At 44.3% G+C, this 1,153,433-nt stretch overlaps 4 protein-coding genes across 4 annotated transcripts; 3 read left to right on the forward strand and 1 right to left on the reverse strand.

Annotated features, from left to right (window-relative positions):
- The first annotated feature begins 568 nt into the window (after positions 1-568).
- On the forward strand, positions 569-230,361 carry LOC309549724 (L-gulonolactone oxidase-like). Its single transcript, XM_082250217.1, has 12 exons — positions 569-727; positions 18,397-18,498; positions 20,536-20,661; positions 63,303-63,397; positions 84,450-84,540; positions 91,616-91,801; positions 134,498-134,605; positions 138,646-138,722; positions 212,880-213,029; positions 215,325-215,489; positions 222,566-222,656; positions 230,022-230,361. Exons 1-12 carry the CDS (start codon positions 584-586, stop codon positions 230,148-230,150), a joined length of 1,464 nt encoding a protein of 487 aa, XP_082106343.1. The 5' UTR covers positions 569-583; the 3' UTR covers positions 230,151-230,361.
- An 11,704-nt stretch (positions 230,362-242,065) lies between these two features.
- Positions 242,066-789,458, forward strand: SCARA5 (scavenger receptor class A member 5). Its single transcript, XM_082250066.1, has 9 exons — positions 242,066-242,329; positions 271,238-271,364; positions 361,779-361,907; positions 511,353-512,027; positions 548,094-548,174; positions 562,668-562,766; positions 639,005-639,058; positions 737,752-737,946; positions 788,368-789,458. Exons 2-9 carry the CDS (start codon positions 271,253-271,255, stop codon positions 788,502-788,504), a joined length of 1,482 nt encoding a protein of 493 aa, XP_082106192.1. The 5' UTR covers positions 242,066-242,329; positions 271,238-271,252; the 3' UTR covers positions 788,505-789,458.
- A 168,925-nt stretch (positions 789,459-958,383) lies between these two features.
- On the forward strand, positions 958,384-978,500 carry PBK (PDZ binding kinase; the record flags this gene model as incomplete). The annotated part of the gene is made up of 7 exons (XM_082250067.1): positions 958,384-958,465; positions 966,226-966,322; positions 969,356-969,498; positions 973,000-973,169; positions 975,298-975,427; positions 975,866-976,039; positions 978,252-978,500. 7 exons carry the CDS (start codon positions 958,384-958,386, stop codon positions 978,452-978,454), a joined length of 999 nt encoding a protein of 332 aa, XP_082106193.1. The 3' UTR covers positions 978,455-978,500.
- A 34,435-nt stretch (positions 978,501-1,012,935) lies between these two features.
- On the reverse strand, positions 1,012,936-1,052,343 carry ESCO2 (establishment of sister chromatid cohesion N-acetyltransferase 2). Its single transcript, XM_082248825.1, has 10 exons — positions 1,052,208-1,052,343; positions 1,034,460-1,035,414; positions 1,027,733-1,027,802; positions 1,026,459-1,026,507; positions 1,026,228-1,026,366; positions 1,024,385-1,024,516; positions 1,023,556-1,023,645; positions 1,019,185-1,019,328; positions 1,017,644-1,017,828; positions 1,012,936-1,013,099 (listed from the first exon to the last, which is right to left on the reverse strand). The coding sequence occupies exons 1-10, from the start codon at positions 1,052,258-1,052,260 to the stop codon at positions 1,012,967-1,012,969; spliced, it is 1,950 nt and encodes a 649-aa protein (XP_082104951.1). The 5' UTR covers positions 1,052,261-1,052,343; the 3' UTR covers positions 1,012,936-1,012,966.
- Between the last annotated feature and the right edge of the window lie 101,090 nt (positions 1,052,344-1,153,433).

Genomic DNA, 1,153,433 nt, shown 5'->3' on the forward strand with positions numbered 1-1,153,433 from the left:
TTGGCTCATTGTGCTGCTTTTCCTTCTCCCAGTCTGATCTCTGATCTAAATGAATTCAATTTGTGTCTTTTCTATCTGCCTGGAGTTTATATGATACATTCCACTCACTCCCTTATACTAGATGATAGGTTCTTCTACAGTATATTTGATTTTACATCCTGCACATAACTTTTTTATTCCCCAAATGAGGAAATTTGGTAATTTCCCAGTTCCCAGCGCACAGGTCTGTAACCGTTCACCGCAGGCGCGCCATAAAGATTTTATCGCGGAAGTCATTTATTACAAAGAAATAGAATTTCTCGGGACTCCACACTGAGTTTTTAACATTGTGAGAAAAGCTCATCCTGAGAATTGCCAACGTTTCATATACGATCTTCTGTAATACGGTCTGACATTGTGTTGTGTTTTTTTTTTTTTTCCTCCGGTATGAAAGCCGCGTAAATTAATCACGGAACCCACGATCATTAAAAAGTCATTTTGTGAAAGTGAAGAGAGACGGTGCGGGGGAATCCCTGAAGATGTGGCTGTTACACATTATCCATTCTTAATGTGCACCGTGAATTTCTAACTCAGGTTCCAACAAATGTTACAAGACATTCGCTTACTCATCAGACTTATACTAACTGATATAAGAGCCCAGAGGGCAGGGGCACCTTCTCTTCTCACCCGTTCAGGATTACGCATCTCTAGTTCGCTCCCAACTCTGCCTGCGGTGATAACAAAAATGGTGAGTGACAAATCATCATCTGAACTGTACGGGGGGATTCCAGGTGGAGCAGGTCCATGGTGGTCTCCAAGATGGACCTTACTGGTGGGATTGTGGGTGGTCAGGGATCAACACAAATGCTTACCGGCTTCTGCTATCACACCTGTACACAGGGCCACAAATAGGGGGGTAGAGCCAGCCCTCCTGTACAGGGCCTAGGCCCCATCAGATTAGCAGGGGGGTCGGGGGAAAAACGGGACTCCTTAACCACTTATGGACTGCCCACCGTGTATTTACGTTGGTCCTTTGACGTTAAATACTGGGATTATGCCATAACCCCGGTATTTTTTTTAAATGGCGGGCGGTCCGCTTAAACATAAGGGTGGTCCCAGCGGCGGAATCGCCACGGGATCACCTTTATGGGTGGCGGGAGGGGTGCCCCCCCCACCGCTTCCTGGTCGTTTTCCCCGCTTGCCGGACCCGCATACAGCAGGGGAAATGATCTGGTCCGCTCTCCTCTCAGGCAGGAAGTCGAAGGCAGGATGGCCCCCACTCGACTCCATGGCCTTGGTCAAACGTCGTTTCCTAGCAATGGCCCTAAAGAGCCCATTTTTTTTCATAATGAAAAAAAAAAATGACTTTTTTTTTTTTTTTTTTTAGTGTAGATGTGAGATGTGAGGTCTTTTTGACCCCAGATCTCACATTAAAGAGGACCTCTCATGCTTATTTCTATTAGAAGGGATGTTTACATTCCTTGTAATAGGAATAAAAGAAATCAATTTTTTTTTTAAAGGACAGTGTAAAAATAAAAGATAAAAAAAAAAAAATTGAAGCACTATGTCCCCGTTAGCTCGCGCGCATACGCAAGTCATATGTAATCGGTGTTCAAATTACACATGTGAGGTATCGCCATGATCGTTAGTGCGAGAGCAATCATTTTAGCTCCAGACCTTCTCTGTAACTCTAAACTGGTAATCTGTAGAAATTTTTGGGGATTTTTAAGTACCAATATTTGTTGCCATTCCACGAACGTATGCAATTTTGAAGCATGATATGTAGGGTATCTATTTACTCAACGTAACATTATCTTTCACATTATAGAAAATAAATTGGGCTAACTTTACTGTTTTCTTATTTTTTAATTTAAAAAAAAGTGTATTTTTTTCAAAGAAATTGCATTTGTAAGAACACTGCCTAAGTACGGTGTGATAAAAAAATATTGCAACAATTTCCATTTTATTCTCTAGGGTCTCTGTCTGCTAAAAAAAAATAATATATATATATATATATATATATATCTATATATATATATATATATATATATATATATATATCTATATATATATCTATAGATATAGATATAGATATATATACTGTTTGGGGGTCTAAGTAATTTTCTAGCAAAAAAAAAATTTTTCTAGCAAAAAAAATGATTTTAACTTGTAAACAACAAGTGTCACAAAAAGGCCTGGTGCTAAAGTGGTTAAATGCCTTTTGTAAGCATGTGTAGTAATTGCAGGGACCTTTGCTCCCAGCGAACAAATGGAAAGTTCCATCAGTTCAGCAGACGGACCCAGGGACAGAGATGGGACTATTTACACATTTTCAGAGCAGTCCTCTATGTCGCGGCTACTGACACAATTTAATTAAGATCTTGGCTCCATCTATATTAATCTGCCAGGCTGGAATGTTTAACCACTTCAATACTGGGCACTTTTACCCCCAATTTACAGCTTTCAGCGCTGTCACACTTTGACAATTGCGCAGTCATGCAACACTGCACCCAAATACAATTTTTACCATTCTGTTTACACAACTAGAGCTTTCTTTTGGTGGTTATTAATCACCACTGGGTCTTTTATTTTTTGCAAAAAAAAAAAACGTAAAAAGTTTAAACATTTGAAAAAAAAAACACGTTTTTTTTATGTTTTAAATGTTTTTTTTTTGTTTGCTTACTTTTTGCTAAAGTTTCTTGAGGCCCAAAAAAGTCAGGACAGTACAAATATCCCCCAAAGGACCCATTTTTCAAAAGTAGAAAGTCCAAGGTATTTAGTAAGAAGCTTTGAGAGTTTTTTGAAGTTGTAATTTTTTTTGTCATAATTTTATGGAAAATGTCACAATTTTTTTTTTTTTTTACATGCTGTCACCAGTGCAGTACAGCATCATCATATAACTGGTGTGGCAGTGATCAGGGACACTGACTGGTGACAGTACAGAAAAAACAAAAATAGTTTGGGGATGGACCTTTCCTGTTCCAACATTAAGGGGGAATTATGGTATTGGGTTTGTTTTTCAGGGGTTGGGCTTGGCCCCTTAGTTCCAGTGAAGGGAACTCTTAAGACTTCAGCATACCAAGATATGTTGGGCAATTTTATGCTCCGAACTTTGTGGGGATGGCCCCTTCCTGTTCCAACATGACTGCGCACCAGTGCACAAAGCAAGGTCCATAAAGACATGGATGGGCGAGTTTGGGGTGGAGGAACCTGACTGGCCTGCACAGAGTCCTGACCTCAACCAGATAGAACACCTTTTGGATGAATTAGAGTGGAGACTGCGAGCCAGGCCTTCTCTTCCAACATCAGTGCCTGACTTCACAAATGCACTTCTAGAAGAATGGTCAAACATTCCCATAGACACACTCCTAAACCTTGTGGACAGCCTTCCCAGAAGAGTTGAAGCTGTTATAGCTGCAAAGGGTGGGCCGACTCAATATTGAACACTACGGACTAAAGCCCCGTACACACGTACCGATCGTCGGCTGAACGATCGGCCGTCTTTTGTCCAGGGCTGTCGTGTCTGTTGAAAACTGCAAAAGACTGCACACAAATTTTGTCGGCCAACAACAGCCGACTGCAGAAGTGATGTCATGTGATGGTTAACTTTCCTTGTCTTTTTTCTTTTCTGAGCATGCCCAGTCTTGCTAATCGGCTGTCTGTCGGCCGAAATCTGTACTGACTGGCGAACAATCGGCCGTTCTGGTGTTGGCCAACAAAAATTTTAATGCCTGCACGACAGATTCTGTTCGGCCGAAAATGCGCTGTCGGCTGTCGGAAGCATCATACTAACAGGCCTACAATCGGCCGATCGGTCGTCGGCCGAATATTTACGGCTGACAATTGGTACGTGTGTACGGGGCTTAAGACTAAGACTGGGATGCCATTAATGTTCATGTGCGTGTAAAGGCAGGTGTCCCAATACTTTTGACAATATAGTGTAAGTTAACTAGGACCAAATTTTATTTAAAACAAAACAAGAAAACAACTTTTTTTTTTTTTGCTTGTCGGGTTGCTTCATCATATGCAGATGGAAATTTATCCTTTGAATCTACAATTAAATGAAAAAGAGTAGATAAAAAAGTAACAATGTAATCTCTTTCTACATAAACAATGTTACTTTTCAAATTTCTATTTATAAACAATGTCTCTTTGTATCTGACTATTTATAAACAATGTTACTTTGTATCTCTCTATTTATAAACAATGTATCAGAAGCAGTAGCAGCTATTAGGCTCGGTTCACATATATGCGATGCGGGAAGGCTGCGAATTCGCAGCCTGTTCCCGCATCGCACACGCACCCCCGGCAGATCACACTGACATATGCGATACGCTGGGGGTGTCAATGTAATCTTAACGACACCCCCAGTTTGATCGCATATCGCAGTGCGATCGTGCAGTTCGCACAGGATCGGATCGCACAAGTGTGAACCGCTGTGCGATCCGATCCTGATGCGGCTAGAAAAAAGGGTCCTGTGCGTGTTTGGAGCGGCTGCGGTGCGAATTTAGCCATACAAACTGTATGGCTAAACTCGCACCGCACAGCCGATCGCATGTAATGTCGGAGCAGTGCGCTCCGATATTACATGCGAACCCCGCACACGCACAAGTGTGAACCGGGGCTTACAGCTTCTGTATTCGCAAAGCAGCTATAGACTAACATTTTGACAGTTGGGAATTGCCAACATACACGATGGGGAGGGGAGAAGAGCAGGAAAGAGGGAAAGTGACACCTTCATTGCTGTCAGTGGTAGCAACAATACCCCCTTTCCCTGGTGCCATTATCAGTAACAATAACCCCCCCCCCCTTCATTGGTGTCAGTGGCAGCATTGATAACCCCCCTTCATTGCTGTCAGTGGTAGCAACAATACCCCCTTTCCCTGGTGCCATTATCAGTAACAATAACCCCCCCCCCCCTTCATTGGTGTCAGTGGCAGCATTGATAACCCCCCTTCATTGCTGTCAGTGGTAGCAAAAATAACCCCTTTCCCTGGTGCCATTATCAGCAACAATAACCCCCCTTCATTGGTTATCACTGACAGCACTGATAACCCCCCTTCATTGGCATCAGTGGCAGCATTGATAACCCCCCTTCACTGGTATCAGTGGTAGCATTGATAACCCTCCTTCATTGGCATCAGTGGCAGCATTGATAACCCCCCTTCATTGGCATCAGTGGCAGCATTGATAACCCCCCTTCATTGGTATCAGTGGTAGCATTGATAACCCTCCTTCATTGGCATCAGTGGCAGCATTGATAACCCCCCTTCATTGGCATCAGTGGCAGCATTGATAACCCCCCTTCATTGGTATCAGTGGCAGCATTGATAACCCTCCTTCATTGGCATCAGTGGCAGCATTGATAACCCCCCTTCATTGGTATCAGTGGCAGCATTGATAACCCCCCTTCATTGGCATCAGTGGCAGCATTGATAACCCCCTTTCATTGGCATCAGTGGCAGCATTGATAACCCCCCTTCATTGTTATCAGTGGTAGCATTGATAACCCCCTTCATTGGCATCAGTGGCAGCATTGATAACCCCCCTTCATTGGCATCAGTGGCAGCATTGATAACCCCCCTTCATTGGTATCAGTGGCAGCATTGATAACTAGGGATGTAACGATATCAAAATCTCACGGTACGATACAATTTCGATATTGACCTCACGGTACGATATTTATTGCGATATTGTGGAAAAGCTCATGGTATTGTTAAATAGCTCATGATAGTGTTTGTGATGATAATAGCGAAAAAATGCCGACATTAAGAGCTGGTTCACACTAGCACTACCAGAAAGTCGCCCCGTGACTTGAAGAGACTTGTTTAGAGACTTGGAAGAGACTTGGAAGAGACTTGGAAGAGACTTGTGCACTACTTTGAAGAGACAGGCGACTTTGTCTGTGGGGAATGCCTGGCTAATCTCTTTCTTCTTCCTGGAAAGTCTGATAACAAGTCCCTTCAATTAAGATAAGGAGGCGACTCCCATTGAAGTATATGGGACAGTCGGATCACAGGTCGCCTCAAAGTAGTACAGGACCCTTTTCTGAAGTCGGAGCGACTTCAGTAGTGCCAATTAAGACGGCACTGATTGATTAACATTGCTTTTGTTATGTCAAGCGACCTGGGGCTACACAAGTCGCCTCACAAGTCATGCTAGTGTGAATGGGCTCTTATTCTGCTTTTGCCAGTCAACAGGCAATTTATTGTTGTATTTATGGATCCATGACAACATAAAACACTGATCGCATAGTGCTTTTAAAGTGCAAGTTGTAGTCAGGAACATCAATATTCTGTATAGTAATATTTGGTTGCATAACTGATTCTTCTGTGCAATGTTCAAGTTAAGAAGCAGCTAGAACAATTGTAAACAAACAATAGGCAATTCCCTTTAAGTGCAAACAAAGATCAAGTTAAGTCAGGTTTAAATGTGCAAGGCAAATAAAGGCAGCCTTTTAAAACTGGTATTTAGGAACATAACTTAAACTTAAATAAAATAGTCAGTCAAAAAGTCTTTAAAAAAAACACTGACCTATCATTTAGCTTATGTTCACGTTTTTCATCTGAAAGATCAAAATATCTACATTGCAAGAAAAAAAAAAAAAAAACAGTAAAAAAAATTCTTAAACTCTGGTCTATGTAGTTAACAATGATTTGTTCCGTGGGACTGTGTTTATTCCTCTTGCTTTTTGACGGACACCTGTCCTTTTAATATTGTAACCCAACCACGACGATATCGAGACACGACCACGACCAGTGCTGTATTTTGGCCTAGGCCAACAAGGCCCAGGCCTAGGGCGGCACTTTGCAGGGGGGCAGCAAAAAAGCCACCCCCCCTCCACCTGAGACTCTATTGGCCACTGGTTGCCAGAGCCGCCTCTCTCATCCCCCCTCTCTCTCACCCCCCCCTCAACCCTCCCTCTCTCTCTCTCATCCCCCTCTCTTATCCCCCTCTCATCCCCCCTCTCTTATCCCCCTCTCTCTCATCCCCCCAATCTCTCTCTCTCTCTCATCCCCTCTCTCTCTCTCTTACCCCCCCCCTCTCTCACTCATCCCTCCTTTCTCTCTCTCATCCCCCTCTCTCTCTGTCATCCCCCCTATCTCTCTCTCATCCCCCTCTCTCTCTCATACCCCCCTCTCTCATTTCCCATCACCCGCCCCCCTCTCTCTCTCTCCCTCACCCACCCCACCTCTCATGAGATCTCAGGGGTTCATGCTGGGACTTGTAGTCCTTCAATTTTGGAGGGAGTCACATCCGTTAAAAAAGGAGTGGGGCAAATTTACATAGGAGGTGGAGGGGGGGGGGGGGGGGCGCCCAATTTTAGTCTTGCCTAGGGCAGCACAAAACCAAAATACACCACTGACCACGACGATACCGAGACGACCACGACGATACGATATCGCGATATCTTCGACATCGTTACATCCCTATTGATAACCCCCCTTCATTGGTATCAGTGGCAGCATTGGTAACCCCCCTTCATTGGCACTTCATTGGTGTCAGTAACATCAATAAACCCCCCTTCATTGGTGTCAGTGGTAGGAAAGATACCCCCTTTCCCTGGTGCCAATATCAGTAACAATAACCCCCCTCTATTGGTGTCAGTGGCAGCATTGATAACCCTCCTTCATTGGTATCAGTGGTAGCATTGACAACCCTCCTTCATTGGCATCAGTGGCAGCATTGATAACCCTCCTTCATTGGTATCAGTGGCGGCATTGATAACCCTCCTTCATTGGTATCAGTGGCGGCATTGATAACCCTCCTTCATTGGTATAAGTGGCAGCATTGATAACCCTCCTTCATTGGTGTCAGTGGCAGCATTGATAACTCTCCTTCATTGTTATCAGTGGCAGCATTGATAACCCTCCTTCATTGTTATCAGTGGCAGCATTGATAACCCCCCTTCATTGGTATCAGTGGCAGCATTGATAATCCTCCTACATTGGTGTCAGTGGCAGCATTGATAACCCTCCTTCATTGGTATCAGTGGCGGCATTGATAACCCCCCTTCATTGGTATCAGTGGCAGTATTGATAACCCCCCCTTAATTGCTATCAGTGACAGTATTGATAATCCCCCTTCATTGGTGTCAGTGGCAGCATTGATAATCCCCCTTCATTGGCGTCAGTGGCAGCATTGATAATCCCCCTTCATTGGTGTCAGTGGCAGCATTGATAATCTCCCTTCATTGGTATTAGTGGCAGCATTGATAACCCCCCTTTATTGGTGTCAGTGGCAGCATTGAAAACCCCCCTTTATTGGTGTCAGTGGCAGCATTGATAACCCACCTTTATTGGTGTCAGTGGCAGCATTGAAAACCCCCCTTTATTGGTGTCAGTGGCAGCATTGATAATCCCCCTTCATTGGTATCAGTGGCAGCATTGATAATCCTCCTTCATTGGTATCAGTGGCAGCATTGATAATCCTCCTTCATTGGTATCAGTGGCAGCATTGATAATCCCCCTTCATTGGTATCAGTGGCAGCATTGAAAACCCCCCTTTATTGGTGTCAGTGGCAGCATTGATAATCCCCCTTCATTGGTATCAGTGGCAGCATTGATAATCCTCCTTCATTGGTATCAGTGGCAGCATTGATAATCCCCCTTCATTGGTATCAGTGGCAGCATTGATAATCCTCCTTCATTGGTATCAGTGGCAGCATTGATAATCCCCCTTCATTAGTATCAGTGGCAGCCTTGATAACCCCCTTTTATTGGTGTCAGTGGACGCATTGATAACCCTCTTTCATTGGTGTCAGTGGCAGCATTGATAACCCCCCTTTATTGGTATCAGTGGCAGCATTGATAACCCTCCTTCATTGGTATCAGTGGCAGCATTGATAACCCCCCTTTATTGGTGTCAGTGGCAGCATTGATAACCCCCCTTCATTGGTGTCAGTGGCAGTATTGATAACCCTCTTTCATTGGTGTCAGTGGCAGCATTGATAACCCCCCTTCATTGGTATCAGTGGCAGCATTGATAACCCTCCTTCATTGTTATCAGTGGCAGCATTGATAACCCTCCTTCATTGGTATCAGTGGCAGCATTGATAACCCTCCTTCATTGGTATCAGTGGCAGCATTGATAACCCTCCTTCATTGGTATCAGTGGCAGCATTGATAACCCTCCTTCATTGGTGTCAGTGGCAGCATTGATAATCCCCCTTCATTGGTGTCAGTGGCTGCATTGATAACCCCCCCTTTATTGGTGTCAGTGGCAACATTGATAATCCCCCTTTATTGGTTTCAGTAACAGCAATAATCGCCCTCTTCATTGGTGTCAGTAACATCAATAAAATCTCCGTTAACTGGTGTCAGTAACAGCAATAAAACCCTCTTCATTGGTGTCAGTGGTAGCAATAAAAGCCTCCTCAATTTATGTCAGTAACAGCAGTAATTACCCCCTCCCCCCTTCTTTGCTGTCAGTAACAGCAATAATAGCCCCTCCTCATTGCTGTCAGTGGTCACAATAATAACCTCCTTCATCTGTGTCAGTGGATGCAATAATATCCCTTCTTCACTGGTGTCAGTAACAGCAGTAACAACTCCTTTTCATTAGTGTCAGTAGCAGCAATGATACTGTAACCCCCCTTACTGGTGTCGGTAACATTAAAAATAATCTAACTTCAAATCCCCTTCATTGGTGTCAGTAACATCAATAAAAACCATCCCTCATCAGTGCCAGATGCAATAATAACCCCCTTTCAATGGTGTCCATGGATGCAATAATAACCCCCTTCATTGGTGTCAGTGGATGCAATAATAACCCCCTTTCAATGGTGTCCATGGATGCAATAATAACCCCCTTCATTGGTGTCAGTGGATGCAATAATAACCCCCTTCATTGGTGTCAGTGGATGCAATAATAACCCTCTTCATTGGTGTCAGTGGATGCAATAATAACCCTCTTCATTGGTGTCAGTGGATGCAATAATAACCCCCTTCATCGGTGTCAGTGGATGCAATAATAACCCCCTTCATTGGTGTCAGTGGATGCAATAATAACCCCCTTCATTGGTGTCAGTGGATGCAATAATAACCCTCTTCATTGGTGTCAGTGGATGCAATAATAACCCTCTTCATTGGTGTCAGTGGATGCAATAATAACCCCCTTCATTGGTGTCAGTGGATGCAATAATAGCCCCCTTCATTGGTGTCAGTGGATGCAATAATAGCCCCCTTCATTGGTGTCAGTGGATGCAATAATAGCCCCCTTCATTGGTGTCAGTGGATGCAATTTTAAACCACTTCATTGATGTCAGTGGATGCAATAATAACCCCCTTCATTGATGTCAGTGGATGCAATAATAACCCCCTTCATTGATGTCAGTGGATGCAATAATAACCCCCTTCATCTGTGTCAGTGGATGCAATAATAGCCCCCTTCATTGGTGTCAGTGGATGCAATAATAGCCCCCTTCATTGGTGTCAGTGGATGCAATAATAGCCCCCTTCATTGGTGTCAGTGGATGCAATTTTAAACCACTTCATCGATGTCAGTGGATGCAATAATAACCCCCTTCATTGGTGTCAGTGGATGCAATAATAACCCTCTTCATTGGTGTCAGTGAATGCAATAATAACCCTCTTCATTGGTGTCAGTGGATGCAATAATAACCCCCTTCATTGGTGTCAGTGGATGCAATAATAGCCCCCTTCATTGGTGTCAGTGGATGCAATAATAGCCCCCTTCATTGGTGTCAGTGGATGCAATAATAGCCCCCTTCATTGGTGTCAGTGGATGCAATTTTAAACCACTTCATTGATGTCAGTGGATGCAATAATAACCCCCTTCATTGATGTCAGTGGATGCAATAATAACCCCCTTCATTGATGTCAGTGGATGCAATAATAACCCCCTTCATCTGTGTCAGTGGATGCAATAATAGCCCCCTTCATTGGTGTCAGTGGATGCAATAATAGCCCCCTTCATTGGTGTCAGTGGATGCAATAATAGCCCCCTTCATTGGTGTCAGTGGATGCAATAATAGCCCCCTTCATTGGTGTCAGTGGATGCAATTTTAAACCACTTCATCGATGTCAGTGGATGCAATAATAGCCCCCTTAATTGGTGTCAGTGTAGTGTATATAATAATAACCCCCTATCATTGTTGTTCAGTGACAGCAATAATAAATGCAGAGAGCATTCCAGCACATAGTACCCTGCTGCCACTCTGCATAGCCTGTAGCTGGGACCTCGCGGACCGCATCAGAAGGCCCCACGGGCCACCAGCCGGACAGCCCTGATAAAGATTAAGCTGCCAGATTGTCATTTTTCATGCAGAGCCCCCTTTCAGATGTATTATTTATTTCCACCTCTTAGATTTATTATTTATTTGCACCAGAACAGAGATGACATTCCCCGTTATTAGGTATGAGTTGTGGTGGGTAGGTATTCAACCAGCCATTGATTTTACAATAATACGTGATTGGCATTGTGATTCCGCATCGCTTGTTAATCTCCAGACCTGTCACAGAGATATTGCTAGTAGAGCTTTAATACGACTGATTGTGAAGTATTTCTTTTATGAGGAAAGGCACTTAACATAATTAAACCCGGTGCATCCTTCATTAGACTATAAATCATAAGACTCAATCGCTAATGCTTACTGCCACTTCCAAGCTCTGCCACTAGCTGGAGACGTTGAGTGGCCATGGCTTTGTGGTGGTTATAAGTCTTCTAAATTGTATCCGAATGCTATGATTAGGGATGGACTGGGCTCGCACAAATGGGGCGCTCGGTGGGAAGTTCGCCCGCCGCTCCCAAAAAATAGAAAAGAAAAAAAAAAACGCTCCTGCCTCTTCACACGTCTCCTGCGTAATGAGCTCTTTGAGCTGTGACAGCTCTTTTATAGGAAAGGGGCGAGCATGGGGTTACCCACTTTTTATGGCAATAACTTGCATAAAGGTCTTTAAAATGAGGACTTTTGATTTTCCATGTTCATGTTTCATGTTCACGTCCCATATATCTATCTTTAATAGAGTTCGAATGTTCGCTAGAACTTTTTCCCTGTTCGGGATGTTCTGGTGCGAACCGAACAGGGGGGTGTTCGGCCCATCACTAGCTATAATGTGTCCGATGCTTTAGAATGTTCTCTACTGGAACAGTAGACATATGGTTAGAGAAATATAGGGGCAAGAAAGTCAGAGTGAAGTCACAATATGAATCTGCATACTTGTTCCAGCTGCCACCTGCACCCCTACAACCATTCACACCCATCCCTCACCTATCCCTCTAGGGCAGTAGTTTCCAAACTGCGACCTGGGAGCCAGATGCAGCCGTTTGCTTGCTTGTATTCAACTCTTAAAGCACTATTTCATCCACTGATATCAATGATGGGGCATAATTCTCCCAAATGCCAACAATGAAGGGGCACTAATCTCCCACTGACACCAATGAAAATTCCTCCCAGTGACACCAACGATGGGGCACAATTCCTACCAGTGACACCAACGATGGGGCACAATTCCTCCCAATGACACCATTAATGAGGCACAATTTCTCCCAATGATACCAACAATAGGACACAATTCCTGCCAATGACACCAATGATGGGGCACAATTTCTCCCAAGGATGGGGCACAATTTCTCCCAATGATACCAACAATGGGACACAATTTCTCCCAGTAACACCAATGATGGGATACAATTTCTCCCAATGACACCGATGATGGGGCACAATTTCTCCCAATGATACCAATGATGGGGCACAATTTCTCCCAATTACCCGAATAGTGGGTCCCAATGACACCAATGATACACCACAATGATGGGACACAATCCTTTCCAATGACAGCAATGAAGGGGCATAATTCCTCCCAAAGACACCAACGATGGGGCACCCTTTATCCCAATTAAACCGACAATGGGACACAATTCCTCCCAATGACATCAATGATGGGGCACAATTTCTCTCAATAAAACAATGATGGGGCATCATTTCTTCCAATGACACCAAAAGTGGGGCCCAATGACACCAACGATGCACCAATGATGGGACACAAACCTTTCCAATGACAGCAAGGAAAGGGTGAAATTCCTCCTACTAACACCAACGATGGGACATAATTCCTCCCAACACACTAATGATGGGGCACACTTTTTCACAATGATACCAACAATGGGACATCATTTCTCCCAATGATACCAACAATGGAGCCCAATGACACCAATCATGGGACACAATTCCTTTCAATGACACCAGTGAAGGGGTGTAATTCCTCCCACTAACACCAATGATGGGGAATGATTCCTCACACTGACACCAAAGATGAAGCATTGTTTTTTTCACACAGACGTCAGGATCTTTTCTACTCCCAGTGGCCACAGTGCAGTCCTAAAGTCTGAAGGACAGTAAACTTGCCCTTTGTTTAGAAAGTTTGGAGACCCCTGCTCTAGGGTGTCAAAGATGGACATAGGAATGTTTAGTCCAATTAACATTCATTTGATGCACTCCCCTAGCTAGAAGGAACCTAGAAGCAATGAGCTCAAGGCTGGAATTCCATGGACGCCGGGGTTGGGGAAAAGCTAACCAAGCGTGATCTGTGTTCATTTAGCTTCAAAGGAGTGCAGAGGAGACATTAGGGATCTAATGGACTCCTGATGACCCCATGCAGAGGACCTGAGTAGAGACAAAAGAGCGCCCCGTTGTCCAAAATAAGGAAACTCTTGATAAAAAATATAATCATTTATTGGAGGTAAAACATGTACAGATAGCGCTAACGCATTTCGGGGGATTTCCCCCTTCTTCAAGGCTGTTGGTATGTTCTAATGGAGATTGGTAGACTCCCTGGTTGTACCTAAGTTGCTTCCACTGCATCTCACAAACAGTCATCAGCTTTCATAAGAAACTTAGGTACAACCGTAGAGCCTACCCATCTCTGTTAGAACATAACAACAGCCCTGAAGAAGTAGGCAGTTCCTCTGAAAACACGTTGGCTTTATCTGTACATATTTTACTTCCAATAAATTATTATTTTCTTCATCAAGAGTTTTCCTATTCTGGACACCGGGCTCTCCTCTCTCCCTACTCAAGCATCTTCTCAACTGAAGTGACATCTCTGTTGTACCAGTAAGCTGGAAGGCCAACACCATCATTCACCTGTGGAACCACCTAATGTATACCTATCAAGAATTATTGTCAGGGTTACCTGATCCAAGGCTGAGATGCTGAGAGGGCTCCCCTTGCGGCTCAGTGCGGCACACCCCTGGAGATGGTACAGAGGGTGTGGCGCCCAAAGTGGCACGGATTACCAGCTGCAGGCAGGTAGGTAGATCCAGGAGCAATCCGAGAGCGAACTGGAACAGACTGGAACCACAGCAGGGTAGGAGTCTTCAAGGGCTCTGGAGCAGGTGGGCTACCTTGTGCCAAGGAATAGTCTCTGGTAGCGCAGACAGGAACAGGCAGCAGGAACCGTGGTACAAGCCGAGGTCATGCACAGGAGACAACCAGAATAGCCAAGGTCCATGGAAGAAGCCAAGGGTCAAACCAGGAGCAGGAGATCAAACGGAGTCAGGAACAAGTCACAACAGGAAATCCAAACAGAATACAAGAACACAGGGAAGCTGAGAGATAATCCAGCAATTAATCTGATCCTATGGCCACCTTTTATAGGCCAGCAGAGGGCTGTGCCAATTGAGCCAGGAGCGTCAATTGCTATTACTGGCAATGTTGCCAGTTCTCCTATGCCAATTCCCTGACAGGTCAGCAGAGGGCTGTGTCAATTGAGCCAGGAGTGTCCATTGCTATTACTGGCAATGTTGCCAGTTCTCCTACGGCCATTTCCCTGACAATCATTCTACTGGTCTCTAGCTCAATCTAATTACAGAGGACCTGTCAATTGCACTATGCTATGACATAGGGGGATTGTCAGGCCCCCTTAAGATAGTAATACAGTTAAATTAAATCAATGATATATAAATAAAAGTTTATTAAAGAAATAAAAAACACCAAAAATTTTTAAATGCCCTCAGTTCCCCACATACAAGAACATATATACCCAAACACGACAATGACAGTTGTACCCAGGGCCGCTGATAGGAGGGGACCACCAGTCCTCCTGAAGGGGGCCTGAGCGCACAACAGCACGGGGAATTGGTGAAGTCGGGCAGGAGGGCAAGTACAGAAGGAAGCCCTGTGCAGCTCTCTGCAGCAGCTGAATGCCAGTTCCTCCCCCTCCTGCCAGCTTTCAGCTGCTGCGGGGCGAGACACAGACACAGGGCATCATTCCTGTAACTGCTTCTCTGACGCAGATCCCCCTCCCTGTTCTGTCTGCTTCTGATCCCCCCTCTTCCCATGTGCCCCCCCACAGCACTGCAGGCTTCCCCCTGTCCTGTAAAAAAATTACAAATTGCAAAAAAAAAAAAAAAAAATAATAATAATAATTAAACATTGTAATAAACAATTTTTAAAAAAATCGAAAAATAAAATGTAAACATTTTTAACATTTAAAAAAAATATATATCTTTTTTTTTATGTAAAAAACAATTTAAAAAGGGCTAATTCACACAGGTTCCCTGTTAGTTTTGTGTCTAATAATAATGATTTTAGTGTATTTTTAGTGAAAATATTGTGATTTCTAACAGCAGCCCTGGTTGTACCACGCATATTAGGTATCGCTGGAGGGACAGCAATAATTCTATGACCATCGTTCCCAGTTGACTAAATTAATGAACTGTTAAGGCTTTTAAAACTCCCACCAGTGGGCAGTTTTGGGTATCGTAGTTTGTTGCCATGTCACAAATGCATGTAATTGTGAGGCTTGACATGTTTGGTATCTATTGGCTCCACACATCTCCACACATCTTTAATATTTTAACAAATAATTGGATTTGTGTGCACTAAAATTAAATTGCATATTTTTTTAAAATAAAAATATGGGTTTGATAAATAGTTGTGTGACTACTGTGTGACATAAAAAATTGCATCTACCAAGGATTTATTCTCCAGGGCCTCTGCTTTCCAAAAATATATCATACTTTGGGGGGGGGGGGGGGGGGGTTAACTAATCTTCAGGCTTAAAATGTGCATTTTTACATGCGTGCAAATAAAAAAAAAAAAAGATTCTGTGAAAGGGTTAAATGACTACATCCAATCCCATGATGATTACTGCAACTTTTATATGATCATTGCAACAGTTTGATACAGTAATCATTGGAAAGTAAATATACTGTGTATATATATATATATATTCATAGTAGGTTATATATCATTTTTTAAAATATTTAAAAATTTATCCTCTTTAACCACTTCTGGACCAGAAGGTTTTAATGACCAGGCCATTTTTTGCGATTCAGCACTACGTTACTATAATGGAGAATTGCGCGATCGTGCAACGCTGTACCCAAATAAAAAAGAAAAATAGATGTCCTTTTTTCCCCACAAATAGAGCTTTCTTTTGATGGTATTTGATGACCTGTGCAATTTTTTTTTTTTTTTTGCGACATAAACAAAAAAAGAGCGACAATTCTGTAAAAAAAAAAAAATAATAAATAATAAAATATTTTTCACTTTCTGCTTTATAACATTCCCAATAATAAAAAAAAAAAAATATAAAAATCTAATTGTTTCATCATTTTAGGCCAATTTGTATTCTGCTACATATTTCTGGTAAAAAAAAATCCCAATAAGCGTATTTTGCTTGGTTTGCGCAAAAGTTATCGCGTCTACAAACTAGGGGAAAGATTTATGTCATTTTTATTTATTTATTTATTTTTTACTAGTAATCGCAGCGATCTGCAATTTTTAGCGGGACTGCGACATTGCGGCGGACAGATCGGACCCCTAACTGACATTTTTTATGCTTTTGGGGGACCAGTGACAATTCTACAGTAATCAGTGCTAAAAAAAAATGCACTGTTACTGTAATAATGACACTGGCAGGGAAGGGTGTTAACACCAGGGGTGATCAAAGGGTCAAGTGTGAGCTTAGGGGGTGGTTTCTAACTGTATGGGGGAGGGACTTGTGGAATCAACACAGAGACCTGTGATCCTAAATAGGAGGATCACAGGCGCTCTGTGTTCATTCCAGAGATAGGGCAGTGCAACCAGCCCTGTTGTACCGACCCAGGCTCCATCAGCTCTGCAAGGGGCCCGGGCAGAATCACGGCTGGTGGCAATCGCGGCCGCCGGCCCCATGGATCGGCTTCCCCGCTGTCTAATGGGCCTGCACGCGTGCCTCCAGCGGCGCACGTGCGCCCCCAGGAGCGCTTCCGCGAACCGATGTACCTGTACGTCAGTTTGCGCAGCCAGTACTTCTGCAGCAGGGGATCGGCAAGAGGTTAATTTTGCCGTCTAGAACAGAAATAGTTTGAAGGAGAGATCCAAAAAGAATGCTTTACTTATGAGAGATTTCCTTTCACTTCCTGTTGTGTTGCACTCTCCACACAAAAAAAAGGCAAATTATTTTATCAATTTTTGACTAATATTTTTGACTAATATTTTTTAATCCCCCCTAAATAATGTTTATTAGCCTTAATTTCCTTTAATATCTTCTTGCCTTTTTCACTTTAGCTAATCTTTCTGCAATTTTTTTTAACTCATTCATATGTTAGTATTATTATTATTATTTTACATATTTTAGCATTTCTGTTTTCATGTTAAAAAACAATAACTCAAAAAAGTACTTTGTAAATAAAGTCACAGTGCTGTATTTCCGAAACATGATTTCGTATTTTATGATAAAGCAGACAGATCACAAAATTCAATTTGTTCCTAATATTAGCTTTTTTTCTATTTTTGTCTTACTTTTGCCTTTAAAATATAAGGAAAATTAAATCATTCTTGGAAGGCAATTCCAACAACTGAAAGCTTTGCTGCCTCTGCTTGGTTTGCTGCTTCTGCATCGCTACAAGCCAACACTTGGCAGCTGCAAGAAGTTTAGGTACTAACGTCCTATATTTTTCCATAAGTGCATCCCAACAGCCTGAAGAAAGAGAAAATGTCCCCGAAACACATTGGTCCAGTCTGTAGATATTTTTCTTGTTCAATGTTTTTATTGAAAGGACACAAAAGTCTTTGAGCATCAGTCTGTAGATTTTTTATACTCTCAATAAATGATTGTAATCCTACATCAAGAGTTGAATTAATTCCTAGGAGCTCCTCCCTCCTCGTTTAAGCACTTCTCAATGAAGCAATGGATCTGTCGTACCAGAAAGGTAGCATCCCAAACCCCCTTCCGGGGTCCATCATTACTACACACAGTTGGGGTCAACCCATTGGAAGTGATTCCTTCCTTACTCCCTACGGAACCACCTGCTAACTACTTAACTCAGTCAGCTCGTATCTACAGTACCTCAAACGTGTTAATCCCCAGATTCTTTAGTTCACCTTGCTATCAGCACTGCAATGTTGAATTACCTTGAATATTTCTGGTAAAATGTAGGATGTCTATCTCCCATTTTTTTTTCCAGGTGGCTGGAAGAGCAGGATTCAAATTCCAGAATTGGGCACAGACCTACGGATCAAGCCCAGAGCTTTACTTCCAACCAACATGTGCGGAGGAAGTGAAAGAGGTAAGGAGAGGAGTGCACTATTAGCATTGGGCAACTGGTGAAGGATCCACCTTGGTTTAACCTCTTACATATCCCAAGAGGAGTTAGCATTTAAGTGTTGATAAAGATGGAAAGGACATGGTCTATGTTGGGATAGTTTTATCTGGCTATGAACCATCATGGCTTAGACTCCTCCACCTTTGCTGACCCAATGTACACTCTACCCATATTCACTGGGACCCCCTAAACTGCTCATTCTGGGTCTGATTTCTGGGGAACCATGTCTAGTTAAATGTTTTCCAAACAAGGTGCAAGCTTACTGTCCTTCAAGTGTTAAGGGGGCTGGACGGTGGCATGGGAGCAGAAAATGCCCAGTGGGCAGAAAGAATGCCCCATTGTTGGTGTCAATGGGAGGAATAGTGCCCCGTGGATTGTGGTGGCCGTGATTTACACCAGTGGTCTCCAAACTGTGGCCCAGGGACCATGTGTAGCCCTTTGCCTGCCTTTATCTGGACCTTGGAGCACTATACCACCCAATAACATCAATGATGGGGCATAGTTTCTCCCACTGATACCATCAATAAGGGCACTATACCTCCCACTGATACCAGCGATGAGGCACTATTCCCTCCACTGATACCAATGATGGGGCACTGTTCCCCCCACTGATACCAATGATGGGGCACTATTGCACTATTCCTCCCACTGATACTAATGATGGGGCACTATTCCAACCATTGATACCAATGATGGGGCACTATTCCTTCCACTGATACCAATGATGGGTCACTATTTCTCCCTCTGATACCAATGATTGGGCACTATTCCTCTCACTGACACCAATGATGGGGCACTATTCCTCCCACTGATACCAATGATGGGACACTATTCCTCCCACTGACACCAATGATGGGACACTATTCCTCCCACTGATACCAATGATGGGGCCCTATTTCACCCACTGATACCAATGATGGGGCACTATTCCTCCCACTGATACCAATGATGGGGCACTGTTCCACCCACTGACACCAATGATGGGGCACTATTCCTCCTACTGATACCAATGATGTGCCACTATTCGTCCCACTGATACCAATGATGGGGCACTATTCCTCCCACTGATACCAATGATGGGACACCATTCCTCTCATTGACACCGATGATGGGGCACTATTCCTCCCACTGATACCAATGATAGGACACTTTTCCTCCCTCTGATACCAGTGATGACTGCGAGCCAACCCTTCTCGTTCAACCCCAGTGTCTTACCTCACAAATGCACTTCTGGAAGAATGGTCAAACATTCCCATAGACACACTCCTAAACCTTGTGGACAGCCTTCCCAGAAGAGTTGAAGCTGTTATAGCTGCAAAGGGTGGGCAAACTCAATATTGAACCCTACGGATTAAGACTCGGATGCCATTAAAGTTCATTTACATGTTAAAGCAGACGTCCCAATACTTTTGGTAATATAGTGTATCTTCCCACCTCTGAGCACCCTATTTTTTTTTTTTTAAGGAAAAGTGGCCACATAAATAATCCAATACTATTTTTTTTTTTTAGAAAACATTGCTTACTTTTCATAGTGTTTCTATGCCTTCAACTTTCAGGTACACATTCTCCTTTGTTGTGACTGAGAACATCCAATCCAAATAAATAAGTGTAAATGAATCTCCACTGGGGTGTCTGGAAGTTGAACTGTTACTCGGGAAAAAGGCAAAGCAGATACCCTCTAAAACCCTGGCCCTTATACCTCATGGGTGGGCTCAGTGACCAACGGTGAAGTGAAAGGGGATGGGCCTGTCATTGACTTTCCTTCTCCAAGGTGGAATTTGCATAGTTCCCAGGGAATCAAGGGCCCTCGGGCACTAAAAAGGGAACTGAGAGGTAAATAGAGGCAGCAGAAAGAGCTTACTTTAAATTACTGCTGGTAGTTTACAAATGTCTTTATTAGGAAAGGGTTGCTTTTGTTAGAGAAGAGCTCATCTTAAAAGTGCAGAAAAGTCAAGTCTGGTAAGGAAGTAGCCATTTGTGACATTTCACCTTTTCCTGCAGATTCTAGATCTCGCCAGGCAGAGGAGTAAGAGAGTGAAAGTGGTGGGAGGAGGACACTCTCCATCGGATATTGCCTGTACAGATGACTTCATGATCCGACTGGATAAAATGAATAAAATTTTGAAGGTAAAACCATCTGCAATATATAACCTTTGTAATGTGATCACAGTCCGGTGTATGAGCAGGGAAATCTGGCCAACAAGTTAGAGATGACTTCACTTTTTGCCCTTTGCTCACCTAAATAAAACAAGTCTTTATTTCTATAGTGCATTTTCAAGCTCAAATGTTGAAATATTGTACTGTTTACCTAAGTGTATCTCGTCCATCAAAAATGCTGCACCCATGGCATTGCAGTCACAAAGCATTATGAGTTTTTGTAAATCTAACAAAAGCTGTTTGCTTTCAGACTGTCTGTCTAATTGAATCTCCATATTCCCTTGTCTGAAGTCATTCAGGCTTGTCTTTGCAAACGTGAGCCTTAGCTATTGAGCTCTGTGAACAAAAGGCTTTCTTTTTTAAGATTTAGTTCACCTTTGTATTAAAATTTAAAATACAATTAAGAGGTCCCTTTATTTTATAAAACATTGCTCGATGGATAAAAATTAACTTTCTTTAAATCATATTCATGTAGACCATGGGTGGTTTCCCAGAAGCCTGGCCAGAAGGCTTCCATTGAGAGAGACTTGGAAGTCTGAGTAAAATCTAGGTCAGGGTGTCAAACTCAAATTCATCAGGGGCCGCAATCAGCAGTACAGTTGCCCTCAAGGGGCCGGTGGTATCTGTAGTTTTGGCGTGCGCTGGGTACGGAGGGCGGGATTCAGGAGTACGCTGCGCATGGAGTGCAGGGTTGGGTGCAGGGTTTTGGCATGCGCTGGATATAGAGTGCGGGGTTCAGGAGTGCGCTGCATATGGAGTGCAGGTTCAGGAGTGCGCTGCGCATGCAGTGCGGGGTTGCGTGCAGAGTTTTGGCGTGCGCTGGGTACGGAGTGCGGGGTTCAGGAGTGCGCTGCATATGGAGTGCGGGTTCAGGAGTGCGCTGCGCATGGAGTGCAGGGTTGGGTGCAGGGTTTTGGCGTGCGTTGGATACAGAGTGCGGGGTTCAGGAGTGCGCTGCATATGGAGTGCAGGTTCAGGAGTGCGCTGCGCATGCAGTGCAGGGTTGCGTGCAGAGTTTTGGCGTGCGCTGGGTATGGAGTGCGGGGTTCAGGAGTGCGCTGCATATGGAGTGCGGGCTCAGGAGTGCGCTGCGCATGGAGTACAGGGTTGGGTGCAGGGTTTTGGCGTGCGCTGGATACAGAGTGCGGGGTTCAGGAGTGCGCTGCATATGGAGTGCAGGTTCAGGAGTGCGCTGCGCATGCAGTGCGGGGTTGCATGCAGAGTTTTGGCGTGCGCTGGGTACGGAGTGCAGGGTTCAGGAGTGCGCTGCATATGGAGTGCAGGTTCAGTAGTGCGCTGTGCATGGAGTGCGGGGTTGCGTGCAGAGTTTTGGCATGCGCTGGGTACGGAGTGCAGGGTTCAGGAGTGCACTGCGCATGGAGTGCGGGGTTGCGTGGGGAGTTTTGGCGTGCGTGGTTTAGGAGTGCGCTCTACTCCCATCCTCCTACCTGCCTCCACAGCCCTCACCACCCCACCCCGGCCCCCCCCCCCCAAAAACTCTCTCACATCTGTGCATTATCCTACCTTCCTATCTGTCCCTGCTCTGGTACAAGCCCTGCCTGTGTATTGGGCAAAAAGCCCGCTCTCAGGGTGCAGCTAGCTGACAGGAAAAAAAAAAAAGGCACTGACACTAATGGCCGGCGTCGCTAGAGGGACTGAGGAGATAGAGCAGGAGATTGGCCGGCCGGTCTCCAAGGCGACATCTCACGCTCCCTCTGTCCTAGCGGCACCGGCAGATTGAGCTGTGCGCATGCCCGGCCGGCCGCGCATGCGCACAAACACAGCGGCGCCGCCAGGAGAGGAAGCGTGAGATGTGTCCTTGGAGACCGGCCGGCCGGCCGTCCGCGCATGCGCTCAGAGGGTGCCGGAGGATGTATATTTTGCGCGGCAGAGGTGGCAGGCAGCCGCGGGCCGCATGAAAAGGCCTGGCGAGCCGGATTCGGCCCGCGGCCTTGTGTTTGCCACCCGTGATCTAGGTTAAGGTTCCTTATATGTTGACATGCCTCCAACATATAAGGAACAAGCATTCTTCTGCTCATATACAACGAGTCACTGTAGTAGTCACCAATACTACAGTGATCACTTCTGTCTTCCAGATTTGGATGAAAATTATTGCCCCACTGCCCCGCCTCTTCACTTCATCCAATCAGAGGACCCCTTGCATTCATTGAGAAAAATAAAAGGCATTCTGTTAACGTCACCCATACCAAGTATATGACCTTTATTGTATACTACATGTTATTACAAAGGTGAACTTACCCTTTAAGGTAGAACTATAGGCAATTTTTTTTTTTCATTTTGGATAAAGTAAGGGAGGACTATAACCCCAGTCAGGCTTTTCTTTTCCATCTATGTCCCATTGGGGAAATTTCCCTTAATTTTCTGTCCCATAGCCAAAACAGGAAGTGAGAGGAAATCCCTGCAAATTATAGGAATTCCTTGGGGCCCACCAGGTCACTAGACCTAGTGTCCCCATTGAAAGATTTCCCCTTGTTTACTGTTCTGGTGACAACTGAAAATATGGGAATTTCTGTTAATTTCACTTCATGGGGTAATGGCAAACAGGACAAATAGAGAGGGTGAATCTCCCTAACAGTGTCGCAGACAGCAAAAAAAACTAGCAGGGGTTCTAATCCCTCTCCAGTCTATCCAAAACTAAAGAAAAAAAAAAGTTTTGCCTTTAGTTATACTTTAAGCAAAACAGCTAAGCTTAACCTAGTATACATGGGAAAATGAGACTTGAGCTCCATCTACTGGCTGAAAAATGATATGCCATATTTCTTATTTACTTGACTAAAACAAAATGTAATAAAATAAAATTTGTATTTTTAATTCCTGAAAATAATAGAAGTAAAAAAGTATTCACACCCCTTAAAATCTTCTCTTCTACCTTTTGTCATGTTACAACCAAAAACGTAAATGTATTTTATTGGGATTTTATGTGATAGACCAACACAAAGTGGCACATAATTGTGAAGTGCAAGGAAAATGATAAATGGTTTTTAAATTTTTTTACAAGTAAATATGTGAAAAGTGCATTTGTATTCACACCCCTTTACTCTGACACCTTTAACTAAAATCTAGTGGAACCAATTGCCTTCAGAAGTCACCTAATTAGTAAATAGAGTCCACCTGTGTGTAATTTAATCTCAGTATAAATGTAGCTGTTCTGTGAAGTCCTCAGAGAGCCATAGAAAACACCAGACAGGTCAGGGATAAAATTGTGTGGAGAAGTATAAAGCAGGGTTAGGTTATAAAAAAAATATCCCAAGCTTTGAACATCTCACAGAGAGCTGTTCAATCCATCATCTGATAATGGAAAGAGTATGGCACAACTGCAACCTACCAAGACATGGCCGTCCACCTAAACTGACAGGCCGGGCAAGGAGAGCATTCATCAGAGAATCAGCAAAGAGGCCCATGGCAACTCTGGAGGAGCTGCAGAGATCCACAGCTCAGGTGGGAGAATCTGTCCACAAGACGACTATTAGTCGTGCACTCCACAAATCTGGACTTTATGGAAGAGTGGCAAGAAGAAAGCCATTGGTGAAAGAAAGCCATAAGAAGTTCCATTTGCAGTTTGCCCGAAGCCATGTGGGGGGACACAGCAAACATGTGGAAGAAGGGGCTCTGGTCTGATGAGACCGAAATTGAACTTTTTGATCTAAAAGAAAAACACTATGTGTGGAGGAAAACTAACACTGCACATCACCCTGAACACACTATCCCCACTGTGAAACATGGAGGTGCAGCATCATGTTGTGGGAATGCTTTTCTTCAGCAGGGACGATGAAATTGGTCAGAGTTGATAGAAAGATGGATGGAGCCAAATGCAGGGCAATCTAAAGCCTCGTACACACTCAACGAATTTCCGCCGACCGGTCGTCCGTCTTTTGTCCAGAGTGGTGTCTGTTGGTTGGAATGTGCTCTAGACAGCACACAAATTTTCCCACACGACAGAATTCTACTTCAGAAGTGATGTCATGTGTTGGATTGCTTTCTTTGTGTTCTTTCATCTCTGAGCATGCCCAGTCTTGCTCATAAGATTTTTCCCCATCGAAATCTGTACTAATGAGATGAAAATCGGCCGTGTTTTGACGGTTGACAAAAATTTTATAGCCTGCACACCAGGATTTTTTCAGCTGAAAAGTCGAAGTCGGTTGTTGGAAGCATCATACTAACAAGCCGAAAATCGGCAGATCGGTCGTCGGACGAAATCTCCTGGCCGTATTTCTACTCGTATGTACGGGGCTGTAGAAGAAAACCTGTTAGAGTCTGGAAAAGACTTGAGACTGGGGTGGAGGTTCACCTACCAGCAGGACAGCGACCCTAAACATACAGCCAGGGCTACAATGGAATGGTTTACATCAAAGCATATTCATGTATTAGAACTGCCCAGTCAAATTCCAGACCTAAATCCAATTGAGAATCTGTGGCAAGACTTGAAAATTGCTGATTACCGACACTCTCCATCCAATCTGACAGAGCTTGAGATATTTTTCAAAGAAGAATGGGCAAAAATGTCCCTCTCTAGATGTGCAAAGCTGGTAGAGACATCCCCAAAAAGACTTGCAGCTGTAATTGCAGGGAAAGGTGATTCTACAAAGTATTGACTCAGAGGGGCTGAATACAAATGCATGCCACACTTTTCACAGATTTATTTGTAAAAAATGTTGAAAATCATTTATCATTTTTCTTACACTTCACAATTATGTGCCACTTTGTGTTGGTCTATCACATAAAATCCCAATAAAATACGTTTACATGTTTGGTTGTAACGTGACAAAATGTCAAGGGGTATGAATACTTTTTCAAGGCACTGTATGTATGTACAATATATATATAATAACAGTCTAATTGACTAGTGAGGGGTTTTAATGTCAGGATTTAGAGCTCTCTGAGGACAGGCAGATGGATTGCTCTACAGCTCTGGAAAATGCAGAGCTCGCTAAAACCCAAGTGATTGACCATGTCCGAATCTCTAGTACAGCCCACAAAGAACTGGTCAATATTTAATAGTATTAACAGGGAAGAGAGCCATGTAAAATATACCTTTACAGATACCAATCTGAAAGAAACCTGACTCTAGATGTTACACTTATGGGAAATCAAAGTCATTTAAGGGAACAAGTTGTTGAGGACCTCTGCAACAATTTCAGGAATTGGTTTCTGTGGAATAACCAAAATACTGTCACTGGTCACCCACCCAAACTAATCAAAAAACATGTGAACTCCTTTCTCTAAAACAGACTAAACAGTATTTGGCTGGGGAAATTTTAAAGTGGTATTGAACTCCCATTTTTAACCACTTAAGCCCCGGAAGATTTTACCCCCTTCCTGACCAGGGCCTATTTTGCGATTCGGCACTGCGTGACTTTAACGGACAATTGTGCGGTCGTGCGACGCTGTACCTAAACGAATTTGACGTCCTTTTTTTCCCACAAACAGAGCTTTCTTTTGGTGGTATTTGATCACCTGTGCGATTTTTTGATCATGCGCTATAAACAAAAAAAGAGCTACAATTTTGCAAAAATAACAATATTTTTCACATTTTTTTATATGAAATTCCCCAAAAAAAAATGTAAAAATCAAAATTTTTTAACATTTTAGGCCAATTTGTTTTATGCTACATATGTTTGGTAAAAAAAAAATAGCAAAAAGCGTATTTTGATTGGTTTGCGCAAAAGTTATTGCGTTTACTAACTAAGGGAAAGATTTTTGTCATTTTTGTTGTTTTTTTTTTTTTTAAAGAGTAATGGCGGCGATCTGCGTTTTTTTTTGCGGGACTGCGACATTGCGGCGGACAGATCGGACCCTTGACTGACATTTTTGACACTTTTGGGGCTACCAGTGACATTACTACAGTAATCAGTGCTATACATATGCACTGTTACTGTAAAAATGACACTGGCAGGGAAGGAGTTAAATTTATTTGAGAAGGAGGGGTTAAGTGTGTCCTAGGGGCGTGCTTCTAACTGTGATTGGATGTGGCTTGAGGTGTAAGAACAGAGATCAACGGTCCTACATAGCAGAACCGTATGATCTCCATTCTTACACAGGGGAGAATGACAGGCGGCTTTGTTTACATTAGCCGCCTGCCTTTCTCCCGCTGTAACAGACAATCGCGAGTGCCCGGTGGACATCGGGGGGGTCCATGAATGAACGGCGGGCGGGAGCGTGCCTCCGGCGGCGCACGCTCGCTCCCTAGAGCCTCACAGGCTAGCGACGTAGTCCTACGTCGCTTTGCCTGTGAGGGGCTGACCGCCGCAGTAAATAGTCGTGCGGAGGTCGGCAAGTGGTTAAAGCTTAATGACAGGCAGAGTGTAAACAGGTGCAGTTAGCTTGTCTGCCACTAGGTTGCTCTGTCCTAGAAGAGAGTGTGGTTACAGAGAATGTGGTCATCAGGTGCTAGGTCCGTATCAGCTAGAACCCTCTGTAGTGATGTAAACGGTGAGTCTGTGCCCAGATATGAGCCAGGTTGGGAAAAGCCTTAGTACATGTAGTGCTACCCCCATAGGGACTGCTGGTGAATGTGGTCGTCTCCCACCCTGCAAAGCCAGGCACACGAATTTCCAGTCACTCAGAGACAAGAAGCAGTCCCTGCAACTTTGCTTGTTTTTTTATTTATTTAGGGGAATTGAATTTGAATGGGGAAAGGTGCATATGGGATGCCCATTTGATCGATGTAGGGACTTGAACAATATACATTCCAGTATATACATTCTCTCCTCTTCTACCTCCAGCACACACTTGCTTGCAGACTATCCCTCCCAAGACCAGCTAGCTCAGGTTTCAGATCCAGCACAGTCTCAGCTGAATCTCAATGAATGCCCTTTGCAGGTAGGGACCGCAGGCCCCCTATGGTGTAGCAAAAATGGAAGTCTTTAGTGCTAGCAGTCCTATCTGTGGCTACTGCTCTCAGTACCTCCTTCCTGGCTGCAGCTGCCCCTTTCCACTGCTCATGTCACCGCAGTCCTCCTGACTGGTTCTGCACCCATCCCAGTCCTCTCAGGCATGCCTCCCAGTCCACCTGACTGCGTGTCACTCACCACCCCTCTTGGCTGGTTCTTGTCCCCCTGGAGACTTGCCTGGCACTGTTCTTCCGGTGTCCTCTCCTTGCTCCCGTGCCTTCTAGGGCCTTCAGAATACTCCACGCAGCTCCGCCTTACTTCCCCTCCCATTCTTCTGGAAGTTTCCAGTAAGTTTTAGAAGTAGGGGGGAGTTCTCAGTGATGCTGCCTGTGAGTCATCCAGCTCTCCCCAGATCTTTGCCCAACCCAGGAAAAAACACAGACAGGCTTAGCTGCCAGCCAAGTCTCAACAAATTTACCTATTCTAAATGAAAAAAAACTATCTACACTCTTAGCACACTAGAGGGGGTTACATACAGTTGAGGCATGTTGATCATTTGGGTCTGATCAGGATTCCTGAGTTTGATTACTTCCTCCTGCTTCTGGAAGAAGATTCCAGAGCATAGAAAGGATTTTCAAATGATCAGCAGAATATTTATCATGCCCTTACCAATCCCTGGAAGGAGACATCCAGAGGAGATGGTTCTTTCCTCATCAAGGACATTTTCCAGTCTCCTTGGGTGCTGTTGCCACTAGGGGATAGCCAGAGAGACAAGAGATTGCTACTTGGGCCTCAGCGGTTGTTGGGCCGAGGGCCTGAAATTAATTGCACAAAGAAGTACCCTTGCTGAAAGGCACTAACTGTGAGTCCTGGACTGAAAACTGGATCCTTATTTCCTCCATAGGGGATATGCCTGAGGATGCTGGGGGGGGGGGGGGGGGCAGACAGCTACTGGGACACTGAGGTAGATTTACTAAAACTGGAGTACTTAGAATCTGCTGCGGCTGTGCATGGTAGCCAATCAGCTTCTAATTTCAGCTTGTTCAGTTAAGCTTTGGCAATAAAATCTGGAAGCTGATTATTTGCAGAGTTGCACCAGAATTTGCACTCTCCAGTTTTAGTTGAAAAAAAAAAAAACCCTTAGTGACTAAAGACTTCACCAGTACTGATAGTTGGTAAAGTGTCTGTGGGAAACCAGTTGCCAGAGATTGCTTTATGGACTGCTGTTGCAAGGTAGTCGCCATACTAGCCATACCCTGCTACCCCCAAAAAAAGCTTCTCTTGGGAAGATTAGAGGGAAGTTTGTCCTCCTGTGATTACTAATCATTTTGAGCATTCAATGACCCTAAACTTTTCTCCGGTAAATTTCCTGTTTAGCAAATACCCCTAAAAAGACATTCCCTAGACTTAAGCCCCGTACACACGTACCGATTGTCGGCCGTAAATATTCGGCCGACGACCGTTCGGCCGATTGTAGGCTTGTTAGTATTATGCTTCAGACAGCCGACAGCGCATTTTCGGCCGAACAGAATCTGTTGTGCAGGCATAAAAATTTTTGTATGCCAACACCAGAACGGCCGATTGTTCACCAGTCAGTAGAGAATTCGGCCGATAAACAGCCGATTAGCAAGACTGAGCATGCTCAGAGAAGAAAAAAGACAAGGAAAGTTAACCATCACATGACATCACTTCTGTAGTCGGCTGTTGGTGGCCGACAAAATTCGTGTGCAGTCTTTAGCAGTTTTCAACAGACACGACAGCCCTGGACAAAAGACGGCCGTGTGTACGGGGCTTTCGCCTTAATTGTCGGTGTAAGTGGGATTGTGCTTGGGAGACTGGCAGCCTCTATACTACTCGGAGTACCTGTCTACAGGGCAGCCATCAGAAATTTTGGGGCCCCTTACACAGCTTAAAGCGGAGTTCCAGCCATTCACTCACCTGTCCAACGGTCCAGCGATGCGGCCGCCCCGAAGCCTCGATCCTCTCCCTCGGCGCCGGCATCACTGCTGTGGGAACCCGGCTGTGACAGTTTGCGGCTTCACAGCCGGGTACCCACTGCGCATGCGCGAGTCGCGCTGCGCGTCTTGATTGGCCGGCAATCTTCTGGGACCTCTGACGTGTCCCAGAAGATTGCAGGGAGGGAGGGGGAGAGGTGAACTTCCGTTCAGGGCGCCGCGGCGCTCCGAGCGGAAGTGGGAGCGGGTACCTGTCAAAACTAGGTACCCGCTCCCCCCCCCCCAAAAAAATGACATGCCAAATGTGGCATGACAGGGGGTCAGGACTCCCTAAAGCGGAAGTTCCACTTTTGGGTGGAACTCCGCTTTAAGGCCTGGGCCCCACCGGGCCTGACCACCAACATTCCGCCCTCTGGCCGTCCCACCGAATCCGTCCACTGGCCATCCCACTGAGTCCTTCAGTGCACCCACTTCTATTTTAACACTCTTACAACTTAATAAATGAAAATGAATCCAATCCATCAAAGATACATCCCCATATATTCAGCAAAGAGACATCCCAATCAAGTAAAGAGACTGCTTCATATATTCAGCAAAGAGACATCCCAACCAAGTAAAGAGACTGCTTCATATATTCAGCAAAGAGATATCCCAATCCAGCAAAGAGACAGCCTCATATTTTCAGCAAAGAGACAACGCAATCCAGCAAAGAGACATCCCTTCAGCTGCATCGGCTTACTCTGCAGCCGCTATGCTTTAGCAATTGCTAGTTACTGCAGCTGCAACTACTCGGTCTCCTTGGTTGGGGCCTGGGCGGCCGGGCCCCTCGGAGCGCCTGGGCCCCTTACATGTGTATGGGCTGTCCCCCCCTGATGGCTGCCCTGCCTGTCTATCTTCAGCCGGGTAAGCGCTTCAATACAGTTTGGCTTTAAAGTGAGACTTCCATGCTCAAATAAAAGCTGCTTTCCTGACAGACTCCATGGCAGCATACGTTCGGGTAGGCTCCGCCTCCTCTCCTACCTCATAGGACCCCACTCCCATAAATCCTTGCTCCCTTTCAGCATCAGTGTTCTTTTTTCGTCCTCCTCATACATATGTCTGATGTTCCTACTATCTGGTCCTGTATATCGGTGGCAGACTGAGTTTTGGAGTCTCCGATAAGCCCTGGCTCTTAGCGGGGTATGGAGGGGCAATGGAAGAGACCCTTAGCTGGAGCTATGTGGTTTGGCCGAGAGAGCCCTGCTGCTGCGGGTGGCCCTTTATTGCCTGAAGGCACAAGCCGGTGTTGCGTCTCCTGGACTCGGTTATGCTATCGGAGGGTGGTAAGCCCTTATATGGGACCATTTCTTTTTCCTCATTTTTATGCTTATCTTTCGTTTTTAGTGCCTTTTATTTTGTCTATGCTCGTGTCTAGGGTGTTTTTCTGTCAGTTATTGCTCAGGTTTCGTTAGTTCTGTGGCTTAGTACTTACTTATGGTGCTTCTTGGCCGCCGCCACGGTCTTTGCCGCTACTTCCGGGTTGTTCGGCGCTTCTGGGCATGCGCGGTACGCTCCGAGTATCGGAGTCGCCGCGCATGCGCAGTGGTGCGGTCTGACGTCACGCGCGGTTGCGCAATACGGCGTGTTACGGCCTGGCGGTCTATTTAAACTCAGAATTAGACCGGAGCTGGCGGGAAGGTCGGCATTCCGGTAGCCTCCCCCAGACTCTGGTCCTGTAGTCAAGGTAAGAAGGTTCCATCCTCTGGGGGTTTTGCTTCTGGGTAGATGGGTCTGATGTTATGTCCTCTTCCTATCAGGATTCCTATCTCTGAATAGTGCACCATTGTGTTTACTGGAGCAATGGACTCATCGCCGCCCCCTAGTGGCCAGCCTGCTCTTTCTAGGTATGTGCTGGTTTTATCAGCTTTAAATGTCTGTTTTTCTTTCATCTTCCTTATGGCTTGTTGTATATGTCTGTCTCAGCTCTCTTAGGTCTGATCAACAGCCCCGCACACGCAGCGAAGACAGTCATGCAAATACGCAACACCAGCGCTCCTCATCTAAGTCTAAGCGCAGCTCCTCCCACAGCAGGGGACGTGAGCATCATTCCTCCTCGCACCATGGCAGCTCAGAACGCCCGCAGGGGAAAAAATGCTGGGGTTGCCGTACCCTGATACCAGACGGTTCCTCTTTGTGCAAACCCTGTTATACCCAAGCTACGGGTGAAAGGGAAAAAACGGACAAACATATTGAGGAGGTGGTACGCAGAGTTTTAAAGGACTCTCTTGCTGATTTGCATAAGCCAAGCACTTCTGCAGGTCCGTCACGCTCTCCTGACAGAGATTTGTCGGTTCAGGATCCGTTTGAGTCCTCCCAACCCAGCCATACATCTATCCTCCCGTCTGAGTCCGATTCCGATTCGGATGACTCCGGTACTGGATTTGAATTTGCCCTCGTGTCTCCGTTAGTTAAAGCGGTGAGAGAGGCCCTTGACTGGGAGGATCCTGCTGTCTCTTCTCCTAAGCAGAAGAAATATTTCAAGCAGTTATGCAAAGAGCGTTTAAATTTCCCATTTCTAGAGGAACTGGGAGACATAATGTCGGAAGAATGGAGCAAAGTGGAAAGGAAAAATTCCATGACCACTAAAGTAGCGAAGCTCTATCCTTTTAAACAGGAAAAGGTGAAATACTTGGAGTCATCTCCTAGTGTGGATGCAGCAGTGATGCGTCTGGCGAAACACGTCACTCTCCCAATGGAGGATACAGCATCATTTAGAGATCCTTTGGATCGGAGGATTGACGCTGATCTTAAGCGAGCATACCTATCGGCCGGCATGGCCTGTAAGCCAGCAATGGCTTTGGCTACAATTTCCAAGGCTATGGAGGTTTGGGTTAATGCCCTTGAAGATACTCTTGGAGGAGTGTCGGAGGAAGTGCTCCAAAGTTCTCCTATACAGGAGCTGAAGATGGTCGCGGGCTTCTTGGGGGAGGCTTCCTTAGATACTATTCGCCTTTTGGCCCGGGTTATGCTGGCCTCTGTTACGGCCAAACGTGCCCTTTGGCTTCGGCCCTGGGTTGCCGACGCTGCCTCTAAACAGGCTTGGTGTAGGATTCCCTTTGAGGGTTCTTCCCTCTTTGGGAATAAACTAGATGCAGCCATAACCCGGGCCACGGGTGGAAAATCTGGGTTTCTTCCTCAGGACAAACGCCCAAGCAATCAGAAACGCTCTTTCCCAAGGAGGCAAAACGCTAATCGTTCTAGGGAAGCGCGCAGCTACAAACCAGGTAAATCCTATGGGAGAAGCTGGAAGTCAAGACAGTCCTCCTTTCAGAAAGGCCCCAAGGGCTCTTCGTCCGGTGACCGGGAGGCCACCAAATCCTTTTGAGGTTGGTCCCGTCCAGTCTGTTCCGGTAGGGGCCAGGTTGCTCCAATTTCGGAACGTCTGGGCGGCCTCGATCCAGGATCCCTGGGTTCTGAATGTTGTGTCGCAAGGGCACTCTTGGACGTTCAACAACGTTCCCAAACCCAGGTTCATCGCAACTTCCCTTCCTTCTGCAGCAGAAAAGAAGAAGGTTCTTCTCAGTTATGTAGATACCCTACTGGATCAACGAGCTGTCGTACTAGTTCCCGAAAAGGAAAGGGGTCAAGGAGTATATTCGCCTCTTTTTCTTGTCCAGAAAAAGAACGGCACTTGGCGACCGGTAATAGATCTAACTTATCTCAACAGATCTATACGTCGAGAGAGATTCAAGATGGAGTCCCTAATTACAATACAGCACTCGGTTCTCCCAGGAGATTGGTTGGCATCAATAGACCTAAAAGATGCGTACTTCCACGTTCCTGTGGCAAAAGAATATCATCAGTTTCTCCGATTTGCTGTCAATCATGTCCACATGCAATTTACATGTCTTCCCTTTGGGCTCTCGACTTCGCCTCGCACCTTCTCCAAGACGCTATTGGCAATCGTGGCTCTCATCAGAACCAGAGGTATCAGGTTACATCATTACCTGGACGATCTCCTTCTTCTGTCCCAGGACAGGTCCCAGCTACTGCTACATCTGGAGCAGGTGATTCGTACTCTTCAAGAGTTCGGATGGATTCTCAATCTGGAGAAGAGCCATCTGGTGCCCACGCAGTCCCTGGTCTTTCTCGGAGCACTGTTCAATACGGTGAATTGCACCATATCTCTACCAGAAGAGAAAATTCCAGTGGTCCAGAGCAGGGTGGCTCTCGCCCTCGCTGCCTCCCAGCTCACTGCTCGTCAGTGTCTAAAGGTGGTAGGGACTCTGGTGGCTACCTCACCCATGGTGAAGTGGGCTCTGTGGAGGCTGAGACCCTTTCAGAAGGGGTTTCTCCACCAGTGGACGACAGAGAACCTGTCACAGATTATTTATCTAACACCATTCATGAAGGGGTGTCTTCCTTGGTGGCTACGCCGTGCAAATCTAACCAACTGCCACTCAATTGCTCCAATTTCGTGGGTGACGATAACCTCCGACGCCAGCAGTACCGGCTGGGGAGCTCACTGCCGGTCAGAAGTGGCACAGGGCAGGTGGAATTTCGCCAGTCACGGAGTGGTGTCCAACATCCTAGAGCTACGAGCCGCCTTCAAAGCCCTCCAGGCTTTTCACCATCTGACTCAAGGGGCCTCAGTGTTACTCAGGATGGACAACACCACGGCAGTGGCATACGTCAAGAGGCAAGGTGGAACCCGCAGCATGTCTCTACTCCAGGAGACAGATCCAATTATGTCTTGGGCCCAGCAACACCTGGCCAACCTCTCTGCGGTCTTTGTCCCGGGGGTATTGAATACGCAAGCAGACTTCCTGTCCAGATTCCAGTTGGACAACAACGAATGGTCCCTCCATCAGGAGGTGTTCAATTGGGTTCTGTCTCTAGGAGTTTCACCGGAGGTGGATCTTTTTGCGAGTCCACACAACAAAAAACTTCAGAAGTATTACACGAGGTTCAGGGATCCTCGAGCCTTCGGGGTGGATGCCCTCACGGACAGATGGAACTTCCAAGTTGCCTATGCCTTTCCACCGGTGCCAATAGTACTCCAATTCCTTCGGAGACTGAAGATGGAGGAAGTAGAGGTCATAGCGATAGTTCCCTTCTGGCCCAACAGGCCTTGGTTTCCTCTGCTGTCCCTTCTCAGCTTCAGGGACCCGATCCCTCTGCCTCTCAGGCCAGACCTTCTATCGCAGGGGCCTACTCTACATCCGAACCCTGCGCGTCTACACCTCAAGGTCTGGTTCTTGAGAGGGAGAGGCTGGAGGCCCTCGGATGTCCAGAAGAGGTGATTCCCACTCTTATGAGCTCAAGGAGGGCTAGCACCAACAGAGTGTATGAGAAAATCTGGGCAAGGTTTCTGAGTCATCAAGCCCAGGGTTTGGGTCCAGCAGGGGCACCTACCATTCAGCAAGTATTGAGTTTCCTACAGTCTGGTTTAGATCTGTCCCTCTCAGTCTCTTCTCTCCGGGTGCAAGTTTCTGCCATCTCAGCTTTCACCGGAATTCAGTGGGCAAGACATCAACTGATCCAACAGTTTTTTAAGGGCGCAGTCAGGCTCAGGCCTCAGAGGAAACCTAGATTCCCGAAATGGGATCTTCCGTTGGTCCTGGACTTCTTTGCTTCGAAAGAGGTTGCTTCCATGTCCATCAGGGAGCTTACGTTGAAGACGGTATTTCTGGTGGCTATCACCTCTGCCAAGAGGGTCTCAGAGATACACAATTTGGGCTGCAAAGAGCCTTTTCTGACCTTTTTTCAGGACAGGGTGGTCCTAATCCCTATGTTGGGGTCAAACCCTAAAGTTACATCTGTCTTCCACGAAAATTCTGAGATAGTTTTGCCTACCTTCAGAACAAATGAAGAATCCTTAGTCCATCCTTTAGATGTGGGAGACACTCTGAGTCAATACTTAGAGGCCACATCCTCCTTCCGGCAATCGGATTTCCTGTTTGTTCTTCTCCATGGGAATAAGAAAGGTACACGTGCATCTTCAAGAGCGGTGGCTGCTTGGATTGTCCAGGCTATACAATGGGCATATAGAGCAAAAGGCTTGGCTCCTCCAGAGGCGATTACGGCTCATTCTACCAGAAGCATTGCTACATCCTGGGCAGTTTCTAAACATGTCGCGCCTGATGTGATCTGCAAAGCAGCCGCTTGGTCATCTGTGAATACCTTCCTTACACATTACTGTGTTGAACCTGCTGCTTTATCTTCAGTTAACTTCGGCATTCAAGTTTTGTCAGTTGACAGTGCCAATTAAAGTTTTCTTTGTTCAGCATCTTCCCACCCGGGAGTGTATAGCGAGTTATTTCCCGAACGTATGCTGCCATGGAGTCTGTCAGGAAAACGGAAAATTGATATCAAATACTTACCGTAATTTTCCTTTCCTGATGGACTCCATGGCAGCAGGAGTCCCCTCCCAATTCCTGAGTAGGCTAGTTACAGAACACTGATGCTGAAAGGGAGCAAGGATTTATGGGAGTGGGGTCCTATGAGGTAGGAGAGGAGGCGGAGCCTACCCGAACGTATGCTGCCATGGAGTCCATCAGGAAAGGAAAATTACGGTAAGTATTTGATATCAATTTTCCGTTTTTCCAGAACACTTATATACATAGAAAGATAATTTTTCTGCTTCTGCTCTGTAAAAACTGACACATCTAAGTCACTTTTTCCTGCTTTCTATGTGGTAGAGTCTGCCTGCTATTATCCCATGAGAAGTTATAGTGTTAGCAAAGAAAAACTGCTGGTAAAAGCAGCGATCCAATCAAATTTTTAGGAATAAGGTTTCTGAGGGTGTAGAGTACCCTGGAGTTAGAAGGTCATAGCAGCTACAGATTGAAATGGGGGATGTCATTTTTTTATATATATATATATATCATTAAACTACTAAGCTATTAGGCTTCTGTAACAATTATATATTAAGTAGTGTTTTCCAATAATTTACAAAGGATTGTTGATGACTGTGTTGGTCTGAGCCTCTAATGGGATGTAGATCTTTCTTTTTTGAGAGGCACCACTAAATTGTTGCTACAGAGCCTGGTGTGCCCACCATTCTGGTTTTCCAAAGTAGTATTTAAGGTCTAAATGGGAGGGGTAGAGTGGCGTGTGGAGAAGATCTCTTGTTAGGAGGAAGGTCTCTGTTTGGGTAAAGAACATCTTTGTCACTATGTAAGCAGCACGTTGGTGAACCCTTTCCTCTTCTGTGGAAGCAATGGGCTCCTACCTGGGAGAAGGGATTTGGAAGGGGACACTTATTTTTGATGCCAGAGATTATGTATTTCTTTTTGAGTATGACCAGAAATGGTACTGAGAATCTCATCTTGTTGACCCTAAATAACACTGTGAAGATTTTCATGTTGTTACAACTGTGACCAAAGGATATTCTGCAAGGCTGTTGACCTTGTTAAGGGATAGGACCAATGCGTTGGATTTATAACAGAATATCTCTCAGTAAAGATGAAAGAACCTGAAAAATGTGGAGAGCAAGTTTGTTAGCTAAGGAATGGACTTAAAGTAACGGTGTAGAGTAGTCTGACTTTGTCACGCTGCAAGCTCCTCATGTTCTTGTAGGGAAAGGGTATTGGTCCCTACGTTAGTGCCCACTGTAATGCCTCTAAGAGTGTGGGATTATGTATCTCTGCTTTGGGACAGGAAGAGCTCTAGCTACAGTAGGCTGGTTGAGAATTCTGGGCCTGAAGTTTGAGCTTCCCTCAGGGACCTAGAGGAAAATGTGGGTCAGGGGAAATGAAAGAAAGAGGATTTGAGCTAGAAGAAGTGATATGAGGGGAATTGTGCTAGGAGGCGAGATTTCTATGGGGGTCTGTGCTAGTAGGGATGATTAAAACAGAAGTATGGGGTTTGTTTTCCCCCAATTATACCTAGGTAGATGCAGCATCGGTCCGATGCTGCATCTGTCCCCCGGCGCCTCTGCACTGAGAACCGAGCGATCAAACACAGCCGATCACTCAGTTTTGACAGTTTCCCAAGCAGAGAGCCGCTGACTGTCTCCGTTCTGCCTCCTCCAAGCTCACTGGAGTGCTGGGCTGTGGAGGGGTGTGGAGCGGCCAGCTCAGGTTCTCAGTGGCTCGCTGAGAGCCGGAGCCGGGTGTCGGTCCTGTGGTCCCGATAACCCGGTGCCTGGACTGACTTCTGTGACGTCAGTGTAGAGCGGACTTCAGCCCGCTCTCTGCTAAAAACTGGTCACAGGAGTGCAGAACACACTGCACCCCTGTGATCCATAGGAGATGTACACCCAAATGAGCTTTGGCTGTACATCTCCTCTAAAGGGTATTTGTGCTAGGAGGGGGGATAAGGGAATTTGTGCTGGGAGGGGGATTAGGAGTGGGGGGGAAAAGGATGTGTACTCAGAGCGGAAATTTGAGAGGTAGAGGATTTGTGCTAGGAGGACTATATTTTTTTTCTGAAAGGGGGGGGGGGGTTCGCTGAGGGGATATGAGGAGAGGATTTGGGAGGGGGCAAATAATTTTTCTGGGAGGGGCATTCCAGCAGGGGGGATTTATGTTGGAATTCTTAGGGGGTAATCATGCAAATTAGTGCTAATTTTTTTTTTTGGGGGGGGGGGGGGGTTACTACCACATAATGCTCATACATCTTGGGGGGGCACAGTTTGACATGTTCGGTGTATCCCACAGAACAAGAATACTAGAAGTTAAAGCCATTTAACCCTCTGGGTTAAGAAGCACTGAGCTAATGCAGAACAAGTGTACCAGGTCAACCCTTGTGATTAAGCATACTGTATATGATGAACAACACATTCAACCTTCTGGGTTGGGACATATGTGATACAAGAAATAGTCCCCAGTCAGTATAGGAAAGAAAAGAGTGACTGTGGTGGGTGACAGTCAAAACCCTGGTTGAGATAGGCTGGGTTACACTGTAAAAAGCCAAGTGCCAGTGTCATCTCTCAAGAGGCTAAGTCCTTCACAGATCTCCAGCTTTAGTCCAGTGTTATATTTCAATTAGCCAGAACTCAAGGACCCCTAGCAACCTCTGGAGGAACTCTAGGTTTCCATAGAACTCTGATTGAGAATGGCTGAGCTACATTGTATCATGCTAAGGGCCAATACCATCTCAAAAGTCGCTAAGTACTTCACAGATCTCTGCCCCTTAACTTAGCCATAGATGTATCCTCTTTTTTCAGATTCCGCCACCTTCACTTTTGAGGAGAATAGAAGAATCCTCCTCGATAGGACATTGTATTCTGACAGCGAAACTCTCCCATTGGCTGATCAAGAAAACATTTCCAAAAAGTCCATTCAATCTTTAGATCGGCTCCTGTCAAGCGGGAGCGGCCACACATCCATCTATGGCCAACTTTAGTCCAGCAGTATATTTCAATTAGCCACAGATCTGAGAATGACTAGCAACCTTTTGAGGAATTCTAGGTTTCCAAAAAACCCAGAGAATGGCTTGGTTACACTATATCAATTCAAAGAACTAGTGTCATCTCACAAGTTACTAAGTGCCTCACAGATTCCTGGCCTGCCCAGAGGGGACAAAGTGAATGTTCGTCATACAGAGCTAGAATCCCCCTTACCACCCCTTTTATTGATATGGTCACATCCGAAAGGGCCCGCTGATTTGTTCCAGGTTCCTTTACCTGATTAGTGTGACTGCAGCCTGGCACATGGGAACAATCACTCTTCTGCCTTAGTGAACAGTCTAGGGCAGCCTTTCTCAACTTTTTCAACACAGAGGAACCCTTGAAATAACTTTCCAGTCTCAGGGAACCCCTGCTAAAAATTACTTTATATACAACTTATGATACATTGGTGTAATAGTCAGTATGAAAAATGTTCCTTACACTTGTGGTCATTGGCACGAATTACCCCATTGCAGGTAGCTTAAAAGATGGTTCCAGTAGGAACTGATCTGAGAGCCAGAAACTGCTCATTGCTCAAGGAACCCCTAGCAATCTCTGGAGGAACCCCAGGATTCCATGGAACCTTGGTCTAGGGATTTACTTTTTTAAAATGTATTGCTAAATAACTTGTTTAGGGCATAGGGAGCTAAACAGCAACCTGAAGACACCCCTCGCTTTATCACTACTTCTCAAGCAACGGCCCAGAAAATGAACAGAACTGAGACACCATCAGAGATATCCTAGGCCAGACAAGCACTAGTACTGATAGACAAGGGATGGTAGCGGCAACAGTGACTGAGACCCTGCACTTATAATGTCCCTGGACACTTGGATGCCTCCTTCCAATATCAGACAGACAATTCCTACGTGAGTCTCCCAGACCGGATCCCCAGTGAAATCCTTTGCTTAGCTTCAGAGATTCTGGGCAAAACAGGCCCCCCAGCTTGATGAGCACAGGTGGGATTTCAGCTGGACTGTCTGGAAGGACAGCAGCCCTTCAGGCTGGGAACCTCTCCTCCTGGACAAGAACTGAGCTGCCTCTGGCTCCAAACTATTCATGCACTCCCCCAGCTACCTTCTGCGCACAATCCCCCAAGGATTGGCTGAGACAACATAAATATTCAGGCTGCTAATTTGCCTTTCCTGCCCTATACTTTCTAGAATTCTCTGAAGGCAGGGAGAATCAATCAAACCTGCAGCTAGTGGAGCCCACAACACCCCAAAGCAATCACAAACTGCTCCACTGATTACAGTGGAGCCAAAGTACTAAATTTACCAAGTTTTCTTAGCATCCTATCCAGGAGGGTGCTAACGGTATGTTGACTCCATAGGTCATCAGTGTGCCGAATAGGACCAATGTAGCAGCACTGATTCTATTTTGGCTGAGGCATCGGCATTCAAAAAGCTGTGAGCAAGGTGACTCTGAACTACTAGGATTACAAGTCAAAGCGTTTCCTCCATGTTATTGGTTGACTTTGTTGGGGCCATGGTTGTGGAGATGATTGTGGACAGACAGGGGTATGTTAAAGTAATTTAGGTAAGGGTGTGTGGGTTTTCATTTCATTTAAGATTGTAGACCCCTTGTCCTAAACAGGGGCTACTATGTCGATTTAGTTTTTGGCTGGGCTGTGGTTAGCTCTGACTGATTTTATAGTTTTTCACCTGGTTTTTCCCTAAGCTTAAGTTGGCTTGGGATTTCTCACTGTCGCCAGTAGATGTCACTGGCATCACTGGTCATAGTATGCGATTTCACAAACAAAACTAAGTTATGAATATTTATATTTTCTTCAGCCAATCCAGTAGAAGGTTTAGGCCACTGGTGCATGCTGGGGCAGGATATAAATATTTGAGACAGGCCAATTGCTCTCTCTCTTTCCCTGGGCTGAGGCCTAAGAAGGTGCTGTTGGATGGAGGTCTGCTATTAGCCCCAATAGCCTGGCTTGGGGCCTAACGTGCTAAAGTGGTCCTGAAGCTGTACTACCGGGTCTGGAAGAAGTTTTGCCAATGAGGAGACCCAGGGGAGGCCCCTTGCTGGAGAGAGCCATGAAGAAGGCTGGTCTCTCAGAAGGGTGTGTCGACTCACTTGGAGGACACACTAAAATTTATGAACGTGCTAACAGTGTTGCCGGGTCATCGCAAAGGTTATAACACTGAAGCTGGATTTTGATTTGGATCTGGAGAGTCTGTAAGTGATCTGCAGTATCTGGGACCTCTAACCCTCGCCTCCTTACCAGTTTTGCAATAAAACTTTAAAAAGACAAAAGTGACTGGTGCCCAATATTCTTTCTCAGTCCCCCCATTTTAGCCATAAACTTAGCCCTGGGATGAAATGCTAGCCCGCCCCTGCCTCTGGAGGTGCTATCCTGCTTTTGGGGTGTCAGAGGGGTGCTACACTATGTGGTCTTATTTATATATCTAAAACTTCATTTCACCCGAAGATAACTCTCTGTAGGCATCATTCTTGGTTGCACTTGTTTCCAACATTTCTCGATCACTCACTCTATCATACCATGTTAACAAGTCTGATTTCAGACACGTCTCAGACCTCACGCAGCCCTCGAGTCTTTTATGAAATCATTCAGGCTGTGGTCTGTAAACCGTCTCCTCCAAGATTGAGTTCCTTTTTCTGAAGAACTTCTATAAAACTGGCTTTTTGTTGAAGAACATCTTGATTAATACAGACCATCCCTCTCATATCATTTCTTTGAGGGATTAACAACTTTTCCAGATGAGCAAGTGCAGCTGATATGCTTCACGGAGAAGAGCTTGACGCGTTTCCGCTGAAAAAATTCTCCTTTTATCACAGGGAAAAGATTACTCCCTTCTCACCTCACTTCTATTCAAACACAAGATTCCATTTAATTTGACATTTTATTCAATTACATCCGTTGGTTTCAATCATTTCATTTGGTCGGCGTAAATCCGTCTTAGCGAGAAAAGCCTTTCTACTCACACAAAGGCTCAGACTAACAGTCCTCACTTGTTTGTAGAAGAGATTTAAATCACTTGTTTTAAATGTAACTTCTGTAGTTACAAAGTAAGGGGTGCCCACCCCTCTGTGCTCCAACGACGAGGACATGACTTGAGTTATCCGCCATGAATTCAATGAAGGCGCGATACGTGTCCAATTACAATAATCCATTGCTGAGAAGGAGAGATTGCAGTTTGGTATCAGATAAAGAAAGGAACTATAGATTAAAAAGCAGCAAGTCAACTCAAAGTAGATGTAAATCCTATCTGAATTACATTTAGCTTGGTACAGCACTGCTTATCATGTACAACTTTTTGAAGACCTTTTCTGCCACTTTTTGTTTACATGTAAGAACAAAAAAGCGGATAAATTATTCAGCGCTATGATCACATGGAAAAAACAAGAGAAAGCAGCTGAACACCAAGATAGGTCAAACCTAACAACACCTATAACAAGCAAAATAAAGAAAAATAGTGCAGTGCTAAAACAAAGGATGTGCATATAAACATTCAAATATTAAAATGCATATGAATATAAAAAGTCCATGTAGTCCACAGAAATTGGCAGATCTCCAGTCCATGAAAGGTAAGTACAGCATATGACACCACTGCAAACGTGATTCCTTCACCATAAGGTATTACAGCCTCTCACCTCCTGCATTCGACCACCAGGGGTCACTAAGCCTTATGCAATAATTGAAAACAGCCAAAGGACCAACCGACCGACAGACCAACGATCTCCAAAGAATTCTCAGGATCCCAAAGGACTCATATACGATCATCCAGAAAAATATATAAAAAGAGATCTAATGCTCTCTGTTTGATAACACATTTATTAAACGGGGGGTGACGTCAGACTCCTCCCCCTGTACGCGTTACGTCCCCGCTGACAAAGTCACGCCCATTGACGTAACGCGTACGGGGGAGGAGTCTGACGTCACCCGCGGTGCTCCGATGTTCAGAACCAGCTACCAAATGCCTGCATGTGAGCACTGTGTCAGTGCCATCTATGTGAGTGTTTTTTTTATGCTTTCCTAATAAATGTGACCCCTGGTGGTCGAATGCAGGAGGCGAGAGGCTGTAATACCTTATGGTGAAGGAATCACGTTTGCAGTGGTGTCATATACTTACCTTTCATGCACTGGAGATCTGCCAATTTCTGTGGACTACATGGACTTTTTATATTCATATGCATTTTAATATTTTAATATTTTAATGTTTATATGCACATCTTATGTTTTAGCGCTGCACGATTTTTCTTTATTTTACATGTAACAACAATCAGGATTTTTTGTTTGAAAATATGTTAGAACCCCCAAACATTATATTTTTTTTAAATAAGGCCCCTTTCAAACAGGGGAGTCTGTCGACGGACTCCATTTTTCTCAGCGGGAGATTGATCCGCCGATCCCCCGCTGAGCAGGCGGATGGCAGCTCTGTCAGGTTCCCGCTCTTCTCTATGGGGGTATCTGATGAGAAAGGCGTTCTCATACGATCCCATCTGATCCCATCTGCTGGACTGATGGAAAATAGGGTTTTCATCCATCCAGATTTGACGGATCGGATGTTAGAGGACATGTCTCCACTGACATCCGATGCCCCATAAAAATGCACGGGGCATCCGTTCAGATCTGCCTGAAAAACGGACAGGTGGATCTGAACAGTCCGCCTGTGTGAAAGGGGCCTCAGAGGTCCAAGAGAATAAATTGGTGGGTTTTGAAATTAATGTCACACGGTTACACTTTTTTGAATTTTAATGCGAAAATAAAATATGAGGTTACACCGAGTAAATAGATACTATCTATACTGGACAATTTAAAAGCCTTTACAGGTTACCACTTTAGATTTTACACAGGAGGTCTGGTCCTACAATTACTGGCCGTGATCTGATGTTTGTGATGATACCTCACATGTGTGGGATGATCACTGTTTGTGTGCGTGCGGGACCAATGCATGCATTCGTTTGCATGCAAGCATGGGGGGGGGGGGGGGGGGGGGCGGGGGCACTTTCATTTTTTTTTTATACACTGTCACTTTACTTTTTTTTTTTATCACATTTATTGCTGTCAGAAGGAATGTCTGACAGCATTAGGCATGTGACAGGTACTCTTTATGGATAGATCTGGGGTTTAACGGACCCCAGATCCCTCCTCTGTGCTTAAAAGCATTTGATCACACCAAGATCCCGGATCATACTGCTGCCTTATACACACAATGCTCCGGATATCTTCCCCTCCTCCCCCTGGATCTCAATGCTGCCTTATACACACAATTCCCTGGCTCTCTGCCCCCCCCCCCCCCTTGCACTCTGTATCACACAGACAAATTATTGGATCTCCCCTCCTTATCCAGCCATGTGCTTGAACTCCGTACTCCCTCCCACAGTCTGTAATCAGCGCTGCCATTGGAAGTCTCCTCCTTTTTCCCCTTCCACTCTCTGCACTACTCCCGGCACATCCCTCTGAGTTCACACAAGCTGGAATTAAAGAGGAAGCATTGGGTATCAATGTGCACTGACAGTATTGACTGTCAGCACACGTTGAGAGCAACACTGGAAGAAACATTGGGCGGTATACATCCGCCACAATGTTGATTTCCCCCCACGGACCACTGGTTGGCGATCGGTACCCTAGATTATTTTTTGAGCAAGAGAGATAGGAAAATGCTGTATGCCTGGCTTACTCTGCACCAACTTTTGGGAAAGATCCTGTTAGGTCCTAGCAGCTTCTTCAGGGATTGAACTACGGTTGCACGTCATTTCTAAGGGTTGGTTTCCTGTTGGTAACAACAGCAGACTTAGCTTGGCCAATGTGTGTTAAAACAGCCACTTGGAAGCCTCGTGTGACCGGATGACAATGCCGGAGCAGTTGGGAGACAGGGACAGCGCGTTGTCACCCTATAACAAGAAGTACTTGAACAAGGCCATTTTTTGTGGAATCAGCAGAGACTATTTTAAATAAAGCTGCAGAATTAAAAATATTGAAAACAACTTTTGAAATCACATAAGCCTGTCAAAGCTTCTATGACATTTTCGAAAATGGGTTTACAGCTAATTTTTGTTTTTGATCTAAAAGAGTGTTTATTGGTATTGAAAAGGGCATAAGATAACAACATTATTGCTGAGAAAAATGCACACTTGCCGAATGTTGTATATACTGTACAGTATAGTTAGCAGGGATGGGCAGAACGACCCCCTGTTTGGTTCGCACCAGAACTTTCGTACATCACAAAAGTTCGGAACTGAATAATGAACTCCATTGAAGTCTATGGGAGAGGAACTGGAAAAATCAAAAGTGCCCATTTTGAAGGCTTATATGCATGTTGTTGGGCATACAATGGTTATGGGGGTCTGGACACTGCCCTGGGGGACATGTATCGATGAAACACAATTTTAAAAGGAGCAGTGATTAGCAGTGAAAGCATCAAAATGAGAAAAAACAATAAAAATGAAAAATTCCATTCAATATAGTGCCTGGGGGGGGGGGGGGGGTCCTCTAGTCTACCAGTAAAGTGGCACATCTGTACTGTGTATAGAATCTGCTGCAGAAATAATTGCATTTATAAAGCCAAAAAAATGACATTTTCCCTGCAAGCTTTCTTTATTTTGTAAACAACGGCTTGGGGAGCCAGTCTGTATGATGAGGCCACAATGTAGTGCACCGGGAACAAGATTGATTTTTTGGATAAATTCTGGTGTCTCTTCTGCAGACTTTGGATAGCAACAGGTGCGGAAAAATTGGTCTTTGGGTGTCGAAGGTTCCTTCACACTGTAACTCTATAGAGGTACTCTTGATGAAAGCAAGAATTGCCTTGCTGTCAAAAAAATTTAAACAATATGCACCTGTCAAACAGGTGCAGAAAAATTGGTCTTTGGGTGTTAATTGTGCCCATGAAACCTACACCAAAAAAATTCTTCCAGATGAAATCATCACCCACAACACTAGGCAGCATGGAAGTCTTGCAGAGATTCCACATCCCAAAAACACTTTATCAGTGAAATCTACCATCAGGGGCTTCATAACTGCTGATAAACCGGGACTGATTCATTTTGATAAATGTAAGGCAGTCCATGGAGTCTGTGGACAGACGCGCTCTGTTATCAGTAACAAAACCTCCAGAAGCACTGAATGCCCCTTTGGAAAGCAAACTGGATGCAGGGTAGCGCAGCAGCTCAATTGTATACTGGGCAAGTTCTGGCCAGTGGTCTATTCTCATGACCCAGTAACCCAGGGGATCATCAACTGTAAAGCTCTCCATCTCTGTTTTTGCCCCTAGATAATCGTCCACCATATAATGCAGACACTGCCGATGCGATGTGGAAGCTGAGAACCCTGGGTGGTGAGGACTAAAAAAATTGTGAAATGCATCACTTAAGCGGCCCCCTTCTCCATCGCTCCTCTTTTGACCAACAGAAGCATCAAAACTAAGTTTTCAATGACACTGTAACCTACTAGAAAAAAGCATTAGATAAACTCCTCTTTTAGGTGTCCTCGAGAGATTTTGTCTTCTGCACCCTCTGTGGGGACGGAATGAGTTCTGAGACTTTCCCCTTGTAACGGTGGTCAAGGAGGGTTGCCAACCAATAGCGATCCTTCTTCTTAATGCCACCTATTCTTGGGTCCTTTCGCAGGCTTTGAAGCATATGGGAGCTCATGCACCGCAAGTTTGTGGAGGCATGAGAAGCAGGCTCCTCGGGGTCACGGAGGATTACAGAATCTGGAACTGCCTCCTCCCAGCCACGTACTATTCCCAAGGGTTCTGGGATTGAAAACCATCTGTTGAAGGTTGACATATGTCTTCCTCTGCTTCAATGCCTCCAAAACTGCCAGAATCCTCCTCCTCCTCCCTCTCCTCTTGTGAGTTCTGTGGCGTTGGAAGAATGGTGTCTGCATAAAGTGGGCCTTGAGAGGAAAGGAAGTCCTCCTCTTTCTCCCACTGCTCTGCCTCAAGTGCCCTGTCCATAATGCCATGCAGAGTTTTCTCCAGCAGGAACACAACAGGGATTGTGTCACTGATGCATGCATTGTCATGGCTCAATATCCTTGTGGCTTCCTCGAATGGTGACAATACAGTGCATGCACCCTTTATCAGCAGCCATTGGCGTGGGAAAAAAAAGCTGAGCCAGCCTGAGGCTGTCATTGTGCCATACTCACACAGGTACTCATTGACAACCCTCTGCTGCATGTACAGCCGCTGCAATTTCAGCCAACTGAGCACTGGCTGTGTATGACTGCCTGAAATGCCTACAGACTCTTCTGGCCTGCTTTAGCAGATCTTCCAACCCTAGTTACCTATTTAGGAAACGCTGCACCACCAAATTGAGACCATGTGCCAGGCATGGCACTTGTGTTAACTTTCCCTGTCTAAGGGGAGACAGGAGGTTTGTGCCATAATCGCAAACCACCATTCCTGGCTCCAGCTTGTGTGGGGTGAACCATCTCTGCGCCCGCCCCTGCAGAGCTGCAAGAATCTCTGCTCCGGTGTGGTTCCTGTCCCTTAGACACACCAACTGAAGCACTGTATAGCACCTTTTAGCCTGACTCATTGAGCAGCTCCTTGAACGCTTCGGGGGGTACTTGTGGTTAGTAGGGTAATTCAGCAGAGGAGGGCATGGAGGAGGAGGAGGAGGAAGAGAAGGAAGGGGTTAGAGCTGAAAAATCTTGCATCATCACCACTAGCTGTATGGAGATATGGCGGCACAACAAGCTGCAGCACGGAGCCCTGTCCTGCATTCTTCCAAATTGCAAGCAGAGTTATCCAGTGTGCTGTGAACAAAAGCGTCCCTGACCATGCTTGCTGGACCACGTGTCAGCAGTAACGTGGACTTTGCGGCTGACTGCCTTGCCCAACAATGTCATAACATTGTCTTCCACGCATTGGTACAAAGCAGGAATGGCCTTACATGAAAAGAAAAAGCGACTGGGAACCTGCCATTGTGGTACAGCACATTCTGCAAATTCACGGAAAGGGCTGAATCCACCAGACAGAAAGGCAGAAGTTGTAAAGCCAAGCCAGCAGCTTTGACAAGCTTGCATTTAGACGGTGGGCATGTGGGTGGCAGTGGCTGTATTTTTATTTTTTTTTTGCTGCAGCAGATGGGGCAGAGAAGTTTGCCGGCTATAATCTACAGCTAGTGGTGTTCTACTGGCATATGTGCTGCAAGGACCTGGGATACCCTGCGCTGTACCATCATCCATGTCAGTGGAGGCTGCTGAGAGGTTATGAAGTATAGTGGGGATAAACTGAGGCGAGTAAGGAGGAGGAACAGAATTGCATCCCTTATGTGTGGCTTTCAGGTGCTTTTGCCAATGGGCTGAGTGGTGGGAGGTAAATACCTTGTTAAGCATGTGGTACCCAAATGGCTGGTGTTTTGCCACACTTGATGTGCTTGACACAAAGTTTTCAAATTACAACAGTGCGATCAGCTGCACATGTGCTAAAAAATGCCCAGACAGCTGAACTGTGGGAAGGGTGCTGGGAGATAACAGCTCTACAATGTGATGGAATAGGGTGGCTGCTCTCTACTCTTCTATGATGGCTGCCTCATTGGGGTTGTGTCTCACCCTCACTTTCCTCCTCTGCTCTATCCGGCACCAAAGTCATATCAGTGACCTCATCATTATCTCCTCCATCCTCATTACCACTGAAGACAACTTGGCAATACTCTGCGGCTGGCGAAACATTACTGCCAATTTGTGTTCCAGTCAGTGTTCTCCCCTCTCTGTAGGCTCATGTTGCTACCTTACATATTTACATAGTTACATGAGTCAGCCTCAGAACCAACATCTGAATCGAGTAATGGCTGTGCATCGTCAAGGAGAAGGTGGCTGATGCTGTGTTCAAATAACTCAGCTGACCCCTCCATGCCTGATGCTGGGGCTATGGCAGGGATAGCAGTGGACAAGAAGGCATATTTAGCCACTTTGGCAGTTGCAGTGGACTGCACACTAGCCTCTGCTTGGGTGACAGAGAATGAGGAGGATGAGGATGGTTTAGTGAGCCAGTCCACCACCTCCTCTGCATGCTGTGCCTGGATAGCATAGGGAACATCACTAAACAGAGGAAATGATGCCCTGCCTGAGGACGGACCACGTCCACCTTTGCCTTTGGAAACATACACTGCTGGCTCCCCCACAGTGCCATGGAAATGTCTGCCTCTCCTTATTGGCCTCCCAGACATGACGGGAAGGTGCTTATTAACAAAATGTAATAAAGATGTGGAAATATGTATGTCGATGCCCTTTAATCAATGGAAAGTGGTGTTTGGTGCATTGTAATCTAAGTACTCACTACACAGACACACTCCACCAGCACACTACAATATACTGCAGTAAAACTGCACTGACACACTTCAATATACTGCGTTAAACGTGCACTAACACACAGAAATATACTGCCTTAAACAGCACATAACGAACTGTAATCTACTGTGTTAAATGTGAAATCACACACTGAAATATACTGCATTAAAAGGCACTAAACGCACTGAAATATACTGTGTTTAACATACAATAATGCACAGAAATATACTGCGTTGAATGTGCACTAATGCACAGAAATGTACTGCGTTAAATATGCAGTTACGCACTGAAATATATTGCGTTAAATGTGCAATGACACACAGAAATATACTGCGTTCAATGTACACTAACGCACAGAAATATACTGTGTTAAACAGCATGTAATGCACTGAAATATACTGCATTAAATGGCACCTAACGCAAAGAAATATACTGCGTTCATTGTGCATTAACGCACTTAAATATACTGTGTTCAATGTGCGATAATGCACAGAAATATACTGCGTTAAATGTGCACTAACGCACAGAAATGTACTGCATTAAATATGCAGTAACGCACTGAAATATACTGTGTTCAACATGCAGTAACGTACAGAAATATACTGCGTGTAATGTGAACTAACACACAGAAATATACTGCGTTAAACATGCAGTAACGCACTGAAATATACTGCGTTCAACGTGCAATAACGCACAAAAATATACTGCGTTAAACGTGCACCAATGCACAGAAATATACTGCATTTAACATGCAGTAACGCACTGAAATATACTGCGTTGAACGTGCAATAATGCACAAAAATATACTGCGTTAAAAGTGCACTAACTCACAGAAATGTACTGCATTAACTGGCATGTAACGTAAAGAAATATACTGCATTAAACGTGCACTAACGTACTTAACTATAATGTAGTCAACCTGCCCTGACAAAACGAACACTAAAGAAACACTAAAGTGAAAACGAATGGTCACTACACTCACACTGACTGAACTATCACTAGAGTCACACTAAACTGATATTCTACACTGACACTAGAATCAGAATAGCACGCTAACTCTCTAGTAGCACTGAACAGAGCCCTGTTCTATCTCTCTCCATGCCGGTATCGCACTACAAATGGCGGCTATTGAAAGAATACTTTTATAATGTGTGGTGGGACTAAGAGCAATGAGCCATGATTGAATAGAGTCATCATTACTTTCTCCAATCATGGCTCTGACAGTGTTCTGTGCCCTGATTGGGCAAAGCTTTCGTTGCTTCAACCATTCAGGGCTTCCAATGCACTGTACGACGGCGCAATGCACTGTGGTCATTCGGCGGGCCGAACAAACGGTGGAACGCCCCGATAATTCGGGTGTTTGTCAAACGGGCGAACAGCCAATGTTTGGCCCGAACTCATACTCAGGCCGAATCATTCGCCCATCCCTACTGCTAAGAAGCATATTTCACATTTGGTGTATTTTGTCAGAAAATGAATACCCCCCCCCCCATCAGGTAAATTGTTATTATTCAGGATTTTCAGGTTCCATTTTCCCCTTTGTCTGGAGCGCAAAAAACAAAGAACGTGCTACAAGTGCAAGTCCGAGGGTTGCTATAAAGGAGGTAGCACCTCTGCTGCAATGTTATTGCTTGAAGTAATTCTCTTTTATTATTTTTATTTCTTGTGATTTGGAGAGCACTCAATGCAGGTGTAGGCTATTACTGCAGACTGGATGCCGCTACCATTATCTTAGCACAGCGGCTGTAAAACACGGTGGAGGCGGCGGCAGTTGGCTCATCAGGGGCCCGTAATTGGGCAGATGTTGCTCTTGATGTGAAGCGGTTTTCAGATGTCTGCGTACTCTTCACTTATTGTCTCCGAGCCAGAATGGCTGCTGCGTTATCAGCAAGAGATGAGCCACCAGGGGTCAAAGTGGCTGCAAATGTTTTAAATTGCGGCGGAGAATTACTTTGATTTACACAAAATAAATAAAACATCTTATCTAGAGTTCTGGAAAAAAGGCAGTACAGAGGAATGTTACATTATCTATTATAACAAGAGTCACAAGTTTGGTAAAATGGAGTAGAAACAGCAAGAAACACATCTGTTCCCGTTGCTTCACTCCTGCCAAATGACAGGTCCCATGGATGGCAGCTGCTATAAAGAAAGGGGCGGGTCATAGTGATGTCATATCCATATATGGTCATTGATGTTACCTGGGAAACCCCGATCTTTCTTTATAGCAGTTCTCATCCACCAGATCTGGAGTGAAGATTCGGGAACAGTGCTTTGTGGGTGACGTGCATTCACATCGCTGGAAGACATAATTGACAATGGATTTACATCTTGGGACATTTTTTTTCTAATTAGCCACTTCAGCCCTGGAAGGTTTTACCCCTTTCTTGACCAGGCCATTTTTTGTGATGGGGCACTGCGTTGCTTTAACTGACAATTGCGTGACCGTGCGATGTTGTACCCAAATAAAATTGATGTCTTCTTTTCCCCATAAATAGAGCTTTCTTTTGGTGGTATTTGATCACCTCTGCCATTTTTTTTTGCACTATAAACAAAAAAAGAACCATATTTTTGAAAAAAACAAACAAACAATATTTCTTACTTTCTGCTACATAACATTCCCAATAAAAATAAAATCGAAAAAAAATCAATTTTTTCATTATTTTAGGCCAATTTGTTTTCTGCTACATATTTTTGGTAAAAAAAATCCTAATAAGAGCCGGTTCACACTGGGGCGACTTGTCAGGCGACCTGGTCGCCTGACAAGTCGCCGTGGGTCGCCTGCCATAGATTAGCACAGGACCCATTCTAATAGGAGCGACACAAGTCGCTCCGACTTAGAAAAAGGGTCCTGTACTACTTTGGGGCGACCTGGAGCGACCTGCATTGACTTCAATGATATGAAGTCCGTGCATGCCGCTCCGAGGTCGCGGTGCGCGCTGTGCACCGCGACTTCACAGGTCGCCCCGGCAAGTCGGGTCGCCCCTATGTGAACCGGCTCTAAGTGTATATTGATTGGTTTGCACAAAAGGTATAGCATCTACAAAGTATGGGATACATTTATGGACTTTTTATTTTTATTGGGACTGCGACATTGCGGCGGACAAATCTGACACTAAGGGGTTGATTTGCTAAAACCGGAGCACTCAGAATCCGCCGCTGTTGTGCATGGTAGCCAATCGGCTTCTAACTTCAGCTTGTTCAATTAAGCTTTGAGAAAAAAACCTGAAAGCTGATTGGTTTCTATGCAGAGCTTCACTAGATTTTGCACCATGCAGTTTTAGTAAATACTCCCCTCAGTGACACTTTTTGGGGACCAGTGACACCAATACAGTGATCAGTGCTAAAAACAAATGCACTGTTACTGTATAAATGACACTGGCAGGAAAGGAGTTAACACCTGGGGTGATCAAGGGGTTGATTGTGCTCCTAGTTTGTGCTTTCTAACTGTGGGGGGAATGGAGGAAAATATAGATCTTTGTTTCAGCTTAAATGAAACACAAGATCTCACTTTCACTCCCTGACAGAACAATGGTCTGCCTAGTTTAAATAGACAGACCGCCATTCTGTCATTCCTCGGAATGATCGGTGGGTCCCATGGGCCATCACAGCCGCCGGACCCACTGATTGGCTCCCACTGTGTCCAATCACAGCTGGAGCGGCGCTTCAGCGGCGCGCACACCCCCAACATCTCCTGCACAAAATCGCGAACATGTACGTGATTTTGCGCAGCCGGGCTGCCCTGTCACAGTGGGTGGTCTGGAACTTGTTAAAGAACTTTGTCTTTATTAACACTTTTTTTTTTCTTTTCCATGACTAGGGATACTACAGTACGTACCCTTTACTCATTAACAAAGGGAAGGTGGAATCAAGGATCTCCTTTATTGTTAAAGGTGGTTTTGAGATTCAGATACACCCCCACCTGCAGACCCCCACAACCACCAGGCCAGGGTTGTGGGAAAGAGGCCTTTGTCATCATCAACACGGGGACAAGGTGCTTTGCCAGGTGGGATCCAGGGTTTCCACCTCATCCCTTTAAACCAGGACACACATTAATTACACAGGTTCTGTGGCTGATTAAGGTGCCTTATGTGCAATATATCAGGAGGGTATGGTGCAGGGGCTCAGGAGGGCAGAGTACAAGGGGGGGTCAGGGGGGCATGGTGCAGGGAGGTCAGATTGCAGGGAGGTCTGAAGGGCATGGTGCAAGCAGGTCAGGAGGGCATGGTGCAAGCAGGTCAGGAGGGCATGGTGCAGGCAGGTTAGGAGGGCATGGTGCAGGCAGGTTAGGAGGGAATTGTGCACGGAGGTTAGGAGGGTATTGTATTGGGGGGTCAGGAAGGCACAAAAGATCTTTACTTTTGCAGAGTGGTGCAGGGAAGCTGTCATAGAAGAGCTGCATGTTCTGATGCCCACCAGTCCTCCTCTAAATTATCACCCACAAGTGCCTTGAATGGATGGAAAGGGGAGGGCTAGTGTGGAGGCACGCACTGCATTCAGTGGAAGAGCTTGGGCATGTTTGGTCTCGAGCCTGAACCCTCCCAAGCTATTTCCGAGGCTTTGCCTGCCCCACAGCTGCACTTATGCAAGGGATGATCATAGGGTTGTCTCTGCAGGCTGGGATTGGTTAAGCATGCGCCTGTGTGCTCTGAAGCTGTCAGGGAGAAACACAGTGTCGGCAACCTGGGGATCTGTTCGCGATCCACCTGTCACCTGCCTGTGGTCCACAGGTGGATCACAATTGACGAGTTGCTGACCACAGGTGTAGAGGTGTAGTTGTTACCATGAACTGGTGGGAATGTAATAGCAGCCAGACAGCGAGGAGTGGTACCAGGCACGGGTGACAGGTCCTCTGATAGCGAGGGGGTCAGTACTCTGGCTCCCTCCCTAGCGGTAGGTTCCCCAAAAGTATTTGAGACCAACTCACAGTACGGAGACCCCAAGGACCTAGCCGTATGGTACGAGAGAGTTGAAGGAGTAATTAGTACACATATAAGGTCTGCGCTTAGGCACGGCGGGACCCCATTCTGTCACTGTGATTGAGGTAGCAGCAGAGAAAAGTTGGACTGGTGGAGCGAGACACAAGCTCAGCGTTGTCCCCCACTAAACGCCACATACTGGAAGATGACGTGTACATCGATATGGGACGGAGTGTTTCACAGGGGGAAGTTGCATGTGTTACACAGCTGCACAAGGTGTTCAGCTCACTTCTAGCTGGGGTTCCACCTTAATGATGAAGTTCACATGACCAAGGCCGGCCTAGTCCTGGGCATTAGTAAGCACGTTCATGTGAAGAGGTATCCCCATGTGCAGGGTAAGTAGGTGAGTAGAATGTTCCTTACATTGGTGATTACTGGGAAGAATGCACCTTACAGATAGCTAAAGAGATAATTCACATAAGTGGTTACTCTGAAAGGTAGAACTTGCTTATTGTTCAAGAAACTCCTAGCAACCTCTAGAGGAACCCTAGGGTTTCATAGAACTATGGTTAAGAACGGCTACTCTAGAGGAACCCTGGATAGGAATGGCTGCTCTAGAGGAACCCTGGGTAGGAATGTCTGCTCTAGAGGAACCCTAGGTATTGATGGCTGCTCTAGAGGAACCCTGGGTAGGAATGGTTGCCCTAGAGGAACCCTGGGTAGAAATGGCTGCTCTAGAGGAACCCTGGGTAGGAGTGGCTGTTCTAGAATAACCCTGGGTAGTAATGGCTGCTCTAGCGGAACCCTGGATCGGAATGACTGCTCTAGAGGAACCCTTGGTAGAAATGGCTGCTCTAAAGAAACCATGGCTAGGAATGACTGCTCTAGAGGAACTGTGGATAGGAAAGGTTGCTCCAGAGAGACCGTGTGTATAAATGGCTGCTCTGGAAGAAACCTGGTAAGGAATGGCTGTTCTAGAGGAACCCTGGTTAGGAATGTCTGCTCTAGAGGAACCCTGGGTAGAAATGGCTGCTCTAGAGCAGTGGTCCTCAACCCTGGCCTACAGGGCCCACTAACAGGCCAGGTTTGCAAGATAACTGAAATACATCCCAGGTGATATCATTTGCTGCTCAGTAATTGCAGTACTCTAGTCTGCATCTCCCCAAGGTAATACTTAAAATCTGGCCTGTTAGTGGGCCCTGAGGACCGGAGTTGAGGACCACTGCTCTAGAGGAACCCTGGGTAGTAATGGCTGCTCTAACGGAACCCTGGATCGGAATGACTGCTCTAGAGGAACCCTTGGTAGAAAAGGTTGCTTTAAAAGAAACCCTGGGTAGAAGTGGCTGTTCTAGAAGAACCCTGGGTAGTAATGGCTGCTCTAGCGGAACCCTGGATCGGAATGACTGCTCTAGAGGAACCCTCTGTAGAAAAGGTTGCTCTAAAAGAAACCCTGGGTAGGAATGACTGCTCTAGAGGAACTGTGGATAGGAATGGTTGCTCCAGAGAGACCGTGTATATAAATGGCTGCTCTGGAAGAACCCTGGTAAGGAATGGCTGTTCTAGAGGAACCCTGGGTAGGAATGTCTGTTCTAGAGGAACCCTGGGTAGGAATGTCTGCTCTAGAGGAACCGTAGGTATTGATGGCTGCTCTAGAGGAACCCTGGAGTGGAATGGCTGCTCTAGAGGAACCCTGGATTGGAATGGCTGCTCTAGAGGGACCCTGGATTGGAATGGCTGCTCTAGAGGAACCCTGAGTAGGAATGACTGCTCTAGAGGAACTGTGGATAGGAATGGTTGCTCCAGAGAGACCTTGTGTATAAATGGCTGCTCTGGAAGAACCCTGGTAAGGAATGGCTGTTCTAGAGGAACCCTGGTTAGGAATGGCTGTTCTAGAGGAACCCTGGGTAGGAATGTCTGCTCTAGAGGAACCGTAAGTATTGATGGCTGCTCTAGAGGAACCCTGGAGTGGAATGGCTGCTCTAGAGGAACCCTGGATTGGAATGGCTGCTCTAGAGGAACCCTGGATTGGAATGGCTGCTCTAGAGGAACCCTGGGTAGGAATGGCTGCTCTAGAGGATCCCTGGATTGGAATGGCTGCTCTAGAGGAACCCTGGATTGGAATGGCTGCTCTAGAGGAACCCTGGGTAGGAATGGCTGCTCTAGAGGAACCCTGGATTGGAATGGCTGTTCTAGAGGAACCCTGGGAAGGAATTGCTGCTCTAGAGGAACCCTGGGTAGGAATGGCTTCTCCAGAGGAACCCTGGATCGGAATGGCTGCTTTAGAGGAACCCTGGGTAGGAAAGGCTGCTCCAGAGGAACCCTGGGTAGGAATGGCTGCTCCAGAGGAACCCTGGGTAGGAAAGGCTGCTCCAGAGGAACCCTGGATCGGAATGGCTGCTCTAAGAATATTGGAAAGCTTAAATTGTCTCTGTGTCTATAAGCCAGACTTAACTTTGAGTAGAGATCTTTGCTTAAACTGTACTTCTCCTGCACCATGTTTCTGATCAGTGTACTGTATGTCCTACTTTTATCTTGATAGTTTTTACTAGTCCTAGCAACTGATGATTTCAGAGGCACTGTACTTTGTTGGACTTGCATATGTGCAAAGTAATTTAGCGGTCGTTTGTCTGCTATGTATGTTGTAGTCAGTCAGCTGGTAATGTTTGTATAGTAGCATGTCTATGGGCATGCCCCCCAACTTTCTGAGATGGGAATGAGGGACACCTATTAGCCAAAATGTAGGCTAAGGACACACCCCCTGCCATGCCCCCTTAAAAGAAAATTGTACAAAAAAATGATTGATAAACCCACAAGTGTTTTTTTTCCCCACTACTATTCCTTTACTTTGGTTTTTGGAATTCACAAATACAGCAATTTTTAAATTGGATGAAAGGGTTAGCACTGTTTTTAAAAGATAAACAGTGCATTATATATACAACTACATACAGTAGATCAGACCAAAATGAGGGACAAATGAGGAGGAAAGAAGGATTGAGGAACTTTGTTCCGCATGAGGGACAGTCCCTCGAAATCAGGGACAATTAGGAGCTATGGACATGTAAGAACTCTGTAGTAAAATCTTTCCACAAGATTCACTTAATTTTGCAGCTGCGGACGTCTTTTCATACACATTTGATGTTCAGTACCCAAACCGCAGACCAAAGCTGACTGAGAATTGGCGGGGGGAGGGGTCTATTTCGGCACCTTTGTACATAAACCCAAAGGGAAGTATTCATCAACACACTGCAATATGCAGAAATAGCAATGACCCTCTCCCCACCCTCCAAGTGTTTCTTATGCTAACTTTTACTATCTGAAAATATTAGGAACATTAATGCGTTTTAAAGCCTGCGCTGATGAACCGTGAAAAGCATTTGCAAAACTGCAGAAGAAACTTTTTGCTCTTGGATGAAGTGGATGAAGAAATTACTGATGAGGCGTGCAAGCACACAGATAGTTGGCATAGGGCTTTGAACTCACAGCACAGCTCTTTCTCTAGCAAAGTGGAAGTCACCTTTCTTGATATAGCAGGGCCTCGAGTGCAGACCTAGACATCACAAAAGGGCCACACAAAATCCATCAGTGGCGGTTTTAGGCATGGGCGAACCCGGAAGCCACCCGGGGCGGCATTTCCGTGGGGGGCAGCATGACAGTGTTCCCCAACCCCCGGGCCGCGCCGCGGACCGGTACCGGTCCGTGGATCAAATGGTACTGGGCTGCCCGAGGAACTTTGAATAATTTCACTGTGGCAGCCGAGCCGAGGCGCAGAGCATTGCTCCCCCCCCCCCCCCCCCGAGCCCGCCCAATATGTGACAATAGCGAATGAGAATTCGCTATTGTCACACTGATCCTCCTCCTGGCCAATCAGGGAGAGGGTCCTCCCACTTCCTGATTGGCCGAAAAGCAAACCCCACGCCATTGGCCGAGGAGGAGGCGCCGCAGGAGGACTGAGGAGACGCAGGGAATCCGGGGACTGAACTGAAGAGGTAAGTGAGGTAAGTGCACGGACGGGTCTCGAGGGGGGAACGCTGGTGCACTGCATTGAAAGGTGGCACGCTGGCATCTCTACATTGAAAGGGGGCAATGCTGTGGCACTCTGCATTTATTGGGGGCATTGCTGTGGCACTCTGCATTTATTGGGGGCAATGCTGTGGCACTCTGCATTTATTGGGGGCAATGCTGTGGCACTCTGCATTTATTGGGGGCAATGCTGTGGCACTCTGCATTTATTGGGGGCATTGCTGTGGCACTCTGCATTTATTGGGGGCAATGCTGTGCCACTCTGCATTTATTGGGGGCATTGCTGTGGCACTCTGCATTTATTGGGGGCATTGCTGTGGCACTCTGCATTTATTGGGGGCAATGCTGTGGCACTCTGCATTTATTGGGGGCAATGCTGTGGCACTCTGCATTTATTGGGGGCAATGCTGTGGCACTCTGCATTTATTGGGGGCAATGCTGTGGCACTCTGCATTTATTGTTATGTTGTCATGTTATTTTTTTTTTTGGGGGGGGGGGGGCGCCGGGAGGGAGTCTTGCCCGGGGAGCAATTTAATGTAGAACCGCCACTGAAATCCATGAATGTAAAGCTACAGAAAATTGGTAGACTGAAGATATGCAAAATGATGGTTGGAGACTATGACTGTATCCCTAAACGCGACCCTAGCCTACTATGCTACTAACTAGTCTCATAAGATGCCTGATAAGGATTGTTGGAGTCTGGGGAGTGGGGACATGCTTAGGGATAAGGTCATAGTATGGAGACTCATTACACGAGAATCCTGGAGACCTCTGCTATTACAGATCCTTTACAGGTCAACGCTTCCATATTTGTGCTCCTGTAGCATTCGCCCTCTGAGAGGGATGCAGTTTTTGTATCCAAGGTTCTATTCCTGCTAGTGCAGCAGTCAGGCAAACAGCAACTTCCACACTGGATCAGGAAACACAGTCTAGAGGTTTCCTTTTATTGCAGAATAACTTGGGTAGGGTTGGGGGAGCTGCGGAATACTCCATTTTACTAACAAGAACAATGAGGAGACGCTTCCTTGAAGCGGCTCTGCAGAAGTCCTTTAATCAGTGAGACAATAGGTGGAGAGCACTGGGGTATCTCTAGCAATGTACCAGGCCAGGCAAACCTTGTACTCTGTTCATCAGTGATAGTAGAAGCAACAGTCACTGAAATCCTTCCTCTTTATGTCAGTACTCAGCAGAGTTGTATAAAGTACTCGAAACCCATACTTGAGTAAAAGTACAAGTGCTCGATCAAAAAGTGACTTGAGTAGAAGTGGAAGTGCTTAATCAAAAAGTGACTTGAGTAGAAGTACTAAAGTATTCAACATTTTTTGTACTTGAGTATTGCAAGTAGTTTTTTTTTTTTTAATTTTGCTACTCAAGTACTGAAAGTAAAAGTACCAGTAGTTTTGAAAAAAAAATGCTACTCAAGTACTGAAAGTAAAAGTACAAGTACTGTGTTATGTAGTTATTAAAGAAAGAAGTCAAAAGTTTGAACATCATATTGTTTTTTATTATTTCAAATGCAGCTTTTATTTATACATACAGTAGCATTTATTTTTGTATGCGCTGATAATACACATGTTTTGAGCTTCATGAAACCTGCCATCTACTATTCTGGCAGTGGTAATTTTTATAATAGTAACGAGTAACTATGCAGCACAAAAAAAAAAAAAATATCGGAGTAGAAGTATTGAAATCATCGAAAAAAGGTAGTGAAGCAAAAGTGGAAGTATGAGAAAAAAATTCTACTCTAGGAAAGTACAGATACCGCCTTTCGGTACTTAAGTACAGTAGTGAAGTAGTTCTACTTAGTTACTATACATCGCTGGTACTCAGTGTCCCTCAAGCTTGGAATGTTATCCTCAGACTTTAGCAAGCGAGTTCCTCTATGCAATTCCCAGGACAGGTCTTCAGGGGCACCCATCTTTAGCCCCTTATAAGGTTTTTGGCTAATTTGGCCCTCAAGCTAAGCATTGCTGGGGCCCCCACAAGCAGGGTGGGCGTTCAGCAAGACTGCCAGAAAGGCAGTCAGCCCTTGTGGCTGAAAATCTCTCCTCCAGGGAAAGAGAGACCCTCCCCGTGGTTCCAGACTATTTATGCATCTTCAAAACACCATCTGGACTCACCTCCTGAGGGATTGGCAGATTCTGCATAAATCTCCAGAAAACAAGGGAAAGCAATCCAACCTTCAACTTGTCGAGCTCAGAGAAACCCAAAGAAATCAACCACAGCTCAAATGAACACAGGAGAATATTCTCTGTATATTACCTACTAGGAGAATGTTTTCTTCACTGGCTTAAGTAAGCACCTGGGTAAAGAAAATACAGGGGCCCCAATGGCCACTCCATAAGTGCTTAAGGGCTGCATGTAGCCCCCTTGTTAGCAGGGCCTTGATTTGTCACCAGCAATGGTCATGCTGGCCAAGGTCACCCCCCCCCCCCCAACTCCCTTCTGTATCATGCTCTTGTAATATGGGGGAACCTCATTATCTTGCTTACTCACATGCTCCTGGCCTGAGGCCCACCTCACAAAATAAATGACATTTTACTTTAACTGCAACAAGTTCATCAATTCTTTCCAACACAAATTCCCTACTTCTCTTTGCACCCGGCATTGGCAACACTGAATATTTCAATTTCACATTAAACATGGGGATGCTGACCAGCACTTCCAGCTCCTCACTGTAGATCCCCTTAGATGGGTTCTCCAATGGGGCCTATATTGGGCCTACCCTAAAGGGCTACTTCTTTGGACTGCCAGCCTACATTTTCTGTAGACAATCTAGGGTTGTCATCCAACTCTACTAAAAAGAAGGGGGAGAAAATATTCCAGAGTCCAACTGGACTGTAAGGAGTACAACCCCACTCAATAAAAGAGTGTCAGCTTGAGAGGAAAACTCCCGGGCTACCTCTTTTCTGGAAGTGCTGAGTCCTGCAGCCCCAGGCAAAGAACAAATAGTTCAACCATAAAGGGAACCCCCAAGTCAAAAGACCAGATGGGGTAAGGACAAGATCTAAAAAGCAATATATAAATATATTTTAGAAGTTCATATAACATGAATGGTTCCCAGACAGACACACACAGCAAGTGGCAAAGTGCCTAAAGTCAAGGAGAATACTGAAAGGAGGGAAGGAAGGAAAGAAGACACCCATACAAACAGGGAATAAAAGTAAGCCAGAGCCACCAGTCAGCAATCCTCAAAAAAGAAGGGGTTGGTACTCCAACCATACTATCCCAAGGATATACGACCAGGGGATATAGTAAGGCAACTTCAATGTAATTTATATGGGTTGTCTCCTCCACCCCCAAAGTCCCAAAGAGATAACACCAGAAATAGCAAAGTTTGTGAAAGGATATAAACACCACAGATGTCCTCAACTCCGTCTGTTTAGAATTGCCAATAATAGTGTCTCCAGGATGGAGAGCGGCTGCGTCCATTGCACAGGCTGTCTCCATAATAAGCAGGACTCCACCGGAAGGGGCAGAGCGCCCGCCCATCACTTCTGGCGCGGGCGCCAAATAACGGAGCATGCACGGGAGCCAGGGTGACGCACAAACGTCACCTCTGGCCGCTACATCGCTCCTAGCCCCGGCCGGGTCAGGAGTAGGACAAGCCATATCCTGGCTGGGCGCCTGAGCACTTCCCAGACCACAACACAACCACCACCAGGCATCCACAGTGACACCCATCACGCACCCCCCAGCCCAGCCAAAAAATATATACATATAATTATCTTACAAAAAGTGCACAGAAATAGACATAATTATATTACAATATGAAGAAAAAAAAAAAAGGAGGAAAATGAAATTATAATTTAAAAATATTTATGTGAGATAAGGTTGAAAGGAAATAGCCGTGTTAAGACCTGGTGGGGAAGTGACTTGTAGATCATAGATCCACTTAACCTCTTGTTTGAGTATTCTATTATCGAAGTCACCCCCACATGGGTTGTGGAGGATGACCTCAAGAACAGAAAACATGATTACATTGGGGTCATAACTATGGCAATATCTATTTACAAATAGGTGTGAAGAATATGCCTGCATCAATGTAATATAGATGGTCCTGGATGCGGCGTGAGAACGTCCTTTTAATTTTCCCCACAAAAAGGGGCTGCATATACATAAAGCAATATAAACGACCCGCACAGTTTGACAGTCTGCATAGCCCCTTAGTCTGTGAGTCATCCCACCCGGAAGCTGAAGGGTGTTTCCCTCATGGACCCAGGGGCATTGGTCACAGTGTCCACAGTGATAGGTCCCCCCTATTTCCTGTGTCCCCTTTTCATCTTGGGTTGTCGTTCTTCTGGGATGCGCCCAGACAGTCCGGGTTTCGGACCGCCTGAAACCCGGACACATTATTCAGACCGGATTGTGGCTCCCTAAGTAACCGAGTACCACAACTGCCTAGTGCATAGGCGTGTGCACGGGCCAAGCACACCCTAATCACCAGGGTTGCCAACAGTCCAGAGACTGCAGCTGAGTGTCTGCGGCACATTCTCTCACACTGGCTAGAGCCAGCACAGTCCCCCCTCCCCCCAACCGCACGCATGGGAGTGGAGAGAGAGCTTGATCTGCTCCTCCTCCTCCTGCCCCTACCCCTCTGTGTCTGCCCACCTACACTCCAATCTTCGAGGTGCTGTGCCTCAGAAAACGGATGTGTGGGCAGGTCATTTTAAGTTCAGCAGCTGGAAGATACTTTGTGAATGAAAGGTGCTTCCATCCTTGGGTGAGTGAGCTCACTATCCACTGTCTGCAACTGAAGTCTCCCCCCTTTCCCCCTTCTCTCTCCTCGAGTGACTACACTAAGGTAAGGGAACTCAAATCTAAAGGGTGCTCTGTGGACTCTGATGTAAGTGGGGCTTTGGGAACCCTGTTTTGAGGGGGAATGCTGGGAAGTCTGATGTAAGTGGGGGCTTTGGTGAGCAGAAACTCCCTTATATCAGAGATCCCCTTTACACCAGAGTCCACAGCATTCCCCCCTTTAAAAAAAATAAAAATTGGGTTTGGCTTGAAGAAAAGGTGGCAATCCTTCCCAATAAACTCTGCCCCAAGCTCTACCAGCCCTAGATTATATGGGACTAAGCTAGCCCCACCCATAGTATCCATCCAGGGTATGGGTTTCCTTAAAAAGGAGTGCTAACCCCTGCTTACACCTGAGTAACAGACTGGGCTCCATGACTCTAGCATGGCAGAATACATGATCTGACCTCTTGCACTTTATATTCCAGGTGGACCAAGAGAAGAAGCAGGTAACAGTGGAGGCTGGCATACTGCTGAGTGAGGTGAATGAGGTCCTGGCCAAGAATGGAATGGCCTTATCAAAGTAAGTACAGCAGTCATAGTTCTTACTTTACTGTTGTGTGTTTTTTGGATATACAGTATCTCACAAAAACACTGGAAGCCCTTGGGACCTGATATGTGGTCTGCACCTATCTGAGACCCTGTGACATACAGTATCTCACAAAAGTGAGTACACCCCTCACATTGTTGTAAATATTTTATTATATCTTTTCATGTGACAACATTGAAGAAATGACACTTTGCTACAATGTAAAGTAGTGAGTGTACAGCTTGCATAACAGTGTAAATTTGCTGTCCCCTCAAAATAGCTCAACACAGCCATTAATGTCTAAACCGCTGGCAACAAAAGTGAGTACACCCCTAAGTGGAAAAGTCCAAATTGGGCCCAAAATGTCAAGATTTTGTGGCCACCATTATTTTCCAGCACTGCTTTAACCCTCTTGGGCATGGAATTCACCAGAACTTCACAGGTTGCCACTGAAGTCCTCTTCCACTCCTTTATGACGACATCATGGAGCTGGTGGATGTTAGAGACCTTGCGCTCCTCTGCCTTCCATTTGAGGATGCCCCACAGATGCTCAATTGGATTTAGGTGTGGAGACATGCTTGGCCAGTCCATCATTTTTACCCTCAGCTTCTTTAGCAAGGCAGTGGTCGTCTTGGAGGTGTGTTTGGGGTCGTTATTAGGTTGGAATTTTGCCCCGCAGCCCAGTCTCCGAAGGGAGGGGATCATGCTCTGCTTCAGTATGTCACAGTACATGCCGGCATTCATGGATTCCTCAATGAACTGTAGCTCCCCAGCGCCGGCAGCACTCATGACACTCCCACCTCCATGCTTGACTGTAGGCAACACAGAATAGTCTTTGTACTCCTCACCTGGTTGCCACCACACACGCTTGACACCATCTGAACCAAATAAGTTTATCTTGGTCCAGTAATCCATGTCCTTAGTCTGCTTGTCTTCAGCAAACTATTTGCAGGCTTCCTTGTGCATCATCTTCAGAAGAGGCTTCCTTCTGGGACGACAGCCATGCAGACCAATTTGATGCAGTGTGCGGCGTATGGTCTAAGCACTGACAGGCTGACCCCCCACCCCTTCAACCTCTGCAGCAATGCTGGCATCTTTGCCATGAGGTGCCATGTTGAACTTCCAGTGAACAGTATGAGAGAGTGAGAGCGATAACACCAAATTTAACACACCTGCTACCCATTCACACCTGAGACCTTGTAATACTAACGAGTCACATCACTGCAGGGAGGGAAAATGGCTAATTGGGCCCAATTCGGATATTTCACTTAGGGGTGTACTCACTTTTGTTGCCAGCCATTTAGACATTAACCACTTGTCGACCAGCCACGTTGACTGTACTGTGGCAAAGTGGTTTGTTATCGTCTGACGACATAGATCTACGTCACCAGACAATCCCCTCTCTCGGTGGCGCGCGCGCGACACCGGAGGATTGCTCCCGCTGTATTCATTTACAGCGGGAGTCGGGCCAGAGGAGGAGAGGTGGTGATCACCGCTGCTCTTCCCCGATTGTCGGGGGTCTAGTGGGGAAATCCGCCCTCTTGTGTAAACAAAGCGGGCGGATCTCCTAAGTGACAGGCAGGGTCAGATTGCAGGGCTCAGCATAGCTCCCTCTCCAATAAAAATGAACCCCTTCCCTGTTAGTGTCATTTTTACAGTAACAGTGCATATTTTTAGCACTGATTACTGTAGTAATGTCCCTGGTACCCCCAAACGTGTCAAAAATGTCAGTCAAGGGTCCGATCTGTCCGCCACAATGTCGCAGTCCCGCAAAAAAAAAAAAAATCGCAGTTCGCCGCCATTACTCGTTAAAAAAAAAAAACATCAAAAATTACAGAAATCTTTCCCTTAGTTAGTAAACGCAATAACTTTTGCGCAAACCAATCAAAATACGCTGATTGGGATTTTTTTTACCAAAAATATGTAGCAGAAAACAAATTGGTTTAAAATGTTAAAAAATTTTGAGTTTTACATTTTTTTTGGGGGGGAATTTCATATAAAAAAAATGTGAAAAATATTGTTATTTTTTCAAAATTGTCGCTCTTTTTTTTGTTTATAGCGCAAAAAGTAAACATCGCACAGGTGATCAAATACCACCAAAAGAAAGCTCTATATGTGGGAAAAAAAGGACATAAATTTAATTTGGGTACAGCGTTGCACGACCGCGCAATTGTCCGTTAAATTAATGCAGTGCCGAAATCGCAAAATATGGCCTGGTCAGGAATGGGGTAAAACCTTCCGGTCATAAAGCGGTTAAAAATACGCTCATTGAGAATTTTTTTGTCAAAGACATGTAGCTAAATACATTTTGGCCTAAATATATGACAAAAATTGAATATATTGGATATTTTTTAACTGTCAAAGTAGAAAAATATTGTTATTTTTTCAAAATTGTCGCATTTTTTAATTAATATCGCAAAAAATTAAAATCACACAGGTGATCAAATACCACCAAAAGAAAGCTCTGTTTGTGGGGAAAAAAGGACGTAAATTTCGTTTGGGTACGGCGTTGCATGACCGCACAATTGTTAGTTAAAGTTGCACAGTGCCGAATCGCAAAAAGTGGCCTGGACGTAAGACAGCAAAATCCTCCGGTGGTAAAGTGGTTAATGATGAGTTATTTTGAGGGGACAGCAAATTTACACTGTTATACAAGCTGTACACTCACTACTTTACATTGTAGCAAAGTGTCATTTCTTCAGTGTTGTCACATGAAAAGATAGAATAAAATATTTACAAAAATGTGAGGGGTGTACTCACTTTTGTAAGATACTGTATGTCACAGGGTCTCAGGTGGGTGCAGACCACATATCAGGTCCCAAGGGCTTCCAGTGTTCATCATTAATATGACTCCATCCCTGAAAGCAGAAAGCCAAACATAACAAGATAAAATAACCCATTAAATAACATAACAAAAGCAGCTTCTGATGCAATATTCACCTCCAATCCAGAGATTGCCACCATAGTACCGTATTTATCGGCGTATAACACGCGCCGGCGTATAACACGCACCTAAATTTTAGGGCAGAAATTTCAGGAAAAAAGCTGAAATTTAAAATAAACAGCTTTAAACTCAGAACATTTTTTTAAATTAAATGTAGTCTTACCAGTGCCCAAAAATGCAGCCTCATCAGCGCAGTGTCCTTAAATGCAGCCTCGCCAGTGCAGTGCCCATACATGCAGCCTTGCCAGTGCCCATACATGCAGCCTCGCCAGCGCCAGTGCCCATACATGCAGCTTTGCCAGCGCCAGTGCCCATACATGCAGCCTTCGCCAGTGCCCATACATGCAGCCTTCGCCAGTGCCCATACATGCAGCCTTCGCCAGTGCCCATACATGCAGCCTTTGTCAGTGCCCATACATGTAGCCTTTGCCAGTGCCCATACATGCAGCCTTTGCCAGTGCCCATACATGCAGCCTTTGCCAGTGCCCATACATGTAGCCTTTGCCAGTGCCCATACATGTAGCCTTTGCCAGTGCCCATACATGTAGCCTTTGCCAGTACCCATACATGCAGCCTTTGCCAGTGCCTATACATGTAGCCTTTGCCAGTGCCCATACATGCAGGCTTTGCCAGTGCCCATACATGCAGCCTTTGCCAGTGCCCATACATGTAGCCTTTGCCAGTGCCCATACATGCAGCCTCGCCAGCCCCCATAATTGCAGCCTCGCCAGCGCCACTATACACACCACTAAAGATCTCCAGAAAGCAGTGCCGAGAGGTAGAAGGGGGCGGGCGGCGCCGAGAGGTAGAAGTGGGCGGGCGACGCCGAGGAGAAGGAAGTCCGCGCTCTCAACAGAAGTCCCGGCGTCTATGATTGACGTCGGCATAGGAGGCGGGACTTCCGATGACAGTGCGGACTTCCTTCTCCTCGGCGCCGCCCGCCCCTTTCTGACTCTGGGCGCTGCCCGCCCCCTTCTACCTCTCGGTGCTGCTTTCTTGACATTTTTTTTTTATATCGGCGTATAACACGCACAGCTACTTTTTCCTCCATTTTTAGGAGGAAAAAGTGCATGTTATACGCCGATAAATACGGTACTTTTTTTTGCTACTAGATGTCCTCAGTCCTATGGCCAGCATCATTCAGCCCACTCTCCTCTGGAACCAGGTCCTTCTGGATTCACCCCCAACCTGTGACTGGACAGTGAAAAGAGAAGCAGTACAGTGGTGCGCTCATCTCTACGCCACTCTTCTCTCTCCTCCTATCAGCATGCTCTTTGTCAGCACATGGCTCCTTTTGCTGCTTCTTCCTCTCATACTCCAGCCCTGCTGTACTACAGGAACTGCTTTTAATAAAAAAAAAAAATGCATATAATGATGTATTAATTAATACAAAGCTGCATTAATGTGTGTCTTTTACATCCGCCTGGAGTTCAGCTGCACATGGAATAGTCACTGATGATGCAGACACAAGCACATTGTCAGTAGCATCACTCAAGGTGTCACAAGAACAGGGAGTAAGGGAAATCTCCCCAATGGGGTCACAGAGAGAAACAAAGACTGAACAGAAATTGTAACTCCTTCCCACTCCTTTAGTGCCGGTTCACACTTGTGCGATGCGGGAAGGCTGCGAATATGCAGCGTGATCCCGCATCGCATCCACACATCTGGCAGTTCACACTGCCATATGCAATACGCAGGGGGTGTCAATTAAAAGTTAACGACACCCCCAGTTGCGATCGCATATCGCAGTGCGATCTGCAGGTACGCACAGAATCCGATCGCACTAGTGTGAACCACTGTGCGATCCGATTCTACTGCGGCTCAAAAAAAGCCTCATGTGCGTGTTTATTGCGGATACAGTGCATCCGCACATCAGATCGCATGTAATTAGGAGCAGTGCGCTCCGATATTACATGCGATCTCCGCAAACGCGGAAGGGTGAACCGGCACTTAAAATCGAATTAAAGCTGAAATCCAGGCAAATTAAAATTATTTGTAAACAATAATATATCATTAATGTCATTTCTAAATACAAGCAATGTAAGTGCATGAATGTGACCTGGTATCGGCCTCTTGCAATGTCTGTATAGCCAAGTTCAGACTGGGGGAGGGGAGCCAATTAGTCAATATGCTGATAAGAAGCATGCAGTGTGTATTCTTCAAAAAACATGCTGATAGGAGGAGAGAGCCAAGTCACAAAGAGAAGAGCTCATTGCTGTGCTGCTTCTCCTTTCACTGTCTAGTCACAGGCTTGAGTGGGTTCTTCAGAGGAAGTGCAATAAATGATGCTGGCCATCTAGTGGCAGAAAGATGGTACTGCCGAGTAAATCTCTGGATTGAAGGGAAACGTAGCAAAAGCTAGATTCGTTATTTTTATCGTTTTAATGTGCTGTTCATTTTATCCTATTTTTGGCTGGAGTTTTGCTTTAAACAAAATGAGCTATCTGTCTGTGCCAGGCAGTATTAGCCCCCGTTCACACTGGGGTGACGCTACTTCGCACCGCGACCTCCGAGGTCGCGGTGCGAGCAGCGCGCCGCGACCTCGGAGCGGCCGCCACGGACTTCATAACATTGAAGTCTATGGCGGTCGCCTCCTGGTCGCCCCAAAGAAGCTCCGGACCCTTTTTCTGAGTCGGAGCGACTTGTGTCGCTCCTATTAGAACGGGTCCGCAGCTTCCCTATGGGAGGCGACCTGCGGCGACCTGTGAGGCGACCAGGTCGCCTCACAGGTCGCCCCAGTGTGAACGGGGGCTTAATGGGAAAGTAAAATATATTTTTAGACATATTTTCAGTTATTATTGCATTTTCCTTATTTTATTTATTTATTTATTTTTAAATATGATCTTCTTTTTACATGCTTGTTTTTTCATGCTTATATTATTGTGTTAAACAAAGATTAGGTAAGCCACTAGATGGAGCTCTCACTGGCTATGTGTAATTACCATGAAGTGTCTACCTTCTGGGTATTTTTCAAATTTGCATGTATAAATTTCACAATTTACCGCAATAAGAAACAAAAAAAAAATATATATATATATATATATATATATATATATATGTGTGTGTGTGTGTGTATATATATACATACATATATAAATATTTATACAGTGTGTATATATATATATATATATATATATATATATATATATATATATATATAGTATAACATACTGTATATATATATATATATAGAGCATATATACAGTAATATAAAAAACAATTACATATATATGTGTGTGTGTGTGTGTGTGTGTATATGTATGTATATATATATATATATATATATATATATAGTATAACATACTGTGTGTATATATATATATATATATATATATGTGTGTGTGTGTGTGTGCATATATATATATATATATATATATATTTATTTTTATATATTTCTGTGTTTGTATATATATATATACACAGTAATATATAAAAATAATTATTATATATATATATATTCCAAATTCATTGGACTGGACCAATGGTGGCTTTAAAAACAAAAAACAAAAAATAAATAATTTTATATATATATATATATATATATATATATATATATACAGTATATATATATATATTTTTTTTAAAGCCACCATTGGTCCAGTCCAATGAATTTGTTTAGGCTGAGTTGATTTAATCAGTTTGCTGCATGCAGGAGGAAGCATTTCTTCAGTCTCCTACCCCCCAGTGGTTAGTGCTTTAACTTCATAGCAAGCGTCGCAAAGTGAGAGGCTACAGCATGGGGCTGCTCTGTGTCAGACATTTGTGAACACAGCCAAAAACTCTTCAGGAAGTCCATGAAGTAGAGGATGCCCCTGGATTAGGGTTGCCCCCTCATCCCTTTGAACCAGGACACACATTAATTGCATAGGTTCTGTGGCTGATTAAAGTGGTGATTCAACTCCCTTGGTGCCTTATAAGCATTATATCAGCCTCAGAACCTGTGTAATTATTATGTGTTCTGGATTAAAGGGATGAGGTGGCAACCCTACCCTGGATGATGCCTGAACAAAGATGGTGCTGTCCTTCTGGAGAGAAAAGCAGATGCAGGGATTGTACTGTGATATCAGTGTTACACTGACATATTACTTTGCAGCTATATCTGATGTCAGCTCCGCTTACAAGAAGCCTGTTGATATTTCGTGTTCAGTTAATCTGAACCTTAATGGAGCAGAAATATGCCCACTGAATGATGTGACACATGAGGGACGATCGGCAGGGCTCGCTCGGTGAGTTTTACACCATGTGATGGATTCTCTCTGACCCGTCTGACAGCGGTCAGGGGTCGAGATGATAAATATCTGCATCCACTGATTGAGTTTCGATCTGGTGGAGTCTCTGCAGCTGTCACATCTCCCTTTTCCTCAGACATCACCAGCCCAACCAATGTCAAGGTTATTGAATATATAGGAGACATGCAGGAAACTGATACCTATAGAATGGGAGAATTTGTAAAGAAGAACTCCGATCTGACCATAGAACATCTATAATAAACATCAGCTGAGAGCTCTCTGCTACTATGCTCATGTCCTTCATCTCAGTACAGCCTGTACCAAAAAAACACCAAATATTCCCATTACATCCCATAGACAAGTGATGGATTCACATCTGAGGACCTGAGATTGACCTTCTACATCGGGGGGCTCCATATTATGAACCTCTAAAAGATTTTATCTTTCCTGTAGCTCGGGTCAGTGGTGTGTCCTCAATGTGGGCCCACTGTGCGCACACACAGGTCTAACAGCAGGTAGGCAGAGGTCCACTACAACCAATCACATGCCTGCCCCAGTATTCACAGGAGGACAAAACTTCATGTAAGGGGTGACTCTGATAAGGACCCTGATGTACAGTGGACTCTGATGTAAGGGGGAGCTTTGGTGGGGACCATGATGTACACTGGACTCTGAAAAAAGGGGAGGGGACTCTGGTGGGGACTCCAATGTAAGGAGGGACTCTAAAGGGGACCCTGATGTAAGGTGGACTTTGATGTAAAGTGGGATTCTGGTGGAGACCATGATGTATGGGGGGAGTTTTATGGGGATCCTGATGTCCATTGTCCAGTGGACTGATATAAGGGAGGACTTTGGTGGGGATCATGATGTAAGTGGGACTCTGATGGGGACCAAAATGTACAGCGGACTCTGATATAAGGGGGGATTTTGTCGGATACTCCAATGTAAGGAGGGGCCCTAATAAAGACCCTGATGTAAGGTGGACTTTAAAATAAGGTGTGATTCTGGTGGAGACCATGATGTTAAGGGGGACTTCGATGGGGATCCTGATGTACAGTGGACTCTGATATAAGGGGGACTCTGGTGGGGACACCAATGTAAGGAGGGACTTTTATGGGGACCCTAATGTAAGGTGGGCTTTGATGTGAGGTGGGATTCTGGTGGAGACCATGATGTTAAAGGGGACTTTGAAGGGGATCCTGATGTACAGTGGACTCTGATATAAGGGGGGGACTCTGGTGGGAACACCATTGTAAGGAGAAACTCTGATGGGGACCCTAATGTAAGGTCGACTTTAAAGTAAGGTGAGATGCTGGTGGAGACCAGGATGTATGGGGGGACTTTGATGGGGATCCTGATGTACAGTGGACTCTGATATAAGGAGGGACTCTCCTGGGGACACCAATGTAAGGAGGGACTCTGATGGGGACCCTGATGTAAGGTGGGCTTTGATGTGAGGTTGGATTCTGGTGGGGACCATGATGTAAAGGGGGACTCTGATGGGGACCCTGATGTACAGTGGACTCTGATGTAAGGGGGGACTTTGGTGGGGACCATGATGTAAGGGGGACTCTGATAGGGACCCTAATGTACAGTGGACTCTTATATAAGGGGGGGCTCTGGTGGGGACTCCAATGTAAGAAGGGTCCCTAATGAGGACCCTGATGCAAGATGGAATTTAAAGTAAGGTGGGATTCTGGTGGAGACCATGATGTATGGGGGGACTTTGAAGGGGATCCTGATGTACAGTGGACTGTTATATAAGGGGGGGGGGCTCTGGTGGGGACACCAATGTAAGGAGGAACTCTGATGGGGACCCTGATGTAAGATGGATTTTAAACTAAGGTGGGATGCTGGTGGAGACCATGATGTATGGGGGGACTTTAATGGGGATCCTGATGTATGGGGGGATTCTGGTGGGGATCCTAAAGTAAGGTGGGATACTGGTGGGGATCCTGATGTATGGGGGGATTCTGGTGGGGATCCTGATGTAAGGTGGGATTCTGGTGGGGATCCTGATGTCAGGTGGGATTCTGGTGGAGACCATGATGTATGGGGGGACTCTGATGGGGATCCTGATGTAATGAGGGATATTGAGGGGACCCTAATGTAAGGTGGACTTTGATGTAATTTGGGATTCTGGAGGACACCATGATGTATGGGGGGACTCTGATGGGGATCCTGATGTAATGAGGGAAATTGATGGGACCCTAATGTAATGTGGACTTTGATGTAAGGTGGGATTCTGGTGGAGACCATGATGTATGGGGGGACTCTTCTAAAGATGATGCACAAGAAAGCCCAGAAACAGTTTGCTGAAGACAAGCAGACTAAGGACATGGATTACTGGAACCATGTCCTGTGGTCTGATGAGACCAAGATAAACTTATTTGGTTCAGATGGTGTCAAGCTTGTGTGGTGGCAAGCGGCTGAGGAGTACAATGACAAGTGTGTCTTGCCTACAGTCAAGCATGGTGGTGGGAGTGTCATGGTCTGGGCAGGGACAGTGCTAGACTATTTTGCATCCTAGGCAAGACTAGCTATTTGCCTCCCCCCCAAAAAAAAAAAAAAAAAAAAAAATTGCTCCCCCTTCCTGTACATAATGCCCCCTCTTTTAACCCCACTCTCCCCCTCCTGTACACACTGCTCTCCCCTTCCTGCACACACTGCCCCCCTTTAACCCTACACCCCCTTCATATACACACTGCATCTCTTTAACCCTACACCCCCTTCATATACACACTACCCCCTTTGACCCTACACCCCCCCCCTTTATATACACACTGCCCCTCTTTAACCCTACACATCCCTTCGTAAGCAAAGTGCCACCCTTTAACCCTTCACACCCCTTCTTGTACACACTGCCCCCCTTCCTGTACACACAACCCTTCTTTAATGCTACACCCCCTTCCTGCACACACTGCCCCTCTTTAACCCTGCACCCCCCTTCCTATACACACTGCCCCCCTTTAACCCTACACCCTCCATTCTATACACACTGCCCCCCTTTAACCCTACACCCCCTTCATATACACACTGCCCCCCTTTAACCCTACACACCCCTTCATATACAAAGTGCCCCCCTCTCTAGAGGTGACATCCATTGGGGATGAGGAGGTAACAGGAGAGGAATGTGTCACCGGCCATGGCTGCGCCCTAGGTAGCAGTGCGCCCTAGGCGGCCGCCTAGTTTGCCTAGTGGTAGCACTGGCCCTGGGTCTGGGGTTGCAAGAGTGCTGCCGACACTGAGGAGCTACAGTTCATTGAGGGAACCATAAATGCCAACATGTACTGAGACATACTGAAGCAGAGCATGATCCCCTCCCTTCAGAGACTGGGCCGCAGGACAGTATTCCAACTTGATAACGACCCCAAACGCACCTCCAAGACCGAGACGACCACTGCCTTGCTAAAGAAGCTGAGGGTAAAGGTGATGGACCGGCCAAGCATGTCTCCAGACCTAAACCCTATTGAGCATCTCTGGGGCATCCTCAAATTGAAGGTTGAGGAGGGCAAGGTCTCTAACATCCACCATCTCCGTGACGTCATCATGGAGGAGAGGAAGAGGACTCCAGTGGCAACCTGTGAAGCTCTGGTGAACTCCATGCCCAAGAGGGTTAAGGCAGTGCTGGAAAATAATGGTGGCCACACAAAATATTAACACTTATATACTGTGTATATATATATATATATATATATATATATATATATATATATATATATACATTGTATGTGAGATACTGTGTATATCAGAGGAGGAATATAGTTGAGTTGAGAAGACATGTGAAGCTTTGCTGGCTCTCAGAGGTTGGACTCCACCTGTCAGAATATCTTTATGTTCCTCTTTTGGCGCAGTTGTGCGTCAGTCACGGGCAGACGGGGGATATATATCAGGAGTAAAGGGCAGCTTTACATTCATCAGGGCGGCGCGGCGTTCCGTTTTCATATCATAGCGCGGGCGATCATCCCGCAGACATCAGTCAGGAGAATATTACGGCGGGCCTGTCGGCCGCTGTCAGCACGCGCTGTCAATTTATAGCGCAGCCGTCAACTGGCCTGGAATTGTGTTGTCACGTCACCGGCGTCAAGGCTTCTCCGCATTGATCGGCTGTCACTTTCCCCATCGAGACGGTAAAATGAGATACGCAGCCGGCGATCTCCTTTCCAGGAAACCGCATTCGCCTTTTTATGCAACAAGGCTGCTACAATACAGACCGTGCTACAAGCATTTCCTGGAGATACAAACATTTTCATCACTCATTTTATAATCCATTTATTGCACGAGATGTAACAAAGCAAAAAATAAAAAATCGCATTTGGCAGGGAGCAGACATTTTAGTAATGCTTTAAGAACAACAATAAAAATTTGCAGAATGCCATTGAATAACATGCCTGGTGAAGGCCCTGGCACAGAGATCAGTTCCTCCCTTAACAATGCCTTCATCTGATTTTCTCTCCGGAAGGACAGCACCATCCTTGTTCAGGCCTTATCCAGGGTCACCATCTGGTTCCCAGACTGAGATCCCAGTTGGTGCCTGTGTTCACAAATTTCTAATACAGATCAGCCCCTTGCTGCAGCCTCTCACCTTGCGACATGTTACAAAGTACAGTCTGATCACCGGATCAGAGGAGACTGAGGAAATGCTTCCCACTGCCTGCAACAGACTAATGACATTATCTCAGCCTAAGTCACTGACTGAAGCTCTAAGATGGCTTTTTATTTCTAAAAAGGGGGAAAGGCAATGATGCAATCTGATAACCGGGGGGGGGGGGGGGGGGGAGGAGACTGAGGATTTGCCTCAACCTACCTGCAGCAGACTGATGATATCACCTCAGCCTGGGCAAATTCACTGAACTGGAGCTCTAAGATGGCTTTCTATTACTAAAAAGGGGGAATGAGAATGTTGTAATCTGATAACTAGGGAGAGGAGACTGAGGAATTGCCTCTACCTGCCTGCAGCAGATTAATGACATCATCTCAGCCTAGGCAAAGTTACTGAACTGGAGCTCTAAGATAGCTTTTTATTACTAAAAAGGGGGAATGGAAATGATGCAATCTAAAAACTCGGGGGAGAGGAGACTGAGGATTTGCCTCAACCTACCTGCAGCAGACTGATGATATCATCTCAGCCTGGGCAAATTCACTGAACTGGAGCTCTAAGATGGCTTTCTATTACTAAAAAGGGGGAATGAGAATGTTGTAATCTGATAACTATGGAGAGGAGATTGAGGAATTGCCTCTACCTGCCTGCAGCAGGTTAATGACATCATCTCAGCCTAGGCAAAGTCACTGAACTGGAGCTCTAAGATAGCTTTTTATTACTAAAAAGGGGGAATGGAAATGATGCAATCTGATAACTGGGGGGAGAGGAGACTGAGGATTTGCCTCAAAGTACCTGCAGCAGACTGATGATATCATCTCAGCCTGGCCAAATTCACTTAACTGGATCTCTAAGATGGCTTTCTATTACTAAAAAGGGGGAATGAGAATGTTGTAATCTGATAACTATGGAGAGGAGACTGAGGAATTGCCTCTACCTGCAGCAGATTAATGACATCATCTCAGCCTAGGCAAAGTTACTGAACTGGAGCTCTAAGATAGCTTTTCATTACTAAAAAGGGGGAATGGAAATTATGCAATCTGATAACTGGGGGGAGAGGAGACTGAGGATTTGCCTCAAGCTACCTGCAGCAGACTGATGACATCATCTCAGCCTGGGCAAATTCACTGAACTGGAGCTCTAAGATGGCTTTTTTATTGACAAAAAGGGGGAATGACAATTTTGCAATCTGATAATCGTGGGGGGGGGGGACTGAAGAAATGTTTCTATCCTCCTGCAGCAGACTGAAGATATAATCCCAGCCTAGGCAAAGTCACTAAGCAGGAGCTGCAGGATAGCTTTCTTTTGACAAAAGGGGGAATGGCAATGATGTAATCTTTTTTTTTTTTTTTTTTTCAATAATTTTTATTGATTTTCAAATATTAACAAACAGGAGTATACGTTCAGTATTCAAATACAAACATTATATTCAAACCAGGTGTCGACAAAGTGGTCGAAAATAACAATAAGGGTTAGAGTTAGAATTAGAGAAAAAGGGGGGGGGGGGTGGGGGGGGGGGAGTCCGTCAACCCAGAATGGAAGGCAAGGTAACATACGGCCTATATCAAACATCATTATCAAACATCATTAGCATCATTAGTAACAGCAAGGTATGCTCCTCGGAGGCGTTCTCATACAGGCAACAGAACTTATGGGGGTGTGTTGTATGTATGTTATAGTCCATTAGGGAGTGGACCAGAAATCCCAATGATAATCAAATTTCTTCAGGGTCATTGTATTTACGGCCAGAGATCGTTCATATCTGTGGTTGGTTTGTAGTAATAAAATCATTTCTTGCATGGTGGGAGGGGTAGTGGTTTTCCATTTGCGTAGGATCAATAGCCTAGTAGCTATTAGAGTGTGTGTGATCCACGCATGGAATCGATAAGGGAGATTCTCGATTCCCAGATGCAAAAGAGCTAAGGCCGGGTTCGGGGTGACAATACAGCCGGTATGCGTAGAGATATATTTAAAGACGTTGTTCCATAGGCTTTTTAAGGAGGGGCATTCCCACAGGACATGCAGTAACGTCCCCGTGTGTCCGCAGTCCCTCCAACAGAGGGGAGAATATGACCGAGAAAAACCTGCTAGGCGGTAAGGGGTATAGTACCACCTGTTCATGATCTTCATGGCCATTTCCCAGTGAGTGGCGCAGTGGGTATGTTTCTGAACTGTCTGTAGGGCTACTTTCCATTGTTTTATCGTGAACGTGGTACCCAGATCGTTATCCCATTTGAACATAGGCGGGGTTTTCAAGAAGGATGTGTTATCCAAAATTACATTGTAGTAGTATGAGAGTCGCTTAGGATTCTCTGATTTATCAGTAAGGGCTTCCCATAGACGTCTATCTGTCAAAATATCCTTTAACGGATGTAGTGTCAGAAAATGTCGAACACGTGTGACATGGAAATGTAGTGATGCGGGAAGGTTATGCGTTCTTCTCAAGGTGATGCTGTCTGTAACAGCACCGTTCTTGAGAAATTGGGAGATACGAGAGATTCCACATTCATGGAAAGATCGTAAGGGTAGGTCCGGGACACGTGAGGCTATGAGTGACAATGGCAGATCAGAGTGGGGTAGAATATCAATGTTATATTGTGAAGGCGTGGGTTTCCTCCACGCACGTAAGGAGGCTTGGATTGGAAGAGGAAAGGCCCCGAGGTCCCAGTGGAGCCACTTGTCCCCAAGTAGGAACGAGTGGAGGTCCTTGGTGGGAGTCAGAGCCGTTTCCAATTCCACCCATAAGGGAGGAGATGAGTTGTCTAACCATCGTTTTGTTTGGGATAATGCAGTTGCCCAGTAGTACGAGGGAATATCAGGCATACCTGCCCCACCATAATATTTGCTTTTATGCAGGGTAGAGGCTGCGCATCTCGCGCGTTTGCCTTCCCATAAAAAGTGATGAAGTTGTTTAGTGAAAAGGGACAAATTCGTATATGAGAAGGGAACAGGCAAATTCCTAAAAAGATAAAGAATTTGGGGGAGAATTATCATTTTATAAGCCGCCAGGCGTCCGCACCAGGCCAATTCAGTTTTTTGTATGTGCTTTAGGGTGGCATCTGTTTTTTTGAGCAACTGCGTTATATTTGTGGACAATAGCATACGGGGATTCGGGGTGACCTCTATTCCCAGGTACCGGATACTATCCTTGGTCCAGGGGATCGGGACAATTTGTTGCAGATAACGTTTCTCCGTGGCATTCACACCCAAATCGAGGATCGAGGACTTCGTCGCATTAAGTTTGTAGTAGGAGACAGCGCCGAAGGATAATAGAGTTTCGTACGCTATCGACAGGGAACGTCGTGGGTCTTTCAACATAAGGATGACATCATCCGCGAATAGGTTAATATTATGGGTCATGCCTGCCACGGAGAAGCCCAAAATAGCGGTATTGGACCTTATGGATTCTGCCAGGGGTTCTATAACAAGATTGAACAGAGACGGGGACAGAGGGCATCCCTGTCTAGTCCCATTGGTTATAGAGAATGGCTTTGATAGGATACCCGATGCATTCACTTGCGCGGAAGGATTGGAGTATAGAGCGGAGATAGCTAGTAGAATGGGTCCAGAGAATCCAAACTTTTGAAGGGTGGCCTGCATATACCCCCAGTGTACCCTATCAAAAGCCTTCTCCGCGTCTATAGTCAGTAGGGTCGAGGGGATGTTGTGTATATTCGCATAGGAAACAATGTCTATAATCCTCCTGGTGGCATCAGCGGTGTGACGGCCTGGCATAAACCCCATTTGGTCCCGTTTAATTAGCGTCGGTAGCACAGCTTGGATTCTCTTGGCAATAATTTTTGCAAAGAGTTTTGCATCCGAGTTGAGGAGGGATATCGGCCTAAAATTTGCGGGGGTGACTGGGTCTTTCCCCGGTTTTGGGAGCGTGGAGATATAAGCCTTGAGCATGTCCTGTGGGAGAGAGCCCGTGGATACAGCTTTCGCAAAGACCGATTCTAAGTGGGGGGCCAATACGCGTGCAAATTGATGATAGTATTCGTTAATAAGCCCGTCAGGGCCAGGAGATTTCCCTTTGGGAAGTGTTTTAATGACAGTTTCTATTTCAGTTATTGCGATAGGGGCATTCAAGGCCTCTAGCTGCGTTGGCGAAAGAGTGGGAAGTTTAATTGAGTCTAAAAATTGGTTGATAGAATGTGGCGTGGGTTTTTGCTCATCTGGGCAATCTTTAAGATTGTAAAGTGTAGCGTAGAAGTCAGCGAATGTGTCTGCAATGGCTTGTGGGTGCGTGATCTTTTGTGAAGTGGATGGGTGTATCAAAAATGGGATACGGGTTTTGGCCTGTTTCTGTTTAACCCTAGAAGCCAAATGTTTACCTGTCTTATTAGCTTGTGTGTAGTAAGATTGTCTGAGCCTGTTGAGAAGCCTGTCAGATTGTTCAATAAATAACAGTCTAAGATCATGACGTAAGCGAAACAGTTGAGACGAGTTCACATCCGAGGGGGACCGTTTGTTCTCCAATTCAAGCAGGTGAATTTGGGACAAGAGGTTCTTTATTTTATGGTCTCTCTGCCTCTTCATCCTGGCCTGCTGCTGTATACACACTCCTCTAATAAAGGCCTTGTGTGCAGACCACAGCGTCCAGGAATCAGATACCGAGCCAGTATTGAATTCAAAAAATTCGTGGAGTTGTTTGGTGATATGAGTGACTGACGTTTTGTCTTGAACAGTACCACTGTCGCAGCGCCATATGAAGTTTGAACGAACCTGCGCCCCCTCCTCGATGATCAGTTCAACCGCGGCATGGTCCGACCACGTAATATCCTTGATCACCGAGGAGGAGGACCTCTCCAGGAGGAATAAATCAGTGATGAAGAGGTCTATGCGAGAGTATGATTGGTGCCTGCTAGAAAAAAAGGTGTAGTCCCTCTCGGATGCGTGTAGGCATCTCCACACGTCAAACAATCTCGATGCATTAAGCATGGAGGACAAAGATACAGGTCGGCCCCCGGATGGGCCCGTTGAGTCCAGCCCAGGGTCGACCACCAAATTAAAGTCACCACATAACATTACATGCCCATATTTGACTCTATCAATCTGTTTGAGCAATCTCCTCAAGAAACGCAGCTGGTGAGTGTTTGGGGCGTAAAGCGCCACGATCGTCAATGGGAGATTATTAACGTCACAGGTCAGAATTATATATCGGCCAGCAGGGTCAGAAATGGAGGACTTGTAGGAGAAAGTCAAAGTGTCCTTCAGGGCTAACATCACTCCTGCTTTCTTGCTTGGGCCATTCGCCATATAAACATGAGGAAAGTTTCTGTGCAGACATTTCGGATGGTTATCGGATTGAAAATGCGTTTCCTGCACTGCTATTATGTCTGCTTTGCTATCGTGAATTTCCCGCCATAAAGATTGTCTTTTAGCCGGGTGGTTTAGACCGTTGGCATTTATCGTCAGGCATTTAATAGTCATGTTTGGTTAGGAAAAACAGTTCTCACAACGATGAGCAGTTGAGCATAAGAAAAGGCGTCCAGTCGCGACCACTGGGATGACGGAAAGTCAGTTGGAAGATGACCGGGGGAGATAAGGGAGGAAAAAAAGGGGGAAAACTTTAAGAAGGGGACTGTCTCAGCAGTCCGGGGACAGTGAAAACTGTCAGGAGAGCAAACGAGGGCCATATAAGGATAACTTCCTTAGGCCGGGAACACCAGAAAATCGTTGAGTGGAGTAATAGGGGGTGCCCCATTGTAGGTGTCATTTGGACTTCGCGGAACGCTTGCGAGAGACCACCTGCCACGGTTCTTCCTGGTATTCTAGGTGTGGTGGTCTGGAGGGACCCGGTTCAGAGGGGGGGATAATGTTCCAGGAGCGTAGAGCAGATAGTCCTTCCTCCAAAGTGGGGATAGTGACCGTGGAGCCACCGTGTGTGACGATAAGGGTAGCAGGGTATCGCCATTTGTGGGGTACACTATGATTTCGCAGGGCCTTTGTGACCGTGGCCAGGTTACGCCTGCTCTGCAGGGTATGCCGAGACAGGTCTGGCAGTAGCTGGAGGCCGCCATACTCCGCAGGTAGTGAGGGGATATTGCGAGAAGCGCGCATGATTTGGTCCTTGATATGAAAAAAATGGACTCTCAGCAACGTATCTCTTGGCAGTTCACCCGCTATGAAGGACGGCTTAGGGAGTCTATGTATCCGATCAATTAGGAGGTCTGACTCCGTTGCTGTGGGTAACAGTAGGCGGAAGAGGTTGGTGACATGAGGTAGTAGCTGATCCGGAGGAACCGTCTCTGGGATGCCCCTAATCTTAATGTTGTTTCGCCTGGAGCGGTCCTCCAGATCAGCCACTTTGTCCCTCAGCCATTGAATTTCCTCCCCTTGGGCATTGACAGCATCTACCATAGTGTTGTGGGAGGAAGCCTGGGCAGTCACTGCTTGCTCAACATTATCCACCCTGTGGCCTAAGGACTTGACTTCTGTCTTGTATTGTTGCATGCATGCCATCATATCCGCATGCATGGATGTTTTCAATGTGAACAACATGTCTTTGATAAGTGACACTGATACAGGGTGGTCACCGGATGGAAAGGAGCCAAAGGGGTCAGAGAGAGGGTGGGATACAGTGGCCCCAGTGTGCGGGGACAGTTGAGCAGTCATACTTGCGGTTGATGAATGCCTGGGAGGAGATGCCGTCCTGGGCCTGTTTTTCGCCGGGCTTCTGGAGGTTGGAGAAAGCGGTGGCGATGGGGGCGAGGCGGATCCCGAGGATGTTCCACTGTCCGGGTTCGCAATCATCCTGCCTTGGTGTGCTGCGGATGGAGCCGGATTCTGTGTAGCTGATGCAGAGCTGTGATGGCGCGGTCCGCCGCCGCCATCTTGCCGTGGTCCGGGGCCTTGCGGAAGGAAGAACCCGGACAGCTTGTTGAGCTGACCGGGATTCTTTTTGCGGCGGGCCATCGTCAGTCCGTGATCGGGTGGAGGATGGCGGTGTGTCAGCTGGCTTTCAGCGGCTCTGCTGGGGCTGATGTAGCGGCGGTGTTCCCGATGGCCAGCGGAGCGGGACTCTCACACGTCCATTCACTCCGCCGGAAGCCACGCCTCTCCTCGCAATGATGTAATCTGATAACTAGGGAGAGGAGACTGAGGAATTGCCTCTACCTGCCTGCAACAAACTAATGACATCATCTCAGCCTAGGCAAAGTGACTGAATAGGAGCTGAAGGATAGCTTTTTATTGATAAAAAGGGGGAATGGCAATGTTGTAATCTGATAACCGGGGAGAGAGGAAACTGAAAAAAATGCTTCTGCCTGCAGCAGACTGATGACATCATCTCAGCCTGGGCAAAGTCACTGAACTGGAAATGGAACAAAGCGCACAGGTCTATCTGCTGTATACCACCTATTTTAACCCTCAAAAGCCCACGCTACCATACGGCCACCAGCACATGGCTGTAGGGTGGTCACGATATGGCACCATTCGCTAGAATGGGTCATATTCGCCACCATCACTGTCTGCTTTACACCTGCTTTTCCTTTTCACAGGGAATACCAAGCACATGAACAACAATGAACACAACAATCGCCCCGTAATGCTGTGGCTCAGTTTTTTTAAGGGTGTAAAAACAGGTGGTGAGGAGAGGACATATCGCCTCTCACCTGCCTGTTTACCGCCCTTTGATCCAGCACAAATCACTTCAGAGAGGGACGGCAGGAGCTGCCACATGTCTAAACGAGCCCAAAAAGTGTTTATCGCTGTGTGCTTGAATCTTTGATTGAAGCTCCACACAATAATGTTCAAGTTCAGGGACAAGTTTATTTTTTACTGATTCAACATGTTTCGGGGGCTGTAACTCCCTTCATCAGGGCTTGAAAAACCGAGTGACAAGATACCTAACGACCTAACTATATATATACAAAATGTATACAATATATACAAAATGAGGATCACAGATCAACAGAGTTAATTTAGAGGTGTAAGGAAAGTCAGGAAGGGGAAACACGGGCTGGGATCAGGAACAAGGGGAGCAGGTACAAGGTAGCAAGGTACAGGATACAGGTACAAGGCAAGAGCAGGCTCAGGATCAATAGCAAGCAGCATCTGGCTAGCAAGCCAAAACACTAAGGCTGGGTTCACACTAGCGCGAATTGGATGTGGGTTTCCCCGCATCCAATTCGTATGCCAGGAGACTGTGACCAGCTCTCAATGTAGCCGGTTCACACAGCTCCGGGACTAATGTGTAGCTGCAGAAGAGTCCCATGTGTCTTCTGGTCCATTTCAGGTGCAAATTCAGTCAAAAATGCTGGCAGGATTCATCCTTGAAACGGAGAACAGCGACCCACCGGACTCCTGCTGTGAGCCGCTCCGCACAACAGTGTGAATCCAGCCTGAAACACAAGGGACACGTAGAGGAGGAACTAAATACCCTTCCAGCAGCCAGCATCAGGTGGAGCCTGAGTACTGGGATCTTCTGGCTGCTGGGAGACACCCGCTGGTGGACACCGGAACTACAGCCTTCCCCTCTCTGAACGGCAGTGCTACTAGCAGGTGATCCAGGTCCTGACAAATGTATAGTTGGGTGTAATGGCAGTGAGTAGATCTGCACAGTGTCCATTGGCAGCTGGTTCTAGGAGCTTTTTGCTCACTTCCTGTCCCAATGACAATTTTTCCCTATGGAGAGGACATGTTGTAAAGAAAATGTGTACATCCTGTGTATTATTGTATTTTATTTTGTACGTATTGCACACTGCACTCATTGTGCACACGGCACTAATAATATTTTTATTACATGTTTGCATTTTTTCGAGTCCTGATAAGAATTAGCCTGCCTATGTTACGCCCCTTGTTACCATAAAAATACAATTGGAATATTAATGTGATACCTACGTAATCATGTGTATAAAAGCCTTCAACTGCGTTAAAAAAAAAAACAACAGTTATTTTGGAAAGATGCAGAGTGTATCTTTTTGTGTCTGTTTCCTACTGCAGTAGTTATTCATTTGGAACCACTAATCAATATGAGGATAGGAGTTGCCTATCTATAAAATGTCCAGAACAATGTGGAAACAAAAAGAGCAATAAAAGGTCATTGGGGGGCTACAAAGCATGTTTTATTACTGTCTTCCTTCATTTCCTGCCCTGATGACTTGGCGTCACTTCGGAGGGATTTGCTCCCACTTCCTGTTGTGTCTTCACTTCAACAGGAAGTATAGGGAAATCTCCCCAATGGGAAAGGTCTCTATCCACAGCCAATAAAAATGTTGTTGCACTGTATTGCACTGTATAGTCACGGCTTTGTACATCTGTGTCTCGCAGCATTGGAGCAGTATCGGAGGTGGCGGCCGGCGGCGTTATTGGAACGGGGACTCACAATACTGGAATCAGTCATGGCATACTGGCTACTCAGGTATGAAATATATTCATTAATTGTTACAATTCTAACAGTAAGATTTGCCATTAATACATCAGAGATCTGTTATTAAAGCTGAAGTGTAATAGAGACATATAGTTCAGTAAGTAAATTAAGTATTTGATCCCCAAGCAAAACATGACTTGGTGGAGAAACCCTTTTTGGTAAGCACAGAGGTCAGACGTTTCTTGTAGTTGGTGACCAGGTTTGCACACATCTCAGGAGGGATTTTGGTCCACTCTTCTTTACAGATCTTCTCTAAATCCCTAAGGTTTCTTGGCTCCCGCTCCATATAATCTCTTTCTTCCATTCAAACCTCCCCATCATGGGCAAGACCAAAGAGCTGTCAAAGAACGTCAGGGACAAGACTGTAGACCTGTACAAGGCTGGAATGGGCTACAAGACCATCAGCAAGAAGCTTAGTGATAAGGAGACAACTGTTGGAGCGATTTTTTGCAAATGAAAGAAATACAAAATAACCATCAATCGCCCTCGGTCTGGAGCTCCATGCAAGATTTTGCCTCCTGGGGTAAGGATGATCATAAGAAAAGTGAGGGATCAGCCCAGAACTACACTCGAGGAGCTTGTGAATGATCAAGGTGACCACAGAAACAAAATAAATCGTTAGTAACACAATACGCCACCATGGATTGAAATCCTGAAGCGCCCGCAGGGTCCCCTTCTTTAACCACTTTACCACCGGAGGATTTTGCTGTCTTACTTCCAGGCCACTTTTTGCGATTCGGCGCTGTGCGAATTTAACTGACAATTGCGCAGTCGTGCGATGCCGTACCCAAACAAAATTTACGTCCTTTTTTTCCCATAAACAGAGCTTTCTTTTGGTGGTATTTGATCACCTGTGCGATTTTTACTTTTTGCGCTATAAACAAAAAAAGAGCGTTTATTTTGAAAAAATAACAATATTTTTAACATTTTTTTATATGAAATTCCCCCCAAAAAATATGTAAAAATCTAATTTTTTTTAAATTTTTGGCCAATTTGTTTTCTGCTACATATGTTTGGTAAAAAAAAATCACAATAAGCGTATTTTGATTGGTTTGCGCAAAGGTTATTGCGTTTACTAACTAAGGGAAAGATTTCTGTCATTTTTGGTGTTTTTTTTTTTAACGACCAATGGCGGCGATCTGCGATTTTTTTTTTTTTGATATTCTGTCTCTATCATTTAACCACTTCTGGACCAGAAGGATTTTTGCCTTTAATGACCAGGCCATTTTTAGCGATTCGGCACTGTACCTAAATAAAATTGATGTCCTTTTTTCCCCCACAAATTGAGCTTTCTTTTGGTGGTATTTGATTACCTGTGCCATTTTTTTATTTTTTTTTATTTGCGCTATAAACAAAAAAAGAGCGACAAAAAAACAATATTTTTCACATTCTGCTAGATAACATTCCCAAAAAAAAAAAAATATAAAAGTCAAAATGTTTTAACATTTTAGGCCAATTTGTTCTCTGCTACATATTTTTTGGTAAAAAAAAAGTTGCAATAAGTGTATTTTGATTGGTTTGCGCAAAAGTTATCGCGTCTACTAACTACGGGAAAGATTTATGTCATTTTTATAGTTTTTTTTTTTTTTAACTAGTAATGGCGGCGATCTGCGATTTTTAGCAGGACTGCAACATTGCAGCGGACAGATTGGACCCCTAACTGACATTTTTGACACTTTTGGGGGGAACCAGTGACATTACTACAGTAATCAGTGCTAAAAATATGCACTGTTACTGTAATAATGACACTGGCAGTGAAGGGGTTAACACTGTGGGTGATCAAGGGGTTAAATGTGAGCCTAGGGGAGTGATTCTAACTGTATGGGGGCGGGGCTTGTGAAATGATCATAGAGACCTGTGATCCTATATGGAAGAGCTCTGTGATCATTCCAGGGAGAAGAACGGTCAGCTGTGTTTACAACAGCCGACCGTTCTTCTCTCTCAACGGGCAGTGATTGTGGGTGTCAGGCGGCAATCGGAGCCACTTGCCTCATGCATCGGAGTCCCCTAGCTGCAGGCATGCGACCGACGTATACCTATGGAGGTTCGCGCAGGATAGCCAGCCTGCCGCAGTATTTCTGCGGTGGGCGGTCCGAAAGCAGTTAACATACACCTAAGATAAAAATTATAGACCCTTCATTTTATTGTAAGTGGGCAAACTTACAAAATCTGCAGGGGATCAACTTATTATTTTTCCCACTGTATACAGTATGTGAATCTCTTTTGGCCACTGGCCAGACTTTAGCTTTGCAATCTGCTGATCAGTTATTTGATCAACAACTGATCAGCAGATTGCACAACGAATCAGGATCATGCACGTCTAAAGGGATGCCAGTGATGTGTTATTTCACGTAACACACTAGGAAGAGCAGTACAGTGACTGACGCCAGCCATACAGATCAAGCCCAAGTTGTTCAGATGAGAAATAAGTTTGAGCCCTCTGTGCCCAGCCATGCTGGTACCACTATACCAGTCTGCTATACCCAGGCGGCAATCTTTGCTACCTTTAGCCACAGACCAAACCTTCAGCCGTGGGCAATAAATTTGGGTAAATAAAAGTGATGTGTTCTGTTGCAGTTTTCATCTCCCAAAACTAATTTTCCACCGGATTATATACAGCGACAATTCCCGTTCTCTCCATCACACCTCCACAGTCATTTTTATTCTGCGTTTTATTGAGTTCACCGTGCGGTGTAATAGGCTTTGATGATTACTGCGCTGTTAAAGTTTCTCCCCCTCTCTTTGTTGAATGCCGCCACAGTTTATGTCCGCCCGTCATGTTTTCTGCAGGAGGAGAGGAAATTAGGTCTGCTGATTGAATTTCTAGTGGCGGTGTTACCGAGCGTTTTATAGATTCCGGCCACAGCTCTCGTCCCTTTGCATTTCTTGACATCTAATCCTAGATGAGGTTCCCATGCCAAAATGTTAAAGCTGAGCTCCAGGCTGATGGCCAAATACACAGATGAAATACATATAGGGAGAGCTGCTTTACCTGCCAAAGAATTTACATGCATGTCCATCCAGTCCTCAGATTTACACAGCTCTGTCACACAGCACAGCTCTGTTTGGCAGGGGCAGGAGACCTGATTTTCCTCTTCTGCAGATCATAAGTCTCCTTTCCCACCATGTGACTGGACAGTGAAAGGAGAAGCAGCAGACTGACGAGGTCCCTATCTCCATGAGGATACACAAGGACACCTCCATTTTATTTAGACCCAAAACGGGCCACCTACAAAATGTCATACATTTTAAGCCCTGAAAAAGTGGTAGGCCTTTCCCCCACAATGTGTTGGCTGCTCTCACTCATTTCATACATTTTAAACCCTTAAGGAGAGGTAGGCCTTTCCCCCAAAATGTGATGGCTGCTCTTCTTCAAGGTTTAAAATATATGAAATGATTAAAAGCAGCCAACATATTTCGGGGTAAAGGCCTACCACTTCTTCAAGGCTTAAAATATATGAAATGATTAAGAGCAGCCAACATATTTCGGGGGAAAGGCCTACCACTTCTTCAAGGCTTAAAATATATGAAATGATTAGGAGCAGCCAACATATTTCGGGGGAAAGGCCTACCACTTTTTCAAGGCTTAAAATATATGAAATGATTAAGAGCAGCCAACATATTTCGGGGGAAAGGCCTACCACTTCTTCAAGGCTTAAAATATATGAAATGATTAAGAGCAGCCAACATATTTCGGGGGAAAGGCCTACCACTTCTTCAAGGCTTAAAATATATGAAATGATTAAGAGCAGCCAACATATTTCGGGGGAAAGACCTACCACTTCTTCAAGGCTTAAAATATATGAAATGATTACAAGCAGCCAACATATTTCGGGGGAAAGGCCTACCACATCTTCAAGGCTTAAAATATATGAAATGATTAAGAGCAGCCAACATATTTCGGGGGAAAGACCTACCACTTTTTCAAGGCTTAAAATTTATGAAATGATTAAGTGGTAGGCCTTTCCCCCGAAATATGTTGGCTGTTCTTAATCATTTCATATATTTTAAGCCCTGAAGTGGTGGTAGGCTCCCCCCCCCCCAAAAAAAAAAAATGTGTTGGCTGCTCTCACTCATTTCATACATTTTAAGCCCTAAAGAAGTGGTAGACATTTCCTCCAAAATGTGTTGGCTGCTCTCACTCATTTCATACATTTTAAACCTTGAAGAAGTGGTAGGCTCCACCCCCCTCCCCAAAATGTGTTGGCTGCTCTTAAATCATTTCTGATATTTTAAGCCTTGAAGAAGTGGTAGGCCTTTCCCCTTAAATGTATTGGCTGCTCTTACTCATTTCATACATTTTAAGCGCTGAAGTGGTAGACCTTTCCCCCGAAATGTGTTGGCTGCTCTTACTCATCTCATACATTTTAAGCCCTGAAGAAGTGGTAGACTTTTCCCCCGAGATGTGTTGGCTGCTTTTAATTATTTAATACATTTTAAGCCCTGAAAAAGTGGCATCTGCAGGGCTTCAACACTTCCTGGTAGTGTCACAAGCTGGTCTACTTCCCCTGCCTCTTGTGTCTCCCTATTGGCCAATGAAGACACCGATCAAATTTATGGGCCAATAAGGAATTGCTGGTAGTGGAAAGGGATGATCCTTCATCACTAGTTTACCAGAAAGCGGTGATGTTTGGAGAGTGCGGACACTTCGTGACAGTGTCACAAGCTGGCCTGCTCCCCCGTCTTGTCTCCCTATTGGCCAATGAAGATACCAATTGAATTGATGGGTCAAAAGGAAGTGGTGGGTGGTTGAAAGGGATGGGCCTTCAACTCTAGCCTATCAGAAAGTGCTGAAGTTTGCAGACCTTTAAAACTTCCTCATAGAGTTAAAGCTGTCCCGCACCCCCCCCCCCCCCCCCAATCTCATGTGTCTCCTTAATGGCCAATAGGCCAATAAAGATACCAATTAAATTGATAGGCCAATAGGGAGTGGTGGGTGGTGGAAAGGGGTGGGCCTTCATCACTAGCCTACCAGAAAGTGCTGAAGCCTGCATAGCTTCAACACTTCCTGGAAGTGTCATAAGTTGGTTTACCCCCTTTTGTCTCCTGTATCTCACTATTGGACAATGAAGACGCCAAAGTGTGGTGGAAAGGCATAGACCCTTATCATTGTACCAGAAAGTGCTGAAGTTTGCATAACTTCAACACTTGCTGGTAGTGCCACAAGCTAGTCTGCCCCTTACTGACTCCTGTATCTCCCTATTAGCCACCAAAGACACCAATCAAATGTATAGGCCAGTAGAGAGTTAGTGGTGGCGGAAAGGGATGGGCCTTCATCACTAGTGTACCAGAAAGTGCTGAAGTTTGCAGAGCTTTGACACTTTCTGGTAGTGTCACAAGCTTCCTGTCTTTTCTGTTCCCCTATTGGCCATTGACAAAACCAAACAAATTGATTGGCCAATAGGGAGTTGTGGGTGGTGGAAAGTGATGGGCCTTCATCACTAGTGTACCAGAAAGTGCTGAAGTTTTTACTGCTTCCTGGTTGTGTCACAAGCCGGCCCACCCTCTCCTGTCTCTTCTGTCTGTCCGATAAAGATACCAATCAAATTGATGGGTCAACAGTGAGTGGTGGTTGGTGGAAAGGGGTGGGCCTTCTTCATCGTACCAGAAATTGCTGAAGTTTGCAATAGTTTGCAAGAGCTTCAACACTTGCTGGTAGTGTCACAAGCTGGTCCATCCCCTCCTGTCTTTTCTGTCTCCATTTTGGTTAATGAAGACACCAATCAAATTGATGATCCAATATGGAGTTGCTGGTGGTGGAAAGGGATGGGCCTTTTTTATTAGTCTACCATAAAGTGCTAATGTTTACAGAGCTCTGACACTTCTTGGTAGTGTTACAAGTTGCCCTGCCCCTTCCTGTCTCTTCTGTCTCCCTACTAACCAATAAAGATAACACTTCTTGGCAGGGCTTTTTTTCAGTGGGAACGTGGGGGAACGCAGTTCCGGCACCTCCACAACTGAATGTATGTAATGGCAAGGGATGCTGGGTGTGCTGGAGGGTCTGTTGATGTTGGCTAATAGGCAATCTATTGTTGCTGGAGGGGATCTATTTTTGCGGAGGATGGGGGTCTATAGTTGCTGGGGGAGGTCTTCTGTTGCTCATAGGGATTTATTGTTGCTGGGGTGGGTCTTATGTTGCTGGTGGGTCAGTTGTTGCTTGGAGGGATTTATTGTTGAGGGAGAGATCTTTGCCACTTGCTGCTGGAGGGTCTATTGATGCAGGCTACTGGGTGATCTAGTATTGCTGGAGGGGATCTATTTGCGCAGAGGATCTATTGTTGCTGGGGAAGTCTGTTGTTGGTGGGGTATCTATTGTTGCTGGGGTGGGTCTTATGTTGCAGGGCATCAATCATTGCTGGGAGGGATCTACTGTTGAGGGAGGGGTCTAATGTTGCTGGCTGTTGGAAGTCCATTGTTGCAGGGGTGGATCTATTGTCACTGGGGTATCCATTGTTTCTAGATCTATTATATTGCCTTTCTTGTTATTGTTAATTCTCTAAAAGGGGTGGCACTGGGAGGTGGGTAGGAGGTGAAACCAAAGAACGGTGTTTGGAGGTGGGTAGGGGATGGAGTCAAGGGGTGACTCAGAAGGGAGGAGTTCCTGCACCTATTCTCTGAGAAAAAAAGCCCTGCTTCTTGGTATTGTTACAAGTTGGCCTGTCTTTTCCCGAGTCTCCCTATTGGACAATGAAGACACCAATCAAATTGAAGGATCAATAGGAGGTGGTGGGTGGTGGAAAGGGACTTCATCATTGTAACAGAAAATGCTGGAGTCTGCATAGTTTCAACACTTGCTGATATTATCACAAGCTGGTATGCCCCATCCTGTCTTATGTGTCACCCTATTGGCCAATGAAGACACCAATCAAATTGATGGGCCAATTGGGAGTTGTGGGTGGTGGAAAGAGATGGACCTTCATTACTAGTTCCCCAGAAAGTGCAGATTAAATCAATCCTAGACCTTGGGGGTGCCCTGGGGCTATGGAGACTTCAAAAGGGGCTTGAGCAAAATCATTGGATGCTTACTACATGTCCATGAAGCTGACCCTTCGTCTTTTTATTCCAGGTGTTATCGTTGACCATGATGACGGCATCTGGGGAGATTCTGGAATGTTCTGAGTCGGTAAACCCTGACATCTTTCAGGCGGCCCGCCTTCACCTGGGCTCCTTGGGGGTCATTCTCACAGTCACCCTGCAGTGTAGACCCGCCTTCCGCCTACAGGAGATCCAGTTCTCTTCCACGTTACAAGAGGTATTGATGATCTTATGACAGCAAAGTAACCAACTGGTCCTGGCATGCGCACTAAACTGAAAAAAGATGCAAAAATATATTAAAAAAAAAAAACATTCACCAGATACAAGATACCTGGTCAGAGTTCTACTGGCCTTTCAGATACACTATATTACCAAAAGTATTGGGACACCTGCCTTTACACTCATATGAACTTTAATGCCATCCCAGTCTTAGTCCGGTAGGGTTCAATAATGAGTTGGCCCACCCTTTGCAGCTATAACAGCTTCAACTCTTCTGGGAAGGCTGTCCACAAGGTTTAGGAGTGTGTCTATGGGAATGTTTCACCATTCTTCCAGAAGCACATTTGTGAGGTCGGGCACTGATGTTGGAGAAGAAGGCCTGGCTCGCAGTCTCCACTCTAATTCATCCCAAAGGTGTTCTATCGGGATGAGGTCAGGACTCTGTGCAGGCCAGTCAAGTTCCTTCATCCCAAACTCGCTCATCCATGTCTTTATGGACCTTGCTTTGTGCACTTGTCCAAATCATTTAGTTGAGGGGGGATTATGGTGTGGGATAGTTTTTTATGGATTGGTCTTGGTCCCTTAGTTCCAGTGAAGGGAACTCTTAAGACATCAGCATACCAAGACATTTTGGACAATTTCATGCCCCCAACTTTGTGAGAACAGTTTGGGGATGGCCCCTTTCTGTTCCAACATGACTGCACACCAGTGCACAAAGCAAGGTCCATAAAGACATGGATGAGGGAGTTTGGGGTGGAGGAACTTGACTGGCCTGCACAGAGTCCTGACCTCAACCAGATAAAACACCTTTGGGATGAATTAGAGTGGAGACTGAGAGCCAGGCTTTCTCATCCACGTCAATGTTTGACCATACAAATGCGCTTCTGGAAGAATGGTTAACCACTTTACCACTGGAGCATTTTGCTGTCTTACGTCTGGGCCACTTTTTGCGATTCGGCGCTGTGCGACTTTAACTGACAATTGCGCGGTCCTGCGACGCCATACCCAAACGAAATTTACGTTTTTTTTTCCACAAACAGAGCTTTCTTTTGGTGGTATTTGATCACCTGTGCGATTTTTACTTTTTGCGCTATAAACAAAAAAAAGAGCGTAAATTTTGAAAAAAACAACAATATTTTTCACATTTTTTTATATGAAATTTCCCCCAAAAAAATGTAAAAATCAAAATTTTTTTAAATTTTTGGCCAATTTGTTTTCTGCTACATATGTTTGGTAAAAAAAATTCACAATAAGCGTATTTTGATTGGTTTGCGCAAAAGTTATTGCGTTTACTAACAAAGGGAAAGATTTCTGTCATTTTTGGTGTTTTTTTTTTTAAACGCGTAATGGCGGCGATCTGCGATTGTTTTTTGCGGGACTGCGACATTGCGGCGGACAGATCGGACCCTTGACTGACATTTTTGACACTTTTGGGGGTACCAGTGACATTACTGCAGTAATCAGTGCTATATATATGCACCGTTACTGTAAAAATGACACTGGCAGGGAAGGGGTTAATTTTATTGGAGAGGGAGGGGTTAATGTATGCCTGGTGCTTACTGACGTGTGGGGGGGGAGGTGACTGTGTGACACAAGGACAGATCCAGGGTTCAGCTATGCTGAACCCTGCAATCTGACCCTGCCTGTCACTTGGGAGATCCGCCCGCTTGTGTTTACACAAGCAGGCGGATCTCCACACTAGATCCCCGACGATCGGGGAAGAGCAGAGGCGATCGCTGCTGCTCCTCCCCTGGCCCGACTCCCGCTGTGACTGAAAACAGCGGGAGCGAGCCTCCGGCGGCACGCGCGCGCCGCCCACAAGGGGAGTGTCTGACGACGTAGTACTACGTCGTCAGACGATAACGAGCCACTTTGCCGCAGTAGTACTACGGTACTCACCGGTAAAGTGGTTAAACATTCCCATAGACACACTCCTAAACCTTGTGGACAGTCTTCCCAGAAGAGTTGAAGCTGTTATAGCTGCAAAGGGAGGGCCAACTCCATATTGAACCCTACGGACTAAGAGTGGAACGCTATTAAAGTTCATGTGCGTGTAAAGGCAGGCGTCCCAATACTTTTGGTAATCTAGTGTATATGGTAGGTAAGCAGCAGGTTCCTGACACCTGATCAATGATGGTGGTGAGTGGAGGCTCCTGACTCAAGATTTCATGGTGGAGAAGGTGGACGGGCAAGAGAACTATACGCTCTCCATTACATGGCGGAGTCTATTGCCCCGACCCAACATGGTTACCATGTGGATGTCTATATAGCAGCAAAGTTCCCAAGTCAGTCTTCTAAAGAAAAAGTGTAATGGTTTTGTTTACTTATACGAATGTCACACACATTGGTCCAGGCTGCATGAATTGTGGCTGTAATTTCTCTAATAGAGTAATGCTTATAATTATGAACTCCATCTAGTGGCCAAAATGCAGTATAATTTTCCGAAATGCCTCAATGAGAAAATATACCACATTTTTGGCCACTAGGTGGAGCTATTGATCATAGAGATTACTCGATTAGAGAAATTACAGCCAAAATTAATGCAGCATGCCTGTGACATTCATTCAACAAACGTTTTATCAAATTTATTACAGGAGAGTTTCACACTGAATTACTTCACAGATCTGAAAGAAATATGCAAAGCATAAGGGGGTGTATTTATAAAAAAAAATCCATCAAAACTGTAAGTAAATTTGTTTTCATGCGAATGGGGAAAAATCAAAACGTTTGTTGAATGAATGTCACAGGCATGCTGCATTAATTTTGGCTGTAACTTCTCTAATCGAGTAATCTCTATGATCAATAGCTCCACCTAGTGGTCAAAAAATGTGGTATATTTTCTCATTGAGGTAATTCGGAAAATTATACTGCATTTTGGCCACTAGATGGAGTTCATAATTATAAGCATTACTCTATTAGAGAAATTACAGCCACAATTCAGGCTATATTCTATTCTATATTCAGGCTATATTCTCTGCAGATTAAATGTGTGACTGTAAAAAATACCGCTTTGCTGCCACTACACTGCAGAGCATACTTATTATCTATGACAGGCAGTGCCATCTACTGGCCATAATGTGATATTTTCCATATTCACATTCAATCTGCAGGGGATATAGTCTGAGAACATTTGATTTTGCCCCTTTAGCACCAAACATGCCGTTTCAATATACAAACAGCCATGCAAATCTTTTTGTCGATGTGTGAAAATACCCCATTATGGCTACTAGAAGGAGCTGAGGAGGCATACCTAATATCTGTGACAGTCAGTGCCATCTAGTGGCCATAATGTGGCAATTTCAGAATCCATACATTCGATTGGCTCTTAAATATAGCCTGAGAACATTCAATTTTGCCCCTTTTGCACAGAGCGTGCGGTTTTGATAGACACACAGCTATACAATTTTTTATTTTTATAAATGTACGACTCTGGAAAATACTGCAATACGAACACTAAATGGAGCTGAGGCGCATACCTCATATCTATGACAGTGAGTGCCATCTAGAGGCTATAATGTGGCATTTTTTACATTTACACATTCGATCTGCAGGAAATACAGCCTGAGAACATTTGATTTTGCTGCTTTCACACAGACAAACAGCTATGCAATGTTTTATTTTTATAAAAACACCCCTAAGATTCAAATAAAAACTCCAATGCCTTTTGTATTTTGGCAGTATTTGCTTATCTAAGAATTCAGATTTAATTATTGCCTTCAGCATTCGTTTTGCCATAATAATAATAATAATAATAATTAATAATAATATTAAAAAATAATATTGATATTAATAAAAAAATAATAAAAAATAATATTAAAAATAAAAAATAATAACTATTTAAAAAATAATAAAAATAATATTAATATTAATAAAAAATAATAAAATCTGCTGAAATTTCTTGAGTTTCGCAGAAATTTAGGTAAAGTGGAAGCTCTCTATTGTATTATATTCAGTACGTATTTCAGATAGAAATAAGGATACAGTGTCTCTTTATTATTGGTTCCTCGCTCCTCTTCGGTCTTGCTGTCGCCCCCGCTGTCCTCTCTGATGCGCTCTCTTCCCCCAATTCAATCTACATGTCATATCAGCCGAGGTCCACCCCACATTAACCTACAGGCTTCGTCATTCAGGTTTTCCATCTCCTTCACCCACCCCTGTGCTGACCTGACAACCCCATTGTAATGACATGGCCGTCCCCAGTTACGCGTTCCCCTCTGTCCCTCGAGATGAAAACCCAGATTGTGTTCACCGCATACAATTTCCATCTTCTGATGTCCAATAAACAGATTTATAGTCGCCATATAGAGAATTTAGTTCTAGTTTAGTATAGAATAAAGTTTGCCCTGGGACTTTAAAATGAGGTGCAACACACACGGCCACTAAATACATAGAGTACAAATTTATAGATAAATACAATTCGTCTTTACAATACATGAAAAATTGATCAAATATTGTCAAGCTGATTCGTATTTGTATTATTGTTGTTATTAATGTTAGACATTATTATATTATATTTTATTATTAACGTTATTTATTGTAGCAATAATAATAATAATAATAATAATAATAATAATAATAGATAATGTTAAAAATAAAATATAATAACAAAAATAATAATAATGATAAAAATATATAGCGGCTCAAATGAAGGCACATATAATAATAATAATAATAATAATAATAATAATAATATTAAATAATGTTAATAATAATACACAATAATACATAATAATGTTAATAATAAAATATAATAACAACAATAATAATAATAATAAAAATAAAAAGATAGCGGCTCAAATGAAGGCACAATCAAGTAAATCCTGGTTCTTGTGCAATTTTTTGGCTGTGGTCACAAACGTCTGACACAGATCAACTCCCTGCTGCAAATACTCAGCGAGAGACAAACCGCTTCTACCTAGAAAGCCCATTGATCTATGAATCCCGTGTTATGGGTACGCTTTATATTAAATGTTTATTTGTAAATTAACAATGTATAATTAACAATGGTGGGAAAAAAAAAAGATATAAAACATAAAAAAGTTTAAAAACTGAAAGCAGAACTCCAAGTCTGAAATAATTGGGGGGGGGGGGGGGCAGAAGGACCTGGAGCCCACCTCCTAAATTGATAAAATATTGTCAAGCTGATTCGTAAAAATTCCATAATAAATGTCATACATAATAAAATTGTTACAAATGTCACTACTGTACATGATAAAATTGAAAAATGCATCCTAAAGCCTACGCGTTTCAGAGGGACCTGGGGAGGAGACAAACAAAAGGTAAGAATAATGTGGGGACTAGGGTTTCCCCTTTTCTTACCACCAGACTATGGGACATAATACAGTATTTGGGACAGTCAGTGCCATCTAGTGGCACTTTCCGAATTCACACATTCGATCGGTACTGAATATAGCCAAAGAACATTTGATTTTGCCCCTTTTGCACCGAACATGCAGTTTCCATAGACAAACAGCTATACAAAATTTTTTATAGATGTGCAAAAATACCGCACTGGGGGAGACAAACAAAAGGTAAGAATAACGTCGGGAAAAGGGGAAAGCTTTCCCCTTTTTCTGACCACCAGACTACGGAGAAACACGTTGGCCCTCTGATAGATGGTTCACTTATGCCCATCATTTATTTTGCTATCATTTTGGGTGACATTATGGATCAGATGCATCTTCACTACTTCCACGCTTTACCTAACTTTTGTATTTCCCCCGCAAGGGCTGCTGATAAGGCAATACAGCCAGCCCATCTGTACTGGACCCCATCAGTTCAATAGGGGGCATAGGCACCTGCTGAGCAGAAGGGCTGGCTGTACTGTCTTCTTATTGCAGACACCGATCCTCTTCTGCCTCCTCCTGAAGTGCTGCCAGCTTCTCCTCCTCTTTCTGCACTGCAGGGGGATCGGTCCTAGCACATGTGTCCCTTCCATCTGCTGTCCGGACCCCTATGTGCCTCTTTCCCTCACAGGGCCTTCGGCTTCCCTCCTCTCCTGCTGGCAGCTGGGCACACACAGGGATGTTTCAGGATGGGGAGAGGGGGGAAGGGGCCGGTAAATATATAATTTACTGGCCCCTCCCTTTCCTAAATGAACACAGTGAGCAGTCAATATCAATCACTCCTGTGCCCATTCATCACTGAAGCGTAGTAAACTATGCTTCTGTTTGTGAACTGTTTCTGTTTACTATGCTTCTGTTTGTGAATGAGCAGGAAGCCTTAGAGCGCTTCCTATTCGTTCATCTGTGCAGCTGAGGCATAGTCATTTTTGGCTGGGGGGGGTGAGGGCCCTGTCAGGTAGGCCGTATGGGGCCCCATGATTTGTAACTGCAGCACTGGTCCCCGCGGTCCCATTCCCACAGCTCCTGGGTCAGACATCCCTGGTGGTTGGCTTTTGGAAATACCGCCATGTGTATTGAATTCTAGCTGATTTATAATCCTATATGCATCTACTCCTGAGGAAGCGAACTGAGATTAGCGAAACGAGTCGGGTTTTTAGGATTCTCCAATTTTATCATCTGGTGACATTTGGAACAACTTTTATTATGAATTAAATTTATTATGTAATCATTACGAATAAGCTTGACAATATTTTATCAGTTTGGTAGGTGAGCTCAAGATCCTTCTGCACCCCCCCCCCCCATAATTATTTCAGAATTGGAGTTGTGCTTTCAAGTTTTAAACCAACGTTTTATATCTTTTTCCCCCCACTATTTATATATATATATTGTTGATTTACAAATAAACATTTAATACAAAGTATACCCATAGCACGGGATTAATAGATCAATGGGCTTTTTAGATAGAAGCTGTTTGTGTCTCACTGAGTAGTTGCAGCAGGGAGCTGATCTGTGTCAGACGTTTGTGACCAAAGCCAAAAATTGCACAGGCACCTGGATTTACATAATTGTGCCTTCATTTGAGCCACCATGTGTTTATCATTATTATTATTATTATTATGATTGTTATTATTATATTTTATTATTAACATTTATTATTATTTTTATTATTATTATATTTATTACTACAATAACGTTAATAATAAAATATAACAATGTCTAATAATAATAATAATAATAACAATAATAAAAATAACATTAATAATGATAATAATAAATATAGAAAAATTAATAATAAAAATTAGCGATGCACCAATATATCGGCCACTGGAAATTAGGGTTATTTGCGTTTTGCCGATAGAAAAAAAAAAAAAAACTTTAATGCAACAACGCCCCTATTTACTGCAGTGCAAAATTTGCATCCCATTGACTTAAATGCAAAATCGCGTCCCACTGACTTTAACGCAAAAACGCCCCCTATTTACTGAAATGCAAACTTTTCAGTCCATTAACTTCAATGCAAAATCGCGTCCCATAGACTTCAGTGCAAAATCACGTCCCATTGACTTTAATGGAAAAACGCCCCCTATTTACTGCAATGCAAAATTTACATCCCATTAACTTTAACCACCTCAATACTGGGCACTTAAACCCCCTTCCTTCCCAGACCAATTTTCAGCTTTTAGCGCTGTTGCAATTTGAATGACAATTGTGCGGTCATGCAACGCTGTACCTAAACCAAATTTGTTTCATTTTTTCCCCACAAATAGAGCTTTCTTTTGGTGGTATTTGATCACCGTCAGGTTTTTTCTTTTTTGGTGCACAAATAAAAAAATACAGAAAAGTTTGAAAAAAAAAAAAAAAAGTTTTTTTGTTTAGGTTATAAAATTTTGTAAATAGATATGTTTTTTCCAGCACTGATGAGCACTGATGATGCCGCACTGACAGGCACTGATGAGGAGACACTGATGGGGTGGCACTGATGGGGTGGCACTGATGGGGTGGCACTGATATGCAGCACTGATGGGCACTGATAGGTATCACTGATATGCAGCACTGATGGGCACTGATATGTGGCACTGATAGATAGCACTGATATGCAGCATTGGTGGGCACTGATAGGCAGCGCTGATGGGCACTGATAGGCAGCACTGATGGGCACTGATTGGCAGCACTGATGGGCACTGATTGGCAGCACTGATAGGTGGCACTGTTGGGCGGCAATGATCGGCACTGATCGGCACTGATGGGCGGCACTGATCGGCACTGATAGGCAGCACTGGTGGGCAATAATGGGCACTGGTGGGCGGCACTGATAGATGGCAATAACGGCACTGGTGGGCAGCACTGATAGATGGCATTGGTGGGCAACACTGATAGGGAGGGCACTGGGGGGCTCTCTGAGCCCTGTTTGCCATCCCTGGTGGCCATAGTGGGCACCCCTGGTGGTCATGGGTGGGCATCCCTGGTGGATCTAGTGGCACCCCCTCCCCCCAGGGCTGCACTGGTAATCAATCATCTGATTACCAGCACAGACCCCCCCTGTGATCAGTGAGTAATTAGAAATACTCACTGATCCCCCCGGCTGCAGAACCGATCCTCTGATCTTCTCCTCACTGACAGGATCTGTCAGGAGGAGAAGAGATCGAAGCCGTTACAACGGCTCTATTTACATTACATGACGGCTGTGATTGGACACAGCCGTTATGTGATCATGAGGGCCAATCACAGGGCCCTCCTGCCGAATGATGTTGCTCTGTGTCCGAGGGACACAGGCACATCGAGATCGTGCCCGCGGCAGCGCGATCTCTCTCCTTCTAAAGGACGTTCCGGAATGTCCATTCAGAAGGACGAGACTCCCGCCCGGCCGTATATGTACTATGGCCCGGGTGGGAGGTAGTTAATGCAAAATCGCGACCCATTGATTTCAATGCAATATCGTGTCCGATTGACCTCAATGCAAAAACGCCCCACTATTGACCTCAATGCAGAAATGCCAGCCACATTAACTAAATTGAAAAAAAAAAAAAAAAATTAAACTGTCAGTTTTGGTTTTGGTTTAGTTTTTCAGCCAAGTGCATTTAGAATTTTCGGTTTTCGGCACCTTAATTTTAATTTCGGTTCACCACTAATAATAATAACAGCAATAAAAATATATTAATAATACAATAAAATATTTGATAATATCTAATAATAATAATAATAAAAATATGATATTCATAATACCAATAATAAACATATGCTATAACATTATAATAATAATACTATTAACCGCTTGCCGACCGCCGCACGACTATTTACTGCGGCGGTCAGCCCCTCACAGGCAGAGCGACGTAGTACTACGTCGCTAGCCTGTGAGGGTCTAGGGAGCGAGCGCCCCCGCGCGGTCACGGACCCCCCCGCGCGTGTGACCGGCGGACCCGATGTCCGCCGGTCACTCAGCGATCATCGGTGCAGAGGGAGAAAGGCAGGCGGCTGATGTAAACAAGCCGCCTGTCATTCTCCCCTGTGTAGGAATGGTGATCATACGGTTCTACTATGTAGGACCGTTGATCACTGTTCCTACACCTCAAGCCACAGCCAATCACAGTTAGAATCACGCCCCAGGGACACACATAGCCCCTCCCTCTCAAAAAAGTTAACCCCTTCACTGCCAGTGTATTTTTACAGTAACAGTGCATATGTATAGCACTGATTACTGTAGAAATGTCACTGGTAACCCCAAAAGTGTCAAAAATGTCAGTCAAGGGTCCGATCTGTCCGCCCGCAATGTCGCAGTAACGCAAAAAAAAATCGCAGATCGCTGTCATTACTCGTTAAAAAAAAAAAAACAACAAAAATAACAAAAATCTTTCCCTTTGTTAGTATACGCGATAACTTTTGCGCAAAACAATCAAAATACGCTTTTTGTGATTTTTTTTTACCAAAAATATGTAGCATAAAACAAATTGGCCGAAAATGTTAAAACATTTTGATTTTTACATTTTTTTGAGGGGGAATTTCATATAAAAAAATGTGAAAAATATTGTTATTTTTGCAAAATTGTTGCTCTTTTTTTGTTTATAGCGCGTGATCAAAAAATCGCACAGGTGATCAAATACCACCAAAAGAAAGCTCTGTTTGTGGGAAAAAAAGGACGTCAAATTCGTTTAGGTATAGCATCGCACGACCGCGAAATTGTCCGTTAAAGTCACGCAGTGCCGAATCGCAAAATAGGCCCTGGTCAGGAAGGGGGTAAAATCTTCCTGGGCTTAAGTGGTTTTAATGATGATAGAAACCACAATAATAATATAAATACATGATAATAATAATAATAATAATAATAATAATATTAATATAAATACACAAAATAATATTAACATTAAAAATATACAATATATTAACAGAATATTATAATAATTATAATACTAATAACAATAATAATATACATTATTAATAAATATAACAATAATAACAACAATAATAATAATAATAATAATAATATCTACAGAGACTCATAAAACCAGCTTTATTATTACATAAAACAAGGCAAGCCTCAATGCTCTCTTCCAGCCCTCAGATATTTTAAGACTTTTAAAATAGTGTAAAAAAAATATTAAAACAAGAGAAAAATGTATATCTGGGAACACGGCCAGTGAAAGGGAAAAGTCTGAAAACCTCTAATAATGAGGGCCGTGTCTCAAGAACAGCAACAATGTGAAACGTCAACACTTGATAAGTGCAGGCTGAATTCACAGAGAGGATAATCGGCTCCGAGTCCTCATGTGACTCCGAGAGTTTTATTTTTCCTAAAAGCGTAAATTGTCACCCAAACTTTATTTAACCACTTGAACCCCAAGCCAATTCTGATATTTATCATATACATGGAGAAATCAGCATTTTTTTCAATTGATAATTACTTAGAACCCCCAAACTAGAGCTGCACGATTCTGGCCAAAATGAGAATCACGATTTTTTAGCTTGGAATAAAGATCACGATTCTCTGTGTAACAAAAAAAAATTGGGATAACTTTACTGTTACGTTTTTTTTTTTATTATTCATTAAAGTCTATTAATTGCGTTTGAAAGACTGCTGCGCAAATACAGTGTGACATAAAATATTACAACAATCGCCATTTTATTCTGTAGGGTCTCTGCTAAAAAAAATATATAAAATGTTTGGGGGTTCTAAGTACTTTTCTAGCAATAAAAATGATTTTAACTTGCAAGCAACAAGTGTCAGAAAAAGGTCTAGTCTTTAAGAGGTTAAACTTCCTTTCTCCCTGGCAGAGGGAAGGAAAAGATACAATGTAATCATTTTGTTTATAGTTACTGGGAGACTTAATGCTGATAGGCGTTTGCGGGAGGCTTTTTTTTTTTTCCACAGCTGTTTTCTCTGCTTCCTCACATCTATGCAGCTATGCAAAGAATCGAGCATATGTCAGGTTTAGATCGTCAGGGGGGGTGAATCGAGATCGCGATTTTCATAAGATTAATCGTGCAGCTCTACCCCAAACATTATATAAATATATTTCTAAGCAGAGGCCCTGGAAAATAAAATGGTTGTTGTTGAAAATGAATATGCTGTGGTAACTTATCAAATGCACGTTTTCAGGGAAAAATACGCTTTATTGAACTCTTTTTTCTTGGTGGAGGATGCAGGCATTACTTTATTGAACTTTAGTGCACACAAGCACAATAGAATACCCATATTTTTATATAAAAAATTATGCTATGGTGAGTAAATAGATACCTAGCATATCGCGCTTTAAAATGGAGTATGCCCGTGTGATATTGCAAAATCCCTTGTGATGGCATGGGCCGTGATAGGTCCTCTTTATGGAGAGATCCGGGGGTCTTTGAGATCTTTCCTCTGGCCTCCTGGCCTCCAAATCAGCCGATCAAACTGAGATCAGCTTGAACAGATGCTTTACAAGTGGGCTTGTAAATAAACAAATTATTACTGGAAGTGACAAAATCCTCATTGCTTCTGATTTGTGATGTCACCACGGGGAGGGGGCACAGTGCCTCTCACTCTGTGCAGTGCAGCTGATGCTGTTGGTCGGAACAGTCCTGGGACAGAAGTGCCTCGCAGTGGGAACCCCTTTCGCTGCCTGTAAAAGGGATCGAGAGGCTGTGCTATCACTTTGGCAACCCCTAGTGCTCTGGGGGATCCTTTGTCATGTATTATACATTTATTTGTAAAATAAGGATTTTATATAGGTACTAAAATATAGTATAGTATTATAGAATAGTATTATATATTTTATATATTATTATTATTATATATAATTATACATAGTAGATTCTTTTTAAGCCATGTGTGTCGTGAGGTGGAGCCGCCATGCATCAGACTTGTTGTTCTAACACAGCCCATAAATGCTTGATTAGACTGAACTAAGGAGAATTTGGAGGCCAAGTCAACACCTGAAACTCACCGTTGTGTTCCTTTAACCATTCTTGAACCATTTTTGCAGTGTGACAGGGAGCATTATCCTGCTGAAAGAGGCCGCTGCCATCAGAGAATACACTATATTACCGAAAGTATTGGGACGCCTGCCTTTAAGCGCACATTAATGGCATCCCAGGCTTAGTCTGCAGGGTTCAATATTGGGTTGGCCCACCTTTTGCAAATATAACAGCTTCAACTCTTCTGGGAAGGCTGTCCACAAGGTTTAGGAGTGTGTCTATGGGAATGTTTGACCATTCTTCCAGAAGCACATTTGTGAGGTCAGGCACGGATGTGGACGAGAAGGCCTGGCTCACAGTCTTTGCTCTAATTCATCCCAAAGGTGTTCTATCAGAGTAAGGTCAGGACTCTGTGCAGGTCAGTCAAGTTCCTCCACCCCAAACTTACTCACCCATATCTTTATGGACCTTGCTTTGTGCACTGGTGTGCAGTCATGTTGGAACAGGAAGAGGCCATCGCCAAACTGTTCCCACAAAGTTGGAAGCATGAAATTGTCCAAAATGTCTTGGTATGGTGACACCTTAAAGCGGAGTTCCGGGCACGAAAACTTTTTTTCAGTGAACATACCCCCGGGACAGTCAGGGCTAGTACATTCCACAATGGATAGCCTCTGATCTGTCCTGGTTCGCACTTACCTACAAGAAGAAATACTCACTTTTAAAATTTCTTCTCCAGCGTTGCCATCTTTGTTGTGGGCAGCTGAAGCCAGCTCGATCCTCTTTTGCGTCCTCTTCCGCGTCTTCTTCCGTGTCCTCTTCTCCCAGAATGCGCCTGCACCGGCCCCTCTCATCACTTCCGGTGCGGCGCCGCATTCCTACACAGCTTCTGGGCATGCCCAGAAGCTGTTTAGCAGGGAATGCGGCGTTGCCCCGGAAGTGACGACGGAGCCGCGGCACAGAGGGAGGAAGTAGAGAATAGGTGAGTATTTTCTATCTACAATTACAAGGTGAGTGAAAATAAAAATGCCTAACTATCCAATTCCTTTTCAGGTGAAGGAGACCAAGCGGATGGGCACAAAAAAAAAAAGGTTGATTTTGTGCCCGAAACTTTAAGAGTTCCCTTCACTGGAACTACGGGGCCAAGCCCAACCCCTGAAAAACAACCCCACACTGTAATCTTCCCTCCACCTAATGGTTTGGACCAGTGCACAAAGCAAGCTCCATAAAGACATGGATGAGGGAGTTTGGAGTTGAGGAATTTGACTGGCCTGCACAGAGTCTAGTTGGGTTTAATTAGAACAGAGACTGTGAGCCAAACCTTCTCTCCAACATCAGTGCCTGGCCTCACAAATGCGCTTCTGGAAGAATGGTCAAACATTCCCATAGACAGACTCCTAAACCTTGTGGACAGCCTTCCCAGAAGAGTTGAAGCTGTTATAGCTGCAAAGGGTGGGCCAATTCAATATTGAACCCTACAGATAAAACTGGGATGGCATTAAAGCTCATGTGCTTGTAAAGGCAGGCGTCCCAATACTTATGATAACATAGTTTGCCATTTTCATGAAGGGGTGTACTTGGTTGTCAACAATGTTTAGGTAGGTGGTACCTTTTAGGTTACATCCACAAAAATGGCCGGAGCTACGGCTTTGCAGCAGAACATCGCCCAAAGCAATCTTTGTGCCATCTCTTCCCCAGGTAAGTGACGCACCCGGCCATCTACATGATATAAAAGAATATGTGATTCATCAGACCAAGCCACCTTCTTCCGTTGCTCTGTGGTCCAGTTCTGATGCTCATGTGTCCATTATAGGTGCTTTTGGCTGTAGACATGGCTCAACATGGACACCCTGACCGGTCTCTGGCTATGCAGCCCCAAACAACAAACTACGATGTCTGTTTTTTCTGCTTTTACCACCTCAACTTCAGGGACAACATGTTCCCTTGCTGCCTAATATATCTCACCGACTTTCACATGCCACTGTGACAAGATGATTAATGTTATTCATTTAACCTGTCAGTGGTCATAAAGGTATGGCAGATTGGTGTAGAGAACCATTATAGTTTTCATTTGGCTTTATAAGTACCTGAAATAAATAAATAAATAACCGCAAAAAAAAAATATATATATATATATATATAGATATATATATAGATATATAGATATATATATATATATATATATAAATATTTAAATAATGGCATTTCTTTTACACGTAGATGGGAAGGTGGTAAAAGCAGAGCAGAGATGTCATTGGAATATATTACAGATGCGGATTGCGGCGTGACACTCGCAGCGCCATTGACCTTTGACCCTGGAACGGGGCGCCGCTCATCTCCCAGCAGCTCTCAGGAATGGAATTGAAGAGGGGGAGGAATGGAGCTCTGGATATTAGTAGGGAATACAGATTCTAGAATTTCAGTGAATACACAGTAGTCCTTTGCTGACTAAACATCAGTCCCCAGCGGGGCGGCTTCGGGGCGAGGTGATAGATTGGGCTGAATTAGGCAATGTCAGGGGTCCTAATTTTAAAAATCGACTCCATCTTTATTGCCTCACGCACCACTGAAGCCACAAATGGAAAAGTAATTCATTTTTATACTCTTGGGCTTCTCAGGCGTCTTCCACCTTGAACCCGCGTAGAAGCAGAGAGAGCAATTGGCTCTCTAGGTTCTGTTCAAGTATATGTCTCCTGGGCTAAAGATGCGCTGTCACTTTAAATTTCAGACAGCACTAAGTAATGTGATCTAACTTTATAAATAATCAAAGTTTCTGCATTCTTCTACTATAAAATTCCCACCCAGCCGCAGGACTTCAATATGATCAAGATTAAACCCTGATATTAAAAAATAAAATAAATACAATTATATGAGAATACAACATACAGTATATGTAAAGCACTGCGTAAATTTGGTCACACTATATAACATAAGTGTTTGTAATAAATAAATAAATAGTAAAATAAATGAAAATTATATATATATATATATGTATATATATATATATATATATATATATATATATATATATATGTGTATATATATATATATATGTGTGTGTGTGTATATGTATATATCTATCTATCTATATATATATATATATATATATATATATATATATATATATATATATATATGTGTGTGTGTGTGTGTGTGTGTATATGTATATATGTACTGTATATGTGTATCCCAGAAGTGAGTACACCCCTGACATTTTTGTAAATATTTTATTCTATCTTTTCATGTGACAACACTGAAGAAATGACACTTTGCTACAATGTAAAGTAGTGAGTGTACAGCTTGTATAACAGTGTAAATTTGCTGTCCCCTCAAAATAACTCAACACACAGCCATTAATGTCTAAACCGCTGGCAACAAAAGTGAGTACACCCCTACGTGCAAATCTCCAAATTGGGGCCCAATTAGCCATTTTCCCCTCCCTGGTGTCATGTGACTCATTAGTGTTACAAGATCTCAGGTGTGAATTCGGAGCAGGAGTGTTAAATTTGGTGTTATCGCTCTCACTCTCTCATACTGGTCACTGGAAGTTCAATATGGAACCTCATGGCAAAGAACTCTCTGAGGATCTGAAAAAAATAATTGTTGCTCTATATAAAGATGGCCTAGGCTATAAGAAGATTGCCAAGACTCTGAAACTGAGCTGCAGCACAGTGGCCAAGACCATACAGCGGTTTAACAGGACAAGTTCCACTCAGAACAGGCTTCATCATGGTCCACCAAAGAAGTTGAGTGCACGTGTTCAGCGTCATATCCAGAGGTTGTCTTTGGGAAATAGACGTATGAGTGCTGCCAGCATTGCTGCAGAGGTTGAAGTGTGTGTGTGTGGGGGGGGGGGGGGGGGCAGCCTGTCAGTGCTCAGACCATACGACGCACACTGCATCAAATTGGTCTGCATGGCTGTCATCCAAGAAGGAAGCCTCCTCTAAAGATGATGCACAAGAAAGCCTGCAAACAGTTTGCTGAAGACAAGCAGACTAAGGACATGGATTACTGGAACCATGTCCTGTGGTCTGATGAGACCAAGATAAACTTATTTGGCTCAGATGGTGTCAAGTGTGTGTGGCGGCAACCAGGTGAGGAGTACAAAGACAAGTGTGTCTTGCCTACAGTCAAGCATGGTGGTGGGAGTGTCATGGTCTGGGGCTGCATTAATGCTGCCGGCACTGGGGAGCTACAGTTCATTGAGGGAACCATGAATGCCATCATGTACTGTGACATACTGAAGCAGAGCATGATCCCCTCCCTTCAGAGACTGCACCACAGGGCAGTATTCCAACATGATAACGACCCCAAACACACCTCCTAGACGACCACTGCCTTGCTAAAGAAGCTGAGGGTAAAGGTGATGGACTGGCCAAGCATGTCTCCAGACCTAAACCCTATTGAGCATCTGTGGGGCATCCTCAAATGGAAACTAGAGGAGCGCAAGGTCTCTAACATCCACCAGCTCCGTGATGTTGTCATGGAGGAGTGGAAGAGGACTCCAGTGGCAACCTGTGAAGCTCTGGTGAACTCCATGCCCAAAAGGGTTAAGGCAGTGCTGGAAAATAATGGTGGCCACACAAAATATTAACACTTTGGGCCCAATTTGGAGATTTGCACTTAGGGGTGTACTCACTTTTGTTGCCAGCGGTTTAGACATTAATGGCTGTGTGTTGAGTTATTTTGAGGGGACAGCAAATTTACACTGTTATACAAGCTGTACACTCACTACTTTACATTGTAGCAAAGTGTCATTTCTTCAGTGTTGTCACATGAAAAGATAGAATAAAATATTTACAAAAATGTGAGGGGTGTACTCACTTTTTTGAGATACTGTGTGTGTATCTATCTATCTATCTATCTATCTATCTATCTATCTATCTATCTATCTATCTATCTATCTATCTATCTATCTATCTATCTATCTATCATTTTATTTTCATGTATTTTATTATTTATTTGTTATTTGTTTCAGATACTTATATAGTGCTGCCAATTTACACAGTACTTTACATATACTGTATAAATTATTATTAAAAGCAGAATAAGTAATTTACTCCACTAAATACCAGACCAAAAAAAAAACAATAAAGAAATCATAAACAGTGTGTAGCATATGTCCCCTTCACAATATTTACTTTTTTGTTTTAAACAATCTACCAATAGGGGGTTTAAACAAAAAACAAAAACACTTTCTCAAGCACAGCTGTCACAAATAATACCCGGTAATTAGCTTAATATGTTTATTTTCTACTATTGTCCGTTCAACCTAGTGGCCATAATGTGGTATTTTCCTAATCGAGGTATTTCAGAAAAATTCTGCTTTGTGGCCACTAGATGGAGTTGACAATCATAGATGGAACAGCTCCCCGGCGGCAGTTAAAGAGGAAGTAAAGTCCCCCAAAAAAAACTAGAAAAAAAAAGCCCTGTAAAGAGAAAGGCATAATGAGCTAGTATGCATCGCATACTAGCTCATTATGTAGTACTTACCTTAAAACGAAGCCCCCGCCGTGCCGCCACCTCAGCGACAGGACGGCCGACATGTCCGGCCGTCCTGCTTCCGGGTTCACGTCCTCCAGCCATCGCGTCCTCCAGGCACTGAGCTCTGAAGGAACGGCACGGGTGGCCGTTCCTTCAGAGCGCCTGCGCCGATGACGTCATCGGCAGTATGCACTCTAAATATCTCCTAAACGGTGCATGTTTGGGAGATATTTATAGCACCTATAGGTAAGCCTTAATATAGGCTTACCTATAGGTAAAAGTTTGTGAGGTAGGTTTACAACCTCTTTAAAAGGCACAAGCAGCATGCTGCAGAGAATGACCGTTATTCTCTGTGTAGAAACAGTGGTCTCTCTGCAGAGATCTAACCCCCCCCCCCCCCGATGAATTACAGTTTGAGCTCTCCAATCAACAGGAAGCATGAGTTTTGATTGTTTTAAGTAAAGTGCAGAAGCATGAACTCTCACTGCACTCTGTCTTGTATACTTTTTGCATGGCATGCCAATGCACATGCATCACAGCATGCAGTGTATAACACACGGCAACGCACCATAGCGCTTTGAATTGCGAATTTCGTGACAGGTCTGATTTTTGGGACTTCTTGGTGCATTGGCAGCCCATCATGTGTTGCCTTATGGCACCATGGAAATGCAAATGGGCCCTGATGCATCGGTGTAGACTGACAGCCTAGTGAATCAGCTTTCGGCCTTAGTAGAGCGGTTCTGCATGCCTGTTGCAGACGCAGTTGTTTACTTTATCAGTGCCTGAGACTGGACGCACGAGGGACCTGTTGCTCTGATTTATCCGAAGATTAAAGTCGAAGCTCTTGGCAGTGGTATTTAAGTAAAAGTCATTTCAGTAAGATTATAGCCACGGATCTGGGCAGAGAACGCTCGCAGCCTTTCCCAAGGTCAAAAACTCACATCCCTAATTAATTCCCTGCAGATCTGCCCACGTACATTTTGCATTAATACAAATGCTTGTGCGGCTGAATCTTCCCGACAGCTTTCCTTGCCGTTTCTTTTTTTCATGTTTTTAGGAGAAGTAGGTGTCATAAATTCCAATTCAATTATTAAAGAAAATATATATTGCTGTGTCCTGCACTATAGAGTGTGGTCCCAAGTATTAAAATCAAAGTCAAACTTTAAACTAACATAATATTGTATATTTAAAGGGAACCTATAGTTAAATGTTAACATAAAGCTGTGCTAACGGTCTTGGAATAGCTGAAATGCAGTTGCTGGAGAAAAAGCTGCTCCAGGTTTCTTTCCTGCTTTTCACTATTAAAGCGGAGTTCCGGGCACAAAATCGGTATTTTTTTTTTGTGCCCCTCCGCTAGCTACACATAACCTGAAAAGGAATTGGATAGTTATTTTTTTTTTTTTGTATACTCACCTTGTAATTGAAGATCGTAAATACTCACCTCAGTGTACTTCCTCCTCCAGCGCCGAGGCTCACCCCGTCACTTCCTGCCTCGCAATGATTCCTGGGAGCTGAACGTCATCGCTCCCAGGAATCAATGCGACGGCACCGACCCGCACGTCACTTCCGGGCGACGCCGCATTCCCCTGCTAAACAGCTTCTGGGCATGCCCAGAAGCTGTTTAGGAATGTGGCGCCGCACCGGAAGTGACGAGAGGGGCCGGTGCGGCGCATTCTGGGAGAAGAGGACGCGGAAGAAGACACCGAAGAGGACCGCGCCGGCTTCAGCTGCCCACAAGAGAGATGGAAACGCTGTGGAAGAAATTTTCAAAGTAAGTATTTCTTCTAAAAGGTAAGTGCGAACCGGGACAGATCAGAGGCTAGCCATTGTGGAATGTGCTAGCCCTGACTGTCCCGGGGGTATGTTCAGTAAAAAATAATTTCTGTGCCCGGAACTCTGCTTGAAGGAGCTTGGGTCCAGGCTTTGATCTGAGTTTACGTTTGGGTTCAGGCTTAGGTTCTGGCTTTGGTCCGAGTTTAGGTTTGGGTTCAGGCTTCAGATCTGGCTTTGGTCCAAGTTTAGGTTCAGGTTTAGGTTCGGGCTTTGCTCTAGTCATGTTCAGGCTTTTGGGCTGGTTTTATCTTTGGTTCTGGTTTCGGTTCAAATTTGGGTTGAGGTTTGGGTTCAGGCTTGTGTTCTGGCTTTGGTCTGAGTTTAGGTTCAGGTTTTGGTTTAGGTTTGGGTTCTGGCTTAGATTAGGGCTGAGGTTTAGTGATGTCGCGAACATAACATTCGCCGTTCGCGAACGGCGAACGTGAACATCGGCGAATGTTCGCGAACCGGCGAACATTGCGAACCGCCATAGACTTTAATAGGCAGGCGAATTTTAAAACCCACAGGGACTCTTTCTGGCCACAATAGTAATGGGAAAGTTGTTTCAAGGGGACAAACACCTGGACTGTGGCATGCCGGAGGGGGATCCATGGCAAAACTCCCATGGAAAATTACGTAGTTGACGCAGAGTCGGGTTTTATTCCATAAAGGGCATAAATCACCTAACATTCCTAAATTGTTTGGAATAACGTGCTTTAAAACATCCAGTGTGTGTATACGATCAGGTATGATGTTGTATCGATCAGGTAGTGTAAGGGTTATGCCCGCTTCACAGTGACAGACCAAACTCCCTGTTTAACGCACCGCAAACAACCGCAAACAGACCAGAACCGACCAAAATGGGACAGGAATTGGGCTTTAAGGGTTAGGGTTAGGTTTAGTGTTAGGGGCTAGGGTTAGGGTTACGGTGAGATACTTAGGGTTAGAGTTAGTAACCCTACCCCTACGCCTCTAACCCTAACCGTCTAACCCTAAGCACTAAAAATAACCCTAACCCTAGCCCTAACCCTAATTCTAATTTTTTTTCTGGTTCTGGACATGCTACAGAGCTGAAACTTCACAGGTACACTTTTTAGACCCCCAGACACTGAATAACACAAAAAAAGTTCTTAAAAATTGTAATTTTTTGTTAGAGAGCCAATTATTGGAAAAATTAAAAAAAAATAAAAATAAAAAATTTCTTTGGATTTAGCATCTGGGGGGTCTAAAAAGTGTACCTGTGAAGTTTCAGCTCTGTAACATGTCCAGAACAAGAAAAAAATACGAATTAGGGTTAGGGCTAGGGTTAGGCTTAGGGCTAGGCTTAGGGCTAGGGTTAGGGCTAGGGCTAGGGTTAGGTTTAGGGTTAGGGTTATTTTTATGGCTAGGCTTAGAGGGTTAGGGTTAAGGTTAGAGGGTTAGGGTTATGGTTAGAGGGTTAGGGTTATGGTTAGAGGGTTAGGGTTAGGGTTAGGTTTAGTGTTAGGGGCTAGGGTTAGGGTTACGGTGAGATACTTAGGGTTAGAGTTAGGAGCCCTACCCCTACCCCTCTAACTCTAACCCTCTAACCCTAAGCACTAAAAATAACCCTAACCTTAGCCCTGACCCTAACCCTAGCCCTAACCCTAACCCTAGCCCTAACCCTAATTCTATTTTTTTTCTGGTTCTGGACATGCTACAGAGCTGAAACTTCACAGGTACACTTTTTAGACCCCCCAGACAGTAAATCCAAAGAATTTTTTTTTTTTTAAGTTTTTTTTTTTTTTTAAGTTTTCCAATAATTGGCTATCAAAAATGACAATTTTTAAGAACTTTTTTGTGTGATTTAGTGTCTAGGGGGGTCAAAAAAGTGTACCTGTGAAGAGTGTACCTGTGAAGTTTCAGCTCTGTAGCATGTCCAGAACCAGAAAAAAAAGGTCATTTTTCAGTAGAGCAGGGATGGTGGGAACCCCTTTTACACCTATATGATCCTTTTTTTCTGGTTCTGGACATGCTACAGAGCTGAAACTTCACAGGTATGCTTTTTAGACCCCCCAGACACTAATCCAAAAAAAGTCATGCCTGCCACCGTATATATCAGTGCTGGGTGGGCAGTGGCACTGCAGTGGGCACAGTACACTCTGTGGACCTGACAGTCACTGGCAGCCCAGGCAACTGCAAAAATAAAAAATATTTTTTTTTTTTTCAATTTGCAAGAAGATGCTGTGCCACCGTATATATATCAGTGGTGGGCAGTGCACTGCAGTGGGTACAGTGCACTCTGTGGACCTGACACAGCACTCACTGCAATTATGACAGAGGAAAAAAAAAAAATATTTTTTAAAATGCCAGGTACTGTGCCTGTGCCACCCGAAATGAGTGTGGTGTGCACACAGCACAGTCTGTGGTGGGTCTGTGGCCTCTCACACACAGCGGGCAGGCAACTGCAGTGTACAATAGATATATATATATATACATATATATATATATATATGTATACAAGAAGAAAAAACTCAATTACCAGCCCTTAAAAGGGCTTTTGGGGACACTAGATATATATATATATATATATATATATATATATATATATATATATATATATATATATAAAAAATTACACAAATACCAGCCCTTAAAAGGGCTTTTTGGGGTAGCAGCAGTAGTGGACCAAGAACACTGCAAGACCAGGAACACTGACTAACAACTGTCCCTAGCTTAACAGCAGCAGCAGCAGCAGCTCTCCCTGCTCTCACTAACACACACTGCTTCAGAATAATCTAAGATGAATGCTGCCCTTGCTTATTTATAGGAGGTGGGAGGGTGTGGGAGGGAGGTATGCTGATTGGCTGGAAATGTGCCTGCTGACTGTGAAGTTCAGGGTCAAAGTTTGCCTCAATGATGTATTATAGGGGGCGGACCGAACATCGCATATGTTCGCCCGCAGCGGCGAACGCGAACATGCTAAGTTCGCCGGGAACTGTCCGCCGGCGAACAGTTTGGTACATCTCTACAGAGGTTCAGTTTGGCCTTTGGACTAGGCTTAGGTTCAGGCTTTGGGTTACATAGTTGATGAGGTTCAACAAAGACACCAGTCCATCCAGATCAGCCTGTGGTGTGTGTGTGCTTGTGTTTGTCTCAATAGTACATTGTATATCCCTGTATGTTGTGGTCGTTAAGGTGTCTATTTAATAGTTTTATTAAACTATCGACACTCCCTGCTGATACCACTGCTTATGGAAGAGAATTTCTACATCCTTATCGCTCTGACAGTAAAGAACCCTCTATGCAGTTTAAGGTTAAACCGCTTCTATTCCAATTTCAGTGAATGGCCATGCATCTTTTTTTAATTCTCTTTCACTGAAAAGTTTGTTCCCTATGCTAGGGTCACCAGTACAGAATTTGTACATTGCTATTCTATCCCCTCTCAAGCGTTTCCTCTCTAGAGAGAATAAGTTCAATGCTTGTAGTCTTTCCCCATAGCTGAGATCCTCCAGTCCCTTTATTAGCTTTGTTGCCCTTCTCTGGACTCTCTCCAGTTCCAGCACATAGTTCCTGAGGACCGGTGCCAAGAACTGGACAGCATACTCAAGATGCGGCCAGACCAGAGTCTTGTAGAGTGGGAGAATTACTGTTTTATCTCTGGAGTAAATCCCCTTTTTAATGCATTCCAATATTCTGTTGGCCTTGCTTGGAGCAGTTTGGCAATGCATACCATTGCTGAGCTTGTCATCTACTAGGACACCCAGGTCCTTTTCCATCCTAGATTCCCCAGAGGTTCTCCCCCTAGTGAGTAACTTGCGTTCATATTTTTTTTTTTTTATTTATAAAGTTTATTGAAAACAGCCAGGTACAGGTAATACAAAGAACCTTGGTAGGGGTTTGGCATCATCACATACGTAACTCAACCCTCCCCTTAAAGCGGAGTTCCAGCCATTCACTCACCTGTCCAACGGTCCAGCGATGCGGCCGCCCGAAGCCTCGATCCTCTCCCTCGGCGCCGGCATCACTGCTGTGGGCACCCGGCTGTGACAGTTGCGGCTTCACAGCCGGGTACCCACTGCGCATGCGCGAGTCGCGCTGCACGTCTTGATTGGCCGGCAATCTTCTGGGACCTCTGACGTGTCCCAGAAGATTGCAGGGAGGGAGGGGGAGAGGAGAACTTCCGTTCAGGGCGCCGCGGCGCTCCGAGCGGAAGTGGGAGCGGGTACCTGTCAAAACTAGGTACCCGATCCCCCCCCAAAAAAATGACATGCCAAATGTGGCATGTCAGGGGGTCAGGACTCCCTAAAGCGGAAGTTCCAATTTTGGGTGGAACTCCGCTTTAAATACCATAAGAGAACCCTCTCTGGCATGCAATTTTTTTTATTAAGTAGACAAAAAGTCTACTTTTAAGAACAAATAGCGAAAAAAAAAAAAAAAAAGGAAAAGAGAGAGAGAAGAAGAGAAAAAAAAAAGAATAGGGGGGAGGGAAGTGGGGGAGGTTAAGGGGGGAAAGGGGTGAGGGAAATGGTAAATATATCCCCAAACTATGTTTAACCCTGTCAACAGACCACGTACTACCTTAGACAAAACTGTCTATTCATTTGATCACTCTGCCACCAGACGTGCCCCTTCTCCAGAGGTGATAAATAGATCCCACATCTTCCATTTTTCCGCATATCCATCTCCTCTATGCTGGGAAGACGCGATCAGGTTATCCATCCTGTTAACCTCCTCAACCCTCTTCAGCCATTGAGCAATCTGCGGAGGGGTCGTCTCTTTCCACAAGGATGGTATACATGCCCGCGCGGCATTCAAAAGAGGACAGAGCAGGGATTTCTCAAAGGCCCCAAGTGGAACGTCTACCACTTGAAGCAGAAAAAAAGCCGGATCATCTGGGATCTTCCATTCCGTGAATTTTGCTGATATTCTACGAACCTTCCCCCAGAAAGATAACAGCATCGGGCACGACCAAAAGGTATGTAACAACGTACCCTTCTCACCTCTACATCTCCAACATCAATCTGATGCCTCAGGGAAAAAAACAATGAAGACGCTCCGGGGTATAATACCAACGTGTCAGAAGTTTAAAGTTTGTCTCCTGTGTCTTCGTACAAATCGAAGAGTTCAGAGCTAGGTGAATCATATTCTGTTTCTGCTGTACAGTAAACTGGCGTCCAATGTCTGTCTCCCACTTCTCCACCCAGGATAGAACAACCTGGTCATTCTGAGGCTGAAGCAAACTATACGATAGAAAGGGTATGAGAGAGCACCTCTTTTCCCATACATAGAGCTTCAAACGGGGTCAAGGGCCTAGAGTAGGCAGCCGGCGTCAGGAGAGAGGCAAGAAAATGGTGAACTTTAAGACCAGAACTGAAGTACAAAGGGTCCCCCCTCCCGGGGGGGAACAACGGATGGCCCAATACCGGCTAGAGGGGGGAGAGCAGGGGGGCCAGGTGGAAACATTCACTCAAATGTTCAATCACTGTAAGAGTGGCCCCGATCAGAGGATGTCGACGGACCAGAGGTGGAATATTACGGATGCACCATGGTGCTCCCCGTATTGGAAAGCCACATTGTGCCTGTTCCAACTGGACCCATAGTTTGGAAGTAGCATGTCTACACCAATCCAGGGCCCTGCATAGGTGGGATGCCTGTTGGTATTTGTAGATATCTGGGAAGGCCAGACCCCCCCATGAATTTCGGCAATGTAAGAAGATTTCTATGTAGCCTAGGTTTTTTACATGCCCACACAAAACAAACAAAAAGAGAATTGGTCTGATGCAAGAACTGCCTGGGAATCCTTACAGGCAGAGTCTGAAACAGATACAGAAATTGAGGGAGGATTCCCATTTTTAAAAGGTTGCATCTTCCAAACCAGGAGTGTGTTCCCTTCACCCATTTATCCAGTAGCAGCCGAGTCCGGGTAGCAAGAGGGGGGAAGTTGAGAGAGTATACTTTTTGAAGGATCCAGAAGTATCCAGGTATTGAAGTGCATTATCCGTCCACCGAAATCCAAAGCTATTCTTCAAGATTTTTGTCATAGCCATGGGCAACCGAATCCCCGTCGCCTCCGACTTCCCAAAGTTGATTTTTAAATTGGACAATGTACCATACAGATCGAGTTCTCTCATCAGATTCGGTAGGGACACCACTGGATTAGAAATCGAGAAAAGCATATCATCGGCATAAACCGAGACTTTATAATGGCCCAGTCCTACCCGGATCCCTCCTATGTCAGGGTTTTGGCGGACCCTGCTAAGAAATGGTTCCAAAGTGAGGGCAAACAAAAGAGGCGACAGGGGACACCCCTGCCTTGTGCCATTCCGAATTGCTAGTTCAGAACAGAATTTGTACATTGCTATTCTATCCCCTCTCAAGCGTTTCCTCTCCAGAGAGAATAAGTTCAATGCTTGTAGTCTTTCCCCATAGCTGAGATACTCCAGTCCCTTTATTAGCTTTGTTGCCCTTATGTGGACTCTCCAGTTCCAGCACAGCCTTCCTGAGGACTGGTGCTAAGAACTGGACAGCATACTCAAGATGCGGCCGGACCAGAGTCTTGTAGAGTGGGAGAATTACTGTTTTATCTCTGGAGTAAATCCCCATCTACTAGGACCCCCAGGTCTTTTTCCATCCTAGATTCCCCAGAGGTTCTCCCCCTAGTGAGTAACTTGCGTTCATATTTTTTGCACTACTTTACATTACTTTACATTTATTACATGCATTACTTTACATTTATCCACATTAAACCTCATTTGCCATGTAGTTGTCCACCCCATTATTTTATTGAGGTCTTCTTGTAATGTTTCCACATCCTGCATAGAAGTTCTTGCCCTGCTTAACTTTTTATCATCCGCAAATACTGAGATTGAGCTATTTGGTTCCAGGACAGATCCTTGGGGGACCCTGCTTACCACACTGGACTATTCCGAGTACTTGCTATTTACAGTATCTCTTGAATCCGGGCATAAGTTTTTGCTTTGGTCTGGGCTTTTGTTTAGGATTGTTTAGGTCCCCCTTAAAATAAACCAGAAGTGAAGAGATTTCCCTTCTTTCCTGTTCAGGTTTGGATTTAGGCTCTGGTCTAGGCTTAGGTTCAGGCTTTGTGTTGGCTTGGATCCAAGCTTAGGTTCAGGCTTGGGTTTGGGCTTTGGTCCAGGCTTAGTTTCCGGCTTGGGGTTGGGCTTTGGTCCAGGCTTAAGTTCAGGCTTGGGTTTGGGCTTTGGTACAGACTTCGGTTCAAGCGTGGGTTCGGAAATAGGAACCCCCTAAAATAGACAGGAAGAAAAGAGATGTTCTCTTCTTTCCTGTTCCATCTGACCTCTATCAAATAGACATGAAGTAGAGAGATTTCCCCTTAATTCCTGTTCCATCTGACCCCCTTCATAATAGGCAGAAAGTGGAGGTTTTCTCCTCACTCCCTATTCTGTCTGATCACCTTCAAATAAACAGGAAGTGATTGGAATTTTCCCAATGAGGATCAGTAAATATTGTATTGCAGGGTTCTATCCCCTCCAAAAGCCCAGAACGTTTTGCGCAGGAGTTAGGCTCCAACGTTGTTTAAACCAACCAGTTGTTCCAATTACATAAAAAGTAAAAAGTTTGCTAATATAAATCAACCTCCTGTCCTTCATGAAAGACAGCAGGAGAAAGGACAGACACCATCAGACAGTAGATGGTGCTGGGCATCACCATTTTCCTGTGATTGTCAAAGGCTGCTCATCGCAAAGAGCATGATGAAAAGACGAGGCATCTCAATCTAATCAGCAGGGCTTGAAGCCTGACAAAAGGTTAATCCCATTTCTTCTGTACTGCTGATTATCCCGATAAGAACACATTATCTCTGAACTCTCTATACTGCTTAACAAACTTCCCAACTGCACAAAGAACTGAGAAATCCTGGGAGGATTCTACTGTGTGAGAAAATCCAACTCCAAAATACTTACATAAAACACCCTTTCGTTTACTTATAGTATGCATGGCTCTCAATTGTTCCTCATTCGGAGCGAATGTTCCTCTTTTAGACCCAGATCCCTGTGTCCCTCTTTCCGCTTCAGTTGGTCATCTTACTGGTCTGATGCATAGACCTCTATAAAAACAGTTCCTTTAACCACCAAAAGTCTTCTTCTCCATTAAACCCTTCAACTAACCTATAAATAATTGAATTTTTTTTTATCTTGAAAAGCAAGCATAAAAAAGGAAGAGCAGTGAAAAAAACACTTGTGAGTGCAACTGTGTACCAATCAATTCACCTGGAAAGTGGCAGAGGTTGGTTCTTTTACCTACATACAGTAATTTGTGCTAAAAGGTGTCCCTCATTCTCATCTAAGATGGGTATAAATTATCACTGGTGTCACCAGGCCCGACATTTCTGTCCAGACACCAAGGCCCTTGTCGTTTTTTTACATTTGTGTATTAAAAAAAATTGTGGCTTTAGACATTTAGGACTTCAAGTAACTACTGACACCAAATATTTTTTTTTTTAGCTGCAATGTCAGAAGAAGTATTTTTCCTACCAACCACCAATGCATTAAGGTCCTTCAGCCACTAACCCTCCCAATGACCACCAATTTAATACGCTCCATCTCTGACTCACCTTTGCAATGACTACCAATGTAATGATGTTCTTCTCCCACTGTCCCTTCCAATAACCATGAATGCAATGAGGCCTTCTCCCACTGACTCTTCCAATGACCACCAATGTAATGGGGTCCTTCTCCCAATTATACTCTCAATGAAGACCAATGTAATGATGTCCTTCTCCCACTGTCCCTGCCAATAACCACCAATATAATGAGGTCCTTTTCCCACTGACCCTTCCAATGACCACCAGTGTAATTGGGTCCTTCCCCCAATGAGGACCACTGATCCTTTCATTAACCAACAGTGCAAGAGAGTCCTTCTCCTACTGACATCCCTATGACTACCAATGTTATGAGGTCTTTTTCCCACTGATCCTTTCAATGACCACCATTGTAAAAGGATCCTTCTCTTACTGACCCTCCCAATGACTACCAATGTAATGTGGTCCTTCTCCCATCAACCTTACCAATGTAATGAAGACCTTCTCCTATTGGCCCTCCCAACAAGTCCTTGTACCTCTGAGCCTGTCAATGACCACCAATATAATGAAGTCCATCATGCAATGATTCACTGATTGGTTACCAATACAATGAAGTCCATCATCCAATGACCCCCAATGTAATGAGATCCTTCTCCCACTGACAACTTTCCCCCCAATGGCCACTGATGTATGGAGGCCCTTCTAGCATTAACTCTCCGATTGATCACCAATGTAATGAGGGGCTTCTCCCAGTGACCCTTTCAATGATCACCAGTGTAATCGAGTTCTTCTCCCACTGACCCTGCCAATAACCACCAATGTAATGAAGTCCTTCTGCCACTGACCCTTTTAATGACCATCAGTGTAAGAGAGTCCTTCTCCTACTGACATCCTAATGATTACCAATGTAATGAGGTCCTTCTCCCACTGACCCTTTCAATGACCACAAGTGTAAAAAAACTCCTTCTCTCACTGACCCTCCCAATGACTATCAATGTAATGAGGTCCTTCTCCCATCAACCTTACCAATGATTACCAAAGTAATGAGGTCCTTCTCCCACTGACCCTCCCAATGACAACCATTGTAATGAAGTCCTTCTACCTCTGAGCCTGCCAATGACCACCAATATAATGAAATCCATCATCCAATGACCCTTCAAATAACCCCAATATAATAAAGTCCATCATCCAATGACCCTCCCAATGACCACCAATGTAATGAAGTCCATCATCCAAAGACCCTTCCAATGATCACCGAAATATGAGAGCCTTCTCCCAGTGACCCTTCCAATGAACACAGATATACAGAGGTCCTTCTCCCACTGACCTTCCCAATGACTAAATGTTATGGGAATTACTGCGCTAATGGTCAGAAAAAGTTGCAAAGCACTACGTTAGAAAAATTATTATTGTGTTATAGAAATCAGTGTGATAAAAAGTGCTGCGCTGTAGTGTCTGAAGTCCAAAAAAGGGAACCACACAAATGTGATCACAATACATAAAATGAGACCCTTCTACCACTGACCCTCTGAATGATCACCATGCAAAGAGATCTCATTGACATGTCACTGTCAAAAACCACCAACGTAAAGAGGTCATTATTCCACTAACTCTCCCTAAGACCCCCAATGTAATGAGGTCCTTCTTCCACTGATCCTCTGCACTCTTATGAGTTACATTGTTACCTCTATCTCTGAGGGTTGCAGAACCCCTCCCCCTTTTTATTGAGTGGAGAACAAGGGAAGTTTATAGTATTCCTGGTTTTGGAGTGACAACTCTGCTCTTCCAGATACCGCATGGTGAGTGCTGTCACCCTAAAACAAGAAGTGTGTTACTAGAAGGATAATTTGGTGGAAGTAAAATTTAAAAAAGTCTGATAAAAAGAAAACCAATGCAGCCACCACATATAAGGACTGGAAGGCTTCAATATATTACATTTTTGTTGTTGGGTGCAACTTATATTTCCCAACACTAACATTAAAAAGGTATTTAAACCCTGAAGTTAATTGCATAAAATAGTTATTTGCCCTTTAATAGATTGTGTGCATATCCCACCTTTCCAATTTGTCACTCTAGAAGTCACACATACCACCCAAGATTGCAGCATCAGCACCCCAAGCATGCTGGCAGTGTCATAGTTAAGAACATGCATGAGTGGCATAAACAGGTCAGAAAGGCCAACAGAGAAGCTTAGAGCCAGCTACATAACTATATCCTTATTTCTAAGTTACATGCAGAACAAAGTGACAGAGTCTCTGCAAAGGGCACTCCCAACCTTCTTCTATTCACTTTACCTGTTCTTCCTCTGTTTCTCTTGATCATGTGATAGAGCTTGTCTTGAAGGCCTGGTGGGTATTATATTCCCCTCAAATACCCATTTTGGCTGGAAGGCCTGGTGGGTATATTCCCCCCAATACACGTAAGTGTTGGGTAGTGTCACCAGTTACATCGGAGGAAAGGGTGGCAGGGGAGCACTGATAAGGTCAGTATGAAGCTGGCTATACACCAGTAGAATTTAATTCGAACAGTCATAGGGAAATTCTGAAAAAACTGCTCATCAGAACATTCATTCATTCATGCCATCATCGAGTCAACAAATTTCTTTGAACACTCTTAAATTTTCATCCAGACCTGCTATTAGAATACAATCAGACATTTTTAAACAGGTTTCGGTACAACATGCAATTTTTCCAAGTGAAAATCAGCTAGAATTCCATTTGTTCAAAATACACTATATTTCCAAAAGTATTAGTTTTAGTCCATAGGGTTCAATGTTGAGTTGGCAGTGGTGGTAGGAGAGAGGAGGGAATGCTGACAATGGATGGGCCATAAAAGCCTATGGGTGACATCAACCCTCCCAGGCATTCCAAGCCATTGTCAAGTGCTCTCTCCTCTCCCCTGCAGCTGCTGCTGGCTGACACAGGGGATCACGTGACCATAGTTAAGTATGTGGATAGGTGCAGTGTGGTGTGGCAGCAGAAAACAGTACCAGTGCAAAGAAACAGGAATATATTGAATATATTGTAACTGACGCTCGGCAATACAGAACAGGCCGGGCAGGAAGACAATCTGACAAGGAGCATTCACAGCATATAACAGCGATGTGGCAGTAGATGTAGGCCTCAGGTGTGCCAACAGCGTCTGTCTTGAGGGGTGGAATGTGGAGTAGCCGGTCCGTACCCAAGTGGGGAGGCTTCCAGATAGAATGACATGTCCCTGCACTTTCCCTACTCCTCTGGAACCTCTCCCTGATGCTAAGCACTTTCCCTGCCAGACAGGAGAGCTGTCCTTGTGCTAGCTACATGCAAAATGCATGCCAAGCCCGGGAGCCAGGGCCCTAAGTTTGACTCTGCCTGACCCAAGATGGCTGCCAGAGTCACATGAGGCACCAGCATCCAAACGGATAGCTGCCCCCTGTGACCTCAGAAACCATAGAGGAACACTGTTCCTCCTGACTTTCTCTCCAACTGCAGTGCTGCTGAAGAAGAGCACCACCTACAGTAGAGAAAGTAGACTGCACTTCCCCACACACAGAGTCCCAGTGCAGAGAAACAGGATCATATTGTAATGGAAACTGGGACCGGGAGCACTCACAGCATAAAACAGCGGCGTGGCTGTAGAAGTGGGCCTTAGGTGTGCCAACAGCATCGGTCTTCAGGGGTGGAATGCGGCCTGACTGATCCGTACCCAAGTGAGGAGGTTTCCAGATAGGAAGGCGTGTCCCTGCACTTTCCCTACTCCTCCGGGATCTCTCCTTGACTCTAAGCCCTTCCAGATGGGAAACCTGTCCCTACTCTAGCCACATGCGAAATGCGCGCCAAGCCCGGGAGCCAGTGTCTTAAATAGACTCTGCCTGACCCAAGATGGTCACTAGAGTCACATGAGGTGCCAGCATCCAATGAGATAGATGCCCCCCTGTGACCCAGAAACCATTGAGGAACTAAGTTCCTCTCAACTTCCTCTCCCTCTGTCTGTGGATGAACGCTACCTGCGGTGGAGAAAGCAGACTGCACCTGCCTATAAATATATACGTACGGTTAGGAGGGGTGAGAAAGTATTTTTAAGACTAGTTATTTAGCCTGGAACTCTAAGAAACTTAAAAATTCCTCCTTGCACGGGATCATTGCCCGCATCCTCCACCAAAAAAAAAAAAAAAAAAAAATCCTCCTTGCAGTGGGGCAGCGCAGACTTCTGTGCACTGCCAGACCTATCCCCGCAGTTTCTTCTTCCTTTCACTCAGCAGTCTAAGGTCCTTATGCCATCAAGACCAATGCAAGAACCATTGCCCTACTTTGGACTTGAAGACCTCAAGGGACAATCCACCGCCTGAGCATCGGGGAGCACCGCCTGCAGAAGGAGTGGAGGATTGGGTAAGTAAAAGTGCTTTTATTCTCCCCTAGACCTAAATTAGTCATCCCTTGCAGCACAAGTGCAGCCCCACTGCAAGGAGAAATTTGTGGATATCCCTAAGTTGGGCTTCAAGGGAGGTCAGTAGGGGGGTAAAGTCTTTGCAAAGACACTGTCACTTTGTCCCCTCAATGTCTCTTTAGTGGACCTTATCCACTACCGTTTTGCAGCAGCTGTAAGATGTAGGAATGTAAGGAATGATATTCTACTGAAAGTGTCTTCAAGGACTACAACATTGTGCTCCCAATGCTTCAATTAGTATTCATTCAGCTGGGTGGAAAATTTGTTTTGAGACACTTACATATAGGAACGAGCTGTAGAAAATAAACCTCATCCAGCGCACTTCTCAGCTGGGTGAACAATGCCTTTGTTCCAGAAATGTGTTTTTAGAAATGTAAATTCAGAACTACAGCGCATGACTTCATTCCCTATTCTCTTACATCTCCGCTGCTTAATTCTATTGTGTCCTGTCATAAAACAAAAACAAAATAATATGCGGAGGGATTGACGAGACGCAGCTACATCCTGCGCATCTTCCCGTTCGCGCATTCCCATTCCGCTCCGGCATTTTTCTTATTTGGCGAAGGCGAGGAGCTGTGATGAGAGAAGACATAAATTAATTTGCTGCTTACGGAGGCTCCTTTTTATTTATTTTTTTTGAAATGTCAACCTCCAGATTCAAAGCTGAACTCTAGGAAAACAGCCGAATATTGGGATGAGCTGTTATTCCTACCAAAGGGTTTGTACTTCTGTCCATCCAGTACTAAGATTTACATGGCCTTGCCACACTGAACAGCCAGGTGGATGACCTAACTTTCCTCCACTGAAGTTATATAATACAACCTGGTCACCCCAGCCTGTGATTGGACATTGAAAGAGCAGTGATGTACTAATGAGGTAATCTCTCCAACTGTCAGCCTGCTCCTTGTCAACATATGTGTAAGTTGCATGCCAGATGGACACCTAGTTCTGCCCCCCTATAAAGGGATAGCAAGAGGGTGAGAGCAAAAAAAATCCTAATCAAATGCAGATACTTACCATGTTCAGACTTTGGACATAGGCAATATGCCCCCCAAAAAATCAGCAAAGGCCCTAGGGTATACCAGCTATGCCCTGCTCCTTAAACCCATTGACACTTCCCAGCCACAATTAATTTTAATTCCAGGCTGTCAAAATTACTTTATAAATCCTGTTTTTTTATTTATTTATTTTCAGATGTTTTGTCGTGCATGTTTGCACATTTTTGTAAAGTGTTTTTTAAGCATTTCTGTGCTTTGGCATTTTTTTTATTAGCCAATAGAGAAAAATATCATCTGTTTCATCATTTGTTGCTATGTTTTTCAGCTTTTTCATCTGCTTTATCTTCTTCTTTCTAGTGTTTATTTATTTATTATTATTCATTACTTTTTGGTAACCCTAACAAAAATAAGTAAGTAAATACATAATAAGATCCCATTCACACTGGGGCGACCTGTCAGGCAACCTGGGCGCCTGACAGGTCGCCTGGCATAGAGAAGCTGTGGACCCGCTCCGACTTAGAAAAAGGGTCCGGAGCTTCTTTGGGGCGACCCGGAGCGACCTGCATTGACTTCAATGTTATGAAGTCCGTGCCGGCCGCTCCGAGGTCGCGGTGCGAGCTGCGCACCGCGACCTGTGAGGTCGCCCCGGCAAGTAGCGTCGCCCCAGTGTGAACGGGGCCTAATAAAAAATAAAATAAATAAACACCAGGTTTAGGGGTTAACACTAACCCCCTTCCAAAACAAAATAAATAAATATTAATACACCAAGGTTAGGTGGTAATTTATTTATTCATTTATTTTAGGGAAATAATTTATTTATTAATATATAGTAATGATACAATATATATGTGTATGTGTATATATATATATATATATATATATATACAGTATCTCACAAAAGTGAGTTCACCCCTCACATTTTTGTAAATATTTTATTCTATCTTTTCATGTGACAACACTGAAGTAATGACACTTTGCTACAATGTAAAGTAGTGATTGTACAGCTTGTATAACAGTGTAAATTTGCTGTCCCCTCAAAATAACCCAACACACAACCACATGCTGGTAACAAAAGTGAGTACACCCCTGAGTGCAAATGTCCAATTTTTGTCCAAAGTGTCAATATTTTGTGTGACCACCATTATTTCCCAGCCTGCCTTAACCCTCTTGGACATGGAGTTCACCAGAGCTTCACAGGTTGCCACTGGAGTCCTCTTCCCCTCCTCCATGATGACATCACAGAGCTGGTGGATATTAGGGTCCATTCACACTAGCGCGACTTGTCAGGCGACTTGGTCGCCTGACAAGTCGTGGTTGGTCGCCTACCATTGATTAGCACAGGACCCGTTCTAATAGGAGCGACACAAGTCGCTCCGACTTAGGAAAAGGGTCCTGTACTACTTTGGGGCGACCTGGAGGCGACTTGCATTGACTTCAATTATATACGCTGTGCACCGCGACTTCACAGGTCGCCCCAGCAAGTCGTGTCGCCCCTGTCTGAATGGGCTCTTAGAGGCCTTGTGCTCCTCCACCTTCCATTTGAAGATGCCCCACAGATGCTCAATAGGGTTTAGGTCTGAAGACATGCTTGGCCAGTCCATCACCTTTACCCTCAGCCTCTTTAGCAAGGCAGTGGTAGTCTTTGAAGTGTGTTTGGGGTCGAAGGGAAGGGATCATGCTCTGCTTCAGTATGTCACAGTACATGTTGGCATTCATGGTTCCCTCAATGAACTGTAGCTCCCCAGTGCCGGCAGCACTCATGCAGCCCCAGACCATGACACTCCCATGATGCTTGACTGTAGGCAAGACACTTGTCTTTGTACTCCTCACATGGTTGCAGCCACACACACTTGACACCATCTGAACCAAATAAGTTTATCTTGGTCTCATCAGACCACAGGACATGGTTCCAGTAATCCATGTCCTTAGTCTGCTTGTCTTCAGCAAACTGTTTGCAGACTTTCTTGAATCATCATTAGAAGAGGCTTCCTTCTGGGATGACAGCCATGCAGACCAATTTGATGCAGTGTGTGGCGTATGGTCTGAGCATCAACAGACTGACCCCCCACCCCTTCAACCTCGGCAGCAATGCTAACAGCACTTATACATCTATTTCCCAAAGACAACATCTGGATATATCGCTGAGCCTGTGCACTCAACTCCTTTGGTCGACCATGGTGAAGCCTGTTCTCAGTGGAACCTGTCCTGTTAAACCGCTGTATGGTCTTGGCCACCGAACTGCAGCTCAGTTTCAGGGTCTTGGCAATCTTATTATAGCCTAGGCCATCTTTATGTAGAGCAACAGTTCTTTGTTTCAGATCCTCAGAGAGTTCTTTGCCATGAGGTGCCATGTTGAACTTCCAGTTACCAGTAGGAGAGAGTGAGAGCGATAACACCAAATTTTAACACACCTGCTCCCCATTCACACCTGAGACCTTGTAACACTAACGAGTCACATAACACCGCAGAGGGAAAATGGCTAATTGGGCCCAATTTGGGGTGTACTCACTTTTGTTGCCAGCAGTTTAGACATTAATGGCTGTGTTGAGTTATTTTGAGGGGACAGCAAATTTACACTGTTATACAAGCTGTACACGCACTGCTTTACATTGCAGCAAAGTGTCATTTCTTCAGCGTTGTCACAAGAAAAGATATAATAAAATATTTACAAAAAATGTGAGGGGTGTACTTACTTTTTTGAGATACTGTATAAACTGTATATCATTTATTTATTTATTCATTCATATTTAGTTTTGACAAAACGTGTGTAAATACCCAAAATCATGCAAATCTTGTTTTTAAATGCATTTCTTTGGAGAAAAAAATACCAAAAACAAACCAATCAGCCCGAACCGAGCTACAAAAGACAAAACGTTTTTTGAGCTTCAGGCATTTGACTTCGGGTGACTTGGAGTAGAGATGTGAACCAGCTCTATAGAAATGCATTCAATTTCTCTCCTCCAGCATTTTAGAGCTTGAGCGTTTGAGCTACAAAACACTTAGCTGTGAATAAGACCTTAGTGAATTTGTAATGCTGAAATCTAGGGAAATTAAAAAAAAAAAAAAACACCTTTGCATAGGGCTCCCATTGCATTGAAAGTGTTAAAGGGTTAGTTCACCTTTTCCGAAAAAATGAAAAGGTGAACTAACGCCCTACACCCACCCCACCCCACCAAGTGGTCAGGACCATGTTGGAGGAAAGATTGTTTGAGTCTGGAAGGAAGGTAAGTATCATCCTAGGTGGGCTGCACTTGGGAAGGTGGGGAATTAATTAAAGGAGAACTTTACTAAAGGTAAAGTAGTCCTTTTAATCCACTCCATTTTCATTTCCAAACTGCCAAACACTCCACTTTGGGAGTCCAAAAATGGTGAAACGCAATAAAAATGGAGAATAAAAAAAGAACCTGTCAAACCCGCATGACCGATTCTCCTGCCATCAGTTCTTTGGTATACGAACCTATGAGACCTCGGCAGGGTGCCACCAGCTCATCACTATGACATATTTTATGAATGATAATGATGGTAACCCTATGCAGTATAACAGAAAGTGAATAGTAATATTTGGTCCCCATTTTTAGTGACCCCCTAGAAGTAAGGGCATTTGAGTGACCTGTTGCCACCACAGTTGCAGCATCTGCTAGGTAGCACTAGCTTACTACTGTATATAGCTTACTGACTGATTCCATTTATTGCCTGGAATTGTCCTTGAATAGGGAAATCGGGCAGAACACTGCATACACCCAGGGGCAGACTGACCATTCGGAGATTAGGGCACTGCCCGAGGGCCCAGGGTCAGTAGGGGGCCACATGAGAGGCTACACACTACAGAAATAAGCCAGGAACTTCCATGCAGGCTATGCTGTGGTAGATATTTAAATGCCCACTCTATGTGGCTGAGCTGCAATTTGTAGGTGGGGCTTTGTGTGGCTTGAGTGTGGACACAGGGGGCCCCATGATCTCTGATTGCCCGGGGGCCCCATGAGTTGTCAGTCCACCCCTGCATACACCACCTCCTATTCTCATCTCTATTACACGGAGAGGGGGATTTTTTGCCCACAGCAAAAGCTGGGAAAGCTCATAATATTGGGATGTAAATTCAGTGTAAAAGAAATTAAAGGATACTGGAATTCTGGCAGGACCAATAAGATTTTTCATGTGCTTGCTGCATGGCCATCCTATTATTTACTGTTACTAAATCCTTGCTACATCCCTGCCCTTTTCCTAAATCTACTCCCGCCCCTCTCCCCCATCCCCAAGTGGTTCCAGCCCTCACTGGCTATCTAAGGTCAATCCCCCACATTAGCGACCCCCATTTTCTCTTTGGCTGTGCCTTGAATCATAACATTTTCTACGTGTGTGAAGTTGAAGTTAAGAAAAAAGAAATCCCCCTCCCACGCCACTTCTGTACTTAACCGCCTTGCTACATCCCTGCCCTTTCCTGGACCTGCCAATGGTTCCAGGACCCTTATCCCAAGTCAATTGTCCACGTTAGCTACCCCAATTTTTCTTTGGAGGTGTATTTAACTCTAATATTTATTCCTATGTATGCTAAGCTAAAGTTGCAAAAAAAAAAACTTAAGCCCAACCCCCCCCCCCCCCCCCACCCTTCGGGTTCTTAAATGCCTGGTCTTCCTATTTTATACTGTCATGCCTTTTACCGGACATACCCCTAATGGTTCCAGGCCCACCCAGGCCATCTCATGTCAATCTTACACATTAGTGACCCTATTTTCTCTTTGGCTTTCTGTATAACTCTAATACGTTCTATGTGTGTTAAGCTGAAGTTGAAAAAAGCTTAGCCCCCAAACCCAACCTCCAACCTGCCCCCTCCCCCCCATCCCTAACTGCCTGGTCTTCCTGGACTATACAGTTACGCTGACCTTGCTACATTACTGCCCATTCCCTGACCTACCTCCCCCCACCAATGGTTCCAAGCCCCCTTCAGGCAATCTTAATTCAATCTCCTACATTGACAAGCCCATTTACTCATTGGCTATGTGTTGAACCCTAAAGTTTTCTATGTGTGCTGAGTTGAAGTTGAAAAAAGTAGCTTGAACCCCCCATGCCAACCTTTCCCCCCCTTCTGTTCTGTACAGCCTTGCTCTACCTTCTATACTGTTACACAGGCCTTACTTTATTTCTGCCCTTTCCCGGGTCCAAACCCCTCCCCAATGGTTTTAGGTCTCCTCCCCCAGTCCTTCAGTCCAATCTCCCAAACTGGTAATCCCATTTTCTCTTTGCATGCCCCTGAGATAACCTATTTTAAACCATGTTATTGTATGGTACCCTTCATGCCAGAATTATGAACCGTAATACCCCGTGTGCATCGTATTTACTCTTCTTTATCTTGACAACAAGCTGTACAGCAATTTTAATTATTCCTTAAAAAAAAAAAAAAATAATAATAATAAATACACTGAATAAGAAAAAAAAAAGTTTTTTTTTTCTTTGGATGACTCTATAATTTTATTTATATTGAATTACATTTTTTTGGAAAGATTTCTCTGCGTAGTGGTGCCATTAAATCTTCACTGATCGGAAGCTACACTGTAGCATTACCTAAATGGAGTTGACATTTTCCAATATCCTTGTAAACCCTTCCAGACTGTCTGCAATAAATCTCCATTCACTCTCTCCTTAGTAACTATAGTGACACGCTGCCTGCTGGGATGACATATGCCCAGCAAATGTATAGGGACATTACAGGATACTGCACAGATGTTTCCACAAGGAGCGGGAGAAGTACATCTGGAGTTTATAAGATACCATAGATGTCCCTTACCACCGCCCAACTGCTGGATTTCAGCTGTCGTTTTCAGTGTGACAGTTTCACTTATTTTGATTTTCTCTATCTTTCCTGTCCTCATTAGACACGGTCTTGGAACTGAGAAGTTTTAAAGGGACCTGTAGCGTTCTAATATTCATGTATATGTGCGTGTGTGTGTGTGCGCGCACTGTTATAATATATATATATATATATATATATATATATATACTATATGGCCAAGAGCTTGTGGATACCTGACCATCACGTCTATATGAGCTTGTTTGACATCTCATTCCAAAACCATGGCCATTGATAAGAAAATGGTCACCTTTTGTGGATATAATAGCCTTCATTCTTCCTAGAGGACTTTCCACAAAGAGTGTGTCTGTGTGAATTTGTGTCCATTTGTGAAGTCAAGTACTATTGTTGGATGAGAAAACTTGGCTCATAATTAGGGCTCGGCCGATTATCAGCACCACCGATATATCGGGGGGGCCGATATGCACTTTCCCTGATATATATAACCTGAGGTTACCGATATTGCCAATATTTCGGGAAATTGCTTCTACCGGAGTGATGCCTGCAGCTAGAGGCATCACCCCGGTACCGGCGTCCATAGCCGACGGTCGGCTGTCTTGTAATGACAACCGATGGGGCTGAGAAGCCACTCGGCTGTCATTACAAGGAGCGGGAGGGGATGTCCCCCCCACTCCTGCCGCCTTCCACGGCTCGCCCGGGTCTCCCATCCCACCGGGAAACCTGGGCATCCTACCTTCATGGCCGCCAAAGACCTGATCAAAGCCGCATTCGGCTCTGATCAGGTCTCCAACCATGTAAAAAACCCGGAATGGCATGACATCACTTCCAGGTACTTGGCGCCATATTCAAAAAACTGACCATTCAAAACAGCCAAACTTGGCGTTTTGAATGCTTTTCAGTGCCAGGGAGGGGTTTGGGGTCTTCTAGACCCCCAGATCCCTCCACAAGGAGTACCTGGTAAAAAAAAAAATAAAAAGTATTTTTTTTTTTTACATGTTCGAAAATATCGGCAGATATCGGCCAATACCGATATCCGAAGACCAAAATATTGGTATCAGCATTAAAAAAACTATATCGGTTGATCACTACTCATAACAGGCATTCCAATTCATCCCAAAGGTGTTCAGTAGGGTTGAGGCCAGGTATTAAAGTTGGATGAGAATACATGCCTCAGATTTTGCGCTGCAAGTCATCCCAAAGGTGTTCAATAGGGTGGAAGTCAGATACTGATGTTGGATTAGAAGACCTGGCTCACAACTGGTTTTCCAATTCATCCCAAAGGTGTCCAGTAGAATGGAAGTCAGGTTCTGTTGTTGGATGAGAAGATTCGACTCACGACTGCAATTCCAGTTCATCCAAAAGGTGTTTATGTAGGATTGAGGTCAGGACCCGAGGAGAAGACCTGGCTCACAATCAGTATTCCTGTTCATCCCAAAGGTGTTCAATAAGGTTGAGGTCAGGTACTAATGTTGGATGAGAAGACCTGGCTCACAAAGTACTGTATGTTTTTTTTCATCCCAAAGGTGCTCATTAAGGGTGAGGTCAGGGCTCTCTGCAGGCTTCCCAGTTTACCCCACACAAAACTGGTAAAACCATGTAATTAGGGAGTTGGAATTGTACACAGGGGTACAAGTCATGCTGGAACAGAAAATTACCTTCTCCAAACTGTTACCAAAAGGCTGGAAGAGTACAACTGTCTAAAATGTATGGTGTAGCTTTACCAGTACTGGAAACATCCAAGCTTAATCATTGGGAGGGTTCCACATACTTTCCTTGTCCATAAAATATACTTGACCATATCAACCTTTCCTTCTTCCCCTATCCAATGCTCAACAGGTTTGGTCCAAATGGCTAGGTTTGATCTAATTCAGTAGTTGGGTTAACCAATTATTCCAAAAGGCTGGAAGAGTATAACTGTCTAAAATGTATGGTGTGGCTTTACCAGTACTGGAAACATCCAAGCTTAATCATTGGGAGGGTTCCACATACATTCCTTGACCATAAAATATACTTGACCATATCAACCTTTCCTTCTTCCCCTATCCAATGCTCGGCAGGTTTGGTACAAATGGCTAGGTTTGATCTCATTTTGTAGTTGGGTTAACCAATTATTCCAAAAATGCATTAGTTTTGCTCACACATTTCAAAGACCTGGTACACAAATGTGAGTTCTACATGTTTTTTTCTTTTTTTATGAATATATTCTATAGTGGTAGGTAACTGCCGTTCAGAGTGGCCCCACTGTATTAGGAACATTCCCATATTTTTTTAACACCAACAAAAATTGCTATATTTTTTAGCACATCAGTTCTCCATCAGTCTCCGCCCCTAAGGAACTTTAACAGCTGCTACATTAATGCACACATTATAATACCAGCCTGATCAGACATCAGTTGTTGTGGGGAAACTGGAGAACTGTGAGAAACTGCACACACACCAAGGAAGAATATATGAACTCCATGTAGATAGCATTTTAAACTCATTTGTAGACAGGACTCCAGCAAATAGGACCTGCCACCTCGAGTTACATTGCGCACTGCACAGACACTTCTATTATTTAGTATGTCATTCCTCTATGGACCTTAGAATCCAGAAGAAAATGTCAAGTGGAATAGAAAATGCCTATAGAGTGAGCCTGTTCCACCTTATTACAACAGTTCATTAATAGTAAATTAACATTTTAAGAGCTTTTAGTTGTGTTCTATTGAGTACACTTTACTCCATTTGAATTTTAGTTCTCTAATATCTGAGTCTCACTTACTTAAACGAATGCCTCGTACACACGCATCGATTATTGGCCGTGAATTTTCAGCCAGCGTCCGATCGGGCGATTTTCGGCTTGTAATGCCTCGTACACACGCATCGATTATTGGCCAGGAATTTTCGGCCAATGTCCGATCGGCCGATTTTCGGCTTGTTAGTATGATGCTTTCGACAACCGACTCCGACTTTTTCGGCCGAAAAAAATCTGGTGTGCAGGCTCTAAAATTTTTGTTGGCCGTCAACACAACGGCCGATTTTCCGTCAGTCAGTACAGATTTCGGCAGACAAAAAACTGATGAGCAAGACTGGGCATGCTCAGAGAAGAAAAAACACACGGAAAGTAAACCAGCACATGACATCACTTCACAAGTAGATTTTTGTTGGCCGAAAAAATTTGTGTGCAGTCTAGGCACATTCCAAACAACAAAACACAACTTGGCCAAAAGACGGCCGATCGGTCGGCTGATAATCGTTGCGTGTGTACGAGGCATAACTGTTAGTTGGCAGCAGTTGGAAGACTTCTAGAAATCAAGCAGCTTGTGCTCCAGGAATCCCCCATCAGTTGCCACGTTGGCCTTCCTGGTACCTTCTATATAATAAAATTTACACCCAACCATTGTGTTGCTTCAAAGAACCCTGTTCTTGTGTCTTTTAGGTCCTTGATAATCTGAATGTCCATTTGAAGGCCTCAGAATACTTTCGCTTCTTCTGGTTTCCACACACAGAAAATGTCAGCGTCTTTTATCAAGACCCTACAGACAAGGTATTGAACTGCTTAAAGTTTATGAAGATATTTGCTGTTTGTGCTGTGCTATTATCTTCACAGTCCTGTGCATTGAGCAGTCACACTGTATGCATCTGGAATATATTAAAATGTACAGAGGGATAATAATAATAATCCAATATAAGCAGAGAATTAAATATATATGGATGAGTGAAAGAGATAGATTACATGGGATTTTTTTTTACATAAGACAAAGATAAACATAGTGCGTGGGGCTCACAAAACAATCACACACTGAGCCTTGGAGTTTAAAAAAAATGAGCTATTGACACTGGTAATCTAACCCAATTACATAGTGCCACATCTGTATATCATAACAATGGCATACTAAAATCTAGGGTCCCAACCACGGGTCAAGTCCTGGGGAAAAAAAGTGTGGGAACTCACCCAAGATTTCCTCCCCCACCTCAAAAATAGGTTGCGATGACAAGGGCCCATTAAATGTGGTCTTACCAGTGCCCAGCAATGCAGCCTGACTAATGCCCAGCAATGCAGCCTGACCAGTGCCCAGCAATGAAAAATTACCAGTGCTCATCAATGCAGCCTGACCAGTGCTCGTCAATGCAGCGTGACCAGTGCCCAGCAAATGCAGCCTCACCAGTGCCCAGCAAATGCAACCTCACCAGTGCCCAGCAATGCAGCCTGACCAGTGCTCACCAATGTAGCCTGACCAGTGCCCAGCAAATGCAGCCTCACCAGTGCCCAGCAAATGCAGCCTGACCAGTACCCAGCAATGCAGCCTGACCAGTGCCCAGCAATGCAGCCTTACCTGTTCCCATAAATGCCCAGCAATGCAGCCTTACCAGTGCCCATAAATGCCCAGCAATGCAACCTCATTAGTGTCTGGATAGATAACACACATCGGCGATCTCCCTCTGTGTCGTGGATCTTGAATTTGAATATCCCGCCATGCCCGTCCTCCCCTCCCTCGGTCCTCCTCCTCCAGCAGCCGTTGTAACAAGGTCCCGCCTCCTATAATACACGTCACACTGATTCAATTTGCCTGCAATGGATCATTGCTGGCACAGCAGAGCCGATCCTGGGAGTCACAAGGGAATGGCGTTCTTGCTGTGAAAAAAGTACAGGAACAACGTTCCCATGCGTACCCGCAGGACTGGAGCCCTGGTCTCAACACAATGACTTATTGACACCAGGGGTCCCAAGCCAATGACATACTGACACATAAGTATGTCATAACAATGGCATACTAACACCTAGGGTCCCAACATAATGACTAATTGACACCAAGGGTACCAAACCAATGACTCACTCACACCAGGGATTACAACCCAATGACATACTGACACATACAGCAGCTTTATCCTAACAATGGCATACTAACATCCAGGGTCCCAGCACAATGACTTACTGAAACCAGGGGTCCCAAACCAATGACATACTGACGCTGGGGATACCAACCCTATAGCATACTGACACATGGGTATGCCATAACAGTGAAATACTAACACCTGGAGTACCAAAATAATGTCTTACTGCCACCAGGGGTCCCCAAATCAATGACATTCTGACAATAGGAGTCACAGCCATGTGACATACTACTGACACATGGGTATACAATAATAATGATATATTAATACCTGGGGTCCCAAAATAATGACTTACTGACAGCAGTTGTCCCAACCCAATGATATACTGATACCATTGGTCCCAACTCAAGGACATAAAGACACACAGGTTTATCATAGCGATGGCATACTAATACCTAGAGTCCCAACACAGTGGCTTATTGACACCAGGGGACTCAAGTCAATGGCATACTGACACATGGGTATACCCTAACAATGACATACTATTACCTAGGGGTTTGAACATAATGGATTACTGACACCAGGAGTTTCAACCCAATGACATACAGACACATGGTAATATCATAATGATGGCATACTAACACCTAGAGTCCCAACACAATGACGCAATGACACCAGAAGACCCAACTCAATGACATACTGACACATGGGTATTACATACCAATCACATACTAATACCTGGGGTTCAAACATAATGACTTACTAACACCAGGGGCCCAACCTAATGATATACAGACACATGGGTATACTATAACAATGGTATAATAACAGCTAGAGTCCCAACACAATAACATATTGACACCAGGGATCCCAACTCAATGGTACACTGACACATGGGTATACCATAAAAATGACCTACTAACACCTGAGGTTCAAAAATAATGACCTACTGACAAAAGGGGCCCCAGCCCAATAGCATACAGGCACATGGGTATAACATAACAATGGCATACTAACACCTAGAGTCCCAATACAATGACTTACTGACCTTAGGCATTCCAACCCAATGATATACTGACACATGGGTAGGCCATAACAGTAACATACTAACACTTGGAGTCTCAACATAATGGACTACTGCCACCAAGGGTCCCCAAACCAATGACAACCTGACACCAGGAGTCCCAGCCATGTGATATAATGAAACATGGGTATACAATAAAAATGACATACTAGTAAATGGGGTCCCAACATAATGACCTACTGACAGCAGGTATCCCAACCTAACCACATACTGATACTATTGGTCCCAACTCAATGACATAAAGACACAGGTTTGTCATAGAGATGTCATACTATTATTATTATTATTTCAGGTTCTTATATAGCACTGTCAATTTACGCAGCGCTTTTACATATACATTGCACATTCACATCAGTCCCTGCCCTCAAGTAGCTTACATTCTAAGGTCCCCAACTCACATTCATACATACATAGTAGGGCCAATTTTATACAGGATCCAATTAACCTACCAGCATGTCTTGGGCATACTAACACCTAGAGTCCAACACAATGACCTATTGACACCAGGGGCCCAACTCAATGGCACACTGACATAAAGGTATACCATCACAATGACATACTGAGGTTTGAACATAATGACTTACTAACACCAGGGGCCCCAACCCAATGGCATACAGATACCTAGAGTCCCAGCACAATGACCTATTGAACCTAGGCATTCCAACCCAATGCATACTGACACATGGGTATACCATAACAATGACATACACACACCTAGGGTAAGAACATAATGACTCACCGTCACCAGTGGTCCCAACCCATTAACTAACTGACTCCAGGGTCCTCAGCCCAATGGCATACTGACAAATGGATATACCAAAAGGTAATTTTTGCTTCTGCCTTCCAGTGTAAGAAGATCCAGCTAGCTGGGTTATGAATAATTTTATCTTCCTGGCCAATCACTTAAAGGTTTGTTGTCAGTGGTGCATGTTGGGAAAGGCTTTCAATATTTAGCGGAACCTTCTGGAAGTTCTTTTGCTCACAGGCTTTACTTCTGGAGAATGTGTGTAATGCTGCTGAACTTAACGACCACTGGCAATCTTACTAACCATTGACAGTAGGAAGTTACAATGTGTAACAGCGATGGTATTGCCACTATTGTACATGATGTTTGGCTCCTGCCGAATGGCTAAATGTTTGGTAATTTGGCCGAATGCCAGAACAGCCAAGAATCTGTCCGAACTTGTGTTAACACCAAACCTTAAGCTCATCCCTAAGGGGTTCAACCTCAACTGCACCCTACACCGAGGATGTAATAAAACCATAGAAACTTTGTCATGAATTTCAGACGTTTAGCCACACAAAGTACTTTCTGTATGTTATACAGCATCATGAGTTTCACAGACCTTTCCTATCACAATGCTTACAATGGTAATATATGCAGCTCATTTCCCCGAACCTGCACTGCAAAAGACAAAGTATTAAGGATTTCTTGCAGATTAATGAGAATTGGAATTGTAAATGCCTTTTCTTTATAAATGATCTGCGCTAGGCAGAGTCATTGTCCTCAAACGGGGATTGAACCGCGTTCCTCTATAGATGACGAATTGCCGTGCCGACATAATTTTCCAGCCCTTTGATTGCCTATTATGGTATGAATTAGGCTGAGATGGACATTAATTAATTAATAGAGAAAAGTCCTAATTTTTTTATTTCTTTTCCTTCAGCCTCCGTCTTCCAAAGGCAGTTGGTTCTGGGACTATTTTGTGGGATATTACCTACTGGAGTTTCTTCTTTGGATAAGGTATTTGGAAATGATTTGCCATTTTCTGATTGTCTGCGGTAACGTACGTGGTTATATCTATCAATCTAAATAACAGAAGGTACATTGCTGAAATTATAGACACTAGTGGGGAAGCACTGTTAGACTTAGGCTGGCCATACATGGTTCAAATTTCGTCCGGTTCTGAACCGTTAATGGGCAGGCTGAACGTTCCAAGTTGATCGATCGACCAACTTGGGTTCAACCTGCCTGCCATATTCTCTTGTGATTATCCTTAGCAGCTGCTATAGCTACTAGCAATAATCACTGTCTGCTCCCCGGGGAAGACAATTGCTCGGCAGGAGGGATTCTCCGGTCAACACTATTTGAGTTGATGGGAAAATCATGTGAATTCCTTTCCTGCAAAGCATGGTTTCAGGAAAGAAATTTGCACCGAGTATGGCCAGCCTAAGCTTCAGAAAATTGCCACATGACAGCCTTCTACAAAATATCCAAAGCTACCTATTCCGTTCTGGACATAATAAAGAGTTTTTAAACTCCATTGGATGTTTTTAACTTCTTTTTGTCATCCCTTTTGGGTGGAAATGTGTCCCATTTGAGATATATTCCTCTACTTTCTGTCCTATAGGTCCCATTCAAACATGAGCAACACTACCGCGTAGTTTTTTGGCATGTTTTTGGAGCAGCAACATTCATTTGAATGGGCCTCCCTCTGCTCCAAAAACGTGTTAAAGAAGATCATGTACCAAATTTTGCCACTGAACCGAACGCGTTTTGCGTCACTTGTTTCTGCCTGCGTTTTTATTATTTTATTAGATCAAAAAAATACTAAACTTGCTTATGTACTGTGAACTGTAGATCATTTTATTTAGGGGTTCTCTTGAATATCATTTCAAGGGTCTCTCTGGGTTAAAGAGGTTGAGAAAGGCTGGGTCACAGGTTTCTGACTCTTTTTGCATTGTGTGACTCTGGCTGGCTCTACTTGTCTGCTTAGGATTCTATGTCCTTGAATGAACTGGAGATTCATGATAAGTCCTTTTCATCCTACCTGTTGAGAAATGTATAATTCATAAAGGGTACACTTGGAGCCCTGAAAGGTGCAACCTCGTACGTCAACACCCAAACCCACCAGCTGTCATTACAAGTGTCTGATAGGTAATGGAAGGGGTGAAGAGACAATTATAAAGATGTACCCCTGTGGAAATACATCCCCTGTGAACTTACCCTAAAAGTTGGCTCCTGATCGAGTGAAATGCGTTAAGAAATATTGTACATTCGGATTGATGGGTCTGTGGCTGTATAATAATCTGTTTCAAGGTTTTTTATGGTGAGCAGTACTCTTTTCTTCCTTTGGGGTTTTTCATATCCTATGAATATCTGATGGCCAATGAAGTAATAACTTACAACTTACATATGGTCAATCAATCAATAGGTAGCAAGGCAAGGATGATGATGGTGGGCCTTTGAGACCTTTAAAAAAGTTGACAGTGGTAGCCTTGTAATACGTATGGGGTTCTAGTTCTAGATGAAATAGAATAATTGGAGACCCTCAGACATGGCAGTTGTACCAAGAATCTGTTAGGTACCTGTTAGGTAAAGTCCGAAGTGGAGCTTGAGTGCTGAAGATTCAGGTGAAAACGTAGTCAGAGATCAGGCCGGCAACAGATCGGGCAAAGCGGTATCCAAACGTAATCCAAAGAATGGTCAGGCAGGCAGAAGTCATACACAAGCTGGCGGTGAAGTACAGATTCGGCAGGCTGAAGAGGGGTCAAGAATACAGGCAAAAGTTCATACACGATAGTCAGTAAAAGAGCAAACAGCACACCCAGGAAGATATTCCAAACAAACGGGCATTGAGGAACAGGAAGTGCTGCTATTTAAATGCTGGATAAATTGTACATTGTTCACAGCTGGTTAAATTGTACAATGTTCACAGCTGGTTAAATTGTACATTGTTCACAGCTGGCAGCAGGTGGAGCTAGTGAGTCCAAAAGTAAAGCATCAGGCTGGAAAATCACTGCAAAAACTCCAGAGCTTCTTTGTGGCACAACAGATAAGGCTGCAAGCTATGGAACAGGGAACCTCCCGGTTCAAGGACACCCAAGTACATGACAGAATCTGACCTTATGGTCAAACAGGAAGCTTTAAAGCACCAATTCTGGAAAGTTGCCATGTAGGACCTCCTGACATCACATGAAGCTATAGCTCCAGTAAAAGCTCCAGCTTTACTCATTAGCGTTTCCTTACATTGGGCCTTCTTGGGCCAATAACTATACCTATCTCATACCTGAGGGTACACGGGGGAAGCTGACAATCACTGAGGCTAATTCCTTTGAAAATGTTATGTATAATGAAACACGTTAGGATTGTCAAGAGTGCCGAATTGTATTGAATGCTTCTTACCATCTGACCCATTGACACCTGGGAATACCGCCTTGTGAATAAGGATCGCTTCCAAAACACAGTCCATACAGCCGTGCAGGAGACATATGAGAAACAACAGCTCACTCTACATTAACCTGCTTCAATTTCACCACATAGTGGTAAGTAGATACCCTAAGGGGGATACCCCGAAGCCACAAGAATAAGCATCCAGTTTCTGCTACCTCAAAGGACTGTTTTATGGACTGTTTGCACACAGACTGCACTTTATGAGTTTTACATTGTAATATCTGCACTTTATATGAGTTGGCATTTTGCACAGAAATATGCACTTAACGGCACTTTATTGATGGTTGATCAATTACCATTTGCAGTTCAGGATAATTGTTTTTCATGAACACTTATTTATTCAATTGTTTTAGTATTCAATCATTTAATTATTTATATAGCAGCGCTGCAATCACTGACCCTCAATCACTGTAGTGGTCAACCCTACTACAGTGATAACCACGATCTTCTGAATCTTGTGTGAGGAGCTCCTCCCTCTACACATTGACCATAAAGGGTCACTCGTTGGGCACCGCCAACATTCACAGAATGCCTTTATTTTTTTAATAACATTTTAATAAATTGTAATCATTTTGATAAATTACATAAATTAAATAATTCATATTTAAATAAAATGTAAAAGAAAAATTAAAATACAAAAATTGAATTATTAAGACAGAACTTTACCCTGCCCTTCTGAGGTTAAGCCCTTCCATTCCAGGTTGTTCAGTTGCAACGCCAGCACATTTGTTTTTTTAGAAGCATGTTTCCCTATCACCCTCCTTTCTTTGTAGTCCCATAGCGAGGTAGCCTATAGACTCTCTGTAGGAGACCGAACTTCTTTGGATTATCCGTTATCGGAATGTGAAACCAGTTACATATCAATAAATGTTTGAATAAGTTGTATATTAAGCTTTTTTGGAAAAGAAAAAATGTAAAAGTAAAATGTTAAAAGTAAAATTCAAATGAAAAATGTAATAATAAAAATTAAAATACAATTTATTACGTTTTAATAAATCTGATATTGGATGATGTGGAGAGGTGGGGCGATTATGTCACAATCTCCATCTAGTCCAATTGAAGGACCTCTTTGTATACACTGAAAAAATAGAAGGCATCCTGTGCTGAGCATGCAACCCCCCGCATTGAAAGTGTCTTGGGGAAAAGGATCCGAAAGATCTGGTCTATCATTGTGGCTTCTCGGGTATGTGATATGCATATTTACATTGGTCCATGCTGGACCAATGTTGGCATGTAGTAAGGAGCATACCTCGAGTTAACTTAAAAAATGTGCACAAGCAGCACACCATCAATTGCAAGAGACATTAATTTCTGTTATCTAGATACATCTTAGAAGCTTGACCGACTTCCAGACTCCAAAATACTTAATTGCAGAATATAAGAGCATGGATAGATAATGGGATTATAACGGTGCCAGAGAAAAAATTAACATTATAGATGAGAAACAAGACAGTTAAAATTTGTATTATTTATTTAGTCTATGGTTAAAAGAAACCCCATTGGTTAAAAGAAAAATTATACATACATGCCAAATAGGTAGTCACAATTTGCATATTACATAGGTGGTTATAGTGTATTATTTTATCTCAACATGTTTCCTGATGTTGGCTTCTTCAGGGGTATTAGGACTCTTTCACACGGTCCACATTCCGTTGTGGACTATGCTCTGCTCATCGGGGATCGATCCGCCTATCCCCGCTGAGCCGGCGGATGACACCTCCGTCTCCGCACTGTGTGCGGAGAGGGAGGTGTCAGAGCCCCGCTGCTCTCTATGGGGAATCGGATGTGAGCGGACCGCCTGTCCGCTCTCATCCGATCCCATCCGATCCGATCCCCAGGACGGATGGAAAATAGGGTTTCCATCCGTCCGGATTTCACAGACAGGATCGGATGCGGGTGTCAGCGGACATGTCACCGCTGACATCCGCTGCTCCATAGAGCTGAATGGGGCATCTGATCAGATCCGCCTAAAAAACTGACAGGCGGATCTGATCGGAACGCCCGTGTGAAAGAGCTCTTAGGAACCACCACTAGTCAACCGACTACAATAAGACAAAAAGCATATAAGCAACATAATCAGTTAGTTTACCTCACTGTAGAAACCAACTGTCACTATGCTCTACAACAAGACATTCCAAGGATTCATAAAAAAAAAAAAAAAAACTATTTGTTCCAATAACATATTTCTGCAAAATATTTCTAGCAAGCAAACCTATTATTATAAAACGTACCTAACATTGGCATATAAGCACTTAAAAACGAATTTAAAGATTAGTAAAGCATACAGTATCAGAATTATTTTTCTTTATCAGCAGTAATCAATATAGATCGTGGGTGTCAGCTAAGCAATTGCAGCACTGAAACTTTCTCGAAACAGAAAAAGATGATTTCCTTAAGTTCATATTTAATGCATACGCCTGCTCTCGACTGAAAGTCATTTAACCTCTGTACATGCAGTTTGATGAGAGGTGTCTGTAAAGAGCCCCCCCGGCACACATTATTGGCGTGCAAACATCAAAGTCTTCTTTAAACCCACGTGACTTTTCTTTCATGTGAAGCTGATTTCCATTTCATAGAGAGGAATAGATCGGTCTATCTCTAACTGATAACTCTCGTATGATGTCTACAGTGACAATATTCCATGTGATTTTATCGCCTGTTTACTTTAATGTAATATAAAGGTTTGAGTTAGGAAGGAAGCTTCGAGGAAGTGTTGCCTTAGATTCCCATAGATGATACAATGTAGCGCCCCCCGTTGGTCACAAAAAAAAAAAAAAAGATTTAATCTCAACTAGCAAAAAAAAGGGTTCTTTATGGTAAGAGCCTTAGAAATGTAAAACGTTTCTTAGAGGAGCTGTCTCTAGGTGATTCTGTAGATAGATTAGTGAAAGGATAAGAGTTTATCAAAAAAGTGCAGTGTTGCTTTTTAAAAACTGCATCAATATTTCTTCAAAAATTCAAAATTTTTCATTTATCATGTAAAAAAACGTGAATGTTCTAGAAAACCAATTTGTATGAGATGGCTTCTTATTTAGTGTATTGCTTATGATGTGGTCACAGTATTATAGACTACTACAGGAGTCAGCAACCATTTCCACATTAAAGGGGTTTATTTAAAAAAAAAAAATGTAATAGTCATTTTTGTATCGAAACTGCATGTAAATTTGTTTTGTTCGAGTAGGGCAAAATCGAATGTTCCCACATGTTACATACATGTTATTTATTGAAAGAAAAAAAAGTTTGAATGAGTAAAATACTGCATTATGACCACTTGATGGAGCTGAGGAGCATTCCTGTGATATTCAGCGCCATCTAGAGACCATAATGCTGTATTTCCCCATTCACATGATTTTTTTTTTTTTTTTTTTAACGAATAACATTCAATCTGCAGAGAATATAGAACACATGTGTCTGACACCAGCAAAGGCTCACTATTCCTTTAACTGACCCCAATGATGGAACACTATTCCTCTCACTGACACCAATGATGGAACACTATTCCTCTCACTGACACCAATGATGGGGCACTCATTATTGGTATCAGTGGGAGGAGTAGTGCCCCATCATTGGTGTCAGTGGTAGGAATAGTGCCCCATTTTAACGTGGGTCGAATCCGGCCCACCAGGCCATTTCATGTGGCCCTGGCACCTCTCCTGCAGATGCGGCACCCCCCTCGACTCCACCCCCACCTTGTCTCAGCAGCTGGCAACAGAGAGGAGGACAGAACTCCTACGCCAGAACCTGCAATTCTCAGTGCAGCTGCGGAGAGGTTCCTCTCTGCCATCCCCCTGTCTCCATCCCACCTCGTCTCAGCAGTCAGCTGCAGAGAAGTCAAAACTCCTGCTACAGATCCTGCACCTCTCTGTGCAGCCTCAGCACCCCCTCATCTCCACCTCCCCTGGTCTCAGCATTCAGCAGACTCCGGCAGCTGACCCAAACCCTCCTCTGGTCCTCTTCAAGACCCTGCACTTCCCAACTCCACCACCAGCTTCTTCCCAGCAGCAGAACATGGTGGGGGACTCTTGACTTCTGATGAAGGGGGGGGGGGGGGGTTGCTTTGGACATCTACTCTTACAGACACAACTGGCCATTTGAGGGCGACCATAATGCTGATGTGACCCACAATTAAGTTGAGTTTACCACACCTGATATAGAACACTTGATTTTGCCCCTAGCATTTGACATCCTAGTGGGTTCTCAATTACAGTCAACGACAGGGGTTGCCAATGCCCAAACACCTGTATATCCATTAACATTTATTTTAGTTTTGGATAGCATATTGAAGAGATAGACCATCTTTCACATCTTTAATTATAGTCCTTACCTGGGAGAGTCAACTTCTTCAACTTTAGTAGGAACCCATGTTTGTCTGAAACTGGAAAGCAGCTGTAAGTGCCAGATCAATGAGTTGTAGGCCAGAGATTCTGCACCTTGTAGGTTCATGTACCCAAGACATCATTGACCTACCATGGCCACTTGGCCATATTAGATCAATGTCAAAGACCGTATATGGCCATGTGGTCACTAACATTCTCGTTTCTTTGTGTAAGAGCTAGGTGGGGAAATCCCCTGCCCACAGCTCATTGCCCCAGCACTGACAGCTGTCCATGGGTTTAGCCAAACCCAAGCTCATTCCTAATCATGACCATATTTCGCAATAACCTCAGCCAGCATCCTGGTTTTTGGACTTTCAGCTGCCAGTCGGTGAGCTATCATTTGTGGCGAAAGTATTGGTGAAGAGGTTTGTGGTAAGGGTCGTTGGTGTTATGTTGCTGGTTCATCAGGATCTACATTACTGGATGATGTCATTAATATTACATCATAGGACATTTTTGTTTGTACTAAAAAAATACTTTTTCTACAGTGTACAGTATGTGTTTTTTTTACTTGCTCAATTTTGCTCAACAGCTACTCCTTAATCACATGAGGGCTACGTTTCTGGGGTCTCCTTATTTGAAAGGGGGCAACAAGATTCCAAAAGGTCCTCTTCACAGACCCCCATGTATACAAGGCCAGGTATATAAGAATAAGGTCCTTGTCACCATTGACATGGGGCTACCCTCCTTATGTTAAGGGCATGTGGCCTGCATAGAAGAAGGATCAGGGTACTGAAATGGCCAGCCTGCAGTCCAGATCTTTCACCCATAGAAAACATTTGGCGCATCATAAAGAGGAAGATGCGACAAAGAAGTTTAGGAGAAAGAGGGCTTAAGATAAGGATAGAAATTTTTTTTTTTTTAAGGAGAAACCCCTTTTCCGCCTTTTTTTTTTTTTGCTGGGCATTCGGTGTGGTATGGTTCAGCAGGGATAAACCACGTGCTTGCTGCCCCCTCCTTTCCTGGCCACCCAGACCCCATGCCCAGGTAAGGGTCTGGTATAAATCGTTTAAGATTTGGCACCCCCCCCCAAAAAAAAATCAATATCAGACCCTTAACCTAATGGTCTTACATGGATTTTTTTAATGGGGACTCCATCCCATCAAAAATAAATGCTTTGCCCACCCACGAAAAGTTTAAACCAGTCAAGCAGGCATGCAGTCTGCTGGACAGGAAAGACAGAGTGCCTGCATCTTCCCTTCCTCCTGGACAATACCATGCCACATGCCACTAATATGGGGAGGGTACTTTGCCAGGGGGGTTCCTTTGCCACTTTCACTTTGTGACCATATTGGTGGTGATGGGGTAAGAATGCAAGTTGCTGGACCCAGAGGATTAGGACTGATTCCACAATACCCATGTATTGGGAAGTTCTTTGGCTCAGATGTAGTAGAACAGTAGAACCATCCTTTCAGCGCTGCACAATCTATTTTTTGAGGATAAATATGAATTTGGCTTACAGATTCCAATCTTTGATGATTACCGAGAGGTAACATGAAATGGATTTTACCTGTTTTATCTTCACTTTGAACATAACGCTTCTCTAGCAGAATGTCTATCATTAAATCACAGCCAAATAAATGGATAATTAGACCAGGCAGAGACTCGCAGGACCATGCTACCCGCTTCTGCTGCTCGCTTTAGAGAAATAAATGCCATTCGGCACTTAATTCACTGAAAATTATATTCGTTCATTATTAATGTGTGATTATAGAGATGAAAAACATTAATTACCGTAAAGTGCGGGGAGGGAATGCAGGCTGGAAAAGTGGATTAGAGTCCGATTCTTAGAGTGAAAGCAGAGGGATGATGCATGTATTATTGTTTGGTGGCATTTGATGGCTTCTTTTGAAAAATAGCTCCAGACCTATATAAAAAACCTATTTAATTCTCTTATTTTATTTTTTATTAGCAATACCATAATATTGCAGACTGAGCTCCATGAAGGCAAACAATTTTTAAATTATTCTTGGTTAAAAATATGTAGCAAAGCACGATCTGTGGTCTGTTCCTCTGATCTTTGCTATGAAGAACCTTCACATTTGACACTTCTGGGTGTGTCAGATGCCTGGTGCCCTTGCTGTGCGCTGTGGTTCCTACAGGAAAAAACAGGGATGTAGGGTTCAAAGAAAAGAAGCAGAGTATGCAGCAGGTGATACACATCAGACACTTTCAGAAGTGTAAAATATGTAGCGCTACCCCCCTCCCCCCCCCCCCCATAGTAGCCACTGGATAGAATGGGTCCTTTTGCCTTGTCCATCCCTATATTCTCAGCTCCTCTGGCACACCAGGTTGAATGTACAAACATTCAATACCACAGGAAATCACTAAAAGTAATACTCAGTACCCAATAGTAGTACTATATCAAAGAAAACAGGCACCAAACCAGGTAGTAAAGGCAAACTTAATATATTGTCACCCAACATGGTTGGTAACTAGGCAAGCATAAAAAGGATTAACAATGGTAAAAACACAATTTAGCATACAAAGCGATTAACAGTAAGGTCCAGGCATAAGATGACATTTGGCGTCCAGGTTAGCATAAACTGTAGCAAGGCCACCTCAAGTGCAGCAGTGAGCAGTAGTATAGTTTATTCTACCTAGTGCTGGAACTATACTGCCAGAGTGCGTTTATGGCAGCGAAGCCAATCCTAGACCTAGTGGGTATGCACTGTCCAAAAGAAAATGAAGATGGTAGTGGAGGGGGAATGGTAACAAAGGGGGCTTGCAAAAAAAGTATTACAGGAGTGACAGTCATTTGAAATGTTCTTCTGCCGGCTATCATTGGGGCCCTTCCAGAGCACCAAATATCAGTCCCAGTTAACCTGCATGAAGTATAGGTACAGTATAGTCTTGGCACAGGTGCAAGGTAGATGTGGTTCAGATGCGGTAAAGGCTAGGTATAATGTGGTATAGGGTTAGTATAGGTGCAGTCTAGGTTTAGAATAAGTGCAGTTTAGGGTTCAGTATGGGTGCAATATGGGTTGGGTACACTTGGTGTCCTGCTCTAAGTGGCTCAGTTCCTACTAGCAGTATTGTTATTAAAAATTGTGGTTTTGGGGTTGTGAGTTGTGGACCTATGTTGGGATACCTGTGTGTATGTGTATCTACATGTATAAAGTAAGTACAGTATTCACCGTCTGAACCAAAATTCCTACTAGCAGTATCAGCAATAGGTGAATAGCCCTTTCACTAGTCCCCGGGGAGCAAACAGAAGTCAATAATAATTGCACCAATAATACAGTTTGCAAACAATATTAATAAACCACCAATGAAGGATGCCCGAAACCTGGTTTAAGGGGGCAAAGTCTATAACTCCTAACCCCATGACTTAAGGGGGTGCCCTAATTATGAAAAATTAAAGAAAAAAGCTATAAGTCACAGTCACTCTGTCTCAGCCTTCCACTGGCCAATGGTAAGTAACTGTCAGTGGCCTCTGCTGGGGCCCAAGACTACATTGGAGTGCTTTAAACACAGTTTTAATAATACCAACAGAAAAGGGGGAATACTCCTCAGAACAAATCCTTGAGGGTCCCAAAAGGGGTGAAGTTGTCTTGACAGGCAAAACTTTTTTTGTATTTTGGATAGCGTATTGGAGATTTACCTTCACTTTCTGTACCATTGCCAAAACAGGCAGTGAGAGGAAATCTGATTTCCCCCTTTATTAAAGCTGTTGTAAACCTTTGCACTTTTTTTTTTTTACCCACCTGCAAGGCAAAGACATGATGTGCTAGTATGCATTGCATACTAGCACATTATGTTTAACTTACCTAAAAACGAAGAGTTCCAGCGATGCCATGCCTTTGCTGGAGGCAGCGTCCATCTATACACGGTCTTCCTTCCATGTTCGCGGCTCCGGCTTTGTGAATGGCCGAAGCGATGATGTCACTCCCGTGCATGCACGTGAGAGCCGCCAGGTCAGTAAATATCTCCAAAACGGTGCCTGTTTTGGAGATATTTACACTACCTATAGGTAAGCCTTAATATAAGCTTACCTATAGGTAAAACTTAAAGATGGAAGTTTATTTTAATGTTCTGGGGACAAACCAATAACTGTCTTTTACTTGCACTTTTGATGATAACGGTAAACAGGACAAATTGAGAGGGTGAATCTCTGTACTGGAGGCAGAGACAGTAATAAAAGTCTCCTCCCTCTCATGAGCGCTCAGAACACTGAAAACACAAGGAGGCTAAGTCTTGTCTCTAAGGGTGATGGCAGTAGTCCTGAATACAGAAGCAGTGACTTTGGATAAAGCAGCAGGCGTTGCCTGCTTTTAGAAGTTTGTGATGTACTTTTAAAAGTGAGCAGTACAAGAGTGAAACTGGACCAGTATTTTCTCCAGGAAAAGTATTTATCCATTGCCGCTAGATTGTTAACATAACTTTTTGTTAATTTTTGCCTAATTAACCATAGGTCTACTTTATTTATCTAACAACTTTCTCAGCACGTTTTTTTCCCAAGAGGAACCCATAAAATAGTTTTCAGGTTTTAAGGAACTCCTGCTTAAACCAGTTCATCGAGGGTCAGTGAGAAAAATGCCTCTTCCACTGGTGGTCAGTAGGAAAAATTCTCCTTACAATGATAGTCAGTGGGAAGGATGTCCCTTAAATTGGTGGTCAGTGAAAAGAACGCTCCTCACATTGGTGGTCTTTGGGAAGAATGTTACTTACATTGGTGGTCAGTGGGAAGAATGCGCCTTACATTGGTGGTCAGTGGAAAGAATGTCCCTTACATTGGTGGTCAGTGGGAAGAATGTCCCTTACATTGGTGGTCAGTGGGAAGACTATTCCTTACATTGGTGGTCAGTGGGAAGAATGCTCCTTACATTGATCAGTGGGAAGAATGTTCCTTACATTGGTGGTCAGTGGGAAGAATATTCCTTACATTGGTGATCAGTGGGAAGGGAAGAATGTTCCTTACATTGGTGATCAGTGGAAAGAATGCTCCTTACATTGGTGATCAGTGGGAAGAATGTTCCTTACATTGGTGATCAGTGGGAAGAATATTCCTTACATTGGTGATCAATGGGAAGAATGTCCCTTACATTGGTGGTCAGTGGGAAGAATGCTCCTTACATTGGTGATCAGTGGGAAGAATATTCCTTACATTGGTGGTCAGTGGGAAGAATGCTCCTTACATTGGTGGTCACTGGGAAGAATGTCCCTTACATTGGTGGTCAGTGGGAAGAAGGAGGAGGACACACCCAAGGAGCTCTCTGTGAGAACCAGCCCTTTTCAAGCCTGGGCCTTGCTTGCTAGCTTGGCCCAGGAACAATGCCTGATCCTGGGGGAGGCCCTGGGAGGGATCCCCCTGATGACACGGGGCCTAGTGAGGAGGAGGTGGAGGACCTGTCTGTGGGTCCAGGCCCTGGTGAGAATGCGGATGTCTTCAGCCAGAAGATTATCAATCGTTTTAGGGCGATTGGGAGAGCTGAAGAAAAACTTAAAGTTTTGAAGGCTGAACACAAATCCTTCAAAACCAAGTATTTCCAGGCCTGGAGTAAAAATCGCACAGCCATGAAGCCTGAGTTACAGGAATTGGAAGAAAAGGTAAAGGAACAATCTTTATTATTGGAAAGGCTGAAAGACAGAAGTGGAGCATTTAAAGAAAAGTTTGACAATGAGAGGCGTTTTACCAGCCAAGCATCAGCAAGTTCTGTGAATCAGCAGCCTCAGTTAATGGATGACCAGGCTCCATCTGCCTCTGCGCCTCTCCCCCCATGCCAGAACTGGGAATCACCAGCGGCAACCAGCCAGGGTGTTGAGAGTGGACATGGATCCCTGACATTCATCCAGCAGATGGAGTCACCCCTGAAAGCAGACAAGTTTGTCTTTTCTGATGATCCATCAGAAATCCCTGAGGATGGGCAGAGGAGATACAAGCCAGCAAAGCCAGTAATGGTGGAGAAATCCCAGTACACCATGCTGCCATCCAACATGTCTGCCCCATCTGCTGTAGTGGATGGTGTCCCAGGTGAGAAGGAGCTCTGCATACAGCTACCTATTGGAGTTACCGCTGTGGAGAAACCGACAGACATGCAAGGAAAATCCCTGACCGTGGAATCCCCGGACCATCAGATGAATGTGGATGGACCTGCATTAAACACCCCAGGCATGGATTTTGCTGGTCTGGCTGAGACCAGTAGTCCCACAGCAAGCAAAATGGCTGCCAGCTCCAAAGAGCATGCTTCATGTTCACCTGAGCCTCCCAGTCTTCCAGTGCTGATTGACCAGCTGATTGCTGGTGGGGGAGGGGATCAACATAGTGTTGGAAGTGAAGTGGAAGCAGCTATGGAAGTCTCCTGCAATGTTTCACCTGTTGCTGTGTTAAAACAGAATGCTATTTCCACAGCTGAAAACCCTGTCCTAGTGGAAGAGAAGTTGACAGCTGGAGTTCTTACCAGTGCAGCAGCAGCTATGGATTCTGCTGTGAAGACAACAGCAATAATAAATATCCCAGCAAGTATAAAAAATGACATTAATGTTAAAGCAATGAATGTGGTGGGTGGTGGTGAAGGGGTTAGTAATGCTGGGAAAAATAAAAATGACATTTCTCCTCCTGCTCAGCAGAGGAAAGATTCGATTGCACAGATCAATCCCGAATCTGTGCAATCGTTATCTGCTAAGTGTGTGTCAGATAATTTAAAAAAAACTGATGGATTTTCTGCTGGGAGGAATGTTGGAAGCTATGCTTCAGCTTTGGGGAGTCACACCAGGGTGGGTGGTGGGAATTCTGTTATTAGTCAAAATTCAGGGAGGTTTGGTGGGTATAGGAGGAGGAATGTGGTACAGTTGAGGTGGGTGGGGGATGGATCTCCACCAGTAAGGGGGAGGGTGGCTGAGTTGATTTTGGAAATGGGGTTTAAAGCTTGTGATATTTTTGCTTTAATTTGCCCGGTGGGGAGTTATGAATTTGATTTGTCTTTTGTAAAACCTGAAAGTTTGGATCTCTTCTGGGAGAGATTTAGGAGGTGCAAGGGCCTTCAGCAGTGGAGGGGTTTGGTGCCAAAAGTGATTTCAAGGCAGCCTCTGATAAAATCAGTGACCATTTTGGTGCGTAACGAATCCATACCAGAGGCTGATTTATTAGTATGGCTACGCCGATATGGCGAGGTCCTCACTCCACTGCGGAAGGTCCTTGATGAGCATGGGATATGGACAGGGGCCTGGACAGTGTCACTAAAATTGGGGGTGCTGGGCGATGTAGTTCAGCACCTTCCCTGCTCAGCCTTTCTGGGTAGGGATAGGCTGACCATTTTCTACCAAGGTCAGCCTAAGGTGTGCAATAAATGTGGTGATAAAGGCCACTTTGCATCGTCCTGCACCCACAAGAAGTGCTCACTGTGCCAGGATTTAGGCCATTTGGCCAGAGAATGCACCCAGATTCGGTGCAATTTGTGCCAGCAGCTGGGTCATCCATATAGCCAGTGCCCAGAGGCACTGCATATCTTGCCAGGATTGGAGACTGAGCTGCAGAGGCTTGATAAAGAAGATGAAGCAGCTGAAGTTAGAGAGGAAATTGTTGCTGCCCCTCCTGTGTCTGTTGTGTCAGATTCTGTTTCCCCTGGTGATGTGGTCCCTGAGTCTGTCCTTCCTGTGTCTGTTGTGTCAGATTTTGTTTCCCCTGGTGATGTGGTCCCTGAGTCTGTCCCTCCTGTGGTTGTTCCTACATCTACTGTGCGTAGATCCTCCAGACTAGCGGAAGCTGCTGGGGGGGCGGGTATAGTGGATCTTCCCCCTCGGCCTACTCCACCTCCAGTCCCTGTCTCTCGACACCGCAAACGCGGCCAAGAGGGTGCAGGGGTGCTGGATGGTGGTGGGGTCGATGGGGTTGAGGGAGGGGTGTCCATGTCCCATGTCTCACCCTCTGTTGTGGAGGATTCGGATGAGGAGGGGTGGGAGAGGACAAAGAGGAAGAAAAAGAAGAAGAGGAAGACCAGTAAAGTGGTCGTTTCTTCCTTACAGTTAGAGCCAGGAGGGGTTCCTCTTGGCAACACATTTTCGGTTTTATCAGGGGAGGAGTTGGTGTCGGATTTATCTATTTGTTTATCATCTATGGATGAGGGGGAGTCACATAGTGTAAAGAGAGCTGTTTCGGGTGATGAAAGTGTGGTGGAGGTTAAGAAACGACTACCCCAATCATCCTGATGGCAGTGCCCGCTCTGATAAAGGTGGCGACCATTTGTCGCCAGTGTGAAATCTGCAAGAGCTCGTGATATTGCCTTATTTTTGCTCAGTGAGTTTGATGCTGAGATTTTATTTTTGCAAGAGACCTGGCTCAATACTTTGGCCGATGTCCATCTAGCAAAAAGGGAGTGGAGATGCGGTCCCTCCTTTTGGTCTCTTGCGGCTGAGCCTTGCAGCGGAGTTGCGGTTCTTTTTAAAACCGATATGGTAACGTGCCGGCGGATAATTGAGGTAGAAATGGGGAGATGCATGGTCTTAGACGTCTCTGTTAGGGGGCAGGACCTGCGCCTGATCAATATCTATGGACCGCAGTCAAAATGGGACAGGAAATGCCTCCTCACAAAGATCAAGCCCTTCCTTTTTACATCCCAGCAGGTTGTCTTTGGAGGTGACTTTAACACCATAATTAGGCCTGAAGACAGGAGGGTCTCCATAGACAGGCTGGGTTATGATAGCGTTTTTCTTAGAGATATGGTTAGACAAGCAGGCCTGGTAGATGTGCACATTAAGCACTGCCCTGGCAGCACGGGATTCACATTTCAGAGAGGGAATAGTCAGAGTAGGATAGATAGGTTTTTTTTAAAGGAGAACTCTGCTTTCTCGGCTCCTGAGTTGAGGGCGGTGGAGTTCTCTGACCACTGTATGCTGTCTGTGACTCTGAATGCCTCGGACACTCCACCCAGGGGAAGGGGTACCTGGAAACTGAATTCGGCTCTCCTGGAAGATGTAGAGGTAAGACAATCCTTTGAGGATTTTTTTCAGGCACAGGTTTCTATTCTGGACTTTTGCAGCAGTAAGTCAGAGTGGTGGGAGCTTGTGAAACAAAGGGCGATTGGACTTTTCAAGGCCATAGGTAAGAAGAAGCAGCTTGGTATGTATATTGCCTACCAGCATTTGCGGAGGAAGCTTGATCGTCTTGTCTCGTATGGAGGAGATCCAGGGGAGATCTCGGAGGTAAAGCTTCTTCTTAGGAAGTGTCAATACGACCGGCATGCCTCCTTGGTTCTGGAGAGAGATTATGGGAAATATCACTCGCCTGATCCTTACCAGAACTGTAAGCAAGGCATAGCAGTTAAGACGGTCATAGGTCTGAGGGATAGTACGGGTTCCCTGGTGAAGTCCAGATCAGGGATCCTGGAGATCTTCAGGTCATATTACGCAGACCTTCTGGGAAGAAAGGACCTTAGTCGGGACAGGATGGAAAGCTTTCTGGATTCTACTCCAGGATTGGGAAATGATACATTGCCTTTGATGGATTTGACAGAACCAATTTCAGCGGATGAGGTAGTTAGTGCTATAGAGAAGCTGGCTACCAAAAAGTCGCCTGGGCCAGATGGGTTGACAGCTGAATTTTACAAGTGTTTTAAGTCCATTCTGGCTCCCTTTTTAGCGGAGGTTTATAACAGCTGTTTAGATGAGGGTTCTCTCCCTCCCTCCATGAGGCAATCCGCTGTGATTCTTCTGTCAAAAGGTAAAGACCCCTCAATAATTGAGAACTGGCGCCCCATCAGTCTTCTCAATGTTGATAGAAAGATCTTGGCGAAGATTCTTTTTTGGCGCTTGTCGTCAGTAGCAGGCGATTTGTTGTCCAATCATCAGCACTGCTCGGTCCAGGGCAGAAGTACCTTTTCAGCAATTTTAGCTGTCCAGGAGGCTTTGGAGCGATGCAGGGCTGCTGGATGGAGAAAGTACTTGCTGGCATTGGATCAAGCGAAGGCTTTTGATCGAGTCAATCATGAGTACCTGTATTTGCTACTTGGTAGATACGGCCTGCAGGGGAGGTTTATTGATTGGCTGAAAACATTATATAAAGGGGCTGAGAGCTTCCCACTTGTTAATGGTTGGGTTGGACGGCCTTTTGAGGTTGGCTCTGGTGTGCGCCAGGGGTGTCCTTTGAGCCCCCTGCTATATGTATTCGCAATCGACCCCTTCATAAGAAGGTTAGAGAGTGGATCGTTGTGTGGGGTGCCTTTGGGCATTGCTGGTGTGCCGCCTTTGAAGGTCGTGGCCTATGCCGATGATGTGTCTGTTATTATCTCTGGGATGGAGGAGGCGCAGGAGGTGGTCTCTGTGATAGAGCAGTACACTGAGGCTTCTGGCTCTAAAATCAATCATGAAAAGAGTGAAGTTTTCTGGATGGGTGAGGAGGGTGAAAGCTTCGAACTTCCGGATGCCTTTCCAGAGCCCCAGCAGGAAATTAAAGTGTTGGGCATCAAATTTGGTCCTGGTGACTATGGTCATCGAAATTGGGAAAGCAGGTTGTTGAATGCCAATGCCAAGGTGGCAAGCTGGAAGAAATGGAAACTTTCCTTGAGGGAAAGGGTTGACTTGATTAAAACTTACCTGATCCCAATCTTTTTATATGTCAGCTTTGTCTGTATCTTGCCGGAATCTCTCTATGCAAGGGTGTACAGCTGCTTTTTCCAACTGTTATGGGGAAATAGGCTGAACCTGATCAAATGCAATGTAACTTACCTGTCCAGGCGGGAGGGTGGTCTAGGAATGGTCAACCCTATAGTTTTCTTTTCTCTGCTTTTTTTAAAGTATAATCTTGGTAATATGTTAACAGAGACCCCGCCGGGATGGGTGGGTATTTTTCAATCTTGGTTTAGGCCTTTTCTGCGATGCTGGGAAGATGGCGGGCCAGTGAAAAGTCTGAGAGTCCGACATGGCAAGCTTCCGGCTTATGTTGCCCCGTGTCTGAAAATACTTAGGCAGTAGCAGGTGACAGTGGGGGATATCAAGACCCTCCCCAGAAAGCTTCTGGAGAAGAGGATTTTGGGCTCTGCTTTCAGTGTGTCGCTGACCTTAAGGGATTGCCCAGGCCCCGTAATGAGGGAGGGGTTGCGTTTAATTAACTTAGGGAGAATCCCTTTGAAGTTTAGGGATCAAGCCTGGCTCGCTTTCCATGGAAGGCTCTATGTGAGAGGGAACCTGAAGCATCGCCCTGTGGATGATCGGGATTGTCCTAGAGCGGAGTGTGTTGGTAAAGTAGAGTCTATGGACCACTTTTTGCTCCAGTGTCCCTTTAACATAGAGGTGTATAAAAGGGTGGGGAGGGCTCTAGGCATCCCCTTTCTCTATCGCATGAGTTATGCGGAGTGGGTGTACGGGGCATTCCCGACTCGCTGGGATTTTGATTTGGATACACTTTTTCTAGTTAGTATAGTTGTCCGTTACTTCACGTGGAATGCACGGTGCCAGATTACCCTGCGGAAGAAAGTCCTCCCTGTCGAGGTGGTGGTGTACGATATTCTGGGTGAGGTTGGGAAGATTCGGGGTCTTGAGAAGGGCAGGGAGCCTCGAGCGGTCTGGATAAGGGCGTGGAGGAATATCAGACCTGCTTTTGGTGAACTGTCCATCTCTGGGTGAAAAGCTTTTTTCCTATGCTATTTCTCTCACGCCCTTAGCTTTTGTTGGTTAATATCTTCATTTTTGAAGAAGGGCTGCATGCATAATGGGGGTGGTTTTGTTTCTTGACCTCGCAGGTTTGATGTCTGGTGTGGTGGTGTGAGTCTTATTAAGATTATTTTTCCCGGTAATGATGTGTTTCATGATGTGAGTTTTGTTTTTGCTGTAAAGGCAGTCTTTATTTGAGAGCAGAATTTGCTATGTATTTTTTTTTTCCCCTTTTCATGTAAATATGTATATATTTATTTATGTATATTGTTTTTATGCTTATTGATTGCAAGACCTTTAATAAACAAAATTGGGAAGAATATTCCTTACATTTGTTGTTTGTAGGAAGAATGCTCTTTATGTTGGTAGTCATGGAAAAAATGCCCCTTACTTTGGTGATCAATGGGAAGAATGTTTCTTATATTGGGGGTCATTGGGAAGAATATTCCTTACATTGGTGGTTGGTAAGAAGAGTGCTCTTTGCGTTGGTAGTCGATGGGAAAATGCCCATTACTTTGGTGTTCAGTGGGAAGATTGCCCCTTTGGTCAGTGGGAAGAATGCCCCTTACATTGGTAGTCAGTGGGAAGAAAATCCTTTACATTGGTGGTCAGTGGGAAGAATGTCCCTTACATTGGTGGTCATTGGGAAGAATGTCCCTTACATTAGTGGTCAGTGGAAATACTCCTTACATTGGTGGTCAGTGAGAAGAATTCCTCCCTTACACTGGTGACCAGATTGCCAATCTTACATACAGCTAAAAAAAATCATTGGTGTCATGCCTCTTGCCATGCGCCCCAAAACTATCCATTTATCATCAGCAGGGAGGTCAATCTGTAGGCAGGTAGTGTTAATGCTGCCCCAGTCGAGAGGGTTAATGTTAAATCTGTTTCCCAGTTCTTTCTTGGTGAGCTTTTCTGTGTCTGACCCCCTGGTTCTGTGTGTTATTAAAGGGACAGGGGTCTGGTCCCAAGCATGCAAAAAGGTTAGTGAAAGTCCAAGGTTGCTGCCGTTAATGGACTTCATTCGGTTCGCTGGCAGGATATGCCAAGACTGGAATTCCAACTAATGCCCCGCTGCCCAAAGGATCCTTCTGCAGCATAGGAGGGGTGCTAGGACTTGCGGTCCACCCTGAATATGTCAATCCGGGATTCTGCCATCATTGGCTCAGCCAGTTATGGACTCTTTCCTGTGCAGGTATAGTGGGGCAGCCACAAGCCTGAGTTAGGGGTTAGTTTAGGGAAAGACTGTTGCCTTTGTTTAACTGTTATGCCAGATTCTTAAAGTAAAGCTTTTGAAAAGTTGTCCTTGCCAAAGTAGAGCTACTCCAACTGCATACACCTGAAGACCACCTCTAAAGGGACCATGAGTTTAGTTAGCAAGTTAGAATGTGTCCAGGCTTACCCAGCAACAGTGAACGTTACTAATAATGTCTGCTTTTTGACTGGCTCCTGCATAAAGCTCTGTCACCAGATTGGCGGATATTCTGATAAGAGTTGTATATAGCAAGCAGACCTGGAAAAGACACTTAGATGCACCACGTGTGTTGCTACAAGCCGTGGAAACAGATCCCTCTACTCACCAATACCAGGGAATGTTATCAACTGGTGTATGAGTTTGCCCTCTGCCCTCTGTCATTCGCACACCCAGAAAGAATTCCAAGTCCTCTGCCCTACCTGCAAGAGGAAACTGGCTACACTTGTCCCTCAGGCTCCCCGCACATACGTGATACATGGTTGTTTCAGCAGCGCCTTTTTGAGGAGGGACCAAGCAGTGAGATTGGTCCGGGTGACCTTTCCAAGGCTACCCCTGCTGCCAGGGATGTTACCTCAGCCAAACCTCTGGTGAAGATTCTGAAGCCTTGTGGAAGCCACATTCCCGAGATGGCCTCCCCTGCTGCTCCAGGGGTCAAGCTTCCATCCTCGCTAGCATGGAGCAAATGCCCCCTCGGTAAGAAGACCGGAGTTCCGTCAAGCTCATCTTCGAAGAGTTGCTGCCTCCGCCAATGCTGGATTGAACTACTGTCTGGATAGTTCCAACTCCCTTATATTGAATTTACCGCTACTGGACAATACGATTCCCCCATTGTTGGAGTATGCCCCAGCCAAGGAAACCCTGCAGGCTCTAAGAGACATTCATTCCTGTGACCATATAAAGAAAAGGGAGGGAGGGGTCTACATGCTGACGTCTTGGCGTCCTTGTGGTAGAATCGGCGGTTTTTCTTGGTGAATTTTTATGGCTATTTTTATCTACATGTAGATGTACTTCCATTTTAATCAAAAAAGACTACACTATATGAGCATCATTTTGACTCCTGCTGGTGAGCTTCTTTACACAGTGTGTGCTGTATGAAAAGTGACCGTGGAACCGTCACTGCGAGCCACATCCTCAACATACTGGGTGACAGCAATACAGGGCTTTTTTTATTTCATCGTCTGGTGAGTGCACAAAACGGTGGAGAGAGAGCACAGTGAAGAAAACATTTGGTAACACTTGAAGTGTATCACTTCCTGTTTTGTTGGCCTATGTCTGGTGAGTGTTCTGACACTTGATCTATCATTGGAGGAATCTTTCTGAATACAGTGGTTTATGCAGCTGTCGTTTGACTGCCAACAACTATTTGGACTTTATGTCTATGTACAAATGTGTTATATGCTTTGATCACTATCAGAGGGATTTTGTTCTCTGTTTGGACATTCACTTGTGTAAACACTATATATAATAATCATTAGCGCTGCACATGGTTTTCTTTATATGGTTCTTTATAGGTTGTATTTTCACCTTTATTTTGTGCCAGCTGCTATACATATTACTTTTTTCTAGCGCTCACATTTTCTATATATTCCTGTGACCAGCCTAAGGGGGTATCTTGGAAAAGCCTCACTTATGACCTGGATGAGGAATTACCACCTTCCCCAGAGGCGTACATACCCTGCCCTCATCTCTCTTAGGGATGATCGAACTTTTCAAAAGTTCGGTTCGCCCAGAACATCCGAACTTCCCGAAAGTTCGGCCCGGATTTCAGAACCCCATTGAAATCAATGGGACCCGAACTTCGGTAATCAAAAAACACCATTTTGAAGCCCTAAAACCCAATAAATGCCCCTAAAAAGTGCCTAGGGTTCTGGGTCATACCCCAGGGACTATTAATCACACAAAAAAAAGTTCTTAAAAATTGTCATTTTTGATAGAGAGCCAATTATTGAAAAAATTAAAAAAAAAAAAAAAACTTTCTTTGGATTTAGTATCTGGGGGGTCTAAAAAGTATACCTGTGAAGTTTCAGCTCTGTAGCATGTCCAGAACCATAAAAAAAAGATTGTTTGTATTAGGTCACTTATAGAACAGGATAGTGGCTTCTCTCTTTTCACACCTTGCCGGTTTAGTAGCAAGCGTTTTTTTGCGCATTTTTTGGGGTCTTTTGAGGCAGGCAAAACATCTGAACTTGTGTATACGGGTATATATACACACATACTTATATGTATATATACACCTAGACATATATAGGTGTGATAGTAGCAGAAATATATGCTTGCGCTAATTAAATAATTAACACCAATATAGTTACGCTCCTATCACACCTATATATGTGTAAGTGTAAAATACATATAGGTATGTGTGTATATATACCACTATACACAAGTTCAGATGTTTTGCCTTCCTCCAAAGAACCCAAAAAAATGCCAAAAAAAAAAAAACGCCCAGGTGTGTTGTTGCAGGCATTTTTTTTGGGCATTTTTTGGGGGTTTTTGGAGGCAGGCAAAACATCTGAACTTGTGTATAGTGGTATAGCTAGCTTTTCTCTATAGCGGTCACCCTGATATGGAAGGGTTTTGTCACCCTGCCATAGCAGTCAGTGTCGGTTAACCATACACTACACTACAGTCCCCTTACACTTAACACTTTCCCTACAGAAACTAAATTATTGCATCTAACTAAAGTGTAAAATAGCACCCTAACTACACTAGATATCCCTTTCCTCACGCTAATAAATGCTAAATGACACTTTTAAAGTAAAATTAACAGAACTGCTTCCACTCTCTTCCATGTCCCTGTATTACAATGCTAGGAATTTGGCGGGGGCTATCTTATATACTGGGGGGCGTATTCACTAATGATTGGCCTAGGGACCCCCTAGTCACTCCAATCACATTCCTAGGATTCTCCTGCCCCCTCAATTGGCTTTTGCTAATGGTTCTGGTCCAATCATGGGCTTTTAAAGACCATTTCCTGGCCCATTGCATTTTGGTCGGTTCTGGTTGCCGAATTCCGAACTTTTTCAGCAAAAAGTTCTAAATTCGGCCGAACCTCGAACAGTCAATGTTCGGGTCGAACCGATGGTCGACCCGAACCGTTCGATCATCCCTAATCTCTCTCTGGCCCGAACATCGCCTGCATCCGATCTAGCCCTAGTGGAAAGAACTGGCCATAAATATTTTTGCCCGCATGATGCCTTCCTGCCACAGGGTCAGGTACATTACAAAGCCCGGATCACCTGTCTGTCCCAGCTTCAGCAGTACATGAAACAATATGTCATGAAGACATACAGGTGAGTGTTCCCCTTTGTACCCGGGCAACTGTTTCTCCAACTTGAAGAGGAAAGGTGCAAGATTTACAGCAGAGCTGTATGAGAGAAGCTGAACATCCCCAAACACCGGTGGAGCTTCTGACAGCAGAACGAGTACATTGAGGAAGTTTTACCACTTCTTCAACATGGGAAGACATATCTTTATGACCCAGTAGAGATAGTCAACCCAGATGGTCACTTTCCAGTTATTCATCGAGTTCAGGGTACTCACACCTTAAATCAGCACCACAGATGTCCTTAGCCAGTTCACAGATACGTAAGAGCAAGAGTTAAGTAAAGTGCACACATGGAGTCCGCGCTAGGTGCATGGTGGGGCTCCATACTGCAACTGACAGTGAGGTGGCCGTGATACGTTGGACAGATGGAGAGGGCATTGGCTCTGCGTGTCCCTCCCAAATGCATTAGTGACCATAGCAGTGTATATTACATCAAGTAAGTTTACTTCAGTCATCTGTGCAAGTAAAGGTACCCCATGTGTAAGGCACTGACCCTAAACCAAGTGCATGGCGTAGCCCAGAAGAACCTACCCCGGGGTAGGCCTCTCATGCGACCCTTGCTTGGTGCCCAACGAGGAGGAAAACATGGAGGAAGTGTCACCCCCACAACCCCTTACAAATTGGTTATAGCTCGCGGATCCCCTAACAACTTCTGGAGGAACCCCCTGGTTCCACTGAACCCTGGTTTAGAATGGTTGGTCTACACATTCTATATCTAACACATGGGAAACATCTAAAAGATGTCATTGCCTGCAGTGTATTATTGTTCGCGTGTTCCTCTCCTACCTGAACTACTTGTGGGGCGGGGAAGGCTATATCGCTCTGGGCATGCAGCGATCTCCAGCGTGGCGTGAAATAGAGACGCTTACACAGGCACCTTCCACAGAAATGGGCAGAAACAGCTAATTTGCTTTCACCATACATGATTCTGATCACATCATTAATCATCGCCATCTACTTCCCTTACTCAGAACTTATAGAAAACTGTCATATTAACTCCTCTGTGTCCAGGCCGCAAGTCTTCTGCTTTTGCTGGAGGTTTGATGTGTTTATTATTATTATTATACAGGATTTATTTAGCGCCAACAATTTGCGTAGCGCTTTACAACATGAGGGCGGACAGTACAGTTAAAAAACAATTCAATACAGGAGGAATCAGAGGGCCCTGCTCATTAAAGCTTACAATCTAAGAGTGAGGGTCAAATGATACAAAAGGTAATAATTGCGGGGGATGAGCTGATGAAGAAAATAAAAGTACAGTTGTTAGGTGTGGGCAGAATCGGCTTCTCTGAAGAGGAGGGTTTTCAGGGATCATCTAAAAGCAAACAGAGAGAGAGAGATAATTGGACAGATTGGGGTAAGGAGTTCTATAATGGGAGAGGCTCGGGAAAACTCCTGGAGGTGTGTGTGGGAGGAGGTGACTAGGGAACTAGAGAGCAGGAGGTCTTGGGGGAATGAAGAGAACAGTTAGGTTGGTATTTTGAGACTAGGTTAATGAAGTAGCTGGGGGCTGAGTTGTGGATGGCTTTGTAAGTTATTGTTAGTATTTTGTATTTAATTTGTTTGGTGAGTGGCAGCCAATGGAGGGATTGGCAGAGAGGAGAAAAGGAAAATGAGCAGTTGGTAAGGTGGATGAGTCTAGCAGCAGCATTCAAAATGGACTGAAGGGAGACTAGCCTATGTAAAGGTAAGCCAATGAGAAGGGAGTTGCCGTAGTTGAGAAGAGAGATGACCAGGGAGTAAACTAGAAGCTTTGTGGTGTCATTGGTTAGAAAGGGGCGTATTTTGGAGGTGTTGCGGAGGTTGGGGCAGCAAGATTTGGACAATGATTGGACGTGGGGCTGCAAGGATAGTTCAGAGCCCAGGATTACTCCTAGCACCCTGGCATGCGGGGATGGGTTGATGGTTATGCCATCGTTCTTGACAGAGTATTTTCGCAGGGACGTTCGTACGAAGCTCTACAGCTTTACTGTCACAGCTGTACCTTAGAGATCAAGTGTCAAAGTAATAATAACAATGTAAAGGATCCCCTGGCACCCCGACTGGGTACCTCTGTTGACCGATGCTTCTAGTGCTTCCCGAGGGCTCCAAGCACTCCACCAGACACCACAACCACCGCAGACCCCACGAACCACCGCAGCTTGGTTGGGGTCTTGCCGTCTCCTACCCACCCTGGGCCTACAACAAGGCTCCAGGTTCCAGTGGGTAAACCTCTCTTTCCCCCAGAGAGTGGAGAAGGAACAGGCACAAGCTCTTACAAGAGCTTAGTGATTATTCAAGGGAGTATGAAGAGCATAGCAATCCCTTGTAGCAGATTCTCCAAATAGGAGACAGGACTCTAGATTAAGGGTGAAGTAGAACTGTTTATTGAACCCACTCACACACATTATATACACTATCAGGTCAGGTGAGTCTGATTAAATTATCATATGCAGATGAAATTGTATACAGAAACAGAATTAACCTCAACTAATTACCTAGCCATCTGGACAGAAACATTGTGGGCTCACTACCATTTAACAATGGGACAGGCAGACTTAACAGAATCCACATCCCTCCTCAATACACAGACAGTATTAGCATATTCAACAATGTGTGGAAGACAAGTGGTTGAGCTGATGATATTAGCAATCTGCTATGAGGCTGACTGTTCAGTTGTTTGTTCGGTAGATGAATAAAGTGAAAATAAAATGAAACAAGCTCATAGGAGAATGAAACAAAGGGGTTATCACAAGGCCCATAGTCCGAGGGTAAGATGCTGGCAAACAGGCCTCTTCAAGAACCAGTGGCGAAGTCAATTTCGCCACAAACAACAGCAATGATGATCAGCTGACTAAGGGAGGAGGTGAAGATCGAGAATAGGAGAGGTCCAAGAACAGAACCTTGGGGGACCCTGACAGAGAAAGGAAGAGGAGAAGAGGAAGTAGAATTGTAGGTGACACTGAAGGTGCAGTGGGATAGATAGGCTGAGAACCAGCGAAGAGTACAGTCATGGAGACCAAAGGCGTGGGAGTCTTTTGAGGAGGGGGTGGTAAACCTTATCAAAGGCAGCAATTTTGTCATTCAATATGGACATCTCTCACCTAGGAGAAGCCCTCAGGTTTCTGTTGTTCAGACAGAAACTGGGGTATTATGCAGAAAAGTTATTAATACCCATTTTCACCCCAGGGTGGTCACATTCAGGGTTGGGAATCTATTGTGTCTGTGGCAATAAGGCCCATAGTTGACTTTCTCAGTGTGTCACAGGAACAGGTACTATAGCCTCTTTATTTCCAATGGTGTCCGCCCATCCTAATGAACACAGTATTTTGGAGGTTTTGCCTTATCTCCTAAAATAATGAAAGTGGTGTATTTATATTGATGTTTATTATAATTAACATTGATGATCTCTAGTTATCTGTTGAATTAAAATAATTATGTGTTTGGTTGATAAGGTTACCAAGGCCAAGGAGACAACCTATTTCAACTCTATACGGAAATAAGAAGTGATTGATGATGCTGAGTATGCTGTAATGAGAAATCTGTCACCTCAAACCCCCCATGTATGAAGTAATCTCCGCCTCAGAACCTTACCAAGACTCGGACATCCCCCACTGAGGTTTGCCCTCTGGGCCAGTGTTCCAAGCGTAAGGGGCTGCTCCCTTGGATGAATCTGATAAGCGGAATAGGTAGTTAGTTAGCCTGATCAATAAATTCTCAAGAGGATGGAGATGTCGTGGCATACCTATCTCGCATTTTCTGGATACCTTATTGGCCTTTACAGGATGCCTTGACTGGCATTTAGAAAGGTTATCTTAAACAAAATGTTTTTCGAGTTAATCTCATTTTACTTTGATTTCCTTACATGTGTCACTGAGCTTGCAAAGGCTAAGAATATATCAGATGAACGAAACAGTGGAAATTCCCTATCTCTCAGAATATCAACTCTGTCTGGACAGCTGACCACAAAGCCAATAATATCTTCTAAAAGCCCCTTTGGAACTTTTATTGTGTGTCACCAAGAAATTTCCCTTTATGACAGAGAATCACGATCTAGATTGACATAATGCTTACTATAATTAGTTGTTAACTTTGATTGGATAAAAGATGTTAATAACAACCCATTTCTGTACGTCAGATTGTAATGACAAACCCATATTTGAGTATATATAAACTCCAGCAATGTTGTAATAAATCAGGTCACTATGATTCAGCCATCTTGAGTCTTGTTTGATCTCATTATATATATAGCTATATATTGTCTGATTTGGTATCACTGACTAACAGGTAACAGGTATTTTGTACCTGAGGAAAAATTCCACAACAGCAGCAGAAAGGTGCAGCAGTAGGAGTACAGAATAGTGTCCATTGGTTTTGGCCTTTGATAGATCGTTTGTGAGTTTTAGGAAAGTGTAGAAGGTGAAATCCAGATTGAAGGTGATCAAGAAGGTTATTCTCAGTGAGGTGGTTGCTCAGTCAGAAAATCAGAAAACCATTTCTTCATAGTTTTAATATTTCAGTGGTATGAAAGCTGCAGTTGCTAAATGCAACCGCATTTTGTTATTCATGGAGAGGGCGTCGCACACCAAATTACACCCAGTCAAAGGGTCTGAAGGGAGTGCTGGGGTATTTTTTTACCCTCAGCAGACACATCCTAAAGCCAGCTATTCCTAATAGATCTATAATTCCATCTGAAAAAGGTTTACAATCCAACAACCAACATATGATTTAACAGAGTGAAATTACAATTTGGAAGAGACAAAAGATAATATGGATCTTATGTACATCTCACATAGCAGATCTAATGCATCTCACTAAACTTCTGGAACTTATACTATAGGCATTCCCTACTTATGTTATAGAGATGAGGAGTGGGAGGTGTTCTGTAATCCTGTCCTAGGATGACAACCCTGTTCCTTCATAGATAAAGTAGTGAAAGTTGTCACTCTAGGACTGGAAGTGTGTTATTGGCTGGATTACCAGGTAAAAAAGAAAAAAAGCCTGAGGCCCCATTCACTCTTAAAGCCACACTCTGAGAAACTTTAAAAATATCAATTGCATTGGGCTTTCAAGGGGGGGTGGGGGGGCTGTGTGATTGGGGGCTCTGTGTGATGAGGGGACTGTGTGATTGGAGGGGCTGTGAGACAGGGTGATTCTGTGGTAATGGGGAGACTTTGATACGATGAAGGGACCCTGATGTGATGGAAGTAATCTCTTATGGGGGTACTCTGATGAGAAGGGGGCTCTGATGTATTATGGGGCTATAATGGGGGGCTTCTGATGTGAAGGGGGAGAGGGTTTTGATGTGAAGGCGGGACTCTGTTGTGATGGAGGAACCTGTAATGTGAAGAGGGGTCTCTGGCGTAAAAGGGGGAACCTCATATGATGGGGGAACTGTGATGTGAAGTCAGTTTAATCAAGATAGTTGGGTGCATCGTCCCAGGCTCAGGTTTCCCATTGATTAGTAACACATATTTTTGATTGGGGTTCCCCAGGATTTTGCATACTTTGAAAGGGTGCCATGACTGAATAAAAGTTGGGAAATGCTGAAATAATGCACATGTGTTAAAGTGTTTTATGGCATGCGTTAACATGCTTTGTGCTAAGGCATCCCAATTATGAATGGGCTGCCAGTGCATCACAACTATAAAAAAAAATGCATGACTGCTTTTTTTAAAATGCAGAACACCACGACACACACTATATGCCTTGTGTTCTCCGCTGTGCATTGTGGGATTTACTGTACAATGCATTAGGGTCATAGGCCTGTGCACGGGGTGTGCCAGATGTCCCTGGGCACACCCTAATCACCTAGTTAGTATTATCCCTCTGTATGCCGGTGGGGAGATGGGAAAGATCTCCTTCTTACTGGCTCTGCCATGAGAGAAGTGCTTACTTACATCTCTTTAACTGTGCCGGCAGAGAGATCAATGTGCCAGGGCCATAGATATGTAGACACACATATATGCATGTTTTTGACTTTTGGGGTGCACACCCTAATGCCAAAGGCTTTGCACACCTATGATTGGGGTGTTGTTCACAATGAATATACAATGCACACATGGGTTGCGGCAATGCTCATCCATCCATTCATTTTAGCGAATAACGCATAACAAATAACACATAAAGAAAATAACGCAACCACATCTGAAAACTAGTAAGATGCAACATATATTTTGTTCTCCTGTTCTGATACATTCTATACAGTGCAACTGGAAAGTATTCACAGCGCTTCACTTTTTCCACATTTTGTTATGTTACTGCCCTATTCCAAAATGGATTAAATTCATTATTTTCCTCAAAATTCGACAAACAATATCCCATAATGACAACATAAAAGAAGTTTGATTGAAATATTTGCACATTTATTAAAAATAAAAAATGAAACAAATCCCATGTAGATACAGTAAGTATCACAGCCTTTGCTCAATACTTTGTTGAAGCACCTTTGGCACCAATTACAGCCTCAAGTCTTTTTGAGTATGATGCTACAAGCTTGGCACACCTATTTTTGGGCAGTTTCTCCCATTCTTCTTTGCAGGACCTTTCAAGCTCCATCAGGTTGGATGGGGAGCATCGGTGCGCAGCCATTTTCAGATCTCTCCAGAGATGTTCAATCGGGTTCAAGTCTTGGCTCTGACTGGGCCACTCAAGGACGTTCACAGAGTTGTCCCTTGGCCACTCCTTTCTTATCTTTGCTGTGCTTATGTTTGTTGTCCTGTTGGAAGATGAACCTTCATCCCAGTCTGAGGTCCAGAGCGCTCTGGAACAGGTTTTCATCAAGGATGTCTCTGTCCATTGCTGCATTCATCTTTACCTCAATCCTGACTAGTCTCCCAGTTCCTGCCGCTGAAAAACATCCCCACACCATGAGGCTGCCACCACCATGCTTCACTGTAGGGATGGTATTGGCCAGGTGATGAGCAGTGCCGGGTTTCTTTCAGACATGACGCTTGCCATTCCGGCCAAAGAGTTCAACCTTTGTTTCATCAGACCTGAAAATTTTGTTTCTCATATTTGGCAAATTCCAGGTGGGCTGTCGTGCCTTTTACTGAGGAGTGGCTTCCGTCTGGCCGCTCTACCATACAGTTCTGATTGGTGGAGTGCTGCAGAGACGGTTGTTCTTCTGGAAGGTTATCCCTTCTCCATAGAGAAAGGCTGGAGCTCTGTCAGTGTGACCATCGGGTTCTTGGTCACTTGCCTGACTAGGGCCCTTGTCCCCCTATCGCTCAGTTTGGCCGGGCAAACCAGGAAAGAGTCCTGGTGGTTCTAAACTTCTACTATTTACAGATGATGGGGGCCACTGTGCTCAGAAAATTTTCTGTACCCTTCCCCAGATCTGTGCCTTGATACAATCCTGTCTCGGAGGTCTACAGACAATTCCTTTGTCTTCATGGCTTGGTTTGTGCTCTGACATGCACTTTTAACTGTGGGACCTTTTATAGACCGATTTGTGCCTTTCCAAATCATGTTAAATCAACTAAATTTACCACAGGTGGACTCCAATCAAAATGTAGAAACATCTCAAGGATGATCAGTGGAAATAGGATGCACCTTAGCTAAATTTTGAGTGGCATGGCAAAGGCTGGGAATACTTATGTACATGGGAAATACGGTATGTACATACCAAAATGTGGAAAAAAGTGAAGCAATGTGATTACTTTCCGGATTGCACTGTAGGCCTTTGATCAAGTACCGTAGTGTGGGGCAAACAAAATGGCCCCTGCCTCCACCTATAATAACTGACCTTCATAGCAAAGAGCACATGGAAGGGCAACGCATGTGAGACAAAAACAAATAATTCCCAGCTCAATTCACCAACCAGTTTGCTAACCAACCAAATGTGCTAACTAAACCCCTTTTTTTGTCTCACTGTAGTGTGGGGGCCTGGCAGCCACTTAGGGCAACAGCGTAAAAACATGGAGTTTCTTCCAAAAGGACATGCTGAGACCCATAGTTCCTCGGAGAATGTACGTTGATGGTGAAAATGTATTATTTGTTGCATATGGCTCTTGATCACAACAACGTACCCCTTCTATGTTATGAGTAGGAGAAGTATTTGATCCCCCCCCCCCACCACCCTTTCTATATTTCTTATTAAATATGAAGCTCTCCACCCATGGAGCTGTCTAAATCTTCTCATTACTGTCACTTCAGCAGCCAGGAAACATGTAGGAGCTGTGACATCAGACGTCTCCTCTCCGCAGTCATGTCACTGTGATTCAGGATCGCGGTTGTGTTATGTTCAGGAATAACATCTGTTCTGACTCAACTGTCACCGCCAATGAAATTTCCCAAGCCATGACCATGGTGTCACTTGGAGGGCTTGTACTGTATTGTGCTGTATTCCCACCCAGCACTACATGCCTGGAGTTCACAGACGTAAAGATCTTAAAGCATCACTCTACTCAAATTCAGATTTGAGTTTTGGGTAGATTGGCTCTGGTTGAAGCTGAAGTTTTGCTTATATGTTGCTTTCCCTCTTAAAAAATAGGATATACCATTGATAGTAAGCCAAGGGTCCAGCCACAATAGCAAACATAGTGGCCAGGGATTTGAGTCCAAAGGAACCAAGATAATAACAATGGGTTAATTAAAAACACACGGCCCATTACATTAGGTCTAACACATTTGCATAGGCCGCCCAGGCTCGTGAAATATATATATATATATATATATATATATATGTATATTAAAATGCCAGCCAATTTTGTCTCCAGGTTGCTAAGTTACCACATGAAATAAAAACCCAGGAAGTGTAGCAAGATAGCGCGGCTCCTGGTGACATTTTTCTGACGAAACGTGTAGGTCGGAGCTTTCCAGTGTCATTGCGTCACTTCCGGTTTCGGTCCATGGAGCGTATTGCGTCCCAAACATCCTGTTTTTCATGCTTTTGAATGCCTAATGTCATGTAGGTGTGTTTTGGATTGCTTCTTGAATAAATTATCAAACGGATTTACACTATGGGGTTGGCTTTTTGTCATTCATGCATGTTAATTAGGCCGATGGGGCAGAGAAGCTTAAGAGGAAGGAGAGACATACAGTATTATCCGTGGATCCGGGATCTTTTTTTCAGCCAGTGTGCTGTGAATGCTGTCTACCTCCTAGTGGGGAGAGCTTTTTGGTGAGTGCGGTAAAAGAGAGAGAGCACAAGTGGAAACACCGGCACAACGCATGACTGAAAATACACATCGTTGTTGAAGTACTTTATCCAGCACTATTTTATGGACTCAAATGGTCAGCACCTGTCACTTTTTTATCATTATTCAAGTAACAGCCTATGAATTCATTAAACTGCTATGTTTACAGCAATGTATTACCTTGGTTTCATATCTTTAGCACTTGTCTCTTTTCTATTTAAACACTTCTGGACCGGAAGGATTTACCCCCTTAATGACCAGGCCATTTCTTTCGATTCGGCACTGCGTTACTTTAACTGACAATTGCACGGTTGTGCGACGCTGTACACAAATAAAATTGATGTCCTTTTTTTCCAACAAACAGAGCTTTCTTTTGGTGGTATTTGATCACCTGTGCAATTTTTATTTTTTGTGTTATAAACAAAATAAGAGCGACAATTCCGAAAGAAAATACAATATTTTTCACTTTCTGCTATATAACATTCCCAAAAAAAAAAAAAAAAAATGTAAAAATCTAATTTTTTCATCATTTTAGGCCAATTTGTATTCTGCTACATATTTTTGGTAAAAAAAAAAATCCCAATAAGTGTATTTTGATTGGTTTGCACAAAAGTTATCGCGTCTACAAACTAAGGGAAAGAGTTATGTCATTTTTATTTATATACAGTATTTATTTTTTACTAGTAATGGCGGCGATCAGCGTTTTTTTGTGGGACTGCGACATTGCGGCGGACAGATCGGACACCTAACTGACATTTTTGACACTTTTGGGGGGACCAGTGACATTACTACAGTAATCAGTGCTAAAAATATGCACTGTTACTGTAATAATGACACTGGAAGGGAAGGGGTTAACATTGTGGGTGATCAAGGGGTTAAATGTGAGCCTAGGGGAGTGATTCTAACTGTGGGGGGCGTGGTTTCTGAAATGATCATAGAGATCACTGTTACTGTACTAATGGCACTGGCAGGGAAGGGGTTAACACTGGAGGCAATCAAAGGGATAAATGTGTCCCTAGGGGGTGTTTTCTAACTGGGGGGGGGGTGGGCTTGCTGCATTAACACAGGGACCTGTGTTTCTAAATAGAAGGAGCACAGGATCCCTGTGTTCATTTGTGACAGAAAAATGGTCTGCCGTGTTTACAACAGCAGACCACCGTTCTGTCTCCACGGGGAGTGATTGTGGGTGCCCGGCAGACAACGCGGCTGCCGGACATGCTGATCGGCTCCTCCTGTAGCCATTGGGCACATGCACACCCTCGCTAGCAGTCCCGCAAAGCGACGTACATGTTCAGCGGGACAGAGCCAACCTGCTGGTGTAAAACTACGGCGGCTGGCCGGCAAGTGGTTAAATAAGTATCCGTTTATGAATTCATTATTTTATTGATTGCTCCCCAGTCATCCCTGCTACCCTTCTAGCACAGCCCCCCCCCCCTCCAAAAAAAAAATTCTCCTATAGCACAAATCTCCCGATTCCCCACTCCTATCTCCCTTCCCAACTCAAGTCCTCCTAAATCACCATTCCTACCACAACTCCTCCCTCCTAGAACAATTGTTACCTCTTGACACCCTCCAAATTCCCCTCCCAACACAAATCCTCTTGTTTCTAATCTCCTCACAGTGCCCCCCCCCCCCCCCCATCTTACATGATACCACAGTGCCCAGGGCGGCCGGCCCTCCTGCCCACCCCTTGTCCCAGCCCTGCCTTTACAACAGTGCAAGACTGAAGGTCAGATTTAATGCAAACATGTATTCTCTATGTATAGGGATAGGAAATCTGGATGTATGGATAGTCCTTCTTATAATTTGGACCCAGAGGAAGCTGTGCGGTAATTCAGACACGGTCCAGCACCTGGCCTCAGGCTCCAATGCCGTGCAATGATGTATGTAGAACATCAGCTGCTGCTATTGGAATGGGAAGGTACTAAATAGGGAGGTCAGAGTGCCAACATAATGTTATACACAATTAACTTCTAGATGCCTGCTCAGACAATCAGACACAATCCCTTTATCCCTCACCTCACTAACAACGTCTTTCTACGCTTCTGGAATGTTCTCGGGGCAAACACACAACAAGAACCGGCAACCGATCCTTAACCACTTAAGGACCGGGCCTATTTCTGACACTTGTTGTTTACAAGTTAAAATCAGTTATTTTTTTTTTGCTAGAAAATTACTTAGAACCCCCAAACATTATATATATATATATATATTTTTTTTAGCAGAGACCCTAGAGAAAAAAAATGGAGATCGTTGCCATATTTTTTGTCACACCGTATTTGCGCAGCCATCTTACAAATGTAATTCTTTTGGGAAAAATACACTTTTTTGATTAAAAAAATAAGAAAACAGTAAAGTTAGCCCAATTTTTTTCTATAATGTGAAAACAATGTTACACCGAGTAAATAGATACCCAACATGTCAGGTTTCAAAATTGCGCACGCTCGTGGAATGGCGACAAACATTGGTACTTAAAAATCTCCATAGGCGACACTTTAAAAATTTCTACAGGTTACCAGCTTAGAGTTACAGAGGAGGTCTAGGCCTCAAATTATTGCTCTTGCTCTAACGATCGCGGCGATTCCTTACACGTGTGGTTTGAAACTCCGTGTACATATGTGGGGGCGTCTTGCGGATCCGTTCCCTTCTGTGCGCGAGCTAACGGGGATGGGGAGCTTTCATTTTTTATTTTTTTTTTTATTTTATCTTTTATTTTTTATTTTTACACTGTCCCTTTAAAAAATATTTTTTTTTTTATCACTTTAAGGGTCCATGTACACGGGACGTTGTTAAAAGTCCCTTTGAATGCTGGAATTTTTAGGACGTTTGAAACGTCCGTTCGGTCGCGTTTGTACCCGCGTTTAGCGGGCGTTTGCGTTTAGAACCGTTCCTAGAGGTCAAAAAAATTATTCCCCTTTAAAATGGAAAAACGCGAACGCTAAACGCGGGTCATCGGGTTTTTGCGTTTGAAACGCCGGGAAACACGCGTTCGAACGCAAATAATTGCGTTCTAAAAAAAGTCCCTGAACGCAACTGCCTGCAAATGACTGTAAACGACCTGGTGTACATGGACAGATAAGATAAAATGTAGATGGGTTCAGGGGCTTCTGAAAAAAACGCCCAACTGCTCCTAAACGGCCATTTCCAGCGTCCCGTGTACATGGAGCCTAATTCCTATTACAAGGAATGTAAACATCCCTTGTAATAGAAATAACCATGACAGGACCTCTTTAACTACTTCCGGTCCGCGCTATAGCCGAAGTACGGCTGCAGCGCAGACTCGAAGTGCCGCATCAGTGCCGCCTCTCAGTGCCCAGCAGTGCCACCTCTCAGTGCCACCTCTCAGTGCCCAGCAGTGCCAGCTCTCAGTGTCCAGCAGTGCCGCCTATCAGTGCTCATCAGTGCCGCCTATCAGTGTCACCTATCAGTGCTCATCAGTGCCGCCTATCAGTGCTCATCAGTGCCGCCTATCAGTGCCGCCTATCAGTGCTCATCAGTGCGGCATATTAGTACCTCCTCATCAGTGCCCATAAGTGTCACCTCATCAGTGCCCATAAGTGCCACCTCATCAGTGCCCATCAGTGCAGCCTATCAGTGCCCATCAGTGCCGCCTCATCAGCGCACATCAGTGAAGGAGAAAAATATATTTATTTTCAAAATTTACTCGCAGAAAATAAGAAAAACTTTTTTTTTTTCAAAATTTTCTGTCTTTTTTCATTTTTTTTTTGTAAGAAATAAAAAACCCAGAGGTGATGAAATACCACCAAAAGAAAGCTCTATTTGTGTGAAAAAAATGATAAAAATGTCATATGGGTACAGTGTAGCATGACCGCGCCATTGTCATTCAAAGTGTGACAGCGCTGAAAGCTAAAAATTGGTCTGGATGGGAAGGGGGTTTAAGTGCACAGAAGGCAAGTGGTTAATGTGAGATCTGGGGTCAAATCTCACATCTACACTAAAAAAAAAAAAGCAAATTTTTTTCATGATGAAAATAAATGGGCTCTTTAAAGCCGTTGCTAGGAAGCGACATATGATGTCGCTCTGGTCCTCTGGTCCATAGAGTGGAGTGGGGGCCATTTTGCCCTCACTTGACTTCCTGACTGAGAGGAGAGCAGACCGGAATGTTTTCCCCGCTACCAATGGCTTCGGAAAATGGGGAAAACGACCAGGAAGTGGTGGGGGAGGGGGGCACCTCTCCCGCCACCCAAAAAGGAGATCCCGCAGCGAATCTGCCGCTGGCACCACCCTTATGTTGAAGCAGACCGCCTGCTGTTTAACCACTTGCCTACAGTGCACTTTCACCCCCTTCCTGCCCAGACCGATTTTCAGCTTTCAGCGCTCTCACACTTTGAATGACAATTACTCAGCCATGCAACACTGTACCCATAAAAAATGTGTGTCCTTTTTTTCACACAAATAGAGCTTTCTTTTGATGGTATTTGATCAATACTGGGTTTTTTATTTTTTGTGCTATAAATAAAAAAAGACTGAAAATATTGTGAAAAAACGCATTTTTCTTTGTTTCTGTCATAAAATTTTGCAAATTAGTCATTTTCCTTCACAAATTTTGGCCAAAATTTATATTGCTACTTATCTTTGGTAAAAATAACCCAAATAAGTGTATATTATTTGGTCTTTGTGAAAGTTATAGAGTCCACAAGCTATGGTGCGAATCATTGAAAATTGATCACACTTGATCACACCTGATGTACTGAAGGCCTATCTCATTTCTTGAGACACTAAAAAGTCAGGAAAGTACAAATACCCCCCAAATGACCCCTTTTTGGAAAGTAGACATTCCAATGTATTTAATAAGGGGCATGGTGAGTTTTTTGAAGTTGTAATTTTTTCCCATAATTCTTTGCAAAATGAAGATTTTTATTTATTTTTTTTATTTATTTTTTTACAAATTGACGTATTAACAGGTTATTTCTCTCACACAGCATATATATACTTGCAACTACACCCCGAAACACATTCTACTACTCCTCCTGATTATGTCAATACCACATGTGTGAGACTTTTTCACAGCCTGGCCAAATACAGAGGCCTAACATCCGAGTAGCAGCGTCCGGCATTCTAGGAGCACAAATTACACATATAATTTCCTGACAACCTATCGCACTTTTGAAGGCCCTGGAGCACCAGGACAATGGAAACCCCCATAAAATGACCCCATTTTGGAAAGAAAACACCCCAACGTATAATGTTTGAGGCATAATGAGTTTTTTGAACGTGTCATTTTATTTCCACAAGTTTTTGGAAACTGTGGAAAGAAAATGAAAATTCATTTTTTTTTTTTACACAAAGTTGTCCATTTATGAAATATTTCCAACACATAGCATGTACATAACAAAAATTGCACCCCAAAATACATTCTGCTACTCCTCCTGATTATGTCAATACCACATGTGTGAGACTTTTACACAGCCTAGCCACATACAGAGGCCTACCATCCAAGTAGCACTTTACACAAAGTTGTCCATTTATCCACTTTAAGACTGGGCCTATTTTTGACACTTGGTGTTTACAAGCTAAAATCATTTTTTTTGCTAGAAAACTACTTAGAACCTCCAAACATTATATATATATATTTTTTTAGCAGAGACCCTAGAGAATAAAATGGAGATTGTTGCAATATTTTTTATCACACCATATCTGCGCAGCAGTCTTCCAAATGCAATTTTTTTTTAAATTCACTTTTTTGAATTAAAAAATAAGAAAACAGTAAATTTAGCCCAATTTTTTTCCATAATGTGAAAGATAATGTTATGCCGAGTAATTAGATACCCAACATGTCATGCTTCAAAATTGCGCACGCTCACAGAATGGCGCCAAACATTGGCACTTAAAAATCCCCATAGGCAACATTTTAAAAATTTCTACAGGTTACCAGCTTAGAGTTACAGAGGAGGTCCAGGGCTCAAATTATTGCGGCAATACCTCACATGTGTGGTTTGAACACCGTTTACATATGTGGGCGGGACTTGCGTATGCGTTCGCTTGGGTGACAGGTGACGGGCAATGGTGCACGGCGGTACTGATGGCAGTCTCTGGTGACAGGTGAACTTTAGGCTACGTTCACATGTGAGCGTAGCGGATCAGGGCAGAATCACTGTGATTCCGCATTCCGGAAATCATTGCAAATCGCGGGGCGCCTGTGCTTTGCCCGTGATTTGCACTCACATGTGAACGTAGCCTTATGGGTGTCAATTTCTGGGCACTGATGAGGTGACTGTTGGGTAGGGTGACCACATTTCCTAACTGCCATTCAGGGACACTTACTTTCCCGATCCGACTCGACTTCTTCTGCGGACTTCCGATCCGACTCTGTCGCCTCGCCTCAGTCAGCTCAGTCCCGACCTCAAGTCACGCGGGCGCGGCTCTCGCTCTCATGTCCTCTCTCTCTCTGGAACTGAAGGTGATCGTGATCATGGTGGTCATGGTACATGCATGTCACAGGTCATGGTAAGGGCATGTCACAGGTCATGGTAAGGGCATGTCCCAGGTCATGGTAAGGGCATGTCACAGGTCATGGTAAGGGCATGTCACAGGTCATGGTAAGGGCATGTCACAGGTCATGGTACGGGCATGTCACAGGTCACAGTGTTTGTAATTTGTGCTGCTGCTGGCCTGCAGTGCTGCCCTTTCCTTACCTTGTTGTTGCCGCAGCCAGGCCTTGGCTCGTGTGGTCGACTGGTCGTGGGTGCCTGGGTGCCGGGTGGTGTTGATGTTGTCCTTGTCTCACTCGCCTTGAGTGACTCCAGACTCCAGCCAGGCAGTCAGTGATTCAAATTCCAGACCAGTCCACGGTCCACCCGTCTCTGACTCCACACTGTCAGACAGTCTGACTGTCACTGTCAGTGTCTGCGGTGCGGTGCCAGTGACTTTTCCACTTCCTGCTTCTTCCCAACAAGAAGGCAAGCAGGGGCCCCTCTAGCTCCACCCCCGGCCTTCACTCAGAGTCACCTGACGGTTCACGGTCCACCCCCTCCTGAGCTACGCAGCTACGCTGGATGCCGCTGCGGAGCTTAGGAGTGGGGACTAGTCAGGGACAGCGGCGGCCGGCCAAGATTGCTGTAATGCGGCCCAGACTCTCCGCGGAATCGGCCGCGGAGAGGCCAGCAGCAATGGCCGGACAGGCGGACACACAGTGACTGTCAGATCATGGCGGGGAGGCCTGGGCCCACCGGGCATATACCCGCTGCCCGGTCCTCCCTATGGTCAGTCCAGCCCTGGGCGCCGCACAGTAGAGATCCCGGCTCCGGACCGGCTGACGTCACCACAGCACAGCAGCGGACGGCGGCTCACGGGCTCAGATCATTCCGGGACACTGCATTGTCCCGGAATGAGAGTGACCGGGACCCGGGACAGAGTCTCCAAATGCGGGACTGTCCCGGGCGATCCGGGACACGTGGTCACCCTACTGTTGGGTGACAGGTGCAATTGGGGGGGGGGCTGAGGACTGTGCGGGGACTAGTTTATTTTTGTGCTTTTACATTGTGACAGGTGTACAGAGCAGTAACTCACTGTTTCTGGCTCTGCTCTCCTCACACTGGAAACTGTGTGAGGGGAGAAGAGCAAGTAACAGTGACTTACTGCTCTGTGTTTACATTTTGGGATCGGCTGTGATGGATTCACAGCTGATCACATAGTAAACAGTCACTGTCAGTGACTGTTTACTACTGCTGGTGACTAGCTGTGTTCCTAGGGAACACAGCGCCACCGACATGACCGCGCTTCGCGCTCACGATCGCGCATGCGCGGTCTTTCTCCGGGCTTTCCTATTGTGATCGGCTGTGTCATTGGAACACAGCTGATAACGTGGGAAACAGCCAATGGGCATGGCTGTTTCCCCCCTGCCGGTGACGTGACACCGGCAGTGCAGGGCGGCGTGCACACGATCACACGCCTGCCCTGCCTGAATGGGCCGACGTCATATGACGTCTGCCCAGAACAATGGCCGCACCGTCCCGCCGTCATTTGACGGTGGGCGGGCGGCAAGTGGTTAAGGAAATATCAGGGTTATGGCAGCTATCTCACGGTATTTACAGTCAAAGTACCAAAGTAAATACACGGTGGGCGGTCCGTAATTGGTTAAAGGGATATAATGGCACTTTTCCACTGCAAGTACCGGCTCGGCTCTACTCGGCCCTGCTTGGCCCGGTTTGCTTTTCCACTGCTGGTACCGCATGGTACGGTGTTGGAACGGTACGGTACGGTATGGTTTGCTTTTCCACTAAAGTAGTACTAAAGTTAAGTGGGTGGGAAAACAACGGGGTGGGTGGGATTCTTTGACCAATCAGTGGCTAGTAGTGACTGCATGCAAAGGATTGTGGGATATGGTACCGGCTATGGTACCTTTTGGAACCACAATCGAGTAAGTACTGTTTTTGAGAGCCGTACCGTTCGGTTCCATGCAGTGGAAAAGCGGCGCTGTACCGTACCGAACCGTTCCGACCCTATACCATGCGGTACCAGCAGTGGAAAAGCACAAAAGCGTGCCGAACCGTTCGGTTCCATGCAGTGGAAAAGCGCCATAATAATCTCTAAATTAAACTGGACCTCTCATCAGGTATACACTCACCGGACACTTTAGTAGATACACCTGTTCACTTGCTTGGTAACACAAATTGCTAATCAGCCAATCACATGACAGCAACTCAATGCATTTAGGCATCCAGACGTGGCAAAGACAATTTGCTGAAGTTCAAACCGAGCATCAGAATGGGGAAGAAAGGGGATTTAAGTGACTTTGAATGTGACACATGCCATGATTTTCACACACAACCATCTCTCGGGTTTACAGAGAATGGTGGGGAAAAGAGAAAATATTCAGTGAGCGGCAGTTGTGTGGAGGAAAATGCCTTGTTGATGTCAGAGGAGAATGGTCAGACTGGATCCAGATGATAGAAAGGCAACAGTAACTCAAATAACCACTCGTTACATCCAGGGTATGCAGAATACCATCTCTGAATGCACAACACTTCGAATCTTGAAGCAAATGGGCTACAGTAGCAGCAGAAGATCACACCGGGTGCCACTCCTCTCAGCTAAGAACAGGAAACTGAGGCTACAATTTGCACAGGCTCACTGAAATTGGACAATAGAAGATTGGAAACGTTGCCGGGTCTGATAAGTCTCATTTTCAGCTGTGACATTCAGATGGTGGGGTCAGAATTTGGTGTAGAAACATGAAAGAATGGATCCATCCTGCCTTGTATCAACGGTTCAGGCTGTTGGTGGTGGTGTAATGGTGTGGGGGATATTTTCTTGGTACACTTTGGACCCCTTAGTTCCAACTGAGCAACGCTAACACACCACGACCTACCTGAGTATTGTTGCTGACCATGTCCATCCCTTTATGACTACAGTGTACCCATCTTCTGATGGCTCCTTCCAGCAGGATAATGCACCATGTCACAAAGCTCCAATCATCTCACCACTGGTTTCTTCAACATGACAATGAGATCACTGTACTCCAATGGCCTCCACACTCACCACATCTCATCCAATGGCAGACTGGCAGATTATTAAACTCCTGAGCAGAGATAACATTAGAGCCAGTGCTGGGAGGGGGGCCCACACAAGGGAGGGGGATTAGTGAGGGACGACTGTCTCTTTCTCAGCAGATAAAAGCTGATAGCAGGGAGAGGGACAGATCAGATTCAGGTGCTGGAGGAAGATTTCTGTATTTGTTGTCCATCACTAATCCCCCTCCCTGTGTAAGCCCTCCTGTGTGCTTGGGCCCCCTATAAGAGGGCTGGTGGCCCCCCCTATCAGCGGCCCTGGATCTATGCCATGAAGAATGAAGGCAGTTCTGAAGACAAAAGGGGGTCCAACCCGGTACTAGCCAGGTGTATCTAATAAAGTGGCCGGTGAGTGTATTTGTTCAATGCTAAGGCATTTATTACCTCTCACAGATCTCACGGTACTTCCCCCTGACATCTGCTTTTGTCTCCTTAAAGGGTAACTCCACTTTCGTGGGGGAAAAAAAAAATAGTAAATAAAGAAAAAACAATATAGCGTATACAATTGTGACACAAATCATATTGTAGTTGAATGTTATTAAAAATGACCTTTCCTTTTCAATCTGCAGCTGTTGTAATTTTATGAAAATGCAATGCAATATGGCCACCTGGAGCTGTTCTGTACACAGAATGTATACTGACCACCAATGTTCCCCCTAAAGTGCGCGCATGCGCGGACGCGCAGTGAAATTTATGGTCCCGCGCAAGCAGCTATGTAGACCGCGCACCTATTTAGACAGCACAGAAGTGGCGGCTGGGGAGCAGAGCGTGCGCCCCGAGAGCACGCCCATTGTGTGACAATAGCGAATGAAAATTCGCTATTGTCACACGGATCCTTCTCCTGGCCAATCAGGGAGCGGGTCTTCCCGCTTCCTGATTGGCCGAAAGGCCAACTTCATGCCATTGGCCGAGGAGGAGGCGCCGGGACTCGGGAGGACGGAGACGCGGGAAGCCGGGGACTGAAAAGTGACCGGACCGTCCTTGAGGTAAGTGCACTGGGGGGTGCTCGCGGGGGCCAAGTCACTCACGGCTGGTGGTCAAACACCAGAAGAACCAACTCGGCCAGGAGGCATCGCTGGAAGTGCTGGGGAGAGCGGAGGATCGCTGCCATCATACCCAGGGAAATCAGAGCTCTCGCTTAGAACGTCCTACTCACTCCATGCAGGTCAGGCAATGCCACGCCCCCCTTTATCTTTTTACAGTACTGTAATGTAGCCCAATTAATATTATTTTAAACAAAAACAGTTCCACAATAGACAAGGTAGCCTACCCCTATTAAGGGGCCAGATGGCATTTCATGCTGTGACTTGTAGTTCCACAATAGCTGAGGTTCCCTTCCCCTAGTATAGGGCTAGCTGGCAAGTCATGCTGTGACATGTATTCCACAATAGCTGAGGAAGCCTCCCCCTAGTATAGGACCAGCTGGCAGGTAATGCTGTGATTTTTAGTTCCACAACAGCCTAGATAGCCTGCCCCTGGTAAAGGGCCAGCTGGCAGGTTAAGCTGTGACTTGTAGTTCTACAATAAATGAGGCTGCCTACCCTAAGTATGGGGCCAGCTGGTAAGTCATGCTGTGACTTGTACTTCCATAATGGCTGACGTAGCCTACCCCTGTATAGGACCAGCTGGTAGGTTATGCTGTGACCTGTAGTTCCACAATGGCTGAGGTGGCTGTGACTTGTAGTTCCATGGCAGTGGGCTAGTCCAGCAATGAGTGTCACCTATTGAACATTTATTATTACTATTACCTTTAGACTGAGCAATTTCATCAAAAATCGTATATTGTCACAAAAAGTGCATGTTGCCATTAACTATGGGCTATATAGTTTGATAGAATATTAGTAAATCGTATTAACTGTTCAACCAATTTTACAGTATACTATACTGTAAAATTGGTTGTGAACAGTTAATACGATTTACTAATATTCTATCAAACTATATAGCCCATAGTTAATGGCAACATGCACTTTTTGTGACAATATACGATTTTTGATGAAATTGCTCAGTCTAAAGGTTTGCGCTCAGAAATTTTTTTATTTGCTCAGCACAGAAAAAAATTTGAGGGAACATTGCTGACCACACCCCAGAAACATCATTTCCTGCTTGTGTGATTGGCTCACCAATTTTCCCAGAAGTCTGCACTAAGATACAAGTCAGATTTCTGGCATCCCCTGCAACAAAAATGTCATTTTTGGTGAGATACTCCCAATAGTAACACGTCTAAAGGGATGCAGACCCAGCAGATTTCCTCATTAGAGCCCTGCAGCTGTCACAGCTGATAGATAATTAGAGAAACCACTGCCATTAGACCCACTCAGCACAGAGGAACAAACAATGATTTCTTCAGAATAACAAAAGGTAGGAATCTGCAACAAAGTTTGTTAAAATCCTTGTAATGTGCAGAGATCACCCAGAGGAGAATGTTTTTTTTTTCTCAACAAAAGTGGAGTTACGCTTTAAGGACAGCACCATCTTTGTTCAGGCATCATCCAAGGTCATTTCCTGGTACATTTCTCTCGCAGAGATCAAAGTACTGTTATCTTCTTTAGTCTCCTGAAGAACTGCGCCATCTTTTATTCAGGCATCATCCAAGGTCACCATCTACTTCCTGGACTGAGGTGTTGGCCTCAGAGGTGACACAGTCATGTAGAGGTGCGGCCCTTGGCTGTGTTCACAAATGTATGACAGATCAGCCCCTGCTGCATCCTCTCACCCTGTGACTTGTGTTGTAAAGTTATAATGTAGCAATCTGATCACTGGCAGAGGAGACTGACAAAAGGTCACGGGGGGGACTGAGAAAAGGTCACATGGGGACTGAGAAAAGGTCACGGGGGGGGGGGACTAAGAAAAGGTCACGGGGGGACTGAGAAAAGGTCACAAGGGAGACTGAGAAAAGGTCATAGGGGGACTGACAAAAGGTCACAGGTGGGACTAAAAAAAGGTCACGGGGGACTGAGAAAAGGTCACCGGGGAACTGAGAAAAGCTCACAGGGGGGACTGAGAAAAGGTCATGGGTGGACTGATAAAGGTTTACTGGAGACTAAGGAAAGGTCACGGGAGGACTGAGAAAAAGTCACGGGGGACTGAGAAAAGGTCACGGGGGACTGAGAAAAGGTCACGGGGGACTGAGGAAAGGTCGGGGGGGACTGAGAAAAGGTTTACAGGGGGACTGAGAAAAGGTCACGGGGACTGAGAAAAGGTCACGGGGACTGAGGAAAGGTCACTGGGGGACTGAGAAAAGGTCACCTGGGGAACTGAGAAAAGCTCACAGGGGGGACTGAGAAAAGGTCATGGGTGGACTGATAAAGGTTTACTGGAGACTAAGGAAAGGTCACGGGAGGACTGAGAAAAAGTCACGGGGGACTGAGAAAAGGTCACGGGGGACTGAGAAAAGGTCACGGGGGACTGAGGAAAGGTCGGGGGGGGGACTGAGAAAAGGTTTACAGGGGGACTGAGAAAAGGTCACGGGGACTGAGAAAAGGTCACGGGGACTGAGGAAAGGTCACTGGGGGACTGAGAAAAGGTCACGGGAGTGACTGAGGAAAGGTCGGGGGGAACTGAGAAAAGGTCACAGGGGGACTGAGAAAAGGTCACGGGGTGACTGAGGAAAGGATCGGGGGGAGGACTGAGAAAAGAATTTTGGAAAATATTGCTAGAGGTTTATAACAATGAGAAGCACCACATCCCTGAAACACATGAAAACTACAATGGAGGGGGCTAGGTGGGACTTTAAAGGTGCAAATGATGGAGAAAAATCTGAATTCTCAAAAAAAGAATTCAGATTTTTCTCCATCATTTGCACCTTTAAAGTCCCACCTAGCCCCCTCCATTGTAGTTTTCGAGGACTGAGAAAAGGTCACGGGGGGACTGAGAAAAGGTCACGGGGGTGACTGAGGAAAGGACCGGGGGGAAGACTGAGAAAAGGTCACGGGGGGACTGAGAAAAGGTCACCGGGGGGACTGAGGAAAGGACCAGGGGGGAGACTGAGAAAAGGTCACGGGGGGACTGAGAAAAGGTCACCGGGGGGACTGAGGAAAGGACCAGGGGGGAGACTGAGAAAAGGTCACGGGGGGGGGGGGACTGAGGAAAGGACCCTGGGGGAGACTGAGAAAAGGTCACGGGGGACTGAGGAAAGGACCAGGGGGGAGACTGAGAAAAAGTCACGGGGGACTGAGGAAAGGACCAGGGGGGAGACTGAGAAAAGGTCACGGGGGGGACTGAGAAAAGGTCACGGGGGTGACTGAGGAAAGGACCGGGGGGAGGACTGAGAAAAGGTCACGGGGGGACTGAGAAAAGGTCACCGGGGGGACTGAGGAAAGGTCACGGAGGACTGAGAAAAGGTCACGGGGGACAGAGGAAAGGACCAGGGGGGAGACTGAGAAAAGGTCACGGAGGACTGAGAAAAGGTCACGGGGGACTGAGGAAAGGACCAGGGGGGAGACTGAGAAAAGGTCACGGGGGGGACTGAGAAAAGGTCACGAGGGGACTGAGAAAAGGTCACGGGGGGGACTGAGAAAAGGTCACGGGGGGAGGACTGAGAAAAGGTCAACGGGGGGACTAAGGAAAGGTCACGGAGGACTGAGAAAAGGTCACGGGGGACTGAGGAAAGGACCCTGGGGGAGACTGAGAAAAGGTCACAGGGGACACTGAGAAAAGGTCACGGGGGGGGACTGAGAAAAGGTCACGGGGGTAACTGAGGAAAGGACCGGGGGGAGGACTGAGAAAAGGTCATGGGGGGACTGAGGAAAGGACCAGGGGGGAGACTGAGAAAAGGTCACGGGGGAGACTGAGAAAAGTTCACGGGGGGGGGGGGGGGACTGAGAAAAGGTCACGGGGGGGGGAAACTGAGAAAAGGTCACGGGGGAGACTGAGAAAAGGTCACGGGGGGGGGGGGACTGAGAAAAGGTCACTGGGGAGACTGAGAAAAGGTCATGGGGGGGACTGAGGAAAGGCATCCTCTTGCCTGCAGCAGACTAATGATGTCAACTCAGCTTGAGCAAGGTCACCTGATTGTGGTTCAGGGACGAATTTTTTAAATAAAAGGAGAGATTTTAGGAAAATGATACATTTTGTGACTTTTCAGGGACTTATGCAGATTGATTAGAAACTGAAGTTAAATCTGCTTATATTGTTCCTTTCCTGGTTCCTCCTTACCCCCCCCCCCCCCCCCATCAATGTGATGAGGACATTTTTCCATCTTCATGACATACCTTATTTTGGACCCCATGATGTCATCACTGGGTCTCTGTGTTTCTCTATGCAATGCAGGCTGAATGCAATGCATAGCTGGAAGGGCTAGATGATGCTGGACGTCCTCCAGCCAGGAAATGAGGGGGGCTCATTCTGACTTTCTAATGCACTTTGTGAGAAGCTCACAGTGTGCAGTGAAATCAGAGTAAGCCGTTTCAGTCCAGGAGAGATACCGGTGCACCTATGCAAGACTGAAGGGAAGGTCGGAATTCAGATTTTTATTTATTTATTATTAGTAATGGTGGCGATCTGCGATTTTTAGCGGGACTGCGACATTGCGGCGGACAGATCGGACCCCTAATTGACATTTTTGACACTTTTGGGGGGACCAGTGACATTACTACAGTAATCAGTGCTAAAAATATGCACTGTTACTGTAATAATGACACTGGCAGGGAAGGGGTTAACACCAGGGGCGATCAAAGGGTTAAATGTGTGCCTAGGGGGTGTTTTCTAACTGTGGGGGGGGGGCTTGCTGCATGAGCACAGAGACATGTGATCCTTAATAGGAGGAGCACAGGATCCCTGTGTTCATTACTGACAGAACAGCAGTCTGCCGTGTTTACAACTTTCCCCCCTCCCCTCCCGCCACCCTCTGCTCACCCGTGCGATCGGCGAGCCGGAGAAGGAATCCTCCAGCGGCGGAAGTACACCATAGAGACTGCGAGGACCAGATGGTCCCCGGCAGTCTCTATGACTCTCGGAGGCCCGGGCGTGACGTTATGACGTCACGCCTGGCCTGGCAGTTATTAATACTGCCGTGATCTCAGCGGAATAGCCGAGATCATTTTTATTTTTTTATTTCAGTCTTTCCAGCCTGTAGGAGAGATCTGAGGTCTTATAGACCCCAGATCTCTCCATAAAGAGGACCTGTCATTCACTATTCCTATTACAAGGGATGTTTACATTCCTTGTGATAGGAATAAAAGTGATAAAAATAAATAAATTAAGGGAAAGTGTAAAAATAAAAAAATAAAAATGCGTACGTCGCGGCCACATATATAAACGTGAACGGCGTTCAATCCATACATGTGGGGTATCGCCACGATCGTAAGAGCGAGAGCAATAATTATAGCCAAAGACCTCCTCTGTAACTCTAAACTGGTAACCTGTAAAAAAGGTTTAAAGCCTTAGTTATGGTGATTTTTAAGTAACGAAGTTTGGCGTCATTCTACGAATGTGCGCAATTTTAAAGCGTGACATGTTAGGTATCTATTTACTCGGCGTTACATCATCTTTCACATTATGGTGTGGTGAAGGCAAACGCCAGATTTGTGTGTGGAGCACTGGGAGTACCAACGTTTACTGTGGAAACTTGTTTTGCCAGCAAAAGACTGAATTTACATAGACTCATTCATTTTATGAGGACGTTTTATGATTAACAATATGCATGTACATATCGAGCGCTGCTGAATGCGATTGGTGCTAAATCATTTTATTTATAGTATTTATTGCATTTTATTGCGATCTTTCACATTATACAAAAAAATCGGGCTAACTTTAGTGTTTTTTTTTTTTTTTTAATTCATAAATATGTTTTTTTTCCCCCCAAAAAATTGCGTTTGAAAATTTTCTAGGCAAATACGGTGTGACATAAAAAGTTGCAATGACCGCTATTTTATTCCCTAGGGTCTCTGCTAAAAATAAAATATACTGTATAATGTTTTGGGGTTCTGAGTAACTTTCCAGCAAAAAAATGGTGATTTTTACATGTAGGAGCGGAGTGCCAGAAATGGCCCGGTATGGAAGTGGTTAAACGATCTCTCACAGGAAGCACAATCAGCGGTTTCACGTTGACCTGAAATCCCCTGAAAGGCTTTGCTTGACTGTCTTTTCTTTTCATTATAATTTCAGAGAATAAATAATTTCATGCCCTTTTTATAGGAACAAATGGATTTTCTCCATTGAAAGTCATTTAATAGGTATGTATCACAAGGGAGGCATGAAATGGGCAGGAGAAAACGTAGGCAGCGCTAATAGTAAATAGCCCTACAGTGTGACATACATTCGTTTAACCACTTGCCGACCAGTCACGTTGACCGTACTGCGGCAAAGTGGCTCGATATCGTCCAGCGACGTCACTGGACTCCTCCCCTTGTGGGCGGCGCGCACGCGCCACCGGGGGCTCGCTCCCGCTGTATTCAGTCAAAGCGGGAGTCGGGCCAGGGGAGGAGCGGCGGTGATCACCGCCGCTCTTCCCCGATCATCGGGGATCGAGTGTGGAAATCCGCCCGCTTGTGTAAACAAAGCGGGTGGATCTCCTAAGTGACATTCAGGGACAGATTACAGGATTCAGCATAGCTGAACATGCGATCTGTGCCTGTGTCACTCAGTCACCTCCCCCCACACACGTCAGTAAGCACCAAGCATACATTAACCCCTTGATCACCAATAAAAGTTAACCCCTTCCCTGCCAGTGTCATTTTTACAGTAACAGTGCATATATATAGCACTGATTACTGTAGTAATGTCACTGGTACCCCCAAAAGTGTCAAAAATGTCAGTCAAGGGTCCGATCTGTCCTCCGCAATGTCGCAGTCCCGCAAAAAAAATCGCAGATCGCCGCCATTACTAGTTAAAAAAAAAAAAACAATAAAAATGACATAAATTTCCCATAGTTAGTAGCTGCGATAACTTTTGCGCAAACCAATCAAAATACGCTTATTGCGATTTTTTTTACCAAAAATATGTAGCAGAAAACAAATTGGCCAAAAATGTTAAAAATTTTTATTTTTACATTTTTTGGGGGGAATTTCATATAAAAAAAAATGTGAAAAATATTGTTATTTTTTCAAAATTTGTCGCTCTTTTTTTGTTTATAGCGCAAAAAGTAAAAATCACACAGGTGATCAAATACCACCAAAAGAAAGCTCTATTTGTGGGGAAAAAAGGATATCAATTTTATTTGGGTACAGCATCGCACGACCGCGCAATTGTCCGTTAAAGTAACGCAGTGCCGAATCGCAAAATATGGCCTGGTCAGGAATGGGGTAAAATCTTCCGGTCTTAAAGCGGTTAAATATACGCTCATTGAGAATTTTTTTGTCAAAGGCATGTAGCTAAATACATTTTGGCCTAAATATATGACAAAATTGAATATATTGGATATTTTTTAACTGTCAAAGTAGAAAAATATTGTTATTTTTTTCAAAATTTTCGCATTTTTATATTAATATCGCAAAAAATGAAAAGCGCAGAGATGATCAAATACCACCAAAAGAAAGCTCTGTTTGTGGGAAAAAAAGGACGTAAATTTGGTTTGGGTACGGCGTTGCATGGCCGCGCAATTGTCAGTTAAAGTTGCACAGTGCCGAATCGCAAAAAGTGGCCTGGACGGAAGACAGCAAAATCCTCCGGTGGTAAAGTGGTTAAAGGGCACCTCCACTCGTAACTGTTATTTTTCATTTCACATTGACACACAGGCTTAAGCAGACTGCCATTGAGTTGCAGCATCTATTATGCAGGTGTGGTCCATTCATGTCACCATTAGGAAAACCTGCCCTGAGCGATGCCATACAGCTTTCGCCGGGTGTGCATATAGACAGGAAATGGCTGCAAACAGGTTGCAGGAAACCAGCAGCACTGGCATGTAAAAAAAGGTTAAAAACAAATGTTTTATGAAAAAAGTGACCATTTTTTATAGGGGCAAAGGGTTTTGGTTCAGAAGAGGGACAAAACATTTGGGCCAGAAGAAGAACAGAGGGCTGAAGCTGAAGAGAGGTAGAAGGTTGGGGTCCAGATATGGCATAAGCCTTGGGTCCAGAAAAGGGACAGAGGATCAGGGTTCAGAAGAAGGACAGAAGATTAGAATCCAAAAGAGGGACAGGGGGATTGAGTCCAATAGAGGGGCAGAGGGTTTGGGTCCATAAGAGGGGCCAAGCTTTAATCCAGAAGACGAATGGAAAGTTTTGTATCCAGAAAAGGGACAAGGGGTCATAGTCCAGAAGAGGAGCAGATGGTTTGAACTCAGAAGAGGCACAGAGGGTTTGGGTCCATAAGAGGATAGAGGGTTTCAGTTCAGATAAGGGACTAATGTTTTTGGGTGCAAAAGGACAGACAACTGGGGTCGCAATAAGGCAAAAGCTTTGGGTCCAGAAGCGGGACTGAAGACCTGAGTATAGAAGAGGGACAGAGGGTTTGATCCAGAACAGGCATGAAATAGCTTGGATCCAGAAAAGGGACAAAAAATGTTAATGCAGAGGATTGACTGAGGGTTTGGCTTCAGAAGAGGTATAGAGTGTTTGAGTCCAGAAGAGGGATAGAGAAATTAGGTCCAGAAAAGGGACAATATGTTAGAGTCCAGAAGAGGGACAGAGGGGTTGGGTCCAGAGGAGGGACAGAGGATTAAAGTGCAAAAGAGGTTAACAGATTTTGGATCCAGAAGAGGGACGTGAGAAAAAGAATAGAAGATTTGAGCCAAAAATAAGACACAGAAGATTTGGGTCCAGAAGATGGACAGAGGGTCTGAGTACAGAGGAAGCACCGTTTTCAGTCCAGAAGAGGGACAGAGGGGTTGGGTCCAGAAGTGGGACAGAGGGTTTAAGTGCAAAAGAGAGAGAGAGAATTTTGGTCCACAATAGGGACACAAGTTTTGGGAGAGAAGAAGAAAAGTAGGGTTTGAGCCGAAAAGAGACACAGAAGATTTGGGTCCAGAAGAGGGACAAATGGTTTTGGTCCAGAAGATGCAAAGAAGATTTATATCCTGAAGAAGAGCCAGAGGTTTAGGGTCCAGAAGAAGGACCGCTAATCTGGATCCAGAAGAGGGTAGATGGCTTGGATCCAGAAGAGGGAGTACGGTTTTGGGTCCAGAAGAGGGACAAAGGTTTTGGGTCCAAAAGAGGAACAGTTAGTTTGGGTGCAGAAGAAGAACACAGGATCTGAGTCCAGAAGAGACACAGAAGATTGGGACCAGAAGAACAACAGAGGGATTGCGCCCAGAAGAGACACTGTAGATTGGATCTAGAAGAAGGACAGAGAGTTTGGGTCCAGATAAGGGACAGATTGTTTGGGTCCAGAGGAGAGATCAAGGTTTTGGGTTCAGAAGACAGACAGAGGTGTTGGGTCCAGAAGAGGAACAGTTAGTTTGGGTGCAGAAGAAGAACAGAGGATCTGAGTCCAGAAGAGACACAGAAGATTGGGACCAGAAGAGCAATAGAGGGATTGAGCCCAGAAGAGACACTGTAGATTGGATCTAGAAAAAGGACAGAGAGTTTGGGTCCAGATAAGGGACAGATTGTTTGGGTCCAGATGAGAAATCAAAGTTTTGGGTTCAGAAGACAGACAGAGGTGTTGGGTCCAGAAGAGGAACAGTTAGTTAGATTGCAGAAGAAGAACAGAGGGTTTCAGCCCAGAAGAGACACTGTCGATTGGATCTAGAAGAAGGACAGAGAGTATGGGTCCAGATAAGGGACAGATTGTTTGGGTCCAAAGGAGAGATCGAGGTTTTGGGTTCAGAACACAGACAGAGGTGTTAGGTCCAGAAGAGGAACAGTTAGTTTGGGTGCAGAAGAAGAACAGAGGATCTGAGTCCAGAAGAGACACAGAAGATTGGGACCAGAAGAACAATAGAGGGATTGAGCCCAGAAGAGACACTGTAGATTGGATCTAGAAGAAGGACAGAGAGTTTGGGTCCAGATAAGGGACAGATTGTTTGGGTCCAAAGGAGAGATCGAGGTTTTGGGTTCAGAAGACAGACAGAGGTGTTGGGTCCAGAAGAGGAACAGTTAGTTTGGGTGCAGAAGAAGAACAGAGGATCTGAGTCCAGAAGAGACACAGAAGATTGGGACCAGAAGAACAATAGAGGGATTGAGCCCAGAAGAGACACTGTAGATTGGATCTAGAAGAAGGACAGAGAGTTTGGGTCCAGATAAGGGACAGATTGTTTGGGTCCAGAGGAGAAATCAAAGTTTTGGGTTCAGAAGACAGACAGAGGTGTTGGGTCCAGAAGAGGAACAGTTAGTTTGGGTGCAGAAGAAGAACAGAGGATCCGAGTCCAGAAGAGACACAGAAGATTGGGACCAGAAGAACAATAGAGGGATTGAGCCCAGAAGAGACACTGTAGATTGGGACTTGAGGAAAAACAGAGGGTTGGGGTATGGAAAAGGCACAGATGATTTGGATCCAGAAGAGGGACAGATGTTTTGATCCTGAAGAGGGACAGTGGTTTTGAGTCCAGCAGAAGGACAGAGAGATTGGATCCAGATAAGGGACAGATGGTTTGGATCCAGAGGAGGAAGAGTTGTCAGCTCCATTTGAAGCTTTCTAATAAAACACAAACATAAGACAGGGAGTAAGGCAGTCACGTGGCTGCTTCAATGCTCCATCTCTTCACATGAAAGGCCTCTCCTTCTGAAAGGAATATGAAAAGAAATGGAGGAAGAACAGCTGGGGAAGGTCGCTGCTGGAATCTCCGTAGACAAAGTGAGTCCGCAGGCAGCACAGACTTGAAAGGACCTCAGAAAGTTTAATTGACAGACTGAGCCCTAATGGCTCTTCACAAGAACTCAGTGAAATCACAGCTAAACATCATGCCGAATGAGTGCGATTTGCGAGTTATGCTGAACGTAAACCGTCTGCGCTCTGCAGGCTCCGATAAATGTGAATTCAATAACCCAAAAAATTGTTTTCCAACATGACTGTAATAAAAGAATGACGGGAGTGTACATCTTTTACAAGAAGTCAACCAGAAAAGTACCTGGGTGTGGGGCAATTGAACTCATTCAAGGGTCTATTGCCAAGATGTCTTGTCGCATGCAAAGCTGGGGCTTTCACACCCTTTCCTGGCAGTGTGGTGCCTAAGTGGTTAGCAGTGTTGCCATGCACCATCATGATTGTAAATTCAATCTATACGATCTCTCTCCCATGCCCAAAGTATACAATTTCAGTGTGGTTATTAAAGTGTATTTCCAAGCACTGCTCAAATCTACCCCATGTGGAAAGCTGCAGCTTTTATTACTCCCCATGACGCAATCACCAGGCTTGTAAAATTCTTGCAGGGGTAACTGCTGGGTGCTCTGTTCCTATTGAGGTAGGCACGCCCCCCAGAATCCTAGAATGTCATCTCCCAAGAGCCTTTTCCCTACACATGGTCTTTAGGAGAACCCTTTGGAGTTAAGGCAGCAGTATTGTTTTGGTCTGGGGTTAGGCTTGGAGACCAGTAGCCAGGGGAGGACTGGGCCAGGGGGCAGGGGGGCAATTGCCCCCTGGGCCACTTTGATGCTCCATAAAAAGACTGCACTGCTTCTGCCACAGACATGCCTAAAGGATACCTAGTGAAGAGAAGTAAAAAGCCCCTGCCACTCACCTACTGAGCTGCGGGATGAAGACAAGGACAGAGCACAGACCTCCACCCCCAGCATGGATTGTGTAAACTGTGTCTGAGCAGAGACCGGTTCCATGCCCCACTGGAGACTCTTCCCCCCCGGCCAGCCCCGACTGAGCTGTCCCAGCTCCCCCCAAACACCCCCTGCTGGCCAGGTCGGGAACCCGGATTTAGTCAGTAAGTAGAGAGTATCTGGAGCAGGGCTTCAGCTTGGAATGGGGGTCAGGAGGAGGACGGGAAGAAGGAAAGGGGCCAAGTCGCTGCACCATGGACCTCTGGTTTGTACTTGCCCCCTAGGCCGAAAGTTGCCAGTCTGCCCCTGCCAGTAGCTATAACAGTGGAAAACTCCCACCAACCGGCAGGATAAGAATACAAGCAGGTCACTCTGGCAGGGTGATGGCAGCTTAACTGTGGTGCGGGGGTCTAAGTACGAATCAGTATTCACCAGAGCTCCTGATAGTGGAGATGGCTATTACTACGTGTAAGTACCAGGTTGCGGTCCTCAGGATTGCCCCACCAGGAGCTGAGCAAGTCGGGTCCAGTAGCAGATATATCAGGTTGGCATTAAGCAGAAGCATTGTCAAGGAACAAGCCAGGGTTGGAAACAAGTGTTTGCAGGTTGGGATCAAGCAGAAGCAAAGTCAAGAAACAAGCCAAAGATTGGTAATGAATGGTAGCAAAAAAATACGGACAGCAGCAGGCAGGGCTGCTGTTAGAAATCGCGGGGCCCCGTACAGACTACCTGGCAGGGGCCCCCCAAGAAAATATTAAAGATATATTTAGCTAAAATTACAACAAAATCACTATTACCAGACACAAATATAACATAACTCGCATAATTCTTGCTAAATCCAACAAAAAACTATGTTAAATAAAAAAGAAGATGAGATGAGAAAAATATACAGGCTGGGCAGTTGGAGCTCAGTGATCAGAGAGACAGAGAGAGAGAAACAAAGTTACAATTTACAAATAAAACTCCTGAGCAAAGATAAGTGCTGGGAGGGGGACCACACAAGGGAGGGGGATTAGAGAGGGACAACTGTCTCTTTCTCAACAGATAATAGCAGGGAGAGGGACAGATCAGATTCAGGTGCTGGAGAAAGATTTCTGTATTTGTTGTCCATCACTAATCCCCCTCTCTGTGTGGGCCCCCCTGTGTGCTTGGGCCCCCTACAAGAGGGCTGGTGGTCCCCCCCTATCAGCGGCCCTGGCAGCAGGAGTGACAAAAGTGAAATTTTGTCTGGAGAGAGCACAATCATCTGGCAAACAGGAAATGTAAAGGCATGACTTTAATAGGCATATCATGGGAGGAGCAAAGGGTTCAAGTTTCAAGAGACACAAGACACAAGCCAAGGTTGTCTTAAGGGATCAGACAGGGAGCTGTCCAGCATCTAAGGTGGCTCAGCGAGAAGAGATACTGCCAGACACAAGAGAGGTCCTGGGTTCAGATTCAAGTCCCGACATTAGGAAATAAATTAATATTTGTAAGTGGGAAGGGATGAAGGAGTAGGGGTAGGTGTAGTCCAGCATAGGCAATTGTTGGAGAGCTCTCAGTTTACACATTGTGAAAGTGCTTTGGCTAGTGTGAAACATGTTGAAAAAAAACTTGCTATTGGTGGCTGTGTTAATAAAGGAAGAACATTATTTTGCATAATACACAGAGAGCTGGACACAGGACTGCAAAATACACAGAGCACTGGGCACAGGACTACGTAATACACAGAGCGCTGGACAGAGGACTACATAATACACAGAGCGCTGGGTACAGGACTGCAAAATACACAGAGCACTGAGCACAGGACTACATAATACACAGAGCACTGAGCACAGGACTACATAATACAGTATACAGGAGGGTAATAGGCATAGAGTGCAGGGTTCAGAGGTCTGCTATGCACAGAGGACACTTCTGCCCCCACATCCATAGCTTACATCTGCACCCTTCTCTAACAGATTATGCCCTTCCCCCACAACAGCTAAACTCTCCATCTCTCCATGCAACTGCATCAGCCCTGACCCCTGCTCCCCCACTGCCCTCACCTGTGTACAAACAGAGCCCCCCCCCCCCCCCGCATCTACTCATCTCCATTCTCAGGCCTCCACACAGTCAATTGTTGGCTCTGCCTCTGCTCCACTGAACAGCAGCAGGAGCGGCAGTGAGATCGTCCAGCAGGAGCGGCAGTGAGATCGTCCAGCAGGAGCGGCAGTGAGATCGTCCAGCAGGGGGCGTCTGCATCTGAGCCACCAGACTGTTTCTCAGCCAGCATGGGATGCCCTGCCTACATTAATCCAGCCCTGAATCTGGGGACAAAACTGGGGACAGACTTGGTCCGGGGACAGTGTCCTCAATCCGGGGACTGTCCCCCAGAAACCGGGGACGTCTGGTCACCCTACTCTAGTACCAGTTTTTTTGCAAGGATGATGTAAATGCTGCCTATTATCCCTGGTAGCTAACCTGAAAAAAATAAGTTTGACATAGTCTGCGAATTGATGAAAACAGATCTATAAAGAATTTACTACACAATAAAGTAGAACATTATGATAGGAGAAGCAGGAGAACATAGAATAGACATAATTATAATACCATTCACCAACAGATATATGATACTCAGACCTTTACATGGTTAACAATGTTGTCTCATGTTTTCTTGGAAGAAAGTGACTGCCCCCTAGAGGATTATATTGAAAATGATAATAAAGATATATTCAAAACACTTTTTCCTTATCTCTGTGCTCCTCGGCTTCCTGTGTGGTCAGAGAGAAGAATGGTCCTTATATTGGTGATCAGTGGGAAGAATGTCCCTTACATTGGTGATCAGTGGGAAGAATGTCCCTTACATTGGTGATCAGTGGGAAGAAATATCCTTACATTGGTGATCAGTGGGAAGAATGCTCCTTAAATTGGTGATCAGTGAGAAGAATGCTCCTTACATTGGTGGTCAGTGGGAAGAATGCTCCTTACGTTGGTGATCAGTGGGAAGAATGTCCCTTACATTGGTGGTCAGTGGGAAGAATGCTCCTTACGTTGGTGATCAGTGGGAAGAATGCTCCTTACATTGGTGGTCAGTGGGAAGAATGACCCTTACATTGGTGGTCAGTGGGAAGAATGTTCCTTACATTGGTGATCAGTGGGAAGAATGTCCCTTACATTGGTGATCAGTGGGAAGAATGCTCCTTACATTGGTGATCAGTGGGAAGAATGCTCCTTACATTGGTGGTCAGTGGGAAGAATGTTCCTTACATTGGTGATTAGTAGGAAGAATGTTCCTTACATTGGGGATTAGTAGGAAGAATGTTCCTTACATTGGTGGCCAGTGGGAAGAATAACCCTTACGTTTGTGATCAGTGGAAAGAATGCTCCTTACATTGGTGATCAGTGGAAAGAATGCTCCTTACATTGGCGGTCAGTGGGAAGAATGCTTCTTACATTGGTGATCAGTGGGAAGAATGCTCCTTACATTGGTGATCAGTGGGAAGAATGACCCTTACATTGGTGGTCAGTGGGAAGAATGTTCCTTACATTGGTGATTAGTAGGAAGAATGTTCCTTACATTGGGGATCAGTGGGAAGAATGTTCCTTGCATTGGTGGCCAGTGGGAAGAATGTCCCTTACATTGGTGGTCATTGGGAAGAATGTTCCTTACATTGGTGGCCAGTGGGAAGAATAACCCTTACGTTTGTGATCAGTGGAAAGAATGCTCCTTACATTGGTGATCAGTGGGAAGAATGCTTCTTACATTGGTGGTCAGTGGGAAGAAGGAGGAGGACACACCCAAGGAGCTCTCTGTGAGATCCAGCCTTTTTTCAAGCCTGGGCCTTGCTTGCTAGCTTGGCCCAGGAACAATGCCTGATCCTGGGGGAGGCCCTGGGAGGGATCCCCCTGATGACACAGGGCCTAGTGAGGAGGAGGTGGAGGACCTGTCTGTGGGTCCAGGCCCTGGTGAGAATGCGGATGTCTTCAGCCAGAAGGTTATCAATCGTTTTAGGGCGATTGGGAGAGCGGAAGAAAAACTTAAAGTTTTGAAGGCTGAACACAAATCCTTCAAAACCAAGTATTTCCAGGCCTGGAGTAAAAATCGCACAGCCATGAAGCCTGAGTTACAGGAATTGGAAGAAAAGGTAAAGGAACAATCTTTATTATTGGAAAGGCTGAAAGATAGAAGTGGAGCATTTAAAGAAAAGTTTGACAATGAGAGGCGTTTTACCAGCCAAGCATCAGCAAGTTCTGTGGATCAGCAGCCTCAGTTAATGGATGACCAGGCTCCATCTGCCTCTGCACCTCTCCCCCCATGCCAGAACTGGGAATCACCAGCGGCAACCAGCCAGGGTGTTGAGAGTGGACATGGATCCCTGACATTCATCCAGCAGATGGAGTCACCCCTGAAAGCAGACAAGTTTGTCTTTTCTGATGATCCATCAGAAATCCCTGAGGATGGGCAGAGGAGATACAGGCCAGCAAAGCCAGTAATGGTGGAGAAATCCCAGTACACCATGCTGCCATCCAACATGTCTGCCCCATCTGTTGTAGTGGATGGTGTCCCAGGTGAGAAGGAGCTCTGCATACAGCTACCTATGGGAGTTACCGCTGTGGAGAAACCGACAGACATGCAAGGAAAATCCCTGACCGTGGAATCCCCGGACCATCAGATGAATGTGGATGGACCTGCATTAAACACCCCAGGCATGGATTTTGCTGGTCTGGCTGAGACCAGTAGTCCCACGGCAAGCAAAATGGCTGCCAGCTCCAAAGAGCCTGCTTCATGTTCACCTGAGCCTCCCAGTCTTCCAGTGCTGATTGACCAGCTGAGTGCTGATGGGGGAGGGGATCAACATGGTTCTGGAAGTGGAATTGAAGTAGCAATGGAAATATCCTGCAATGCTTTACCTGCTGCTGTGTTAAAACAGAATGCTATTTCCACAGCTGAAAACCCTGTCCTAGTGGAAGAGGAGATGACAGCTGGAGTTTTTACCAGTGCAGCAGCTATGGATTCTGCTGTGAAGACAACAACAATAATAAATATCCCAGCAAGTATAAAAAATGACATTAATGTTAAAGCAATGAATGTGGTGGGTGGTGGTGAAGGGGTTAGTAATGCTGGGAAAAATAAAAATAACATTTCTCCTCCTGCTCAGCAGAGGAAAGATTCGATTGCACAGATCAATCCCGAATCTGTGCAATCGTTATCTGCTAAGTGTGTGTCAGATAATTTAAAAAAAACTGATGGATTTTCTGCTGGGAGGAATGTTGGAAGCTATGCTTCAGCTTTGGGGAGTCACACCAGGGTGGGTGGTGGGAATTCTGTTATTGGTCAAAATTCAGGGAGGTTTGGTGGGTATAGGAGGAGGAATGTGGTACAGTTGAGGTGGGTGGGGGATGGAACTCCACCAGTAAGGGGGAGGGTGGCTGAGTTGATTTTGGAAATGGGGTTTAAAGTCTGTGATATTTTTGCTTTAATTTGCCCGGTGGGGAGTTATGAATTTGATTTGTCGTTTGTAAAACCTGAAAGTTTGGATCTCTTCTGGGAGAGATTTAGGAGGTGCAAGGGCCTTCAGCAGTGGAGTGGTTTGGTGCCAAAAGTGATTTCAAGACAGCCTCTGATAAAATCAGTGACCATTTTGGTGCGTAACGAATCCATACCAGAGGCTGATTTATTAGTATGGCTACGCCGATATGGCGAGGTCCTCACTCCACTGCGGAAGGTCCTTGATGAGCATGGGATATGGACAGGGGCCTGGACAGTGTCACTAAAATTGGGGGTGCTGGGCGATGTAGTTCAGCACCTTCCCTGCTCAGCCTTTCTGGGTAGGGATAGGCTGACCATTTTCTACCAAGGTCAGCCTAAGGTGTGCAATAAATGTGGTGATAAAGGCCACTTTGCATCGTCCTGCACCCACAAGAAGTGCTCACTGTGCCAGGATTTAGGCCATTTGGCCAGAGAATGCACCCAGATTCGGTGCAATTTGTGCCAGCAGCTGGGTCATCCATATAGCCAGTGCCCAGAGGCACTGCATAACTTGCCAGGATTGGAGACTGAGCTGCAGAGGCTTGATAAAGAAGATGAAGCAGCTGAAGTTAGAGAGGAAATTTTTGCTGCCCCTCCTGTGTCTGTTGTGTCAGATTCTGTTTCCCCTGGTGATGTGGTCCCTGAGTCTGTCCTTCCTGTGTCTGTTGTGTCAGATTTTGTTTCCCCTGGTGATGTGGTCCCTGAGTCTGTCCCTCCTGTGGTTGTTCCTACATCTACTGTGCGTAGATCCTCCAGACTAGCGGAAGCTGCTGGGGGGGCGGGTATAGTGGATCTTCCCCCTCGGCCTACTCCACCTCCAGTCCCTGTCTCTCGACACCGCAAACGCGGCCAAGAGGGTGCAGGGGTGCTGGATGGTGGTGGGGTCGATGGGGTTGAGGGAGGGGTGTCCATGTCCCATGTCTCACCCTCTGTTGTGGAGGATTCGGATGAGGAGGGGTGGGAGAGGACAAAGAGGAAGAAAAAGAAGAAGAGGAAGACCAGTAAAGTGGTCGTTTCTTCCTTACAGTTAGAGCCAGGAGGGGTTCCTCTTGGCAACACATTTTCGGTTTTATCAGGGGAGGAGTTGGTGTCGGATTTATCTATTTGTTTATCATCTATGGATGAGGGGGAGTCACATAGTGTAAAGAGAGCTGTCTCGGGTGATGAGAGTGTGGTGGAGGTTAGGAAACGACTACCCCAATCATCCTGATGGCAGTGCCCGCTCTGATAAAGGTGGCGACCATTAATGTCGCCAGCGTGAAATCTGCAAGAGCTCGTGATATTGCCTTATTTTTGCTCAGTGAGTTTGATGCTGAGATTTTATTTTTGCAAGAGACCTGGCTCAATACTTTGGCCGATGTCCATCTAGCAAAAAGGGAGTGGAGATGCGGTCCCTCCTTTTGGTCTCTTGCGGCTGAGCCTTGCAGCGGAGTAGCGGTTCTTTTTAAAACCGATATGGTAACGTGCCGGCGGATAATTGAGGTAGAAATGGGGAGATGCATGGTCTTAGACGTCTCTGTTAGGGGGCAGGACCTGCGCCTGATCAATATCTATGGACCGCAGTCAAAATGGGACAGGAAATGCCTCCTCACAAAGATCAAGCCCTTCCTTTTTACATCCCAGCAGGTTGTCTTTGGAGGTGACTTTAACACCATAATTAGGCCTGAAGACAGGAGGGTCTCCATAGACAGGCTGGGTTATGATAGCGTTTTTCTTAGAGATATGGTTAGACAAGCAGGCCTGGTAGATGTGCACATTAAGCACTGCCCTGGCAGCACGAGATTCACATTTCAGAGAGGGAATAGTCAGAGTAGGATAGATAGGTTTTTTTTAAAGGAGAACTCTGCTTTCTCGGCTCCTGAGTTGAGGGCGGTGGAGTTCTCTGACCACTGTATGCTGTCTGTGACTCTGAATGCCTCGGACACTCCACCCAGGGGAAGGGGTACCTGGAAACTGAATTTGGCTCTCCTGGAAGATGTAGAGGTAAGACAATCCTTTGAGGATTTTTTTCAGGCACAGGTTTCTATTCTGGACTTTTGCAGCAGTAAGTCAGAGTGGTGGGAGCTTGTGAAACAAAGGGCGATTGGACTTTTCAAGGCCATAAGTAAGAAGAAGCAGCTTGGTATGTATATTGCCTACCAGCATTTGCGGAGGAAGCTTGATCGTCTTGTCTCGTATGGAGGAGATCCAGGGGAGATCTCGGAGGTAAAGCTTCTTCTTAGGAAGTGTCAATACGACCGGCATGCCTCTTTGGTTCTGGAGAGAGATTATGGGAAATATCACTCGCCTGATCCTTACCAGAACTGTAAGCAAGGCATAGCAGTTAAGACGGTCATAGGTCTGAGGGATAGTACGGGTTCCCTGGTGAAGTCCAGATCAGGGATCCTGGAGATCTTCAGGTCATATTACGCAGACCTTCTGGGAAGAAAGGACCTTAGTCGGGACAGGATGGAAAGCTTTCTGGATTCTACTCCAGGATTGGGAAATGATACATTGCCTTTGATGGATTTGACGGAACCAATTTCAGCGGATGAGGTAGTTAGTGCTATAGAGAAGCTGGCTACCAAAAAGTCGCCTGGGCCAGATGGGTTGACAGCTGAATTTTACAAGTGTTTTAAGTCCATTCTGGCTCCCTTTTTAGCGGAGGTTTATAACAGCTGTTTAGAAGAGGGTTCTCTCCCTCCCTCCATGAGGCAATCCGCTGTGATTCTTCTGTCAAAAGGTAAAGACCCCTCAATAATTGAGAACTGGCGCCCCATCAGTCTTTTCAATGTTGATAGAAAGATCTTGGCGAAGATTCTTTTTTGGCGCTTGTCGTCAGTAGCAGGCGATTTGTTGTCCAATCATCAGCACTGCTCGGTCCAGGGCAGAAGTACCTTTTCAGCAATTTTAGCTGTCCGGGAGGCTTTGGAGCGATGCAGGGCTGCTGAATGGAGAAAGTACTTGCTGGCATTGGATCAGGCGAAGGCTTTTGATCGAGTCAATCATGAGTACCTGTATTTGCTACTTGGTAGATACGGCCTGCAGGGGAGGTTTATTGATTGGCTGAAAACATTGTATAAAGGGGCTGAGAGCTTCCCACTTGTTAATGGTTGGGTTGGACGGCCTTTTGAGGTTGGCTCTGGTGTGCGCCAGGGGTGTCCTTTGAGCCCCCTGCTATATGTATTCGCAATCGACCCCTTCATAAGAAGGTTAGAGAGTGGATCGTTGTGTGGGGTGCCTTTGGGCATTGCTGGTGTGCCACCTTTGAAGGTCGTGGCCTATGCCGATGATGTGTCTGTTATTATCTCTGGGATGGAGGAGGCGCAGGAGGTGGTCTCTGTGATAGAGCAGTACACTGAGGCTTCTGGCTCTAAAATCAATCATGAAAAGAGTGAAGTTTTCTGGATGGGTGAGGAGGGTGAAAGCTTCGAACTTCCGGATGCCTTCCCAGAGCCCCAGCAGGAAATTAAAGTGTTGGGCATCAAATTTGGTCCTGGTGACTATGGTCATCGAAATTGGGAAAGCAGGTTGTTGAATGCCAATGCCAAGGTGGCAAGCTGGAAGAAATGGAAACTTTCCTTGAGGGAAAGGGTTGACTTGATTAAAACTTACCTGATCCCAATCTTTTTATATGTCAGCTTTGTCTGTATCTTGCCGGAATCTCTCTATGCAAGGGTGTACAGCTGCTTTTTCCAACTGTTATGGGGAAATAGGCTGAACCTGATCAAACGCAATGTAACTTACCTGTCCAGGCGGGAGGGTGGTCTAGGAATGGTCAACCCTATAGTTTTCTTTTCTCTGCTTTTTTTAAAGTATAATCTTGGTAATATGTTAGCAGAGACCCCGCCGGGATGGGTGGGTATTTTTCAATCTTGGTTTAGGCCTTTTCTGCGATGCTGGGAAGATGGCGGGCCAGTGAAAAGTCTGAGAGTCCGACATGGCAAGCTTCCGGCTTATGTTGCCCCGTGTCTGAAAATACTTAGGCAGTGGCAGGTGACAGTGGGGGATATCAAGTCCCTCCCCAGAAAGCTTCTGGAGAAGAGGATTTTGGGCTCTGCTTTCAGTGTGTCGCTGACCTTAAGGGATTGCCCAGGCCCCGTAATGAGGGAGGGGTTGCGTTTAATTAACTTAGGAAGAATCCCTTTGAAGTTTAGGGATCAAGCCTGGCTCGCTTTCCATGGAAGGCTCTATGTGAGAGGGAACCTGAAGCATCGCCCTGTGGATGATCGGGATTGTCCTAGAGCGGAGTGTGTTGGTAAAGTGGAGTCTATGGACCACTTTTTGCTCCAGTGTCCCTTTAACATAGAGGTGTATAAAAGGGTGGGGAGGGCTCTAGGCATCCCCTTTCTCTATCGCATGAGTTATGCGGAGTGGGTGTACGGGGCATTCCCGACTCGCTGGGATTTTGATTTGGATACACTTTTTCTAGTTAGTATAGTTGTCCGTTACTTCACGTGGAATGCACGGTGCCAGATTACCCTGCGGAAGAAAGTCCTCCCTGTCGAGGTGGTGGTGTACGATATTCTGGGTGAGGTTGGGAAGATTCGGGGTCTTGAGAAGGGCAGGGAGCCTCGAGCGGTCTGGATAAGGGCGTGGAGGAATATCAGACCTGCTTTTGGTGAACTGTCCATCTCTGGGTGAAAAGCTTTTTTCCTATGCTATTTCTTTCACGCCCTTAGCTTTTGTTAGTTAATATCTTCATTTTTGAAGAAGGGCTGCATGCATAATGGGAGTGGTTTTGTTTCTTGACCTCGCAGGTTTGATGTCTGGTGTGGTGGTGTGAGTCTTATTAAGATAATTTTTTCCGGTAATGATATGTTTCATGATGTGAGTTTTGTTTTTGCTGTAAAGGCAGTCTTTATTTGAGAGCAGAATTTGCTATGTATTTTTTTTTCCCCCCTTTTCATGTAAATATGTATATATTTATTTATGTATATTGATTTTATGCTTATTGATTGCAAGACTTTTAATAAACAAAATTGGGAAGAATGTTCCTTACATTGGTGGCCAGTGGGAAGAATAACCCTTACGTTTGTGATCAGTGGAAAGAATGCTCCTTACATTGGTGATCAGTGGGAAGAATGCTTCTTACATTGGCGGTCAGTGGGAAGAATGCTTCTTACATTGGTGGTCAGTGGGAAGAATGACCCTTACATTGGTGATCAGTGGGAAGAATGTTCCTTACATTGGTAACCAGTGGGAAGAATGTCCCTTACATTGGTGATCAGTGGGAAGAATGTTCCTTACATTGGTGATCAGTGGGAAGAATGCTCCTTATATTGGTGATCAGTGGGAAGAATGACCCTTACATTTGGGCTGCCTGGCCAAAATGAGCGATCTGGGAACAAGGGGCTTAGTCAGGGAGATGACCAAGAACGGGATGGTCACTCAGACAGAGACAGAGCTCCAGCATTTTTCTGTGTAGAGAGGAGAACCTTCCAGAAAAACAACCATCTCTACAGCACTCCACCAATCAGGCCTGTATGGTAGAGTGGCCAGACAGAAGTCACTCCTCAGTAAAAGGCACATGACAGCCCATCTGGAAATTGCCAAAAGGCACCTGTAGGACTCTCAGACCATGAGAAACAAAATTCTCCGGTCTGATGAAACAAAGATTGAACTCTTTGGCCTGAAAGGAAAGCGTCATGTCTGGAAGAAACCAGACACCACTCATCACCGGGCCAATACCATCCCTACAGTGAAGCATGGTGGAGGCAGCATTATGCTGTGGGGATGTTTTTCAGCAGCAGGAACTGGGAGACTAGTCAGGGTCGAGGGAAAGATGAATGCAGCAATGTACAGAGACATCCTTTATAAAAACCTGCTCCAGAGCGCTCTGGACATTAGACTGGGGTGAAACAGGACAACGACCCTAAGCACACAGCCAAGATAGCAAAGGAGTGGCTATGGGACAACTCTGAATTCCCTGAGTGGCCCAGCCAGAGCCCAGACTTGAACCTGATTGAACATCTCTGGAGAAATCTAAATATGGCTGTGGACTGAAGCTCCCCATCCAACCTGATGAAGCTTGAGAGGTCCTGCAAAGAATGGGAGAAACTGCCCAAAAATAGGTGTGCCAAGCTTGTAGCATCATACTCAAAAAGACTTGAGGCTGTTATTGGTGCTAAAAGGTGCTTCACCAAAGTATTGAGCGAAGGTTGTGATACTTATCTACATGCTATTTTTTTTTTTCATTTTTTTTTTTCATTTTTTTTTTTTAAATACATTTACAAAGATTTCCATCAAACTTCTTTCATGTTGTCATTATGGTGTATTGTTTGTAGAATTCTGAGGAAAATAATGAATTTAATCAATTTTGGAATAAGACCGTAACATAACAAAATGTGGAAAAAGTGAAGCCCTGTGAACATATTCCGAATGCACCGTATGAAGCTGTATGGTCTTTGTTTAATCCGACTGATACAATGTTGCTTGGAATAAAGATCATGACATTAGATACTGGTCAACCCTAAGTGCTTTAACCTGTATGACCTTTTATTATATCAAAATGACCTTACAGAAGCACTCAGTTATATTATAATATTGACATTTGTATCAGGATAGTGAACATATAGATGGAGTCTTTCATCAGCATATTGAACATATTTTAGCGAAGGATTCCGAGAATATACATTGTAGCTGTAAGAGGCCTTCCACGTCAAGGGGGCTGCTGCCCCCGTGTGTTCAATGTCTGGTATGACCTGCTTCTGTACCCATAACTGCCAACACCGAGCAAATAATTTGTATTTAAATATCCTCATAAAAACTCAGCAGCTAGTAATTACATCCTCACTCAGAAAATTAGACAGGAGCTAAATTATATTGACACAAAACTATGCCATGCATATGAATATGTTTAAAGCTGAATTTTTATACCCTTACAGTGCCCACCCCTTCCCCAAAACTATAGCTGCTGACTTTTATTAAACTGGTACTCGTCAGCCCAGACATCTGGTGCCTTCTTCACCCGGGCCGGTTCTTCACCAGTCTTTGGATCCCTGGCACCGCCATCTTGGTGGTGGGAGCCGGCTGTGGCTTCCTGTGGCTTTCCAATGTGCATATGCAAATTCACGCTGCGCTGTCAGATTGGTCCTGCAGCCTATTGGGGCATTAGTCGCAGGAGATTGGGGGATGGTGCAGAGTGGGGCGGGCCAAACATTGGTAATTTTCGCCTAGGTGGACACCTGTCAGATCCAGAGCCAAATATGTTAGACAAGGGGGTGGCAGATTAGTGGCACCTTTTACTTTTAACCACTTAAGCCCCGGAAGATTTTACCCCCATTCCGACCAGGGGGTATTTTGCGATTCGGCACTGCGTGACTTTAACGGACAATTGCGCGGTCGTGCGACGCTGTACCTAAACGAATTTGACGTCCTTTTTTTCCCACAAACAGAGCTTTCTTTTGGTGGTATTTGATCACCTGTGCGATTTTTTGATCACGCGCTATAAACAAAAAAAGAGCGTCAATTTTGCAAAAATAGCAATATTTTTCACATTTTTTTATATGAAATTCCCCCCCAAAAAAATGTAAAAATCAAAATTTTTAAAAATTTTCGGCCAATTTGTTTTATGCTACCTATGTTTGGTAAAAAAAATCGCAAAAAGCGTATTTTGATTGGTTTGCGCAAAAGTTATCGCGTTTACTAACAAAGGGAAAGATTTTTGTCATTTTTGTTGTATTTTTTTTTAACGCGTAATGGCGGCGATCTGCGTTTTTTTTTGCGGTACTGCGACATTGCGGCGGACAGATCGGACCCTTGACTGACATTTTTGACACTTTTGGGGTTACCAGTGACATTTCTACAGTAATCAGTGCTATACATATGCACTGTTACTGTAAAAATACACTGGTAGTGAAGGGGTTAACTTTATTTGGAAGGGAGGGGCTGTGTGTGTCCCTAGGGGCGTGGTTTCTACTGTGATTGGCTGTGGCTCTAGCTGTAAGGACACTGATCAACGGATCTACATACTAGATCCGAGTGATCAGTGTCTTTGCAGCGAGGAGAATGACAGGCAGTTTGTTTACACAAGCTGCCTGACATTCTCCCTCTCCCCCGCCGATCGCCGAGTGGCCGGCGGACATCGGGTCCGCTGGTCACACGCGCGGGGGGGTCCGTGACCTCGCGGGAGCGGGAGCGCGCCTCCGGGGGCGCGCGCTCGCTCCCTAGACCCTCACAAGCAAGCAACGTAGCCCTACGTTAGTTTGCCTGTGAGGGGCTGACCGCCGACGTAGATAGTCGTGCGGCGGTCGGCAAGTGGTTAACTGATGGTCCACTTTAATGAGCATTTAACCTTTGCGGTAAAGGGAAGCTTCACTTCAAGAGTAGTTCTTTCAGCTGCCCAGAGTGGGGCTTTAGCCTGAGTAAAATGCTCAGGAGTGGCAGATCACGGGTGCAATGCCAGGATCCGGCAGACTCTCAGTCAACTGTATGCTTGTACCTTTCGTACAGGCAGATACTTACTGAACTGCAGGAAAAATCAATGAACGAGATAGATAGATAGATAGATAGATAGATAGATAGATAGATAGATAGATAGATAGATAGATAGATAGATAGATAGATAGATAGATAGATAGATAGATAGATAGCATCGTCCTTTCCAACAACACAGCTTGTTGCTAAGGAGACACAGAAGGAGAGTGGTGAGAGGGTTTTTTGACCCACAGTTAGTCTGCTTGCTGACATTGAATACATCCTTCCTCTTTTAAGGAACTTGATCTTCAGTTGCACGTATAACCAAATGCCCTAACGCCCTGCTGTTCTGCTGGACTAGCCCCAAACCAACGCCCTGCCTGGTAATCCATTTCATTTTTATAGTGTCTTAAAGACTTTTAAAGACTCCTTCTACCTTCAAACCTATCCCACTGGGTGCAGGACAAAAAAAAAAAATATCATGCATAGAAATATCTCTATCATGCACGCCATCATCTTTAAGGGCCCCGACATAGCCGGCAGTTTTTTTGGTCCTGAGGGCAGATAAGCATGCTAATTTAGGTCTTTAACTGCAGACCTAAGCTTAGCCCCTCATTGCAAGAGCTCCCAAGTGACTTAGCCTATATCCATATAATTACTTGTCTGTGTCACTTGCTGCGACTCATCCTATGAGGAGAGCTATAGTTGATACTGTTGGGGTTAGAATGCATGCTGGGATTTAAAATCTTTGCAAGGAACCCTGTATACATTGTGCATATGATTATGCTCTCCATTGTTATGCTGTATCCTGATGGTCCTTGACTTGTTAAAATACTCTACTACCTACTATAGAGTTGTGAGTATAATTTCGTGGTGCACAGAAAGCCTTACTCTACACCTGTTGACAAGGTAAAGCTGGTGGTGTTAGAGAGGCTAAGGCCTTGAGTAGGGTTGAAGTGAAAGCAGAGGACCCAACATAACCAGCGGCTTCTACAGGGGTGGCACTACACGCTGTAACATTCTATCTATCTATCTATCTATCTATCTATCTATCTATCTATCTATCTATCTATCTATCTATCTATCTATCTATCTATCTATCTATCTATCTATCTATCTATCTATCCTTAATGACAAAAGTATTGGGACGCCTGCCTTTACATGCACATGATATTTAATGGCATCCCAGTCTTAGTCTGCAGGGTTCAATATTGAGTTGGCCCACCCTTTACAGCTATAACAGCTTCAACTCTTCTGGGAAGGCTGTCCACAAGGTTTAGGAGTGTGTCTATGGGAATGTTTGACCATTCTTCCAGAAGCGTATTTGTGAGGATAAGCACTGATGTTAAACAAGAAGGCCTGGCTCGCAGTCTCCGCAGTCTCCGTCCAGGCCAGTCAAGTTCCTCCTCACCAAACTCGCTCATCCATGTCTTTATGGACCTTGCTTTGTGTGCTGGTCCAAATCATTTGGTGGAGTTGGGGATTATGGTGTGGGGTTGGATTCAGGGGTTGGGCTTGGCCCCTTAGTTCCAGTGAAGGGAACTCTTAAGGTGTCAGCATACCAAGACATTTTGGACAACTTCATGCTCCCAACTTTGTGGGAACAGTTTGGGGATGGCCCCTTCCTGTTCTAACATGACTGCGCCCCAGTGCACAAAGCAAGGTCCATAAAGACATGGATGAGCGAGTTTGGGGTGGAGAAACCTGACTGGCCTGCACAGAGTCCTGACCTCAACCCGATAGAACACCTTTGGGATGAATTAGAGCGCAGACTGCGAGCCAGGCCTTCTCATCCAATATCAGTGCCTGACCTCACAAATGCAATTTTTGAAGAATGGTCAAACATTCCCATAGACACACTCCTAAACCTTGTGGACAGCCTTCCCAGAAGAGTTGAAGCTGTTATAGCTGCAAAGGGTGGGCCAACTCAATATTAAACCCTAGGGACTAAGACTGGGATGCCATTAAAGTTCATGTGCGTGTAAAGGCAGGCGTCCCAATACTTTTGTCAATCTAGGAAGAATAGATAGTAGATAGATAGATAGATAGATAGATAGATAGATAGATAGATAGATAGATAGATAGATAGATAGATAGATAACAGTATGTTGTGCCACCCCTGTAGAAGCCGCTAGTTTTGACAATATAATCTATCTATCTATCTATCTATCTATCTATCTATCTATCTATCTATCTATCTATCTATCTATCTATCTATCTATCTATCTATCTATCTATCTATCTATCTATCTATCTATCTATCTATCTATCTATCTATCTATCTATCTATCCTATCTGTCTTGTAGATAGATTAATAGATATATATTGGCTAGATAGACAGACAGACTCAGAGTATATAACTTTTCTAGACTGAGATGAAGCATTTACCGGACCCCCCGATGGATATATCTGGCCATTACAAGGACAATATGTATAGATTATCCAGAGTCTCTCAGACATTTTCTTGTTTCCTCGGCCCCGGGACAGTAGCAGCTGCCTCACCAGATGACTGCCAGATCCGTCCTCTCCCCCCCGGGGACAGATTAGTGAAAATGTCATTTTTTATTTTCCTAATTCTCCAAATACTCTTCTGGTTCTGGATGTGAGGATACGAGAGCGGTCACTCCACAGACACAGCTATTCCATAGTCCTTTATCCTTCTGTATATTTTTCTTTGCTTTCTTTATTTTCTCATATGGTCCTTTTCCATTTCCCCTTTTCACATTTTACCACTTTACGTAAACTGTAAATTTTCTGCTTTCTATTAATGGTAATACTCTGCTACTATGATGGAATGTACCGTACTCTCCTGGACCCGTAAGGGGAATCACTTTTGTAAAGAAAAAAACCTTCCCCTCTGGGTGATCTCTGTACATTACAAGGATTATAACAAACTTTGTTGCAGATTCTTACATTTTGTTATTCTGAAGAAATCATTGTTTGTTCCTCTGTGCTGAGTGGGTCTAATGGGAGTGGTTTCATAATTATCTATCAGCTGTGGCAGCTGCAGGGCTCTAATGAGGAAAGCTGCTGGGCCTGCGTCCCTTTAGACGTGTTCCTGTTGGGAGTATCTCACCAAAAATTACATCATTTTTTTTGCGATACAGTACTGCGTTATTTCAACTGACAATTGCGCGATTGTGCGACGCTGTAACAAAAAAAAATTGATGTTTTTTTTTTTCTTACAAATAGAGCTTTCTTTTGAAGGCATTTGATCACCTGTCTGATTTTTATTTTTTGCGCTATAAACAACAATCCCGAAAAAAGAACAATATTTTTTACTTTCTGCTAAATAACATTCCCAATAAAAAAAAAAAACATTAAAATCATTTTTTTTCATAATTTTAGGATAATTTGTATTCTGCTACATATTTTTGGTTAAAAAAAATCCCAATAAGTGTAAATTGGTTGATTTGCGCAAAAGTTACCGCGTATACAAACTAAGGGAAAGATTTATGTCGTTTTTATATATTTATTTATTTTTTACTGGTAATGGCAGCGATCTGCGATTTTTAGCGGGACTGCGACATTGCAGCAGACAGATTGGACCCCTAACTGACATTTTTTACACTTTTGGGGGTACCAGTGACATTAATCCAGTAATCAATGCTAAAACATATGCACTGTTACTGTACTAATGACACTGGCAGGGAAGGGGTTAACACCAAGGGCGATCAATGGGGTTAAATGTGAGCCTAGGGGAGTGATTCTAACTGTGGGGGGGTCGTAGCTTCTGAAATGACCATAGAGACATGTGATCCTATTTAGAAGGATCACAGGGGCTCTGTGTTCATTTCATAGAGAAAAGGGTCAGCTGTGTTTACAACAGCCAACCGTCCTTCTCTCTCAGCAGGGAGCGATCACAGGTGTCAGGCGGCAATCGGAGCCGCCTTCCCGGTCCATCGGCTTCCACGCTGAGGAGCGGGGGCGGGAGCATGCCGCCACCAGCGAGCGCCATACGTGTACGGCTATTTGCCTGGGAGCGGCTGCCTGCCGCAGTACATTTGCAGCGGGCGGTCGTAAACTGGTTAAAGACTGTGCAGGGAAGCTCAGCATCATACGTTCATATCTATGCTTTTTTCAGCCGCTGTGTCCCTAGGGGGTGCCTTCTAACTGGGGGTGGGTGGGCTTGTGAAATCCACAGGATCCCTGTGTTTATCACTGACAGAACAGCCGTCTGCCGTGTTTACATCGGCAGACAGCCATTCTGTCTCCACGGGGAGCGATCGCAGGTGCCTGACCCGCTGATTAGCTTCCCCTGTGGCGAATGGGCATGCATACCCCCGCTAGCAGTCCCACTAAGTGACGTACAGGTACGTCATTTCGTGGGACAGAGCCGACCTGCTGCAGTAAAACTATGGCGGCTGGTCGGCAAGCGGTTAACCACTTGCTGACCACCCACAGGAATTTTATGACAGTGAGCTGTGATTGGCCCACGGCTTTCACAAGGTACCTGGGCCAATCACAGCACCCTGTACCATGTGATTAGCTGTAACCAATCACAGATCACTAGTGATCACAGCTGTTATGAATGAAATTAATTTATGACAGTTCAAATTATTTCTGTTACAATGACATTTTAAGGGCCTCAAGACATGAGATAGGCCGTCAGTATATCAGGATTGATCAATTTTGAAATAAACTGTATACCATCACCATAGTTTGTAAATGCTATAACTTTAACGCAAAACAATTAACCACTTGCCGACCGCCGCAAGTACATATAATGCGGCGGTCAGCCCCTCCTGGGCAAAGTGACGTACCGGTACGTCACTCGCCAACGAGCCAATAGGGGGCGAGCGTGCGCCGCCGGAGGCGCACTCCCGCCCCTGCCCATTCCCTGACATCCCTGTGCCAGTGACCGGCGGCTCCGATGTCCGCCGGTCACTCGCAATCTCCCGCTGGAGAGGGAGAAAGGCAGACGGCCGGCCGATGTAAACAAAGCCGCCTGTCATTCTCCCTGGTGTAACTGCAGAGACTATATGATCCTGCTACGTAGGATCGTATGTCTCTGTGGTTACAACAAAAGCCACGCCCCCTGACAGTTAGAATCACACCCCTAGGGACACACTTAACCCCTGGATCTCTAATAAAGTTAAGCCTTCACTGCCAGTGTTATATTTACAGTAACAGTGCATATGTATAGCACTGATTACTGTAGTAATGTCACTGGTACCCCCAAAAGTGTCAAAAATGTCAGTCAGGGGTCCGATCTGTCCGCCGCAATGTCGCAGTCCTGCAAAAAAAAAAATCGCAGATTGCTGCCATTATTAGTTAAAAAAAAAAAAACAATAAAAATGATGGTTAGTAAACGCAATAACTTTTGCGCAAATCAATCAAAATCCGCCTATTGAGATTTTTTTTACCAAAAATATGTAGCAGAAAACCATTTGGCCTAAAATGTAAAAAAAAAAATAGATTTTTACATTTTTTTTTGAGAATTTCATATAAAAAAAAAAATGTGAAAAATATTGTTATTTTTTCAAAATTGTTGCTCTTTTTTTGTTTATAGCGGAAAAAATAAAAATCACAGAGGTGATCAAATACCACCAAAAGAAAGCTCTGTCTGTGGGAAAAAAAGGACGTCAATTTCATTTGGGTACAGCGTCGCACGACCGCGCAATTGTCCGTTAAATTCACGCAGTGCCGAACCGCAAAATAGGCCATGGTCTTTGAGCAGCCAAATCCTCCGGGGCTTAAGTGGTTAATATACACTTATTGGGATTTTCTTTTTCTTTTTTTTTACCAAAGACATGTAACAGAATACATTTTAGCTTAAATGTACAAAGTAATTTGATTTTATTGGATATGATTTATTACAGAAGGTAGAAAAATACAAAAAAAAAAAAAAAAAACAGTGGTGATCAAATACCACCAAAAGACCACCAATTTGTGCGAGAAAAAAAAAAAGATAAAAACTTAATTTTTGCACAGTGTTGTATGACCGCACAATTGCCAGCTGAATAGTGCCTCGTCATGAAGGAGGTAAAACCTTCTGGGGCTTAAGTAGGTAATCTGTGTTGATGGATTGATGGTGTCAGATGATCCTTTTTTTTTCTTGCAGTACTTTCATATCCAGCCTTGTGCCCCCATTAAACCAATTCTTCTTCTGGCTGCTGTTCAGAGGTAGAAGTGAGCGTGTGGACATCAGCTACAAAGTCTTTAACTTCGACTGTCTCTTCAAACAGCACGTGCAAGACTGGGCCATCCCCATGTAAGTGCGGATCAAATAATTCCCATGCAAGTGCAGATCAAATAATTCCCATGTAAGTGCGGATCAAATAATTCCCATGTAAGTGCGGATCAAATAATTCCCATGCAAGTGCGGATCAAATAATTCCCATGCAAGTGGAAACCCAACAACAGCTTTAGATAGATCGGGGGAAGCTAAGAACCCCTGTTAGGTTTTTATTGCTGTCTGTGTTCATGCTGGGGAAATTTCCCCTTACGTCCTCTTCTAGTGTCCATTATCACTGGGATAGGAAGTAAGGGGGCTACAAATATTATCCTAATATTTGCACCCATGAACAATATTTTTCATCTCTTTTGTCCACCTTTAGTTTTGATAGCTGCTTAAATTACAAGTCGTATCTTAAATACCCCCAACAGTTTAATGCTGGGGGGGGGCAGGCAGGGTAGGTCTCCCTGAAGAGATGAGTTTTCAGGGATCACCTAAAGCTGGACAAAGTAGAAAGATGGACAGATTGGGGTAAGGAGTTTCAGAAGATAGAAGAAAGTCTAGAGGAGTCCTGGAGGCAAGCATGGGAGGTGGTGATGAGGGAACTAGAGGGCAAGAGGTCTTGGAAGGAGCGAAGAGAATGGTTTGGTTGATATTTTGAGAAGTGGTTATTTAGATGCTCACATTTTTCCAAAAGTTTCATTACATTTTAAGATCAAAACTTTTAAAGGATGTAAAAAAAAAAAAAAAAAAAATCCTGCAGACTACGCCAAAAATGAAAAAACTGTGAATTAGAAAAAAAAAATGAATATCTTACAAACCAATTTAGTTTGTATTCTATGACAGGATTGCAGTATATCAATATTAACAAAAAAAAGTATAATAAATAAGCCATTGATAACTAAATACTATTTTATCAAAAGTATTGGGACGCCTGCCTTTACACGCACATGAACTTTAATGGCATCCAAGTCTTAGTCCGTAGGGTTCAATATTGAGTTGGTCCACTCTTTGCAGCTATAACCACTTCTCCTCTTCTGCGAAGGCTGTCCACAAGGTTTAGGAGTGTGTCTATGGGAATGTTTGACCATTTTTTCAGAAGGGCATTTGTGAGGTCAGCCACTGATGTGGATAAGAAGGCCTGGCTCGCAGTCTCGGCTCTAATTCATCCCAAAGGTGTTCTATCGGGTTGAGGTCAGGCCAATCAAGTTCCTACACCCCAATACGCGCTCATCCATGTCTTTATGGACCTTGCTTTGTGCACTGATGGGCAGTCATGTTGGAACAGGAAGGGGTCATCCCTAAATTGTTACCACAAAGTTGGGAGCGTGAAATTGTCCAAAATGTCTTGATATGCTGACGCCTTAAGAGTTCCCTTCACTGGAACTAAGGGGCCAAGCCCAACCCCTGAAAGACAGCCCCACACTGTAATCCACCCTCCACCAAATGATTTGGACCAGTGCACAAAGCAAGGTTCATAAAGACATGGAGGAGTGAGTTTAGGGGTGAAGGAACTTGGCTGGCCAGCACCTCAACCCGATAGAACATCTTTGGGATGAATTAGGGCAGAGACTGCGAGCTAGGCCTTCCCGCCCAACATCAGTGGCTGACCTCACAAATGCGCTTCTGGAAGAGTGGTCAAACATTCCCATAGACACACTCCTAAACCTTGTGGACAGCCTTTCCAGAAGAGCTGAAGCTGTTATAACTGCAAAGGGTGGGCCAACTCAATATTGAACCCTACAGACTAAGACTGTGATGCCTCTAAAGTTCATCTGCATGTAAAGGCAGGCGTCCCAATACTTTTGGTAATATAGTGTAAATCCATACTGCAGAGGATCTTAAACTGGCCATTCAGCAGGAGATTCGAACCATGTATGGGCAGGCTGAATGTACCCAAGTTAATTGATTAATCAACTTGGATGCAAGTAGGATTTTACATGTGATTATTGCAAGTGGCTGTTATAACCGCTAGCAATAATCACAGTCTTCACCCGCCGGGAGAAGACAATTGCTCGGCAGGGGAGATTCCCATGTCAACACTGTCTGTGTTAATGGAGGATTCAAGCAAATGTCTTTCCTGCAACCTGTCATTGCAGAAAATAAATTTGCTCTGTCTATGGCCTGTCTTACTGTCTGGTGCCCACAACAATGTCCAAATCCCACATTCCATGACCAAGTATTCATAAGTTAACCAACCAATCATGTGTCCATGTGTTTGGAATACATCTGTGATAGGGGTCAGGTAGTAGCACTGCAGCAACTTTAACCAGTTATCTCCACTCGTGCTATTTTGTTTTCCAGTTACTCACAGATTGTTGTATCTTATAGAGAAAAGACCAAGGAAGCAATAATGCAGCTGAAATCCTGGTTGGAGAAGAACCCACGTGTGGTGGCCCATTTTCCGGTAGAAGTCCGCTTTGCCCAAGGAGATGATATTTTACTGAGCCCATGCTTCAACCGAGACAGCTGCTATATGAACATAATTATGTACAGGTGAGACTAATATATAAGTAACAGTTTTGAAGAGGCTTGGAAGGAATGTAGATGATTGTAAAGTTACAGAAGGTGAATATTTGGCCCTACCGGACAATGTAGTTGTAAGAGAACCACAACATTTTCTAAGAGCCTGCTTCCTAAAAATAAATAATCTAAGAGCATTCAGTCCAAAGAGAAAATACCTTAAGAATATTCAATCCTTGGTGAAAAGAGCCTAAGGGCATCAGATCAAAAGAAAAAAATACCCGCAGACAGGTTTGGGACCCGCAGACTAGGGATACAGGGCTAGTAGAGATACAGTATCTCACAAAAGTAAGTACACTCCTCACATTTTTGTAAATAATTTATTATATCTTTTCATGTGACAGCACTGAAGAGTGTACAGAGTGTACAGCTTGTACAGTGGGTACGGAAAGTATTCAGACCCCCTTAAATTTTTCACTCTTTGTTATATTGCAGCCATTTGCTAAAATCATTTAAGTTCATTCTTCTTCCTCCTGAATGTACACATAGCACCCCATACTGACAGAAAAACACAGAATTGTTGACATTGTTGCAGATTTATTAAAAAAGAAAAACTGAAATATCACATGGTCCTAAGTATTCAGACCCTTTGCTGTGACACTCATATATTTAACTCAGGTGCTTTCCATTTCTTCTGATCATCCTTGAGATGGTTCTACACCTTCATTTTAGTCCAGCTGTGTTTGATTATACTGATTGGACTTGATTAGGAAAGCCACACACCTGTCTATATAAGACCTTCCAGATCACAATGCATGTCAGAGCAAATGAGAATCATGAGGTCAAAGGAACTGCATGAAGAGCTCAGAGACAGAATTGTGGCAAGGCACAGATCTAGCCAAGGTTACAAAAAGATTTCTGCTGCACTTAAGGTTCCTAAGAGCACAGTGGCCTCCATAATCCTCAAATGGAAGATGTTTGGGACGACCAGAACCCTTCCTAGAGCTGGCCGTCCGGCCAAACTGAGCTATCGGGGGAGAAGAGCCTTGGTGAGAAAGGTAAAGAAGAACCCAAAGATCACTGTGGCTGAGCTCCAGAGATGCAGTCAGGAGATGGGAGAAAGTTGTAGAAAGTCAACCATCACTGCAGCCCTCCACCAGTTGGGGCTTTATGGCAGAGTGGCCCGACGGAAGCCTCTCCTCAGTGTAAGACACATGAAAGCCCGCACGGAGTTTGCTAAAAAACACCTGAAGGACTCCAAGATGGTGAGAAATAAGATTCTCTGGTCTGATGAGACCAAAATAGAACTTTTTGGCCTTAATTCTAAGCGGCATGTGTGGAGAAAACCAGACACTGCTCATCACCTGTCCAATACAGTCCCAACAGTGAAGCATGGTGGTGGCAGCATCATGCTGTGGGGGTGTTTTTCAGCTGCAGGGACAGGACGACTGGTTGCAATCGAGGGAAAGATGAATGCGGCCAAGTACAGGGATATCCTGGACAAAAACCTTCTCCAGAGTGCTCTGGACCTCAGACTGGGCCGAAGGTTTACCTTCCAACAAGACAATGACCCTAAGCACACAGCTAAAATAAAGAAGGAGTGACTTCACAACAACTCCGTGACTGTTCTTGAATGGCCCAGCCAGAGCCCTGACTTAAACCCAATTGAGCATCTCTGGAGAGACCTAAAAATGGCTGTCCACCAACGTTTACCATCCAACCTGACAAAACTGGAGAGGATCTGCAAGGAGGAATGGCAGAGGATCCCCAAATCCAGGTGTGAAAGACTTGTTGCATCTTTCCCAAAAAGACTGCTGGCTGTATTAGATCAAAAGGGGGCTTCTACTAAATACCGAGCAAAGGGTCTGAATACTTAGGACCATGTGATATTTCAGTTTTTCTTTTTTAATAAATCTGCAACAATGTCAACAATTCTGTGTTTTTCTGTCAGTATGGGGTGCTATGTGTACATTCATGAGGAAGAAGAATGAACTTAAATGATTTTAGCAAATGGCTGCAATATAACAAAGAGTGAAAAATTTAAGGGGGTCTGAATACTTTCCGTACCCACTGTATAACAGTGTAAATTTGTTGTCCCCGCAAAATAACTCAACACACAGCCCAAAATGTCAATATTTTGTGTGGCCATCATTATTTTCCAGCACTGCCTTAACCCTCTTGGGCATGAAGTTCACCAAAGCTTTACAGGTTACCACCGGAGTCCTCTTCCACTCCTCCATGACGAAATTGCGGAGCTGGTGGATGTTAGAGACCTTGTGCTCCTCCACCTTCCATTTGAGGATGCCCCCCGGATGCTCAATGGGGTTTAGGTCTGGAGATATGCTTAGTCAGTCCTTCACCTTTACAATCAGCTTCTTTAGCAAGGCAGTGGTCATCTTGGAGGCGTTTTTGCAGTCGTTATCTTGTTGGAATACTGCCCTGCGGGCCCAGTCTCCGAAGGTAGGGGAATCATGCTCTGCTTCAGTATATCACAGCACATGTAAGCATTCAGGGTTCCCTCAATGAACTGTAGCTCCCCACTGCCGGCAGCACTTGTAGCTCCCCACTGCCGGCAGCACTTATACAGCCCCAGACCATGACACGTCCACCACCATTCTTGACTGTAGGCAAGACACACTTGTCTTTGTACTCCTCACCTGGTTACTGCCACACACGCTTGACACCATCTGAACCAAATACGTTTATCTTGGTCTCATCAGACCACAGGACCTGGTTCCAGTAATCCATGACCTTAGGCTGCTTGTCTTCAGCAAATTGTTTGCGGGCTTTCTTGTGCATCATCTTTAGAAGAGGCTTCCTTCTGGGACGACAGCCATGCAGACCAATTTGATGCAGTGTGCGGCATATGGTTTGAGCACTGACAGGCTGACCCCCCCACCCCTTCAGCCTCTGCAGCAATGCCGGCAGCACTCATACGTCTATTTCCCGAAGACAACCTCTGGATATGGCACTAAGCGCGTGCACTCAACTCCTTTGGTCGACCATAGCGAGGCCTGTTGTGAGTGGAACCTGTCCTGTTAAACCGCTGTATGGTATTGGCCACCGCGCTGCAGCTCAGTTTCAGGGTCTTGGCAATCTTCTTATAGCCTAGGCCATCTTTATGTAGAGCAACACATTTTTTTTTTTTAGATCCCCAGAGTTCTTTGCCATGAGGTGCCATGTTGAACTTCCAGTGACCAGTATGAGAGAGTGAGAGCAATAACACCAAATTTAACGCACCTGCTCCCCATTCACACCTGAGACCTTGTAATACTAACAAGTCACATGACACCGGGGAGGGAAAATGGCTTATTGGGCCCATTTGGACATTTTCACTTAGGGGTGAACTCACTTTTGCTACTAGCTGTTATTTTGAGAGGATAGCAAATTTACACTGTTATACAAGCTGTACACTACTACTTTACATTGTAGCAAATTTACACTGTTATACAAGCTGTACACTCACTACTTTACATTGTAGTAAAGTGTCATTTCTTCAGTGTTGTCACATGAAAAGATATAATAAAATATTTTACAAAAATGTAAGGGTGTACTCACTTTTGTCAGATACTTTAAGTTCAATAGGCTCTGTGTAAATCAGTGCTCCTACTTCTACTTCTGACTGCTGAGGTCCAGGGGCCACACAAAAAGTTCCAAAGCCAGCAGGTGTCCTTGAGCCACACGTGGGCACCAAGGGTCTACAGATTTAACAGATGGAGATCCAACTCTTGGTATACCACTTTAATGGCTTAAAAACTGGATTCTCTTTACATCAACAACACACCAATCTGTTAATTAAACTTTTATTAAACACGTTTCACAACTAAAACTCCATCTGCAGATCTGGAGATTTAGAGGAGATGTTTAATTAAGGTGTAATTAATGAATTGGTGTGTTGTTGTTGGCATTAATAGTTTTTGGCTTGAAGTGAGAAGTACCTTCTGCCACTATGGGCAGCCTCACCGAGCCTTAAGGGAACAGAGTGGGGGCTCTCACAAACAGATCCTCTTTTAAGACTGGAAGTGGTTTTGTGTTAAATAAATACAAATAAAAAAATGTCCATATAGTAATCTTGGTTCACAGTTGTTTAAAAGCAGAACTAAAGTATTTTTTTTTATAAGAGGAACATGAAATTGCAAATTATAAAATTGTGCATGAATACCTGTAAATCTGTGTTCTCTTTTTCTCTATCTGTATTTTATATTACCATTAGGGAAGAGGGTCTGGTTCGCCACTATCCTGGGCTCCAGGCAAATCCCGTGGGTTTGACATTTGTGTTCTTGCCCCATTTTTGTGCAGCTTTCCCCAGGAGAATGCCATAAGCAGCAGGGATAGAAGAGCCAGTAAGGGGCTTTTGGATATGGCATAGTGTCTGTGTAATAGAAGCTGTTGTAGCGAAAGGATTGGGAAAGCTGAAAAACTGCATGGGAAGAGATTAAGTTCAGTAAGGAAACCGCACTGAAATTCTGATAGCTAGCTCGTTGGGCAATTTCTGTCAAGATGGGGGTATTTTGAGGTTTTTATTTATTTTGGGGGTATATTCGTTTTTGTTGTATGTATGTTGATAAGGCCCTTTTTTAGGCTGAACTGATTTTTTCTTTTTTTTTTTAGCTGTAAGGGGCTTTTTTAACCTTGAAGTGTTTAAAGTAAAGCATTCACGTACTAAACATGTGCTCTTGTAACTGGCTTTTGTTCGCAGAATGCTGCTGCATCCTTTGGAAGAAAAAAAAAAAACAACAGTTGCCTCACATTCGGCACACTTTGTCTATCCCCATAGATTAAATGAATGTTAGGCATACACTGGTTAGGCCTTTTATCCCGTATTTAAAAATTTCCTTTTGCTGGACATGTTTACACGGCTCTTTTCTCTGCATATCATAATTTTTGTACTACAATTCCAGCTTGTGCATTTTACCCTATCCTTGCCCATTACCACTGTCCTGCTGGTCGCCAGTTTTACATTGCTGTCCCGTTTTTGGTTTCCTACATTTTGTACAAAAACACCATCCTGCATGTAATCTCCAGTATATTTCAGCCAATTCTCCCTCATTAAAACTGTCCTGCTGCTGGCCAACTACACACTGTTGTATAAACTGCTTTCTCCAAATTCTTGTACTAAAACAATTGCCTATGCTCTTTGTGTCATGGTCAGGGGTCAGGCTTGAAGATCCGTAGCTATAGCAGTAGAGAGGCTCCCACTGATCAGAAGAATATGTATGCAAGCAGGTAACCCTGGCAGATGCAGGGTTGAAGCACTAACCAGTATTCACTAGAGCTCCTGATGGTGAAAATGGGTTTTGCTGCATTTTAGTACCAGGTCGAGCCACAAGGAAGTGAGCAAGCTGGTGTCCAGTAGCAGATTTAGCAAGTAAGTCAGAAGTGTATTAAGCAAACAAGCCAAAAGTCGGTAACAAGTGATTGCAGGTTGGGATAAAGCAGTAGTGTAGTTGAGGAACAAACCAAAGGTCGATAACAAGTGATTGCAGGTTGGGATCAAGCAGTAGTGTAGTTTAGGAACAAGCCAAAGGTCGGTAACAAGTTGTTGCAGGTAGGGATCAAGGGGAAGGGTAGTTAAGAAACAAGCCAAAGGTCGGTAACAAGCGATTGCAGGTTGGGATATAGCAGTAGCGTAGTTGAGGAACAAGCCAAAGGTCGGTAACAAGTGATTGCAGGTTGGGATAAAGCAGTAGTGTAGTTGAGGAACTAACCAAAGGTCGGTAACAAGTGATTGCAGGTTGGGATCAAGCAGTAGTGTAGTTTAGGAACAAGCCAAAGGTCGGTAACAAGTTGTTGCAGGTTGGGATCAAGGGGAAGGGTAGTTAAGAAACAAGCCAAAGGTCGGTAACAAGCGATTGCAGGTTGGGATATAGCAGTAGCGTAGTTGAGGAACAAGCCAAAGGTCGGTAACAAGTGATTGCAGGTTGGGATATAGCAGTAGCATAGTTTAGGAACAAGCCAAAGGTCGGTAAAAAGTGATTGCAGGTTGGGATCAAGCAGAAGCATATTTGAGGAACAAGCAAAAGGTCAGTAACAAGTGATTGCAGGCTGGGATCAAGCAATAGTGAAATTGAGGAACAAGCCAAAGGTCCGTAATAAGTGGTTGCAGGTTGGGATCAAGCAATATTGAAGTTGAGGAACAAGCCAAAGGTCCGTAATAAGTGGTTGCAGGTTGGGATCAAGCAGAAGCATAGTTGAGGAACAAGCAAAAGGTCAGTAACAAGTGATTGCAGGCTGGGATCAAGCAATAGTGAAGTTGAGGAACAAGCCAAAGGCCCGTAATAAGTGGTTGCAGGTTGGGATCAAGTGAAAGGGTAGTAGAGGAACAAGTCAAAGGTCAGTAACAAATGATAGCGGATGTCAGCAGCAGTGACAAGTGTGAGATATCAGCTGGAGTGAGCACAATAATCTGGCAAACAGGATGTGCAAAGGCATGGTATAAATAGGAAGTTCATTGGAGGTGCAAAGAGTTCAGGGTTCAGCAGGAAAAAAAGGAAAAGGTAAGATTGTCCAAGGAATTGTCCAGGGAGCTGTCCAGCATCTCAGGTGGCTCAGCAAGAAGTAACACTGCCAGACACAGCAGAGTTTGCAGGTTTCAGATCTGGGTCCTGATGCTTTGTCTCTAGTATTATTATGACATTACCTTGCAGGGAGAAGATTTTCTTTCTTTCTTTTTTGCAGTTTACTACCGCTTTAAAGAGAGCTTGATAAAAGATGGCCAGTGGTTGTATGTAAGCCAAACTAAATGTAAAAGAAACAATCAATTCCACAGCCAAATATGAGCTGCCAGTGTATAGGCACCAAGACTGTCCGTAAAAATTTCACTGTTCTGTAACACCACATCTGGCTTTAGGTTGCCCCCAAAGAATGGTATTTAAATGACTTGAAACAAACCTCCCCCACTTTGTTATATATTTTTTTGCATTGGTGCACGTTGTTGTATATGATGTGTTTAGCACATGTTTAATTAAGGCAATGGCCAGTTGGGGGCAGATCAGTAAGCGTTGCGCTCCTCTACCTTTGCATAATAACATGTGCACCTACTATATATCTAAAAAAGAATACCTGTAAGAAAAAACTAGACATTTTTAATTGTAAAGCTTTTTTTTTAGGCCATATGGAAAAGATGTCCCACATGGAGAATACTGGCTAGAATATGAGAAGATTATGAAACGTGTTGGAGGACGTCCCCACTGGGCTAAGGTAATGCAAACTATGAGGTGGATTTCCATGTGAGATGGGGCTTTATTCTATCATATCTTCCGCACCTTGACACTTAGGGGTGGATTTACTAAAGGCAAATAGACTGTGCACTTTGCAGGGATAGGTGTACTCTGCAAGGGCATTTTCTCCAGAGCTTAGTAAGTGAGGGTACCCAATCACATGTAAAAAAAAAAAAAAAAACAGTATTGCTTGCGCATGATTGGATAATGGAGGTCAGCAGAGCTTCCCCTTATTAACCACTTAACCTCTGGAAGATTCATTTCCCTTCATGACAAGGCAATTTTTTGCGAGACGGCCCTGTGCAATTGCGCTGTCATGCAACACTGTACCCAAATAAAATGTAGATTTTTTCCCCCCACACATACAGCTTTCTTTTGGTGGTATTTGATCACCTCTGTGTTTTTATAATTGTTCGATAAACAAAAAGATCGACAATTTTAAATATATATATATATATACACTTGACTGACACTTTATGGGGACCAGTGACACTAATACAGTGATCAGTACTAAAAAAATATGCACTGTTACTGTACTAATTACACTGGCTGTAAAGGGGTTAACATCAGGGGTGATCAAAGGGTTAGCTGTGTGCCTAACCAGTGTTTTACTACACTGAGGTAGGTGTTTTTACCGCACTTAAAAATATACAGTGATATACTGTATACGGATTTACCGTAAAGCACTTAAATATACAGCATTAAACATGCAGTAACGCACTGAAATGTACAGCATTAAATGTGCAGTAACGCACTGAAATGTACAGCATTAAACATGCAGTAATGCATTAAAATATACTTAATTAAACGCGCACTGAAACAAACTGCGTTAAACACGCAGTAACACACTGAAATGTACAGCATTAAATGTGCAGTAACGCATTAAAATATACTTCATTAAACACGCACTGAAACAAACTGCGTTAAACATGCAGTAATGCACTGAAAAATTCAGCGTTATACATGCAGTAAAGCACTCAAATATACTGCATTAGACGTGCAATAACGCACTGAAAAATTCAGCGTTAAACATGCAGTAATGCACTGAAATATACTGTGTTAGATGTGCGGTAAGGCACTGAAACATACTGCGTTAAACGTGCAGCAAAGCACTGCAATATACAGCATTAACCACGCTGTAACACACTGAAACATACAGCATTAAACATGCAGAAATGCACTGAAATACACACCGTTAAACACGCAGTAATGAACTGAAATGTGCAGCATTAAATGTGCAGTAACGCATTAAAATATACTTCATTAACACGCACTGAAACAAACTGCGTTAAACAGGCAGTAATGCACTGAAAAATTCAGCGTTAAACATGCAGTAACGCACTGAAATATACTGTGTTAGACGTGCAGTAACGCACTGAAAAATTCAGCGTTAAACATGCAGTAATGCACTGAAATATACTGCGTTAGCTGTGCGGTAGCACACTGAAATATACAGCATTCAACATGCTGTAACGCACTGAAACATACTGCATTAAACATGCAGAAATGCACTGAAATATACAGCTTTAAACACGCAGTAACGCACTGAAATGTACATGCAGTAAAGCATTAAATATGCTTTTTAAACGAGCACTGAAAAAAACTGTGTTAAACATGCAGTAACGCACTGAAAAATTCAGCGTTAAACATATACCGCATTAGACGTGCAGTAACGCACTGAAATATGCTTGGTTAAACTTGCAGTAACGCACTAAAATGTACTGCATTAAACGTGCAGTAATGCACAGAAATATACTGCATTAAATATGCAGTAACGCACTGAAATATACTATATTTTATTGTTGCTGGGGGGGAACTATTGTTGCTGGGTTGATCTTTTGTTGCTTCGGGGTCTATTGTTGATGTGGGGGAGTCTATTGTTGCCTGCATAGGAATCTATTTTATTGTTTCTTGTTTTTTTTTTTGTTATCAGTGTCAAATTCCATAGAAATTACTTAGTTCTATATTCTCTAAAAGGGGTCATACTGGGAATTGGGTAGAGGGTGGAACCAAGGGATGGTGTTACAGTATTTGGAAGGGGGTAGTACCTGCACTAGAAAAAAAGCCCTGTGCATAACAATGTAAAAATATGCATGCCTAGAGTTCTTCTTTAACCGGTTGACGACCGCCCTCCGCAGTTATACTGCGGCAGGCAGCCGCTCCTGTGCAAACCGCCGTAGGTATACGTCGGTTGCACCTGCAGCTGGGGGGTGAGCGCAGGGCAGGTGGCTCCGTTTGCCACCTGACACCCGTAATCGCTCCCCGGTGAGAGAGAAGAACGGTCGGCTGTTATAAGCACAGCTAACCGTTCTTCTCCCTGGAATGATCACAGAGCGCCTGTGATCCTTCTATATAGGAACACATGTCTCTATGATCATTTCACAAGCCACACCCCCCCCCACAGTTAGAAACACACCCCTAGGTACACATTTAACCCCTTGATCACTGACTGTGTTAACCCCTTCCCTGCCAGTGTCATTATTACAGTAACAGTGCATATTTATAGCACTGATTACTGTAGCAATTTCACTGCCCCCCCCCCCCCCCAAAAAAAAGTGTCAAAAACGTCAGTCAGGGGTCAGATCTGTTCGCCACAATGTCGCATTTCCGGTACATACATCTTTCCCATAGTTAGTAGACGCGATAACTTTTGTGCAAACCAATCAAAACACGCTTATTGCGATTTTTTTTTTTTTTACCAAAAATATGTAGTGGAAAACAAATTGGCCTAATATGTTAAAAAATTTAGATTTTTACATTTTTTTTTTGGGGGACTGTTATATAGCAGAATGTGAAAAATATTGTTTTTTTTTTTTTTTTTCAGAATTGTTGCTCTTTTTTTGTTTATAGCGCAAAAAATAAAAATCGCACAGGTGATCAAATATTACCAAAAGAAAGCTTTATTTGTGGGGAAAAAAGGACATCAATTTTGTTTAGGTACAGCATCGCACGACTGCGCAATTGTCCGTTAAAATAACACAGTGCCGAATCGCTAAATTTGGCCTGGTCATTAAGGGTGAAAATCTTTCGGTCCAGAAGTGGTTAACTTAACCACCAGATTTAACATAACACAACCCTTGAACATGAACCTGGCTCCTAAACTAACCTTAGCTTTAACACACTCCTATGGGGGCTTAACACTGTTCCATATGTGTTGCAGCACTTGCAGTAACGCACACCCATAGGTGTAAATGGGCCCATATTGTTTTCTTTAACAATAAGGCCTCACGCACACTGGACACTGGAACACCCATGCAATGTGATTCTGTCAAGCTCACTGCATTTTGCAATCTGTTTCGGAGTGTCGTTCATGGAACATTAAGCCCCCGTTCACATCGGGCAGATTTGACGTGTCAAATCGCATGCCAAAATCAGAGCCTGTTGCCAGCAACGTCCCTGTCCGAATTGGTGTAACCCTGACTTTGCGGCGCCGCACCGATTCCCAAAAGTAGTTTCTGCACTACTTTTGGCAACTTCAGGGCGATTTCAATAGACATATGTACATGAACCCGTACAGATGTCTGTCAAATCGCCCCCAAAGTCACACTGACATGCGAGTTTGAAATCGTGCGCGTTCAGCTGAATGATTTTAAAACCTCAGTGTGAACCGGTGCCGTTGCCGGCAATAGGCTCCAATTTGACATGTGATTCGACATGACAAATCGCATGCCAAATCAGATCAATGTTATTGGGGGGCTTCATGTTCCATGAACGATACCCCGAAACAGATTGCAAAATGCAGTGCGCTTGCCAGAACAGCATCACATAAGTGTTCACACACATGCAATGCGATTAGGTGTGGAGAAAAAAGAGTCCTACAACATTTTGGTGCAAATGTGATGCAGTTTGAGCCATACAAAAAATATGGCTCAAATCGCATCGCACAGATATCACATGTGATGTGCACAGGAATGCGGTGCATTTTTGGTGCAAATCACATGCGGTGTTCAGCATGCACCAGTGTGACCCTAAGCTATATTCCATCAACAACACCTTGAAACAGAACCCGGGCTTAAAAAAAGCAATGGAATAAAAAATGACAAAAAAAAGCCAGTGAGCAGCGTTTTTTTGGCTTTTATCTGCGTTTATTGACCTCAGAGCATTTTTCCAGCTGAAAAACGCCACTCAAAACCAGCTAGTTTTACGTTTTTTTTTCCAGCCAAAAAATGCCCCTGCCAAAAACTGCTGATAACAGCCTATGTGTGCATTGAGACATAGAACATGCTGGGGAGACATAGGAGAACATGCTGGGGAGACATAGGAGAACACGCCGGGGAGTCATAGGAAAACATGCTGGGGGAGACATAGACGAACATGCCGGGTAGACATAGGAGAACATGGCGGGGAGACATAGGAGAACATGCCGGGGAGTCATAGGAGAACATGCCGGGGAGACATAGGAGAACATGCTGGGGAGATATAGGAGAACATGCCGGGGAGACATAGAAGAACATGCCGGGGGGACATAGGAGAACATGCCGGGGGGACATAGGAGAACATGTTGGGGAGACATAGGAGAACATGCTGGGGAGACATAGGAGAACATGCTGGGGGAGACATAGACGAACATGCTGGGTAGACATAGGAGAACATGGCGGGGAGACATAGGAGAACATGCCGGGGAGTCATAGGAGAACATGCCGGGAAGACATAGGAGAACATGCTGGGGAGATATAGGAGAACATGCCGGGGAGACATAGAAGAACATGCCGGGGAGACATAGGAGAACATGCCGGGGAGACATAGGAGAACATTCCGGGGGGACATAGGAGAACATGTTGGGGAGACATAGGAGAACATGCTGGGGAGACATAGGAGAACATGCTGGGGAGACATAGGAGAACATGCCGGGGAGACATAGGAGAACATGCCGGGGAGACATAGGAGAACATGCCGGGGAGACATAGGAGAACATGCCGGGGAGACATAGGAGAACATGCCGGGAAAACATAGGAGAACATGCCGGGGAGACATAGGAGAACATGCCGGGGAGACATAGGAGAACATGCTGGGGGGACATAGGAGAACATGCTGGGTAGACATAGGAGAACATGCTGGGTAGACATAGGAGAACATGGCGGGAGACATAGGATAACATGGCAGGGAGACATAGGAGAACATGCCGGGGAGACATAGGAGAACATGCTGGGGAGACATAGGAGAACATGCCGGGGGGAGACATAGGAGAACATGCCGGGGAGACATAGGAGAAAATGCCGGGGAGACATAGGAGAACATGCCGGGAAGACATAGGAGAAAATGCATGGGGGACATAGGAGAACATGCTGGGGAGACATAGGAGAACATGCTAGGGAGACAAAGGAGAACATGCCGGGGAGTCATAGGAGAACATGCTGGGGAGACATAGGAGAACATGCCGGGGAGTCATAGGAGAACATGCCGGGGAGTCATAGGAGAACATGCCGGGGAGTCATAGGAGAACATGCTGGGGAGACATAGGAGAACATGCCGGGGAGTCATAGGAGAAAATGCTGGGGAGACATAGGAGAACATGCCGGGGAGACATAGGAGAACATGCCGGGGGAACATAGGAGAACATGCTGGGGAGACATAGGAGAACATGCTGGGGGGAGACATAGGAGAACATGCCGGGGAGACATAGGAGAACATGCTGGGGAGACATAGGAGAACATGCTGGGGGGAGACATAGGAGAACATGCCGGGGAGACATAGGAGAACATGGCGGGGAGACATAGGAGAACATGGCGGGGAGACATAGGAGAACATACCAGGGAGACATAGGAGAACATGCTGGGGAGACATAGGAGAACATACCAGGGAGACATAGGAGAACATGCTGGGGGAGACATAGGAGAACATGCTGGGGAGACATAGGAGAACATGGCGGGGAGACATAGGAGAACATGCCGGGGAGACATAGGAGAACATGGCGGGGGAGACATAGGAGAACATGCCGGGGAGACATAGGAGAACATGCCGGGGAGACATAGGAGGACATGCCGGGGAGACATAGGAGAACATACCAGGGAGACATAGGAGAACATGCTGGGGAGACATAGGAGAACATGGCGCAGAGACATTGGAGAACATGCCGGGGGGACATAGGAGAACATGCCGGGGGGACATAGGAGAATATGCTGGGGAGACATAGGAGAACATGGCGGGGGAGACATAGGAGAACATGCTGGGGGGAGACAAAGGAGAACATGCCGGGGAGTCATAGGAGAAAATGCCGGGGAGTCATAGGAGAACATGCCGGGGAGTCATAGGAGAACATGCTGGGGAGACATAGGAGAACATGCCGGGGAGTCATAGGAGAACATGCTGGGGAGACATAGGAGAACATGCCGGGGAGACATAGGAGAACATGCCGGGGGAACATAGGAGAACATGCTGGGGAGACATAGGAGAACATGCTGCATGCCGGGGAGACATAGGAGAACATGCTGGGGAGACATAGGAGAACATGCTGGGGGGAGACATAGGAGAACATGCCGGGGAGACATAGGAGAACATGGCGGGGAGACATAGGAGAACATGCCGGGGAGACATAGGAGAACATACCAGGGAGACATAGGAGAACATGCCGGGGAGACATAGGAGAACATGCTGGGGAGACATAGGAGAACATACCAGGGAGACATAGGAGAACATGCTGGGGGAGACATAGGAGAACATGCTGGGGAGACATAGGAGAACATGGCGGGGAGACATAGGAGAACATGCCAGGGGAGACATAGGAGAACACACCGGGGAGACATAGGAGAACATGCCGGGGAGACATAGGAGGACATGCCGGGGAGACATAGGAGAACATACCAGGGAGACATAGGAGAACATGCTGGGGAGACATAGGAGAACATGGCGCAGAGACATTGGAGAACATGCCGGGGGGACATAGGAGAACATGCCGGGGGGACATAGGAGAATATGCTGGGGAGACATAGGAGAACATGGCGCAGAGACATTGGAGAACATGCCGGGGGGACATAGGAGAACATGCCGGGGGGACATAGGAGAATATGCTGGGGAGACATAGGAGAACATGCTGGGGGAGACATAGGAGAACATGCCGGGGAGTTTACTGGCTGCAGAAAAAAACGTCTGACGACAAAAACAGCCGCTGTAAAATCGCCCCGTGTGCATAAGGCCTAAAATGCAGTACATGTGAACTAGCTGTACAGCAAAGAATGGGACTTCTACTCACCTTCTTCCTTAAAGAGCCATTGAGAGACACCGGGAAGGGGTTTACATTAATTTTCAGGTGTCCAGTTCCATGTGTTTTTAATTGAAAACATAAGTGCATATCTACAAATTGTTTGGGCTATAAAGTGTATAATCTGTGTCTGTGTTCTTGTCTCAGGCTCATACTTGTACCCGGAAAGACTTCGAGAAGATGTATCCTGCATTCACCAAATTCAAAAGCTTAAGAGAAAAGCTTGACCCAACAGGAATGTTCCTCAATCCTTATCTGGAAAAGGTCTTCTACTGAGCAATAGAAAAACAGTTCCTAATAATAACTTCAACCAATAATCCATCCACCACTTCATCACCAACGCACAACAAAACATAATTACAGTTTTAATATTGAGTTATATGTCATAGTAAATGCTTGGCAATACAAAGAACCCCAAAAATCAGTTCATTGAGCACTTCACCTATCAACACAGTAAATGTGCTGGATTGAAAAGAATAAAAATGAATAGTAATGTTTATATATGAAGAGATAATTAGGGAGGTTAACCTGTGATGGTGGAATTACATTGTGTGGGAGACATGTTATGGTTCTAGGCTGCTGCCTATTTGATTATGGTAGAAATCGTTCATTGGATGACCTAATCTTGGGTTTGGGGTTAGGAGCTCCTAGGACAAACGTCCATCTTGTTTGGTAATTTCTTAAAGTATTTATTGAAGAACATCAGATATTGTTCAACCAACTTTTAGAGGAAAGTTTTCCCTCATCTTCAGGGCTTAAACAAATGGTTCGTAGTTAGATCTGGACCTCGGCTTCCTTCAACACTATTAGGAAATGTTGGCAAGTCATCCCATTTTAGCTTTAACTTAGATTTTCTGGTGAACTCTGTTCAGATTTAACTACAAACCATTTGTTTAAACCCTGAAGAAGGCAAGGCTTTTTCCCAAAATGCAATGGCTACATGTTATATTCTTAAATATTCAAACCTTATTACCAAATCGAATTGGACATTTGTACTAGACGTTGCAAACCAAATCTAAAAGACTAGTACATCTTATAAACGATTTGTCTAGAAATCTGTCGTACTAGGCATTTCCTACCACACATCCAATCAGCATTATTCAGAAACTCTTGTGAAACTAGAGATTAGCTAACCTTTGAAAATAGGAAACTGTAATGTTGATCTAATATGAGTGACCCAAACTGGGCTTTTGTTTTGGTGTGGTAATGTAAAATTTTCCCTTTCCCTATTTTCTATACCATCACCATTTTTAGTTTTGAGAGGTGAGTGGTGAGAGATTAGAACCCTCTGGTGGGTATTTTTATTTTTTATTTTTTTGCTGGTATGGAAAAAGTCTACCAAGACTGTCAGACCTAGGGACTAATGCCTCGTACACATGCAACGATTATCGGCCGACCGATCGGCCAACTTTTGTCCAAGTTGTGTTTTGCTGGTTGGAATGTGCCTAGACTGCACACAAATTTTCTCGGCCAACAAAAATCTACTTCAGAAGTGATGTCATGTGTTGGTTTGCTTTCTTTGTGTTTTTTCTTCACTGAGCATGCCCAGACTTGCTGATCAGATTTTTGTCTGCCGAAATCTGTACTGACTGCACGAAAATCGGCCGTTGTGTTGACGGCCAACAAAAGTTTTATAGCATGCACACCAGATTTTTTCCGGACGAAAAGTCGGAGTCGGTTGTCGAAAGCATCATACTAACAAGCCGAAAATCGGCCGATCGGACGTTGGCCGAAAATTCCCGGCCAATAATCGATGCGTGTGTACGAGGCATTAGAGTCCAAAAATATTAACATTGGTGGTAAAGAAGAACAAGACAAAAAACAGCCAACACATTATGGAGTCTCAAAGATCTCCCATTTCTTCTCCCACTCTTGTATCTGTTTGTAGCCCTGAAAAAGGGAGAGAGCTTTGAGTGCCCAAAACACATTTGATTTTTTGTCTTCTTGTATGAATCTACACTTAAGCCCCGTACACACGTACCCAATGTCGGCCGAAACGATCGGCCGTCTTTTGTCCGGTGCTGTCCTGTCGGCTGAAAAGTGCAAAAGACTGCACACAAATTTTGTCGGCCAACAACAGCCGACTGCAGAAGTGATGTCATGTGATGGTTAACTTTCCGTGTGTTTTTTCTTTTCTGAGCATGCCCAGTCTTGCTAATCTGCTGTTTGTTGGCCGAATTCTGTACTGACTGGAGAACAATCGGCCGTTCTGGTGACAGCCAACAAAAATTGTATAGCCTGCACACCCGATTCTGTTCGGCCGAAAAGTCGCTGTCGGTTTTCGGAAGCATCATACTAACAAGCCGACAATCGGCCGATCGTTCGGCGGCCGAATATTTACGGCCGACAATCGGTACGTGTGTACGGGGCTCTCTATTAATGATTTTTGGACTAATAGTTCCTTGATTTGGAACTCTAATTAGACACTTACTATGCCTGGATTTTAAACTCTGGGTCCCTTTCCTAAGGGGTACCCTGGTTATTGCTAAGAGCAGTCTTCTCAGACCCATTGCCCTTGAATGAATGCCTATACCATCTTCAACCACGAATCCCTGAATAGTCAAATCTAGCACCTTAATAATACATTTTTTAGGTTTTTATTGCTGTCTGTATCCACATTTTGATGCATGTGAGTAGTAGCCCTGGACCAATGGAAGCAAGGCTTGATATTGGTAAAAACACAATGGAGTGAGTCTTCCTTCCAGGAGGCTTATACCCAATTAAGGTACAATGTAGTAAGACCTAGCTGTGGTCCTGGGCTGCTGCCTGTCTGATAGCAGGAGAATGCTCTACATTAATCTCTGGGATGGTAATAGAGTCAGTTTGCAATAGCGAGAAGATCTTACAGCCCTGAAGGAGGAGGCATTTTCTGAAACGCATTGGGTTTTTCTATTGTTTGTGACCAATAAACAGTTTAAACAGACCCTCAAGTGATATGAACTTTTGTCATTAAGTACCCCTCTATACCCATCCCAGTGAATCCACCCTTGTCCCCAGGACAGAAAGTAAATTCAAATATAAAATTCTGAGTTTTCACCTGAAATAGAGAGGACAGTTGTTTTGGTGACAACTGTTTTAAAGGGGATGTCCCTCACTTTGGAGAGATTCCCTCTCACTTCCTGTTGCGTCTTTAGGAGAAGAAACCGCTTCTCATCCAACTTCATCAAGTGGCCACATGTCTTCTTGAGTGACCTGAGACTTAAAAGTTTCCTCGCAATGCTAGAGTCACCATTGAGATATTTGTATAGTGCTATCATATCTCCTTTTAAAAGTCTCTTCTCCAGGGAGAATAAGTTTAGTGCCTGTAGTCGTTTCCAATAACTGAGATTCTCCCTCCTCCTTATTAGCTTTGTTGCTCTTCTTTGGACTGTCTCCAGTTCCAGCACAACATCCTTGAGGACTGGTGACCAAGATTGAACAAAATGCGGCCGAAAACAAGAGTTTTGTAAAGTAGTAGAATTATATAACACAACACAGCAGAGGGGAACCAAACATCTGATACACTCAGAAATGTCAGATGTGAAGATTTTCAGGTAGAGCAACACCTACAGGTGGTTCCAATAAATACTGTATGTCAGCCAGCATGTTGAGTGTTTGATGAACTGACCTTTGGGACGTTTGCTCATCCATAGCACACTTTTACTTTTGCCGAGAACCAATAAAACGGGTTTTACATATTTTCCAGCCATCTACTGCTTTTTATTTGTGTATTAGAGGAATATTTATGAATCTATTCATGGTTACCGTGAACCTTGTAGGAAAATAAAAATGATAAGTTGTATTGTACATTGATAACCAGATGAGTTTAATAAAATTAATATACATTGTTCTGCATCTTTTTTCATTGTATTTGAATGTAGCACACTCAAGCCTTATAACAGAAAGTATTAATTCCATCACATATGGATTATTCCTCATTTCAGGACAGTGGGTGCGGGGAGTCATGGAAATCACTCCTTCGGTGACCATTCCAAAATCGCTGGTGAATGTATACTGTACAGTGTGCAGATACAGCCTATTATTTTAGAACTATGTATTCTAAACTACATACAGCTGTTTCAGGCTTGTTGGTCATCACCAGTGCAGTGAATGGAAACCATGGCTTCTATGGTGTAGAGCAGTGGGCTCCAAACTGTGGTCCATTGGCCAGATGTGGCCCTTTGGTTGCCTTTATCCAACCCTTGGGGCACCATTCCTCCCACTGATATGGGGCACTATTCCTCCTACTAACACCAACAACTGCAATATGCTACAGAGCTCTTTGTGCTTAACCCAGCATAGGGGACACCGTAATTAGATAAGTGCAGATCATGTGACTTTGAAAGGCCACATGACTAGATTCTACTCTTGGCTTTTTTAAGAGCTCCCCTTTAATTTTTTTTTCTTTATGGGGGGGCTCCGCAGGCTTCAGGCTCCTATTGCTGTGCTTTCCAAATGTGTTAAAGCAGTACCCTGGCCTACTTCTGCTTTTTGAGTAGACCTCTATATAGCCAAAGGTCTATGGTAACCTAACCATTACATCATTATGAGCTTGCTGTATATCTCATTCCAAAACCATAGACAGTAATATGGAGTTGAACCCCCTTTGTGGTAACAGCCTAACTCTTCTGCGAAGACTTTACACAAGAATTTCGGAGAGTGTCTGTGATAATTAGCTCCCATTTGAGGTTTGGTACTGATGTTGGATCAACAATCCAATTCAGGCTAAATGTGTTCAGTAGGGTTGAGAACAGGGCTCTGTGTAGACCACTTAAGTCCCTTCTCACAAACTGTTCAAACCATGTCTTTATGCAACTGGCTTTGTACACAGGGGCATAGTCATGCTGGAACAGAACCATACTTCCCCAAACAGTTACCACAAGATTGAAAGCACACAAATGTTTTTAAAATGTCTTTAAATACTAAAGCATCAACATTAGCTTTCACTAGAAACACCTGAACTCAATAACTTTTAAACATATACCAATGGTTCTCAACCACCAGGCCATGGTCCACTCCTAACCTGCAGTGTTAATCCTCCTGGGCCACGGGTTAGCTATACAGTAGATCCCCTAACTTTTCAATGTGCCTTCCAGCTCCCATAGTGGCCCCCAGTGGCCCGCAATCCTTTACGGTGCCCCCTAAGAGTGCTTAGTTCCCACAGTGTCTGCCAACTTCCCACAAGGCCCCTTACCTCTAGCAATGCCTCCTAGTTTGCTGCTTAGACTCAGCTCCCTCCTAGTTCCCATCAACAGTGCCCCAATGTCCACCTGCCCTTGCAGTGCACTCCAATCTCCCACATTGCCCCTGAAAACCCCCCAGCCCCCTGGAGAGATGCCCAGCACTCTCCAGAGACCCCATTCCCCACAGTGGCTCCCTCCAAAAAGCTTATCCCCTATTGTGACACCAGTTCTGCTGCAGAGTCACCTAATCCCTTCCAGAGCCTTCATCCCCCCACAGTGACACCCAGTCCCATCCAGAGCCTTCCAGAATGTTAATACAATTTTTGTATTCCCATACATTTATGGTATGAGAATAACTTTTTTTTTTTGGGGGGGGGGGGGTAGAAGGAGGGGACATTGAAGGTTTTGGAAGAGAGAGAGGGATTTGGGTCTGTTAGATGGACAGTTGTGGGGGAGAGAGAGGGACAGAGGGATTTGGATCCAGTTGAGGGATAGTTATGGATAAGAGGGGGGTGAAGGTGTTAGCAGGTAGAATTGGGTCAGGTCCCCTTTAAGGTATGCTCCTCCTATTTTTTGGAGCATTATGGGAGTACCTAGTTAAGGTGGATGCTGCTGGACCACTGGGTCTTCTATCAGGGAAAAGCTAAGGAAAGGAAAGAAGAAAGGTGAAAGGGAGAGGGGCTGCTCTGGTGGCCCAGACTGGAACCATGGACACTGCCATGTAGTGTAGATCTTTGCAAAAATGGAGGCTAAGTTGTAATTCTGCAATTGCCCACTTACAAAGGAAGAACATCTATATAGGGCTTTTCTCCGTGTAATATTTTTCATTTAGCAGTTTTTCTTATAAACACCTCTGTCTTAGGTTGTATGGGTCTTCTTTGGTAAAAGGATGGAGAATTGTTGTAGCAAAAAAAGGCAAAAAGTAGCAAATAAACACCTATTGTTTTTTTGACCTTTGCAAATAACCCTGAGGATTCTGGGGCACCACAGATAACTATAAATCTGCGAGCTGGAGCATGCATTGACAAAGAGACATAATCCACAATGTTCCCAGTGTGATAAAATATGGATAAAGCAGAGAACAGCATCTGAAGAATTTCACGGAGAACATGCTCTACCAGAATGTCTAGCAAATAAATCAAACAAATAAGTCAGACTTTTTGACACTCACATAATGTATTTTTTATTATAACTGGGACCCTCCAGTCTTAAAAAAGAAAAGCACATTTTTGAGCAGTTACATGAATGATTGTCTACAGGAAATGGACAGGGAAGTGAACTTACAAGGAATTTGTTGTGTTTCGTATATGTTTTCTTTATTATGTTCAATAAAATTAGTGGAACCCTAATGTGTATGTAAGCCCCAGAAAAAAGCATAATATATGGCAGCTTACCAGTCCTTAGTTGTGGTGACTGCATTCGTTTTCCTATTTTGCTTTATTATTTCTGGGATCCTGCACTTAACACAGCTCCAGTTGTAGGGTGACTAGGCTAACTCGTTGTACTGTATCTGTGGAGGAGCACTGTTTTTGCCCCAGGCTGCTTGCACCTGATTTGGACTGCAAAGACCTCCCCTTTTGCAACGGCATAATATGGGGGGGGGGGGGGGTCAAGGCTGTTAACATTAAAATTTCAGCTCAGCGTTGTCAGCTCATTACAGGAAGTAAGGAGTTCACTGGTGTAGCTACAGCCTAGTTAGGATGCTAGCTAGGCTAAATAAATGTTCTTTTAGCTCTACTGTAATCAGAGTAGCTTTTGATTGCTCTGGTCTGCTCTGAGTTTCACTGGCTGTGGGTTTGACTGCATCCCCCTGCCTTCTGGATAGTTCTGGAAAGTAGTTGGCTGGGAGAGTCAAATATACAGTCTGAATATTTATGTGGTTCTAGCCAATCCTGGGGAAGGATGCCCAGTAGGGAGGGCATAAATAGTTTGAGGCCTAGAGCAGAGGTTCTTGTCCAGGAGGAGAAGTTCCCAGCCATTAAAAAAAGACAGTTGTGGAGGTGAGATGGGCAGAGAGATTTGTGTCCAATAGAGGGACAGTTGAGTAGGAAAGAAAGATGGAGGGATTTGGGTCCAATAGAAGAAATGTTGTGGAGAAGAGAGGGACAGAGGGATTTGGGTCCAATAGAGGGACTGTTGTGGAGGAGAGAAGGATGAAAGATCTGGGTTAAATAGTGGCACTGTTGTGGAGGTGAGAGGCACATCAGGATTTTGGCCAAATAGAGGGACAGTCATGGGGGGGGGGGGATAGAGGGCTTTGGGTTCAATAAATAAACAGTCATTGAGAAGAGAGTAAGAGAGAGGTTTTGTTCCAGTAGAGGTTCAGTTCTGGAGGGGAGAGAGCAAAAGGGATCTGAGTCCAATAGAGGGACAGTTGTGGAGTACAGTGTGACAGAGGAATTTGGGTCCAAAAGAAGGACAGTTGTGGAGGCGAGAGAGACCAAGGGATTTGGGTTCAATGGAGGGACAGTTGTAGAGAACACAGTAGGAGAAGGATTTTGTTCCAAGAGAGGGAGAGGGTGATTTGGGTGCAATAGATGGACAACTTAGAAGGTGAGAGTAAAAGAGGGATTTGGGTCCGATAGAGGGATAATTATGAAGGAGAGAGGGACAGAGGGATTTGGGGTCCTATAAAGGGACAGTTGTGGAGGAGAGAAGGATGGAGGGATGTGGGTCCTATAGAGGGACTGTAGTAAAGGTGAGAATCACAGAAGGATTTGGGTCAAATAGAGGGACAGTCATGGAGGTGAACACAGTAAGAGAGGGATTGAGTTCCAAGAGAGAGACAGTTCGGGAGGTGAGAGGGACAGAGAGATTTAGGTCTTAAAAGGGACAGTAAAGAAGATGAGAGAGACAAAGGGATTGGATGTTGCCTGTGAGTACTCCTGGAAGTATGGGAACTATTCATACAAAGTGGCAAGGGTGGCAAGAATAGGCCTCTGCCCTTTTATCCATGCACAGGACTATACTGGTTGGGCAGAGAATCTCAGGGGTTCTAGAAACAGTGTATTTGGTCCAATACAGGGACAGTTGTGGAAGAGAGTGGAACACAAAGATTTGGGTTCAACAGAAGGACCGTTGTGGTTAAAGAAAGGGACAGAGGAATTTGGGTACAATAGAGGGACAGTTTTGCAGGAGACATGGACAGATGAATTTTGATCCAAAAGAGAGATGTTTGGGGAGGTGAGAGGGAAAGAGGGATTTGGGTGCAATAAAGGAACAGTTGTTGAGGAGAGAGGTGCAGAGGGATTTGGGCCCAATAAAGGGACTGTTGTGGAGTTGAAAGTAAGAGAGGGATTTTGTTACAATAGAGGAACAATTGTGAAGGGTAGGGGGACAGAAGGATTTGCATCCAATAGACGATGAGAGGGACAGAGGGATTTGGGTCCAATAAAGAGACAGTTGAAGGACAGAGGAATCTGAGTCTGTTAGAGGGAAAGACAGCTGTGGAGAAGAGAGGGATAGAGAATTTTACATCCAACAGAAAGAAGAGAGAGGGACAAAAAGACCTGGGCCAAATAGAGGAACAATTGTAGAGGACAGGAAAATAAAATTTTGGTCCAATAGAAGGACAATCATAATGGAGACAGGAAAAAGGGAATTTGGGTCCAATAGACTAGAGGAACAGTTGGGAATAAGAGAGGGACAGAGGGATTTGGGTCCAATAAAGTGACAGTTGGGAAGGAAAAGGTTATAGAGGGCTTTGGATCTAGTATAGAAGAGAGGGATAGAGGGATTTAAGTGTAAAAGAGGGCTTGTTGTGGAGGAGAGGAAAAGAGGAATTTGGGTCCAATAAAAGGACAGTTATGGAGGTGAGCGATACAGAGAGATTTGTGTTCAACTGAAGAGCAGTTGTGGAGAAGAGAGGGACAGGGAGATTTTGGTCTAATAGAGGGACAGTTGTGGAGGAGAGCGGGACTGAGAGATTTAGGTCCAATAGAAGGACAGCCATGATAGAGACAGGAAAAGAGGATTTTGGTCCAATAGAGGGATGGTTGGTAAGGAGAGAGAGACAGAGGGTTTTGGGTCCAATATAGAAGAGAATGATTAAGGGATGTGGGTGCAAAAGAGTGTTTGTAGTGGTGGAGAAAAGGACAGAGAGTTCTGAGACTAATAGTGGGACAGCTTTAGAGGAGAAATAGAGGATTTTGGGTCAAATAGAGGAACAGTTTGGAGGAAACAGGGACAGAGGGATTTTGGTCAAATAAAAGAACAGGTGTTGAGGGACAGTTGTAGGCCTATTGAAGGGTGACCTTTTGGACCCCCAAGTTGCAGTTTCATGATATAAGAGTCTGAAGAAAATGAAATCGGAACTTTCTACATTCTGCTTTTGGTGCTTTACTCCTTGCACATCCAGTCTCAAGTCTTGGGAGAGCCGACTAAGGATGACTATTTCCTCTACTCTGCTTAGGACTGGCTGAGAACATCTACTACTAGGAAATCCAATGTTCCACACTTTTCTTATACTTCCTACAGCTGTCATTGCTGTCTATGTCCCCGCTGGGGAGATTTATCCTCACTATTAGACCATTAACAGATAAAAAGCGACAAAATATCCAAAATGCTTGAAGAACAGGAGGTGAGGGGATATCTTCCAGTGAGGAAACCTTGCTTGGTGACAATATTCCCTTGAGATGACTCCTCTTACTTCCTGCTGTCTGTGTCTGTAAGATAGTGATGGGAAGTCTCCCCGTTGAAGAACAAAAACATTTCCTACAATTTAGAGTGCCTGGCACCCTACAATGCCATTTGGGTTCCCCTAAGGAGCAATGAACATGCGACCCAGTGTGCCCTGGGGACTCTGTGGTGATGGGGACTGTAATGATATCCCGCACTGGACACACGAAAAGCTGTAGCAAGCGGCCATGTTGTTCAGTCATTATAGGTCATCCATGACAGTCTTGCAGAACAGTTATACACGCAGCGATATTCTCCCCCTCATCCCCTTCTTTAATTCATGGAATGCATAGGCTTTACACTTCAAAAGAGCTGTTATCTCAACTCAGAGACATCAAACCAGCACTTGGGCCTGTGCAGAGCTGTAAAACGCTAATTAAGTCCTGGCAGGATGTCTGTTTCTTCTGTCCAGGTTATCGTAAAACTTTGACCAAATCCATTAAGTGTGACCAGAACTAATGGGGATCGTAAAAGGCAATCATAGAGCCCTGCCCAATTCAAAACTTAACAAATACACACACGATTCATAAACACAGACAGGAACATGAAACATTAATAATAAGTATATATTTGGATGAGAAATGTCGTACTGAACAAATTAAGGTCATACATGACCACATTAGCACATACAGAAGGGAAGATAGCTGTCAGATATTCCCTGGGTGACAAGTTTATCTGCGATATTCCGTGTCTAGTATCCCTGGATGTGAAATTACATGCTGAACGATAAACTATTAGTTTAAAGAATGTAACCAATATGTATTGGAGGATATGAATAGTGGTATAAAACTGTCCAAAGAGGAGGGACCTGATATTGTCATGAACTCAGGACAGCCCATGGACGTTCTTTTTAATTGTTCAGGGGCATCTGTCAACACCCCTTTGATCCCAGAGAAAAAGAGAGATCCCTAACGAGTTGGGAGTTCTCATGGTAACATCAAAGCAGGAACATCTATCAAGTTTGAGAACCGATCACACTTGGCTCATCGATTGAACTCTGATAACACCCAGGACATTGACTGCAAGTATTCTTCCTCCTAAATTCTACCTTATTTTTCTAATTGCTGAATTATGTTTCTATTTCTTTGCAACACCCTTTTTCTGTAAATATTTTATTTGCACCAATTTGACCTTTTCATTAATAACACCTTATTTTGAAAATTGTTAACTTTGTCCCTAAGCTCTTAATGCAAGCTAACAAAGAACCTGTCTGTTGAAGAGTGCTCCTGTATAGAATAGATCCTATGAACATACCTGTCTGTGGTGACAGTGTGTGTTACAGACGATTATTCTAAAATCATAGTTGGTATTTCTAAATTTAAGAGCTTCCTCTGGTGACAGTTAAAGGGTTATTTGCTTAATTAGCCCAGTGACAATCGCTCTCAGCCGGCTGGCACCTAGATTGTGGGCCGGAAAATCTTTGTGCAGGGTGCAGCATAGTGTGGCATTGTTACGTAAGTGACCACAGGGTGTGAGATTGGCTGGTCCTTTGTCACTGGTCAGTGAGAAGGACAGGGATCTGATACCCGCATCCATCATAGGGACTCTCATGTGAAGGGGGGGGTTTTATTATGGGAGTACCCTAATGTGATGAGGGGCTTTTATAGGAAGACTCTAAGGCAGGGATCCTGAAACTACGGCCCTCCAGCTGTTGCGAAACTACACATCCAATGAGGCATTGTAAAACTCTGACATTCACAGACATGACTAGGCATGATGGGAATTGTAGTTCCTGAACAACTGGAGGGCCATAGTTTGAAGACACCTGCTCTAAGGTGATGGGAGGCTCTGATGTATGGAGAGAAATTGATGTTGATGTGATGGGGGACCTCTGACATGATGGGGGAGCTCTGACGCCATGGGGGCCTCTGATGTAAAGGGGAGACCCTGATGTGAAGTGGGACTCTGATGTGATGGAGAACATCTGATATGAAGGGGGCTCCTGATGTGAAGTTAAATTCATTGTTGCAGTTGTGTGCATCGTCCCAAACTCAGAATTCCTATTGATAAGTATAGTTCATACTTTTAAAGGGTGATGCAACTGAAAGAATGTTGGGAAACACTACCCTACTTATTTCAAATTTAAACAATAACATTTTGCCTTCACATACACTTTAAAGTTCAACCTCAATTTCCCTTGTCTGCAGTTAGCAGTGTCGCCACAAGAGGGCAGTGTCCTTCCAGCATGAGCCAACATTTCTGCATGACTACATCAGCAACATTGAACATTAAAAAAACAAATTCGGACTGAACATTTTTGAGGCTCATCAATACATCCTATTTTTTTCCTTCCAAAAAAAAAGTGGGAGGTTGCATTGTGTGGTTTGTCAAATAAGAAATAAAACCATCTTTTCTTCCTTTTTTTTTTTTTTCTTCCTCCCAAAACAAGGTGACTGCAAAACTCCACTTCTCAAACATGTGAGTGGAGAAGAGGCATGCAGACAGAACAAGGAAAGCTTGGCTGAACTTATCTCGCATACAAGTTAAATTTCTGGAGCAAAGTTTGGGAGACGTCCTTCCCCATGTTGCAGGAACACTTGTAATCTGCACTTGGTGGAGTTGAACCGTCAGCGCCGAAGAGCACCGGGAATTCTGGGAGAGTACCTGGTAGGACAGGTGAGTGGCCTTGTTTCAGATTTTTTTTCTACTTTTACTATTTTTTACTTATTCCTTTTTTTGGTTAATACCTGTGATGATAGCACTCAGTATATATATTTCTTATATTTATTGTTTTTATTTATTATTTGTTATTATTAAACAGGATATTTATAACACCAACATTTTTCACAATGCTTTACTATATAAAGGGAGGCAGTACAGTTACACTACAATAAAATACAAGAGGGTTAAGAGGGCCCTGCTCATAAGAGCTTACAATCTAATATATATATATATTTTTTTTTTAACATGCGGGCCAAGCTGTCCTGAAAAAGTGACAGTTACAGGGGTTAGGACAAACCATATAACACAGCCGAGGGTGCTTAAAACTGTAAACTTTTGTAAAAGCTTTTATTAACTGTAAGGGTCCAGCATGCAAGCCAAGCCACAAGCATTCTAATATTTTATTTTTTTCTATATGCGGGCCAAGCTGTCCAGAAAAAGTGACAGTTACTGGGGTTGATAAAAACCATATAACACAGTCAAGGGTGCTTACAACTGTAAACTTTTATGAAACCTTTTATTGACCAGAAGGGTCAGAATGCAAGCCAGGCAATTAGCAATCTAAATTTTTTTTTTTTTTCAACATGTGGGCCAAGCTGTCCAGAAAAAGTGACAGTTGCAGGGGTTGGGACAAACTATATAACACAGCCAGGGGTGCTTACTTTTTTCATCTTTTATTGCATTTTTATTACCTGGAAGGATCATCAAGCAAGCCAAGCAACTAGCAATCTAAAATTAAATTTTTTTTAACACAAGAGCCAAGCTGTCCAGAAAAAGGGACAGTTGCAGGTGTTGGGACAAACCATATACCACAGCTAGGGGTGCTTACAACTGTCAGCTTTTATGAAATCTTGTATTAACCGGGAGAGTCAACATGCAAGCCAAGCAATTAGCGATCTAATATTTTTATTTTTTTTCACATGTGGTCCAAGCTTCCAGGAAAAGTGACAGCTACAGGGGTTGGGACAAACTATATAACACAGCTGGGGGTGCTTACAACTTTAAACCTTTATGAAAAATGTTATTAAACTGAAGGGTCAGCAGGCAAGCAAAGCAACTAGCATTTTATGATTGAATTCTGAGCTTGAGCTGCATTTGGCAGTCCTAATGCAACAAATGGTGCAACACATATCAACAAATGTTCAGGTTATTGAACCACAGAGTACCTGGATGCAATGAATGGGTTTTGGCGTGAATGAGAATTTTTGGTCCATTGTGATGCAATGGGCAGCTCCTTCAAGTGAATGGGCTTCCCTAACATAACGCAGGACACAACGCACATTAGTGCACATGCGTTTAGCATGCAGCAGAGTAACAAGCTAGTGTAAAATGGTCTGGGGGTGAATAGGATTTTCTGGTCCATTGTGGTGCATTGGGCAGCACCTTCAATTGAATGGTCTGCCCTAACACCATGCATGATACAAAACATGTTAACATGTATGTGTTAACACACATTTGTTTAACGCACCTAAAAAAGTAACGTGTTGGTGGGAATGGGTCTTGGCATGAATAGAATTTGGGTCCATTGGGGTGCATCAGGTGGTCCTTTCAAATGGACAGATAGACCTAATGCAACAAGCAACACAACACATCTTACCATGCATGCGTTTAACATGCCACAGAGTACCAGGATGCTGTAAATGGGATTTTTTTCTTCCATTGTGGTGCATTCCACCTTCCAAATGTATGGGCTGCCCTAACACAATGTGCAACACGGCAGTTGTTAACACGGGTGTGTTTAACATACCGTTGAGTACCATGCTGGTGAGAATGGGTCCTGGAGGGAACGGGTTCTGGTGGGATTGAATCCTGGTGGGAATAGGACCTGGAGAGAATGGGTTCTGGTGGGAACAGATCCTGGTGAGCATGGGTCCTGGAGAAAATGGGTCCTGGAGGGAATATGTCCTAGAGGGATAGGGGTCTGGTGGGAATGGGGTCTGTGGGAATAGGTCCTGGTGAGAATGGGTCCTGGAGGGAATGGATCCTGGTGCGAATAGGTCCTGGTGGGTATGGGTCTGTGGGGAACAGTACTGGGAGGGAATGGGTCCTGAAGGGAAAAGATTCTGGTGGGAATGGGTTTTGGTGAGAATGGGTTCTGGTGGGAATAGATCCTGGTGAGAATGTATCCTGGAGAGAATGGGTTCTGGTGAGAATGGGTCCTGGTGGGAATGGGTTCTGCTGGGAGTGGATCCTGGTGGGAATAGGTCCTGGTGGGAATGGGTCTGTTGGGAACAGGTCCTGGTTGGAACAAGTCCTGGAGGGAATGGGTCCTGGAGGGAATAGGTTCTGGTGGGAACAGGCCCTGGTGGGAACAGTCCCTGGTGGGCACAGGTCCTGCAGGGAATGGGTCCTAGAGGGAAAGGGGTCTAGTGGGAATAGGGTTATGTGGGAATAGGTCCTGGTGGGAATGGGTTCTAGTAGGAATGGGTCCTGATGGAAATGGGTTTTGGTGGTAATGGGTTCTGGTGGAAATAGGTCCTCGTGGGAATGGTAATGGGTCCTGGAAGGAAAAGGTTGTGGTGGGAATGGATCCTGGTGGGAAATGGACCTGGAGGGAATGGGTCCAAGATGGAAAGGGGTCTGGTGGGAATGGATCCTAGGGGGAAAGGGGTCTGATGGGAATTGGTTCTGTGGGAATAGGTCCTGGTGGGAATGGGTTCTGGTGGGAATACAGTAGGTCCTGGTGAGAATGGGTCCCGGGGGAATGGGTTATGATGGGAATTGGTCCTGGAGGGAATAGATCTTAATGGGGATGAGTCTGTTGGGATCAAGTCCTGGTGGGAACAGGTCCTGGAAGGATTTGGGTCCTGGAGGGAATAGGTCCTGGTGGGAAAAGGTTCTGGTGGGAATGGGTTCTGGTGGGAATGGGTTCTTGTGGGAATGGGTTCTTGTGGGAATGGGTTCTTGTGGGAATGGGTCCTGGTGAGAATGGGTCCAGGAGGGAATGGGTCCTGGTGGGAATGGGTCCTGGTGAGAGCAGGTCCTGGAGGGAATGGGTCCTGGTGGGAATGGGTCCTAGTGAGAATGGGTCCTGGTGAGAATGAATCCTGGAGGGAATAGGTTCCGGTTAAAATGGGGCACACATATGCATTTAACATACCACAGAGTTCCAGGCTGGTAGGAATGGATCCTGGTGGGAATGGGGTTTTTGATTTATTGGGATGCATTGAGCAATCCCTTCAAGTACATAGCCTATCCTAATGCAGTGTACATGACAAAACACGATATGACGCGTTAGAGCTGCACGATTAATCGTTAAAAAATCGCGATCTCGATTCACCCCCCCCTCACGATTTAAGACCCGGTTCACACTGATGCGAGTGCCGGGTTCGCATGTAATGTCGTAGCGCACTGCTCCGACATTACATGCGATCAGCTGTGCGGTGCGAGTTTAGCCATACAGTTTGTATGGCTAAATTCGCATCGCACCCGGTGCAAACACGCACAGGAGGCATTTTTGCAGCCGCATCAGGATCGGATCGCACAGCGGTTCACACTTGTGCGATCCCATCCTGTGCGAACTGCACGATCGCACTGCGATATGCGATCAAACTGGGGGTGTCGTTAAGATTACATTGACACCCCCAGCGTATCGCATATGGCAGTGTGAACTGCCGGGGGTGCGTGTGCGATGCGGGAAAAGGCTGCGAATTCGCAGCCTTCCCGCATCGCAATAGTGTGAACCGAGCCTAAAACAGTATGTCCTCGATTCTTACAGAGCCGTTCTCTGCTCACTCCCAGCTGTCAAAAAAAAAAAGAGCCCCGGCAGATGTTTATCAACATTGTTAAGGCTGTGAAGATAACTATAAACACAATGCATTCGAGAATAAAATGGCGATCGTTGCAATCTTTTATGTCACACTGTATAGTCATTCAAACGCAGTTTTTTGGGAAAAAAATACACTTTAATGATTTTTAAAAAAAAAAAACTAAACAGTAAAGTTAGCCCAATTCTTTTGTATAATGTAAAAGATGATGTTATGCCGAGAATCGTGATCTTTATTTTAAGCAAAAAAATCTTGATTCTCATTCTAGCCAGAATCGTGCAGCTATACCACATGTGCATTTAATGCACTGCAGAGTACCAGTGGGTTAGTGCACGTGCATTTAACATGCAGCAGAGTAACAAGCTAGTGTGAAAGGGTCCGGGGATGAATAGGATTTTTGGTCCATTGTGGTGCATTGGGCAGCACCTTCAAGTGAAGGGTCTGCCCTAACACAATGCATGACACAATACATGTTAACACGTATGTGTTAACACACGTTTGTTTAACACACCTGAGAGTAACTTGGTGGGTATGGGTCTTGGCATGAATAGAATTTTTGGTCCATTGGGGTGCATCAGGTGTTCCCTTCAAAAGAACAGTTTTCCCTGATGCAACACGCAACACAATACATCTTACCATGCATATGTTTAACATGCCATTGAGTTCCAGGCTATTGTAATTTTTTTCTTTCATTTTGGTGCATTCCACCTTACAAATAAACGGGCTGCCCTAACACAATGCGCAAAACAGCAATTGTTAACACGTATGCGTATAACATATAGTAGAGTACCATGCTGGTGGGAATGGGTCCTGGATAGAATGGATTCTGGTGAGAATAGGACCTGGAGGGAACAGGTTCTGGTGGGAACAGGTCCTGGTGGGAACGGGTTCTGGAGGGAATGGGTCCTAGAGGGAATGGGTCCTGGAGGTAAAGGGTTCTGGTGGGAATGGGTCTGGTGAGAATGGGTCCTTATGGGAATGGGTTCTGGTGGGAATAGGTTCCGGTGAGAATGGGTCCTGATGGGAATGGGTCCTGGTGGGAATAGGTTCCGGTGAGAATGGGTCCTGGTGGGAATGGGTTCTGGTGAATGTGGGTCCTTGCGGAAATGGGTCCTGGCGTGAATGGGTCCTGGCGTGAATGGGTCCTGGAGGGAATGGACCCTGGTGGGAATAGGTCCTGAAGGGAATGGGTTCTGTTGGGAACAGGTTCTCGTGGGAACGGATCCTGGAGGGAATAGGTCCTGGAGGGAAACAGTACTGGTGGGAATGGGTCTGGTGGGAATGTGTTCTGATGGGAATGGGATCTGGTGGAAATAGGTCCTGGTGGGAATAGGTTCTGGTGAGAATAGGTCCTGGTGGGAACGAGTTCTGTTGGGAATGGGTTCTGGTGGGAATGATTCAGGTGGGAATGGGTTCTGGTGGGAATAGGTCTTGGTGGGAATTGTTCCTGGTGGGAACGGGTCCTGGAGGGAATGGGTCCTAGAGGGAATGGGTCCTGGAGGTAAAGGGTTCTGGTGGGAATGGGTCTGGTGAGAATGGGTCCTTATGGGAATGGGTTCTGGTGAGAATAGGTTCTGGTGAGAATGGGTCCTGATGGGAATGGGTCCTGGTGGGAATAGGTTCCGGTGAGAATGGGTCCTGGTGGGAATGGGTTCTGGTGAATGTGGGTCCTTGCGGAAATGGGTTCTGGTGGGAATGGGTCCTGGCGTGAATGGGTCCTGGAGGGAATGGTCCCTGGTGGGAATAGGTCCTGAAGGGAATGGGTTCTGTTGGGAACAGGTTCTCGTGGGAACGGATCCTGGAGGGAATAGGTCCTGGAGGGAAACAGTATTGGTGGGAATGGGTCTGGTGAGAATGTGTTCTGATGGGAATGGGATCTGGTGGAAATAGGTCCTGGTGGGAATAGGTTCTGGTGAGAATAGGTCCTGGTGGGAATGGGTTCTGGTGGGAATAGGTCTTGGTGGGAATTGTTCCTGGTGGGAACGGGTCCTGGAGGGAATGGGTCCTAGAGGGAATGGGTCCTAGAGGGAAAGGGTTCTGGTGGGAATGGGTCTGGTGAGAATGGGTCCTTATGGGAATGGGTTCTGGTGAGAATAGGTTCTGGTGAGAATGGGTCCTGATGGGAATGGGTCCTGGTGGGAATAGGTTCCGGTGAGAATGGGTCCTGGTGGGAATGGGTTCTGGTGAATGTGGGTCCTTGCGGAAATGGGTCCTGGCATGAATGGGTCCTGGCGTGAATGGGTCCTGGAGGGAATGGACCCTGGTGGGAATAGGTCCTGAAGGGAATGGGTTCTGTTGGGAACAAGTTCTCGTGGGAACGGATCCTGGAGGGAATAGGTCCTGGAGGGAAACAGTACTGGTGGGAATGGGTCTGGTGGGAATGTGTTCTGATGGGAATGGGATCTGGTGGAAATAGGTCCTGGTGGGAATAGGTTCTGGTGAGAATAGGTCCTGGTGGGAACGAGTTCTGTTGGGAATGGGTTCTGGTGGGAATGATTCAGGTGGGAATGGGTTCTGGTGGGAATAGGTCTTGGTGGGAATTGTTCCTGGTGGGAACGGGTCCTGGAGGGAATGGGTCCTAGAGGGAATGGGTCCTGGAGGTAAAGGATTCTGGTGGGAATGGGTCTGGTGAGAATGGGTCCTTATGGGAATGGGTTCTGGTGAGAATAGGTTCTGGTGAGAATGGGTCCTGATGGGAATGGGTCCTGGTGGGAATAGGTTCCGGTGAGAATGGGTCCTGGTGGGAATGGGTTCTGGTGAATGTGGGTCCTTGCGGAAATGGGTCCTGGCATGAATGGGTCCTGGCGTGAATGGGTCCTGGAGGGAATGGACCCTGGTGGGAATAGGTCCTGAAGGGAATGGGTTCTGTTGGGAACAGGTTCTCGTGGGAACGGATCCTGGAGGGAATAGGTCCTGGAGGGAAACAGTACTGGTGGGAATGGGTCTGGTGGGAATGTGTTCTGATGGGAATGGGATCTGGTGGAAATAGGTCCTGGTGGGAATAGGTTCTGGTGAGAATAGGTCCTGGTGGGAACGAGTTCTGTTGGGAATGGGTTCTGGTGGGAATAGGTCTTGGTGGGAATTGTTCCTGGCGGGAATGGGATTTGTGGTATGTTTTGGTACACTGGGCAGCTCCTTCAAATGAATGGGCTGCCCTAACACAACGCACCACACAGCACATATTAACACACATGCATTTAGCATACAACAGAGTACCAGGCTGGTGGTAATGTATCCTGGTGGGAATGGGGTTTTTGGTTTATTGAGATGCATTGAGCAATCCCTTCAAGTGAATAGCCTACCCTAATTTAATGCACTGCAGAGTACAAGCTGTGAATAGGATTTTTGGTCCATTGTGATGCATTGGGCAATCTTCTCCAGAGAACGGGCTGCCCTAACACAACAATTGACACAACAAATGTTAATGTGTGTGCATTTAACGTAATGCAGAGTACCAGGCTGCTGCACATGGTTCATCGAGCAGCCTATTCAAGTGAATGGGCTGCCCTATCACAAAGCATCATACAACACATGTGAATAAATGAGAGAGGTACATTGTATCTTTCTACATCCTTGCAGAGCTAGAAAAAATAAGTGTGTGTGTGTAGAGGGTTAGTGTTTGGGTCAAGGTCAGGCTCAAATTTTAGGTCAAAGGTCAAGCTCAAAGATCGGGGTCTGTATTATTTGGACAGTATTTTATTATTATTTTTTTTTAATTAGTATCAGGGTCAGTTAGCGTCTGTATGCAGAGTACATCATGCGGAATGCCAGGATCGATGAATCACAAGCCGGAATAAAGATTGCAGGGAGAAATATCAAAAACCTGAGACATGCAGACGAAACCACACTAATGGCAGAAAGTGAAGAAGAACTAAAGAGTCTCCAAATGAAGGTGAAAGAGGAGAGCGCAAAAGCTGGCTAGAAATTGAACATTACGAAAACTAAGATCATGGCAACCAGTCCCATCACTCCTTGGCAAATAGAGGGAGAAGAAATGGAAACAGTGACAGATTTTATCTTCCTAGGGTCCAAGATCATGGCAGATGGTGACTGTCACTGTAGCAATGAAATTAAGAGACGCCTTCTTCTTGGGAGGAAAGCAATGGCAAACCTGGACAACTCTATAAAAAGCAGAGACATCACCCTACCTACAAAGTGCCGTATCACCAAAGCTATGGTATTCCCAGTAGTAACCTATGGCTGTGAAAATTGGACCATAAGGAAGACTGAACGCCGAAGAATTAATTCTTTTGAACTACGGTGTTGGAGAAGACTCTTGAAAGTCCCTTGGACGGCAAGAAGATCAAACCAGTCAATCCTGAAGGAAATCAACCCTAAATATTTACTGGAAGGACAGATCTTGAAGCCTAAACTTGAATATTTTCCCACCTAATAGGAATAGAGGACTCATTGGAAAAGTCTCCAATGCTGGGAAACATGGAAGGAAAAAGAAGAAGTGGAAGACAGAAATCAAGATGGATAGATAGCATCATCGAAACAATAAACATGAAGTTAAGCAAGCTCCAGGAGGCAGTGGAGGACAGAAAATCCTGGGGTGCTATGGTTCATGAGGTCACGAAGAGTCGGACACGGCTGAACAACAACAGTTAGTGTCAGTATCGGTGTGTTTTAGGTAGGATTAAAAAAAGCAAAATATGCACTATTGTTTGTGTGCTGTACTACAGGTACAAACAACAACTAACATATATATATGTAATATCGCTGTGATCTTCAGGAGCTGGAAATTTTTTATTTTTTTTTTTAATTCTTTTTATTTCAGGTTTTATAAGATAGTACAAAACAGGGCCTATCAGGCATTCCCAGGCTCAAGAAAAACAACAGTAACAAAAACAAAAAGTGAAAAATGTAAACCCCGTTCTATGTGTCGGTACTTTTAGAATTGTATTGAGGTCAGTACATTGTATAATACATAGAATTGTAAGCGTTTAACCACTTAACGTTTAACCACTTAACATCTAGCGTGGTTATACCGGGATGATGCCTCTAGCTAGAGGCATCATCCCAGTACCGTTGTTTGAAGCCGACGGTCGGCTTTCTGTCGGTACCGACCGATGCGGCTCGGGAGCCGCTCGATCGTTACCCGGGGTGGCGGGAGGGGACGTCCCCCCCCCTCCCGCCGCCTTCCGTGGCTTTGCTCGGGGCTCCCGTCCCACCGGGAGCCCCGAGCACCCAGCCGGCACGTCCGCCGGCTGGATGGAGTCGCGATGAATGCCGGAAACGGCATTGATCGGGTCTCCGATGACGTAACCCTCAGGCGGCGTCCATGACGTCACGTCCGGGTTACTGTGCTGCAAAGGCGGCAGATTTGAAAAACGGCTGTATACAAAAATGCAGTTTTCGGCGTTTTGCATACAGGGAAGTGTAGTGGAGGGGTCTAGGGTCTTTTAGACCCTCGATCCCTCCATAAAGAGTACCTGTCACTACATATTGCTGTCACAAGGGATGTTTACATTGCTTGTGACAGCAATAAAAGTGATCAGATTTTTTTTTTTTTTTTAAAAAAAACCTGTAATAAAGTTAAAAAAAAATAAAAAATAAATAGGAAAAAAAAAATAAAAAAATTTAGCCGCCCCTGTCACCGTTAGCTCGCGCACAAAAATAAACGTATACGCAAGTCGAGCCGCGAAGGAAATCGCTGTTCAAACCACACATGTGAGGTATCGCCGCGATCGCCAGAGCGTGGGCAATAATTAAAAAAAAGAGCTACACTCTAACTCAAAACTGGTAACCGTTAAATAAATTTAAAGCGTCGCAGATTGAGATCTCTATTGACCGTAGTTTGTCGCCATCCCACGGGGGGGGGGGGGGGGGGAATTTTAAACCGTAACATGTTGGGTATCTATTTACTCTTCGTGACATCATCTTTCACAATATACAAAAAAAATGGGCTAACTTTACTGTTTAGTATTTTTTAAATGCAGTGAAATGTGGTTTTTCTAATTTTTTCCAAAAAAATGGCGTTATAAAGACCGCTGCGCAAATACCGCGTGACAAAAAATTTTGCAATGACCGATATTTTATTCTCCAGAGTCTTTGCTAAAAAAAAAATATATATATATATAATGTTTGGGGGTTTTAAGTAGTTTTCTAGCATAAAATACTGATTTAAACTTGTGAACAAAAAGTGTCAAAAATAGGCTCAGTGGTAAAGTGGTTAAGGTAAATACAACTAAACCTAAGGGACTAGACATAAATTTAGAATCCTAATATCTAGGTGGTTTGCTATCATCCAGAGCATATCCATGGGATCTCAATAGTCATGGTTGAATAAGGGATTATATTCTAGTTATTCGTCTAGTAGAGGAGGCTTCAACCCAGATATCCCATACTTTATGGAACTTTTTGATACAACCTTGAGAAAGGTAAGTCGTTTCGTAAAGTGGGAGTGCCGGGTTTACCAATTGTTTCCAGTAATTTAGTGATGGTGCATTAGAGGATTTCCAACGCAAAACAATAGCCTTGCGTACATAATATAGTAGCAGGCTCAGAAGTGTTTTAACTATGCGACCAGAAGCCAAGGGGTTCACAAGTCCCAGCAGACACACTTCCACTGTAAGTGGCACATAAACGGTGGTGCAGTGCTGTATTTTGGCCTAGGCCAACAAGGCCAAGGCCTAGGGCGGCACTTTGCAGGGGGGCAGCAAAAAAGCTGCCCCCTCCACCTGAGACTCTATTGGCCACTGGTTGCTAGAGCCGCCTCTCTCACCCCCCTCTCTATCACCCCTCCTCTCTCTCATCCCCCTCTCTCTCTCCCTCTCTCATCCCCCCTCTCTCTCTCTCACCCCCTCTCTCTCATCCCCCCTCTCTCATCCCCCTCTCTCAACCCACTCTCTCACTCACCCCCTCTCTATCACCCCTCCTCTCTCTCATCCCCCTCTCTCTCTCTCTCATCCCCCTCTCTCTCTCTCTCACCCCCCTCTCTCTCTCTCTCGCCCCCTCTCTCTCATCCCCTCTCTCTCTCTCTAATCCCTCCCTCTCTCTCTCATCCCATTTCTCTCTCTCTAACTCTTTGATTCCCCCTCTCTCTCTTACCCCCTCTCTATCACCCCCCTCTCTCCCCCCCCTCTCTCTCTCTCCCACCCCTCTCAATGCCTCTTACCCCCCCCTCTTGTGAGATCTCAGGGGTTTATGCTGGTAGTTGCAGTCCTTCAATTTTGGAGGGAGTCACATCCGTTTAAAAAAGGAGTGGGGCAAATTTACATGGGGGGGGGCGCACAATTTTAGTCTTGCCTTGGGCAGCACAAAACCAAAATACACCACTGCGGTGGTGACTGATAATATGAATGCTGTGACTGCAGACCAGTACTGTCCAATGTGCGGACAGGCCCAAAAGATATGTATAAAATCTGCCGGCTGGGAAGAACATCTCCAGCAGGAGTCAGGTAGGGGAGCGGGAGAATTTATTTTGGGTTGTTCTTTGGTGGTTGGTTATGGTAGTAGCAAGAAATATACAGTTACATTTAAAAAAATATATATTTTTTACTAGTTTGGGCCAGTTTTCCTTTGATAATATAAAAACTCAGGAGATAGCCATTATCATTTACCACCAAATGAAAGCCCAATTTGTCCTGAAAATAAAAGGTATATTCCACCTGGATGCACAAAGCACTTATGATGATATGTCCAATTTTACTAACACATGCCGAAGTTACAAAATTGGATTTAGGCATTAAGATTTGTTTTCCTCCTAGGCGTGAAGGGGTTAAGGGAAAGAACGTTGAGCCCTTGCAACTGCCAACCAAGTGAAAAAAACGTTTTAAAAAAGTGTTAAAAAAAAAAAAGTTAAGCCCCCTGAGCACGCAAATACGAGCAAAAATGCAAACTTATGTAAACAAAGACTGAGCAACACATATTGGGCATCGCCACACACGTCGCAGTGAGAAGAGCCAGGATTTCTAGATAACTCGGAATTCATGAGCTGCAAAGGGATTTAGAGTGCCGGCAATGCACAGTTCTGGGAATCGTACTTTGTGGCCGCCTCACCGTCTGCTGACCCATTCAGTATCTATTGGGTTCAAGCGACTTTTCATTTTTTTAATCATTTTTCTGAAAACATTGTGTGAATAAAATTGCCTTTGCGTGTATTGTTTAACTAAAAAAATATAGGTGTGATAAACAGTTGCAAGAATATCGCGCGACATAGAAAATTGCAACGCCCTCATTTAATTCTAAGGGTCCTCTGCTTTCACAAAATGAGCATTTAACCCCTTGTCTTCCAATACACATTTATAAACCTCCTGGAGTTCAAGGGGTTGTTATGCATTTTTAAAGTGGAGTTCCACTCAGAAGTGGAACTGCCGCTTATCTGTCTCCTCCCCTCCTCCAGTGCCACATTTGGCACCTTTCAGGGGGGAGGGAGTAGGGGGAGTAGGGGGAGCGGGTACCTGTTTTTGACAGGTACCCTATCCCCACTTCCGTCGGACCTCACCCCATCGAGGTAAGTCAGAGATTGTAACGCTCCTGCGTTTTTATAGTAAGCTGGATTTGCAGCTGCAGAATCTCCACTCAGCAGTCATGTAGAGATGTGTTGGAATACCAGATCCAACTCTCCAGACTCATCACTGTGGGCCTGTCTGCTTCAGCATACAGATATATACACACTCAATAAGATGTTCCTGGAGTGATAGGATGTATATGGTAGTATGGAGGTGATGTGCTGAAGGGACAGGTGTGAGCAGTGACAGTAATGGTATGCACTTGATAGTAATGTTCAGGAGAGTAGTAGATGGTAACAGGTAGAATGCAGATAGGTTAGTAATCAGGTATGGTAATAGGTGGTAAGGACAGCAGATGACATACAGGATAGACTAACCCAGTGCAAGGATAGATGGTAGTAGAATCAAGAGCTAGCAATCTATGTAACAGTGCAGATGGTAGAATTAGTATGCATAGAAAGTAACAGTCCTTAATGTGCAGTAGATGATAGTGTAAGTTAGTTATGGAGGATTCCCCTGTGGGGTACTTATCACTAGGTAAAGATTAGTAAGTAGCGGGGCCCAGTAGTGAGGGAGTGATCCAGTAGCGAGATACGGGATCCGTAGCGAGGTTCCGGACTGTTCCAGGTAAATGCAAATAGCTGGAGGTTCTGATAGCAAGACGAAGCTTGTAAGCATGTGGACACACAGTCACATTGAACGAACAACGTGAGAGAGAACGCTGGCGATTGAAATAGCCGCTCGCCGGCGCTCAGGGATGACGTCATTCGTCTTAAAGGTGTATGCGTTCCAGCTAAAATAGAAAGGTGGAACGCAATGTTGTAAAGAATATGAAAAATAAGGGTACCAGAGGTACCAGAATCTTACAGAGATTCGTCCCCACTACTCCTCCCTCTGCTTCCTGGCCAATTACTGAGCGCAGCGCGTTTCGCACATGCACAGTAGGGAAGCCGTACCGGCAATTGCGGCGGCAGCACGCGACAGCTGATGGAAACATTGGCTGCAGTTCGGACATCGCTGGACTCCAGGACAGGTAAGTGTCCGAATATTAAAAGTCAGCAGCTACAGTATGTGTATTTTTGGAGGGGGGGCGATACGCCGCTTTAACCACTTACCGCCAGGAGGTCGTCCATGGACGTCCCCTGCTTTTAGTGGTTATACTGGAATGATACCTGCATCTAAAGGCATCATTCCAGTATGTATCTTTAGCCAGCGATTCCTTGACAGGCGGAAGTGATCAAGTGGCTAATTTTTTATTTATTTTTTTTGAATCCCCGGTGGTGCAAATCCTGAAAAGAAAATACCCACAAGTGAACAAAAAAAAAGTGCATGTGAACACACGCAAAAAAGTGCACTTAGGAGTGTGCTTTGTCCACCCCCCGAAGGGGAAGGAACTCTACCCTGATCCCCCAGGAAGCAAGGCTCCTGACAGGAAAAAAGGGCTTCCAATGGTCTGCCAGACCCCGTTCTTCTAGGTCAGCCAAAAGTTGACCATCAAATATTTTTTGGGGGGCTCTCCCGAAGTGAGACCATCCCTAGGAGCAGAGGAGAAAGGAGCCTGAGCGGCCACACATCCTCCCCCTAGACTTCAGGGTAAGCCCAAGGAATCACACCCTCCATCTTAGTGAGGAGAAAATACACACCGAAGTGAAAGTGACAAAACGTGGGAGAGAAAATAAATGAATAAATAAATAAGTGGCCATGCCTGAGGCCCGGTAACAAAAATTGCCCTGGACTTTAGCCAAAAGGCCCAGCCCTAAACGGCACAGTGCAGAAAAAGTGTTTAGAGCTGTGATCATGTGACGGTTCACACATTGGGGGCCCCACACCTAAGTGTTACTAATAGCACCTCAGAGGTGACCGCTTCCAGAGGGCACAGACACCGTGGACTCTCTGCCATCCCAGCCCATGACAAGACAAGGTAGACAATTCGAACCAGGAGGTAATGGACCCTTCCTGCTTTCTTGGGGAGAATTTACTCCAGGCCCCCCAATAACCTATGGGCGCTCCGGTTTCAATTCCTGCCAGTACTAACCTTCCAGGTCCCCAACACTTCAGCAGGATTGCATTGCCACCATCCAATCTAGGTCAGGTCAGATGATAGCACAGCGCCCCCACTGGATCAATGATAAGAACAGGTACTACACTTGATCTTAGCCAAAAGACCCAGAAATGATAGCCACTTGATCACTTCTTCAGGTGGGAAAAGGGGGGTCCCATCCCATCCCACAGCTGCTGCCACCTTTCCTGGGCTCTACTGTCCCATTGTGGAGCCCGGAAGTGATGCGTCCGGTGGCGATTACTGCACTGAACAGGGAGAGAGAGGATCTGACGTCGTTCCCCTCTCTCTGTAACCCCCATGTTCTGCCAAAAACTCCAACTCGCCAAAATCGGCCAGAAGTGACTACATACTCATCGTTTCCAGTTTCTGGTGTTCTGCCGAAAAGTCCAACTCGTCAAAATCTCCAACCACATCACTTTTGGTGACTCTACAGCAGGAATAATTGGAGATTTGGACAAGTTGCTGTTTTCACAGACCATCGGCAACCTATACACTCCGGTACACAAGTTGCCTCTTTTAACAGAACACCGGGTAAGGAGGAAAAAATTGGTTGCCGCTTAGGAGGCGGCCATGTTTTTGGTTAATAGCGGGCAGACAAACAATGTCCACTCATTATAGCTTGTACCATAGTATATACAGTAGGTTGCCGGTGGTCTGTGAAAACAGCAACTCGTCCTAATCTCCAATTATTCCTGCTGTAGAGTCACCGGAAGGGGCATGGTCTGAGATTTTGGCAAGTTGGACTTTTTGTCAGAACCCCGGAAACTGGGAGCGATGAGTATGTAGTCACTTCTGGTTCTGCCTCTTTGTTTTCCAGGGCCACCAGTGGCTAGGAAGACAGCCGATCAGACCGAACTGTGTCTGATCAGCTTCATGGGAGGCTAAAAGAGACATTTGGGGTCTAATAGACTCCAGATCTCTCCATAAAAAGGAGCTGTCACAACCCATGCTGTCACAAGGGATGTTGTTCATCCCTTGTGATAGCAATAAAGTTCATCCAAAAAAAAAAAAAAAGTGTAAAAAAAATTGTTTAAAATAAATAATAATAATTAAAAAAGTAAAGTGCCAAAGCCCTACCGTGCTTACGCGCAAATGCAAACACATACTGTCTGTTACTCCAACACGCATATTTAAACGGTGATCGCACCGCTGTAACGCTCCTGCGTTTTATGTATGATGTGGATTTACAGCTGCAGAAATATTCCACTTCAGTAGTCATGTAGAGAAACGCTGAGACACCAATCCCAACTCCCAAAGACTCATCATGTGTGGATGATCTCAATTCAGCAAGTAAATACACACACTCAATAAGATGTTCCTAGAGTGACTTATGTATATAGTAACACAGTGATGATAGGCTGAAGAGGCAGGTTGGGTAGAGATGGTAGATGACAGACACTTGAAAGGAAATGTTCTTGAAAGTAAGATAGTAGCAGATGGGATGCAGATAGGTTTAGCAATCATGTATGGTAGCAGATGATAGAGTAGCAGGTGAACATACAAGAGAGACCAACCCAGTGCAAGAGCAGATGGTAGTAGGCTCAAGAGCTAGCAATCTTAGATAATGCAGATGTAATAATAGTCCTTAGTATGCAGAGCTAGATAGTGTAAGCTTTAGTATGAAGGTTATAGAGGTTTCCCCTGTGGGGTACTTATCACTAGTAGCAATGTAGCAGAGGAGAGGTTCGGCAAGAGCGGATGATCCGGTAGCGGGATACAGGGATCAGCGCAGCGTGGTTCCGACAGCGAGGTATGCTTGCAAGCATGAGAGCTTCAAGACAGGTTAGCATCAAGGCACAAAGCAGGTTGAACGAACACATGTGAGTGAGAGCTGGTGATTTAAATAGCTGTTCAGTCCGCCGCTCAGTGATGATGTCAGCACTCTTAAAGGGAAACACACCTATATGTGCTTCATCTATCTAGGTAGATGGAAAGCACCCGGAAATGATGTGATAGGAGGCACTGAGAGTGCCAGAACCTTACAACCGCATATGTGATGTATTGTCGCAAACGTCAGAGTGAGAGCAATAATTCTAGCACCAGACCTCCTGTGCAACTCTAAACTGGTAACCTGTAAAGGTGTTTAAAGCATCGCCTATGGAGATTTTTAAGGCTCCTCTGAGAGGCTGGGGCCACAGTAAAGTACTGCAACTCATGAACCCGGAAGCGGGTATTATGTCACTTCCGGTTTCATTACTTAGCTACTGTGGCTGGGGAGGCAGTTAATCAAGCATCGGCTTTATAAGCTGCAATGGAGGGCACAAGAGACATGGGGGGGGGGGGCGGGTTGTCTAATAGACCCCTGATGTGTACATAAAGAGGACCTGTCACCTGCCCGTGCTTTTACAAGGGGGGCATGTTGGCCTTCTTGAGATAGAAATAAAGTTAAATGAAGAACACATAAAAAATAAATAATTTAATTATAAAAATTTAATAAAATTAGAAAAATGAATAAAGAAAAATGAAAAGCACCCATGTCATCCCCTATATACACCCCAATGCAAATGTGCAGTGCAGGATGAGCACGTCTATGTAAACATAAACACATGTGAAGTTTTGCCGCAAATATCTATGTGAGAGCAAGAATTCTAGGACCATCATACACAGGGAACTCTAGACCCCTGATGCCCAACACGTGGCCTGTGGGCTATCGGGCACCATATAGATAGCATAGTGGCAGCGGGGAGAACACTCTGTGTGTTTTAGCACCCAGGACTGAAAAAGGGACTGCACTGCGGACAGAGTTATCTCCACCCATAGCACAAGTAAAATCTCAGCCTGGGGACAGAGAGAGCCGTGCGGGAGCGTGTGATAGGTAAGTGATTGGGGGGGAGTGTTAACTTTCACTAGCATGACCACTAATGTAGGAAAGGAGGGGGGGGGGGGTAACTGTTACCTTTCACTGCCATACCAACCAAACTGGGAAGGTTAGGGAGGGGGGTGGGGGGTGATGTGATGGTTGAGAGGGAGTTGGTGGGATTAACTTGTACTGACATGATCATCAATTCGGGGGGTGGAGATGGGGGGTTTAACTTTCTCTGCCACTGACCACCAATGCAGTGGGGGTTATGTTTCACTGCCAGAGACCACCAATTTTGGGGGTTAATATTGCATCCACTGACACCAGTGCTAGGGGTTTATTATTACATTCACTGACACCAATGGTGGGGGTTATTATTCAGTCCACTAAACAATTCTGGGGGTTATTATTGCATCCATTGACACACATGCTGGGGGTTATTATTATGTCCACATACAGTACACCAATCCTGGGGGTTACTATTGCATCCACAGGCACCAATATTGGGGTTTATTATTGCATTCACTGACACCAATGCTGGGAGTTATTATTGCATGCACTGACACCAACTCTGGAGGTTATTATTGGGGACACTGACACTAATGCAGAGGGTTATTATTGTATCCACTGACACCATTGCTGTGGGTTATTATTGCATTCACGAACATCAGCTTTGGGGGTTGTTATTGCGTCCACTGACACAAATGTTGGGGGTGGTTTTTATGTCCACACACAGTACGCTAATCCTGGGGGTTACTATTACATATACAGGCACCAATATTGTGGTTTATTATTGCATCCACTGACACCAATGCTGGGGCTTATTATTGCATGCACTGACACCAACTCTGGAGGTTATTATTGTATCCACTGACATCAATGCTTAGGTTTAGTATTGCGGTCACTGACACCAATGTTGGAGGTTATTATTGCATTAATTGACACCAATGCTGGGGGTCATTATTGCATTTATTGACTGGGATTATTGCACTCCAATATCTTCAGTGTGCATTGCAATATGCTGCAAAAAATGCAGCAGCACCAACATTTTTTGGTGTTGAGATGAGAAATTATGGTGCTCTTGTGCGACACCAAAGCTGGGGGTTATCATTGCATTCACTAACTCCAGTGTTCGGGGTTATTATTGAGTCCACTGACCAATGTTCGGGGTTATTATTTCATCCACTGACACCAATGCTGGGGGTTATCATTGCATTCACTAACGCCAGTACTGGGGGTTATTATTGTGTCCACTGACCAATGTTGGGGGTTTTAATTTCATCTACTGACACCAATGCCGGGGGCTATTATTATGTCCTCATACACCAATTCTTGGGGTTATTATTGCATCCACAGACACCAATATTGGGGTTTATTATTACATCCTCTGACACCAATGCTGTGGGTTATTATTGCATTCACAAACATCAGCGTTGGGGGTTGTAATTGCATCCACTGACAATAATGCTGGGGGTTAATATTGTGGTTACTGACACCAATGCTCGGGGTTATTCTTATGTCCTCATACACCAATTCTGGGGGTTATTATTGCATCCACAGACACCAATATTGGGGTTTAGTTTATTATTACATCCCCTGACACCAATGCTGTGGGATATTATTGCATTCACAAACATCAGTGTTGGGGGTTGTAATTGCATCCACTGACAATAATGCTGGGGGTTAATATTGTGGTTACTGACACCAATGCTCGGGGTTATTCTTATGTCCTCATACACCAATTCTGGGGGTTATTATTGCATCCACAGACACCAATATTGAGGTTTATTATTGCATCCACTAACACCTTACCTTACCTCTAACTTTCTGAGATGGGAACGAGCGACACCTATTAGCAAAAGTATGCAGGCATACGATATACCCCCTATAAAATTGTTGAATATCCGCGCTCTCAAAGATTAGCAGCCAGCATTAACCACAATGTGATAAAAAAACTATAGACAAAAAATGCAGCGCTCATAAAGTAAATGGTGTAAATGAATATATGAAAGTCCACTTCAAGCTGTCGAAATGAGTTGTATAGTCCACCGACAACACCCTTAACGTGTGACAATCCGTCTATGAAATAACAGGGACAGTGAAGACCAACACCACACACAAAGTAGCCTGCTGGCCTCTTACCAGATGGGTATGACCACCGCTTTCACAATGGTCACACAACGCTTGTTGTTAAAAGGCTTGATAATCGACCCTGAAAGCCTTCCAATAGGTGCTCCCAATTCAAATGTCGGATCCCCAAGTAGAAGTAGCCAGGCACAATCACTCCCAAAAGTTAAAAAACTATACACCCCCTGCCATGCCCCCCTTAACCACTTGCCAACAGCCTCCTGTATATTTACTGCGGCACTCAGCCGCTTACAGGCAAAGCGAAGTAGTACAACGTCACTGGCCCACGAGCCTGTAGGGGGCGAGCGAGCCAGCATGTGTGACCGGTGGCTCTGGTGGCCGCCGGCCACTCGCGATCTCCTGCAGGAGAGGGAGAAAGACAGACGGCTGATGTAAACACAGCCGTCTGTCATTCTCACTAAAGTAATCACAGAGGCTATGTGATCCTGCTATGTAGGTTCGCATGTCTCTGTGATTACATCACAAGCCACGTCCCCCCACAGTTAGAATCACGTCCCAAGGGACATACTTAACCCCTTGATCACCAGTAAAGTTAACCCCTTACCTGCCATTGTCATTTGTACAGTAACAGTGCATATTTATAGCACTGATTACTGTAGTAATGTCACTGGTACTCCCAAAAGTGTTCTATAATGTCAGTCAGGGGTCCGATTTGTCCGCCGCAATGTCGCAGTCCTGCAAAAAAAATCGCAGATCGCCGCCATTACTAGTTAAAAAAAAAAAAAACAATAAAAATGACATAAATCTTTCCCGTAGTTAATAACCTTTGCGCAAACCAATCAAAATACGCTTATTGCGATTTTGGGTACAGCGTCGCACGACTGCGCAATTAGTTGAAAAAAGTGGCCTGGTCATTAAGGGGGAAATCCTTCCACTCTTAAAGTGGTTTACTAACAATTGTGCAGTTGTGCGACGCTGTACACAAATACAATTGATGCTCACACTGCCGCAGTAAATATGCGGTAAGAGATCGGCAAGTGAATCGCAAAAAATGGCCTGGCCATTAAGGGGGTAAAGCCTTCCGGGGCTGAAGTGGTTAAAGCATCACCTATGAAGAATTTGGGGTACTATAGTTTTTTTTTTTTTTTTTGCGATTCTACGTGTGTGCATGCGGATAACATTGTGTTTGTTTGCACAAAAAAGTATGTACATTTTTTCCTTTCAGAGAATTAATAGCTATTGGGGGAGGTTAACCACTTCCCGCCCACCCTATTACAGATTGACGGCGGGAATGTGGTTGTATTATCCTGACCGGACGTCATATGACGGCGGCAGGATAACACAGCTCTGGGCGCCCCCCGGGGGCGCGCAGAGCGGCGATCGGTGATGCGAGGTGTCAGTCTGACTCCCTGCATCTCCGATCTCGGTAAAGAGACTACTGACGTAGCTCTTTACCATGTGATCAGCCGTGTCCAATCACGGCTGGTCACATAGTAAACAGGAACAGCCGTTGATCGGCTTTCCTTAGTTCGTGCCTGACAGGCACGAGTAAAGGAGCGCCGATCGGTGGCTCCCCTGACAGGGGGGGTGGTCGGCACTGGTAATCAGATCATTGATTACCAGTGCAGACCCTCCGGGGGGGGGGGGGGGTGTCACTAGAACCACCACGGATGCCCACTATGACCCCAGGGATGCCCACTATGACCCCAGGGATGCCCACTATGGCCACCAGGGATGGCAATCAGGGCTCAGGGAGCCCCCCATTGCCCTCCCCATCAGTGCTGCCCACCAGTGCCCTCCCTATCAGTGCTGCCCACAAGTGCCCATCATTGCCATCTTTCAGTGTCGCCCACCAGTGCCCATTATTGCCCACCAGTGCCGCCTATCAGTGCCCATTAGTGCCCATTAGTGCCGCCTGTCAGTGCCGATCAGTGGTGCCCATCAGTGCCCACCAGTGCCGCCTATTAGTGCCCATTAGTGCCCGTCAGTGCCACCTATCAGTGTCCGTCAGTGCCACCTATCAGTGCCCATCAATGCCACCTATCAGTGCCTAGCAGTGCCGCCTATCAGTGCCCACCAATGCTGCATATCAGTGCTACCTATCAGTGCCGCATATCAGTGCCGCATATCAGTGCCGCCTATCAGTGCCGCCTATCAGTGCCACCCCATCAGTGCCACCCCATCAGTGCCTCCTCATCAGTGCCTGTCAGTGCAGTCTCATCAGTGCTCATCAGTGCAGGAAAAAACGTATTTATTTACAAAATTGTATAACATAAACAGAAAAACTTTTTTTTTTTTTCAAACTTTTCTGTCTTTTTTTATTTGTTTAGCAAAAAGGAAAAAACCCAGAGATGATCAAATACCACCAAAAGAAAGCTCTATTTGTGGGGGCAAAATGACATAAATTTGGTGTAGGTACAGTGTTGCATGACCGCGCAATTGTCATTCAAAATGCAACAGCGCTAAAAGGGGAAAATTGGCCTGGGCGGAAAGGGAGGAAAGTGCCCTGTATTGAAGTGGTTAAAGTAATTTCTAGCAAAAAAAAATAAAAAAATGCAGATTTTAAAATGTGGTTAAACAAAAAAAAAAGAAAGGTTTGTCAGCAAGAGGGTTAAAGTATGTATGTGTAGCGGAGTTTCCCTTTAGAGTCCTGATAGCAATTACAAGCGCTATTATAACAATTGCTTGGTCAGGATTTTCCCTGTATTGTCAGGCTGCCAATTCATCCATTTCCCGATAAGCCAGCCACCAATACCTTTCACACTCCCTCGGTCCATTAGGAGCCACTCTCCGTATTGATTTCATTAATTTCCTCGCCATCTACACCCCCAGGCCGGTCTGCATCACCTGCACAAATAGAGGAATATTAGATATAATTAAAGTGCGGAGCTCCATGTACTCTCTGGTGGCTGATTTTTCCGTCGTGAAAACAAGGTCAGATTATAAACAATTATTGCTAATATCCTGCATAAATACACAGACTTATTAACGCAGATCTCCGGCCAAATATAACAAATAAAAAAATGAATAACCCCTATAAAAGCTTTTTTCTCCCATAGTTATCTCCAATATAGACACTTCCCCGCAGTACTTTTTTTCTGCCTCTAGATGTCCTCATTCTGATGGTCAGCATCATTCAACCCACCCAAGGACTCCTCCCCAGCCTATGATTGAACAATAAAAGGAGCAGCAGCAGACTGATGAGCAGTGGTGGCCCGTTCATTGGGGGCGCAGGGGGCGCCGCCTCCCCTATCCATGCATCCAGCCCCCTAATCTACATGCAGGGCGCCAGACGCATGGATTCCAATGGGGGATTTTTTTTTTTTTGAAGCACGTGATTAGAGCCAGAGGCTCTAATAGGCTTCAAAAAAGGGTGGGCTCTGCCTCTCATGATGCCAAGAGCACTGCGACCTGAGTGTGACAATAGTGTGACAATAGCGAATGAATATTCGCTATTGTCACACTGATTCTCCTCTCGGCCAATCAGGAAGTGGGTCCTAAAACCTGTTTCCCGAATGGCCGAAAGGAGAAGGCATCCTATTGGCCAAGGAGGGAGGAGACAGCCGCCGAGAAGGAAAACAGGGACTGAGGGGGAATCCACCGCCGGAGCAAGGTAAGTCTGCCGCTGGAGTGACTGGAGGGGGGTCCGAGTCTGCCGCTGGAGTGATTGGGGGGGGGTTCCCGGGGGGGGGGGGGTTCGTCTGCCGCTGGAGTGATTGGAGGGGGGTCCGGATCTGCCGCTGAAATGATTGGAGGGGAGGTCTGCCCACCGCCCCCCCTACTGATGGAGCACCAGCTGCCACTGCTGATGAGCTCATCTTTCTGCCACTCTGCTCTCTCATCCTGTCAGCATGCTTCTTGAACCCATTGGCTCCTCGTGCTGCTTTCTTCTCTTACACACCAGCCCTGCTGTACAGGGACTGCAAGAGGCTGATATCAGGCCCCATTCAGGTACTTGCATTTTTAAATATATATATATATATATATATATATATATATCATAATGATTACATAGCAGCATTCATTTGTGTAATTTACAGCTTTTAATGAACGATTCTGATGTTCATTGTAACCCCTCCTAGAGAATGCTATGAATTTTTGGGGACCTTTGAAGGGGTCTGTGTGCTGGTTTTTAAGAAGCTGGCAATGAATAATATTTTGCCTGCAAAGTCAATTTTGCTGCAGCGCATCCTACAGCAAAAAATTGTGCATTAAGTATAAAGTCCCACCCAAAATACATGCCAGACCCTTGGAGTCTAGTATCAATTTTAAGGGGGTATCACAAACCAAAAAAATTTAAAATGTGTGAGGTCCCCCAGGAGATTCATACCAGACCCGAGTTTTAAAGGGGTTTAAAAATCCACACCATATCCCTTATTTGAGCATGCAGCCTGGCTGGCCAGCAAGGGGAGGACAAACATGCAACACCCCCCCCCCCCAACCATATCTGGTCACATGCCCTCAACATGGAGGGGGTGCTAAAGGGGGCCTCCCTAGCAAAGTACCTTTTCCTCATTATAATAAGGTCAAGGGCCTCTTCCCACAACCCTGTCCAGTGGTTGTGGGGGTCTGCAGGAGGAGGCTTATCAAAATCTGGAAGTCCCTCATAGTAAGGAGCCTCCAAGATACTGCCCTTGACCCCCATATGAATGAGTATGGCATACCCCTACTCAATCACAAAAAAGATAATTGTAACCTAGAAAAAGACACACAAATGTTTGACAAATCCTTTATTAAAAAATAAAAGTACCCAAAAAAGACTTTTATTGTAAAAACATCCAACAATGCCCGTTGACTCGCCGAAAAAAAAAGCCAAGAACTTGGTGTACCAGACAGTACTCCTAGCCAAATGACAGCTCCCGGAACTGTCATCAGCTTTATAAAGGAAGGGGCGGGGATGGTGTTGATAACATTGCCCATTGTTGGGCATCGACCATTGATGTCACTGCTATCTCATCCCCTTTGCTTAAGTGAGTGGCTTAAGATTCCTGTTGATGCCAGTTGTTCCTAGGGATGCCGCAGCAGCAAACACCTGGGGCTTCTTTAGGAACCAGTGTTAGCGGGAAGTTGTCATATATAGAAGAAGTAGAGCCACCACTTCCTTATATGATTTTTCTACTCCCACTGAACAAGGGGGCTGAGCGACAAAACGTTTCTGGCGTTCGTCCGAATGATTGAACAATAAAGTTTGGGCCAAACCACTGGCACATCTCTAAACATGGGAGGACATATGCCTTACATGGAGGATTGTGTAGCTGATGTGCAGAGTTGTATAAAGTACTCGAAACCCATACTTGAGTAGAAGTGGAAGTGCTCGATCAAAAAGTGACTTGAGTAGAAGTACTAAAGTATTCAACATTTTTTGTACTTAAGTATTGCAAGTAGTTTTTTTTTTTTAAATGTTGCTACTCAAGTACTGAAAGTAAAAGTACCAGTAGTTTTGAAAAGAAAATTGCTACTCAAGTACTGAAAGTAAAAGTACAAGTACTGTGTTATGTAGTTATTAAAGAAAGAAGTCAAAAGTGTGAACATCATATTGTTTTTTATTATTTCAAATGCAGCTTTTATTTATACATACAGTAGCATTTATTTTCACATGTTTTGAGCTTCATGAAAGCTGCCATCTACTGTTCTGGCAGTGGTAATTTTTATAATAGTAACGAGTAACTATGCAGCACAAAAAAAATATATCGGAGTAGAAGTATTGAAATCATTGAGTGAATCAATGTAGTGAAGTAAAAGTGGAAGTAGGAGAAAAAAATTCTACTCCAGGAAAGTACAGATACCGCCTTTCGGTACTTAAGTACAGTAGTGAAGTAGTTCTACTTAGTTACTATACATCTCTGCTGATGTGTGAGTACCACAATACCCCCTCCTTACTATGTCTCAATCTGATCTATTGCGTACCATGTACTGTATATAGATAGGTGCTTCTGTGCCATATATGTGGACAGTTTCTGTTTCATATCATTAAAGCAAGTTATTCTTAGTTCATGCCTCATTGTCATATAGATTGATGCCTTTATTATTCACAGCCAATACCTGGGAGGAAAAAGAAAGCAGCCATTTCTGGGTAGGAGGGGTGGTGTAATGGAGAGATTGGTCCAGGGTAGTGGACAGTAGCTTTCCTTATTGCACTTTTCTTGTAACCGAGCACCTGTGTATCTATGTATATGCAGTTCACCTGGAACCACATGTCTACTGAAGCCAAAGTATACTCCTGCTGAGGCTTCGAGCCATTTAGGGAAGAAGAACACTGTAATAGAACCAGTGAGGTGACCAGTCCTCCAGAACTCGTCCTTGCAAAACTATAGGCCTCCATTTAGCTGCAAAGAAGGAAAGTCCTGGAAAATCTATGAGTTCCTGGAGTTCCTACAGGGCTATGGACTCTGCTGTGACAGGATTGATACACGGAGTAAGTTACAATCTGCTCTGTAACATGAGTTGATGGGTACTTCCTTCAGCTCCCGAGGCTTAACAGGGCATATAAGTATGTCCTGAGATGTGGAGGAAGAACAAAGAGGATTTTCACCTGGGTCTGAAAACCATACTGTAGCTGTTGACCTTTACAAAACACGTACTTACTAGCCCAAGGCATCCAGCACTGTCTTCCTACAGCACTGTCTTTGATCCCATGCTGCCATCTTTAATTTGGGTGCCAACGTTGATTTCTTGATCAGTCATAGCTGGCCTCCTACAGCAAATGCGTGAGATGTGCTGACTGAATGAGACTGTCCTGAATACACCTGAGATGTGTGACATGATGCCAGGAGGCTGTGGGCAGAGGGTGGTCTTTTTTGGTGGACCCAGCAGAAGTTCTTCTTGGCTAGCTGGTGAATAAGGAATTGGGAGAAACTACCTGATGGAAAAAGTACTTGCTACCCCCCATATGTAAATGTAAATATGGAGGGGGTCTAGGCAATTTTAAAAGAAGAATGCTTGTAGGCAGGTGCAGTCTATTTTCTTCACTGTAGGTGGTGCTCGACCGCAACTGGACAGAAAGTCAAGAAGACCATGGCTCCTCTATGGTTACCTTAATCACTGGGGAAGCAATCCAGTTGGATGCTGCTGCTACTTGTTACTCTGGCAGCCATCTTGTGCAGGCACAGTCTATTTAAGGCCCTGGCTTTCCGTGATTTAATGTGTGGGTAGTGTAGGGAAAGGTCAACCATCTGCTGGGGACAGTGATTAACAGCAGGGGAAGGTTCCAGACTAGTAAGGAGAGGATAGGGACATGCCATCCTTCCTGGAAACCTCCCTATTTGGGTACGGATTGGCCCCGCTGCATTCCGCTCCTCAAGACAAAAGCTGTCTGCACATCTGACCCTTGCTCCACTACACATCGCTGGGAGTGTTCCCGGGCCTGTACCTTTCCATCGGGTTGTTGTGAATGACTGGATTCTGCATTAATGCTAGTTCTGTTCTCTGCAACTGGACTCCGCACCATGCTACTCCTGCCCCCGTGCTTTAAAGCAAACTGGGTGCTCTTACTCATTTTCTGAATGTAGTAGAGGGGAAAAAATAAAGCGGGCAAAACTACGGGCACCCTGTGAGATAGAGCCTCTCTATTTGGCAGAAAACACATCCCCCAAATGTTGCTGTAGCAAGCTAACAGACTTTCCGTACTTGTTTTAGGAATTTGTTGTTCCTTCTTGGCTCAAGCTTCGAGTTTAGAAATATTATTAAGTTGATATGCATGTTTGAGATCTACTCACAGAGTTCCAATAATATTCCTGCCTGTAGACTGTAAAGGCCATTCCAAAAAGCCTTAATCTTTCATTTCTTGTAGTAGTTCACGGTTAAGTTTGAGATGTGTTTTGGATCGGTTTCTTGGAAGAGCGAACCTGCTTTTAGCTTTGGTTTTCGTTTTTGACTATGGGACATTACAGCCTCCAGGATTCATTGATACTAAGTAGAATCCATTCTTCCCTCTACTTTCACAGTGTTTCCTGTGCCACTGGCTGCCACACAAAGACAAAGGATAACAGATTCATCGCCATGCTTAAAGCGAACCTATTAGGAGCTTTAAAAAAGAACTCTCATTTCAATTTTTTATTCCCTAGTGCATGCAGTACTTTGTCCCTTTCCAACACGCTGTGTTAGCCTAGCTAGGAGGTCAGGCAGGGGGTACCCCTGCACAGGGGAGGACTGGGCCAGGGGTCAGAGGGGCAATTGCCCCCTGGGCCACTTTGATGCCCCATAAAAAGGCTGCACCACTTCTGCTACAGACATGCCTAAAGGATTCCTCAGTGCGGGTTGAAGACAAGGACAAAGTGCAGGCCTCCCCCCCCCCTTCCCCAGCATTGATGGTGTAAACTGTGCCTGAGCAGAGGTGGGTTCCATGCCCCACTGGAGACTCTTTTGCCCTGGCCAGCCCCAACTGAGCTGTCCCAGCTCCCCCCAACCTCCCCCTGCTGGCCAGGTCAGCCATTAAGTAGAGAGTATCTGGAGCAGGACTTCAGCTGGGAATTGAGGTCAGGAGGAGGATTGGGAGAGTGGGAGGGGGGGTGAGAGAGAGTGGGAGGGGGGCAGAGTGGCTGCACCATGGGCCTCTGGTTTGTACTTGCCCCCTGGGCCGAAAGTTGCCAGTCTGCCCCTGCCCCTGCACAGCCATCTAACAATATCTGCTCAATATCCAATGCTTGTCTCAGCTTCAAGCTCTTGCCTAGGATAAGCAGCAGCAAAAGGAATGTGGGGAGGGGGGAGGCATGTCAGTCTACCACACTGGGCTTAAGGCAACCATCTTGGGGAAGCCTGTGTCTGACTGGACAGTGTAGATAGTGTATTGACAGGGACAAACATATACTGGTTAGGGAAAGGTAGGTAAAGCCTAGAAAAATGCTCATGAAATGGGATAGATTAGGAATTGTCCTAAATATTTCTTTGAGGTCTTTGGGGAAGAACCATCTTTGTGACCACACAACTGGTCCAACAATCAGGGGCACCGACCATAAAAAATATCCATTTTAGTTTGAGAGTTTCATTCTCCTTTAATATTTTAGTATTCCATCTTACCACCACTCCCCATCCCAATTTGCGTGGGTCACCTTTTCTTATGAAAACTTTGGCACTTATAATGTTTATTGAAAACATTTTCCGAAACCCAAGTCCTAAAATAATAAAATAATATGCTGAGAGTCAAATAAAACACACCGCGGGTCTACATTCCCATTCTGGTTTGGATGGGGGTGTCATAACATAACCGATCGTTTCTAGATAACTATCCAAAGCTGAATTGGATGTGACCGCTGGCCTGGACGTTTTTCTGATAAATAGCCGGATTTCTCATAACCAGGAGATAAAAAGATTAGACAAAAAAAGATAATGACGGCTAAATATAATCTTTTTTTTCCCCAAACAATGAAAATTACTTATTCCTTCATTTCTTCTTCACTCTATTTACATAAACTTGAGTTTGATCTTCTCTCTTCTATGTTTTTGTGATTCGGCAAAGACATAACTTGATATTGTGAATTTTTCGATCTGATAATTGAAAACTTCTTAATATGTATTTAAAGGGCAACTTGGGAAATGCAATGAACAATAAACTCCTAATGCCATTGAGGAAATGTTGCAGTATTGTTCATATAGGAATTTCCATGTCATTCATCTTTAAGAGTATTGTTGATGAGAACAAAACTAGGGAAAAAATTAATTAAGTCATGTCTTCTCTGTATGCTTTCTACATAGATTCAGCCAAGCAAAATGGACAATAAAGCCATGTATCTCCATACATTTGATGAAAAAGAGAATGGATCCGTGTTTGAAGAGACCTTTGATGGGAAAAACCTCTCCAAGATGAACCTCTGTGATGGATGTAAGTACTGGTTTCCTTATGTTTACAGTAAAACCTTGGATTGCGAGCATAATTCGTTCCGGAAGCATGCTTGTAATCCAAAGCACTCTTATATCAAAGCGAATTTCCCCATAAGAAATAATGGAAACTCAGATGATTCGTTCCACAACCATTTATTCATAAATCCTTCAGTTTATAGTCCATATAAAAAGATTATAGCATTGCGATAGGTTATATAACCATAAAATGTCCATCCACAAATAGCCGCTTCCACAAGGGGATTAGAAGCAAAATCCAGTAGGAGCTACAGAGTATCAAAGAGAAGAAAGGCGCCTCTAAGTGTAGCAATATGGTTCCATTTAATGAAGGTACAACATTTAGCAACTCACATGGTTGATGAATAAAACAGGCACATCTAAGTATGCAGGCATCCGGGGTAAAGCTGTCCACAGGGACTATCTTCTGCACTGCCGGCTGCCAGTCTGTAATCCTGACCGGGAAGACCACCCTGCAGTAAAGCGATCTGAAAGCGAGGGGCAGCATAGAAGGGATGACGTAGATGGCGGTGTGGAGGATGGTCTATGTGGACAGCTTTAGCCTGGATGCCTGCATACTTAGATGTGCCTGTTCCAATCATCAACCATGTGAATTGCTAAATGTTGTACCTTCATTAAATTTAACCATATTGCTACACTTAGAGGCGCCTCTCTTCTCTTTTATACTCAGCTGTGACTTGAGGCTACTTGTATATCAAGACATCGCTTGTAAACCAAGTCAAAATTTATTTGAAAATTTTGCTTGTCTTGCAAAGCGCTCTTAAACCAAGTTACTCTCAAACCAAGGTTTTACTGTACTTATATTTCCAAAGCCACCACATTCCTTTTGCATAGAGAAGAGGAGTGTTAAACCCCCTAGCAGTTTCTGTCTTTGCCATCTGTGTTCCATTGGGTGGAATTTCATTTACTGTACTTCCTGTCCTATGGACAGAACAAGGGAGAGGGGGCATCCTCTCCTACACAACTGTCCAAGGAAAAGGTATCCCCATTGAAAGATTTCCTCTCTATTTCTTGTATGCCTAATGGTGGGTGCTTGGAATGTAAAGATGGTGCACTTCAAAGTGCCCAACCCCCTCCAGGAAAAAGGGGAGATAAGAAGAGGGACAGGAGAGCGCTTATGGTGTAGTAGATTAGTGAAGACATCATCTGTTACTGTGATTTATGTCTGCCAAGGTTTTGAGGGGGTAATAGAAAATGAAGCCTTCCATTATGAATATGCCTGTCTCCATGTGGTGGAAATAGGGGGTCACTCTCGGCGCCCTGGGGAGTCCTGTTCTTGACACCAGGATGGTGTGGATATCATCATCATTTGTCAGACTGTGTTGGATGTATAACACATCTCATTCAACATGGAACAGTGGAAGTAATATCCCTCTGGGCTGACCACTTATGCCTAAATAGTCAGGCATAACAACGCCGGCCAAGTATGGGGATGTAGGCAAGAAGGGCCTGACACCAGGAAGTCAAAACTACGGTGAAGCACAGATGCCAGACCGGAACTGCGGTCAGATGTTGGATGGGCATAATGAAGAGATGTCTACAGATTTCAGAGCATCAGTGCTCCAATCTCAAGCCTGCTCCAGAATGCTTAGCCATACCTCCTATAATGCTCATCCATGTGTGACATCAGTTCTGGCTCAACAGCTGCGTTCCACTGTAATTTTGGCTTCCTGGTGTCAGGAGCTTTTTGCCTGCATCCCTATACTTGGCCAGCGGTGTTACATCTCACTAATTGGTTACAAGCCGTGAGCTCAGAGGGTTACAGCTTTCAATGTTCCATGTTGGATAACATGTGCTTCTTCATATGATATTCGTGTGAGTTGCCAGTTGTTTTTTTACCTACGAAGTGAGGGAGCAATAGAATACTCACAACCTGTCCTGAGTCTCTAGCTCAGATTCCTGTTAGGTTAGGGATAAATCCTCCACAGCCCCTCCCCTGAAGTGGAAAGCACACTACCAACCCCTCAGCTGTCCTCCCCTTTCTGTGGTGCTAGTAGGTCTTTCTCACTAAGCTCCTCCTATGTTATAGAGGTGCTCCCCACATCACCATTCCACCTAGGGCAAGAAGTATCCATAAAGTGGAACAATAACTGCCCACATGTGGATAGCTCTACCATTGGGGTGCAGATAGAGCAAGTCTGCCACAGTGTGGCCAAGTATCTTTTCCAGTGACGGCCGGTGTGTTAGGGGTGCAGGGGCGCCACCCCCCCATCCATGCATCCGGCCCCCTAATCTACATGCGGGGCGCCGGTCGCATGGAGTTCAATGGGATTTCAATCAGAGGCTCTAATAGGCTGTAGCAAAGGGTGGACCCGGGAACGCAGAGCTGTGCGCCCCGAGCCCACCCATTGTGTGACAATAGAGAATGAAAATTCGCTATTGTCACACAGATCCTCCTCCTGGCCAACCAGGAAGCGCGTCCGATACGCGCTTCCTGATTGGCCGAAAGGCCCCGCTCAGCCGCCGCTTCCCTCACTCTGATCCGGGAGGAAGCTCGGGGAGAGCCCACTGAAAGTTTCCCGCATTGTGCCCGAATCCCGAGCTGTGCCGCTCGGCTCCCCTCTATTCTCCCGGTCCCCCCCAGTGTCCTGTCCTCCGTCCCTGGCATGGCAACCGTGCCTGTGTACTGCATCTGCCGCCTGCCCTACGACGTGATCATGATCAAGTGCGACACCTGCAAGGACTAGTTCCATGGCAGGTAGGGATGGGCTGTGTGTCATCCAGGCCTCTGGGTGTGCGGTGTCCGGGGAAGGGGAGGGGGGTCTTATTGTTACCCACGATGACATGATGGCATCTCTGCATTGAAAGAGGGCACACTGGCATCTCTGCATTGAAAGGGGGCACGCTGGCATCTCTGCATTAAAAGGGGGTACGCCAGCATCTCTGCATTGAAAGGGGGCACGATGGCATCTCTGCATCGAAAGGGGGCACGCTGGCATCTCTGCATTGAAAGCGGGCACGCTGGCATCTCTGCATTGAAAGGGGGCACGATGATCTCTGCATTGAAAGGCATCTCTGCATTGAAAGGGGGCACGATGATCTTTGCATTGAAGGGGGCACGCTGGTCTCTCTGCATTGAAAGGGGGCACACTATACCTTAATTACTGAAGGCCCCTTTCACACTTTTGTGACCTCAAAGTCACGCAATTTTTTACAGTGTTTTTTGCTGCAAAGCAATGCCTATTACATTTTTCTGTTTGCACCCCAAGCCCCCCCCCCCCCCCAAAAAAAAAATTTGAGCACCAGCCGCCACTGATCTTTTCAAAAAAAGGCAAATACTCTCTGTCCAGAAGGACCTCATGAAAGTACAATATACCCCAGTCATATAGGAGTTAAAGTGAACCTGCGTGGGTGAGATGTTGGCAATGTAACTTCATATGGAGATTGCAGATTTGCTGGCTATCTCAAGTGGAGATCCAACAGCTCCTAGAATTCTTGTGCAAATCTCAACTTCCCAAAATGTTTTGCATGGCCATGGTGGACATCTCCCAGTTAACCGAGCAGCCCTCATTGCATCATGGGATGTGGTGGCGGTGCCCAGGTTCAATTTTGTCAAAGATCAGGAACATTGGAGAAGGATTTGGTAGCTGTCAAGGTGTAATGAAATCTAGCCAGTAGGGCTTATAGGAGTCAGATAGCACTTTCTATTTATCATTAAGCTTAGCTTGTTAACTTTTCCCAACTGGTATGCAAAGGTTTAAGTTCAGAGACCTAGCAAGTTACTGACTGTATGTTTTTCCAGGTCATTGACTCAGTAAGTAGTGAAGGCAGTTTCACAATGACAGTTCTGGAACCTGCATCCTCGAGAAAAAAAAATAGTGTCCTACCAATGCAGCTTCTATACTTCTATTCTAAGACTTCCAGTTTATAACAGGTTCTCTTGAATTCTACACCTGAGCGTGTTTTTCTCTGTAGTTTATGAGGTTCTTCTTCCACATACCACAAGCTTACAAAAAAATAGTCTTGATGCTTAGCTAAGCCGTTTCGAGTTACACAATCCTTCGTTTGAAGTGTTTCTGCCCACTCCATTAGACATTCGAGGTCAGTGGACGTGTGAAGATCCCTGCTTGTGCCAAGGACTGAACTCTCATGCTCAGACAGAACTCAGCAAGGGACTTTGAGAGCTGTGTTCCCTGGAAGGAACATGGTCTGTCTTAGCCATGGCCGGGAAGCTGGATAGGGCTACGCCAATGTAAGACAACATACCAGCACCCACCATGTCTGCCATATGGGAAAACACAGGGATTAGGTCTGGTGTAAACATCTCCTAGGCCAAGACGGTCTGATGTAACGGTTATTTTTACTTTGGTTCATACTGGTGACCTCACACCAGAGTTATGCTTTTTTTTTCTATTTTAAAGAGACTTTGAGGCCTGAAAGAAATTCATTTAATGCATTTCTATAGCACAGACATACTCCAGAGCCTTAAGCAGATTGATAGGATCATTTACATCAGTTCCTGCACCAAAGGAGCTTACTCTCATATGGACCTATGTACGTTAGTATCAACCAGGAAAAAAAAAACAAGATCCTGCCTTTGTAGAGCAAAACTACTAATCACTTAAAGTCAACCTCTAGGCCAATTTGCCTCCCCCACCCATTTACAATTATTAAAAAAAAAATCTCTAACCCACTTTTTTGCTTCCCTGTCCATTGTTACTTGTCTCTCACTGAAGTTTTTTCTCGGAGTGGAGACTGGTGATCCAGTTCTACAGTCTGTACTTGCATCAGTAAGTCCCCCCCCCCCCCCCCCATCCGGATGTCATGCTGCTGCAGTTCTGGATCATAGGGGGGCCTTGCCACTGTACAACCAAGGGCTTCTTAATGTATAGGCACCCCAGGGTACTGCCCAGGGGCCCCAGGTGCATGCAGGGTCCATGCAGCCCCCCCCCCCCCACACACACACACACACACAGTTTGCAGCACTCTTTTGGGTGCTTTGCAGAGGTTATAGGGGAACCCCTAAGGCAAAATATCTTACTACTGCCATCATTTGTGTGGATGGGATGTGTACAACTCCAATCCCTGCTGGCCCTCCTCTCCTATTCATCTCATGTGATCCGAGTAGTACACATTTTGCTCACAAGCCAGCAGCAGAGCAGCAGTACAATGCTCCGCCTCAGTGGTCCTCCCTTAACCCTTGCAAGGTTCCAGAAGACCACAAGGGGAAGGTAAAGAGGGAGATATCATTTCAACTGTACATTTAGCCAGCTGAAAAAGTGGCAGAACAGGAAAGATGTGTGAAAGCAGCTTCCCTGTGATGCTCTTCTTGAGGAGACCATCTCTGAATTACTGCATTACTGCACCCTATGCTGTACTCTTCTGTCCCCTGTACTGTGCCTTCCTGACCACTGTACTTTACCCTACTGACCACCCCTGTACTGTAACCTCCTGCCCCTCCTGTTCTGTGCCCTTCTGCCCCTCAGTACTGTGCCCTTCTGCCCCCCCGTACTGTGCACTCCTGACCGTTGCAGCACTTTTCTCTCTTGACTCCCTATGTACTGTACCCTTCTGCCCCCCCCCCCCCCTGTACTCTGAACTCCTGACTGCTGTATTGTACCCTCCTGCCCCCCTCCTCCCCTGTACTGTACCCTTCTGTCCCCCTGTATTGGCTGTATTGGCTGTATCCGGCCCCCCTTGCCTGGCTGAAACTTGTACTCTGCCCTTCTGATGCCCTTTCCTCTGTGCTGCTGACTTTTTATTTTGTTTGAATATTTGTGTTGACTAGTATTTGATTTATGGCATGTTTTCTTATTGTTTAAAAAACATTTTATTAAAAATACTAAAAAAATATATGTTTAATTCTATAAACTATTTATACTCTATAATTCTTGAGAGTAAGTGGGAAAGTTGGGGCAAGCTGGTAGCTTTTGGCAGTGCATTTCTGGGGCCCATGATACTAATAGGATGTACCCGGAGCCAACAGGATGAGTCTGCCATCACCTCCTTTCACCCCACCCAGCCCTGTGTTTTACATTTTCCGAGGTAATCCCTCTTTAACAGTACCCACGAACCCCATACCCCTGATGGGTCCCGACCAAATCCTATTATCCAGAATTCTCTTCTTCTCCAAAGGCTGCCATGACAACCATATAGCAAGAAAGCTGCAACAATTGGGAGGACGGGTGGGAAGCTTCCTCTCTTCTGTTCTGTACCAAACTTGGCCCTCACAGCACACCACTCCCCCTAAACTTCCTGGGACTCAGCATCAGCATCAGAGGCTTCAAAGTTGCTGGTAATCCAGGACTCATTAATTATGATAAATGTCAGACAGTTCACGGAGTCTGTGGACAGACGCGTTCTATGATCAGTAAAAAAACCTCGAGCAGCACTGAATGACAGGGCAGCCCAGCAGCTCATTTGCATACTGGGCAAGTTCTAGCCAGTTGTCTATTCTCATGACCCAGTAACCCAATGGATCGTCAACTGGAAAGCTCTCCATCTCTGTTTTCGCCTCTAGATACCGTAAATGTCTAAATGATGCAGATGCTGCAGATGCTGCAGATGAGATGTAGAAGCTGAGAGCCTTGGGGGGCAGTGTTGCCAACAGCCCAATAATTTATGTGCAGCTCATACATTTTAGCCCATTTTGGGGCTGCCTGTAAATGCCCGTTATGGCCAGCGGCACCCGTAAAAAAGATGGCTGCAGGCCAACATGCACCTGTGCACCGAAGCCTGTCGGGCTCAGCAAAGCTTATACAAGCTCGCCCATTGCGCATACGCAGTAATATGTTGGCGCCGGTTGGCGCCGGTTGGCGCCATTTTTTATGGAAGACAGACTGTAAGTGACACTCGGCCTCTGTGGGGCCACGGCTACAGAGAAGAGGAGGACACTCTTGTAAAAAGGGGGCAGAGGAGGACGACAGTGCTGTGTAGGCTGAAGACAGGGGGCAGAGAAGAACAGTGCAGTGGGGGCTGAAGGGGGCAGAGAAGGACAGTGCTGTGGGGGCAGAAGGGGGCAGAGAAGGATAGTGCTGTGGGGGGTAAATTAAGTTGGGTAGAGGAGGACTCTGCTGTGGAGAGTGAAGTGGGGCAGATTAGGAAACTACTGTTGGGGAGGGTGGGGTGTCCGCATCCTCTGACCACCTCCTGTACCATGTCCGCAGGCTCTGACCACCTTTGGTACCATGTCCGCACTGCAGCCTCTGACCACCTCCTGTACCATGTGCGCAGCCTCTGACCGCCTTCTGTACCATGTCCACAGCCTCTGACTGCCTTCTGTACCATGTCCGCAGCCTCTGACCACCTCCTGTACCATGTCCTGTACCATGTCCACAGCTTCTGACCACCTCCTGTACCATGTCCGCAGCATCTGACATCTTCTGTACCACGTCCACAGCCTCTGACCACCTCCTGTATCATGTCTGTAGCCTCTGACCACCTCCTGTAGCATGTCCATGCAGCCTCTGACCACCTCCTTTACCATCTCTGCAGCCTCTGACCACCTCCTTTACCATCTCTGCAGCCTCTGACCACCTCATTTACCATGTCCTGTACCATGTCCACAGCCTCTGACCACCTCCTGTACCATGTCCGCAGCCTCTGACATCTCCTGTACCATATCCGCAGCCTCTGACCACCTCATGTACCATGTCCGCAGCCTCTGACCACCTCCTGTATCATGTCTGTAGCCTCTGACCACCTCCTGTAGCATGTCCACGCAGCCTCTGACCACCTCCTTTACCATCTCTGAAGCCTCTGACCACCTCCTTTACCATGTCTGCAGCCTCTGACTACCTCCTGTATGATGTCCGCAGCCTCTTACCACCTCCCATATCATGTCCGCAGCCTCTAACCATCTCTTGTATCATGTCCGCAGTCTCTGACTATCTCTTGCCTTTTATCATGTCTGCAGTCTCTGAGGGGGTCTGGAGAGGACTCAAGAGTGTAAGTGACGCCGGGATGGGGGTCATGGGAGGAGTCAGACGTGTGTGGACTGTAGAGAGGAGACTATGGGATAAAACCAGAGCTGCCAAGCTGGAGCCTTCTGACTGAGCCTGCACGGTTAACCTGGGAGGAGGACAGTTACAGCGTCGCCAGGCCAGTCTGAGGGGAGGTCACTGATATAAGGGCTGAATGAATACAATAATGTAAGGGGGCACTGATATAAAGGTTTCCCCCTTATAGCAGCGAATCTCCCCCATACCTTAATGTAATTACTCTGCAGAAGGTGGCCTCTGGTCCCCAGAGTCCCCCCTCCCTCCCACATCAGAGTTCCTGACATTCCCCTCTACATCAGAGTCTGCAGGATTCCCTCTTACAGTGCAAGGAGGAGCCATGCGGACCCTGATGTAAAAGGGAACTCTGATGTAAAGGGGAACGCAGTGGACTCTGATATAAGGTGGTTTCTGGTCACCAGAGCCCCCGTTTACATCAGAGTTCTCCTTTAAATCATGATCAGCAGCATTCTGCTTTATGTGAGAGTTCCCTGGCACTGTAAGGGGTAATCCTGCAGACTCTGATATATGGGGGAACTCTGTGCTGGCTGGGTTATTTTAATGTGACTTTCATGTAAATGGAGAAATATGTTTTTTGACTTTTGTTGAACCTAAACACATTGCTAATAGCACTTGCTACATGTTTATAGTTTAGGTATTGATATTTGCACTGTTTAGCATTGAAAATTATAATTTTAGGTACATTTTTGCAGCATCAGTAAAAAATGTGGCTCTGTCAGTAAATTTCATGATTTTTGTCAGTAAAAAAAATGGTGCCTTTGTAAATTTTGGCGTCCTGTCAGTAAATTTCACTTCGGGGGGTTAGCAACACTGCTGGGTGGTGAGGACTAAAAAAATGTAAAATGCATCACTTAGGCGGCCCCCTTCTTCACCACTGCTCTATTGACCAAAAGAAGCCTCAAAACTATGTTTTCCAGGACACTGTAACTTACCAGAGTCGGGAAAAGCATTAGATAAACTCCTCTTCAAAGTGTCCTCAAAAGATTTCATCTTCTGCACCTTCTAAGGGGACGGGATGAGTTCTGATACTTTCCCCTTGTAACAGTGGTCAAGGAGGGTTGCCAACCAATTGTGATCCTTCTCCTTGATGCCACGTATTCTCGGGTCCTTTCGCAGGCTTTGAAGCATGAGGGAGCCCATGCACCGCAAGTTTGCAGAGGCATTAGAAGCAGACTCCTCGAGGTCACTGAGGATTACAGTATCTGGAACTGCCTCCTCCCAGCTGTGTACTACTCCAAAGGGTTCTGTGGATGGAAAACCATCTGTTGAGGGTTGATGTACTGTACCTCTTCCTCTGCTTCAATGCATCCAAAACTGTCAGAATCCTCCTCCCTCTCCTCTTGTGCGTTCTGTAGCGTAGGAAGAATAGTGTCTCCATAAAGCGGGCTTTGAGAGGAAAGGAAGTCCTCTTCTTCATCCCACTGCTCTGCCTCGAGTGCCCTGTTCATAATGCCACCCAGACTCTGCTCCAGCAGGAACACAACAGGAATTGTGTCACTGATGCATGCATTGTCATGGCTCACCATGCTTGTGGCCTCCTCTAATAGTGACAGTACAATGCATGCATCCTTTATCAGCAGCCATTGGCATGGGAAAAAAAGCCAAGCTGGTCTGAGGCTGTCGCTGTACTATACTAACACAGGTACTCATTGACAGCCCTCTGCTGCATGTGCAGCATTGCCAAAGTCGAGTTCCACCTGGTGGACATGTCACAATCAGGGGGTTTACGGGCAGGTAAAATTCCAGCTGAATTTCACCCAACTGAGCACTGGCTGGGTATGACCACCTGAAATGGCTACAGACTCTTCTGGCCTGCTTTAGCAGATCTTCTAACCCTGGGTACCTATTTAGGAAATGCTGCACCACCAAATTGAGGACGTGTGCCAGGCATTGCACATGTGTCAACTTTCCCTGTGTCGTTATCGCACACCACCCTTCCTGGCTCTAGCTGGCGTGGCGTGAACCACCTCTTGGCCTGCCCCTGCAGAGCTGCAAGAATCTCTGCTTCGGTGTGGTTCCTGTCCCTTAGAGACACCAGCTAAAGCACTGCATGGCACCTTTTAGCCTGACTCTTTGAATAGATCCTTGAACGCTTAGGAGGTACTTGTGGCTCATAGGACAATTCAGCAGAGGAGGGCATGTAGGAGAAGGAGGAGGAGGAGGAGGGGGTAAAGCTGACAAATCTTGCATCATCACCACTAGCTGTATGTAGATGTGGCGGCACAACAAGCGGCAGCATTGGGCCCTGTCCTGCATCCTTCTGAATTGCAAGCAGAGTTACTCAGTGTGCTGTGAAAGAAAATATACAGTAGCATCCATGACCATGCTTGCTGGACCACATGTTAGCAGTAACATGGACTTTGCTGCTGACTGCCTTGCCCAACAATGCCACAACATCGCCTTCCACATGATGGTACAGAGCTGGAATTACCTTACATAAAAAGAAATATTGACTGGGAACCTGCCATTGTGATACAGCACATTCTGCAAATTCATGGAAGGGGCAGAATCCACCAGACAGAAAGGCAAAAGTTGTAAAGCCAAGCCAGCAGCTTTGACAAGTTTGCATTTAGAAGCTGGGCATGTGGGTGGCAGTGACTTTTTTTTTTTTTCGCTGCATCAGATGGGGCAGAGAAATTTGCCAGCTATAGTCTACAGCTGGTGATCTGCTACTGGCAAATGTGCTGCAAGGACCTGGATCACCCTGCACTATAGCATCATCCCTATCAGTGGAGGCTGCTGAGAGGTCATGAGGTATAGTGGGGGTAGACTGAGCTGAGTAAGGAGGAGGAACAGAATTTGTGTTTAACGCAGCACCCCAGTCGCTTCAGTGACCTCGTCATCATTATCTCCTCCATCCTCACCACAACTTGGCAATACGCTGTGGCTGGGGAAACATGATTGCCAGTGTTCTCCCGTCTCTGTAGGCTCATGTTCCTACCTTCCTCAACCTCAGAACCAACATCTGAATCAAGCAATGGCTGTGCATCATCAAGGAGCAAGGGGCTGATGCTGTGTTCAAATAACCCAGCAGTCTCCTCTATGCCTGATGCTGGGGCTATGGCAGGAATATCTGTGGACATGGAGGCAGATTTAGCTACTCTGGCAGCTGCAGTGGACTGCACACTAGTCTCTGCTTTGGTGACAGAGGAAGAGGATGAGGATGGTTTAGTAAGCCAGTCCCCCACCTCCTCTGCATGCTGGAGCTGGATAGCACGGGCAACATCACTAAACAGAGGCCCTGCCTGAGAACTGACCACTTCTACCTTTGCCTGTGGACTCATACGCTGCTGGCCCCCTCACACTGCCATGGGAACGTCTGCCACTCCTTGTTGGCCTCCCACACATAATGAGAAGGTGTTTATTAACAAAATGTAATAAAGATGTGGATGCACTGTAATCAATGGAAAATGGTGTTTGGTGCACTTTAACCTGAGCACTCACTACACAGACTACACAGAAATACAATGCGTTAAACGTGCAGTAACGCACTGAAATATACTGCGTTAAATGTGCACTAATGCACAGAAATATACTGCGTTAAATGTCACCTAAGGCACAGAAATATACTGCGTTAAACGTGCAGTAACGCACAGAAATATATATGTTAAAAGTGCACTAACGCACAGAAATATACTGCTATAAACATGTAGTAACGCACTGAAATATACTGCGTTAAACAGCACATAATGCACTGAAATATACTGTGTTAAACGTACACTAACGCACTGAAATATACTGTGGTAAATTGCACTTAACACGCTGAAATATACTTCGATAAACATGCAATAACATACAGAAATATACTGTGTTAAACGTGCACTAATGCACAGAAATATACGTGCACAGTAACAGTAAATGGCACGCAACGCACTGAAATATACTCTGTTAAATGTGCAATAACACACAGAATCACACTGTGTTAAATGGCACATAGTGTACAGAAATATACTGTGTTAAACGTACACCAACACACAGAAATATACTGAGTTAAACGTGCAGTAACAAACAGAAATATATTGAGTTATCCGTGCAGTAACGCACAGAAATATACTGCATTAAACGCCACGTAACGCACTGAAATACACTGCATTAAACATGCACTAATGCATTGAAATATAAAGGCGTAAATGGCATGTAATGCACTGAAATATATTGCGTTAAACATGCAATAACGCACAGCAATATACTGCATTGAACTTGCACTAATGCACAGAAAAATCATTTGTTAAACGTGCAGTAACGCACTGAAATGTACTTTGTTAAACGTGCACTAATGCACAGAAATTTATTGCGTTAAACGGCACATAACGCACAAAAATATACTGTGTTAAACGTGCAGTAATGCATTGAAATGTACTGCGTTAAATGTGCACTAAGGCACTGCAATATACCGTGGTAAATGGCACCTAATGCACTAAAATATACTGAGTTAAATGTCCAATAACTCCCAAAAATATACTGTGTTAAACGGCACATAACACACTAAAATATACTGTGCTAAATGTGCACTAACACGTAAAAATATACTGTGTTAAATGGCACGTAGCGCACAGAAATCTACGTTAAATGGCATTTAATGCACTGAAATATACTGCGTTCAACGGCACGTAACGCACAGAAATTGACTGCGTTAAACGTGTATATACGCACTGAAATATACTGTGGTAAATTGCACATAATGCACTGAAATATACTGTGTTAAACGTACAATAACGCACATAAATATACTACATTAAACATGCACTAATGCATAGAAATATGCACTGGCTGCAGCCTCATAATTATGCATGATAGCCCCTCCTTACTCCAGCCCCGCAGTTCTGGAAGTTTCTACAAACTTCCACACCAGGGGGAAGTGCCAGATAAGTCATCCAGCCCTGTGTCACTGAACCATGACCCAGAATCCAAAGCTCATGCTTAGCCCTGAGCTAAACTAAATTTGCCTACTCTTAACACAATCTGCACTAACAAGCCTACACTGCTTCTAGCACACTAGGGGGTGCTACATAGATATAGTATTTTTTTAGCAGGGGTTCCCTGAGAATGGAAAATTAGTTCAAGGACTCCTCTGTGCTTGTGATTTCACACTGAAACTGCTGCACGAATGTCCATTTTTAAAATACATTTAAGACCAAAAAGACCTGTGCTTAAATGTATTATTTGTGTCCTTGGGTCCATACCGTATTTTTGGCAGGGAAAGGGAGAGTGCCTGCTGAATGGGATCTTGTCTCTTTGGAACAGTCATCATTTGGATAAACGTTGCAGCTATACATCGGATGATTAATGTGTTTACAATGATTGCTGGATGGATTTACCATTTACAAACATTCAAAGACTGACATCTAATAGTTTTAGTATTTGCAGATGTACTCATTCTTTATATATATATATATTCAATCCCTGGCAATACATTTTGTAACAGAAAAATAGGATTTGTGCTAGCAGGGGGATTTATTTTGTTTTCAAAGCTTTTTTCTTATTTTTACTGAACAATAAAGCTTTTGTATTTCATTTAATTGCAGCTTTCCCTCTTTAATATATACAGTATATATATATATATGATAGGTTGATTAGGATATGTATTTTTTTAGATATACTGAGTTAATATCCTAGGCAGTAACATGTCATTTTTTTTTTTTTTTTTTATACACTACTACATTTGCATCATTACACTTTGATTCCAGATTTGAATTGGGTGTGTAGAGCCTCATTAAAGTTTTTCGGTGCTCCTGATAGCCATAAAAACCTAAGAAGGGTTCTCATTAGGGATAAGCTTGGTTTTTCTCCAGACTTTGGTTCAGACCAAACCAAGAAGGAAGCTATATCTAGGTTTTGCTGAAAGGATATGTATTATTTTAGATATACTGAGTAAATATTCTAGGCAGTCACATATCAAGGTTTTTGTATATAATATTAAATTCGCATCATTACACTTTGATTCCAGAATTGAATTAGGTGTGTGGAGTCTCATTAAAGTTGGTGCTCCTAATAGCCAGAAAAACCTAAGAAGGGTTATAATTAGGGATAAGCTCGGTTTTGCTCCAAACCTGGATTCAGACCAAACCCAGAAGGAAGCTATCACTCCTAACTACTGCCACCCAATCAACTGTGGCCAGGGCATTCCCTGCTCTGCAGCTGCACATACACAAGGAGGTGGAAATTCTTGTGACATTATTGACATTATTGACCTAATATGGTCATGTGGCCATATAAGGTTAGTTATGTAACAAACATCCCTGCCCTATTGTGTACGTGCAGCTGTGGGGTATATTGACCTAATATGGCCATGTGGCTATTTTAGGTCAATGATGTCACAAGCATCTCCGCCTTTGTGTGTGTGCAACTGTGGGGCATATTGACCTAATAAGCCAAAAGACCTTATTAGGTCAATGTCATTGTGGCCATATTGGGTGAATGAGGTCACAGGCATCCCCATCCTTTGTGTATGTGCAGATGTATGTGATGGGATGTCACAAGCATCACTGCCTCTTTGTGTGTGCACAGCTGCAGGTCAAATCCACCTAATATTGCTACATGGCCATATTAAGTCAATGTCATTGACCTAATGTGACCATGGGCTCAGATTAGGTCAATGTCATTGGCCTAATATGGCCGATCGGCTATATTACACCGATGATGACAGAGCACCCCCCCCCCCCCTTTGTATGCATGCAGCTGAGGGGCATATTGACCCAACATAGCCACATGGCAGAATTAGGACAACGTCATTGACCTAACATGGACATGTGGCTATATTATGTCATTGATTTTACAAGCATCCGCACCTCATTGTGTACGCAAAGCTGAAGGGCATATTGACCAAACATAGCCACATGGCAAGATTAGGACAATGTAATTGATCTACAATGGACTTGCGGTCATATTAAATCAATGATGTCATGAGCATGCCTTTCTGTACATGCAGCTGCTATATGGTTACATAGCCAGATTAAGTCGATGCCATTGACCAAATATGACAACGTGACCAAATTACCTTAGTGGTGATAGAGCAACCTTTGTGTACATGCAGCTGCAGGGCATATAAACCTAATATGTCCGCATGGCCAAGATAGGTCAATGTGATTAACCTAATATGGCCATGTGGCCACATTAAGTCAATAATGTCTTGAGCATTCCCAATCTTTTGTGTATACACAGTTACAGGGCATATTGACCTAACATGACCACCTGGCCCCAGTAGGTCAATATCATTGACCTACTAGGGCCACGTAGTTCTATTACATTTTGGATGTCATAAGCATTATTGGCCCTTTGTGCATGTGCAGCTGTGGGGCATAGTAACCTAATATTGCCATTTTAGGCAATTGACCTAATGTGGCAATATTAAGCCATTGTTGTCTTGAGCATACCTGATCTTTTGCATACTTGCAGCTGCGGGGCAAATTGACCTAATATGGACACATGGCTCTGGTAGGTCAATGTCATTGACCTACTAGGGCTATGTGGCCCTATTGGGTCAGTGATGTCACAGGCTATCCTGCCCCTTTATGTATGTGCAGCTGTGGGACATAGTGACCTAATATAGCCATCTGGCTATATTGGATCTATGATGTCACAAGCATCCCTGCCCCTTTGTGTACATACAGCTGCAATGCTAGTAATGCCCTAGCTGCAGTTGAATGGGTAACATTGGGCAGGAGTGAAAGCTTTTTTTCCAGTTTGGTTGGAACCCAAGTTTTAGCCAAACCAAGCTCATCCTTAGTTCTAATCTTTCCTCACTCTATCCTAAAACAATTTTTGACTGGTCTTTATGACAAAAAATGAAAAGGATAATCGCTTGAATAAAACTAACCTCTGACTTATTTAACTTGGTGACAGCAGTGAAAGGTTCCTCTTTCTCCCCGATGTGTCACAAGGATGGGAAATAAGCATGATTCTCCTCAAAGGGAATAAAAGAGAAGCCACAATCTAAAAAACAGGATCTAACTGCTTCCCACTTTTTCTAAAATTAAAACAAAAAAGTTTTGACTGGAGGTCTGATTTAAATAAGAAATAACTATTAAAATGGACTTGACCTTGAACTGGACTTAATAGAGAATTCCAATGAGTCTCCTGAGCTGAGTTAACTGGGGTAGAGATCTGCTGGTCTGTAGCATAATCCTGGCAGAACATTGTTCGATAGTAGAACGGGCCAGCTCTGTGGTTTTCCATCAGCCCAGTTTTCACCTCCCTGAAACTCCCCGTTAATTTAATTCCCCGGATTATCGCCAACTGCAGAGCTGAGCAATGGTGCATTCAAACCCTCCTATAGTTTTAACACTTCATCTCCTTAATAATATTTTGGCGAACAACTCACTCTACCTCCAAGAAACCCGTAATCAGAGTATAAATGGAATATACAGTTTACTGTGCATCCAAATTACGTATCAGTGTGCCAAAAATGCTGAATTTTCTGATCATCGTCTTGTATCCAAGTACAATGTACTTGTGACCACACTTTCACTATTTACTGTAACTCTCCTCTCCTGAATTACTCTGTACAGATTGAGGACTCCACTGTTTCCTCTATCTAACTCTCTTCTCCTGAAATACTCTGCTCTGCTGGAGGACTCTGCTCCTTCCTCTTTCTAACTCTTCTCTCCTAAAAAACTCTGCTCTGGTGGAGGACTCAACTCATTCCTTTGTCTAACTCTCCTCTCCTAAAATACTCTGCACTGCTAGAGGACTCTTCTCCCTCCTCTGTCTAACTCTCCTCTCCTAAAATACTCTGCACTGCTGGGTGACTCTGCTTCTTCCTCTATATGACTCTCGTCTCCTATAATAACCTGCACTGCAGTGCTGGAGGATTCTGCTCCTTCCTTTATCTACTCTCCTCTTCTAAAGTACTCTGCCTTGCTGGAGGACTGTGCTCCTTCCTCTATCTAACTCTCCTCTCCTGAAATATTCTGCTCCTTCCTCTATCTAACTCACCTACTGCTAAGCCCTGCTGTCAGGTATCAGGCTGGAGGCTGAGGTGATGAGAGGGCTCCCCTTGTGACTGAGTGCAGAGTACCCCTGGAGAAGGTGACAGAGGGCGCTATGCCAAAAGATGCACAGGTTGCCTGCAGGTGAAGCTGCTTGAAGAATCAGATCCGCGGTGGAGAAGGTGGTCACAATCAATGGATCTCTGGAAATGCAGGCGGGTTAAAGCAAAGCAAGGTCAGCAGCTAGGCCGAGGGTCAAACACTGGAGGTCAATCAGGAACAGAGTCGGGTAGAGTAGTCGGGATCAAGCCAGGGTCAAACACGGGAAGGCAATCAGAAATAGGCAGGAGCAAGTCCGTAAAGCAAGCCGGGTTCAGAGCCAGGAAAGAAGCCAGAGCAGGTCAGGGATAAGCCATTTCGGTAACAGGTAATCAAGCTGAAGTTCAAGGCACAGGCAACACAGAATACTAGCTGAAGATAATCAAGCAATGAGTGATAGCCAGTGCTGACTTTATATAGGCTAGTGGATACTGGAAATTAGGACGTACCACGGCGTATGCCAATGCGCCGTTACGTACGCTGATTCGCCATTCGCCATTTTGGGCATTGGCATATCTGCAAGTTTCCTTAAACACGCAAAACCTTGGGTCTGGTTATTTCAACTGAATTCATGTTCGAGGAACAAGTTACTACAAAGTAGAAAGTAGGTTTATTGTACTGTGTCCTCAGATGGCCTGTTGAGCTGGTGGATCCTGAGAAGGGAGGATACTGTCTTTTTCAGGGAGGATACTGTCTCCAGCAGGTCACACCATATAAGTAGAGCTCAATTGTACCCCTAGGGTACAAGGTACTCTGTCAAACTGTACCCCCTTGCAGGAGCCCACTTAAGGCTCCTGGGGGTATGGTCTTGTATGGATTTGTGTTGCCAGTTTTGGATTGACTGCCCTTTGTGGAACATTGCTACCTCATGTGGATTTACTGCCAATCATGGATTCTTGCCTTAGGACTTTAATGAACTTTACCACCTGACTCATGTATGACTACTTCATGAGGCACTTCAGAATGGTCACTTAGAGATGCCTTGGAGAACTACTTCTGCACTACTTTCAACTGCTTTAGTAAAAGAGCTTGTCCAATTTAACTGCCTGGTCTGAAGTTATTAAAGGGATGCATTCAAGGTGTATCAAAAGAACAGGGCTTATTGAAGGGGATGAGAGATGTTAGATAAGATACAGTTCATGGGTCTAATGAGCAGAGAAGCTGTCCTAAGGAGATGTGGTATTGAGGTGATTATACTCATGTGGTAGGTGCTTTTTCAAAGAGCTGTGCCAGTCCAAACTGTAATTTAGGGGATGGCAGCCCACTTTTAATAAATAAGGGAAAGGGAAAGTTCCTATAGATTTTCAGTTGCCATTGCAGGGGTTCTTCCACATCAATATGCTCCCTTGTTGGCAGCACCGCTGCTCTTCTCTCCAGTCTCTTTGACTGTGTTGTCCAACTCTACTGGTTCACTTGGCTCTCTTAGCCTTTAGTCGCAGCACATTGTTGCATGGCCCAATTCTGGCCTCTGGATAGTGGTTTTCTTGACACCCCAGTGGAAGCCCAACTGACTCCTGGAACAAAACCACCTGTCTCCTGGCTGCTGGCTGGGGCACCTCTGACCCCTGGATGAGACCCTCTGTCTCTGAGCTCCTTGCTGGGGCTCCTCAGACCCCTGGGTAAGACCTCATTTCTCTTGGCTCCCTGCTGGGGCCCCTCTGACCCCTGGGTGAGACCTCCTGTCTCCCAAACTGGTATCTCTGAGCTATCCTCAGGCTTGAGTATTTAACAACCCTACATACCGGTGTATTCAGACAGGCTGTAGGTACCTGGTAAAATATGGACACAGGATTGAAGGTTCCCATCTAGAACTACAGATTATGGATAAATCCAAAAACACAGCTTTCTCAGTTCAGAGACTATAATCTGGAACCTCACATTAACCCCTAATCCGTCGTATTCTCCTCCATTTTTACAGTGACAGGGTCTCGCTCGGTCGCAGAGGCTAGATTGCCATTGCTAATGACTTTTGAATTTGTGTCACTTGCTAAAGCAGCCAACCAACCAGGCAGCAGGTGACATGGCTGGGTGGCAGATACACTGGTAATGAAGGGACGTTATGCTTGGCCCCATTAATGGTTCCCCATATTTTGGAACCAGTCTTGTGGCACAGAGCACCTAGGGGCCTAGCCTGAAGGGATGGAGAGAGAGATGTAGAAGGGTCCCTGGGAGGAGAACAAGCAGGGAGCTATGGAGAAGTGTGTTTCCTGTATCCAATAGTAACAAACGAACATTGTCATTAGGAATGAAGTGACAGGACTGCTGGGTTGGTAAAGACTGTAATTTAGAGCATGGCAGCCAACTTTTAATAAATAAGGGAAAGGGAAAGTTCACACAGTCTTTCAGTTGCCAACGCAGGGGTTCTTCCACATCAATATGCTCCCTTGTTGGCAGCACCACTTTTCTTCTTACCAGTCTCTTTGGCTGTGTTGTCCAGCTCTACTGGTTCACTTGGCTCTCTTAACCTTTAGTCGCAGCACATTGCTGCATGGCCGAATTCTGGCATCTGGATTGTGGTTTTCCTGACACCCCAATGGAAGCCCAACAGACTCCTGGAACAAAACCACCTGTCTCCTGGCTTCTGGCAGGGGGCACCTCTGACCCCTGAGTGAGACCCTCTGTCTCTGAGCTCCTGGCTGGGGCTCCTCAGACCCCTGGGTAAGACCTCCTTTCTATTGGCTCCTGGCTGGGGCCCCTCTGACCCCTGGGTGAGACCTCCTGTCTCCCAAACTGGTAGCTCTGAGCTATCCTCAGGCTTGAGTATTTAACAACCCTACATACCGGTGTATTCAGACAGGCTGTAGGTACCTGGTAAAATATGGTCACAGGATTGAAGGTTCCCATCTAGAACTACAGATTATGGATAAATGCAAAAACACAGCTTTCTCAGTTCAGAGACTATAATCTGGAACCTCACATTAACCCCTAATCCGTCGTATTCTCCTCCATTTTTACAGTGACAGGGTCTCGCTCGGTCGCAGAGGCTAGATTGCCATTGCTAATGACTTTTGAATTTGTGTCACATGCTAAAGCAGCCAACCAACCAGGCAGCAGGTGACATGGCTGGGTGGCAGATACACTGGAAATGAAGGGACGTTATGCTTGGCCCCATTAATGGTTCCCCATATTTTGGAACCAGTCTTGTGGCACAGAGCACCTAGGGACCTAGCCTGAAGGGATGGAGAGAGAGATGTAGAAGGGTCCCTGGGAGGAGAACAAGCAGGGAGCTATGGAGAAGTGTGTTTTCTGTATCCAAAAGTAACAAACGAACATTGTCATTAGGAATGAAGTGACAGGACTGCTGGGTTGGTGAAGACCGGTATAAGCTCCGTGGCACCAGCTCAGAAATACTGCACACCTGGGGAGAGGTGCTTTCAAACCAAAGTTGAGTCTGCAGTGCAGTAGTGTTAAAAGAGAAAGAAGTATGGCCAGGGCTTACAAGGTGTTAACTGTGCAAATTGTCCATCTTACTTCTAAGTTTGGAATGCTGAATTCACATGACCGCAGCTTCCGCTTGCAGTGCAGGCATTAGCTGGTTAAGTGTCCCCATCTGACAGGCCAAGCCCTTCCCACGTGCAGTTTATGATTCACCTGCGCAAGGTTAGATTCCCCAAATTACCACTGCACAATCCAATATGGTCATCCAAATTAGGGATTTCCTAACGTACAAATGCCGGTTCAGCAATGAAGTGTCCCTGGAAATGATCGGAACACATTAGTGGCACGAACAACCATTGCGAAGGATTATTCGTCAATAAGCCTTCTGAGAATGGCAGGAACTGACTCTCCCAGGACAGATTAGTAAAAATAATAACTCAAATCCACAGATGATCATTCCACAGCCATATTCCCCTCAGCAGATGACCACAAACCACAAACCTTTGTCATGGGCTGCCAAACAGCTGTTGGATAAAAAAGTTGAAATTCTACACGAGGACAGATATCATTGTGTCAGCAATACAGAAAAACACTTGTGACCCCCCAAACTGAATAAACTTACACAGCTCAGGTTTCCTGGGTGATGACTGTATTATTATTTAAAAGTCCATACCTGGGCATTTATGGAATCCCTGAGCTTGAGATTCTAAAGGGGTGACAGGACTGTTCCACAAAAATGATGTGATCCCCAAGACAATCAGCACTGTCACAAAAACATACCACAACACTGAACTGTGTTTTTTGATGTGCAATATGAAAGAAATACCCCAACAAAGTAACAAACATGCAATACAAGGGCAATAATTGTGCAATTGTGACAATAGTAGGACAACTAATGGACAATCATGACAACACTAAGGAGAAAAATACCCAATCATAACAATACATAGGCAACAAATGGTTAATCCTGACAAAACGGGGCAACAAATAGCCAGTCATTACAATACAAGGACAGCAAATGGGCAATAGTGACAATACAAGGGAAACAAATGGCTGATTGTGAGAATACTAGGGCAACCACTGGACAAGCGTGACACTGCTAGGGCAACCAGTGCATAATTGTGACACTACTGGGCCTGTCAATGGACAATCATGACACTACTAGGGTAATGAATAGACAATACTGACAATGTAGCGGCATCAAAATGGGCCATCATAACAATACAGGGACAGCAAATGGGCAAGCATGAAAATATTAGGGCAACCAATGAATAATTGTGACACTTTCAGGCTACCAATTTGAAAATGGTGACCCTACTCAGGCAATAAATGGACAATACTGGCAGTATAGTGGCATCAAAAAGGGCAATCATGATTATAACAAAAACAACAAATGGGCAAACATGACAATATTAGGGCAAGCAACAGACAATTAGGACAATTCTAGGGCAACTAATAGCCAACTGTGACAATACAAATGTAGCAAATGGGCAATCGTGATAATACAAGGGCAACCAATGGAGAATTGGAGGGGTTGGGCGGGAGTGTAGGCAGGTGCCTAAAAAGCCAAAACCAATCAGGACAATACAAGGGCAACACATGCAATCAAGACAACATCACAGCAACAAGTAGCTAATTCTTACAATACAAGGGGAACAAATTGACAATTATGACAATGCCTGAACAACAAATTGGAAGGAGGGGATAGTATTTGGACTCTCTAATGACCATCAATATGAAAGGGGATGTTACTGGGGCTCCCCACTGACCACCAATATAGGAGGGGATGCTACTGGAGCTCCCCACTGACCATCAATATAGGAGGGGATGCTACTGGAGCTCCCCACTGACCGCCAATATAGGAGGGGATTCTAATGGGGCTCCTCATTGACCACCAATATAGGAGGGGATGCTACTGGGGCTCTTCACTGGTCACCAATGTATGAAAGGAATTTCTTGTGGGGGGCACATTTACAACTAGTGCATGATATATCTTAATGCCCTATTATCACTGACCACACCAACTTTACCCACCTCTCATGCTTAATGCCCTCTTAGAATTGCTTTTTTTTTACTCTAAGAAGGTCTTTATGATTAGCCCTGTAACCCTCTGGGAAAATAAACCACTTTTTACAATCACTTGTGACAATAGGGGCCACCGACAACAATGTGATCATTTTTGGTTCAATAAGGATCTATTGGGTACCTTAGAAATGTCCCTGGGCTTTCTGAGTATCTGTTGACCTTCAGTTTGTCTTCTTGGTATGCTAGAGGAACTCCTGAACACCTCTCATTCTTGAAGCCTCCTTAGAAATCTTTTCTTTTACGCTAAGAAGTTAATTCTCCTTACCTGGAAGAGATCCTCCCCATCTAACCATTAGGGAATGAAAAACACAGATTGATTCAATATGACCTTTTTTTAAACTCACTGATGGCAATAGGGACCACCTACAACATATTTCGAGCCCATGGCTCACTTTTACGAGAACTTTTACCAGAACTCTTCAAAACCTGGATTAGGATTTCTAATTTTATTGTACATCATCACTATTTTTTTCAGTTATTGCATTCTCTTATTATTATACTCCATCTGTAAATCATTAAAGATTTTTAAATACTTGAGCACAAACACAAGCACCAATAATGACAAGAGTCAAGTGAAATAGAATGAACTGTGCTCTAGGCTTGATTGTGGTTTTGTATGGTTTTCGGAGGCAAAATGTGCAAATTTCCAATACAAATCATCTTAAAAAAAAAAAAGAGAAAATAGAATTGCCCCAATAATGGAAAAAACAAACACATAGTAAAAAAACATCCTCATAAATTAATGTTAAACTGTTTGCAAAGCCCAAACTTTTCTTAGGGTTTGAATAGAGTAAGGAATATGCCATTTTGTATACCAGGTCAGGTACCTTGTTGCATCTTCCTCCTCTACTCCCATCTTCCTCATCTACTCCTCCCAACACATATACACACAGGACACATACATTGTTCTTATGAAACATGAAGAAATAAAATGGAAAGGATATGGAAAAGCACTGTTCACATGTACCTCTACGATTAAGAACCTACATGTGTAAAACGACTTAGAAGGTGGTCTCCTGATGGATAGAGAGCTTGCTGAAGCCCGTTTTTTTTAATTTTTGCGTTTGTGGTTTACTACAATGATGTGCGGTTCTGTACTATATCTTCGGCTCTACTATGAAGAAATATAATGATGGGCACAGCAAATTAAACTTGCTAATTGTATTGAAAATAGAATTGCCCAGAAATAAATGCCCTAGCTAATCAGTTGACAGTATAGCATTTGAAAACACATGTTGTATATGCTCTCACTTATTTCAAAGAATTTCTTCTATGAAATTGAATATACAGTGCACTGCGAAAGTATTTGGCCCCCATGAACTTTGCGACCTTTTGCCACATTTCAGGCTTCAAACATAAAGATATAAAACTGTAATTTTTTGTGAAGAATCAACAAGTGGGACACAATCATGAAGAGGAATTTTATTGGATATTTCAAACTTTTTTAACAAATAAAAAACTGAAAAATTGGGCGTGCAAAATTATTCAGCCCCCTTAAGTTAATACTTTGTAGCACCACCTTTTGCTTCGATTACAGCTGTAAGTCGCTTGGGGTATGTCTCTATCAGTTTTGCACATCGAGAGACTGAAATTTCCGCCCATTTGAGCTTGAGCTCAGTGAGGTTGGATGGAGAGCGTTTGTGAACAGCAGTTTTCAGTTCTTTCCACAGATTCTCGATTGGATTCAGGTCTGGACTTTGACTTGGCCATTCTAACACCTGGATATGTTTATTTGTGAACCATTCCATTGTAGATTTTGATTTATGTTTTGAATCATTGTCTTGTTGGAAGACAAATCTCCATCCCAGTCTCAGGTCTTTTGCAGACTCCATCAGGTTTTCTTCCAGAATGGTCCTGTATTTGGCTCCATCCATCTTCCCATCAATTTTAACCATCTTCCCTGTCCCTGCTGAAGAAAAGCAGGCCCAAACCATGATGCTGCCACCACCATGTTTGATTTTGGTTTCATCTGACCAGAGCACCTTCTTCCACATGTTTGGTGTCTCCCAGGTGGCTTGTGGCAAACTTTAAACAACACTTTTTATGGATATCTTTAAGAAATGGCTTTCTTGTTGCCACTCTTCCATAAAGGCCAGATTTGTGCAGTATACGACTGATTGTTGTCCTATGGACAGAGTCTCCCACCTCAGCTGTAGATCTCTGCAGTTCATCCAGAGTGATCATGGGCCTCTTGCCTGCATCTCTGATCAGTCTTCTCCTTGTATGAGCTGAAAGTTTAGAGGGACGGCCAGGTCTTCGTAGATTTGCAGTGGTCTGATACTCCTTCCATTTCAATATTATCGCTTGCACAGTGCTCCTTGGGATGTTTAAAGCTTGGGAAATCTTTTTGTATCCAAATCTGGCGTTAAACTTCTCCTCAACAGTATCTCGGACCTGCCTGGTGTGTTCCTTGTTCTTCATGATGCTCTCTGCACTTTAAACGGACCTCTGAGACTATCACAGTGCCGGTGCATTTATACGGAGACTTGATTACACACAGGTGGATTCTATTTATCATCATTAGTCATTTAGGTCAACATTGGATCATTCAGAGATCCTCACTGAACTTCTGGAGAGAGTTTGCTGCACTGAAAGTAAAGGGGCTGAATAATTTTGCATGCCCAATTTTTCAGTTTTTTATTTGTGAACAAAGTTTGAAATATCCAATAAATTTCGTTCCACTTCATGATTGTGTCCCACTTGTTGTTGATTCTTCACAAAAAATTACAGTTTTATATCTTTATGTTTGAAGCCTGAAATGTGGCAAAAGGTTGAAAAGTTCAAGGGGGCCGTATACTTTCGCAATGCACTGTATCAATATACAAATTGAGCCTTAGACCCAACTCACATTGCTTTAAGCGATCTGATGTGGAAGCAGACATCTCACGAGCTCCAAACATATTCCAAGGTTCTGGTCAGGAGTAACACAATTTATTGAGATATCTTTTGGCTTATCCAGGGGGGTTGCTAGACCCTGGCATCCAGGGCAAAAGCCCCAGGTCTTCTGTTGACTGCACAGGGTCTCCTTTGAGATATAGAAAAAACAGCAAGGTGTCCCAAGCGCTAAGCCCTATTTGGATTTGCACTGTCGCTATGGTAGGGCCCACCCAGGACAGCCATCACAGTAAGTATATGAAGGTACTAAAATAGGCAGGCAACAGAAAGGACAGCCCTATCTGGGGGGTGATGACCACTTTTTCCTTGTAAATGATGAAGGCCAATGGAAAGTCTCAATACAGTTTATTGCACACAGTTGCGTTAAAACCTTTAGTCAATAAAAGCCAATAGAGTACCAGGCCGTTGGGTCTAGATATAAGAGAGTTGATGGCCACTTGAACTGGTGCAGCAAGGTAGAGCAAAAACTGCCCTGGTGTGCAGGCTTGCAGCCGCTCTCACAGAGTCACAGACGTACGGGAGCCAAGCCGAGTCCCTCTGGCGCTCCCTTGTGACATCACTGCAGCGCAAGGCGGAAGTGCTGGATCGAAATGAGATGCTTGTTGACCAGTCTGGAACACAGAGGGGAGAAGGGTTGCCTTGATGACGCATTTTGTGTGCATGCGCTTTGTCAAGTCACTTGTTTTCAAGCTCTAGGCGTTCCAGGCTGGTCAATGCATTCTATATATGTTTCATTTTTGCTGAGGTAAAAAGATTCTAATCTTGGATTTGATCCAAAGAGGTCATCATAGTACCAGCCCTAAATATTTAAATCTGTGTGCCCAGAGGTGCCCCTGGTTTATTAGGACCCTAGAAATGCCCCTGGCCTTGCCGAGTATCTGATGACCTCTTAATCATCTCTCATGCTCTACACCTCCTTACAATTATTTTCTCTCATGCTAAAAAGGTCATTCACCTTACCTGGAAGAGATCCTCCCGATCTAACCATCGGGGGATGGAAAAGACACATTGATTCAATATTACCTCTTTTTAAATGCAGTTATGACACCTGCAACAATGATAATCATATTTGGAACCCATAGTTCACTTCTACTAGGATTCTTCCTAACCTGGAATAGGATGTCCAAAGAGGTCATCATGGTTCCAGCCCCTCTATATTTTAATCTGTGTTCCCAGAGGTGCCCCTGGTATATTAAAACCCTAGAAATGCTCCTGGGTTTACCAAGTATCTGTTGTCCAACAATTTGCTTTCTTGGGATGCTAGAGGACCTCTCACTCACCTCTCATGCTCGACACTTCCTTAGAATAATTTTCTTTTACCTTAAGAAGGTAATTCTCCTTACCAGGAAGAAACCCTCTCCATCTAACTAAGGGGTAATGGAAACAGACTGATTCAATACTACCATTTTATTCACTTATGGCAATATGGGCCACCTACAATAACCTGATCTTATTTAGAGCACATGCCTCACTTCTACCAATACTCTTCTACCAAGACCTGGATTCGGATGTCTCAGATTTTATCTGATTTTATGGTACATCACTATTATTTTTGTTTTCTTATTGAATTCCCATTTAAATTTACACCATCTGTAAAATATTAACTATGTTAAAATACTTGAACACAAACACAACCAACAATAATGTCAAGAGGCAAGTAGAAAAGAATGAACTGTACTGTTGGTTTTATTGTGGTTTTGAATGATTTTCTGATGTTTTGCATAAAAACTTTCAATAAAAATCCTCTTAAAAAAAAAAAAAAGAAAGAAAAGAAAATTTCCAAAATAATAGGAAAAATAAACACATAAGAAATAACTTTTACAAAATGTATGTATAGCTAAAACTTTTTAAGTTTTGGATAGAGTAAGAAAGCCCCCTATCAGTTTTTTCCTGCGTCCTCCTAGTGAGATTCTTCTTAACCTGTCTTGGAGACAAAAGGGAAAAATGAAAGGAAATATTCCTTAAATCAAGCCCCTCAACCCTAACCCTAGGACACAGATCATAATAAAAATTTGGCATAGGGTCTAACTCTTTCCTACTCACACACATAAAAAAATTTGCCTTTTACATACACTTTTTTAAATATTTGTGTCCACAGTGCATAAGATAAAATATATAGATCCGTGTGTGTATGATAGCTGGAAAGAGATACCAAAAATACCACACCAACGGATCCCAGCATGTATACAGACTATTGGTCCCTGGAAAAGCTGACGCGTTTCGCATTCATTGCTTCATCAGGGCACTACAAAGACCAAATAGGTACTGCACTAAAGAGATACATAAATGTAAATATTACAATCATAATAATCAATAATACATACACATTACATCAATTTACAAATGTAATAATGCTAACCTCAAAAAAGGACAGGCGGGGTGAGGAAAAGCCTCCTCTGCAGGCACGGGAGCCCATGTATGGTGGTAATAAATCTGTTGCTGATTATATCATATAAATAAGCCCAAGAACCTCACATCAATGATGTATAGGTAAAGGCACCAATAAGATGCTATATATATCTCATGAATGGAGAAGGGGGCTAATAACTTGAACTTGAACTTCACAATAGAGGCCACCTAGTGATAATATCCATATAACATCCACCAGGGCAATTACTTGAAGGGAAAGATAATAATGAATGTATCACATATATATATATATGTTAAGAAAAAGACATCAAACCCCTTAGTAAGGAGTAATATCTATGAAAACATAGGGGGGAAGGAGGGAATGCAATGATTCCTTTACTAAAAAGACCCCCCCCCCCCTTGTCTAGAGAGCCACAGTTTGTTGGGTCTGTCACTAGGGTCCCTTTTCTATATTTTAATTAGTGTGCCCTGAGCTGCCCCTGGTCTATTAGGACCCTAGAAATGCCACTCCCTGTACAGGACAGGAGGGGGGCAGTTATGATCCCAAATTAGAATGGTATTTGAAGAGAAAGAATTCCTCCTTTATTCCAGGGAATTGTTATACCTGCTCAGAGGCTGCCAGCCCAGGTACCAGCTCCAGAGAACACCGACAAATTTCCAGCTCAGTCTAGGGTTGTCTTTAAAAACATTTATTGAAGTACGTGAACACAGGCAAGTAGAGGGATAAGGGTGCAAGATACTCCAAAATCACAAACAGGTACAGGAGGACAGATAAGTCCCTCAGTGTCAGTCTTAGGTATTGCTGGAGGTGAAAGGGGACACCTAGCTAGTCTGAGACTCTGTAAGAGCAGTCATTGTCCTTGTAGCAACCTCTGGCATCTAAACCTCAAAGAACAGGCACACTTGAAGCTCTAGGCAAAAGGTCCTACTCCCATGTCCAGAGACAGCTCCCTCACCAGCTTCCCTGTGTCATTCTTCAGTGAAAAGGGTCCTTCTCCATCCCAGCTTCCTCAAGTTGCATCCTCCAGCAAAGGTCTTTAGGTCCAGGTTCCTCTAGGCTCTTAGCCAAGCACATAGTGAGGCTTGACAACAGCAGCTCTTCAATAACACAGGTTGCCTCCCAGGGGCAGAGGCTCCAGGAAGACAGAGCACTTGTAAGGGTAGGTAGGTGGTGTCAGGCATCCTCCACTTTTATAATGTATCCCCTCTCGGTGCTCCCAACGTTTTTGTGTCCCTGTCATTTATAATTCGGGAGCAGTGCCATGCCAAGCTGACCAAAATTTCCCATAGACGCCAATGTTAAAGACAGGGAGCAATGCCATGTCAAGCTGATCAAGATTTCCCATAGACACCACTGTTAAAGACAGGGAGCAGTGCCATGTCAAGCTGAACAAGATTTTCCATAGATGAGCACTGAATGAGCACTGAAAGTTGAAATATGGTCTGGGCAGGAAGGGTGCAAAAGTGCCCTGTATTTAGGTTGTTAAGGGGAACCCTATGACAGAACTTTAAAAAAAAAAATGGCTTGGGGTTCCCCACCCCAAAATCTATACCATGCCCTCTGGGTCTGGTATAGGTTTTTAGGGGAATTCCACACTAAAACTAAAAAAATAATTGGCATGGGGCCCCCCCAAAATCCATACCAGGCCCTTTAAGTCTGGTACAGATTTTAAGGGGAACTCCATGCCAAAAAAAAAAAGGCGTGGGGTCCCCCCCAAAATCTAAACTAGGCCCTTTGGGACTGGTACATATTTTAAGGGGGACTCCATGCCAAAATGAATAAAGAAAAAAGGCTGTGGGGTCCCCCCAAAATCCCTACTAAGCCCTTTGGGTCTGGTGCAGATTTTAAGGGGAATGCCATGCCAAAATTAAAAATAAAAAAAACAGCGTGGGCCCCTCCCCCCCCCAAAATCCATACCAGACCCTTATCCGAGCATGCAGCCTGGCTGGCCAGGAAAGAGGGGGGGGGCGAGTAAGTGGCCCCCCCTGAACCATACCAGGCTGCTTGCCCTCAACGTGGGGAAGGTGCTTTGGGGTGCCCCCCAAAGCACCTTGTCCTCATATTGAGGAGAACAAGGGCCTCTTACCGACAACCCAGGGCTGTGGTTGTGGGGGTCTCCAGGTCGGGGGCTAAACGGAGTCTGGAAGCCTGGTTTAACAAAGGGGCCCCCAGATCCCAATCCCCCATGTGAATTTTTGTAATTTATGATGTACCTTAGAGTGATATATTGTGTTTTGTAATTCTTTGTTAAATAAATAAAAAGAACTTAAACACAAAAAAGAAAAAAAGTTGTAAAGTTAAAAAAAAAAAAACAATATTGACAATAAAATAGACATGAGAAACGAGAATTCATACCAAAAATTAGAGAAGCAATATTTTCTAACACTCTCTTTGCCTGTATCCTCGGCTTCCAGAAAATGCTCATTACAGAATTTATAAATCCATTTTTACAGTGCATCTGCCTGGAAACATCGACTTTACAGAACAATATTTGAATGGGATACGCATTTCCTCCAGCCAGAACTCTTTAATCCACAGACATTTTTTTAAATGCTTTGAATGGCTGTTTAATCCTTTCACTTCATCACAATTGAAAATAACCGCAGTTTTCACACTTGGAAAGTTCATCTTGGTTTTATATTGAGTAGACAAGGTCTTAAATGCTGAAAGTAATATGTTTTAGGAACTTTTATCCAAAATGAGATTAAAGGACCAGCAATCCTAAATTACATTAGTAAAAAAAAAAAAAACTATTATAGGGCCAGTTCTTTCAAAAGTGATATTTTAGGTATAGGTGGAGCCTATAACTGGCAAGTGGTGGCAAAAGTCCACCCAGGCTTCTATTATGTCTTGGATACTCCAACAGTAAGATATCCTTGCCATAATTCTCAGCTTTGATGCGGCACATTATAAAACAAACTACTTTTTTCTTTTAGGGTGCATTTTGGAGCATTGGCAGCCTGCCCATTACAATGCATACTGCAACAAGAGCCGTAGATCATTTTTTGTTCTCGGGGCAGCAGGTACCAAGTAAAAGTATTTTTAAATAAAACAAATTGTGCCAAATTCATAAGGACTGGAAAAAGGAAAAGCTATTTGTTGCTTATAGCAATCACATTCTTAATTCAATTTTCTCAGATCCTCTTCAAAATTGAACCTGATTTCAGTTTTGCCTTCTTCCAGTTTTTATGAGCATTGCCCAGTAGGGTTGGCTATTGCCCAGTCTAAGGCCTGGTACACACTGTCAGCTGGGTTGAACGAAAAAAAACCCTGACAGATCATTGTACTAACACACGCAGTGTTAGTACAGCGATCTCCCCCGGTGTGTTATTGTGTCCGCGCCCCCCCCCCACCAGAACAGCAGTCAGTGCTTTTAGCCATTGGAGTGCCTATCACAGGGAGGTGCATTGTAATAGCCAATCTTACTGGGCAGGTGCAAAGGGCACCATCTTGTGGAAGGCAGAACACTCACTGATTTCTTGTTACTCAGCATACCAGGCAATTTAAACAGTACTGTGCAGAGTCCATACATACAGAACATACCTCGGAACTTGAGAATAGGATAATAACCTGCAGCGCGCAAAGAGAGACTGCGGACGGACTACAGGAGATAATCAGAGACTGTGAATGGATTACAGGAGATAGTCAGAGACTGCAGATGGACAACAGGAGATAACCAGAGACTGCAGATGGACTACAGGAGATAATCAGAGACTGTGAATGGATTACAGGAGATAGTCAGAGACTGCAGATGGACAACAGGAGATAAGCAGAGACTGCAGATGGATTAGAGGAGATAATCAGAGACTGCGAATGGATTACAGGAGATAGTCAGAGACTGTAGATGGACAACAGGAGATAACCAGAGACTGCGGATTGACTACAGGAGATAATCAGAGACTGTGAATGGATTACAGGAGATAGTCAGAGACTGCAGATGGACTACAGGAGATAATCAGAGACTGTGAATGGATTACAGGAGATAGTCAGAGACTGCAGATGGACAACAGGAGATAAGCAGAGACTGCAGATGGATTAGAGGAGATAATCAGAGACTGCGAATGGATTACAGGAGATAGTCAGAGACTGCAGATGGACAACAGGAGATAACCAGAGACTGCAAAAGGATTAGAGGAGATAATCAGAGTCTGCAGATGGATTAAAGGAGATAATCAGAGGCTGCGGAAGGATTACAGGAGATAACTGGAGACTGCGGATGGATTACAGGAGATAATCAGAGACTGCAGACTACCCTTATCTTACGGTCCCTACTCCCCTCTTACATCAGTGACCCCCTGCAGATTCTTTTCAGTAGATGGCAGGGCAGTCTGACTGTGGCATGGAGCTGTCATGCACTGACTTTAACTTTCTGGTACAGTTTAGGGCACTGAGGGTAGGAATTTATTGTATTCTCCTCCTGCTCCCCCTCCTGTGAAAAAGGCGCCCTTATGTCACTGTTCAGTGTGCTCCAGGTCAGCGGACTGCCCTGCACCCCCGCCCGAGCCAAACCATCAGTGGACCACCCCTCCCTCGCCCGAGCCGAGATATCAGTGGACTGCCCCACCCCTCGCCTGAGCTGACCCGAGCCGGGATGAGATGGCAGCGCCCCACCCCCTACCTGAGCCGAGGTGTCAGCAGACCGCCCCTCCCCCTGCCTGGGCCAAAATGTCAGCAGAGCGCCCAGACCCTTGCCCAAACCGAGATGTTAGCGGAGCGCCCTGCCCGAGCCCAGATGTCAGCAGAGTGCCCTGTCCCTTGCCCAAACCGAGGTGTTAGCGGAGCGCTCCTGCCCGAGCCAATATGAGCCAATCTGAGATCTAAAGCAGCCTGAAGAGAGGTGGGAGGAGGGGGGAGCAGGGAGCATGGTAGCGGCAGTGGCAGTGGCTGAATTGACACAGGAGCTTGCCTTGTTCCCGTTCAATGATAATTATGGACCGAATGAGGACAAGTGCAAAGCTCCCTTTTTTTTCACAAACATAACTCGGCTCTACGTCCATGACTGCAACACACCACAATATTGTAAAGGGGTCCCCAAACTCTTCAACTCATCAACCACTTCGTAAAGGGTCAGATTATTATTCAACCCCTAGACGGGCTGGAATGTAGTTAGCTCAGTTAGCTCTATGTCCCCGTTAGGGAGAGTTACCCTCTCTATTTGCCCTGTTTTCCATTATCATTATGTAACGGAACGGAACGTAAAAGAAAATCCCAAATTTTGGGTTGTCCCCAGTAAAGTAATAGGGGGGACATCTTCCACTGGGAGACACTAGTTCTGGTGGTCTGGGGGCCCCCAAGAGATTCCCCTTAATTTGTAGGGATTTCCTCTCACATTCTTGTTTTATTTATGGGACAGGAAGTGAAGGTAAATCTCCCCATTGGGACAAAATAAACCCTACAGGGGTTATAACCCTCCCTTACTCTATCCTAAATGAAACAACACATTTTGCCTCAAGTTGTACTTTAAATTGGCTTGTGATTTCTCACTGTTTCCAGTAGATGTCACTGGCATCACTGGTCATAGTATGCGATTCCACAAACAAAGCTAAAGAATGAATAGTTATATTTCCTTCAGCCAATCTAGTAGGAGGTTTAGGCCACTAGTGCATGCTGGGGGAGGATATGAATATGTGCGACAGGCCATGTGCTCACTCTCTCTCTCTCCCAGTGCTGCAAGGTCGGCTTAAAGGGTATGACACTGGACTAAAGGCTGGATATTGGTCTGGATCTGGAGAGTCTGAAAGTGATCTGAAACAGTATCTGGGATCCCTAACCCTCACCTCCTTAACCGGTCTGCATTAAAATGGTATAAAAGACAAAACTGGTGCCCAGTATCCTTTCTCGAACCCCTAGTCCCCCTGGCCTCTGGAGGTGCTATCCTGCCTTTGGGGTCTCAGAGGGATGCTACATTAATAATATAATGAATTCTAGTTTAAATAACAGTTCTACAATTATATTTTTACCAACCCCTTGGATAGCTCCATTGACCTTTAGGGTTCAGTACTGACCACTTTGGGAAATCCTGGTTTAAATCCTACTTGGATGACGTTTCGTTGGCTGTAGTTCTGCTTTTCTTAATCTTTGCAAATAATCATAGCTGAACATGCGATCTGTCCCTGTGTCACTCAGTCACCTCCCCCCACACATGTCAGTAAGCACCAGGCATACATTAACCCCTCCCTCTCCGATAAAATTAACCCCTTCCCTGCCAGTGTCATTTTTACAGTAACAGTGCATATGTATAGCACTGATTACTGTAGTAATGTCACTGGTACCCCCAAAAGTGTCAAAAATGTCAGTCAAGGGTCCGATCTGTCTGCCGCAATGTCGCAGTCCTGCAAAAAAAATCGCAGATCGCCGCAATTACTCGTTAAAAAAAAAAAAACACCAAAAATGACAGAAATCTTTCCCTTAGATAGTAAACGCAATAACTTTTGCGCAAACCAATCAAAATACGCCTATTGTGATTTTTTTTACCAAACATATGTAGCAGAAAACAAATTGGCCAAAAATTAAAAAAAAATTGATTTTTCCATTTTTTTGGGGGGGAATTTCATATAAAAAAATGTTAAAAATATTGTTATTTTTTCAAAATATACGCTCTTTTTTGTGTATAGCGCAAAAAGTAAAAATCACACAGGTGATCAAATACCACCAAAAGAAAGCTCTGTTTCTGGGAAAAAAAGGACGTAAATTTAGTTTGGGTACGGCGTCGCACGACCGCACAATTGTCAGTTAAATTTGCACAGCACCGAATTGCAAAAAGTGGCCTGGACGTAAGACAGCAAAATCCTCCGGTGGTAAAGTGGTTAAAGCAGAGTTCCGGGCACAGAAAACATTTTTCAGTGAACATACCCCCGGGACAGTCAGGGCTAGTACATTCCACAATGGATAGCCTCTGATCTGTCCCGGTTCGCACTTACCTGCAAGAAGAAATACTCACTTATAAAATTTCTTCCACAGCGTTGCCATCTCTCTTGGGGGCAGCTGAAGCCGGCGCGGTCCTCTTCTGTGTCTTCTTCCGCGTCCTCTTCTCCCAGAATGCGCCTGCACCGGCCCCTCTCGTCACTTACGGTGCGGCGCCGCATTCCTCCACAGCTTCTGGGCATGCCCAGAAGCTGTTTAGCAGGGGAATGCGGCGTCGCCCCGGAAGTGACGAGCGGGGCCGGTGCCGTCGCATTGATTCCTGGGAGCGATGACGTTCAGCTCCCAGGAATCATCGCAAGACAGGAAGTGACGGTGGAGCCGCGGCGCTGAGGGAGGAAGTACACTGAGGTGAGTATTTTAGATCTTCAATTACAAGGTGAGTAAAAAAAAAAAAAAAAAACCTAACTATCCAATTCCTTTTCAGGTGAAGGAGAACTAGCGGACGGGCACAAAAAAAAAGATCGATTTTGTGCCCGGAACTCCGCTTTAAATGTTGATAGCAATTAAAGTGAGTACTGGACAACATATTTCAAAATTAAAGAATAAGGTAGTGCTGCTTTTAGTTGCCAGTTAGACAGCCTTCACATTCTATGAGCAAAACTCGTTGGAAGGAGGAGCTCAGGTGCGTGAATGTGGCTTTCATCGTCTCATCATTTTTTCCTTAGATATGTTGGCTTGTAAAGGTGGGCTTAAAATGATATCGCCACTTAAAGTGAAGAGGCATTTTTAAGAAGAGACCTGCAGCAGAGTGTGTTTGTGACCACTTTTTATTGTAATGAATATTTTGGTGCCTTTTATTTATTCATAGATGCAGAGTTGTTCTGCCCTACTTTCAAGGAATTTCTATGTCTTGTGTTGAATTGCACGAGGTTATCATTTTTCTGTAGTATGTTGTTATCTAGTGGTGGATTTGGGCCACTGCAACTTGTTTACCATGTGATTTCAGTATCTTTCCCTATCCTCTCCAGTTTAGCATTAGTTAGTTTAGTCCTAGCTAGACCCTCCCTACTTCTTCCATGTTCAAAAGACTAGAAAAACATGCTTCGTATTTGCAAATAGCTGAAGTAAAATTGTGTTGGATTTAACCTCTGTGTCTTATTGAAGAGTTAAGCTGCCTGTGGATGGTGCTAAGTCAGAAGGTGACCATATGGTCCGGGAAGACTGTGTCTAAGGAGGTCTGCCAATTGCGTCCTCACTCATTGGGATCTTCAGGACATGGTGAGCCTGTAAGTCCTGTTGTTAGCCTTTGATATCACTTCCCTTGCCCAAACCTGCACAGCTTGATTAACGAGGGGGCCTTAGCTCTAGTCTTGCTGTCAGTACACCTATCATAATCATGCCCCCTGCCCTGAAGAAGAGCAATAGGGAAGGGCTGGTTATGGCTAGGTGAACTCAAAATAAAACTTATTTTTTGGTATAAGGGGGTTAGGGGGCAATACTTCTAGCTAAATATTTTTACCCTAATGCAAAATGTGTAGGCTTTAGAACCACTTTAAACACTTCTGGGCCAGAAGGATTTGCCCCCTTAATGACCAGGCCATTTTACTGCATTACTTTTACTGACAATTGCGTGGTTGTGCGGGACTGTACCTAAATAAATTTGATATCCTTTTTATCCCACAAATAGAGCTTTCTTTTGGTGGTATTTGATCGATGTTTATTTTTTTGCGCTATAAACAAAAAAAGAGCGACAATTCTGAAAAAAAAAAAAAACACAATATTTTTTACTTTCTGCTATATAACATTGCCAATAAAAAAAAATGTAAAAATTTAGATTTTTCTCATCATTTTAGGCCAATTTGTATTCTGTTACATATTTTTGGTAAAAAAAAATCCCACTAAGCGTATTTTGATTGGTTTGCGCAAAAGTTATCTCATCTACAAACCAGGGGAAAGATTTATGTAATTTTTTTTTTTTTATTTTTTTTTTTTTACAAGTAATGGCGGCGATCAGGGTTTTTTTTGCGGGACTGCGACATTGCGGCAGACAGATCGAACCCCTAACTGACATTTTTTACCTTTTTGGGGGGACCAGTGACATTACTACAGTAATCAGTGCTAAAAAAAAAATGCACCATCACTGTCCTACCCACATGGAAGAAAAATATATTTAAAATATATTTAAAAAAAAAAAAACGTTTTTAATTAATTTTTCCCAAATATATTGGAAATATATTTGAAATGCTACAATTTTGGCCATATTCAATATATTTCTAAAAATGTTTTCCCTAAATATATTGGAAATATATTTACATAGAAACATAGAATGTGTCGGCAGATAAGAACCATTTGGCCCATCTAGTAATTACCCATATGGGTAATGACACTGGCAGGGAAGGGGTTAGCCCAGGGTGATCAAAGGGATAAGTGTGAGCCTAGGGGATGTTTACTAACTGTGGAGGGAGGGGCTTGTGAAATGACCATAGAGACCTGTGATCCTATATAGAAGGATCACAAGAGCTCTATGATCATTTCAGAGATAAGAACGGTTGGATGTGTTTACAACAGCTGACCATCCTTCTTTCTCAGCGGGGAGCGATTGCGGGTGCTCGGCGCCATGGATCGGCATCCCCGCTGCCTAGTGGGGGTGGGTGCGTGCCGCCGGCAGTGCGCTCGCCCCCAAGAGCGCTCCACAAACCTATACATCGGTTCACGCAGCCGAGTATATCTGCGGCGGGGGTCGGCAAGTGGTCAACAAGGGATGCTTCTAAGAGGAGAAAGCAGAGTGGTGGAGAGATGTGATCATCAGACTGGAGCTTTCCTTTTACTGTCTGTTTACAGGCTGGGGAGGGGCCAGGACCAGTAAATGTTACAGAATAGCAGCAGAGATGGATCCGGTCTTCAATCAGTCTCCATTCGCACTTCACCATTTTGAATCGTGGGCAGAATCTCTGTGATTCTGCTTGCGGTTCCAAACCGCATGCGAATTGCAGCACAAAGCAGTTGTGTGCAAATATCCTTCTATGGCAATCCAAATGTGATTCTACTCTGTTGCGATTGCACACGGCAACTGCAATAAAATGTGCCTTTAAAAATCACGTAAAGCTTGTTGCCTGAAAAGGAGCACAAACTTCTTTTCGTCATATAGGGCAGCTTATTCAAGTGAATGGACTGCCCTTTTTGACACGCAGAATCACATCATGTCCATGTAGCGGGATCATTACATTGCGACCAACCATAGCATGTAAACAGAAGGGGGGAGGGCGAAAAATGTAGCTCAACCGCCATTTTTATCAGGCCAAATGGCACTCCAGTCTTAGTTCGTAGGGTTCAATGTTGAGTTGGCCCATCCTTTGCAGCTATAACAGCTTCAACCCTTCTGGGAAGGCTGTCCACAAGGTTTAGGAGTGTGTCTATGGGAATGTTTCACCATTCTTCCAGAAGCGCATTTGTGAGGTCAGGTACTGATGTTGGACAAGAAGGCCTGGCTTGCAGTCTCCGCTCTAATTCACCCAAAAGGTGTTTTATCTGGTTGAGGTCAGGACTCTGTGCAGTAGGGCTGCGCATCTTCACTTACCTCACGATTCAATTTGATTACGATTATTAGGGTCATGATTCGATACGTTTAGATTCCGCGGTGCATCACGAATACTGCCCAATGCCCAATGCCCATGCCCAGCCCACTGCCCAATGGTTTTCAAAACTTTATAAAAAAAAAAAAAAAAACAATCAAGCAGTCACAAATTAAAGAATCATTTGTATTTTCATTTGCTTTTAAAGGACACTTCCCTGGACCCTGGCATGGCCTGCAAGCCCTGCATAGTGCACTGCAAACATATAGGAGGTCTCCTCAAGGATGTGATAAATACATGGTGGTGTATGGAGGTCTCCTCAGGGATATCCAGGATGTGATATATACATGGCGGTGTATGGGGGTCTCCTCAGGGATGTGATATATACATGGCGGTGTATGGGGGTCTCCTCAGGGATGTGATATATACATGGCGGTGTATGGGGGTCTCCTCAGGGATGTGATATATACATGGCAGTGTATGGGGGTCTCCTCAGGGATGTGATATATACATGGCGGTGTATGGGGGTCTCCTCAGGGATGTGATATATACATGGCGGTGTACTGGGGTCTCCTCAGGGATGTGATATATACATGGCAGTGTATGGAGGCCTCCTCAGGGATGTGATATATACATGGCGGTGTACGGGGGTCTCATCAGGGATGTGATATATATACATGGCGGTGTATGGGGGTCTCCTCACCACCATGTAAATATCACATCCCTGAGGAGACCCCCATACACCGCCATGTATATATCACATCCCTGAGGAGACCCCCATACACCGCCATGTATATATCACATCCCTGAGGAGACCCCCATACACCGCCATGTATATATCACATCCCTGAGGAGACCCCCATACACCGCCATGTATATATCACATCACTGAGGAGACCCCCCATACACCGCCATGTATATATCACATCCCTGAGGAGACCCCCATACACCGCCATGTATATATCACATCCCTGAGGAGACCCCCATACACCGCCATGTATATATCACATCCCTGAGGAGACCCCCATACACCGCCATGTATATATCACATCCCTGAGGAGACCCCCATACACCGCCATGTATATATCACATCCCTGAGGAGACCCCCATACACCGCCATGTATATATCACATCCCTGAGGAGACCCCCATACACCGCCATGTATATATCACATCCCTGAGGAGACCCCCATACACCGCCATGTATATATCACATCCCTGAGGAGACCCCCATACACCGCCATGTATATATCACATCCCTGAGGAGACCCCCATACACCGCCATGTATATATCACATACCCATACCTGGCACTTTTATGTGTTCTAACTCTAGACTCGGTGACACAGTCACAATATTTTCTTGATAAATTCTCCCTGTAAACAATGTGCTGGGAAGCGGGAAGATTATTCCTAGAAATCATCTTTATTGGTTACATTTGGTCTAGTACTGATATTTTACTGTTTATCCGTTTGCAAGGAAAGCACAAGAAATGAAAAATAATGAAATTATTTTATAAGAAGTATTGTGTGCTTTTAAAGGGAATCCAGCGTACTTTCATTGAGTCCATATTTTTTAGGTTATGACTGTAATATTTACATAAACACACTGATGTCAGTAGCAAATCGATTTTGCAGACACCCCGAATCGATGCGGAATCGCGAAGGGTCGCATCGCGATGCATCGATTCGGCGATTATATTCCGCAGGCCTAATGTGCAGGCCAGTCAAGTTTCTTCACCCCAAACTCACTCATCAATGCCTTGCTTTGTGGACTGGTGCGCAGTCATGTTGGAACATGAAAGTGTCACCCGTAAACTGTTCCTACAAAGTTGGGAGCATAAAATTGTCCAAAATGTCTTTGTATGCTGACATCTTAAGAGTTCCCTTCACTGAAACTAAGGGGCCAAGCCCAACCCCTGAAAAACAACCCCACATCATAATCCCCCCTCCACCAAATGATTTGGACCAGTGCACAAAGCAAGGACCATAAAGACATGGATGGGTGAGTTTGGGGTGGAGGAACTTGACTGGTCTGACCCTGATCCCATAGAACATCTTTGGGATGAATTAGAGCACAGACTGCGAGCCAGGCCTTCTTGTCCACATTAACCACTTTACCACCGGAGGATTTTGCTGTCTTACGTCTGGGCCACTTTTTGCGATTCGGCACTGTGCTACTTTAACTGACAATTGCGCGGTCGTGCGACGCCGTACCCAAACAAAATGTACGTCCTTTTTTCCCACAAACAGAGCTTTCTTTTGGTGGTATTTGATCACCTGTGCGATTTTTACTTTTTGTGCTATAAACAAAAAAAGAACGTAAATTTTGCAAAAATAACAATATTTTTCCCATTTTTTTTATATGAAATTCCCCCCCAAAAAAATGTAAAAATAAAATTTTTTTAACATTTTTGGCCAATTTGTTTTCTGCTATATATGTTTGGTAAAAAAAATCGCAAAAAGCGTATTTTGATTGGTTTGCGCAAAAGTTATTGCGTTTACTAAGGGAAAGATTTCTGTCATTTTTGGTGTTTTTTTTTTAACGCGTAATGGCGGCGATCTGCGATTTTTTTTGCGGGACTGCGACATTGCGGCGGACAGATCGGACCCTTGACTGACATTTATGACATTTTTGGGGTTACCAGTGACATTACTGCGGTAATCAGTGCTATACATATGCACTGTTACTGCAAAATTACACTGGCAGGGAAGGGGTTAACTTTATTGAGGAAGGAGGGGTTATGTGTGTCCCTAGGGGCGTGCTTTTTACTGTGATTGGACATGGCTACTAGTGTAGGAACAGTGATCAACGGTCCTACATAGTAGAACCGCTTGATCACCATTCCTACACAGGGGAGAATGACAGGCGGCTTGTTTACATTAGCCGTCTGCCTTTCTCCCTCTCCACCGACGATCGCCGAGTGACCGGCGGACATCGGGTCCGCCGGTCACACGCACAGACTTCCTAGGGAACGAGCCGTGGCGGGCGCGCGCCCGCTATTGGCTCACAAGCAAGTGACAGGCTAGTGACGTATATATACGTCACTTTGCCTGGCCGGAGCTGACCGCCGCCGTATATAGTCGTGCGGCGGTCGGCAACCGGTTAAAAAAAATACATTTTATATTTTGATTTTTTAATTAATCCATTACAATAAATAACACGACAACTCCATGAAATGTGAATTCTCACAAATTGTTTACAAATAGTTTCGTTTAACCAGAATCTTTTATTTTTTTGGCTTTTTGTTGCTTGTTGTTCCTCTCAAACACGCCGTAGGTTTTGTTGTGGTTTGGCCACGGCTTTTTTTTGAGTAATGGTCTAATAGTTTCTTGGAAAGGCACAAAGGAGAACTCCATTAGTCGCATTATTTAATCTATAGGCCGTGTCCCTAAATAAACCTGCACTAAGCAGGAACGCTTGGCCCGTGATCTTAGCAAGATCGTAACACGCGCTTTATGTTGATCTGGTTCTAATTACCGGGAGATTTTTATTGACCAGGTACTTTTCTTTGCAAGGAAACATATGATCGGGGTTTTTTTTCTTGCAGCAGGGATAACGGCGATATATTACGGACATTAGCACTTCTATCAGGTCCTCGGAGAACAAAAGGCGATGTTGGCTCGCGTCTCCCTCTAACCCGCCCACTCGCTATCCTTAAAACAAAAAAAAAAAGATCGAGCCTGCAGCTGTACAAGCAGAGAAACACAAAGCCTGATAGCATGACCCATGTATGTTAAGTCCCATCTGCGACCAAAGGGGAAAAGAAATATTTTTCCAATGAACATTCGAGTATTGCAGTTTCTCGGCATCGATACGGCCTGAGCCAAAATATCCATTCTCTCCAGTTTTGGAGGCATCTGGAAAGAGGTGAACGGAATTCGACTCGTTGCAGCCTCTTAGGCCCTTATGTTGTTTGTTGGGAAGTCATTTATGTCACATTGTTTCCTTTTTACAGCGAATGTGTTAAGAAGAAAGCGCATGGCCGGCAGTTCACAAATGTTTATGTTATTGGTCTTACTTTTCCGGACAGGCTAATATTATTTGGAGGGAAAAAGTTTATTTAACATTGACCGCTACAACATAGGATCATTTTTTAACCACTTGCCGACCGCCGCACGACTATTTACTGCGGCGGTCAGCCCCTCACAGGCAAAGCGACGTAGGGCTACGTCGCTAGCCTATGAGGCTTTAGGGAGCGAGCGCGTGCCTCTGGAGGCGCACTCCCGCTCCTGCTCGCTCACGGACCCCCCCCCCATGTCCGCCGGTCACTTACGATTGTCCGTTAGAGCGGGAGAAAGGCAGGCGGCTAATGTAAACAAAGCCACCTGTCATTCTTCCCTGTGTAAGAATAGCGATCATACGGTTCTACTTTGTAGGACCGTTGATCTCTGTTCTTACAGCTCAAGCCACATCCAATCACAGTTAGAAGCACGCCCCTAGGGAGACACTTAACCCCTCCCTCTCCAATAAAGTTAACCCCTTCCCTGCCAGTGTAATTTTACAGTAACAGTGCATATGTATAGCACTGATTAATGTAGTAATGTCACTGGTAACCCCAAAAGTGTCAAAAATGTCAGTCAAGGGTCTGATCTGTCCGCCGCAATGTCGCAGTCCCGCAAAAAAAATCGCAGATCTCCGCCATTACTAGTTAAAAAAAAAAACAACAAAAATCTTTCCCTTAGTTAGTAAACGCAATAACTTTTGCGCAAACCAATCAAAATACGCTTTTTGCGATTTTTTTTACCGAACATAAGAAGCATAAAACAAATTGGCCTAAAATGTTAAAAAATTTTGATTTTTAAATTTTTTTTGGGGGAAATGCATATAAAAAATTTGAAAAATATTGTTATTTTTGCAAAATTGATGCTTTTTTTTGTTTATAGCGCATGATCAAAAAATCACACAGGTGATCAAATACCACCAAAAGAACGCTCTGTTTGTGGGAAAAAAAAGAATGTCAAATTCGTTTAGGTACAGCATCGTACGACCGCGCAATTGTCCGTTAAAGTCACGCAGTGCCGAATCGCAAAATAGGCCCTGGTCAGGAAGGGGGTAAAATCTTCCGGGGCTTAAGTGGTCAATTCTTTTTTTCTCAGCTCCCAGGGTCTGTGAGTTATTTAACCACTTCAATACCAGACACTTTCACCTGCCTAGGCCAGTTTTCAGCTTTTACGCTTTGAATGACAATCACTCAGTCACACTGTTCCCAAATTAATGTTTTAGCATTTTTTTTTAAAAGATAGAGCTTTGATATTTAATCGCAGCTGAGGTTTTATATATTATTTGCTATATAAAATAAAAAAATACCAAAAAAGTTAGCGGGGGGGGGGGGGGGGTTGTCATTTTTCTTCATTTCTGTTACAAAATGTTGCAAATAAATAATCTTTCTTTATAAATTTAGGCCATTTATTTAACATTGCCCGCTACAACATAAGATTAATGTTTTACCATTTTTTTCTAAAAGATAGAGCTTTGATATTTAATTGCAGCTGGGGTTTTATATATTATTTGCTATTTAAAATAAAAAATTACCAAAAAAGTTAGGGAGGGGAAAAACATTTTTCTTCATTTCTGTTATAAAATGTTGCAAAAAAAATAATCTTTCTTTATAAATGTAGGCCAAAATCTATTCTGCTACATACACTATATTAACAAAAGTATTGGGATGCCTGCCTTTACACCCACATTAACTTTAATGGCATCCCAGTCTTAGTCCGTAGGGTTCAATATTGAGTTGGCCCACCCTTTGCAGCTATAACAGCTTCAACTCTTCTGGGATGGATGTCTACAAGGTTTAGGAGTGTGTCTATGGAAATGTTTGACCATTCTTCCAGAAGTGCAGTTGTGAGGTCAGGCCCTGATGTTGGAGAAAAGGCCTGCGCTCTGATTCATCCCAAAGGTGTTCTATCAGGTTGAGGTCAGGGCTCTCTGCAGGCCAGTCAAGTTCCTCCACCCCAAACTCACCCATCCATGTCTTTATTGACCTTGCTTTGTGCACTGGTCCAAATAATTTCATGGAGGTAGGATTATGGTGTGGGGTTGTTTTTCAGGGGTTGGGCTTGGCCCCTTAGTTCCAGTGAAGGGAACTCTTAAGGTGTCAGCATACAAAGACATTTTGGACAATTTCATGCTCCCAACTTTGTGGGAACAGTTTGGGGATGGCCCCTTCTTGTTCCAACATGACTGCGCACCAGTGCACAAAGTAAGGTCCATAAAGACATGGATGGGCGAGTTAGGAATGGAGAAATTTGTCTGGCCTGCACAGAGACCTGACCTCAACCTGATAAAACACCTTTGGGATGAATTAGAGCTGAGACTGCGAGCCAGGCCTTCTCGTCCAACATCAGTGCCTGACCTCACAAATGACCTCTGGAAGAATGGTCAAACATTCCCATAGACACACTCCTAAACCTTGTGCACAGCCTTCCCAGAAGAGTTGAAGGTGTTATAGCTGCAAAGGGTGGGCCAACTCAATATTGAACCCTACGGACTAAGACTGGGGTGCCGTTTGGCCTGATAAAAATGATGGTTGAGCCACATGTTTTGCCACCCCCCCCCCCCTTTCTGTTTACATTCTATGGTCGGTTGCAATGTACTGATCCCGCTACGTGATTATGATGCGTTTTTCAGGGGTTGGGCTTGGTCCCTTAGTTCCAGTGAAAGGGAACTCTTAAGGCGTCAGCATACCAAGACATTTTGGACAATTTCATGCTCCCAACTTTGTGGGAACAGTTTGGGGATGGCCCCCTCCTGTTCCAACATGACTGCACACCAGTGCACAAAGCAAGGTCCATAAAGACATGGGTGAGTAGGTTTGGGGTGGAGGAACTTGACTGGCCTTACCTTGACCCATTAGAACACCTTTGGGCTGAATTAGAGCACAGACTGCGAGCCAGGCTTTCTCGTCCACATTAGGACCTGACCTCACAAATGCACTTCTGGAAGAATGGTCAAACATTCTCATGGACACATTTCTCAACCTTGTGGACAGCCTTCCCAGAAGAGTTGAAGCTGTTATGGCTGCAAAGGGTGGGCCAACTCAATCTTGAACCCTACGGACTAAGACTGGGATGCCATTAAGGTGCATGTGCATAGAAAGACAGACGTCCTCCCAATGCTTTTTGCAATATACCATATCTTTGGTAAAAATAAACCAAATCAGAGTATATTATTTAGTCTGCAGTTATAGAGTCTAAAAGTGATGGGATATATATTTGAAAATCGATCATTCCTGATGTATTTACGGCCCATTAAAATTCTTGAGGCTCTAAAAAGCCAGGACAGTATAAATGACCCCTTTTTGGAAATTAGACAGTCCAAGGTATTTATTAAGAGGCATGTGCCTTTTTTTAAAGTTTTAACACTTTGTCATACTTTTTTTGGAAAATAAAGAAAAAAAAAAAGTTATTTTCATAATTGTATTTACTGTCACCAGAGCAGTACAGCGTCCTCATATGATTGGTGTAGCAGTGATCACGAACACTGACTGGTGAAATATGTAAAAATAAATAATTAAATAACTAAATCATTTGAAAAATGTTTTACTTTTTTTTCTTTATTTACAATTTGACACTGTGCTATGGGGAGGTGATCAGGATTTTTTTTCACTATGATTGCTTATTACAGTGATGATCTGATCACTGTTACAAGCAATAATTTTTATGAATGGCATCCATTCATGTGCCATTGTGTACTACTGTGATAGCTGTGATTGGCCACAGCAATCACATTGTACAGCCCTGCTGTGATTAGACCCTGCACCATGTGATCTCTGTGACCACTCACAGAGATCACAATATTATACAATGAATGGCTATGAATGAAAGCTATTGTGTACTATTGACATGTGAATGGTTATAAATTATGAAGTTTCACCATAGAGTGGCACTATTGACACTCAAATGGTCACAGCAATCACATGGAACCAGGGTTCATCTTCCGATGTGTCCAGTGGACACAACATGTGACAGATCACCTACCCCTAGGATGTGCATGAAGCACGCACTTGGAGGACATCATATGATGTCCACCTAGGATGGTAGTACTCCCACCCCGGTCGTCTTTTTACAATAGGCTGGGCAGGAAGTGATTCAAGAAAAATCATTGTCCCCAGGTTGTAGAATGACAATACTGCAAGGGTGGGCATGATGTGAAGCCTAGGTTGGGCTAGACATAGTCTCTGCTTTCTTGAACTTAAATCCTTTGCCTCATCTCCACAGTTTGCTGACACACTACCAATCTGCTGTTGTGTTTGATGAACTTTTTCAGAGCCCACCACCCTCCAAAAATACTCGGAACGGCCCTGAAGATAGGGGAGGTTGTTCCCCTGCAACGCATTGGCTCTACTTGTAGTTGCGTATCTTCAATAAATGTTTTAACAATCCATCAATTGAGACTTTTTTTGACACCAGATGCTCCTTCATATTCACCCATTGTCTTCTAGTGAAAGCACCCCATCCGTGTGTCAGAAAGGCAGCAGCCCCAGTCCCCAAGGGAGTCTATCACCACCATCCACCATTGGGTGACAACCTATGAATTCTTCCATACTCTCCATGGAGATACCTACCAGTAACCAATCCTCAGTTACACCAGTCCAGCGCTGTCTCCCACTAACTTCAGATTAAACTTAATTCTGACCTCTGGCCTTCCCTTGAGTCTTGCATAGTGGTACCGACTCCTTTACTGTACTAAAATGACTTACTCTGGTTTCACTGCACACTGTGAGCTACGCACAATCTGCATTAGATGCTGCAACAAGTCAGATAGAGCCTAACTCATTTCCTAGCTGAAGGACGTCCTTATTGACTGTTCCTGGCCCTCCCTTTTCCTTCATTGGATTTCAGTTCTTTCAATCTAGGAGGCTCATCGTCACAAGTGGGCCTTACCTAGGATGGTCTACATGCAAACACAGTCTGCCTAGAAAAGACCACTCTTCCAGACTGACAGTGCCTTGCGAAAGTATTCGGCCCCCTTGAACTTTGCGACCTTTTGCAACATTTCAGGCTTCAAACATAAAGATATAAAACTGTCATTTTTTGTGAAGAATCAACAAGTGGGACACAATCATGAAGTGGAACGAAATTTATTGGATATTTCAAACTTTGTTAACAAATAAAAAACTGAAATATTGGGCGTGCAAAATTATTCAGCCCCTTTACTTTCAGTGCAGCAAACTCTCTCCAGAAGTTCAGTGAGGATCTCTGAATGATCCAATGTTCACCTAAATGACGATAAATAGAATCCACCTGTGTGTAATCAAGTCTCCGTAAAAATGCACCTGCACTGTGATAGTCTCAAAGGTCCGTTTAAAGCACAAAGAGCATCATGAAGAACAAGGAACACACCAGGCAGGTCCGAGATACTGTTGTGGAGAAGTTTAAAGCCAGATTTGGATACAAAAAGATTTCCCAAGCTTTAAGCATTCCAAGGAGCACTGTGCAAGCTATAATATTGAAATGGAAGGAGTATCAGACCACTGCAAATCTACAAAGACCTGGCCGTCCCTCTAAACTTTCAGCTCATACAAGGAGAAGACTGATCAGAGATGCAGCCAAGAGGCCCATGGTCACTCTGGATGAACTGCAGAGATCTACAGCTGAGGTGGGAGACTCTGTCCATAGGACAACAATCAGTCGTATACTGCACAAATCTGGCCTTTATGGAAGAGTGGCAAGAAGAAAGACATTTCTTAAAGATATCCATAAAAAGTGTAGTTTAATGTTTGCCACAAGCCACCTGGGAGACACACCAAACATGTGGAAGAAGGTGCTCTGGTCAGATGAAACCAAAATCAAACTTTTTGGCAACAATGCAAAACGTTATGTTTGACGTAAAAGCAACACAGCTCATCACCCTGAACACACAATCCCCACTGTCAAACATGGTGGTGGCAGCATCATGGTTTGGGCCTGCTTTTCTTCAGCAGGGACAGGGAAGATGGTTAAAATTGATGGGAAGATGGATGGAGCCAAATACAGGACCATTCTGGAAGAAAACCTGATGGAGTCTGCAAAAGACCTGAGACTGGGACGGAGATTTGTCTTCCAACAAGACAATGATCCAAAACATAAAGCAAAATCTACAATGGAATGGTTCACAAATAAACATACTCAGGTGTTAGAATGGCCAAGTCAAAGCCCAGACCTGAATCCAATCGAGAATCTGTGGAAAGAACTGAAAACTGCTGTTCACAAACGCTCTCCATCCAACCTCACTGAGCTTGAGCTGTCTCTCGATGTGCAAAACTGATAGAGACATACCCCAAGTGACTTACAGCTGTAATCGCAGCAAAAGGTGGCGCTACAAAGTATTAACTTAAGGGGGCTGAATAATTTTGCACGCCCAATTTTTCAGTTTTTTTATTTGTTAAAAAAGTTTAAAATATCCATAAAATTCCATTCCACTTCATGATTGTGTCCCACTTGTTGTTGATTCTTCACAAAAAATTACAGTTTTATATCTTTATGTTGGAAGCCTGAAATGTGGCAAAAGGTCGAAAAGGTCAAGGGGGGCGAATACTTTCGCAAGGCACTGTATTTTCAGGAAGCTATGTACAGCCGTTCCCACCAGCTTCAATATGCCTGCATTACATAGAGAAGAACAGGGCCTCAGTTATGACATCATTGGGTTTAAATAAAGCAATGTATTGAAAACAGAAAGATTTTATGTAAAATTTGCAGGCGGAGTCAGCTTGTCGAAAGATTGTAGTCTTTCCATTTTATTTTTTGCAGTGGATGAGTGTTGAAATCCTAGCTCCTCATGGATATATCTCTTTGAAGCAGACATCCAGCTGCCATATGATCGTTCCACAAACAAAACATAATTAAAGTGTAATCATTTCATCTTCACATGCAAGTTTATGCTTTAAACTGGCCCTACCCTTGGGGAAAGAGTGACACTTTTTAAATCCATTTGACATATGTTTTGTTCCTGGGATCAGTCATCCAGAGAGGTCTCTGCAGAGGTTGCAGTGTGCCTATGGCAATTTCTCAACTGTTATAAGTAGAATTGGACGACGGTCATTGCAAGTCGGTGGGTAGCCTAGATTTTGGTACGTTCCCAATGGTGTGTCTTGGCCACATGCTGTCCTGTGTCTGTGCTGATCAGATCTGTCAGACACATGTCATGGACACAGAGGGAAAAGCTGGGGACATTAACTCAAACAGCGCTAGTGGGAACAGCCGTCTACAGCTAATTTAGGCAAAATCCCAACTCATAATAACATTTCTTTCTGGATGAGGAAAAAAAAGAGCTGTTGAGCAAATAAGGCCTCCCTTCATCCAGCTGGCTCGCCATCGGGTCAGTAGTGCTTTTCCTTAGTGTCTACCTCTGCCACCTGCTGGCCTGCATAGGTAATTGCACCTATGAAAGCTGTCCATAACATTGAGCCAGTTTGGCATAATATGAATATGTAAATGTGATACCTGATCACCTTCTGTGGAAGCTGTAAATCCATGTAGTAGCCTGAGCTACCATAGTGATAGGTGCAATCTTTCGGGTGCTTCACCATGGGGTGGAGGGGTGGGGGTGATGCCTGCTTGGCATGTCCACCATTCAGAGAACACCCTGCATTTTTGTCAATGAAAACAAAACATTCTTTGATTAGGAGGGGTGGTGATGGCACAATCTCCACCTCGTCCAATCAGAGAATGCTTTGCATATATTGAAAAAAATCTGAATGGCAGCCTTGCTAAGTGTAACAAGACCGGGTACCTCCGTTGACAGATGCTCCTAGTGCTTCCCGAGGGCTCCAAGCACTCCGCCGGACACTGTAACCACTTCAGACCCCACAAACCGCCTCTGGCTTGTTAGGGTCTCGCCGTCTCCTACCCACCCTAGACTATGACAAGGCTCCAGGTTCCCATGGGTGAACCTCTCTTTCCCCAGAGAGGGCAGCAGAACAAGCTCTTACACAAGCTCTTACAAGAGCTTAGTGATTATCTAAGGGAGTATGGAAGACCCTAGCAATCCCTGGTAGCATATTCCCCCACTAAGAGACAGGACTCTAGATTGAGGATGAAGTAACTCTAGAACAACTTTATTGAACAAGAAACATACTTATATACAGTTTTCACCCACAAGGTTACTGCCCAGGTGGACCTTGTAGAAGACTGGACGTGACATTCACAATCCAATAGGAACAGAGTTTTACACCCCCATACAGTGTACACAATCCCTCCCCTCTGGCTGACTACAGTAGCATATACAGATGAAAGTGTATACAGGAACTAAACGAATTATCTAGCCATCTGGACAGAACAATGTGAGGTCATTAACATTTAACAATGGAACAGACAAGTAAACTTTAACACAATACACATTCCCTCCCAATACACAAACAATAGGGAAGTCTGCGAATGACAGTCTTTGTGTCTCTCTCACAGCCCAGCATGGAATACACTGTGTAAGGTGGTATTAAATCTTCATATTTCTATATGAAGATTTTGCTCACAAATATTGAAGCAATCCAAACCATTACTTATCTGTCTTTCACTCATAGTGGCGGTGAGTACCGTCACACTAAGTAAGCGACCCTCTTGTGTTTACCAGGCAGCAGGAAAGGCACTCGGCACAGCACACCAGTAGGTGGCCTACTGCCATTATTACATGAGAAGGGTAGTCGCATAAGGGAATTGATCCCTTAGGGATTCCGTACAGTACCTTGTGAGAGGAATGTAGCCTTATTTGACACTAAATTCTGGAGAGACTTCGGTAGCCATCTAGGGTGAGGGAACCTTTTAAATAAGGGACCCACGTAATTTTGGCGCACTTCTGGTGAGTGAGTGGTAGGGAGAGGAACCTGCTTGTGAAAGACAGAATATGCAAAAAATATTGTCCCCGGAGTTCAGCTTTGAAGGGTACCTGTACTCTGGAAGATGTGCCCAAAAAAAAAAGGAAAGTAGGGGACAAAGGATTAGTCATCAGTACTACTTCTGATATTCCTTCAGCTGATACTTTCCTCATTACTTACCATACCATAGCCTACAGTACAAGTGTCTATGAGTGGAGGTGGCCATCTTCGTAGAGGAGATGGGCTTTGACTTCCAAATGTTAGAGCTGCCCCCCTGATGACTGGTGATGTGATGACCGTTGTGCTAATGATCAAAAGCCGAAGGGTTGGAGGTGTATTCAGATCTGGTGCATATGCGAATATAGTGTATACACGGATGGCTAAATTTTAAAATTATTAGCTGACATGTGCTATTGCTATGACCTTGCATTTTTAGTCATCAGTTAGTTAGGGGGTTAGGATTCGTTCCCATTCAGAGATAATATCTGGTTGGGTGGGAAAGGACAGAGGCCGTAGTTGTTTGTATCGGGTTATTTTGTGGTACATTTTGATGGTAAGACAATTTCTTATTGTCCCAGTCTTAGGAAAAGAGGCCTGCTACAAAATGTATCTGGCCCACAGAAACCATGGCTGGTTGGCAGCAGATATCAATATACAGAGGTGGTTCACCAACTCCCATCAAGCTGTGGCCTTCCTCCAGTCCCCAGCTTGCATTCCCCACTGTGGTTGGGGCCGTCAGCACCAAGCAACCAGTGGCGTGATTGCCCCATCTCCTGCATTAGCAGGTGGACCAGATTTCCTGCTCCGCTTCCCAGCTTCCACCCTGCTGCTCTGCTGCATAAAAGGTAGGGAGGACTCTGCTGGGCATTTTTGGATTTTAGAGGGGACTATCCTGGGCACTCTAGAATGTAAGGGGGATTCTACGGGGCCCTTCTAGATGTAAGGAGGAAATCTACTAGGCACTCTTGGTTGTTAATGCGGACTCTTATGGGCACTCCTGAATAAAAGGAGGGGGGGGGGGGTGCTGATTGATTTGGTTAAATTGTATTCATTCATTTTTGAAGTTTATTTTTTTTAGCATGCAAATCTGTAAAAATACAATGTGGCCCCTGTACAGGAATGAAGGCCCCTTGAACCGCCTTTGGGGAAAGGGAGCCTTGACTGCTGAAAGCATGGCATCCCTGTGGGTGTGAACCTAAAAGAGGAGTTAAGTAGCTCCCTTAGGATTGGCTACAAAGACCTGAGATGACTGGGTGGAGCCTGAACTCTAGGAAAAGGCTACGCTGGGGCACATCCAACTGCTCTGAGGAGATTCAGCTGTCATAAGAGTTGTCCACCCTCCCGCCCGTTGTGATGGTTTGTCACTGCTTTATTGACGGTTTTGACTTTGCCAGCAATTGATGTTGCTTTATGGGCTATGCCCTCAAGTTAAATTCTGGGGTCAGTCCAATGTCTGTCTGGCACTGATGGTAAGGACAGGCCTCTTAGACTATGTGAGTTTATGTTTTATGGATGCTCGCGGTAGAACTGTGGCTGACATTGTTGTTTGGTAAATTCTTGGGTCAGTCTAATGCCTGTATGGCACTGATGGTAAGAACAGGCCTCTTAGACTATGTGAGTTTACGTTTTATGGATGCTAATGGTAGAACTGTGGCTGGCATTGTTGTTTGGTAAATTCTTGGGTCAGTCTAATGCCTGTATGGCACTGATGGTAAGGACAAGCCTCTTAGACTATGTGAGTTTATGTTTTATGGATGCTCACGGTAGAACTGTGGCTGGCATTGTTGTTTGGTAAATTCTGGGGTCAGTCTAATGTCTGTCTGGCACTGATGGTAAGAACAGGCCTCTTAGACTATGTGAGTTTACGTTTTATGGATGCTCACGGTATAACTGTGGCTGACATTGTTGTTTGGTAAATTCTTGGGTCAGTATAATGCCTGTATGGCACTAATGGTAAGGACAGGCCTCTTAGACTATGTGAGTTTACGTTTTATGGATGCTAATGGTAGAACTGTGGCTGGCATTGTTGTTTGGTAAATTCTTGGGTCAGTCTAATGCCTGTATGGCACTGATGGTAAGGACAAGCCTCTTAGACTATGTGAGTTTATGTTTTATGGATGCTCACGGTAGAACTGTGGCTGGCATTGTTGTTTGGTAAATTCTGGGGTCAGTCTAATGTCTGTCTGGCACTGATGGTAAGAACAGGCCTCTTAGACTATGTGAGTTTACGTTTTATGGATGCTCACGGTATAACTGTGGCTGACATTGTTGTTTGGTAAATTCTTGGGTCAGTATAATGCCTGTATGGCACTAATGGTAAGGACAGGCCTCTTAGACTATGTGAGTTTATGTTTTATGGATGCTCACGGTAGAACTGTGATTGGCACTGTTGTTTGGTAAATTCTTGGGTCAGTCTAATGCCTGCCTGGCACTGATGGTAAGGACAGGCCTCTTAGACTATGTGAGTTTATGTTTTATGGATGCTTACGGTAGAACTGTGGCTGGCATTGTTGTTTGGTAAATTCTGGGGTCAGTCTAATGTCTGTCTGGCACTGATGGTAAGAACAGGCCTCTTAGACTATGTGAGTTTACGTTTTATGGATGCTCACGGTATAACTGTGGCTGACATTGTTGTTTGGTAAATTCTTGGGTCAGTATAATGCCTGTATGGCACTGATGGTAAGGACAGGCCTCTTAGACTATGTGAGTTTATGTTTTATGGATGCTCACGGTAGAACTGTGATTGGCACTGTTGTTTGGTAAATTCTTGGGTCAGTCTAATGCCTGCCTGGCACTGATGGTAAGGACAGGCCTCTTAGACTATGTGAGTTTATGTTTTATGGATGCTTACGGTAGAACTGTGGCTGGCATTGTTGTTTGGTAAATTCTGGGGTCAGTCTAATGTCTGTCTGGCACTGATGGTAAGAACAGGCCTCTTAGACTATGTGAGTTTACGTTTTATGGATGCTCACGGTATAACTGTGGCTGACATTGTTGTTTGGTAAATTCTTGGGTCAGTATAATGCCTGTATGGCACTGATGGTAAGGACAGGCCTCTTAGACTATGTGAGTTTATGTTTCATGGATGCTCACGGTAGAACTGTGGTTGGCACTGTTGTTTGGTAAATTCTTGGGTCAGTCTAATGCCTGTATGGCACTGATGGTAAGGACAGGCCTCTTAGACTATGTGAGTTTATGTTTCATGGATGCTCACGGTAGAACTGTGGCTGGCATTGTTGTTTGGTAAATTCTTGTATCAGTCTAATGCCTGTATGGTACTGATGGTAAGGACAAGCCTCTTAGACTATGGGAGTTTACGTTTTATGGATGCTCACGGTAGAACTGTGGCTGGCATTGTTGTTTGGTAAATTCTTGGGTCAGTCTAATGCCTGTATGGCACTGATGGTAAGGACAAGCCTCTTAGACTATGGGAGTTTATGTTTTATGGATGCTCACAGTAGAACTGTGGCTGGCATTATTGTTTGGTAAATTCTTGGGTCAGTATAATGCCTGTATGGCACTGATGGTAAGGGCAGGCCTCTTAGACTATGTGAGTTTATGTTAAACCGTGACTGCCATTGTTGTTTGGTACATTTGGAAAGTTGTTACTTTTGCAAAGTTCAATAAAGCTGTGGCCTTGCCCTATTTCCAAATTAATCAGCTTCTGTGTCTTTTTGGGGAGGCAAGGTATCGGTTTATTACTTGGTCATAAATGAGCCTATGCTTCTCAACAGTCAAGTTACATGCACTGTAAATGGGGCTTCCTATATCTAGCAAGCTGACCGCCCAGGAGGTACCCCCCACATGCAGGGCGAAGTGGGCCCTGCCCACACACAGTATTCCGACTAATATTATTTTATATTTATTTATATTATTATATATATTATTATATATTATTATATATTTATTATATATTTATTATATATTTATTATATATTTATTATATTATTATTATATATTTATTATATTATTATTATAACAAGTACTTATATAATTTATGCAGTGTTATATATATATATTGTACATTCATATCAGTTCCTGCCCTCAAGGAGTTTACAATCTAAGGCCCCTAATTCACATACGTAGAGCCAATTAATCTGCCAGCGTATCTTTGGAGTGTGGGAGGAAACTCATGTAGATACTGGGAGAACACACAAACTTCAGACAGGTAGTGCCATTGTTGGGATTTGAACCAACAACCCTAGTGCTGCCAGACAAAACGTCTAACCACTTAGCCACTGTGCTGCTAAACCAATAGAATCTCTCTTCTTCCATAATATTCTCCATATCATAAAATAAATTGGTTCTGCAGTGATGTAAAAGAGGTCCCTGGTGTTCACCACGGGAGGTACCAAGGAGCTTGATAGAGGAAAGTACACCAACAGAGACCCTGAGATGTACTATACAGGAAGCCAATTAGTGAATCATTTTACTGACCCAAAACCGAAATATCATTCCTGGGTGGAGTGGCTCTTTACTTAGAACAATGTTAACTAAGTTTGCAGTGAGCTCACTGACAGAGCGCAGATCGCGGTTTTGCATCCAAGGCATACAATGGTGTCATGCAGATATCTGCCCATTTATCTCCCACTCCGCCCTCTTCAGCATCATTTTTTGGCACTGGCAGGTCACAGCAACCTAAAACAGAATTTACAAAACAAGTCCATCACATCGAGATTATTCTGCATCCAGAAATGTCAAGCTGAGATCTATTTTTATATGAAAATGGTGGGGGAAAACTTAGGAAAACAAGAGCAAATGTAAAGCTAGCTTAACCACTTGCCTACAGGGCACTTAAACCCCCTTCCTGCCCAGGCTGATTCTCAGCTTTCAGCCCTGTTGCACTTTGAATGACAATTGCGTGGTCATGCAACAATATACCCAAATTCAATTTTTATCATTATTTCCAAACAAATAGAGCTTTCTTTTGGTGGTATTTAATCACTACTGGGGTTTTTATATTTTGCTGAACAAACAAAAAAAGACGAAAAATTTTGAAAAAAAAAAAAAAACCCAGTTTTTATAGTTTGTTATAAAATTTTGCAAACAGGTAATTTTTTTCCTTCATTGATGTGCACTGATGGGGCGGCACTGATGGGCCCTGATAGGCTCTGATAGGCTGCACTGATGGGCACTGATAGGCAACACTGATGGGCACTGATAAGGTGGCACTGATAAGGTGGCACTAATAGGTGGCACTGATGGGTGGCACCGATGGGCACTGATGGGCTGCACTGAAGGGCATTGGTAGGTGGCACTGAATGGCACTAATAGGTGGCACTGATAGGTGGGACTGATGGGCACTAATAGGTGGCACTGATGGGCACTGATAGGTGGCACTGATGGGTGTCAATGATATGCACTGGTAGGTGACACTGATTCAGCACTGATAATGGGGCACTGATAGGTGGCACTGGTGGGCATTGATAGGTGGCACTGGTAAGCATTGATAGGTCGCACTGGTGGTCACTGATAGGTGACACTGGGGGGCACTGGCAGATGGCACTGACCTGCACTGGTAGGTGGCATTAGTGGGCCCTGGTAGGTGGCACTGGGGCACAGAATATCCTCTCCTCTTCGGGACCGATGTCCCTCTAACAGTAGCCAACGATCGGCAGCGCGAGGAAAAAAAAAAAAGATCTCCGGCTGATGTTTACATCACGTGATCAGCTGTCATTGGCTGACAGCTGATCACATAGTAGGGGGTCGGGACTGGCCCCTTACTCATATCTGTTGTCAGCCCAGTCTCATGGACTCGCTGAGCACAGAGCGAGCCTCACACGATTCGCAGGGAGCGCGCAGGCAGCTCATGCACGGGGGGACGTACATGGACACCCTCCCAGCAATTAAGGTCCACGCTGTAGCCGTCTTTCGGCTATAGCGTGGACAGGAAGTAGTTAAAATGGAGCTTTAGTCATAAAATTAAGTCCTGCTAGATTACTTCAAGCTGGCTCTTTTTGCAGGTATAGCGATGTAAAACATTAAAAATAAGTGCCTATACTGTTTGTTAAAATCCAGTAATACAATGTCTCACCCTGCTCTGCACATACTCAGTTGTTCCCCATTTTTAGGCACTGCCGAGTTTGTAGAGGCTGGTCTGCTGACAGCCTTAAAGCGGAGTTCCACCCAAAAGTGGAACTTCCGCTTTAGGTATTCTAACCCCCTGACATGCCACATTTGGCATGTCATTTTTTTTGGGGGGGGGAGCGGGTACCTAGTTTTGACAGGTACCCGCTCCCACTTCCACTCGGAGCGCCTCTCCTCCTCCCTCCCTGCAATCTTCTGGGACATGTCAGAGGTCCCAGAAGATTGCCGGCCAATCAAGACGCGCAGCGCGACTCGCGCATGCGCAGTGGGTACCCGCCTGTGAAGCCGCAAACTGTCACAGCCGGGTGCCCCCAGCAGTGATGCCGGCGCCGCCAAGACCAGAGGGAGAGGATCGAGGCTTCGGGCGGCCGTATCGCTGGACCGTTGGACAGGTGAGTGAAAAGGCTGGAACTCCGCTTTAAAGCGGAATAGGAACCCTGCTATCCTTTACAGTCAAGGAAGCTGCTTCTGTGTGATCTGCAACTGCCATGGTGCTACACGTGTGATCAGTTGTGACATCAGCCATTTGATGGTTTGACAGTTTGTTTTAGGACACAAGCAAATGTGACAGCAATACCGGGAATTCCAGGAATGAAACCCGTTAAATAGAAACATAGAAACATAGAAACATAGAATGTGTCGGCAGATAAGAACCATTTGGCCCATCTAGTCTGCCCAATATATCTGAATCCTATGAATAGTCCCTGGCCCTATCTTATATGAAGGATAGCCTTATGCCTATCCCATGCATGCTTAAACTCCTTCACTGTATTTGCAGCTACCACTTCTGCAGGAAGGTTATTCCATGCATCCACTACTCTCTCAGTAAAGTAATATTTCCTCGTGTTACTTTTAAACCTTTGCCCCTCTAATTTAAAACTGTGCCCTCTTGTGGTAGTTTTTCTTCTTTTAAATATGCTCTCCTCCTTTACCGAGTTGATTCCCTTTATGTATTTAAAAGTTTCTATCATATCCCCTCTGTCTCTTCTTTCTTCCAAGCTATACATGTTAAGGCCCTTTCCTGGTAAGTTTTTTCCTGCAATCCATGTACTAGTTTAGTAGCTCTTCTCTGAACTCTCTCTAGAGTATCTATATCCTTCTGGAGATATGGCCTCCAGTACTGCGCACAATACTCCAAGTGAGGTCTCACCAGTGTTCTGTACAGCGGCATAAGCACTTCTCTCTTTCTACTGCTTATACCTCTCCCTATACATCCAAGCATTCTGCTGGCATTTCGTGCTGCTCTATTACATTGTCTTCCCACCTTTAAGTCTTCTGAAATAATTACTCCTAAATCCCTTTCCTCAGATACTGAGGTCAGGACTGTGTCAAATATTCTATATTCTGCCCTTGGGTTTTTATGCCCCAGGTGCATTATCTTGCACTTATCCACATTAAAGTTCAGTTGCCAGAGTTCTGACCATTCTTCTAGTTTTCCTAAATTCTTTTCCGTTTGGCGTTTCCCTCCGGGAACATCAACCCTGTTACATATCTTTGTGTCACCAGCAAAAAGACAAACCTTACCATCGAGGCCTTTTGTAATATCACTTATGAAGATATTAAACAAAATTGGTCCCAGTACAGATCCCTGAGGTACCCCACTGGTAACATGACCTTGTTCTGAATGTTCTCCATTGACTACAACCCTCTGTTGTCTGTCACTCAGCCACTGCCTAATCCACTCAACAATATGGGAATCCATGCTCAATGACTGCAGTTTATTGATAAGTCTTCTATGTGGGACAGTGTCAAAAGCCTTACTAAAATCTAGATATGCAATGTCTACTGCACCTCCACCGTCTATTATTTTAGTCACCCAGTCAAAAAAATCTATAAGATTTGTTTGACATGATCTCCCTGAAGTAAACCCATGTTGTTTTTCATCTTGCAATCCATGGGATTTAAGATGTTCCACAATCCTATCCTTTAATAGGGTTTCCATTAATTTGCCTACTATTGATGTCAGACTCACTGGTCTATAGTTGCTTGATTCCTCCCTACTACCTTTCTTGTGAATGGGCACGACATTTGCCAATTTCCAATCTTCCGGGACGACTCCTGTTACTAATGATTGGTTAAATAAATCTGTTAATGGTTTTGCCAGCTCACCACTAAGCTCTTTTAATAATTTTGGGTGTATCTCATCAGGACCCTGTGACTTATTTGTCTTCACTTTAGACAGCAATCTTAGAACGTCTTCCTCTGTAAAGACACATGCATCAAACGATTCATTAGTCATCCTTTCAAGTGGAGGTCCTTCTCCTTTTTCTTCTGTAAAAACTGAACAGAAGTATTCATTAAGGCAGTCGGCTAGCCCTTTATTCTCTTCTACATACCTTCCGTCCTTTGTTTTTAATTTAGTTATTCCTTGTTTTAATTTCCTTTTTTCATTTATATATCTGAAGAATGTCTTATCCCCCTTTTTCATAGACTGAGCTAGTTTTTCTTCTGCCTGCGCTTTAGAAGTTCTTATAACTTGTTTGGCCTCTTTCTGCCTAATCTTGTAGATTTCCTTATCTTCATTGCTCTGGGTTTTTTTATAATTACAAAATGCTAGCTTTTTATTTTTAATGATTTGGGCCACTTCTGCTGAGTACCACAGTGGTCTCTTCCTTTTTTTGCTTTTACTGACAAGTCTAATGCAATTTTCTGTTGCCTTCAATAATGCACCTTTTAAGTAGTCCCATTTCTCATGGACTCCATGTAATCCGTTCCAGTCTGATAAGGACTCATTTATGACTAATTTCATTTTTGAAAAGTCTGTTTTTCTAAAATCTAAAACTTTTGTTTTTGTGTGGTGTGACTCTTTCACAGTTCTTATATTAAACCACACTGACTGGTGATCACTAGATCCCAAGGTTTCGCCTACAATGACATCATATACCGAATCCCCATTTGTGAATACCAAATCCAAAATGGCTTCCCTCCGGGTTGGCTTCTCAACCACTTGTTGCAGAGACAACCCCAGTAGGGAATTTAGAATATCTGTACTCCTGGTAGAACTTGCTATTTTGCTTTTCCAGTTTATATCTGGAAGATTGAAATCTCCCATAATGATAACTTCTCCTTTCATTGTCATTTTAGCTATTTCTTCAACTAGTAGATCATCTAGTTCTTTAACTTGACCAGGTGGTCTATATATCACACCTACTCGAGTTACTGCATGAGGGTTTAGTTCCGCTTTATGATTTACTGCTGTTCAAAGGGTTTAGTTCCGCTTTATGATTTACTGCTGTTCAGGGGCTCTGGGCTTCAGCAAAATGGCAGCCTCCGGCAAGAAGAAACAGGAGCAATGCTGGAGGCAATTTGCAGCACACACTAATTTTGGTAGCATAATTATTAACTTGGAATGTATGTTCCTTGTTAAAGACCATTATTTTGTTTACCAAGTTATTATGGGATAAAGTTCAACTTTAGGTACCTGAATCAATTTTAATGTGCTCCTGCCATCCCTGCACAAATATGGTAATGTTCAATATTATTGCTACTACAACTCACGTTTTCTTTTATAAGTTTTTTTTTCTTTCGGCCCTCCATGGTCTGTGATTACATCCCTGTATCCTAGACCTGTTCTTGTGCCAAAAAAAAACAGCCCCTCTATAGCTGTAACATTACATCAGATTGAGGAACAAGGGGAAACCTAACGGTAACCTTAACCTCATGCGATCGCAATATCAGCCCAGAGATTAGCGTTGAGGTTAGCATTAGGGTTGGCATTCCTTTTCTACAAAGCTATTGATAATCATGTCAATGCTTGAGATAATGACCACATGGCTTTGTTACAAAGCAAAGCCATGTGATTTTCTTTTTCAAGTAAGGTTCCCCTGAGCTTTCCACATGCTGAAATTTGAAGCTGATTACGACTACATTTTGGAACAGAGAGAGAAGTTAACTCCAGTGGTAACCTTGACCTCCAGTGGTCATCAGTATCAGAGCAGAGATTAACATTTGGGTTAGGGGTATGGTTGGCTTTCCTTATCAACAAAGTCATTGATCATCATGTCAATGCTGCTGAGATGATGACCACATGGCTTTGTTGCATGTAAATTTTACCTAAGCAGTCCACATGGTGAAATTTAAAGCTAATGACAAAAAAAGCTTGGAAAAGAGGAGCTTCACGTTAATGGTCACCTTGACCTTCCATGGTTACAATATCAGGGCAGAAATTATAGTTATTATTAATATTATTATATAGGATTTTTATAGCGCCAACCGTTTACGCAGCGCTTTACAACTTGTGGGTAGACAGTACAAATACAATACACTTTAATACAGTAGGAATCAGAGAGCCCGGCTCGTTAGAGCTTACAATCTAAGAGGGAGGGTCAAGAGATACAAGAGGTAATAACTGTGGGGGATGGGCTGATGGAGAAAATAAGAGCACAGTTGTTAGGTGGATGCCAGATAGGTTTCTCTGAAAAGATGTGTTTTAAGGGATCGTCTGAAAGTAGACAAAGTAGGAGATAGTCGGACAGATTGGGGTAGAGCATTCCAGAGGATGGGAGAGACTCAGGAGAAGTCCTGGAGGTGAGCATGGGAAGTGGTTACAAGGGAGCTAGAGAGCAGGAGGTCCTGGGAGGAACCAAAAGAACGAGTTGGTTGGTATTTTGAGACCAGATTAGTGATGTAGCAAGTTATGGATGGCTTTCTAAGTTATGGTTAGTAACTTGAATTTAATTAGTTGGTTGAGTGGTAGCCAATGGAGGGATTGGCAAAGAGGGGTAGCAGACACAAGGTGGATGAGCCTGGCATCAGCGTTCATGATGGACTGAAGGGGGGAGCCTTTTTAAAGATAAGCCAATGAGAAGGGAGTTGCAGTAATCGAGACGAGAGATAACCAGGGAAAGGATTAGAAGCTTTGTGGTATCATTGGTTAGGAAGGAACGTATCTTGGAGGTTGAGGCGCCAAGCTTTGGACAGTGACTGGATGTGTGGCAGAAAGGATAGTTCAGAGTCCAGGATTATACCTAGGACCTTGACATGGGGCGTTAGGTTAGCATTAGAGTTTGCTTTCTTCACCAACAAAGCTTTTGATTAGAATGTCAGTACAGTGATGATGACCACATGACTTTGCTAGTTGAAAGTCAATTTCACCTAAGGAGTCCAGGTGAAGGGTGAAGCTAATCATGACAAAGGCTTGAGGAAGTTGTAATTACCAATTTTACAGCTAAATCAATGTCGGCATAACCACTCTGCTGCTTTTCCTTAATGGGAAGATGGCACCGCTGTTTTCTTTAACTCTTAAAGAGAAAGCCGTGTCACCCTGCTGGCTGTGATCTCTGCAGAGGTGTGTTAATTACAAAAATTGCTGGACAGTACTAGAAATCCTTCATCCGATAAAATGTGTATTTCAACTTTGTATCAACTGCTTGGCTGGAGATCAAAAGCAAAAGAACCTGATTCTGGTTTATGTTAACAGTGGAGGTTAAAAGAGAGTGTCTGCGCTGTAATATTCTAGCTGCAGTTGGGAAAATAAAGCCTTTGATTGGTTAATTATACCCAGGGCTGGGACAAGTGAGGGTGGGAGGGGTGTCAAGAGGGACGGCTACTCTGGACACTGTGGTATCATGTGTGGTTTGGGGGGCACCACAAGGCGATTTGGGATTGAGGGGGAGGGGATTTGTGTTGGAAAGGGGAATTTGGGGGGTGGCAGGGGGTAAGTATTATTCTAGAAGGGGACATTGGGGTGAGGGAGTGCCAAGAGTGGTGATTTAGAGGGGGGATAGGGGAAAAATGATTTGGGGGGAAATTGTGCTGGGAGTGGGGGATTTGAAGTGGGGGGGGGGAGATGTGTACTAAGAGGGGAATTTTAGGGGTAGAGTATTTTCGTTTTGCTGGGGGGAGGGGCATTTGAGCTGGGGGGATTTGGGGGATGAGAGGGAAAAAATGTGTGCTGATAATGGGCAGATTTGTACTGGGAGGAGAAGGGAAATTATACTTAGTGGGTAAGCATGCAGATTAGTGCTTAGTAACATAGTTAGTGAGGTTGAAAAAATACATCAGTCCATCCAGTTCAACCTATGATGTGTGTGTGTGTGTTTGCTGTTAACCGTACATTATATACCCCTGTATGTTGTGGTCTTTAAGGTGCCCATCTAATAGTTTTTTGAAACTATCGATGCTCCCTGCTGATACGACTGTTTGCGGAAGAGAATTCCACATCCTTACTGCTCTGACAGTAAAGAACTCCCTACGTACTGTAAGGGGTTAGCTCGGTAGCGGGTGTGGGTGACCCCCTGGGCCGGTTCGTTACACTGAGAGACAGCCGAGGAGTGGTTGAAAACAACGGTCTATGGTTTATTCTTCCAATTTGCTGGAAATAAGTGCAAGCATCCAAACAGCATAAATAAAAAAAACATAAAATAAACCCTGGCCACTTGGGGCGTCTACCTTCACAACACAGGAACCTACCTATGGAGTCTGTCCCAACCTACTGCTGGGCAGACACTGCTGGTCATACAGCAGAAAACCAATAGTCTATTTGTTTTTCTTTTCACACAGAAAAAGTCAACACCACCTCACCTTCAGAAGTCTCTCAGCTCACTGCTCTCCTTAACGCAAAAAGCCTCAGGATGCAGCAATCAGTAGTCATCCTCTGGATAACTTGTAGAGGCCTTAATTGCCTCATTCTGAATAGCTGAAGCTTTCCAACATCCTTAAACCTTTCTGGCTACCTCAGCAGCCGACACCTGATAGTAATTGGTGAATTGTCTAAACAAATCAGAAATGTATCTCCCGTCTGTGACAACACCCACAGATTTACCTGACTTCCTGTCACAGTACTTTAAGGTTAAACCGCCTTTCCTCTATTTTTAGTGAGTGGTCACGTGTCTTATTGTATTCCCTTTCTCTGAGTAGTGTGTTCCTTATGCTAGGGTCGCCAGTACAGTATTTGTACATTGATATCATATCCCCCCTTAATCGTCTCTTCTCCAGAGAGAATAGGTTCAGTGCTTGTAGTCTTTCCTCATAGCTGATGTCCTCCATTCCCCTAATTATTTTTGTTGCCCTTCTCTGGACTCTTTCCAGTTCCAGCACATCCTTCCTGAGGACCGGTGCCCAGAACTGGACAGCATACTCCAGATGTGGCCGGACCAGGGTCTTGTAGAGTGGGAGAATATTCTTTATTTCTGGAGTGAATCCCCTTTTTTATACATGCCAGTATTCTGTTGGCTTTGCTTGCAGCAGCTTGGCATTGCATGCCACTGCCAAGCCTGTTGTCTACCAGTACCCCCAGGTCCTTTTCCATCCTAGATTCACCCAGGGGTCCCCCCCCCCCCATTGAGTAGCTTGCTTTCTGGTTTCTGGCACCCCAGTGCATTACTTTACATTTTTCAACATTAAACCTCATCTGCCATGCAGTTACTCACCCCATTATTTTGTTCAGGTCCGCTTGTAAGGTTTCCACATCCTGCATAGAAGATATTGGCATGCTTAGTTTAGTATCATCCGCAAATACTGAGATTGTACTAGATATCCCTTCCTCTAGATCATTTATGAATAAGTTAAACAGGATTGGTCCCAGGACAGAACCCTGGGGGACCCCACTTTCCACACCCGCCCAATCCGAGTACTCCCCATTAATCACCACCCTTTGCACTCTCCCCTGGAGCAAGTTCTCTATCCAGGTACTCACCTTATGGTCCATACCTACCTTCCTTAGTTTGAACAGTAAGCGTTTGTGGGGAACGGTGTCAAAGGCCTTTGCAAAGTGTTTTTGTGGGGGGATTTTTGCTAACAAATAATGCTCATATATCTTGGTGGGGGGGGAGCAGTTTGGCATGTTCGTCCTGGGCTCTAGATGACCTTGTCCCAGAACTGATTACAGCCATAGCACCCCCTAAAAAGAACTGCCAGAGGACAGCTAGATAGTGGTGTTGTGAACTGACGGTTGCCAGTTTCTTTTTAGTCAAAAAGTGTGTGGAGTTTATTGAGATCTGACAAACTCCTTGGAGAGAGGGTTAAGCACCAGACAAAGAGGGGGGGGGGGGGGATTCCAGAATTCTACTTATAGTCTGTGCAGGAAAAAGGACCTTTAATCCAGATTAGCACCCTGTGATTCTTAAACACTAGACTGTAGCGCAGATGCAACATGAACTTCATAGGCGAGGCACCAGACTTCCTGTGAGGTCCAGGCCAAATTATAGCTTCTCAGGCATCACCAGTGGCCAACGTTTCTCCCTGGTGTTCCTAGAATTTGCCCCACTCCTTTTGGGAAACCTACCTTCAACAAAGCAGTGTGCGCTTCAACCTCAGATCCAGGGCTTGCTTCTTGAAGCATAGCACTTGAAAAATTCCAAGAAAGCAAGCCTAGGAGGTCAGGAACAGTAGCACACTTCCTCCACAGGGCCTGGGAGGTAAGAGAGCTTTCTGGAGGTTACCCCTAAATAATTATCCCATTCCCCCAAAATACCTCACCTACTAGTGGTTGGCCAAGGAGACATACATATACATAAGTCTGATTATTGGATCCTCTTACACTATTGCCAGAGATACTCTCCTGCAGAAAGAAACAGTAACCAGGTCTTAGGAGAAAACCAAGACAGACAGCAGAACTGTCAATTCAGCTCATGTTGGCTATGGCCAAACAGAACAAAATTTAGGGTCACCTCGACGCAGGTGTTTTGAATTGCCTGTGTGTACCAGTGCATAGAGTGTTGGCAGGTTAAGTATAGTCCAGACCTGGTGGCTATTCTCTAGGGCAGAGGTCTCCAAACTTTCTACTCAAAGGGCCAGTGTACTGTCCTTCAGACTTAAAGAACTGTGGGCATTGGGAGTGGACTTCAGGGGAATAAACATGTCACAAGTTAGCCTGTAGTTTTGTTTGTATCTCTTACCCTCTTGCTGCTATTGCCTCTATCTTGCCTCCCTTCACATGTGGTGTTTGGCTTCTCTGTTCTCCTATGGGCATCGCCTGCTCCACTGTGGGTTATATCCTGTTCCTGTCTATTACTTCCTGGGTCACCTCCCTGTGTGCTTCCCAATATATACACATGCTCAGTGCACTGCTCCTTGCTTGAGCAACATCGCTGTTCTCTGAGCTCCCATCCGTGTATCCCTTGGCTATTGTATCTGATCTCCTGTGTACCGACCCGGCTTCGTTTCTCCGTCTATGTTCGTCTGCTGCCTGTCCTGACCTCGGCTTGACTCTTGGATCTCCTTATAGTCTCCTGTTTACCCTGCACATGCCAGCGGTCTCCACATCCTCAGCTGGGCCTACCTGGGGGCCGCGACCTGGTTCCAGTCTGCTACAAGTCCATCCCCACCATCAGGGGCCCTGGTGAAGAAGCAGGCTGGGGCTTAGACTCTGCGCCCTAGGGAATCCTCAGCTGGGGATCTATAAGGGCTCACTACCACAGACTCATTGACAAAACAATGTCCTATCTTTGGTATTCGTGAGAGGAATAGCACCCCCATCATTGATATCAGTGGGAGGAATTGTGCCCCATTGTTAGTGTCATTGGGCCCTGTTGTTGGTGTCATTAGGAGGAATCGTGCCCTATTTTAGGTGTCATTGGGAGGAAATTTGTTCCTTCATTTCTGTCAGTGGGAGGAATTATGCCCTATTGATGGTATTAGTGGAAGAAAATAGTGCCCCAAGGCACTATTTTTACCTGGCAAGGGCCAGGTAAAAGCAAGCAAAGGGTGGCATCTGGCTCTCAGGCCACAGTTTGGAGACCACTGCTCTAGGGTTTCCTGCAAGGTATGGTAGCCTCCCTAAAGTCAGAAATACAGGACAGAGACAATTCAACAAATGATAGAATAAAAGAGACAGAAACGAAGAAAGAAGAGTATGCAAGTATGTTGATTGAGTAATTTCTTCTTATCAAGGTCTTCATAACATTTTAAAGGATCTTTAAGGAATATTTCATTATAAGGTGTTGGAACATACAAATGATGTTGTAGCAACAGCTTAGAACTACAACTAAATTAACTTTTCATGAACTCCAAGGCTGATCTTGTGCCATATGAGTCAGGGATTTTTAGAAAAGGGGCTAGTTATACATTTTCCATGCTGATCTGCGGAAATAAAATGAAACATGTGATGTCAGCAATGGGATTGGAGAATTGGTGGATTTCAGAGAAGGGGTCTTAAGAAGTGTTAAGAAGTGCAACATCTGCAGCTCCACCAAGTGAAAATAGAAATTCCCCTATACGAGGGCAGCCTCCTAACAGCCTGGAGCAAGGAAAGTGGAACCAAACCCAGCCACATCTTTTCACTATATCTTATTACCCAGCTTGTTTTATTATAAAATATTACCTATGATCATAATTTCCCTGATTGATTCTAAATCCTCTGTTCCCGAAGCCTCCGTCATCTTTGGTAAGCCCTCCGACTTCTTTTTCTGTGGAATTGACCTTTAATGAAATCTAACTTCATTGTTTCCCTGAGACACTGTTGATATAACTGAGACCTCACAGGTGCCCCCTGGGAAGACTATGTCACCAGAGCCTTCAAAGGGAGATCTTGTGAGAGATATCACGCCAACCAACACTGACCCTGCTGAAACCATGGCAACACAAAAAAAGAGCCTGTCTTCTGAAATCGCTTGAGCTCTCCTTAGGGATGGCACTTCCAGAGATGGCAACCCCCCCCCCCCCCCCAGTCCTGTCTTGTTTCCAGGATGTTGCTAAGACACTCCCAGCCATTCATTTTTGCCCCAACCATCACAGCTATGAGCTGTCTTTCTGATTCTGAGCTTAGTGCTGCTCCAACAGAGGAGATACCTTGGACGTGTGGGCTGGTAACTTCTAAATAATAACAAAACAAATGCCAGATCTCGCGCAATGCTTGTGCAAGATCTGGCACAGGTGACATCAATGGCCTGGCAATGTTTATTTTAAACAACATCCCGCCCTATAGCAGAATGACGGCGGGAATGTGGTTGTATTATCCTGACCGGACGTCATATGATGGTGGGGGCGCGCAGAGCGACGATCTGTAATGCGAGGTGTCAGTCTGACTCCCTGCATCTCCGATCTCGGTAAAGAGCCTACTGACGTAGGCTCTTTACCATGTGACCAGCTGTGTCCAATCACGGCTGGTCACATAGTAAACAGGAAGAGCCGTTGATCGGCTTTCCTCAGTATGTGCCTAACAGGCACGAGTAAAGGAGCGCCGATCGGCGGCTCCCCTGACAGGGGGAGGTCGGCACTGGTAATCAGATCATTGATTACCAGTGCAGACCCTCTGGGGGTGCCACTAGAACCACCAGGGATGCCCACCCATGACCCCAGGGATGCCCACCCATAACCCTGGGATGCCCACTATGGCCACCAGGGATGGCAATCAGGGCTCAGGGAGCCCCCCATTGCCCTCCCCATCAGTGCTGCCCGCCAGTGCCCTCCTATCAGTGCTGCCCACCAGTGCCCATCATTGCCATCTATCAGTGTCGCCCACCAGTGCCCATTATTGCCCACCAGTGCCGCCCATCAGTGCCGCCTATCAGTGCCCACCAGTGCCGCCTATCAGTGCCCATAAGTGCCCATCCGTGCCACCTATCAATGCCAATCAGTGCCACCTATCAGTGCCCATCAATGCCGCTTCTCAGTTGCCAGCAGTGCCGCCTATCAGTGCCCACCAATGCTGCATGTCAGTGCTCCCTATCAGTGACACATATCAGTGCCGCCTATAAGTGCCGCCTATCAGTGCCACCCCATCAGTCCCACCCCATCAGTGCCTCCTCATCAGCGCCTGTCAGTGCAGTCTCATCAGTGCTCATCAGTGCAGGAAAAAACGTATTTATTTACAAAATTGTATAAAATAAACAAAAAAACTTTTTTTTTTCAAACTTTTCGGTCTTTTTTTTTATTTGTTTAGCAAAAAAGAAAAAATCTTGCGGTGATCAAATACCACCAATAGAAAGCTCTATTTGTGGGGGGAAAATGACATAAATTTGGTTTAGGTACAGTGTTGCATGACCGCGCAATTGTCATTCAAAATGCAACAGCGCTAAAAGCTGAAAATTGGCCTGGGCAGGAAGGGGGTGAAAGTGCCCTGTATTGAAGTGGTTAAAAATGGTGACGTGGATTGCAGAGCAGGGGGTGGGTTAATTCACCGAAATAGGGCAATTTTTCAACCAGTAGCTAAATGGGGCCAGGGATGCATCACCACTAGTTGCTAGGATACTATGCAGCCAGCAGCACCCCAGCAGCCAATGATGCATCGACACCTCCATTCAACTGCCACCTGGGGGATTCCCCAGCCAAATGCTGAATGTAAAAAAAGAAAAAATCAGGGATGCTGGCCGGTGTCATTATTGAAATATTGTAATGGCCTTAATTAGTCAATGAGAGAAATCTGACAGCCAGCAGGTGAATGGGACCAGGGAAGCATCGTTGGTTGCTAGGATGCTGTCAGCTGCACTCAGCAACCAATCAGGCAAATGATCAGTAGCTGAAAGAGGCCAGGGAAGAATAATTGGTTGCTAGGACACTGTCAGCTGCATTTAAAAACCAATTGTGCTATGCAGCCCAGCAACCAATTACATATCCCCGGCTCCAGTCAGCTGCCAGCCTGGAGATTCCACAGCCAGTAGCTGAATGTAAACAAAGAGCCTGGGGTGTTTGCTGACCCCATTACCCAAATATGGCAATGGGCTTATCTGGTCAATAACAGGAATCTTTCGACCAGTAGCCGGGGATATGTCATTGGTTGCTAGGATGCTATCAGCTGCATTTAACAACCAATGATGCTATGCAGTCAACAGCACCCTAGCAACCAATAGGGCAAGCAACATAAGGCTGAATAGGGCTGGGCAAGCATCATTGGTTGCTATGATGCTGTCAGCTGCATTTAACAATCAATGAAGCTATGCAGCCAACAGGACCCTAGCAACCAATAAGGCAAGCAACCTGAGGCTGAATGGGGCTGGGGAAGCATCAATGGTTGCTAGAAAGCTGTCAGCTGCATTTAACAACCAATGGCGCTATGCAGCCAACAGCACCCTGGCAACCAATAGGGCAAGCAACCTGAGGCTGAATGGGGCTGGGGAAGTGTCAAGTGTATGTTTAAATATTATTTTTTATTATTTTTTTTTACAGTTTTTTAGGAGCCCTGTTATGGGTCTTTAGTGGAATATCAAGGGTCTAAACAGAACCCCAATGTCTTACTTTTGAGACAGAGAAAAAACTGAGGACAGAGATTCCCCAGTCTCCTTCTCTGCAGCCTGCAGTAAATAGAGTTTGCTATGCTTCAGTCAGAAATGAAGACAGGAGTGATCGGTACAGATCACCTACAATAAAGGCTGGTTATTGAAATGTTGACCAGCCCCTTCCCTGCTCCTGAGAGGAGGGAAGCTGGCAGCACTGCAGGGGAGAGACGAAAAACAGGGGGAATAGGCACCACACGTGATAATTAGGGTGTGCCCAGGCACATCCAGGACACCCTGGGCGCATGCCTATGTTGGTTCCGCCTATGTATAATTACCAGTGGTCACCAGGAGTACAGCTATCCAATTACAGTGGGTACGGAAAGTATTCAGACCCCCTTAAATTTTTCACTCTTTGTTATATTGCAGCCATTTGCTAAAATCATTTAAGTTCATTCTTCTTCCTCATGAATGTACACATAGCACCCCATACTGACAGAAAAACACAGAATTGTTGACATTGTTGCAGATTTATTAAAAAAGAAAAACTGAAATATCACATGGTCCTAAGTATTCAGACCCTTTGCTCAGTATTTATTAGAAGCCCCCTTTTGATCTAATACAGCCAGGAGTCTTTTTGGGAAAGATGCAACAAGTCTTTCACACCTGGATTTGGGGATCCTCTGCCATTCCTCCTTGCAGATCCTCTCCAGTTCTGTCAGGTTGGATGGTAAACGTTGGTGGACAGCCATTTTTAGGTCTCTCCAGAGATGCTCAATTGGGTTTAAGTCAGGGCTCTGGCTGGGCCATTCAAGAACAGTCACGGAGTTGTTGTGAAGCCACTCCTTCGTTATTTTAGCTGTGTGCTTAGGGTCATTGTCTTGTTGGAAGGTAAACCTTCGGCCCAGTCTGAGGTCCAGAGCACTCTGGAGAAGGTTTTTGTCCAGGATATCCCTGTACTTGGCCACATTCATCTTTCCCTCGATTGCAACCAGTCGTCCTGTCCCTGCAGCTGAAAAACACCCCCACAGCATGATGCTGCCACCACCATGCTTCACTGTTGGGACTGTATTGGACAGGTGATGAGCAGTGCCTGGTTTTCTCCACACATACCGCTTAGAATTAAGGCCAAAAAGTTCTATTTTGGTCTCATCAGACCAGAGAATCTTATTTCTCACCATCTTGGAGTCCTTCAGGTGTTTTTTAGCAAACTCCATGCGGGCTTTCATGTGTCTTACACAGAGGAGAGGCTTCCGTCGGGCCACTCTGCCATAAAGCCCCGACTGGTGGAGGGCTGCAGTGATGGTTGACTTTCTACAACTTTCTCCCATCTCCTGACTGCATCTCTGGAGCTCAGCCACAGTGATCTTTGGGTTCTTCTTTACCTCTCTCACCAAGGCTCTTCTCCCCCGATAGCTCAGTTTGGCCGGACGGCCAGCTCTAGGAAGGGTTCTGGTCGTCCCAAACGTCTTCCATTTGAGGATTATGGAGGCCACTGTGCTCTTAGGAACCTTAAGTGCAGCAGAAATCTTTTTGTAACCTTGGCCAGATCTGTGCCTTGCCACAATTCTGTCTCTGAGCTCTTCAGGCAGTTCCTTTGACCTCATGATTCTCATTTGCTCTGACATGCATTGTGATTTGGAAGGTCTTATATAGACAGGTGTGTGGCTTTCCTAATCAAGTCCAATCAGTATAATCAAACACAGCTGGACTCAAATGAAGGTGTAGAACCATCTCAAGGATGATCAGAAGAAATGGAAAGCACCTGAGTTAAATATATGAGTGTCACAGCAAAGGGTCTGAATACTTAGGACCATGTGATATTTCAGTTTTTCTTTTTTAATAAATCTGCAACAATGTCAACAATTCTGTGTTTTTCTGTCAGTATGGGGTGCTATGTGTACATTCATGAGGAAGAAGAATGAACTTAAATGATTTTAGCAAATGGATGCAATATAACAAAGAGTGAAAAATTTAAGGGGGTCTGAATACTTTCCGTACCCACTGTAAACACTGTTACCCCTCGTGAACTCAGCGGCCATCTTGGGGCAGGGCAGTGTCTATTTAAGACTCTGGCTCCCGAGTTTGGCGTGCAGTTTGCAAGTGGTTAGTGTTAGGATAGATTCCCTGTTTATCAGGGAGAGTGGTCAGAGGTTGGGAAAGGTTCAGAAGGAGTAGGGACCATGCAGGGACCACGCCCTTCCTCCCATTTGGGTGTGGACCAGCCAGGCTGTATTCCTTCTCCTCATTGCAGAAACTGTCGCCATCATTTGAAAATAACGTCTCCCTGTTACAGTTCTCATTCACCTCGGCCTCTGTGTGTTCTCTGCTCACTGACGCACCACATTGCGCTCTGCTCACATGCATTGCATAGAGAAGCACAGAGACCTAGTGATAACATCACTAGATCTAAAATAGGATTATTCAATGAAAAACGTAATTAGCATGTTGATGGCGGGGAATGGAGGAACCAGAAAAGGCAAATTATACGCAGGTTTAAAAAATAACTATATGAAAATATTGGTATTCTTTACTATTTAAAGTGCACCTGTCCTCAGTCCATGTAGAGAAAAGGAACAGGTTCATTGTAATGCTAGCTCCACCATCATACATAATGAACACCTCTTGCTCCCTCACTGCTCTGTTCTTCTACGGGAATCTAGAAAGTTTTAGCCCTCTAGGTCTGGACAGGTTCAGGAATAAAAACCGAAGTTCTAAATATATTGAAAACTAGGATTAAAGTTAAACTTTAAATGGCTGACACATAAATGTGGTTTGGTGGGTGGCCGCTCACCTGAGGCATTGACTTGGTTCCATAATTCCTTCGTATTCCATCCAAGAGCGATGACCAGTTCATTCCTAGAGCGAAAACGTTTCATAAAAGTTTATAGAAGTGACCCGAATTAGAAGTGACCACCAAGCCAATGGATACAAGACCCACACCCAACACAGACCCCAAGCTCACTCGTGGCCTATAAGCCGATCGGTGTGGGAACGGCATTACTCATGTACAACAAACCAATGTGGATTTGTGGTTTCAGGCAACGGCAAGAATCAGATTTTTATATCTCCGTGCCAAACAGCTTGGCCGGAATGGACGGACACCTGCACTGCATAGCGCCTTCCTATCTCCGGCACCATGACAGCAAAGCTGCTACGTCTCCACCGTCTCTATGATCTGGAAGGCGTAGAGATGTGGTGATGATACATGGTTACCCTGCTGGAGTTATAAATACTCTAGATGTATTTTTCTCTCCCCTGGCAGCGGCTTCTGTGTTCTTGGCTGCCTTGCCGCTGCAACACCCTATTTTTTATTTTTACTTTGCATTTGATTTATATAAAGAGATGGCTTAAGACTATTGTTGTAGACTCCTATGTTACTGTAAGCATGTATGGGAAATGTTTCTTTGTAAGAATCCTCATTCCCCTGCTCTTGTAATATGTCCAATGCATAGGACTTAAAGTCAAATTGCAGACATCCCCTGCAATTTTCTTAGACTCACAGTGATAAATTATCCTCCGCAACTGATTTAATTGCTTTCTGAGTATGCCGCTTTATTAGCTTTTAATCCTTGACTATGTTCTAATTTAGGCTGGTGCCATAACCACTACCCCAGGTTTCTTCTTTAACCGCTTGCCGATCGCCTGCTGCTTTTATACTGTGGCAGGCTGGCTCGGCTGCGCCAACCGACGTATGGGTACGTCGGTTTGCGGGAGCAGTCCTGGGGGTGAGCGGGCGCACGCCTGCCCCCACTAGGCAGCGGGATGCCAATTCACGGGACTCGCGATCGCTCCTTGCTAAGAGAGAAGAATGGTCTGCTGTTGTAAACACAGCTGACCGTTGTTCTCTCTGAAATGATCATAGAGCGCCCGTGATCCTTCTATATAGGACATAGGCGTGCCAGGTGTGCCCAGGCACACCCTAATCACCCTGTGTGGCATAGATCCCCCCTGTTTAAACCCCTGATATTTCACCAAAGCCCCCTAAAAAATGTGTAAAAACAAAATAAAATTGTAAAAAATAATAAAAAAATAAAATAATACAAATAAAAACTACTGACACCAATCTCTGCTTTACTGATGCCTCCACTGCTCTACTGCCACTGTCAGTATATATATATATACACATTCACACACACACATTAGTTTGAGCTTTGAGGTGCACACCCTAATGTGATAGGCTGTGCACACCTATGATATAGGATCACAGGTCTCTGTGATCATTTCACAAGTCCCTCCCCCATACAGTTAGAAAACACCCCCCTAAGCTCGCACTTAACCCTTTGATCGCCCCTGGGTTAACCCCTTCCCTGCCAGTGTCAATTTTACAGTAACAGTGCATATTTTTAGCACTGATTACTGTAGTAATGTCACTGGTCCCACCAAAAGTGTCACAAATGTCAGTTAGCAGTCCGATCTGTCTGCCGCAATGTCGCAGTGCCGCTAAAAATCCCAGATCGCCGCCATTACTAGTAAAAATAAATAAATAAATACAAATGACATAAATCTTTCCCCTAGTTTGTAGCAAACCAATCAAAATGCGCTTATTGCAATTTTTTTTCCCAAAAATATGTAGCAGAATGCAAATTGGCCTAAAATGATGAGAAAATTAGATTTTTACATTTTTTTTGGGAATGTTATATAGCAGAAAGTGAAAAGAAATTTTTTTTTTTGTTTTTTTTTTTTTTAGAATTGTCGCCCTTTGTTCGTTTATAGCGCAAAAAATAAAAATCACCACCAAAAGAAAGCTCAATTTGTGGGGAAAAAGGACTTCAATGTTATTTTGGTACATCGTCGCACGACCGCGCAATTGTCCGTTAAATTAACACAGTGCCCAATCGCAAAAAATGACCTGGTCATCAGGGGCAAATCCTTCCGGTCCAGAAGTGGTTAATGGGTGCTCCATTCTCTAGCAGCATCTTATGGAGCCACCCTCCATAGTTGTGTCTTTTTATACTGTGTGCACCAATGGATGCACACAGCCCCATAGTCAAGGTTGGAAAGGCTCCTCCCTTCTCCCCCTTCCTTCTACAAGATAAAAGACTGCCCGGAGATTGCACTGTCCACTGGTAACTCTTACCTGTGAAGACCAGAAGTTCAGAAAAACAACACCGAGAGAGAGGCCGCCAGTAGAATTACATGTTGTAGACTGCAAATGCTGGGGTAATAATTTTATAAATGTTTTTGGTTGTGCTCAATGCATCATCAATATACTGTATAATCAACTCTGGTACTTGCACATGAAATCTAGAGGGACACGAGACAGTCTCTCTTTAAAGGGACCATCTCACATACTCATGTTCTCTCCAGTGCTCCATTCACCTGTGGGAGTTTTGAGTCCAATGTCCATGTCCATCAGAGCTTACCACAGGATTATTGACCTTCTCCTTCCCCTCATGTTACATGGACTGCACAAACTGAGCATTGCATCCTGGGAGGAAGGGGAGAAGGTCACATGGTCCCCTATACCCCGAAACAATGGGCACAAGGCAGTGGAGGAGCATGGCAAAGTTGATGGGGGCATGACCTTTCAAGAGAACCTGAATGAAAGAGTGCCAAAAAGTTTAAAGATGCCTATATACTGTACATTCAACTAACTCCATTGTTAAAGGGAAATTTAAGTTTATCCCTTGCTTTATCAGGCAACAGAAAAGTGGTAGGGCAGCAATGTTGTTAAACAGTTGAAGACCATTTTATGGTATCTTTAGGACCAGGGAACATATCCACTTGTATTTTACCCCCATTTTTTATCTATTTCATTGCCTCTGTCCTGTAATATTTTCTAGTTCAGAAAAGGGGAAAAATAGCACTGGACTGTAAGGTTATCTTATGGTATTGCCATCCTAAAGTATTGATGTTGATCTAAATGATCCGGTTTCCGGGCAAGCAGCTTCTACATGTCAGAGGATCTCCACGATCTCCTTGTAGTGTAATGTAACAAACATGGAAATTGAAGTGCCACACCACTACCAAGAGATCCATGTACAACTTTATTCCACTACAAATCATGGAGGCAATCCAAAGAGTATTCAATGCGTTTCAGGAGTCCAAAATATAGTCAATTTTATCAGCTTGGCTGCCAAACCAGCTGCTGATGAGGCCTGCATTTGTAATCACACTAGAAGAAATAACATTAAAGGTCCAGGTCACTTCTAATTCATCCACATTGTTGTCAAACAAGCCCTGATGAAGGGAACATTTTTGGACCTTGAAACACGTTGGATACTCTGTAGATCCCCCCAGCATTTATTGAATAAAGTTGCATTTGGATGCCAGGTCCTAGACCTGAACCTGAGACCTCTGCTGTGTCTGGCAGTAACTCTTCTCACTGAGCCACATCCGATGCTGGACAAATATCTGCCTGATTGCTTAGACAACCTTGTCTTCTCTTGTTTCTCATAAACTTTGAACTCTTTCTGATTTAAGCCATGTCTCTGCACTTCCTGTTTGCCAGATTATTGTGCTCTCTCCAGCCAATATCTCGCTCTTGTAACTCCTGCTGCCATCCATATCTCCGCTACCCCTTTTTACTGACCTTTGGCTTGATCCTTGACTACGCTTCTGCTTTATCCCAACCTGCAACCACAATCTGCCTGATTGCTTAGACAACCTTGTATTTTCTTGTTTCTCATAAACGTTGAGCTCTTTCTGATTTAAGCCATGTCTCTGCACTTCCAGTTTGCCAGATTATTGTGCTCTCTCCAGCCAACATCTCGCTCTTGTAACTCCGTATCTCCGCTACCCCTTTTTACTGACCTTGGGCTTGATCCTCGACTACGCTTCTGCTTGATCCCAACCTGCAACCACTTGTTACCAATGTTTGGCTTGTTTACTGACTACGGTTCTGCTTGATCCTTACCTGTTAAATCTGCTACTGGACCCTAGCTTGCTCACCTCCTGTTGGGTTAATTGTGAAGACCTCAACCTGGTACTAACATGCAGCACAACCCATCTACACCATCAGGAGCTCTGATGAACACCGGTTAGTACTTATGCCCCACTGCTACCCCTTGTCAGTAACAAGAGGTAGTGGGAATATGGATGGCAGAAGGAGTGAGAAGAGCAAGATATTGGCTAGAGAGAGCACAATAATCTGGCAAACAGGAAGTGCAGAGACATGGCTTGAATCAGAAAGTTTATGGGAGGAGCAAAGAGTTCAAGGTTCATGAGAAACGAGGTCCGGGGCGCACTTCAGGAGAGCCTATGCCAGGGGTGTCAAACTCAATTTAATCGCGGGCCGCATCAGCATTATGGTTGGCCTTTAAAGGGCCAGTTATATCTGTAGGATTCGATATCCAGAGCACTCCATGCCCCCTTACACGGGATTTCAAGAACCTCCCCCAGCATCAGAAGTCGAGAGTCACCCACCCTTCCTTACATCACAATGCACCCCTTTACCTTGTGCTGCTGCCAGGAAGAAGATGTGGGTGAATCTGGGAAGAAGTGCATGGTCTGGAGGAGAACCAGAGGAGGGCTGGAGTCTGCTTCCAGAGTCTGAAGAATGCTGAGACCAGGGGAGGCAAAGGCAAGGTTGTGTTGTGGCTTCAGAGGTGCAGGATCTGCAGGAGGAGTTCTGCCCTCCTCTCTGCTGCGGACTGCTGAGAACAGGGGGGAGGGGGGTGGGCAAAGATGAGCCTTTTTGCAGCTGCACCAAGTGCAGGATCTGGCAAGGGAGTTCTGTCCTCTCTGCTGCTGACTACTGAGACAAGGTGGGTGCCGTAGCTGCAGGAGAGGTGCGAGGGCCACATGAAATTACCTGAGTGTTTTGGCGCTCTCAGGAGGTGCTAGTCAATGTGAACAGGTGACAGGGTAAATCAAAAAGGGACACCAACACATAGGAGATATTTAATGAATGAATTCATTGAGAACCTGGGCACAAGGTGGGGATTAAGAGTCCGTGTGCAGGTTCTTAAGCAAACAGTGGTGGTGTGCTCTCTTAAAATCCAGAGGGAAAGAGGGGGAGAGAGGTATATCCAAGGTAGTCCCTGGGATGGATGGATGGATGGAAGGGTTGTCACTCAGGGCAGCTGACCGAAGGAGTGAAGCGGCTCTGTATCAGGAATATAGAAGAGAGGAAAGCGCCTCTTGAGTGTTGTATACAATTTAATGACAAAAAATAATAATAGTGACTCACATCAAGGTAATCGTTAACGTGTGTAGCGTGGCGTTGTGCTCTGGAGGCTGGAAGTCTGCTCAGTTCTGTTGTAGTCTGAACATCCGGGAGGGGTCTGGAGGCTGACGACTTCCGGGTCGACTGGCTGACGGCCGCTGTTCAAGCTACTCCTAGTTCTTCCACCCAGTCGACCCGGAAGTCGTCAGAGCAAGCCTCCAGACCCCTCCCGGATGTTCAGACTACACCAGAACTGAGCAGACTTCCAGCCTCCGGAGCACAACGCCACGCTACACACATTAACGATTACCTTGATGTGAGTCACTATTATTATTTTTTGTCATTAAATTGTATACAACACATAAAATGACCTGGGGGGCCGTATTTGGCCCGCGGGCCTTGTGTTTGACACCTGTGGCCTATGCCATCTGCAGGAGTGACCTGCTTGTTCACTTATCCACCTCGTTGGTGGGAGCCTCTCTACTGCTATAGCTGCTAGTCTCCGAGCCTGACCCCTCACCGTGACCCTGGACCTTTCAGCAGTGGTGTGGTACTTCAATGTCCATTTTTGCTACTGTACTATCGTCCAGCAGGGCTATTTCAGGATGTGGCCTAGTGACATGAGATGTACCTGTCCTCATGGAGGGCTTGGCATGATCTGTGAACACGGAGTTGAGCAGAAGGATCTTAATCTTTGAGTTTTCCTCAAGAATTCTAAAGACCAACAATATACACTGTAGGTTATGTAATAAATACCCTCTGCTGGGTTAAAGTAAAAAACATGTCTGAAGAGAGTTCCCCTTTAAATGTTGGTTAGGGTCACAGGTTTGTGTCACTCTGGGCATTGCTGTGATGACTTACACAAAGAAACCACCTTGTCCCTGGGGCTCAGCTCCATCCCCAGTGCCAGTGTCCACATCTTCCTGAATCTCCTCCATTCCTGTTGGGGGTGCCAGAAGAACAGCTGTGTAAATGTTCTCTCATTCATAAGAATGAGGTTGTTTTCTATTTATCATGAGGTGTCACATAGTTGGAGTCAATGAGTAATATGTACACAACTATGTGTAAAAGCACAAGGAGACATAACACGTGTGTAGTATTATTATGGAGCCGAGTCCAGTCTGCACTACTAAGGGTCTCGGAGGTCCGTCTTGAGTTACATACAGAGCCATCCATCCAATGAAGGTTTCCTGGCCTGCATTTTCTGCAGCTTCTCATTGTCACCCACAGTTCATCCTGTCTCAAGTTCCTTTTGAGGTTCCAATACTCTAATTACTTTTATCCATCCAAATTTATAAGCTGTTAAAGTTATGTTTCCGTGAAGAAAGATTTGCCAATTAAAGTGGACCCAAACTCATAAAAAGGAGATTTACTATCTTATAAATAACATCTAGAAATGTAATTATTCTTACGAATACCTTGAAAAATCTACCTTTTGTCAAGATTTCCTCCTTAAAAATAGCAGTGCACTTCTTGTGCCTAGAAACTCCTGTACTGCGAGCCTTGTAGCTGTATATCTTCATTGCGAGATCATCTAGGGACTGCTGCTTCTGACTGCTAGTGTCACCAGATTTGGAGTGAGATTTGGTAATGTCACTGTGTGATCACTGTTCTCCTTGCTGGAAGGGAAGCTGTACTTAGGATCTTCAGTGCAAGGATCTCCCTGCTTCTGCTGCATCCATTCTGGGAATCTGTGCTTCCTCCACCTCTCCTGCAGATTCGTCATCATTACCTCACCAGTTACCAAATCACCAGTCATCAGGGGGCATCTCTGACATGAGGAAGTATAGCCATGCTCCTCTACCAAGATGGCTGCCTCCTCACAGAGATAAAGTTCTAAACAAAGCATGGTAAGTCAGTAATAGGGAAAAGGTCAGCTACAGGAAACCTACAAGTGTAGCACTCAACCCGTAGGGGCCTCTGGAAATACACAGGTTCTCTAAGAATAGTACAGGAATCACCAGCCACAGACAGTTCCATGCACAACGACAACACAGGTTTAGTCTAAGGGATATCTTTTTGTAAGTTTATTGCTTAGAACTTGAACAGGAGAAGGACAGGCATGAAGAATGTCCAAAAACAACATCTGGAATAGGAAAACGTCATCTGTGACGAAACGTCGTAAGGACACGGCGTACTGACGTCATCACACTGCGACTAGGAAGTGCGGACGAGCGGAGTCGTCCGGCCGGCGGCTAACAATCTATGCTCTGTACTTCCTGATACATTGTGAGTGTTATTCTTTTACCTATAATAAATTTTAAGCGATTTTACACTATGGAAGTTGTTTTCCTTTTATGGTGGTGAATACCCTGGCTATCCTTTGGAGTCATCCGGGATGGAATTTGCTTCAGGTCAAGTGTTTTTCTCCATGAGGTCTGATACATCTACAGGCGATTTTAATATCTATATGGGGTAAGAGGCAAATTCTACTGGTGAAGGCTGGCACTGGTTCTTAGGTGATATACGTGATTGCCCTGTTGCACTTTGGCTTGTTCATTATTTATATATGGTAAGAGGCGACTTCAGCTGGTGAAGGTTCAGCACGGAACATATAGTGTATATGTGATCACTCCCATTCACTTTGGCGTTTCTATTTCCTTTGCATGGTAAGAGGCGATTTCAGCTGGTGAAGGATAGCACTTACCCATATTGACACATGCATTTGCCTTTATTCACTCTGGTAAGGGGTACCTTTTAGGTGTCCCACCGCATGGGATTATTTATTTTTCTTTATTTTCTTTAACTATTGGCTTGTGAGCATTCACACTGGTGGTGGTTATTTCTACACAACACCAATTTTTTGAACCAAACATTGAATGATCACATTGGTGTTTAAGTCACTTAATATCATTTGTGTTGGGTTTTACGCAATTGCGCTTTTTATATTTTATTTTATGATTCAACGACCACTGAATCACCACAAGCTTACTGGTTCCAGTCTTCCATCAAGGGGACAAGATTCTTTATAGAGAACCTGCACATATATTTACCCTTTCTGGTAAGCACACATCCATAGGAAGCCTGGTCTGAAAATTGTGATTCTTCAATTTATGGACTTTTATGGACTTCATTTTCCATTACTTATTAATAGCGCGACTTGATATAGAACTAGAAACATCTGGAATCAACTAGAGGACAAACTTCTTAGCCCAATTCCCTATAGCAGCAGGCACATGTGAAAAACCCAAAACCAGATCTTACTCACAATGTCCCAGGAGTTGTCTGCCACCCAGTTTCCAGATGATACTCTTTAGTGAGGGAGACAAAAGATCCTTATCCATATCCAGTGCCCTCCAGCTAAAATTGTTTAGCAATCTTTTGCCTTCAGCCCAGCACCTGCTGAGGGCCGAACTGCAAATTTTGTTTCTCGCTAGCAGCCTCCCATGGGGCAGTAGCCCCAGGAGAATGGGGAACCCCCTAGCAGAGGAATAACACTCTGCCCAGGCCTCCCAAATATTTATCACCTTCATCAGCCACCTTTTGGGTGCCTCCCCCCAAGGATTGGCTTGAGTCCAATAATTATGCATAGATCAAGGGTTGATCCACCTATTCTACAGTGCCTTAAAGAAGTATTCATACCCCTTGACAATTTCCACATTTTGTCATGTTACAACCAAAAAAGTAAATGTATTTTATTGGGATTTTATGTGATAGACCGACACAAAAAGGGCACATAATTATGAAGTGGAAGGAAAATGATAAATAAATATGTGAAAAGTGTGGCGTGCATTTGTATTCACCCCCCTAAGTCAATACTTTGTAGAACCACCTTTCACTGCAATTACAGCAACAAGTCTCTACCAGCTTTGCACATCTAGAGAGTGCCATTTTTGCCCATTCTTCTTTGCAAAATAGATCAAGCTCTGTCAGATTGGATGGAGAGCACCTGTGAACAGCAATGTTCAAGTCTTGCCATAGATTCTCAATTGGATTTAGGTCTGGACTTTAAATGGGCTATTCTAACACATGAATATGCTTTAATCTAAACCGTTTTATTGTAGCTCCGGGTGTATGTTTAGGGATATTATCCTGCTGGAAGGTGATCCTCGGCCGCGGTCTCAAGTCTTTTGCAGATTCTAACAGGTTTTCTTCTAAGATTGCCCTGTACTTGGCTCCATCCACCTCCCCATCATCTCTGGCCAACTTCCCTGTCCTTGCTGAAGAAAAGCATCCCCACAACATGATGCTGCCACCACAATGTTTCATGGTGGGAATGGTGTGTACAGGGTGATGTGCAGTGTTATTTTCCACCACACATAGCGTTTTGCTTTCAGGCCAAAAAGTTCAATTTTGGTCTCCTCTGACCAGAGCACCTTCTTCCACATGTTTGCTATGTCCCCTACACTGGCTTTCTTTTTGCCACTCTTCCATGAAGGCCAGATTTGTGGAGTGCACAACTTATAGTTGTCCTGTGGACAGATTCTTCCACTCGAGCTTTGGATCTCTGCAGCTCCTCCAGAGTTACCATGGGCCTCTTACCATGGGCTACCTCTCTGAATAATGCTCTCCTTGCCCAGTCTGTCAGTTTAGGTGGACGGCCATGTTTTGATAGATTTGCAATTGTGCCATCCTCTTTCCATTTTCGGAGGATGGATTGAACAGTGCTCCATGAGATGTTTAAAGTTGAGGATATTTTATAGAACCTAACCCTGCTTTAAACATCTCCACAGCTTTATCCCTGACCTGTTTGGTGTGTTGCTTGGCCTTCATGATGCTGTTTGTTCACTAGGGTTCTCTAACAAACATCTTAGGGCTTCACAGAACAGCTGTATTTTTTTTACTAAGATTAAATTACACACAGGTGGACTCTATTTACCAATTAGGTGACTTCTGAAGGCAATTGGGTCCACTAGATTTTAGTTAGGGGTATCAGAGTAAAGGGGACTGAATACAAATGCACCCCACACTTTTCAGATATTTATTTGTAAACCATTTATAATTTTCCCCCATATTAATGTTTTTGGTTGTAACATGGCAAAATGTGGAAAAGGGGTATGGATACTTTTTCAAGGCACTGTATGTTATAGAATTTTCTTTTTAAAGGCAGACAGGAGCAATCAACCATTGATCTTAGGAAAACCTGACCAGATCCCAAAAAAACAGATCCCTCCTCCGCTGTGTACAGCAAAGCCCCCTAACTTTCTGGGCAGGGTACTACACAAGTAATGCTGATGACTAGTCAATGTCCCTCTTCTTGAATTCATTGGGCACAGCTTCCACAGCACAGGTCCTTTTAAAGAGGTCATTCAGCTGCTAAAACTTTCCAGCAAACACTGCAGATTTACTAAAAATCAGCAGAATCCACCCAATTTACATCAGTCGGTGTCCACACAGAGTTCACAGGTTTCCTCATATGTTCAGTGGGTGGGTTTGCTTCCTGAGTCTGTTCATTATAAATTCTTCTCTTTCGGTGCTTGCTGTATCACCAAGGCAGGTTTGATATTTATGGTGCCCATGGGAAATTTCCTAGTTTCTGTTGCCCAATCTGCAGCACTGACAAGAAAAGGATTCTGTGTCTGGCAGCAGAGGACATATTTACACAGGCACAGCTACAGGGGGGGACTCCTATTGTAGAGCCATGAAGAACCAGTGTTGAGCCCTCTGCCCAACAGGAAGGCACAGAGGATGTGGACTGCAAGGATTGTGTGAGGTGTAGTTCTGACAGACTGAGATGGCTTGGTGAGCTGAAAGGAGAAAACTGTAAGTCCAACAAGGGGTCAATGGGGGCATTGAGGCAAAAAGACACCAGAGAACAGATGCTTTCCTGCTGTTTTCCCAAGCTGAGGATAAGAAGTGTGCAGGATAATCTGACAAGACCGTGTGCACATACTGTATAGCTACTGGGAGACTACTCACTGATGAGAGGGAGAGAGGCAAATAGACAGACATCTTAGAAAATTGGAAAGAGCCACGGATGTTGGTGGAGCCTGCTACCTGACCAAGAGGGAAGCATGGTGCAGATACTGACCGGCTGCGCTCCACACAGTGAACAGAGAGAGATCACCTACTGAAATAGTAATTAGTGAGAGGCAAATATCCCATTACACTTTGATCAAAGGACAGAGTTGTCTGCAAGTAACACAGAATCATTGCCTGTATCAGTTCTTAAAAGGGATTTTAACCGGGCCCCAGTGAGCTGGCCAGCAGAAGAATGGGGCATTATATTATAGACTGTTGGCTATTCTTATCAAATTTGAAGTGATATTTTAATCACTCCTGTGCTGTTCTTCTTAGTGGTAAGTAAGCTGCATCTGAGGAACTGCAGTACAACTGTGCTTCCTCCACCTCTCCTGGTGATTCTTCATCATTACAGAGGACAGGGGGCACCAAAATTACAGTGTCAAGATCTGGATCTGAAGCTGAGATCTCTGTGGTGTCTGGCTTTGTCTATTCTCTCTCTGCCACCTGAGATCCTGGCCAGCTCCCTGCCTGATTCCTTAGAAAACCTCATGTTATATCTTGTTTCTGGTGAACTCTGAACCCTTTGCTCCTCCCATGAACTTCCTATTTAAACCATGTCTTCATTTCCTGTTTGCTAGATTATTGTGCTCTCTCTCCAGCCAATATCTTGCTTTTTGCATACCTGCTGCTGTTCTTATCTTTGGTACCACTTATTATTGACCCTGACTTTGCTCATTAACTACACTTCTGCCTGATCCCATCCAGCTACTACTCCTTACTTACCTTTTGTCTTTTACATTGACCATGCTTCTGCTTGTTCCCTATCTGCTTCATCCACTACCTGACCCCCGCTTGTTGGTTTCCTACTAGGGAAATCCAAAGGGCGTGATCTAGCATTAGGACACAGTGAAACCCATCTCCACCATCAGGTGCTCAGGGGAAGATCCTGCACCTGGGGTGAGCCTGCGTCATATCCAGTGGGTGGGGCCATACCAGCCTGGGTTCACAGGAAGTGTGTCAAATAATGCTGGTCATTATTCAACCCAGAAGACTGGTGGTGGAGAATAAATACTACAGGAGAAGCACTGAGTTAAAGGTAAGTATTGCAACCAAAGCTAAGGATGGATGTTAGGGAGAACAATTTTGACACTACTCTGAGCAACTGCTATTCCAGTTTTGACCCTCTAACCCCCCACTTTCAGATTGTTGGAACGTTAATGTCTAATATGGTTACTGTTGGAAAGCTGCTGCAGATATGAATTTTACTAGATGTTGCTGGACACATGACTGAGCCCTTCTTGCTGACTGTAGTGGAATACAAGAATATAGAGACAGGAATTTATGTCATAACCATGTAGTTCCCCTGGGACGAAGATAACATTATACATAATATTACCAACTAGTGGCAGAACTGCTAATCACAGTATAATTTGTGAGAATGGTTGTTGCACCTATGTCAATATAATCAGCATGCTAACACCCTCCCAATGAAGCTCTAGAATCTTAGACCATTTTAAGTAGTTCAGGACTATTAGAAACCATTTAGAGTTTTTTCTATAAGATTAACAGAAATCATCTGGGATGTATTAAGATCTATCTGATGTGACTTTATCAGCAAATTTTTTAGTTTATCAGTTTGACTGTGGATTCAAACATGACATATATATTAACTTCTTGCCTCTCAGCACACGAGTCTTTTGCACGGCTATTGCAGAGAAGGTGTCTTCATATATTCTAAGTTTGAATCCTCCACAGATTTTATAGATTAAAACCTAAACATTTTCAAACCACAATTTATTGTGCTTTTTGTGTTACGGACATCTGTTTCCCTTTTGTGGCTTTTTTGGGTTTTCTCTTCACTCAGATGCATTCGTTCTATATGTTGACCCATTCAACAGTAACTGTTTGAGGACATGCGAGGGTGGGAGAGGGGATATTTGACTTGCTAATGATATTTTTTTACTACGTCAAGCATTTCGCCACCATTATTTAATTAAGTCTAGTCAAAACAATCCTGGTATATTACATTTATATGCTGGTTTTTAAGTTAAACTTCATAAATTTCTCATTTTGTATTAATAGCTTTCAGATGAATGGCATTAGAAACCACCTGGTTTCTAAATCTGAATAAAATGAACAAAATGGCTGTTTATATTGTATTAGAAGTGGGGTTCGGCTGTGACCTGGAAGAACTGGCACAGTGCCTGCAAAAGATCAGGATACCCTACACTGAAATTTTAAGTTTTAGATGAATGTCATTTAGGGTCATTCACAGGCCTCTTGTGGCTCTATTAATGGCACCTGAACTACCAGCTCAGCTCCCTTGCTTTGGCGCTGCAATAAGGCGCTACGGGAAGGGGTTTGGGGAGCAGAGCTGGGAACTGACTACTGAATTTGCCAATAGACATTTGAAGTCAATAGGTGACCACCAATGTCAAGATTAAATTGGATGTAAACCTGATTCATGAAATTTGACCTAAGCACATATATTTGTAGTGTTTTCTTATCTCTCTCCAAAGCCCTAAGTCCCGTGTCTTTCTTCTGCTCCGTTCTACGTGATTCTGTGCGGGAGAGCCACCTTATGTTTACAGTATAAGGTCGGCAAGCAGATAAACAGCATCCCACAATGAAATATTATTATCAATTGCATTGTCCAGTGATAGGGATTAACGTTAATCACAATGAGCGCCATCCAATGACATTGACCCGCTGCCACTTCAACCTACTGATCAACAATACTGTCCTGCCACTACTACCACAGCTAAATGACAGATCCCTGGCCAGCTTCTGTTATAAAACAACCCAGGTGAGGGTCCTGGGTCATTGACCAATTATAGTCTTGGCAATATTTGATCAATTGCCTCACCCAAAATTCCTGGCCACTTAGTTTACAAACAGAGACCAGGCAGGGATCAGTAATTTAATGGTGGTAACGCAAACTGACAGATCCTCTGATTTGCTTACAAGCAAACGATAAGGCAAGACTGAAGATAAGCGTTAAAACAAATCAATGTTTCCAACCATCACTATTAGAGTCCATTCACACTGCCGCAACTTGTGAGGCGACTTGTGTGCCCTCAAGTCGCCCCAAGTCGATTGACATACTAAAAGCAATGTTAATCAATGAGTGCCATCTTAATTGGCACTACTGAAGTCGCTCCGACTTCAGAAAAGGGTCCGGTACTACTTTGAGGCGCCTTTTTTTGACTTGTCCCATAGACTTCAATGGGAGTCGCCTCCTTATCTTATTTGAAGCGACTTGTGATCCAACTTTCCATTAAAATGGTCCTGAACCAGAAAAAAAGATAATTTTTCTTAGAATTTTTAGTAGCGCAGGGATGGGGCTCAGCTCCACCTGGGCGTTTTAGTTGCAGGCGTTTATCGGGCATTTTTTGGGCGTCTTTGGAGGCAGGCATGACATCTGAACTTCTGTGTAGGTGTATATATACACACACATACCCCATGGCCCTGTCCTGGGACAAATCCTGTTTAACTTGTTCATAAAAAATCTAGAGGTTGGTATAAATAGCTCAATCTCAATGTTTGCTGATGATACAAAGCTAAGCGGGGCAATTACTTAACAACAAGGCATAGCAACTCTACAGGAGGACCTCAATAAAAAATTTAAGGGTGGACAAACACACTGCAAATAAAGTTCAACGTAGGAAAATGTAAAGTAATGAACTTGGGGGGCTAAAAATATGATTGCAAGTTACTTGCTAGGGGGAACGCCTCTGGGAATCCAGGATGGAGAAGGATCTAGGGGTCCTAGTAGATAACAGACTCAGGAATAGCATGCAACGCCAAGCTACAGCAAGCAAAGTGAACAGAATATTAGCATACAAAAAAAAGAGGGTATTTTACAGAGATAAAATAATAATCCTGCCACTTTATAAAACTCTGGTGCGACCACATCTGGAGTATTCCATCCAATTCTGGTCACCAATCCTCACGAATGATGCGCTGGAAATGGAGGGAGTCTGGAGAAGGGCAATAAAGTTAATAAGGGGACTGGAGGACCTCAGTTATGAGGGATGACTACAAACATTAAACGTATTCTCCCTGGAGAAGAGAGGCTTGAGAGAAGATATGATAGCAAAATACAAATATCTTAATGGTGATTCTAGCATAGGGAGTAAGCTATTCAGTCTCAAAGAGGAAGACACGCGGCCACTCAATGGAAGAAAAGCAGTTTAAGCTTAACCATTTACCGCAAAGTGACGTATGGGTATGTCGGCTGACTTTGCGGGGTTATACCGGGATGATGCCTCTAGCTAGAGGCATCATCCCGGTACCATTGTTTAGAGCTGGCGGTTGGCTTTCTGGCGGTAATGACCGATGCGGCTTGGGAGCCGCTCGATTGTTACCCCGGTGAGCGGGAGGGGACGTCCCCCCCCTCCCGCCACCTTCCGCAGCTCTGCCCGGGGTCTCCCGTCCCGCCGGCTGGATGGAGTCCCAATCTAAGCCGGATGTGGCTTCGATCAGGTCTCCGATGACGTAACCCGGAGGCGGCGGCCATAACGTCACTTCCGGGTTACTCTGCTACTAAAGGCGGCAGATTCAAAAAACTAGTGTATTCAAAAAAGCCGTTTTCGTCGTTTTGAATACATGGAAGTGTAGTGGAGGGGACAGGTACATAAAGAGTACCTGTCACTGCATATTGCTGTCACAAGGGATGTTTACATTGCTTGTGACAGCAATAAAAGTGATCAGATTTTTTTTTTTTTTTAAAACCTGTGATAAAGTAAAACATAAATAAATAAATAAATAGGAAAAAAAAACATTTTAGCCGCCCCCGTCACCGTTAGCTCACGCACGAAAGAAAACCTATATGGAAGTCGAGCCGCGAATGAAATCACTGTTCAAACCACACATGTGAGGTATCGGCGCGATCGCCAGAGCATGAGCAATAATTTAAAAAAAAAGAGCTACACTCTAACTCTAAACTGGTAACCGTTAAACATTTTTAAATTCTCGCCTATTGAGATTTCTATTGACCGTAGTTTGTCGCCATTCCACGGGTGTGCGCAATTTTAAACTGTAACATGTTGGGTATCTATTTACTCGGCGCGACAACATCTTTCACAATATAGAAAAAATGGGCTAACTTTACTGTTTAGTTTTTTTTTTAAATGCAGTGAATTGTGAGTTTTCGTAATTTTTCCCGAAAAAAAAAATGGCGTTTTAAAGACCGCTGCGCAAATACTGCGTGACAAAAAATATTGCAATGACCGCCATTTTATTCTCCAGAGTCTTTGCTAAAAATATATATATAATATAGAAAGTTTTTTTCTAGGAAAAAATACTGATTTTAACTTGTAAACAAAAAGTGTCAGAAATAGGCCTGGGGCTTAAGTGATTAAGCTGCGTAGGGTTTTTTTTTTTAGCTGTCAGGATAGTAGGATTTGGAACTCACTTCCACAATTGGTGGAGTCAGTGGGAAGTATATGCATATGAGTTCTGTGTGGTTCACGTAACTGTGATGGACCAGGGGTTTCCCACATATTTTGTAATAAAAGGTGTCCCTTTTTCATTCACACAAATATATATTTGTCTATAACTTTATTTAATAAGACATGGACATGGACAGATATATTGCGGGTATCACAGTTAGCATTGCATCCAAATTGCAAACACATGGGACATAACATACATCAAGAAAAATTACTAAATGCAATTTGAGTAGGCACTAATACAGCATATCCATATTTTTCCAAAATAGGAAGTTAATAGGAAGAAAACATTGCCAAGAAACTAGTTGGCAGAGGCCAAAAAAGAGTCCTTGGGCTTCATCAAAAGGGTCTTGTAGCTGATTAATAGTGCTCTAAATATGTATCCTATAAAAAAGCAAAGAAACTAAGCCAGTGAGTATGGCCAAAAAGAATAAAGGATAGGGTACTTATGAGCAAGCAAAGGATACGCATTAGGAAAACACTTCTTTAAAAAAGGAAGAAATTATCAAAGTTTAAAAAAATGAATTTATAGGTTTTAACATGTATCTGATTTATTCATTAAGAACGTTATATCAGGCCTGAGTGATGGGCAGATGTGTAGGAAAGAGGGGCAGAGGGATTGAGTTCCAAAATCAGGACTGCCCCACTAAGAGAAGGAATGCTGGGAGTTGTTTAGAAGCTCATATGTGTAGCTGAACGGAGATAATCTATGGACGGTCATGAGATTTCCTCAATTTCTGTTCAAACATTGCGACATGCTGTTCCCACTCTCAAAAATTTTTCTTTTTATGCAGGTCCTGCGAATGGCAGAAAGCCATCTCGTCGCTGTGGACAACTGGGCTCCATAGCAGCTCTGAAGTACGCCGTCGTAGGCCTGTATCTACTAGTCTTTCTTATCCTTGTTGGAGTCTTCATTTTGGCAGGTAAGACACTCATGGTTTTTGGCAGATGAGAAGCAACAACGTAAGTTCAGTGTTCAGTGTTTGGACCAATACTTTTTAACCTCTTTATAAATTATATATAATTTTTAGAGTGGGATTTAAAGTACCATTTGTATGTTTGCAGATGACATAAAGCTATGCAGTGGCATAAAGTCATGATCATCACAAGTAGCCTGTAACTTGTAAGCGCAGCTGGGGGGTGCATTGGTTGATTGGGCAACATATTGGCAAATTAGGTTGATTGTTGGAGGTTGAACCACGCATGCTTCATACAATGTAGATGGAGTAAAGCTGGATGGCTCAATGAAGGAAAAGTATCTTGGTGTTCTGGTAGTTTGCAAACTAAAGCCTCGTACACATGCAACGAATTTCCGCCGACCGGTCATCCGTCTTTTGTCCAGAGTGGTGTCTGTTGGTTGGAATGTGCTCTAGACTGCACACGAATTTTCCCGCACGACAGAATCTTATTTCAGAATTGATGTCATGTGTTGGATTGCTTTGTATGTGTTCTTTCATCTCTGAGCATGCCTAGTCTTGCTCATAAGATTTTTCCCCATCGAAATCTGTACTATTGAGACGAAAATCGGACGTGTTTTGATGGTCGACAAAAAATTTTATAGCCTGCACATCAGGATTTTTTCGGCCGAAAAGTCGGAGTCGGTTGTCGGAAGCATGATACTAACAAGCCGAAAATCGGGTGATCGGTCGTCGGACGAAAATTCCCGGCCGAATTTTGACTCGTGTGTACGGGCCTTTACAGAAGTAGTTCTTTTCCTATGTGATTTAGAAAGCTAGCTATGTGGTCGGACAGGAACTCCCTCATCAACTGCCTGACAACATACCTATCAAGGAGACGGCTGCTTGATTACAGGCGCTTGTGTCCATTCCTAGCAGTTGACTGAGACATGTGGCCGCAGGAGGAATGAAGAGGAATAGAAGACTGACACACACAGCTCTGCATTCCTTCTGTTGCCACTTGTCTCATGTAAGTGCTTAAAGCCAAGGCAAGTGCCAGTTATCAAACATTGCTAATTACGTGGTTGGAGAGCCAAAAGGGAAGGGAGCTCCCTTTCCAACTTCGTAACCAGACTTACAAAGCACATAGGAATATGGGACACATTACTACATGCTCTTTTAAGAAAACCAGTCTCTTAGGATGTTCATCAAGAGAACCTGTCACATTGGGCAGAAAGACACGTTAATACTTTTATTGTAGCTGAAGAAAAACAAGTTTTGTACCACTCTAGTTCAATAATGTTCCAACTGAGACCAACTATTTACACAGCTTTTTGAGGACATTTTTTGCCAGATCCATGCCTATCTATTGTACAAAAAATACTTGTAAAGGAAAAAAATGTGTCTCATGAAGTTCTATGGTTTCCCCTCAACATAGAAGATGTTATAGTGAGTTGGGAGGACATCAGTAATGCTAATCTAACAGCATATGTCACGTACCTGGTTGGTAAACCTGACGTGTGGAGGAAGGTCTCTTGTACAGCTCCAGCTTGAGGGCCACTGATGGTGAGACAGTAGCCGCTGGGGCACGGTGGGTTAAGTCCAGTAGTCTGTGCAGGTAATAGCTGGGAAGGAAGCCAGAAGTAGCTGACAGCAGGCAGACGAGAAAGCAGGCAGACGTGCCAGCAGGATAGCTGGAAGCAGGCAGACTGGCTTGGCTTGACTGATGACAGACTGTGGATGCACAGCAGGAAGCAGGTGCCAGAAGGTGCTGAGCTGGACAGACGTAGATGTAGCAGGCTGAAAGAGCTGGAAGCAGGGTCAGACGAGCCGGGTTTGTAACAGACGGACAGATCAGCCAAATATGGCAGACAGCAGCGTAGTCGGGTCAGAGGCAGAGTCGGCAACGTATGCAGGATCAACAGGTGCAGCAGGCAGAGACAGAATCCGGGGGGGAAGCCAGGGGTTAAGACAAGTAGCAGAGAGAAATAGTCGGAAGCAAGCCGGGTCAAGATCAGAGGTCAAACACAGGAGTCAGAAACGCAGGAACATTCACAGAACGCTGTAGACCAATCAGAAATTAGATAGTGCTGAAGCTCTGTTTAAATAGCCTGTTTGGCGCCAGCCTTGTTGACAGATGCGCGCGCGTGAATGCGCATTGGCATTCGCGCATGCACATGTGCATGTTGGCCCACATCTGTTGGCTCGTTCTTGGCTGGCGCATGTGCATACGTGTGCGCCTGGAAACAGCATTTGTTCTATGTCAAAGCCTTTCCTGACAGCCCAAAGTTGCCATGTAACCCTGTTACTATTAACTCTACAGTCCTGCTCTTCATCCTAGACATGGGCTGGGCAGTTTAGATGCATATTTTGAAGGTTAGCCTGTAAGAGGAGCATTGCACATATTTGTGACCATTAGCTTTCGTGTTTTTTAGAATCTTTAAACAACTGTTTTGCTGAAGGTTTTCATTTAAAGTATAACTAAAACCTAGGAATTGTTTTCCTGCCTAGGGTTTGATAATGGTCAGCATTTTTTATTTAAATAAGTCTTTATACTTACCTTTTCGTTATTGAAAGCCTGACCACTACATTCTGTGAGCAAGATAAGAGTCAAATACTCCCATTTACCTTAAAGTTTGACTAGGACTAGGGCTCTGACATAAGATCGAGAATGAAGGGGGTTGTTTTGGCTTGGAACCAGGGCTCGGTTTCAAGACCAAGAATGAAAAGGGCTTTGTGCAAGTGCTCTGCCAAAAGACCCAGAATGAAGGGGGTTGTTGAGGCTTGGAGCTAGGGCTCTGACACAATGTCTAGAATGAAAGGGAGTTGTTGAGACTTGGAACTAGGACTCTGATACAAGACAAACAATGAAGCAAGGTTGTTGGAGCTTAAAGCTAGGGCTCAGGAATCAAGGGGGGTTGTTGGGACTAAGAGCTAGGACTCTGACACAGGACCAAGGAAGAAGAGGGGTTGTTGGGGCTTGGAGCTAGGGCTCTGAAACAAGTTTAAAAATCAAGGGGGTTGTAGGGGCTTGGAGCTATGGTTCTAACACAATACCGAGAATGAAGAGGGGTTGTTGGGACTTGAAGCTAGGGCTCTGACACAATAACAAGAATGAAAAGGGGGTTGTTGGGACTTAGAGCTAGGACTCTGACACAGGACCAAGGATGAAGAGGGGTTGTTGGGGCTTGGAGCTAGGGCTCTGAAACACGTTTAGAAATGAAGGGGGTTGTTGGGACTTGGAGCTATGGTTCTAACACAATACCGAGAATGAAGAGGGGTTGTTGGGGCTTGGAGCTAGGGCTCTGACACAAGACCAAAAATGAAGGTGGGTCGTTGGACATTGAAGCTAGGGCTCTGACACAATAATGAGAATGAAGTGGGGTTGTTGGGGCTTGAAGCTACGGCTCTGACACAATAATGAGAATGAAGAGGGGTTGTTGGGGCTTGAAGCTAGGGCTCTGACACAATAATGAGAATGAAGAGGGATTGTTGGGGCTTGAAGTTGGGCTCTGACACAATAATGAGAATGAAGATGGATTGTTGGGGCTTGAAGTTGGGCTCTGACACAATAATGAGATAGATAAATATATGTAGCGCTTAATCAAAATTTAAAAAGTCCATAGACAATCCATAAAGGAAAGAATATCCAGAGATCCCCGTGGAAGAGTGTAACCACACAGCAACCAACACTGAATAGGAGGGTGAAGCAGATCCGCCACCAAGTAAAGTGCCAAAACACGCTTACCAGACGAATATGATAGACAAGCATTCAAGCTATAGCCATGGTTAACTGCAGATAACAATCACAGGGTCGCCATCCCAATCCGCTTCTCAGATGAAGGTCTCATAGATAAAGGTCAGATAACACATCAGAAACCGCTCATAAAAGAAAGATAATGCCCCTCATGGTGTAGTATGTAAGCATCAATCATTTATTAGAATAATAGGAAAACAACTCATTATAGCAGGGGATTACGAGCATGTAAACGCCGATCAGCGTGGTTCCGAATCTAACCAACAAGATGGCCACGGTCGTCCTCAGCTGCGCATGTGCGTCCAGGCATCAACCAATAGGGAGCGGCCCAACGCGTTTCATCATACGCAAATGACGTCTTCAGGGGCGTGATAATGAGAATGAAGAGGGGTTTTTGGGGCTTGAAGCTAGGGCTCTGCCACAAGACCAAGAATGAAGGGGGATTGTTGGGGCTTGAAGCTAGGGCTCTAAAACATGACCCAGAAGGATGGAATAGTTGGAGCTTGGAGAAGGTGAGTATTAGTAGGGGCAGATTGTGCCCTATCAAGAGAACCTGTCACTTTGCCCTCAATGGGAGAAATAATGCATTAGGGTTCATCATACCCATCTATTATAGTTGCTTACAGAACTGAAGGCTTTTATTGTAGCTGGAGAAAAACAAGTTTTGTTCCCCTCTAGTTGAATAATGTTCCAACTGAGATCAACTAATTACACAACTTTTTCCCGAGCCTTTTAGGCAAATTGATTGCCTCACAACACTGAGCCGTGTGTAAACACTAAATCTATAGCTCAGCTAGGATACAATTTACTGCAAGAGAAGTGAGGACTGAGGAAAAAGCAGAATGTCATCCTTGGCAGGAGAAAAGCTATAGAGAAGAGATGAAAACCACATTCTGTGACTCTATAACATAAAACGCTGTGTCTTATTTATTTTTATTTTTTTAGTATCCACAACTTAATATGTTCCTGGCTTTAAAGCCGCTGCATTATTACACTAGTTGCCTGGAGTTGCTTTTTAACTGTTTTAGTCTTGTGTACTATAAAGTCAGCAATTTAGTATAAAACTTTTTTAAATTTGCTGCACAATAGGAACAATAGGAAAAAGAATATTTATATATATATATATATATATATATATATATATATATATATATATATATACATAATGCTTGCCTTTACACGCACATGAACTTTAATGGCATCCCCGTCTTGGTCCCCCACCCTTTGCAGCTATAACAGCTTCAACTCTTCTGGGAAGGCTGTTCTCAAGGTTTAGGAGTGTGTCTATGGGAATGTTTGACCATTCTTTAAGAAGCACATTTGAGAGGTCAGGCCGAGAAGGCCTGGCTCACAGTCTCCGCTATAGTTCATCCCAAGGGTGTTCTATCGGGTTGAGGTCAGGACTCTTTTCAGGTCAGTTAAGTTCCTTCACCCCAAACTTGCTCATCCATGTCTTAATGGACCTTGCTTTGTGCACTGGTCCAAATCATTTGGTGGAGGGGGGATTATGGTGTGGGGTTGTTTTTCAGGGGTTGAGCTTGGCCCCTTAGTTCCAGGGAAGGGAACTTGTAAGGCGTCCGTATACCAAGACATTTTGGACAATTTCATGCTCCCAACTTTGTGGGAACAGTTTGGGGATGGCCCCTTCCTGTTCCAACATGACTGCACACCAGTGCACAAAGCAAGGTCCATAAAGACATGGATGAGTGAGTTGGGGTGGAGGAACTTGACTGCACAGAGTCCTGACCTCAACCTTATAGAGCACCTTTAGGATGAATTAGAGCGGAGACTGCAAGCCAAGGCCTTCTTGTCCACATCAGTGCCTGACCTCACAAATTCTTCTGGAAGAATGGTCAAACACTCCCATAGACACACTCCTAAACCTTGTGGACAGCCTTCCCGGAAGAGTTGAAGCTGTTATAGCTGCAAAGGATGGGCCAACTCAATATAGAACCCTACAGACTAAGACTGAGATGCCATTAAAGTTTATGCTCGTGTCCCAATAATTTTTGTAATTATTACATAAAAATTTTTGTAATAATTAAAAAAAACCAGAAAAAAAAGAAAAAAGGAGAAAAAAATAATACCGAAGTGATGTTGGACTTTGCCGGTACCAAAACGGAGGACTGTACACAGTTATACATATAAAAGTATCAAATTTATTACTCAAATACATATGTTTTTTTTAAAAAGATTTAAAATCAAAGAAAGAAAGAGCCATACTGTATATATCCAGTATATAACAGTAAACCTTCCTGTAATCCAAACACTAACCCTTCTTGCAACCCTAACCCGAACCTTCCCTGCAACACTAACCCTCCCTGTAACCCCAACACTAACCATCCCTGTGTTCCTAACACTAACCATCCCTGTAATCCAAACACTAATTATCCCTTTAATCCGAACACTAACCCTCCCTGTAACCCCAACACTAACCATCCCTGTGTTCCTAACACTAACCATCCCTGTAATCCAAACACTAATTATCCCTTTAATCCGAACACTAACCCTCCTGTAACCCAAAAACTAACCCTCCCTTTAATCCTAACACTAACCCTCCTTGTAATCCGAACACTAACCCTCCCTGTAATCTGAACACTAACCCTCCTTGTAATCCGAACACTAACCCTCCAGTTGCAATCCAAACACTAACCCCTACCTGTAATCCTAACACGAACCCTCCCTGTAATCCTAACACTTCCTATAAACCTTAAAGATAACCCTCTACACTTATAGTCCCTGTACCCAAAAACTAACCCTTCTAGTAACCACCCCTACTGTAACAGTAAGCCCTTCTGTAGCACTAAAAAATAACCCTTCCTGTTACCCTAACGCTGAGCCTCTTGGTAATGCTAACTCTAGCCCTCTCTGTAATCCTAACACTGACTTCCACTTTAACCCTAACACTAAGTCTCGCTAACCCTATTTCTAACCCATATAGTCATTTTCCCTGTATCTCTAACACTCCCTGTAACACTCTTCACACTAGCGCTCCTTGTAATTGTAACACTAATCCTCCCTGAAATCTGAAGGGCCGTGATGACATTTCATCCAGAGGGTGAACAAGAGGCGAGCACTCTGACTTTTAGAGCCCCACTGTAAAATTGCCATTTGGCAAAAAAACAAAAAAAAAACAACAGGCATCCAGAAGGTGTCAGGATTCATATACAGTACATCTGAAACCATGACTAGGGGATTAAAGATGATTTTTCTCCATTCTGCTCTGACCATCACTCTCCTCCTCCATTATTAAAAACCACATGACCACAGGTTGGAGTTAAATGGCCATAGCAGCCTTTTATTAACAAACTGTATACATAACAGGTAAATAACACGTTAAACCCAGTTTTTTACTGGAGCCTCAAGGTCCCGGTAGGCATCAAAGAAGGAGGTACCTGCGTCCGACTTAATTAGGCCTTCAGCCGCCACAGCACCGGTTCAGAGACAACCAGTCGCAGGTACCGACATACCAACTACTGGGAGCCATACCTCAGACGGGTCCCTACCAAGTATAAGTTTGCACCATCAGGGAGCCGTACCTCAGACGGGTCCCTACCAAGTATAAGTTTGCACCATCTGGGAGCCGTACCTCAGACTCGTCCCTAGCAAGTATAAGTTTGCACCATCTGGGAGCCGTACCTCAGACTGGTCCCTACCAAGTATAAGTTTGCAGCATCTGGGAGCCGTACCTCAGACTGGTCCCTACCAAGTATAAGTTTGCACCATCTGGGAGCCGTACCTCAGACGGGTCCCTACCAAGTATAAGTTTGCACCATCTGGGAGCCGTACCTGAGACTGGTCCCTACCAAGTATAAGTTTGCACCATCTGGGAGCCGTACCTCAGACTGGTCCCTACCAAGTATAAGTTTGCACCATCTGGGAGCCGTACCTCAGACTGGTCCCTACCAAGTATAAGTTTGCACCATCTGGGAGCCATACCTCAGACGGGTCCCTACCAAGTATAAGTTTGCACCATCTGGGAGCCGTACCTCAGACTGGTCCCTACCAAGTATAAGTTTGCACCATCTGGGAGCCGTACCTCAGACGGGTCCCTACCAAGTATAAGTTTGCACCATCTGGGAGCCATACCTCAGACGGGTCCCTACCAAGTATAAGTTTGCACCATCTGGGAGCCGTACCTCAGACTGGTCCCTACCAAGTATAAGTATGCACCATCTGGGAGCCGTACCTCAGACGGGTCCCTACCAAGTATAAGTTTGCACCATCTGGGAGCCGTACCTCAGACGGGTCCCTACCAAGTATAAGTTTGCACCATCTGGGAGCCGTACCTCAGACGGGTCCCTACCAAGTATAAGTTTGCACCATCTGGGAGCCGTACCTCAGACTGGTCCCTACCAAGTATAAGTTTGCACCATCTGGGAGCCGTACCTCAGACTGGTCCATACCAAGTATAAGTTTGCACCATACTAACCTACCAGGACCTTGTACCCCGCTTGCAGCCATGACAAAGAACCATCCCAAAAGAAGCTTGACCTCTCCCTGTAGCCCCACCCCTTCCTGGCCAAAACACCAATTAAAAGTCCCACCACTTATATTTTCTATCATACTGGGCTGAAAACCCCTCCTTGTCCAAAACCCCTTTAACTCCTGTCATGCCGGCCCTCCGTCCATGTCTCTTCTCTCCTTTACTCCGGGCCTCTCTTGAATGCTAGAGTTATTAGGTTGCGTTCATCTATCTTTCTTGAAGTAACATATTTTAAAACTGCTTTTTCCTACAGGGAAATGGATGAACATGAAATATCTCACACACTGATGTATTGCTTCCATAACATAGGATTGTTCAAATTAGTGTTATCTAAAATAACATTTGATAAATCTGGGTTTGGCTATTATAGAAATCCTGATGAAATATGACCGTACAAAGTCTTCCTGCCCGATAAAGGAGATCATTGGGGCATGTTTACACAAAGACAGAAAAAAAAGAATGTTCTCTACAAATCTTACTAACCAATTACAGATCCTGTTTTATTTTCTTAGAGAATAAAAAGAGAATAAAGAATTAGAGAATAAAAAAATACAGAGAAACAAAAAAAAAAAAAATAGAACAAAAAAACAAAAAAGAAAACAAAAAAACAAAAAAAAGAAAGAATAAAAAAAAAAAATATATATATATATATATATATATATATATATATATATATATATACATAGAGAAAGAGAAAAAAGAAAATAAGGTCAGGAATGGATTGGACGGTGTTTCAGTTGCAATTGTCTAATTTTTTTACTGGATCAGCTTGCCTTCCTTGACTTCTCCCTTCCCCATCATCAACATGCTAATGACATTTTTTATTAAAATCCTTTCCTTGTTTATTAGAGATCCTATTTTAGATATAATGATATCATCACTGGGTTTATGTAGTTCTTTAGGCAATGCAGGCAGATTATGGTTGGTGGGAGGGGTCATCAGGGTGCAGTATGTAGCTTCCTTTAAACATCACAGCATGCTTATGAAGAGCCTTTGTACCTGATGCAAGCAGTGGGTCGGCTCACTATTGCCCAGCCTGCATCTCCATTAATGGGCAACAGGTTCTGCTCTGGAGACAACCCTTCTCTAAGCCCATTGGAAGGTGGTGGTGCCCCCCCCCCCCCTCGTGCAGTGTTCCCTGCTGCTAAACGCTGCCTGTTCCATCTCCTCTGGCCTGCTTGACCATCATGATTCTGGCGTTCTATTTTAACAGGGATGTGGACTTAAACCATGATTCTCAATGTAATAGCCTGCTTTGACCCTAGCCTCTTCCTGGAATACTACATAGTTTTCTGCCTGCCCCTAGCTCAGACTGTTTCTTCCTGCCCTGACCTCGGATTGCCAGTTAATTACTTTATTTTTCTGCCTGCATCGACCTCATGATTAATCGTTTGCTGTCTGCCATAACCTTGGGCTATCTCTGAATAGCACTTCATCTGCTACTTTCCCTGACCTAAGAATGTCTCCTTATTACTCTATCATTTGCTGCCTGCCTTGACCCCAGACTGTTTCTTAAATAATCTATTGTTCTGCCTCCCCTAATCTCGGATTGTCTCTTGAATAATTTATTGTTCTGCCTGCCCTGACCTCGGACTGTCTCTTGATTAATCTATTGTTCTGCCTGCCCTGACCTCAGATTGTCTCCTAATTAATCTATTGTTCTGCCTGCCCTGACCTCAGATTGTCTCTTGATTAATCTATTGTTTGCCTTCCCTAACATTGGATTGTCTCTTGATTAAACTATTGTTCTGCCTGCCCTGACCTCAGATGGTCTCTTGATTAATCTATTGTTCTCCCTGCCCTGACCTCGGACTGTCTCTTGATTAATCTATTGTGCTGCCTGCCCTGACCTTGGATTGTCTCTTGATTGCTGTATTATCTGCTGCCTGCCCTCACCTTAGGCTGTTTCTGAATAACACTTCACCTGCTACCTGCTCTGACCTCAGACTGTCTCTTGATTACTCTATCATTCTAAATACAAGAATCCCCACCCCAAGGTGGAAGTAAAGAGGGGGAGAAAAATAGCAGACACTTTAGACTGTTTCTAGTGCATAGGGACAAGTGACTAAAAATATCTTTAACATATTTTATTGACAAATGTTAAAATACATAGATAAAGTTAAAATGAGATAAAAACTCTATTTTGTATTGATGGCTCTGCAAAGGCATGAGCAATGCCATAATTGGTACACGAGGGGTTCTCGTTTACCTGGTTGCTGTCTCTACGTGTTTCATGAGGAAACAACCTGCTTCCTCAGGAGGACTTCAAGGTATGATAATCATTGAACAGGATTGTGCATTTGAGCCCTCAGAGGGTCTCTTAATTACTCTTTCGTTTGCTACCCGCCCTGACCTCAGACTGTCTGCTAATTACTCTCTGGTTTTTTTGTGCCCTGACCTCAGACTGTTTCTTGACTAGTCTATTGTTCTGCCTGCCCTGACCTCAGATTGTCTCTTGGTTTGTGTATCATTTGCTGCCTGCCCTGACCTTCAGCTATCTCTTAATAACACTTCACCTTCTACCTTCCCTGACATCAGACTGTCTCTTAATTACTCTATTGCTTGCTGCCTGCCCTGACCTCAGGCTGTCTCTTAATTACACTCTCGTTTTTTGCCCTGACATCAGACTGTTTATTGGTTACTGTATCATCTGCTGCCTGCCCTTGGCTTAGGCTATCTCTGAATAACACTTCACCTGCTACCTGCCCTGACTTCAGACTGTCTCTTGATTACTCTATCACTTTCTGCCTGCCCTGATCCTGGGCTATCTCTGAATAACACTTCAATTGCTACCTTTGCTGACCTCAGACTGTCTCTTGATTACTCTATCATTTGCTACCTGCCCTGACCTCAGACTGGCTCATGATTACTCTGCCATTTTTCCTGCCCTGACCTTGGACTGTCTCTTGATTAGTCTATTTTTCTGCCTGCCTTGACCTTGGGCTATCTCAGAATAACACGTCACCTGCTATATCCCTGACCTCAGACTGTCCTCAATTACTCTATTGTTTGCCGCCTGCCCTTACCTTAGATTTTCTCTTGATTACTCTCTCATTTTTTGTGCTCTGACCTCAGTCTGCTTCTTAAATAAGTCTATTGTTCTGCCTGCCCTGACATCAGATTTTTTTATTGGTTACTGTACCCTCTGCTGCCTGCCCTGGCCTTGAGCTATCTCTGAATAATACTTCATCTGCTACCTGCCGTGACCTCAGACCGTCTCTTAATTACTCTATATGGTTTTCTGCCTGCCCTGACTTCAAACTGTCTCTTAATTACTCTCTCGTTTTTTTGCCTTGACCTCAGACTGTTTCTTGATCATTCTGTTGTTCTGCCTGCCCTAATCTCAGATTGACTCTTGGTTACTGTATCATCTGCTGCCTGCCCTGGCCTTGGACTTTCTCTGAATAACACTTTACTTGCTACAAGCCCTGATTTCAAACTGTCTCTTGATTACTCTATAATTTGCCACCTGCTCTGACCTTGAGCTATCTCTGAGTAGCACTTTACCTGCTACCTTCCCTGACCTCAGACTGTCTCTTAATTACACTATCATTTGCTGCCTGCACTTATCTCAGACTGTCTCCTTATTACTCTCTTGTTTTTTGTGCCCTGACCTCGGACTGTTTCTTGATTAGTCTATTGTTCTGCCTGCCCTGACCTCAGATTGTCTCTTTGTTACTGTATCATATGCTGCCTTACCTGGCCTTGGGCAATCCATGAATAACTCTTCAACTACGACCTTTCCTAACCTCAGACTGTCTCTTGATTACTCTGTAATTTTCTGCCTGCCCTGACCTCAGACTGTCTCTTGATTACTCTGTCATTTTACCTGCCCTGACCTTGGACTATTGCTTGATTAGTCTACTCTATTTTTCTGCCAGCCCTGTCCTCGGATCATCTCTTGGTTACTCTACCGTCTGCTGCCTGCCCTGGCCTTGGGCTATCTCAGAATAACAAATCACCTAAAACATTCCCTGACCTCTGTCCTTAATTACTCTCTCATGTTTCGAGCTCTGACCTCTGACTTTTTCTTTAATAAGTCTATTGTTCTGCCTGCCCTGACCTCAGACTGTCTCTTAATTACTTTTTCATTTTTCATGCGCTGACCTCAGACTGTTTCCCTAAATAAGTCTATTGTTCTGCCTGCCCTGACCTTAGATTGTTTCTTGGTTACTGTACCATCTGCCGCCTGCCCTGACCTTGGGCTATCTCTGAATAACACTTCACCTTATACCTGCCCTGACCTCAGGCTGTCTCTTAATTACTCTATTGTTTGCCGCCTGCCCTGACCGTAGACTGTCTCCTAATTACTTTCTTGTTTTTTGTGCCTTGACCTCAGACTGTTTCTTGATTAGTCTATTGTTCTGCCCGCCCTGACCTCGGATTATCTCTTGGTTACTGTACAGTCTGCTGCTTGCCCTGGCCTTGGGCTGTCTCTAAACAACACATCACTTGCTACCTTCCCTGATCTTAGACTGTCCTTAAAGCGGAGTTCCGGCCACGAAAATGTTTTTTCAATACCCTCGGGACAGTCAGGGCTAGTACATTCCACAATGGATAGCCTCTGATCTGTCCCAGGTCACACTTACCTTCTAGAAGAAATACTTACCTTGAAAATTTCTTCTCCAGCGCTGCCTTCTCAGGTGTGGGCAGCTGAAGCCAGCGCGTCCTCTTCTGCGTCCTCTTCCGTGTCCTCTTCGGTCCCACAATGCACTGCACCGGCCCCGCCGTCACTTCCGGGGCAGGAGCGTCATCTCTGCACAGCTTCTGGGCTCAAGCTGTTTAGCAGGGAATGATGTGCCTGCACCAGAACTGACGAGCGGGGCCGGTGCAGGCGCATTGATTCCTAGGAGCGATAACGTTCAACTCCCAGGAATCAATGCAAGCAGGAAGTGACGGCGCGGGCTGCGGCGGCAGAGGGAGGAAGTGGAAGAAAGGTGAGTATATTTTCTTCAATAACAAGGTAAGTAAACAAAAAAAAAAAATCGTGACTATCCATTTCTTTTACAGGTGACACTGACCAAGCGGATGGCCCAAAGTGCATTTTATGGCCGGAACTCCGCTTTAATTACTCTATAGTTTGTTGCCTGCCCTGACCCCAGACTGTCTCTTGATTGAGAGAGAGAGAGATTGTGTTTTTTTTTGGTCACTGTGCTTTTACTGTGTCGGTAGGTGCTGCATTTGCCTCTAACCTGTTAGGAATTGACATATATTGATTTCTTGCTAGTTGCCTGATTAGCCATTTGCACAAATTGCGTTTTAATTATTGTTTGCATAAAATATATAATGTTTGGGGGGGGGGGGGGGTTAACTAATCTTCAGGCCTAAAATAATTTTTTTACATTTGCATAAATGTAAAGGCAGGGGAAGGGTTAAATGCTGGAGTATTTGAGATGCCTTCATTTAAAATAAACCGGTATGGGCTTATTCTCCTACCAGAAATATTAGTTCTGGGTGGACTGCCTCTCGAATTCTTGAGCAGCAGCTCATAAAGGTCTGTTTCGGTCTACGGGAAATTTATTTTTATTTACAGGGAAAGTTGTGAGGCTTTCTAGGCTTGCTGGGAAAGTTTTCGATCTGTTTTTCCTCCCGCGGTCGGATGTATAAAGTATGTGGTTTCCATGTTGTGTAATAATGGCCTGTTTTAAATGACTCATTAAGCGAAGTATTAAATGCGGTGCTATGTGAAGGTCATCATTCTTCAATTTTGTTCAAAACACTACGGAACTCAAGTTAGATCCGAAAATTTACAACAGACGCAGAAGCAAATAAAAATCACTTGTTATTTTCCAATTAGACTCTATATTAATGAAAGGAAAAACAGCAGTCTAAACAGAAAAAATTCTGCACTTTCTAATGTGTGCCACCAAGTGTAAGCTATTAAAGGCAATGTAAACTTTAACTATGAACTTTTCTTATTTGATCCCTTTTGGTCTGTTTAATATATCATTGTTCTGTTTCAAATGCTGTTAATTCATTGATATATACCTCCTTAGACAAAGTCTGTCTGGACAGTATGGTCACTTGCTCACTTGGCACCATCCACAGGCAGCTTAACTCTTCAATGAGGTACAGAAGTTGAAACAAATGCAGTTTTACTTCAGCTAATTGCAGTACAGAGTATGCTTTTTAGGCCTCATGTACACTGCCACTGATAAACAGACATTTAGGAGAAGTTGGGTGTTTTTTTCATCATAACTCTACTCTATGTTATCTCATCTGTACATGTATGCTAAGTTGTTTATAGTCGTTTAGAGGCAGTTGAGTTTAGTGGCATTCTTTTTTTTTTTTAAAACCAAAAACTTGCGTTTAGGATGGAAGTTTATTGACATTTGAAACGCCAAATGGTTGTAACAGCGTGCATTAAATCACGTTTATAAGCCTTTCCATGTATAGGTGTTTTTAATGGGGAAACATTTCTGACCATTTGCAATGTGGAAAAAAACAGACTATCCAGAACCCTTGGGAGAGAAAAGGAGAGAGAGAGACAGAGAGAGAGGGAGACAAAGAGAGAGAGACAGACAGACAGACAGAGAGAGAGAGACAGACAGACAGACAGAGACAGACAGGGAGAGAGAGAGACAGACAGAGACAGACAGAGAGAGGGGGACAAAGAGAGAGAGACAGAGAGACAGAGAGAGAGGGAGAGAGATAGACAGAGAGGGAGAAAGGGAGGGAGAGAGACAGACAGGGAGAGACAGAAAGAGAGGGAGACAAAGAGAGAGAGAGAATGAGAAAGGGAGAGACAGAGGTAGAGAAAAAGAGCAAGAGGGAGAGAGACGAAGAGAGGGAGAGAAAGAGAGAGAAAGAGAGAGAGGGAGAGGGAGAGAGAGACACACACAGAAAGAGACAGTGAGAGACGAGAGAGAGAGAAAGAGAGAGAGACGATGAGAGACAGAGAGAGAGAAAGAGACAGAGACAGAGAGAGAGAGAATGAGAGACAGAGAGAGATAGAGAAAGAGAATGAGAGACAGAAAGAGAGTGAAAGGGAGAATGAGAGACAGAGACAGAGAGAGAGACAGAGAGAGAGGGAAAGATAAAGACAGAGAGGGGGAGAGAGAGACACACACAGAAAGCGACAGCGAAGAATGAAGAGAGAGAAAGAGAGATGGAGAGACAGAGACAGAGAGAGAGAAAGAGAGACAGAAAGAGAGAGATAGAGAATGAGCGACAGAGAGAGACAGAGAGAGAAAAAAAGACAGACAGAGAATGAGAGACAGAGAGAGAGTGAGAGGGAGAATGAGAGACAAAGATAGAAACAGAGAGAGAGAGAGACAGAGAGAGAGAGAGAGAGAGAGAGAGAGAGAGAGAGAGAGAGAGAGAATGAGAGACAGAGAGAGAGAGTGAGAGAGATAATGAGAGAGAGAGAGACAGACAGAGAGAGAGAGAGAGAGAATGAGAGACAGAGAGAGAGTGAGAGAGATAATGCGAGAGAGAGAGAGAGAGAGAGAGAGAGAGACAGAGAGAGAGAGAGAATGAGAGACAGAGAGAGAGTGAGAGAGATAGAGAGAGAGACAGAGAGACAGAGAAAGAGAGGGTAGACAGTACTAATTACAATACCATTAAATACAGTAGGAATCAGAGAGCCCTGCTCATTACAGCTTACAATCTAGGAGGGAGAGTTAAGAGATACAAGAGGTAATAACTGTGGGGTAATGGGCTGTTGGAGAAAATAAATGTGCAGTTGTCAGGCGGAGTCAGATAGGCTTCTCTGAAGGGATGAGTTTTCAGGGATCGGCTGAAAGTGGACAGAGTAGGAGATAGTTGAACTAATTGGTGTAGGCAGTTCAGGAGGATAAGAGAGGCTCTGGAGAAGTCCTAGAGGCGAGCATGGGAGGAGGTGACAAGGGAACTACAGAGCAGAAGGTCCTGGGAGGAAAGAAGAGGATGATTTGGTTTGTATTTTGAGACTAGGCTAGTGATTTAGCTGGGGGCCAAGTTGTGGATGGCTTTGTAAGTTATTGTTAGTATCTTGAATCTAATTCATTGGGTGACTGGCAGCCAATGGAGGGATTGGCAGAGAGGTGTAGCAGATGCTGAGTGGTTAGTAAAGTGAATGGCATCTGCAATGGAATAAGGGGCAGCGACGGAGGGATATGCAGCTGTCAGCTGAGTATTACTAGGTCAGGGGTGGGCCTTTATGAGACCTTATCCCTTTGCCCTGAATGGGGGAAGTGACACCTTCCCCACCCACTTTCTGTTGTTTCCCTCCTTTCCCCCCTCCTCTCTAACGATTGGAAATTTTTTATCTTTTTTTTTTTAATACTTTTTTGGGTAACATTCCCCACACTTTCTGGATTCTTGTCTAGACAACAATGATGCGTTTGTTGCCTGCAGCCTCCTGGGATACCTAGGAGGCCTTGGGGTGCTCTTCGGCCCATGCACTGTGGTGTGTCATCATGAAGGATGGACAGGGCCGTAGAAGGTCCTTACCCATCAGCAGGACCAGTATCTGTTTTTTTGTGCAAGGAAGAACAGGATGAGCACTGCCAGAGCCCTACAAAATGACCTCCAGCAGGCCACTGATGTGAATGTCTCTGACCAAACAATCAGAAACAGACTTCACGAGGGTAGACTAGAGTATATTGCCAGTTCCTGGAGGATGTAGGAATTGATACCATTGGTACTCCCCTAATGCTGAAAGGCATGTGGGCTGGTATGATAAAGAAAGGTGGAAAGATGGGGGGCTCACTACCCTCCCTTTCCTGACCACCCAAGCTGCAATATTAGGGGCAGCCTCATGATTTATATATTTATTTTTTAATTACTACATATCCAACACAGCTGGAGGGATGTCTATGCCGTTGTGGTGATAGTAGAATGCCAAATTTTAAAATAAACCTGTACTGGTTGACATTTTTTTTTTTTTTGGTGGAGGATGCGGGCATTGATTACTGGTTGACATTTTAATGTACCTAGAAGTACAGCCTGTGTTATTCACAGCCTACCAGAATCCCAACACCATTGACTTTGATGGTGTACTGGTTTGGTGTTTTTGCTTGATCGTACTCTGATGCGTTCAAGCAGCGCTACTCAAAATGTGTAGTTTCCAAAACTACACTATAGTTATCATTTAAATTACAATTTGTTTTACTTAGTATACACTATATACAGTAGGTTTCGTAACCCTAAAGAAGACATAAAGAACCGGGGGCCTTTCTTTGTGACAGACCCAACTCTGCGTTACGTTACGCGTCTTCTCTTTTCACAGCAACCTTAATTTAGGGTGTAACAACCGAAAAAGTAGTTCAAGAATGAGTAATCCCAGAACAATTGTCAAGCCATATTATTAGTAAAAAAACATGGGAGGAGTAATTTCTCTGCATGATTGGCAGAAACACTCATCTCTGTGTGTTATTAGCACTGTTCAACACGAGGGATCTTCCTCCCTGCATGAATCCTCATATTCTAATACATTTTTCATTGTGAGTACATTCGATTCGGGTCAGGTCCAAGCTGTGCTTTGCTATCGTCAGCATGTATAAGTCTTCTGTGTGAACTGTATGTACTTCCAAAGAACTACATGTATTGGAGCTGAGATTTCCACAGCTGCATCTCCTTGCAGGGTGGACATACATTATACCAAAAAATTGTTGACACCTGACCACCATATCCAGGGCTGTTTTTAATATTGATAAGACCCTGGGCAAAAATTTTCTTGGGCCCACCCAAATTCACTTATCAACTATTTTGCAGGCAGTGGGGCTCAAGGGGCAGCTGCTTTGGACCCCACAACAATGATGGGGCCCGGGGAAGCTGCCCCTTTTGCCCTGCCTTAAAGATGGCCCTGACCATATCCTACTTTATGGCCAATAGTATGTGAACCCACTTACATAGACATAATAGACATTTGTGCTCCTCCAGTCCAACAGTTTGGTGAAGGCCCTTTTTTTTGTTTCAGCATGACTGTTTCCCTGTGTTCAAAGTCAGCTCCATAAAGACATGGTTTGACCAGTTTGGTGTGGGGGAACTTGAGTGCCCTGTATGGAGCCCTGACCTCAACCCAATGAACTCCTTTGGACTTCAACCCTACTGAACAGATTTGTACTTCAACCCTACTGAACAGCTTTGAACCTCAAGGCTAGTGAAAACCTTTGGACATCAACTGTAGCGAACACCTTTGCACCTTAACCCTACCGAACAATGCTGGGCTGAATTGGAATGCCAATTGTGAGCCAGGTCTTCTCATCCAACATCATTACCTGACCTCACAAATGGTGTGGAGGAATTGGAGTGTCCTGTGCAGAACCCTGACCTCAAACTTTTGCAAGCATTCTCACAGACACCCTCTAAAATCTTGTGGAAAGTCTTCCCTAAAGAATAAAGGCTGTTATAGCTGCAAAGAAGGACTATGGTCATGGTCCTAGAATGTGGTGTCTTTTTTACATTTCATTGGTCATATGGTTACCATACTGGCGTCTTCCAGGGCAAAATGAAAGGTTTCCTTGATAAATCTTTGTACCTCCAATAAATACCTTTTTACTGTGCTTCCCTGATGGCCTGCCAGTACTTCTAAATAGGGGGGAGCAGGTGACTGACGGTGGCGGGTATCAGATCCCTGCCCTTCTCACTAACTTGTGACCGAGGACCAGGCAATCTCACACCCTGCCATCACTTGCGTAACAATGCCACTCTCAGTTGCACCTGGCACAAAGATTTTCCAGCTTGCGGGACCACAATCTAGATGCCAGCAGGCTGAGAGCGATTATCACTGGGCTAATTAAGCAATTAATCCTTTCTCTGCCACTACCTCTACGTTATGATGAGCCCAGAGGATGCTCGTAATTTTAGAAATACCAATTATGACTATAGAATAAACATCTGTAACACGCGCTGTCACCACAGACAGGAATGCCCAGAGGATTTATTCTAGACAGTAGCGCTCTTCAAGAGACAGGTTCGTTGTTAGCTTGCATTAAGAGCTTAGGGACAAGATTAACACTTTTCAAAATAAAGTTTAATAATAAAAGGGTTAAAATTGGTGCCAATAAAAATATTTACAGAAAAATTTGTTTCAAAGAAATAGAGACACAATTCAGCAATTTAGAAAAATAAGATAAAGAATTAGAAATGAAGATACTTGCAGTCAATGTCCTGAGTAGTATCAGAGTGTGTGTGATCATATGTGATCGGTTCTCCACTTGATAGATGTTTCTTCCTTGATGTTACCTGAGAACTTGCAAAGCAATGTTTGAGCAAGCTTTTCTCTGGGATCAAAGGGGCGGTGACGGACACCCCCGACCAATTACAACAGAATGGCAAAGGGCTGTCCTGTGGTTTACGACCATATCAAATGTAACTTTGTGGACAGAGTCATACCACTCTTAATATCTCGAAATATGTAAGGGTTACATTCTTTAAACTGCTATTTTATAACTCAGCACGTCATTTGGCTTTAATCGATACTAAACATGGATAACTTCATAAATAAATATCATACAGGGAATTATCTTATGGCTACCTTCTATTCCATATGTGACAGGGTGGTCATGTATGATCTCGTTCCGTTCAGTATTTTATTTTGCATTTAACTATACACTTTCTCGAGACATATCTTGCCTGTGTTTACAATTATGAATTTGTGTGTGAATGTGTTACAGTTCTAATGACCAGCTGGGCTGTGTGGTATTTACGACCCAGCCTGGTCAGTCTTAATGGCTTGCTGGTTTATGGCTTTACGACCTGGCCTGTCCTGTCCTACACATCTGCCAGGCGTCCTGTCTGCTGAGATAAGGTTCTTTGAAGTGCCAGCTCTTTGAAGCTCTGCATTCCAGGAGTTATTTAGCTCGAGGAGGGGGCTGGGTGAGTGAGTGGTCTCTGGTCTACCTGTCATAGCTGCTTTAACCACTTGCCGACTGCCTAACGCAGATCTACGTCGGCAGTCAGCCCCTCACAGGCAAAGCGACGTAGGTCTATGTCGCTAGCCTGTGAGGGTCTAGGGAGCGAGCGCGCGCCCCCGGAGGCGCGCTCCCGCTCCCACGCAGTCACGCACCCCCCCGCGCGTGTGACCAGCGGACCCGATGTCCGCCGGTCACTCGGCGATCGGCGGGGGAGAGGGAGAAAGTCAGACGGCTTGTGTAAACAAACCGCCTGTCATTCTCCCCGGTGTATGAAGGATGATAATACGGTTCTACTATGTAGAACCGTCGATCACTCTTCATACATCTGAAGCCACAGCCAATCACAGTAGAAAGCATGCCCCTAGGGACACACACAGCCCCTCCCTCTCAAATAAAGTTAACCCCTTCACTACCAGTGTATTTCTACAGTAACAGTGCATATGTATAGCACTGATTACTGTAGAAATGTCACTGGTAACCCCAAAAGTGTCAAAAATGTCAGTCAAGGGTCCGATCTGTCCGCCGCAATGTCGCAGTTCCGCAAAAAAAATCGCAGATCGCCGCCATTACGCGTTAAAAAAAAAACAACAAAAATTACAAAAATCTTTCCCTTTGTTAGTAAACGCGATAACTTTTGCGCAAACCAATCAAAATACGCTTTTTGCGATTTTTTTTACCAAACATAGGTAGCATAAAACAAATTGGCCGAAAATGTTAAAAAATTTAGATTTTTACATTTGTTTTTGGGGGAATTTCATATAAAAAAATGTGAAAAATATTGCTATTTTTGCAAAATTGACGCTCTTTTTTTGTTTATAGCGCGTGATCAAAAAATCGCACAGGTGATCAAATACCACCAAAAGAAAGCTCTGTTTGTGGGAAAAAAGGACGCCAAATTCGTTTAGGTACAGCGTCGCACGACCGCGCAATTGTCCGTTAAAGTCACGCAGTGCCGAATCGCAAAATACCCCCTGGTCAGGAAGGGGGTAAAATCTTCCGGGGCTTAAGTGGTTAATCAAAATGGTTGCTTGCGACAGCTTCGTATATCCAGATATCATTACAGTGACCTTCTCCCCTTTTTGTCTCAGGATGTTCTACTCTGCAAAAAAAGGCACTATGTAAGCTCTCAGCTTATACAGAGCCTTTTAAAAGAGGACAAGGCTGGCAAACTGGAAGGCCAGAGCAACTAATGATTAGTGGGAGTAAGAGGTGGGCTATTAAGAGAACCTGTCACTTTTCCCTGTTTTTTTTTTTTTTAATTTTTACTTGGTGGTCCCCTTTACTGGTTTATCAGGTAGGGTCCAGCAGTGTACTTGGTACCACCGTTGCTACCTTGCTTATTGTTTGAATAGAGGGCACGTTTTAACACTACCTCCATGTTGCAGCATCAACCCAGTTCTAAAGAGGCAGGCTAAAAAAAATTTGGCAGGGGGCATGCAGGCTCTCAACCATTGAGATACCAGATGTGTCCAGCTGGAATCAGGTGTGCTAAGCTGGTGTTTTTGCAGAGGACATGTATACGGATCTCAGAGAGGGGCAATTATAGGGGAACATAGGACAGGATTTAATTCTAAAATAGGGTCTATCTCACCAAAAATACATACCTCTGCATAGTAAGTCAGGGCTGCACACAGCCATACACACATCATTTTCTTGCCAGAAACACAATTCCACATGTGATAAAAGATTCTAGACTGCCACCCTGCTGGCGAGGTAGTTCATCTAAATTCCTATTGTTTCTGTTCCTACAGAGTCTGTCCATGTTTGGTGTAATAAAGTACTGTGTACTGCAGTTCAACCTCTCTGATTCTGTACTAATTATCACGATGAACAGTAAAACGTTCTACTTTTGCCTTTGTACCCCCAGTATAGGTGAGCTTTTTGTGGCTTTTAAGACCAGTCATCTGACTAAAAAAGAAGGGATGTGGCAGTTGGCCAAGTAGCTGGAAATATATACCCATCCCTGCAGATAGTTCTTTAATATTGGTCGACATCAACCTACATGTCCCCAGTACATTCACACTATCCTTTGTCCTCACCCAATATGTAGATACAAATAAATTGGTTGTGGACCAGTAGGTCCATAGAAAAAAAGAAAAGACCTGGAATTTCCCAAGGAAGTAGACCAAGTAGGGCCAGCCTCCACTACCCAGGGTAGTCCAGAGTCAGAATATAGAAAAAAGACAAAGGGTAGAAAGGACAAAGGTGAGAGCTAATGGGACTTTACCAGTACTATACATACACTACAACTACATATATATAAAAATGTGAAAATTTATTTATTGGGCACAGCTCAATTGGATACAGCCACACAGGCCTATTCGGAGTGTGTCTACCAATGACGCTAGAGTATTTCTTGTACTTGCATTCATTTAAATGTTTCTTTGTCATTAATGTCTTGTGGTATTGTCTCTTTTTAATTTTAATGTTGTATATTTAATACATTTTCTAATTTTTATATATATATGTATTTGTAGTGTATGTATAGTACCGGTAAAGTCCCATTAGCCCTCACCTTTGTCCTTTTCACCCTTTGTCTTTTTTCTATATTCTGACTCATGACTACCCTGCGTAGTGGAGGATGGCCCTACTTGGTCAGGACACAGCCTGTCTACTTCCTTGGGAAATTCTAGGTCTTTTCTTTTTTTCTATTGACCTACTGGTCGATAACCAATTTATTTGTTGACCGGAACGTTGGTACAGTTGATACATCTTGATACCTCACAATCTTCTCAATTCAATATGTAGATACAGTAATTCCCAACTAACTTTGCATATCCTGACACCAGCAGCAATAAAATTCACATTTACTTTGACTGTGAAGCGCCAAGGAAATTAGTCGTTTAACTCCCCCTCCAACAGCAGAATATACTTACCTTTTCTGCTACCGCCCTGATTGGTTCAGTTGCTGGGAGAGAATGAAATAACCACCACATTGAAGTATGGGTGAGCATGTGACTCACTCCCCTTTCCTGTGTGACAGCACTGAGTGGCTTTGTGATTGGCCCCAAGGGTACATGGGGGCAGATATGGAGTCCATAGCTCTGTATATGATCTGGTAAGTCAGTTTGCAGCCTTCAAAAGGGTTTATTTTCCTAGTCTTGGAGAGTGAAGTGGAGTGGTGTAAGAGCAAGGAAAGGTGAGTATGTGCTGCTAGGTTTGAGGGGTTTAATTTGGACCTTGTATAGAATAGCTGACCCTGCTTATCTAAGATACTGATCTTATATTATAGTATACAAATAGCAATAATGCACTACATACATGTATTTTGTATTTGGAATGTGACCCAGATTAGCCCTGCCCTGCTATACCAAAAGCACTATCAAAAGCAGTGGTAGTCAACTTTCTTGATTTGAGGTGCCTCAAGTGCAGCCCTCGACATTACCAAAGGGCCACTCATACTGTAAAATGCAGTGAATGTCAGAGACAGCAGATACACAACAGAATATAGTCAAAGACAATGGGTATGATGCAACAGATGGTTAGAGACTGTGGACATAATACAGGAGATGGTCAGAGACTGCAGATGTGATGTAAGTGATGGTCAGATATTTCAGATGTGTTACAAGAGATGGTCAGAGACTGTAGACATGATACAAGAGATAGTCAAAGGCTACAGACACGATACAGAAGATGGTCAGAGACTGCAGACATGATACTGGAGATGGTCAGAGACTGCAGATGTGATGTTAGTGATGGTCAGATATTGCAGATGTGTTACAAGAGATGGTCAGAGACTGTAGACATGATACAAGAGATAGTCAAAGGCTACAGACATGATACAGAAGATGGTCAGAGACTGCAGACATGATACTGGAGATGGTCAAAGACTGCAGACATGATACTGGAGATGGTCAGAGACTGCAGATGTGATGTAAGTGATGGTCAGATATTGCAGATGTGTTACAAGAGATGGTCAGAGACTGTAGACATGATACAAGAGATAGTCAAAGGCTACAGACTTGATACAGAAGTTGGTCAGAGACTGCAGACATGATACTTGAGATGGTTAGAGACTGCAGCCATGATACTGGAGATCATCAAAGACTGCAGACATGGTACTGGAGATGGTCTGTAAACATGCTACAAGAGTTGTTAGGGATTGGGGATATGCTTCAGATGACAAAGAAGAAGGAACCAGGTAAGGCAGATAAGCTTTAGCTTTAAGTGGCCCTTCAAATTTGCCTTTCATGGCCAAAAAATGGTGGACCAGAAACAGTCAAGAAAGAAGAAAAAAAGATGAAATATAATTTATGCAAACGAATAACGGACAGAAAGATTCTTACAGGCAAGTGAAAATGATCTATCATTGGAAACCCTGACATGGTGGAGCTTCAGGGGAGTTTCCCCTCGTTCCACTACAGATCACTTCTACATCTGTAAACATTCATTAACATCCCTCTGAAAATGTAAATTTCACGCTGGCAGATGTTACTATTTACCACTTATTCCACTTAAAAAGTCAAGAACTCTTTTCTCCTGGCACTAAATCACTGAAATTGTGGAATCACGTGAAGCTGAGATGTAATAAATTATAAGGCTTTTTTTTCTAAATGGTCATCTGTATTACAGAAAATAACTGAATTACTGAAAATGTATGAAAACACCCTGTAGTTCACTTGAGTATTCCTTCCAAAGTCGTGAAGCCAGGGGCTGCTTTTTAAAGCTGGATTCAAGGCAGATATGCACCTCTGTATTTCATAATTGAAGTACAACTACTCTGCTCACCCTCTTGCTTTATTCTACACTCTCTTAGATCTTAGAACTTCAAATTTTTTCCTCTCTACTGGCATCTCCCCCTTCCCTCTAAAACATGCGCTGGTCACCCCCATACTTAAAAAGCCCTCACTGGACCCCACCAGCCTGTATAACCTAAGACCCATGTTCTTGCTCCCATATACCTCTAAACTCCAAGGATACCTAGTTTAGGCTTGTCTGAGCTGCTACCTCACTGATAACTATCTCCTTGACCCCTTTTTAATCAGGCTTTCGTCCACAACGCTCCAAAGAAACAGCTCTCCGAAAACCCACCAATGACTTACTTACTGTTAAATTCAATCACCACCACTCTGTATTCATTTTCTTAGACCTCTCTGCTGCCTTAGACACAGTTGACCACCTGCTGCTCCTCCAAAATTTCCACTCCATGGCCTCCATGACTCTGCCCTTTCCTGGTTATCCTCTACGTATCTAAGCACTCCCTCAGCGCCACCTACAACTCTCCTCCTCTTCTTCTCTTCCTCTTTCCATAGGGGTCCCCCAAGGCACTGTCCTTGTAACTCTTAATTTCCCCATCCAGACCTCACATAAATTTGAATATGTGTGTCGTCTTGCAAAAAATGCAAATAATAAAACCTTACGTGTCAAATGTGTTGCTGCTGGATCAACTGAGTGCCCACATCACCTTACCAAAGTAAATATATAAAAACTAGATCCTGCGCTTTACCGCGGTAAATTATATGTTTATACCATGTGTATGGAGATGATCATAACATAATGGATATTCATAAATGTAAAAAAATGTGTAAAAAGTCCCAATTAATAATCAAATGTTCATAGATAATATTGTATATACAGTATACACAGCCCATAAAACATGCAAACTGTGATCCTTTTTCAACTTGTTAACCACTCCAAAATTGCCTTCCACATGTGATCACTACTTCCCGTGGCTCCTAACTCCCACCACTAGCAGCTCACCTTATGAAGTTGACCTACCTAATATTCGGTCACAATGCTCCTATCCCTTTAAAGAGACTATATAGGGACCGCTGTGCTTGTGTAATAGATGACCTCTCAATTTACCCTCCACCCCCAAAGACAATAAACCAAGCACTTTAACTGGTGCACCAAAGTAGGCAAGACTGTTTGTATATATGCTGGCTCAAATTCTCATATTAGAGAAAACTGCAGCTCGTATGTACCATAATTATGTACAAGGAACTATTGCCGTTATCCATTCAGGGCCAGGTATGTTTTCCTTCCATAGGCCGCGCTATTGGGTGCTCTCCTCCGTAACTCGTAATTCTTTCCACTAACATCACCAGATCCTGCCCCTTGCGTGTTACGCCACAGGTGTGGTTTCCTCAGAGAGATCAGCTTTGACCACACTTATTTTTTAAACTACCAACTGCCCTGCCCCCCCCCAAGTACATATCAAGAGAGCAGCCTAGACTGACAACTATGGGGAAACTGGCTCTGCGCCAGTAAAACGCGTCAGCGTCTACGTCATCTACCTTCATCCAATGGAACGGCGACCATCGTGACCATCGGGCACTGTACGGCCGGAGTCATAGCGTCCCCCCGCCCCCTATGTCTGGTGTGAAGTCGGGCCGCAATCGGCGTGCCCGTCCCCGCTACAGGGAAGTACTCAGAGGGGAGCAAACCACGGGGAATGCCAACGCCGGAGTGCACCGCCATCAGGTCATTAGGATCCACACATCCCGGGAAGATATCCATGGCTTATTTCCACATTCAAGGACGGTAACCAGATATCATTACTGTTTACAGTTTCCCTACTGATACCTACTGAGTGAATCCGTTTTTTATACAGTACATGGTTTACTGGGGAACTTCTTTGACTTAGCAAATTCCATTTGACTGCCTTCAATTTACCAGCCATTTGTCTCCATCAGACCCAGTCCCCCCCCCCCACACAGGATTCAATACCTCCAATATTTATTCACCCCATGTGGTGACCTTGTTTATGTGGAACTGCATCTGTTGAGCATTGTACCAACATTTAAGTCATTGTTACTGGCATCGGGACTGTGCAATACCACCCACCTCCCTCTCGGCCTTGTTAGGCCGTCGTCCATCATTTCATCATTATCTATCATCATTAGCCTTCATATTCAACCCGGGTTGATGTTCTTTTATTGGATGTTGCCTTGTTTTTAATTTGTCTTTTACTCATGCTGTGCCACACTCATTCACATTGCTTTTCAATTGCATTGGCATACGTGCCTAATTAAAGCTATTATTGTTTGATTTTTCCAAATTGGTGTCCCTAGTTGACTCTTTCCCTGGGGGGACTTCTGGTCTCTCCACCCTTTTTTGTAGTTTAGACTGAAAACTATGGTTCCCTCCATAGATACAGTAAAGGAGTGATGTAGCCAGTGCAACCCGTGAACCAGAAGTGTGTAAAAGGTAAAAATTAAGCAAAAGACACTTCACAGAAAACAATTGTAGCCACAAAACCAAAGACTAGTATAGTAACCTATATATGTTACTGTTTTGGTCCGGGGTTTTAGATACTCCTTAACTAGTTTTCCTCTTTGAACGTGTCTGATGCGTCCAAAGAGTGAACAGCGGGATTTAATGTAAAAGTGATTTGGCGGCTATGGTGCTGCCTGATAACCTTCACATGACTGGTGCATGCTGCCGCCCCAATGCTTCCCAGATTTTACTGCCCCTCTTAGGAGCCCAGGACCACAACATCCACTGTCACAATGGTGAGGGAGAAGAGATTGGGGAAAATCCATTCTCCGATCTCCTCTGCAGCATTGTGAACAAGACACGCTCAGCTCTGAGCACTTCAGGTTTAGAGCTGTCAAAATCCTGACTATAAAATGAGGTGGACAGCTGAGCGAGCACACTCCTCAAGGGCAGGGGAGACAACCACTGAAAGGACCAGTTACTTGCTGAATGCTATCACATAGGACCTTGTCAGCCCCATGTTATAGCAATAAAGTTTCATTTAAAAAAAAAGGTAAAAAATAAAATTCTAATAAAATAAAATAAAAATAATTAAAAAATTAAAAGCACATCTGTTGCCCTTCACACTCTATGTAAACAGTCGCTGCACCACACACGTTATCCACGTTATCCACTGCCTTGCCAAAAATAAAGTTGCCACCTGGAATTAACTGAGCAACTAGCTAAACTAAGCATGCAGTAACTCTCCTATTGGATAACTACTGCATGAGCCCAAAGACTGAGGTCAGCTGACTACCTGAATATACTGAATGACCAGGTTATTCCATCAATGGATTTTTTCTTCCCTGATGGCACGGACATATTCCAAGATGACAATGCCAGGATTCATCGGCTCAAATTGAGTGGTTCAGGGAGCATGAGACATCATTGTCACACATGGGTTGGCCACCACAGAATCCAGAACTTAACCCCATTGAGAATCTTTGGGATGTGCTGGAGAAGGCTTTGCGCAGTGGTCCGACTCTCCCATCATCAATGCAAGATCTTGGTGAAAAATGAATGCAACACTGGACGGAAATAAATCTTGTGACATTGCAGAAGCTTATCGAAACAATGCCACAGCGAATGCATGCCATAATCAAAGCCAACTAAATATTAGATTGTGTGACCTTTTTTTTTGGCCAGGCAGTATATATCATCACAAACATTGGAGGCAATAATTCGCAGGCCATCATTTATGGTCTACTCTAAACAGAGATGTATAGTAACTAAGTAGAACTACTTCACTACTGTACTTAAGTACCGAAAGGCGGTATCTGTACTTTCCTGGAGTAGAATTTTTTTCTCCTGCTTCCACTTTTACTTCACTACATTTTTTCGATGATTTCAATACTTCTACTCCGATATTTTTTTTTTTGGTGCTGCATAGTTACTCGTTACTATTATAAAAATTACCACTGCCAGAACAGTAGATGGCAGGTTTCATGAAGCTCAAAAAAATGTGTATAATGTCATGTGTAAATCAGCGCATACGAAAATAAATGCTACTGTATCTATAAATAAAATGGTCTACATATCTTCTGTTAAGGGGAAAGAGAACCTCCCCCAACCAAGGAGAGTCACAAGCGTACATAGACCTTTTTTCTGGTAAGAGGCTGATTTTGCTTTTTTCACTGGAAGTTGAGAGCACAGGTTTTGCAGTTCGCAGTTTAGGTAAAAAAATCAATGAACTTGGGTCAATAATGGAATCTGAGAATGTAGATTTAGTGGCTGTTACGGAGACATGGTTTAATGAAAGAAATGACTGGGACATAACCATACCAGGGTACTCTTTATACAGAAGAGACAGAGTAGGCAAGAAAGGAGGAGGAGTGGCCCTGTATGTGAAAGATAGCATTAAATCTAACCTAATACAAGTTGGTGAGGCCAACATAGAGTCAGTTTGGGTTACGTTGCAGTTTGCTAATCATGCAGTAACTCGTGTAGGTGTGATATATAGACCACCTGGTCAAGTTAAAGAACTAGATGATCTACTAGTTGAAGAAATAGCTAAAATGACAATGAAAGGAGAAGTTATCATTATGGGAGATTTCAATCTTCCAGATATAAACTGGAAAACCAAAATAGCAAGTTCTACCAGGAGTACAGATATTCTAAATTCCCTACTGGGGTTGTCTCTGCAACAAGTGGTTGAGGAGCCAACCCGGAGGGAGGCCATTTTGGATCTGGTATTCACAAATGGGGATTCGGTATATGATGTCATTGTAGGCGAAACCTTGGGATCTAGTGATCACCAGTCAGTGTGGTTTAATATAAGAACTGTGAAAGAGTCACACCACACAAAAACAAAAGTTTTAGATTTTAGAAAAACAGACTTTTCAAAAATGAAATTAGTCATAAATGAGTCCTTATCAGACTGGAACGGATTACATGGAGTCCAGGAGAAATGGGACTACTTAAAAGGTGCATTATTGAAGGCAACAGAAAATTGCATTAGACTTGTCAGTAAAAGCAAAAAAAGGAAGAGACCACTGTGGTACTCAGCAGAAGTGGCCCAAATCATTAAAAATAAAAAGCTAGCATTTTGTAATTATAAAAAAACCCAGAGCAATGAAGATAAGGAAATCTACAAGATTAGGCAGAAAGAGGCCAAGCAAGTTATAAGAACTTCTAAAGCGCAGGCAGAAGAAAAACTAGCTCAGTCTATGAAAAAGGGGGATAAGACATTCTTCAGATATATAAATGAAAAAAGGAAATTAAAACAAGGAATAACTAAATTAAAAACAAAGGACGGAAGGTATGTAGAAGAAAATAAAGGGCTAGCTGACTGCCTTAATGAATACTTCTGTTCAGTTTTTACAGAAGAAAAAGAAGGAGAAGGACCTCCACTTGAAAGGATGACTAATGAATCATTTGATGCATGTGTCTTTACAGAGGAAGACATTCTAAGATTGCTGTCTAAAGTGAAGACAAATAAGTCACAGGGTCCTGATGGGATACACCCAAGATTATTAAAAGAGCTTAGTGGTGAGCTGGCAAAACCATTAACAGATCTATTTAACCAATCATTAGTAACAGGAGTCGTCCCGGAAGATTGGAAATTGGCAAATGTCGTGCCCATTCACAAGAAAGGTAGTAGGGAGGAATCGAGCAACTATAGACCAGTGAGTCTGACATCAATAGTAGGCAAATTAATGGAAACCCTATTAAAGGATAGGATTGTGGAACATCTTAAATCCCATGGATTGCAAGATGAAAAACAACATGGGTTTACTTCAGGGAGATCATGTCAAACAAATCTTATAGATTTTTTTGACTGGGTGACTAAAATAATAGACGGTGGAGGTGCAGTAGACATTGCATATCTAGATTTTAGTAAGGCTTTTGACACTGTCCCACATAGAAGACTTATCAATAAACTGCAGTCATTGAGCATGGACTCCCATATTGTTGAGTGGATTAGGCAGTGGCTGAGTGACAGACAACAGAGGGTTGTAGTCAATGGAGAACATTCAGAACAAGGTCATGTTACCAGTGGGGTACCTCAGGGATCTGTACTGGGACCAATTTTGTTTAATATCTTCATAAGTGATATTGCAAAAGGCCTCGATGGTAAGGTTTGTCTTTTTGCTGATGACACAAAGATATGTAACAGGGTTGATGTTCCTGGAGGGAAACGCCAAATGGAAAAGGATTTAGGAAAACTAGAAGAATGGTCAGAACTCTGGCAACTGAAATTTAATGTGGATAAGTGCAAGATAATGCACCTGGGGCGTAAAAACCCAAGGGCAGAATATAGAATATTTGACACAGTCCTGACCTCAGTATCTGAGGAAAGGGATTTAGGAGTAATTATTTCAGAAGACTTAAAGGTGGGAAGACAATGTAATAGAGCAGCACGAAATGCCAGCAGAATGCTTGGATGTATAGGGAGAGGTATAAGCAGTAGAAAGAGAGAAGTGCTTATGCCGCTGTACAGAACACTGGTGAGACCTCACTTGGAGTATTGTGCGCAGTACTGGAGGCCATATCTCCAGAAGGATATAGATACTCTAGAGAGAGTTCAGAGAAGAGCTACTAAACTAGTACATGGATTGCAGGAAAAAACTTACCAGGAAAGGATAAAGGACCTTAACATGTATAGCTTGGAAGAAAGAAGAGACAGAGGGGATATGATAGAAACATTTAAATACATAAAGGGAATCAACTCGGTAAAGGAGGAGAGCATATTTAAAAGAAGAAAAACTACCACAAGAGGACACAGTTTTAAATTAGAGGGGCAAAGGTTTAAAAGTAATATGAGGAAGTATTACTTTACTGAGAGAGTAGTGGATGCATGGAATAACCTTCCTGCAGAAGTGGTAGCTGCAAATACAGTGAAGGAGTTTAAGCATGCATGGGATAGGCATAAGGCTATCCTTCATACAAGATAGGGCCAGGGACTATTCATAGGATTCAGATATATTGGGCAGACTAGATGGGCCAAATGGTTCTTATCTGCCGACACATTCTATGTTCTGTTTCACTGGAAGAGTCTATTTGGATATTATTTTGCACTTCCCTTCATCCGCCGGGTAAGGGGGAAATCCACAAGGTGGTGGGAGTCTGCACCTATTATTTGGAATAGCACCTGTTTGATTCCTGCACCTTTGAAAATATATTCATCTTGTTTTGTCACATATATATGGTATTATGGCATTATGGCATTATATATATGGACTTTTTATTGACTTAGATTTCATACACTCTTCCTTTATTTCATTATTGGAATATATTGTTGTATATCACATTGGTTTATATATGATTTTGCGCACCAATAAGCTGTGGGGGAAAAAAACATGCAGGGAAGAGAAGGAGGAATGCTTTAAAGGGGAAAGGGAGGGAAATATTTTATCTGTTTTTGTTTACAAAATGTTACAGCAAAAGGAATTGTGATTGCCCTTTAGGTTAATCATTTGAAATAATAAAAAACAATATGATGTTCAAACTTTTGACTTCTTTCTTTAATAACTACATAACACAGTACTTGTACTTTTACTTTCAGTACTTGAGTAGCAATTTTTTTTTAAAAACTACTGGTACTTTTACTTTCAGTACTTGAGTAGCAAATTTTTTTAAAAAACTACTTGCAATACTTAAGTACAAAAAATGTTGAATACTTTAGTACTTCTACTCAAGTCACTTTTTGATAGAGCACCTCCACTTCTACTCAAGTCACTTTTTGATAGAGCACTTCCACTTCTACTCAAGTCAGAGGCGTAACTAGAGCCTTCAGGGCCCCGATGCAGGAAACCATGAAGGGCCCCCCCAGATCCCTGGCCGGGGCCCTTCCCTTCAAGCCCAGGGCTCTTCCCACTAATCCTGGGGCTCTTTACTCTCGTTGCATGGCCTTTTATTACGGTCCCGCAGCAGGATCCTTTCACAAGTTCTGCAGTGGGCTCCCTTCCTGCAATCTTTGGGCCTCCCCACAATGGTGCAATGTCAGGGCCCGGTCGCAAGTGTGACTTTTGCAATCCTGGAAGTTCACCCACTGGTTTGCTACTGGGCCCCCTGGAGCATCGGGCCCGGTAGCAATCGCAACCCCTGCAACCCCTGTAGTTACGCCCCTGACTCAAGTCACTTTTTGATCGAGCACTTGTACTTTTACTCAAGTATGGGTTTCGAGTACTTTATACAAGTGTGACTCTAAAGTGATGAGCTATTAAAACGTCGCCTCATCGATAATTTGGGGTACTGTCATTTTTTGCCATTTCATGGGTGCAAGCAGCTTTGAGGCTTGACACATTTGTTATCTACTTACTCCCCACTACTTCATCTTTTATTTTGTACAATAAATGGGGATTAACTTGTGTTTGTGTGCCTTAAAATTCATTTTAGTGTATTTTTTACTGAAAATATAGATTTGATAAACAGTTGTGCAAATATCGTGCAATATAAAAAAAAGTAACCACCATATTTTTTACCCTACAAGGTCTCTGCTTTCAGAAAATGTATATTATCCAGGGCATTTTTTAGTCATTTCATAGCTAAAAAATGCAGATTTTATCATGGATGCAAAAGAATGTTTTCTAAACCTTTGTGGATTGCTATAATTGCAATTTATCGATAGGGACATATTAAAAAAAAATAAAGAAAAAATAAACCAACAAAAGACTAAAATCTCTAATTGAGAGGCACCAGACACTTACAGTATGCTGACATAATGATGTACTGCGGTCTAACCGTGGGTATATCATTTTCTACAGCAGAACATAAACACTTAGAGAAATGATAACTTGTGCAAAGTGTTCCATTTATAGAACAGTTACAAGTCTGTTTATACCGCTAGAATTCATCTTTTTCCAAATATTCCACAATGGCTCCTTCTGTTAATTAAGTCAGGGTTGGCTTTCTGGGGGTGCAAAGGAAAATTTTGGATAATAAGATCTTATTGCCATCGCTACTAATTATCCTCCATCCCGGGAATAATGATTTTCAGACTGCGGTTTCTGTGGTTTGTATTATACCTTTCGGTAATTACTGTTCTATAAATTGCGGTTTTTACCACACAGTCAGCAATAAACAATTTCTTTGTCGCAGAAAAAAAAAAAAAATACGGGACACACATTCTGGTTTTGAGATAATATTGACAGAAAGAACTGCTTAGGCAGACTTCTTAAAAAAATCTATATCCCAAGTGGAACTTCACTCTCGCAATCAACAATAACTATTTTGATTTTGAATCCTTATGCGGCTAGCATAACTAAATGGATAGGAAAGTATATCATATATTCTTGTTTAAACCACTTCAGCTCCGGAAGATTTACCCACCTTCATGACCAGGCCATTTTTTGCGATCCGGCACTGCGTTATTTTAACCACTTGCCGACCGCCACAAGTACATATACCGGTACGTCACTAGCCTGTCACTGGCTTGTGAGCCAATAGCGGGCGAGCGCGCGACCGCTGAGGCACGCGCCCGCCCCGGCTCGTTCCCTAACAAGTCAGTGCGTGTGACCGGTGGACCCAATGTCTGCCGGTCAAGCGCGATCGTTCGCCGGGAAGGGAGAAAGGCAGGCGGCTAATGTAAACAAGCCACCTGTCATTCTCCCCTGTGTAAACATGGAGATCAGATGGTTCTACTATGTAGGACCGGTGATCTCTGTTTTTACAGTAGTAGCCATGTCCAATAACAGTTAGAAATACGCCCCTAGGTCACACTTAACCCTTCCCTCTCCAATACAGTTAACCCCTTCCCTTCCAGTGTCATTTTTGCAGTAACAGTGCATATGTATAGCACTGATTACTGCAGTAATGTCACTGGTAACCCCAAAAGTGTCAAAAATGTCAGTCAAGGGTCCGATCTGTCCGCCGCAATGTCGCAGTCCCGCGAAAAAAAATTGCAGATCGCCGCCATTACTCGTTAAAAAAAAAAACACCAAAAATGACAAAAATCTTTCCCTTTGTTAGTAAACGCGATAACTTTTGCGCAAACCAATCAAAATACGCTTTTTGCGATTTTTTTTACCAAACATATGTAGCATAAAACAAATTGGCCGAAAATGTTAAAAAGTTTTGATTTTTACATTTTTTTGGGGAATTTCATATAAAAAATGTGAAAAATATTGTTATTTTTGCAAAATTGACGTTTTTTTTGTTTATAGCGCATGATCAAAAAATCGCACAGGTGATCAAATACCACCAAAAGAAAGCTCTGTTTGTGGGAAAAAAAGGACGTCAAATTCGTTTATGCACAGCATCGCACGACCGCGCAATTGTCCGTTAAAGTCACGCAGTAAAAAATCGCAAAAAACCGCCTGGTCAGGAAGGGGATAAAATCTTCCGGGGCTTAAGTGGTTAACCACTTCTGGACCGGAAGATTTTCCTCCATAATAACCAGGCCATTTTTTGCGATTCGGCACTGCGTTATTTTAACTGACAATTGCGCGGTCATGCGACACTGTACAAAAATAAAATTGATGTCCCTTTTTCTCCATAAATAGAGCTTTCTTTTGGTGGTATTTGATCACCTCTGCGATTTTTAGTTTTTGTGCTATAAACAAAAAAAGAGCGACAATTCTGAAAAAAAAAAAAACAATATTTTTCACATTCTGCTATATGACATTCCCCCCAAAAAAATGTAAAAATCAAATTTTTCCATCATTTTAGGCCAATTTGTTATCTGCTACATATTTTTGGTAAAAAAAAAAAAAATCCCAGTAAGTGTATTTTGATTTTTTTCGATGTTTGTGCAAAAGTTATTGCGTCTACAAACTAGGGGAAAGATTTTATGTAATTTTTATTTTTTTATTTTTCTTTTTTACTAGTAATAGTGGCGATCAGCAATTTTTAACGAGACTGCGGCATTGCGGCGGACAAGTCGTACACCTAACTGACATTTTTTATACTTTTGGGGGGACCAGTGACATTACTACAGTAATCAGTGTTAAAAATATCCACTGTTACTGTACTAATGACACTGGCAAGGAAGGGGTTAACCCAGGGGCCGGTCAAAGGGTTAAATGTATGCCTAGGGGGTGTTTTCTAACTGTGGGGGGAGGGGCTTATGGAATCATCACAGGGACCTGTGATCCTAAATAGGAGGAACACAGGAGCCCTGTGATGATTACTAAGAGAATAACGGTCTGCTGTGTTTACAACAGCTGACCGCTGTTCTCTCTCCACGGGTGCCCGACGGAAATCACAGCCGCCAGCCCCACGCCTCAGCTTCCCCGCTGGCGAATGGGTGCGCAGGCGTGCCCCTAGGAACGCTTTTGCGAACCGCCGTACAGATACGGTGATTCGCGGGAACCTGCCGCCGTATATAGGCGGCGGCTGGTCAGCAATTGGTTTGCGCATACAATTGCGCGGTCATGCAATGCTGTACCCAAATAAAATTGATGTCCTTTTTTTTCCCACAAATAGAGCTTTCTTTTGGTGGTATTTGATCACCTCTGTGGTTTTTATTTTTTGCGCTATAAACAAAAAAAGGCCGACAATTTTGAAAAATGTTTTACTTTCTGCTTTAAAACAAATCCAATAAAAAAAATGTAAAAAAAATGTAAAAAAAATCAAATTTCTTCATCAGTTTAGGCCAATTTATAGTCTGCTACATATTTTTCGTAAAAAAAATCCCATTAAGCGTATATTGATTGTTTTGTGCAAAAGTTATAGCGTCTACAAACTATGGGATATAGTTATGGATTTTTTTTATTTATTTTTTTGCTAGTAATGGCGGCAATCAGCGACTTATTGCCGGACTGCAACATTGCGCAGACGAATTGGACACTAAATGACACTTTTGACACTTTTTTGGGGATCGGTGACACTAATACACTGATCAGTGCTAAAAAATATGCACTGTCACTGTACTAATGACACTGGCAGGGTAGGGGTTACCATTAGGGTTAAATGTGTGCCTAAAATGTGCTTACTCACTGTGTGGGGGAGGTACTTGTACCATAGGAAGGCAGAGATCCATGTTCCTACTTTGCAGAAACACAGGATCCATGCCTTCCCCACTGACAGACTGGCAGTCTGCCTTGTTTGCATAGGCAGACCGCTGTTCTGCTTCTGTACCGAACGATCGGCGGGTCTGAGCAAACATCGAGTCCGCCTGACCTGCTGATTGGCTCCCGCTGTGTCCAGTCACAGTGGGAGCGGGTCGCCAGAGGCACATGTGCACGCCCCAGACCCAGGAGTGCAGGATAGCATACAGGAATATGATTCTGCGCAGAGCAGACGCCGTAAGTGGGGCAGTCGGGAACCAGTTAAAACTTTTTTACATTTCTTTAGTTGCTTCCTAGTTTCCAGGCCTAGGCAAATGATGTCATATATCCCAGGAGTCTTCAGGAGGGGAGAAGGTCTTTACTCAGCTAAGCACACCCTCCTGCCTGCATGCCTAAACTAAGGGAAGATGGGTTCCAGGAAGTAAATGCTACATGAACCATCTGCCCTTACTCAAGATGGCCACAACCAGAAATGCTAGGGAGATGTTTTTCAAAGTGATTTTTCAGCAAAATAAGGCACGGAGACTTGGGTGGATGGGGGAGATTGCTTTGAATATTATATAAATGAATAAAATAGAGCTTTTGGTTTGTGGTGCTCTTTTTTCAGCGGGAACTCGGGAGAATGCAGTTCTGGCACCTCCAGCAACTAATGTATGTAATGGAAAGGAGTGCTAGGGTGTTCTGGAAGGTCTTTTGGTGCTGGCTGCTGGGGAGTTCTATTGTTCCTGGTGGGGATCTATTTTTGTGTTGGAATTTCATGTTACTAGTCGGGTCAATTGTTGTTGGGAGGATCTACTGTTGAGGGAGAGGTCTATTGTTGCTGACTGCTAAAGGGTCTATTGATGCTGGCTGCTGGGGGATCTATTGTTCCTCATGGGGATATATTTTTGCATTGGGATTTCTTGTTACTGGGTAGGTCTGTTGTTGGGGTTTAGCAGCACTTTTTGGTTCTGAGGAAGAGGGTTCGCCCTCGAAACACGTCAGCCGCAGCAGATTTGTGCAAGCATCGGCACACTATCCAGCACCGTGCAGTGCCTTGGCCACCTTGTGGATCTTCTGTTTGATTATTATATGTGTGCTATCTACAATTGGTTTGTGAGTATAATGTACATTATTTTAAAATTGTAATAAACCTTTTTAGTGGTAATGCACTAGGTCCTTCTCTTATTGTTGTTTTTTTGTTGATGGCAGGGGGTCAATTGTTGCTGGGAGGGATCTACTGACGAGGGAGAGGTCTATTGTTGCTGGCTGCTGGAGGGTCTATTGATGCTGGCTGCTGCTGGGAGATCTGTTGTTATTGGGTGTCTATTGTTTCTGGGTGGTATTTTGTTGTGGGGGGGGGGGGGTAGGCATTGTTGCTGGGTGGAAGTCTATTGTTGTGTGGGGGATCTTTTGTTGTAAAAGGAGGTCTATTGCTTCTTGGGGGGTCTACTGTTGCTGGAGTGGAGTATATTGTTGCTCACAGCAGGGGATCTGTTTTACTGTATTCCTTGTTATTAACAAATTGTGCAAATCACTTAGTAGCACATAATGATACTTGGTTCTATCTAAAAGGGGAGGTACTGGTAGGTAAGTAGGAGGTGGAACCAAGGGATCTTGCTCAGAGGTGGGTAGGGGGCAGAAACGAAGGCTGACAGAGAAGGCACCTATTCTCTGCTGCAGATATCCAGTCAGGGAGGGTGAGTGAGAGGGGGGAGGGTGTCCTGTCCCCTTTCCTGCTGTGGTCCCAGGGGGGTGTATGGTGTGGTCCGGGGGGGGGGTTTGGTGCGGTCCGTCTGCCGCCCCCCCGGCCCATAGAGCACCAGCCGCCACTGCAAAGAAGGGCATCAGATGAGTTATTGTGAAACAAAAAGTGGGTGGTATTAAGGCCGCCCTTGAGGCAAACAGCTAAATATACAGTTAAAATGCATATATGTGAACTGTGAAGCAGTTGGGAGCAGCTAGAAGTATTGGGTTCTCCTACCATTTCCAGTGAGGACCAACCTTGTATATTGATCCAATAGCACACTGATACATCAATAGCAGATATTTGGGGTATAATGTTACAAGAACAACGTCTGCAGGTAGATGTAGCACTGTCCCCATAGGGCTTGCTGTGTGATGACTTCTCGGGTCTCCTCTGATTACCTGCGGACAGTCACTTAGGGACAGTTCATGCATCCATCCTTACTCCTAATGACTCGTTACTCAATAAACAGTCCAGGGGTTTTGGTTTTATATTTATTGTGGAACTTGGATGGGAGAAGGGAATAGTGGGATAATCCAGTTGGAACAATTTACAGTTAATAAGGACAACTCTTACTTGGCCTCACCAGGTTATTTGTGGAAGAAGTCACACTGCTTTAACCATACTGCCACTTGTATGGAGGAATGAGGTCTTCTTGCTCTCACTTGATGCAACTACATTATTTCAGGACACGCTGTAGCATCCCCTTGCCTAACATCTGTCCACTGACTCTTCTAGCCGAAGGGATGGCCCTCTCAGGACAGGCCCCATGACACACATCTGTACTCACTATATCCAGAATCAGATCCTTTCCAGTGTCTCCCTTCTAATCAGCTCTGGAGGACCTCTGGCTTCAGCTCCTCTCTGACTCTCAGGTCGACCACCTGAGGCTGCATGGCAACAGAGGAGGGGCAGCCGTTCCCTCCCTCCGGGACCCTGTTCTCCAGCTGAAAGACCCTGAGCACATGTGCCCTTGGCATTTATACAATATCCCAGCATGCACCGATGCACTTTCCTCTGCCATTCCCCAGGGCTGCATTGAATGCCTGTGCACTCATTTGTCAGGTTTCCTCCCACTGTCCAATATGTCCAATATTCCTCCCTATTGAACCAGTGCAAAATACTTCAGACAAACTGAGCTGCACCTGAGCACCATGAGCAGACCTCTGGCAATCTCTCTGGTAAGCAGAAAAGATCCAAAACTATACTCTCTCTCTCTCTAGCACCCACCTACAAGGGTGCTACATAGATAATAGTAAGAGAATGATATAAATCACAAAGCAGCAACACATTATTGGCAGTAAAAATGAGTTTGTTTTCCTCAAACAAACCAACCTAGGTGCGTAGGGAAAAACGCTGTAAGCCACAATAAAACAGTACCAATATAACAATATTTAATACCCAGATGCACGGTCTAAAGCAGGGATATGCAAACTGTGTTCCTCCAGCTGTGCAGAAGTACAAGTCCCATGAGGCATAACAAGACTCTGACAGCCACAAGCATGACACCCAGAGGCATGATGGGACTTGTAGTTTTGCAACAGCTTAAGGGCCACAGTTTGCATATCCCTGGTCTAAAGAATCCATTCTCAATTAGGGTTCCATTGAACCCTAGGGCTCCGTCCTCAAAAGGTTGATAGGGGTTCCTTGAGCTGTGGCTAACTGGCTTCCCTAATAGTGCCTGCTTGGTCTAAAGCCATTTGGCAGATCTTTTTAACTGACATATATATATATATATATATATATATATATATATATATATATATATATATGTATATACAGTATATATATATATATATATATATATATATAAAACTGGCTATATGTGCATGGTCTTAAGTTTTCAGCTAGCTAGGTTACAGTCTAATAGCCCTGAATATCGACTGGCCAGTGGGTACTACTATTACATACTTTTCTGGCAGTGGAAACTTTAAATTCAACAGTAAAATGTTCAACTTTCAGCTGAAGGTATGTTTAATCCCCAAAGTGTAAGTGTGCCTTCACAAAATGTCCCAGTCCAACTATTGACAACATGGTTATGATGAAGGACAACCTCAACTGATAAGGAATAGCAAGACAATAGTAGAAATAATAAAGCAGAATCGCAATGTTGGCAATACAGCATAAACACAAGATTAAATGAATGTAATAAGGGTTCATTCTCATTGTCACCCATGGGAAACCTTGTCTCAAACATGCTGTAAGCCACAATAAAACAGTACCAGTATAACTGTATTTAATAAATATGCAGGTATACCAAGGCTCGTGGTCTAAAGAAGCCATTTTCACCCAGGGTTCCACAAGAGGTTGCTAGAGGTTCCTTGAGCTGTTGCTAACTGGCTTCCCTTCTGATGGTGTCTGCATAACTCTTAGTCTGTAGCCACTTTGCAGATCTTTTGCTGTTAGAGGCATTCTTTCCACTGCCTCCTACCCCAATTAATTAATTTTAGCAGGGTTTCACTGAAATCTGAAAAATGTTTTTAGGGTTTCTCTGGGGTAAAAAAAAAGTCGCCCCACCTCCCTAGGTCTTATCCACTGTAGTTCTTACTTGGGTGGGTGTGTGTGTGGGGGGGGGGGGCGGCAGAAACCTTTGCCTGGTCCAAAGGTTGCAGCCACCTAGGACTACACACAAGGGTAGATCTCCCACAGAGTTTGCCAACTGGGGTCTTCAAACTCAATAGTGAAGCACTCAATCTTAAACTGAAGGTATTCGTAACCCAAGGATAAATGTGTCTTTAGAAAGTGTCCCAATCCAACCATTGACAACAAGGCGATGATGTCCCCTTGAAATAAGGTTCCACCTAACAGCCGTGCCTTCAAATTTTTATATGCAGCAATTGGTACATGATGATGGTTTATCCAAGTCCACCCTGTACCCTAACAACCCTTCTTTTGGGGCAGATGAAGATTTGGCCACAGTGCATTTGATAGATTTCTCCTGAAACCTTCCCCTTCCCAGGTTTTCTCTGCAGTTGTTCTCACTTGGGGAGGGGGCGGCATCTTTGCCTTGTCTAAAGCTTGCAGCCAACTAGGGCTACAATCTAATATCCCTGACTATTCACTGGCCAGTGGTTAGAACTACCACAGAGTTTGCCAGCAATGGGGGCCTTCAAACTCAACAGTAAAGTACTTAAACTTAAACTGAAGGTATTTGTAACCCACCCGGTAAAAGTGTGTCTTCATAAAGTGTTCCAATCCAACCACTGGCAACAGGGTGATGATATCCCCTTTAAAAAGGTATCCACCCAGCAGTAGTGCCTTCAGATTTTTATAGGCAGCAATTAGTATACAGGTGGAGGACCAAATGTTCTCTAAACCATCTGACATCCAATAATGATCTATCCAAGTATAACTTGTACTCTAACAACCCTTCCTGTGGGGCAGGTGAAGAATTGGCCGCAGTGTGTTTGATAGATTTCACCCGGCAGTAGTGCCTTCAGATTGATATAGACAGCAATTGGTATACAGGTGATGGATCAAATGTTCTCTAAACCATCTGACATCCAATAATGATCTATCCAAGCCAAGTTTGTACTCTAACAACCCTTCCTATGGGGCAGGTGAAGAATTGGCCACAGTGTGTTTGATAGATTTCACCCGGCAGTAGTGCCTTAAAATTTTTATAGGCAGCAATTAGTACACAGGTAGAGGACCAAATAGTCTCTGAACAATCCGATGATGGTCCATCTGAGCCCAGCCTGTACACTAACAACCCTTGCTGTGGGGCAGTACTTTGGTAGATTTCTCCTGAAGCCTTCCCGTCCCCAGGTTTTCTCCACAACAGTTCTCCCTGGAAGGAGGGGGGGGGCTAAAATCTCACCTTCCCTAGTGGGTTTCTAACCCCTCAGCAGCTTGCCTACATGCTGCCCACTTCCAGTCTGACGTGCCTGAGTCCCTCTCTCCCTGGAGGGTGGTCTTAAGTCCCCTTGCTACCCTTGTTTGTCAAGTTCTTTCCCTTCCTGAGCTGTCCATTATCAGTAAGGAATAGATCTGCCAGGCCAGGGCCCAGCATAATGATGAAAGGTAGAAGAGAGAGCCGCTCAGGTGTAAGCTCCGAACCCGGTGCAGGTCAGATCCGCCGTCCAGGAGTATGAGAAATCCAAATGTGAGACTGCACTCAGGGTATTATGATGAAATCAAAGGTTTCTTTATTCCTCAAAATAAAGTAGACAGACAGTGTACAAAACAGACGTGTCCGGTTGATGCGTTTCACAACATTGTTAGTCGCCCACTCATAACCACACTGTGTGGCTATGACTGGGCGACTAACAATGTCGTGAAACGCGTCAACCGGACATGTCTGTTTTGTAAACTGTCTGTCTACTTTATTTTGAGGAATAAAGAAACCTTTGATTTCATAATAATACCCTGAGTGCGGTCTCACATTTGGATTTCCCAGCATAATGATGCCTGGACTGTTTAACTCCCATAATTTAAAGGGACTGCCAAGGCTACAACTAATTTATGAAACAATTAGCAATTCCACTTAAGCACTCCAGAAAGCACAGATAGTTCTCAATATTTACTTGTGAAGCTAAGCATTACAGCACGTCTCCACACCCTACCTACTGATTCTACCTACACTTCCACTTTGCCCTGAATCGGAAGAAACCTTCCACCTGCTGATACTCACATTTCTTCCCCCCTGCTCTACTGCTCCATCAGCTCTACTGCTCCATCAAAGCCCTCAATAAATACCCTGTCCTTTCGTCTGAGGGAAGCATGTGACTCCCTCCTAGAATTTAGTTCCGGGGCTTCATTGTACAATTGCCAGGTCCAAACACATGGAGGAAAAAAGTTAACCTTGCGTAAGCTTTGATCTCACCCAACACAGAGCTTACAGAGTTAGGACCCCAACAGAGAAACTGGAAGGGAAGTCACTGGGGTCCTTCTTGCAAAAGAACCTGTCATTTCATAATAGAATTCCGGTAAGGTCAACTATAACTGTATTTTTTGTTTTGTATGAGCACTTTTTTGTGCGGAAAAACAAGCCATTGCTCTGCTGTAACTGAATGATGTTCCTGCCGGGACCAACTAATTACAAATTTTTTCCCAAGCCTCATAGGCAGAGCAACCATTTCACATGGTCATTGCTAAGCCGTGTGTAAACACTCAATCTATAGTACAGCTAGTTCAAAATTTACTGTAAGAGAAATGACGACTCAGGAAAAGCCGAATGTCATCCTTGGCAGGCGAAACGTTACAGAGCCGAAATGAAAACCACATTCTTTGACTCTGTAGAGTGAAATGTTGTATATCGGTTATATTTTTATTAACTCGTGACTTCATGTGTTCTTGGCTTTGACGCTACTACGTTATTAGTTCGCCCTTTTTATCAACTCAGCATCCACGTCAGGAGAAGCAAAACTTCTTTCTCACCATAATTAGGTAGAAGTGTTTAAGACCTTGTGTTTTGGTAACCACAATGTGTGGTATTGAACCACGCACCCAGAAGTGTGTTTCAGTGGCTTTAATTTTAAAAGGCACCCCAATGTGCTAAAGCAGGGCTCAGTGATTTTCAGTATTAGGGCCAGAGCATATATTTTGGAAAAATTCAGGGGCCCAAAAAATTACATTAGGACCCACTTCAAAGTTCATCCTTATATCAGAGTGCCCCCTTACATCAGAGCCCCCATCAAAGTTTGCCCTTAGATCAAAGGCCCTTTGTACCATACTGTCCATTTACATGACAGCTTCCCTTCCATGGGAACCCCCCCCCCCCCTACATCTGACTCACCTTTTACATGGCAGCTGCCTTTACACCAGAGCCCCCCCCCCCCCACCATACATCAGAGACCTCATCAAAGTTTGCTCTTACTTCAGACTCCCCCCTTACATCAGAGCCCCCCTTACATTAGACTCCCCCCCCCTTTCATCAGAGCCCCTATCAAGGTTTGCCCTTCTATCAGATTCCCCCCTTACATCTGAGGTCTCACCAAAGTTCTTCCTTACATCAGGGTTCCCATCAAAGCCCGCCCAATAAGGTTATAAGGTTTCACTTACTTCAGAGAGAAAAAACAGAAGAATAAATAGGACTTTAAAGGTAGCCACTGGTAATCCCATAAGGAAACACAAGTACTCAACAGATAAAAGACATAGGTTTATTATGACAACATGTTAAAAATATGTAAAAACCATATTATATGAAAAAAATGTATGGTAAATACAAAATAATATCTCCCCAAACAAGGTGTGTAGCAAACAAACCTGTTATATGCCCATTTCAAACTAAGATCTAGTACAAGAGAACACAGGTTTCACGATGATCTTTTGAATATCTGGGTCAAACAGGAATTTCAAGTCACATAAGCCAATGGATCGCTACGCATTTCGCTTATAGCTTCCTTAGGAGATCCTATTGGTACCAAATTCCAGAGGGGAAAAATAAAAATGACATGAAGCACCCGGACCCATACGGTGGCACGAGGGGAGGTTCTACGCACATCAGTTTCAAAGGGGGACATATACACCAAACACTCTATAGCCATAACCACAGGAATCCTGTCCTAGCCCCTTCACAAAATGTCCAACAAGTGGTTGATGGATTCCAAACCAACATATAGTGGGTACTAATAAGGTCGTCCCTCCAATCTTGGGGATCCCCTGTAACACAGCTTGTTTCTGATGAAATGTGGAGCTGCTGCTTCTACTTGTGCTGATCCTTATTGTGCGATACCCCTCCAGATGGAGAAAATAGGATGATCTATAAAAGTTAAACCCCTTATGGATCTAGGTATCCTCGAAACCAATGCTCCCCCTCTCTTTGGAAGATTTGAATCAGACACACCATATCCCCAAACCCCTCCACTTTACATGTACACGTATCCTACATTTCATAACTAAACACCCAACTCCCTCACTATTCAAATCTGTAAAGAAAAGCGCACGCAACCTCGGGCAATAAAGCTTTAATAAAGGACAATAACACAGTACATTGAAATTGCACTCACACTTTTTCTTTAACCACTTAAGCCCCGGAAGATTTTACCCCCATTCCGACCAGGGGGTATTTTGCGATTCGGCACTGCGTGACTTTAACGGACAATTGCGCGGTCGTGCGAGGCTGTACCTAAACGAATTTGGCGTCCTTTTTTTCCCACAAACAGAGCTTTCTTTTGGTGGTATTTGATCACCTGTGCGATTTTTTGATCACGCGCTATAAACAAAAAAAGAGCGTCAATTTTGCAAAAATAGCAATATTTTTCACATTTTTTTATATGAAATTCCCCAAAAAAAAATGTAAAAATCAAAATTTTTTTACTTTTTCGGCCAATTTGTTTTATGCTACCTATGTTTGGTAAAAAAAAATCGCAAAAAGCGTATTTTGATTGGTTTGCGCAAAAGTTATCGCGTTTACTAACAAAGGGAAAGATTTCTGTCATTTTTGTTGTTTTTTTTTTAACGTGTAATGGCGGCGATCTGCGATTTTTTTGCGGTACTGCGACATTGGGGCGGACAGATCGGACCCTTGACTGACATTTTTGACACTTTTGGGGTTACCAGTGACATTTCTACAGTAATCAGTGCTATACATATGCACTGTTACTGTAAAAATACACTGGTAGTGAAGGGGTTAACTTTATTTGGAAGGGAGGGGCTGTGTGTGTCCCTAGGGGCGTGCTTTCTACTGTGATTGGCTGGGGCTTGAGCTGTATGGACACTGATCAACGGATCTACATACTAGATCCGAGTGATCAGTGTAACGGAACCGTCGACCCACACCGTACTTGTGGTCTTCCGTCAGTATGTGGCTTCCTCCAGTCTGGACATAGATGGAGATATTCCAGCTGCCCTACATACAAAAACTAGCCTGAACTTAGCTTGTATGTCTCTGAAAGCAACTAACACTTTATTGAACACAGGCACAAAAGATCACAACTCAGAGGACAATCCCCCCTCCCCCTCTTTGCATAACAACAACACACTGGGCGGGGAACTACATTCTGTAACATGACACACAGGTGTATTCAACTTTCCAACAGACAGTCTAGGAAGGGCTGCTGGAGAAATCCCCTCCTCCCCTCTAGAAGCTAATACACATGTATATCCCATAATAGGTTTAAGGCAGACAGAACAACAATAGAACAAAGAAATGCAGGTACTTAACCATAACAAACCCCACCTCATCTCAACCTATCTAGCAGAGGTCTATGGGACACCATTTCCAATATCATAACAGTCTGAAATTGTTCATCTTTATATATTTCTTTGAGGAATATTGTTCTTAAATATTGCTGTCATAGGTTCAACACAAACCACACATACAGAACCCAGGATAGCCGGGATAACACCAAATGCTGAGTCCGGTGTGGTTTTACAGCGAGTCTGGTTAGTGCAGACCCAACTGGGGTTCTTGGTCACCCTGTGCCCCTAATAGACACAGGGGACTTACACATAAGAGGAGCCTAGGGGGCAGAGAGAGGGTTTTCCCAACCCCTCTAAGGTAAGCTGAGTTCCACAGGACCTCCAACCAAAGTGACTACCGTCACATCTCTCCCCTTTCCAAAGGAGACTAACGCAGGAGGAGACCCCAAACGGGTTGACTTCGAAGTTAGTCCATAGTTCCCATCCCCCAATGTCTGTCCCCACACAGTACCCCAAACATATTGTCCGGAACACAGCGTTACTCACCCAGCCAACCTCTGCCTCTCGTGTAAAACATACCCGCCGCTGGGGAGAAGCGTGGACTGGCCCTTCTCCCAGGAGTCCTTTTAGCTGCTGGAGAGAAGACAGGGTGGCTGGGCTCACTTTGTCAGGTTGTTCTTCTGGGCCGACTATCCAGCATCCCTGGGGTATGCAAGTAAAGACCGTAGTCCCATCCTCTTTCTCAGGAAACCCATCCTTTGTTAGTTGAGGGCAGAGGCCAGCCGCACTCTGCCCTGTTGCCAGCTCTTCTGCTGGGTTGGTGTCATCATTCTGGGAAGCCGTCTGCTGCTGGGGAGTGACCACCACCTTCTCACCGTGGGCCTCCGGAACTGCCTCCGGTGTGGGGAAGATGTCTTGGACCCTCTGTCCAGTTGTCAGCTTTTCTGCCGTAGAAGCTTCTTGTAACTCAACAGATGCTGCTGTTGGTGTTGGGCAGAGCTCAGTAATATTAGGCCCTGATGCCCGTTGTTCCGCAGGGAAGTAAGCTGAAAAGTCAGTGGCCTTGCACACATCTTCCTGGGCCACCAATTGTTGCAGGCAGAGGTCAGCAGTGCAATGCCTGGATGCCCGCTCTTCTGCTGTAAGCTCACTGGGACGTTCCTCCTCAGCAGAAAAGTCTATTAAATCCCCAGCCTCTGGAATTGCTGAAAGTCCAGGGCACAGGCTGGTGGCACTCAGGCCCAGTGCCAACACTTTGGCAGGTGATTTATCACCCGTATCATCCTTCGATGAAAAGTCAGGTACATCTGTAATCCATGGCTGGTGCTGAGTAGTGGGATCGACCATCTCCACTACCAGTGCTGTTTGCTGCTGCTGGGACAAGGGACCTACAATCTCCTCTCCCGGTAACACTGGCTGGTGCTGGGTAGGGGGACTGACCATCTCCACTACCAGTGCTGTTTGCTGCTGCTGGGACAAGGGACCTACAATCTCCTCTCCCGGTAACACTGGCTGGTGCTGGGTAGGGGGACTGACCATCTCCACTACCAGTGCTGTTTGCTGCTGCTGGGACAAGGGACCTACAATCTCCTCTCCCGGTAACACTGGCTGGTGCTGGGTAGGGGGACTGACCATCTCCACTACCAGTGCTGTTTGCTGCTGCTGGGACAAGGGACCTACAATCTCCTCTCCCGGTAACACTGGCTGGTGCTGGGTAGGGGGACTGACCATCTCCACTACCAGTGCTGTTTGCTGCTGCTGGGACAAGGGACCTACAATCTCCTCTCCCGGTAACGCTGGCTGGTGCTGAGCAGAGTCTATCAGCCGTCTGTAGGCGATCTCCAGCTCCCATTCCTGAATGGCCAGAAACTCCATATCTTCCAGTGCCCAGAGCACTTCCGAGATGTTCAGGATCTTTTCTCTGGAATCCATAATTTCCTCTAATCGCCACTCCAAATCGCTCCCAAAGTTAGGGTCCTCTGACCACTTCTCTAATGACAGTCCCAGGCCGCCATAGCCAAAGCCTTCTGTTGGGCTGTCTTCCGCGGTCCATGGGCACACTTGGCTTACATACCAGCGGAGAGCTCTGTACCTCTCATCCAATCGCATCTCCTCCTGGACAAGCCTGCTTAATTCAGCTTTCCATTCCTTGTGTGGTTTATCTCCCAAAACCAGCACCCACAATCCATACTGCGACCAGTACCTTTCCTGGAAGGAGGAGAGGATTTTTCCCTGGTGTCGCTGCTCACAAGCTAGCGTTTCCTTCCAAAGTTCAAAGCGGATTGAATCATAACATCCTAGCAGGACCTTCTCTGACACCGATCCCCTGTGCTGTATCCGCATCTCTCGCAACCTCCTTCCGAATTCCTCTTCCATGGCAGCTGATATCTGTACCTCTCCTCTTCTGTTATCCGGACCTTGGATCCCGGTGGAGGTTTGGATGTCCCAGACTGCAGGAAGCATCCCGCCGCTGCCAACCAGTGTAACGGAACCGTCGACCCACACCGTACTTGTGGTCTTCCGTCAGTATGTGGCTTCCTCCAGTCTGGACATAGATGGAGATATTCCAGCTGCCCTACATACAAAAACTAGCCTGAACTTAGCTTGTATGTCTCTGAAAGCAACTAACACTTTATTGAACACAGGCACAAAAGATCACAACTCAGAGGACAATCCCCCCTCCCCCTCTTTGCATAACAACAACACACTGGGCGGGGAACTACATTCTGTAACATGACACACAGGTGTATTCAACTTTCCAACAGACAGTCTAGGAAGGGCTGCTGGAGAAATCCCCTCCTCCCCTCTAGAAGCTAATACACATGTATATCCCATAATAGGTTTAAGGCAGACAGAACAACAATAGAACAAAGAAATGCAGGTACTTAACCATAACAAACCCCACCTCATCTCAACCTATCTAGCAGAGGTCTATGGGACACCATTTCCAATATCATAACAGTCTGAAATTGTTCATCTTTATATATTTCTTTGAGGAATATTGTTCTTAAATATTGCTGTCATAGGTTCAACACAAACCACACATACAGAACCCAGGATAGCCGGGATAACACCAAATGCTGAGTCCGGTGTGGTTTTACAGCGAGTCTGGTTAGTGCAGACCCAACTGGGGTTCTTGGTCACCCTGTGCCCCTAATAGACACAGGGGACTTACACATAAGAGGAGCCTAGGGGGCAGAGAGAGGGTTTTCCCAACCCCTCTAAGGTAAGCTGAGTTCCACAGGACCTCCAACCAAAGTGACTACCGTCACAATCAGTATCCTAACAGCAAGGAGAATGACAGGTGGCTTGTTTACACAAGCTGCCTGACATTCTCCCTCTCCCCTGCCGATCGCCGAGTGACCGGCGGACCCGAGTGACGCGCGGGGGGGTCCGTGACCACGCGGGAGCGGGAGCGCGCCTCCGGGGGCGCGCGCTCGCTCCCTTGACCCTCACAAGCTAGTGACGTAGCCCTACGTCACTTTGCCTGTGAGGGGCTGACTGCCGACGTAGATCGGCGTTAGGCAGTCGGCAAGTGGTTAAGGCAATCGCTTTACAGCATTCCAACAGGAGCTACTCGCTCCTCCCGTCCCTCCAGATGGTGACTCTGCGGTCTCCTCATCCGCGGCTACTGCCGCTGTATCCCCTCTCTCCTTCACTTCCTGTGTTGCCTGGTCACCGGATGCCGGTTGTAGTGCGCCTGCGCACTATACCGACGTGATCTACGGCGCCTCAGGAGAGCCTCAGCCAAAGCCGGAGCCACAAGTTGTACGGAGCTGCGAGGTGGGGGATTCAAGACACGGGTTCACTGCCTCTGCTGTTGCTACGGACAACGCGTTTCGGAGGCGGAGCCTCCTTCCTCAGGTCCCATACAAACAAAGGAGGTGGACACATGGACAGCGCCATGGGCTGGTAAAGTACTCCTCTTTGTACTTGTTGTATATCAGCATGTGCAGGATCTGTCCTTTTTGATTGTAACTCCCTCACTATTCCTACTCCCGGTCGTCTGGGACTTTCTTAGCTAACCCAAACAGAAAAAGAAGGGAATTTCCTTCTTTTACAACACATTACAAGATAAATGCACTCTGTCTAGGTCCACTCCCATGTTAAAATGGGAATAAGGCCACAGAATGACACTCACCCCATCACAATGGCACAATACATTCAGATCTATTTCGAAAGCCTCCCACTGCACTAACCACCAGGAGATGACAATCAAGATTACCAATAGATGGCATTACACACCTTACAGATTATCCAAATTCTCAATTTATACCTCCACCCTATGCTGGCATGACTGCGGTAAAGTGGGCAATTTATTACATAATCTATGGTCTTTCACTAACTTCTGGTCCCAAACATTTCGTCTCATCGCCTCTTGCACAGGTGTACTACATAAACCACAACTGTCCTTAGCCAATCAGACCGCTAGTCACACATATACTGTATTACTAGCAGCCCGACTTACCATTCTGAGAAAATGGAAAACAAACACATCCCCGAGTATATCAGAAGTAGTAACTTTGGTTAATTCTAACTACACCTTTGAGCGACTACTTGCGATAAACTCCCTAAACCTTGCCAAGTTCCCCCAAATTTGGAACATATGGACCAACAGATAACTCTTTGCTGCTGCCAATCCCACTCCATTCATTCTTAATGATTACCTCCCTTTCCTGGCCGAATAAGCTTGCAATATCAGATAACATTGTTGTAGTCCTACTAATATCATTTTTCCATGTTCTGCATATGCTGCAGTACTCTTTGCCTGTTTCCCTGTAAAACTGCAAAACTCAATAAAAATGTATTGAATAATAAAAAAAAAAAAGAAGACAGCCAGGGACGGGAGACACAAAAAAGAAGAAGACAGCCAGGGACTGGAGACACATAACATGAGACAATTCTAGATCCCTGCTAGTTACAGTGCTAATACCCCTCTAGAACTCAATGCTAACACATGAGCTCTCTGCAGAACTCTATTTAATCACTTGTGCCACACTTGATATTTCTTTCAGCAAGATCCATTATAGAAGATCAGAGGGAAAAAAAAAAAAAGCACAGCACAGAAAAAAGTAAAATAACGTGAAAGAAATAAACCAAACCATTTAACTACCAGAACACAGTCTATTTTTTTATTTTTTTATTTCACTAGCTTAAGTCGGAAGCCTTGGTAAGGAAAACCCAATGGGGCTGTTGTACTGCAACCTCTTTTGCTTTTAGTTAATTTATGGTGGTTATGGGGACTTATCTGGTTGCATGCAGAACTCCAATGGCGCTGTTCATCCCTATACAATATACACTATATTACCAAAAGTATTGGGACGCCTGCCTTTACACGCGCATGAACTTTAATGGCATCCCAGGCTTAGTTAGTAGGGTTCAATATTGAGTTGGCCCATCCTTTGCAGCTATAACAGCTTCAACTTTTCTGGGAAGGCTGTCCACAAGGTTTAGGAGTGTGTCTTTGGGAATGTTTGACCATTCTTCTAGAAGCGCATTTGTGAGCTCAGGCACTGATGTTAGACGAGAAGGCCTGGCTCGCAGTCTCTGTTCTAATTCATCCCAAAGGTGTCCTATCAGTTTGAGGTCAGGACTCTGTGCAGGTCAGTCAAGTTTCTCCACCTCTAGCTCGTTTCTCCACCTCTAGCTGTGTGTGATTGCACACAGTGGGAGCTGATCGGCGGGTACTGGGCACTGGATGATTGCTGGCACCCACCAATTGTCAGGCAGAGACACAGAACTGCGATCTGCTTATGTAAACAAGTCTTCAATCTCATTCTGACGGGTGGAGGGATGTAGTTTATGTCCCTGCAAAGCAGGGAATACAATCCATCTCTTCCCCTAGTAAAAGCACCCCCACAGTACAATAAAACACTGGTTAGGCGCACAGTTAACCCTTTGATCGCCCCTGATGTTAACCCGTTCCCAGACAGTTTTATTAGTACAGTGACAGTGCATATTTTTTTAGCACTGATCACTGTATTAGTTTAACTGGTCCCTAAAAAGTGTCAAAAGTGTCAGTTAGTGTCAGAATTCCGCCGCAATATCACAATCCTGCTATAAGTCAATGATCGCTGCCATAACTAGTAAAAAATAAATAAAAAGGGAGCCTGTCCTAGCCACAGAGCAAGATGGAAGCCTTATCCTGATGCTCCGGCCGAAAGAGGGATAATCCACTACCTAGAGGGGATCTACAGTGGCACAAACATGGGGAAATCCAACTGGAGCCGGTCCCTATCCCAATCCAGATTACCGCAGAGCTTGGGTGCGCAGACAAGTCGGCAAATCCCTGAGAGTATGAAACCCCAGACACCCAGCGCGACAGCGGCATCCCTGCCTGCCTCACAAGTTCCTACAGTGGAAACTACTGTAATGCTATACAGCAGCCGATCCAGCAGGCACAAGGCATGGTAAGTGAGTCTACTACCCCTATAGCATCTGCACAACAACCTGCCCTTAGTCTACATCTCCTGCATGCAGTAGCAAAGGACATCAAAGGACACTCACGGAGGCCTTTTAAGCTGCTATTGCTGATCTTCGCCATGATCTACAAGATATAGCAGACAGAATGCAAGAGGTAGAAATCTCCACCACTCAGCATGAGACACAAATAGTACAACTCCATACTGATCAGGATAAACATGCTCTACAACAGAGAGAAATGCAAAGGCATTTGGAAGGTTTAGATAATCATGGATGCAGAAACAACCTAAGGGTCCGAGGTATCCCAGAGGCTATTGAATATGACCAAATACAACAGACTGTAACAGCTATCTTTAACAATCTTCTAGACATACCAGCCACAAGCCCCATTGATAAGGAAAGAATACATCAAGCACTATCCCCTAAAGGGAGAGACACCGACCCACCACCATATATAATCTGTTGTCTAACCTTTCGTACTAAAGAAGAAATCCTCAAAAAAGCACGTAACAGAATACACATTACTCATGACTCTGCTGATGTTAAACTATATCAAGACTTATCCAACATAACATTACAACATCTCAAAGTCCTCATGCCTCTACTAGATTGCCTGAAGGAAAGGGGTATCCACTATAGATGGAAATTCCCATTCTGCTTGTCAGCATCCACAGTGGGCTGAACAGCTCTACTTAAAGTGCCAGAGAATCTACCACAATTCTGTGACCTCTTGGGCATCCCCATGGTCCAAGTCCCTGATTGATATGCAGAGTTCCGAGCTCCCCCCACCAGCAGAGAACATCACAGAGATGAAAGAATTGAGACACAAACCTCTCGCTATCGTCGCCAAAGATCACCAAGACCAGAGTCACCTTCAATGAATGTTCACAGATCTCTCCAGGGCCCAAGCCCTACTGCTTCACCTGCCCATCGGAGGCATAGACAAGACTCATAACCCATCTAGGGTTCCCACCCTGAGGTATCAAGGCAGTTATCTCAAACTTAAAATTATACTGGTAGTACATTAAAAACTATTTGTGTTAATCAATCTCTTTAGTTAAAATACTATTAAGAACCTTACCCACAAAGCTGAAAAGGGATTTATTGTCCAAAGCCCATAACCCAGATAATCCCTGAGACTTACATGCTTACATAGCCCACAAGTGGCACCATTTGGAACTATACTTCTTTATACCTCCATAGGTAAATTACCAACTATAGGATGATAATAATAAAAAAAGGGTCTCCACATAGCCCCCCAAAACTCAGATCCTCTACCAGACCTCAGCCTTCATCTTGAATTTCACCTAGATTACACCACCCCACAGCAGATAATCTCCTGAAAATTACAGACAAGATATTGTTAATTTGCTAATTTGTGCTGATTCCTCCCGGAAATTATTCTCATTTTGTCCCCCCCCCCCCTTCCCCTCTCTTCAGGGAAGTTATCAGGTTCTGCCTTGGCTCCTGGGTACACTCCACCCCCTCCCTTCCCTTCCCCCCTCTATACATTACAGACCCATCACCTTTCCATATACCTGAAACAGAATTCACTCTTCCAATAGAGTGACCTACATCTCTATTTAGCCTATTCCCCATACCCCCCAACACCGGAACACAACTTCTAAACCGCGCTGTACTCTTCTTCCCCATCACCTTCCACAACACAAGCCTTTTAAAGGCACTTTACAATAAATACATTAAATACCTTAAAAAAACCCACTAATGACAGACATACTACGAAGGGGATCAGACCCCAAAACCCTGAAACTGATATTGGTTAACGCCCAAGGTATAAATATACCAGAAACAAGATCACAACTTCTAACTCTAATGCGGAAACAAAAAGCGGATATTATTCTTGTCCAAAAGACACATTTTCGAACTGACCAGATATCAAAATAACTAACCAAGCCTTTCCCAGGGTCTATCTAATCATCAAATCAAAACCAAAGGAGTATCTATAATCATCTCAAAACACTTACTCATAACCATTACTGACACTCTTGCTGATAACGAAGGAAGATACCTTTTTCCTAAAGGTAAACTATATGACAAACCAATTAAAATAGTGAATATCAATTGCCATAACACGAAACAAGTCTCATTAATCAATTCAATCATTTCACAATTATCCACCTGCAAAAACGGGATCTTGATTGTTGGGGGGGACCTAAACACTCCCCTTCAACTCTTAACTAGACATGTCCACTGGCACTACTTCTAAATCTTTTTGAGCTTTGAAAAAAAAAAAATCTTTAACTACAAGAACATTTAGTTCATGACACCTGGCGTACTTTAAATCCACACAAATGTGACTACACACACTTCTCAATTCCATACAACAAACATTTCAGACTTGACCACTTCTTTCTATTACAATCAGACTTACACTTGTTGACAAAATCTACCATAGAACCGACGATTCTATCAGATCACAACCAAGTCACACTAACTTTGACCATACTCACCCATACAACACACACAAAAATTTGGCGCCTAGATGTTTCATTACTCACAGATAAGGAATTAGCCAAGTAATTCACACTTTGCTTAAAAACATACTTCAAAGAAAACATGGACCCCTCGTTATCTCCTATCTCAATCTGGGAAGAGCACAAGTGCGTAATGAGAGGAGAACTCATAGCAGCAGCTTCACATAGAAGAAAAGAGAATCAGACTCATATAAACAAACTCACAACACAAATTAAATCCCTAGAAGCAACACATAAACAATCATGAGAGGAGGAGCAGACATTCCAGGAACTCCTACAAGCCAGGTAAGAACTACTAGAAAAACTAGAAACGCAAATACATACTTACTAAAAAATTGTTTTATGAACAGGGAAATGAAAGTGGAAAAGTGTTAGAAAGAGCTCTTCAAGCCAAACATGCTAAATACACCATCCACCATATAAAAACATCAGATGGTAGTCTTGTGTCTTCTAACAACGACATTGCCTCGCAGTTTGTCCAAATTTACACAAAACTCTACAACTTGCACCTTGAAACCCCTTCCCCGACAGACCAGATCACTCGTCAAACAGGCACAACAATCTTTCTTTTACAATATAATCCAAAAGTGCAATCCACATAAGACAATTAGATCATCCAATCTCGAGAGAAGAACTTAACATGGCCATGAAACAACTAAAAGTAGAAAAAGCCCAGGACCAGATGGACTATCCGCAGTTTACTATAAAACTTTTTTAGAAACCCTAGCCAATCCATTCTGAGAATCTTTCAACTCTCTGGCCTTCAAACCCAATGGTTTACAAGGTATGCTAAAAGCACACATATGCGTACTTCCTAAAAAAAAATAATGATCATATGCTAGTAACTAACTATAGACCTACAGTATCTCATTACTGAATGTAGATCTTAAGATCCTTTCTAAAATTCTAGCAAACCATTTATCGATACACATGACTTCACTAATCAATAAAGATCGAATGGGTTTTATACTGGGCAGAGAGGCCAGAGATAACACCCTGAAAGCCCTAAACCTACACCATTGGATAACCAAAATAGATCAGAAAGGCTTCTTCTTATCCCTAGATGAGGAGAAAGCATTTGATAGAGTGGCCTGGGACTACATGAAAGCAGTCCTGGAGAAAATACGATTAGGGCGGACAATGCTTAACTTTATTTCTGCATTTTACTCATACCCATCCGCCAAAGTCCAGGTCAATGGCCTTCTATCAAATGCTTTCTCCATCTCAAATGGAACCAGCCAGGGATGTGCCCTCTCACGCTTAATATACATACTCTCCCTAGAACCTTTACTATGTCACATCAGAGCGAATGAAAACATTACAGGTATTGATGTTGTAGGCCCCACACATAAGATAGCAGCATTTGCAGATGACATATTACTTTTCCTATCTAATCCACAAACCACCATACCCGCCTTTATAAATGAATTCGAAAAATGTGAATCCCTATCCAATCTAGAAATTAACTTCTCCAAGTCATATACCCCAAATATATCTTTATCATCAACTGAAGTGGCCGAATGTAAATCCAAATATCCCTTCTCTTGGACACAATCCATCACGTATCTAGGTATACAATTACCCAGCTGCCTTTCTGCTTTATACCAATTAAACTTTTTGCCCATACTAAAAGATATCCAACAGGATCTCCAAAATTGGCCCAAATGTTAATTTTCTTTGTTTGGTCGGGCCGGCAAAAAAAAAAAATGAATATTCTACCCCGAATCCTGTATATCCCTCAAACAATATCTGTATCTCTCTCCAAAGCTTTTTTTGCATCTTAAAGAAGGGCCTGCACACTTTTTATATGGGGCCAGGATTAAGATATGATCTGATCACTCTACCTAAATTAATAGGAGGTATTGGCCTACCAGATGTATATAAATACTATATAGCTTGTTACCTTACAAGAATTGCTGACTGGAACTTACATGCGAAAACTGGCAAACCAATTAATATACATTTATTTTTTTTACCAAAAATATGTAGCAGAATACATATTGACCTAAGCTGATGAAGAAATTCGATTTTTTTTTTCAATTTTTTAATTTAATTTCAATATTTTTTTATTGCAGAAAATAAAAAATGTTGTTTTTGTTTTTTTTCAAACTTTTTTCAAATTTCTTTGTTTATAGTGCAAAAAATAAAAAAACACAGAGGTGATCAAATACCCCCCAAAAAAGCTCAATTTGTGTGGAAAAAAGGATGTAAATTTTATATTGGGTACAGTGTTGCATGACTGCATAATTGTCAGTTAAAAAAACGCAGTGTCTTATCGCAAAAATGGCCTAGTCATGAAGAAGTGGTTAAAAAAAGTCCATGTGTTTAAAAAATTCAGTTGTCGTAAAAGAAGAAATTATATCATAAATCCTTTGCATGCAATTTTATGAATGCCACGCATATTTCTTTATGCACGCTTCCGGTCATCTGCCCCTTGTTTGAGAGGGTTAGGAACCTTCCTTGTTGGTGACGCTCTTTGACCTTTTTGACCTTTTTGTTCATTTATTTTTCATGGAAATTTTACAGCACTTTATTTGCGTATTTATTGTGTTTCAAAAGCATTCCTCTAAACAATAAATCACAGAACGCTCATTCTTTATGGCAATCTGGAAGAATCCTTCAATTGTTCAAGACAATTTATTACCCATCCCCGATCCACAAATCATTAAATATTCTCTAGCGACCTCATTACTCAGGTCTAATTGTCAGAAAATACAGATATGACGCTGGTTTCCTCTCCAGTTATGGTACGTGCATTTAATAAAATCTTAAACTGTTACTGTAAATTTATAGTCTTTTTGTTTCTTTTTTTTTTTATAATTTATATCCAAATGCCATCCAAATTTCTGGCAGAAATTCTGGCCTGAACTTTATTAGTGTATTTTATTAAATGCAAATATTTTACAGCATAGATGCAATATGCTCGTAAATGAAAAGCGGTAAATGGTCTGGATTTGGTGTTGTCACGTGTGGGAACTTTGCATAGAAAGGAGACAAATACATTCAAGGGTATGTAAATCCAATGAACTTCTCTTATTTATATTTTATGTAATTGAATGTGTTTTGGTCTTTTTTTTTTCTGATAAATTGCTTTGCAAACACATTCAATAATTTGCCGTGCCTCTGACACTTTGCAGAAGTGTTTGAGGCTTGTTATTTCAGCTTGATGCTCTGGCTTACCCTCCTTGGTCCTGACATTACCTCTGCCCTGGGCAGTGACCGGGAAAGCCTTACGTAATCTGCATAGACTGTCTTTACAGATCACATAAGGCTTCCTTGGATGATGCTCAGAGCAGCGGTAATGTCAGGGTCGGAGAGTAGGAGATGCAGCATCGGCCTTTTACACAGGCCTGATGACTCTCTCCTTGACCCCCAGGGCAGCCATCTGAAATTTTGGGGCCCCTTACACAGCTTTAGGCCTCGGCCCCCCCCCCTGGACCTGACCATCAACATTCCCCAGGGCCTCCCACTGGCTGTCCCACCAAGTCCCATCCCATGTCCTCTTCTATCCCATGCCCTCCTCCTTCTCCATCCCATCTCCCCAATTCCATGTCCTCGTCTGGCAGTCTCACCTCCTCCATCCCATGTCCTCCTCCTCCAATCCTATCTCCTCCATCCAATCTCTTCTCTCTTGCACTGTGCACCCTTGCTGGTTGCCTGGGGCCTGGGCCCCTTCTGACGCTCAGGCCCCATACAGGTGTATCACCTGTATCCCCCTGATGGCAGCCCTGTTGACCCCCCCCGTAATAGCATTGGGTAGCACCTGAGAAACAGAACTGTGACATGGGAGGATAGAGAATGAATCACAAGCTCCCCAGTTTAAAGACTATGTTGAAATGAGTGACCTCACATAACACAATCTGGTCAAAAGTTACTCAGAACTCTTGACTCACTCAAAAGCAATTTGCTTTGCTGAACTCCCCATGGCCATTGACCACGTTGCCAAGGAAAGTACTGGACCACACCACACATGACTCTAGAATTCACCCAACCACGTTAAGGATTGGAGCATACATCACACAAGCTCTAGTTGGGGCGCCAGCACCTCTACAAGTGCTGACTCCGTATAGTCACTACAGCTGGCATCCTGCCAGCACCTCTACAAGTGCTGACTCCTTACAGTCACTACAGCTGGCATTCTGCCAGCACCTCTACAAGTGCTCCTTGCAGTCACTAAGTTACTAAACATAGCAGACTACTGCTTTGCACTTCTTCTAGACACCAACTTGCATGTTTCCTTTAAGCTTGTGCCATTCGAAAGGCCACGTCCTACCCCAGTAGCCTCTAGTTCCAATCTCTTCCCCATCCCAGGGCAGATTCTTTGGTTAAGCGTATAGTTAAGTAGTCTCCCCTCCCAAAATAAAGTCATAAAGTGACCCCTTTACATTTTCAGTTTGATACCCCTACAAGATGTTTTTATTTTTCCAGAGATCTCAACAATTCTACCTCACTCAACCAGCGGAGAGCTGTGTGATTCACACACATGGTCCATTTATCGGCAAGTTCAATCTAAGATTACATTTCTTAGCTGATAGTCAACCTGTTTGTGAATATTTTAGAGGATGTGCTTATGTTGGGATTCCACAACTATTGTGAGTTGATGGGGATTGATAGAGTTTGTCTTCAGTAGAGAGTTATAATAAAACCAAAGTTCCAGTGTCTCTTCTGCCCTTGCTAACCTTAATCCCCATCTATGGAGACCTTGATAGGGTACTATTATGCTGCAAACTGTCTGGTACAGGCAGGACCAGACCATCCTCAGGTATCCATACCCCCAGGTGCTTTCTAAACATGAATGGTCTCATTGGTCAACTTGTAGACAGGTTCAGTCTACCATCTCCACTGTAGGTGGTGCTCCTATGCAGCGGCATCATAGTAGGAGAGGAAGTCAAGGGGAACATGGTTCCTCTCTCATTTCCTGGGTAACTGGGGAAGCTATCTATTTGGATGCTGCCACCCCATGTGACTCTAGTAGCCATCATTGGTCAGGCAAAGCCTATTAAGGCCCTGGCTTCCAAGTTCGGGGCACACTTTGCAAGTAGGTAGAGTAGGGGTAGATACCCCGTCTGATAGGGACAGAACTAGCTCCAGGTTCCTGATAAGGATGGAAAGTGTGGGGCTTGCAACTTCCCACTTGGACACGAGCTGGGCAGGATTCTGCCCCTCTCAACAGGCACTGCCAGTTCAGTTGACACCTGTTCTCTACACGCTGTATGACCTGTGGGTGTTCCTGGTTGGTTGAGCTGTCTTCCCACTTGTGAATTGTCTTTTGCATAATTTCAATACAAGTTCTTTCAGAGCACTTGGACTGTGTGTATCATTGTTGCTGCACCTACAAACTGCTCCTGTGTAGCATAAAGCAGAGCGGGGGAGGCACACTGCAGACAATTTGGCTTCCAGCATACAAGGGTTTAAGAATGGACACTGGACAATGTTTGCTAACTTGTCCAATTTCTACTTTCCCCAAGGAGCCTGGGTTAGCAGTATTTGTCCTATAGACGTTAGCTTGACGTCCCAGTCCTGACAGTCACAGTTGGATCAGGAGATCGTCATCTAACGTCTATAGCCACCTTTAACCAGAGTGTTGACAGATCAAAGCGCCATCTTTTGTTATTGTGTCTGCAGTGTTTGCAAAAATCTCAAACGAAAAGAGGAATGTCATTTTGTTGTTGAAAGTATATTTTATAGCTGCCAAGAAAAACATTCTGTGAATATTGAGTAAAGCAAGAAAAAGTACCAGCGCATTAAACTAAAACGAAATTTGAAGAACACATATGGGAAATAAAAAGTGATTTTTTTTTTTTATTTGCCTCCTTTATAGAAGAAAATAGATTAGCTTGATTTAAATAAAGATATTAATGTGTGTTAATGTTTTAAAAAAAAAAATGTTTCTACATATAGTTTGTAATTATATAAATGTGGGGGCAGCCATATTTGCTCATTATACATGCAGGCTTTGCTTCCTGCTTTGCAGTGCTACACAGTGGTTGTGCTTTGTTGTGTCTTCTCACAATGTAAGTCTATGTGGGAGCTTTACTAAAACTGGAGTGTGCACAATCTGGTGCAGCTCTGTATAGAAACCAATCAGCTTCCAGGTTTTAGTGTCAAAGCTTAATTAAACAAGCTGAAGTTAGAAGCTGATTGGCTACCATGCACAGCTGCACCCGATTTTACATACTCCAGTTTTAGCAAATCAACCCCTAAATCAGCCAACATCTTGAAAACAATGCATTCCCTATGTGGTTGATATTTGACACTATATCACCAAAAGTAACCTAACCACCGTGCCTACCTATGTGATCAAAAGTATATGGGCACTCCTCCAAATGATTTAGCTCAGGTGTTTCCAGTGAAAGCTACAACTAATGCTACAGCATACAAAGACATTTTAGAAAATTGTGCACTTCCAACCATCAACAATTTGAAAGAGGGCCCTTTTCTGTTCCAGGATGACTGTGCCCTTGTGTACAAAGATGGCTCAGAAAAACATGTGACCCACAATAAATGCTTAAGGGTTTCCGCTCAAGCTATCAATGCACCCCGCTGACTAGTGAGGGTGCAGGCTAAGGAAAGGTCAGTCTAGACCCAAAACAATACTGTAGAAATAGGAGGCAATATCTGCCCGTTGCACACCTTACTTGGAACGAGTGGTTAGCAGCCTTAGCTCGATTCATCCATACCACAACTCCAACCTTTTTCACCCTGCCCCCGGGCTTAATCTTGGAGATCAAAACATGGTTTGACTAGTATGGTCTTGAGAAATTTGAGTGGCCTACACAGAGCCATTACCTCAACGTAACTGAACACCTTGAACTGGAACCCCACTGGGATCCAACTCTTCTTGCCCAACATTAGTACATTGTGCTTTTGCCTAAATAGGCCTGGATTAAAACTTCAACATCTTGTAGAAAGCCTTCTCAGTAAAGTTGAGTTTTTTTTAAGCATAAAGGATTGGCCAACTTCATATTACTGTAATGTCTATGGTTTTGGAATGGAAAGTCCAACCAGCTTAAATAGGTGTGGTGGGCAGGATGAATTGGCTCAATGATTGTGTGTCAGGTCTGCTCATCCAACATCAGTACATGACCTCACAAATGTTTTTTTTTTTTTTTGGTTGAATGGGCACACATTCCCACAGACACACTCCAAATCTCATGGAAAGCCTTCTCAGAAGAACGCAGGCTGTTAGCAACAAAAGTAGCCAACTAGTCTGCATTAATGTTTATGGTTTTGGAATGGGATGCCCAACATGCTCATATAGGTATGATTATTGGGCATACATTTGGCAGCATTGTGTATCTTGATAGCTGTTAAGCAGGAGCAGAGATTTTAAAGAACCACTGAAAGCCAATGTGCAAAACTCTGTATTTATTACAATGACAAATTATACGAAAGAGGACATGTAAAATTTTGAGTCACATTCAAGGCACACAAGAAAATAATAGCTTAAAGTAAGCACTTGCTACAAATATTTTTACAGGCATTTATATAGCACCAACAAGTGATGCAACTTTACATATGGCGCTTTTCCACTGCATGGAACCGAACGGTTCGGCTCGCTTTTGTGCTTTTCCACTGCTGGTACCACATGGTACGGTGTAGGAACGGTTCGGTACGGTACGGCGGCGCTTTTCCACTGCATGGAACCGAACGGTACGGCTCTCAAAAACAGTACCTACCAGATTGTGGTTCCAAGAGGTACCATACCCGGTACCATATCCCACAATCCTTTGCATGCAGTCACTACTAGCCACTGATTGGTCAGAGAATCCCACCCACCCCGTTGTTATCCCACCCACTTAACTTTAGTACTACTTTAGTGGAAAACCAAACCATACCGCACTCTACTGAACCGTTCCAACACCGTACCATTCGGTACCATGCAGTGGAAAAGCAAACCGGGCCAAGCAGGGCCGAGTAGAGCCGAGCCGGTACTTGCAGTGGAAAAGTGCCAATATTGAGCATAGATACTGCCCTCAAGGAGCTTACAGTCTAAGTCATGTCTATAAATACACATACTAAAGTCAATTTAGACAGATGCCAAACGAACCTACTAGCATGTCCTTGAAGTGTTGAAGAAACCGGGGTACCCCACACATGGACTAGGAATACATTCATGCTCCATGCAGGTAGTGTCCTCATGGAGATTCAAACAAGGAACCCTAGTACAGCTAGGCAGAGGTGCTACTGCTAACCACTAAGCCACTTTACATTCCCTTTATTATTTAATATTCAAGCATCCAGACCAACTCATGCATGGGAAAATCGCGCTTAATGTGGTTTTAGGCAACGAAGAATGCTCACTGGCTGACAACCACATCTATTTAGATAATAATAATCCCTACTCATATCAACAAGCTGGTGACCCTTCAATTTAGTGTAGGGAATGGATTGCATAAAAAACATATTAAGATTTCAGATAACCATATAAACATGATTTCTTATCAATTACAGTAATATAATACTGTCAATCATGTGCAGGCAATAAGCAAGTCTATCGCCCTGGGAATCACTAAACTGTGGAAGTAGATCATTGTGTGCCAGCTTGGCTCGGAACCATCGACTTTCTGGAAGGGCCGATAATGAACCTAATCACATCTTATCTTCTCAGCTATAAATTATGATATACATGACTGTGCAGGGCTGACTTGAGAAGTTAATCCATCATCTGGAGAACGCGGTCTCAGGGTGGAGTCCGGGGTGGCTCTGCCTTTTGTCTTGGCAGAGAGCGCTGCGAGATCGCTTCGGATGTTAAAATTGACGTAATTCACTGACAGAAAGCAGATGTTTTTGTAAATGGCTGCAGCTGCCTGGTGCAATCCCACTCTGATGACAAGCTCAAGAGGGGAAACAGCACTGCACTGTTGGAAGTAGAATAAAAAAACTGTTATTTGATTTTGAGACTCTTGAAATCTATATAAGACCTTCTGATACTGTATGATGAGACCTTCAGTGAAGCGAGAGTTGAGGAGTTTTACAGAAGCCTTGGAAAGGTCAAATATGTAAAGTAAATGGCCAAGTGTTTGTGGATACCTGACCATCACACTTACTATACTTACTTACATGTTCAGGTGCTTCCAGTTAATGGTATAGTTAACGCAACAATGGTTAACGCAAAAAAAACATTTTAGACAATTGTGCTTTTCCAAACGTTTGGTATTAGTTTGGTGAAGTCCCTTTTCTCTTCCAGTATGACTGTGCCCCTGTGCACAGACAGCTCCATAAAGACACGGTTTGACCAGTTTGATTTTGAGCAATTTGACTGGTCTGAACAGAGCACTGACCTCAACCCAACTGAACACCCTGAAGTGGATCTACATTATCAATGCCTTCTTGCCCAACATTAGTACCTGACCTCACAAATGCACTTTTATTTTAATAGGCCCAAATTGATCCCCCAAAATCTTGTGGGAAGCCTTCCCAAAAGAATATTTATTTTTTAAGCCAAAAAAGATGGGTCAGCTCTATTTTATTACCCATGGTTTTGGAATGGGAAGTCCAACTAGCCTAAATAGGTGTGGTGGATAGGTTTCACCAATGTTTTGCCATAATGCATAAGCAATGATTGGGTATCTTTGTAGTGTGGTTGAGGAAGCGCCAAAAGGTTTCTCTTATTGCTGCAAAATTGACCAGGGCAGAGCTCCTCCGTAACCCTATCTAGATTCCTATCACTTTGTCACCCGTTCTTGAAGATTGATTATGGAAGTGGTAAAGATTGGACATAATTGGCTGATTATGTCAGCCAGAGAGGTTTGTGTCAGGCAAGGGACAGAAAGAAGCAACTCTAGAGTGATGGTGAATTTTCCTCAGGGAATCAGCCCATCCAAGCTTTTCTTGACAGATTTAGGTTAGTTATAGCCAGTATGATACAGTATCTTCTCAAGAGTGGTGGAAGGGGAGATCACTGGAGAAATAAAACAAATGGCTGCACACCACCGCAGGAATCGATCCAATGCCAGAATTTATTTTCAGTTTTGGTTGGACATAAGTAGCTTCTCCCAATAAATGGTATAGCATTAGCAAGTCAAATAGGGTCTACCATGCTACCATGCTGGAGGGTAAGTATCATCTAGCCCCACTCCTTACCCCCAGCCGGACTGTCTCTGGCCTGTCCCTTTCGTTTATTTCAGTTATTTCAATCATGGAGGTTCAGCATTATATGTGGACATTTATGGCGCTTTTCCACTGCATGGAACCGTACCGGTTCGGCACGCTTTTGTGCTTTTCCACTGCTGGTACCGCATGGTATAGGGTCGGAACGGTTCGGTACGGTACGGTATAGGTTTGCTTTTCCACTGCATGGAACCGAACGGTACGGCTCTGAAAAAACAGTACCTACTCGATTGTGGTTCCAACAGGTACCAAACTGGTACCATATCCCACAATCCTTTGCATGCAGTCACTACTAGCCACTGATTGGTCAGAGAATCCCACCCACCCCGTTGTTATCCCACCCACTTAACTTTAGTACTACTTTAGTGGAAAAGCAAACCTATACCGTACCGTACCGAACCGTTCCGACACTATACCATGCGGTACCAGCAGTGGAAAAGCAAACCGGGCCAAGCAGGGCCGAGTAGAGCCGAGCCGGTACGAGCCGGTACTTGCAGCAGAAAAGTGCCATAAGTGGGGTGGAATATCTTCCTTCCTATCCTATCTATCTTCTGCTAACTACCAGATGTTCTACCCGCTATGTAATAGAGATGAAGCGACAAAGACATGTTTGTAGTCCATATCAGGGGAGCAGTCTAGGGTGACAACCATAGCTCCCTTCATAGATACAGCGGAAAAGTGATGTAGTCATTATAGGGGCAAGAAGTTATTTTTCGGATTACCACTTAAAAATAAGACAAAATATTCTTAAAAAGGAAACAAATGCAGCCACCACACTAAGAACTAGTAGAGTGTGATACAATACATTTTTGGTTTTGGGTTTAAATACATGACATACTTTACTTACTTACAAAATACTTTAGGACATTTCATTAGATTTTTGATTAGATTATAGAGTTATATTCGTTTTTGATTTGATTTTAGAGTTAGCGGATGGCAGTTTCTGGGTAAGTAGGTTATATGGTCTTACTGAATAGGTTGTTTGTTATTGGCCTTGGGAATGCATTGTTACATGTGTTACATATAATGTGTTCTGGGTTGGTTAAGCCTGATCTGTATCGCTTTTTGCATCATAGACTTCAGATTAAAATCCTAAACATTTTGTGATAGCCTTGTGAAGTTTTTAAAAATAAGGGTGACACAGTATGCACCCCACTTCCCCTTTCAGACCTCATTATCATCACAACATTTAACGAGAGCTGTTTTGTAATGTTGAAGGCATTTCAAAGCTTATCCAAGCCACTTCTTCAGTCCTTATGAATGTCAGTGCCATCTAAGACATCTAAGGTTGAAGTATATACCCAAAAATGATTGCCAATTTATCTGTGAAGGTTCTCATTGATCCAAGTCATGGCATATCTAGTATTGATAGTTAGTCACATTCAACTGGACTTGTTCTGTAATGTTGAAGATGTGGCAATCATTTTGGGGTGTACAGTATATCCTTAAAGAAGAATTCCAGGTTTGAATATTTCTACATAATTACTTTGGTCCAACTTTGACCAATCTCATCGTCCGCCTCTCCGCCTCATCCAATTAGAGCACACTTTGCATTCGTTGAGAAAATGCAAAACAATCTGTAAAGGACACCTGTGCCAGGCAGGTTACCTCCTGTGTTTATAATACAAAAGGGCAGCTGCTTAGCTACAGACACGGAAGCTAATGCAGATCACTAGAGTAGTGATGTCTACTACAGGGATTTTCAGCTTCAAGAGGGATTTAATGGGTATGGCACAAAAATACTTACATAATACTTAAGTAACGTTATCAATCAAGTATAGATCTGTAATATAGAACCCCTGAGCAAGTTTGTCTTGCACATTGTTAGTTCAGGGTATGAACGAGATGCTTTCCAGACAAATAGAGAGGTCTGCTTCGGAGAGTATTTGCCATTCCTTGCCAAAAGGACTTGCAGAATATGTAATGGTATATTATGTGCTTGCATTAGCAAAGGGGAAGTAAATCGGACCTGGTGGGGCACAAAACTTCTGCAAAGAAAGTTAGGTGAGGTCTCTAGTATTCACCAGAGGCCTTTTGCAGGACTGAGTCCACCATAAGAAGTAAGTTGGGTATATTAAGAACCTTAATTGTATTTGGAACAGCAGGAATATGCGATGCAGAGAGTATCACCCAGAAATAGTGTTTAAAGTTCACAGTCCTGGGGGGTTTGTTGCTCTTGTCACTGGTTGTGACGATCTCTGTGGCCTGCTGACTGCAGAGGTTGAAGTATTAGGCGTAGAAGAAAGCGTGAACTCTAACCAGTTAGGTAGGGATACTGGAGGCACTAAAGAAAGCTGGGAGATCTTCTGGGTGACGCAGAGGGTAGAAACAGTTGTTTTTGTGGGCAATAAGGTGAAAGGGGTGACCCCATTTGTATGTGATACTGAGATCTCCGAACTTCTCCAATAGGGGTTTTAGGCATCTGCGCATCTGATGGGTCCTCCGTGAAACATCTGGCAACAGTTGGATCCGAGCTCCATCAAACTCAATGGGATCCTTGTGCCAAGCTCGCTGTAGGATGTCCTCTTTAAGGGGGTAGCTGTGTAGGCAGCAGACGATATCTCTAGATCTGTCCTCAGAGTAATTTCTAGGACCCAGTGTTCTGTGAACTCTGTCGATGGTAATGCTGGTATCAGGGGGGTGCTCCAGATACATATTAAAGATGGCGGAGACCATGGATTTAAGTCTGCTTGCAGGGTAGCCTCTTGGAGACCCCTGATTCTAATGTTATGTCTGTGATTACATTTTTCAAGGTCATCCAGAAGTAGCATTAAGTGAGTAACTTGGTCAGTAATACCTGTTTGCGCCTTCTGTATACTGGAAACAGACCACCTAAGCTCTGAGTCACTGGATTATATGGTGGTTACTCTCTCAGTAATGTCTGCTACCTCTTGCTTAAGCCCTGTCAGCTCTCCTCTAAAGGTCGTCTCCACTCGATTGTCCAGAGAATCAAAGTCTTCCCTGGTGGGCAGCTTTTGCAAAAATGCCCAAATAGTCTGGTCATTAGAAATCCCCTGGGGAGAACCCTGCAGCGGAGATATGGGGAGTATATTACTCACTGTGTGGGAGCATGAAGATTCTGCACCACAATCAGCATCCTCCATGTCTTCCTGGAGCTGGGCAGATCTGTGCCTCCTAAATGTTGGAAGCGTCACTGATACCCCTGTTGGGGAGATATGGTCCATCGCTTCTGGGCTGTGTAAAGGAGAGAGGGAAAAGGAGCGAGGAAGGCAGGGAGAGAGATCGCTGGGAGGTGAGAATGGCGGCATATCATTCTCAGCGATGGCCCCTTCCCTCTCGGTGTCAGCCAGTGTGCACCGAGGCACGTTCATCCCAGCAGCAGCTGGCGCCATCTGTTTGATATTCGGTGTGGAGTCCGCGGGCTGTTTGGTGAGCAAAAAAGGATCCATCCTGCAATCTGGAGAGCCTGTAGCGATCGGTGAGTGCTGTCACCCCAAAGGGAAGGGAGAGAAGAGGATTAGGCAGGCGGAAATCGCTGCAACATCGCACAGCGGGCAACGCACAGGCGTCCCGCCATTTGCAATGATTTCTGGATCGCGGGCAGAATCGCAGTGATTCTGCCCGCGATCGCTACGCTCACATGTGAATGTAGCCTAAAGTTCACCGGTCACCAGAGACTGCCATCAGTACCGCCGTGCACCATCGCCCGTCACCTGTCACCCATCAGTGACCATCGCCCCGTCACCTGTCACCCCATCAATCACCGTCACCTGTCACCCCATCAGTCATCGTCATCTGTCACCCCATCAGTCATCGTCATCTGTCACCCCATCAGTCATCGTAACCTGTCACCCCATCAGTCACCGTCACCTGTCACCCCATCAGTCATCGTCACCTGTCACCCCATCAGTCACCGTCATCTGTCACCCTATCAATCATCGTCACTTGACACCCCATCAGTGATCATCACTTGTCACCCCATCAATCATCGTCACATGTCACCCGGTCAGTGATTGTCATCTGTCACCTCATCAATCATCGTCACCTGTCACCTCATCAATCATCATCACCTGTCACCCCATCAGTCATCATCACCTGTCACCCCATCCGTCATCGTCACCTGTCACCCCATCAGTCATCGTCACCTGTCACCCCATCAGTCATCGTCACCTGTTTGCCATATACATGCAATCACTTACTGACCGCCTAACGACTATATGCGTCGGCCATTAAAAGCTAAATACTGGGGTTATGGCAGAAGATAGCCCCCATAACCCCGGTATTTTTTGAAACGGCGGGCGGTCGGCTTTCAGATAAGGGTGGTCCCAGTGGCGGATTCGCCGCGGAATTACCCTTACGGTGCAGGGGAAGAGGTGCCCCCCCCCCTCCTGCCGCGTCCCAGACGTTTTCCCAGCTTACCGGACCCGCCGGCAGCGGGGAAAACTATCCGGTCCCGGATCCTCAGAGACAGGAAGTTGAGTGAGGGCAAGATGGCCCTCACTCAACTCTATGGTCTTGGAGGACCGGAGCTACGTCAAAAGACGTTGCCTAGCAACCGGTTTAAAGGGCCGCTTTTTTTTTTTGCTTTTTTTTTTTTCCTCTTTCAACAATTTTTTTTTTTTTTTTCTTTTTTAGTGTAGTTGTGAGGTGTGAGGTCTTTTTGACCCCAGATCTCACAATAAAGAGGACCTGTCATGCCTATTTCTATTACAAGGGATGTTTACATTCCTTGTAATAGGAATAAAAATTATCAAAACATTTTTTTTTTTAAACTGTGTAAAAATAAAAAAATAATAAATAAAATAAATAGGAAAAAAAAAAAAAAAAAAAATTAAAGCGCCCTATCCCTGTTAGCTCGCGCGCAGAAGCAAACGCATACGCAAGTCCCGCCCACATATGTAAACGGTGTTCAAACCATACATGTGAGGTATCGCCGCGATCGTTAGAGCGAGAGCAATAATTTAAGCCCTAGACCTCTTCTGTAACTCTAAGCTAGTAACCTGCAGAAATTTTTAAAATGTTGCCTATGGGGATTTTTAAGTACCAATGTTTGGCGCCATTCTGTGAGCATGCGCAATTTTGAAGCATGACATGTTGGGTATCTAATTACTCGGCGTAACATTATCGTTCACATTATGGAAAAAAAATTTGCTAAATTTACTGTTTTCTTATTTTTTAGATCAAAAAAGTGATTTTTTTTCAAAAAAATCGCATTTGGAAGACTGCTGCGCAAATATGGTGTGATAAAAAATATTGCAACCATCTCCATTTTATTCTCTAGGGTCTCTGCTAAAAAAAAATATATAATGTTTGGGGGTTCCAAGTAGTTTTCTAGCAAAAAAATGATTTTAGCTTGTAAACACCAAGTGTCAAAAATAGGCCCAGTCTTAAAGTGGATAAATGGACAACTTTGTGTAAAGCGCTACTTGGATGTTAGGCCTATGTATGTGGCCAGGCTGTGAAAAAGTGTTACACATGTGGTATCGCCATACTCAGGAGGAATAGCAGAATGTATTTTGGGGTGCAATTTTTGCTATGTACATGCTATGTGTTAGAAATATTGCATAAATGGACAGCTTTGTGTCTTTCCACATTTTCCAAAAACTTGTGGAAAAAAATGACATATTCAAAAGACTCATTATGCCTCAAAAATTATACGTTGGGGTGTTTGCTTTCCAAAATGGGGTCATTTTATAGGGGTTTCCATTGTCCTGGTGCTCCAGGGCCTTCAAAAGTACGATAGGTTGTCAGGAAATTATATGTGAAATTTGTGCTCCTAGAATGCCGAACGGTGCTGGTTGGATGTTAGGCCTCTGTATGTGGCCAGGCTGTGAAAAAGTCTCACACATGTGGTATCGCCATACTCAGAAGGAGTAGTAGAATGTGTTTTGGGGTGTAGTTGCAAGTATACATGTGCTGTGTGAGAGAAATAACCTGTTAATACGGCAATTTGTAAAAAAAAATAAAATAAAAAAAAAATCTTCATTTTGCAAAGCATTGTGGGAAAAAATTACAACTTCAAAAAACTCACCATGCCCCTTATTAAATACCTTGGAATGTCTACTTTCCAAAAAGGGGTCATTAGTGGGGTATTTGTACTTTCCTGACTTTTTAGTGTCTCAAGAAATGAGATAGGCCTTCAGTACATCAGGTGTGATCAAGTGTGATCAATTTTCAATGATTCGCACCATAGCTTGTGGACTCTATAACTTTCACAAAGACCAAATAATATACACTTACTTGGGTTATTTTTACCAAAGATAAGTAGCAGTATAAATTTTGGCCAAAATTTGTGAAGAAAAATTACTAATTTGCAAAATTTTATGACAGAAACAAAGAAAAATGCGTTTTTTCACAATATTTTCAGTCTTTTTTTATTTATAGCACAAAAAATAAAAAACCCAGTAGTGATTAAATACCATCAAAAGAAAGCTCTATTTGTGTGAAAAAAAGGACACAATTTTTGAATGGGTACAGTGTTGCATGACTGAGTAATTCTCAGTCAAAGTGTGAGAGCGCTGAAAGCTGAAAATCGGTCTGGGCAGGAAGGGGGTGAAAGTGCACTGTAGGTAAGTGGTTAAAGAGGTTGTAAACCCTCTCATTGAACTTGTACCTATAGGTAAGTCTTTAATAAGGCTTACCTATAGGTGCTGTAAATATCTCCTAAACTTGCACCATTTAGGAGATATTTACTTTTAATGCAGTCCATGACGTCATCGGCGCATGCGCTCTGAAGGAACGGCCACCCGTGCCGTCCCTTCAGAGCCCTGTGCCGTGAACGGCGGCTCCCGCGCGCAGGCACGGGAGTGACGTAATCGCGCCTCCGGCCAATCAGATGGCCGGAGGAAGCGAACCAGGAAGCAGGACGGCCGAAGATGTTGGCTGTCCTGTCGCTGAGCGGGCGGCACTGCGGGGGCTTCATACTAAGGCAAGTATTTCATAATGAGCTAGTATGCAATGCATACTAGCTCATTATGCCTTTGTCTTACAGGGTTTTTTTTTTTTTTTTCATTTTTTTGAGGAGGGTTTACTTCCTCTTTAACCTGGCTAGCGGTATCCCCGAGCGTGACTCGGGGTGGATTTTCTATGCTGTTATCGGTATCCCCGAGTCACGCTTGGGGTGGTTGGGCAGAGCGCGCAGCGGTCTCTTACCTTCTCCTGGCGATCCAGCGATGATCTCCCATTGCTGTGATCGCCAGCCTTCTGAGATCCCCGCCGCTCGTCCGTCCTCCGTCGGTGTGATGACTTCCTAGTTCTGTTCCCTGCAGCAGCAATGCTGCATGGGAGCGGAACTAGGGAGGGAAATTCAAACCAAACGTTGCACAAAACACAAACACACACATAACATTTATATTATCTATATATCTATATATATATATATATATATATATATATATGTGTATATATATATATATATATATATGTATATGTATGTATATACAGGTATGTGTGTGTATATATATATATATATATATATATATATATATATATATATATATATATACACGTATATATATATATATATATATATATATATATATATATATATATACACACACACACATATATATATACACACACACACACACACATATATATATATATATATATATATATATAAATAACGCATGAATTATAATCTAATCAATAATATAATTTTATTATATAATATAATATATATATATATATATATATATATATATATATATTATATAATAAAATTATATTATTGATTAGATTATAATTCATGCGTTTGTGTTTCAAATTTATCACATCTGGGATGTCTACTAGAGTCTTGTTTTGGTCAGGTTTAAGTCAGTAATTACTAAGAATTGTAGGCCTATAATACATAACGCCAAATTTCCATGAAAAAAATTGTACCGCTTTTGGTACAGAATTCCTGACAGAATCATACCGCCAGGGAGGTTAATGACCAGGCCACTTTTTGCGATTCGGCTCTGCGTTACTTTAACAACAATTGCGTGGTCGTGCAAAGCTGTACCCAAATAAAATTGATGTACTTTTTTTCCACAAATAAAGCTTTCTTTAGGTGGTATTTGATCACCTCTGCGATTTTCATTTTTTTGCACTATAAACTTAACAAACAAAAAAAAAAACAAACAATATTTTTTACTTTCTATGTAACATAAAAAAAATGTAAAAATCTAATTTTTTTCATAATTTTAGGCCATTTTGTATTCTGCTACATATTTTTGGTAAAAAAAATCCCAGTAAGCGTATTTTGATTGGTTTACACAAAAGTTATCGTGTTTGCAAACTAGGGGAAAGATGTATGTCATTTTTATTTATTTATTTATTTTTTACTAGTAATGGCGGCGATCAGCGATTTTTAGCGGGACTGCGACATTGTGGCAGACATTCTGACGTTAACTGACACTTTTTTGTGGACCAGTTAAACTAATACAGTGATCAGTGCTAAGAAAAATATGCACTATCACTGTACTGGACCCCTAACTGACTTTCTTGACACTTTTGGGGGTACCAGTGACATTACTACAGTAATCAGTGCTAAAAAATATGCACTGTTACTGTAATAATGACACTGGCAGGGAAGGGGTTAACCCAGGGGCGATCAAAGGGTTAAATGTATGCCTAGGGGGTGCTTTCTAACTGTGTGGGGGATGGATTTATGGAATCAACACAGAGACCTGTGTTCGCAAATAGGAGGAACACAGGAGCTCTGCATTGATTCCTGAGAGAACAACGCTCTGCTGTGTTTACAACAGCAAACCTCCGTTCCCGGTTCAAGATCGCTGGTGCCTGGTGGCAATAGCGGTCGCTGGCCCCATTGATCGGCTTCCCCGCTGGTTTAGTGGGCACACATGAGCGCCCCCAGGATCCGGCGTAAATATACTGCGATTCGCGAGAACCTGCCGACCCGCCGCCATAAATAGGTGGCGGATGGTCGGCAAGTGGTTAAAAAAATATATTTGCAACAATAATATTTGCGACTTTTGCGTGAATGCTGACGCATTCGCTTAGCACTTTTGTTAATAAACATATCCCTCCTTCCATGTTTTACGTTAGAGTTCTGTACAGATTCAGAGACAATCTAATGTTCCTGGTGGGGCTCCAAAAGATCATATCATCCAAGGCTTATCATGACTATAGGGAATTTGTTGGAAATCTTTGGCGATCTCCATTGTTTGTTTATAGTTGCGTGTTAGGATTTTCAAGGGAAAAAAAAAATCTTATAAATTATCCATTTACAGATTAAAAAGATAAAAAAAAAAAAGATTAAGATAAATGTGTTGAAAACTGATTCTACCTCCCTGTAGAATATTAGTCCCTTGTGGCTCCCATAAATTAGATTCAGGGGGTTAATATGTATGATGTCACTCTGCAGTCAGTTCATACAAATAAAATGAATCCCTTTATAGTCATGTAAGTGATTATCCTATATCCTGTAATTGTGCTGTTTATGGTTTATACATGGAACTTATTCCAAAACTATGGGGAGAATTTCATATAACACCAGGAATATTGAATACACTGCACCTCCCCTTGCAGTAGTTTTAATCTTTTTAAAGCAGCATTATAACTTCTAAATGTCCCCTAATATTGTGGATTTCAGCAGTTTTTCCAATATGCAAAATCTAATTAAACTCATCATGTTGGCTAAAAAACATGGGAGTATGAGAGGGGCAGCCATTAACACCATAGCAAAGAATTACTCTTTGGGGGGATTTACTAAAACTGGTGCACACAGAATCTGGTGCAGCAATGCATAGTAACCAATTAGCTTCTAGGCTTTACTGTCAAAGCTTAACACCCTCTGCCTATAGCAGAATGACGGCTGGGCAGTGGCTTTACTGTTCTGAGTGGATCAGGGCCATCTTATCAAATGGGCACACTAGGCAGTTGCCTAGGGGACCCACCAGCCCAGCAATCCAGCCTCAGCCAAGCATTAGTCCCAATTCCCGTGTGCATCCCGCCGCTAAACTTAGCAGGTGGCAAGAGCCTGTTAGCCCTGCGCTGCTGTCGGGCTGCTTGAGCCATGGAGGGGGAGCCCACAACTGCAGGAATGTCTGTCCACCTCCATGGGAACAGGCGCACATAGGACAGTCGAGTCTGACTCCCGTCTGTGTGTGTGTTCACCGGACCCAGCCACCCAACTTGGAAGCTGTCATTAGCCTGGCACTGCTGTGCCAATAAATATCGCCTTATCGATAATTTGCATTTTTATTCTCGTGGGTGATTGTGTAGGCGGGGCCCCAGTGCACTGCATTGCCCAGGGCCCTTTATTGCTCTTAAGAAGGCACTGGAGTGGATGTCATATAACATCCCCTTGAAAAGTGGTGCTCCCAGGGCCGCAGAGCTGCGCAGCAGCACGATCTGTCACCAGCTGTATCACCCGACAATAGCCAATGGCTGAACGGTGTAACGGTGTTCTGCCGAAAACTCCAACTTGCCTATATCTCCAACCATGTTACTTCCGGTGATTGAAAACCAGGAATAATTGGCGATTTTGACCACTTGGTGTTTTCACACACAACACCGGTAGCGGATACACTCCGGTAGAAGCTATAATTACTGCAGATTGTGAGTCTACCTGCTACGCTAGTTGTCGCTGCCTTGGAGGCGGCCATGTTTCTGGTTACTAGCGGGTGGACTAACAATCTGCAGTAATTATAGCATCAACCGGAGTGTATAGGCTGCCGATGTTGTGTGAAAACACTAAGTGGTCAAAATCTCCAATTATTCCTGGTGTACACTCACTGGAAAAAACGTGGTTGGAGATCTCGGCAAGTTGGAGATTTCCGCAGAACACAGGCTCACTACCGGTATCATGTGACCGCTTTGACCAATCATAGCAGGTCACGTGACAGTTGTAAACAATGGATGGCTTCCTTTCATGCCATCCATTGTGTACAATTGTGTTGCTAGCTGTGATGGGTCAATGTGATCACATGGTACAAACAGGGCCAATCACAGCCCATCTGTATCATATGATTAGCTTTGACTTCTCACAGCTAATCACAACAAAACAAGCTGAATGAATCAGTTTCATTCAGTAAAATGCTTGCTTATAGCAATGTAATTCACTGCTATAAGCAATCATAATGTTTATAAAAAAAAAAAAAAAATCCTGCTGACTTCCCCAGAAGAGTACAGTGTTACTATGATAACAATATATTGCTCTGGTCACAGTGTGTTAAAAAAATGTAATAAAAAAATAGAAAATAAAAAAAATATATATTTTTTTTCCATACTGTCACCAGTCAGTGTCCCTGATCACCGCCACACCAGTTATATGATAATGAAATATGAAGTGTGATGATGCTTGAAGGTAAATGATAATGCTGTACTGCACTTGTGACAGTATGTAAAAACAAAAATATTGGGAAATGTTGTTTTTTAACCACTTAAGCCCCGGAGGATTTGGCTGCTAAAAGACCAGGGGGTATTTTGTGATTCGGCACTGCGTGACTTTAACGGACAATTGCGCGGTCGTGCGACGCTGTACCTAAACGAATTTGACGTCCTTTTTTTCCCACAAACAGAGCTTTCTTTTAGTGGTATTTGATCACCTGTGCGATTTTTTGATCACGCGCTATAAACAAAAAAAGAGCGACAATTTTGCAAAAATAACAATATTTTTCACATTTTTTTATATGAAATTCCCCCCCAAAAAAAAGTAAAAATCAAAATTTTTTAACATTTTTGGCCAATTTGCTTTATGCTACCTATGTTTGGTAAAAAAAATCGCAAAAAGCGTATTTTGATTGGTTTGCGCAAAAGTTATTGTGTTTACTAACAAAGGGAAAGATTTTTGTCATTTTTGTTGTTTTTTTTTTTAACGCGTAATGGCGGCGATCTGCATTTTTTTTTTGCGGTAGTGCGACATTGGGGCGGACAGATCGGACCCTTGACTGACATTTTTGACACTTTTGGGGTTACCAGTGACATTTCTACAGTAATCAGTGCTATATATATGCACTGTTACTGTAAAAATACACTGGCAGTGAAGGGGTTAACTTTATTTGAGAGGGAGGGGCTGTGTGTGTCCCTAGGGGCGTGATTCTAACTGTGATTGGCTGTCTGTTGAGCTGTAGTTACACTGATCAACGGTCCTACATAGTAGAACCGTATGATCAGTGTTTCTACACAGGGAGAACTGACAGGCAGCTTGTTTACTGACAGGTCCGCCGGTCACACGCGCGGGGGGGTCCGTGACCGCGCGGGAGTGCGCCGCCGGCGGCGCTCACTCGCTCCCGAGAGCCTCACAGGCTAGTGACGTTAATTAACGTCACTTTGCCTGTGAGGGGCTGACTGCCGCAGTAAATCTACTGACGGCAGTCGGCAAGTGGTTAATTTCTTAATGTTCTCAAAAATTATGACAAAAAATTACAACTTCAAAATTCCAATCACTAAATACCTTGGACTGTCTTCCTTGCAAAAACGGGTCATTTCAGGGTATTTGCACTGGTCTGGCATTTTATGGCCTCTTGAAATCTGTGTCCGTCAGTACATCAGGATTGATCAATTTTCAGATGTCATAGTTTGTGTATAACTTTCCCACAGACTAAATAATATACACTGATTTGGCTTTTTTTTTTTTTTTTTACCAAAGAAATGAAGCAGAATACATTTTGAGCTAAATTTATGAAGAACAATTATTTATTTGCCAAATTTCTTTAACTGAAACGAAGAAGAACGCAGGTTTTTTTTTTCTACATTTTGAGTATTTTTTCAATTTATCCAAAAATAAAAAACCCAGTGGCGATTAACCACTTAAGCCCCGGAAGATTTTACACCCTTCCTGACCAGGGGGTATTTTGCGATTCGGCACTGCGTGATTTTAACGGACAATTGCGCGGTCGTGCGACGCTGTACCTAAACTAATTTGGCGTCCTTTTTTTCCCACAAACAGAGCTTTCTATTGGTGGTATTTGATCACCTGTGCGATTTTTTGATCACGCGCTATAAACAAAAAAAGAGCGTCAATTTTGCAAAAATAGCAATATTTTTCACATTTTTTTATATGAAATTCCCCCCCAAAAAAATGTAAAAATCTAAATTTTTTAACATTTTCGGCCAATTTGTTTTCTGCTACATATGTTTGGTAAAAAAAAATCGCAAAAAGCGTATTTTGATTGGTTTGCGCAAAAGTTATCACGTTTACTAACAAAGGGAAAGATTTTTGTCATTTTTGTTGTTTTTTTTTTAACGCGTAATGGCGGCGATCTGCGATTTTTTTTGCGGTACTGCGACATTGCGGCAGACAGATCGGACCCTTGACTGACATTTTTGACACTTTTGGGGTTACCAGTGACATTACTGCAGTAATCAGTGCTATACATATGCACTGTTACTGTAAAAATACACTGGTAGTGAAGGGGTTAACTTTATTTGGGAGGGAGGGGCTGTGTGTGTCCCTAGGGGCGTGCTTTCTACTGTGATTGGCTGTGGCTTCAGCTGTAAGGACACTGATCAACGGATCTACATACTAGATCCGTGTGATCAGTGTCTTTACAGTGAGGAGAATGACAGGTGGCTTGTTTACACAAGCTGCCTGACATTCTCCCTCTCCCCCGCCGATCGCCGAGTGACCGGCGGACATCGGGTCCGCTGGTCACACGCGCGGGGGGGGTCCGTGACCACACGGGAGCGGGAGCGCGCCTCCGGCGGCGTGCGCTCGCTCCCTAGACCCTCACAAGCAAGCGACGTAGACCTACGTTAGTTTGCCTGTGAGGGGCTGACCGCCGACGTAGATAGTCGTGCGGCGGTCGGCAAGTGGTTAAATACCACCAAAAAAAAGCTCTAGTTGTGTGAACAAAACAATAAAAATGTAGTTTGGGTACAGTGTTGCCTGACCACGCAATTGTCATTCAAAGTGTGACAGCGCTGAAAGCTTAAAATTGGCCTGGGCAGGAAGGGGGTAAAAGAGTCCTATATTTAATTGGTTAATTGAACAAGCTGACGTTAGAAGCTGATTGGTTAGTATGCACAGCTGCACCAGATTCTGAGTGCACCAGTTTTAGTAAATCTCCCCCTTTGTGTCCTGCCCTAGAGTGGCATAGGTTATTATGGTGCTGGCCCATACCATGGCAACCCATGACACTGATCCAGTGAAAACTGGGTCCTGTTTTTGTGGCACCTTAAGAGGAACACCAACAACACCCTGCTCTATTTGACAGAAGGAGAGAAGTCCATAAAAATTTGCTATTTGATTACCTTGAAGGGTAAAAAGATGACCCCGGAGGATATTGGGATTTTTTATTTAGCACACTTCATCTATGTATTCAGCACCATGGTCAGTGGTCATGTTTGGGATTGTCCTGTACAGCAGTGGTCCTCAACCCTGGTCCTCAGGGCCCACTAACAGGCCAGGTTTGCAAGATAACTGAAATACATCCCAGGTGATATAATTTGCTGCTCAGTGATTGCAGTACTCTAGTCTGCATCTCCCCAAGGTCATACTTAAAATCTGGCCTGTTAGTGGGTCAGTGACGTTGCCTTGTATACACAGGGCAACTTTACTAGGCTGCTTGCTAGGGCTCTGGCATCTGAGCTGCACTGTGTCTTTGGCGCCCTTCTGCATCATAACAACCGATGATGTACAGCCAAGTCACCTGCATCCTATCAACCAATGCCGCACAGCGTCATTGATTGCTAAGATGCATAGCAGCCAGTCCACGGTGTCATTGGTTTTATTTAAAGGCAGGGGGGGAGCGATGGGCGATGGAAACCTGCGGGAGAGGACAGGATGGTGCAGTGGAAAAGCTTGCTACCTTAGGTGGAAATTATCCTATGCACGCTCCTGGCTGCAGCAGAGTGCTGGGAGTATCTTCTCAGTGAGATTTGGAGTACTCTGCATTGCTCAGATTGTTGCTGGAAGGATGATGTAACCCTTGTCAAGGATCGGAAATATAGCCAGGGAAAGGTAAGTATACTATCTAATTTTTTTCTTTTACAGACATTTAAAAAAAAAAAAAATGTAATAGGTATGCAAGGTGGGAGCAAATGTAAGGAGCGGACCTTCATTTTTAGGTCAAAATCCACTTTAAGCCCAAAGGGTCTACCTGAATAGGATAGGCACGTGAATTACTAAGGTATGTATAACACTGAATTCTTTCTTCATTTTATAATGAAAGCATAATTGTAATGAGTGGCTTTTAAATTACTGCAGCGTATCCAGCAGATGATGGTGGGACTCTGTGGCCCGTCTTTGGACTTGAGCTTGACATGTCAGCTTTGAACTATGACCAAATGTTTCAAGGTATAAGTCCAACCAGTTAGCCACTATGGTGGGCAATCCATCCAAAGATTTTGAGCAAATTTAGGGAAAGTTCCTTTCCCCTTTAACGGCTTCTTCAGAGGTCCTACTTGCTGCAATCATTCTGATACATTAAACCAGCTTTTAGGAGGAACAGCATTTTAATTATAATTCTTTGCCACACCCAAGCTGCTGTCATCCTGGAGATCTGTGGGATCAAGAAGGACAATTTAATGACAATTTCCAGTTTTCGGTCAGAACGAATTCTCTGTTTCCTGCATTCCTTTTGTTTTATCTGACTCCTTGATTGTTAGAGCCAAGTGCTTATTGAGATCTAATTGTTCCCATACTTCAACATGTTGTCCTGCTTGTCAGAATTATTTACTAATTGTATGCTATTAGGAGAAAGACTTTTTCTAATAAAACTTTTATATAAACCATAAGCCTGTTTATTGAAGCATTTGCTGGAGTCATATTGCTATGTATTCCAGGTTTTTACATGGGTACATGAATGTTTTCCGAAGGTTATGGAATCGTTCATCTCAAAGAGAACCAATTCTCATTGGGCTGTTAGAAGAATTGTAATATTCACTCCTAAAGTGAACCTATTAAAAACCTGGGCAATTTATATTGAGCATACAATCCAAATATTTAGGCAGTTGACATTATATTATAGGACCAAAAGCATGTGAACACCCTTCCTATTTGTCTATTTTAGACATTGGTGACATGTTTGTTGAGTTTGGTGTAGAGGAACTTGAATGACCTGCACAGAGCTCTGACCTCAACTCTATTGAATATCTTTGGGATGAATTTAAACTCCAGTTAAGAGCCAGGTCTTCTCATCCACTATCAGAACCTTACCTCAACCCTACTGAACACCTTTGAAATAGATTTCCAAATTGGAATGCCAATTTTGAGCCAGGGCTTCTCATCTGACATCAGTACCTAACCTCAACCCTACTGAACACCTTATAGTCAGCTCTTTTGGCTGAATAGGCACACATTCCCCCAGAGACACCTAAAAATCTTTTGGAAAGCCTTTCCAAAACAGTGGAGGCTGTTGTAGCCACAAAAGGAGGACCAATGTTAATGCCTATGGTTTTGGAATGGGATAACCACAAGCTTAAAAGTGTCCACATATTTTTGGCAAAAAAGTGTATAAAATTAAGCTTGGTAGTTCCCCTGTCATAGATCAGCTGCGGAGCTTACTGTTTGTATATGTTTTTTACCTTTTGCTGCTGTAGGTCTACTGGCACCTGTGGTTCAACAAGCTTGTGCTCTGCTCTTGCTGCACTGACTTAGCAGCCATGGGTGTCGCCCACTTCACCTGATGGTTAATATACCTTCCTTTCTGCCACTTCCTGTCCAGCCTCCCATGTGTCTCCCTATTAAATCCCACTCAGACCAGTTTCTGGTTGCTTGAGCAACACTTATTACTGAGCCCCTTCCATACAATCATTTCTAACCTGACTTCTCGTGAACTGATCTCTTGTGTACCGACTAGTTCTCCTGATTATGTTTGTCTGCTGCCCACCCTGACCATGGTTCGTTATCCATCTCTCCTTTTGCTCCATCCATCCAAGCCTGAATTGTGTCTTTGGGTACTCTCCGCACAAGCAGGGTTAACCTGGGGGTCATGACCTCTGGTCTTCTAGCAGCTAAGTCCAAACTTCCGTGAGGGGGTCCATGGCAGAACACTGGCTGACCCTTAGATTCAATGCCCTGGCAGGGCCATCTTACCGAATGGGCACGCTGGGAAGTTGCCCAAGGGCCCCACTTGCCCGGCGGGCCCCATCTGCCCAGCAACCCAGCCCCAGCCAAACATTAGTCCCGATTCCCGTGTGCATCTCGCCACAGGTGGCAAGCGCCTGTCGGCCCTGCGCTGCTGTCAGGGCCATGGAGGGGGAGCCCACAACTGCAGGAATGTCAGTCTGCCTCCACGGAAACAGGCACACACAGGACAGTCAAATCTGACTCCTGTCCTTGTGTGTGTTCACCGGACCCAGCCGCCGGGAAGCTGCATTAGCCTGACACTGCTGTACCATTAAATATAGCCTTATCGATAATTTTCATTTTTATTTTCGTGGGTGATTGTGTAGGCAGGGCCCCAGTGCACTGCATTGCCCAGGGCCCTTTAATGCTCTTAAGATGGCACTGTGCCCTGGGGGATCCCGTGTCACCTGCTCGCCTGTGGGCTCACACCAGTAGTACCGTGACATCCCCTTTTACCTCTCAAGCCTCTGTTTAGCAAAGCTGCCAAACACATAGAAGAACCAATAAGAGGGTTTGGAAGGTAGAAGAAAAAGTAGTTTCTGTGTATGCAAGTTTATTTAATCCTGTTTCAGCATGCTCTAATTCAATTGGCCAGGCTTATGACAGGTTCACTTTATGTTAGTGTTACACAGGCTTGCTTGATTTATATTTGCTCCTTTATTTAGACTTTCTTTCTTTGATTTTGACTCTTCAACCTTAGGGTCAGAGGCCGTGTCAACTGCATGGCCTTGTTCTCTGCACATTATCAAATAATAAAGTCCTATTGATATTAGATTCCTTTTCAATAATAGGCTTTGCTATTTGATTTGATTGCTGTTCACTCTTGGGAGCTAGAAGAAAATGTTGCCAGGTCAGGCAGTGGAGGGATCAGCAATTGTCTCTGACTTTCAAGCTAAAGTGCCTATGTCAAAGTGAGTAAAGATAAAGGAAACCTACATTTTCCATTCAATTGTAATATTTGCAGGATGAATATTTAGATTCTTGCATAAGCCCAGTCATGAATGATTCCATTTATAATTTAACACTCTTATTTTTTTAAACAAGTAATACAACATTACAACAAAAACGAGTTTTGAGCGTGAGTCATAGCGTTTAATAGAGAAGAGCTAAATTGACTACATGTTTACGATACAATAGATTTTGTCAGCCCCGAATAATGCCTATAAATGGTACATACTGTACATAAGTTATAACACACCCAAAATCTTGAGACAACAACCAGGGAAAAATATAGAATATACAAAAAGTAGAATAAGTGTTTTTGAAATCTAATTAGTATCAAGTAGTCAAAAATAAAAAATGTAAACTTGCCTACCAGATAGGCGTAAAGAGAATCAAACCTCTCCACTGAACCCCGAAAGGGATAGAAGAGGTCTATAGAGAGGTCGGAACATCTCTTGGAGAAGCAGGTACATTTCTCGAGTGGGCCTGCCGAGCAGGTTGGTTGTTTCAAACCCAACTCCATGCTCATAAAAAAAACCTTCCAGTGGGAACCCACCGCATTGCAAGTAGTCAAAAAAAGAAAGAAAACCTAAGCCTGCCTACCAGACAGGTGTAAAGAGAATCAAACACCAAAGCTCGCCATCAAACCCAGAATGGAATAGAAGTTGTCTATAGAGAGGTCATAGCATCTCTTGGAAAAGCAGGTATTGTTATAAAGTGGGCCTGCCAAAAAGGTGGGTCAATGAAACCCAACTCTAGGCACATAAAAAAAAAAAAGTGGGAACCCGCCGCATTGCAAGTAGTAAACAAAAAAGAGAAGAAAACCTGCCTACCACAGGGGTGTAAAGAGAATCAAACCTCTCCACTGAACCCAAAAAGGGGTAGATGTAATCTGTAAAGAAGTCAAAGCATCTCTTGGAGAAGCAGGTGCAGTTATCAGGTGTCAAGCCTACTGCTAGTGTAGGTGGTCAGGTACTATAGCTGGCTCTGTGTTCTTTACCTATAGCAGCCCCTTTCCCACAAGGCAAGCAGGCATACCGGTATTTGGTTTTCCCCAGGTCTTGTACACAATGCTTTAGTGCCTGGCCACCATGCTGGGGCAAGCGTGAGCAAAGAGGTACTTGCGGTTGGTAGACAGATGGAGTGGTCCAATGGCAGTCAGAGTTTAAGGCAGGCAATGTTCAGAGAGCAATCAGGTTCAAATCCGTGGTCAAAATGCAGGTAGAGTTCAGATAGAAGTTCAAGGTCTAATCCTAGGTCAAGACAGGGAAATCCAAACTAGTTGGCAAGGTGGTGAGAGGGTGAAAAGTCAAGGCACAGAAACAAGGCAGGTAAACAGGGAGCTTGAAGCACATGTTGTAAACGCTATCACAAACACGACACTAAGGGCTTGGCAGGCTTAAAACTGGATTGGACTCCACCCAGAGGCTGTGTCTACATCAATCACCCTGCAGGTGGACAGTCAGACAGGGAAAGTGCAGCTCAGCCAAGACGTGTATGCTGGAATGAGATAAGCATCTGCAATGGAACAAGAGTGTTACACGCTCCTGTCATCAAGTGGGTCATTAAAGCACAACTCCAGGCACAGAAAAGTGAAAAACCTTTAAATAGCCCCCCCCCCCCAGCATTGCACGGGTTAAATGTGTGTTAGGTCTGGGGGTGGAGCTGAAGAAGAAGCAACACTGAACTTATACCTTGCTCCAGCAGGCTTAGGTGTTCTCCTCTTCTCTACTCTGATACAGGGTGTGGGTGGACCTTCAGCATCATCATGTACAATGTAGAAAAATGAGTCTATGAGAAGACAGGTGCGTGATGGCGGCCATTAGCCCCTCAGAGAGGAAACTTCATGAGAGCGGTCTCATGGATGAAGGGAGCTTGCAGGAGCAAGGTGTAAATATCACTGGTTTTCCCTTTACCCCTAGATTTACAGAGCAGTAAACCCTTGCAGTGTGGCAGGGTGGCCCACTGCATGGGTATTTTTTTCTTGCACCCAGAGCTGGGCTTTAACAATGAGAGAAGACAAAACATAAAAAAAAAAATAAGAAAAAAGGAAAGGAAGGGAAAGGGGAGTAGTTAGACAGAGATCTTCTACGCAAGTATCATGCAACGAAGGTTACTTAGTGAAGGTATATTGGATTGAGGCACGTCATTTTAAATCTAGTTGTATGGTATTGGCATGGGACTTTTAAGGCACAGCATTTATTTTACTGTTAAAAAACATTTGTTTAAAACACCAATAAATATTCTTATTTCACAACATTGGTACATCATAGTAAAATACAGAATTGATCAAAAAAGGTCAGCATTATTACTGCAGTATGTTCAAATATAATAGTCTTTACGGCTCAACGTGTTTCTTGGACATTATCCTCTTCATCAGGAGCCACCGATTTAGACTTTATATAAATATGCAATCTAAATGAGATAACAAATTGTCAGCAATTGCTGATTGCAGACGATTACTGACAATTTGTTATCTCATTTAGATTGCATATTTATATAAAGTCTCAATAGATCGTTCCTGATTATGAGGATAATGTTGAAGAAACACGATGAGCCGTAAAGACTATTATATGTGAACTTACCACTGTATTAATGCTGAACTTTTTTGATCAATTTTCTATTTTACTATGATGTACCCTTGTTGTGCAATAAGAATATTTATTGGTGTTTTAAACAAATGTGAACAATAAAATGTGTTTGAACAGTAAAATAAATGCTGTGCCTTAAAAGTCCCATGCCAATACCAAAGAGCAATTTTGATGACGGTTCCAATCTAGGGATGCTGCACTTATAAATGTATACATTTTGATTGGGTTAAATCTATTTTTCTTTTCAAGCATACTCGTTGTATTAAACAACAACTCACCCTAGCTCCACCGCACTGTGAGAAGATAAAGAGCTAAGTGTCGGTGCTCAGGCTGAATGTCCAAACCAAATGTTATATAAAGCCGCCACGCGAAAAAGCTTCTTCCAAGTAAAATTCTTTATTCCAGCATGGATAGCGGTGACAACATGACAAATACTGACGCGTTTCGGCTTTACGCCTTCATCATAGCCCATTATAGCCCTATATATTCATCGTCTTACCATTTATCCTAATCCAGTTAAGTGTACAGTATGTTTAACTAGGTCATGGGGGAACTGTAGACCTCATCCAAACTCAAACAATTGCTATTCTGGCTGCCAGATATAGTAGATAAGTCTACTTGTCCTTTTGGAAATCCCAGGAAGGTGGTGCCCAACAAGGCATCTATGGGTGACCAGTGGAGGTTGATCAAAGTCAATGTTGAAATTAATGAAATTGCTTGGATCCAGAATCTCTGGATTTATTGGCAAGACCACCATCATAGTGCCATAATACTAGCATATAAGTTTCATATGTTTATAAGGGCTTTTTGTTGACTTTCCTATCCACTTTGGTGGGCTGTATTAATGCACACTGAGTTAAAGCGGTAGTATCCCGCTTTTTGACACTTTTACCTACAGGTAAGCCTATAATAAGGCTTACCTGTAGGTACAAATAATATCTCCTAAACCGGCACAGTTTTGGAGATATATACAGTGCATGCAGCCGCTCGCGCGAGCGGCGCATGCGCTCTGAAGGTCCGGGGGGACCTTCAATTATGTTCGTCGGAGCTTGCCGGAAAAATGACTCCTGCGCGCATGCGCGGGAGTGACGTCATCGCGGCTCCGGCCAATCATCGCGCCGGAGCCGTCTCTTCCGGCCAATCAGCGCGCCGGAGCCGACGAACACGGAAGAGACGGCAAGGGATCATGGCAGCGCCCGCAGCGATGTCCGGGGGTCCGTGTCGGGGCTTCGTTTTAAGGTAAGTTACACATAATGGGCTAGTATGCGATGCATACTAGCTCATTATGCCTTGGTCTTGCAGGTTTTTTTTTTTTATTTTTTTTTTTATAGGTTTACAACCGCTTTAAACCTATGCATTTCGAATGGGCTGCCAACGTACAAGAGCACACAGGGAAGTGTACATGCAGTATTTTGTGAGACGCAGTACACCATGACACACGGTAGTGCTTTACGTGCATTGTTGAGGTGTGTTTGGGTACCATTCAATATAAATGGCTCCACCGTTTGTCATGGTGTACCGTGCCACACAAAATATTACCTTTTTCTATCCACTCTAGTGCTTTGACAGCCCATTCAAAATATATGGGTTGCTTTAACCGGTTGCCGACCGCCGCACGTATATATACTGCGGCAATCAGCCCCGGCCAGGCAAAGTGACGTACCGGTACGTCACTAGCCTGTCACTGGCTTGTGAGCCAATAGCGCGCGAGCGCGCGAGCGCTGAGGTGCGCGCCCACCCCGGCTCGTTCCCTAACAAGTCAGTGCGTGTGACCGGCGGACCCGATGTCCGCCAGTCACTCACGATCGTTCACCGGGAAGGGAGAAAGACAGGCGGCTAATGTAAACAAGCCGCCTGTCATTCTCCCCTGTGTAAAAATGGAGATCAGACGGTTCTACTATGTAGGACCATTGATCTCTGTTTTTACACTAGTAGCCATGTCCCATCAAAGTTAGAAGCACGCCCCTAGGACACACTTAACCCCTCCCTCTCCAATACAGTTAACCCTTTCCCTGCCAGTGTCATTTTTGCAGTAACAGTGCATATGTATAGCACTGATTACTGCAGTAATGTCACTGGTAACCCCAAAAGTGTCAAAAATGTCAGTCAAGGGTCTGATCTGTCCGCCGCAATGTCGCAGTCCCGCAAAAAAAAAACGCAGGTCGCGCCATTACTCGTTAAAAAAAAACACCAAAAATCTTTCCCTTTGTTAGTAAACGCGATAACTTTTGCGCAAACCAATCAAAATACGCTTTTTGCGATTTTTTTTACCAAACATATGTAGCATAAAACAAATTGGCCTAAAATGTTAAAAAATTTTGATTTTTACATTTTTTGGGGGGGAATTTCAGATAAAAAATGTGAAAAATATTGTTATTTTTGCAATATTGATGCTCTTTTTTTGTTTATAGCCCATGATCAAAAAATCGCACAGGTGATCAAATACCACCAAAAGAAAGCTCTGTTTGTGGGAAAAAAAAGACGTCAAATTTGTTTAGGTACAGCGTCGCACGACCGCGCAATTGTCCGTTAAAATCACGCAGTAAAAAAGCGCAAAAAAAACCCCTGGTCAGGAAGGGGGTAAAATCTTCCGGGGCTTAAGTGGTTAACTCAACATGCATGATGCAGTATGCCAAAGTGGACTGGTTTGAATGGGTCTAATGCATGGGCTCAAAACAAATGGCCCCCCAGCACACTGACCCACAAGCACATTACAGCAACACAGTGGTGTGAATGGGCCCATAGGTCTCTATAGATCCAGGTTTTGAGCTAATTTGTTTTTCAATTGGTTGAACTCGATGGACATGTGTCTTTTTAAACCTGACTATTTAGGTATGTTAATATATTATATATTATATTATTTTATATTATATTTATGAGTAAAGGAACCACCACTTTGAAAACCTAGGAGACTTCTTTTAACTTTGGGTTCCTCTGCTACATATATCATCAAAGCTTTCTTGACATTCTTCCATAACCAAGCTTCCGATGGGGATTGTACCTTCTAAGTGCTTGAGCAACATTCCCCTTCCTTTGCTCTTCCTGTTCAAGAACACGTGGAGTGCGGCGGTGTTTGGATGAGTCAGCAGAGGAGACTCCACGTACACTGCTGGGGGAAAAGCAGAATTTTCGGTCTTTGATACAAAACATTCCTTTGGCAATGTCTGAGCTCATTCTTCACTTTTTCACCCTCCTGTTGTCTCATTTATGGGATGTGTTTGTATCTGAGCTGTTATCATGATGTATGTCCTGTAATCGGGGATTCATTATCCTTGCAGGTTATTTGTAAGAGATAAATTGAAGAACAATTCTGCTGCATCTACTTCCCATAAAACATTATCTAAAAGCCAGAAGAACAATGGGAAAAAAGCTATTTTTAACGCCACCTAAAGTATATTTCAACTCAAGAACAGCAACTGAAAATATTGCAGCTTACCAGAACTTAGATGACAGGGCTGCATTCATTTTCTTTTTTATGTCTGAACTTTGCCAAATCAGAATGGCTTGGCATGCCGGTGGTGGTGCCGGAGAATAAAAGTATTGCTATTTTATACCACCACCTTTTTTATGTTTTTATTATGGAAATAGATAGCTACACAGATAAAGTATATATGTTTAGTATTTAACCTGCAAAGGAATTTCTGATTCTGTTTAACTGCTTTACCCCCACTCACATTGCTGCTACTGCGGCAATGTGGCTCGTTATCATCCAGCGACGTAGACCTACGTCGCTGGACTCCTCCTCTTGTGGGCGGCGCGCGCGCGCCGCCAGAGGCTCAGTCCCGCTGTTTTCAGTCACAGCGGGAGTCGGGCCAGGGGAGGAGCAGCGGTGATCACCGCTGCTCTTTCCCGATCGTCGGGGAATCAAGTGTGGATATCCGCCCGCTTGTGTAAACAAAGCGGGTGGATCTCCTAAGTGACAGGCAGGGTCAGATTGCAGGGTTCAGCATAGCTGAACATGCGATCTGTCCCTGTGTCACTCAGTCACCTCCCCCCACACATGTCAGTAAACACCAGGCATACATTAACCCCTCCCTCTCCAATAAAATTAACCCCTTCCCTGCCAGTGTAATTTTTACAGTAACAGTGCATATTTATAGCACTGATTACTGTAGTAATGTCACTGGTACCCCCAAAAGTGTCAAAAATGTCAGTCAAGGGTCCGATCTGTCCGCCGCAATGTCGCAGTCCCGGAAAAAAAATCGCAGATCGCCGCCATTACTCGTTAAAAAAAAAAACACCAAAAATGACAGAAATCTTTCCCTTAGTTAGTAAACGCAATAACTTTTGCGCAAACCAATCAAAATACGCTTATTGCGTTTTTTTTTACCAAAAATATGTAGCATAAAACAAATTGGCCAAAAATGATAAAAAAATTTGATTTTTTACATTTTTTGGGGGGAATTTCATATAAAAAAATGTGAAAAATATTGTTATTTTTTCAAAATTTTCGCTCTTTTTTTGTTTATAGCACAAAAAGTAAAAATCGCACAGGTGATCAAATACCACCAAAAGAAAGCTCTGTTTGTGGGGAAAAAAGGACGTCAATTTCATTTGGGTACGGCGTTGCATGACCGCGCAATTGTCAGTTAAATTCGCACAGTGCCGAATCGCAAAAAGTGGCCTGGACGTAAGACGGCAAAATCCTCCGGTGGTAAAGTGGTTAAGAACCTTTGTGATTTACCCACCAACGTCGTATAGCACAGTCAGGAAGATCTCTGTACAATTTCCAGAATCAGATTTTCAGCATCTTGACTCACCTTTAGGCTTCCTGATCAGGGAGATTATGCTAATTCATTATCTATTTGGCATTTTAAAGGCAATGCATTGTGAGGACTTAGGGTTGTCACCTTCTTATGCACTGCTGCAGACTTCATGATTCACAACAAGAAGAACTTTATCATACACAAGGTCTGACTATTACAAGCTGGAAGGTGAAAACACTTTACATCACTGTATTAACCTGCCTGGAGCTCCACTTCAATCCTGATATCAAAGTGACCACTAGAGGGAGCCTTTACAAAATTAGCTATAAAAAAATAATAATCAAAATATGGATAAGCAAACAAATAAAACTGTGAAAGTCGTTTGAAAAAAATACGACACGACGATGAATCAAAATTCGTCTGCTATGATTTCCCTTTAACAATGGCTAACTTTAATTAAATTTGCGTCCAGAGCAGTGCCAGGCACGAAAAAAATGTGGGCATGGCAGGTTTAAGTGAACTTAAATCTGCAGGGCTTATTAAAATGAAAGCAGTTAACTCAAGGGGGATGGAGGGAACCCTTCCAAAGTTAGAAGTTATGACTTACATGCTACATGACCCAGAGGAAGGCTGCATTTAAATAATTACCAGCGGACTGTTCCAATGGCTGGGAGCCACAGGGGGGTGGAGAGCAGAAGCAGTGTCAAGTGAGGAAAAGTTCTCCAGTCATCATATGGAACTTATTCTTCCAGCTCAGGCTTTTATTTATTTCTTACTCGTATTTAACAAAAAATTTGTGTGTATGTTCAGTTATTTTGATGTGACTTTCAGATTTTTACTTCTTACTTGAATCTTGTATTACTCATCATAAAGAACCTACTATATGAATAAAAAATCCCTATAATGTGTCTAATATGTTTATATCCTATGATCTATAGAAAATTGGTAAAATCCACGCTTAAAATTACACAAAACATAAGTAAATAAAGCTGCCAGCTTAACCACTTAAGCCCCGGAAGATTTTACCCCCTTCCTGACCAGGGCCTATTTTGTGATTCGACACTGCGTTACCTTTAACGGACAATTGCGCGGTCGTGCGACGCTGTACCTAAACAAATTTTTACGCTGTACCTAAACAGTGCTTTCTTTTGGTGGTATTTGATCACCTGTGCGATTTTTTGATCATGCGCTATAAACAAAAAAAGAGCGTCAATTTTGCAAAAATAACAATATTTTTCACATTTTTTATATGAAATTCCCCCCAAAAAAATGTAAAATTTTAACATTTTAGGCCAATTTGTTTTCTGCTACCTATGTTTGGTAAAAAAAATTGCAAAAAGTGTATTTTGATTGGTTTGTGATTGGTTTTGTCATTTTTGTTGTTTTTTTTTTTAACGAGTAATGGCGGCGATCTGCAATTTTTTTTGCGGGACTGCAAAATTATGGCGGACAGATCGGACCCTTGAGTGACATTTTTGACACTTTTGGGGTTACCAGTGACATTACTGCAGTAATCAGTGCTATACATATGCACTGTTACTGTAAAAAATGACACTGGCAGTGAAGGAGTTAACTTTATTGGAGAGGGAGGGGTTAAGTGTGTCCCTAGGGGCGTGTTTCTAATTGTGATTGGTTGTGGCTACTAGTGTAAGAACAGAGATCAACGGTCCTACATAGTAGAACCGTGTGATCTCCATTCTTACACAGGAAAGAATGACAGGCGGCTTTGTTTACATTAGCCGCCTGCCTTTCTTCCGGTGTAATGGACGATCGCGAGTGCCCGGCGGACGTCGGGTCCGCCGGGCACACACGCGGGGGGGTCCGTGACCGCGCGGGAACGGGAGCGCGCACTCGCTCCCTAGAGTCTCACAGGTTAGCGACATAGCCCTACGTCGCTTTGCCTGTGAGGGGCTGACTGCCGATGTAAATAGTCATGCGACGGTCTTTGTTGTCTGGCTTTATGACTTCTATCCTTTGGTACGGAGTTAGAACTACTCACCTTGGTTATTGGTGTCCAATTGCACTGAAGCCGATGATGAACTTTCTCCCTTGGTGTTTTTAGCACTGCTTTATGAATCTTATTATATCCTATGATCCTCAGCTCTATCAAGTGGCCATAATGCGGTAATTTCCTGAAATACCTCCATCAGGAAAACACTCATTATGGCCACTAGATGGAGCTGAAGATCAGAAGAAAAAAAAAAACACATTAGACATATTACGGAGATTATTCCTTGGGGCTATGTAAATGCAGAGGCAATCGAACAGCAATTTGTTTATAAATAGACCCCGCGGTGTCCTTTGTGTATTTTTTCCAGATCTGTGTAGTAATCCAGTTTACCAAGAAAAATGGAACAGTGCCAGAAATTGCAATGGATCTTCAGAAAATTAAAAAAAAAAAAATCAAATATTTTCCACACTGCTGCTGTCCTGTTAGGATGGTTCCCAACAACAAAAACATGTTTTTGTAACGAAAAATGACAGCGCTGTAAGAAACCTTCTATAAAGTGCTATAAAACTACAAAAGTGCTCTAATGCAAAACATATACAGTATAAACAATTCACGTGATGAAATTATTATAAATATCATCCGATCTCATAAACCTTTAAGTGCTCAAAGTGCAAATGTGCAAAAATTATAAATCAATAAATCTGCCCCAGGAAGACTTCAAGTGTCGAAATGCGTAGGGGAGGGATTGGATGTGACGTCACCACACACGGCGTGATCTCGCTCACGGAAAACCATCGAAGTCAGAGTGAGACTTTTTTTTATCTATGCAAATATACTTGTGTCAATGGAGACACTCTATTATGTGAGTTGACTAACCCCCCCCGCTGCCTGTGAAAGCAATTATTCAGCAGCTAGGATGGCTTTTACAGTGTTGGGAATCGGTAGCTGAAAAATAAGATATCTGGATGATGCCTGTAGTTGCAGTAATCAACCAGATATACAGTAGTCACTTCAAGTACACTACATCATATGACGTCATGCGGACGGGATAGGGTTGCCACCTCATTCCTTTAAACCCGAACACATATTAAATACACAGGTTCTGTGGCTGATTAAGGTGGTAATTAAACTCACTTAGAGCCTTATCTACATTAAATTAGCACCAGAACCTGTTTAATTAATATTTGCTCAGTTTAAAATGATAAGGGTGGCAACCCTAGGGCAGAAAGTGGTTAAAGGAGAAGTACAGCCAAAGCTCGTTTGGCTATACTTCTCATGTGGATCACAGGAGTGCAGTTCGTTCTGCACTTCTGTGACCCATTTTTAGCAGACAGTAGGCTGAAGCACGCTATCGGCTAGAGTCATAGAGCCAGATCAAGCTCGAGAAAGATCGTGACAATGAAGTCGGGATCTGCCCACATGCCGACACCGGCAGCGAACCACTGAGAGCCTGAGCCCGCCTCTCCCGCCCCCTCCACAGTCCAGCGCTCCAGTGAGCGAGGAGGGGGCAGAGCAGACAGCGGTGACTGACAGTCACCAGCTCTCTGCTCGGGAAGAACTGAGCGACTGGCGGTGTTTGATCTCTCCGTTCTCAGTCTTAGAGCCGGCGGGGGACAGACGCAGCATCAGGCCGATGCTGCATTTACCTAGGTAAGTATGATTCTACAAAAAAACAAACTTCTTTTAATTTATGCATGAACTGGGGGTGGGAGGGTGGGGGGTGTAGGCATTTAGAGTTCAGGCATGTTTTAGGTAGCAGAGCATGACTTGTTTAGCTTAAAAAAGACACAAAGCATTGAGAAACATGACACGAGAAACAACGGCACAACAATAAAAGTTACAAAGTTGACAATTTTTCCTTATAATTGCACAGTTGCCAAAAATGAGGTTTTTTTTAATCCTGAAGCTGGTGGACTTGTGTTTTCTTTTATGCTCCCATAAACATATAATGACCACAGTTCTCCCATCTGCTCCATAAAGTCTGGCCTTCGCAGTAACCCCCCATCGGTGCTCCTTAAACTACGTGATACAGACAGCAATCCTCCAACCTTTGTTGGATCCCTTCCATGCAGCTCACTTCAACTAACTACTCTAATTTTAATAGAGGCCGTGGGAACTACTGCATTTAATAGAGCATCGCATTATACTCCGGGGGCCAATCGCTCTTCACCACTGCTATTTCAGGGATTTATAGTCTTTTCTGCTTTCCTCTGTCTTTAATCCCTTTTCCAGTAGTTTTTGTTTAAATAATTACAAATTAAAATAAAAATGCAGCTCAGGATGCAATCTATTTATAGCAACCTTCCAGTGTAAAGTAGGCTGCTGGTTAAATTTAGCTAGCTCAACTGTGATCAGTGGAGCAGGGGTTGATTACCTAGGGCGGATCAGAGCTTTACAGACTGCTGTTCTGTTACTTCTCCCTATCTATTCTAGAAGTATAGTGGGAGTATAGTGGGAGGGAGGGCAGAACAGGCAGCCTGAATATTTATGGAACGCCAGTCAATCCCTGGGAAGGTGTGCCCAGAAGGAGGATAAAGAGACTATACATAATCTGAGGCCTGGCAGCAGTGGCGGCCCGTCCATTGGGGGTGCAGGGGCGAAGCCCCCCCCATCCATGTGTCCGCCCCCCTAAACTACATGCAGGGCACCGGACACATGGATTCCAATAGGGGATTTTTTTTTTTTTGAAGCACGTGATTAGAGCCAGATGCTCTAATAGGCTTCAAAAAAGGGTGGGCTCGGGGCGCAGAGCACTGTGCCCTGAGCCCATCCAGTTGTATGACAATAGCGAATTAATATTTGCTATTATCACACTGGTTTTCCTCCCAGCCAATCAGGAAGAGGGTCGTGAGACCCTTTTCCTGATTGGTTGAAAAGAGAAGCGATTTTACTGGCCATTGGCCAGGAAGAGGGAGGAGACGTTCGGCCAGAGGAGCCTCACAGCCGCTCGAGGAAGGAGGAGGTAAGGATGCTGGCTGTCTGGCTGGGCAGCCAGCTGCTCCGTCCCAGGAGGGGGGGGGGGGTAGATTTGACTGCTGGCTGGCCGGCTGGCTGTCCCGCGGGAGGGGGGGTTGGTTTTGCAGACCCCCCCCCCCACCACTGCCTGGCAGTCTGTGCAGTGTTCCTGGGTCCACTCCTACAGGAGACGATCCCTGTGTAGGGGCTCTGCCTCGCTGGTGCAGGATCCTTTTCAGATTTATTAAAAAAGAAAAACTGAAATATCACATGGTCCTAAGTATTCAGACCCTTTGCTCAGTATTTAGTAGAAGCCCCCTTTTGATCTAATACAGCCAGGAGTCTTTTTGGGAAAGATGCAACAAGTCTTTCACACCTGGATTTGGGGATCCTCTGCCATTCCTCCTTGCAGATCCTCTCCAGTTCTGTCAGGTTGGATGGTAAACGTTGGTGGACAGCCAACGTTGACATTGTTGCAGATTTATTAAAAAAGAAAAACTGAAATATCACATGGTCCTAAGTATTCAGACCCTTTGCTCAGTATTTAGTAGAAGCCCCCTTTTGATCTAATACAGCCAGGAGTCTTTTTGGGAAAGATGCAACAAGTCTTTCACACCTGGATTTGGGGATCCTCTGCCATTCCTCCTTGCAGATCCTCTCCAGTTCTGTCAGGTTGGATGGTAAACGTTGGTGGACAGCCATTTTTAGGTCTCTCCAGAGATGCTCAATTGGGTTTAAGTCAGGGCTCTGGCTGGGCCATTCAAGAACAGTCACGGAGTTGTTGTGAAGCCACTCCTTCGTTATTTTAGCTGTGTGCTTAGGGTCATTGTCTTGTTGGAAGGTAAACCTTCGGCCCAGTCTGAGGTCCAGAGCACTCTGGAGAAGGTTTTTGTCCAGGATATCCCTGTACTTGGCCGCATTCATCTTTCCCTCTATTGCAACCAGTCGTCCTGTCCCTGCAGCTGAAAAACACCCCCACAGCATGATGCTGCCACCACCATGCTTCACTGTTGGGACTGTATTGGACAGGTGATAAGCAGTGCCTGGTTTTCTCCACACATACCGCTTAGAATTAAGGCCAAAAAGTTCTATTTTGGTCTCATCAGACCAGAGAATCTTATTTCTCACCATCTTGGAGTCCTTCATGTGTTTTTTTAGCAAACTCCATGCGGGCTTTCATGTGTCTTACACTGAGGACAGGCTTCCGTCGGGCCACTCTGCCATAAAGCCCGGACTGGTGGAGGGCTGCAGTGATGGTTGACTTTCTACAACTTTCTCCCATCTCCTGACTGCATCTCTGGAGCTCAGCCACAGTGATCTTTGGGTTCTTCTTTACCTCTCTCACCAAGGCTCTTCTCCCCCGATAGCTCAGTTTGGCCGGACGGCCAGCTCTAGGAAGGGTTCTGGTCATCCCAAACGTCTTCCATTTGAGGATTATGGAGGCCACTGTGCTCTTAGGAACTTTAAGTGCAGCAGAAATCTTTTTGTAACCTTGGCCAGATCTGTACCTTGCCACAATTCTGTCTCTGAGCTCTTCAGGCAGTTCCTTTGACCTCATGATTCTCATTTGCTCTGACATGCATTGTGATCTGGAAGGTCTTATATAGACAGGTGTGTGGCTTTCCTAATCAAGTCCAATCAGTATAATCAAACACAGCTGGACTCAAATGAAGGTGTAGAACCATCTCAAGGATGATCAGAAGAAATGGAAAGCACCTGAGTTAAATATATGAGTGTCACAGCAAAGGGTCTGAATACTTAGGACCATGTGATATTTCAGTTTTTCTTTTTTAATAAATCTGCAACAATGTCAACAATTCTGTGTTTTTCTGTCAGTATGGGGTGCTATGTGTACATTCATGAGGAAGAAGAATGAACTTAAATGATTTTAGCAAATGGATGCAATATAACAAAGAGTGAAAAATTTAAGGGGGTCTGAATACTTTCCGTACCCACTGTATGCATACAGTATATCCACCACTTAAAACTAACCTGGCTGTGACAGTTCATCATCAGCTCTAGGGAAAATGCTATTCTGCAACCTATTAGTCCGAGCCTCTATTGTTCTAAGTCTACCTGAAGAGAGTGTAGAGAACCAAAAATGACAGGGTGTGTAATATCTTTCATATTTGCTATTTGTTTGTAAAGATGGCTCAAAAAGATATCTTCCAAACCTGGGAGGGGTGTACCTAATAATCTGCTTTGGGTCTTAGCCACACTTAACCACCATTTAGTAATATCTGACTTTTGGCCATTCTGTGGGCAAGCTCTCTGGGCAACAGGTCTGATTGGCATGAAAGCCTTTTCTATTCAATTTTATTGGTAGATTTTTTTATGAGGTAGGTCACCAGGTCTTTCCTCAACCCTTTCCAATTGTTCGGGCATGGCACCAGCATGTAGAATGCTCATGTTGTGCCTTTATTATGCTACTGTTTACCTACTGGATTCTCTAGAGCAAGAAGAAGTCCAAACATCTTAAACAGTTCTCTGAATTTAGGTCTATCCTTCCATGGACCTGGGAGTATATAGGCCCTACTTTCCCTGCTCCCACTTTGTCAGCTCGGAGACATACTTCTTCCATGACTGGCAACTACCCCTCTACTTCACTGCTAGGTGAATTCGGTTACCCTCTTTGCCTGACACCATGCCTTTTTAATTGTGTACCATGGTGGGCATCCTGACAGTTACCCGGAATGTCCGGGGATTGCACAGCCCTGTAAAGAGGACCATGATTACAACAACTCTATGCAAATACAAAAAAAGGACATAAATTTAATTTGGGTACAGCTTTGCAAGACTGCGCAATTGTCCGTTAAAGTAACGCAGTGCCGAATCGCAAAATATAGCCTGGTCAGGAATGGGGTAAAATCTTCCGGTCTTAAAGTGGTTAAAAATACGCTCATTGAGGATTTTTTTGTCAAAGACATGTAGCTAAATACATTTTGGCCTAAATATATGACAACAATTGAATATATTGGATATTTTCTAACTGTCAAAGTAGAAAATGTCAATTTTTTCGCAAAATTTTCGCTATTTGTTTATTAATACCGCAAAAAATAAAAAGCGCAGAGGTGATCAAATACCACCAAAAGAAAACTCTGTTTGTGGGGAAAAAAGGACATAAATTTTGTTTGGGTGCAGCGTTGCATGACCGCGCAATTGTCAGTTAAATTTGCGCAGTTGAACAGACAAGGACTCACTGCTCAAGGTGGTGTGATTGTCTGATGACTCACACCGGTGCATGCCCCGGCTGGCCTTCAGTGAAAACTTGATAAAAGAAAAGGAATTGGCAGCACTCCAAGTTGAGTCAAAATCTAGATTTATTGACTGGACATCCAAATATGACAATCGTGACAAGGTAGACGCGTTTCACACACTGACTGTGTGCTTAATCATCGCGCAGTGCCAAGTTGCAAAAAGTGGCCTGGACGTAAAGCAGGAAGATTCTCCGGTGGTAAAGTGGTTAATTTCTAGTGTATTCATGTACTGTAGACATCAGAGCTGAAGCAATCATGACGCTGCCTCTTTTTGAATGGTTGAGTACTATCCATTACTGGAGAAAATTGGAAGAGTCATTGCCTATTCAGAAGACATCAGATAAAGGTAAGGTAAGTAAACTAACACAAAGACAAAGCTTTAAATACGGTTGGGGGTGGGGGGTTGTAGTATTCAAAGGGCAACAACCATAAGGGGACCCAGATTTGACTTAAATCAAACTGTGCTGAAAAAAATTGCATAGGCTGCGGTTGTTCAACTCTGCTTCTGTAAATGCTAGTTGCATGGCTGTTATGATCCACTAGCTTTAACGCAAATGCTTGTTTTTTTTTTTAATTAGGTAGCTCAGCACGAGTTAAAATACAAAGGAAAGAACACAATACTTATACACCTTTTATTCTGTGTTGTCCCCCATGGTTCTGCACTGCTCCTCTTCCAGGTTTAAGAGCACCCAGTATTATTCAACCCACTTCCTGTGCATCCAGGTCACTATATTAGAGCCATTCCTTACAACAATAAGGAATGCCCTTCACTGGAGAAAAGTAACTAGAGAGAAGAGTATGTACACTATCCTTTTTTTAAATATGGCAGGGGGTTCTTTATGAGATGGGAGCCAAATAGAGGACTGAGGAGGTACCTGGCCTGCCTACCATCACTTCTATGTGAGCTTATTTGATATCCAACTCCAACAAGATTGCCATTATTATGGAGTATGCCTAGTGGTTTTCAAGAGCCTTCAGTCTTCTGGGAAGGCTTTCCACAAGATTTTGGAGTGTGTCTTTGGGAATTTGAGCCCATTTGTGAGATTTGATGTTGGATGCGAAGACTTAAACAAAGTACTTAGAAAGAGAAGAATTTGACGTGGCTATAGATAGGTCAAGAACGATAGGTGCGGAGATACGTGATATGGTAAAAAGTCTGTGGTCTCCTGACCATCACACCTAAATGAGTTTGTTGGACATCCCACTCCAAAATTATGATCCAAATTATGGAGGTGGCCCTCCCTTCGCAGCTATAGAAGCCACCAATTTTCTGGGAAGGCTTTCCACAAATTATTTTTGAGTGCATCTGTGCCCATTTGTGACGTCAGGTACTGTTGTTGGATTAGAAGACCTGACTCACAATTGGCGCTCCAATTCATCCCAAAGGTGTTCAGTAGGGTTGAGGTTAGGGCTTTGTGCAGGCACTCAAGTTTCTCCACACTAAGCTCATCCAACCAGGCCTTTATGGAACTGGCTTTGTGCACGGGGGCATAGTCATGCTTGAACAAAAAAGTACTTTCCCCAAACTGCTGCCACAAGGATGGAATAGAACCATTGTCTAAAATGTCTTTCCATGCTGTAGTAGTACCCGTACTCTTAACTAAATTTGGAGGGGGGGACACTTTTGGCCATATAGTTACACGTGATAGCCAAGTGTCTACCTTCATTTGAAGGTGTCAGAACCAACACGAGGGAGAAAATAACCAATGTAATTTATTCTCTGCCTGGACATAGAATAAATTACATAATTCATTTTGCTCCTCGTGTCATGTCCTTACAGTAAAAAGGAAGAAAGCCATCAGAATTCCACTGTAGATGAATAGTCAACATGTATTTATTCATGTAACGTCACATCAAGCAAAGCCAACATTTCAGGACCATTAAGGTGACTTATGCTTCCTCATCCATTGTGAGTCTGTGTTCAAGGTCTCCAAACTGTTTATACAAAGGGGCAGTTTACTGTCCTTTGGATTTTAGGAGGGCAGGTCTGTGGCTATTGGGGAGTAGAAAAGGTCCTGACATCAGTGGGAGGAATAGTGACCCATTGTTGATATCAGTGGGAGAAATTGTGCCCCATCATTGGTGTCATAGGGTCCCATTGTTGGTGTCATTAGGAGGAATCGTTGTCCATCGTTGATATCATTGGGCAAATTGTGCCCCTTCATTAGTCAGTGGGAGGAATTAGGCTCCATTCTTCGTATCAGTGGGTGGAAAAAAGCAAGCAAAGGGCCACAGTTTGGGGACCACTGGTCTACAGTGCCTTGAAGAAGTATTCATACCCCTTGAAATTTTCCACATTTTGTATGTTACAACCAAAAACATGAATGTATTTTATTGGGATTTTATGTACTAGACCAACACAAAGTGGCACATACTTGTAAAGTGAAAGGAAAATGATAAATCATTTTAAATATTTTTTACAAATAAATATGTGAAAAGTGTGGCGTGCATTTGTATTTAACCCCCTTTACTCTGATACCCCTAACTAAAATCTAGTGGAACCAGTTGCCTTCAGAAGTCACTTAATTGGTAAATCTAGTCCACCTGTGTGTAATTTAATCTCAGTATAAATACAGCTGTTCTGTGAAGCCCTCAGAGGTTTTTTTAGAGAACCTTAGTGAACAAACAGCATCGTGAAGGCCAATAAACACACCAGATAGGTCAGGGATAAAGTTGTGGAGAAGTTTAAAGCAGGGTTAGTTTATAAAAAAATATAATAAAAGAGTATGGCACAGCTGCAAACCTACTAAGACATGGCAGTCCACCTAAACTAACAGGCCGGGCAAAGAGAGCATTAATCAAAGAAGCAGCCAAGAGACCCATGGCAACTCTGGAGGAGCTGCAGAGATCCACAGCTCAGGTGGGAGAATCTGTCCACAGGACAACTATGAATCCTGCACTCCACATATCTGGTCTTTATGGAAGAGTGGCAAGAAGAAAGCCATTGTTGAAAGAAAGCCATAAGAAGTCTTCTTTGCAGTTTGCGAGAAGCCATGTGGGGGACACAGCAAACATGTGGAAGAAGGTGCTCTGGTCAGGGATGATGGGAAGACAGATGGAGCCAAATACAGGGCAAGAAAACCTGTAAGACCTGCTAAAGATATGAGACAAGGACAGAGGTTTACCTTCCAGCAGAACAATGACCCTAAACATACAGCTAGAGCTACAATGGAATGGTTAAGATCAAGGTATATTCATGGCCCAGTCAAAGTCAAGGCCTAAATCCAATTGAGAATCTGTGGCAAGACTTGAAAATTGCTGATCACAGACGCTCTCCATCCAATCTGACAGGAGGTCCGTTCATGGGGGAGCCAGGAGGACTCCAATCCTCTCTAGGAATCAGAGGCTACAGGTGGCAGCCAGAGCACTTGTGTGTGTTTGAAGGGACAGGAGATAGCCTGAGGAATAAGGCCACAGTGATGCTGTCGGCTTCAGAGAATTCATTTTCTGGGGACTAGCCTAAAGAGCAGCGGTATTGCTGATGAAAAGCTGTGCGAGAGCTTAAGAGCCAGGTTGGCTAAAATGTTCTGTTAGTCATATATTGACTGGAGAAGAGCCCCCGCGTGGGGAAAAACTATGTTGCAAACTTTTTTTTTGTCTTTTAATAAAAATGGGCTACCAGGCCCTAAAACCAAAGTGCTGACTGACATGAATGCCTTAAAAAAATGCATCTACCACTATACAATATATATATATATATATATATATATATAGATACACACACGCACAATATTGTGAAAAGTATTGGGACACCTTCCTTTACACGCACATGAACTTTAATGGCATCCCAGTCTTAGTCTGTAGGGTTCAATATTGAGTTGGCCCACCCTTTGTAGCTATAACAGCTTCAACTCTTCTGGGAAGGCCGTCTACAAGGTTTAGGAGTGTGTCTATGGGAATGTTTGACCATTCTTCCAGAAGCGCATTTGTGAGGTCAGGCACTGATGTATATTTATAAAAAAAAAAAAAAAATATATATATATATATATATATATATATGTATATTGTGGCAGGGCACATGGATCCGTGATCAACGGAAGATACGTGTCACCGTGGATCCTGGCCTCGGTGGGATAAGAGCCGGTAATTCCGTGTCAGCAGCAGCTAGTGCTGCTTGACAATTTTTATTTTTAGTATGGCTGCAAAGCCAAATCCGGGCCGGCTCTTATTGGGAGCAGTCAATGTGTGGGTGGGTGGCTGCTCCCCACGCTCCAGGCCAGGTCTTGCCTGGGGTTTATAAGGCAGACAGCCTAACAGGTGATTGAGAATTATCTCCATGCACCAGAAGGCTGTGGAAGTGAGTGCTGAGGCTGGAAAGGTTACAAGCAGGTGAACTGATCCGTTGCTGTGTGTGAACAGCACCAAAGAGACACAGGTGAATGGACTTGTTGCTGTGTTTAAAATGTGCCTTAAAGACTGTCGTTTTCCTTTTTGTTGGGTGTGAGTTAACACCAAGAAAGACTGTTACTTTTGTGTTCCTGAAGTGTAAATAAAACACTCCTGATTTACTTAAAGAATCATCTGTTTTGCCTCTATACTGTACCCGCAAATCCTACCTACCAGAGCAAATCCCCACATTTGGTGAAGGATGCGGGCAAGCGCAGTGAGGCTGGCGTAAGACGTCAAAATATTTTTTGTTCTGCTGAACGTGACTGTACATGTTTTATATTAAGCCTGCCAAGCTGCAGCCACAGGAAAAGATGGAGGAGATGATAAGGCAGCTTACCCAAGTCAGTTTAGGACAACAGCAGGCCTTGGAGCTACAGCGGGAGACTAACCTGCAACAGCAAAAAAGACATGAGGAGGCTATGCGTGCACAGCAGGAGACTAATCAACGGCTGCTGCAACATGTGTTGGCTTTGGAAAAGTCTGGGGTGTCTCAGGGAGTGCATGATGTCCGGAAAGCGGTCCGTGCAGCAATACCTAAGATGGCTCCCACGGATGACGTTGAGACGTACCTCGCCATATTTGAAAAAGTGGCGGTCCGGGAGAAGCTACCCCGTGACCAGTGGGCTGAGGTGGTCGCTCCGTTCCTGGCATCCGGACCCCAGCAGGTGTTTTTCTATTTGACAGATGACCAAGCTGCCGACTACCCGACCGTAAAAGGTGAGATCCTGGCGAGACTGGGCGTAAATGTCTTAGTCCGCGCTCAGCGAGTGCATCAGTGGGGCTACAAAGCAGCCGAACCGGCCAGGCCACAATATTACGATTTACTGCACAGATTGCAAAAATGGCTGCAGCCTGATCTGTTAAAGCCCACTGATATGCTGGACCGCTTGTTGGCTGACATGTTTTGGAGGGCCTTGCCTTATCCCCTCCAGCACTGGATCGGCCAGGCTTCTCCTGACAATGCTCTGGATATGGTTGATCTGGTGGAGCGCTATGAGGCCACCAAGAACTTGCAGGGATGTACAGGGGGGAGGGGGCCAGTCAAACCCCGGAAATCTCCTCCACAGACCCAACGCTTGGTGGCAATGAGACACACTCAAGACGTACTCCCTGTACGCCCGGCCCCAATAGTCTGTTGGCGGTGTCAGGAGCCAGGTCACGTGAGGGCTGAGTGTCCACAACAGGACGAGCCTATGGAGACTAACTATGGACACCGCCACTCGTTGTATGCACGAAAGCTATGCGCCACAGGCACTGGTGAGGTGATAGACAGTAACCATCTGTGTCAGGTGGAAGTGGGAGACACTTTGGCGGTGGCTCTGCTGGACTCAGGAAGTCTGGTGTCCCTGGTAAGAATGGCGTTAATACGGCCTGCTGAGTATACCGGCCGCAGAGTCGGGTCGTATGTATTCATGGAGACTTAAAGGACTATCCCACAGCGCTGGTAACTTTGTCCACAGCGGCCGGCAAGTGGACCCATGAGGTGGCTGTCGCTACCAAGTTGCCACATGAACTAATACTCGGAAGGGACTTTCCAGGTTTTCCGGCGCTGTGGCCTACGGTTAAAGGGTCTGACAAGCCTGAGACAAGGACAACCCTAGCAGAATGGCCTGGTTCCAGTGCGAGCCCAGAGCCCTGGGAGCCTGAGTCCGAAGGGTCCTCGGTAGGGGTGACCACAGCTTCTGTGATAGAGGGGGACACCCCCCCCCTAAATGTAATGGTAGGAGACGTGGAGGACTTGTCATCCGGCCCTGAGTTGGCAGACCTCAATGTCTCCGGGGAAAATTTTGGGACCGCACAACACCGGGATATGTCCCTAAGCAGGGCCTGGGAGAATGTTGTAATAATTGATGGTAAACCAAAAAAACCTGGAGCTGAATTGATGTTTCCACGTTTTATTGTTTAACAGGAAATGTTATATCGAGTGAATCAAATCCGGGGTGAACTGGTTGAACAGTTGGTGGTGCCCACACCGTACCGCAAGCTTGTTATGGAGCTTGCCCACCAACATGTTCTTGGGGGACACTTGGGGTGGCAGAAAACACAGGACCGCATACTACAGAGGTTTTATTGGCCCGGTGTGTTCAGAGAAGTGGAAGAGTATTGTAAGTCATGTCCAGTCTGTCAGATAACTAGCCCCCAGCCCCATTTCCGTAGTCCCCTGATACCTCTCCCAATAATTGAGGTCCCATTCGAACGAATAGCTATGGATCTAATCGGCCCTGTTCCAAAATCTGCCAGGGGTCACCAACATATTCTAGTCGTCCTTGACTACGCCACTCGCTACCCGGAGGCGATACCCCTGCGACATATGTCCGCCAAACTTATAGCTAAGGAGTTAATTGAAATGTTTTCCCGGGTGGGACTACCTAAAGAGCTCCTGACTGACCAAGGGACACCGTTTATGTCCAAGGTTATGAGAGAACTCTGTAAGCTGCTCCACATAAAACAATTACGTACATCCGTCTACCATCCCCAGACAGATGGCCTGGTCGAGAGATTTAACTAAAACATTAAAAAACATGTTAAAAAGAGTAGTTTCCAGGGATGATAGGGACTGGGACCTGCTTCTACCCTATCTGATGTTTGCAGTGCGAGAAGTACCTCAGGCTTCCACGGGGTTCTCGCCCTTCGAACTGTTGTATGGTAGGCATCCTCGCGGGTTGTGGGATATAGCCAAAGAGGCCTGGGAACAACAACCCACCCCCTACAAAAGTGTTGTTGACTATGTCACCCAGATGCAGGAACGGATGGAAAAGGTGATGCCCTTGGTCCGGGAACACATGGAGGCAGCCCAACGAGCCCAGAGTAGGATCTACAATAGACAGGCTAGGGTCCGGAACTTTAACCCGGGTGATCGGGTAGTGGTACTAGTACCAACAGTAGATAGCAAGTTCCTAGCTAGGTGGCAAGGTCCCTATGAGGTGCTTGAAAAGATAGGGGAAGTAAATTACAAAGTACACCAGCCAGGGCGGCGAAAGCCGGAGCAGGTGTACCACGTAAATTTACTAAAGCCATGGAAAGATAGGGACTTGTCCGAGAACGACAGCCCCCAGGTAGGGTTTCTAAGTGAAAAGGGTCCAACCCCTCCTCTTGAAGCCTGTGAAGCAGTAACCACGGTAAAAGCTGCAGATAGCCTGTCCTCCAAACAGGTCCAGGAAGTCAGGGAGTTCATTAGTCGGAACACAGATGTGTTCTCAGACCTCCCTGGACGCACGTCCCTAATCCAACACGATATTGTCACTGAGCCCCGGGTTAAGGTCCGGGTAAAGCCATATCGGGTACCCGAGGCTCGGCGACGTGCTGTTGAGGAAGAAGTACAACGCATGTTAAAACTAGATGTTATCGAAGAGTCTAAAAGTGAATGGGCCAGTCCAATAGTCTTAGTACCCAAACCAGACGGGACGTTGCGGTTCTGCAACGATTTTCGTAAGCTAAACGAGGTCTCCAAGTTTGACGCCTATCCTATGCCCTGAGTAGACGAGCTGATTGAGGAATTAGGCCAAGCCCGGTATTTTTCAGTGTTAGACCTCACAAAAGGGTACTGGCAAGTGCCCTTAACGAGGTCTGCTAAGGAAAAAACGGCTTTTGTTACTCCTCAGGGCCTATATCACTATAAGGTGTTACCATTTTGCCTGCCTGGTGCCCCGGCCACCTTCCAAAGACTAATGGACATAGTGCTGCGACCTCATCGTCAGTACGCCTCGGCTTACCTGGACGATGTCGTCATCCACAGCAGGGATTGGGAAAGTCATCTGCCCAAAGTGCAGGCGGTTGTAGATGCCCTTAGGAAGGCCGGGCTGACCGCCAATCCGAAAAAGTGTTCAATAGGATTAGAAGAGATTAAATACCTGGGGTATGTTATTGGGCGAGGAGTCATCAAACCCCAAGTAAACAAAATAGAAGCCATACGTAGTTGGCCCCAACCAGTCACCACTAAGCAGGTCAGGTCATTCCTGGGAATGGTGGGATATTATATGAGGTTCATTCCCCATTTTTCCACCTTAGCTGCTCCACTAACAGGGCTACTAAAGGGACGGAAGTCCGTCGTGGTTCACTGGAATGATAAGGCGGAAGAAGCCTTTTCCGCTTTGAAGTCGGCACTATGTGGGTCCCCAGTCTTGGTCACCCCAGACTTCAAGAAGGGATTTATAGTACAGACCGATGCCTCCGAAGTAGGCCTAGGGGCTGTACTGTCACAGGAGGTCAATGGGGAGGAGCATCCTGTCGTGTACCTCAGCCGGAAGCTCACCCCAGCAGAGACCCGATACAGTATAGTGGAGAGAGAGTGCCTGGCTATCAAATGGGCACTCGAGTCTCTCCGCTATTATCTGTTGGGGAGGAAATTTTGTCTGGTGACTGACCATTCCCCTCTCCAATGGATGAGCCAGGCCAAGGAGAGAAATGCTCGGGTCACCAGATGGTTCCTGTCCCTTCAGAACTTTAAGTTCTTAGTGGAACACAGGGCAGGCCGCCTAAAGGGAAATGCGGATGCCCTGTCTCGCACACACTGTATGACATGTGTTCACCCCCTGAGGGTTGAACAAAGGGGGGAGGTATGTGGCAGGGCACATGGATCCGTGATCGACGGAAGGTACGTGTCACCGTGGTTCCTGGCCTCGGTGAGATAAGAGCCAGTAATTCTGTGTCAGCAGCAGCTAGTGCTGCTTGACAATTTTTATTTTTAGTATGGCTGCAAAGCCGAATCCGGCCGGCTCTTATTGGGAGCAGTCAATGTGTGGGTGGGTGGCTGCTCCCCACACTCCAGGCCAGGTCTTGCCTGGGGTTTATAAGGCAGACAGCCTAACAAGTGATTGAGAATTATCTCCATGCACCAGAAGGCTGTGGAAGTGAGTGCTGAGGCTGGAAAGGTTTCAAGCAGGTGAACTGATCCGTTGCTGTGTGTGAACAGCACCAAAGAGACACAGGTGAATGGACTTGTTGCTGTGTTTAAACCTGCCTTAAAGACTGTCGTTTTCCTTTTTGTTGGGTGTGAGTTAACACCAAGAAAGACTGTTACTTTTGTGTTCCTGAAGTGTAAATAAAACACTCCTGATTTACTTAAAGAATCATCTGTTTTGCCTCTATACTGCACCCGCAAATCCTACCTACCAGAGCAAATCCCCACAATATGTATGTGTATATATATATATATATATATATATATATATATATATATATATATACAACCCAATTCCAAAAAAGTTGGGACACTGTAAAACTTGTGAATAAAAAAGGAATGGACTAATGTACAAATCTCATAAACTTATATTTTATTCACAATATAATATAGATAACATATCAAATGTTGAAAGTGAGACATTTTGAAATGTCATGCCAAATATTGGCTCATTTTGGATTTCATGAAAGCTACACATTCCAAAAAAGTTGGGACAGGTAGCAATAAAAGGCCGGAAAAGATAAATGTACATATAAGAAACAGCTGGAGGACCAATTTGCAACTTATTCGGTCAATTGGCAACATGATTGGGTATAAAAAGAGTTTCTCAGAGTGGCAGTGACCCTCAGAAGTCAAGATGGGCAGAGGATCACCAATTCCCCCAATGCTGCAAGCGAAAAATAGTGGAGCAATATCAGAAAGGAGTTTCTCAGAGAAAAATTGCAAAGAGTTTGAAGTTATCATCATCTACAGTGCATAATATCATCCAAAGATTCAGAGAATCCGGAACAATCTCTGTGTGTAAGGGTCAAGGCCGGAAAACCATCCTGGATGCCCGTGATCTTCGGACCCTTAGACGGCACTGCATCACATACAGGAATGCTACTGTAATGGAAATCACAACATGGGCTCAGGAATACTTCCAGAAAACATTGTCGGTGAACACAATCCATCTTGCCATTCGCCGTTGCCGGCTAAAACTCTATAGGCCAAAAAAGAAGCCAAATCTAAACATGATCCAGAAGCGCAGGCATTTTCTCTGGGCCAAGGCTCATTTAAAATGGACTGTGGCAAAGTGGAAAACTGTTCTGTGGTCAGACGATTCAAAATTTGAAGTTCTTTTTGGAAAACTGGGACGCCATGTCATCAGGACTAAAGAGGACAAGGACAACCCAAGTTGTTATCAGCGCTCAGTTCAGAAGCCTGCATCTCTGATGGTATGGGGTTGCATGAGTGCGTGTGGCATGGGCAGCTTACACATCTGGAAAGGCACCATCAACGCTGAAAGGTATATCCAAGTTCTAGAACAACATATGCTGCCATCCAGACGTCGTCTCTTTCAGGGAAGACCTTGCATTTTCCAACATGACAATGCCAGACCAAATACTGCATCAATTACAACATTATGGCTGCGTAAAAGAAGGATCCGGGTACTGAAATGGCCAGCCTGCAGTCCAGATCTTTCACCCATAGAAAACATCTGGCGCGTCATAAAGAGGAAGATGCAACAAAGAAGGCCTAAGACAGTTGAGTAACTAGAAGCCTGTATTAGAATGAGGACAACATTCCTATTTCTAAACTTCAGCAACTTGTCTCCTCAGTCCCCAGATGTTTGCAGACTGTTATAAAAAGAAGAGGGGATGCCACACAGTGGTAAACACGGCCTTGTCCCAACTTTTTTGAGATGTGTTGATGCCATGAAATTTAAAATCAACTTATTTTTCCCTTAAAATGATACATTTTCTCAGTTTATACATTTGATATTTCATCTATGTTGTATTCTAAATAAAATATTGAAATTGGAAACTTCCACATCATTGCATTCTTTTCCTGTACATTTTCCGGCCTCTTATTGCTATCTGTCCCAACTTTTTTTGGAATGTGTAGCTCTCATGAAATCCAAAATGAGCCAATATTTGGCATGACATTTCAAAATGTCTCACTTTCAACATTTGATATGTTATCTATGTTATATTGTGAATAAAATATAAGTTTATGAGATTTCTAAATTAGTCCATTCCTTTTTTTTTTTTTTTTTAATTTTATTTATTTATTCAAAAGAGACAATGAAAATATTCCAATACATCATTTCAAGTCCATTCTACATTATAAAGCGTTCAACACAAAATTATTTCCAACATCATCTGTTACATTAAATTCAATCGAGGCTGTAGGACTTAATTGATACATTTAACCGCTTCCATACAGAGCAGTTTGACACCCTTCCTGCCCAGACCAATTTTCAGCTTTCAGCACTCTCACACTTTGAATGACAATTGCTCAGTCATGCTACACTATAACCAAACAAAATTTTTATCATTTTTTTCACACAAATAGAGCTTTCTTTTGGTGGTATTTGATCACAACTGGGGTTTTTTTTTTTCGTGATATATGCAAAAAAAGAGCAAACATTTTGAAAAAAAAACACTTTTTTTTAGTTTCAATTATGAAATTTTGCAAAAAATAAAATTTTCTTCATACATTTGGGCCAAAATGTATACTGCTACATGTCTCTGGTAAAATTAACCCAAATTAGTGTATATTATTTAGTCTGTGTGAAAGTTATTGAGTCTAGAAGCTATGGTACCAATTACTGAAAATTGATCACACCAGATGTACTGACTGCCTATCTCCTTTCTTGAGGCCCTGAAATGTCAGGACAGTACAAATACCGACCAAATGACCCCTTTTTGTAAAGTAGACAGTCCAAGGTATTTAGTAAGAGGCATGGTGAGTTTTTTGAAGTTGTAATTTTTTCCCACAATTCTTGGGAAAATGAAGAAAATAATTTTTTTTTCTTTTTTTTCCCACAAAGTTGTCAATTTATAAGCTATTTCTAACACATAGCATGTACACAGCAAAAATTACACCGAAAAATACATTCTGCTACTCCTTCCGAGTATGGCGATACCACATGTGTGAGACTTTTACACAGCCCGGCCACAAAAAGAGACTCCACGTCCAAGAAGCACATTCAGGCGTTCTAGGAGCATAAATACACATAAAACTTTCTTACTACCTATCACACTTTTCAAGGCCCTAGAGCACCAATACAATGGAAAAGTCCACAAAATGACCCCATTTTGGAAAGCAAACACTCCAACGTATATTCTATGAGGCATTATGGGTCGTTTGAACATATCATTTTTTTCCACAGGTTTTTGGAAAATGTGGGAAAAAAATGAAAACTTTTTTTTTTTACACAAAGTTGTCAATTTATAGGATATTCCTAACACATAGCATGTACACAGCAAAAATGACACCCCAAAATACATTCTGCCACTCCTCCTGAGTATGGCAATACCGCATGTGTGAGACTTTTTCACAGCCTAGCCATATAGAGGGGCCTAACATCCAAGGAGCATCATCATGCATCCTAGCCACTTGCCTAGGCCTATTTTTGACATTTGGTGTTTACAAGCTAAAATCAGTTGTTTTGCTAGAAAACTGCTTAGAACCCCCAAACATTATATATTTTTTTTTAGCAGAGACCCTAGAGAATAAAATGGAGATTATTGCAATATTTTTTATCACACCGTATTTGCGTAGCGGTCTTCCAAACGCAATTTTTTTGGAAAAAATTCACTTTTTTTAATTAAAAAATAAGAAACCAGTAAAGTTAGCCCAATTTTTTTCCATAATGTGAAAGATAATGTTACGCCGAGTAAATAGATATCCAACATGTCATGTTTCAAAATTGCGCACGCTCACGGAATGGTGACAAACTTTGGTACTTAAAAATCCCCATAGGCGACAATTTAAAAATTTCTACAGGTTGCCATCTTTGAGTTACAGAGGAGGTCTAGGGCTCAAATTATTCCCCTTGCTCTAACGATCGCGGCGATACCTCACATGTGTGGTTTGAACACCGTTTACATATGTGGGCGGGGTTTCTGTATGCATTCGCTTCTGCGCGCGAGCTAACGGGGACAGGGCGCTTTAATTTTTTTTTTTTTTTACTATTTATTTTATTTATTATTTTTTATTTTTACACCGTTTAAAAAAAAAAAAAAAATTGATCATTTTTATTTCTATTAAAAGAAATGTAAATATTCCTCGTAATAGAAATAGGCACGACAGGACCTCTTTTTTGTGAGATCTGGGGTCAAAAAGTCCTCAGATCTCACAAGTACACTAAAAGATAGAAAAAAAAAAAAAAAAAATAATTATAATATAAAATGAAAAAAAAAAAAAAAAGGACCTTTAAACCGGTTGCTAGGCAACAACATTTTCCGTAGCTCCGGTCCTCCAAGACCATAGAGTCAGGTGAGGGCAAGCTTGCCCTCACTCGACATCCTGTCTGTGGATCGTTTTCCCCGCTGCCGGCGGGTCCGGTAAGCGGGGAAAAGGACCGGAACGCGTCGGGAGGGGGGGGGGCGCCTCTTCCGCCATCCCGGAAGGGTGATCCCACGGCGAATCCGCCGCTGGAACCACCCTTATCGGAAAGCCAACTGTCCACCGTTTAAAAAAATACCAGGGTTATGGCAGCTATCTGCTGCCATAACACCGGTATTTAGGTTTAAACGGACGACGTATATAAACCTTTTTGGACTTGGACATGGTGGCTGTATGAAGGGTGACAGGTACTCGGGTACTTTGTTGGGCAGGTGACAGGTACTCTGGTACTGATGAGCAGGTGGCAGGTACTCGGGTACTCCGATAGGCAGGTGACAGGTACTCGGGTACTCTGATGGGCAGGTGACAGGCAGGTGATAGGTACTGATGAGTAGTACTCACTGACTGATAGGTGATAGGTGATACTGTACTGAGGGGTACTGATGATCAGTACTGATACGTGATAGGTACTGATGAGTACTGATGAGTAGTGATGGGTACTGATGAGCAGGCGGCAAGTACTTGGGTACTTCAGGCGTCAGGTACTCTGATGAGCAGGTGGAAGGTACTCGGGTACTCTGATGGGTAGGTGACAGGTACTCAGGTACTCTGATGACGGGTACTCCGTTGACAGGTACTCAAAGTACCCGAGTACCTGTCATCAGAGTACCCGAGTACCTGTCATCAGAGTACCCGAGTACCCATCATCAGAGTACCCGAGTACCTGTCATCAGAGTACCCGAGTACCTGTCAGAGTACCCGAGTACCTGTCATCAGAGTACCCGAGTACCTGTCATCAGAGTACCCGAGTACCCGTCATCAGAGTACCCGAGTACCCGTCATCAGAGTATCCGAGTACCTGTCATCAGAGTATCCGAGTACCTGTCATCAGAGTATCCGAGTACCTGTCATCAGAGTACCCGAGTACCCGTCATCAGAGTACCCGAGTACCTGTCATCAGAGTACCCGAGTACCTGTCATCAGAGTACCCGTCAGAGTACCCGAGTACCTGTCATCAGAGTATCCGTCATCAGAGTACCCGAATACCTGTCACCAGCCCATCAGAGTACCCGAGTACCTGTCATCTGAGTACCTGATGACAGGTACTCGGGTACTTTGATGGGCTAGTGACAGGTGCTCTTTATTGGGGGGGGGGTGGGGGCAATCAGTGTGTTTAGGGTGCACTGTAGTTGGTAACTAGCTGTTACCACAATCTCCTCCTCACACAGGATCAGTGTGTGAGGAGGAGAACACGGTGACAGCTAGTTACCGTGTTCTCTGTTGACATTTGTGACCGGCTGTGATTGGACACAGCCGGTCACGTGGTAAAGAGCCAATTTCATTGGCTCTTTACCTAGATCGGGGATCGACTCTGTCCGAGGGACGAGCCTCGTCCCCGATCGCTGCTCTGCGCGCCCCCGGGGGCGCGCATTGCAGAGAGAACGAGCGGCTCGTGCAGGAGCCGCTCATGTGATCGGCTGTGATTGACACAGCCGATCACGTGGTAAACAGCCAATTTCTATTGGCTGTTTACCTTGATCAGTGATGGGCTATGTCCGAGGGACGAGCCTCATCCCTGATCGCGCCGCTGCGCGCCGCCGGGGGCGCGCAGTAGCAGCTAGAACGGGCCGACGTCATATGACGGCGGCCCGGATCTAGACAACCACTTTGCCGACGTCATTTTACATGACTCGGTATGGAAGTGGTTAACTAAAGTCATCGGTACTCTCCATTGTCCCTAATATTTTCTAACGTTATTTAATAAAACAAGAAAAAAGAAAGATAAAAGAAAACAAAGGAGAAGAAAAAAAAAATTATAAATCAAAAGTTTCTCCCTCTCTCTCCCCTCCCCCCTCAACTGTTATCCCATGAATACTTTAGCTCCTTATCCTTTATATCATCAATTCCTGTCTCTACATAGTACTCCCCTAAATTCGTAAGTCAGAATCCCTAAATAGGGTTAAACATATATGTCCTCTTCTCATTTTATATTCCCAAAGGTCTCTGTTTATAAGCTTCCTCTTTTTCTTCTCTTCTATTCATTTCACTTTCCCTTTTATATTTCCTTCAAAGGTACTCTATGAACTGCTCCCTTGAAGGAAGGAGATGTTCTTAGGAGTAATGTAAGGGGGGTTCCTCGGTCCACGGAGAATTCTCCTAAGTTTAGTAATCCCCTCACTCAGATCAACCTCCCCCAAATCCTATTTCTAAGTGTCTTCCCCTTCCCTTGGTGTTCCCTATTGTGTTTCCTTGTATTCCTAGTATCTGTGTAATCCTGTGTCATGTGATACTGTGTTTATTTAAGATTATCATTAGTGTTCCAAGGCTACCTACAGTTAAGTAGTCTCGTTAACCAATACCTTTAAAATGGTGCTACTATGTGTTTAGTTTAAGTATTGTGCCACAACAATAAATATATTTCCACTGAAAATGTGATGTGATTAACTGTGATATAAAATACATAAAAAAAAAAAAAAAAAATTTAGTTATGGGGAGGAGGACAAACCCTCCCCTCCACTTGTGCCAATTAAATCCACCCGTGACCCATCCACAACCCTTGTGTAAAAAAGGAGGAAAAAAAAAAAAAAGGAGGAAAAGGAAAAGGAAAAAAAAAAAAAAAAAAAAAACACCCCTCCTCCATTTGGGGGAGTGTCCATTGATGCTCCTATTGTATTCTCCGTGCTATCTTGGTATTTTCTAAATGTTTCTCCCTATGAGTCTGGTATCCTCCCTTACCGCTATTTATTTTCTACTAACTAAGGGGAAGTGTAATGAGTTCTCCCTTCATCTGAAACTATAAACTGATTCCATAATGTCCATGTTTTAGTGTATAATTCGTGTTGGCCTCGTGTTGATAGAATCAGGTCTTCATATTTATTCATTTCTTCTACTTTGTTTATCCACATGTTAATAGTCGGCGAGTTAGTTTCTCGCCAGCACAGGGGTATGCACGCCTTAGCCGCATCCAATAGATGGCGAATGATAGAATGTTTATATTGCCTATCCGGCATATCCGGAGCGTGAAAAAGAAAGAAAACAGGTTCGTCCGGTATTATATGTTCTGTAAATTTCTGGGAAATCTCTCGCACCTGTTTCCAAAAGTTATCAAGTTTAGAACATTCCCAGAAAATATGTAATAAAGTCCCCTTTTCTTCTTGACAGCGCCAGCATCTATCTGAATTGTTCGGTGAAAATATATGTAAGCGTGTTGGTGTGTAATACCATCTAGATAACAATTTATAGTTTGTCTCCTGTACCCGTGTACAGATGGAGGATTTAAATGTAAATTGTAAAATATGTTGTAATTGTCTTAATGAAAACTTATAATTTAATTCTTTCTCCCAATTATCTATATAAGATGGTCTATAGTCTGATGTTGGCGTGACTATTAGGGAGTAAACCTTTGATATTACATGGGATATCGTTCCTGTTTGTGTACACATCTTCTCATAGGTGGTTAGTGGCCTATCAAATTCCCGTGGGGTACGCTGTGATTGTAAAAAGTGATGGAGTTGGAATTCTTTCCAATGATCTAATCCATACCCCTCTTCAGGGGAGGTCAATATATCCACCGACACCCAAGAGCCTGATCTCAAAAAGTGGGATGCCTGATAGATCCCCCTGTCTCTTAATCTACAGAAAGTTTTCTCCTGATATCCCGGGGCAAACTGTGGATTCCCTAAAACAGGCATTAATGGTGAATGCCTTGTCGAGAGAGCTGGGTTTTGAAAAATTTTTGAACATATCCGGATCGTTGTACCTACAGTCGGGTGTCGTGTCATATCTCGTGGTAATGAGCTAAAGCACCATGGTGCTCTATTCAGCGGTATATCACATTGCGCCTGTTCTACACTAGGCCATAGTTTAATCTCCTTATGACGGTTCCAGTCTATAAGTCTGCCTAAGTGAACTGCGTGGTAATATCTTAATATATCTGGAACCGCTAATCCACCATAGTTTTTAGGAAGATAAAGTAACTGCTTCTTAAGTCGCGGTCTCCGTTGGGCCCAAATAAATTTTGAAAGTACTACCTGCACCTGTCGGAAATAATTTGATGGAATCGAAATAGGTAAAGCCTGAAGGAGATATAGGAATTTCGGTAAGATGTTCATTTTAATTATATTACTGCGACCAAACCAGGAACTAAGTCCTGTACGCCATCTCTGTAATTGGTCTCTTATTTTATTCAATAGTGGTGGAAAATTCATCTTAAATATCTGAGAAGGCACAGGTGGTAATAAGGTCCCCAAATATTTCAAGGCCGAGTCTGTCCATTTTAAATTAAAATTTGTATACAGTTGTGCCTTCAGAGATTGTGAAATTCCTACTCCCATTGCTTCAGACTTACTCAGATTGATCTTTAAATTAGACACTATACCATATAGACTAAATTCCTGTAGTAAGTTTGGTAGAGAAATCAGAGGGTTGGTAAGATTAAATAACATGTCGTCTGCATATGCGGATACTTTCTGTTGAGTGCCTGCCAGTTTTATGCCACTGATATCGGGGTTATTTCTAACAGTGCACAAAAAGGGCTCCAAAGTGAGAGCAAATAATAGGGGTGATAACGGACACCCCTGTCGTGTGCCATTTGAAATACCAAAGCTCTCAGATAGAACCCCGTTTACTTTAATTCGGGCCGAAGGGGCTGAATATAACTGTAGTATCCATTCTCTCATCCTTTCTCCCACTCCTACATACCCCAATACCGCGGACATAAAGTTCCAGTTGACCCGATCGAATGCTTTTTCCGCGTCCGTCCCGACAAATATACATGCTTGTTTAGAGTTATACGCTACATGCAGAAGATTTAAAGCCTTTACAGTGTTATCCCGTGCCTCTCGGGTGGGTACAAAGCCCACCTGGTCTAGATGTATCAAAGTAGGTAAGTGAGGTTGGAGTCTATTAGCGAGGATTTTTGAAAATAATTTCAGATCTACATTTAATAATGAAATAGGCCTGTAGCTAGGGCATTTTGTAGGGTCCTTCCCTTCCTTTGGCAGAACTGTTATGTGTGCTCTTAACGTATCTCTATGAAACGGGGTATCTGTGTGTGATTTATTAAACATATCTATCATTTGTTGGCCGAGAATTTGAAAAAAGGTCTTATAGTACTGTATTGGCAGCCCGTCCGGCCCTGGTGCCTTTCCTGTTTTTGTGTTTTTAATTGCTGTTTGTAATTCCATCAGGGAGATAGTGGTAGATAATTCTTCCCTCACCTCCTCTCTTAATCTTAACATACCTGATTTAGAAATGTAATTAATCACTACTTCCGGATCAATGGACTGCGGAGACAAATTATAGAGTGACAGATAATATTTTCGGAAGTCCATTCCTTTTTTATTAACAAGTTGTACAGTGTCCCAACTTTTTTGGAATCGGGCTTGTGTATATATATATATATATATATATATATATATATATATATATATATATATATATACAATATCTATCTATCTATCCATCCATCCATCCATCCATCCATCCATCTATCTATATCTATGTATCTGTCTATCTATATCTATATTTCAATCTATCTATATAGATATAGATATAGATATAGATATAGATATATATATATGAAATAAAAACAGGACTCAGACGTCTAACTACATTGCTACATTTTGATGGACCACCCATAAACCAGAACAAAAACACTGCAGTATGGATGCCAACGTGATTATTTACTCATCCTCATTAAAACTAACATTTTTTTTTTTATGCCAGCCGACGGCACCTATAGAATTTGCTTTGGTGGAACAGAAATGGAAAAACCACTGCGATAAATTAGAGCAGACGCCCGGATGATGTTGTATATAAACCGTTGTGAACGGGGGCGTGTGATTGGCTCGTCAGGCCCCTTTTCCATCAACAAATGTTGGGCCGAAATGATGACAAGACATCATAGCAAAAAAAATATTATTGCGCAGAGTCACAGATTTATAGCAACTCACATCTGCTGGCCAAATCGCTTCTATATGGTGAGCATTTGAAATAGTAGAAGAGATCACACAGCGTAACGTACACAGTGTAAATATGTAAAGCGAATCGCGACGGCTGACATTCCACAAGCGCTCACGTCGCTCTTGAGAATAGATTTCTGATTAGGGAAAACAGGAAAAGCAAATGTCAGAGCATTTTTATCATGCACATTAAATTAGGATGGTAATTATCCATCTATAGCTTTCGCTCCTTGGGATGTTTATGAATTTTTCAAATATTTGACCGTGTAATTTACTTCTCCTATAAAACTGTTTGTCTTTTTGAGTATAAATAAACCATGAAGATTTTTTTGTATGTATGTATAGTCCTCCAGTGGAGAAATGTATTTTTCATGGGCCTTACTGAGAGCGTAGAATCGTCTGCTGGGCCCTTAGTCGCCATCGGTGGAGAGAGGATGTAAATTTCACATGGGATTATACACGCAAAGTCACTATAATTGAGTATGTAACGTCCTGATTGTAACAGTCTACTTCTGAGCCGACATCCCTTCCAGGAAGGAAATGAGCAAGAATTTAATAAATGAAAAAATATATATTTTTACAATGTTTAACCACTTTACCACTGGAGGATTTTGCTGTCTTACGTCCAGGCCACTTTTTGCGATTCGGCACTGTGCGAATTTAACTGACAATTGCGCGGTCATGCAACGCCGTACCCAAACAAAATTTACGTCCTTTTTTTCCCACAAACAGAGATTTCTTTTGGTGGTGTTTGATCACCTGTGCGATTTTTCATTTTTTGCGATATTAATTAAAAAATGCGACAATTTTGAAAAAATAACAATATTTTTCTACTTTGACAGTTAAAAAATATCCAATATATTCAATTTTTGTCATATATTTAGGCCAAAATGTATTTAGCTACATGTCTTTGACGAAAAAATTCTCAATGAGCGTATTTTTAACTGCTTTATGACCGGAAGGTTTTACCCCATTCCTGACCAGGCCATATTTTGCGATTAGACACTGCGTTAATTTAATGAACAATTGCGCGGTCGTGCAATGCTGTACCCAAATTAAATTTATGCAATTTTTTCCCCACAAATTGAGCTTTCTTTTGGTGGTATTTGATCACCTGTGCGATTTTTACTTTTTGCGCTATAAACAAAAAAAGAGCAACAATTTTGAAAAAACAACAACATTTTTTTATATGAAATTCCCCCCCCCCCCCCCCCCCCAAAAAAAATGTAAAAATCCCAATTTTTTATCATTTTAGGCCAATTTGTTTTCTGCTACATATTTTTGGTAAAAAAAATCGCAATAAGCGTATTTTGATTGGTTTGCGCAAAAGTTATTGCGTTTACTAACTAAGGGAAAGACTTCTGTCATTTTTGGTGTTTTTTTTAACGAGTAATGGCGGCGATCTGCAATTTTTTTGCGGGACTGCGACATTGCGGCGGACAGATCGGGCCCTTGACTGACATTTTTGACACTTTTGGGGTTACCAGTGACATTACTACAGTAATCAGTGCTATACATATGCTCTGTTACTGTAAAAATGACACTGGCAGGGAAGGGGTTAATTTTTATTGGAGAGGGAGGGGTTAATGTATGCCTGGTGCTTACTGACGTGTGTGGGGGGAGGTGATTGAGTGACACAGGGACAGATCGCAGGTTCAAGCTATGCTGAACCCTGCAATCTGACCCTGCCTGTCACTTAGGAGATCCGCCCGCTTTGTTTGCACAAGAGGGCGGATTTCCACACTAGATCCCCGACGATCAGGAAGAGAGTCGGTGATCACCGCTGCTCCTCCCCTGGCCTGACTCCCGCTGTGACTGAATACAGCGGGAGCGAGCCTCCGGCGGCGCGCGCGCCGCCGAGAGAGGGAAGTGTCTGATGACGTAGGTCTATGTCGCCAGACGATAACGAGCCACTTTGCCGCAGTACAGTCGTGACTGGTCGGCAAGTGGTTAATGCAATTTAAAAAAAATATTTTTTATAATGTTTATTGCAACTTAAATTAAATTTAAAAATGTTTAAAGCAGACCTCCAGCAAAAAAAAACGAAGTAACAATCCCATTTGTCCAATTTAAGTTGGATTCAAAAATCTATTGTTGCTGGGGGGATTTATTTTTGCTGGTCGGATCTATTGTTGTTGGGGGATCTATTGTTGCTTAAGGGATCTATTGTTCCTAGGGGGGGTGGGTATTTTGTTGCTGGTTGCAATGGATCTATTTTACTGATTTTCTCATTTTTTTTAAAGCGGTAGTATACCACACCTTTAAAAAAAAAAAATAACTTCAAGACAATGGCATGATGCGCTAGATTGCATCGCATACTAGCACATTATGAATTTCCTTGGAATGAAGCCCTCCAGGGCTGACAGGGCTTCAATCTTCATCCGGTCTTCCTTTCGGGTTCAAGTGCTTCGGCCGTCTGATAGGTCGATCCGCGATGACATCACCTCTGCGAATGCGGTGCTCTGGAGGGACGGCATTGGTATGCCGTCCCTTCAAAGCGCATGCGCCGGTGACATGTACTGTGAATATCTCCTAAACGGTACAAGTTTAGGAGATATTTACTGTACCCACAGGTATGCTTTATTGTAGGTGTACCTGTAAGTACAAGTCAAAAATAAGACTTTACTACTACTTTAACACCTTCCATACAAAGTAATTAGCACCACAAAACAGTACATGGTTGTATATTCTCTAAAAGGGGTGATACTGAGAGGTGGGTAGGGGGTGGGACTAAGGGACACTGCTCGGAGGTGGGTAGGGGGTGGGACTAAGGGACACTGCTCGGAGGTGGGTAAGGGGGCGGAGACAAGGGGTGACTCAGAAGTTGGGGGTACCTGGACCAATTCTCTAAAGAAAAAAGAAAAAAATATCCCTAGTGATAACAATTCTGAAGTCTCCTTTGGGACACAGGGTTCGTTTCAACAGAAAAAACACAAAAAAATACAGTGATGGATATGCATGTTATCTTCACGCACATAGATTTCAACGTTTTTTTACCTTCCCTTCCGGCCGTGATTTTTCTATAGGCCGGGTAGGAAGGTGATAAACAGAGGGCTTTCATTGTTCTGAATGGACATCATATAACGTCCTTCAAAACAGGCTGCACATCGCGGAGATCGGTGGTGGGGTGTGTCACTCGGACACAATGCATCTCCGATCACGGTAAAGAACCTATGATGTAGGCTCTTTACCATGTGATCAGCTGTGTCCAATCACAGCCGAGCACAGTGTAAATAGAAAGTGCCGGTTATGGGCATTCCTCTACTCTTGCTCACAGCGCGTGAGTAGAGAAAAGCCGATAAGCGGCTTTCCTGACGGGGGGGGGGGGGTCTGCACTGATAATCAGTGCATTGATTATCAATGCAGTCCCATTAGTGATACCTGCCGATGCCCACCAGTGATGTCAACCAGTGCCCATCAGCAATGCCAACCAGCGCCCATCAGTGATGCCTGTCAGTGCCTCCTCATCAGTGCCGCCTATCAGTACCCATTAGTGCCCATAAAGGCTGCCCAGCAGTGATGTCAATCTGTGCCCATCAGCGATGCCAACCAGTGCCCATTAGGGCTGCCTTTCAGTGCCCATCAGTGATGCCTGTCCATGCCTCCTCATCAGTGACGCCTATCATTGGTGCCTATCAGTGCCCATCAGTGCTGCATATTAGTGCCTCCTCATCAGTGCCACCTCATCAGAGCCACCTAATAAGTGCCCATCATTGCCGCCTATCATTACCCATTAGTGCCCATAAAGGCTGCCCACCAGTGATGTCAATCTGTGCCCATCAGCTATGCCAACCAGTGCCCATTAGGGCTGCCTTTCAGTGCCCATCAGTGATGCCTGTCGGTGCCTCCTCATCAGTGACGCCTATCATTGGTGCCTATCAGTGCCCATCAGTGCTGCATATTAGTGCCTCCTCATCAGTGCCGCCTATCAGTGGTGCCTATCAGTGCCCATCAGTGCTGCATATTAGTGCCTCCTCATCAGTGCCCATCAGTGCCACCTCATCAGAGCCACCTAATAAGTGCCCATCAGTGCTGCCTATCAGTACCCATTAGTGCCCATAAAGGCTGCCCACCAGTGATGTCAATCTGTGCCCATCAGCGATACCAATCAGTGCCCATTAGGGCTGCCTTTCAGTGCCCATCAGTGATGCCTGTCCGTGCCTCCTCATCAGTGCCGCCTATCAGTGGTGCCTATCAGTGCCCATCAGTGCTGCATATTAGTGCCTCCTCATCAGTGCCACCTCATCAGAGCCGCCTAATAAGTGCCCATCAGTGCAGCCTCATCAGCCCACATCGGTGAAGGAGAAAAATTGCTTGTTTACAAAATTTTGTTTACAAAAAAAATGTAAAATTCAGTGGTGATTAAATACCACCACAAGAAAGCTCTATCTTTCTTAAAAAAAAATGAGAATATTTTTGTTTGGGTACAGCATTGCCCGACCATGCAATTGTCATTCAAAGCATGACAACGCTGAAAGCTGAAAATTGGCCTGGGCAGGAAGAGGGTGAAAGTGTTTGGTATTGAAGTGGTTAAAATGCACTAATGGAGCCCTCCTTCCATCCCCATGTCCTATAGCAACCGCATGGGCTGCTATGGCTACTGTTACCCCACTGAATATGAACCAGTAGAGGGGGTAAAAAGGGTGTACCCCATACTGCACGAATTTGGGTGTCACTGTGACAGCAAGTGAGAAAAAATACCCTCCTATAAGACACAGCAAAAAGAAAACCCAACAGAGATTCTAACCCTTTGCTGCTTTATCTATAGTTTAAAAAAAAAAAATAGCAAAACAATGAAGAGCAGAGAAAAATCTGGAAGAATTGCTGCGTATCCGAAAAATATGTGTGTGTATCCAAGAGCGTGCATGTGCAACTTTCTGCTCTTCTCATTCTACTTCTCTGGAGCCATCTTCCCAACTGCCAAATCAGCCATGAGCTGGGCTCACATTTATATTTCCTCCACCCTGAGTTAAAACAAATATGCTGTTTTTATTTTAATTGTCTGGTCTGCATTTGAGGTGCCAGGACTCAGCCTAGCCAACAATACCCATCCAAAAATGTCCTCGGTGAACACAATGCTACCCTTTGTTTTTGGAAAGGTCAGGTTGTGTTATTTCACGGTTCAAGGAAACTTTTATCTGACTTTCACCGTGAAAGTTTTTCTAATAAAACAGATTTTGTACCGAAGTTCTATTCCTAAGAACTATAGCAGCGGTGAGGACCTGTTTCATCTAGAGTTGGAGACCGCAAGTCAGACTTCAAGTTCTCTTCTTCAATTTCCTTCAATTTTGTTGACCAAATAGATCATAAAGGCTTTGCTTTTGAAGAAGGTATTATTTATTTAAATAAGGTGATTTTTAGTACTTTGGCTGCCGAGGAGCATATGGTCTAATAGTTTAACCACTTTACCACCGGAGGATTTTCCTGCTGTACGTCAAGGCCACTTTTTGTGATTCGGCACTGTGCGACTTTAACTGACAATCGCGCGGTCATGCAACGCCGTACCCAAACAAAATTTACGTCCTTTTTTCCCCACAAACAGAGCTTTCTTTTGGTGGTATTTGATTACCTGTGTGATTTTCATTTTTTGCGATATTAATAAAAAAAAGCAACAATTTTGAAAAAAATAACAATATTTTTCTACTTTGACAGTTAAAAAATATCCAATATATTCAATTTTTGTCATATATTTAGGCCAAAATGTATTTAGCTACATGTCTTTGACAAAAAAATTCTCAATGAGCGTATGTTTAACCGCTTTAAGACCGGAAGATTTTACCCCATTCCTGACCAGGCCATATTTTGCGATTCGGCACTGCGTTACTTTAACGGACAATTGCGCGGTCGTGCGATGCTGTACCCAAATTAAATGTATGTCCTTTTTTCCCCACAAATAGAGTTTTCTTTTGGTAATATTTGATCACCTGTGCGATTTTTACTTTTTGCGCTATAAACAAAAAAAGAGCGACAATTTTGAAAAAATAATATTTTTCAAATTTTTTTATAGGAAATACCCCCCAAAAAAATGTAAAAATCTAAATTTTTTAACATTTTAGGCCAATTTGTTTTCTGCTACATATTTTTGGTAAAGAAAATTGCAATAAGCGTATTTTGATTGGTTTGCGCAAAAGTTATCGCAGCTACTAACTACGGGAAATTTATGTCATTTTTATTGTGTTTTTTTTTTTAACTAGTAATGGCAGCGATCTGCGTTTTTTTTGCGGGACTGCGACATTGCAGCGGACAGATCGGACCCTTGACTGACATTTTTGACACTTTTGGGGGTACCAGTGACATTATTACAGTAATCAGTGCTATAAATATGCATTGTTACTGTAAAAATTACACTGGCAGGGAAGGGGTTAACTTTTATTGGTGATCAAGGGGTTAATGTATGCCTGGTGCTTACTAACGTGTGTGGGGGGAGGGGACTGTGTGACACAGGCACAGATCGCAGGTTCAGCTATGCTGAATCCTGCAATCTGACCCTGCCTGTCACTTAGGAGATCCGCCTGCTTTGTTTACACAAGCGGGCGGATCTCCACACTCAATTCCCCGACGATTGGGGAAGAGCGGCGGTGATTACCTGGCCCGACTCCTGCTGTGACTGAAAACAGCGGGAGCGAGCCTCCGGCGGCGTGCACGCACCGCCCACAAGGGGAGGAGTCCAGCGACGTAGGTCTGTGTCGCTGGACGATATCGAGCCACTTTGCCGCAGTACGTCAACGTGACCGGTCGGCAAGTGGTTAAGCAGAGTCACAAATACACTTGAGCTGACCACATATATTACATATGCGGTCTCCTTCAGAGATTCTTAGGTCTGTGGACACCTGATTACCACACCTACTGTATATGAGCTTGATGGATATCCTGTTCTCAAAATATAGGCATTAATATGGAGTTGCCTTCCCCCTGTGTCTTTTGGAATTTGTGCCCATTCATGATGTCAGGTACTGATGTTGGATGAGAGGACACGACTCAATGTTTCAATTCATCCCAAAGGTGTTCAGTAAGGTTAGGGCCAGGTTCTGATGGCCGATGAAAAGACCTAGCTTACAATCATGGTTCCAATTCATCTTGAGGGTGTACACAGTGGTGTATTTTGGTTTTGTGCTGCCCTAGGCAAGACTAAAATTGGGCGCCCTGCTCCCCCCCCCCCCCCATGTAAAATTTGCCCCACTCCTTTTTTAACTGATGTGACTCCCTCCAAAATTGATGGACTACAAGTCCCATGAACCCCTGAGATCTCATGAGAGGAGGGGGGGGAGAGGGGGTGGGAAAGAGAGAAGGGTGAGGGAGAGAAAGAGAAAGAGAAAGAGGGGGATGGGTAAGGGAGGGAGAGAGAGAGGGGAAGAGAGAAGGGGATGAAAGAGAGGGGGTGAGAGAGTGGGGGGGGGAATCAAAAAATGAGAGAGAGAGGGGATGAGAGAGAGGGAGGGATGATAGAGAGAGGGCAGATGAGAGAGAGAGAGGGGCGATGAGAGAGAAAGGGGGTGAGAGAGAGTTGGTTGAGAGAGGGGGGATGAGAGAGAGAGGGGATGAGAGGGGGGTGAGAGAGAGAGAGAGGGGGGTGAGAGAGAGGAGGGGGTGATAGAGAGGGGGTAAATGAGAGAGAGGGGAGTGAGAGAGGCAGCTCTTGCAACCAGTGGCCAATAGAGTCTCAGGTAGAGGGGGGGGGGCGGATTTTTTGCTGCCCCCCTGCAAAGTGCCGCCCTAGGCCTGGGCCTTGTTGGCCTAGGCCAAAATACAGCACTGGGTGTACAGTAAGGTTGAGTTCAGGTACCGTTGGTAGAAGAGAAGACCTGTCTCACAATCATCATTCCAATTCATCTTGAAGGTGTTCAGTAGGGCTGAGGTCAGATACTGATTGTGGATGAGAAGACCTGGCTCCCAATTATCGTTTAGATTTATCCCAAAGGGGTTTAGTGGGGTTGAGGTCAGGTACTGATGGTGGAGGAGAAGACCTGGCTCACAATTATCATTCCAGGTCATACCAAGGGTGCTCAGTAGGGTTAAGATCAGGTGCTGATGTTAGATGAGAAGACCTGGCTCACAATTATCCTTCCAGTTCATCCCGAGGGTGCTCTGTAGGGTTGAGGTCAGGTATTGATAAAGGATGAGAGGATCTGGCTCACAATCACCATTCCTGTTCATCCCATGTTGGTAGGGTCGTTTTCAAGTACTGATGTTAGATGAGAAGACTTGGTCCACAATCGGCTTTAAAATTAATCCCAAAGATTTTCAGTAGTTATGACACTCAAGTTTCTGCACACCAAACTCATCACATTGTGTTTTTTGGCACTGGGTCTATTCACAGTCATGCTGGAAAAGAGGACAGTTATCACAAAGTTGACAATTGCGTCAAATATCTTTGTATACTGTAGAATTAGAAGTACTCTTCACTTGAAACACCTGAATAATTTGGAGGGGGAGTCACATACATTTGGACATATTGTATAGGTAGGTATAATGGTTAGGAGTCCAGAACCTTTTGGCTATTTAGTGTACCATATCATTGCATCAGAGCTTTTTTTCTCAGAGAAAAGGTGCAGGAACTCTCCCCTTTTAAATCTTCTTATTTCCGCCCCCATACCCACCTCTGGGCAACATCCCTTGGTTCCGCTCCCTACCCACCTCTGAGCAACTTCCTATGGTTCCACCCCGTATCCACCTCCCAGTACCTCCCCTTTTTAGAGAATAAAGAAGCAAGTAACATTTTATGGTGATAAGTAATTTGTATGGAACAACAAGAAAAGTAGTAAAGTAGATCCCCTGCAGCCAGCAGCAATAGATCCTTCCACACGATAATAGATTTTTTTTTCCAGCTAAAATGGATCCCTACAACAATAGACTCGGCAGCAACAACAGATTTCCCAGCATCAATAGGCTCTCCAACAGCCAGCAACAATAGACCACTCCCTCAACAATAGTTCCCCCACCAACGACAGATATAAACAGCATTGAGGACGGGATCAGTAGTTCGTTATCAGTTTTTGCAGATGACACAAAATTGGCCAGGGCAATAACTGCACAGCATGAAGCAGATATCCTACAGAATGACCTAGACAAAATAACAGAGTGGGCAATGACATGGCAAATGAGGTTTAACGTGGAGAAGTGTAAGGTTTTGCACTTGGGGACTAAAAACATAAAAGCACAATACACGTTAGGAGGGGAACCCTTGGGGGAATCAAAAATGGAGAAAGATCTGGGAGTCTTGGTTGATGATAGATTAGGCAACAGCATGCAATGTCAAGCGGCAGCTGCCAAAGCCAGCAGAATATTAGCATGCATAAAGAAAGGGATGTATTCCAGAGATAAGACTATAATCCTTCCACTTTATAAAACTCTGGTCCGACCACATCTGGAGTATTCTGTCCAGTTCTGGTCGCCAGTCCTCAGGAGGGATGTGTTGGAGCTGGAGAGAGTCCAGAGAAGGGCAACTAAACTGATTAGGGGGTTGGAGGACCATAACTATGAAGAGCGGCTGCAATCGCTCGATTTATTCTCCCTGGAGAAGAGACGTCTGAGAGGGGACATAATAGCAATTTATAAATATCTTAATGGGGATCTCAGCTTAGAAAAAAAGCTGTTCATTCGAAGGAATTGCATGAGGACTCGAGGACGTACAATGCGATTAGAGGAGAAGCGTTTTAACCTCAGGCAACGAGGAGGGTTCTTTACTGTTAGGGCTACAAGATTGTGGAATTCTCTACCACAAGAAGTGGTTTCTGCGGGTAGTATGGTGGCTTTCAAAAGACTCTTAGACTTACATCTCAAGGATCAGGACATTAAGGGCTATGTTAGATGATTACAGCCACACACACCTACACAAGTTGAACTGGATGGACTATTGTCTTTATTCAACCTCACCTACTATGTAACTATGTAAGATCGCCCCAGCAAAAAATAGATGCTCTCCAGCAACAATAGATCCCCCAACAGCCAGCAAGAACAGACCCCTCTCTCAACAGTAGATCCCTTTCAGCAACAACTAAACCCCGCCAGCAACATAAGCCCCCCCCCCCAGCAACAACAATAACCTCCATCATGCAAAAATAGATCCCTCCTGGAACAATAGAGCCCCCCAGCAGCCAGCATCAACAGACCCTCCAGCACCCCTTGCCATTACATACATTCAGTGCTGGAGGTGCCGGAACTGCGTTCCCCCGTGTTCCTGCTGAAAAAAAGCCCTGCATTGCGTGCATTTTAAATTGCCCTTTGTTAGTTCACTTTGTCAGTGAGCCTAACATTCTCTAACATCCTAGCTAAGTCTTGCTAGTTGCCATTCCAGGCACTCTCTTTGGGCAAGTGGGATTCCAAATGGTGGAGCTTAGCTATGAGGTCAAGTATAATCAGATTCCAGTAACAAAGTGAAACTAAATCAAAGAGGGGCTCAGAGAGTCTTTCCTGACTAATAATGTTAACAATGCCATCTGATGAGCTGATAACCTAGTACCATCACGATTTCTGATGCTGTCACGTGGTGAATGCAGTGCAGTGACGAAGTTTATGTGTCAAGCCCATTTGTGGCTGTAGTGACGGCAGAGCAGGCACATAGTCCCGGCAGAAAGCTTACATGAAAACGTAATAAATCCTCTTAATTTCCAGTAAAAGGAAAACGGATTTTCCAGTTTATGAGCCTCTGAAATGTGGCTGTCACGTTCCATCACTTGCAGGCCGGATCCCTGGGAAGCTGCAGGTGTCGGAAAGAAGCCGAGTAATTTGAAGTCCTCATAAATCAGCCAAGCTAAACAGTCTTTCCACACACAGTAGCGGCTGTAATCGTAACACTGTTAATCCCTAGGTCTTTTTTCTTCCTTTTTTTCACATTCCTTTTTAATCAGATAAAAACTTTAGCCTATGCACTCTTTATTAACTGCGGCCTGCAGACTCAATGGCCAAAGATCAGAATGGATCCACGCTATTCGAGCCATGGTCATCTGTTGAAGCTGACCAGGTACAATGCAATCAGAATTTGTAATTTCCTAAAGCTGAAGCACGGTGCCTTCCTTGATTCCCCTATTGCCATCCTTGCCACCTCATGCTAATGAAATAAATAAAACCATTTTGTTTCTATTAATTACCTTATTTTACACCCATGTACAGTGATCACAGTGCTTCTCTATGCAATTCAAGCACACAAAGGCTGGTTGGAGGGGTCAGCAGGGTGTTTTACATCACAGCAACCTGCCTCAATGTGCCTCTCAAGAGCCCTCAACCCTGATGCAAGAAGCAGTCAATATCATTGACCTAATAGGGCCACGTGGCCCTTTTAGGGCAATGATGTCACAAGGTTTTATTTTTTCTGAAGAACTTCGGATGTAATGTAGGGTGGTATAAAATACTCCAGCGTCATCAAATATAGGTATGGGGACACTTCCCTTCACTAGGTCTTTCCCTGAGCAGTCTCTATGCAGAAACATGTACAGATGGCAGAGGCTGAGCCCTTTCAGGAGTACTACCGGTTTGTCATCCAGGGCATACAGCACACAGTCACTAGAATCAGGAATTCTGATAAGTACTCACAATGTCTCAGGATCACCAGATGCCTCCTTCCAGTTCACATTGGACACTCTCCAATGAGGAGTCAATTGACTAGTTCAAAAAAAGATATCTTGAAGATGGGCACCTAGCTCTTCAACAGCTGGGACCTCGATTTATGACTGCAGAAATCGGAATAGCAAGTATAGGTGGGGGTAGCCACCCCCACCCAGATGTGTGGATTCACTTTATTAAGTCTCTCCCTGAGCAGTCTCTATGCAGAAACATGTACAGATGGCAGAGACTGAGCCCTTTCAGGAGTACTGATTTGCCAGCTAGGGCATACAGCACACAGTCACTAGAATCAGGAATTCTGGTAAGTACTCACAATGTCACAGGATCAACAGATGCCTCCTTACAGTTTACATTGGACACTCCCCAATGATTTCTCCTGACCAGGTTCCCAAATGAGGAGTCCCTTGACTAGTTCCAAAAAAGATATCTTGAAGATGGGCCCCCAGCTCTGCCACAGCTGGGACCTTGATTAATGACTGCAGAAATCAGGATAGCGGCTACAGGTGGGGGTAGAAACCTCCACCCAGATGGGTGGATTCCCTCTAGATGTGAGAAGACGAAAGGCGCTGTTGCTCTAAATCTCAGACTATTTATAAGCCTCTTCAGCCACCTTCTGGGCAGACCTCTTCTAGAGATTAGCTGAAGCACGACAAATATTCAACCTGAGATCTGTCCTGCCCAACCCTTTATGCTCCAGAAGCCTCTGGAAGGCAGGGGAGAGCACTCAAACATGCAGTATGTTAGATCCAAAGCAGCCTAAAGTAATCAACAGCTGCTCCACTGATTACAGAGGCCAAAAATAACTAAAATTTCCTAAATCCTAGCACCCTAACTAGACAGGTGCTACATGGACTGTATACTTTAACTTATTTTTCCCACGCTCCCATGATTGTTATCCAAATAGATTAAAATTAGGCTGGAAAATCATACACATATGGAATATGGAAAAATTGGCTTTAACCACATCCCACCTGGCCTATAGCAAAATGGCGGCCAGGCAGTGGCTCTCCCGTTCTGACTGGACGTCATATGACGTCCTTCAGAACAAGCCTCTCGGGCGCGCAGCACGCTGATTGATAGTGCAGTGCTTCGCTCCGACACAATGCATCTCCGATTACACTAATGAGCCTATGACGTAGGCTCTTTACCATGTGATCAGCTGTGTTCAATCACAGCTGATCACAGTGTAACTAGGAAGTGACGGTTATCGGCATTCCTCTGTTCACGCTGACAGGGCATGAGTAGAGGAGAGCCGATAAGCAGCTCTGCTGACAGGGGGGATCTGCACTGATAATCAGTGCAGTGATCAGTGCAGCCCCATCAGTGATGCCCACCAGTGCTGCCAATCAGTGCCAATCAGTGATTCCTTTCAGTGCCCATCAGTGATGCCTGTCAGTGCCTCCTCATCAGTGCCACCTATCAGTTTCCGTCATTGCCCATGTGTGCCGCCTATCAGTGCACATCAGTGCTGCCTATCAGTGCACATAAATGCTGACAATCAGTGCCCATCAGTGCCACCTATTAGTGCCCATCAGTGCCGCCTATCAGTGCCCATCAGTTCTGCATATTAGTGTTTCCTCATCAGTACCCATTAGTGCCACCTCAGCAGTGCCACCTCATCAGTGCCCATCAGAGCAGCCTCATCAGTGCACATCAATGAAGGAGAACATTTCCTTTTTATTTTTTCAGTATTTCAGTATTTTTAATTTGTTTAGCAAAAAATAAAAAACCTAGTGGTGATTAAATATCACCCCCCAAAAAAAGAAGCTTTATCTGTCTCAAAAAAATGGCAAAAATTTCCTTTGGGTGCAACGTTGCATGGCCGCACAATTTTCATTCAAAGTGTGACAGCGCTGGAATCTGAAAATTGGCCTGGGCAGCAAGGGGGTGGAAGTGCCCAGTATTGAAGTAGTTAAAATACTCTTTGCTAGCCTTTGATTTCCCTGCATTTGGATGTCTAAAAAATACAGAAATAGGAGTGCACAATAAAATAAATTTAACTATATAAAACTATTATTTTTTGTCTTTATTCTGAAAAACATTCTGAATTTTTTTATTTATTTTACCATTTGAGTATGGCTTATTGAAGGAACTGGGCATTGCTTTGATATAATGACTGATTTTGTGGAAATTACAACATCACAAATTGATTCTGGAATTTGCTAACCAAGGCTTCCTGGTTATTGATATACAGACCTTCCACCTCATCATACTGTGATCAGATAGCATGCAGCCAGTACCGCGACAATGTGTGTGGTCCATACTGGGTGGTGTTAATGACAGTTTTAAATCAATGTCATATGGGACTTATATCTGTGATTTTGTGTTATCCATAGATTTTTAATAAGCATTTTTCCAATTATATCACTTAGGTCTTAGGTAACTGTCTGCACACACCTTCTTTGGTGGCATCTTTTTCTGAGAATGGTTACGGCCCGGGCTGTCATCCAATACTTTGGGTGAGCCAGTGAATTGTTCAGCTTAAAAAGGGTGACTCCCATGTATTTTTATATGTATGTGAAATCTCTCTAACAGTAAAAGGTTGTCATGGGTTTTAATTCTTCCCCACTCTATCCAAAACTAGAAAATATTTGTCCCATTTTCTCATAATAAAAGGTTGGGAGGTATGTATTACACATAGACAGTTCAATTAAAAATGTCTCATCATCAATTATTTTATCTATTATTTTAAATTAACCACTTTACCACCGGAGGATTTTGGTGTCTTACGCCCAGGCCACTTTTTGCGATTCGGCACTGTGCGACTTTAACTGACAATTGCGCGGTCGTGCGACACCGTACCCAAACAAAATTTACGTCCTTTTTTTCCCACAAACAGAGCTTTCTTTTGGTGGTATTTGATCACCTGTGCGATTTTTACTTTTTGCGCTATAAACAAAAAAAGAGCGTAAATTTTGAAAAAATAACAATATTTTTAACATTTTTTTTATATGAAATTCCCCCCAAATAAAATGTAAAAACTCCAATTTTTTTTTACATTTTTGGCCAATTTGTTTTCTGCTACCTATGTCTGGTGAAAAAAATCACAATAAGCGTATTTTGATTGGTTTGCGCAAAAGTTATTGCGTTTACTAATTAAGGGAAAGATTTCTGTCATTTTTGGTGTTTTTTTTTTTAACGAGTAATGGCGGCAATCTGCAATTTTTTTTGCGGGACTGCGACATTGCGGCGGACAGATCGGATCCTTGACTGACATTTTTGACACTTTTGGGGGTACCAGTGACATTTCTACAGTAATCAGTGCTATACATATGCACTGTTACTGTAAAAATGACACAGGCAGGGAAGGGGTTAATTTTATTGGAGAGGGAGGGGTTAATGTATGCCTGGTGCTTACTGACGTGTGTGGGGGGAGGTGACTGAGTGACACAGGGACAGATCGCAGGTTCGGCTATGCTGAACACTACAATCTGTCCCTGCCTGTCACTTAGGAGACCTGCCCGCTTTGTTTACACAGCGGGCGGATCTCCACACTCGATTCCCTGACGATCGGGGAAGAGCGACGGCGATCATTGCTGCTCCTCCCCTGGCCCGGCTCCCGCTGTGACTGAACACAGTGGGAGTGAGCCTCCGAGTGCCGCCCACAAGGGGAGGAGTCCAGCGACGTAGGTCTACGTCGCTGGACGGAATCGAGCCACTTTGCCGCAGTACAGTCCCAGTGACTGGTCGGCAAGTGGTTAATAGCCGTTTATTTTCCTGACCACAACACTTTGTATATTTTTGAAGAAGGTTCATAGAGTCAATTTCTGGTTGACTCTCTCCAAGGGTTAAACTAACTTCAACCGGTCACATAACACATCTAAACTATTTTAGTTTTATGTAGTGTTGGCGTTCTGCCCAGGTACATTAAAGATTGTGAGCTGGACGTGCTTCCTCTCCTTTCTCAAAATCCTCTTGAACGAGGGAGGGAGAAAACTATATGTGCATCAGTCATGTTCTACAAACTTTTTTCTTTTCCTCCTAAGATGACCCAATTGGAAACAAACTGTGATCTGATCTGTGGAGATAAACCGATAGCAGACTATTATCTGTTAATCAAAATCAGATCTGGGGAGACAGGACATTATAAAGGCCCATTCATATAGGAGTGAATAAAACCTTATATAGCACTCTCCCAGTTACAGTGCCATCTTAAGAGCATTAAAGGTCCCCGGGCAATGCCCGGCATACACAATCACCCACAAGAATAAAAATGCAAATTATTGATAAGGCAATATTTATTGGTACAGCACTGCCAGGCTAATGACAGCTTCCAAGTTCGGCGGCTGGCTCCGGTGAACACACACAAGGACGGGAGTCAGACTCTACTGTCCTGTGTGTGCCTGTTCCCGTGGAGGCAGAGAGGCATTCCTGCAATTATGGGCCCCCCTCCCCATAGCCCAAGTGCTCTGACAGCAGCGCAAAGGCTGACCGGCACTTGCCACCTGCTAAGTTCGGCAGTAGGATGCTCACCAAAATCAGGACTAAGTCTTGGCTGGGGCTGGGTCGCTGGGCAGGTGGGCCACCATGGCAATTGCCCAGCGTGCCCATTCGGTAAGATGGCCCTGCCCAGTTAGGCTGCTGGGTAAATTTAGTTTTTTGGGTTTTCTGTAATCATTGGAGCAGCGATTGCTTAGTCTGGTCTGTTCAGAGCTGAACTTAAAGCTGGACTACTTAACAGGAGGCTGCACCTATGGACTGATCTTGCTTCAGGATGCTGCGAGAAAAAACTTTTTTTTCTGTGCTGCACCTAAATTCATGGTCCCAAGCCATGAACTTTGGTCTGTTCCTGTCTGCCTCTATCTGTACTCATGCTACTTCACAATCCCCAGCCGTGAACCATGAACTGTTCCAGTCTGCCTCTATCTGTACTCATGCTTCTTCATGATCCCCAGCCGTGAACCGTGGATTGTTCCAGCCTCCATCTATCTGTACTCATGCTACATTATGGTCCCCCGCCATGAACCGTTGATTGTTCCAGTCTATCAATACTAGTGTTATAGCCAAGAAGCAAGAATTGTCCTCTGCCAGCAATACTTTCCATTTTGGAGTATCCCACATCACCCCCAAATCCCCTCCCAAGCTTCCACTTGCAAATAAACTTCAAAAAGATATCCCCTAGACTTTTCAATGAGCCGGAGTAAATGAAATGTTTTTGTTTGCCTGGATGCCTCTGTTTTGAGAAAGAACCTGTGTAATCTACCATGGCTTCTTCGGGGGGTAACATTAGACTCAAGTGTTTTTAGCATTGTGTTTGCTAAGTTATGGTTTAGATGTAATGGAGTACAATTCTTCTTTTGGTTCTGTAAAGGTTCTTATGTATCCAGGTCATAGTATATCTAGTAGTAGTTATTAATGTTCAGCTGGACTTGTCCTGTAATATTGAAGATGTTTCTCTACTTGTCCAACTGGCTTCCTCTCCTCTAATACATGTATTTATACCCACATGGGTAACTCGGTCACCTTGATCCAATCACTGTATCAAGGCATATGTTGATTGTTTAACAAGAAGGGGGTTGTCTTACAAGATGGGAGGCTGCCTCCATATGAGGTGGGATTTCGGGAGTGTATGGGCAGTCGCTATACTGCTTGGTATGGACCAGGACATTGCTGTTTGTAAAGCCAAGTAAAGACCAATCCTGTTTAATTTATTCATAAATGATCTAGAGGAGGGGATATCTAGTACAATCTCAGTATTTGCGGATGATACTAAACTAAGCATGCCAATATCTTCTATGCAGGATGTAGAAACCTTACAAGCGGACCTGAACAAAATAGCGGGGTGGGCAACTACATGGCAGATGAGGTTTAATGTTGAAAAATGTAAAGTAATGCACTTGGGGGCCAAAAACCAGAAAGCAAGCTACTCACTAGGGGGGGAACCTCTGGGTGAGTCTATGATGGAAAAAGACTTGGGGGTACTGGTAGACAACAGGCTTGGCAGTGGCATGCAATGCCAAGCCGCTGCAAGTAAAGCAAACAGAATACTGGGATGTATAAAAAAGGGGATTCACTCCAGAAATAAAGAGATTATTTTTCCACTCTACAAGACTCTGGTCCGGCCACATCTGGAGTATGCTGTCCAGTTCTGGGCACCGGTCCTCAGGAAGGATATGCTGGAACTGGAAAGAGTCCAGAGAAGGGCAACAAAAATAATTAGGGGAATGGAGGACATCAGCTATGAGGAAAGACTACAAGCACTGAACTTATTCTCTCTGGAGAAGAGAAGATTGAGGGGGGATATGATATCAATGTACAAATTCTGTACTGGCGACCCTGGCATAAGGAACAAACTATTCAGAGTAAGGGAATACAATAAGACACGTGGCCACTCACTAAAACTAGAGGAAAGGCGGTTTAACCTTAAAATGCATAAGAGGTTCTTCACTGTAAGAGCGGTAAGGATGTGGAATTCTCTTCCACAAGCAGTCGTATCAGCAGGGAGCATTGATAGTTTCAAAAAACTGTTAGATGGACACCTTAGAGACCACAACATACAGGGGTATACAATGTACGGTTAAAAGCAAACACACACACACATCATAGGTTGAACTGGATGGACTGTTGTCTTTTTTCAACCTCACTAACTATGTAACTATGTAAGTATGCTCTGGCCTGGCCACCAGGTGATTGCATCTGCATCACATCAAGACATTTTAATTAGAAATGTTAGGCAGATTTTCTGTAAACATATAAACATTGTCACTCCAAGACCATATGTATGTCCCCTATGATCTCCCCCCAGGGTAGGAAAGAGCCCCTGCATCATTGCTTTTTGATACATACGCATCTCTTATATCTCCTGATGAAGTAGATCTATGATATAGTGTTGAGAATCATCATCATAAACACAGAGGGCATTTAAACCTTGACTGAGGTTCCAACTTGTTTCTGTTCTATTCAAGACTAAAAAATGCTTTGATTGCAGTCTATTTATAAAAATATGGCTATAGATTTAATGCAATATTACTAAAATTATTATTAAAAAAATATAATATTAACAATAATAATATTAATATAAAATAGCACATAGACTTTTAGATTTAAAAAAAGAAAAAAAAAAAACAGGACATGTTTGTCTTAAAATAGAAATAAATAATTAATAAAAGAAGAACCTTTTTTCCTTGTCTCCATCATCCCATACCATTAATAACAAGGTGTTGTGTAATTGAGGAATGAATAGTACAAAGGCTTCAACATAACATTTATCTTAAAATATATCTAGAAAAAAGTGTTAGAAAGTTTCTAGTGAAAGGTGAAGACAGCTTCAAAGCGAGAGTTTAGAAAAAGCTTCTTTAAGATAAGAGGATACTATTTTTTAAAAAGACAAATGAGAAATTGGAGACATAATAAAACCAGAGAGACTTTTATCACACAATGTTTAATGTAATAACACTTCAATAAAATATGCACATGGAGATTTTTAGTCTTATAGATGTATCCATTCCCCTCTTTGATCTTTTCCTACTTAAAGCCCATTTCCTGGCATACATTGAGCCTGCTCCCATCCATCCCTCCCATCCTACTACCACTCATTCCCCCATTCAAAGGAAAAATCCCTCTAACAGCATTTTTAACTTCCCCGATCCCAATGTCACATGACCCTCACTTTTGTGAAGGACAACCAGTGACTTTGGTCTTCAGGACCAAAGAGGATCCTACTACTGGACAGCCAATGTGAAGTGCCCACCTCAACCAAGCAGCGGCGTGGGCACACAAAGAAGGACCCTTCTCCTCTGCAGTGAAGAAGATAGGAGATTCAGAACCTAGTGTGTCATGTTATGTCACGTAAATTTAAGGGGCTTTTAGGTTTGTTTTTCTCTAAAGTCGGCAATTGTTTAAATGGGATGGAGGCGGGGATGGGGGTAAAAAGTGGACAGGTCAGCAAGCGGAAGTCCTGCTTTAAGGGCTTTTGCCCTATTGCAAATTTTCCATCACTTCCTTTATGGTGAAATTGTGGTCACCTTGACATTAAAGTGGAGTTCCACCCTAATTTTATACTTACCTCCATCTTCTCGCTCCGGGTCACCTGAAAAAGAAATGGATAATCGCATATTTTTTTTTTTTTTTTACTTACCTCGTAGCGAAGAAAATATACTTACCTTACTTCCTTCTTCCTCCTTCCTCGGCCGCGGCCCGTCGTCACTTCCTGGCTCTGCAATGATTCCTGGGAGCTGAACGTCATAGCTCCCAGGAATCATTGCGCCTGCACCGGCCCCGACGTCAGTTCCGGGTCGCGCGCGTCATCCCCTTCTAAACAGCTTCTGGGCATGACGCGCGCACACCGGAAGTGACGGCGGAGCCGGCGCAGGGCATCTTGGGACCGAAGAAGGCGGAAGAAGACGCCGAAGGGGATCTCGCTGGCTTCAAGCTGCCCACATCTGAGATGGCAGCGCTGGACAAGACGTTTTCAAGGTAAGTATTTGTCCTAACCGGTAAGTGCAACCCGGGACAGATCAGAGGCTAGCCATTGTGGAATGTACTAGCCCTGACTGTCCCGGGGGTATTTAAAAAAAAAAAAAAAATCCAGGGTGGAACTCCGCTTTAACTAAGATAAATCTCTCTAACATAGCCCTGCATAACAGTAAAAATACATCAGGGGTTCTAACCCTTATAATCTAAAAAAAAAGTTTTGTCTAGAAATGTTCTTCTACTGTTAATGCTTGGTTCATAGGAGAAGCATGTGTTAGGGATAGTGTTGATTGATTGATAAATTTGGTTCAGAGGAGGACTAAGTGTTATGCTTAGGGGTGATTAATTGTTTCGGCTTGTTTCATGGAGGGTTAGGTGTTAGTGTTAGGGGTGATATTTAAGATGCATTTCAGGAAGCATTGAAGGTGAATTCCAGGTATGGATATTTTATACATAGTTACATTGGTCTAGCTTGAAACAATGTAACCATGTGTCAAGGGTCAGGCTTGGAGACCAGTAGCTATAGCAGAAGAGAGGCTCCCACCAACCAGCTGATCAGGTACAGAAGCAGGTCACCCTGGGGGGATGACGCAGGCTCATCCAAGTTGTGAGGTCTAAGTACTAACTGGTGTTCATCAGATTTCCTTATGGTGGAGGTGGGTTTTGTTAGTACTAGGTCATGGTCCTCAGGATCACCCCAACAGGAGGTGAGCAAGCCAGGGTCCAGTAGCAGACATAGCGGGTAGGGATCAAGGATAAGTGTAGTAGTAAACAAGTCAAAGGTCGTTAAGAAGTGGTTGCAGGTTTGAATTAAGTGGAAGCGTAGCTGAAGGACAAGCCAAAGGTTGGTAAGGAATGGTTGCAGGTTGGGTTAAGGCAGCATAGTCAGGAACAAACCAAGGTCAGTAACGAGTAGTAGTGCAGATATGGATGGCACCAGGAGAGACAAGAGCAAAATATTGGCTGGAGAAGAGCATGATAATTTGGCAAACAGGAAGTGCCAAGGTATGACTTAAATAGGAAGTTTATGGGAGGAGCAAGGAGTTCAAGATTCACCAGAAACCAAGCATAAGGCAGGATTGTCCAATGGATCAGAGCAGGCACTGTCCAGCAGCTCAGGTGACTCAGCAAGAAGAGCTACTGCCGTACACAGCAGAGATAATGGGTTCAGATCCTGACACCATGTTTATACCTTACCTGGCCGATGTCCCTGGAAATCATTGAAGTAGACATTGAATGACTTGCTTCCAGTTCCTGCGCTGAGCAGCTGCCCTGCTGCTTGTGAACACAGGAGGTCATTCTCTTAGCATGGACACCATTCAGAGAATGTTATGCATCTTCCGAATTAATGCAAAGCGTTCTCTGATTGGATGAGGTGGAAAGGCAAAGTGGTAACATTGTTCTCATCCAATCCGAGAACACTTTGCATTAATTAAGAAAATGCAATACATTCTCGGAATTGCATCTGCACCAAGCCGTCGACTTGAAAGCTAGTGTAGATCCTAAAAGCTAGTGGAGATCACAGGAGCAGAGGTGTCTACTTCAGTAATTTCCAGCTTCAAAGGGCATCAGCCAGGAATGGTGAATACATACTGTATTTACCTTGTTCGAAGCTATGTAACTATGTATAATATAGCCATACCTGGAATTCTTATTTAAGGGTTAGGATTAGGGTTGAACAATTGTTAATGCTTGGTTCAAGGGATGATTAAGTGTTACAATTAGGAGTTATTAATAGCTAAGGCTTGTTTTTTGGACAGGGTTAGCTGTTAGGGCTAGGAGTGATTCTTTGTTAAGGCTTGTTTAGGGGAAATTTAGATGTTAAGGTTAGAGGTGATCAATTGTTAAGGGCTTGGTCCAGGGGGTTCATTATTAAGGCATGATTTGGTCCTAGAGCTATGGCTGGGTAATTGTTAAGACTTGTTTCAGGGTAAAATTAGGTAAGATCGTTGTTACCAACTGTCCTTAATTTACAAACCGTTTGTAAAAATCAGCAGATTTTTACACTGTCCATAAATTGTCCATTACGAATTGTAGGAGAGGGAGCTGGGAGCGGGAGCGACAGTAAAGGGGAGGAATCCAGATAGAGGATCAAAGAAGCAGAGGAGGACCATGGTCTGACTGAGCCTGCCCTCAGTGCTCCCACTGCCCTGCACCCAAGCAGTCTTACAGAGGAGGAAGGTCAGTGACAGCTCCAGCCTCCAGAGCGGGGGAACACAAAGTCTGTGGGGGTTCACTGATGTACTATACGGGGGGAGTAAATACAGGAAGGTAAGGGGGACACTAATATATATTCCCCCTTATATCAGAACCCCCCCACCCCTGTTACCTTAGTTTTTTCACTGTGCAGAAGGTGGTCTGTGGTCACCAGAGTCTCCCCCGCCCCCACTCATAGCTCCAAGTGTTCCCCCTTAAATCAGAGTATTTAGAATTCCTCTTTAAACTGGATTCTGCAGGAGGATGAACTCGGCGGACCCTGATGTAAAGGGCAATGATGCAGACCCTGATTTAAAAGGGAACTCTGATGTAAAGGGGAATGCTGCGGACTCAGGTGTAAGTGGGGGTTCTGGTGACCAGAGACCCTCTTACATCAGAGTTTCTCTTTACACCATAATCTGCAGCATCACCCCTTACATCAGAGTCCTCAGAGTCCTGCTTTACATCAGAGTCCACAGTGTTTCCCTTTTACATCAGGGTCAGCAGAGTTCCCCCTTACACTGTAAAGGGGAACCCTGCAAACTCTGATGTAAGAGGGAAATAATCTCACCTTATATTAACCTGACCTTCATGTAAAAGGAGAAATATGTTTTTTTGCCTTTTGTTATACAGTACCTTAAGCACATTGTTATTAACTCTAGCTATATGTTTGCAGGTAAATAATGATATTTGCACTGAAAACGATCATTGTGACGAACATTTTGAAATGTCAGTAAAATATGGCTCTGTAAATTTTTGTGTCGTGTCAGTAATTTTCACTTCGGGGAAGTTGGCAACTCTGAGTAATATTAAGGTAAGTTTAGGTGTTAGTGATAGTGGTGCCTTATTGTTAAGGGTCATTTCAGGGGAACATTAAAGTGTGACTAAACCCACAACAGTAAAATCTGTGTATAGATGCAGAATAGCATGCTTGTTATACTCACTGTATAACTTAAGTGATTAATCCTCTGCATTGTGTAAAAAGACTGTGTGATCCTGTATGCACAGATCACCCCCCGCCCCCTGCATGTTCACTCTGGGCAAGTCCAGATAAGACACAGTAAATGTAGTTCAGCTGCACATGCTCAGTTTGGTCTCTATTGCTGGAGAGGACATTTGCTGGTTTTAGCTGAGCTATTCAGGTCACATGGTATTAACATCACACATGTTGGCATATATACAGATCCTAAATGGCAGCCCAGTCCCTCCCTCCTCCTCCCTGCCCAGAAACTAAAAAAGAACACAGTGGGTGGGATGTCACATCTTGATTGATGGATGATCCGCCTCCCATAAAAGCATGAGGACACAGGCTGTAGAGGATTTCAAGAGGCAGTGAAATCTCCTCCCACATCACGTGACCTCAGTATACAGATCAGCTAACAAGGTACAGTATATAGCTGCAGTATTTTAATGTAAAAAAGATTATTTATAAGCTGTGGGCAGTGTGGGGGGGCTGATGAACATTTTTTATATTACTGGGTTTAGTAACACTTTAAGTGTTGGGTGGAGCCTTAGTGTTGGGTCACAAATTCTGGACAATTGTACTAATCACACAGAGAGAAAATGTATTGAGGAAGGACCTATGTGTGGAGCATAGATCCTTATGCTATGAGAATGCCCTGAAATTCTGCTTTAATAACTGTGTCAAGTCACAGTACTCTGCATGACACAAGGACTGAAACATAATATTGGATTAAAAAAAAAAAATCTGAACTTAGGTGTAAAATTCTTTTTGGTGACAGCTTTGATCCAAATGTTTACCAGCAGTTTCTTTAGGATAAGGACGCATCATTTTTTTAAAGACAGTGAAGGATTCTAGAGTGATGAAAACCAGATCTCTTTTATCACACCAGAAAATTTGTGATAACATATTTATTTCACTGGAAAACAAAGGAAAATATTTGAAGAGAAGATGTGATAAGAAAAATATGATGTGGCCACACATTGCACCCCCTGTACTTATATTTCACAAGAAATCGGTGAAAACTTGGAGTAGGCCCGTTGACAAATTTCTGTACATTCCACCAAAAACCGCAGAACATATATATATTAATTGCGCTTGGCGCTCGTCCACGAGCTCTCTTCCCGTGACTCCTGTTTTGTATTAGGACAGCATGTTTCTTGAGAAATATTAACTTGACTTCCTATCTAAAGCGTGTTTCAATCTCAACTTAAATAACCTAATCCATTTGACTTCCCAGCAAAGTTCACCCAACAATGACCCTGAATGTACTTTCCCCCTGGATGGACTCGTGATTAGAGAAATAATGAATTTCTGATCCGAGAGAGAAAGAAAGAAAGAGATGTCAAGGACTATATGACTTGCAGCAGGTGTTTGGTGTTAGGTTTGGTTACTAAATGATCGAAGAATGGATGAAACAATAGTTATAGTGAAACATATTGTCAGTGTAATAAGTTACACAGACAGTAGGTCACGTGAGAATGGTTTTTGTCTCCGCCTTACAAACCGACCTCAATGCACTGTTTAATTGAGTGACTGTGGCAAATGAGGTTTAATGTTGATAAATATAAAGTTATGCACTTGGGGGCTAAGAATATGCATGCATCATACATACTAGGGGGAGTACAAGTAGGGGAATCAATGGTGGAGAAGGATCTGGGGGTTCTGGTAGATCATAAGCTTAATAATAGGATGCAATGTCAAGCTGCGGTTTCCAAGGAAAGAAAAATCCTTTCTTGTATTAAGAGAGGTATGGACTCCAGAGAGAGAGATATTATGTTGCACCTGTACAGATCATTAGTAAGACCTCATCTGGAATATGCAGTTCAGTTTTGGGCACCAGTTCTTAAAAAGGATATCGGGGAACGGGAGAAAGTGCAGAGAAGGGCAACCAAACTGATAAGAGACATGGAGGAGCTCAGCTATAAGGAAAGATTAGAGGAACTGAATTTGCTCTCTCTTGAGAAGAGGAGTTTAAAGGGGGATATGAACAACATGTACAAATGCATAAGAGGTCCATATAGTGAACTTGGTGTTGAGTTATTCACTTTTAGGTCATCACAGTGGACAAGGGGGCACTCTTTACGTCTAAAGGAAAAGAGATTTAATCTCCAAATATGGAAAGGTTTCTTCACTATAAGTGTGAAAATGTGGAATAGACTCCCTCCGGAGGTGGTTCTGGCCAGCTCAGTAGATTGCTTTAAAAAAAAAAAGCATGGATTCTTTAATAAATAAACATAATATAATTGGGTACTAATATTTGTAGGTAAAATTAATCCAGGGAATATTGGATTGCCTCTCGGGGATCAGGAAGGAATTAATTTTTTTCCCCTTCTGGAGCAAATTGGATTATGCTTTGCTGGGGTTTTCCACCTTCCTCTGGATCAACTGTGGGAATAGAGTTGTGTATATGGGATTGTATGGTTGTTGTTTGTTTGCTTTTTATTGGTTGAACTAGGTGAACTTGTGTCTTTTTTCAACCTGACTAACCATGTAACTATATACCATTGGTGCAACTATTTTAACCTTTTTTTTTGTTTTTCCATAAGAGTTTTATTGGGTTTTCAAAAAGATTTCAAAAATAAATCTTGTACATATCAGTACAGGTTGGCGAGGAATACAGAATGTAAACAGGTTGAAGTGATGGCACATACAGTGGCAAAAATAATTATTTATCTAAGTGCAGAATGATTTATTAGGGGCAGAATGATTTATTAGGGTATTTTAAATCCAATATAGCCACTCACAAGAGCCAAGGGATGAAGAGGCTGATGTAACAAAATATAGTCCATGCTCCTCTTGGTGGTGTCGTCCATCCACATGCAATAACACATTCGAGGTGAACCATCCATCACAGGAAGAAGGAAGCTGGATGCCTCCTGTGGATATCCGGGTCCCGGGCATAGCTGTAATGCGGAAGTGGAGATGGAATGAAGTCTGTGGCGTCACCAGGAAGCTGCTGAGTGCACAACATGTTTCTGAGCATGCGCCAAGTCCCGAACTAGAGCGCACATGTCCGTTCGAGACTTGGCGCATGCTCAGAAATGCATCGTGCACTCAGCAGCTTCCTGGTGACGCCACAGACTTCATTCCATCTCCACTTCTGCACTACCTCTGTCCTTACCAACAAGGGTTTCTCCACCAAGTACTAAGTCATGTTTTGCTTGGGGATCAAATACTTATTTTTCTCACTGAACTGCAACTCATTTCATCAAATTTGTATCACGTGTTCTGGATTTTTGGTTGATATTCTGTCTCTATCCTTTAAAATACACCTATGATAAAAAAAATTATAAACCCTTAATTTCTTTGTAGGTGAACAAACTTACACAATCTGCAGGGGATCAAATTATTATTTTCCCCACTGCATAATCAATCATAGAAAAGAAGTAGGGATCCCCCTAAGAGCATGCTGTGGAAATGTTGCTCTGTTTAAACAGCCCTACTCACATTCAGGTTTTTTTAAGGTGGGAAACAGTAGACTGGTAGACTAGTCCATGTGTAGTCAGGTGTGGCATGTCGAGCTTTTAACATCTGTAAGTTGTTTATGGGATTTTTAAATTCACGGGAACCCTAATAATGAACTTTTCTTATTGGCTCCCTTTTGGTCTGTTAAAGCTGAAGTTTAGGTATAGACTATTTTGCATAGTTACATTGGTCCAGATTAAACAAATATAAGTATGTTCATGTAATGCCTGTGCACAGGGTAATTTTACCGAATGGGCACGCTGGGCAGTTGCCTAAACTTTGGCTTTAATTTATTGTTTTGGTATAGCTGTTTAATAAATGCAAAAAAATACCCATCAATCCTGCTAGAAATCCAGTGAGCTAACTTCCTGTAGTAAGCTGATGATGCTGTATTGAAAACACATACAATAAGTCCACCCCTATGGAGTATGGAGAAAAAAGATGAAGTAGAAAGAGAAGAGGAGAGTGTTCTGTAGTCCTAACTAACATCCTTTCTTAGGGTGATGATAACACTTCTCCTCCATGAACATACTATAGTGTGTAAGCGTTGTGCTACTGGCAGAATCAACAGGTGAAAATAAGGGGCATAAAGAAAAAGGGGCCAGCACATGCAAGAACTATTTGGCTGAAATATACATTGTATTACATTTTTATTCTGGGTTTAGGTATGCTTTAGGATCCATTTATTAAAAAAGAAAATGGGTGATAGGACCCCTCCCTCTGTCACATTGACCTGAACATGGATCAGCACTACCCCCACAGGAGCCACTGATTTTGTGTCCCATGTTACATAGTTACATAGTTACATAGTAGGTGAGTAATAAAGACAATAGTCCATCCAGTTTAACCTGTGTAGGTGTGTGTGGCTGTAATCATCTCTCATACCCCTGAATGTTCTGATCCTTGAGATGTACGTCTAACAGTCTTTTGAAAGCCACCATATTTCCCGCAGAAACCACCCCTTGTGGTAGAAAATTCCACAATCTTGTAGCCCTAACAGTAAAGAACCCCCCACGTTGCCTGAGGTTAAAACGCTTCTCCTCTAATCGCATTGTATGTCCTCGAGTTCTCATGCAATCCCTTCGACTGAACAGCTTTTTTTCTAAGCTGAGATCCCCATTGAGATATTTATAAATTGCTATCATGTCCCCCCTCAGGCGTCTCTTCTCCAGGGAGAATAAATCAAGCGATTGCAGACGCTCTTCATAACTAAGGTCCTCCAATCCCCTTATCAGTTTAGTTGCCCTTCTCTGGACTCTCTCCAGCTCCAACACATCCCTCCTGAGGACTGGCGACCAGAACTGGGAGCCAGGCACATAGTATTAGTCACTCTTCTGGCTCAATGATCAGTCTAGGGGTATGCTGCCTATTTTGAAGCTTTATTAAACACTTGAACTTAGATGGGTGCAGGATAACCATGGGATACTCCTGGCAATGTTAACTTGTGACATGGGGACACCTATCTTCCTCCTAAGGATTCCTAGCACAGTCCTTGCAGCATTAAATGATGGGATGAACTACACAGGGAAACCATGCATAATGTCTACTTCTAGTACAAGCTGACTATGAGGCTAGTTTTATTGGTTGAACTAGATTGACTTGTGTCTTTTTTCAACCAGGCTAACTATGTAACCATGTAGAGGAACCACAGCAGCACACATTCATTTGGATTTTACACACTGTTCTGTAAGCACAATTATCTCTGGATAGTTGGGCACCTCCTTCCAATATCAGCCAGACATTTCTCCCATAAACTCTCCAGGCCAGATCCCCAAAAGGAAATCCTTCAATCAGCTCCATCAAAGTTCTGTAGAATAGGACCCCCAGCTAGCACAGCTAGGACCTCGATGAGCAAATAAAGAAACAAAGCTGGATTTCCCAGAAGGGCAGTAACCCTTCAGGCTGGGATCTTCTCCTCCTGGACAAAGACCCAGCAGCTCTAGGCTTCAGCCCAGGGATTGGCAGAGACAACATAAATATTCAGATGCTGGTTTGCTTCACCCAGCCCACTCCCAGCACAATCCAGAGTTGAAGGAGGAAGCAGCCAAACCTACAGCCTGTGAATCCAAGAGCAGGCCAGAGCAATCACCAACAGCTCCACTGATTACAGGAGTGTTAAGCACTCCATTTACCTAACCCAGCAAATATCTAGGAGGGTGCTACACTTCTATTTAGCTGTCAATTGATGCACTGTGACTATTTTTAAATGGACAGTGATTAAATTGGGGGCCTAAAATTGCTTTCGCACAGAGGTCTTTTGCTAATTCTGTCCATTGCTGGTTGTAGAGCAGACTGAGAGAAGGGTCTCAGTAAACCTGAACTGACCAAAATAAATACAAAGTAAGGCTAGTGTCGAAGAGAAGGCATTAAAATGTGTCTCAGTTTGCCTTTGAAGGAAATATATTCACCCCCTTTCCTTCTTCCACAAGGTAGTGATGGTAGCCTGAGCAGACAATTCCCAGACCTGAGCAGCACACGATGGTTGAGCATGTACCTTCCACAGCATACCACCAGAGCTCCTGGAAAAAAATTACTTCTGGGTCGCTTAGTGTCAATGTCTGGACAACCATGCTACAAAATGCTGAATGATCAGCAATGGAATTAACTGTAAATTGAGCAACATGACATGGTTCCAGCCTTGAAGAGACACTTGGAGCTCTCAAAGACTTATAATTATTGGTATATGGGGATAGCCCAGAATGACTGAAAATGGATATGGGCTCTAGGTGTCAGGGCCCATACCCCAGAAAAGCAAGTGAGAAAGAAGAACAAGAGTGTCCCAGTATGGGAGAAAAGGTGGAAATACAAGACAGAGAGGAAGTCAGGTAAGGTAAAGGTTGAGGGCTGGTTGGGATTTTTAAATTGGTACCATACCATTAATTATTAATCAACACAAAACCATCAATAAAAATTACTATCAAAATGTATTAATACAAAAACAAAAAAGTTTAAAAACATCATATAAATGACATAAGGAATTTCCACAGAAGTATACAGAATATTATAGGAACTACATGTATAAATGTATCCGATATTGTACCGGATATCAACCCGACATGTTTCGCGGTTATACAGACCGCTTCTTCAGGGGTATGTATTATATCATAATAGTATTGTCTTGATTCTCCTGCGTAACAAGAAAAAATACAGTAAATTATCCGTTTATCAGTTTAAATTATCACACAGCTGTGCTGTGTATAACAACTGTCCACTTCTTGGTGACCTACAGCTGAGACCACCTTCTCTATATAATTTCTCTTTGTATGCATAATACCTCTGAATAAAACCGACATTATTAGATCTGAATATCGACGTATGGTTGACTCTACTTGTTTGATGTTTTTTTGTTTCCACACCCGTGGGTGAGGCGTTTCTTGGGGCACCTGTCTCTCCTTGGTCCACTTGGGTGATCTGGCATGGGAATTTCTTTTGAGGTCACAATTTGACACACCAAATCTTTATACAAATGTACCCATATACTGATAATTTACTGTATTTTTTCTTGTTACGCAGGAGAATCAAGACAATACTATTATGATATAATACATACCCCTGAAGAAGCGGTCTGTATAACCGCGAACCATGTCGGGTTAATATCCAGTACAATATCGGATACATTTATATATGTAGTTCCTATAATACTCTGTATACTTCTGAGGAAATTCCTTATGTCATTTATATGATGTTTTTAAACTTTTTTGTTTTTGTATTAATACATTTTGATAGTAATTTTTATTGATGGTTATGTGTTGATTAATAATTAATGGTATGGTACCAATTTAAAAATCCGAACCAGCCCTCAACCTTTACCGTACCTGACTTCCTCTGTCTTGTATTTCCACCTTTTCTCCCATACTGGGACACTCTTGTTCTTCTTTCTCACTTGCTTCTCTGGGGTATGGGCTCTGACACCTAGAGCCCATATCCATTTTCAGTCATTCTGGGCTATCCCCATATACCAATTAGCTAATAGGGATGTCGGTACCCTTTATATCGCTATGTAGAACAAAGGAGATTCCCCTAGAGGTGGGATTTTTAAGGCAGAAACCAGGACTTGAATAATTTAAAAAATTGCTTTATATATAGTAATAAAGCAATTTTTTGAATTATTCAAGTCCTGGTTTCTGCTTTAAAAATCCCACCTCTAGGGGAATCTCCTTTGTTCTACATTTCATAGAGGGATGATGGCAGAATCCAGGATAAAGCACTGAACCCAAATAACCTTTTTTTCTTTATATCGCTATTTACTATGAACAATATACATTGTTTTTTGACTTATAATTATTGTGTATTTATTCCATGTTCCCCTCAGACTTATGTTTCTTTATTTTATTCCAGTTTCGAGACCCCAGAGTTCCCCAGAAGACCTGAAAGTACTAATGAGCAACGTCAATCATTTAAATGAGAGCTTCCGAGACCTTCAGTTTAAACTCATGCAACTAACATTTAGAGGAGATTTCATGGATCATATCTGGAAACTTCAGGATCTTTTCCAGAATCATTCAGACTCTTTGTTTCAGCTCACAGAATCATTACAGAAGCTGGAACATAACCTTAATGACGTCCAGAACATGGCCAGCCAAACTGACACATTTGCCTCCAATCTTGGTGCCAGCCTTAACCAGATAAATGAGGCACACAACTTAGAAATGTACAAATTGTCGACAGAAGTCAACGGTAGCAGATACGTCTGGAGCCACCATGACGCCATGTTGAAGGAGCTGTCGACCAAAGTGGAAGGACTTAGTGAGCAAATCAGCGATATGCTTGGAACATTTAATGCCCTCAATGGAACTTTCTCCTACGACATAGGAATACACCATACCAGGATACAAGAGCTTCAGGGTCTTATAACCAATGTTACAGAAGACACCAGACACATGAGACTCCTACATATTGTAATGGAGCAACAACTGAAGCATGAAATGGCTCTCATAAATAACGTAACTGAAGACCTACGCCTTAAAGACTGGGAGCACTCAATAGCCTTGAAAAATATCTCCGTAATCCAAGGTAGGCCACCAACTCATGTAAAGATGTTAGCTTGTGCAAATCTATTCAAATTATATTCTTATCCTGCTGGGATTTTGATTTGGGTTGACTATACACTTGCTTTTCCTTTTAACGATATTTCAGTTTTTGTAAGTTGCTGGAAATTTAAAGAGAACCTGTCACCTTGCACATTCAGGACATGGTGATAGGGTCTTTGTAAAGGTTGTTCCCTGACCACCAAATACTAATTTCTCCAAATCTCCCTCACCACTCTTTCTTCCATGGCTGGACATGGACAAGCATGTGACCTACTCTTATGAAGCCGTTTTTGGGCCCTAACGGCCAATTGCTAGCTAAGAGCACTGTCACATGATGGAGGGAGTGCTGTCATCGCTTATTCTAAGCTTCTACACCAGGTATGGTGGTGTTGACTGTGAGTGGGAGTGAGAGTCATCAGCGAAAAATAGTAGGTGGTCAGGGACTAAATTTACATATGCCCTGTCACTTTGCCCTGAATGGGTAAGGTGACACAGGTTCTCTTTAAAGAGCTAATGATTTTGGATCTGTGCCTGTATTTGCCACTAAGGGAGGGTTTCTCTCTAATTGACTGATTTTTAAAGTTATATTTAATCAGGTGCAGGAACTCCCCCCTTCTGAGTCACTTCTTGTCTCCGCCACCCTATCCACCTCCAAGCACCATCCTTTGGTTCCACCCTGTACCCATCTCCCAGTATCGCCCCATTTAGAGAATACAGGACCAAGTATCATTTTGTGGTGCTTTCCAGCAACAATAGAATCCCCCAACAACACAAGACCCAGCAGCAACAACAGATTTCCCATCAACCAGCCCAGCTTTAATAGACTCTACAGCAGCCAGTAACAATAGACCCCTCCCTAAACTGTAGATCCCTTCCAGCAACAATATATTGCTCATCAGCAACAATAGACCTCCCCAGTAAAAAGATGCCCTCTAGCAACAATAGATCCCCCAGCAGCCATCAACAATATACCCCCCCTAACAGTAGATCTCTTCCAGCAACAATTGCCCCCCCCCAGCAACATAAGCCCTCTCCCCCCAGCAACAATAGATCCCCCACCAGCAACAATATTAGACCTCCTCAGCAATAATAGCCCAACATGGAAAAATAAATATTTTTTCAGAAACAATAGATCCCCCAACAGCCAGCATCAATGGACCCTTCAGCTCACCTCATCACCCCTTGCCATTACATACATTCAGTCCTGGAGGTGCCGGAACTGCATTCCCCCACGTTCCTGCTGAAAAAAAGCCCTGTATATAATAGAAAATGCAACAGAAGTAGTTGGTTGTAGTGGATGGTCCTTCTGTGCCACAGCTCTATTCTCTGCACAGGCTATGTGCCCCATAGTGATGATGTCACCGCTATTTTAACAATGTAATACCTTGGCTTGCAAAGGCATTTGATGCACACAAAGTGGGTTTGTTTCACTGGTGACTCTTCAGGAATATTTAAAAGACAGTTTTGTTCCTGGAGTTCAACTTTAACCGTGTATATATCTATTGCCTGGACTTGAGATTTACTGCCCTCTTAGCACACACTCACAAGGGCAAAATTTGCACCCCTTTTTTGTATTCTGTCCATCAGTAACTCTATTCTTATACTGCTACCCCTATTATATTTTCCCATGTTATGTTCAGTATGATTCTTATACTCATTTTATTTGGTATCGCCTGAGATTATTGGACGGGGTTCAGTTTATCTAACTACAAACATGCCTTATATGTTTTTTTTTTTTCCTCCGTTTTTAAACAAAACCAGAAATTAAACATCTTAAACATACATCTGTCAATGACAGAACAAAGAAAAATAAATGTTGAATTCAGCAGCTGGATAGGCACACTGTGTATCGGATAGGCTAGGTGTACTTGCCAGGGAAGGCGATTAAAGGAAAATTCTACTTCTGTTTCGATTACATTAAAAAAATATATATATTCTGATCTGTTTTTTATAATACCAACACACTACTAAAGTTCCAACATTATTTCATTGTGCCTTTTATAGTGATTGTCTACTTTTTCCTACGTATTGCATGACACATCCACGTGTTGCCTTTGCCTTTCTGGAATTCTTGGATAAGTCTCAAAATGTCATAAAAAAAATAATCAAGGTTTCCTAAAGACTGGAGCCCCCAGGCATATACAAATCAGACTACTTACCTAATCTAAAAAATACCACTATGAATAGTAGAGGTGGGAAGTTGGTATAGCTATAAGAACCAACGGAGATATCATCCCCAACTTATGAATATACCAATTCTACAGACAAAATAACGGGGACTTTAACTATATCCCTGGAGGTAGTTCACAGACACCATAATATAAAATATTATCTTTAATTCAAAAAATCCTTTATAAAAACTGGACCAAAGTCAGTATAAAAACATCTCAACCAAAAGGATCATCAAACACTTAGCCCCCTACAGATAGATCCTACCACGGCGCCTCGGCTAGAGAAATCAGGGCAATTAATACCCTGGTAACAATAATGATAAACTAGTGCAAGCCAGCAATAAAAAGTAAAACATATAAAATAGTCACATTCCAAATAAATGAAAATCAGACATGCAGCGCATATAAATAAATAACATCCCATGTGAGTAAGATGAAAATCATAGGACCAACAGTTCAAAGGTGCAGTCCAATCCTAAAAGGAAATGAGCTGTCCACCACACCACGTGTGAAGATATCACTGCTCCCTAATGGTAATACACTTACCAGAAGACTGGTAATATAATGCTTATCCAACTCACCCAGTCAGGGGCTGTGTATCTAGATATCCAGGAACAGCAGCGGCTCAATGGTGATCCATATATGGGATAAAAGTGAAACAAACCATAGCGTAATACCGCAAACCATAAGCTTTGTTAAAAAGGTGCCACTCACATTTAATCATGTTCAAATAACGCCTTAAGGTAATGGCGAGTAGCTCAAGGTAACAGAGAACCGTCCGCACGTCAGTCTCCAACACACTGTCCGTCCGTCTATCCGGGGGCCCTCACGTCACTTCCGGCTAGGTGTCTGACACGTGTAAACACTCCTCATTGCCGTGCAGCCTACGTCCCGACATGTTTCGTCATTACGACTTACTCATGGGTAAGTCGTAATGACGAAACATGTCGGGACGTAGGCTGTACGGCAATGAGGAGTATAAAAACATCAACTGAAAAATGGGGTTCATCAAAAAGAGCAGTACAAGAGTAGACATGATGAAAGCCAAAGTCTACGTTTTTTGTGGTTGGACATCTGCTTCTTCAGGACTTTTCCCGGTCTCACACATATATTGTTACAGCCTAGGCCCGCAGTGATGGCGAACCTTGGCACCCCAGATGGTTTGGAACTACATTTCCCATGAAGCTCAACTACACTGCAGAGTGCATGAGCATCATGGGAAATGTAGTTCCAAAACATCTGGGGTGCCAAGGTTTGCCATCACTGGCCTAGGGCAAAAATGGAAAAGGACAAATCATAATATACTGTAAAATACAAAATAAAGTGCATTGAAACATTTAAATATACAAAACATATATGTAATATTAACATATACCTTTTAAAAATAATGGACAAACGTGTTGCGCTATCAATATAAAGTCCATAAATACAATCAAGTAAGAAATTCATACATATCAAAACTGTAAATAAGAATGTGTTAAAACAACATTCATAAATCATCCAGTAAAGTCCATCAGGAAAAAGAAGAAGAGAAGTGCTCTTGTGCAAAAAGTTCATTTATACTTGTGTATCAACAAAAACCCATATGTCAGTGTGGATAGCAAAATCTTCACACCCAAAAGTGCACACCCAACTCTCAAGCTGCTTACCAGCTACTCTGACCCCAAAATAGGGGTCTGGCTGCACTTTATCCCAGTAACCCAATGGGATGGAGGGATATCAGGAGCCAAGATTCCAGGATGGGTTACCATACAACCAGGATTTTCAACAGTGGGCTCAGCAACTCTGACCCCAAAATGGGGGTCTGGCTGCACTTTATCCCAGTATCCCCATGGAATGGATAGATATCATGAGCCAAGATTCCAGGATGGGTTACCATACGACCAGGATGTTCAACAGTGGGCTCAGCTACTATGACCCCAAAATGGGGGTCTGGCTGCACTTTATCCCAGTATCCCCATGGGATGGAGGGATATCAGGAGCCAAGATTCCAGGGTGGGTTACCATACGACCAGGATGTTCAATGGTGGGCTCAGCTACTCTGACCCCAAAAGGGGGTCTGGCTGCACTTTATCCCAGTATCCCCATGGAATGGATAGATATCAGGAGCCAAGATTCCAGGATGGGTTACCATACAACCAGGATGTTCAACAGTGGGCTCAGCTACTCTGACCCCAAAATAGGGGTCTGGCTGCACTTTATCCCAGTATCCCCATGGGATGGAGGGATATCAGGAGCCAAGATTCCAGGGTGGGTTACCATACGACCAGGATGTTCAACAGTGGGCTCAGCTACTCTGACCCCAAAATGGGGGTCTGGCTGAACTTTATCCCAGTATCCCCATGGGATGGAGGGATATCAGGAGCCAAGATTCCAGGGTGGGTTACCATACGACCAGGATGTTCAACAGTGGGCTCAGCTACTCTGACCCCAAAATGGGGGTCTGGCTGCACTTTATCCCAGTATCCCCATGGAATAGATAGATATCAGGAGCCAAGATTGTTGTATGGGTTACCATACAACCAGGATGTTCAACAGTGGGCTCAGCTACTCTGACCCCAAAATGGGGGTCTGGCTGCACTTTATCCCATTATCCCCATGGAATGGATAGATGTCAGGAGCCAAGATTCCAGGATGGGTTATCATATGACCAGGATGTTCAACAGTGGGCTCAGCTACTCTGACCCCAAAATGGGGGTCTGGCTGCACTTTATCCCAGTATCCCCATGGGATGGAGGGATATCAGGAGCCAAGATTCCAGGGTGGGTTACCATACGACCAGGATGTTCAACAGTGGGCTCAGCTACTCTGACCCCAAAATGGGGGTCTGGCTGCACTTTATCCCAGTATCCCCATGGGATGGAGGGATATCAGGAGCCAAGATTCCAGGGTGGGTTACCATACGTCCAGGATGTTCAACAGTGGGCTCAGCTACTCTGACCACAAAAGGGGGTCTGGCTGCACTTTATCCCAGTATCCCCATGGAATGGATAGATGTCAGGAGCCAAGATTCCAGGATGGGTTATCATATGACCAGGATGTTCAACAGTGGGCTCAGCTACTCTGACCCCAAAATGGGGGTCTGGCTGCACTTTATCCCAGTATCCCCATGGGATGGAGGGATATCAGGAGCCAAGATTCCAGGGTGGGTTACCATACGACCAGGATGTTCAACAGTGGGCTCAGCTACTCTGACCCCAAAATGGGGGTCTGGCTGCACTTTATCCCAGTATCCCCATGGAATGGATAGATGTCAGGAGCCAAGATTCCAGGGTGGGTTATCATATGACCAGGATGTTCAAAAGTGTGCTATACTGTTTACCATATAGCGAGGGACAAGAAAAAAAAATATTATTATGATAATTCATATCAAGGTAGAAATTCATACCTCCTAAGGTCCACCCCCACAAATATACATCCAGGGGACAAAGGCAGGAGCAGAGAAGTGGGCCGACTAGAAACGGGCCCACCCAGCCCTTGGGGGGCCCACACCACACAAGGGCCAGCTAAACCAGAAAGGAGGCAACACTGCACTATTATAAATGGAGGCCCGCTGTGGAAAAAGTAGTATCAAAGAAAATCATAAAGAATTAGTGTGAAAAAAGAAGAAAGAAAGGGGAAGGGGGGGAGTTGGGGATGGGAGGGGAGGGAGGGGAAAGGGGGGTTTAGGGAAAAGAGATGGAGGGGGCCAGGAGAGGCATAAAAGGGTCGGGGGAAAAGGATAGAAAAAAGAAGGGGACAGGGGAGAACAAAGGGAGAAGGGGTGGGGGATGGGAAGAGGGGTAAAGGGGAAAAAGGGAGGAAATGGAAGAGAGAGAAAAAAATATATAAAAGAAAGGGGAGAGGAAAAGGGGGGGGGGACATTTGGAAAAGGGAATGTAAGAAATTTTGCTTCCCTAATTACCTAATCTTAAGGCTTGGACAGTCCTATAATTCCTGTAAAAATGTAATAAAGTACATATGAAAAAGCTCTATTCAAATATTAAAACCATCTTTTAAGAAAAACTATGTTGCATGCATATCCACCATAGCAATGCAACAGACTTCCTTGTACACCCCCAATCTGTGGACCACAAACGAGGTCCTAGACATCCAGGATGCCCAGAGGCAATCCAAGCCACCCATATCAAATAGTATGCCACAAATGTAAAAGGATTGCAATACATCAGTGCAGTAGATCGTCAATACAACATATTATAGTCAGTAGTTCATAAAACATGTAATAAAGGTCCCAAAGTAACCAATACCAGACTCTCAGACATGACGACCGCCTCCTGTACATTTACTGCTGCACGCAGCCGCTTACAGGCAAAGTGACATAGTACTATGTCGCTTGCCAAAGAGCCTGTAGGGGGCGAGCGTGCGCCGCCGGCGGCGCACTCCCGCCCCCGCTTGTTCCCTGCCTAGCCAGTGCATGTGACCGGCGGCTCCGATGTCCGCCGGCCACTCGTGATCTACCACAGGAGAGGGAGAAAGGCAGACGGCTGATGTAAACACAGCTATCTGTCATTCTCCCTGAAGTAAGCACAGAGGCTATGCGATCCTGATATGTAGGATCGTATGTCTCTGTGATTACTTAACTAGCCACGCCCCCTAACAGTTATAATCACGCCCCTAGGGACACGCTTAACCCCTTGATTACCAATAAAGTTAGCCCCTTCCCTGCCAGTGTCATTTTTACAGTAACAGTGCATATTTATAGCACTGATTACTGCAGTAATGTCACTGGTACACCCAAAAGTGTCAAAATTGGCAGTTAGGGGTCCGATTTGTCTGCCACAATGTCGCAGTCCCGCAAAACAAATCGCAGATCGCCGCCATTACTAGTTTAAAAAAATCTTTCCAGTAGTTAGTAAACGCAATAACTTTTGCGCAAACCAATCAAATTGTGATTTTTTTTTTTTTTTTACCAAAAATATGTAGCAGAAAACAAATTGGCCTAAAATGTTAAAAAATTGTGATTTTTACTTTTTTTTTTTTGAGAATTTCATAGAAAAAAATGTGAAAAATATTGTTATTTTTTCAAAATTGTCACTCTTTTTTTGTGTATAGCGCAAAAAATAAAAATCGCACAGGTGATCAAATACCACCAAAAGAAAGCTCTGTTTGTGGGAAAAAAAGGATGTCAATTTCATTTGGGTACAGCGTTGCATTACCGCATAATTGTCCGTTAAATTCACGCAGTGCCGAGTCGCAAAATAGGCCCTGGTCTTTGAGCAGCCAAATCCTCTGGGGCTTAAGTGGTTAAGAGCTCTATATTTTAAAGCAGGAATGAATGCTATGACAGTATACCCATTGGACATGCACTCTAAAGGGTCAACCCAAAGTATGATGCTTCAGTCATGGATCAATTGGGTATCAAGACCTGTGGTCAATATAGTAACACCGCAGATGTGTCCCGTTTCAGACATTTGGGATACTACCATCCTACTGCCCAATATCTCCTTGTGTCATCCACTTTAAAAATCTTGCCAGCTAGGAATGGCATTCATGCAGTATCCCACTGTGTAATATACTGTATGTTGAGCATATAGTTCATTTATACATACTATGCAATAAGACAGTATACATATGCCACCAAACGTAGGTGCAGACCAAGTTCTACCTATATCAGCATTTCTTTACACAAGTCCTGCTTCCATCGGACCATAAAATAGATGCATGCAAAGTAATATTACTTATGGTGCTGTTGTGTCTTCAAGGGTGTGTGTTTGTGAATAGAAACTTGACCGGTGCAGACGGTGAAACTGGTGAGAGCATGATGTTCACTGGTGGATACCTGTCCCAGTGACAACTGTCTGGTAAGAGCATGATGGTGAGAGCATGATGTTCACTGGTGGATACCTGTCCCAGTGACAACTGTCTGGTAAGAGCATGATGGTGAGAGCATGATGTTCACTGGTGGACACCTGTCCCAGTGACAACTGTCTGGTAAAGCCCCATACACACACGCAGATCGTCGTCATACAAATGTTCGTCTTTTCTCCCCGGGATGTCGGTGTCTGTTGAAAAGTGCAAAGACAGCACAAGGACAGCACAAGAATTTTGTCCGCAGACTTCAGCTGACTGCAGAAGTGATGTCATGTAATGGTTAACTTTCCCTGTGTTTTTTATTTTCTGAGCATGCCCAGTCTTGCAAATCTGCGGTCTGTCGGCTGATTTCTGTACTGACAGGCGAACAATCGTCCGTTCCGGTGTCTGCAGACAAAAATTTTCATGTTTGCAAGAAAGACTCTTGTCCGCGGATTGTGTGCAGACATCTGTCGGAGGCACCATACTAACACGCATACAATCGGCAGATCTTTCGTCCGCCGACGTTTGTATGACGACGATCTGCGTGTGTGTACGGGGCTTGAGAGCATGATGTCCACTGGTGGAAACCTGTCCCAGTGAGAACTGTTTAAAAGGAAATTTAAAAGGGAATTTCCTCCACTTTGGAACGTTTTCTCCTCGTTACATGTTGCGTCTACAGCACATGGAGTAAAAGGAAAGCTCCCAATGGGATAAAATGTTTCTAGTTTGTACCCATCCCTTCTCAATCCAAACTGGGTTTTCCACTTTCAGATAGAAAATGGAAAATCCAATTCCCTCCGACAACTTCTGTTTCAGTTATAGGCTTTGGCTGTAAGTAAATGAGTATGCCTTACATTTTACTTGGGCTCTAGAGACTAGAGGCAAATGATGAAACTAGACTGGACCCCCAAGATGAATGAAGAGTAAATGGTCCAGTGGTTACTGAAGTAATGCAATTGAATCAATTAGCATGGTGATCTTCCAATCTGTCTCTGAGGCTTTCATGATTTAGCAAAATTAGATCAGGTCCAATTAAATCCATCCAACACTCAGAGCCTGGAGCCAGCCAAACCTTATGCATGGTCTCTGGGCCGTTGAGATCTTATCGGAAGTAATTTAGAGTTCCAGCTGTGAACACTTAGTTGTAAATATCTCCTGGTGTCAAAGGCAATTTAATTGCTTACTTGACATATTATTATATTAGTTTCAGGTTCCATTTGCTCTGATATGAAACTCATACTCTATGTGTTGATTTCCTTTCATACAACCAATAAAACGTAATCTTAAGTGGCAATATTTAAGAAGGTTTTCTGCTCCATTTCATGATCTATCCTGTCTTGCCTTGAAAGATTGCCAGTTCTCCAAGAATTAAGGTTTTCACATAATCTTTCATCTCAAATGTGCCCTTTCAAGTATGGTTTATGGAGGTGAATTTAGCCAAGCATGTTGTAGCAGTAGGCGCCATCTCAGGATTTACCTTTCATATGATCATGCATTTAAGGGATTTCTTCAAAAGAACTCAAGTATCAGATACTGTATGTTATACTGTACATATCACATGGTACACCTTTAAAACATTTAAAAATGTTTTTCTATAGGAAAGAGATAGCATTAGATTCCTCCTTGTGTTGGAATGTACCCTGTAAAACAAACATATAAATTCAGGAATCAGGGGAGACCTGGTGGACAGGAATACCTTGGTGGAATAGCATTCCAAATGTTACATAGTTACATAGTTAGTCAGGTTGAAAAAAGACAAAAAAAAGAAAAAAGACACAAGTCCATCCGGTTCAACCAAAAAAAAAAAAAAAACAGTATTGCAAACCCAACCATACAATCCCATATACACAATCCTATACCCGCTGTTGATCAGAGGAAGGTGAAAATAAACCCCCGCAAAGCATGATCCCATTTGCTACAGTAGGGGAAAAAAATTCCTTCCTGATCCCCCGAGAGGCAATCGGATATTCCCTGGATCAACTTTACCTAAAAAAAAAATGTTAGTACCCATTTATATTATGTACACCCAGGAAAGAATCCAGGCCTTTTTTAAAGCAATTTAGTGAGCTGGCCAGAACCACCTCTGGAGGGAGTCTATTCCACATTTTCACAGCTCTTACGGTGAAGAAACCTTTCCGTATTTGGAGACTAAATCTGTTTTCCTCTAGACGTAAAGAGTGCCCCCTTGTCCTCTGTGATGACCTTAAAGTGAATAACTCAACACCAAGTTCACTATATGGACCCCTTATGTATTTATACATGTTGATCATATCCCCCCTTAATCCCCTCTTCTCAAGAGAGACTACATTCAGTTCCTCTAATCTTTTCTCATAGCTGAGCTCCTCCATGCCTCTTATCAGTTTGGTTGCCCTTCTCTGCGCTTTCTTCAGTTCCATGATATCCTTTTTAAGAACTGGTGCCCAAAACTGGACTGCATATTCCAGGTGAGGTCTTACAAATGATTTGTAATGGGGCAAAATGATATCTCGCTCTCTGGAGTCCATGCCACTGTTAATACAAGAAAGGGCTTTGCTTGGCATTGCATGCTATTATTAAGCTTATGATCTACCAGAACAACCAGATCCTTCTCCGATTTGGTATGATGTATACCTAGTATGTATGATGCATGCATATTCTTAACCCCCAAGTGCATAACTTTACATTTATCAACATTAAACCTCATTTGCCACATAGTTGCTTGTGTAAGAACCTGTGATTTGCCGGTGCATGCTAAAGCAACATGTTCATCATCTCCACAGCTTGACATACTCACCTTTCCTTCAATCCATGTACCTGGTATTTCCAGGTATAGAGTAACATGTGATTCAACCCCCTTCCTCCCATGTGATAGCCCCAGTGCTTGATGAATACACACTTGGCATTCCCAAAAGCAGGAAGAAAGCCCTCACTTCTGTTTAAGTGTACTAATGTGTATGCAAGGGTTCTGTATGACAGCTTGTGGACACAAAGTGGCCTCTAAGGGGTACTTCACTTGAAATCCAAGTGGTACAGCGGAAATGAGTCGCAGACCAAATCTTGAGAAATAGTGAAATGTTTTTGTTATCATAAAATGTAAAAAAGTATCACATATCTGTATGAGGAGCTTGATATGATGAGGGTGGGTTTGTGCACAATTCCTGTCTGAGCAACCCTGAAAGTTGAGACAGGGACTGATAAGGCAATGGAAGGGGGCAGGTGCAAGGAAGTTGGAACCCCAGACTTGAACTTGGGAGTCAGCAGTAGTGGGGTGGTGAGGGCACCTCAACTTCACCCAGACCAGTGGAGAGTTGAGCTGGATTACAAGCCAAGTTTGGTAACAGCCGAGCAGGAAGGCACCAATCCATGAGAAGGGTTAAGGTCAAAGACGAGCAAAGGTAAGCAACAGGAGGGCAACAACGTACACAATCAGTAGGCAAAATCTTAGTCAAGAGTCCAGGCCGAAGTCGGTAACACAGGTAGGCAGCAGGCATGAAGAGGAGGGGGCAATTCAGACTCAGGTCAGATGAAAGCCGGGTCAATAACAGAGTAAAGTAGATTCAGGATCAAAGATAACAGAGATACAAACTGAAAGACCATCCAGAAATTATCCCATGCAGGGCCCAGGTTTAAATAGGCCACTAGGCATCAGTGTTTGTGGTGGACGTGCAATGTGTCCATGGCCATGCAGTAGTGTGCGTGCTTGCACATTCATGTACGTTTAGTTAGGCTCCCATGCCCGAAAACATGTGCATGGTTGTGCTCATGAGCACGAACCTTAGAAAAATATGTAAACCCAACATTTCATATTCTTGATATGTGCCTGCTGTCCCATGTACTTTTATTAAAAAGTATCCTGTGCTTTGTATTGCTTCCTTTGTGTGAAATCCCCGGTGATCCTGATGTTTCATCTGCTTTCCTATTAAAAAATGACCACACTAAGCAGGAGAGCACACCGTGGTCAGTTCTCTAGGTATGCTGGGAACTCCGCCTGCTCTCCTCCAATGATCAGGCTTGTCTTGACACGCATTCCCTGCACAGCTATTCACTGGGATGCTACTGCTTCTCCTCCCCCAGCTCTTATGAAGTTAAGAACAGAGAATAGTTTATAACTTATAAAAAAGGGAGAAAATGTATTTATAATGTTTTTTTATATCTATAAACAATTGTTTTGCCTTCATTTACAACCACTTGAAGACTGGCATGTTCTCTCTAATGGCTGACATGATGCTCCTTACAAAAGGGCAAGCCAAAGTGTTTCCCCAAAGGCTTCTCTGTCAGTGCATCAGTGGTCATTAAAGCATTACAAGAGATGCATGTTTTTTTTCTTTTAGATTCATACTTACCTAGGTGGATGCAGCATCGGTCCGATGCTGCATCTGTCCCCCAGAGCCTCTAACACTGCAAACCGAGCAATCGCTCAGTTTGCACAGCTCCATGAGCAGAGAGCTGCTGCCTGTCAGTCAGCAGCTCTCTGCTCTGCCCCCTCCTCGCTCACTGGAGTGCTGGGGTGTGAAGGGGCAGTGAGTGGCCGGGTCAGGCTCTTAGCGGCTTGCTGAGAGGCTGAACTGGGTGTCGGTCTAGACATGTGAGTGGATCCAGATTCTATGGTCATGATGACATCCGAGCCTGGACCAGCTCTGTAACGTCAGCAAAGAGTGGACTTCAGCCCGCTCTATACTGAACACGGGTCACAGGAGTGCAAAACAAACTGCACAATTTTTGATCTACAGGAGAAGTACAGGCAAATGAGCATTTGGCTGTACTTCTCCTTTAACAAAAACACAGAGGCTACCCTATCCAATGGAAAAGTCCAAAAATTGAGACCGCACTCAAGATAGTAAGATGAAAACAAATGAACTCCTTTATTCCTCATAAATGAAGCAGACAGACAGTGCACAAACAGACGTGTCGGGTTGATGCGTTTCACGATGCTGTGGATCGCTTACTCATAACCACAGTAAGCGAGTAAGCGATCCACAGCACCGTGAAACGCGTCAACCCGACACGTCTGTTTGTGCACTGTCTGTCTGCTTCATTTATGAGGAATAAAGGAGTTCATTTGTTTTCATCTTACTATCTTGAGTGCGGTCTCAATTTTTGGACTTTTCTACGTTTGGATGACGGATCTGACCTGCACCGAGCCCTGAACTTGCACCTGAGCGGCTTTCTCTTTGTTTTCTCTACCCTATCCAATGGTACATTAGGCAGAGGAGTGGTTAGTGGGAGAAATAGGTCATGTGGAGAAGTACAAGAAACCAAAATGATAAAAGCCTGTGTTGATGGCCTTTGGACTTCAGACTTTTGGACCATTCAGAACTTATAGCCAGGTGCATTTGACATCTAGTTGACATCCTTCTAACCTTCATTTAATCTGCTTCAAGTGGGTTTTGCATTCCCCTAGAATTTTATGGCGATTCGATAACATGTTTGATGCAAGCAAAAGCCCCTCGACACAGACAGAACCCAGGGCATACAATGACCTTTTGATAGCAACATATCTAATCATTAAGAAGTTCTTTGGTATGTCATTTATCTGTTTATCATTTAACCACACCATTACCACGCTCTAGCTGAAAGACGGCTACAGCACATCTCTCTAGTTCTTGGAGGGCGTCCATGGACACTGGGTACAGTGTTGCCATGACCGCGCAATTGTCATTCAAAGTGCAACAGCACTAAAACCCGAAAATTGGCCTGGGCAGGAAGGGGGTGAAAGTTCCCAGTATTGAAGTGGTTTATTTACCTAATGGTGTGTATATGGCAGTGAGTGGCTAGTGAAGACTAAAAATCAACATTTTGTAGGTCTGACAACAAGATCTGGATTTAAAGAAAACAGACTCAGGGCATTATTTTTGGTGGCCCCTCAATAAAATACCAACAGTTGTGCAGTTGAGGTGTACTGAAGTCTTAACAAACAAAGTTCTCCACCAGTATACCTCCATATTTCTTGACGGCACAGAACCCCCTTGTCAAGGTCTTGGACTAGTTATTCTGCTTTAATAAAAGGTCCTGATATTGAAGTTGTTATTTTGATGGTGCCATCCATTGTATCACATCAGCACCCTGGAGTAGTTTAAGACTGTGAATCACAATAGAGCCTTTGTAAAGCAGAAAGTATCTACAAGTCTCACTTCCATCACAATCCTAAAATCAGGGGGCTTAGGCTCATTTTAGGACAAATAACAGAGTGGTACAAATTAGTCCTTTATTTCTGTCAGCCAACTGCAAATCCAGAACTGCTGGTCTATAGAACAGATACAGTCTTATATTATAGAGGCATTTTTCCAAACGTCATACTGCTATTTTAGGCTTATTGCCCATCATTGCTGGAGTGCAGATAAAAACCAAGACTTCTATGGAGTAGGGCTTAGGTGGCAATTAGAAAGCCCTTTAAAGTAGAACAATAAGAATTTTTTTTATTCATTTTGGATAGGGCAAGAGTTTTGCCTCCTGTCAAGCTTTTTTTCGTCATCTGTGTTCCATTGCAGAGATTTTCTTTCCCACAACCAAACCAGGAGTGAGAAGAAATCCCCGAAATCAAAGGGATTTCCTTGAGGACCCCTAAGTCATTAGAACTAGTGTCCCCATTGGAATATTTCCCCTCTATTACTTTTCTGGGGACAACCCAAAATTTGGGATTTTCGTTGCTTTCACTTTCAATGATACCATTAAACAGGACAAATAGCAAGGGAGAATTTCCTTAATGGGGACACAGACAGCAATAAGAAATGACAAGTGTTCTAATCCTTCTGCACTCTATCCAAAAGGAAAAAAAAAAAATGCCTTTAGTTATACTTTGAGGTGGGCCAAAAGGAACCAAAAAAGCTTCCACTGAACCAGGGGGCAAACCCTGTAGGAATCCAAAGGTGAGACCGCACTCAAGGTAATTTTGTTGAAATCAATGAATTCTTTTATTCCTCATAAGTGAAACATACAGACAGTGCTCAAAACAGATGTGTCAGGTTGACACGTTTCACGATACAATCGATCGCTTACTCATATGTGTGGTTATGAGTAAGCGATCGATTGTATCGTGAAACGCGTCAACCTGACACGTTTATTTTGAGCACTGTCTGTATGTTTAATCTATGAGGAATAAAATAATTAATTGATTTCAACAAAATTACCTTGAGTGCGGTCTCACCTTTGGATTTGTACTGTTTTGGATGACGGATCTGACCTGCACCAGGCTTATAACTTGCACCTGAGCGGCTTCTTTCTGTTTGGCAAACCCTGTAGGGCCTACTTAAAACAGAAGATACCTACTAACCTAAAAAAGCTGTATAAAAAGTTTGCAATAAATATCTCTGTATTGTATCTGTACAGCTCTGGATGGACAGTTGACCCAGGAACATTAAGGAATTTTTTGCATCCCACTATCCTAAAATGAGGAATAGCCCCTTTGGGATTTGTGACGAAAGTTAGACGTGTACGAGTTTTGTTTTAACCACTTAAGCCCCGGAGGATTTGGCTGCTAAACGACCAGGGGGTATTTTGCGATTCGGACAATTGTGCGGTCGTGCGACACTGTACCTAAACAAATTTGACGTCCTTTTTTTTCCCACAAACAGAGCTTTCTTTTGGTGGTATTTGATCACCTGTGCGCTTTTTACTTTTTGCGCTATAAACAAAAAAAGAGCGTAAATTTTGCAAAAATAACAATATTTTTCACATTTTTTTATATGAAATTCCCCCCCAAAAAATTGTAAAAATCTAAATTTTTTAACATTTTCGGCCAATTTGTTTTATGCTACATATGTTTGGTAAAAAAAATCGCAAAAAGCGTATTTTTATTGGTTTGCGCAAAAGTTATCGCGTTTACTAACAAAGGGAAAGATTTTTGTCATTTTTGTTGTTGTTTTTTTTAACGTGTAATGGCGGCGATCTGCAATTTTTTTTGCGGTACTGCGACATTGCGGCGGACAGATCGGACCCTTGACTGACGTTTTTGACACTTTTGGGGTTACCAGTGACATTACTACAGTAATCAGTGCTATAAATATGCTGTGTGTGTCCCTAGGGGCGTGATTCTTACTGTGATTGGCTGTGACTTGAGGTGTAAGGACACTGATCAACGGTTCTACATAGTAGAACCGTGTGATCAGTGTTTTTACACCAAGGAGAATGACAGGTGGCTTGTTTACACAAGCTGCCTGACTTTCTCCCTCTCCCCCGACGATCGCCGAGTGACCGGCGGACATCGGGTTCGCCGGTCACACGCGCGGGGGGTCCGTGACCGCGCGGGAGCGGGAGCGGGAGCGCGCCTCCGGCGGCGCGCGCTCGCTCCCCAGACCCTCCCAGGCTAGTGACGTTAATTAACGTCACTTTGCCTGTGAGGGGCTGACCGCCGCAGTAAATCTACTTGCGGCGGTCGGCAAGTGGTTAAGACTCTTCTGTTCTTCACTCTGGTATACTTGAGGGATTTTTTTGTTCCTTTTGGCCCACCTCATCATAACCTTTGTGATTAACTCAAGACTTCTAAGGTCATAGAGGTCCCCTAGGTCAGTGGTCCTCAACCCTGGCCTACAGGGCCCACTAACAGGCCAGATTTTAGGTATTACCTTGGGGAGATGCAGACTAGAATACTGCAATCACTGAGCAGCAAATGATATCACCTGGGATGTATTTCAGTTATCTTGAAAATGTGGCCTGTTAGTGGGCCCTGAGGACCAGGGTTGAGGACCACTGCGCTAGGTCACTTTACAATTCTCACATTTTACCCAAGTGTTTTCCAGTACCCCCTAAATTCTAGAACTGCAACTCTTGGAAGGGGTGGCTTGGATGCATTGCTTCAACACAAACTATAATCTGTCATGGAACATGACTTCCAGCAGTGACAGATAATTAATGTATAGGATCGCAGTGAAAATTGGCTCGGTAGATGGGTTACCACCCTCTGGAGTCACATGAGGTGAAATGAGAAAAGAACAAGTTGTTTGTACTGAGGACAAGATCAAGGGAACAAGCTGCAGATCTGAGTTGCTGATAGTATATGACCGAGGAGATGGTCCGCAGATGGTTTCCCGCATGTGGTGTCTGTAATTCCTCCATGTACTCACTGTCACCTCCATAATCCCAATAGAAACATCAGTTTATTGTTAATCAGCCATGACTCCAATGTATGTTTTGATAATTTTGCTTTATCTTTTACTGGCGTCTGTTTTATTAAAGTCATCCTAAAGTTAAAGGCGCACTGCAGGTCAAACATAAAAAAAAAAAAAAATATAGCATTTTAAATTCCATCTACTTGCTATTTAGCGAAAAATAATTTCTTACTGTTGTCACTGTGGTGCCGTTGGCTGCCATGACAGCTTTATTCGAACACTAAATGGCCCTGAATCAGTGTCTAAAGCTTTAGGTTATGGTGTCCCCTAGTTGCAGGCACTGCCCTCTGTAGTTCGCAGTGAGTGAGCGTGCACATCACAAATCATTTGCAAGAAAATGCAGGCAAGAAAGTGTTATGACTCAATGCTGGTGAATGTGAAATGCGTCAGCAGTTTCCTTTCCCTACCTTACCTTACCCTACCTTTTTATGGACATTTTTTAATAAAGGTGGTTATGGAAGAGTGACCATTTACATTTTTTTCTGTTACACATTACAGTTGCAAACTGATTTGGCACCTTATCTTTTTGTGAGGCAGATCTGCATGGACCTACCTGGATCTACCTGGACCTACCTGATGAATCCTTCCGCATTTATAAAAAATACAGATAAAATGAGAAGAGTTTCTGACTTTTGTATGGTTTCAGTGTTTCTTAGATAGCATAGGCAAATTAATGTTTAATAGTGCTTGTCAGGACTCACACTGGAATAAAAATTATAACAGTGACATCCATAGTCATTGCATGTCGCTTTTTATGTAGCCACCCTGCCGTAAGCAGAGGTGACTATAGTACATTTAGTTCTGCCCAGTGGTAGTTTACCCATGTTAATTTAAAGTCTTTCAGCTGGCACATCTCTAAGCTCATTGTTGTTGCTGTTCTAGGCGACTGCCACTGGGTGTCACTGGCACTCGGTGCAATAGACAAGAGAGATGCAGCAATACTTGGTTGTATGTATCTCCAACTGGCCAACCACTAGGAGGTTTATTGCCAGTGGTGCATACTGGGGAGAATATACATATTTAGGGAGTGGCTTGAGGAGCTCTCTTTTATCCCCAGGCTGTGGCCCCGGGTAGGTGTACACAGTAGTTTGTGCTTGCTAGACCAGGAAGCCTAGCACGGAATCCTCAAACTGCCCTACCTGATCGAGGAAGGTATAGCACCCAAGGTGGAGAGCCAAGGAAGAATGCCCATTGGAGGGGATAGAGGCTGACCCTTAGAGGAACCTGCCAGGAGTGTGGTCGAGTCTGCAACCAATGTTGCTGGAAGTATCTGAAGCCCTAACCATCTCAATAGACAAGAGAGATGCAGCAATACTTGTTTGTATGTATCTCCAACTGGCCAACCACTAGGAGGTTTATTGCCAGTGGTGCATACTGGGGAGAATATACATATTTAGGGAGTGGCTTGAGGAGCTCTCTTTTATCCCCAGGCTGTGGCCCCGGGTAGGTGTACGCAGTAGTTTGTGCTTGCTAGACCAGAAAGCCTAGCACGGAATCCTCAAACTGCCCTGCCTGATCGAGGAGGGTATAGCACCCAAGGTGGAGAGCCAAGGAAGAATGCCCATTGGAGGGGATAGAGGCTGACCCTTAGAGGAACCTGCCAGGAGTGTGGTCGAGTCTGCAACCAATGTTGCTGGAAGTATCTGAAGCCCTAACCATCTCAATAGACAAGAGAGATGCAGCAATACTTGGTTGTATGTATCTCCAACTGGCCAACCACTAGGAGGTTTATTGCCAGTGGTGCATGCTGGGGAGAATATACATATTTAGGGAGTGGCTTGAGGAGCTCTCTTTTATCCCCAGGCTGTGGCCCCGGGTAGGTGTACGCAGTAGTTTGTGCTTGCTAGACCAGAAAGCCTAGCACGGAATCCTCAAACTGCCCTGCCTGATCGAGGAGGGTATAGCACCCAAGGTGGAGAGCCAAGGAAGAATGCCCATTGGAGGGGATAGAGGCTGACCCTTAGAGGAACCTGCCAGGAGTGTGGTCGAGTCTGCAACCAATGTTGCTGGAAGTATCTGAAGCCCTAACCACTTGGTTGTATGTATCTCCAACTGGCCAACCACTAGGAGGTTTATTGCCAGTGGTGCATGCTGGGGAGAATATACATATTTAGGGAGTGGCTTGAGGAGCTCTCTTTTATCCCCAGGCTGTGGCCCCGGGTAGGTGTACGCAGTAGGTTGTGCTTGCTAGACCAGAAAGCCTAGCACGGAATCCTCAAACTGCCCTGCCTGATCGAGGAGGGTATAGCACCCAAGGTGGAGAGCCAAGGAAGAATGCCCATTGGAGGGGGATGGAGGCTGACCCTTAGAGGAACCTGCCAGGAGTGTGGTGCCAGGAGTCTGCAACCCATGTTGCTGGAAGTATCTGAAGCCCTAACCATCTCTCATTATGGGCAAGAGCAATAAACAACTGGAAAAGACTAAAGTGAATGGAGCCCTTTGTTATTGTAACTCTTCACTGTGGCCAAGGTTCCACCCTGGGGTGATATTAGCCAACCCCTGCCCTGGGGGTTGCTACATCTAATTCAGCTGTAGGAAGTACTCACCAAAACTTGACCCCAAGCTGTAGCGCTCATTTGTTAAATAAAGGCCTGTGTCTATAGGTTTTTGTTGGTTTAAGCAGGGTTTGCATCCATATACAAGTCTATGGAAATACAAAACCTGCTTGAAGAAGGTCAAATGCAGATAAGAAAGAGTTCAGCTGCAGGTAATGAATTCTGAATGATCTCAAAAGTGTTCCAAACTGTTGTCAAACCAATACCACCAACACAAGCCCGAAGCTTGTCCACTCAGGCTCTAGGTCTTGCTCAGGATCCTATCTGGTTCCGAGAGGGAGTTGGAAGTTGTTACATTTAGCAGCAGTAGTAATACCACTGCCAAATGTTTCACTTCCTGCTGAAGCTAGAGGTTCAGCATGGCTGAACATCTATTTAGTTTAGCCTTTTGCCAAACCTCCGAACAAGCAAAACGTGACCAGGAGCCCATCCCTAGGCATGTACATCAATAAACATATTGTGAAGAGTGTAAGTCCTTCCCAACTCTACTAAAAATGTTTGATTTTGTCTGTTGCCCCGTTGGAGAAATATCCCATGTCTTCCGGTGAGGGAAGAGAGGGAAAAACCTCACCAACAGGGACAAAGAAGGGATAAAAAATGATACTTTTTAAAATACTAGCTGAGACATTGACCCTTTCCATAATATTAAAAATAAAATTAGAAATTTTGACTAGTCTCAGACTTGAGGTTGATGACATGAGCTGAGATTTTGTAGATGTCCAACAGGACCTAAAGAAGTTCTGCCAGCTCCCTAAATAAATCTAAACAGCAACTCCCTGAAATAGAAAAAGTATTTTACTCACTTCACCGGCAGCCAGTTTTTTCTCTTCCAGGGATGAAGATTACACCAGTCTGTTAGGCATTTGACTCTTCCATGAGTGTCAGATGCCTGTTTTCCCTCACTGTGGCTCCACCCTCCAACCGCACATGGGCCTCTGACACTCCCGGAAGTGTTGCATGCTGAAAAGTTTGGCAGAGGCTTCAAAGCTGGGACAGAGGTAAGATAGGAGATGCAGGCCACCAAAGAGTTCTGTTATATGGAACAGAGGGGAAGTAGGAGACAAAGGACACCGGAGAGGGAAGTTTAATACCTCTTTTATTACAAGGAATGGAGGAGAGGTAGGAGACATGGAACACCAGAATGGGGAGCATAATGACTGTTCTGTAACAGGGAACAGAAGGGTAGTAAGAGACATGGAACATGTTTAATTTATTCATAAATGATCTAGAGGAGGGGATATCTAGTACAATCTCAGTATTTGCAGATGATACTAAACTAAGCATGCCAATATCTTCTATAGAGGATGTGGAAACCTTACAAGCGGACCTGAACAAAATAATGGGGTGGGCAACTACATGGCAGATGAGGTTTAATGTTGAAAAATGTAAAGTAATGCACCTGGGTGCCAGAAACCAGAAAGCAAGCTACTCACTAGGGGGGGAACCTCTGGGTGAGTCTAGGATGGAAAAAGACTTGGGGGTACTGGTAGACAACAGGCTTGGCAGTGGCATGCAATGCCAAGCCGCTGCAAGCAAAGCCAACAGAATACTGGGATGTATAAAAAAGGGGATTCACTCCAGAAATAAAGAGATTATTCTCCCGCTCTACAAGACTCTGGTCCGGCCACATCTGGAGTATGCTGTCCAGTTCTGGGCACCGGTCCTCAGGAAGGATGTGCTGGACCTGGAAAGAGTCCAGAGAAGGGCAACAAAAATAATTAGGGGAATGGAGGACATCAGCTATGAGGAAAGACTACAAGCACTGAACCTATTCTCTCTGGAGAAGAGACGATTGAGGGGGATATGATATCAATGTACAAATACTGTACTGGTGACCCTAGCATAAGGAACAAGCTTTTCAGAGAAATGGAATACAATAAGACATGTGGCAACTCACTACAACTAGAGGAAAGGCGGTTTAACCTTAAAATACGTAAGGGGTTCTTTACTGTCAGAGCAGTAAGGATGTGGAATTCTCTTCCGCAAACAGTCATATCAGCAGGGAGCATCGATAGTTTCAAAAAACTATTAGATGGACACCTTAAAGACCACAACATACAGGGGTATACAATGTAAAACATACAGGGTATACAATGTACAACATACAGGGGTATACAATGTACGGTTAACAGCAAACATACACACACACATCATAGGTTGAACTGGATGGACTGATGTCTTTTTTCAACCTCACTAACTATGTAACTATGTAATTATATTGGAAAGGAGAGTATAATGGAGTATACTGCTTCTTATACAGGGAATGGATGTGAGGTAGGCAACAGGGGCCACCAGAGAGAAGATTATACTTGGTCTTCTGATGCAGGGACCTGCTGTTTGGATTGATAAAGGGCTATGTACATCTTTACTTTACATGCATTGCTGTGTTGTGGTGCCACTCATTTTAAATGGCTCCCCGGTACATTAAGGTGACACACAGGTGTTGATTCACACCATACCTATTCCTTGCATTTGAAAAAATAAGTAATTTCCAATTTTCAGCATGTTAGGGTGATTTGGCAGCCCATTAATTTCAATAGGCTGAACGCAGTACACCGCATCACAATATAAATGGGTCCGACAGGATCTCTTTAAATTTAATGGATGAAGTCAAACAACTCAAGGTCAGATGATCTTACAACTATAAACCCGATGGTTATAATGGATTACTGTACTTTGCCCTGCCCCTGTGACATACAGTAAGCCTCTAGGTGGGTCAGTTAGGGTCAGGGGAGGACTGGGGCAGGGGGGCAATTGCCCCCTTGGCCACTCTGATGCCCTGTAAAAAGGCCGCACTGCTTCTGCCACAAACGTTCCTAAAGGATTCCTGGTGAAGAGAAGTAAAAAGTCCCCACCTACTGAGTGCAGGATGAAGACAAGAACAGAGCGCAAGCCTCCACCCTAACATGGATGGTGTAAACTTTGTCTGAGCGGAGGCCTGTTCCATGCCCCACTGGAGACTCTCCTCCCCTGGCCAGCCCCAACCGAGCTGTCCCAGCTCCAACCAGGGAGTAGAGAGTACCTGGAGCGGAATTTCAGCCTGAAATGGGGATCAGGTGGAGGCCAGGAAGAGGCACCATGGGCCTCTGGTTTGTACTTGCCCCCTGGGCCAAAGGTTGCCAGTCAGCCCATGGTTAGGGTTGCCACCTCATCCCTTTAAACCAGGACACACATTAATTAAACAGGTTCTGTGGCGGATTAAGGTAGTAATTAAACTCACTTAGTGCCTTATGTGCATTATATTAGTCTCAGAACCTGTGTAAATAATATGTGTCCTATTTTAAAGGGATGAGGTGGCAGCCCTAGGGTCAGACCCTGGCTCTGTGTATGGCTCAGTCACCATCTGATAGAGACCTGGAAGATACGTTAACTGTTTCCAGAACCTTCCACACACTCACCATAAAGTACCATATGCATCGGAGCTTACGAGGGATCTGGGAAAGTAACAAGATCAACTCCTGGCTTGTACTAGAGGCTTTAATTAGGTTCAGCCTCTTCTATGTTATTTCCACCGCCATAAAACACACAAGTTCTCCCACCGAGTTTAAAGGATCTCTGAACGGCTCATGTGTGTTTTACTTTGGGAGAATGTTTTTTTTCCTTTTCCATAGAAAAGTTTTTCTCGTTCTATACCAAATTATTTAGATATTCATAACGTGGAAAGAGTCCCAGAATGCTGAAGTGAAACACAACCTTTTCACCCTGTAAAATGGAAAAAAAAAAGGCACATATGCCTCCCATGTGCTAACATGTTATGTAGATATCTATATTATTTTCAAATATATTCCCCTTTTTTTTTTTTTAATCATATGACATTTCTGTTACACTTTTTCCTATTGTAGCGGTATAATGATGGAACTTAGAGTCAATCCACCTGAACCCAAAGTCTCCTTTGTGTCTTGTGGGCTCCATTGGTGAAATCCCTACCCTGAGTACCTGGGTCTGCACACCTGCTGTTACCACAATAGGAGTTCTCACCTTCCCTGTGCTGAGTTCCTTGGTCTAAACAACTTCTGTGTTCATTATGGGGTGCTCCCACCATCTCTTCCCAATGTTCATGGGTCTGCACACCTGCTGTTACCACAATAGGAGTTCCCACCTTCCCTGTGCTGAGTTCCTTGGTCTAAACAACTTCTGTGTTCATTATGGGGTGCTCCCACCATCTCTTCACAATGTTCCTGGGTCTGCACACCTGCTGTAGCCAGTGTGAGGGGGTTCCCACCATTCCTGCACTATGTTCCCAGGTCTGCACTCCTGTTAAACCCATGATGAGGGGCTCCCACTATCCCTGGTCATAGTTTCCTTGTCTGAACACATGCTATTGACCATTATGAGGGGCTCCCACTATCTCTGCATCAAGTTTGTGTATTTGTGTCATTCTGTGCCCATTATGAAGAGCTCCCACCATATCTGCGTTGATTTTTCTGGTCTACACACCTGCTGTGTCCATTATGAGGGGCTCCTGCCATTTCTGCCCTGAGTTCCTAGGTCTGCACACCTGGTGTGCCCATTCTTAACTGTACCCAACATCCCTGCCCGAGTTCCAAGGGTTGGCACACCCGCTGTGCACTTTGTGAGAGGTTTCCACCATTCCTGCAAAAACACTTGCTGTGCTAATTATGAGGGACTCCACAGCTACTGCTGTCCCCAATATCTGTCCCCCCCTTCATCTGTTCAACTTCTGTGCTCAGTAAAAGGGTTCACAGCATCCATGTGCCGAGTTCCAGGTCTGCACACCTCTTTTGTCCATTATGAGGGGTTCCCACCATCTCTGCTCTGAGTTCCCAGGTTAGTACTCCTGCGTTGCCCATTATGTGGGGTTCCAATATATCAGGATTTTCTAAAAGCATTATACACGAGAGATATTGGAATGTCCAAGACTCAAAATAATACTGGGATCTAAGTGTCACCTCTAATTATTTTCAGACGCTGGCAACTATGCACCAATGAAAGACAAATGAAGCCCTAATGTTTTCAGTAAAATATTAGTGAGGCCTACCACCGAAAGTAAGATGTGGCCTGTGTGCTACTAATGAAAGATAGGTGAAGCCGGGTGTCACTAGAGAAAGATAAGAAAGGCTTAGTGTCACCTGTCAATTATACCTGAAGCCTATGTGTCACCATTGCAAGAAAGGTATGATCGGAGTGTCACCAGTGAAAATTTGGAGAAGCCCGAGTGTCACCAGTGAAAGACAGATGAGGCCCAGGTGTAATCATTCATTCATTGATGAGACCCAGGTGCTACCAGTAAAACAAAGGTGAGGTCTGGATGTCACCTGTGAAATATAGATGAGGCCCTGATGTCACCAATGAAAGATAGGTGCAACCTGTGTCTCAACAGCAAAGGATTGGGGAGGCCTTGGTGTCACAAGGTAAATATCCAGAATATAGAACAGCTGTTTTTGCAATGTATACTCGAAAAGTATAAATACAGATGAATAAAACCATACCTGAATATGTGGCATGGCCATCCTATCCCTGTCATGGGGCCACAAGTGACACTGTAACACATGTCTCCTGATAGCCCACTCCCTTAACAAGGAATATCCAACCATCTGTGCTCCCTTGCCCCCCCCCCCCCCCCCACTGCAGGAATCATTCCAGGGTAAACTCAAGTCCTGGAACTTAACCAAGTGGTTGACATCAATGTCCCTCCCTACTCGGTTTGGGTACTTGGTGATTGGCCACTCAGACCAAAGCTTGTACTTAACGCACTCAAAGCATGTACTAACACTACAAGTGCCAGATCAATAGTGAAAGAGTCCAAAATGCTTTAACTATTTAGAACATGGTCATATAAAACAGCCAACACATTTTGGGGGGCAAATACTCTTCATCAGGGCTCAGAAATGTTGACTATGCTTAGGTGGACTCCAATAAGCAGATGCCATATAGAAAGTTTCAAAGGGACCTATTACAGTTGTAGCAAACTGAAGAGGAGCCTTGTTCCACGTGAGCGGGCTTACCAAAGCGAGTCAGGCCATAATACATTTATGGTCTTTTCATGTTCTGGAATGAAATGGTAATGAAGTCCCAGGCCTGTTTTGTTTTACTTTTCTGAACGGGAAAAGTGAAATCCTTTCTTTAGGTGTAAGGGTCTGGTTCAAGTTAGGGATTAGGGGTATGGAGAAATTAAGTTTGCCATACACCAGTAGAATTTTTTTTAAAATGTTGCCTTTCAGAACATTCCTTTGATTTTCTAATGGCTAGTGGAGTCAAATCAATAACCGTTTTCAATCATAGTGATGAGAAAATTTGAAGAATGGAAATTTTTTCCTAAACTGAAAAAATGATAAATCTGAATGAATTTTCATCCGGAGAAAATTGTACATTGTGTAATGTGCATGTTTTCGGCAAATAATAAACTTGTTTAATACATCTGAGATTCCATTCAGATAGCAAGTCGCACAAAATTTTAAGGGCTTTTGAAAGAAATGAGTTGACTCAATAATGGCAAGATGGAATATTCTGATGAACGATTTTTCAGAATTCCCTTATGTTTGAATGAAAGTCTACTGTTGTATGGCCTGCTTTACTTTTCCACTTGATTTCTGTGCCATAACCCATCAACAGTACTACACAATACTACCTGGCACCACAAACCAATGCATTAAGTTAAGCACTAACAAAAATGTTAGGCACAACAGTAAAGCGACAGCATCTCCTTAGGTGTAAGGGTCAGATTCAAGTTAGGGTTAGGGGTATGGGCAGGGCTTTTTTTCAGGGGGAACGCGGGGGAACGCAGTTCCGGCACCTCCAACACTGAATATATGTAAGTGCAAGGGGTGCTGGGGTGTGCTGAAGGGTCTATTGATGATAGCCGCTGGGGGAAATATTGTCACTAGTGCAGATCTATTTTTGCATGAGGGTCTATTGTTGCTTGTGGAGGATTTTTTGTTGCTGGGAGGGATCTTATATTTCTGGGGAGTCAGTTGTTGCTAGGAGGGATCTACTGTTGAGAGAGAGGTCTATTGTTTCTGGCTGTTGGAGAATCTAATGTTGCTGCTGGAGGTCTATTGTGGCTGAGATGGATCTTTTGTTTCTGGGGTGTTTTTTTGTTGTCAGGGGCATTGTTGTGTGGGTGATCTCTTGTTTCTGGAGGGTCTATTGTTGCTGACTGCAGGGGATCTATTTTGCTACTTTTCGGTACTTTTCGGTTCGGTACGGTACGGTATAGGTTTGCTTTTCCACTGCATGGAACCGAACGGTACGGTACGGTAAGGCTCTGAAAAAACAGTACCTACTCGATTGTGGTTCCAACAGGTACCAAACTGGTACCATATCCCACAATCCTTTGCATGCGGTCACTACTAGCCACTGATTGGTCAGAGAATCCCACCCACCCCATTGTTATCCCATCCACTTAACTTTAGTACTACTTTAGTGGAAAAGCAAACCTATACCGTACCGTACCGAACCGTTCCGACACTATACCATGCGGTACCAGCAGTGGAAAAGCAAACTGGGCCAAGCAGGGCCGAGTAGAGCCGAGCCGGTACGAGCCGGTACTTGCAGTGGAAAAGTGCCATAAAAGGGGCAGTACTGGGAGGTGGGTAGGGACTGGGACCAAGTGATGTGCTTGGGGGTGGGTAGGGGGTTGAGACAAGGGGCGAAGGGCGAAGGCTACTCTCTGATAAAAAAAGCCCTGGGTATGGGGAAATAAAAGCTGGCCATACACCAGTAGAATTTTTTTGAAAATTTTGGATTTCAGAACATTTGTTTGATTTTCTGAATATTTCTTCTATTTTCTAATGATTAGTGAGGTCAAATAAAAGATTGTTTTCGATCATAGTGGTGAGAAAATTCGAAGAATGCTGAACTGAAAATTTTTCTGCAACAAATTAAAATCTAAGTGTGAATGTACATATTGTAATGCACCCGTTTAATATGTCTTGGATTCCATTCAGCTAGCAGGTCTACGTGAAATTTTAAGGGCTTTCAAACAACATTTAGTTGACTCAACGTTGGCAAGATGGAATGCTCTCAGGAATTTGTTTTCAGAATTTCCATAAAAATGTTTGGCCAGCTTTATGTTTCCACTTGTTTTCTTTGCCGTTAACTCCCCTGCAGAGCACCTGGCACCAAAAGCCAACGTATTGAGTTAAACACTAACAAAAATGATTAACACAACAATAGTATGTAACCATAGACGTCTTTCTTCTTCTTCACTGTTTGGTCCTGTTTTCATCACCATTACATTGGTTTCCTTCCCTTCACATTGTACGTCACGTCCTCCTACTTGTGTTTAGTTAACCTACCATTGAACTTATTTTCTTATGTTGGATGAAGATGATCGAGGTAAGCTATGAGGCCGAGCAGATTTTTTATGAAATGTTTGGCCTACAGCGATTGTCTCCCCTCCTTCCTCCTCATCGAATCTCAGCTTTTCTTGGATGTCTTCTTTCCAACGTATCTGTAATGAAGGCAAGAAGTAGTTGGGGTGAGGCAGAAGATAAGGTTGTCTGGATGTCATCCATGTGTAGATGTTTTTTTCTCTGTTGATCTTTAAAGCAGAAGCATAGGCAACCAGCTGAATAAAACATTTCTGCTTATCGGCAAAATAAATTTGTAGTTCTGTACAGAGAAGTGATTTTCAGCTAGGCAGGTGATACACTTATTTCGTGGTTCAGCAATACAGCTTCTTATGGCAGTACAGAATTACAAATCTGTATTTCGTACAATTTAGTTTTTACTCCAAAGTAAATCAGTTTATTTTTCATATCAGCTGCACATTGTCAGTACTTTCTTTAAATTCTCTTGTTTGTTTTCTTGAGTTATGAATTTTTATGTTATCCTAGCCAATTACTAAAAGGTTTGTTGCCAATGGTGCATGCTGGAGAAGGATATAAATATTTGGGGAACATTTCTACTGTTCTGCAGGAAGTTGTATCCAGGGTAAAAAGTGTAAGAAGGTATTTCTGGACTAAGGCACCAGGGATGAAGACTTTTTTGCTTAAATATTTCCTGGGAAGCTGAGCTGCAGCTATCTCCAGGAGAAGTGCAGCGTAGTGTGGTAGGCAGTAAACACACATAGTCCCAATTTGCAAAGAACATTCTATTGAACAGTAGATCAACAGCTCAACAGGCCCAGGGGAGAGCATATCAATCTGGATACACTTACACGCATGCAGAGAATGGCAGAGGACAGAAGAATCAGGGATGCCGACAGCATCTGCCACAAGGGACATAGTGCGGCCTGGCCAGTCTGACTCATTTGGGAGGCTTCCTGAAATGGTAGACATAGTCCATGCTCTCTCCCTACTCAACCTTTCCCTATCACTATCACTGTTTCTGACAGACCAGGGTCCCGTCCCTAACCTGCCCACTTGTAAAAAACGCGCCAAACCCAGGGCTCAGAGTCTTAAATAGACTCTGCCTGACCCAAAATGTCCATCAAAGCATCAAATTGAATAGCTGCCTTCCTGTGATTGAGGAAATCATAGAGGAACCAAGTTCTTCTCAGCCCCCTCCCCCATCTGCATTGCCGCTTCAGTCAAGTGCCATCTGCAGTGGAGAATACAGACTGCATCTGCCTACACTCCCCCTCTCTTTGACAGATACTGTCATCGGCATCGAACAGAGCAAAGAACAATGCATCAAAAACATAATAGGGCCATAACAGAAGAAATTCAAACAACATAATTAGAGTACTTTGCAGGGAGTTGTCCACAATTAGCCTGTGATGGACAGTGGACCCCACCATCCTCTGGGGGGGGGGGGTCACCATTAGAGCTCTTGTTTCCTGCATGGGACTCTGGAGCTTCAGACTGTTGAGGGAAGATAGTGTCAGCAATACCCCCCTCGTCTGAGCTGTGAGCCAAGTCCCCAGAAGAGTCCAGAAAGTTAGCTGGGCTCGCAGAAAAACTTGTGCCGACCAGTGCCATGAGCGAATCCTCCACTTTGGGCAATGGGTAAACATCCCATTAGGTGCAGGCGTGCCAAACCCAGGGGTCAGAGTCTTAAATAGGCTCTGCCTGACCCAAGTTGGCTGCCAAAATGACATGGGGCGCCAGCATCCAAACGAATACCTGCCTCCTTGTGCCTTAGGAAATCATAGAGGAACTAAGTTCCCCTCAACTTCCTCCCCCATCTGTATTGCCGCTGCAGTCCAGCACCACCTGCAGTGAGGAATAAAGAGTGCATCGGTCTACAGGCCTTGTGGGAACTTCTAGTGGCTCATCCAAGGAACAAGTGTGTTATATTAAAATTAATTTGTAGGGAGGAATTCAGATTATTAGTCTTGATTTCAAAGCCCATTTTTTTACTCACTGTAAGTAGCCTTTGTAGGCTCATTGAGGACAGGAACTGATGTGAATGCACAATATACTGTATGTAAAGAACTGCATAAATTGTCAGCACTATAAAAATACCTGTAACAAAGAAAAATAAATACATGTATTTAAAGATTTCCTTCTATCCTCAAGACTATTCATATGAAGTTCATCCAGTCTCTCCTGATATACACTGCTCATAAAAATGAAAGGAACACTTTGAAAACACATTAGCTCTCAATGGGGAAACATATCATGCTGGATATCTATACTGATATGGACTAAGCAATGTGTTAGGAAGCTAAGGATACCACATTGTTTGTTGGAAATGAAAATGATCACCCTACAGAGAGCTAAATTCAAAGACACCCCAAAAATCAAAGTGAAAAAATGATGCAGCAGGCTACTCCATGTTGCTAAAATTGAATTGCAGCAACTCAAAATTGTACTCAGTAGTTTGTGTGGCCCCCACGTGCTTGTATGCATGCCTGACAACGTTGGGGCATGCTCCTAATGAGACGACAGATGCTGTCCTGGGGTTTTTTCTTCCTAGATCTGGACCAGGGCATCACTAAACTCCTGAACAGACTGAGGTGCAACCTGGTGGCATTGGATGGACCAAAACATATTGTCCCAGAGGTGTTCTATTGGATTTAGGTCAGGTGAGCGTGGGGGCCATTCAATGGTATCAATTCCTTCATCCTCCAGAAACTGGTTGCATACTCTCGCCACATGAGGCCAGGCATTGTCGTGCTTTAGGAGGAACCCAGGACCTACTGCACCAGCATAGGGTCTGACAATGGGTCCAATAATTTCATCCAGATACCTAGTGGCAGTCAGGGTGCCATTGTCTAGCCTGTAGAGGTCTGTGCATCCCTCCATGGATATGCCTCCCCAGACCATCAAAGACCTACCACCAAACCGGTCATGCTGAACAATGTTACAGGCAGCATAACATTCTCCATGGCTTCTCCAGATTTTCACATCTGTCACATGTGCTCAGGGTGAACCAGCCCTCATCTGTGAAAAGCAAAGGGCACCAGTGGCAGACCTGCCAATTCTGGTGTTCAATGGCAAATGCCAATCAAACTCCATGTGCCGGGCAGTGAGCATAGGTCCCACTAGAGGATGTTGGGCCCTCAGGCCACTCTCATGAAGCCTGTTTCTTATTATTTGGTCAGAGACATTCACATCAGTGGCCTGCTGGAGGTCATTTTCTAGGGTTTTGGCAGTGCTCATCCTGTTCCTCCTTGCACAAAGGAGCAGATATCGGTCCTGCTGATGGGTTAAGGACCTTCTATGGCCCTGTCCAGCTCTCCTAGAGTAACTACCTGTCTCCTGGAATCTCCTCCATGCTCTTGAGACTGTGCTGGGAGACACAGCAAACCTTCTGGCAATGGCACGTATTGATGTGCCATCCTGGAGGAGTTGGACTGACTGTGCAACCTCCATAGGGTCCAGTTATCCCCTCATGCTACCAGTAGTGACACCGACCCTAGCCAAATGCAAAACTAGTGAAAAGCAGTCAGAAAAGATAAGTAGGGGGGAAAAAAGTCAGCGGCCTCCACCTGTAAAACCATTTCTGTGTTGGGGGTTGTCTCATTATTGCCCATCTAGTGCACCTGTTGTTATTTCATTAACACCAAAGCAGCTGAAACTGATTAACAACCCCCTCTGCTACTTAGTTGACCAGATCAATATCCCAGGAGTTTAATTGACTTGATGCTATACTCTGATTAAAAAGTGTTCCTTTAATTTTTTTGAGCAGTGTATTTTATCTCCCATAACTTTCAGCATTTTTTATTCTCCATCTGTGGACTTGTTCTATCCTATCAATATATTTTTGTAAGTTAGGGCTCCAGAACTGGACACAGTATTACTTGAGGTCTAACTAAAGATCTATATAGAAGAATCAGGACCCGCTTCCTCCTGCTGGTGATCCTTCTAGTGATAACTAAAGATTTATATAAAGGAATCAGGACCTCATTCCTCTTACTGGTGATCACTTTAGTGATGTAAAGATCCATATAGAGAAATCAGGACCTCTTTCCTCCTGCTGGCGATCCCTCTAAGAATATATAATGATCTATATAGAGGAATCAGGACCTCCTTCCTCCTGCTGGTGACCCCTCTAGTGATATAAAGATCTATATAGAGGAATTCAGGACCTCCTTCTTTCTGCTGGTGATCCCTCTAATGATATAAAGATCTATATTGGGGAATCAGGACCTCCTTCCTCATGCTGGTAATCCATCTAGTGATAACTAAACATCTATATTGAGGGATCAGGACCTCCTTCCTCTTGCTGGTGATCTCTCTGAACCCCCAATAATGTACTGAATAAGAAGATTATTTTTCCTTAAATGTATTATTATGAATATAGAAATACAGAACTGCAGTTTCCACTGTCCAAGTCTTTTGAAAGTAGAGATCTTTTTTTTTTTTAATTTAGACCAATTGCTAATTTTAGAATATCTGAGTCACTGTATTAGTTGCCAGCATTTCTAAATAGAGAAACGTAATCACATTTTTGCAAACATTCAAGCATAACGTTTACGAGAGTCATGATGTTTTGTCAAACGATCTCCAAAGGGAAGAAAACTTGAGATAGCCCGAACGTGTTTTGTGTTCCTTGCACACGATGATTGAATATTGCGGTTATAAATGTTCTGCCAGGGAAGTTCTGCCATTGAAGTATTGACATTGTGAGAAGGCCTGCCTGCCACTGAGATGTTTATTTCCTATGATGAAAAGTAATATAGATAATATTAAAGTCCCATCCCCTTCTGCCAAGAGGTCTCAATCATCTTCTGTCTAAAGGTCTAATGAGAACAATTATATAACACATATAAAAAGTTATGAATGGAGTACATCACTGCTAATTAGGAATGAGCGGAACTGAGCATTAAAGTGTAACAAAAATGTTTCCAATATATTGAAGTATGCCAGCTCCTGTATGTGGTAGCTGCTTTAGTTTTTTTTTTTTTAATGACCTTTTTCCTTTATTTTCACCTGGTGATCCTTTCCTAGAGAGACAAGGCTTGCTCACCCTTCCGTATGAAGACAACAGAAACAGGATATGAATACAGAACCCCCTCCTATTCTCCATAACTTATTGGGGTGTGGTTCTGTAGTCCCTATAGATAGTTGAGAATAATGTAATTGATAACAGTTAGCATAGGAAGTTCTGAGCTCACAAATCTTTTGGCTGGAGCAAATGGTACCAGATATAACAAAAGGCTTTCAATAGAATAGACTAAAATGGGCCAAATTTCAACAGGTTAATTTGTTAGGTTTTACATGCACTTTAAAGCATATGTAAACCATGGCCCCTACCAAGAAGTATAATGTCTGGTGATCCTGCCAGACACACACCCCCTCTCCTTAGGTAGCTACGCTTACTCTTCCATTGGACCGATTGGCCGATGGAGGCAACCATGTTGTTCTAGGACTACTGTTGCTGGACTTTACTACTGTTGTTTTTGGACTGCTAGTTGGACTACTAGCACCACCTATTCTTCTTATCTCCATTACACAGGGAAGCTTTGTGTCGTGGTCTGGACTGGGCTTAGAAACCAGTGGCTATAGCAGTAGAGAGGCTCCCACCAACCAGCTGGATAAGTACTGAAGCTGGTCACCCTGGCAGATGACACAAGCTCACCTGAGGTGTGGAGTCTAAGTACGAACCGGTGTTCACCAGAGCTCCTAAGGGTGGCGATGGGTTTTGCTGCATGTTAGTACCAGGTCACAGTCGTCAGGATCACTCTACCAGGAGATGAGCTAGTAGCTGATAAAGAGATAGGACTAAGCAGAAGCATAGTCAGTAAACAAGCCAAAGGTCAGTATGAGTGATTGCAGATTGAGATCCAGCAGAAGTATAGTCAAGAAACAAGCCAAAGATCAATAACAAGCGGTAGTGGAGATATAGATGGCAGCAGGAGTGGCAAGAGTGAAATATTGTCTGTTAAGAGCACAATAATCTGACAAGCAGGAAGTGCAGAGACATGACTTAAATTAGTTGTAAACCCTTACATATACCCAGTGAAATGACTGGCCTCATATGTTGACTTTGTCAACATATTTGAACTGGCAAGTATTAGATTAGGCTTATATACTTGATAAGAACAAAAGGGAAATTAGAATTTTCAATAATGTATTCAACAAAAACATCAACTAATGTAATTGTGTATCGTGGAAAAAAAAATAACTACACCCTTGGCCTACCAGTTTGTGACTTTGGAAATTATGACTTTTATTCATCATGTAAAATTCCTTCAGTTGTAAGATCTTTGCAGGATTCCTTGCATGAACTGCCCCTTTTCAAAATCACCCTACACATTTTTAATTGGTAACCAAATCAGGGCTTTGAATCCAAAATCCTCCATTTCTTCTTTTTGAACTGTTCAATGGTGGATTTCCAAGTGTGCTTCAGATTATGACATTGTTGGAAGATTAATTTCCGGTTCAGATTTAGCTTTCAGAAACATGGCCTCACATTTTCTTCAACCACACTTTGATATGATTCAGAATACAGTTTATAGTTAAATCAATAACTATGAGCTGCCTAGGACCTGAAGCAGCAAAGTAACCCCAAACCACCCCCAATTCCCTTCTTCTCCCGAAATATTGTCTTTGTTTTGCCCATAACACGTCTACTGTTACTGTGACCAAACAACTCTATTTTCGATTGATCAATCGGCACTCTGTTCCAGAAGGTCTAGGCTTTGTCTACATAACTAACTGAAAACTGAAACCGTGCTCTAATTTTGTCTTTGGACAAAAAAAGACTTTCTTATCATACTTGTGATGCATATTGAATTATTGAAATCTCTTTCTGATTATGAATGCATGCACTTTGACCCAAACGGTTGCAAGAGTTATCTGAACATACATCCAAAAATAAATTTGTGGGGTTCTTGGACAATTTGTTTTAGTATCAAATGGTTGGTTTGAAATTGCTGGGCAGGCCAGTCCTTGACATATTGGCAGTTGTTTGAAATCTACATTTGTAGGTTTTTGTCCTTACAGTAGAATGGCTGCTTTAAAATAATTATATGTGTTTTTTTAAATATTTTTTTGCCCAACTCATAGCCACAATTTTCTTTTTGAGGACCTTATTGGCACTTTTCCACTGCAAGTCCCGGCTCGGCTCTACTCGGCCCTGCTTGGCCCGGTTTGCTTTTCCACTGCTGGTACCGCATGGTACGGTGTTGGAATGGTACGGTATGGTTTGCTTTTCCACTAAAGTAGTACTAAAGTTAAGTGGGTGGGATAACAATGGGGTAGGTGGGATTCTCTGACCAATCAGTGGCTAGTAGTGACTGCATGCAAAGGATTGTGGAATATGGTACCGGGTATGGTACCTCTTGGAACCACAATCGAGGTGGTACTGTTTTTGAGAGCCGTACCGTTCGGTTCCATGCAGTGGAAAAGCGCCGCCGTACCGAACCGTTCCAACACCATACCATGCAGTACCAGCAGTGGAAAAGCACAAAAGCGAGCCGAACCGTTCGGTTCCACGCACTGGAAAAGCGCCATTAGAGAGCTCTGTTGACTTGGCATGATGACATCACATATGTCAATAGCATTGAATACATCAGACCCTAGATATCAAAGGTTTAAATAAGACAGGTTACACCTGCATACTCCCCAAAGATTGTTTCAATCACTGGCATGAAACCTGATTAGATCTTTAATCTAGATGTAATGTTAAGCTGAAAACTTCAAGAATTTCCATAGGGTACGCTTTCTTTTCACATGACTGGACATTTTTGATCTTGGCTTTAGTTATCCTTAAACCTCCAACGTTTCTATGTGGTTAGTTTAAGCAAAACTGGCTAGGAAAAAAAAAATCTGCCTTTAGAAAAACAATTCTAGTTGTGGTGGTTAACATCATCACCACATCCAGGTGGAAGGAGGTTCGAAGCAATTTGAAATCATGGTGGAGGGACTGTATCTTCAACCTGGCCTGTGGTCACTATACCATATCCTGGCTGACGTCCAAAGCTAGGCAGCATCTGGGCTGGTCTTCTCAGAATTGGGCTCTACCATACTTTGGTGGAATTAAGCTGACTGAAAACAATGATGATAAACACAACAATGATAAGAACCTCTGTTCATATAATGGTCTGTTCTAATTACATTTAGTGACATCTCTTTTTGTTTCACTTTTTAAGGTCCTCCTGGTCCAAAAGGAGAACAAGGTCATGAAGGAATGGAGGGTGTCCCCGGTGTTCCTGGACTGCCTGGATTAAGAGGTAAAATTCAAGCACTGCTTATTTTTCCAAGAATCCTCTGCACAATGCAGTTCTAACTTTCTTTGTTGTTCCATGACCAACACCTATCACAGTGACTTGTTAATCTTTTTTAAAACTTGTTTCAGTAGGGAATCCATGTTTATCAACCTTTAGGGTTTGTGCACATGGGTGTTGATGTCTGAATTGCTTTTTTTTCCCCCGTGGCAGGGAATTTTCATTCATAAGTGACTCAAAAGCAGCTCAAAGAACTTCAGAAGCATGTTGAAGCCACACATTGAGGCCAGTCAAAAGCAAACCAAAGCAACACAAGACCATATTGCCTTTGACTAGCTTCTAAGCCTGACATATGAGCCCCTCTTTGGCAGATATATGAACTGGCAATTCTAACTCTTGTTGACAGAAGCAAAATGTTTCTCCCAAAATGGATAAAAAAAAGGTAAGGTAAGAGCTTCTACAAGAGATTTACCCGTCTCATGTGTGCCATAGTTGGATAGTTGCCTACTTACACAAATTTACCCCACAGGGGTGCTTAATAATCAGATAATTTCAATATCAAAAATAGATTCCTGGGTGAGCCCGATCGTTACCAGAAATGAAAAATTTCTTCTTCAACTTAGTCTGCCCAACACTTAGGCAAGTCATTAACAATATAAACAAGAACTCAATAGAGAACAAGAAGGGAAAAATGAGAAGAAGAATAGGGATGTGCAGGACAGAATTATTTTTTCTTTTTGGATTAGTATGTTAAGTTAATAATTTGATTTTGTCATATTCGTTATGTCATAATGATTAATGTTTGGAATTAATTTTTTATATTCAGATGTGTTTTGTACATTTCTTATTTACAAATCAATTTGAATTTCGGAAAATGGCTATATTCGCTCTATTTTTATTAAATTCTAATCTATTCTATTTTTCTCTATTCTAATATTTTCTATTTTCTATTCTATACTACTCTATTCTATCCTACTCATATATTCTATCTTATTCTTTTCTATTCCATTTTATTCCTTTTTTATTCTATTCTATTCTCTTTTATTATATTCTATAAAGCAGCCTAAGTAGGAATCATCATCTTATTTCACATTTATACCTTACTGTATTTATTGCAGTATGTTTCCTTTTCGAATTAGAATTTATTTTCAAATTCGGATAATTCATTTTGTTATAATTTTTTTGGGAATAGTTGAAATTCGCTACTATTGTGATTCAGGAATTCAGATACATTCAAACCTCTGAATAACGAAAATTTTGTCAGAATTTAAATATGTAATGAAACGAGTCACACATGTCTAAAGAAGTAATATGGTCTTGTGTTGCTTTGGTTTGCTCTGCAGACCCTAACTCTACCTTTAAAGAATCTCCACAGTGAGAGCACATGTATTCTAATGGATAGATAGACACCTTTGCTGCCATTGTGCAATGTGCTGGGTGTTCGGTGTGACCCTGCGCCTTTAAGGAGGGGTGGGCTCCCTCCAGTCACCTGTCCTCTATCTATCCATCAGAATACATGTGCTCTCACTGTGGAAACTTTTTAAAGGTAGAGTTAGGGTCTGCAGATATCAGGGTGCCTTCCCACGGCATGCAGCTTTCGCATGTATTTGCAAATGTGTGCAACTAAACCGCTGTTTTTAATGCATACTGTTAGACAGGTTAGTTCAGTTGGTTGCTGGCTGGTTGATAAGTAGTGACTGGAAATCCCCTTGCTCTTTTGGACTGGTCCTTTCAACAGGCAGCAGGATGCACTTGCTTCACATAGGGTGACCTGCAGATGACTCCTCCCTGTGCCACTGGAAGCCAAGGATCGGAGTACCCATACTTCAGCATTTGAATTGAAAGAAAAGATATACTGTAAATAAAGAAAAAAAATGAGCGGTGGGCTGTGGAAGGATGGGGGTACTCCTCATCCCAAACTTGCCTCCAGATGGACTTTAAGCAAACCTTAGATGAACTATAAAGCAGGCACCGAAACTTGCAACCATTGACCAAAGGTGGGATGGTCATGCTCTGTCCTACCTCTTCACACCTATGACAGTGATCCCTGGGACAAGAAGTGAGTGAAATCTTTCCAGTGGAGACTGAAGCAGAAATAAAAACCTGACCAAAGTTGTATCTCTTCCCTACCCTATCCAAATCAAAACAAAATTGCCTGGACTTACACTTTATCAATTCAGCGTACCCAACAGGGAAATTGCGATTTCAGATGCTGCATACAGCAAGCTCTCTCTGAAGTCAGCCATATTTAGGTACAACAAGCCCAACCCCATCGGAGGGTAAAATACATATAATAGGGCCCCCAACAACACAGGCATTGCATATTTCAAAGTTTAGTTTGCAAGTGGCACATCTCTTCCAAGACTCTTTTCAAAATGGAGACAAATCTAAGTACTCAGGAAGGGAGTTTTCAAAGTTTGTGAACATTCTTAGCCTAATATGAGAGTGATTGATATGTTTTTACAAAGTTCTTATGCAGAATGGCCCCTAGCACAGGCTAATGAACCTATGTTTGTAATGATTGATGTGGCATTTAATATTGCTTCAGTTTGTAACTCCTTGATGTTTTCAGCACAACAAGCCATTAATACGCAGAATAACCCAAGAGTTCTGAAACTCACTACAGTCATAAATCATAAGAAAAGCACCAAAATAAGTTAAGTTGTTTGTGTGAGGTCGCAGAAGGCATACACAAGATAATAGGTGCATTAAAAAGCAGTTAAAGTATAATGGACATAACAAGCATGAAAAAAAATGCAAAAGTAGTTGGCACCTGTGTTTACGCAAATGCCAGTGGTGTCATTGGATTTGTGCCGTATTCCCTGGTTCTCAAGTCTAAGACTGTCTCCTGAAGCACGCGTGAAACACCCGATGTTCATTCACTTACTATGAGAGATGGTCTACCACAGAAGTAGGAAACTTCAACACAAGTGAAACTACAAGTCCCATGAGGCATTGCAAGAGTCTGACTGCCAAAGGCATGACTGCCAGGGGCAGAGGCATGATGGAATTTGTCATTTCACCACAGCTGGAGTGCCCAGGTTTTCTATCCGTGGTCTACCATCTTCTTCTTGGCCTCTAGTGTAAGACAGAAAGTATATGAGAAGCTTCCTGTCTGGCAGTAGAGGCTAACCAGCTTGCAAGTTGATCTTGATTTTAATCATTTCTAATGATTTTTTGGTAGAAGAAAAATTGTCTGAGTTTGGCTTGGGTTTTAAAAGCGAAAAAAAAAAATGGTCCCCTAAAAATCCATGCCAGACCCTTAATCAGAGCACACTCCCTCCCCCACTGAACTATACCAAGCCACATGCCCTCAACATGGGGGGCTACCTTGCCCTTGCCAGGGGAGACCCTTTCCCTGGCAAAGCACCTTGTCTTCATGTTGATGAGGACAAGGGCCACTTTCCCACAACTCTGGCCCAGTGGTAGTGGGGGTCAGCGGGTGGTTGGCCACCAGATACCTCTACACCATGTAAATGAGTAGGGAATACATAGTAAAAAAAAAAAAAAAAAAAAGATGTGACCTGAAAATAACAACACCTAAAGGTTTGACAAGTCTTTTGTTAAAAAATGTCCATCATTGTAAATCCATCATCAAATCCATCGAAAAAAACCCCAATGACTAAGCACACATGGCCGATCCTAATAATACCACTAGCCAAATAACAGTTTCCCAAACTGTCATCAGCTATATAAGCGAAAGGGTGGCCATATTTAGGCAACCCCTTAGACTCCCACCTATTTGCTTACGTAACCACAAATTCCCATCCATGTAGGTGAATAGACCAGTTGACATCAGTGGTTGGAAAGGGCTTGGCAGATGCAAGCACCCATTGATTGCTTAGCTGGAAGCTGCTGCATTTGCCCATGCTGAGCAGCCTAAGAGTTTTGCCTTTGGACAACCAGTGTTCAGTCTGAACTTACATTTGGACCGAACACTGAGTTCATCCCTAGTGGTCGATGAGAGAAGGGCCCCATTGCATCAGTGGTCAGTTGAAAGAAGGTTCCTTACATTTTTATTTGGTAAGAAGAATGCCCAAATTACAGATGGCTAAGGAGATCCTAGTAACCTCTGGAGAAAACCTGGTTGAGAAATGCTGGACCCAACCTACACTAGTCTTTCAGAAAACGAATTCCAAACAATGCTTTTAGTTGTTTCAGATGAAATTACATTATAACATATGTATAAGAGTTGTGTGTCCTTTAACCACTTTACCACTAGAGGATTTTGCTGTCTTACGTCTGGGCCACTTTTTGCGATTCGGCGCTGTGTGACTTTAACCGACAATTGCGCGGTCGTGCGACGCCATACCCAAACGAAATTTACGTCCTTTTTTTCCCACAAACAGAGCTTTCTTTTGGTGGTATTTGATCACCTGTGCAATTTTTACTTTTTGCGCTATAAACAAAAAAAAGCGTAATTTTGAAAAAAAAACAACAATATTTTCACATTTTTTTATATGAAATTCCCCCCAAAAAATGTAAAAATCTAATTTTTTTTAAATTTTTGGCCAATTTGCTTTCTGCTACATATGTTTGGTAAAAAAATTCACAATAAGCGTATTTTGATTGGTTTGCGCAAAAGTTATTGCGTTTACTAACAAAGGGAAAGATTTCTGTCATTTTTGGTGTTTTTTTTTAACGCGTAATGGCGGCGATCTGCGATTTTCTTTGCGGGACTGCGACATTGTGGCGGACAGATCGGACCCTTGACTGACATTTTTGACACTTTTGGGGTTACCAGTGACATTACTGCAGTAATCAGTGCTATACAGTGGGTACGGAAAGTATTCAGACCCCCTTAAATTTTTCACTCTTTGTTATATTGCAGCCATTTGCTAAAATCATTTAGGTTCATTCTTCTTCCTCATGAATGTACACATAGCACCCCATACTGACAGAAAAACACAGAATTGTTGACATTGTTGCAGATTTATTAAAAAAGAAAAACTGAAATATCACATGGTCCTAAGTATTCAGACCCTTTGTTGTGACACTCATATATTTAACTCAGGTGCTTTCCATTTCTTCTGATCATCCTTGAGATGGTTCTACACCTTCATTTGAGTCCAGCTGTGTTTGATTATACTGATTGGACTTTATTAGGAAAGCCACACACCTGTCTATATAAGACCTTCCAGATCACAATGCATGTCAGAGCAAATGAGAATCATGAGGTCAAAGGAACTGCCTGAAGAGCTCAGATACAGAATTGTGGCAAGGCACAGATCTGGCCAAGGTTACAAAAAGATTTCTGCTGCACTTAAGGTTCCTAAGAGCACAGTGGCCTCCATAATCCTCAAATGGAAGACGTTTGGGAGGACCAGAACCCTTCCTAGAGCTGGCCGTCCGGCCAAACTGAGCTATCGGGGGGAGAAGAGCCTTGGTGAGAGAGGTAAAGAAGAACCCAAAGATCACTGTGGCTGAGCTCCAGAGATGCAGTCAGGAGATGGGAGAAAGTTGTAGAAAGTCAACCATCACTGCAGCCCTCCACCAGTCGGGGCTTTATGGCAGAGGGGCCCGACGGAAGCCTCTCCTCAGTGTAAGACACATGAAAGCCCGCATGGAGTTTGCTAAAAAACACCTGAAGGACTCCAAAATGGTGAGAAATAAGATTCTCTGGTCTGATGAGACCAAAATAGAACTTTTTGGCCTTAATTCTAAGCGTTATGTGTGGAGAAAACCAGGCACTGCTCATCACCTGTCCAATACAGTCCCAACAGTGAAGCATGGTGGTGGCAGCATCATGCTGTGGGGGTGTTTTTCAGCTGCAGGGACAGGACGACTGGTTGCAATCGAGGGAAAGATGAATGCGGCCAAGTACAGGGATATCCTGGACAAAAACCTTCTCCAGAGTGCTCTGGACCTCAGACTGGGCCGAAGGTTTACCTTCCAACAAGACAATGACCCTAAGCACACAGCTAAAATAACGAAGGAGTGGCTTCACAACAACTCCGTGACTGTTCTTGAATGGGCCAGCCAGAGCCCTGACTTAAACCCAATTGAGCATCTCTGGAGAGACCTAAAAATGGCTGTCCACCAACGTTTACCATCCAACCTGACAGAACTGGAGAGGATCTGCAAGGAGGAATGGCAGAGGATCCCCAAATCCAGGTGTGAAAGACTTGTTGCATCTTTCCCAAGAAGACTCCTGGCTGTATTAGATCAAAAGGGGGCTTCTACTAAATACTGAGCAAAGGGTCTGAATACTTAGGACCATGTGATATTTCAGTTTTTCTTTTTTAATAAATCTGCAACAATGTCAACAATTCTGTGTTTTTCTGTCAGTATGGGGTGCTATGTGTACATTCATGAGGAAGAAGAATGAACCTAAATGATTTTAGCAAATGGCTGCAATATAACAAAGAGTGAAAAATTTAAGGGGGTCTGAATACTTTCCGTACCCACTGTATATATGCACTGTTACTGTAAAAATGACACTGGCAGGGAAGGGGTTAATTTTATTGGAGAGGGAGGGGTTAATGTATGCCTGGTGCTTACTGACGTGTGGGGGGGGAGGGGGTGACTGAGTAACACAAGGACAGATCCAGGGTTCAGCTATGCTGAACCCTGCAATCTGACCCTGCCTGTCACTTGGGAGATCCGCCCGCTTGTGTTTACACAAGCAGGCGGATGTCCACACTAGATCCCCGACGATCGGGGAAGAGCAGCGGCAATCGCCGCTGCTCCTCCCCTGGCCCGACTCCCGCTGTGACTGAATACAGCAGGAGCGAGCCTCCGGTGGCGCGCGCCGCCGAGAAAGGGGAGTGTCTGACGACGTAGGTCTACATCGTCAGACGATAACGAGCCACTTTGCCGCAGTAGTACTACGGTACTCAGTGGTAAAGTGGTTAAAGCAAGTTATTTGCTATCATACTGTTGAAAGTACCATATATACAGTACTGTAAAGAAAAACCCTGATCTAGCTAGGCCTTTCCTGGAAGCAGGTTCAAGCTATCTTTTAAATGCAATTATGTTGCTATTTAAACAAAAAATGCCTCCCTTAAATAAAAGGTTTAAAGTGTATCTAAACCCAAAACCCAAAATGTATTCTATTGCAGCTTACCAATCCATTTTTCAGGCTTTTTCCCTTTGATTTGACCCAGTAATCCTACAAAATTCACACTTCCTGTCCTTAGGTGGCTATGCTCACACCTCCACTTTATCTATGGAGAGAGCCATGGTTGCTACCCAGGCTGGACTACAAATATATCTGCTCTTGTTCATCTCCATTGCATTCAGGATGGGCAGTCACCACATCTAAGAACTGGTAAACTGCAATATATTACATTTTTGTTCTTGAGTTTAGTCATCTACTAATGTCCTCTCCCACCACCTGCATAGCTTATCTTCGCTCTCTAGAAAAGCAAGATTTACTGAAGAATCCTAAACATCTGACAGTTCTGGGAAAGTTGACATCCAGCAGGATAAGCACATTTATCCTGACACACCACATCTCCGATCTCGGTAAAGAGCTCATGATGTAGGCTCTTTACTATGTAATCAGCTGTATCCAATCACAGCTGGTCACCTGTGTAAATTCGCGCTGACAAGGTGCGGGTAGAGAAGAGAAAATCAGCGGCTCTCCTGACTGGGGGGGGGTCTGCGCTGATAATCAGTATAGACCTACAAGGATGCCCACCAGGGATGCCAACCTGTGCCCACCAGGGATGCCAATCAGTGCCCATCAGTAATGCCTGTCAGTGTCTCTTCATCAGAGCTGCCTATCATTGCCATCTATCAGTGCCCATCAGTGTCACCCATCAGTGCCCATCATTTCCGCATGTCAGTGCCAATCAGTGCTGCATATCAGTGTCCATCAGTGGTGCATATTAGTGCCGCCTATCAGTGCTGCATATTAGTGCCTCATCCTCAGTGCCCATCATCAGTGCCACCTCATTAGTGCCACCTCATCAGTGCCCGTCAGTGCAGCTTCATCAGTACCCATCAGTGAAAGATAAAACTTACTTATTTGCAAAATTTTATAACCGAAACAAAGAAAACATTTATTTTTTCAAAATTTTCAGTATTTTTTAATTTGTTTAGCAAAAAATAAAGAACCAAATGGTGATAAAATACCACCAAAAGAAATGGATAAAAGTGTTATATGTGTACAGTGTTACATGACCGCCTAATTGTCACTCAAATTGTGACAGCGATGAAAGCTGAAAATTAGCCTAGGCAGGAATGGGGTGAAAGTGCCCTTTATTGAAATGATTAATATACCCAGGACCCCTCTACCACACTAAATAGCAAGAAGTAAAAAAAAAAAAAAAAAAAAGTAACTTGTAGGGAAAAATAATTTGCCTGTGGTGCCCAAGCAAGCTTGCGATATCCATGCATCTAATGAGATCTGGGTGTTCCAAATCTTGCAATCTTGTTTCTGCACTGTGCAGGGATGTCATCTTATGAGGTATGAGGTTCTCAGCATTGCCTGGAATCCCAGGGAAATAGGAACTGAGCCCAGATCCATTTTTTTTTTTTGTTAGTGCTCCACTGAAGAGATTTCCCTTTACGTTCTATACTGGAGACATTGACAGTTGTCACCAAAACAGGGGAACATTTTACTTTAAGATATACTTCAAGATGATCCTTTATACATTTATATCATAGATCCCAAATGTCCTGGATTTGCCTTGACAATCCCTTACTTATCTTGCCCTCAGTGGGCAGTCTCTATATGCATGGTGTGGGCATGACCAACCCATAAAGAGGTTATGATTTGGGCAGTGAGGGGGACAATATGCGCTTGTGGACCCTATTACTTTAAAAGAGAAGTATTGGATTTTTTTTAAATTTTAGAATCATACTTGCCTAGAAGGACGCAGCATCGGTCCCCCGCCGGCTCTAAGGCTTAGAACGGATCGCTGAAGCACCGCAGATCGCTTGGTTCTCACAGCTCCCTGAGCCACAGGAGAAGTACAGTAAAATAAGCTTTGACTGTACACCTCCTTTAAGATGATCCCTTATACACATACAGTATATCATAGATCCCAACTGTCTCGAATTTGCCAGTACAATCCTACATCTTGGCCCTCTGTCCCATTGTCCCACGTGTTGTCCTGGGCCATGTCCCCAGGATCACAGCCTCATTAATCTTATTTGTGTTAATGCAAATATGCTATAACTTAAAAAGACACTGAGATGTGTGAGTGGGTAGTCTCTAAATATGTGCGTTCTGGGCAGGACCAATCCATAAATTATGATTTGGGCCGCTCACCTGGAAATTGGGTGGACAAAGCGTACTGTATATTATAGATCCTTACTGGCCCGGATTTGCCTGAACAATCCCACATCTTGGTCTTCTGTCCTATTGACATCATGTCTTGGGCCATGTCCTGGGTTCACAGCCTCACCCAACCTATTTGAGTTAATACACATGTGTAGTAACTTTAAAAGGCATTGAGACTTGTGAGTGGGCAGTCTCTAAATATGTGTGGTCTGGGCATGACCACCAATAAAGTGGTTATAATTTAGGCACGCTCACCTGGAAATTGGTTGGACAAAATGCGCTCGTGGGCGCATATACTTTAAGATTATCCATTATATACATACTGTATATCATAGATCCCAACTGTTCCACATTTGCCTGGACAATCCCACATCTTGGTCTTCTGTCCCATTGACGAGGTGTTTTGGGCCATGTTCCTGAATCACAGCCTCACTTAACAATTTATGAGTTAATGCACAGTAACTCAAAAAGGCTTGAGACTTGTGAGTGGGCAGTCTCTAAATATGCACAGTCTGGGCATGACCAGCACATAAAGTGGTTATGATTTGGGCACGCTTACCTAAAATTGGGGGGACAAAATGTGCTTGTGGGTGCATATATTTTTTGATGATCCCTTAAACACATACTGTATATTATTGATCCCAACTGTCCCGGATTTGCCTGGATAATGATGCAACTTGCCCTCTGACGTGGTGTCCCAGATTTGCTGGGACAATCCTGCATCTTGGCCCCCCGTCCCGGGCCATGCCCAAGGATCAAAGCTTCACTCAATCTAATTTGAGTTAATGCACAGTAAATCAAAAAGGCATTGACACTTGTGAGTGAGCAGTCTCTAAATATGCTGGCTCTGGGCATGACCACCCAGAAAGTGGCTGTGATTTGGGCACACTTACCTGGAAATTCGGGGGGACAAAATGCACTTGTGAGCGGGGTAATATTCCTGGGATCTGGAACCATATTGTTAGTAGGTATGATATACCTAGAAAGATATTTAAAAAACTATACAGTAAATTGGCTTCAAAGTGGAATTGTTTGTAAGATACAGCCCCCAGGCCACCAGGGGAGGACGGGGCCAGGGGGCAGGGGGGCTGCGCCACTTCTGCCACAGACATGCCTAAAGGATTCCTGGTGAAGAGAAGTAAAAAGTCTCCACCGCTGACCTACTGAGTGCGGGATAAAGACAAGGACAGAGCGCAGGCCAACCCCCCCCCCCCCCCCCAAGTATGGATGGTATAAACTGTGTCTGAACAGAGGCCAGTTCCATGCACTACTGGAGACTCTCCTCCACCGGCCAGCCCTGATCGAGCTGTCCAAGCTCCCCCCAACCGCCCCCTGCTGGCCAGTTCAGGAACCCAGATTTGGCCAGTGAGTAGAGACTACCTGGAGCAGAGCTTCAGCCTGGAATGGAGGTCAGCAGGAGGCCGGAAAGAGGGATAGTGGGAACGGGGCCGATTCGCTGTACCATGGTCTTCTGGTTTGTATTTTCCCCCTGGGCCAAAGGTTGCCAGTCAGCCCCTGCAGGCCACTCTGCTCACCATGCTTCCTGAAATTTTTAAAAGGCAACAGAAATTCTGAAAAAACTTAATTGCAGAAACTGCTGTTCTTGGATTAGTCACATGATCCAAAGCCTGGGCATTTGATCACATGACCTCTACTGCAAGAGAGTATCACATTGGCTCCACTTTCCCATTAGCAGAGATCATGTGACAGGGTCACTTGCAACAGCTTTTGTTACCTTTTGATGACTTTTGAATTTGGATAAAATTTGATCATAGGTCCACGTTACATAGAGAGGAATTTCTGATTGGCCGTCACTATCCAAGCTTTGATGATCAGCATTGTTCATTGCATTGCTTTGTTGAATGATCCCGTTTACTGCACGCCTCTGGAAACACCTGTCAGCTGGAACCAGACCAAGACCACCAAGCTATACAATCGTCTTTCCACAATTCCCAGGCTCCCTCCTGCTTTGAGTCAGCCTGAAGCCAAAGCCTAATGCTCCATCCCAGCTCTGCCAATACACAAATCATATTCACCCTTCTAATTTTAAAACATTTACTGTATTCCCAAAATTATTTATTTAACACCTTGTAAATATGTCCACAGCCGGTGCCATGGCCGTCATGTTCTAAAACAGCCCCCAGCTACAGGCGGAAATACAAAGAGAAGGTTTTTCAGCAGTTCAGTAAACTTAGCTGTCTGGCCGTTTATTATGTTACAGTAATTGGAAACACCTCCGTTGCTTGCGTTCTACATTAAAGGTATACTGTCAGAGGTACTTATAGGGAAACATAGGGGGCCGCCATAGCTGTTTTGGCTTGAAAGGTAAAGGATTGAGACTGTCACCTTCATTATTCATGACTAGGGTAGTTCAGATCCCACCTGTTTAACCATATTACCTGGATCAGTACCCAAAACCACCCCCCTTTAAATGACAACACTAACTCAGCATTGGGATTAAATTTCCGGTTCGGCCTTTTATTAAACAAAACCATAAATAACCTAAAAACATTCGGACAAAGGTACCGTGATTACCTGGCCAGCATCCCAATATAACGCAAAAGAAAACAATGAAGCAAAGAGTGGGACTTTGAAAAGGGCCAATGTGGAAGGGATGGTCACAGATAGAGCCACAATATTTTATAAAAAATACATATTTATTAGATTAAAAAAGGTTTTTTGATCCAATAAATATGTCTTTTTTTTAATAAAATATGGCTATATCTGTGACCATCCCTTCCACATTGGCCCTTTTCAAAGTCCCACTCTTTTCTTCATTGTTTTTTTTTTAACATAAAAATATAAAACAGTGAAACCAATCCAGATCAAAGAATGGTTGCAGATCCTTGACGATACCATCTCCCACAACTTTGGAGTCTGTGGTACCATTAGGTTAGGTTCTGTCCCTAGCCGCCAAAACACCGCCTAGAGGAGTATCCTAACTGACCACAGACCCCTACCACCTTACACTACCCGGTCGATCTAGACCTAACCAAACTAACCATAGGACTCCATACCTGAGATGGGTCTCACCATTCTTTCATTCGACACCATGTTTTGGACCCTCGTCAAGGAACGCAACCACCAACGTCCAACCTCCTTAGCAGAACAACAGAAAACGGCATCACCAGGGCAGGCAGGAGGGACGTTTCTCCTATGATCTCCAGTCTGTAAGTGAAGCCCCTTCACTTCTCCCCTTCAACTACTCTCTCTCCTGCCCCTCCCCATCACCTTGTCTGCTCTGCTAATAAGGTAGGAGTCCTGACCTCTCATATCTCAACAACTAATTTAACCCCCTACTGCCTGGTTTTCCTTCCACACTGTCATGTATGCCCTATGCCTATCATTTCCTTCAAGCTCCGGGTGTGTCTTTCTTTATTTAGCAAATCAATGACCAAGAACATGTGTGTGCATATCAGGTGTCCCAAAACCTATCATGCAAAGTTGGGTATTTATTCCTTTAAAACCAGACATATATGGATTACATTAAAGTGGGCCTTGCACTAAAATAGCACTGTCAGCCTATTTGATGTGGGCCAACCCCCAACCTGCTAAAAGTTGCATTACAGCCGAAACTTAATCTGCTTATAGTTTGCCTTGCCTGGTTCCTCCCTCATTAACATGTTAATGAAATGTTTAAATACAACTTTTGCATACCTTATTTTGGACCCATCACTAGTTATTTGTTCTTCTTTATGCAATGGAGGCAGATTATGGCTGGTGGCAGGGGCCAGCAGGGTACTGTATATAGCTTCTTAAAACATCATAGCACCATGCATCAGTACTCCTCTCAAGAGTCTTCAGCCCTTATGCAAGTAGTGGACTGGCTCTCAGGAGCAGTGGCGGCTGGTGCTCAAAATTTTTGGGGGGGCGCAAACAAAAAAATGTAATGTAAATGTAAAAATTGTGTGACTTTGAGGTCGCAAAAGTGTGAAAGGGGCCTTCAGTAATTAAGGTATAGTGTGCCCCCCTTTAAATGCAGAGGGACCAGCGTGCCCCCTTTCAATGCAGAAAGACCAGCGTGCCCCCTTTCAATGCAGAGTAACCAGCGTGCCCCCTTTCAATGCAGAGAGACCAGCGTGCCCCCTGTCAATGCAGAGAGACCAGCGTGCCCCCTTTCAATGCACAGTGAACAGCGTGCCCCATTTCAATGCACAGTGACCAGCGTGCCTCATTTCAATGCACAGTGACCAGCGTGCCCCCTATTAATGCACAGTGACCAGCGTGCCCCCTTTCAATGCACAGTGACCAGTGTGCCCCCTTTCAATGCAGTGACCAGTGCACATGCCCCCTTCAATGCATTGACCAGCGTACATGCCCCCTTCAATGCAGAGATCAGCGTACATGCCCCCAATGCAGAGACCAGCATACATGCCCTCTTCAATGCAGTGACCAGCATATCATTCCCCCAATGCAGAGATCAGCGTACATGCCCCCAATGCAGTGACCAGCGTACATGCCCCCATTGTAGTGACCAGCATACATGCCCCCAATGCAGAGATCAGCGTGCGTGCCCCCAATGTAGTGACCAGCGTACATGCCCCCAATGTAGTGACCAGCATACATGTCCCCAATGCAGAGATCAGTGTGCGTGCCCCCCAATGTAGTGACCAGCATACATGCCCCCAATGCAGAGATCAGCGTGAGTGCCCCTTTACTTACCTGGAGCAGCAGCGGCGGCGGGCGCGCTTCCTGATTGGCCAGGAGGAGGATCGGTGTGACAATAGCGAATTTTCAATCTGAATAGGAGGGTTTAGTTCCTTTAAAAAATCAGGACCCGAATTTTCATTCGCTATTGTCACACAATGGGTGGGCTCGGGACGCACTGCTCTGCGGGTCCGCCCCGGGTCCACCCTTTGCATCGCCCCATTAGAGGCTCTGGCTCTGAACAGGTGATGCAAAAAAAAAAATAATCCCCCTGCATGCAGATTAGGGGGCCGGACGCATGGATGGGGGGGGCGGCGCCCCTGCGCCCTAAATAGGCCGGCCGCCACTGCTCAGGAGAAGTTATGCAATTGTACTGTCTTGATGGCTGGGTGCCAGAGTGGAGGATTGGGTGATCCTCAGCCAACTCAGAACCCGGATCACCTGCTGGTGGCACTGTGGTTCTCATAACAGAAGGTTGTAGTTCCAGTGTCCACCAGCAGATGGACACCAGACAACAATATTTGGGTTCTCCATCTCCATATCTTTCTTCTCCCAGTCTGATGTTTTGCAAACCACATGGTACACTGTTTTGTACTTGACCAGTGCTTCTCTCTTTCCAGGTCTTCCAGGTGAAAGGGGTCTACCGGGGATTCCTGGACAAAAAGGTGACCAGGGTGACATAGGAACACCAGGGGCCATGGGACTTCGAGGATTTAAAGGTAACCCTGGTGTATTTTCTTTTCTCTTTATCCAACATTTCAATGTTTTAAAAGAGAGGAAATTGTGAATTTAGTAAATACGGATGTTGTGCTATAAATAGTCATCTTCAAACTGTAACTGGCAACCCCCTGGATATACAGTAAGTGCTGCAGCATCAATACGTCCTTATAAAGAGAATGGTCACCACCATGGCACCATGGAAATTGACACTGGGCTGATCCCCCATCTTCAGTCCTCCCATCATGATCCCCGAGCATCATCCACCCTGCACCTTTTTTTTTTTTTTAATGGAACTAAACCCTCCTATTGTTTTCAGCCAAGGAAGCTGCCATTTTAGCATCTGTTTCATCTTCAACTGCCATGATAATGCACATGTCATCAGTTATGACACCAGCCATTTGATGGTTTGACAGTTTGATTGACAGCACAACCAATGTGACAGTAATACTCCCAGCACGTGCAAAGAATTTAGATTTTTTTCTAACCACGTGCCGACCACCTGCCGCATTTTTACTGCGGCAGCTGGCTCGGCTGTGCGAAATGACATAGTCCTACCTCGGTCACGCGTGTGGTGCTGGGGGGTGAGCGCGCGCTGCCACTAGGCAGCTGGGATGCCGATGCATGTGACCAGCAGCCGCGAATGCCGCCAGGCACCCGCGATCACTCCCTGCTGAGAGAGAGAAGGACGGTCAGCTGTTGTAAACCCAGCTGACCGTTCTTCTCTCTGAAATGATCACCAGGTCTCTGTGGTCATTTCACAAGCCCTGCCCCCATACAGTTAGAAAACCCCTCTAGGCTCACACCCCTTTGATCACCCCTAGGTTAACACCTTCCCTGCCAGTGTCATTATTACAATAACAGTGCATATTTTTAGCGCTGATTACTGTAGTGATGTCACTGGTCCCCCTAAAAGTGTCAAAAATGTCAGTTAGGTGTCCGATCTGTTCTTCCGCAATGCCGCAGATCGCCGCCATTACTGGTAAAAATAAATAAATAAATAAAAATGACAAAAATCTTTCCCCTAGTTTGTAGACGCGATAACGTTTGCGCAAACTACGGTTATTGCGTTTTTATTTTTACCAAAAATATGTAATACAATACAAATTGGCTTAAAAGGATGAAAAAAAAAATATTTTTACATTTTTTTTTAGGGAATGTTATATAGCAGGATGTGAAAACTATTGTTTTTTTTTTTTTTTTTTTTTCAGTATTGTCGGTCTTTTTTTGTTTATAGCGCAAAAAATAAAAATTGCACAGGTGATCAAATACCACTAAAAAAAAACTCTATTTGTGGGGAAATTTTTATTTTGGTACAGTGATTTTCCGTTAAAGTAACGCAGTGCCGAAATGCAAAAAAATGGCCTGGTCCTTAAGGGGGACGAATCCTTCCGGTCCAGAACAGGTTAAACATTTAGTTCCCCTTTAAATTCCTTACATAAATACATACCAGTGTATCATCCTACTGGTCCAGTGACCTCACAGGTCCTTCCAATTCTCAGTGAGCACTGTTTAGTACTGCAATACTGTGCAAGCCCAGGCCAGTGTAATAATCCAGGGGTGTATGTTCTTGACAGCCTGAGCTCACAGGAAGGGGTTAAAAAACACAGAGTGTCTTTAAATGTGGATCCTGGCAGCGATGGTGTCGGAAAGGCATGTGCCCAGCTGTGACAAGTTCTGATTTCAATTAGCTTAATACAGTGATTTCCTATGATCATCTGTTCCATCTTGTGGCCATAATGCAGTATTTTAGCTGAAATACCGCAGTAAGAAAATACTGCATTATTGCCACTAGATGGAGCTGATGACTATCTGCATTAGGCAGTAGTAAGCATAACAAGGTCAGAATTCGCCTGGACTAGGCAAATGTTTTATATACAGTATATATATATATATATATATAGTGGGGCACCTCTGCTGTGTAACCAGTTCCTTTTCACAGGGGTGTAGAGCCCTGACCTCAACCCGATAGAACACCTTTGGGATGAATTTAAGCAGAGACTGTGAGCCAGGCCTTCTCTCCCACATCAGTGCCTAACCTCACAAATGCGCTTCTGGAAGAATGCTCAAACATTTCCATAGACACACTCCTAAACCTTGTGGACAGCCTTCCCAGAAGAGTCAAAGCTGTTATAGCTGCAAAAGGTTGGCCAACTCAATTTTGAACCCTACAGACTAAGACTGGGATGCCATTAAACTCCAAGCGTGTGTAATAGCAGGCACCCCAATACTTTTGGTAATTTAGTGTGTGTATATATATATATATATATATATATATATATAGTGACGGTACTCATCGTCACTGGGTGTGAAAGACAGATACTTAATGGTTTGGATTGCTTCAAATGGGTTCTGTGTTTACTTATGATAATGTGTATTGAACTTCCATGTCAGAGACAGGCTCTCCCTATTGTCTGTGTCTTGAGGTGAGACGTGTATTCTGTTAAGCCTATCTGTCCCATTGTTAAATGTTAATGAACTCACATTGTTTCTGTGTAGATGGCTAGATAATTAGTTCAGGTTATTTCTATTTCTGTATACAATTTCATCTGCATGTGATAATGTAATCAGGCAACCCCTGACCTGTGTGTGTGTGGTAATCTGATCAGGAGGGGGATGTGCTCATGTGTGTATAAATTGAGTGTGAAACTGTTCAATAAAGGGAGAAGGTTCCAAAACTTATACAAGCTAAGTTGTCGGCTAGCTTTGTATGGGGGTGGCTGGGAAAATCTGATATCTATGTTCACGACTGGGAGGAAGCCGTATACTGACGGAAGTCCACAAGTACAGTGTGGGTTGAGGTTCCGTTACAATATATATATATATATATATATATATATATATATAATTATACTGTATATGAGGGGTCTTCACTTTTTATATTCAAGAGAGTTTAAAAAAGTGTGAGCTATATATATATATATATATATATATATATATATATATATATTTGTACATTTCTAGCAAGCCAAGATCGGCTTGTCGGCTTGTTAGTATGATGCTTCCGACAACCGACTGTGACTTTTCGGCCAAACAGAATCTGGTGTGCAGGCTTTAATTTTTGTTGGCCAACACCAGAACGGCCGATTGTTCCTCAGTCAGTACAGAATTCGGCCGACAAACAGCAGATGAGCAAGACTGGGCATGCTCAGAGAAGAAAAAAGACAAGGAAAGTTAACCATCACATGACATCACTTCTGCAGTCGGCTGTTGTTGGCCGACAAAATTTGTGTGCAGTCTTTAGCACTTTTCAACCGACAGGACAGCACCGGACAAAAGACAGCCGATCGTTCGGCCGACAATTGCTTCGTGTGTACGGGGCTTTAGGAGAATCTTACAATTTAATGATAATGTAAACCTGCTTCCCAGGAGGATGCTCTGGACAATAGGGATGAAAGCGGAGATCTCTTTTAACTGCGAGCTGAGCTAGAGTAAGGTCTACCTTTCCGTTACCCGGAGTCCTGTGACTGCGGCAGGTTCACAGAGATTAATGTGATTCGCATTGTGGCTGTAAGCGGTTCCTGTGTTATTGCAGCTTATATTAATGCTTTTATATTATAAGTGAGCACTTTCCAGCTGGCCTGCCAAGTTCTCTGCAATTAAAGAGGTGCCAAGCCAAAGGGTCTGACTTACATACACCGAGGCAGCCTCAGAGCTTGTAAACCTGCAAGGAAAGTTTTGGTAGAATAATGCATAGCAGAGCAAAGGCAAACTGCAATATAGAGGCAATACATGGTTATTTTGCATTGCGGGGGTTACTGACGAGACCTAATTGTGACAAAGTTTTAAAATATTTGGTATTCTGATAGATAGCTAGATGTCTTCCCAAGAATCAAAAGCAGGTAGATACATGATATGGTAAAACATTTGTGGACTCCTGTATGAGCTTGGTGGACATCCTTTTCCAAATGAGGGTGGTCCATGATTTGCAGCTCTAATGTCCTTCACTCTTTTGGGAAGATTCTGAAGTGTGTTTGTGGGAATTTGTATCTGTTTATGAGGTCAGGTACTGATGTTGGATGAGAAGACCTGGCTTATAATTGGCATTCCAATTCAGTCAAACAGTGTTTAGTAGGGTTGAGGGCCAAAGGTGTTCACTACGGTTGAGGTCCAAAGGTTTTCACTAGGGTTGAGGTCCAAGGGTTTTCAATAGGGCTGAGGTCCAAAGGTTTTCACTAGGGTTGAGGTCCAAGGGTTTTCAATAGGGCTGAGGTCCAAAGGTTTTCACTAGGGTTGAGGTCCAAGGGTTTTCAATAGGGCTAGGTCCAAAGGTTTTCACTAGGGTTAATGTCCAAAGGTTTTCAGTAGGGTTGAGGTTCAAGGGTTTTCACTAGGGTTGAGGTCCAAGGGTTTTCAATAGGGCTGAGGTCCAAAGGTTTTCAGTAGGGTTGAGGTCCAAGGGTTTTCAATAGGGCTGAGGTCCAAAGGTTTTCACTAGGGTTGAGGTCCAAGGGTTTTCAATAGGGCTGAGGTCCAAAGATTTTCAGTAGGGTTGAGGTCCAAGGGTTTTCAATAGGGCTGAGGTCCAAAGGTTTTCACTAGGGTTGATGTCCAAAGGTTTCCTCTAAGGTTGAGGTCCAAAGCTATGTTGTAGAGGTAAAATCAGGACTCCATGATGGACACTCAAGTTCCTCCCCACCAAATTGGTCAAGCCATGTATGTTTTGGAGTGGCATTGTACACTGGAGCACAGTCATGCTGGAAAAAGACTTTATATGTTGCAGCATTAACAGTGTCCTTTACTGGAAACACCTGACCTCCATCATTTGGAGGAATATCCACCTACTTTTGGTCATGGAGTGTATCTACTGTTCACCAATAGATTGACATCAGCTCCAGAACCGGGTGATAATGGTGCAAGGGGTGCAGTGCTTTGGTCCTTTCCCATGTAAAGAACCCCAGTGCCCAACCTGTGACCCACAGGATTGCATTAGCACTTGTTGTGTGGTTTTCGAGCACCAGCATTCAGTAAAATGAGCGGGAGAAATAATTTCTAAAGGGGTTGTAATGGCAGTGATCTCCTGCAGTCTAATCTAACATATTTCCAGTCTCTGTCTGTCACTTACAGCATGTCTCCAGCTTCCAACCACATTTGTATCATGTCTAAAGTCTGACTATCTCTGTTTTCATGGCTATGGTCTCTGACCACCTCCTGCATCATGTCTGCAGTCTCTGAACATCTCCTGTATTACATCTAAAACCTCTGACCGTCTCCCACATCATGTCTAGAGTGTCTGATTATCTCTTGTATCGTGTCTAGAGTCTCTGATCTCCTCCCGTATCATGTCTAGAGTCTCTGACTATCACCTATATCACATCTAGAGTCTATGGCCATCTCCTGTATCATGTCTAGAGTCTCTGATTATCTTCTGTAGCATGTCCTGGATCTCTGATTATTTAATGTAGCATGTCCTGAGTCTCTGATTATCTACTGTAGCATGTCCTGAGTCTCTGACCATCTCCTGAATCAGATTTGCAGTCCCTGAACATATTTTGTATTATCTCTAGAGTCTTTGACTATCTCCTGCATTACATCAAGTGTCCTGACCATCTGCTGTATCATGTTTGCAGTCTCTGAACATCTCTTGCAATATGTCTAGAGTCTCTGACCATCTTCATGAGATGGTATTTTTGTGGCACACATGGACAACACCACTCATCAGTTCAACAAAAATAGTGATTGGAAAAAAATAAAATAAATAAAAAACCTTCTTTTGCATCTTATCCTGATAAGGCCATGCTTGGATGCATCAACATGCCAGGGTCTTTTCTCCACAGGGTTTATGGAGTGGCACCTACAAAGCATAGCAGACTAAATAATGAGTGGGTCTTTAAATAAGTCTAAGACAGAGGTTCACCTTCCATCAGGACAACGACCCTAAACATACAGCCAAGAGCTACAATGGAATGATTTAGATCAAAGCATATTCATGTGTAGGGATGATCGAACACCCGAATTTCCCAAAAGTTCGGTTTGGATTCCAGAACCCCATTGAAATCAATGGGACCCGAACTTCTGGAATCAAAAAACACCATTTTGAAGCCCTAAAACCCAATACATGCCCCTAAAAAGTGCCTAGGGTTCTGGGTCATGCCCCAGGGACTATGAATCAGGCAAAAAAAAAGTTCTTAAAAATTGTCATTTTTGATATATATGTATATGTATATATGTATACCCCTAACCCAGAATCTGCATAGTGGGGTCACCCTGACATTGCAGAGTTCGGTCACCCTGACATGGCAGAGTCAGTTCACCCTAAACTACACTATGGTCACCCTGACATGCCAGAGTCAGTTCACCCTAAACTACACTACGGTCACCCTGACATGGCAGAGTCAGTTCACCCTAAACTACACTACGGTCACCCTGACATGGCAGAGTCAGTTCATCCTGAACTACACTACGGTCACCCTGACATGGCAGAGTCAGTTCACCCTAAACTACACTACGGTCACCCTGACATGGCAGAGTCAGGTCACCTAAACTACACTATGGTCACCCTGACATGGCAGAGTCAGGTCACCCTAAACTACACTACGGTCACCCTGACACTTAAAGCTATCCCTACAAAAACTAGATTTTTGAATCTAACTATAGTGGTATATAGTGCCCTAACTACACTGCATATCCCTTTGCTCACACTTATAATTGCAAAATGACACTGGAGCTTTACAAGCAGCAGTAAAAACAAAAATGCTTCCACTCTCTTCCACAGCCTCTGTATTACAGTGCTAGAGTTTTGGCGGGGCTATGTTATATACTGGGGGGCGTATGGGGGGCGTATTCACTCCTGATTGGGCTCTGGACCCCGTAGTCACTCCAATCACATTTTACTAATGGGCCAATCATGGGCTTTTAAAGCCCAGTTCCTGTCCCATTGCATTTTGGGCGGTTCTGGTGGCCGAATTCCGAACTTTTACCGCAATAAGTTCAGAATTCGGCCGAATTTCGAACACCCAATGTTCGGGTCGAACCGATGGTCGACCCAAACCGTTCAATCATCCCTATTCATGTGTTAGAATGGCCCAGTCAAAGTCCAGACCTAAATCCAATTGAGAATCTGTGATAAGACAGAAAAAATGTTGCTCACAGACGCTCTCCATCCAATCTGACAGAGCTTGAGTATATGCAAAGAAGAATGGGCAAAAATGTCCCTCTCTAGATGTGCAAAGCTGGTAGAGACATACCCAAAACCACTTGCAGCTGTAATTGCAGTGAAAAGTGGTTCTACAAAGTATTTACTCAGAGGGGTGAATACAAATGCATGCCACACTTTTCACATATTTATTTGTAAAAAAATTTGAAAACCATTTATAATTTTCCTTCCACTTCACAATGTGCCACTTTGTTTTGGTGTATCACATTAAATCCCAATAAAATACATTTATGTTTTTTGTTGTAACATGACACACTCTCAGCAGGAGTGGAAGACCAAGGCAGACGGCACCTGGCACAGAGGTAAAAGGCAGGCAGATGCAGGCTGAATAGTGGAGAAGTCTCCAAAGTAGTCTGTGCCAATCCCTATACTGTCCCTCCTCCTCTGGAACCACTCCCTGTCCTAGGTTCACTCTCACTGACTAGCCAGTTCCTGTCCCTAACAAAGAATGTGTACCAACTGCAGTGAGCCTGGGCTTTTTGTAAATTCTGTCCTCATCAAAGATGGCCTCTGGGGCCCCCCGGATGGCAGCGTCCAAATGGACTGCAGCCCACCCAATGACATGTACAGAGACCGAAGAAGAATGGGTCTTCTTCCTGTCCCCCTCTCTCCCTGCAAGGTGGGTGCAACAGTGCCATCTGTGTAGGGAGGTCAGCCTGCACCTGCCTACATGCTGGCTTCCAAATAATATCCAAAGTTATTGGCCCTTTAAAATTCACCACCTTTTTTACAAATTACCTAATTTGTTTTGCACTTCAGTGCTCCTAATAATTTCCTTCTTAAGAACATTGTATGATGCGTGCTTTCTTAAAATAACTGTGTTTATAGAAAAGCGCAAGAAGGACCTGAACACAGTGTGCCAAACCAAGATTCTTGGGTATCCAGGAATTTTAGGTCACTGTGGTTGGAAGCAAGTTTGAGTTTCTCAGCCAAAAGAAGTCCTATGTTTTTATAACTGTGACGTAAGTGTGGTCTTCATGCCTGTTGAGCTTTATTTGCGTTCTGAATGTCCATTCATATTGACATTACCTTGTTGTTCCCTTGGTTTGGTCTGGGTCCAGCAGAGGAAAGGTCTGATTCTTCATGCAAGACTTGCAGCTACAGTTTGTGTCATGGCGCCAAGCTTCTAGAGGTTGAAGTTTTGTGAACTTTTTGTGTGGGCATAGATAACACACTTTATACTAAAATCATTATGACTTAAGATCTGCTGAACACGATATTGAACTTAAGGGCTTTAGGTCCACTATAGGATTTGGCCATGACAGAACATCTTAACATTCAGTGCAGTTGAGTTGGTAAACTGTCCACTTATTCTTCCACTTTGTTCTAGTTGTTCCAAGTCAAAGGTAGGCCACCTTGGCACTCTAGTTGGGATGAAACTACATATTCCATCATGTCTCTGCTTCTAGTAGTCATGCCTGTGGCTGTCAGGGTCATGCAGTGTCTCATTGAAATAGTAGTTTCATCACAGTTGGAATACCGAGGTTGCCTACCCCTGTCTAATTGACCATCAAGAGGATTTGAATTAACCAAAGAGTCCTATGCTCAGGAAAGCCTGAGTCCCAGATCAGGAGTATCTTAAAGCCCAATTAAAGTCAAAGAAGAGAGAGAGAGAGACACTGTACTAACAGTCTCCAGTTTGTGTTTTTTCCTCCACGTTCCCGTTGAACCATGTAGAGGTAGGTGGAGTGAGGTTGGTCGTCATGTCCTCCATGTTTCCCCCCTCGTTGGGTGCCAAGCAAGGGTGACATGAGAGGCCTACCCCAGGGTTAGTTCTTCTGGGCTACGCTAGGCACTTTTGAACAGAGTCACTGCCTTACACATGGGGTAGCTTTACTGGAACAACCGACTGATCTCTAATAACCTCTCACAATGTTACAGAAAATAACCACAATCACTTGTAAATTTAGGAGGGACATGCAGAGTCCTTGCCCTCTCTATCTGTCCAGCGTATCACCACTACCTCACTCCCAGTAATGGTATGGGGTCCCACCGTGTACCTAGTGCGGACTCCATGTGTGCACTTTTCGTAACTATTCTTCTTCCATGCCTGTGCACGGGTTGAGGGTCTCAACGGTTCAGATCTGCTCCCACTGCTATAGGAGATGGATCATTGCAGAAGGAGTGCTGACAACATCTCCGTTGCTGCAAGAGGCTCTGCCACATGTATACGCTTATGACAGGCTGCTAGAGAAACTTTTGTTACCCTTGGTAACGACCACTTGTATCTTCACACTGTATTAACTCATGTACTGTTATCTTTATACCGTGATATGTTTAGTGACCTGAGCTGAAGATCATGTGTGCCGTTTAATTTCCTTACACCCCTTGAGAAACTTCAAACCAGGCAAAGGCAAAGTTTCAAACGCTTTACGTGAATAAAGTAACATGATGACATAGCCAAACAACAGTCTAAAATAAAGTGCAGTCATTTCCCTAACATCCCTAGTCCTTATAGAAATAAATTGGTGTTAAGCACCAAAATATGGAAAAGTCGTGATAAATCAATATGTGTGCAATAAGTCGGTATAACAGATCATTTATTGTTGAAATAATCGACAAACGATGTTCTTTCATTGAGCAGATCAAACAAAATCCAGTCCCGAGCGCCAAGTGAACGCACTTCCGCGTTCCAACTTGCGTTCCACTCCGGAGCCGGAAATCACGTGGCTAGGCGTAATGCAATCAAAAGTTCTGACGCGTTTCGTCAGCACGTCGCTGACGTTATCAAGGGTCATTCCCCCTTGATAAGTTCTCCTTTTTATTTATGCACTCTAACATTGGAGTAACTACATTGGTATATACTGTATGGTGACTGCTGTAAGATATGGTCTGACGGATATAGTGGGAGTTTACTAACCCTGTCTTCGCTTATGAGAAAAGGCCCTTATTGACCCCTTATAATCTATGGGTCCACCATCTCTGGTAAGAAGCCTGACTCACTGGGTGACTTTGTGAAACTGGTGGAGGTGCCTTTTTTTTGCTGGAAGAAGCACTTTTCAGGACTCTTTATTACTCATGTTGGAGGATCTGTAGTGATTCCTACACACTGGTTGTTTGGACTATATATCACTATAATTTGGATTATGTTTTATAACCCTTATTCACTTGTTTATATGATTTATTGAGTCACACTCATTTTGTGCACACAGATTTATTGATAATCGCTTGCATTCATTTCAGTGTTATTAATGGGGGACATAGATTTATAACACAGAGGATTGCATTTCTTGACTTATTATAATTTGGTCTGAGTGCAGCTATTATTTTTTATTATATAATTTATATCATCCCTAGTCCTTAACTTAGTTTTGTGGCTGCCATAATTGGTGTCTTCAGGAGTCCATAATTGGTGTCTTCAGGAGGGACTGCAAGCCCCAGCAATCCTTCTAGGCAGTGAGAACTCTAACTTTGGCATATCACTGTGAACCCAGACTGAACCGTCTGGAACCAATCCAGCAGAACAGCTACACAAAATCCCCGAGGCCCCCCTAGGGTCCAGACCTCTGTCCCTTCTATTTTATACAGGACTGGGGGTTGAGCCCAGAAAAACCCGCCAAGTACAGTTAACTCTCAACTTTCAGGCTGGGGCAATGTTAACCACTACCTGCCTACAAGCAGTTTTGAAGGGTTTTAGAAATATGACTTTGAAGCTCAATAGCAACTAGTTAGACTGCACTTAGCAATCAGCACTCAGTAACAGACCTGATCAGATACACCCCTACTCTCCTTCTGCCATACAAGTTTGTGTGGGAAGAACATTAGTTAGTCTTAAAAAAAAAAACATTAGTTTTTGCCCAATTCACCTAGAATTTATGTGTATGCAGGTTTGCTGGGTAAATGGCTACATACATTTTTAATAAATAGACTCCTTAAAGAAACTGAAAAGTCCACTTTAAATGTTGTGTCTGATTTTAAGCCACACAGCAGAACAAAGAACGCTTTGTACTATTAAAAAATTAAAGAAAAATTGCTCATGTTGCATGGTCCCCAAGGTGCCACATCCCAAAAAGTCAAATCAAACTAAAAGAAGTTCCCCTAGGGTGGGACTTTATAGGCACCAAAGTATAGCACAGAGAGAGTAAGTAAAATATGAAAACTTTATTAGGTTATACAAAAGGATAAAAACAGTAAGGCAAGCTGTAAAATACTCCACATGTATTAGTGAAACTCAGACCACTTGGCCCCCCGGGTTGTGACCCGACGCGTTTCGGAGTGTAAATTGAACTCCTTCCTCAGGGGTGCCCTTGGAGGGTGGTCTGTAGATAGTTAACATATAACAATTAATTGCCACATATTACAACAAGTAGATGTACAATACATTATGGGTCAATATATATAAACAACTTACATAATTCACTGTAGTGGGAGATATGGATAGCCTGCCTGGTAGTTAAAAGCAAATGGTCAGCATACCAATGTTGTCCACTGGGGGTGCCGTCTGGTTGTCCTAGAAAATCTATGCTGACCATTTGCTTTTAACTACCAGGCAGGCTATCCATATCTCCCACTACAGTGAATTATGTAAGTTGTTTATATATATTGACCCATAATGTACTGTACATCTACTTGTTGTAATATGTGGCAATTAATTTTTATATGTTAATTATCTACAGACCACCCTCCAAGGGCACCCCTGAGGAAGGAGTTCAATTTACACTCCGAAACGCGTTGGGTCACAACCCGGGGGCCAAGTGGTCTGAGTTTCACTAATACATGTGGAGTATTTTACAGCTTGCCTTACTGTTTTTATCCTTTTGTATAACCTAATAAAGTTTTCATATTTTACTTACTCTCTCTGTGCTATACTTTGGTGCCTATAAAGTCCCACCCTAGGGGAACTTCTTTTAGTTTTATTAAAAAATTAAGTGTCCACTTTGAATTCCATGGGCTCGTTAGGACATTGGTGGTCCTAGTAACCAACCACTGCAAAGGATAGCATAGGGAAGGGTGGGTCTTGCACTGGGGATCAGAGACTGGGTTGTGGCTTTGGTGGTGGCCCAGCTAGGAGACATGGGGGGTAGCGCAACTAAAATCTTGGGGGGGGGGGGGTTGCACAGCCTGCCCCAGAACCACCCTATATGTGGGCCTGCTAAGGAGCATAGGAAATACATGACTTTGTAATGAGAGATACAATGTAGCAGTTCTAGAGAACGCTAAATGGAATTATCAAATGAATATAATCACTAGTTCTCTAGTATTGTTACAAAAAGATATATATTTACTATGCTTCCCAGCTTCATTTAGTGGCCATAATTCAGCTTTTTACTACTGCCCATAATAAAAGAGCCTTTGTTCCAAAGAGAAAATAGCCTAAAGAACATTTGCTTTTGCCCAAATCGCACATGAATGTACATGCAGGTTCGCTGGAAGAACAGCTATGTTAAAGTTACTGAAATGTCCACTTTAAATATTCCATGGTCGTAAGCCCCACAGCAGAACAAAGGAGACTTTGTGCTATTATAAAACTCAGTTTAATTCGGCCTGTTATTGTAACATTTTGCCATGCTATAACAGCAGGTTCCTCTCTTATCTTTGGTTCCTTTCCTGGTAGTCTCCTGGCCTGTAACTGATTCCCTCTAGTCCAGGCCTTCCCGAATCTGCAATTAGCGGAGGTGATTTGAAAACCGTGTTTTATGGACTTCTGAAAAGTGAATTAATGCGAAACAATGTGCTGTGTGGGCAATGCCAAGGGGCAGGGGAAGGGGGAGAGCCCAGCATGGAGGGTGATACCTGAGAGCAAAAATAAACATGGCGAGCGTCTGATCCTCTCCGCCTTTGGCTCTCACTGCTCACCTTGCACCTTGGAACAAAGAGTCACTTACTCTCCTGCCAAAAACTATCCATTTACAATGGAGGGATTATAGAGGGATAAAAATAAACCGGCTGTATTTACGATTCGAGCCGTCTGCGTGTATAATAAATAGCAAGGATCGTCTTGCCTTTCACGTTTTTCAAGGAAAATATTTTTCGTTATGTGTAGAGAAGATTGAATTATGGCACCTAAAGTAACACAATCAGGTAATCTCAGGACAGAGCTCTGAGGATAGCTGGCCAAAGAGAGCAAAGAGCTATTACTACGCTTTGTAGGACCGCTTGTTAGCAAATTATAAAAAAATGAAATTCAGTCAAAAAAACTGCTTTATTTTTGCTTATATTATATCTTCTCTGGTTCCTCCTTTTTCCCCTTATTAATTTAAATTTCAAAATAAAACCTTTCCATTTTCATTACATACCTTATTTTAGTTGCAGAGATATCATCAATGGGAGTCTGAGCTGGTAGGGTACTGTAAATAGCTTCTGAAAACATCTGAGCACCCTACCTGATTACTCCTCTCAAGAGCCCTCAGCCCATCCCGTGGCCATGTGACCGTATTCGGTCATTGATGTCACAAGCAACTCCACCTCTTTGTTACATGTAGCTGGGGGGCAAGGAGTTTCCAGCCCGCAGCACATTGGGCCCCTAGGGATGCAGTCATGTGACAGCTTCCTACAGGTTCAGGAGAACTGGGTTCAGAACAAGTTTGGATCCATACCCAGCTCATTCCATAGCCATGTGGTCATATTAGGTCAGTGATGTCATGATTATACCCACCTCTTTATTAAATGCAGCTGTGGGGTGGCGAATCCCCCACCTGCAGCTCATTGGGCCTCTGGGAATGCAATGAATACATTGATATATTTACATACCTATACTCATACATAATCAGTATAAAGTCTGTTTTTTACCCAATGTGTGGCCGTTCTCCCATTATACAGAGCATGGATCAAGTGCCCATTACACCTGTAATGCTTTCACAGCTTCCTATTGGGTCAGGCAAACTGGGTTTTGGACACATTTTGCTTGATTTGCACCCAGGTCAATGATGTCATGAGCATCCCCACCCCTTTGTTACATGCCGCTGTGGGGTGGGGAATCTCCCATCTGCAGTTCATTTGGCCCCTGGGGATGCAGTGGTATACATATGATGTGATTATATACATATACTTGTACATAATCAGTATAAAGTCTGTTTTTTACCCAATATGTGGCCCTTTTTTCCCATTATACAGAGAATGGAGCAAGCCTGTGCTGGTGGATGGGTGCCCAAAACACCTGTGGTACTTTGGAGTGGTATATTTTACCTCTTACTCATTGGGCCACAGGGTATGCAATGATATGACAGCTTCCAATTGGGTAAGATGAACTGGATTTGCACCAAGTTTGGATCCAAACCCAGCTCATCCCATAGCCACGTGACCATATTAGGTCAATAATGTCAAGAGCATCTCCACCCCTTTGTTCCATGAAGCTTTGAGTTGGGAATCGCATGCCTTCCCCTCATTGGGCCGATGGGGATGCAATCATGTGACAGTTTCCCATGGGTTCAGGTGAACTGGGTCCAAACCAAGCCTGTATCCAAACCCAGCTCATTTCTAGTTGTGAATTCATAGAAGAGGTTAGTAAGAAGTGGAGGAAGGAGGAAGAAGAACTCAACATTTCAGGACAGGAGTGGAAGAACCCCTAAACCATCGGAGTCTGAACATAACAGAGCTTCAAGTATCTGTCCATGCTCAGGTATGGTATGAGACTCTCTATCTCCAGCTGTATAATGCAAATAAGGGCTGCATAATAATGATGTCACTGGTTCGCATCTTCAAGTAAGCCAAAGGGTGAAACATGTGAACTTGAGGCTGTCTTAAGGTGAGACTTTGGCAGCATGTACACTCATACGTATGAATATACATATACTCGTATATAATCAGCATAAAGTCTGTTTTTTACCCAGTGTGTGACCCTCGTTCCCATTATTTAGCACATGGAGCAAGCCCAAGCTCGTGAACAAGTGCCAGATACACCTGTGTTGCTTTGGAGCTGTATTATTTACCTCATATTCAGCTCCATCTCCAACATTACATAAATCACAGATTCCTTGGGAACCCTTGGGTACACCTTGTTTATGTATAGAAATCATCTGGGCACTAAAAGTCTTTGGGAAGCAGAGAACTCCCGATGGAATTCGAAATGTTCTGAAACATGGAAATCTAATCCACCAGGGGAAAGAAACATTCACATTCTCTCCATCTTCTCTAACGACCCGACATAATTCAAAAGAGTGAAGATTTCCTCTTCATGATTAGATTCAGATAATAGAATCCAGACCAGAGTGGAGGAGGTTGTACTGAGCGTCCAACAGGCTTCTGGAAAGATACATTTCTTCTCATCAGTTTTCTTGGCTTTCCAGTGTTCATGTCCATGAATTCTGAGTTATAGACTATGGATGGAATGTCAACAAACGTTTAACTCCAGGCAAACAGCTAAGCACACAGATTTAATTCAAAGATTCAAGCGTCAAAGTATTTGTATTTCTGTCCATCTAGTCCTGAGATTTATTTTATTTTCTAAAGCAGTCAATCATCTATATCCATTATTTCCAACTAGAAAGAGCCTTTATCAAGGCATTTTCACACTGTAAAGCCAAATATGTTTTTTTTTTTCTTAAAATGTAAACAGGAGGTTTAGGTATGGCAAGTTTTGCATAGTTACATAGGTCCAGCTTGGACCAATGTACAGGGGTTGGTCAAAATGATGGAAACACCCAGTTAACCACTTGCCGACCGCCGCAAGTACATATGCTGCGGCGGTCAGCCCCTCACAGGCAAAGTGACGTACCGGTACGTCACTAGCCTGTGAGGCTCTGGGAAGCGCGCATCCCGCTCCAGCGCGGTCACGGACCCCCCCGCGCGTGTGAGCGGCGGACCCGATGTCCGCCGCTCACTCAAGATCGTCCGTGACAGCGGGAGAAAAGCAGGCGGCTGATGTAAACAAGCCGCCTGTCATTCTACCCTGTGTAGGAACAGTGATCATACGGTTCTACTATGTAGGACCGTTGATCATTGTTCCTACACCTCAAGCCACAGCCAATCACAGCTAGAATCACGCCCCTAGGGACACACACAGCCCCTCCCTCTCAAAAAAAGTTAGCCCCTTCACTACCAGTGTCATTTTACAGTAACAGTGCATATGTATAGCACTGATTACTGTAGTAATGTCACTGGTAACCCCAATAGTGTCAAAAATGTCAGTAAAGGGTCCGATCTGTCCGCCCCAATGTCGCAGTCCCGCAAAAAAAAAATCGCAGATCGCCGCCATTACGCGTTAAAAAAAAAACAACAAAAATGACAAAAATCTTTCCCTTTGTTAGTAAACGCTATAACTTTTGCGCAAACCAATCAAAATACGCTTTTTGCGATTTTTTTTTTTACCAAACATATGTAGCATAAAACAAATTGGCCAAAAATGTTAAAAATATTGATTTTTACATTTTTTGGGGGGGAATTTCATATAAAAAAATGTGAAAAATATTGTTATTTTTGCAAAATTGACGCTCTTTTTTTGTTTATAGCGCATGATCAAAAAATCGCACAGGTGATCAAATACCACCAAAAGAAAGCTCTGTTTGTGGGAAAAAAAGGACGTCAAATTCGTTTAGGTACAGCTTCGCACGACCGTGCAATTGTCCGTTAAAGTCACACAGTGCTGAATCGCAAAATACCTCCTGGTCAGGAAGGGGGTAAAATCTTCCGGGGCTTAAGTGGTTAAAGAACAAAATCGTTACCTAATATGGCGTTGAACATCCTTTGGCATACTCACTTGCCTACTCCTCATGAATAGTCTCCACATCATAGATCTTCTATTCCAGCCACACCATGTTGGGGAGATCCTGGGGGAACCCGGCCAGGTACCAGGTTGCAACAAAGAAAACCTATCCTTAGATGAACTAGACCTAGGGATACAATCATGGTACAGCTTCCCATGGGTTTAGGTGAACTGGATTTGGACTGAATTTGGATCTGAACCCAGCTCATTCAATGGCCAAGTGACCATATTAGGTCGTTGATGTCCCAAGCATCCCCACCCGCTTGTAAAATGTTCCTACCTGCAGCTCCTTGGATTGGTGGGAATGCAATCATTTGATAGCTTCCTATTATTTCTGGTGAACTCGGTTTGGACTGAGATTGCTTTCAAACCCAGCTCATAACTAGCTGTAAATTCATACAAAAAGTTAGTACTGCAAATAGAGCATTCAGTAAGGAAGCAGAGCTAAAAACTGGTGAGAAGAGAAAGGGGGAGGAAGAACCCAGTGTTTTGGAAGTGAACAAAACTCTTTATCAAGGAGCTCCTGAGCCTTCACAGTCTGACCATAACAGAGCCTCAAATATCCTTCCATGCTCGTGAGACAGCTGTACAATGAAAACAAGGGCTGCATGCCAGTGACATCATTGGTTTACCTCTAAAATTCTGCTTGTATTGGTAAAATGCATCAAAGCAGGGTGGTCTTGAGACAAGAAGTTGATAGCATGTATTAGTGATCGGAATAAAGTCTGGTTTTTACCCTGTGTGCAACCCTTTTTCCTATTATATAGCGCAAGGAGTGAGCCCATTCCTGTGGGCTAGCACGTGATACACCTGTGGAACTTTGGAGTGGTTTTTCTTGCTTCTATCTCACTTTATCCCCAGCATTCCATAAATGCACATTTCTCTGGACCCCTGGATAGGCCATGTATTATGTAGAAATATTTCGGGCACTAAAAGTCTTCCGCAAGTAGAGAACTCCCATCGGAACGTTCTCAAACATGGAAATCCAATCCACTGGGGTAAAGAAAAATTCATGTTCTCTCCATCTTCCCTAACGACCCGACATAATTCAAGAGAGTGAAGAGTTCCTCTTTGTGATTAGATACAGATAATAGAATCTAGACTACAGTGGAAGAGGTTGTATTAAGCGTCAAACAGGTTACGGAAAAGTTACTTTTCTTCTTGGAGGTTTTTTTGGTTTCTCAGTGTTCATGTCCATGAACTCTGAATTGAAGAATATGGATGGAAGTTAAAGCTGAACTCCAGGCAAATGGTTAAACTCACATATTTCATTTATAGGTTGGAGCGCTTCTACCTGCCAAAGTATTTTCACTTCAGTTCATCCATTCTTGAGATTTATTTTACTCTTCCATTGCACCCTCAATCATCTATATCTGTTATTTCTTTTTCAAAGGGCATGGTTTTATTTTTTTGGTGCCCTGCTATATTGTGAACCCAGGAGATTGCTCCCTTATCATGGGCACAGGAGTCACTGAAGTTGTTGGTGTCACTGTAGACACAGGACTCATACAGACACAGGAAGGCTGTGGTCACTGGGAACCAGTGCCTAGATAAGGTAAACCAGTGCCAGGAAGAAAATGGCAAACTGCTACACACCTCCCCCCCCTTTCCACGTGTGAAAGAGGGGATGGTGTTAATAGCAGTAAGCACAAGGACCACGCCGATATGCATGTAATGCTTGTGGCATGTGCTAAAATAGTGCCAATGTTTGTGGTACACCAAAGTAACCTGAAGAGTTTAGTATTGGTGCACATGGGGTTATTAGTGGCAAAAAAAATGGTATAGATGAGGCTATGGGGCTCTTGGGGGGGTTCTGAGAATGATGGGGGGTTTAGGACTGAGTTGTCCCCCCCACCCTCTGTATCCTCACTCAGTTCAGATCTCCTTATCATGGCGCTAGCTGGGAATAAATGCTTCTCCATTTTCCTGTCTCTGGTCATGTGATATGTCATATGACAAGGAAAGACAAGAAGAAGGGCAGTCTGCCCTTATTCACCAGTGGAGCTGTGCTGAGATGGAGGTGTTTTTTAGTGGGTAACCGCTCTCTTCCGCTAACAGTAGGCTGTCATTGGAAGGAGGAATGAGCATGATCCTCCCACCAGAAGCTATTGAGGCCTCTTCTCCTTTTGACAGCAGCAATGCTATAGTCACACTTGTCAGTGAGGCACAGGAGTCTGAAGCTCCCAGAACACTTTTCGTTAATACTGTATTATAACACTGCTGCCGGAGCATGTGCTCCTTCTGCCCCTTCCTTGTCAAGGCCCTGCTGGTAACCCTGGGGTCACTGGAGACAAAGAATTCATTAGACACAAGGGGTCTGGATTCACTGGAAATGCTGGAGTCAACGAGGACACAGCAGTCACTGAAGACACAGAATCGCTTCGGTCACTGCAGGCATAGGAGTCACTGAACACAAGCAATCTAGGGACACTGGCGATGCAGGGGTTGATAGAGACACAGGAGCCACTGAAGGCACAGGAGCACTGGGGGCACTGGAAACACTGGAGTCACTGGAGACAAATGAGTCCTAGAGGACATTTGAGCACTGGGGTCACTAGGGACAGTGGGGTCACCAGAGAGGCACAAGAGCCACTGAAGTCCCAAGGTTTTCTGGAGACACCAGAACACGGGTCACCAGAGGCTAAGGAGTGCAGTGATCACTGGAGGAACAAGGATACTGGTAAAGGGAACCACATGGGTGCAAGGGTCTCAGGAAGTACAAGAGATACTGGAGTGCTCAGAAGCCTACTTTGGAGGCACAGGGGGGCTCAGCCAAGGTTCAGTGATGTGTTGCTCAAATGTCAACCAACAGATCACCTAGCCATTTAGGAAAGTGCATGGGGTCTAATTGACTGTGGTGCCAACACAACCCAGAAACCAGTGGCCACAAACAAAAGAAAGGACCCGGCACTGGACTAAAAAGCAGGGGAGCACGACAAGGGAAGGGATGGGAACTGAGACATTAAGATGTCATAGGCTGTTTACTTATTTAAGGACAAAGGCTTATTGGTAGTGGAGCCAAGATCAAGATGGAAGCCCTGGAGCCTGCATCTTTAAAAACAAGTCAGCAGTGGCAACTCTCTATATTCCTGTGCACTCGGGCTGCCGTTATAAAACTCTGTCTATGTAGCTGGCAGGAGACTGTAATCAGAAAACCATATTTGGTAGATTTCTTCTTTTTTTTACTGCACAGTGGAATGTAATTCCCTGGCGAGTAAAACTGGGTCACATAATTGCTCATTAGTGTGGTATTCCTGAAAGCCGGGATATCAGGAGACACTTTCATGGGACTTTTTTTCATCTGGCTGATTTCGCTGAGCGCCACCAGAGACCATCAGACACCTCGTTAAGTTGAAGAGGGAGCAATGCCAAACTTTAGATTACTACCCAGAAAGAGGTCGGAGGGCGTGTGTGTTTCTGAGTATAGGAACGAGATACCAACATAGGCTGCCATTGTAGGGGCCTAAGGGGCAAAGAAAGCGCTGCTGAGAATAAATGGGCAAAGTGTGTTGCTGGAAGGGTAAAGGAAGTAGAGTAAGGAAGCAGTTAAGACACTTCTTTTAGGCCCCTTGTACACGGTTGTCATAATTTACTGATGTTTACAGAAAGTCCCTGAGTAAAAAAAACTTTGTGTAAAGTGCCGGTTCACACTGTTCCGACTTGTCAGGCGACTTGGTCGCCTGACAAGTAGCGGTCCATGCTGTGCAATGGAACCGTTCTAATAGGAGCGACTCAAGTCGCTCCGACTTAGAAAAAGGTTCCTGCCCTTTTTTTGCAAAGTCGGAGCGACTTGCATTGACTTCCATTATGTGAAGTCGTTGCAAGCCACGCCAAAGTCACGGTGCACGGGCGACGGCATTAGTCGCCCGAAGTCGGGTCAGATCAGTGTGAACCGACACAAAGAGTTATGTTGAGTATAGGTATGTAAAGGTGCTTACTTTACGTTAACATGCTTAAAGATGAGTAAACATGCGTATGTGCATAAATTACTGCACTCAAATGTAAAATTGTCTATGTTTTACGGCTCTATACTCAATGCTGTATTTCTGATTTCTACTCAGCTGTGTGCGTTGTTTCATAGACAACAATGCATCTCATTTCTAATCAGTAAAAAACATAGCGTTTTTTACTACCGTGTCCAAGATGCCTTATGCTAAGGCCAGTTGCACATGGACGTAAAGATCTACTGATGCTTATACTCAGGATCTTGTTGACAAAATGTCTCATAAAGACCTTGTGTAAAGACGTGGAAAGGAACGCAGGTGTATACAACGTAAGATTCTTTTTCATTGCCAGTACTGCAATATACGCATATATACACACGTTAACATGCGTATGAGCATGTAAACATGCGTAAAATTCTTCTTCATTGCCAACGTTGGGATGTAACCAAAAATGTGTTGCGCTATCCAAATGAGTAAACAAATATAGAGATAAAAATATCAGAATTTCAACAAAAAACAAGCTCATTAGTGTTAGAAGCGGATAAAACAATAATTAATATGTGCAAACAATGTGAAAAAGTCCAAAGGATGAGTGCAAAAAGTCCATATGCAAATTCATGTGTCGCCAGATTCCAGTGAACCAGTGTAAGTGAGCCCGGGTGCACACCCCTACTGACAGACCGCTTTCCAGCAGGTAAGACCTCAAGGATAGAGGTCTGGCTGTGCGTATAGGAGATATCCCCCTGGGATAGATGGATGATGTGATCCATGGCTCAGGTAAAAGACATCCAGGAAGCCAAGGTAATCAACATACCAAATTTAGTATAAAATAAAGGCAAAGGAGGATCTCATAGTGGAGTAGTTTGTAAATGCAGCATTTATTAAAGTTAAAACTACTTACAATAGACAAGGTATAAAATGGCATGTAACTTGGAATAACACGATCAGCACCCTAGCAGGCGCGATGACATCACCGATGTGGCCCTATCCAACACGTTTTGTAATATACTTATTTAATAATGCTTATAGATGTGTAAACACGTGTATGCGCGTAAATCACTGCGCTCTAACATTGGCTGGTCTCCAAACTACAGCCTGCAGGCCACATATACTGTATACATATATATATATATACAGTATATACACACACACACACTATATTTCAAAAAGTATTGGGACACCTGCCTTTACACGCACATGAACTTTAATGGCATCCCAGTCTTAGTCCGTAGGGTTCAATATTAAGTTGGCCCACCCTTTGCAGCTCTAACAGCTTCAACTCTTCTGGGAAGGCTGTCCACAAGGTTTAGGAGTGTGTCTATGGGAATGTTTGACCATTCTTCCAGAAGTGCATTTGTGAGGTCAGGCACTGATGTTGGACAAGAAGGCCTGGCTCGCAGTCTGCGCTCAGTCTGCTAATTCATCCCAAAAGGTGTTCTATACCAGTGGTTCTCAAATCCGGTCCTCGGGACCCACTAACAGGCCAGATTTTAAGTATTACCTTGGGGGATGCAGACTAGAATACTGCAATCACTGAGAAGCAAATGAGATCACCTGTGATGTAATTTAGTTATCTTGCAAACCTGGCCTGTTGGTGGGTCCCGAGGACCGGATTTGAGAACCACTGTTCTATACGATTGAGGTCAGGCCAGTCAAGTTCCTCCACCCCAAACTCGCTCATCCATGTCTTTATGGACCTTGGAGGGGGATTATAGTGTAGGGTTGTTTTTTAGGGGTTGGGTTTGGCCCCTTAGTTCCAGTGAAGGGAACTCTTAAGGTGTCAGCATACCAAGACATTTTGGACAATTTCATGCTCCCAACTTTGTGGGAATAGTTTGGGGATGGACCCTTCCTGTTTCAACATGACTGCGCACCAGTGCACAAAAGCAAGGTCCAAGAAGACATGGATGAGCGAGTTTGGAGCGGAGGAACTTGACTGTCCTGACCTCAAACCAATAAAACGCCTCTGGGACAGATTATAACGGAGACTGCGAGCCAGGCCTGCTCTCACAAATGTAGTTCTGGAAGAATGGTCAAACATTCCCATAGACACACTCCTAAACCTTGTGGACAGCCTTCCCAGAAGAGTTGAAGCTGTTATAGCTGCAAAGGGTGGGCCAACTCAATATTGAACCCTACGGACTAAGACTGGGATGCTAAGCTTATGTGCATGTAAATGCAAGTGTCCCAATACTTTTAACAATATAGTGTGTATATATATATATATATATATATATATATACTGTATATACAGTTTATGTATGGTGTTTTTAAGATATATTCTGTGTATACATACAGTGTATAAGTATAACATTTGAAAACACTATACATTGCCTTCAAACCAATCTGATGGCACACCCACACCCCAAATGAGCTCATTATGTAAATGTAAAGGGCAGGCGTGTTTTGAATGCTGTGTTTGCCATATCTCACTGCCAGCAGTTTCATATGGCTTGGTTATAGGAAATTGGAATTACCTCTTTATGCACTGTATATACCGTATACATGTAGAGTTATCTAGGATGCTTTTTCCATTGTATGAGAAGATTTTTCTCTATCACTTTTCTATTATATTGGAGAAGGCCGAATCAATTTCCGTAGCATTCAGAAACTGTGAATAGCGTTGAGCGTTCCGCATTTACCACGGATAGGATAATCTCAGTATAACGTATGTTTGTAACATCAGCCCGAAGCTCCAGGGACCCTCGTTCAGCAGGTGGTACATCTGTATTTCATAGTCCGTAATATCGGACTTCCGGATTTTAGGCGTGAAAATAAATGAAAATAAACATGGGCTATCTATTGTGCAAATCCACAAGGGTGCAAGTGACCTGGCTGAAAACAAAGATTTATTGTGAAGTTGATTTTGTGCAGATTGCATGAAGATGGAATTTTCCAAGCGTGCTTAATAGAAAATAAAAAAAATGATTCACTGTACGAGCCTAGCAAAATAGTTTAGGGCCCGAATGAGCAGGAGCAAAAGCACTTCACCAATACAACTGCACAAAACTGGGGGGGGTTAGGAACGACCACATCAACAACCAATCCCATGGCAGCTCTCATTTTTTTTGTGCAACTTAGAAAAACAAAAGCTAGCATCTGATTGGATGCTCTGGGTAATGCACACCCTACAGTTTAGCCCCCTTCTTATGGCCCGTACACACGATAAGAAAATAGGAAAAATTCGTCCGACGACTGATCTGCCAATTTTTGGATTGTTAGTATGGTGCTTTCGACAGCCGACTCCAGGATTTTTTCGGTCGAAAAGACGATGTGCAGGCTATACATTTTTGTTGTCCGTAATACAACGTCTGATTTTCGTCTCATTAGTACAGATTTCGATGGGGAAAAATCTTAAGGGCAAGACTAGGCATGCTCAGAGATGAAAGAACACATACAAAGCAATCCAACACATGACATCACTTCTGAAGTAGAATTCTGTCGTACGGAAAAATTTGTATTTTCACTTTCCACATCAGACTAGAGTGCCACAAAAAACGGACGACAGATCGTTTGATAATCTGATCATGTGTACAGGGCTTTAGGCTGCAAAGGCAGCAGGATAGGGCTGCAAAAATTATCTCCCATGTCAAGTGTGCTGGCAATACCGCTGCCTAAAGCCAACTATGCAAGTGAATAGGGCAGGACCACAGTCCTGAGCCCAACGCTAGGCTCACAGTTGTAGCGCTGCATGCCCATTCAAAAAGCCTATTTGGCTGTCAAAAATAAAAGCAGGTATTAAAAGGGCAGCAGTATCACCTCCGGAATATAGAAAGTGTAGCGCTAAACCAAATTGCAAAATAAATATCCCGTAATAAACAGATGATATCTTTGAAGACGAAACGCGTTGGATTTCTAACCATTCAGGTCATTGCATTATGATGTTCACTGGATGATGTTACAAGTGCTTGTTTATTGGAAATGATTTAAGTTTTCTACTTTTTTAAATACGTTTTGGAGATACACTTTTACACTATGTGGAGCCTTTCTTTATCTTTATGGTCTAACGCACTGTTTTAACACAAATTTATGTGGAGCGGTTTCATCGCATTGTTACGTGTGGAAATGTTTGGAGTCTTCTATTACCACTCCTGGACACATTCAAAACGTGGTTGACCCAGTACCTGTATGGGTAACTGAGTCCATATGTTCTGGTAAGCAGTCATTTTCACAATGGTGGAAGGTTGTCGCATTGAGGATTGGAGCACAGAAGGTGGCACGACCCTGTTCTGCGATTATTCACTGCACTAGGATATAAGTTTTCTATTCTGCAGACTTTATTCCCTTGGACTGCACTGTTGTTGTTAATATATATATATATATACTGTATATATATATATATATATATATATATATATATATATATATATATATATATATATATATTGTGGCGGGATTTAGCTCGGTGGCGGGTATGGATGACCCCTTGGGGGGGTGCGTTTTACACAGGGAGATAGCCGAGAAGTGGTTGCAAACAACAGTTTGGTTTATTCTTGCAATTTACTTCACACAAGTGCAAGCCTCAAAAACATCAAAATAAAAATAAAACACAAAATAAATCCTTGCCACTGTGGGCGGCTACCTTCTCACATACAGGAACCTATCTACGGAGTCTGTCTCCAACCTACTGTTGGGCAAACTTTGCTGATCCTACAGCAGACACTCAATAGTCCATTTATTTTCTCTTCACATAACAAATGTCTATTGAACATGTCCCTTTTCCTCTTCACATTGAACATGTCCCTTTGCTTTTCTCTTCACATAGAACACATTCCTTTGCTTGTCTCTTCACATAGCAACCATTCTTTTGCTTGTCTCTTCACATAGCAAACAGTTCATTTATTTCTTCCACATAGAAACAATCCCAGACCTCACCTTGAGTAGTCTTCACACTTTTTACCCTCCTCAGCGCACATCACTTCAGGAGGTCTTCTCCCATGCTCACACAGCGTCGGGAGGCACACATCTGACTGTCCTCCTCTCCCCAGCTTCACACAGTGTCAAGAGGCAGCAATCAATCGACTTCCTCTGGACCAATTATAGAGGCCTTAATTTCCTCATTCTGAACAGCTGAAGTCTGTTCAACGTCCTTAGACAGTTCTGGCTACCTTTGCAGCCGACACCCTACAGTAATTGGTGAATTTTCTAAACCAGGTGGAAATGTATCTCCTGTCTGTGACTACATCCACAGATTTACCTGACTTTCTGTCACAATATATATATATATATATATATATATATATATATATATTCTTCACATTCTTTGTTCAGTTTATTATGGGATATTTATTTTGCGATTTGGTTTAAGGCTGAACTTTTTTGATTATCTGTTTATTACAATGACACGTCCATTGTAAGACAAGCAGCTAGAGATACATTGGAATTAGTGCAGTTTCTGCACATTTCACACTATCACCTCCTGAATGCCTGTTAGCCAAATGTGCACCGCTCTCCGAAAAGCAATCCACTGCAGATCACTCTCCACCACAAGTTCGGCTCTAGAGCAATTTTTTCATTTTTTTTTTTTCACTCGTGTAAAAATTTGCATTTTTGGCTATAAATTATGTAAACCCCCAGAACACCTATTTAAATATATTTTCTGAAAGCAGAGGCCTTGTAGAACTAGAAATAGAAAAATAGTTGTTGCAATTTTTTTATGTTGAACGAAATTTGCGCAACTGTTAATTAAGCGCTTATTTTCAGGGGGAAAAAAATATAATGAAATTCATTTTAGTGTAAACACACACAATATAATGTTCACTTTTTTGGTAAAATATTAATGATAGGGTTGTGTTGAGTAAATAGATGCCAAACATGCCAAGTCTTAAAATTGGATGTGCCCGTGATATTGCAAAAAGCTATAGGATTGATTCACTAAATCAGGAGAGTGGTAAATCAGACGCAGCTGTGCATGGCAGCCAATCAGCTTCTAACTTTAGCTTGTTCAATTACACTTTGACAAAAAAAAAAAACCTGGAAGCTGATTGGTTTCTATGCAGTGCTTTAACAGATTTTGCACTCTCCAGTTTTAGTAAATCTCCCCCTATGGTCCTTTGCCTCAATTCACACCTATGCATGTTGCTTTGAGCGTTTCTGCAGTTCTTTTTGCTGTGCTTTTTATGATTTTTTACTACGATTTTGATATGATTTTATGCTTTTTTTTTTGCCAGATTTGTTGTTGTGCGGATTTAAAAATGCAAAGCGCAAATCACGGCAAAAACATGGTAAAAACACACAACATGCTTTTCTGCAGCCTCTCCATTGAAAATAAAAACAGTAAAGTTAGCTCAATTTTTTTATGTAATGTGAAAGATAATGTTACACAGAGTAAATAGATACCCAACATGTCATGCTTTTAAATTGCGCACACTCGTTGAATGGCGACAAACTACGATGCTTAAAATATAATAGGAGACGCTCTAAAAAATTTTAATGGTTACCTGTTTAGAGTTTCAGAGGAGGTCTTGTGCTAGAATTATTGCTCTCGCTCTAATGATTGCGGTGATACCTAAAAGAAGGAGGGATCTGGGGTCTAAAAGACCCCAAATAGGCAGTGACAGGTGTCTTTGAACTTAAAAGCATTTAAAAATGTTAAGTTTGGAAGTTTTGAATGCTGTCATTTTTTTTTTAATCTGGCGCCTTTACGGTTTTAGTACCTGGAAGTGATGTCATGACATCGCTTCCAGTTTTTTACATCGGAGATCCAATCAGATTGCGGATTTGGTATTCATGGAGGAATGGAAGCACGATAAGGTGTTGAGGTGAAGCATGGTGCTTTCCCGATACCGGGATTTTGAGGACAAGGAACTATTTTGGAGTTTAGCAATACATACAAATATTTACAGCCCTTCCCTCTTTGATCTGGTTGGACACATGGATTTGGGTGGATTGTTCCCCTCCCCCTCTCTACTCTGGATCGGACTGTACCTGGCCGTGTCTTCCCCTCTTCATATTTGATTCCCCTTTCATTGATAATACCCTGGTAGACCATCTACCCGGGATACGGCAAATATCTGCTGTTTCCTCTGAATTTAATTTCTTCACTTCCTTTTGAACCCTCCTCACCTAATACCCCTGAGGAAGCCATATAGGCGAAACGCGTCAGTCAAGGGAACAGCTCTACTCTCTGAAAATGCAAATGGGTACACTGTACATACAGTGATACTACGGGAGAGATTGAGCCTTTTATTGAGGGGGTTAATTCTTTTATGTATTCTACTGTTATGTGTACTACTTTGATGTATGGATTATATGTATTTTGATCAATTTAAATTATGAATTTTAAAATCTTTTTTGATATTAACCACTTCCCAACTGCCCACCGCAGTTATACTGCGGCAGGGCGACCCTCCTGCGCGAACCGACGTACGTACACGTCAGTCGCGCGCCTGTAGCTAGGGGGCGAGCGGGTGCAACCTGCGGCGCGCTTCCGCCCGCACTCGGCAGTGGGGACTCGGATGCATGGGGCAGTCGGCTCCGATTACCAACTGAAACCTGCAATTGTTGTCCGCTGAGAGAGAAGAACGGTCAGCTGTTGTAAGCACAGCCGACCGTTATTCTTCCTGGAATGATCACAGAGCGCCTGTGATCCTTCAATATAGGAACACAGGGCTCTATGGTCATTCCACAAGCCACGCCCCCCACAGTTAGAAACATGCCCCTAGGTACACATTTAACCCCTTGATCACCCCTGGTGTTAACCCCTTCCCTGCCAGTGTCATTATTACAGTAACAGTGCATATTTTTAGCACTGATTACTGTAGTAATGTCACTGGTCCCCCCAAAAGTGTTAAAAATGTCAGCTAGGGGTCCGATCTGTCTGGCACAATGTCGCAGTCCTGCTAAAAATCGCAGATCGCCAACATTACTAATAAAAAAAAAAAAACAATAAAAATGACATAAATCTTTCCCCTAGTTTGTAGATGCGATAACTTTTGCGCAAACCAATCAAAATACGCTTATTGGAATTTTTTTTACCAAAAATATGTAGCAGAAAACAGAAAACAAAAATTTTGATTTTTAAATGTTTTTTTTGGGAATGTTATATAGCAGAATGTGAAAAATACTGTTTTTTTTTTTTTTTTTTTCAGAATTGTCTCTCTGCTTTTGTTTATAGCGCAAAAAAAAAAAAAAATCGCAATGGTGATCAAATACCAGCAAAAGAAAGTTCTATTTGTGGAAAAAAAAGGATGTCAATTTAATTTGGGTACAGCGTCGCACGACCGCGCAATTGTCCATTAAAGTAACGCAGTGCCGAATCGCAAAATATGGCCAATAATAAATAATAATAAATATTATTAAGGGGGAAAATCTTCCGGTCCAGAAGTGGTTAATAATAATTTTTTTTTTATTGCGCTATAAACAAAAAAAATATATCACAATAGTGCTGCGCTGTAATAAATATTGTCAAATACAATATTAAAATATCAAAAAGCGAAAAGCAGCCAACACAAATCTTGAAATGACAGATCAAAAATAGTATATATAAAATGTGGCGCTAATCTTAAAACTGTTTGCACAGAATGTCCATAAAAATCCAGGAGGGAAACAACAGTTTCTAGGATGATCAATATAGATGTATGCGAAAATTCTTATGCAGAAAGAAGTGAAGATCCTTAATGGAAAGAGCCACCACCAAACACCCGTACACACTGACTCTTACCGGATATATATGACCCTCATAACAAAGGTCATATACAGCATGTAACATAGGCAGATAGGTCCTCCACTCCTGTCTCCAGCATTAGCAATCGATCATCACTTCATCGCCATAGGGCTCAAGAAACAAAAGAAACAGAACACTTCCTCATAGTGTAACCTGTCTTAAAGTTTATTTGGCCCAAAAGCAATTAAAATCACTTACAAGATCACAGATAGTAGTGAGGCGTTGTATGTTTATCTCCTCCGATGGTCTGATGCTGCTGCATCCCACCGACAAGATGGCCGCCGTGTCTCTTCCATGTGTGACGTGTGTCGCCGTGAGCTCCACCCGACGCGTTTCATCATAGGCTGACGTCGTCAAAGGGGTGTGGTCTCACGGCGGCGACGCTATATATATAGCGGCTGAGAATGGGCGGAAGCATTAGCTTAAACCAACACCCGGAAATCGCCAGCTTATGCTCCAACGACCGGATATGGATGCAAAGGATATAATTCATGAATGCGTTTTTATGGAACCACATATTTTGCTGCTTTTTTTGGATATCCTGTTTAGAAAATATTGGGTTTCCAAGATCCATATTTTTTAGTCTCTTTTTTATGAATTTTACATGGTTTTATGTCTTATTTTTAATTATCATGTTTTTATATAATATATTATATTGTGAATGAGGAATTGTGTGTTTTCTCCCCTGTGGTTTGGGCTTCGACCACAAGATGGAGCCATTGTCTCAAGTGTGGTGTGCTTGCATATGATGTTCAAATCATGGTCTTTGTACCTATGAATTATAGTGTAATATTGATAAATATATGAGGTCGCTATTTTCCTCTACTTTACTGCCGTTGAATATATTGACAATATCACAGAGATGTTTTTTATATCCTTTGTATCCATATCCGGTCATTGGAGCGCAAGCTGGCGATTTCCGGGTGTTGGTTTAAGCTAATGCTTCCGCCCATTCCCAGCCGCTATATATATTGCGTCGCTGCCATGAGACCACACCCCTTTGACGACGTCAGCCTATGACGAAACGCGTCGGGTGGAGCTCACGGCGATGCACGCCACACGCGGAAGAGACACAGCGGCCATCTTGTCGGTGGGATGCAGCAGCATCAGACCATCGGAGGAGATAAACATACAACGCCTCACTACAATCGGTGATCTTGTAAGTGATTTTAATTGCTTTTGGGCCAAATAAACTTTAAGACAGGTTACACTATGAGGAATTGTTCTGTTTCTTTTGTTTCTTGAGCCCTATGGCGATGAAGTGATGATCGGTTGCTAATGCAGGAGACAGGAGTGGAGGACCTATCTGCCTATGTTACATGCTGTATATGACCTTTGTTATGAGGGTCATATAATTCCGGTAAGAGTCAGTGTGTACGGGTGTTTGGTGGTGGCTCTTTCCATTAAGGATCTTCACTTCTTTCTGCATAAGGATTTTCGCATACATCTATATTGATCATCCTAGAAACTGTTGTTTCCCTCCTGGATTTTTATGGACATTCTGTGCAAACAGTTTTAAGATAAGCGCCACATTTTATATATACTATAAACAAAAAAAGACAGACAATTTAAAAAAAAAAAAAAAAAATAAAATAATGTTTTATACTTTCTGCTACAAAAGACATCAAATTTAAAAATGTAAAAAAAAATCTAATTTTTTTATCATTTTTGGCCAATATGTATTCTGCTACATATTTTTGGTATAAAAAAAAAAATCCCAATAAGCATATCTTGATTAGTTTGCGCAAAAGGTATAGCGTCTACAAACTATAGGATATTTTTATGGAATTTTTTTTTTTTTTTTTTTTACTAGTACGGGCAGCAATCTGCGATTTTTTAGCGGGACTGCGACATTGCAGCGGACAACTCGGACACTAAGTGACACTTTTGACACTTTTTGGGGACCAATGACACTATCACAGTGATCAATGCTAAAACATTATGCACTCTCACTGTACTAATGACACTGGCAGGGAAGAGGTAAACATCAGGGGTGATCAAAGGGTTAAATGTGTTCGCTGGGAGTGCTTTCTAACTGTGCGGGGAAGGTGCTTTGACTGGGGGAAGACAGAGATCCGTGTTCCTGCTTAGTGGAAACAAAGAATCTCCATCTTCCCTTCTCACAGAGTGGCGATCTGCCTTGTTTACATGTGCAGGCCGCCATTCTGCCTCTCTCAGGAACGATCGCCAGGTGCTGGTGAACATCGGGTCCGCTGATTGGCTTCCGCTGTTTACATGGGCAGACCGCCATTCCTCTTCTCTCAGGAATGATCGCCAACTGCTGGTGAACATCGGGTCCGCTAATTGGCTCCTGCTGTTTACATGGAAAGACCGCCATTCTGCCTCTCTCTCGGGAACGATCGCCGAGTGCTTGTGAACATCGGGTCTGCTGATTGGCTCCCGCTGTTTACATGGGCAGACTGCCATTCTGCTTCTCTCAGGAACAATCGCCAGATGCTGGTGAACATCGGGTCTGCTGATTGGCTCCCGCTGTTTACATGGAAAGACCACCATTCTGCCTCGCTCAGGAACGATCGCCAGATGCTGGTGAACATCGGGTCCGCTGATTGGCTCCCGCTGTTTACATGGAAAGACCGCCATTCTGCCTCTCTCAGGAACGATCACCAGGTGCTGGTGAACATCGGGTCCACTGATTGGCTCCCACTGTGGTTGGCGCGCATGTGCGCCTCAGACCATGAAATGTAAATGACGTACAGGTACGTGATTTCACACTGAAGGGCTGCCCTGCCACAGTACATGTACGTGGGGTGGTCCGGAAGCGGGTAAAGGAAAATATTTGGTTTGGTGCCCGTACGAGAAAAAATCTGAAATTTGTCCCTTTGGAAGGTCAGAATCGGCTGTTGAAAGCTGTGTACACACTATCGGAAAATCGTACGATCGTTCCTTTGGACGAAAATTTTGCCCGATTTCCTTATAGTGTGTACGAGCCTTAAATCAGGCTTCATTTGCATGCAGACTTTCCTAGGCAGATCTTCCCACACGTGATGCTGAGCCTCCTTGATTGAAGTGAATTGTAATAAATTAATGGAGCAGGCCAAGGGCAGTTAAGCTTGGAAGGAAAGGGCTAGATGAGGGGTGTCAAACTCAATTTCATCATGGGCTGTATCAGCATTATAGTTGCATTAGTGTTGCCCTCAAGGGGCCAGTTGTATCTGTGGGACTAGATTTCCACCCTCCCCCCCCTCCCGCTTACATCAGATGTCAAGAGCCCTCCACCTTCAGAAGTCAAGGGTCCCCCACCCTCCCTTACATCACGGTGCACCCCACTTACACTTACTGTGTGCTACTGCAGATCTGTGAAGCAGACAGTGCAGGGTCTGGGGGAGGACCAGAGGAGGGCTGGAGTCAGCTGCTAGAGACTGATGAATGCTGAGATTATGGGAGGTGGAGACGAGGGGGTGCTTCAGCTTCACAGAGAGAGGTGCAAGATCAGTAGGAGGAGTTCTGTCCTCCTTTATGCTGCTGGCTTCTGAGAAGGGGAGAGGGGCCAAGACGAGCCTCCCCATGGCTGCAGGGAGAAGTACAGGATCTGACAGAGAAGTTCTGTCCTCCTCTCTGCTTCGGACTGCTGAGACAAGGTGGGGGTGGAGATGAGGGTGGTGCCGCAGCTATGGGAGAGATGCGAGGGCCACATGAAATAGCCTGGAGGGCCAGATTCGGCCTTCGGGCCTTGTGTTTGACCCATGTGGGCTAGATGACGCTGGGCATCCTTCAGCCAGGAAATGACACAGTAGGCTGTATCTGCCTTTCTGCAGATTCGAATGCACATGGTGAGAAGCTCACAGTGTGCAGTGAAATCAGAGTAAGCCATTTCAGTCCAGGAGAAGAGCCGGAAGAACTGTGAGAATGCTGGAGTTCAGCTTTAAACTCTTATGCTGCCAGTTTCCACTGCTTCAACCTTTCAAACTGGAACTCAAATTGCTCATTAAGATCATTAAATGGATGAAAAGAAGGAAATGAGATGATGGTGTTGACGGGGTGCCAGAACAAATAATCTGTCCAATGTAAATCAAAAAATGACTTTAATCAAGAAGAAATCAATGTAATCACATGCCTGTGTAGATTCTTTGTGAAGAGTCCAGAGAAGGCCGGAGATTTGAGTGAACCAGGTAGATCCATAATATTCCACCATTAAAATTATCAGGGGCCTTAATAAAAAAAAGAATGTCCTCCGGTAATGGTTGGGTCCCTACGTAGATGGGAAGGTGAGATCTTGAGGAACATCATTTGGGTGAAGTGAAAGATAGGAATAAGGTGAGGTTTGATGGAGCCATTTGGCCCACTGCATGGCGGTGGGATGTCTGTGTAACACGTTTCTGCTTGAACACTTGTTTTTAATCAAAATTTCGGCGCTATAATTACAGCCTTGCTGTTCCACTAATTCAGCGTTCCGGTCTACACCAAGTAAATAAACTGACTATGTTTATGGGATTACCTAATATGAGTCAGTTAGAGAGGTTTTCAGCTTCCCATGAACATGAAATACAAAAACTAAGATGCTGGCAAATCACTAAATCTGAGCACTTTTTTAGGTGCACCCATACACTGGCTTATTCATTCAGTTATTTGGTTAGCCAATTATGTGGCAGTACAGCAAAGCCAACAATGGTGCCAAATGGGATTGTATGGATATTTCTATATCTGCCAATCTTCTGAAATTTTCACACAAAGCATTCTCTGGACATTACTCTACCTGTTCTGTTTTAGGTACCACTTGATCCATTGGCATACCTCCTTTAGAACTCAGTCCATCCGGCCAGTATGGTCATCTGCTGAATAAGCGCCCTCCACCGGCAGCTCAACTCTCCAATAAGACATGACAGTTTATTTCAACGTAGATTTTCTTGTTAAAATTCAGTACATGGGATGTTCACATTTAAAGTGCAATGCACATTTGAAGTGTAAAGAGACAATAATCTTCTAAACCTTATGCCAACTATGAAGGCTGGTAACTTACTAAGAGTCCACGGGGGAGAGGTATATCCAAGGACTCAACCAACTAACCCCAACATACAGGTGAACTGGTAAAAGCCATTTACAGACAATAAAATAACAAGTTGTAATTACAGTGAATTGACACTAAAGGGTTGATTTTCTAACATTGGAAAGTGCAAAATCTGGTGCAGCTCTGCATAAAAACCAATGAAACAAAAATGAAACAAAGTTGTCAGCTGTCAGCGTAAAGAAAAGAGAGCCAATAACTGGCTTCTGTTATATGGGCATCTACACTGATAATAACGGCACTAATTATCAGTGTCCTGATTATCAGTGCAGTCCCAAAAGTACCCATCAGTGCTGCCTATCAGTGCCCACCAGTACTGCCAATTAGTGCTCATCAGTGCTGCCAACCAGTACCCATCAGTGCTGCCATTTAGTGCCCATCACTGACACCTTCCAGTGCCCATCAGTGTCACCTAACAGTGCCTATCAGCACCACCTCTCAGTGCCCTTTAGTGCCCAACAGTGCCACTTAGCAGTGCTTATCAGTACCTTATATCAGTAAAGCCTCACCAGTGCCTCCTCATCAGTGCCCACCAGTGCCACCTTTCACTGCCCATCAGTACCGCCTATCAGTGCAGCCTCATCAGTGCCTCCTCATCAGTGTCCACCAGTGCCGCCGCATTAGTGCCCATCAGTGCCACCTATCAGTGCCCATCAGTGCCGCCTCATCAGTGCTGCCTCATCAATGCCCATTAGTGCAGCCTATCAGTGCCCATCAGTGCAGCCTTATCAGCACACATCAGTGCAAGATAAAAATTACCTGTTTGCAAAATGTTATAACAAACTATGAAAATGTTTTTAGCAAAAAAAAATAAAAAAAACCCAGTGGTAAATTAAATACCATCAAGAGAAAGCTCTATTTGTGTGAAAGAAATGACAAACCTTTTACATGGGTACAGCATTGCATGACCGTGCAATTGTCATTCAAAGTGTGACAGCGCAGAAAGCTAAAAATTAGCCTGGGCAGCGAGGGGGTAAAAGTGCCCAGTAGGCAGGTGGTTAAAATAGAAATTAAAGGCAAAACATTTGTGTATAGATATAAAAAATACATTATACCTACTTTTTTTTTCCTTTTTAAAAGTGATCACAGGCTCTCTGTTCTCAGCTGCATAAGAGCTGGGGGAGGAGAAACAGCAGCAGACTGAGCTTTCCAGTGAAAGGCTGTCGGGGGGCATGTCAGGACAAGTCTGATCATTGAAAGAGAGCGAGCTGAGTTCCCAGCCTAGCTAGATAACTGACTACGTTGGGTTCTCCTGCTTAGTGTGGACAGTTTTAATAGGAAAGCAGAGGGACTAGCAGGAACACCAGGGATTTCAGACAAAGGAAGGAATAAAAAGAAAACAAGATACTTTTTTATGCAAGTACATGGTACAGCAGGCACATATCAGAAATATTAAATGCTGGGTTTACATGTTATTTAATATATGTAAGTAAAAAAAACACCAGAGATTGTTGATCCAGGGAGAATCCAATTGCCTTTGGAGGATCAGAAAGTAATTTTATAATTGTGTATATGGAGGCTATTTATGTATTTATTTATTTTATTGATTGGACCAGATGGACTTGTGTCTTTTTAGAACCTGACTAAACAGGAGGGGAGGATAAATAGAGATACCAATTCACATAAGTAAACAAGTTGCCATGGCCTGAAACCACAACTAGATGTCAGCATACTACAACGTAATAGAAACATGAAGTAGTTCAATAGAACAGAGAAAAAAAACAATGGGTACAGCGGGAGTACAGACCCAGGAACTATAGCAGGTATGGTAAGAGCTCCTCGTAATAGACACAGTAGGTGTGCAGACCCAGGAACTCAGTACAGGGATGGTGGGAGCCTCACATATAGGGATCAGCAAGTGTATAGACCAAGGAACTCAGCACAGGGATGGTGGGAACCCCTCATAATGGGTAAAGAAGGTGTGCAGGCTCAAAATCCCAGCTCAGAGGTCTCACCAATAGATATAAGGTCTAAGGTATAAGGTCTAACCAAGAGATATAAGTAACAGAGTGATTAACTCTTTAGTATCTATTAACCACTTTAGCTCTGCTCACATTGCTGCTACTGCAGCAATGTGGCTCGTTATCGTCCAGCGACGTAGACCTACGTCGCTGGACTCCTTCCCTTGTGGGCGGCGCGCGCGCCGCCGGAGGCTCGCTCCCTTTGTTTTCAGTCACAGCGGGAGTCGGGCCAGGGGAGGAGCGGCGGGGAATCGAGTGTGGAGATCCGCCCGCTTGTGTAAACAAAGCGGGCGGATCTCCTAAGTGACAGGCAGGGTCAGATTGCAGGGTTCAGCATAGCTGAACATGCGATCTGTCCTTGTGTCACACAGTCACCTCCCCCCACACATGTCAGTAAGCACCAGGCATACATTAACCCCTCCCTCTCCAATAAAATTAACCCCTTCCCTGCCAGTGTCATTTTTACAGTAACAATGCATATATATAGCACTGATTACTGTAGTAATGTCACTGGTACCCCCAAAAGTGTCAAAAATGTCAGTCAAGGGTCCGATCTGTCCGCCGCAATGTCGCGGTCCCGCAAAAAAAATCGCAGATCACCGCCATTACTCGTTAAAAAAAAAACACCAAAAATAACATAAATCTTTCCCTTAGTTAGTAAACGCAATAACTTTTGCGCAAACCAATCAAAATACGCTTATTGCGATTTTTTTCTGTTTCAAAGATTTTATTGGAGTTAACAAATGTAGTACAACGTTTAACATGCACTGGAGAATTACAGAGATACAACTAATAACCCATAGGGTACAGAGAGCAAACAATAAAGTAACAAACAGTCGTAACCTCAGGAAAACCTCAGTAAGTGACAACAAAGGCTATGAACCAATGGGGGATCTCGGGATGGAGAAAGGTAAAAGGAACCCATCCCCTAGGCACCCCGTAAAGGGAACAAGCTGTGCCCAGGAGGAGAGGCGCGGCCAACAAGCACTCCTCTGTTATTGCGATTTTTTTTTACCAAAATTATGTAGCAGAAAACAAATTGGCCAAAAATGATAAAAAATTTTGATTTTTTTACATTTTTTGGGGGAATTTTATATAAAAAAATGAAAAAAATTTTGTTGTTTTTTGAAAATTTGCGCTTTTTTTTGTTTATAGCGCAAAAAGTAAAAATCACACATGAGACCAAATACCACCAAAAGAAAGCTCTGTTTGTGGGAAAAAAAGGACGTAAATTTCGTTTGGGTACGGCGTTGCATGACCGCGCAATTGTCAGTTAAACTCGCACAGTGCCGTATCGCAAAAAGTGGCCTGGACGTAAGACAGCAAAATCCTCCGGTGGTAAAGTGGTTAAACACTAAAATATCTGGCTGGGTTGATTGACCTATTGTCAGTTAATGGAAAGCAAATCAAGAAAAGCGCAGAACATCTGGAGGGTAAGGCGTTTGTGGTCTTCAACATGCCAGTTTAGGAAAGTAAATCAGATAAGTCTTCAGTCAACACAGTGGGCTTACCTCCAGCCACAAATATTTCCATGAGCCCAAATCAACGCAGAGGGTGAGAAGAAAGTCTTTTCCACTAAACTGGAACTTTTACTCATGTGGCTCATTATTCAAACATGTTTTCCTCCAGCAGAACCACATGGCAGTTCTCATTTTTCCACATCACAAATGTTCCCTCATAATCCCGTAACTTTTTGGAACCCAGCGCTCATATTCCCCAGACCACAAAACATAATCTTCCATAACTTGGAAACCACAGAGGCTCAGCCTGGTCCTCTTTAACAGAAAGCAGAAGATTTTGTACACAATCGCTTGGAACAAGAACATGTTCGTACGTACGGCACTATGAGCAAGTTTGTTTTTTGTCCCTGGGACTCTTAACACTTTCCAGGTATGTAGGCTAATAGAGGACAGCTGCAACAGGAGGAAGATGTATTGATCCTTCTGAAAACTGAATAATGTTATTAATTGCCAATTATTATTTAACAGAGAAATATATGATTTTCTTTTCCTGGTATTCCTATCCGGTCTTGGGCCAAAGTGGTCCTAAGCCAAGTGAAGCTTCCTTTGGCTTTGTTGTTTAATATTTTAAAACAAAATCATTGTCTCCATATTTGTGTTGTGGGATCCAAGAATACTTCTTTGCTGCTGGTGAATCATAACGAGTAACTAGGACAGCGAAGTGTGTAATAGTAACGGACCAATAAACACAAGGACCCGTCTTCATATGCATGTTCATGTCAAACAAGGTCACTTCCCGTCAAAAAGTTAAAGCCAAACTCAAGCTTTACTGGGTTTATTTTATGTGGCTCATCCATCTATGCAGATAGAAGACTGACAATTGTGTCTGCTCAGCTCAACCCACCCTACCCATAAATGCCTATCCGCTGCTACCTTTTTGGCTTGAATGGCGCCCAATGTCATCCAAGCCGAAGCAAGGTCACTTCCAGCCATAATGTTGAAGCCCAACTCAAGGTTTCCTGGTTTTTCTCCTATTTTGTGTCCTTCATCCAAGCAGATAGAAGAATGACAGTTGTCTCTTCTCAACTCACCCATTCTACCCATGAATGCCTATCCACTGCTATATTTTTGGGTTAAATGGCACCCAATGTCATCCAAGCCCAAGCAAAGTTACTTCCAGCAAAAATGATGAAGCCCAACTCAAGGTTTCCTGCATTTACTCTTATTGTGTCTTTTATCCAAGCAGATAGAAGAATGTAAGCTTTTTCTGCTCATTTCACCCCATCTTACTCATAAATGCCTATCTGCTACTATACTTTTGGGTTGAATGGCACCCAATGTGATCCAATCTGAAGTAAGATCACTTCCAGCCAAAATGATAAAGCCCAACTTAAGGTTTCCTGGATTTACTCTTATTTTCTGTTTTCCCTCCAATCAGAAAGAAGAATGACAGCTTTCTCTGCTCAACTCACCCCATCCTTCCAATAAATGCTTATCCGCTGCTAGACTTTTAGGTTTAATGGTGCCCAGATTGAATGATGCCCAATGTCATCCAACACATGCCAAGGCAGCCAGAGAGACACCTCCTGTAGTCATTTTGCCTACAGGAGTTGTGTTTACAACAATACAATTGGTTTACAGGTAAGTGAATTGTAGAAATTCTGCCAGGAAGGCATGTAGGGTATGGAAGGTAAGCTTCATTTACCTATTTGGTTTAATTTGAAGTTGGCCTTTAAATACAAGATAAATATTTATACCAGCCTTTTCAACACAGATGAAGCCTTGAAATAACTTTCCAGTCTCAGGGAACTCCTGCTAATAACTACTATATCTTCAACTCATGATACATTGGTGTGATGGTCAGTGGAAGAATGCTCCTTACTAGGGATGCACCAATACAGGTATTGGTGCAGATTCTAGGCATTTTCAGGAGTATCGGTGCTCGCGAAAATGCTCCGATACCCTAAACCCATACCGGAAGTGACGTCAGCTTGGAAGCGGAATGCCTCCTTCTCCCCACTGGCCCGCTGTGTCCTCTGGTGCAGGGCTGTCTTAATGCACGGGCCACCTGGGCACTGTTCAGGAAGGGGGACTCCCGCAGTCTCCCATCCCTGCATGGTGCACATCTTGAGTACAGGACTAAGAGCTCCTCCTCCCCATCCCATTCCTTTGCAGCTATTATGTGCACAGTGTATAGATAGCTACTGCCACTAAGTTGCCGTTCCTACCCTGGAATGTCACAGGTCAGAACAGCAACCACTAGCTATACACTGTGCAGGGAATGGGATTTCAGCTCTAGTGTGTGCTGTGTGGGGAGCAGGAGCTCTGCCTGTGTCCAGGCTGTTTACAATGCAGGGAAGGGAAACAGATCTCTGCCTAGTGACACCTGTACTGTGCCCTCCTAGACCTCTGTACTTTGTCCTCCTAGCCCTTGTACTGTGCCCTCCTAGGTCCCTGTACTGTGCCCTCCTAACCCCCTGTACTGTGCTCTCCTAAACCCCCTGTACTGTGACATTCTAACCCCCTGTACTGTGACATTCTAACCCCCTGTAATGTGCCCTTCTAACCCCCTGTACTGTGCTCTCCTAAACCCCCTGTACTGTGACATTCTAACCCCCTGTAATGTGCCCTTCTAACCCCCTGTACTGTGCTCTCCCAACCTCCTGTACTGTGCTCTCCCAACCTCCTGTACTGTGCTCTCCCAACCCCCTGTACTGTGCTCTCCCAACCTCCTGTACTGTGCTCTCCCAACCTCCTGTACTGTGCTCTCCCAACCTCCTGTACTGTGCTCTCCCAGCCTCCTGTACTGTGCTCTCCCAACCTCCTGTACTGTGCTCTCCCAACTCCCTGTACTGGGCCCTTCTAACCCCCTCTATTATGCCCTTATAATCCCCCTACTGTTCCTTCCTAACCCCCTGTACTATGCCCTCCTAACCTCCTGTACTGTGCACTCTGTACCCCCTGTACTGTTCCCTCATAACCCCCTGCACTGTGCCCTTCTAACCCCCTGCACTGTGCACTCCTAACCCCCTATACTGTGCCCTCCTGCCTTCTGTGTTGTGTCCTCTTGCCCTCAGTGAGTTGCATCCTCCTTCCCTCCTCCAGCTGTCACCTCTGCCCCATGTCTCCCCCCATTCCCATCCTATCCCCCCCTTCAGTGACCACAGCCTTTTCCATCCCAACTCTCCCACCCCACAATCCCTATTTCACCCCACCCTCAACTACTATTCCCTCACTTACCCCTTTACCCCCCCCCCAAACCTGCCCTCACCCCAGCCTCACCCAACTCTCTAAAAACCCTCCCCCCTCCCCACCACTACCTCCCAAACCACCCCTTTACCTACTCTTCCTAGGTAATAGGTATTGGTAATTGGTATTGGTAATTGGTATTGGCAATTGGTATTGGCATTGGCAAGTAAAAGTATCGGTACTCATACTCGTTAGAAGAATGGCATTGATGCACCCCTACTCCATACACTTGTGGCCATTGGAAAGAATTGCCCTCACAGATAGCTAAAAAGATCAATGGTGTCAGAGGTAGACATAGCTCATTGCTTAGGGAGCCCCTAGCAACCTTTGGAGGAACCCTAGGAACCTTGGTTGACAAACCCTGATCTATACAATATATCGGAACTGTGCTACCTATCAGATGGTTTGTAAATTAATGCACAAACCTTTTTCACCTACTGCTGCTTAGATTTATAGCTGTGTAGCCCCTAAAAGGGTGTCAAAACATCTTTTAGGTCTCAAAACTCTGCAGACTTGATACCCCTTGCATGGTCCTTTCTGCTTTTTTGTACTTAGAGCAAATGCCAATACACTAGGGATGCCTGCTTTGACCTCTTTTTTACTCATGTATGCCTACCTAAGTACCTTCCCCTCCAGCCTACTAGCTTACAGGGAATGCACTCCATCTGTGAGCCTACTTTCAGCTGGGATGTTCCAAAGCAGAATTATTTGTGACTGATCGCACTTTTTGAGTTTGGGAATTTGGTAGTCAGAAAAGATGCCTAGGAGTGGCTGTTCTGTTTCAAATTGACATATGTCCTTAGACCCAGTCTGTGCAGACATTATGGTCACCTGTTGACTTGGCACCATCCACAGGCAGCTCAAACTTTTCAGTAAGACACAGAAATTGAAGCCAATGCAAAATTACTTCAGAGAAGTGCAGCACGGAGGATGTTTTTCCAGTATTTTAGGTTGACGGAGACAGTTACTTTCCTTTCTCTAAAGTACCAGCGTTGTCTGAGGGAACATAGAAGACACAGGGAGAGTCTGGCTAGGACTGAACTAACTACATGAGACAGAACAATGGCCAGATTGTCCTGCACTTCCAACAGACTGTTGATGTCTTTGGTGGCTGTTTGAGTTCCCAATAAACGTGCAGTATATGTGTTATTTCTGTGCATGCAGATATACCCAGGAGCAGGCATTTATGTGGTGTACATAAATGAGAACCTAACCACAGGCATGTGGAAGATGCTTTTCTATGGGACCCAACCTTTGCTCTGTCTGTGTTCCCCATATGCACAATGGTTGCCTTACGTTAACCACTTTACCACCGGAGGATTTTGCTGTCTTACGTCCAGGCCACTTTTTCCGATTCGGCACTGTGCGACTTTAACTGACAATTGCGCGGTTGTGCGACGCTGTACCCAAGCGAAATTTAAGTCCTTTTTTCCCACAAACAGAGCTTTCTTTTGGTGGTATTTGATCACCTGTGCGATTTTTACTTTTTGCGCTATAAACAAAAAAAGAGCGACAATTTTGAAAAAATAACAATATTTTTCACATTTTTTTATAAGAAATTCCCCCCAAAAAAATGTAAAAATCTACATTTTTTTAAATTTTTGGCCAATTTGTTTTCTGCTACATATTTTTGGTAAAAAAAATCACAATAAGCGAATTTTGATTGGTTTGCGCAAAAGTTATTGCGTTTACTAACTAAGGGAAAGATTTCTGTCATTTTTGGTGGGTTTTTTTTAACGAGTAATGGCGGTGAACTGCGATTTTTTTTTTCGCGGGACTGCGACATTGCGGCGGACAGATCGGACCCTTGACTGACATTTTTGACACTTTTGGGGGTACCAGTGACATTACTGCAGTAATCAGTGCTATATATATGCACTGTTACTGTAAAAATGACACTGGGAGGAAAGGGGTTAATTTTATTGGAGAGGGAGGGGTTAATGTATGCCTGGTGCTTACTAACGTGTGTGGGGGGAGGTGACTGAGTGACACAGGGACAGATCGCAGGTTCAGCTATGCTTAACCCTGCAATCTGTCACTGTTTGTCACTTAGGAGATCCGCCCGCTCTGTTTACACAAGCGGGCGGATCTTCAAACTCGATTCACCGACGATCGGGGAAGAGCGGCGGTGATCACCGCCTCTCCTCCCCTGGCCGGACTCCCGCTGTGACTGAAAACAGCGGGAGCGAGCCTCCGGCGGCGCGCGGTCTACGTCGCTGGACGGAATCGAGCCACTTTGCCGCAGTACAGTCCCAGTGACTGGTCGGCAAGTGGTTAAAGAAAATTAAATATTTTTAAATCCTATCATTATATCTGCAGTGTCCTTTACCATGGCTCCTGACCTATTCCTGAACTCTCTATGTCAGCTCAAGCACCCCTTCCTCTATTCTATCAATGCCTGAAACATGGCACTGTCTGAGCTTTTCTGCATAACCAACTCCTGATATATGGCTGTAACCCCATTTCAGAAGTCAGTTCAGGCATTACAACGGCATCCAGGTTTTAAAGCCCGAAGCGTAAAGTACTCTCAAGGTCAGTAAAGTACTCTGAAGGTCAGTAAAGGCCAGGGGAGTACAATGCACATTTACTGTATAAAGCAAATCTCTTTGTGATATTTATATATGAGCACAGCATCTGTATAGACAGATGAACCTAGAGCAAGGATAATGGGAGCCCCTCATAATAGAATAGTGCAGGGATTGTTGGAACCCCCATAATAAATACAGCAGGTGTGCAGACCCAGGAACTCAACACAGGGATGGTGGGAACCTCTCATAATAGGCAAAGCAAGTGTACAGATCCAGGAACTCAGTTCTGGGATAGAAGGACCCCCTATAATTGGGCACAGCAGGCGTGCAGACATAGGAACACAGTGCAGGGAAGATGAGAACCCTTCGTAATGGGCACAGCGGGTGTACAAACCCAGGAACTCAGCACAGGGAGGGTGAGAACTCCTCATAATGGGCACAGCAGGTGGACAGACCGGGGAACTCAGCACAGGGATGGTGGGAACCCCTCATAATGGGCACAGCAGGTGTACTGACCCGGGAACTCAGCACAGGGAGGGTGTGAACCCCTCATAATGGGCACAGCAGGTGCACAGACTGGGGAACTCAGCACAGGGATGGTGGGAACCTCTCATAATAGGCAAAGCAAGTGTACAGATCCAGGAACTCAGTTCTGGGATAGAAGGACCCCTCATAATTGGGCACAGCAGGCGTGCAGACATAGGAACACAGTGCAGGGAAGGTGAGAACCCTTCGTAATGGGCACAGCGGGTGTACAAACCCAGGAACTCAGCACAGGGAGGGTGAGAACCCCTCATAAAAGGCACAGTAAATGTACAGATCCATGAACTCAGTGCAGGGATGGCGGGAACCCCTCATAATAGGCTCAGCATGTGTGCAGACCTGGGAACTCAGTGCAGGGATGGTGAGAACCCCTCATAATGGATGCAGCAGGTGTACATACCTGGGAACTCACCACAGAGCTAGTAGGAACCCCTCATAATGGGCAAGGCAGGTGTACAGACCCAGGAACTCAGCACAGGGATAGTAAGAACCCTTCATAGTGGGTAAAACAGGTGTACAGACCCAGTAACACAACCCAGGGATGGTAGGAACCCCTCATAATGGACACAGCAGGTGTACAGACCCCAATAACTCAGCACAGGGATGTTAGGAACCCGTCGTAATGGGCACAGCAGGTGTACAGACCCCAAGAACTCAGCACAGGGAGGGTGTGAACCCCTCATAATGGGCACAGCAGGTGTACAGACCCGGGAACTCAGCACAGGGATGGTGGGAATCCCTCATAATGGGCACAGCAGGTGTACAGACCCAGGAACTCAGCACAGGGAGGGTGTGAACCCCTCATAATGGGCACAGCAGGTGCACAGACCCAGGAACTCAGCACAGGGAGGGTGAGAACCCCACATAATAGGCACAGCAAATGTACAGATCCAGAAACTCAGTTCAGGGATGTCCGGAATCCCCTCATAATGGGCACAGCAGTTGTATAGACTCAGAAACTCAGCATAGGGATGGTGGGAGCCCCTCATAATGGGCACAGCAGGTGTACAGACCCATGAACTCAGCACAGGGATGGTGAGAACCCCACATAATGGGCACAGCAAATGTACAGATCCATGAACTCAGTTCAGCGATGTCCGGAAACCCCTCATAATGGGCACAGCAGTTGTACAGACCCAGGAACTCAGCAAAGGGATGGAGGGAACCCCTCACAATGACCCAGGAACTCAGTGCAGGAATCTCACCAATAGAGTCCCCAAGAGATAGTAACAGCTGCCAGGTAATCGATTTCTCCAGTATCTATCGAACAGTGAAATATCAGTTGGGAGGATTGACCCTTTAACCCTTTTCCAAGTCTCCAGTGTCCTCTGACAGTTGTAAGTGGTGCTGGCCGCCCTGAATATAAATATCACCTGAGAGGGGGTAGAGGTAAACACGTAGAGCACGGCGGTAAAAATATCCAGCGCATGCCTGACGCATTAAATAAATAAATATTCCACATGACGTTTCTTAGAGTTGCAGATGTCAGATTTTTTTTTTTCTCCCTTGAAATCAGGAAATTTGAGAAGTGTACAGAGTCACGTCAAGGCAGTGTATATTTTCCTACGCTGAGATAGAGCAGCCATCACACTTGCACAATCTCCTACAGCACAGAACTGAACAAACAGTTAGGAACGCGTTTAGGCCGCGGACGGGGGAACGGGGTGTGAGGTCTCTGCGGTGCCCCTTCTCTCTCCATCCATATTTACATTTAATAAATGCTGGTCCCTTCTGCAGGGCTGACCCTGCCCTGTGTATACAGTACAGAAAAATATTTTGTAACGTGTGGGGGGGGGGGGGGGGGGGATACATGTTTATTTTTGTACCCCTGGATAGTTTTTCAAATGCTTTGGGAAATATTTACGCTGATTTAAAGGCCAGTTCTACCAAAACTGATATTTTTGCGGTTGGATTGCATGCTGACTCCAGCACTCCAGCGCAGGGACATTCCCAGTTCTACCCGACTGCTGGGACCATTACAAAGCCAATGATGCTCTCATATTTCCCTGATGGATGCTCAATAATGTAGAATAAACAAACAGTTGGAGAGTCCAGCTGTCAGAGGGCGACACCTTCTTGTGGGAGAGGAAGAGATACAAACTGATGTGCAGAAATCTCTTGGCTGGGGTCTCCAAGGGGTCTGTTTATAAAGGCTTGAAATTGTTAGTTTTCTGCCCCCCCTCCTCCTTCACACACATACAAAAGTCAGTCACAAAATCAAACGGGGGCTTCCCTGCAATTGAAGATTTAGTAAATTTGCCTTTGGTGTCTTGTGTCTCCTACCTGCTCTCCATTATTTGTAATAGAAGTGTAATACTCCCCTCACTTGTGTCCTGTGTCTCCTACCTGCTCTCCATTCTTTGTAATAGAAGTGTAATACTCCCCTCACTTCCCCTTGGTTCTCTATAATAGAAGTATTATACTCTGATCTCTGTTGTCCTGTGTTTCCTACCTACCCTCCATTCCCTGTAATAGTAGAGGTATACTCCGCTCGCTGTTGTCCTGTGTCTCCTACCTCCACTATATTCCCTGGAATAGTAGAGGTATTATACTCTGCTCGCTGGTGTCCTGTGTCTCCTACCTCCACTATATTCCCTGGAATAGTAGAGGTATTATACTCCAGTTTCTGGTGTTCCATGTCTCCTACCTACCCTCCATTCCCTGTAATAGTAGAGGTATTATACTCCGCTCGCTGGTGTCCTGTGTCTTCTACCTCCACTATATTCCCTGGAATAGTAGAGGTATTATACTCCAGTTTCTGGTGTTCCATGTCTCCTACCTACCCTCCATTCCCTGTAATAGTAGAGGTATTATACTCCGCTCGCTGGTGTCCTGTGTCTCCTACCTCCACTATATTCCCTGGAATAGTAGAGGTATTATACTCCAGTTTCTGGTGTTCCATGTCTCCTACCTACCCTCCATTCCCTGTAATAGTAGAGGTATTATACTCCGCTCGCTGGTGTCCTGTGTCTCCTACTTCCACTATATTCCCTGTAAATGTAGAGGTATTATACTCCAGTTTCTGATGTTCCATGTCTCCTACCTCCCCTCTGTTCTCTGTAATAGGAGAGGTATTATAATTCCCCTCTTGTGTTCCGTGTCTCCTACCTCACCTATATTCCCTGTAATAGTAGAGGTATTATACTCCAGTCTATGGTGTTCTGTGTCTCCTTCCTCCCCTCCATTTTCTGCTAAAGACAAGGTATTATACTGCCCTCTCCAGTGTCCTGTGTCTCCTTCATCCCCTATATTCTCTGTAATAGAAGAGGTATCATACTCATCTCTCCAATGTCTTGTGTCTTCTACCTCACCTATATTCCCTGTAATAGAAAAGGTATTTTACTCCCCCTACTGGTGTCCCTTGTCTCCTACTTTCCCTCCATTCTCTGTAAAAAGAGAATTGTTATACTTCCCTCTCCAGACGTCCCATGTCTCCAACTCCCCTCTATTCTTTGTAATAGAGAGGTATTATACTCCTCTCTCTGGTGTCCATTGTCTCATTCCTTCTCTCCATTCCCTGTAATAGAAGAAATATTATGCACCCCTTTGAAGGTGTTCCATATCTCCAACCTACCATATATTCTCTGTTATAGAAGAGGTATTATACTGCTATCTCTGGTGTCCCTTGTCTCCTACCTTCCCTCCATTCTCTGTAAAAAGAGAATTGTTATACTTCCCTCTCCAGACGTCCCATGTTTCCAACTCCCCTCTATTCTTTAAGTGTTGCGCAAACTGTTGGCGCTATATAAATCCTGTATAATAATAATAATAATAGAGAAGTATTATACTCCTCTCTCTCTGGTGTCCATTGTCTCATTCCTTCTCTCCATTCCCTGTAATAGAAGAAATATTATGCTCCCCTTTGAAGGTGTTCCATATCTCCTACCTACCATATGTTGTTCTCTGTTATAGATAAGGTATTATACTGCTATCTCTGGTGTCCCTTGTCTCCTACATTCCCTCTGTTCCCTGTAATAGAAGAGGTATTATACTCATCTCCCTTGTGTCTCATGTTTCCTCCCTCCATTCCATTTCTTGTATTAGAAGTGGTATTATACTCCTCTCTCCAGTGTCTCAAGTCTCCTACCTTCCCTCTGTTCTCTGTAAAAGAAGAGGCATTATACTAAACTCTCCGGTGTCCCTTGTCTCCTACTTCCCCCCTCTGTTCTCTGTGATAGAAGAGATGTTATACTCCGTTCTCCAGGTGTCCCATGTCTCCATCTACCCTCCAATCTTTGTAATAGTAGAGGTATTATACTCTCTATCTGGTGTTACTTGTCTCCTACCTCCCCTCCATTCCCTGTAATAGAAGAGATATTATTTGCCCCTTTACAGGTGTTCCCCTCTCAGGCCTACAGGTCACTACCTTCTCCAGGTGTCTCATGTTTCCAACTACCCTCCATTTTATGTAAAATAAAGGTATTTGACTCACCTCCCTGGTGTCCTATGTCTTCTCCCTCCATTCAATTTCTTGTATTAGAAGAGGTATTATACTCCTCTCTCAAGTCTCCTTCTTTCCCACTGTTCATTGTAATGGAAGAGGCATTATACCCCCCTCTCTGGTGTCCCTTGTCTTATACTTCCCCTATGTAGCACCCTCCTAGATACTGTATGTGCTAGTATATGGGTGTATATAGTTTTTGGTTTCCCTGCTTAACAGGGAGACAGCCAGGTAAATCTAGGAGCTGTCTGCTTAACAGAGAGCTGTGATTTTTGGCTAGACCCTGCCCAGTGGAGCAAAGTTGTATTGGTTCCTCAAGCCAAAAATAATGGTATTGTGTAGGCAAAAACATATATATAAAATAATAAATGTATTTTGCAAATTTCATACAAAACAGTATATATAGTGTGAAAACAAATATTGATTACAGTGGCGGTTTGTACCGCTAATTTCAACTTTTACTTGAGTCTAATCGGTGATTCCGTTGTTTGAACTGTGGAGACATCCGGAGGGGATGTGAGTCAAAACAGACGGTTTCCGACGCGTTTTGGCTGTAGTAATGTTTTAGCCTTTGTCAAGGTATCACCAAATATTATTCTAAAAGAGAGAACAATTATCACATTAGTAAGATTGAAATATACATTGAAAACAATAGAAGAACGTTTTACATTTTTTTTTACAATATTGAATGTTACATCATTGCTTTTGAAAAAATATGAAAAACCTTAGTGTACCTTGCAGGACTGGACAGATGGAGTCCGCATTCCCACCCGAGTCCCCCTAGAGTGCAACGAGATCCTGCCCAGTGTGCTCTGATGCTGTTCATCCTGGCTTGATGTTTCACACTGATCCAATAGTGATACAGTGTATTGGACAGTGGGAGGAAACCCTGCAGATGAGAGCAATGGATATCTGTAAACCCCTGGCCAACAGGCATGGGAGGTACCCAGGTGCATGTTGGGTGACTGTACTTATATCTGAGGTGCACATGGGGCTCCTGGTCTTTGGCTGGAGAGCGGAGTCAGGGTAGGTAGGGGGCTTCCGCCTCTCTCCAGCACAGGCCGCCATGTGGCTTCAGGTGGTCAACCTGAGGGCCAGAAACAGAGATGCTAAAACCCCAGGATTTTTTTGAGAGCTGACTGAAGGAGGATGTCTATGGATCTCGTCTGGTATCACGGAGGAAGGTGACCTGCGACCAGGGCCTTGTGAGTACAGACTTCCCACGGGGATCCTAAAGACTTTTGCTGTTAGAATCCCCCTCTTGGTGCTAAAAATTCAGCGTGCTGGGTGTAAGCTAAAAGGGGATACTTGCTAGTGTCCTGAAGATACTGAGTCTGCTGCTAACACAAGCAAAGGACTTATTCTTCCCATGCAAGTGCTGTATGGTTCAGCAGAAGATCTGCTATTCAGTTCCACTAAGTGAGGTCAAGTGAGAGTTTTCCTCACCTGTACATAGTTGAATTTGGAGTAGCCTATTAATCCCTTCTCCTATCCAAGTTCTCCAAGTGAAACACCAAAACAAATCCCCTAGACTGGTCACTGGAGCCCACGAGCAAAAGAGTGTGTGTGCACATGGCAGTGTGTGAAAATACCCAGTATCTGGCAACAGGATAATCCGAGGGAGACCCAATATAAATCTACAGCATACTGAGCGGCCCCTACGGGGGTAGTGCTACACCTATGTTTTCTGTGATAGAAGAGGTATTATACTTCCCTCGCCTTGTTCCATGTCTCCAGCCTCCCCTCTGTTCCCTGCAATCGAATAGGTTTTATACTCCCCTCTAAGGTGTCCCTTGTCACCTACCTCACCTCTGTTTTCTGAACCAAAAGAGGTATTATACTCCACTTTCTTCTGACCCATGTCCCCTACCTCCCCTCCATTCCAGCGCTGCAGCCTTTATTAGGCTTTTTAGCATTCAACACTTGAAAGTGGTGGTTGCTGTGTCCAGGGAACAGGTCTTCAGTGTGCAGAGGCGAAACAGGCATCCAACCCTCTTGGAAATGTTGACCACTGGAGAGTCTTGTGAAGGCTTGAGAATTGAAAAGGAGGGAAGGTAGAAAACACGGGCCGCTGAAGAGTATATCGCCTGTTCAGTTGTGGGCAACCTCAAGTTAAATAATTTGTATGAGACTGATAATGTTACTTTAACCGGTTGCCGACCGCCGCACGACTATATACTGCGGCAGGTCAGCCCCGGCCAGGCAGAGTGACGTATGGGTACGTCACTCGCCTGTCACTGACTTGAGAGCCAATTGCGGGCGGGCGCGCGCCCTCCGCGGCTCGTTCACTGACAAGTCAGTGCGTGTGACCGGCGGACTCGATGTCCGCCGGTCACACTACGATCGCTCCGGTGAAGGGAGAAAGGCGGAGCGGCTTATGTAAACAAGCCGCCCATCATTCTCCCTGGTGTAGAAATGAAGATCAGACGGTTCTACTATGTAGGACCATAGATTTTTGTTTTTACACCAATAGCCATGTCCCTATACAGTTAGAATCACGCCCCTAGGACACACTTAATCCCTCCCTCTCCAATACAGTTAACCCCTTCCCTGCCAGTGTCATTTTTGCAGTAACAGTGCATATGTATAGCACTGATTACTGCAGTAATGTCACTGGTAACCCCAAAAGTGTCAAAAATGTCAGTCAAGGGTCCGATCTGTCCGCCGCAATGTCGCAGTACCGAAAAAAAATCGCAGATCGCCGTCATTACTCATTAAAAAAAAAACACCAAAAATGACAAAAATCTTTCCCTTTGTTAGTAAACCCGATAACTTTTGCGCAAACCAATCAAAATACGCTTTTTGCGATTTTTTTTACCAAACATATGTAGCATAAAACAAATTGGCCGAAAATGTTAAAAAATTTTGATTTTTACATTTTTTTTGGGGGAATTTCATATAAAAAAATGTGAAAAATATTGTTATTTTTGCAAAATTGATGCTCTTTTTTTGTTTATAGCACATGATCAAAAAATCGCACAGGTGATCAAATACCACCAAAAGAAAGCTCTGTTTGTGGCAAAAAAAGGACGTCAAATTCATTTAGGTACAGCGTTGCACGACCGCGCAATTGTCCGTTAAAGTCACGCAGTAAAAAATCGCAAAAAAACCCCTGATCTTTTAGCAGCCAAATCCTCCGGGGCTTAAGTGGTTAAAGAGACCCAATTGCAAGAACATTTACTTCAACAGCACCCTTCCCATAAGATTATACACTGATCAGTTATAACTTTATGACCGCTGGCAAGTAAAATCAATAACATTGATTATCTTGTTACAATTGCATCTGAAAGTCAGTGGGATATATAAGGCAGCAGGCACATTGTCCCTGAAGTTGATGTGTCGAAAGCATAAAAAAATGGGCATCACAGTTTTTTGTGTATAGGGCTGCGTAGATACAGACCAGTTAGGGTGCCCATGCCCTAACCCTTGTCCACAGCCAAAATAACCTACTAAGGGCACGTGAGCATCAGTAATGGAAGAAGGTAGCCTGGTTTGATGAATTCAAGAATTGTTTGAGGAACACAACAACAATTTTGAGGTGTTGCCTCCAAACTCTCCAGATCTCAATCCAATCAAGCATCTGTAGGATGTGCTGGAAAAACAAGTTCATTCCAAGGAGGCCCCGCCTCACAACTTACAGAACTTAAAGAATCTGCTACAGATAGCTTGGTGCCAAATACCACAGGATACCTTCAGGCATCCATTGCTCGACGGGTCAGGGCTGTTTTGGAATCAAAAGGGGGACCTACTCAATATTAGGTGAGTGGTCATGATGTTACGACTGATCACTGCATGTCCATTTAACATATTTATACATGTTATTTATCTGTAAACGCCTTTGATGCATAAACATCCAAAAGCCTTAGGACCACTATTGAGCACGGCCATCTTGGATGCGATTTTAGCAGCCCAAGAAGACTCATAGCTCCCTTTCACTCTATCGCTTCTACCTAAAGTTTTATTTAACCACTTGCCGACTGCCGTCAGTATGTTTACTGCGGCAGTCAGCCCCTCACAGGCAAAGCGACGTAGGTCTACGTCGCTAGCCTGTGAGGCTATGGGGAGTGAGCGCGCGCCACCGAATGCACGCTCCCGCTCGGTCACGGACCCCCCCCCGCTCGTGTGCCCGGCGGACCCGATGTCCGCCGGGCACTCGCGATCGTCCGTTACACCGGGAGTAAGGCAGGCGGCTAATGTAAACAAAGCCGCCTGTCATTCTCCGCTGTGTAAGAATGGTGATTATACGGTCCTACTATGTAGGACCGTTGATCACTGTTCTTACAGCTCAAGCCACAGCCAATCACAGTTAGAAACACGTCCCTAGGGACACACTTAACCCCTCCCTCTATAAAAAGTTAACCCCTTCCCTCCCAGTGTCATTTTTACAGTAACAGTGCATATGTATAGCACTGATTACTGTAGTAATGTCACTGGTAACCCCAAAAGTGTCAAAAATGTCAGTCAAGGGTCCGATCTGTCCGCCGCAATGTTGCAGTCCCGCAAAAAAAGTCGCAGATCGCCGCCATTATGCGTTAACAAAAAAAAAAAAAAAAAAATGACAAAAATCTTTCCCTTAGTAAACGCAATAACTTTTGCGCAAACCAATCAAAATACGCTTTTTGCGATTTTTTTTTTTACCAAAAATATGTAGCAGAAAACAAATTGGCCGAAAATGTTAAAAAAATTTGATTTTTACATTTTTTTTTGGGAATTTCATATAAAAAAATATGAAAAATATTGTTATTTTTGCAAAATTTACGCTTTTTTTTTGTTTATAGCGCATGATCAAAAAAATCGTACAGGTGACCAAATACCACCAAAAGAAAGCTCTGTTTGTGGGAAAAAAAGGACGTCAAATTCGTTTAGGTACAGCGTCGCACGACCGCGCAATTGTCAGTTAAAGTCATGCAGTGCCGAATCGCAAGATAGGCCCTGGTCAGGAAGGGGGTAAAATCTTCCGGGGCTTAAGTGGTTAAGGATGTGAGGGGCAGAGGACCTGGACCAGCACATAGAGTAATTTGATGCTAAGGAATTATTTGTTCTGAAGAAGTCAAATTTTCTAGTAAGTTCAGAGCCATATTGACAGTCAATAAAAGTAATTCATATCTTTAAATAGAAAAATAGGGGGTGGGGGCAGAATACTAATCATTTCATGCCTTTATTAGAAAAAAAAAAACGTAAATTTGTCACGTATGGGTCCACAGAGGGCAGATAACTGCACATTTTATATTTATATTTAGTTTTCCTATAAATTCCATGCACAGCACAGCAGTTCTGTATGGTTCCTATTGGTGACAACGGCAGACCATGCCAGCGTGATGTATGTTGTAATCTCCATCGGAAGCCAGGATTACATTGTAGGAACACAATTGGGGGACACAGTCAGAGCGTTGTCACCCTAAAACAGGAATAGCCTGAACAGAGATCTTTATGGCAGGATCACCTTGGATTATCTTAATATAAGCTGCAAATTTAAAAGTATTAAAAACAGTTTTTGAAATCGCACAAGCTTGTTGAAGCATATGTGTGATTTTTATTTGCAGCCTTTCTCCACTGCTGCCCTTCTTCGTGGTGCGTTTGGCCTTATTACTGGCTGGTAAACACGTTCTCCATCGAACCATTGCAGCAAACGTTCATCTGCTTCTCATCAGCGGCGGGAACTCAGAGCTGTCTGTCCGTGCAGTTCACACAGATGACGCGACCCTCGGGAACAATACCTTCCCAGAGTCTTCTGTTTCACCGGCAAGAATTTCCTGTGCTTCATTTATATTACCATTTTTATATATAGGCTTAAACAATATGCCGCTGTGCATTAAACAAGCGGGGTCTGGCCTGTTTAATGAAGAGCATTTTAAACAGCACCATGTGATTGTTCAATCTACATTGGCCTGCCATATGGTTTTTGATACAGGGAAATTGTTCTGTTACCAGTGAAGACTAAGTCACACTGAGAGTTAAATGGTTTCTTAGGTGTATCTCTACAGATTTAGTGATTGGTCCACCCAAAACTGATAATGGCGTGTTGGTAGGACATACCAAAGCATGCGTAGGCTTCTTACAGACCTCCAGGGACCTCGTAGTTGATCCATCAGCTAGAGATCATGTGCTACCACCCTAACACCTACCTCCCCCTTCCCAGGCCAATGCTAACTCTTTTGGCCCCAAGCCAATCAAGGAAAACAGTGTTCCCCCCAGCGAAATGCCTAATTGTTGCCTTGGGGAATTCCTTGGTGTGGAGTATGAATTTAATATACAAGCCGATTCTGATATAGCTGCAGTAGAATGCAGCCAGCTGGAGTTATGCAAGTGCACATCTGGTGTTATGCTGTTCAGGTGATTTTTAGTTTTTAACCCCATTTAGGATGGCTGGAGCCATGACGCCCAGAGCTCTTAATCGGGGCCCCTGATCTTGGCTGCACAGTGCTAAGGTCTATGTGAGCTGCGCTACTGACTCCCAGTCATCAGTATTTCAGTGTGAGCTGCTAGTGACAGCTCTAGAAGTGGCAATGGAGTGCACCCTACAACAAAATGATGATGCATATAAGCATAACGCTGTGGTAAGGGGGTTAATATAGAAACTCGGGAACAAGGGTGCCCAGAGGGAGTGAGGAAGAACAATAGTGCCCAGTGAAGGCGGGCATCATGGGAGAAGAGCAATAGTTCCCAGTGGCGGCTGAGGGGGACCAATAGTGCCCAGTGGGGGGGGGGTAACAGTGGTGCCCTGAAGGAGGTGAAGGGTGACAATTATGCCCAGCAGGGGGTGAGGAAGGACAATGGTGCCCAGTGACAGGGGGCATCATGGGAGAAGAACAATAGTGCCCAGTAGGTGGGTAAGGAACATAGTGTCCAGTAGGGGGTGGGGAGAAACAATAGTACCCAGTGGGGGATGGAGGGTAACCATGGTGCCCAGTAGGGAGTGAAGGGGAACAATTGTGTCCAACAGGCGGTGAGGGGGAACGTTGGTTGGACAAGCTGTGTCTATTGCTCCTGCCCCCTCTCCTCCCTCTACTGCCGCTAATATGCAGACTCTGTAGGGCAGGAGATCACACCACCAAACAGCATCTGCATATTTGGGTGATAGAACAAGTGCTCCAGCACTTGGGTCTGGAACACAGCCTGGATTCCCAAGATATAGGGATTGTGATAAAATCCCAGGACAGTCTTGGGAAATCTAGGACAGTTGAAAAGTATAAATATAGGTGTGTGTAAATCCAGCAGATCTGTGTGTTCCACCATATAAAATTAATTAATTAAAAAAAAAAAAAAAAATTAACAGAAACGATCAGCACTTCCAAAATAGAGATAAATCCAAGTCTTTTTTCTACTGATTAAAAGCATTGCATTACCAATGTACAATAGCAGTGCATCCAATAGATCCACATTCCCCCAGATCTTTATCAAATCCATTTTAAAACAAGCATGAAGAATGATCTTCCACCTGTGTGAAATCTTGATTCTACTACAATGCTATTAGAAGTAATAAGAAGTAGCAATTAGAAATACTATTGTCTGGTCTCACAACAGATACTTCAGCAATTCCTTCAATTGGCTTTTGGGCTTATCAGGTCTGAGCTAAGCTGTAGAGATCAGCCCGAATATCTTCCAAATTCATATCCTGTTTTTACTCCAATGAACTGTGGACTTAATCATTCCCTCCCCGCAGCCCACCTCTTTGTTATGTAGGCAGTGGGGTGAGAATGACCGGCCAGGAGCACATTGAAGTAAAAAGAGTCTCAGATTTCAGACAGAGATTAGTTCAGAGGACACCCAAGCTCATCTTTACTAAGCAGTCCAATGGCCAACTGAATGGGCTAGAGATGAGTTCGGAGGATGCCCAAGCTCATCTCCACTAAGCAGCCCAATGACCAGCTGAATGAGCTCACATGAACATCTGAACTATTGGCCCTAATTGTGAGGCAGTGACTTGGTGATGTTGGTCTGCAACTGAAAGTGGTTTTCCTGGCAGGATCTTCAAGTGAGAAAGTTTGCAACACATTTACAAAAAACAATTTGCTTAAGAAAACTGTATTCAGTGAGGCGTATCGCCAAACATACTGAAAAATAGATTTTTGGGTATACATCAGTGGTTCCCAACCTCAGTGCTCAGATACCCCCATCAGGCCATGCTTTGGGAATTTCCCTTAAGCTTTCATAAATACCAAGCCATTGGCATTGATGTAAAGCTCCTGTAAAAGATGAGGGAAATCCTGAAAACATGACTTGTTGGAGTCCTTGAGGACAGAGGTTGGAAACCACCAAGCTACATACACTTAATGAATGTGGTTAATCTCCCATAGGGCCTGTATTGATAACCTTTGAGCTTGTGATGATGGTGCCAGATTGACATCAGTTTGGAACGCATTTAGAATTCAGGTGCATTTGTCCTGCAGTTGGCCTTCTTTTGGCCCTTCTTTTTGGCGCTGCCATATGTGAATGCACAACCCATCTGACGCAAAGAAAAATTTGTTGATACAGGCTGTGACGGTGTTCACCATCACTGGAATTTAAGGACAGATGGGTGATGGTTTGTATTGCTTCATATTTGTCAGCAAGGTCTCCATGTAGAAATATTGAAATTTGTTCCCATTTGCCATGAGGTCTTTGACCAGGAAGTACAACTCCTAATATGGTAATTCCAGGAAGTTCAAAAAGGAGACTGACTGTCTAACAATGTTGCTTTTGTCTGAGGTGGCTTTCCATTCACCTATTGTCGGGTGTGCTAATGAACCCACCTGTTGTCTGCTAAGGGATGTATTGACACTCAGAGTAATGTGTATTGGGGGCTCGTTATGGAACCATTGTTCTGTGTCTGGCTATTGTGTACATTGATTGTCCCCTGGGGGCTTCTGTCTCATTACACATAACAGTCCTTTTAATCAAGCTATCGGATCAATCCCTGCTGACTCATTTTCAAGTCCTCATTTGCATAGCTAAGGAGTACCTGAAGGAGAACGGCATGTACTTTGCAATTGACCAATGGGAAAGCGGTTGTTGGGGGCAGGATGTTCCAAATTCTGTATAAAAGTGTGTTGCGTACTTCCAATAAATGTCTTCCTGTTTGAACTTACATACAGTCTGCCTGGTGTTTGTTCTAATGGATTCCGAACGGCACATAGCTGTAGTTTGGATCCCGGAGCCTTGTTTGACCGAACCATCAGACGTTGCGATCTGCAAGCTGACTCACTAGAAGCAGAGGAGTGTCGGGAGAGCGGAAGCGAGCGAGCAAGGGTCTCGTTACATTCAGGCTCTTTAAGAATTCCCTGTATCGACTGCTGTCTGTAATTTGGTGAATTTTCCTGGTCAAGCAAGAGCTCAATTACAGTATTTAGAAGTGAATACAAGATTTATCTGATCTACATTCAGATATGTCAAAAGAGTTACAGAGTTTACAGATAAATTGATACAGCGTACACGTAGACTGTACTGTAGAATCATCAGGAAAGTTGGAGCCCTTATAATGTTGGGAATGGAACATCTGTCCTAGAATTGTTCCTGTGGGGTATGGCTCCTGACACAGATAAAGCTATTTATTAGCATTCCCTTGTTTATTGTCCATTGTGCTGTCTCCACATAAAATGTTACTGCTACAAATTCTACATTGTTTATTTCCCTCCTCCATTCCATGGATGACTTCCACAAGAAAGAGAACTGCAACGTTTGTGCCGATGCAGGGTCTTTAAAACTATATATAAAATACCAGAAACGACTGAATCCTTCCAACCTCTAATAAAAGTAGAAGAACAAATGCCTGAAGTAAAAAAAAAAACACTTGTAGGATATGTATAGCCATACACCAGTAGAATTTTGTTTGAACATTTTGGTTTTCGAAACATTAGTTCGATTTTCTAATGGTTAGTGGGATCAAATTGGAATTTACTTTCAACCCAGATATATGAAGGAGCAGGATCTAAAATGATTCTCGAGCAAACAAAATTCTAACTGTTAATGTTAAACAGAAAAGGGGGGACAGCGCTCAAAAATTAATAACCAATATTCAAAATTTTGTGAAATATAAGGATATCAGATAAACATCAGATTTAAATAAAATGAAAGTGCACAGTGCAATTTGCAATGTAAACAAAGTACCAATGTATAAATTCTGTGTAAATCACATTCAAATAAAGTGACAGTGCACAGTGCAAAAACGCAATACAAACAAGTGACAATGCATAAATTCTATATAAATAAGGTAACTTATAGACAAAAAATATATATATATATAGTCCTTATGTGCAAAAAAATGCAAGTGCAAATATGCCACAAAAACAGTTCGGTGCTTTTAAAGTGCTCAGTGTCCTACTAAGGAGTGCTTCCTTGAACCGAGATGGAAAAGGAGGAAAGGGAAATCCCCCACCAAATGTTTCACACACTTACCAGATGGCCCCTTGGGGTCTAGCATTGGTAAGTGGTATGCTGTGTACAGAATCCCAGTATGGATGGAATACCGGCCCCAGCTTGTGTATGGATCTATCCACTCGATTGGTAAAATTCCTCCAATGCCTCTCCTCAGACCACACTCAGATCGATCATACAAAGAGAAAGAACTCCATGGTGTAGTATGTAATAGCAGTTTAATTAGAAAAATTAGGAGCCACTTACATCAGGTTGTACAAGGAATGGCATTCACAGCATCGCACGCCGGTTTGTGTTCCGGCTGCGCTCCAAGGAACCGGAAGTGACGTGGGCGTAATGCGTGGACCCGACCGGTTTTGTCAGCCTATGTGTGACGTCATCAGGGATCACGCATTACGCTTAAAACCATCCCTATATATACCTCCAGATGGGGATAAGTAGACCAATGTTATACGGACGCTATCACGTGACCTATTGGGTCACCTTTTTCTTCCAAAATTCTAACTGTGAATGTGGTTTTTGTCCAAGAAAATTATTGTAATGCGCATGTGCTAGGCACAAAAAAAAAAAAAAATCCTGTTTATTATGTCTGGGAATCCATTCAATTCTAGATGAAGTTTTAAAGGCTTTTTCAAAGAAATGAGTTTCAATAATAGCAAGATTGAAAGCCTTGACAAAACAATTCTTCTGAATTTCCATATGAATTTTGAATGAGAGTCATCTGATGTGTGGTCAACTTTACTGAATAATTGGTAAAAGCCCTTATTTCAATACAGCACATGCCTTTGGTGTCTAGAAGAATGCACAAATAGAGGGGGTCAGGGTGGATAACATGGCAGAAAACGTCCTGTGGGTTCCTTTTAGATGTGCATGCTCCTTGCCTATTCTTCATGCCTTCTGTGGGCCAATCTTGGAGGCCAGTACATTTAAAGGGTCATCAAGGATGCTCATTTTGATGGAGCGTCTTGTTCAGAGCCTTTTTCTGCAGATAACTTTATCAGGAAATAACCTACCTGGGAATTACCAGAAACAGAAGTCTTGCCCTATACAATTCTCAAAAGACTGCAGTTGAAAGGAAAAGGATGGATGGTTATATTTGCATACTTGTTTGATAACTAAAAGTTAATTGAGAAAGGTATTAGGATTCACTAAGATGTAAAGTGACTCTATAAATGCAAAGTCAACATAAAATAAAAGACAAACTCTTATATCCATTATTATTTATTGCAAGGCTTCTGTTATTCCTTAGATCAGTGGTTCTTAACCTTATTGAGACCAGGGCACAGTAAATTCTTCCAAAGCCTTCCATACCCCAACAGTAAAAAAAAAAAGTGGAAGATGATGTCATCATTTGGAAAGGGGTATGCCTCTTTCGATGGGTGGGATATTTGTTGGTTCTCTAATGTTTGTTGGTGCCTTGATTAAGATGACCTTGTGCTTGCATTCGTTATAATTAACTCACCTTAACTCAGCTCACCTTAATGAAGAATCCTGGTATACTGTTAACATACACCATTTACTCCAAAGATCAAATTACTGTATGTTTTTCAGAAGGCATATACCTTGCTATGAGTAAGGATGGGGCTCACTTGGTGGCTGTGAATTGCAGGGCAACTGTGTTCAGACTCATAGGAGAATGTCCTTCTTGGTTGACATAGAGAACAAATAAACACGTGTGGCTCCACAATACGAACAGCTAGAGTTGCCCTGCACGCATCTATGGGTATTTTGTGCCCATGCAGCCATGAGATTATTTGTGAGGTCAGGTGCTGATGTTGGATGAGAAGATGAGAATTTTGTGGAAAATTAGATCTTGCAATACCAGAGATCCCCGGTTGGACAGATGCCAAAAGAGGAAAATAACAAATGGAAGATGGACAATGGTTTCAAATTGCAATTAAGACAAAACAATAGACATCTAAGAGGTATAGACTAGAACAATTTGAACAGAGCAATAAAGGTATGGGGAGGGGGAGGGAAATTACAGATAATATAAGCTATTCGGGTGGGAAATTTGGGCACCTGATGAGCTCTGAGCCTTCATCCCTAGTGAGAAGGGAGGGAGGTTCAGAAAAGGCACCAGCCAGAGTTCCACACTGGGTAGGAAGAGTAGATGGGTTGGAAAGATCCCAACGGGGGGAAGAAGATATCTACTCAAAGACCAGAAGTTGGTCAAAACTCTAATAAACAAGATCATTAGTATTAGAGTGGGAAAGGAGTTGGGTGGGGGTGGGAGTGGGAGGGAGAGGGGGGATGGAAGAGGAGGGGGGTTTTGGGGAGTGAATACATGGTACCAGGATTTTGGAAAACTCCCCTACTCTTATATCTCCTTCCCAGTTCTCGGTAGGCCCTCTTATATTTGTTTTGAAGGACAGATCCTCCTTCTACCTCCATGTCCACCGGGGGGGGGGGGGGGGCATGGGGAGAGAAAGAGTATTGATTAGGGGCAGAGACAGAAAGAGGAAGATAGAATGGTAGGACTATAATGTATAACATATAATGTAAGAGGATTAAATAGCCAAGCAAAGAGACATAATATCTTAAAAAGGAAATTTAAATATACTCTGCAAATATATTATTCCTACAAGAAACACACATAGCACAAGACTCAGATGTAAAACTGTACTCAAAACATCATCCGATATGGTACTACGGAGATTCTCCAACTAAAAAAGTAAAAGGAGGGGCAATAGGGATGGCAAGATAGGTGAAGTTTATAATACAGGATAGAAAGGTGGATCCAGAAGGCAGATTTATATTCCTAAGGGGGACACTACAAGGTGTGCATGTATGTACATTGGCAAATGTTTACTGCCCTAACAAGAACCTGACAGAGAAGTTCTGGATAAGCTGATGTACTATGGAAGGGGCCAATTAATCCTGGCCAGAGATTTAAATTTCCGTATGGATTCAAGGACTGACAGTACATCTCATGCACTGGGGGTTAAAGGCAATCAACTCAGGATGATAAAAAATAAACTACACCAATGCCAACTGGTAGACGTGTGAAGAGTGCAGCGCCCTGCGATAAAGGATTATTCTTTCTACGCCCCAGTGCATGGGACATATTCAAGGATGGATCATATAATGGTGGAGCACAGAGGGTTGGAGTCAGTAGGGAAAACATCAAAAGAAATAATGACACTATCAGATCATGCCCCAGTTATAATGAACTTCAAATTAAGGGAAAGTCAAGAAAAGAGGAGCACCTGTAACGCAGGATAAAAAGATAGAAGATACAATATAAAAATAATTAGATCAGTATTTTCAGCTAAATGAAACACCAGGAATGTCAGATGCCACGATCTGGGAGCCTATAAAGCTTATATTAGAGGAACATTGACCTCATTAGGGGCTAGGAAGAAAAAAGAGAGGACAAGCAATATGAAAAGACTAATAACAGAATTTTACGAGTTGGAACAACATCATAAAGAGAAAATAGATAGAGCAGTACAGCGTGCCCTAGTACTAAAAAGAGATGAGCTTAAAGAGTTAATGGAACAGGAAACAAGACAGGTTTTCAATGGAGGGGCCAAGGATATAAGTGTGGAAATAAACCAGCAAAAATAATAAAAAATAAAAAAGCACAAACTTTCATAGAAAAAATCAACAGTAAAGGGGAGATAATGCATTCAACAATAGAAATAGCTAGAGTCTTCCAAAGTTACTATAGCATACTACACTGCCTGGCCAAAAAAAAGCCACCACCAAAAACCTAAAAAAAAAAAAAGGTCACACACTCTAATATTTTCTTGGCTTTGATTACGGCAGGCATTCGCCATGTCATTGTTTCGATAAGCTTCTGCAATGTCACAAGATTTATCTCCGTCCAGTGCTGCATTCATTTTTCACCAAGATCTTGTATTGATGATGGGAGAGTCTGAACAAAGCCTTCTCCAGCACATCCTAAAGATTCTCAACGGGGTTAATTTCTGGACTCTGTGGTGGCCAATCCATGTGTGAAAATGATGTCTCATGCTCCCTGAAACTCACAATTTGATCCCGATGAATCCTGGCATTGCCATCTTGGAATATTCCCGTGCCAACAGGGAAGAAAAAATCCATTGATGGAATAACCTGGTCATTCAGTATATTCAGGTAGTCAGCTGACCTCATTCTTTGGGCACATGCAGTAATCATCCAATAGGATAGTTACTGCATGCTTAGTTTAGTTAGTTGCTTAGTTAATTCCAGGTGGCGACTTTTTGTTTTATTTTTTATTTGGTCATGCAGTTGGAAAGATCAGAAAAAATACAAAATTATTTAAAGGAAGCAAAATTACCTACAATCCCAGAAGAAAAATTGCAAATTCTAGAAGATTCAATAACACAAGAGGAGATCAATCTAGCAATAAAAAATATAGCAAATAGGGAAAAGTCCAAGACCCGATGGGTTTACAATCCACTATTACAAAAAGTTCAAGGAACAACTGATTCCAAAATTGTGTGTCTATATGAATGGATTAGCTGATGGAAAAGAAATGAGGAAAGAATCACTACAGGGACATATTACAGTTATACATAAAAAAGGAAAGGACTCAACTCTGTGCTCCAGTTATAGACCAATAGCCCTGCTTAATGCAGATACTAAATTGTATGCAAGGGTATTGGCCACAAGAATGAAAGAATTGATGCCTGAATGGATCCATACAGATCAAACAGAGTTTATCCCAGGGAGGGAAGGTAAAGATAATGGGATAAGAACATTACTCTTACTGCATAAGCTGAGAGGTGGAAAAGCCCAAGGTATATTCCTGTCTATAGATGCCGAAAAGGCATTTGACAGGGTGGACTGGAGCTTTATGTTAAACAAAATAGAAAACTTGGGACTAGGCCCTAAGATGGTCAGATAGATCAAGGCTTTATATAATCATCCTACAGCGTCAGTAAGAGTAAATGGCAGCCTGTCCCCACCTTTTGAAATGTCTAATAGAACAAGACAGGGCAACAGGGCTGCCCACTTTCGCCTCAGGCTCTCCTGTTTGTACTCTCATTGGAGCCACTACTTGCAACAATAAGAAATAATTTAGACATAACAGCGATAAAGATAGGAGATGAAGTTCATAAAATAGCGGCATATACGGATGATATTTTGTTCTATCGGATCAATCCCAGTATAACATTACCAAATTTAATAAAAGACTTAAAGAGGAGTTCCACCTTCCCCTAAAAAAATGAAAAGTCAGCAGCTACACATACTGTACCTGCTGACTTTTAATATTAGGACACTTACCTGTCCTGGAGTCCAGCGATGTCGGCACCCAAAGCCGGGTCCCTACTGTGCATGCACAAAGCGTGCTGTGCATTCCTATTGGCTCGGCGGCAGGGGGAAGGAGGAGGGGGCCGAACTCCCGGGACACTCTGTCGCGGCCCGTGTCCCGGAAGAGGGGAAGGGGTACCTGTCAAAAACAGGTACCCATTCCCCCCTCCCCCCTGAAAGGTGCCAAATGTGGCACCGGAGGGGTGGAGGAAACAAAATAGCGGAAGTTCCATTTTTTGGTGGAACTCCGCTTTAAAGAAGTACAGAGAACTCTCTCATTTTAGGATTAATAAAATAAAATCAGAAATCTTAAATGTAAATTTGAGTAAATAAGAAGAGCAAGCATTACGGCAGGAATTTCTGTTTATATGGGGGAAAAGTGGGATAAAATACCTCGGCATAAAATAACACTAACATTAGTGAAAATATATCAAGCAAATTATATCCAATTATTAAACGAGATTTAACCAGAATTTAAAAAAATAGTGGATCATACGAATAAATATAATAAAGATGGTGATATTACAAAAACGTCTATATAAATTCCAGATGTTGCCAATATCAATACCCCAGATATATTTTTGAACATTAAAGTCAATGATGGAAAAGTTCGTGTGGCAGAATAAGAAACCAAGAATTTAGTACTGATCAAAGGTAAAACACAAAGAGGGCTAGCAGCACCAGACATTAAAACTGTCGTATTAACATGAATGATTGAATGATCAAAGATAAAAAGTGGCAAAAGGTGGGTGGAGATTGAAAATACACCGAGTAAGACATTACTGAAAAATAATATATGGATTCCACATAGATATAGAACACTGGATGTAAATACACATGAATTGACCAAAAACGTATTTAGGATATGGTTAAAATACACAAGCAAGTAAAATGGGAATATAATTAATCACTAATTGCAGGAACAAATTTTTTTTTTCTACCTCTTTCTAAGGGTGACTTGATGAAGTTGAATGAATGGAGGCATTTACAGCTAAAACACTTTAGTATCAAAGTTGCCACAACCAAGGCTTTTTTTCAGCTGGAACTTGGTGGAACTCAGTCCCACCACCCCTATGTCAGGCCCTCTTCTCCATGCTCACCACTATCACTTGTAAACACAGAAGTCCAGCTACTGTATAGTATTCACAAGTGATGGCTTGTCTCCCAACAGCTCCCACAGGTCTGATCTCCTGAGCGGCTCCCACTAAGTTCAAGATGGGGAAAGGGGAGATGCAGGAGCCCAGGGTGGAACATGGATGCCAATGCCCCCATTGGATGATCTCCCTGCAAGTGAGAGAGTGACAGAGCCACCTATAGTGTGCAAGGAGGTACTAGAGCCGACTGGGTGCTTCAGCTTAATACAGAAAAAAAGTAAGACGTGGAAAATGATGAGGCTTTTTAAAGGGGGGGGGTTGCAATGAAATGGAGGTTGCATGCAGAGGTCAGACCTGAGAAGGGGGGGAAAGTGAGATGTGGATGGGGCATGCAGAAGTAGGCAGCTATGGAAAAAGGCTGAACTCTGCACTCTGTGTGTAGTGCACCCCTGAACTCTGCACTCTGTGTGTAGTGCACCCCTGAACTCTGCACTCTGTGTGTAGTGCACCCCTGAACTCTGCATGGAGCACATCCCTTAACGCTGCACTCTGTATGCAGCACATCCCTTAACGCTGCACTCTGTATGCAGCACATCCCTGAACGCTGCACTCTGTATGCAGCACATCCCTGAACTCTGCACTCTGTATGCAGCACATCCCTGAACTCTGCACTCGGTATGCAGCACCTCCCTGAACTCTGTATGCAGCACATCCCTGAACTCTGCACTCTGTATGCAGCACATCCCTGAACTCTGCACTCTGTATACAGCACATCCCTGAACTCTGCACTCTATATGCAGCACATCCCTGAACTCTGCACTCGGTATGCAGCACCTCCCTGAACTCTGTATGCAGCACATCCCTGAACTCTGCACTCTGTATGCAGCACATCCCTGAACTCTGCACTCTGTATGCAACACATCCCTAAACTCTGCACTCTGTATGCAGCACATCCCTGAACTCTGCACTCTGTATGCAGCACATCCCTAAACTCTGCACTCTGTATGCAGCACATCCCTGAACTCTGCACTCAGTATGCAGCACATCCCTGAACTCTGCCCTCGGTATGCAGCACATCCCTGAACTCTGCGCTCTGTATGCAGCACATCCCTGAACTCTGCACTCTGTATGCAGCACATCCCTAAACTCTGCACTCTGTATGCAGCACATCCCTGAACTCTGCACTCTGTATGCAGCACATCCCTGAACGCTGCACTCGGTATGCAGCACCTCCCTGAACTCTGCACCCTGGGTGCAGGCACCCCTAAACTCTGCACACTGTATGTAGCACATCCCTGAACTCTGCCCTCTGTATGCAGCACATCCCTGAACTCTGCACCCTGGGTGCAGGCACCCCTAAACTCTGCACACTGTATGTAGCACATCCCTGAACTCTGCACTCTGTATGCAGCACATCCCTGAACTCTGCACCCTGTGTGCAGGCATCCCTAAACTCTACACACTGTATGTAGCACATCCCTAAACTCTGCACTCTGTCTAAAAAGCATCCTTGTCAATTATTGCCCCCTTAAGACCCACTCATTGTTAGTGAAATTTGACCACACCCACTATTTGATGAAGATTGGAGGGCATGTGTGTGTGGAAGGGGGGGTAGGGGATCGTGCTTGGGTTTCTGCACCGATTTTCTGAGAAACAAAAAGCCCTGGCCACAACCAATTAGATCTGAGGAAGATTTAAATCCACTTGAACATCTTTGTAATGTACACAGTACATCACAGATTTATAAAATACTCACGGAGCTGGAAGGGCCAAAAATACCTCCATTAGAAAATAGGACTGGGAATTGAGAATACAGTTAGAAGAGCACCAAATAGGTAAAATAATGAGAGCAGCGCATAGTTCGGCAGTAGATATAAAGACAATTAAAATTAACTGTAAACTCTTGACAAGATTGTATATAACATCGGAGAAAGTACAAAAATATCAGCCAGAGAAACCGTCAATGTGTTGGAGTGGATGTAATATGATGGGCACTATGACCCACTTATGGTGGTAGTGCCCAAAAATACGAGAACATTGGCAGGAAGCGGAACAATATATAAAAGAAATTACAGGTATAGAGATTCCAGACGACTTGTGGGGCTGTCTAGTCCATAATACAAATAAAACAATAAAACAATACAGGAGTATAGTGTTACCACACCTGCTAAATGCTGCAAAAATTAGAATTAAAAAATGGTTAGACCAAGAAAGACCCTTAATAAAGGAATGGTTTAAAAGAATTGAATACATATTTAATATGGAGTATCTGTGCAGCAGTGAGGAGGACAGGATGGAGAGATTCTCAGGAATATGGGAAAATTGGATAGACTTTAACCACTTAAGCCCCGGAAGATTTTACCCCCTTCCTGACCAGGGCCTATTTTGCGATTTGGAATTTTAACGGACAATTGCGCGGTCATGCAACGCTGTACCTAAACAAATTTGACATCCTTTTTTTCCCACAAACAGAGCTTTCTTTTGGTGGTATTTGATCACCTGTGCGATTTTTTGATCATGCGCTATAAACAAAAAAAGAGCGTCAATTTTGCAAAAATAACAATATTTTTCATATTTTTTATATGAAATTCCCCCCCAAAAAATGTAAAAATCTAAGTTTTTTAACATTTTTGGCCAATTTGTTTTATGCTACATATTTTTGGTAAAAAAAAAAAAATCGCAAAAAGCGTATTTTGATTGGTTTGCGCAAAAGTTATTGCGTTTACTAACTAAGGGAAAGATTTTTGTCATTTTTGTTGTTTTTTTTTTAACGCGTAATGGCGGCGATCTGCGATTTTTTTTGCGGGACTGCGACATTGCGGCGGACAGATCGGACCCTTGACTGACATTTTTGACACTTTTGGGGTTACCAGTGACATTACTACCGTAATCAGTGCTATACATATGCACTGTTATTGTAAAATGACACTGGCAGTGAAGGGGTTAACTTTTTTTGAGAGGGAGGGGTTAAGTGTGTCCCTAGTGGCGTGCTTCTAACTGTGATTGGCTGTGGCTTGAGGTGTAGGAACAGTGATCAACGGTCCTACATAGTAGAACCGTATGATCACTATTCTTACACAGGGGAGAATGACAGGCGGCTTTGTTTACATTAGCCGCCTGCCTTTCTCCCGCTCTAACGGACGATCGCGAGTGACACATGCGCAGGGGGGTCCGTGACCGAGCGGGAGCGCGCATCCGGCAGCGCACGCTCGCTCCCCAGAGCCTCACAGGCTAGTGACGTACCCCTACGTCACTTTGCCTGTGAGGGGCTGAACGCCGCAGTATATGTACTTGCGGCGGTCGGCAAGTGGTTAAGAAATCGAGTAAATATGTGGAAATATATACTGTAGAGAGGCAGAGAGGAGTAGGGAATAGAATGAGGACAGAGAGGAGAGGGTGGGGGAAGAGTAGGGTAGGGAGGGAAGGGGTGAAGATGGGAAATAATAGCAATTGTATACAGAAATATGTGATGTGGTTGTAAATTTTAAATGTTTGTATTGAGAAAATAAATGCAATTTAAATAATAGAAAAAAAAGACCTGGCTTGCAACCAACTCTCCATTCTAAAGGTGTTCAGTAGGGTTGAGGTCATGGCCCTGTGCAGGCCACTCATGTTCCTCCAAGTCTTATCTAACCATGTCTTTTTGGAGCTTTGTACAGAGGGGCATAGTAATGCTGGAACACAAAATAACCTTCCACAGACTTTTACCACAAGGTTGGAAGCACACAAATGTCTTTATATTAGTACTCTTCGCTGGAAACTCAATCATTTGGAGGCTTGCCCACATGCTTTTGGCCATATACAGTAGGTAGGTGTGATGGCCAGGTATTCACAAATTTGTGGCCATGTAATGTACATCTACCAAGTAGTGTATAGAACTCCCTACCAAGAGTATTATTTAGGGCCACATAACTCTATGGGCCCTTTAATAGAGCAGAGATTTGCAGAGATGTATAGTAACTAAGTGGAACTAATTCACTACTGTACTTAAGTACGGAAAGGTGGTATCTGTACTTTCCTAGTGTAGAATTTTTTTCTCCTACTTCCACTTTTACTTCACTACATTTTTTCAATGATTTCAATACTTCTACGCCGATATTTTTTTTTGTGCTGCATAGTTACTCGTTACAATTATAAAAATTACCAATGCCAGAACAGTAGATGGCAGGTTTCATGAAGCTCAAAACATGTGTATTATCAGCGCATACGAAAATAAATGCTACTGTATGTATATATAAAAGCTGCATTTGAAATAATAAAAAACAATATGATGTTCAAACTTATGACTTCTTTCTTTATTAACTACATAACACAGTACTTGTACTTTTACTTTCAGTACTTGAGTAGCAATTTTTTTTTTCAAAACTACTGGTACTTTTACTTTCAGTACTTGAGTAGCAAAATTAAAAAAAAAACTACTTGCAATACTTAAGTACAAAAAATGTTGAATACTTTAGTACTTCTACTCAAGTGACTTTTTGATCGAGCACTTCCACTTCTACTCAAGTCACTTTTTGATCGAGCACTTGTACTTTTACTCAAGTATGGGTTTTGAGTACTTTATACAACTCTGGAGATTTGTATGATCTGTGTGTGCCCTGAAATTGGACAATAAAATTGAACTGGGCACTAGAAAACAGCCCCGGTCACTTGTTTTATTGCAAGCTAGTTGCATGAACTGCCTGTATAGGAGGTCTAGTGTCTTACCAGTGTACATAAAGAGGGACTGTCTTATCTTCTACGGTAAGAGAAAGCCTGCTTCTAAATGTGCAACACTATGCAGAGGTTATTTTGGGCTAACCACTGGGGTGGTGGCCAGAGGGTGAGAGCATATGTGCGCTCCATTCCCAACTTCCTGGTGGAACCTATTATGCAAGTTCCTGATGGGGATCTGATTTGGCCAGGTGGCACCATGTCATGAGAGCACATACCATACTTGGAGCAGCAGTGATGAGCATTAAATGTGGCTTTGAACAAAAACTCTGTGTGTTCTCTATGTCTGGCTTTTCATTCATATATATGGCTTAAAAAAAAAAGACAATATATTCTCTTTATGGAGCTCTGGTAATGTCAGTGAAAAGTTCTCTTAAATATTCCCTGCCTATTTATATCCCTCATAAATCCAAGTAAATTTAGCAGATGGTTCGGAGCAGTGGAACAAGTGTGGCAATGAAATACGTGTCCTGTGGCTTTATCGAAGGATGTTCTCGTGACCTCGGAATCCCATGTGAGAAATTATCCTTTCCGCAGGAACGCCTGCTCCCCATGAATATTTCACCCCTCTCTGTGTTATGTAACCAGATCCTTCTCAATGCGGTAACCAGGGTTTTTTCCTTGTCAAGATAATCATTGTTGATAGTACAAAAGAAATTTGTTTATGAACATTGTACAGTTCCACCCTTGTTTGGTGCCGGAATGTGGACAAATAGAGGCCCTGCTGATAGTACGGGCCTGGGGGGGACTCGGAATACATCCAGAAACATTGGCTCTGTGTTTTACAACTCTGATCCTTATCGGACTGCAAATTCCTTATGTTACAGTTACACACAACAGATATAACCTCTTTGTGCAAGCATCGTATGCCTAGAATGGTGCCTACGAAGTCAAACATTTGGAATAAATGACAGTAAAAGGCAAGCATCCCAAAAAAAAAAAAAAAAAGAATCCAGAACACATTGGCCCCATAAAAGATGATAAAGGAAAAATGGCCACTGAGGACAGAGAAAAGGCGGAAGTGTTAAATAATTTCTTTTCTTCAGTCTTCACAAAGGAATCGGGGGGCTACACGAACCCCGCTTGTAAGGCCGAACTAAATAATACACCTCAGGAAGTGCCGCCATGGCTAACAGAGGATAGACTTAGAGCTAAACTAGAGAAACTTAACATAAATAAATCCCCGGGACCGGATGGCTTGCACCCAAGGGTTCTAAATGAGCTCAGTCAGGTGATTGCCAGACCATTATTCTTGATCTTTAAGGATAGTTTACAGACGGGTATGGTGCCAGCTGATTGGAAAAAAGCCAACGTGGTACCAATATTTAAAAAGGGGCCGAGATATATCCCGGGTAACTATAGGCCGGTCAGCCTAACATCTGTAGTCTGCAAAATTTTGGAGGGGATGATAAGGGACCACATACAAGACTTTAGTAATGAAAACGGTATTATAAGTAGTAATCAGCATGGATTCATGAAAAATCGTTCATGCCAAACCAATCTATTAACCTTCTACGATGAAGTGAGCTGCCACTTAGATAAAGGTAAGCCTGTGGATGTGGTGTATCTGGACTTTGCAAAGGCCTTTGACACCGTTCCCCACAAACGCTTACTGTACAAACTAAGGAAGGTAGGTATGGACCATAAGGTGAGTACCTGGATAGAGAACTGGCTCCAGGGGAGAGTACAGAGGGTGGTGATTAATGGGGAGTACTCGGATTGGGCGGGTGTGGAAAGTGGGGTCCCCCAGGGTTCTGTCCTGGGACCAATCCTGTTTAATTTATTCATAAATGATCTAGAGGAGGGGATATCTAGTACAATCTCAGTATTTGCAGATGATACTAAATTAGGCATGCCAATATCTTCTATGCAGGATGTGGAAATCTTGCAAGCAGACCTGAACAAAATAACGGGGTGGGCAACTACATGGCAGATGAGATTTAATGTAGAAAAATGTAAAGTAATGCACTTGGGGGCCAGAAACCAGAAAGCAAGCTACTCACTAGGGGGGGAACCTCTGGGTGAGTCTAGGATGGAAAGGGACCTGGGGGTACTGGTAGACAACAGGCTTGGAAGTGGCATGCAATGCCAAGCCGCTGCAAGCAAAGCCAACAGAATACTGGGTTGTATAAAAAAGGGGATTCACTCCAGAAATAAAGAGATTATTCTTCCACTCTACAAGACTCTGGTCCGGCCACATCTGGAGTATGCTGTCCAGTTCTGGGCACCGGTCCTCAGGAAGGATGTGCTGGAACTGGAGAAAGTCCAGAGAAGGGCAACAAAAATAATTAGGGGAATGGAGGACATCGGCTATGAGGAAAGACTACAAGCACTGAACTTGTTCTCTCTGGAGAAGAGACGCTTGAGGGGGGATATGATATCAATGTACAAATACTGTACTGGCGACCCTAGCATAAGGAACAAACTATTTAGAGTAAGGGAATACAATAAGACACGTGGCCACTCACTAAAACTAGAGGAAAGGCGGTTTAACCTTAAAGTGCGTAAGGGGTTCTTCACTGTAAGAGCGGTAAGGATGTGGAATTCTCTTCCGCAAGCAGTCGTATCAGCGGGGAGCAATGATAGTTTCAAAAAACTATTGGATGGACACCTTAAAGACCACAACATACAGGGGTATACAATGTACGGTTAAAAGCAAACACACACACATAGGTTGAACTGGATGGACTTGTGTCTTTTTTCAGCCTCACTAACTATGTAACTATGTAACTATGTAACTATGTAATCTATTGTCTTTGTAGGTGACCACACTAAATGATGGGGCAGATGTAGGTGACCAAAATAAATTTCAGAAAAATAACAAGCCATCATGGAGGCAGGTTTGGGATGTCTTAACTGGGACATACAGGTGCCACAGTATTCCCGTTTTTGGATCACGTGGCCTTGATCAGTCTTGTTAGGTCATGTGACCTGCAGCAAATCTGCCTTGTGAGTGCAGACATTACCAGAATCTTAAAGAGACACTGTCCGCTCCAGCAGACGTCCTATGACGAAACGTGTAGGATGGAGTCTAACGTCAAACGTCACTTCCGGTCTTGGCGCCTGAGCCGTTAAACGCGGAAGCTTCCCAGCTATCACACTGATCTCGACCAGCCTACACCGTGAGTCGATACTTTTGTTTGTTGCCGGATTGCCTTGCATATTACACCATGGGGCTTCCTTTCTTTTTGAGGACACAGATTGTTTGAACTTTGCTCATCCAGATTGGAGGGGACCCCGGAAAACTAGCCTGTTCTATACCATTACATCACGCAGCAACCGGTTGTATGAGAAGTGCGACACCTAGTGGTTACACAGGTGGATGCACCCTTCTTTTCTCTATCCACTGGAAATTCTTCACTGATATTGCACACAGCACTTTTAGGAAGAATTATTTTTTACCCTTTCTTAATTTTATTTATTTTGTCACTATTCAATGTTTAAAACAAACATAAATATTGGTATGAACTTTACTTTCTTGCATTTTTTACTTGTGCACTATAATCTTATTGGAATTTGAACACTTGCACTTTATAGTTTGTTTTTATTCATAATAAATGTATCACTACTTTTTCACTTCCTGTCTAATTTATTGCATATTGCACCTCATTCTGTTCACTGTTTGATATAGAGCAGTTATTGGGAAATTGTGAGTTTTACCCCCAGATTATTGGGGTAAACTAGCACCTGTGCACTTATTATATTATATTATATTATATTATATTATATTATACTTAAATATATTATAGGTAGCGCCTTTATCAACCTTTCGCCTTTTTATTCCAAATAGAGGCCCTGCTGATAGTGCGAGCCTGGGGGGACTCGGAATACATCCAGAAACATTGGCTCTGTGTTTTACAACTCTGATCCTTATCGGACTGCAAATTCCTTATGTTACAGTTACACACAACAGATATAACCTCTTTGTGCAAGCATCGTATGCCTAGAATGGTGCCTACGAAGTCAAACATTTGGAATAAATGACAGTAAAAGGCAAGCACCCCAAAAAAAAAAAAAAGAATCTATTGTCCTTGTAGGTGACCACACTAAATGATGGTGCAGATGTAAGTGACCAAAATACATTTCAGAAAAATAACAAGCCATCATGGAGGCAGGTTTGGGATGTCTTAACTGGGACATACAGGTGCCACAGTATTCCCGTTTTTGGATCACGTGGCCTTGATCAGTCTTGTTAGGTCATGTGACCTGCAGCAAATCTGCCTTGTGAGGACAGACATTACCAGAATCTTAAAGAGACACTGTCACCTTGCCCACGCAGGGAATAGTGGCAGTGTCTCTGGAAAGGGCATCCCGACCCCCCAAATACTTACCTTACTTTCATGGGCGTCCGCAGAACTTTTTTCAGGGGGGGGCAACATTTTAAGGTCACCCATGCTCTGCCCCTTTTCGCCTCATAGTTCCCCTTTTAGAGCAGGCCAGGCTAGGGTCCCCCATAGATGCCTTTTAGAGCAGGGTCCCCATAGATCCCTCTTTACTCTTACCTTTTCACCTATATTCCCTGTGCTACCAGGTTTTCCTGCACCACCAGGTACTTCAGGCACTCCCTGCAAAGAATATATATATATATATATATATATACATAGCCAATATGACCCCCTTTAGAGCAGGCCAGGATCCCCCTAAATCCCATTTAGGGCAGGCCAGTGTCCCCATAGATCCCGCTTGAGACCTGGCCAGGCCAGGGTCTCCCATAGATCCCCTTTAGAGCATGGTCCCCATAGATTCCCCTCTTAGAACAGGCCAGGACTTTTGCAGGGGGGGGGGCACTTGCCCCCCCCTTGCCTCCCATTGCGGACGCCCATGCTTACTTTGCTCCCTTGCAGCTTCTTGCTCTTCTGTCTGCAGCTAGCTCTTTTTGACAACCCAGGGGGTGCGATGACATCAATCCCTCAATCATGTGACACTACTCCGGCCCTTATGGTTTTCTGCTAGGCCCCGCAATATCACAAGGGAGTGGGTCACCTACCTGGAAATGCCAGGTAGTGCCATTTATTGCAGAGAATCAACAAGCTGTGAGGAAGCACAGATCAGGTAGGTATATGGAAAATCGAGGATACCCTTCCCAGAGACATTTTCACTTTCTCCTTCATGGTTAAGAAGAAGGTGTATCTTAAAAAAATAACTGTGGAAACTGGGTCCAAAAAAAAAAAAGGCAGAGGGCAAAGAACTAGTAGCCAATATTACCTCTAGACTACCTGCAGCTGATTGGTTCCATATTATTGACTTACCATGCCTTGTTCTGCACTGTGTCATTGACTGGTGATCCTATGACTGGTGTGGAAGCAGAAGAGGTGTAGGAAGGAATAAAGCAGAAGCAGGGAGATCTTTGCAGTGCAGGTTCCCAGGTACATCTTCCTCTCCAACAAGGAGAACAGTGATCTGTACAATAATGACATCACCAAATCTCATGAGGTTTTTAGAAAACAGCAGGAATCTCTCAAAGTGGATGTTAATCCACACTGCTTGATGTATAGTGGCGACTCTGATGTTATGAGTGGCTCTCATGTATGGGGGGGCCTCTGATGTTTAGGGGGGCTCTGATGTGATGAGGGGCCTCTGACATGAAGGGGTGACTCTAACATGAAGAAGGTCATTTGGGGACCTCTGACTTGATGAGGGACCTCTGACGTGATTGTGGGGGACATCTGATATGAAGGGGAGGCTTCTAGTGTGAAATTCGTTTCATCAAGGCAGTTGTGTGCATTGTCCCAGGTACAGTTTTCCAATCGATAAGTAACATTTACATTTTTACATTTTAGACTGGGGTACCTCAAGATTTTTCTTACCTTTAAGGGGTGCCATGACTGAAAAAAGTTGAGAAATGCTGTCCTAACAGTATCTGCAATATGATGGCCGTCAACATACTATGCGTTCTCTCACAAGAAGGTTTTTTTTCTATTTTCTAAAGCATAAAAAAGACTGCCAAGTAGTCAGCTTTTTCATGGACATCCAAATACTGCACATAACCAACTTTTGCCCATTTTGGCCAGCTATGTCCATCCTGACTAAAATTATACCTTTTGACAAAGGTCTTCTTACCTTTCTTCATATGTCATAGCATAACCCAACCCAATGCTCCATTTTTAAACAATATCCAAAACCGGCATTAAGTTAGTGGGTCTTGAAAAATGTTTGGTGGTTGCCATTCAAATGTTTTATTTGATATCTTAAAGTATACTTTTTTTTATAGGTGACCGAGGACCAAAAGGAGAAAAAGGTGACAAAGGGGACAGAGGAGAATTAGGTAAGAGAATTTAAGCTGCTCTTTGTGTTTCTTTAGATGTTTAAGAGTTCCCAGTGGCTATGGTAGGCTAGATTATTTTGTCTATGTTTTATTCATTTTAAAACACAGGAAGTAAAGAAATCCAGTGATCTTCCAACTTCCTGTTTGGGCTGACAACATAGGGCCTCTGCTGCAGTAAAACCCCAACCAGTGGTGTCAGCCCTGCCTGCTGGACTAAAGAACTCCCCCAATTACTCACCCATCCCCGTCCCTCTTCACATCCATACATTGACTTCTTACTCAGAAAATCTTGGCTGCTGCCTGGATTCCCAAGAGCCTGCTGACACACTGTGTGTAGGGAAAAGATTCCAGGGGATGTTGTTCTGGAGGTGTGCCTAAACCTAAAGTAGTTGAGCTCCCAGCAATTGCCTCTGTAAAAATTTTACAAGCCTGGTGATGATGTGAAAGGATGTAATAAAAGTTGTAAATGTATCTGTAACGACACCCCAAAGTATGAAAGGGGTTACAGTCGTCTAGGATAATCCGCTCCCGAACACCAGGACAGCTATCGACCACTCCAATCCGCCATACATGAAGCCCATGTAAATACCCCCCCCCCCCCAAGTACGAGACAAGGCTCCGTATTGAGGTCAAGTGAGAATAACTCTCTTCTTCTTTATTGAACAGACTTATATACAGTTTTCACCCACAAGGTTACCGCCTAGGTGGACCTTGTTGAAGACTGGACGTGATATTCACAATCCAATAGGAACAGAGTTTTACACTCTCATACAGTGTACACAAAAATATACAATGTGGGACAATCCCCCCTGCCCCTTAGCATCCAATCCACATACCTATAAGTTTCTATTAAGGCAGACAGACAGAACAATGGGAGGTCATTAACACTTAACAATGCGAAAGGGCAATCCACATTCCCTCCCAATACACAACAAAAGGAAAACCTGTCTGACATTGAAAGATATGTAATATACACAGCATTTAGGAAGAACAGATTTCATGGCAAATGGGAATACATCTTTATATTCCTATATGGAGATATGGCTGGCAAATATGACCGTCCCATCTGAAGCAATTCAAACCATTAATCATCTGTCTTTAACATCCAGTGACGGTGAGTACTGTCACAGTATCCCTCTTTTGGGAAGGGGTTTTGAGAAATGGCCCTCCCCAAACAGGTTATTGTGCTAACATGTAGGTAAATAGGAGAACCAGAACCTTGGCTAAGTGGAAGAGTGGGTTTATTAATAAAGTTGGCAGTGCCTCCACCCAGGACAGGGTCTCTGTGAACAGAAGGGATTACTTTTCTGGGAAATTAACCAGTAATCTAATCATAGTAATTGGAAGCAGAAGAACTACTGCAACCAGCATATATTGTTAACCATAAGTACATAGTACATAGATGCACACCTATATAGAAATGATACAAACACATTACAGGATATACATAGGAGTCTTGGTGGATTTGTGCACATATAAGGTACCTGGGTATATACAGTTATGAATAGAGATACCTTCAGATGAATGTTGCAGCAAAATCCAGTTGCAGGGGCCCCTGAGGATGATACGGCATCTGTCGGAGACCTAAAGACAAGATCAGTGGTCACAGGTGTATCATCCAACCATTGTCCAACCAGCCTAAAGTATGACTTCTCACCGCCAGGAACTGTGGTGTGGCACTGAAACTCAGAGTCAACCTATCTACTCCGTGTTTTAGTCCCACCAGTAGTGTATAATAGTCTCCCCCAGTCCAGGATTAAGTAGCATATGGCAGGACGAGATTTGGGATAAAAATTCTTGCGGATATTACCAAACACGGAGGAACTTAGAGTTTTTGATGATTTGAAGGCAGCGTTTTGTCTGCCAAATAATCATGTTTTAGGTTTTTACAGATTAGAAACACCTATCGGGCACAGTTCGGTAAGTCACGTTTTTTTTCCCACAAACAGAGCTTTCTTTTGGTGGCCTTTGATCACCTGTGCGATTTTTACTTTTTGCGCTATAAACAAAAAAAGAGCGTAAATTTTGAAAAAATAACAATATTTTTCACATTTTTTTATATGAAATTCCCCCCCAAAAAATGTAAAAATCTAATTTTTTGGCCAATTTGTTTTCTGCTACCTATGTTTGGTAAAAAAAAAATCACAATAAGCGTATTTTGATTGGTTTGCACAAAAGTTATGTGTTTACTAACTAAGGGAAAGATTTCTGTCATTTTTGGTGGTTTTTTTTTTTAACGAGTAATGGCGGCGATCTGCGATTTTTTTTTGTGGTACTGCGACATTGCGGTGGACAGACCGAACCCTTGACTGACATTTTTGACACTTTTGGGGGTACCAGTGACATTACTGCAGTAATCAGTGCTATAAATATGCACTGTTACTGTAAAAATGACACTGGCAGGGAAGGGGTTAATTTTATTGGAGAGGGAGGGGTTAATGTATGCCTGGTGCTTACTGACATGTGTGGGGGGAGGTGACTGAGTGACACAGGGACAGATCGCAGATTCAGCGCCGCCCACAAGGGGAGGAGTCCAGCAACGTAGGTCTACGTTGCTGGACGGGGACGAGCCACTTTGCCGCAGTACAGTCCCAGTGACTGGTCGGCGAATGGTTAAACCATTATCAGCTCTATATAAATACCTTTTTTCAGAGACACCTAAATTGCTGGAGAGGTGCAGAAAGAAGTGGCTAACTGATGTCCCGGATTTAGATCAGGAGGCCTGTGTGTGGGAGGGTCCTTTCACTAGACTTATTTCAGCAAGGGATCATTTGATTCAGTATACATTTTTGCATTGTATATATTGGACGTCTGCTAAGATGGGTAAAATTTTTGGTACAGTCCCAGCCTTGTGTTGGCATTGCTCTACCACTGGAGCTGATTTTATCCACATTTTTTGGGATTGTCCCAATATTCGTAATTACTGGTGTCAGGTTATGGATTGTATCCAGTCGGTCACTAGTATTGAACTTTGCCCATCTATAAGGGTGTGTCTATTAGGTTTAGTTGACGGGGTTGCTCCCACCAGGGTGATTCGCACTCTACTTACTCTTTTACTATTTTATGCTAAAAAGCTGATTATACTATCCTGGAAAAAAACGGCCGCCCCCAAGGTTGGTGCGTGGAAGGCATTGGTAAACAGGGTTCTTCTGTTGTATAAAGCAACCTATTTAAATAGAGGAATGCCCATGAAACTTGATAAGGTATGGGGTGGATGGGTTGATTCTATATACACTGTTTCTGATTGATTGAGTAAATTATACTGGTTGAATTTAAAAAGAAGTAAAATATTTGCCATGCAACTAAATATTGAGGATTGTAGGATCTCGGAAAGGGCTAGACTGGGTGCTCTGGGGGAACGTGGGAGGAAATGGGGGGGGGTTTGCTTTATTTTTTTTTTTTTGGTTGGTATTATGTTGTTTTTTTTTGTGTTTCTATGTAATTGTTAAAATTAATAAAGAGAAATTAAAAAAAAAAAAAAGTAGCATATGCAGGCCATGTGACTAAGACTTACTCTCTCCTCTCTGATTCCTCCTAGAGATGGAGAAAGAGGTATGGGGTTAAATTTGAGTAATGCTTTGACATACATTGTGTGATAAACTGGCTTGCTGCCTAAATATTACCATGGATATACTGTATATAAGCAACAATTATAACTATTATACCTTTGTTATGGACCCTAAAAGTATATGGTTGATCTTTGCAATTCAAGCTATGCATTTAATATTGGTAGATCAAAAACTGAAGTATATGGGACCATCAGTTGCATGAGCATGATATAGATGGCTTTTTATCTGGTGATAGGTGGTGACTTTATCACACCTGACAGCCTGGTATTAACCTTTTTGATTTTTTAAAATTATGTTGCAGAATAAAGATTTTTTTTCAAATAGCATGAGATTCATGTATGTTATTTCTTTATACTATATATTTTCCTAAGAATTTACTTGTCTAAACCTCTGCAGGGAACCGACCACGGATCATTTCCTTTTCTCCTGAAATGACCCACATGGAAGAAAAATATATTAAAAATATATTTAAATTTTTTTTTTTTTTTTCGTTTTCCCAAATATATTAGAAATATATTTGAAATGCTACAATTTTGGCCATTTTCAATATATTTCTAAAATTTGTATCCCAAATATATTGGAAATATATGTGAAATGCTACAATTTTGGTCATATTCAATATATTTCTAAAATTTGTATCCCAAATATATTGGAAATATATTTGAAATGCTACAATTTTGATATTCAATATATTTCTAAAATTTGTATCCCAAATATATTGGAAATATATTTGAAATGCTACAATTTTGGCCATTTTCAATATATTTCTAAAATTTGTATCCCAAATATATTGGAAATATATTTGAAATGCTACAATTTTGATATTCAATATATTTCTAAAATTTGTATCCCAAATATATTGGAAATATATTTGAAATGCTACAATTTTGGCCATATTCAATATATTTCTAAAATTTGTATCCCAAATATATTGGAAATATATTTGAAATGCTACAATTTTGATATTCAATATATTTCTAAAATTTGTATCCCAAATATATTAGAAATATATTTTAAATGCTACAATTTTGGTCATATTCAATATATTTCTAAAATTTGTATCCCAAATATATTGGAAATATATTTGAAATGCTACAATTTTGGCCATATTCAATATATTTCTAAAATTTGTATCCCAAATATATTGGAAATATATTTGAAATGCTACAATTTTGGCCATTTTCAATATATTTCTAAAATTTGTATCCCAAATATATTGGAAATATATTTGAAATGCTACAATTTTGGTCATATTCAATATATTTCTAAAATTTGTATCCCAAATATATTGGAAATATATTTGAAATGCTACAATTTTGATATTCAATATATTTCTAAAATTTGTATCCCAAATATATTGGAAATATATTTGAAATGCTACAATTTTGATATTCAATATATTTCTAAAATTTGTATCCCAAATATATTGGAAATATATTTGAAATGCTACAATTTTGGCCATTTTCAATATATTTCTAAAATTTGTATCCCAAATATATTGGAAATATATTTGAAATGCTACAATTTTGGTCATATTCAATATATTTCTAAAATTTGTATCCCAAATATATTGGACATATATTTGAAATGCTACAATTTTGATATTCAATATATTTCTAAAATTTGTATCCCAAATATATTGGAAATATATGTGAAATGCTACAATTTTGGCCATATTCAATATATTTCTAAAATTTGTATCCCAAATATATTAGAAATATATTTTAAATGCTACAATTTTGGTCATATTCAATATATTTCTAAAATTTGTATCCCAAATATATTGGAAATATATTTGAAATGCTACAATTTTGGCCATATTCAATATATTTCTAAAATTTGTATCCCAAATATATTGGAAATATATTTGAAATGCTACAATTTTGGCCATTTTCAATATATTTCTAAAATTTGTATCCCAAATATATTGGAAATATATTTGAAATGCTACAATTTTGGTCATATTCAATATATTTCTAAAATTTGTATCCCAAATATATTGGAAATATATTTGAAATGCTACAATTTTGATATTCAATATATTTCTAAAATTTGTATCCCAAATATATTGGAAATATATTTGAAATGCTACAATTTTGATATTCAATATATTTCTAAAATTTGTATCCCAAATATATTGGAAATATATTTGAAATGCTACAATTTTGGCCATTTTCAATATATTTCTAAAATTTGTATCCCAAATATATTGGAAATATATTTGAAATGCTACAATTTTGGTCATATTCAATATATTTCTAAAATTTGTATCCCAAATATATTGGACATATATTTGAAATGCTACAATTTTGATATTCAATATATTTCTAAAATTTGTATCCCAAATATATTGGAAATATATGTGAAATGCTACAATTTTGGCCATATTCAATATATTTCTAAAATTTGTATCCCAAATATATTGGAAATATATTTGAAATGCTACAATTTTGGCCATATTCAATATATTTCTAAAATGTGTATCCCAAATATATTGGACATATATTTGAAATGCTACAATTTTGATATTCAATATATTTCTAAAATTTGTATCCCAAATATATTGGAAATATATTTGAAATGCTACAATTTTGGCCATATTCAACATATTTCAAAATATTTTTTTCTCTAAATATATTGGAAATACATTTTTCTTACATATGGGTAAATACAGTACAGAGTCATTGTAAGCAAGTTGAAGCAGGTCCCTTCGCAGTCCCTGTGATTTTCGAGAGACCCATGGAAAGCCCAAGGCTGGCCATACCAGCAGCTTTTTGTTATGCAAACGATTGTTTAGTTCGAAGAGATGAATTTGTGCCCAGCTAAAGTCCAATGAGTTCCAGAGGTTTATAAGAAAGAGGAAACATCAAGTAGCCATTTCAGAATAGATTGATTGTTCCCACAATGCATTAAATTTTAAAATAGAATTTTCCAGCCAATTTGATAATCAATTAGCACTCATGTAATTGGTAAAAGTGATCTAAATAGCAGTGTAAAATGGTCAATAATTGGTAGATTTGATTAGAATTTTAAAAAGATTATTGTTTCAATGGAAGAACAGAGTAATCTGTGTAGTTCCAATAGAAGACAGCCAATGGCATCAATTGGGGGTTAAAAACTGGCTGTAAGAAGTGTTTCTAATAAGGAAGGAAGTTGCTGACAAATAGCTGTTGGGTAGCAAGGGGAAATACTGGGACAACGTCCTTTAGCACCCAAAAGTAGAAGTCCCCCTTACCGTCATGATAAGTGAACTAGTTCAGCAGAATAGGTTGCAGGCAGGGCCAGGACTAGGGACGGGCAGGAGGGGCGCAGTGGTTTTTGCAAGGATGGGGGGCGCACTGACCCCAACCCCAAGGGAAGGGGGGAGCAGTTTGGCACCTTTGCCCTGGGCACTGGATCACCTTGTCCCGGCACTGGTTGCAGGCCCTGCCTTTTTTGCCTCCTCTGTCTACCCCTCCACCCTGCCATGGTGAGCAGAGCCAAAGGAGGGATCCCAGGATCACTGGCTTTCAGAAATGGCCACATGAGAAGTAGAATCACAGAAGAAATAGATTTGGGGGGGTCTCATATCAGCCTATTGCAATATTTGCAAACAGTGTGTCCTGGTTCCTCTTTATAGACCTTTACTTAGACCTCATGTAGAATACACTAGGGTTGGCACCTTTGTTCTTGCAAAGTAACAGACAGGAGGAGGGGGTGAAAGAGTGGCCATTGGAGAGATCAGGAGTAAATAGTGGACAGAGTGCAGAGGCCAGGAATAAGTATTGTGTATAGTACATGCGTCAGGAGTAAGTGGTGCACAATGTGCAGAGCTCAGGAGTAAGTAATGCAAAGAGTGCAGGGGTAAGAAGTAAGTAACACACAGAGTACAAGAATCAAGAGTAAAAAACACACAGAGTGCAGGGGTTAGGATGAAGTAATGCACAAAGTGCAAGTGTAAGTAGTAAATAAAGTACATGGATAAGTAATGCACAAAGTGTTGGGTTTAGGACCAAGTAAGGCACAGAGTGCAGGGGTCAGAAGCTAGTAATGCACAGAGTGCAGGGGTCAGGTGTAAGTACCACACAGTGTACAAGGTTCGGGAGCAAGTATTTCACAGAGTGCTGGGGTCAGGAGTAAGTAACACACAGGGATTGATTTACTAAAACTGCTGAGTGCAGCTCTTAGAATGAAGCTGCACCAGATTTTGCACTCTCCATTTATAGTAAATCAACCCCATAAAGTATAGGGAAGAGGAGCAAATAACACACAAAGTGCAGGGGTTAGGAGTAAGCAATGCACATAGAGAAGGTGTCAGGGACAACTAATGCACAGAGTGCTGGAGTCAGGAGTAAGTAACACACAGAGTGCAGAGGTAAGTAATGTACACAATGCAGGACTCTGGAGTAAACAATGCACAACTCAAGAGCAAGTAATGCATAGAATGCAGGGGTCAGGAGTCAGTAATGCACAGAATGTAGGGGTCAGGAGCAAATAATACACAGAGTGCAAGGGGCAGGAGCAAGTAATGCACAGAATGCAGGGGTCAAGAGCAAGTAATGCACAGAGTGCATGGATCAGAAGCAAGTAATGCAGAGAGTGCAGAAGTCAGGAGCAAGTAATGCACAGAATGCAGGGGTCGGGAGCAATTAATGCACAGAATGCAGGGGTCAGGAGCAAGTGATGCACAAAATGCAGGGATCAGGAGCAAGTAATGCACAGAGTGCAGGGGTAAGAAACAAGTAATGCACAGAATTCAGGGATCAAGAGCAAGTGATGCACAGAGTGCAGGGGTCAGGAGCAAGTAATGCATAGAGTGCAGGAGTCAGGAGTAAGTAACACAGAGTGCAGGGGTTGGTAATGTACATAATGCAGAAGTCTTGAGTAAACAATGCACAGAGTGCAGAACTAAGGAGCAAGTGATTCACAGAATGCAGGGATCAGGAGCAAGCAATGCACAGATTGCAGGGATCAGGAGCAAGCAATGCAGAGAGTGCAGAAGTCAGGAGCAAGTAATGCACAGAATGCAGGGGTCGGGAGCAATTAATGCACAGAATGCAGGGGTCGGGAGCAAGTGATGCACAAAATGCAGGGATCAGGAGCAAGTAATGCACAGAGTGCAGGGGTAAGAAACAAGCAATGCACAGAATTCAGGGATCAAGAGCAAGTGATGCACAGAGTGCAGGGGTCAGGAGCAAGTAATGCATAGAGTGCAGGAGTCAGGAGTAAGTAACAGAGAGTGCAGGGGTTGGTAATGTACATATTGCAGGAGTCTGGAGTAAACAATGCACAGAGTGCAGAACTCAGGAGCAAGTAATGCACATAGAGAAGGTGTCAGGAACAACTAATGCACAGATTACTGGAGTCAGGAGTAAGTAACACACAGAATGCAGAGGTAAGTAATGTACACAATGCAGGACTCTGGAGTAAATAACGCACAGAGTGCAGAACTCAGGAGCAAGTAATGCACAGAATGCAGGGGTCAGGAGCAAGTGATGCACATAATGCAGGGGTCAGGAGTAAGTAATGCACAGAATGCAGGGGTCAGGAGCTAATAATGCACAGAGTGAAGGGGCTGGGAGTGAGTGCCGCACAGAGTTCCAGAGTTCAGGAGTGAGTGACACACAGAATGCAAGGCTGTGGAGTCAATAATGAACAGAGTGCAGGGGTCAGGAGTAAGCAAAACACAGATTGCAGTGGTCAGAAGTAAGTAACATATCGACTGCAAGGGTCAGTTTCTGCAAAGAAATGTATTTATTTCCTAGTGTGTTCCTTTGTCTGTGCCTCCAAACTCCTCTGAGATGAAAACCAAAGATTTTCAGCATTCAGCACACTCCTGGTTGTGTCAGATGCCTAGTCGCCCGCTGTGTGTTTTTGTTCCTTCTGCTGGCCTCTGTGCCTTGTAGTGATATAGAGTTCAGTAGAAGAAACTACAGAGCGCAGAGGGGTACATCAGCATCTGAAATTCATGGAAAAATCTAATGCAGAAGATCTTTGAGTAAGCTTCATTCTTGAACCCGAGGGAGTTCAGAGGCAGTGAAGAATTGCATTTTGATTTCAAAAATAGTAAATGGAGTAATTTTCTTCTGACAAAGGAAAATTAAAAAAAATAAATAAAAATTCTTAAAAGTGTCTTTTTTAATAAAAAGAAAATGTTCAAAGCACATGCTCTTTAGTAAACAGACTTTAAAGTGAGACACCTGGACCTTCAGCCATAGAGCGGCAGTACTTTGTTCTTTGGTAGCACGTGTCATTAAAGTATGGAGTGAGAGCGTGCATAGCTGTGGCCTAAGTCATGTAATCAGATCATGTAACTGTAGTGAGGTCGCCTCCCATGTGGACGCCTTTGACGGCTGCTTTTCTGCTCTCCTCTTTTATAGGTAAACAGAACCTCATTGTTGTCAGTGTAGAGAGCTTCTTATGGGATAGAAACAGATGCTTAACCTTTCCACACGGAAAACAGTTCCGAAGCCCATGCATCTGTTTTATCCTAAGAATGTCTCATTTGTAAGCAATTTCCGGCTTTAATAGGGCGGCCATGCTAGGAGAGGCCTTCCTATTCCCATTCCAACTATTATAAGAATGAAAGGATTGTCAGCTATGTTTGAGGATCCTTTCTGTACCAGATCACAATACCCGGCCCTGCTCTGGTTCATTCTTAACACATGACGCACAACTGAGCCAGGTAAGAATAAGGATTGTGTAAGGGCCCTGCCTAACATAGTGGAAAAATTAAGGTTGTAATTATTTACATTGACTGTTTTGCTCTGTTTGGGCCTCATAGGCTTTTGTAGTGTCCATGGTGCCCAACAGGAAAAATTGCTGGAGGCTCTGTGTACCATTGTTGGCTTTCTGGCACAGGGCTGGCCCAAGACATTCTACTGCCTGGGTCCAAGAATGAAACGATACCCCCACCCCCTCAAAAAAAACAATTACGCCCCCCCCCCCCCATCCATTATTTTATATAAATATAACATTTAGAAAATCTTATATACAGATATACTGGTATCTCCTTCCATAACTCACCCCTGGACCTGTCCACCAAACACCCATTGTCTGTCCTCAGTCCTCCTGTCACTCCTGTGTCTGCCGTGGCCACCACCCCAGAAGATCCAGCCTGCCCTGCGTGGGATGAAGTGCGCTGATGCCTCACCTCATTGCACACACCACGATCACGTGAGGGACATTCCCTGGAGGAGACACTTTGCCTCCTTATACTCATCAGTTTGCACTAGAGGCATCAGTATGTGATGGGGCCCAAAATGCGCCGCAAACTGATGACACAAAACTGCTGGAAAAAAATCTTGGGCGTCCCTCTCAAAGTGCCGCCTGGGCCCAATGGACCCATTGGGACCCATGGTAGGGCCGGCCCAGTTCTGGCATGGCATTCTTACCGAGTACATCTTCCCTATGGCAATGAACAACATAGGAACGTCTAATGCTGAAAAGAAATGTGACCATCGTATCATGCTTACATCCCGATATGTAACATACACACAAACAATATTAGTCCATTGGACTTTAAATGAGGGATCATACAAAGGTCATAAAATATCAATTTATTGTACAAAGATTTGACACAAAAATATATAGGAGTACACACAAACAATGTTTGGCATATCGAGCCAATGGGTTACAGATAACAATATATAATGTACAGAACATCAAGCTGGTGTATTCTCAAATACAACTTTACATAACCAAGATGATTGCAATATAGGGGAGGAATGCATCTTATAACTCGCTGCATTTTGTGAATACTTTCACTTCTTTAGGAGTAGATGCCTTCAACAACAGAACTTTATGCTAGAAAACAGATACATAAATTGTATTACCCACTTAAAAACTGCCCGCTGCAGTTTTACTGCGACAGGTCGGCAGTATTCCCACGAAACTGTAAGTCGCTTTGTGGGACCGCTAGCGAGGGAGCGCATCTGCCCATTCGCCACAGAGGAAGGCGATCAGCGTGTTCGGCGCCCGCGATTGCTGCCAGGCACCCGCGATCACTCCTTGTGGAGACACAGCGGCGGTCTGCCATTGTAAACACAGCAGACCGCTGTTCTGTCAGTGATGAACACAGGGGGATCCGTCAGTGATGAACACAGGGATCTGTCAGTGATGAACACAGGGATTTGTCAGTGATGAACACAAGGATCTGTCAGTGATAAACACAAGGATCTGTCAGTGATGAACACAAGGATCTGTCAGTGATGAACACAGGGATCTATCAGTGATGAACACAGGGATCTGTCAGTGATGAACACAGGGATCTGTCAGTGATGAACACAAGGATCTGTCAGTAATGAACACAGTGATCTGTCAGTGATGAACACAGGGATCTGTCAGTGATGAACACAGGGATTTGTCAGTGATGAACACAGGGATCTGTCAGTGATGAACACAGGGATCTGTCAGTGATGAACACAAGGATCTGTCAGTGATGAACGCAGGGATCTGTCAGTGATAAACACCAGGATCCGTCAGTGATGAACACAAGGATCTGTCAGTGATGAACACAGGGATCTGTCAGTGATGAACACAGGGATCTGTCAGTGATGAACACAGGGATCTGTCAGTGATGAACACAAGGATCTGTCAGTGATGAACACAAGGACCTGTCAGTGATGAACACAGGGATCTGTTAGTGATGAACACAAGGATCTGTCAATGATGAACACAAGGATCTGTCAGTGATGAACACAGGGATCTGTCAGTGATAAACACAAGGATCTGTGAGTGATGAACACAGGGATCTGTCAGTGATGAACACAGGGATTTGTCAGTGATGAACACAAGGATCTGTCAGTGATGAACACAGGGATCTGTCAGTGATGAACACATGGATCTGTCAGTGATGAACATAGGGATCTGTCAGGGATGAACACAATGATTTGTCGGTGATGAACACAGGGATCTGTCAGTGATGAACACAAGGATCTGTCAGTGATGAACACAGGGATCTGTCAGTGATGAACACAAGGATCTGTCAGTGATGAACACAAGGATATGTCAGTGATGAACACAAGGATATGTCAGTGATGAACACAGGGATCTGTCAGTGATGAACACTTGGATCTGTCAGTGATGAACACAAGGATTTGTCGGTGATGAACACAGGGATTCCTCCTATTTAGGAACACAGGGATCTGTGTTTATGCAGAAAGCCCATCCCCACACATTTAGAAAGCCCCCTCTAGGAACACATTTAACCCTTTGATTGCCCCTGGTGTTAACCCCTTCCCTGCCAGTGTCATTAGTACAGTAACAGTGCATATTTTTAGTACTGATTGCTATAGTAATGTCACTGGTCCCCCCCAAAAGTGTCAAAAATATCAGTTAGGGGTCCGATCTGTCCGCCGCAATGTCGCAGTCCCGCTAAAAATCGCAGATCCCCGCCATTACTAGTAAAAATAAATAAATAAAAATGACATAAATCTTTCCCCTAGTTTGTAGACGAGATAACCTTTGCACAAACCAATCAATATACACTTATTGGATTTTATTTTACCAAAAATATGTAGCAGAATACAAATTGGCCTAAAATGATGAAAAATTTAGATTTTAATTTTTTTTAAAGGGGATGATTTATAGCACAAAAAGTAAAAAAAAAAATGTTTTTTTTTTTTTTTTTTCCAGAATTGTCGCTATTATATGTTTATAGCACAAAAAATAAAAATCACACAGGTAATAAAATAGCACCAAAAGAAAGCTCTATTTGTGAGTTAAAAAAAAGGACATAAATGTTTTTTTTTGGGTACAGTGTCACACGTCCGCGCAATTGTCAGTTAAAGTAACGCAGTGCCGCATCGCCAAAAATGGCCTGGTCATTAAGGGGGGTAAATTCTTCCAGTCCAGAAGTGGTTAAAACACTACCTAGAATAGCAGAGGGGTGCCAACACCCTGCATATTGATGTGTTAAAAAAAAAAAAGGGGGACTAACAAAGCAGCTTGGAACTTGATAAAAACATAGCGCCTTCAAATGATGACCGCTTCTCAGTGTCTGACATGGGAATAGTGGAAGGGGATCAAGACACCCAATGCGAAAACCAATGGGGAGGCACAAGAGAGTACATGGCTGGGGTAAAAGGATAACAAGGTACCAAAGAACAACCTAAAAAAAAAAGGTGAAATAGAATTAGAAGTGTATTGAGTACCTCTAGGTAATATCAACGTAAACAAGAATATATCTTAAAGCAGGGATTCCCAAACTACGGCCCTCCAGCTGTTGCGGAACTACACATCCCATGAGGCGTTGTAAAAGTCTTGACATTCACAGACATGACTAGGCATGATGGGAATTGTAGTTCCTGAACAACTGGAGGGCCGTAGTTTGGGAATACCTGTCTTTAAGTATTACTAACTATAGTTATAGTTAAGTATAATTAACTTTGGCATTCTTCAAATAAATGGTCTCTTACATCCATTGGCTTATTTATCAGCAACCTGATAATACCAACATCTGTACAGCGATGTTCTCTCCTTTTGGTTGCTTGTTGGACGGTTATCTGTACTTATCTTGACGGCTGCACCAATTTGGTTTGGGAACCCTCACAGTACAGGTGCCGCAGTGTCAGCGCTGGAACTTTTTTCATAAATACGACCTTGAGACACCTTTTTGTGTTTTCATAATTAACACTTACGCACTATTTATTTATTTTTTTGGTTTAACTAGATGGACTTTTTTCAACCAGACTACCGTAACTACGTATGTAACAGCAGCTTATCTACTGTATTTAACTACATTTATAAGGAATATTTTAGGAATATTTACTTTCCACTAAAGTAGAAGCAGATTTGCCTTTTCTGAATCCTTCTGTGATATGCTGATGTTTGGTGCCACGACCCAGAATCCTTTATATACTCAGTAAATATACAGAAGATGTCAGGCTAGCTGAGTGTAATAACATTGGAGCCGACCGTCTGTGTAATCACACTGGGGAACAATCCACAGGATCCCGAGCATCTTTACTTCAATGATGTTACTGTCAGATTCTAAAGCCTAAGTGTTCTTTGGTATATATATATATATATATATATATATATATATATATATATATATATATACAGTATCTCACAAAAGTGAGTACACCCCTCCCATTTTTGTAAATATTTTATTCTATATTTTCATGTGACAACACTGAAGAAATGACACTTTGCTACAATGTAAAGTAGTGATTGTACAGCTTGTATAACAGTGTAAATTTGCTGTCCCCTCAAAATAACTCAACACCCAGCCATTAATGTCTAAACCGCTGGCAACAAAAGTGAGTACACCCCTAACTGAAAACGGGGCCCAATTAGCCATTTTCCCTCCCCGGTGTCATGTGACTCGTTAGTGTTACAAGGTCTCAGGTGTGAAGGGGGAGCAGGTGTGTTCAATTTGGTGTCATCGCTCTCACTTTCTCATACTGGTCACTGGAAGTTCAACATGGCAGCTCATAAGAACTCTGAGCATCTGAAAAAAATAATTGTTACTCTACATTAAGATGGCCTAGGCTATAAGAAGATTGACAGACCGTCTGTCCGTTCTCATCCGATCCGCCAGACGGATGGAAAATAGGGTTTCCATCCGTCCGGATTTGACGGATCGGATCAGATCGTGGCCATTCGCTAAAATTAGAAGACAAGCACTTTAACCTTAAATTGCGTAAAGGGTTCTATACCGTCAGAGCAGCAAGGATGTGGAACTCTCTTCCACAAGCTGTGGTGTCAGCGGGGAGCATTGATCCAAAACCATGTGTTAAGTGAACACTATAAGGCCTCAGCCACTAGCACAAAAAGGAAAATATATAACCTTCTAAATGATAAATACAAAAATTGTGTGCAGCGCTAAAACAATATAAATGATATCTATAAAACACTGAGTACTGTGCTTGTGAACTATATAAACAGTCCAAAGGTGCTTAAGAAGTCTATAACCGAAAGACAGTAATAAAGTGTCCGTCGTGCATATAGAGTGTCAGAACACTCACCAGATGTAATATCAAATATTGCAGTGATAGGTTTGTCTACTTTTCTCATGACTTAAAGCGGAGTTCCGGGCACAAAATCGGTATTTTTTTTTCTGTGCCCCTCCGCTAGCTACACATAACCTGAAAAGGAATTGGATAGTTATTTTTTTTTTTTTTTGTACACTCACCTTGTAATCGAAGATCGTAAATACTCACCTCAGGGTACTTCCTCCTCCAGCGCCGCGGCTCACCCCGTCACTTCCTGCCTCGCGATGATTCCTGGGAGCTGAACGTCATCGCTCCCAGGAATCAATGCGACGGCACCGGCCCCGCACGTCACTTCCGGGCGACGCCGCATTCCCCTGCTAAACAGCTTCTGGGCATGCCCAGAAGCTGTTTAGGAATGCGGCGCCGCACCGGAAGTGACGAGAGGGGCCGGTGCGGCGCATTCTGGGAGAAGAAGATGCGGAAGAAGACACCGAAGAGGACCGCGCCGGCTTAAGCTGCCCACAAGAGAGATGGAAACGCTGTGGAAGAAATTTTCAAAGTAAGTATTTCTTCTTGCAGGTAAGTGCGAACCGGGACAGATCAGAGGCTAGCCATTGTGGAATGTGCTAGCCCTGACTGTCCCGGGGGTATGTTCATCAAAAAATGAGATCTGTGCCCGGAACTCCGCTTTAACCCTAGATGTTTTAATAGCATTGAGGGCTGGGGATCCACCTGCTACAGTTGACCTCCACTTTTCAACTATTATTTGTTGTATAATAGCCTTCACTATTGTACCACTTCCATTGTTATTTGTCTTTGTTACTCTCTAATAAAAATCTATTGAAATAAAAAAAAAATAAAAAAATATTGCAGTGAAAATAGATACACCACGAGTGAATAGTAACCTTGAAAAGGTGCTCCTCTTTACCATATGTATACACTCACCAGAAATCGTATATACATGAGCATGAACAACAATCCAAAGGAAGGCTAGAAAGCCGGTCTGGTCTGTAGGACCACCCCTTAGGTCGTCGTGCGATGAATATGCTGTATGCATGCTCACCAAAGGGAGCCAGAAATGCTCTCATAGTGTAGTATTTATTAAAATATTAAAATACAGATGTTTAAAACAGAGGGCCAAAACTCACATAGATAGACCGCCGTTCCTGGAATAAGGATACGGTGGTCCAACGCCGCAGTGTAGGGAGCATCGATAGTTTCAAAAAACTATTAGATGGGCACCTTAATGAACACAACATACAGGGGTATACAATGTACTATTGACATAAACACACACACACACACACTCATTATAGGTTGAACTGGATGGTCTGGTGTCTTTTTTCAACCTCACTAACTATGTAACAAGAATTTATGAATAAAATTCTACTCCTGTATGGCCAGCTTAACCATCTGATCCTGTATTTATTTGGTACAAATTTTTTTATGAATGATGGAGGTTATTTTAGAGTGTCTTTTATTGTAAGTCAATTACGTAGACATTAATGTAATATAATGAATAGCGGTTTTTAGGCCAATGGTATAACGCAGACATAAACAGGAAGTCCTGCCGCAGATAGGAGATATCAGAACTCAGTTCAGAACTCTCAGAAGTCTGGATAATGACTCGTAGTCTTCATAGAGTCAATCTACCGGCAGATAAGAAGAGTTTATGTCAATAAACCGCGATCTCGTCTTCCTTAGAATAGTGATTCATTGGATTGGACTAGAGATGGGTCTCATGATGCTAAGCACTCATCTCAGAAATGTGTCTGAAGGAGGACATGGGAAGGGATTTCTTGGGTCACAGCGGGATCCAAGCATGCAGCTTTATCAATGCAGCAGACAGACAAAGAGACTTTCCCATGGTTGCTTGAGACACAGTTTGTCAATGGATGTGATACATAAGGCAGACTTTCAGACTTTTTAGATTTTTCAAGTCTCAGGGAATCCCTACTACAAAATGATTATACCTACAGCTCACAGTACATAGGCATGATCAGTATTAACCACTTAGGACATTATTTGCAATTTGGCACCACGTGATTTAACTGGTAATTGCGCATGCAATGCTGTACCCAAACGAGATTTATGTCCTTTTTCCCCCCAAAAATAGAGCTTTCTTTTGGTGGTATTTGATCACCTCTGCGGTTTTTATTTTCTGCGATATAAACGAAAAAATACCGTAAATATTGAGAAGAAATTAAATTTTCCACTTTTTCTTTTAAAAAAAAAAATATTAACCACTTAAGCCCCGGAAGATTTTACCCCCTTCCTGACCAGGCCCTATTTTGCGATTCGGCACTGCGTGGCTTTAACAGACAATTGCGCAGTCCTGCGACGCTGTACCTAAACAAATTTGACGTCCTTTTTTTCCCACAAACAGAGCTTTCTTTTGGTGGTATTTGATCACCTGTGCGATTTTTTGATCATGCGCTATAAACAAAAAAGTGCGACAATTTTGCAAAAATAACAATATTTTTCACATTTTTTATATGAAATTCCCCCAAAAAAATGTAAAAATCAAAATTTTTTAACATTTTTGGCCAACTTGTTTTCTGCTACATATGTTTGGTAAAAAAAAAATCGCAATAATCGTATTTTGATTGGTTTGCGCAAAAGTTATTGAATTTACTAACTAAAGGAAAGATTTTTGTCATTTTTGTTGTTTTTTTTTTTAATGAGTAATGGCGGCGATCTGCGATTTTTTTCGCGGGACTGCGACATTGCGGCGGACAGATCGGACCCTTGACTGACATTTTTGACACTTTTGGGGGTACCAGTGACATTATTACAGTAATCAATGCTATACATATGCACTGTTACTGTAAAAATTACACTGGCAGGGAAGGGGTTAACTTTATTGGAGAAGGAGGGGTTAAGTGTGTCCCTAGGGGCGTGCTTCTAACTGTGAAGGGATGTGGCTGTTTGTGTAACTACAGAGATATACGATCCTACATAGCAGGACCGTATGATCTCTGCACTTATACAGGGGAGAATGACAGGCGGCTTTGTTTACATTAGCCGCCTGCCTTTCTCCCTCTGTAACGGACGATCGTGAGTGACCGGTGGACATCGGGTCCGCCGGACACACTGGCGGGGGTGTCCGTGAACGAGCTGGGGCGGGACCGTGCCTCCGGCGGCGCGCGCTTGCCCCCTATTGGCTCACAGGCGAGTGATATACCCATAAGTCACTTTGCCTGCACGGGGCTGACCGCCGCAGTATATGTACTTGCGGCGGTCGGCAAGCGGTTAAGTAAACTAAATTTGTGTCATATGCTTAGGCCAAAATGTATTTAGCTACATGTCTTTGATTAAAAAAAATCTCAATATGAGTATATTTATTGGTTTGCGCAAAAGTTATAGTGTCCCCAAACTATGGTGTATATACTGGAATTTAAGCAGCTTTTACTTTTTGACTACCTATCTCATTTCTTGAAGTGCTAAAATGGCAGGGCAGTACAACCCTCCTCCAAATTACCCCTTTTTGGAAAGTAGAAACCCCAAGGAATTTCCTGAGAGGCATGTTGAGCCCATTGAATATTTAATTTTTTTGTCACTGGTGTTTGAAAAATGACAAAAAAAATAATAATTGTTTTTTTTACACAAAGTTTTCATTGAAATGATATATTGCTCACGCATGACATGGGTATATGTGGAATTACACCCCAAAATACATTCTGCTACTTTTCTTACATATTGGGGATACCACATGTGTGAGACTTTTTGGTAGTCTAGCTGCGTACAGGACCCCGAAAACCTGAAGGCGGTGATTGGTTTTAGGGGTCATGTTTGCAGCTAGATTGCCAAAAAATCTCACACATGGGGTATCCCTTCACTCTGGAGAAGCAGCAGAATATATTTTGGGGTGTCATTTCACATATAGCCATGGATTGTTTGAGCAATATATAATTTAGTGACAACTTTGTTTAAAAAAAAAAAAGTTTTGTCATGTTCCCGAAACTTGTGACAAAATATAAAATATTCCATGGACTCACCATGCCTCTCAGCAATTAGCTTGGAGTGTCTACTTTCAAAATGGGGTGGGGGGGGGGGGGGGTTGTGCTATCTTGACATTTCAGGGCCTCTGAAACTGTGACAGGTAGTGAGGAAGTAAAATAAGCAACTTACGCCCTTAGAAAACCTGAAGGCGGTGATTGGTTTTCAGGGTCCTGTACACAGTTAGGCTCCCAAAAAGTCTCACACATGTGATATTCCTGTACTCAGGAGATACAGCAGGGTGTATTTTGGGGTGTCATTTTACATATACCCATGGCATGTGTGAGCAATATATCATTTAGTGACAAGTTTGTGTAAAAAAAAAAAAAAATGGTCATGTTCCCGAAACTTGTGGCAAAATATAAAATATTCCATGGACTCAACTTGTCTCTCAGCAAATAGCTTGGGGTGTCTACTTTCCAAAAAGGGGTCATTTTGGGGGTGTTTGAACTGTCCTGGCACTTTATGCCCAATATTAGAAGCTTATGCCACACATCACCCACTCTTCTAACCACTTGCAGACCAAGCCTTTTCTGACACTTTTTGTTTACTTGAAAAATAATTTTTTTTTTACTAGAAAATTGCTTTGAGCCCCCAAACATTATATATTTTTTTTTAAATCAGAGGCCCTACAGAACATAATGGTAGGTGTTGAAATTTTTTTTGTCATACGGTATTTGCGCAGAGATTTTCCAAACACAATTTTTTGGGGAAAAAAACACTTTTTTTTTAATTTAATGCACAAATACACTTTATATTGCCCAATTGTTTGGTAAAATATAACATATGATCTTATGCCAAGTACATACTGTAGATATGAAACATGACATGCTATAAAATTGCGCACGCCATGCAGCGGCGACAAACTACTTACATTTTTAAAAGCCTTACAGGTTACCACTTTAGATTTACAGAGGAGGTCTACTGCAAGAATTACTGCCCTCAATCTGACGTTTGCGGCGATACCTTACATGCATGGTGCAATTGCTGTTTACATATGACACGTGACCGATGCTTGCGTTCACCTTTGCGCGTAAACACGGGGGGACAGCAGTACTTGATTTTTTTATTTTCTTTATTAATATTTATTTTGCTTTTTGATTTTATTTTGACACCTTCCCTTTCATTTTTATTTTTTTTTTTATAAATTTTATTGTTATCACAGGTAATTTAAATATCCCCTATGATAGCAATAAGTAGTTGCAGGTACTCTTTTTTGAAAAAATTGGGGTCTGCTAGACTCTAGATCTCTCCTCCGCCCTTAAAGCATCTGACCACACCGAGATTGGTGTGATAAGATGCTTTCTCAATTTCCAAATGGCGCTGTTTATATCTGGCGAAACCGAAGTCATGAAATGCTCGTAGCTTCGTATCTTAGGCTATAGAGAAGATTGGAGCCATTCTGGTCTCCAATCAGCTCTATGGTCAGCTGACGGAACCACCGGCTGCAGTCTCGGGTTACCGGATGGGACAGGAGAGCCGGCGGGGGGGGTTGTCTTTAACTGTGGTGGTGAAATCACCTACAGGGCTGCATTAATTGATTTATGTATATGCTGAGAGCTGTTGCTGTCAGACTAAACAAATCAGTGCTGCAGCTGATGGGCGTACCTGCCAAGGAAACAATGGTTAACAATAAAACACAGTAACAACCAAACATTACAATATAATAGTATACAGTGCAGTAAAACAGTAGAATGGTGGTATCTGCAAAGCAAACTATGGTTAACAATGAAAAACAGTAACACACATTACAGTATATTATAAATTACAGTAAAAGAGTAACAACAGAAAATTAACTCAATAAAATGACAACTATTTTTAGCTCTATTTTTAATTTTTTTGTAACTTTTTTTACACTTTTTTTGTAACTGTAAAAAAAACTTTAAACAATCCAGGCTAGGGTCTCTCAAAATGCGATAGCCATCTAACATCTTTCGAGACCCTTTGTGAAAGTGTGCCCTAGACTGTGCCGTGCTGTACCTTATACTAATACTCTACTAGTGTGTGGTAGCAATGGAAACAGTCCCGATGCAAAGACCAGTTTGGCCAAGACAGGAGGGCCGAAAAAAAAAATTGGATGTCACGCCTAAATCCGCGTTTTCTACAGACATGACATCTTCTTTGCGGTGCTCTTTGGGTAGGGCTACCAGGGAGTACATCCGGAAAATGCCTCTCATGCAGCCGGGTCACTGCATCTGGATTGTGAATTTGGGCTGCAGCACCTTTTGGATACAGAAGGGCTGTGATGATCTCTTCCTGGAATTTTAGGAAGGATCCACTTCTTCCTGGCGCTTTGTATAGCACATAAGCGTTCAGCAGAGCCAATTGAAATAAGTATACAAGACAAGACACTTTTTTGTACCAGTGTCTGGCCTTACAGGCAATTAAGTACGGCGCCATCATCTGGTTGTTGAAGTCCAGCCCTCCCATGTTAAGGTTGTATTCGTGGACACAGAGGGGCTTCTCAACAACACCAGTCGCCGTTGCAATTTGGACTGTCGTATCTGCGTGAATGGAGGACAGAACGAAAACATTCCATGTGTCCCTCCACTTCACTGCAAGCATTTTATTACACTTCAAGCAGGCTCTCTTCCCCCGCCCCCCCCCCCCCCCCCCCGTCTAAGTCAGGAATCTACAAGCCGTTGGGGGAAGCCCGCACGATTAGCCACATGCTGCAATTCCAAAATCAAAAAGGTGACTAAAAAGTGGCACGCTTGTGTAATAATTGTCTAGGTAGAAATTGTATCCCTCTCTTAATAAGGGTGACACCAAGTCCCAAACAATCTTGCCGCTGCTCCCTATGTAGTCAGGGCAGTTGGGGGGTTCCACATTGCTATCTTTTCCTTCATAAATCCAGAAAATACATACTGTATATAGCCTTTTGCCCTGTCACAGAGCTTATACATCTTGACCCCATATCTGGCACGCTTGCTGGGGAGAAACTGTTTGAAAACAAGGTGGCCAGAAAAGTTTATCAGTGACTCATCAACGCAGACAGCTTGTTGGGCAAACGTTTGGTTGAAGTGGTTTACGAGGGACCAAATCTTGTGGAGACGGTCATATCCAGGGTAACCCCGAGAATGACAGAGTTCATTGTCACTGAAGTGCATGAACCGCAAGATTTTCTCATATCTAGTCCTGGCCATGGCAGCAGAGAACACGAGCATATGATGAATCGGTTCAGTGAACCAATATGACCGCAACTCACTCTTTTTAGTAATGCCCATATGGAGTGATGGGCCCAGAAAGGTTTTGAATTCGGAAACAGTGATGCGTTTCCATGCAAATTTTCTGCCAAGGGTCAAATTTTGACTTGGGGTGATTAATTGATCGTCATATAAATTGCTTTGGTCCACAATAGATATGCACAGATCTTCTGTGAAAAATAGCTCATAAGAACCAAGGGGAGTAAAATCGGCTGTTTCCACCTGAATTGTGGGTTGGCTGGTGAATGGGGGAAGTACGGGCGCTGCAGAAGTGGTGGGCTCCCAATCAGGATTTTTCAAGTGCATCAGGAAGGACACAATGGGCCCTGCGGGCCTGTCTTCAAATTATTGGTGGCTGCGGGACACTACTTGTGCTAGCCACCGCACCAGCTTGAACTGTACTTATGGGACTCGCCACATCACCAAGTGTTACTGCTTCCTCATCACTCTCATCTGTCATGCTCAGCATCGTGTAGGCCTCTTCACTAGTGTACCTCTGTTTGGCCAATAAATTTATAGGTAACTAGTGTGACTCACAGGTAAAAAAGCACCTGGTTGTCAAGGACTGTTTGAACCGCTACCAAAAAATGTAACTGCTACTGCTAGCAGAGATCAGGCCTGACTCTGTTAACGCTGTAGTTTAGTGTGCTGTGTATTGGAAGTGACAATAATCTGCAGATTCTGCACTTCTTGGGGGGTGCGGAGGGGCTAAACGCAGATGCTGGCAGGTGTCGGGCTGATCCTGCTAACGCTGCATTTTGGGAACACTATACTAAACAATTGGGGACATTAGTATAGTTCTGATCAGGTCAAAGATATTGATCCATTCAGATGCTATACTAGTAATGGAGATGTTTAGTGTGTGTGTGTGTCACTGGCAAACAAAGGGTTAAAATGTATTACTAAATATGCGGCGGACAATCTGACGCTGTCCTTGATTGACGCTAACTAACTGATGTCACCTGTAAAAAACGAATACAGTGATCAGAAAAAAAGATCTGTACACTATAAAATAGTGACACTGTGACAGGGCAGTGAAGAGGTTAACTGGGGGTTAAATCTTTATTACGGGATATATGGCGGGTACCCTAAACATATCTGGGACTATCACTAACAGTGATCAGTAAATTATCTGAATACTGTATATAGTGTTACTGTGACAGGGAGTGAAAGGGTTAACTGGGGGGGGGGGTGATCAGGGGGTTAAATGTATACCTGTGTGTACTGGTGTCAGTGTAGTGCTTGTGTACTCACTGTCTGATGCTCTCTTCTCTCACGCTGGAACCGAAAAGTACTCCAGGAGAGAAGATTGCATAATTTCCTGTGCCTGTGTTTACATTACACAGGACGTTCTGCAATTGGTCAGAACCGATCACCAGGTCCAGGCCAAAAATCATTGATGCTGATCCTGATGACTTATTGGTCCTGAACTGAATCAGCACATCGCAATTATGAGGTTCGAGCAGCCGAGCCACCTTGACCCAATAAAAAAGCGGCGGGTGGTTGGCAACTTGTTAATATTATACAGGATTTAGATTGCACCAACAGTTCATGCAGAGCTTTTAAGGGAACCAGTACCTTTTAATACAATTAAATACAGGAGGATTCAGAGAGGCCTTGGAGCTTAAAATCTAAAGGGGTTGGCAAAGGATACAAAATTGAATAAATGTGTGGGGATGGAGAAGGTAGAAGTTAAGGTGTTAGGTGTAGGTGGAATAAGCTTCTCTGAAGAGATGAGTTTTTATGGATGGTCTAAAGGCAGAGTAGAAGATAGCTGGATGGATTGGGGTTGAAAATTACAGAGAATGGAAGAGGTTCTGGAGAAGTTCTGGAGGTGAGCATGAGCATGCTCAATCCTGGCCTTAGTATTAATATGTCTAGATGCATCTCAGTCAATCTCAGCCTTAGTCTTAGTAAGCCTAAATAAAATATAGAAGAAATGGCTGCACTCCAGGTGTGATTAAAATTCAGGTTTATTGGCTGAACATCCCAATGTGAGGAATGTGGCAAGGTAGACGCGTTTCACACACTAGTATGTGTGCTTAATCATTACTTAATGATTAAGCACACATACTAGTGTCTGAAACTCGTCTACCTTGCCACATTTGTCACATTGGGATGTTCAGCCAATAAACCTGAATTTTGATCACACCTGGAGTGCAGCCATTTCTTCTATATTTGATTATTCAAGGAGGCGAGCCGAGGCGTGCACCGGTGTGTCATCAGGCTTCTGGAATCACCTAGAGCAGTGAGTTCTCTTCCTTTCTGTTTTAGTAAGCCTAAATACATTTTATAGGCCTACTACAACTAAATTTATCTTGGTAAATCCTGGCCTTAGTCTTAGGGAGGCTTGATGTGCCTTGGTCCATTCTGGAATAAGTCTTAGTAAGACTCAATGCATTTTTGCTAATCCCAGCCTTAGTTTTAATGAAACTAGATGGGCCTTTATCAATTCTGGCATTAGCCTTAGCAAGCCTAGATGCATTTTCGCCAATCCTGGCCTTAGTCTTAGTAAGACTTGATTGATTTTGGCTAATCCCAGCCTAAGTCTGGGTTCACATATATGGTACGGTTTCCATTCAGTGGTTCAGGAGTGATTCAGGTGCAAATTTGATGCTGAAATCGCACCTGAACCACATTGAAAAACGTACAGGGCCCTTGTATAATTTGCACCGCTACCGGCCCACATATGTGAACTGGCTCCATTGAAAGCCGGTCTGGTTCACATGTTATGTTCTAAAACATGTTCTAAACACATTTGATTTTCATATATGTGAAATGAGCCTTAGTAATCCTGGCCATAGTCTTAGAAAAACTAGACTTGTTTTAGTTAATCCTAGCCTTAGTCTTAGAAAAACTAGACTTGTTTTGGTTAATCCTTGCCTTAATCTTAGAAAAACTAGACTTGTTTTGGTTCATCCTGGCCTTAGTCTTAGAAAAACTAGACTGGCTTCAGGTTAATTCTGGCCTTGGTCTTAGAGCTTATGGGTCATTCTGCTTACCAGAAAGATTGCCATGAAAATTTATATTGCTCTCTGCCTATCATGCTGAGATACTGTATAAATGCCAAGGGCACATGTGTTCCGGGTCTTTTAGCTGGGGAATGGAGACCTGGAGGGAGGGAGCTACCCTGCGGCCTCAGGTGGTAGACCTGAGGGCCTGGGAGTCAGAGAGAAGCTGAACCCAGAAGTCCTGCAGAACTGACTAGAATAGAGACACTGGAAAGGATCTGATTCTGCCTACAGCGAGCACAGATCTATGTCGTGGGGCCTGTCCTGTGAGGGCCACCCCTTCAGCTAGAAGAGTAAGTGAATGGGTGTCAGTCAAAGGGAATGCTAGAGAGTGTCTTGAAGATAATGTAGTCGCATCAAGTCTGCTGCTTTAGAGAGCAAGAGGACTTAATTATTCCATACAAGTGGCAGTATGGTCAAAGCAGTGTGACTGCTTCCACAAACAGGTGTCCGTTTATGAAACCGAGATGAGCCGCGATCCTAATGATCGCGGCTCATCTCGGATTATTTTTGGTTTATGAAACTGAGATGGTCGGGGGAGAACATGGAGAATCTGTCATTGACAGACACAGAAACGGCCAGTTTATGAAGCTGCGATCTCCGCACTTCACCTGTAATCTGTGCCAGAACTTACACTCCCAGATTCACCAGCCCAGAGGTGGAGAATCAGGGAGAGAAGACCGAATCCGGGGACAAATGAGGGGGAAAAAAAAAGATTACTAACTTCCTTCTTCCTCAATCAGACACCCCCCCCCCCAAGACAGAAAACATGTCCCCCTGCCATATTTATGTATATACAGTATCTCACAAAAGTGAGTACACCCCTCACATTTTTGTAAATATTTTATTATATCTTTTTATGTGACAACAGTGAAGAAATTACCCTTTGCTCCCATGTAAAGTAGTGAGTGTACAGCTTGTATAACAGTGTAAATTTGCTGTCCCCTCAAAATAACTCAACGCACGGCCATTAATGTCTAAACCGCTGGCAACAAAAGTGAGTACACCCCTAAGTGAAAATGTCCAAATTGGGCCCAATCAGCCATTTTCCCTCACTGGTGTCATGTGACTTGTTAGTGTTACAAGGTTTCTCATACTGGTCACTGGAAGCTCAACATGGCACCTCATGGCAAAGGATCTGAAAAAAAAATTGTTACTCTACATAAAGATGGCCTAGACTATAAGAAGATTGCCAAGACCCTAAAACTGAGCTGCAGCACGATGGCCAAGACCATACAGTGGTTTAACAGGACAGGTTCCACTCAGAACAGTCCTCGCCATGGTCGACCAAAGAAGTTGAGTGCACATGCTAAGCGTCATATCCAGACGTTGGCTTTGGGAAATAGACATATGAGTGCTGCAGCATTGCTGCAGAGATTGAAGGGATGGGGGGTCAGCCTGTCAGTGCTCAGACCATACGCCGCACACTGCATCAATTTGTTCTGCATGGCTGTTGTTCCAGAAGGAAGCCTCTTCTAAAGATGATGCACAAGAAAACCCGTAAAAAGCTTGCTGAAGACAAGCAGACTAAGCACAAAGAATACTGGAACCATGTCCTGTGGGATGAGACCAAGATAAACTTATTTGGTTCAGATGGTGTCAAGTGTGTGTTGCAGCAACCAGGTGAGGAGTACAAAGACAAGTGTGTCTGCCTACAGTCAAGCATGGTGGTGGAAGTGTCATGGTCTGGGGCTGCCGGAGTGCTGCCGACACTGGGGAGCTACAGTAAATGGAGGGAACCATGAATGCCAACATGTACTGTGACATACTGAAGCAGAGCATGATCCCCTCCCTTCAGGGACTAAACCGCAGGGCAGTATTCCAACATGATAAAGAGCCCAAACACACCTCCAAGACGACCACTGCCTTGCTAAAGAATGGACTGGTCAAGCATGTCTCCAGAGTCCAGACTTAAACCCTATTGAGCATCTATGGGGCATCCTCAAACGGAAGGTGGATGGGCGCAAGGTCTCTAACAACCACCAGCTCTGTGATGTCATCATGGAGGAGTGGAAGAGGACTCCAGTGGCAACCTATGAAGCTCTGGTGAACTCCATGCCCAAGAGGGTTAAGGCAGCGCTGGAAAATAATGGTGGCCACACAAAATATTGACACTTTGGGCCCAATTTGGACATTTTGACTAGGGGTGTACTCACTTTTGTAGCCAGCGGTTTACACAATAATCGCTGTGTTTTGAGTTAGTTTGTGGGGACAGCAAATTTACACTGTTATACAAGCTGTACACTCACTACTTTACATTGTAGCAAAGTGTCATTTCTTCAGTGTTGTCACATGAAAAGATATAATAAAATATTTACAAAAATTTGAGGGGTGTACTCACTTTTGTGGGACACTGTATACATTTTGTGTAGGGGGACTAATTATTTTATTAACATTAGGTGGGGGGGTCTCCTCTAAGAATGCACATGTATTCAGCAGTGATAATTTATCACTGCTTAACCACTTTACCACCGGAGGATTTTGCTGTCTTACGTCCAGGCCACTTTTTGTGATTTGGCACTGTGCGACTTTAACTGACAATTGCGCGGTCGTGCGACGCCGTAACCAAACGAAATTTACGTCCTTTTTTTCCCACAAATAGAGCTTTCTTTTGGTGGTATTTGATCACCTGTGTGATTTTTACTTTTTGCGCTATAAACAAAAAAAAAGCGAAGATTTTGAAAAAATAACAATATTTTTCACATTTTTTTATATGAAATTCCCCCCCCCCCCCCCCAAAAATGTAAAAATCTAAATTTTTTAAAATTTTTGGCCAATTTGTTTTCTGCTACCTATGTTTGGTAAAAAAAATATCACAATAAGCGTATTTTGATTGGTTTGCGCAAAAGTTATTGCATTTACTAACTAAGGGAAAGATTTCTGTCATTTTTGGTGTTTTTTTTTTTTAACGAGTAATGGCGGCGATCTGCTATTTTTTTTTTGCGGGACTGCAACATTGCGGCGGACAGATTGGACCTTTGACTGACATTTTTGACACGTTTGGGGTTACCAGTGACATTACTACAGTAATCAGTGCTATAAATATGCACTGTTACTGTAAAAATGACACTGGCAGGGAAGGGGTTAATTTTATTGGAGAGGGAGGGGTTAATGTATGCCTGGTGCTTGCTAACGTGTGTGGGGGGAGGTAACTGAGTGACACAGGGACAGATTGCATGTTCAGCTATGCTGAAACCTGCAATCTGTCACTGTTTGTCACTTAGGAGATCCGCCCGCTCTGTTTACACAAGCGGGCGGATCTGCAGACTCGATTCCCCGACGATCGGGGAAGAGCGGCGGTGATCACCGCTGCTCCTCCCCTGGCCCGACTCCCGCTGTGACTGAATACAGCGGGAGCAAGCCTCCGGTGGCGCGCGAGCGCCGCCCACAAGGGGAGGAGTCCAGCGACGTAGGTCTACGTCGCTGGACGGAATCGAGCCACTTTGCCGCAGTACAGTCCCAGTGACTGGTCGGCAAGTGGTTAATAAACGGGCACCAGTGACTTTCTCATATTGTAATCTCGCTTAGTCTCACGAGATTACAGGCGGCCCATTCACTTATTCACAGATCTTGGCCATTTTCAGAAGAAAAACATCTCCTATTCTCCCTGTGAGAAGTGAAGTTCTCCTCTTCATAAAGAGAGTGCCAGCGGAGAGCATTTTCCTCTGGGAAGGGCCGAGAAGTGAACTGAGAAAAAAAATTCTCAGTTTCATAAACGTACACCATAACCTTGTGAGGCCAAGTGAGAGTTGTCCTCATCAACTGTGAACAGTTCAAGTTGGAGTATCCCACTCAGGGCCGGCCCTACCATGGGTCTCGCTGGGTCCATTGGACCCAAACAGAACTTTGAGAGGAGCAGCAAATTGACTCCCAAGATTTTTTTCCCAGCAGTTTTGTGTGTCATCAGTTTGTGGGGCATTACTGGAGGCATTTGCCCATCTCATACTGCCGCCCATAGTGCAAACTGATGAGTATGAGGAGGCAGAGCGTCTCCTCCGGAGAACGTCCCTCACGTAATCGTGGTGTGCACAATGACGTCACACATCAGCGCACTTCATCTTATGCAGGGCAGGCCGGATCTTCTAGGGCGGTGGGTGCGGCAGACACAGGAGGACAGACAGTGGATGTTTGGTTGACTGGTCCGGTGGTGAGTTGAGTTTGAAGAAGATACCAGTATATATAAAATTTTCAAGATTTTATATATAATGGATGTGGGGGCCTTTTGGTGGGCCTGATTTTTTTTTGGAGGGGGGGGGGCAGCATTTCATTCTTGGACCCAAGCAGCACAATGTCTTAGGCCAGCCCTGATCCCGCTATTCCTTTCTTCCATCTAAGTTCCAAAATAAACACTAAACCACATATCCCCTGGACTGTGTATTGAGTAACGAGCCATTGGGAGTAAGGATGGATGAGTGAACTGTCCCTAAGTGATTGTGTGCTGGTAATCAGAGGAGACCCGAGAAGTCATCACACAACAAGCCCCATGGGGACAGTGCTACATTGCTTATCCAGTTCGGCCTGTAGTAGAAAATGGACGAAGGGGCGGCATGACTTAACCACTTAAGCCCCCGGGGATTTGGCTGCTAAAAGACCAGGGGTTTTTTTGCGATTTTTTACTGCGTGACTTTAACGGACATGCGTGACTTTATCGCATTTACTAACAAAGGGAAAGATTTTTGTCATTTTTGGTGTTTTTTTTTTTTAACGCGTAATGGCGGCGATCTGCGATTTTTTTTTCGGTACTGCGACATTGCGGCCGACAGATCGGACCCTTGACTGACATTTTTGACACTTTTGGGGGTACCAGTGACATTACTGCAGTAATCAGTGCTATACATATGCACTGTTACTGTAAAAATGACACTGGCAGGGAAGGGGTTAACTGTATTGGAGAGGGAGGGGTTAAGTGTGTCCTAGGGGCGTGCTTCTAACTGTAAAAGGGACATGGCTATTGGTGTAAAAACAAAGATCAACGGCCCTACATAGTAGAACCGTCTGATCTTCATTTTTACACCAGGGAGAATGACGGGCGGCTTGTTTACATTAGCCGCGCCACCTTTCTCCCTTCACCGGAGCGATCGTGAGTGCCCGGCGGACGATCGGGTCCGCCGGTCACACGCACTGACTTGTCAGTGAACGAGCCGAGGCGGGTGCGCGCCCGCCCGCAATTGGCTCACAAGTCAGTGACAGGCGGGTGACGTACCCATACGTCACTCTGCCTGGCCGGGGCTGACCGCCGCAGTATGTAGTCGTGCGGCGGTCGGCAACCGGTTAATGAAGGACAGGGTCAGGGAAGGGTCAGCTAGGTCAGAGGGGTGGCAAAGGGAGTAGTCCTTACCTGATTGGAGAAAAAAGGCTGGATGGGCCGGGAGCAAATGTTAGGGACAATGCAGACAGGTGGTGTTCAGTCCAAAGAATTCAGGAGAAGAGGTAACTTCCCTCCCACCCGTCCTGTATGTTAAGGGTTGCTGAGGAGTACGGGTTGCGGAATAATTTTGTGTTTTCTACTCTAATTGAGTTTATATAAAAAAAAAGAAATTTTTCAGAAAAAAAAATGAATACATGATTTTGTCACAGCAGTTGGCGGGTCAGGGGGTCTTTGGGGGGGTCAGTGATTACTTACATTTTACCTAATGGTGGGGGCCCATCTAGGGTATGGTGCTCCTCATTTGGTTTGTGGTCGTTCTCCCAGGAGCTGGGGGGGGGGGAATGGGAAGTATTTGTGAGGTCGTAACGTCTTCGAGCCGGTTGGGGAGCGGCTGAGGACATGGACGATTACAGTTAAAATTGTGCCTTAAGGACACCCAAAGACCCCTTGTTGTTGGGCATTGTTAGAAGTTCATTGTTCATAAATTGGCTGCTGTAGCCGTATTAAACCCACGTCACTCAGTCTGCGCCTTTATTCTATTGCTTAAGGACCCAAGTGGACGAATCCTTTAGTCATGCAGAGTAAGAGGACACAACCCCACCACCAATGACGGGTTCAGCACAGTTCCATCCTCCTACTCAGTGCACTGAAAAACCCACCAATGAGCAGGTTTGTAGGAGCGGAGTTTGTACTCCTCAGCCCCCTTCAATGCTGATCTCAGCTAACAGTGAAATCTAAAAAAAAGTTAATAAAAGAAAACAAAAAAAACGAAGACCAGGCAGCGCGCCACGCCAAATAATATTCAGATGTCTTTTGATATCTATAACAGGCGTTTAATGAGTAAGTCAACATGGGACTATGTAAAATCAGCTCCAAGGCATGAAAAATGGTTTCGGTTATAATTTGGTTACGGTATACAGAGCCCGGCGATATTCCTACCAGCTCTATACTCTAAGTTAAAGTGGATTTCGCATCAGATTTTACATGCCAAGTAATATGTTAGTGTAACGCCAACACAGGCAAAGTGCCTTCATATGCTCTTCTCTCCAGAAGGACGTGCTGCCATCCTTCTGGAGAGAAGATAGAGACATTCCCCCGGTACCGTTTTTTAGAGCCGGCGGTCGGCTTTCTAGTGCTAACAGCCAATGCCGCTCAGCAGCCGCCCAGTAACACAAGGAGCGGGAGGTGACGTTATCCCCACCCCCCATGCCTCCTTCAGCTCCGCCCGGGTCTCCCGGGAGACCTGAGCGACCACCCACCACGTCCGCCGGCTGGTTGGCGTCCCGAAAAAAGCCGGATTCAGCTTCAATTGGGTCTCCGATTGAAGTAACCTGGACACGGCGTGATGACGTCACTTTCAGTTTACTCGGCTGCCAATGGCGCCGATTTAAAAATAAACTGTCAGTATTCAAAAATGCAGATTTAAGTGTGGGGGAGGGGTTTGGGGTCTTTGAGACCCCCGATCCCTCCATAAAGAGTAGCTGTCACTGCCTATTATTGTCACATCCCCCCCCTCCCCCCGATCCCTCCATAAAGAGTACCTGTCACTGCCTATTACTGTCACATTCCTCCCCTCCCCCCGATTCCTCCATAAAGAGTACCTGTCACTGCCTATTATTGTCACATCCCCCCCCCTCCCCCCGATCCCTCCATAAAGAGTAGCTGTCACTGCCTATTATTGTCACATCCCCCCTCCCCCCGATCTCTCCATAAAGAGTACCTGTCACTGCCTATTATTGTCACATCCCCCCCCTCCCCCCGATCCCTCCATAAAGAGTACCTGTCACTGCCTATTATTGTCACATCCCCCCCCTCCCCCCGATCCCTCCATAAAGAGTACCTGTCACTGCCTATTATTGTCACATCCCCCCCCCCTCCCCCCGATCCCTCCATAAAGAGTACCTGTCACTGCCTATTATTGTCACATTCCCCCCCCCCTCCCCCCGATCCCTCCATAAAGAGTACCTGTCACTGCCTATTACTGTCACATTCCCCCCCTCCCCCCCGATCCCTCCATAAAGAGTACCTGTCACTGCCTATTACTGTCACATTACCCCCCCTCCCCCCGATCCCTCCATAAAGAGTACCTGTCACTGCCTATTACTGTCACATTCCCCCCCTCCCCCCGATCCCTCCATAAAGAGTACCTGTCACTGCCTATTACTGTCACATCCCCCCCTCCCCCCGATCCCTCCATAAAGAGTACCTGTCACTGCCTATTATTGTCACATCCCCCCCCCTCCCCCCGATCCCTCCATAAAGAGTACCTGTCACTGCCTATTATTGTCACATTCCCCCCCCCCTCCCCCCGATCCCTCCATAAAGAGTACCTGTCACTGCCTATTACTGTCACATTCCCCCCCTCCCCCCCGATCCCTCCATAAAGAGTACCTGTCACTGCCTATTACTGTCACATTACCCCCCCTCCCCCCGATCCCTCCATAAAGAGTACCTGTCACTGCCTATTACTGTCACATTCCCCCCCTCCCCCCGATCCCTCCATAAAGTGTACCTGTCACTGCCTATTATTGTCACATTCCCCCCCTCCCCCTGATCCCTCCATAAAGAGTACCTGTCACTGCCTATTACTGTCACATTCCCCCCCTCCCCAATCCCTCCATAAAGAGTACCTGTCACTGCCTATTACTGTCACATTCCCCCCCTCCCCCCGATCCCTCCATAAAGTGTACCTGTCACTGCCTATTATTGTCACATTCCCCCCCCCTCCCCCTGATCCCTCCATAAAGAGTACCTGTCACTGCCTATTACTGTCACATTCCCCCCCTCCCCAATCCCTCCATAAAGAGTACCTGTCACTGCCTATTACTGTCACATTACCCCCCCCCCAATCCCTCCATAAAGAGTACCTGTCACTGCCTATTATTGTCACATTCCCCCCTCCCCCCGATCCCTCCATAAAGAGTACCTGTCACTGCCTATTACTGTCACAATACTGCCCCCCCCAATCCCTCCATAAAGAGTACCTGTCACTGCCTATTACTGTCACATTACCCCCCCCCCCAATCCCTCCATAAAGAGTACCTGTCACTGCCTATTACTGTCACATCCCCCCCCCCTCCCCCCGATTCCTCCATAAAGAGTACCTGTCACTGCCTATTATTGTCACATTCCCCCCTCCCCCCGATCCCTCCATAAAGAGTACCTGTCACTGCCTATTACTGTCACATTCCCCCCCTCCCCAATCCCTCCATAAAGAGTACCTGTCACTGCCTATTACTGTCACATTACCCCCCCCCCAATCCCTCCATAAAGAGTACCTGTCACTGCCTATTATTGTCACATTCCCCCCTCCCCCCGATCCCTCCATAAAGAGTACCTGTCACTGCCTATTACTGTCACATTCCCCCCCTCTCTCCGATTCCTCCATAAAGAGTACCTGTCACTGTCTATTATTGTCACATCCCCCCCCTCCCCCCGATCGCTTCATAAAGAGTACCTGTCACTGCCTATTATTGTCACATTCCCCCCCCCCCTCCCCCCGATCGCTCCATAAAGAGTACCTGTCACTGCCTATTACTGTCACATTCCCCCCCTCCCCCCGATCCCTCCATAAAGAGTACCTGTCACTGCCTATTATTGTCACATTCCCCCCTCCCCCCGATCCCTCCATAAAAAGTACCTGTCACTGTCTATTATTGTCACATCCCCCCCCCCTCCCCCCGATCGCTTCATAAAGAGTACCTGTCACTGCCTATTACTGTCACATTCCCCCCCTCCCCCCGATACCTCCATAAAGAGTACCTGTCACTGCCTATTACTGTCACATTACCCCCCCCCCAATCCCTCCATAAAGAGTACCTGTCACTGCCTATTACTGTCACAATACCCCCCCCCCCAATCCCTCCATAAAGAGTACCTGTCACTGCCTATTACTGTCACATCCCCCCTCTCTCCGATTCCTCCATAAAGAGTACCTGTCACTGTCTATTATTGTCACATCCCCCCCCCCCTCCCCCCGATCGCTTCATAAAGAGTACCTGTCACTGCCTATTATTGTCACATTCCCCCCCCCCTCCCCCCGATCGCTCCATAAAGAGTACCTGTCACTGCCTATTACTGTCACATTCCCCCCCTCCCCCCGATCCCTCCATAAAGAGTACCTGTCACTGCCTATTACTGTCACATTCCCCCCCTCCCCCCGATCCCTCCATAAAGAGTACCTGTCACTGCCTATTATTGTCACATTCCCCCCTCCCCCCGATCCCTCCATAAAGAGTACCTGTCACTGCCTATTACTGTCACATTCCCCCCCTCCCCCCGATCCCTCCATAAAGAGTACCTGTCACTGCCTATTACTGTCACATTCCCCCCCCTCTCTCCGATTCCTCCATAAAGAGTACCTGTCACTGTCTATTATTGTCACATCCCCCCCCTCCCCCCGATCGCTTCATAAAGAGTACCTGTCACTGCCTATTACTGTCACATTCCCCCCCTCCCCCCGATCCCTCCATAAAGAGTACCTGTCACTGCCTATTACTGTCACAATACCCCCTCCCCCCGATTCCTCCATAAAGAGTACCTGTCACTGCCTATTACTGTCACATTCCCCCCTCCCCCACCCCAATCTCTCCATAAAGAGTACCTGTCACTGCCTATTACTGTCACAATACCCCCTCCCCCCCAATCCCTCCATAAAGAGTACCTGTCACTGCCTATTACTGTCACAATACCCCCCTCCCTCCCCCCGATCCCTTCATAAAGAGTAACTGTTACTGCCTATTACTGTCACATTCCCCCTCCCCCCGATCCCTCCATAAAGAGTACCTGTCACTGCCTATTACTGTCACATCCCCCCCCTCCCCCCGATCCCTCCATAAAGAGTACCTGTCACTGCCTATTACTGTCACAATACCCCCTCCCCGATCCCTCCATAAAGAGTACCTGTCACTGCCTATTACTGTCACATTCCCCCCCTCCCCCCGATCCCTCCATAAAGAGTACCTGTCACTGCCTATTACTGTCACATTCCCCCCCTCCCCCCGATCCCTCCATAAAGAGTACCTGTCACTGCCTATTACTGTCACAATACCCCCTCCCCCCGATCCCTCCATAAAGAGTACCTGTCACTGCCTATTACTGTCACAATACCCCCTCCCCCCGATTCCTCCATAAAGAGTACCTGTCACTGCCTATTATTGTCACATCCCCCCCTCCCCCCGATCCCTCCATAAAGAGTACCTGTCACTGCCTATTACTGTCACAATACCCCCTCCCCCCCAATCCCTCCATAAAGAGTACCTGTCACTGCCTATTACTGTCACAATACCCCCCTCCCTCCCCCCGATCCCTTCATAAAGAGTAACTGTTACTGCCTATTACTGTCACATTCCCCCTCCCCCCGATCCCTCCATAAAGAGTACCTGTCACTGCCTATTACTGTCACAATACCCCCTCCCCGATCCCTCCATAAAGAGTACCTGTCACTGCCTATTACTGTCACATTCCCCCCCCTCCCCCCGATCCCTCCATAAAGAGTACCTGTCACTGCCTATTACTGTCACATTCCCCCCCCTCCCCCCGATCCCTCCATAAAGAGTACCTGTCATTGCCTATTACTGTCACATCCCCCCCCCTCCCCCCGATCCCTCCATAAAGAGTACCTGTCACTGCCTATTACTGTCACATTCCCCCCCCTCCCCCCGATCCCTCCATAAAGAGTACCTGTCACTGCCTATTATTGTCACATCCCCCCCCCTCCCCCCGATCCCTCCATAAAGAGTACCTGTCACTGCCTATTACTGTCACATTCCCCCCCCTCCCCCCGATACCTCCATAAAGAGTACCTGTCACTGCCTATTACTGTCACATTACCCCCCCCCCCAATCCCTCCATAAAGAGTACCTGTCACTGCCTATTACTGTCACAATACCCCCCCCCCCCCAATCCCTCCATAAAGAGTACCTGTCACTGCCTATTACTGTCACATCCCCCCTCTCTCCGATTCCTCCATAAAGAGTACCTGTCACTGCCTATTACTGTCACATTCCCCCCCTCCCCCCGATCCCTCCATAAAGAGTACCTGTCACTGCCTATTATTGTCACATTCCCCCCTCCCCCCGATCCCTCCATAAAGAGTACCTGTCACTGCCTATTACTGTCACATTCCCCCCCTCCCCCCGATCCCTCCATAAAGAGTACCTGTCACTGCCTATTACTGTCACATTCCCCCCCCCTCTCTCCGATTCCTCCATAAAGAGTACCTGTCACTGTCTATTATTGTCACATCCCCCCCCCTCCCCCCGATCGCTTCATAAAGAGTACCTGTCACTGCCTATTACTGTCACATTCCCCCCCTCCCCCCGATCCCTCCATAAAGAGTACCTGTCACTGCCTATTACTGTCACAATACCCCCTCCCCCCGATTCCTCCATAAAGAGTACCTGTCACTGCCTATTACTGTCACATTCCCCCCTCCCCCACCCCAATCTCTCCATAAAGAGTACCTGTCACTGCCTATTACTGTCACAATACCCCCTCCCCCCCAATCCCTCCATAAAGAGTACCTGTCACTGCCTATTACTGTCACAATACCCCCCTCCCTCCCCCCGATCCCTTCATAAAGAGTAACTGTTACTGCCTATTACTGTCACATTCCCCCTCCCCCCGATCCCTCCATAAAGAGTACCTGTCACTGCCTATTACTGTCACATCCCCCCCCTCCCCCCGATCCCTCCATAAAGAGTACCTGTCACTGCCTATTACTGTCACAATACCCCCTCCCCGATCCCTCCATAAAGAGTACCTGTCACTGCCTATTACTGTCACATTCCCCCCCTCCCCCCGATCCCTCCATAAAGAGTACCTGTCACTGCCTATTACTGTCACATTCCCCCCCTCCCCCCGATCCCTCCATAAAGAGTACCTGTCACTGCCTATTACTGTCACAATACCCCCTCCCCCCGATCCCTCCATAAAGAGTACCTGTCACTGCCTATTACTGTCACATTCCCCCCCTCCCCCCGATCCCTCCATAAAGAGTACCTGTCACTGCCTATTACTGTCACATTCCCCCCCTCCCCCCGATCCCTCCATAAAGAGTACCTGTCACTGCCTATTACTGTCACAATACCCCCTCCCCCCGATCCCTCCATAAAGAGTACCTGTCACTGCCTATTACTGTCACAATACCCCCTCCCCCCCAATCCCTCCATAAAGAGTACCTGTCACTGCCTATTACTGTCACAATACCCCCCTCCCTCCCCCCGATCCCTTCATAAAGAGTAACTGTTACTGCCTATTACTGTCACATTCCCCCTCCCCCCGATCCCTCCATAAAGAGTACCTGTCACTGCCTATTACTGTCACAATACCCCCTCCCCGATCCCTCCATAAAGAGTACCTGTCACTGCCTATTACTGTCACATTCCCCCCCCTCCCCCCGATCCCTCCATAAAGAGTACCTGTCACTGCCTATTACTGTCACATTCCTCCCCTCCCCCCGATCCCTCCATAAAGAGTACCTGTCATTGCCTATTACTGTCACATCCCCCCCCCTCCCCCCGATCCCTCCATAAAGAGTACCTGTCACTGCCTATTACTGTCACATTCCCCCCCCCTCCCCCCGATCCCTCCATAAAGAGTACCTGTCACTGCCTATTACTGTCACACGGGATGTTTACATTCCTCGTGACAGCAATAAAAGTGATCAGATTTTTTTTACAGTAAAAGAAATTAAATAAAATAAAATAAATAGAATTTTTTTTTTTTAAGGGTGCCGCCATCCCCGTGAGCTCGCACACCAAAGAAAATGTATATGGAAGCCCCGCCCCCAAATGTAAACGGAGTTCTAACCACACATGTGAGGTATCGCCGCGATCATTAGAGCGAGAGCATTAATTCTAGCAAAAGACCTCCTCTGTACCTCTAAACTAAAAAATTTCTAAAGCATCGCCTTTGGAGATTTTTAAGTATCGTAGTTTGTCGCCATTCCGCGGGTGTGCGCAATTTGAAACCGTAAACATGTTGGGTATCTATTTACTCGGCGTGACGTCATCTTTCACAAAATACAAAAATACTTTGGCTAACTTTACTGTTTAGTTTTTTTAAACTCAGTGAAGTGTATTGTCTCAGCCAATGAGGAAGGAGAGTCCCCGGACAGCCGAGGCTCTCATATAACATCGCTGGATAGAGAGGGGGCCTTAGGTAAGTATTGGGGGGGGGGATGCTGCACACAGAATGTTTCTTACCTTAATGCATTAAGATAAAAAAAAAAAACCTTCTGCCTTTAGGATCACTTTAACACTGGCAGGGGAGCTTACAATGATCAGCTTTTTTTTTTAAATTTATGTAAAACCTTTATCCAAAAAATAAAAAACTGTTTGCTGTAACTGCTTATAAAGTGTGAGCTGGAGTGTGGCTTCAATTAGTTTGTGTATTTAAATCTGCTACTACATTTAACACTCCCCCCCCCCCCCCAGACTGACAATGCTGCTGTCTGCTGTGCCTCCTGTGCTCATTCCTTCAGAGTTGTGTCTCACTAATACCGGAGGTGTGTTAACGGCCAGTGCACCAGGTGAAAACAGAGGGGGGGGGGGGAGCCTAAAAAAAAAAAGAAAACGAATGCAGCCACCAGGTCTAATGATTGGTAAGCTGCAACAGAATATGCTTTTGGTTTTGGGTTTGAACCCTCGTTCACATTGGAGCGACTTGCTATGCGATTTGACAAGCCGCACCCTATGGTTGGCAGTGGCACTGTTCAAATCGATGCGACGCCTGAAATGCAATGAATGAAAGGGGGCGGGCTCAGGGACAAGGCTGACACCCAGTGACAGGACAAGGTCATCTAGAGCCCAGGGCGAACATGCCAAATCCCCCCCCCCCCCCCCCCCAGGATGTATGAGCATTATGTGTCAGCGAAAATCCCCCCCCCCCCCAAAAAAAAAAAAAAAAGCAATTGAGCACTAATCTGCATGCTTACCCCCTAAACATAAATCCCCCCTCCTCCCAATAAAAATCTGCCTCCCCTTCCCAGCACAAATCTTTGCCCCCCCAGCTCAAATCATTCCAGCACAAATCCACCTCCTCCAGGAAAATAATTCCCCCCTACTAGTCCAAATCCTCTACCCCTTAAATTTTCCCTCTGAGCACAAATCCCCTCCCCAGCACAAATTCTTCCCAATCCCCCCCCCCCCACCAAATGTATTCTCCTAGCACAAATACCCCCAATCATCCCTGTTAGCACAAATAAACCCCCCTCCCCCCACCATATTACCTTTTCGAGCATGAAATTTCCCCCTCCTAGCACAAATAATCCCCCCCCCCACCAACATATTACCTTTTCCAGCATGAACCCCCCCAAATTTCCCCCTCCTAGCACAAATAACCCCCCTCCCACCATATTATCTTTTCCAGCACGAACCCCCCCCCCCCCCAAAAAAAAATGTCCTCCTCCTAGCACAAATCCCCCCCACTGCCATATTACCTTTTCCAGCACAAACCCCTCAAATTTCCCCCTCCTAGCACAAATACCACCAAGCATCCCTGCTAGCATAAACCCCCCCCCCTCCCATCATATTACCTTTTCAAGTACAACCCCCCCCCCCCCCAAGTTTCCCCCTCATAGCACAAATCCCCCCCCACCATTATGCATTGCCTTTTCCGGGACAAACCCCCCCAATTTCCCCTTCCTAGCACAAATACCCCCTATTATCCCTGCTAGCACAACCTCCCCCCCCCCCCACCATATTACCTTTCCAGCACAAACCCCCCAAATTCCCCCCTCTTAGCACAAATACCCCCAATCATCCCTGCTAGCACAACCCCCCCCCCCTCACCATACATTACCTTTTCCAGGACAACCCCCCCCCCATTTCCCCCTCCTAGCACAAATACCCCCAATCGTCCCTGCTAGCATTAAAGCCCCCTCCCCCCAACAATATTACCTTTCCAGCACAAAACCCCCAAATTCCCTCCTCTTAGCACAAATACCCCCAATCATCCCTGCTAGCAAATATCCCCCCCCCCCTCCCCACCACCACCATATTACCTTTTCTAACACAAACACCCCAAATGTCTTCTTCCCCTGTCCCCCCTCCCAACACAAATCCCCTCAAATCATTACTCTTAGCACACCACCCCAAATGATCCCTCCTTGAACGATTCTTATCCCCCAATTTCCCCCTCCCAACATAAATCCTCCCCCCCCCCCCCCCACCTTGTATGATACTGAGCCACCCCTCCTTCCCACCCCTTGTCCCCGCCCTGTTGACGCCCACATGTGATGAATAAGAGGGGCGGGACCAGGGACAATCAGATTTGAGAGGAAAGGGCTAGATCAGGGGTCACCAAACTATGGCCCTCCAGTTGTTCAGGAACTACAACTCCCATCATGCCTAGTCATGTCCGTGAATGTCAGAGTTTTACAATGCCTCATGGGACGTGTAGTTATGCAACAGCTGGGCTAGATGATGCTGGACGTCCTCCAGCCAGGAAATGAGGCGGGCTCTCTCTGACTTGCTGCAGCTTCTGATGCACATGGTGAGAAGCTCACAGTGTGCAGTGAAATCAGAGTCAGCCATTTCAGTCCAGGAGAGGATCCTCAGTGCAAAACTGCAGGCCAGGCCAGAGGTCAGATTTAAATGCATCGAAGCGTTGGAAGGACGGCAGGGGTTAAAACATACAGGAACGCTAGCGGCGCACAAAGGAGAGCGCAGTCAGGTATCTAACCAACCAATCGGATCTAATATTTGAGGGAAAAGATCGTATTTAAGAACGCTGCCTCAAACCTGTTCCCTATTATGAATTATGAAGTGCAGTAAACAAAACGGTTCCAAAATCGGTCGGGTCCAAACCGCAGAATAATAATGAAAAGAGGCAAAAATACAGCATTGGAATAATAGCTGGTGCATGGGCGCCCTCTAGTGACAACAGAGACACATGGCAGGGCCGGTGCAACTCATATTTCTGACATCTAATCCATTCACTTACATCTTCTATCTAGATATATGCCAACTGTGGCAAAACTACAAGTCCCATCATGCCTCTGCCTCTGGGTGTCCTGCTTGTGGCTGTCAGAGTCTTGCTATGCCTCATGGGACTTGTAGTTCTGCAACATCTGTAAGGGCCAAAGTTTGCATATCCCTAACATGATAATGGCCATTCAGAGGCTGCTTTGTCTATGGACGCCCTCCCGCACCTGAAGAGGCGTCTTTCGGCTATAGCTCAGTAGGGAAGAGGTTAATGCTGGGTTGGGAGGAGCCAGAGAAGGCAAACTATAGGCATATTAAACTTCAGCTTTAACTTGATGTCACTGCTACTTTTACAAGGTAATATCTTGGGTTTGCAAAGGCATTTTGTATTTGGATTTCTGTCCTTTGCGGCTATTATAAACTTCAGCCCCGGAAGGATTTACCCCCCTTAATGACCAGGCCATTTTTTGAGATTCGGCACTGCGTTACTTTAACGGACAATTGCGCGGTCGTGTGACGCTGTACCCAAATAAAATTGGTTTCCTTTTTTCCCACAAACAGAGCTTTCTTTTGGTGGTATTTCATCACCTCTGCGATTTTTATTTTTTGCGCTATAAACAAAAAAAAAAAAAAGCAACAAATTTGAAAAAAAAAAAACAATATTTTTCACTTTCTGCTATATAACATTCCCAATTAAAAATTTCATCATTTTAGGCCAATTTGTATTCTGCTACATATTTTTGGTAAAAAAAAAAATAATCCCAATAGGTGTAAATTGATTGGTTTGCGCAAAAGTTATCGCGTCTACAAACTAGGGGAAAGGTTTTTGACATTTTTATGTATTTATTTATTTATTTTTTACTAGTAATGGCGGCGATCAGCAATTTTTCTAGTGTTTTTTTTTTGTGGTATTTGATCACCTTTGCGGTTTTTATTTTTTGCACTATAAACAAAAAGAAAGAGCAACAATTTTGAAAAAAAAAAAAAATAATATTTTTCACTTTCTGCTTAAAATCTATTTGTTTTTTCATCATTTTAGGCCATTTTTTTTTCCTGCTACATATTTTTGGTAAAAAAAAAAAAAAAAAAATTCCAATAGGTGTATATTGATTGGTTTGCGCAAAAGTTGTCACGTCTACAAACTAGGGGAAATATTTATTTCATTTTTTTATTTATTTATTTTTTTAATGGTGGCGATCAGTGATTTTTTTTGGTGGTATTTGATCACCTTTGCGTTTTTTATTTTTTGCGCTATAAACAAAAAAAAAAGATTAACAATTTTGAAAAACAAAAAAACAATATTTTTTACTTTCTGCTATAAAACATTCCCAATAACAAAATTTAACAAAAAATCAAATTTCTTTATCAATTTAAGCCAATATGTATTCTGCTACATATTTTTGGTATATATTGTGTATATTGATTAATTTGCGCAAAAGTTATAACGTCTACAAATGATGCAATATTTTTATGGATTTTTTTTTTACTAGTAAAAGCGGCGATCAGCGAATTTTAGCTGGACTGCGACTATGCGGTGGACAGATCGGACCCATAACTGACACTTTTGACACTTTTTGGGGACCAGTGACACTAACACAGTGATCAGCGCTAAAAAAAAAAAAAAAAATGCACTGTCACTGTACTAATGACAGTGGCAGGGAAGGGATTAACATCAGGGGTGATCAAAGGGTTAAATGCAACCCACAATTTAAAAAAAGCATAATCCAATTTATTATTATTAATAATAATAATAATAATAATAATAATAGTAATAATAAATTGGATTATGGTTTTATTAACTTGTTAATTCATGTAGTACTGGCAAGTATTATATAATAATAATAATAATATTAATATTAGTAATAATAAATTGGATTGTGCTTTTATTAACTTGTTAATTCATGTAGTACTGGCAACTATTAGTATAATAATAATAAGAATAATAATAATAATAATAATAATAATAATAAATTGGATTATGCTTTTATTAACTTGTGGATTCATGTAGTACTGGCAAGTATTATATAATAATAATAATAATAATATTAGTAATAATACATTGGATTATGCTTTTATTAACTTGTTAATTCATGTAGTACTGGCAAGTATTATATAATAATAATAATAATAATAATAATAATAATAGTAATAATAAATTGGATTATGGTTTTATTAACTTGTTAGTTCATGTAGTACTGGCAAGTATTATATAATAATAATAATAATAATAATATTAATATTAGTAATAATACATTGGATTATGCTTTTATTAACTTGTGGATTCATGTAGTACTGGCAAGTATTATATAATAATAATAATAATAATAATAATAATAATATTAGTAATAATACATTGGATTATGCTTTTATTAACTTGTTAATTCATGTAGTACTGGCAACTATTAGTATAATAATAATAATAATAATAATAATAATAATAATAGTAAAAATAAATTGGATTATGCTTTTATTAACTTGTTAATTCATGTAGTACTGGCAAGTATTATATAATAATAATAATAATAATAATAATAATAATAATAATAATAATAATAATATTAGTAATAATAAATTGGATTATGCTTTTATTAACTTGCTAATTCATGCAGTACTGGCAAGTATTATATAATAATAATAATAATAATAATATTAGTAATAATAAATTGGATTATGCTTTTATTAACTTGTTAATTCATGTAGTACTGGCAAGTATTATATAATAATAATAATAATAATAATAATAATAATAATAATATTAATAATAATAATATTAGTAATAATAAATTAGATTATGCTTTTATTAACTTGTTAATTCATGCAGTACTGGCAAGTATTATATAATAATAATAATAATAATAATAATAATAATAATATTATTAATAATAATAATATTAGTAATAATAAATTGGATTATGCTTTTATTAACTTGTTAATTCATGTAGTACTGGCAACTATTAGTATAATAATAATAATAATAATAATATTAGTAATAATAAATAGGATTATGCTTTTATTAACTTCTGGATTCATGTAGTACTGGCAAGTATTATATAATTAGGTGGGCACTTTAGAATCCTCTCTATCCCGCCATCTCCTCCAATTGGAGGAGAGGTGGGGGCCCCTTGGTCAATTTCGTTTTCCTATGTGGGGATTGTGCAACGATATACTCTATAGTACAGAGTCCCCTACTACCTATTCAAAGGGTTAAATGTGTCACTAAGGGGTGCTTACTAACTGTGTGTGGGGGGGTTGCAATGATTGGTGGCAGACAGATCTGGGTTCCTGCTTAGCAGGAACACAAGATCTCCATCTTGTCCCCTTGCAGAACGGCGATCTGCCTTGTTTACATAGGCAGATCGCCGATCCGCCTCCTACGAGGATGATTGCGGGTGGCCGGCAGACATTGGGTCTAATTGACATCCCCGCTAGTCAATCATGGCGTGATCGCGCCATCTAGTGGCTATTGAACTAAACATCGTACAGGTACGTCATTTTGCGCAATAGAGCCACGCTGCCGCAGTAAATACATGGTGGCCGGTCGGCAAGGGGTTAAATTAACTTTTTTGTGCCCGGAGTTCAGCTTTAAGTACAGACCTGCACTGAAGTTTAAGTTTACAACCATTCCTCAGAACCCCCAACACCCCCCCCCTCCCTCTTGATGTCCTGAGGACGCTCATATGCTTTAAATAAACAGGAGGCGATCTCTGGGGGGGGGATGAATACACTGAGAGTGAACTCGGCTCATCCCAGCTCCTCTGTGACAATTATCCTTCTGTGACTCCAACACTCATTAGTGGGAATGTGGTTGTACGCTGCACTCCCCACATATATCCCCCCCCCCCCCCCCCCGCCATTCCTATTCCATATGTGCACAGGGCTTGGAATAGAAGGGTTCAGCCTTGTATTAAAGAGGAACTCTGAACATACACTCAGCGGACACTTTATTAGGCACACCTTGCTAGTACCGGGTTGGACCCCCTTTTGTCTTCAGAACTTCTGACATCAACAAGGCATTTTCCTCCACACAACTGCCGCTCACTGAATATTTTCTCTTTTTCCCACCATTCTCTGTAAACCCGAAAGATGGATGTGTGTGAAAAACCCAGTAGATTGGCAGTTTTTTTAAATACTCAGACCAGCCCGTCTGGCACCAACAACCATGTCACGTTCAAAGTCACTTAAATCCCCTTTCTTAAATCCCCTGAGCTTCAGAAAGTCGTCTTCACCACGTGGGTTAAATTTGGTGTTATCGCTCTCCCTCTATCATACTGGTCACTGGAAGTTCAACATGGAACCTCATAAGAACTCTCTGAGGATCTGAAAAAAAGAATTGTTGCTCTACATACTCTACATATATATATATATATATATATATATATATACATATATATGTATGTATACAGTTTCCTACAAAAGTGAGTACACCCCTCACATTTCTGTAAATATTTTATTCTATCTTTTCATGTGACATCACTGAAGAAATGACACTTTGCTACAATGTAAAGTAGTGAGTGTACAGCTTGTATAACAGTGTAAATTTGCTGTCCCCTCAAAATAACTCAACATAGCCATTAATGTCTAAACCACTGGCAACAAAAGTGAGTACACCCCTAAGTGAAAATGTCCAAATTGGGCCCAAAGTGTAAATATTTTGTGTCTCCACCATTATTTTCCAGCACTGCCTTAACCCTCTTGGGCATGGAGTTCACCAGAGCTTCACAGGTTGCCACCGGAGTCCTCTTCTACTCCTCCATGATGACATCACAGAGATGGTGGATGTTACAGACTTTGCGCTCCTCCACCTTCTGTTTGAGGATGCCCCACAGATTCTCAATAGGGTTTAGGTCTGGAGACATGCTTGGCCAGTCCATCACCTTTACCCTCAGCTTCTTTAGCAAGGCAGTGGTCATCTTGGAGGTGTGTTTGGGGTCGTTATCATGTTGGAATACTGCCCTGCGGCCCAGTCTAAGAAGGGAGGGGATCATGCTCTGCTTCAGTATGTCACAGTACATGTTGGCATTCATGGTTCCCTCAATGAACTGTAGCTCCCCAGTGCCGGCAGCACTCATGCAGCCCCAGACCATGACACTCCCACCACCATGCTTGACTGTAGGCAAGACACACTTGTCTTTGTACTCCTTACCTGGTTGCCACCACACACGCTTGACACCATCTGAACCAAATAAGTTTATCTTGGTCTCATAATGTTCCAGTAATCCATGTCCTTCATCTTCAGCAAACAGTGTATGGGCTTTCTTGTGCATCATCTTTAGAAGAGGCTTCCTTCTGGGACGACAGCCATGCAGACCAATTTGATGCAGTGTGCGGCGTATGGTCTGAGCACTGACAGGCTGGCCCCCCCACCCCTTCAACCTCTGCAGCAATGCTGGCAGCACTCATATGTCTATTTCCCAAAGACAACCTTTGGATATGACGCTGAGCATGTGCACTCAACTTCTTTGGTCGACCATGGCGAGGCCTGTTCTGAGTAGATCCTGTCCTGTTATACCGCTGTATGGTCTTGGCCACCCTGCTGCAGCTCAGTTTCAGGGTCTTGGCAAACTTCTTATAGCCTAGGCCATCTTCATGTAGAGCAACAATTCTTTTTTTTTCAGATCCTCAAAGAGTTCTTTGCCGTGAGGTTCCATGTTGAACTCCCAGTGACCAGTATGAGCGAGTGAGAGCGGTAATACCAAATTTAACACACCTGCTCCCCATTCACACCTGAGACCTTGTAACACTAACGAGTCACATGACACCGGGGGGGGGCGGGGGGATAAATGGCTATTTGGGCCCAGTTTGGACATTTTTACCTAGGGGGTACTCACTTTTGTTGCTAGCGGTTTAGACATTAATGACTGTGTGTTGAGTTATTTTGAGGGGACAGGAAATTTACACTGTTATACAAGCTGTACACTCACTACTTTACATTGTAGCAAAGTGTCATTTCTTCAGTGTTGTCACATGAAAAGTTTGAATAAAATATTTACAAAAATGTGAGGCGGATGGACTCCATTTTTCTCAGTGGGGGATCGATCCGCCAATCCCCCACTGAGCAGGAGGATGACAGCTGTTCTCCGTGCTGTGTGCGGAGACACAGCTGTCTAGGGTTGCCACCTCATCCCTTTAAAACAGAACACATATTAATTACACAGGTTCTGTGGCTGATTAAGGTGGTAATTAAACTCACCCTGAGCCTTCTCTGCATTAAATTAGCCTCAGAACCTGTGTAATTAATTTGTGTTCTGTTTTAAAGGGATGAGGTGGCAACTCTACAGCTGTCAGGTCCCCATGCATCTCTATGGGGGAATCGGATGGGAACGGACCGTCTGTCCGTTCTCATCCGATCCGATCCGCTGGACGGATGGAAAATAGGGTTTCCATCCGTCCAGATTTGACGGATCGGATGTCAGTGGACATGTCTCCGCTGACCTCTGATGCCCAATAGAGATGCATGGGGTGACCGCTCAGATCCGCCAAAAAAACTGACAGGCGGATCTGAACGGTCCGCCTGTGTGAAAGGGGCCTATATTTATGTATATATATATTGTAGCAGAGTGTCCCAGAAAGAGCCAGGAAAAGTCCTGTTCGGGGTTTATACATCACCCAGGCACCTCACCTATACCTTTAGGGATCTCTGAGCCATGATCCAGTTCGGATCTTGGCCCTCTTCACCAGGCCAATTTAATCTCACCTGAGACAAACAGCAGGGCTCTCTCAGCCTGGGAAATTAGACAATGTTTGTCTATGAGAGCGGAAGGTCAGTGAAACTACCTGTTTGTGTCTTTGGAAGCTGACAAGCTGTAGGCTTGCTCAGTCTGTGTTAGTGAGAGACTGCATTGTGTGTAGTAAGTGCCGGGACACGGCTAGGCTTTTGTTTATTATTATTATTTCTGCTTGTTTTCCTTAAAGCACTGTACAGCACCTGTATATAGACTTGTATATAGCACTAATAAACACCGCATTGTTGTTTGTCACTACCACACTGGATTTGGTATCTGTGCCTGAAAAACTGCTCATCCCAGGGAGCTTTGCACCTGCTACCTATTCCCCAGCTTAATATATATATATATATATATATATATATATATATATATACACATAATAATACAATATACCACTATGTTTGCTCTGCGGCACATACCTTAGCAACCTTGCACCAAAATGCGCATGATCCCCCGGGCAGGCACCAAAGCAACAAGTGGGAATCCAACAGGACAACATAACAGCAGTAGATCTACATCAAAAAAGTGAATTTCCATGAGATCTAGTATTGCACAAATCAGACAGAATGCAATATAGCATACGGGGTGGTAACTACCTTAATGACACTTCCAGGATGGTATAGTGTAGATGTACAAATGAGAGGGAACACTAGATGAAAAGAAAGTTTGGCCGTGGGAAGCAAGGATGGAACATTTAAACTCCACTATAACTGAAGACAGCCATACTTCTATAAGCTTCAAGCTAAATATCATCTATTACCCAAAAGGATTTAAAGATTAGGCCCCCTTTAAAAATTGCCACGGTCACAAAAAAGCATCCATAAGCTATATATATATATATATATATATATATATATATATATATATATATATCCCAGAGCTTTTTTTCAGCAGGAACGCGGGGGAACGCAGTTCCGGCACCTCTAGCACTGAATGTATGTAATAGCAGGGGGTGTGCTGGAGCTGCTATTGATGCTGGCTGCGGGGGGATCTATTGTTACTGACGAGAGTCTGTTTTTGTGTGAAGGTCTATTGTTGCTAGTTGGGTTGCGGGTATATTGCTGCTGGGGAGTCTTACAGTATGTTGCTGGTAGGGATCTACTGTTGAGGGAGAGGTCTATTATTGCTGGCTTCTGAAGAGTCTATTGATGCTGGCTGCTGGTGGATCTGTTGTTGTTGCTGAGTGTGGTATTTTGTTGTGGGTGGTCCATTGTTTCTGTGTGGGGGGAACTATTGTGCTGGGGTAGCATCCATTGTTGCTGGGGTGAGGTCCATTGTTGCAGGGGTGAGGTCCATTGTTGCTAGTGGAGTATATTGTTGTGTGAGGGATCTATTGTTGCTGGGGTGAGGTCCATTGTTGCTAGTGGAGTCTATTGTTGTGTGAGGGATCTATTGTTGCTGGGGTGAGGTCCATTGTTGCTAGGGGAGTCTATTGTTGTGTGAGGGATCTATTGTTGCTGGGGTGGGGTCTATTAATGCTGGGAGATCTATTGTTGTTGGCTGCTGAGGATCCATTTTACTGCTTTTCTTGTTCTTAGACAAAAACAAATTCCATACAAATTATTTAGCAGCACCACAAAATAATACTTGGGGAAGAACTGGGAGGTGAGTAGGGGTGGAACCAAGGGACGGTGCTGGGGGGGGGGGGCGGAGACAAGGGGGGAGTTCCTCCACCTATTCTCTGATTAAAAAAAGCCCTGTATATATCTATATATAGCTATCAGCATATGTGGAGAACTATGACTTACTGAATACTGTAAAGCATCCATCAATCCAGGTAGGACTCCCCTTTCAGTCACATAAGCCACCCAACAGTAGAAGATTCTGATTGATTCCTGCTTGTAGTTTTACAACATTGCCTTTTGGACTGCTTAACTATGTCACTAAGCAAAACTCCATCACCCATCTACCCAAACTAGTGCCATGGCAGCCAATAACATGTTTTCTATCGATTTTTACACAAGTGGGCCAACGTGAAAGACAAAACCCTTCTAATTTCATATACATTGCACCCAAAACCTTCTCTTCTCTCTATACTTATAATATCTGGTTATGTATGGAAGAATTTGCTGATGTGTTCATCCACCAGAGCTCACTCCTAGTTCCTATTCTCTCCTATGCAGTGCTGTATTTTGGCCTAGGCCGACAAGGCCCAGGCCTAGGGCAGCACTTTGCAGGGGGAAGCAAAAACAGCTGCACCCGCCCCCTCCACCTGAGATTATATTGGCCACTGGTTGCTAGAGCCGCCTCTCTTACCCCCCCTCCTTTCTTTCTCACCCCCCTCTTCTCTCTCTCTCTCTCTCTCTCATTCCCCCTCTCTTTCTCTCTCTCTCATCCTCTAATTCCCCCTCTCTCTCTTATTCCCCCTCTCTCATCCCCCCCTCTATCTCTCTCACCCCCCTCTCTTTTTCTCTCTCACCCCCTCTCTCTTTCTCTCTCTCTCTCTCTCACCCTCCTCTATCTCATCCCCCTCTTTCACCCCTCCCTCTCTCTCTCATCCCCCTCTCTCTCTCCCTCACCCACCCCCCTCTCTCATCCCCTCTCTCTCTCTCTCTCTCCCTCACCCACCCCCCTCTCTCATCCCCTCTCTCTCTCCCTCCCTCACCCACCTCCCTCTCTCTCCCACCCTCTCTCACCCCCCGCCCCCTCTCGTGAGATCTCAGGGGTTCATGCTGGGACTTGTAGTCCTTAAATTTTGGAGGGAGTCACATCCGTTAAAAAGGAAGGAGTGGGGCAAATTTACATAGGAGGTAGGGGGGGGGGGCAATTTTAGTTTTGCCTAGGGCAGCACAAAACCAAAATACACCACTGCTCCTATGGAGTATTAACCTTAATACATATCAATGTAAAACACATGCACTGTAATGTGTGATTAATGAAGGTTTTATTATACTCCAATGTCTTCTGAGGACCACTACAGCACCTCGTATTTCATATATAAAGTCTATGATATAACAAAGCCCTGACTTTACCTCTTCACTTCTCCTTCCACATGAGGGATCTGTCATAGGCAATAGACAGGCTTGCCAAGAAATTCTCAAATTCAAGACAATTTTAAATCAACCCTATTATCTGAACCAGGAGACATGTTTGTTTTAGAGCACCCTTTAGATCTGTAAAGCCCCTTGTAGTTGCTTATATGGAAAATACAGATCTCAAAAGAACTTCACCCCCTCAACTTTTGTTTTCATTCCCTCTTACCTGTTATGCACATTATACAAAAACAGTTGCAAAACACATTATACATAGTAAAACACAGAAGAACCAAATATAACTGACCTCCTTACAGGTCTTTGAGGGCCAATTTTATGATCAACTGGCTGTATCTGTCACCAACATCCATGTCAAGAATCGCAGCTGCCACTATGCCCCCAATTTACCACAAGTGTACCCAATATACTGCCTAGTACCCACCACCACTTTGCCAAGGTAACCTATTTTGGGAAGGAGTACTCATTCCAAAAATAGACTCAGCCTATAATTTTTGCAAATTATATCAACAAGCACCACCTTCAAAGACTCTGAGACCTCTGCCCAGCTGCCATGACAGTCATACGAAGTCCAGTGTAACTCCACCCTTCCAATCAGATAAGTGCCTTCATCTTCTCCAACGTAAGCATATATTTAGCTGCAAGCCCCACCTGAGCATTTTGTCACGTATTTCTCAAAGCGTGACAATGCTCAACATTAGGATTCTTATGATGTTCAATAGTGTTCTTCACACTTGAGGACCATGACGCTGTTTGTTGTGCAAAAAAGAAAATGAGCTTTCTTTTGGCCTCGTAGATTTTAATAGGCGTCCCTAAAAGTACGCGACACAACCATTGAAGTCTAACAGCCTAACATTTGAGAGGAGGTGTCCTACTATAAACTAAAATGGGGGTTCAAGTGTCCTATTCTATGTTAAGACATTTGTACATCTGGTGAGGACCCATAAGAACCTCTACGACCCCAGGGATGCCCATTACAATAACCATTGCATGCGACAGAGGGCCTGGGAAGACTTGCAAAGAAGAAAGTGGATGACTGCACACTTGCTAAATGGGAGATCCAAAGCTGTATTATATACATACAGCCACACAAAAGAAAAGGAGCAAACACTGACATGTTTCACACTGAAGAGTGCTTGTCGTACGAATAAGCACACATTTTCGCGTGAAACGCGTCAACATTTGTTCCTTTTTTTTGTATGGCTGTGAAGTTTTTAACCTCAGATTTTAATAATGCTTTTGGGTCTCTGATTCGGCAACTTTCTTCTTTGCAAGTCTTCACGGTAGGGAACTGGACTGGCACCTTCAGATAGGAGCAGATTAGGGGCTAGCAGTTGAGGCGGACCAACCTGGAGCGCAGTGGCAGGACTAAGAGGAGACCTAGAAAGAAACTGGCATAATAGACTTGGCTTAAGAGTTCTGATAGCCCAAAACACTGCACAAAAAAACTAGAAAGCAGATACAAGGAAGATAATGCCAAACAATGTCACAAATGATACTTGTCCAAAGATCAGCTATTTCTTGTAGTCCTACAAACATGTGGGCTACGCTTACCTTGCTATGACTGCAAAGCTGAACTATCACCTGTGGTCCCAATGACTTGTCTGCTCTACCCTGACTCTTGCACAGGTCTGGCACCTTCGGATTCCGGACAATACCATCTGTTGTCTTATAAATGACCATTCTCCACCTCTGCTGTGCTCAGATCAGCCATCTTTGCCTGAGCAATATTTGCACCACTGAGCCCTGTTCTTTGTGACTCTATGTCTCTCGAAGTTCTGCTGCTCACCTGTCCTTGGAAATCCTGAAAACTGAGTAGTACCCTGTTCTTAAAAAAAAAAAAAAAAAGTTGCGTTATGCACTCTCATACTGCACGTTGCTCTGTACTCAGTCCCTTGTGGCCTGTGTGCGATACCAATCCATCTCTCACCATTCCAGTGGCACCTCAGTGGAGCCTCTCGTTCAACTGGCCTTGGCAAGTAGTAACCAGGATAGTGACATGGCAGTGGAAAACAGCCAACCCATCCCCACCATCAGGAGCTCAGAAGATTGTTTCTTAGACTCTGCTCCTTGATGAACCCATAGTCAGGATGGGTTCTTCTGGCTTTGTCGGAAGGTCCATGACAACACTACTTTCTATTGTATATAACAAAAAATGTCTGAGGCTTAAAAAAAAAAAAAATAGTTTAAAATATGCAAAAAAAATGCTCACGGTCAAGTGTGACTGCAGCCTAACCTTGCTATGATAAAAATAAAAACAGCTGGCGCACAACGGGTAATAAAAGTATCACCAGGGACTTCACAAATAGCACTAAACACAACAACCAATACAAAGGGTTGTCAGTGAAATAAAAGGACAAATCATAAGTCCATATATAAAAGGTCCATAAAAAGGTCCATAAGAAGGGAGTCCATAAAATATCCCAAGGTGCACTCCTGAGGCAGCTCAAGTGACAAGTAGAAGATTGCTTGGAGCCAACTAGGGAGGAAACACAGGCGCCACTCTGAGTGCAGTAACTTGAGATTTATTGCATAAAATCAATGGAACAAAGGGTACTCACAAATTGAGTAAATAAAAAGGCTCATGACAACACTCCAGTCGGATCAGGATGGCTAGAGCGGTAATGGTCGACAGGCTATGAGCGGTAGCTAGCCGCTCTTCCTGGTCCCGGGGACACTCAGAAGGCGATCCGTCATCACTTCCGGTAGCGTGATGACGTCAGGGCGCCGGCGACGCGTTCTCGGAGCATGCGCTCCTTCTTTAGGGTCTGAAGAAGGAGCGCATGCTTCGAGAACGCGTCGCCGGCGCCCTGACGTCATCATGCTACCGGAAGTGACGACGGATCGCCTTCTGAGTGTCCCTGGGACCAGGAAGAGCGGCTAGCTACCGCTCATAGCCTGTCGACCATTACCGCTCTAGCCATCCTGATCCGACCGGAGTGTTGTCATGAGCCTTTTTATTTACTCAATTTGTGAGTACCCTTTGTTCCATTGATTTTATGCAATAAATCTCAAGTTACTGCACTCAGAGTGGCGCCTATGTTTCCTCCCTAACCTTGCTATGACCTCAACGTCTTCAGCAAACCTTAGTTGTGTTGGCCTTTCACTTAGAGTCGCAGACCTGATTCTTGAAGCCCTCCAGGGCATATAAATTATATAATAGGCCAGCCTTACAAGCTACACAGAGCAGCAGGACTAAGGACCTTCATTTCTGTTATGTTCTACGTACAGTTGGCCACTGCCCTTAGTCCTTCCACTGGTGGTCTAGTACCTGATCCACTGGTCACTTACAGAGCACCAGGACTAAGGACCATCATGTCTGTTATGTTTTACCTACAGTTGCCCAATGCCCTAAGTCCTTGTACCCTGGTGATCCAGTAGCTCTTTCAGTGGTGACTTACCGGCCACAGGATCACTAGAGAAGTCAAAGAAACAATTCTTTGCTGGCCACAATGCACCAAAACAATTCCATCATTGAGGAAAAGAATCAGATACATTTCCTTACCCAATCCCATTGCTGGCATTTTAGTCATAGGCCTCCCTTCCTGCACAGGGCAAGGATGACCTGCAAAGTGCACCAACCCAAAGAATCCAATGCGGTTTCAGTTTTCATTGAATTAGTTACAACAACATGTTTCTGGCGCACAATCGTGTCTGGATAAACTGATTACTGTTTAATCCTTTGAGATTATAAGAATATTTGATATAATAGGAGCCACACGACCCGTCCTGTACACTTGGTACCACAGTGAACAGGCTGTGATTAATAGAGAGCAGACTGGGCTATCTGCAGAAAGGAAGATGACACAATGTCTGGCTTTTCTGGTGTTTAGTATGACGCTGAGCCTGAAAACTGGGATTAAAGGCCCCATTCATGTCTGACATGGGGGCCCACCAGCTCGGAGCACTCTGTGACTCCTGACACAGCAATGTTAGTTCCTAGGGAATCGATAAACTGAATAATGCATTCTCTGTAATGTTGGTCCAGATGATGATCTGAGTCCACTTTTCACTTCAGCTTTTGTTACAAATAACAACAGTTACACGTAGATGATGCGTTGAAGAACCTGTTTGTATCTTCAACTTCAAAGTGGACCTGTCATTAAAGGTTATGTATATTTAAGGTGATAATAAACCCTTGAGCTATTGAACTCTTTCCGACCGGCTCACAGTAGATGGACCATGAGCAGGTGGCACAGTCAAAAAGTTGGTAGGTATGCAGTAGGGGGTCAGCAGGGGGCGCATGCGCCGCCAAACCAGGAAGTACACCGCTACATTTGGGTACATCGTGGTGTACTTCCTGGTTTGGCAGCGCATGCGCCCCCTGCTAACCCCCTACTGCATACCTACCAACTTTTTGAGATGGACATGAGGGACACCTATTAGCAAAAGTATGTAGGCATAGGACACACCCCTTGCTACACCCCCTTAAAGCGGAGTTCCGGGCACAAAAACTATTTTTTTTTTGTGCCCCTCCGCTAGTTCGACATTGCCTGAAAAGGAATTGCATAGTTATTTTTTTTTTGTTTACTCACCTTTTAATTGAAGATCGTAAATACTCACCTCAGAGTACTTCCTCCCTTGGCGCCGCGGCTCACCCCGTCACTTCCTGTCTCGCTATGATTCCTGGGAGCTGAACGTCATCGCTCCCAGGAATCAATGCGATGGCACCGGCCCCGCTCGTCACTTCCGGGCGACGCCGCACCAGAAGTGATGAGAGGGGCCGGTGCAGGCGCATTCTGGGACAAGAAGACGCGGAAGAAGACACAGAAGACGACCGCGCCGGCTTCAGCTGCCCACAAGAGAGATGGAAACGCTGTGGAAGAAATTTTATAAGTAAGTATTTCTTCTTGCAGGTAAGTGCGAACCGGGACAGATCAGAGGCTAGCCATTGTGGAATGTGCTAGCCCTGACTGTCCCGGGGTTATGTTTATTAAAAAATGACTTCTGTGCCCGGAACTTCGCTTTAAGGGAGAATTATACAAAAATAATAAGTTAAACCCACAAGTGATTTTTTTACCACTACTATTCCTTTATATTGGCTTTTAAAATGTACAAATGCAGCAGTTTAGAAATTGGATGAAAAGTTTAGCACTGGGAAACACTTTTTGAAAGATAAAAAGTGCATTTTATATACAACTACATAGATCAAAATGAGGGACAAATGAGGAGGAAAGAGGGACAGAAGGACTTCATTCCAAATCAGGGACAGTCCCTTGAAATCAGGGACAGTTGGGAGCTATGCTGCTGACCCCCTGCTGTGATTGGGCACAGTGTGAGTTTGGCAGCAGATTTCAGCCAATGATTTTGGCTGCAACCTGCTGATCGGCTATGTCCAATCACACACAGAGTTCTGTGTTTACAAACACACAGAACTCTGTATACAGAATACAGAGATCTGGGGGACATACTAAAACATTTAATGTGAAAATGGCTTAATGTAGCTTAATGTGTAATAAAGTGCCTAAACCATAACCAATTGCCCTGAAACTTTGCACAGACTAAGTTTTTAACTGTTCTAATATATCCTAGAAGTTTCATGTAGTTTGGTCTTCCACGAGGCAAACTGGGGACATTAAGCTTGTTTTTTGGGGAGCTTAATGTGGCTTAACGTACAAAAAAGAGCTTAAATGTGAACCAATTTCCCCCAAACTTGGCACAATAGAAGAGTCTATCAATTCAAACATATTCTGAAAATTTCAGATCATTTGGTAAATCACACCAAAAGTTATTCACATTAAGCTATTTTTTTACAATACTAAAACGTTTAATGTCCACGGCTTAATGTAAAAAGAGCTTAATGTACCAAAATGTGCCTAAACCTCAACCAATTGTCCTGAAACTTTGCACAGCCCAAGTTCTGCACTTTCCAAAGCTATCCTGGAGGTTTCATCGATTTTGGTCTCCCACACGGAAAACTGGGGACATTAAGCTCTTTTTTTGGGGCGCTTAATGTGGCTTAACGTACAAAAAAGAGCTTAGATGTGAACCAATTTCCCCCAAACTTGGCACAATAGAAGAGTCTATCAATTCAAACATATTCTGAAAATTTCAGATCATTTGGTAAATCACACCAAAAGTTATTCACATTAAGCTCTTTTTGTACAATACTAAAACGTTTAATGTCCTTAGCTTAATGTAAAAAGAGCTTAACGTACCAAAATGTGCCTAAACCTCAACCAATTGTCTTGAAACTTTGCACAGTCCCAGTTCTGCACTTCCCAAAGCTATCCTGGAGGTTTAATCGATTTTGGTCTCCCACACGGAAAACTGGGGACATTAAGCTCTTTTTTTGGGGCGCTTAATGTGGCTTAACGTACAAAAAAGAGCCTATATGTGAACCAATTTCCCTCAAACTTGGCACAATAGAAGAGTCTATCAATTCCAACATATTCTGAAAATTTTAGCTCATTTGGTAAATCACACCGAAAGTTATTCACATTAAGCTCTTTTTAGCAAACATAAAAACGCATAGCTTAATGTGAAAAGAGCTTAACGTACTAAAATGTGCCTAAACCTCAACCAATTGTCTTGAAACTTTGCACAGCCCAAGTTCTGCACTTCCCAAAGCTATCCTGGAGGTTTTATCGATTTTGGTCTCCCACACGGAAAACTGGGGACATTAAGCTCTTTTTTTGGGGCGCTTAATGTGGCTTAACGTACAAAAAAGAGCCTAGATGTGAACCAATTTCCCCCAAACTTGGCACAATAGAAGAGCCTATCCATTCCAACATATTCTGAAAATTTCAGATCATTTGGTAAATCACACCAAAAGTTATTCACATTAAGCTCTTTTTAGCAATCATAAAAACGCATAGCTTAATGTGAAAAGAGCTTAACGTACCAAAATGTGCCTAAACCTCAACCAATTGTCTTGAAACTTTGCACAGCCCAAGTTCTGCACTTCCCTCAGCTATCCTGGAGGTTTCATCGATTTTGGTCTCCCACACGGAAAACTGGGGACATTAAGCTCTTTTTTTGGGGCGCTTAATGTGGCTTAACGTACAAAAAAGAGCTTAGATGTGAACCAATTTCCCCCAAACTTGGCACAATAGAAGAGTCTATCAATTCAAACATATTCTGAAAATTTCAGATCATTTGGTAAATCACACCAAAAGTTATTCACATTAAGCTCTTTTTGTACAATACTAAAACGTTTAATGTCCTTAGCTTAATGTAAAAAGAGCTTAACGTACCAAAATGTGCCTAAACCTCAACCAATTGTCTTGAAACTTTGCACAGTCCCAGTTCTGCACTTCCCAAAGCTATCCTGGAGGTTTCATCGATTTTGGTCTCCCACACGGAAAACTGGGGACATTAAGCTCTTTTTTTGGGGCGCTTAATGTGGCTTAACGTACAAAAAAGAGCCTATATGTGAACCAATTTCCCTCAAACTTGGCACAATAGAAGAGTCTATCAATTCCAACATATTCTGAAAATTTTAGCTCATTTGGTAAATCACACCGAAAGTTATTCACATTAAGCTCTTTTTAGCAAACATAAAAACGCATAGCTTAATGTGAAAAGAGCTTAACGTACTAAAATGTGCCTAAACCTCAACCAATTGTCTTGAAACTTTGCACAGCCCAAGTTCTGCACTTCCCAAAGCTATCCTGGAGGTTTTATCGATTTTGGTCTCCCACACGGAAAACTGGGGACATTAAGCTCTTTTTTTGGGGCGCTTAATGTGGCTTAACGTACAAAAAAGAGCCTAGATGTGAACCAATTTCCCCCAAACTTGGCACAATAGAAGAGCCTATCCATTCCAACATATTCTGAAAATTTCAGATCATTTGGTAAATCACACCAAAAGTTATTCACATTAAGCTCTTTTTAGCAATCATAAAAACGCATAGCTTAATGTGAAAAGAGCTTAACGTACCAAAATGTGCCTAAACCTCAACCAATTGTCTTGAAACTTTGCACAGCCCAAGTTCTGCACTTCCCTCAGCTATCCTGGAGGTTTCATCGATTTTGGTCTCCCACACGGAAAACTGGGGACATTAAGCTCGTTTTTTGGGGCGCTTAATGTGGCTTAACGTACAAAAAAGAGCTTAGATGTGAACCAATTTCCCCCAAACTTGGCACAATAGAAGAGCCTATCTATTCCAACATATTCTGAAAATTTCAGATCATTTGGTAAATCACACCAAAAGTTATTCACATTACGCTCTCTTTAGCAATCATAAAAACGCATAGCTTAATGTGAAAAGAGCTTAACGTACCAAAATGTGCCTAAACCTCAACCAATTGTCTTGAAACTTTGCACAGTCCAATTTCTGCACTTCCCTCAGCTATCCTGGAGGTTTCATCGATTTTGGTCTCCCACACGGAAAACTGGGGACATTAAGCTCTTTTTTTGGGGCGCTTAATGTGGCTTAACGTACAAAAAAGAGCCTATATGTGAACCAATTTCCCCCAAACTTGGCACAATAGAAGAGTCTATCTATTCCAACATATTCTGAAAATTTCAGATCATTTGGTAAATCACACCAAAAGTTATTCACATCTAAGCTCTTTTTTGTACGTTAAGCCACATTAAGCGCCCCAAAAAAAGAGCTTAATGTCCCCAGTTTTCCGTGTGGGAGACCAAAGTCGATGAAACCTCCAGGATAGCTTTGGGAAGTGCAGAAATTGGACTGTGCAAAGTTTCAAGACAATTGGTTGAGGTTTAGGCACATTTTGGTACGTTAAGCTCTTTTCACATTAAGCTATGCGTTTTTATGATTGCTAAAAAGAGCTTAATGTGAATAACTTTTGGTGTGATTTACCAAATGATCTGAAATTTTCAGAATATGTTGGAATGGATAGGCTCTTCTATTGTGCCAAGTTTGGGGGAAATTGGTTCACATCTAGGCTCTTTTTTGTACGTTAAGCCACATTAAGCGCCCCAAAAAAAGAGCTTAATGTCCCCAGTTTTCCGTGTGGGAGACCAAAATCGATGAAACCTCCAGGATAGCTTTGGGAAGTGCAGAACTTGGGCTGTGCAAAGTTTCAAGACAATTGGTGGAGGTTTAGGCACATTTTGGTACGTTAAGCTCTTTTCACATTAAGCTATGCGTTTTTATGTTTGCTAAAAAGAGCTTAATGTGAATAACTTTCGGTGTGATTTACCAAATGAGCTAAAATTTTCAGAATATGTTGGAATTGATAGACTCTTCTATTGTGCCAAGTTTGAGGGAAATTGGTTCACATATAGGCTCTTTTTTGTACGTTAAGCCACATTAAGCGCCCCAAAAAACGAGCTTAATGTCCCCAGTTTTCCGTGTGGGAGACCAAAATCGATGAAACCTCCAGGATAGCTTTGGGAAGTGCAGAACTGGGACTGTGCAAAGTTTCAAGACAATTGGTTGAGGTTTAGGCACATTTTGGTACGTTAAGCTCTTTTCACATTAAGCTATGCGTTTTTATGATTGCTAAAAAGAGCTTAATGTGAATAACTTTTGGTGTGATTTACCAAATGATCTGAAATTTTCAGAATATGTTGGAATAGATAGACTCTTCTATTGTGCCAAGTTTGGGGGAAATTGGTTCACATCTAAGCTCTTTTTTGTACGTTAAGCCACATTAAGCGCCCCAAAAAAAGAGCTTAATGTCCCCAGTTTTCCGTGTGGGAGACCAAAATCGATGAAACCTCCAGGATAGCTGAGGGAAGTGCAGAACTTGGGCTGTGCAAAGTTTCAAGACAATTGGTTGAGGTTTAGGCACATTTTGGTACGTTAAGCTCTTTTCACATTAAGCTATGCGTTTTTATGATTGCTAAAAAGAGCTTAATGTGAATAACTTTTGGTGTGATTTACCAAATGATCTGAAATTTTCAGAATATGTTGGAATAGATAGACTCTTCTATTGTGCCAAGTTTGGGGGAAATTGGTTCACATCTAGGCTCTTTTTTGTACGTTAAGCCACATTAAGCGCCCCAAAAAAAGAGCTTAATGTCCCCAGTTTTCCGTGTGGGAGACCAAAATCGATGAAACCTCCAGGATAGCTTTGGGAAGTGCAGAACTTGGGCTGTGCAAAGTTTCAAGACAATTGGTTGAGGTTTAGGCACATTTTAGTACGTTAAGCTCTTTTCACATTAAGCTATGCGTTTTTATGTTTGCTAAAAAGAGCTTAATGTGAATAACTTTCGGTGTGATTTACCAAATGAGCTAAAATTTTCAGAATATGTTGGAATTGATAGACTCTTCTATTGTGCCAAGTTTGAGGGAAATTGGTTCACATATAGGCTCTTTTTTGTACGTTAAGCCACATTAAGCGCCCCAAAAAAAGAGCTTAATGTCCCCAGTTTTCCGTGTGGGAGACCAAAATCGATGAAACCTCCAGGATAGCTTTGGGAAGTGCAGAACTGGGACTGTGCAAAGTTTCAAGACAATTGGTTGAGGTTTAGGCACATTTTAGTACGTTAAGCTCTTTTCACATTAAGCTATGCGTTTTTATGATTGCTAAAAAGAGCTTAATGTGAATAACTTTCGGTGTGATTTACCAAATGAGCTAAAATTTTCAGAATATGTTGGAATAGATAGACTCTTCTATTGTGCCAAGTTTGAGGGAAATTGGTTCACATATAGGCTCTTTTTTGTATGTTAAGCCACATTAAGCGCCCCAAAAAACGAGCTTAATGTGAATAACTTTTGGTGTGATTTACCAAATGATCTGAAATTTTCAGAATATGTTGGAATAGATAGGCTCTTCTATTGTGCCAAGTTTGGGGGAAATTGGTTCACATCTAAGCTCTTTTTTGTACGTTAAGCCACATTAAGCGCCCCAAAAAAAGAGCTTAATGTGAATAACTTTCGGTGTGATTTACCAAATGATCTGAAATTTTCAGAATATGTTGGAATAGATAGACTCTTCTATTGTGCCAAGTTTGGGGGAAATTGGTTCACATCTAAGCTCTTTTTTGTACGTTAAGCCACATTAAGCGCCCCAAAAAAAGAGCTTAATGTCCCCAGTTTTCCGTGTGGGAGACCAAAATCGATGAAACCTCCAGGATAGCTTTGGGAAGTGCAGAACTTGGGCTGTGCAAAGTTTCAAGACAATTGGTTGAGGTTTAGGCACATTTTAGTACGTTAAGCTCTTTTCACATTAAGCTATGCGTTTTTATGTTTGCTAAAAAGAGCTTAATGTGAATAACTTTCGGTGTGATTTACCAAATGAGCTAAAATTTTCAGAATATGTTGGAATTGATAGACTCTTCTATTGTGCCAAGTTTGAGGGAAATTGGTTCACATATAGGCTCTTTTTTGTACGTTAAGCCACATTAAGCGCCCCAAAAAAAGAGCTTAATGTCCCCAGTTTTCCGTGTGGGAGACCAAAATCGATGAAACCTCCAGGATAGATTTGGGAAGTGCAGAACTGGGACTGTGCAAAGTTTCAAGACAATTGGTTGAGGTTTAGGCACATTTTAGTACGTTAAGCTCTTTTCACATTAAGCTATGCGTTTTTATGATTGCTAAAAAGAGCTTAATGTGAATAACTTTTGGTGTGATTTACCAAATGATCTGAAATTTTCAGAATATGTTGGAATAGATATGCTCTTCTATTGTGCCAAGTTTGGGGGAAATTGGTTCACATCTAAGCTCTTTTTTGTACGTTAAGCCACATTAAGCGCCCCAAAAAAAGAGCTTAATGTCCCCAGTTTTCCGTGTGGGAGACCAAAATCGATGAAACATCCAGGATAGCTTTGAGAAGTGCAGAACTTGGGCTGTGCAAAGTTTCAAGACAATTGGTTGAGGTTTAAGCACATTTTGGTACGTTAAGCTCTTTTTACATTAAGCTAAGGACATTAAACGTTTTAGTATTGTACAAAAAGAGCTTAATGTGAATAACTTTTGGTGTGATTTACCAAATGATCTGAAATTTTCAGAATATGTTTGAATTGATAGACTCTTCTATTGTGCCAAGTTTGGGGGAAATTGGTTCACATCTAAGCTCTTTTTTGTACGTTAAGCCACATTAAGCTCCCCAAAAAACAAGCTTAATGTCCCCAGTTTGCCTCGTGGAAGACCAAACTACATGAAACTTCTAGGATATATTAGAACAGTTAAAAACTTAGTCTGTGCAAAGTTTCAGGGCAATTGGTTATGGTTTAGGCACTTTATTACACATTAAGCTACATTAAGCCATTTTCACATTAAATGTTTTAGTATGTCCCGAGATCTGGCTGTTTCTTCTCTCTGTAAAGCAGCGAGAAAAAACAGCCAGATCAGTAAGTAAAAGCAACACATTACACATTGTTAGGCACACAGTTAACCCCTTGATTAGCCCTTGATGTTAACCCCTTCCCAGCCAGTGCCATTAATACAATGTACAGTATTATTGCTTATCTCTGTATTAGTGTCACTAGCTACGTCAGTGTCATTCACCCCCCCAGCCAGCGTCTGTTAGCGCCAGATTTTCCCGCAACACTATTACAGTCCCACTATAAGTCACTGATCAACGCCGATGCCAGTATAGCGTCTTTAGCTGCGTAAATTCCAGTATACAGTATATACTATAATTTAAAGACACTATAACTTCCACACAAATTAAATTCTCGTATGACAAAGGCTTTTTTTTTTGTTGTTGTTTTTTTGTTTCTGATCATGTGCAGTCTGTCGTTTCTGATTTTTCTCGTACGAAAGCCATACACATTAACTACTTCTGCTCTAGAAGGTTTATCCCCCTTTCGTGACCAGGCTATTTTTTGCGATACGGCACTGCGTTACTTTAACTGACAATATCGCGGTCGTGCGACACTGTACCCAAAAACAATGTCACTTTTTCCCACAATTAGATCTTTCTTTTGGTGGTATTTGATCACCTCTGCGCTTTTTATTTTTTGCGCTATAACCAAAAAAAAAGCGACAATTTGAAAAAAATCAATCTTTTTAACTTTCTGCTATAAAACACATCTAATTAAAAAATAAAATAAAAAATCACTAAATCAATAAACTTCTTCCTCAATTTAGGCAATATGTAATCTGCTACATGTTTTTTAGGGTAGTTTAGCATAGTTTAATATTGTTTTACTTTCTACTAAAAACATATCCAATAAAAAAATGTAAAAAATAAAAAAGAGCGACAATTCTGAAAAAAAAAATTCACACGGGGTGACACTTTTTGGGGACCTGTGTCACTAATACAGTGATCAATACTAAAATAAAATGCCCTGTCACTGTACTAATGACACCAGCAGGGAAAGGGTTAACGTCAGGGGCAATCAAAGGAAATTTGAAAAAAAAAAAACAATATTATTTACTTTCTGCTATAAAACACATCCAATAAAAAAAAACGTAACAAATCTAATTTCTTCATCAATTTAGACCAGTATGCATTCTGAATAAATATATAAAAAAAAGCTGCACTTAGACCAAAGTAAATATAATTATCACAATATAGATAAGCTGCTAGCACAAATGTGGGATAAACATAAATTGCAACAGTGTAAGAAGAAGTGCAGCGCTATAAATGAAGATAAAATAAATAAATAATAAAGTCCAAGAGTCTCTTGTGTTCAAGTTGCAGACAGAGTTGCACATACGCCAGTCGATCAGGCTGAAATGTAGATGAAACCACCACCAACAACGAACACATTGCCTCTTACCCTAAAGCCACAACAAACTGGCATAGTAATATCCACAAGGGTTAAAGCCTCAGACCCAGTACATCAAAAGTAAGGCTCCCTCCGTATGCAATAGGTCTCCTTTTCTTTGGGGGACTCCAGGGGCGTATCAATCTCAAAAGATGCAAAGAGGAGAAACTCATGGGGTAGTACGTTCAAAATAAACACTTTTATTAAAATGATCCAATCAGTGCACTCACATTTAAGCAGAGTATAAAATCGCTGTGGTTCCTAGGAAACCGATTTGTTTCTAACCATAAAGATGGTCGCTACGTCCCGACGCGAAATAACGTCACACATCCAACCTTCTCCCAACGCGTTACGTCAGCGATGGCGTCATCAGGGGCGTGTATGCATTCTGCTACAAAGTTTTTGTAAAAAGATCCCAATAAGCGTATATTGATTGGTTTGTGCAAACATTATCGCGTCTACAAACTACGGGATGTTTTTATGGAATTTTTTTTTTCATTTCATTTTTTTATTAGTAATGGGGGCAATCAGCGACTTATAGCGGGACTGTGATATTGCTGGGAAGGGTTTAACATCAGGGGGGTCAAAGGGTTAACTGTGTGCCTAGCCAGTGCTTTAGTACTGTGTGGAAGGTGCTTTTACTTGGGGAAGGCATTGATCCATGTCCCTGGTTTACAGGAACACAGGATTCATGCCTTCCCTACTGACAAAATGGTGATCTGCCTTATTTACATAGGCAGACCACTGTTCTGGCTCTCTGCCTTATGATTGGCGGGTTCCGGCGGATAACGAGTCCCAGACCCAAAAGAGCAGCCTTGCTGCCGTATATATAAGTTATACAGTTGGCAAACGGTTAAGGGGAAAACCCATACAAACAAGTACAATCCCCCTCCACCAAAAGTCTACATGAGACTCGTATCAGAGCATTCAGCCTAGCAAGTGTGCCCCCTATCCTGAATAATTCCAGACCACATGCCCTCAACTTGTCTGGTGTTTACTGCTTTCTGGGGCTTTGTTAGAGAGATTTCCCCTCATTTCCTGTTTTGCTTTTCCCTTATTCTCTGTCCTACTCTCCCCTCATTTCCTGTTTTGCTTTTCCCTTATTTTCTGTCCTACTCTCCCCTCTTTTCCTGTTTTTCTTTTCCCTCATTCTTTGTCCTACTCTCCCCTTATTTCCTGTCATATTCTCCCCTCATTTCCTGTCCTACTCTCCCCTCATTTCCTGTTTTTGCTCTCCCCTCATTTCCTGTCCTACTCTTCCCTCATTTCCTGTCATCCTACTCTCCCCTCATTTCCTGTCCTACTCTCCCCTCATTTCCTGTTTTGCTTTCCCCTCATTTTTGTCCTGCTCCACTCATTTCATGTTTTGCTTTTTCCTAATTTTCTGTCCTGCTCATCCTGCATTTCCTGTTTTGCCTTTTCCTCATTTTCTGTCCTGCTCTCACTCACTTCCTGTTTTGCTTTCCCCTAATTTCCTGTCCTACTCTCCCTTCACTTCCTGTTTCGCTTCCCCCCTTATTTCTTGTCCTGCTCTCCCCTCACTTCCTGTTTCGCTACCCCCTTATTTCCTGTCCTGCTCTCCCCTCACTTCCTGTTTTGCTTTCCCCTTATTTCCTGTGCTGCCCTCCCCTCACTTTCTGTTTTGCTTTCCCCTCATTTCCTGTCCCGCCCTCCCCTCACTTCCTGTTTTGCTTTCCCCTCATTTCCTCTCCTGCCCTCCCCTCACTTCCTGTCCTGCCCTCCCCTCTCTTCCTGTTTCGCTTCCCCCTGATTTCCTGTCCTGCCCTCCCCTCACTTCCTGTTTTGCTTTCCCCTCATTTCCTGTCCTGCCCATCCCTCATTTCCTGTTTTGATTTCCCCTCATTTCCTGTCCCACTCTCCCCTCACTTCCTGTTTTGCTTCCCCTTATTTCCCGTCCTGCCTTCCCCTCACTTCCTGTTCTGCTCTCCACTCACTTCCTGTCCTGCTGACAGCAGTATCACCAAGACAGGAAGTGACAGGGCATACAAACTCTCAGCCTTCCCTGACTCTACTAAAGAAAAGTATTTTTATGTCAGTGTTGCGGTTGAAGAGTTCCTCTCATCTCCTGTCTGGCAAAAGGTTGTCAGCAAGACAGGAAGTGATGGGAAATCTCTCTAACGAGGCTCTAAATAGCAGTAGAAACCTGACAGGGACTCTAATCCTTCCCCATCACACTCACAGCAAAGAAAAAATATTTTGCCTGGAGATACACTTTAACTTTTAACTCCAGTAAACTGTGACATGGTTGGCTGCTGTGATTTACTGCCTTTCACACGCCTTATTCCTGGCTGTGTAATTGAATAAGCCTGTGTATATTTTTGTGGTAGCTGTAAGAATTCGGACATCAAATTCAGAAGGAAAACAGAACAAATTAGATTAGACTTCGAATGTTGTTTGTATGGCCATGGTGTCTGTTTGCGATGACTGGTGACGCCATCCAGCTCGCCCGGAAAGCAGGCTGACACAGTGATAAATAAACCCTCTGTTCTATTGGATGACAGACAGCTCGCGGGGAAGACGCCCCCCCCCCCTCCTCCCGCATCAGGACCGCGCATTTCCCATGGAAGACCCTTCTGAAGAATGTTACTTTTACTACGGGCTAATAGTAATTAGTAGATTGACAGACATATTATGTACAGCCATGATTGGTGGTGGCTGAAGGTATAATTATGGTGTCAGTTTCTAGTGGAAAATGGAACTCATTAGCTAAGTTTTAAAAATGAACTCTATGAACTTTTGTATTAAAGCTGAAGTTTGATCTGCATATATTCTACCTCCCCTGGTTCCTCCCTTCCCCCTAATCAACATGCTAATTTTTTTTATTTTTTTTTGAATCGGCGGTGGTGCTGAAAAAGGAAAACAGAAAAACTGTTAAGTGAACATAAAACAAGCACGTGACACACACACTAAAAAGGGTGCGCCGGGTGCGCCCCCTTCCCCGGAGAGGTAGGACCTTTCCCTGATCCCCCGGGGCACAAGGCTCCTGACAGGGACAAAGGGTTTGACATGGTCTGCCTAGCCAGAAGGCCTGGTGGACTCATGGACATCCAAATCCAACCACTGAGTACTACGTTGAGGGGCTCTCCCAAAGTGAGACCCCCTCCGACTCTTTTCGATATTTACATACAGTTGGTCTCAACTCATGGACATCCAAAGCCAACCACTGAGTACTAGGTTGAGGGGCTCTCCCAAAGTGAGACCCCCCCCCTCTGACTCTTTTAGATATTTACATACAGTTGGTCTCTACTCATGGACATCCAAAGCCAACCACTGAGTACTAGGTTGAGGGGCTCTCCCAAAGTGAGACCCCCCTCTCCTCCGACTCTTTTAGATATTTACATACAGTAGGTCTCTACTCATGGACATTCAAAGCCAACCAATGAGTACTAGGTTGAGGGGCTCTCCCAAAGTGAGACCCCCCCCCCCCGACTCTTTTAGATATTTACATACAGTAGGTCATTTCACGTGCTGGTAGAGTAACTCTTCCTCTCTAGCAGGGGTTTCCGAGCTTTCTAAGCAAAGGGCAAGTTTACTGTCCTTTCAGACTTTAGGAGGGCCAGACTGTGGACATTGGAAGTAGAAAAGGTCCTGGCATCTGTGGGAAACACACACTAAAAAGGGTGCGCCGGGTGCGCCCCCTTCCCCGGATAGGTAGGACCTTTCCCTGATCCCCCGGGGCACAAGGCTCCTGACAGGGACAAAGGGTTTGACATGGTCTGCCTAGCCTGAAGGCCTGGTGGACTCATGGACATCCAAATCCAACCACTGAGTACTACGTTGAGGGGCTCTCCCAAAGTGAGACCCCCTCCGACTCTTTTCGATATTTACATACAGTAGGTCTCTACTCATGGACATCCAAAGCCAACCACTGAGTACTAGGTTGAGGGGCTCTCCCAAAGTGAGACCCCCCCTCCGACTCTTTTAGATATTTACATACAGTTGGTCTCAACTCATGGACATCCAAAGCCAACCACTGAGTACTAGGTTGAGGGGCTCTCCTAAAGTGAGACCCCCCCCCCCCTCCGACTCTTTTAGATATTTTCATACAGTAGGTCTCTACTCATGGACATCCATAGCCAACCACTGAGTACTAGGTTGAGGGGCTCTCCCAAAGTGAGACCCCCCCCCTCCAACTCTTTTAGATATTTACATACAGTAGGTCTCTACTCATGGACATTCAAAGCCAACCACTGAGTACTAGGTTGAGGGGCTCTCCCAAAGTGAGACCCCCCCCCCCTCCGACTCTTTTAGATATTTTCATACAGTAGGTCTCTACTCATGGACATCCATAGCCAACCACTGAGTACTAGGTTGAGGGGCTCTCCCAAAGTGAGACCCCCCCCCCCTCCGACTCTTTTAGATATTTACATACAGTAGGTCTCTACTCATGGACATTCAAAGCCAACCACTGAGTACTAGGTTGAGGGGCTCTCCCAAAGTGAGACCCCCCCCCCCCCGACTCTTTTAGATATTTACATACAGTAGGTCATTTCACGTGCTGGTAGAGTAACTCTTCCTCTCTAGCAGGGGTTTCCAAACTTTCTAAACAAAGGGCCAGTTTACTGTCCTTTCAGACTTTAGGAGGGCCAGACTGTGGACATTGGAAGTAGAAAAGGTCCTGGCATCTGTGGGGAAAAAACAATGCCCCATCTTTGGTGCCAGTGGAGGAGTTGTGCCCCATCATTGGTGTTATGAGGAATTGCACTCCTTCTTAAATGTCATTGGAAAGAATTGTGTCCCATCATTGGTGTCATTGTAAGAAGTCACGTGATCAGTGACGTAACGTGTAGGAGTTGATTGACGTCAGCCGTGCTTGCTGTACTGCGATCAATGTCGGATGACTGTCAGCTGCTTAGTGAAACACAGGAGTGTTATCGTTATATGCCTGCTTTTTACTACGATGATGTGAGTGTTCCTAGATTGTTTTACTCTTTGAATAAATGTTTTTTAACGGAATTACGCTGTGAGATCCTTTCTGTTCATCTCCATATGTTTGAGGAACACCCTCTATCTAAAGACCCCAGGGATAATATTTTTTCATTCAACTTTCTATCTTTAAGTGCGACCCCCCCCTGCAAGGATTGAAAGAGAAATTTGCGGTGACTACAGGACACCTTCCTTCCCTTCCTAGTATGTGGAATACATCTTGCACATATATTATGTGCTTCAGGTGAGCGCGCATTGCACTCACAGGTGGATTTATGGTGGAGGTGTTCTATTCTCAACACATTGAAGGACAGATGAACTATTAGAATCAATATATGTCACAACTTTTCTACTGACTTTTCCACCATTGCTTTTTTCAATTCGTCATTTTTTGATTATCCTGGTTTTAGTCAATATCGTTTTATTACACTGTTGGTTATTTTTTTATTGTTTATATATTGTTTTTGGAATAGTTCGGCTTTTTTTAACACATATTCACTGCATTTTTTATCATCTCACATCAGATTTAGAATAGCGCACTATCTATTATATTTTACATTTCTTGCATTTATTTTAGGTTTGAGGTTTAACCTATTAAGAGTAGCAGCTTTTCAAGTTTTTATGTCAATCACATTTACTATTGTACTTGTCTGGCCTTTTTCACCTATGGCCATCCATAGCAGCGCACACCAGCTTCTCACATTTAATCATTGGAAGAAATTGTGCCCCTTTGAATGCTGTCATTGGGTGCCATTAATGGTGCCGTTGAGAGAAATTGTGCCCCATCTTTGGGAGAAATTATGCCCCATCACTGGTGTCAGTGGGAGGAATTGTGTCCCATTGATGGTGTCATTGGGAGAAATGTTGCCCCATCATTGGTGTCATTGGGAGGAATTGTGCCTTATCATTGCTGTCATTGGACGCCATCAATTGTGTCATTGAGAGAAATCGTGCCCCATCATTGGGAGAAATTATGCCTCATCACTGGTGTCAGTGGGAGGAATTGTGTCCCATTGATGGTGTCATTGGGAGAAATGTTGCGCCATCATTGGTGTCATTGGGAGGAATTGTGCCCCATCATTGGGAGAAATTATGCCCCATCACTGGTGTCATTGGGAGGAATTGTGTTCCATTGATGGTTTCATAGGGAGAAATGTTGCCCCATCATTAGTGTCATTGGGAGGAATTATGCCCCATCATTACTGTCATTGGGCGCCATTAATGGTGTCATTGTGAGAAATTGTGCCCCATCATTGGGAGAAATTAGGCCCCATCACTGGTGTCATTGGGAGGAATTGTGTCCCATTGTTGGTGTCATTGGGAGGAATTGTGCTCCATCATTGGTGTCATTGGGAGGAATTGTGCTCCATCATTGGTGTCATTGGGAGGAATTGTGCCCCATCATTGGGAGAAATTATGCCCCATCACTGGTGTCAGTGGGAGGAATTGTGTCCCATTGATGGTGTCATTGGGAGAAATGTTGCGCCATCATTCGTGTCATTGGGAGGAATTGTGCCCCATCATTGGGAGAAATTATGCCCCATCACTGGTGTCATTGGGAGGAATTGTGTTCCATTGATGGTTTCATATGGAGAAATGTTGCCCCATCATTAGTGTCATTGGGAGGAATTATGCCCCATCATTACTGTCATTGGGCGCCATTAATGGTGTCATTGTGAGAAATTGTGCCCCATCATTGGGAGAAATTAGGCCCCATCACTGGTGTCATTGGGAGGAATTGTGTCCCATTGTTGGTGTCATTGGGAGGAATTGTGCTCCATCATTGGTGTCATTGGGAGGAATTGTGCTCCATCATTGGTGTCATTGGGAGGAATTGTACCCCATCATTGGGAGAAATTATGCCCCATCACTGGTGTCAGTGGGAGGAATTGTGTCCCATTGATGGTGTCATTGGGAGAAATGTTGCACCATCATTGGTGTCATTGGGAGGAATTGTGCCCCATCACTGGTGTCATTGGGAGGAATTGTGTTCCATTGATGGTTTCATAGGGAGAAATGTTGCCCTATCATTAGTGTCATTGGGAGGAATTATGCCCCATCATTACTGTCATTGGGCGCCATTAATGATGTCATTGTGAGAAATTGTGCCCCATCATTGGGAGAAATTAGGCCCCATCACTGGTGTCATTGGGAGGAATTGAGCTCCATCATTGGTGTCATTGGGAGGAATTGTACCCCATCATTGGTGTCAGTGCACTCCTGCCCCCGCTCGTTCCCTGCCTTCCCCGCGCGTGTGACCGACGGCTCCGATGTCCACCGGCCACTCGCTATCTCGCTCAGGAGAGGGAGAAAGACAGACTGCTGATGAAAAACACAGCCGTCTGTCATTCTCCCTTAGATCATAAATGAGGCTATATGATCCTGCTATGAAGGATCGGATGTCTCTAAGATGATCTAGCAAGCCACGCCCCCTGACAGTTAGAATCACGCCCCTAGGGACACACTTAACCCCTTAATCACCAATAAAGTTAACCCCTTCCCTGCCAGTGTAATTTTAACAGTAACAGTGCATATTTATAGCACTGATTACTGTAGTAATATCACTGACAGCCCCAAAAGTGTCAAAAATGTCAGTCAAGGGTCCGATCTGTCCGCCGCAATGTCGCAGTCCCGCAAAAAAAATCGCAGATCGCCGCCATTACTAGTTAAAAAAAAAATGACATAAATCTTTCCCGTAGTTAGTAAATGCAATAACTTGTGCGCAAACCAATCAAAATACGCTTATAGCGATTTTTTTTTACCAAACATATGTAGCAGAAAACAAATTGGCTCAAAATGTTAAAAAATTTAGATTTTTTAAATTTTTTTTTTGAAAATTTCATATAAAAAAATGTGAAAAATATTGTTATTTTTTTCAAAATTGTCGTTCTTTTTTTTGTTTATAGCGCAAAAAGTAAAAATTGCAGAGGTGATCAAATACCAACAAAAGAAAGCTCTGTTTGTGGGAAGAAAAGGACATCAATTTCGTTTGGGTACAGCGTCGCACGACCACGCAATTGTCCGTTACAGTCATGCAGTGCCGAATCGCAAAATAGGGCCTGGTCATTGAGCGGCCAAATCCTCCGGGGGGCTAAAGTGGTTAAAAGATTTATTTAAAATGAAAGGTATAAAAATACTCACAAACGAGTTCTTGATAAAAGCATATCAAACAAGGTACATAGTCCTCAGCATGAAGATCCAAGGGTACACTGTCCCCTGAAGCTGGAAAGGCTTACTCGTTTCGAGGCTTAACCTCTTCCTCAGAGCACCAGTGACACTAATACAGTGATCAGTGATAATACTGTACACTGTACTAATGACACTGGCTGGGAAGGGGTTAACATCTAGGGAGCGATCAAGGGGTTAGCTGTGTGCCTAACATTGTGTAATGTGTGCTGCTTTTAGTCATTAATGTGGCTGATTTTGGCAGGGAGAAATTTTTTATGCTCTGTAGGGAGAAAAAAAAAACAGCCACATCGCTGCTCAGTGTACAGAGCCCTGTGTTGTTAGTAAACACAGGGCTCTGTGCTGTGATTCGCTAAGCCGATCAGCAGGTCCCTGCCATAAATCATTGGCCGGGACCTGCTGATTAACTTGTGCTGTACCGAATCACAACACAGAAGGGGTGGCAGGCAACCATGCCCCCTACCAGGAAATGCCCGATCACTTACATGTGCGTAATCTGGTACAGAGTGGCCGCCTATATGTGTATGGGGCGGTTCCGCAAGTGGTTAAAGAAAAAAATGGAGGGCTTAATAAATGTGAAAGATAGGATACACGTACTCACATCTAAGCCCAGCTGGGGGTCGAGCAACCTGATATAGGGCTTGTGAGGAATACAATATGGTATGTCTGTCTCCACCCAGGCATCATGGTTGGTCACTGTTGATGCTCGCTGAGGTATTGTGGATGGTCACATACCCGGCAGTATTTGTCGATGCTTGCTGAGATATTCTGGATGATGGTCTACCTGGCACGATTAGGATTCTGGTGTGCAATGGGTTATAAGACTTTAACCCCCAAAAAATAAGATGATGTCAGCAGAGGCACCCATGGTTAGGGCAGTGCTGTATTTTGGCCTAGGCCAACAAGGCCCAGGCCTAGGGCAGCATTTTGCAGGGGGGCAGCAAAAAAGCCGCCCCCCCCCCCTCCACCTGAGACTCTATTGGCCACTGGTTGCCCCCACAACTCTCTCTCTCTCTCTCTCTCTCTCTCTCTCTCTCTCTCTCTCTCTCATCCCCCCTTTCTCTTTCTCAACCCTCCCTCTCTCCCTCCCTCACCCACCCCCCTCTCTCCCTCCCCCTCTCACCCCCCTCTCGTGAGATCTCAGGGGTTAATGCTGGGACTTGAAGTCCTTAAATTTTGGAGGGAGTCACATCCATTAAAAAGGAAGGAGTGGGGCAAATTTATATAGGAGGGGGAGGTGGGGTGCCCAATTTTAGTCTTGCCTAGGGCAGCACAAAACCAAAATACACCACTGGGTTAGGGAGGTGCTAAAAAGGGAAGTCAAAGTCTCTTCTTGAAACACGGGTGCCATTTTTTGGGGTCTTTTACTCCATTGCATACCAGGATCCCTTTACTGCCAGATAAACCATCATCCAGAATATCTCAGTAAGCATCAAGAGAGACCCCCCCCCATATCAGCATGGAGATCCATTCATCACAAGCCCTATTGTGTATCATGTTGTTTGACCCCCCAGCTTGGCTTATTGAAACTTTACAGATGTGAGAACACATATGCTATATTTCAATGATATTTATAAAATCTCATTTTTTTAAAAAAAAATTTAATTTAAACTTCTACACCTGTTTTGATCTCTTCTGTGTGATTTCTTCATCTTTTCTTACCTCCCTCCTGATTTGATGGAAGATTTCTGCTAACTCCTCAAAAACTGGTGTTGTCTGGTTCATTATCATGGTAAGTTCATGATACATTACCTGTATTCAGGGGCGTAACTACAAGGGTTGCAGGGGTTGCAATTGCAACCGGGCCTAATGTGTGGCTCCCCTGTACACCTGGATAGGAGGGGCGGCGGGGGCAGCATGTAGAGAATCACTGTCCTCCCTTTTTTCTCCTGAAGCTGCAGGAGGAAAATGTAGGAGATTGGTTCCTCTGTATGCTGCCCCCGCCGCCCCTCCTATCCAGTTCACTTGTGTTCTGCTGTCTCTGGGCCCCTGTGTGCTCCCCTGGTCCCTCCCCCCACTGTGCTGCCCCCCCCACTGTGCTCGCTCCCCTGTCCTGCTGGCTGGTGTAGGCGATGTGTCACAATAGAGAACCAGGAAGGGGTCGGTAAATATGTAATTTACCACCTCCTTCCTTTTCTGAATGGACAGAGTCATAGTCAGTGACATATTAAAAAAAATTAAATAAAATGGAAAAAAGAATATAATTAAAATACCAAAAAAATAAAAACTACTGACATCAGTGGGCGAACTTCCAGGATCGCAAAAGTCATAATTGCAACCAGGCCCTGGCATTCCACCACTGTGGGGAGGCCCCAAGATGGCAGGAAGGGGGCCCACTGCAGAACTTGTGAAAGGTCCCACCGCAGGACCGTAATAAAGGGCCCCGCAACGAGAGTAAAGAGCCCCAAGATCAGTGGGAAGAGCTCCAGGCTTGAAGGAAAGGGCCCCGGCCAGGGGACCGAGGGGCCCTTCATGATTTCTTGCACCCGGGCCCTGAAGGTTCTAGTTAGGCCTCTGCCTGTATTATCCCTTGTTGGTAGCTATAGGTAAGGTTAAGACTTGCAGGCAACATGCTTACTGAGCTGACTTCTGTCTATGGACAGAGATGTTTTCACCATTTCTTCAGTCCAGAAATTTGAGCCAATCTTCGGAACATTGGCTTCATAAACGTACGTTTCTTGGGGTCAATGGTCAGACTTGTATACTTATCGTTAAAGTCTTGCTGAAGGGTTTATTAGGTCCCTTGTTGGCACTTTTACTACTGATGAGTAAACTGTTGTGTATAATTCGGCCAGGGCACCTGTACTGGGAAGTACACTACTATTTCAAGACTCATTAGTGCTAATCTGGCGTCACTGAACACAAGACAGTTTTATAGGTCCCGTTGAGATCCCAAAACTAAGCTACTTTTACGAGCTGTTGGCGATCTTTAAGAAAAATTGGCAGTACAATTTGTTCATCCAATAGGATGTTGTTTTTAGTAATAGGGTGTTGTCCTGTAGGCTTAACCATGAGAATACCGAAGGATATGTGTTATACGTTAAAGGTACCTGTACATACCAATCATAACTGAATTATTATATAGGATTTATATAGCGCCGACAGTTTACGCAGCGCTTTACAACTTGAGGGTAGACAGTACAAATACAATACACTTTAATACAATAGGAATCAGAGGGCCCTGCTCGTTAGAGCTTACAATCTAAGAGGGAGGGTCAAGAGATACAAGAGGTAAAAACTGTGGGGAATGGGCTGATGGAGAAAATGAAAGGTGGTCAGGTGGTTGCCATATAGGTTTCTCTGAAGAGATGTGTTTTCAGGGATCGTCTGAAAGTGGACAAAGTAGGAGATAGTCGGACATATTGGGGTAAAGCATTCCAGAGGATGGGAGAGGCTCGGGAGAAGTCCTGGAGGCGAGTTGGGAGGAGGTGACAAGGGAGCTAGCGAGCAGGAGGTCCTGGGAGGAACAAAGAGAAGGAGTTGGTTGGTATTTCGAGACCAGGTTAGTGATGTAGTTGGGGGCCAAGTTATGGATGGCTTTGTAAGTTTTATGGTTTGTAACTTGAATTTAATTCGTAGGTTGAGTGGCTGTCAATGGAGGGATTGGCAAAGAGTGGTAGCAGACAGAGTGGTTTGCATAGTGGATGAGCCTGGCAGCAGCGTTCATGATGGACTAAAGGGGCATAGCCTTTTTAAAGGTAAGCCAATGAGAAGGGAGTTGCAGTAATCGAGACGAGAGATGACAAGGGAGTGAATTAGAAGCTTTGTGGTGTCGTTGGTTAGGAAGGGGCGTATCTTGGAGATGTACAGGGCAGCCTTTATAAATGTTGAGGCCCCTTACACAGCTGTAGGCCTGGGGCCCCCAGGCCTGACCACCAAGTTACATCCTCCTCCTCTGCCCGGGCCTGTGAATGCATATAATTGAATGCTAGGATGCCAGGCGGTGCTAGCAACCAATAATTTCGACAGTGGCAACCAGCGGGAGGCTGGGAGTCAGGAGCCATCGTATAGTCTCTGTACTTACATCGGGGAGAATGACAGATGGCTGTGTTTACATCAGCCACCTGCCTGTTTTCCTCTCCTGCGGGAGATGGCGAGTGGCCGGCGCACATCAGAGCCACCGGTCACACGCACGGGGATCCCTGTGAACGAGCGGGGGCGGGAGCGTACTAGCTCATTATGAAACACTTACCTTAGAACGAAGCTCCGACACGGACCCCCGGACACCGCTGTGGGAGCTGACATGATCCCTTGGCGTCTCTTCCGGGTTCGGCGGCTCCGGCGCTGTGATTGGCCGGAGCCGCGATGACGTCACTCCCGCGCATGCGCGTGGGAGTCATTTTCCGGCAATCCCTGGCAAGGAACTCTGAAGGTACCCCCGGACCTTCAGAGCGTATGCGCTGCACGCGTCAGCGGCTGCATGCAAAGCAAATATCTCCTAAACCGTGAAGGTTTAGGAGATATTAATTGTACCTACAGGTAAGCCTTATTATAGGCTTACCTGTAGTTAAAAGTAAAAAAAAAAGCGGTATACTACCGATTTAAGGAGACTGGGTGCAAGAACCCTGAGAAAATACTGGGCCGTTTGATGATGTTAGTATCAAAGATGGTGGAACATGTGGCAGTAGAGCAGCAGGTGTTGCCAGACAAAGGTGGATTCTCTGGGCATGTTTTCTGGGGACAACCAGAGGTACAAGTATGAGAAGGAAAAAAAAATTAAAGAGAAAACTGTATTGGCTCTTAAGCATTTGTACTTGGTTTTACACCTACTTAAAGGGTCATTCAAATGCTAAGTAAGTATACCTCTTGTGGACTTCAGTGGTAAAATCTTCCTGAAAAATTGGAGAGGTGTGTTACAGCAGAGGGACAATAAAAGTCAGGAATGATAGGGGTGTGTATATATGTCTTGAGGGGAAATTAAATATAATTTTAGTGGCCTTTGAAACATGAAAACTGAAAAAGCAAAAACATTGAGAGCTGGTCATAATCGCATATCATGCGAATCGGATGCGGTTTAAAACGCATCCAATTTGCATATATGTGAACCCAGTCTAACTGTTTGTGGACACTTGACCATAACACCTATAGACAGTGGCAGAACTACCAGGGTCACAAAGAACACACTTGTGGAGGGAACCAGAGGAAAGGGCCCCAGGACTGATACAAAGGGCCCTGGGACTGATGGAAAGGGGGGCCCTTCATGGTATCTTGCACTGGGGCCCTGAAGGTTCTACAGTAGTTACGCCTCTACCTATAGATATGGCCAAAACTGAGTTCAGGTGTTTGCAGTGTAGCGCCCCCCCCCCCCCCTGACCCCGGTCATCAGGGAGGGCTGACATTTAACCTCAGGGTTCTTCGGCATGGTGGATGTGGACTGTTGCACAAAAGATGGGCGCCAGTTACTTTTAGCATAAACAAAAGGGAGTTTATTGCTCACAACAGTAAATTATAGGGAAAGAGGGTTAGGGCACAAGACGCCCTAGGACAGTAGGCAGACAGATCAGCAGACTCTGAAAAAAAAACAGCCATGAAGACAGCAATACAGAATAAGGACCTTGGGACTGCATGCAATGTATTTACTCAGCAACAGCTGTCTCCTATACCAACCAAAAACTCACAACACCATGCAGGGTTTTCTTGGATGAGTCCCTCTTGACCCTTTCCCAGCCTCTCCAAAACCCCCTGGCCTATAGAAGAGTAACCTCTGGCACTTCATCCCAGAACTCCATCCTTTCTCTTATGCCTCCAGGCAGAGCCCCCCCCCCCCCCCCCCATGCCTCCAGCCAGCAAACAGGCTCTCTCTGGCAGAGCCTCGAGCAAATGGCCAGGCCCTAGACATCAGGCCTTACTCAGCACAGCTGTTCCTCACACATCTAATCCAGACTAAGATCTGGGTGGGAGGACCCCAAACATCTGACTTCCTCCAGATATATACTCTCTCCCAGCATGCTCAGTGGCCTTAAACTCCTACTGATTGGCTGAAAGAGATATTCATTTTCATAACTCAGTTTCACTGCAGCTCATCTTACTAATGTCAAAGGCAACAGTGCCACCTATTGACAGAAGAGAGGAACCACAATTAAACCAGGCTTAGGAGAAAACCCAAATGATCACAAAGACTATAAATCAGCCAGATTAGCTACCACCTAGCACAGCTACATTTACAATTACCCCCTGTTTGCTACAGCAGTGAAGAGTACTGTTAATGCTTCATCATACAAAGACATTGAAGACATTTGTGCTCTTCTAACCTTGTGGTAACAGCTCGGTGAAGGTCCTTTTCTGTTCCAGCATGACTGTACCCCTATGCACAATGCTAGGCAGTAGTGTATTTAGGTTTTGTGCTGCACTAGGCCTGACTAAACTTGGTCACCCCCTAATTTGAATATGATTCACCCCTTCCTGTAAAGGCCACACCCTTTCCTGTTTATGATCCGCCCTATCATCTGTAAACCACAGACCATAACCACAGTGCAGCCTCATCAGTGCAGCCTCATCAGTTCCCATAAGTTTAGCCTCATCAGTGCCCATCAGTTCAGCCTCATCAGTGTCCATCAGTTCAGCCTCATCAGTTCCCATAAGTTCAGCCTCATCGGTTCCCATAAGTTCAGCCTCATCGGTTCCCATAAGTTTAGCCTCATCAGTGCCCATCAGTTCAGCCTCATCAGTTCCCATAAGTTCAGCCTCATCAGTGCAGCATATTAGTGCAGCCTCATCAGTGGTCATCAGGGGGCAGCTTTTTTGCTGCCCCCCTGCAAAGTGCCGCCCTAGGCCTGGGCCTTGTCGGCCTAGGCCAAGATACAGCACTGATGCTAGGTCCACAAAAACATGGTTTGACCAGTGTGTTGTGGATGAATTTGACTGGCCTGCGCAAAGCCCTGACCTCAACCCTACTGAACACATGCGGGATTAATTGGAATGCCGATTGTGAGCCAGAGCTTCTCATCTAACATCAGTACCTGACCTCAACCCTACTGAACACTTTTGGGATGAATTGGAATGCCCATTTTGAGCCAGGTCTTCTCATACAATTTCAGTTCTTGACCTCAAAAAATGGCATAAATTCCCAAAGACACCCTGCGACATCTTGAAAAGGGTCCTCCCAGAACAGAGGAGGCTCTTATGTCACAAAGAGGGACAACTTTTGACTGGGTTTTAGTATGGGCAGTTGCAGGGGCGTAACTACAGGGGTTGCAATTGCAACTGGGCCCCATGCTCCAGGGGCCCTGTGTGGCTCCCCTGTACACCTTGATAGGAGGGGGGGGGGCAGCATGTAGAGAAATCACTGTCCTCCTTTTTCCTCCTGTAGCAGTAGAAGGAAAATGGAGGAGATTGATTCCTCTGTATGCTGCCCCCGCCACTCCTCCTATCCAGTTCACTTGTGTTCTGCTGTCTCTGGGCCCCTGTGTGCTCCCCTGGTCCACCCCCCCCCCCCACTGTGCCCCCCGCCCTCCTCCACTGTGCTCCCTCCCTCTCCTGCCGGCTGCTGCTGCAGGGGATGTGTCACATTAGAGAACCAGGAAGGGGTCTGTAAATATGTAATTTACCAGCTACTTCCCTGAATGGACAGAGTCATAGTCAGTGACATTGTAAAAGAATAAGATAAAATGATAAAAAAAAATAATACAATTAAAATATCAAAAGATAAAAATATTGACTCCAGTGGGTGAACTTCCAGGATCGCAAAGGTCACACTTGCAACCGGGCCCTGGCATTCCACCGCCGAGGCCCCAAGATGGCAGGAAGGGAGCCCACTGCAGAACTTGTGAATGGGTCCTGCAACGAGAGTAAAGGGCCCCAGGATCAGTGGGAAGAACCCCAGGCTTGAAGGGAAGGGCCCCAGCCAGGGGTCCAGAGGGGGGGTCTTCATGGTTTCTTGCACCGGGGCCCTGAAGGTTCTAGTTACGCCTCTGGGCAGTTGCACAATCTCATAAAGTTGTGGTGGTCAGGTGTCCTCAAATGTTTGTCCTCATAGTGTATCCTGTGTTGGAACTTCCTCAGCAGAGTTTGTCCATAACTGATGTTGACATAGTGATTCCTTTTTCTCCAGTTACTGGCCTCCATCCAGGCTCCAGCATGCGTAATGCAGACTCTGAAGCCAAGTAACATTCCACATAACACTACTCAGCAGACGCGGCATGAAAATAAAATAAAAATATACTACACTAATCCACTATCCTACATATCATAAACATTCTTTTATAGTTTGTGATACAATATGTAAAATTCATGCTGAAATGCATTTTATGTATAATTTCCCCTATTTCTATTCTTTGTTTTTTGCTCTTTGGCCTCTACCCTACATCCGTCAACTGTTTTTACAACATTTGAATACTATCAAAATGTTTAGATCACATCATTAATGTTACTATGACTATACTATGACTATAGTTATTTTCAGTACAGTCATACAGGATTTATTTAGCACCAACAGCTTGTGTAGGGCTTTACAATATAAATTGAGAAAGTATAGTTAAAATACTATTCAATAAAAGAGGGTTAGGAGGGCCCAATCAGAAGGGAGGGTCAAGTAATGCAAACGTGTTAAGAATTATCTTGTAAGTAGGTGCAGTTAGCTAGTTTGCCACAAGGCGGCATTGTCCCAAAATAGTGTGGAAATAGGGAGTTTTGTAATTGAGTGTTATGGCGCGTTCCCACTGCATGGAACCGAACGGTTCGGCTCGCTTTTGTGCTTTTCCACTGCATGGTACCGCATGATACGGTGTTGGAACGGTTTGGTACGGTACGGCAGCGCTTTTCCACTACATGGAACCGAACGGTACAGCTCGCTTAAACAGTACCACCTCGGTTAAATTGTCACAGCTTGGGGCAGATTTGTGGATGGCTTTGTATGTTGTTAACAATTGGAATTTTTATCTGTTGGGTGAGCGGAAGCCAGTGGAGGGATTAGCAGAGAGGGGTGGAGGTCACTGAACGGTTGGCAATGGCAAGGTGGATGAGTCTGGTGGCAATGGCAAGGTGGATGAGTCTGGCAGCAACATGATAGACTGAAGGAGGTATAGTGTGTGTAGAGGTCAGCCAACAAGGAGGAATTTTCAATAGTCAAGGCTGAGGTAATTGTAGCCGTATTAGTGCACTTGCGACAGAGACAATTGAGTACTGTCCGTGATACTTTTTTTATTTGCACTAACATACAAATTTTTCAGGACAAGCTTTCGGGGTATGTCCCCTTCATCAGTACTGCTTGGATCTTGATGAAGGGGACATACCCCGAAAGCTTGTCCTGAAAAATTTGTATGTTAGTGCAAATAAAAAAAGTATCACGGACAGTACTCAATTGTCTCAATAGTCAAGGCAAGAGATAACATGAGAGTGAATTGGTAGCTTAGTGATGCCTTAAGCCCCGTACACACGCAACGATTTTCGGCCGACCGATCGTCCGTCTTTTGTCCAGAGTTGTGTTGTGTTGGTTGGAATGTGCCTAGACTGCACACGAATTTTCTCGCCCAACAAAAATCTACTTCAGAAGTGATGTCATGTGTTGGATTGCTTTCTTTGTGTTCTTTCTTCTCTGAGCATGCCCAGACTTGCTAATCAGATTTTTCCCTGTCGAAATCTGTACTGACTGCACGAAAATCGGCCGTTATGTTGACGGCCAACAAAAATTTTATAGCCTGCACACCAGATTTTTTCGGCCGAAAAGTCGGAGTTGGTTGTCGAAAGCATCATACTAACAAGCCGAAAATCGGCAGATCAGACGTCGGACGAAAATTCCCTGCCAATTTTCGACGCGTGTGTACGGGGCTTTAGGCTTAGGTTAAGAGGGGGCCTATTTTGAAAATGTTACAGAGGTGAAGACTTTAACTAAATTATTTGCACATGTATGGTCAGCAATCAGCGTACCTTGTGTGAGTAAAGTAAATATCCATAGGGAAGACAGCAAAATGAAGACTCAAGATGTATGAGAAATGTCACCTTGATGAATCCTCCGCAGGCTAATAATTGCTGGCTAATAATCGCCCAGATGGGTAGCACTTCATCTGTCAGAGTGTAATGTCAGGAACCAGCAACACACATGTGTCCCGTTCCCGCTATGACCACATGCGGCCGGAATGTTCATGGTATGGAAGATATGTTCTCTACACCAATTAGATCAGTTCAGATCATATCATAACCACTAGAGAAAAACATCCATTTATCACAATCAGCAATCTTTTAAGCATTTTTTAGATATTTATGTGAAGGTGGACAGCAAGTGGACCTGTCATGACTGGCTTGTGTGAGAATTTATTAGTTTAGCATTATAACTGGGCAAACCATCTTTCGAAAGATGTCTATCAGTCTATTTATTTAGGGTTATTGAAGGTGGCTTCAACCCTGAAACAAAAATTGAATATATTGCAGGTTGCCATAGGGTGACCACATGTCCCCGGTTTCCGGGGACAGTTCCCTGATTGAGGACACTGTCCCTGGTCCAAGTCTGTCTCCGGTTTTGTCCCCGAATTCAGGCCCTGATTAATGTAGACAGGGCATCCCATGCTGGCCGAGAAATAGCCTGATGGCTCAGATGCAGACGCCCCCTGCTGGACGATCTCACTGCCGCTCCTGTTCAGTGCAGGAGAGGCAACATTGACTGTGGAGAGCTGAGAACGGGAGATGAGTAGATGGGGGGGGGGGTCTGTTTGTACACAGGTGAGGGCAGTGGGGGAGCAGGGGTCAGAGCTGATGCAGCTGCATGGAGAGATGGAGAGTTTAGCTGTTGTGGGGGAAGGGCATAATCTGTGAGAGAAGGGTGCAGATGTGAGCTATGGATGTGGGGGCAGAAGTGTCCTCTGTGCATAGCAAACCTCTGAACCCTGCACTCTATGCCTAACACTCTCCTGTACATTATGTAGTCCTGTGCCCAGCGCTCTGTGTATTATGCAGTCCTGTGCCCAGCGCTCTGTGTATTAGGCAGTCCTGTGCCCAGCACTGTGTGTATTATGCAGTCCTCTGCCCAGCACTCTGTGTATTATGCAGTCCTCTGCCCAGTGCTCTGTGTATTATGCAGTCCTCTGCCCAGTGCTCTGTGTATTATGCAGTCATGTGCCCAGTGCTGTGTGTATTATGTAGTCCTGTGCCCAGCGACCTGTGTATTATGCAGTCCTGTGCCCAGTGCTCTGTGTATTATGCAGTCCTGTACCCAGTGCTCTGTGTATTATGCAGTCATGTGCCCAGTGCTCTGTGTATTATGCAGTCCTGTGCCCAGCACTCTGTGTATTATGCAGTCCTGTGCCCAGCACTCTGTGTATTATGCAGTCCTGTGCCCAGCACTCTGTGTATTATGCAGTCCTGTGCCCAGCGCTCTGTGTATTATGTAGTCCTGTGCCCAGTGCTCTGTGTATTATGTAGTCCTCTGCCCAGTGCTCTGTGTATTATGCAGTCCTGTGCCCAGCACTCTGTGTTTTATGTAGTCCTGTGCCCAGCGCTCTGTATATTATGCAGTCCTCTGCCCAGTGCTCTGTGTATTATGTAGTCCTGTGCCCAGCGCTCTGTGTATTATGTAGTCCTGTGCCCAGTGCTCTGTGTATTATGCAGTCCTGTGCCCAGCACTCTGTGTATTATGCAGTCCTGTGCCCAGCACTCTGTGTATTATGCAGTCCTGTGCCCAGTGCTCTGTGTATTATGTAGTCCTGTGCCCAGCGCTCTGTGTATTATGTAGTCCTGTGCCCAGCGCTCTATGTATGATGTAGGCCGGTGCCCAGCACTCTGTGTATTATGTAGTCCTGTACCCAGCGTGCTGTGTATTATGTAGTCCTGTGCCCAGCGCTCTGTGTATTATGCAGTCCTGTGCCCAGCGTGCTGTGTATTATGTAGTCCTGTGCCCAGCGCTCTGTTTATTATGCAGTCCTGTGCCCAGCGCTCTGTGTATTATGTAGTCCTGTGCCCAGCGCTCTGTGTATTATGCAGTCCTCTGCCCATCGCTCACCTTAGATTACCATTCATTAGATGTGGTGGCTGCATTCGTTTTCTTTTCTTTTCCAGGCATTTTTCCTTTATTTTCTGGTGATCCTGATAGTAACACACTTCTAATGTTCACTCATCATATTCATAATTCTCAATGTTATGGCCCCAGATCCCGGTGCAGTGTTAACCCCGCCCTTGGTCCTCATTTCATCCACCCCTTTTTCCAGGTGAGCGTGCCCAAATCATGCCCACATTAAGGGTAGGTCCTGCCAAGACCCTGCCTCTAAAAATACAGGGACTGCCCATCTCATGCACTTTATCGGCTGGTCCTACCCAGACCCCACCTCTAGATATGCAGGAACCATCCACTCATGGGCTTGATTCCCTCAATTAATGCCTTTTTGAATTAGGCCCCTTTCAGACTTGTGAAACCTTAAAGTCACGCGATTTTGCCCCAATATTTTTGCTGTGATTTTGACTGGACTTGAAGCAATGCCTATGTCTATAGACCTCAAAATGCATCAGTCTGACCAAAGTAATGCAGGGACTACTTTGAAATTGTTGCAACTTGAATTCGCACAGATATGAACGCCACTCATTGGAAATCATGAAATGGGACTTTGCAGTCCCAAATCGCAGGACAAGTCGCACAAGTGTGAAAGGGGCCTTAATGCACATTTGTGATCCCAAGGCAAATTGTCCAGGACACAGCACTGGTGGGACAGAGGATCAAGATAAGGGACTGTCCTGGCAAATCTGGGACTGCTGGTATGTTTGCATGCTGCATATTTTGAGGAGCAGCGTTGTCACCCTAGACTGCTCTTCTGATTTGGACTGCAAAAAACCTCCCACTTTTCTCATCTCCATTATATAGGAGGGAAGTGTTCTGGAGCTAATAGAGGATAGCTGGGAAGGCAAACATTGAGTAAAGCATTTGTTTCCCCAACACTTTCTATTCCTGATATGTGGCTGCTGTACCATGTATTTGCATAAGAAAGTATCCTGTTCTTTGTATTGTTTCCTTTGTGTGAAATCCCTGGTGTTCCTGCCAGTCCCTCTGCTTTCCTATTAGAAACTGACAACACTAAGCAAGATAGCTCAACGTGGTCAGTTCTTTAGCTATGCTGGGAACTCCTCTAATGATCACAGACTTGTCCTGACACACCCCCACTGCACAGCCATTCACTGGCAAGCTCAGTGTACTGCTGTTTCTCCTCCCCCCAGCTCTTATGCAGCTGAGAACAGAGGGAATGTGATCACTTATAAAAAAGAGTATTTATGTTTTTTTTTATATTTATACAAAAATGCTTTGCCTTTCATTTCTATTTTAATTGTTTTGTTTACCACCCCGGTTGTGCTGTGATTTGTCACAGCACAAGCCAATCAGCAGGTGCCGGACAACGATTGATCGCCAGCACCCCCTGATCGGCTCCGTCATTAAGGGAAAAGAGCTCTGTGTTTTGTAAACAACACAGTGCTCCGAATACTGACAAGCGATCTTGTTGTTGTTTTTTTGTTGCCTGCAAAGCAGGGCTGAAGAGGTTAATGTGTGTCGCATGACCGTACAATTACTAGTAAAGTAGCGCAAGGGGTGAATAGCAAAAAATGGCCTGGTCAGGAAAAGGGTTAACCTTCCGGTGCTGAAGAGGTTAATGTGTGTCGCATGACCGCCCAATTACTAGTTGAAGTAGCGCAGTGCTGAATAGCAAAAAATGGCCTGGTCATGAAGAGGGTAAAGCTTCGGGAGCTGAATGTGTTGCATGACCGCGCAATTAATAGTTAAAGTAGCGCCGTGTTGAATAGCAAAAAATGTCCTAGTCAGGAAGGGGGGGGGGGGGGTAAACCTTCTGGGTGCTGAAGAGGTAATGTGTGTGTCACATGACTGCGCAATTACAAGTTAAAGTAGCACTGTGCTAAATAGCAAAAAATGGCCTGGTCAGGAAGGGGGGGGTAAACCTTCCGGAGCTGAAGAGGTTAATGTGCGCCGCATGGCCACGCAATTACTAGCTAAAGTAGCGCTGTGCTGAATATCAAAAAATGGCCAGGTCACGAAGAAGGGGGGGGGGGGTAAACCTTCCGGGCGCTGAAGAGGTAATGTGTGTCGCATGACCGCGCAATTACTAGTTAAAGTAGCGCAGTACTGAATAGCAAAAAATGGCCTGGTCAGGAAGGGCGGTAAAACTTCTGGAGGCTAAAGAGGTTAATATGTGTCGCATGACCGTGCAATTACTAGTAAAGTAGTGCAGTGCTGAATAGCAAAAAATGGCAAGGTAAGGAAGGGGGGTAAACCTTCTGGGAGCTGAAGAGGTAATGTGTGTCGCATGACTGTGCAATTACAACTTAAAGTAGCGCAGTACTGAATAGCAAAAAAATGGTCCAATCATGGAGGGGGTAAACCTTCCGGAGCTGAAGAGGTTAATGTGTGTCGCATGACTGCGCAATCACTAGTTGATGTAGCGCTGTACTGAATAGAAAAAAAAAATGGCCTGGTCAGGAAGGGGTTAAACCTTCCGGGGGCTAAATGTGTGTTGCATGACCGTACAATTACTAGTTAAAGTAGCGCAGTGCTAAATAGCAAAAAATGGCCTGGTCAAGAAGGGGGGTAAACCTTCCGGGGGCTGAAGAGGTTGATGTGCGTCGCATGATTGTACAATTACTAGTAAAGTAGTGCAGTGCTGAATAGCAAAAAATGGCCTGGTCATGAAGGGGGGGTAAATCTTCCAGGGGCTGAAGGACCCCATGTGCTCCAGCCAATACTGAATCAGTTTGTGGGGGGGGGGGGGGGGTGTTGGCCTTTCAGGGGTTAGACACGCATGCTATGATGACAGTAAGCAGAGTAATTATTTAGGATGAAGGTAATGTGCGTCTCGCAGGTCGCATGCACTTGGCTGAACATCTGGGGGAACAGGAAGAAGGCTCGCTCACTGATTGGACGATGAACGGGCGCTCCCAGATGTTCCGCATTATAGGATAAAGGTCGATAAGGGGCGACCTCTGACTGGCCAGCTGCACGCCGCCATGTGTCATTTTTCCCATATACACGGGCTCAGCACTCGGAACAGCTGGAGGCAGAGGCTGGATTGCAGGCTGCTGTTATCATTCCTCTGCAGAGGGGAACGGTTGTGTACACAAATATTGTCAGCCAAAATCCATGCTGCATGATGAGTGAGGGAGATGGAGCGTGGCGGATCTTCCATCCCAAATCTATCAAATCAAGTCCTTGTTTTAAAAAAGGATTTTGAAAGCCTTCTTTTCAGTCTTGCACAGTTGTGCAGGCTCCGCTCCCATACTGAAATCACTGGCTTAGATTTTGATGCACACTGTGAGCTTCTCACAATGTGCATGAGAAGCTGCAGCAAGTCTGGTAGAGCCCTGCCCCATTTCCTGGGGGATGTCCAACATCATGTAGACCAGGGGTCAGCAACCTTTTTCCACTATAGGGCCAGATTCAATGTATGTGAATGTATGGAGGGCCACATTCACCTGCTATGAATGAAGATAACATTACACAGCCCCCCGCACCTCTGGCCCCCTTTACATTACACAGTCCCCTGCATCTCTGGCCCCCTTTACATTACACAGCCCCCGTACCTCTGGCCCCCTTTACATTACACAGCCCCCCGCACCTCTGGCCCCCTTTACATTACACAGCCCCCCGCACCTCTGGCCCCCTTTACATTACACAGCCCCCCACACTTCTGGCCCCCTTTACACTACACAGCCCCCGCACCTCTGTCCCCTTTACATTACACAGCCCCCTGCATCTCTGGCCCCCTTTACATTACACACCCCCCTGCACCTCTGGCCCCCTTTGCATTACACAGTCCCCTGCACCTCAAGCCCCCTTTACATTACACAGCCCCCCGCACCTCTGGACCCCTTTACATTACACAGTCCCCTGCACCTCTGGACCCCTTTACATTACACAGTCCCCTGCATCTCTGGCCCCCTTTACATTACACAGCCCCCTGCACCTCTGGCCCCCTTTACATTACACAGTCCCCTGCATCTCTGGCCCCCTTTACATTACACAGCCCCCGTACCTCTGGCCCCCTTTGCATTACACAGCCCCCCGCACCTCTGGACCCCTTTACATTACACAGTCCCCTGCACCTCTGGCCCCCTTTACATTACACAGTCCCCTGCATCTCTGGCCCCCTTTACATTACACAGCCCCCTGCACCTCTGGCCCCCTTTACATTACACAGTCCCCTGCATCTCTGGCCCCCTTTACATTACACAGCCCCCTGCACCTCTGGCCCCCTTTGCATTACACAGTCCCCTGCACCTCAAGCCCCCTTTACATTACACAGCCCCCCGCACCTCTGGACCCCTTTACATTACACAGTCCCCTGCACCTCTGGACCCCTTTACATTACACAGTCCCCTGCATCTCTGGCCCCCTTTACATTACACAGCCCCCTGCACCTCTGGCCCCCTTTACATTACACAGTCCCCTGCATCTCTGGCCCCCTTTACATTACACAGCCCCCGTACCTCTGGCCCCCTTTGCATTACACAGCCCCCCGCACCTCTGGACCCCTTTACATTACACAGTCCCCTGCATCTCTGGCCCCCTTTACATTACACAGCCCCCTGCACCTCTGGCCCCCTTTACATTACACAGTCCCCTGCATCTCTGGCCCCCTTTACATTACACAGCCCCCCGCACCTCTGGCCCCCTTTACATTACACAGCCCCCGCACCTCTGTCCCCCTTTACATTACACAGCCCCCGCACCTCTGACCCCCTTTACATTACACAGCCCCCCGCACCTCTGGCCCCCTTTACATTACACAGCCCCCCGCACCTATGGCCCCCTTTACATTGCACAGCCCCCGCACCTCTGGCCTCCTTTACATTACACAGCCCCCTGCACCTATTAAACCCTTCACAACAGTTGGCCAGATCAAGAGCACTCTCCAGGAGGTAGGTGTCTGTGTGTCAAAGTCAACTATCAAGAGAAGACTTCACCAGAGTGAATACAGAGGGTTCACCACAAGATGTAAACCATTGGTGAGCCTCAAAAACAGGAAGACCAGATTAGAGTTTGCCAAACAACATCTAAAAAAGCCTTCACAGTTCTGGAACAACATCCTATGGACAGATGAGACCAAGATCAACTTGTACCAGAGTGATGGGAAGAGAAGAGTATGGAGAAGGAAAGGAACTGCTCATGATCCAAAGCATACCACCTCATCAGTGAAGCATGGTGGTGGTAGTGTTATAGCGTGGGCATGTATGGCTGCCAATGGAACTGGTTCTCTTGTATTTATTGATGATGTGACTGCTGACAAAAGCAGCAGGATGAATTCTGAAGTGTTTCTGGCAATATTATCTGCTCATATTCAGCCAAATGCTCCAGAACTCATTGGACGGCGCTTCACAGTGCAGATGGACAATGACCTGAAGCATACTGCGAAAGCAACCAAAGAGTTTTTTAAGGGAAAGAAGTGGAAAGTTATGCAATGGCCAAGTCAATCACCTGACCTGAATCCGATTGAGCATGCATTTCACTTGCTGAAGACAAAACTGAAGGGAAAATGCCCCAAGAACAAGCAGGAACTGAAGACAGTGACAGTAGAGGCCTGGCAGAGCATCACCAGAGATGAAACCCAGCGTCTGGTGATGTCTATGCGTTCCAGACTTCAGGCTGTAATTGTCTGCAAAGGATTTGCAACCAAGTATTAAAAAGTCAAAATTTGATTTATGATTGTTAATCTGTCCCATTACTTTTGGTCCCTTAACCACTTAAGCCCCGGAAGATTTTACCCCCATTCCGACCAGGGGGTATTTTGCGATTCGGCACTGCGTGAATTTAACGGACAATTGCGCGGTCGTGCGACGCTGTACCTAAACGAATTTGGCGTCCTTTTTTTCCCACAAATAGAGCTTTCTTTTGGTGGTATTTGATCACCTGTGCGATTTTTTGATCACGCGCTAGAAACAAAAAAAGAGCGTCAATTTTGCAAAAATAGCAATATTTTTCAAATTTTTTTATATGAAATTCCCCAAAAAAAAAATTTAAAAATCAAAATTTTTTTACTTTTTCGGCCAATTTGTTTTATGCTACCTATGTTTGGTAAAAAAAATCGCAAAAAGCGTATTTTGATTGGTTTGCGCAAAAGTTATCGCGTTTACTAACTAAGGGAAAGATTTCTGTCATTTTTGTTGTTTTTTTTTTTAACGTGTAATGGCGGCGATCTGCGATTTTTTTTTGCGGTACTGCGACATTGGGGCAGACAGATCGGACCCTTGACTGACATTTTTGACACTTTTGGGGTTACCAGTGACATTTCTACAGTAATCAGTGCTATATATATGCACTGTTACTGTAAAAATACACTGGTAGTGAAGGGGTTAACTTTATTTGGGAGGGAGGGGCTGTGTGTATCCCTAGGGGCGTGCTTTCTACTGTGATTGGCTGGGGCTTGAGCTGTATGGACACTGATCAACGGATCTACATACTAGATCCGAGTGATCAGTATCCTAACAGCAAGGAGAATGACAGGTGGCTTGTTTACACAAGCTGCCTGACATTCTCCCTCTCCCCCGCCGATCGCCGAGTGACCGGCGGACATCGGGTCCGCCGGTCACACGCGCGGGGGGGGGTCCGTGACCACGCGGGAGCGGGAGCGCGCCTCCGGGGGCGCACGTTCGCTCCCTAGACCCTCACAAGCTAGTGACGTAGCCCTACGTCACTTTGCCTGTGAGGGGCTGACTGCCGACGTAGATCGGCGTTAGGCAGTCGGCAAGTGGTTAAAAAGTGGGAGGCACATATACAAACTGTTGTAATTCCTACACCGTTCACCTGATTTGGATGTAAATGCCCTCAAATTAAAGCTGAAAGTCTGCAGTTAAAGCTCATCTTGTTTGTTTCATTTCAAATCCATTGTGTTGGTGTATAGAGCCAAAAAGATTAGAATTGTGTCGATGTCCCAATATTTATGGACCTGACTGTATATAGTATCTCACATATCCAAAAAGAGCTGAAGTATCACATTGTTACATTCAAGGCCCACAACCCATCTGCACATGAGTTGGTTCACAGGAGTGTCATCAAGAGGTCAGTTGTGCAATCAAGGAAGAGACAATTGGCTCCCGAGTTAAGATGGTGGCCCCGAACAGGACATGTAGAAGAAGAGCAATCAGTGAGAATAGGACAACAAAGGATTGGTGAGTATGTTTACCCTGCAATAAAGGAGCAAACAGAAAGTAAAATGAATTAGCAGGGGCGAAGTTCCTCTTGAACTTGCTGGGGCTGTGTTCGTTTTTGTCATTCGGGCTATAAAAGCCATTTCCAAAGAGTAGTAAATTTTTGTTTTGTTTTTTAAAAACAAAGCATTTAATAATTCAATCAGTGAGTTACATGCCAAAATTGCCCCAAATCATTCCAATCACATATTTGTTTATGAATGGGAATCACAAGCAATCTTATAATTACGTGCACTGTATCCATTACATCGTACAAAGCCTCCAGCATTAGTCATGAGCTCATTTAGCATGGTTGAACTTTCTCTAGCCCTTCCAACATTTTCTGTGCATTCTTCATTTTCTCGCATATACATTATATTACCAAAAGTATTGGTACGCCTGCCTTTATATGCACATATACTTTAATGGTATCCCAGTCTTAGTTCGTAGAGTTCAATATCGAGTTGGCCCACCCTTTGCAGCTATACCAGATTCAACTCTTCTGGGAAGGCTGTCCACAAGGTTTAGGAGTGTGTCTATGGGAATGTTTGACCATTCTTCCAGAAGCGCATTTGTGAGGTCAGGCACTGAAGTTGGACAAGAAGGCCTGGCTCGCAGTCTCCTCTCTAATTCATCACAAAGGTGTTCTATCAGGTTGAGGTCAGGACTCTTTGCAGACCAGTCAAGTTCCTCCACCACAAACTGGCTCATTCATGTCTTTATGGACCTTGCTTTGTGCACTGGTGCGCAGTCATGTTGGAACAAGAAGGGGCCATCCCCAAACTGTTCTCACAAAGTTTGTATGCTGACGCCATAAGAGATCCCTTCACTAGAACTAAGGGGCCAAACCCAACCCCTGAAAAACAACCCCACACCATAATCCCCCCTCCACAAAATAATATGGACCAGTGCACAAAGCAAGGTTCATAAAGACATGGATGAGCGAGTTTGGGGTGGAGGAACTTGACTGGCCTGCACAGAGTCCTGACCTCAACCCAATAGAAACCCTTTGGGATACATTAGAGTGGAGACTGTGAGCCAGGCCTTCTTGAGAAACATCAGTGCCTGTCCTCACAAATGCGCTTCTGGAAGAATGGTGAAACATTCACATAGACACACTCCTAAACCTTGTGGACAGCCTTCCAAGAAGAGTTGAAGCTGTTATAGCTGCAAAGGGAGGGCCAACTCAATATTGAACCCTACAGGCTAAGACTGGGATGCCATTAAAGTTCATATGCGTGTAAAGGCAGGCGTCCCAATATTTTTAGTAACGTAGTGTATTTAAAGTGCACCTGTCATACTAAAAAATATAGGTATGTCCATTGCTGCTTTTCTTCTTAAAAAAACCTGATTGCCTAGTTGTTTTGTGGACACCTCCAGCTTTATTACTGTCTGGGTCACTGACCTGGAACAATTATACAGAATAGAAAATTTTGAATTCCTTTTTACCATCTTTTTGAATCAAAGTGTTAGGAAATCTCCCATTTTTTAAATGTGTTTTTTCCCCAGGAGACAGAGTTCCTATGTGGAGTCAGACAATGTGCCACCATTCCCACCATGGTCACCCAACAATACATTTAGCAAGAAGTTGCTTTGGCAGATGGCACTTTTCTCCGAGCACTTGCTCGCTTGCCTGGAACATATTAGCTGACAAAACCCCCTCCCCTACATGAGATGCTTGTCTCCGACAAGTACTTAGTCCAGCCATACACGAATCTCGACTGGTTCAGCAGGAACCGGCTGAAATTTGAACCGTGTATGGGCAGGCTGAATGTACCAAATTGATCAATCAATCAACTTGGGTACAAAGAGAGTTTTACAAGCCGAGAGCTGCTAGCAATAATCACAAGTATTCTGTCCAGTTCTGGTCGCCAGTCCTCAGAAGGGATGTGTTGGAGCTGGAGAGAGTCCAGAGAAGGGCAACTAAACTAATTAGGGGATTGGAGGACCTTAATTATGAAGAGCGTCTGCAATCGCTTGATTTATTCTCCCTGGAGAAGAGACGCCTGAGAGGGGACATGATAGCAATATATAAATATCTCAATGGTGATCTTGGCATAGAAAAACAGCTATTCAGTCGAAGAGATTGCATGAGGACTAGAGGGCATACAATGCGATTAGAGGAGAAGCGTTTTAACCTCAGGCAACGTGGAGGGTTCTTTACTGTTAGGGCTACAAGATTGTGGAATTCTCTACCACAGGAGGTGGTTTCTGCGGGAAGTATGGTGGCTTTCAAAAGACTCTTAGACTTACATCTCAAGGATCAGAACATTCAGGGGTATGTGAGATGATTACAGCCACACACACCTACACAGGTTGAACTGGATGGACTATTGTCTTTATTCAAGCTCACCTACTATGCAACTATGTAAGTCTCCCGGGGGGGGGGGGGTGGCTTCCCCTGCCCGACCCCCCCCCCCCTCCCCCCATACCAGGATTAGACAATGGCCCGGCAGGAAGGATTTCCACCTCAACACTGTCTGCGTTGATGTGGGAATGAAGGGAATTTCTTTCCTGCATCCCGTGGTTGCCGGAAATAAATTTGCTTCATGTATGGCCTGCCTTAGAGACAGAGAAAAGTGCCATTAAATCAAAACAGCTGTCTCCTTGCTAGCTGCGTTGTCAGCCATGGGGGGAGAAGGGGGCACTCTCTCCACAGCTAACCTAAAGCTGGCCATGGATGGGTCCATTTTTTTTTTTTTTCGTTAAACCATTGGAATCCTCACTTCTGAGCTATAGTATTCTGGCAGCAGATAGACTTCCCTGCTATCAGAATACACTAATCAGCATTGCAGGCTATAGCCTGCAGCGCTGATCGAGCAGGGAAAACTTGGAAGGCCGGTTCCTGCTGAACTGCCAAAATTTTGATACATGTATTTCTGGCTTTAGATGCTGGAAGAAAATGCTGCACAACAGAATGCAGTTGCCAGTTGTGTTACAGGTTCGCTTCTTCTTTTGACTTCTGGTAATGTGTAAAAAAGACTCATTGGACTTACATTAGATCTTCCAAAACTCTTTATATTCTTTAGACTACTACAGGGATACCGAAGGCTACCCAGGTTGACAGAGAGCAGCCTGTGACGGTAGTCACCATCAATGGGAACGAAAGACAGACGCTATATATAGGGTCCTTGGGGTAATGTTACTTTGGATTCAAGTCCATGTCTCCCCAAGACAGTCAGACTCATAGCAGATGCTAATACCATCAACTCAACCACCTGTCTTCCACACCTTGTTTATTATGCTGATTTACTCACCTATTGTCTACTGTGGGTTCTGTGTTTATACTTAGGATAATGTGTAATGTGCTTTGTTTTAGCCTTGTTGCAGTGCTGAGTTAATTAACATGTTAAGGATAACATTGTCTGGGTCTGCATTCCCATTCACATATTGTTTCTGTCCAGATGGCTAGGTAATTAGTTCAGGTTAATTATGTGTCTGTATACAAGTTCATCTGCATAGGATAATGTAATCAGGCACCTGTCCTGGTGTGGTAATCTAATCAGAAGGGGCATGTCCTCCTGTGTGGTATATATATTGTGTGTGAGTCTGTTCAGTAATATTCCAGAAGTTATACAATCTAAGTTGTCGGCCAGCTTTGTATGTAGGGCGGCTGTAATATCTGATATCTATGTTCAGACTGGAGGAAGGGGTTTTCTGACGGAAGCCCAAAAACACAGTGTTGGGCACGGTTCCATCACATCGCTTCTGAAACTTGGGTTCCAAGCCTAAACTTTACTACCTCTGGTGTATAGTGCTCGACCAACACGCATATTGCAAGACAGTTATAATCAGAACATATGTTCTTGTTGAAGGATGTGCCCTCACCCCTTGTTCTGGTGACAACTTGAAAAATGTTGAATTTCCCATAAGTTTCTGTCTCACTAGGACAAATAAAGAAGTACATCTCCCCAGTGTGGACTCCGACAGCAATAAAAACTTTATAGAGGGTCTAACCTTTTTCTACTATATTCATAGCTTAAAAAGAGGACCTTGTCTGGGAACCCCAACTGCCTCCATGAAACATTCATTAACAGCTAAAAAAAAAGTATTTAACCGGTTGCCGACCTCCGCAAGTACATATACTGCGGCAGTCAGCCCCGGCCAGGCAAAGTGACGTATGGGTACGTCACTAGCCTGTCACTTGCTTGTGAGCCAATAGCGGACGAGCGCGCGCCCGCGGAGGCGCGTGCCCGCATCGGCTCATTCCCTGGGAAGTCCGTGCGTGTGACCGGCGCACCCGATGTCCACCGGTCACTCGCGATCGTCCACCGTGAAGGGAGAAAGGCAGACGGCTAATGTAAACAAGCCGCCTGTCATTCTCCCCTGTGTATGAATGGTGATCATACGGTTCTACTATGTAGGACCGTTGATCCCTGTTCCTACACCAGTATCCATGTCCAATCACAGTTAGAAGCACGCCCCTAGGGACACACTTAACCCCTCCTTCCCCAATAAAGTTAACCCCTTCCATGCCAGTGTCATTTTGCAGTAACAGTGCATATATATATAGCCCTGATTACTGTAATAATGTCACTGGTAACCCCAAAAGTGTCAAAAATGTCAGTCAAGGGTCCGATCTGCAATGTCGCAGTACCGCAAAAAAAGTCGCAGATGGCCGCCATCGCGTTAAAAAAAAACACCAAAAATGACAAATCTTTCCCTTAGTTAGTAAACGCAATAACTTTTGCGCAAACCAATCAAAATACGCTTTTTGCGATTTTTTTTTTATTTTTTTTTTTTTTTTACCAAACATATGTAGCATAAAACAAATTGGCCTAAAATGTTAAAAAATTTAGATTTTTACATTTTTTTGGGGGGGAATTTCATATAAAAAAATGTTAAAAATATTATTTTTGCAAAATTGACGCTCTTTTTTTGTTTATAGCGCAAAAAGTAATTTGTTTAATTACAGTGTCGCACGACCACACAATTGTCCGTTAAAATCACGCAGTGCCGAATCACAAAAAACCCCCTGGTCAGGAAGGGGGTAAAATCTTCGGGGCTTAAGCGGTTAAAGAAAAAAACTGGTCGTTTCCTTAATGCATCAATAACATAATTTTGCCCCACCACTGCCTCCTGGGAAAGCGGAGGATCTGAAGTATGTGCACTTGCAGGGATTTCTAAAAAATGGTTTTGTGACTATTTTAAATTGGTTGTAAACCTCAGACATGAAATATGAACAAAGCATATCCCTCTATAGTGTGTACTTGTCTCAATCCAGAGCACAAAGTGTCATTTCTGTCTGCTGCCTCATTCCTCTGCTATCAGCATGAGTCACTTCTGACAAGTTTTCCTGACACCAAGAGAAACAAGGTGACAGAGGAGGGATCTCCATCACACAGCCTGTGATTGACAGCCTGGTCTCTGTTTCTGTGTGCTGTGTGGAGGGGAGTGTATCCCTTCCCTCCAATCGGCTCTCAGAGCGCTCACCAGTGAGCTCTGCAGAGTGTAGCTTCAGCTCTCCGCCCCCTGTTTTCTGACCGCTCAGACAAACTTTAAAGTTCTGGACTTTGAATGGATGTAGAGAAGAGAAGACTGTAGATAAACAGGTACAACGTATATAGGATGATTTGTTTAATCTCTGTGTATCACCTGAGACCAGTCACTTCATTGCAACCACTTTAAATGCAATCTTCTTAAAAATTTTGCATAGCAATTTTTTTTTGTTTGTAAAAATCTAACTATAAACTTCTATGATTGGCCTCCCTTTGGCCTGTTTATTATACCATTGCCATTGTTTTGTTATGTCTATTCAATATGTGCCTGTAGATCTTGTGTGATGAAAACTCCCTGTGTTCTCTTCCTCTGATGACTATTTTCAATTACATTTGTCAGCTATCTATGAGGACTACAGAACCTCTCCCTCCAATACTATGGAGAAGATAAGACAAGGAGGTGTCCTGTAGTCCTGTCCTAGGGTGACAATGGTGCCGCTCTGCATATACAGTACAGTGAGTGTGTTACTAGCAGGATCACCATGTGAAATTTAAAAGAAAAAAGCTGAAAAAAGTAAAGTAATGAGGTATCCACATGTAAGGAATAACGAGCTGCAATATATTACATTTAATATGGTAAAATTGATTGGTCATGCTGCAAAATCTTTGAATTTTTGTCACATTTGTGTCACAATTTTCTATGTTTGACACGTCACCATGCTGTCTTGCAGGATCAGCAGAAGAAGGTGTGGTACGGCTTGTGAACGGCTCTGGTCCTCATGAAGGCCGGGTGGAAGTGTATCATGAAAAACGCTGGGGAACAGTCTGCGATGACGGCTGGGATAAGAAGGACGGGGATGTGGTTTGCCGGATGTTGGGTTACAAAGGAGCAGAGGAGGTCTATAGGACGGCCAGGTTTGGACAAGGTAAGGTCTTGCGTTTGAATCCAGTATAACCAGGGAGGGGTAGGATCAGGGCTTTTTTTCAGCGGGAACGTGGGGGAACGCAGTTCCGGCACCTCCAGCACTGAATGTATGTAATTGCAAGGGGTGCTGGGCTTTGCTACGGGTTTCTTTTGATGCTGGCTGGTGGGGGATCTATTGTTGCTGGAGGTGATATATGTTTGCGGGGGGGGGGTTTATTTTTTCTACTGTTGCTCCTGGGGGACCTATTGTCTCCAGAAAGGAATCTATTTTTACAGAGGGGGTCTATCGTTGCTGGGGTTGGTCTTATGTTGCTTGGGGGGGGTCAGTTGTTGCTGAGAGGGATCTACTGTTGAGGGAACCGTCTATTGTAAATGGCTGCTGGAGGGTCTCATAGGTGTGCGCAGCCTATTGCATTAGGGTGTGCACCCCAAAGTTTAAATACACATGCATGTGTTTGCCTACATGTATATGGCCCCGGTACATTACTCTCCCTGCTGGCAAAGTGAAATAGAAGTGTGTGGCACTTCTCTTATGGCAGAGCAGGTCCGAGGGAGATCTTTCCCATCTCCTCACTGGCAAACAGAGCGATAATGCTAATGTGCCCTAGGTGATTAGGGTGTGCCCAGGCACACCCGGCACACCCTGTGCGCACGCCTATGGAGGGTCTATTGATGCTGTTTGTCGGGAGATCTGTTGTTGCTGCTGAGGGTCTATTGTTGTCTGGGGGTATTTTGTTGTGGCGTGTCCATTGTTGCTGGTGGGATCTACTGTTTCTGGGTGGTCCTTTGTTGTTATTTTACTGCTTTTCTTGTTATCATTAACAAATCCCATACAAATTACTTAGTACCACAAATGATACTTGATTCTGTATTCTCTAAAAGGGGCAGTACTGGGAGGTGGGTAGAGGGTGGAACCTAGGAACGGTGCTTGGAGGTAGGTAGGGGGCGAAGACAAGGGGTAACCCCGAAAGTTTGAGTTCCTGCACCTATTCTCTGAGAAATAAAACCCTGGGTAGGATTGAACAGAAGTTGCCATATAAACTCATTGGCAGTGATGAACTAATTCATTTGCAAATCAATTGTTTAGGTGACCCACAATGTTTTAAAATTAGCAGAATGGAGGTGTCCGATCTATCTAAAATCTTATAGTTCTGTGTCCTGGATCTTGAAAATGTTGTGATTGCCAGCACATCTGTATTGAAATGTTCAGGGGCAAAAATATAAATATAAATATATATAATTATATAAATATTTTTTATAAAATATAATTACCTGACCGAAAGACCACCTTTCGATACATTAATGAGTTTTTGCCAATTTGGATAGAGCAAAACTTTACAACAATTTACTGAAGACACTTCCATTTTTGAGACAAGGGTTCTCCAAACCTTCGAAAACCAAAAGACCAGTTTACTGCCCTTCAAATATTAGGGGGGCCAGACTGTGGCCAGTGGGAGTAGAAAATGCCATAGGCTTTGTGGTCAGTGGGAGTAAAAATATTACATCACTGGTGTCAGTGAGAGAAACAGTGCCCCATAATTGGTGTCAGTGGGAGAATTAGTTCCCTGTCTGCCGGTGTCAGTGGGAGGAATAGGGCCCATAATTTGGTGTCAGTTGGAGAACTAGTTCCCTGTTTCTGGTGTCAGTGGGAGAATTAATGCCCCATAATTGGTGTCAGTGGGAGGACTAGATCCCTGTCTCCGATGTCAATGGGAAGAATAGTGCTCCATAATTGGTGTCAGTTGAAGATCTTGTTCCCTATCTCTGGTATCAGTGGAGAGAATAGTGCCCCATAATCGGTGTGAGTAGGAGAACTAGTTCCCTGTCTCTGGTGTCAGTGAGAGGAATAGTGCCCCATAATCGGTGTCAGTTGGAGAACTAGTTCCCTGTTTCCGGTGTCAGTGGGAGAATTATTGCCCTATAATTGGTGTCAGTGGGAGGCCTAAATCCCTGTCTCCGATGTCAATGGGAGGAATAATGCCCCATAATTGGTGTCAGTGGGAGAACTTGTTCCCTATCTCTGGTATCAGTGGAGAGAATAGTGCCCCATAATCGGCGTGAGTAGGAGAACTATTTCCCTGTCTCTGGTGTCAGTGAGAGAAACAGTGCCCCATAATTGGTGTCAGTGGGAGAATTAGCTCCCTGTCTCCGGGTGTCAGTGGGAGGAATAGGGCCCATAATTTGGTGTCAGTTGGAGAACTAGTTCCCTGTCTCTGGTGTCAGTGAGAGGAATAGTGCCCCATAATTGGTGTCAGTTGGAGAACTAGTTCCCTGTTTCCGGTGTCAGTGGGAGAATTATTGCCCCATAATTGGTGTCAGTGGGAGGACTAGATCCCTGTCTCTGATGTCAATGGGAGGAATAATGCCCCATAATTGGTGTCAGTGGGAGGACTAGTTCCCTGTCTCCGATGTCAATGGGAGGAATAATTCCCCATAATTGGTGTAAGTGGGAGAACTTGTTCCCTATCTCTGGTATCAGTGGAGAGAATAGTGCCCCATAATTGGTGTCAGTGGGAGAACTTGTTCCCTATCTCTGGTATCAGTGGAGAGAATAGTGCCCCATAATCGGTGTGAGTAGGAGAACTAGTTCCCTGTCTCTGGTGTCAGTGAGAGGAATAGTGCCCCATAATTGGTGTCAGTTGGAGAACTAGTTCCCTGTTTCCGGTGTCAGTGGGATAATTATTGCCCTGTAATTGGTGTCAGTGGGAGGAATTGTGTCCCATAATTGGTGTCAGTGGGAGAGCTTGTTCTCTATCTTTGATGTCAGTGGGAGGAATAGTGCCCCATAATTGGAGTCAATAGGAGAACTAGTTCCCTGTTTACGGTGTCAGTGGGAGGACTAGTTCCCTGTCTCCTATGTCAATGGGAGGAATAATGCCCCATAATTGGTGTCAGTGGGAGAACTAATTCCCTGTCTCTGGTATCAGCGGGAGGAATAGTACTTCATCTATGGTGTCAGTGAAAGGAATCGTGCCTCGTATGAAGGGGAAGGAATAGTGCCCTGCAGGACAGATAAAGGCAAGCAATGGGCCACATCCGGCCCGCAGGCTGCAGTTTAGAGACACCTGTTTTAGACTCATAAATTGGAAAATTTGTCAGAATTTTGCCTAGATATGAGTAAAAGATGGGAGCAATATACAGATATTATTTGGGTGAGGGATTTAAAAAGGATGATGTTAGGAGATGATGAGTATTGGTAATTCTTCCAGCCAATTTTCTTTGTGAGACATCTGAAGGTTCTCCTGCTATCTTGGTCATCGTAAATCTTCTAATAGTTTCTCACATTCAACTGGACTTGTTCTGTAATGCCGAAGACATTTCACTGCTCGTTGAAGAACATGACAGGGTTGTAAAGGTTTGTGAAACCCCCATGTCCTAATTCATAATCCAATCCCATGGTGGCATGATGTCTTGGACATTTGTTGATTATTCAAATTAAAGGACTTAGACTCGGTCCACACTAGCGCGACTTGTCAGCCTGACAAGTCGCGCTCCCTCGCGGTCCATTGACCGCTACAGGAGCCGTTCTAATAGGAGCGACACAAGTCGCTCTGACTTAGAAAAAGGGTCCTGTACTACTTCGGGGCGACCTCGGAGCGACTTGCATAGACTTCCATAATGTGAAGTCCATGCAAGTCGCTCCGAAGTCGTGGTGCATGGCAATGCACAAGTCGCCCCCGTAGTAGTACAGAGTCGTGTCGCCTTAGTGTGAACCGACTCTGAAGGTGTCCATTGTCAAAACACCAGAGTAGAGATGTTATGAGATGTAACTGCAGATTGTACACATGATGCACGTTTTTTTTTTTTATTTTAATTTCATAATCCAATCCCATGGTGGCATGATGTCTGGGGCAGGTGTTGATAGTTCATGTTACACAGTTAAAGGTGTCCATTGTCAAATCACCGGGGTAAAGTTTTATGAAATATAGCCAAAGTTTTTTTTCTCAGAAAATAGGTGCGGGAACTCCCCCCCCCTTCTAAGTCACCCCTTGTCTCCACCCAATACCCACCTCTAAGCACCGTCCCTTGGCTCTGTCTCTCTCCCCACACCCAAACACCATCTCTTTTAGAGAGTACAGAACCAAGTATTCTTTTATGGTGCTAAGCAATAAGTATAGAATTTATTAATGATAATAACAATAAAAGCAGTAAAATAAATCTCCCCAACAACAAGAGCTCTCCCCCAACAACAAAATACTCCTCCAGCAACAACAAATACACCCCAGCAGCCAGTATCTATTGAATCTCCAGCAGCCAGCTAAAATTGACCCCCAGCAACAGTAGATCCACCACCAACCAGCATCAATAGACCCTCTAGCAGAAAGCAACAATAGACCTTCCCTGCGTTTTTTTTATTCCCCCTCACCAATAGAACCTCCATCACACCCCACCACACATTGCCATTACATACATTAAGGGTGAAGGTGCCAAGACTGCGTTCCTGCTGAAAAAAATCCTTGGATATAACTGCAGATTGAGGACATGATGCAGATGTTTTTTTATTCTAATTTCATTATCCAGTCCCATAGGGCAATGCTGTCTGGGGAAGGTGTTCATAGTTCTTTCTACATGGTTGGAGGTGTCCATTGTCAAACCATCAGGGTAGAGATTTTATCAGATGTAACTGCAGACTAAATATATGATGCACAATTTTTTTTCATCTAATTTCGTAATCCAATCTAGTGGTGGCATGATACTTGGGGCAGGTGCTGATAGTTCAAGTAACACGTTTGAAGGTGTCTATTGTAAAATCACTGGAGTAGAGGTGTTTTGAGATATAAATGCACATATTGGAAGCTGATCATTTCTCAGTAGTCCTTAGAAGTTAATGGCCAAACAAATGCTCTTAGGCACACTATACTTTCATGGAGGAGAATAATGGAACCTCCTTTCAGACCACCTCCAAAATATGAGGCATTCATGGGGGGTGATTTATTTGCTCTCTCCAGTTTTAGTAAATCAACCCCATGAACTTGAATATTAAAGCATCTTAAGAATTAAACTCTTGTGGCTCTTATGAACCAATAATTCATGACTAAGGCACCCAGATGTAATCCCCAACCTCATAACCTCTAACAACTCAACCCCTTTTACCCCAACTACCTGCAGAAAAAATACCAAAACACAATTGTTGGAGTAAAATTGGCCGTAACGGCTATTTATTAAACCATTAACAAAATACAACAAACATTCCTTAAGTCCCCGTTCACACTAAGGCGACCTGTGAGGCGACCTGGTCGCCTCACAGGTCGCCGTAGGTCGCCTTCCATAGGGAAGCTGCTGACCCGTTCTAATAGGAGCGACACAAGTCGCTCCGACTTAGAAAAAGGGTCCGGAGCTTCTTTGGGGCGACCAGGAGGCGACCGTCATAGACTTCAATGTTATGAAGTCTGTGCCGGCCGCTCCGAGGTCGCGGCGCGCTGCTCGCACCGCGACCTCAGAGGTCGCCCCTGGAAGTAGCGTCGCTTGTATGTGAACGGGGCCTCAAACAGGAACCAATATAATAATACAATAGCAAGAAACATAAGGCTGCCGATCTTCGGAAGCACCAAGTATTAATCCACTTTGTATCTACGTAACTACTTACACCGGCTCAGGGACGACCTCAACATTCTGCAGATACCTAACAATTTTTAACCTACCAGTCAACCCACCATTAACTGGCATTGCACAGGTGACTCCATACCTTAGATGGGTCCCTAAACTGATAAGAAAGTATATTTTTAAGCGCTCACAAGGGGTGCTACTCTTTGTGTTGGCTGCTAATATAAGCAAATGGTCAGTTGGAGGTCAATCAGGGCACTGGCACATCAAAATGCTGCAAGCTGGAAGAGCCTTAGAAGGGATTGGATGAAGGGTTCAAGTGCCTGTGATATAAACTAAGGGTGATGGGTTGGCCTCGGTTCAAAGAGGGGAGAGGTAGGGGTGTAAGAATCCACTGTTCTTCAGGTGGATGGGGGGAGTTGGGCTGGACCGCACTCTGGGCTGCTATCCGGGTGAGCGAAGCAGCTCAATGTCAGACATAAAAGAAGGGGGAAGAAACGCCACTTGAGTGCAATTAAAAAAGTTTTATTGGGACAAGCAAGGTATGGTGACTCAAATCTGAACATTCATTGTGGTGCTCTCCGTGGTGTAGTCAGGTTGCTGGGTGCCTGCTCTGGATCCGGTGCGGTCCGATCATCCGGGAGAGGTCCGGGGGTAGACACAGGCGACTTCCGGGTCGGATCGGCGGAGGAACTGCAGAGAACTGTGGCTGCGGCCGGCAGCGTCTGACGTCACGGGCAGTGTGGGCTGTGTGGGCGTATCCGGGCTTCACTACATGTTTCAGAGCATGCGCAACATGGGGTATCCTCAAACAGGACCCTCACCTTTCCGCTTATTTAAACAGATAAGCACAGCAGTTTTTTTGAATGCCTCCAAAGACCCCAACCGCCACATCGTAAAGACCACTTACAGATGAACAAATCCAATGAGCGGGCGGGCGGGAACGATCTTCCACCACGGGTTATACCGGATGTCGGGAAGATGTGAAAACCTCTTGAAGACCACTTTGCAACCTCTCCTCCCTGCTAAAAATCACCAATTGGGTGAGAGACCAAAAAACGGTCTACCCAGTCATGCTAGCTGTACGCTTTATTTATTTTTTGCTTCGGGCTATACTAACCAGCAGTTGAAAATGCAATTTGGAAAAGGAAGACAGGAAGAATGAATCCTCTGAGCGGGCATGCAGCCACAATAAAAATCTGACAGGTGTTCCCTAGTCTATCTGTAACAAGTGTTGGGCATGTAACTTAAAAAAAGTAATTAGTTATAGTTACTAGTTACTTCAACCAAAAAGTAACTGAGTTAGCAGCTGAGTTACATCAGTAAAAAAAAGTAAATAATTACCAGGGAAAGTAACTATTGCGTTACTTTAAAAAAATTATCAAATATGACAAATAACTTGTATGCCCCCAATATTAAATATGTTAAATGAATGAAATGGACACTAAATAGAAGCAATTATTATTATAAAACATTGTACAGTAATCTACACTATTTAATGTTGCTGTGGGACAATGAGACACCTATGTGGGGAATCCTGTTTCCTGAGTGGTACCTGCGTGGTATTTGCTGAGTGGTACTGCATGGTACACTGGTACAGTACCTGAGTGGCATTGGTGGTACTTGAGTGGTATTTGCTGAGTGGTACTGGCTGGCTGCGTGGTACACTGGTACCTGAGTGGTATTTGCTGAGTGGTACCTGAATGGTATTTGCTGAGAGTGGCACTGTGGTACCTGCGTGGTACACTGGTACCTGAGTGATACTTGCTGAGTGGTACCTGAATGGTATTTGCTGAGAGTGGCACTGTGGTACCTGCGTAGTACACTGGTACTTGAGTGATACTTGCTGAGTGACTCTGGTGGCACTGGTACCTGAGTGGTATTTTCTGAGTGTTTCCGGCTGTGTGATACACTGGCAGTGGGTACCTGAGTGGTATTTGCTGAGTGGTACCTGAGTGGTATTTTCTGAGTGTTTCCAGGTGTGTGGTACACTGGCAGTGGGTACCTGAGTGGTATTTGCTGAGTGGTACCTGAGTGGTATTTTCTGAGTGTTTCCGGCTGTGTGGTACACTGGCAGTGGGTACCTGAGTGGTATTTGCTGAGTGGTACCGAGTGGTATTTGCTGAGTGGTACCTTAGTGGGTATTTACTGAGTGGTACCGGTTGGCTGCATGGTGGTGGTACACTGGTACTGGCAGTGGTACCTGACCTGAGTCCTCCTGAGTGACTCCTAACTGAGTGGTATTTTATTTTATTTTTTAACTCGAGTGGTACCTGCTGCTGCTGCTGGTGGAAGACTGGTGGTGCTGGTGCACTGGTGGTGGTGGGCAGTGGTGGCTGGTGGTTTGGCACTGGTGGGGGTACTGGCAATGTGGTACGGTGGTACCTGACCTGAGTCTGATTCCTGAGTCCACTCCAGTCCTGACTGTGATATTTTATTTATTTTTTTGGTACCTGTTGGCTGGTGGTGGTGGTGGCTGCTGGTGGTGTGGCACACTGGTGGGGTCCGTCTGACTGACTCCTCCTGTGCTGCTGTCCCTCCTGTGACTGACTGACTATCCTGCTCCTGAGTCTGACTAAGCCCAGATGGCTGTGCCTGTGGACTACTGCCTGGACGGTGGTGGTGGTGGTGGTATTTATATTCCTATAATTTTATTTATATCGCCGGAGTACCTGGCCTGCTGGCTGGCGCGCTGTAACTCCAGTCTCTCTCTCTCCACAGGCCAGTACCGCGAGGAGCAGACAGCGCCGGCAGGGTCATAGAGGAGTGAGGAGTAGAGGAGTTACACTACTACCCTCTAGTGGTGGTAGATGTAATTTCAGTAACGCCGCTTAATTAATGGGAACGGCGTTACCACGGAGGGAAAAGTAATCAATTAGATTACTAGTTACCCGCAAAAGTAACGGCGTTAGTAACGCCGTTTACTTTAAACGCCGTTATTCCCATGACTGTCTGTAACCAAGAAATAAAAAGGTTTTGGCTTTAAATACTTTAAAGTGGATGCAAACCCACTCAGTAAAATGTTATAGAAGTTTTTTAATGTTATTGTAATTTCAAAAGTAATTTCTAACTGTGTTAAATCCACAGCTTTTGCTAAACTAATACTGTACATGGTGATCCTGCCATGAAGGCCATTGTGTAGGCACAGTTATAGGGTGACAATGCTCTGTCCCTGTCTTCAAACTACAGATTTCTACATTGTCATACGGGCTTGAGGAAGACTACAAGGGAACTTTTCAACTCACATTACATAAGCATTGCCCACTGTTGTCACCATTTGGAAATCTGCCATGATGGTGGGTTTCTTGATGATTTACATTACATATTGCTTTAGGAAACGAAATGTTATCAGTTAGGGTTTGTATTTTTATTATTATACAGGATTTATATAGCGCCAACAGTTTTCACAGCGCTTTACAATGTGAGGGCAGACAGTACAGCTACAATACAATTCAATACAGGAGGAATCAGAGGGCCCTGCTCCCGAGAGCTTGCAATCTAGAATCTACTTTAACCCCTGCCAACCAGCCGCCGCAGTTATATTGCGGCAGGTCGACGGGCTCCCACGAATCACCATACCTGTACGGCGGTTCGCAGGAGCGCTCCTGTGGGCGCGCACGCTGGCGGAGGCACACGCCTGCGCCCACTCGACAGCGGGGGAAGCCGAGGCACAGGACAGTGAAGAGAGAACAGCGGTCTGCTGTTGTAAACACAGCAGACCGTTGGTCTCTCTGGTATCAACACAGAGAGCCCCTGTGTTCCTGCTTTCCTTTAGGAACACAGGCCTCTGTGTTGATATTACAAGCCCACCCCCCCCCCCCCCCACAGTTATAAAACACCCTCTAGGCTCACACTTAACCCTTTGATCGCCCCTGGTGTTAACTCCTTCCCTGCCAGTGCCATTATTACAGTAACAGTGCATATGTATAGCACTGATTACTGTAGTAATGTCACTGGTTTACCCAAAAGTGTCAAAAATGTCAGTTAGGGGTCCGATCTGTCTGCCGCAATGTCGCAGTCCTGCTAAACATTGCTGATCGCCGCCATTACTAGTAAAAAAAATAAAAATGACATAAATCTTTCCCCTAGTTTGTAGACACGATAACTTTTGTTCAAACCAATCAAAATATGCTTGCTGGGATTTTTTTTTTTTACCAAACATATGTAGCAGAATACATATTGGTCTAAATTTATGAAGAAATTAGATTTTTTTTTTTTTTTTATTTTATTGTCTGTTTTATAGCAGAAATTAAAAAATATTGTGTTTTTTCAAAATTGATGGTGTTTTTTTGTTTATAGCGCAAAAAATAAAAACCGCAGGTGATCAAATACCACCAAAAGAAAGCTCTATTTGTGGGGAAAAAAGGGCATCATTATTTTTGGGTACAGCGTCACACGACCACGCAATTGTCAGTTAAAGTAACGCAGTACCCTATCGCAAAAAATGGCCTGGTCATGAAGGGGGGGGGGGAATCTTCCAGAGGTCAAGTGGTTAAATAGCACCAAAATAAATCTTTATCTGTCTCAAAATAATGATATAAAATTTTTTTTTTTTCCCAAAACATTTTATTGAAATAAAATACAGTAGAATTAAATAACAATTGAACAGCAGTTTGAATGGTACAAAGCGTTACAGAAATATCAACAGTAACATCCAGAATACAATATAAGGATGGAGGAACAAACCATGACACAATCGTACATTGGAGCACGATGATATAAAATTAATTTGTGTACAGTGTTATATGACAGAGTAAATGTCAGTCAAACCATCACAGCACTAAAAACTGAAAAATCGTCCTGTAATGAAGGGGTATTACGGGCTGGTGCTCAGGGGGTTAAATGTGCTCATGTTCTTTATTTCTATTGATAACCTCTCTCGGATAATTCGATCCAGATGTGCCGTCTATTCCCACAGCTCTGGGAGTGGCACACTTATTAGTTTCACTGAGAATAAAGGCCAGATAGAAGGGAAAATAAGAGGATTCCACCACTGTAGAGCCAACTCAATAAAGAGCTTTTTTCCAGGGAAAGAACAGTGAGAAATATAGACATGTCTTGCTGGAAACAAGTTATCATCCATCAGGTGACTGCCCTAAAATCCCATTTTCCTGTTCAGAATGGCCGAGTGAACAAAGGAGCTGACACTCATATCTTCCAACACTCTACTGTCTGACAATATTTTTTAACTACAGTGATCTTTAAATTATTTAGTTTTGTTTCCAGTTTTTTACAACTGCAGTTGTTACTGGAGTTTCACTCTCCACATCATCAACATTCTTGCAGTCCACCCCTACCCCAGTACCTTTTTTGGAGACCTTCTGGATTCCCACCAACGTGAGAATGACGTGAGCATTGCCTGCAACTTCCTAGTATACTGACGTCATTCATCCCAGGAGGTCTAGAGGTACTCTTCGGCACATGCATCATAGGGCTTCATCAGGGAGCCAACCTTCCTGGTTCCTGCAAGTGGCCCCCCTAATGATGCACCATGCATGTGATCAGGTTCCCAACGACACCATAGAAGAAAATGGTGGCACGGGACCTGGTGTGCACTGGCAGAGCAGTGGATCCCTACAGAACACCCCTGGATTTCTGGGTGTGTATGTTTTTTGAGCATAACCCAGTGATACACTTTTTTTAATGTTTTTTTTTTTTTTTTACGCTCTTCATGTTGGATGGAGTGGTGAGGTGGTTAGAACCTCTGTTAAGTTTTTACTGCTTGTAAAAACGAGAGGGCCAGATCAAAGATCTAAGAATCCAAAAACTATTAATTTTACCGTTTGCTTATAGGAAGAATTGCATTTTTTTACTTTTTTTTTTTTTTTTAATTTTGCACACATGTTAACCACTTAAGCCCCGGAAGATTTTACCCCCTTCCTGACCAGGGGGTTTTTTGCGATTTTTTTACTGCGTGACTTTAACGGACAATTGCGCGGTTGTGCGACGCTGTACCTAAACGAATTTCACGTCCTTTTTTTCCCACAAACAGAGCTTTCTTTTGGTGGTATTTGATCACCTGTGCGATTTTTTTGATCAAGCGCTATAAACAAAAAAAGAGTGGAAATTTTTTTATATGAAATTCCCCCCCCCCCCCAAAAAAATGTAAAAATCAAAATTTTTTAACATTTTCGGCCAAATTGTTTTATGCTACATATGTTTGGTAAAAAAAAATCGCAAAACGCGTATTTTGATTGGTTTGCGCAAAAGTTATCGCGTTTACTAACAAAGGGAAAGATTTTTGTCATTTTTGGTGGTTTTTTTTTAACGAGTAATGGCGGAGATCTGCGTTTTTTTTTTTTTGCGGTACTGCGACATTGCGGCGGACAGATCGGACCCTTGACTGACATTTTTGACACTTTTGGGGGTACCAGTGACATTACTGCAGTAATCAGTGCTATACATTTGCACTGTTACTGCAAAAATGACACTGGCAGGGAAGGGGTTAACTGTATTGGACAGGGAGGGGTTAAGTGTGTCCTAGGGGCGTGATTCTAACTGTAGTGGGACAGGTCTACTAGTGTAAAAACAGAGATCAACGGTTCTACATAGTAGAACCGTCTGATCTCCATTTTTACACAGGGGAGAATGACAGGCGGCTTGTTTACATAAGCCGCTCTGCCTTTCTCCCGCTGTACCGGCGATCGTAGTGTGACCAGCGGACATCGGGTCCGCCAGTCACACGCCCACACTCCTCCCTGAACGAGCCAAAGCAAGCACTCGCCCGCTATTGGCTCAAATCCCAGTGACAGGCGAGTGACGTAGATCTACACCATTCTGCCTGGCCGGGGCTGACTGCCGCAGTAAATATACTGTGCGCAGTCGGCAACGGGTTAAAAAATAAATTTTAGGCCTTAGAATTAGTTAAAACCCCAAAAGAGTATATATTTTCTGAAAGCAGAGATTAAAATGGTGGTGGTTCCAAGTTTTTAGGTCACACAATATTAGCGTTTAGGTTTATATTCATTTTATCAAAATCAGGTTTATCAAGCTCAAACTTTCAGTAAAAAATACACCAAAAAAATTGTTTTAGTGCACACAAACACAATATAATACCCAATTTTTTGAAAATATGAAAAAAGAGGTTGCGCCAAGTAAACAGCTTCCAAACATGTCAAGTCAAGTAAAATTGGGCATGCCTGTGAAACAGCAGCAAGCTTCAGTACACAAAATTGTACATAGACGATACTCCCAGAAGTGGTGACATCACCCATAAGCTCCTATGCCCAGTCATTGTCAGGGCATCCTCCTCTCCCCTGCAGCCACCGCTGACTGACACAGGGGAGCTGGATCACATGACCAGACTGGAGCGAGCTGAAAAAAAATTAAGTATACACATTTTTTTTTACATAGGTTAGACAGCATAGGTACTGTAGCAGGAAGGGGTAGGAGACATTTTAAGGCTAGTTAGTGTTAGGCAAGAATGCTACTTTAGGTTCATCTTCTCAATCTAGACCTGTTAGGCTAAGCCCCATTACAGTATTCCACACAACATCAGTAAGAACAGCATCAACCATGAAAGTATAAATGGTAGAAAGAATCCTTACTGTACTAACTCAGCATTAGCTACCCAAAAAGTGTCCCTGCATGCACACTTTACATACAGCCCCAATAGCGGGTGCGTGTATGTGTTACCGGCAAAGGGATAGTGCCTAATTGTCAATGTTGGCCAGTTTCATTGGGGCCCTTCTGTCGGCGGTGCACATGAAGCTGTCACTTTAAGAGTGTACACAAAGGATGGCTTATGGGCTGTTAAATATGGCAGTCTCAGTAATCAATAACAGTGGGCAACCAGAGGTTAAGCTTGATAGTTCCTCTCACCACTCCTTGTACAGAAGAGATCAAGGGGGAGTCCAGGGGGGGGGGAGAGGAAAGTGAAAGGAGAGTGACACATGCAGTCAGCAGCACACCCAGCTACACCTGTGAAGTGCCTCCTGGGATGTCTACATCACAATCCCAAGAGGCAGTTCGCAAGATTTCACGCCTTTGCAGGGTCTCTGCCAATTTTCTGGGGTTTCTGATATATTCGTTAACACGCTGTGGACCTTGGTTCTTGCAGCGCTGGACAGGAGGAGTGTAGGGAGAATTTTGCCTACAAACAAGACAATGCTGGACTTTATAGTATTTTTTTATTTTATATTTTTTTATAAGGACAACTGTTAGGCCTCATTCACATGGGTGTAGTACAGTGTACACCTGTGTTATACCGGTCGGGGATGCACAGGTGTACTATACATCCCTGTTCAGGCAGTCCCATTTATGTCTATTGGGATGCAGTGGCTGCATGGACATAGCCACTGCTCCCTAATTGACAGCTATGTGGGTGCATGCAGTGGTGTATTTTGGTTTTGTGCTGCCCTAGGCAAGACTAAAATTGGGCGCCCTCCTCCCTCCCCACCTATGTAACTTTGCCCCACTCCTTCTTTTTTAATGGATGTGACTCCCTCCAAAATTGAAGGACTACAAGTCCCAGCATGAACCCCTGAGATCTCACGTGAGAGGGGGTGGGTGAGAGGGGGATGAGATAGAGAGGGGGGGGTTGAGAGAGAGGGGGGATGAGAGAGCAAGAAAGGAGGGATGAGAGAGAGAGAGACAGAGAGAGAGAGACAGATAGAGGGGGATGAGAGAGAGCGAGAGGGGGGATGAGAGAGGAGGGGTGAGAGAGAGAGAAGAGGGGTGAGAGAGAGGAGGGGTGAGAGAGGAGGGGTGAGAGAGAGAGGGGGGTGAGAGAGAGAGGTGCCATGAGAGAGAGGGGGGATGAGAGAGCAAGAAAGGGGGGATGAGAGAGAGAGAGACAGAGAGAGAGAGAGACAGATAGAGGGGGATGAGAGAGAGCGAGAGGGGGGATGAGAGAGGAGGGGTGAGAGAGAAGAGGGGTGAGAGAGAAAGGAGGGGTGAGAGAGGAGGGTGAGAGAGAGAGGGGGGGTGAGAGAGAGGGGGGATGAGAGTGAGAGAGAGGGGCGGTGAGAGAGAGGGGGGAATGAGAGAGGTGGCTCTAGGAACCAGTGGCCAAAAGAGACTCAGGTGGAGGGGGGGCAGTTTCTTTGCTGCCCCCCTGCAAAGTGCCGCCCTAGGCCTGGGCCTTGTTGGCCTAGGCCAAAATTCAGCACTGGGTGCATGACCCCAAATGCAGATGCACAGACACAGCCACTGCATCCCAATTGACGTGAATGAGACTGCCTGCACCGAGATGAATGGAACACCTGACCTGTGCATCCCTGTACAGGCAAACACAGCCCTGCCATGGGGTATGCTGCAGTATGCCCGTGTGAACGAGGCCTAAAGTTTAATTGATAGGAATTAGTTCCTCTGTAGTGTGTGAATTGGCCTGGTGGTGGAAATGAATGTGTTCATTATAAAAATAGGGTCTAACATTACTTAACATTTTCTGAATTCTTTTTTTTTTAATGTACATCTCGAACAGAATTTTGAAACTCCTCTTCAAAGCAGCCGTTGAACAAAGCCCTTGTGTCACGTTAAGAACGCTTTGGAAAATATTATTTGCCAGCTGCAAACCACGAGCCTGAATTAAAAGTAGCAGAGCACCGCACAAACCCAAGAGCGTTCTCTTCAGCACGGCAAAACCTGACCTTCAATCCAATTGAGATAAGGTTACAATCTGCAGGATTATAGGCGTGTGCGAGGCATGTGAATTATGTTTTATCACGGGCCTCCCATATGGGAGTAATTACAGCTTAAACAGCCTGAGCCACATGTTCTCCTCTAGATTGTTGTGGAGAACATAAGCTGGCTTTTCCTTTTCACTTAACCAGCCGTCAAAACCTACCTAAAAATCCTTGTTTATTTACAAGATGCCTCTGAAAAGATGACCCCAACAGCTCACTAGTATGATATGGCCATACTCTAAGTATGGCCATGTCATACTAGTGAGCTGGTCAAATGTAAGAGAGGGCGCTCCTCAAGACTTTGATAGACCTGATACAGTCTTTTAGAAATAAATAAGAATTATATATAGCCATAATTTTTTTATTTTTTGTGCAGAGGAGTTAGAACCAATGTCTAGTTTTCCTGCTATCCATGACCTCCCAGGGAAGATTCGAGAGGAAGAACAGGCGCCACTGTATTAAGCCGAAAAGTTTTATTGCATACAATCACATAATCACTTACACAGAGGTAAAAGCCAGTCCATATCGCAACACCTCCCGCCGCACGATCCGGCCGTCCACCGGCCCGGAAGTGACGTCGTGGGAAGCTAGTCCGAGGAGCTGGTTTCGATGGAGCGCAGACGACCGGAAATGACGCAACGCGTTTCGGAGCATGCGCACTCGGGCTCCTTCTTCAAGCGGGGAAGATTCAACCTCTCTATTTCTCCTGTTGGCTATGGTTATCAAAACATAAGCTGGATTTTCCTTTTCACCCTAACAGCGACCAAAATCTTTCTAAAAAAAACTCATTCATTTACAGTATACTCCTGAACAGGTGACTCCACCAGCTCTCTACCATGCCATAGCCGTACTCTAGGTCCTGGGGAGTAGATTCTTCAAGTCTAACAAGAAGAGAACTCCTCAAGAGTTCAACAGTTCTGTCCCAAAGCTTTTGGCAGAGTTGTATAAAGCACTCGAAACCCATACTTGAGTAAAAGTACAAGTGCTCGATCAAAAAGTGACTTGAGTAGAAGTGGAAGTGCTCTATCAAAAAGTGACTTGAGTAGAAGTACTAAAGTATTCAACATTTTTTGTTCTTAAGTATTGCAAGTAGTTTTTTTAAAAAATGTTGCTACTCAAGTACTGAAAGTAAAAGTACCAGTAGTTTTAAAAAAAATTTGCTACTCAAGTACTGAAAGTAAAAGTACAAGTACTGTGTTATGTAGTTATTAAAGAAAGTCAAAAGTTTGAACACCATATTGTTTTTTATTATTTCAAATGCAGCTTTTATTTATACATACAGTAGCTTTTATTTTGGTATGCGCTGATAATACACATGTTTTGAGCTTCATGAAAGCTGCCATCTACTGTTCTGGCAGTGGTAATTTTTATAATAGTAACGAGTAACTATGCAGCACAAAAAAAAAATATCGGAGTAGAAGTATTGAAATCATCGAAAAAATGTAGTGAAGTAAAAGTGGAAGTAGGAGAATAAAATTCTACTCTAGGAAAGTACAGATACCGCCTTTCGGTATTAAGTACAGTTGTGAAGTAGTTCTACTTAGTTACTATACATCTCTGGCTTTTCGGGAAGAATTAACGTGTATGTAAAGCCTTATTTCTTTTTTTTATTATTATTTTGCGTAGGGGGAAGGGTTAAAACAGCCTTTCTTATTCGTTTCAACACAGAGGAACCCCTGAAATAACTTTCCCTGCTAAAAATTACTTTATCTACAACTTATGATACATTAGTGGGATGGTCAGTGGGAAGAATGCTTCTTACACTTCTTTAGGAAGAATTACCCCCTAATAGTTAAAAAGATCAATGGAGTCAGTGGGAACTTATCTGAGAGACAGAAATTGCTCATTTCTCAAGGAACCCCTAGCAACCTCTGAAGGAACCCTAAGGTTTCATGGAACCCTAGTTGAGAAACCCTGGGTTAGAACCACTATCAAGTCTTTCTTGACATCTGTGACCCCAAGGGGGAGATCAAACCTCTATGTCCTGTTGGCCATTGTCACCAAAAAAGAAAATGATGGAAAATCAAAAATGTTACAGTTGTCCTTAGAACAGGAGGTGAGGGAAATCTCCCAATGGGAGGCACTTGTTCCGCAGACAACTGTAGATGGTGAACCTTGGCACCCCAGATGTTTTGGAACTACATTTTCCATGATGCTCATGAACTCTGCAGTGTAGTTGGGCATCATGGGAAATGTAGTTCCAAAACATCTGGGGTGCCAAGGTTCACCATTACTGGTCTTGGAGATTGTAGAGATTTACTCACATTTCCAAGGAAAAGACATTAACAAAAAAAAAATAAACTGACAGAGTCTGAAATTTAGGTACGGCAGTTTTTCCATTGTTCCTGAGCTCCACTAAGGAAGATGCATTGTTTTTAATAGAGATATTCACATAGTTGCTTAAACATGCACTGTGTTCAGATCTGTAACACAAAACCCAAAGATCTGCATCTGAGGACATACTGTATACACGTTTGCCAGATACAGGTAAGGATAAAAGAATTTTACGCAAGTATTTACTGATAATTATGCAGGAACTTTGATCTATAATAGGATTAGTAACATTTTTACGCTACAACAGCAGAATGGATGGCTGAACTTACTCACATTCAATGTTTGGAGGTAGCACAATATCATGATAAATACTCGGCTTACAATATATGGCCACATGGTCAGAGTTGTATAAAGTACTCGAAACCCATACTTGAGTAAAAGTACAAGTGCTTGATCAAAAAGTGACTTGAGTAGAAGTGGAAGTGCTCGATCAAAAAGTGACTTGAGTAGAAGTACTAAAGTATTCAACATTTTTTGTACTTAAGTATTGCAAGTAGTTTTTTCAAAAATTTTGCTACTCAAGTACTGAAAGTAAAAGTGCCAGTACTGTGTTATGTAGTTATTAACCACTTTACCACTAGAGCATTTTGCTGTCTTACGTCCAGGCCACTTTTTGCGATTCGGCGCTGTGCAACTTTAACAGACAATTGCGCGGTCGTGCGAAGCCATACACAAACGAAATTTACGTCCTTTTTTTCCCACAAACAGAGCTTTCTTTTGGTGGAATTTGATCACCTGTGCGATTTTTACTTTTTGCGCTATAAACAAAAAAAGAGCGTACATTTTGAAAAAACAACAATATTTTTCACATTTTTTTAATATGAAATTCCCCCCCAAAGAAATGTAAAAATCATATTTTTTTTTAAATTTTTGGCCAATTTGTTTTCTGCTACTTATGTTTGGTAAAAAAAATCACAATAAGCGTATTTTGATTGGTTTGCGCAAAAGTTATTGCGTTTACTAACTAAGGGAAAGATTTCTGTCATTTTTGGTGTTTTTTTTTTAACGAGTAATGGCGGCGATCTGCGATTTTTTTTTTTTGCGGGACTGCGACATTGCGGCAGACAGATCGGACCCTTGACTGACATTTTTTACACTTTTGGGGGTACCAGTGACATTACTGCAGTAATCAGTGCTATATATATGCACTGTTACTGTAAAAATGACACTGGCAGGGAAGGGGTTAATTTTATTGGAGAGGGAGGGGTTAATGTATGCCTGGTGCTTACTAACGTGTGTGGGGGGAGGTGACTGAGTGACACAAGGACAGATCCAGGGTTCAGCTGTGCTGAACCCTGCAATCTGACCCTGCCTGTCACTTGGGAGATCCGCCCGCTTGTGTTTACATAAGCAGGCGGATCTCCACACTAGATCCCCGACGATCGGGGAAGAGCGGCGGCGATCGCCGCTGCTCCTCCCCTGGCCCGACTCCCGCTGTGACTGAAATCAGTCTACGTCGTCAGACGATAACGAGCCACTTTGCCGCAGTAGTACTACGGTACTCAGATGGCAAGTGGTTAAAGAAAGAAGTCAAAAGTTTGAACATCATATTGTTTTTTATTATTTCAAATGCAGCTTTTATTTATACATACAGTAGCTTTTATTTTCGTATGCGCTGATAATACACATTTTGAGCTTCATGAAACCTGCCATCTACTGTTCTGGCAGTGGTAATTTTTATTATTGTAACGGGTAACTATGCAGCACAAAAAAAAAAAAATATCGGAGTAGAAGTATTGAAATCATCGAAAAAATGTAGTGAAGCAAAAGTGGAAGTAGGAGAAAAAAATTCTACTCTAGGAAAGTACAGATACCGCCTTTCGGTACTTAAGTACAGTAGTGAAGTAGTTCTACTTAGTTACTATACATCTCTGCACGTGGTCTATCTGAATTTTCTTTATGGACTCTCCCCATTTTCATACCGTCTTCTCTTGATTCTGGACCTTTTAAGTTTCAGACTGTGTTGGTGGTCCCCTTGCCTGCACTCAACCTTTTTCTTGTTTTCTCCCAACTTCCTCTACTTTTCCTTTTCCTCTCTCTTTTATTTCCCTTTCTCTTCCTTAGCCTCTTGAGGACTAGTGCTTATTTCATTTGCAGGCCATTGTCTTCCGGGGGGTGTTGAAGGTTTATCGACTCTCTGCCTTGAAGTAGCATTTCCTTTTGTTTCTCCCGTTTTATTTTTTTTCCGGGAGAACTTTCTTTTCTCATATACAATCCATGCCGGCTGATGCCTACTAACTAAAACCCTTGCTTAGACCTCCGAGACACACATCTACCATCCTACTTGGTTTATGACCTTCCATTATGAAGAAGACTGGATAGATATAATATGTTTCCCGTTTTTCTATTAGTTACATAGTTGGAAAGGTTGAAAAAAGATACCAGTCCATCTAGTTCAACCTGTGGTGTGTGAGTGTGTGTATATGTGTTTATGTCAATATTACATTGTATATCCCTGTATGTTGTGATTGTTAAGGTGCCCATCTAATAGTTTTTTTTTTCCTATCGACCCTCACTGCTGATACCACTGCTTGTGGAAGAGAATTCCACATCCTTACCACTCTGACAGTAAAGAACCCTCTACGCAGTTTGAGGTTAAACCGCTTCTATTCCAATGTCAGTGAAGGGCCGCGTGTCTTTTTATATTCCCTTTCACAAAAAAGTTTGTTCCCTATGTTAGGGTCACCAGTATGGTATTTGTACATTGATATCATATCCACTCTCAAGCGTCTCCTCTCCAGAGAGAATAAGTTCAATGATTGTAGTCTTTCCTCATAGCCAAGATCCTCCAGTCCCTTTAGGAGCTTTGTTGCCCTTCTCTGGACTCTCTCCAGTTCAAGCACATCCTTTCTGAGGACCGGTGCCCAGAACTAGACGGCATACTCAAGACGCGGCCGGACCAGAGTCTTGTCGAGTGGGAGAATTATCGTTTTATCTCTGGAGTGAATCCCCTTTTTGATGCATGCTAATATTCTGTTGGCTTTGCTTGCAACAGCTTGGCATTGCATGCCATAGCTGAGCAAGTCATCTACTAGAACCCCCAGGTCCTTTTCCATCCTAGATTCCCGCAAAGGTTCTCCTCCTAGCGACGAGTAACTTGCGCTCGTATTTTTAGCACCCAAAAGCATTATGTTACATTTTTCAACATTAAACCTCATTTGCCATGTAGAATAAAATGGGGGGTGATATGTGTGCTGTCACGTAGATATCCAAGTGGGAGGATTCCCTCTAATGAGTTACAGCTGGTATAAAATGGATCAAATTTGTGAGATTAGGATCAAATCCTATCCCACCTGCAGCCGGCTCTAGTACTTTTCACTAAAATACCATTAAGAACATACAATAGAAAAGGAGTCGGCGCAAATGGGAAACAAATCTCAACATGGGCTAAAAACTGAACTAGCCTAGTTCAGTTTTTAGCCCATGTTGAGATTTTTTTCCCATTTGCGCCGACTCATTTTCTATTGTATGTTCATTTGCCATGTAGCTGCCCACCTCATTATTTTTTTAGGTCTTTTTTGTAAGGTTTCCACATCCTGCGCTGAAGTTAATGCCCTGCTTAACTTTGTATGTATTGTTATATTATAACTTAGCATATATTGTTACACTGTTTTGACTGGATTCTTATATTACCTATTGTAATCTTCTTATTTTTCCCTGGACTCATCTTCATGAGGATGTCCTTATGATGGCATTCACCGTCACTGGGAGTGAAAGACGGATAATTAATGGTTTGAATTGTTTCAGATGGGATAGTAATATTTGTCGGCAATATCTTCATTAAGAAATATGAAGATTTTATCCCAACTTACACTGGGAGACTTAGACTGTTGTAGACCCTTGATAGTGAGATGGGGTGGGGTTTGTTATTGGTAAGTGCCTGTATTCCATTGTTCTATTGTGTCTGTCTGCCTCAAGATAAACTAATTATGGGATGTATATGCGTATGTGGATTGGCTGCGAAAGGGGGGGGATTGTCCCACAGTATATATCTCTTTGTGCTTGTGTTTGAATAAACAGTCTGTTTTTACCCCTTCATGAAGTCTCGACTCATGTTTGGGGGGGAATATGTTACAAGGGATTGCTATGCTCTTCATACTCCCTTGGATAATCACTAAGCTCTTGTAAATGCTTGTTCCTGCTTCCCTCTCTGGGGAAAGAGCGGTTCACCCACGGGAACCTGGAGCCTTGTCGTAGGTCCAGGGTGGGTAGGGGACGGCGAGACCCCAACCAAGCTGTGGCGGTTCGTGGAGTCTGAGGTTGTTATAGTGTCTGGTGGAGTGCTTGGAGCCCTCGGGAAGTACTAGGAGCATCCGTCAACGGAGGTGTCGGTTGATTCGTTACAGTCCTGTCTGTATTTACTTGTTTGAAAATGAATAAAATATTATTCTTTAAAAAAAAAAAAAAAATTTACAGCCAAGGGAATGCACCCTAAAAACCCAACATGGTTTTTAATCCTTTTACACTATTTGCAGGAAAAAAAAAAAGTTTTGATTATGGAAACACATTAAAACAAAAACTCCTACATTTTGAAAGTTAGCAACATTTTGTGTGTTTGTAGATAGGGGAGCTCATTTGTGATTGGTTCTTTAGACGGCAGTTGGAGCTTGACGTTTTGCTCTGTCTGTTTCACTCACAGCGGTTATGAAAAGAATTAAGTTTAAGCAGAATGAAAATCTGGACTCTGGTTAACCTCTTGCATGCCCTGGGTGGCTATAACATTACATGTTATGTCAGAGTGTGCGGCACACATTGTTCAGCTGTAGATCTGGTTACAGAGTGAATTGGATAACGTAGGCTGTTCCCAGGGGGGGGTGACATGCTCTGTGACTTGTACATTGTTTGACAGATCTCCGCTTTGAGCAGCGGAAAAGACTTTATAAACGCATTTCAAGCTGCAGATATCTGTTTAAGTGGTTGGAAAGCCTAAGCGCAACCAAAATCCCAATGGCACGGCATACATGGCTATGTTAGTCTCGCAATATAATTTGTGTGCATTGTGTATGCAGTGTAAATGTATGTATATGTGTGTTTACGGTGTGTATGCATAGGTGGTCCTGCTGTGCTATGCATAAGGGGGTGCTGGTAAGATAGGTGGTGGTCTGTATATACAGTATTTCTGACAACTGCACTCTACAAATTATGTATATTTGACCCCTGCACTCCGCATACACCTGAGCCCTGCACTCTGCACATTATGCACATCTGATCCCTGCACTCTGCATACACCTTGCCCCTGCACTCTGCACATTATGCACATCTGAACCCTGTACTCTGCATACATCTGAGCCCTGCACTCTGCTCAATATGTACATCTGACCCCTGCACTCTGCATACACCTGACCCCTGCACTTTTCATATTATGTACACCTGAACCCTGCACTCTGCACACACCTGAGCCCTGCACTCTGCACATTATGTACATCTGACCCATACACTATGCATACACCTGACACCTGCACTCTGCTCATTATGTACATCTGACCCCTGCACTCTGCATACACCTGACCCCTGCACTCTGTTTGTTATGTACATCTGACCCCTGCACTATGCATACACCTGACCCCTGCATTCTGCACATTATGTACACCTGAACCCTGCACTCTGCATACACCTGACACCTGCTGACACCTGCACTCTGCGCATTATGTACATCTGACCCTTGCACTCTGCATAGACTTGACTCCTGCACTTTGCTCCTTATGAACATCTGAACCCTGCACTCTGCATACATCTGACACCCTCACTCTCCTTATTATTTACACCTGACCACTGCACTTTGCATACACCTGACCCCTGCCCTCTGCCCATTATGTAGACCTGACCCCTGCCCTCTGCTCATTATGTACACCTGACCCTGCATTCTGCACATTACGTACATCTTACGAACAGTAAGTACATCTGACCTCTGCATACACCTGACACCTGCACTCTGCTCATTCTGTACACCTGACCACTGCATGCTGCATACACCTGACCAATGCTCATTATGTGCACCTGACCCCTGCACTCTGCACATTTCATACACCTGACCCCTGCACTCTGTACATGATATACACCTAAAACCTGCACTCTGCACACTATGTACACCTGACCCCTGCACTCTGCACATTACATACACTACTGTGCAACAGTTTTAGGTAGGTGTGAAAACATGCTGTAAATGAAGAATACTTTCAGAAATAGAAGTGTTAATAGTTTATTTTCAAACTAATCACTGATCTTCTGTGGATGTCTGCTGCTTCAAATCCTTCTACCTCCTCATGCAACCCCAGACAGACTCCATGATGCTGAGATCAGGGCTTTGGGGGGGCCGAACCATCACTTTCAGGACTCCTTGGTCTTTTTATACTGAAGATAGTTCTAAATGACATTGGCTGTATGTTTGGGGTCATTATCACACTACAGAATAAATCTGGGGTCAATCACACGCCTCCCTGATGGTATGGCATGATGCATTCTGTTCAATAAATACCCATGACCCTTGCACTCTGCACATTATGTGCACCTTACCCCTGCATTATGTACATTAAAGACACTTGAGTACTGCACTCTGCACATTATGTGCACCTTACCCCTGCATTTAGTACAATAAATACACATGAACCCTGACCCCTGCATACTGTACATTAAATACATCTGACCCTTGCACTCTGCACATTATATGCATCTTACCCCTGCATTTAGTACTTTAAATACACATGACCCCTACACTGTACTTTATATACACCTGACCCTTTCTCTCTGTACTCTAAATACATATTTCTCCTGTACTCTATAATAAATAGTTTAATGTTTAATGTTAAACACAGTCCAAAATGTGGACTCAGGCCTCACATGGGATAAAAATGTCCTCCTCTGGATATTTACGGCCACAATCCCAGGTGTTTTCCGTTCAGCGGCAGCGGCTCAGCCTGTATAACTGAGCTGTACCTCTGCCACTGTTAGCTTGTACCTGCAAGTATCATCCAGCAGCTACCTGCGGTTAGGCACAGATATCTACCACTGGACGCAGACAGATTGTGTCATGGATTCGGCCATCTGTCCCTAACCACAGGTATCTGCTGGTTGTGTGGATACCTGCCGGTGCAAGCCTACAATGGTGGAGAGACACATCTTCTTTATACAGGCTAAGCCGTTGATCGTAACACCTGAATTTCCAGCCACAAGAACCCGCAGGAGGGTATTTTGTGTCCGTGTGAATGAAGCCTTACCCCTTAATATTTAATTTACCGTATCTCACTCCTCATCTATCTGATGAATATAAACACATTGAGGCTAGATTAGACCACCGCCTGCTGAGATAAACATACATACATTAATTGCACGCTATGCAACCCTCCAATAGAAATAATCTAAATCTTTCCTAAACCATCATTTGGCCAGGCATGTGTTGTCCACATGACTCCCGCTATATCAGATGGGCTCATTTCCATTCTTTAACATATACAAGGTATCCAAGAGGAAAATAGACTAGTACATTGTCAGCAAGCACATACTGGATCTTCATTGTAATGTTTGACTGAAAATCCTTGCAATCAAATGGTTCTGATCAGGCAAAGTTCCAATATTTCCAGGTATTGTCGACATCTCCCGGGCATTTCCATTGGCCAGTATGGCAGACCATCATAGTGATGGACCTGTCTGAAAGTGGGGAACAGGAGGAGCTGAGCTGCTGAGCTTATGCTGCGAGAGGGAACAGGGTGAGCGCAGTTGACGGGTCACTAATGAGGGGGAGGAGGGCTACTGAGTTAATGCTGGGAGAGCTGCAAGGTGAGCTGATACTACTTAGCATGGAGAGCAGGGGGAGCTGAGCCACTTCATTGAGGGGGAACAGAGGGAGCTGAATCAATGCTAGAAGGGGGAGCAGGGGAACATAGCAACTGCTGAGAGGGGAGCAGGGGAGCTGAACTGCTGAGTCACTGTTGGGATGGGGTGCTACTGAGAGCCAATGCTAGAAGAGGGAGTGGGGTGATGTGAGCTTCTGAGTAAATGCCAAAAGGGGGATACCTGAGCTGCTTAATCAATGTTGCAAAAGGGAGAGCAGGCAGATCTGAGCTGCTGAGTCACTGCAGGGAGGGAGGAGCGGGGCTGCTAAGTGTATGCTGGTAGGGCTAAGCTGAGCTGCTGAGTCAGTAATCCTGGGAGTGAAAAAAAATGGGTGCTGCTGCTGCTGCTGGGAGCAAGCAGCAAGTTGAGCAGAGCTGAGCTGCTGAATTATTGCCGGTAAAGGCTCATACACACTTGAAAAAAATCGGACAAAATATCCTCCGATTTTTCTCTCTCATGCTCAGCGGTCATAACCGTTTTTAGTTGACAGTGCATAATGTTCACAAAATTTCTCGTCCAATTTTTTTTTTTTTTTTTGGGACGTTTGTTCCTAGACTTCCAGGTCGTCAGCAACTTCAGATCATGCGTGGTCTTTCCTATCCGATTTTTCACGGATGTATTGCATACACATTAACCGCTTGCCGCCCACCCGCCGTCATATGACGGCGGAGCGGTGCGACCATTATCCTGGGCCGCCGTCATATGACGGCGGCACTTTAAGCAGGGCAGGCGCGCGATCGCGTGCGCGCCGCCGTGCACTGCCGGTGTCGGGGTGTCCCCGGGACACCCCCCGTCACCGGCAGGGGGGAAACAGCCAATGGGCGTGGCTGTTTCCCACGTGATCGGCTGTGTTCCAATGACACAGCCGATCACAATGAAGGCGCCCACAAGATGACCGCGCATGCGCGATCGGGAGCGCGCAGCGCGGTCATGTCGGTGGCACTGTGTTCCGTAGGAACACAGCTGTCACCGGCGGTAGTAAACAGTCACTGACAGTGACTGTTTACTATGTGATCGGCTGTGAATCCATTCACAGCCGATCACAAAATGTAAACAAAGAGCAGTAACTCAGTGTTACTAGCTCTGCTCCCCTCATACAGTTTCCAGTGTGAGGAGAGCAGAGCTAGAAATAGTGAGTTACTGCTCTGTACACCTGTCACAAAGTAAAAATCACACTAATAAAGTTCCCCACACAGTCCTCAGCCCCCCCCAATGTCACCTGTCACCCAACAGTCACCTCATCAGTGCCCAGAAATTGACACCCATAACGTTCACATGTGAGCGCAGTGATCGCAGGCAGAATCACTGCGATTCTGCCCGCGATCCGGAAATCATTGCAAATCGCGGGACGCCTGTGCGCTGCCCCTGATTTGCAATAGCACCCCAAACGCTGTGCGATGTTGCCGCCATTTCCGCCTGCCGAATCGCGGTAACATCGCGCAAACATCGCATGACGCCCCAAAAAAGGTACAAGAGTTTCTTTGGAGCGTCATGCGTTGTTTGCGCGATGTTACCGCGATTCGGCAGGCGGAAATCGCAGCAACATCGCACAGCGTTTGGGGTGCTATTGCAAATCACGGGCAACGCACAGGCGTCCCGCCATTTGCAATGATTTCTGGATCACGGGCAGAATCGCAGTGATTCTGCCTGCGATCGCTACGCTCACATGTGAACGTAGCCTAAAGTTCACCGGTCACCAGAGACTGCCATCAGTACCGCCGTGCACCATCGCCCGTCACCTGTCACCCATCAGTGACCATCACCCGTCACCTGTCACCCCATCAATCACTGTCACCCCATCAGTCATCGTCACCTGTCACCCCATCAGTCATCGTCACTTGACACCCCATCAGTGATCGTCACTTGTCACCCCATCAATCATCGTCACATGTCACCCTGTCAGTGATTGTCATCTGTCACCCCATCAATCATCGTCACATGTCACCCTGTCAGTGATTGTCATCTGTCACCCCATCAATCATCGTCACCTGTCACCCCATCAATCATCGTCACCTGTCACCCCATCAATCATCATCACCTGTCACCTCATCAATCATCGTCACCTGTCACCCCATCAGTCATCGTCACCTGTCACCCCGTCAGTCATCGTCACCTGTCACCCCATCAGTCATCGTCACCTGTCACCCCATCAGTCATCGTCACCTGTCACCCCATCAGTCATCGTCACCTGTTTGTCATATACATGCAATCACTTACTGACCGCCTAACGACTATATGCGTCGGCCATTAAAAGCTAAATACTGGAGTTATGGCAGCAGATAGCCCCCATAACCCTGGTATTTTTTTGAAACGGCGGGCGGTCGGCTTTCAGATAAGGGTGGTCCCAGTGGCGGATTCGCCGCGGAATTACCCTTACGGTGCAGGGGAATAGGTGCCCCCCCCCCCTCCTGCCGCGTCCCAGACGTTTTCCCAGCTTACCGGACCCGCCGGCAGCGGGGAAAACTATCCGGTCCCGGATCCTCAGAGACAGGAAGTCGAGTGAGGGCAAGATGGCCCTCATTCAACTCTATGGTCTTGGAAGACCGGAGCTACGTCAAAAGACGTTGCCTAGCAACCGGTTTAAAGGGCCGCTTTTTTTTTTTGCTTTTTTTTTTTCCTCTTTCAACAATTTTTTTTTTTTTTTCTTTTTTAGTGTAGTTGTGAGGTGTGAGGTCTTTTTGACCCCAGATCTCACAATAAAGAGGACCTGTCATGCCTATTTCTATTACAAGGGATGTTTATATTCCTTGTAATAGGAATAAAAATGATCAAAACATTTTTTTTTTTTTAAACTGTGTAAAAATAAAAAAATAATAAATAAAATAAATAGGAAAAAAAAAAAAATTAAAGCGCCCTGTCCCCGTTAGCTCGCGCGCAGAAGCAAACGCATACGCAAGTCCCGCCCACATATGTAAACGGTGTTCAAACCATACATGTGAGGTATCGCCGGGATCGTTAGAGCGAGTGCAATAATTTGAGCCCTAGACCTCCTCTGTAACTCTAAGCTAGTAACCTGCAGAAATTTTTAAAATGTTGCCTATGGGGATTTTTAAGTACCAATGTTTGGCGCCATTCTGTGAGCATGCGCAATTTTGAAGCATGACATGTTGGGTATCAAATTACTCGGTGTAACATTGGGCTAAAAAAAAATTGGGCTAAATTTACTGTTTTCTTATTTTTTAGTTCAAAAAAGTGAATTTTTTTCAAAAAAATCGCATTTGGAAGACTGCTGCGCAAATATGGTGTGATAAAAAATATTGCAACTATCTCCATTTTATTCTCTAGGGTCTCTGCTAAAAAAAAATATATAATGTTTGGGGGTTCAAAGTAGTTTTCTAGCAAAAAAAAATGATTTTAGCTTGTAAACACCAAGTGTCAAAAATAGGCCCAGTCTAAAGCCCCGTACACACGTACCGATGGTCGGCATACAAATGTTCCTCTTTTCTCCCCGGGATGTCGGTGTCTGCTGAAAAGTGCAAAGACAGCACAAGGACAGCACAAGAATTTTGTCCGCCGACTGCAGAAGTGATGTCATGTAATGGTTAACTTTCCCTGTGTTTTCTATTTTCTGAGCATGCCCAGTCTTGCAAATCTGCGGTCTGTCGGCCGAATTGTGTACTGACAGGCGAACAATCGTCCGTTCTGGTGTCGGCATACAAAAATTTTCATGTTTGCAAGAAAGACTTTTGTCCGCGGATTGTGCGCAGACATCTGTCGGAGGCACCATACTAACACGCGTACAATCGGCAGATCCTTCGTCCACCGACGTTTGTATGCCGACGATCGGTACGTGTGTACGGGCCTTTAAAGTGGATAAATGGACAACTTTGTGTAAAGCGCTACTTGGATGTGAGGCCTATGTATGTGGCCAGACTGTGAAAAAGTGTTACACATGTGGTATCGCCATACTCAGGAGGAATAGCAGAATGTATTTTGGGGTGCAAGTTTTGCTATGTACATGCGATGTGTTAGAAATATTGCATAAATGGACAGCTTTGTGTAAAAAAAATGTGTTTTCATTTTCTTTCCACATTTTCCAAAAACTTGTGGAAAAAAATGACATCATCAGACTCATTATGCCTCAAAAATTATACGTTGGGCTGTTTGCTTTCCAAAATGGGGTCATTTTATGGGGGTTTCCATTGTCCTGGTGCTCCAGGGCCTTCAAAAGTGCGATTAGGTTGTCAGGAAATTATATGTGTAATTTGTGCTCCTAGAATGCCGGACGCTGCTTCTTGGATGTTAGGCCTCTGTATGTGGCCAGGCTGTGAAAAAGTCTCACACATGTGGTATCGCCATACTCAGGAGGAGTAGTAGAATGTGTTTTGGGGTGTAGTTGCAAGTATACATGTGCTGTGTGAGAGAAATAACCTGTTAATACGGCAATTTGTAAAAAATAAAAAATAAAAAAAAATAAATCTTCATTTTGCAAAGCATTGTGGGAAAAAATTACAACTTCAAAAAACTCATCATGCCCCTTATTAAATACATTGGAATGTCTACTTTCCAAAAAGGGGTCATTTGGGGGGTATTTGTACTTTCCTGACCTTTTAGTGTCTCAAGAAATGAGATAGGCCTTCAGTACATCAGGTGTAATCAAGTGTGATCAATTTTCAATGATTCGCACCATAGCTTGTGGACTCTATAACTTTCACAAAGACCAAATAATATACACTTATTTGGGGTTTTTTTTACCAAAGATAAGTAGCAGTATACATTTTGGCCAAAATTTGTGAAGAAAAATAACTAATTTGCAAAATTTTATGTCAGAAACAAAGAAAAATGCGTTTTTTCACGATATTTTCAGTCTTTTTTTATTTATAGCACAAAAAATAAAAAACCCAGTATTGATCAAATACCATCAAAAGAAAGCTCTATTTGTGTGAAAAAAAGGACACAATTTTTGTATGGGTACAGTGTTGCATGACTGAGTAATTCTCAGTCAAAGTGTGAGAGCGCTGAAAGCTGAAAATCGGTCTGGGCAGGAAGGGGGTGAAAGTGCACTGTAGGCAAGTGGTTAAAGAAAATTGGTTGTGCTGGGGACGAAAAAAAAATGTTGATGTTTGTCCCTCCGTTTTGTTTTTTTTGTTGAAAATGTCGGCATCGGCTGCTGAAAGTTGTGTACACACTAGCCGAAAATCGTACGATTTTACCTCGGACAGGAATTTTCGGCAGATTTTCTACTAGTGTGTACCCCACTTAAGAGAGAACAAGGGGATCTGAGCTGCTAAACCAGTGCTGGGATGGAGAAGTAGGGTAAGCTGATATTCTGGGTCACAGCAAGGAAAGGGTCAGGGTGAGCTGAGCTGCTGAGTCATTGCTAGAATGGAGGGGGTAAGCTGAGGGTGAGCTGAGCTGCTGAGAGACATTTTGCTAAAATTTCATTGCAGCAACTCAAAATGGACTAGCCTGCTGCATCATTTTTTCACTTTGATTTTTGGGGTGTCTTTGAATTCGTCCCAATACTTTTGGTAATATAATGTATATATAAGCCCTGTCACAAATGACTTTCAGGTAAATATTTTATGTTAATAATACCTCTGAATGTTTCCTTGCTCAGAACACATTAGAGTTTCTCTTTAACTTTTATTTCTTGTATTATTTGTTACACAACCATTGCAAAATCAGCTGCGAGGCTTCACATTCCTTATAAGCAGCTCGCTGGGACTAATTGTAGGAATGATGTTTAGGCTGCAGATGAGATTGCCAGTAGACCTGAAATAAATCTTGTGTGGTGATGTTTTCTGTGGTGCTCCGGGATCCCTGAGAGGTGTTGAAATACGCACAGAGGCCAGCTGGCAAATAGCACGAGTGCCAGCAAAAGTGCTGATGTTTGTGTGCGTTCTGCTTCTAACATAATGACACAACAACCTCCACCGAGGAACACTGTGATCAAATCAGACAATTATCAATCAAGACGCTTAACTGAGCGTTTCGCGGGCGGATGAAATGGAACGTCCATCGCCGGTGCCAAGTGGCAAAGCTCGAGACTTAACTAGACTGACTCACTATGAAAAGAACTCAAGATGGAGGATGGTGGCTCAAAGCAGCCCGGAAGGGCAGGGAGCCACATCAGATAAGCTGTGGAAAGCCTGGCGGTCGCACAGGCTGCAGTTTTAAGCCAGAGATGGATATTAGTTCTTCTCCGATTTGTCCCTTTTGTTTGCTTTTGCACTGTGATGATTTTACCACAGAGTGCCCACCTAATTGAAAACACATGTGGGCGGAGGAAGTCCATGAGGTCTTAATGTGAAGAATATAAAAATAAACACATGGCAGGTGAAATCCATTACCGCGTACCCTGAGGCTGGGGAGTAGAAAGGGTCAAGTTTACATTGAGGCAGGTGTCATGTCTCATCCATGGGAACGAGGGGCACTAGTGTTTATATATATCTCTATATCCTATCAATTCTACCCTGGATACAAGCTGTAAGAGAGGAGGTATTCGGGTTCTAAAACTGGTCCTTAACCAGTGGTGGACCATCAGCATGGAAGGACACGTAATTTAAATTACTAGGGCATACCTCTGCCTTTGTCCCCACACTTCCCAAGACAAAAAGTGAGGGGATCTCCACAATGAGTTGGGAAGAGTAGGGCTGCAACCCACCTTCCCCTCCAAAATTGTTATGGCTTTGGTTCCACATTAAAGTGAATTTGTGGACTATTTTGTTGCCTATGGAATTGACAGTCTTTCGGCTGGGCTTAGTCGAACCTTTGGCTCCCTATAAGCTCACTAGAATCCTCTTAAGCATTTTCCTATACTACGCTAGAAAAGCCATTGTCCTACATTGGAAATCGCCCACTACCCCTTTGTTGCATAGGTAGAAGTCTCTTGTTAACCCCTACAATATTTGAAGATGTCCAACTAAATTTGACAAAATTTGGACCCTGTGGTTAGAGCACCAGGATTCAACAACAGGATCAAGACTATGTATACTTTTATTGGGACCTCTAGTCATCCTGGGCCCTTGTCTTATTACTCCCTGTGTGTAGCCCCTAACCAGGGCTCCCCGAGTTTCCCCTCTCCCGGAGATCTTCTCTACCTCACTTTTCTCTTCATCCTCTACTAAGGTAGAAGCTCAGAGAACTGTGTGGTTATTCATCCTGCTAAATGTTGCCCTTAGGCCTCGGACTCTACATATATCTTAATCTCCTGCTTTTATGTACCCCTGCTGGCATCTGTATTACCTGGCCTTAGATGGCAAGGGTGGAGCTACACTTTTTTTTCTTTCTTTTCCTTTTCTTTTTTTTCCCCTTCGACAGCAGGCTGTTGAGCTGCCGATTTTGGCTGTACACTTTATGCAAAACTCAAAATAAAAAAGAATTTGAAAAAAAAAAAGGGAACCTGTGGTCAGGCTATTCAAGTATTTGCATAATTTTTACAGGCAGTATATGACCTTTAAAACAAGCCCTCACTTACCTACAGTATGTGGCTGCAAGTACTGTGGAGTAGCTTATCCTTAAAGTTCACAGCAGAAACACTGTTTATGTCTCAGCAGCTCAGCTCCCCCTCCCATCATTAACTCAACAGCTCAGCTTCCCCTGCTCCTCTGTCATATACCTGAGGTCCCTGAGATAAGGGCAGCCTTACTGCTCCAGTCCAAACATCCATGTTAGTGTAGCCAAGAGTCGGCTATTATTAACTGCAATCAGGAAACACTGTACAGCATCATTGCTGTGAAGCTATTTTCTCCTAGTGTTCAGCCTGGACTCTGTGCTGTCACTTCCTGAATAAAGACAAAAAAAAAGAAAAGAGGGCGCAACGACCTAGTGCATCACCACTAAAACCATTTATTAAAAGATTAAAAGATGTACAGAATACTTACAAAACTGGTGTGATAATACACACATCAACATAGCATGTACAATCTCCAAGGTAGCCAAGGTCCCAAATGTAGCAAATAAGCATGCAGATGGTCGCATGGGGCTGCTGTGGCTGGGCTGACGCGTTTCAGGGGGGAACCCCCTTCCTCAGAGCCAGAAAAATGCAGCATTTTTCTCCCAGTTGGTTCTGGATACCCTTGATCCTGAGGGGGCAGCAAGACCAGTAGCTTTTTTAACACTTGAATTTGAAGTGCACCTCTCTCTACTCCATCAGATTCCACTTGAGCGCAGGAGATTTGCTTTACTACTTCCTGAATAAAGACAGACTGAGCTCCAAGGATAAAGCAAAGCATCTTGGAACCTGTAGTCCAGGGAACCATGATTTGCTTTCAACTCAACTGTTTTGAACTACAAATACCAGCTGGGAGAGAAGAATGGGATGCTGGGAGAGGAGATAAGAGGCTTGTGAGTAGGCGGGATCTCTCTCTTATGACCCCAGCCTGGATCTGCATGCAAGGATTCTGTCAGGCAGTGCTGTGACCGAGTCGTGGTCTGTGCAAGAAAGAGTGTCACCGTGTGTGCAGTCAAGGGGCATCCATTGCCAGCCTCATCTGATTGGCAGCAGCCTGGAGGCTGTTCCTGCTTCATTCACACCAGACCCAGCTGGGCCGCGGCAGGGCGCAACGCAAGGTTGGAGGCCATCCCCTGAGCCAGAAACCTGAGGGAGTCACTGTAAAGCCTTCATACCTTGTCTTCACCACCACCAGTCATAGGGATCAGTGAGCGGGCACCTGCCCATCCTCTACTGATAAAGACACTGCATGCAGACAACGTTGTCTTTCTTTCTCCCTACACCTGGTCAAGCAGCTTCAGTGTTCATCTTGTGTCAGAATATGGCAGACACACTTTGCATCCCCTGCCTGCTAGGATACATCAGTCTAAGTTGCTTTACTCTGCTATTCAGAACATCCTCAGACATAAATCACTTAAGCGCTAGTTGAAGATTCAAGGGCTTTACTTCTTCAAAGGGACTACACCTAACCTTCATTTGTCTAAGTAGTATTTTGACCATATCTAATTGCTCTTTATATTCTGCCTTAAGTTATTAATTGCCCCTATTATTGTCTCTGTCATCAGCAGTACTTTTCAAGAGGTACTGCTAAAAGAAACAAGCTGATGACATTAAACTTTATTGTCTTTATTGAATCAGTAAACAAAGTTCAACTGTTTTACCTGATTTGTGTGTGTGCTTCTAATTGTCTTGGTTACTGCCAAAAATGTCCAAACCCAAGGTGTTAGAGGTGTTGGAGGACTTGCAAGGCTGGGGCAACCAGTGAGGTACTGATTCAACTAGCCGGCCCTCATGGGGGTAGCGCTACATTAGGAAGACAGGGATTGTAGGAATGAAACAGTGGTATGAGGGTTGGTGGATGATGATGTCACTGGAACTCAAGAGTGATGTCAACTAATGGCTAGAGATGAAAGGATATGGGGGACACTGATAGGAAGAGGTAAGGAACAGTCCAGAGTCAGCAACTTGCAGATAGCAAGGTACCAGAGCAGAAGCTAGGTGCTGTAAACAGAAAATAAGCCACAGTCAGTATAGAAGCAGATAGGGAATCTCCACAGTGACACAGCAGATCAGCTCTCCCCCCTTAGCAGTGACTCCACAACCTTACAGCCTTTTATTCTCTTATCTAAACACATAGAAGCTCTGGAAGGAGGGAATATGAATTTGAGTCACTGCTAGAATCGGAGAGCAAAGCTGCTGACAGAATGATTATGATGATTTAGGGGCTTCTCCTGTGAAATTTGAGAATGAGTAACTCCACAGTGCCTGCAGCTACAGAAGTCAATGAGGGCTTGTTTTAAATTTCATCTGCTGGTTCACTTTAAAATTATTACATTGTCTCAGCCCCAGGACTGTACAGAGACAGTCCAGACAGATATCACATCTGGATGAGCGCCACCTAAAAATAGCATTTCACTGCTACAGCTGGCCTTCTGTGAGGGGAACGCCTTGTCCTGCTTTGTGACCAGCTCTGCAGAAGTGTTTACCGATGACATATGTAGAGACGATGTCGTTCACACTCGGGTTCATCTGCAGGACACACTGGCCAGCTGGGAAGTACAGAATTATATCTGATAATAGTCTGCCTTTGTCATCTGCCGTAGAGTCCCAGCCCAGGCGATTAGGGCTTTCATATCTATTTTGGGCTAGGAAATGGTTCAGATGGAACATGCCTTACAGGAGTTTCCTCGGTTTCTCTATTTTTACACTTCTAGTCTTCACCCTGGCATAGTACAAAAAGGAATGGGTTGATGACACTGGAACATCGCTTTAGGCTGCATTTACACCTGATTATAGATGCTTACAAGCAATTTAGGAGCGTTTCAGCACATTTTTTCAGAGATATTCAGGCTTGAGCATTTTTGTTTTAGCCAATGATAGGCTAGTTACTAGGAGGAGACAATGAAAAATGCTCATTTTCAGGTGTTGTAAGCACCACCATGGAAGTCTAAGGGGCCAAAAATATTCCATTCTGTTTCAAAACATTGAGCAACTGGCACAGAAGGAGACAAGCTCAACCTCTTAAACCAATATAGAATGTCAGCTCTCTGTTTGGGTTCCTACTCACCCTTAAAAAGCGCACCAATACTGCAAATGGCGTAAATGTCTATGGATAAGACATCTTGTACTGCCGCCTTAACTATGGACTTTCAACAATTAAGGATTTTGAAGTTTACATTCGAGATCCAGCATTTGCAGTACATCAAGTTACAGGCACCCAAGTGCTCATATGTAAACAGGCACAATTTAAAATCATAGGATTTTGGCTGTTAAATGATTTCGAGCTCTGAGTTACAAAACTCTCAAGTGCAAATCAAGGCTAAAGTCTTCTTGTTACTGTCCAATAGTGTGATTGTCTAAATCTTTGGTGTCTGGACAATGGGCTTCTAGTGGCGTCTGCATGTCAAAGGGCTTCCATGGACACCTTAGGCTATGGCAGGGTTGCGTGAATGTGAAATTAAATCACCACACTATCATGCTAAAAAGGTCCAGATATAAGTTTATTCCAATGTAAATTCTGAAGGAAGGTTGTACATAAAGCTTATAATAAAATAAATCCATTAATGTAAAATGTACCTCTATTGGAGCGTGAAGATTAAGTATCTCATCCTTTACCTGCTATAAAACAGTGTTTCTTAATCAGGATGCTGAGGCACCATGGTGTCCTGTCTCTGCATTTGTGCCGCAATGTCTGGTATTTTTGCACAGCATCTGGTGTTTCCTTGGTGAAGGTTGGCTGGCCATCAGCACCATGGAAATACATGATGCTTATCCAGGGTTGGTGGCATTCAGGGCAACTCCAGCATTCAGAAGGGGACAGACATCCACCTCCATTTATCTGTTTCTTCTGCTCCGCCTCCCACCCATCTTATGTCGCTGATGTGAAGGGGGGTGGACTGAGGAGTCTGATAAAAAGGGGGAGGAGGCCTGAGCACCCTGATGAAAAAGGCATGGGGGGCTATTGGCTCTGATACAAAAGAGAGGGGGGAGGTGGGGAGGAGTGAGGACTCTGATGTGAAAGGGGGGGGTCTGAGGATTCTGAAGTGAAAGGGGGGGGCTGAGGGTCCTGATGAGAAAGGATGGGGCAATAGTGAGTAAGGGATGGGAATGGGGGTGATTGAAAAGGGGGGGACTGAATGCTTTGATAAGAAAAAGCGGGGGGGGGGTGAGGACTCTGATGTGAAAGGGGGGAGGAGAAGAGTAGTCTGTTGGATGAGTAGTCTGATGTGTAAGTAGGAGGAGGGGGCCATTTTAGACTGAGGTGCCTCCAGATTTTGCATTTTCTTAAAAGGTGTTGTGAATGCAAAAATATCCACTTGTTGTCAACCACTTGCCGAGTGATTTGGCTCTTCTGGGTCTGCGGCAAACGACCAGCTCCTGCTGTGATTGGACACAGTGGGAGCCAATCAGCGAGTCTGGCAGACCCGATGCCTGCCAGGATCCGCCAATCGTTCCCAAAAGAGGCAGAACGGCAGTCTGCCTATGTAAACAAGGCAGATCGCTGTTCTGCTAGTAGGGGAGACAGAGATCCTGTGTTTCTGCTAAGCAGGAACATGGATCTCTGTCTTCTCACAGCCAAAACATCCCCCCTCCACAGATAGAAAGCACATCCCTAGGAGCACATTTAACCCTTTGATTGCCCCTGACGTTAACCCCTTCCCTGCCAGTGTCATTCGTACAGTGACAGTGCATTTGTTTTAGCACTGATCACTGTATTGGTGTCGCTGGTCCCCAAAAAGTGTCACTTCGTTTTAGATTTGTCCGCTGCAATGTCGGAGTCCCGCTAAAATTCTAGTAATGGCGGCAATTACTGATTACCACCATTACTAGTAAAAAATATATATAAATTCTAGTAAAAAAAGTAAAATTACTAGTAATTACTAGTAAAAAAAAAATTCCATAAATCTATCCCAAAGTTTGTAGACACTATAACTTTTGCGCAAACCAATCAATATATGCTTATTGGGATTTTTTACCAAAAACATGTAGCAGAATACATATTGACCCAAAGAAATTAGATTTTTTTACATTTTTTATTGGATGTGTTTTAAAGTAATTTCAAAATTGTCGGACTCTTTTGTTCAAAAGTCAAAAAATAAAAACCAGAGAGGTGATCAAATACCACCAAAAGAAAGCTCTATTTGTGGGGAAAACAAAAGACAGGAATTTTATATGCATACAGTGTCGCACGACCACGCAATTGTCAGGTAAAATAAGGCGGTGCCATATTGCAAAAATGGCCTGGTCATGAAGGGGGGTAAACCTTCCAGAGCTGAATGGTTAAAGCACTTGTGCAAGGTGAAGGAAATCCTAAAAACATGACTCGTTTGGGGTATTTGAGGACAGAGGTTTGGAACCACTGCTCTAGAGGGTGTCATTTAACTAACTCTCAATAAAGAGAGCGGAGGGATGTGATGTAGGGGTGCTGAAGCTTTTATGGTATTTCAGCTGGCATTCCCTCAATTCCAGTGAGTTTTGACAACTGTATCAATATTTCCAGATAACCATATTTTACAATTTGACAACTAACACATTACTGAATAGAATGACATCACAATTTGATACAGTAGATATCAAACATAATCTGTATCTTATGTCTGTTCTCCTTAAAACATATAAGGTGTTCCATCAACTTTCGACAACTCATATAGGGGTGTTTGCTGTCTAACTGATCACCATTTTGTTATACGGCACACTTGGATAGACGCTTGTTATGAATGTAACTTTATCATAGCCAGGGTTATGGATTGTGTTTAGAGTTTGAGAGCTGGGTTGATGAACAGGGCAGCTTCCTGGCAAGTAAAGCCAGACTCAAATGTGTCTTGTTTCTAAATGTCATTACAACAGCCATTTATGACAAGGATACAGTCTATTAAGAGTTTTGCTAGTGGTTTTATGGCATGGCAATTTTATGACACTATCAGTAGGCATGGCTTAAGAGATCCTGCAAATGGGTTTTTCATGTATCTGGTCAGTGAGCCTGATGTGTAGAGGAGGGCCTCTTCTACAGCTCTGGCCCGAGGGCAACTGATAGTGAGACAGCAGCCACAGGAGCATGGTGACGTAGGAGTGCCTGTAATCAGTTCAGTAGTCTGCATGGCCACAGTCAGCAGGGAGATGTAGTAGCGAACAGGCTGGTAGAAGGCACCTGGAAGCAGGACTTGCTGGGCTGATAGTTGTAGCAGGCTGGATGAGCAGGATGCAGGATCAGACAAGCCGGGTTGGTAATGGTCGGGCAGATGGGCATAGATGGCAGACAGGAGGATGGTCTGGTCACAAGCCAAGTCGGTACCAGGAGAACAGTAAGGCAGGATCAAAAGGCAGAAGCAAAATCCAATAGACAAGCCGGGGTCAGGGTATGAAGCAGACAATCACAGGTTAGGGACAAGATCAGAGGTCACACGGAATCAGGAACAGCACACAGAAGCTGCAGATCAAACAGCAATGAGTCCATGCAGAAGGCCTGTTTAAATAGCCAGCCTGGCGCCATCATTAGTGACAGGTGCGCGCATTGATGCGCGAGTGCGCATACGTGTACGCCGATGCGCGAGTATGCATCTGCGTGCGTCTGTGCACGCTCCCTAACCTACGAACAGGAATGTCTGCTTGACCAGTTGCTGGTTTGCGCATGTGCGTATATGCTCGCCGTGGAACTTCATCTATCCTATGGACCTGACTTCCCTGACAGGGTTAATGGCATGAGGCCTGTATTTTTGTCAAAGATGTTGGGACTGGAATGTTGATTTATGATGGCCTGTTTTAAGTCTGAAGCTGACTGTTCAATCAGTTGATTTTGTCACTGACTTGTGAATTTTGGAGACTTCAGGGTGGCAATGTGTTCATTTTGACTCTCTATTCTCCTTACTTACTCGGGCCTCATTATTGCCACAGAGGGTTATTAATATTTCTATTGCTGCTGGGGGTTATTAAGTCTGAGGACAGTGGGGATTATAATTTTTTGTTGGGGTTATTATTGCTGAGGGGTATTTATTTCTGGGGACAGTGGGGGATATTAATGCTTAGGATTATCATTGCTTCTTGAGATTATTATTGCTGCTCGCGTATATTTTTGCTGGGGACAGTATAGGGTATTATTGCTGATTATTATTGCTGGGGCCAGAGTTATAATTGCCTAAAATTCAAATAGTACCGCGCTATGATACCCACTCTACTAATACAAGTAATGAAATGGTTATGGCATTTGTGTTGAAATCGTGTATTTCAAATGAATTAACAAATTTCTCCATACACCAAACAATACATATGTGTATATATAATCCCAAACACAGTGCTCTGCTACTAGGTGTACATTAGAAATAAATATCAACATTAATGTGATTGTGTAATCCAGTGCTAATCACAAAAACAAATGTGCAATAAAATTCTAATTACTACATATCTAAAGACACAGAAACAAAAGATGTGACTTGATATAACAAATCCACAAAAAAGGATCCACCAAAAAGTGTAGAAAAGTTTCGAAGTGCTCGTGCTCGTGCTCGCTTCCACCAGTGTTCTGGCTGCTCACCTCATGTTTTTTAACCCTGTTTTACCAGTGGGTCAAAATCAGCGGTTCCCCTCTGGGGATAAGAGATTAATCTGGTGTACTGCTGGCGCTTTAATCCTCTTTCACTCACACTTCCTCCAGCCAGTTCAGTGAGCGCCCGATAATTCTCCATAATAGCGTATATATGAAGGAAAGAGCTGTCACAATCTAGTGCTCTTCGTATATTAAAATTGTATTTCTCTTCCGTTCAATGACAGACACAGCTCCGTATTCTTCACCATAGGGTTATATTGCCCTCTACAGGAGTAGCACTAGGCAGACAACACAAAAGCTTGGCTACACCCTGTGGGCCATCCTCAGCTGCCATAACCGCCCCTCTCTGTTTAGAGATACTTAGTTTTTTTGTTTGCCTAGACATTGTCCTGCCGTCCTTGTGTCCCAGGCGACTCATCCCAGGGTATTTTCCTTTTATACTCTGGATGGTGATTGAGCTATTTGGCAGCCACTGAGTCCCATCGGGGGTCAGACTCGCTCTTTGTGATTATGGACGGGCCGCAGAAGGGGCTTCCTGCTTTCTCTGCTACCATTTCAAGATGGATCAGACAGACGGCGACCCAGGCTTTTTTGCTTACAGGTCGGGTTCCACCCTTTCCCTGTGATGGCACATTCTACTCGGCCACTACTTGGTGCTTCTTGGGCCATGCCTTCTTGGGCATGGCGGCCACTTGGTCGTCGGTGCGTACTTTCGAAGTTTTACAAAGTGGATGTTTTGACATCTGCGGTTGCCTCCTTTGGCCGTAAAGATTTTGCAGGCTTTGATTTAGAGGATCCATTTTCCCTCTTGAGGGTGTATATCAGGTTGGGCTCCTGTTTTAGTTGAGCTACTATTACCTGGATTGGCTTTGTTATTCCCACCCCTTATGTTTGGCACTGCTTTGGGACGTCCCTATGGTGAAGAATATGGAGCTGTGTCTGTCAATGAACGGAAGAGAAAATAGCATTTTTGTACTTACCATAAAATCCTTTTCTCTGAGTTCATTGACAGACACAACACCCACCCCTCTAAGGAGTTTTTATGCTTTTGTTACTGCTTGTTACAAAGCTGAGTATCTCTAAGCAGAGAGGGGGGTTATGCCAGCCAAGGACGGCCCACAGGGTGTAGCTGAGCTTTTGTGTTGTCTGCCTAGTCCTACTCCTGTAGAGGGCAGCATAACCCTATGGTAAAGAATATAGAGCTGTGTCTGTCAATGAACTCAAAGAAAAGGATTTTACGGTCCATTTTTTTCCTATTTTCCACATAGTGTACTACGGGGAGGACATACAGTAAATGTTATTTGGGTACAGTGTCGCACAAAATGGCCTGGTCATTAAGGGGATAAAACCTTCCGGTCCTTAATTGGTAAAGGAACAGGATCTAATTTTTTTTTTTTTTTAGGGTAACAATCCCTTTAACTATAGAAATCACATTATTCCAGGTGAGACCATTCCTGGAGGGGGGGAGCACTTGGCGGTGACACGTTGACTGATTTTTGAGCACCAATGAGAAGCGGAGCACCTGTCTGAGCATTAGTTGGGGGCAAGGAGCACAGCATGTGGTATTGCAGAATTCTGGCTGCATCTTTATTTCTACACAAAATATTTTTTATTATTATTTTTATTTGTGCATGGACTATTTACTGTTTGCACCGATATGATTTAGCAATTTGTTAATTATTTAATCACTTATACATGCATTTTTTTGGTTTACAGATTCATTTGAAATACACAATTTTAACACTGCAATTACTATAACCATTTCACTAATTGTATTATTAGAGTGGGTATCATAGCACGGTACTATATTCATTTTTATCACTCTTGGCACATCTTTGAGATTGTGAACAGTACCAGCTGCTCAGTTAGTTTATCTTTCGGTGAATGATTTCTAATTTATTTAGTAGCTCGCAGGATTTTCATAATGTAGAGCTATCATTGCTGTTGGAAGTTATTATTGCTGGGGACAATGGTGAGTAATATTGTTGTGGACAGTGGAGGTTATTATTCCTGTGTGCTTTTGAAAATCCAACATAATTTATGGTAATATTTCTAGAATGATCTAAGCCAGGCATCTCCAAACTTTCTAACCAAAAGGCCAGTTTACTGTCTTTCTGACTTTAGGGGGGTTGGACTGTGGCCATTAGGAGTAGAAATTGTCCTGGCTTAAGTAGAAGTAAACAGTGCATCATTGGTATCAGTGGAAGGAATATTGCCCCATCATTGGTATCAGTGGAAGGAATAGTGCCCCATCATTGGTATCAGTGGGAGGAATATTGCCCCATCATTAGTATCAATGGTAGGAATAGTGCCCAATCATTGATATCAGTGGGAGGAATAGTGCCCCATCATTGGTATCAGTTGGTGGAATAGTGCCCCATAATTGGTATCAGTGGGAGGAATAATGCCCCGTCATTGATATCAGTGGGAGGAATAGTGTCCCATCATTGCTGTTAGGGGGAGGAACAGTGCCTCATCATTGGTTTTAGTAGGGAGACTAGTGCCCCATCATTGGTGTCAGCGGGAGGAATAGTATTAGTGCTTCATTGTTGGTATCAGTAGGAGGAATAGTGTCCCATTGTTGATTTCAGTGGGGGGAATAGTGCCCCATCATTGGTGTCAGTGGGAGGAATAGTAATAGTGCCTCATCGTTGGTATCAGTAGAAGCAATAGTGTCCCATCGTTGATGTTAGTGGGGGGAATAGTATCCCATTGTTGGTGTCAATGGGAAGAATAGTGCCCCATCATTGGTTCTAGTGGGAGGAATAGTGCCTCATCGTTGGTATCAGTAGGAGAAATAGTAACCTATCATTGGTGTCAGTGGGGGAAATAGTGTCTCATTGTTGATGTCAGTGGGGGGAATAGTGTCCCATTGTTCATGTCAGCGGGAAGATTAATACCCCATTGTTGGTGTCAGTTGGAGGAATAGTGCCCCATCATTGCTGTCAGTGGGAGGAGTAGTTTCCCATCATTCAGCTTTGGGTGTGGCTGCAGGAAGGTTCTCTGGCTGTGTGTCTGGAGCTGCTCCAGGTGATCTGTTTGAGAGGGGAGTCTGGTAAAATCTCTCCCAGCTCTGCTGGCCCCTATCTGGGGAGGCCATGCAGGCCAGCAGGGCCTCTCCTGCTGGAAGCTCTCAGCCATCCCCTGGGCAGATGGATGACATACCTGCTCCTGGACAAGCCATGGCTGGGGATCTCTCTGCCCCTGGTGAGGATGAGGATACCGAGTCCATTCGGGAGCGAGTGGTGGCCGGGATCAAGGTCCTGAATAGGGAGAGAGACCAGCTCTACAAACTGAGAGCGGAGTTGAAGTGTCTGCGAAAGCAACGTGAAGGTTTGTACAGCCGCAACCGTGGATCTATGGATCCGGAAATCCAGTTGGCAAAGGTCCGGGTTCAACACCAGGAAACCATTGTGGCCATGATGGAAGGTAAAGAGGGGCCCTTTAAGGAAAAGTTTTGCAATGACCGCAGATTTGCAAGGATGGCAAAGATGGAGGTGGACGAGGAGACCCCCAGTTCTGACCCCCTGACCCCCCAAGGTGAGGTAAGCAACCCGTTGCCTTCTCAGGGCTCAGGAGGCATGCTGACAGTGATCCAGGCAGTGGAGTCTCCATTACGGGCGGATCAGCTGGTGTTTGGTGAGGAGAACTTTCCTGACAATGTGCCTGATAAGGTAAAACCTAGCAAGTCACAAGTGACTGATAAAACTATTTTTGTGCCATTTAACACCTTGGCTAATACTGATGTTTTGCCCAATGACACCCAGGCTGGTAATATTATATCCAGCAATACTTCAGCTGCTGATGTTTCCACTGAGGAAAAATTGCGTTTAAAAAATGACATTGCAGCAAAGGAACTACAAGAGCCAGAACAACCCGTTAACCCCCCTTTTGCTGAGTCAAAGGCTGTTTGTCCAGTCACAGCTGCTGTCTCTATACTGCAGCATCAGGACACCTGTGGTACTACAGCAGAAACTGTGATAGTGAATACTGATTGTTCTGACATTACTTCCAACACAGGTGTTCTGAATAATCCTACTAATGTTTGTGTAATGGGAAATCCTGCTGGCTCAGTACAAGCAATTAATAAGGATAATAATAATAATGTACCAGCTAAAGTTACATCGGTGTGGGGTCTTGGCCCTGATAAGCCTTCTTTTGCTCAGGTGGTACGCTCTGCTCCTGGTAATATTATTAAGCCAGGGCTGCAGCCAATGAGGAACCCTGCTTCCAGGCAGAGATTTACACCACAAACTGCCACTTTGAGCACCCCTGGTTCCGGTCTTGGGTCTCTGGCTTCTGCTGGGGGTCCAAGACGTAATGTCGTTATACTTAAATGGGAAGGTGGTGCAGTCTCTCCAGCACGGCGTGTGGTGGTGGATATGATTTTGGAGATGGGCTTTGGGGCGAATGACCTTTATGCCCTAATACATGTAGCTGGGAGCCGGGAGTACACAATCAGCTTCACCAGGCCGGAGGGTCTTGACCTGTTCTGGGAACGATATGAAGCTCGGTGCAGGTCAAGACCCGAATGGGAAGATCTGGCACCAGTTGCTGTTTCGCAGAGATCAACGGTTAAAAAAATAACCATCATCCTCAATAATGAGAGTGTTCCTGCTCGGGACCTAGAGGTCTGGTTAAGGAACTATGGTGAGGTTTTGACAAGGCTAGAAAAAATCCTTGATGAACGTGACATCTGGACCGGGGGTTGGTCAGTAACGGTTAGGTTGGCCAGGGATGGGAATGTTGTCCGTCACCTGCCCTCCTCGGCTTTCATAGGGAGGGATAGGATGACTATTTTTTATCCTGGTCAGCCAAAGCTATGTCACCGCTGTGGAGAAAAGGGGCATTTTAGCTCCTCCTGTTCAGCCTTAATATGTTCAGTATGTCGGGGACAGGGTCATGTGGCCAGGGACTGTACCCAGGCGATAAGGTGCAACCTGTGCCTGCGCCTTGGCCACCCCTACAGCCGATGTCCGGAGGCCTGGCACAACATGGAGAAGGAGGTAGTAGATGAACTGTTGAGACTGGACGGGATGGAGGATGAGGCCCCTGGTGTACCATCCTCCTCAGCGGTGACTGACCCCCCAGGTCCTGTTCAGGATCCCTCCCCAGTTTCTGTGGCCAACCCTCCTGTGTCTGTAGGTATTCCTTCTGTGACTGTCTCTGTGTCCCCCCAGCCTACTGTACCCGCTCCTCTTGTGTCAGAACCTTCTAAGTCTGTCCCCCCCGAGTCAGTCTTGCCCCATGAGTCATCCCCTCCTAGGTCTGACTTAAGGGAAGGTCCCCCCCCACCAGGAGTGGTAGAGGGTACCAAAAAGGGTGCTGCGGTTTCCTCTGTAAAGAAGTCTTCTGTGAAGACTTCAAAAAAGAAGAAAACAAGAGATAACATCTCTGAATCTGACCTGCAGTACCTGGAGGAGAGAAGGAAGGTTGTGAGGCGGAAGAGACAGGCGGTGAGGACGGAACAGGGACAGGATGCCCCAGTGTCTGTCCCCAACCGTTCTAGGGCTTCTGCATGGGATATCTCCACATCTGGAGCTTCTTCTGAGCAAAATTCTGATTCAGAAATGGAATTGGAGGAGGCCTCAAGAAAGAGAGAGGCTTCTGGTGATGAGCAGCAGAGGGGAGCTAAGAAGCAATCCACCCAATAACCCAAATGGCGGTTCCCCCTCCGTTAAAAGTGGTGACAATAAATGTTGCCAGCATTAAGTCGGTAAGAGCTCGTTCTATGGCCTTCTTTTTGTTCAGCCAATTAGATGCTGAAATTTTATTTTTGCAGGAGACTAGGCTCACCTCCTTGGCAGATATTCATATGGCCAAGAGAGAGTGGAGGTATGGTCCATCTTACTGGTCTCTTGCGGCCGAGCCTTACGGCGGGGTGGCGGTGTTGTTTAAAACCGGCATGGTAACTGTCCGGCGGGTTATTGAGGTGGAGATTGGGAGATGTATGGTCTTAGACGTTCTTGTGGGAGGGCAGGACCTGCGCCTAATTAATATTTATGGGCCACACACAAAGTGGGACAGGAAATGCCTTTTTACAAGGATCAAGCCATTTCTTTTTACATCCCGGCAAGTGGTTTTTGGAGGTGACTTTAATACTGTGACTAGGCCCAAGGACAGGAAGGACTTCAATGACAGGCTGGGATATGATAGCGTTTTTTTAAATAGTATGGTTAGGGATGCTGGTCTTGTGGATGTGCACATTAAGCACCTTCCGGATGACACAGGGTTCACATTTCATCGAGGTAATAGTCAGAGTAGAATAGATAGGTTTTTTTTGAAGGAGGCCTCTGCTTTCTCACCCCCAGTGGTGCAGGCAGTGGAGTTCTCTGATCACTGTATGCTATCTGTGGTCTTGAATGCTTCAGACTTCCCTCAGAGGGGCAAAGGCATCTGGAGATTAAATTCGACTCTCCTTGAGGAAGAGCATGTTAGACAATCCTTTGAGGAATTCTTTCAGGCACAGGTGACCATCCTGGACTTTTGTAGCAGCAAGGCTGAGTGGTGGGAGCTGACCAAAAAGAGGATTGCTGGATTCTTCAGGGGCCTAGCCAATAAAAAACAGTTTAATAGATACATGACCTACCAACGTTTGCGGAGGAAGCTGGATATTCTTGTCTCGAGAGGAGGAGATCCTGGGGCAATCTCTGAAGTGAAAATCCTCCTCAGGAAGTGTCAATATGACCGGCATACCTCTTTGGTTCTGGAGAGGGACTATGGGAAATACCACTCGCCTGACCCTTACCAGAACTGCAAACAGGGTGTAGCTGTTAAGATGGTCGTTGGCCTTAAGGATAGTACAGGTTCCTTGACAAAGTCCAGGTCAGGGATCCTGGAGGTCGTGAGGTCTTTTTATGCTGAACTTCTTGGGAGGAAAGAGCTTGACCGTGACAAGATGGAAAGCTTTTTGGACTCTACTCCAGGTCTAAATTGTGGAGATGTCCTCTTGATGAATTTGACAGAAGAGATCACAGTTGAAGAGGTGACGAGGGCAATTGAACAGCTTGCCATCAAAAAGTCACCTGGACCGGATGGTCTGACGGCTGAGTTTTACAAAGCCTTTAAGTCTATTCTGGCCCCACATTTGGTAGAGATTTTTAACAGTTGTCTTGCGGAGGGGGTGCTTCCCCCTTCCATGAGACTCTCAGCTGTGATTCTTCTTTCAAAAGGTAAAGATCCTTCGATGATTGAGAATTGGCGCCCCATTAGCCTTCTCAATGTCGATAGAAAGGTGCTGGCGAAGATACTTTTCTGGCGCCTATCGGCAGTAGCAGAGTCTTTGCTTTCTCGCCATCAGCACTGTTCGATCCAGGGTAGGAGCACCTTCACAGCGGTTTTAGCTGTCCGGGAGGCCTTGGAGCAGTGCAGGGCTGCAGGCTGGGGAAAGTATTTACTGGCATTGGATCAGGCAAAGGCTTTCGATCGTGTCAACCATGAGTACCTGTGGTTGCTCTTTAGTAAGTACGGTCTGCCGGGTGGTTTTGTCGATTGGTTAAAAGTCTTGTATAAGGGGGCAGAAAGCTTCCCTCTTGTTAATGGTTGGGTTGGACAGTCCTTTGAGGTTGGTTCTGGGGTGCGCCAGGGTTGTCCCCTGAGTCCCCTGCTCTATGTGTTTGCAATCGACCCCTTCATCAGGAGGCTAGAGAGCAGCATGTTGTGTGGGGTACCAGTGGGAATCCCGGGTGAGCCGCCTTTGAGGGTTGTTGCCTATGCGGATGATGTGTCAGTGATTGTCACTGGGACAGATGAAGCGGAGGAGGTGGTCTCTCTGACATCACGGTACTCTGAAGCATCAGGCTCCAAGATCAATCAGGAAAAGAGTGAAGTTTTTTGGATGGGAAAGGAAGGTGAGGGGTTTGATCTCCCGGACAACTTTCCAGTGCCCCAGGAAAATATTAAGATATTAGGCATTGAATTTGGACCTGGCGATTATGGCCTCAAAAACTGGGAAGGCAGGCTGGAAGTTGCCAATACTAAGGTGGTCAACTGGAAGAGTTGGAAGTTATCTCTGAGGGAAAGGGTTGATCTGATTAAGACTTACCTGATACCGATCTTCTTGTATGTCAGCCCTGTCTGCATCTTGCCAGTGTCTCTCTATGCTAGGATCTATAGTGTGTTCTTCCAGATGCTGTGGGGGAACAGACTGAACCCCATCAAGAGGAATGTCACCTATCTATCCAGGAGGGAGGGTGGCTTGGGTATGGTCAACCCCGTTCTTTTCTTTTCACTGCTATTTCTCAAGTTTAACATTGGTAGTATGCTTACAGTGGAACCTCCTGGATGGGCAGGCATGTTTAGATCTTGGTTTAGGCCTTTTCTGCGACTTTGGGAAGAAGGTGGCCAAGTGAAGAATCTCAGGGGTCATCGTGGTCAGCTCCCAGCCTATGTCGCTCCGTGTCTGAAGTTACTGCGGCAGTGGCGACTGTCGGCTGAAGATCTCAGATCCGCTCCGAGGAAAGTCCTTATGAGCCGAGTCTTGAGCGAAGTCTTTCATGACCCACTGGCCTTAAGGGATTGCCCAGGCCCAATTTTGAGGGAAGGGTTAAGACTGATTAATTTGGCTAGAGTCCCCCTTAAATTCAGGGATCTGGCCTGGTTGTGCTTCCACGGGAGGCTCTATGTTCGGGGCAATTTGAAATTCCGCAGTGGGATGGATCGTGGTTGTCCTCGGGAGGAATGTACAGGTGAGGAGGAGACTATGGACCATTTTTTGCTTCGTTGCCCTTTTAACATAGAGGTATACAAACAGGTTGGGCGGGCCCTCGGTGTTCCTTTCCTCTCCAGGCTGGGTTATGCTGAGTGGGTGTACGGAGCATTCAATACTGGTGGGGGCTTTTGTTTGGATACACTTTTTTTAGTTAGTTTAGTAGTCCGTTATTACACATGGAACGCACGGTGTCAGGTCACCCTTCGGCGTAAAATCCTTCCTGTTCAGGTGGTGGTGTGTGACATTCTGCATGAGGTGGGGAAGATTCGGGCGCTTGAGAGAGACAAGTGGGGTCAGAGGGCTTGGCTGAAGGCGTGGAGGGGTTTCAAGCCTCCCTGACTGCCAGGAGTCTCTTTCCCGGGTGTGGCTTTCTGTCTCTTATCACCCTAGATTTTTTCTTAATGCTCAGTTTTTGATAAATGGCTGCATACATAGGTGATGGGTTGTGCCTCTTAGGCCCTCTCTGCTGCTTTATGTAAATAGTTTTCTAAAAATGTTGGAAGTGGATTATGTATATATTGTATATATTCTGCACATGGATGTGTATTCCTTTGTTTTCTGTTGGAATATTGTACTATAGTTATGTTTTTTACTTTTGTATAAAATATGTTGCTTGATTCTTTTCAATAAAAGATCAATAGTAATAGTGCCTCATCGTTGGTATCAGTAGGAGGAATAGTGCCCCATCATTGATGTCAGTAGGAGGAATAGTGTCCCATTGTTGGTGTTAGTGGGAAGAATAATGCCCCATTGTTGGTATCAGTAGGAGGAATAGTGCCCCATCATTGATGTCAGTAGGAGGAATAGTGTCCCATTGTTGGTGTTAGTGGGAAGAATAATGCCCCATTGTTAGTGTCAGTGGGAGGAATAGTGCCCCATAATTGGTGTAAATGGGAGAAATAGTGCCCTGTTGTTGGTGTCAGTGAAAGACCTAATGCTCCATTGTTGGTGTCAGTGGGAGGAATAGTGCCCCATTGTTGGTGTCAGTGGGAGGAATAGTGCCCCATTGTTGGTGTCAGTGGGAGGAAAAATGCCTCATTCTTGTTATCAGTGGGAAGAATAGTGCCCCATTGTTGGTGTCAGTGGGAGTAATAATAACCTATTGCTGATGTCAGTGGCAGAAAATATGTCCCACTGTTGTTGGCAGTGGGTAGAATAGTGCCCCACTGTTAATGACAGTGGGAGAAACACTGTCTAGTATCTATGCAAGGACTAATGGCTCAAGGGAAAGACGAAGGCAAGCAAAGGAGCACATATGCCCCCCGGCCGCAGTTTGGAGACTGATCTAGGCCTATGGCCATCAAACACACGCCTTCAGACCTGATACTTGTGTCTAACTATGATGCTAAATGGTGAAAAAGAGCCTGAGTTCACCCCTAGATAGCTCTTGTAGATTGTATATCTTTACCTTTGTACTAACACGTGGCTTCTTTCCTTTACAGGTGTGGGGCGTATCTGGATGGACGATGTCGCTTGCAAGGGCACGGAGGAATCTATCTTGCAATGTATGTTCTCCAGCTGGGGCAAGACCAACTGCGGCCATGCTGAAGACGCCGGGGTGACGTGCATCAAGCAGTGAGCCTAACACACTGGGAACCTGTCTCTGAAGACATTTAATCCAGGTGGTACACGGGATAATAAAGGAGAACTCTGGCTATGATTAATACTACCAGTAAAGATATAGCATGTCACCTTTTGTGCACTTGATAGTTCTTGAAATTGTAGGCTGTACTTACAGAATAGAAATCAAAACTGCTGTGAACATTTGCTATCATAGCCTATGTGGACGTGTGTCGGAAAGTATTTTAAGACGACCACAAGAAAGAATGGTGTCACATGTAGGCTTTACTGTCTGTTAAAGCCCAAACATCTATGGAGCAGAACTTTAATTGCTCATCTGAAAACAAACTGACCCGGGTAAGTAGGTATTCACAAAGCATATTTACTGGATTTTGCGCTTTATATGGAGTTCTCCTTTAAAATGGCAAGTTGTGATGGGACAGTTTACATAGCATCCTGGAGATGAGATGATTGGATGGGATTTTGCTTGTTCGCCATTGTCGCCAGAAGAAGAAATATCAATGTGCCAAGCTTCTACTTCCATGTATTGCAGATTTTTACTATGATGCCAAAGAAAAACACTCAAGAGCCATGTTATATTGACAAATGCATTTAAAATCAAAAAAAAAAAAAAGAAAAAAAAATCAGCACAGGTATAGTTTACAGGCAGACCGCACACGAGTGTATATGATAAAAGTTTATTTTACTTTATACTGTGCTTCTTTTTTCTACTTTTATATACATGAGATAATGGGAGAGCCACAGAGTGCTAGATACTCCATGGGCTTTTCCAAAGAGCCTTGGTTTGGAACAGAATGGCTGCCGACGGCTGTCAGCCAATGAAGAGCAGCTATATAATGCGTGGTACTATAGCTTGAAGAGTGGACGCCGTTGTGCCACACAGAAGATTCAGCAACTGATATTGTGATAGCTTGCTGTAAAAAGTTTAAAGTGTGAAGTAAAGGATTTTTTTTTAAAATGATATTTGTGTTGTTGTCTAATTATTCTGTATGTGCCCTTGTGTGTGAATGTGATCATGTTATAGTATGTGTACACCAACTCACTATAATTTTACGTAATCTTTAATATGTTAATGTAAATCTATTCTTGCAACGGGGTCCTGGTTTAGACTAGGGGTGCAGGGGTAAGGTGTATTACATACCCTACCCCTTGGTTCTGCAGGCTCCTGTACTGCTCTCTTCTACCCGAAGCTATGAGCTGTGGGTGGTCACTTGGCATCATCATATATAGTGCAGTAATGTTTTAAAACAATAATTAAATTTAAAAACTAAAAGAGCAAAATCAGGACCAAGGTCCTGTCCCACCCACTCAGCGCTTAGGTCTTATGTAATCGCAAACAAATGGCAATCACCACTTGAGGATGAACAAAAAAACTATTGGATAATACACTTACAATATTCTGAAAAGCTGCTGCTATACCATCAAATAATATCAAAAAGGTGCGTATATAAACCCAGGCCCATACATGCACTAGCAGCGCTAATATGCTCTTGCTTCCAAGAGCTGCGAAAATCCAAATAAATGAATATAATCAAATATGATCTTAATCAATCAAACACAAATGTCCTGTTGGCTAATCAGCATGCAACGAATGAAAATGCAAGTCTCTTTTTCATGGCAATGGGAAAATTAGAGTAGTGTGAGACAGTCCCAAGACAGATCTTCTTTAATTCACCAAAATACCACCAAGAGCCTTCACCACACCGCCGTTCTTCCCCTAGGTATTAAAAACGTACCCTTATTGCAAGGATCAAGCGCTTTGAACAAATCAAGTGATCCTCCACTTTCCAATGGCGATCCACATCCAGGTCCTGGCATAAGCTTGTCAATAAGGATCACCAATTCCTCATATCCTCATAGCAAGATCACAAGCAATGAAAACAAGGGGACCAGATAATGATAATAAATACACCAATCAGCATAAATTTCAAATGGGTCCAGATGGAGGAGCAGGTATGGGTCAGGTGATGCCAGGGACCGTCACTGGGTAGATGTTCCACCATATACCGCACTCAGACCATATATGGCATAGGCAGCAACCATCCAGATGTTAACATACAAGGAATAAAAGAGCCTCTATAGTGTAATATGTAAAACAACACTTTAATAGTAAAGGGAAAGGAACTCACATTCAGCAGATAAAATAGAGCTATATTCATAGAAAGCCGGCCAGATACACTATCGCCCGTCCTTCCGGGTTTTGCGTGGTGACGTCAGCACGCCGGTCCAGACGCGTTTCGTCACAGCTGACGTCTTCCTTAAATTAAATTTAAAGCTGACAAAATCTACCCTTGGAGTGGGGTCCCTATTTAGACTAGGGGTGTTGGGGTAAAGCGTATTTCTTACCGTAAAATAAACATGTGTAAAGGAATTGGCGCTTACAGTGATCATATGAATCAAAACTGTTTTAAAACTCCTGGTTATTGTCCATAATAGATGATGCTGAAAATATCAGTCCAAAAGAATGACAAATATAGGCAAACAAACATATAACAAGTCCAATGTGACAAATCCCAACACCAAACCATGTGCTTCTGTACTCGGATGTCTTCTAATTCATTCACCAGGGGTGTTTAAAGAGTAGTTGCCAACTCACAAGAGGTGTTTAAATCCTTTTTACAGGATGGTCAAAATAAGCTTATTAGAAAACCAGATTGGTTCCACTGCTATCACCACTCCACTCCAAAGTTCTCTCAAGATAGGATTAGGACATGAAATAAAGGTGCTTAAAGCGGTTGTAAACCCTAAAAAATAAAAAAAAATTTAAAAAAACCTGCAAGACAAAGGCATAATGAGCTAGTATGCATCGCATACTAGGCCATTATGCGTAACTTACCTTAGAACGAAGCCCCAACACGGACCCCCGGACATCGCTGCGGGCGCTGCCATGATCCCTCGCTGTCTCTTCCGGGTTCGGCGGCTCCGGCGCTGTGATTGGACGGAAGAGACGGCTCCGGCGCGATGATTGGCCGGAGCATGCGCGCGGGAGTGATTTTCCGGCAAGCTCCCGGAAAACTAATTGAAGGTCCCCCCGGACCTTCAGAGCGCATGCGCCGCTCACGCGAGCGGCTGCATGCACTGTAAATATCTCCTAAACCATGCCGGTTTAGGAGATATTATTTGTACCTACAGGTAAGCCTTATTATAGGCTTACCTGTAGGTAAAAGTGTCAAAAAGCGGGATACTACCTCTTTAAAGAGAAGGTGGCAACTCACCAGAGGTGTTTAAATCCTTTTTACAGGATGGTCAAAATAAGCTTATTGGAAAACCAGATTGGTTCCATTGCTATCACCACTCCATTCCAAAGTTCTATCAAGATAGGATTAGGACATGAAATAAAGGTGCTTAAAGAGTAGGTGGCAACTCACCAGAGGTGTTTAAACCCTTTTTACTGGATAGTTAAAATAAGCTTATTGGAAAGCCAGATTGGTTCCACTGCTATCACCACTCTACTCCAATGTTCCCTCAAGATAGGACTAGGACATGAAATTACTCCACAGGAGACACAATTAGAAGAACTTCAGAGTGTAGTTTATTTATTAAATGTATAAAAGCAAGAAGTAAAAGATTGCACTCACATGTAGCTGTGCCTCAATCCCGGCTCTAGGTGTTACAGCATGTGCAGATATGGCTTATTCCACCGGCGCTAGCGTGTGATTCACGCCTCGCTCTGGGTAGTAGGCCAGATGGGTTATTACACGGGACCCAGAGGTGACGAATCTCCCTATTTCTTACCCTATCCCTTGATCCAGCAAGCTCCAGCACTGTTCTCTTCTACACAAAGCTCAGGACGATGGGCTGTCTCTCTTGGTCATCCCGTACAGTGCTGTAATCGTTTACACATTTATGGTATTTTAAGGCTGAACTTTGGAAATTAGACCAAATATACCCTTGCAGTGGGGTCTACATTTAGACTAGAGATGCAGGGGTAAGGTGTAATAATTACCCTTGCATAGAAAATTGTGTTGTGCTGTTATAAATATATTTAGTCCACAAAACTATTTCAAGTATAAAACATAAAGTCCACATTAAAGTCCCAAAGTGATACTCCAACTGTGTGCTGTAAATCATGAAACCCTTCACCAGCCTCAGTGCTTTAGCCGCCACCACATAAACCACCCTTACCAGAGCCTAAGACCTCATGTAAAGAGAGGTCTAGTATCACTTTAACTGTTGCCAGAAAGGAGGTGCCCTAAAATCCCCTGCACTGGAATGAAAAGCCAGCTTCCACAAACTTTTCACATCAATGCAAGGCAGCATCCTATACATAAAGAGGATGGAGGAGGAACCTCATAGTGTGGTACTTGCAAAAGTTATTTTTTTAATAAAAACATCCATATATTCACACATTTAATTTTAAAGAACAGCCAGGTACTAGCATGAAAGACGAACGCCGCCCGCCCAGGTCGGCAGGATGACGTCACAACTTGCCTCCGCCCTAATGTGCCCCCCCCCCCCCAAAGAACATCTTCAGGGGGTCCTAGGAGAGGAATTACCCTTCCCATGAGTCCAGCAGGCTGCAGTGCTGCTCTATTCTACTTGAAGCCCCAAGCGGTGGACAGTCTTTCGGGGGGGGGGGGGGTGATCATGTACAGTGCAGTACTCTTTAACACATTAAAGTAATTTTAAAGCTGACATAATCTTCACTTGCAGTGGGATCCCCATTTATACTAGAAGTGCAGGGGTAAGGAATACTTCATACTCTACCCCTCAGGCCAGTAGGCTCCAGCTCTGTTCTCTTCCACCTGAAGCTCAGGGCAATGGGTGGTCCCTCAGCCTAATGACATACAGTGCAGTAATCTTCAACACATTCATGTAAATTTTTTAAGCTGAACTCTGGGAATTAAACAAAACCTACAGTTGCAGTGGGGCCCCTGTTTAGACTGGGGGTGCAGGGGTAAGGTGTATTTATTACCTTATCCCTCTGTCCAGCAGGTTCCAGTGCTCTTCTCTGCTACACAAAGTTGTGTACAGTCCCCCTGGTGGGCTATTACCCTGCAGTGTATATGTAAGAAGAAGAGATTGGAACTGCATCCCAAAATGCCTTAGAGAGAATTAAGTTTGACCAGTTGCATAGATTGAGCAACCATGACAAAGCGAAGAATGAAGTATGTTTTACACAATATCCTTGCACCACTGGTCTAAACAAGCATTTGATCCTTGCAGTGTGGGAATTGGGAGTTATTGCAAGGGTAGTTTTCTTTTAATTCCCACAGTTCAGTTTTAAGTCAATTTCAGTGTCAGGTCTTGTGTCAATGGCATCAGTTTGAGAATCATCAGAGATCTTTTAACATTTGCTAGCAAATGCATTTGATCTGCGGTTGACTCCTGACCGGCATCAAGTGGGTTTTGCATTTCCATAGTCTTGTATGGAAATGCAAAACCCCTCCAACAAGAACAGGAGCCAGTCAAAACAAGCCCTTAAAGTGGAACTACATGGCATCTGAGCATCACAAACCAAAAACACTATTAAATTTCATTTTTATTATTCAACGCAAACTCCCCCATCCATCCTTGTCCTACCAACCAGTGATGGCTGGTGCTTTAAGGGCCGGGAGTGGTGAAAGAAGGACTGCACCATACCCCCCCCCCCCCCAGACCACACCAGGTCGCACACCGGAGACAGGACAGGACAGAACCCCCCCTCACTCACCCTGCCTGGATTCAGCAGCAGGCGGCGGCTTCAGCTTCTTCCCCGTCTTCTGCGTCTCCTCCCTCCTTCTCCATGCCCAATGGCACGGCTTCTCCTTTCGGCCAATCGGGAAACGGGTCTCAAAACCTGCTTCCTGATTGGCCAAGAGGAGGATCCGCGTGACAATAGCGAATTTTCATTCGCCATTGTCACACAACTGGGTGGGCTCGGGGGGCGCACTGCTCTGCGCCCCGAGCCTACCCTTTTTTTTAGCCTGTGAGAGCCTCTGGCTCTAATCACATGGTTAAAATAAAAAAAAGCCCCATTGAACTCCATGTGTCCGGCGCCCTGCATGTAGATTAGGGGGCCGGGTGCATGGATAGGGGGGGGGGGGGGCGGCGCCCCTGCACCCCATATACACCAGCCGCCGCTGCTACCAACCCTAAACAGATGACATTTAACACACTAAGGATTGGAGCACCACATTAAAGTGCTAAAACCCAAAAAACAAGTTTGTTCTCATATAAAGTAGAATCTGTATAATATGTTGTGGGTCTAGAGCAGGGATCCTCAAACTACGGCCCTCCAGCTGTTGCAGAACTACACTTCCCATGAGGCATTGTAAAACTCCAACATTCACAGATATGACTAGGCATGATGGGAATTGTAGTTCCAGAACAACTGGAGGGCCATAGTTTGAAGACCCCTGGTCTAGAGCATTTTGTGGGTCCAAAGGGGACCTCTTTATCATTAGGGCTCAAGAATTAATATATCTTCTTGGACAGTGGACATAGGGTTTGTTATTCACAGTATTATGAAAGGCAGCTTTGGGGAATGCTGTTCAGAGACTGATAGTTGTCAACCAGTAAAAGGAAGTGCTTGAACAAATACCTTCATGGCACATACTGTACACTCTGTGGTGGATCTACTAAAGGCAAATAAACTGTGCACTTTGCAAGTGCAGTTGCTCCAGAGTTTCGTAAATGAGGGGAAGCTCTGCTGACTTCCTTCAACCAACCTTGTACAAGCAGCAAAAATGCTTTTTTTTCCCTTGCATCTGTTTGGGTATTTGCAAAGTGGAGCTTTATCTCATTTACGAAGCTCTGGAGCAACTGCACTTGCAAAGTGCACAGTCTATTTGGCTTAAAGTGGTTGTAAACCCTTACATATACCCAGTAAAGTGATGAAACTCAGGTGATACACAGAGATTAAATAAATCTTCCTACATACGTGGTACCTATTTATCTGCAATATTCTCTTCTCTACGTCCATACAAATGCCACAATTTATACAGCTTGTCTGAGCTTTCAGAAAGCAGGGGGCAGAGAGCTGAAGTTACACCCTGCAGAGCTCAGTGAGGAAAGCTCTGGGGGCTGATTGGAGGGAAGGGACACCCCTCCTTCACACAGCACGCAGGAACATTGCTGAGGCTGTCAACCAGCTGGAGGTCCCTCCTCTGTCACCTTTATTCTCTTGGTGTCAGGAAAACTTTAGACAAATATACACTATAGTTCTTATTTCATGTCTGAGATTTACAACCAATTTAAGTAAATCCACCCCAGAGTATTTATCTTCCCTGTAAACCAATCGTGTCACTGGCAAGCTGTCAACAGAGACATAACTGCTTGTGTATCAGGGTCCTAATGGGCCATACACACTATAAGATTTTCTGAAGACTTTTTCCTTTAGACTTACCAAAACCATATAATATGAGGTCAAACCTAAGCACTTTCAATGTGTATGCAATCTGGCAGGCCCTTGCACTACATAGAAAAGGTAAATCTGAAGGAAATCTAACCACAAAAGTTGGATAGTGTGTATCCAGCTTAAGAATAGAGCCACTGCTTCTTCCAAGCAAGAGACACTAGTTGAGCTTTTTTGGGTATCTTATTTAATACTCTACAACAAGGAGGTTTATTAGGCATGTTCAGCTTAGAGGAGACCCAGAGCAAACCTTAAAGGCATGGGCATGACTATAGTTTCTTGATGTCCTGGTAACACCTAGGTATCCCTAGATAAGGTTGGAGCCAGTGACTAGGCAAAGGACTTTCTGTGCCGGCCCGCTTCCCCTCCAGCCTCTGCCGGATCAAGCTGCTGGAAAACAATAAGAATGCTGAGGTCCTTTCTGAAAGGTTAAAGTTGTGCAGTAGTGGGGGAAACCCTTTAAAACTCTGTATACAATATTAGTTCTGCTTGAGTATTACATTTTGGACTTTTACAACCACCCCCAAAAGCCCTTCGTCTCTGTTGTCTTTGAAAGTACATGTTAGTGAATGAAATGTCTGAAGTACAAGTAATTCTCTATGTAAACTTTTTACGGCACATTAACTTAGGTTTCAGTAAAGAATTGTGTTTATCCATAAAAGATGTGAGCCTGCTCTCTGGGAAATGGACCAAACATATGGGATGGATTTGGGCATTAACATGGAAACTGTACTGTGTATTGCGCAAGAATTAAAGCAGTCCGAGACACTCGACATGGTGATGACCACAGTCTGAAATACAACCTGCCTTGACGTTACTTTAAAGTAAATAAACTTTCCTTTCATGCCAGGTGCTTTCAAGAATTTTATTCCACAAATGTGAAAATGTAATTTTGAATGTTGAACATATTAATTAGCAGCTTAAAACAACATTTAAATGCTTATGATGAGCTTTACCACAGAAGATTTTACTCTCCAACAGAAGATTTACGTCAAATGACCAAAGGGACACTTGACCATCACATCTTTATCATTTTTTTTACATACTTTTCCAAAACCATGGCCAATGGCAACTATAGTGGGGATCGAAAGTTTGGGCACCCCAGGTAAAAATTTGTATTAATGTGCATAAAGAAGCCAAGGAAAGATGGAAAAATCTCCAAAAGCCATCAAATTACAGATTAGACATTCTTATAATATGTCAACAAAAGTTAGATTTTATTTCCATCATTTACACTTTCAAAATAACAGAAAACAAAAACATGGCGTTTGCAAAAGTTAATATCTTGTACTGCCCCCTTTGGCAAATATCACAGCTTGTAAACGCTTTTTGTAGCCAGCCAAGAGCCTTTCAATTCTTGTTTGAGGTATCTTTGCCCATTGTTCCTTACAAAAGTCTTCCAGCTCTTTGAGATTTCTGGGCTGTCTGTCACGCACTGCTCTTCTAAGGTCTATCCATAGATTTTCAATTATGTTGAGGTCAGGAGATTGTGAAGGCCATGGCAAAACCTTCAGTTTACGACCTCTTGATGTAATCCCCCCATAGATTTCGAGGTGTGTTTAGGATCATTATCCATTTGTAGAAGCCACCCTCTCTTTAACTTCAGCTTTTTCACAGATGGCATCAAGTTACCATCCAAAATTTGCTGAAATTTTATTGAATCCATTTTTCCTTCTACTGTTGAGATGTTCCCTGTGCCACTGGCTGCAATACAACCCCAAAGCATGATTGATCCACCCCCATGATTAACAGTTGGACAGAGGTTCTTTTCATTAAATTCTGTGCCCCTTCTTCTCCAAACGTACCTTTGCTCATTTCGGCCAAAAAGTTAAATTTTAACCTCATCGGTCCACAGAACTTGTTTCCAAAATGCATCAGGCTTGTCTATATGTTCATTTGCAAAGTTCAAACGCTGATTTTTGTGGTGAGGATGTAGAAGAGGTTTTCTTCTGACGACTCTTCCATGAAGACCATATTTGTACAAGTATCTCTTTATAGTGGAATAGTGTACCACAACTCCAGTGTCTGCCAGATCTTTCTGAAGGGATCGTGCAATCAAACGTGGGTTTTGAATTGTTTTTCTCACAATCCTGCGAGCTGTTCTGTCTGACATTTTTCTTGGTTTTCCAGATCTTGCTTTAACTTCCACTGTTCCTGATGACTGCCGTTTCTTAATTACATTTCGAACAGAGGATATTGACATCTGAAAATGCTTTGCTATCTTTGTATAGCCTTCTCCAGCTTTGTGAGCATCAACTATTTTCAGTTTCAGTTTTCTAGACAACTGCTTAGAAGATCCCATGGTGCTGATTGTTGGGGCAAGGTCAGATGAGTCTTGGCATTTAAAACCATGGGGATTGACATCACCTGGTCTTCCCAGATGATGATTGAGAACAATCAATGGCACTGGCAGGTCTCAGCCTTGCAAAGGGGGCAGTACATGCTATGAATTCTGCAGGGTGCCCAAACTTTTGCAGACGCCATTTTTTGTTTTCTGTAACTTTGAAAGTGTAAATGATGGAAATAAAATCTAACTTTTGTTGACATATTATAAGAATGTCAAATCTGTAATTTGATGCCTTTTGGAGAGTTTTCCATCTTTCCTTGGCTTCTTTATGCATATTAATACAAATTTTTACCTGGGGTGCCCAAATTTTCGATCCCCACTGTATATCAGTCTCCAAACTTCTAAGAAGGCTTTCAACATGATTTCCGGGTGCATCTGTTGGAATTTGTGCCCATTCAGGCAAAAGAGCATTTATAAGGTCAGGTACTGGTGTCGGATAAGAAGACCTGGCTTGCAAGTATTGTTTAAATTCATCCCAAAGGTGTTCAATAGAGTGAAGTCAGGGCTCTGTGCAGAACACTTGAGTTTTTCCACACCACTCTTATCAAACCATATCTCTATCGAGTTCCTTTTTTTTACCAAAATCCTGGTCGTTTTTGGCATGGTGCTTTTGGTTCCTAAAGCGGCATGGGAGCTAAAGGAAAGATGGATATGTTTTGCTGGGCAGAGCAGGCATTAGATAAACCTCGGGGGCAGAGGAAGCATTAGGTAAACCCCAGGCTAAAAAACAGGCATTAATAAAATCTCAGGGGGAAAGCAGGCAATAATAAAACCTCAGGGGAGGAGCAGGCATTAGGTAAATCTTTGGGGGGAAAGCAGGCATTAGGGAAATCTCGGGAAGAGCAGGCATTAGGTAAACCTCAGGGGGAAACCAGGCATTAGTAAAACCTCAAAGGAGAAGTAGGCATTAGGAAAACCTCAGGGGGAGCGCAGGCATTAGGGAAACCTCAGGGGAAGAGCCGGCATTAGGTAAACCTCAAGGGGGAACAGGCATTAGTAAAACCTTAGAGGAGGAGTTGGCATTGGGAAAACCTCAGAGGAGAAGCAGGCATTAGGAAAACCTCAGGGGGAGCGCAGGCATTAGGGAAACCTCAGGGGAAGAGCCGGCATTAGGTAAACCTCAAGGGGGAACAGGCATTAGTAAAACCTTAGAGGAGGAGTTGTCATTGGGAAAACCTCAGGGGGAGCGCAGGCCTTAGTAAAACCTCAGAGGAGGAGTTGGCATTAGGTAAACCTCAGGGGGAGAGCAGGCATTAGTAAAACCTCAGAGAAGAAGCAGGCATTAGAAAAACCTCAAGGGGAGCACAGGCATTAGGGAAACCTCAGGGGAAGAGCAGGCATTAGGTAAACCTCAAGGGGAGAGGAGGCCCTACTCAGTAAAACCTCAGAGGAGGAGAAGGCATTAGGTAAACCTTAGGGGGTGAGCAGGCATTAGTAAAACCTCAGAGGAGGAGCAGGCATTAGGAAAACCTCAGGGGGAGAGCATGCATTATGGAAACCTCAGAGGAAGAGCAGGCATTAGTAAAACCTCAGAGGAGGAGCAGGCAGTAGGAAAACCTCAGGTGGAGAGCAGGCATTAGGGAAACCTCAGGGGGAGAGCAGGCGTTATGGAAACCTCAGAGGAAGAGCAGGCATTAGTAAAACCTCAGAGGAGGAGCAGGCAGTAGGAAAACCTCAGGGGGAGAGCAGGCATTAGGGAAACCTCAGGGGGAGAGCAGGCATTAGGGAAACCTCAGGGGGAGAGCAGGCACTAGTTAGTAAAACCTCAGTGGAGGAGCAGGCATTAGGTAAACCTTAGGGGGAGAGCAGGCATTAGAAAACCTCAGAGGAGGGGCAGGCATTAGGAAAACCTCAGGGTGAGAGCAGGCATTATGGAAACCTCAGAGGAAGAGCAGGCATTAGTAAAACCTCAGAGGAGGAGCAGGCAGTAGGAAAACCTCAGGGGGAGAGCAGGCATTAGGGAAACCTCAGGGGGAGAGCAGGCATTAGGGAAACCTCAGGGGGAGAGCAGGCACTAGTTAGTAAAACCTCAGTGGAGGAGCAGGCATTAGGTAAACCTTAGGGGGAGAGCAGGCATTAGAAAACCTCAGAGGAGGGGCAGGCATTAGGAAAACCTCAGGGTGAGAGCAGGCATTATGGAAACCTCAGAGGAAGAGCAGGCATTAGTAAAACCTCAGAGGAGGAGCAGGCAGTAGGAAAACCTCAGGGGGAGAGCAGGCATTAGGGAAACCTCAGGGGGAGAGCAGGCATTAGGGAAACCTCAGGGGGAGAGCAGGCACTAGTTAGTAAAACCTCAGTGGAGTAGCAGGCATTAGGTAAACCTTAGGGGGAGAGCAGGCATTAGAAAACCTCAGAGGAGGAGCAGGCATTAGGAAAACCTCAGGGTGAGAGCAGGCATTATGGAAACCTCAGAGGAAGAGCAGGCATTAGTAAAACCTCAGAGGAGGAGCAGGCAGTAGGAAAACCTCAGGGTGAGAGCAGGCATTAGGGAAACCTCAGGGGGAGAGCAGGCATTAGGGAAAACTCAGGGGGAGAGCAGGCATTAGGGAAACCTCAGGGGGAGAGCAGGCACTAGTTAGTAAAACCTCAGTGGAGGAGCAGGCATTAGGTAAACCTTAGGGGGAGAGCAGGCATTAGAAAACCTCAGCGGAGGGGCAGGCATTAGGAAAACCTCAGGGTGAGAGCAGGCATTAAGGGAAACCGCAGGGAAAGAGCAGGCGTTGGGAAAACCATAGGGCAAAGCAGCGGTTTGCTTTAAAGCCCAACTCCGCACAGATAATCTTTGCTCTCCTCTTCCTCCGGTAGTGGGCAGATCCTAAATGCTGAAGAGAGAGGCACCAAGTAATGCTCTGTACATGCTTCCTAAATACTTATTTCTTAATGGTACAATTTGGTACACAGGAAAAGTATTTAGGTACATTGGGTTTCGCCACTGCCTTCAGGAGACTGGGCACAGACAAAACAAAAGCTGTAAGGACTGCCCAGCATAACCCCTCACAAAGGCAGGAGACCTCCTTTATTTTTTTTTAGTGTCCTTGGAGAACAGATCTCATCACTCCTCTGAGAGAAGCAATCTGCTTCTTACTTTTTTTATACTTGTTATCAATATATTCATTTCTACTAGCTAGATTCTTTTGTTGCTGCAGAGCCATTGGACTCATTTTGCAGCTCCGCTAAATTTGTAGTGCGCACCTTGTGTAAGCTGCGCTTTGTAAAGGCAGTAATCCAAGAGTGACTGGGTCACAGACAGCATTAGCCCTTCCTGCTCCAGGAATGTTTCTATGCGTACCCCTTGTGGGAATCCCTCAATCAAAAGTGCAGCAATCCTGGGGGCCTGGCTATCTTGCGACCCCCTAACATTGTCAGGGGGTCTTGCAGTGTTCCCTTCAAAGTATCTTACAATATTAGCCCACATCACTGTCCCTTGCCGGAGGTGCAGCACTCTCCTGAGTCTTCCTTTAACCCCTTCACGGGTTAACCCTTTTATTTATTACTATCTAAGGAAGAATTTCCAGTTACTATACTAATATGTCTAAGTTTATAGGCAAAATTGCAGTGATGACAGCTGAGTCAGAATGCAGGACCCACAAACATGCTTCCATGCCCTCCATCTCATCCAGTGTCCACCCATGAATTCCCTGAGGCTGCAATTGATTCTGCATAGTCAGCCCGAGGATGATGAGGATTTTACCTTATCTTTATTTGGGGACTTGGTACAAGTGGAGTCACTCACAGTCTGCAGACATTACTACAAATCTTAAAGTATAACTAAAGGTAAAACTTTTGTTTTTTTTTTTAGTTTTGGATAGAGTGGAGAAGGATCATCCCCATTAGGATGTCCCCATTAGGGAGATTCACCCTCTCTGTTTGTCCTCTTTACCATTAAAAGATAGATGAGACATACTTAGGGTCCCACTATTGCCACATCCCTAAAAGTGCATTTAAAGAGAGAAAAAAGAGAGGGATGAGGGAATCCCACAATATACTGGGGTCTCTCAGCCTCTCAAACAGGTTGGGACTTTAAAGGCTAATAGTGAGTATTGATCCTGATGGAAATAAATACAACAATTCTCTAAAAATATAGATCATTTATTTTACAAAGACGTACAAAAGTGTATCAATGAACATGTGTTCAATGAACATAATAAGTACATGTGCAAAAGACAGTATAGGTTAACCACTGGAGCCCCAAAGCCTCTAAGATCTAAGGCAGTCCATATATAATATCTGACAAATCATGAAAAAGTCATGATACCAATTCATACACATATGGGGTCCACTAGTGGTAGATATGGAATCACGACGCGTTTCGCTCAGTCGCTTCCTCAGACGATTCCTGTAACCCTTTGCAGCATATACTAGAGGGGAAATTGAATTGCCAAAGAAGGAGCCCGGTCACAACCGATACTACCAACAGCCTCTCCTCATGGTGCTCACGCCATCTCTAGTCCTCTTTACCATTCTCATCAAAAATTAAAGTAAAAGAAAATCCTACATTTTGGATTAACACGGAGCAATAAAAGAAGGGAAATCTTCCAATGGGGACACTAGTTCTAGTGACACCTCAGGGATCCCTCACTTTTCAGGGATTTCCTCTCACTTCCTGTTTTGGCTATAGGTAAGAAGTGAAGGGAATCTCCCATAAGGGACACAGATGTAACAAAAAACTGACAGGGGTTATAACCCTTCGTTACTTTATCCAAAATGAAAAAAATAAACAAGTTTACTTTTAGTTCTACTTCAAGGATACAGTTTTCTTCTGCACATGACTAGACATGGAACTGCCTGTGTCAGTTACTCCTAAAGTGTATAACCTTGGGTCTGTAAAGAGCCCTCATCCCATTATAGCTTTTCTAGTGCATTCCCTATTGCATGATGACGGGCTTATCCTGGAAAAGGTCTTTTGTCGAGGAATAACCTAGGAAGAGTTCCTGAGAAAGTGGTTTGTCCTCAATACGGATCAAGTGACTTCCTGTCCTAACAAAACCCTTACTGTCCCTGTTGAGGACATCCCTGTGTTTAACCACTTAAGCCCCGGAGGATTTGGCTGCTAAAAGACCAGGGGGTATTTTGCGATTCAGCACTGCGTGACTTTAACGACAATTGCGCGGTCGTGCGACGCTGTACCTAAACTAATTTGACATCCTTTTTTTTCCCACAAACAGAGCTTTCTTTTGGTGGTATTTGATCACCTGTGCGATTTTTTGATCACGCGCTATAAACAAAAAAAGAGCGTCAATTTTGCAAAAATAACAATATTTTTCACATTTTTTTATATGAAATTCCCCCCAAAAAAAAGTAAAAATCAAAATTTTTTAAAATTTTCGGCCAATTTGTTTTATGCTACATATGTTTGGTAAAAAAAAAATCGCAAAAAGCGTATTTTGATTGGTTTGCGCAAAAGTTATCGCGTTTACTAACAAAGGGAAAGATTTTTGTCATTTTTGTTGTTTTTTTTTTAACGTGTAATGGCGCCGATCTGCGATTTTTTTTGCGGTACTGCGACATTGGGGCGGACAGATCGGACCCTTGACTGACATTTTTGACACTTTTGGGGTTACCAGTGACATTTCTACAGTAATCAGTGCTATACATATGCACTGTTTCTGTAAAATTACACTGGCAGTGAAGGGGTTAACTTTATTTGAGAGGGAGGGGCTGTGTGTGTCCCTAGGGGCGTGATTCTAACTGTGATTGGCTGTGGCTTGAGCTGTAGGAACACTGATCAACGGTCCTACATAGTAGAACCGTATGATCAGTGTTTCTACACAGGGGAGAAGGACAGGCAGCTTGTTTACACAAGCCGCCTGCCTTTCTCCCTCTCCCCCAACGATCGCAGAGTGAGCGGCGGACATCGGGTCCGCCGGTCACACGCGCGGGGGGGTCCGTGACCGGCGGTGCGTGCTCACTCCCCAGAGCCTCACAGGCTAGTGACGTATATATACGTCACTTTGCCTGTGAGGGGCTGACCGCCGCAGTATATCTACTTGCGGCGGTCGGCAAGCGGTTAAAGACCCAGGGGATAAAAGGCTAAGACCTTTCTAAGGCCTTATTCTCCCTCTCAGGTCCTGCCTTACAACCTGCAATTATGACCATGTCCATCTGCCAGACCCTTGCTGCCTGGCCCAAAGCTATTTCTCAGGATCCTGGATATATCCTGACAGCAACTGGTGTTGATGCCTGTGGCCCTATACTTTTGTGTGAATGGGCTGGTGGATATTAGGTCCTGAACACCCTAAGTCCTCCAAGTTCATGAGCAAGTCCTCTTCTCAGTTATGGCACTTTTCCACTGCATGGAACCGAACGGTTTGGCTCGCTTAAACAGTACCACCTCAGTTGTGGTTCCAAGAGGACCATACCGGTACCATATCCCACAATCCCTTGCATGCAGCCTTGACTATTTGTCACTACTAGCCACTGATTGGTCAGAGAATCATTGTTATCCCACCCACTTTACTTTAGTGGGAAAGCAAACCGTACCAAACTGTACCGAACCACTCCAACACTGTACCATGCGGCACCATGCAGTGGAAAACCAACAGAGCCAAGCAGGGCCAAGCAGGGCCGAGTGGAGCCGAGCCGGTACTTGCAGTGGAAAAGTGACATTAGTGGGCACTCCCCCCACTTGTCTGTGGACAAATTGCCTCCACCCTGCTTCATGTTGTCAAACTTGCCAACATCACTAAACACATTGTTGGAACTTCATGCTGCTTTAGAGTTGCTACTCTCTTAAGAAGTCATAGCCACTGTCCCAAAAGAAGATAGGTTTCATTTATTCAAACCTGTTCACCATATCCAAAGCAAAATGGGATATCCTCCACATACTGGATCTTTGCTGTACCCTGTACCTTGCTTCGGGTACAAAATTCCGTAAGGAATCCATCCGGTCATTCTTTGTTTCTCTCCATGCGAGACAACTTCAGGCCTCTGTGGACATCAAGGATGCTTACTTGCATGTCCCTATCTTCCCATTGCATCAACACTTGCATTTTGCTGTGGGCATACAACATTGGCAATTTGTTGCCCTTCCTTTTTGTCAGTTCACTGCACCTTAGGTCTTCATCAAGGAACTAGCCTTTGTTTTTGCTCTCGTTCGCTCTCGGGTCCTCCCTATAGTAAAATATCTGGATGACCTCCTTTTTGTGAGGGGACAGTTGACTCAGACTCTGTCAGCCAGTGTCCAGTGGACTGATCTGACCATACATTGAAATCAGCACTAAAGCTCTCATTGTTTGAAGTATCTGGGCCTGATATTTGGTTTTCCACCTATTTGACAAACTCCAATCTCTGTGCTCCCACATTGAGACTCCGCAATTCAGGAAACAACCCACCCTCTGCTTTTGTACAAGTATTCTGGGATTAATGGTGGCCCCTTTTGAAGCATTTTCATGTGTCCAATTTCACTCTAGACCATTGAAACTCAACATTCTGGCAGCATGAGACAAGAGGGTCTCTGAGTTATTCTACATGCCTGGCCAGCAGGACCAGGCTTCCAGATAAGCGTATTTTGATTGGTTTGTGCAAAAGTTATTGCGTTTACTAACTAAGGGAAAGATTTCTGTCATTTTTGGTGGGTTTTTTTTAACGCGTAATGGCGGCGATCTGCGTTTTTTTTTGCGGGACTGCGACATTGTGGCGGACAGATCGGACCCTTGACTGACATTTTTGACACTTTTGGGGGTACCAGTGACATTACTGCAGTAATCAGTGCTATATATATGCACCGTTACTGTAAAAATGACACTGGCAGGGAAGGGGTTAATTTTATTGGAGAGGGAGGGGTTAATGTATGCCTGGTGCTTACTAACATGTGGGGGGGGGAGGTGACTGTGTGACACAGGGACAGATCGCAGGTTCAGCTATGCTGAACACTCCGATCTGTCACTGTCTGTCACTTAGGAGATCGGCCCACTCTGTTTACACAAGCGGGCGGATCTCCTCACTCGATTCCCCGGCGATCGCCGCCGCTCCTCCCCTGGCCCGACTCCCACTGTGACTGAAAACAGTGGGAGCGCACCTCAGGCGGCGCGTGAGCGCCGCCTACAGGGGGAGGAGTCCAGCGACGTAGGTCTACGTCGCTGGACGATAACGAGCCACTGTGCCGCAGTAGCAGCAATGTGAGCATTGGTAAGTGGTTAATCAATAAAAGACCCCAATGTTACTTTATATCTATAAAATAGAGCAGAGAAGGTAACATCTTCTTCCCAAACTAGTAAATAATTAGCGGGGGACATGTGGCTTCCAAGCAGCAATACTTGTGGCAGGTGTGGTTGATATTGAAATTTCAATTTCATAATACTATAACCAAGGCCCCCTTGTTTTAAAGGTGATCTAAATATTTTAACATTAAAAACATGGGCATGAGTACACATTTTCCTCACCGAAAGCGATTTGATTCCTCCGAGTGAATTCATTTACATGTAACAAATAAAGTAATTGTATTAAAGAATTTGGACCAGGGAACTGTGAACAAATGCCATGAAGATGGCAACACTTCTGTGGTCAGCTTGGCACACTTGGACTGGGTACTCATGGCTGTTTTTACAGATTTATAAAAATAATTCTCAAATGGATTCCATCTTAAATTCCAATACCAGAGACTCCAAAATAAACACATTTATTTCATTGCTGTAAGAGCTAATATAGCACATGTTGAACTTTGCTCTGTTGAACAGCCCAACGATACACTTAAAACCTATTTGGGTGTTTTTTTCTTTTTTGTGTACCCGTTGCAGGATTGCTTTTACTATAAGGGGAGCTAAGAAACTTTTTTAGAGAAGGCACCGTCCAAGGATTGGTCAAGAACTTAAAGTGGAGTTCCACCCTAATTTTATACTTACCTCCATCTTCTCGCTCCGGGTCACCTGAAAAACAAATGGCTAATCGCATTTTTTTTTTTTTTTACTTACCTCGTAGCGAAGAAAATATACTTACCTTACTTCCTTCTTCCTCCTTCCTCGGCCGTGGCCCGTCGTCACTTCCTGGCTCTGCAATGATTCCTGGGAGCTGAACGTCATCGCTCCCAGGAATCATTGCGCCTGCACCGGCCCCGACGTCAGTCATCCCCTTCTAAACAGCTTCTGGGCATGCCCAGAAGCTGTGGAGGGATGACGCGCACGACCCGGAAGTGACGGCGGGGCCGGCGCAGGGCATCGTGGGACCGAAGAAGGCGGAGGAGGACTCCAAAGAGGATCGCGCTGGCTTCAAGCTGCACACACCTGAGATGGCAGCGCTGGACAAGACTTTTTCAAGGTAAGTATTTGTCCTAACAGGTAAGTGCAACCCGGGACAGATCAGAGGCTATCCATTGTGGAATGCACTAGCCCTGACTGTCCCGGGGGTATTTAAAAAAAAAAAAATTCCAGGGTGGAACTCCGCTTTAAGACAAGTTATTGACCCTACAGCTGTAGACCACAAACCTCTCTATGGCACTCCTATTTTTATGCCACTAGGCACTTGCTAAAGCTTGTACATGCACAATGAGATCTGTGCCATTTTAACAACTGGTACTGCCCGCACCTCAGCCTTTTCATTGTCTTTCAAGTCCTGTAAGCAGCATTTTTGCTGAAATTTCATACAAATGTATCTTCTATAGAGAAACGAATGGGGCTCACCCCCTCTAAAATAGAAAAAAAGTACCATTTCTCATTCACTGTCCACAGCAGGAAAGTCCACTCCTAAGTCTAGTGCTGCTCATTGTATGGGTTGAATGGCACCCATAGTCATCCAATACACTTTGTGTGGGCCTAGGTTGTCTTGGACCCAGTCTTTTCTTTACAAGCTCTAGCTGGGAGGGGACAACAAAGTCCCAGCCAAGTGTTTCCCCCCATAATTTCCTTTGATGACACAATCCCAGGAAAAACATAACATTCCTGAACTTGGGCTTGTTTGCATGAATTTTACAGCCACTTGCAAAAAGATGCCTCACTATCGAATGAGCGCACTTGGTATGTGTATCCCTAAAGTTTATAAAGAGATGACCATTTGTCTTTATTAAAGGCACTCCAGGGTCAAGCGTACCAACTTTGGGCATTCATTTTTTTGTGAGAAACATAGATTTTAAACATGGGGGAAGGTGCAGTCTACATTCTCCACTGTAGGTGGTGCTATTCTGCGGTGGCACTGCAGTTAATGAGGAAGTCAAGAGGAACATGTTTCCTCTATGGTTTCCTAGGTCACTGGGGAAGTGATCCAATTTGATGCTGTGGCTTAATGTGTTTCTAGCAGCCATTTTGGGGCAGACGGAGCCTATTTAAGGCCCTGGCTCCCAGGCTTAGCACACATTTTGTGAGTGGGTAGAGTAGGGACAGATACAGCATGTGGTGGAGAAAGAACTGGCGTTGCTGTCAGTTCGGCTGAAACCTGCTCTCTACATTCTGGATGTGTGAGTGCTCCCAGTTGGGTTGTCTTTCCATCAGGTTTAACTGAATTGTCTTTGCATTATTTCAATGCAATTTTTTTCATTGCACTTGGACAGTGTGTGTTATTGCCACCTCACCACACTGCACCCACCTACATAAGTTTTCTTCAAAATTTTAAATTGATTCTTAATCAAAGAAGGAGACATGGAATAAGCCCCTGAATCATTCTCTAATCAGTCTCTATTAGGTGCATCTAATTCCAAGAAAACAATTTAATATACAGTATTGCAACTCACCGGTCGTTAGATTTATTGGTTGCTCTTGTTTTCTTTTTTCAAGCTTTTCTTTTCTTTTATTATTCTGATGATCCTGCTAGTAACACACTTAATGTCCTAAGATGAAGCAAAAAGCACTGGGAGTTAGGAGTTCACTAGATTTCTGGGAGGATCAACGGGTATTTTTGCACGTATTGAACAGATATAAACAGAGATGTATAGTAACTAAGTAGAACTACTTCACTACTGTACTTAAGTACCGAAAGGCGGTATCTGTACTTTCCTAGAGTAGAATTTTTTTCTCCTACTTCCACTTTTACTTCACTACATTTTTTCAATGATTTCAATACTTCTACTCCGATATTTTTTTTTTGTGCTGCATAGTTACTCATTACTATTATAAAAATTACCACTGCCAGAAGAGTAGATGGCAGGTTTTATGAAGCTCAAAACATGTATATTATCAGCGCATACGAAAATAAATGCTACTGTATGTATAAATAAAAGCTGCATTTGAAATAATAAAAAACAATATGATGTTCAAACTTTTGACTTCTTTCTTTATTAACTACATAACACAGTACTTGTACTTTTACTTTCAGTACTTGAGTAGCAATTTTTTTTTCAAAACTACTGGTACTTTTACTTTCAGTACTTGAGTAGCAAAATTAAAAAAAAAAAACTACTTGCAATACTTAAGTACAAAAAATGTTGAATACTTTAGTACTTCTACTCAAGTCACTTTTTGATTGAGCACTTCCACTTCTACTCAAGTCACTTTTTGATCGAGCACTTGTACTTTTACTCAAGTATGGGTTTTGAGTACTTTATACAACTCTGCCTGCACCTTTAGTTTCACCTACAATTCTACCCCCTCCTCTCCTCTTCTATTTCTGTCGGGGTTCCCTAAGGTTCTGTTCTTGGACTTCTCCTATTCTAGATCAACACCTCCTCCCGGGGTCAACTGATAATATCCCATGGTTTTCAATACAATTTCTAAGCTGATGACACCCATATCTATCTCTTTACCCCTCACTCCATTAGTCTCCTCATGCATTACTAATTTACTAACAGACATATCAGTCTGGCAGTCACACCACTTCCTCAAACTCAATCTATCCAAACCCGAGCTCATAATATTTCCTCCCATATGTGCCGCTTACCCTGACTACTCTGTCAAAATTGATGGCACAACTATCAGTCCATCCCAGTATGCCAGGACACTAGGTGTAATCCTGGTCTCTGAACTATCCTTTCAGCCCCACATCCAATCACAGTTCAAATCTTGCTGCCTCAACCTCTGCAACACCTCCAAAATACACCTCTTCTTAAAGTGGAGTTCCGGCCTATTTTGCAACTTTAGTGATTCCTGGAGTGCTCGCTATGCTGATCAACAATTGGGCATTTAAAATTTTTTTCGGGGGTCCCTTACCTTATTTTCAGGGCATTTTTGATTGTACTTCCTCCTCCCTCCTCTGTGGCCACGGCCACCGACATCACTTCCGCCTTTGCATTGCATCCTGGGAGCTGTTTGTCATCACTCCCAGGAGGCTGGAATCAGGAAGAACTCCCAGAACACTCCCTGGAATCAGGAAGAAGGACACAGCAAATTACACTGCGACTTCAGGTGCCCACATCCAAGATGGCCTTGCCCAGACAGCGTTTTTAAAATTAAGATTTTGACTAAAATCCAATACCGTACCGTAAGTATGAGAATAGCGGTTCTGTAAAGGGCGATGGATTAGTATTATTGGGGTATTTTTAGTTAAAAAAGGTATTTGAGGCCGGAACTCCGCTTTAACCAATGACACCACAAAGCTTCTAATTCACTCCCTGGTCATCTCTCGCCTCGACTACTGAAACTCCCCCCTCATTGGATTACCTTTACATAGGCTATCTGGAATGTGTATGAACTGAAAGTCCTGTCACTTTATACATGAGGCCGGACTGTTTCAGGAGGCAACCACCCAACATGGTCTTGACTTCTTTTACCCATCCTCCCCATCCTGACGCATATTTGGATGGTTAAAAAAAAAAAAAAAAAAAAACAGCCGCAAGTCAAGTCTTGACTTAACAAGGAGAGTCTATTTTATTTCATTCTTCTGTAATGTCTATAATGAAGTCCAGCAGGACCTAAACTGGATTTAAAAAAATAATAAATTATGCACATTTGTATTCATCTGTTTAAACAACCATAGTAAAAAACCTCACAGACATAGACCACATGCTGGGAGCCATCAAGCTGTAGAACACACGGCGACATCAACGGACCAAAACAACATTACAACAACAAATACGATAAATACAACCATGCACACAGAATTTTTTTTGTTGTTGTGTACTGAATAACAAAAATGTTGGGATTCCTGTTAGTTACAAAGTGAGTTGCACAAAGAGAGTCTGCCATATTTGAAGTTGTGTCAAATTTGAGATAATAGATGTAGCACCCTCCCAGGTAGGTGCTAGGTAACCTATAGGGGAGACCTTGTCTGCTTATCAGCAAGGACCCATTTGTTCAGCTAGACTGTCATGTGTTCTCAGGTGTGACTGTTGAGTTGGGGAGTCTCCCCACTGTATCCATTGAGGGCTCTCATTTGACAGTGGAGGAAACCTGACCAATAGCACCCCAGGGCTTGTTTTCATCCCAGAGGGCAGATTCTGCCGCAATGCATCCTGGGAGGGGGTATAAGTCTGTGGGGAGCACATGACAGATTGTCTTTGGTGGGAAGCAGAGTCCCAGGAGGGAGTTGACGGCTGTCTCTCCTCCTGTCAGCAGAGAACGGGTGTCCTAGGTGGCTGGCCTAAGAGGACGGAAGGCTGAGCTGAGCTACAGAGAAGGATCCAGTGTGCTGAGGAGTCTGCCATATTTGAAGTTGTGTCAAATTTGAGATAATAGATGTAGCACCCTCCCAGGTAGGTGCTAGGTAACCTATAGGGGAGACCTTGTCTGCTTATCAGCAAGGACCCATTTGTTCAGCTAGACTGTCATGTGTTCTCAGGTGTGACTGTTGAGTTGGGGAGTCTCCCCACTGTATCCATTGAGGGCTCTCATTTGACAGTGGAGGAAACCTGACCAATAGCACCCCAGGGCTTGTTTTCATCCCAGAGGGAAGATTCTGCCGTGATGCATCCTGGGAGGGGTATAAGACTGTGGGGAGCACATGACAGATTGTCTTTGGCGGGAAGCAGAGTCCCAGGAGGGAGTTGACGGCTGTCTCTCCTCCTGTCAGCAGAGAACGGGTGTCCTAGGTGGCTGGCCTAAGAGGACGGAAGGCTGAGCTGACCTACAGAGAAGGATCCAGTGTGCTGAGGACCAAGCGGAGCTGTTGAGGCTAGAATTTCCATGAAAGCAGTGCCGTGAGTATTGTAAACTGCCCCTGGGGTCTGCCTAGGATCAGAGACCACTCCGGAAGGTCAGAGGGATCCAGGAACTAGCTAGCCTGTACAGAAGTGCTAGTAAAGGGGGTGCTAGAGTTTGACCCTGAAGAGTAAAGGGGGTGCCGATGTGGGCCCCGAAGAGTTAAGAGTTGCAGCAGTATTCACAAATAGCTACCTCAGCCAGGAAGGCTAAAGAGAGCAGTATAGAGGACTTTTGTATCACTGGAGAGGGTCAGAAGTCGGTTCAAGTTCACAGTCAGCGAGTCAGCGTTAAGTAGCGCCAACGGACATTGACCGGCATTCAGCCAGCGTCAAGTCAGCGTCAGAAGGCATTTTTTCTTAAAGTCCCTTTCAATTGTTTATAGTTGAGCCAGAGGAGTATCCCACTCATTCCCTTCTCCCATCCAAGTTCCTAAATAAATACAAAACCAAAGATGCCGGACTGTTCTTTGCCTCAGTGCTCACACTTGGAGAACATGCTTAAATGTGCTGTTGTCGCTAGCGGTAACCCTGGCAGACCCACCTCCAGCAAAATGGCTGGGAATCCTGCTACATAAATATTAACTAATTGCTTCACTACTTTGAGACATTTCCAATCTTTCACAGTCTTCAATCATAACTTGAGTTCATACTTATCTTGAAAATCTTTTTCCTCATATATAGCAGCCTCATTTGTGGCTTGTTTTGTTAGATAAGTCCTAGTGTCTCAGGCTGCTACAGATTGTAGACCCATAGGCAGGTGTAGTTTAGCCTCTATGCAGGGGTGGCGCTGGCAGCTGCTGTGCAGAGAGAACAGGGAGGACAAGAGGGAACCCATGTTCCTCTGAGGCCGTTGTAGGTGTCATCAGGGGAGGAGCTGTCTGATTGGACGTTGCTGCCCTGGCTGTATTATTAGAGTAATATGATCAGGAGGGGGTTTTCCTCTTGTGGGGTATAAAGTATGTGTCTGAGTTTCAATAAACTATCAATCCTTTGGTTCTATACCCACATATTGTCTGTGTATGATGTATGGGGTAAAAAGGGCTGGTATTATCTCTTGGTCTTCTCGGAACAGCTTAGAGAGCAGGAAGCACTGTTTGGCAGAAGGAAGCACCTAATCTTGGTGCCAAGCGGTTCAATCACAGAGGCTGTGTATGCAGACCCTGTTATACTTCCACCATACCCACACAATATTATTATTATTCAGGATTTATATAGTGCCAATAGTTTACGCAGTGATTCACAAAATGAAGACAGACACTACAGTTACAATACACTTGGTACAAGAGGAATCAGAGAGCCCTGCTCGTTAGAGCCTACAATCTAAGAGGGAGGGTCAGTTGGTACAAAACGTAATAGCTGTGGGGAATGAGCTGATAGAGAAAGTGAAACAGTGTATTAGTTAGAAGCAAGATAGGCTTCTTTAAAGAAAAGGGTTTTCCGGGATAGTCTAAGAGGGATAGATTAGGAGACAGTCGGACTGGGGTAGGGAGTTCCAAAGGATGGGAGAAGCTCTGGAGAAATCCTGGAGGCGAGCATGGGAGGAGGTGACAAGGGAGCTAGAGAGCAGGAGGTCTTGGGAGGACTGAACAGAGCAGCTTAGTTGATATTTTGGGATTAGGTTAATGAGGTAGCTGGGGACAGAGTTGTGGATGGCTTTGTAAACTATTAATAGTACTTTGACTTTTATTCGTTGGGTGAATGGAAACCAGTGGATGGATTGGCAGAGAGGGGAGGAGGACACTGAACGGTTGTTAAGGTGGATGAGTCTTGCAGCAGCATTCATTATAGACTGAAGGAGGAATATTCTATGTAAAGGTAATCCGATGAGGAGGGAGTTGCAGTAGTCGAGGCAAGAGATAACCAGGGAGTGAATTAGAAGCTTGATGGTGTCATTTGTTAAAAATGGGTGCATTCTAGAGATGTTTTACAGGTTAAGGTGGCATGATTTGGACAGGGATTGGATGTGGGCCTGAAAGAACAGTTCAGGTTACCCATAGCACCCTGGCATGTGTGGAAGGACTGATAATTGTGCCATTGATCTTGACATAGAAGTTAGGGGAAGGGGCATGTAGGGTAGAAAATATAATGAGCTCGGTTTTAGATAGATTCAGTTTGAGGAAGTGGTGAGACATCCAGGCTGACATGTCGTTTAGTAAATCAGTGATGCAGGATGAGACTAATGGGGTGAGCGGAGGGGTAGAGAAATAGATTTGGGTGTCATCAGCATAAAAATGGTAGTGAAAGCCATGGGGGCAGCTGACCCAGGGAGGAGGTGTAGATTGAGAATAGTAGAGGTCCAAGGACAGAACCTTGAAGGACCCCATTGGTAATAGGAGTTGGAGAGGAGGAAGTGGAGTTGTAAGTGACACTGAAGGTGCAGAGAGATATGTAAGATTCGAACCAATGGAGGGCACAGCCACGGAGACCAAGCAAATTGGGTTTTTTGAGGAGGGGGTGGTCAACTGTATCAACTGCAGCGGAGAGGTCCAAGTGTAAGAGAACGGAATAGTGACCAATGGTTTTAGCTGTTAGTAAGTCATTTGTGAGTTTTAGGAGAGCAGTTTCTGTGGAGTGCTGCGGGGGAAATCCAGACTGAAGGGGATCAAGGTAAACTAGAAGTTTAAGGAGTTTTGAGGGTGTAAGGAGATGGGTCTTAGGTTGTTAAAATTGGTGGGGTCTAGTGAGGCCTTTTTTGGTATGGGAATGACTAGTGCGTGCTTTAGAGGGTTGGGGAAGATACCAGAAGAGAGGGAGCGGTTGAAAATATGAGTTAAAGAGTGTAAGATAGAGCTAGATGGGGATCCTAGTATTTGAGAAGGAACAGGGTCCAGGGGGCAGGAAGTTAGGTGGGCGTTAGAAAAAAGTTTATTGACTTCCCCTATAGTAGCTGGGTTAAACAAGGGAAGTATTGATTGTGCAGTAGGACAAGGAGTGTAAGGTTAGGGATATATCTGTACAGTGGGGCTCTTGTCACGAATTGTATCAGTCTTATTTTTGAAATGATTGGCAATCACACATATAATATACTTTGCTGCAACAGCCGGTCTCTGTGTGAGTTCTCTTCTTCTGCGGGCATTGAGCCCTATTCACAGACCTACATCTCTCACACATGTTCCTCTCTCTCGCTTAAATGCTTTCTGCCTGCAATCTGTTTATAAATGTTTCCATGCATGAAGGCTTGTGCTTGGGATACTTGGGATACATTAACAAATGTCCAACCTTTGAGAGCCACCAGCCGTCATTTTGCATGGCTATTGGCTCTGAGTCCCAACTTCCAAACTAATCCGGGTAGTTCCTGAACATGAAAGCACTGTGTGAGCTATGACAAAGTTATCACATGCTTGCTGGAGGCTTCAATAATAGAAATGAAAGCCTTTAGCTTGGAGATGAACACTGCTGCTTTCAACCTATAGTGGCATCTGCAATGCCATCTGCTTGATGCCATAAAGGGAGCTTCCTGATTATGCCGATTGCCGATTGGCGAAACACGTTGAGGAAGAGTCCACGGTTGTCACATCCGGTTTCCTGTGACGTCATGTCCGGATTGACATTTCCGGATCCGGACGTCATGTCCGGATCAACATTAATTGGAACTCATGCTGATTCTGGTGAGAGCGGAGTAGCAGCACCTCCTCTTGTATGCAATATACAAGCTGATTTTGTTGGTACCACAGAGGTACTCTAAGATTGCGAATGTGATTTTAATGGGAAGTATTTAAGTTACCTAATAAATACTACACTATGAGGCTTTTTTTTCTTTTGAATATTTGCAACTGGCTTGATGGTATGAGATGGGATGGTGATTGACAGACTTCATATTGGAACCACAAAGGAGAGGACAGAGTTGAAGGAGGTAAGCATTCTATCTAAAAAGCTCATTGGGACCTTTGGTTAAAGGTCTAATATCTCTGGTGAGTGAGCACTTTACACTGAGGGTTCAGCATGAAGAGCACATGTAACGATTGAGCGCTTTTTGGCACTTTGGTTTGCATGGAGACTCTTTCTAGATGTGAGTGTATTATTTTAAGTGCACATTTCATGAGTTATTATTTACTACACTATGAGTTTTTTCTTTGAGTTACTCTTGTTTGATCCGCTAGAGACAAGTGGCATTCAAAACATTTCTGAATGACTGGGGTCTCACCAAGTGACAATGACATCTAAGTTGAGGACACCATACTTTTAAACCACTTTTGACCTCCTTATAACTTAGAGGTCAACCCCTTCCTGTGAGTGAGCAATTTTACACCAAGGGACCTTTAGAAAGAAGAATTGTGATTAACAGAACATTGAAAAAATACTATATTGTTTTTTTTATTTTTGATGATATGGACTTTCTGTATGGACTCATTTAATATTTTCACTTTCTCTCACATAATAATTCAACACTTGTTGCGTGAATATTTTTTGTAGTGCCGTTTACGTTTTATATACTTAATACCATAAATGTCAATCCTTTCATCCCAGTGAAAGTCATTTATATGCTATCCTTTGTGTGCTCAAACCTCTTCCTACATGGCCATAAGTCCCCTGCTACCCAAAACAGTGGCAAAGAGGGTCAGTACCAACTAACGGTGCCAGCTATGCCAAACATTCCAGCAGACGTCTGATATATTTTCAGATTTCACTCTCAATCGATGCAGAATCAAACTATTTTTATAAAATAGTACCTTCTGCCATGCCTATAAAGGGCACCAAGTTAGCAGCTGAAGACCTCCCACTGAGCACCTCAGTGGATATGAGTGTATGGATTTAATTTATTAATCCTGTATTCAATTAATTTTGTGTCTTCTCTAATAGGCATACATCTCTTTTTATCGACACAACCCACTCCACCTGCATAGGCAGAAAATGTGTGACCTGTATCCCTATAGATAAAACATAGTCCACAAAGATAGTATAATCTTCCAAGCACAGCCCATAGAAACAGAGTGATGGGTGTTGACAGATAGACTGATTTGGCTTTGTGTAATGAATGAGGTCAGCCTTCAGCAGAGTTTGATTGTGGTCATGGAACATTGAGATGAAATTAAATAAATTACATACATGCATGGAGCTGGCAAGGCAAAGCATTCCTCCATTCAGCAGGATACCGCATTAGCAGAGCTTTTTAATGGTTTGTGCTGTTTGGCTTGTGGTTACAAGGGAGTGTATTCTTTACAAACACCACCCTACGGCCAAGACATCAGACATGGTGCAAACCCTGCCGAATATGCCATGGAAATATTGCAAGCTAAAAAAAAGTAAGCGTGTCCTGCCACCATCCTAAGAGGGAAAAGGAAGACATGCCAAGGGCCCCTTTCACTGAGATATATTTAGGAATTAAGTCATAAGCTGGAGATGTCAGTAAAAACAGTGATCTATAAAACTGGAAGGAGCTAGATGGAATCTTTTTTGTCCAAAGGCTGTAAATAAATGGCCTACATGCACCACAATGAGGCAACAGTTTAACACTTGAAGCCCAAAGGAAATCACAGAAACAAATATTGTGATAGACTTTGTACTATAGCCTTCATTGTTATAGCTTCACCTCTACGTTCCTGTTGTAGTAGTTACACAATGTGTATAAATACGACTGCACAGCTCCAGGGTAGCCATTGTCAACCAGGGTTCCATAGAATCCCAAGGTCCCCCTAGAGGGGGTTCCTTAACTGTGGGTGATTGACCCCCCATTTGATGGTGCCCGCATAGTTCTGGGAACAATGGCACTTGGAAGAGCCAGTAAGATGATGTCAATTTGTAGCTGTCTGTAAGGTTGGCTTTAAGGCCACCACTGTAAGGGAGGTATTTTCTTCCAATTGACCACCAACTAGCTTTTCAGTATGGGTTCCCTGGACCTGAAAATTATTTCAAGGGTTACTCTGGGGTAAAATGGTTGAGAAAGACTGCTCCATAATCCACACTGCCCAAAGTAATTGGTAATATTATTAATCTGGTCAGACATGCCTCTTCTTTCTCCCTATAAATGTTTGTAGTAAGGATGTTTGTTATCAGGGATGTGGATATTGCTTATCCATATCAACACAGAGCACCGAAGTGGGAGGTTATTATTATTATTATTATAAAGGATTTATATAGCACCAACACAGGATCACCCACACAGCCCAGTTTGAAAGACGGGTGGGTGGGCATGGGTGGGTGCACATGGGTGGGTGCACAGCCCCCGATGCAGAGACTGTCCATCCAGGTCACTGCATCACCTGTCCCTCATACTTACTAAACTGGCTGTTCAGGAGAGTCTGCACAACTGCTGCATTTCTATTCACCTATATAGATTCCCTGAATGCAACGGGTAGGGGGAGCTGGGTTTGTAATTATAATCCCACCACAATGAAGAGAATGTTTACGCCCCCACGTGTTGCCTTTGCAGGTTAAAAGAGAAGTGCGGGATTAAAAAAAAAAAACAAAAAAAAAAAAAACCTTTTCTACTCACTTATGTAGATTCAGCATCTATCCGATGCTTCATCTGTCCCCCGCCGCCTCTACACTGGAAACTGAGCAATCAAAGACCGCTGATTGTTCAGGTCTCGGATCTGCTCTAAATTTTGCCCCTCCAGCAGCATGATGAGAGGACAAGCCAGCTGCCGGTCAGGCATCTGGGCGGATCCCTACATTATTGCCTGGGTCCCTGCAGAGCCTAGATCTGCTCTGTGACGTCAGCCAACAGCGGGCTTTAATGTAAAGATAGCCTGTTAGTTGTGGTCAACAAGATATAAGGGGACTGAACTGCCGAACCTTACACCAATAAAGGTTGTAATAACATTCAGCATATATAATTCTACCTAAGAATATCAGAGACTGTGGTCATACTATACGAGATGGTGGACATGATACAAGTGTTTGGAGTCTGGGGACATATTACATAGGATTATTAGGGATCAGTTCCATTACAGCCTCTTAACAAGTCAATGGTTATACTTCCACTACCGTCTTCTGCGGCTCGAAGGCTGCACAAGCATCAAAGGGCTACAAGTGGCCCATGGACCACAGTTTGGGCACCAATATTTGAAAGTCCACAACCTGCATTCTCTGGAAAGGTGAGATCCATTAGTACGAGTAGAACCATGGATGGCAGATCTGAAAACTTCCCTATCCACATTTGTTTGCAGAGCACTTGCCATGCTCTTAAGATGATTTTGCTGCCATTTGCAGCCCTTTAGCCTTTTCCATGTTTGTTTGTTTGTTTTAGAGCCATTTTAGTGCTCAAAAGTTCGGGTCTATATTGACTTCAATGGGGTTCCGGATCAGGGCAAAGTTCGGGTTAAGTCTGGGTCACGAACCCGGACTTTTTTTTCAAGTTCAGCCGGACCCGCTGAACGCGGACATCCAGGTGTTCGCTCAACTCTAGTTGTAATAACATTCAGCATATATAATTCTACCTAAGAATATCAGAGACTGTGGTCATACTATACGAGGTGGTGGAAATGATACAAGTGTTTGGAGTCTGGGGACATATTACATAGGATTATTAGGGATCAGTACTATTACAGCCTCTTAACAAGTCAATGGTTACACTTCCACTACCGTCTTCTGCTGTCCGAAGTCTGCTTAAGCCTCAAAGTGCTACAAGTGGCCCTTGGGCCACAGTTTGGGTACCAATATTCCAAAGTCCACAACCTGCATTCTCTGGAAAGGTGAGATCCATTAGTATGAGTAGAACCATGAATGGCAGATATGAAAACTTCATCATAGATCTCCTGCTCTTGGGGCCTTCTGGAGATATACGAAATCATTTGGTGGTTCCTCCCGCTGTAAAATAAACCTTAAATAGCATTTTTGGCTGATCCTATATTATGTCGGAAACAAGTTCCAAGCATGATTTACAGTTTACTTATATACCATTATTTACTTTTTCTTTTGCTGTCAGTTGTCTCCTCTTCCTCCAAGAATTATTCGGAATTGATGGAATTCCACTATAATCTAATTATTAGCTGCCAAAATAGAAAGGCTGCCCTCAAGGAAAAAATCTCACGAGCCATCTGTTAGTTTGTGTATAAGTGTCAGGCTTTTATTATATATGATATTTCTGCGGCATTAGCCCAATTTGTCAAGATAATACATAATCTGCCCATGACCTCAGGTATATGTCACAGCTGACTAATAGCTAATTAGCAGGAAATAACAGCAAAGAGACAAAATGAGACCTAATCTGGTAGGAATTAACACTACAAGGTCTTCAAAAAAAAACCTTGATGTAGCAACTTGTTGAGTCAGCGCCGATCAAGATGAAGTGATTGTATGTAACTTGTCTATGTCCTATCTGCTTACCACATCTGGTATTTAAAAGGATACTTTCTTTAAACTTGCAGGAAAAGTGTTTAATTAAGAAAGACATCTCAAACGCAATACATTCATCCTTGGCGCCGGCTGTCCGGCTTTTTTAGTTTTCGGCATGAAGCTCTTGGCGCCAAGAACAAGATAAAAAAAATACACAGCTCCTCCATGCTAAACCTCGTTAACAAATATTCTCTGCACTAAATCACCCCCTACCTAAACTTATAAGCAATATCCAGGTATTACCAAATGTATCCCCCAATTTCCCTATCCCCATCTAGAGCAGCATTTGTCAACCTTTTTTTTTTTTTTGCTGCAGCACTCTTGCGTATACAATCTCGAGGCACCCCATTCAAAAATGGTAAAAACATAAATGTTATTTAGAAATGGGAAACCTAAACCTGGAACAATGCACACAATCACCCAGATTAACTGAACTTCATATCAGCAGCCTCCCTTCATATTGGAGGTCCCCCCATCACATCATTGGTCCCCTATCAAGGTAAAGCCCCCCATCCCATTAGAGGACTCTCATTTCACATCAGAGGTCATACCCATCACGTCTATATGTTATAGCCTCCCCAAATCACAAAGTCCCCCAATCACACAGGTAGGGCATCACATCAGAGCCCTATTTTTTACTTCCAGCAGCACAGTAGAGGGTGGGAGGTGCAGCAGGTATGGAGGATTCCTCTCTAGAATGCTGGGGGCAGTCTCATACATCACCACACCAATGAATGATGCTGTGCATACTGTTTTAGGGCATCAATGGTCATTATAGTGCTGGTGGCCAGCCTGCTGACATCATATCAATTCATGACGCTATTCTAGGGTAAACTGGGTCCTGTGTCCGTAGTACCCCCGCAAAACCCAAACCGCACCCTGGTGAAAAAAAAAACACTGGTTTAGAGAATGTCCCAGTATTATGTTTTCTTTTACCTTGCTCCTCAAACAAGAAACAGCATTTTTACAACCCGTGACATCATTACAAGGTTTGTAAAAATTTTGGGGGGTAGCTGCTGGGAGCTCAGTTCCTACTGAAGTAAACACACCCCCAGAATTATATCTTTCAAGAGTTCCTTCCCTACATACAGTCTATGGACATGCTGTATGGGGTTGATTTACTAAAACTAAAGAGTGCAAAATCAGGTGCAGCTGTGCATAGAAACCAATCAGCTTTTAGGGGGTTTTTTTTGTCAAAGCTTAATTGAACAAGCTGAAGGAGCTGATTGGCAACCATACACAGCTGCACCAGATTTTGCACTCTCCAGTTTTGGTAAATCAACCCTTTGAGTCAAGGCAGCAACATTGTTTTGCTATGAAATAAATTAATGAATGCATGTACAGAGGGTAACAGAAGAACGGGGTGGTCGGCAGAGTTCTGTAGTCCAGAAGGAAGGGCTGGCAATACTGCTTGGGTTTTTAGTCTAGCAGAGGTATTAGATGTCTGAAGCCTTGTACACACGCGTCGAAAATCGGCAGGGAATTTTCGTCCGACGACCGATCTGCCGATTTTCGGCTTGTTAGTATGATGCTTCCGACAACCGACTCCGACTTTTCGGCCGAAAAAAATCTGGTGTGCAGGCTATATAATTTTTGTCCGCCGTCAAAACACAGCCGATTTTCGTGCAGTCAGTACATATTTTCGACAGGGAAAAATCTAATGAGCAAGACTGGGCATGCTCAGAGAAGAAAGAACACAAAGAAAGCAAACCAACACATGACATCACTTCTGAAGTAGAATTTTGTCGGCCGAGAAAATTCGTGTGCAGTCTAGGCACATTCCAACCAACAAAACACAACTCTGGACAAAAGACGGACGATCGGTCGGCCGATAATTGTTGCGTGTGTACTAGGCCTAAGGAAAACAGGAAGCTAGTAGTTTGGTGGATTTATGGCAGATCAGCAGTTTTTTTTCAGGGTACTGCTTAGGCACAATTAACATATCTTAATTTTGTCTGTTAAGGTCCACTTTAAGAAAGGCTCATGTTTATCCACCCATTTGGCAAAATAAGGGCAACCTCACCCAAAGCAGACATTTGAATTTTGTTTGGAAACAAATTGGTTGGGTCATCTGCTCTTCTCTTTTCTTGGAAGCTCTAACACGTCAACACCCTTTGTCACAAGGCAATAATGAAGGTGTTATAATTAATTAAGTGTTCTGCATTGTAGATAATAAACCAGTTCAGCATGACGTATTTGCCTTAAAAAATGGCCACAGTAACTGGACAAAACAATTCTTGAGGTGATATCTCACCACTTTAGTCCCATCAGACGTGCAACAACCCAGCGGTTCAGCTTGCCAACAATTCGGAAATATGCAAAAATAGGCTTTGGATGGATCTGGTCTTTAATGTGTGCTCGGCAGATGTTCTAGTTTGACCTCATATGCCCATGACCTCCCTGCTGGATCACAGGCCAGGCTGTTTCCAAGGTTTGATTTACTCATATACATCGAACCGTAGACATTTCCAGCTGGGTGTGGGAGGTTGTCTTCAGTCCTGCCACAATTCGTTCAGTTTAATGGCTTAAATGAGCTCCAAAAAATGTTTCTGTCCTCTTGTTTCTTGTTCTGTTGTTTGATGTTAACAGAAAGTGAAAAGCTGGGAGAGGCCCAGAGCCGTGGCACGATGGTCGCTGTGATGTAATCATCAAGCACGGAATTAATAGTAGGAACCAACTTGCAACTTCTGGTCCAAGGATAACATTTGGAACATTCTGGAAGTTGGATGTTGCGATGTCAGGGCTGCTTTAGCTGATGTGATATTAATAGCTATTGGCTGTTCATGGACTGTTCTGTTTATTATTACAAGCTATGTGCAGCAACACCATATGATGACTTGTCCTGTTACCACGCAAACAATGCCATCTTGATATATTTCCTAATTTGTGACACCGACACCCAAAATGATGAAGAAAACATGACATGATCATCTTGTAAATCAAGTGATTCTCTTAGCAGGTCAGCTCTCTCCTCTCAGGCAGTGATTCAGAAGCTTGGTTGCCCCCTGCTCCTCCCTCCTAGTGGTGAGTGAGAAGCTCGGCTCCTCATCTTGGAACAAATTCAGCAGCTCAGCTGCCCCGTTTCCCCCTTACCTACCTTAAGGCCCCTTTCACACATGCGGACCGTTCAGATCCGCTTGTCAGTTTGTCAGGCGGATCTGAACGGATGCCCCAATGCATCTCTATGGGGCTTCGGATGTCATCGGAGACATGTCTGCTGACATCCGATCCGATCCGTCAAATCCGGACGGATGGAAACCCTATTTTCCATCTGTCTTGTTGATCGGATTGGATGAGAACCGACAAACGGTTCGTTCTCATCCGATTCCCCCATAGAGAAGAATGGGGACCTGACAGCTGTGTCTCCGCACACAGCGCGGAGACACAGCTGTCATTCGCCTGCTCAGCGGAGGATCGGCGGATCAATCCCCCGCTGAGATAAATGGAGTCCGCCTGACGGACTCCGTGTGTGAAAGGGGCCTAAGGCTCCAATCACACTTGTACGACTCCAAAGTCATGCAACTTTGGATGGGTGAAACTTGGATGTGACTTGTTGTCCCTCTGCAAATTTAGACCCACTGTTGCATGTAAAACATTCAGATACGACTTTCATGCAACTTTTGAGGGTTATCATTAAAGTATATGGCCCTCAAGTTGAAAGAAAGTCAGAACAAAGTAGTGCATGAACTACTTTGAAGTTGCTGCAACTTTAGGCCTCACATATATGAATAGTTTATCATTGGAAAAATATGGGTGATGACTTGTCATGCGACTTTGATGTCCAAAGTCGCATGGCAAGTTGCACAAGTGTGAATGGGGTGTAACTCAGCAGCTCAGTTCACCCTGTTCTCCCCTCCTAGCATTGATTCAGCAATTCAGTTCACCCCTCCTAGCATTGAATTAGTAATGTAGCTGCCCCTGTTCTCCCCTCCCAGCATTAACTCAGCAGCCCAGCTCCCCCTCCCAGTATTTCACAAAGTAGCTTGACACCCCCCATATCTTCCTTCCAGATTGACTCAGCAGCTTAAATACCATGTTCCTTAGTCTAAGCATTCACTCAGTAGCTTAGCAGGATCCCCTGCAGTGGGGATTTTTCAATGCCGGGGGGGGTTAATATAAGGGACTAGTTTTAACAGGCACCTGTCAAGATCAGACTATGCCCAACCTTTCCACCCATTTGCCCCATCCATAAAAGCTGTACTTTCGGTTCCCTTAATGACTGGTGCTCTATAAATGAAGGACAGGACGATGAATTAACTGTTCCTGATCTTTGCTGACAGTATTATGACAGGAAATGTATTGGGATTGTAAGGGATTGGAGGAAAGCTAACGTGATACCAATATTCAAAAAAGGGCAGAGGCATGTCCTGGGAAATTATAGGCCTGTCAGTCTGACATCGATAGTAGGTAAACTTCTGGAGGGGATGATAAGGGACTATATCGTAGAGTTTGCTAAAGACAACAACATCATCAGCAGTAATCAGCACGGGTTTACAAATGGGCGTTCTTGTCAAACCAATCTCTTAACATTGTACGAGGAGGTGAGCTGTGAGCTAGATAGGGGGACACCAGTGGATGTGGTATACCTGGATTTCATTAAGGCATTTGATACAGTTTCCCACAAGCGCGTAATTTATAAAATAAGGTCTGCAGGCATCGACCACAAGATTTGCTCTTGGATACGGAACTGGCTAAAAGGGCGTGTCCAAAGGGTGGTAATAAATAGCACATACTCAGACTGGTCTGGGGTGGTAAGTGGGGTCCCCCAAGGCTCAGTCCTGGGACCAACCTTGTTCAATTTATTCATAAACAGCATTGAGGACAGGATCAGTAGTTCTATATCAGTTTTTGCAGATGACACAAAATTGGACAGGGCAATAACTGCACAGCATGAAGCAGATATCCTACAGAATGACCTGAACAAAATAACAGAGTGGGCAACGACATGGCAAATGAGGTTTAATGTGGAGAAGTGTAAGGTTTTGCACTTGGGGACTAAAAACATAAAAGCACAATACACTTTAGGGGGGGAACCTTTGGGGGAATCAAAAATGGAGAAGGATCTGGGAGTCTTAGTAGAGGATAGACTAGGCAATAGCATGCAATGTCAAGCGGCAGCTGCCAAAGCAGGCAGAATATTGGCATGCATAAAGAAAGGGATGTATTCCAGAGATAAAACTATAATCCTACCACTTTATAAAACTCTGGTCCGACCGCATCTGGAGTATTCTGTCCAGTTCTGGTCGCCAGTCCTCAGGAGGGATGTGTTGGAGCTGGAGAGAGTCCAGAGAAGGGCAACTAAACTAATTAGGGGATTGGAGGACGTAAATTATGAAGAGCGTCTGCAATCGCTTGATTTTTTCTCCCTGGAGAAGAGACGCCTGAGAGGGGACATGATAGCAATTTATAAATACCTCAATGGTGATCTCAGCATAGAAAAAAAGCTATTCAGTCGAAAGGATTGCATGAGGACTCGAGGGCATACAATGCGATTTGAGGAGAAGCGTTTTAACCTCAGGCAACGCAGGGGGTTCTTTACTGTTAGGGCTACATGATTGTGGAATTCTCTACCACAAGAGGTGGTTTCTGCGGGAAGTATGGCTACTTTCAAAAGACTCTTAGACGTACATCTCAAGGATCAGAACATTCAGGGGTATGAGAGATGATTACGGCCACACACACCTACACAGGTTGAACTGGATGGACTATTGCCTTTATTCAACCTCAACAACTATGTAACTATGTAACTTCCAGCCCTTAGGACTTCAGATTTCAACCTAACATAGCATCCACCAGCACATGAGACATTCTTCATTCATGGTATGTACTGTCCCTGGTGCTGTTTTGTTTTTTTCCCCAGAAAAAGGACATTTTTACTAAACTTCAGCTTTAAACCTAACTGTCCCTGACAAGACAGGTTCTCCTCCCTACCTGCTCCAACACTCCTGGGCTTACAGGCTTTATAAAACCTCCCACAGTCTAAGACAGCCTTTTTCAACCAAAGTGCCAGGGCACCTTGGCGTGCTTTCAGGTTTCTTCAGGGTTGCTTTTTCAAAATCCCTAAAAACTGCCCAAAAAGTGTATATAAGCCAGCAGGTGGATAAAGACTGCATTTTAGTTACACGAAGCCACGGGTTTTCATTGTGTACCTTTACTACCTTCCAGCTGTTGGCATCCTAGCAACAAGTTACGTCATATAAAGAGGACATCAGGCTCTTACACATCATTTATCTGCCCCTCTCTGTCAGCATTGTGTCTCATTAGTTGAGTGAGGGAGAGAAATTGAGGGTAAGGAGAAACACTGGAATTCTAGTCAGTACCAATGTGCAAATGTGTATTTGCTTTAGAAAAATAAATAACCATTAGCGTTGGGTGTCCTATGTGTGTGAATGTTGAGTTATGTAAAACTTATAGTTTTGTTTTTTACATTTTAGAATAGGGTAACTCATAATTGTGCATAATTTTAAGTTTAATTTGACTCAAAAAAGGTTGAGAATCACTGGTCTAGACACTCAAATCCCGGAGAACTCAGTGCCCAATAAGGACAGAAGGTTCACCCAAGATGGTCATAGGAAGTTCTGTACAGAGGACATTTCTGCCCTCTGGCAGGCAGCAGAAGCAGAAGCAAGCAACAGTAGTCACCCGACTGCTTTGGTTAGTTCACAAGGAAGTTATCTTCGCTGTCTTACTCCTCTGCCCTGCTAACCTGACCAAGCGGCTGTGCAGCCCTTCCGCTTAGCAGGGCATCTGAACGAACAGCGCCTGCCTACAAGCAGAAACAGAGCTGCTGTGATTAGTTCTTGAATGGGGTCAGTCCCTCTGTTGTGTACTGTCAGGATGAAAAGCTCCACAATAGCTGCAGCTAGTGAGGGCTGGTTGTAAAGCTCATCAACTGCTTGTTAAGAATAGAAAAGCAGGATGAAGAGTCGGCAATGTGGTTCTGAATGTAATGCTTTAACACAGGTGGAGTGAACAAAATACAGCGTCCTGCACGTAACAGCTGTTAGCTCTGCTTCCTTCCTAATAGCGCTACATTGGGAGTGCAGTGTAGATTGGGAGGAGGAGCTGTGAGGTCAGTGCATTGTCAAATGATTCCCTGACTCTGGATGGAGGGACATTGGGAGGAGGAGCTGTGAGAAAGAAACGAAAGACGAAACGCGTAAGGGCATGAGCAAGCAGTCACCAGGGTTACCATCAACGTCTGACGTCATACCCGGAAGGAAGCCGACAAGGTACCAGGCGGTTTACCGCTACAGAAGGGGAGACGATTATCGCGCACATGGTAACCTTACTATATGCTGATTTTTATCTGTTCACATGTGAGTGTAATGCTTGAGGGATTTATGTTTGGGGATTATCTTTAATAAACTTTGCCACTAGCAGGATTATGTGTATTTCGCTATTTATTTAAATGCACACCATACTATGCTGAATGCGGTCCATCCATCTTGGTGAGGAGTCATTTGGTTCCAGTGTCTCTATACCTTGAGGAATTTGTCCATCTGGGATTGATACTACAGGCTTAATTTTGAGCCGCCTCTGGTAAGTGTATTACTATAAGGCGTGCACAGCGGTGAGGTGGAGGCTTTCTGCTTGTTGTATGCACGTGGATGGATGCACTTACCTGGCTAATATTTGGACTGTTTTTTCTTGCTGATTCCGAACAGTGTGCATGAAGATTTCCCAACATCTGACTCAATTCTAAGTTTTTATTGAGGACTTTCACTTGTTACATCATATGTGCTATGATTAGAGGTGTATTTAGATAATACACCATTAGCGCCGCTAGTGGACTCTTGAAGGGGTTTTAGTTGATTAATTTTTTCTTAGAGTGCACCTATTTTGAGTATTTTATCATTTATAGTGGCAGTATTTTATAATTTATAGTGGCAGCTTATGATATTGGTGTGCAGGTATTTTGGTAATAGCAGAACCTATTTTATATTTATTTTTATTTTTTATAATATAACTTAATTTTAAGCGCTGGGTGAGTAGGATTATATATTATACATTTAATAATCAATTCTGCTCCTAGTTAACAGTGCTACACAATGTGTTTTCCTGCTCCTATTATCCCACTGCATGATGGGGTCCAACATAAAACCGTAGACTCTAATGATGTAAAACACTGGCAATGTTTCTGTGATCCAGGCTGCCTAGGCTTTAGAACAAGAAATGCCCCACTTTTCGGTTTGGCTTTGTAATGCTGGCACATGCCCTACTGACCCATGTGAAGTGTATGTTTCAATGGGTCTACTTTAACCACTTGCCGACTGCCGCACGACTATTTACGTCGGCAGTCAGCCCCTCACAGGCAAAGCGACGTCCGCCGGATGCTCGCTCCTGCTCGGTCACGGACCCCCCGCGCGAGTGCCCGGCGGACCCGATGTCCGCTGGGCACTCGCGATTGTCCGTGACAGCGGGAGAAAGGCAGGCGGCTAGTGTAAACAAAGCCGCCTGTCAGTCTCCCCTGTGTAAGAATGGTGATCAAACTGTTCTACTATGTAGGACCGTTGATCACTGTTCTTACACATCAAGCCACAGCCAATCACAGTTAGAAACACGCCCCTAGGACACACTTAACTCCTCCCTCTCCAATACAGTTAACTCCTTCACTGCCAGTGTCATTATTACAGTAACAGTGCATATGTATAGCACTGATTACTGTAGTAATGTCACCGGTAACCCCAAAAGTGTCAAAAATGTCAGTCAAGGGTCCGATCTGTCCGCCACAATGTCGCAGTCCCGCAAAAAAAAATCGCAGATCGCCGCCATTACGCGTTAAAAAACAAAAAAAAGGACAAAAATCTTTCCCTTTGTTAGTAAACGCAATTACTTTTGCGCAAACCAATCAAAATACGCTTTTTGCGATTTTTTTTTTACCAAACATATGGTAAAAAAAAAAATTGGCATAAAATGTTAAAAAAAATTAGATTTTTTCATTTTTTGGGGGGGGGGAATTTCATATAAAAAAATTTGAAAAATATTGTTATTTTTGCAAAATTTACGCTCTTTTTTTGTTTATAGCGCATGATCAAAAAATCGCACAGGTCATCAAATACCACCAAAAGAAAGCTCTATTTGTGGGAAAAAAAGGACGCCAAATTCGTTTAGGTACAGCGTCGCACGACCGCGCAATTGCCCGTTAAAATCACGCAGTGCCGAATCGCAAAATAGGCCCTGGTCAGGAAGGGGGTAAAATCTTCCGGGGCTTAAGTGGTTAAGTCTGTTATCTTCATTTTTCATTTAAATTGGATACTTTTGGGCTGTAACAGTGATTGCATGGGAAAAATAAGAAAAAATAATTATTTTTCTTGGAGAGATTTCATTGACTCTCATGGGGACAATAAGTGTCCTGGGTTATATAGGTGGAATGCGTCCCTCCTTTGCTAACGAGAGGAAGCAGTGTCACAATTAATCGTTGTCACCCCTTTTATTCAAAACAGGTTTGTATTTATTGAGATTGTGACCTCGTAGAATGTTATATCCTACTAATCCTGACACTGACACTGCCTGACTGATGAGAGTTGATACAGATGTCTGGGATCCTCCAGGGAAGCCTCCACTAACTTTTTCCCAGATGTTCACAGAAAACAATTTAATTCTCGTGTTTATTTCTCTCTGCCGTTATCTGATATTGCTTGTCTTAGGAGATCTTCACAAATGATGTTTTGGATCCTGCCTACAACATTGGAGAACGCCCGGAACTGGCCTACTGCAGTTGGATTGAAGAGCGTTTGTATGTTTGCAGACCCTTCCACAACCTTGGCTGATGTTGTCCAATTAAACTTGCCTGGAAGGGGGGGAGGGGGAATATTGTTTGGTCTAGATAGTTTTTAATACTGTGTAGAGATGTAGTTTTTTTTTTTTTACTAAAATTATTTTAGTATTTTAGTGTATTATGTAGTCATCAGTGGGTTGTAGTTAACCTTAACTGCACCTCAATAGGAGGGTCCCTCCAAGACCAGAGTGCGTTTTCTGCCACTTGTTGTTGGAGGTTGCCCAAGCAGGGAGTTCTAGAAGAATATATTCAGTGTTAAAGGAGTACTATAGTCATATCCATTACATTAAGTATTAATTAAGAGCATACTAGTCACTGACTTACAAATGCTATATTAGTATTGTTCAAATGTTTTTTTTTTTTTACTTTACTTCAGTGGTGGCTGGTGCTCCATCATTCAGGGGGGCGGCAGACGGACCTGCCCCCCCATATCACTCCAGCCTGCACCACCACATCTCTCCCCCGCCCGCCTGCCTGCCTGCCCGCCAGTTTACTTACCTTGTTCCTACGGAATGACAGGCGGCAGTGGCTTCCACCTTAGGCTCCTTCATGTCCCTTCTCTGCGGATGTCTCCTCCCCCCTTCTTGGCCAATAGCATGCCTTCTCCTTTTGGCCAATCAGGAAACAGGGCTCAGGACCTGCTTCCTGATTGGCCGGGAGGAGAATCAGTGTGGCAATATCGAATATTCATTCGCTATTGTCACACAACTGGGTGGGCTCAGGGCGCAGTGCTCTGCGCCCCGAGCACACCCTTTTTTGAAGCCTATTAGAGCCTCTGGCTCTAATCAGGAGCTTAACCACTTAAGCCCCGGAAGATTTTACCCCCTTCCTGACCAGGGCCTATTTTGCATGACTTTAACGGACAATTGCGCAGTCGTGCGATGCTGTACCTAAACGAATTTGATGTCCTTTTTTTCCCACAAACAGAGCTTTCCTTTGGTGGTATTTGATCACCTGTGCGATTTTTTGATCATGCGCTATAAACAAAAAAAGAGCATCAATTTTGCAAAAATAACAATATTTTTCACATTTTTTTATATGAAATTCCCCAAAAAAAATTTAAAAATCAAAATTTTTTAACATTTTAGGCCAATTTGTTTTATGCTACATATGTTTGGTAAAAAAAAATCGCAAAAAGCGTATTTTGATTGGTTTGCGCAAAAGTTATTGCTTTTACTAACTAAGGGAAAGATTTTTGTCATTCTTGTTGTTTTTTTTTTTTTTAACGAGTAATGGCGGCGATCTGCGATTTTTTTTGCAGGACTGCGACATTGCGGCGGACAGATCGGACCCTTGACTGACATTTTTGACACTTTTGTGGTTACCAGTGACATTACTATAGTAATCAGTGCTATACATATGCACTGTTACTGTAAAAATGACACTGGCAGTGAAGGGGTTAATTTTTTTGAGAGGGAGGGGTTAAGTGTGTCCCCAGGGGAATGTTTCTAACTGTGATTGGCTGTGGCTACTAGTGTAAGAACAGAGATCAACGGTCCTACATAGTAGAACCGTGTGATCTCCATTCTTACACAGGGAAGAATGACAAGCGGCTTTGTTTACATTAGCCGCCTGCCTTTCTTCCGGTGTAACGGACGATCGCGAGTGCCCGGCGGACATTGGGTCCGCCGGGCACACACGTGGGGGGGGGTCCGTGACCGTGCGGGAGCGCGCCTCCGGCGGCGCGCGCTCGGTCACTAGAGCCTCATAGGCAATCGACGTAGCCCTACGTCGCTTTGCCTGTGAGGGGCTGACCGCCGCAGTAAATAGTCGTGCGGCGGCCGGCAAGCGGTTAAAAAAAAAAACCCATTGGAATCCATGCGGGGACCGGATGCATGGATGGGGGGGGCGGCACTGCTTTACTTTATATAAAACTGTGTGAATATCTTCAGTCTATACCTGTAGCTGCAGCAGCTGTTTTTTTATCTATTTATAACAATCAGCAGGGGAAGTGATAAATCAACTTCCAGCTGATTGTAGAAGTGAAAGAACACAACTCCAGCACGTTTTAGATATGCATATTCCAGTGAGGAAGCTGGACACTGCATGGTGTGTAGACTTTAACTAGGCAGTCCGATAATTAGTAACTTGATTACATTCTCAGACCTGCTTTTAGAAAAGTAATCACAGTGCAGCTAAAGTCTTCACTGTCCATAGACTAGCATGGAAGAATATGCTAGTCTAAAAAGATGCTGGGGATGTGTTCTTTCACTCAGGTTCATTACTTGCCCTCACTTACACTCTCTGTTCTCAGTGCATCTGATGGCAGACTACAAGGAGAGATATTGAGAAAGCAAAATTTATTGTAGCCTCAGACATAATGGAAAGGTATCACTGGAATAATTCTAAGGTATTTGTGGTGACTAAATATACACAGAATTTTAAAGATACAACTGAGAATTGAAAACATATATGTACAGTCGGAATAGAAAATAATCACCCCCCTTTAAAATAATCACATTTTGTTGCTTTGCAGCCTAAAATGAAAACAGACACATTTTTTGTTTTATCCAGCTGCATTTACTAGCCACTTCAATTCCCGGGCACTTTCACCCCCTTCCTGCCCAGGCCAATTTTCAGCTTTTAGTGCTTTTTCATTTTGAATGACAATTGCGCAGTCATGCAACACTGTTTCTAAAATTTTGTAAATAAATACATTTTTTCCTGCACTGATGAGGCTGCACTGGGGGCGCACAGAGTGGTCTATCCTGCTGGACATCATATGACGCCCAGCCAGGATAGAGCAACCACTTTGCGGCCGTCATTTTGCTATAAGTGGTTAGTGCGGGAAGTGGTTAGTGCAACTTATTATAACGCAAAAATAAAAATAAAAAAAATAATATTAAAAAACAGAATCACTGAGTTGGAGAAAGGATCACTCCCCTTTTGTCAGTATTTTGTTGGACCACCTTTTGCTTTTACAATTACAGCCTAGTATGTTGGGATACGTCTCTACTAACTTTGTACATCTGGATTTTGCAATATTTGCCCACTCAGTTAAATTTGATGGTGACTGTTTCTGGACTGCAGTCTTCAAATCAATCCACAGATTTTCTGTTCAGTCTTTTTTTATTGATAATAATAAGAACACGGAGTTTAATGCATTATAAAGTATAGCATACAGTGTACATTTAGTGGAAGTAAAACAACAAAGAAGAACCCTCTGGGTGGGACTTTAACGACTTTAACCAGAGGATTTGGCTGCTCAATGACCAGGCCCTATTTTGCGATTCGGCACTGTGTGATTTTAACGGACAATTGCGCGGTCGTGCGACGCTGTATCCAAACGAAATTGACGCCCTTTTTTCCCCACAAACAGAGCTTTCTTTTGGTGGTATTTGATCACCTGTGCGATTTTTATTTTTTGCACTATAAACAACAAAAAAAAATTTTGAAAAAAATAACCATATTTTTCACGTTCTTTTATATGAAATTATCAAAAAAAAAAAAATTTAAAAATCTAAATTTTTTAACATTTTAGGCCAATATGTTTTCTGCTACATATTTTTGGTTAAAAAAAAAATTGCAATAAGCGTATTTTTATTGGTTTGCGCAAACGTTATTGCTTTAACTAACTACAGGAAAGATTTCTGTCATTTTTATTGTTTTTTTTACTAGTAATGCCGGCAATCTGGGATTTTTTTTTGCAGGACTGCGACATTGTTGCGGACAGATCGGACCCCTAACTGTCATTTTTGACACTTTTGGGGGACCAGTGACATTACTGCAGTAATCAGTGCTAAAAATATGCACTGTTACTGTAAAAATCACACTGGCAGGGAAGGGGTTAACAGTACTGGTGATCAAGGGGTTAAATGTGACCCTAGGGGCGTGATTATAACTGTAGAGGGGCGTGGCTTTGAAGTCATCACAGAGACATGTAATCCTATATAACAGGACCACATGACATCTGTGACAACTTCAGGGAGAAGTACGGACGGCTGTGTCTACATCAGCCGTCCGTCCTTCTCTGTCAGCGGCGGGAGATCGCATGTGGCCGGCAGCCATCGGAGCCGCCCGCCACACGCACTAGCTTCCCAGCAGGGGCGGGAGCGCGCCTCCGGCGGCTTGTGATCGCCCCCTAGCTCCTCCCAGGGGAGGGCCGTACATGTACGGGACTTTGCCTGGGAGAGCCAGACTGCCGCCGTACATCTGCGGCAAGTGTGGTCGGCAAGTGGTTAAAGGACAAGACCAGCCAGAAAGTGGGAATCGTAAAATTGACAAATTATTTTCTTGTCTCAAGGTTAAAACCATGAATAGAACAGTGAAGCATAACATAACAAAGAAATTTAACAACATTTTTTGCAGTCTTGAATAAAATCACACTGTGAGCGATAATCACATGCCTCCTGTCATAAGAAGTTGGTACGATGGCGGAGAAAACACCCAACGCGTTTCGATATTGTTTGTTCTACAATCTTCTTCAGGGGTATATATGTGATTAGTACAATGTATGTTTCGCAAAAGGAATGTGTGCACACGTATGGTAGACTGCATATAAAAACATGGAAAGCAATGTGATTATTGCCAGCCAATAGATGTCCACCTTAGGAAGGAGTGGTGATGCAAGCATGTGTGCCTCTAGACCACTGGGGGCACTGGAGGGACATTCCTCATCAACATTGTCATTTGTAAGCATATAAATGCACAATTCGCTCAAAGGTCTGTTTAAAGCAATGTAAAGGAGGCAGGGGAGAAGGTCTGCTGTATTGATGCGGAAACATAGATCAGCTAAAGCCTTTGCTATCCAAGTTATCCAGTACTGTGGTTGAACAAGAAATAAGCTGATCCATGTTTCCGCATCAATACAGCGGACCTTCCCCCCTGCCTCCTTTACATTGCGTTTAACAGACCTTTGAGCAAATTACCGTATTTATCGGTGTATAACACGTACCTAAATTTTAGGAGAGACATTTCTGGAAAAAAGCTGAAATTTAAAATAAACAGCTTTGAACCCAGAACATTTTCTTTTAATCAAATGCAGTCTCACCAGTGCCCACGAATGCAGCCTCATCAGTGCAGTGCCCATCAATGCAGCTTCATCAGCGCAGTGCCCATCAATGCAGCCTCATCAGCGCAGTGCCCACCAATGCAGCCTCATCAGTGCAGTGCCCATCAATGCAGCCTCATCAGCGCAGTGCCCATCAATGCAGCCTCATCAGCCCAGTGTCCATCAATGCAGCCTTATCAGTGCAGTGTCCATCAATGCAGCCTCATCAGCGCAGTGCCTATTAATGCAGCCTCATTAGTGCAGTGCCCATCAATGCAGCCTCATCAGCGCAGTGCCCATCAATGCAGCCTCATCAGCCCAGTGTACATCAAGGCAGCCTCATTAGCGCAGTGCCCATCAATGCAGCCTCATCAGCGCAGTGCCCATCAATGCAGCCTCATCAGCGCAGTGCCCATCAATGCAGCCTCATCAGCCCAGTGTCCATCAAGGCAGCCTCATTAGCGCAGTGGCCATCAATGCAGCCTCATCAGCACAGTGCCCATCAATGCAGCCTCATCAGCGCAGTGTCCATCATTTCAGTTTCATCAGCGCAGTGCCCATCAATGCAGCCTCATCAGCCCAGTGTCCATCAATGCAGCCTTATCAGTGCAGTGTCCATCAATGCAGCCTCATCAGCGCAGTGCCCATTAATGCAGCCTCATCAGCGCAGTGCCCATCAATGCAGCCTCATTAGCGCAGTGCCCATCAATGCAGCCTCATCAGCGCAGTGCCCATCAATGCAGCCTCATCAGCGCAGTGTCCATCATTTCAGCCTCATCAGTGCAGTGCCCATCAATGCAGCCTCATCAGCGCAGTGCCCATCAATGCAGCCGCATCAGCGCAGTGTCCATCAATCCAGCCTCATCAGCGCAGTGTCCATCAATCCAGCCTCATCAGCGCAGTGCCCATCAATGCAGCCTCATCAGTGCAGTGTCTATCAATGCAGCCTCGCCAGTGTAGTGTCCATCAATGCAGCCTTGCCAGCGCAATGTCCATCAATGCAGCCTCGCCAGTGCAGTGTCCTTAAATGCAGCCTTGCCAGCACAGTGCCCATGAATGCAGCCTCGCCAGCGCAGTGTCCTTAAATACAGCCTCGCCAGCGCAGTGTCCTTAAGTGCAGCCTTGCCAGTGACATGGAGAAGGGAGGACGAGCTATCGCTGTCATCGGAAATCCCGGCGCCTATGATAGACGTCACACATCTCGGCATAGGAGGTGGGACTTCCGATGACAGCTCGTCATTCCTTCTCCTTGGCCCGGCCCGCCCCCTTCTACCTCTCTGCGCTGCTTCCTGGCCTTTTTTTTTCTTATATCGGCGTATAACATGCACTGTTGCTTTTTCCTCCATTTTCAGGAGGAAAAAGTGTGTGTTATACTCCGATAAATACGGTAGCTGCGCATTTACATGCTTACAAATGACAATGTTGATGAGGAATGTCCCTCCAGTGCCCCCAGTGGTCTAGAGGCACACATTCTTGCGTCACCACTCTTTTCTAAGGTGGACATTTATTGGTTGGCAGTAATCACGGTGTTTTCTGTTTTTTTTAATATGCAGTCTACCATACGTGTGCACACATTCCTTTTGCGAAACATACATTGTACTAATCACATATTAACCCCTGATGAAGGTTGTAGAACAAACAATATCGAAACGCGTTGGGTGTTTTCTCCATCATTGTACCAACTTCTTATGACAGGAGGCATGTGATTATCGCTCACACTGTGCTTTTATTCAAGACTGCAAAAAATGTTGTTAAATTTCTTTGTTATGTTATGCTTCACTGTTCTATTCATGGTTTGAAGTTGAACCTTGAAACAATAAATAAATTGTTAATTTTACGATTTTCACTTTCTGCCCAGTCTTGCGCTATAAAGTCCAGCCCAGAGGGTTCTTCTTTGTTGTTTAGCTATCAACAGGGATGTGGGCAACCCCTAGCTCCTGATCCCCAACAGTTGTTTCCTCAATTTAGTGGAAGTACTCCAATAAAAAGTCATCAATGCAGAACTTGCACAATGAGTATGCAGCATACATAATAAGAAAAGAGGCACAAGGCCTTCAGAACCTATAAATAAAAAAAATAAAAACACAGGTAACAGTGAAATTAGTAACAAAACAGTTAGTAAGTTGTTGGCACTGGTAAACAAGGGATATGCTGAAGCAATAACTCGCAATATTATGTTCTAGGGGATTAGGCATTGGATTATAGCAAAAAGTCAAAAAAACAGGGAAAAATAGAGAGAGGGTAGAAAGTAGGAAGGAGAGAAAGAGAGGCTGATGGCTCTGAGCGAACGCAGGACTCAAGCTATAACAACTACAATAGGTGAGGACTTAGGGTTCAAGGAGACACTCATCAAAACCAGGTGGTAGAAAATGGTCCGCCCAGGGTTGCCAGATTTTAAGATGTTTGGGTATTCAATCTTGCTGTGCATCATGGCCTGGGTGATCCCTATACTTGGTTTCAACAATGCAGAGTGTAGGAGACTTCCAAGCTTGTGCTATAGTTTGTTTGGCTGCTGTCATAAACCTGCAGTATAAGACGGAACTGGGCTCTGACACAATCCAAAGTATTATGGTTCAGCAACATGAGATTTAACAGATTTTCAAGGGGGTTTAGGTCTGGATTCTGACAAGGCAATGCAAGGATATTCACCTTTTTCTCCTTCAACTACTATGTGCTCATTTTTGCTGTTTGTTTTGGGTCATTGTCATGTTGGAAGGTCAACCTTCTTCCCATTAACAACTTTCTGGCAGAGGTCAGCAGGTTTTCCTAAAGAATTTGATAGTGTTTTGGCCAATCCAATTTTCCTTCTATCCTGACAAATGCACCAGTCCCTGCTGCAGAGAAACACCCCCATAACAGGATATTACCACCACCAGGCTTTACTGTCCGACTTTGAAAAAGGAGCGCGCACTGGTTTCCCACCACAGTGCGCATGCTCGGAAACGCGTCGGTCATTACGCCGGAAGATCCTGTGGACGAGCATCACGGCCACCGTGCGGCCCAAGCCTCAATCTCACTGCGGTTTCACCCTGCTGTCCAAGCCTCCATCTCACTGCCGTGACACCCTCCACTTCCTGCTGGACAGGAAGAAGAAGAGAGGAGATGATTACAGACCCACAGTGATGACTCCAAGCCCCAGCCTTCACATGGACACCGGAAGGACCCATCTTGTCTGCTTATACTTACCTTGATGTAAGTTTTTATTACTCTATTTTCTGGCGTATAAGACTACTTTTGAACCTCAAAAAAATCCCCCAAAAATGGGGGGTCGTCTTATACGCCGAGTATAATATCTCCAAGGTAACCTAAGTATAAGTATTACGGGTAGATGTAATCTCTCAAAACGCTGGCTGTGTGGGAATCCTGTACCGGTATACCGTATGTACCGTAGCTTCAGCTATATACAGTGTACCGCACTGAGCCAATCAGGGAGAGCGATGTATTCTATTATTGAATGCAAAGCCTGCTCGGATTGGCGGAGTAACATCAGCCCACCTCTCTGACTCTGCCAATCCGAGCAGGCTTTGCATTCAATAATAGAATACATCACTCACTGTGATTGGCTCAGCGCGGTATACTGTATGCAGCCGAAGCTACAGTACATACGGTATACCGGTACAGGATTCCCACACAGCCAGCATCTTGATATTACATCTACTGGTAATACTTAGGGTACCTTGGAGATATTTGAGAGATTACATGTATTACAGTACTAGGGTACCTTGGAGATCTATGAGAAATCTGATGTTTTTCAATGGTGTTGCCTTGCTTCGGAAGGGGGGTAATCTTTTATTGCGAGTATAGCCCAAAACCTGTGTTTTAACTTGAAAATTAGGGGGGTCGTCTTATACGCCCAGTTGTCTTTTATACGCCGGAAAATACGGTACTTGTTTGCCCTATTAAATCGCAGTCTTAACTCAGAGGCGCCTGTTTTCTCTTTTGTTTACTGTAGGAATGGTGTTATTTGGATGGCGAGCTATATTGGACTTTCACCAGACATATATTTTTGGTGTTGAGGCCAAATCATTAAATTTTAGTCTCATCTGACCATAACATCTTTTTCCATGTGGCCTCAGAATCTTCAAGGTGCGTTTAAGGGAGTCATTTAAAACTAAAATTTGAATTATTTGGCCTCAACACCAAACAATATATCTGACGGAAATCTAAAACAGCTCACCATCCAAATAACACCATCAATGTCTATGCATAACCATTGAAGATCAGTACAAATAGGATGTTTTCTTTGAGACACCAGATACCACCATTGCTCCCCCTGCCTGATCCATAGTCACAAACTTGTAGGTACGCCTAAAACAAATTTGTTTGTTTGTTGAAAGCTCTTCAGTTGTAAGGTTAATTTGGGTTGGGCATGCATGGACAACTGTTTTTCAATGTCTTAACCCTCTTGCTTCCACCACCATAGCTATAATGGGGGCATGTAAATTAACGCTACGCTGATGGTAATCACTTCTACATGATGGGAAAGATGCTACTCCAACCCCCTCCCCCCCCCCCCCAACCAATGGGTCCCAGGCTTATCTGTACCTACTTGGTGCCCAGAACCTTAATGGTGGGTGTCAGGAGGGACATTTGCAGGATTTACTGATTTCCTCAGGCATGTGTAAACCTGGAAGTGCTCAACTCTGAGCACTTCTTGGTTCAGAGATAGGCGAGAAAGAGGCCAATTGAGAACTGTCTGTTACCTGCACTATGCTTGCATATAGCAAGTCTATTATCCCCCTTTTCTTTAAGTAACAAAAACAAAAACAAAATAAAAAAAAAACCCTGAACTCATATGTACAAAAACAAATGAGTGTGTAGGGTGCATGCGCAGTGCCAGGACAAGGTCATCTGGTGCCCAGGATTAAAACAAATTGCACTCCACACACACACACACATTTAATATGGATGAGGTGAGGGTGCATTAATACACTGTGAAATTACACAAAATCTTGCTTCATATTTTACCACAAGGCACATTGACAAGGAGGTAGGAGTATAATATGAATGCAATAATACCCCCAGAATTAGTTGGTGCCAGTTTCCACAATTATAACCCTCAGGATTGGTGCACGTTTCCACAGTTATAACCCACAGCATCGGTGCTAGTTTTAACAATTATAACCCACAGCATTGGTGCCAATTTCTACAATAATAATCCCCAGCATTGGTGCAAGCTTCCACAAAAATAGGCCACTAGCATTGGTTCCAGTCTCTATATTAATAACCCCCGGCATTGGTGCCAGGTTTTGCAATAATAACCCTCAGCATTGGTACCAATTTCTGCAATAATAACCCTCAGCATTGATGCCATTTTCCACAATAGTACCCGAAAATTACACCCTCACCCATAGGCGTGGAGCCATTGTTGGCGGTCCCTCCTCTCCCCTGTAGCCATTGCTGGCTGACACAGGCAAGCTGAATCACTGAACTGGACCGGGCTGAAAATAGGTAAGTACTGTATATGCACAAGTATAGGTGTTAGGAGTGGGAGGGAGGAATTTTACACTGGAATTTTACATTATGTGTAAATGGGCTGTATGAGCGATGATCTATACCAGTTTCAGGTAATGTATCTCCAGTCTAAGCATGTCCCCAGTCTCCAACTCCATAACATGCCCACAGTCTTTGACTATCTCCTGCTGCATTCCTGCAGTGAGGGCTTTCTGTAGCATTAAAAACACTGAATATTGTGATTTTTGATTGGTGATGTCAAGTTGAAGCCCAACTGCCTATCAAGAACTTGACCAATGCTGCTCTATATCATAATAAAAACCTTACATTGACATTAAAAAAAGGTGCACATATCTAAATAAAATAGTCACACAGCAAACATCCTTTGATATTTTCATCTTCTGGGGTGTAACAGCAGAATTCTTACTTTATTTAATAGTATAAAAGAAGGATGACCTGCGTATTTTTGAATGTTACAAAGTGTTCATTTACATAAAAGAGTCCTAAATTTCTGGTACAAGTTTCTATCTAAAAATTGTTCTTCATAAAGGATGTTCCACTGTAAACATGGTTGAGCATTAGATCGTCACGCTCTCCTCATTTCTTAGCATTGATTTATATTGTGGCTCCGCATACATAGAACACACAGATCACCTCCATGTTTACTCCCTGACAAGCACATCAGGGAACGCTGGCAGACGGCACAAGTGAATCATTTCTCTGGCCAACTAGAGTTCCAACCGCTTCCAAGTCAGAAACATGAGATAAAAACAACACAAACAGGTTCAACTCTCTGAAAGTGAATGTGCACCATTAAGACAAGGAAAAATAGAAACTCTCCAGGTGGAATTCCTTTAAGGACTTACAGTGCCTTGAAAAAGTATTCATACCACTTGAAATGTTCCACATGTTGTCATGTTACCTGTACAACTAAAAATGGAAATGTATTTTATTGGGATTTTATGTGATAGACCAACACAAAGTGGCACATAATTGTGAAGTGGAAGGAAAATGATAAATGGTTTTCAAAATATTTTACAAATACATTTCTGAAAAGTGTGGCGTGCATTTGTATTCAGCCCCCATGTCAATACTTTGTAGAACCACCTTTTACTGCGATTACAGCTGCAAGTCTTTTTGGGGATGTCTCAGTGACGGTATTCACCATCACTGGGAGTGAAAGACAGATAATTAATGGTTTGAATTGCTTCAGATGGGACAGTAATATTTGTCAGCAATATCTCTCAGGAAATGTATGAAGATGAATGGTTTAACATTTCAGATTGCTAGAATATTGCAGGAGTGTCTCATAGACACTTGCTAGACAGTGAGATGGGGTGTGGTTTGTTATTGGTAAGTGCCTGTATTCCATTGTTCTATTGTTCCTGTCTGCCTTAAGATAAACCTATTATGGGATGTATATGTGTATGTGGATTGGCTGCTAAGGGGGAGGGGGGGTTGTCCCACAGTGTATATCTCTTTGTGCATGTGTTTGAATAAACAGTTTGAGTTCTTCTTCACCCTCAATCTAGAGTCATGTCTCTCCTGGGGGGAATCTGCTACAAGGGATTGCTATGCTCTTCATACTCCCTTGAATAATCACTAAGCTCTTGTAAGAGCTTGTTCCTGCTTCACTCTCTGGGGAAAGAGCGGTTCACCTACAGGAACCTGGAGCCTTGTTGTAGGTCCAGGGTAGGTAGGAGACGGCGAGACCCCAACCAAGCTGTGGCGGTTCGTGGGGTCTGAGGTTGTTATGGTGTCTGGTGGAGTGCTTGGGGCCCTCGGGAAGCACTAGGAGCATCCGTCAACGGAGGTACCCAGTAGGGGTGCTGGTTGATCCGTTACATTGGTGGCAAGCGGTGGGATGACATCCTAGTGCGAGGAGAAGCAGCTCTCTGAGACACCGGTAACGTTATGGAGCGAGCTAACACCCGTGTAGCATCCCCATAGGAAGAGGAGAGGTACAGATATCAGCCGCCATGGAAGAGGAATTCGTGAGGAGATTGTGAGAGATGCAGATACAGCACAGAGGACCAGTGTCAGAGCAGGTCCTGCTAGGATGGCATGATTCTGTGTGCTTGGATCTCTGGAAGGAAATGCTAGCCCGTAAGCAGCGCCACCAGGGAAAAATCCCCCCCCCATCCAGAAAAGGTTCTGGTTGCAGCAATTTTCAAGTCTTGCCACAAATTCTCAATTGGATGAATATGCTTTGATCTAAATTGTTCCATTGTAGTTCTGGCTGTTCATTTAGGGTCGTTGTCCTGCCCGCCCCAGTCTCAAGTCTTTTGCAGACTCTAACAGGTTGTCTTCTAAGATTGCCCTGTATTTGGCTCTATCCATCTTCCCATCAATTCTGACCATCTTCCCATCTATTCTGACTAGCTTCCCTGTCCCTGCTGATGAGAAGCATCCCCACAACTTGATGTTTCGCAGTGGGGATGCTGTGTTCAGGGTGATGCGTAATGTTAGTTTTCTGCCACACTAGCGTTTTGCTTTTAGGCCAAAACGTTCAATTCTGGTCTCCTCTGACCAGAGCACTTTCTTTCATATGTTTGCTATGTCTTTCACGTGGCTTCTCGCAAACTACAAATGGGACTTCTTATGGTTTCTTTCAACAATGACTTTCTTCTTGCCACTCTTCCATAAAGGCTAGATTTGTGGAGTGCACAACTAATAGCTGTCCTGAGGACAAATTCTCCCGCCTGAGCTGTGGATCTCTGCAGCTCCTCCAGAGTTACCATGGGCCTCTTGACTGCTTCTATGATAAATGCTCTCCTTGCCTGGCCTGTTGGTTTAGGTGGACAGCCATGTATCGGTAGATTTGTAGCTGTGCCATACTCTTTTATTTCAGAGGATGGATTGAACAGTGCTCCGTGAGATGTTCAAAGATTGGGATATTTTTTTAAAACCTAACCCTGCTTTAAAACTTCTCCACAACTTTATCCCTGACCTGTCTGGTGTGTTCCTTGGCCTTCATGATGCGGTTTGTTCACTAAGGTTCTCTAATGAACCTCTGAGGGCTTCACAGAACAGCTGTATTTATACTGAGATTAAATTACACACAGATAGACTCTATTTACTACTTAGATGACTTCTGAAGGCCATTGGTTCCACTAGAATTTTGTTAGGGGTATCAGACTAACGGGGGGCTGAATACAAATGCACGCCCCACTTTTCAGATATTTATTTGTAAAAAAATGTTGAAAACCATTTATCATTTTGCTTCCACTTCACAATTATGTGCCACTTTGTGTTGGTATATCACATAAAGATCCAATAGTATATATTTATGTTTTTAGTTGTAACTTGACAAAATGTGGAAATTTTCAAGGGGTATGGATGCTTTTTCATTGCACTGTAGATACTGATTTTACCACTTTAATCCCAGGTGCCATTTAAAAACTGCACAGGGACAATGGCTGTTTTTCCCAGTACTGTTTTACAATGGCACCCAGACTCAGCAGTTCTTTCGGGTCTCAACTACAGTACTTCTGGAGTGGGTTTCAGCTCTAAGCCCAGGAGCTGAAAGGATTACGCTTCGGCATTGTGTTTACACTAGAACGCATGTGGTGTCATGAGTGATCTAGATGACATTTGCTTTTACTATGCATGTATCAAGTAAGTAAGTGCATCCAATGTCATTCAAATATTTTGAGATCGTAAACCTTCGAAAAAATTCACCACTTTGCTAATTTGTACCCCCATCAACCCATCTTATTTATATCTTAATGTTTCAATAACAATTTACACAAACCTTTCCCCCTAAATCCCTTATGCTTAATTTGAGCTTTATCCTTCCGCTACCATAGATAAATGTCTAACTAATGTGACATAATTTTAATCAGCAGGCTTTGTTGTTTTATTTTGTGGTAAATATAAAATATATACGAGGGTGCACAAATTACATAAAAGTTGCAATGAGAATAATTACAGGACAAGTTTTATTTCCCCTAATTTTTACTACAAAATCCCAATAAAAACCAAGAAAATAAAAAAAAATGCAACCCAATTTTCCGCCAAATTAAAGTCTTATCTGTCCCCCATTCCCCTCCAGATAAATTATGTATAATAAGTTGAGATAACCAAAAAGCCAAAACAGTAACAGAACTGAGACATCGCTAAAAACGTTCTGGGGATTTAGAGATTTAAAAAAAAAAATCTTAGGTTGGGATGTTTTTGTTGCACTATCTTCATAGGAGCCCCTGAATTGCTTTGTGATTTCTCTGCACACCTGAAGATGACACACCTCATTCACCCAGCCCGTACCAACACACCTTGAGGTATTTCAAATAATGTATTAGGCCAAGCATAGCCTGAAAGAAGAAAGGATTAGCAAGTGTACTTACACAGTTATTAAGACAATGCCGTTACCCTGATGAAAAAAATTTAATCAAAATGGAATTAAACCAGTGAATATCACTTCAAAAATCTTCACAGTAAATGGTGATACCAAAGTCCAGAGAAAGTCATGTGTCAGTGACGCAACGCGTCAGGGGGAGCCAGGTGACGTCACTTCAGGTCATGGCCGAGCTGTGCTGTGCGACTGTGTTACTCCTCGGTTACATTCTGCTGGACGCATTAGCTGAGTTTTAAGTGTAAGTTACTATTTTTTTTTTTTACAACTGTCCTATATGCCCCAACACGAAGATCTGTATCTTTATTCCATGTGTGGGCCGAGCACCATCTGTCGCTGAGTGATACTCACTCCATGAGGATTTGTGATCCTATTGAAGGTGAGCTGCCATTGCACACAGCTGTGGATTGTTTGGACTGAGCACCTGACTGCACTATTCTTTGAATATTACTGGATCACAGCACTTCATCTATGAACTGTTTTTTTTATAGTGTTCACCATTTCTACACTGGACTTTAGTATTACAATTTAATGTGGAGGTTTTTGAAGTGATATTCATTGGTTTAATTCTATTTGGATTTAAATTGTTTTCTTTTGATTTTCAGTTAATTTTTTTGCACTGTATTTTTACAACATATATTTATATACGGTGACACTACGGGGATTAGCAGCTTTATCTACTATTTATTTATCTTTTTTTTCTTTTGCACGATTTCTCACATTTATGCATCAGTTTTTATCATCCTACACACTCGGTAGCGCATTTGTTTTTCAGATTATTTCTTACATTTATTATTTAGTGTGTAAGGAGCTGCAATTTCCCTTTAAAGCCAAATCCAATGATCTCATAAAGGGCTGTGACCACTAGAACTGTCACATCTGTAAACAGTGGATGGATTGGAATAAAATGAAACATAACACAGTAAAAAGAAGAAAAAAACATTTCCAAACATAACTCCAACATCTGTTGTGAGGACAGTGTCAGAAATAATCTAATTGTCCACTGACCCAACTCAATTTCCTGAAATCTGAGTTTTATTGAGCTTCAGATTAATATAACTCGTGATGGGGGTTCCAGCGGGCCAATTACGTCACTTGCCACTGATCCGCTCCTCACGTCATGTCAATCACTCTGAGTCTCCACATAGCTGAGCACAGATGTGCATGCGGATTAAAGTGCTAGTTTCCATATATATACAGTATCTCACAAAAGTGAGTACACCCCTCACATTTTTGTAAATATTTTATTCTATCTTTTCATGTGACAACATTGAAGAAATGACACTTGGCTACAATATAAAGTAGTGAATGTACAGCTTGTATAACAGTGTAAATTTGCTGTCCCCTCAAAATAACTCAACACACAGCCATTAATGTCTAAACCAGTGTTTCTCAACTCCGGTCCTCAGTGCACACTCAAATACATCACAGGTGATATCATTTGCTGCTCAATGATTGCAGTATTCTAGTCTGCATCTCCCAAGGCAATACTTAAAATCTGGCTTGTTAGTGTGCCCTGAGGACAGGAGTTAAGAAAAACTGCTCTAAACCACACAGCCATTAATGTCTAAACCACTGGCAACAAAAGTGAGTACACACCTAAGTGAAAATGTCCAAATGGGGCCCAAAGTGTCAATATTTTGTGTGGCCACCATTATTTTCCCGAACTGCCTTAACCCACTTGGGCATGGAGTTCATCAGAGCTTCACAGGTTGCCACTGGAGTCCTCTATTCCATGACGACATCACAGAGCTGGTGGATGTTAGAGACCTTACGCTCCTCCACCTTCCGTTTGAGGATGCCCCACAGATGCTCAATAGGGTTTAGGTCTGGAGACATGCTTGGCCAGTCCATCACCTTTACCCTCAGCTTCTTTAGCAAGGCAGTGGTCATCTTGGGGGTGTGTTTGGGGTCCTTATCATGTTGGAATACTGCCCTGAGGCCCAGTCTCTGAAGGGAGGGGATCATGCTCTGCTTCAGTATGTCACAGTACATGTTGGCATTCATAGTTCCCTCAATGAACTGTAGCTCCCCAGTGCCGGCAGCACTCATGCAGCCTCAAACCATGACACTCCCACCACCATGCCTGGCTGTAGGCAAGATACACTTGTGTTTGTACTCCTCACTTGGTTGCCACCACACACACTTGACACCATCTGAACCAAATAAGTTTATCTTGGCCTCATCAGACCACAGGACATGGTTCCAGTAATCCATGTCCTTAGTTTGCTTGTCTTCAGCAAACTGTTTGCAGGCTTTCTTGTGCATCATCTTTAGAAGAGGCTTCCTTCTGGGATGACAGCCATGCAGACCAATTTAAAGCAGTGTGCAGCGTATGGTCTGAGCACTGACAGGCTGACCCCCCACCCCTTCAACCTCTGCAGCAATGCTGGCAGCACTCATACGTCTATTTCCCAAAGACAACCTCTGGATATGACGCTGAGCACGTGCACATAACTTCTTTGGTCGACCATGGCGAGGCCTGTTCTGAGGGGAACCTGTCCTGTTAAACCACTGTATGGTCTTGGCCACCGTGCTGCAGTTCAGTTTCAGGGTCCTGCCACTCTCCTTTAGCCTAGGCCATCTTTATGTAGAGCAGCAATTCTTTTTTTTTCAGATCCTCAGAGAATTCTTTGCCATGAGGTGCCATGTTGAACTTCCAGTGACTAGTATGAGAGAGTGAGAGTGATAACACCAAATTTAACACACCTGCTCCCCCTTCACACCTGAGACCTCGTAACACTAACGAGTCACATGACACTGGGGAGGGAAAATGGCTAATTGGGCCCAATTTGGACATTTTCACTTAGGGGTGTACTCACTTTTGTTGCCAGCAGTTTAGACATTAATGGCTGTGCGTTGAGTTATTTTGAGGGGACAGCAAATTTACACTGTTATACAAGCTGTACACTCACTACTTTACATTGTAGCAAAGTGTCATTTCTTCAGTGTTGTCACATGAAAAGATAGAATAAAATATTTACAAAAATGTGAGGGGTGTACTCACTTTTGTGAGATACTGTACACACCCTCTAATGCAATAATGAAGAAATACGGATGCTCACTGGAGCTGGTAAAGAAATATATCATTGTTTGGATACAAGTCACCCCAGGTAATCAAGCAATAAGCAGCAGCAGTAAAGCTCGCGGCCACAGTGGCGGCCGCTGTGCGCTGACACATTTTTGGGTCAGGAATTTATTTCCCGCCGAGGCGATCATGACAGTTTTATTCACTTATTTATTATAAAGTTGTAAAACAAACAGCAAGGAGTCCAAGGATTGCTAAATATGAAACGCCATGAGGATTAGATGTACGTAAACGGAATATCTCCTATCATCATACAAGGCTGATAATAAAAGAATTATGTATAGGGCCTGGCTGTGCAATCCAAACATGGTTAGCTCCGTACACAGCGTATCGGGTGAACAAATGTACAGACAACTCAAAACATATAAATGCATATTAAACTTAAAGGGTATGTCCAATGCATTACCCAAATTTACCTTCCAAACCTCCCCCCCAGTATTCATTGTTCTACCTTGTTCTAGAAAGAAACAACTTCTTGGTGTCAATCCATGTGACACCATCACCAGGCTTGTAAAATTCTTGCAGGGTCAGCTGCTGGGAGTTTAGTTCCTATTGACAGCCCCAGAACTACATCTCCCAAAGGCCCTTTCCCTACCCGAATTGTGTGGGTAGACTTTTTGCAGTTAAGGCAGCTGCATTGTTTAACCACTTCACCCCCGGAAGGTTCAAACCCAACCCCCCCCCCCCCCCCGCTTAATGACCAGGCCATTTTTTGCGATACGCCACTGCGTTAATTAAGCCACTTGCCAACCAGCCTCTGCAGATATACGACGGCATATCGGCAGGTTCCTGCCAAACGCTGTACCTGTACGTCGCTTTGCGGTAGTGTTTGTGGGGGTCCACGCGCGCCCCCATTCGCCAGGCAGGAAGTTGATTCGGGGGGTCGGCGGCCGAGATTGCCGCCGGGCCCCCCGCGATCGCTCCCCGTGGAGACAGAACGGCGGTCTGCCTCTGTAAACACAGCAGGCCGTTGTTCTGTCAGCAATGAACACAGGGATCCTGTGATCCTCCTATTTAGGAACACAGGTCCCTGCGTTGATTCCATAAGCCCACCCCCCCCACAGTTAGAAAGCACCCCATGGGGACACATTTAACCCTTTGAGCGCCCCTGGTGTTAACCCCTTCCATGCTAGTGTCATTAGTACAGTAACAGTGCATATTTTTAGCACTGATTACTGTAGTAATGTCACTGGTCCCCAAAAAGTGTCAAAAATATCAGTTAGGTGTCCGATCTGTCCGCCGCAATGTTGCATTCCCGATAAAAATTGCTGATCGCCGCCATTACTAGTAAAAAAAATAAATAAATAAAAATGACATAAATCTTTCCCCTAGTTTGTAGACGCGATAATTTTAGCGCAAACCAATTAAAATACACTTATTGGGATTTTTAATATCAAAAGTATGTAGCAGAATACAAATTGGCATAAAATGATGAAAACATTTGATTTTAATTTTTTTTTTTTTATTGGGAATGTTATATTGCAGAATGTGAAATTTATTTATTTTTTTTCAGAATTGTCGCTTTTTTTGTTTATAGTGCAAAAAATAAAAATCGCAGAGGTGATCAAATACCACCAAAAGAAAGCTTTATTTGTGGGAAAAAAAGGACACCAATTTTATTTGGGTACAGCGTCGCACACCGCTCAATTGTCAGTTAAAGTAACGCAGTGCCGAATCGCATAAAAATGGCCTGATCATTAAGGGGGAAAATCTTCCAGTCCAGAAGTAGTTAACTGACAACTGCACGGTCGTGCAACACTGTACCCTGATCAATTTCTGTCCTTCTTTTCCCACAAATAGAGCTTTCTTTTGGTGGTATTTGATAACCTCTGCATTTTTTTTATTTTTTTGCACTATAAACAAAAAAAGAGCGACAATTTTGAAAAAAAATATATATATTTTTTATTTTCTGCTATAAAACATATCCAATAAAAATGTTTTAAAAAATCAAATTCTTCATCAATTTATGCCAATATGTATTCTGCTACATATTTTTCCAGTAGGCATATATTGATTGGTTTGCGCAAAAGTTATAGCGTCTACAAACTATGGGATAGTTTTGTGGACTTTTAATTTATTTATTTATTGTTTTTCACTAGTAATGGTGGCGATCAGCAATTTTTAGCGGGACTGCGACATTGCGGCGGACAGATCTAAAATCTATGTGACACTTTTTAGGAACCAGTGACACCAATACAGGGATCGGTGCTAAAATTGCACTGTCACTGTACAAATGACACTGGCAGGGAACGGGTTAACATCAACGGGTTAACTGTGTTCCCTGGAAGTGCTTTCTAACTGTGTGGGGGATGGTTGCACTGGAGGAAGACAGAGATCTGTGTTCCTGCTTAGCAGAAACACAAGATCTCCATCTTCCTTACTAGCAGAACGACGATCTGCCTTGTTTACATAGGCAGACCACCATTCTGCCTCTCTCCAAACGATCACTGGGTTTCCAGCAGACATTGGGCCTGCTGGACGCGCTGAATGGCTCCTGCTGTGTCCAATCACAGCGGAAGCGGGGTTCCGACGGCGCGCGCCTCCCAGAGCCCTTGAAAGAAATCATGTACAGGTACGTGATTTTGCGCTTAAGGGCCGCCCTGTTGCAGTAAATGTACGCGGGGCGGTCCTTAAAATAAAATACTTGTCTTTATTTGCACCTTAGTGTTGATGATCTTTTGCAGTCTCTTTGCAGCCACTTCCTATCTCCATGCATTTCTCATTGTATTCTAATGGTGACAAAAAGGAACCAATGCCTGTGCAGTGTGCGTTGAAATGGCCACTTGTAGATGCCATTGGAATCCTGTGTGACAACGTGGGGGCACACCTGAGAGACAAGAGACACCCTAAAACTGGAAGTACCTGCAAGTACCATCATTGAAGGATCAGCGGGTCTTGTTTTAATAAAAGTTGCAGATTTAAAAATATTAAAAAACAACTTTTGAAATGATTTTAACCCAGAACAGTTTATTTGAGGTTTGAGGGATTGGGTATTCAGTGTACTGTGTTTCATAAACATTTGTCTTTTTTCTTTTTTTTAGAAAATACAGTTTTCATTTTGCTCATCGTTATTTGGCATCTCAGCACTGCAGGTCCTCCACACGGTCACCTTTTGTGTTCCTTGCATGTCATTGCTTACAGCATGTTTGCTGATGGTGCCTAATGTACATCAGCTGGGCTGCTTTTAACCTCCATTGGAGGCGCATGTGGCAGGGTGACAATTAGAGGTGACCCTAAAAGACCTTAAATGTAGGCCAAATGTCATGGATTCGTGTGGCAGGGTGACAACTAGAGATGACATTAAATGTCCTTAGATTTGTGCCAGGCTTCATTCATTCGTGTGGCAGGGTGACAACTAGAGATGACCCTAAATGTCCTTAGATTTGGGCTAGATTTCATGGATATATGTGGCAGGGCAACGACTAGAGATGACTCTAAACGTCCCTAAATTTGGGCAAGACTTCATTCATTCATGTGGCAGGGTGACAACTAGAGATGACATGAAATGTCCTTAGATTTGGGCCAGACTTCATTAATTTATGTTGCAGGGTGACAACTAGAGATGGCCCTAAAAGTCCTTAGATTTGGGCCAAATTTCATGGATTCGTGTGGCAGGATGACAACTAGAGATGACATTAAATGTCCTTAGATTTGGGCCAGACTTCATTCATTTGTGTGGCAGGGTGACAACTAGAGATGACCCTAAATGTCCTTAGATTTGGGCCAGACTTTATTCATTCGTGTGGCAGGGTGACAACTAGAGATGACCCTAAATGTCCTTAGATTTGGGCTAGATTTCATGGATATATGTGGCAGGGCAACGACTAGAGATGACTCTAAACGTCCCTAAATTTGGGCAAGACTTCATTCATTCATGTGGCAGGGTGACAACTAGAGATTACACTAAATTTCCTTAGATTTGGGCCAGACTTCATTAATTCATGTGGCAGGGTGACAACTAGAGATGGTCCTAAATGTCCTTAAATTTGGGCTAGTTTTAATGGATTCATGTGGCAGGGCGATGAATAGGGATGACTCTAAACGTCCCTAAATTTGGGCAAGACTTCATTCATTCGTATGGCAGGGTGACAACTAGAGATGACATTAAATGTCCTTAGATTTGGGCCAGACTTCATTAATTTATGTTGCAGGGTGACAACTAGAGATGGCCCTAAAAGTCCTTAGATTTGGGCCAAATTTCATGGATTCGTGTGGCAGGATGACAACTAGAGATGACATTAAATGTCCTTAGATTTGGGCCAGACTTCATTCATTCGTGTGGCAGGGTGACAACTAGAGATGACCCTAAATGTCCTTAGATTTGGGCCAAATTTCATGGATTCATGTGGCAGGATGACAACTAGAGATGACATTAAATGTCCTTAGATTTGGGCTAGATTTCATGGATTCATGTGGCAGGGTGACGACTAGAGATGACTCTAAACGTCCCTAAATTTGGGCAAGACTTCATTCATTCATGTGGCAGGGTGACAACTAGAGATTACACTAAATTTCCTTAGATTTGGGCCAGACTTAATTAATTCATGTAGCAGGGGGACAACTAGAGATGGTCCTAAATGTCCTTAAATTTGGGCTAGATTTCATGGATTCATGTGGCAGAGTGACAGCTAGAGCTGATCCTAAATGACCTTAAATGTGGACCAAATTTCATGGGTAAAATAGACATATTAATACTATTTTTCGTGGTTTGGATTTAGGACGTACAGTGTTTTATCGATTCGGATGGCCAAATGCAATCAGAAGTTCAGTATTTTTTCTAATGGTTTGGATTTTGGGAAAATCTCAATGTTATTTTTGGTGGTTCAGATTTCCAAAGGTTGCTCCAAAGGCTGTTTCTGCCTTATAGCTGTGTCTTTTGTTGGCTGAGCACCCTTTGCCCGCCTTCCAGTACCGCCAGTTCCCACACTTCTATCTTAGAATCCCTGGTAAAATAGTTTAAAGGAAGTGTCTCAAGTGGCTTTTTGGCCTCATCATCTCATGGGGCTACCAGAAGCTTCTCAAATCATTCTGCACAATTTTGTATTGTTTGTTGCTCTGTTAAATGTTTTGTGGGGGGGTCTGGTTTGGAAGTTCATTGACTTTAACGGGACTGCCAGTTAGTAAATCATAATATTGCAATTTTGAAAATTGGAAGCAGGTCACCTAATGATATGACCACCAGTTAGTGTTTTTTTGAAAGACTGATTTTTTTAAAATAACATTAAAGTGTTTGTAAAGGTTATTTTTCCATAGGGGCACCCGTGCGGGCACGCTCACGAGTCCCACTGCTGTGTCTATTGACATAGGCAGCAGGACTCGGCCTGGCCCCCGCCTCCTGTGTCTAGAGTTGCCACCTCATCCCTTTTAAAACAGAACACAAATTAATTACACAGGTTCTGAGGCTAATTTAATGCAGAGAAGGCTCCAAGTGAGTTTAATTACCACCTTAATCAGCCACAGAACCTGTATAATTAATATGTGTTCTGTTTTAAAGGGATGAGGTGGCAACCCTACCTGTGTCACTGGAATTGATTGACAGCAATGGGAGCCAATGGCTCCTGCTGCTATCAATCTATTCAACGAGTACCCGAGACAGCGACTGGAGCCGCCAGGCTTGTGCTCGTGCTCGTTGCTGGGGTTCAGTTAAGAAAAAGGGGGGTTCTGGGGGCAGCTGAAGCACAGATAGTTTTTCACCTTAAAGCGGAGTTCCGCCTCCCCCTCCACCCCCTCCAAAAATTAAAAGTCAGCAGCTACACATACTGTAGCTGCTGACTTTTAATATTAGGACACTTACCTGTCCCGGAGTCCAGCGATGTCGGCACCGCAGCCAATGTTTCCATCGGCTGTCGGGTGCCGCCGCCGCCATTGCCGGTAAGGGAATCCGGCAGTGAAGCCTTGTGGCTTCACGGGCGGGTCCTTACTGCGCATGCAAGAAGCACGCTGCGCATTTCTCGTGGCTCGGTGGCGGAGGAGGGAGGAGGGGGCCGAGCTTCCGAGGGACGGCGCCGGGGCGCTGTATCCCAGAAGTGGGGAAGGGTACCTGTCAAAAACAGGTACCCGCTCCCCCCTCCCCCCTGAAAGGTGGCAAATGTGGCACCAGAGGGGGGGAGGAAACAAAAGAGCGGAAGTTCTTCTTTTGGGTGGAACTCCGGTTTAATAGATAAAATGCATTAAGGTGAAAAACCATGAGACTTTATAACCCCTTTAACATGTTAAAGGTTTTTTTTTTTTTTCATCTTAAGCTAAGAGGAGGTTCCCTCCCACTCTTGTATTTTTATTAATTGTTTTATTTTTTAGGAGAAGATTATACAGCCAGGATGTCAGGAACAGATCCTAGAACTATAGCACTGGGATCTCACCACAGGGTTCCCCAAGAAATAAGATGGGTCACTGATAGGCGACTCACTCATCAAAATCCAGCTATAACTGAAATACTACTTTTGGGGCTTAAATACTACTCTGCATTGACCTTTAAATCAAGCTGTTCACTATAATGTCAAAAGTATTGGGACGCCTGCCTTTACACACATGATTTTTAATGGCATCCCAATCTTAGTCCGTAGGGTTCAATATTGAGTTGGCCCTCCCTTTGCAGCTATAACAGCTTCAACTCTTCTGGGAAGGCTGTCCACAAGGTTTAGGAGTGTGTCTATAATGCAAAGCAAAGCAAAGTCCATAAAGACATGGATGAGCCAGTTTGGAGTGAAGGAACTTGACTGGCCTACACAGAGTCCTGACCTCAACCCAATGGAACACCTTTGGGATGAATTAGATAGGAGACTGTGAGTCAGGCCTTCTCATCCAAAACCAGTGCCTGACCTCACAAATGCTCTTCTGGAAGAATGGTCAAACATTCCTATAGACACACTCCTAAACCTTGTGGACACCCTTCCCAGAAGAGTTGAAGCTGTTATAACTGAAAAGGGTGGGCCAACTCAATATTGAACCCTACGGACTAAGACCGGGATTCCATTAAAATTCATGTGCGTGTAAAGGCAGGTGTCCCAAAACTTTTGACAATATAGTGTATGTTAAACCAGCCATACTACCCGAATCTTTTAGTGAGGTAACAATACAATCTTGTCTTCATTAGGGGTTTATAAGGTCCAGTAACAGAAATTCTGCACAAAGGTAAACGAAGGCCACACAGATGAAGTACAATGCGCTGGTTGTACTGCCAAGAGCGGATATGATGACAGAATGTTGGCTGGGGCTCCTAAATGGCCCGACTGTTTCTTGACAGTTTTATGTCAGGCTTTCACAATAAAGTTTCCTGTAAATATGAATAAAGCTTAGCTAAATTCCTATGAAGGAATTAATGTCTTTGTGTTGTAACACAAACTGTAAGCAGTTTATTAAAAGTAACCTTAGCTTCATTGATATACAGTATAATATCTATCTATCTATCTATCTATCTATCTATCTATCTATCTATCTATCTATCTATCTATCTATCTATCTATCTATCTATCTATCTATCTATCTATCTATCTATCCTATTGTGCACTTTCACCCCCTTCCTGCCCAGGCCACTTTTCAGCTTCCAGCGCTCTCACACTTTGAATTACAATTGCGCGGTCATGCAACACTGTACCCAAATGATATTCATATAATTGTTTCACACAAATAGAGCTTTCCTTTGGCGGTATTTAATCACCAATCGGATTTTTATCTTTTGCTAAACAAAAAGACCGACATTTTTGAAAAAACAAAAAAAAACAAATCGTTTTTCATGTTTCGTTATAGAATTTTGCAAACTGGTAATTTTTCTCCTTCACTGATGGGCACTGATGTGGTGGCACTGATCGATGACACTGATGGGCACTGATAGATGGCACTGATGGAAACTGATGAGGCAGCACTGGTAGACACTGATCAAGAGGCACTGGTGAGGCTGCACTGATTGGTGGCACTGATAGAAAGGCACTGATGGGCAAGGATAGGTGGCACATGGAGTTGTGGCACTGATAGGCAGCACTGATGGACACTGATAGGTGGCATTGGTGGGCAGTTATAGGTTGCAGTGATGGGCACTGATAGGCAGCACTGATAAGTGACACTGATGATGAGGCACTGATGGGCATTTCTTAGCAGCACTGATAGGTGGCACTGGTGGGCACTGATTAGCATTACTGATTGGCACTGATAGGTGGCACTGATAGGCAGCACTGACAAGTGACATTGATGATGAGGCACTTATCGACACTGCTGAGCAGCACTGGTAGGTGGCACTGGTGGGCACTTATTAGCATTACTGAAGGGCACTGATAAGTGGCACTGATGGGCACTGATAAGCAGAACTGATAATTGATATTGATAAGGAGGCACTGATGGGCCCTGCTTTGCAGCACTGATAGATGGCACTTGTAGGCACTGATTAGCAGCATCGGGGGGCACTAAGTTGACCGATATCCCTTTAACAGAAGACTGTAAACGGCTTTCTTCTTTTCTTCATGCTGACAGAGTAACCGGCTTCTTTTTCCTTCTGTAATCAGCTGTCATTGGCTGACAGCTGATCAAGTGGTAAAGGGCCTGCTGTCATTGGCCCTTTACCCTACTCTGTGATCAGCCCATCCAAAGGACTTGACGATCACAGAGCACGGGCAGCGCGAGAACAGGAGGGCTTCCATTTACACCCTCCTGGCATTTTAAGCCCGCGCTGTAGCCGTCTTTCGGTCCACCCTTTGCAGCTATAACAGCTTCAACTCTTCTGGGAAGGCTGTCCACAAGGTTTAGGAGTGTGTCTATGGGAATGTTTGATCATTCTTCCAGAAGGGCATTTGTGAGGTCAGGCACTGATGTTGGATGAGAAAACCTGGCTTGCAGTCTCCGCTGTAATTCAAGGTGTTCTATTGGGTTGAGGTCAGGACTCTGTGTAGGTCAGTCAAGTTCTCCCACCCCAAACTCGCTCATCCATGTCTTTATGGTCCTTGTTTGTGCACTGGTGTGCAGTCATGTTGGAACAAGTAGGGGCCATCCCCAAACTGTTCCCACAAAGTTGGGAGCATAAATTTGTCCAAAATGTCTTGGTATGCTGACACCTTAAGCGTTACCATCACTAAAACTAAGGGGCCAAGCCGAACCCCTAAAAAACAACCCCACACCATAATCCCCCTTCCACCAAATGATTTAGACCAGTGCACAAAGCAAGTCCATAAAGACATGGATGAGAAAGTTTGATTAACTTGACTTGAATGCACAGGGTCCTGACCTCAACCCGATAGAACACCTTTGGGATGAATTTGAGCGGGGAGAGTGAGCCAGGTCTTCTCGTCCATATCAGTGCCTGACCAAAGAATGGTCAAACATTCCTATAGACACACTCCTAAACCTTGTGGACAGCCTTCCCAGAAGAGTTGAAGCTGTTATAGCTGCAAAGGGAGGGTCAACACAATATTAAACCCTACGGACTAAGACTGGGATGCCATTAAAGTTAATGTGCGTGTAAAGGCAGGTGTCCCAATTCTTTTGGTAATATAGTGTAGCAAAAATTTTTAGGGAATATTACTCTTCACTCTACAATCTAAAAACTCGAGGTCCTAATCAACAATCACAGATTCATGAAGTTTCTCGGTCAGGCCTTCCCTCCCTATCATCTATCACATCCTCTTTCTTAGATACACCAATGACAGATTTGGAATTGGCCCAAGCTATAAAAAATGCATCATCTGGAAAGGCCAAATGGTTTCACGCTTTACTATTATAAACAATGTTTACAAGTCTTATCTCCCCACTTTATCAAAGCACTTAATTCTCTTAGTCACCCTCCTCTATTTGTCCTACAGCGTTATCTGCATATATAACAGTAATACCTAAAGAGGGTAAGGATCCTACATTATGCGCCAATTATAGACCATTATGTTTACTTAATGTAGACATTAAACTATTTGCCAAGATAATAGCATTAAGACTTATACCTCACATCTAGAAACTCATTAATTTAGACCAGGTAGGATTTACGCCAACTAGAGAAGCTAGGGATGGGATGATTTGTGCTATTAACATAATTCATTCTGCACTTTGAAAGCTTGATCATACCTTTATGTTATCTACAGATCCCGAAAAAACCTTTGATAGGGTTGACTGGTCCTTCATGCTTCTCGCTTCAGAATCTTTAGGCTTAGGCCCATGTATGCAATCCTGGAATGACGCCCTCTTTTCCAATCCCTCTGCACGAGTACGTGTAAATGGTATACTCTCCACCCCTTCAATAACAAACAGGACTCGTCAGGGTTGTTCACTATCTTTTCTTATCTTCATACTATCATACGAACCCTTTGTCAGATCCATTCGTGCAAATCCAGATATTGCAGGAATTTGATGGGGAAGTCAAGAACATAGAATTTCGGCATACGCAGGTGACCTTCTTTTTCTTTCTTAGTAAACCTATTACTACTTTATCAGTCCTACTCAAAGAAATTAAATGTTATGGAACCTTATCAAATTTCCACGTTGATTACCAGAAATCAGAACTTCTCAATCTCAAAATCCCAAAATGTACTTTAAGTAATCTACAGTCGAATTTCAATATGAAATGGGCTTCATCCCACGTTAAATACCTAGATATCATGCTAACTGCAGAATTATCTACATTATACACACTCAATTTTTCTCCACTGTCTCTCTAAATTTCATTCTGAATTGTCATCCTGGTCTTCTGGACACAGCAGGAGTCAATCAGCAGGTCCCCCGGGACAGAGGAAGAACGGCGTTTTGTCTGTAAACAAGGCGGATCACCGTTCTGTTAGTAGGGAAGACAGAGATTCTGTGTTTCTGCTAAGCAGGAACACGGATCTCTGTCTTCCCACAGTTAAAGCACATCCCCCACAGTTAGCAAGCATCCCTTAGGGGCACATTTAACCCTTTAAATACCCCTGATGTTAACCCCGTCCCTGCCAGTAATATTAGTACAGTGACAGTGCATATTTTTAGCATTGATCTCTGTATTAGTGTCACTGGTCCCCAAAAAAGTGTAAAAAATTTCACTTAGTGTCTGATTTGTCCACCACAATGTCGCGGTCCTACTATAAGTCGCTAAATGCTACCATTACTTGAAAAATAAATAAAAATGTCATGAAAATATCCTATAGTTTGTAGACGTTATAACTTTTGCGCAAATCAATCAACATACGCTTATTGGGATTTTTTTTACCAAAAATATGTAGCAGAATATATACTGGCCTAAATTGATGAAGAAATTAGATTTTTTACATTTTTTATTGTGTGTGTTTTACAGCAGAAAGTAAAAAATATTGTTTTTTTTTTTGTTTTTTTTTAAATTGGCGGTATTTTTTTGTTTATATCGCAAAAAATAAATACTGCAGAGGTGATCAAATACCACCAAAAGAAAACTCAATTTGTGGGGAAAAAATGATATCAATTTTATTTGGGTACAACGTCTCAGTACCACGCAATTGTTGGTTAAAATAACGCAGTGCCGTATCGCAACAAATGGCCTGGTTATTGAGGGGGGTAAAACTTCCTGAGCTGAAGTGGTTAAATCATTGCAATCTATATTAAACAAATTTGTTTGGGCTTCTAAACCAGTCAGAAATAAACATACTATTCTTTGCAGATCAAAAAATAAAAAAAAAGGGAGACTGAGCCTCCCTGATATTAAACTTTGTTATTTGGCCACTCATCTCTCAAGAGCTATTGATTGGTGTCGACATTCTGCTATTAAACAAAGGGTTTCCACAAACAATCTTTTTCTTCCATACCTCTACCTGCTCTTCTCTGGAGCCCAATACTTCCACATTTGACCCTACAGTCCCATCCTACTACAGTGAGGGAAAAAAGTATATGATCTCCTGCTGATTTTGCCCACTGACAAAGAAATAAACAGTCTATAATTAGACTGTTAGGTAGGTTTAGTTTAACAGTTAGAGAAGGAATAACAACAAAAATATCCAGAGGGAAATAAGTATTTATTCCCCTATCAATTAGCAAGATTTCTGGCTCCCAGGTGTCTTCTAAACAGGTAACGAGCTGAGATTAGGAGCACTCTCTAAAAGGGAGTGCTCCTATTCTCAGCTTGTTACCTGTATAAAAGACACCTGTGCACAGAAGCAATCAATCAATCGATTCCAATCTCTCCACCATAGCCAAGACCAAAGACCTGCCCAAGGATGTCAGGGACAAGAATGTAGACCTACACAAGGCTGGAATGGGCTGCAAGACCATCACTAAGCAGCTTGTTGAGCGGGTGACACCAGTTGGCACAATTATTTGCAAATGGAAGAAACACAAATACCTGTCAATCTCCCTCAGTCTAGGGCTCCATGCAAGATCTTACCTCCTGGAGTTTCAATGATCATGAGAATGGTGAGGAATCAGCCCAAAACTACACGGGAGAATCTTGTCAATGATCTCAAGGCAGCTCGAACATAGTTACCAAGAAAACAATTGATAACACACTATGCCGTGAAAGACTGAAATCCTACAGTGTCCGCAAGGTCCCCTTGCTCAAGAAAGCACATGTACAGGCCCGTCTGAAGTTTGCTAATGAACATCTGAATGATTCAGAGGAGAACTGGGTGAAAGTGTTGGGGTCAGATGAGATCAAAATCGAGCTCTTTGGCATCAACTCAACTCTAACTGCCTATGACCCCAAGAACACTGTAACGGAACAGGGCACCCCGGACCGGGTACCTCCGTTGACAGATGCTCCTAGTGCTTCCCGAGGGCTCCAAGCACTCCACCAGACACCGTAAGCACTTCAGAATCCACGAACCGCCGCAGCTTGGTTAGGGTCTTGGCATCTCCTACCCACCCTGGACCTACGACAAGGCTCCAGGTTCCTGTGGGTGAACCTCTCTTTCCCCAGAGAGTGCAGCACGAACAAGCTCTTACACAAGCTCTTACAAGAGCTCAGTGTTTCTCTAAGGGAGTATGGAAGACCATAGCAATCCCTGCAGCAGATTCCCCCAATAAGAGACAGGACTCTAGATGAGGGTGAAGGAACTCAGCACAACTTTATTGAACAAGACTTATATATACAGAATTTGGAACTTCCCGCCCCCAACAACCGCTTTCCTATTGGTCAATTGTAAAGTACCTGCAGTTCCCCTTCTGGTCCTCCTTAGCAATGCAAATGAGGAATTGAAAATGAGTCAGCAGTAATTGGTCAGATAGCTTGACCAGAAGGACTGCCATGTGCAAGGAGACAGAAGCCCCCAGGGGGCACTCAATGTACACAATAGCCAGACACAGAACAATGGGAGGTCATTAACACGTAACAATGCAAAAGGGCAATCCACATTCCCAATACACAAACAAGGAAAACCTTGCTGACATTGAAAGATATGTAATATACACAAGATTTAGGAATTACAGATTTCATGGCAAATGGGAATAAATCTTAATTTCTATATGGAGATATTGCTGGCAAATATGAAGCAATCCCAACCATTACTTATCTGTCTTTAAATTCCAGTGATGGTGAATACTGTCACATATCTTCCCCCCAAAGGTAGACTAATCCAGGTACCAGACCTCCAATCGGTCTGTGCCTGAGTTAGTCGGCTAACAAGTCCCAAAGAGTCAATCCATCATGGCAGCTTCCTTGACAAAGTTCCACATAGTTTGTAAGTTTGTCTTGGCAAGGCACATGGAGCTCTCATAGCCGATCAGTCTGTGAAAGTCTGGTTTGGGCAGGCCAGACTGGGCTTCTTGGGCACCCTGTGTCCCTAAAAGACACAGGGTGATTTAGACATAAGAGGAGCCTAGTAGGCTGAGAGAAGCACTTTCCAACCTCTCTAAGGTAGGCTGTGTTCCACAGGCCCTCCCAATGTCTGCACCCACCCAGTACCCCAAACAAATTGTCCGGGACAGAACGTCACTCACCCAGCCAATCTCTGCCACTCTTGTAAAACATCCTTGCCGTGGAGAAGAAGCATGAACTGGCCTTTCTCCCAGGATTCCTTTCAGCTGCTGGAGAGAGGACAGGGTGGATGGGGTTACTTCCTCATGCTTTTGGGGATCTTAGCCGACTGTCCAGCATCCCTGGGGTGTAAAAATGAGGACTGTAGCTTTTGTGGGTGCTGGGCAGAGGTCGGTAACACTCTGCCCTGTTGCCAGCTCTTCTGCTGGGTTGGGGTTGGCGAATATTACCCCCAGGACCTGGTTGGGGGTCTGTTGTAGAGAGGAGGGATTGCCTACCTCCTCCTCCTGGTATTCCTGCGGGGCAGGTTGGGGATCTGGACCGGCCGTCCAGCATCCCTGTAGGTCTGGTGCAGAGACCGCGGTCCCATCTGTACCATTGGGGTCAGGGCTGTTGTCTCCCTGTGGTTAGGGAGAAGGATTAGTTGTCTCCCCTCCCTGGAAGGTACACTGCTGTTTGGAAGGAAGGACGACACCTTCGGCTCCCTGTAACTCCTGCTGTAGCTGGGGATCTGGGCCGGCTGCCCAGCCTCCCTGTAGGGCTGGTAGAGAGACCTCGGTCCCATCTCCACCTGCCATCGGTGGGTCTTCACAGTACCCCCAGTCTGTACTGTCTCTCCAACTGAAGGGTTGTGGGTCTGGATCTGCCACCCAGGACTCTGCTTGAACGGAGCAGAGCAGGCATAGGTAGTCCTGCTCCAGTTCCAACTCCAATCTGACCAGATGAATCAGGTCTGACCCCAAGTCATTCACTTTGGAGAGACCCAGTAGGGCTTCCCTGGTGTCCTGGATTTCCCAGCGCCGAAACTCTGCTGGACATCCAAAGTCCCTCTCCTCAAATGCCTCCCACAGCAAGCCCGGGCCACTATAGTCCTCACCTTCCGGCATATTGTTGTCAGCCATCCAGTGGTCATGCCGGGTGGCGTACCACTTTAGTGCCCGGTAAGCTTCATCCAGCCACAACTCCTTCCAAATCAGGTTCCACAGCTCCGTCACCCACTCATGCAGGGGTTGCTTTCCTAGGAAAGGTAACCGCAGGGCAACGTATACCTGGAACTGCTGTTCTTCGCTGGGAAGGTTCTCTCTCCGCCTCCACTGCACATCCTCTAAGGCCTCATACCACATCTCCTTTCCAGTGGCATCTTTCCAGTCCCGTATGGCTTCCTCTGATACAGGCCCATCCTGTTGGACCAAGTGTTGCTGCAACCTCCAGAGAAACTCCTCCTTATATGGGGACGCTGCACGGGTGTTATCTCGCTCCATAACATTACCGGTGTCTCCGAGCTGCTTCTCCTCACACTAGGACAGCATCCCACCGCTGCCACCAATGTAACGGAACAGGGCACCCCGGACCGGGTACCTCCGTTAACAGATGCTCCTAGTGCTTCCCGAGGGCTCCAAGCACTCCACCAGACACCCTAAGCACTTCAGACTCCACGAACCGCCACAGCTTGGTTAGGGTCTTGGCATCTCCTACCCACCCTGGACCTAAAACAAGGCTTCAGGTTCCTGTGGGTGAACCTCTCTTTCCCCAGAGAGTGCAGCACGAACAAGCTCTTACACAAGCTCTTAAAAGAGCTCAGTGTTTCTCTAAGGGAATATGGAAGACCATAGCAATCCCTGCAGCAGATTCCCCCAATAAGAGACAGGACTCTAGATGAGGGTGAAGGAACTCAGCACAACTTTATTGAACAAGACTTATATATACAGAATTTGGAACATCCCGCCCCCAACAACCGCTTTCCTATTGGTCAATTGTAAAGTACCTGCAGTTCCCCTTCTGGTCCTCCTTAGCCATGCAAATGAGGAATTGAAAATGAGTCAGCAGTGATTGGTCAGATAGCTTGACCAGAAGGACTGCCATGTGCAAGGAGACAGAAGCCCCCAGGGGGCACTCAATGTACACAATAGCCAGACACAGAACAATGGGAGGTCATTAACACGTAACAATGCAAAAGGGCAATCCACATTCCCAATACACAAACAAGGAAAACCTTGCTGACATTGAAAGATATGAGAAAAAAGTTTTGTGGTATGTCTAGCCGGAGCAGGGCATATCCACTGAAAACCAACTAAGGACACTGCTGCCAATCAAATAAGGTGAAAAAATAATAATAATTTTATTTAGGCACTTATGCCTATACAATGTATGAAGAATATACAGAGGTGACATAGAACACACTACATAATAACACATTAAAATTGGTTAAAAAGTGGCACCCAGCATATTAAGGACAGAGCATACAACATGTACAATAGAGTTAGCCAATATGTTGAGCCGGGATGGCTCACAGGTCTACTAACGTAGTGATGAAGCACACAACCCGGCTAGTAGGCATTTATCCATGTATAGATTGTACACATCGCCAGGCAAGTATTGACCTGTGGGTCGGTATATATGCAGAATTTGGAACTTCCCGCCCCCAACAACCGCTTTCCTATTGGTCAATTGTAAAGTATCTGCAGTTCCCCTTCTGGTCCTCCTTAGCCATGCAAATGAGGAATTGAAAATGATTTAGCAGTGATTGGTCAGATAGCTTGACCAGAAGGACTGCCATGTGCAAGGAGACAGAAGCCCCCAGGGGGCACTCAATGTACACAATAGCCAGACACAGAACAATGGGAGGTCATTAACACGTAACAATGCAAAAGGGCAATCCACATTCCCAATACACAAACAAGGAAAACCTTGCTGACATTGAAAGATATGAGAAAAAAGTTTTGTGGTATGTCTAGCCGGAGCAGGGCATATCCACTGAAAACCAACTAAGGACACTGCTGCCAATCAAATAAGGTGAAAAAATAATAATAATTTTATTTAGGCACTTATGCCTATACAATGTATGAAGAATATACAGAGGTGACATAGAACACACTACATAATAACACATTAAAATTGGTTAAAAAGTGGCACCCAGCATATTAAGGACAGAGCATACAACATGTACAATAGAGTTAGCCAATATGTTGAGCCGGGATGGCTCACAGGTCTACTAACGTAGTGATGAAGCACACAACCCGGCTAGTAGGCATTTATCCATGTATAGATTGTACACATCGCCAGGCAAGTATTGACCTGTGGGTCGGTATATATGCAGAATTTGGAACTTCCCGCCCCCAACAACCGCTTTCCTATTGGTCAATTGTAAAGTATCTGCAGTTCCCCTTCTGGTCCTCCTTAGCCATGCAAATGAGGAATTGAAAATGAGTCAGCAGTGATTGGTCAGATAGCTTGACCAGAAGGACTGCCATGTGCAAGGAGACAGAAGCCCCCAGGGGGCACTCAATGTACACAATAGCCAGACACAGAACAATGGGAGGTCATTAACACGTAACAATGCAAAAGGGCAATCCACATTCCCAATACACAAACAAGGAAAACCTTGCTGACATTGAAAGATATGTAATATACACAAGATTTAGGAATTACAGATTTCATGGCAAATGGGAATAAATCTTAATTTCTATATGGAGATATTGCTGGCAAATATGAAGCAATCCAAACCATTACTTATCTGTCTTTAAATTCCAGTGATGGTAAATACCGTCACAAACACCATCCCCACCGCCAAACATTAGGCTTTGGGGTGTTTTTCTGCTAAGGGGACATGACAACTTCACTGCATTAAAGGAACGATGGACAGGGCAGTGTACCATCAAATCTTGGGTGAGAACCTCCTTCCCTTAGCCAGAGCATCGAAAATGGGTTGTGGATGGTTATTCCAGCATGACAATGACCCAAAAAATAAGGCCAAGGCAACAAAGGAGTGGCTCAAGAAGAAGCACAATAAGGTCCTGAAGTCTCCAGACCCTAATCCCATAGAAAATATGTGGAGGGAGCTGAAGGTTCGAGTTATCAAACATCAGCCTTGAAACCATAATGACTTGGAAAGGATTTGCAAAGAAGAGTGGGACAAAATCCCTCCTGAGATGTGTGCAAACCTGGTGGCCAACGTCTGAGCTCTGTGATTGCCAACAAGAGTTTTGACACCAAATACTAAGTCATGTTTTGCGAAGGGTCAAATACTTATTTCACTTATTAAAATGCAAATCAATTCATAACTTTTTTGAAATGCATTTTTATGGATATTTTTGTTGTTATCCTTTCTCCAACTGTTAAAATAAACCTACTAATAAAATGATAGACTGATCATTTCTTTGTTAGTGGGAAAACGTACAAAATCAGTAGGGGATCAAATACTTTTTTCCCCTCACTGTATAGAAACTACGTGAAAACTTTGTAAACACGCTTTTAAAAATGTGGGATCTCCCCTTTCCTCTCTCCACTAATATAGATCATCCTAAATTTACTCAAAGAAAATGAGTTAAAACTTTTCACACGTTGATAACAAAGGATAAATATCTAGCTTTTCCTTTTTTATAAAATTCGGAATGGTTGACTACTCAACAAATGTCATCTGACCTTTCTTTCTCTTGGATTGGGCTTTTACAAACCCTTCATATTTCAATTTTTTTTACGTACTTTACCAGATGCCGACTCATTCGAAGGCTCTCTTAAAACTTTTGAACAAATATGTAGAACTACAGGCCCTTTTCCACACACCCTTTCATTCTCCTATAAACTCTTGCTTTCAGAAAAAAATACAATCAGTTCCAGGATTTGTAAATACAGTAAATGGGAAAAAGATCTGGATATTAAATTTACTCCTCAGGCCAGATCCAAAATATTCGACATTATCGACTTGTTCTTCTATATACAGTATAATTGATACCAGTAATCTGTTTATACATTTTTCTCTCGCTGGTATAGTACCCATAAATTATTACACTCTATTTACCCACTTGTTTTAGATTCCTGTTGCCGATGCGACAAACTATAGGCAGACTTACTACATATTTTCTGGACTATCTTCAAAATTTTTGGAGTTCACGGATCATCCAATTCCTAAAGACCCAGTTTCTTCCTTCTACAACATAATGGCATTCCTCCTAAAACATACAAAAATTAGATCATTATTCATATTTTTTGGAAATTCTTCAAAGTTTTTGGACTTGGGTTTACATAGATCATTCAATTCCTATAGACCCAAGTTTCTTCCTTCTACACTATAATGGCATTCCTCTTAAAACATACAAAAATTAGATCTTTATTCATATGGTTAATGAGGCCCGATTCTGCTTTCCAGTTCTTTGGAAATCCTCTTTGCCTTCCTCTATGCTGCAATGGTTCCGTAGAATTCATGATATAGAACATATGGAAAACCTTAACAGTTTTTTTAAAGGTGTCGTAAAGGCTGAAGGTTTATTTTATCTTAAAGCCTTCCATGTGTAGCAGCCCCCTCAGCTCCCGTAATAATTACCTGACCCCCCATCTCTGTCCAGTGATGTCCACGAGTCTCTCGGCCATCTGGGACTCTCCCTCTTGACTGGCTAAGACACAGCAGTGGTGCCACTGGCTCCTGCTGCTGTCAATAAGAAAAAAACACGCACCAGCCTATGGATTTGAGCTCAACCCTCTAACAAACCCTCTTAGTAACTATCCATCAAAGGAGTCACTTCTGTTGAATACTTCAGAAGGGCAGTTTCCACAGAGTCCTGATCCACTATCGAGTGATTATTTATTATCGTTGAATATCAAAATCCTATAAATTATAGAAATTGTTCTTCACAATCTGGGGCTAAGGGGGAGCCAATGGCTGGCTTATTTTTTACTCTATATGTTGTGGAGTGTGAATGTTTGTCAATGATTTACATTTATATGCAATTAAAGATGATGACTTATACATAAGGATTGAATCATACGCTCTGCTCTTTTCTTTGATAAGGTGTACAACAATTGTAGTTTAGCATGATTTATTTAGTATAATTGCTATTGCTATTTTGGGAGAGGGTTGGACTCAAATCCATAGGGTGGTGTGTGTTTTTTTTTGTGCAATTTTGGAGTAGTTCCCCATGTGTACTTTAGGATTTGAGACCTTGTAGGACATTCCATGTATTGGTGTATTGTAATGCTGTCAATCAAATTCCGTTAGCGAATCAGGAGAGAGAAGGGGCAGGGCCCAATGGCAGCTCTGTGTCTGAATGGACACACGGAGCTGCAGCTTGGCTCGAGTGCCCCATAGCTAGCTGCTTGCTGTGGGGGCTCTCAAAAGGCGGGAGGGGCCAAGAGCAGCAAAGAGGGACCGAAGAAGATGAAGACCTGGGCCACTCTGTGCAAATCCACTGCACACAGCAGATAAGTATGACAAATTTGTTATTAAAAAAAAAACAAGACTTTACAATCACTTTAAAGGAAAAAACGTTACATTTACCAATATACAGTTAGGTCCAAATATATTTGGACACAGGCACAATTTTCATACTTTTGGCTCTGTTTGCCACCAGAATAAAACTAAACAATCCAAATGAATTTGAAGTGCAGACTTTCAGCTTAAATTCTAGGGGTTGAACACAAATATCAAGTACACATTTTAGGAACTGCAACCACACAGTCCCCCCATTTTCAGGAGCTTAAATGTAATTGGACAAATTAAAATAATCATAAATAAAATGTTTATTTTTAATATTTTTTTTCTTTCAAAACAGTTTATTAGGCTGCATTCACATGTCAGCGTATGATCGCGGGCAGAACCGCCGCGGTTCCGCCCGCGATTCGGAGATTTATTGCAAATCGCGGGACACCTAGCGTTGCCCGTTGATTTGCAATAGCCCCCCAAACGCCGAGCGATGTTGCCGCGATTTACGCCCGCCGAATCGCGGCAACATCGCGCAAACAAAATCGCGGGACGCAATACGCTCCAAAGAAGCTCTTGTACTTTTTTGGAGCGTATTGCGTCCCGCGATTTTGTTTGCGCGATGTTGCCGCGATTCGGCGGGCGTAAATCGCGGCAACATCGCTCGGCGTTTGGGGGGCTATTGCAAATCAACGGGCAACGCTAGGCGTCCCGCGATTTGCAATAAATCTCCGAATCGCGGGCGGAACCGCGGCGGTTCTGCCCGCGATCATACGCTGACATGTGAATGCAGCCTCAAGGTTTATGCAAACACGAAATACATAATGATAAGTGAAGTACAAAGGTCAAGAAGTTTACAACATGTGGGTAACAGTCCGTAGTACAGCACAATAATAGCAAGCAAAAAAAAGAACACAAAAGACCTTTGAGCTTTAGGTATTTAAAGAGCAAAAGCTTATAATGGGGACCCAGCGTAACCAAAAAGGGAGCTAAAACTGGTTTGAAGTGTCCCGGTGGCCCCCTCCAGGGCCCAGACACCTCCAGGGGGAATCATACTGTGCATTTTTAATATTTTGTTGAGAATCCTTTACTGGCAAAAACTAACTGAAGTCTGGAACCCATGGAGATTAGCAAAGGCTGGGTTTCCTCCTTTCTGATGCTTTGCCAGGCTCTAACTGCAGCTGTCTTCAGATGTTCTTTGTTTGTGGGTCTTTCTGGCTTTAGTTTTGCCTCCAAGTGAAATGCATGCTTAATTGGGCTGAGATCAGGTGATTGACTCGGCCATTGCAGGATATTCCACATTTTTTCCTTCAAAAGCTCCTGGGTTGTTTTTGCCGTGTGTTTTGGATCATTGTCCATCTGTACTGTGAAGCGCTGTTGCTTCTGTCTTCTGTCACATCATCAATAAACACCAATGACCCAGTGCCACTGGAAGCCATGCATGCCCATGCCATCACACTGCCTCCACCATGTTTTACAGATGACGTTGTGTGCTTTGGATCATGAGCTGTTCCAAGCCTTCTCCACACTTTTTTCTTCCAGTCATTCTGGTACACATTAATCTTGTTTTCATCCATCCAAAGAATACTTTTTAAGAACTGGTCTGGCTTTTTAGATGTTTTTTGGCAAAACCTAATCTATTCTTCAGGCTTGTGAATAATACACCCACCTCTGGGAGAGTGTCCTTCGCTTTTCTGGATGTTGTGAATGGGTTTTTCTTTACCATAGAGAGGATCCTGCGATCATCCACCAATGTTGTCTTCTGTAGACGTCCGGGCCTTTTTATGTCGCTGTGCTCACCAGTATGTTCTTCTTTCCTCAGGATATACAAAACTGTTGATTTGGCCACTCACAATGTTGCTGCTATCTCTCTGATAGATTTGTTTCAATGGCCTGTTTCACTTACATGGACAGCTCCTGTAAACGTATGATGTAGGCTCACAGCAATAGCATCCAAATACAAATACCACACTTAGAATTAACTCCAGACCTTTTACCTGCTTAATTGATGAAGAAATAAGGAAAGAGTAGCCCACACCTGGTCCCTTGAAAAAGAGGGGATGGCTATTCTTAGGAGCTGTATTTCCTAAACCCTTCTTCTGATTTGGATGTACATACCCTCAAATAAACCTAAGAGTATGCACTTTCAGCCTATATCCATTCTAGAACTATAGCTTGAAAATGTTTTGGTAAATACCCCAAAAACTAAAATTCTGTCTGTGTCCAAATATATATGGACCTACAGTATCTCACAAAAGTGAGTACAACCATCACATTTTTGTAAATATTTTATTATATTATTTCATGTGACAACACTGAAAAAATTACAGCCATTAATGTATAAAACCGCTGGGAACAAAAGTGAGTACACCCCTAAGTGAAAATTCCAAATTGGGCTCAAAGTGTCAATATTTTGTGTGGCCACCATTATTTTCCAGGACTGCCTTAACCCACTTGGGCATGGAGTTCACCAGAGCTTCACAGGTTGCCACTGGAGTCCTCTTCCACTCCTCCATGTCGACATCACGGATCTGGTGGATGTTAGAGACCTTGCACTCCTCCACCTTCTGTTTGAGGATGCCCCACAGATGCTCAATAGGGTTTAGGTCTGGAGACATGCTTGGCCAGTCCATCACCTTTACCCTCAGCTTCTTTAGCAAGGCAGTGGTTGTCTTGAAGGTGTGTTTGGAGTCATTATCATGTTGGAATACTGCCCTGCAGCCCAGTCTCCGAAGGGAGGGAGATCATGCTCTGCTTCAGTATGTCGCAGTACATGTTGGCATTCATAATTACCTCAATGAACTGTAGCTCCCCAGTGCCGGCAGCACTCATGCAGCCCCAGACCATGACACTCTCACCCCTATGCTTGACTGTAGGCAAGACACACTTTGTACTCCTCACCAGGTTGCCGCCACACATGCTTAACACCATCTGAACCAAATAAGTTTATCTTGGTTTCATCAAACCACAGGACATAGTTCCAGTAATCCATGTCCTTTGTCTACTAGTCTTCAGCAAACTGTTTGCAAGCTTTCTTGTGCATCATCTTTAGAAGAGGCTTCCTTCTGGGATGACAGCCATGCAGATCAATTTGATGCAGTGTGCGGCGTATGGTCTGAGCACTTACAGGCTGACCCCCTACCCCTTTAACCTCTGCAGCAATGCTGGCAGCACTCATACATCTATTTCCCAAAGACAACCTCTGAAAATGACGATGAGCATGTGCGCTTAACTTATTTTTTTCGACCATGGCGAGGCCTGTTCTGAGTGGAACCTGTCCTGTTAAACCTCTGTATAGTCTTGGCCACCGTGCTGCAGCTCAGTTTCAGGGTCTTAGCAATCTTCTTATAGCCTAGGCCATCTTTATATAGAGCAACAATTCTTTTTTTCAGATCCTCAGAGAGTTCTTTGCCATAAGGTGCCATGTTGAACTTCCAGTGACCAGTATAAGAGAGTGAGAGTGATAACACCAAATTTAACAGATCTACTCCCCATTCACACCTGAGACCTTGTAACACTAATGAGTCACAATACACCGGAGAGGGAAAATGGCTAATTGGGCCCGATTTGGACATTTTAACTTAGGAGTGTACTGACTTTTGTTGCCAGCGGTTTAGACATTAATGGCTGTGTGTTGAGTTATTTTGAGGGGACAGCAAATTTACACTGTTATACAAGCTGTACACTCACTACTTTAAATTTTAGCAAAGTGTCATTTCTTCAGTGTTGTCACATGAAAATATTTACAAAAATGTCAGGGGTGTACTCACTTTTGTGAGATACTGTAACTGTATGGTCCCCCTGGAAGGACTTCTCCCATTCAGAAGTGTACATCCATATCCTGTCTAGCTTTTCCCCCTTTTCTATGGGGAGCGAGTAAGGTAGATTTTGTTTGCATCATTCATTGCCTATATAATATCTTTATTTTTATGGACTAATATTATTTATTAAAACCAATGCCATAAATAGTCTTCTTAATTGGATCAGGGAACAATTTGTGCTATTAATATTATTCACTCGGCACTTTTGAAGATTGAGCACACATTTATTTTATCTACAGATGGCAAAAAAGCCTTCGATAGGTTTGACTTAGGCCAACGTATTGATCCTGGATTGATGCTCTCTATTCCAAACCCTCTGCACCAGTACGTGTAAATGGTATACTCTCCTTCTCTTTTTCAATAACAAACAGGATTTGTCAGGGTTGTCCACTATCTCCTCTTATCTTCATACTATCGTTGGAACCCTTCCCATTTGGCTGGTCATCTCTCAAGAGCTATTGATTAGTGTTGACAGGGCTTTTTTTTCTCAGAGAATAGATGCAGGAACTCCTTCCTTCTGGGTCACCCCTTGACTCCCCCACTACACACCTCCTAGCACCGTTCCTTGCTTCCACCCCTTACCTACCTCCCAGTACCACTCCTTTTAGAGAATACAGAACCAAGTATCATGTTGTGGTTCTAAATATTTTGTATGGAATTTGTTAATGATAACAAGAAAGACAGTAAAATAGATCTAGCAACAATGGACACCCCAGCAACAATAGACTCCCAACAGCCAGCATCAATAGACCCTCCAGCAGTCAGCAACAATAGATTTCTTCCTCAACAGTAGATCCCTTTTAGAAATGATTAACCTCCTGCAACATAGGACTCACCCCAAGCAACAATAGATCCCCAACCAGCAATAATAGACCTCCCCAATAACAATAGACCCCCCTGCAAAAATAGATCCCCTCCAGCAACAATAGATTCCCCAGAAGCCAGTATCAATAAACCCTCCAGCGGTTCAGCAACAAAGATCCTTCCCTCAACAGTAGATCCCTCCCAGCAACGACTGACCCCCCCCCCCCAGCAACACAAGACCCGTCCAGTAACCATAGACTCCCACAAGCAACAGAAGACCTCCCCAGCAACAATAGACCCCCTTTGTCCACAAAAATAGCAACAATAGATTCCCCAGCCCAGCAGCCAGCATCAATAGACCCTCCAGCACTTTCCAGCGCCCCTTGCCATTACATATATTCAGTTCTAGAGGAGCCGAAACTGCGTTCCCCCACGTTCCTGCGGAAAAAAAGCCCTGGGCTTCGACATTCTTTTATTAAACAATGGGTTTCCACGGAACAATCTTTTTCTTCCATACCTTTACCTGCTCTTCTCTCGAGCCCAATACTTCCACATTCGACCCTACGGACTAATCCTACTATAGCAACTAAGTGTAAACATTGTAAACATGCTTTTAATAAATGTGTGATCTCCCCTTTTATTCCTACCGATTATAGATCATCCTAAATTTACTCAAGGAAAAGGAGATAAACTTTTCACACGTTGATAACAAAGGATAAATAGCTTGCGTTTATATTTTTACAAAATTTGGAATGGTTAACAACTACTCAACAAATTTCATCTGACCTTTCTTTCTCTTGGATTGGGCCTTTACAAACCCTTCATACCTCACATTTGTTACGTACTTTACTAGATGCCGACTCATTCAGACGCTTTCTTACAACTTTTGAACAAATATGTAGAACTACAGGCCCTTTTCCTCACTCCCATTCATTCTCCTATAAATTCTTGCTTTCAAATACAATATAATCAGTTCCAGGATTTGTAGATAAATGGGAACAAGATCTGGATATTAAATTTACTCCTCAGGCTAGATCCAAAATACTCACGTTCTTCTATATGTAATTGATACCATGAATCTGGTTATATATTGTTCTCTCGCTTGTATTGTACCCCTAAATGATTACACTCTATTTACCCGTTTGTTTTAGATTCCTGTTGCCGATGCGGCAAACCACAGGCAGACTTACTGCATATTTTCTTGACTTGTCCCTATCTTCATAATTTTTGGACTCAGGTTCACACTGTTACCCAAAGGTTCACAGATCATCCAATTCCTATAGACCCAAGTTCTTCCTTCTACACCATAATGACATTTCTCCTAAAACATACAAAAACTCCATCATTATTCATTTGGTTAATGAGGCCCGATCCTGCATTCCAGTTCTTTGGAAATCTTCTTCGCCTCCCACTATGTGGCAATGGTTCCGTAGAATTCATGATATAGAACATATGGAAAACCTTAACAGTTTTCGTAAAGGAACAATAAAATTTAACCATTAAATGTAACAATATATGGTCCCCCCTGGAAGGACTTCTCCAGATCTGAATAGTACATCTATATCCTATCTAGCTCTTCCCCCTTTTCTACAGGGAGCAAGTAAGGTCTATTTTGTTTTCCATCGTTCATCGCTTATATAACATCTTTATTTTTATGGTCTAATATTAATTATTAAAACTAATGCCATAAATATTCTTCCCAATTGGATCAGGGGTAATTATATACCCAACACTGCCCCCTCTCCACCCTCCACCTCATCATTATTCTACTTGATATTTTATTATTTCATTTATATTATTTACTTTACATTCTTTTTTCTTCTTTATTATATAGTCTATTACTGCATTGTTTATTATGTGATATCATGTCATGTAATATATATTTTTAACACTGCATTTTTTTTGTCCATATTATGACAAGGAGAGGAAATTTAAACTTTGTATTTATTTATTCATTATTTTTCATTATTGTTTTATTATTATTACTATTTACTTATTAAATTTTTTGATAATCAGCAAAGCACCGGGAGAGACCCGGGCAACCAACCTCCATGGCCACCGAAGACCTGATCAAAGCAGCATTCGGCTCTGATCGGGTCTCCATGCAAAAACCCGGAAGTGATGTCATGAGTGCCATCACTTCCTGGTACTGTCTGGCGCCAGATTAAAAAAAAATGACAGCATTCAAAACAGCCAAACTTGGTGTTTTGGTTGCTTTTAAGTGCAGAGGAGGGGTTTGGGGTATTTTAGACCCCCAGATGCTTCCACAGGAGTACCTGTAAAGTACCGGTAAAGTAAAAAAAAAAAAAAATTTAAATGTACAAAAATATCGGCCCATATCGGCCGATACCGATATGCATTGACCAAAATATCGGTATCGGCAATGAAAAAACGATATCGGTCGATCACTAGTTTATATATTACTGATGTTTGTAGTGAGTGCTTTTTATATGTTTTCTTTGCATTGTAATACTTTCAAATTCTTAAATAAAAGAATGCAAAAAAAACATGTATAGTTGTAGATAAATATATAAATATCTTTACTGATGGTAAAAAAAATTAAGATCAGAAAGATTTTAAAAAATTATGATACACTACATCAGGCTAAATGTCCAACATTCTATTTAGACACTCCTAATGAGGCAGGTGTGCTCTGCAGGGACCTGAGCTGCATTGCTGAGCAATGACCAGCAGATGGCAAAGGCTCAATTACACTGCAGGTACACTTACAAAAACATGGTTTAGCTGAAAGTTATTTCAATGTTTTTTTCTGGTTATGTTTTGGTATGCCGATCAATTAAAACTATCATTTACATTTTTAAGCATAATTACGATTTTGGGGTATATACAGCAGGAGTGCTATTAATTAATCAGGGGGAAAAGAACAGACTCTGGGAATTTTGTAGTGTGCTTATCCTGACCGGTAATGTCAAGCTAATAGCAGCCCCGGAGGGTTTAGCTGAACCATCAGTTCAGAGACATCATTTCTGGTAATTTGCGGAGCTGGATGATAGTTTACATAATTGCTTTATTTGTCTTGCAGAAGTAATCATAACACAAAGATTACAAGCCCGGAGGAATGCTGGAAGGACCCAGAGATACAATTACAATTGGGAAATCTGCCCATTAGACACTAATAAATACAATTTTACAATTCAGAATATTTAATACAAGGACACAGCCTGTAGTTATTCTTTTATTTATTTATTTATTTATTTTTTTGCACACATGTTAATATCAGAATTTTTGGCTTTAAAATTACTTAAAAACCCAGAACATTACACATTTTCTCAATGTAGAGTAAGAATATGTAGAGTAAAAATATGGTGGTTGCAATTTTTTAGTTGCATGATATTAGTGGAACTGTTTGTCAAATCTAGATTTTAAGAAAAAATACATTTAAAGTAAATGTTTGTGCGCAAAAACCCAAATTAATCCCATTTATTTCTGCAAAATAAAATATAAGATAGTGTTGAGTAAATAGATGCCAAATATGTCAAGTTTCAAAACTGCATGAGCCTATGAAATGGCAAAAACTACAGTAAATAATAATTGAAAATATGTTTGTGCTTATAGGGTATTAGGGCATAAATAAAATGGTACCTACATCCTCAATTGCATAGTAGAAAATATCAAAGAAATAGGGAGGGGCTAGAGGATTTTCTTGGTACCGATTAAACACACAACAAAATATTAAATCAAACATATTTTATTACAAAAAAATTAGCAGCAAGACAAAAATATATAACTACAAAGTGAACATGTGCAATAAAAGAATTGGTTCTCATAGCACCCTGATGTTCTATCTTACTGCTATTTTTTTGTAATAAAATATGTTTGATTTTATATTTTGTTGTGTGTTTAATCGGTACCAAGAAAATCCTCTAGCCCCTCCCCATTTCTTTGATATTTTACAGTAAATAATAGGTGACGTTTTGAATGCCTTTAGAGCTCATTTGTTTAGAGTTAACCATAAATGAGGGAAATTGTTGTTTTTACTCTAGTGTGCGTAATCCCAATAATTTGCATACATGTAGGTGCTCTGGCATTCTTATGTTTGTGCGTGGGACCATAGGGGTGCTATGAATTTATTAATTTTATTCATTTAATTTTATTTTATTTATTTAATCACATTATATTAATTATAATTAATTATAATTATATTATAATTAATTATTTATTATATTATATTTATATTATATTATATTATATTCAATTACATTACTTTATTTTTTTAACATTTAAATTTATTGCTATCACTAGTGGCTAATAAACCCCCTACATGATATAATTGGGCAGGTAATTTTTACAGAGACATTAGGCTGCAAGAGTGTCCGAACTATGGCTCTCCAGCTGTTCAGGAAGTACAATTCCCATGAGGCATTGTAAATCTCTGACATTCACAGACATAACTAGGCATGATGGGAATTGTAGTTCCTGAACAGCTGGCAGGCCATAGTTTGGACATAGCTGCGGTTTGTAGACACTATGGGGTTGATTTACAAAACTGGTGCAGCTCTGCATAGAAACCAATTGGCTACGATGCATAGCTGCACCAGATTCTGAGTGCTCCAGTTTTGGTAAATTTCCCCCTAGGGCTCTACTAGACCCCTTTCTCCCCTGCGCTCCCCTCTAGCTGATCCGTTGTGTACCCAGCTTCCGTGTTTGCTGTATGTGTGTTTTTGCGTTCGTTTGTGTGTGCATGGGGTAATAGGAGTGCTTTTAATTTTTTTTATTATATTTAACATTATTGCTATCAAGAAGGTCTTACAAGCCCGCAATGTGGTAGCATTGGGCAGGTGACAGGTACTTTTTATGGAGACATCAGGGGTCTATTTGACCCCTAATGTCTTCCCTGCTGTTCCATTTAAGTGTACCAAGCTTCCTAGCCTGGATTTTGACAGCTGTAAAATCTGAAACGCTAAGAGCTCTGCTGTCATGTACCTGGCTGGAGGCTGAGGTGATAAGAGGGCTCCCCTTGCATCTAAATGCAGAGTACCCCTAAAGGTGGTGACAGAGGGTTCTATGCCCAAAGATGCACGGGTTGCCTGCAAGTGAAGCTGCCTGATGAAAACAGATGCGGGGACACCCACGGACGGTAGAGAAGGTGGTCAGAGCCAATGTTTCTCTGGAGGTGCTGGCAGGTGTTGAGAGTAGGGTAAGCAAGAGCAAGGTCAGAAGCCAGGCAGGTGGTCAAACACTGGATGCCAATCAGAAGCAGAGGCAGGTAGCATAGTGGAGGTCAAGCCAGGGTCAAACACAGGAAGGCAATCAGGAATAGATAGGAGCAGGTCCATGAAGCAAGCCAGGTTCAGAGCCAGGAGAGAAGCCAGAGCAGGTCAGGGGTAAGCCGGGTCGGTAACAGGTAATCAAACAGAAGCACAAGGCACAGGAGCACAGGATACTAGCTGACGATTATCCAGCAATTTATGATAGCCACTGATGTCCTTATATAGGCCAGTGAACACTGGCAATTAGCACGCTTTGCGTATGCCAGTGCGCCATTACGTACGACGACTCGCCATTGTGTGCCTTTCGCTAATGCGCATGCGCAAATTAACATGGCCATATTGGGCATTGGCATATTTGCCAGTTCTGCTTGGACTTCTTCCCTGACATCAGCACTTCCGAGTTCCCATTGCACAGATGATCTCTTTCCGTTCAACATCCTTATGCCATCTGTTGTGGTCAGGGGATCCTGGGAGAGCAAATGAATCACTGAGTTAAGTTCAGTAGATGGGGGGAGGGGGTCAAGTACAGCTAGCAGCTTTGATAAATCTAGCAATCTATTGGTTAAAAGAGAGCTTGGTTTTAAACAAGAAACACTTCACTTTCTAATAAATCAGCAAAGCTTTTTTTGTTCAAGCAGCAAATAGAGAAAACCCACCCATATTTTTCTTGGACGCGTTTCGTCCCCAGTTGGGGCTTAGTTGTAGAGCTTTATAACAAAGCCCCAACAGGAAGCAAAATGCGGCAAGGAGGCAATGGGTTTGATTTACTAAAACTGAAAAGTGCAAAATCTGGTGCAGCTGTGCATAGTAGCCAATCAGCTTCTAACTTCCGCTTGTTCAATGAGGCTTTGACAAAAATACCTGGAAGCTGATTGGTTTCTTTGCAGAGCTGCACCAGATTTTGCACTCACCAGGTTTAGTAAATCAACCTCCATGTTGAGTGTGGCTGCTGCTGGAACAATGTAGCAAAGTGTCATTTTTACATAGTTACATAGTAGGTGAGGTTGAATAAAGACACTAGTCCATCCAGTTCAACCTGTGTAGGTGTGTGTAAGTGTCCATAATTATTTACCATATCCCTGTATATTGTGTTTGCTAAGATGCATGTTCAAGAGTCTTTTAAAAATATCAATACTCCCCACTGACATCACCAATTGTGGAAGAGAGTTCCACATGCCTATTGCCCTGACAGTGAAAACCCCCCTATGCAGTTTAAGGTTAAACCACTTCTCCTCCAATCTCATTGTGTGGCCCTGTGTCCTCTTACATTCCCTGAGACTGAATAGTTATTTTCCTTGGCGGGGATCACCATTGAGGTATTTGTAAATCGCTATCATATCCCCTCTCATGCGTCTCTTCTCCAGCGAAAATAAATTTAGTGCTTGTAGTCGTTCCTCGTAATTGAGGTCTTCCAGTCCCCGTATTCATTTTGTTGCCCTTCTCTAGACTCTCTCCAGCTCCGGGACATCCCTTCTGAGGACTGGTGACCAGAACTGGATGGAATGCTCCAGATGTTGATGGACCTTAGTTTTAAAAAGTGGCAGGATTATCATTTTATCTCTGAAGTATATCCCCTTTTTTATGCATGCCAATATTCTGCCGGCTTTGGTAGCTGCAGCTTGACATTGCATGCTATTGCTCAGTCTATCTTCTACTAGGACCCCTAGATCTTTCTCCATCCTTGATTCCCCCAGAGGTTCTCCCTCTAGTGAGTAGTTTGATTTTTACGTTTTTAGCCTACTCGGAATCTACTGGGAATGTAATGTGAATACCAGGGAAGCTTGTGGCTTTTGGCCAGAGACTCCGGCTAGTCAGGGTGGTTAGTGGAATTCAAGATCAGCTGCTCTAACTTTTTGGCCCAGCATTCAGCTGATTGAGAGTAGTGTGAGAAGAGGTCAGTCAGCAAAGTACACGACATGGGAGATGGTAATACTTCACCTTAAACGGGCTAAGTGACCAAACAGCCATTGGAAACGATGCAGACAAGCACATTAGTTAGGGCAGACAGCAAAGTTGAAATAATGCTGTTCAACCAACCAAGAGGGGGTAATTATCTAGTAAGAAACTCAAGAGCAACAAGATTCAGGGACCCCCTCAAAAAACAAGGTAATACTGCAAAGGAAATCAACAGGCCAATAACGAGCACTCACCTATACATTGTCTCTGTAAGATAAATATAAAACGCCACTGCTAGCTGTCCATGTGAGACAGGAGGTCTGTTATTTACAGTGGTTGTAAACCTCAGACATGAAATATGAACAAAGCATATCCCTCTATAGCGTGTACTTGTCTCAGCCCAGAGCACTAAGTGTCATTTCTGTCTGCTGCTTCCTTCCAATGCTATCAGCATGAATCACTTCTGACAAATTTTCCTGACACCAAGAGAAAAATGGTGATGGGGAGGGATCACCAGCTGATTGACAGCCTCAGCTCTGTTCCTGTGTGCTGTGTGAAGGGGGGTGTGTCCCTTCCCTCCAATCAGCTCTGAGAGCTCTCCTCACTGAGCTCTGCAGAGTGTAACTTCAGCTCTCTGCCCCTTTTTTCTGAAATCAACAAGCTTTATAAATGTAGCACTTTGAATGGATGTAGAGAAGAGAAGTCTGCAGATAAACAGGTAGAACATATGTAGGAGGATTTGTTTTATCTGTGTATCGCCTCAGGAATGTCCCTTCACTGTGTATATGTAAGGGTTTACAACCACTTTAACCGCCGGTCGCACCCTGCTTAAACAACTTACTGTGCTGAGAGAGTGCTCCCTGTGCGCTCCCAGCACAGTACCCGGAAACCTCCCGATGCATACCAGCAATTGGGAGCTTTCCGATCATGTGATCGCTGTAACAGCCAATCACGGCGGTCACATGAGACAGAAACCCTGCCTCCTGGCATTTGAAACCCTTTAAAGGGCCAGGAGGCACCAGTGGTAATGGGCTAAATATTGTCCCTAATAGCCACAAAATATTGCTTTTTAATAAAAAAAGGTACAGTTTTTGAGGTCCACTTAGATATCAAATCCCGCAGTAGAAATATTCTTTCCACTAGCGACACCTGTGCAGTTGGTCTCCATAGATCAGTGGTTGTCAACTGAAGGGGGCCTTAAATGAGGCCCCTGACATCACCAATGGGCCAAACATAATGTTCGATATATGTGTAGCACCCTACAGGTAGGTGTTAGGTAAAATATATAGTGGGCCTTGTCTGCCTAACAGCAGGGCTGCGATTTATTTAGTTAGGGTGTCGGGGCTTCCAGAAGTGCCTCCTGAGGGGAGAAGTATCCCCAATGGCTCCTGTGAGAGGCTTCTCATAGGGCAGTGTGGGAAGCCCAATCAGGGGACACATCCCAGCTTATAACTACCCCAGAAGGCAGATTAGGCTGCAAAGGATTCTGGGAGTGGGTATACGTTTGGGGGGAAGTGCGTGACAGATTGTCTTTGGCGGAAGCAGAGTCCCAGGAAGGAGAATGCAGCTGTCTCTCCTCCTGTCTGAGGAGGGTGGATGTCTCGGGGTGTCGCCTGAGTGTCCAGAGCGTGCTGAGTGAGCTGAGGGGATCCGCTGTGCCGAGAGCCTGGGGAGAGAGAGAGGGGTGCAGTCCCAGGAAAGCCTACACAGGTTGTGAGTACTGAGGATTGCCCCTGGGGTTCGCCTGAAGAGTTAGAGGGGACCACTCCGGAAGAGGTTCTGGGATCCAGTGTCAGCTAGCAGTAAAGGGGGTGCCTAGGTAGAGGACCCTGAAGTTGTAAAGGGGGTACCAGCAGTCTGGGCCCTGAATTGTACAGAGAGTGTCAGTGAAGCGACAGTTGCACAAAGTTCTACAAGATAATACCTCAAGCTGTATCTAGTGGGGGACAGTATTTAGTGCCTTTAACTGCACAGCAGTGTCAGGGGTTCTACAGCTCAGTCTTGGATCTACAGTACTATAAGTCGGGGATTCAACACTTTTCAGCTACACAGAGTGTTCTCAGAGTCAGTGAGCGTTGGCTGGCGCCGGCTGGCATCAAGGAAGCGCCAACGGGCATTTTTTCAGCAACAAGGTCCCATGAGTAATTAGTTTGAGCCGCAAAGAGTATCCCACTCATTCCCTTCTCCCATCCCTTTTTAAATCAAATAAAAACCACAAACAAAGATGCCGGAGTTGTCGCTGCTTCACTTATCACACTCAGGGCCACAGCTCACATGGGCTGGAGAGAGTACCGGTTCTAATGGCAGACCCACATCAGGCCACAGGCCTGGAAACCTTGCTACATATGTACTGCTTGAGGGGACTGTCAGAGACTGCAGACATAGTAGAGGAAATGAGGGGAAGAGACTGTGGACAGGATACATTGTTGGCTGAGGATATGATGCAGAAGACAATACAAAGCTGGGATTCTGGGAACATATTACATGGGGCTAGTAGAGAGCAATACTAATAGCCTAATCAATTTTTCCACTACAAGCTGCTGAGGTCCGAGGGCCGCACATGATATTCCAAAGTTTCGCATGTGGCCTTGGGCCGCAGATTGGGCATCAAAGCCATAGACTATGATCACCTGTGCCTGGAGTTCAATGCTTCCAGATCATGCAATTTCCTCTTCTAATCCCTGCTGTTTTCTGAATGGTATAAGTTGCTTAATGGGGTTGGCCCTGTAGACATCTACACCAGCCACATTACCATACCTTGGAACTTTCCAAGGATGGAGCTTTCAAAGGATGGTGATCCTGAAATTGGAGAATGGTGAGGGGCAGGTCAAGGAAGGAGCTAAAAGGGGCTTATAGAGTGTAAGCATAGGTTTAATAGCAGGGTAGTGTGTAGTAGCCAAATATGGGGCTAACAGTGCTGTAGCTTGATAGAAACAGGACTGCAGATGATTAAAGCCAAACTCCAGGAAATGTTGCGCCCACACTGCAAGGGTTGATTGCTTTTTTTGAATCTAGGGGAGAGGAGAAGCGCTTTTATTTACCTAATACTCCATACCCCTTGGAGATGGCACTCCTCCATCTGCAAGGGGTGTGGAGGACCCCACCTTTCATGGAGGACTGTGGGGTTTATTTACTAAAGGCAAATACACTGTGCACTACAAGTGCAGTCATTGTAGATCTGAGGGGGACATGCAAGAAAAAAAAAAACAGCATTTTTGCTTGCACGTGATTGGATGATAGAAATCAGAAGAGCTTCCCCTCATTTCAGATCTTACCCTCAGATCTACAGCAACTTGTAGTGCACAGTGGATTTGCCTTTAGTAAACCTATCCCAGTGTCTCCTAAACATAGCGAAGCCTGTCCACCTACCAGAAAGCAGTAACAGTGAAAATAAGCATTTTAAACATCTGCTTCCACAACATGTAGTTAGTAATGTCAAAAATAATCAAATCCACATGTAAGATTTTAAGTCCTTTGGAAGAACTTTATAAAATAGATGTAACATCCCAAACAATGCTTCCATTGGTAAATATGGTGCAATTCCTTCAAAAAACACAGATCAAGGTTGTTCTGTCACACTTATATGTATTTTTTAGGTTATTCGTGTAGCACTACTCCCATGGGAGCTGCTGTGTGTGGGTTCCTTTGGGTTACCATTAGCAACAATAGAACATTCTGACATGTTTCCAAGTGTTTTTACCTCAGACAAGGACCAGTCCAGTTTCTTTGGTTTTTGGTTTTATTAGGAACTTGGATAGGAGAAGGGATGAGTGGGATACTCCAATGGAACCAAACCATTCACAATAAGCAGGGACGATCTGATAAACTATTCCTCCCACTGACACCAATGATAGGACACTATTCTTCCCACTGACACCAGTGATGGGACACTATTCCTCCCACTGACACCAATGATGGGACACTATTCCTCCCACTGACACCAATGATGGGACACTATTCCTCCCACTGACACCAATGATGGGGCACTATTCCTCCCACTGACACCAATGATGGGACACTATTCCTCCCACTGACACCAATGATAGGACACTATTCCTCCCACTGATACCAATGATGGGACACTATTGATCTTTTATTGAAAAGAATCAAGCAACATATTTTATACAAAAGTAAAAAACATAACTATAGTACAATATTCCAACAGAAAACAAAGGAATACACATCCATGTGCAGAATATATACAATATATACATAATCCACTTCCAACATTTTTAGAAAACTATTTACATAAAGCAGCAGAGAGGGCCTAAGAGGCACAACCCATCACCTATGTATGCAGCCATTTATCAAAAACTGAGCATTAAGAAAAAATCTAGGGTGATAAGAGACAGAAAGCCACACCCGGGAAAGAGACTCCTGGCAGTCAGGGAGGCTTGAAACCCCTCCACGCCTTCAGCCAAGCCCTCTGACCCCACTTGTCTCTCTCAAGCGCCCGAATCTTCCCCACCTCATGCAGAATGTCACACACCACCACCTGAACAGGAAGGATTTTACGCCGAAGGGTGACCTGACACCGTGCGTTCCATGTGTAATAACGGACTACTAAACTAACTAAAAAAAGTGTATCCAAACAAAAGCCCCCACCAGTATTGAATGCTCCGTACACCCACTCAGCATAACCCAGCCTGGAGAGGAAAGGAACACCGAGGGCCCGCCCCACCTGTTTGTATACCTCTATGTTAAAAGGGCAACGAAGCAGAAAATGGTCCATAGTCTCCTCCTCACCTGTACATTCCTCCCGAGGACAACCACGATCCATCCCACTGCGGAATTTCAAATTGCCCCGAACATAGAGCCTCCCGTGGAAGCACAACCAGGCCAGATCCCTGAATTTAAGGGGGACTCTAGCCAAATTAATCAGTCTTAACCCTTCCCTCAAAAATGGGCCTGGGCAATCCCTTAAGGCCAGTGGGTCATGAAAGACTTCGCTCAAGACTCGGCTCATAAGGACTTTCCTCGGAGCGGATCTGAGATCTTCAGCCGACAGTCGCCACTGCCGCAGTAACTTCAGACACGGAGCGACATAGGCTGGGAGCTGACCACGATGACCCCTGAGATTCTTCACTTGGCCACCTTCTTCCCAAAGTCGCAGAAAAGGCCTAAACCAAGATCTAAACATGCCTGCCCATCCAGGAGGTTCCACTGCAAGCATACTACCAATGTTAAACTTGATAAATAGCAGTGAAAAGAAAAGAACGGGGTTGACCATACCTAAGCCACCCTCCCTCCTGGATAGATAGGTGACATTCCTCTTGATGGGGTTCAGTCTGTTCCCCCACAGCATCTGGAAGAACACACTATAGATCCTAGCATAGAGAGACACTGGCAACATGCAGACAGGGCTGACATACAAGAAGATCGGTATCAGGTAAGTCTTAATCAGATCAACCCTTTCCCTCAGAGATAACTTCCATCTCTTCCAGCTGACCACCTTAGTATTGGCAACTTCCAGCCTGCCTTCCCAGTTTTTGAGGCCATAATCGCCAGGTCCAAATTCAATGCCTAATATCTTAATTTTTTCCTGGGGCACTGGAAAGGTGTCCGGGAGATCAAACCCCTCACCTTCCTTTCCCATCCAAAAAACTTCACTCTTGTCCTGATTGATCTTGGAGCCTGATGCTTCAGAGTATCGTGATGTCAGAGAGACCACCTCCTCCGCTTCATCTGTCCCAGTGACAATCACTGACACATCATCCGCATAGGCAACAACCCTCAAAGGCGGCTCACCCGGGATTCCCACTGGTACCCCACACAACATGCTGCTCTCTAGCCTCCTGATGAAGGGGTCGATTGCAAACACATAGAGCAGGGGACTCAGGGGACAACCCTGGCGCACCCCAGAACCAACCTCAAAGGACTGTCCAACCCAACCATTAACAAGAGGGAAGCTTTCTGCCCCCTTATACAAGACTTTTAACCAATCGACAAAACCACCCGGCAGACCGTACTTACTAAAGAGCAACCACAGGTACTCATGGTTGACACGATCGAAAGCCTTTGCCTGATCCAATGCCAGTAAATACTTTCCCCAGCCTGCAGCCCTGCACTGCTCCAAGGCCTCCCGGACAGCTAAAACCGCTGTGAAGGTGCTCCTACCCTGGATCGAACAGTGCTGATGGCGAGAAAGCAAAGACTCTGCTACTGCCGATAGGCGCCAGAAAAGTATCTTCGCCAGCACCTTTCTATCGACATTGAGAAGGCTGATGGGGCGCCAATTCTCAATCATCGAAGGATCTTTACCTTTTGAAAGAAGAATCACAGCTGAGAGTCTCATGGAAGGGGGAAGCACCCCCTCAGCAAGACAACTGTTAAAAACCTCTACCAAATGTGGGGCCAGAATAGACTTAAAGGCTTTGTAAAACTCAGCCGTCAGACCATCCGGTCCAGGTGACTTTTTGATGGCAAGCTGTTCAATTGCCCTCGTCACCTCTTCAACTGTGATCTCTTCTGTCAAATTCATCAAAGGGACATCTCCACCATTTAGACCTGGAGTAGAGTCCAAAAAGCTTTCCATCTTGTCTCGGTCAAGCTCTTTCCTCCCAAGAAGTTCAGCATAAAAAGACCTCACGACCTCCAGGATCCCTGACCTGGTCTTTGTCAAGGAACCTGTACTATCCTTAAGGCCAATGACCATCTTAACAGCTACACCCTGTTTGCAGTTCTGGTAAGGGTCAGGCGAGTGGTATTTCCCATAGTCCCGCTCCAGAACCAAAGAGGTATGCCGGTCATATTGACACTTCCTGAGGAGGATTTTCACTTCAGAGATTGCCCCAGGATCTCCTCCTCTCGAGACAAGAATATCCAGCTTCCTCCGCAAACGTTGGTAGGTCATGTATCTATTAAACTGTTTTTTATTGGCTAGGCCCCTGAAGAATCCAGCAATCCTCTTTTTGGTCAGCTCCCACCACTCAGCCTTGCTGCTACAAAAGTCCAGGATGGTCACCTGTGCCTGAAAGAATTCCTCAAAGGATTGTCTAACGTGTTCTTCCTCAAGGAGAGTCGAATTTAATCTCCAGATGCCTTTGCCCCTCTGAGGGAAGTCTGAAGCATTCAAGACCACAGATAGCATACAGTGATCAGAGAACTCCACTGCCTGCACCACTGGGGGTGAGAAAGCAGAGGCCTCCTTCAAAAAAAACCTATCTATCCTACTCTGACTATTACCTCGATGAAAGGTGAACCCTGTGTCATCCGGAAGGTGCTTAATGTGCACATCCACAAGACCAGCATCCCTAACCATACTATTTAAAAAAACGCTATCATATCCCAGCCTGTCATTGAAGTCCTTCCTGTCCTTGGGCCTAGTCACAGTATTAAAGTCACCTCCAAAAACCACTTGCCGGGATGTAAAAAGAAATGGCTTGATCCTTGTAAAAAGGCATTTCCTGTCCCACTTTGTGTGCGGCCCATAAACATTAATTAGGCGCAGGTCCTGCCCTCCCACAAGAACGTCTAAGACCATACATCTCCCAATCTCCACCTCAATAACCCGCCGGACAGTTACCATGCCGGTTTTAAACAACACCGCCACCCCGCCGTAAGGCTCGGCCGCAAGAGACCAGTAAGATGGACCATACCTCCACTCTCTCTTGGCCATATGAATATCTGCCAAGGAGGTGAGCCTAGTCTCCTGCAAAAATAAAATTTCAGCATCTAATTGGCTGAACAAAAAGAAGGCCATAGAACGAGCTCTTACCGACTTAATGCTGGCGACATTTATTGTCACCACTTTTAACGGAGGGGGAACCGCCATTTGGGTTATTGGGTGGATTGCTTCTTAGCTCCCCTCTGCTGCTCATCACCAGAAGCCTCTCTCTTTCTTGAAGCCTCCTCCAATTCCATTTCTGAATCAGAATTTTGCTCAGAAGAAGCTCCAGATGAGGATATATCCCATGCAGAAGCCCTAGAACGGTCGGGGACAGACACTGGGGCTTCCTGTCCCTGTTCCGTCCTCACTGCCTGTCTCTTCCGCCTCACAACCTTCCTTCTCTCCTCCAGGTACTGCAAGTCAGATTCAGAGATGTTATCTCTTGTTTTCTTCTTTTTTGAAGTCTTCACAGAAGACTTCTTTACAGAGGAAGCCGCAGCACCCTTTTTGGTACCTTCTACCACTCTTGGTGGGGGGGGACCTTCCCTTAAGTCAGACCTAGGAGGGGAAGACTCATGGGGCAAGACTGACTCGGGGGGCACGGACTTAGAAGGTTCTGACACAAGAGGAGCGGGTACAGTAGGCTGGGGGGACACAGAGACAGCCACAGAAGGAATACCTACAGACACAGGAGGGTTGGCCACAGAAACTGGGGAGGTATCCTGAACAGGACCAGGGGGGTCCGTCACCGCAGAGGAGGATGATACACCAGGGGCCTCATCCTCCATCCTGTCCAGCCTCAACAGTTCATCTACTACCTCCTTCTCCATATTGTGCCAGGCCTCCGGACATCGGCTGTAGGGGTGGCCAAGGCGCAGGCACAGGTTGCACCTTATCGCCTGGGTACAGTCCCTGGCCACATGACCCTGTCCCCGACATACTGAACATATTACGGCTGAACAGGAGGAGCTAAAATGCCCCTTTTCTCCACAGCGGTGACATAGCTTTGGCTGACCAGGATAAAAAATAGTCATCCTATCCCTCCCTATGAAAGCCGAGGAGGGCAGGTGACGGACAACATTCCCATCCCTGGCCAACCTGACCGTTACTGACCAACCCCCAGTCCAGATGTCACGTTCATCAAGGATTTTTTCTAGCCTTGTCAAAACCTCACCATAGTTTCTTAACCAGACCTCTAGGTCCCGAGCAGGAACACTCTCATTATTGAGGATGATGGTTATTTTTTTAACCGTTGATCTCTGCGAAACAGCAACTGGTGCCAGATCTTCCCATTCGGGTCTTGACCTGCACCGAGCCTCATATCGTTCCCAGAACAGGTCAAGACCCTCTGGCCTGGTGAAGCTGATTGTGTACTCCCGGCTCCCAGCTACGTGTATTAGGGCATAAAGGTCATTCGCCCCAAAGCCCATCTCCAAAATCATATCCACCACCACACGCCGTGCTGGAGAGACTGCACCACCTTCCCATTTAAGTATAACAACATTACGTCTTGGACCCCCAGCAGAAGCCAGAGACCCAAGACCGGAACCAGGGGTGCTCAAAGTGGCAGTTTGTGGTGTAAATCTCTGCCTGGAAGCAGGGTTCCTCATTGGCTGCAGCCCTGGCTTAATAACATTACCAGGCGCAGAGCGTACCACCTGAGCAAAAGAAGGCTTATCAGGGCCAAGACCCCACACCGATGTAACTTTAGTTGGTACATTATTATTATTATCCTTATTATTAATTGCTTGTACTGAGCCAGCAGGATTTCCCATTACACAAACATTAGTATGATTATTCAGAACACCTGTGTTGGAAGAAATGTCAGAACAATCAGTATTCACTATCACAGTTTCTGCTGTAGTACCACAGGTGGCCTGATGCTGCAGTATAGAGTCCTGAACAACAGCTGTGACTGGACAAACAGCCTTGGGCTCAGCAAAAGGGGGGTTAATGGGTTGTTCAGGCTCTTGTAGTTCCTTTGCTGCAATGTCATTTTTTAAACACAGTTTTTCCTGCAAGGAAACATCAGCAGCTGAAATATTGCTGGATACAAAGTTACCAGCCTGGGTGTCATTGGGCAAAACATCCGCATTAACCAAGGTGTTAAATGGCACAAAAATAGTTTTATCAGTCACTTTTGACTTGCTTGGCTTTACCTTATCAGGCACATTATCAGGTATGTTCTCCTCACCAAACACCAGCTGATCTCCCCGTACTGGAGACTCCACTGCCTGGATCACTTTAAGCATGCCTCCTGAGCCCTGAGAAGGCAACGGGCTGCTCACCTCACCTTGGGGGGGCAGGGGGTCAGAACTTGGGGTCCCCTCCTCCACCTCCATCTTTGCCATCCTTGCAAATCTGCGGTCATTGCAGAACTTTTCTTTAAAGGGCCCCTCTTTACCTTCCATCATGGCCACAATGGTTTCCTGGTGTTGAACCCGGACCTTTGCCAACTGGATTTCCGGATCCATAGATCCACGGTTGCGGCTGTGCAAACCTTCACGTTGCTTTCGCAGGCGTTTCAACTCTGCTCTCAGTTTGTAGAGCTGGTCTCTCTCCCTATTCAGGACCTTGATCCCGGCCACCACTCGCTCCCGAATGGACTCGGCATCCTCATCCTCACCAGGGGCAGAGAGATCCCCAGCCATGGCTTGTCCAGGAGCAGGTATGTCATCCATCAGCCCAGGGGATGGTTCAGAGCTTCCAGCAGGAGAGGCCCTGCTGGCCTGCATGGCCTCCCCAGATAGGGGCCAGCAGGGCTGGGAGAGATTTTACCGAACTCCCCTCTCACAGAAATCACCTGGAGCAGCTCCAGACACACAGCCAGAGAACCTTCCTGCAGCCACACCCGAAGCTGAATGTGGAAAACTACTCCTCCCACTGACACCAATGATAGGACACTATTCCTCCCATTGATACCAATGATAGGACACTATTCCTCCCACTGACACCAATGATGGGGCACTATTCCTCCCACTGATACCAATGATGGGGCACTATTCCTCCCACTGACACCAATGATGAGGCACTATTCCTCCCACTGACACCAGTGATGGGACACTATTCCTCCCACTGACACCAATGATGGGACACTATTCCTCCCACTGACACCAATGATAGGACACTATTCCTCCCATTGACACCAATGATGGGGCACTATTCCTCCCACTGATACCAATGATGGGGCACTATTCCTCCCACTGACACCAACGATGGGGCACTATTCCTCCCACTGTCACCAATGATGAGACACTATTTCTCCCACTGACACCAATGATGAGACACTATTCCTCCCACTGACACCAATGATGAGACACTATTCCTCCCACTGACACCAATGATGGGACACTATTCCTCCCACTGACACCAATGATGAGACACTATTCCTCCCACTGACACCAATGATGGGACACTATTCCTCCCACTGACACCAATGATGGGACACTATTCCTCCCACTGACACCAAAGATGGGGCACTATTCCTCCCACTGACACCAATGATGAGACACTATTCCTCCCACTGACACCAATGATGAGACACTATTCCTCCCACTGACACCAGTGATGAAGTACTATTCCTCCCTCTGACACCAATGATGAAGTACTATTCCTCCCTCTGACACCAATGATGAAGTACTATTCCTCCCTCTGACACCAATGATGAAGTACTGTTCCTCCCACTGACAACAACAACACTAATGATGGGGCACCAGAACCCTCCCCCCAACACCAACAGCGGGGCACTATTCCTCCCCCTAATGTCAAAGATGCCCTGTTTATTCCCATTTACGCCAGGACAATTTCTACCCCCAATGGCCACAGTCTGATGCCCCTAAAAACTGCAGTGCAGTAAACTGGCCCTTTGTTTAGAAACTTTAGAGAGCACCTGGACTAATGTCTTCTTCTATAGTCTATTCTTCAAAAGAACCTGGCTCTGTTGGAAAGATACAGAACAAAGACAGTATGTGATGGTGAATGCTCATGAAACTGTATGCTTAGATGCTCCCTATGGGAGTGGGGATTCAGGCAAACAAGGTGATCCGTATAGTAGGCCTGTTGGCGGTGTCCAGGAAGGTCATGATCTGCCCATGTCCGGTTGGATCTGCCTAGAAGTAGACCATGGCCGTGCAAGGCGTGTCCTTCACAGATGTGTGCAGACTTCACCAGGGGTGCATGGTGTTGGAGATACAACAGCTTTCAGCTTAGCAGATTAACTGCAGTTCACAAATAGGACACTAGATGTCGCTAATGCTCAGTGATATGCTATGCATTTCTATGATGTGTTGTAATATCCTGTACACTGTACTGAACTTGTTGGTTATCTCTTCCTGTCTGTTGTTCTTATTACAATGAGGTGACATCTTTGCTTTCTGTGTTATGTTCCAATAAAGAAGCCAGTTCCTGTTTACTCCACAATGTCTGATCTGAATGGACTCCGCTGCACCCAGTGATCGCACTCTGCAACACATGGGAAAGGGGGACAATGCAGGTTATGACAATCTGCTGATCCGGAGGACAACAGATGACACATATATATGTTAAAGATTTAAGCCAAGTGTATGTAATGTCTGATAGCATCTGCCAAGTGTTGCAGTCTACTGCATGGTCTTCATACAAAACAATGTCATGACAAATTGCTGTACTGGAGGATAAACAGATGATGAACATATGTGGAAGTGACCTGAATCTAGTGCGTGTCTGAACATTGGAGTACAGCGCTGTATGGAATATTCTGGACTTGACATGGTGGACTATAAGAATGGACTTAAGCTCCCCTAGCAGTCAACTGGCTGGTACCATAAGCAACCATGGCTATGCAGGTTTTCCCATAGATAGGATAGACAGAAGGTTGTGAAGTGTGTGTTTGCCCTGTTTTAACCACTTATCCTCCAGAAGGTTTTACCCCCTTCATGACCAGGGCATTTTTTGCTATTCAGCACTGCACTACTTTAACCCCTTGCCAACCGCCCGCCGCAGATATACTTCGGCAGGCTGGCTCGGCTGCGCATACCACCGTACATGTAGCAGGAGTGTTTCTAGGGGCTCCTGGGGTCCTCCTATCTAGGATCACAGGTCTCTGTGTTGATTCCACAAGTGCCTCCCCATACAGTTAGAAAACACCCCCTAGGCTCACATTTAACCCTTTGATCGCCCCTGGGTTAACCCCTTCCCTACCAGTGTCATTAGTACAGTAACAGTGCATATTTTTAGCACCCATTACTGTAGTAATGTCACTGGTCCCCCCAAAGTGTCAAAAATGTCAGTTAGGGGTCCGATCTGTCCGCCACAATGTCGCAGTAACGCTAAAAATTGCAGATTGCTGCCATTAGTAGTAAAAAATATATAAATAAAAATGACAGAAATCTTTCCCCTAATTTGTAGACGTGATAACTTTTGCGCAAACCAATCATAATACGCTTATTGCAATTTTTTTTACCAAAAATATACGTCAGAATACAAATTGGCCTAAAATTATGAAAAAAATGTGATTTAAATTTTTTTTTTTTTGGGGGATGTTCTATAGCAGAATGTGAAACATATTGGATTTTTTTTCAGAATCGTCCCTCTTTTTTTGTTTATAGCACAAAAAATAAAAATCGCACAGGTGATCAAATACCACCAAAAGAAAATCTATTTGTGGGAAAAGAGGACATCATATTTATTAGGGTACAGCATCGCACGACCGCGCAATTGTCAGTTAAAGGAACGCAGTGCCAAATCGCAAATAATGGCCTGGTCATTAAGGGGGCAAAACCTTTCAGTCTAGAAGTGGTTAAGTGGCAATTGCGCGGTCATGCAACTACACTATACTCAAACTAAATTTATATTGTTCTTTTCACACGAATAGAAATTTCTTTTGGTGGTATTTGTTATATATATATATATATATATATATATATATATATATATATATACACACAGTATATATATATATATATATATATATGTATATGTATATATATATATATATATATATATATATATATATATATATATATATATATATATAAACAATAAAAACAGGAAATGTTAAAAAAAAAATGTTTTAAACTTTCTGGTATAAAACATATAAAACAAAACAAAATGGCCCTGGGACTTTATATAAGGTGAACACGTGTGGCCAGAAATGAGAGATATATATGAATATAAGTATCTTCAACATTTATTCCAGTTTATTGGAGTAAAAATGATATCATCATGCACTATAAAACACATATAAAAATGCCAAACCGGTTGGCAGTATTGCAATACAAGATAATAGTAAAAATGGGTAACATGAATGTATAGATAATAGTACAATGCATCTTAATATCAAAAACAAAAAAAAGATCAAATTTCTTCATAAATTTAGGCCAAAATGTATTCTGCTACATGTCTTTGGTAAAAAAAAAAAAAAAAGCCCAATAAGTGTATATTAACACTTGCCGACCAGCGATGTACCCTTACAGTGCTGTACTTCAAGTGGTTATACCGGAATGATGCCTGCAGTTGCAGTACCGTTTTTTAGAGCTGGCGGTTGGCTCTTTTGTAAAAAGCAATCCTAGCGGCTGACTAAAGCCCCGTACACACGAGTCGAAATTCGGCCGGGAATTTTCGTCCGACGTCCGATCGGCCGATTTTCGGCTTGTTAGTATGATGCTTCCGACAACCTACTCCGACTTTTCGGCAGAAAAAATTCTGGTGCGCAGGCTATAACATTTTTGTCCTCCGTCAAAACACGTACGATTTTCGGGCAGTCAGTACAGATTTCGACAGGGAAAAATCTTATGAGCAAGACTAGGCATGCTCAGAGGTAAAAGAACACAAAGAAAGCAATCCAACACATGACATCACTTCTGAAGTAGAATTCTGTTGTGCGGGAAAATTCGTGTGCAGTCTAGAGCACATTCCAACCAACAGACACCACTCTGGACAAAAGATGGATGACCGGTCGGCGGAAATTCGTTGCGTGTGTACGAGGCTTAACTAACGTCTCACCCTCCTCGCTGCCTTCCACATCTTCATTGGGCTCCACCCGGACACCCAATCAACCAGCCAGCGCCTCCGTCGGCTGATCATAGAACCAAACAAAGACCGGATCGGTTTTGTTTGGCTCTATTATTTAGTAACCCGGAAACATACCAGACTTGGTGTGATCAAATGCTTTTAAGGGCAGAGGAGAGATCTGGCATCCTTTAGACACCAGATCTCTCCATAAAGAGGACCTGTCACATACCAATTCCTGTCACAAGGATATGTACATTCCTTGTGACAACAATAAAAGTGATAAAAAAAAAAAAGTGCCCCCATCCCCCTGTGCTCACGCACAGTCCAGCACGCATGCAAACAGCGATTATCCCACACATGTGAGGTATCACCATGAACATCAAATCATGGGCAGTAATTCTAGCACCAGACCTCCTCTGTACATCTAAAGTGGTAACCTGTAAAGGTTTTTTCAAGCGTAGCCTAGTAAAATGTATGCTTTCCTTTCATTAGGTTAAAAAATGTTTTATATTGCTCTGTCCTCTCCTTCCCTGTGTTAAGGGGAAGATAGGGGGGGAGAGATTTAGCATTGTGCACGACTGCATCTCTTCTCCCCTTTCTTTCTCTTTACACAGGGACTTCGAAAAAAAGCAGCAGGAGTCATTGGCTCAGACTACTCCACTCTACAACGATGTCTTCATACCCTAATGTGTTTAAGACCCACTCGGTAAATTATGTGTGATGGTTTTGCAACATACCCCTTTCAGTAACTTCAGACCAGGTAAGAACAACATTTCAATACTTAAGAAAAGTGCAAAATTAACATTTCAAAGTTCAACATACAAGAATAGGATATTTCCTACATCCCTTTTCCTAACCACAGTTTTGCTGCCCCGGTATACCTGCAAAGGTGAAGTCTAAGCAATTAAAGTCCTTCAGAGGCATACTCCAGAGCTGGTGTCTTCAGGGCGAACCCCGGATTCCGATGCCTTTGCGTACCGATGGTAAAAGATGTCCTCCTTCTACTCCTCATGGGTATCATTCTCCGTCTCTCTCCCTTACGGGTCCCAGTTTCAGCTTTCTCCTGGGTTCTCCACAGGGAAGATTCCCTGGACCCTCCCCAACTACCACGTACCAGACCACTGTCCAATATCTATATACCACAGGATTAGTGGGCTGGATCCAGAGAAGAACCTGCCAAAAGACCAAGAAACCAGGCAAGGCATTAACGTCTACCCTCCCAGCCAGGACAGCACCTACTGTATCTGGCTAATGCAACCTGCTTACAAGCTGCCCTTTGGTGAGTGTCTGTGCATGAGGAATGCCTAGTCCCACTTTGTGACCAGCTCTAAAAAGGAGTATTGTAGAGAGAGTGTTGTGCAGCCACCACTGCGCCCTACAAGGGAGATTACTGCTGGAGCGGGTGACAGCACGGGTAGTGAGGCAACAATCCGCAGATCTCTTATTCACTTCCAGGCAAGCTACCAGAAGAAAATACAGAAATCTCATGACTGCTGTTTACCTCTGGTGAAAGGGGACCCTTACAAAGGACTGATTTCTCCTCTGCGCTTGGCTCCCAGTGGCCCTCTTGTTTTAGTAGTGAACAGTCTTCTTGTGTGAACATTTCTCAAATAAATATCATTGGAACAACAATTGCCCATGCTGTCCTCTAATACAATGGGAAAATAGATACTATTTTCATATATTGGGCAAATGCAAACAATTCCATGATCAATGTATACATGTTTAGCTGCCCTTATTATTTTATTGGAGTTCTGGTCAAACACTGTGCCTAGGCTTAATAAATAAAAGTCAACAATAGCTTGACCTATTTGACATATTTGACCTAGGGCATGTACTACAGTGCAATCTACAATTTGAGTTAGAAAATGCTTCTCTCATAGAAACTGATGTAAAAAAAAATGTTAAGGGATATACCCATGAGGGAATGGCTACCCAAACTTTCTCAAATACAAGGCCAACAGCATAAGCTGAAAGTGAGGTTTAATAACAACAAGAACAACTAGGAGAAGGTAGATTAAGCCTAAGGAAAGGTTCCAGAAGAGTAGGGATAGGCTAGGGGCAGTGCTGCGTACCAAGACCCCTGGTATCTGGATTGGCGCAATCTGTGCACTGTTCTGTCAGCACAGCACCCCTTCAGTAAGTCCACTAGTTATTAGCCTCTCGAGTACCTACCTTGAGCACTGGCGAGGATATGTAAGCCTTGCATTATTGTACTACCATATGTAAGTCTTGCATTATTGTACAGGATCGAGGCAGAAGTACCCTACTGTTCATAGTGCAGCTTTGGGAAAGCAAATCCTCTGACTGTTCATTACATAAACAAGAAAATCAAGAAGTCATTGTCTTGCCTTTTAGGGAAAAGAAGATAGGCTTTAATGTCCTCGTGCTGCACATATGCATCCATAGGTGGCAGAACATTCTGTGTTGAGAGCGCTCTACCTGTACACTCCTAGCACAGTGACCAAGCTATCATAGACTCTGCTCCGGATCATGAGAACACTTTAACTGCCAATCACAGTGGTCATATGACCCCCACCTGACATGAAAAACCTTTTTAAGGGATGCCAGGGCTGGATTGAAAGGGATTAAGCCACAGCTTCACAGGTAGCCCTCAGTCGCAGTGTTAACCAATGGTGTACAGTATGTATGGCTTCATTTAAAGCCTTTTTGAGGCTTCGTAAGAATAAAAATTTGAATGTCCATAGCCTGACCACAGTTCTTCTTTGACCCCTTAATGCCCAGCTCTGATTTCCCTTTAACTAGGTCTTTATGCCCAGGGGATAGGAAGGACTGCCCAATAATGTGGCCACTTTGGCTGTCACAGTGCTCACATAAGGAGTGCTAGGAGTGCACAGTGAGCAAGTTTTTACAGAAACCTTGACTAGACCCTTGAAACGCGTCAATCCTGTCCTGTAGATGCTGTATATGTGTCTGTTGTGATGGACTATTTCTAATAAACTCCTCCTAATAAACTCCTTCAATCTTCTGCATATTTGAGTGTGGTCATCCACTTTTCCTTCTAAGCAATTTACATTTGCGAGCCAGACCTGCACCTCCTCATGTGGATTTAGAGGCTAGTATTGAGCTGGAAGGACCTGGAGCAGTGCAGTTATTCTACTTCATCCATGTATGCATTTGTGCAGAATGCATATGCATTATATGGGCAGTAAGAGGATAATATATTTATTTTCCTTTATAAATTAGAATAAGCCGTAATATCTACACCCGACAACCCACCTCTCCAGGACAGCAGTTGCACTTTAAGAGGCATTTGTGATAATGTTGAACAGTAGTGGTTGAAATATATGGAAGAAGGCTTTGCATTAATTCTGGAAACAACTATTATTGAGTGTAAATAAAGCCACTGACAGAAGACACTTCTGCAGTTTCATATGTAGCTCCACAGCCCGTCCAAAAGCTGAAGCTCAAATGGTACAATGAGAAAAACATGCCAGGAAATCCAAAGCAGATGTTCCATGACAAGACTCAGCTTTGCCCCGTGTTACCAAGATAGCAAGTGGGATATACAAACTTTGTTCCAAATAGACGCTTTAATAGTGCTGGCTGAATATACATTTCCTTTTTAGAAGAGATATGCAATCATAAGCAAATCTTGTCCTCTCATGGGTCACAATACCCTTCTGGAGAACTGGGATAACCTCTTATTAGGTTTAACATACAGTTTAGAGGGGATTTTGTCTGTTTAGTGAACTAACCTTCTTGCATGTGCCATCGAGGGTAGCTTTACATCCATACTTTGCATTATTATGCATGATGCAACAATATAGATATACAGTGCATTGCGAAAGTATTCGGCCCCCTTGAACTTTTCAACCTTTTTGCCACATTTCAGGCTTCAAACATAAAGATATAAAACTGTAATTTTTTGTGAAGAATCAACAACAAGTGGGACACAATCATGAAGTGGAACGAAATTTATTGGATATTTCAAACTTTTTTAACAAATAAAAAAACTGAAAAATTGGGCGTGCAAAATTATTCAGCCCCCTTAAGTTAATACTTTGTAGCGCCACCTTTTGCTGCGATTACAGCTGTAAGTCGCTTGGGGTATGTCTCTATCAGTTTTGCACATCGAGAGACTGAAATTTATGCCCATTCCTCCTTGCAAAACAGCTCGAGCTCAGTGAGGTTGGATGGAGAGCGTTTGTGAACAGCAGTTTTCAGTTCTTTCCAGATTCTCGATTGGATTCAGGTCTGGACTTTGACTTGGCCATTCTAACACTTGGATATGTTTATTTGTGAACCATTCCATTGTAGATTTTGCTTTATGTTTTGGATCATTGTCTTGTTGGAAGACAAATCTCCGTCCCAGTCTCAGTTCTTTTGCAGACTCCATCAGGTTTTCTTACAGAATGGTCCTGTATTTGGCTCCATCTACCTTTCCATCAATTTTAACCATCTTCCCTGTCTCTGCTGAATAAAAGCAGGCCCAAACCATGATGCTACCACCACCATGTTTGACAGTGGGGATGGTGTGTTCAGGGTGATGAGCTGTGTTGCTTTTACTCCAAACATAACGTTTTGCATTGTTGCCAAAAAGTTCGATTTTGGTTTCATCTGACCATAGCACCTTCTTCCACATGTTTGGTGTGTCTCCCAGGTGGCTTGTGGCAAACTTGAAATGACACTTTTTATGGATATCTTTAAGAAATGGCTTTCTTCTTACCACTCTTCCATAAAGGCCAGATTTGTGCAGTATACGACTGATTGTTGTCCTATGGACAGAGTCTCCCACCTCAGCTGTAGATCTCTGCAGTTCATCCAGAGTGATCATGGGCCTCTTGGCTGCATCTCTGATCAGTCTTCTCCTTGTATGAGCTGAAAGTTTAGAGGGACGGCCAGGTCTTTGTAGATTTGCAGTGGTCTGATACTCCTTCCATTTCAATATTATCGCTTGCACAGTGCTCCTTGGGATGTTTAAAGCTTGGGAAATCTTTTTGTATCCAAATCCGGCTTTAAACTTCTCCATAACAGTATCTCGGACCTGCCTGGTGTGTTCCTTGTTCTTCATGATGCTCTCTGCGCTTTAAACGGACCTCTGAGACTATCACAGTGCAGGTGCATTTATACGGAGACTTGATTACACACAGGTGGATTCTATTTATCATCATTAGTCAATTAGGTCAACATTGGGTCATTCAGAGACCCTCACTGAATTTCTGGAGAGATTTTGCTGCACTGAAAGTAAAGGGGCTGAATAATTTTGCAGGCCCAATTTTTCAGTTTTTTATTTGTTAACAAAGTTTGAAATATCCAATAAATTACGTTCCACTTCATGATTGTTTCCCACTTGTTGTTGATTCTTCACAAAAAATTACAGTTTTATATCTTTATGTTTGAAGCCTGAAATGTGGCAAAAGGTCGAAAAGTTCAAGGGGGCCGAATACTTTCGCAATGCACTGTGTGTATATATATATATATATATATATAGCTATATAAAGAATATATATGTTGTCTGGCAATGTGCTGAAATAAAATGAGGCAAAGATTTTTGGTCCATTGATGTGCATTTGATGGGCAATACACCGCAAGTCAACAGACCAAAAAGCCTACATTAAATTGTGTGCATATGTTTGTGATTGGATCTTTAAAATCCAACTCTAGTAACACTAAAAATTGTCTACTGCTCATTTAGTCTAGAGCAGTGGTTCTTAACCTTGTTGGAGGTACTGAACCCCCCCAGTTTCATATGCACATTCACCGAACCCTTCTTAATTGGAAAAATAAAATGATTTTTTCAAATTCAAAACATAGGTACTGTATATATTTAGGTATATATTTATACATAGGTGCACAAAATGAACAAAACCATTAAAGAACAAAACCATTAAAACATGATTTTCACACAAAAACATAATAATGAATATGGTGTGTGGTTTGCCCTGCTTTGCGATCAGGTAAGCAACTTTGTAAGATGCTATGAGGATCGGTTTGTTGATGGGTACAAAGCCGAGAACAGGCAGACTAGCTTTTTCATCGAATTTGGCTCTCCTCACCTTGAATTCAGCGAGCGTTGTTTTTTCCATCTCCATGCAGCTTAAGGAAGTGTTCTCTTAGTTTTGCCGGTGATAGACTAGAATTTCTCAACTTGGCATTGCAAATCATGCAGTTAGGAAGCTGACTCCCATCATGTTCCGTTATACATGTGAATTCATATTGTACATATTCGTCCGACCACTTTCTGTTTTTGCTCGACATAGTTAGTATGCAGGGATTAATATTAAGAAAGAAATCACACGACGTACCATCACAACAATTCGACTACTGGGCGCGCCAAATTCCCTGCAGCACAGATAGGCCAAGAGATGTTGCGTGATCACCTGCAGCCAATGAGCGGGGCATGTCATCACGAATCATATGAGTCGGATGTGTGTCTTGACCTCCGCCAAACCCGTGAGACTGACTCACCGAACCCCTGGGGTTCGATCGAGCCAAGGTTAAGAACCACTGGTCTAGAGAGTGTTTTTGAACTTTTACTTAACTGAACCTCCACTGCCCAGGCAGATAGCGCTCCTCCACACTAAGGTGGTGGACTGTCCCTCGACATCACAAATCCTGCATTAGTCTTGATGGTGTCAAGACCTTAGACTGGCGGAGCATGGAGGAGAAAACACTTTAAGGACCAGTCTAGCAGTGCAGAGGAATAGAGGATAAGGTACATAGATCTTTTTTTCTTTTTGCTCCCTAGACCTGAAGGAGCAATACAAGGGATCATTTTCCAAGAGTTGGGCTTTAAGGCAGAACTTCCAAATTGTAGAAAGAATAACTAATACACCTACCAACAAAAGTAAAAAAAAAATGTTTTTATTTGAGTCCTTTCCTTCAATCAAGAACTGTCCCTCCCAATAATTATTTTCTGCCATTAGCCTTCTTAGGTATAGTTGGGCAGTCAACCTACATATGGCTTGTCAGAGTGTCCACTTTTCAGTCTAACAGCACTCCAACTTCTGTTGGAGTCATCCAGTTAACCACCATAGCATTTGTGTTGCTGGGATGCTGTTTACTCTATTCAAATCCCCTTTTCTGCCCCCCCCCCCCCCTGCAAAGGTACTGCCAACTAACTAACTAAAAAAAAATATATATATATATATATATATTTATATATATATACAGTATCTCACAAAAGTGAGTACACCCCTCACATTTTTTGTAAATATTTTATTCTATCTTTTCATGTGACAACACTGAAGAAATGACACTTTGCTACAATGTAAAGTATTGAGTGTACAGCTTGTATAACAGTGTAAATTTGCTGTCCCCTCAAAATAACTCAACACACAGCCATTAATGTCTAAACCGCTGGCAACAAAAGTGAGTACACCCCTAAGTGAAAATGTCCAAATTGGGCCCAAAGTGTCAATATTCTGTGTAGCCACCATTATTTTTTAGCACTGTCCTTACCCTCTTGGGAATGAAGTTCACCAGAGCTTCACAGATTGCCACTGAAGTCCTCTTCCACTCCTCCATGATGACATCACGAAGCTGGTGTATTTTAGAGACCTTGCGCTCCTCCACCTTCCATTTGAGGATGCCCCACAGATGCTCAATAGAGTTTAGGTCTGGGGACATGCTTGGCCAGTCCATCACCTTTACCCTCAGCTTCTTTAGCAAGGCAGTGGTCGTCTTGGAGGTGTGTTTGGGGTCATTATCATGTTGGAATACTGCCCTGCAGCCCAGTCTCCTAAGGGAGGGGATCATGCTCTACTTCAGTATGTCACAGTACATGTTGGCATTCATGGTTCCCTCATTGAACTGTAGCACCCCAGTTCCGGAAGCACTCATGCAGCTCCAGACCATGACACTCCCACCACTTTGTTTGACTGTAGGCAAGACACACTTGTCTTTGTACTCCTCACCTGGTTGCCACCATGCATGCTTGACACCATCTGAACCAAATAAGTTTATAGTGGTATCATCAGACCACAGGACATGATTCTAGTAATCCATGTCCTTGGTCCGCTTTTCTTCAGCAAACTGTTTGCGGGCATTCTTGTGCATCATCTTTGCAAGAGGCTTCCCTCTAGGACGACAGCCATGCAGACCAATGTGATGCAGTGGGCGGCATATGGTCTGAGCACTGACAGACTGACCCCCCACCCCTTCAACCTCTGCAGCAATGCTGGCAGCACTCATACGTCTATTTCCCAAAGGGAACCTCTGGATATGACGTTGAGCATGTGCACTCAACTTCTTTGGTCGACCATGGCGCCTGTTCTGAGTGTAACCTGTCCTTTAAACCGCTGTATGGTCTTGGCCACCGTGCTGCAGCTCAGTTTCAGGGTCTTGCCAATCTTCTTATAGCCTAGGCAATCTTTATCTACAGCAACAATTCTTTTTTTCAGATACTTAGAGAGTTCTTTGCCATGAGTTGCCATGTTGAACTTCCAATGACCAGTATGAGAGAGTGAGAGCGATAACATCAAATTTAACACACCTTCTTCCCATTCACACCCAAGACCTTGTAAGGGGTGTACTCCCTTTTGTGAGATACTGTATATCCAAATGCCCGATTTGCTTAATTTAAGCTGTGGTCACATCCTTCTGTCTTCTTCTTTGGGTGTCCACATCACTGCCTACTTGCACACCTCCTAATAGTGGAGGCAACACTTCCCAAGGTGGGTCGTCTCTCAAAGGCTCCAGAGGCAGCAGAACTCACAGGGGCGATGAGGGGTCCAGTGTTCAAGAAGATAGCGAGCAAGGAAACTTGTCTGGTCCCCAGGGAAGTATATTAACCCTAATCATTGAGGAAACTGTTACTTTGATCCATTATTTACACTGCAGGATGGCTTAGGAAAACATGTTTAGAATCAAGACTGAGGTGTAAGGCAACTGATGCACTATTTATATTTAATTTTTTTTCCTGGAGTTGGGCTTTAATGTATAGAGGAGGAGTGTAATAAAAATTAGTCCTGGGGGATAAATACTATAAGTGTGCTACTGAGGTGAACATCAACAATGTCCACCAAGGTCTGGGAGAAGATTCCATTAAGAGGAACACCCGAGTAGCAAGGTGGATATTTTGATAATTAAAAAAGTTAACAAATGTTTCAAATGTTGTTGGAGTTTTCATTTAGAGTAATTGCTGCAATTCCTGTAAATAACCTAACATAACTTTCTTCAACTTTTATACTCAAAGGGGCAGGGAAGGTCACCTAGATAGTGAGAATGACATTTGTCCACACTGATGCTTGTAAGAACAAGCAAGCAGATACACTAGTCAGCCATAACATTTTGATTACTCACCTAATATTGAATAAGGCCTGGTTCACACCTATGCAGGTTTCAGTTGATGCATATTCCAGGTGCATTTTGCATTTTTCAATACACATTTTTGATCCATTGAAGTCTATGGAACCAAAAACACAGCCTGCTGGTCCCTGGCCCTTTCTTTAAAATGCACAGATGTGAATGTGACCCATGGGAAACCATGTTAAATGGACTGTAGTATGTTTCTGCAAAACTGAAAACACACCACAAAATGCATAGGTGTGAACCAGGCCTAAGTCCTCCTTTTGCCACCAGAACCGCTCTGGCCCATTGTGGCATGGATACCACTAGACCTCTGAAGGTATGCTGTAGTACCTGGCACAAAGCTATCTGTAGCAGATATTTTAAGTCCTGGAAGTTGGCAGGTGAGGCCTCCATGGAACGGACTTGTTTCTCCAGCATGCCCCAAACATGATTCATTAGATCAGGCCACTTCCTTCCACTTCCTTCCATTGCTCCATAGTCCAGTTCTGATGTTCCCATGCACATTGTAGATGCTTTTGGTTGTGGACGTGGGTCAGCATGGGCACCCTGACTGGTCTGCAGCTATGCTGCCCCATACACAAGAAGCTGCAATGAACATTGTTTTTTGTTTCAACAAAGCAACTTCAGGGACAACATAGAAACCTGCTGCCAAATCTATCCCAACGATTTTCAGATGCCATTGTAATGAGATCATTAATATTATTCACTTATGCTGGTAGCGATCCTAATGGTATGACTGATCAGTTTAAGTTACATAAAGCTATTTTTATTATAACGGATGCCAGCTCATATTTAAAATTTTCAAAATTTATTTAACACATAATACAAAAAATGAAACACAATTGAAAAATACGACAATATTTAAAATGTACAAAGAGTTTAAAACATGGGCGACTGGATATGGGTCAAATAATTTTGTGACAGTAACATGTTACTGTCACAAAATTATTTGAACCATATCCAGTCGCCCATGTTTTAAACTCTTTGTACATTTGAAATATTGTCGTATTTTTCAATTGTGTTTCATTTTTTGTATTATGTGTTAAATAAATTTAGAAAATTTTAAATATGAGCTGGCATCCGTTATAATCCCAAAAATAGGGGGTTTCCTCTTGTTGTGTTTACTCAAAGTAAAGGGACGAGGGTGCCCAAACTCATTTTTCTCCTTGATACATGCCCAGCTCCCACACCTTTTCTTTTTCTAGCTATTTTTATTAAGATTTTTTAAAAAATTATGAAGACAAAATTAGTGATTGACACATAAAAAAAAAAAGAAGCTTCCGAAAGTCCTTGACCTATAATAACAGGGGAAGGGGAATAGATAAAAAGTGCAAAATCCTAAAACAAGATACTTCAAAGTCCTAAAAACCAATACTTTATGACACCGCAGACACCTTCTCATCTGTTTAATAGACCTTGATAGTCAAAATCAACATCATATTCCCGCATCGAAGGCTAATTACTGCTATCAAAAGTGTGCTTCCTCAATAAAAGGCAATTACCAAAAAGGGCAATGTATTTTTTTTCATTAGTTGTAATAAACCATGTTTATAGATTCTGGGTCCTTTCATCCTAATGCTGATATGACTTGAGAGTTTCCAGCATCTGATGCAGCGGTAGAGGAAACTATCTGCTATGGTCAGATTTACTTTGCTGGTTGAATTCAATCTGTGGTCTTCATTACTGGCAGTAGGCCAAGACCAGGGCAATAACCAGGGCAATTTCTGTTACCAGGCTGTAAGGCCTAGCCACTGCACATGAACTGGCACTTTTTTAGTTTTATCTATTTTCTTTTCCCCCATGTGTTACTTGCACTTATAGTTTTTTTTTTTTTTTTTTACACTCAAGGATTGTAGGGTTAGCCTTTGGGCTTACTCTGAAGTCTAGGAAGAGGATTCACGGCCCTTAGGTTCTTTACTCCCCTCTCTTCTAAAGAGCTCCTCACCTAGTACTCATTGGTAGGCTTCGGCTGATCATAGGGATTTAGGATCCACCAGGACTTTTGGCTACATGGACTTGACTGTGCCTTTCCTTCATCAAGAGTCTCTGCACTTTTTTTGTGTTCACCAACACTTTTTTTGTTCACTTGTGGTATTTTGCTTTTTCACACCACGCCATGTATTCATAAAAAAAAAAGCAAATTACCAACATCCAGGTGCTCTAGCACTATTTAGAAACCACCTACCAACAGTGCTCTTGTTTGTGTGTTTTTCATTCAAAAAAAAAAAAAAACGATCAAAATTGACCTGTATTGGAAGCCTTGCACCCCTTGATCTTGCATCCTAATTACCTCTGTCTAAACCACGCTCAGTTCTCCCCCTCCGCTCTGAGCAGAGAGCCATGACTGTTAGTCATAGGCTCTCTGCTCTCCCCTCCAGTGCTCACTGGAGGAAGAGACTGGCTCAGGCTCTTAGCAGATCGCTGAGAGGCTGAGCCAGATGTCGGTCCAGGAATCTGGGTGGATCCCGAGCCTGGACCAGCTGAGTGACGCTAAAGCCAGCTGTCGGCTGAAAATGGGTCACAGGAGTGTAGAACGAACTGCACTCCTGCAATCCACAGGAGAATTATGGCCAAAAAAGCTTAATTTAAAAAAAAATAGTGCAGAATCTGTACTGTAATGTTAATACAATTTACGTTTTCAGTCTGCAGCTTCTGTAATTTTCTGTAAATTCATGGCAATATGGCAAACTGGAGGCCTTCTGTACACAGTTGGTGTAAAGCACGCCCCAAGAAATCTTATATTCTGCTTGTGTGATTGGTTTACTGATTTTCCCAGAAATCTACACTAAGATGCAAGTCAGATTTTAGGCATCCACTGCAATAGGAATTTCAGTTTTTGTAAAATGCTCTACAAGGGTTAACTGCATCCAAAGGGATGCAGATCATGCCACTTTTCTCATTAGAACACTGAATGTGCATCAGGTTTTTTTAATGAACCAGACCCTCTCATTCAGAATCAGTCTGCACAGTCTTGCAATGTACATTGATCGTTTAGAGAGGTTGTTTTTTCTCAACAAAAAGTAAAACACTTTAGTGTAGAGTAGACCTTATTCTTCCAAAGCAAATACACTTTTGCAAACTGGTACTGACTAGTATCCCAGTGTTTCTCTTCTCCCTCAGTTTTTCTCCATCTATCAGCTAATGAGACCCCAAAGATAACAGAGAGGGGCAAGGGAGGGTCAAACAAGAATGCTATGCAGGCAACTGACATCCTCCTTATCAACTGATGATGTCATTGGTTGTTAGGAGGTTGGCAGCAAGAAGGTTATACTATTAAAACCTGTGGCTTTGTGTAACTAAAAGGCAGGTTTCATCCACCCACTGGCTTGTATAGAATTTTGGGGCAATTTTTAGGCATTCAAGAAACCTCAAGGCACCCTGGTTGAAAAAGTCTAAACTAAACCCATCGATTTAACAGTTTAAAAAAACTGTTAATATCCTGGAAGAAGGGATTGCTAATGGTCACATTTGTTTGTGTCTTTAACCAAACTGTCAAACCATCAAATGGCTGGTGTCATAACTGATCACATGGGCAGAACAGTGGCAGTTGCAGATCAAACAGAGGCCAAGATGGCAGCTTCCTTGGCTGAAAAGGATAAAGGAATAAAGTTCAGCTTTTTTTTTTACAGGTACCTTCTTCCACTTTTGCTTGGATGACAAGTTCCCGCTCCCACTTCTGTTTAGATTGCCAAGGTGATCATGTGGCTCCGGGGACCCAAAGACAGGCAAAGAACTGGGTAGGGTGAGTATTCATAGCTGCTGAATACTCATTTATTTAGACAAACTGAAAATCCTATTTAAAGCAGAGCTATCCCCAAAAGGGAAAGCTCCGCTTGTTTGCTTCCACCCTCCTGGTGCCACATTTGGCACCTTCTGGAGGGGAGTGGGTACCTGTTTTTGACAGGTACTCACCCTCACTTCCAGGTGACCTCGCCGCGGGGAGGCCCCCCAGAAGTTTGGCCCCCCTCCTCCTTCCCCTGCCACTAGGCAATTCACAAAGTGCTGCGCGTTTCATGCATGCGCACTAGGGAACCGGCTGTGAAGCTACAAGGCTCCACTGCCGGTTTCCCTTACAAGGAATGCCGGCGGCAGCACCCGAAAGCTAGCTGGGGTGCATGGCGGGATCCCTGGACAGGTAAGTGTCCTAATATTAAAAGTCAGCCGCTACAATATTTGTAGCTGCTGACTTTTAATTTTTTGGTGGGTGGGCTGGAGCTCCGCTTTAAGCTTACATTGTTGTCTGAGGAACTGCAAAAGCTTGGATGCCTCAGAAGTATGCTATTGTTTTCTAACCACTTTGTATCCGCTCCAATTCTGACACTTTGTTCCTACATGTAAAAATTACTCTTTTTGCTAGAAAATTACTTAGAACCCCCAAACATTGTATATACGTACATATATATATATATATATATATATATATTATTATTTTTTTATTTATTTTTTTAGCAGAGACCCTAGAAAATAAAATTGCTATCGTTGCAATTTTTTATGTCACACAGTATTTGCGCAGTGGTTTTTCAAACGCAATTTAAAAAAAAAAAAAAATACATTTTGATGAATTAAAACAAGAAAAAAAACACAATAGTTACCCCAATTTTTAGGTATTATATGAAAGATGATGTTATGCTGAGTAAATCGATATCTAACATGTCACACTTTAAAATTGCATCTACCTGTGGAATGGCAGCAAACCATGGTGCTTAAAATTCCCCATAGACGATGCTTTAAACAACTTTACAGGTTACCGGTTTAGAGTTACACAGGAGGTCTGGTGCTAAAATTGTTGACCTCCCTCTGACGTTCATGGCGATACCTCATATGTGTGGTGCGATCACCGTTTACATATGCGTGTGGGAGTAACGTATGCATTCGCATATGCGCGTAAGCATGGCGGGATGGGGTGCTTTTTTTTTTTTTTTACATTTTTTTATTATTATTATTATTTGTTTTATACAAAACTTTATTTTTTATACTTTTTTGGGGATTAAAGCTGGATACACACTGATATCTGTCGCACTTCATGACTTTTCTTTATGTGGATACACTTGTCATTTCTGGGTCAATGTATTGTCATAAGTACCCTACTGCTACGGTGGGAATACTTGGGGATCTTTTTTTCTCTTCTTGTTTGTTCTTATTTTTCTTTTATTTACTGTTTTATCCTTTAATTTTCCTTTCATTATTTGCATTGGATCGTATTTCCTGTTGTGTATGTATTAATGAGCTGCTACTTGATCCTTTTGAGTACACGATGTACTTTCTACAGTTTAATAATAGCTGGATACACACTATACAATTGTCTTTAGATTTTTTTCCTTTAGATTTACCAAAACCATATAATATGAGGTCAAATCTAAACACTTTCAATTTGTATGCAATCAGTCGGGCCCTTGCACTGCATAGTTGAAGGTAAATCTAAAGGAAATCTAACAACAAAAGTTGTGTAGTGTGTATCCAGCCTAAAGCCTAAAGCTGGATACACACTATACAACTTTTGTTTGTGTTTTGTATAGTGTGTATGGCCCATAACTCTATTGCTATCACAAGAGGTGAACAACATCCCTTGTGACAACATGGGCTGTGACAGGTTCTACTTATGGAGAGATCTGGGGTCTATTAGACCCCAAATCTCTCCTCTGGCCTCCAATGCAGCCAATCAGACACAGATCGGTCTGATCGGCTGCTTTGCTGGCTGCTAGCGGTCAGGTAAACAAAGAAGCAGAACTGGAAGTGACGACATACTCCTCGTCTCCTGTTTCCAGGGTCACAGAGAGAGGGGAATAATGTCAGTTCCTCTGTTCCATGCAGCTGATGCCGCCGGGGTCGCATCGCTCCTGGGCTCCACAATCGGATGGTAGAGCCCGGGTGAGGCGGCAGCTGGAGCGGGGTGGGACCTCCTTCCGCCACCTGCAGAAAATGATTGAGTGGCTATTTAGCCACTCTAATCACTTTTGCTACGAAGGTAATCACCGGCTGAAAAATTCCATACGGGACGATGCCTGTAGGTGCAGGCATCATCCTGGTATAACTACTGCAACCCGAGGACGTCCATGGATAATCTACAGGCAGCAAATAGTTAAATCCCTACTTTCTTGTGTACAAAGTGTGCATTTTGGCTGTACATTTTTTTTTTTTTCAAGTTGATCAATTCTTTATTGAATGATTAATACATTTGCAAGCTTCACCGCCCACAGATTCAGGCAATAAATGTCAAATTGTAACTCAGAGGTATGCAAATATTTTAGAAAGAAAGCAGCATTCAGCATCTTTTCATGTCGTATAAAAATCTATTTTTTATGGACTAAATATTGTTCAGCTTGTGCAATCAGTTTTCAATTAATGTGACTATTGGGAACAAAATTACACCATGCTATTTTTGCAAGCGAGTCACATGATGATGAAAAAAAAAAATGACTTTGAGATCAGAGCTCAGTATCTTACACAACAGTACTCTCTAGTGGTGCAAAAGAGTTTACAATTTTTTCCACGTTTTAATGTGATCAAACCAATGTAATGAATTTTATCAATACGTGTTGATGTTTTAAAAACTTTCTAACAATAAAATAGATTAAAAAATAAAAGTGCAGCACTACAATATATATATATATATATATATATATATATATATATATATATATATATATATATATATATATGTGTGTGATCATATATACACATTTAAGAAGGAACTATAAAGTTCAGGAGAAAAAAAACAAAAGGGAGAAGAAAAAAAAGTCCACAAAATCACAACTAAAAAAGTGTCCATATAAAATCCAACAACCAGAAAAGTGCTTGAATTAAAGTGCTTAACCACTTGCCTTCTGTGCACTTAAACACCCTTCCCATCCAGGCCAATTTTCAGCTTTCAGCGCTGTCACACTTTGAATGACAATTGCGCGGTCACGCTACACTGTACCCATTTGAAATTTTTATCATTTTTTTCACACAAATAGAGCTTTCTTTTGGTGGTATTTAATCATCTCTGGGTTTTTTATTTTTTACAAAAAAAAAGAATAAAGACAAAAAATTTTGAAAAAAAAAAAAAAAAGTTTTTCTTATTTTCTGCGAGTAAATTTTGAAAATAAATTTTTCTCCTTCACTGATGTGCGCTGATGAGGCGGCACTGATGGGCACTGATAGGCTGCACTGATGGGCACTGATGAGGTGGCACTTATGGGCACTGATGAGGTGGCACTTATGGGCACTGATGAGGAGGTACTAATATGCCGCACTGATGAGCACTGATAGGCGGCACTGAGAGGCGGCACTGAGAGGCGGCACTGATGAGCACTGATAGGCGGCACTGCTGGGCACTGATAGGCGGCACTGCTGGGCACTGAGAGATGGCACTGCTGGGCACTGAGAGGCGGCACTGCTGGGCACTGAGAGGTGGCACTGCTGGGCACTGACAGGTGGCACTGCTGGGCACTGAGAGGCGGCACTGATGGGCACTGATAGGCAGCACTGATGGGCACTGGCGGATGGCACTGGACACTGACGGGTGGCACTGATGAGCGGCACTGATGGGCAGCACCATCAGTGCCCACACTCAGTGCCCATAGTGCTGCCAGTCAGTGCTCATCAGTGCCTAGATGAGCAGGCACTGATGGGCACTGACTAGCAGCACTATGGGCACTGATTGTGGGCATTGATGGGGGGCACTGATGGCGGGCACTGTGGGCACTGATGGGGGGGCACTGTGTGTGTGTTTTTACCTTGCAGTAATCAGGGCACTGGTGATCGGTGCCCTGATTACATTGCTGTGTGTCCCCGGCGCTGTGAGGCTCCCCCTCCTTCCTCACACTGCAGGCTCCGTGTGAGGAAGGAGCGCCGGCGATGAGAGATGATCTCATATGTTTACATATGAGATCATCGCTCATTGGACGGCCAGATCACGTGGTGAATGGCCGCTGTGATTGGCCATTCACCACGATCTGTGATCGGCCGTGTCCAAGGGACACGGCCGACACAGATTTTCCCCGCAGCGCGCTCGCGGGAGCGCGCTGGGGGCGTGTCACTGGGAGGCCGTTTAAAAACGGCCTCCCGAAAATTCGAGTCCGCGCTGCAGCCGTATATAGGCTGTAGCGCGGACGGGGGGTGGTTAAAGCGGAGTTTCGGGCACAAAATCGATCTTTTTTTTTTGTGCCCGTCCGCTAGTTCTCCTTCACCTGAAAAGGAATTGGATAGTTAGTTTTTTTTTTTTTTTTTTTACTCACCTTGTAATTGAAGATTGAAAATACTCACCTCAGTGTACTTCCTCCCTCAGCGCCGCGGCTCCACCGTCACTTCCTGTCTTGCGATGATTCCTGGGAGCTGAACGTCATCGCTCCCAGGAATCAATGCGACGGCACCGGCCCCGCTCGTCACTTCCGGGGCGACGCCGCATTCCCCTGCTAAACAGCTTCTGGGCATGCCCAGAAGCTGTGGAGGAATGCGGCGCCGCACCGGAAGTGACGTGAGGGGCCGGTGCAGGTGCATTCTGGGAGAAGAGGACACGGAAGAGGACGCAGAAGAGGATCGCGCCGGCTTCAGCTGCCCACAAGAGAGATGGCAACGCTGTGGAAGAAATTTTATAAGTGAGTATTTCATCTTGCAGGTAAGTGCGAACCGGGACAGATCAGAGGCTAGCCATTGTGGAATGTACTAGCCCTGACTGTCCCGGGGGTATGTTCACTGAAAAATGTTTTCTGTGCCCGGAACTCCGCTTTAAAAGTTGAACAAAGACAGGGATATCCAGATACCAATGATCACCAGAGTGACAATCTAACCACCACAGATAAGGGTATTGTGCTTACCAGAAGCTGTGGACCCTGGCTCAAACCTGGAGACACGGTCCATCTAAGGCAAGGTCCATTCCCACCAGAACTGTGGTGATACATTGTGGATATCCATACTGAAGATTCCTGAGTGGTCAAGGCTTCTAAGTTGTTGTTAACTATCCCTGCATGTGTGACCCATTTACTGTATGGTACCTGGGTCGGGTAAGTGCAAAACCCTTATCCCTGGTGGTGGGATTGTCCCGCTGATGATCATTGGTATCTGGATATCCCTGTCTTCATTCATTCAGAAAAGTGCTTGAATTTAAAGTGCTTAAAAGTTGAACGAAGACAGGGATATCCAGATAACAATGATCACCAGCGTGACAGTCTCATAATAACGGATAAGGGTATTGCGCTCACCAGAAGCTGTGGACCCAGGTACCATACAGTAGATGTTCCTCCAGAAGGTGCTAGGCATTCCTTGATCTGTAGTTGATTGACCTCCCATTTGATAGTGCTTGAATAGTTCTGGGGCCACTGTCACTTGACAGAGTGATATCAATGACTCCACGGTCAAAATTTTACATCCAACTCCAACATAACCACCTTTGCTGGTGTGCTATTGTACTTCTAACAGCATTCATGCACAGAGACCTATCTTGATCATACTATGGGACTGGGGATTCAGTGGGTAAGCTGCAACAACTTAAAATACTCCCCTGGAATGTAAGAGGTTTTCAAAAAACAATTAAGGGGTTCTTTAGTGTTTAGGATACATTTAACATTCTTTTCAAGTATGGCATTTGAAACAAAGCTCACCATCTTTACCATGAAGCATGGTACACTGGTAGCCAGAATAAATGAAGAGGGTAAGTCTCCCTTACAGAGACCCACGCAGCAATATTCATTCAGCCAACCCCTCACCACGCCATCCAAAACTAAAATAAAAAAAAGCTAGCCCTAAAGACACTCCAATTAAATTGAAGTGATGTGACTGTAGCGCCACCCCCTCAGGCAGGGCAGCCATCAAAAATTTTGGGGCCCCTCACACAGCTTTATATAAATCCAACAAAAATCCGGCAACTCTGTGCTTCTTCTTAAAAGATATTTTATTGATGCACAACAGCAAATACAATGTCCATAGATACTAATGGGTTTTGGCCTCAGCCTTCCTCATAGCATGCAAGAAAAATAATAAAAACCACATATACAGTCAGGTCCATAAATATTGGGCCATCGACACAATTCTAAACTTTTTGGCTCTATACACCACCACAATGGAATGAAACAAACAAGATGTGCTTTAACGGCAGACTTTCAGCTTTAATTTGAGGGTATTTACATGCAAATCAGGTGAAAGGTGTAGGAATTACAACAGTTTGTATATGTGCCTCCCACTTTTTAAGGGACCAAAAGTAATGGGATTAACAATCATAAATGAAACTTTCACCTTTTTAATACTTGGTTGCAAATCCTTTGCAGTGAATTACAGCCTGAAGTCTGGAACGCATAGACATCACCAGACGGTGGGTTTCATCTCTGGTGATGCTCTGCCAGGCCTCTACTGCAACTGCCTTCAGTTCCTGCTTGTTCTTGCGGCATGTTCCCTTCAGTTTTGTCTTCAGCAAGTGAAATGCATGCTCAATCGGATTCAGGTCAGGTGATTGACTTGGCCATTGCATAACATTCCACTTCTTTCCCTTAAAAAACTCTTTGGTTGCTTTCGCAGTATGCTTCGGGCCATTGTCCATCTGCACTGTGAAGCGCCGTCCAATGAGTTCTGAAGCATTTGGCTGAATATGAGCCGATAATATTGCCAGAAACACTTCAGAATTCATCCTGCTGCTTTTGTCAGCAGTCACATCATCAATAAATACAAGAGAACCAGTTCCATTGGCAGCCATACATGCCCACGCCATGACACTACCACCACCATGCTTCACTGATGAGGTGGTATGCTTTGGATCATGAGCAGTTCCTTTCCTTCTCCATACTCTTCTCCTCCCATCACTCTGGTACAAGTTGATCTTGGTCTCATCTGTCCATAGGATGTTGTTCCAGAACTGTGAAGGCTTTTTTAGATGTTGTTTGGCAAACTCTAATCTGGCCTTCCTGTTTTTGAGGCTCACCAATGGTTTAAAACTTGTGGTGAACCCTCTGTATTCACTCTGGTGACGGCTTCTCTTGATTGTTGACTTTGACACACATACACCTACCTCCTAGAGAGTGTTCTTGGTCTGGCCAACTGTTGTGGGTTCGTGGAGCAAGCCAGGAGAGAAGCCAGAACAAGTCAGGGGTAAGCCAGGTCAGTAATGCATAATCAAGCAGAAGCACAAGGCACAGGAACAAAGGATACAATGGCTGATGATAATCCAGCAGTTTGTGAGAGGAACTGCTGTCCTTATATAGGCCAGTGAATGATGGTTATTGTGCTTTACGTGCACCCATGTGCCGTCAGGCATGCAGATTCGCCACTGCGTGCTGCTCGATAATGCGCATGTGCGAATTAGCACGGCCATACTGAACATTGGCGTATTTGCCAGGTCTTCTTTGAAATCTTCCCTGACACCCAGGGAGAATAGTAGCCCCACATGAAGAATAAAGTGCTTAATTTGTATCTCTATTCATTATTTGCGCAGAAACATAAATTTAAATCAAAATACATAATACTTTTAAAAAAAAGTGCAATCAGTGCAAAAAAATGTGCATGAACAATAAGTCTTTTAAAGGGATGGTTATCTTATTCTTCCAGTGCCAGTATGTTCCAACAAGTGCTGTTGTGCTCTCCTCCTTATGTGCTGTTACTCACCGAGCGGGTAGATACTTCTGGTTACGCCACGACCGCAAACCGCGACTTCTGTATTCGAGAACGGCGTCATTACATACTCACATGCAAGAGGAGAGTTTTGTAAGTGCGCAATTGTCTTTTATATCTTTTTTTAGTAATAAAAACAGAATTACACTATGGATTTCTCCTGATTCTGTCTCCCTACACTCATATGAGGTTCTTTGACCTGCCTGACGGAGTCACAAAAAATATTTTTTGCCACTGGAGGATTATTTTTGAAACTCGGGTGTTTAAGCCAACACTAGTCGGTGAGTAAGGGTACATAAGGAGGGGAGCGCAACTGCACTTGTTGGAACATACTAGTGTTCTATCAGAATACCGCTACCTATCAGATTCTGCAACAGGAAGTGACGTTTGGACGAGAACAACTTACTGCGCATGCGCTATGTGTTCCAACATGGCCACTATGCGTTCCAATAGGTTTCCTAATGTGAAAGAACATGAAGCAGCAGCGGACATCTTCTTACACCCACGCAAATCTTGAACTTCACATTTATTTTAGCAGTAAACTCACTTTATATACTGAAATAGACTATTTCACCATGACCGAGTGAAATAGTGTATTTCACTATTAAATCAGTTTGTCGCTGAGTAGCGCGGGGTGTAGCAAGATGGCCGTCACCACCTTCTGCCTGCAGGTTTCTATAATAAAAAAAACAAAATGGAAATGTAATACTGTTATTCAGTCTATAAGGTGAGTTTACTGCTAAAATAAATGTAAAATTCAAGACTTGCGTGGGTGTAAGAAGATATCTGCCGCTGCTGTTCTGTCACATTAGGAAACCTATTGGAACGCATAGCGGCCATGTTGGAACGCATGGCCCATGTGCAGTAAGGTTTGTTATCCGAACGTCACTTCCGGTTGCAGAATCTGATAGGTAGCGCTATTCTGATAGAACACTGGCACTGGAAGAATAAGATAACCAACATTTTAAAGGACTTATTGTTCATGCACATTTTTTTGCACTGACTGCAGTTTTTATGTACTGTGATTTAAATATTATGTTTCTGCACAAATAATGAATAGAGATACATATTAAGCACTTTATGGTTAGACAGCGCTGGGCACACACATAAAACTACCTAAGAGAAATATACACCTTACATCCCAGCAGCAGTCTTGTAAATGCATTCCACACACTACATATCGCGGGGATCACAATATTTTACTACATGGAATATAACCTGTCTCCAGAGGCACGAGCAGCTTATGGCAGGGCCATCTTACCGAATGGGCGCTGGACAGTTGCCCGGGGGGCCCCACCTGCCCAGCGACCCAGCCACTGCCAAGCATTAGACCCGATTCCTGTGTGCATCCCACCGCCAAACTTAGCAGGTGGCAAGCACCTGTCGGCCCTGCGCTACTGTTAGGCCACTTGGGCCCAGGAGGTGGAGCCCACAACTGCAGGAATGCCTGTCCGCCTCCAGGGGAACAGGCACACACAGAACAGTCGAGTCTGATTCCCTTCCATTTGTGTGTTCACCGGACCCAGTTGCCGAACTTGGAAGCTGTCATTAGCCTGGCACTGCTGTACCAATAAATATCGCCTTATCAATAATTTGCATTTTTATTCTCGTGGGTGATTGTGTAGGCAGGGCCCCAGTGCACTGCATTGCCCGGGGCCCTTTAATGCTCTTAAGATGGCACTGGGCCTAGGACCAAGTGTTCCTCATTGCTGTTGGAACTGTGTTGGGGTCTATGACTCACGAAGAGCCAAGTTATTAACTGAGGCTTTCAAGTAAAGAACGTTAACCACATCCAGCTTCTTGGTGCCTTCTTTTGGCCATCATGCTGCTCCAAAGAGTGAGTTCTACTGGTGTTCCCTGGCTGTCGACCTGAGCAGGTAGGCTAGCTTCTGGAGCTCCTGGGAATGAGGGGCTGAAGCCAGGAGGGTGTAAAGAGGGTCAGTGTCCACCTGCCACTCACACATCGGGGAGAGTTGTGGGCAAAGATATCCTCTTGCCCTGAAGTTCACTTTACTTTGAGGGTCGGCTCGGCTGCTCGCTATGGCCACACGCGAGTTACCCCGCCACCCGCCAACATGTTTTTAGTCCACCTGAACCCCATAGTCATCCCAATTCCAGTTTAGCACCCCTGTGAGTGGTATATGATTGAACAAGGTTTGGGTAACCCTGCTTTCACAGACATTCTCTATACGTGTCTGGTGGAGCGGAATGGAAGCAAGAACAAGATTGTGTAAGTGGCTGGAGTGTTGACTTTCTCACAGCGCACAATGATTATTACCAGTGACATAACATGCAGAGCTGTCCGTGTTATAAATTGAGCTCCCTGCATCGGTAAGTGATTAAATCATAGTGTTCTTAAGATGTATGAAATACCATTGTGTTTTTTAGGATGATCTATGAGCTGTATATTTCATTCTTGAGCTAAAACATTGTGTTGCACAAACATATGGAAAGCATCAATTACTGTATTTAAATTGTGTTAATAATAATGTATGAAGCCTGAAATCTATACAGTAGAGAAAAAATTAAAGGGCAACTGCATTCAAACAGCTGAATATACAATAAAAAAATTATCAAAAATGGTTTAACTGCCATGGCTGTTGTGCTGCAACTGCAAGCACTTTTTTGGGGATGAAATTCAACTTCAGAAATGTTGAAGAACTTAGCTAAGAAGCACACAAAAAATATCTGTGCTATATTGCTGTTATGCACCGATCAGCCATACCATTGTGACCACCCACCATAATTCGTAGAGGAATGGACTCCACTAAACCTCATGGACTCCACTAAACCTCTGAAGGTATGCTGTAGTATCTAGCACCAAGCTGACAGTAGCAAATCATTTAAGACCTGAGGTGGGGCCTCCATGGATCTGACTTGTTTGTCCAGCACATGCCACAGATGCTGAATTGGCTTGAGATCCCAAAGGTAAAGTCAACACCTAAAACTTGTTTTTGTATTCCTCAAACTATTCTTGAATTCATCAGACCAGGCCTCCTTCTTTCATTGCTCCATGGTCCAATTCTGTCCAGTTCTGATCCTCACTTGCCCATTGTAGTTGCTTTTGGCTGTGGACAAGGGTCAGCATGGGCATCCTGACCGGTCTGATGCTATGAAGCCCCATACACACCAAAATCAGAAGCACTGTGTGTTCTGACACCTTTTTATTGAAACCAGCATTAACTTCTTCAGAAATTTGAGCTACCGTTGCTCTTTTATTGGATGAGTCAGCTTTCCACATGCATTAATGAGCCTTGGAACACCCATAAGCCTCTCAATGGTTTACTGGTTTTCATTCCTTGGACCACTTTTTGTCGGTCCTGATCATTGCAGACCGGGAACATCCCACATGAGCTATTCACTGCAGACTTGCACAGAGCTGTCAGAATATTTATACCGCTCTGAATATAACAGTGTCTATTTATGTCAATAAGCAAAGATCTGTGAGGAAGGAGAATCTCAACTTGTTTCCACAAATCAATATGTAGCGAATTCTTTTTAATTGATTAATTTCTTTTTAAAAGCATATACCAATCTTAGTGAGTACAGTCTACAGTATGGAATATATATAAAAATATTTATTCACAAGACTTGTTTTCACAATATATGATCAAACTGGAAATGACACAAAAAGATAACTGTACATAAAATACAAACTTCAAACAATCAATGCAATGTGATGTTTAGCTCAATAATGAAAGTGAAAATGAAACAAGATTACCCTTTTCTCCAGGTATAGCATAAACCATAAGCAAGCATTCTAAATAATCAGACCACAATTGTCTGCGAATTGCACTGCCGATAGTCATTCCACTGCAGATGGAGCGAAAATAAGCTATGCAAAACAAGAGACTAAAATCGCAATAATGCGCTGAATCTGATATTAATAAAAATGTATAAAAACAAAAATCAGCTTTTTAGAGAAAAATCTACTATGGTTTATACGGCTGGGATTGTAATCTTATTACCCTTAAATAGGCAATATAAAACATATAGGGAAGGAAATAAACAATGGTTAAATAATATCAAATAAACACAGGAAGGTACAGTATATTTACCACACTTAAGATGGCTGCTAGTTTCACATGGTCGTTACCAGAGTGATAAGATGGATGCCTTCCCAAGATGGTGGCCAATTAGGGAGGAGTTTCGTTTGGCGTCCCTCAAAGTTTCAGATAAATGATGGAGCAAGATGGAGTATGTCTAGATGAGTATATCGAGGGATGTAGTAGTATGTATGTTGTAAGTGTAAGGGGTGTTGTCAGTATGTAATGTGTAATGTCTCACATCTGGGTTCTCCCTTTTATATGGTATTGAACAAAGGACTATTAAAATTACCATAAGTTAACCCCAGAGGGAGGAACATTATCCCCATTGGTTGGGATATTCTATACCTTAACTGGTGAGGTCATAGTCACACCTCTTTAATAATTAACCCAATACTTCGAATAATAAAGTTAAATGATGATTTCTTTAAATTCAAGATTAACCATAAAACACAACATAAAAACTTGTCCATACTCTCAGTACATACATAAATGTCCATCTAATCTCCATCATGTACCCTGGCAAGTAATGCCATTTCAATAATTATATTTTTTAATACAATATATATTTTTATTTTGGAAAATACTAAATTACCCCAAGACTGCATTTGGTAGCTTGTCCAATAGAGGCAGTATTGTACCGTTCATTAGATTCCGCATATAAAATAATTAGAATATATTCTTATCTGATGACCTTATTGACCTCTTGCTAGTGAAAGTTCATTAATTATTTGAATTCTGCCATTACTGTCAGACATAGTGTCTGGCTTGTAAGATTTATATCACTTAGTCCAGTCTAAAACAATTCTTATATAAACACTCCTTCCACATGCCTTAAAATGAAGTAATTTAAGTGGAACTAGTTTTACCTAATTAAGATTTGTTATTTAGCAAAAATATAAACCCAACATATGGTAGACAGACAATTTCTAAATATGTATGTATACATATACGTATAATTATTACTCATGTTTTCTTACATATGATATAATGCATCTTTAACACATATATATTTTAAATGTCTGATAGAGTACACTGGGCTATTGTCCATTGTTACAATACTTACAGACAGACTAACGTCTGGCACTACCATTATGTCTTATGTGATGGGATGTCCATGTATCACTTATTTACGATTTAAGAGAAATACAAAGATCTTCTATTGAAATTCTAGACTCTCTTGTAACAGACATTTTGTAAAAGAACATATATGAACTTCCATTCACCTCCAAAACAAGATGGAAGCTGTGTTGTTCAAAATCTATATGAGACTGAATATACATGGCTTTTTAATTCCATTTTTTTTCTATTATTTAATCACCCCAATAAACCTGACAGAGCCTACAGTATGGATGGGGTAGCTCAAGGTGTCAAAGGGATGGAGATTCATGAAGCTTATTCGCTTGGCAGCCGTCACCAGGAGATGACATCACGGGCATCGCTGCGGCTTGGGGCTGTGTGATGTTGAGGAGGGGGATTCCTCACAGGGGCCTGTAAGGTGGTCATAAGACGCGTTTCACTCAGTAGAGCCTTTTCAGTCGTGTCAGTGAGTAGCACGGCTGCAGGCTACAGCTCATCAACCTGAGGATTGTCAGCTACATCTTATATAAAGGCAAGTAGACTGTCCAGTGGCTGTTGGCGTGATAAGAGAGGAAGAGCGGTGACTCTAGCAATTTGCTATTTTTATCCACTAGTGATAAGGTTTTTGGACCTTGCTCAATTTTTATCATTTTTTGTACTTCATGTTTATGGAATGAACTGTCTTTCATTTTTTAAGCAAGGTGGTCTCAATTACATGACTGATTACATGACTTTTTGTGTCTTAAGTCACAAGTGCAGCAATATATCCTAAAGCGCTGTCTCTGAGAGAACTCTTTTAAGTTTTTGCTGTTTTCCTTCCCAAGGATACTCTCTAGCTGCTATGGACTATTGGCCTTTATTGGTAATTTCTTGAAAAAAAATACACACAACATTCTACTGACGCCTGATCGTATTGAAGATGAAGATGGGAGACCATACTGTCCTTCCCCCTCGATATGAAAAGCAGAGGTGTCTGCAGCATACCCTTCCCCTTCTTAACACCCTAAAAATGAATGGTACCAATTAGGTCTATGAAGGTACTATTAGGTCTATGAAGGTACTTGCCATCAAAGCTTGTACCTTGATTCCTGTAGTCAGGATCTGAGAAGTGGGCAGGAGACAGGAAGATAAACTAAGTCAGGCAGGGGAGGGTAAAAAAAAGGTTTGCTTTGAAGAGAAACTGAACTTTGGAAGCAGTGCCCAAAAAAGACAGGCAAGGTTGGGGGCTAGTAAGGGTCTAGTAACCAGTATTGCTTTTGATCACTCTGCAGCTGATCTTTTCCCTGTTCCTGAATGACCCTACTTTTTTTCACATGGGGTCTCTGTATGAAGGTGGCCATCTTGGTAGAGGCAAGGGTTTGCTTCAAAGCCTCCAGCACGAATAGCACTGAACAGCACAGTAGTATCATCACCCCTGATATGCCCCTTCTTTTAGGATCCCCCTGCAGGCAGGCACTCCTGCTATTAACTTGATTTGTCAAATAGTGTACGGAGGATGAAAGGATAATTTTTTTCTCAACAACAGGTTTATTTAGTCTGTCACAGTACACACACATATACAAGAGTACCATGATTACAATGTTACAGTGAGTTGAAGAATACAGTATTGTTCTATCCCAGTATAAGTCATAGATATTTCTGGATAAACAGAAATTATAAATAGGCTTGCATATCAGAGTATATTAGGGTATAGAAGTACCTCTCAAAAACAAGAAAAATGAACCATAGTAAACAATAATAGGCATGACCATCTCCCAAAAGGCCTACTCCAACGAGAAACAGAAAAAGCCTCCATTTCTCTAACCATACCAAGTTGAACATCTACCCTGTCTATACCATGACCTACATATCAAGGTTCAGCATAAAGTTAAAAAAGCATGTTGTGGGTGGACTTGTACAAAGGTCTTCCAAGGCAACCAGGTCACTTGAAAGACCTTAAGTGTGTCTAATAATGTATTAAGTGTCCCAGAGTTTGACATAGATCTGTGGTCTCCAAACTGTGGCCTGTGGACCAGATGTGGCCCTTAGCTGGCCCTTATCTGACCCTTGGGGCACTGTTTCTTTCATTGAAATGAGCCACTATTCCTCCCACTGTCACCAACTATGAGGCACCAGCCCCTCCATTGACACCAACAGTGGGGCAGTAATCTACCCACTGACACCAACGATGAGACATGATTCCGCCCACTGACATTAATGATGGGGCATGATTCCTTCCATAGATATAAATGATTGAACAATATTCCTCACACTGACACCAGAGATGGGACATGATTCCTTCTGTGGATATAAATGATTGAGCAAAAATGGTTCCACTGACACCAAAGATGGGGCCATATTCCAAAACCATAACAATTAATATAGAAAGGGGACCACTCTATAACATCCTCCACACTTCTACAAAGTGTAGTAGTGTATCTGGGGGAATTTGTACCCATTTGTGAAGTCAGGTACTAATGTAGTCTGCAATGACCTTTGTTGCAATTGGCAATTCTATTCATCCTAAAGGTTTATGGCCCATGCAACTGCCAATAACCAGGGCTGCTGTTAGAAATCACGTGGTCCCATACAGCCTACCTGACAGAACATAAATAGTGGTAGTTCCATTTTTATACGTCGCATGATATTTGCACAAAGGTTTCTCCAGTGTGAATTTTCAGTAAACAATAAACTAAAGTTCATTTTAGGGCACACAGGGCAGAATATTAACTAATTTTGGTAAAATATGAAAGATGATATTGCGCTGGGTAAATAGATACCCAACATATCAAGCTTCAAATTGCACACGCTCTTAAAATTATGACAAACTTCAATATTCTACATTTTACATAGGTGACACTTTAAAAGTCCCTACAATTTACTTCAGAGTAAACCATTAATTATTGGTCTAGAATTATTGCCCCACTCTGGTGTGTGCAGCAATATGCAATCTGTGTAGCATAAGAAACCTCCTCATATGCAGATGCCCCTGATGGGTGTGTTTACATTTGTATGTATGTGGGGCAGGGCAGGTTCAATTTCTTTTTTTCTTTTTTTTTTTTTTTGGGGGGGGGGGGTGGGGGGGTTGGAGTTTAAGTACATTGGTGTAATTTTTTTATGACACTTTTTTCCCTAAAACTTTATTTATATCACACTAGGGATAAAAAGTCCCCATGTGATATCATTTCTTTGTGACAAGCTCTCTTTGAGACTTCAAGGGTCTTTTAGACTCTTGATGTCTCCTCTGCCCTCCAGTGAAGCTAATGGTGTGCAGATCATGCTCCATTAGCTTTTTCCCACCATTTACACATCTTCTAGTTTCTCTGCAGCTAGGGGAGATCAGTGAGCATACGTTCCCTCCCCTACACCCAGCGACATCCGCCTGTAGGCAGGTGCAGTCTGTATTTTCCACTGCAGGTGGCACTTGACCACAGCAGCAATGCAGGTGGGGGAGGAAGTTGAGAGGAACTTGACTCCTCTATGATTTACTCGGTCACAGGGAGACAGCTATCCAATTGCATGCTGGCACCCAATGTGACTCTGGTGGCCATCTTGGGTTAGGCAGAATCTATTTAAGACTCTGGCTCCCGGGCTTGGCACGCTTTTTGCAAGTGGCTAGCATAAGGAAAGGAACCTCATCTGTCAGGGAAAGTACGAGAGACAGGGAAAGGTTCCAGAGGAGCAGGGACAGTGCAGGGGCTATGTCTACCTTTCAGGAAGCCTTCTCTTTTGGGTGTGAACCAGCCAGCCTGCATTCTGCCCCTCTGTGGCAGACGCTGTTGGCATCTTCGAGACTGCACCTCATAGGTCTACTGCTGCCTCAGTTGTAAGTGGCTCCGGTGGAGTGTGTTTCCCACTGGGCCTGTTGCTTTTGCCACACTGTTCTTCAATACACTGTTACTGCTGAACTCGGACTCTGTGTCTTTACTGCCGCCACACAATGCTGCACCTAAGCCACTTGGCCTGTGGGTCCTTGGCCCACAGGTGGGAAAGTAGAGCCGAGGAAGCATGGCGAGGGGTCGAAGAGGGTGGGTCACTCTTTCAGGGGTCAGTAAAAGTGATCAGCTTGTAAAAGATACACACACACTTAGCTGCAGTAACAGTAAAAGGGTTAAATGCAAGTTCGTAAAGGCAATTCCCATGTTCTTCACAGGTTCACTTTCATTCTCCCGATAAACACATGTGCCTTCAATGCCATAATAAGATGTATGCATTTACAGCTGATGACCAAACATATGCAAACACTTTTGGAGGGCCCTGGGCACATTCTTTAGTTAAGTTTCCTGACAATGAAGAAGGTCAGAATGACAGCGGCGCTAGCAACACCTCATAGCATCATTTTTCAGAATCACTAGATGTTGTCTGCTCAACAGCAAGCACACACCACCCATCATTTACAAAAAAAAAAAAAAAAAATCTGAATCTAACATGCCCCTAGGACATGGTGATCGAATGCTGAAAACATTTAATGTCAAGACGTATTTAGTCTTCGGTCCAAGAGATGTTTTTTGGCAAAGGTCTATGAATTGAAATAGGTGACTTTTTTGACCATCTCTTCTTTGTTTTAGAAAACAAAATAGTAGAATGAATAATTTTAAATTGAAACTTCATTTTATTGAAAAAAAAAAAAAAAAAAGAATAATCCCCTACATGTGAATGCTATACATTGTCCGGATTTCAGCAATCTTATATAGCACCCTCTAGTGGTGGAAGTACAGCAAGTGAACCATACTCTGACATGCTGTAAAATTGTTAGTCTGCACTTGGATTGGGGTTATTGGCATTTAGGGCTGGATGGCTTACCTCTGCAGCTCTCTGGTGCCTTCCCCCTGTCTCCGGGTTTTGGGGAACGTTCTGGAAGATGGTGGGTGGAGACAAGGAGGGGCTGATCTGCATGTTTGGAGGTCTCTAGCCAGTTCCCGAGAGTGGGCCTGGCAGGGAGTTGATGGGTGGTGCCAGCAGGGGCAGTCGGGTGTGTGATGGAGATGCAGTGTTGAGGGGGCTGTCAGTAGCCTTGTTGGGTACCCCCTAGTCTGGGGAGGGGGTTGTCCCTGTCACGGAACCATGAACCAGACGTACAACAACAGATAAGTGAAAAAAAGAAGGCTTTATTGAAAATCAAGCTGTAAAGCAAAAGTCCAAACGGATGGCGAAACCGAGGCAGAGTCCTTGCGAAGCCAGAGGTCAGGAACCAGAAGGGTAGTCAGACGAAGCCGGGATCAGGAACCAGCAGGGTAGTCAGACGAAGCCAGGATCAGGAACCAGCAGGGTAGTCAGACGAAGCCAGGATCAGGAACCAGCAGGGTAGTCAGACGAAGCCAGGATCAGGAACCAGCAGGGTAGTCAGACGAAGCCAGGATCAGGGACCAGAAGCAGCAGCAGTCTTAGAAGCATGTGAACACAGGAGGACCAAGCAAGGAACTGAAGCCACAGACCTCCTATATATATGAGCTAGGCATCCAGCTCCTCCCAGTGGGAAGGAGGAGCCGCAGGGTGGGAGGCTACAAGAAACCCAGAAACCAAGATGGCCGCCAGCACATGTCAAACGAAGGAGAACAGCAAGAAGGTAAGACCATGACAGTACCTCCCCCTCAAGGGCCCCTCCTCCGCGGAGTAAAGAACGGTTTCTGAGGGAAGCGTGCGTGGAAGGCTCGGAGCAAGGCAGGAGCATGGACATCTGCGGAGGGAACCCAGGAACGCTCCTCTGGACCATAACCACGCCAATGAACCAAAAACTGCACCCGACCGCGGACCAGGCGTGAGTCCAGGATATTGCTCACCTCATACTCCTCACGATTGCCCACTTGGACCGGACGAGGCCGAGGAACCGAGGAAGTGAAACGATTACACACCAGTGGCTTCAACAGGGAGACATGAAACACGTTGGAGATCCGCATGCCAGGAGGAAGCGCAAGGGCATAGGCTACCGGGTTTACCCTGCGAAGCACTCGGAAGGGACCAACAAAGCGAGGCGCCAGCTTGGGAGTGGGCACTCGAAGGTTGAGGTTGCGGGTGGACAACCATACACGGTCTCCGGCCTGGTAGGAAGGAGCAGGCGCTCGTCTGCGATCAGCCTGGAGTCTCTGGCGCTGCGCAGAGACCTCAAGGGACCTCTGGATCTGTACCCAAGAAGCACGTAGGACGGAAAGGTGATCCTCCACAACCGGAATATCCTGGGGAGAGAATACCTCCGGTAACACGGCAGGTTGGAACCCATAATTGGCCATGAAGGGAGACGTCCCAGAGGAAGAGTTCACCGCCGTGTTCCTGGCAAACTCAGCCCAAGGCAGGAGGTCAACCCAATTGTCTTGGTGATCGGAGACATAGCAACGAAGGAATTGCTCCAAGGCCTGATTGGATCGTTCTGCGGCCCCATTGGACTGAGGGTGGTAGGCCGAGGAGAAGGAGAGATGAATCCCCAACTGGGAGCAAAAGGCGCGCCAGAACCTGGACACAAACTGACTCCCCCGATCCGACACAATCTCCTTGGGCAAACCGTGCAACCGGAAGACCTCCCTGGCAAAAATCGTGGCCAACTCCTGTGCAGAGGGTAACTTCTTGAGAGGAACACAGTGGCACATTTTGGAAAATCGATCCACAATCATGAGAATGACCGTATGGCCTCGGGATGCAGGGAGGTCCACAATGAAATCCATCCCCAGGTGTGACCATGGGCGCTCCCCGGTGGCTATGGGTTGCAGAAGGCCCAACGGAAGGTGCCGAGGGGACTTACTCTGGGCACAAACGGAGCATGCCGCTACATATGCGGCGATGTCGGAACATAGGGAAGGCCACCAGAACAGACGTGAAACAGCCCAGGACAGCTGATTCTTTCCAGGATGCCCCGCGGTCTTGGAGTTATGGTAGGTTCGCAACAACCGAGAGCGCAACTCCTCAGGCACAAAACATCTGCCGTTGGGTCTCCCAGAGGGAGCACCAGATTGAGCCGCCAAAATCTGCTCACCCAGGGGAGAGGTCAGGCTGGTGCGAATGGCGGCCAGGATCTGATTCGGAGGTATGACCGAAGTCGGAATCGACTCCTCCCTGGACAGGTCGGAGTGCTGCCGTGATAAGGCATCCGCCCTGATGTTCTTGGAACCGGGTAGGTAGGAGACCACGTAATTAAAACGTGACAAGAACAGAGCCCATCTGGCCTGACGTGGTGTCAATCTCTTGGCCTCAGAAAGGTAGGTCAGATTCTTGTGGTCCGTCAGGATGAGGACCGGAACCACCGAACCCTCGAGCAAGTGCCTCCATTCTTTAAGGGCCTGCACAATGGCCAATAACTCCCTGTCACCAATCTGATAGTTGCACTCCGCGGAAGACAGTTTCCGGGAGTAAAACCCACAAGGAAGCAGAGGACCCTCTGGTGTTCTACGCAGAGACAGAAAGGCGCCTACTCCCGTCTCAGACGCGTCCACCTCGAGGACAAAGGGCAACCCAGGGTTGGGATGCGACAGAATCGGAGCCGACACAAAGGCGGACTTTAGAGCCTCAAAAGCTCGGATGGCCTCGAGCGGCCAGACCTGGGAATTACTGCCCTTCCTGGTCAGATCCGTGAGAGGCTTGGCTAGCATGGAAAAGTCCCTGATGAACTTCCGATAATAATTGGCGAAGCCCAAAAAGCGCTGCAGGGAGTGGAGACCACTGGGCTGGGGCCACTGTAAGACAGCCGAAACCTTCTCAGGATCCATGGAGAACCCCTCAGCGGAAATGATGTAACCTAAGAAGGTTACCTGGGATCGGTGAAATTCGCATTTCTCAAGCTTACCGAACAGCTTGTTCTCTCGTAACCGTTGCAACACTCGTCTGACATCCAGAATGTGGGTCTCCATGGATTCAGAATATACCAAGATGTCATCCAAATAGACCACCACACATTGCTGCAACAGGTCACGGAAAACATCGTTAATGAATTCCTGAAAGACTGCGGGCGCATTGCACAACCCAAAGGGCATAACCAAGGATTCATAATGACCGGTCCTTGTGTTAAACGCGGTCTTCCACTCATCGCCCGCCTTGATCCTTACGAGGTTATATGCCGCCCTCAGGTCGAGTTTGGTAAAGACCGTGGCCCCTTTAAGGCAATCGAACAGCTCGGAAATCAAGGGTATCGGGTAAGCGTTCTTGATCGTGATGCGATTGAGACCCCTGTAATCGATGCAAGGCCTCAACTCACCGCCCCTCTTTTTCACAAAGAAAAATCCAGCCCCTGCCGGGGACGAGGATTTGCGAATGTGTCCGCGTGAAAGCGCCTCCTTCACGTACTCCTCCATGGCCTCATTCTCCGCTACCGACAGTGGATAGACCTTGCCACGAGGAGGAACGGCACCAGGTTGTAACTCGATGGCACAATCGTATGGGCGGTGCGGAGGTAGGGCAACCGCGCGCACCTTATCGAATACATCCCGGTACTCCTCGTATTCAGGAGGCAACAGAGAGTCCGAGGAAGTACACAGCAACTTGACAGGCCCATGGATGCAACTAGCCCCACACTGCGGTGACCACGAGAGGATCTCGGCCGATCTCCAATCGAAAGTCGGATTATGCTTCTGGAGCCAGGGGTACCCCAAGACCACCGAGTAGTGTGGAGACGAAATAACCTGGAAGCAGACCGACTCTCTGTGAACGGCACCAATGGCTATCCCCACTGGAAGGGTCTCATGAGTCACGTGTGGCGGCAGAAGGGGTCTGCCGTCTATCGCCTCAAGAGCCAGTGGAGAACCCCGGGCCTGCAGAGGAATGGAATTGGCGGCAGCGAACACACTATCAATGAACAAACCACCAGCACCAGAGTCCACAAACGCCTGGGTCGTCACTGAGCCCCCGACCCAGGAGAGGACAACAGTGATCAGTGGTTTGTCAACACGGGAAACCGGGGACGAGGAGACTCCACCCAAGATCTGCCCCCGACAGGATCTCAGGTGCGAGCGTTTCCCGGACGGTTCGGACATGCCAAACAAAAATGCCCACCGAGACCACAGTACATGCATCAACCCTCGCGTCTTCGGAGTACCCTCTCCCCCTCGGACAGGCGAGCAAAGCCCAGCTGCATGGGTTCACCCCCAGCCAAGTCATCCCCAGGAGGCGTGGGAGGAGAGGGAGGCACGGGTGGGACAGCAAAGGTAGGTGCCAATCTGTTAGGAGGCCTCCGCAGACTCTCCTTAAAGGAAGGTCTCTCCCTGAGTCTGGTGTCAATCAAAATCAAGAAAGAAATAAGAGACTCGAGCTCCACTGGTAGGTCCTTAGCTGCAACCTCATCCTTCAAGGCATCCGAGAGACCATGAGAGAAAGCAGCGACCAGAGCCTCATTATTCCAGCCCACCTCTGCTGCCAGGGTACGAAACTCAATGGCGTATTCAGCTACGGATCGTGAACCCTGTCTGATGGACATAAGGAGCTTCGCAGCAGAGGCAGCACGAGCCGGCACATCGAATACCCTCCGAAGAGAAGCAACAAAACCGGAAAACTCGGCAACCACCGGATTGTTGTTCTCCCATAAAGGGCTGGCCCAGGACAAGGCCTTGTCCGAGAGCAGCGAAATTAAGAAGCCCACCTTTGATCTCTCAGTAGGAAAGGCATGTGGCAGCAACTCGAAATAAATGCCCACCTGGTTAAGGAAACCTCGGCACTGAGTTGGCTCTCCCCCAAAGCGCTGTGGAAGGGGGGCAGAACCGGTCATACCCCGAAACACCGCAGGCGCAACAACAGGTGTCGGGGTAGACTCTGGCGCAACAACCGGAGCGGCAGTAGGAGCGGACCCAGGAGCGACAACCGACCCATCGGCAACGGGAGCGAAATGAGCCGTGCGTTCAAGCAAGGTTTGCAACGCCACGGTGAACCGACCCAACAGGTGATCCTGCTGATCAAGTCTGGCAACCAGCGTGGGTAGCGAGGATGGCCCTGTACCGTCAGAATTCATGGCTTGGTCCTAATGTCACGGAACCATGAACCAGACGTACAACAACAGATAAGTGAAAATAAGAAGGCTTTATTGAAAATCAAGCTGTAAAGCAAAAGTCCAAACGGATGGCGAAACCGAGGCAGAGTCCTTGCGAAGCCAGAGGTCAGGAACCAGAAGGGTAGTCAGACGAAGCCGGGATCAGGAACCAGCAGGGTAGTCAGACGAAGCCAGGATCAGGAACCAGCAGGGTAGTCAGACGAAGCCAGGATCAGGAACCAGCAGGGTAGTCAGACGAAGCCAGGATCAGGAACCAGCAGGGTAGTCAGACGAAGCCAGGATCAGGGACCAGAAGCAGCAGCAGTCTTAGAAGCATGTGAACACAGGAGGACCAAGCAAGGAACTGAAGCCACAGACCTCCTATATATATGAGCTAGGCATCCAGCTCCTCCCAGTGGGAAGGAGGAGCCGCAGGGTGGGAGGCTACAAGAAACCCAGAAACCAAGATGGCCGCCAGCACATGTCAAACGAAGGAGAACAGCAAGAAGGTAAGACCATGACAGTCCCACCTTGGGCCAGGGCTTGGGTGATGCAAGGATCCTGCCAAAAACATGTAGCACTACTCCCTTGGGAGCTGCTTGAAGCGGATTACCCTGGGTTATAGCAACAACTTGTAAATTCTTATCACTTTAAGCGTCTGGCTCAGTCAGGAAACAGTCTAGAGGGTTTGGATTTTTTGTTGTTTTATTTAGAACTTGGGATGGGAGAAGGGATGAGTGGGATACTCCAAATGGATGAACTATGCACAACTTTAGGACTTCTAGCTATATTGAGTGCGGCAAGGCTGCTGCTTCACCTTGCCACTGAAGTGAAGTATTTGAAAGGTGAATTATATAGTGGATTACTCTTCAGGGCCCTGCTTGGCACCCCCTTTTATCCTTACTCTTCAGGGTTCTACTTGGCACCCCCTTTACTCTCTCTTACTGTGTGAGCTAACCTTTTGTCCTCTGACTTCACTGGAGGGGTCCCCTTTCCTGGGCAGACCCCTTGGCAAGCCCCCTGCTACTCACGGACACTGTTTTTCCAAGGTGACTCTGCCTGCAGCTCCACCATCAGCTTTCCAGGATCCTCAAGGCTCAGCTCCACACCTGGCTCACCAGACTGACTGCCTATGACCACTTTCCTCTGACTGCAGGAGGAAAGACAGCCGTCACCCTCCTCCTGGGACTCTGCTTCCTGCCAAAGACGCCCTGTCACATGTGCCCTTGGCTTTTATGGTCAATCCCAGGATGCACTGCAGTGGTACCCTCCCACTGGGACTGTCACAAAAGCCTGTGTGTCACTGTTGAATACCTTGGCTTTGTAATATTTCAATATCTCATAGATCCCATCTATGTCTATAGATTTTTAAAACCTATCAGGTCACTCGGGACCTGGGACCCTCCCAGGGTCTCTTTAGTGTTCCCCGAACACTTATCGAGTCTATACAACCAACAGTCACTGGCTGGGTTTCCTTCACTGTCCAACAGGCTCCCCTATTGGATGCAGTGGGGACACTCCCTCAGACCCAGTGAATCACACATGGACACATGTAACAGGCATAACTAACAGATCAGGCTCCCCTTATAAGCAGATGGAGCATAACAACGCTTTTAACTTCCTACCACCTATCTAGGAGGGTGCTACAAACGGAGGAGGCTTTCTTGGAGGCATGGGAGCAAAGAGAGGAGTGAATAATTCAACACTGGTGGGACTAACCAAGGGGGGAGACTGCCACAAGTAGCTAGTCCCCCTTAAAGACAGTAGTGGTCAGTAAAGTCAGCTGGGTGGGCTGGAGTAGAGGCAGCTGCACTGACAGCCCTTCACAGTACTGTAACTATGCATCCATTGTGTGCACGCTTTAATAAACTGTAGTAGCATGGGGCGTAATTACAGGGGTTGCAATTGCAACCGGGCCCCATGCTCCAGGGGGCCTCTGCGGCTCCCCAGTACACCTGGATAGGAGGGGCGGCGGGGGCAGCATGTAGAGAAATCACTGTTCTCCTTTTTCCTCCTGTAGCTGCATTAGGAAAATGGAGGAGATTGGTTCCTCTGTATGCTGCCCCAGCCACTCCTCCTATCCAGTTCACTTGTGTTCTGCTGTCTCTGGGCCCCTGTGTGCTCCTCTGGTCCCCCCCCACTGTGCTCCCTCCCCTCTCCTGCCGGATGCTGCAGGGGATGTGTCACAATAGAGAACCAGGAAGGGGTCGGTAAATATGTAATTTACCAGCTCCTTCCTTTTCTGAATGGACAGAGTCATAGTCAGTGACACTGTAAAAAAATAAAATAAAATGATAAAAAATAATACAAATACCAAAAAATAAAAACGACTGACACCAGTGGGTGAACTTCCAGGATCGCAAAGGTCACACTTGCAACCGGGCCCTGGCATTCCACCACCGTGGGGAGGCCCCAAGATGGCAGGAAGGGGGCGCACTGCAGAACTTGTGAAAGGGACCGTAATAAAGGGCCCCACAACGAGAGTAAAGGGCCCCAGGATCAGTGGGAAGAGCCCCAGGCTTGAAGGGAAGGGGTCTGGGGGGGCCCTTCAGGGTTTCTTGCACCGGGGCCCTGAAGGTTCTAGTTACGCCTCTGTGTAGTAGTATTAGCTACATACAGTTTGTGACACTGTGTTCCAATAGCAATATGGGCAACTTCCCGTCTGCTGTCAAAACTAAATAGAAATAAGCTACATGCTTCTTGGCCAAGGTGGTGGGGCATTGCAATTATCACCTCTGCCAATCAGAGGAAGCCTTATACTCACTGATAAAATATACTCCTGAGCTGTATAAATGAGCAAAGTTCCCTGTATAAAAAAGGAAAATGTGAATGGGCGTGAACAGAGGGCACTCAAATTGTTGAAAGAAAATAAACAGATTGTAATGGGGAGTGGTGCAATGGTGCTCCAAAATAAATTAGATTATAAATCTACAGGCCTATAAAGTTATCAATGATTTTGTTTACCATGTCCCTACAGAGATTTCTTAAATGGATTGCCAATGCACCGTAGCATAAAAAACACAATGCAAAGCCCATTGGCAGGACACGTTACATGCATTATATTACCAAAAGTATTTGGACACCTGACTTTACACGCACATGAACTTTAATAGCATCTCAGGCTTAGTCCATAGGGTTCAATATTGAGTCGGCCCACCCTTTGCAGCTATAACAGCTTCAACTCTTCTGGGAAGGCCGTCCACAAGGTTTAGGAGTGTGTCTATGGGAATGTTTGACCATTCTTCCAGAAGTGCATTTGTGAGGTCAGGCTTGGATGAGAAGGCTTGGCTCGCAGTCTCCGCTCTAATTCATCCCTAAGATGTTCTATCATGTTGAGGTCAGGACTCTGTGCAGGCCAGTCAAGTTCCTCCACCCCAAACTCACTCATCCATGTCTTTATGGACCTTGCTTTGTGCACTTGTTCAAATCATTTGGTGGGGGGGGGGGGGGGGAATTATGGTGTGGGGTTGTTTTTCAGGGCTTGGGTTTGGCCCCTTAGTTCCAGTGAAGGGAACTCTTAAGGCGTCAGCATACCAAGACATTTTGGACAATTTCATGATCCCAACTTTGTGGGAACAGTTTGGGGATGGTCCCTTCCTGTTCCAACATGACTGCGCCCCAGTGCACAAAGCAAGGTCCATAAAGACATGGGTGAGTGAGTTTGGGGTGGAGGAACTTGACTGGCCTGCACAGAGTCCTGACCTCAACCCTATAGAACAACTTTGGGATGAATTTAAGCGGAGACTGGGAGCCAGGCCTTCCCTCCAACATCAGTTCCTGTTTTTGTGTCTGTGGAAGATGTGTTTTTGTTCAAATCCAGCAACATATTTTTCTGGTTAAAAAGATATTCTGTAAGAGAACACTGACCATTAACTATGATACTACACATCTCATACTTTTATGTCTTGTTTTGTTCTGCATTTAAATGTGCCAAATACAACAGTGTAAATAGGTCCTAAAACTGAAATAGTATTTTCAATTTTTTGATATGTATCTGACATAAATTTGGTGTTAAATAATAGAACCCTTTAGCATGCGAAGCACTGATTATTGTTTTAGAATGACATCTTAAGGGGAAACTATAGTTAAAGTAAGTTTCCAGGTTGTGAGGCTCAAGGGTGCTTATGTCATACAGAGGAAACTGGTTTTTAGTGTCCTCTGGTTTTGGTTCTGGGTTCTGGAGCCCAGAGGCTTTGGCAAATGTCAGGAGCTGGATCACCTGCTAGTGGCACTGTGCTTCCCAGAGTGGAAGGTTGTAGCTTCAGGTGTCTCCCAGTAAACAGTTTCCACCGATTGCTGGCTGCTGGGAGTGTATTTAGGTCCTCCCCTAAAAATACCTCTCGCCCCAGTGTATTGCTGATCATGCTCCTGTCCTGTACCCTTTTCCCATGTACCCTGCTACTATGTACTTGCCCTCCCTTGCTCCGGAGCTTTGGTTCCCCCTTTCCATCTGCTTCCTGCATCTTTTGTTTTCCCCTGCTTTTCTATTTTCCCTATTTTGTATACTATTGAATATTATTGTATGTAGTTGGTTGTTAGTTAGGCTTTTTGTTGATTAGTTAGGTATTCTGTCACTGTGTTTTTGGTTCACTTAAGTTTTTGCTGTGTGCTGGTGTTTGGATAGATTTAGTTTCACTGTAGATAAATCTGACTTAAAGCATTTACAGCCTGGTCTCAGTTTCCCAAGTGTAGCCACGCAGATCTGGCCATCCCTGCTGCTGATTCCTGACTTGGGAGGGGTGAGGTCTCCAATCCCCCCCCCCCCACAGGGATCTGTGTACAGCGCAGGTACTGTGTCATTCCCTGCTCACTCCTCTACTCTCCCCCCTTCCACCTGGCAGTCGGATTCGATACGGACAGGGCAGGGAGGGAGAGCGGAGCATCAGAGAGGACTCATTGTGCAGGCCTTATTAGGTATGATGGGAATTGTAGTTTTTAAAGGGACAGTGCACCACATAAAGAAGGGCCCCACTGAAAACCAGCCAACACTACTAGGCACCAGGTACTATCTACCACCTCCATACTAGAAACGTGTACACCCGCCGGCTGTTGGGGTTGTACACCAGGACCCTTTCGAATCTTCTGAACTTGTTGAGGTTGTTCAGAGACTTTAGTTATCCAGTTGTAGGTTAATTTAGTCTTGCTATAACCTTTGAGTGCCAGCTAGTGAGTAATAGATAATTTCACCCTTTATAGCCATCTTAAAGAGTAACTCCACTTTTGTTGAGAAAAAAACATTCCCCTCTGGGTGATTTCTGTACATTGCAAGGATTGTAACAAACTTTGTTGCAGATTCCTACCTTTTGTTATTCTGAAGAAATCCTTGTTTGTTCCTCTGTGCTGAGTGGGTCTAATGGGAGTGGTTTCATAATTATCTATCAGCTGTGGCAGCAGCAGAGCTCTAATGAGGAAATCTGCTGCGCCTGCATCCCTTTAGACGTGTTCCTATTGGGAGTATCTCACCAAAAATTACATTTTTTTTTTGCCGGGATGCCAGAAATCTGTCTTGTATCTTAGACAGACTTCTGGGAAAATTAGCGAGCCAATCACACAAGCAGGAAATTATGTTTCTGGGGGTGTGGTCAGTGTATATTCTGTGTACAGAACAGCTCCAGGTGGCCATATTGCAGTGCATTTTCAGAAAATTACAACAGCTGCAGATTGAAAAAGGAAAGGTAATTTTTAATAACATTCAACTACAATATGATTTGTGTCACAATTGTATACGCTATATTGTTTTTTTTTTTTTATTTGCTATTTTTTTCCCACAAAAGTGGAGTTACCCTTCAAGTCTATGTAACTACATGTTTATTTGCCCCATTTTTGTTTGCATTGCCCTAAAACATTTAGTTATTTTATCTCCAAGTTGCTGTGGTCCAATTTCTGTGCATTATTGTTTGAGCGGTGGCTTACAAACCCTTGGGTCCACAGGTGTAAATGGCTTTAGTATATGACAGCTATGATTCACAGAGTTAAGTTAGTGCAGATAGAGCAGTTTCTCTCTGACTTCAGGTTCTCTCTGGCGGATTGAAACCTCAGACAAAGCCCTCTTATAAGGGAATAGTCCCAAAGATGGTCATTCACATGTTTGAGTAAATTTCCTCTTGAACTTTTGGGCTCTGTAAACAAAAGACAACACAATAGACATGTGTATTATCACCTATTTACCTGACTAGATAGAAAAATAGATTTTAAAATTTTGAATTTTGCAGTCCTGGCCATAATATAGAAAAATACACTATATTACCAAAAGCATTGCGGCGCCTGCCTTTACACACACATGAACTTTAATGGCATCCCAGTCTTAGTCCGTAGGGTTCAATATTGAGTTGGCCCACCCTTTGCAGCTATAACAGCTTCAACTCTTCTGGGAAGGCTGTCCACAAGGTTTAGGATTGTGTCTATGGGAATGTTTGACCATTCTTCCAGAAGCGCATTTGTGAGGTCAGGCACTGATGTTGGACGAGAAGGCCTGACTCACAGTCTTCACTCTAATTCCTCCCAATGATGTTCTGTCAGGTTGAGATCAGGACTCTGTGCAGGCCAGTTAAGTTCCTCCACTCCAAACTCACTGGATGGATCTTACTTTGTGCACTGGTGCGCAGTAATGCGCGTGTAAAGGCAGGCGTCCCAATACTTTTGGTAATATAGTGTAGGTTAAAAAAAAAAAAACAGCATACATTCACTTTAAGTAGGATTGCTTTTAATATGTGTGTCGGAGAATCAGGGTCCTAAAATAATTTTTTAACAGGATCCCATCTCATACGATTATGCCCTTGTCCCTGATTTATTTTATTTTATTTTTTTCCTGTTGCTATGCTGTACATTAGACTTTACAAATACTTAGAGGGCAAACAGTTTAATTTCACTTGCATCATTGCCCAGATGTTTGTAATACTCCGCTAACATGGTAAGAGAGTGACTTAATCCCACTTATACGGGAGACTTTTCATCAGGATTAAGTATGGGTCAAAGAGCAAGCATGGCATGCCACAAGAGGGGGATCTAGAAGCTAATTTATTAGATTTGATTGATTACAAAAAAACTATTTACAGACATAAACCGTTGTCACTTGGCATTGCTTTATGAAGCAGAGCCTTGCCTATTTATGAGTTGGATGACGTGAGTATGAGATGGTTACCATCAGTGCAAGATAGCATTATACCTAACTGTAACTAAAATGCATAATATTAACCACTTTATTTTGTTTTTGTATACAAACTTTTATTGAAAAGAAACAGAAAATGGTGGTACAAAGAGAGTTGGTACATTAACATGACAAATATTGGTATTATTAATACCAATATTAATAATATGAATAATAATTAATTATTAATTGGTAATATTAACCACTTTAAGACCGGAAAGGATTTGCCCCCTTCCTGACCAGGCCCTATTTTGTGATTCGGCACTGCGTTACTTTAACGGACAATTGCTCGGTCGTGCGACGCTGTACCAAAATAAAATTGATGTCCTTTATTTTCCCCCCACAAATAGAGCTTTCTTTTGGTGGTATTTGATCACCTGTGCGATTTTTTTTTTTTTGCGCTATAAACAAAAAAATAGCGACAATTTTGAAAAACAAAATATTTTTCACATTCTGCTATATGACATTCTCAAAAAAAAATTAAAAATCAAAATTTTTTAACATTTCAGGCCAATTTGTTTTCTGCTACATATTTTTGGTAAAAAAATCGCAATAAGCGAATTTTGATTGGTTTGCGCAAAAGTTATCGCGTCTACTAACTACGGGAAAGATTTATGTCATTTTTATTGTTTTTTTTTTTTACTAGTAATGGCGGCGATCTGCGATTTTAAGCGGGACTGCGACATTGCGGCGGACAAATTGGACCCCTAACTGCCATTTTTGACACTTTTGGGGGGGTATAAAGTCCACAAAAGTCCCAATATTGATGACAGATGAAGAAGTATCCTGGGTAAGATCCTGAACCCGACTCCCTTAAGAGTGTATGCTTACCAGAATAAGGTAAGAATGAAGCGGATAAGCTTTATCTTGTCACTTTGATAGAAGATCCAGGATCATGAAAAAAATATAAACAAACGCAATAGCGTAAAACCCAACAACTTAGTGTATTATCACCATGAGTGTGACTTGAAAAAGGAAATTGGGAAGTGTGTAATTAGAGCTGCCACCAAGATAGCTTAGTAGAAGCAAAAAGTTGAGGGATATATAACCCTAACAAAAGAAATGCGGATAAGTGCAAAAAATGTTCCAGTTGGAGTTGCCTCTTACCAGACAAAAATATTATAAAGCCCAAGTGAAGGATAACAATATTAAAGATGTGTGTTGGACCATCACCAGCTAGATCAGCCTCTTACCGAATGAAAGTTAAAGCAAGTGTGTAGAAATCAATCCAAGTGACACAGGATGCAATGCTAGGAATCACCAATAGGGGTCGCCTCTTACCAGATATTGGACTCAGTCAAGCTTGTATGGTAGTCAATAGGCAGGGTCCAACCATGAAATATGGGACAAATCCTCGCTTTCAACCATGGAAATCCCCAATCTCCCAGCGCTCCGTCCTCTCCCTCTTTCGAGAAAGAGGGAGAGGATGGAGCGCTGGGAGATTGGGGACAACCATGAAATATGGGACAAATCCTCGCTTTCAACCATGGAAATCCCCAATCTCCCAGCGCTCCGTCCTCTCCCTCTTTCGAGAAAGAGGGAGAGGATGGAGCGCTGGGAGATTGGGGATTTCCATGGTTGAAAGCGAGGATTTGTCCCATATTTCATGGTTGGACCCTGCCTATTGACTACCATACAAGCTTGACTGAGTCCAATATCTGGTAAGAGGCGACCCCTATTGGTGATTCCTAGCATTGCATCCTGTGTCACTTGGATTGATTTCTACACACTTGCTTTAACTTTCATTCGGTAAGAGGCTGATCTAGCTGGTGATGGTCCAACACACATCTTTAATATTGTTATCCTTCACTTGGGCTTTATAATATTTTTGTCTGGTAAGAGGCAACTCCAACTGGAACATTTTTTGCACTTATCCGCATTTCTTTTGTTAGGGTTATATATCCCTCAACTTTTTGCTTCTACTAAGCTATCTTGGTGGCAGCTCTAATTACACACTTCCCAATTTCCTTTTTCAAGTCACACTAATGGTGATAATACACTAAGTTGTTGGGTTTTACGCTATTGCGTTTGTTTATATTTTTTTCATGATCCAATGACCTCTGAGTTCACTGCTCACACGGGCCTGGATCTTCTATCAAAGTGACAAGATAAAGCTTATCCGCTTCATTCTTACCTTATTCTGGTAAGCATACACTCTTAAGGGAGTCGGGTTCAGGATCTTACCCAGGATACTTCTTCATCTGTCATCAATATTGGGACTTTTGTGGACTTTATACCTCCATAGATCACATTTAGCGCAACTTGATTTACAAAATTTCTTTAGGGTGTGGTCACACTTGAAGTTGCTGCTTGTTCGTTTTATTCCTCTAGCGCGGTTAATCCCCCCCCTTTTTACTTTTGGGGGGGACCAGTGACATTACTACAGTAATCAGTGCTAAAAATATGCACTGTTACTGTAATAATGACACTGGCAGGGAAGGGGTTAACCCTGTGGGTGATCAAGGGGTTAAATGTAAGCCTAGGGGGGTGATTCTAACTGTATGGGGGCGGGGCTTCTGAAATGACCATAGAGACATGTGATCCTATATAGAAGGATTACATGAGCTCTGTGATCATTCCAGAGAGAAGAACGGTCAGCTGTCTTTACAACAGTCAACCATTCTTCTCTCTCAGCAGGGAACGATCGCGGGTGTCAGGCGGCAATTGGAGCCACCGGCCCGCTGCATTGGCTTCCCTGCTGACGAGCGGGGGCGGGAGCGTGCCGCTGGTGGCGCGCGCTCGCCCCCTAGCCTCGTGCTCACGAGCGCCGTACATGGGAGCGGCTGTACGGGCAGTCATAAAGCAGTTAAGAGGAATTATAATCAAATACTAACTATGACAATCAACACTAATCAGCCTATGCTACATTTATCTCTCCATAGGTTAGTACTTTAACCACTTCTAGACCGGAAGGTTTTACCCCCTTAACCACTTAAGCCCCGGAGGATTTGGCTGCTAAAGGACCAGGGTTTTTTTTGCGCTTTTTTACTGCTTGACTTTAACGGACAATTGCGCGGTTGTGCGACGCTGTACCTAAACGAATTTGACGTCCTTTTTTTCCCACAAACAGAGCTTTCTTTTGGTGGTATTTGATCACCTGTGCGATTTTTTGATCACGCGCTATAAACAAAAAAAGAGCGTAAATTTTGCAAAAATAACAATATTTTTCACATTTTTTTATATGAAATTCCCCAAAAAAAAAAGTAAAAATCAAAATTTTTTAACATTTTTCAGCCAATTTGTTTTATGCTACCTATGTTTGGTAAAAAAAAATCGCAAAAAGCGTATTTTGATTGATTTGCGCAAAAGTTATCGCGTTTACTAACAAAGGGAAAGATTTTTGTCATTTTTGTTTTTTTTTTTTTTAACGCGTAATGGCGGCGATCTGCGATTTTTTTCGGTACTGCGACATTGCGGCGGACAGATCGGACCCTTGACTGACATTTTTGACACTTTTGGGGTTACCAGTGACATTACTGCAGTAATCAGTGCTATACATATGCACTGTTACTGCAAAAATGACACTGGCAGGGAAGGGGTTAACTTTATTGGACAGGGAGGGGTTAAGTGTGTCCTAGGGGCGTGATTCTAACTGTGTAGGGACATTCCTATTGGTGTAAAAGCAAAGATCAACCGTTCTACATAGTAGAACGGACAGATCTTCACTTTTACACAGGGAGAACTGACAGGCAGCTTGTTTACACAAGCTGCTCTGTCTTTCTCCCTTCACAGGAGCGATCGCAGTGTGACTGGCGGACATCGAGTCCGCCGGTCACACGCACTGACTTGCCTGTGAACGTGCCGCGGCGGGCGCGCGCCCGCCCGCGATAGGCTCGCAAGTCAGTGACAGGCGAGTGACGTACCGATACGTCACTCTGCCTGGCCGGGGCTGACCGCCGCAGTATATAGTCGTGCGGCGGTCGGCAACCGGTTAATGACCAGGCCATTTTTTTGCGATTCGGCACTGCGTTACTTTAACTGACAATTGCGTGGTCATGTGACGCTGTACCCAAATAAAATTGATGCCCTTTTTTTCCCCACAAATAGATCTTTCTTTTGGTGGTATTTAATCACCTCTGCAATTTTTATTTATTGCACTAATAAAAAAAAAAAAAAAAAAGCGACAACTCTGAAAAAAAACGATATTTATCACATTCTGCTATATAACATTCCAAAAAAAAAAAAAAAATGTAAAAATCAAATTGTTTCATCCTTCTAGGCCAATTTGTATTTTGCTACATATTTTTGGTAAAAAATAAATCCCAATAAGCGTATATTGATTGGTTTGCGCCAAAGTTATCGCATCTACAAACTAGGGGAAAGATTTATGTCATTTTTATTTATTTTATTTTTTTTACTAGTAATGGCGGCGATCTGTGATTTTTAGCGGTGGACAGATCGGACCCCTAACTGACATTTTTGACACTTTTGGGGGGACCAGTGACATTACTACAGTAATCAGTGCTAAAAATATGCACTGTTACTGTAATGACACTGGCAGGAAAGGGGTTAACCCAGGGGCGATCAAAGGGTCAAGTGTGAGCCTAGGGGGTGTTTTCTAATTGTATGGGGAAGGGACTTGTGAAATCAACACAGAGACTCCTAAATAGGAAGATCACAGGCGCTCTGAGTTCATTCCAGAGAAAGAATACGGGGAGCGATCGCAGGTAGAGATGGCCTTGCGGTTCGCCCGGCGGTCGGTTCGCGGCGAATTTTGCTTGTTCGCTACCCGCCAAATTTACGGACACATGGCGTCGTTCGCGGTGGCCATATTTGTTTACAATGGGGAGAACTTTGACCCGTGATATAGCCGTCAGGTGGAACGGGACAGCCAATTGAAACATTCCAGCACATGGACAGTCCCCCTACCCTATAAATAGACCTTACCCGGCAGCCATTTCACATTCCGCTTTCTGCCAGTGTAGGGAGAGGTCTGCTGTGCTCATTAGGGAGAGTTTGCTAGACACATATAGCGCTGTGAAGATCCACAAAAGCCCTTTTCAGGGCTGGTATTTGGGTATAGGCCTTCTACAGTCTCTTTTCAGGTTAGGGAGAGGTATCCTGTGGTTGCTTTAGGGGCAGTTAGAGATCGGCTGCTGTCACACACAAATCGCTTTGTCAATGTCCACCAAAGTCATTTAAAATGCTCCAATGTCTTTTTAGGGTCTATTACAGTCTCTTTACTATAGGGGCAGGTATCCTGTGGTTGCTGTAGGGGCAGTTAGAGATCGGCTGCAGTCACAAATCGCTCTGTTAATGTCCACAAAAGTCATGTAAAGGGATGCAAATTTTTTGGTATTGCTGTGCAGTGCACTAAAAAGGGGGGGGGGGGAGGGGGTAATCTACAGTATAATACACTTTGTAGAAAGCATATTATAGTGTATTAGTACTATTATTGTGCACTGTGCAGCATTGATAGGTGTGGTGGTGAGACTGAGCGTTTCTGCAGCAACACTACACACAGTGAAAAAAGCACTTATAATGTATTATAACTGGTGTGATAGACCAATTGCCCCCCCCCCCCCAATGCCACATATTGAAGTGGGGTGTTATCTGAGTAAACTATTTCAAGTGTATTTGTGTCATGCAACAATATTGCCTATTTTGCTGAGTGAAGTTTGGTACACACAGTGCCTAACTCACTGGCCAATTTTTTGAACTGGTGTGCTACACCAATGCTCCCCCCACCCCCAATGCCACATATTGAAGTGGGGTGTTCTCTGAGTAAGCTTTTTCAAGTGTATTTGTGTCATGCAACAATATTGCCTAGTTTGCTGAGTGAAGTCTGGTACACAGCGCCTAACTCACTGGCCAATTTTTTGAAATGGTTTGCTACACAAATGCTCCCCCCAATGCCACATATTAAAGTGGGGTGTTATCTGAGTAAACTTTCTCAAGTGTATTTGTGTCATGCAACAATATTGCCTAGTTTGCTGAGTGAAGTCTGGTACACACAGCGCCAAACTCACTGGCCAATTTTTTGAACTGGTGTGCTGCACCAATGCTCCCCCCCAATGCCACATACTGAAGTGGGGTGTTATTTAACAGTATAAATTTCTAAGAGTGTATTTTAGTCCTGCAAAAATGTGGCCTCTCGCTGTGTAAACAGTGCTAGACACAGTGACAACAGTTACTGGCCAATTATTTGTAGAACTGGTGTAATAAACCTGTGCCTCCCCCCGCCCCCCCCAATGCCACATGTTGAATTGTAGTGTTATTTAACATTATACTTTTTAAGATTGTATTTTAGTCCTGCAAACATTTGGCCTCTTTTGCTGTGTTAACTCTGCTACACACAGTGACAACAGTTACTGGCCAATTATTTGTAGAACTGGCGGACTGACGGACCGGCAGATAGGGAGGAGAGGCAGGCAGAACTTGCATTGCAGAAGAGGTAGAAAGCAGACTGCAAATGTATCAGGAACAAGCCATCAACCATGTACAGTCACATCTGGCGCTTCCAGGACGCTGGCACATGGCTCTGCAGCGTGGGCTTTTATTAATGTGTCCGTTGCTGACACCAGTGTTGCCATCTGCAGCCTTTGCAGTCAACGCATAAGTCGCGGTAAGCCCAACACTCACCAAGGGAAAACCGCCTTAAGAAGGCACCTGAAATCCCATCACGAAGCCCAGTGGGAGCAAAACTGTCAGAACCCACAAAGCCACACTCTCACCGTCCAGCCTCTTCTCCTCCCCTTCTCCTTCTATTGTCTCCTCACAGTTGTCCAACACTCCACCTTCCATGATGCCGTTGTCACGTTGTTCTGGAAAGAGGCAGGCTTCTGGGGCTCAAATGTTGGAGCGTAAACAAAGGTGTCAGTTCAACCCATGTGAGCTCATGTTTGCGGGCTAAACAGCCCGCCACCAACTTGTGTATACTGTGAACGCCTACTGTACCTCTAGCCATCATATACTACCTTCTTTGCTGTCAGTTCAACCCATGTGAGCTCATTTTTGTGGCCTATAGAGGCCGCCACCTACTTGTGTATACTGTGAATGCTTTCTGTACCTCTAGCTATCATATACTACATTCTTTGCTGTCAGTTCAACCCATGTAAGCTAATTTTTGCGGCCTATATAGCCCGCCACCAACTTGTGTATACTGTGAACGCCTACTGTACCTCTAGCAATCATATACTACGTTCTTTGCTGTCAGTTCAACCCATGTGAGCTCATTTTTGCGGCCTAAACAGCCCGCCACCAACTTGTGTATGCTGTGAACGCCTACTGTACATCTAGCAATCATATACTACGTTCTCTGCTGTCAGTTCAACCCATGTGAGCTCATGTTTGCGGCCTAAACAGCCCGCCACCAACTTGTGTATACTGTGAACGCCTACTGTACCTCTACCAATCATATACTACGTTCTTTGCTGTCAGTTCAACCCATGTGAGCTCACATTTGCGGCCTAAATAGTCCGCCACCAACTTGTGTATACTGTGAACGCCTACTGTACCTCTAGCCATCATATACTATGTTCTTTGCTGTCAGTTCAACCCATGTGTGCTCATTTTTGTGGCCTATAGAGGCCGCCACCTACTTGTGTATACTGTGAACGCCTACTGTACCTCTAGCAATCATATACTACGTTCTTTGCTGTCAGTTCAACCCATGTGAGCTCATGTTTGCGGCCTAAACAGTCCGCCACCAACTTGTGTATACTGTGAACGCCTACTGTACCTCTAGCCATCATATACTATGTTCTTTACTGTCAGTTCAACCCATGTGAGCTCATTTTTGCGGCCTATAGAGACCGTCACCTACTTGTGTATACTGTGAACGCCTATAGTACCTCTAGCAATCATATACTACGTTCTTTGCTGTCAGTTCAACCCATGTGAGCTCATTTAGCGGCCTAAACAGCCCGCCACCAACGTGTGTATGCTCTGAACGCCTACTGTACCTCTAGCAATCATATACTACATTCTTTGCTGTCAGTTCAACCCATGTGAGCTCATGTTTGCGGCCTAAACAGTCCGCCACCAACTTGTGTATACTGTGAACGCCTACTGTACCTCTAGCCATCATATACTATGTTCTTTACTGTCAGTTCAACCCATGTGAGCTCATTTTTGCGGCCTATAGAGACCGTCACCTACTTGTGTATACTGTGAACGCCTATAGTACCTCTAGCAATCATATACTACGTTCTTTGCTGTCAGTTCAACCCATGTGAGCTCATTTAGTGGCCTAAACAGCCCGCCACCAACGTGTGTATGCTCTGAACGCCTACTGTACCTCTAGCAATCATATACTACGTTCTTTGCTGTCAGTTCAACCCATGTGAGCTCATTTTTGCGGCCTTTACAGCCCGCCACCAACTTGTGTATACTGTGAACGCCTACTGTACCTCTAGCCATCATATACTATGTTCTTTGCTGTCAGTTCAACCCATGTGAGCTCATTTTTGCGGCCTATAGAGGCCGCCACCTACTTGTGTATACTGTGAACGCCTACTGTACCTCTAGCCATCATATACTACGTTCTTTGCTGTCAGTTCAACCCATGTGAGCTCATGTTTGCGGCCTAAACAGCCCGCCACCAACTTGTGTATACTGTGAACGCCTACTGTACCTCTAGCCATCATATACTACATTCTTTGCTGTCAGTTCAACCCATGTGAGCTCATGTTTGCGGCCTAAACAGCCCGCCACCAACTTGTGTATACTGTGAACGCCTACTGTACCTCTAGCAATCCTATACTACGTTCTTTGCTGTCAGTTCAAACCATGTGAACTAATTTTTGGAGCCTTTCTGAGTATACTTTTACAAATGTACTTGTGTCCTGCAACAATATTGCCTTTTTGCTGAGTGAAGTCTGATACACACAGTGCCAAACTCACTGGCCAATTTTTTGAACAACTGGTGTGATAAACCAGTGCCCCCCCCAATACCACATATTGAAGTGGGGTGTTATCAATCTGAATATACTTTCATAAGTGTATTTGTGTCCTGCAACAATATTGCCTCCTCTGCTGAGTTTAGTCTGGTACACACAGTGCCAAACTCACTGGCCAATTTTTTGAACAACTGGTGTGATAAACCAGTGGCCCCCCAATACCACATATTGAAGTGGGGTGTTATCAATCTGAGTATACTTTCATAAGTGTATTTGTGTCCTGCAACACTATTGCCTCTTCTGCTGAGTTAAGTCTGGTACACACAGTGCCAAACTCACTGGCCAATTTTTTGAACAACTGGTGTGATAAACCAGTGGCCCCCCAATACAACATATTGACGTGGGGTGTTATCTGAGTATACTTTCATAAGTGTATTTGTGTCCTGCAACAATATTGCCTCCTCTGCTGAGTTAACTCTGGTACACACAGTGCCAAACTCACTGGCCAATTTTTTGAACAACTGGTGGGATAAACCAGTGGCCCCCCAATACCACATATTGAAGTGGGGTGTTATCTGAGTATACTTTTACAAGTGTATTTGTGTCCTGCAACAATATTGCCTCTTTTGCTGTGTTGACTCGGATACAAACTCACTGGCCAATTTTTTGAACAACTGGTGTGATAGACCAGTGGCCCCCCAATAGCACATATTGAAGCAGGGTGTTATTTAACAGTATACTTTTCTAAGATTGTATTTTACTCCTGCAAAAATTTGGCCTCTTTTGCTGTGTTAAATGTGCTACACACATTGACAACAGATACTGGACAATTATTTGTAGAACTGGTGTGATAAACCTGTGGACCCCCAATACCACAGATTGAAGTGGGGTGTTATCTACACAGACACATGGTCTAGCAAACAGGGGCAGGGAAGGTATATCACTTTTACTGCCCACTGGGTGAACCTTCTGACGACCGTTAAGCATGCAACCCGTGGCACCCGTGCAGATTTAGTTGTACCGCCACGGATTGCAATCAGGCCTGCCTCTTCTTCTCCTCCTTCTCCATCCTCCCTCTGCTCCTCGGCTGACTCCTCCTCTTCCGCTGCTACCGTCTCTTCTCCTGCGCCGCCCAAGATCCCCAGAACCTATTCCACATGCCAGGTGAGACGTTGCCATGCTGTGTCTGTTGTGCCTGGAAGCCAAGAGCCACACTGGTCCTGCACTCCTTTCAGCTTTGCGTTCACAGGCAGATCAGTGGCTGACACCGCTGAATTTGTCAGTTGGTAAAGTGGTGTGCGACAACGGTGCCAATCTGCTGAGCGCGCTGAAACAGGGCAAAATCACACACGTGCCATGCATGGCACACGTCCTGAACTTGGTGGTGCAGCGATTCGTTGCCAAATACCCTGGGGTCCAGGACGTCTTGTGGCAGGCCAGAAAAATCTTGGGCCATTTCCGAAGATCTTACACAGCCATGGCTCGCCTTGCTGAGATTCAGCGGCGACACAACCTGCCCCTCAGGCGTCTTATTTGTGACTGCCCGAAGCGATGGAACTCAACGTTGCTTATGCTCGATAGGCTGCTCCAGCAGAAGCGTGCAGTTAATGACTACCTGTTCGAACTCGGCAGCAAGACAGGTTTTGGGGAGCTTGGTTTTTTTTCACCTCGCCAGTGGCTGCTCATGCGGGACGCATGCAGACTTCTGCGGCCATTCGATGAGATCACCAAACTGGTCAGTCACGGCCAGGGCGCCATAAGTGACATCATACCTTACGCCTTCTTTCTGGAGCGTGCATTGCGTCGTGTCATTGATCAAGCCGTTGAGGAGCAGGAGCAGGAAGTCGCAATGTTGAATGAATTCCCAGGGGGTGCTACTCAATCTGAGACAAATCAACAGCAGGAATCTGAAGAGGAGTCAGAGGAGGAGGATGGTGCTGGGGGGGGATGAGGAGGAGCAAGAAGAGCATGCTTTAAACCTTTCTGGGATCCCTGGTGTTATCCGTGGATGGGGGGAGGAGAACGAGGACGACATTATCCTGGATAATGAGCTGGAAGCAGGCCACTATACCGCTTCCAGTTTAGTGGGAATGGGGGCCTACATGCTGCAGTGTTTTAAGGGGGACCCCTATATAAAACGCATAAAGGCCAAGGACCAGTACTGGGTGGCAATGTACTTAGACCCCCGGTACAAGCACAAAATTGTGGAAATGTTACCACAATCACAGAGGGCGGTCAGAATGCAGCACTTCCAGGCCTTGCTGCGGGAAATGCTGCATTCTGCTTTTCCGTGCGCTGGCAGAGGAATTTCCAGTCACAGAGAGATAGTTGCGGGTAGCAATCCAACAGCGCCTGCAAGAAGAGGGCAGTTGGAAGATGTCTTGGTCACTTCAGATATGAGATCCTTCTTTCAGTCGAACCATCGACAGCTGTACTCCCGATCCAGCATGATGGAACGCCTAGACCGGCAGGTGTCCGACTACATCGGGTTATCGGCCGATGTGGACGCTCTGAGGAGTGATGAACCCCTGGACTACTGGGTTGGCAGGCTTGACCTCTGGCCAGAGCTTGCACAATTTGCTCATGACAGTGTAGGCTACCTCACATTTATAAAAATGAATTAGGCATGGATCTCTGAGGAATTTAACACATGTGACCAGTAGACCAGGTTTCATCGAAATTCCTCCACCCACAACAATTCCTGGTCCTTGGCTTCGCTGCATACAGCGGCATAAAAGGCATTTCATGTCCATTGAATGGCAAATTTTTGGGGCCTTTCAGGGCCGACAATTATTTTTTCTGTGAATGCCTAATGTACCTCCAGCCACCAAATACTAAGTTCTTTGCTGTCAGTTCAAACCATGTGAGCTAATTTTTGGAGCCTATACAGGCCGACACTCACGGTTCTGTGTACTGTGAGCGCCTACCGTACCTCTAGCCATTAAAAACTATGTTTTTTGCTGTAAGTTCAAACCATGTGAGCTAATTTTTGCAGCCTATACAGGCCGACACTTACTTCTGTATACTGTGTGAATGCCTAATGTACCTCCAGCCACAGAATACTACGTACTTAGCTGTCAGGTAAACCCATGTGGGCTAATTTTTGGAGCCTATACAGGCCAACACTTACTTCTGTATCCTGTGAATGCCTAATGTACCTTCAGCCACAGAATACTACGTACTTAGCCGTCAGGTAAACTCATGTGGGCTAATGTTTGGGGCCTGGAATGGACGACACTGACTTCTGTATCCTGTGAATGCCTAATGTACTTTCAGCCACAGAATACTACATTCTTAGCTGTCAGGTAAACCCATGTGGGCTAATTTTTGGGGCCTGGAATGGCCGACACTTACTTCTTTATCCTGTGAATCAGGGGCGTAACTACAGGGGTTGCAGGGGTTGCAATCGCTACCGGGCCCCATGCTCCAGGGGGCCCGGTAGCAAACCAGTGGGTGAACTTCCAGGATCGCAAAGGTCACACTTGCGACTGGACCCTGGCATTGCACCACTGTGGGGAGGCCCCAAGATTGCAGGAAGGGGGCCCACAAGATTGCAGGAAGGGGGCCCACTGCAGAACTTGTGAAAGAATCCTGCTGTGGGACCGTAATAAAAGGCCATGCAACGAGTGTAAAGAGCTCCAGGATTAGTGGGAAGAGCCCTGGGCTTGAAGGTAAGGGCCCCGGCCAGGGGTCTGGGGGGCCCTTCATGGTTTCTTGCATCAGGGCCCTGAAGGTTCTAGTTACGCCTCTGCTGTGAATGCCTATTTTTTAGACTGGAAATTAAAAACAATGGGTTTGTAAAGGTTCCGTCAAATTGTGGAATGGATGCGGACCCATTTTACAGATGTGAGAATGGACCCTATATGTATAGACAATGTATTTACCGGCTGCTGTCAGTTCTGGCTGATTTATGGAAAAAAAAAAAATATTTTTTGCTGTAAAAAAAAAAAAAAAATTTAGGGCAACTTTTTCAATTGCAATACTTCTGTTATGACAATGTCCATGTGCTGGGGCTATTTGTACACAGCTAGTACGTCTTTTGTGGCTGCAAATATGACCTAAAGGTTTTTAAAGTTCGTCTCCCATTAAAGTCAATGGGGCCCGCCGTGAACTCGTGGTTCGCAGACTTTTGAGAAAATTTGCGGCTGGCGTTCGCGAACCGCCCCGGGCCGATGTTCGTCCATCACTATTCATCGGGTCTCCAGTCAGCTGGCACGTCCGCCGGCTGTCTGGAGCCATTCATGGTTTACAACTGTCATGTGAACTTCTGTGATTGGTCACGGTGATCACATGAACCTGGCAGCCGGCCGGTATAGTGATCAGTCATCCGCTGTGTCCAGTGACAGATCACGCTGGAGTGAGTCATATGACGTCCTCCTAGAACAATAGGGTTCCTGCCCGTCTGTCATTTTACAATGACGAGGAAAGGAAGCAGTTAAAATAAAAAAAGTATGTTAGTAGCTTTAGAAAATGCAGCTTGGCATGCGGCTAAGCAGCTGCTCGGCTATTATTACAAGCAGCGGTGGGGGGGGGGGGGCTATAAGGTACCAGGAGTTGCCTACATCCTAACGACAAAGACTGATAGGTGGCAATAGTTGCTTGGGTCCTATCAACAGAGAACACTAGGAGGGAACAGCTGCCTGTGTCCTAGCAACAAAGAACGCTAGGCAACAAAGAACGCTAGGCAACAAAGAATGCTAGATGACAAGAGCTACCAGTATCTTAGCGCAGAAGGACTCTTAATGACAGGAATGGTCTATGTCAGAGGAACGATGGATGCTAGGTAGGCAAGAGCCACCTGTGTTCTGGTGGCAAAGGATGCAGGACAGCAGTATCTGACTATGTCTTAGCAACAAAGGAATCCAGGCAGCAGGAGTCGGCTGCATCATAAGGACAATGGATGCTAAATGGGAAGGACCCACCTGCATCCTAGCAATAAAGGAATCTAACAGTAGCCACCTGTGTCCTTGTGACGATGGATTCAGGTAGGAGCTACATGCCTCCTGGTGATGATAGACACTAGGTGGCAGGAACCGTGTATGTCCTGTGACCCGTCACCTCATTATGACCACTTTACCTGATGGTAGAATTTAAGGGACAGCTGTTTTTCCACCAAGGACCCCCTCACGGGAGTTTGAATTTAGCTGCAAGCTACCTACAGGTCACCCAACAGGCAGTGGTGTATTTAGGTTTTGTGCTGCCCAAGGCCGGTGTAAAGTTAAAAAACCATACCTCGTTAGAATTCCATACCCTCGTCACTTCCGGTCTGAAACAGCAGAGGAGCTGTTTTAATGTAACGAAGGCAAGTATAACGTTACACACACTACTGTGAGAAATCCATACCCTCCGTAGGTGCACCGGAAGTGACGAGGGTATGGTTTTCTCACGGGTATGGTTTTTTCACGGAACACCGGACTAAACTCGTGCACCCCCTAATTTACCTATGACCCACCCCTTCCTGTTTCAGATCCGCCCCCTGTCATCTGTAAACCACACCAATTCCTCTTTAGGCCCCACCTCTTCCTCTCTGTACATTAAAGTGGGTACAAAGTGCCTACTTGTATATTTTGTTGTTTTGTATGGGTACGTTAGTTCGTGGGAGCGCTCCTGGGGGCCACCACTAGGCAGCGGGGATGCCAATCCACAGGGCCAGTGGGCGCAATTGCCGCCGGGCACCTGCGATTGCTCCCTGCTGAGAGAGAACGTCAGTCTGCTGTTGTAAACACAGCTGACCGTTGTTCTTTCTGAAATGATCACAGAGCGCCTGTGATCCTGCTATATAGAATTACAGGTCTCTATGTTCATTTCCCAAGCACCTTCCCCATACAGTTAGAAAACACTCCCCTAGGCTCACACTTAACCCTTTGATCACCCCCGGGTTAACCCCTTCCCTCCCAGTGTCATTATTACAGTAACAGTGCATATTTTTAGCACTGATTACTGTAGTAATGTCACTGGTCCCCTCAAGTGTCATAAATGTCAGTTAGAGGTCCGATCTGTCCGCTGCAATGTCGCAGTCCTGCTAAAAATCGCAGATTAATGCTATTACTAGTAAAGAAAAAATAAAAATGACATAAATCTTTCCCCTAGTTTGTAGACGCGATAACTTTTGCGCAAACCAATCAATATACGCTTATAGGGATTTTTTTTTTTTTTTTTACCAAAAATATGTAGCAGAATACAAATTGGCCTAAAAGAATGAAAAAAATAGATTTTTACATTTTTTGGGGGGGAATGTTATATAGCAGAATGTGAAAAACAATATTTTTTTTGTTTATAACGCAATCAATAAAAACCGCAGAGGTGATCAAATACCACCAAAAGAAAGCTCTATTTGTGGGGAAAAAAGGACATTAATTTTCTTAGGGTACAGTCTTGCACGACCGTGCAATTGTCCTTTAAAGTAATGCAGTCCTGAATTGCAAAAAATGGCCTGGTCATTAAGGGGGGAAAATCTTCCAGGGTTGCGTGCATGGTGCAGGGGCTGCGGGCATGGTACAGGAGATGTAGGGGTTGCGGGAATGGTGCAGGGGCTTCGGACATGGTACAGGAGATGCAGGGCTTGCGGGCATAGTGCAGGGGCTGCGGACATGGTATAGGAGATGCAGGGGTTGCGGGCATAGTGCAGGGGCTGCGGACATGGTATAGGAGATGCAGGGGTTGCGGGTATAGTGCAGGGGTTGCCGACATGATACAGGAGATGCAGGGCTTGCGAGCATAGTGCAGGGGCTGCGGACATGGTACAGGAGATCCAGGAATAGTGCAGGGGCTGCAGACATGGTACAGGAGATGCAGGGGTTGTGGGCATAGTGCAAGGGCTGAAGACATGGTATAGGAGATGCAGGGGTTGCGGGCATAGTGCAGGGGCTGCAGACATGGTATAGGAGATGAAGGGGTTGTGGGCATAGTGCAGGGGCTGTGGACATAGTATAGGAGATGTAGGGGTCTTCACAGCCACCCCCCCCCCCATCCTCAGCCTGCACAATCCCCCCACCCCATCCTCAGTCTTCACAATCCCCCCCTCCCCCCATCATCAGTCTTCACTTGCTCCCCCCCATCCTCAGCCTGCACATTTCCCCACCTCATCCTCAGTCTTCACAATCCCCCCATCCTCAGTCTTCACAGCCCCCCATCCTAAGTCTTCGCAGGCCCCCCATTCTCAGTCTGCACATTCCCCGTCCCCCTCATCAGTCTTCACAATCCCCCCCCCGCCCCCCTTATCAGTCTTCGCAGGCCCCCCATCCTCAGTCTGCACATTTCCCCTACCTCATCCTCAGTCTTCACAATTCCCCCCCCCCCACTCCCCTCATCAGTTTTCACAGGCCCCCCATCCTCAGTCTTCACAGCCCCCCTCCCCCCATCCTAAGTCTTCACAGGCCCCCCCTTTCTCAGTCTGCACATTTCCCCCACCTCATCCTCAGTCTTCACAAATCCCCCCGCTCCCCTCATCAGTTTTCACCTTTCACCCCCCATCCTCAGTCTTCACAGCCCCCATCCCCATCCTAAGTCTTTGCAGGCCCCCCATCCTCAGTCTGCACATTTCCCCTACCTCATCCTCAGTCTTCACAATTCCCCCCGCTCCCCTCATCAGTTTTCACAGGCCCCCCATGCTCAGTCTTTACAGCCCCCCTCCCCCCATCCTAAGTCTTCACAGGCCCCCCCCCCTTTCTCAGTCTGCACATTTCCCCCACCTCATCCTCAGTCTTCACAAATCCCCCCGCTCCCCTCATCAGTTTTCACCTTTCACCCCCCATCCTCAGTCTTCACAACCACCCTCCCCCATCCTAAGTCTTCACAGGCCCCCCCTTTCTCAGTCTGCACATTTCCCCCACCTCATCCTCAGTCTTCACAATCCCCCCCCCCCCCCCCCCTCATCAGTCTGCACATTTCCCCACATTCTTTACAGAATTAAATAGAATAAATCACTAAATTAACCCCTAACCTTAATGCTAGCAATCTGGACTGGCAGCAAACTGGACTGTAGGAAACTGGACTTTCAGCACAGTCCCACTCCCTTCCTCAGTCTTCCCAATTACACCACCTCCCCCCCCACCCCCATCCCCAGTCTTCACAGAAATAAATAGATAGTTAAATAAACAAATTAACTCCTAACGCTAACCCAAACCCCCTAAGGGCCCGTTCACACTGGGGCAATCCGACTTCTCGGGGCGACCTCACAGGTCGCGGCGCGCAGCTCGCACCGCGACCTCGGAGCGGCCGGCGCGGACTTCATAACATTGAAGTCAATGCAGGTCGCTCCAGGTCACCCCAAAGAAGCTCCGGACCCTTTTTCTAAGTCGGAGCGACTTGTGTCGCTCCTATTAGAATGGGTCCACAGCTTCTCTATGCCAGGCGACCTACGGCGACCAGGTCGCCTGACAGGTCGCCCCAGTGTGAACGGGGTCTCCTAACCAAAAAAATTTAATAAACAAATAATTGTATACAAATAAAATAAATAAATAATAAAAACATAACCCCATAACAAATTCAATTAATAAAAAAATAATAATAATAATATTAAATTAATTATTAACCCCTACCTTAACAGCCCATTCAGACTGGCGCGACACGACTTTGTGGGGCGACCTGTGAAGTTGCGCGCGACTTGCACAGACTTCATATAATTGAAGTCAATGCAAGTCGCCCCAAAGTAGTACAGGACCCTTTTTCTAAGTCGGAGCAACTTGTGTCGCTCCTATTAGAACGGGTCCTGTACTACTCAATGGCGAGCGACCGCCCGCGACTTGTCAGGCGACCAAGTCGCCTGACAAGTCGCGCTAGTCTGAATGGACTCTTAACCCTGACCCCTAAGGGCTCTTTCACACGGAGCGGACCGCATTGCGATCCGCTCCGGCACTTTTTTTTTTTTTTTTACACGGAGCTCCGTATGTCCGCATATCATCCCATCCGTTTGTGGATGATATACGGACATAATGTATGTCTCTGGGCATTGCGAATGTCAGCGGATGACACCGCTGACATCCGATTTTGCATCCGTACCGTTTTTTAAACGGAAGAAAAATAGGGTTCTGTTCTGTTCCAAAAAAACGGAACAGAACTGAAAGGACCAAAATCGGATGTCAGCGGATGGTCATCCGCTGACATCCGCAATGCCATTGACTTACATTATGTCCGTATATTACCCGCAAAAAAATAGGATGATATACGGACATGCGGAATGCCCGTGTGAAAGGGCCCTAACTCTAATCCTAAGAAAATAAGTAAATAAAAAAATACATAAATAATAATATTACAATTAAATAATTAACCACAACCGTAGCCCCTAGCCTTAACCCCGGCCCCTAACTCTAAGAGCCGGTTCACACTAATCCAACTCAAAGTCGCCCCTCATAATAGAAGTCAATGCAAGTCGCCAAAGACTTCGCCAAAAAATAGTGCAGGAAACTTTTTCTAAGTCGGAGCGACTTGAGCGGTTCCATTTCACAGCATTGGGAGCTACTTGTCAGGGGACCAAGTCACCTGACAAGTTGGAGTAGTGTGAACCGGCTCTTATCCTAATCCCTAACCCCAACCTTAAAATAAAATAAATAATAATACATAAATAAATCAATAATAAATAAAAGGAATAGCCAGGGCAGTGTCGTTCAGTAATTTATTGGTTGGTCATGAGTGGATGGTATACCCATTTGTCATATCTGGTGGGATTATTTGGGAGGAAACATCCTTGCACCAGGATCAGAGACTCCCACCATTGGACTGAGGCCGATTTCATTGTTATTCTGGTCTTTGATTGCCAGATAGTGACGTACCTGGAGTAGTTTACTAACCTCCCTCTCAATGGTTTGAAAGTATGTTACGCTATCCTGGTAGGTTAAATCTTTTGCTTTTAGCTTCCCTAAGAAGGGTGAAAGCTCACAATCGGTGTTTCCAAACAGCCCGTCTACTGCCGCTATCCACTTGTCTACAATAGCGCAGCTTTGGTTAAATTGGTCTTCATACATTTGGGCCTCCTGTGATGTCTCTTGGATTCTCAGGCGAAGAATATCATCCTCAAGAACCTGCATCTCCTGTTTAAGTTTTACTATTTCATCGACCTGGTGAATGGCATAGTCAACACTTGCATCATTCTTCTTCTCCGTTTTCTTAAAGTCATTTATGATGTTGTTCACCTGCACCTGCCCAGTTATTGCCACCAGTGTTTTATAGGTGGCTTCATAATGTTTGAGGGTATCTATGTTGTCTTTTCTCTTCTTTTCCTCAGCCATGGTGCTTCTCTTTGCCTTTGTCTCGGGGTTCACAGTCTTATTCTTCAACACCGCAGGATCCACTAATTGTTTCTGTGTGACTTTTTGGACCTGAGTTTCCTTCTGAACCTTTCCAATGGTCCTATCGATCTTCTCAAACCTTTTGATGGTACTATTGATCTTCTGAACCTTTCCAATGGTCCTATCGATCTCCTCAAACCTTCTGATGGTCCTATCGATCTTCTGAACCTTTCCAATGGCCCTATCTATCTTCTCAAACCTTCTGATGGTTCTATCGATCTTCTCAAACCTTCCAATGGTCCTATCGATCTTCTGAACCTTTCCAATGGTACTATCGATCTTCTGAACCTTTCCAATGGTCCTATCGATCTTCTGAACCTTTCCAATGGTCCTATCGATCTTCTGAACCTTTCCAATGGTCTTATCGATCTTCTGAACCTCTCCAATGGTCCTATCGATCTTCTGAACCTTTCCAATGGTCCTATCGATCTCAGAGAGTTCTGCATCTGCCTTCTTTTTCAGAGCCGCGCCTCTGGAAATCAGCTTCTTCCTTTCCTTCTGCGCCATTCTCGTTTTTTCTTTGATCTCCTTAATGGCTTCCCTTAGAGCCCGCCACTCCAGGAACGTGGCACGGTGGAGCCGATCACGTGAGCTTTTTTTGTGGCACCATTCTCGAACAAACTCCTTGCTCTTGTCCTTTTGGGCGATCAGCCTTTCAATTTCAGTTTCGGTGCGTCGCAGCTCGGCCCGCGCGCGCCTGACCTTTATTTCGGCATGGGTTCGACGTTTTAAGGATTGGAGGGCGTTTGCCTTCTTCCGGTGGGCAATCATTGCCTCTAGTTCTCTGATTTGACGGTCCAGCTCGGCAATGCGTTCTGATTGCCGCCGGATGGCGGAATCGTGAAGCTCGGCGGCTTCTTTTACTTTTTTAATGTCTCGGGCGGGAGCAGTTCCCTCCGCCCTTATTTTTGGTGTTAGGGCGTTGATTTTTTCAATGAGCTGGCGGTTTTCTTTTTTTAACGCATCAATCAATTTCCCCTGATTTGTGAGGGTTAAATTCAATTGATCGGCCCGCTTCCTCTGCCCTTCCAAATGGGCCTGAAGTGCATCCAATTCCATGGCGACCATTTTTGGGACGTTGGACATTTCTGGGTTGGTTTACAACACTCTAATGCGCTGAATCTTTACCAATATTAATTAAAATCCGGTGAAGATGGATAAATCCTAAATTACACTTTTATGCCCTCAGGGAAAAACTGTGACGTCACCATAAACAGTCAAGTGTAGTGCATCCAATTCCATGGCGACCATTTTTGGGACGTTGGACATCCCTGGGTTGGTTTGCAACACTCTAATGCGCTGAATCTTTACCAATATTAATTAAAATCCGGGGGAAGAAGGATAAATCCTAAATTGAACTTTTATGCCCTCAGGGAAAACTGTGACGTCACCATAAACGGTCAAGGCTGGCGATCACGTGACGGCAGCGCGCTCTACTCACAGTAGAAAGCTGGGACGGGTTCAGCGCCTGTGACTTTGGCTCCTCCCCTCCACGTCGTGTGTACGCAGACTAGAGCGGGCGCGCGGGCGTTACGTCGGGAGCGCGTACGCTACGTCGGAAGCGCGTACGCTACGTCGGAAGCGCGCACGCCGCAGTGGGTTTGAAAGGAAAGGCGGGAGAAGAAGTGAAGACTAAAGGCGATTGGTAACACCGGGGATGTCGGGGCGCAGCGGTGACGGGGCCACGGCGGCCGAGGCATTCCAGAGCCCTTTAAAGGCCAGCCGGAGGAAATCTTCTGGTGAGAGGGGGCTGCTGGGACTTGTAGTGCGGGGCTGGTGTGTACACAGAGAGGGGAGGGGCAAAGAGGCAATATTACTGTAAAGAGAACCTGTCACCATGGGGGCGGGGCCCAGAGAAGAGTACAGGGCAGGGACCATTAACACCAGGCCTATTTCTCTCATTTGTTGTATAAAATCAGGATTTTTTGCTAGAAAATTACTCCCCAAACGAATATATATTTATTTATCTCATGCATGCAGTCCCTGGGTTACAAATGGGAGGGAGACAACAGGAAGTGAGGAGAAATCTCCCCCCCCAGGAAGGGAAATTCTCTCCTGTAAGAGTTCTCATGGGAGAAATGTGTCTCCACTGAAGCTTTATCACCAATCCTTGTTTCCACAACAACCCAAAATTTTCAAAATCCGGTTGTCACGGGGACAGGAAGTGAGGGGAAATCTTCTGAACAGGGGCACAGACAGCAAAACGAACATTACAGGGGTGTTAACCCTTCCCTCCAAAAAATTAAGTCAGCAGCTACACATACTGTACATATACTGTAGCTGCTGACTTTTATAGGACACTAGCCCTTCTCTGGGGCTCAGGGATGTGGGCGCTTGCCTGCCCTGGGGCGCTTGTGGGATGCTGCCGCCGCCATTGCCAGTAAGGGAACCCGGCTGTGAAGCCTTGCCGCCCAAAAACGGAACTTCCGCTTTTGGTATTCTAACCCCCTGACATGCCACATTTGGCATGTTATTTTTTTTGGGGGGGGGGGGGGGGGAGCGGGTACCTAGGGTACCTAGTTTTGACATGTACCCGCTCCCACTTCCACTCGGAGCGCCGCGGCGCCCTGAACGGAAGTTCTCCTCTCCCCCCTCCCTCCCTGCAATTTCTGGGACATGTCGGAGGTCCCAGAAGATTGCCGGCCAATCAAGACACGCAGCGCGACTCGCGCATGCGCAGTGCGTACCCGGCTGTGAAGCCGCAAACTGTCACATCCGGGTGCCCACAGCAGTGATGCCGGCGCCGAGGGAGAGGATCGAGGCTTCGGGCAGCCGCATCCCTGGACCGTTGGACAGGTGAGTGAAATGGCTGGAACTCCGCTTTAACTGACAATTGCGCAATTGTGCGACGCCATACCCAAACTAAATTTATGTCCTTTTTTTTCCCACAAACAGAGCTTTCTTTTGGTGGTATTTGATCACCTGTGCGATTTTTACCCTTTGCGCTATAAAAAAAATAGCGTAAATTTTGAAAAAAATAACAATATATTTTATATGAAATTCCCCCCCCCAAAAAATGTAAAAATCAAAAATGTTTTAAATTTTTGGCCAATTTGTTTTCTGCTACCTATGTTTGGTAAAAAAAATCACACTAAGCGTATTTTGATTGGTTTGCGCAAAAGTTATTGCGTTTACTAACTAAGGGAAAGATTTTTGTCATTTTTGGTGGTTTTTTTTTTTTTTTTTTTGCGGTACTGCGACATTGCGGCGGACAGATCGGACCCTTGACTGACATTTTTGACACTTTTGGGGGTACCAGTGACATTACTGCAGTAATCAGTGCTATACATATGCGCCGCCCACAAGGGGAGGAGTCCAACGACGTAGGTGTACGTCGCTGGACGGGAACGAGCCACTGTGCCGCAGTAGAGCTCCAGTGAGCGGTCGGCAAGTGGTTAAGAACAAACCTACATACCCTATCTTGTTTGTAATCTGGGAACTGTGTGTATATAATATTATATGTGTGTGTGTGTGTGTGTGTGTATGTATATATGTATGTATGTATGTATGTATATATATATATATATGTGTGTGTGTGTTGTATATAATATCATTTTTTTTTTTTTTTGTTAAGCAGAGATCCTAGAGAATAAAATGGAGATCGTTGCAATACTTTTGTCACACCGTATTTGTGCAGCGGTATTAGAAACGTAATTTTTTTTTTTGGGCAAAAATACACTTTTTTTTTTTTTTTTTCAGTTTACTTGGCTGCTAACGGTGCTGATTTTAACCACTTGCCGACCAGCCGCTGCCTATATACGGCGCCCGCCCCCATTCGCCAGCGGGGAAGCTGATGTACGGGGCCACGACCGCAATTGCCTGTGGCGAGAGAACGGCGGTCTGCTGATGTAAACACACAAGCCCATCCCCCCAATTAGAAACACCCCCTAGGCTCACATTTAACCCTTTGATCGCCCCTAGGTTAACCCCTTCCCTGCCAGTGTCAATATTACAGTAACAGTGCATATTTTTAGCACTGATTACTGTAGTAATGTCACTGGTCCCCCCAAAAAGAGTTAAATGTCAGGGGACCGTTCTGTCCGCTGCAATGTCGCAGTTCCACTAAAACTCGCAGATCGCTGCCATTACTAGTAAAAATAAAAATGACTAATCTTTCCCCTAGTTTGTAGACGCGATAAGTTTTGTGCCAACCAATCAAAATACACTTTTTTTATCAAAGATATGTGGCAGAATACAAATTGGCCTAAAGTGATGAGAAAAAAAATAAAACATTTTTTATTTTTTTCCCTTTTTTTTTTTTTGAGAATTTTGTACAGCAAAAAGTAAAAATTATATATTTAGTCGTGTCCACAAAGAAAACAGTGTTTCAACCACATGTGAGGTATTGCCGCAATCGCCAGAGTGAGAGCAATAATTCTAGAAAGACCTCCTTGGTAACTCTAAATTGGTAACCGTTAATGTTTTAAAGCGTCACCTACGGAGATTTTTGCGTACCGTAGTTTGTCGCCATTCCACAAGTGTGCGAAATCTTAAACCGTAACATGTTGGGAATCTATTTACTCAGCGTGACGACCTTTCACAATATACATAAATGGGGCTAACTTTTTATCGTTTAGTTTTTTTAACCACTTGCCGACTGCCTAACGCCGATCTACGTCGGCAGTCAGCCCCTCACAGGCAAAGTGACGTAGGTCTACGTCGCTAGCCTGTGAGGGTTTAGGGAGCGAGCGCACGCCCCCGCGTGTGACCGGCGGACCCGATGTCTGCCAGTCACTCGGCGATCGGCGGGGGAGAGGGAGAAAGGCAGGCAGCTTGTGTAAACAAGCTGCCTGTCATTCTCCCCTGTGTATGACAGATGATCATACGGTTCTAATATGTAGAACCGTTGATCACTGTTCATACACTAGTAGCCACAGCCAATCACAGTAGAAAGCACGCCCCTAGGGACACACATAGCCCCGCCCTTTCAAAAAAGTTAACCCCTTCACTGCCAGTGTATTTTTACAGTAACAGTGCATATGTATAGCACTGATTACTGTAGAAATGTCACTGGTAACCCCAAAAGTGTCAAAAATGTCAGTCAAGGGTCCGATCTGTCCGCCGCAATGTCGCAGTACCGAAAAAAAAATCGCAGATCGCCGCCATTACGCATTTAAAAAAAAAAACAAAAATGACAAAAATCTTTCCCTTTGTTAGTAAACACGATAACTTTTGCGCAAACCAATCAAAATACGCTTTTTGCGATTTTTTTATTTTTTTTTTTTTTTTTCTCCAAACATAGGTAGCATAAAACAAATTGGCCGAAAATGTTAAAAAATTTTGATTTTTACATTTTTTTGGGGGGTGAATTTCATATAAAAAAATGTGAAAAATATTGTTATTTTTGCAAAATTGTCGCTCTTTTTTTGTTTATAGCGCATGATCAAAAAATCGCACAGGTGATCAAATACCACCAAAAGAAAGCTCTGTTTGTGGGAAAAAAAGGACGCCAAATTCGTTTAGATACAGCATCGCACGACCGCGCAATTGTCCGTTAAAATCACGCAGTGCCGAATCGCAAAATACCCCCTGGTCTTTTTTAGCAGCCAAATCCTCCGGGGCTTAAGTGGTTAAAATGCAGTGAAATTTATTTTTTTCCCCAAAAAAAATTGTTTGAAAGACTGCTGCGCAAATACCGCTTTACAAAAAATATTGCAACAACCGCCATTTTATTCTCCAGAGTTTTTGTTATAAATAATACATATATAATGTTTGGGGTTTAAACAACAAGTGCCAGAAATGGGCCTTGTCCTTAAAGGGTAACTCCACTTTTGTGGGGGGGGGGAATCAGCAAATAAAAAAACAATCTAGCGTATACAATTGTGACACAAATCATATTGTAGTTAAATATTATTAAAAATTACCTTTCCTTTTCAAACTGCAGCTGTTGTAATCTTCTGGAAATGCAATGCAATATGGCCGCCTGGAGGCCATGACAGAATGTATACTGACCACACCCCAGAAACATCATTTCCTGCTTGTGTGATTGGCTCACCAATTTTCCCAGAAGTCTGCCTAAGATAGAAGTCAGATTTCTGGCATCCCCTGCAACAAAAATCTCATTTTTGGTGAGATACTCCCAATAGGAACACGTCTAAAGGGATGCAGGCCCAGCAGCTTTCCTCATTGGAGCCCTGCAGCTGCTACAGCTGATCATTATGAAATCACTCCCATTAGACCCACTCAGCACAGAGGATCAAACAGTGATTTCTTCACAATAACAAAAGTTAGGAATCTGCAACTAAGTTTTGTTAAAATCCTTCCTTGCAATGTACAGAGATTACCCAGAGGGAAAGTGGAGTTATGCTCTAAGTGGTTAATCTGCCCCTTTCTAAGCCTGTGGGTTAAGGGCTTATTCACACAAAATGGGCTTCTGCTGGAGAGGTAAACGACTGCGCTTTCCTCTCTGGCAGCTGTCTGTCCTGACTGCAGCAGGGGGTGGTGCAGTATTTTCTCTGAATGTTATTTGAAATGTACTTAAGTACACCACATTCATGTTACTGTACATCAGTGCTGATGTGCAGTACAGCGCTATGCACCTCTGTGCAGCATGCAGAAATAAAATGCAGAATGTCTGCATGTTGTAGCATCCAGGCTGCTTTGAGGTGTGAATGGGACACTCGGAAAGCAATAGTTTTCTGTGTGAGATGCGGTGATAGGCAGTAAAGCAGGGGTTACCGAGCAAAATCTGGTGCAGCTGTGCATAGAAACCAATCAGCCTCCAGGGTTTATTGCCAAAGCTTAGTGTTACTAAACCCACAACCGGAAAAATCAGTCTGTAGATGCAGTAAAGCATGCTTGTTTGGCTCCTTTTTACACAGGCGGTGCGTCCAGGGTCCATTCTGCTCAGCGGGGGGATCGATCCACCGAGCAGGCGGATGACAGCTCTGCCTCCGCTTTGTGTACAGAGACAGAGCTGTCAGATCCCCGCTCTCCTCTATGGGGAGATCGGAAGAGAACGGACCACCTGTCCGTTGTCATCCGATCCTCCAGACGGATGAAATATAGGGTTTCCATCTATCCGGATTTCACGGACAGGATCGGATAGCAGGAGATGTCACCGCTGACATCCGCCGCTGCATGGAGCATCCAATCCGGTCTGCCTGAAAAACTGACAATCTGATTGGAAAGCCTGTGTGAAAGGGGCCTTGTACTCACTGTGAAATCTAAGGGGTTAATCCTCCATTGTGTACAAAGGCGGTTTGATCCTGTATGCACAGATCCTCCTCTTCTTCCACTGACTCCAGAACATGTCTGGATAGTACATAGCCTAGGGAGTCAGGCTGCACACGCTCAGTTTGGTGTGTATTGCTAGAGAGCTGTGTCCGCCCCCCCACCTTGGTAGAGTGCATGTGATCAGCACAGGGCCAATAGCACTGTCCAGACAGAGGGTCAGGGGTCCTGCATCCTGATAGGGCAGCTCAGCGCAGTATGAAAACTCCTACAAGCTTTACCAGGAACTGATAGAAGTCACAAGACTGCTATATACTGCTGAGAAAAGGTATTTTGCAGTTGATATTTACTAAAAATAATTGCATTTATGTGTACTGTGGGAGATGAGATATAGTGAATGCAGAGTCCTGGGTTTAGTTTCCCTTGAATTCAGGGGTATTCAAACTGTGGCCCTCCAGTTGTTCAGGAACTACAATTCCCATCATGTCTGAATGTCAAGAGATTTACAATGCCTTGTGGGACGTGTAGTTCCGTAACAGCTGGAGGGCCGTAGTTTGAGGATCCCTGCTTTAATTGAACAAGCTGAAGTTAGAAGCTGATTGGTTACTATGCAAATCTGCTCCAGTTTTAGTAAATCAACCCCCCAGTATGTGAAATCAGCTTGATGGCTCTTACGGATACTTAGGAGCTGGAAGACTGCTCGTGTTAACAGTTGGGCTTCATTCACACCGGTACTTCACGCTCCAGCTTGTTGTCTGTGGAGGTTCACATTTCCCCAGGTCATGGTGTATCAAGCAGTAGTTCCTCACACACACCTGGACTTGTTCTGTAATGTGATAACATTCCTCCTCCAAGCCCATTGGAGGTGAAGCAGCAGCTTGGATAGGATGGGAAACGTCCTCGGTGTTATAGGACAAGTTCAGTTGACCAATCAACTTCCATGTTCTCCTTCGCTCTTGTTTTGTGCGGTTTCTGCCTGGTGGGTCCCTGCGGACCCTATTTTATGGGGGAGTGCAATAGGAGCTCTGTGTATTGCTGTGAGGTGGTACGGGCAGTTTATTGGCGGTAGGGATGCTTCAGACTGGCCGGTATAGATGGGTATTTAAGTCTGACCCTAATCCACACAAAAACAATGCCTCCTGCGGCCAGGAAAATGGCCTCTTCCAGATGGGTTTATTAATGTCTACAATGAACTTGAAAACGGATAACCAACTTCTTGCTGCCCTCAAAGACTTGGAAGTCTACAACACTAACCCATAAAAAAAAACACACAAAGGGCGCACCGACCTAGTGCATTATCCTGAGACAAATCATTATATTAAGAGCATAGTACCGGTAGGTATTCTACTCACAAAAATTGCAGTTGTAAAAACGAATCGCAACTCCCAGCAATGTTCCATCCAAAAAGCATCCATGTGTACAACAAAAATCGAAGACCCCCGTGGGCTGATGTGTTTCGAGGATTTCCTCTTCCTCAGAGCCAATCCTCGAAACACTTCAGCCCGCAGCGCTCTGAGGAAGAGGAAATCCTCGAAACGCATCAGCCCACGGGGTCTTCCAATTTCTGTTGTACACATTAATGCTATTTGGATGGAACTATGCTGGGAGTTGTGATGCGCTTTTTACAATTGCAATTTTTGTGAGTAGAATACTTGTTATGCTTCTAATACAATAAATGGATTGGTCTCCGGGTAATGCACTGGGTCGGTGCGCCCTTTGTGTGTTTTTTGTATGGTTACCTAATCCAACTGAGCTCACACCTCATTGGCTAGCTTCTTTTGGTCTGATTTATGTGATCCTCAGCTTGTAGTAAACAGTCTTATGCCTCGTACACAGGCATCGATTATTGGCCGGGAATTTTCGGCCAACGTCCGATCGGCCAATTGTCGGCTTGTTAGTATGTTTCTTTCGACAAACGACTCCGACTTTTCTGCCGAATAAAATCTGGTGTGCAGGCTATAAAATTTTTGTTGGCCGTCAACACAACGGCCGATTTTCCGTCAGTCAGTACAGATTTCGGCAGACAAAAATCTGATGAGCAAGACTGGGCATGCTCAGAGAAGAAAAAACGCAAAGAAAATAAACCAACACATGACATCACTTCTGAAGTAGATTTTTGTTGGGCGAGAAAATTCGTGTGCAGTCTAGGCACATTCCAACCAACAAAACACAACTTGGACGATCGGTCGGCCGATAATCGTTGCGTGTGTACAAGGCATTACTCGTAATATTCGCTCTCCCAATTTCACCGGGAGGAACCTTCATATACACTTCACTCATACACCTCCTCCAAGCTGATCAATTGAATCTTCTTTCTTTGTCACAGATGTGTCTACTCCGTCACCGACGTTTGCCATCCCAGCTTCACCATTCATGCAAAAGTTTGGTTATGGAACCGGGGTCAGTGTTTACCTGATGAAAAGGTGAGACCAACGTTGATCATGGTATTTTAAAGGTGGGGGGGGGGGGATGTTCCAAAATGGATAACAAAGTAAGACATGCTACTAGTGAGCAAATCTAGGACAGGCAAGTTCTGCATCTTAGCAATGACCTGTCAACTGTAACAGGGACATTGATTTCAGGGCACTGTGAGTAGAACAGGGTTAGCAATTGGTGGAGCTTGAGACAGTCAGGCCCCAGTTTTAAAGTGAGCCACCACCTAGTCACACAGTTAAAATCACACTGCGATGTTCTTTGTTTTGGGTCTGATGTACGCCACCGGCGACCTGCTCCTACTGTGATTGGACACACCCGATGTTCCCTGGCACCCGACGATTTTTCGGGACAAAAGCCTGCCTAGGAAAATTGCTGTTATGGGATAGGGGGAAGATGGAGATCTTGTGTTATAGCTAAGCAAAGCAAGAGCATGGATCTGTCTCTCCCTCCTAGTCAGAGCACCTCCCACACAGTTAGCAAGCACTCCCAGGAAACACATTTGTCCCTGATGTTAACCCCTTCCTGTTAGTGTCAGTACAGTGACGAGGCATTTTTTAAGCACTGATCACTACTGTATTTGTGTCACTGGTCCCAAAAAGTGTCGGGGGGGGGGTTGATTTACTAAAACTAGACAGTGCAAAATCTGGTGCAGTTGTGCAAAGTAGCCAAGTCCCCAGCCTTCCCACCAGAAGATGAAGGCTTCGCTCACGTCTAAGATTCCGGTGTTGGCAGTGGAGATGCCCATTTCTGGGCTGAATCTGCAGTTTGGTGCTTTGCAGTTTGGGTCGGAGCCGGTATTACAGGAATATGAATCTTCTCCAACCACAAACGCTACAGTGAGCCAATCACCGAACACCTTGTATACCAGCCCGGCAAGTGAGTCGTCCAGCTCTGCAGTCAGTGGTCATAGCCCGGAGTCTGCCTTCCAAGCTAGCAGCATCCAGAGCGCAACCTCTACCTCACAAGGCCTTTATACGAGCAGAGGTCTATGCAAACAACGGCGGTATCCCATCTCTTCCTCTACCTCATCCCCCGCAGAAGGAACTCGGCCAATCCAAGAATGGCTTTAGCTCAACACATGCTCCCTCCATGCAGGCCTCTGTGCCTGTAGAATTGTCCTCAACTCCCTCGGTGAAAGCAGATTCCTTGTCTACTCCAAGCATCTCTGCTCTTGGAGACCCCCTGTCTCTGCATCCTCCTTACTGACCACGGCTGGCTCCCACTCCAGCCAGCTTTGTGGTCTGAGCCACAATGAGGAGCTGCAAAATTCACGCAGCTGAGCAGTACTTTACCCTCCCAGCACCAGACTCCTGTGTCCTCCACAGTATGAACTTTCTCGTCCACTCCCTTGCACACCAGCATAGAGAGTGACACCAGTTTGCAATCATCAGTCACCACCCTGATAGTAGCCAATCAGCTTCTAACTTCAGCTTGTTCAGTTAAGCTATATATTCTATAAAACTCATCCAATATCATTTAAAAAAAAAAATCGAATTTCTTCATCAATTTAGGCCAATGTGTATTCTGCTACATATTTTTGGTTAAAAGAAAAAAAAAAAAAAAAAAATCCTAACAAGCGTTTACTGATTGGTGTGCGCAAACGTTTTATATCGTCTACGAACAGATTTTTACTAGTAATGGTGGCAATCGCCAACTAATAGTGGGACTGTGCTATTGCGACGGACAAATCAGAAACCTAGCTGACAGTTTTTGGGGACCAGTGATCAGTGGTAAAAATATGCATATGCACCGGATCAGTACATTCCCCTCTAACAGAACAGCAGTCTGCCTTGTTTACATAGGCAGGCCGCTGTTCTGCTTGTCTCCTGAACGATCGGCCGTTCCTGATGGACCTAGTCTGCCGGACCCGCGTGCGAACCCCAGACCCAGAAGTGCAGGTACCTGATTCTGCGCAGAGCGGCCGCCCTGCTGCTGTTAATGCATGTGGGGTGGTTGGGAACTGGTTAAAGGCTCAGAAGCTGGGGATTTTTGTTCGATTTTGCATGTGTTATCCTTTCATGTGCTCCTTGCTATAATGGCCGGTGGCCTTTTGTTTGTTTGTACTGTTATAATCTATTTAGGTCTGAAGATTACTTAAAGTAGAACTGTAGGCAAAAGGTTTTTTTTTTTTTTTTTTTTCCCTGCATTATGGATTATGGATAAAGCCTATCTGGGGGCCCGGCATAGAGGGTGCTGCCAGTTAGAGGGGGTGGGGGGGATGGAGGAGAGCAGACACTCCCCTTCTTGTTGACCCGGAAGTGACATAATTTCCGCGTCCCTGTTGAGTTTCCCTGACCAAGGCAGAGACAGAATGTAATGCAGTGCGATGTGCACTAAGCCTCGTACACACGTACCGATTGTCGGCCGTAAATATTCGGCCAACGACCGATCGGCCAATTGTAGGCTTGTTAGTATGATTCTTCCGACAGCCGAACAGAATCTGTCGTGCAGGCATTAAAATTTTTGTTGGCCAACACCAGAACGGCCGATTGTTCGCCAGTCAGTACAGATTTCGGCCGACAGACAGCAGATTTGCAAGACTGGGCATGCTCAGAAAAGAAAAAAGACAAGGAAAGTTAACCATCACATGACATCACTTCTGCAGTCGGCTGTTGTTGGCCGACAAATCGTGTGCAGTCTTTTGCAGTTTTCAACAGACACGACAGCCCTGGAAAAAGACGGCCGATCATTCGGCCGACGATCGGTACGTGTGTTACGGGGCTTTACGCGCACAGGAGAAACATGCTGCGTTTAAGACCCTGGATGTCTTTTTTTTTTTTTTTTTCCCCTCTAGGGGTGTCTGCTTTCAGAAAATGTTTAGGGGGTTTTATGTAATCTTCACGCCTAAAATTATTAAACTTGTGGCGCAAAACCTGCTTGGCAGTGAAAAGGGTTAAAGGATAAGTTCACCTTCGGGAACATGTCACATGTTCCAGCTGTAAGATTTGTTTAAAAAATAAAAGCAAATTTTAAGATTTTTGCTTGCCCGTTTGTGTATCTAATCCGGTTTCATTGTTTAGGTCTCCAAAGGGTTTGTCTCAGTCCCCGTGGGCTGTTAAGAAGATCAGTAAGCAGTGTGACAAATCCAGCAAGAACCTTTATGAGGAGAGGTTGAACGTGGAGGCCAAGATCCTAAAGCATTTGCAGCACCCCAACATTGTTGGTAAGTATTTTTTTTTCCCCCTCCCCATAAGGATGTGCCTAAAAGATTTTCTATAAATTGTATAACTCCAGAGAGAAAACACAGGCCCATATGACTTTATTCATTTGACCTCGGGAAGATTGTCTCTGTGGCTGACCGGCAGGTGCTGGCAGGCATGGAGTCCACAGTACCTGCTGATCAGGTCGCGCTGTGTGTAATCACAGCAGGAGCGAGCCACCGTCGGAGCGCATTCGGGCCCCCTACTCGGAAGTGCAGGATTATGTGTCTATTTTTCTCATCTTGCTCACAGCTGCCGCTGTGTAACAGTAAAACTGCTATATGGCGGTCAGCAAGTGGTTATGGCAGGTGTGACGAGACCCTTGCTCGCTTCCGCTCTCCCGACACTCCTCTGCTTCTAGTGAGTCAGCTTGCAGATCGCAACGTCTGATGGTTCGGTCAACCAAGGATCCGGGATCCGAACTACAGCTATGTGCCGTCCGGAATCCATTAGAACACACACCAAGCAGGCTGTATGCAAGTTCAAACAGGAAGACAATTTATTGGAAGTACACAGCACACTTTTATACAGAATTTGAAACATCCTGCCCCCAACAACTGCCCTCCTATTGGTCAATTGCAGTTCCCCTTCAGGTCCTCTTTAGCCATGCAAATGAGGACTTGAAAATGAGTCAGCAGGGATTGGTCCAGCTTGGATAGCTTGACCAGAAGGACTGTTGTGTAATGAGACAGAAGCCCCAGGGGGCAATCAATGTACACAATAGCCAGACACAGAACAATGGTTCCCTAACGAGCCCTCAATACACATTACTCTGAGTGTCAATACATCCCTTAGCAGACAGCAGGTGAGTTCATTAGCACACCCGACAATAGGTGAATGGAAAGCCACCTCAGACAAAAGCAACATTGTTAGACAGTCATTGAACTTCCTGGAATGACCATATTGGGAGTGGTACTTCCTGGCCAGAGACCTCATGGCAAATGGGAACAAATGACCTTGCTGACAAATATGAAGCAATTCCATCACCCATCTGTCCTTAAATTCCAGTGACGGTAAACACCATCACAGCAGGTTTACTAGATTAGCTTTCTCCAGTCAGGTGTAGATTTGCCCTGCTTCATCTACTTTGTTGTTTAGCCCTTAGACCTTTTTAAAGGGAATTTTCCCCATATAAAACTTTTGCACCAGTTGGCTGGGACATCTCCATCTGCTGTTTAAAGCCTGTCTCCAGGTAAAACATTCTATTCTGCCCTCTTGCATCGCAAAGCGAGTATTACTTTAATATTTAAATAAAGTCTACCACCCAGGCCAGTCCTAGATTTAGGGAACTGTTAATCCCGTGATGTGGATGTGCTCATACCAGCCGGTCTTGAAGGTCCCCTCACACTGAGGTACACAGCAACAGTAGATGTGTGCAAATTCAACGCCCACACCTAATGTACAGTGCTAATTGCACAAAACTCTTGGCAAAAAAAAAACACAGAAGGATCCATAATGCAGGTAAAAACCCAGGGCAGAGTGATTCTACAGCTCCTAGATTGTTCCGGGATCGACCCAATCCATTAGCATGAAAAAAAGCAGAGGCAGGGTGCCCGGGTCATTAAAAGTACCACTTTATTCTATAAAATCACATAGCACACTTGCATGGAGTAACACGGTTATTGGCATGATGTGCAAAGGGAAGAACCACGTGCATGTAACCAGCGATGGAATACATGCTTCAGTCAGTAAGCCTGTGTTATGAGAACTGGACCTGTCACACAGATGGAAGCTGGCAGTGTCTACGGGCATCCAGCATGCACTTTGTATTGCAACAACAGGGAAAGCGCCAGAGGGGATGATCAAGCATCAACATGTTTCAGGAGCCCTGCCCCTTTGTCAAGCTCTGTGCATCCTGCATTTTTGCTTTTACGTTTTTTAAAAACTCCCTCATGCTGATGTCACTGCTGCAGACTCCTCTTCTGGATACTGTACTGATTGGACCCCACCACTAGAATGCTAGTATGAGGTGTCCATGTAAATAGGACAGAAGACCTGGGACTGGAGCGTCACAGGACCATTGTTGTGGGTGAGTAAAAGGGGCACTTCAGTAGAGTGTCTTGTGATGGTTTTGTTTTTTGCAATGCCAGTTAACAGAAGGTGGTAGGACTGAGGCGGGCACTTGATAAGGGGAACCCTAAGATCACCTTTAAAGAAGCAGGGCTAAAGCTGTTTTGGGCCCTACGTCTCCTGTGGGTCTCAGAATTGCACTTAGTTCTGCACTCCTGTGACCCATATTCAACCAACAGTGGACTAAAGTCCATTGTTGGCTGATGTCACTCTCTGGTGGAATCCCGACTTTAATGTCGTCGGGATCCAATTTATTATTTCAGGGGAAATCTCTGGATTGAAGGTAAATATTGCTGCTAAAACATGTTTTGTTATAAAAATGAATAGCCTGTAAATGATTAAAAATATATATATATATATTTTTGAAAGGAAGTCTGCATAAAGATGGATGAGGGTGACGCAGACTGTCTGAGGTGTGCGTTTTTTTTTTTTTTTTTTTTTTTTTTTGGTCCCGTGGTGTTAAACAGTCAAAGGTACAATGAAAAGTGAGCACACAAAGTGCACAGGGTATACACCTGGTCCTCGGCAGGATCCTTGCCCTGATCCCCTGGGGTACAAGGCTCACGGACTGGGGTATCAATAGCTCACCTGGTCGAAACCAGGCAGACCCCCCGTTCTCTGGGAGGTCTCCCAAAATAGACCAGCCCCAAGTACTGGGGGGGGGGGGGGGACCGGACCAGATGGCTCCCCCCTCAGGTCTGAGGACCTACATCTTACTAATCGGGATGTGCGAGTGCGCACAGGGCAAGTGACAAAAACGCACTTAAAAAAAGAGGAAGGGAAAGTGGATAAGTGCAGAGTGCCATAATGCAATGCCATGGCAGGCCCTTCTCTGGAACTAGTACCAGGTATCAGTGGTAGTCTCAGTAGCCAGGGAAGTAAGGATGAGAAAAGGGTGTTTTTGACGTAGGTTAAAAAAAAAAGCAATGGTGAAAATTCTACTTTTATTGCATGTGCAAACCATTAAAACTTTTCAACTTCTCTTCGGAGTTTTCTTTGTTTCTCTGTTGTTGTCCCAAGACAATGGAGACTGACAAACTAGATAGTTGGCCATGTCCTTAGTAAATTGTCATGGTGTAAATGCCATACCTAGGTGAGATGCATCTGAGGGGAAACTACTAGTCTACAGCCACTTACTAGTTTATGGATAGTGAAGCCACTTGGATTTAGTTTCACTGTCCTGGAATGAGTATTATGCAGCCCAATGGGGTCCTGATGATGATGATGATGATGATGATTTTTTTTTTTTTTTTCTCAAATGGACAGGAAGAAAATGTAAAAGTTGAGGAATAATCTTTATTTCCTCTTCCCTGGTTCATCCCTCTCTCATAAATATGCCAATGACCTTTTTTAAAATGACACACTTAATATAATTTTTTTTTTGCCCCTCTAAGGTTATCGAGCCTTTACCAAATCTAAAGATGGCAGCTTGTGTCTTGCAATGGAATTCGGTGGCGATAAATCTTTGAATGACCTCATAGAAGCCAGGAACGAGGATGAACTGGGCCCATTCCCTGCTGCGGTTATTCTGAAAGTAGCTCTACATATGGCCAGAGGCTTGAAGGTATATCTGGGATCAGCTGAATTGCATTTTTTTTTTTTTTTTTACAATTCCTGAACCAAAAGGCTAACAATCTTTCAAATCAATCTCCTATCTTTACATCACTTTTTTATTTTTATTTCTGGAAGTCATTAGTAAATCTCTAGTCTTGTTTAACTGATAAGAACACAGTTGCTTATTGATGAACTCTGGCGTCTTTGGTTCAGTCCCCAGCCAGGACACTCTCCGCATGGAGTTTGCATGTTCTTGTGTGGTTTTTCTCCCACACTCCGAAGTGTACATGCAGGTAGGTTAATTGTCTCATTACTAAATTAACCCTTTTAGGAGTTATGAGTGTGACCTAGAGGCTTTGGAAGCTCTGAGGGCTGAAATTGCATATGTTGTCAGGAATTTAATAAGGTGGCAGGGACTGCTTTTATAATAGCCATTTTATTTGGCTTTTAAGGGGGGGGGGGGTAAATGACTTCATGTAAAAAGTCAAATCCTAAATTACTTTCAAAGCAGGTGCTTCAATAATTAAAGCAGTTTTATTTTATTTAAAAAAAAAAAAAAAAGATGTTCTTGTTACCTGCTCTGCAGAAAGGAGTGCCCCTGAATCTCCTCTTCCACCCTGCCATTTCACCATAGGAATCCACATCTTATGGTGGCACACGTGCCGGTTTGCTCCCAAGCCAGTCTGTGTGCATCCATAGATACACAGCTTGCCCCTGTCCCCAACCTCCACTCCCTCCTAGCAGAATTTGACTGCCCTCAGCCAAGTTTGTGAGAGGAGAGCAGCATGATGCAAGTATTTATGGAGGGGAGGATGGAGATATATCTCTACTTGCAGCAGAGCCACCTTGCTGCGGTCTTATACAGTCAGCAAGCGGTTAATTAAGGGGAAGGGGGGGGGAATATATATTCCCCTTAACCACTTGCCTTCTGTGCACTTAAACACCCTTCCCATCCAGGCCAATTTTCAGCTTTCAGCGCTGTCACACTTTGAATGACAATTGGTCATGCTACACTGTACCCATTTGAAATTTTTATCATTTTTTTCACACAAATAGAGCTTTCTTTTGGTGGTATTTAATCATCTCTGGGTTTTTTATTTTTTACAAAAAAAAAGAATAAAGACAAAAAATTTTGAAGAAAAAAAAAAGTTTTTCTTATTTTCTGCGAGTAAATTTTGAAAATAAATTTTTCTCCTTCACTGATGTGCGCTGATGAGGCGGCACTGAGAGGCGGCACTGCTGGGCACTGAGAGGCGGCACTGCTGGGCACTGGCGGATGGCACTGGACACTGACGGGTGGCACTGATGGGCAGCACCATCAGTGCCCATAGTGCTGCCAGTCAGTGCTCATCAGTGCCTAGATGAGCAGGCACTGATGGGCACTGACTAGCAGCATTGTGGGCACTGATTGGGGGGCACTGTGTGTGTGTTTTTACCTTTAGTAATCAGGGCACTGGTGATCAGTGCCCTGATTACATTCTCCTGTGTCCCCGGCGCTGTGAGGCTCCCCCTCCTTCCTCACACTGCAGGCTCCGTGTGAGGAAGGAGCGCCGGCGATGAGAGATGATCTGTGATTGGCCATTCACCACGATCTGTGATCGGCCGTGTCCAAGGGACACGGCCGACACAGATTTTACCCGCAGCGTGTCCGCGCTGCAGCCGTATATAGGCTGTAGCGCGGATGTGGGGTGGTTTGAAGTGGTGTTATCACTCTCACTCTCTCATACTGGTCACTGGAAGTTCAACATGGCACCTCATGGCAAAAAAACTGAGGATCTTAAAAAAAGAATTGTTGCTCTACATAAAGATGGCCTAGGTTGTAAGAAGATTGCCAAGAAACTGAGCTGCAGCACGGTGGCCAAGACCATACAGCGGTTTAACAGAAGTTCTGCTCAGAACAAGCCTCGCCATGGTCGACCAAAGAAGTTGAGTGCACGTGCTCAGCATCATATCCAGAGGTTGTCTTTGGGAAATAGACGTATGAGTGCTGCTAGCATTACTGCAGAGGTTGAAGGGGTCAACCTGTCAGTGCTCAGACCATACGCCGCACACTGCATCAAATTGGTCTGCGTGGCTGTCAGTTTTTATTCGTATGGGTCATTGATTTCTGTGGGTTGATTTAGTCTCTTTCTTCTTAGTACCTACACAATGAGAAGAAGATCCTGCATGGCGATATGAAATCCTCCAACGTTGTCGTCAAAGGTGACTTTGAGACGATTAAGCTCTGTGATGTTGGGGTGTCTCTGCATCTGGATGAAAACATGACCGGTGAGTGAGAATATAAAGCATTAGGGAATTGCTTAAGGTGGCCTTGTAGTATTTCACACATCCAGGGGCCAGATGTGGCCCTTTGCTTGCTTTTAGCTGGCCCTTGCGGCATTATTCCTGCCACATACACCCATGGCACCGAGTTCCTCCCACTGACACCAATGATGGGGCACAATTTCTCCCCCCCCTACTAACAAAGCTGGGGCATTGTTTACCCCCACTGGGCACAGCCTGCCCCCTCTAAAGTCTGAGGGACAGTAAACTGGCCCTTTGTTTAGAAATTTGAGACCCCCCCACTCCCGTATATATGTATCTACAGTACTGCAAACGATTTTGGTTTTGTATTTAAAATCCTTTATTTCCACTATTTTTTTTATTTTAGATTAACCTATTCTAAACTGTGCCCTTTTATGTTTTTTTTTTTTTCTTTCCTCCCAGTGAATGATCCAAAGGCCCACTACATTGGCACAGAGTCCTGGAAACCAAAAGAAACTTTGGAGGAAGGTGGCGTCATCACTGATAAGGCAGATGTATATGCATTTGGCCTCACCTTGTGGGAGATGATGGCTCTGTCCATACCGCATCTCAACCTGCCAGATGAGAATGACAAAGGTGAAGGTTTGACATTTTTAGCTTTATGGTTTAGAGCGGTGAGATCAAAAATTGATAAAGGAATAACCCTAAAGGATGGCACAGTGGGCTGAAAAGGCTGAGTCCTCTAGGCCAAGAGAAACAGGAGCAAAGAAAATGAGCACAAAAGGGAAAGAAAATTGAAAAACAAAACAGAGGAAGACCTAGAAAGAGAAGAACTGGGGGAATAGAGAAAGGAAAGGAGGAAAAAAAGGGTAAGAAAATGGAGAGCTGAGGGGACTTTAATGGTACCGTAATTAGTTTATATATTCAAACGTGTAAAAAAAAAAAGTAACAAATTTATTAGTACATTTAAATAAAATCACATAAATGTGGTAGATCACCATAGACTGATCATCAATACTGTGTTGGTCTGGAGTGCCAACAGGCTGTATCCAGAATTGCGCCCAACATGTTTTGCAGTTGAAAAAAATGCTTCTTCAGGGGCAGATACACTGCAACAGTATGATCCTAGATTCCCTAAAAGGGATATAAGCATAATATAAATACAAAACCATATGCTGTTTACATGTGGAGAGTGTACTATTCCCAAATTTACACCTGGGACAGCCATCATCAAAGGGTATAGATGGAATCACAATAGGGACCAGATGCCCAGCCTCCACGCCTCCCAGACGAGTGTGGGAGTAAGGAAGCAAAAGTTAGACAATATTTCGATATAAGTCATGCGCAAATGGTAAAGGCATGTGTATAATACTGGAGCCCTTCACCAAGACAGATTGTTTAAGCACCGTATATAGAGTGCCAAACCAGTGCATACTATACATAGGGCCTAGCCCCTGTACCTACCACTATAGAGTTTATCACGTATATACAGCTAGAATGGGGTGTGTATGTACTGCCTGTGTTATAAATGCAGGAGACCATGCCAAACACTTGCAATCCGAACCGATATCTATATAAAACTGAGATGTCTCTTGAAAATTGCAAATGTGTATGTATGTTATAATATAATCTCCCACTGGAGTGAACAACACAACCATAGGGGGAGTGGAGGAAAAAGGGGGGAAGTACCATCCCGTCCAGGGTGCATGTACTCTCTCCCCCCCCCCCCCCCCAAACCTAGTAATATAGCTCAATGTAACATACCGTCCTTATTTTACAGTTAATAACCTCCCCCGATCTGTTTGCACATTGCAGTGTGAACTGTGAAATGTAGGAATGGGTTCTGCGCCATTTTGGTTCAAATGCGATGCAAATTCAGCCATACAATCTGTATGGCTGAATTCGCATCGCACAGACATCGCAAGTGAGCTGCAATAGTGTGAACTCAGCCTTAATGGACAGTCTCTCTTCGGCTAGGCACTTGATGGCATCACCAAGTTTGCTACTGGTGACAGCACCCATCCAACTCCACAGAAGAAACCTAATGAAGGGACTTCAAAAGTCTTCTCCTTTCTCTGAATATTAGGAAACATGGTTTCATTTCTCCACTTCTCCAAGCCTGGTTTCACCTGCAAGGTCTGAAAAACCTCAAACGCTTTCCTCTGTTCTTGGCTGTTCAACACTCTGCTTTTGCATCAGTCTTGAGACTAATGGCAGCATCCTTCAACAAGTTAGTTCTATTTGCCTAGTTTCTTATGCTAGAAAGTCCACTTTGTCCAGATCTTCTGTTCCAAGGACTGATTGCCATTCTGCTTCGAGGTCCTATGCTTTAACCCTTTCGCTGCTTTTTTTTTTAACACATCCTTAAAAATCAATTTTAGGCCTGAAGAGTACATCACACACCCCCCTCCCACGATATTACCGCAAAGGTTTAAGGTTTCAGTACAAAAGAAGTTAATTTTAGGGCACACAAATGCAACAAATTACCCGATATATTTTGTTTTGGTAAAATAAAAAAGACGAGGTTGCACACATTAAATACCCAACATGTCAAACCTTAATAAAAATACAATTTTGGGTACATCATCGCACAGTTGTCTGTCAGTTAAAGGAATGCAGTACCGTTTCGTAAAAAAGCCTGGTCATCAGGGGGTAAAACCTTCCGGTCTAGAAGTGGTTAATGCTAGTTTGTACTGGCCCGGGGAGCTGGCATTTTGCGGCTGAATCATAGGAGAAAGATGTTAGGATTTTTTTTCTTAACTCAAGTAAGGGTATGTGGTAGACTTTGATCCTGCGTAGGTTGTGCAGTCTGTAATCAATAACCGGTCATCTCCCATTGTCTGTACAGGGGATTCATTCACAGAAGATGACTTCGATGAGGACGCTTATTACGAAGCTTTGGGCACGAGACCGGCACTTAACATGGACGAGCTGGATGAGTCCTACCAGAAGGTGGTTGAATTGTTCTTCATGTGCACCAGTGAGAACCCCAAGGAACGGCCTTCTGCAGCTCAAATTGTGGAGGCCTTGGAAGCGGAAGGTGTCCAGTAATTATTAAAAAATGCCGTTTAAAGGTTTCTGTTGGAATAGTTTTATGGTTTTTAACTATGAGAAGGCAGCTACGTTTTGCTGTAAAAGTTTTCTAGACCAGTAGAACAGTGATTTGTGAGCTCTGTTCTGAAGTGCTAATGCTATCGTATGAAGTAAACTCAGCAGTTCACTGGTTAAAAAAAATAAGTATGTCCCACATAGCAAGTCCCTGACATCATGTACTGCAAGTCCCTGACATGTACTGTATGCCAGTCCCAACAGGAGGATTGTTGGCCTTGTTGTATATAGCACTGTAGGCACACAACCGTACCTCTAGCCAAAGCTGGCGCCACCTTTTTGTCCTTCTGTAGTCTTCTGAAAACTTTTCTGCTCAATTCCCCCCCCCCCCAATCGTTGTGAAATCCCATAATGCACATGGCCCAGCCAAGCTTTATTTTAGAATAACTGGCAGTGAACCAACGGGGTATTTCAAAGGGTGTGCGTTGATGCTGGAGGTAGGGCTTGTGTGTAAAGACTAAGCATAATACAAGGAGCAACTTGCACTTCGGAAAAACTTGAAATGGAAGTTTCCTTCCTCCTTTTTTTAAAGACCATTTTTTTTTAACCTCGACCAACCCCTTGGCAGTTACCTACACAAAAGTGCCTATTTACTTATATGGGCTGTCTTAAGTTCCTGCCAGGCTGTTGCTTTCTAGATACTTCTGGGTCTGAGCCATGATTGAGGGGATGGGGATGCTTTTTTGTAAATATGAGACATGGGTAGCCTGCTTAGACCAAGGAAGATATTTTTCATGCCTTTGCGTAGCTAAGAATGTGTTCCCCTGCCTACCATAGGCACCTGCCAAAAAAAACAGCTAGAGGTAGTCGCGTTGTAGGCTGGGCCTACCATCCTCTTGAAGATGGCTGCCTGGAGCCCATAGTAGAGGATGATTTAGTCTTCAGTAGACTTCTACCAGCCTGAAGAAATGGCACAGTGCCACCTTCAGGTTGGGAGGATATACTGCAACTCTCACCTGCCTACATGCTGTAAAATGTGAGGATTTCTAGTTTTGTCTCTTTAAAGGCACATTGACTGTAATGTTAACTACATTCAGACAGTAAGACCCCGTTCACAATGGGGCGACTTGTCAGGCGACCTGGTCGCCTGACAAATCGCCGTGGGTCGCCTGCCATAGATTAGCACAGGACCCGTTCTAATAGGAGCAACACAAGTCGCTCCGACTTAGAAAAAGGGTCCTGTACTACTTTGGGGCGACCTGCATTGACTTCAATGATATGAAGTCCGTGCATGCCACTCCGAGGTCGCGGTGCGAGCTGTGCACCGCGACTTCACAAGTCGCCCCGGCAAGTCGGGTCGCGCCTATGTGAACCGGCTCTTAAAATGAGATTCTATGTACAGAGTATGTTGACTTTCACCATTCTTTGTAATCATTTCCTGTTGTCTTGTTTATATTCATGTTTTGTAGATGTTAATAATTAAAACAAAAGCTTGATGTATTGGTCTAATTTGTAACTTTATTTAAAAAAAAAGATATTCCTGCTTCAAGGGAAGAGGGTATTGGGAATATCTTTGTGGGTACATGCTTTATCTGGTCATGATTACGCAGGTAGTAAAACAAATGTGTATCTGCTGCGCTTGGTAAAAAATATATACATACAACCTGTACACAAACCCTAATTAAGCTTCTAGCAAAATACATACAACCTGTACACAAACCCTGATTAAGCTGCTAGCAAAATGCATACAACCTGTATACAAACCCTAATTAGGCTGCTAGCAAAATGCATACAACCTGTACACAAGCCCTGATTAGGCTGCTAGGGGTGGCAAAAATTTAGTGGTTGGTCATGTTTTTGCTGCCTGCCAAACTGGCCCCATCTTAAGCTGCAATAGGCAGTGGAGGGGGGGGGGGTTGTTTATATGCCCTAAATCAATTTTGCCATGGTTGCAATGCACTGCAGCAAACCTACTACACATGCAAGTCAGGGGGAAAGTGCTGCAAATGTCCCACAATCGCATGTAATGCACATGGTTGTGGTGCGATTGCAAAAATGGGGTTAAAACGGGTGATGAGGAAGCATTGCAGCGCTTCCTCACCATCTGACTGTAGCCTTGCGAGCATGATCCGGAAACGGATCAGGCTTTAGAAGCCATGGAGATTTGAATGCACGTCTAAATCTACCCTTACAGTGAAACATGTGAGGAGGAGCTGCCAAAGCATTATGTATTGAGGCATAGCCAATTTATTTGGACCAGTGTACCTGAAGTGCAGCTTATTGGGTGCTGGAACTGAGAAAAGCTGATGTAGCCTATGCACCCCTGAAGCAGTCCAGTGACCAAAGGGCCCTTTTCTCTTACGTCCTCCGACAGTCGCCACCTCTTCATATTCGTCACAATGGGGTATTTGACTTTGCTCCGTAGGAGTAGCTAGGCAACAGAATATGTCAATATTAAAGCTTTTAACATATCCCGACCCCAGGGGGTGGTCCCCTCAGTCAATACCCTCCTACTTCCTGTATCCATACCTCAGTTTCATTGTCTAGCTTTCAGGAGTGGCTGGATGTTTCTATGCTGGGACATTTTGTCTCAGCCTTTATCTTCTTTTTTTTTTTTTTTTTTTTTTTTTTTATTTTGAGTTTTTTCCTCTCTTTACCCTAGCTGTTACTTTTGTCAGCATTAGTTAGTTAGTTCTGATGAAGAGGATCGTGCGGGCTGGGTCTCGGGCTGGCCCCCCTGATCGCAGGTTGTGGGCCAGTGGCTTCCCAGCCTGCCATCGAGCGTTCAGTCAGGTATTTTTCCTGGCATATGTGAATGACCCATCCCTGTTCGCTGCAGGGATGCTATGGTGAGATGGCTACCTCACTGGACACCATGCGGTTTCGCACCGCAGTTCTACTGCGTCCTGGCTGCGACTCTCCCTGTCACATGGGCAGTGGCTTGATCGCTTGTGCGGGTTCCCCACGCCATTCAGGAGAGGAGGTAAGTGTACTTTGTGTGGGGACCTGTATGTGTAGTGGGTGTCAGTCTGGGACTGTGTAACCCTGCATGCCTGTTCACACTGTTGGGCTCCCTGTCTGGTTTAATGCTGCTGTGGGCTGCAAGGAGGGGGGCTGTTGTACACTGTTCAGTGTTAGTACTGTGAATATCGGTGTGACATGCTGTATGATTATAGGACATGTTATACATGTTGGTGCATACATGCGGCGGCCGCTACGGCGGTCCGCCATTTTTATTATAGCTGCATGCGTGCTGGCCATATCTGTGTGATAGGAGCGGCGTTTCTCTATCGCTCATTGACAGACGTAGTCTTCTTGATTCTCAAGAGCTGGGTTATGTTGTCTCCGCAGGAGTAGGACTAGGCAGAATGACAAAACGTTCTGGCTCCACCCTAGGGGCAGTCCCTGAGGGTATATCCTCCCTCTCTCTGCTACAGGGAATCAGTTTTTTTCTGTCTAGTCAGGAGTAAGGACCTAAGTTCCTTGCTGGGATCTTTTGGTCCTGGCAAGACTTTTTTTCTTTAAGAAAAAGACATTTTTTAGGTAGTTTTCTCCAGTGTTTTTTTCCTGTGAGATCTTCAAGCAAAAATGCCGGACTGGGCGACACTTGTGGTCACCCCAGCCGGCCTACGAGCGCGCGCAGACCATGGCATTGCGCTTGGTCGGCCGCGACATATTCAAGTAAGTATGCGGGGCCGGGCGACGGGCTGGATGTTGAGATCCAGTGGTCACCCCGGTTTCTGCCTAAGAGCGCGTGCAGACCAGTGCGCTGAGTCGGCCGCGACGGAGTCCCAGCAAAGGGACTGACTTTGCGAGTTAAAAGCTCGCTTGGACGCCAGGTACCAGAGAGTCGAGGCGTCCACAAAACCCCCACCCCGGTGGAGAGGGTATTGTGAAGAGAGGGTGCCTATCGGTTCGGTATGGTGAGTAAACGTTCCCTTTTTTCCTCATTATGAGGCAGTATATATTATGGGCCCCTCCATATATGGTCAGTATATATCTGATACTTACAAGTCCCCCTTGTAATACAGCATGTGTTTGTGGGAAGTGGACTTGGTTCAAGAGCTAACACTCTACCCAGCAGACTGTAAATTACAGCAGACATAGGAGGTATAATCCTACCTTATGTGCAGTGTATCTCTGTAGATCCATATGTCACCTCTTAGCAGAGTGCAGGTGGATGTGCTGGGAAGACGATATCGGCGGTCCGCTGCCATTTTGCCGTAGACCGAATGCATGTCCTCAGGTCACGCCGGCCGCCATGTTTTTGGAGTCTTATGTCTCTTCTATGGGGGCGGCCATGTTTTGTGAGCCCAGCTACCTCGTGGAGGGCTGGGAACGCCGGAAGGCGTACACAGGGGGCGGAGCCACGCCTTCTGCCCGGGAAAAAAGCAAACAGTTCCTTCCAGTCTGTGTAAGACAGACGCTGACTGCAGTTTGTTGGAAACTGCACTGCATCGGTTGGTGAGCCTTGGGGGTCCCTCTCTCTCTCTCTCTGGGATCGAGAAGCAGGTACTCTGAGGGGCGCTATTGCGCTAGGGGGAGACACACAAAAAAAAAAAAAAGAAAATTTTTTTTGTTTTTGCTGGCAAAGGTGTCCTGTATTAACATGGACCCTGCCACTCATGTATCTCCTCCGGATCCCCTCGAGGGGTCTGCGGGATCCTCCAGCACCCCATTGACAATTGAATCTTTGTCAGCTATTATGGAAACTTTTGTGTCCCGGGTGGAAGTGGCTTGTCAGGGACAGGGCGCAAGAAAGCGACCCCCGCCTAACCCCTTATTATCTGAAACTTCGGATTCAGACTCTGAGCCTATTTCTGCAGTTGCAGGTACTTCATCTGGTATTGGTGTCTCGGGTCCTGTCTCTTCAGACAGTGAGGAGGATTTTTCGGCATCCGCCATAGCCCGAGAGGAAGCGTTGGTAAACGCACTCATTGTATCTGTTCAAGAGACTTTAAGGTTACAGGGTACTCCATCGGAAATAGCTGAAACTGAGATCCCTTTTGGGACTAAAAAGCGCATCAAAGTGGCGAAGGTTTTTCCATTGCCCAAATGTTTTGGCAATCCAATCGAAGAAGAATGGCGTCTGCCAAAACGCACTTTTAATATTTCTAAACGCATTGACAGGCGTTATCCGTTTGAGGAAACCCTTATTAAGAAATGGACAGAACCACCTGTGGTGGATTCACCTATTGCTAGATTGAATAAAGCCACGGTTATTCCTTTAGAAGACGCTCCGTCTTTTAAAGATCCAGTGGATCGCAAGATAGAAGCTATGTCTCGCACCATGTTTTCCTTGATTGGATCAGCTTTCAGACCAATAATTGCTATTGGTCTGGTTTCGCAGGCTGTAACTGAATGGACCAAGTGGTTACGCCGGGACTTAGAAGAAGTCCCTCAGGCGGTATCAGATTTGTTGGAACAAATGATACAGGGGTTACAGTTTGTATGTGATGCGGCGTTAGACGCCACTCCATTAATGGCGCGAGCATCAGTCTCAGCAGTGGTTCTCAGGCGTACACTGTGGCTAAAAGGTTGGTTAGCCGACCAAGGTTCCAAAAAAGCATTGGCTAATATCCCCTTTTCAGGAGAGCGTCTATTTGGAGCCAACTTAGATGAGATCATTAAGGATCTCACCGGTGGAAAAAGCACCTTTTTACCGCAAAATTTTAAAGGTAGAGGAACTCGTCAAAGACGAGGGCCTTCTTTTTCTGCTCACAAGAGGTTTTTTCGTCCAGCGGGTGAAAAAACTAAGTCCTCCAAAGCTCCTACAGGAGGCGTCAGGGGTCGTTGGTCGGGCAAGCAAAAGCCCGCCCCCTCCAGACCTGAAGATAAACCATCCAAAGCCTGAAGGTGCGCCCCCACCCATAACTGGGGTGGGGGGACGTCTTCGCCGGTTCCCGGATCCATGGCTTCCAGAATCCCGGACAATTGGTTTGCGAAGTCATAAGGTCAGGGTACAAGATCGAGTTTCGATCTCTCCCACCGGCGCGATTCTTCCCTTCCAATATCCGTCTATCCGCAGATCATTTAGAAGATCTGAGGAGAGCAGTCATAGATTTACTACAACAAGGAGTGGTAGTCCACGTTCCTTGGACAGAACGATTTCAAGGGTTTTATTCAAACCTGTTTACAATACCCAGGAAAGAGGGCAAAGTGCGTCCAATTCTGGACTTAAGAGCACTCAATTCTTTCGTCAACATAAGAAGATTCAGAATGGAGTCCATTCGCACGGTAGCAGCCTTCCTGCATCCAGGGGATGTCCTAGCGTCCATAGACATCAAGGACGCCTATCTTCACATTCCCATTTTCGCAGGACATCAGCGTTTTCTACGCTTTTCCGTAGAGGAGAACCACTATCAGTTTGTGGCGTTACCTTTCGGTCTCGCCACGGCTCCGCGGGTCTTCACAAAGGTGTTGGCCCCAATGTTGGCACTTCTGCGCCAAAGAGGTATATCGATTCTAGGTTACCTAGACTATCTTCTGCTTCATGCAGAGTCTCCTCAGACTTTGCTACAAAACATAGAAATTACTATGATTTCTTTACAGGAATTCGGGTGGCTGGTGAACCAGCAAAAGTCATTTCTGATTCCCACCCAGAGGCTCGAATATCTGGGTCTAATTCTAGACACAGTCAGGACGAGAGTTTTCCTTCCGGTAGGGAAACTTCGAAAGATTCAATCAGCAGTCCAGTTGTTACTGTCCAACAGCTGGTCTTCCCTTCGGACGTGCATGAGGGTTCTGGGGTTGATGGTGGCTTCATTCGAAGCAGTCCCATTTGCCCAGTCCCATACCCGAATTCTTCAGCAAGAGATTCTTCTCAGATGGAATCGGAATCCGGAATCCCTGGACAATCAGATACGATTGAGCAAACAGACCAGAGAGTCTCTGGTTTGGTGGCTTCGGTCTCCAATGCTCAGCCAGGGAAAGTCATTTCTGCCAATATATTGGACGATAGTGACCACGGATGCCAGTCTATCCGGATGGGGAGGAATTCTTGGTCAGTTATCTGTCCAGGGACTTTGGTCCCCGGAAGAATCCAGGTTACCGATAAATGTATTGGAACTGAGAGCGATCAGACTTTGTCTGATTCACTGGACCGAGCAGCTCCAGGGCAGCCCGGTTCGGATCCAGTCGGACAATGCCACGGCCGTGGCTTATGTCAATCATCAGGGGGGCACCAAGAGTGTCCGAGCGGCCAAAGAAGTGGCTTGCATTCTTCGCTGGGCGGAACGATTTGTTCCAACAATCTCTGCGGTGTTCATTCCGGGGGTGGAGAATTGGCAGGCAGATTATCTCAGCCGTCAGACCCTGGATCAGGGGGAATGGTCCCTCCATCCAGACGTTTTCCACCAGTTGTGCCTACGGTGGGGCACCCCGGATGTGGATCTGTTGGCATCACGATTCAACAGGAAAGTTCAGAGATTCGTGGCTCGCTCCCGCGATCCTCTAGCAGAAACCGCAGACGCACTGATCGCCCCGTGGGGGCAATACCAGCTAATATATGCCTTCCCTCCTCTCGCGTTACTGCCAAGACTTCTTCGCAGGGTAGAGGAGGAAGGAATCCCAGTAATCCTGGTAGCTCCGGACTGGCCTCGTCGAGCTTGGTACGCCGACATGGTCAGACTGGTGGCGGACGTCCCATGGAGACTTCCTCTCAGGGAGGATCTACTGTCTCAGGGACCGATCTTCCATCCTGCTTTACGATCGCTGGCTTTAACGGCCTGGCTATTGAGACCCAGGTGCTGAAGGACAAAGGTTTGTCAGCTTCAGTTATTCCTACTCTAGTTGAAGCAAGGAAAGTGACTTCCAGAAAGATTTATCATCGCACATGAAGTCCTACATTGCATGGTGTGAACCTTTGGGGTTCCGTCCTCGGTCTTATTCGATTAGTCGAATATTGGCTTTTCTGCAACAAGGGGTTGAGCAGAAACTGGCCTTGAGTACTATCAAGGGTCAGGTCTCAGCATTAGCCATCTTCTTTCAGAAGCCTTTGGCTACTCATTCCTTGGTGCGGAATTTCATCCAGGGGGTGCGACATCTGGCTCCGCCAGTGCACGCGCCGTTACCCCCCTGGGATCTTAATCTAGTGTTGTCGGTTCTTCAGAAACCTCCCTTTTGAAGATATTAGGGAGATTCCTCTACCCACGTTGTCCCAGAAGGTGGCCTTCTTGGTGGCTATTACTTCTGCACGCAGGGTGTCAGAACTGGCCGCATTATCTTGTCGTTCACCATATCTGGTGGTTCATAGAGATAAGGTGGTTCTTCGTCCGAATCCATCCTTCCTACCAAAAGTGGTTTCAGAATTTCATCTGAATGAAGAAATTGTATTACCTTCCCTGTGTCCTAAGCCCAGTCATCCTCGGGAATTTGCTTTGCACTCCTTGGATGTGGTCCGGGCGATCAGGGTATACTTGAAAACGACAGTCTCGTTTCGCAAGACTGATTCACTTTTTGTGATCCCAGATGGACCCAAAAAGGGGTTGCCTGCATCTGCCGCGACCATTTCCAGATGGATCAGACAGACGGTAGTGCAGGCTTATTCTATTAAGGGTCGGGAGCCCCCGTTCCCTGTTAAGGCGCACTCCACTCGGGCACTTAGTGCGTCATGGGCCTTTCGCCATCAGGCGTCAGTGGTCCAGGTGTGCAAGGCGGCTACCTGGTCGTCGGTGCATACCTTCTCTAAACATTATAAAGTTGATGTAATGGCATCGTCTGATGCCTCATTTGGCCGCAAGGTTTTGCAGGCCGCAATTTGAGGAGACCAGTGGTCTACCTCGAGGGTTTTTTTCCGTTGGAAAAATTTCTCTTTAGCCTCATTCTTTGTTTATAATGAGCCTTTAAAACTTCTAGTTTGGCACCGGTTGGGCCTTCTAGATTGGATTTGATTTTGTCAATCCCACCCCTCATTTGTGGCACTGCTTCTGGATGTCCCAGCTCTTGAGAATCAAGAAGACTACGTCTGTCAATGAGCGATAGAGAAAAATGGATTTTTGTAAGAACTTACCGTAAAATCCTTTTCTCTTAAGCTCATTGACAGACGTAGTACCCGCCCCTCTATCATTGAGTTGGGTTGGGTTAAATTCTCTGTACTGCTTTAAACAGAACTGATTCCCTGTAGCAGAGAGAGGGAGGATATACCCTCAGGGACTGCCCCTAGGGTGGAGCCAGAACGTTTTGTCATTCTGCCTAGTCCTACTCCTGCGGAGACAACATAACCCAGCTCTTGAGAATCAAGAAGACTACGTCTGTCAATGAGCTTAAGAGAAAAGGATTTTACGGTAAGTTCTTACAAAAATCCATTTTTTTTGGTGCCAAGCGCCGCCATTTTGGCGGCGATCGCTCGGGCCGCATGTCAGCGCTGCATGCTCTGCCTTTGCTAGTCCCTCACCGGCGGCCATGTTTGTGGAGCCTTCCATAGGCTTTATGGGAGCGGTCTGTTTCCTCACTTCCTTTCCCGGTGCAGCAGCAGAGTGGTCTCTCCAGGTTTATCTTCCTTATCCCTGTATTCCTTGCCTAAGTTTTTTGTGTTTATCCCTGTGGGGGTCGGTGTGTGCGGTGGGCTGCGCTCGCCGCGCTGTTAAAGGGGCAGTACTCCTTTTCTTCCTAACACACTTTTGGGGGCATGGATTCTCAGGAAAGCAAATTTCCTCTCACCTTAGTGGGGGGCCAGGGGACTGCTGCTGCTTCCCCCGAGGGGGGTGATTTGGCTACTGTTGTGGCTAACCTTGCTGCTCAGGTGCAAATGCTTGTGGCTGCTCAATCCACAAAACGGCCCAGAGTTTCAATTTCCTCTGATTCAGAGGGGGGTGGTGATGGGGCTGCTATGGCTGGGGTCTCCTTATCGGGGTCCCGTTCGTCCCTGGACCTTGTAGGGTCTGAAGTGGAGGCTGAGGTTGAAGGGGTTGATAATTCCCCCCCCCCCCCTGGCTCGTCTGAAGAGCTTGCACTCATGGATGACTTGGTTGCTTCTATCAAACAAACACTGCGTTTGCAGGATGAGCCTTGTCCTCCTGCTGTCCTGGCCTCTTATGGGACGCAGCGACGCAAATCATCGCAGGTTTTTCCTTGCACTGAGGATTTTCAGCGCGCTGTTAGTGAACAATGGCGCAATATACAGAAGCCTTTTGCTGTGCCAAGTAGGTTCAAGCTGCGTTATCCTTTCTCACCCGCTACTGATGAACGTTGGTGTGTGCCACCTCCGGTGGATCACGCGGTGGCGGTTTTGAATAAGTCCACTGCGATTCCTGCTGAGGATACCCCGGGGTTCTGGGATGCCACGGACAGGAGGCTGGAGTCACTTGCCCGTCATACTTATTCGGTTACCGGTTCCATGCTGAAAGCTTATTTTTGCTTCTCTTATGGCAGCTCAGGCTGTCGCGGATTGGACGCAGGTACTTAGGCGTGTCCTGGTGGCTGACTCTGCCTCTCCAGCGACGCTGGCTATGGTAGATCAAATCCATCAGGGTGTCATGTATTTGTGTGATGCGGACTTGGGATATAGTCCCGTTGGCTGCACGTGTGCACAGCGTGGCGGTGTTGTCACGCCGCCTGATTTGGCTGAAGTCGGTCTGTGGACCAATCTTCGTGCAAAACCTTAGCTAATCTGCCCTATACAGGATCTCGCCTTTTTGGCGAACCCTTGGATGCGCTGATAAAAGGGATCACGGGTGGTAAGAGCACGCTCTTACCCCAATCCCACAAGGCTAAGGTTGCTCCGGGTAAGAAGCATGCTTTTTTTTCGGCCCTCTCAGGGGTCCTTTCGTGCCTTTCGGTCGCACTATAAGGGCAAGCCCTTCAAAGGTCAAGGCTCCCAAAAGAAGCCGTGGACAGGTAAGCAGAAGTCCGGCCAGTCCGGATCCGCTGCCCATAACAATGCGGCCTGAAGGAGCGCCCTCGCCCAGTTCTGGGGTGGGGGGACGTTTGCTCGGTTTTCTTCAACCCTGGATGGCCCGTGTTCGGGACAGGTGGGTTCAGGAAATCGTTCGATCTGGCTACAAGATCGAGTTTCTCTCTTGGCCGGTGAGCAGATTTTTTTTCCCTCAAATCCTCAACTGTCTCCGGAGCGGTTGCGGGATCTGCACCTGGCGGTGCGGGACCTGCGAGCTCAGGGAGTGGTGGTTCCGGTGCCTCATCGGGACAGATTTCGGGGGTTTTATTCCAATCTGTTCACCGTGCCCAGGAAGGAGGGCAAGGTGCGTCCAATTCTGGACTTGAAGGCTCTGAACCGCTTTGTGCAGGTTCGCAAGTTCCGCATGGAATCCCTGCGGTCGGTGGTGGCTGCCCTGGTTCCGGGGGAATTCATGGCCTCCATCGACTTGAAGGATGTGTACCTTCACATTCCAATTTTCGAGGGTCACCAGAGGTACCTTCGATTCGCCATTGCGGAGGATCATTACCAATTCGTGGCGCTACCTTTTGGTCTCGCTTCACCTCCATGGGTGTTCACCAAGGTGCTTGCACCGGTTCTGGCTTTGTTGAGAGCTCAGGGCATCTCTGTCCTGGGGTATCTGGACGTCTGGACGACATTCTTGTTCGGTCTGCGTCCAGCCAGGGTCTGGTGAAGGACCTGTCCATCACGATGCAGACTCTGCAGGAGTTTGGTTGGACGATAAACTTTCCAAAATCGACACTGTGCCCGTCGGTTCGTCTTCCCTACCTGGGAATGATTCTGGACTTGGTCCAGGCGAGGGTCTTCCTACCGGACGACAAGCTCAGGACTCTTCAGGAAGAAGTCGGGTCCCTCAGGGACGTTCTGTGCTCGTCACTCCGGACGTGCATGCGATGTTTGGGATTGATGGTCTCGGCTTTCGAGGCGATTCCCTTCGCCCAGTTTCACACGCGGGGTCTCCAAGCGGAGATCCTGTCCAGGTGGCACGGGCGACCGCAATCTCTGGATCTCCAGATTTCGTTGGGTCATCGCACCAGAAGGGATCTTCTGTGGTGGCTCCAGTCCCCGGCGGTGTCGGGGGGCAAGTCTTTTCGTCCTCTCTCATGGACGGTGGTCACCACGGATGCCAGCCTGTCGGGCTAGGGTGGTGTTCTGGGCGTTTTGTCCGCCCAGGGAACTTGGTCGGAGGAGGAATCCTCCCTTCCGATCAACATTCTGGTATTGCGAGCGATAAATCTCTGCCTTCGACGTTGGACGGACAGGCTGCAGGGCCGTCCGGTTCGGGTGCAGACGGACAATGCCACGGCGGTGGCCTACATCAACCACCAAGGGGGTGGAGAACTGGCAGGCGGATTATCTGAGTCGCCAGTCCCTGGACCAGGGGGAATGGTCCCTCCACCCGGATGTATTCCAGATGTTGTGCGCGAAGTGGGGTCTTCCAGATGTGGATCTGTTCGCGTCTCGTCTGAACAACAAGGTGGAAAGGTTTGTGGCAAGGACGCGCGATCCTCGGGCAGACGCGTTGGTAGCTCCGTGGCATCAGTACAAACTGATGTATGCATTCCCACCGATTCACTGCTGTCCAGGTTCCTTCGCAGGTTAAACTCGGAACCGCACACGGTGATTCTTGTGGCGCCGGACTGGCCTCGCCGGTCCTGGTACGCAGACCTCGTGAATCTGGCCCTGTGGCATCTGCCTCTTCGAGAAGATCTTCTGTCCCAAGGACCAATATTCTATCCTGCTTTACAGTCGCTGGCTTTGACGGCCTGGCTGTTGAAACCGAGGTCCTGAAGGATAGGGGTCTCTCCCCTGAGGTCATTCACACTTTGATCAACGCGAGGAAGTCTTCCTCGGGGAAGGTCTTACCGTACTTGGAAGGCCTATTTTGCCTGGTGTGAGTCCAGGGGGTGTTCCCCTCGCACATACTCGGTGTCTAGGGTGTTGTCCTTCCTTCAAACGGGTGTTGACCAGCGTTTGGCGCTGGCTACGATCAAGGGTCAGGTCTCTGCGCTGGCTGTTATTTTTCAACGTCCTGTGGCGTCTAACTCCTTGGTTAGCACATTTGTTCAAGGGGTGCGGCATCTGGTCCCTCCTAGGAGGGAACCTCTGCCTCCTTGGGACTTGAATCTTGTTCTATCCGTGTTACAACATGCTCCTTTTGAACAGATCAGGAGGATCTCGTTGTCTGTTGTCCAAGAAGGTCGCCTTTTTGGTGGCGATCACTTCGGCTCGCAGAGTGTCGGAGCTGGCAGCTTTGTCCTGCAGGTCTCCGTATTTGGTCATTCACTTGGATAAGGTGGTCTTGCGACCTAACCCTTCCTTTCTTCCGAAGAGAATTTTGGAATTTCACCTCAATGAGGACATTCTTGCCTTTGCTCTGCGCGAAACCTAAACATCCGAAGGAGGTGGATTTGCACTCCTTGGATGTTCGGGCGATTTAGGGTTTACCTAAAATCGACTGAATCTTTTCGCAAGTCGGATTCTTTGTTTGTTTGTCCTTCCAGAAGGTCCTCGGAAGGGCATGGCGGCGTCGGCTTCCACCATCGCCAAATGGATCAGACAGACCATTGAACAGGCCTATGCTCTGAAGGGGAAAGTTCCCCCCATGCCTGTGAAGGCGCACTCTACCAGATCTCTGAGTACGTCTTGGGCCTGTCATCATCGGGCTTCTGTGGCCCAGGTGTGTAAGGCGGTGACTTGGTCGTCCGTTCACACCTTCTCAAAGTTCTACAAGGTGGATGTTCAGGCATCGGCGGATGCTTCCTTTGGCCGCAAGGTTCTTAGTGCGGCAGTTCCTTAGGGTCCCTTGTTTTTGGACCCTTGGCTGTTTGGGATATTTTTTTTATCCCTAGGTTGTTTGTTTTTTCCTGGGTTGTTGCTCCTGTTGAGCAAGTTTTTTTCATGCTGCCCAGCTGGTTTCCTTCCCTTGGTAAGGTTCCTTTCTCTGATGTGGAGACTGCGTTGCCTTAGGCGCGGCTGCGTTCCCCCCCCCCCCCCCCCTCATGTTTGCACTGCTTTGGGACGTACCCATTGTGACGAATATGAAGAGGCGGCGACTGTCGGAGGACGTAAGAGAAAACTGAATTTTTGTAAAATCTTACCTGTAAAATTCCTTTCTCTGAGTCCTCCGACAGTCGCCGCCCCCGCCCCTCTTTTGGGGTTTGTTATGTACCCTACTGCTATTCTACTGAAACTGAGGTATGGATACAGGAAGTAGGAGGGTATTGACTGAGGGGACCACCCCCTGGGGGTGGGATATGTTAAAAGCTTTAATATTGACATATTCTGTTGCCTAGCTACTCCTACGGAGCAAAGTCAAATACCCCATTGTGACGAATATGAAGAGGTGGCGACTGTCGGAGGACTCAGAGAAAGGAATTTTACAGGTAAGATTTTACAAAAATTCAGTTTTTCACACTGGAGCCCTTTTTGTGCATCCAAAATGCAGTAAGTGTTTCCCTTTTAAATCCTAATTCTTCACATCAGGGCACTGTTTTGAAAAGTCGTACATGCTGCATCTTTGGTGCCCTGTTTCAAATCCATGGTAAATGCATCAAAAATCCAATTGCTTTTTTTTTTTTTTTTTGTGCGCTTTAAAGTGACATGTCTGTTTCGCAGGAGCATGTTGGAAGTCAAGTCGGACAGCCAGAAAAATGCACCAAAAAGGTGATGTTTTTAAGTGCAACACTGCCCTAAAGGGTAAAATCACTTTTTTCATTATCTGTCCAAGCCCTAAGGCCTGTTTCAAGCAGGCTTCAGCTTGTATCAGAGCAGTGTGAATGGCACGCTATGACAAAGCATTAGCAGAGCTTTCGGCAATTTCTGTTGAAGCGTTTACACTACCGTTCAGCTCCAGTTTGTACATGTTGAACATAGACCCTAATAAGATTGCTACTTTAAACAAGTGCCAAGTAGTGCTAAAGCCTGCTAGCAGCTTGTTTAAAGGTGGTAATCAGCATTCCTGTTCGTTTTGTAATCAACATTTACAAACTGGAGCTAAATGCTACTTTCAAAGCTTGCTGCAAGCGCTTGGTCATTGCTCTGCTCATTTCACATTTAATTTTTTTTTTTTTTTAATAGAAATTCCCACGTATCAAGGGCACCGCATTCCAAAAAGAATAATAATTTCTCGATCGTTCGTCGACAGATGCAGCTCCATCTAGTCAGACTATAGGGTTTTGCTCCTCCTATTAGGCATAGGCACTAGGCAGGAAAAAAGCTTAAAGAAGTTCCAGCCTGAAAAACAAAAATTTGACTTCGAAATCCGCTTGCTCTAAGTAACCTGAAAAAGAATTGGATAATCACGATTTTTTTTTTTTGCTTTTACTTATTTTGTTATTTAAGAAAATATACTTACCTACCTTCCATTCCGTAGCAGTATGAGCTACCAAAACATTCACAAAGGTAGTCTTTAATATGTGACCTGCTACCATGTGTAAATTGCAGGACAAGGATTCCACCAGTCTATCCACAGGGTCTGCAAAAAGTGAAGACTCTTCCATGGGTCTTCAACCTGTACACCGGGGGATCCACTTTTAGTGGTACAGTCCACCTAGGGGACACTGCCTCTGCAAAGGGGTAACAGCGTGCAAACCGCTTAGGCACCACTAACATGTGCTTAATGCACCACCATTGCTCATCCACAATAGTATGAAACAATTCTGGGCAAGGGAACACCTTGCCTGATTTATGGGATTTGCGGAAGCCAGAAGACACCTGTGTACCCTGCCCTGTGGATTCATCAGCCATTTTTTATGTGTCCTGCAGCGTTGGAACTACTGGACTAGTTGGCTCAAGCCCTGGTGTTCATGTGTGGTACCTTGCTGGATTCAGCCCCGTTGGTGGCCAGGGCATCAGCAGTGGGGATTACTATTAGGCGCATGGTGTGGCTGAAAAGCTGGTCAATGGACCAGGCTTCTAAAAAGGCCTTGACTGATCTTCCCTTCTCAGGGGAGAGGCTGTTTGGATTCTCTCTGGACGAGTTGATCAAAGGAATTGTGGGGTAAGAGCATTCATCTTCCCCCCCAATCCTCTAAGGGCAAGGTGCCATGTCCTAGGTGGGGGGCCTTCCTTTAATGCTCATAAATGTATTTTTCGTGCCTCCGGGTCGCAAGAAAAAGGTAAACCATTCAGGTTTTCTGGGGGTTCCAAGAAGCCCGTAGTCAGGGGGGGGGGGGGGGGGGGGGAAAGCAAAGACTGGCCAATCTGGACCTGCAGACAAGTCCTCGTCTGCATGAAGGTGTCTTGGCAGCCAAAGAGGTGGCTGAGATTCTGGCCTGGGTGGAAAAATTATTCCAGCCCTCTGCTGTACACATTTCAGGTGTGGAGAACTGGCAAGCGGATTACCTGAGGAGTCAGGTGTTGGCTCAAAGGGAAAGGTCCCTGCACCTGGTGGTATTTCATCTCCTGTGTTCTGTGGGGGGTTTCCTGAGGTAGATCTGTTTTTCTTCTTGCCTCAACAAGAAGTTCAGAGATTCATAGCCAGGTCTCGATCCTCTGGCTGATGCCACAGATGCTCTGGTGGCTCCTTGGGGGTCAGTATAGGCTATTATTTATGCCTTTCCTGCCAAGGCTTCTGTGCAGGATAGAGGTGGAAGGGATTCAGGTCATTCTGATGGCTCCGGACTGGCCTCACCAGTCTTGGTAAACAGACCTAGTAAAGTTGGTCGCCGTTGCTTCTTGAAGATTTCCTCTCAGGGAAAATCTGTTGTCTCAAGGTCCAATCTTCCATCCTGCTTTATAGTTGCTGGCTTGAATGGCATTAGTTGAAAGTCAGGTGTTGAGTTGGAGGTCTTTCTGACTCTGATTCCTATGCTGTTGAAGGCTAGGAAAATATCATCGTATGTGGCAATTGTATATTTCATGGTGTGAATTACTGAAGGCGCATCCTTGCTTGTTTTCGATAGCTAGGGTCTTGGCCTTTCTGCAGAAAGGAGTTGAACATCGGTTGGCTTTGGGAAACATCAAAGGCCAAGTGTCAGCTTTGGCTATATATTTCCAACGCACATTAGCTATGCATGCTTTGACCCCTACCTTTTATACAGGGAGTGTACCATATGGCTCCTCTGCGACGGTCCCTGCTTCCTCTGTGGGAACTCAAATCTGGTATGATCTGTTCTTCCACAGCCTCCTTTTGAGAAGATGCGAGAGATTTCTCTGCTTGCGCTGTCCTTGAAGGTTGCCTTTTTTAGGTGGCTATTACTTCTGCTCGCAGAGTATCTGAACTGGTGGCGTTGTCCTGCTGCTCACCTTATCTGGTGATAAAGTGGTACTTTGACCTGATCAGTCGTTTCTTCCTAAGGTTGTTTCTGATTTTTATCTGAATGAAGACGCGGGCGCGGGCGGGCGTGACTGGGGTGTGGCGTTCGTCGGGATGGTTGATGACAGGATTTAATGTTCCAGGATGTGTGGATTCGATTACGGTACCTTTTTTAGTCTAATCTGATAGATTGGGTCCAATTTAGATCAGAGCTGCCATATGATGCTGTTTTTTTTGTCTTACTTTATATCCTGTTTTGATGGTTGAGTCCTAAAAATAGTATGAAGCAGCACAGGATGAGGGTTACTCTAATCAAGCTGTAGACAACCTTTTTGGGCACAGTGTGCCGAAAAATGTTTTCAAAGAAATTGGGAGTGCCAGATACATAAAAAACAATTGTCAACTTCATATAAAGTAACTGCTGTAAACCGCTTGAATAATAGTAAGAAATCAAGTGAGCTTTGCACCTTCACAAATCAGATCACCCCAATTCCTGCACTATTACACCTCAGATCAGTCCCAATTCCTGCACCATCACACCTCAGATCAGTCCCAATTCCTGCACCATCACACCTCAGATCAGTCCCAATTCCTGCACCATCACACCTCAGATCAGTCCCAATTCCTGCACCATCACACCTCAGATCACCCCAATTCCTGCACCTTCACCCCTCAGATCACCCCAATTCCTGCACCGTCACACCTCAGATCAGTCCCAATTCCTGCACCTTCACACCTCAGATCAGTCCCAATTCCTGCACCATTACACCTCAGATCACCCCAATTCCTGCACCATCACACCTCAGATCACCCCAATTCCTGCACCATCACACCTCAGATCACCCCAATTCCTGCACCTTCACACCTCAGATCAGTCCCAATTCCTGCACCATTACACCTCAGATCACCCCAATTCCTGCACCATCACACCTCAGATCACCCCAATTCCTGCACTATTACACCTCAGATCACCCCAATTCCTGCACCTTCACACATCAGATTACCCCAATTCCTGCACCTTCACACCTCAGATTACCCCAATTCCTGCACCTTCACACCTCAGATCACCCCAATTCCTGCACCTTCACACCTCAGATCACCCCAATTCCTGCACCTTCACACCTCAGATCACCCCAATTCCTGCACCTTCACACCTCAAAATATGTGCCATGCCAGTTTGCTTGTTACATGTGATGTGACAGCCAGGTGCACATTTTCAAGTTGAAAATGTGCACCTGGCTGTCACATCACATGTAACAAGCAAACTGGCATGGCACATGTTTTCTAGCAGTGACAGCGTGTAGCTGTTTTCTGTTTTTTACTCCTGCGGCCTGCCTGCTCCTAAGCCAAAAGTGAACAATGCTCTGCCGGAGGCCAGAACCACAAATCCCAGCAGTGTTGTGTTTGTTTTTGTGCTCTTTCCTTACATGGCACATGTTCTAGCAGTGACAGTGTGTAGCTGTTTTGAAAACAGCTACATACACACTGTCACTGCTAGAAAACATGTGCCATGCCAGTTTGCTTGTTACATGTGATGTGACAGCCAGGTGCACATTTTCAAGTTGAAAATGTGCACCTGGCTGTCATATCACATGTAACAAGCAAACTGGCATGGCACATATTTACTAGCAGTGACAGTGTGTAGCTGTTTTCTGTTTTTTACGCCTGCGGCCTGCCTGCGGCCTGCCTGCTGCTAAGCCAGAAGTCCCAGACTAGAACACTGCTCTGCCAGAGGCCACCCAGAACTACAAATCCCAGCGGTGACACGTGGACCAAGCTGGAGAAATGTACCTATATAGAAAATAGCCATACCTGGAATTCACCTTTAAACAATTCCACCAAACTCACTTATTACATTTTTCATACATTCCTAACTCCTATCACCTGCAGTTACTGGCATGTCCATTATTTCTTGTATCTATCCCCATTAGGAAGGGTGGAGAACATCTCACAGGGGCACTCTTGCCTTCACCTGCTCTTCTTTATTTCACTGGGAGACAAGAAAGCAGATTTCCTAAAATGGATGTTGGCTTTCAAGTTGTTTTCAAAATGTGCTGTTTTTTGGCTACTGATGAAATAATGAAGAGTGGGTGAAGCAGAGAGTGTCCTTGTGAGAAGTTCTTTGGTATCTTCTACATGGACTAAATATATAAAAAGGGCACAGAGACCATGTTGGCTACCTGGAAAGGATACAGATTTATACATGAGAATCCCCTATGAAGACACCAGCCTCCATCTCCCCTGAAATAGATGTGTAATGGTGAGTGATGCACATTGAAATCTTTTTTGCTGCATATCAATCAGTAGGAGTCCTCCTCTTGTTTTTTTGTGGGTGTTTCAGAGACATAAAACCTCACCCTTTAGTTATTTGATGTACCACAGGGCCAGCAATAGAGGGTATAAGCATTGGCCAGCAATAGGGGGGTATAAGCATTGGTGAGATAGAAGGTATAAGCATTGGCCAGCAATAGGGGGGTATAAGTATTCCTCCCCCTACAGGGTCTCAAAGATTCAGCAGCGGGTCCCGGCAGGCTCTGTCTGTGGCCTGGCCTACACAATTGCCTACATAATGTCATGTCGGCACATCAGTGTTAATGAAATGTCTTCATTAATAATCTGTATTGCTGATATGTCTCTGCACCTGTTTTACCAGCAAATTGTTGGGCCACGTTGACTAATATGGTAAACTGTGGACAGGGCTGCCATCAGGGGGGGTACAGCCCATACACATGTAGGGGGCCCAGGCGTCCCAAGGGGCCCCAAACACGGTAGGGTTGCCACCTGTCCTTGCAATACCATTCAATTGCAAGCTCCGCCATTCTCCGCAGACTGGCACTATGTGGGGGGGGGTCCTGCCCCTCACTAGCCCTCACAAACAGCTGTAGGCCCAACCCTCCCCTGTTCTCCAGCTGTTCACTCCTGGACAGGAGGAACGGCATTTACTAGAACTATTCACCTTTATGTTCCTGGGATTGAGGAGAAGGGACTGGAGGAGGAGGACATGGGATGCAGGAGGACATGGGATGCAGGAGGACATGGGATGCAGGAGGACATGGGACAGGAGGAGGAGGACATGGGATGCAGGAGGACATGGGACAGGAGGAGGAGGACATGGGACTGGAGGAGGACGAGGACATGGGATGCAGGAGGACATGGGACTGGAGGAGGAGGACATGGGATGCAGGAGGACATGGGACAGGAAGAGGAGGACATGGGATGCAGGAGGACATGGGACAGGAGGAGGAGGACATGGGATGCCCAGAGGACATGGGACTGGAGGAGGAAGAGGACATGGGATGCAGGAGGACATGGGACTGGAGGAGGAGGACATGGGATGCAGGAGGACATGGGACTGGAGGAGGAGGAGGACATGGGATGCAGGAGGACATGGGATGCAGGAGGACATGGGACTGGAGGAGGAGGACATGGGACTGGAGGAGGAGGACATGGGACTGGAGGAGGAGGACATGGGACAGGAGGAGGAGGACATGGGACAGGAGGAGGAGGACATGGGATGCAGGAGGACATGGGACAGGAGGAGGAGGACATGGGATGCAGGAGGACATGGGACAGGAGGAGGAGGACATGGGACTGGAGGAGGACGAGGACATGGGATGCAGGAGGACATGGGACTGGAGGAGGAGGACATGGGATGCAGGAGGACATGGGACAGGAAGAGGAGGACATGGGATGCAGGAGGACATGGGACAGGAGGAGGAGGACATGGGATGCCCAGAGGACATGGGACTGGAGGAGGAAGAGGACATGGGATGCAGGAGGACATGGGACTGGAGGAGGAGGACATGGGATGCAGGAGGACATGGGACTGGAGGAGGAGGACATGGGATGCAGGAGGACATGGGACTGGAGGAGGAGGAGGACATGGGATGCAGGAGGACATGGGACAGGAGGAGGAGGACATGGGATGCAGGAGGACATGGGATGCAGGAGGACATGGGACTGGAGGAGGAGGACATGGGACTGGAGGAGGAGGACATGGGACAGGAGGAGGAGGACATGGGACAGGAGGAGGAGGACATGGGACAGGAGGAGGAGGACATGGGACAGGAGGAGGAGGACATGGGACAGGAGGAGGAGGACATGGGATGCAGGATGACATGGGACTGGAGGAGGAGGACATGGGATGCAGGAGGACATGGGACTGGAGGAGGAGGACATGGGACAGGAGGAGGAGGACATGGGATGCAGGAGGACATGGGACTGGAGGAGGAGGACAAGGGATGCAGGAGGACATGGGACTGGAGGAGGAGGACATGGGATGCAGGAGGACATGCAGAAATCTCAAGTCTCCCGCAAGTCGCGGGAGACTCCCGCTTTCCGCCCTGAGCTCACGGACACCCGCAAGCTCAGGGCAATATCCCGGTCACAGTCAGGACTCAGGAGCATCGATGCAGAGTGTCAGCGCCTGTGCAGTGAGAGTTAGAACACCCGACGGAGCCGCTGTAGATCCGGCTCACAGGCGGAGTGATATGATCACACGCACTCCGCCTGTGGGAGGAGGGGCAGAGAGGAAGTAGAAGCTTTGCTCTCTACTTCAGCCGCATCTTCCACTCCAGAGGCTGTTTGGCGCGCGCTGGATCATCGGACACAACACTGACCAACTCTGACCTAACCTAAAGTCAGAGGCCAGCACAGACAAGAGAGCAGCACCAGTGACCAGGTCAGTACCAGCACCAGTGACCAGGTCAGCACCAGTGACCAGGCCAGTACAGTACCAGCACCAGTGACCAGGCCAGTACAGTACCAGCACCAGTGGCCAGGCCAGTACAGTACCAGCACCAGTGACCAGGGCAGCACCAGTGACCAGGCCAGTACCAGCACCAGTAACCAGGGCAGCACCAGTGACCAGGCCAGTACAGTACCAGCACCAATGACCAGGCCAGTACAGTACCAGCACCAGTGACCAGGCCAGTACAGTACCAGCACCAGTGACCAGGCCAGTACCAGCACTAGTTACCAGGGCAGCACCAGTGACCAGGCCAGTACAGTATTAGCACCAGTGACCAGGCCAGTACCAGCACCAGTTACCAGGACAGCACCAGTGACCAGGCCAGTACAGTACCAGCACCAGTTACCAGGACAGCACCAGTGACCAGGCCAGTACAGTACAGTACCAGCACCAGTGTCCAGGCCAGTACCAGCACCAGTTACCAGGACAGCACCAGTGACCAGGCCAGTACCAGCACCAGTGACCAGGCCAGTACCAGCACCAGTGACCAGTACCAGTTACCAGGGCAGCACCAGTGACCAGGCCAGCACCAGTGACCAGGGCAGCACCAGTGACCAGTACCAGTTACCAGGGCAGCACCAGTGACCAGGCCAGTACCAGTGACCAGGCCAGTACAGTACCAGCACCAGTGACCAGGCCAGTACCAGCACCAGTTACCAGGGCAGCACCAGTGACCAGGCCAGTACAGTACCAGCACCAGTGACCAGGCCAGTACCAGCACCAGTTACCAGGGCAGCACCAGTGACCAGGCCAGTACAGTACCAGCACCAGTGACCAGGCCACCACCACTGCAGCACCAGTCACTAGGCCAGTACAGTACCAGTGACCAGGCCTGTACCAGCACCAGTGACCAGTACCAGCACCAGTTACCAGGGCAGCACCAGTGACTAGGCCAGTACAGTACCAGCACCAGTGACCAGTACCAGCACCAGTGACCAGGGCAGCACCAGTGACTAGGCCAGTACAGTACCAGCACCAGTGACCAGTACCAGCACCAGTGACCAGGTATACTGATTTCATTGTATTATTCTCTGGTTGTGTTAAATTGGAAGGGGGGGGGGGGGGTGCAACGGCGTGCGTGGGGGGGCACCTCCCTGAAATGAGTTTTTGCAGGTTGGGATGTCTGGACATGGGACAGGAGGACGAGGACATGGGATGCAGGAGGACATGGGACTGGAGGAGGAGGACATGGGATGCAGGAGGACATGGGACTGGAGGAGGAGGAGGACATGGGATGCAGGAGGACATGGGACAGGAGGAGGAGGAGGACATGGGATGCAGGAGGACATGGGATGCAGGAGGACATGGGACAGGAGGAGGAGGACATGGGATGCAGGAGGACATGGGACAGGAGGACATGGGATGCAGGAGGACATGGGACAGGAGGACATGGGATGCAGGAGGACAAGGGTGGAGGAGGAGGACATGGGATGCAGTAGGACATGGGACTGGAGGAGGAGAACATGGGATGCAGAAAGACATGGGACAGGAGGAGGAGGACATGGGATGCAGAAAGACATGGGACAGGAGGAGGAGGACATGGGATGCAGAAAGACATGGGACAGGAGGAGGAGGACATGGGATGCAGAAAGACATGGGACAGGAGGAGGAGGACATGGGATGCAGAAAGACATGGGACAGGAGGAGGAGGAGGACATGGGATGCAGGAGGACATGGGACTGGAGGAGGAGGACATGGGATGCAGGAGGACATGGGACTGGAGGAGGAGGACATGGGATGCAGGAGGACATGGGACAGGAGGAGGAGGACATGGGATGCAGGAGGACATGGGACAGGAGGAGGAGGACATGGGATGCAGGAGGACATGGGACAGGAGGAGGAGGACATGGGATGCAGGAGGACATGGGATGCAGGAGGAGGAGGACATGGGATGCAGGAGGACATGCAATGCAGGAGGACATGGGATGCAGGAGGAGGAGGACATGGGATGCAGGAGGAGGAGGACATGGGATGCAGGAGGACATGGGATGCAGGAGGACATGGGATGCAGGAGGACATGGGATGCAGGAGGACATGGGATGCAGGAGGACATGGGATGCAGGAGGACATGGGATGGAGGAGGATGACATGGGATGGAGGAGGACATGGGATGGAGGAGGACATGGGATGGAGGAGGACATGGGATGGAGGAGGACATGGGATGGAGGAGGAGGAGGACATGGGATACAGGAGGAGGACATGGGATACAGGAGGAGGACATGGGATACAGGAGGAGGACATGGGATACAGGAGGAGGAGGACATGGGATGCAGGAGGACATGGGATGCAGGAGGAGGAGGACATGGGATGCAGGAGGACATGGGATGCAGGAGGACATGGGATGCAGGAGGACATGGGATGCAGGAGGAGGATGACATGGGATGGAGGAGGACATGGGATGGAGGAGGACATGGGATGGAGGAGGAGGACGACATGGGATACAGGAGGAGGACATGGGATACAGGAGGAGGAGGACATGGGATGCAGGAGGACATGGGATGCAGGAGGAGGAGGACATGGGATGCAGGAGGACATGGGATGCAGGAGGAGGAGGACATGGGATGCAGGAGGAGGAGGACATGGGATGCAGGAGGACATGGGATGCAGGAGGAGGAGGACATGGGATGCAGGAGGAGGAGGACATGGGATACAGGAGGAGGACATGGGATACAGGAGGAGGAGGACATGGGATGCAGGAGGACATGGGATGCAGGAGGAGGAGGACATGGGATGCAGGAGGACATGGGATGCAGGAGGAGGATGACATGGGATGGAGGAGGACATGGGATGGAGGAGGACATGGGATGGAGGAGGACATGGGATGGAGGAGGACATGGGATGGAGGAGGAGGACATGGGATGGAGGAGGAGGACATGGGATACAGGAGGAGGACATGGGATACAGGAGGAGGAGGACATGGGATACAGGAGGACATGGGATGCAGGAGGAGGAGGACATGGGATGCAGGAGGACATGGGATGCAGGAGGAGGAGGACATGGGATGCAGGAGGAGGAGGACATGGGATGCAGGAGGACATGGGACAGGAGGAGGAGGACATGGGATGCAGGAGGACATGGGATGCAGGAGGACTTTCCTTACCTTTTTGTTGTTGCTGTTGCAGCAGGCCTTGGCTCCTGTGGTCGTCGTGGGTGGGTGCCTGGGTGCGGTGGTGTTGTTGTCTCGTCGACAGTCAGTGATTCCAGTCCACACTCTGTCTGCGATGCGGTGCGGCGCTGTTCACTTCTTCCAAGTTCCCGCTTCTTCCCGACAACAAGGCAAGCAGGGGCCCCTCTAGCTCCACCCCCGGCCTTCAGTCTCAGAGTCACCTGACAGTTCACGGTCCCACCCCCTCCTGAGCTACGCAGCTATGCTGGATGCCGCTGCGGAGCTTAGGAGTGTGGAGTCAGGGACAGCGGCGGGCAGCGGGTGGCCAGATTGTGGTAATGTGGCCCAGACTCTCCGTGGAATCGGCCGCGGGGAGTCAGGGACAGCGGGCGCCGGGCGGCCTGATTGCGGGAACGCGGCCCAGACTGTCAGCAGAATCGGCCGCGGAGAGGCCAGCAGCGGCAACGGCCGGGACACACACACTGTCAGATCATGGTGGAGGCCTCGGCCCACCGGGCATATGCCCGGTCTGCCCAGTGGTCAGTCCGGCCCTGCTTTGGCCCCAAGGTTTTGCAGGCTGCTGTTTTAAAGAGAATTTTTTTTTTATTGTTTCTCTTTGGGGGATATATTGTGGTTTCAGGGTGAGCTCCATGTTACCTGGTTGGCTAAGTTTAGCCTTTGGGGAGTTAAGTTGCCTTCCCACCCCTCATGAATATACTGCTTTGGGACATCCCTATAGTCTGACTTGATGGAGCTGCATCTGTCGAACGATGGAAAACTGGATTTTTGAAATAACTTACTGCAAAATCTTTTTCTCTGAAGTTTGACAGATGCAGCACCCGCCCCTCTACTTCTGAGGTATGGGGTTTTTTCTAGTCTAAACACTGATGATAGCAGGGTGTGTGGGGTTTGTGCCTGCAGGGACAGCCCCATAAGTGTGGTTAACCTTTTTTCCTGCTTGGTGCCTATTCTTGATAGGAGGAGCATAACCCTATAGTCTGACTAGATGGGGGCTGTGTCTGTCGAACTTCAGAGAAAAGGTTTTTTTTTTTGGTAAGTTCCTAACAAAAATCCATTTTCTTTTACGTCCTCTGACAGTTGCAGCCCAGTCCAATCAGCCTTCACTATTGGGTAATGGCAACCAGGAGTAGCTAGGCAGTGAAAAAGTTAATACAACAAGACTTTTAGACTTGACACATCCCTTTGAGAATGTCAGGGAAATAGTTACCTGTGTTGTCCCAAAAAGTTGTCTGGTAGCTGTCACCTCTGCCCGCAGAGTGTCTGAATTGGCGACGATGTCTTGTCGTTCCCCTTATCGGATTGTTCATAGAGATAAAGTGGTCCTGCGACCCAATCAGTCTTTTCTTCCCAAGGTGGTATCTGCCTTCCATCTTGACGAAGATATTGTTTTACCTTTGCTTTGTGAAGCTCAAACAAACATCCTAAGGAATTTGCCTTGCATTCCTTGGATGTGGTCTGGGCGGTCAGAGTTTACCTGGCTGCTACTGAGTCCTTTTGAAAGTCTGATTCCCTGTTTGTTCTTCCTGAGGGACCTCTGAAGGGTTCGGCTGCAACCATTTAAAAATGGATCAGACAGACTATTGTTCAGGCCTATTCAATCAAGGGTCAGGTGCCTCCTTTCCCTGTGAGGGCACAGTCTACGAAAGCTATCAGTGCCTCTTGGGTATTTCGCCATCAGGCTTCTGTGGCTCAGGTGTGTAAAGCAGCGACTTGGTCGGTGGTGCATACTTTCACAAATTTTTATAAACTTGACGTGATGACCTCTTCAGATGCTTCCTTTGGCTGCAAAGTTTTGAGTGTGGCATTTGTTTGAAGAGATATGTTTATCTCTTTTACTGGGTGTTTTTTGGTTTGAGATTTAGCTCCTATTGACTGAGAGGTTTTTTTTTTTTCCCCCATCTGAAGATCTAACTAAACTAGCGCTGACAAAAGAAACAGCTAGCAATGTAAAAAAAAATGACATTTCCAGAAAATAAGTCATAAAGAAAAGAGGAAGGCTGAGACTGTAGCCCCAGCACAGAGAAGCCTATCCACTCCTAATCTAGGCAGAAGACAAACTGAATTGGGTTGGCTATTGGACTAGTAGGACAGCCACATGGGTGTGACTATGTAGATTTATTGTTCTTTTACAAGTCTTATGCCTAGAAACTTCTGTGGAGATGAAGTCAGTACCCCATAAGTGAACACTGTGTGCATGGGCGGCGACTGTCGGAGGACTCAGAGAAAGGAATTTTACGGTAAGATTTTACAAAAATTCAGTTTTGTAAGAACTTACCTTAAAACTCTTTTCTCCAAGTCCTCTGACAGTTGCAGCCCCCCGCCTATCTGAATTTTTTTTTTCTTGGGGTTGATGCCTTCCGCTACAAAACAGAGCATGGGATGAGGTGAGCAGGGTAATGTATGGGGGGGGGGGAGAGAGAGAGAGAGAAACAGCCCCTAGGGGTGTGTCAAGTGTAAAAAGTCTTGTATTAACTTTTTCACTGCCTAGCTACTCCTGCAGAGGTTGCCATTACCCAATAGTGAAGGCTGATTGGACTGGGCTGCGACTGTCAGAAGACTCAGAAAAGCACTTTGCCGGCGGCTCGTGGAAAACTCCCAATTACTGCTTGGGAGCTTTCTGACCATGTGACAACCTATGATGGCAGGAGGGTACAAAATATTAAGCATAGGCCTCAGTCAGTGTACTTATAGGGAATAATGGCTTGTTTGAGATTTATATACTCATGCCTAAAGTGGACTTTAAATTATAAATCAGCCCATGCTTGCAGTGTCTTGACACCTTTAAGATCTGTTTCCGTCATCCCTAACACATTTACTTCCTCTTATTCTACTTTGAGCGATAGGGTCTAGACAAGGCATATTTTGCAATTTCTAACGAATATTCTGTATTAACCCATTGTTTAACTTCTGAGAGACTTGACTCTTTCTGAGAGCACTCACTCCCCCCCCCCCCTCCCAACTGTATTTCCTGTGAAATTCTCTGTATAATAGTTACCCCGCACATGGAATAAACCTAAGAATGCTTTTGACTGAACACTGGTTGCATGTGTCTTCTTTCACAGGATAAAGCATTCTCCAGAGCTCTGCCTTCTTTTACATAGAACAGACTAGACTTTGCTAATAAGTCAGGGACTTATTCTTTACATATACATTTAAGGTATCTAGGGTGAATATAAAGAGAAATCACCTTCAGTGCACCCTAGTGGCAAACTATTCCACCCACCGATATCAATGAAGGGGCACCATGTGTTTGTTTTTTTTTTAACTCCCACTGACCACCAAACCTAAGACTTTTACCAAACTGGCCACAAACCTCTGACCTTAACTGTTTTTTTTCTTCAGAAAGTTTGGATACCTCTCATCTAGAGACTAGGGTGTATGAAAATTCCTGGCGATCAGCCAATACTTAAACTACAACCCTGTCACAGATTCTCCCTGTGTTTGATATTATCTAAAGCCTCAGATCTGTAACTATATATTTCGTGATCGCCCCAAAAACAATGTAATATTGTTTGAGGCATTCTACAGTAAGTGTCAATACTTCTGGTTACACTTTGAAGATAAAACTAAGCAGTCATATTTATATACCTCTAGGACAATAAACCACCAGATAATGTTGCTGAAGTCAGCAACTCCAATATTTTACTATGAAGGTGAAAAAACAAACAGACCAATAAAGTGAAAACAGCTTTATTTGTGGCATTTAAAATGTCAGTCATAAACCAAGTTTTACGAAATGCAAATTTTCTTATATCCTAAGTATCAGGTAATACTAAATCCAGATATAAATCGGCACGGTTATCCTAATAGCAATGATCTCTGCATGAGATTTTACTACAGATGGGGGAGGTTTACTAAAACTGGAGGGTGCAGCTGTGTGAATTGTAGCCAATCACCTTCAATTAAGCTTTGACAAAAAGCCCCCATTCACATTGGCGCAATTTGACAGGTCAAAACGCAGCCTATTGCTGGTAACCTGAGCAAAGCACCGCACAGATTCCAAAAGTAATTCTTGCCCTACTTTGGCAACGATTTCAATAGACATTTGGGCATGAACTCCGTACAGATGTCTCTTGCGCCGCCAACCCCCCCCCCCCCCAAAGTCAGACTGAAATGTCGGAAATTGTGCAAGTTTAGATACAAGATTTTAAAGCCACGTGCAGTGTGAATGAAAGCTGATTGGCTACCATGCACAACTGCACCAGATTTTGCACTCTTCGGTTTTAGTAAGTCTCCCAGTGTGCAAATTCTGGTGCAGCTGTGCATGGCAGCCAATCGGCTTCCAGGATTTATTGTCAAAGCTTAATTGAACAAGCTGAAGTTAGAAGCTGATTGGCTACCATTCACAGCTGCACCAGATTTTGCACTCTTTCATTTTAGTAAATCAACCACGAAAACGTCTCAATTTTTTTTCTCCATGACCGCTTCTGCTGAACCTGTGTGTTTTGTGAATGGAGAGCAATAAGACCAGTGTATGTGCCTTAATGGATGTGCAGCAGGGAGAACTAAGAGAATGTTTCAACGATTCCACTACAGCCATGCTGGTCATACACTATGCGAAAAATTGTTCAAACTAGTTTTCAAAAAAGGAACATTCGGCTGCGAGAGCAGACGATTGATCGTGCCACCATGTAATGACCAATAAATCATTCCATGGATGTAAACGAATGAATTTTTTTTGTTCGTTTTTTTTCACATATAGCTAATGCAAACAGTTTGGACGAGAAACACATTAACCTTTCAGTCCATCGTTCGTTTGGCAGAAAATTTCCAAACAATTTTTTTTTTTCGGCTCAAAAATCTCACAACCGATGCGTACCCATTAACTGGCCGAAAACAAAAGAACTGTCCAAATTACTGAATTTTGGCCAATTTTTCTTATAGTGTATGGCCAGCATCAAAGGTGAATGAACCCCTTTCGGTGTTCTGTAGATTCCAGCACAAGCTTGTATCAGTAGTTTTCGGATGAAGTCACCTACTATAAAGAAAAAAAAAAAAATCTGCTACCACCAGTGCACTCCACAAATGTGTTCTGTATAGAGTGGGAAGGCCTCATCCTACACACAGCGAGACACCCAGGACTGTCAGGTGGGGAAGGTGCCTAGTCCTATATAACCACTGCCCTGCAGAATATAGGTATTTGCATTCAGTTTAGCATTGTTATCAGAAGTCTTTTTGAAACAAGAGGTAGAATGGTTCCCATTACTTGGATCATCCTATCTTACCCCTCACTATCCAGGTTCATTTTACATACTAGGGGGGGAAAAAAAGTTCAATTTTCAACCCTGTGATAGTCTCAAACATGTGAATAAGCCAAATTATTTTGTGTCTTGATTCATCAACTGTGAATATTTTCCAGAAGCAAAGTCAATTATAAAAGAAGTTTAAAGAATGGCATTTTAGCTTTGAGTGAAGTGAGAAGATTGTCCTAAACCACAATTCTCTTGCATAGGGGACATCAAACGTGCTCAGGCGGTGTATTCAATGTGGCAACCTACCGTTCACCCAATCACGTGATCAATAACACAACAATGAAATCAAACTGAATAAGTGAACACAACACAAAAATATTTACAAAAGTAAAAAAAGGAAAAGTCTGAACCAGATAAGGAAGACAAGAAAGAGAACATTTCTAGGTAAGAAAGAGAACATTTCTAGGTAAGAATGGTAAAAGGTGCACCTAATGTTTTGTAGCAATGTGTTACCCAAGGTGAGGGTAGGCTAGGTAGGTAGTCACCTTCATTTTAAAGGAATTGGTTTTGCTGGTGCTTAAAGCGAAGTTCCACCCCAAAAGGGGAACTTTTGCTCATCTGCTCCCCCCCTCCAGTGCCACATTTGGCACCTTTCAGGGGCGGAGAGGGGAATGGACACCTGTTTTTGACAGGTATCCTTCCCCACTTCCGGGGACAGCGCTGCTGTCCCTTGGAAGTTAGGTCCCCGCTGCCAAGCCAATTAGAATGTGCAGCTCGCTTCGTGCATGTGCAGCAGGGAACCGGCTGAAAAGGCTTCACTGCCAGCTTCCCTGAGAACGAATGGCGGTGGCGGCAGCCGGACGAAAGGCTTCACTGCCAGCTTCCCTGAGAATAAATGGCGGCGGCAGCCGATCCAAAAATCAGCTGGGGTGCTATCACGGTTGTCTCCCTGGACAGGAAAGTATCTATATATATTAAAAGTCCGCAGCTACAGTATTTGTAGCTGGTAACTATTTTTTTCCCTCCAGCTGGAACTCCACTTTAAGATAAGCGAAGTGTTGTGGGGCTGAAGAAAAAAAAAAAAAAAACCTCCATACTCTGCTATGTGAATACAAGCATTGATATGATGCTGCATTTGTCCCCTGCCACCTCGAAGGGCCCTTTCACACTCCTCTGTAGCAAAATTGTGGTAGAAACGAGTGTGTTTTTACGCTGTATTTCAGATATGTTTCCTGTGTGTTTCTGGGTTGCCTGCACCTGTGAAAAATACACCTTATTTAAAAAAAAAAAACACCAAAAATGCAAATTGCGGTGCATCTGGGTGGATCCTGACATTATTATCAGGATTCCTCCAGAGTGCCTTTGTGACTTTAGCCGGCTGTCGACTGAATTTGGGTCACAGGAGTGCAGAATAAAGTGCACTCCTGTGATCTAGAAGAGAAGCATGGCCATGCTTCTCCTTTAAAGTGGAGCTAAACCCACCGATTTGGGAAACCTGTGTTTCCCAAAACAGGTTTATCAAGGCATGCCATGTGGGCAACTATTGCATTTGCTTCTGCTCTCTGTGAAGTTATCACAAGTCTGGTGTCATAATTGATCACATGTGCAGCATCATGGCAGTTGGAGATTAAACAGAGGCCAAGATGGCAGATTCCTTGTCTGAAAAGCATAGGAGGGTTTAGTTCCACTTTAAAAGAGAATACGCGTGTATGACTATTAAGTTGTCCTTTACCCTGGAATGGCAACACCTATTTAAACAGGACAATAGGCTCCTTTTAAACCCCTCCCATTTTTACATGGGCACACCCCCTTTGTAGTTGTCCGTGCCACGGCAGCTGTTTTTGGGATGGAACACTGACCTGAATAAAGTGTGGCCCATCTCACTGTCAGCTGTTCACCATACCTTTAAGAGTTAGTTCCCCGTTAATGATATATACCAAAATCATCCCAATGCTGAGCTACAACAAAGTGTGCTTATTAATGAGTGGTCAGGGCCATACATCAAACGCTTACTTGTCATCTGCAGGATGGGGAGGGCATTTAAATAAGCACTTTGCAAATTATTCTTTTGCAAAACGGAGCACGGCATATAAAAAATTTACTGGAATCATGGCAACTACAAAACAGATGCCAAGATGGTAGCTTCCTTGGCTGTAAGGGGCAGGAGGATTTAGTTCTATTACATAAGGACATTTTTTGGCAGATTTCATTAAACTTGAACTAATCCTTTAACCCCCTTCTCGCCAACTTCCTCCTAGCCCTTTAAAAGGTTCTAAAAGTTGGGAGGCGGGCATTCGGGTCACATGACCGCCGTGATTGGCTAGTATGCACCAGGAGCTTTCCAGTAACCAGCAGCTACCGTGCTGGGAGCGCACCCTCAGCACGGTAAGTGGTTTACGCAGGTTAAAATTTCCTAAGCCACAGAAGCGAAGCCAGGAACGTAATGGAAAGGGCTGCTTTATGTAGATATTTACAAGCCGAGTAGGGTTGGGGTCCTACCATCAAAGAAGCTTAGCCCGTACATGTGGCCATGGTGGGGCACCACCCAATCAGTCTACCACACTCAGATGTCCATCCATTCCCCCTGTCAGTTCAGATATAGCTCCAGAAGCAGAAAGTATTATGCTGGCCAGGCCAGTCCTACAGTCATTGACATGGGCTCAAGCAACTGCTACAGTTAGCCTCTGGTGTGCAACACGAGCCCCGTTAAAATTTTAAAGTGGAAGTAAAGTATTTTTTTTTAATCAAATGGCCGACAGGCAGGGTAGTTATGAAAGAAGAGACCCTATTGGTCTCTTCTGCCATAAATGCATCCTTCTGCCTGTCAGCTGTCACGTTCATGGAGCCGCACAGCTCAGCAAACATTTATGGCCCTGGTCCGTGCCACGGTGATACGACTCCTGGTCGCATGCGCAGGAGTGGCGCCATCGCAGCCTGGCCAATCAAGTAGCCGAAGGCACAGGACCCAGAAGGAAGACCGGGCGAAGATGGAAGAGTCGGGGGCCCGCTGGATCAGTCCCAAAGCTGCACTGGAGGACACAGGTAATTCTGCCATAATGTACCAATATGCTATGCATACTAGTACATTATGGCATGACTCACCTATTGGGGGGGGGGGGGGGGGGGGGCTAAAGAAAAAAAATTTTATAGCAGACATCACTTCCGCTTTATTGGACTTTTAATTTACAAATTCCCAATCCATTAAATGCTTTTTATTCAGTGTCTACCCTCCCTCCTTGGATGGATTGGTGGTATCACACCTAAAGGACAAGTGCACTTTAAAGTGTACCTATCAGGCAGCAAGAAGCCCAGAATGGATTCCGGGGCTGGAACTACTTGCTTCCATCTTTACCCAAACTGGCATTAGAAACACCAATCTGAGGCAGCTGTGTTAACACTTCGATTCTTTTAAAAACAGATAAAAGTTTTTATAAAATCCATCAAGGATCTTTAAGCCATTTCTATAAAAGAATTGCGTCTAAAAGGGTGGCTTTGCTGCATTGTAGGGTCTCTTCCTGGAGCTCCAGTATAGCGCCCCCCTCCCCATTTATGTGCACACTCCAGCAACTACACCTGTACACAGGAAGCACCGACTGATGTGCGACTCCACTGATTGGCTCCACCCTCCCTACCTGGGGAGGCAGCTGCAGCAACAGTCATCTTTTAACCACTTCCCACCAGTGTCCCATTAAAAAGTTCTGAATGCCAGGGGGGCAGAAAAGATAGATCATTTGGCCACTGTGATTGGCTATCAGAGTGGTCACATGATCGGGAGCTGCCCCTGATGGCTACCGGTGGTTATTGAGGAAAGAGCAGTCTGACAGCTCGGTCTCTACTCTGGGAGTATGCTCTCAGCACAGAATCATGGCCTCCCATTGAAGCATATGTGAATGGTAAAGCCCACCCTTTTGCCCCATGGGGGTGGTAACAGGTTTTTAGAAGGAAAAAAAAAACAAACACTCTTAAAATGGATGTAGAGGGGGGAAGATGAAAGAATAGCGGTGGATTTAATACAACTTTAACTTATAACTGGATGTACCATCGCCTTCAGCAACGCACAGATCCAATGTATGTACAAGAGGAACATTTATTACAAACAAGACTTCAGACACTATAAAACCAGATTCAACTTCCTCTCTCTGTCTCAACAACAACATCAAACCAACACGAGGAAATTCCCCTTTAGCAGCAAATAAACCTCTAAAAACAGGAAAAGTGCAAACCATGTCATTCTGCAATAACTTCTCACTCCAGTAATAAAAAATATACAAACTTCAAAACTCTAAAAACTCTCTAACTCAGGAAGTTGTAGACCAGGAAGTCAGGAACTTTGCAGTAGGTGCTGGCGAAGAGTTTGCCATCTGGCGTTGGATCTGAGAAGGCGATTTCCTCTGTTGTCAGGTGAGAGCCATAATTGAAGGAGCTCCTGAAATGGAACAAGATGGAATGAACCACAAGCTTAAAAGTATAACTAAAGGCAAAAATTGGATTTTTGTCTTACCGTAAAATCCTTTTCTCTGATGTTCATTGACGGACAAAGCTCCAGAATCTTGACCATTGAGTTATGCTGCCCCCTACAGGAGTAGGATACTAGGCAGGAAAATAACTTTACCATGCCTAGGCGGCAGTCCCAGGGGATACACTCCCACTTCCTGCTATAGGCACTCAGTTTTGTTGCAAGCAGTGTTAGAAGAAATATAACCCAACTCATGAGAGGGGGTGGGTGCTGTGCCCGACAATGAACATAAGAGGAAAGGATTTTATGGTAAGACAAAAATCCAAGTTTCTCTTTCCTTCATTGAAAGGCACAGCTCCAGAATCTTCTTGACCAATGGGACATCCCAAAGCAGTGTCACACATGAGGGGTGGGAATAACATCCCAAAAGGCTAAACCTAGCCAACCAGGTAACAAAGAGCTCAACCAAGAACAAATGGAGCTCACCTGAAAAATACACCCTCAAAGAGGACTAGACCTCTCAAACAGCAGCCAGAAAAACTTTGCGGCCAAAAGCAGCATCCGCAGATGCCAACACATCCACTTTGTAAAATTTTGTGAAAGTGTACAGACGACCAGGAGGCCGCCTTGCAAACCTGCATCACTGAAGCCTGATGACAAAAAGGACCAAGAGGCACTAAGCGCCCTCGTAGAATGAGTCTTAACAGGGAGAGGAGGATTCTGACCCTTAAGGGAATAGGCCTGCACCACCGTCTGCCTGATCCATCTGGAAATGGTCGCAGCAGACACAGCCAGCCTTTTACAAGGTCCATCCGTAAGGACAAATAGTGAGTCCATATTCCGAAAGGACTCAGTCGCCACCAGAGATACACCCCGATTGCCCGAACCACATCCAAGCACTGTAGGGCAATCTCCTTAGGGTGCTAAAGCTTAGGACACAAGGCAGGCAAAACAATGCCTTAATTTAAATGGAAACCAGAAACGAACTTAGGAAGGAACGACGAACAGGGAAGAAGCACCACTTTGTCTCTGTGGACCACCATATAAGGTGAATGACAAAACAACGCATCAAACTTTGATACCCTGCGTGCGGAATGGCCACCAAGAAAGCCACCTTCTGTGTCAAAGTGAGCAGAAGAATCACACAAATATTTTTAAAAGACGGTTTCTGAAGAACCGACAGCACCAAATAGACATCCCACGGAGACCTCGCCGGGGGAGCCAAGTGGCAGACCCCCTGAAAAAAAAAGTATGAACCATTGAAAGAAAAATCACCAAGGCCAAAACTTGGCCCTTGATGGTTCCAATGGCCAAGCGCTGATCTACACCTTGTTGGAGGAACAATCCGTGTGCCCCAAGGCGCCTCCCCACCCGGACAGGCAGGCATCCGTAGTGACCACCGTCCAGTACAGGAGAAAAGATTTTCCCTGTCGGAGAGCCAGAGAACGAAGCCACCATATCAGGGATCCTCGCGAGCCACGGCTCAACAGGATCACATTGTCTAAAGACTGGATTCTTGGTTCCATTTTGCAAGAATCTCCCTTTGCAGAGGTCTGGAATGGAACTGTGCAAACGGAACCGACTCGAAAGTGGAGACCATCAGACCTAGCACTTGCATACAAAGTCCTGAGAGAAGACCGCCTGTTGGACAACAGGAGCCGAATCGCATCCTGAAACTTCTGGACTTTTCCCCCCCGGACTAAACATTTGGGCCGAGTCCAGGGTCAAGTCCAGGCAGTCCAGCTTGGTGAACGGAACCAGAGCAGATTTTTGGAAATTCAGTTTCCATCAGAAGTCTTGCAAAGTTTGCACCATAATGTCCAGATTGGCTTTTAAGGCAGTTGGAGACTTTGCAGAAGGAGATCGTCCAGGTACCCCAATACTGCAATCCCCCGCTGCCGCAGCAATGCTTACACCGGGGCCGACACTTTTGTGAACACCCGAGGAGCTGAGGCGAGGCCAAAGGGTAACACCACAAATTGAGAATGCTCCTCGCCCACGGCAAAGCGAAGAAAATGCTGAAGTCTGACATACTGGAATATGAAGGTAAGCGTCCTTGATATTGATAGAGGCCAGAAGATCCCCTTGATGAAGGGTTGCCACAACCGTGCAAATGGACTCCATCCAGAATTTTTGTTCCCGCACAAAGAGGTTCAAAGCCCTGGAGTCCAGGAATGGACGAACTTTCCCCTCCTTCCTGGGAACAGTAAATAGGTTTGAGTAAAACCCCTGAAAGCGTTCAGAATCAGGAGCCAGTACAATGACCCCTTGTAGAATTAAATCTTGCACCACCCAGAGGAGACCTTGCAGGGAAAAACCTTGCTGGGGGCGAAGACAAACTCGATCTTATACCTGGACCGAATCAGCTCGTGGGTCCATCTGTCTTGAATCAAGGAGGTCTACGGATCTGGAAGACGTCTCCCCACCACAGTTACGAGTAAGGGCACCCTTTCAGGCAGAGGAGGGCTTGTCTGCCGGCCTGAAGGGACCCGCTCTCTGCGTAACAGACCAAGGCCTCTAGGAAACCTCCCAAGGGGGTTCGAATGGATTTTGATTCCTTGTTCTGAGATTCTGAGGAACTAAATGGGTGCTTGGGAACCGAGAAGAAAAAACCCAATTTTGCGAGGAGACTCCTTGCTCCTGGTGGTGCTAGCCTGTGGGAGAAGAGTGCTCTTTCCCCTGTAAGACCCCTAATGATTTCATCCATGGAAGCTCCGAACAGGCAATCTCCTACAAAGGGGAGATCAGACAGGACCTTCTTGGAAGCCTGGTCCGCAGACCAGTGTTTGAGCCAAATCATGCGCCTCAGGGTCACTGCTGTTACATATACCCTGCAGACTGAGGGAGCCGCATCTAGAGAGGCATCACAGATTAACTGCAACCAATGGACCAACTGGTCCGCCAGCTCCATGAGGTTAGAGGGGACCTGTTTCCCCTCCGAATCCTGGCACAAAAGCTTTGCCAATTCTGTTAAGGTCTTGGAGACCAAAGTTATGGTAAACACCGGTCTAAGAATGGAACCGGCCATGGTAAAAGATGTCGAACCAGAGTCAGCTCTCTTGTCAAAAGGGTCTTTAAAAGATGGAGAATCCTCCACCGGGAGAAGGGTGGCTTTATTTAACCTGGAAACCTGAGAGTCCACCACAGGTGGGACTGTCAGCTACTTTTAAACAGGGACTCTTCAAAAGGATACCTTCTGGCAAAATGCTTTGGTTCCCAGACAGTGCGCTTAAGTGAACCCCACTGACTCGTGACAATTTTGTCAAAATAGGCAGGAAAGGGAAACACATTTGTCGCCTTAGAGCAGTGGTCCTCAACCCTGGCCTACAGGGCCCACTAACAGGCCAGATTTTAGGTATTACCTTGGGGAGATGCAGACTAGAGTACTGCAGTCACTGAGTAGCAAATGATATCACCTGGGATGTATTTCAGTTATCTTGCAAATCTGGCCTGTTAGTGGGCCCTGTAGGCCAGGGTTGAGGACCACTGCCTTAGAGGATCTGCGGGAACCGAAACATACTGACAACGCCGACGCAGCAGCTGCGTCCTCCAGTTTTAAAGTTTCCCGCACTGCTACAATCAGTGCATCCAGTAGCGCATTTTCGTGCACGGCCGCAGTGGAAGAGGAATCAGGGTGCGTGAACGCAGACCGAGTAGGGAGACTCACGTTTGCGGCGGCCATATCAACCTTCAGAATCTGAATTGACAGAGGATGCAGGTGAAGGTGGGGGGTGCTTTTTATCCGTCCTGTTTTCAATGCTAATGCTGGTAATTTGGACCTAAAGTTAATTAACACTTTTCCCACCAGTCCTAATACTGGAGGCATGTGATTGGCCGTTACAGTGATCAGGAGACCTACTGGCTCCCGATTGTCATGGTGTCGTTGATGACAGCATGCTCCCAGCACAAAAAAGAAACGCAACTATGTGGCAGCACGGAATAAATGCCACCGCCATCCTGCCACATACATGCCCACTGCAATAAGAAATGGATTAACGTGATTCTAAAAAGGCAGGTTTTTCTGACCTTAATGCATTAGGATAAAAAAAAAAAAAAAAGAAACCCTACATGCAGCCCCCCCCCCCCCCCCCCCCTGTGATGTGCATGAGAGCAGAGCACGCCCCTCTCTCTCCTCATTAGACAGAGGCAGAAGTGGCATTGGTTCCTGCTGATGTCATCGCAGCCAGTAAGCTGGCTCAGGAGCGAACGCACATGAGTGTTCCCATAGCCAGTTGCTTGCTTGGGGTGGCAAGTGGTACCCCAGAGGAACCAGTGGGTGCCTGGAAAAGAGAAGGATCAGGGCTAGCATTACACAGAGTAGGGAAGCATGACAAGATTTCAGCATGGTATTGGCTTTCTAGTTACTGGAAACCAAAAAAAAAGAAAGCAATTTCTTTGATGGCATTACAGGGATAAGTGGTCATCAATGAATCTGACTGACAGATGTAACCTGTTGTCTTTAGGCAAAAAATGCGGATACTTCAATCCTTCTATGCTCTTATATAAGGCCTCACCTCATTGTATCCACTAGGCGGCTGGCAATGGCCTTTCTGCGCATCAGTGCAAAGACCCAGATTCTGCTGATCCCACAGATGGCTGGCTCTGGGTCAGAAGAACATCGCCAAGCTCTGTGTCGCTCCAAAGCATCCTCATGGGGAGACTTCACCTCTGGGACTGGCTCGGGCAGGACTCGAAATGCCTGGAGTGAAAAAAAAAAAAAAAAAAGTAGAAGTAGGCAATTCAATGAAGGTTGGCAATGACCATTTTGATTTACAGGATGATAAAAACACTTTCAGGCTCCAACCTCCCCCTTATTTAAAGTCAAACATTATTAATATTAAATTATAAGTCTTATTTATTTCATATAAATTTTAAAAACAACAGTGTAGCCTAGTAAATAAAGTTTTTATAAGCCACCGTTCAGACCCATAGCATTCTTGCATTTTATTTTTCTGGCATACATTAAGGGACACAGAAGTGTAAACTTTCAAACTAAAACTAAAACTACGGTACTACGTTGTCAGTGCCACCCTACCAGCGATTGCTCGCCTGTGCCGCTCCTCCAACGCTTAGTCGCCCCTCCAACACTTGGCCGCCCTTCCAACACTTGCGTCGTCCTTCCAACGCTTGGTCACTCGTGCCGCCATTCCAACGCTTGGTCGCCCATGCCGCCCCTCCAAATGGCTGCCTGTGCCACCCTTCCCATGCTTGGTCGCCCGTGCCGCCCTGCAACGATTGGCCTCCTGTGCCGCCCTTTCAACGCTTAGTCGCTCGTGCCGCCCTTCCAACGCTTGGTCGCCCATGTCGCCCCGCAGATTGGCCGCCTGTGCCACCCTGCAACGACTGCCAGCCTGTGCCGTCCTTCCAACGCTTGGTCGCCCGTGCCACCCTTCCAAAGCTTGGTCGCCCAGCAGATTGGCTGCCTGTGCCACCCTGCAACGACTGCCAGCCTGTGCCGTCCTTCCAACGCTTGGTCGCCCATGTCGCCCCGCAGATTGGCCGCCTGTGCCACCCTGCAACGACTGCCAGCCTGTGCCGTCCTTCCAACGCTTGGTCGCCCGTGCCGCCCTTCCAAAGCTTGGTCGCCCATGTCGCCCTGCAGATTGGCCGCCTGTGCCACCCTGCAACGACTGCCAGCCTGTGCCGTCCTTTCAACGCTTGGTCGCCCGTGCCACCCTTCCAACGATCGGTTGCCTCTCCAACGCTTAGTCGCATTTCCAACGCTTGGTCGCTTGTGCCGCCCTTCCAACATTTAGTCGCCCATGCCGCCCCTCCGATGCTTGGTTGCCTGCGCTGCCTCTCCAATCCTTTGTTCAGTTACTTTATAGACGTTTTCAAGACGTTTTCAATAAAAAAGGATTAAATAAGAAATCTGCCTCTTCCACAGCCTTTTAACATCCAGGGTTTCTAGCTATAACAGAAAGGATAAACTCCCAAACCCAAAGTCTTGGCCTTGACTGACCCAGGAAGCCAGTTCATCATGCACTAAATTCTAGTTCTATAGCGCTGTTCATGGTGAGGGAGAAGTAATTCGTACTTCAAAGTCCACACCCACCTGTTTGATTGGCTCTGCGATCAGGCATCCAACAATCTTCCTGTCATTAGACACATACAGATAGGTCTTGGTTTTGCTTGGGAAAATTAGATTTGTCTGCTGAAAACCGAGCTCAGAGTCCACCAGCTCCCGCACTTCCTCCGCCTGGTCAGAAGATAAATATAGAGAGAAAGCATGAGCATTAAAGCCGACATTTACAGTGATTGTAAAGGCACTATTTTTTTTCAAATTATACTGAGGCACAGAGCAGATCCAACCCCCTCTTAAGTCCCCCGCTGGCTCTCTGTGCCCCTCCCTTCTGCTAAGTGCCCTCATGACTATTTTGTACCCTATGCAAGACTAACCCCCCCCCCCCCCTCCAATGCCGCCCACCATGGTGAGCAGACTCACTGGGACAGGATCATTTCACCTACATCCTGAGACCTGATGGTGCCTGCCTCCCCAGCTGTCCTCATGCCACCTTGTCTGGCTCCCCAGTGTCCCCTACCACTGCCGTGCTCCACCTCCCTAGCTGTGCCCATGTCCCCTCCCCAGCTGTCCTCGTGCCACCTCGTCTGGCTCCCCAGTGACCCCTCACCACTGACGTGCTCCACCTCCCCAGCTTTACCCATGTCCCCTCCCCACTGTCATCCTCCACCTCCCCCAGCTGTCACCTTTCTCACAGACGGAGCTACTGCTGACCTACGCAGAAGCCGTTAGGGATGTCTCCCACGGATACTGTATTCTCTGGCGCCCCAGCCCTGTGTAGGGTGCCATTCTTCAGCCCCTCATGTTCCCTGGCCAGGCTAGTGGGGGGAAGTCAGCGGCCGTCGCTGCGCCCCCTAGGCAGCAGTGCACCTAGCAGGAGCGCCGGCCCTGGCCGTTTGCTATGGGGGCACTTATGAGGGCTTGCTCCTGAGCCGGTCATTGATACAGTGCAGCTTGGACTTGCCCACTGGCTGTGATAGACAGCAGGAGGAGCCAATGGTTCCTGCTGCTGCCTCTGTTCAATAAGGAAGGAGAGAGCCACTGCATTCAGCCACACCACCTGAGATCGGGCTCAGGAAAGTAAAAAAAAAAAAAAAAAAAAAAAAAAAAAAAAAAAGACGGGGGGCTGCATGCAGGTTTTTTTTTTCACCTTAAAGCAGAGAATGCATTAACCTCTTGCCAACCGCCCCATGTACATTTACTGCGGGGTGGTGGCTCCTAAGGGCAGAATCACGTACCTGTACGTCTTCTGCTATTACCTGGTTTGGGGCACACATGTCCTACACAAACATGTAAGCCATTCTGTTAGTAGGGAAGACAGATCCTGTGTTTCAGCCAAGCAGGAACACGGATCTCTGTCTTCCTACAGTTAAAGCACCTCCCCCACAGTTAGCAAGCATCTGTATTTTTATTTCAAAAAGATGTAGCAGAACACATATTGGCCTAAATTGATGAAGAAATTCGATTTTTTAACTGGGTATGTTTTATAGCAGAAAGTAAAAATTTTATATTTTTTTCAAAATGGTCGATCTCATGTTTTTAGCACGAAACCCCCCCCCCCCCCCCCCCGCGCAGAAGTGTATCGCAAAAAATGGTGTAGGTCATGAAGAGGGGGTAATCCTTCTGGAGCTGAAGTGGTTAAAGTAAAACACCTTTTGCCTTTAGAATCACTTTCCATCATGTTTTGCTCCCAATTCCTTCCTCCTCAACATGCTAATGAAAATGTTTAAATAAAACCGGTTTCATCATCATTACATACCTTATTTTAGACCCAGTGATATTATTGGGTCTCTGTGCTTCTCTTTACAATACAGGCAGATCTGGGCTGGTGGGAGGGGCCAGCAGGGTGCTGTACATTGCTTCCTGCATACATCACAGCACACTTCCTCAGCAATCCTCTCAAGAGCCCTCAGTCCTGATGCAAGCCGTGGGAGGAGTTATGCAAATATTAACTACTTACTAAACAGAATCTGTATTAACACGTTGCGATTTGCAAGTGGTTTACCGGGGTGTTATGGCTGAAGCCATCATTCATAATCCGGATATTTTTTTTTCAGCCGGTGGCTGGCTCTCATGAAAGCGGTCCAAGCAACTAATTAGCCGTAGGATCGCTTTCAGTAGTAGCAGGGGGGGGGGGAATGTTTCCCCCCCCCCCGCCATTGTTTCTTGGGCATACCGGTTTTACTGGCATGCTCGGGAAACAATCCCATGTTGCAGCCAGCTGATCACAGAGACAGACAAACCAGATCGTCTCTGTTTGCCGCTATGACCTTGGAGGACTGTAACGACTTACAGTCTAGAATGGACACTTTTTTTTTGTTGATCTTTTGCTTTTAAAAAAAGGTAAAAAAGGATAGATTTGGTCTTTTTGACCCCAGATCTCTCCATAAAGAGAGCCAGTCATCCTTATTTATATTATATGGGATGTTTACATTCCTGGTAAAAAGAATAAAAGTGATAAAAAAAAAAAAAAAAAGAAGAAGAAGGACAGTGTAAAAATAATTAAAGGAAAAAAAAAAAAAGAATAAAAGCGCCCTATCCCCCTGTAAGCAGAAGTGAACCCATACGCATGTCACGCCCGCATATGTAAACGATGATCACACCACATGTTAGGTATTGTAGTGAACGTTAGAGTTAGAATAATAATTCTAGTGCTAGACCTCCAACTCTAAACTGTTAGCCTGTATAAAATATTTGCTTATGCAGATTTTTAAGTACTGTAGTTTACCTGGCCTCCGGTGATACACAGATGAAACAAATCCTCCTATATAAGTTGTACCCGTTTATCTGCAGTCTTCTCTTTCTACATCCAAAATGCTGAGCTTTAAGTGCCGGTTCACATTTCTGGTATGCGGGAACGCTGCGAATATACAGCGTGTTCCCACATCGCATCCGCACCCCTGGCACTTCACACTGCCATATGCGATACGCTGGGGGTGTCAATTAAAAGTTAAAGACACCCCCAGATTAGATCGCATATCGCAGTGCGATCTGAAAGTTCGCACAGAATCAGATCGCACTAGTGTGAACCACCATGCGATCCGATTCTGCTGCGGACCCAAAAAAGGGTCCTGTGCGTGTTTTAGTGCGATTGCGGTGCGAATTCAGCCATACAAACTGTATGGCTGAATTTGCACCGCACAGACATGGCATGTAATTTTAGGAGCAGTGTGCTCTGAATTACATTCAATCTCGGTGATCCGGCACGTCAGCTTGTCTGAGTTCAGAATAAAAAAAAAAAAAAGGGGGGGGGGGGGGGCAGAGAGCTGAAGTTGCACTCTGCAGAGCTCAGCGAGGAGAGCTCTGACGGACGGATACAAAGGAAGGGACACACCCCCTTCCACACAGGGACAGAGCTGAGGCTGTCAATCACATGGAAGGTCCCTCCCCTGTCACAATTTCTCTCTTAGTGTCAGGAAAACCTATCAGATGTAACTTATGCAGATAGCAGAGGAAGGAAGCAGCAGACAGAAATTACACTTAGTGCTCTGGATTGGGACAAGCACACATTATAGAGTGATTTGCTTTCTTCATATTCCATGTATGAGGTTTACATTGCCTGCAGTGGTAATGTGGCGATATACAACATCGCCCAGCAAAGTTCACGCTAATGCCTCGTACACGCGTACCGATCGTCGGCCGAACGATCGGCCGTCTTTTGTCCGAGGGCTGTCGTGTCTGTTGAAAAGTGCAAAAGACTGCACACGAATTTTGTCGGCCAACAACAGCCGACTGCAGAAGTGATGTCATGTGATGGTTAACTTTCCCTGTGTTTTTTCTTTTCTGAGCATGCCCAGTCTTGCAAATCTGCTGTCTGTCGGCTGAAATCTGTACTGACTGGCGAACAATCGGCCGTTCTGGTGTCGGCATACAAAAATTTTAATGCTTGCACAACAGATTCTGTTCGGCCGAAAGTGCGCTGTCGGAAGCATCATACTAACAAGCCTACAATCGGTCGATCGGTCGTCGGCCGAATCTTTTCGGCCGACAATCTGCACGTGTGTACGGGGCATAAGAGTCGGTTCACACTGGGGCAACACGACTCCTTACTACTTCGGGGGCGACATGTGCATTAAATTGCACCACGACTTCGGAGCGACTTGCAGGGACTTCACATAATGGAAGTCTATGCAAGTCGCTCCGAGGTCGCCCCGAAGTAGTACAGGACCCTTTTTCTAAGTCGGAGCGACTTGTGTCGCTCCTATTAGAACGGGTCCTGTAGCGGTCAATGGACCGCGAGGGAGCGCGACTTGTCAGGCTGACAAGTCGCCTGACAAGTCGCGCTAGTGTGAACCGACTCTAAACCCAACTTCCAAATTGCATGGATCAGTCTCTTAATAATAAAAAACAGTTTTACCAACAGGTACCATCACAGCACATAAACCATTCCCATCCCCCATTCACCTTTCTGAGAGCGTATTTCGGATCATCCGGGCAAATCATCAGAATTTTTCCATCCCAAAATTCTGCCACAACGCGCTCCTTCTTCCAGCCCTGGAACAGGAAATGTAGAGGACACTTCAATATAAAGCATAAAATCATGTAATCATACAGTAGCTTGTGTGGGAGGTGTTCCAAAGCTGATCCCGCCCATCCAATCATACAGAAGCTTGTGTGGGAGGTGTTCCCAAGCTGATCCCACCCATGTAATCATACAGTAGCTTGTGTGGGAGGTGTTCCAAAGCTGATCCCGCCCATCCAATCATACAGAAGCTTGTGTGGGAGGTGTTCCCAAGCTGATCCCACCCATGTAATCATACAGTAGCTAGTGTGGGAGGTGTTCCCAAGCTGATCCCACCCATGTAATCATACAGTAGCTTGTGTGGGAGGTGTTCCCAAGCTGATCCCACCCATGTAATCATACAGTAGCTTGTGTGGGAGGTGTTCCCAAGCTGATCCCGCCCATCTAATCATTTAGTAGCTAGTGTAAGAGGTGTTCCCAAACTGATCCCACCCATCTAATCATACATTAGCATGTGTGGGAGGTGTTCCCAAGCTGATCCCGCCCATCTAAGCATACAGTAGCTAGTGTGGGAGGGGTTCCCAAGCTGATCCCTGACATTAAAATCATGCAATAGCTTGTGTGGGAGTTGCGGATCCCTGCTATCCAAGCATACAGTAGCTTATGCTGGAGGTGTTCCCAAGCTGATCTCAGACATCCAGCGGCAGGCATTCCTAAGCTGATCCCCAGCACCCAATCACACAGTACATTGCATGGGAGGTGTTCCCTTACCACATAGCGGATGCTCTCCAGTAGCCGTTGGTGATACTGTGCATGTTGAGTCTCGTCCTCCAGGCTGGCTGCTGAATAGATCATACCGCAGGTGCTGCACACCACAGGACCAAAATGCTTCTGCCCGGCGTCCTAATCACAGACAACAAACAGCGTTGGTAAATATATAGTGTATGTACGGCCCAAAATATTTATCTTCGATATTGTACAGAAGGGTTAAATTGCCTGTCCATTTCACTTTTGCAGTCTGTTAGGGAGATTCGCCTTCCTGCTCCAGAGACGAGACAGGAACTAGGAGAAAATCATTGGGTAAGCTACAGGGTAGATGAATGTATGTAGTGGAATAAGATGTACTGAGCTCCAATTCCCATCTCTGCCTAGAGTTGGATTTAGAAAAGGAAGCCGTTCTATTCAACAACGGCTTATCGGGAAGGAAAGAGTAAACATGCGGATCAATCTCCAAGTATAAGGGCAGAGGGTGTTTACAGAGAAAGTGGCGGCTCACATCTTTTATCCACTTCAAGACCGGCCCTTTTTTATGACATTTGTTGCTTACAAGTTAAACTCAGTTTTTTTTGTTAGCAGATTACTTGAAATACACACACACACACACACACACACACACACACACACACACACACACACACACATACTAGGGCTGCCACGACGCGTTGACGTAGTCGACTACAAATAAATCGACGTGCGTGAAAGGCGTCGACGCGTCATGCGTGACGTCACACGCCCCCTGGCCGGCCGCAGCGCCGCTTGAAGTATTGCCAGCCGGGTGAAATCAGTGCGCAGCAGCAGAACACCGGGCCCGGGGAGGAGGAGATGCCGCTGTACGAGGGGCTGGGGACGGGGGGGAGAGAAGACCGCGGGGGTCATAGACCTGGGAGAGGCATTTACTAAGTGAGTGTCAGGAGTCATATGCTGGGATTGGAATTGGTGTGCATGGGAGACATGGGATCTAATACTGGGGGGACATGGGACCTGTCATTTGAGTCTATTGGACCTGTCAGGGGGGTACATGGGGGTCTGCCAGCTGGGGGGTGTTTGGGATCTATCGTTGGGGATTCATGGAGTCTGCCTGATGGGGGTGTAAAGGATCTATAATTTGGGGTTTATGGGGTCTGCCAGCTGGGGGTGTATGGGATCTGTCATTGGGGTTCATGGGATCTGCCAGCTGGGGGTGTATAGGATCTGTTATTGGGGTTCATGGGGTCTGCCAGCTGTACTAGGTGGGAGGGCTTACTGAGGGGTCTGTACTGGGAGGGGGGCTTACTAAGTGGTCTGTACTGTACAGACCACTTAGCAAGCCCCCCTCCCAGTACAAACCCCTCAGTAAGCCCTCCCACCTAGTAAGCCCCCCCCTCCCACCTAGTACAGACAGGTACTCTTGTAGAGGGATCTGGGGGTCTAAAAGACCCCAAAACCCCTCCTCTGCACTTTATATGCATTCAGATAAAAGCCTTCTAAATGTAGAAGCCTCCCCAGCTTCCCTAATACTTACCTGTACCCCCCTCTCTGTCTTGGCTGCTCCGGGACTCTCCCTCCTGATTGGCTGAGATTGAGATACAGCCACGGCGCCATTGGCTCCTGCGGCTGTCAAAGTGAGTGAGCCATTCAGGAAAGAGGGGGTGGGGCTGAACAGCAGCTCTGGCTCGGGTGCCCCTATAGCAAGCTGCTTGCTGTGGGGGCACTCGATAGGAGGGAGGAGCCAGGAGCAGGAACTAGGGACCAGAGAACAGGAGGATCCCGGCTTCTCTGTGCAAAACCAACTGCATAGAAGAGGGAAGTATAACCTTTTTTTTTTAAGCAAGACTTTACAATCCCTTTAACTTACAATAATCAGCTGGTCCCCATGTGCCTTGTTGGAGTCTCTCTTCTTGCAGGGTTTTGGGATTTTGTTTAAAAGTGCTGGTGTGCCTACAGGGGTGCTGGCACAAACCGGGGATGCCATCTCTGCCCGCAGGTCAAACGGCCTGTAAAATTAAAAAAAAATGAATACATAATAAAACCACTGCTGGTAAGTTTGTTAGTACTACAAAAGGTTTGTAACAACGTTACTACTGACCTTTTCTTTGCTGCAGATGGTGTGCTGAAGATGGGATAAATGGAGGACGCTAAAACAAAAACAATGCAATGATAATCAACCAACATCATGTGCAAAAGTTTTATGTAGGTGTGAATAAATGCGGTAAAGTAAGAATGCCTTTAGAAACATATTTACATTATTTCTATTTCTGAAAGCATTCTTCATTTACAGCGTTTTTTTTTTCCCCCTACACATGCCTAAATCTTTTGTGCAGTACCGTACCTATGTGTAAATTAGGGATGCACCGAAATGAAATTCTTGGCCGAAGCCGAATAATAATGAAATGCTTGGCCGAAGGCCGAACGAATACCGAACGCAGTGTTTCGCATTTTTTCCATTTATTTTGCCAATTTTTAGGGGGCACGCTGATGGGCACATTTTATGTTAGGGGGCACGCTGATGGGCACATTTTATGTTAGGGGGCACGCTGATGGGCACATTTTATGTTAGGGGGCACGCTGATGGGCAAAACAAAACATTTAAATCAGCGTTGCTCTTAACATAAAATATGCCCATTAGCGTGCCCCTTAACATAAAATATGCCCATCAGAGTGCCCCTTAACATAAAATATGCCCATCAGAGTGCCCCTTAACATAAAATATGCTCATCAGCATGTCCCTTAGCATAAAATAAGGGGCACGCTGATGGCCACATTTTATGTCAAGTAAGCACTCTGTTGGGCACATTTTTATTCTTTTTTTTTTTTAAGGGACACTTTATAGGGCACTCTAATGAGCATGGCAAGTGGCAACATATGGCAAAATATGCCAGTCTGCACACTAATGCTTGTGCAGCTACCGTATTCTCCCCCAAATGTGCTCCACATACCTGAACTGCAGCCAGGTCGGAGCCAAAAGCCGCGAACAGGGGGGCGGGGCGTGCACATAGGGTCACGCTCGCTGGACCTAGTGTGAAGGAGCCGCAGTCAGGAGCAGGGGGCGGGACGCGCGCGTGACGTCACACCCCCTACTCGCGGCCGGACAGGAAATCGGCGGCGTGTGAGCAGGGAGCCGCAATGAGGAAGGGGACTGAAGGACTCCTAGGTAGCGGGCTCGCGGTCCGGGCGGAAAAGCATCGCGCGGGCCGCCATTTAGTGACCGCCGCTGACATTGTTCGGCACAAATTTATTCGGCCTTTTTACTTATTCGGCCGAACACCGAAAGTGCTATTTTTTCTATTTTCGGCCGAATAATGTTCGGCCGCCGAACATTCGGTGCATCCCTAGTGTAAATTAATTAGCTATATCAACTACCTTTCTTGTCTGAAGATTTCAGGATGGAGTCATCCATATCAAACATACTGTGAGGCCGATTTTCAGCTTCCTGTAAGAGAAGAACACAGAAATGAGGGTGCACCGCATACAAGTGTCCACAAGATGGCAGCAGCGCTCTAAACACGTGTAAACCGTAAAGTTACTGTATGTGTGATTTGTCAGTAACTGCTTGCTCTCCGCCCGCCTGTAATAGCTTGAAAGGAATACTGCCAATTCTAATCCTTTCCAATGAAAATTAGAAACCCTGTAAGGTTTTTACCGCTATTCAATGCTCTAAAATTCCTCAATTCCTGTCCCAGTGACAAGTAACTAGGCGGAAAATATGTAGCAGGAGCAGACAAACAAAAATGTAGCAGAGATTCTAACTTTCCCCGACTCTACAAAGCAGGGGTAGGCAACCTTAAAGAGGTGGAGATCTACCTCAACAACATGGGGGGGGGGATGAGTCAAAGATCACCAGGCATAGTGTCACCTCCTCACACCCAATTTAAATCTCTAGTTGCTGTACTACTGTGTTGGAATCACATGCATTGCATTTAGAGATATGCCGGTTTTTAGTAATGCGATATATCGCGGTATCGCATACACACGGTATTGTTATTGTGGTCATTTTTGAAATACCGTATTTCTCTGCTCTCCAAGTCTGCCGGGCTGCCCCTGTGTCACCGGACTCCCGGCTCAGCTCTCCTTTACTAGAATGGAGCCGCTACTTCCTGTATAGTCCCGGCTTACAGGCGGAGTGATATCAGATGCACTCCGCCTCTGACAGGAGGAGCCGTACACAGGAAGTAGAGGCTTTGCTCTGTACTGCAGTGATAAAACTAGTAGCATAGCCAGACTCCGCAGACCAGGAAGGAAGACAGCTGAAGATGGATGCGGCCTCCAGTACAGAGGGATGGGGTGCTTTAATGTTTTATTTTACTATACTGCAGCCACATGCTTCCCGGGCTCAGCCATAGACAGGCGGTGCCTACAAGCAAATCTCTGCAAGTATTTACCCGCCACTATTAACGTGTGTGTGTATATATATATATTATATTCTATACACACACACACACACACATACAGTATATATTATACACACACACACACATATATACAATATATATATATATATATATATATATATATATATATATATATATATATATATATATATATATATATATATATATATATATATATATATATACACACACACATATATATAGTATGTATGCATATATATATATATATATATATATATATATACATATATATATATACATATATATACAGACACACAGACACACAGACACACAGACACACAGACACACAGACACACAGACACACAGACACACAGACACACAGACACACAGTTCCTGCACTGGCTTTCTGCGTTTTTATATACGTGGGTCCAGCATTTAAAAATTTAAATTAAAGTGAGGTAGAAATTGAATACTGTGATAATACCGTTTACCGTGGCAAAACCTTAATCAATTAATCGCAGCAATGAAATCTGATAGTCACATGCCTAATTGCACATCAATAATGGGTTTAAAATCGGGTGGTGAGGAGGCAACATATCCCATCCTCGCCACCTGTCAAACACACTCTTTTCAGAGCAGCATCAGTGACTGAATGAGCCCTTAGAGACATTCGGTAACAGCACCATTAGGGCTCGTTCACAGGTCAAATTGGGGGTGGTAAAACCTTGCAGCTGAGTCACCGTTTTAAATCACCCCCAATCCCTACTCCCTTCAGCTGCTAAGGCAGCAGCTAAAAAAGGTGTACACATGATGCAGCAGGAGTTAAAAGCCCCGTTACTTTTGGTGGGTGCTACTGTCTGCCATCTGTGACCCATTCAGGTAAATGGGACCACTCTGCAATCATCCCGGAACTGCATGCTTCTGTGGGGTCCAAGGGGATAAGGCAGGTGGGTGAGAAAGAAACAATGCTGCATGCTTTAACCCCTTGTTTGCTGTACTGCACAATGTTGCAGGGCACTTCCAGAGTGGCCTCATTTACTTAAATGGGTCATGCTAGGCAGGTGCTACACCCACCGACCACGACAGGGCATCAAAGACCCACCAACCACGACAGGGCATCAAAGACCCACCAACCACGACAGGGCATCAAAGACCCACCAACCACGACAGGGCGCCGAAGACCCACCGACCACGACAGGGCGCCAAAGACCCACCGACCACGACAGGGCGCCAAAGACCCACCGACCACGACAGGGCGCCAAAGACCCACCGACCACGACAGGGCGCCAAAGACCCACCGACCACGACAGGGCGCCAAAGACCCACCGACCACGACAGGGCGCCAAAGACCCACCGACCACGACAGGGCGCCAAAGACCCACCGACCACGACAGGGCGCCAAAGACCCACCGACCACGACAGGGCGCCAAAGACCCACCGACCACGACAGGGCGCCAAAGACCCACCGACCACGACAGGGCGTCAAAGACCCACCGACCACGACAGGGCGTCAAAGACCCACCGACCACGACAGGGCGTCAAAGACCCACAGACCACGACAGGGCGTCAAAGACCCACAGACCTAGAGGTGCATCTGCAACTTTCCCATACACCAAAACTCCTGCATTCAGAAAGTGCACCAAACCCGCAGGATATGATAGAATATGATAGAAGTCCATGGCTAAGCGCAGCAAACCAGCAGGCAAACCTCATTGCACATCAGTGTAAAAAACAGCTCTATACTATTATGCCCAGTCTATTGCTTCACACTGACCTAAAGATCTCTTCTTTCCTGCTGCTGGCACCACTCTGGAGACTGCTAGCCGGGATAAGAGGTGGAGCACAAGTGGTATCACTCTGCATGGCACAGGAGACAGCATTACAGAGGCAGCATCGGCTTATGCAGCTCTTGCTCCCTACTACAGCTCCAACTTTACAAGCAGCCCCTCTGCTCCCTACTACAGCTCCGACTTTAGAAGCAGTCCCTCTGCTCCCTACTACAGCTCCAACTTTACAAGCAGTCCCCTCTGCTCCCTACTACAGCTCCAACTTTACAAGCAGTCCCTCTGCTCCCTACTACAGCTCCAACTTTACAAGCAGTCCCTCTGCTCCCTACTACAGCTCCAACTTTACAAGCAGTCCCTCTGCTCCCTACTACAGCTCCAACTTTACAGGCAGCCCCTCTGCATTGCACTCTGATGCTGATGCACAGTATACAGCACTGTGTTCTGAAAGCAGGATGGGGAAGAAAATCAGTTATTCATGGGAAGCTTTGTAATCTATGAATGAATACAAAGCTTCCTCTGATTCACGGAGGAGGCAGAGACCATGAGGTCATCCAACCGCCACAGCCAGAGAGAGCTTTGTATTTTTTCATAGAATACAAAGCTGCCAGTGAATGTCTGAGCAGCGCTCATTCTGGAAGTTGGATATGAAGTCTCAGTGTCACTGCCGAACACAGTGCTGTATACTGCATGGAGCCGAGGCTACATACAGATCATAGAGCGCCCCCAGCAACTGCACCCGTTACTGCAGTAGATAGTTTAACCACTTGAAGACATTTGTTGCTTAGAAGTTAAAATCAGTATTTTTTGCTAGAAAATTACTTAAAACCCCCAAACATTATATATATATTTTTAGCAGAGACCCAAGGAAATAAAATGGCGGTCGGTGCAATATTTTATGTCACACTGTATTTGCGCAGAGGTCTTTCAAACGCAATTTTTGGGGGAAAAAAAAAATACACTTCAATGAATGTTAGAATTAAAAAAAAAAGTAAAGTTAGCCCAATATTTTTCTATAACATGAAAAGATGGTAAACCGAGTAAATAGATACCCAACATGTCATGCTTTAACCACTTGCCGACCACCCCACGCAGATATACTGCAGCAGGGTGGCTCGGCTGCGCAAAATCATAGTTCTAGATTAGACACAGCGGGAGGCAGCCTGCGTGAGGAGCAGCGGCAATCGCCGCCGGCCTCCCGCAATCGTCAGGGAAACTGACAGAAGACCCGCCTGTTTATGTAAACAAAGCAGGCGAGTCTTCTGTAACACAGGCAGAGAGAGGAGTTTTCAGCTAAGCTACAATCCCGATCTCGGTGCCCGTCACAGAGCCCCCCCCCCCCCCCACAGTCAGTAAGCACACAGTTAGGCATACATTAACCCCTTTGATCATCTGCAGTGTTAACCCCTTCCCTGCCAGTGTCATTTATACAGTAACAGTGCATATTATTTAGCACTGACTACTGTATTAATGTCACTGGTCCCCAAAAAGTGTCAAAAATGTCAGTTAGGGGCCCGATCTGTCCACCGCAATGTCGCAGCCGCGCAAAAAAAAAAAAAAATAAAACCACTGATCGCCGCCATTACTAATAAAAAACAAAACGAAAACAAAAAATTCAAAAATCTATCCCGTAGTTTGTAAACACTATAACCTTTGCACAAACCAATTTAAATACACTTTTTGGGATTTTGTTTTACAAAAAAATATGTAGCAAAATACAAAATTGGCCTAAACTGATAAAAAAAAAAAAAATAATTGTTTTACATTTATTTTACTGGGAATGTTTTATAGCAGAAAGTTTTTTTTTTTTCAAAATTGTTGCTCTTTTTTTGTTTATAGCGCAAATTCTAAAAACTGCAGAAGTGATCAAATACCACAAAAAGAAAGCTCTATTTGTGGGGGAACAAAGGACATCAATTTTATTTGGGCACAGCATCGCACGACCACGCAATTTTTCGTTAAAATAACGCAGTGCCGAACCGAAAAAATGGGCCTGGTCATTAAGGGGGGGGTAATGCCTTCTGCACGCTCGTGGAATGCCGACAAACTACAGTACTTAAAATCTCTATAGTCAACGCTTCAGTTACCTGTTTAGAGTTGCAGAAGAGGTCTTGCACTAGAATTTATGCTCCCGCTCTAACGATCGCAGCCATACCTCACAAGTGTGGTTTGAACACTATTTACATTTGTGGGCACGACTTAGCTATGCGTTTGTTTTGATGCGCAAACGCGGAGGAATAGGGGGCTCCAAAAAATAAAAAAAACCCTACCCCCTTTTTTTTCCAATTACACTGGGTAATGTGTTAGAAACAAAAGGATGCCACATTGTTTGATGTAAATGAAAATTAACCTAGAGGACTGAATTCAAAGACACCCTGAAAATCAAAGTGAAAAAATAATGCAGGAGGCTACTCCATTCTGCTGAAATTTCATTGCAACAACTCAAAATGGTACTCAGTAGTTTGGGTGGCCCCCCACGTGCTTGTATGCATGCCTGACTACATTGGGGCATGCTTCTAATGAGAAGACGGATGGTGTCCTGGGGTATTTCCTCCCAGATCTGGACCAGGGCATCACTGAGCACCTGAACAGACTGAGGTGCAACCTAATGGCGTGAGGCGTCGGATGGACCAAAACAGTGTTCCAGAGGTGTTCTGTTGGATTTAGGTCAGGCAAGCCTGGGGGCCAATCAATGGTATCAATTCCTTCATCCTCCACATCTCACTACATGAGGCCGGGCATTGTTGTCCACCAGGAGGAACCCAGGATCCACTGCACCAGTATAGGGTCTGACAATGGGTCCAAGGATTTCATCCCAATACCTAATGGCAGTCAGGGTGCCATTGTCTAGCCTGTAGAGGTCTGTGCATCGCTCCATGGATTTGCCTCCCCAGAAGTCACTGACCCACCACCAAACCGGTCATGCTGAACGATGTTACAGGCATCATAACATTCTCCACGGCTTCTCCAGGCCCTTTCACATCTGTCACATGTGCTCAGGGTGAACCTGCTCTCATCTGTGAAAAGCACAGGGCGCCAGTGGTGGACCTGCCAAATCTGGTGTTCAATGGCAAATGCCAATCAAGCTCTACTGTGCTGTGCAGTGAGCACAGGGCCCCCTAGAGGATGTCGGGCCCTCAGGCCACCCTCATGAATTCTTTTTCTGATAGTTTGGTCAGAGACATTCACACCAGGGATCTGCTGGAGGTAATTTTGTAGGGCTCTGGCAGTGCTCATCCTGTTCCTCCTTACACAAAGGAGCAGATACCAATCCTGCTGATGGGTTACGGCCCTGTCCAGATCTCCTAGAGTAACTGCCTGCCTCCTGGAATCTCCTCCATGCCCTTGAGACTCTGCTGGGAGACACAGCAAACCTTCTGGCAATGGCACGTATTGATCCTGGAGGAGTTAGACTGCCTGTGTCTACAGAATTCAGGTATCGCCTCATGCTGCAAGTAGTGACACTGACCCTAGCCAAATGCAAAAACGAATGAAAAAAAAAACAGTCAGAAAAGATGAGTAGGGGAGAAAAAAAAAAAAAAAAAAAAAAAGTTATCAGTGGCCTCCACCTGTAAAACCATTCCTGTTTTGGGGATCATCTCATTGTTACCCATCATCTAGTGCACCTGTTACACCAAAGCAGTTGAAACTGATTAACAACCCCCTCTACTAAACTGATCAGATCAATATCCCAGGAGATTGACTTGATTTTATACTCCGATTAAAAAGTGTTCCTTTCATTTCTTTTGAGCAGTGGAGATTATATATATATATATATATATATATATATATATATATATATATATATAATGTGTGTGTGTGTGTATATATATATATATATATATATATATATATATACACACATACAGCGGCTTTGAAGTGGATTACCAATCCTAGGGCACTAGAATGTAAATCTCAAAGCGGACTAATAAATAAAACCACTGAAAACCATACCTGTGATTCTGCATCATCCAGTCTAGAAGGTTCGGATGGTTTTGTGAATTTTGGTTTTTGAGGAACCTGAACGGCTCCTCTCTTTGGTTTCCCATCCTTCAGGTCACTCGTTTTGATGATTTCAGCTCTCTTCTTCTCTTCGCTTGACATTCTCTCCAAACCAGCGTGCTTGTTCACCTTCTCACCAGAACTAGGAAGTGGAGCCGTACTCTGAGCGCTGCTCTGCTGTAAGGGTTTTGGCTTGGAGGATGGAGGGAACTTGATGTGAGTGGGGAGTTTGCGTGACGAATGGGGCCGTTTACTGGTAGCGAAGAATGCAGCTCCCATCGTGAGTTTGGGCCTCTGTTTCACTTTTAACCCCAAGATGGCGCTCTTCTGGGGACTGGGGGCATGGCCCTCTGTGGTCACGGGTGAGGGAGTCTTTCCCTCCACCTTCTTTGTTTTGGGGGATGGTACCCCTCGACTAGGAGCCCTCTTTTTCTGACTTAGTGGCTTTTTGGTTTTTGTGAACTTCGATGAAGCTTTCCCCTCGGGACTCTTTATTCTGTTGCTAGCCAAATACGAGGAGACCACACCACCCTTAGACTTGGTTTCCTTGATCAGTTTTCTCTCCAGCGGGCTGACGTACAAAGCACCTTTCTTATAGAAAGACTTGGCTGGCATCACAGCCTTCTGGGCAGAGGTGGGCGACTTCAGTGGTGGAAAGGCATATGCATCATTCTCCATTTCCTCCTCTGCTGGAGGAGAGACCATAAGCTTCCTGGCCACACTGGACTTCACAGGAGAGGCCCTAAAATTCTCCTTCTCCTTGGGGTCTTTGATGGTCATGTAGGCCGGTGTGGGCGAACGTTTCATGATGTTGCTCTTATTGGAGTTCCTAGGTTGAAGGGGAGTTAGGACGACGCTGCAGTCCACTATTAACTTCTTGATAGGGGTCCCAAATGACGACCAATGCCTAATGACAGGAAACAAAAAAACAATAGATTTGTTGGTGAAACAAATAGAACCCCAAAAATATATATAGGCAGCTCACTGTCAATCATGGCATCCTTAGGAGTCCTCTGGGTCATTATCTACATTCCAGTACCGCCCTTAATTTTCCCTAATAAACACCAAGCATTCTTTAATTGGATGGGTGGAGATGCAGAGTCTACAACTCTTCCAATCAGAGAACACCTTTTCATTTAGAAAAATGTAAGCTATTCTATGAATGGCACCTGTGCCAAGCGGGCAACCCCCTGCGTTTACCATGCAGCAGGGCAGCTGCTTTGCACTGGACCCGGAAGACAGCAAAGATCACTGGAGTAGCTGTGACTACTACAATGATTTCCAGCTTCCACAGGCATGGAATATGTACAGTATACTTACGTAGGTCCACACTGGGCCAATGTATAGCAACTATGTAATAAACTATATACCTGCAGTTTAGCTTTAAAGTAGAACTATAGGCATTTTTTTTTGCTAGAGCAAGGAAGGGCTATAACCCCTGTCATAGCCAAACAGGAAGAGGAAATCCCTGCAAATTACAGAACCCCTTGGGAACCCCCAAGTCACCAGAATTAGTGTCCCCATTGGAAGATTTTCCATATACTTTTCTGGGAACAACCCAAACTTTGGGATTTTCTTTAACCGCTTGCCGACCGCCGCAAGTACATATACTGTGGCGGTAAGCCCCGGCCAGGCAAAGTGACGTATATGTCACTAGCCTGTCACCGGCTTGTGAGCCAATAGCAGGCGAGCGCGCGCCCGGCCCGTTCACTAAGGAGTCCGTGCGTGTGACTGGCGGACCCGATGTCCGCCGGTCACACTGCGATCGTCGGTGGAGAGGGAGAAAGGCAGGCGGCTGATGTAAACAAGCCGCCTGTCATTCTCCCCTGTGTAAAAATGGAGATCAGACGGTTCTACTATGTAGAACCGTTGATCTCTGTTTTTACACTAGTAGCCATGTCCCATCACAGTTAGAAGCACGCCCCTAGGACACACTTAACCCCTCCCTCTCCAATACAGTTAACTCCTTCCCTGCCAGTGTCATTTTTACAGTAACAGTGCATATGTATAGCACTGATTACTGCAGTAATGTCACTGGTAACCCCAAAAGTGTCAAAAATGTCAGTCAAGGGTCCGATCTGTCCCCCGCAATGTCGCAGTCCCGGGGGGAAAAAAAAAAAAAAAAAATCTTTCCCTTTGTTAGTAAACACGATAACTTTTGCGCAAACCAATCAAAATACACTTTTTGTGATTTTTTTTTTACCAAACATATGTAGCATAAAACAAATTGACCGAAAATGTAAAAAATTTTTGATTTTTACATTTTTTTGGGGAATTTCATATAGAAAAAAAAAAAAAAAAAGTGAAAAATATTGTTATTTTTGCAAAATTTACGCTCTTTGTTTATAGCGCGTGATCAAAAAAAAAAAACGCACAGGTGATCGAATACCACCAAAAGAAAGCTTGTGGTTAGCTATAAATATGCACTGTTACTGTAAAAATGACACTGGCAGGGAAGGGGTTAATTTTATTGGAGAGGGAGGGGTTAATGTATGCCTGGTGCTTACTGACGTGTGTGGGGGGAGGTGACTGAGTGACACAGGGACAGATCGCAGGTTCAGCTATGCTGAACACTCCGATCTGTCACTCCCTGTCACTTAGGAGATCCGCCCGCTCTGTTTACACAAGCGGGCGGATCTCCAGACTCAATTCCCCGACGATCGGGGAAGAGCAGCGGCGATCACCGCTGCTCCTCCCCTGGCCCGACTCTCGCTGTGACTGAAAACAGCGGGAGCGAGCCTACAGGGGGAGGACTCCAGCGACGTAGGTCTACGTCGCTGGACGGGAACGAGCCACATTGCTGCAGTAGCAGCAATGTGAGCAGAGGTAAAGTGGTTAAAATGCTTTTAAAAGTACAGTGAAAAAAACATGCTTACAGTGTATTTTAATAGGGTTTTTCTATTTCGTGGATTTTCACTTTTCGCGGGTGGGTCCGGGAACGTAACCCCTGCAATGGAGGGGGGTTTACACACTAATATATATGTAAACCCCCCTCCATATACATACATTATATATATATATATATATATATATATATATATATATATATATATATATATATAGCCAAGTATCCCTTCTGCGCCCAATGTAAACATGGGCCACACACTGTGCAAATCTGATTGTACAATCCCCCTTCAGATCTACCAGCAACGAGGGACTGCCAGATTGGATAAAATTGCATGTATACTTTAGGGATGTCTTTATATTACATTTTGGTAAATCTGAAGTTTGTATAGGGATTGTACAATCTGGTTGTACAGTATATGTTCAGCTTTAGTTTTCCTATACACCAGTAGAAGCACATGGGCCCTAACTGCTCACCCTCCTGGACTGTCCATGGTGGAGGAGATTGAGATTTCCATCCTGATCTATGGTGCACATTAGACAACCCTACACTACCAGCCTGAATGCAACCTACCTACGCCCCCCCCGCAGGATCTTCTCCCCCCTCTTCACTCACCAGCCTGAGTGCAACCTACCTACTGCCCCCCCCCCCCACAGGATCTTCTCCCCCTCTTCACTCACCAGCTTGAGTGCAACCTACCTACGCCCCCCCCGCAGGATCTTCTCCCCCCTCTTCACTCACCAGCCTGAGTGCAACCTACCTACTTCCCCCCCCCGCAGGATCTTCTCCCCCCTCTTCACTCACCAGCCTGAGTGCAACCTACCTACTTTCCCCCCCCCCCCCGCAGGATCTTCTCCCCCCTCTTCACTCACCAGCCTGAGTGCAACCTACCTACTTTCCCCCCCCCCCCCCGCAGGATCTTCTCCCCCTCTTTACTCACCAGACTGAGTGCAGCCTACCTACTTCCCCCCCCCCCACAGGATCTTCTCCCCCCTCTTTACTCACCAGCCTGAGTGCAACCTACCTACTCCCCCCCCCCCGCAGGATCTTCTCCCCCCTCTTCACTCACCAGCCTGAGTGCAACCTACCTACTTCCCCCTCCCCCCCCCCCGCAGGATCTTCTCCCCCTCTTTACTCACCAGCCTGAGTGCAACCTACCTACTTCCCCCTCCCCCCCGCAGGATCTTCTCCCCCCTCTTCACTCACCAGACTGAGTGCAACCTACCTACTTCCCCCCCCCGCAGGATCTTCTCCCCCCTCTTCACTCACCAGACTGAGTGCAACCTACCTACTTCCCCCTCCCCCCCCGCAGGATCTTCTCCCCCCTCTTCACTCACCAGCCTGAGTGCAACCTACCTACTTCCCCCCCCCCGCAGGATCTTCTCCCCCTCTTTACTCACCAGACTGAGTGCAGCCTACCTACTTCCCCCCCCCCCCACAGGATCTTCTCCCCCCTCTTTACTCACCAGCCTGAGTGCAACCTACCTACCCCCCCCCCGCAGGATCTTCTCCCCCCTCTTCACTCACCAGCCTGAGTGCAACCTACCTACTTCCCCCCCCCGCAGGATCTTCTCCCCCCTCTTCACTCACCAGCCTGAGTGCAACCTACCTACTTCCCCCTCCCCCCTGCAGGATCTTCTCCCCCCTCTTCACTCACCAGCCTGAGTGCAACCTACCTACTCCCCCCCCCCCCCGCAGGATCTTCTCCCCCCTCTTCACTCACCAGCCTGAGTGCAACCTACCTACTTCCCCCTCCCCCCCCCCCGCAGGATCTTCTCCCCCTCTTTACTCACCAGCCTGAGTGCAACCTACCTACTTCCCCCTCCCCCCCGCAGGATCTTCTCCCCCCTCTTCACTCACCAGACTGAGTGCAACCTACCTACTTCCCCCCCCCGCAGGATCTTCTCCCCCCTCTTCACTCACCAGCCTGAGTGCAACCTACCTACTTTCCCCCCCCCCCCGCAGGATCTTCTCCCCCCTCTTCACTCACCAGCCTGAGTGCAACCTACCTACTTTCCCCCCCCCCCGCAGGATCTTCTCCCCCCTCTTCACTCACCAGCCTGAGTGCAACCTACCTACTTCCCCCCCCCCCCCCGCAGGATCTTCTCCCCCGCTTTACTCACCAGACTGAGTGCAGCCTACCTACTTCCCCCCCCCCCACAGGATCTTCTCCCCCCTCTTTACTCACCAGCCTGAGTGCAACCTACCTACTCCCCCCCCCCCCGCAGGATCTTCTCCCCCCTCTTCACTCACCAGCCTGAGTGCAACCTACCTACTTCCCCCTCCCCCCCCCCCGCAGGATCTTCTCCCCCTCTTTACTCACCAGCCTGAGTGCAACCTACCTACTTCCCCCTCCCCCCCGCAGGATCTTCTCCCCCCTCTTCACTCACCAGACTGAGTGCAACCTACCTACTTCCCCCCCCCCGCAGGATCTTCTCCCCCCTCTTCACTCACCAGACTGAGTGCAACCTACCTACTTCCCCCTCCCCCCCCGCAGGATCTTCTCCCCCCTCTTCACTCACCAGCCTGAGTGCAACCTACCTACTTCCCCCCCCCCCCCGCAGGATCTTCTCCCCCTCTTTACTCACCAGACTGAGTGCAGCCTACCTACTTCCCCCCCCCCCCACAGGATCTTCTCCCCCCTCTTTACTCACCAGCCTGAGTGCAACCTACCTACTTCCCCCTCCCCCCCGCAGGATCTTCTCCCCCCTCTTCACTCACCAGACTGAGTGCAACCTACCTACTTCCCCCTCCCCCCCCCCCGCAGGATCTTCTCCCCCCTCTTCACTCACCAGCCTGAGTGCAGCCTACCTACTTCCCCCCCCCCCCCCCCACAGGATCTTCTCCCCCCTCTTTACTCACCAGCCTGAGTGCAACCTACCTGCAGTCCGCCCTCCCCCCCCCCCCCCCGCAGGATCTTCTCCCCCTTTGCACTTACCAGCCTGAAGAAGCCAAATCCTGGGAAGAGGGAGGGCTGATTGTGCCTGTAAGGAGGAAATCTTCACCACACCATTCTGGGACTTGCAGGCTCCCCCTGCTATGCTCAGCACACAGATTTATGAGAGCTGAACTACAATTCCCAGAGTTCCCTGCTAGAGAATCTTCTGCAGCCTCATCATGTGAGATCTATACTGCCAGACCCAGAGGCTCCGCACAGTCCCTGCGATAGGTGAAGGGACTCTGATTGGTCAGTTGCAGCATTATAAAATAGCGCAGATTCATTCTATATATTCTTGATAAAACGCAAAGTATTGAACAGCCCCCATAGTGTAAAGTGTTGAGAACCTGTCACACACAATATATATATATATATATATATATATATATATATATATATATATATATATATATATATATAAAAAAATCAGTATACCATTGAAAATTTACTTTCAGTAATTAAATTCAAAAAGCGAAACTCATGTTGTATAGATGCAGAGATTGTACAGGGTTTATATAGATCTCAAAGTGATATATTTCAAGCATTTCTTTTTAAAGTGGTTGTTACACCGCTATATTATCTTTACACTAGGGCCGAAACAACTAATCTAATAATCAATTATGAAAATAGTTGTCAACTATTTTCATAATCGATTAGTTGGTCTGCAAACAGAATGCATTACTGCTCAGGACACTGTCCATACATGTCCGTACCTGAGAACTTATGAATGTGTGAGGAGCAATGCCTCATGGGACATGTAGTCCTGGGCAGGAACTTTTACTAGTATTGTGCATTATATAAATATATTTAACGTTCAATATTTTACAGTATAAATGATCCCCTTAGAGTAGCAATTATTTGCCATTTCTGTGCTGTAAAAGGCTCATTAGCCCATTATGACAGGTGACAAAAAAAAAAAAAAAAAACACACTGCTGCTGCTACTAAACATCTTAGGCTTGGTTCACACTTCTGTGTTTCTTACAGAAACCCACTAATGTTCATTTAGCATAGTTTCCTGTGGGACACATTCATATCCATGCTTTTTTCAGCCGCTTTGATTTGGAAAGCTTCAATAGACTTCAATGGAGAAGATGCAGAAAAGCACGTAGTGCATTTTTTGCCGCAATTCGCATTTTTTAATTTGCCAAACAACAAATTGTCCCAAAAAAAAGCATAAAAAAATGCAAAACGCAAATCACAGCAAAATCACGAGTGCAAAAACACAAAACAAAAAGCTCTGTGGAAATGGACCAAAAAGCAAAACTGCATTAGGTGTGAACGGAGCCTTATGCTGCCCATACACATTGATTTGTGGGCAAGAATATTCATACGAAAAAGTTTTGTGCATTCACTGAAAAAAATGTTCACTTGCTTGAAAAATTTCACTTGCTTTTAAACATTGTTTTAAAATGAATGCAATTTCTGAATGAAAACCACACAAAATTCCTTTGACCAAGAAGTTTTCTATTCTGCTCCTTCAAATTTTATTGTCACTCTGGTCGAAAAATGAACACCATTTTGGCCCCACTAACAATTAGAAAAATGAACAAACATTCTTAGTTCCGGTTCACACTGGGGCGACCCGTCAGGCGACCTGGTCGCCGTAGGTCGCCTGCCATAGAGAAGCTGTGGACCCGTTCTAATAGGAGTTACACAAGTCGCTCCGACTTAGAAAAAGGGTCCGGAGCTTCTTTGGGGCGACCCGGAGCGACCTGCATTGACTTCAATGATATAAAGTCCATGCTAGCCGCTCCGAGGTCGCGGTGTGAGCTGCGCACCGCGACTTGTGAGGTCGCCCCTGCAAGTCGGATCGCTCTAATGTGAACCGGCTCTTAGAATGAAAATTTTTTTGAAGGAAGACATTGTTTATGTATGGCCAGCATAGGACAGCAGGCACAGCTTTTATCAAGCCACTTGCCTATGACCAGAGAGTCGGTCATACATATTACAGTTCTGTCTGAAAAAATAAATAAATAAAAATCGGCAAAACAGTCTAAGCGCCGGTTCACACTGCAGCGACGCTACTTCGCACCACAACCTCCGAGGTCGCGGTACGAGCAGCGCGCCGCGACCTCGGAGCAGCCGCCACGGACTTCATAACATTGAAGTCTATGGCGGTCGCCTCCGGGTCGCCCCAAAGAAGCTCCGGACCCTTTTTCTAGGTCGGAGCGACTTGTGTCGCTCCTATTAGAACGGGTCCGCAGCTTCTCTATGGGAGGCGACCTGCGGCGACCTGTGAGGCGACCAGGTCGCCTCACAGGTCGCCCTAGTGTGAACCGGCACTTACATTTTTTATTTTTATTTTTTTTCTTCTTTAAATAAAAAAAAAAAAAAAAAAAAAAAAAAAAAAGTGATCTCCGAGTCTGATATTTACCAGATTCAACCTCAACATATGCAGTAAATCTCCTCCGTCTGTTATTCTCAGAGTGGATTAGAGATTTTGCTCCCTAACCATATAGAATATACATTTTTTGGGGGGGAATTTCATAAAAAAAAAAAAGGAAAAATATTATTTTTGCAAAATTGTCGCTCTTTTTTGTTTATAGCACATGATATAAAAAAAAAAAAAAGTCGCACAGGTGATCAAATACCACCAAAAGAAAGCTCTGTTTGTGGGGAAAAAAAGGACGTCAAATTAGTTTAGGTACAGCATCGCACGACCGCGCAATTGTCTGTTAAAGTCACGCAGTGCCGAATCGCAAAATAGGCCCTGGTCAGGAAGGGGGTAAAATCTTCCGGGGCTTAAGTGGTTAAACTTTACATTTTAAATAAATTATACATCACACTTTTTTTTTTTTTTTTAACGTTATTTGATCGAAAAAAAAATAATCGGCACACTAATCGATTATGAAAATAATCGTTAGTTGCAGCCCTACTTTACACCATCCCCTCTGTTAGATTACAACCTGTATCCTAGTTCCTGTGCTTTATTTAAAAAAAAAAAAAAAAAAAAAAAAAAAAAAACCACACGATTTCTACCCGTTTTACAGCGCCTAACGGCGACCAGGTCACTCCCGGCTTGCTGATCACCGCCATTACTAGTAAAAAGAAAATACATTTTAAAAAAAAAATTTTAAAAATAAAAAAAATTCCATAAAAATCGATTACATAGTTTGTAGACGCAATAACTTTGGCTGGCAACCGGGGAGACCACCATCCAGTACAGTGGAAGGAAGGGCCGAAGAGCGAATCCACCATATCAGGGACCCTCTTGTATGCCGGCTCAACAGGATCAGATTGTCTAGAGCAGGGGTGTCCAACTCAATTTAATTTGCGGGCCGCATCAGCATCATGGTCACCCTCAGAGGGCAGGCTCTATCTGTAGCCCACCACTATCAGAAGTCAAGAGCCCCACCCTCCCTTACTTCACAGTGCATCCCCTTTACCATGTGCTGCTGCTGGGAAGAAGCTGGAGGCAGAACTGGTAAGCAGCAACGGCAGGGTCTGGAGGAGGGCTGGAGTCCGCTGAATGCAGAGACCAGTGGAAGCACAGAGGAGGGGGATGCTGCGGCTGCACAGAGGTGCATGATCTGTAGGAGGAGTTGTGTCCTCCTCTCTGTTGCCAACTGCAGAGTCGGGGTGGGACCTCTTTGCAGCTGCAGGGGGGGGGGAAGCACAGGATTTGGCAGAGGAGTTCTGTCTGCTTCAGTCTGCGGAGACTAGGTGGGGGCAGAAATGAGGGAGATGCAGCAGCAGCAGGAGAGGTGCAAGGGCCACATGAAATGGGCTGGAGGGTCGGATTCGGCCCTTGTGTTTGACACCTGTGGTCTAGAGACTGGATTCTTGCCCCACTTGACAAGAATCTCTCTTTGCAGGGATCGAGTGGAACTGTGCAAAATGAACCGTCCAAACTTAGACACCATCAGGCACAGCACCGGCATGCAAGTCCTGAAAGATGACCGACTGCTGGACAACAGGAGCCAAATCGCATCCTGCAGCTTTTGGAGTGGTTTTTTTTGGAAGTTCAATTTCCAACCCAACTCCTGCAGAGTCCGTACAGTAATTTCCAGGTTGTCCTTTAGAACATTTGGAGACTCTCCTCGCAGAAGAAGAGCGTCCAGGTACCCAGGACCGCAATCCCCCGGTGCCGCTACAATGCCAACACCGGGGCACCCACCGAACTCTGCACTCTGTTGATGCCTCTAGCACTTAAAGTCAACTGACGTAGGTCTACGTGGGTGGTCGGTAAGTGGTTAATGGTGAGAGTGGACAGGGAGTGCGGGGCAGCTGGTTGGATCGGTCTCAGTTCCATTTACACCCCCACAAAGATGGAAACTTTTCTGTTTTCCATTAAAATGACAAAATTTTTCATTCTCCTCGTCATGGCACAGCCAAAAGCCCCTTTCTCGCAGGCTGTCCCATCAGGTCTGCCTGTCAGTTTTTCGGGCAGACCTGATCAGACCCTCCAGTCTCCTCTATGAGACGGTGGATGTCAGCGGAGACCCGCTGCCTCCTGATCTGATCCTGTCCACCAAAAACAGACGGATGGTGGTCCTATTTTCCATCTGTCCGATCGGTTGGAAACGGACAGGCAGAACACAATAGCTCAGCAGAGGAGATCGCTGTACTAACAACCTGCTGGGTTGAACCAAAAAATAAAAAGAAACCGATAGTATGTACTAGGCTTTAAAGGCCAGTTGACAGACAGGCCAGGTGACAGACAGGCTCCGATGCTGCCTTTCTGCCTTGGGCTGTGTCCTACTGGAGATGTTCCCGTCCCTCCGCTGCGTTGCATTAGGCTCCATTCAAACCTGAGCATTAAGTATTCAGGCACTTTTTTGGGGATTTTTTTCCTGGAATTTTTTGCAGGGGGGGGGGGGGGGGGAATAGGCATTGACATCTTACAAAAACGCTTGTAATCTGCCAAAAAAAAAAAAAAAAAAAAAAAAGAAGCTCATGTACTTTTTTTGAGCTTCAGGCGACAAAACAATGTGCACAGGGGCCATTGAAATGAATAGGATTTTGCTTGTTGGGTGTTTTGAGACTTTAGAATGAGCATTTTAAGAGCTGAAAAATGCTCAGGTGTGAACAGGGCCTTAAGTGTCGGGGCTGGCATAGTGGGTGCTGCAGGGTAGAAGGGGAGGGAGGAGAGCCGAGACACACCCGTTCTCCTCCCCATCTTGTTCCTGACCCAGACACGATTTGTAGAACGTCACTTCCGGATCTATGTTGACAGTTTCCCTGGCCAGAGTGGCTGGGAAAGAATGTACTGCAATGCAATCTGCAAAAAAAAAAAAAAAAAAAAAAACAGTGTATAATATACACACTTTTTTTATGATTCTAGTGCATCTGGAAGGTAGTCACATCCCTACAGTGAAGCATGGTGGTGGCAGCATCATGCTGTGGGGATGTTTTTCAGTGGCAGGAAAAACTGGGAGACTAGTCAGGAACGAGGGAAAAATGAATGCAGCAATGTACAGAGACATCCTTGATGAAAACCTGCTCCAGAGTACTCTGGACCTCAGACTGGGGCGATGGTTCATCTTCCAAAAGGACAACGACCCTAAGCCACACAGCCAAGATAACAAAGGAGTGGCTACAGGACAACTCTGAATGTCCTTGAATGGCTCAGCCAGAGACTAGACTTGAACCCGACTGAACATCTCTGGAGAGATCTGAAAATGGCCGTGCACCGACGCTCCCCATCCAACCTGATGGAGCTTGAGAGGTCCTGCAAAAAAGAATGGGAGAAACTGCCCAAAAATAGGTGTACCAAGCTTGTAGCATAAGGGTCCTTTCACACTGTCTGTTCCGCCGACGGAGTCTGTTCTACTCAGCAGGGGATGGATCCGTCGATCCCTGCTGAGCAGGCGGATGACAGCTCCGTCTCCGTTCTGTGTGCAGAGATGGAGCGGTCAGACCCCCGCTGTCCTCTATGAGGGAATTGGATGAGAACGGACCGCCTGTCCATTCTCATCCGATCTGCCAGACAGATGGAAAATAAGGTTTCCATCCGTCCGGATTTCACGGACAGGATCGGATGGCAGCGGGTGTCAGCAGACATGTCTCCTCTGACATCCACTGCCCCATAGGGATGCATGGGGCATCCGATCCGGTCTGCCTTAAAAAACGGACAGGCGGATCTGATCGGATCATTAGTGTGAAAGAGGCTGTAATTGGTGCCAAAGGTGTTTCAAAGTATTGAGCAAAGGCTGTGATACTTCTCTACATGGGATTCCACCCTGGAATTTTTTTTTTTTTTGAAATACCCCCGGGACAGTCAGGGCTAGTGCATTCCACAATGGCTAGCCTCTGATCTGTCCCGGGTTGCACTTACCTGTTAGGACAAATACTTACCTTGAAAAAGTCTTGTCCAGCGCTGCCATCTCAGATGTGGGCAGCTTGAAGCCAGCGCGATCCTCTTCTGCGTCCCCTTCCGTCTTCTTCGGTCCCACGATGCCCTGCGCCGGCCCCGCCGTCACTTCCGGTGCGCGCGCGTCATCCCTCCACAGCTTCTGGGCATGCCCAGAAGCTGTTTAGAAGGGGATGACGCGCGCGCCCCGGAACTGACGTCGGGGCCGGTGCAGGCGCAATGATTCCTGGGAGCGATGACGTTCAGCTCCCAGGAATCATTGCAGAGCCAGGAAGTGACGACGGGCCGTGGCCGAGGAAGGAGGAAGAAGGAAGTAAGGCAAGTATATTTTCTTTGCTACAAGGTAGGGCTGAACGATAGTCGATATGATATCGACTATCGTTCTGTGGCCATAGGCGATATTCATATCGCCGAGGTCACGATATTTGCATAGGCAGGGGGAGGGACTTGGACAGGAGGACTCGCAGACTTCCGTGTTAGGCGTGTTAGGTCGGAGGAGAACTCACATCCAATCCACTGCAGGCTGCAGCCCGCCCCACACGTTCAGTGAGTCTCACTCTCCGCCCTAGTTTTTTCAATGGCACATTCAGGCAACCAGTCACGCCGTGAGCAGCTGCACAGCTAACCAATCATGCGTGCCTGCACACCTGATTGGTTCGCTGTGCCGCTACTCACGGCGTGATTGGCTCCCTGAATGTGCCATTGAGAAAACTAGGGCGGAGAGTGAGACTAAAGCCCTGTACACACGTACAGATCGTCGTCATACAAACGTTCGTCTTTTCTCCCCGGGATGTCGGTGTCTGTTGAAAAGTGCAAAGACAGCACAAGGACAGCACAAGAATTTTGTCCGCAGACTTCAGCTGACTGCAGAAGTGATGTCATGTAATGGTTAACTTTCCCTGTGTTTTTTATTTTCTGAGCATGCCCAGTCTTGCAAATCTGCGGTCTGTCGGCTGATTTCTGTACTGACAGGCGAACAATCGTCCGTTCTGGTGTCCGCAGACAAAAATTTTCATGTTTGCAAGAAAGACTCTTGTCCGTGGATTGCGTGCAGACAGCTGTCGGAGGCACCATACTAACACGCGTACAATCGGCAGATCTTTCGTCCGCCGACGTTTGTATGACGACGATCTGCGTGTGTGTACGGGGCTTCACTGAACGTGTGGGGCGGGCTGCAGCCTGCACAAGACGAGTGAGTAATGTAATGTATGCGGCTGTGCTCCTTTTCTAATCCACCGCTCCAGCCTCCTACCACCACTGCAAGTAGTGAAATACAATAAATAATCTATATTGACATGGTGTGTATACAAAAAGGGAAAAGTAGATGTATGTATGTATGTATGTATGTATGTATGTATGTATATATATGTAGAGGAAAATAAATTATTAATAATTCAGAGGTGATTTATATATTAATAATTTAATTTCCTCTACATATACATACATACATACATACATCTACTTTTCCCTTTTTGTATACACACCATGTCAATATAGATTATTTATTGTATTTCACATAAATACTGGCAGCACCAATCACTTCCTCTTCCTTTTTATAATCTATTATATAACCCCTTCCAGGGTTATATTCTGAAGTGGGCTGCAGCCAACCTCCTTTATATTTCTCCATATAAAGGACGGGTCCCACAATATCGCAATATATATAGTTGGAAAAAAAATATTGCAATATATTTTTTTTCCAATATCGTGCAGGCCTACTACGAGCTAAGTAAAAAAAAAAAAAAAAAAAAATGTGATTAGCCATTTGTTTTTCAGGTGACCCGGAGCGAGAAGATGGAGGCAAGTATAAAATTAGGGTGGAACTCCACTTTAATTTATTTTGAATAAATTTGCAAAGATTTCAAAACAAACTTCTTTTAGGTTGTCATTATGGGGTATTGTTTGTAGAATTTTTGAGGAAAATAATGAATTTAATCCATTTTGGAATAAGGCTGTATCCTAACATGTGGAAAAAGTAAAGCACCATGAATACTTTCCGGATGCATTATATATATATATACACACACACATACATACATATACACACACACACACATACATACATACACACACTGAATCTCCTCACAGGCGGGGTGCATTTGATATCACTCCGCCCTTGACTCAGACTGTCTCTGCAGCATGCTTCCTCCAGCGCGGCGCCGCTCCTCACTCTCCCTCCGTTGAGGTCATCACGTGTTTTGAGCCAACAGCGAGTACTACCCACAGCAGTACCCGCCAACAGCGAGTACTACCCACAGCAGTACCCGCCAGCAGCGAGTACTACCCACAGCAGTACCCGCCAGCAGCGAGTACTACCCACAGCAGTACCCGCCAGCAGCGAGTACTACCCACAGCAGTACCCGCCAGCAGCGAGTACTACCCACAGCAGTACCCGCCAACAGCGAGTACTACCCACAGCAGTACCCGCCAGCAGCGAGTACTACCCACAGCAGTACCCGCCAACAGCGAGTACTACCCACAGCAGTACCCGCCAACAGCGAGTACTACCCACAGCAGTACCCGCCAACAGCGAGTACTACCCACAGCAGTACCCGCCAACAGCGAGTACTACCCACAGCAGTACCCGCCAACAGCGAGTTCTACCCACAGCAGTACCCGCCAACAGCGAGTTCTACCCACAGCAGTACCCGCCAACAGCGAGTTCTACCCACAGCAGTACCCGCCAACAGCGAGTTCTACCCACAGCAGTACCCGCCAACAGCGAGTTCTACCCACAGCAGTACCCGCCAACAGCGAGTTCTACCCACAGCAGTACCCGCCAGCCAGCAAAGAGTTGACAGAGCTCCAGACTGACCAACCCAAACCTGGAAAACCAGTTGCGAGTAGCAACATCATCAATATCAGCTAACATCACACACCTCACCAAAGAGAAGCAGTTGCAGCCATCATATTAGGGGTGAGTTAATTAAATGTTTGACCAAATATAACAGGCTATTTTTTAAGTTGATAAGTACGGCCCCCGAATGATACAAAATTATATAAATGGCCCTTGGCAGGAAAAAGGTTCCCCACCCCTGATTTACGGGAATGTATTAATATTACTAATAAAGATTATATGATAAAATGCAATATCACTAATAAGGCTCATATAAAGAAATACATTATTGTTATTATTGCACTATTAAAGGGATTGTAAGGGCAGAAGTTTTTTTTTTTTTATCTTAATGCATTAAGACAAAAAACCTTCTATAGGCAACAGCCCTCCTCATACTTACCTGAGCCCCCTCTAGATCCAGAGATGTTGTAAGATGGTCTCAGCTGCCTGGGACTCCCCTCCTCATTGTCTGAGACAGCAGGGTGGGGCCATGGCTACCACTGATGTTAAAGTCAGTCAGCCAATGAGGAGAGGGAGCCTAACCTCGTCTCTGTGTCTGAATGGACAAAGGAAGCTGTGGCTCAGGTGCCCCCATAGCAAGCCTCTTGCTGTGGGGCCACAACAGGAGGGAGGAACCAAGGGCACAGAAGAGGGACCCGAGAAGAGGAGGATCCAGGGAGCTCTGTGCAAATCCACTGCACAGAACAGGTAAGTATAACATTTTTAACAAAAAAAAAAAAAAAAAAAAAAAACACACACAAGAGACTTTACAATCGATTTAAGAGTTTTGGCTGCTGCCAGTTACTGTAACCTGTGACATAAGTATACCATCGCCACCTATGGTCACCCTGAGAACTGCAGCTCACTAACATTACATAATAGTCACATGAGAACACAAACTGCTACTGTGATCAGTCCTGGGTTACCACCCCTAATGGTAACCCTGAGAACTGCACTCCATGACCATTATATAAAGATAGGACTAGGGACAGCTACTGTAAACTGCTCTGTGTACAACATCTCCACCTATGGTCAGTCTGAGAACTGCAGTCCTAAAGTACATAATGAGAGCACCACTGACAGCTACTGTAATCTGCCCTGTGTAAAAAACGCCACCACCTATGGTCACCCTGAGAACTTCAGATCATTACTATTATACAGTAGGGATAGACTGATATGTTTTTTTCAGTGCCAATACCGATATTTTGGTCACAACGTATCGGCCGATATTTTTTACATATAGTTTTGAAAAATAAAGACAATTTTTGACACAAATCTGGTGCTGAACATGTTAATTTTTGTTTACTGTTTAATGGCTGGCTGGCACCCTGTGGTGGTCGGTGGGCTGGCTGGCACAGGGCCTGTGGGCGGTTAGCTGGCACCTATGGTCACCCTGAGAACTGCAAACCATTACATAATGATAACACTACTGACAGCTACTGTAATCAGCACTGTGTACTACAACGCCACCTATGGTCACCCTGAGAACTGCAGATCATTACTATTATACTGTAGAAGGATAGCACTACTGACAGCTACTGTAAGCTGCCCTGTGTACAACACCACCATCTATGGTCACCCTGGTAACTGCAGTCCATTACATAATGATATCACTACTGACAGCTACTGTAATCTGCCCTGTGTACAACACCACCTATGGTCACCCTGAGAACTGCAGTCTATTACATGACAGCACTACTGACAGCTACTGTAATCAGCTCTATGTACAACACTGCCATCTATTACCACCCTGAGAACTGCAGTCCATTACATAATGATAGCACTGCTGACAGCTACTGTAATCTGCCCTGTGTAAACCACCGCCACCTATGGTCACTCTGAAAACTCCAGTCTTTTACATATCACTACTGACAGGTACTGTAATCAGCACTGTGTACTACACCGCCACCTATGGTCACCCTGAGAACTGCAGATCATTACCATTATACAGTATAAGGATAGTACTACTGACAGCTGCTGTGTACAACACCACCATCTATGGTCACCCTGGTAACTGCAGTCCATTACATAATGATAGCACTACTGACAGCTACTGTAATCTGCCCTGTGTACAACACCACCACCTATGGTCACCCTGAGAACTGCAGTCTATTACATAATGATAGCAGTAGCACTACTGACAGCTACTGTAATCATCTGTGTACTACACTGCCACCTATGGTCACCCTGAGAACTGCAGTCTATTACATGATACCACTACTGTACTGACAGCTACTGTAATCAGCACTGTGTACAACACTGCCACCTATTACCACCCTGAGAACTGCAGTCTATTACCATTACATAACGATTGAACTATTGACAGCTACAGTAAGTGTACTATACTGCCACCTATTATCACCCAGAGAACTGCAGTCCTTTACATAATGATACCACTACTGACAGCTACTGTAATCTGCCCTGTGTACTACACCGCCATCTATGGTCACTCTAAGAATTGCAGCCTATTTCCATTACATAATGATAGCAATACTGACAGCTACTGTAATCATCTCTGTGTACTACACTGCCACCTATGGTCACTCTGAGAACTGCAGTTTATTACATAATGATATGAAAACACAAAATAAAAATGTAAATAATAATAATACACCTCCGGAGTCGCCCCCCCCCCAGTGATTCTCAGGGCACGCTGGGAATTGTAGTCCCTGAACCTACTATCGGTCCGATCCCCCGTGTATCAGCGCGCACTATATATAAATATACCCGGATATAACAATGTCCTCCCATCCCCCTTCTCTCTCACCCGTCTCTGGTGGCGGAGCTGTACTTCCTCTTGCGGGGTGTCCGGGCGGCCATGGCGGGAAGAGATCGGTCCGAGCACACACACTGAACACGGAGACTACCGCTGATAATCTCCCGCCAGAGGCTTCAAATCCCAGTACCCGGCATGCCGTGCGAGGAGGAGGGAGGGCGCGCTTACGTCACAGGGAAACCCGCGCCGTGCGTAATGAGAAATGAGGCGCGCTCCCGAGCCCGCGCTGTGTAAGGCCGAGATAGGGGCGCGCCCCCGACACCGATCCCGCGCTGTGTAAGGCCGAGATAGGGGCGCGCTCCCGACACTGAGCCTGCGCAGTGTGACGCGCGGCCACGTAGGTTCCACCCCCCATCGCCTCTCGCTTTGGCGACTCCGCCCCTTATGAGTTTTCCCGCCTATCCGTTCACCTCCCAGTGTGTTCTCCCGCCTGGTGGCTCCGCCCCTGGAGGGTATTATCTTGCATGGTAGCTCCGCCCACCCTGCGTGTTCTCCCGCCTTATGGCTTTTCCCCCGTTTTTTTCTGCAGTCTGGCGACTCCGCCCCTTGTGTCTTTTCTAGTCCTATCGGCTCCGCTCCTTGCGTGTTTTCTATTCTGGCGGTTCCGCCCCTTGTGTGTTTTCTAAGCTGGCGGCTCCGCCCCTTGAGTGTTATTCCCCGTGATCAGGGTGAGAAGTACTAGGGGTGTATAGAGATGCTGGGAGGGCAGGGCTGGTAGTACCACCACTCCTCCTGTAGGGGGCTTAGCAGCTTTAGTACATATATAGGCAGACTGGGCTGTTCATACACTATATAATGCCACAAGTATTGGGACGCCTGCCTTTACACACACATATAGACTTAACCCACTTCAGCTCCAGAAGGTTTTACCCCCCTAATGACCAGGCCATTTTTTTGCGATTCAACACTGCGTTAGTTTAACGGACAATTGCGCGGTGGTGCGACGCTGTACCCAAATACAATTGACGTCCTTTTTTTCCCACAAACAGAGCTTTCTTTTGGTGATATTTGATCACCTTTGTGATTTTTAGATTTTCCACTATAAACAAAAAAAAGAGCGACAATTTTGAAAAAAAAAAATATATATTTTTTACTTTCTGCTATATAACATTGGCAGTGAAAAATATTTTTTTTTGTATCAGTTTAGGCCAACTTGTATTCTGCTACATATTTTTGGTAAAAAAAAAAATCCCGAAGAGTGTATATTGATTGATTTACGTGAAACTTATCAGGACTGCGGACAGATCGGACCCCTAACTGACATTTTCGACACTTTTTGGGGACCAGTGACACCAATACAGTGATCAGTGCTAAATAATATGCACTGTTACTGTATAAATGACACTGGCAGGGAAGGGGTTAACACCGGGGGTGATCAAAGGGAATAAATGTGTTCCCTTTTGTGCTTACTAACTGTGTGGGGGGGGATGGGTTGGACAGAGGCGGAGAGAGATGGGTGATTCAGCTTAACTGAATCACATGATCTTTCCCTGCCTCTCTGATAGAAGACCCGCCTGCTTTGTTTACATAAACAGGCGGGTCTTCTGTCATTCTAGCCGAAGATTGTGAGAGGCCGGGCCCTCCTCCCGCGGTCAGTCTCCCGCTGTGTCCGATCACAGCAGGAGCGCAGCACGCGTGCGCCGCCGAAACCGCGTGCACATAATCACGTAAATCTACGTGATTATGTGCAGTCGAGCTGCCCTGCCGCAGTAAATCTGCATGGGGTGGTCGGCAAGTGGGTATTGGCATCCCAGTCTTAGTCCGTAGGGTTCAATATTGAGTTGGCCCACCCTTTGCAGCTATAACAGCTTCAACTCTTCTGGGAAGGCTGTCCACAAGGTTTAGGAGTGTGTCTATGGGAATGTTTGGGAAATGGGAATTTGTGAGGTCAGGCACTGATGTTGGATGAGAAGGCCTGGCTTGCAGTCTCTGCTCTAATTCATCCCAAAGGTGTTCTATCTGGTTGAGGTCAGGACTCTGTGCAGGCCAGTCAAGTTCCTCCACCCCAAACTCACTCATCCATGTCTATGGACCTTGCTTTAGAAAAGTATTTCCCCTATTGGTGGGACTTTTTAGGTATGCCTAAAAAGTCCCACCAATAGGGGAAATCCTTTTCTTGAGTTTTCATTGGGATGTGGCACCACTGATAGCACCCAACACAGGTAACCCCTTTTTGATGGACCTTGCTTTGTGCACTGGTGCGCAGTCATGTTGGAACAGGAAGGGGCGATCCCCAAACTGTTCCCACAAAGCTGGGAGCACAAAATTGTCCAAAATGTCTTGGTTTGCAGATGCCTTAAAGTGGAACTGCACTCTCTCAATCAACATTGACTATTTTTAATCCCTATGCTGTTAGCATTTGTAAATAGGTTGGAAAGTAGATCATATTTACTTGCCAGGGCCGCTGATAGGGGGGGGGGCCACCAGCCCTCTTGTAGGGGGCCCGAGCACACAGGGGGGCCCACACAGAGAGGGGGATTAGTGATGGACAACAAATACAGAAATCTTCCTCCAGCACCTGAATCTGATCTGTCCCTCTCCCTGCTATCAGCTTTTATCTGCTGAGAAAGAGACAGTCGTCCCTCACTAATCCCCCTCCCTGTGTGGGCCCCCTCCCAGCACTGGCTCTAATGTTATCTCTGCTCAGGAGTTTATTTGTAACTTTGTTTCTCTCTCTGTCTCTCTGATCACTGAGCTCCAACTGCCCAGCCTGTATATTTTTCTCATCTCATCTTCTTTTTTATTTAACATAGTTTTTTTTTTTTTAGATTTAGCAGGAATTATGCGAGTTATGTTATATTTGTGTCTGATAATAGTGATTTTGTCGTAATTTTAGCTAAATATATCTTTCATATTTTCTTGGGGGGGCTGCCAGGTAGTCTGTACGGGGCCCCGCAATTTCTAACAGCAGCCCTGTTACTTGTATTAAACTTTTTTTTACATTTCTTCTGTTACTTCCTGGTTTCCATGCCTAGGCCAATGATGTCATACATCCCAGAAGTCTTCAGGAGGGGAGGGTGGGTCCTGAGCTCAGCCTATAGAGCCATACACACTATAGGATTTTCTGAAGACTTTTTCCTTCAGATTTACCTTTTCTATGTAGTGCAAGGGCCTGCCAGATTGCATACAAATTGAAAGTGTTTAGGTTTGCGCTCATATTATCTGGTTTTGGTAAATCTAAAGGAAAAACTCTTTATAGCGTGCATGGCCCATTAGCCTGAGCTAAGGGCAGAGGGATTCCAGGAAGTAAATGCAACATGAATCATCTTCCCTTTCTCACGATGGACACTGCAAGAAATAGCAAGAAGAAGAATGCCCAAGGGACTTTGTGAGACACAAACCACGAGGTATAAAATGTATAAAATATATTGAATGTTTAAACACTTTGGTACATACAATTAAAAATAATTCTGGTAGACATAGGTACATACATATATGCATGGGTTTCCATAGTTACATAAGTCAAGGTATGACTGATAATCCAAGGTATCATTGTATATATGATAAATTTCTCTACGCGTTTTGCCAGACAATACTTGCTTCCTCAGGAGATATATATAAAGACGCCTAAAATTAGAGACAAGGAAGGCATCAGAGCAGAAAGGAAGGATAAGGAAGAGAAAAAAGGGGGGGGGGGAGAGGCAAGGGGGACAGAAATGGGGGGAGGACAGGTATAAAAGGGGAGAGGGCAAACCAAAACTTACGGTCGTGTATAATAGTCCTAAGGAACTTACAATCCAGAATAAACAGTCAAATAGATTCATGGTTCCCATAAGACTCCCCACTGGAAATGAAGATAAAGGAAAACTGAAAAGCATCCCCAAACGGTCCATGTAGTTCTCCCCGGGTGCTATGGAGGGGAGGGGGCCAGCCAGACAGGCGAACATCAAAGAAGGTATTGTTGCAGAAAAACAGTTCATTGAAACCCAGAAGGAATTTTGGACTCAGACTTCAGAATCAAACCTTTTCATTTGCTAGCGAAAATGACTTAGCCCGGCTCATGCCCGTTTGCCAGGTGACTAAGTAAGCGTGTACATCACATGCAGTATATAAAATAACAGTTACATCACATGCAGTATATAAAATAACAGTTACATCACATGCAGTATATAAAATAACCGTTACATCACATGCAGTATATAAAATAACACTTACATCACATGCAGTATATAAAATAACACTTACATCACATGCAGTATATAAAATAACACTTACATCACATGCAGTATATAAAATAACACTTACATCACATGCAGTATATAAAATAACACTTACATCACAGATACATATTTCCCTAGCTAGCTTGGCAGCAATACATATCCTTCTCATACTAATGTTTCCTGTAACACTTGTCTATGGCAATTGACATTCCTGACTTCATGCTTATCTGTATTCTCCTTAGTTCTAGGAGAACAGAGAGGAAGAGATAATGAGAGAGGAGTGGGGGCAAAACTACGCAGTTTAACTGTCCTGGTCTCTGTAGTACCACAGAATCTACCATTTTAGAAGGCTTTCCAGGTGATGCCACAGTATCACGATGGTCAAGGGCAGAGACGTAACTAGAACCTTCAGGGCCCCGGTGCAAGAAACCATGAAAGGCCCCCAGACCCCTGGCCGGGGTCCTTCCCTTCAAGCCTGGGGCTTTTCCCACTGATCCTGGGGCCCTTTACTCTTGTTGCGGGGCCCTTTATTATGGTCCCACAGCGGGACCCTTTCGTAAGTTCTGCAGTGGGCCCCCTTCCTGCCATCTTGGGGCCTTCCCATTGTGGTGGAATGCCAGGGCCCGGTTGCAAGTGTGACCTTTGCAATCCTGGAAGTTCACCCAATGGTGTCAGTAGTTTTTATTTTTTGGTGTTTTAATTGTATTATTTTTTATCATTTTATTTTTTTACAATGTCCCTGACTATGACTCATTCAGAATGTCCATTCAGAAAAGGAAGGAGCTGGTAAATTACATATTTGCCGACCCCTTCCTGGTTCTCTGTTGTGACACATCCCCTGCAGCAGCTAGCAGGAGAGGGAGCACAGTGGGGGGAGGGCAGCACAGTGGGAGGGGGGGGGGGAACCAGGGGAGCACACAGGGGCCCAGAGACAGCAGAACACAAGTGAACTGGATAGGAGGAGTGGCGGGGGCAGCATACAGAGGAACCAATCTCCTCTATTTTCCTCCTGCAGCTGCCCCCGCCGCCCCTCCTATCCAGGTCCAGGTGTACAGGGTAGCCACACAGGCCCCCTGGAGCATAGGGCCCGGTTGCGATTGCAACCCCTCCAACCCCTGTAGTTACGCCCCTGGTCAAGGGTGTACAAATACTGAGGAAGTTGGAAAACAGCAACAGTAAAGCTCAATGAGCAGGCCATTGGTCCAAGTTGCAAATAGCAAGCTCTTCCTCCTGCCAGAAATACCAGGGGGTGTTTTTCAAAATGAATTCTCAGTAAAATAAAGCATGGAGACATGGATGGATGGGAGAGTTTGCTTTGAATATCAACAATGAATTAAATAGAATTTTTGGTTTGTGGAGCTCAGATGCAGTACAGTTCCACTTTAAGAGCTCCCTTTACTGGAACTAAGGAGCCAAGCCCAACCCCTGAAAAACAACCCCACACCATAATCCCCGCTCCACCCAATGATTTGGACCAGTGCACAAAGCAAGGCCCATAAAGACATGGATGAGCGAGTTTGGGGTGGAGGAACTTGACTGGTCTGCACAGAATCCTGACCTCAACCCGATAGAACACCTTTGAGATGAATTAGACCGGAGACTTCAACCCAGGCCTTCTTGTCCAACATCAGTGACTGAGCTCACAAATGTGCTTCTGGAAGAATGGTCAAACATTCCCATAGACACACTCCTAAACCTTGAGGACAGCCTTCCCAGAGTTTAAGCTGCTATAGTGGCAAAGGGTGGGCAAACTCAAAATTGAACCCTACGGACTAAAGGCCCGTACACACAATAAGAAAATCTGTAGTAAAAATTCGTCCGAGGACCGATCTGCCGATTTTCGGATTGTACGTATGGTGCTTTCGACAGCCGACTCCGACTTTTCAGCCGAAAAAATCCTGATGTGCAGGCTATAACATTTTTATCGTCCGTCAACACAACGTCCGATTTTCGTCTCATTAGTAGAGATTTCGACAGAAAAAATTCTTAAGAGCAAGACTAGGCATGCTCAGAGAGGAAAGAACACATACAAAGCAATCCAACACATGACATCACTTCTGAAGTAGAATTCTGTCGTACGGGAAAATTCGTATTACAATAACCTCTTCACTTTCCACATGAGACTAGCATGCAACAAAAAATGGACGACAGATCGTTTGATAATCTGATCGTGTGTACGGGGCTTTAAGACTGGGATGCCATTAAAGTTCATGTGTGTGTAAAGGCAGGCTTCCCAATACTTTCGGTAATATATTGTTTAACCAGTTCAGCTCTTTGGGCATTCTATGTATGTCCAAAAAGTGAACCTTTTGGTAATATGAAGTGTATATGTGTGTGTATGTATATATATATATACACATACAGTATATATTGCACATAGTGTATACTGTGTCATGATCAGTGCGTAGGAGGCTGAGCGGAATGACAAGCTGGCCAAGATAAACTCTTCGCCGTACACCATGAAGTGGCCCATTTGTCCAATTTGAATAATCAAACCTGAACCAAGCCAGAGTGCGGCTGCATTTGCATTCCCCTGAAACATCCTGTGCTCGGTGACGGGGGATGTTGTTACGATGGGCACCTCTGATTTTCTGTTCATGGTTTGTGGAAAACTTGACTTTGTTATCATGAAGTAACTCAATTAGAACTGAAAGCAAAACTTTGCTTTTCCATTTTAGATACAGTTAGGCAGTGGCGGCTGGTGCTCAAAATTTTTGGGGGGGGGCGCAAACAGAAAAATGTGATAGGCATTGCTTTGCGGCAAAAAACGCTGTAAAAAATTGCATGACTTTGAGGACGCAAAAGTGTGAAAGGGGCCTTCAGTAATTAAGGTATAGTGTGCCCCCTTTCAATGGAGAGAGACCAGCGTGCCCCCTTTCAATGGAGAGAGACCAGCGTGCCCCCTTTCAATGCACAGTGACCAGCGTGCCCCCTTTCAATGCAGAGTGACCAGCGTGCCCCCTTTCAATGCACAGTGACCAGCGTGCCCCCTTTCAATGCACAGTGACCAGCGTGCCCCCTTTCAATGCAGAGAGACCAGCGTGCCCCCTATTAATGCACAGTGACCAGCGTGCCCCCTTTCAATGCACAGTGACCAGCGTGCCCCCTTTCAATGCACAGTGACCAGCATGGCCCCTTTCAATGCACAGTGACCGGCGTGCCCCCTTTCAATGCACAGTGACCAGCGTGCCCCCTTTCAATGCAGTGACCAGCGTACACGCCCCCTTCAATGCAGTGACCAGCGTACATGCCCCCTTCAATGCAGTGACCAGCGTACATGCCCCCTTCAATGCAGTGACCAGCGTACATGCCCCCAATGCAGTGACCAGCATACATGTCCCCTTCAATGCAGTGACCAGGGTACATGCCCCCTTTCAATGCAGTAACCAGCGTACATGCCCCCTTCAATGCAGTGAAAAGCATACATGCCCCCTTCAATGCAGTGACCAGCATACCATTCCCCCAATGCAGAGATCAGTGTACATGCCCCCAATGCAGTGACCAGAATACATGCCCCCAATGCAGTGACCAGCGTACATGCCCCCAATGCAGTGACCAGCGTACATGCTCCCAATGCAGTGACCAGCATACATGCCCCCAATGCAGAGATCAGCGTGCGTGCCCCCAATGTAGTGACCAGCATACATGCCCCCAATGCAGAGATCAGCATGCGTGCCCCCAATGTAGTAACCAGCATACATGCCCCCAATGCAGAGTATATGCCCCCAATGCAGAGTACATGCCCCTAATGCAGAGTACATGCCCCCAATGCAGAGATCAGCTTGCGTGCCCCCTTACCTACCTGGAGCAGCAGCAGCAGCGGGAGGCGCGTCTCCACGAGTCCTTCCAGCAGCGGCGGCGGGCGGCGCGAGTCCTTCCAGCAGCGGCGGCGGGCGGCTTCTTCTGAGTCCCGGTGACCGGCGGGGTGCATCCACGAGTCCTTCCGGTCCCGCCTCCTCCTCGGCCAATGGCAAGGGGTTTGCCTTGCGGCCAATCAGGAAGCGCATATCGGACGCGCTTCCTGATTGGCCAGGAGGAGGATCGGTGTGACAATAGCGAATTTTCATTTGCTATTGTCACACAATGGGTGGGCTCGGGACGCACTGCTCTGCGCCCCGGGTCCACCCTTTGCATCGCCCTATTAGAGTCTCTGGCTCTAATCAGGTGATGCCAAATAAAAAAAAATCCCATTGTACTCCATACGTCCGGCGCCCCTGCATGCAGATTAGTGGGCCGGACGCATGGATGGGGGGGCGACGCCCCTGCGCCCTGTATACACCAGCCGCCACTGAAGTTAGGCGTCTTTCACACGTGCAACCAGCGGGCATCAAAATCAAGAAGAGAAGCTGTATTTTTTACCACCCCAACCCCCACACCCACCTGGCTCAACACTGACCTGCAGCCGCAGCTGAACAAGCCCTAAGGGAGGGTTATAACCTTAGTTTTTTATTTCTATTTCTTTACTACCTGGGGGAGATTTCCCTTCACATCCTGCCCCATAGCCAAAAGAAATCAGAGGCAATTCTTTTAAAGTGAGGGAATCCCTGGTTGTCACCAGAACTAGCTTCCTTGCCTGGGGACAACCCAAAATATGTTTTTTTCCATTTTGAGCAAATAAAGAGGGTGAATCTACCTAATGGGGCCACAGCAATAAAAACCTGACGGGGTTCTAATCCTTCTCCACCTTCTGCATGCAGTGCTGCGGGCATGGCACAGGACATTCTTCAGTACCATGCCCGCAGCACTGCATCTCCTGTACCATGCCTATACCAATTGTGCCATGCCTGTACCATCAACTGTGCCATCTCCTGTACCATCACCTGTGCCATCTCCTGTACCATCACCTGTGCCATGCCTGTACCATCACCTGTGCCATGCCTGTACCATCTCCTGTGCCATGCCCGTACCATCACCTGTGCCATGCCCATACCATCTCCTGTGCCATGCCTGTGCTATCTCCTGTGCCATGCCTGTACCATCCCCTGTACCATGCCTGTACCATCACCTGTGCCATGCCCGTACCATCACTTGCGCCATGCCCGAACCATCACCTGTGCCATGCCTGTACCATCTCCTGTGCCATGCCCGTACCATCTCCTGTGCCATGCCCGTACCATCTCCTGTGCCATGCCCGAACCATCTCCTGTACCATGCCCGAACCATCTCCTGTACCATACCTGTACCATCTCCTGTACCATGCCTGTACCATCTCCTGTACCATGCCTGTACCATCTCCTGTACCATGCCCGCAGCCCCTGTTTTGTGTCTTGTAGTGGTCCAGGTGGGTCCAGTAGCTGCTGCATTTCCCATCCTAGGCTTATACTTGAGTCAATACGTTTTCACACTTTTTTATTTTTTTTGTTTACATTGGGGAGAACTTTGACCCATGACACAGCTGTCAGGCGGAACGGGACAGCCAACTGAAACATTGCAGCACATGGACAGTCCCCCTACCCTATAAATAGACCTGACCTGGCGGCCATTTCACATTCTGCTTTCTGCCAGTGTAGGGAGAGGTCTGCTATGCTCATCAGGGAGAGTTTGCTAGACACATATAGCGCTGTGAAGATCCACAAAAGTCCTTTTCAGGGTTGGTATTCTTCGGTATAGGTCTACTAGTATCTTTTGAGCTTAGGGAGAGGTATCCAGTGGTTGCTTTAGGGGCAGTTAGAGATCGGCTGCAGTCACACACAAATCGCTCTGTCAATGTCCACAAAAGTCATTTAAAATGCTCCAATGTTGTTATAGGGTCTATTACAGTCTCTTTACTATAGGGAGAGGTATCCAGTGGTTGCTTTAGGGGCAGTTAGAGATCGGCTGCAGTCACACACAAATTGCTCTGTTAATGTCCACAAAAGTCATTTAAAGGGCGGCAAATTTTTTGGTATTGCTGTGCAGTGCTCTAAAAAGGGGGGGGGGGGGTAATCCACAGTATAATATACTTTGTAGAAAGCATATTAAAGTGGATTAGTACTATTATTGTGCACTGTGCAGCATTGTGACAGGTGTGGTGGTGAGACTGAGCGTTTCTGCAGCAACACTACACACAGTGGCAAACTCCCTGGCCAATTATTTGTAGAACTGGTGTGATAGACCAGTGGCCCCCCAATAGCATATATTGAAGTGGGGTGTTATCTGAGTAAACGTTTTCAAGTGTATTTGTGTCATGCAACAACATTGCCTAGTTTGCTGAGTGAAGTCTGGTACACACAGCGCCAAACTTACTGGCCAATTTTTTGAACTGGTGTGCTACACCAATGCCCCCCCCCCCCCAATGCCACATATTGAAGTGGGGTTTTTAATAGTATCATTTTCTAAGAGTGTATTTTAGTCCTGCAACAATTTGGCCTCTCGCTGTGTAAACAGTGCTACACACAGTGACAACAGTTACTGGCCAATTATTTGTAGAACTGGTGTGATAAACCTGTGCCCCCCCCCCAATGCCACATATTGAAGCGGGGTGTTATCTACCTTTTTCCAGATATACTGCGATTCTCTAGAGACTTTTGTCACAGGGTAATTAAAAAACATGACAGGCAGAGGAAGAGGCAGAGACGTACGCAGGGGTGGTAGGGGTAGGGCAGGAGCAGTAGGCCGGAGCCTAACTGTGAAGTTTCAAAAGCTGCGTGCAATTACAACAAAGGACGCACCAGACTTGGTTACTCAGCCTTCCTCTTCTGCACCCTCCTTATCCTTTCTATCTGCACCCTCTTCTTGCTCTGCTGTGTGCACCCCCAAAGACACCACCACCACATACCCTCCACTTGAGTCACTGGAATTATTTTCCAATCCATCACAAGACATTTGCGATGCGCAGCCATTGTTGGCATTCGATCAGGAAGAGGAGGGAGGTAGCAACAGCCGCCACTCAGCAGTCTGATGACAGTAGCCAGATCAGCCCAAGGAGGTTGGTCCCCGCTGTTGCTGCCTACTCCGAGATCTCGAATGTTAGTGGTGGTGAAGGTGACGTCGATGATGACGAGTCTATGGACGTCACGTGGGTGTCTACAAGAGAGAAAGAGGAAGGTTGTTCAGAGGGAGAGATGGACCGGCAGATAGGGAGGAGAGGGAGGCAGAACTTGCATTGCACAAGAGGTAGAAAGCAGACTGCAAATGTATCAGGAGCGAGCCATAAACCATGTACAGTCACATCTGGCGCTCCCAGGACGCCGGCACATGGCTCCGCAGTGTGGGCTTTTTTTAATGTGTTGCCATCTGCAGCCTTTGCAGTCAATGCAAAAGTCGCGGTAAGCCCAACACTCACCTAGGGACAACCGCCTTAAGAAGGCACCTGAACTCCCATCACCGAGCCCAGTGGGAGCAACACCGTCAGAACCCACAAAGCCATGCTCCAGGCTCTCACCGTCCAGCCCCCTCTCCTTCTGCTTCTCCTTCTCCTCTCTCCTCACATTTGCCCTCCACTCCACCTTCCATGATGCCGTCGTCACGTTGTTCTGGAAAAAGGCAGGCTTCTGTGGTCCAAATGTTGGAGCGGAAAAAAATGATGACGCCGGATAACCCTCTTGCCCAACGTTTGACTGCTGGCTTGTCGAAACTGATAGCCCGCCATCCGCCAACTACTGCCATATCAACTGGTGGACTCGGAGGCCTTTCGTAAATTTGTGGCCATTGGAACACCACAATGGAAGGTCCCAGGCAGGAAATATTTCTCGCAAAAGGGCATTCCAGAGCTGTATGACCATGTTAAGGGGCAAGTGAATATATATCTGGCACACAGTGTTGGTGCCAAGATACATCTGACCACAGACATATGGTCTAGCAAACATGGGCAGGGAAGGTATATCACTTTTACTGCCCACTGGGTGAACCTTCTGACGGCCGTTAAGCATGTAACCCGTGGCACCCGTGTAGATTTAGTTGTTCCGCCACGGATTGCAAGCAGGCCTGCGTCTTCTTCTCCTCCTCCTCCATCCTCCCTCTCCTCCTCGGCTGACTCCTCCTCTTCCGCTGCTACCGTATCTTCTCCTGCGCCGCCCAAGATCCCCAGAACCTATTCCACATGCCAGGTGAGACGTTGCCATGCTGTGCTGTGTCTGTTGTGCCTGGAAGCCAAGAGCCACACTGGTCCTGCACTCCTTTCAGCTTTGCGTTCACAGGCAGATCAGTGGTTGAGACTGCTGAATTTGTCAGTTGGTAAAGTGGTGTGCGACAACGGTGCCAATCTGCTGAGCGCGCTGAAACAGGGAAAAATAACCCACGTGCCATGCATGGCACACGTCCTGAACTTGGTCGTGCAGCGATTCGTTGGCAAATACCCTGGGGTCCAGGATGTCTTGCGGCAGGCCAGGAAAATCTCGGGCCATTTCCGAAGATCTTATACAGCCATGGCTCGCCTTGCTGAGATTCAGCGGCGACACAACCTGCCCCTCAGTCGTCTTATTTGTGACTGCCCGACGCAATGGAACTCAACGTTGCATATGCTCAATAGGCTGCACCAGCAGAAACGTGCAGTTAATGACTACCTGTTCGAACTCGGCGGCAGGACAGGTTCTGGGGAGCTTGGGTTTTTTTCACTTCGCCAGTGGCTGGTCATGCAGGACTTCTGCAGACTTCTGCAGGCCATTCGATGAGATCACCAAACTGGTCAAGTCACGGCCAGGGCGCCATAAGTGACATCATACCTTACACCTTCATTCTGGAGCGTGCATTGCGTAGTGTCATTGATCAAGCCGTCGAGGAGCAGGAAGATCAGGAAGTCGCAATGTTGGATTAATTCCCAGGGGGTGCTACTCCATCTGAGACAAATCAACAGCAGGAGTCTGAAGAGGAGTCAGAGGAGGAGGATGGTGCTGGGGGGGATGAGGAGGAGCAAGAAGAGCATGCTTTAAACCTTTGTGGGGTCCCTAGTGTTATCCGTGGATGGGGGGAGGAGAACGAGGACGACATTATCCTGGATGATGAGCTGGAAGCAGGCCACTATACCGCTTCCAGTTTAGTGGGAATGGGGGCCTACATGCTGCAGTGTTTTAAGAGGGACCCCTGTATAAAACGCATAAAGGCCAAGGACCAGTACTGGGTGGCAACGTACTTAGACCCCCGGTACAAACACAAAATGGCGGAAATGTTACCAAAATCACAGAGGGCGGTCAGAATGCAGCACTTCCAGGCCTTGCTGCGGGAAATGCTGCATTCTGCTTTTCCGTGTGCTGGCAGAGGAATTTCCAGTCACAGAGAGACAGTTGCGGGTAGCAATCCAACAGCGCCTGCAAGAAGAGGGCAGTTGGAAGATGTCTTGGTCACTTCAGATATGAGATCCTTCTTTCAGCTGAACCATCGACAGCTGTACTCCTGATCCAGCATGAGGGAACGCCTAGACCGACAGGTGTCCGACTACATCGGGTTAACTGCCGATGTGGACGCTCTGAGGAGTGATGAACCCCTGGACTACTGGGTGGGCAGGCTTGACCTCTGGCCAGAGCTTGCACAATTTGCAATGGAAATATTGGCTTGCCCCCCGTCCAGTGTCATGTCCGAAAGGACGTTCAGCGCAGCAGGGGGGGATTGTGATCGATAAGCGCACTCGCCTAGCTCATGACAGTGTAGACTACCTCACATTTATAAAAATGAATGAGGCATGGATCTCTGAGGAATTCAACACATGTGACCAGTAGAACAGGTTTCATCGAAATTCCTCATACCAGGCCACAAATATCCGCCATAACGCCATCCACCCACAACAATTCCTGATCCTTGGCTTCGCTACATACAGCGGCATCAAAGGTGTTTCATGTCCATTGAATGGCAAATTTTTGGGGCCTTTCAGGGCCGACAATTATTTTTTCTGTGAATGCCTAATGTACCTCCAGCCACCAAATACTAAGTTCTTTGCTGTCAGGTCAACCCATGTGAGATAATTTTTGGAGCCTATACAGGCCGCCACCTACTTCTGTATAATGTGAACACCTAATGTACCTCTAGCCATCATATACTACGTTCTTTGCTGTCAGTTCAACCCATGTGAGCTAATTTTTGCAGCCTATCCAGGCTGACACTTACTTCTGTATCCTGTAAACGCCTACCATACCTCTAGCCATCAAAAACAAAGTTCTTTGCTGTCAGTTCAAACCATGTGAGCTAATTTTTGGAGCCTATAAAGGCCGACACTTACAGTTCTGTGTACTGTGAACGCCTACTGTACCTCTAGCCATCAAAAACAAAGTTCTTTGCTGTCAGTTCAAACCATGTGAGCTAATTTTTGCAGCCTATACAGGCCGACACTTACCGTTCTGTGTACTGTGAACGCCTACCGTACCTCTAGCCATCAAAAACGAAGTTCTTTGCTGTCAGTTCAACCCGTGTGAGCTAATTTTTGGAGCCTATACAGGCCGACACTTACCATTCTGTGTACTGTGAACGCCTACTGTACCTCTAGCCATCAAAAACAAAGTTCTTTGCTGTCAGTTCAAACCATTTGAGCTAATTTTTGGAGCCTATACAGGCCGACAATTACCGTTCTGTGTACTGTGAACGCCTACCGTACCTCTAGCCATCAAAAACGAAGTTCTTTTCTGTCATTTCAACCCATGTGAGCTAATTTTTGGAGCCTATACAGGCCGACACTTACCGTTCTGTGTACTGTGAACGCCTACCGTACCTCTAGCCATCAAAAACGAAGTTCTTTGCTGTCAGTTAAACCCATGTGGGCTAATTTTTGGGGCCTTTTATGGCGGACACTCACTTCTGTATCATGTGAATGCCTAATGTACCTTCAGTCACAGAAAACTACGTTCTTAGCTGTCAGGTAAACGCATGTGGGCTAATTTTTGGGGCCTGGAATGGCTGACACTTACTTCTTTATCCTGTGAATGCCTAATTTTTCAGACTGAAAGTGAAAAACAATGGGTCTGTAAAGGTTCCGCCAAATTGTGGAATGGATGCGGACCCATTTTACAGATGTGTGAATGGACCCTATATGTATTCGACAATGTATTTACCATCTGTTTTTTGCTGTAAAAAAAAAAAAAAAAAATTTAGACAATACTTCTGTTATGACATTGTCCATGTGCTGGGACTATTTGTGCACAGCTAGTACGTCTTTTGTGGCTGCAAATATGACCTAAAGGTTTTTAAAGTTCGCCTTCCATTAAAGTCATGGGGCCCGCCGCGAACTCGCGGTTCGCGGACTTTTGAGAAAATTTGCGGCTCGCGAACCGCCCCGGCCGATGTTCGTCCATCACTAATTGGGACTTCATATGAGGCAATTGGCCTGTAAAGCACATTGCCTCCATCCCTAATTTCATAAAATATTTGGGACTTTACATGAGACAAGCAGGTCATGCTATTGGTCTCTGTGATGGAATCCGGACACCACCGACTGGATATCTCCGCCAGTAACCTGCTTCCTTAAGCTCTGGAACACGGGATCCATGATTCTGGCTATAGTTACCCCAAGAACTCGACAGTACAAGCTTTGGAGTCATCCAGAATCAATCTGTTTATTCAAACACAAAGCAGAAGGAGATGAACACTTCTGGGACAACCCCTCCCCCTTAGTCAATCCTCTCAACATACCCATCCCATAATAACAATATAACAATGGAATTCAGGTATTCAACAACAACAAACCCCCACCCCCACTAGCAAGAGTCTGATTAGTGCAGAGCCGGTGGTTTTTGGTCACCCTGTGCCCCTTACAGACACAGGGTGACTTACACATAAGAGGGACTGGGGATGCGGGACATGGAGTCTCCCAACCTCCATAAAGCAATTGGGGTTCCACAAGCCCTCCCCGACCAAAGTGTCTCACGTCACAGTCTCCATCCCTGTATATGAAAAAACTGGGGTCAAATCAGACTGCATCCACCAAAAACGCACGAAAATCACACGGTGAGACTTTAAATGAGGCACCAGCCTGTAGGCAAGGCGCCTCCATCCCTGGTTACATGAACAATGTAGGCTATGTGGGACTTTAAGTGAGACACCAGCAGGTAATGCCCAGTGTCTCCATCCCTGTATCAGAAAAAGCGAAAGTTGAAAGGATTAAAAGAGGTGCATGGAAGCCAGCCAGCCCCCAGTCTGATGTACTCACCCTCCAGTCTGCCACCAACCAAGTAGACCTGTCTCATGATATAAATAAAGAACAGGGGTTTAGTTGATGCATTTATAAACGCTTGTGTAAGCTGCAGGGCCACTACACGGCACCCTATGTTACCTGCAGTCCTAACACTTTCTAATTTGAGTGTCTCCACAATGGAAGCACATGGCTGCTAATGGATGGATGGGAGACAGGTGAGAGGGAGGCAGCCCAAACCTCCCCAAACCCACCCCCATCCATAGGCAGCATTCCTCCTCCTCCAAACACGGCGAGTTGATAGCTTGATTTTGGTCTCATCTGACCAAAACACTTTCACCCAGTTCTCCACTGAATCATCAGATGTCCATTAGCAAACTTCAGATGGGCCTGTACATGTGCCTTCTTGACCTTGCGAACACTGAATGAATTCAGTCCTTAACGGCGTAGAGTATTACCAATTGTTTTCTTGGTGACTATGTTCCCAGCTGCCTTGAGTTTATTGACAAGATTCTCCTGTTTAGTTCTGGGCTGATTCCTCATCGTTCTCATGATCATCAAAACTCCACGAGGTGAGATCTTTCATGGAGACCGAGGGAGATTGGCAGTTATTTTGTGTTTCTACCATTTGCAAATAATCACAACTGTTGTCACCCTCTCACCAAGCTGTTTGGCCATGGTCTTGTAGCCCATTCTAGCCTTGTGTAGGTCTACAATCTTGTCCCTGACATCCTTGCTCTTTGGTCTTGGCCATGGTGCAGAGATTGGAATATGATTGATTGCTTCTGTGGACAGGTGTCAACAAGCTGAGATTAGTAGCATTCCCTTTAAGAGAGTTCTCCTAATCTCAGCATGTTACCTGTATTGAAGACACCTGGGAGCCAGAAATCTTGCTGATTGATAGGGGATCAAATACTTATTTCACTCATTAAAATGCAAATCAATTTATAACTTTTTTGAAATGCGTTTTTCTGCATATTTTCATTGTTATTTTGTCTCTCACAATTCAAATAAACCTACAATTAAAATGTAGCAGTGCCCCCTAGAGGACTGCTGAGAGTTACACTTTCTTGATTTCCATGGGTTACGCTTAGCAATGGATAGCAGATAATTAGCATTGAAATTCCTTGGCTCAGTCAATAATCAATCAAGAGGATATTGTTTTTATTTGGAACTGGGATAGGAGAAGGGATGAGTGGGATACTCCAACTATGAACTATGCACAATTGTGAGAACAACTAACTGTAGTGTGCGGCAAGGCTGCTGCTTCACCTTGTCACTGAAGTGAAGATAGATAATGTGTTCCTGCTTTATTACTCTTCAGCATCTAAATTGGCACCCCCTTTCTCACTTGTGTGCTGACAGCTGTCCACTGACTCTTCACTGGAGTGGTCCCCTTCCTGGGCAGACCCACAGCAAGCTTCCTGGTACTCACAAACACTGTTTTTCCCAAGGTTGCTCTGCCTCCAACTCCACTAGTCAGCTTCCACTGGACCTCCTGGCTCAGCTCCACACTCCTGGCTCACAAGGCCGACCGCCTGTGACCACCATCCACAGCAGCAGAAGGAGAGACAACTGTCTCCCTCCTTCTGGGACCTGGCTTCCTGCCCAAAGACCACCTGCCTCATGTGCTCTTGGCTTTTATACCCTATCCCATGATGCACCTCTCTGTGTGCCAACCCATTGGGACGGTTACAAAAGCCTGTGTATCATTGGCCAGGTTTCCCACAGCATCCAACGTGCCTCCCCATTGGATCTGCTGGGGACACTTCCTGAGACCAGATGAATACACACTGAGCACAATGAGCAGGCCTAACTATAAATCAGGCTCCCCTGATACGCAGATGGAGACACTAGGCTTTACCTACCTAGCACCTACCTAGGAGGGTGCTACAAAAATTATAGACTGATCATTTCTTTGTCAGTGGGCAAATGTACAAAATCAGCAGGGGATCAAATACTTTTTTCCCTCACTGTATCTACACTGACTCTGGGGGGAACTAAGTAGCATCACCAGTGACACTAATACAGTGATGAGTGATGATACTATACATGGTCACTGTACTAATGGCACTGACTAGGAAGGGGTTAACATCTAGGGCAATCAAGGGGTTAAAAGTGTGCTTACCTATGTGTAATATGTGCTGATTTTGACTAGTAATGAGCTCTCATTTTTTTAATTTCTTGGTACAGAGCTCTGTGGCAGTTGCACACAGCTGACAGTGAGAGCCAGAGCTGGGGGGCACGCATAAGCATGCCCTAAACCCGGAAGTAGGCAGTGACATACGGGTACATAGCTGCTCACCCACAGTACATTTTAACAAATACGGTGTGACAAAATATTGCAACGATCAACATGTTATTTTCCAGGGTTTCCGTGGGGAAAAAAAAAAAATATATATATATATATATATATATATATACAGTATCTTACAAAAGTGAGTACACCCCTCACATTTTTGTAAATATTTTATTCTATCTTTTCATGTGACAACACTGAAGAAATGACACCCCGCTACAACATAAAGTAGTAAGTGTACAGCTTGTATAACAGTGTAAATTTGCTGTCCCCTCAAAATAACTCAACACACAGCCATTAATGTCTAAACTGCTGGCAACAAAAGTGAGTGATAATGTCCAAATTGGACCCGATTAGCCATTTTCCCTCCCCGGTGTCATGTGACTCGTTAGTGCTACAAGGTCTCAGGTGTGAATGGGGAGCAGGTGTGTTAAATTTGGTGTTATCGCTCTCACTCTCTCATACTGGTCACTGGAAGTTCAACATGGCACCTCATGGCATAGAACTCTCTGAGCATCTGGCAAAAAGAATTATTGCTCCACATAAAGATGGCCTAGGCTATAAGAAGATTGGCAAAACCCTGAAACTGAGCTGCAGCATGGTGGCCAAGAACATACAGCAGTTTAACAGGACAGGTTCCACTGAGAACAAGCCTGGCCATGGTCGACCAAACAAGTTGAGTGCACGTGCTCAGCGTCATATCCAGAGGTTGTCTTTCGGAAATGGAGGTATAAGTGCTGCCAGCATTGCTGCAGAGGTTGAAGGGGTGGAGGGTCAGCCTGTCAGTGCTCAGACCATACGCCTCACACTGCATCAAATTTGTCTGCATGGCTGTCATCCCAGAAGGAAGCCTCTTCTAAAGATGATGCACAAGAAAGCCCAGAAACAGTTTGCTGAAGACAAGCAGACTAAGGACATGGATTACTGGAACCATGTCCTGTGGTCTGATGAGACCAGGGTTAATTTATTTGGTTCAGATGGTGTCAAGCGTGTGGCAGCAACCAGGTGAGGAGTACAAAGACAAGTGTGTCTTGCCTACAGTCAAGCATGGTGGTTGGAGTTTCATGGTCTGGGGCGGCATTAGTGCTGCCGGCATTGAGGAGCTACAGTTCATTGAGGAAACCATGAATGCCAACATGTACTGTGACATACTGAAGCAGAGCATGATCCCCTCCCTTCGGAGACTGGGCCGCAGGGCAGTATTCCAGCATGATAACAACCCCAAAGACACCTCCAAGACGACCACTGCCTTGGTAAAGAAGCTGAAGGTAAAGATGATGGACTGGCCAAGTATTGTCTCCAGACCTAAACCCTATTGAGCATCTGTGGGGCATCCTCAAATGGGAGGTGGAGGAGCACAAGGTCTCTAACATCCACCAGCTCTGTGATGTCATCATGGAGGAGTGGAAGAGGACTCAAGTGGCAACCTGTGAAGCTCTGGTGAACTGCAGGCCCTAGAGGGTTAAGGCAGTGCTGGAAAATAATGGTGGCCACACAAAATATTGACACTTTGGGCCCAATTTGGACATTTCCACTTAGGGGTGTACTCACTTTTGTTGCCAGCAGTTTAGACATTAATAGCTGTGTGTTGAGTTATTTTGAGGGGACAGTAAATTTACACTGTTATACAAGCTGTACACTCACTACTTTACATTGTAGCAAAGTGTCATTCCTTCAGTGTTGTCACATGAAAAGATAGAATAAAATCTTTACAAAAATGTGAGGGGTGTACTAACCTTTGTGAGATACTATATATAAATATATATTTACACTCAGTATATATTTTATTCTATCTTTTCATGTGACAACAACACTGAGGAAATGACACTTTGCTACAATGTAAAGTAGTGAGTGTACAGCTTGTATATCAGTGTAAATTTGCTGTCCCCTCAAAATAACTCAACACACAGCCATTAATGTCTAAACCGCTGGCAACAAAAGTGAGTACACCCCTAAGTAAAAATGTCCAAATTGCACCTAATTAGCCATTTTTCCTCCCTGGTGTCATGTGACTCGTTAATGTTACAAGGTCTCAGGTGTGAATGGGGAGCAGGTGTGTTAAATTTGGTGTTATCGCTCTCACTCTCTCATACTGGTCACTGGAAGTTCAACATGGCTGGCACCTCATGGCAAAGAACTCTCTGAGGATCTGAAAAAGAAAGAATTGTTGCTCTACATAAAGATGGTCTAGGCTATAAGAAGTTTGCCAAGACCCTGAAACTGAGCTGCAGCATGGTGGCCAAGACCATACAGTGGTTTAACAGGACAGGTTCCACTCAGAGCAGGCCTCGCCATGGTCAACCAAAGAAGTTGAGTGCACATGCTCAGCGTCATATCCAGAGGTTGTCTTTGGGAAATAGACGTATGAGTGCTGCCAGCATTGCTGCAGAGGTTGAAGCGGTGGGGGGTAGCCTGTCAGTGCTCAGACCATACGCCGCACACTGCATCAAATTTGTCTGCATGGCTGTCATCCCAGAAGGAAGCCTCTTCTAAAGATGATGCACAAGAAAGCCCACAAACAGTTTGCTGAAGACAAGCAGACTAAGGACATGGATTACTGGAATCATATCCTGTGGTCTGATGAGACCAAGATAAACTTATTTGGTTCAGATGGTGTCAAGAGTTTGTGGCGGCAACCAGGTGAGGAGTACAAGGAGAAGTGTATCTTGCCTACAGTCAAGCATGGTGGTGGGAGTGTCATGGTCTGGGGCTGCATGAGTGCTGTCGGCACTGAGGAGCTACAGTTCATTGAGGGAACCATGAATGCCAACATGTACTGTGACATACGGAGACTGGGCCGCAGGGCAGTTTTAGAACATAATGACCCCAAACACACCTCCAAGATGACCACTGGGGGTAAAGGTGATGGACTGGCCAAGCATGTCTCCAGACCTAAACCCTATTGAGCATCTGTGGGGCATCCTCAAATGGAAGGTGGAGGAGTGCAAGGTCTATAACATCCACCAGCTTCATGATGTCATCAAGCAGGAGTGGAAGAGGACTCCAGTGGCAACCTGTGAAGTTCTGGTGAATTCCATGCCCAAGAGGATTAAGGCAGTGCTGGAAAATAATGGTGGCCACACAAAATATTGACACTTTGGGCCAAATTTTTACATTTTCACTTAGGGGTGTACTCACTTTTGTTGCCAGCGGTTTAGACATTAATGGCTGTGTGTTGAGTTATTTTGAGGGGACAGCAAATTTACACTGTTATACAAGCTGTACACTCACTACTTTACATTGTAGCAAAGTGTCATTTCTTCAGTGTTGTCACATGAAAAGATAGAATAAAATATTTACAGAAATGTGAGGGGTGTACTGACTTTTGTGAGATACTGTATTTTCAAAATGTATAAATGAATTCACTCTGGCCAACCTTGACATGCAATCTTTGATTTTTTTTTCTCCAGCAGCTGGTTAATGCATTGCAAACAGACAGCAATGTTGTTATGAAAGCCACGCTAGACTCTGGAGCGTCTTAGAGGCAAATTTAATTTTTTGCATTGCAAGTCAGCCAGATACAGAAAATGTATGACAAGTCTAGTTTGTATATGAAACGAGAGAGATTTGTAACCACAATCTGTGATCAGGATACATTGCACGGTTCTCTGCTATTATTTCCCTGTGTCCCTGCTACAGAGACAACAACTTAGCAAACAGCATAAATCCAAAGTTGTAGCAAAGGAGGCTTAAATATGGAAAGTACATATACAGTATCTATTTCTGGTGGTGGTGTTAAAGCGGACCTGTACACAAAAGTTAACATAAAGCTATGTTAAATCCCTTTCTGGAATAGATAAATAAAAAATACATAAAATACACTATATTACCAAAAGTATTGGGACGCCTGCCTTTACACACACATGAATTGTAATGGCATCCCAGTCTTAGGCTGGCCATACACTATACAATTTTCTTATTCAATTTCCTTTAGATTTACCTTAACCTATGTAGTGCAAGGGCCTGCCTGATTGCATACAAATTGAAAAGTTTGTAGGTTTGACCCTATATTACATGGTTTTGGTAAATCTAAAGGAAAGTTGCACAAGAAAATTGTATAGTGTATGGCCAGCCTTAGTCTGTAGGGTTCAATATTAAGTTGGCCCACCCTTTGCAGCTTTAACAGCTTCAACTCTTCTGGGAAGGCTGTCCACAAGGTTTAGGATTGTGTCTATGGGAATGTTTGACTATTCTTCCAGAAGCACATTTGTGAGGTCGGGCACTGATGTGGACAAGAATGCCTGGCTTGAAGTCTCCACTCTAATTCTTCCCAAAGGTGTTCTCTTGGGTTGAGGTCAGGACTCTGTGCAGGCCAGTCAAGTTCCTCCACCCCAAACTCTCTCATCCATGTCTTTATGGACCTTGCTTTGTGCACTGGTCCAAATTATTTGGTGGAGGGGCAATTATGGTATTGGGTTGTTTTTCAGGGGTTGGGCTTGGCCCCTTCGTTCCAGTGAAGGGAACTCTTAAAGGGGTTGCAAAGTCTTGCTTTGTGCACTGGTGCGCAGTCATGTTGGAGCAGGAAGGGGCCATTCCCAAACTGTTCCCACAAAGTTGGGAGCATGAAATTGTCCAAAATGTCTTGGTATGCTGACGCCTTAATCACTTAAGGACCAGGCCTATTTCTGACACTTGTTGTTTACAAGTTAAAATCAGTATTTTTTGCTAGAAAATGACTTAAAACCCCCAAACATTATATATATATATTTTTTAGCAAAGTAGCAAAGACTGGAGAATAAAATGGCGGTCGTTGCAATATTTCTTGTCACGCCGTATTTGCACAGTGGCCTTTCAAACATCATTTTTTTTTTTTATAAAATACATTTCACTATATTTTAAAAAAAAAACTGAACAGTAAAGTTAGCACAATTGTTTCTATAATGTGAAAGATAATATTACGCTGAGTAAATAGATACCCAACATGTCATGCTTCAAAATTGCGCACGCTCGCGGAATGGCGACAAACATTGGTACTTAAAAAATCTTCTTAGGTGACGCTTTAAAAATTTCTACAGCTTACCAATTTAGAGTTACAGAGGAGGTTGAGGTCTAGAATTATTGCTCTTGCTCTAACAAAAGCGGTGATATCTAACACGTGTGGTTCGAACACTGCTTACATATGTGGGTGCGACTTGCATATCATTTGCTTCTGCGCACGATCTCGGAGGGATGGGGCGCTTTCAGTTTATTTTTTTTTTCTTATTTATTTTACTTTTTATTTTTAATTTTTACACTGCCCCTTTAATTTTTTATTTTTTTTTCTGATCACTTTTATTCCTATTAGAAGAATGTAAACATCCCTTGTAATAGAAATAAGCATGACAGTTCCTCTTTAATGCTAGATCTGAGGTCAAAAAGACCTCACATCTCACATCTACACTAAAATTAAAAAATAAAAAGGTAATTTTTTTTCATCATTTAAATAAATAGGCATACATATGGGCAATACATATGTGGGCACGACTTGCGTATGCATTTGCTTCTGCGCGCGTGCTAACGGGGACGGGGCGCTTTAAATTTTTTTTATTATTATTTATTTTACCTTTTATTTTTCATTTTTACACTGTCCTTTTAAAAAAAAAAATGTTTTTTGATCACTTTTATTCCTATTACAAGGAATGTAAACATCCCTTGTAATAGAAATAAGCATGAGAGGTCCTCTTTAATGTGAGATCTGGGGTCAAAAAGACCTCACATCTCACATCTACACAAAAAAGGACAAAAAAATAAATACATTTTTTTTCATCATGAAAAAAATGGGCCCTTTAAGGCTGTTGGGAAGAAGCTACGTATGATGTCGCTCCAGTCCTCCAAGGAGATAGAGTCGATTTGGGGCCAGCTTGCCCTCACTCCACTTCCTGCCTAGGAGGGGAAAGGACCGGATCATTTTCCCTGCTACCGACGGCTCCGGTAAGTGGGGAAAACGACCGGGAAGCGGTGGGAGGAGGGGGGCACCTCTCCGGCCGCCTGTAAAAGTGATCCTGCGGTCGCCGGGACCACTTTTGTGAGAAAGGGGACCGCCCGCCCAGTAAAAAAATACCGGGGTTTATGGCAGCTATCTGCTGTCATAACCCCAGTATTTAACGTCAAAGTAGAGACGTATAACTGCGGTGGGGGGTCTGGAAGCGATTGTGAAGGTTTCTTTTTATTTGCCTGCTCTGTGCAAGGGTTTTTCACAGAACAACCCCGATCCGCCTTTTCTAGGGTGCCCCCGTGGCGCTCCTGGCTTCTCCTCTTTATCGGGTGCCCCCACAGAGAGCCACTTTCCATGGGGGCACCCGTGCGGGCGCTCTCACGAGTCCCACTGTTCACACAGACAGCAGGACTCGGCTTTGCCCCCGCCTCATGTGTCACTGGATTTGATTGACAGCAGCGGGAGCCAATGGAACGATCAGGCTCAGTGAGAAAAAAGGGAGGGGGTCTGGGGGCAGCTGAAGCACAGAAGGTTTTATACCTTAATGCAAAGAATGCATTAGAGTGAAAAAACATAAGACTTTACAACTCCTTTAAGAGTTCCCTTCACTGGAACTAAGGGGCCAAGCCCAACCCCTAAAAAACAACCCCGCACCATAATCCCCCTCCACCAAATGATATGGACCAGTGCACAAAGCAAGGTCCATAAAGACATGGATGAGCGAGCTTGGGGTGGAGGAACTTAACTGGCATGACCTAAACCTGATAGAACACCTGTGAGATGAATTAGAGTGGAGACTGCGAGCCAGACCTTCTTGTCCAACATCAGTGCCTGACCTCACAAATGCGCTTCTGGAAGAATGGTCAAACATTCCCATAGACACACTCCTAAACCTTGTGGACAGCCTTCCCAGAAGAGTTGAAGCTGTTATAGCTGCAAAAGGTGGAGCAACTCAATATTGAACCCTACGGACTAAGACTGGGATGCCATTAAAGTTCATGTGTGTGTAAATGCAGGCGTCCCAATACTTTTGGTAATATAGTGTATGTTTCAAAAATTAAAATGTATTATATGATCAAAAATGAACACCTGACCATAACACCTACATGGATCTGTTGAACATCCCATTCCATAACATGTTGTAGCACCCTCCTAGTTTAGAGTAGGCTGCTAGGAAAATGTAGTTTGTCTCCTCTGTAAACAGTGGAGCAGGGGTTGATTGCTTAGGGCTGCTAAGTGTTTCAGAGGCTGCTGTTCTGCTACTCCCCCTGTCTTCTAGATCAGTGTTTTTCAACCTTTTTTCATTTAAGGCACCCTTTAGAATTGTGCACAATACCGGGGCACACCAGTCTGAGGGCTTGCTCACACAAGGAGGTGCATCCGAGCATGAGCATTTGTTTTGCCTGTTGCGTTTTTAATTAGGTTGCTCTATGCTTGTTAAAACATGCAAAAAATGGCCTGGCATGATTTTTAAATTGAGCCCAACCAAAATGCATGGTAGTGTGGTACCATGCGTTTTATCGGGCAAAAACATGCATGCAATTGGTGAATGTGTGGGGGTGTCATTAGGATTTATTGGCACCTGCCTGCAACTGCAAAAGGCAACGCATTTTAGTGTGGTGCGGAAAAACGCGTATTACAGCACTGTACCTGGTGTGACAAAATCCTAAAATGTAGTTTTTAAGGCAGAGTTAATTGGTCAGTAGGTTGTAACCCCTCCCCCCTCCCAATGCTCTCAGCTAGCACAAATTCCACCCTTTAAAATCTCCCTACTGAGCACAGCCCCCCCCTCGTGGTACAACCCCCCCCCCTCCAAAATGCCCCCTCCTACCACTAATCCCTCCTAAAAAAATTCCCCCACTAGCACAAATCCTCCCCTCCTCCTGAACCCCCCCTCCCTATTGGCACAATCCCCCCCCCTCAAAAATGCCCCTCCTACTATTAATTCCTCCCATAAAAATTCCCCCTCTAGCACAAATCCTCCCCTCCTCCTGAACCCCCCCCCCTCCCTACTGGCACAACCCTCCCCCCCTCCAAAATGCCCCTCCCACTACTAATCCCTCCCATAAAAATTCCCCCTCTAGCACAAATCCTCCCCTCCTCCTAAACCCCCCCCCTCTCTCTACTGGCAAAACTGAAAGTTGTATGCATTGCCTGACCTTTCCTCTGCACCCGATGACATCATCAGTTGGTAGGATGTAGGCGGCTGGCTTGTACAACTTTCAGTTTTGCCGGCAGTAGTATAGATAGCAGCAGGGAGGGGGAGACAGCCAGGAGGAGGAACGGGAAGTGCTCTCCCTGCTCCAAATACACAGAAGTTAACACAGGAAACCTTTAATATTTGGACTGTATCCGGGCTTTCTGAAATATTGCCGCTGCACCCCTGGGGACTTTTTGCGGCACGTGAGGTGCCGCAGCACTCAGGTTGAAAAACCCTGTTCTAGAGGCTTCTACAAGGATAGTGGGAGGGAGAGTAGAACAGGCAGCCTAAATATTAACCCATCCCTGGGAAGGTGTGCCCAGAAGGTGGAGGGAAAGCCTATAAGTAGTCGGAGGCCTGTGTAGCAGTGCAGTGTTCCTGGATCCATTCCTGCAGTTGGAGACCCCCATGCAGGGGCAGGATAGCTAGAGAGGCCAGAGTGAAGACATCAAGATCCCAGCTAGACTTAGCTGAGGGGGTGGCCTTCTGAAGATCCTTTGTCCAGGGATTGAGCTGGGTCAAGAGGAGGCTCACTGGAGAGAGCCAGTAGAAAGTTGGCAGGAAGAAGTCCAACTGTCCTGTGGTTGTGTAATCCTGTAGTGATCCTGTGGCTAAGTGGATAAGCAACACCCCTATGCTGAGAAGAATTGACGGTGTGTAACTTTTATCCACCTGAGGGAATACAAGTTGCTATCAGTATAGCAGCAGAGTATAAAGCCCAGCCAGAAGTTGAGGAGTCCTCAAGTTGTTCCAGTTACAGATCACCTGGGGTATCTCATGCTCCCTATCCCCATCCATGTTCCTGTTCCAATAAAAACCCTAAAAAAAACCCTAGACTGTTTTCAGAGTCAGTGAAAGAATTAAGAAAATGTTGTGTGTGCTACAAAGGGGGAAAAAGGACCCGATTTACCAGTGGCTCATTAGGGGGTGTGCTACAACAGTGTTGCGTCCCCCTCTCTTAGTAGAACAGAGGGGCTGGCAGTTATCCTTATTTTACCACTTTCATACCTGGCCTATTCTGGCACACATCTTCTACATTTTTTTTGCTAGAAAATTACTCAGAACCCACAAACATTATATATGTTTTTTTAAGCAGAGACCCTAGGGAGTAAAATGGTAGTTGTTGCAACTTTTTATGTCACACAGTATTTGCGCAGCAATTTTTCAAATTTGTTCTTTTTGGGGGAAAAAACCCGGGACTTCAAAATCTCCAAAAGATTTTTACAGGTTACCTGTTTAGAGTTACAGAGGAGGTCTAGTGCTAGAATTATTACTCTTGCTCTAACATTTGTGATTTAAAAGCCGTTTACGTTACGGTCCTGACATACGTATGTGTTCGCTTCTGCATGCGAGCACGCAGAGACAGGGACTTTTTTTTTTATTGTTTATTTTACTTTTCTTTTTTATTTTGACACTTTCCCTTTAATTTTTTTTTTTTTTTTTAATCACTTTTATTCCTATTATAAACATCCCTTGTAAAAGGAATAGGGCATAACAGGTCCTCTTTACATGAAAAATCAACACATAATGCTGCGCTAAAAAAAAAAAAACAATAAAAAATAATTGAAATGAAATATGGTGGATGATAACAACTGCTATATCTCAATTGTGACAAACATGTGCTACATTAGAGATAGCATGTGAAATAATCAAAATTGTGATGTATTAAAATTTAATAAAAAACAACATAGTCCACTGCTGTGCAGTTTTTAAAATAAATATATTCTGATGATCCTACCCTTCACCGATATCTGTCTTATACAAAGTGCACACTCTTCTTTCTCCTGTCATGCAGTTAAGTGAACGCATCCATGTGCCGCCACGTTGAGTGCTCCACCTCTTTTGGCTGGGTTCTCACCTCGCACTTAAGCTCGGTCCAAAAACACCTTTTTGTCTCTCCTAGGCTTGGGGATAAATGTCCAGTGAGCCCCAATGTAAACTCCTTGTCTTCTCACTCCTTTCCTCCTCAGTACTGTTCCAGTGACACAACTTTATTAAAAACAATAGTATGGGTACTCACACATAGTTACATAGTTACATAGTTTGTGAGGTTGAAAAAAGACATCAGTCCATCCAGTTCAACCTATGATGTGTGCGTTCGCTGTTAACCGTACATTGTATAAACCCTGTATGTTGTGGTCTTTAAGGTGCCCATCAAAGTTTTTTGAAACTATCGATGCTCCCTGCTGATACCACTGCTTGTGGAAGAGAATTCCACATCCTTACTGCTCTGACAGTGAAGAACCTCTTACGTATTTTAAGGTGGCACTGGTCACTCTGCATTGGATGGGGGCACTGGTCACTCTGCATTGTTGGGGGCACTGGACACTCTGCATTGGATGAGGGCACTGGTCACTCTGCATTGGATGAGGGCACTGGTCACTCTGCATTGGATGGGGGCACTGGTCACTCTGCATTGATTGAGGGCACTGGTCACTCTGCATTGGATGGGGCCACTGGTCACTCTGCATTGTTGGGGGCACTGGTCACTCTGCATTGTTGGGGGCACTGGTCACTCTGCATTGTTGGGGGCACTGGACACTCTGCATTGGATGAGGGCACTGGTCACTCTGCATTGGATGGGGGCACTGGTCACTCTGCATTGGATGAGGGCACTGGTTACTCTGCATTGGATGGGGGCACTGGTCACTCTGCATTGTTGGGGGCATTGGTCACTCTGCATTGTTGGGTGCACTGGTCACTCTGCATTGTTGGGGGCACTGGTCACTCTGCATTGTTAGGGGCACTGGTCACTCTGCATTGTTGGTGGGTGCACTGGTCACTCTGCATTGGATGGGGGCACTGGTCACTCTGCATTGGATGGGGTCACTGGTCACTCTGCATTGGATGGGGGCACTGGTCACTCTGCATTGGATGGGGGCACTGGTCACTCTGCATTGGATGGGGGCACTGGTCACTCTGCATTGGATGGGGGCACTGGTCACTCTGCATTGTTGGGGGCACTGGTCACTCTGCATTGTTGGGTGCACTGGTCACTCTGCATTGTTGGGGGCACTGGTCACTCTGCATTGATTGCGTGATTGAATGTGCAGAATATCGGTCCATATCGGCCGATTCCAATACTTTGTGACCAAAATATTGATATCGGCCATGGAAAACACATATTGGTCTATCCCTACAAAGTGGTTCTGCACTACTTTGGTCCAATTTCAGGGAGCATGAGACATCATTTTCACATATAGAGAGTCCAGAACTTAAGCCCATTGAGAATCTTTGGGATGTGCTGGAGAAGGCTTTGCGCAGTGGTCATCATCAATACAAGATCTTGGTGAAAAATGAATGCAACACTGGACAGAAATAAATCTTGTGACATTGCAGAAGCTTATCGAAACAATGCCAAGGCGAATGCATGCCGTAATCAAAGCTAAAGGTGGTCCAACATGTGTGACCTTTTTTTTTTTTTTTTTGATGGCGACGTTTTTTTTTTTTTTTTTTTGGGCCAGGTAGTGTATCACCCAAATGGTAAGAGAAAGCACTGCAGCTCCCCTTCCACCTCTAAGTGTTCATTTGTGTCTTTATTTTATTTATTACAGGTACTTATAAAGCGCTATCTATTGTACATTCACATCAATCCCTGCCCCTCAAGGAGCTAACAGTCTAAGGTCCCTAACCCACATTCATGTACTAGGGTTAATTTAGACAGGAGCCAATCAACCTACCAGCATGTCTTTGGAGTGTGGGAGGAAACCCACTCAGGCACAGGGAGAACATACAAACTCCAGGCAGGTAGTGCCGTAGTTGGGATTTGAACCGACGGCCCTAGTTCTGCTTTACGGAAGTGCTAACCACTTAGCCACTATGCTGCCCAAAAAAAACCAAAACCAAAAAACAAAACAAAAAAGCACAAACAGTTCCATACAGGGAAACAGGTAACGCGTTTCACACATTCAGCACTTAGTCATAACACATACATTAAGTTAGACATGTACGGTTGTTTTTTTTCCCGAATCCGAAATTACGAAGCAAAATTTTAGATGAAATTCAAATAGCTTTCAAATTGAATTAGAATAGTTTGTGAATCAAATAATTTTGAATCTAATATTGATTTTCCAAAGAAAATAGAATGTAAAAGAATACAACAGAGAAAAATAGAAAATAAAAAAACGCAATAAAATCGAATAGAAAATAAGGGAATAGAATAAAGATATAGATTAGAAAGAATATAAGTCAAGAAAAACGAAGAGATTTCCAGTCACTACTTACCAATCAGCCAGCGACCAACTGAATTAACCTGTCTAACAGTATGCGTTAAAAACAGTGGTTTAGTTGCACACATTTGCAAATACCAGTTATAGGTGGAGGTGGTGACCACTTTTTGTATTATCGTTGATATTTATGTTGAGCCAAGCAACGCACTGACACCTTTTCCGCCATTGTGCGATGTGCTGGGTGTTCAGTGTGACCATGGGCCTTTAAGGAGGGGTGGGCTCCCTCCAGTCGCCTGTCCTCCATCTATCCCATTAAATGCATGTGCTCTCATTGTAGAGAATCTTTAAATTGTAGAGTTAGGGACTGCAGATAACAGGGTGCCTTGCTGGGGACTGCAGCTTACGCATGTATTTGCAAATGTGTGCAACTAAACCTCTGTTTTTAACGCATACTGTTAGACAGGTCAATTTGGTTGGTTGCTGGCTGGTTGGTAAGTTGTGACTGGAAATCTCTTCATTTTTCTTGACCTGCGTCTTCCCTTCCAGTGCTCCTTACCAGTGGCGTACCTAGAGCATTTGGCACCCGGGGCGGATCCTATATCTGGCACCCCCCCCCCCCACTTTAAAATGTAAAAACACCCGCAAAAAATTGTAATGTCTCCAAGAATATTTATTGCACAAATTTCCCAGCCCCCCTATCACAGTGCCCTTTGCAGTCTGCCCCCCCCCCCCCTGTCTCTCTAATCACAGTTCCCCCTTTTGCACTCTCTGCCTCCCTACCTTTGGCATAGACAGATAGCTAATACTATTATCAATGTGTTTAAGTTTGAGTAGGAGATTGGAGACATGCTAAAGGAGATAGTCAGAGACTGAGGACATGATGCAAGAGATGGTAAGAGACTACGGACCTAAAACAAAAGAAATCAGATACTGAGGACATGATACAAGAGATGGTCAGAGACTGAGGACATGATACAAGAGATGGTCAGAGACTGAGGACATGATACAAGAGATGGTCAGAGACTGAGGACATGATACAAGAGATGGTCAGAGACTACGGACCTAATACAAGAGAAATCTGATACTGAGGATATGATACAAGAGATGGTCAGAGACTACGGACGGGATACTAGAGATGGTCAGAGACTGCAGAAAATACACAGGAGATGGTCAGAGACTGAGGACATGATACAGGAGATGATCAGAGACTGTGGACATGATCCAAGAGATGGTTGGTCAGAGACTGAGGACATGATCCAAGAGATGGTCAGAGACTGAGGACATGATCCAAGAGATGGTCAGAGACTGAGGACATGATCCAAGAGATGGTCAGAGACTGAGGACATGATCCAAGAGATGGTCAGAGACTGAGAAGAGCATTAGGGGGGCCGGAGAGCACAGGGCAAGCAGAGAGCACTGGAGGAGCTGAAGGGCGCGGGGGGGGGGGGGGGACTGGAGAGAATTAAGAGGGGTTTGAAAAGCATTGTAGGGGGGTTGGAAGGCGCAGGGGTGGAACTCACTGAGGGGGGAGGCAGGGAGCACAGGGGGGTGGAGAGCACTGGGGGAGCCAGAGAGCATAGGGGGGAGATGAAAAGCACTGCGGGGAGCTGAAGAGCACTGGGGGGCTAAGGAGCGCTGGGGGGCAAGAGCACTGAGGGGTTAAGAGCACTGAGGGTGTTAAGAGCAAGGGGGGTGTTAAGAGCAAGGGGGGTGTTAAGAGCAAGGGGGGTGTTAAGAGCAAGGGGGGTGTTAAGAGCAAGGGGGGTGTTAAAAGCAAGGGGGGTGTTAAGAGCAAGGGGGGTGTTTAGAGCAGGGGGGTGTTTAGAGCAGGGGGGTGTTTAGAGCAGGGGGTGTTAAGAGAAGGGGGGGTGTTAAGAGAAGGGGGGTGTTAAGAGCAGGGGGGGGTGTTAAGAGCAAGGGGGGTGTTAAGAGCAAGGGGGGTGTTAAGAGCAAGGGGGGTGTTAAAAGCAAGGGGGTGTTAAAAGCAAGGGGGGTGTTAAGAGCAAGGGGGTGTTTAGAGCAGGGGGGTGTTTAGAGAAGGGGGGGTGTTAAGAGAAGGGGGGGTGTTAAGAGCAGGGGGGGGTGTTAAGAGCAGGGGGGGGTGTTAAGAGCAGGGGGGGTGTTAAGAGCAGGGGGGGTGTTAAGAGCAGGGGGGTGTTAAGAGCAGGGGGGTGTTTAGAGCAGGGGGGGTGTTTAGAACAGGGGGGGGTGTTAAGAGCAGGGGGTGTTAAGAGAAGGGGGTGTTAAGAGCAGGGGGGTGTTAAGAGCAGGGGGGTGTTAAGAGCAGGGGGGTGTTTAGAACAGGGGGGTGTTAAGAGCAGGGGGGGTGTTAAGAGCAGGGGGGGGTGTTAAGAGCAGGGGGGGTGTTAAGAGCAGGGGGGGGGTGTTAAGAGCAGGGGGGGTGTTTAGAGCAGGGGGGGTGTTTAGAACAGGGGGGGTGTTAAGAACAGGGGGGGTATTAAGAGCAGGGGGGGTGTTAAGAGCAGGGGGGGTGTTAAGAGCAGGGGGGGTGTTAAGAGCAGGGGGGGTGTTTAGAGCAGGGGGGGTGTTAAGAGAAGGGGGTGTTAAGAGCAAGGGGAGGGGGGGGGGGCTGGAGAGCACTAGGGGGCCAGCAAGTTGTATAGGAGAGGGGATGGGACAGCTGCATATAGATGATTTGATCTTTACATATTCCTCCTGCTGCCGCTAACTGACTGCAGGAGGGAGAGGAGAATCTGCCATTCAACGGCAGCAGGAGAAATACGGAAAGATGAATCCTTCTATATCCAGCTGTCCCATCTCCTCTCCAGTCCAGACAGTCACACAGGAGGAGGCTGCTCAGTGCTCACCTTCTTCCCGCCGGCCGCCGCCCCCGCGAGCAGCGCGGACTTTAGAAACTGCAGCTCCTTCACACTGACATATTCCGAGCAGCCTGACACCCCCCCAGTGCGTGGCACCCGGGGCGGCCCGCCCCCCCGCCCCCCCCGTAGGTACGCCACTGCTCCTTACCATTAAGACCAGTTATAGGTGGAGGCGGTGACCACTTTTTGTATTATTAGAAAGAATATAAGCATCTTCTGAAATTCAAATTTCAAATAGAATAAATTCAAATACAATAGAAAAGAAAAGAATAGAAAATAGAAGAATAGAATATAATTAAAAAACAATAGAATTGAAAGAATATAACCATTTCCAAAAATTCATAAAAAATACATTTGAATTCAAATAGAAAATAATAGATTATAATAGAATAGAAAAAAATAATATAATTGACTAGAATAGAAAATAGAAGAATAGAATAGAAAAAAAGAATAGAAGAAAGTAGAAAGAATATAACCATCTTCTGAAATAGTCGGCCGTCCTGTAGCTGAGTGGGCAGCACCGCGGGGGCTACGTTCTAAGGTAAGTATTTCATAATGAGCTAGTATGCGATGCATACTAGCTCATTATGCCTTTGTCTTACAGGGTTTTTTTTTTTTTTTTTGGGGAGGGTTTACTTCCTCTTTAAGGGAGTAAAACCTTCCAGTCCTTAAGTGGTTAATGTGAGATCTGGGGTCAAAAAGACTTCAGATCTCACATCTACACTTAAAAAAATAAATAAATAAAAAATGTCATTGTTTTCAGCATGAAAAAAATGGGCCCATTAAGGCCGTTGAGAGGAAGTGACGTATGACGTCGCTCCGGTCCTCCAAGGCCATAGAGTGGAGTGGGAGCCATCTTGGCCTCACTCGACTTCCTGCCTAGGACCCAAAAGGACCGGATTGTTTTCCCCGCTTCTGACAGCCCCGGTAAGTGGGGGAAATGACCGGGAAGCGGCTGGGGGGCGGGGGCGGGGGGGGTATGGTAACCTCTCCCACCTCCCATAAAAGTGATCCCATGGCCAATCCACCGCTGGGACCACTTTTATGTGAAAGAGGGCCGCCCGCCCTGTCAGGATATACTGTAAAACTGCGGCGGGCGGTCCGGAAGTGCTTAACACAGCTCTCTGAAATGTTACATATCATACAGAATCACTGATAGTTCCTCCATTCTATTCACTTCTGGATTGCCCCATAGCAGATATACTGATACAGGGCGGCCCTCCACTGCAGATTCAGGTACGGTATATACATGTATTTCTGCACTTACACCTAGGGGGCGCTCGTGTACCCGGGCTGCTTCTGCAGTGATTACTTATAGCAGGAGCCGAATCTGCGGGTGCCGGGCATTGAATTTTCACCAGCTACCGCCGATCGTCAGGCAGAGACACAGAACAGAGATCTGTCTATGTAAACAATGCAGTGCTCTGTTCTGACGGGGGGGGGGGGGGGGGGAAGTAATGGATTTTGTGTCCCATAAAATCCATCACTTCCCTTAGTAAAAGCACCACATACAGTACACAAAAACACTGGCTAGGCACACGGTTAACCCTCTGATCGCCCTAGATCAGTGATGGTGAACCTTGGCACCCCAGATGTTTTGGAACTACATTTCCCACGATGCCCAACTACCCTGCAGAGTGCATGAGCATCATGGGAAATGTAGTTTCAAAACATCTGGGGTGCCAAGGTTCGCCATCACTGCCCTAGATCTTTAACCCCTTCCTAGCCAGTGTAAATAGTACAGTGACAGTGCATATTTTTAGCACTGATCACTGTATTAGTGTCACTGGTTCCCGCAAAGTGTCGGTTAATGTCTGATTGTTCGCCGCAATATTGCAATCCCGCTATAAGGTTGCTGATCGCTGCCATTACTAGTAAAAAAATGAATAAATAAATAAAAATATCCCACAGTTTGTAGACGTAATAACTTGTGCGCAATCCAATCAATATACGCTTATTGGGATTTTATTTTTTACCAAAAACTATTTAGCAGAATACATATTGGCCCTAATTTATGAAGAAATTTGATTTTTTTCAATTTTATATGTTTGATAGCAGAAAGTAAAAAATATTGTTTTCTTTTTTAAAATTGCCGCTTTTTTTTTGTTTAAAACGCAAAAAATAAAAACCACAAAGGTGATCGAATACCACCAAAAGAAAATTCTATTTTTGGGGAAAAAAGGTCATCAATTTTATTTGACACTTTTGGGGGGACCAGTGACATTACTACAGTAATCAGTGCTAAAAATATGCACTGTTACTGTAATAATGACACTGGCAGGGAAGGGGTTAACATGAGGGGTGATCAAAGGGTTAAATGGGTCCTTAGGGCAGTGATGGTGAACCTTGGCATCCCCAGATGTTTTGGAACTACATTTCCCATGATGCTCAGCTACACTGCAGAGTGCATGAGCATCATGGGAAATGTAGTTCCAAAACATCTGGGGTGCCAAGGTTCACCATCACTGCCCTTGGGGGTGCTTTCTAACTGTGTGGGGGATGGGCTTACTTCATGAACACAGAGACCTATGTTCTTAAATAGGAGGAACACAGGATCCGTGTGTTCATTACTGACAGAACAGAGGCCTGCCATGTTCACAAGGGCAGACCTCCATTCTGTCTCCACGGGGAGCGATCGCAGGTGCCCGGCGGACATCGCGGGCACTGGACCCACTGATTGGCTCCACTTGTAGCCAGTTTCTGCGTGTGCGTGCCTCAGGTGGCACGCACGCGCCCCCACTGGCGGTCCCACGAAGCGACATACAGATACGTAGTTTCACAGGACAGAGCCGACCTGCAGCCATAAAACTATGGAGGCTGGTTGGCAAGTGGTTAAGTGGTGACTCAATTGGAGATTCAACGTTTTCAAGGTTCAGTTATTGGATATTTCTTAATCAGTAAAATATTTAAAAAAATAGATAAAATATATATAAAAAAATTGTGTATTCATTTTTCAAGTTACTTTTTGGACATTTAATGTAATTGTTATTAACTAAGAAACCTCAATTTTTCTTTCTTTTTTTTTCTTTTTTTTTAGGCAATCTGTTGTAATTGTTATTAACTAAGAAACCTCAATATCTCCTTTTTTTTTTTTTAAGGCAATAAGAAAAAAAATCACATAGCAACTTAAAAAAAAATGCTAAAGGCAGAATACAATTTTAGATTTGTTGTATATTTGACAACTTGTATACAAAAAAAAGATAAAATAGAAAAAAAAAGTGTGTACTCATTTTTTAAGTTACTTTTTGGACATTTGTTGTATTTGTTATTAACTAAGAAACCTCAATATTTTTAGGCAATAAGGAAAAACAATTAAATAGCAACTTAAAAAAAATGCTAAAGGCAGAATACAATTTTAGTTTTGTGGTATATTTGACAACTTGTACACACAAAAAAAAAAGATAAAATAGAAAAAAAAATTGTGTACTAATTTTTCAAGCTACTTTTTGGACATTTGCAAGTTACATTTGGACATACAGGTAATACATTTCCTTTTTTTTTTAACAATGTGTACCATATTCTTCTTCATGGAAAAATAAGACATCCCCTGAAAATAAGACCTAGCGCATCTTTGGGAGCAAAAATTAATATAAGACACTGTCTTATTTTCGGGGAAACAGGGTATCAGCTACTAGTCCATCTAGAACCATGTAGAACATGTAGAACATCAGTTTGATTAGGGTTAGAGTTAGGGTTAGAGTTAGGGTTAGGGTTAGTGTTAGGGATAGAGTTAGGGTTAAGGTAACTCTAAGGGTTAGGGTTAGGGTTCGAGTTAGGGTTAGAGTTAGGGTTAAGGTAACATTAAGGGTTAGGGTTCGGGTTGAGGTTAGGGTTAGAGTTAGGGTTAGGGTAACTCTAAGGGTTAGAGTTAGGGTTAGGGTTATGGCAAGGGTTTGAGTCAGGGTTAGAGTTAGGGTAACTCTAAGGGTTAGAGTTAGGGTTAGGGTAACTCTAAGGGTTAGGGTTAGAGTTAGGGTTAGGGTTATGGTAAGGGTTTGAGTCAGGGTTAGAGTTAGGGTTAGGGTTTGGGTTAGGGATAGTTAGGGTTAACCCTAACCCTAATGGTTAGAGTTAGGGTTAGAGTTAAGGTAACTCTAAGGGTTAGGGTTCGAGTTAGGGTTAGGGTTAGAGTTAGGGTTAAGGTAACTCTAAGGGTTAGAGTTAGGGTTCGGGTTGAGGTTAGGGTTAGGGTTAGAGTTAGGGTTAGGGTAACTCTAAGCGTTAGGGTTAGAGTTAGGGTTAGGATTATGGTAAGGGTTTGAGTCAGGGTTAGAGTTAGGGTTACTCTAAGGGTTCGAGTAAGGGTTAGAGTTAGGGTTAGGGATAGAGTTAGGGTTAACCCTAACCCTAATGGTTAGAGTTAGAATTAGGGTTAGAGTTAAGGTAACTCTAAGGGTTAAGGTTAGGGTTCGGGTTGAGGTTAGGGTTAGAGTTAGGGTTAGGGTAACTCTAAGGGTTAGGGTTAGAGTTAGGGTTAGAGTTAGGGTTAGAGTTAGGGTTAGGGTTAACCCTAAAGCAAACTGATGTTCTACATGTTCTAAATGGTTAACCCTAACTCTAACTCTAAACCTAACCCTAATCAAACTGATGTTCTACATGTTTTACATGGTTAACCCTAACCCCAACTCTAACCCTAACCCAAAGTTAAGGGTTAGGGTTAGAGTTAGGTTTAGAGTTAGGGTTAGGGTTAGTTTAAATGCAAGTTTAAATGACATTTTTTTCTTTAGAAATGTATTTTTTGCTGTAGAAAGATCTATCCATGCTACAGATCCAAAACTTTACAGGCACATTGCAGGGACCCCCCAGGCATATTTAAAGGAATTTTTCATTTTTATTGTTTCACTTTAAATATAATTAAAATCACTGCTCCTTTAAAAATGCTTTTAGTTTTTTTTTCATTGATATATGTTCTTTAGGGCAGTGGTCCTCAACTCCGGTCCTCAGGGCCTACTAACAGGCCAGATTTTAAGTATTACCTTGGGGAGATGCAGATTAGAGTACTGCAATCACTGAGCAGCAAATTATATCACGTGGGATGGATTTCAGTTATCTTGCAAACCTGGCCTGTTAGTGGGCCCTGAGGACCAGGGTTGAGGACCACTGCTTTAGGGCATTACCCAGGTCCCCATACCCTTTTTGGGGGAAAAATTTGCATTTAAGGCTTTAAAATGAGTTCTCTTGATTTTAGAAGTTTGAATTCCCATAGACTTCAATGGAGTTGGAAAGTTCGAGTTTGGCAAACTTTTCCGATGTTCGTGGTGTTCTGTGCGAACCAAACAGGGGTATGTTCGGCTCATCGCTATTTGACAACTTGTATACAAAAAAAAGATAAAAAAGAAAAAAAACGGTGTACTAATTTTTCAAGTTACCTTTTGGACATTTGTTGTAATTGTTATTAACTAAGAAACCTCAATATTTCTTTTTTTTTTTTTAGGCAATAAGAAAAATGAAATAACTTCAAAAAATGCTAAAGGCAGAATACAATTTTAGTTTTGTTGTATATTTTAATGTTATTTAATGTTTCATAATATTTACTAGTAAAATACACAAAAAAACAAAAAAGAAAGAAAGAAAAAAACAAAAAATAAAGTAGATTGAATTCATACTCTGGAAATCTGTATTGAGTTTGGTTCAACTTGAATTCTAATCTCAACACTATAATGATAAGCTTCATTTGTTTCAGCTGGCCATTGTAAGTAAAGTAGTGCTGCTATTTAGATTGCAAATGAGCAATAATGGATGATATTGGGTCCATTGGCAAACGTAAATGGAGCGTTTCTGCTGTTTAGATTGTAAATGAGTCTTGATGGATGGCATTTGACAGTCAGGGGTTACCTTCACCGTAGCTCATGCAAACTAGTTATTTTGTTCAGCAAACAACCAAACTCCAGATTTGCATTGCACTCATAATGTACATTGACAATGTAACCTTCATTGTCTTCTTGACCAATCAGAGTTTTTTACTTGAGCCTTTATCTGTCACCTAGATAAGCCACTTTCCTGTTTGTCTCTAGATCACCCAACGTTTAGCGTCACAGCTAACATAAGTGTGAAATGGCGGGCCTTCTCAGCGTTTTCTTCATTTCCGTTTTGTCCAGTGAATTCATCTTGGGGACAACTCTAAATGCCTTCATCGTGGTAGTCCATTGTCTGGACTGGAGGAAAACCAAACACCTGCCTAGCAGTGACAAAATTGTCGTGGCTCTCTGCATTTCTAGATTTTTCTTGCAGTGTTGCATCGCAATGCTTAACTTCTTTAACACCTTTTTGTCAGAGCTATATTCAAGGCCATATTCTAATGAGATTTCTTTGGTTGTGACCATTTTTCTCAGCTTGACTAGCCTTTGGATGGCCACTCTCCTTTCTGTGTTTTATTGTGTGAAAATTACAACGTACAACTTTCCCATGTTGCTCTTCTTAAAAACGAGGATCTCCAAGCTAGTCCCATGGTTGCTTTGGTTTTGCCTGCTGGCCTCTCTGGCCTCCAGCCTCCCTCTTGGCTTTTACGTGTTCGCTTTGAGCTACAAAAACTCCACTGTGAACAACTCCACGCAGGAAATTATTATGAAGTCCAGAAACGTAGACAACCAATCTCTCATACATACCATCTGTTCTTCTGTGCCTTTTGCAATCTTCAGTGCTGCTGTTTGGCTTCTAATACACTCTCTTTGGAGACACACAAGGCAGATGCAAAACAGTGGGAGCTCTTTTCGGGGTCCAAACTTGGACACTCACTTAGGAGTTGTGAAAAGTTTAATTGTCTTTTTCTTCTTGTATATTGCTTATTTTGTATGTGTGAATCTCTCTTTATTTGGACTGATGTCCATGGATTCTCCATGGATAATTTTTGTCTCTGTCCTTATTTCAGCATACCCCTTCCTGCATTCGGCTATCTTGATTTTTACCAGCAACAAACTGAGAAAGACCTTCATAGATTTAGCTCGTACTTTGCTGCCACAAAGATTGTTTTCTAAAAGATCCTGATGAATGTGATTAGAAATGAAGCAAGCTCAGCCAAAGAGTACTGTGGTAGCTGTGCAATGGACAAGGAGAATGGTTTTACTGATGTGTACTGTATGTAGATGAGCATGGCAATGTTTGCCTATTACATATGTAGCCAGATGCTGGGCTACAACAACATGGAGAAGGTGACATTGCCCTTTGTTGCTTCACCATCTACTGAGAATCTGGATGTCATGCTGCATTATCCCCTTCAGCCAGAAGGGGGAGAGCTTTAACCAATATGCAGGGTGCTGAGAATCATGGGAGATATAGTTTGATACATCAGCCATGGAATAGGGCCAATTAACCCTTTACCTATAGTTCCAAGTGGACACTAAGGAGAAGGGGGGGGGGTGGCAAGAGGACTTTTACTGGATTGCATGAGAAACCTCTTCCCCTTGGCACCATGGGAACCGATGAGAGCAAAGCTACCTGCATGCTGACAGGGCTGCTGGGTGGCCAAACCAGCGGGGGCTGAACTTGAGGCCTGCCAGCAGAGAAACCTGGTGTAAAGCCGCATGGACCACAAAATAGGATCTCTACCATTGCTGCTGAGAGACCAGAGCGTCCTCTCACCCTCTTCTTCCCACTGCTGATCACCAGAGGCATTCTGTGGTGAGACAGAGGGGGTCCTCTTTCACCCTTTCATAGCAAGAGTTCGCCGCCCGAACTCTTGCTATGACTTTGGGGTCCTCTTTCACCCTTTAATAGCAAGAGTTCGCAACCCCACCACAGGGACTGGTGAGATGGCTCACTGCCCATTGTTCACTCTGTTTGCATGGACTGAGCCATTAGAGACAGGACATTGAGTATATGGCACCTCTACTGCTCCGACAATGCACTTATACCTCACCTAAATCCCCACCTGTACAGCATCTATACCACATCTATCCAGCATCTATACTGCATCCTTACTACATGCAGGTTTATTAAGACTTAAGACTGTCGATGGGTACACTAATGCTTCTTAAAGGGCCCCAACGATAGCTAGCAGAAGAGCAACCTGGAGGACTGCCCACTTCCTCCTTACCAAGCCATTCTCCTATCCCCTACTCATTATTCAGTCAACAAGTACCTCTGCCCAGTGAGCCTAGGCCTAACAGTCAGCAGTAAGGCATCTTGGTAGTATAGCCTTCTGAATGCAGTTGGCTAAGATACATTGCTGTCAATTGTTGCCTTTCAGTGACTTTGTTACTGTTTATTATGGTGAATGTCATCTTATGCCTAGTGCTTACTACTGATTTAATTTTATGTCAAATTGTGTTATTACTATTTGCCAACTCATCTTTATGCTTTCTTTTGTTACCATCCATACTGTGTGACAATATACCAAGTTTGCTTTTACAAAAGACTTCAGTGCCTGCTCCTTTGACGTAGTGCTATTACCGGGTACCGAGTGTCCCTTTAGTGATTTTCTGTGATATTGCCTTCTTATACACTTAGCCTAGTTTTTCAGAGGGGTTGAAGTTCTTAAAGTAATACTAAAGGGGGAAAAAAAAAAAAAAAAAAAGAAAAATTATATATTGACCTGCTCTTTGCAATGGTATTGCGATGATCCTAAATATTTATTATCTTCCTTTTCAGCAACACTTGTTGGTTACTTTTGCATTACACTAGGTTTGCTACTGGGCTAAACAATCTGTTGGTTTTCCTATTTTATGTGTGGCCAGGGTCGGTGCTACACTATTTTACACCCTGGGCAAGACCAGCTACTTGCACCCCCCCAAAAAAAACTGTAGATATTGCCCCCTTCCTGCACATAATGCCCCCCCCTTAACTCTACACTCCCCTTCCTGTACAAATTGCCCTCCTTTAACCCTACACCTCCCTTCTTGTACACACTGCCCCCCCTTCCTGCACACACTGCCCCCTTTAGCGCTACACCCCCTTCCTGCACGCACTGCCCTCCTTTAATGCTACACCTCCTTCCTGCACACACTGCCCCCTTTAATTCTACACCCCCTTTAACCCTACACCCCGCTTCCTATACACACTGCCCCCCCCTTAAGCCTACACCCCCCTCTGCACACTGCACCCCTCTCTTAAGGTGACATCCACGGGGATGAGGAGGTGACAGGAGAGGAATGTGGCACTGGCCATGACTGTACCCTAGGTGGCAGTGCGCCCTAGGCGTCTGCCTAGCTCGCCTAGTGGTAGCACCGGTCCTGTGTGTGCCAGATAGCTTCAGTGTATGCATGGTGATCTGCACAATGCACCCTGCCTGGGGAAAAAACCCTGTTTGGACAGATTGGTGCTTGAAAGCCTGGCTCATTGCATGTTTTTTTAACCTGACAAATGTTATGCATTATATACAATGTGAGTATCATGTGAGATTACCTATGTACCTTTTGTATCTTCTATTGCACATACTGTATATACTTATTTATGTTACTTTGTTTATCAATACATTCTACCCTTTTCTTTACATGAAGAAGGAAAAACGGGTTGGGCTCTTTTGTCTGGACTCTGGATGTTCAATGTCAGGGCTATTTAATCATACTTATGCAGCCTACATTATTACATCCTTGATATGTAGGGAACTTTTGACCATTAAATACCATGTATTGTACACCACTGCTTGTATGTATTATGTTTGTACGAAATGTTAATATTGTTTTAAAAGGGATTTTGTAATAAAGTTGGTAAACTAATATTTAAAACAAATCTAGTACTTTCTCCTTGGTGTTGGTTTCCTGTACAGTCTCATAGGGGGTTTCCCTTTTTTTGTACATTGGGGATCAGTGGGATAAATGTTCCTTACATTGGGGGTCAGAGGGAAGATAAACACTTACATTGATGGTCAGTGGAAAAAATGTTCCTTACATTGGTGGTCAGTGGATAGAATGCCCCCTTACATTGGTGGTCAGTGGGAAGAATGTCCCTTACATTGGTGATCAGTGGGAAGAATGCTCCTTACATTGGTGGTCAGTGGGAAGAATGCTCCTTACATTGGTGATCAGTGGGAAGAATGCTCCTTACATTGGTAATCAGTGGGAAGAATGTCCCTTACATTGGTGATCAGTGGGAAGAATGTCCCTTACATTGGTGATCAGTGGGAAGAATGCTTCTTACATTGGTGATCAGTGGGAAGAATGCTCCTTGCATTGGTGATCAGTGGGAAGAATAACCCTTACATTGGTGGTCAGTGGGAAGAATAACCCTTACATTGGTGGTCAGTTGGAAGAATGCTCCTTACATTGGTGGTCAGTGAGAAGAATGTCCCTTACATTGGTGATCAGTGGGAAGAATAACCCTTACATTGATGGTCAGTGGAAAAAATGTTCCTTACATTGGTGGTCAGTGGATAGAATGCCCCCTTACAGTTGTAGTCACCATTTTCAGACAGCTAAAATATTATTAGCAACATCCCAAGGAGCCAAAAACAACCTCTGAGGAACCCTAGGGCACCATGAAACCCTGGTTGAGAATGGGTACTGTATAAAGGTATATTAAAGTACACTATATTACCAAAAGTATTGGGACACCTGCCTTTACACGCACATGAACTTTAATGGCATCCCAGTCTTAGTCCGTAGGGTTCTATATTAAGTTAGCCCACCCTTGGCAGCTATAACAGCTTCAACTCTTCTGGGAAGGCTGTCCACAAGGTTTAGGAGTGTGTCTATGGGAATGTTTGACCATTCTTCCAGAAGTACATTTGTGAGGTCAGGCACTGATGTTGGACGAGAAGGCCTTACTCGCAGTCTAGTTTTGTTGGACCATGTTCAATATTGAGGGAATCTTGTGATTTCCATATTCGAAGTATAAATGGGTGGGCTGCTAAGAGTAGGTGTATAATTATTTGTCTAAAGGAGCAGGGGTATGAGTCAATGCCAATATGGAGTATGGCCAGGCCTGGGTTTGGCGGTAGGAGAATTCCTGTAAGGGAGGCCATTACTTGGAAAACCTGATTCCAGAAACATGTCAGGCTTGGGCAGTCCCATAAGGTGCGGAGTAAATGGCCTACTTGGCCACATCCTCTCCAGCATAGTGGGGAGGTTCTATGGGAATATTTGACCATTCTTCCAGAAGAGCATTTGTGAGGTCAGGCACTGATGTTGGTATAAGAAGGCCTGGCTGGCAGTCTCCCCTCTAGGTCATCCCAAAGATGTTCTATCTGGTTGAGGTCAGGACTCTGTGCAGGCCACCGGGCCAGTCATGTTCCTCCGTCCCAAACTCCCTCATCTGTGTCTTTATGGACCTTGTTTTGTGCACTGGTGTGCAGTCATGTTGGAACAGGAAGGGGCCATCCCCAAACTGTTCCCACAAAGTTAGAAGCATGAAATTGTCCCAAAATGTCTTGGTATGCTGAAGCCTTAAGAGTTACCTTCAATGGAACTAAGGGGCTAAACCCAACCCCTGAAAAACAACCCCACACCATAATCCCCCCCCCCCCCACCAAATGATTTGGGCCAGTGCACAAAGCAAGGTCCATAAAGACATGGATGAACAAGTTTGGGTTGGAGGAACTTGACTCTGGCCTGCAACCTGATGGAAGACCTTTGGGATGAATTAGAGTGTCCTAATACTTTTGGAATTATAATGTACATGTTTAGAAGAATGGTATTTTTTGAGTGCTGCTGCAGAAAGATGCTAAAAAACAGTCAATTTTTTCTAGGTTTCTTGCAACTGGCCAGTCCTATACCTCCTTAAATCTATTTTTTTTTAATGATCATTTCAACTATTTCGTAGATAGTGCATGATACCTGCTTAGCCAAATGGGAACAGTTGTGTCCATCAGTGATGCCATTACTGTGATATTCTGTGATAGCAATATGTTGAAAGCTGTGGACATTGAGGCATATGGCAGCAGTTCTGATTCCAGAGTGTTCCGGGAGTCTGTAATGGGTAAAATACTGCAAGAAGGGTGATTCAAGATATCGTCCGATCAGCCTCTGCCTGGAACAGAAGGACCAGACCTGCCTTTAGTGCTTGTTGCAGATGAGGCCTTTGCACTTTCTCGATATCTGCTTAGGCCTTATGCGGTGATAAGAAGAGGATCTTTAACTATTGGCTGAGCCGCCTAAGGCGCCTCATTGAATGTACTTTTGGCATATTGTCAAGTAAATGGCGTGTTTTCCAAACAACCTCATTCACCATGAGAATGCTGAGTTAGTAATTCAGACCCGCTGCATTCTCCATAATATTGTCCAGAATAAGGAGAGCATTGACCTTGAGAAGGAGGGGAAAAGTCCCACCTGCCCTCTGTTGAGTACAGCAGAGTGCAAGCATGGAGATCTTACATAGCCATGCGGGACCAATTTGCTGACTTCTTTATACAAGGCTTTTTTTCAGCCAGAACTTGGTGGAACCTCGTTCCGCCACCACTGGCAGAAGCTCACTGATTTCCCTTATAAATAGAGAAGCCTGGCTTCTATGTTTAGGAGTGTTTAGGAGTGACAGTGCTCTTCTCCCGGTTGCACAAAACCCTCACTGCTCTGCACATGACAGCAGAGGAGAGGGCAGGGTAGTGATGTATCCTTCAGTGCGGTGGCCATTCTCAGCAAGTACACTGACTCCTATCAAACACCCCCTTTCTATTTCCTAATGCATCTTATGACAGCCCACCCTAGCCCTGCACTCTATGGCAACTAGTAACCCTCTGCAATACAAAGCCAGAACTGTGAGTTTTGCCTCTCTCCACACAAGATATGCATGCATACTTTCTTGACTTCCTATTGGCTGCGAGTCCCCGGACACTGAGCTGCATCCAGTCCATGCAGCATACTGCTCAGAGCTCTGCTCCTCTCCTGTGATACGAACAGGTGTGCTTCTCTACCCCACCTGTAATAAATTGGCATCTCCAGGAATCTTCCTGACCAAGTGCACTGTGGTATGTGACAAACAATATGTACAGTACAGTCACATAGAGACACTACACTCACACAGTCTATACTACACTCATACACAGAGCATCACCCTCTCTCCCCACTTATCCCCAATATCCCTCCTGTCCCCCCACTTATCCCAAATGTCCCCCCTCTCCTCCTACCCATCCCAAATGTACTGCTTCTCCTCCCACTCATCCCAAATGTCCCCCTCTCCCCCCACTTATCCCGATTTTGTTTCCTCCTCTCCCCCCACTTATCCCCAATGTCCCTCCTGTTCCCCCCCACTTATACCAAATGTCCCCCCTCTCCTCCCACCCATCCCAAATGTCCCCCTCTCCCCCCCACTTATCCCGATTTTGTTTCCACCTCTCCCCCCACTTATCCCCAATGTCCCTCCTGTCCCCCCCACCTATCCCAAATGTCCCCCTTCCCCCCACTTATCCCAAATGTTCCTCCTATCCTCCCACTTATCCCCAATATCCTTTTTATCCCTCCACTTATCCCAAATGTTCCTCCTCTCCCCCCCACTTATCCCAAATGTTCCTCCTCTCCCCCCCACTTATCCCAAATGTCCCCTCTCCCCACCCACTTATCCCCACTAATCCCAAATGTCCCCCTCTCACAATGCTTATCCCAAATGTCCCCCTCTCCTCCAACTTATCCCAAATGCCCACCCTCTCCCCCCAGTTATCCTCAATGTTCCCCCTTTCCTCACACTTATCCCAAATGTCCCCCCTCTCCTTCTACTTATCCCCCAATGCCCCCTCTCCTTCCACTTATCCACAATGTCCCCACCTCCAACTTATTCCAAATGTCTCCCCTCTCCCCCCATTTATCCCCAATGTTTCTCCTCTCCCCCAGTTATCCCAAATCTCCCTTTCCTTCCACTAATTCCAAATATATATATATAACACACTCCTGATCTTTGCACTATGTATGTAGCACACTCCCGAAACTTGCACTCTGTGCAGAATGCACTACTGGTATTTAACAATGCCCCATTAAGACCTTCCCACTGTTAGGTGGTGGTGCGGTGGGGTTTCTGCACCTATTGTCTGAGAAAAAAAAGCCCTAACTTTATATCTCCACCAGGAGAGGTGCCATGGCAATACCAATATATGTAATGCAGTTCAAATGTATTATTTGTACAATAATTTCACACAAAAAAAAAAATGTTCTCAGATGCCATATGTGAAAACATTGTGTTGTGTATTACATGTTTGCTAGTCTTGGTTATTTCATGTTTTATGTTTCATAGCATAAAAATACACAAATGAACATGATATGTTCAAAACAGTTAAGTTTTATTCTGCTTTTCATAACCAGTTTCCGTAGGAACAACGTCTATTTTTTATTTGTCAAAGCTTTAATAAAGCATAAACTATGCAAACTTTACAAAAACTCAGGTTTTTACTCAAAAACTTAGTTACAAATCCTGATAAAAAAAAGGGATGGGGGATGGGGAAAAAGAAGTAGAAGGTTGGGAAGAAGAGCCAGAGCTGGATTGGGTATTTGCTTGACAACCATCTGAGGAATTTGAGCGGGAGTTTGAACTTGGAGGATATGTTACCTGTGAGGACTGAGCAGGAGAGGAACTCATATGAGAAGGCCTCTGGGTATGGTGCATAGAGCTGTGTGAATGGAAAGGGGTTGGCCTGGCATACATGGGGACTCATATACCTCTGAGGGGGTCATACTGGCTAATAGTAAGCATTGGACTTCCTGACTCAACAGCTTTAATATAGCTTTAATACTTCCCCCCCCCGCATAATTAAATATACCTATTTGTATTTCCCCCAACCTCTCTACTGGGGCTTTTAGTAGCGTATGATAAATTGTCCTCAGGAAGGACACACTTGCGTTATTCGGATCCCAGAATAGGTTCTTTTTCTCCTGTCTTTTAAAGCTGGTCATCTCGTCCATGAAGGACTTTATGGCTTTGTCCATCTCATTATTTTCAGCCCTTTTGACACATCGAGAGGATCTTGATATTGTTAGCCTGTCATGACTAACCTGCAGAGGATAATATGCCAATTGAGAACTGCAATAATGCTTTGGTTTACATCTGATTAAGCTAAGTATTCAATTGTATACCTACATGTAGGGATCTTTGCGAAGGGCTCGGATGTGCACTCGGACGTGCTGTCTCCTCCAGAGACTCGGACTGGCCTTCTCTCTCTTGACTAATGGCTTGCTCACCTCCCTGCACTGCTTCTGTCTCATCAAGGTCTTCTTGAGCATTCTCTTCACCCTCTGAGATGTTTAATAATGTACTAAAAAAATAAACATTTGGTCACAAAACCTTACCATACGGAGACCTTCTTTTTTCGCTTTCCAGATGGAACATCCAAACGTCACTTACGATCGAACACATATGACTTTCCTTAGGAAGGAAAACGTTTCGAAGTAGATAGATTTTTCTTTTTGGTAGCTCCTGAACAGCTTAGACTCTCTGCCTCCTCCTTCAAACCTCTTCTAAAACGGTCTCTAATGGCACTTTTCCACTGCAAGTACCGGCTCGGCTCCACTTGGCCCTGCTTGGCCCGGTTTGGTTTTCCACTGCATGGTACCGCATGGTACGGTGATGGAACAGTTCGGTACGGTTTGGTACGGTTTGCTTTTCCACTAAAGTAGTACTAAAGTAAGTGGGTGGGATAACAACTATTCTCTGACCAATCAGTGGCTAGTAGTGACAAACAGTCAAGGCTGCATGCAAAGGATTGTGGGATATGGTACCAGTACGGCCCTCTTGGAACCACAACTGAGGTGGTACTGTTTAAGCGAGCCGTACCGTTCGGTTCCATGTAGTGGAAAAGCGACGCCATACTGTACCGAACCGTTTCTAAACCGTACAATGCAGTACCATGCAGTGGAAAAGCACAAAAGCCAGCCGAACCGTTCGGTTCCATGCACTGGAAAAGCGCCATAAAAGAACGCCATCCGGTGTATATTTAGTTTCCTGTAAGACACAGTAAGCAAAGTTTTGAGTATAAAGAGGCAAAAGAAATACCTATAACCAATAGGACTCCATAATCTGTACAGAAGTCAGCATGCCCTTAGCCATTCACAACGATCATGAACATCATGTGCACAGCATGCTGTATGAAAAACATATTCAGGTGAACATCAAGGCATCATTGCAGTTCCAAGTTGGCATATGTTACAGATTTTGTTACCTTAGGTTACCACAAACTCAGCGTGCAACAGGGGCAGCAGTAGATACAGCAATGATGTCCTTCATGGACAAGGTGCGCACTGTACCAGACAGGCCAGAAAGGATGTACACTGACCTCAAATTGACATGCATTACTACAAAAGGAAAATAACAATACATATAATGCAGACTGCTACATGCTTTTGCTCTGTTGCAGTGAAAGACTGAACAGCACATTACTCACATGTGATATTCATGGTAGTCCAACTTTTCTGCATCAAACAATAGTATCATATTTACATGCAAACACTGACAAGAGTTTTAGGAGCATGCTGCAGATATTCAATACTTACCACGTATCTCACGCTGTTTGGCAGTCGTAATGAACCAATTGGGTGTCACAATATTAACGATTTCTTTCCACAGTTGCAGTGTTGCCACTCTGTCACTGTGTTCCCGACATGTTGTGTCCCACAAGCTTGGCTTTTCATGCACTAGGTTTATTAGATGCTCCCGTGAGACGTCTCGGGGCATGTTCTCCAAAGGGGATCTTAACTGAGCGGACGTTAACGGACATGGTCCATCAACCTCTGTTTTCATGGATCTCGAAATAGTCCCATACGTTAAAAAAAAGATACTGGATCAGAAGCGGATGTAAACGCATTGTAAATAGATGATCATCCATTAACTCCTGTTTGTCCAAAGGAATGCATTGTCGTCCGTTTGTCATTCATTGATGGATGGATGAAAAATGTATAGACGGTCCGATCATGTGAAAGGGGCCACATTTAGTCACAAAACCTTACCATATGTAGACCTTCTTTTTTTGCTTTCCAGATGGAACATCCAAACGTCACTTACAATCTAACATCGATGACTTTCCTTAAGAAGGACAACTATAGGCCGGTCAGCCTAACATCAGTAGTCTGCAAAATTTTGGAGGGGATGTTAAGGGACCACATACAAGACGTTAGTAATGAAAACGGTATTATAAGTAGAAATCAGCATGCATTCATGAAAAATCGTTCGTGCCAAACCAATCTATTAACCTTCTACAATGAAGTGAGCTGCCATCTAGATAAAGGAAAGCCTGTGGATGTGGTGTATCTGGACTTTGCAAAGGCCTTTGACACCGTTCCCCACAAACGCTTACTGTACAAACTAAGGAAGGTAGGTATGGACCATAAGGTAAGTACCTGGATAGAGAACTGGCTCCAGGGGAGAGTACAGAGAGTGGTGATAAATGGGGAGTACTCAGATTGGGCGGGTGTGGAAAGTGGGGTCCCCCAGGGTTCTGTCCTGGGACCGATCCTGTTTAATTTATTCATAAATGATCTAGAGGAGGGGATATCTAGTACAATCTCAGTATTTGCGGATGATACTAAACTGGGCTTGCCAATATCTTCTATGCAGGATGTGGAAACCTTGCAAGCGGACCTGAACAAAATAACGGGGTGGGCAACTACATGGCAGATGAGATTTAATGTTGAAAAATGTAAAGTAATGCACTTGGGGGCCAGAAACCAGAAAGCAAGCTACTCACTAGGGGGGGGGGGGGGACCTCTGGGTGAGTCTAGGATGGAAAAGGACTTGGGGGTACTGGTAGACAACAAGCTTGGCAGTGGCATGCAATGCCAAGCCGCTGCAAGCAAAGCCAACAGAATACTGGGATGTATAAAAAAGGGGATTCACTCCAGAAATAAAGAGATTATTCTCCCACTCTACAAGACTCTGGTCCGGCCACATCTGGAGTATGCTGTCCAGTTCTGGGCACCGGTCCTCAGGAAGGATGTGCTGGAACTGGAGAAAGTCCAGAGAAGGGCAACAAAAATAATTAGGGGACTGGAGGACATCAGCTATGAGGAAAGGCTACAAGCACTGAACCTATTCTCTCTGGAGAAGAGACAATTGAGGGGGGATATGATATCAATGTACAAATACTGTACTGGTGACCCGAGCATAAGGAACAAACTATTCAGAGAAAGGAGATACAATAAGACACGTGGCCACTCACTAAAACTAGAGGAAAGGCGGTTTAACCTTAAAGTGCGTAAGGGGTTCTTCACTGTAAGAGCGGTAAGGATGTGGAATTCTCTTCCACAAGCAGTCGTATCAGCAGGGAGCATTGATAGTTTCAAAAAACTATTAGATGGACACCTTAAAGACCACAACATACAGGGGTACACAATATACGGTTAAAAGCGGACACACACACACATCATAGGTTGAACTGGATGGACTGATGTCTTTTTTCAACCTCACTAACTATGTAACTATGTAAGTTTGAAGTAGATAGATGGACGAAAAACGGATAGAAGGTCCGATTATGTGAAAGGGGCCTAAGACTCTATAACAACAGTCTTCAAACTATGGCCCTCCAGCTGTTCAGGAACTACAATTCCCATCATGCCTAGTCATGTCTGTGAATCTCAGAATTTTACAATGCCTCATGGGATGTGTAGTTCCGCAACAGCTGGAGGGCCGTAGTTTGAAGATCCCTGCTAAAGTTGTAGCAATCCTACGTGACTCATCATTTATCATTATAAAACAACACTGAATGCAGACTCTGTGATGCAAAATATAAAGAAAAATAGATTGCATCTTTTCCTCCCATTTGAATTTTAATCAAACTAGTTCCATCAGTACATCACAGTCTGTAAAAAGAAAAAAACGGTGCTGGGAAAACTCTATAAAAAAGGCACAGCATCTGTGCAAAACACTCATCGTATTGCTAGCCAGAGTCACAGCCGTAACCACAGCTTTGCTTATATTTCGTGAAGCAAGATCCAAAATTACTTTTTAACCATGCAGTCATTACAGTCCATTGTCCTGATTATCTTTACGACTGTCTTGTTGGTTAATGTCATCCTGGGGTTGGCACTCAGTGGATTTATAATGTTGATGAATTGCAAGACCTGGATGAGGAATAGATATCTTCGCACAGGAGATAAAATTGTCACCAGTCTGTGCCTCTCCAGGTGGATCTTCCAGGGATTGTATGGCATACATCACATCATGCAATGGCTCTTGCCGAGAGTGTTCTTTAAGGGTTATGCCAACGAAATTTGCGTCCTGGGCAGAATAATCCTTAACTATATTACTCTTTGGCTGGCCAGCCTACTCTGCGTTTATTACTGTGTGAAGATTACAAACTACAAGCATGTTGTGTTCCTCTATCTCAAGGCGAAGATGTCCACGTTGGTGCCATGGTGCATTGGACTCTCTGTGTTTTTTTCTGTGGTGTTTAGTCTGCCTTATGGATGGCTGGTCTTCTACACCTCGGACTATACAGGCAAAATAACTGACAACCTACAAAACATGACAAAGCGAAAAAGGGAAGGCCCCTACGCCTACTTCATAGGTTCCTCACCACCATTCGTTATATTTACCATTGCATTCTTCTTGACCGTCCCATCTCTTTGTAGGCACATCAAAAACATGAGCGGTGTTGGGACAAGTTTTAGGAATCCAGACGTGCAAGCCCATTACAATGCCATAAAAAGCATGGCCGCCTTTTTTTCACTTCATATCCTTTTCATTGTGTGTATAAATATAACATTCTCGGGTGTGATGGAAATCGGAATCCCGTACAATTCCCTCAGCTTCGTGTTGTCTTCTTTTTATCCATTTTTGCATTCTGCTGTCATCATCTTCTACAACAGAAAACTCAAGGAGGAATTTCTTGACCTTATTACATGTGTTTTAATATTTTTGCACAAGAAAAAAAATAATCATCCCTTGAATTCAGATGAAAATAGATAAATCAATACCCGAGAGGACATACTAAAACGTACAATTGTAGACTAAAACGAATATACTTTTTCAAGTTGTTTTATCTTCCCTGTATTATTATTTTGTAGAGATTGTCCCCTCTTTGGGACAGAAAGTTAGGGAAAATCTCACCAATGGGACACAGACAGCAAAAAATAAATTGACTGGGGTTTTAACGATTCACACTCTAACGTCACTCAATCTAAAACAACAATAACAAAAAAATGTGAGTTGTGTGGAACACTGGATCTGGTGAGAATCATAGTAAGGTGTCTTGTCTGATATAGGGCATAAGTCAACTCTCGTAAGAACAGGAGTAGTAGCTCAGGTCTTGTTTCAAGAGCACAAGAGATTTATGGAGGAAACCAAGGAATTTGCTATCTTTTTCTATTTAGTGTTGAATAAATTAGAAAGCCAACACATTAATTATTTACATTAATAATAACAATAATATTAATTATTATTATGTTATTCTATATAAACATAAAAGTATTTTTAATATATTTGTGGTTTTTTTTTGTGACATCTTAAAAGTCCAGCTACTGTATATCACATTGTATAGATGAGTCAATTTGTTACATGGTTAGTAAAGCTAAAAAAGACGCCAAACTTGCTATAATTTACTATTTAGTGTTGAATAAATTAGAAAGCCAACATATTAATTATTTACAATAATAATAATACTTTTTCAGCCTGACTAAGCATGTAACTATTTGACTCATCTATACAATGTGATATAGCTGGACTTTTAAGATGCCACAGAAAAAAAATACACAAATATGTTAAAAATAATAAAATAAACAATTATGTTTATACATCTAAAATAATATCAACAATATTTATTTTTTGTGGCATCCTAAAAGTCTAGCTATACTACATTTTATAGATGAGTCAAATAGTAACATGGTTAGTCAAGCTGAAAAAGACACCAAACTTGCTATATTTTTCTATTTAGTGTTGAATAAATTAGAAAGACAACATGAAAATAGTTTACATTAATTATATATTAATAGTAATACCAATTATTTTTATTATTATTTTAGCTGTAATAACATAGTTTTTTTTTTTTTACATTTTTAACATATTTGTGTATTTTTTCTGTGGCATCTTAAAAGTCCAGCTATACCACATTGTATAGATGAGTCAAATATTTAGAATAATTATATAATAATAATAACAATTATTATTATTTTATCTGTATAAAAATAAGTTTTAAAAAAATATACATTTCTAACATATTTGTGTGTTTTTTTCTGTGGCATCTTAAAAGTCCAGCTTTACCACATAATATAGATGAGTCAAATAGTAACATGGTTAGTCAAGATGAAAACCAAACTTGCTATATTTTTCTATTTAGTGTTAAATAAATTAGAAACCAAACATAATAAATATTTACATTGATTAAATAATAATAATAATATTCATTCATATAATTATTATTTTATTTTTATAAATATTAATTTTTTAATATTTTGAATATATTTGTGTATTTTTTTTCTGTGGCATCTTAAAAGTCCAGCTTTACCACATTGTATAGCTGAGTCAAATAGTATCATGGTTAGTTAAGCTGAAAATACACCAAACTTGCAATAAAAAAAGCTGAAAAAGACACATGCCTCTCAAGTTCAATCAACACCAACAAAAAATAAATAAATAAATACACACTGTGCATACATCAATAAAATAAACAATTATTTATTTATTAAACATCTACATCCACAAAACCCTAAGCCCCCGTTCACATGCAGGCGACGCTACCTCGCACCGCGACCTCCGAGGTCGCGGTGCGAGCAGCGCGCCATGACCTCAGAGCGGCCGCCACGGACTTCATAGCATTGAAGTCTATGGCGGTCGCCTCCTGGTCGCCCCAAAGAAGCTCCGGACCCTTTTTCTAAGTCGGAGCGACTTGTGTCGCTCCTATTAGAACGGGTCCGCAGCTTCCCTATGGGAGGCGACCTACGGCGACCTGTGAGGCGACCAGGTCGCCTCACAGGTCGCCTTAGTGTGAACGGGGGCTAAAACCTATGGCTTATACAGAAAAGAGCAAAAAAAAAAAAAAAATCCCAAACCCTTATAAAGCATGGTCCAATTTTCTCCAACATGGCAAATTTTCTTCCTGTTCCCCAAAGGCAATTTAATATTCTCTGATATTTTTTTACAGTTTTCATATACACTATATTACCAAAAGTATTGGGACGCCTGCCTTTACACACACATGAACTTTAATGCCATCCCAGTCTTTGCCATAGGGTTCAATATTGAGTTGACCCACCCTTTGTAGCTATAACAGCTTCAACTCTTCTGGGAAGGCTGTCCACAAGGTTTAGGAGTGTGTCTATGGAAATGTTTGACTATTCTTCCAGAAGCGCATTTGTGAGGTCAGACAATGATGTGGATGAAAAGGCCTGGCTCGCAGTCTCCGCTCTAATTCATCCCAAAGGTGTTCTATCGGGGTGAGGTCAGGACTCTGTGCAGGCCAGTCAAGTTCCTCCACCCCAAACTCACCCATCCATGTCTTTATGGACCTTACTTTGTGTACTGGTCCAAATCATTTGGTGGAGGGGGGATTATGATGTGGGGTTGTTTTCCAGGGGTTGGGCTTGGCCCCTTAGTTCCAGTGAAGGGAACTCTTAAGGCGTCAGCATACCAAGACATTTTGAACAATTTCATGCTCCCAACTTTGAGGGAACAGTTTAGGGATGGTCCCTTCCTGTTCCAACATGACTGCACACCAGTGCACAAAGCAAGGTCCATAAAGACATGGATGAGCGAGTTTGGGGTGGAGGAACTTGACTGGCCTGCACAGAGTCCTGACCTCAACCTGATAGAACACCTTTGGGATGAATTAAAGTGGAGATTGCGAGTCAGGCCTTCCCTCCAACATTAGTGTCTGACCTCACAAATGCTCTTCTGGATGAATGGTCAAACATTCCCTTAGAACCTCACCATTATGCTGGAGAGGATGTGGCCAAGTAGGCCATTTACTCCACACCTTATGGGACTGCCCAAGCATGACCAGTTTCTAGACTCAGGTTTTCCAAATAATGGCCTCCCTTACAGGAATATTCCTACCACCAAACCCAGGCCTGGCCATACTCCATATTGGCATTGACTCATACCCCTGCTTCTTTAGACAAGTAATTACAGACCTACTCTTAGCAGCCCGCTCACTTATACTTCAAAAATGGAAATCAGAAGATTCCCTCAATATTTCTGAGGTTCTGAACATGGTCCAACAAAACTATACATTTGAACACCTGTTAGCCATACATTCCCTTACTAAAGCAGCCTTTGATCATAATTGGGCAATATGGTCACAGATTTCTGTCTCTAAGACACAATGACAATTTTCCATGCCTTACCTCTACTTTCGGTCATGTTACGCATGAATGAATAGCCTATATGATATGATATGTTCCATGTATATATGGAAACTGGTGTACCTACCCTGTTCACTTACTTGTTCGTTTGCCTATTTACCTCTCAGTTTATCAAATTAGCTTATTCGTCTTAATATGCATAGATGACCTACACATACATACCATTTCACGTTTGTATTAAATGTACCATACTATTGTACCTACCTTTATGTTTAACCACTTAAGCCCCGGAAGATTTTACCCCCTTCCTGACCAGGGGGTATTTTGCGATTCGGCACTGCGTGACTTTAACGGACAATTGCGCGGTCGTGCGACGCTGTATCTAAACGAATTTGGCGTCCTTTCTTTCCCACAAACAGAGCTTTCTTTTGGTGGTATTTGATCACCTGTGCGATTTTTTGATCATGCGCTATAAACAAAAAAAGAGCGTAAATTTTGCAAAAATAACAATATTTTTAACATTTTTTTATATGAAATTCCGCCAAAAAAAATGTAAAAATCTAAATTTTTTAACATTTTCGGCCAATTTGTTTTATGCTACATATGTTTGGTAAAAAAAAAAATCGCAGAAAGCGTATTTTGATTGGTTTGCGCAAAAGTTATCGCGTTTACTAACAAAGGGAAAGATTTTTGTCATTTTTGTTGTTTTTTTTTTTAACGAGTAATGGCGGCGATCTGCGATTTTTTTTTGCGGGACTGCGACATTGCGGCAGACAGATCGGACCCTTGACTGATATTTTTGACACTTTTGGGGTCACCAGTGACATTACTACAGTAATCAGTGCTATACATATGCACTGTTACTGCAAAATGACACTGGTGAAGGGGTTAACTTTTTTTGAGAGGGAGGGGCTGTGTGTGTCCCTAGGGGCGTGATTCTAACTGTGATTGGCTGTGGCTTGAGCTGTAGGAACAGTGATCAATGGTCCTACATAGTAGAACTGTATGATCAGTGTTTCTACACAGGAGAGAATGACAGGCGGCTTGTTTACACTAGCCGCCTGCCTTTCTCCCTCTCCACCGACGATCGCCGAGTGACTGGCGGACATCGGGTCCACTGGTCACACGCACGGGGGGGTCCGTGACCGCGCGGGAGCGGGAGCACGCCTCCAGCGGTGCACGCTCGCTCCCCAGAGCCTCACAGGCTAGTGACGTACCGGTATGTCACTTTGCCTGTGAGAGGCTGACCGCCGCAGTATGGTTAATAGAAAATATTGAAACAAAAAAAAAACATTCCTATAGGTACACCTGCCCACCTCCTAGCACCTCCCCTTTTAGGGGAGAACCAAGTATCATTTTATGGTGCTAAGTCATTTTTATGAAATTTTTTGGTGATAACAAGAAAAGCAGTAAAATAGATCCCACACAGCCAAGAACAATAGAACCCCTCCACAAATTGGCAGACAAGTTGCCAGGACCGAATGCCAGGTGCAGGTATCCCCAATGGTGAGTATAGCCCAGAGGCAACAAAAGCCCCACAGCCAGTGTGGAAGACACATGTGCACTGCCCGCCTTGATGTCCCGGCATTGACATAATATCACCATACCAATTCCATCCTTACCTTGTGGATACCTTTTTGGTGCGTTTTCTATGTAGAAGATTTAAGTTCTTATGCCCATGGTCCATCTTGTAACCCACTGCTTCCTCTTTCTGCCCCTGTGCCCACCATCAGGCTACTCTTGGACGTAGCATGATCCACCACAACTACTGTTTCTCCGCATTGCGGTATGTGGTCCTGAAGAAGCTGTTTGATTGGAAAACGTAGACCTGGTCATCAGAAACATAAAATTTCTACTTTGCTACTAAGCGTCTCCATAATGACGATAGTCTTCCAATACTTGTATATCATTTTGTAACAGCACTTACTGTATGGTGGTTAGGCTGTTAAGCCCTTATTTTTATCTACAGTACTTATTTTAATTTTTGACTTAATAAAATGTTTACTTTTACATACTGTATATACTGGTGTCGTCTCATATGGTGAAACCTTTAAAGTCTGACATGTTTGCCAACCCCATTACTTCCTTTTTTTGTGGCTTTTTTTTTTTTAACCAAAATTTGTTTTTCCCCAACGTTAAGGAGTGTGTCTATGGGAGTGTTTGACCATTCTTCCAGAAGCGCATTTGTGAGGTCAGGCACTGATGTTAGAGAAAAGGTCTGGCTCGCAGTTTTCGCTCTAATTCATCCCAAAGGTGTTTTTAATGGGTTGAGGTCAGGACTCTGTGCAGGCCAGTCAAGTTCCTTCACCCCAAACTCGCTCATCCATGTCTTTATGGACCTTGCTTTGTGCACTGGTGCGCAGTAATGTTGGAACAGGAAGGGGCCATCCCTAAACTGTTCCCACAAAGCTGGGAGCATGAAATTGTTCAAAATGTCTTGACATCTGTGCTGTCACTGGAACTAAGGTGCCAAGCCCAACCCCTGAAAAACAACCCCACATCATAATCCCCCCTCCACCAAATTATTTTGGACCAGTGCACAAAGCAAGGTCCATAAAGACATGGATGAGCGATTTTGGGGTAAAGGAACTTGACTGGCCTGCACAGAGTCCTGACCTCAACTGATAGGAAATCTTTGGGTTGAATTAGAGCACAGGCTACAAGCCAGGCCTTCTCGTCCAACATCAGTGCCTGACCTCACAAATGTGCTTCTGGAAGAATGGTCAAACATTCCCATAAACACACTCCTGAACCTTGTGGACAGCCTTCCCAGAAGAGTTGAAGCTGTTATAGCTGCAAAGGGTGGGCCAACTCAATATTGAACCCTATGGACTAAGACTGGGATGCCATTAAAGTTCATGTGGGTGTAAAGGCAGGCGTCCCAATACTTTTGGTAATATAGTGTAGATAGGCAGCTTTTATCCTAATATTGATCATTGGTTCCAAACGAATAATAACTACTGCAGTAGAGAACAAACACAATACATCCAGCATCTTTCCAAACAACTGTTTTGTGAATTTGACACATGCTTACGTAGGCATCCCAATACTATTGTAAGCAGTACATAGACAGGATAGTTTCTTATTGGGGTCTTAGGAATGTAAGTATGTGGCAGAAGAGTTTGTATAATGCCATGGTTGTCGGCAGCATTGGGCAAAGCTTCAGAATGAAATCCATCTATACAGTTTAAAATTTCTTTCATAGTAGGCTAAACCGTGTTTCCTCCTTTGCAATGACCTAAAGGAGAGCAATTAACCACTTAAGCCCCGGAAGATTTCACCCCCTTCCTGACCAGGGGGTATTTTGCGATTCGGCACTGCATAACTTTAACGGACAATTGCGCGGTCGTGCGACGCTGTATCTAAACGAATTTGGCGTCCTTTCTTTCCCACAAACAGAGCTTTCTTTTGGTGGTATTTGATCACCTGTGCGATTTTTTGATCATGCGCTATAAACAAAAAAAGAGCGTAAATTTTGCAAAAATAGCAATATTTTTCACATTTTTTCATATGAAATTCCGCCAAAAAAAATGTAAAAATCTAAATTTTTTAACATTTTCGGCCAATTTGTTTTATGCTACCTATGTTTGGTAAAAAAGCGTATTTTGATTGGTTTGCGCAAAAGTTATCGCGTTTGCTAACAAAGGGAAAGATTTTTGTCATTTTTGTTGTTTTTTTTAACGCGTAATGGCGGCGATCTGCGATTTTTTTTTGCGGTACTGCGACATTGCGGCGGACAGATCGGACCCTTGACTGACATTTTTGACACTTTTGGGTTTACCGGTGACATTTCTACAGTAATCAGTGCTATACATATGCACTGTTACTGTAAAAATACACTGGCAGTGAAGGGGTTAACTTTTTTTGAAAGGGCGGGGCTATGTGTGTCCCTAGGGGCGTGCTTTCTACTGTGATTGGCTGTGGCTTCCTATGTATGAACAGTGATCAACAGTTCTACATAGTAGAACCGTATGATCATCCTTCATACACAGGGGAGAATGACAGGCAGCTTGTTTACACAAGCTGCCTGCCTTTCTCCCTCTCCCCCGACGATCCCCCGACGATCGCCGAGTGACCGGCGGACATCGGGTCCGCCGGTCACACGCGCGGGGGGGTTCGTGACCTCGCGGGAGCGGGAGCGTGCCTCCGGGGGCGCGTGCTCGCTCCCTAAACCCTCACAAGCGAACGACGTAGACCTACGTCACTTTGCCTGTGAGGGGCTGACTGCCGACGTAGATCGGCGTTAGGCAGTCGGCAAGTGGTTAATACAGCATATCAAATCGCTACATAAGCCATTTCAGATTTATTGCAATTAGAAATTGCCATTCTGTTTTAATCTGCAGCCGCTGTAACTTTATAAAAGTTCAACTATAAAAGTTCAATGTATTATTGCAACTGGGGGGCATTCTGTACACCACGCCCCCAGAAAGGTTACTTCCTGCTTCTATGATTGGTTGACTGATTTGTTTCCCTGTTACCTGTGAACTGTTAACTTCAATAAACTCCTTGAATGTACTCTCGAATGTACTCTCAAGAGTGACCGACCTTTATAGAGCGCGCCTCTATACCCACCTGAGACTGAAGCCTAAAACCCTAATAGGTCCAACCCATATCACACCTTCACTGGGTACAAGCCCCCCAGAAGGATAACCTACACCAGAGTGTTTCCAATAACACCAGACCATCTACTAGTCCAGCTGTTACGCACACACATTAGATTTTTTAAATAGTATGCATTTCTCAGAAGTCTGCAAGTGGAATTTTAGGCATCCCCTGCAATAGGAATTTCAATTTTTGTGAGATGTTCCCCAAGGCTTGTCTACATAAGGGATGCAGACACTTCAGTTTTCCTCATTAGAACTCTGAGTTTTGCTCAGGTGATTATAATGAAGGCTGACCTGAAGACTGAAATCATTGTAATGTACATAGATTCTCTAGAGGGAATTGTTCTTCCTAATCACTTGTCGACTGCGCTATAGCCGAATGACTTGTCATATGACAGCGTCCCGTGATCGTGCCCGCTGCTGGGCACGGGAAGCGCGCTCTGTGATTGCAGTGTCCTCTGGACACTGCTGATCAGAGATTGAGGTAAAGAGCCAATCAGCTCTTTACTATGTGATCAGCTGTGTCCAATAACAGCTGATCACAGAGGTGAACAGATGCCAGTTATCGGCACTCCTTTCCTCATGTTGACAGCATGAGGAGAGGAGAAGAGCCGATAACCGACTTCTCTAAAAGGGACATGTACACTGATAATCAGGGCACTGATTATCAGTGCCCTGAATATCAGTGCAGTCCCACAAGTGCTGCAAATCTGTGCCCACCAGTACTGCCAATCAGTGCCCATCAGTGCCTCCTCATCAGTGTCACCTATCAGTGCCGCCTATCAGTGCCCATCAGTGCCAACTAACATTGCCTATTAGTGCTGCCTGTTAGTGCAGGCTCATCAGTGCCTCCTCATCAGTGCTCACCAGTGCTGCCTCATCAGTGCCCATCAATGCAGCCTATCAATGCCCATCAGTACCCCCTTATCATTCCCCTTAGTGCAGCCTATCAGTGCCCATCAGTGCTAATCAGTTCCACCTATCAGTACCCATCAGTGCTGCCTATTAGTGCAGCCTCATGAGTGCCTCCTCATCAGTGCCCATAAGTGCAGCCTATCAGTGCCCATCAGTGCAGCCTCATCAGTGCACATTAGTGAAAGAGAAAAATTACCTATTTGCAAAATTTTATAACAAACTATGAACACGTTTTTTTTTTTTTTTTTCAAAATTTCCAGTCTTTTTTTGTTTATTTAGCGAAAGATAAAAAACCCAGTGGCAATTAAATACCACCAAAAGAAAGCACCTCACACCTTCAAAACTGGCAAGGATTTCCCCATCCGCACCAACTGCTTGTTGGAGAGACTGTGGACACCCTGGAACACCTCTAAACATCGGGTGGACTTGCCCCAAGCTAAGGGCTACCCCCAAAAAATTTCTCTCCTCTATTCTCTCCACTTCTTTTTCCCTTTCCCCTCAAATAGTCCTCCTGGGTTTAGATATTGACCCTTGGCAACAAACTGCCTACACCAATCTATCCCACGTCTTTATTGCCACAAGTCTAGCTATCACTAGAAACTAGAAGTCTTCAAACCCCCTCCCTTTTGCAGAAGTAGCCCGAGTTACAATTGTTGCATCTATAAAACTGCAGAGATAGGGCACTCACATGGATTTAAAGTGGTATATACACTCACCAGACACTTTATTGGGTACATCTGTTCAATTGCTTGGTAACACAAATTGCTAATCAGCCAATCACATGGCAGAAACTCAATGCATTTAGCCATTTAGATGTGGTGAAGATTACTTGCTGAAGTTTAAACCGAGCATCAGAATGGGGAAGAAAGGGGATTTAAAGTGGAGTTCCACTCAAAAGTCGGACCTCGTCACGGCGAGGTACATCAGAAGTTCGGCCCCCTCCTCCTCTGCTTCCAGGTCAGGAACCAAGCGCAGCGAGCTTCGCACATGCGCAGTAGGGACCCGGCCGTGAAGCCGCAAGGCCGCAACATCACTGGATTCCAGGACAGGTAAGTGTCCTAATATTAAAAGTCAGCAGCTACAGTATGTGTACAGTATGTGTAGCTGCTGACTTTGAATTTTTGGAGGTGAAGCCTGGAACACCGCTTTAAATGACTGTGAACGTGTCATGATTGTCGGTGCCAGATTGGCTGGTCTGAGTATTTCAAAACTACTGATCTACTGGGATTTTCACATACAACCATCTCTCAGGTTTACAGAGAATTCTCTGAAAAGAGAAAATATCCAGTGAGTGGCAGTTGTGTGGAGGAGAATGCCTTGTTGATGTCAGAGGTCAGAGGAGAATGGGCAGACTAGTTCTAGATGATATAAAGGCAACAGTAACTCAAATAACCACTCGTTACATCCAAGGTATGCATCTCTGAATGCATAGCACAATAAGCCTTGAAGCAAATGTGCTACAGCAGCCACAGACCACACCGGGTGCCCCTCCTGTCAGCTAAGAAAAGGGAAACTGAGGCTACAATTTGGACAGGCTCACCAAAATTGGACAATGTAAAATTGGAAAAACGTTGCCTAGACTGAGTCTTGATTTCAGCTGCGACCTTCAGATGTTAGGGTCAGAATTTGGCGTAAACAACATGAAAGCATGGATCCATCCTGCCTTGCATCAAGGGTTCAGGCTGGTGGTGGTGTAATGGTGTGGGGGATATTTTCTTGGAAGACTTTGAGCACCTTAGTACCAACTGATCATTGTTTAAATGCCACGGCCTACCTGAGTATTGTTGCTGACCATGTCCATCCCTTTATGACTCCAGTGTCCCCATCTTCTGATGGCTTCTTCCAGCAGGATAATGCACCATGTCACAAAGCTCAGATCATCTCAACACTGGTCTCTTCAACATGACAATGAGGTCTCTGTACTCCAATGGTCTCCACACTCACCACATCTCAATCCAGTAGAACCCCCTTGAGATGTGGTGGGAAGGGAGATTTGCATCATGGATGTGCAGCCTACAAATCTGCAGCAACTGCGTGATGCTGTCGTCAATGTGGACCAAAATCTCTGAGAAATGTTTCCAACACCTTGCTGAATCTATGCCATGAAAAATGAAGGCAGTTCTGAGGGCAAAAGGGTGTCCAACCCGGTACTAGCAAGGTTTTCCTAATAAAGTGGCCGGTGACTGTAGTGTTCACATGATAAAGGCAAGGGTATCTGGTTGCAGACTGGAGCTTTACTCTCGACAGGAGACATGTGACCTCCACTCAATTTGTTTTTTTAACATCAACTTTAATGTAACAAACAACCAATAGACACAAATCGATTAAGTGAAGATCACGTTTCCTGTCTAGAGTTGAGCTCGTCTAGAGTGGGAGATCTGAGCTTCCCAAGGCACAATGATTGCTGCACCCACCCCTTCCAGCGATCATTGTGCTGTGAGATATGAATTTAGGGGTGTCTGTGTGCCTCAGACCCTAAGGCAGCCAGGCACCCCCCATTAACCCCCGATTGCTCTGGTACCTGCAATTGGGGTTTAACCACTTAAGCCCCGGAGGATTTGGCTGCTCAAAGACCAGGCCCTATTTTGCGATTCGGCACTGCGTGACTTTAATGGACAATTGCGTGGTCGTGCGACGCTGTACCTAAACAAAATAGACGTTCTTTTTTCCCCACAAACAGAGATTTCTTTTGGTGGTATTTGATCACCTGTGCAATTTTTATTTTTTGCGCTATAAACAAAATAAGAGAGACAATTTTGAAAAAATAACAATATTTTTCAAATTTTTTTATATGAAATTCCCCAAATTTTTTTTTAACATTTTAGGCCAATTTGTTTTCTGCTACATATTTTTGGTAAAAAAAAATTGCAATAAGCGTATTTTGATTGGTTTGCGCAAAAGTTATTGCGTTTACTAACTACGGGAAAGATTTATGTCATTTTTATTGTTTTTTTTAACTAGTAATGGTGGCCATCTGCGATTTTTTTTTGCGGGACTGCGACATTGTGGCGGGCAGATCGTACCCCTGACTGACATTTTTGACACTTTTGGGAGTACCAGTGACACTACTACAGTAATCAGTGCTATAATTATGCACTGTTACTGTAAAAATGACACTGGCAGGGAAGGGGTTAACTTTATTGGTGATCAGTGGGTTAAATGTATCCCTAGGGGCGTGATTTTTACTGTCAAGGGGCGTGGCTTGTTAGATCATAACAGAGACATACGATCCTACATAGCAGGATCGCATAGTCTCTGTCATGATCTAAGGGAGAATGACAGACGGCTGAGTTTACATCAGCCATCTGCCTTTCTCCCTCTCCTGAGCGAGATCGCGAATGGCCAGCGGACATCAGAGCCATCGGTCACACGCGCGGGGATGTCCGTGAACGAGCGGGGGCAGGAGCGCGCCTCCGGCGGTGCGCGCTCGCCCCCTACAGGCTTCTGGGCGAGCGCCGCAGTACTACGTCGGTTTGCCCAGGAGCGGCTGACTGCCGCAGTAAATATACTGTAGGCGGTCAGCAAGTGGTTAATGGGGGTGCCTGGCTGCCTTAGGGTATGAGGCACACAGACACCCCCCAAATTTAGATCTAACAGCACAATGATTGCTGCAGGATCCGAGCGCAGTTATCATTGTGCCTTGTGAAGCTCAGATCTCCCTGAGACAGCAGCTCACAGCTGTGAGCTGCAAACAGGGAAAAAAGTTTAATTCTAAGCGTCCCTGTAATGAGAAGTTGAGAACACTTAGAATTACAGTAATAAAAGCCCCTTTAGCGCCCCCTTACGTTTTTCCCAAAATAACCCTTTCACTGCTGTCTGATCACTGCATGAATGCAATGGTATCTGCCCGCAGACTGGAGCTACTGGAACTCCATTCTAGACAGGAAACATGTGACCTCCACCTACTCAACTCATGTTTATTGGTTGTTTGTTACATTAAAGTTGATTAAAAAACTTTGAGTGGAGATCACGTTTCCCTCTCGATAAAGGTGGGCTCTGCTCCCCCAAGTCATAGATCATGTAGTATGTAATGGTGTGCAGTCATGTTGGAACAGGAAGGGGCCATCCCCAAACTGTTCCCACAAAGTTGGGAGCATTAAATGGTCCAAAATGTCTTGGTATTCTGAAGCCTTAAGAGTTCCCTTTACTTGAACTAAGGGGCCGAGCCCAACCCCTGAAAAACAACCCCACACCATAAACCCGCTTAATGCGCTTTTGGAAGAATGGTCAAACATTCCCATAGACACACTCCTAAACCTTGTGGACAGCCTTCCCAGAAGAGTTGAAGCTTTTATATCTGCAAAGGGTGGGCCAACTCAATATTGAACCCTACAGACTGACTAGGAAGGCATTAAAGTTCCTGTGCATGTAAAGGCAGGTGTCCCAATACTTTTGATTAAATAGATAGATAGCTAGATAGATACAGTATCTCACAAAAGTGAGTCCATCCCTCACATTTTTGTAACTATTTCATAATATCTTTTCATGTATCAACACTGAAGAAATTACACTTTACTACAATGTAAAGTAGTGAGTGTACAGCTTGTATAACAGGGTAAATTTGCTGTCCCCTCAAAACAACTCAACCCACAGCCATTAATGTCTAAATCACTGGCAACAAAAGTAAGTACACCCCTAAGTAAAATTGTCTAAATTGGGCCCAAATAGCCATTTTCCCTCCCCGGTGTCATGTGACTCGTTAGTGTTACAAGTTCTCAGGTGTGAATGGGGAGCAGGTGTGTTAAATTTGGTGTTATCACTCTCACTCTCTCATACTGGTCACTGGAAGTTCAACATGGCACCTCATGGCAAAGAAGTCTCTGAGGATCTGAAAAAAATTAATTTGGCTCTACATAAAGATGGCCTAGGCTAAAGGAAGATTGCCAAGACTCTGAAACTGAGCTGCAGAACGGTGGCCAAGACCATTCAGCAGTTTAACAGGACAGATTCCACTCAGAACAGGCCTCGCTATGGTCGACCAAAGAAGTTGAGTGCACGTGCTCAGAGCCATATCCAGAGGTTGTCTTTGGGAAATAGACGTATGAGTGCTGCCAGCATTGCTGCAGAGGTTGAAGGGGTGGGGGGGTCAGCCTGTCAGTGCTCAGACCATACGTCACACACTGCATCAAATTGGTCTGCATGGCTGTCGTCCCAGAAGGAGCCTCTTCTAAAGATGATGCACAAGTAAGCCCGCAAACAGTTTGCTGAAGACAAGCAGACTAAGGACATGGATTACTGGAACCATGTCCTGTGGTCTGATGAGACCAAGATAAACTTATTTGGTTCAGATGGAGTCAAGCGTGTGTGGCGGGAACCAGGTGAGTTGTACCAAGACAAGTGTGTCTGCCTACAGTCAAGCATGGTGGTGGGAGTGTCATGGTCTGGGGCTGCATGAGTGCTGCCAGCACTGGGGAGCTACAGTTCCATGAGGAAACCATGAATGCCAACATTTACTGTGACATACTGAAGCAGAGCATGAGCCTCTCCCTTTGGAGACTGGGCTGCAGGGCAGTATTTCAACATAACGACCCCAAACACATTTCCAAGAAGAAAACTGCCTTGCTAAAGAAGCTGAGGGTAAAGGTGATGGACTGGCTAAACATGTCTCCAGGTCTAAACCATATTTGGCATCTGTGGGGTATCCACAAACGGAAGGTGGAGGAGTGCAAGGTCTCTAACATCCACCAGCTTCATGATGTCATCAAGCAGGAGTGGAAGAGGACTCCAGTGGCAACCTGTGAAGCTCTGGTGAACTCCATGCCCAAGAGGGTTAAGGCAGTGCTGAAAAATAAGGTTGGGCACACAAAATATTGACACTTTGGGCCCAATTTGGACATTGTCACTTAGGGGTGTACTCACTTTTGTTGCCAGTGGTTTAGACATTAATGGCTGTGTGTTGAGTTGTTTTGAGGGGACAACAAATTTACACTGTTATACAAGCTGTACACTCACTACTTTACATTGAAGCAAAGTGTAATTTCTTCTGAGTTGTCACATGAAAAGATAGAATAAAATATTTACAAAAATGTGAGGGGTGTACTCACTTTTGTGAGATACTGTGTATGTGTGTGTGTGTATATACATATATATAGCTGAATGTATAAACCCCTTGCTATACAGAAAATTACTTTGGTACGTTTGAAACAATCCCTTTAACTCCTTGGCTATCATTATAATAAACAAAAAAAAAATAAAAATTCAGTCTCGATAAAGCAAGACAGACATTATGTTTTCTTTTATTTAAATAGTAATCAAAGTAGTACAAGGATACCAGGAACCTGTAAACCACCAGGGTTTGGAACATTCAGTACATAACTGGTGTCTGTGTAATACATGCATTCTTTACTTGCCAGGACAGCCATCACTTTTTACGTTTTAGATTCTACAGAATAATGGAGTCCATTTTTCAGGAGTTTTTAAAAATTGCTTTATTGGTTAATATTTTTCTGGGGATGGCACTCAATGGATTCATAGTGCTAATGAACTGCAAGACCTGGATGAGGAATAAATGCCTTGCTACTGGAGATACAATTGTCACCAGTCTTTGCCTGTCCCGGTTGATCTACCAGGGTCTAGTTGGTCTTCATTACATCTTGCGTTCACTTTTGTCAAGAGTCCATCAAAGCTACTTAAGCAATTATTTTGGCCTGGCCAGAATAGCTATGAACTATATCTCCATATGGCTTGCCAGCCTTCTCTGTGTTTATTACTGTGTAAAAATTGCAAACTACAAGAATGTTGTGTTTGTCTATCTCAAGGAAAAGATGTCCAAGTTGACACCGTGGTTTATTGGAATGAGTGTGTTTTTTTCTTTGGTGTCATGTTTGCCGTATGGGTTGCGATTTCTTCTATCTCAATTTAAAACTGGTACAAATGGCATTGTTCAGAACACAACAATACAAACTATTCCAGTAACTTATTACATAGGTTCCTCACCACCGTTCATTATATTTACCATTGCATTATTTTTGACAGTTCCATCTCTTTGGAAACACATCAAAAACATGAGCGGTGTTGGGACAAGTTCTAGAAATCCAGACATGAAGATTCATTACAACGCAATCAAAAGCATGGTCATCTTCTTTCTGCTTCATATCTTGTTTATTGTATCTGTCAATTTGGATGTCTCGGGTATGCTGGGACATGGATCTATATATCAGTCACTCACGTCAATGCTGAACATGGTCTATCCTTGCCTGCATTCTGCTGTCATCATCTTCTACAACAGGAAACTCAAACAGGGGTTCCTTGATCTTTTAACATGTGGTTTGAGTTTTGGCCAGTAGAAAGTAATGGTTCTTTAGGTTCTTGAGAAAAAAAGATGCATGTAAATCCTAGGTGACATTTTAAATGTAGAAGTGTGAAAATTTATATTTAAAACAGTGTAGTAGTAGTGTAGTGTTTTTTTCTGTTATATGGCTAAAAGTTTGTGGCTACCAGTCCATGCCTGTATAAGCATGTTTGGTTATCTCATTCTAAAAGCATGGACCATATTATGGTGTAGCAACCCCTTCCCCTTTATTGCTATAAGCCTCCACTCCTTTGGGAAGACTTACCACATGATTTTGGAGTGTTTCTGTGGGAATTTAGCTAATTTAGGTGAGGCCAGTTACTGTGGTTGGATAAAAAAGATGTCTCTCCTGAATCGAGACACCTTATAGTTCATGTCCTTTTGGCGGCGAAACTAAAGCCTCGTACACACGCAACGAATTTCCGCCGACCGGTCGTCCGTCTTTTGTCCAGAGTCGTGTCTGTTGGTTGGAATGTGCTCTAGACTGCACACGAATTTTCCCGCACGACAGAATTCTATTTCAGAAGTGATGTCATGTGTTGGATTGCTTTCTTTGTGCTCTTTCATCTCTGAGCATGCCTAGTCTTGCTCATAAGATTTTTCCCCATCGAAATCTGTACTAATGAGACGAAAATCGGACGTGTGTTGATGGTCGACAAAAATTATATAGCCTGCACACCAGAATTTTTTCAGCCGAAAAGTTGGAGTTGGTTGTCGGAAGCAGCATACTAACAAGCCGAAAATCGGTAGATCGGTCGTCGGACGAAAATTCCCAGCCGAATTGCAACTCGTGTGTACGGGGCTTTACTCTCACTAGAAATTGGAAGAAAGAACTACCTCCTACTGTCAGAGATGTTATAAACTTGACCCAACATCATTGTTCCTATGAACTCATGTTTGCCTCAAGCAAAGGGAACTACCAGAAATCCCTTTCCGGGTGGCAACCTTGAACAACGTGGTTTAGTTGACATGATAAATCTACATCTGTATTGGTCACTAAACATTCTGTCTGAATCGGCTGGTGGTGTACCCTTATGTTTATTCACTTGATGTCCTTGCTGTTATGTTCATTGGCTGTGAAAGCGAGTTTATTAATTGACTACTGTTTTGATGGAAGTTGTAATATGTTCAGTCATTATTCTAGCATTTTCTTTGTATTGTGAAATTTCTTTCAATAAAAATATATTGAAACTAAAAAAAAAAAAATATGTCTGTCAACTAGAGCCCCGATTCATCCCAAAAATGTTCAGTAGGGTTCAGGTCAGGGCTTTGCAGCCCACTCAAGTTCTTTCACACCAAACTGGCCAAACCATGTCTTTTGGGAGCTGGCTTTGTACACATGGACACAATCATGCTGGAACAGAAAAGGACCTTCCCCAAACTCATTCAAAAAGGTTGGTAAAACACAATCGTCTAAACTATCTTTGTATGCTGTAGCATAGACCAGTGGTCCTCAACTCCGGTCCTCAGGGCCCACTAACAGGCCAGATTTTAAGTATTACCTTGGGGAGATGCAGACTAGAGTACTGCAATCACTGAGCAGCAAATTATATCACCTGGGATGTATTTCAGTTATCTTGCAAACCTGGCCTGTTAGTGGGCCCTGAGGACCAGGGTTGAGGACCACGGGCATAGACAATACCCTTCCCTGGAATCACCTGATTTTGAGGGTTGTCCGCAATCTTTTGCCAAATATTGTAGATATACTTAATTAATTTAATATATATTTTGGCAGTGGCTTAAACAATAACTTACTTTTTAGTATATTCCTCTTTTATATGTCTACCAAGTCCCCATCGCAGTCTTATAATTACCTTTCCCCACTGCTCGAAGATCTGCTGTGTGGCCCGCTCAACAAAGATCTTCCCAAATGTCAGCAAGATCTTTTCAAATGTCTTCCAGCTGGGCTCTGTTTTTCTATGCATGAAAATAACAATCTTCATTCATAAAAATGAAAAGCTGTGCACCATTGAATGGCTTTTGATAGAAGTGAATGAAGAGTGTGGACTGCATTGAAAAAAGAGTACAGATGAGAAACGTTAGGAGAAAAGGTCCTGCATGCGGTCCAGGTCTCTTAGAGCAGCAAGGACAGATAAGTGTAAGACTTGGAAAAGGGGGTTGGAGGAGTGGACATATAAACGATAACGTTAAAGTCCAGGCACACCTTTTATATGGATAAGACTATCTCTCTTGGTTTTATTGCTGGAGTAGATTATTGTTGGGTAGATTTCTAAATTTTACCTCTCCTCCAGTCACCAGGACAGGAAATGAGAGAAAATCCAAAACAAACACCCGCTTTACTACAGTGGGGAACTGTTGAAGTATAAGGTTTTTCTGATTGCCTGTACCATCAGTGCTCCGATTTCACCACACTTCTAATACTGGTGACACCCTGTGTATTAGAGTGTGTCGGGGGTAACCAACAGAATGATAAAAGCCTTACAAATAGATAAGCCTCTCTGAAGAACCCACACTACCGTCTAAGTTCAGGAATGCATGCTTTTGTCGCAGCATGTGGCCCTGTTACCTATGCCCAGTGGACCCACTCATAAGCCTGTATTGATTACCATCGACCACAACTAGCAACAAGTGTGCAATAACCAACAATTATGGACATTCTTGACAATTTAACATAGCAAAAGATTTGCTGTCCTGGTTTGATGGGAATTTTTTGTAGTGAACACGATTTATTTTGCAAAATTTGAACTCTTTACCTTATGGACACAATTACCATATTTTTCGGACTATAAGGCGCACTGAAAATCCTAAAATTTTATCAAAAACCAGCAGTGCGCCTTTTAATCCGGTGCGCCTTATATATGAACCTTGAGTATTGAAGGGATCTCAAAACAATTTCTGTTTCACATTGATTGATGAACTCCGATACGGACGATGAAGAGTTTGAAGGTTTAATGGAAGATGAATAGAGCCGACTGTAAAATAAAGCGGTTTAAAAGTTTAATAAAAGTGAGTGATTTTTCTCAGTATTTTTTTTAGTGTTTTGATTCTTTTTAGGCTGCGTTTAAAGGCTAAGCCGATCCATGAAAAATGTTTGCAAATTGAGCACCTGCAAGTAAACCCCGTGCGGATCAACGTTGCACAAAAAAAGTGCGCCTTATAATCCGGTGCGCCTTATATATAAAAATAGTTTGGAAATTTACTGTTAACTGATACTGCGCCTTATGGTCCGATGCGCCTTATGGTCCGAAAAATACGGTATATACAGCCTGTTTTAGAGCTTGAAATTACTGAATGTTTTTGAGTGTTTGAGGAGAACCTTGACCAATAAACAGACCCTTCTAACCTAAACAAAGCTATACATATGAATTGATTCTTCAAGGACATTTACCTTTGATATCATTCAATATATGTAGAGATCATGTATGATGTCATATATGTGAAAGAACTGATGCAGTTGGGTAAGCAATATCTATTACATTCTCTGTGATTTGTGCTGTTGTATGGCTTTTTTTCTATTTGGCATATGCAAAATGTATCTACATGGACTAGTTACACAATTACATACAATAGTTAGTTAGGCTGAAAAAAGACACAAGTCCATCTAGTTCAACCAATAAAAAAAAAAATAGAAAACCTCCTTATACGCAATTTTATACCCAAAGATGATCCAAAGGAAGTAAAAAAAACCTATAAAGCATGATCCAATTTGCTCCAGTGGGGAAAAAAATTCCTTTCTAAATCCCCCAGAAGGCAATCGGATATTTCCTGTTTAAATTAATCAACTACCCATGGTGTTATTACTGATAAATGTTAGGATCCAGTTCTATTTTATGCATTTAGGAATGCATCCTGCTCTTAAAACAATCTACTGAGCTGGCCACCAGGTCTTGAGGGAGTCTAATCCACATTTCACGTTAACCACTTCCCGCCCGCCCTATAGGCGTTTGACGGCGTGAATGTGGTTGTATTATCCTGACCGGACGTCATATGACGACAGCAGGATAATACAGCTCTGCGTGCCCCCCGGGGGCGCGCAGAGCGGCGATCGGTGATGCGAGGTGTCAGCCTGACACCCTGCATCTCCGATCTCGGTAAAGAGCCTCTGACGGAGGCTCTTTACCATGTGATCAGCCGTGTCCAATCACGGCTGGTCACATAGTAAACAGGAACAGCCGTTGATCGGCTTTCCTTAGTTCGTGCCTGACAGGCACGAGTAAAGGAGCGCCAATTGGCGGCTCCCCTGACGGGGGGGGGGGGGGGTCGGCACTGGTAATAAGATCATTGATTACCAGTGAAGACCCTCGGGGGGGGGGGGGGTGCCACTAGAACCACCAGGGATGCCCACCCATGACCCCAGGGATGCCCCTATGACCCCAGGGATGCCCACTATGGCCACCAGGGATGGCAATCAGGGCTCAGGGAGCCCCCCATTGCTCTCCCCATCAGTGCTGCCCACCAGTGCCCATCATTGCCATCTTTCAGTGTCGCCCACCAGTGCCCATTATTGCCCACCAGTGCCGCCTATCAGTGTCCATTAGTGCCCATCAGTGCCGCCTGTCAGTGCCGATCAGTGCTGCCCATCAGTGCCCATCAGTGCCCACCAGTGCCGCCAATCAGTGCCCATTAGTGCCCATCAGTGCCACCTATCAGTGCCCATCAGTGCCACCTATCAGTGCCCATCAATGCCGCCTATCAGTGCCTAGCAGTGCCGCCTATCAGTGCCCACCAATGCTGCATATCTGTGCTACCTATCAGTGCCACATATCAGTGCCTATCAGTGCCGCCTATCAGTGCCACCCTGTCAGTGCCTCCTCATCAGTGCCTGTCAGTGCAGTCTCATCAGTGCTCATCAGTGCAGGAAAAAACATATTTATTTACAAAATTGTATAACATAAACAAAAAAACTTTTTTTTTTTTTCAAACTTTTCGGTCTTTTTTTATTTGTTTAGCAAAAAGGAAAAAACACAGAGGTGATCAAATACCACCAAAAGAAAGCTCTATTTGTGGGGGGAAAATTACATAAATTTGGTGTAGGTACAGTGTTGCATGACCGCGCAATTGTTATTCAAAATGCAACAGCGCTAAAAGGGGAAAATTGCCCTGGGCAGGAAGGGAGGAAAGTGCCCAGTATTGAAGTGGTTAAGTTTAAAATGTGTTATCTTATAATTAACTGACTTAGATGAAGAATTTATATTAATATCTGTAGAAAATGTCTATTTAAGGATATGTCAGGGGCTTCCTGAATTACAGGTGTTTGCAAAAAGCCGTGGCTGCTCAGCCCATACAAAGAAATGACAGGTGGCAGATATCCGATATTGTTGGCACTTCCATCGATTAGCTGTGGTTAGAGATTTGTCCCTGGATGCACCTGCACCCAGTCCGTAACCGCAGGTGTCCGATTATATCCGAACAACCATGGACAGCTGTGGCCACCACCAGCTGCTCATTGGCTCATTGTATAGGCTGAGCAGCCACAACTATATACAAATACTCGTCATTTTGGCCGCAGGAAGCCTCTGATTCTTGCCACCAGAATTTGCATTCTAGCCTGAATCCCATGTGAATGGGGCCTTAAGTTGGGGGGTTTGGGGTGGGTACTCAGGTGGCTGCATAGGAATGGTTGGGGAGGTCTGCAGTGCTATGGTGGCTGCATGATAGAGGAGACCAGTGGCAGTATTGCAGTGCCAGAGATCTCCCTCCTCCATGTAGCCCCCATATTGCCACAGCCTTTGATCCTCCACCTTTGTAACCTATCTGGGAAGGGAGGGGGAGGGGCGGCGGCTCTGCAGACTTCCTTTCTCTCATGACAGATAAGGGCCTGGTATCTATTTTAGGGGTAACCACACAATATTTTTTTCTTTTTTTTTTTAAAGCGGTCCCTTAGTAACATTTATACCAGCCCCTCATCAAGAGAAGGGTCTGGTATAGGTAAATTGAATCCCTGGCCATTTATTTACAAATACAGTATCTCACAAAAGTCAGTACACCCCTCCCATTTTTGTAAATATTTTATTCTATCTTTTCATGTGACAACACTGAAGAAATGACACTTTGCTACAATGTAAAGTAGTGAGTGTACAGCTTGTATAACAGTGTAAATTTGCTGTCCCCTCAAAATAACTCAACACACAGCAAATAATGTCTAAACCGCTGGCCATAAAAGTGAGTACACCCCTAAGTGACAATGTCCAAATTGGGCCAAAAGTGTCAATAGTTGCTCTCCATAAGGGTTGCATCGCTCACTGTGAGCGTTATTACTGGATGAGGGAATCAGTTCAGTTTTTTCGCTCAGCCGGCTGGCTGAACGAAAAAAGCTCAATCTTGTGTGGCCAGCTTTAGAACAACACATGTTGGCCCTCATATTAAAGCGGAGTTCCGGGCACAGATGTCATTTTTCAATAAGCATACCCCCGGGACAGTCAGGGCTAGCACATTCCACAATGGCTAGCCTCTGATCTGTCCCGGTTCGCACTTACATTTTAGAAGAAATACTTACTTATAAAATTTCTTCCACAGCTTTTCCATCTCTCTTGTGGGCAGCTGAAGCCGGCGCGGTCCTCTTCTGCGTCTTCTTCCGCGTCTTCTCCCAGAATGCGCCGCATCGGCCCCTCTCGTCACTTCCGGTGCGGCGCCGCATTCCTAAACAGCTTCTGGGCATGCCCAGAAGCTGTTTAGCAGGGGAATGCGGTGTCGCCCGGAAATGACGTGCGGGGCCGGTGCCGTCGCATTGATTCCTGGGAGCTATGACGTTCAGCTCCCAGGAATCATCGCGAGGCAGGAAGTGACGGGGTGAGCTGCGGCTCCGAGGGAGGAAGTACCCTGAGGTGAGTATTTACGATCTTCAATTACAAGGTGAGTTTAAAAAAAAAAAAAAACCTAACTATCCAATTCCTTTTCAGGTTATCCAGAACTAGCGGATGTTTTTTTTTTGTGCCCGGAACTCCGCTTTAAGTGTGCAATGCACTGCTGGATATTGTTTAGCCTTCATTTGTACAATATTTTGCTTATTACATTTTGTACAATGGTGTAATAAAAATAAATGAAAAAAAATATTTAACCAGTTTCCCCCCAGCCTATAGCAATTTGACGGCCGAGTGGGTCAATTCAGGTAGACGTCATATGACGTCCTCCGGGAATGAGCTCCGTGTGCCACCGTGCTAAGAGCTTCATCTGTTATTAATGACTGCCGGTACAATGTGATCACTGTGACTAATCACAGCAGATCAAATGACAATTGTAAACAATGGATGGCTTTGGTTCATGACATTCATTGTTACAATTGTGTTGTTAGCTGTAATTGGTCACAGTGAACACATGATACAGACAGGGCCAATCACAGCTCACCTGTACCATGTGATTAGCTGTGGCCAATCACAACTAAACAAACTGAATCGATTTCATTCACTAAAATGCTTGCTTACAGTATATCAATGCAATTTACTGCTATAAGCAATCAATGTGTATAGCAAAACAACAACAACAACAAAAAGTCCGAATTACTTCCCCAGAGTAGTACAGTGTTACTATGGTAACATTATATTGCTCTGGTCACAGTGTGTTAACCACTTAAGCCCCGGAAGATTTTACCCCCTTCCTGACCAGGGCCTATTTTGCGATTCGGCACTGTGTGACTTTAACGGACAATTGCGCGGTCGTGCGACGCTGTACCCAAATGGAATTGACGTCCTTTTTTTCCTACAAACAGAGCTTTCTTTTGGTGGTATTTAATCACCTGTGCGATTTTTTGATCATGCGCTATAAACAAAAAAAGAGCGACAATTTTGCAAAAATAACAATAGTTTTCACATTTTTTTTATATGAAATTCCCCAAAAAAATGTAAAAATCAAAATTTTTTAACATTTTAGGCCAATTTGTTTTCTGCTACATATGTTTGGTAAAAAAAAAATCGCAATAAGCGTATTTTGATTGGTTTGCCCAAAAGTTATTGCGTTTACTAACTAAGGGAAAGATTTTTGTCATTTTTATTTTTTAACGAGTAATGGCGGCGATCTGCGATTTTTTTGCGGGACTGCGACATTGCGGTGGACAGATCGGACCCTTGACTGAAATTTTTGACACTTTTGGGGGTACCAGTGACATTACTACAGTAATCAGTGCTAAAAATATGCACTGTTACTGTAAAAATAACACTGGCAGGGAAGGGGTTAACTTTATTGGAGAAGGAGGGGTTAAGTGTGTCCCTAGGGGCGTGCTTCTAACTGTTATGGGATGTGGCTGTTTGTGTAACTACAGAGATATACGATCCTACATAGCAGGACTGTATTATCTCTGTTCTTACACAGGGGAGAATGACAGGCGGCTTTGTTTACATTAGCCGCCTGCCTTTCTCCCTCTCCACCCGATGATCGTGAGTGACCGGCGGACATCGGGTCCGCCGGTCACACACGCGGGGGAGTCCGTGAACGAGCGGGGGCTGGAGCGCATCTCCGGCGGCGTGCGCTCGCCCCCTAGAGCCTCACAGGCTAGTGACGTACCCCTACGTCACTTTGTCTGTGAGGGGCTGACTGCCGCCGTATATAGTTGTGCGGCAGTCGGCAAGAGGTTAAACAAATAAAAAAAACGTAAAAATAAATTGCAGAAAATAATAAAAAAACAAATAAAAAAAATTGAAAAAGAATATATATATTTTTGTTCATACTGTCACCAGTTGGTGTCCCTAATAACTGCCACACCAGGTATATAATGATGCTGTACTACACTGGTGACAGTATATAAAAGGGAAAGAATTGTGAATTTTTAAAAAATTTCTTAATATTCAAAAAAATTATAACAAAAAATTACAACTTCAAAAACTCACAATCAGTGCTGGGACAAGGTCATCCAGCGCCCAGGGCAAGGATGCCAAACTGCGCCCCCCCTTCCCTTAGGTTTAGGGACAAGGTGCCCCCCCCCCCCATCCCTGCAATAAACCATTGTGCCCAAGGCATCCATTCCTTCTGCCCACCCCTTGTCCCGGCCTTGCTCACAATGCCTCTAAATAAATCCCCTGGACTGTCTACTTTGCAAAAAGGAGTCATTTGGGGGGGTATTTGTACTGTCCTGACATTTTTGGCCCTCAAGAAATGAGATAGGCCGTCAGTACCTTAGGGCTGATCGATTAGTTGTGGACTCCTACAGTCCTCCTTCCTACAGACTAAATTATATACACTGATTTTGGTTATTTTTTTACCAAAGAAATGCAACAAAATACATTTTGGCCTAAATTTCTGAAGAACAATTATTTGTTTGCAAATTTTTTTTTTAACAGAAACAAAGAAAAACATGTTTTTTTCAAAATGTTTGGTTGTATTTAGCAAAAAATAAAAAAACCCAGTGGTGATTAAATGCCACCAAAAAAAAGCTCTAGTTGTGTGAACAAAATTATAAAAACATACTTTGGATACAGTGTTGTATGACCGCGCCATTGTGACAGCACTGAAAGCTGAAAACTGGGCAAGAAGGGAATAAAAGTGCCCGGTACTGAATTGGTAAAAATGCTGATTGTGTATCTAATCAGTTTCCTGTGACTCAACATTATAGGAACTGGGCAAAAAGCATAATATAAAATAAATAAAAATGTGTGAGACTATAACCACTTCTGGACCGGAAGGATTTGCCCCCTTAATGACCAGGCCATATTTTGCAATTCGGCACTGTGATACTTTAACGGACAATTGCGCTGTGTGACGCTGTACCCAAAAATAAAATTGATGTCCTTTTTTCCCACAAATAGAGCTTTCTTTTGATGGTATTTGATCACCTGTGCGTTTTTTAATTTTTTGCGCTATAAACAAAAAAAGTGTGACAATTCTGAAAAAAAAAAAAAAAAAACTATATTTTTCACTTTCTATAATATGACATTTCCAAAAAAAATAAAAAAATCTAATTTTCTCTTCATTTTAGGGCAATTTGTATTTTTCTACTTATATTTGGTAAAATAAAATCCCAATAAGAGTATTTTGATTGGTTTGCGCAAAAGTTATCGCGTCTACAAACTAGGGAATAGATTTATGTCATTTTTATTATTAATATTATTTTTTTTACTAGTAATGGCGGCGATCAGCGATTTTTAGCGGGACTGCGACATTGCGGCGGACAGATCAGACCCCTAACTGATATTTTTTACACTTTTGGGGGGGACCAGTGACATTACTACAGTAATCAGTGCTAAAAAATATGCACTGTTACTGTAATAATGACAGGGGTTAACCTAGTTGGTGATCAAGGGGTTAATTGTATGCCTAGGGGGGTGTTTTCTAACTATATGGGGGAGGGGCTTGTGAAATGAACACAGAGACCTGTGATCCTAGATAGGAGGATCACAGGTGCTCTGTGTTCATTTCAGAGAGAACAACGGTCTGCTGTGTTTACAACAGCAGACCGTCGTTTTCTCTCAGCGGGGAGCGATCGCGGGTGCCCAGCGGCAATCACGGTCCCCGCCCCCCCAGGAGCACTCCCACGAACCACCGTACAGGTACGGCGGTTTGCGCAGCCGAGCCAGCCTGACGCAGTATATCTGCGGCGGCCAGTCGGCAAGTGGTTAAATGGCCTTAAATCTATATTGTGCATGCAGAGAGTAGTATACTGTATAAAACAATTCTGATAGTTTATTTTTTATTTTTTTTTTTTTTAATTAAAAAAGACACATAAAATGGTTTAAAAAATGTATAACAATCCTACTCCTAGCTTGTACTCACTTTTGGGAGATACCGTATTTACTTAAAGATGAACTTTACTCCTCCCCCTACCGCCCCTCCCCCCCCTTCACTATCCCACCTTCCCTGATCGGCTGGGTACCTGTTAACCACTTAAGCCCCGGAAGATTTTACCCCCTTCCTGACCAGGACCTATTTTGCGATTCGGCACTGCGTGACTTTAACGGACAATTGCGCGGTGGTGCGACGCTGTACCTAAACTAATTTGACATCCTTTTTTTCCCACAAACAGGGCTTTCTTTTGGTGGTATTTGATCACCTGTGCAATTTTTTGATCATGCGCTATAAACAAAAAAAGAGCGACAACTTTGCGAAAATATTTTAAAAAAGTAATAGCCCTCCAAAAAAAACGAACTACTGATTATTATAATTACAGAGGGGGAATGGAGCCATGGTTCCCAAGTCAATTAAGTCAAGTCAAGTAAAGTTCTGCTTGAATATTTTTCTTTAATGCTGTTCTGAATTCTCATTCGCTTGGTCTCATGTTCCTGTAAACACTGCTGTTTAGACAAATTTTATGTTACAAATGCATTTTGTGTCAGTAATTGTACAAAGAATTAAAAATGATTAAATAAAAATGTTGTGTTGAGTTTAAATATTTGCTGAGAAATTCTCATTGAAGAACTTCTGGTATGCAAAGAACAACTTATACCTCCTGACACTTCCTCAACCCAGTAGTCTGCTTAGCCTTAGTAGTATTATTACTATTATACAGGGTTTATATAGCGCCAACATTTTGCACAGTGCCTTACAACATGAGGGCAGACAGTACAGTTACAATACAATTCAATACAGGAGGGATCAGAGGACCCGGCTCGTTAGAGCTTACAATCTAGAAGGGAGGGTCAAGTGAAACAAAAGGTAATAACTGTGGGGGTTGAGCTGATGGAGAAAATTAAAATACAATTGTTAGGTGTGGGTAGGCTATCTCTGAAGAGGAGGGTTTTCAGGGAACGTCTAAAAGCTAATAGAGCGGTAGATCAGTGTCATCTTAAGAGCATCATAGGCCCCCGGGCAATGCAGTGCACTGGGGCCCCGCCTACACAATCACCCACAAGAATAAAAATGCAAATTATCGATAAGGCGATATTTATTGGTACAGCAGTGCCAGGGTAATGACAGCTTCCAAGTTTGGTGGCTGGGTCCTGTGAACACACACACGGATGGGAGTCAGACTCCACTGTCCTGTGTGTGCCTGTTCCCATGGAGGCAGACAGGCATTCCTGCAGTTGTGAGCTCCCCCTCCACGGCCCAAGAGGCCTGACAGCAGCGCAGGGCAAACAGACGCTTGCCACCTGCTAAGTTCGGCGGCGGGATCCACACGGGAATCGGGACTAATGCTTGTCTGGGGCTAGGTCGCTGGGCAGGTAGGGCCCCCTGGGCAGGTGGGGCTCCCAGGCAACTGCCCAGCATGTCCATTCGGTAAGACAGCTCTGCGGTAGATAGTTGGACAGATTGGGGTAAGGAGTTCCATAGGATTGGAGAGGCTCTGGATAAGTCCTGGAGGCGAGCATGGGAGGAGGTGACGAGGGAGCTAGAGAGCAGGTGATCTTAATAGGAATGAAGAGGAACGAAGAGAACAATTAGGTTGGTATTTTGAGACTAGGCTAGTGATGTAGCTGGGGGTTAAGTTGTGGATGGCTTTGTAAGTTGTTGTTAGAATGTTAAATTTAATTTCTTGGGTGAGTGAAAGCCAGTGGAGGGATTGACAGAGAGGAGTAACGGACACTGAGCGATTGGTAAGGTGGATGAGTCTGGAAGCAGCATTCATGATGGATTGAAGGGGGGATAGCCTAAGTAAGGGTAAGCCAATGAGAAGGGAGTTGCAGTAGTCGGGGCGAGAGATGACCAGGGAGTGAGTTAAGAGCTTTGTTGTGTCATTGGTTAAAAAGGAGCGTATTTTGGAGATGTTGTGGAGGTTGAGGTTGTAGTCTCCTACTAAAAGGATCTTTTTTCTTGGTTACACAAGGCATGCTATAGGTTCCCTTAAGGAGTCATTTAACCTTACCTCTCCAGCATTCTTTCTATGTCATGGCCTACACCAAAAATACCTGGTGTCGACTAGTGTTAGAGTATAGAGGGAGAGGTGATGTTACACCCTTTATTATTTGACAGTGCTCGGGCTTAGCCACTAGGAAACAGGTTCGGGTTCACTGCTACAGTGGATTGAAAAATACAGAGAACGACAATTTAAAGAATTAGATCAAAAAACATTACTATGAATTTTAATGTAGTGCTACCCTCGCAGGGACTCCTGGCTTTAACTGGTTCTCCCCCAAGCAGTACAGAGGCCACTAGCCACCAAAGCAACAGTCCATTCACTCGGGCTCCAATAAACGTTCTAGGGGTTGTCTTTTTGTTATTTATTGCTGGTAAAACTTGTAATTGGAGAGGGATTAGGATTTGGGATACTCCAGCAACTGTGACTTTTGGACAGTCTAAAGCCTCACAGTAAGGGACCATGAGGCAAGTGTCTTTGGCATCTGGTTACCCTGCACCACTGCACAGCTAATGGTACCCAGTGCAATCTCAGGAACACTGCACAGCAGAGGCGTAACTAGAGCCTTCAGGGCCCTGATGCAAGAAACCATGAAGGGCCCCCCCAGATCCCTGGCCGGGGCCCTTCCCTTCAAGCCCAGGGCTCTTCCCACTAATCCTGGGGCTCTTTATTCTCGTTGCATGGCCTTTTATTACAGTCCCGCAGCAGGATCCTTTCACAAGTTCTGCAGTGGGCTCCCTTCCTGCAATCTTGGGGCCTCCCCACAGTGGTGCAATGCCAGGGTCCGGTCGCAAGTGTGACTTTTGCAATCCTGGAAGTTCACCCACTGGTTTGCTACTGGGCCCCCTGGAGCATGGGGCCCGGTAGCAATCGCAACCCCTGCAACCCCTGTAGTTACGCCCCTGCTGCACAGTACATCAGGACCTTCTTCTCTAAGCTCACTGTCGAAGACACTGCTGAGGACAAGGGAATGGTCAATATCTGAGACTCTACGAAAGCAGCTTCATTCCAATCAAAACTCTGGCACTTATATCCCAAAAGCTCACAGTCACCAGAAAACAGTTCATGGTCATTACTCACAAGTCCTCAGGACAGCTGTCACTTTTCAGCCTTCTCCAGCCACAGTCCAGTGAGTAAGACAGTACTGCTCAAGACCAGATCCCTTTGGTGAAGTCCTGCAGTCAGTTCCAGATCACTTCCAGGTCCCAGCACTGCCACCGCTGAGACCCTACAGAACAGCAACACAGTCCATAGGCTGCCTCAGGGACAATAGCTCCCAGAGACTTGGAACTCTCCTTGCTGGGGAAAGACTAGGGCTCCAAACTATTTATCAGCTTCCCCAGCCAACATCTGGGCGCATCTTCCCAAGGATTGGCTTGGCCCTGATCAACATTCAGTCTGTGTATTTGAATTCCTCCTCCCTAAGCTCTATAAACTTTTTCTAGAGGCAGGGGGAAGCCATCAAACTCCCAGCCCATGAAACCCAGACCACACAATCACTTCTCCCTTGATTACAGAAGGAGCCAAAAACTAAATTTACCACCCTACACTATGTTATTACATCCCATAATCCTTGGTCCACCAAAGAGGCCTTCTGAATCTCTGAATTTCTCTGAATCCGTATATGCCTTACTTTTATCTTTTTGAGCTTTAAAGTTTAATTCCAGTCTAACACTAGCTATGCTTAAAAAATGTTCACCCCTCTCCCAGGGTTGCCAACCCCTCTTGATTTTTTAATTGACAAAACATGAAAAATTTACAGACAGACAACATTTTTTACTGATATCCTGAAATGTGACAGAAATTCCTATAATAAACTAAGACAGCTGATATTTAAATAGCATAAACAATATTTACACATTAACAATACTCATTACAAGTAATCTGCCTGGCTTTACAATTAAAAACTCAAAACAGAGTGACAAATTGTGAGCATGACCAGGATTATGAAAGACCTGGGGCACCCTGGGATAAAACATATAAATAAGTTCTGCAGCATGCATAGCCCACCATGACGAACGATGGGCATGGTCAGATTTTGTGATTTTTGTCAGATCAGTGGGAGGGACCTCAAAGGGAATCCTTAAACAGAATCTTTGCCGAGTCGCTATATACACTGCACACATATAACAGTCCTTGTACCCACAACATATTCCTAATTACTGTACCACAGCTGACTGCCTCACAGACACAAATAAACCGCAGGACAAGGTATCATTTTTTTTTTTTTTAATTACCATTTCCATTAACCACTTGTATTGTTATTAATCTCTTCTTATAAAAAGCTTGTCTTATTTCTATACTGATGAAGTATCTATGTACTTATGGTTAATGTTATGTGCTGGATGCACTAATTCTTCTGTTCCCAATTGCTTTGTTTGGGTTACGGATTCATTTCCCAGGAATAGAATCCCCTCTGTTTATAGAGACAGTGCCCTGGGTGGAGGTACTGCCAGCTTTATCATCAGTACAACCTTTCGACTGAAGGAAGGTTCTGGTTTTCTTATTTACCTATAGGTGTAGTGCAATACCTTGTTTGGGGGAAGGCCATTTCTCATAATCCCCCTCCAGAAGAGGACTACATATGTAAGATCTCTATAGTAAATATTTACAGCCTTCAGAGCTTTATTTAGGCTGAAGTTTAGGTATTGCAATTTTTACATAGTTACATTGGTCCAGCTTGGGTCATTGGATCTCTTAGGAATCTGGAAACCACAATTGTGACGCCACCTCCCCACCTCTCCACGTTGTCCAACCAGAAAATGCTTTGCATTCATTAACATAATCTAAAGTGTTCCCTGAATGGCACCCATGCTAAGTGACCTCCATGCTCACCCTGGGTTCCTCCAAAGATTGCTAGGGGTTCCTTAAGCTGTGGCTTATTGATCTACCATCTGATGGTGCCTTCATTATTTCAGATTTAACTCCACTTGTAAGCAGAATTACACCAATGATCTTTTTATCTGTCTGTAGGGGTTACATTGTGACTAGAGGTGTACCGAACTGTTCGCCGGCGGACAGTTCCCGGCGAACTTAGCATGTTCGCGTTCGCCGCTGCGGGCGAACATATGCGATGTTCGGTCCGCCCCCTATAATACATCATTGAGGCAAACTTTGACCCTGAACTTCACAGTCAGCAGGCACATTTCCAGCCAATCAGCATACCTCCCTCCCACACCCTCCCACCTCCTATAAATAAGCAAGGGCAGCATCCATCTTAGATCAGTCTGAAGCAGTGTGTGTTAGTGAGAGTAGGGAGAGCTGCTGCTGCTGCTGCTGTTAAGCTAGGGACAGTAAGTCAGTGTTCCTGGTCTTGCAGTGTTCTTGGTCCACTACTGCTGTAAGGACAACATCCTGACAGCACCCCAAAAAGCCCTTCTAAGGGCTGGTATTTGTGTAATTTTTATATATATATATATATATATATATATATATATATATATATATATATATATATATATATCTAGTGTCCCCAAAAGCCCTTTTAAGGGCTGGTAATTGAGTTTTTTCTTCTTATATATATATATATATATATATATATATATATATATCTAGTGTCCCCAAAAGCCCTTTTAAGGGCTGGTAATTGAGGATTTTTTATTTATATATATATATATATATATATATATATATATATATATATATATATATATATATATATATATATATATCTAGTGTCCCCAAAAGCCCTTTTAAGGGCTGGTAATTGAGGATTTTTTTTTATTTATATATATATATATATATATATATATATATATATATATATATATATATCTAGTGTCCCCAAAAGCCCTTTTAAGGCTGGTAATTGAGTTTTTCCTTTATATATATATATATATATATATATATATATATATAGATCTATTGTACACTGCAGTTGCCTGCCCGCTGTGTGTGAGAGGCCACAGACCCACCACAGACTGTACTGTGTGCACACCACACTCATTTCAGGTGGCACAGGCACAGTACCTTGCATTTTAAAAAATATTTTTTTTCCTCTGTCATAATTGCAGTGAGTGCTGTGTCAGGTCCACAGAGTGCACTGTACCCACTGCAGTGCACTGCCCACCACTGATATATATACGGTGGCACAGCATCTTGTTGCAATTTGAAAAAAAAAAATATATATTTTTTATTATTGCAGTTGCCTGGGCTGCCAGTGACTGTCAGGTCCACAGAGTGTACTGTGCCCACTGCAGTGCCACTGTGTGCCCACCCACCACTGATATATAAGGTGGCACAGCAGCTTGCAAAGTAAAAAAAAATATATTTTTTTTATAATTGCAGTTGCCTGGGTGCCAGTGACTGTCAGGTCCACAGAGAGTGTACTGTGCCACTGCCCACCCACCACTGATATATAAGGTGGCACAGCAGCTTGCAAAGTAAAAAAATATATATTTTTTTTTATAATTGCAGTTGCCTGGGTGCCAGTGACTGTCAGGTCCACAGAGAGTGTACTGTGCCACTGCCCACCCACCACTGATATATAAGGTGGCACAGCAGCTTGCAAAGTAAAAAAATATATATTTTGTTTATAATTGCAGTTGCCTGGGTGCCAGTGACTGTCAGGTCCACAGAGAGTGTACTGTGCCACTGCCCACCCACCACTGATATATAAGGTGGCACAGCAGCTTGCAAAGTAAAAAAATATATATTTTGTTTATAATTGCAGTTGCCCGGGTGCCAGTGACTGTCAGGTCCACAGAGAGTGTACTGTGCCACTGCCCACCCACCACTGATATATAAGGTGGCACAGCAGCTTGCAAAGTAAAAAAATATATATTTTGTTTATAATTGCAGTTGCCTGGGTGCCAGTGACTGTCAGGTCCACAGAGAGTGTACTGTGCCACTGCCCACCCACCACTGATATATAAGGTGGCACAGCAGCTTGCAAAGTAAAAAAATATATTTTTTTTTATAATTGCAGTTGCCTGGGTGCCAGTGACTGTCAGGCCCACAGAGTGTACTGTACCCACTGCCCAACACTCCTATAGGGTGGCACAGCACCTTGCACTCATAGTACAACACATTAAAAAAAAAAAAATGACAGGCAGAGGCAGGCCACCCCGCAAGGGCCGTCGTGGTCGTGGTGCTGTGATTTCCTTAGGCCGTAGAATAATGCCCAGTGTTCAGAGGCCACCACAGACCCTGAACTCAAAAAATTCTGAGGACATAGTTGACTGGCTTACAGAGGACACCCAATCGTCTACAGCTTCCGCTCGGAACCTTAATGCACCATCCTCCTCCAGCTCAGCTTCGGGCACCTCTCAATTTACCACTCGCCAGCCCGCCGGCACCACCACCAACACTAGCACCACAGCCGCTTCACTTGATCCGTCAGAGGAGTTATTTTCACATGAGTTGGAAGAAATAAGTGATGCGCAACTATTAGTGCCAGAGGATGTAGATAACGGGGATATGTCTCAGTCAGGCAGCATTATACACATGGACGTACATTGTGATGATGATGATGATGTTGTACCTGCTGCTGCTGCCTTTGCTGAGTTGTCAAGTGAAGCGGCTGATGATGACGATGTGTCTGTGGATGTCACCTGGGTGCCTGCTCGAAGAGCAGAAGAAGAGGGGGAAAGTTCAGATGGGGAGACAGAGAGGAGGAGGAGGAGACGAGTTGGAAGCAGGGGGAGGAGGTCATCGCAAGGAGCTAGTGGCGCAGTCAGACAGCATGTAGATTCGGCACCCGGGGTCAGCCAGACAGCACGCCAATCAACGCAAGCTGTTGCCACCACCAGAATGCCGTCCTTGCAAAGCTCAGCAGTGTGGCATTTTTTTTGTGTGTCTGCCTCTGATATCAGCGATGACATTTGTAACCTGTGCCAAAAGAAACTGAGTCGTGGGAAGTCCAACACCCACCTAGGTACAACTGCTTTGCGAAGGCACATGATCTCACATCACAAACGCCTATGGGATCAACACATGAGTAAAAGCAGCACACAAACTGAAAGCCACCATCCTCCTCCTGGTCCAGCATCTTCAGCCACGTCAACCACTGCTGTCCTCCATGCCCCCTATCAACAACCCGCCCCTCCGCCTCTCACCTTCAGCAGTTCCTGCTCACCTGCCCACAGTCAGGTGTCTGTCAAGGAAATGTTTGAGCGTAAGAAGCCAATATCACAGAGTCACCCCCTTGCCCGGCGTCTGACAGCTGGCTTGTCTGAACTCTTAGCCCGCCAGCTTTTACCATACAAGCTGGTGGAGTCTGAGGCCTTCAAAAAATTTGTCGCTATTGGGACACCGCAGTGGAAGGTACCCGGCCGAAATTATTTTTCACAAAAGGCAATCCCCAACCTGTACTCTATTGTGGAAAATGAAATCATGTCACGTCTGGCACACAGTGTTGGGGCAAGGGTCCATCTGACCACTGATAGCTGGTCTGCAAAGCACGGTCAGGGCAGGTATATCACTTACACTGCGCATTAGGTAAACCTGCTGGCGGCTGCCAAGCACCTCCTCGGCTGAGTCCTCTTCTGCTGTTGCGTCTTGCTCCACACCATCTGCACCCCCCCAGCTCCCCAGGGGCTATTCCACATGCCGGATACGACAGTGTCACGCTGTCTTGGGGTTGACTTGCCTGAAAGCAGAGAGTCACACCGGACCAGCACTACTGTCCGCCCTGAACGCACAGGTGGATCAGTGGCTGACCCCGCACCAACTAGAGATCGGCTAAGTGGTGTGTGACAACGGAAGCAATTTGTTGGCGGCATTGAATTTTGGCAAGTTGACACATGTGCCGTGCATGGCACATGTGTTGAATCTGATTGTGCAACGCTTTGTGCAGAAGTACCCAGGCTTACAGGACGTCCTCAAGCAGGCCAGGAAGGTGTGTGGCCATTTCAGGCGTTCCTACACGGCCATGGCGCACTTTGCAGATATTCAGCGGCGAAACAACATGCCAGTGAGGCGCTTGATTTGCGACAGCCCGACACGTTGGAATTCAACACTGCTAATGTTCGACCGCCTGCTCCAACAAGAAAAAACGGTCAACGAGTATTTGTATGTGGGGTATGGGTTGGTTTCTCAGGCCATAAGGTGGGACTTTTACGGGCAAGTGATGGATACACAGTTGTATAAAATTATAATGACAATTTATTATGGATGAATTTGTATATACAATAAAGATATTTAAAAGACATTAGTGGTGATGTTTGGTGTTTGGGTTACAGACCCAAGGTGCATGGAAAATGCTAGTTTTGGAAAAAGAGTTTCCGTGACAATGGTGCAGTATGTGTGACTTTTATTTTTGATGAAAAAGGACTCTGTTTCTCCAGGCTGGGTTGCTTGGATGCATCACAGAGATTTCATCAAAAATGTTGACCCGACGCGTTTCGGCTAACAGGGTAGCCTTTGTCAAGGGTTTAGTGTCACCAAGTCTGTAGAAATAGTGACATATATATCAGGATTTTCATCATTTTCATATAGTGGGTTATATAATGACGGTATAATGAATACATACATTTTGACCCGTTTTTGGTGATGCTTATTCAAAATCTTAGAAGATCCGCAACGAGAACCAAAGGAGAGCAACCTGCAGGTATTGTCAGTGGTAAATATTAAAAAATACTGAATACAGCTGGATAAAGGTACTAGCATACTTGATGGTGACATCAACTTACTAGATATTGCTTAGGTGTCCGTTTTGCCTGGGTTGGTCAATGAGATTTTGCAGCAAATAAAATATATATATACACATATATACACGCATATATGCATAAACATACAGCGAGGTACACACATGCACACATACATATATCCGCATACACATACATGTATATCTGAAGGCCTGGCCAATCTGTGGGTATATAATATATATATATAAGGAAATTGGTATTTCAGATGTTAAAAGAAGGGAGGTATAAGGAAAATACATTTTCCACTACTTACAGGGTGTGTTACACAAACACGGTTTCAGGATAAATTGTAAGCTATTTTTCGGTGCAAGAAATGCAGCCGTCCTCAAAGTCCATGTCTTTTATACAGGTGTTTGATACTGGAATTACATTTAACTTGTTTTAGACACAGGCAAATGGCGCCAAGTATGGTGCTTTTCTTGGTTTGGCAAGGTGAGTAACACTTACGATTGTTTGTACAGGTTGTCTGCAAGTTGCGTCCGCTCTGTCTCCTCGCTTCCCTCGGTATGAGGGTGAAGTGAGGAGACGCTGATTCCCCGGCCTTTTTAAAGCCCTTCGCGCGTGCGCACTGTGTGCCGCACGTACGGAGCTTCCTGTGTGACTGACGTCATTCCCTTGTTGTGCGCACGCGCTAGTGGAGTGCGCGCGCATCAGGGAGACTGGTCGCACATTATTGGCCGCCGACACGGGAGGGAGGAACTAAAATCCCGGGAGGGGGATTTTGCGGAAGATGGTATATTCCGAGGTTCCAAGTTTAACCCCTGGTTTACACAGGGGCTTTCCGTGCCGGGTGCGTTCTTCTTGATTGAATAGTTTCATCATCAGGGGTCGATGAGTTATAGCGAGCATACATATATACGTATATTTGAAAGTTTACACAGTAATAAGACTAAATAGTATATTTGTGTATAGTATAGTATCATGAGTTTTAACAGCAGAAAAAATATACAAAAGGAAGGGGGCCTCATTGTATTCTGGAGAGCAAGAGTTTGGAGGTCCTGTGGGAAAGAAGGGGGGGGAAAAGAAGGGGGGGGGAGAGGGAGAGGGAGAGGGGGGGGGGGGGGGGGGAAAGGGGGAAGGGGGGAAGGAAAGGTATTTATATATTTTAGGTAATTTTGACCGTGAGGTGAGTTTGGCTTATTATTAGTTTTTTTGGGGTTTTGGTGTTTAATCAGTTTTTCCTGATACAAAACCTTCCAGGAAAGGGCGATAGCTTGCTATTTCGTTTAGACCCGGAGGTACGGTGGCTTTTAGGCGCTGTATCCACCGTAGTTCTATTTGGAGGAGACGTTTGTTCCAATCCCCCCCTCTATGGGGGATATGGATTCTGTCTAGAGCCATAAAGTTTATTCTGGGCATTTTGTAGCCATGTTGATATGCTACATGTCTTCCAAGTGGAAGGTCGGGATTGCAAAGGTCCATACTGTTTACATGTTTTCCAATTCTTTTTCCCATTTCTTGTTTTGTTTTCCCAACATAGTATGCTCCGCATTCGCATGTCATCAAGTAGATCACTCCCTTTGTTTTGCAGTTTGCAAAGTGTCTTGGTATAAATTTTTCCCCATTTGGTAATGTGGTTTCCACGCATTTCTTAATGACGTTGCATTGTGCGCATGATCCACAAGGATATGTTCCTTTAGTTTTACATGGGTCTTTTTTGATGTTTTCTTTAAATTCACTGTGTATGAGGTTTTGTTGTAAGGAGCCTGCTTTGCGATATGTTATTGATGGATTCTCGGAGACCAGGTGTTTTATTTTGGGGTCCTCTTTAAGGATTGGCCAATGTTTTTGGAGAATGTTTTTTATGGTGGGATGTTCGTTGGTGTATCTTAGTATGATCCGTGTGTTGTCTTGTTCTTGTTTTTCTTTTTCTTTGTATTTTTTGCCACTTGTTTGTTTAGTTGAAAATAGGAGATGTTGTCTTTCTTGTTGATTAGCTTTGTTGTAGGCTTTTCTTAGTGTGGTCTTTGTGTAGCCTCTTTTGAGTAGTCTGTTTGTCAGAAGTCTTGCTTCATCCTGGAAGTCTTTGTCCAGGTTGCAGTTCCGTTTGAGTCGTAGGTATTGACTATACGGGATGGCTTTCTTGAGAGGTATCGGATGGAAACTGGTGGCATGTAAGATCGTGTTTCCTGCTGTCTCTTTTCTGTATAGAGTTGTTCGTATAGCGCCTTCTTTTTCCTTTATAATCCAGGTGTCCAAGAAGGGAACTTTATGATTACTGTAGTTGAGTGTGAGGAACATATTGTAGTTGTTTGTATTCATTGCTTTCAGGCATCCCTCAATTAGCTCTTCTGGTCCGTCCCATACGATCAGGATATCGTCTATATATCGTTGCCATAGTGTGATATGGTCGGTATATAGACTGTTTTCCTCTTTTGTTAGAAAGTCTCTTTCCCATGCTCCTAGGTATATGTTGGCGTAGGATGGGGCACAACTTGTGCCCATCGCTACGCCACATGTTTGTAAATAGTAGACTCCATCAAAGGTAAAGAAGTTATGGTGGAGAATGTATTCGAGCATTTGGATAATGAAGTTATTGAACTTTAAATCACTGTTGCTTCCTTGGCTTAATGTTTTTTTGATAACTTCTATGCCTTTTTTATGGGGGATGTTGCTATATAAGGATTCCACATCCACCGTGATTAGGAAAGCGTTTTTGGGTATGATTATGCCCTCTAATGTTTGTAGGAGGTGTACGGTGTCTTTGATGTATGAAGGTAGTGTTGTAACATAGGGCCTGAGGTGTGCATCGATGACCTGACTTGTGGCTTCTGTTATGTTGCCGTTTCCTGAGATAATGGGTCTTCCAGGTGGGTTTCGTTTGTTTTTGTGCACCTTTGGGAGTGCATAGAAGGTCGGTGTTCTAGGATGCTTGGTTCTCATAAAGGTCCAGAGTGTTTGTGTAATTGCCCCTTCTTGTAGGGCTCTATCTAGTTTTTGGTAGAAGTCTTCTTTGAAGGAGTTGATCATTACAGGAGATATTTGTTTGTAGCAGACAGGGTTATTCAGGATGTTTAGACACATTTGTTTATATTTTTCATTACTCATGAGTACGATGTTGCCTCCTTTGTCGGCTGGTTTTATTGTAATACCTTCAAGGTTCTGTAGTTCTTTGATTGCTGCTTTTTGTCTTCTGGTAAGGTTATTTGTCTTGTAATCTTTTTTGGGTTTTAATTTTTCTATGTCTTTGGTTGTTTCGCGAACAAATAGAGCAATCGCTGGATTCAAGTTAAGTGGAGGAAATTTTTGAGATCTTTTTTTAAATTCTGGTATTGTTTTTTCTTGAGTTGTATGATCCTCCTCTTCGTCTTCATCTCCTTCTGGTTGGTTGTCTTCGTCTGGCCAGTCCTCCAGGCCTCCTTCTTCCAGTAATATATTCAGGTCTCTGATTGCTCTGAGCTCGGCTGCCGTCAAGTTGGGTGGTTTTTCTGTCGTTGGTGTTTTTTGATACATTGTTTTGAAGAGCAAATTTCGGGCGAATAAATTGATATCTTTTATGATTTCAAACGTATCAGATGTTTTGTTGGGACAGAAGGATAAGCCTAATGTCAATACTTCTGTTTGATCTTTGGTTAGCGTGTGTGAAGATAGGTTTATGATGGTTACGCCTTCCATCTCTATGGTTTTGTCTGTTTTTGTGTTTTCGTCTGAGTTTTCGGGTCTGTTTGCCCTAAAAAACCTTTCTGTTTTTTTGGAGGGTTTTGCTTGGGTTTATATGATCTTGTGAACATCTGATGATTTTTCTGGGGTGCTGACGTTTCTTCTTCATTTGTTGAGGTAGGTTCGAGGATGTAAGGTTCTTCTTCTCTATCTCCAGTTTCATAATTTTGTGGGGGGATCTGTACATCTCTCCTTCTTATCATTCTTTGTTCAGTTCCTGATGCGTAAGAGGAGGAGTCTGATGAGTATTGTTGTCCTGCATTTCTGGGTTGTCTGTAGTTTGTTCTTCTGTTTAGTCTGGGATTAGACCATTTGTAGGCTCGGTTTTGGCTGAATGCGTTTTTGTCCCTCCAGTATTTTTGCTCCTTCTTTTTTAGTATTTCCTTGCTGTACTCCTCAAGATGTTGTTTGAGTTTCTTTTCTTGTTCGCTGTAGAGAGCAATCTTTTTTAGTGGTGTTAGTTTCTCGTAGATAAGTTTGATATCGTTTTCTAAACTTTTTATTTGGCGTAGGTATTCCTCTTGAAGTAATATCATTAGATTCTTTGAACACTCGTTCAAGACGTTTTCCCAGTCTTTTTTCATCTGGTTGGTGATGTTGTCCATTGTTGGGAATATTTGTATCCTCAAACCAGCAGGGTTGATTTCCTCCGTTATGTACCTCTCAAAAGATCTTATGTGCCAATGTAGGGCTGCTTTTCTCTCAAGATGTTTTTTGAGATTGTTAAATAGTGATGTAATGTCTGAATCTTGTTGTTCATTTCCTTGGAAGTTTTTCTGGATGGCTGACATTAGATTTTCCCATTCAGTTCCCATTAGGTCTCCGTCCTGCTTGTCCTCCATGGTTATCAATGAGGGGGTTTTTTCCTTGGATCGACTATTGTTGAAACAATAGACGGTTTGGCTATGGAGATGCGATTTTCCTTTCCTCCAATAGGCTCTATGCCTTGGAGGGCGGAAGTTTATGGATCTCCTAGCTTGCTTGTAGTGGATATATGTTAAGGTCCTGCTGAGCGACCTTATGGGGTATAAGAAAAAGTTTTTTGAAGATTTTTTTGCTTTCCAGGGATCGTGAGAAAAGTGGATGTATTATCCATCCAATGGTCTATGGAGAGGTTTTTTTTGTTGATCTCTGGAGAGTTTGTAGTTGTGTTTTGCCTCCGTCCCTATTAGAGTTTGGTGTGGGGTATGGGTTGGTTTCTCAGGCCATAAGGTGGGACTTTTACGGGCAAGTGATGGATACACAGTTGTATAAAATTATAATGACAATTTATTATGGATGAATTTGTATATACAATAAAGATATTTAAAAGACATTAGTGGTGATGTTTGGTGTTTGGGTTACAGACCCAAGGTGCATGGAAAATGCTAGTTTTGGAAAAAGAGTTTCCGTGACAATGGTGCAGTATGTGTGACTTTTATTTTTGATGAAAAAGGACTCTGTTTCTCCAGGCTGGGTTGCTTGGATGCATCACAGAGATTTCATCAAAAATGTTGACCCGACGCGTTTCGGCTAACAGGGTAGCCTTTGTCAAGGGTTTAGTGTCACCAAGTCTGTAGAAATAGTGACATATATATCAGGATTTTCATCATTTTCATATAGTGGGTTATATAATGACGGTATAATGAATACATACATTTTGACCCGTTTTTGGTGATGCTTATTCAAAATCTTAGAAGATCCGCAACGAGAACCAAAGGAGAGCAACCTGCAGGTATTGTCAGTGGTAAATATTAAAAAATACTGAATACAGCTGGATAAAGGTACTAGCATACTTGATGGTGACATCAACTTACTAGATATTGCTTAGGTGTCCGTTTTGCCTGGGTTGGTCAATGAGATTTTGCAGCAAATAAAATATATATATACACATATATACACGCATATATGCATAAACATACAGCGAGGTACACACATGCACACATACATATATCCGCATACACATACATGTATATCTGAAGGCCTGGCCAATCTGTGGGTATATAATATATATATATAAGGAAATTGGTATTTCAGATGTTAAAAGAAGGGAGGTATAAGGAAAATACATTTTCCACTACTTACAGGGTGTGTTACACAAACACGGTTTCAGGATAAATTGTAAGCTATTTTTCGGTGCAAGAAATGCAGCCGTCCTCAAAGTCCATGTCTTTTATACAGGTGTTTGATACTGGAATTACATTTAACTTGTTTTAGACACAGGCAAATGGCGCCAAGTATGGTGCTTTTCTTGGTTTGGCAAGGTGAGTAACACTTACGATTGTTTGTACAGGTTGTCTGCAAGTTGCGTCCGCTCTGTCTCCTCGCTTCCCTCGGTATGAGGGTGAAGTGAGGAGACGCTGATTCCCCGGCCTTTTTAAAGCCCTTCGCGCGTGCGCACTGTGTGCCGCACGTACGGAGCTTCCTGTGTGACTGACGTCATTCCCTTGTTGTGCGCACGCGCTAGTGGAGTGCGCGCGCATCAGGGAGACTGGTCGCACATTATTGGCCGCCGACACGGGAGGGAGGAACTAAAATCCCGGGAGGGGGATTTTGCGGAAGATGGTATATTCCGAGGTTCCAAGTTTAACCCCTGGTTTACACAGGGGCTTTCCGTGCCGGGTGCGTTCTTCTTGATTGAATAGTTTCATCATCAGGGGTCGATGAGTTATATCGAGCATACATATATACGTATATTTGAAAGTTTACACAGTAATAAGACTAAATAGTATATTTGTGTATAGTATAGTATCATGAGTTTTAACAGCAGAAAAAATATACAAAAGGAAGGGGGCCTCATTGTATTCTGGAGAGCAAGAGTTTGGAGGTCCTGTGGGAAAGAAGGGGGGGGAAAAGAAGGGGGGGGAGAGGGAGAGGGAGGGGGGGGGGGAAGGGGGAAGGGGGGAAGGAAAGGTATTTATATATTTCCTTATATATATATATTATATACCCACAGATTGGCCAGGCCTTCAGATATACATGTATGTGTATGCGGATATATGTATGTGTGCATGTGTGTACCTCGCTGTATGTTTATGCATATATGCGTGTATATATGTGTATATATATATTTTATTTGCTGCAAAATCTCATTGACCAACCCAGGCAAAACGGACACCTAAGCAATATCTAGTAAGTTGATGTCACCATCAAGTATGCTAGTACCTTTATCCAGCTGTATTCAGTATTTTTTAATATTTACCACTGACAATACCTGCAGGTTGCTCTCCTTTGGTTCTCGTTGCGGATCTTCTAAGATTTTGAATAAGCATCACCAAAAACGGGTCAAAATGTATGTATTCATTATACCGTCATTATATAACCCACTATATGAAAATGATGAAAATCCTGATATATATGTCACTATTTCTACAGACTTGGTGACACTAAACCCTTGACAAAGGCTACCCTGTTAGCCGAAACGCGTCGGGTCAACATTTTTGATGAAATCTCTGTGATGCATCCAAGCAACCCAGCCTGGAGAAACAGAGTCCTTTTTCATCAAAAATAAAAGTCACACATACTGCACCATTGTCACGGAAACTCTTTTTCCAAAACTAGCATTTTCCATGCACCTTGGGTCTGTAACCCAAACACCAAACATCACCACTAATGTCTTTTAAATATCTTTATTGTATATACAAATTCATCCATAATAAATTGTCATTATAATTTTATACAACTGTGTATCCATCACTTGCCCGTAAAAGTCCCACCTTATGGCCTGAGAAACCAACCCATACCCCACACCAAACTCTAATAGGGACGGAGGCAAAACACAACTACAAACTCTCCAGAGATCAACAAAAAAAAAAAAAAAAAAAAAACCTCTCCAACGAGTATTTGTATGACCGGGGTGCTAGGACAGCCTCTGCGGAGCTGGGTATTTTTTTGCCACGTTACTGGACGCTCATGCGCAATGCCTGTAGGCTCATGCGTCCTTTTGAGGAGGTGACAAACCTAGTCAGTCGCACCGAAGGCACCATCAGCGACATCATCCCATATGTTTTTTTCCTGGAGCGTGCCCTGCGAAGAGTGCTGGATCAGGCCGTAGATGAGCGTGAAGAGGAAGAGGAAGAGTTGTGGTCACCATCACCACCACCAGAAACAGCCTTACCATCGCTTGCTGGACCTGCGGCAACACTGGAAGAGGAGTCTGAGGAAGAGCAGTCAGAGGAGGAATGTGGCTTTGAGGAGGAGGAACACCAACCACAGCAGGCATCCCAGGGTGCTCGTTGTCACCTATCTGGTACCCGTGGTGTTGTACGTGGCTGGGGGGAAGAACACACCTTCAATGACATCAGTGAGGACGAGGAATTGGACATTAGTAGCTCGGCATCCAACCTTGTGCAAATGGGGTCTTTCATGCTGTCATGCCTGTTGAGGGACCCTCGTATAAAAAAGCTGAAGGAGAACGACCTGTACTGGGTGGCCACGCTACTAGACCCCCGGTATAAGCAGAAAGTCTCTGATATGTTACCCAATTACCGGCAGTCGCAAAGGATGCAGCAGCTACAAAATAAGTTGAAAAGTATGCTTTACACAGCATATAAGGGTGATGTCACAGCACAACGGGAATCCAGCAGGGGAAGAGGTGAAAGTAATCCTCCTCCTACCACCACAACCACGCCGGCAAGGACAGGACGCTTTACAGACGTCTTGTTGATGGAGGACATGCGGAGCTTTTTTAGTCCTACGCATCGCCACAGCCCTTCGGGGTCCACCCTCAGAGAACGACTCGACCGACAGGTAGCAGACTACCTTGCCTTAACTGCAGATATCGACACTCTGAGGAGCGATGAACCCCTTGACTACTGGGTGTGCAGGCTTGACCTGTGGCCTGAGCTATCCCAATTTGCCATTGAACTTCTGGCCTGCCCCGCTTCAAGTGTGCTGTCAGAAAGGACCTTCAGCGCAGCAGGAGGTATTGTCACTGAGAAGAGAAGTCGCCTAGGTCAAAAAAGTCTTGATTACCTCACGTTTATTAAGATGAATGAGGCATGGATCCCGAAGGGACTGACAGTGGGGGATGCATTTGACTAAAAAAGGCCTGGTGATGACTGAGATGCCTTGGGCTAAAAATGGTCCACATGCTGCTGTATTTAATCATTCTCTGCATGCCGGATGACTTACGTGACGTCTCCGCCACCAACTACGGTTCAAGCCGCAATGTTTTAGTGCACTTTCTGCCTTGAAAACCTCAATTTTTCAGGCCGCTGCTACAGCAGCGGCTGCAACAATACCTACTTTTTCATGCATGTGTACATGCCTAATTTTTCTGGCCTCTGGTGCTACACTGTAGCTGCAAAAAAAACAAAAAACAAAAAAAAAGGCACATACATGTGTCAATTCCCCTTCGTGATCGTTACCTTGTCGTGGTGAAGGGGCTTGCGTATCACAATGAAGCGATCACCTCTAGGAGTATGTTGGCACACCCCAGATGATAAGGTCGTTGCTTCATTGTGAACAGACCAAAAGCGATCCGCGGGATAATTTTTCATAGAAAAAACATTCATTTTCTTTCATTCTTTCTGCGGAGCTGGGTATTTTTTGGCCGCGTTACTGAATGCTCATGAACAATGGCTGTAGGCTCATGCATCCTTTTGCGGAGGTGACAAACCTGGTGGTCAGTCGAACCCAAGGCAACATCATCGACCTCATCCCATATGCGTTTTTTCTGGAGCGTGCCCTGCGAAGAGTACTGGATCAGGCTGTAGATGAGCATGAAGAGGAAGAGTTGCAGTCCCCATCACCACCAGAAGCAGCCTTGTCGTTGTCAATTGCTGGACCTGTGGCAACGCAGAGAGAGGAGTCTGAAGAAGAGAAGTCAGAGGAGGAAGGTGGCTTTGAGGAGGTGAATACCAGCCACAGCAGGCGTCCCAGGGGGCTTGTTCTCACCTTTTGGGGACCCTTGGTGTTGTACGTGGCTGGGTGGAGGAAGAGACCTTCAATGATGTCAGTGAGGACAAGGAACGGGACATGGCTAGCTTGGTATCCAACCTTGTGCAAATGGGGAGTTTGCGGTTGTGCAAATGGACTGACTGACTGTTAAACGGGGAGTTTGGTCTGTCAGAGTTTGGTCTGTCACTGTGAAGCGGGCGACGGGCGTAACCCTTACACTACTTGACCGATAAAACATCATACCTGATCGTATTCACACACTGGATGTTTTAAAGCACAATATTCCAAACAATTTAGGAATGTTTGGTGATTTCTGCCCTTTATGGATCAAAACCCGACTCTGCGTCAGCTACGTAATTTTCCATGGGAGTTTTGCCATGGATCCCCCTCCGGCATGCCACAGTCCAGGTGTTAGTCCCCTTGAAACAACTTTTCCATCACTATTGTGGCCAGAAAGAGTCCCTGTGTGTTTTAAAATTTGCCTGCCTATTGAAGTCTATGGCGGTTCGCCCGGTTTGCCGATGTTCGTGTTCACCGTTCGCGAACGGCGAATTTTAGGTTCGCTACATCACTAATTGTGACAACCACTTTAAGAAGGCACTCTTCCCACTGACCATCAAGGTAAGGGACATTTTCCCAATTATCCCTCAGGAATATATATTAGCAGGGTTTTCCTGAGGCCTGAAAATTGTTTTAAGGGTTCCCCTGGGGTAAAAGTATGAGACATGCATCCCAGGAGTCTTCTGGAGGGGAGAGGGGTTTTCTGAGCTAAGCACATCCTCCTGTTTGTATGCCTGAACTAAGCAAAGATGTATTCCAGTAAGTCAATGGTACATGAATCATCTGCCCTTACTCAAGATGGCCACGACCAAAAATGCTAGGGGGTGTTTTTCAAAGTGATTTCCCAGTAAAATAAATGCATGGAGACATGGATGGGTGGGGGGAGTTTTCTTTGAATATTAAAAATGAATGAAATAGTGGTTTTGCTTTGTGATGCTCAGATGAAATGCAGTTCCACTTTAAAGTTTGTATGTAGGCACCTTTTTTTTTTTAGTTTTTGATATATTGCGGAATGGTTAGAAAATCTATGAAGTTCTTATTGCTACACATATACATGCATATGTATTTTGGGGCAGGGGTTCATAGCTGCTTCTCAGTAAACTATACGTTTTCAACAATATTTTGATATATACAGAATACACTGGACAGTTACTGTAGAGTAAGACCCCGTTCAGACAGGGGCGACACGACTTGATGGAGCGACCTGTGAAGTCGCGGTGCACGCCGTGCACCGCGACCTCGGCACCACTTGCATGGACTTCATATCATTGAAGTCAATGCAAGTCGCCTCCAGGTCGCCCCAAAGTAGTACAGGATTCTTTTTCTAAGTTGGAGCGACTTGTGTCGCTCCTATTAGAACCGGTCCTGTGCTAATCAATGGCGAGCGACCCGCTGCGACTTGTCAGGTGACCAAGTCGCCTGACAAGTTGCGCTAGTGTGAATGGGGACTTATACTGGAGTCTCATGTTAATATGTTTTTATTGCTGTCTATGTTCCTATGGTGGAAATTCACCCTTTCTTTGTACTGGTGGCCATTGTCTCTGAGATATAAAGTGAGGGGAAATCCAACATTTTTCAGCTGTCCCTAGAACACAATGTATCTTCTGATGGGGACAACTGCTCTGGGCACAACTGCCTAGGAGAGAAAAAGTTTGACAAGTTTGAAAAGTTTTCTCTAACTTTCTCCTGCACATCTGGGTCAGTATGTGAACAGATAGGAAGGAAACATAAATTTTCCCAATGGGACCCAGGAAACCAAAAATAGACTGGCAGGGCTGACAACTGGAAGGGTGA

This window comes from Pelophylax lessonae, assembly GCF_965119305.1.
Source record: "Pelophylax lessonae genome assembly, chromosome: 3".
NCBI lineage: Eukaryota > Metazoa > Chordata > Amphibia > Anura > Ranidae > Pelophylax > Pelophylax lessonae.

Coding starts and splice junctions, on each gene's coding strand:
- SCARA5 (XM_082250066.1), top strand. CDS start 271,253: ATGGACAATAAAGCCATGTATCTCCATACATTTGATGAAAAAGAGAAT. Junction 512,028..548,093: donor AAATATCTCCGTAATCCAAG/GTAGGCCACCAA, acceptor TCACTTTTTAAG/GTCCTCCTGGTCCAAAAGGA. Junction 548,175..562,667: donor TGGACTGCCTGGATTAAGAG/GTAAAATTCAAG, acceptor CTCTCTTTCCAG/GTCTTCCAGGTGAAAGGGGT.
- LOC309549724 (XM_082250217.1), top strand. CDS start 584: ATGTTACAAGACATTCGCTTACTCATCAGACTTATACTAACTGATATA. Junction 20,662..63,302: donor AAATGAATAAAATTTTGAAG/GTAAAACCATCT, acceptor TTTATATTCCAG/GTGGACCAAGAGAAGAAGCA. Junction 138,723..212,879: donor GAGTTTCTTCTTTGGATAAG/GTATTTGGAAAT, acceptor TTTTTCTTGCAG/TACTTTCATATCCAGCCTTG.
- ESCO2 (XM_082248825.1), bottom strand. CDS start 1,052,260: ATGGCCGCCCGGACACCCCGCAAGAGGAAGTACAGCTCCGCCACCAGA. Junction 1,023,646..1,024,384: donor TGGAGAGCATCCGCTATGTG/GTAAGGGAACAC, acceptor TTCCTGTTCCAG/GGCTGGAAGAAGGAGCGCGT. Junction 1,013,100..1,017,643: donor CGCCTAGTGGATACAATGAG/GTGAGGCCTTAT, acceptor GTTCCATTTCAG/GAGCTCCTTCAATTATGGCT.